We start from the raw sequence: 845,721 nt of genomic DNA, 5'->3' as shown, positions 1-845,721 counted from the left end.
CCATAATCTGCTTTTGCTTTAAGCTCGGGCTAGTAAACACAGCTGAGGGTGTAGATTTGAACCTGAGCTTGGCTGCAGTCTCAAGTGGCATTAATCCCACCTCCCACCTTGCTGAGAAGGCAGGCTAGCCAGACCTGTGTGTGCTTATGTCATTAGTACTGTCTCACTGTTCTTTCTACCTCGCCTGTGCTTTTCATTACAGTCCCTTGCTACTTTTTTTTTTTTTTTTTTTTTTTTTTTTTTCTGCAGTGTAAGCGACCTTGTCTGACTCAAATTTTAACCTGCTTAGTTTCACCTGTGTTTCCACAATGCATTTACAGAGATATCATCCAAGAAAGCGTACTTTCCTATTTATTTCCTTTGTAGACTATATTCCTTAGTGTTAAAGGTTCCTGCTCCAAATTGCTTTGTCTTCATGTGCAATACAAAACAATTCTGTAATGTCACAAGCAGCAGCTTTATGGTAAGTTGAGAGAGAAGGTTCCTGAGAAAATGGCTACTGAAAAGCCCCAGTTTAGTTCACAGTAGGAGGAGTGTGCTATGCTAAAGCAAGGGCTCATCAGCATCATCATAAACCCTGGTGGATGTTTCAGATGTCAACTGGATGCTAAAATAGAGATGCTCTCCGGATTTGGCTAGCTGCAACAATTATGTTCTCTGTCTTTTTTGAAAAATGATAGTAGTAATATAAAAATAATCTTCATTTAATGGTTAAATAATTCATCTTACTGTTCAGCTGGGTAAAAGTAGAGGAATTAACATGAATAATTAGCAGCCAAGTAAAAAATCTATTACATTGTTTTGTTCTTTTTTTTTTATTAAAAAAAGACAGTTTTAAATTTCTTTTAAAACACAGTAAAACTTATATTTTGCACTAAAGTATATTTGTTGCTTTGTTTTAGTCTGTCAGCAGCTAGTCCTCTATCTTCTAATACTTGCAGAATTTTCAGGTTATGTTCTTGTTTATCAAAACCCAGAAATTCTTTCAAGGGGACTATAAATGTTTCAGTGTGTGGATTTTTTTATTTTTTATTTTTTTATTTTTTTTGGTAGTGGTCTGTAGCAGATGTTGTTGACATCATTGGCTTCAGCAAATAAGTTAGATTATCATTTCCCTTGACTTCAGTGTTCACTTGCAAGCAGCTTTCATAAAAATATCTGAAAATCATTAGTTTTCTTCTTATAGTCACTTGTTTCAGGAGGATGCAGAAGATGAGTGGCTTGATAAAATGGTGTTGACCAATACAGCGGTTAACAACATTATCTTTAAATAGTTCTTTTCCATTTTTTAATTTATTTTTTTATATATATATATTTTTTAGTATCTGTTTGTAGAAGTTATTAAAGTAAAGCTACATATCCTGCAGGTGAGTTCTGGAAAAAGATCACTCTTATTCCGATGGCCATGATTTCAGCACTTGTAGCTGACATAAACTGTGTGTGTGTGATGGTTAGGGCTGCATCTGGACAAAAATAATTATAACTAGGCGTGTGGTTCACATCAGTGCTATAGGTTTGGATCCAGAATTACTTAGGTAGGCAGGAGACACTGTATCCAACTCCATGAAGGCAGAGTAAAGGGTAGTGAGCTGTAGGTCAGGCAAGTTGCTGTGCGGAGTTCCATTTTGCATGTTGATGTTGCTGCTGCCGCCGTTCTCCATCTGGCAGTGAGAAGGGAAACACTGGGAAGACGATGGGGATGATGAAATGAGAACTAGGGGATCCACGGCTAGACTGTCATCTTTCAGCTCCTCCCAAAGATTTCCTGTGACAAAACAAAAAGGATCGGTTCAACTTTCTTTACGCATGCCTTTTTGAAACATGGTTTCACGTGAGAAATCAGCAATTATGCAGTTGTCTGTGCTGTATGTGTGTGTACTTTTAATCACTTGTGATTGAGAAAGGGGAAAGATGGTTTAGTGAGTTATTATTTGTCTCCATTATAAATTTAAATCTTGGAGAAAGCAGTGTTAATTTAAGAAAATTATTTCTGTTGATAATTGGCAAGGTTCTGTTGCAAATATATCCTTACTGAAGTATAACTTCTAGTTGAAAAAAGCACCAAGAAAGGGGAAGTCACCTCTGTAATCCTTGTAAACTACTGAAGATAAATCTGCAAATAATACTGCTGGGCTTCTCATATGCTTATAGCACAGCTTTCTCTGGGTTGCAGACTAAGTTACTGGACATGCAAGTGACCTGAGGAATCAAAAGATCTGAAATATTCATTTTTTTTCCCCTGAATTATACAAAAATATTTTCTGACTTTCCATTGAACATGCCTGTCTCAGTGACAGCACCAAAGAAAGTGCTGCAGGAGGGCTGCATTTCCCATGTCCTTCTCTGAAGGTTTTTTTGGGGGGTGCTGGCAGGGATACTGCTGCTCCAAGGTTATGCCTGTCTTCTGCAGGCTATCAAGTGGGATAAAACTTTTTTGCTTGAAAAAGCTTGATTTTGTGCGTGTGTGTAATGATTTTCCTCCCAGTGAGCAAGTTCTAGAACCTTTGATTTGAGTTTGGTAATTTGGTAAAGAAAGAAAGAAAGGGGAAAAAAAAAAAAAAAAGCTTATATAAAGGTAAATAACTTAAGGAAAAGGCAAGTACAGAGGGAAGATGGAATCATATCATGTTAGTGAAGCATGAGGAATACTCACACTACAAACAAGCGTGTTAAACTGAATAAAATGGGCAGAGATTAAGAGAAATGAATGGAACGTAAGACCTGGCTGCCTGAAAGAGGAAGTGGCAAAGGATTCAAAAAAATTGCATTGTTAATCCTGGTAAAGCAATCTGGGCATGGCAGGATTGCGGAATATTTGTGACTGTACAGTGGCAAGGTAATTGCATTTGCTGAGTGCTGTGGATTATTAAAGTTGCATCTTTTGCCCTGTCTTTTAGGCTGCTTTGTGTAACACTGTTTGTCTGTGCAGGAAGGCAAACCTTGCGTGCTTTTTGATGCTGCAAGAGCTGCTCATTTGGAGGCCATAATTTTTATTTTGTTTGTTTATATGTATATGTGTAAACTTGGCATTTTTGATTATTTTTCTTGCATGGAAAACTATGTACAAAATCCTATCTATTCAAGACAATTCAGTTATTTAATACTGGGAATTTTGGTGTCAGCATTGCACGATTAAGTATTTAAGAACACCTCAGAAAACATAATTATTCAGTGCATAGATCATGTGGGTGCCTGGGAAGCCTGTGAGGGAGTATAGCACTCTTTTTAGCAAGATATGGGAAGGCTTTGAATCAATATTGACGAAGAAGATTCTAAATGTATTGCAATATAGAATATCTTTGACAAGAGTAATAAGAGTTGTTTTTTTGTAAACCCTGGATGTAAATCTGTAGCTGTCTTGGGAAACTTTTTGAAGACGTAACACAAAATCCCATATTGCACAGAATAACGTAACCTAGTGAGGTGGTGCTTGTGGTGTGCACAAGGAGTTCAAAAAGCCAAGCAAATCTTATTTTTGCTAGTGTTTGCGTTAACGTGGGATGCATTTAAAAAAGGAAGGGGGAAGATGGAATTGTACGGGGCGGGCTGTGACGTGCAAAGGCCGAGCCTAGGCCGTGGGAGTACCTTGGATGCCCACCTTGGAGGTCGAAGTCGGTGAGGGACGGGTTGAGAGCATCGATGTCGGTGCTGAGGTCCCCTTCTTGCAGGAGCGGGTCATGCACCGTCCTGGCCGCGCTCTGCTCCGCCAGCACCTTCATGCCACATGCTGGGGGTGTCTGTGCTGGCAGCGGGGAGTCCTGGCTGATGCCAGGCTGGCTTCTGGCTTCGTTGGGAGCCTCTCCAGAAGGAAACAGCGGCTGGTGCTCGGGCGTCTGCTGCATGAGCGTGCTCGACATGGGAGGGAAGCCCGGTGGTGAGGTGTAGCAGGCGGTTTGCTGCCCTCCCAGCAGGCTGGGTACTGGGTTTTTGACGTGCAGGGCTCCAGGCGTGTGGATGGGATGGAGAGGTGGTGGTACACCGGAGGAAAGAGAGGGCTCGCCTAAGGAGTGGGGTTGGACTGCCATCTGCCGGGAAAGGGATGCGCTCCCAACAGCGGTTGGGCTGCAGGACATGATAGAAGACCTCAGCTTTTCGCTCTTGTCGCCTATCAGCGTGTCAAGCTCTTCTGCAAAACAAGGGCGGGGGGGGAAAATCCACAACTTAATTTCTAGCACAGCCTTCATCTTCACGGTTCACAGCTGGAATTTCAGTATTCCGCGGGACATGGATGAGTGGAATGGCAAACAAAAGTGCAAGCCTTGCAATGAGAACGCCAAAAGCCTGAAATGCTTTTCTAAATTGTCAGTGCTATGTGCGTATTTAGTAGATTGTATTTCCCTGTTTAAATATTGCATATTTATCAATTAGTTTCAATTTTTATTCTGTAGTAATTATTGCAGCGTTTTTTGACATCTCACTAAACTTCAGGATGAAGAGAGAATTTTTTTCTCATTGTAGTGATAAAGTTGTGCTTTTGGGGCCTATTTAGAAGTACTCCTGCAAAACCAGGTCTTATTTAATTCTGCTTTTTAAAATTTATGTTATGGAAAAACTCTTAAATATGTTCCTAAATTATGCATAAATTCCGTTATACAGCTTGGTGCATATTGCAGGGAAAAGTTCTGGGGACCCCTGTTGGAGAACTAACACGCTAATACATTACTGACCTGGCTTTGCCATACTCTTCCTTACAGCAACTGGGTCTTTCCTCTTCCATTTCTGAAGCTCCTCCTGCATCTTATCAATTTTGGCTGGATTCAGAGCCCACAAACAGCCTTTCCGAGAAGAATTGCCTGTCTTGTTTTCAACTTTCTCAAAGCATTTGTTCAAAGATAAGTTGTGGCGCACAGAATTCTTCCAGCCATCTGGAGCTGTCTGGAAAAACAAATCCAATCTAAGAATGGAATTTCAAGGAAAAAAAAAAAATCCCAAATATATTCCTCCATTTTGACGGTTGAGACTATAAGAAATGCTGATTAGATTTTACTTTCCACAATACGAAGTTTGTTTGTTAGAAGGAAGCCACAAGAAATGTTAGAGTCACGTTGTGCAGGAAGGGAGGAATCTGGTAAAAGAGTAATCGATCTAAGCAAGAAGGTTGGCCTTTTCAGAGGGGCTGCTGGAATTTTAAGAGTGAATTTGCAAATCACAGGAATTAAGAGTTTAAGGAACTATATTCTAGAACTGTGAAGTAACAGGAAATCTGTCTTCTAAATCTGTTTTGGAACAGGTGGAAAAATTTCAAACACATAATTGAGGGATTACATGCTACTTGAACTCAAATTAAGTGTCCAGGCAGACTTTGAAAGAATTTTAGCCTGCTGCTGTAGGTGTAACGTTGTATGCTAGCCAATTATATCACCAAATGGTATAATTGCAAGCCCTACAGTTGAGATACAGGTTTCTACATCTGATCACTGTATCTTTTTGCTTTACATTTATTTTTAACTCAGTAGTTAAAGCTGGAAGGCTCTTTAAACTGTACTGTACATATAAGCCTCATTCAAATTATTTCTCCATTCTTATTTAGGTGTTTGCTAATTAATGAGGTGTAAACAAAATTCCCTCCTTACTCTGAGGGCAGTTTTGCCTTCAATTGCAAGAATGGAAAAAAGAAGACAACTTAGGGCCAAAAAGTCTTCCTCCTTTTTTCTCAGTTTTATATGGAGATAGACTTTACATATACGATAGATTTTAGAAATAGTTTTGTCTCATAATTATCTGTTGATGTACTTTTAAATGTGTGGTTTTTTTTTTTTTTCCTCTGTTTTCAATAAGATAACATTTTAAAACGATTTCTCTTGATCTAACTTTAAAGTTTGAGACTCTTGGTCATTAAGTAAATTGGCTTACATTTTTTTTTTTCCATTTGTTTTTGATTTTTACTTTTTTTCTTATTGCTTGTAAAAGAACTGAAAATAATATTGCTGAAGGGAATATGAGGGAAACACTCAGAAAAAGGTCATGCTTGGATTCTGGTGGAAAATGCCTGTTAAAATTGATCTTGAAGAAATGGCACTATAATATTTTATTGCATATAAGTTTTTATGGAGCTTTGTTTGTTTGATTTAACTCCTTTCTGTTTACTTAGTCATTCAGCCAAAAGATACTGCCCATGGTGTTTAGGCTTTGTAAATTAGTGTGCTGATTCGTATCTAAAGATTCCTACAGCAAATTCCTGATGTGTCACTTCCTTGCTTTTCTTTTGGTAGGCGCTGTACAATGCTGTTGGTTGCACATGTGAGCAGGACTGCCTTAGCTCATTGCTGCTGCTGCATAAAGAAAAAGGGAGCAGGAAAAATGACTTGCCACATAATGGTAGGAATCATCAATCTGAGAAGCCCAGCTCCATTGTAACAGCTGCAACTGCTGGTTCAGCTAGACTTCTTTCCCTGTCATTGTAAGATCAGGATTTTATTTTATTTTATTTTAAATTTGTTTTCCTGTGTTGGTCAAATGACATTTGCAGAGGTGAGAGAAGAAATCTCTAGTGAGAATGACTTTAGAGCTCATTAGATTACAAAGAATGATCTTCAGTACAGGTGTATGTGAGGCTTTTTTTTTCTTTTTCTGTTTTTTATAACCAATTTTGGATACTTCTTTTCAAAAAAGAAAAGCAAAACCAGTTTACCTTACCTGTGTGTCATATGAATTAAAAGAAGTTTAAAAACTCTCAAAGGCATGTGAAGTTGCCTAAGTGATACTCACTATTGGTCCTTATTCATGGATGCAAAATACGTCATAATTTTTTATATGTATTTATAAAAGTAAAACGTGGTCTTTCCTAGCTTGTTGTGAAGGTCAGTCTCATGGAATAAAGAGTTAATAGCCCAACTGAGGAATCTGAGGGTCAAGTATAATGCTTTCTTCGTTAAAAGTATTGATCGGTTGTGAAAGTTGAAAACATGATGTTAACTAAAGCAGAAAGTATTTTCCTTTCATAACAGCACAGTTCCTTTTGGCCCACCTGATGTCAGCATTTCACTATTTTGTTAGCCAGTCCCATAGGCGAGACAACTTGCATTTCTATTTTTAAAAACAAACCAACAAAAATACCAAAACCAACACTTCTGCCACAGGGTAACACCAAAGATGCTCATCAGTGTTTCTCCCTTGCAGGTCATATTCAAGCTATTTTCTGCCAGTTCCAAATATAAATAAAACTTTCTAGGTAAAATGTGCACTTAGGTACTGAATGAACTAACCTGAAGGAATATTCATGTTTCTTGATGTGTGTGAGGCTACGGATCCCTCTGTATCTAGACGGGATAATTAGTGTTTCTGCTGAGCCCCAGAGAAGACGGGAGTGGCGTGTGTTTCTCAGAGCTTTTCAGAATGTGTGGGGGTGTAAATTGTGAGGTAGTTTTAGAAATGTAAAAGCAAAAAGTACACGGATTTATTCTGGAGACTAGTGCCAAGAGTTGAACAGGTTCTTGCATTAAATGTGGTATTGCTGAGCAGAGAAAAATAGCTGTTTACCTAGCCGGGCCCTGAAGGAACGCTCCAGCAGCGTGCTCCTGTTACTGCTCCGCCACCAGTTTTTTTTTTTTTTTTTTTTTTTTTTAAGTTAACGTTTGATTCTCTCTTAATGAACTGAGCTCTGGCTTCTGAAGTTGCTCTCGTACAGTTGGGATCCCTTCCTATAGCTTGTTTTTGCCGTTGTTGCATTCCGAGTAGTAGGGAAGAAGGAATTTGACAGTGCAAGAGAATACTTGCTGCTGTACGTCTGTCCGACCACAGACCTCCCTAACCTCTTGGACCACTGGCAATAACTCCAATTAACAAGATTAAAGCTTTTGTGTTAGACTCACTAATCACTACAAAGAAAAAAAAGGATGACAAGCAAAAAAATATTATTGTGCAGACCCATTGATCCTGACCGCCTCTTGAAGTTTAAAGAGTTCAGTGATCTTGCAAAACCCTTTCTCTTTAAATCTAGGTCTCAAGAGAAGGGAGAGGTACATCAAAGAGTAATTCAACTTCAGCTGTGTAGATTTTTTTTTTTTTTAAGGACGTAGGAGTTGGATTGTTCTGTTTCAACTAGAAATGAGATTGTTGCATCATAGAAACTAAATTTGCTGCGGCAGCGAATACAAGTTAATTTGACTAGGCTTGTATCATCTAATGTCTCCCAGCAAGATTCGATGTACACTTGTACTCTGTTTCTCTCCTACTTAAATTGCTTCCCCTCCCCCATTGAATCCTGCTATTTGGTGAGTTATAGTATAAGCAACAAAATGTCCCTTGCTGATTTTTACATTACTTCATCTTTCTGAAATTTCCCCAAAAAAGGGAGGATAGAGAATGTTAGCTTTTGCCATATACTGGTAATTCCATGGGCTGTTGTAAAGACCAGAAGTAGATTGGGCTTAGTCCTTATAAACATATTTTCTGTGCTTATTTTAAGGATGTTTGAGATGAAACTATTCAATCATTTGTCTGTATTTGTAAGTAAAATGCAAAAATAATACTGTTGCAAAATACTGGATGTTCCAGTAATAACCCCTGCACCATTCTTTTCCTACAGTGCCTGTGAAGGCACTAACCTCATTCTCATTGACTTTTAAATGATTTAAGAAAAATACATGAGGATCTGCAAAAGAACGCTTCCAGTGGAACAGGGAGGTTTTGATAATTAAGAAGAGCAAGGTTTAGATTAGCCATAAAACAGTTATTTAAAGCTGTAGGAAAAGTAAGGAACAAGTGAGCATATGTATACACACAGACAGGTGAACATGTACCTCTATATGTGATATTTGGAAGTATCCCCATATAAACAATATACAATGCTTGCACACAATGTGTAGTTGAGGAAAGGATGCACGTCTCCTGAATATTTCTACCGTTTCACAATGCCCTTAACTTCAGGACCAGGAAGATGACACCCGGCAGAGTTACAGTATTGGGTATACTCTGTGCACATTGGCAGCAGCAGCATTTGCTTTGCAAGCTGGTTTATTTTATTAATCAGATATATTGTAAGACAAAGGAGAATTAATTGCAGTTTGGTCTGATGAATAAATGTGGCTATGCTGTTATGCCTCCAAAACTTATTTTTAGTATTACCACCTATGTGCCTGAAACTTATTTATGTTCTTTCTAGAAAAAAAGTAATCAGATAAGAATGTGTTACTTTGCTTTAGATTGTATAATTTGTGCTGTATGCTAAGAAAAATAGTTCTGCAAAATACCAGTTTCATGATGTGGTGGCCCAGGACCTTTTTCACAATTCTCAATTTATTTTCCTCTGTGGTATTAGTATTTCCTGCAACTAGTGGTAAATGCGTGGAAAACGGAATTAATATTTTAGGGCTGAAATAAAAATCTTTCTCTTGCCATGCGCCATTCTACCCATCTTCCCTTCCCCACTTACACAAAATTAAGTATTGATGATAATGTGTGTTTAGCCTAAAAATCATTTGTGTTCCTGTGACTTAAAAAATAAAATAAAATTGAGTGCTTCAGATTTATTCCATGGATTGTAACTAGTGGAGTTGTCGTGGGATGTTTCTTGAATTAGGATGGTAGGGCTCTCTTTTTCTGTTCCCTTTTCTTGCTTGTTATAAATAATAGGGTAGCTAGTGATTCCTTCAGGAGGAAAGCTGGGGTTCTGGGAGTACAGAAGGGTAATGAAACCTAACAGTTCATCCATCATGATAATGTGTTTTCTTGTTCTCTGATTACCGACATGTTTGCTTTTATTTGTTTTGAAGGCATTCTTTATCCTCAGTTAGGATCCAAAACCATTGCAAAATTGTATCAGATTATTCTTCGTACTCTTTTCTTGATACAATGTTAGAATTGCCTTTCTGTAGTTGTATTAAATCCATCTGAATTGCTGCATGTTTATTTGAAATAGGAAACCAGACAGACTCACGTTGGTTAATTTTTAGTTTTGCGTTTTGCTCACAATTGTAGGTCACTTGGTCTGGACTCTTAGGAGGTGTTTCTGGAGAATCGGCAAGAATAAAGCTCTGTGTTGAGCAGCAGCTGACAATTCAATTATAGCTCTTTTAGAAATGTAACTGTAATCCTTCTGCTCTGGGATCGTGCGCTGACTCATCTCTTTCCACTCACCTTCCATGTGCAAGAAGCCATTTTCTCTTAGAGCACGGATTTAAATTTCAATAGCACCTGGTGCAAACCATACACCCATACCTTCACCAGCATCACAGTGTAATTATGAGCTTAGTACCATTTATCGCACATTATAGTTTTCTTTGTACGGTGTGTACAAGTGATGAAGTTGCCTAAGATGGATATCCCAGTTCCAGAACAGAGCAAGATAACCTTGAACCTCTGCTTCCACGTGAGTCCGGAGGTGCTATTAATGGCAGAGGAAGCCACAAGACCAGTTCTGCCTGTATTTGAGATCTGAGAGGAAGGGATGGATGTTGTTTTTGAAATTATTTATCCTTTTTATGAGTTGTTAGTGAGGAATGGCCACTTGTTATCTACGTAAGCTCAAAGCTGGGATGGTTCTCAGTATCCTTTTGTGTTAGATATTACCACATACTACATATATTCTGCCTAGGCATAGAATAAAATGCTGGGTAGGTTATGATCATAGAGGTGTATAGTAGTTTTGATATTAATCTAGCAAGAAATAGTTTTTTCCTATCTTTTATCCCCACCATTATCCCTCTGATACCAGGGAAGCTTACAGACAGTGAGAGTGAGTGAGAGATTTTTCTTCCCCCCCCCCCCCGTAAATGCAGAACTCACCTTAAAGTAAGGAAAGTGTTCTGTCATGAAATTGTAAATCTCACTGACTGGCAAACTCCCTGTCTTGCTGTTCTTGAGTGCCATGAAGATCAGGATGCTTTAGGGAGAGAAAGAAAAGTATTTAAACCTGTTCTGCTTGCCTGTTCAGAAGCAGAAAGAAAGGCAATGTTTTTCAGTGCTTGTAATTACTGTGGCTTTCACTGTCACAGCATGAATAGGGATGATGCTTAAAGTTTCCACTTAGCTGTTTACAAGCAATCTCCTTACATTGCATAACTTTTAGAGTTAATTGTCGAGGTAGAAGGTCCAACCTGAGTTTCAAATAAAGTATTAGGAAGTGGAATCAAGACAACAACCTTTAAATCCTGGCAGTGTGCATTTTTTTTTTTTTTTTTTTTTTTTATGGTTGTGCTTGAATGCTTAAATTGATACAGGGCACACAGAGAGTATCAGACTGACAATGACAGACGGTATAATTAACATTTGTCTAATCTGCTTCACTAGTCTGCCATTTGGGGGCTAAACCTACGTGGTAACTAGCGTATCTGATATGTTTTCCAGGCATTTCCTTACCCTAGAAAATAGGGAAAAAATAGGTGTCTTTTCCAGGACCTGTATTAAAGCAAAGCATGATTAGTTTTGCGCTGATGAAATTTGCAACACCTAAGATTTTGTATTAGAGAAAAGTCTAGCTTTTCTGTGGGTGATCAAGACTGTTCACATGCTTTACAGCATTTCATTTCCCTCTGCTTTGGCCCCAGAGTCTGGAACATCTTGTGATTCATGCAAACAGGACAGAGCACACTGGGAACAAGACAAATAGGAGTAAGCATGTTGTTGCAAATTATGCTGGAAATATGCCACGGGTAAACAGTATATTTCCTGTAACACTAGGACTTGAAAAAATATTTTATTACCTGTAGGAGTAGATGGGTTTGGGAAATAGAGGCTGCTGGGATTCTTGACTGCTTTGAGGAGCAATTCTTTGGTATGGGTAGTGTGAAGAAGTAATGTAGGTCACGGGATAGCTGCCTCCAGAGGGATACTGATGATACAAGAAAAGAGATGTCGCTTGGCTTAGCAACAAGTTCTCAATATATTTCTTTATTAATAACAACATTCAACTGTAATTCTGAGGATCTTGTCCTCCACCTACGTTTAATAGCTGTTTTGCAATGGCAGACCTAAAGTCTTTCTAGCATGATATTGAAAAACATTAAAGTTATTAGTTAATGCTTAAGAAGTGGAAGAAACGGTGTGTATGAAAAGAAACTGCCTGGGATGTTGGCTGCTACCAGACCCTGTTCAAGTGTGTTCTGTGTTGAAGTGTGTAGAAAAAGTACTTGCTTTTATTATTGCCTGTTATGCTTCTGAGTTCTTGTGAAGAATGGGAGTCATTGCACCCTACCTATTGTTTCCAAATAATGCATAATTTTTTTAGATCCCCCATCAGCTATCCCTATTCTAGGTGAAGTATCTTAACCTGCTCAGCCTCCCCCAAAACATTGCACTATGTGGACAAATAAATTAATGCTGTAATTTTATTTATACAAATAAAAAGGACAGAACAATCTACTTTGAACAATGTGTATCATAGAAAAATAAACCTAAGTAAAGCAACTGAAAGTGTAAGAAGCAGCAGAAAAGTTTTGCCTGAGCCTTGTTTGTTTCTGTGCTGTTTTCTTAGCTGGAGAGGGATAATCAAGGCCAAAATCCAGTGTATGAAATCTGCTCCCAGGAGAAAAGCCTCCCAAAGCATCCATTCTGTTTGCTACTATCAGGCAAGACAGTAAAAAAAAACCAACAAAAACAAACACCAAACAACAACAAAAGCTTTTGTTCACGAAGGGCATCAGAATATGTATTAAAATAAATGTATTATGGAATAAGTTAGTAATGTCATTCCCTGGGTCAGGAGAGTGGCTTATGAGACATTTCTTCCTTCCCTGCCTCCGGGAGCCCAGACGGGTTTTCGTGTTGCCTGACTTGTGCTGAGGCTGTGAGGCTGCTCTGTGTAGGATCCCTTCATAATCAACAACAAGAAACAGGCTTCTCCAAGAGGCCTTAAGTCCTGTTAACCACCACCTCAAGCACTTTATTTTTCTCTGCTTTCTATGTCAGAAACCTAAAGAGAATGAACAGGGCACCTAAAAGGAGATAGCGTTTATGCTACCCTCACCCCATCCCTAGGGACGAGCAGCAGAATGCAAAGCTGTCTCTTCTAGAGATCTCTAAGCATGTCCAGCTCTCAAGACATACTAAAGCAATGGCTGGCCTATATACAATTGCTATGATAGAAATATGTGCAATTCAAAAAATAGGTAGAATGGGGCAGATATTCCATATAGATAGTCCTGATTGCATCAGAGTTTCTGCAGGTTTGCTCTCAGTTTTCCATCGCCGCAGCTGGTCACGTATTTTTATTTTCCCAATTACAGTTTAAACTTGCTGGCAAGCAACTTTCAAGAACAAAGAAGCACTGCCCCGCTAAGGGCAGATACCATCAGTTGGCTCTCGCTGAGGGAAAGGCTCCCACTGAACTCGGAGTGAGAGGAATTTCTGCCTCTTACAGATGAATCTTTCCAGATGCCAGGGCTAGGGCACGGCCAAAATTAGGAATCATGTCACACGCTATTAAAAATCTGCTTGCGTGCCTTCGCTAGTACTCAAAGGTTGCTGAGCCATGCTCTGGTGTTTTGCTGCTCACCTCTAGAAGTCCTGTGTCATGATTTTTTTTATGGTTCCTCTGAAAGACTGTAATGTAGCTTTCCAGAGTTGTCAGGAATATTTTCTTGGTAATTAGTTTCTACGTATCCTTAGTTTCTTACAGCCTTTCCTATCTTCAGACCAACAGCTTCTGTTGCTCTTGGTCTTCATCCCCTTAAAAAGCTTGTGAGGTTACCACGTGCTTACAAAATGTTCATAGTTTTTCTTTATTCTGGATTCTGAATAATTTATTTCAGTTTCTCAGTAATTTTATTTTTTATTTTATTTTATTGATTTTTTTTTTTGCCTGCTTGCTTTTATCTTTTTAAATATTCAACTGCCTGAAATGGAATGTGGAAAAACTTACCGAATGCGTTAATTTGTTTGCTACAGTGAAGAGGGTGAAAGAAATGAGACATTCAGAATTAATCATGTCCTGCCACGTTAAGCTAAATACCGGGCAGAAGTGCAGGCTCCAGAGCAGCTACAACCTAATTACCACGTGCAGCTCGGTGCTGCCTGCTTTGTTGCGTTGTGTGCAGATTTTTCACTGGAGTAAAAAACCGGACAATTCATGCAATAATTCTGATTTTATTAGTTTCAGTGGCTCTTTGAAAGGAAAGGCCACTAAGATGGGGCTGGTTGTGATGTTGTCACCAAAACAAGATCTGGGCGTTTTAAGGATTATTTCTGTTTTATGGGATTCATTACTCCTTTTTGAGGGAACAGAGGCTGGGGAATGGTCTGGTATGACAGGCTTGAGCTGGTTTTACAGTCGCACAACTGGCATGAAAGGTGTCAGTGTTTTATGGTGGGTGGGTAGGTGACTTCAGTGACTGTCTGCTATTTCTTTCAGGTCAATAAGAAGTAATTTTTCATCTGAGTCACCATTCGTGTTGTGTCCAGCAAAGGGAAGGTGAGGCCATTTTATCATTTGGACAAAATTAATGAAGGAATCCACCTCTCTCATCCCTCTAATGAAAAGTGAGGCACAGTTTGAACATCCTTCACTTCAGGCTAGGGGGCCCGTTCTCCTGAGCTTCACTCCCTCCTGATTTAAATCACCCTGTTCCATTCTCATTTGAAATGTAAAGTATTAATAGTGGAGCTGCTTCATGCAAAATATATTATTCCATTTCTTCTCACTCTTACATCACTGTTCATTTCCTACGATCTGATTACGGCACATGGACGGCAATTCTGCCTGTTAGGACTTTTGGCAGCTATACCCCTCATTTTTCCTCTCTGAGTGGTACAATATGGTGCTGTGCTTTTACTATAGTAACACAAGGAAGCACAAATACTGGAAAGCCTAACAGAAACCTGCTGCTTGTGAGAGATCTGTCCCAGTGCCAACCTGCAGGTGGATGGAGGACTTTCCTCTGGTGTAGTGCTTGTTGTGTCTTGCTCCCAGAGGATGTTTCAGCTGTATCATTTCAAGCTTTTTGGATGTGCTTAACCCCCATGGGCAGTAAGAGTGTCAAAATGGCAGTGACAGGGGGAGGGTGCTCATTTCAGAATGAGTAAAGGAATTAAAAATATTCAAATGAATTAACAAGGTAACTGGAGCTAAAATGTACACAAAAATGACATTTATACTGCCTGTGAGATGTACGGTGCTGTGGCACATTCATAATGTCTGTGCTGCAGTCCCAGCGGGGAGCTGGTTTATAATTGCAGCAGAGCTTTTGTGGCAAGTTAATCCTTCATCTGGGACCCATTTCCTCTAAAACGGTAATAGTCAAATCAATCAATTTGTAAATTAGGATGGTAGCGTAACATCATCTTTCTTTTTATTCTGGTTTGATTTTTGTTATTACCTTTTATGACTTCTATGAAGTCCTAGGCTAACCAGAAAAAGAAAAAAAAAAAAAGTAAATTAATTATGGTGGTGCTGATAAGAATTTAAAAGATAGATACCTTTGCCAAATATTGCGGGGGGGGGGGGGGGGGGGGGGGGAGGAGGTAAATTCTGGCTAATGGAAAGCCAGAGTAAGGGAAAAAGGCAGAAGTGAGGTTATTCTCTAGCCTCCCCACATTTATTCAAGCTTCTGTATGCTTCCAGAGCTTTGCAAGGTTACCCAAGAAGAGCAGTGAATATAAAAAGCCCTTTATATGGAAACTATTTGAACTTCAGCACTATCTGGATGCCCTGTGCACATTGGTCTGCCCTTGTGCAAAGTGTTGTACAAGCACATAGCTGAAGAGAACCTCTCTGCCCTGGAGTTGTTAATCTGATTTAAATGCAAGGTCCAGTTAGTGGAGAGAGGCTGTCCAAGGCTGAGGGAGCAGGAAGAAATAGTTCTAGGATTTGAGAGGGCTTGCTGAGCTGCCTTGTCATGCCATCCTCCTGATGGCTTGGACTCCGATGTTCAGAAGGGCCTTAAGTCCCCCAAGGTCTTTGTCCAGTGACTGATACAGTTACTCAGTCTTACTCTATTTCTCTCTTAGAGTTTATGTCTTACAACAATGAGACACCTCCCTTTAAATTTCAGTAGACAGGTAGGGGATTTCCAAGCGTGAGACACAGAGCTTCAAAAACATGGAATACCATTACTGGTGTATGGAGTAATTGCATTCTTCCTTAGCAATGTTTTACAAAACTCTAAAAAATATAATTCTGAGGAAGTTATCTGTGATGGGTAATTTACTTTTATCAATGGTCATAAATTCCTACATTTGGCCATTCTTGTTCTTTACAGTCATTCAGCATCTGTATGCAGTTATTACTTAAATTTTCTCATAAAGAAAATCATGTCAAAAACAACCTTACAGATATATATATTTCTTCATTGGGAACTAAATCCTCGGGATGAATGGTATGATTAGTATTTCAGTGACTCAGGCTGGCAGCACCATATGAATTAACAATCCCAATGAAATATCCCACAGTAATCTTTTTGTTTTGTTTTGTTCTGTTTTCTTTCTATGGTTTTACATCACTGCTCTGCTAGTCATATTTTTTATGCTTCTCGAACAAGTTGGATGAGATGGAACAATTGATTCCACAATATCAGTCATCAGTCAGTGGGATCTGAGGAGTCCTAACTCAAGTGTGATCTTTTATATTCAAAAGTTTTATATATATGTTTGGTGTATATATATGTGAGTTCTGGTAGTTATTTCCACCTTTCTTTCTGAAAAATAGCCATTACCTTAATTTCACCTTAACTATTTTTTTTTTTTTCTAAATAGGGTGTTTCAAACATGTTTTTATCTTCCCAAACATCTTTCTTAAATAAACTTTTGTACATTATAGAGTTACAAAGTTTTGCACACTACTTGAGCACGAAAGAGGAAAATATCAATGCATGGAACATCATCTACGTTTATATATAAAGAAACAGATTTTAAGACATGTAAGAGTCATGAAAATTATTTTTTGTAATATATACGCTCCCTGTATGTCAAATTTTTCAAGCTTAGTAGACCATACTCACAAGCTTCTGTAAATATGTACTAACATCACATTTAAGGTTAAGAGATGCACGTATGATTTTACAAAGATTCTACATGCATGCTGCTATGAAAATCTGAACTGACACATATTCAAATGACTTCCAAACACATTTAGAAAAGCATTGTGTCAGTTACTCCTGTGTATCTGTAGTATTAATGATATAGTTACATTACGGAAGAACAACCTTCATATCGTGCATTCTCATGCATCATCAGCATTGCACTCAATTATGCTTCAGCTGAATAATCTTTCACTGGGGATGATGTAACAGTCAAAAGATTGCAAAAGAGATTTGTGTGCCGTCAAGCAAAAAGAGAGTGAGCATCATTGCCTTAAAAGTGTTTTTCTATGTTGGGTCTAAATTATAAGTACGCAGTTACATATTTAATATTTTATTCTGAAGTTAGAACACAGTAAATGCCCTGGGATCCTGAAATGCCAGTAGTTATGTGGCATTAAGTGGTTATACCAATGAATTAGCTGCTTTCAAAGCCAATTTTATTCAGCAAAATGGTGAAAATATAAATAAGCAGTACTAAGTTCCATTTTTACAATTTTTTTTTTTTTTTTCTGACTGATCATTTTAAAATGCACTTAGGTATGGTTCTCTTGAGATCTCATTGTTGTAAACAAAATGTCTGTATATGAACACAAACTAACCTACAAATACAAATTTAGTAGGTATTGTCTTATCTATCTTTTTGAATTATTACTATAAGTACTATACTATAAAAGTGCAAGGAAAAAAAAAGCTGTATTTCTACATATTGTACTCACCTGATGGAAAGGATGTGAGGGGCAATACATCTGCTGCACTTGAGGCTGATAGCAATACAAACCCGGCTGCCCTTCCAGTGGGGATGTCCTAAGCTTGATGTCTGAATCCTGCTAGAAAATATTCAGGGAAGGCCTTATTAGAAAAAAAAAAATCACCACAATTTAAAATAAAATAATCCCATCAATTTATATGTTACGCTTCTTACTTCTTTGGATTTGATTTGTTCACAACAAGTGTTGCACAGATTCTGCTTTATACTCTAGTGCAGTACAAGAAGAAACATTCTTGCATTTATATAATTACTGATTTTATAAAGGAAATCCCAGTCCAAATTCCATACAGAAAAACAATTCAGAAAATGTCAGTTGCAGATTTATTTTTTCTCCCACATACACAAAATGCATGCTCCACTTTTAATTCCTGAGAGTGCACGTGTCTCTCCCCTTCTTTTCCATACTCCTTGATTTTATCTTGCAGGCTGTCAGTAACTCAAGCTAACACAGGAGTTTTGTGATTAGGAAGAGGGTAAGTGGTGTAGTGTTTATTACGTAGTGCCCTTCTCCATGGGTCAAGGGAGTGGCTTCAGTTTGCCTCCCAAACTTAACAAATGTGGCTAGGAATTCTCTTCTGAGAGCTGGGGACATGGGCATTTTATTTCAAGGAACAAATAGCACTAAACCTTCTGTTTCAAAGCAGGGCTTTAATGATTATCTTTTATGGCACAGATTAGTGTAGGGGTGCATACTGGGTTTGATCTGATATCCTGGCATCAAGCAAATGCCACATCCAGTAGTAACAATTGTCCATGCTATTTTGGTGACCATAAGACGATTATTTTATCCAGAAATATCAACTTGCCAGCAGTTTATAAGCTATTTAAGAGCTTTGAAATTGCATGATAACTGAACTAGTGGAGACATTAAGAAGTAGCTAGCCTTTTCCTGAGTAGTCAGGGGTGCTTCGTGTAGGGCCACCTGTGGTGCTAGCTTTATGTTCTCTGCATCTTGCAGCTCAGGAATTTGGGAAGAAAATGGTGTGTATATATATATATATATTTCATAAACTGATTACAGGTTTTGCATTAGACTCATCTGATCTAGAGGATACATTATTCATCCAGGAAATAAGAGATTTAGATCAACTTCCTCCTCAGCTTGAATAGTTTCATTCTGCAGGTATGTAATCTGAAAACATCCCTCTGTCCCCTGGTAAACTGTCTTAATCCATTTAATATATATTTTTTTAACCCCTCTTTCTTTCAGTAATGCTTGAATTCTTTGTCTCACAACCATTTTAGAGCCATTGGTAAGGGCACTCTCTTGGCAGATGTAGTCATTGTTTTTTATCTGCACTATATTATAAAGATATGCTTTACACTTTGCATTCCAGCAAAGATAGCTTGTGGAGAAACTAGAGTGTGATTTCCCTTGCTCTTCAGGGATCTCTGTGCTTCCCTGGACTGCCTCTATCCAGTATCTGAACTACCCCTTATACCTTTACACTCTACATACCACAAACAGACCTTGTATTTAATTTTAAGTAGGATTAATGTCTTAGAACTTCTCTTCTGTTTATGCCAAGAAAAGTGCAGGTCAGCTAAGTTGCTGTAACAAGTCTATATGCATTCTTAGATGCATGTTTCCTTGTGCTTGAAATATATAGTTTTGTGAACTTTTGTTCCTTGTGAATGCTAATTGATTGACAGTGATATAAGCCTGTTGTCAGGGAGGATTTGAATTTTTAACATTCATGTCTACTGGAAAATCCTTTCCCTTGTGCATTTTTCTGAAGACTTTTTTCAGTAGGGAAAGCAAGTAAAGCAGAGAGATTAAACAATTAAATGTAGATGTCTATCCTGAACTCCAGCTTGTGACTTCAAAAGAGACCAAATGTCTGCGTACTTACATTGAGATAAGAAAACAATTCCAAAAGCATAATTTTGGCATTGAAAACAGGAGAACAAATGTAGAAAAGATACTGACCATGACTTGTGAACTGTGATCTTGACCTGGAGTGCTGTACTGGAGACTGTTGCACCATGGTTGTTCGGAGGAGATGTTAGGAATGTGAGTTGGAAATGACTCTGACTCGTCAGGGCCCGTAGATCCTGGTAGACCCTCAAAACAGTCAATGCTTCTCGCGTTTTTGAAAGGTGGACCTTCTGGTGGGAGGGCTTGATGTGCTTCCTGGAAGACATCTTCACTGATCTGCCTCTTGTAAGGGTGAAAGGGGTTTCTGCTGTTTTTGAGAAACCTGTCATAATTTCCTACAGTACTTTCCTCATAACTGTACCGCCTGAATTTTTCAGCGCTGAAGGAGACTTTAAATTTGTTCTTGCCACAGTGGATTCCTTGGTTTGTAGGGTATCTCCCATGAATTTGGTCCTGGACTGGAGAAGCAGGGCTGGGGCTGTGAGAAGACTCTGAACTTTTCCTTTCTGTCCTGCTGTCCGACTCATATGCTTGGCAGTTATAACTGGGATTATCCTGCAAAGAATTATTGGCATTTATTTAGGATTAGGATGAACAAGTATTTTTCCAGTACATTAAAAATCATATTATTGGTGATAAATACAGAAAAGCCCTGAAAGGTCTAAAAGGTTTTCTGGTCACCTGATATCCAAAACTGTTGAAAGGCAAATTAATGAAAGAATTGAGAATTCTAATTTGTGCAACTATCTGGGAAAAACAGGATGTCTTAGGCAACTTTTGACTAGTTGATCTGACAGTTTCAGAGAAAAGATGATGTATGATCAAGTGATGAAAGATTAAATGACAGGAATATGATAAGTGCAAATCTTGTCCTATACAAGTTTAGTCAAATAGGCTTGATCTCATTCTCTGATGGTGTTACAAGCTGCCAGATATGCTGCTGGTTACATCACTTCCTTTCATTAACATAGCCACACTCATTCTCTGAGACATGCAGGCTCTAGGCAGACATTTTAACCTTCTTCCTGTCTCATCTCCTCCCTTCCCTTTTGCACTTTAGCAAAAAGAAAATAATAGCTACTGAAGGGCTCTTTAATCTAGAGGAGAAAGGCTTAACGAGGACTAGTGTCTGGATCCTGAAGCTGAGCACATTCAGCTTGGAAATTATGCATATTTTTCCTGACATCAAGGATGAGTAACAACTCGGATGCCTTTTGAGAACACATGCTTAAGTCAAGAGCAGGTTATTTTGTTCAGAGGGAAAATGAAGGGGAAAATGTAATAATATCCTGTGATATACCTGAAGTTGGATTATCAGATAGTCCCTTTTTCTCTTTCCCTCTCTAAATCCAACTTGCTCTTAGAATGTTTTGGGAGAAGAGGTAAAGGAATATATGCCTTCATGGAAGAACCCGATTTGAAGAAGTCCCCAAGGGAAATTAGCATAAAACCCAATGTTGTCAGCAGAGTGGAACATGGCAGAGCTTTTTCATTCATCTGCACATGGGTCTGTGGGTCAGAGATACTAATTTAGGAACTTTGTTCTATCAGGGATTCCTGCAGAAAGCAAATCTGACCTCTGGCTTCTTATATCAACATGAACTTGCTCAGTTTGTAACTTCTTAACTGTTAGTTCCTTGCTCTTCTCTATAATTCCAGTACATGTGTTGATATTTTATGTTAAATGAGAATTAAAAAAAGCATGCCTATGTTTAGTAGTTATGTACAGCTATATGAAAAGCAGTGCTGTCAATTCTCCACCTGAATCTTTCATTATAGAAATGTAACATTGGTTATTTTACTGTTTGATGAAAAATAAGAGACTGGGTGGTTTACATAGATTTGTCAGAGTAAGGCAGCAAAAGCACAACATTCTTAGTTGTACTTCTGTTATAAAAGGTTAACGTGGTGAATATAAAGGCAACAGGAGAGAGATCACTGGATTCCAAAAGAGTCAGAAGGAATTCTGTACTGCAATGTATTTTCCACTGGCAGGGAATGGACAAAATGTCTTGATGTATTTTTTTAATTATTGTTATATTTTTTACATTTTAAGTAGAAATAGGATGAAAGTTACTTTAAGTGTAGCATTTTTACTGGATCAATATCTAGCTAGATTGCTTGTTTTGTTTTTAAAGTAATAATATATTTTTTAAAATGTAATAAGAATTGAGTAAAACTTTTCTTTTTGTTATATCTGTTTACTTTTAGTTCCTAGGGATCAAATGGGAAATAGTCCATGGAGCTTAAAATCAACTTAGAACGCTAAATAAGATTTCTATTCTTCAGAAATAAAACTTTCAGTGCTTACTTTGCTGCCAGTTAAGTATGATGGAATTTAGCATAGCAGCTACTAAATATTCTGAGATTGTGTCTCTGAGGAAAGAGAACTGAACTGGGCCATCTTACTCACAGTTTGCTGAACTGGGGATATTGAATCCCCCTGTGTCTTCATGAAGTCTTCTTGTTGGTCCCTTTCCAGAGTGTCCGAAGCAGAAAATTTAATATTAGATTGATCTTGAAGTAGTGAAACCATTACCAAGTCCACTTCAGATAGAAATCCTGTTATAATGAAATCAAATTACAATAAATATTGTCCTAAATGTAAAATGTAAAAGAAATCATCTTGTTACCCAACTAAACAGCAGTAGATATCCAGCTAGACAATAACGTAACCTGCAGCATTCCTAATACATTTAATTTTTTTCTCTAGCTCTCAGAGAAATGTTGTTTAGGTGTAGTTACAATGAAGATGCGATAGTCTTGTATGGATTATTATTAATTAAAAATATTATTTTAATAGTTTTATAAATATTTTTTAAAATATTATTTTTAAATATATTTTTTCAATCAGTTCATAAATTAATGAAAATTTATTGGTTTGGGGTTATGCAAATTTAGCAATATTGCTTTATTGAGATACTGTTACATTAATGAACTCTCAATGCTTTCAGTGGGACTATGTGAAACAAAGGGGTTTGTTGTTATCGTTACCTAGACTGATGTGTACTATTGGCTTATATTTTTGCTTCTGCTTTTTTATTACTACCAATCTGTTCAGCACTTTCCTTCTGTTTTGCATAATTTAATGTATCTGAGATATGCAAATAACTTCAACACTCCATACCTATTTTTGTTAGTTATGTCTCCTCTCAAGTTCCCAATCTTTGGATATTTTAGACATATCTGATGGTACTTTTCAGAGTAAGATAAATACATTTAGGCTTCTAGAGTTTTATTTTCCAACATTTTTTTCGTAGTGTTTGTTCACTGTAAGTTTACATTAAAACTGCAAAGGAAAAACTCGCACTGTTTTTTCATGTCATGCACATAATCATGCATGAGTTAATTTACAAAGTCTTTGCCACATGTTTAAATGGCTGTTAGGTAAATAACTAAGGGGTTTATTAGGTTTGGTTAACAAAGATACATCACTTAAAAATGTGGAAAATCTATTTTGCCTTTATAGTTCAAAGAGAAATCTTTATTTACGATGAGTAAGACTACACAGCCCAAGGGGAGAAAGCACAATGGGGCTTGGAAATCAACTATGAGACCTTGAGTATATCAGGAAAAAATGATGTTAGTGAAAGTTCATCAACGTCTTGGGCACAGGCTCATCTCCCAGTAGCTTAACTGGAGGCTGATGAGACGTGCTTATAACTGATGCTCATCTTGAAAGGAGCAGGTGAGAAAACTGACAACTTGGGTATATTTATGTGTGTATATTTGTAAATGTTCCACGCTTCTGCTCTCCTAGTGCAGCTTTCCCACTTATCTGCAGGTTATATAAAGCTGTATCTGACCTCTCTTTTATATTGCAATTCTTCAACCCAACTGCCTAATTTGTGGTCTTAAGCATTAGAATTTCATTAAAAGCTTTTGTACAGTTACAGTTCATGCCTAATGGCTTTTGCACTGCAAGAAACATTTGACAAACGATCACAAAAAGAAAAAAAAAAAGAGAGGAAAAAAAAGGAGGCACTTGGTTTCAAGAAAATTTGATTAATGAAAATAAGAAAATGGGAAAGTAAAAAGCTTTGATTGCAGAGTATAATAATGTCTGAAGCTTTTCTGTTCCCATTACATTTACCACTAGGATCTGTGACAGAACCAGATAAAAAGCATTAGCTAAAGGTTTAATTCAGGTCAGAAACAAAGTGAATATCTCATGGTTATTTGGAGAGTTAATACAATATGGACCAGGAAAACCAAATGATTATTGTCATTCCCTTCCAAAATTTTTGCCAGGCACAGTTTATGAGTTTTATTTTGCTCTCTCAGGGAAGCTGGTAGGAAAGGAGGAGTCTTATTGTCATGTAAATATTACAATAAATCTCCTCTGTATAGAGAAAGTGTTTTACTGAATAATAAATGAAAAGCAGCCTTGTACTAATACAGTGTCAAGCTGATAACCTGCGTTTAATGGTGATTATTTAATGCTTTTGTTGAGAATCCATTTCAGAGAGATATTTAACATGGGAGGAAAAAAAAAAAGTCTATAATTCCAGTACTGCTTTCAGTTTTCACAGTAAGATTATCACCAATCATAGACAGTCCATTAATAACTGCCTTTCCAAGTTACCCTTACTGTAGGAATGATGGAATGAACTGTGGCTATGTCTAGCTGCCAGGGAAAAAACCTCTGTGTACTTCTTTCTCATTTCTTCTTAGTCCAAACTTCTCACTCTGAAAGTCATTTGTGACTTCATATTCACGGATACGCATCTCAACAGGGTATGAGAACAGATAGGTTGAAACTGCCCAATTAATGTAGTGCAGAATTTAATTTTTTATTTTTTTAATTTTGGGGTTTGTTTTTAAATTATGCCTTAGAGAAGCTGACTTTGTATTGTAGAAATAATATATATATAAAATCCAAAACACTTTGCATTGTGAATACGGTTTTTAGAAAAGGGAATTCAGACCACTTACTGACAAATCTTTAAGAGAGAAGAAATTGAGGTCAGTGGGGGCTGTCGATAGGATTACAACAAATCATTAGTAATGAAGTCATGCAACTGTTACTGGGCAACTGAGAACTTCAGAAACTTGTGGGTTGCCTAGATGTAGGGCTTGTAAAACAAAACAATGATGCTTTGATTTGGAAAAGGGAATTTGATTATCCCAGATGTAGCTGGAACCATTTCTCCCCAAACCCATGTCATTTTTACTTTTGTAAATGTTGCGTGACAATCCTGGGCTCCTATGATAAGATAACTATCTTCAAAAAAAGAAAATAGTGAGAAACTGTAACCTCAGCTGAGCGTTTGGATAAGCAAGGTAGCAGCAGCTGATCTATTAGCTCTGCATGGCTGGAGTCTGGTGGCACTGATCCATAGTTTAAACAATCCTTTTTTGTGTGTCTTCTCTGGCCATTGGAGGGTATTTTGTCGGTGATACACTTCACCAGAGCTCGGCACTGGGCCGTCTAAGCAATCAGAGCTGCTCTAAACGCTGTATGTTACTGTAAATGCCCTCTCCACCCCTTGGGGCTGAGATCAATTTTCACGAGAGGAAGGTGAGTTTGGATGTTCCCCAATTCGTAATTCATACTGCGTGCACGCCTCAGGCAGCTTACTGATCCTCGCTTGACACTGGCTTTTGTGATCTACTCGTCCTCTCTGCCCCCTCCCCAAAGCAGTAAATCATCATTTTTCCTCTCCAAATCACACTGGTGCTTTCCAGTGCAGGAAAGAAGCAGCTATTGGGGATTTTTTTTTCTTTCTGACTTTTATGAGGAAAGAAACCATCAAGTTTTACTATTCCACTTTTCAGATTGTACTTAGAAATCTGTCCCCAATGATACCAAGTTCCCAATATTGCAGAAGCAACAACAGTTTTGCGTCTAAAACTTTCCAAGTATACAGGAATTTTTCTGTGTGTGATTATTTACACGGAAATTCTTCAGATGAAAAGGTTACTATTAATGAGAATCAGATTTTTTGTTCGTTCCTTAAAATGAATGCAAGCCCTTCTTTCTAAGCCTATTCCTGATCGTTATATTGACACTGAAGTTTGTGCTGGATCATGGTTGGTGACAGCTGTGATTACTTTGCTGATTTGTAACATCCTTGTCATTAAGGCTTGCTTTGCTTTCAGAAAACATTTTCTGGAGCAGGATTTCAGTCCACACAACACAGCACTATGCTGTGGTTTTGCTACATCAGTTGCTTACTCTCTTCTTGCTTCTGTTTCTAGTACATATTGGACCTTGATTATAGAATACTTGGATAGCTTTTGCAGTGCTTCTAAGTATTGTATATTCTCATTTTCTGACTTTAGATCTGTTTGGGAGTTGCTTTAATTTAACTATGCTATTTTTGCTTAATTCTCTCACAGTTAGTTAGTGGTTACTGCCCACTCAGACTGCCTGCTGTCTCTTGAAATAACTTTGGCATATTTAGTTGGAGTATTTGGAAAATAAGCTTGACTCATCGGGGCCAGAGCAGCCATAATCTCAAGTATGGGTGAAGAAAGTTTGCAACCATGAGACCTTTCTGCATTATATTACATGGGGTGTATTTGCTGCCCTCCGGGAGGGAGGAAGGTTTGGCTGTAGCTGCATTACAGCTTGCCTGATGGTACATCTCTCCACGTCAGTGAATTCCTATAGAATAGTTATTCTGGGAGTATTGTAAATAATGTGAATGCTACAATATTGGATGAGTTTACTAGCGGGGAGTTATTTACAGAACTCCATAGGTTCTACTCAATTAGATCTGGTTGTGGAATAATATCTTATGAGATTGGGTTTGATTTTCATTATGTGAACTGATAGCTGACTAGAATAATGATCAACTCAGTTTCATAAATCTCAGCAGAGCAAGTTGTCTAGTGGGGTACTTCAGAGTTTAGGATTAACTCTAATGTCAATTATTATTTCCATTAGAGATTTGAGAGAAAGTAAATCAACTGATGACATCCACGTGTAGTAGTAAATTAGGATCGTGGGGGAACAGTTAATATAGATGTTACTGAAGGGAACTGAGTGCTAGAAACAAAGATGATGTAATGACAAATGGGAAAAAAAAAAGAAAGCAAAACAAAACACAAATGAGATGCATGGAAGTAGCAATTCTCTTGGAAGTTTCAGGGATAGGCAGTGTAGTGGTCTGCAGTGTAATCCACTAGAAACATTAAGGGCTGCCTGTGGACAACGCTGAGCATGAAATGATCACTGTGTAAAGCACAGAGACACAGGGCAATTGCCACCATGTTCAGATTTGCTCTCACCCAAGAGCAATTAGGAGCTCTAAAACATCCAGGTGCTTTCTGGTAGGTGGAGAGAAAAGTGGAGTGTTTGCAGCAGGTGTTTAATCTGCTAGGAAAATACACTTATAAAACTCTTTAAAAAATAAAAATAATAAAAACGCATTTGTCCTATATCTATTGCATAGAAACAAACAATTTAAGAGGCAGATCCAGGACATTCCTTTGCATGGCTAAACATAGTCAAATACTTAGCCAGTGTCACTGTCACTGTGGTTCTTAGCCCAGGTTCCCATCTTTACATCAGAATTTTAGCTTTTCTTTTTAGTTTATATTTTATCCTCCATCTGTTACTTATGACACCCGCTGTGAGGAAAGAGGAGCTTGCTCATTCCTGCAAAGGACTTTGTGAGTTACTAGATTTTCATTATATTTTTCCTCCTCACCATTGTCTCTTTTCCAGACAAAAGCTTACTTAGTCATTTCTCATTCTGTAGCCATGCCAGACCTTTTATAATACCTGCAGCCCTTCCCTGAACAACTTGTAGTTCTGCTAACTCCTTGCTGAGATGGGGAGGCCCAAAGCTGTGTGTAGTATTCACACCAAGGTGTTTACACAACAGATTTTCTCCAGGTGCACAGCAACAGACAAAAATAAATTAAAAAAAAGTAGACCACAGGGTTTCTTCTCAGCTGCATTACATATCCTATTCATTTGGGGTACATATTTTCTCTCTTATGCTAAACTATTCATTTGTGCAGAAATAGTAAGTGTGGCAGAAATTCATGTAGTATGACTGAGATGAGAATACTGTCACAAATTCCACTTTTTTTTTCTAGGCTGGCTAGATCCATCATTCAGGAAACCCTTGCTGTACCAAAAGTCCTTCACAAGTGTTGAACCAATTTAATTATCTCTTGCTGCATCCCTCCTAGCCAGAAAAGGGGAAGTTTTTTAGGGATTGAAACCAATATTTCATAGTTAGCCATTGTTATTACTACTTCAATAACTTTTATCTAAAACTTTTATACTTCATCAGTTATAACTGTCAATTATAAACAAAAATGTGTTTTCTTGTCTTTTTATGGTTTAACTTTGAATCTCATTGATGCAGGTTTAAAAACAGTTATTCCATGTGGGGCTTTATAAGCAAAATTAGGCTTCAGAGAAAGGAATGAGAAAACATGGTTTTACAGGTTATTTTGTAAGAGTTTGCCACTTTAGTCAACAGAACCTGTGCATTTTCTGAACCAGACATAAGCCAGTTAAGGGATTTTGCACGCTTATACAGTTGCCCGTGTAATATTGTTTGAAAAATACTTTTTATAAAGAACTCGTGAGATTTATTTTTTTCATTTTTCTTTAAAAAAAAAAAATAAAGGAAGTAATCTTGTCAGCAGAAAGGGAACTTATCATGGAACAGAAATCAAACATGGGAAAATTTTAGCAAAGAAGGTGAATGGCTTTGTCATTTGGACTTGGTTTTCCCCACACCTTTTTGCTCTTCACAGAAACACCAATGCATCTTTCCAACTACACCAGTTAACATAATGAAAAAAGATCTTAGCTCTCCCTACCAGCTTTGCAACTCTTATGGTATTTTCAGAACCCTATCCTTTGCATACTCTGTCCTATTTTCTGGATGAATGATTGTGCTGTTTCCTGAATGAGAAGTATGAAATTTCATTGCTTTACACTAGACATCTAAGCATGAAGTCAGACTCGATTCCAAGAGCTGAAGTAGTTAATATGATACAGAAACTGTGATTCCTTCATGAATAACCGACTTGGTTGGCAGGTAGAACTAGCACAAGAGATAACGGCAAAGCGTGTTCATGGGCTGATCATAGCAAGTATGTAACTGAATTCAGGGCGAAGATTTACTCTCCAGCAGATCTGGGGAGTGGCAGCGTACAGATGCATGGGCAGCAGAGCCATCGGTTCAATGATTTATAAAAATCTATAGGAAGAGGCAAAGGTAAAGCAGTTATAGACATAAAATTGAACTGCAGAGAAACAGATAATTTCTTGTGGTTCAAAAATTCATGAGCTGCACTTTGCTGAAAGCTAGGAGAATATACTGGGGAATCATGGCTCTCCTTTTCTGCAGTTGTCCCTCAGTTTCTCTATCTCTGCTTCACTCTTACCTTTTCTGTAGCCCTGTTTCACATCATCTCATTTCCCTTCAGAGTCCCTCTCTCCTATCATTTTGTAGTTTGTCTCTTCCTAAGTATTTATCCATCCTCTTTCCTTCCTGCTCCCTGCAATGAAAGTCCATGTCACTTTCTTCCATCACATTATTAGTTCTTTTGATAAATTCTATATCCATTTCCCTTCTGCTATGGCTAGTCTAGCTCCTGGCAGTTTCTAAAGTAGTCTATGAACTATTCACAATATTTTCTATTAAAATTGTCTTGTCTAGAGTTCACATTTAAATTTTAATTGAAACGCAAATGTCAGTTGGCTTTAAAGACAAATGCTGGGAGATTAGATTGGTTAAAGTTTCAAAAAATGTGAGAACCACGTAGAGGCATATTAAGTAACGTGGTTCAGGAACTGTCAGGTACTCCGTACACAACATATAAAAAGTTATGGCCCTTGCTTCTTATGTGCTAGTGTAATAATAATGATTAATAGTAAAATGTTCCCTCGAACAAACTATTGATAGCTTTAGGGCTGTATGGAATGTGATGTACCCTATTAATCCTGTCTGGAAATACGTGTATTACACAGGGAAAACGTGGGGGACACATGGCACAGATCCTTCAGTAGTCTCACAATTTATTTTACGTTCCTTTTCTCTCGGTGAGTCATGCTCATCTCCCTGTGACTTGAGAGTTCATCTTGGGATCTCATGCCATCTTTCTGTCTTTATGAGAAGGTGTGTATGATGATCCACCCTAATGGTTTCTGTTGCTGGCTGTGGCAGCATGTTTTATGACGGGTGTGGTGCATTCCCATTTTCTCTGTTGTGCATGCACAGTATTCACCTTGCAGCCCCACCCGTGGCCACTCCCACCCTCCCACTGGGAATCGCCCACAGTAAGCTCTGTAATTACCTTTATTTGATCTGAGGAATGGATTTGGGAATCTTATTTGCACAGTCGTAAGCCGAGGATGTTAAAAAAAAAAAAAAAAAGGCACAACAAAAAAAAACAGAAAGAAAAAAAACAGCTTTGAATGACTGATTCACTGAGCAGCGATGTGTTAAGTAGGGGAACAGCAGAGCCAGATAACCAAGCTCAGGGGCTGTTTAATTGAAGTGTTTGGGGAGTTTTTGCTCTGAAAATGTCTGTTTCCCTATAGAAGGAGGGATTTCACCTGTTACCCTCTGGTTTGAGCTCTTAATGTCAGCAGGCAGAGCTGCTCTAAGTCTGTAAGTGACAGTTTTCATTGTAACAGGTTCTGTTAGTTTTACACTGAATTAAACCGAATCAGTGCAAACCATGGTTAGTACCTGTTTCACATGTTTAGCCTGGGTTATGCAGTCTAATATACACTGGCCTCTAAAACTCTCAGAGAAGAGAAATTGCATGCAGCCAGCAGAAATGCAGCGCTAGTTCAAGCATTTAGTTTCTGGGGAAACCTTTGGAAAGAAAACACACACATACACACACACAAAAAACCAAGACTCAGGCTCCTGCTTTGTCTTCTTAAGATCAAAGGTCTTTCAGCATCCACCTAGCAACTAGTAACTAATTCAGCTAGCTCATAGAAGCACAGCTGATTTGGAGTGATGTATTCTGCTGACACCTATTCCTAGGCATGCATGAAAAATGCTGCGTATAAAGTAGTGAAGATGGAGGGAGAGGTAATGGAGAATAGGAATTATTTCTCTGGAGGGAACCCACCCTCCAGTCCTAGCCATAGCTTTCTGTCTACAAAACTTGGTTTTATTTATTCAGCAGTCAATATTGAGTAGCATGTTCAAGTATTTCAAATGGATATACTGGATCTTTTTCTGGAAAGGAATCATTATAAAGAGATACACCAGTAGATTTGTATTTCCATTTTTGCCAGTAGAGGAAAATGTTAGAAACAATGTAAAAAAAATCCTCTCGTTATGCGAATTAGTACAGCAACAACAACAACAACAACAAAAAGAGTGGAAAAAAGCATCTTCCACAAACTGAACTAATAAATATGATTTAAAATTTTTAAATTGATCCCATTGGTAGAGATGAGGAATATATATTAAGTCTCTTACATAATCCTTCTAAAGGGTAGAAATAGTGGGCACATGAATAAATGCCATTTGATACATATGGTAACAACCAGTGTGACTTCTGTTAAAGGAAATCGTGCCAAACAAACTTACTTTTAAAAACTCAGCAAAAGCGTGGTTTAGGGAACTTCAGCTGATGATAAGGTTACCAAAAAAAGCTTTTGGCTAGATACTTCATCACAAGGTTTTAAGGGAACTAAATAGCCACTGATATCCTGGATATCTACCTGCAGAAGAGGTCTTTGCATGGATTAATTAATCGGTTAAAAGACAGAAAACAAAAGGTAAAGGTGAGTGTTCAGCTTTCACAAGGAAAGAGGTGTGATCTTTAGAGGTCTGCTGAGACTGTTGTTTAATGAATTCACAGACAACCTGCAAAAAGAGATGAGCAGCACTATGATAAATTTGCTGATGGTACTGTTATTCTGAATAGTTAAGGTGGAGATTAAGTGGGAGGAACAGCAAAAAGACCTTATGAGATTCAATGATGGGATATCCAGCTTTATAGGAAAACCTGAAGAGAAGCACAAAAACATCGTTTGCTAAAAAATCATCCTTTTTTAAGGAGAAAAAAAAAAAAGCGCATTTAGTTGACCATTAAAACTCAAGAAAAAGTAGGTATAGATAGGTCTTTGAAAACATCAGCTCAATGCTAATAGGAGTCAAATGCTAACCATTGTTAGGGGAAGAGGGGAGAGTTGTACAGCACAGGTTGAGGAAAGGGCTGCAAATCTGATCAAAAGTCTGGACCTGCATCCATGTGAGGAATGTGTAAGTGGGCTTAGGCCTGGAGAAAATATGATTGGTGGTGATGATGGTGAAAAAATGAAAGAGATGCATTAAATCATAGGTAGTAGCATGGAGACGGTGAATAGGGATTGAAGGCAGTCTTCTAAATAAACAGCTGTACACCATCCAATGAGCCAACGTGGAAGGAGATTCAGAACTAGCAAAATGAGCTGGTTCCTCATGCAGAGTGTAGCTGAGCTGTGCAAGCCCCTACTACAGGTCACTGTAGATATATATTATAATAATAATTGCATATATTCAAGGGATGGTTGACAAGGGACAAGCTCACAGAAAGGAAACTCTTTGTGGCTTATTAAATATACAGACACTAGCTCCAGTTGCAAACTATGTTTGCTCTGTTTCCATGATTTTCTCCAGGCACTGAGTCACATTCATTGCTGGAAACAGACCTAGATAGGGCTTTGCTTTCACCCAGGACAGATGTTTTTCAGTATCAAGTGCACAGCATTGCACACTATTTTAAGCTCATAAAACCAAGCATGTCATACATTTCAATGCCATGAACTCTCTGCAGTGTAAAAGGTGATGTATTTCAGGGAAATGCAGCTACCTGCCAGCAGATGTAAACAATCTAGTTCAATATCTTCTGCAAAGTTAGCAAAAAGGGAGAGAGAATTTAGACTGAAGAAATAAAAAGGCAGACACCTGACTATCCCCGCTCCTTCTTTCCCTGTCCCTCAGCTTATGAAGTCATTCACACCCTAACATCAAGTTGAGAACCGAATTTTGTAATTTAAAGCATCCCCTTTGCAATACCAGAAGAAGCAAAAGACAGTCAGCCAGACAGAAGAATAAATGAGGGACAGTTTGGAGATTAAAGAACCTTATGGGGAAATATGGCCTGAAATTGTTTTGCAAAATGAGTAACATACAAATATGCTAATCCTCCAAGAGGGAATAACTGCTGAGAACAACATGAAATGCAAGTGACTTGAAATTAAGAAGGCTAAAAGAGGGGAGGAGGGAGAAGGAAAAGCAAATCTAATATGGTGAACGAAACAAGAAATTGTGCATGAAAGTGTTAAACTTCCTAGAAATGATTATGACAATTCTTTGTAAGCCTTGGAAATATAGTTTCTTCTTTTAATGTAAGTACAAAAGAAGTTCATTTAAAAAAAATAAAAATCTGAAAACAAGGAAAATTATAAAACAATACGTACAACTAAAATCACCCTTATTTGCAGCTATGCTAACAGCATAAGTGTCCCTAAAACTGTAAATATTGCCATATCCGACAGACTAAATTGCACCAAAGTTCATTCACCCACTTAACCTTCTCTCTGCCTCACTGTAAAGTAACTGGTGTTTGTTCTTCCACTTCACCCTCCCCACGTTCCAAGGACTCATTCCTCTGCTACACCCACCAGTTTTCCCAGTCCCTAATTTATTCCTAGAGTCTATTTCTGTTTCATAAGCACTGCTTCTTTACTGTTAAAAGCAAAAGTATCGAGAACAGCTGTTTGATTTTAAGTTGATTTTCTCCATTTATGCTTTTTAACTCTTTTAGTGAAGTTCTTTAAGCTTTGTATGTCCTCTAAAAGAAGAGCAAAACAGCTAAGTTTCTTTCCTCGGTTCTCTATATTCTTGCTTGTTTAAAAACACATTGTTCAAGCCAGCAAAATTTGAATGCTTGATATGAAATTTTGATAAAATAATGTAATTTGTCCACCCAGGATAAACTTTTCAATGGGGGGCCATCTGACTTGTGAAAGGTGATGTACTTTTATACTGATTTACTAATATATATTTGGCCATGATCTGATTGTGCACAGCAAAAAACACTCTGAAAATACAGATTTGTGGCATGCATACCCTTATTCAGGAGCTTAGGTTTATCTCTTCAGGGTTTATATTTCAAAAGTATTCTGTCAATAGCTTATCTAAGAAATGGAGGCTATGACAGTAGCCTCTAACATGCTGAAATATTTCAACTTTTAAAGGAATATCTAAAGCGATAGAGGATGTCCTTCAGGAACTATTTTGCATACATATATGTCATGTTTACTTCTGACTATTTGTTACAAATTCCTAATTCTGTTTGTGTCTGTCTTTCAGGGTATGCAAGTATCCTTTATTGATAACTGATGCTATACATATATTTTTAGTTCTCTTTGCCCAAAACTTTGGCTGAAATCTCTTACAGCACAGCATTTTCTTTAATAAATAAATAAAATTTAGATGAAACAAGACATGGAAACTAGAACGCTTGACGTTCGCAGCTTTTGTAGGAGAAATTCAGTTATGTCACACAATGGATAGCCCGTTCTTCCCTACATTTCACTTATAGGAACACCCCAGTAACTTTAAAAAAAAATAATAAAAAAAAATAGAAATTTCCTTACCACTAGACATAGTGTAATAGCACGCTTGGAATACAGGAAAGAAGTTGAACAGAAAGAGCAAACATCCAAAAACTTGGTGTGCAGAAACTGTGTTTAGCAGTAAACAGTCTGGGTGAACAGTCACTGTTTCTCTGAGGAAGCATCATTTAAGCAAATGTGTTGAATTACGTACACCTACTTGATGCTATTATAAAGTTAGGAATGGAGATGACAATTAGAAACAAGAAAAATGCTAAAATTAAACAGAAATCATAAAAATCCTACGTTTTCCCCCTGTATTTCTATAGCATGTGACGCATATATCATCACACAGCTTAGAAAGCACAGAGACTCTGAGGCACTTGTGCTCTGTAACAGATTTTCTCTGTCCTCTCCTTAGTGTGAAAAATTAATGCCATTATTGAAGAGGAATCCTGTGTTTTTGGGAGCAGCTAGATATCAAGAGGTTGGAACTATACTCATTTCTTCTCTTAAAATATTAAATTTCAATGGTACATAAAAGATAATGAGCTGATCTAAGGGGATAACCACATTAAAGGAAGATGTAAAGCTAAACATACTACAAAAAACATTGTTTTCTTATACATAAAAAATAATGCAAATTAAACTTTTTATAGGTGTTTGTTTCCAACGCTTAAAGCACAGTTGATAAAGAATATTCATTAGGTATGGTTTCATACTATTGCTAACTCTTTTCTCAGAATGGTAACTTCAGGAGGAAGAAAGATTTGAGATACTAAAATGTATTTATATTTTATATTAAAAAAGAAACAACCACAAATCTCTGTCGACATTGGTAACAGAGACTGCTCAAAATTTTCCTTCCTTTTAAATACCTCTGTGTGTTATACAATTCTTTACTCATTGTGATGTTTTAACTTTTTCAGGTGAACTAAGCAAATATAAAATGAATTGATAATATGGTATTTTGGGGGACTATAAACAGTCATGCAAGCACAGAACATAGAGGTACAGACTGAATGGAAGGAAAAATGTCAAGAAGGGAAAATAGGGTCCTGAGCAAAGAACATGCTGCTTGGAGACTGTATAGATATTTATTCCTGAAATAATGTCTTACAATTAAATAGGATTTTTTTTTTTTTTTTTTTTTTTTTTTTTTTTTTTTTTTTGGCATTCCCATATTTAAACCCTTTGAAGTAATATTTCTTCCAACTGAGACCAGAGCTTTGTATTATGATAGCTATCGGTTACGAATGGTGGATCAAGCTTTAGAGACAAGGAAAAGATTTGCGTTTGAGATTAGTTTTATCTGAGGCTGTGTGATATGAAGCCTGCACGAGCAGCTTTTGTCAACCATAGTCATTTGTTGCTGGTGAAGGGGCCAGGCAGCACTGAAAGCAACCTCATGCTTGGCTTTCTTTGTCACCTTGCCCCGTGGTGGCCGCAGCTTCCCACGGCAGATCCCATGCTATGGTCAAAGACCATTTTTCTCCTATGAGGTGTTTCGTTTTCACAGCTGTTGTTTCCGATCTGTAGCAAGATCTGATTAGCAGGGATATTATTGGAAAGCTTCATGGAGGCACAGGGAAGCTGAGGTTGGAAAAGATCTCAGTTCATCCAGCTCTATTCCCCCTGCTCCAAGCAGGGTCAGCTGGGTTGAAGTGGAGAGAAGAATATCAGCAGGAAAACAGATTAAAAAAATAAAAAGCACGTGCCTAATTTCTTCCGACAGTGAAATCTAGGGCCTGTGTCTGTTACAAAAAAACATTTGCTTGAACCTTAAATATTACTAATGAATGCATCATCGAATCTGACTTGCTAAACTAGGGCAAAAGAATTCCTCATATGGGTTCACTTTATTTGCTTTTCTGTAAATGATTCCTTTCTTTCTCTCCTCTCAAGTTAAATATTGCCACTTATCACTTCTCTTATTGCAGTTTTTATGGATCTTACATCTTGTGAGAAACTCAGTCCTGCTGAAATAGTGATTATACAGGAATCACAAATATATTTTTTTAATCAAGAATGTCTGATTTTGCATTTGTAGTAAAGAAATAAAGGTGAAAACTTTGATTTTTATAACATCTAAACCAGAAGCTAGTATAATAGATCCATCATACACTTTTTAAGAATTACATGATGATTACAAGACTTGATTATCCACATTGTTAAATTCAAGAAGTTCATCCCTGGTACATCCTATCTTCAGATTCAGTGTGTGCTTATTTCCAGTTTGCACATTTTCATTCTCTCTTAAATGTTTCTTTGCCATTCTTTCTCAAATCTTTTAGCTTAATAGCATCCTTGCATGTGGGAAAATTGTCTATTCACCCATACTCAAACTTTTTCTTTTTTTTTTTTTTAAATGACTTTTTCTGTGGAGACTTAAAATGGTAAGGAGTACCATTATTTTAAGCCAAATATTGTGGTCCTCTTTGCAGTTCTTTTGAGTCACTACATATGCATAAGTAAACCTAGCTTGTTTTCCCTGTCGAAAACAGTCCCCTGTTGTATTTTTACAGGGTCAGGGAGGAAAAGAGAACAGGTATGGCTGAATTAAGCTGTCCCCTACTTGTTTTTTGGCTCTTGTCTGCTGAAAACTACTGCTAGGTAATGCTCGTCAAACTAGGCCGCAGAGTGATCTCGCTGTGTGAGGCTGGACAGAAATCCAGGAAGCCATCACCAGGTTTCTAGTGAGTCTTTCACTGAATGAATTTTTTTGTGATACAAAGAATTTTTCCACCTGATTATAGACTGAACTGGTATCTACCTATGGACAGTAAATTCCCATACTCTTAAATAAGTATCATTATTGCTCAGAAGACTATGTGTAGGCTACCCTGAACAGAGTACTTTGTGTTAATAGCTAATCTTGAAAATATTACTCCTAATATGTAACTTTTCCATGTTTTAAAAAGGTTCTTATAAAAGTGTTTGACAATGGTATTTCTTGTGCCTTAAGAAAGCAAAACTCAGATATCACGAAGTTGACCCCAAAACCCATACGGTAGCTCAGGTGTTCTCCAGACACTCTGCATTTCAAAGAAAAAAACAAACAGCCCCAAACCATTCCTGAGTGGAAAAGTAGGGCACACATTAATTAGTGACCTTAAAGCACAATGGAAAACTAACGGGGCAATGCCAAGTCAGAGTATGAGAAATTTGGGAATATTAATGGTGTTTGCCTCTGATCTCATGCACTGAGGAATACATCTGTTCTCACCTCCCAGGGGACAAGGCTGAGGCTTTTTGACGTCTTCAAGTTTAGTGGACCTAATTAACTTCCTTCTTGTGAATTTAGAGAATTGGCTGATGTAATGACAGAGCTGCAAGTCTTTGAGAATTCACTGAGTACGAGTGCCATGTCAGAAGAGTGAAAGGAGGCAAATACAGCACCTGTCTTGAAACTAGAAAGTATGAGAGGATTACAGCTAGCCGATTTAACTTCAATTCCCAGAAAAAGTGTAAAATAAAGTAAAAAAAAATCAAACTAAGGAAACAAAGACAAAAGGAAAAACCATAAAAACAATTGTCGTACTAGTGTAGTTTGCCTCTATACTGGCCTTGTTGCAGGAAGAAGCAGGGATATACACATAATACAGCTTGACATTACTGAGGCTTTTACACTGTCTCCCAAGATATTTTTATAAGTGAACAAAGAAATGTTATTTTAGAGAAAACTCTAGTAATGAGGAGGTAAAGCTGGGTGGAAAACAGTATGAAGAGTAGTTACTAACTAAGTATTATGAGTGGATTTGTAAAAGAGTCGGATGCTACTTGGTGTTTTCACTGATGACTTGTGTGATTGACTGGAGAGGAACACTAATCAAACCTGGAGACAGCATGAAGAGAGAAGGCTTTGCATATGTATTTACAGGAGAGGATTATTACTCAGAAGGAGACATGAAAAATGATCTGAAGCAAGTAAAATGCAGTTCAATAATAACTAAGTTCAACGTCTAGGCAGGAATAATAAACCTCACAGAAAGTGAATGAGAACAGGTGACTAGGTAGCAGTTCTGCATAGGAAGATCTCAAGGTTTTAATGGGTTACAAACGGAACCTAAATCAGCCATAACATGCTTTAATGTAAAAGGCAGACATGCTTGCAGGTATGAGGTGCTTACAGAAGTGCTTGCTGTGAGACTTAGGATGCTAGCTCCTCTTGGTGTTGGTAAAGCATCAGCTGAAGGTTGGTGTCCAATTTTGTCACCACATTTCAAAAGAACGGACTCCAATCTGGAGTCCGTAGGTGAGAGTGAGAGCGGTCAGAACCTAGAAGATGTGTCCTATGAGGAAAGATTCACAGGATTAAGCTTGTTTAGTCCGGGAGGGAATTCATACTGAAGGACATTCCAGCTCTTTTCCCCCTCTGGTTTGCTATTCTTTTCTGCACTTGGGAGGACAGTGCCTAGCTGTTTAATTATTCCAGCTGGGAAAATAGTAAATTATTTCCTTCTATGAATTACTTACATTCCTGGGAGAACAGGTTCCTGTCTAATATTTCTGGCATCCTACCATTTGCCCACAGAGGGGAATGTTGCAGGGACCTGTCCTGGCAGGTCTGTTGAACCAGCAGTTAAGAGTTTGCAGGGCAGGGATACCTACCCATTCCAGGAGTAAAGTACGGGCTAGGTGTGGAAGTTGTAAGCTGACACTAGATGAGCTCCTTTGAGAGGCTCTAACAAACTGGTGAGGCAGCAGTACAGAGGGAAACAAATTGGGTTAAAATGACAGCATGTTTAGCTTCATTACATGACTCTGATGGAACCTCACCCTATATGCTTCATTCATTTCTGAGCACTTCACCAACAGAAAGATAATAATGCTCTGGATTGCAGTAGCCCTGTCTCATCCAAACATCTTAAAATGATTTTACATATATTAACTAAGCCTCAAAAGACACTGTTGAGATTTGTAAAGGCTCTACAGGGATCACTTTACTAACCGCATGTTTAGCAGCTCCCTTCGATACTTACACAACATTTAACAGGGCACAAAGAATGCAGGTTTTATTTGAAAACGTTGTGAAATTTAGGTAAACTACGTATAACACTCTTAGGCATTATTACCTCATTGGTATAATGCAAAAGATTATGTCGTTCTGTGGACAACCTGAAGGTCTTGCATTGCAAATAAAACAAATATTCTATACTATTTGGTTAGACAAACAAAAAAATTCTATACTGTTTGCTTAGAGTACGTGGTTCTTGTAAGCATTGAATTGAAAGAAGAATAGTGTCAAATAGGCAAAGAATAATGACATATAGGGCCTTGGGAAGAGGCTGCTTGCAAGACAAGCTTGGCATACTGCATTGTAGTGAGGGGTCTGAGCTTTCTGGGAATTGTGAAAAAAACACTGCTAGTGTCTCATGTATGACCAGGGGACTGAGATGCACAAGAGGGGTGCAAAAAATGGGCTCTGCTGTACAGGATGCAGCTGGTTAAAAGAGAAAAAAAAATCTTTGGGCTTTAGTCTGTAGGGTGAAGAGCCAGTTAGTGATGCAGAAGAGCAGCAGGCTATGACTATGAGGGCATGACTTGAACTTTTATTTAAAACATAGCAAAAGATTTAATTTTTCCCCTAATCTTATTCAAAGTGGCAAGGTGTCTTTGATAAATAGAACTTGCCACAACAACTTAGGTTTTAGTCCTTAACGTGAGCAGCATCCTGTTGTCAGCGCCATGTTAGGGCATTGATTCAGCAGTGACTCAGAAGAAAGCAGCACCTCACAGCTCTGCTTCCTAGGGCAGGCAGAATGATGCCATTCTGTGGTGGTTTCTTTGTGTGCTCCTACTCACGGTATTCCAGCCTCTTTCAGCCTTGCATGGAGTTTGGGAATTGTCAACTTGCTTTCAAATTTTAACTGAATGGAGAATAACCTCAGAAAGATGTGGCAGTGGCCATACTCACAGATGTAGTAGAGGAGGATTTTATTTGTACCTCTCACTTAATCTGCATTATCACCATAATTAATCTCTTTGTATTTCAAGCTAATGATTTTCTAGGTGCAGGAGAGCAGAGAGGTGTGTTTGACCCAAATCATAAAGCTCAGCCTTTCTGAGTAACAATAGAGGACTTGGTCACACACAGTAAATACTATCTGCTTGGAAGTTACCTCCGTTGGCTTTACTCTGATTTATAGGCACCGATCTACCAAATACTGTTTCACTTTTGCTACATCCAAACCAACATTTTTCCTTACTTTCTAATGGGCACAATCAGAAAGAGCCAGCTTCCAAAGTTTCTGCATGAGTGAGGAGTGAGCTGCTGGAGTATTTTGCATCTGTAATTGGTTTATAAACAGGACAGAGAAGTACATGTAAAAATTATACACACTCTGCAGTGCTTTGACTCCCTGCCTTCCAAAGGCTAAATACATGTTTTGATATATATATATATTTTTGAATCTTTATGCCTTTTAAATTTTATTGCATAGATAACTGCAGAATGTCTGACTTCAAATCTAGCTGTGGTCACTGTGGGCTCTACTCAAAGGCTCTTTTTCTTTCTAGGGTGAATCAATTAGCAATATGTTTTGCAGGACTTGAAAATTTGTTTTAGATTTTTTTTTTTTTGAGGCTGCATCACTGTCTCCCTGTGCTTGTTCATTTAACAGCCTAAGAAACTAGGTTATGGGAGCGATTTCGTGATTGAAAGAAGTTCTACATAACACCGCTACTTGTGTTAAATTTCTGCACTTTGCAGCCAAAAAGTTCAGACTGTTGCTGTTGTGGTTAATGTTTAGATTCCAGGGATCCTAAACAAATCTCTTTTTCTTTTTGCTTTTACAAAATAGATATTCTAAGATGACATAGCACGTTCTCATTTTTTCTTATTAAAAAACAACAACAACAACCCCTACACACTTTTTTTCCTCCCAACTATCCCCTTCAAAAACTTCATTTGCACAGCAAGCTGTTCTGAAAAAGACAAAAGCCTGTTTGTTTCAGAAAGATGTCACTTCATTTAGATTTCCCTCTCCTTTGCTTTCCTCCTTCACACCAGTGCTTTGTAATAATGGCAAATGTCTTAAGGTGTCCCTGGCAGGCTCCTGTGTTACACCTACCGTGGTGGTGTAGAGATATTTCTATTTACTCCCCAGAGTAGTCAACTGGCTGCCTTCTTGGTAACTAACACGTGGCTACAGTTTTATTATTAGGAACATAGCAAACTTATATGAGTATCTGTGCTCATGTACAAGCTAGTACTTTCTCACACTATGCTTTAACGTTTGGGGTAGAGCCTGGATGCTCAGATTACCAAGATGTAGTCCCTTTTGTAATTTACATTAATACTACTTCTACCCATGTTCATCTCCCCTCACCTGGCTGTAGGTAAACAATGTGCTTGGCTGCATATGTGACATAGGGCATCACTTGGCTGACAGCAAAGTACACAATCCTTTACTCCTTAAGAAATATGTACGCCAGATATTTAAATACTTTTTGTTCTTCTATGCTCGTAATTATTTGTAAACAAAATATATACATTTTCAGCCTAAAACTCATCCAGTTCAACCTAGCTCATATCAATATTCAAGTTAGAAACACGTGATTTAGATAAATCAAACTGAAGACTTTATAGAATAAAGTCTAATTCCCTCAGATTTAATCTGTAAATTTGCAGGAGGACCAAGGGTCAAGGTGAATGATGGCTAGTTGTTATTTATAGGTTTGATAATTATTGTGTTTATAATACGAACAGTTCCTTTCTTGCTGGAAATCTAACAGTCTGAAACTAAAAAGTGAAAATAAAGCAACGTATTTCCTATGCACATAAAGAAATAAGAAACAAGTTTCCATTTGTTGTACTTAAGTTCAGTCATCTTTGCAGTTAACACATCCCACCTTCTGTCTGGCTGTCACTTCAGTCACCTCACAATATAAGAGTAAGCTCAAAAAAAGTTTTCACCTGCTACCACAAAACACACAAGGCAAAAATGGCATATTTAAAACACAGGCCATAGTAAAAGAAAGCTGAATTTCAAAATGTATGTTTTTCCAAGTTTTTGATTCACCATTGGAAAAACTTGAAATAAATCTGTTGTGAATTTATGAGGCATGAGACCTCAGAATTTTTAGAAATGCTTTTCTTGTCTTTCTGTTAGGTAGTTTCTTTTTTCTTTTTTTCTTTTTTATTTTTTTTTCCAGGTAATGGTAAACACTGCCAGCTTTCTTTGTAACTATGAAACAGACAGTGGCTTAGCTTAAGCTGGTATACACCCCATACAAGACGATCTATTTTTTTTTTCCTTTGGGAAATCACCTACAGTCTTCACTTCTCCCAGTAAAAGACCAATGGATCTGTGAACTTACCTGGTGTTTTCCTGACTGCTTCTCTTGGTACTCCTCACTCGCAGCTGATGAATACCTATGGGAGTTGCTGAGGAACGGGATGTAGGTGCTGACCTTCCCCTTCCCTCAGCCTGAAGTTCTTCAAAGTCAGCCTCGGGGACTTCACATTAAATAGATGAGCCAAGGCAAAAGAGTTCTGCTCCCCCTTCCGTTTGGCTTTCACGGCTGAATTCTAAAAAGCTATATGAAGTTGTCAGAGGTTTCCTCTTACCTTTTTACTGAAGCAAAACGGCGTGCTGCTGCTCCAGGACAGGATTAGGTCATTCAAACAGCCCTGCAGAGAGAGTGGAGGCTCAGCGGTACAGAGTCTCCAAAGGCTGGAAAGATCTGATCTTACATCAGGTGAGAGAAGGCAGCTGGCTAGGCAAGCCAATAATTATGATATCAGCTCTTGTTCGCCTCAGGCAATCCTGCATTTAATAAGAATACAAATATGACTAAGCTGCAGTTTTTTTTTTCCTTGTTCTCTTGGTAATTCTTCAGAGGAGTTGGGCAGGTATTGAGCTCTAACTGTCTGGAAAGAGAATGCTCCCTCTCAACCTCTCTGTTTTAATTTTGATTTAAAATACCCATCTGTTACTGTGTTTTGCAAACCTATTATCCATCTGCGGTTATTAAAAACACTCTTTTCCTGGCATGGATTTTGCCATACTATCAGAAAGTATTCAGCTACCAGAAATAGGAACCTTTCTTACATTTGTTCAGCCTGAACCCTCATTGTGGAACAGAATTGTGACTCCACCATAGAATGTCAAAACATGTTGTGCCCCTTAAATGTAAGGTGAACGCTACGAGACAAATACATTCAAGGTAATATTCTTTCCCCAAAACTGCGTGCTTTAGCACAATCATAAAAATAGAACTAAGTTGGAGGTTTGTATGCATTTGTGTGAGCATGTACTTACATATATTTATGTGGAGAGGTTTGTTTTTTGTGTGCAGGTATGTAGAGCGGAATAAGAGCCTAAATGTGCAATTGCAGGAATATGTATTTCTGCTGCCCTTACCTGGCTTGTGCATGCTCTGCAGTCCCCTGCACAAACCTGATCACACCTACTGTAATAATACTTACCTACCTCATAGGGTGTTGTGAGGATTAATTAATGTTTGTAAAGTGCTTTGAAGATGAAAAGCCTTGAATGAGTGCTAAATATAATTATCGTCATTCCACAAAACAGAAGAAACATCTTTGCGGCCCCCAGGTTATTGTATAGGTACACCCATGTTTATCTCCCACGATTATGGTAAGATACTGAATAAGGCCTTGAAACTTTGATAAAAACATACTTTCTGCTCTGGAGGACAATTAAGTTCATGCTGCTCATGAAGTGTTTTTGTGATTCCTGCTGCTGAATACGTTACACAAATTTGTGACAGAAAAGATCTACCATGGTATTCACACATTATAATAATAGGACCCGTGGAAGAAAAGACATATTTTTACCCATGATAAATGTATTTCCTATCAAGAATTTGTCAATTTGACTTTATTAGATCTACCAGGAACTTCTGCTATTAGAAACCAAGACTTTGTCAATTTATCTGTGGGATCTTGTGGAGATAGTGAGGATGAATTGTTGGTGGATATGCTCTTTCCTGTCTGGGAGATCTCAGAGATAGTGCCGGATAATTACTTGTCCCTTCCAAGGGCTTTCCCATTTGATGTCCCTCAGGGTTACGTGTCTACAGCTGGCAGGAAAGGTCCTGAGATGATCGGGGCTTTGTTTGACATCTTTACTTAGTTATTCCCGAATTCTGCACTACCTTTAATTTACAATTCCCAACTCCGATGGCTGAGATAGACAAATCCGAAATGGTTTTGTATTAGTAGCTTAGTTACTAACTGCAGTGGCTCAGAACCAAAGTAGGCTAATGGCCTGATTATTAACCCAGTTTCTGCAGTGAGTTTTTCAGCCTGCCTTGAGATCCAGGCAGCTGCAGCCACATAGTTACTGGTACCTAAGTTAGCTGGTTTTACACCGGCTTGTTGGGTGAGTTTACTCGAGCTGGCGTCACAGGTCGATTACAGTGCAGAGATAAGATCCTGAATGAAAGTGAACCACTGACTGGCAAGCATTATCTCTTCTTTTCTCGGATAGCTATCAGAGGAAATACCTAGAGGAAAGGGGGGCATCTGTGCTTGCTGAGGACTTTTCCTGTTCCTTACCAGTGTGTGCACAGCCTTTTATCAACGTGCTCTTTGGGCGACATAAAGAGCCCAGCACACCTTGCCGTACTGCTTAGTGGTGTTTCTCCTTTTGACTGGGAAAATAGCTGTGTAGAATTTAAAGCCAGTAATACTTTTCCTCACACCGGTCTTATAGTGAACCTGAGGAGCTCTGTTAAACTGAAACATTTGGTCTTGCAGAGGTGAGGCCATATGCCACCAACAAAGCACAGAAGACATCAAGAGGGTTACATCAGAACAAGCTCAGGTTTGTCAGATCCAGACTGGACCATTGTAATGAGTCAAATTGAGATCTGTCCTTGGTCTGAGCTTTTGTTCAAAGACCAAAGTGTTAATTTGGTGTACTGGCAGCTAGTCTAAGCTGTTAACATTTTTTCCTGTATCTGATCTTTCACTTTGGGAAAAAAATAAAATTGCAGCCATCAAAGTTGCGAAGTAAATATTCAAAATGCAAGTGAGTGGAACCAATTCAGTGACGTCTGACTGAGACTGTAGTTAGAAGTAATGATGTTGGTGGGTGGAAATGGCTCCTGTTTACCTTCAGGAGGGCTCAGCTGCTCACTGAAGATTGCTGAAGTGTCAGTGCTGTTTGGTACTTGTGCACAGGCAGCGCTGTGTAGCGAAAGGAAACGACAGCTTGCATAACTGAGCCAGCATGATGTCTTTGTTAGATGTCCAGAATAAGTGGCTCAAGAGTGTGCTTCTCTGTTTCTTTCCCTGGCTTAGGGAGCAAACATCCTATAGTCTGCTTCCCATAATGCTGCGTTTTGGCCACATTTTGGTATCTTGTGTATATGAGGTCATCTCGTAATAGAATGTGGAAAAATATGATTACCTTCTTATTTTCCAAGTGTGATCCTTGTTTCCCTGCACTAGCTTATGCTTTTCAAGGCAGAGCACTGGAAATGGGTAAGCTGAGTTCAGAGGTGTGCACAACACTTCACGTCCAATTCAGAACGTCTGATCAATTTTAAACATAACATGTTCTTGGTTTCTCTCACATGTAAAACCACCGTTGACCTCATTATAAACCCCTCCTGCTATGTAAAATTGGCAAGAATAGTCTTGTTGATCTGGAAATTTGTCAGAGAGGAGTTCTCCCTATGAACTTACTTCATTTTGTGCCCAACCAGAGCATAAATTCATTCCTTTGATAAAATATTCTTATTTCATTTAGTAGTGGGATAATTGCTTATTTTTAATGCATTGTTTATATTTTATTATGCAGTGATGGCTGCAGCATTTGTTATCATAAATAGCTTTGTAGGCTTACAATTTTTGTATCCTTGCATTTGGATGATAAGGTTACAAAATGACTTAAGACGTAATCTAACCAGCTATTCTGCCACCATTAAATAGGAAAAGTGGCCTAGCATCTCTCCCTTGGGATCACCCGAGGGAAGACACACCTGGGTGTAACTTAACCGTCTGCTGTGCTGCCTTTAAATAGTAGTCAGGGCTTGCTTTTTATCTTCTGAGATATCCCTAGGGAATACACACCTTGGTTTAACCTACATATACTTCAGTCCTTTTTTGTCCCTAAGAAATAATTTCAAATGCATTTATCTGGAGTTTAAAGTCTCTAGAAAAACACATTGGTAAACAGAACGTCAATTTTAGCATTCAGTATATTTAAGAGTATGTCATTCTCTTTCCCTTCTGAGCCTCTTCTTTTGACAAAATGTATCTGTCATTTGCCCTGTCATTGCTATGGCTTAGAGGAGTTGTGCATGGCAGTATTCATTTGGAAGACTGAAGGATAAATTTCACTGAGGAGGTAGATCTGAATTGTAGCCTCCAAATCTGGCTCTCCCATAGGATGCTCTTTTGTTGGCATTTGGAGAACTTTCTGTTTGTTAATTGTTTAAACTTAAAATATAAAGAACCACTATTAAATATGAAATGTCATTTCCTGATCAGTGATTTAGTGTTGCCTATAAAGCATAGCATCTGTAGCAATGTTACAGCCACTATAAGCTATTATTGTTTTGTTATTTTAGAAATGAGGATGAGCTGGAGACGTGGTGTTAGACTTGACTCTGTGCCTTTCTGCTCTAGGTGAAATTCAAGTAGGTGATCTACACACGTGGTAAAGTCATTGTGTCATTTAGCAATATGTTTTGTTTTGCTTTTTTGACTAGACTGCTAGCAATATGCAACTGTCAATACAGGATTGAGATAATTAGCTTAGGACAGATATATTGGGCTAAAGTAGCTATAATTGCTGATTCTCCTCACGTTTTGCCTTGTGCTTAGCTATTTGCCCCTTATAAGTGTTCTGTATCACATGCCATGTTCAGGATATTGGCTGTATAGTTCCAGCTCCTTTTTCCTGAACTCTGAGAGGAATGTTTGTTCCTCCTTGGAACTGATCCCTGTAAATGTGTAAAGTTTGAACCCTCAGAATCAGGTTGAAATGTCCCGTAACATACAATAAACTTTATTCTCTTCTCATAGCACATAATTTGTGAAGAGTTGGCAGCACTCTGTCAGTTTTCTCTTTTTTTTTTTTTGTTGACATTGCAAGTTAGGAAATGTCTTTTGTGATATTCTTCCCTTTTTTGTTACAAGGTTAACAGAAAGAGAGAAAGTTCTCCTAGCCTGAAGCTGCTGGATAAGTGGTAGGCTGGCGGGCTGTCTTTGTTTGTTTGGTCTTACGGCTTCGTTTTTGGCTGCCAGGCTTTTCCTAACATCACGGAGCTGAGCTTAGCAGGGGTGCCATTGGGAGAGTTGTGGTGACAATAATGAGGAGAAAGTCTTCCCTACATCAGTTTTTGGAGCACAGTAATTTAATTAATACACACTCGGTCAAAGTCAACAACGTAGAAGAGTGTCGGAGACAAGTAATTGAATCCTGACAGTGTTTTGTAAATCCTCCTGACAATGGCACTGGAAACTTTGGTGCTGGTATTGGAAGGCAAAGAACAGTTGGTTGATCCTCTGTCTAGTCACCTCCAACTCCTCTAAGCAGAACTTTCTAAAGGTCAGACCACATGAAATTCAAAGGAGAATGCTCTTGTTGTCTGGTTTTAAGGCCCTGAGGGACTGTGGGAGTTTCAAGAACATGTGGAGCTACAGGTGAGGCCTTTGAACTGCATGAGTCTTCCAAACCCAATCCTGTCACATTCATGATTTTGAATATGCTGTGCAGGTTTGGCCACTTAGAGCTAAGGCATAAGCAATGAAATGATCGCTCATACATCACTCCGTATTATCGCTTCTAAGGCTTGCTGCCTGCTCTTTTTATTTTCCATTTATTTCAAGCTGCAAGATGATTTCTCAGGGTGTTGAATAACCCACACCTATCCCGAACAGAGTGCATCTTTTAGTTCTCAGGCTATTTTCGTGTCTGCTCCTCCTTGCTGACATGCCATCAGGAACGTGCAGCATCCTTTCTGGAGCTCTGACAGAGGTTACAAACAGCATTTGCTTGTGAATGACACGCGATGCTGCTCTGCGGTACAGATGCAGCGTGTTAGCAATTTACTGTGCTTACATATCCTGCAACCCAAGATGAAACACGTTGTATTCTTGTGCCGTTCTTTTTCAACAGCTGAAGAGAATCTGTTTTGAATTGTTTAGGGATCTCTCATGTAGCCCTCGGGAACAGCAGAGAGCTCTCAGAACACGCTGTGCTTCTCAGCTTGCAGAGAAACCTGTCCAAAAACTAACTAACTTGCTAACAATTGGAATATTGCTTTTGTGTTGGCCTTGCCCAACACATTGTCTATAGAAGCCTAGGAATACTGCAGCTGGAGATAAAACAGGGCACCTTCTCTGTACCACAACCTTTAACCAAGCGCTAACCAGTTGGTGACATGATTGGTTCTAAACAGGATGATTAATATTTAGCTACCTAGAAGACAGCTAACAGTGTTTTCCTCCTGCCAGAGGCTTAGGCTAGCACATGATTATCTTCTTATAACTGGCTTGGCAGAAGTGTCTTCTGTTTTCTTTGTTTGTTTGTTTCTCCCTCTCTCTCTCTCTCTCTCTTTTTTTTTTTTTTTTTTTTTTTTTTTTTTTTTTTTTTTTAAGCCCCTTAACCATGCCTAATAACCAGTACAACTGGTCTGTCTCCTTCCTTTCTTGGAGTGTGCTTGGTTGTTCCTAACTGCAGCACTCCACAAGCGGCCAGTGCCAACCCATGCACGCCCTTCCAGCATTTCTCCACTTCCATGCACTTTGGGGGAACATCTATCCCAGGTTTCCCAGAATACTCTGGTGTTATTAATAAGAGAAGTATGAATGCATAAACAGTGTTAATAGAGTCGTATTGCAGGAAAAGTGTTTTAGGAATACAACGCAAATTCAGTTCTTGAAACAGGAGTTTCCTACGAGCTCGTTGAGAGCATAGGTTTACCTGTAGGATTTGTAGGCAGAGCTAAGAGGTGCTTCATGTCACTTCTCCAAGGTTTTATCTCAGAATTCAACCAGCTATTATTATTATCAATTTAGAAACAGAAAGAAAAAGCAGGAAGAGTTTTCTCGAAACATTCTTAAGGCCCAGCATGTTGGGTTTTCCTGACCAGTTATATTGAAACTCCGCCTGAGATGAATTCTTTGACACATTCTAGGGCTTTGCTTGGATTTGGGAAAATATGCAGCACGTTCAGCAGGAAGGTACTTGGCTCTTAGTCAGGCTGCTGAGCTGACTTTGCTAGCTCCTGCATGCAAGACTTTAGAGCCATGGGGTCAGTAATAAGAACCGTGTGAGAGAGGTTTCCACCACCCCATCCAAAACCTTTTCACGTCTTGCTTGGGCAATCCTTCCTTCATCTTTATCTTCACACACAATAATGGAAAACATAAAACTTGGTGCTTCCGCAAACAGTAGCTGAAATCATCCCAGAGGTATTATCTTAGAAACTAGAAAATGATTCAATGAAAGAAGGAATGAATCATATAAATACTCAAAGTGTTGTACCTCAGCAATGTCCCTCCCTTCTTAGTACAAAGCAAAGAACAAAAGCAGGCTGCTGCCTGGCATGGGCCCCTCCTAGATGACTTACTGGGACTGTGAAATCATCAGAAGCCTCAGAAAGAAGTGCTTATGCAGCGTTTATGACTTGCTTTTCTTCTCTTCACTTCTCTGTAAGCATGGAACCAGTAGCAGTCTTCCTTTGAATGCCTGCATGTATTCCAGAAGGTGGATGAGGAAGAACGTGGACTGAAGCAAATGTTTATGTCTGCAGATTTCTGGATGGCTTCTACATTCTAGAAATTAAAAATGGGTTTTTAGAGATAAAACATACTGTGTGGAAGTGGAGACAAAAACACTATAAGGTCATGAAAATATGAAACCACATTCTCATTGCTGGGGATGATTTTAAACGCTCATTTAGAAAACAAGCAATGTGGAATTGCGTGTTCTGTTCAAATGGAAAGTAATAATAATGGGAGGTAAAAAAAAACACGAACAAGCCATTAATTCCTGTCTGACAGATGAACCAAGATTGCTTTAGTACTTAGAGGAACTTGAGTAAGAAAATAATATTGATCTCAGATTGTTAGATTTTAAATTAGATGTGTGAGACACAAGAGTTAGAGTAACCCGGTATAAAAGCTATTCAGTGCAAATTATTTTTTTGGAAGATCATTGTACAAAAGATGAAAAGAATTAAGAAGCATAACAAGCAAGTGAAGTTTTCATTCTAAATTCAGTAAAAAAAAATGTTTCATCTTCTTAAGCAAGTATTATGAGCTCCAAATGTTCCAGCCTGTAAGGTTTCATAGGAAGTAATTGGATTGGTTCACCCTCACTTTGGAAGTCCTTAGTTTTAATGTTAGTTCAGTAAAATGGGAATCCACTTCAGGTACTGGAGATTGGTTGAATGTCTCTTTGCTGGCGGCTTTTGTTTGTTTCTTAATATTTTTTTTCTCTCTCTCTCTCTTTTTTTTTTTTTTTTCCTTTTCTTTTTGCATAGTGTGCTTTTCATTCAGGCTCTTGTGACATCAGTGGCAAATGTCTGTGAGGAATTGCCTCAGGCCAGTGTGACTTTCAAAGGATAAGACAATTTGTTACCTTGCCAATGAACAGTTTATTACATTTCTAATTATTGTTATTAGTCTGGCAGGTGGTGCCATGCATGATATTTTTACAACTGCCAAAGTTGCAGATACTTCTTTCATGACAAAAAATAACCTGAGCAAGATTCAAAGGAAACCAGGCATTCTGCTACAGTACGTTTGTTTATTATGTGCACTGTGCATGCAGCACCCAGACATTTATGAATTTTAAGCTAAAATGTATTGGCTCTTGAAAGATTTTATTGCGAGACTGATTGTAATTAGAGTGTGTTAGCAACCTAAGGCAGATATGGAGGTGTCTCTCCCTCCCTCTCAAGCTCTTTTCTCTAATCTTTATTACTCTACTTGTTGTGTAAATTAAAGACTCATCATATTTATAAACTCTAACTCAGAGTTCATGTTAATCACCATCTAAGAATACTAAATATTCCTTTCCCAATGTAGGTCTAAGCTCCTAAACGTAGAGACTTTGCTTTTTGTAGTTTGTGGTGTTGCGTGCAGTCAGATTCAAGAAATAAAAATAACAGAAATGTGTGCATTTTAATATGGGCTAATGCAATAACATGCTTTCCCTTTTCAGCAGCCCACAGCACATCACTATCTGCACAGAGCAGATAATAGTGTGTCCTCTCTTTTGCTTTGTCATGTCAAGTGTGGCAAAATGTACTTCCTTAAACAGTTTCACCTTGTTTATCCTGCTCCAAATACTGAATAATTTCATGTCATGCTAATATCAAGAAGAAGAAATTAATTCAAAAGGAATAGTGCTAGGACATAAATTTGTTATTTTCATGGCAAGCAGTGTGTTTAGTCTCATGTAATCAGTATTGCAATAGCAGCCACTTTGTTCTTATTCATGTGGCTTCTATCTTAACCCAACATAAAGCATGTTTTTCTGTCATTCTCATGATACAAAGAAATAAATGGAAAGTTTTTCTTATTTAAAAAATATTATTTTTATATATAACCCTCTTCGCTTCCTCCCTGTTTGTTCAGGAACATAAAAAAATAGATTCAGGAGAACCAAATGCTTAGATTGTTACAGTTAATCCGACTGGATTTTATAGTACTTTATCTGAGGATCTATGTTTTAGTTCAAGAAACTAAGGAGAGAGGACAGTCTTCTTGTCCATCTCTGTCTCTGACCTTGATGTTTCACGATACGGCTGCATTGTGACAAGACAGCAAGTTTCCTTAGTGCCACGTCTATGTCCTGTAAAAATGGAACGCAAACTGGCAGCCACAGGAAATTAAGTATTGCCTCCTGTAAGGAAAATGAATGGATACAGTCATTTAGTACAAGATTTAGTGTTTTTGTCTTTCTGTGACTTGAAGGAACTGCAGCTGTGCTAGAATGGTTTCAGGATTTGGCTGACTTATGTATGCACCCGCCAGGGCTCCAGGTAAGAACTGATCTTGCTGGAGCAGGGAGCATGGGCATGTTTTGGAGTCATTCCCTGCAGGGGCTGTTCAGCAGGTACAGTAGGCCAAAAGTGGCACAGATTCAAAATAGTGGCTAGAAAGATATTGCATACTTGACTGCACCTGGTGCAGAGGAAACTAAAGATGTCAGTCCCCTCCCCTTTCCCCATCAATTGTCTCATATTTCTGAGATACAGGTGTGTGGTTACAGCATAAACACACCAAAGGTTTTTCTTCTAGGCTAATAAGCTACATGCTTTTTTTCTTATAGTATTCTTGCCAAAATATAGAAACATATAATATGAACTCTTGCACTTCCACACGCCCCATGTACACTGAGGAGAAAGACTTTTGTTTCTAGAGCCAGGATGGCACATGGAACCTACTCCTCTGGCACCTGTACTTTGCATTTTTTTTTTTTCTTCAGAATATATTTCAGAAACTAATTTTGTTTTTTTCTTGTCCATATAACATGTTTTCTATCAACTCCCAGAACCTCTCAAATTAGGGTATAACGTATAAGTATGAAAGGAGAGCTTGTCTTTTTCTGGGCCATTCATTGATCTTTCTATTTTGACTAGCTATGGTCATTGTTTTTCACCACTAATTAGAGAAAAAAGTGTTCTGTCTCCCTTCCTAAACTTACAAGTTACTTTGAGCAGTCCAGTCTCTAAAAGTCATCCAAACAAATTCTGGTGCTGTTCCTATTTTCTCTGTAGCTTGGATGATAAAGCTGTAACACTAGAGGAATTACAAAGGGTTTTTTGGATTGAATAGGTGGCATCTTCTGAGGCTGGGCTATTTCTTCAGTGCCAGTTGTAACTCTGGATACCACAACACCACTTGCTTAGGTCTAAGGAGAAAAGAAAAAGCACAGGTGTGAGGAAGCTTGCATTGTACAGCTATGTTATCTACAATGCAGACAAATGATTTATGATTGCATGTTTCATGTAGCAGGAATGATATTGCCAGAGGTAAGAATAAGGAGGAAAACTCGAACTTGCTTCAGGTGACAGACGTCTTACAAATAAAGAGGATCCTTTTGAATTTTCTGGCAAGTCCCATCAGGATAGTCCTACAGCAAAAAGGGAAATGTGACTTTCCCTTTACGGTCGCTTAAAACTGCTCCAAAGCAACCACTACTCACTGCCTGAGATGTCCTTGATAGGCAACCAGGAGAACTGGTGCCCGAACAGCTAACTGTACCAGGCTGTATGCCCCTTCTGCTTTCAGCCTGCCCTCCTGACATTGTGCAATCCCACATTAATATGGACATTGGTTTTGCAGGCAACTCTGACCACTTCTCCTTTTGATTGATTGAAAGAAATGAGAAGCTCTGTAATCAGCGGAATTAATAAAATGTGGTGTCCTAGGGCTTCCTGCTCCTTTCCAGAGACTGGTAGCATCATATGAGTGATTTTTGGGGTAGCTTTTACAGGTGGCAGCTGGTAGCAGGTACTGGGGCAATTTAAAAACGCTCTGCTTCTTGTAGACTGGATCAAGGGAAATGAGGCAATTCCTGTAATGCTGCTAAGTTGGCAAGAGAACTTTAATACTACTCTGCAGCTGGCTGAGTAGTATCAAGTTGATCATAATTAATGTTAACATTCAAAGTACAGTCCCATCTAAAAGTAGCCATTACTAATGTTCTATTAAGATAGATACTGTACATAGCATATGGTGTCTGAGCCTTGAAGCAGTTGCATCTGGCCTCATCTAAATCCTGCATAACAATATACGTGGGTTGAGCCCTTGAATTAACTGTTCTGTTCCTTCTTTATTTTCAAGATGCTTTCTTTTTCCATTTGATAATTTGAATTTAATTTTTTAATTTAACTGGATTAATTAATACACTTCTACTTTTGCAGCTATGTTGTGATGCACTGCCTTTGAAAAGTGTTCCTCTTGCTCTATCACTTTCCCTCTAGCTATTTAAGGATGGTTTCTGATGAAGATCAACACAAGACTGAGTGCTTGGCCTGGATTTTGGACCTTTGAGCATGCCCCAGCAGGCTGTTTGCAGCCACTAGATGGCACATTGCAAAAGACTCTATATCCTGAATAGCAGCTTGATGTTTTGGGTCTGTTAGTATGATTAAAGGATAAATAATATTAAATGTGCCTTTAATAGGAGAAAATGCACAGCATTTACAACAGTGATTAAGTTCTATTAAACAGTTGTTATTTTGGACACAGCATGATTAGTACATTCAAACCACTTCATTTCCAGGCTTTAGCACCTTGGTCATTACTAACTTAAATCATAAAGTTCAGTGAATCACGTTGTAAATAGTTTTATTGGTTCCATGATGGGAAAAAAAAAAAAAAAAAGAGGTTTGTGAAATTCCTTGATGACTTAAATTTACATATTTCCTAAGCCACCCTACCAATGTTTTCTGTTCTTTACTTGGTTATTCATCACTAAAGAAATTTTAAACTCTATTTCTGTTTTGCAAATGCTGAGAACAACATGCCAACTGAGAGCAAAGGGTTGTATTCCTAGAAGAAGTATGCTAAATGGAGAGAGATGGAATTTTGCACTCATCTGCACACTGCTGCCAACATGCCAGAGCTATCTGAGGGAGGAATTACCTCCAGGGATGAGAGTGGAACTGCTCTTACAGCTCCTGGGGAAAGGTCCGTGTTTACATATATGCTGATGTCTATTGGATAATACACAGGACCTTCATTTTTCAGTCTGCAGTGGTATTGGACAGCAATCTTCTCCTCTTTCTTTGTTGTTTTTGATTCTCAGTTCCATCTTTGTGGTAGGTCTCCATTCACTCCATCCAAGTCACTGAGAATTTTAGTGTAAGTTTTAATATAATTTTAGAATATATCACTTAGGCCTGTCTTGTATTCTCCAGACAGTTCTGTTTTCATTAAGCTGTATTCTAGTCCTATTGGCTTGTATTTTGTTTTCTGAAAATAGATTTTTTAATCTTTTCAAGATTTTTTTTTTTTTTTTTTGTCACCGTAGTATCATCAGGCTTCCTTCAAAGCATTTTTAATCAAGAAAAAAAAAAAAAAAGATCTAGATATATTTCAAGATTTCAATGCTATAGAACAAGGGTTTCTTTAAATTCATTTTAATAGCTTTTAAGAGACTGGGAACAAATATTTGGTCTCTACAAGCCAACACCAGGATAAAAGGCATGCTGGCTTAATCCTGTTTTGGCTTTAAAATTGTCATCTGTTCTTTTAAGTTTGTTTATGATTTCAGAGCTTGATTAAGTGACTTCTGCATCACTTACATGCCACTTTACAAATTTGTTGAGATGTTTATGGTCTGAAGTGCCTTTCTCAGAAGTAAGCTATTTTCTTTGTTGCATTAGCCTGCCTAAAATTCTTCTAATTTTCTGTTGTGGTCAAGTGTTGTAGAAATGCATATGTTTACCAGGATAAGTCCTTCATATTCTCTTCTATGTACATGTGTGTGTGTGTGTGTCTGGGCAAGGCAAGGCAAGACAGCACCATAACTCCAGGGAAAATGGAGGAGGTGACTGCGAGTCACCCACTTACTCACTGGCATATGCTGTGGGAAACCTATATTTTGTGGTTTTGTAGTGCACTTGCTTTTTAGACAAGGCAGGCAAGGAGGCAGAAGTCCCCTTCTCATTAACAAATTTATCACTTACAACTCTTATGTAAAACAAACTTAGTGTCAGCTCCAAAACGAAGAGCTGCATTGGAAATCACACCTAACTACAGCAGGTGCTGAGCTGGCAGTTTCACAGAAGATTGTGAAATTTGATCACACAATGGGAAATAGAGCCACTCCTTGAGGGCAATATCTGGAAACATAATGGGGAACCACCCTTCAAAGGTGATCTGTGTAATAATGGGGCTTAGAAACACTTTCTACCTGCTTTGCTTAGAAAATTATGAACATTTTTAATAGTGCTACTGGTTTTTGCACAAGCACACTATATTTAGCTGTACCTCAACTAGTCCTGTGCTCAGACACACCCAAGGCAATAAAATGCCCAGTGTGCACTTGCTGCTGCCATCACTTCAAGGTGGAAACTATTAATGAAATTGTCCGTTCTCTTTATGTCCTGGTATTATTGTTAGTTTCTCCTCTCTGTCTACAGGTTACATCCTCTCACCTGGCTTCTTCTGAAAACTGGGCATTTGGAAACCCCTTGAGTATATTTGCTGCAGCCTTTTTCTGGTACGTCTCTAGCTCATACATGCTAATGAACATGCAACACCCAGCATTACTGCATTGACCCCATGACACTTGGTTCTACTTCATGTCTTTCTTCTTTCTTCTCGAGATTGCCATAAAGATTGCACCTGTGCTCCTGCATGTACTTATGCACACCACAGCCTCTGAATAATGTAGACTCATAGGAAAGACTTCAAAGAATCATAACACAGCCGTTTTAAACGGCTGGGAGGAGAGGCTGATGGGAAATGTTATAAGAATTCAGCATTTCCTGCTTAGCTAAGCAGTAATTTAGAAGGACATGTAAACTATGTGCAAGTATTTCAAAGAAAACAAAAAGCAAACAAAAGCTATGCACACTGCCCTGATGTTGCAGACAAAGAGCAAGGAAGGGAGAGGTTTGCAGCAAGCTGTCTGCTCGAGTTTGTCATTTTGTTAGGCACTCACACATCGTGATCAGGGTAATGAAAGTATTTGGGCAGATTTGGATATTATTTGATAGCCGTAAATGCTAAGGGGAAGAAGGTGAATGGATTAGCAGTGACCTGAGCAAGTCATTGTGTGAATGAGATCAATTACTCAGGAGTTCATTAGTGAAAGAAAATATATATCCTTCCTTCTCATGCTATGGATATTTTATTGGATTCCTATCATATATCAAAGCAAAACACGGATTCTGTCTTTCAGAGGCAATGATGGGTTAACACCAGACTCTCCTTTCTGAGATTTTTCCACAGCAACTGTGCTTGTCAGGCCAAGGAAACTATCAAATACAAAGGGAACCAGTGATCAGCAGGTATCAGAACTGTCTTGGCAGTTGGAAAGAAAATTCTGCAGGTCAGTGCATTCTAACATTTTACAGATGAAAAGTGCAATGCACATTGCCTAGTCTCCCAGTAACTAGCATAGTAAAAGAAAGAATAAAGATTCTGAAGAGCTTGTGTGCTATTGTAGAGTGAAAATCATTCGCATTCACTCTCAGTGAACCAGTATGATTCAAAAGGCATTTCAGAAATGCAAGAGACTTTGGAAAACTTTTTCAGGCTATAACAGTACAAGTCATTTAAAACAAAGTTAAGTGGCATTTATAGTCTAAATGATCGGTCAGAATCCAACCTCAACTTTTGGTATCGAGTGCTTGATATGGCAAATTGTCTTTGAAAATGTATATGCTAATAGACATCCAAAAAGTCCAGTATCTTGAACAGTTTGGTCATTAAGAGGCCTATGTGCTGCTGAAAATTGGTTCCTGCAGAATAAGGATTAAACATTTAACTATATTGGGGTTTGAAAAGGAATATCTTGGTATTGAGAGTCCAAGAAAATTAGACTCTTGTATTAATTATTACTTTAATGATAAGAGAAAATCAGTCATGCTAACTTAACTATGCCAAGATATTTAAAGAAGCTCACAGTTGACAGATGGAAGAGACAGAAGTGTATTTACAGTGACATATATAATAGAAAAAATCTCCATAACACAAGGGGTACATAAAATAAATCTTTAATTCAATCATATACACATTATAGGGCACAAGGCTTCAACTCTTCACAAGAGAATATTGCTATTCCTGCCATGACCTTGTAGATTTTAATCTTACATAAATAACAATGGGACGGATGTTCTAGGAAAAAAAGTATTTTACATTTATAACAGAATGGGCTGTAAATAAATACATTTCAAAGTGATAAAATAGGCTGACAGTATGTGATTTGTCCCTAATCATGCAACACATACCGTGCTGAGTGCCCACGGAGTACACAACAATCTTATGTACATGCTGAACACAGAGGCCTGTATGCTCATACAGAGGTGAGTATTCATATGTGCTGTGGTGATACACAGATACAGGCATGAAATCAGGTACACACAGTCTCCTTTCTTCCTTCTCCATACACACCTCTCTTCTTTCTCACTCACTGCAGATTTTGGACATTACATACAGAGCTTGAGAAATGATGTAGTTGGGGAAAATTTACCCCTGTGCAAACAGAAAATCTAAAGATACCTGGAACTGTTGAAAAGCCAGAGGTTACTGGCTTGTCTTACTGCTGGGGTAACAAAATTACCTGCTAGAACAGCCCTGTTAGGCAATTCTATTGCTGCTATCAACTGAATGATTTTGTTTGTAGGTAGCGTGTCCTTTTCCACAGAGTAGGCCCGTCTCTCAACAGCTGCCTCAGCAAAACTTGTGTCTTGCTCACACTGCAGTCCTACCAGATACAGTAGTGTTTCGCTTGTCTCTGTATTATTAGCATATGCGTGTCCCATTTTCCAAGCATATGCGTGTCCCATTTGCCCAGCATAAGCCTGTCTCATTTGCCCAGGAAGGGAAGGTGTGCAGTTTGAACAAGGATGAAGACCAGGTGTTGAGGGCTAGAGTTATTGTCAGGACTCCCAGGAGGTTGAGTATAAATCCAGCTTTGGCCTATAACGATAAAGGAGAGGGGTTATTTGTTGAATTTAATATTTTTTCCTTCCGTGCTGATTAGGATTGTTTGAATGGTTTGATTATTTTTTTCTGGCATGTAGGACTTTCTCATCTGACGTGGTATTGGTATCTAATGCTACCTTGAATCAGTTTTGAATTGGAAAAGTTATCAAGAGACTTGACATCCTTGTCTATATTGAGAATGGACGTCAGGGCAGCCTAGTGAAATGTGTTAGGCTTTGCCCTAGTCCCTGCAGAAGGATTGTACAGGTCTCTTTGTCATCCCTATGATCTACATTTGGGCTTTTGAAACAGTTATGTGTTGCCATTTCTGATTGACAGCAAGCTCCTGTTGGAACGTCTTCCAGAGACCTTGGTTGTTTTTTAAAAACTCAGTAGCATCTTCATAAGGCTCTAAATATAGATTAGCAAGAGTGACTCTAACAATTCATACATGTATGTTCTTTTTTCCATTTGTCTTCAGTAGAGTACAGTGAGTTTTCCAACACTCTTTCAAGAAGAACAAATAATAGGAAATGGAAAGATCAAAACTACTGATGAAAGTTATGAAAAGAATGTGCTTTTGCTCACCATATCTATAACCTTGAGATGTCCATAGGAGAAGACGATGGCATTAGGGGGAGTGGCCACTGGCAGCATGAACGCCAATGATGCGGAAAGTGTACAGGGCAGCATGACATAGAGTGGATGGAGGCAGATATTTTGAGCCTATGCAAGAAAGGAGAGCACGGATGATGGTTTATGATATACAAAAGTGCACAGAAATCTTTTGTCAGAATACTGATTGCATTTGTCCATGTCAGAAATCTTTTTCTTCCACATATGCTGTAGGAACTCATATTTTGGTTCTGTTTTAGGAACTTTTATTTGGTGTCTTTGTGCAGCAAAAACAAGAATTGTTTTTGTGGCCAGTGCTTTGTGTTTGTGATTGTGGAATCTTAATCCCTGCTGTGGTATAAATTAATAATAATGTTTGTGTTCAACTCTAAGACCAGGCAAGAGTATAAAGTGACTTCAAACTGATTAAGAAAGGAATTAAGTTATCAGTGGAAAATGGGTAGCCCGAACTCTGAAGATGAGTGTGTCATTTTAGGGATTAGCTGGAGTCTGTGGCCTATGCAAAAAGATTTTGGTGGAGCTTATTCCAGTTTCTCTATGGAACCACCTTTTCATGCTGCAAAACTATGTCTACCCCAAAACAGGAGTCTCCTGTGGAAATGCAAAAGTCTGAATTAGGTCATAGAGCCTGAGTAATGCTATCACCTTCAGAGACTTGTGGAAAGCTAGTGGTTGGAGTGAAATACAGTAATGGAATGTTGCAGGGAAACAAATGCTGCTGCTGCTGTCTCTATGCAGAACAAACACGGAAAAAAAAAAAAAAACAAGTACAGCTGGCAGTGACCTCATGAGGTTGTTTAGGCCAGAAGGCAAAGTCTAATATGCCAATGAATTTAATCCCTTTGCTTTTCCCCAGCAATGGTTTTAAGAAAGGTTGAATGAAGCACATAGTGTGTGAGTTTCTGTATGCATGCGCATGTATACATGTATGTATGTTGTAAGTCTTCTCTCCTGATTAGATGCATGACCAGTGCTTGGCTGTGTCAGCCAGTTATTTATTTATTTGTTATCATTGAGCATACATCTGCTCGGAGCAGGGATGAAAGCTGTTCTTATAAGAGCATTTTGAAACACTGGAACTTACCATTGTAGCCAGAATAGGGAGAAAGAGGGTAGTAGTGGCCACATTGCTGGTGCACTCAGTGAAAGTAGCAATAAGGAGACACAGCAGGAGAGCAATGGCTGGATGAGGAATTTCCTGCAGAGGGGTCAATTTTGTGCCTAACCATTCAGACAGACCAGATTCCTGTAAGAGAGGAAAGATGCCTGTCAGGATTGTAGGCTGCGGAAGAAATACTCACATTGCAGGCCAATTGCATTTCTCTTACCAATTCTACCCTCCCTTCTTATGGAAGTTCCCATGTAAACTGCTTTCTGTAGGAAAACATGTAGAGGCCTTGCTAAAAATAAATATGGTTTACCTTCTAAAGCATTTAAAAGAAGAAGATACTGTCTTTACAATGCATTAATGATAGCAAATAAGTATTTCTCTATTGAGGCTGTTGGTTGTACATAAACAATATTCTTCATGTCCTCCCTATTTAATATCTGGATGTTTGAAAAAATTTGGAGACCCGTCCTGGGCACCTTAGCTCCTCATGCCTGCCACATCTATTAAGTTTTGTTGAATAGTCTTTGATGTATTGGGGTATTTTCTTAATCATCCACTTTTCTCGAAAGACAGTTAACTGTGCTACTTTCCTGTACCACTCTGGTTGCACAGGTAACAAAACAGATCTGTTATTATCACAGGACTCCTCCCGAGGATGGTGAAGTCTCTTACTGCCACTAGCTGAGGAAATGCACATTGGTGCTACCAGCATGCCCTCTTGTGTTCCAGGAGAGCATATGTGAAAGGTAAGACAGAAAATACCCATTAAGACAAACACCAGGTAAGCAGAGGAATGTTACCTCGCTGCCTTTGGCTAAGGCAAAACCACCTCCCAGCAGCAATACAATGTTCCATGGCATTTTCTGGTGAACTGATGTCCAGTCCAAGAGAGCTGGGGGTGCTCGGACCTTTGGCTTGCTGCCTAAAATTCAGAAAGATTTTGTAAACCATATAATAATCTCCAAAGAAAGGAGTACTTGTCAGAGCAAGAGGTGAGTTTAATCTGAACATGAGGAAACTTTTCTGTCAGCAAGATAAACTAGACTCTGGAATTATCTCCTAAAGCTAATGATGGGAGTCTCATCAACAAAGATTTTAAAAATTGACTTGCAAAAATACTAATGAATAATCTGTAGTTGCTCCAAGAAGCATAGCAAAGTAGATGAAAGGTAAGAGTGGGTTAGAAGTATAGCAACATATCCACAGAACTGTGTGTGTTTCTGTTAAGTCACGTATTCTCTGCTAAAGCCTTCTGTTTCAGAAGCTTTTAGATATGTGCATACTGGTGTCTGGAACACTGCTGGGTTACGTTTTATACTTAATTAAATCATAAGAAATAGAGAACTTTTATGAAATTAAAACTATAAGAAATAGAGAAGTTTTATGGAATAAAAGCCTTGAGTAGGCTAAAGCATATAACAGTACCTATGGAGCAAGAGCAGTTTGAGATTTCCTTTGTGAATGTTAAATGTAAAACTTCTGGTCTACCTATTCTGAGAGTTGATTTTTGATGCCTTTAGTAAGCTTACCTGCTTGTTGTCTGTCTGTAGTGTTGGTAGCAAATTCAGAAGGGATGATGAACAACAAAATTGAAATGAAGATGGCAACTGTAGCATCAGTAACAAAGCTACAAAAGAAATTTCAGTGAAAATTTATTTTAATTTATTTATTTTAATTTATTTATTTTAATTTATTTTTGACTAATTTTCAGTGAGAAAATTAGTAGTGTTTTAGGTGCATGAGGAACTGAACAAATTGGATAATGCCACAAATGAAAATTTTACTTCTAAACTTGTGATGCTAGCATGAGATTAATTCACGGACTAGGCAGGGATAACCCCAGCAGGGAATCTGCATGAAATATCATTTAGGAAGTGAGAAATAAGGCTATGCTTCATAATTCTATTGTTGCCTGATTTATTTTTGTTTAAAGTGAGGAAGAAAAGTGGTGATACCTTGTGTCATTTTTGTTGAAGAGAACAGTTGCCCAACCTGGTATGAACCCAGGCTCTCTGGTAAACCAGAGCAGTACCAACAGTATGAAGAGGACTGAAACTGCTATCTCTGCAAACTTCATCGAGCCCAGTTTCTTGTGCTCTTCCTTGATAATCGTAAAGGCCTGTTGCTCCTTAGCCTTTGCAGAAGGACTTTTATCGCAACCAAAATTCTTCTGAAAACTATAAAAAGTGAATAGAAAATATTAAAGAAATTTTGTAGATAGCTTAAGAGTCAAGAATCCAAATTTTATAACTCAACCATATTGTATTACATATGTATTTATGCATGTATTTAGTATGTATTTATCTCTATATAAAGTATTGCAACATCAGCAGCCATAGCTGTAGATAGTAACTGCATTGTATCGTGTGCTGCCAAGATTCAAAAAGAACCTTTCTGCCCCTAAAAGCTCATGATGTAAATGCAAACGTGGTGCTATCTGGACACACAGGGAAATAACGACAATATTAATACAATTGATGTTATATGATCATCAGGATGTAAACAGTTGCCAAGCTTTTTGAAAATTACAGTAAAGGAGAATTTAAAAATAAGAATTTGAAGAATAAAATACTATTTCAGGTGTTAACAAAGCTCTTTCCAAATAAAATAAGAGGTTGAGGATAATACAAAAGTGAAAGTCTAAGTATAAAATAGGTAGGCAATGCAAACTGGTTGCAGGGGGTGATTAGCATTGGGAACTGACACAATATTAATCCTCTAGGTCTACAGCAGCTCTTGTCACAAAGGTAAATACCAGCTGTATGCAGAAATCAATTTCCTGGTTTGAAGCATAGCATTCTTTTAGGGCATGAAGCAATGCTGCAGAACAGGTTGTATGCAGTTATAGCTCCATTTTTCCATCTACAGTGTGTATTTAACAGGGATTTTATTTTATTTATTTATTTATTTATTTATTTATTTTGAGAAAAAGTTGCAGTATTTTAACAAACACTTAATAAGCTGTTGTGGTAGTCTCTGTTGGCTGTGACTGTTAAATTTCAAACACAGGCTCATCATTAAAAGAGTCACTGGTGGTACAATGTGTAATGAGTACTTAATAATAGACCTGTCAGCTAGGCTATAGTATGTAAAGTGTACTTACTCAAAGCCCAAGTACAGTATTTGCAGCCAAATCCAAGCCAAAATCAGCAACACGACGGCGGTGGGAAAAGCAAAAGAGAACCAAGAGGCAAAGTTGATGATGTTACCGTTGCCAGGAAAGATCCTGCAAAATGTAGAAGGCTGTCAGCATTCAAAACCCTGGAGTCTCTTCTGTATTTAATTAATGATTCAGATAAAAAGAAGGTGCTTTGAGGCTCCCTAAGGAAAGTAAGCTAACGACCTTGCAAAGTTACGAAATAGATATTTCCCTTCTCTGTATTGGCTAGAAGTCAGCTGTGGCAGAAAGATGCAGCTTAGTGGGTATGTAGTCCCAAATTGAACCAGACTTACTCATCAACTTGTCCTTTCAGTACCAGATTTGGTGTTGTCCCAGTCAGAGTTGCAATCCCTCCAATGCTGGCTGCGTAACAAATAGAGAGAGACAGTCCCTTGGAGAGTTTCTTGTGCTTCTTGTCTTGAAGATTTTCGTTTCTCTGTGTGTCTTCCTCGATCGTCAGAACATTGCTATCACCTAGGTCCCAAAACAGGAACAAAAGAGTTACAGGAGCTAGGTTGGATAGGACAACATCTCATGTCTGTTAAATTCAGCCCTTGAAAGCTGGGATGTAATGGACTCAAAGGTGAAGGAGTCACATATTAAGTGGTATATCAAAGCCATAAATTAGGAGGTATATCAAAAGCTTTGATATCGTATATCAAAGAGTTAACGATGCCAGCCTCTTAATATGAGCCTCAGATAATAAGGCTCATATAATCTGAGGCTCATATTAAGAGGCTGGCATTGTTAACTCTTTGACGTGCTGGTCATTTTTCACTGGTTGTCAGTGAAAATAACAGTTTTTCAGTGATGAAGTCTGAATACACTGCTGACACTTCTCAGTGAATGAGAACTTTGAACTGCACACAGCGGGGAGAGAAAAGAGTTCAAAGAGGTACAACAGAGCCACGAGAGATGGACTGAAGGTAACTTGTTCTGCACTGAGGTTTACGTGCAGAATCACTAGAGCTAACTCAAAGATGGGACGAGGGTGAGAGATTGTTGCATGATTATATATATATAATTAGAAAGATCATTTTAATTTCTAACCTTCAGGCATGAAATAGGCCAGAAGTTTACCCTCACGAATTCCCTATTATCTGGTAAATTACACAGTAGATTATAATTGAGCTAACATAAATATACAGGAAAATATCAAACCTAATGTAAAATCTTCAGCTAATGGAGAATTTATTTATTTTATTGATCAGTTGTTATTTCTTTATGTTTGTAATTTATTTCGAACTTCAATCAAGTCAGTATATCTTACTGTTTTTTCATCTGATTCATAGAAGAGCCTCACAAATGCTGTATGATACGGTCAGGATGCTTTAGGTACGTTCTTTTAGAATTTAATAGCAACTGTTATGCCATTGAGGAAGATGGAGGCCATCCTTCATCACCCTGAAGAGAAAAATGCCCATAACCCATTCACCTTTTTGGTCTGTTTCTGTGAAGTTATTTGGTTTAGTTGGCTCTTCTTGCAGTTCAAAGGCTTTATTGATGTTCTCAGGCTCCTGGCCAGCTCTTTTAAACTCCATTTCTGACTTATGCAACTGATCCAACACTGCCTGTGCTATCGGCACCATCATGGCAGTGGTGGCTGTGTTGCTGATCCACATGGACAGGAAGGCAGTCACAACCATGAAACCCATGAGAAGCCTGAAATGAAAAGGTTTGAAAAAGCCAATTCAAAACTCAGGGTTTCGGCGCCCTTTTCTGTTGCAAAGCACTGGTTACAAATGCTAGGTATGGAAAATACTCAGCAATTCACATCTAGCACCTCCTCTTAGCTTAGTCTGCTTTGCGAATGATACAGTGAAGATTAAACTTTTTTTTTTTTTTTTTCTCATTTATTTAATTATTTGTTTGCATTTTCACCAATTGTACTTTTGCATTTGTATAACTAGGAAAGCAGGAGCTGACATCAGTTTATCTGGCCAGTATCCTGCTTAGTTTGCATGCTTCAGAGGAAGATATCCCATCTCAATAACACGTATTAATCTATTATAATATATTTTGAAGAGGAATTGCAAACCAAGTTTGATCCCAAGTGGCAATCAGTTTAAATCCGAAGGAAAATGATCTCTCTTTTTTGGGGGTAGATTTATCCTACCTCTATCATTTAAGAGTCTCATCTTACTCATGTAAAATTCTAATCCTTGTTTCAGTATTACTCTGTTATTTGTCTCAAAATTATTCTTTAGATGAGATGTAGATTATATATCAGATGAAAAGGGCTTTATCTTGTCTGCATTTTTGTTCTATTGCTTTGTAATTTCCTTCCGTATTTCCTCTTCTTATGGTCTGGGACAAATTAAATAAGGCAATGTAGCCTCTGCATAGCTTAAAGCTCTAGTCTGGCAAACATTTGTTGTTTCCAAAACAAGCATCCTCGTATTTTCTCTCCTCTGTGCAATCGATATAACATTTATAGAGTACATGTTTTCTACATCTCAGCTATAGCTTCTCCTGCTTGTCCAGGGCTGTACTTCTGCCCAAGCCCAGTAGCACCCCTGACTTTTCAGAACTGCTATTTCTCCACCTAATGCCATTTGGAATTCAAAACAGAGGCACAGGGCTGTAACACTTCAAAGGATCCCCATTTGCAGGGTTTTCTCATGCACAATCCAACTCTCTTGGACCATAGAAAAGTGTTTTTAGGATATGATTTGAAGCTTCACATAGGAGGCTTCAGGCAGAACTCTGATAGGAACTAAAGCCACAAAGTCCTTTATCCCACCTCGTTTTCAGGACTGTTACTCACAGGGCTGGTTTGACACCAGTGATTAGCAAGACCCGCAGAGCAATGCGCTTGTGTAGGTGCCACTTCTCAATAGCAATGGCCATCAGCAGTCCCCCAATAAAAAGCATATTGGTGTCCTTCAAATACTCCCTGCAGACCTGCAACATGGAGCAAGGGAGAGGAAAAAAAGTGATAAGAAGCCAATGTTTAGAGGGAAGGTGTTTTCCGAGGGAGAACCTTGTCCTATAGACACTAAAGCGCTAATGATGGATTGTGTCTGGTCAATGAATTTGCTTTGATTTCAGATTAGCAGCTCCACCCAGAGTTCATGATAGGTACATGAAAGCTCTGTTCCGCGAAGGTGGCAGGTGATTGATTGCCCGTATAACGTTAGTGCAGTTTTCTTCCCTTTGCTCCCAACTCTGGAAATCACCCCAAAATAAGAGATGACCGACAAACACATAAACAAGCAAGACCCGCATCTCTTACTGTTGTTGAATCCATGATATTCATGAGTGGGAAGAGCAGGACGGGAAAGAGTGCTGTGACAGCCAACGGCAAGGCTTCTGTGCACCAAAACAGTGCCATCAGGATGATAACGTAACCACATCGGGCCTCCTGATAGAAGGAGAGTACACGCAATCAGAACAGACTGTACGTCTTGCTTAGCCTTTGAGAAAGCAACAGCCCATAATTATATTCATTGCCTGATAAAGGGATTTGGGAAAAGGTTATTTTCTGTCTTGCTCTCCCATCTGTCCCCCTACCTGTGCAGATCCTAATCAAATGACTAACTATTCAACAACCTTGTCAGAGCTGTTAGGAAAAGACTGGGTGGGGCCTTCAATGGGGAAAGACAAGAAACTTAGGAAAAGAAACAAATTGATGACTTTGAACCCTTTCTGATAAGGGATTGGCAGTCCCCGCACAGATTTCTTGATTTTACTGGTTCTAATATTTTCTTCTTATTTATTCCTGTCTTTGAGTTTGATCTGGTCAAGGTTTCTCTACGTTTTTTCTCTGTGTGTCTCAGGACATGTCCAGATGAAGCCCAGTTACCTTCAGCAGCCTGGATTCCTTGAACTGTAAATATTTTTATTTTTTATTGCCTTTTTAGCTTTACAGACTTTGAAATGCTCGCTGATGAACTGTTCACAGATCAGTTTCAGCTTCCATTGAATATGAGTTATTTCTCTGGAGAAAATACAATGCCCTGTTTCATGGTACTCTTTTTTTTTTTCCCCTCTGAGAAAACACTGATTTAGTTTTGCTTTGGATAACCACTCCAAATTTTATATAAAAATATTTAACCCAGTCTCAGACATTAGAAGGATTCAAAATAACATATCATAACAGCATATTACATGGCAGTTGAAAAAAAGCAAGGGAAACTAACACTGCAGGATACAGTGCTTTCCTAATTTTTGAATCAGCAAAATAGTGGGTGCCAGCACTGATCAGAGCATAAGATTTGGAAGAAAAAAGTGGTTGCATGGTCTTGGATCAAGGATACCCACTTAAAGTATGCTGGACAGAACAAATGGAAGTGTACTGATGCTTATTGAGAAAGCAGCGAAGAAAAACTGATGGAAAATGCAATGGGTAGACGACAGAGGATCAAACCAAGGAGCTGGCAGGGAGGATCAAACTGGTGGTGCTTTAGGATGTGCTCAGAACTTCTGAATGTGGCCTGGAAGCTAAAGAGCTGGTGAAGGAAAAGGATGAACAGGCGAGCTTCTGGAGGGAAGAAGATTAGGTGTTTAGGTAGCAAATTACCAGAGCAGCATGGTAGTAGGAACCTTCCCGTTTTGATGATCCTTTTTTTTTCTTTTTTTTCTCTCTCTCTCTTTTTTTTTTGTTAGTAAGGGACACCAATAGGAGCCTTGGAACATGTATCATGTTCACAGTGCTGTTTTCCAGTCTGCTGTGAACAGGCTCACAGTAAAAGCTGGGATAAGGCTATTCACAAAGCCAGTGGTCCGTCCTATAAGGAAAACTGCTTTCTCATTCCTCTGTCTTTAGATGAAATCCTTAGCATTGTCCCGTCATTTATAATAGTTTAGTGTCCAGTGCTGTGTCACTATAGGACAGGTTAACAGCTCAACAGAATATAAAAACATAAAATTCCATCAGATAAATGATCTATTTATGGCTCTGCATGCTGAAGTACCAGCTTTTCTGACATAGCAGTACCACAATGCACAGTTCTAACACCGGAAATCTTCTTGCAGTTTACAAGGGCAAAAGCGTGTCCAGAACATTTAAACCTTTGTGTTGTAGCTGCCTACACAGAAACCAGAGAGCCATTTTCAAATAGGAACTGAACCAAGACTGACAAGTCATTCCACTGACTGACAATACCGACGACTTACTGTAAGATAACAATGACTCTAGCAAATAAGTATGAAGTAGTGGCCTCGGGAAAAACAACTCTATTTCCGGCTTCTTTAGAAGATATATGAGCCACATCTCTCTTAACATCAGTAACACCTTTGCCTATGCAAAGTTAAGTGAGAAAAAAAAAAAAAAAAAAGGCATTTTGTTTTTGTTTTTCTTCTTAGTAAGCTTTTAAGTGAGAGTTTAAACTATTTTATTTGCATAGCAGGAGAATAGGAGGGCATGCCTGATCAGTTACCACATTTCACCTCGTGCTAGTGCCAATCTGTTATTCTGGCTTGCAGTCCTCTGGCCATAGCTCCAGAAAGTCTCTGAAAACACCAAGAATAAGAGCTGCGAGGAAGAAGGAGCTTTGGGACAAGCCACACAGAAAGACAGGTAAGAGTAGACGGAGTGAAGGATGAAGCTTGGGGAAGGAGACCAGAAACTGGGAATGAGGAGGGATCAGGAGACAGGCGGGCAGGCAGAGATCAGATGAAAGAGGTAGGACTTGACATCCAAAGATGTGACAGGAGAGGCGATTGGGACTAGCTGTTTAATGATACTGGGGCTGGAATAAGAGACCTGAAGAGCAGAGATTAGATCTGTCTGCACGAAGCGAGTGGGAGTGGAAGAAAAAAGCCAGAGTGAAGAATAATCTGGATGCTGGCACTCTGCCTGCTCTCGGTGTTGCATTTCAATGATCAATGGTTCAGAAATACCTGCCCTACTACTACAGGTTTTTACAGTTAACTTCTTCTGAAGGAATCTTGAGTGATGTGTCTTCCAAAACTTGACATTTTATATTTTAAATCATTGCATGGAAAGATTATTACAGAAATAATGCTTAAAGAAAAGTGAAGTAGATTTCATTATTTCATTATGTATCAGGTTGCCTTGTCCATTTGACTGAGGAAAATGTCTCTTCTATCTGGCAACAACATGGTTGAGAAAATGAGAGAGAGAAAAATAATTAAAAGAGGATGTGGACTGGATACTTTTAGAAAATCAGAAGGGGGATTAGGATTGAGCCTTAGGAGGTAAATTAGATTCATGGTTATGAGCTTCAGCATAGAAAGTGCTTTGAAAAGTCAGGTTGGAAGCAAAAGTTAAAAGGTCATGTCACTGTGCATGCTTCTAGAATATCCAGTCACAGATGCATCTGCTCATCCATCGAGATCCTATTGCTATTATATCCCCCATTGTCAGTAGTCTATGGGGTCTGCTCAGAGCAAGAAGCTCTTCATGCTATAAATGAAGGAAATGCCTCTGAGAAAGAATCTGCATGTTCTCTTCAGCTCTGTCACTTAAAAGGAACAGCTCTAAGGAGAGATTTGACTCTCAAATTCAATTTAAAAGGTTCTTACCTTGGTATCAATAGCCAGAGGCAGAGGCAGAAACACAAGGGGCACTAGTACTATGATCAGGTATTTCCAGCAGGCTAGGGTCATCTGCCAGAAGCCAGCCATGGTGCTGGAGCTGGCCCAGTGCTGAAAGGCCTGAGCTCTGCTCCTGGGGACTATATAAGCCCTGGGGAATATTAAACATTGACCTCTGGCAGCTGGGTGTTGTTTTTGGAACTGTAATCAGAGAAAGAAGGAAGAGAACAAAGAAGGGAGGGGAGAGCAAAAGAGTGTCAGATCGGGAACTTTCTTAAGACAGCCTTTCTGATAACCGGTAAATCCAGGAGAGAATTAACTCCTTGTGGCCCATGTCATTTAAAAAAAAAAGCAGAAATGTTAAAGAATATTAAAGTTTTGGTCTTCCATAATGTCATCTTGGAATAGATATCTTCCATAAAAAGATAAACCATTCCCTCTACAATAGGTTAAAAATGTTTTTAAAATATTGTAGAATATTGGAAAACACAGCATATGTAACCCTCAGATATGGAGATTAGAAACAGCTACACAAAATGCCATGTAAACTTCGCTGTATCCTCTGAGAAATTCTTTGGGCAGCAAAATCCATCAGAGCAGAGCTCCTGTCACCAGATGCCACATCAAGTCCCCTTACAGAAAGGGACTTGCAGCCCTTACCAGGTGTAAGCAGGGTTTGCTGTGGCTGTGCAGGCTGAGGACCAGCCTCATGACAGTTTTCTTCTATCCTGTTTAAAGAGTAACAGAGGAAACGTTAAGGTCTGGTCAGAACTCAGCTCCTGCCACATGACAGCCCAGCAAGTTACAAGAAATGCTTAGGGCCAAGAAGGAAACTAATGTCTTCTGGCATAGCCTGTTGTATCTGAACAGATTGTGAAAGGTTTGGCTACAATGCAAAAATTTGTAAATACCAGGCTATATTTTTTCCACCTTTCTTATCTCTTATCTGGCATTTTTTTAGGTGCAGCTTTAGTAGCTTGCAGGATAATTTTTTTTTAATTGTATTTTTTAAATGGGTTGCTGGGAAATTACCGGCAATTTTTACACCTGTTGCAAGAAACTTCCAGTACAAGCAGTGAATTATTTTATTCTGTAAATATACAGGAACTGAGTTGAAGTTTTTAATTCCAAAGGGAGCATTCTGTTAGGGACACTTCAATGTCTTTATTTGGTAGATCATGCGAGTGCATGCTTCAGATAATGATGATAATGCTTCCATTTTGTTGGTATTAATTGTCACAGCTCTGTTTATAGCTTAGTCAAGCAGAGAGAGGGGAGAAGCAAAGACATTAGGTCATCTGACGTCAGCCCCACAAAGAGCTTCTGCTATTCCTCTCTCTCATCCTTTTCTGCTGGGGTTAGTCTCTTTTTGTTAATGTGCTTATGACTGAAAAACAAGTGGAGTTTCAGTTGCCAGAGCTGCAAACTCACGGATTTCTTGGCAGCTTGATTCAGGCACATTGCTCACAAGAAACAGCATCAGGTTAAATAACTGGATCCTGAGCTTTAGCATTTCACCCTTGGTACAAAAAGGACGAGAAAAAGCTTTCAAATGAATTATATTGCCCACATTTTTGCATCCACTTAATGTTGAATTAGTATTTGAAAAGGCGCAGTGACAAAATCAGCCAGTGGCAAAATAATTTTTCTCTGCTTTCTGTGATGTCCTAAGGTTGCAATCAATGTCAGAAAGGAAACCTCTCATTTTCACATCTCTGTAGCGTGAAGGCTGGCCTCCAGCTGCAGTGCTGTCTCTAGGAGGGATACAGCTCTGTAAAAGGACCTCAGCTAACACATTGTGCCTTTTGTTTCTGCTGCCGGTTATGTCCTGTTACTTCCAAAGATGCTATACTGCGCTTAGTCTGTTACTGCAAAACAAAGGGTTTGGCTTCAGGGGAAGTTCTTGGAGCTTCCTCCGTAGCCGTTAACAGTGGTGTGGTGTGGAAGGAGTGATGCTAGTTTACATTAATTTGGAACCACTCCAGTTTGTGTAAACTGGTTCATCCAATACTCTGAATTGTTGTTTGGGGATTTAACAAACGACTTAGCCTCTGCTTACAGCTCTGCTCTGCGAGGCAGACCAAACCCCTGACAAACCTAACAGCGCTGCCAAAACCTCTTGTGTGTTACACTTTGTAAGGCATTTTGTCCTTTAGGAAAATAAGTATTTTTTTTAATGTGCTGCAAGCTAGTACGATCGATTATGCACTGCTAGCCGTGCATAGGAACAAAACCAGGCTTTACGTTTAAATGCCTTTATTTATCATTCGGTCACCTAACAGGGCTGGAGAGCTGCCTGCTGAGGGGGGACGCAGCCCCGAGCCCCGCAGCCCGTGCTGGGCCTCACCGAGCCCGGAGCCCCTCACGGGGCTGGCCCCGGGGCTGTGGGCGGCCGCGGGGCGGAGCCGGGACGGGGACCGGGACTGGGACCGGAGCGGGGGCCGGGAACGGGACAGGGGCCGGGAATGGGGCCGGGATCGGGGCCGGGAGCAGCACCGGGGCCGGACGGTGCCGCTGCTCCGCCCGCCGCCGCCATGGCCGCCCCGCCTCAGGCTCCCGTCATGGCCGCCCCGCAGCCGCCGCTGTCGCCGCCCGCACGGCGCTGCCGCCCCTCCGCCGAGCCGCTGCTGTTCCTCGCCACGCTGTCCCTCGGCCTGCAGGTCCCGCTGGCCACCCAGTACCTGTGGGACCGCCTGGGAGCCGAGCACGGCTACAGCGGCCCCAACGGCAGCAGCCCCGCGGGCTGCGGCAACGACAGCAGCAACCCCGACCCGCTGCGGCAGGTGGGAGCCCCGCCGAGGGCTTGAGGGTGCTGCCGGTGCTCCCCACCCGGCCCGCGCCCTCAGGGGTTGTGTTTGTGTTGCAGGAGGTGGAAGCGTTGGTTTCCCGCTGGAACCTCTACATCAACCTCGGCGGCTTCTTCGTGGGGCTCTTCTCCGTGACGCTCTTCGGGCCATGGAGCGACAGCGTGGGTCGGCGGCCGGCGCTCGTCCTGCCGGCGGTGGGCATGGCCGTGCAAGCGGCCATCTACCTCCTGGTCATGTACCTGCAGCTGCACGTCGCGTACTTTCTCCTCGGACGCGTCCTGAGCGGCCTCCTGGGCGACTACAACCTGATCCTGGCCAGCTGCTTCGCCTACGTGGCCGACACCAGCGACCGACGCGCGCGCACATTTCGCGTCGCCATCCTCGAGGCTTGCCTCGGCGTGGCGGGCATGCTGGCCAGCATCGGCGGCGGCCAGTGGCGCAAAGCACAGGGCTACATCAACCCCTTCTGGCTCGTGCTCGCCACCAGCCTCGCTGCCGCTCTCTATGCTGCTTTCTGTCTCCAGGAGTCGGTGAAGCAGCAGAAGCCGGCCAAGCTGCTGACGCTCAGCCACTACAAGGCTGTCTACAGGCTGTATACGGCCCCGGAGCACCGCAGCTCCAGGAGGAAGCTCGCCCTCTACTCCCTGGCTTTCTTTCTTCTTGTCACTGTCCATTTTGGAACCAAGGACCTCTTTGTTTTGTACGAACTTGGCGCGCCTCTCTGCTGGGCCTCTGATCTCATCGGGTACGGCTCAGCTGCCAGTTACCTGGCTTACCTGAGCAGCCTGGGAGGGCTGCGGCTGCTGCAGCTGTTCCTTGAAGACACCTGGGTGGCAGAGATAGGATTGATTTCCAATATTTCTGGACTGGTTGTGATTTCCCTTGCTACTACAACACCACTGATGTTTACAGGTGATGCCAGATTCTTAAACCCGTGTATCTTGGGGTCTTTTCTTAGAGATACCGGTAGATGCAGGAGCACAGTGTGCTTCTGGGAGTTCAAGCTGCTGTAGGAACTGCTGCCTCCATTTCAGCCAATGTACCAACAAAACAACGACTTGCTAACAACAAAGCTGGCCAAACACTGAAATTGAAACTGCAACCATTTAGTCCCTAGAATAACAGGTTTCCAGGTAGCTGTATTGCACTGCAGGCACAGATGGAAGTGCATTGTGAAATGCAGGAGGGTGAATGGAACTGGAAGGTAGCAGGGAGAAAACGCCCAGAGCTTCAGGTTTCTGGGACCGACTTTGGAGATTTTATTTCAAGTCAATACAACTTTATCAGAGCTTTCCCTAATATGCTGTATTTTTCTTACAGGTTATGGAATTCTGTTCCTTTCCATGGCAGCTACTCCAGTCATCAGAGCCAAACTCTCCAAGCTGGTTGGTGAGACAGAACAGGGTAAGGAGTTTAGCTAGTAGTCTTAAGCTAGGTCCTGAAACACTTGTCGTCATGGAACATTGAAACCAAACTGCTTTGGGAGGTTAGGACTTCCCTAGCTCCTTTGGACTCCTGTGCCCGTGCATTCACCCTGAGGCCCTGGTCATTCATCTGTTTGTTTCTAAGATGACTATGAGGAGCAAGAGTTAAAATGGATTGTATAACACGTGGAAACTAGCGATTTCCCTGGCCATGACTCTTCTCTGTAGATCAGTAACGGTGGGAAGAAATGCAGTGTTGTTAGAGGGTTGTATCATTGACCATGGTGAAAGATCGTGGATAACCTCTAGGAGGAGCGTATTTGCTTTTTTTTCCCCAGTAATTCATTTGAAGAGCTTACACTTGCTGTTACAGACTGCATAGGAATACTTCTTCAGGCAGAGAGGGGAGGAGGGATGTGAGATGGGACAGACCTGAAGGTGACTTTGCTGAATTCCCATTTCTTATACAAGAATGAAGGCGGCACACAGCTGATACCAGCTTTATGATGCTAAGCCTATAAAATACAGTCTTCTTCTGCACTTAATGTTTAACAAGTGATAAGATGTGCCTGGCAGTAAACAGATTTAGATAGCCATTTCTAAAAGGTTTATAATCCAGCTGATAGATAATGTCCCTGGTCAGCTCCTGTGATACCAGTTCTGGAGGTCAGTGAGTTGGTATTTCCTACAGAGAAGCTGAGTGCAACATGTTTGGCCTGCTGGGCCAGTACAGTATGCGCAGTCTCTGCTCCTAGCTCTTGCCTCATCGTGCTTGACAACACAAACACCAGAAGTGCAAACCCTTAGAAAGGTTCGCAGTTTACACTGAAAGAGTTGACATGGTAAAGATCTTTTCAGTTGGTGATCTTCAGGCAGGGCCCTCTCACCGTTAACCTCGTTTATCTTTTGCAGGTGCTCTCTTCGCGTCTGTTGCCTGTGTGGAAGGGCTGTGTTCACTTGTGGCCACAGGAGTGTTCAACTCTCTCTACCCTTTGAGTTTGCACTTCATGAGGGGATTCCCCTTTCTCTTTGGGGCTATAATTCTTCTTATTCCAGCGGCTATTGTTGGGTAATTAACTTCAAATTTCTAAACTTTGCTGTAGGACCTGTGAAGCGTAATATAAAAAATGCAATTTGGACATAGGATAGGGGCTCACATTTTTTAAGGTGTATTTTCAGTTATGCTTACAGGAGGCTGTTTAGTGCCCCAGTAAGCAGAGATGTGGGCCCATTTCTTCTGGCAGCTGAATCCTAGTGATGAACCTGCAGCCTGAGTGCTGTGGCTGCCTATGCCCAAACAGCTTAAAAGTATTACTCCACCCTCAGAATGGAATCCAAAGTCTCGAGTTGAATTTATAAGTCCCCTATGGAAGAGATGGACCTCTCTCCCAGGAGTCTCTCTTCCTGTTGTTACTCTACAAATTGAAGCAAAAGTTGTGCCACGGTAGAAAATGAATCCCCTGGTTTAGTCCTGGGAGAGAGAATGTGCTGGGAGTTGTGGCAGAAGTGCAGCAGCTCCTGGCAGGATCATTTTGTTCTGTTCCCTTGAAACTTTAAAACTGACTTCATTCAGCAAAGGCCCAGTGTGCTTTCAGAGGCTCTAACTGTTCTTTCTTTCTTTCTTTCTTTCTTTCTTAGGTGGATAGAAATCTGGGACTCAAACCCTGAGTACAGTCACTTCTCAGATACTTCCCTGTCCCCTGCAGATGGCTGAGCAGCAACTTAGCAACAAGGAATTGGCCAGCTTGGCAGCATCCATCTGAAGACTGCTCTTTGTTCTTGCCTTGAAGAACAGATTAGTGTGGGAATGACGCCTTGGTTGTCCTTATTGATTTTTAAATGCCAGATAGTTGGAAATCATGGCTCTGACTGCTAGGAGGAACTTGATTTGCAGATGTGAACTCCTCTTTGCTGTTGTGTTGACTCATCTGCCAGAGAAAACCCAAAGGACACAAAACCTGATCAAGAGTAAAAGCTGTTGGCCATTTACAAGGCCAGTTAGTGGTTTGGTTTGTTTTGTGTGGTGGGGGGATAGATAATGTGCTATGCTTTTAGTGGTGAGAGAGGACTGAATTCTGGTTTAATTGCCAAACTTTCTCCTCTGAGTATTTCAGTGAGTAGCAGACCAAAGCCTGCTGTGCGGGACTGAAGCAGAGGTAGCCCAGCAGTGCTGTGCTGGGGAGGAGGGTCTGTGCTCCAGTTGGTGTGTTGTGAATATTAGTCTCCTGAATATTGCAGGTCAGTGCTGTTGGGGTGAGCTGTTAAGGGGAAAGGGCTAGTGTGTGTGGAAATGAATTTGTTTTGTTTTGTTTTTGGACACAATTATGTGTCAGTAAGTCACTCCTGCTGCACTTCTCAGGATATGTTGATGCCAGCAAGCAAACCCCTGTGTTCACAGTATTGGTAATTGTTCTTTTCAAAGAATTAGCTGTATTGTTTTGATCCTATTTTCTTCAAACTGCCATAAACCAGCAGTTCTGTGTACACTGCATTGCACACAGTGTTCAGATGTATGCAATAATGTTCTTACTGTGAAATTGCATAGCAGACACGCTACTTCCAGAAGGAATAAAACCTCCATTCTCTTTCGTGGCTCCTAAAAGGATAGCTTTTTTTGTCAGCTGTTAATGAGATTTGCCCTTGCCTTGCTCCATGCTTCTCTCCATTATTTTCATACTTCTCCTTTTACTGAGGAATTTGTAGCAAAGAAGCCACAGCAGGAAGTTGTCTGCTGTGTGAAGAATGAGCATGTGAGGGAGCTGGGTCAGGAAGAATGCAGTTTTGGGACTTGCGAGCAACCATAACTTGCTTTTCCTGAACACCAGAGTAAAGCTTTCAGTAATGCACGGCATATAACCTGTCCTTAAATATGCAGTAAACATGAAATGTTTATTTACAACGTTGTTCCCTGTTCATTAGGAGTTTCTGGTAAGAGCAGAACTCGGGAATAAGGAAGCAGGAGGCTGAGGAGTAGGAGGACTCTGAGACCTGTTTTGTTATGCCACTTGGTCTGTGTAGCTGTGCTGGTGGACATAGGCAGGAGTTACTTGTCTGATTCATGGGCTAAGCCCAGAATTATCCTCCCCCGGGATCAGGGCATGCTGTGAGTGTTGCGTTAGATGTCTGTAGCTGAATTGGTTGTGAGGCAAGTTTCTTCTCCACTGACAGATTCCTCATACTCCAGTATTAACAGCCGCTAAATGTTGCGCAGTGAAGTGAAACTTGTGTACTCGCTCTACTTTGCTGTTTGTGTCAGGGTGCTTGCAAAGGCAAAATTCAATAGGAACTATTAAGCTCTGTTAGAAAAATCGAAGTTTTTCTAGGCTCTCCTCCAAGAACTACAAGCAAGTACATGATCCATGCATTGTGAGTGTGGGCAGCAGGTAGAGAGAGTCCCCGGGGTCGCAGTGAGCTACATCAGCCCATGCAAGATGAACCTGAAGTGTGAACCCCACAGAGAATGGTGCCTGGAAAATTCTGCTGTCAGCAAGCCCTGCCCTGCCAGCGGATGAGAGAGTGTGACAGCAAGAGAGCAAATGTGAGAAGGCTGCGGGGAGAGAAGCATATGACACAAACATAAACGAGGTTGGGATTTAGAGTATAAACCAAATTTATTAATAATGTCCAATAGAACAACTTTAAATACTTTCTGACATGGCATGGCAAAGGGATAAGGAAGGGTGAGAACAGAAGCGTTTATTTAAGGAGTTGGACTTGATGATCTTACTGGGTCCCTTCCAACTCGGATGTTCTATGATCTCCTTGGGGATGTCTGCTTTGACTGGAAGTGGACGGGCATGGGGTGTTTTGTCAAGAGCAGTGAGTTCAGCAGGGTGAAGATAATCGCCTAACAGGGAAACAGGATGAGTTACAGTCTGGGCAGCTGGGGCATGGGCTGTGATCTCATTGCAGGTAAGACACCGAAGCTGTAGAGGACAACTAAATCTTGTCTATTGAGTGGAGGGTGAGGAGGTTAAATGCTAGAGAGCTCCTGGGAAACAAGACACGAGAATCTTACTGTGTGTTATTTTTGAGAGAAAAATCCTTTGGACTGTTTGTGTGGGACTCCTTTAATGGCCACAGAGGCCTTGACCTTCAATAAATTACTCAGGATTTTTCCCTGAAGCAGCTCACAAGTTGCTTTTATCCTCTGGCAGATTCACCTTTGGGCTCATCTGCTGCCTTCCTCATATTTAATCTGAAGATTAGGTGATGCTATTTCTGATGAACGCTGGGCAGACCTAGCTATTAACCTTTCACTGGAGAGCAAAGACGCCATTATCTGTGAGCTGATAAGAGCTATCCATAAAGCTCTGATTAAGCACCAGAATTTAACTTACTTTTCTTCTTACGATATGCTCATAAATCCAAGCCAAAAGGAGTTGTGGTTATGTGCAGTTATGTGTCATGCCAGCTAAGGCAGGTAGCAAGGCTTCACGGAGAGCCAAGGTGAGTGCTTGTGGGCTGGAACATAGCTGTGCCTCCTCATTGCCTCCTGGAAAGGGTGGGTTAGCCTGAGCAGGGACAGGCTGAGGAATTTTCTACTGCATCAGCCTGATCCCCAGAGTGCTGGGCGGGCTGGTGCTCCCTGGGCTTGGCTTGCTCGAGTGTGTCCTGAGTGAGGAAGTCTTTTGCGTTAGTAAGTGTGCTCTGCACCAAAACAGAAGAACGCAGGTAGGAGTTGCAGTGTCTGGTCCTAATTGCAAAATGCCATGTTGTTGAAAGCCTGATCACCATCCAAGCAGGTGTGAGAAGCAGGACAAGGCCAGGAGGGCAGAATTCAGAGGCGTGTCAGGGTGCTCTCAGCCTGTGCTCACACCTAGCAGCCTCCACCTGCCCTTTGCGTCAACCGCGGCTCTTACCTGATATTTCAAGGTGAGTAGCTACAAAAAGATCTGGTGGGCGTTGGGAAGAGGCTGGTAAAAGGAAACAAGTGCTATTTGGTATTGAATCCAGCAGCGTGGGGACGTCCCTGAGCCAGAGGAGCTTAGCCAGGGCTGTCGGGGTAAGTGCCAGGCCACAAAGGGATGTGCCAGCCCCTGCTCGAAGGAACAGACCGTAGGAGATCTGCTGTGGAGCACCAACAACAGAATAAAATGCAGCCACTGGAAAACAACCCCACAAGTACAGTGCAGCAGTTAGCATTGTCCATATCTGCCTGGATATAAGTTTTGCAGAGTCGCAATCCAGCGTCCTGTGCCTTATGGATAAATAAATGCACCTGATAAAGTGGTAAAGCTGAGGCACCGGACGGAGGGAAAGGTGGTGGTTTAAAAGCACTTTTTTTTTTTGTAAAGACCCTTTGGAAACTTCCTGTGACCTAAAGCCAAACCTCTGCCACCAGAGCTAAGAGCACAAAGTGGTTTTGCAGCATTAGGAGGAGAAAGGCCTCGAGGAGGGAGCAAGCTCGGGTGATAAAGGGATATTGCTGGGGAAGAGAAAGCTTCTGCCGAGCAGTTTGGAAGGCCCGTGCGTGTTATCTTTCCCAAACACAGGGATTTTGTTAGGGCTTAGCTTTTATTTGCTCTTTCCCACCCACACCGATGTTCCTGCAGCACCCAGCAGAGGCCATGGTGTCCTCCTGCAGTGAGAACCCCTTGAAAACCCCACAACTTTTGCTCCTTGGAAGCTGCCTCCTCTTTGGCTTCATCTCTGGGGGGAGCTGCAGCCTTCTGCAGGGGGGCTGCACTGTCCTGGTCCCCCCTGCACCCCCTGCACTGCAGGAGGCTCAGCCTGCAGGTCCTGCTGCCCCAAGGGATGGCCTGAAAAACGGCTCATCCATCCCAGGGGCTGCCCTGGAGGCTCACCGGGCACCCTACGAGGGAGCGCTGGCCTTTCAGCCCCAAGGGCTTGCATTTGGAGGGTGGAGGGGGGGCTAACGCCCCATGGCTGCCTGAGCCACGGCCTGGTCTCAAGCCAAGAGGTGTCAGGTCCTGAGGGAGAGAGAGGGTAGGGACGGTACTAGGATGTGGGAAAATCTAGAGGGAGAAACTTGGCCCCACGTAAATAGGGGTCACCTGGATAAGTCTGCGGAGGGGCTGAGGCAGCCGTGCTGCTCCTAGGTCTGCCCAGGAGCAGGCAAACAGTCCAGGCCGTTCTCCGACCCCGCCGAGGAATCCCGGGAGGACCGGCCCTGGAGAAAGCGGATGATTTTGTCGATCGTGGCCTCCTGGTACTCATGGGACCATCTGTGTTTGAGAGGAAACCCAAAGTTAATTTTTTTTTTGTGCGAGATGCCACGAGCCAGCTCAGTGCATGTGAGCCAGGCGGCAGTCCCCCTTCCTGCACCCCAGCTCTCCGGGAGCACCCCTTTTCCCCTTGGGGAATGCAGAAACACCGGGTGCCACAGCAAAACCCCTTCCCCTTGGGGAATGCAGGGCAGGAGGGCTGCGGCCAGCTTGGGAAGCTCCTGCCTGGGGTACTGGGGGGCCAAGAACGGGCGTCCTCCCATCGGCAGTGGGGTGGCAGCTCCGCGATCCAGAGCAGAACTGTGGTGGGGACCTTTGCTCCCTCGTGCTCCGGAGTATCTGAAGTGACTCAGCTCCCCTTTGGCCTCTTCTACCTCCCTCATCTCCCCAGTTTCCTTGTGCTCTTTGCTACTGCTTATGCAAGCCGTCCTCTGCTCGTGTCGAGGAATCAGCCCCGCGGGGCCGGTTCCTCCTACTTACTTGATGCCATTAAATTTCAGGACGGCCCTCATGTCCTTGGGGAGGGTTTCTGGGTCAGGCCACTCAAAATGGTCTGTAACAGGTACAATGTTCTTGCCAGAGTTCAGAGCCGTCACAATCTCCTGCAGGAACACCAAGTGCTCGGGGTTAGGGCCTGCGCCAGCCCATCGCCACCGGGCCCCCCACCCGTTGGCATCTCCCACCTTGTGCACCCAGTCCTTGCACTTGGGGTCTGCCATGCACTTATCCAGCGCGTTGGGTGAGAGGACCAGCACGAAGTTACGGGCGCTCAGGACGCTCTGGATCAGCTTGTCCTCGAACTTCCCTGCCTCCAGCTTCTCCACGTCGATGAAGACGCTGAAGCCGTGCAGCTGCAGGTGGACCTTCAGCAGGCTGGGGGGCGAGAGGAGACGGCGCCCGGGCTTCGTGTGCAGTCCCACCACGTCAGCCAAGATGTTGTGAGACCGAGGAGCAGCAGAGGGCACGGTCCTTAAGGTGCCAGCTGCCAGCCCAGCCTGCTTACAGGTTGCTGGGCTCGTGGGGAAGATAAGGAGCAGGACACCAACACCCTGTTGCCACCTCCTGCGGCTCCACCGGCACAGTACAAGAGGGTGAGTCAGTGTCACAGGATGGCAGCGATGGGACTGGGAATTTGCAGGATCACCGTGTAGTTTTGGTGCTTTTAGTCCCCATCTGCACAGCAGATTTTGGCAGCCTCCCCCCACCCCTTCGTGCTCTTGTCCCAGCGCCGTGACGCTGCCCGCAGCACCCACCTGGCCAGCTGCGAGCCGGTGCTCCTCCGGTAGCTGATAAACACATCGGTGCCATCCGACGCAGTTTGCAGCGTTATAGGGGAGTGAAGCATTTCTAAAGCACAACAAACAGCAAGCAAAAATTACAAAACGCCCAAGCACTCATCCCAAACAACCCCCAGCGCTCGTCCCCGCGCAGCCGGCGGCGGCGGCACCCGCACCCCTGGCGGCGGAGAGGATGCGGACACGGTGGAAGCCGGTGGCGATGTGGCAGTCGTCCTGCAGCTGCTGCTCTGTCACGCGGTGCAGGAAGCTGCGGTTGATGCCGCAGGTCAGCAGGTTGTAGGTGTACTGCCGGAACCGGGGGTCGATGCCGCCCAGCCAGTCGGCCAGGTTGCTGCGGTCGCAGGTGGAGTAGTTGGCGAAGGTTTTCAGCTCCGTCAGCTCCCGGAAAAACCTGGCAGAGGGAAAAGTAGAAGCGTGGGGAAGGCCCCCTTTCCCTGCTGGACCAGGAAAGACAGAGAGATGTTTGGTAGCACGTCCTCAGCTGCATCAGAGGGGGTGTGCCAACGTGCCGTGGTGCAGAATGAACAAAATGGGGACAAATGTCTCCATGGCTCTGGTTGTGCTGGTCCTCAGGGCGCAGAGGCGTGAGGAGCTCAGCTAAGGGATGAGGAGATCTGTAAGTTCACCCTCTTCTGAGTAACCTGCAGCATCCTGCCTCCATTTCTATGCCATTGGTGGCCTCTTCCCCACCCCACACCTGCACGTTGCATCCCCTGGGTCACATCCTGCTCTGGAAAAGCCCTGGCAGCTGGGGTTTCCCCTTTGGGGAATCCCTCTTCTTGTCCTTGCAAGAAAAGGATGGTGCACACCTTCTCCCTGGCTCTGCCAGCATGCCCTGCTAGTGCTCCTACCTCTTGCGGGTGATGCTGGAGCCCATCCCCAGGTCCTCCTGCAGCTCCTCCTCCGTCAGCCTCAGGAGAATGTCCCCGTCCACTTGGTGGTCCTGCCGAGAGAGATCCAGGCTGGAGACCCAGACCTGTGGGGTCTGGCTGGCACCACGCTCAGGCCCGTGGGACTGCTGGAGGCCTGGCACCCACAAGAGCCCTGTCCCTGAATATTTGGGCTAAATTTTCTCTCTGGAACAGCAGCCCCTGCTCGGTGCATGCAGAGGGAGGTGGGAGAGGACAGCAGGGTCACCCAGCGCTGATGTGTGCATGGGAAACCTCTGGGGTGAGATTTTTGCACCTCTGCTGTGGGATGGGGCAGAAGGACCCCCGCAGGTGCCCCGCCCCATCATGCAGCCCTACCAGGAAGCTCTGGCAGTATTTGTTGAATCCGATCTGCTGCAGCCACGTCTGCACCTCGCAGGGCTTCCAGTTGGGCACCGTGGGCAGGATGCGCCGAGGAACCTCCTCCCCTATCATGCGCAGCACCTTTTTGGCCAGGGAGGAGGTGGTGCTGCTGGTGGAGTAGCACACCACCCGCTTCAGGCTCTGCGTGGCCCCGATCTCGCTGAAAATCTGGGGACACAGAGGGAAGGAGCATCACTTTGCTTCCCCGACCCCGTGCTGGGTGAGCTCGGGGGGGCACAAACCACATCGGGATGCAGCGGCGGCGCCTTTCCCTTTTGGCACCTCCTTCCCCGGGGCCGACCTCCCCTTTTACCTTGGTTTGCTTCTGCCTGGTTTTGATGGCAGCCTCGGCGCACAGGTAGAAGGCAGCGATGCACTGAGCCTCCAGCCTCGAGCTGTCCAGCAAAGGGACCAGGCGCTGCAGGTCCTCGGCCGTCCTGCCCTGGCTGCTGTCGCTGCTGCCCAGCATGCGGCAGGCGAAGCGCTCCGGGTCCAGCGAGGCGATGAAGGGCTCCACGAGCGCCAGCGTCCCCGAGCGCTCCACCTCCTTCTCGATCTCCTTGTTGGTGGCCAGCACCGTGATGGCCAGGCAGGCGTGCAGGCGGATCAGCTCGTCGTCCCGTGAGAACACCAGCGGGAAAAGCCACTCGGCCGTCCTCTTCTCGATCATCAGGCGCTGGTTGGCCTGCCCGCCGTGCATGGCGCAGTTGGCCAAGGCCATGGCGCAGTGGCGCAGCACCACGGGGTCCGTCCAGCGGCACCAGTAGAGGATGGCATCCAGGCCCCCGTCGGAGATGAGCTGGGAGCAGGTCTCCTCCGTGTGCTTGAACATGTGCTCCAGGATGCCGGAGACGCTCTGCGCCAGCGGGGGGATGTCTCGCTCCTTGGCTAAATTCAGGATCACCCCCAGACCGATCCGAGCGATGCGGTCCCTGCGGGAAGGAGAGGGGCAGGTGGGTGAGGGGCAGGTGGGACTGCACGGACCCCCCCAAGGCCTTGGTGGTGAGTGTCCCACGACAGCCAGGTGTCTCCCTGTGGGTCTAAGCTGCCAGATGTGCCACCAGGCTGAAGCACAAGATGTGACGGGCCTTGGAGGAGGTGATCACAGTGCCCATCTCTCCAGCTCCGGGTGAGACACGTGTAGGAACCAGCAGTGCAGGGTGGGCTAAGGCCAGGCAGATCTGTTCAGCCAGCTCTCCTGTGAGCTGCTTCGTGCTCTGGGCTGAAAACCCGTTTGCCCCCAGCCAGCGCTCCCCTCTGGCTGCTCTGTCACCTGCTGGGACACGGCCACGCACAGCCCTGTGCTGTCCTGCATGGGGACCAGAACAAGGTGCCTGGATGTGGCCGTGCCCACAAGGTGTGGGCTGAAGAAGGGGGAAACAACAGGCACTTGGCTGCCCTGTGTGAGAAACAACACTCTCCTGGCCTTAGACACGAATGATTTTAGTGGCTCTGCTCCATTCACAAGCACGGCTGCCCCTTGCTGTTCCCACAGAGCCCAAACCCTTGATGGCAGCGACGTTTTTTGCCCCCCAGCGATGCTGGGGCCGAGGGCACCGCAGCCTCCCCACGCTGGCAGGCAGGACGGGTGTTTCTGGGAAGCCCGCGTGGCTGGGGCTGACCTTGGGGCAGATTTGGCAGCAAACGCTGTGGAGAGCTCTGGAAAAAAAATATCCTGCACCCTGCGGCTGGCTCCCAGCTCAGCCAGGGGGTGGGTGGCAGCCACAGCCCCCCAGGTGAGCAGTGAGGGGCTGGGGGCTACAACCTGCTCCCGGGGCAGGGATGGCCTCACCTCTCCAGCAGTGCTGTCTCCTGCCAGGAAGATAAGTGCTGCGCTCAGCCCGTGCCAGCGGTTTCCTGGGATTAATTCCACCCTAATGGACTTGCCCGATTTAGCCGCTGCTCCTTTTTCCTGCCACGGCACTCACCGGGGGGCCAGGCTGCGAGTCCACGACCTGACAGCACCATGCCTTGTGCCTGAGGCTGGGGCAGGGCCATGAGCTCTGGCCAGGCTTCCTCAGCGTGCTCCAAATGTGCTGGTTTGGGGCAGGCCAGGCTCAGGCGCACTGCACCAAAACTGGCTGCCCGGCCCCAAAAACGGGGCCTCAGGAGCTGTCTGCTGATTTGGGGTTTGGGACAAAGGGATGAGCAGCGCCCACGGGGATGGAGAGAAACCCTGGGGCTGTTCAGGTGGTGGCTGTGCGCTCAGGTGTGCCGGGTGCCCTGTGTGCATGCTTATACATGCGTCGTGCACACGTGTGCACACACTCCCATCCGTGCCGATGCTCTGGCAGAGCCAGCTGCGTGCCCTCACCTGTCCCGGGGTGCAGCGAGTTCATCTCCAGCCTCTGATCTAGGAGCCACGGGCTGGGGGCTCCCAGGGCTACCAAACAGCCCCCTCCTTACGGCCTCCACTCCACCCCGTCAGCAGCAGGAAGTCTCTGGGCACCAGCTCCATCCTCTGTGGTTAAGGCTAAGGGGTTGTTGTGCCTCACAGATGCTCTGGGCCAGCCAACCTGTCCCAGCTCGCCCACAGAAGGCTTTTTGGGGACACCTGGGTGGCCCTGGGCTGGGGGTGGCTCGTGAGGACACCCCGCTCCTCACCAGCATCCCCCGTGCTGGGGCTGCTCCTGCTCCTCCAGCCGCGGGTCAGGGCATTGCCCAGGGACCCCGCGTACAAGTGGGGGGCTGCAGAGGGGTTTGGTGAGCTGGGAGTGCCCGGAGCAGGGAAATATGAGGGTCATGGGTGGAAGAAATCCCTGCTGCGTGAGGCAGGGAAGGCTTTTTGCAGACTCACCTGTTTTCCGCCACCAGGATCTGCTCCAGCAGCTTCCCCGCCTGGCACTTGGTCTCCAGCTCCGCCGTGTAGAGCAGGTTGAGCAGCAGGTCCAGGCCTCCCTCCAGGCGGATCACGTCGCACAGCGCTTTGGCCACGTCCCTGCCCAAGGTGGGCATCCCCCAGGCCTCCTCCACCAGCTGGAAAACCTCGCCGATGGCCTGCCTCAGCTCGGCGGGGCCGGCCGCCTGCTTGGCGCAGGCGATGGAGCGCTGCAGGGCGGGCAGGATGCGCTCCAGGGCGGCCCGTACGTCCGTGTTCACCCCGGGAGAAACCTCACGGCGTTCCCCGGAGCTGCCAGCAGCCCAGCACCCCGCCTGGCTCACGCACTCGGGCACCTCCAGCCTCTCCACGCCCGACATGGCGAAGAGGCGGCAGAGTTTGTAGACGGAGACGAGCAGGGTGAGCACCATCCGCAGCCCCTAGCGCAGCATCCTCAGCGCCCACCGGGCCCGCCAGGAACAGACAGCGGCTCCTGTTGTGGTTTTTTTTTTTTTTTTTGGGGGGGGGGACACCCCCTGAGCTGTGTGGGGTGGGGCTGGAGGGGGAGGATGGAGCTGGAAGCGATGGCACAGCCGCCTCGCCAGGGCCAGGCTCAGCATCCCAGCTCCCCAGCAGCTGATGTCACCCGCGCCAGGCGCCGCCTCTCCAAGGAGGGGCTCCTCCGCAGCAGCCCCCTCCTCGCTGCAGATGCTCTGCCGGACCCCCAGCCCTCCTCTCGCAGCCCCTGCTGTCCCCCCATCACCCCCAGGGACCCCCCTGTTGCCCTTGTGGCCGATCTCCCTGGGATTCTCCGCACGCAGAGCCGGGGAAGGGGGCGCAGGGCGATGGCACAGCGGTGGCCGTGGTCACGGCGTGGCCGTGGCCCTCTTGGCTCTGTGGCTTGGACGTATTTTGCATCATTGTGGTGGGCCGAGCAGCTCCCCTGGCCATGGCGGAAATTCAGAGCAGCTCTTCTGGGTGGGCTCGGGATTTGCATGATAAAAGACAAGAGCAGAGGCAGCCTGGGCCCCATTTATTTTCCTTTTTCCAGGCCGGACGTGCTCTGGGCAGAAATGCTCGGGATGCTGCTCGCCAGTGCTGGGAGGAGCAGCTTAAATCCTTGGCTCCAAAAGCAGGCTGCTGCCGGCTCAGACTGGGACTTAAATTCAAGTTGAGGTTTTAATGCCACGGAGCCGCTTTTAATCCTCCCTGAATCCGATACGCGGGGACAGACGCAGGAAGGGGACCTCAGCTCACGGCAGCAGACAGCAAACAAGGCGACCCGAGCAGCGCAGGACCGCGGCAGCCCCTCGGCACAGAACAGTAAGAGATTTCCTGATAAGCTCTTATCAGTCCCGGGGCAGCGATAGGGGTGGCGGTGCGGCACGACAGGAGGGTTGGCTGCCTCAGAGGGGGGCAAAAATCAAACCCTTCCCTTCGGCTCCCCCCCGACAAGCCCCGAGAGCTTTGTTGCGCTTCCTTTTGCTTTTGGGGAGGGATTTCAAGCAGCAGAGATCTGCCGGGAGGTTGGTGGGGGCCAGGAGGAGCCGGAGGGCAGATGGTGAGCTTGGGATGAGCTGATCAGCAGGAGCAGCTCCAAGCCCAGCCCTTCCCGTCCCAGCCACCCCAAAAGCCTCACAGGGCTCGCACCAGGGGTGACACAGCCGGGACCAAGGGGCAGGAGGTGTCAGAGGGGGGCTGCAGGAGAAGCCCTGCCCCATTAGCCCGCTGCTGGTGCCTCTCTAATGCTCTCCCTGTGGGTGGAAGCGCATTTCTCAACACCAAGCTGGACTCTTCCCAGCAAAGGTGGGAGCAGCCAGTGCCGGGAACTGCGCTCAGCAGAGGCAAAGCCCTTGGAGAAGAGGGCAGCAGCACCGCCAGCCTGCTCGGTGTCTTCTCTCCCCAAAACCCGTCACTTTTTGAAGCCCATCGTGGCGACGCTGCCACCCCGGGCTGGGCAGACCCCAGCGGAGCTCCTGCCCCGGCAGGAGACCTGCTGGAGGTGGCGTTGCCGTCGCCTCGTGCGCTTTTGCTCCTTGCCCCGATTAAATAACCATCCCGGAGTTATCAGGAGCTGTCGAAAGAGCTGAGTCGACATTAATTAGTAACTGAAAAGATTTGTCGGAAAGGGAATGATGGGAGCAAAATACACAGCCTTTTGTTTGCCTACCGCAGCGAAAGCGCACGGGGCTTCCCCTCTGCCACCCGGCCACTCACCCCCGGCCCCTGCTTTGTGGGCACAGCGGTGCCAGCGGCCCCATCCCGCCCCTGCCTCCCTTGGGGCTCCCCACTTCTCCTTCCAGCCTGTCTGCCATCGAGAAAATCCCCCAAATCCCCCCCCAAAAAATGGTGCTGCTCTGGGAGAGGGTAACCCGGCGCTTTTCCCTTTGCCCTCCAAGGGCTGCTCGAGCTCAGCTCGTGCTGTGGGGGTGAGCGGGCAGGGGCAGCGAGCGCCTCTGCCCCATCTCCCTGCGCGTTGACCTTGCCCTGTTTGCTTTCCCCGGCCGGGGCAGGCTGAGCAAACAGCGGATGCTGGGGCCCCGGCGACGGCCACGCTCCAGCCCGCTCAGTCGCAGGAGGGCTGCGCTCCCGGCTGCCCACCATGAGGTTGCTGCTGCCTGTCCTGGTGCTGGCCCTGCTGCTCGCCCCGGCCCGTGCTGCTGAAGGTGAGCCCCTTCAAGGGGGCGTGGGGACGGGGTGAGGGTGGGGGTGTCCTGGGTGAATCCCCTCCAGCACGGTCCTGCATGAAGCGGGCACCGTGGCTGCGTGGGGGGGAGTGGGGAGCGGTGTCGCCATAGCCCCCCAGGGGTGGGTGCCCGTGTTGGGTGCCCTCAATCTGGATGTGGCCACGGCTGCCTTCACCCCACGGTGCTCCTTCCGTGCCCGGTGTCCCTTGCAGAGTCCTGCGAGGGTCGCTGCGATGAGGGCTTCAACTCGCTGCAGAAGTGCCAGTGTGACACCCTCTGCATGTACTACCAGAGCTGCTGCAGCGACTACTCCACCGTCTGCAAAACCAAAGGTACTGGCCCCGCCGCCCCCCCCTGCTCCTGCCACTGGCCTCAGGGGTCTCGGGGTTCCCAACAGAGTCCCAGGCCACCAGCACCGGCTCCTCTCTGCACACCCCCGTGTCCACAGGGGGATGGCAGGGCTGGGATTTGGCACTGGGGTGCTGCCGTGCCGGGTTTTTTCGGCACCCAGCTTGGTGCCACGGGGCTGGGAGCACCCAAACCCGGCATGGGGACACTTGGGGCTCCCTGGGACTGACCCGTCCCCTCCTGCAGTGACCCGGGGAGATGTCTTCGCCTTGCCAGAGGATGACTACCTCGACTACGACCTCCCCATCGACACCGGCACGGAGCCACCCACCAGGCCGGCAGCGCCCACAGGAGCTCCCACGGAGCCCCCCACGCCCCTGCCCACGGTGTCGGAGGACGAGTGGGGCACCGAGGAGCCGCTGCTGGAGACAGAGAAGCCTGTGCAGGAGCTGCCCACCACCTCCGACGGGGTCACGGATGAGGGCTCCGGCGATGAAACCGAGGAGCTGTGCAGCAGGAAACCTTTCAACGCCTTCACCGACCTGAAGAACGGATCCCTTTACGCCTTCCGAGGTACCCCAAGGCCCTTTCCCCGGCACGTACTGCCAGGCTGGCATCCAACCTCTCACCTCCCTCCTCCCCTTTCTCTTCAGGGAAGTATTTCTACGAGCTGGACAAGAGCAGCGTGCGGCCCGGCTACCCCAAGCTCATCAGCGACGTCTGGGGCATCGAGGGCCCCATCGACGCGGCCTTCACCCGCATCAACTGCCAGGGCAAGACCTACCTCTTCAAGGTGGGTCCCCAAATCGCCGTGGCTGTCCCCAGAGCACCCGTGCCCGGGGACTCCACACCGCTTTGCTGACCCCCCCCCCGATCCCATCACGCCCCCAGGGCAGCCAGTACTGGCGCTTCGACGATGGGGTCCTGGACCCCGGGTACCCGCGCAACATCTCGGATGGCTTCGAAGGCATCCCCAACAACATCGATGCCGCCTTCGCCCTCCCGGCGCACAGCTTCCACGGCAACGAGCGAGTTTATTTCTTCAAGGGTAAGGCACAAAACCTCCCCCCCTGCTGCCCGTGGGGGCCGTGAGTGCCCCAGCAGGGCGCTCACGGCCCCGCGCCCATCCCGCAGGCAAGTACTACTGGTCCTATGACTTCGCCCACCAGCCCACGCAGGCCGAGTGCGAGAAGTCCTCGCCCTCCACCGTGTTCAACCACTACGCCTTCATGAACCGCGACAGCTGGGAGGACATCTTCCAGGTCCTCTTCGGCAGCAGGATGAGTACGTGCAGGGCCGGGACACAGCGCGGTGCCAGGCTGTGCGTGGGACCCCCCCTCTGCTCCGACCCCCTGTGCTCAGCCCGCATCCCAGCCCTGCCGAGCCCCTCACCAGTCACTCACACCGCAGTGTCACTGTTGGGGCTGTTTATTCCCACTGGGGCTAAGGATGCTGTAGGAAACCCCAACCCCAGGCAGGAGAAATGAGAGAAGGAGAAGAGGAGAGCACCAGCGGGGCTGTTCCCAGCCTTGGGGTTGGCAAGGGTCAGATCCAGGCTCTGCCTCCCCATGTCCCCATCACACACCCCATGCGGGTGGGGACCCTTCGGACCCCCTTTATGCCACGGGACAGGCGCTGGGGGCTGTCTGTGGGGCTGATGTTGGCTCCTGCATGTCTCTGCCCCCGTCCTAACTCACCCTCTGCCTCCCTGCCAGTCGGGGCGAGCGGCCCGCGGTACATCAGCAGAGACTGGCGGGGGGTCCCCGGGCAGCTGGACGCTGCCATGGCCGGCAGGATCTACGTGGCGTCGCAGCAGCCCCGCCGGAGGAAGTCCCGCCGCCAGCGCAAGAGGTACAAGAGCCAACGCTCGCTGAATTTGGGGTTCTGGAGCTGGCTGCAGAACGACTCCGACTCCATGGACGCCGAGAGCGACTGGCTGTCGGGATCCAAGTGCGAGACCCTGCAGAGCGTCTACTTCTTTGTCGGGGGTGAGGCTGGGGAGCTGCAGGGACCCCCGTGGGGCTGAGGGGGGGCTCCTCTGGCTCTGCGCCATCCCTGAGCTCTGGGATGCCATGGGGCTGGCGGTGAGGGCTGGTAGTGGCCCCAAAGCCGTGCTGACAGCCCCTTTTCCCCCTCTCCCAGACAACTACTACCGCGTCAACCTGCGCACCAAGCGCGTGGACCTGGTGCAGCCCCGCTACCCGCGCTCCATCGCCCAGTACTGGCTGGACTGCCCGCAGCCCGGGGAGGAGAGCACCTGAAGAGGGCCCAGCACCACGGCCCGGAGCTAGACCGCAATAAACCACGAGCGCCGTGCAGGCTGGAGGGTCGGTCTGTCTGTCTGTCTGGCTGTCGGGGTGAGATGGGCCACCCGTGGACTGTTGTGCCCCGGGGGGCTGTGGTTGTGCCCCTGGCTGCAGCCAGGCTGGGGCTGGTTGCAGGGTGCGGGGTCCCCTCTGCTGGTCCCGGCTCCAGTGAGGCTGTGGCTGCTCAGATCTGCTCCACCAGCCACCCCAGGGCCTCTTCCCACTGTGGTAGAGGGACAGCTCCGGCGGCTGGCAGCCGGGAGCCACCAGGGTCAGGTCTCCAGCCCCCCAGGATCAGGCCCACAGCCCCACGGGGCAGGTGCCAGACCCCGAGGCTCTGCCCGTCCCACCCTGCTCACCTCCGGGCTCCAGCAGACCTGGCCCTGGCCACGGCGGGGCCGAAGGCTCGACCTTTCTCTCGGGGCTGGGCCAACGCTCGGGGCCCGGTGGCTCCCGGTTGTCCCGTGGCACCGCGTGCCGCCGAGACAAGCTCCTGCTCCTTCCCCAGCTCCTGCCATGAGCAAAATCCCAACTTGCTGCCTCCCCACGTCCTCGGGGCTTTCCTGATGCCCCGGGGATGGCCCCATCCCCATCTCTCACCGCTTTCCCTGGTGTGGCCGGGAGCTGGGCAGAGCCACGTCCTCCTGGCCGGGCAGCGGGATGCCAACGGGGACCGGCTGTGGCACGGGGAGCCCCGGCAGCACCTGGGGGCCGAGCGGAGCTGTCAGGGTGCTGCTGTGCCCTGCCTGCCCCAGCAGAAGGGACACAAAACATACCTGGGGCACGAGGGTATCAGGCAGACCGGGGCAGCACTGGGGGCAACCGGAGGCTGGAGGCAGTTTCTGCAAGAGGGAGAGGGCAGTGGGTGTTGGTGCAGGCTCCCTGCAGCCCCCACGGGGTGCCCGGGGTCCCCGTGCTCACCGGCAGCTGGTGCCCGGAGGTGGGCATCGCGTGGGGCTGCTGGAGCTGCGTGGGGTGGCCAAGTGGGATGTGGGTGCTCCGGAGAGGGACCCGGCTGCTGCAGGAGCTGCGGGGGGCTCTGCAGGATGGGATGTCACCGCCAGGGTCTGGGGACTTGTGGGGCTGCCTGGGGAGCAGGGAGGGAGCAGGGCAGGGCACGGGCAGCCTGCAGAGAGCCTCCCAGCCCTGCCTGCAGAGCCTCCCTGGGGCAAACATCCACATCCCTCAGAGGCAGGCACTGAGTGCTGCACAACCGGGGGGATCTCCGGCTCCTGGAGCCCCTTTTTGTGGGTCCTGCACGTTCCAGCAGGACCCCCCCCGTACCTGAGCTGCTCGTTCTCCACCACAAAGTCCCGCAGGAGGCCGTAGAGGCTGGGCCAGGCTGGGGCTCCTTCCGCCAGGAGCTGCCCTTCGGGTGGGGAGCAGCGTGGCCCCCCGGGGCCGGACCTGCCCACCCAGCCCGGCTGTGCCCCCGGCCTCGGGGGGGTCCCCAGCACCTCCCCGCTCCTCGTGGGCACCGTGGGCAGGCAGAGCTGCTGGCGCAGGGAGAGGTTCTCCAGCTGCAGGGCCCGGATCTCTTCCTCCAAGCTTTGCAGCAGCTTCTCCCGGGGGACCTGGGAGCACCAAGGGGTGGCTCGGGGAGGGTCCCGGCAGCGGGGCCGAGCATCCTGCCCCTGCCCCGCAGCCCTACCCTGTTGGCCACGGGTCTGGTGGTGACCCTGCGAGCCCGGCTGGCGTAGTGCAGGGTGCTCAGCGTCTCCGAGAGGCAGCGCGAGGATGGGGAGATGCAGGCGACCTGCCAACAAGGAGGAGCAGCAGGTGAGCCTTCCCCTCCATGGGGCAAAGACCCCGCGGCTCCGTGCACCTCAAAACCCCCCTGCCCAGCCTCCTCCACGCACGTACCATCAGCGTGATGCCCCAGCCACCCAGCGAGCGGGCCAGCAGCCGGGTGAGCTTGCTGTCCCTGTAGGGGATGTGCGTCCGGTTCCCCTGGGGCTTGGCCAGCAGGGAGATGCAGTGTCCTGCAGGAGGACGAGCCACAAAATACACATCGGGGCCGTAACGGGGTCCGGCAGCTGCTGCAGGGGGTCCCCAGCTCTTACCCAGCGCCAGCAGGCTGCGGTTGATGTTGTTGGCCTCCACGCACAGCTCCCCGGTGGAGCCGGTGTCCTTCACCCGCTCGCTGCCGGCCAGGTCCACGAAGCACAGTGTGCCCTGCTTGTCGGGGCTGCTGCTGGGCTGGAGGGGGGAAAACACACCCTGCGGGGTCACACCCTGCTCCTGCATCCCTCCTGCTCCTTCCCCGTTGCCCACTGCGGTGCCCAGCCCCACCAAAACATCCTTGGGGAGAGGAGGACGCAGCCGGAGAGCCAAATTCCCCCCCAGCCCTCCCGCTTTGTGCCCGGAGCAGGATTTGTGCTCACGGCTCGGCTGCGGATGCGGATGGTCAGCAGAGCGTGGCTGCGGCTCGAGTGCTTGTTGAGGGCGTGCGCAGAGGTCCGGCGCCTCCGGGAACCTGCCGGGATGGAGAGCTGCAGGGGGGGCACGCCGCCCCCTGCCCGGCACCACCACCACCACCAGGTTCAGCACCTCCCGAACGTGCCCCCCCAGCACGGTCCCAGCCCCGGCACCTTGCAGGAGGAGGTCGACGATGGTCTCCAGGCTCTCAAAATCCACGCTCAGCTGGTTCTCGGCGTAGAAGCCGCGGGTTTTGCTCCAGCGCAGGGGCAGGGCGCACGGCGGCCCCGGGCTCAGCAGATCCCTGACCTGGGGAGGGGACAGACAGACGGACGGATGGATGGCGGAGAAGGGGAGGCAGCGGGGATGGGGCAAGGGGGTGGCGGCGGGGCCGGGTGAGCGCTTACCTGCTCGTTGTAGATCTCCAGGTAGGAGGCACTGAGCGCCAGGCCGGGGCCGTGGCTGCGGCTGTGCTCCAGGAGGCAGGCGAAGGATCTCTGCATCAGCCCCAGCACCGCCGGGGCCTCGCTCTGCGGAGACCGAGGGGGGTCACGGCACGTCCTCACCCCCCACCCCGGGCCGTGAGGAGCCCGTCCTGCTCTCGAGGCCGCTGCTGTACCTGCCCCAGAGGCCCCATCAGGGTGTAGGTCTTCCCCGAGCCCGTCTGTCCGAAGGCGAAGACGGTGCAGGAGAAGCTGGAGAAGGAGGGCGAGCCTCAGGCACGGCCCCGGGGCTGCGGTGTGGAGATGCCACCTCCCGGCCCCATCCCGGCAATGCAAACCTCCCGCTGAGGCCTGCACGGCTCCCGCCTGGTGGGGACGTGGGGCTGGGGGGCTCCGGGGGGGGCTCACCCGTCGATCGCCAGCTCCACCAGCTGCCTCATGCCGCTGCCCTCGAACACGGCCTCCTGCGAGGCGCCCGCGTCGAAGACGGCGCTGAACCCGAAGGTGGCGTCGTGCCTGGCCGCGCTCACCTGGGGACGGTGGCGGTGGGTTGGTTTTTTTTTTGGGGGGGGGTCCACGGCTCCTGGACCCCGTGGGGAGGTGGCACTTACGTGGACGGTGCCGTCGCCCAGGCTGTGCACCACCCGCCGGTCCCCTCGGCGCGTCTCGGTGCAGGTCAGCGGCCGGACCCTAACGTGGGGGCGTGGGGGGACACAGAGGTGGCACCATGTGGGGACCCCCGCTGCGCCCCTGGACCAGGTGAGGTTGGTGTTTTGTCTGGTCCCTGCCATGTCCCCAAACCCGCCGCGTCCCCCTTACCTCAGCACCACCCTCAGGCGCGTTTCTCTGCCCTCCACGGGTCCCTCCTGCTCCGCTCCGGGGCTCCTTGGGGGAAAAAAAAGGGGGTGCGGGGTGGTGGCTGACCCCACAGCGGGGCCCCCCCAAGGAGAGGGACCCCCAGCCATGCTCCTGCTTTCCTCCTTTTTCCCCCTGCACCCCAGCACCTGGCAGAGGACGGCGTGCAGCTTCCCCCACACCCCCACACGGGGCCACCCCATTCCCCCCACCCCAGCATTTTTAGGGTCCCAGCTCCCCTCGCAGCCACCCAGGCGGCCACGTTGGCTGCTCAGGCCCCGGTTGCCGTGACATGGGGTGACCTCGGTCCCCTCCGTCCCCCGTGGACTTACGCTCGCTGCTGGCCCCGTGGCAGCGTTCTGGGCCGTGCGCCCCGTCGGGGCTCCATTCGCCCCCCGCGCCCCTCGCCGGGGGCGGCGGCGGCGGCGCCCGCTTGGCCCCACTGGGAGCCACGGCGCAAACTGGTACCACGGCTCGGTTAAACATTCACCCGTGCCAGCCCCGCGGGAGAGCCGTGGTGACACGGGGGGGGGTTGGAATGAGGCTGGGGGCAGGCGGCGGGTGCTGCCCGGGGTCGTTTTATCCCGGGGAGGGGGCTCGGGGGGGCTGCGGTGTCAGTTGGGCTGGTGCTGGATCCCCCGAGCCCCCCTCCTTGGTTTGGGTTCCTCTGGGTGCCCCCTTTTTTGGGGGGGAGCCGTCGAGGGGGGGGGAAGTGCTGGGAGCTGGGGGGGTTCCTGGGGGCTGGAGGTGGTGGGGGCACCACCCCGAGGCCTGTAGGGTGCTGCCGTCGGGGGGCACCGAGCGGGGAAGCATCCCCGGGAGAGAACCGGGGAGGGGAGAGCTGGGGGGGGCCCGGTGAGCACCGCCCGCTCGGGGCGGTCCCGGTTTCCCCCCCCCTTCTCCCGGGAGGGGATAAAAAGCGGGGTTGGCGGCGGGGCTGGGGGGGAACCGGGCAGGATGAGCGCGACCCCGGGCACCTCCCGCGCCCCCCAGGCGCTGCTCCGCTTCCCCGACGGGGCGGGAGGACCGGGCAACGGGAGGGGGAAAGCAACAGCGGCGGCGGCGGCGGTGGGGGGAGAAAACCGGTCCCCGGGACCCCCGGGGGGGCCACGGAAGAGGCGGCGAACCACGTTCAGCCGGGGACAGCTGTGGGAGCTGGAGCGAGCCTTCGCCGCCGTGCCCTACCCGGACATCGCCACCCGGGAGCGCCTGGCCGAGCTCACGCAGCTGCCCGAGGCCAAGATCCAGGTGAGCGGGGTCAGGATCCCCCCATCCCCATCCCCGGGACCCCACTCCTCACCCTACAGGCCGTCCCCAAGCTCCCTCCGTCCCTCCCGGTGTCTCTTTGCCTCCCCCCAGGTCTGGTTCCAGAACCGCCGTGCCCGCAGGATGCGCAGCGCCAAACCGGAGCCGCCACCGTCACCGCCCGGGGAGCGGGACCTGCCCGCGGTGCCCCCCGATGGCACCGTCCCCGTTGTCCCCGCGCTGCCAGCACCCCACAGCCCCGCTCGGGGCCTCCCCACCTCGCTGGGCTCCATCTCCGACCTCATCTACAGCGCGGCCATCACCAACCTGGGCGAGCCGTAGCCATATCGGGGTTTTCGGCCCCAATTTGACGAGGGTGCGGAATCACCGCCGGGCCCCGCGCTCCCTGCGGTGCCATCCAATACCCTAAATGCCAGGGAGGCCGTGGCGGGGCCGGCTCCCTTTAATCCCGCCTAATCTTTGGGAGAAATACCTTAATCTGAGGCAGGATCCGCGGATGATTGCGGCGCGGCCGCCCCTAATCCACAGGCACGCTCGCAGGTGCTGGGGGATTTCCCCGTATCGGATATTGCAGCGTGCTGCCAGAGGGGCTTAGCTGCCATCGAGCACTAATCGCCATGTCCCACCCCGGCGTTCTGCCCGCCTGCCAGGTGTTTGCATCCCCCCGGGGTCCAGCTGTGCCCCCTCCTCGCCATGAGGACCCGGTGGGCTCCACGAGCAGGGTCTCTCGCCCCCAGAGGGGGCTCCGGGCAATTTTTGGCACCCTCAGGTGCAGGAGAGGCGATGTGGCTGCCCCCAATGTGATCCTTTTCACGTGTGAGGGCTCGGTATGAGCTCCACGGAGGGGCTGCCTGTTTGCTGAGTGTTTGGGGACAAGGCCAAGCTGGGTGCTGACCCCACTGGACCCTGATCTACGTGGAGGGGGAAAGCGCCCGTCACCAAACGTGGGCAGGGGCAGGTCACGAGTGAGTAACGAGTGAGTAACGCGCTCCTTAAAGTGTGCAGGGGACCAGGTGGGAGCAGGGAGGACAGGCAAAGTGAGGGCACCGCGTCCTGCAGGAGGGAGCACGATGTGGGGCGCAGGGGGAGAGGGGAGCTTCGTGGCTGCGATGGCTCTGAGGTGCCGACAGCGCCGCACGGTCACAAACACGAGGTTATTTATTTCCAGAACGAAAGCACAGCAGCTTCACAGAGCTGGAACCGCACCAGCTCACACTCCTCTCCGTGCTGGGGTGGTAAAAGTTCACAGCCGGTCCCTCTTCGCTTTGCGGCTGTGGGATTTTTTAATCCCCCATTCATCTCAGGAACGTTCAGGTCCACCAGCTGCCAACGCAGAGATAAGCCTGCCCCAAACCAACGCCTCCTGGGGCGGCCCAAAGCCTCCAGCACAGCACGAGCACCGCAGCTCGGGGGGTTGCACGTGGTCACAGCTTCCCCAGGTCCCCTTCGAGGGTCCGCACCATGACGTAGAGCTCCGCCAGGCCGACCACCGAGGCCACAATTACCGCCGAGAGGACGCGCTGAGGACACAAAACGAGAGCAGTGACCACGTGTGAGCGGTGAAGCTGCTGTTGGGTGCAGGGGAGCACCTGCTGCTCCTGCCTGAGGGGCTCACTCACCGCCGCGGTCTCCGCGAAGACGTACTGGCTGCCCAGGTAGGTGCAGGCGAACGCGGCCACCACGGTGACGATGTAGTTGAAGACGGTGATGACCACGGCTTTCACGGAGCGAACTGGGGAGGAGGGAAAAGAGGATTGCTGTTAGGTAAGGCTGGGGGCACGCTGCAAAACTGCTGAGTGAATCTGCCTGCGGCGGCCTCCGCTGGGCTGCAGGAAGGCTCGAGAACTCACCTTGCCTCCCAAAGTCAGCCAACGTCCCACCGCGGTTCATGTCCTAAAGGAAGGGATTAAAACAACTCGTGTTCTGTTGTGTTTTCATGTTAACTGCAGAATAAAAGCAATACCAAAACCTTGTCCTGTCCCCAAGGCCCAGTTGGAAGTTTGGGAAGCTCCCGTTGGGCCCTCCACAGAGATTTCTGGATTTATGCTTCTGGTCTGATTCGGTGACAATAAGGGGTAATTTTAAATCAAAGCATTTATCGGAGTTTGTGTTCTCCTACATGGAGTCTGCAGGTTTGTCTGAGAGACCCTAGAGGGTCTCACCTTGTCAGCTGTGTTCACGACTGGCTTGTCAAAACGGTCGCTGTCCACAAAGATCTCACTCAACTCAGTTTTTACCTGGGCATGAATGAGCTCACTTCAAAACTATAGCAAATACAGAACAGTTCGGAGAATGGCAGCGCAAATGCTCACAGTAAAAAATTGACCTAAGATGCTCGGTCTCCCAGATCAAAACCTGGCATCTTTCGGCACGGTGAGCTGCTCCAAGTCCCTGTCTTCTATTCCACTCTCCCCATAACCCCGCCCTGCCTCAGCACCACATCTACTGTCCCCAGGTATTCGCAGCGCGTGCTCCTCAGGTCCCTGCCCCTCTCCCCTCTGCATTGCATTCATTCTATAAAGAAAACTTATTTGGCTGTCGGATTGCTTTTGGCCATGCTTTTGAGGATGAATCACGATGGGGCAGTCAGCAATGCACAGACACAGATGGCAGCACCACGGGCTTAGAAAGCTAAGCAACTTCTGTTCTTCACACCAGTACCAGCCTGAAGATGAAGGTGGCTAACACTGGTGTGACAGGGCAGGGTGGTTTTTTGCCTGTAGGACATTTGGATTTTCCTTCTCCTGGCTGAACCGTCTGCGTCCGGGCCCCTCACCTGGCCGGTGACGTTGCGGGTCATCCTCCGGTACTCCTCGTTGGCCAGCTTGGCCTTGATCCTCTCCAGCCGCGCCACCAGCTCGGGGTTCTGGGGGCAGAGCACAGCTCCCGTCAGGGCTGCGGGGCTGGGGGGCTCCCGGCCCGACCCCAGCACCGACCCTCACCTACCCGCGGCTGCACCGGCACCTCGGGCACGGCGATCTCGCTGCCTTCCAGGAGCTGGTAAAGAAACAGCGGTGAGCCTGCGAGGGGGAAAACGTCGAGATTAACGGATTTTAACGGATTTTAACGGATTTTAACGGACATCAACAGCGGCGCGGCCCGGCCGAGCAGGCCCCGCACAGCCCACCTGCCTCCCGCAGCCCGCTGTGCAGCCTCCTCAGCAAGCTGAACGGCACCAGGCCACCCTCAGAGCCCACAGCGTCCCGCAGCTCCTCCCGCAGCTCGGCGGGGAGCCCGGCCAGCTCCTCTCCTTCCACCGCTCCCCTCAGGCGCGGCCCGGCCCTGACGGCGGCCGCCATCTTGCGGCGCCCTCCTCCCCTCACCTAGGCGACAAGGAAGGGCGGAACCATAGAGACGGGCGGGCTAGAGCGGCGCCTCGGCGGGCAGAGGAGGGACGGGAAGCGGGGAGGGGGCGCGCGGTGCACTGTGGGCCGGCGGCGGGATGTCGGGCGGCGCGGCTCGGCGGTACGTGGCGGCCGCGCTGGGCCGGTGCCGGGCCCGGGGGCTGCCGCTGTGGGAGCCGCTGAGGGAACGGCTCCCGGGACGCGGGGTGACGCCTTTAGGAACGGGGGGAGCCGCCGCTGCCGCTGCTGCGGCTGTCGTCTTGCCGCTGTTGCCGCCGCTGCCGCCGCGGAGGCATCTGTCGTCGCGGTGAGGCGCTGAGGGGGGAGGTGGGGAGGGGGGCTTTGGGGGTGCTGAGGGGAGTGGGGGGGGTTAAAGGGGTGAGGGGGTTTAGGGGGTGCTGAGGGGGCTGTGAGGGGGGGTTGGGGGGTGCTGAGGGGGGTTGGAGGGTTCTGAGGGGGTTTAGGGGGGTGTGAGGGGTTTAGGGGGTGCTGAGGGGGACTTAAGGGGTGCTGAGAGGGTGCTGAGGGGGTTGTGGGGGTGCTGAGGGGGGTGAGGGAGCGCTGAGGGGGCTGTGAGGGGGTTTGGGGTGTGCTGAGGGGGTTTAGGGGGGCGGTGAGGGGGCTGTGAGGGGCTTTGGGGGGTGCTGAGGGGGCTGTGAGGGGGGTTTGGGGGGTGCTGAGGGGGGTTGTAGGGTTCTGAGGGTGTTTAGGGGGTTCTGAGGGGGTGTTAAGGGTTGCTGAGGGGGTTGTGGGGGTGCTGAGGGGGCTGAGGGAGTGTTGAGGGGGCTGCGAGGGGGTTTAGGGGATGTTGAGGGGTCTGTGATGGGTTATGGGGGTGCTGAGCAGGCTGTGAGGAGGGTTTTTGGGTTGCTGGGGGGTTTAGGGGACGTTGAGGGGGCTGTGAGAGAGTTTAGGGGGTACTGAGGGGGGATTGGAGGGTTCTGAGGGGGTTTAGGGGGTGCTGAGGGAGCTGTGAGGGGCTTAGGGGTTTCTGAGGGGGATTTAAGGGGTGCTGAGGGGGTTTTGGGGGTGCTGAAGAGGGGTTTAAGGGGTGCTGAGAGGTCTGTGATGGGTTGACGGGGTGCTGAGGAGGCTGTGAGGAGGGTTTTTGGGGTGATGGGGGTTTAGGGGGTGCTGAGGGGGCTGTGAGGGGGTTTTCAGGGTGCTGAGGGGGTTTAGGAGGGCATTGAGGGGACTGTGAGGGGGTTTAGGGGGCATTGAGGGGGGTTGGGGAGCACTGAGAGGGATGAGGGGGTGCTGAGAGGGCTGTGAGGGCATTTGAGGGTTGCTGAGGTGGGTTTAGAAGGTGCTGAGGGGGCTGTGAGGGGGTTTTGGGGGTGCTGAGGGGGGGTGGGGATGCTGAGAAAGGTGGGAAAGGAGGGGTCTGCATGGGGGTGAGGTGGGAAAGGAGGGGTTTTGGGGGGTTTGGGTGGGGGCAAGGTGGGAGAGGGAGGCCTGGGGGGCTGAGGTGGGAAAGGTGGGGTGGAATCTGGCAGTGTCTGGGGGGGACGAGGTGGGAAAAGGGGAATCTAGGAGGGTCTGAGGGAGGCAAGTGAGGAAGGTGGGATCTGGGGTGTCTGGTGAGGTAGGAAGGGAGGGTTGGGGGGGTACTGGGGGTGGAAGGCTGGGGAGCAGGGCTCTGGCAGGGAAGCACGATGCCCTGTGGGAGGCTTGGGGCTGGGGCTCAGCTCTGTGTGCGCCCCGCATGGCGCAGTGCTGGGGACAAGCCGCCTCTTTGCTCCTAGGAACCGTCCCGAGGGCAAAGTGCTGGAGACAGTGGGGGTGTTCGAGGCACCGAAGCAGCATGGCAAATACGAGACGGGCCAGGTGAGCGCTCCTGGGGCGCGGCGCTGACCCCCTGGGCTCTTTCCACAGCCCTCGGGTGGCTGCGGGACCTGCAGGGTAGTGGTGGAAGGCCAGAGGTTTCACAGACCAGTGTGCCTCGTCCCTGCTGGGTCTGCAGTTTGTCAGTCATCTGACAATGGCGAGCTGATAAGAATCTGCAACCCGACAGAGCTGCTCGTGCAGAGAGATCTGCTCTGTGGGTTTTATTTAAGCATTTTCTCCCCTTAGCAGCAAAAGAACCAATTGCTGAATCTGAGACACGGCAGCTGAACTTGTCATTGGTGCGTGTACGACTCACAGATCTGTTTGTGTTCCTGGGCAGTCCCTTCTGTCCTGCTCGCCCTTCTGCACGTGGGATGTTCCAGTGCTTTGTTACTGGTGGAGCCGTTCAGTTTTATGGGACAGAGGGGACGTGGATTTGTTCTCTCATCCCAAACTGTTCATGTGCCCTCTCTGTTTTTGCTGTGCTGGTTATACCTGCATTCCCATCTAGCACATTCAGTCTTGTTCCAAGTGTTTCTCGTTAACTGAGGTAGCTTTTTCCTTAGATATTTTCAGAAAAGGGGCTTTTGGGCTCGTGCTTCCTGTTGTATCTAAGCTGACTGAAGCCAGCTGTGTATTCAAACGCAGTTATTTGTTCCTTTCAGCTCTTTCTTCACAGCGTGTTTGGCTATCGAGGAATAGTTCTGTTTCCCTGGCAAGCCAGGCTCTATGATCGAGATGTTGCTTCTCCTGTCACAGAAAAGTAAGGATTTTTTCACGTTTATATGCTATTGTGCTGCTACATTTGCACTTCTTAGCAAGTTTCCTGCTTCTTGAGGACAGCGGTGTGGTTCTGTTTTGTGTGAAGATGAACTGGAAGAGGGGTGCTCAAATAAGAGACCGTGCATTGGTTTTCTGTTAGAGACTGGATGGAAGTACGAAGGAAGAGTGTGTGTGTGTGAGACAAAGGGAAAAAATATCCTGTCGTCTTTTTAATAAAGCAAAATTTAGTTTTGCTTTGCTTAGTTTAACTTGCTCCTGTGTTAAAATTTCAGGCTGCTTCCTTTATAGGTTGCCAGTGAGTTGGATTTGTCAGCAGCCTTCCCCCCAACTTCCCCCCAACTTCCCCCCACTGTCCACTTTCAACCCCTCCCTAGGCCAAGTTCATCCTTCTGTTGCTTGAGTCACCATTCACTTCTCTGCTCTCTTCAATTTGTTTTCCCCTGACTGGTTTTGGAGGCATGCCAGTGAGTGTTTGGACTCGGAAGGGGGTGAGGAGTGAGCAGATAGGGAGTAAGAGGGCAGTAGGAATACCTGCCCCAGCCAGGAGGCTGGGCTGAGCAGAGAGAACAACTGAGTCTGAAAAGAGAGATGTGCTTGTGAGAAACACTGCTGGTTGTCATCTCGGCTCACCTAGCCTTGTATGAGTGGCTGATGCGAGTTTAATTTGGGTGGAATCGAGCAATTACAGCCTGTGAAATGCATTTTAAGAAGTCGTTGGCTATGAACGTGCTTGGTCCTGTTAACAAAGGCTTGCTGCTGTCTTGAAGTGAGCTCCCTCGCGTTCCGAGTCCCAGCTGAAGCAGGGGTTAGTGTGTTTGTGCTCGTGCTCAGTGCTCTGCTTTTCTCTTCAGGAGTGAGAACGCGGCAGGCCATGGTTCCAAAGAGGTCAAGGGCAAAACGCATACCTACTACCAGGTGCTAATAGATGCCCGGGATTGTCCACATATAGTAAGTAACGAATGTCACCTTGTTATTGAAACTCAGATACCTTCTCTGATGCGAAGGCTTTTCTGTCAGTGGCTGTAGCTCTAAGTGGTTGTGATGGCTACCTTGGGTCTTTGTCCTGGGATCGTTTGGAACCTGTAGGACAGATTTGTTTTTCAAGTCGTAATTTCCCTGAGAAAACTATTCTGGAATGTCATGTGACTGTTTTCTGGATAATGTTTACCCTTTCCAACCTCACTTCCTCCTCCTGTTGGCATTCCTTTTCTGGTGCGTGGAAGTAATTATAAACGTGGGTTGCAGCACTGAAAATGTTTTCCACTTGTTTGAGAGAAGAGTTAGTCCAGAGGAACTTAAAAGTGGGCATGTTCTGAGGTGAATTGGTTACATAAACCAAATGTTATGTGCTGTACAAAGAACGATAGTAAACTGAAGCACAAGTGCAAACTGACATGCAGCAGTCCGTTCTGAAAGACTTAAATGTCTCTTTTCTCAGTCTCAGAGATCACAGACAGAAGCAGTGACGTTCCTGGCAAATCATGATGACAGCAGAGCCCTCTATGCCATACCAGGTGGGTAAGGGGTGCCTCTAACCTCTGGAGATGCGGGTTGTTGTGAGGTGAGCTCAAAACAGTCTTGAAAGTTTACTCCTACCAGCGAAGTAGTGGAGCACTTAGGGCGTTCCTGTAGTGGCCCTGCTAGAAAAAACAGAATTACTAAAATGTGTGAGGCCATTTTGGGGAGATATCAGTTGGGCAGACTCTGGTCAGACAAAGGCATGACTACACTGAGCTAGGGAGACACAAATCCCATACACACACCCTGGTGCATACAAGCTGTTCTGCTTTATTTATTACCAGGACCACTACCTAGGTCTCTTGTCATGTGCATTTCCTGCCTAAAGTCCTTCTGGGAATCATCCCAGAATCCATCCTATGCAGAAATATCCCAGGAGAACGCTGCTGAGTTTATTACTGGCCCATTTCCTCCCTTCTTGCTTGCAATCATGGTATCAACATTGATTTCTGCTACCAAGTCTTTTCATTAACTTCTCACTAGTGGGATCTGTGTCTCTGCTGGGGACTTTGAGCTGCTCTTTGCTGGAAGCTCAACTGCTTTTGGGGTTTCTTTTCCAGGTTTAGACTACGTAAGCCATGAAGATATCCTTCCCTACAGCTCCACCGATCAAGTGCCCATCCAGCACGAGCTCTTTGAGAGGTTTCTCATGTACGACCAAACAAAAGGTAACTTCTGTCCTCTGAGGTAAATCCCCAGAGCCAGCCAGATGCTTGGGGTGTCTGTGACAATTATCCAGAGGCCATTATCTTGGATATAGTGTGAAAATTGTGGTCTGGTTTGGATTTTGTTACAGTAAAGCCTCCTTTAAGTAATCGTTTGTAACTCTGCAGGCAGTTGCTGAGGGGATGTGGCTGCAACACGTTTATGAACTCCAATCTTTCCCTCCTCACAGTTCCACCTTTTGTAGCAAGGGATACGCTGTGTGCGTGGCAGGAGAAGAACCACCCCTGGCTGGAGCTCTCCGATGTGCACCGAGAAACCACAGAGAACATCCGAGTCACGGTCATCCCTTTCTATATGGGCATGCGGGTAGGTGTGTGCTGCATCTGGCTGCGTTAGTGCTGTGAGCTGGTTCACTTGCATGTTTTTCTGAGGGCAATTCACTCGCTGAAGGTACCTTCTGCTCACTGGAGAAATCACTTTTTAATCCCAGTTGTAATTTTGTTGTCATTATGTCCAGCAGAGGTACCAGTATGGAAATATTTGTCATTAGTGTTTTGGAGACTCCTGCAGATTGGCTTTCTCTTGTTATTTGTAGGATGGGGAATACCCTGGGCTTCTCTGCAGAACACCGTTAGCAAGATATTTAGGAAAACTTGTAAACTGGCCCTTTAGTGCCTCAGTTGCAGCTGGGCATGTGCGTGAGGTGGCACCAAGGCCATCTGCCCAGATAACGAGCCCGTTATCCTGCCAGTGGTGAGGTTGGCGGGTGCTGACCCGCTTCCTGGCTCTGATGCAGGTTACAGGGTTTGGCTACAGACTGGATTTAGCTGGTAACCACGCACACTTCATAGCATCTTCACGTGGGCCTCCCAAAATAATAAGGCTCCAACAGACTTCTGAGCGGGAGGGCTGGGAATTACAGCAGCAGTTTGAGTTCTGAGCACAGCTGCTGTGACGGGCGAATGTTCTGGTGTGGAGCTGCAGCTTGTGTGGAGCCCAACTGATGTTTGTCCTAACCTCGTCGGGGAAAACAGGTGCCTGAAAGCAAGGAAACGGAGGAAACGGGTGGTTTTAGAGCTGTAGAAAGTGCGTAATTAAGATGGAGATCGACCCTCCCTAGTCACGAGATCCCTGCCAACCTCCCAGCTCGTGATTACATGTCTCGAGCAGAGCCAGTGCCAGGCGGTAACTGCTGGGCTGCTTCGGGGAGCAGCTGTCCCTGCGCTCATGTGAGTTGTCTGCGTCAGGCTGGCGTGGAGCGAGAGCCCCCGTGCTTGTGCTGTGCTGACAGCTGAAGAGGTTTTGGCGCTGAGCGTTGAAGGGCAGCTGCTAAAGTCTTTTGTTTCTCTTGACAGGAAGCCCAGAATTCCCATGTCTACTGGGTAAGTGCCTTTTGTTTTGCGAAGCAGCTAAAGGGAAGGAGTTTATTTGCTGTGGCATCACTGCCGTGTGATAAGCTCTGAGGGAGAGTAGCCCTTGCCTGGCAACTGTTTCCCAGTATCGGCTGTGGGTTATCAACTGTTTGCAGCTGATGCTCGTTGTTAATAACAATTTCTCTTCCATCCAGTGGCGCTACTGTATTCGCTTGGAGAACCTTGACAGCGAAGTGGTACAGCTCCGAGAACGGCACTGGAGGATATTTAGCTTGTCCGGCACCTTAGAAACAGTCCGAGGCCGCGGTGTTGTGGGAAGGGTAGGTATTGTGCAGCTTCTGGTGGGAAGTGAGCTCTTTGCTGGAGTCCTCTCTCTTGGATTGGTTTGCCAGGAGATTGCTTAGCGGGCAAAAGAAATGTGTGGAACAGAAAATAGGCAGTGGGGGGGGGGGGGGGAAAGTAAGGTTTTTATTTGGTATTAGTTTGTGTGAATTGAAATCTCACAGTGAGCGTTAAAGAATGCTCATAACTGACTGATAATGGGGAAACTGGAATAATCAGTAATTCTGGTGCTGCTCACTGGGCAGGTTGTTTGCCGTGTAGTTGGGAGCGATGCTTAGATGTTAAGAAGCAGAAAAGAGGAACTGGTGCCAAATGTCATAATGAAGGTTGTGATTCTCTTTTTCTTCTCGCTGTGTACATCTGTTGATGCCTGTCTGTGGAGGAATCCAAAGATCCGTTGCTGATGTAGAGTGGTCTCTTCTTGTCTCCTCAGGAGCCAGTTCTATCCAAAGAACAGCCAGCATTTCAGTACAGCAGTCACGTCTCCCTGCAGGCATCCAGTGGTCACATGTGGTAAGAAGCACTTATTACTGCAGTAGTGGTTTAGATGTAGGACCCCACAGCGCTCAGCTGGGATGCAGAGTGTGCAGTCTGGAGCTGTGGCTTCAAGGTGGGTGGAAACGGACTGGCCGGGACGCATTTGGTAATTAAAAGGGGTCTTTGTATGAGCAGCTTCTTGGGAGCACTAATCCCAGCTCATGGTAAGGAGAGCTCTTGAGTCTCTGCACCAAGAGAGGCTCCGGGTAAACTTCTCCTCCTCCTCTGGTCTGTGCTGGGCTGGACTGAAAAGACATGAAGCAATTCTTCATCACCTGCTGCTGCACTCGGTTTCTGCCCTTTTCAGTGCTTGCTGCAAGGGATGAGGCTTCACGCTGGTGTTTCCCTAGGCAGCAGAGGTGTGTGCACAAGGATTCCTGCTCTTTGGAGAGGACTGCCCTTTTGCTGGGCTTTGGTTTTTGTCCCTGAGTGAAGCTGTGCAGTTCTGTGTCCACAAAGAATTAGCGTGTGGGGTTACTCCAGCCAAGGTCTTCAGTTTAATTTGCACCCAAATCCCCTCCTGTCTAAGTGCAGGCAGGAAGGCGCTCAGCCCGAGGTGTGTTTTGCTGTGCTGTGGGGTTAAAGCAATTTCCTCTTGTTTTACATTTCAACTGGGTTAGCGCATTCAGTGTTGTCTCTGAAGAAGAAACGTGCAGCCACCTCTTGCCTGCTGTGTGACAGGTCTCTGTGGTCTCAGTAAATCTGTTTCAGATGTTAAGCTGCCTTTGAGTTGGGGAAAAATGTGAGAGCAGCTTTTTGTCTACCAGATACAGCCGTGTTTGACACGTTCCGCACTGTGAGTGGCCTGAATGTATGTCCTGGGGAACAGAAATAGACGTAGCGTTTGCATTTTTTGCCCCCTTTCTCTGCATACACCCTGAAGGGAAGGAGATAAAGGCTCTGAAGCTCAGAAGCTGCTCAGCTTGAAGTCGTTTTTTGTTGTGTGCTTTCTGTGACGTGAGACCCGTTACTCTCTGCAGCCCTTGTGCCCGTGCTCTGCGTCTCAGGGCAGTGGGACTGCTTCCAGGGACGTGGCAAATCCCTCGTGCGTTCAGGGACAGCCAGACTCGGTTCTTCAGTGCCCTTTTCTGAAATGCAAAGCAGGAGCTGTTGCAAATTGCATCCGTAATGAGATTTGGTGTTATCACAGACGACTAGTGGGGCTTCTGCCAGGGAACACGCATCCGAATTCACTTGTAATCGGTTTGTAAAAATAGCTCTGGTGGTTCTGCCTCCTGTGGGACGGGTGTGAGGTAAACACTGCTGCAGATGCTTGGAGTGCGCTCACCTCCTGGAGGATCCAATCGTGACATCTTTATTCAGGAAAAGTGGATTAGAGATGTGATGTAAACTGCCCGGGAGCCTTCCAATAAATGAGTCATCTTGGCAGAGATGTGCTCACTGCCGAGCCGACCTTGCAAACGCAGCCCCAGAGCCCCTCTGCAGGATACAGACGAGCTTGTTTCTTACCTCCTAGCTGCTGACGACCGGCTGCGTGTTCCCTGCCCTCAGCGTGATCTCTGCCCTTATTTTGCAGGGGCACTTTCCGATTTGAGAGGCCCGACGGCTCCCATTTCGATGTCCGAATCCCACCCTTTTCTCTGGAAAGCAACAAAGACGAGAAGACCCCCCCGTCCGGCCTTCACTGGTAGAGCAGCGGGAGCGCCGGGACCCACCGAGAACTGTGTGTGTTGTAGCCCTTTGCCTCCCCCTCGTGCCGCAGCCAGGAACACGGAGCTTTTAAACCTTTTAAACCATTTTCGTTTTAACCGTTGTCTAACGGGGGGAGGCTGTTTGTTTTCTCTTTTTTTTTTGGAACTTTAGTACTGGCTCTCTCAGGCTGCTTGTAACCATAAGCTGTGTTACCGTTAACCCTTCCCTTCGTGGCAGCCGCTGGGGTTGGAGCTGGGGACCGTCGAGCTGTGCTGCTGCAGAAGAAGATTTCCCCTCAGCGAGCCCGGAACCTCTCCACCGTGTTGTGAATTCTCTGCCATGTGAGGTTTCTCTAATAAACTGGCCCTTCCAGTTGCAACCAGTCTTCCTTTGTAATCCGAGGCCCGGGCTTTGCCTCCTGGCTCCCTCCTCGCCCAGCTGTAAAGAGGAATTGGCTCAGCCAGAAGGCAGCAGCGAGGATGTGTTTGGGAAGCTCGGCTTCCCTGGCGAGGCGCAGCCTTCCTGCAATGCAGCTGCTTTCTGGGATCGAGCCAGTGTGTGGCAGAGCAGCCCGTGAGCTGTGCTCCCCCTTGCTCAGCTTGCCTGGGCTCTGCGCTGGAGCGATGCAAAGCTCGTTTTGTGCTGGGGGAGAGGGCACAGAGGGGGAGAGGTGGGTTGTGAGCAGCCTGCCGGGTGCCTTCGTGTGCAGCTGCGGTAGTGCAGGGGAGCTAAGGGCGTGTGGGCAAGCAGCCTCCTGCCCCATGAAGGCTTGCTGAGCTCTAGGAATACAAAACGTGGCTCTGTTTTCTTGGGAGTTTGTGCTTTGCCAGGAGTTGATTGTTTCAACCTGGAGTAGCTGCCCGCAGTGAGGTAGCGCCTGGCTTCTGCTCTTGCTCACTCAGCTCAGCAGGGTGTGATTTTGGGTCCTGTGTGCCGCAGGCACCGCACAGGTCAGTGAAATGCCCGTAAGCTTACCGTGCGTGGATCTGTGGGGATTTTGCTTCTACGTGTGTAGGGCCACCGTGCAAATCAGCAGCTCCAAGGGTCGTGAGCCTCCATGGCTGCTGCTGCCTGTCTCAGGCGGGGGCTCTGCAGGGGGCAGAGGCTTTTTGGTGGCTTTGTGTTGGGAAGCCTAGGCAGAAAGAGTCTCAAACTGCTCCTTTCCCTAGCCTTGCTTAAATAGTGAGGGATAAATCACTCACAGGGCTGTTTTTCCTGGTTTTGAGTCCTGCCCTCTTCGCTTTTGGCTCTGGAGGCAGTGTGGGGCTGTCACAGCTGGTGGGCAAGGACGGGGAGAGCCTGGATCCTGTCCTGCAGCCAGCAGCCACCTGTATAAGGAGAATTAATTACTACTGCTTAAATAATGCTTGTTTTTCACCCGCCTTTTCCCTTCTGTGACTTTTTCCCTGTCAGGCAGGGCGTTGCTCTGCCTTACAGCCGCCCTGCCTCCCCCTGGGGGTGCCGACCTCATCCTCCTGGGCAATCGCACCGCTGCTGTCAAAGCTTAACCCTATTTTTCGGGAAACCCTGACGCTATTTCTCGGGAAACACTATTTGTCAGGAATCGATTGATTAGAACGGATTGTCAGGCATTTATTAATGAAAATCCCTTGTCAAGAATCGCTGTCAAAAAAAAAAAAAAAAAAAAGGGCGGCGGGGCACGGGGATCTGTACGGACACCACCAATAAACTGCTGAAGGAGCGGTTCGCTCTCCTGTTTCTTATTTATTTCCCCGCGGTACCGCCCCCCGCCTCCGCCGTCCCTCGGCGCCGCCATCTTGTGCCCTCCCCCTCCTCCTCCCCCTCCCCCTGACGTCACGGCCGCCGGCGGCGGAAGTGACGTTAGGCGGGGCGGCGGAAGTGGCGGGCGGTGAGGCGGCAGCATGGCGGGCGCGCACCGGGCCGGGCCGCTGAAACAGCAGAACAAGGCCCACAAGGGCGGCAAGCGGCGGGGGGCCGCGGGTGAGCCGGGACGGCCCCGGGAGGGTCCCGGGAGGGTCCCGAGTTGCCTCAGCCGCTTCCTGACCGGTTTTTGTTCTTCCTCCCCCTTCAGGCAGAGTCCCCGTGAAGGTGCAGAGCCGCCGGCAGCGCCGCGAGCTGGGCAGGGCGGACCGGAGGCACCAGGCCCTGCAGCTCCGCCGGCAGCGCAAGGAGGCGGTGAGGGGCTGGGGGGTGGGTTGGGGAGGGCTGGGGGAGGGTCAGAGCCATGGTTCTGTGGCTGGATGGGGTTTGGCAGCGGAAAGTTTCCCGAATCTTGCATGTTTGTGCAGGGTTAGGGGAGTTTTCTGGTGTAAAAGCTCACAGGTGATAGGGCTGCAGGGAGTGGCCTGGAGTTTGGTGTTTGGGCTGGAGAAGGGGAGGCTCAGGGGAGGCCTCATTGCTCTCTGCAACTGCCTGAAAGGAAGGGGTGGGGAGCTGGGGTCGGCCTCTGCTCACAGATAACTGGTGATAGGACCAGAGGGAATGGCCTCAAGTTGTGCCAGGGGAGGTTCAGGTTGGGAATGAGGAGACATTTCTGCTCAGAAAGAGCAGTCAGGCACTGGGACGGGTTGCCCAGGGAGGTGGTAGAGTCACCACAGCCCCTGGGGGTGTTCAAGGAATGGGTAGGTGTGGTGCTTGGGGACGTGGTTCAGTGGCTGACAGTGGTGGTAGGGGGGTGGTTGGACCAGATGATCTTGAAGGGCTTTGCCAACCTTAATAATTCCGTGGTTCTACTGCTGCTTGGGATCTATGGGGCTAGTGAGGCATTACAGGGCTGAGCAGGGCTTCCTGGCGCTGGGGTTCACACTCTTGGGGCTCTGCCCGCAGGTGCTGGCGGAGAAGCGGAGTTTGGGCAGCAGGGATGGGCCCCCGCACCTGGTGGTTGTGGTGCCGCTGCACGGCAGGGCTGCAGCACACGCCGCCCTCCGCCTGCTGCAGAGCCAGGACTCGGCCGTGCTCCGCGTGGACGAGGGGAAGGCTGGGGGCTTCGCCCTCCTCTGCCCCCAGCTCAAGCAGCGCTGGCGGTTTGTGACAGCGCAGACAGGTGAGGAAACGCTGCTGGTCTGGGAAGTTTTGGCTCCAAACTCGTGGCAGCCCCGCTAACGGAGGTGTTTTGTGCTCAGGGGATCTGCACGCTGCCTTAGACCTAGCCAAAGTCGCCGACTCCCTCCTGTTCATCTTGGATCCTGTGGAAGGCTGGGACAGCGCAGGGGAGTACTGCCTCTCCTGCCTCTTCGCACAGGGGCTCCCCAGCTATGGTAAGAAAGACACATCAGGGGCTTCTTGTGGGCTACAGATCCAAGGGGGTGCTCGATGGGGGCTTAGTGTTGTAATAAACAAAAACTCCTTATGGAAATAGGTGACCACAGGTCTTCAGCATCTCTGTTTCTGCGTATAGGTCAGGTAAATGCCACTGTTGTGCTGCCTCTGTGTGTTATCATCCTGGTAGGGCAGTGCTAGAGGTAAAAAGGTGTCCTTGGTGCCTGTAGGTGCCTGGTGGCTGTTCAGGCACGCAGAGCAAAAGGATTCAGATGCGTTCTTGCTAAGTTCAGTGCCTCAGTCCCTATCTCCATGGTCTCTTTTAAAATTTTATATCCGAAGACAAGTTTTATGTTCTATTTTTTCTTTTGAAGGGGTGAGGCTGCCTCTGTAGCTTGTAGTGTCCATCTCGTTTGGTTGTTTGGGTTGCAGATCACCAAGCATTAACACAGCCTTTGGGTAAAGGGGCGTAAAAACCTAACGGTGACCTCTGCCCTGTGCCGTAGCTCTTGCAGTGCCGGGGGGCACTGACTTGCCGCCGAAGAAGCGGATCGACGCCAAGAAGAAACTTTCCAAAGTCATCGAGAAGCGCTTTCCAGAGGCCAAGCTCTTCTCCCTGAACACGGAGCAGGAATCCTCGCTGCTGCTCAGGCACCTCGCCACGCAGAAGCAGCGGCACCTCGCTTTTCGGGACAGGCGGGCTCACCTCCTTGCCTACGCTGCCGAATTCCTGCCCAGCCCAGAGAGCGACCGGGTCGGGACCTTGAAGGTGTCCGGCTTTGTCCGGGGCCAGCCCCTGGACGTGAACGGCCTGGTGCACATTGTGGGGCACGGGGACTTCCAGATGAGCCAGGTGGACGCGCCCCCCGACCCCCTCTCTTTGAACCCCCGGGTGGTGAAGGGACGGAAAAAGACGCAGGACATGGATGTGCAGGTGCGTGGGAGCTCGGGGCTTTGCCGGGCCCCTTAAAACACAGAGTTTTGAAACTTTCCTCCCGAAAAAGACAATTTGGGGTGTGTGGTCGAGGGCGGGGGGAACATGGAGCTGTGTGAAGAGAGGAAAGGTGCAGTTCTGCGCACAGCATGTGATTACTGTTGGGTTACAACACAACCAAGGGAGTTCCTGCTGTTACTTGTCAGGGCAGGGATATTTTTTGGCAGGGAGGGTTGTGGGAGGAGTTAGGCCTTTGTTTCAGACCGAGGGCTGGCTTCAGTTGCACCTCTTCCCAGCTGGGGACTCTGCTTTTGCCCTTCAGGAGGACTGTGTGAACGGCACTGAAGAGATGGAGGAAGATGTAAAGCTCCTGATGAAGGCAGACGCGAGCAAGCAGGAGTCCTTGCAGTCAGAAGTGGTTCCTGACCCCATGGAAGGGGAACAGACGTGGCCAACTGAAGAAGAGCTGCAGGAAGCAGAGGGTGAGTAGCAGCAGGATTTCCCTGCTTTTCCTTTGTCTCTGTTTAAGGGGTTGTTAGAATCAGTGGGATGGCTGCGGAGGAGCCAGGGTTACATCGTCCCTGCCTTGTCGAGGCTCTGACAGATCCTGTGCAGGGAATTGGTGGCTCGGGAGGTGGTCGTGGCCGTTGTGATGTGAGGCAGGGGGGAAATTCTTCCTGTGCTGACTGCTGCTGGGAATCCCACAGCTTCTCAGCGGGCAGACAGGGTGGTGAAGGTCCCCAGGGGCACGTCCAAGTACCAGGCTGCCTGGATCGTGGAGGACAAGGAGGGCAGCGATGAAGATGGTGACGTGGATGATGACATCGATGACGATATGATGGAAGAAGCAGCTTCCCAGGTACTTCTATAAATTAATAGTGTCGCTGATCTGGGTGCTGTAGGATATCCTAGCACAGTCCTGTCCTTCCAGCTTTCTCCAGGAAAGGGCCCAGCACTGAGCTAGGACTTGTCTGGCTTTCCATCCTTTCCATCCTTCTTTCTATGAGACCTCTCACACGTATCCTGTTGCTTCTTTGGGCTGTTTGCTACCAAAATGAGGGACTGTGTTGTAGCCATGGCTCACGCTGCCCAAATACAGAGTTTTTGGGGCTGTGCAGACACCAACAACAGTTTGTGTGCTCACGGGCTCTGCGCTCTCCTGTATCAGGAGGGGGAGAGCAGCGCGGAGGAAGAGGAACACTCAGAGGAGGAGTGTGAGACCATGACCGTGTCCGAGTGCGTGCGGGACGACCAGTACGATGAGAAGGTGGAGGAAGATGAGCAAATGCTGGAGAAATTCAAGCAGGAGAGAATGGACGAGATGTTCCCGGACGAGGTGGACACGCCGCGTGATGTGCCCGCCAGAGTGCGGTGAGGATCTGTGAGCCGTGCAGGGAGAGGGGCTGGAAGGGGCCTGGCTGTGAGGGTGGGGCAGGAAGCCTGTGATGTCTCAGCCACGATGTCTGAACCTGGCTGAAGGAACTTGTGAAGATGAACCTTTAGGCTCTGAGGCTTCCAGCGGAGATGCTACTGGGGCAGTGTGCAGTTCCCCAAGGCAGAGAGAGCCGGGCCTGAGCTGGGAGAGGGAGCGTGGCAGAGCCCTAACGCGAGGGCAGGTTGTAGTGTGCATCTCAGCAGCTGCTTGGGTTGGTGAAGCCTCTTGGCTTCTCTTTTCGGCAAGCACTGAGTGCACGAGGAGCTCAGGGATTTCTTGTCTTCTGCAGCGATGTGACCGCCTTCTGCGTGGGTGGTTTCCTCACTCAGCTGCTGTGCTTACCTCTCCCTTCTCTAAGATCTTTTCTGTGAAAACTAACGTTTGCTTTGCTCTATTTGCCCTTTCTGAAAGTGACTCCCTGTGGATTTGTAAAGCGTTTTCTTTCCTGTTGTCTGTCCCTTAGGTTCCAGAAGTACAGAGGGCTCAAGAGCTTCAGGACTTCTCCGTGGGACCCCAAAGAAAACCTCCCACGGGACTACGCGAGGATTTTCCAGTTCCAGGACTTCTTCTGCACCAGGAAGCACCTCTTCCGGCAGATAGAGAAAGAGGAGGCCGAAGGAGCTTTGGTAACTTCCTTTCCTCTCACATTTCCATCTCTTCCCTGCCACGTTCCCTTGCCCCTAGTGGGAGAGGTTTGGCAGGGAGGTGGCCGCGTGGATGGTTCAGCCAGGCGGCTCTTAGCCTGATGCCACAAGTACAGCTGGTGCTGCTCTCCTGGCTTCCCTCCCTAGCCCTGTGGTTCTCCAGACCCCGTTTCTATTGAAAGAAATGCTCACAGCTCATCCTCTCTCGGCAGGTCGGCTGGTATGTCACACTTCACATCTCCAACGTCCCTGTCGGGGTGATGGAGAGCTTCAGAGAAGGGAAGCCGCTCGTCCTCTTCGCCCTGCTTCCTCACGAGCAAAAGGTGACCAAATACAGCTGATTCTGGGAACCCTTTGCCAAGGGAATTTGTCACTGCTGCAGTTTTTGTTGCCGTCTGCTCTGCCTTTGGTTGTTTGCCCACGCTGCTCCCAGCCTCTCACGCTGCTGCCTCTCCTGCAGATGTCTGTGCTGAATTTCCTGGTGCGGCGCCATCCGACCAGCAGCGAGCCGGTGAGAGCCAAGGAGGAGCTCATCTTCCACTGCGGCTTCAGGCGCTTCCGAGCATCCCCCCTCTTCTCCCAGCACACCTCAGGTTTGTGAGGGGCCGCTGTGGGGGGAGAGAGAGCGGCCGGGCTGGGGTTCCCAGGGCAGGAAGCCCGTGATGTCTTAGCCACGATGTCTGAACCTGGCTGAAGGAACTTCTGACGACTCACACCTAGGCGCTGAGGCTTCCAGGGGGGACTCTAAGTAGCGTGGGGGCTCGGGCAGCGTGGTTTTCTGGTCCTGGCAAGCTGGTGGCAGGCTGCGTGCAGCCAGCTGGGAGCTCAGAGCATCCCTTTCATTCCAATACTCTCCACCAGCAGAGAAGCACTGCACGTGGCCTGTTTTTTGCTGCCAGGGCAGAGCTTGATGGGGTTTCCCAGCGCTCTGAGGACTGCCGTTGGGCTCAGTTTGATCATTGTTGTTCTGTCCTAGCTGATAAGCACAAGCTGGAGCGTTTCCTGCGCCCGGATGCTGCCCTGGTGGTGACCGTGTATGCTCCCATCACTTTCCCTCCTGCCTCAGTGCTGCTTTTTAAACAGAGGAGTAACGGTGAGTTGGACACAAATGTTAGCAGGCTTTGTGTACCCTACTTCTGAATTGCAGGTATTCAGAAAGCACGGCTTGGAAAAGACTTGGCCTTTGTGCTGTTTGAGCAGATGAACATGGAAGGAGCTGAGTTATCACAGCCACTTTGTTCCTACTTTGGGGTTGCTCTGGGCCTGGAACGATTTGGGGAAGGGTTTGTGGTGTGAGGGAGGTGAGGGCCCGGCGTGGTAACGACTGCGCCCTGCAGGAATGCACGACCTCATCGCCACGGGGTCCCTGCTGGCCGTGGACCCCGACAGGATCATCATCAAGCGGCTGGTGCTCAGCGGCCACCCTTTCAAGATCTTCACCAAGACGGCGGTGGTGCGCTACATGTTCTTTAACAGAGGTACGGCGCGGCTCTGGGCTGCGGGAGCAGAACTCGGAGCGGCCGTGGTTGGGTAACAAAGCCCCTTCCTCACCTCCTTCCCTGCTTTGATCTCCAGAGGACGTGATGTGGTTTAAACCGGTGGAGCTGAGGACAAAATGGGGTCGTCGGGGACACATCAAGGAGCCGTTAGGTAGGTCGGGTTCTGCGTTTCCTCTCTCACGGTGGGCAGCAGAGAGCTAACGGCCTCCTCTCGCTGCCTAGGTACCCACGGGCACATGAAGTGCCACTTCGACGGCCAGCTGAAGTCGCAGGACACCGTGCTGCTCAACCTCTACAAGCGGGTGTTCCCCAAATGGACTTACGATCCCTACGTCCCGGAGCCCGTGCCCTGGGCAAGGAGCGAGAGCGCGCTGCCCCTGCAGGAGGTGGAAATGGAATGAGCCTGCAGGCAGCGCGGCCAACGCAGACGGTGCCTTAGCCTCTCCGACGTGTCCTCGGCCTGTGTGCGTGGGGACAGCGCTGATGTCCTGGCCCTGTTGGTGCCAGGGCAGCTGTCTCAACAGCTGGTGCTCAGGTAGCAGCTGCAGCTATTTATTTTAATGAACGCTGTTTTTAAAAATCTCTGAAGTCCCTGTGTCTCGGTGGGGGCTGGCTCTGGAGGCTGTGAACCCTCGGGGGCTCCTCCCTGTCCTTGCCCTGCCCCGGCAGTGGCTGAGGGGATTTTGCTTTGTCGTACGAGTTTGCTGGACGTTGTTGAGGACACAGGGAAAGAAAGGTGAAGTAGCAGCTGGGGCGTGGCGAAGTGCAGCTCCCTCGAGGCCTTTTCCTGAGCTGCAGGGCTGGGCTGGGGGAGAACAAGCAGTGCTTCGCTTCCCAGTCCCTAGGAGTGACCTTCGGCTTTGTAACGAAGCGATTTGGGGCTGCAGGGACCACCACCTGCTTATTTCTTCAGAGAAGCTGTCAGCCCTCTGGGGCTGTCCATCTGTTCTCAGGAGCATATAAATCCCTCTGCACAAACTCAGAGCGGGGCTCTCGCTGCTAGAGCCCCCACTCTGTTCCCATTTCCCTTCCTGGGGGAGCTCAGGTCCACGTTTCCCCCACACAGCACAAACCAAACGCTCTCCTGGAGACTGCCTGGAACTGCTCTGAGAGCGCAGCCAGGCCTCCCCCACCTCCTGTTGGCTCAGCAGCTTCGTCCTTTTTCCCCCCCCAGCTTCGTAGCTGGCTCCTGGGAGAGCAGCAGCTGGCCCCCAGCACCCAAAACGTGCTGCTCCAGGGCTGCAGAGGGCACCGGGCGTGCTTCTGCCTCTGCAGCACATCGGAGAGGGGGAGCAGAGCTTCCGCCAGCCCTTTCCAGCTGGAGGTTGGGGCTGTTTGCTCAGCTGCTGCTGGTGGCAGGGTTTGTACCGCCCTGGGACAGCGCAGGGGGGAGAAGGACGGGGCAGGGCAGGGCTGGAGGCAGCTCCCTGCTGGGAGAGGGGAGCCAGGGAGTGCTCGCCTCCATTTCTTCCTCCAAAATCACCAGGACATCATCAGTCAGATCCCTGGGATGGGCAGGATTTCTCCCTTTTTTTAAGGGATGGCTGAGCTGCTGCTGCTTGGGGCGCCTTCCCCTGCAGGCACCGCTTCCCTAAGGTGCTGTGGGTGGCAGCTGCTCCTCCTGCGCTCATCCCTGTGCCCCCAGCGGGACCCACCACTGCCTTTACCTACAGCAAAGGAGCCCTGAGTGCTTCTGTAGCACCTCAGCTCCTCGCTTTGGGCTCTCCCCCCGCTCCTCCAGCACCTTTTGGGGCAGCAGGGCCGTGCCAGCGGGGCTGCATCCCCCCCTCCTCCTTCCCTCCAGGAGCAGGGATCCACCCCCAGCTCTCCAACCTGGTTACCCACCTGCCTTACTTTACCACCAGGCTGCCCCTGCAGGCTGTTCGCAGCTTTGTGAAGGGGGAAATCAAATCCATGCTGCAGAAAGCCCCGAGCATTGGGGAGCCCCACTGTGTCTGTGGGAGATCCCATACGGCTTCAGGAGCGAGCCCCAGAACCCTGCAAGACCATAGGGCCACTAGAACCCCTAATAGGACCACCACAACCCCAAATAGGGCCACTAAAACCCCGAATATCACCACCAGAACCCCCAGTAGGGCCACCAGGACCTCCAACAGGGCCACCAGCCCCCCTAGTAGAGCCACAGGGGCTCCGTTCCGCGTTCTCTGCTACCCTTTTTGTCCCCTCCCGGCCGCCGTCCCTCCCTCCCCCCCCCCCCCCCTCCCGCCCCGTCTCCGCGGCGGGCCGGGCGCGAGGGAAGATGGCGGAGGGCCTGGAGCGGGTCCGCGTCTCGGCCGCCGAGCTGCGGGACATGGTGGCCGCCCAGACCCGCGCCGCCGCCGCCGGGAGGGCAGGTGAGGAGCCGGGGGAAGGCTTCAGGGAACGAGCTTCGGGGTTCGGGGAGAGGGATCCGAGATCGTCGCCTCCGAAAGGCGCCGGGGGTGGGCGGGGAGCGGGGCCGCGTCCTCGCTGCCGGTCGCTGTGGGGAGAGAACGCGGGGGGCGGGGGCGCGGCCCGGCGGCTGTTTGGGCCCCTGTCCCTCTGTCCGTCCCTCTGTCCATCCCTGTGTCCGTCTGTCCGGCTCCGTAGCTGCCCGGAGAGAGGCAGCCGGGGGTGAGCGGGGTGCCCGAAGGCAGGGAGGTGCCCCCGGAGGCAGCTGGGGGCTGGGGGCTGGGGGCTGTCAGCCCCAGGGCTGGAAGCTCTCTCCCGGTTCCTCGCATCGCAGCCGGCCGCTGGGTTGGGTTGGCTTCGCTCTCGGCACGCTGCTTCTTTGGGGTGAAGCTCGTTGTGGGGTTTGTTGTGGGGGTGTGGGGCTGGGCAGCTCCACCCAGCTTCGTTTTCTGGTTCCCTGTGAGCCCCCCCCTGAGAACTTCGGGTCTGGTCTCTGGGATCAGCCGCCAGCACCAGGCTCACTGCTTTTGCTTCATATTTACATATTTGTCGTTATTTTCTTCTGGCGTGGTGGGAGTAACTCTTATCTCGCCATCTCTTCCTAGAAAACATGAAGGAGGTGAAGGAGCCAAGGCACCGCAAAGACAACAGGCGCCCGGACCTGGAGATTTACAAGCCCGGCCTCTCCCGGCTGAGAGGCAAGCTCGTGTCACCAAAGCACGAGGCCGCCGGGAAGGAGAGGAGCGGGACCGAGGAGAGCAGGGAGGAGAGCGCTGCTGAGAAGGGCCCTGCAGCAGGAGGGGCTCCTCCGGTCGCAGAGGACTTCGGCAAAAGCAACAGCCCCAAGCAGAACGGCCCTTTGCAGGGGAACGAAGAGACGGAGGCTAAAAGTGGGTGGCAGAGCCAGGAGAGCTCGTGCAAACAGCTCGCTGCGGATGAGTGGTGCCCCAAAACCACGCGGAGAGCCAAGAAGCCAGACCAGCAGATCTACCAGCCCGGCAAGCGCCTGCATTCGGTCACCAAAGACCCAGCCCCGCGCTCGGCTGCCGAGGAGGTCGCCTGCAAGATGGAGCAGCTGAGGGTGGAGGGAGACGAAGAGGCCGAGAAAGGGACCGGAAAGGATGCCAGAAAAACCAAAGCAGGCAAAGAGGACAGAGAGGGAAGCCAGGCCAGGGAAGGAGGGAAAGCCTCGAGGGGAGAAAAAGGAAGGCGGACGGAGCGAGGCGACAGGCTGAGGAGAGCAAACGAGGAGGTGGCGCCGGGGAAGCCGGGCTCCACCAAGCGCTACTCCCGCTCCGACAAGCGGCGCAGCCGATATCGAGCCTGCAGCACCAGCTCGGCCGGCAGCAACAACAGCGTGGACGGGGCCCCGCTCCTGGACGGGGTGGAGAGGCGGCAGGAGCGTGCCAGGGAGAGGCCACGTCCTCGGAAGCAGCTCTCCGCGTCCTCCACAGACTCCTTGGACGAGGACAGGATCGACGAGGCAGGAGCGTACGTCCCCGGCAGGCTCGGGGACAAGAAGAAACGTTCGGAGCAGAGTCGGGCTTCTCGGAGCGAGAGCGAGTGGAGCAGCAATGGCCGGGAGGCGAAGGGCTCCTTCCGAGTCACGTTTGACAGCAGGACCATGAGCAGGGACATCAGCCTGGCAGAGGTGGATAAAAAAAAGCCCCTGAAGGCGTTTTGCAATGACTCAGAAGCTTCGGAGGCCAGGAGGCAGAGCAGAGAGCCCCAGGGGAGAGGCCGCGGGATCCTGTTCCTGCCTGCCAACACCGACCTCTCCGCCAGCACCTCGGGCTCCCCCGAACCCGGCCACCCCGGGCCCCGCCTGCTGCTCGCCGGCCCCAAAAGCTCGCGGAGCCGGGGCCGCGGCGGCACCGCTCGCAGGCTGTGGGACCCCAACAACCCCGAGCAAAAACCTGCCCTGAAGAGCCAGAGCGCTCAGCTCCACTTCCTAGACACGGACGACGAAGTGAGCCCCCCAACCTCCTCCTGGGGGGATGCCCGGCAGGCCCAACCCTCCTACTACAAGTTCCAAAACTCCGACAACCCCTACTACTACCCCCGGGCCGCCGGGCAAGGCGCTCAGTATCCCTACGCCGGGTACTCCCTGCAGTATCCCGTGGGGCCGAGCAACGGGGTGTACCCGGGAGCCTATTACCCGGGCTACCCGGGCCAGGGGGGGCAGTACGCCTGCGGCCCGCTGCCCCCGGCCCCTCTGAGTGCCGAGGTGGAGCAGCAGATGCGCAGCATGCAGCAGCAGGAGCTCAGCAAGCTCCTGCGCGAGGCCGGGAACCAGGAGCAGCAGCTCAGCAACCTGCTCTCCAGAGACCGCATCAGCCCCGAGGGGCTGGAGAAGATGGCCCAGCTGAGGTTAGTGGCAGGGGCGGTTCTGCTGCCGGCATGGGGGGCTCCCGGAGGGCCTGGGAGAAGGAGATTTTGGTGTCTGGGAGGCCGGGGCAGGAGCTCGCAGGCTTCTGAGGTGCTGGGGCTGTTCGTCACGTGCTGGTGGCGTTTGATAGCAGGAGGAAAGTGTGGGTGAAGATCTTGTTTGCCCAGGCTGGGAGCGAACCATGTGGCTCCTCGTGGTCATGGAACGTTGTGTGTGTGTTGTAGGGAAACAGGAGCAGGGCAAGCACCTCCTGCAGCTCTTGAGTTCTTCTGCTCTTGCTGGAGCTGCTCTCTCTTGGTTCCAGTGCTTTGGGTGCTTGCTGGTGTGCTTCTTTCTCACCTGCCCTCAGTTATCAGCTGATTTGCATCGTGGGCTTCACCTCAGCGACTGTTTGTGTTCTCAGAGCGCTGCCTGGATGCCTGTGTAGCAGTTGCAGCACCTCCCAAGCACGGGGCAGTTTGGTTCTTGGCACCGTTCAGCCCCGTGCCATGTGCCAGTCCAGGGGGTGGCCTACTGGGGTGCCAGGGAGGTGACAGCGGTGCCCTGGAGGGTAGCTCACACGGCCGTAGCGAGGTTCTAGCTGGCACCTTCCACGTTTGCTCGTGACCTCTGTGTCTCTGGGGCTCCTCAGGGCCTTATTTTCAGAGCCAGCTGGCAGCACACCCAGCAGGTGAGCTCATTTCAGAGCCTGTGGCAGTGCTGCTGTGGCCAGCGCTCCTGCCCTGCCCCGGGAGCAAGGTACAGGTGGCCTCATCCCCATCCTTTCAGTGCATCTCCCAGGACGTGCTGTCAGCCGGTCCGTGGAGCTGCCTTGGCTCTTGGCTTCAGGGGTTTCTTGGCCCTGGGGCTTATTTAGGACAAGAGGGAACGGCCTCAAGTTGTGCGAAGGGAGGTTTGGGTTGGGAATTGGGAAAAACTTCTCAGGAAGAGCAGTCAGACGCTGGGACGGGCTGCCCGGGGAGGTGGGGGAGTCACCGCCCTGGGGGTGTTGGAGGAAAGTTTGGATCCGTTTCACCGGGAGCTCCCCCAGGTATCGTGGAGCTGCTTCTAGCCTGTAACTGTTTCATTAAGTTCAGAGGAGGAATCCTCCTCCGGTGGCTGGGCTGGGCTGTGGGGGAATGAGCTTTCTGTTCCTCTGAGGCTTATTTCCTTCAGGTGTAACTTTCTGCTCTCATTTTTGAGGGATTAGGGTCTCTGTTTCACCGTGTATTTTGGTTGGATGGAAGGGAGGGACGCATCACTGCAGTGCCAAGACATCTCCTGCTGCCTGGTTCCGTGTGTGCTTATTCCTGGCCCCTAGGAGCTGGGCTGTGCTCAGAAGGAGCAAATCCTGCTGGTGTATCAGGAGGCTGCGTCCTGCTCTTCCCAGTGGCAGAGCTGTCGCAGGGTCTCCTAGCTCTTTGGCAGGCACAGAAGGGAGCCGGTCCTTTCAGATTTGCTCTGCTGGAGCCAGAAGGGTGATGGCAACAGCTCCTGTCTCTCTAGAACATGCAGAAGCATCGATTGCTGTATCTTGTGAGCGGGGTGAACTGCTGATGCCTCGTTCTTGCTGGGTGAAAAGCATCGGGTGGCTCAGCACGTGCCCTGCAGCTCAGCTGGGTGCACCCCTGCCCGTGTTTCCCCCTAGGGTGGAGATGCTGCAGCTGTACGAGCGCTGCATCCTGATGGACATCGAGTTCTCGGATGCGCAGAACGTGGACCAGCTGCTGTGGAAGAACGCCTTCTACCAGGTGATCGAGAAATTCCGCCAGCTTCTCAAGGACCCGCTGGGGGAAAACGCCCAGGAAATTCGGATCAAACTTCTCCAGCTTCTAGATGAGGTAAGGGAGAAAGAAGCCCAAACCCCACTGAAGCTTTGGGTGGGACTGGGCGGTGTTTGGGGTGGTGTTTGGGGTGGTGTAGGTGGACAACGAGCCTTCCTGGTCCTGCTTCTATCTCTGTGTGCCTTAAGCCATGCAGGGAGAATGCTCAGCTAGGTGGTGATTTAGTCCAGCAGCTGTGGGTCCAGGTGGATGTTTGTTGTAACTTAAACCAGGCTTGTTTTGGTGGTCCTAAAAACCTCTGAGATGGGAGATTGTTTGGCCTCATCGTTACTTTCTGAAGAGAAACAGCCCAGACCTCAGGGAGAGGAACCTTTCTTACCCATGGTAGGGCTGGTGTGGTGATTTTGCCTTGCCCGGGAGGTTTGTACCATCCAAGCACGCGTGTTTTTTTGCAGGGCGCTTTGTTTTTCGATGGCTTGCTCCAGAAGCTGCAGGTGTCGTACCAGTTCAAGCTGGAGGACTACATGGACGGGCTGGCCATCCGCAGTAAGCCCCTGCGGAAAATGGTAGGTTGGCTTCCCCCTGGGCACTTCTCACCCCGTCAGCTGCACGCAGCGCGCTGAGCTCAGGCTGCTGCCCGTGCCAAGAGGTAGGCAGCTGCACTGAATAGATGTCAGTGTGTTTGCAGGGAATCTCAGCTGCTGGAGAACTTGTTGAACCAACTCCAGGGCATTAACATTTCTTGGCATCCTTTGCAAAGAAGGAGCTCTTTTTTTTTTCCGTTTTCTTTTTTCTTTTTTAAAATCAGCTCTGAGACCGGGCCTAATAAAGGGAAGGAAGTGCCCAAAGGTGCCCTGGCTTGGCCTTAGCTCTTTAATATCTCTAATTCCCGTGTGTGGAACTCAGAATAAGGAACAAGGGGAGCGAACAGTTGCGCTGTCTCCCTGACACATGACAGTGATTGCCCTGAGCTGTGAGTGCAGGTGTGAGGGACAGCTGGAAGAGGATATTTTCGTCCAGCTCCATTCCCAGAGATGTGTTTGTGTTAGCCAGTTCGTCCTCCTCAAATTGGTCATGGGCTGAATGAGCCACAGATTCCGAAACCCACCTCCTCTGGGCGAGAGCTGGGACGTTGATGTAAGGGAGTAGCTGTCTGGGGATTGGCTTGCCCTTACAAATGCTGAACCAGTGCCCTGGAGCCTCCTCATTTTAATTCTCTGGCCCTTCCGTGAGCCCCTCAGGTTGTCAGTGACCTCCTCCTACAGTCCCTGTGTGTTCACTGGGGTTTAAGGTGAGCCAGGGGTGTGCAGCTCCCACATAATGTCCTGAATTCCTCCTTGCAGGTGAAGTACGCGCTGATCAGTGCCCAGAGGTGTATGATCTGTCAAGGGGACATCTGCCGGTACCGAGAACAAGCAAACGATACGGCCAACTACGGAAAGGCACGCAGGTATTGTGTTCCTCACCCCAGGGCTGAGGAGAGCTCTAACTCTATCTGGTTACAAGGGATGCATCTCGTTTCGTGCTTTAACTTGCCTCCAGCCTCTTTTCACGGCTCCTCGTTGTGCTGCAGCCCTGTGAAGGTGCGAGGTGTAGCCTAGACTGCTTCGTACCCCAGTCAGCACCCCGCAGATCTGTCTTCCTCCAGCTGTCTGGCATGGAAGTCGTTCTGTGCTGATCCTGCGACAGGCAGAGTTTGTGGTGCTGAGGCTGGCAGAGGGACTGCAGTGTTTTCTGCTAGCTTTTCAGCTAGGGGAGGTTCCCCTCTACGTGTCCATATGTTCCGACTGCATCAGGAGTTACTGGCGCTTGTTGCTTCCTGACACTCTTGCTTTGCCTGGCATACTGTCATTTTTTCAGATTTTTGTATTTATTTATATTTTTTTTGCTGGAACAAAGACTGATGGCGTGCGAATGAGCCTGTCACGGGGCACGGAGCCCTGAAACTTGTAGTGGTTTGCAGAACAGGGCAGGGAAAGCTGCCTGGTTTGAACCTGGTTTGAACTCCATGGCATCATGGAGTATGCTGGTATCTGAGGGGCTGGGAGGAACGTTGTGTGTTTGTGATGTGTCTGAAGAGAGTGACAGATCCGTGTGGCACGATATAAACTGGACAACACAATTGAGGGAAGATAGGAGGGAGGAACGGGCTGCCACTGAACTGACCTCTCGTCTTTCGGGATGATTGAATATCTTGAAAATATTGGGAATGAGCTAAGCAACCAGAAAGGTTTGGTTCCAGCTGCCAAAAAGGCTAAAACGGGGATGGAGAGAGAAACGTTTCCTGCATAGCCCATTCTCCGTGCCTGAGGCTGGACTGGGGACAGCGCTCGCTGCATCTGGCTAAATGCTTGTCTTCAGGCTGAGCCAAGAACATTTCTTTCTCCAGCTTTCTGCCTCGCCCTCTTGTCCTGTGCCCTGGTTCAGACTCTCCAGGCTGGGTACAGGCTTGCTGGCTGTGCATGCTCACGCAGGCAGAGGGCACTTGTGCAAAGGGCCTCTTCCCTGCAGGGCCTCCAGCGCTTCGGAGGGAATTCTGTGCCCTTAACAGCGAGGGAAGCAACCTAACTTTTTCTCTGGTTCTTCCCTTCCTCAGCTGGTACCTGAAGGCTCAGCAAATCGCTCCCAAGAACGGCCGCCCGTACAACCAGCTGGCGCTGCTGGCCATCTACACGGTGAGGTGCTGGGCGTGCGGGGATGCAGCAAGCACAGGAAGAGCCTCTGGGAGGGTTAGGGGTTTCCATCTGGCGGAGGAAGACGTTTAAGGCAGTGCAGATGTGTTGTTTTTTTTTTAAAGAAAGAAAGGCTGATGGCAGGGCGTGCTCTGTGGATCCCAGCTGTTGTGGCTTCAGGCAGCTTGGTTAGATCCGCAGTGCTGCTGCAGGCTGTCAGCATCCTGGGGACTGCTCTGTAGGCTGTGGAGTGCACACATTTTGAAAGGGGACTGCTTCTAAGGTTTTGCACGAGATTCTTGTGCTCAAGACCATGCTGTTGCGAGGCTTCTGCTTGCCACGTCTTCAGTGAGCCTGTGAGCAGCAGTCTGAGCAACATCAACACGACTTCCTGAGCTTTGAGTTTTGCTGGCTACTCCAGCCATGCAGCAAAGCTCATTGCAAGGAAGAATTGCAGCAGATAATGGGGGCATCAGAGCGGGGCATGGGGACGGGTAGGGGTCTGCCCATACAATGCTGAAAGGTGCTGGTTTAAAACACCAGTTCAAAACTGCAGGGCTTAGAAATGTGCTTCCCTCGTGGGAATGGCCTTTCTGGCTCTCAGCGTGGGGCTCGGAGCAGCAAAGTGTCCTGCCATGCTGTGACGGTCTGTAAGGCCAGCAGCACGTGGACAAAACCCTAAATAGCTGCGGGTTGGTGGCGTAAAGACTTGGAGGCTGCTTTCACAGTGCTCCCTGTGCTGGCGTGGGGGAGGAAAGATGCTGAGAGGTTGCATGAGTGTGCAGGGATTAGCCCAGGGGCAGGCTGAGGTGCGGAGGGCATCCTTCTACACCCTTGCCAGGAGCCTGGCACAGCCTTCAGTATTCCTGGGCCTCTGCTCCTGTAAAACCCACGTGGAGTCATTTCCATACTCATAGCAATGTTGCAGAGTTGTTTCCTGACCTGTCAGGAATTCACTGTTTGTACCGTTGCCCTTTGCTGTGATGTCTGCTGAGAGGTTTTTTGTGTGAGCCTCTGGGTTAACGGCTCCTGTGGCAGCCTCAGGGCTGCAGGCTGAGAGGGAAAGGGGCTTGAATGCGGAGGGAGAATTATCGGGGTGCTTGGCCTCAAACTTCCCAGGATGAGTGCTAGCTCTGAGCCCGGTTGTGCTTATTTTTTTTTTTGCAGAGGAGAAAGCTGGATGCTGTCTACTATTACATGCGCAGCCTGGCTGCCAGCAACCCCATCCTCACGGCCAAGGAGAGCCTCATGAGCCTGTTCGAAGAGACAAAACGCAAGGTGAGCAGGGGCTGAGCTGCGGGACGCGGCGGCTGCCTCAGCTGCCTCTCAGCTGGAGAGCTGAGGTCTGGAGAGAAGGGTGCTGGTGGCTTTGGGGCTCGGAGTCACCACCAGTTGACTTCTAAGGAATTCCATACTGGGATTCAAAAGAGAGAGAGAGAAAAAATGATGCTGCCTGTCTGCAGCCAGCTTTTGGGGTTGTGTAGTCAGCCGAATCTCTTATTTCTGGGTCACAGACTGTCAAAGAGCCCGGCTCAGCAAGGCCTGGAGGTTGCTGTGTTTTGCAGCATGGCCTCAGCGTGCAGCTGGATTATTGCCTCATCCCAGCGAGGCGGGCGGCAGAGGCTGCAGTCCCTTTGTGCCCCAAATCAAAAGTGCAGCGTGTCGGCTGCCAAGCGCTGCTAGGACTGGGCACGGCTTTTCTTGTCCCAGTGCAGTCAGATTCAAAAACCTCTCACCCGTGTCATCCTGTAGTGTCAGAAACCAACTTCTGATCCTGTCAGTGAGTTATTGCCATTTCGAAGCTGGTGCAAAAGCCACTTTCAACACATAAATGAGATGTATTTTCCCTGCCCCTCGATCCCTGGGTGAGCTGAGCCTGTCCTGTCCTCGCAGGCGGAGCAGATGGAGCAGAAGAAGCACCAGGTGCTGGAGCTGAGCCCCAGCCGCCGGGGGAAGGGCAAGAAGCCCACGTTGCGACAAGTCGGGGACGACGCCACGCGGCTGGAGATCTGGATCCATCCCTCCCACCCCCGCTCCTCCCAGGGCCACGAATCCGGCAGGGATTCTGAGCAGGACAACGGGCTTGGGAACCTCAGCCCCAGCGACGTGAGTACTGCAGGAGGCGGCTGTTGGCTTTGGTGTCATGTGTTTGGAATGCGGTGGAATGACACTGGATCTGTTTTGCTTTCCTGTTGCTAAATTTTCCAGTGTTCTGGCTTCCCCTATGGGAGCTGTGCCTGGGTCAGGCTGAGGAGCTGGTGACCTCGTGCCTCTCATGTTTAAGGCATGTTGTTACCATCCCTTTCTTGGCAGCACGTGCTGCTGGGGCTGATGTGGAATAGGAGAGGCACGAACAGAAGATGCAGCGAAATGCCTCTGCTCTGCAGGCTCCGACCTGGGCGAGGTTGCCGGTGGGAAATGAGGTCAGGTGCTGGAGGCCGGGGGTAGCGGTGACCCGGGGAGCTCCAGGGCTTGTTCTGGAAGCGAGTCGTGTGTCCCAGTGCAAGCTCCCAGTCACCTGGCGCTGGGACAAACGCGAAAACCATGCTTTTAATTTCCAGTGTAGGTGTTACGCTTGCAGGACTCGTTCTGCTGAGAAAAGTCTCCTGTAAGGATTAAAAAAAATGGGCTACTGGTGTCCCTGACCAGGCGGTTCGAGCTCCGTACCTTGCAGAAGGGGCCCGGGTGAGCTCTGTTTGTCAGGCCCAGGAATGCAGGCAAAGGCAGCGCTGGTTGGGAGCTCATCCTCTAGGAATCCTTGCATTGCTTTGGCACATGTGGCCTGCAGGAGGGCTTGCCAGGGAGCTCGGGGCTGCCTGTCCTAAAATGGCTGTTCAGGATGGGAGCCGAGCTGGGAAGACCTTCTGTGCACGCTGTGGGGCCCAGCGCTTCTCCAGCGCGCTGGCGCTTTTCTAACTGGTTTGTGACTTCAGCTGGGTGGAACTGGGGTGAAGTCTCCGAACTGGGAGATAAGCTCTGGCACACTGCTGCTGCATTTTTTCGCTGTTACTGCCCTCGGTTGTTTTCCCTCTCCTCTGGCTTCTCTTCTGGAGACCTTTGCTTCCTCAGCATCATCGGCAGGAACGTGCCAGGCTTTGGCGTCTCCATAAATCACTGGTGGACGTGCTCTGACATACGATGCTGTGAGTGTTTCTGAGGCACTGGGAGTTTCTCCTTCGCACTACTCCCATGTGGGGTGGTGTAACTGCTGGCGAGCTGGGGGCAGTGATGTTTGTGGTGTCTGCAGTGCGGCGACGTTTGCTGGAGCTTGACCTCGGTCTGCTCAGTGGGGGCTGCACTGCCTGAAGCTCAGGCCACTGGCAGTGCCTGTACAAACTCTGTCTGATTAGTCTTGGTCTCTCCAGCTGTTTGAAATGTTAGTGGCTGCCCCCACTAACACCGAGAGGCTGCACAGCCAGAACCCCAAAGGAGAGCTGAGGCCACAGATTTGGGCCCTGCTGGTTGTGGCAGCCGAGATTTTTCGATGTGGGCTGCAGTGCGCTGCTCTGCTCCTCTTCTGCTGGCACAAATGCTCAGGGAGCTGTGCCACGACCGTGTCACCAAACCGATCCGGATGAAACACAACCAGGTGAAGCAGAAACGTGCGGTCTGTGTCGCTCCCATCCGAAGCTGGGGGTCGGACAAAAGCAGCAGCTTTTTGGGAGGAAGCTCTGCGCTTCTGGAATCCTTGAAGCTGTGGCCTCCTCCCCTCATCCTCACCTCGGCGGTGCTTTCGGGGGCTGGAGAGGAGCTGAGCAGTCTGCCTGCTGCCACGGTGTGGCACTGTTTGGCCTCGGAAAGGCCCGGCCTGGGCCAGAGGCAGGCGGCAGCCCTCATCCTGGCAGCACCTCTGCCCCACATCGCATCAGGCCCGTTCCCCACGCGGGCTGGGGCGGAAGGGAACAGCTCTGCTCCCAGGGGAAGTGTGCCAGTGCTTACGTGTCATTTCAGAGAAATGAGTCTTAAACCGTGTCACTGCCTCCCGGTGCCTTCCTTGCCAGCGTGAGCCCTGGGGAAGGCTGGGGCTGGTTTTTCGTTCATGCTGACAGTTGTGCTCTGCAGGTAGCTCCTCGGCTAGCAGCCTTTGTGGCAGCTGCTTGCTATTTCTGGCCCAGATAAAGTAATTTTTTGGCTCAAAATGGGAAAATTTTGAGCTTTCAGAAGCAGGGACAACAACACAAGCGTAGACCCGAACAGCTCTGGCCAATACAAGCAGGGTGGGAGCAGGCTCCTTGTGCCCTTCCCTTCAAACCCAGCCCGAGCTGAAGGAGCCTGGCAGTTTTGCAGGTAACCTGAAATGGTTTGGGATGTTTTCCATCCTCGCTGGCTGCCTCCTTTGCTGTGCAGGCAGCTCAGTACCAGTGCTCCGTGGGGGCACTCTGGGCAGGGAGATGCTTGAACACTTCCCTCCCAGCACCTACTCATCCTGCTGCCCTGTCAGCGAGCAGAGTCTGCTCAGTACATGCCTTCAGGCTGCTTTTTTTTTTTTCCCTCCCCCTTCTGTGGCCCTATATAAAGACCCAAACCCCATAACTTTGTTTCAGGGACAGAAGCTAGCCGAGTGGGCTCAGCAAAGCGTGACGGCGAGGCTGCAGAGGGGCAGCCCGTGCTGCAGCCACCGCGGTGGCACAGGCAGCGTGCGGCGCTGGCAGCTCGCCTGGGCGCTGTGTGTTTAGGGGGAGGCTTGGCACAGCTGCTTCTCCCACTCTTTGCTCCGGCATCTTGTTCGAGGAAGATGCAGAACTGGAAGTGTGTGCCATCTGCCTGCACCAACGGCCGTGCAGCTTCGTTTGGCCCCTCTCTCATTAACTGGATTTGGTGCCGCTGGCACGGAGGGCACGGGGAGGGCTCAAAGCCAGCAGAAGAAGCGTTTGGGTTGAAGCCAGGCCTTTTTGTGCTTAGGCTTTTGTCCGTTAGGCCTGCAGCCTTTTGGAGTTTCGTTCTGTGAATCTTTCCTTCTGGCCGTTCTCTGTGGTCTCCTGTTTGTTGTTTGCTTCTAGGTGTGCAGCGACACGAGAATCCGGGCTGCCCCGGTGCCCTGCTTACCCCACAACATGAGCTTACTGCCTGTAGGATTCCTACGAGAAAACCAAAAGGGAGACTGAACCAATGCGTGGCCGTATTCCCTTTTTTTAATAACAAAACCAAAAGCTGGATAGAGCAAAGCGAGCTGGAGAGCCGGGTCCTGTTTCTTCGCTGCCATTGGTTTCGTTTGCCTTGGGTCTGTCTTGATCTCAGGTCTGATAGTGCCGGCTGCAGCTTGCTGCGCAGACTGTGAATTGGTAGAGTAAACAGGGCAAACGTGCCGCCAGTCTCCTGAGAAAGTGTTAATATTACACGGCGTTTGAGATTTTAATCACCCCTGTCAGGAAATGCTGAGTTAAGGTTCCCACAGTTGCAATTGCCCGCTGCCTGCACGCTGCAGCAGATACTTCCTTATGTGATCACGCAGCGTGCATGCACCACAGATTGCTCCATAGCTGCAGCTAGGATTAGGGAAGAGAGGTTTTCCCTTGGCACACCAGTAATTGAATAATAGTTCTCTCCAGATGTCTGAATGCTTCGGAATCATTAAAGAATTAAGCCCGCTCGACTCTTAGCGAGAGGTCAGCCTCGTAGAGCCAGCGCGGGTTTGGCCACCCCAAAAGGAGGGCCACCCAAAAAGCCCCTAGGAAGGCTGAGAAAGAGTGGAGATGTGCTGCAGTTGAGAAGTTCAGAGCGGGTTTTCACCTCCAGCTCTTTGCTTTCCTCTCAGCAGCAGGGAACACGGACATCGGGGTTCCTGCAGATGGGCGGCGAGTATCACCAGGAGCTCTAGCAAAAAAAGGGGAGACCAAAGTTCTCTCACCGGGCTGGACGCGGTATCCTGCTTCTGCATTTCCTCCTGGTTGCATGCCCTGCTGTTCCGTGGAAGCTCGCTGTACGCCTGGAGTCAGGCTGTGCTGGCAGCGGGTGCAAGTGCCAGGAGGCAGCAGCAACGCACCAGAGCTGTCAGCAGCGCCTGTCCCAGGGTGGGAAGCTCTAGAAATTGAGACGAGCATTAAGCATGCAGGGAGGTGGGCCTCTGCTCCTCTCTGGCATGCTGAAGGTGCTGTCGTCTCACAGCAGGGTGGTTGTGAGGTTTGTCCTGCTGCTTTTTGCCCCTCTAGGGCTGGATTCAGCCAGCTGGGAACTCGTCTGGCAGTGCCTGGTTGGGGTTGGCTTCACGATAGCTCTAACTGTGATTCCTTTTTATTTTTATTTCTGAGGTGAGGCGTGTGCAAGGATTCTCACCCATCTTTCTCAGTCCTTCTCTCAGTTTTATTTCTGTCATTGCTCGTCTCGTCCAAGCACCACGATGCTGCATCCGATCATGGTCCAAGGCAGGAGGAGGCATTTTGGGGAGCGTTTGTGCCTCCAGGAGCACTGGGGGGTCCTGGGGGCTCCCTGAGCCTCTGCCTTGATGGCGGGAGTGCGTCCTCGGTTGGGAAAAGGGTCAGTGTCCCGGTCAGCTCCTGCATGTTTCACATCCGTTTTTCCTTGGCTGTGTTTGTTGTTTCTGCTCTGTGTACTTGTTCCTCTTCGGCAGCAGCCGCTCGGCTGACTCTGGGCTGGCTCTTTCTCCCGGCTGGCTTCAGGCTCTGCAGTTTTTCCTCCGGGGTTCCTCATCTGGAGCGGAGCGCTTCTAGGGCAGCAGCAGGATCAGCCCTCCTCTTAGGCTTTTTGGGGTTTTGGCAGCGGCTTTTGGCCGTTTTACCCCATCAGCCCGGCCGCTGTCTGGGCCAGGCACACAAGGTGGTGGCAGGGACCTGGGTTTGGAGCTGGGGTTCCCTGCTGCCACTGCCTGCAGTCCCTAGGAGCTTCTGGCGTGCCCAGAGGCCACTGTGGTGTGATCTGAGCATCTGCGAGCCCAATACCCGCAGAAACACCCCAGTTTATTTATTTACCCTTCCCTGTCAGCTCGTTTCTCACCTCGCAGCTCTTCTTCGTGACACCCAAGTAGGAATCAGTGACGGGTGGCAGTGGAATTGGTGTTGTTCTGTACCAACAGCAGCTCTGGCACACTCACACGTGGCCAAGAGGCCTCTTGGGAAGCTCGCTGGTGGCAGCCTGTGTCCACCCCGCCGGGCGGCGCTTCTGGGGACAGTGAAGGATGCTGCCTGCTCCCTTCTCTTCCATCTAGGCTCTGAAGGATAATCCCTGCTGGCAGGAGTACAGGGCTCTGCTTGCGGCCTGTGGCGTCAGGTGGGCAGAGTGCTCACACAGGTCCATTTTAGGAGCCTGTGGTGGGGAAGACGAGCCCGAGCAGCCAGGGCTGTGCTCCTGCTTTAGCTGGGCAGCCCAAAATCCCGGCCGTGCGATGGAGCAGGCTCTGCACTCCCTGCCTGCTCCCTGCCTTCCCCTCGCTGCTGCTCCCACACAGGCTCACCCTTCAGGCTGCTGCTGCTGCCCTGGGAGCCCCCAGCCCCGCGCTAACTCTCGCCTGCTTTTATTTTACACCCAGCGTTGTGCTCCTGTGCAGACAGCAGAGGGGACGGAGGCCCCACGAGCCCGGCAGTCCCTGGAGATGCCCAGCGGCCGGGCTGGCCGCCGAAGCCACTGCTCACACCCATCCCACATCTGAGCCGAGCCCGAGCCGTGCTGTAGGTGTGTCCCCAAAGGGAGGGGACACGAAGCGAGGGAGTGTCCCCTTGGCCTCTCTCGGCGCAGGAGAGCAACACCAGGTCTTGCAGAGGGCCTTGAGGCAGGCTTCCATCAGCACCTTGTGCCTCCCCCGTGGCACAGAAAGGAGAGGGAGGCTCTCTGGGGCCAGAACACCAGGTGCTGGCGGCCAGCTGAAGGCTGCCCCTCCTCATTCCTCCCCTTTGCCCACCACCCACGTGCAGAAGCAGCGTGAGCTGTCGAGTCCTTAATTCGTGTGCCCAGAGCGCTGCTTGAGAGGGAGCAACGTGGAGTTCCCTCTGCCCTGCCCAGGCAGCCTCCTGCCCTCACCCCCGCAAGCTCGCAGGAAGCAGTTTGGTTTGGTTACTCATTCGTGGAGGTCAGGCCCGGGTCTGGGTATTTTTTTCCCTTTGTGTTTAGGAAACGGTTTACAAACTGCTTTGAGCACGGGGGAGCTGGTAGCGTGCGAAAGGCTTCTCAGCCCCTTCGCTGCTGGACTCGCGTTAATTCTCTGCCCTGCCTCCCCTTCTGTAATCTCTGTCTCGGTTGGCAGCATGAGTATTTCTGAGTGCTTTCCCCAGGCTGCAAACCCTCCGCCTCCTAATCTGACCTCGGTCACCAAACCACCCCGGGGCTTTATTTTTACTCCAGCCGTTTGGTTTCGCGCGGTGAGCTTGGTTTCTTTCCCCCAGCAGCGAGAAGCCTTCTCTGCGGAGGAAGTAAAAGAGTGCCAGGCTGCAGTTGAAGCTGGTTAAACACCAAAACCACACTCCTAGCCTCTCTGGGCTTGAGACGTGACATTCAGCCATGCAGCTCGCGCTGCCTTTTTTGCCTGCTGCCAGTTGTGCACCCTCCCTGCTCGCCCTGAACTTCTAAAAACTCTAAAAACTGCTCTTTTTTCCACTTCAAAACAGTGCTAAAGACCCTCAGCTGCAGGTCAGGCTCTAGCAATCTGCCCAGAAGAGCTGTAGCAGGCTGCTGGGGCTCGTGATGCCCCTTGGATGCTCAGCACCGCTCTGCTGAAGCCTCCCCGAGCTCGGCACAGCTCAGGGAGCCTGCTGTGTGCACGCGTGTCGTGTCGAACCCACACGTTGCTCTCCAGCCCAGCTTGACCTTTTTGTCACTACCCAGAAAGTGAAGCCTTAAGCCGTCGGTAAGAGTTTCCAGCAGTCGGTGTTGCCTTTTTCAGTTTTTTTTTTTAAATTTTTCTGAATTTTTATTTTTAGACCGTGCTGGCGGTTGTGTTTAACTGCGAAGGACGAGGCAGGGCCTGACGTTGCTCAAAGGGGAGAGACACCGACACCGCTCCCCTTGCGGTAACGAGCATCTGATGTGTGCTGAGGGATCAGAGGTGGGAGAGCTACAAGGACATCGAGGCCTCGTGCCTGTGCGAGGGGCTCTGCTACATCCCAGAGAGGCTGCGGACGAGGAGGGGGGCAAAGCTCCGACTTCCAACAAGCTTCTCGTGCTCCAAACCCGAGTACAATCATCCAGAAACCGCCTTCCCCTGTCACTCACTCTTTCCCTCATTTCCTCTCCTGCTGGTGCTGATCAGCCCGGGATTTGTGTGTAACCAAACCCCTCCTGCTGCTGCACAGGAGGCCTCGCTCGTGGCAGCGGGTTTGATGGGCCAGGCGCTGCGGAGCGCTGTCGGGAGGGGAGGGTTTGGAGCTTCAGATGAGAAGACGGCAGGAATTGGCAGTGCTGGTAAAGGAAGTAAAACGTCTAATAGCAGGATTGGGAAATTTCCCAGAGCAGGGTGAAGCCTGTCAGGCGGTGATTGCTGCTCTTGAGCTTTTTTTTTTTGCTGTTGTTCTTGTTGGTCTAACCTTGATCTCTGTCTGCAGTTGGCCCGCTCCGACTTTTTCTGCCGTCTGTTGAACGCTTTTTGGGATGGCACCTCGCGTTCCGCAGCCAAAAACCCTTTACTTCTGCCACGGGGAATATTTATTTCTTTCCACTGTTGAATGAGCCACTTCCAGCCAGGCCTCGTATCCACTCTGGAGGTGGGTATTAGGAAAGAAACTTCCTTCCGGAGGATCAGGGAGTGGGACCTGCTGGAATCTGTGTCATTTCCTCTGTCCTTGGCTCTGCTCTTCCTCCCCGGCAGCCCTCAGCGCTGCGTGGCGCACACAGGAGAGGTGAAGATGCCTTCGTGCCCCGGGTAAAACCACCCAGGTAGGAGCGAAGGCTCCAGAAGAGCTCCCCAGGCGGCGCCCTGCCCGTGCGTGGGCAGCCAGCAGCAGCCCTCGCTGCCCTCTGCCCCCCCGAGGGATGCAGGAGCGCGAGGAGCAGCCCGTGGCCGTGCTCTCAGCCTCCTGGAAGGCTCAGCCTCCGCTCAGCCTGCTGGCCAAACGTCTCCTCTGCCGGCCTAATCCCTTCCTCAGCCTTTTTGGGTTAGATCTCTCCCGTCCTCACCTTCCTGAATTTCTCCTGTGATCTCCCTCCTTCGTGCTTGACCCCACAGATGATCGGCTCTGGAGTAGCGCAGGAGGCTGACGACAACCCGAGCTCCGCTGGGGGAAGGTCTCGCGTGAGCAGAGCTCGTTGCACGTTCCTCGCTGTCACGTTTCCATCGCAGATGCTGGTTTCTCCTGGCAGACAGCGTGCGTTTCAGCCTGAGCTGCTTTCTGCCGGGGGGGTTTCAGCACGCAGCCTCCCCCCCTTACCTGCTGGACAAAGCAGGGCCCTGCCCGGGTCGTCTCTCAGTGCTTAACCAGCTGCAGCCTTCAAGAGCCGAGCTTGTCTCCTAAATGACCTGCAGCACCAGAGCCAATTTGTGAAACATTTAGTGTTGAAAGTGAACTTGATATCTCAGCTGAGGACCCTCTTTGGCGTGTTCGCATAGATTCATGGAGTTTATGGCCAGCAGGGACCATTAGATCATCTAGTCTGATCTCCTGTATATCACAGGTCCTTAAATTTCAGCCTGCTACTCCTGCGTGAAGCCAAAGAACTCGTGTTTGGCTAAAGCAAAACTTCCAGAAAGACATCCAGCCTTGAGAATCCACCCTCTTCCTGGGGAGTTTGTTCCAGTGGTAATTGCGCTGGTTCTGAAACATTTCTACCTTGTTTCCAGAGTGAACGTTTCTCGTTTGTTCGTCTGCTTTGCCTTTCTGCTGCTGTAAAGAGCCCTTCGGTGCTGCCGAGGTCCTTTGCGCATGCAACCAAATCGCCTCCTGGGTTTTCTGATACGCTAAGCGGATCGAGCTGTTTAGGTTTTTCACTGCCAGGCGTTATTTCTAGCCGTTGAAATCACTTTTACAACCGGCTTTTGGACCTTTTCCAGTTTTTCAGCACCTTTTTTTTGAAATCAGGGCACTAGAACCGGGTGCAGTATTTCGGCGTCGGTCTCTCAGCGCCGTGTGTAGATGGCAACGTGCCCCCTGGTGCCTCTCTGCTCCTCTGAGGGACACCCTGTCCCTCCTGCCATCGTACCAGGAGGTCCCTCGAGCAGTCCCTTGAGCCTTTTTTGGAGAAGCTGCCTCGGGCTCGGGCTCCTGGAGGCATATTTTCCGTGACCCCAGATGCGTAACGTGGCATTTAATGTTGGAAAGGCTCAGATTGTGAAAGGATTGTAATAACCGTGCGTGAATGCGCCGCGGCCATCCTTGCTTATCGTTCCTTTTGTGTCTCAGGCAGTCGGGTGGCCAAATTTACTTTCAGTTTGTCGATAAAAACACTGCCAGCGAGGCTCCACCAAGCTCTTCCCACCCGGTACAGTGGGGGTTCCCTGAAGACCGCTGCTTTTTAAGATGTTAACTCAATCAGGTTTTATTTAATTTTGCTACGTGGTGTTTAGTCTAATATTTTTTCAGGAATGCTGCATATTACTAATTTAAATGCTTTACAAGCAGCTTAGGTTACGAGTGTGGCTGAAGAGGAAATCACATGCGTGTAAATATTCCATTTGACCTGTTTTCCTTAAACTGAAAGTCCCGCTAATAGCTTCATTACTAAATCACGTTAAACGTCCGCATGGGCCGGGTATTTATTTCAGAGCCGGTGAAGTCACCCCTGCTTGATTTTACATTACTGAAGTGCGCGCTTGTCCTGCTCGTGTTTCTCATCTCACCTGCTTTTGATGAAGGGCTTCCTAAATGCCTCTCTTTGTCTTGCCGGGAGGCTGACTTGTGACTTTTACAGCCACGAGATGCGTCCTGGAGTTGCTGCAGTCCCAATGATTGGGAAGCTGCAGGAGTGCATCGAGTTTTCTTTACCTGTAAATGAATTTCTCAAGCCCCAAGGCCACGAGGCATCAGGATTCCCTCTTTTTTCCACATTGTAGTAAACTGGATGCTACGTTTGTGCAGTGTCTTGCCTTAAGTATTGGGATTCTCCCAGGAATTGCTTCTGTAGCTACAAAAATGGCTCTAGTTCAGGGCAGGGCATTGCAACTGCTGAACAGAAAGCTGCACTGGAACACGTGGCAAGGAGCAGCACCGGCGGCTCTGTATCCAGCTCTGTATCCATTCGTGGCTGCAGGTAGTGCACAAAGAGGAATTATTATGCTAATTAGCCCAGCTGGAATTTGCTCACAGCTCTGTAGCTACCTCGTAAATCCTGCAAAAGATGCCAGCCATCCCTGCTAGCCCCTGGCCGTGACAGCAGTTTGCACAACGCGCTCTCCACCAGCGCGCTGCTGTAACTGCACCTGCAGCAGTGAAACCCTCCTGGTGCCTTGCCAGTGAAGCCCTCTGAGAAGGTCTGAGAAGCTCCTCTCCGTGCTGGCTGCTGATTTAGTGAGGTAGTGCCACAGAAAACTCCACCAGAACCATGCCATGCAGTGTCAGGCTCCTTGTAGGGCCACCTCTAGGGGAGGTAACGGCCCCGCTGCTGCCCTTGGGCTGGGTCGGCGCGTGGCAACGAAGGAGAGGGGAATAATCCTCATGTGTAACGTGGTGCATCCAGCCCCTGAGCTGGGACAGACAATGTGGCATGGTTTGGGTGCCTGGATGTTATTTCACACAATTCCCAGCAAGGAAGCTGTGCCTGGAAAAGCCTGGCTGCCCGAGAAACCCTGAAAATATTTGGGACGAGTGTGGTACGTGTTTTGGAGCTGAACTGCGTGGCTCTGTGGTCTGTATCCCAACCCCTTGTCACTGAGGATACCCCGAGACTCGGGAGGACGCCCCGCTGTGCTCCAGTCCCTTCCACTCCAGTGGAGACAGCGCGTTTGTTACAGGCACTTCTGCATCTGGTCTCTTGATTAATGGACTTGTCTTTTGCAGCCTATTTTGACTCTGACACCGCTTTCTGCTCCGCAGATGCTTTGCTGATGTTGAAGAAAGTTTGCCTCGCTTGATAAAGACCAGATCCTGAAATTTACTTCCAAACCTGAAGTAACAATTTTTAACTTGAAACGGTTTTTTTCCCCAGGAGTCGCGGCTCCAGAATCCTTCCCTTATTTGGTGCCTCCTTCGCAGCTGGGACCCATGCTCAGGTGCCAAAGCTCGGCGCGCTCCCCGCGGGGAGCCAAGGGCGGCCACGCCGGGTCCAGGCACGGGAGCTCGGCTCCGCGGCGCTCCTTTTCCTGCGCACCCCGCTGGCATTTCCTGCGTTCCTGCGCTAGGGTGGGAGACGCGTTTTCAACCCTTTTTCGCCCCGAGTCCCTCGAGGTCGGCTCTCGCTTTTCTTCTCCCCTGGCTCCAGCCACGACAAACCTCTCCTCGAGCTGCCCGGCCGTCTCTGGGCTGCGTGCTGTCGGGACGTACTCCCCGTGGCCTCCCCGGGATTCGAGCTGCCTGTTGCTATCTGCGCCGCGAGCGGTTTGTTACTCGCTGTTGATTTCATCCATGGCAACAAATCCACTTTGGTTGGCGCTGCGCTGTGTGAATGCTCCCCGAGCAGCAGCGGGTTGCTTCCTCTGGTGAGGTTGCCTCTTCCCAGGTGGATTTAGTCTGTCTGCACATGCTGACTCATGACAGCCGAAACAGCTGTTTTCAGCTTCAGGCACTACTGTGTGCAGGGACCCCTTCTTCTTCTTGACAGCTGGTTTGTTTTTATAACTAATGCCTTCACTATATGCTCATAACTTCCATATCGGTGGTGCCCGCTCTTCAGCTGGAAGGGACAAAGCCCGTTGTCTGCCATCGTTTTCATGTTGTGTGAGCTTTGCCTGGGCTGGTGGGCTCTTCCCAAGAGACCAAAGGGGACCAGCCAGCTTTGTTTCCCCAGCCCAAGGAACGAAGCTGCCCACGGGGAGCTCTGGATTCCCCCGGCATCCCCACGGGGACCATTTTTAGGAAGCCGTGGGCCGTGCCTGGTGCTGCACGCTGGCTCTGATGAAGCCAGGAGGTCGGTGCAGCTCTCCCCTTCCAGTACCGGGGTCGGGAGCGTGGCGGCAGGGCTTTGGGGAAGCGTTTCTCTCCACCAAATGCAGAACGGGGGGCGCTGGGACTTCCTCCTCCCTGCCCCACGCCGCCGGGTGGAAGTCGCCATTTCCCTCTCGCCGTGAGAAGCGGCGCTTGGCTCCCCGAGGCCGAGGGGCAGGTGAGTCACTCCGGGACGAGTCATTCAGAGAAAAAGCCCAGTCAAAGCAGCCCGTGGCCCTCGCGTGAACTCGGAGATGAAAGGTCCAAAGTTAAGCGATGAGCTCATCAAAACCTTGAGGCTGTGAGAGAAAAAAAAAAGGGATGAAAGAAGCACGAAAGGTGCCTGCTCGCCATGCCACGGTGCCGGGGCGCACGGGGCTCGGCCTGGGCTTGCTGGGTTCGTGCTGAAGTTGGCAGGAGGCACGAAACCTGCTGCTTTCCCAGAGGCAGGTATCCTGCTTCCTCTTAAAAAAAGAAAAATAAGTGATGTGTGCACGGGTGTCCGTCCCAGCACCGGGTCCTGTGCTGCGTGACCGCCTAGTCCTTGGCACTGCGGGTGAAAAGGCCGAGCTTGGAGCTCCCTCTGAGAAGCTTTGGGTGCAGCCGGGTCCTGCCCAGCCCTTTTGGAGCCGGGTGTCTCTGCGGGAAGGCTGGGTGCCTGTCCCTCTGTGGGCGTCACTTTCCAGTGGAGGTGGGGAGTTTTGGTACTCCCCCGCTGCCAGGAAAGGATTGCAGGGTGAGTGCTCCCGAGGCCGTGGGCTGAACGTGGGCCTTGGAGGTGAACTGCTGCCCTTGTTTCTCATTTCCCCTACGTGCCACCTGCCCGGCAGCCTTACCGTGGGCTTTCCAGGGTCAGGCTGGGGCCCTGCATGTGCTGATGGAGGCAGCATCTCTTTTCCACATCCCCTCGCCGAGGAGCACGGAGCTGACAGCTCCTGCAGCCTGCAAGAGAGAAGGAGGAGAGCGCTGCTCAGGGCTGGGAGCTGCCTGCAGCTCTCAGGGTGCCTGACAGCAGCTGGAGCCACGGAGCTGGTCACAAACCAACTTTCCACCTCCACAAGGCGTTGCCCGAAGGGAAACGTTAAGGGTTTCGAGCTCCGGGCTGCCTCGGTGTCTTAAAGAGGGTGGTGGAGGAGCTCGGCTGGCAAAGCGAGCGAGGGCTTTGCGGTGCTGTCCCAGTATTCCCCGGCCTCTTCGGGTTTTCATCTGCAGAGTTAATAAAATGGTGGCAAATAAAGTCAGGTTCCAGCGGAAAGGGCTCTCGAGGGCAGCCGTAAAATAGCGAGCAAGCACGAAGCCCTGGCTGCGGGGGCCAGTTTAATTGGTCTGGCTTGTTTTATGAGACAGGTTTTATGTTGAAACTCGCACATGGCCCAGGAGCGGCTCTGCAGCAGGGCATCCTTCTCCTGCACGGGTCCTCGGGGAGCTCAGCCCGGGTTCATTACCCCGAGGCAGTCGCACCCCGTGGAGCTCCTCGTGGAGGCACCGGCGGGAGCTGCACACGAGGCAGGAGGAGCTCCGAGGCTGGGGCAGCCTGCGATGCCTTCTGGAGCCTCGGCAGCATCCTGGCACCAGGCTGGCACTGCCAAAGCCCTTCCTGCTGCTGTCCTGCTCCTCCCCGTGCTCCCAGGTCCCCCAATAAGTGGAAGCAGAGGGGCTCCTGGTGTCAGATCCTCGCACAAAAGGAATTGGAGCTGTGGTGTTGGGACCCGGGGCTCGGAGCCTGGCTTTTGTCACCACAGCGGTGCAGGGGGGGTGCTAGCTGGAAGCTTCTCGTGGTGGAGAAGGTAAGAGAGAGGCCAGGCCATCCCCAGGGATACGCAGCCACCTCCAGGGCCGGGCAAAGTGACTTTTTACCACCCCCAGGCTTCTTCAGAGCTGTTCAGATAAGGATGGGGAAAAGCCCAGAGAGCTGCTGAGCTAGCAGAGGTGGCTTCGAGTGGTGGCAAACGTTTGTTTCGGTTAGATTTTGGTGTTACTGGACCGAAGCGGGGCAGGAAGCTGGTATTACCCCACGTGCTTTGGAGTTTGCCCTGCATCCACTCAGCTCCACGTTGCCCTAGCAGCTCACAGGAGAAATAACCAGCCCATGGGGTTAAATGCAGGGGCACGGCAGCACCCCAAAACCCCTCGCTTCTGCAGGCTGCCCTGGCACGGCACAGCGAAGCGCTCCCAGCTTTGCTGCTGAGTTTCACGAACATTTCCCTCTCCACCTCGACCAGGGGCTGCCCTCAGCTCTGTGCCAACCTGAGCACCCCCAGAGCCACTTCTCAATTTCTGTTTCTTTTCCCCACCGGGTGGAAATGCCACGCTCTGGGCCACCTTTTGCAGAAGCCACCGGGTCCCGGTGTGTGCTCGGGGCTGCGCTGAGCCCAGCCCGGCTGCTGCGAGCCCCCAGGTCCCGGCAGAGGGTGCTGTGTCTCCACCGCCCTCTCCCCGCTCAGCATCCAGCTGTTTGGCACTTGCCCTCGCCTGCATGCATGATGTTTGTAAGAGTTTGGGCATGTCCATTTGGTTCCCATCTCCAGTGCCACCCCCAGTATCCAGGCCAGGTTCTTCTGTCACTGGGGACATTCTTAATTCACAGGAAATCGGAGAGAGTTTAATTGTTTTCTCCTCTCTCTCTCTCTCTTTTTTTTTTTTTTTTCCCATGCAGCTGAACAAAAGGTTCATCCTCAGTTTTCTCCATGCCCATGGGAAGCTGTTTACCAGGATTGGGTAAGTGTGCAGGATGTTTATTTTATTTTCCTACATTACAAGTCTTTTTGGAATTTAATATTGTTAGCAACTAAGCTGTGTTTGGAGCTGAGGGCACAGGGTGTGAATTCTTGCAGGCCTAGCCTCCTGGTTCCTATTCTCCTTACCCGCCCTCCGGTCCATGCTGGTTACTGGGGGGGTTTTTTCTTCCCCCACCTCAAGGCCTGATCCTGCTCGTGCACCAGGACCCTCTGGCAGAGGCTGAGCTCGGCCAGCTGAGCCTCACACGGGTGGGACCGGAGGCTGTTTTCTCCCTCTCCTGGCCCCAAACCGTGCTCCCTCCCCATTAATCTCGGGAGTTTCCCCCTCGTTTTCCACTGCCCCCACCCTCAGCCAGCGGGCAGGGGGCTCCGGGGGCTCCCTGGGGGCAGGAGGGTCCCCAGCACGTCGAGACCAGCTTCGCCCTTCGTCTCCTCGCTGCCATTTCGGGGGAAGCCTCGCAGCTGGGAGCTGTGGGAACGGCTTTACACGAAGTGCCCCTTGGCCACGTCTGTCATAAGCTGGGTTCAAATAACAGAGAGCTCTCCTGGAAGCAAAGCGAGCCTGATCCATTCCTGGGCTGCGGGCCCAGCCTTGGGGACAGCCCTCTGACCCGGACAGCAGAGCTCAGCCTCGTGGCCCACAGGCTTCCCCGGAGCTGTCCCTGCTCCTCAGGAGGACTTTCCCTCACCGTCAGGTGGCAGGGACCTGTCCTGGCCCCATCCCTCCTAGCCAAGGGGAAGCCGAGGCTGCAGGACGCCAGCACCAACCCCGAGGTGCAGCCTAAAGCCACGGCACTTGTTCCACGCGATGGGACAGCTAGTTGGAAGGGCACATGCTTGAATTTACACCCTCCATAAATCCACGAAGCAGGAGCAGCTCCCGACAGCCCTCTGGAGAGCCAAGTGTCCGAGGGAGAGGGGGAGAGCGACGCACTGCCTGCTGCTGCTCTGCCTCCCTCCCTCAATCACAGTTCCCTGCTCGGGGGCAGCAGGCTGGCCTGCAGCGAGGAGGCAGCTCTCGATGCCCTCCTCCTGCCCGCAGGAAATCAGGAGGAAAGCTGCCCGTGAATTTTTGGGAGCTGCAACGTGTCTGTGCTGCGGGGCAGAGCGTCCGGGGAGCTGCTGGTGCTCGGCTCCGCCGGGCCACGCTCGCGGCCGAGCTCCGGGCTGAACGCGTGCCAGCAGGGGGATTAATGGGGATGTTGCAGTGATTGCTTGCACATTTGGCTCCCGAGACTTTGGTGAAATTAAGATGCAGCTTTTGAGGCGGTTGCTTCCCAGGACGGTCATTTAGAAAACCCGAGGATGTTTAATGGCAGAATATCCCCTCAAGTACTTAGAAGGGAACTAGAAAGTAATACCCTGACACAGGAAGAGAAATTGTCCAGCCCTGCTAAATAGCTTCCGTGCTCGATATAGGTAAAAGGTGAGGACTAGCCGAGTCCTCTCTGGGCAGGATCTCTAGTCGGTTATCCGTAAAAAGCAGGGAAGAGCTGCTGATGTAGGGATGGGGCTGCTGTGCTCCTAAAACCACAGGTAAGCAGTTTATTAAAAGCTTCCGCTCTCTTCTTGACCTGCTGGTTCGGAGCTCAGCGGGGTTACCGCGTGCCGTTCCAGATGTGCGGCGGTATCAGAGCACAGCTGGCGGGGCTGAGGACTCGCTCCTTCTTGTTATTCCGTGGCAAAAACCTTCAGCTCCTCGCTGACAACCCGTCCTGCAAAGGGCTCCTCCAGCCCCAGCCTCCTGTCCGCCCTAGGAGGACGCTGCTGGCCGTGCCGGCTGGGGGCTGAGATTTTGCAAAATTAGGAAGTCTCCAGAAGCCATCGGTTTGCTCTGACGCCCTGGCTGAGCCCCAAGGCCAGGGAAGTTGCCTCTTCGAGGGGGAGCAGCGCTTCTGTGCTCCGTCCTGCGAGGCTGCAGAGCCCAAGGAGCCCGTTTGTTCCAGCGGGGACGGCACCGGGGGCCTTGAACCGCCCCAGCCAAGGTGCCAAGGGAGAGGGTACCCCTGCTGCCAGGGAGAGCCGGCTGCTGAAAGGCAGCCTGTGACAGCTGGTTCGTCAGAAAGCCATTTCTGTCTTTAAAAATAGAGCCTCTTACTGTCCTGAAAGTCTGTTGGGGAAGCCCAGCAGAATTGCCCATGTGGCTTACCAGAAGCGGCTCGCTGATCCAGCCTGTAGCGTGCTGATATCACCAGATCTGCATCTCTCGGGGGAAAGACAGAGGAAATTGCTATGGAGGCCCCTGAGGTTGCCTGCCCTGGCTCCAGGCGCCTTACCCCACGCAGGTTTGGGCTCCCTCCCTGCCTTTGTGGCCACCCAAATTCAGTGTCACCGATCCTGGAGCTGGCACTTGCTGCCAGAGCAGCCTTCGTTCCTGGCGGGGCTGGGGCAAGCTCACAAGACAGAAAAACCTTTTTTTTATTATTATTTATTTTTCCCCACTGATTTACAAAGCTTTTGGCAGCTTCTTGATGCCTTTGTGGGCTACCAGGTGAGGTCCCCGGGGAGGGCTGTTTGTGGGCAGCCACGTGGCCGTGATTTTCTGCGACCCGCCCGTGCTCATCTGTGCGCTTGGTTCCAGTTTTGACTCTGCTTCAGCTGGGCATCCAGCAGCTCTGCTACGTAACCTCAGCCCATTCCCTCGGCGACGCCAGAGGAGGAGCAGGATAAACGTGTCACGTTTCCACGGGTGTTTGTGAGCTGTGCTGAAAGCTCGCCCCATCCCCGGCCGCGGCACTGCCGTGGCCCGACGAGCGCTCGCCAGCGCTGCGGGGCCCAGCTGCCGGATGGGGCCGGGTGTTCAGCTGCAAATTGCTGCCCCCCCGGGGCAAAGCAGGGGCTCCAAAGCGGTGAGGATTAAGGAGTGGGAGCGTGGAGCTTGTGGCTCTCGTGGGGTCCCGTCCCGAGCAAGCGGCACCGGCGCAGGAGCTCGGGGACAGGCACTGGAGGGAGCGTGCTCTGGCCGGGGTTCAAGGCACTGGAGCTGCCACATCCGCAATGTGGCACCAGCGTGTGCAGCTCTCTGCAGCCTAGGTTTCTGTCCCGTGGGCCTCTCCTGGTCCAAGCGAGCCTCTTGGCACCCCTCCCGGCTTGGTAGAAGTCAGGAGAAAAAAATGGTTGGTCAGAAATGACTCAGAAAGGCCGCGTGTTCCTGCCAAAGGAATGCTGCCTGTCGGTTACAGAGCAATCCCTCGCTGCCCTCTCCGAGGAAGGCTTCGGCTGTCTCCCTCGCACCGCCTGCCCCTTCGCTGCGAGGCGAGGATTCCCCGCAGCTCTGGGATGGGAGGCAGCCCCCCGAGAGCTCAGGGTGATCCCCATTCCTTGGGGAAAGCGGCACGGAGGGAGCCGTGCCACCCGCCCCGGGGGCATAGCCTGCGCTCTCCAGCCTCTCTCTCTCTCTTCTCGCAGGATGGAGACGTTCCCTGCGGTGGCCGAAGAGGTCCTGAGGGAGTTCCAGGTCCTGCTGCAGCACAGCCCCCCTCCCATCGGCAGCACCCGCATGCTCCAGCTCGTGGCCATCAACATGTTTGCGGTGTACAACTCCCAGCCCAAAGGTACCGCGTGCTGCTCGGAGGGAGCCGGGGCTGGGGAGCAGCCGCTCTGCGTAGGGTCGAGCTGCTCCCGGAGGAGGGTTGTGGGGGGAATTCTGCATCTTTTGGGGAGCTGGAGTGGATGCCTGAGGGTGTCAGCGTGTGCAGGGACAGCAGAAGAGCCCTGGCCTGTACAGAAAGGCCTCGAGGTGCGTAACACGGTGCAGTGAGGAGGTGTTGCATCTCCCTGGAGCCTGGGTCAGCAGGCACAGACAGAGGGCTTGGTTTTTCGGCTCTGCCTTCCCCGCAGCGAGCCTGGGCCCTGCTCAGTGCCCACGCTGGCACCCAGAGGGCTGGAAGGATCTGGGAGGTTTGCCTCTGGCTGCATCCATGCATCCTCCAGCTGCTGGGCTGGAGGCTGCGCCCCACGGTAAGGATGGATGAAGCACATCCAGCGTCGCCCACCCACCCAGGGGGCTCTGTGTGGTCCCTGCTGTTGTTGGGTTTGTGCTGCGATGGCACCAAAGCAGAATCCCTTCCTCTGGGCTTGGAACTGTGCCTCCAGGGGCTGCGTTCGTCCCTGCACAGCAGCAGGTGCCTGGCTCAGCCCGCGCCACGCGTTTGGGAGCAGGGCCACGCTCCCCAGCTGGGAGGAGGCAGCGTTGGGCACGCTTAGGAGCTGGATCTTAAAGATGGAAGCCTCCAGCTGATGGCCTTCAGGCAAAGCCAGCTCGTGGGCGAGCCGGCGGAGCCCCACGGAGCTGCTGCTGGAAGGTTTCACCCTCGTGAGCCACTTGGCCACTCGTCAGACCGCTGCCTGGGGGCTGAGGTCAGCGCGTGGAGCGAGCTGGCAGCAGCAGGAGGGCTTGGGACGTGCAGATCCCCGTGCTGGGTGCCCGGCCTGCCTCGTTGGCACCTTCCTCAGGCGGGGGAAGCCCTGGGTGAGCCAGCAGCCTTCTTATGAGGAGTTGCCCTCCTTCCTGCCGGGTGCCAACCGGCGACGGCGTGTTTATGTTTGAGCTGCAAAGTGCTTTACGATTATGAGCAATGCCTCCGCGCAGCCCCCCGGTAGGTATATTAATAGCTGTGTCTGTGCTGCAGACAGGAGCGGGTGGTAAAGAGAGGAAGAAATCTGTCTGGGCTTCTCAGCAAGCCCCCGTGGCAGAGCTGGAAGCGATCCCAGCTCTCAGACCACTGGGCTCGGCTCTTCCATCCGCAGCCGAGCTGTGGATGTGAGTGAGTGAGTGACAGAAAGGGAGCACTTTTTATCTCATGTGAAAAATAAGTATTCTCGGAGTTTCCTGCCTCCCGGGTGAGCAGTTGCCAGCTGCTCCCAGCTTGCTGATCTCGAGAGAAAAAGCAAAACTCGTTCCCGCTGGGGACCTGCGGACCTTTCGCGCCGAGCAGGTGGTGGTGGTGATGAAATGCCTGCAGGTCCGATGGCACGGCGGCTGCCATCCGAGGCTTCGTGCCCTTAAAGGGTTTCCCCGAGGGCTCCTTGCTCCGGTGACCCTAAACCATCGCTGAGAATATTGTTGGCAAAGCAAATTCTGTTGTCAGCGCAAATGCTCCGGTGGTCTCCGAGCGCTCGTGCGCTGAGTGCTGGCAGAGCCCAGCTTGGGCTCGGTGCCGACGCCGTGATACTGAGAAGTGCTGGGAGCTGGGTGCGGAAGAGAGGGGGAAAAAAAAAAAAAAAAAAAAAAGAAAGCGAAGAGCCTGGAGTTGAAAAAGCGAGCAGGGAAGCTTGCTGAATTATTACCGAGTGCCCAGCACGGAGGGAGGGAGGGAGAAGGGTGTTGGCTCCTGCCCCGCTGTGTGGGTTGCTGCGGGCCGGGGAGCGAGCGGAGCGGGCAGCAGGGCACGGCTGTCGGGAAGGTGCGGGTTGGGGCTCCCGTTTCCCAGCACATGAGTCAGCTCGCGGGGCAGCAGCAGGAACGGGTGCGAGGGGGCCGAGCCCAGCGTGTGGGCGGCGAGGAGGGCACGGGGCAGCTCCCCCCTGCCCTTCCAGGGAGCCTGGGTGGGGAGGCGCTCGCGGCGCTCGCTGCAGTCGGGGCTTGGCCTCTCCGGAGCTGGATGGAGCTCTGCAGTTGGACCCGCAGCTCCCCTCCTACCGAAATCCTCCCGCGAATCTGGGATGGGAGCGTGGCTGTGGCCTTCCCAGAGCATGTTGCCTGCCTGACCTTCCGCTGCGAGCTCGCAGTAGCAGGAGGAGATCCTGGGGGTCTGGGGCCAGCGAGGGAGGTCTGTCTGAGAGCCTCTTCTTCCCCTGCTGTCTGGGGGGAGATATCTCGTGGGGCGTGCGCTCCCCTCCCTCTCCTCCCCTGTATTTCCAGGTCTCCGGAGCCGCAGCTGCTCCTGAGAAACTCGCGGGCTCGCCCCGGGTCTGGTTGCTGATGAGTTCCTGATGCTGGGATCCGGGGGTGCTGCTGGCAGCCGGGGGGTGGGGGGGTGGGCAAGGTGCTGGTGGCGTGGGGAATTCGGGCACAATTTAATGTACGGTTGGCACACGGTTCTGAGCACCGGTTTGGGAACTGGAAAACAGGAAGCATTAACAAGCAAACACTCAAAGTAAACACTTCTCTTCTTCCTTGGACTTCATGCCTCACACCTTCCCGGCCCTTTGCTTGGTATCAGCTTCCCCCGTTCTCCGTGCATTACGCTCGGTCTGTCCCGATTTTGCAGTGGAGCAGCAGGCAGCACAGGAGCTTGGAGACTTGTGGGCAGCAGCTTCTCTCTGCTCTTTGCTTTTTGCTCGTTTTCCTTTGCCCTGGCAGCGGTTCCCTCCATCACCCTGTCTGCAGTAACGTCCCCTCGTTGCTCGTGGCTACCCCTCTCCTAAATCTGCCTTTGCAAGATGTCCCGTTGCTTGACGGGCTGCCTTTTTGGGGTGCAGCGGGGTGTTTAAACCTTTTTCAGAGCCAGCTGCACCCAGCTGTGACCAGCACGTGGCGTTTCACAGCCTCCTCCCATGCAGGTGCCGGCTACGTGAGCGCCGGAGCCGCGTGCATCCCACCGGAGCAGAGCTGGTCACAGCCGCCTGCGATCAGCCAGGCAGCGCTGGGAAGCCCCCGGGAGATGGCTCGGGGCTGTTGTTCTCTCTGACAGAGGAAGCCGAAGAATTCCCACATGAAATGCATGAAATGTTCCCCCCGCGGTGCAGCACCGAGCAGCGCGTTCCTCCCGGTGAGCCCGACCTCCCCGTCGTCCGCGGGGACACGCGGCGAGGGCTGCCCGAGCTGGCTGCCTCGTGGCAGGAGATTGGAGGTGTGAAAAAGCTGCTTCAGGACCTCGAACCTGAGCGGCGAGGGTGCCCACCCGTGGGAAGGAGGCACAGAAACGTGGGTGCGCAGTCGCCGGAGCGCTCTGGTGCCGGAGGTTGGTGACCACCGAGGTTTTGGGGCTATCCTGGGCTCCAGCTGGGGCGGGCCCTTTCACGGGGTGGCCCTTTTAACAGTTTGGTAGCCATCTGCACAATCAAGTTGCAGAGGAGCTTTGGATCCCTTTATCCCGACCACAAACACTCCAAGAATTTTAATTTTTTTTTAATTCTGTAATTTGGGGAAATAAAACTCTGGTTTCTGAAAGGCCTAATTGAAGCCGTGCTTGCGGCAGGGGCATCTCGGTGAGGGGAGAGGGAGAAACCCCCTCCCAGCCCATCTGTGCCCAATTTACTCCGATCTGGCCTCTCTGAGGCTTTTTTTTTTTTTTTTCTTTTTCTTTTTTTTTTTTTTTTTTCTTTCTCTCTCTCTTTAATAATTTGTTTTATAATTCCTGGAATCAAACCCATCTCAGACACACTGTTTTATTTTACTGTATTATTGGATTATACTTCCTATAAATCACTGGATGTTATTCATAGGCCACCACCAGAATAACTTCCCCTCTCCCCCCCCCCTTTTTTTTTTTTTTATATATTTTTCCCCCCCCCGACGGGGCCGCATTCCTAACAAGCGCGCAGCAAAGTGGGGGCGCAGCGCGGGGCACCCTAGAGACGCTTCCCGGAAATCCCAGCAAATTTGCCTGGCCGCGGGTGTGAAGCATCAGGGCTGCAGCACCTGGATGCCTTCTGGCACTCGCGGGCCCCGGCGCGTTGCTCTGCGTGGAGTTTGTTAGGGAGGTCGGGCTTAGGTGGAAGAGGGGAAGGAAAGGGGGGGACGGGGGAAGCCATATGTGCATCCTCAGCACATGCCGGCGGTGAAGCCGAGTCCCCCGGGGCCGAGCAGAGTCGGGGCGCGGAGGCACGGCGAGGTTCTGGCTGAGGAGCGAGCAGGCAGCCGGCCCTGCTGCCCGGAGGGGGTTTTCGGCAGAGCCCGGAGCCTGTTTTGGGGCTGTTTTGGGGCTGTTTTGGGGCTAGGGCGGTGCTCCCGCTGCCGGAGCGCACGGGGAGGGTTTGTGGAGGTGGCCGGGGTCGGGCTGGGCTTTGCTCACAGCCCTGCTGGGGGAAAACAAGGTCGGCTTGGCTGTCTTAAACAAGGTTGGTGAGGGGAGCTGTAAGGGCTGATGAAGTGAGGGAGGGTTGCGTGCTGCTCCCTGGTGCGGCTTCGGCGCAGAGCCACCGGTGCCATCGCAGCAGCGTCGAGTAAAAGCTGCCTGGCTAACACGGAGCTGTCGATCCGTGTTCGAGCGTCCCCTAACTGCAGTTTTTGCAAGGGTTCGGTGCCGTGCACGGCCCGGCCTGGTAGAAAACCTGACGTTGATCTCGCCTAAATCTTTTTGGTAGACGTGAGAAGGATCCCCAGGTCGGCGGGCATCACCTGCAGCTTCTGGCAGGCACAGGATTCCCTTCCTTCTCCTGCCATGTACCTTCAGCACCCCAGCCTGGCTTTAGGGGATGCATCGACCCCAAAGGCCCCCAAAAATTCAGCCTGTGCTTCTCACACGCGGCTGCTCCACTCCTGTCCTGCCACCACGCACGGCCCCGCTCGGAGCGGAGCGCGTTTCGCTTTGCTGACCGCAGCTGCTCAGGCTTCCGAGCTAAAGCGTAAACCCTTAAAATATCCCCGGGGACGTTGCAGAAGCTGGTGGTGTCTGCCCTCGGCGGCAGAACCGGGCCTCGTCTCTGACCATCTTCATGGTTCTGGTTTGGTTTCCGATGGCTGGAGCCCGGCTTTGCTCAGAGCTCGCTGCAGCGTCAGAAAAAGGCTCGGCGGAAGCCCGTAGCGCTCTGCTGCTGCAGCCACATCTCAATGGCTTCTCTTGAGGCTCTAACCACATCGCACAGGTTGGAGCAGGCAGAAGGTGCTGGGAGTCGATCACAAGGGAGCCCGGCGCATCTGAGGGAGTTTAAAAATAAAGCAGTGCTGTGGACGGCTGCCTTGGTTTGGTGGAGTTTTAAAATTAGGCACAAAACAAAGCGTAACAAACCTCAGGCTGCAGATAGCAGAAGCAGCAACTTGATCTTCCCCTGTCTGGGGAGCAGAACTGACTCATTTTCTCATAGTTTGCCTCCTCGCGTGGCAAATGGGTGCTTCACCGGGGGGCAGCCGGCCCCGTGGAGCTGGCACCTCTGTCCCCACGGCACGGGGGGACTGCTGGGGGCTGAGCTGCTGGAGCCGGTGCCCGTTGGGAGCCCGAGGGCTCTCCACCTGCCTGGGGCCTCGGTTTTGGGGCAAAGGAGGTTGTGTAATTGGCTTTCTGAGGGCTCGTCGTGCAGCAAGCGCGGGCTGAAGCCTCTGTCCCGAGGTGTCGAGCGTGCACCTGGCAGCCCCGGCGTGCCATTTCCCTGCCAGACTGCCTGGCCCTGGCGTCAGCGAGGTGTTGTTAAGGCATAATGCCTCCCGAGGCCTTTCAGCCTGGAGGAACCGCTCGTTAAATTCATCCTTCCCCTCCCGTCGTGGCGCTGCTCTTCTCATTTCCCTCAGGTCCGAGCGTGAAGCAGGGGAGGAGGAAACCCAGAGGAGGAGTACCCAGGCCCGGTCTCCGTCGGCCTCCCCGTGCTCCCGTGGAGTCTCTGGAGAGAGCACAGGTACGGAGAGCTCCGTGCGCGTGCGCACAGGGCTTTCACGCTCCTTCAGCTGCCCACGGGTGTTCCTGGCCGTGCCTGGGCTTCTCCACGTGAGCAGGAGAGCAGCGCCGACGCGGTGCGGGTGTGCGTGACCGCGCAGCGCACGCTTCCTGCGCCGCGCCGGGCTGGCGCTCACACGGAGCCCCGCGAGGGTCACGCACGTGTCCGGAGGGTGGTAGCTGTCCCTCCAGGGCTGCTCCTCCGAGTGCTCGGAGAGCTGGAGGTTGGCACAGCTGCCGGGAACTGCAGGCGCCTTTCCTTCGGGGGAAGGAAGCTGTCTCAGCCTTTGAAACACATCAGAAAAGCCCAGGTAAAACGCTCTTGGCCCAGACGTGTCTTCAGAGCCTCGCTCTTGGGCTCTTGAGGCTGGTGGCAGCAATGTTTAGACCAAAGTCTTCCTTTGCTTATTCCCCTCTGTTTCCTGTTTAAAAGGCAAATTGTCACATATTTGGGGATTTATTTACCGTAATTGGAGTTATTTTCCTGGCTGCTGGCTTCTGCCCTCTGATGCAAGACTCCTCAGCGAGCCGTGTGTGCGGGGCCCACGTGATTTTTTTTTTTCCCCCCTGCCACCAGTGCCAGCAGGAGCTGCACCGCGCGGCGCGCGGCAGGGAATTTCCACTCGCAGTTCAGGTTTCTGAAACCTAGCCCCGTCGGCTTCGGAGGCAAGAGCTCGAGCGAGGCTTTTGTGGCAGGGAAGGGGAAGGTTTCCAGTGAAACCGAGCGCCTGCCGGTGTGTCAGACTCTCCAGTCCTGCCCTCCAGCCCCGAGCGTGGTGCGAATTCCCCGGGGAGCGGCGTCAGCTGAACGCCCCGGGGGCTTCTGCCCGCTCCTGGAGCGGTTCCACCAAACGCAGGGTGACACCGGGGTCTCAGGGTGACACCGGGAGATCTCGTTTCAGGGCAACAAAGGGAGAGAAACGCTTTGTAAGCACAAAGCCCGAGTCTCCTTCCCCGCCAAGCTTCTCCAGCCCCACGGCAAGTCGCAGCAGGGCCGGGGAGGCTCGGAGGGGCTCGCTGGCTGCGGTGCCACCGGGGCCTGGGCTCGCTCTGCCCGTGCCGAGACTCGGCCCCTGGGTTTTTTTCGGCAAGTGGGAAGAGGCAGCGCCGCCGTATGAAAGGAGAGGCAGGAAATGGAGTGCTGGCACGCAGTGTCCGGCCGTCCTCCTGCTGCGAGGCGAGAAGGGAGGTGCCTGACGCGGCTGTCCTGGGGCTCTGCCTCGCCTCTGCTTTGGTGTGTGCAGCGCGAGGGGTGCGAGGGAGCGGGAGCGGGGTCACCCCAGGTGCAGCGGCTCGGGGAGGCTTCAGATGTTCGTACCGTGACAGGAAATCCTCTCACTTTTAAAGAGATGTTTCTGCCTCTTTAATGTGCGCTGCGCCTTTGATTTCCTCGTGCTTCTAAGCAACGCCGAGTCAATTACGGTATTTCTATTTAATTCTCCGAGAGAACGCTGGATAATTAGCCTAATTATGGCGCTTTGTGAAGTTGTAAAACTCTTGATTGAGCTTGTGGGGCTGTTTTATTGCCTGCCAGGTGGAGGCAAGGAGGGCTGCCTGCCCCGTGCCCGTGCCCTGTGCGGGTTCAGCTGCAACCTGGCAGCTCGGTGAGGTTCATCACCTCCCAGCGGGGGCCGTGGGCTCCTCTCCTGCCTCTCCCACACGTGTGTCTGAGGCTAGAAGGTGGCCCCAGTGCAGGTTTGTGTATGGAGACCTTTGATTTTCCCTGATTAGTGCCTGCCCTTGACCCCGTGTGCCCGTGGAGCGGGCTCTTGGCAGCAGGGTGCTGGCTGTGCTTACACCCAGCCTTCGGGACTCGCCCTGGCTAACGGGATGCTCGCCCCGCCTCGCAGCCAGGACAGGAGGGAGCGGGGCCGTTTAACCCCAGGTGAGTGGCAGCACTGATTTGAGGCCCTTCAGGTAGCAAAGGGCCGTGTTTGGCACCGATGGGTGCAGCGTGTGGTGGCTGCTGGTAACGTGGCCATGGGGCAGGCAGCATGCCGAGGGCACTCGTAGCCATCCCTCCTGCCCTTGGCACACATCCTGTGGCTGGCACAGGCCTCCAGAGTGCACTAGGGTCCCTCATTCCATACCCCTGGTGGCGTAAAACCCCCGCCCCAACTCCTCGCCCTGCCTCCATGAACTCTTGGTGCTTCTCCGCCCGCTCCCCCGGCACAGCCCCGCAGAGGAGGCGCCGGCTGCCGAAGGCGCCTCGGGAACGGCACCAACCCTTCATAGCCAGACCCGGGGAAACCGAGGGGCTGCCGAAACCTCACTCTCGGTGCCGACACCGGGGGGGGCCCCCCCGGGCGCTCCCGGCTCGCCTCGGGGAGCAGCGGAGCAGCGCAGAGCCGCCACATGTGCCGGGGGCTTTCAAGGCAGGCGCGGCGGAAGCGGCCGCTCGCGGGCCCATCTGCAGCGGGGCTGCGCGCGGGGCTGGAGACGCGCTGCAGCTGGTGCGAGGCCCTGGCAGCGCGCGCGGAGCTGCTGTCTGCTGGGGTTTACTGCTGTCTACGTTGAAACATGGCTCGGGGAGGGGAAGAGGGGGGACGGAGGGGAGGGGTGGGGGGGGGTGAGGGGGGTCGGTGGCACGGTGCCAGTCCCCGTTAGCCTGGCCTTCTCGTTCCTCTCTCCTCCTCCTCCTCCTCCTCCCCGCTCCCTCCATGCTTTAAAGTCACATTTCCAGGCCAGACATAGAATTAATCTCTGGGCACTTCACATTGCTGGCAGCGCAAAGCAGGATGTGGGATCTTTTTTTTCTCTCTCTCTGCGTCTTGGCTGACTTTTTTACCTCTCGAAGAATTTGGAAGGGCCGTGAGATTCCCCCCGCCCCCCCTCGCCTCAGTGCCGTGCAGTTTTTCAGCACGCTGATCACCCTGCTGTGGCTTCACCCTAATAGATTTCATATGCTGACACAGTTGACATCAGTACCAAACTATTTTACATGTGATCTGGTGTATTTCCTGAGGAAATCTGCAAGATATTTATTAAGAACTAATAAAATAAACCTCTCCATGAGCTTTTAGGTAGTTTTCAATTTTTCATGTCTCTCTCGTTTCCTCTTATCAATGAGTTTCTATTTTCTCCCTCCTCTCTGACCATTGCAAAAGGAAACAAAAATAAATGTTTTAAAACCGTTCCTGAATGGACACTGGGAATAGTTCTGTAGTGATGTATTAGCAAAGTCGTATTTTTAGTGCCGTATTGTCAGGACTAAAAATATCCCGCTGCAGTGCATCCTTTTTATAGGTCTTTGTGTGTGTGTGTGTGTGCGCGCGCGTGTGCGCGGTGCCTGGTGTACGACTTTGCACCAGCGTGGAAAGCTCAGCCTTTGTACTACTGCAGCCTCGCCTCCCCCGGCGCAGCTGGACTCCATTAGGCCTCGAAAATTAAAGTAATCCCGCTTAAGAAAGAAAAAAATTAATCAATCTAGCAGAGCCGTGGCTCCCCGGCCCAGCCCGGATACCTGCGTGGCAGCCCTGCTTTGAGAGACTCCAGCAGCCCCGGGGCCGCGGGGGCTGCAGCGCGCTGCGCCCGGCGCTTCTCCCGCTGCGTCCCCCGGCGTTCCCCGGCCCCGCCGTCCGTGCCGCCGAGCTCTCGAGCCGGGAGGGAGGGCCGGGCTGCGGGTTGCAGTCACCTCCGGGGTTCCTGCTCGTTTTTCATTCTCAGGAAGTCCTCCGGGGCCGCGCTGGGCGAGCGGGAGCGCGCGCACGGAGGAGCTGGGAGCGGGCTGTTGGAGCCCGGACGCTTCACGTTTTGCGGAGGAATTTGTACATTTCTGCTGGTTTGGCCTACGCTGCTGTCTCTTTCAATTAACTGTAGCTGTAACAGAGAGCCGAAGGTGGGAGCCGAGCTGGGGTGGTGCCTTCCCTCCCTTCCTCCCTGCTCGGGGTCCCCCCGCTGCGGGGGCTGATCCCCCCCGGGCACGCAGCCCCGCGGGGAGGCGCAGCGCGGAGCCACGGCTCCCTGCCACACGCGACCCGTGCGGCCGTTTCCAAATAACAATTTCATCCCCTTTCCAAATAACAATTTCGACCCGCTTCCAAATAACAATGTCATCCCCTTTCCAAATACAGTTTCACCGCCCGTTCACGCCCACGGTACCGGCCCCGAGGCCAGCCTCGCGTCACAGGTAGCGGGGTGCCGTGCCTCAGGGAGGTGGGGGGGGACACCCCAACGGGCCCCGTGCGCGGGGCACTGGGAACCGGTGCAGCTCCAGCCAGGAGCTCTCCCCCTCTTCCAGCTCTCGTCTCCTCTGAGTCACTCGCTGCTCCTCTCGCGGGTGCCTCGCTTCGCCGTCTGCTGCCGTCTGGAGAGCCGCAGCGCTCCGGCTTCCTGTAGAGCAGTTCAGCGAAAGCAGTAATTAGGGCCCGTAAAAAATTTATTTTATTAGCGAGAAGTGTCGGTGGGTAATTGGCCATAATTTGAACCCAGCCAGATTGGAGATTCGTATAAAAAAAAATAAAAAAATAAAGCACAGCGATCTTTTTACCAGAAACACCGGGGCTGTTTGTTGCTCGTGAGCCCTTCCAGGGGTAGCTGGGACGGGACGGGACGCGGGACGGCGGCTGCGGGAGGGCGGCAGGCAGCGAGCGCCTGTGCCGTACCCGTCCTTGAGGGTGTTTGACACTGGCATGGGAAGAAAGGAAACCTTGTTTTCCAAGAACTCTGCTCTTTCTCAGCTTGATAAGCATTTAAAAGAAAAGCTGCACAATTGGAATTGGCAGAGCATCCTCATTCTTTTGTCTGTCTGTTTATTTTTTTCCCCTCATCCCTCGACATGTGCGCTACAGCCCACGGTTACTGCACCCCACAGCACCGCGGGCCTGGAGCTCTGCAGGCTCGCGCCCAGCTCTGCCCGCCCCAGCCTGGCTCTTTGAAGCCTGGCAGGGTCGTGGGGATCCGGCCCCCTCCCCGTGTCGGGGGGCACCGGGTGTTCCACCAAAGGTGCTTTTCCAGCCCCTTTCACTCCCCTTTTAAATTTTAAGGCAGCAAACCCAGGGCTGTGCCTCGACTTCAGGTGGAGGTTTGGGACCCGGGCTGGCTGCGCCGCACGGCCCCAATCCTTCGGGTATTTCTAGGGGTGGCTCTAGTGGTGTTCCTAGCGGGTCGGTGCGGAGAGGGGGCTGCCCGTCGGCGGCGTGTCTGGGACGATGCCTGCATCTCCTCGAGACCGGCGTGTGTCAGCGATTGGCGAGCGACCCGCTCCACTCAGTGCGGGCGGCCGAGCCGAGCCCCTGCGCACATGTCACGCCGGGGTAACGCCGGTGGAACCGGAGCCGGGAGTTACTTCAGGTTACTAGTCCTGGTTGTTGCTCGGGGTAAGGGCTCGGGGCGTTGCTTCAGGTTAGTAGTGCTTGTTTGCGCTTGGCAGCCCGGCCTGGAACCCGGTGTGACTGTTTCCCGAGGAATATTTTTGGTTTGAAAACTGAAGGTCAGCAGTTCGCGAGCGCCGCGCCTGCAGCCAACTCTGTGGTTCGCCTTGTGCCACTGGGCCAGCAGCACTTGAAGTCCCGATCAATTGATCTGCAACAATATGAAACCACGGACGGTGCCTGCCAGATAAAACTCCCCGTCTCGCCCCGTTTTCCCCACCCAAAGTGTCTTTCTGCCCGTATCCCCTTTCTCGCTGCCTGTCTCCCTCCCTCCCTCTCGGCTGTGTATTGGACTTTTTGTCTATCTTTTTCCATCTCTCTGTCTCTTTTCATAACAGTTTTTAATAATGTTTTAGTTAGTTCCAGCCTTTTCCCTCAATGGATCCCATTGGAAAATGCATTTGAAAGGAAACAGTTATACACTTCCCTTCCTTTGAAACTCTGCTGGCACCTTTTCCAGTGCAGTAAACCATACAACATGGATTTTCAAAGTTTCCAAACACAGACATGCTGGCGTTAAATTTATGAAAAAATATTTTATTCGGCTGTATAGTAACTACGAGTCTCCGAGCTGCTGGTCACAGTGAAATCGAAGCTCGCTTTGGAACTGCAACAGGTTTTCAAATCTCTGCAGGAAACGGGGCGGCGCTGGCCCGGCAACTCGGAGGGGTGCCGGGGTGCCCGGGGCAGAGCCCGGTGAGCTCGGGGCTGCTTCTCCCCGCAGACGGCGGCGTCGGAAGCGCCGCAGCAACGGTAGCTGCGGGGAGCTTCACGGTCATGCCAATCCCATCTCAAGTCACGGGAGAAAAGAGGAATTTGGCATCAAAGCGTTACGCCTTACGCTTGTTAGCGACCGTAGGAGGTTAAAGCTTTTTAGTTGCTCCGGGCTGAGCCCGGTGGCAGGGGGCTCAGTCATCCGTGTGCGCGCACGCTGCAGTCGGCGCGGTGGTTGGGGACCCGAGGCTCCGGCTGGGTGCGCGTTGTTGGAGCGCTGAGATCATATTTTCTAATATCGGGGCTCGGATGTTAGACTTCCTGGAACAGTTTCCCTGTGTGCTGTGGGTTTGTGCCTGTGGTTTCAGCCCTTCCAGTAGGGAATTGCTCACTCGACACCTGAGAACCTTCCTTTGCGTGGCACTGCTCTGGGCTGATTTTTTATTTTTTTTTTCTTCCAAATTTCCACAGGAGGAGCACGTGGCCCCCGTTCACCACCAGGGACCGGCCGTGGCCGCGTGCGTGCCCCATTGCCAGGGGGCTCCTCGGAGCAGGGCGAGCCTCAGAGCTCGCATCCTGCAGCACTTCACTCGCTCGAGGTGTGCCGTGATGCAGATAAGGGCTCCTGCGATAGAGGGGATGATAACGTGGCAAAAAGATCCCGTGCTCCGTTTTGCTTTTCTCCTTTCGCTTGTAAAATTCCTTTTCCTGCCCATGGGAGTTTTCCAGAGAAGTCACTGATGAAGTGTTATCGCTATCCTCAGTGCTTCGCGATGCGCAGGGAGAGCTGGACAGTTCGGGTCCAGATAATTGGATCGCAGAAGCTCCCTGGCTTCTGTCTCAAAGCATCTCCCTTCTGGATGCCTTTCGGCACGGTATCTCTAAAGCCTACAGAGAGCGGCTGAGCTATTAGGGAGCTAACGGGTTTTCTAGGTTTGGAACGCTCACCTCGAGGCAGAGGAGATGGAGGTACCCTAAATACACGGTCCTTCCTGGGCTGCATTCGTTCGTTTCCAAATCAGAGCTCTAATTAGCTGCAGTCGTGGCTGTGTTTGCCCCTTGCCTGCAGATGTGATCCCCAAGGTGTCACCGGGGCCAGGCAGCAAGCGAGGGACGTGCAGGTCCCGGCCACATCAGCACGGTGTGGTTCAAATGATCCTGGGTCCCCCTGGAGGAGCGGGACCGAGGCGAAGACAGAAGCTGCTCGAGCCCCCTTCGTCCCCAAAACACGGCTGTTTTCGGCAATCCCCAGCCTTACTGAGCACGTGCGTGTTTCAGCACGTGAGGAAGAGGTTTTTTGGGGACCATTTGTTTTGTGACAGCTGAAATTGGCACCTCGAAGGGGGAGAAAATGCTACGTCGTTAGGGCTACCTTATAGCGTGTCGGCGCCATGGGGTTGACTCGAAGTTGCACGGACAGCTCTGAATCTCGTATTCCTGACCTCTGGATGCTCGATTTTGTGTTCGTTTAACGTTTTTTTTATTGCTGTGTAATTTGTAAGCAATTCCCATCATCTTTAGAAAAACGAGCTCCAGCCGACCTCAGCTGGGATCCTCGGCAGGTGCCGAAATTTGGATCAACCACGACGGCGTCTGCCCCATCCGGGCGTTACGTCTGGGTGTTGGTTTGGGGCTGGTGTCCCGGAGAGCAGGCTACAGCCCCGCTGCTACGGCATCCCCTCGCTCCTGCTGCTCCAGCACCCTTCTTCTGCCTGTTGCTCCCTCTCCTTTGTCCTCCCTCGGTTGCTTTCCCCTCCCGTTGGCCGTCCCAGCGGATTAACCGGGCTGGCACGTGGGAGCTGTCTGCTAACACTCAGCTTTTCACCCCTTGGCAAAGTAAGGGCGGAGTGAGGTGGCAGAAGGCACGCCCAAAGCCCGCAGCCCTCCCCTGCCAAACTTCTGGTTCCTGCTCCGAAGTGTGAAGGTGCTGGGGATTTCACTGAAACGGCCGAAGCATTTTTAACTTGAGAAGAACAATATATTTTCCCTAACCTCATTCTGGCAAATGGCTGAACCTCTTCAGATGAAATTTTCCCCATAAATTTCGCTCGAGGAAAGCTTTTGGCATGGGGGATCGCCGCCTAAATGGTTAAAGTTTGGCGAAGCTGTTAGGAACTAAAAACAGGGTCTGACAATGGAAAGTGTTAGGTAAGCTTCACTGTAGGCACGGCCTCGGGGCTCTGCCCTTCTTGTAGGAGCGTGGCTGGGGGTGACAGGCCCAGGTTTTGCTTTACCTTTGGCGTTTGCTTTGCGAAGTGACAGCCTGGAGGCCGGGTCCCGCAGGAGGCTGTAAAAAGAAGCGCAGCGAGTGAAGGTGTTGAAACAGAAGCTCCTGCCCCAGCAAAGGCAGCTCGGGGCGAGCGCTCCTGTCTGCAGGCACTTTGCTCTCCTTCGCTTCTGCTCCAGGCACGAGGCTCGCCCCGCAGAAGGCAAGTTGCAGGCTGTCCGCTCGCCTCGGCTGCCAAAAAAAACCCCGTGCCCACCTCCGGCACCGGGGCAGGGAGGGCGGCGAGGCTGCCTCGTGTTCGCTGCGATTGTCCTGGTGAAAGCGCGCTCGGGGCTGGAGTAAATCTCTCGGGAAGCCCTGTTCACACCTCCTCCCCCGCTGTAAATAACATCTGACACAATTATGGCCGGGCGCACGCGGCTGCTGGGTGGGATGCTCTTAGCAGCTTGCTGTGCCTGCTGCGTGCGCCGAGCCGGGCTCCCGGGGCAGTGCGTGTGCTGGGCACCCCGCTCCCCTCACCGGCCATGAGTTCCCTTGTTTGGGAGAGGGTGAAGGACCCGAGGACCACGCAGACTGAGGACAGGGTGTTTTTTTAATGTATTTTTCATTTTGCATCATCCTGCCCCGCTGCAGCGCGCCTCTCTGTGTTTCCATCATCCTCTTTTTTTCTTCTTTTGGCGTACCCCTGCCTTGTGCCCCGCTCCACCCAGATGTGCCATGCCCTGCTCATCTTCGGGCTCTTTCCCCTTGGAAACCACTCCATCCCCACTCCACTCGTGCATCCTGCAGCAATATTCCCTCTGCAGCAAGAGCCAGCTGGTGCCGGGCTGGCCCAGAACTCTCTCTATATGTGCTGAGGAGCTGGCTTGCCAGCTCGGCGGGGCACAATTTCTCAGGAGCTAGCCAGGAGCCGTGTACATTTGGACGTGGCAGCCTTTGAGCTGCCAGACGGGTCAAATCCCTGCTGCTGGTTGCTGGCAGGCAGGAGCAGAGCTCCAGGGATTGCGCAGAGCCTCGGGGCGAGTGTTCCCAAAGTCCTGGTGTCAGCTCGCCCCTTTGGAGCAGCCCTACTGAAGGCGATGCTGGGAAATAATGGTTTTTCTGGTGATTCCCCAGGCTTTATCAGTCCAGTGAGTGGGTGTCTTCAGCCCCAGCTGGCTGCATGGGAATGGCACATCCTGGTGCGGAGACAGCTAACAAAAGCTGTCATGAACACGGATCCGCCACCAGCCCCGGTTAGCAGGGGTGTCTGTGCCACTCCATGTGATGCTGCGTGTCCAAAAGCGACTCCTGCAGCCTCACCGGGGCCGCAGGGGGCACACCAGGCTCCCGGCCCCGCCGCCAGGGTCAGGCCCCCCGAGCGCAGGGAGCTGCGAAGTGCGGCTCGGCGCAAGTGGAAACGGCTTCAGTCGGTGTTTTGACTGATGGGTCTTTTCAGGAAATTTCTGAGAATAACAGTTCTAAAAATGGCTGCTTCTTTCCACTGATATTTCCTGGAAAAGGCCGCAGTTAATTTTAAACCACTATCCTTTTCCCTTTTCAAGTGGAAATGGCTCTGTGCTTGTCCTCAAGGCTAATGTCACTCTCTCTGCCCTAACCTGAGCCGTGCAGTGGAGCAGGACCACGTGCTGCTGCCCGGGCTTACAGGACCACTTGGTCCTCCAGAGCTGCAGAAACGTGGTTTTTTTAGGGGCACACACGTGGCACGTGTGCCTGCTTTCCCCGTGGAAACAAATAACCACCTCCCCCTGAGTCATTTCAAACCAATGTTCTTTGTCAGCGACTCCTGAGCCGCCCTGCGCACGCGCGACAGCCGCCTCTAAAACCATTCCCTTGCTGAGCCCGCAGCCCTGCTCTTTGGGGGTCAGGAGCACGTCCCGAGGTGGTTCTCACACCCCAGGCTCCATCCCCGAGTGTGGCTCTGGGGCTTGGGGATAGTTGGGGATTTGGGGTGAGCCGGAGGGGGCCGGCAGCAGCCCGGGGCAGCCCCTTTGTGCCAGGGGCAGCACGGCTTCCTCTGCGGCTCTCGGGCAGGCTGGCTGCTTCGGGTTGGGAATATGTCATTAATTTTTATACCTTCCCCTGTAAACCATCGACCCTTTTTATGATGTCATGAGGGATTCCTTAATTTTGCAGCTGCTTCCTGGTTACGTCAGAGAAGAGCCTCCCGTCCTCGAGCCCAGCGCTGCAGCCCAGGCCGGCTGGAAACAAATGAAGTGTTGAATATCTAATGGCTTCCACAGGGAGAGCTGCTCCATCCTCCCCAGGCCCCCAGCATTCCTCACCTCGCAGGCCTCCCTCCCCTGGACGAGCTGGGGTTTCGGCACGGAGCAGAGGGAGCCGCGGGCTCCTGGGCGGCTCCGGCTGCTGGGGGAGCACCCCTGTGCCGTGCGGGTCTGGGTGCTGCAGCTGAGACCCCCCCCCCCAGGGTCTTTCTGCCTCTTTTTGGGGAGAAGTCGGTGCGGGGAGATGGATCTGGGGGCTTCCAGGTGGTGGCTGCAAGCCGAAGGTCGCTTCGGGAGGGTTTCAGCCCGCTGCGTGCGGGCGGTGGCATCCAGCTGGGCCGTGTCCCGACCGCCACCTCCAGATGCAGAGCTGGGGAGCACCTTCCCAGCAGAACCAGCCAGCGTTCCCAGGATCTCTGCGGGGCATTAGCCAGGGCTGGATGAGTGCATCTGGCTTCCCAGGCTCTTTGGGGGGGGCAGACGGGTGCGCGTGTGACTCGCCGTTCCCAGCAGAGAGCTGGGAGTGCCCGTGACTCACAGATCCTCATCGAGGGGGCGTCAGGGAAATGCCCTGCAGCCCTGAGCATCCCTCCCCGTGCTTCTGCTGCTTTCTGTCTTCCCCTTCCACCGCCGGCCTTGCCCGCTTCCTGCAGACGGCCCCGGCCCCGCCGGGCAGCCCCGGAGCCCTGCCAGCACCGCGTCTGGCGGAGGGTGACTCACGGGGAAAACTCTGCCGCGTGGCTGAGCGATAAGAGAGCAAACAAAACGGCCTTCAGGTGGTGTCAGCCCAACGCTGAGCGGCCTCTCGTCTTCCCCGCAGGGCAGCAGCAGGCTGGTGAATCAGCCGTCTGTGCCGCCGAGCCGCTGACACACCACGCAGCGGGCTTTGGGCACGGTTCGCCCGCGGCCCCGGGCTCCTCCACCTCTTGCATCCCCCCCCAGGCAGCCCGTTGTGTCGTCCTCAGCACTGTCTGGAGACCCGTTTGCTCCATTGCCTTCGTGTGGGGTCCTTTAGGGCCTCCCCGGGGCTCAGCTGGGGGCTCAGAGCGCGTCCCTGCTGCCGGCCCGGCGCTGCTCCAGGCTTCCCGGCCCCGAGCAGCAGCTCAGGTTGGGCAGGACGGAGAGGCCAGCGTGGAAAGCGTCTCGCTGCAATCCTCCTGACCCTTGGCTGGATCCGATGGCCTCAATCAAAGCGATCTCTTCTGGCTGTCGGGGCTCTCCTCCACCTCTACCTGCAGCGGAGCAGCCAGGAGCCTTCACCTCCAGCCCTCCTGCCCCGTCCCTGCGAGCACCCCTGCGGCCGGGGCCACGCGGTGCTCTGCCCTGCTCGTCCCTCGCAGGATTTCCTCCTGCACATGGCACTCGGGTGGCTGTGAGAAGCTTCCTCCTGCAGATCCCCTTCCTCGGCCAGGCTGCCCCTCGCATCGCCGCCTCTTTTCCCCTTCCCATTTCCTGCGGCTGGTTGCGTTGCCCGGACAGAGCTTTGGCATCGCTGTTTTGTCCACCCTAGTGGGAGAGGGGATGTGTTTATCACTTTTCCTGGAGATTATCTGTTTAAGCACTCTCTGACAGTTACAATAACAAGGGCAGCGCGTTGTGTTTCCCAGCAAAAGGACACTCGCTGCTGAAAGATGTATAGCACTAATTAGAAATACATAACATCCGGCCACATGGCAGCCTTCTCCCGGCCGCTCCATTTCCTGAGCTCAGCCGACTTTGACGACAGTTGGTTTATGTTTTCCATGAATATAATGTTCTCAGAGCAACGCAAAGTTCTCCCCGGTACAAAAAAATCCCCGCTCTCTCTGGCTCTCTCCCCCCTTTCTCCCCTCAGCCTTCCCCCCTCGACACAGGTAGATTTATGGCTGCAGAGAGCCCGGGTCGGATCCTGCCGCCGGCTGAACCGGAGCAAAACTCGCAGCCCGGAGCCAAGAGCCCAGGTAGGCGCTCGCAGAGGGCGCTGCCGCAAAGGAAGCTGCCTCCTGGTAGCAAAACACAGCTCTGGGTGCAGGCCGGTACCCAGCTGGAGACAAAAACAACATTTCCTCCGTGCAGAGGAACAGGAGGGCTCTTCTGCAGCGCAGGGGGGTTCTGGCGAGCTTCAGAAAAAAAGCAGCCCGTCCCTTTTCCCCGTCGTTTTTTTCTCCGTGCTCGCAGCCTGATGCTCAGCAGCTCCATTTTTTTTTTCTGGCCTGTCCCCTCTCCTTCCTCTCGATGGTTTTTCGGAGGTCCCCGTGTGCTGGACGGGAGCAGGGCGGCTGCTGTGCTGTGCGTAACGCAGGTCAGGTGTAAGGGTGGCTGGATGTAGGAGCAGGAGGACGATGGAGCACGCTCGGGGAGGTGAAATCGTAGAAGGTTTTAGCTGCCGAAATTAATTCCTATTGAATATGGAAAAAGTGCCGTGTTTCAGATGTTTCTAGCCCGGCCAAGCGTGGACAGATTTCTAGTAGGACAGGAAAACTCTCTGCTAAAAAGGTTATTCTGCAGCAAAATCGCAGAGCCCCTTTCCAGGATTTGCAGTTGCTCGATGAGCTCAAGGAAAAGGTTGTAAGTGGTGGTGTTTTTTTTTCTAACAAGGGTAAGCCACTATCTTGTTTCCTAGCCTCGCTCTCCCGAGTAGCCCAACTGTTTGGGCTAAAGATTTCCGGATGAATTCAGGCTGAGACAGGCACCCAGCACGGAAACTTCAGCTCCCAATGGTTGGAGTTGGAGCCAAGTGGAAAAAAAAGGGGCTTACGAGTGGCTGGTGGCAGGCGGGCTGCTGGAAACCCTGCCTGCACGGCTGGCAGAGCTCAGCTCCTGCTGCCCAGTCCCATCCCTGGTGGATTTGCAGCAGGCTGCAGGGTTCTCACTTATTTTTCTGGTGCAAGAAAACAGAGCTTTATAAATTCAGCCTGGGAAACGTGGGGTAACGCAGATACACCAGGCTGCTGCTCCGGGCTGCCAAGTGTTCGGTGATGGCTCTGCCCTAAAACACCTCCTGCTCCCTTCCTGCGCTTCAAGCTCCTGCTGGCACAGCTGATGTAGTGCTGCAGGTGATGGAGAATTGGGGCCAGCTCAGGAAAGCTCCCAGGAGGTGGGGTTTGGGAGCTCAGCTCCCTGCTGGGCCATGTTTTTTTTTTCTAATCTCGGTGTGAGCTGGTGGCAGGGGCTGTTTGATACCAAACGGGAGCGTTTGCCTGGTTGTAGGGGGGAAGGTGGAGGGGGAATTGGCCCCTGCTGACACTCCTGGTGCTGTGCTCGGTGATCTCCTGCACGGGGTCACTGCTGGGGCTGCTGGTGGCACGGCAGAGCCTCATTGCCACCACCCTGGGGCAACTGGGGAAGCAGATCTGGCAGTCACAGGCTGTGCCCTGCCCGGAGCACTCAGGATCTCTGTGCCTGCACTTGGCTCTCTGGCAGCTGATGTCCCCGGGCTGTGCTGGTGCTGTTTGCCTGCAGGGACAGGAGTCACCTCAGCGCCACTGAAGCCTCTGAGAACGTCTGGTTTCATCAGGTTTACATCCTAATGCATCGTGCTTTACGAGCAGCACAGCCCAGCTCAGAGTTAACGACACTTCGTGGGCTCCAAAGCAGCGAGCCATCGCTCCCACACCCCCTTCAGCAAAAAAAAAACAACTTTCACGAGCTCTCTGCCCTCTGCTCATCCCCTCACCCTGAGCAATTTCAGTTGCACGGGCAGCTGGGGGTGTTTTTGGTCTGCCCCCCTCCCAGTCCCCTTGTCACACGGTCGGGAGCCCTCGCTCCCAGCTCCCGGCTCAGCACGCGCTGCGGCTCCCTGCCTCCCGAGACGAGTGGTGAAAAGGCACAGAAAGTGACTCCTGATTTATGGGGCTCTCCTCTTTTGTCCTAGAATTAAGCTCTTCACAGCCTTTGCTGGCAGGGCTGGGAGCTGCAGCGCCGGGGCACTTTTGGTGGTGGGGAGCAGCACCGGCCGTGCTCTCACCTGGGCTCTTTCCCTGCCCTGCGAGGACTCGAGGAGGCTCCTGGGCTGCACGAGCCTCTGTGAAATGAGCCTCACAAGCCTGGCCAGGGGGTGAACTTCCAGGAGCAGTGGAATTGTTTGATTTAAGGACGGGATGACAAGGAGGCAGAGCTGGAGGGCACTTTGGGGGGGACGGCGAGTCACCCGGAGCATGGTGCCCGCAGCCCCTGAGGTGCTGCCTGCCCAAAGCACGGGGGTTCCTGCCGAAATGCCTGGGGCTTTCCCAGCAGCACAGCACCCACACCGTGCCCTGGGGACCCGGTGGCACTCAGGTGGCAGCGTGGTGGCCGTGGTGCTGCCCCGTTCCTGGAGAAGAAGCGGCGAGTCCGGCATCACCGCGACGGGAGGAGGGAGCGCGGGGAAGACGACTGCAATTTCTTGAGCTGGACCGCGGCCAGAGCGCTGCGACTAACACTCTTAATTGTGGGAAAGGCTTCATGAAAGAGATTTACTGTCCCAGAGTGGTCACATCTCCAGTTTTATGTTTCCTCCAAAAGCTGACGGCCCTGCAGCACGGCACTTCCTACCGGCGGCGCTCTGCGGCACCGGCTCAGCCCCGGCCCCGGGAGCAGAGCACCCTGCTTGGGCTGCCGGGGGCTCCCGGTGCCACCCTTGGTGGTCTCCCTGCCAGGTGCTGAGCTCGCTGCCTGCTCTGAGAGCCGGCCAAATGAAGTCTGCAGCCGATCCTGCCCTTTCTACCTGTGTTTTCTAGGTGCTTTTTAGTCTTTCCTTTTTTTTTTTTCTAGTGGTTTTTAACCCTCCCCACCCCATCGCTCTGAAATAATTTACACTTAAAACCCCGTTTTAAGTTTGTTCTCCAGGCCTCAGGCATTTTGCTAGCGCCAGCTGGAACGGGGTCGGTGCCATGCTTTAATCCTTCTGCCCCTCGTGCTTTAATCCTCCTGCCCTTCTCTCAAAGCCCTGAACCCTGCTGCCTGCACACCGCTGGTGCTCATCTGCCGGGGGCTTTCTCCCCATCCCAGCTCTGGGACTTTGCTTGTGTGGGCACCGGTTCCCAATCGATTCCTACATGATTGCGTTTGCTGTATGAAAATGAAAACCTCAAAAAGCTTCCTTGGCTTGTACCGGCCGTGCCTGCAGGGTGAGAGGTGGCAGCCCTGGTCGGCAGCGGGTGATGGAGCCAGCAGTGGGTGATGAAGCTGACAGTGGGTGACACATGAGCTGGCTGCAGGTGACACATAAACTGGCAGCGGGTGACACGAGAGCCAGCAAAGTGCTGCATCCTGCACCGAGCAAGCAGCAGGGGCTGGCAGGAGCCCCCCGGGTACCTCCCGTCCCCATAGACCACAGCTCCGCTCCTCCCCGCAGCAGCTCCCCCGCATCTCAGGAGAGGATGCAAAGCAGGAGCAGAGATTATTCGCAGGGCAGGGGCTGCCCGAGAGGCTCCAAATCTCCCTCCTGGCCCGGCGTGGGCAGCCTGGCACGCCGGCGGTGCTCCCGGCCTCGCTAAACGCGACCCACGCCCAGCTCCAGGCAGCTCCCTGGAGCCAGCGCCCCGCCGCTCGCAGCAGCCTCAGAAGTGGTTTCTGGCTGGGTGTAGATGTGCCGAGGGGATTTGCTCTCACTCCGAGAGCGGCTCTGTTTGGAGGAGCTGTGGTCGTGTGGCATCTACTTGAGTAACTGCGGCAATTAAGCGCTCTTGACAAGCTGTTGTGTGACTGCTGAACTGAGGGGAGGAGCCCCCTCCTCAGCTGCTGAGGTTACAGCTCCAGCAGGGAGGGAGATCAAACAGGCAGCTAATTACCCTTTTAACACTTACCCAAACCCCCTCCTCCAGGGGAAGGCCTGGGCTCCAAGCAGCAGCTTCCGTGCTGGTAGCACCTCGGGGCACGACGTGGGCAGCGCAACCCCAGCCTCTTCACCAGAGCTACCCCAAAAACCACATTTTTTCCCTTTATATGGAGCAGTCGGGACCAAGGAAGGTGCGAGCCGAGGATTTACTCATCCCGCACCACGCGGCTGCCCAGGTGAAGCGAGGAGGTGGTGTCTGAGCTCTCTCTCTGTCCCGCAGAGTGCCTCTCCGAGGACTGCCGCTCCGTCATCCAGGAGCAGGCCACGGCCCTGGGGCTCTCCATGTTCGCCCTGCTGGTGAGGCGCTGCACCGACCTGCTGCGGGACTGGGCGCAAGGTAAGGGGCTGCGGCAGGCCCTGAGGCGGCCTGGTGGGGTTGGGGCCCTCGTTCCCTGCTTTTTGTAGGCTCCTTCCACTCTGCTGGGGTGGAAACCAGAGGGTTTCTCCTCCAGCATCCCAAGCGCTGCCCTGCTTGGAGCTGGCTTACCTGGCAGGAGGGCACACCGTGTGTGCAGGCAGAAATGTTTGGGTGAAAGGGAGAGACACGGGGCTGTAGGGAAACACCCTAAAATTGGGATCTCAGGATCTCCGGGGATCCCACACCTCTGTGGCCAGCACACTGACACCCAGCTGCCTTCAATAAAAGAGATTGCAGGCGTCCCAGCTCCCCCCCTAGGCTGGTCCACAGCTCTGCCTTTTCCCTTGCTTTCCATTTGCTGTTCCCTTGCACCTTCAGGGCTGGGATTTCGGGATGTGTTGTCCCTTCCCTGTTCTTATCCGTGACGGAGAGACTGCCTGAGCCTGGCTCCTGGCTGCAGCACGCTGCCTCAGCTCTCCCATCTTGTGTTTGCAGTTCAGCCACAGGAGGTGGAGCAGGAGGATGAGGAGGATGACATCAAGGTCTCTGCCTTGCCCCAGGACCTGAAGGAGCTGCTCCCCAGCGTCAAGGTGTGGTCGGACTGGATGCTTGGCCACCCGGACACCTGGAACCCTCCTCCGACCTCTCTGGAGCTCCCCAAACAGTACGTGCATCCATCCCCTGCTCTGTCTTGTGGGGTCTGCATCCCCCCTGGGCTCCTTGTGGCCCCTTTTCCCCTCGCTCATGCTTGCTCCTGGCCGTGACACCAACACGAGCTCAGCTCCCCCCCAGGAGAGGCTCCCTGTGCAGGGATGCTTGGTGGGGACTTGTCACCCTCGGTGACACGGTGACTCCCTCGGTGAGGACAGACATCCAGCTCTGGATGCTGAGAGTGCTGGGGGGAAAAGCAGCAATGGGGGGGTTGTGGCAGGTGTTCCTTGCTTCTGGGTGCTAGGAGGTGACCAAGGCTTTTACCTAGTGCTTGGGCTGCGTGCTGTGGTCGGGATACATCCCCGCTGGGCACCCTGCTATCCCGTTTTGCACGGCACACACATTTTGCTGCCTTTTTCCTGGCTGAAACAGGCAAAGCTCGGTGAGGCTGGGCAGGCCTGGAGCAGCTTACCTGCCCCAGAGCTCCCAAACTCACCTCCCTCCTCCTTCAGGAACAGCTCGGCTCTACCCCCGCCACGCAAAAAAGAGTTAATTTCCTAAACTGGCCGATTCCAGCCCATTAGTCCATAATGCGGACTAGGCAATTTGCATATTTTTGGACAGAAAACCGAGCGCAGGGGCCAAGTATGGAGTATGCGAAGCTGTGTCTGAGCATGCTCCGTAGCTGCTTTCCCGCAGGATTTTCCATCTGCCTCCGGTACTCCGGATCCAGAGCCTGAAATCACGTCTTATTGTTAATCCAAAGGAGCCAGAACCCGGGGTGATGGGAAGGCGCATTAAGAGTAATCCAGCAAAGTGGCTTAACCATTAATGGGTCCCCGCTCCGTGCGTCAGGTCCAGTCCCTGCTCTCCGAGTTTATTGCCTCTACTCCAGTTCTTTTTCATTTGGCTGAGGAAATGGAAATCTCACACAGGAAGTTCTGGGCCTCATTTTGTGGAGATGGAGTCTGTTTTCTGTTTGTCGGCTGCTCGGTGTGGGACCGCTGCCTGCTCATGTGAACTGCTGCCCATCTTTGGGCAGGAACTCAAACCGGGATCCGTCACGTGCGCCTCTCGGCACCAATCCCCCCCTTTCCCCTCGCGCTGCCTGCGCAGGGAGCCGCCGAGCCCTTGGCGACGGGCAGCCTCGAGATGGAATTTCTGATCGGGCTCGCGCAGCCAGCGCTCGGCGCCTTCCAGGGCCCAGCTGCCTCCCCCTGCTGCGGGCTGCGGGCGAGGGCCGCGGCCCCCCGGGCTCCTGGAGCAGGTGCAGGCTCCTGCTCGCCCCTCGAGGCTGGAGAAGGCTTCGGGCACAGCCTGCCCCGCAGTGCGTCGACGTGGGGAGCGGTGGGCACGGCCCCGGGGGCTCTGCTCTGCAAGGTCCTGGCTTGCCCAGGGTCTTTGTCCCGTCCTCACAGGCTCAGCTGCTTCCACATCTTGCATTTAGGGTGGCTGAGCAGCCCTTCTGCTTCCTTGCTTTTAGGGCAGGGCAGCCTTCCAGGGGTTTTCTCTCAGTTCCTTGCCCCCTGGCCCTTTGGCTTAGCAGCAGCGTGCCGTGCCCGTGGCAAGGACAGCGGCTGCTCTTTCACCCCGGCCTTTTGTGCTGGCCCAGCATCACGTCCCCAGCTGTTGGGGGACCAGGACAGCAGGAGCTGAGCTTCCCTGGAGGCACAGGTAGTGGGGAACAGCAGGGAACCAGCTCGTGGGCATGGCCTGGGGCTTGCTGTGCTTTCCCTGGAGGTAGGAAAGGAGCCGGGGAGCACTCGGTTGGTGTTTCAGCTCTCTCTTGCCACACGCCAGCTGCCTGGCCTGGAGCTGCTCGGTAACCAGGTGGAGTCACCCAGCTGAAGGGTTTGGGTAGGAGCAGCTTCAGAAAGCTCAGAAGTCAAACGGGGCAGAGCAGCAGGCCTGCGGGAGGAAGCCAAGGCTCGTGGGCAGGGCGAGCATGCGAGGAGCAAGCACAGAAGCCAAGCTGCAGAGCTGCGAGGAAGGGGCCTGTGTTTTTGTACACGTGCTCCGTGCCTCCCGGGATGGGGCTGTGCCACCCAGGTCCCCGTTCCTGCACCAGGGCCGAGGGAGAAGCTGGTGGGAGGCACTGAGACCTCCCAGAGCTCTGCTGCCACAGCTTTCGGTGCCCCTCGGGGTGACGTGGGCGCAGAAAAGGGACGGTAAAAAAAAAAAAAAAAACAAAAGACACAGGCCACTTAAGCACAGAAGCATCCTGCGAGGATGCCACGAATGTGCTAAAGCTTCTGGAAAAAACAGGCCCCGTACCCACCTGGCAGCCCACCAGGAGCAAAAGGCCTGGCCCAGAGCTTGCATCAAAGTGCAGCTCGTCCGGGGCCAGCGGCGCTGCCAGAATGACGGCCTGGGCTCGGGGCCAGCGGGGCAGCTTGTCAAACCTCCGCCAGAGCCCGGGGCCCGAGCTGCTGGGGCTCAACGTCCCGAGGCCTCCAGCTCGTGCTGGGCTCACCACGTTCATGCTCGCCGGTTCTGGGGAAGCGGGAGAGCTGGGGGACTTTGAGAACGCCTAAACTCAGCCCAGCTGTGGCAGTTGGTTTATTGCTTTCAGCTGGTACTTGAACCCAGGTCCTGGTCTTGGAGTCTTTCCCAGGTTTAATCCCCGGAGCTTTCTCTGCAGCTGTATGACACTGCGCTGACCCCGAATGAGGATAGGAAAATAGAAACGGTGCCAAGCCAGAGTCTCTTTTTCATTTGGAGTCTGGCTGTCTGCCCATGACCAGGGTTACATAATGGGAAACATAGCTGGGGCTCTGGAGAGCCCGCGTTTCACCACGCTGCCCAGACCTTCGCATTCTGATGCTATATATCTTCCTAATTGTAGCTCGGATGCATTTATCACACTGCTGGATTTGAGTCCTTACAATAAAAAAAAAAAAAAAAAAAGCAGCGCACCAAATTCCTCCGCTCGCTGCTTTCCCCCTCGGACGGAGGCGGAGGGGAAGGTGCGAGGGGTGAGCGCGGTGCCGAGCCACGTGGGAGTGGGCTCTGCGGGGCTGGAAATGCTGCTCGGGGAGGCTTGGTCGTGGGGTTTTTTGTCTTGGCAGCGAGGTGGGAGTGAGCAGGCATCCCCTCCCGAGCTGGGAGAAGCTGCACCTCTCCCAAACTCCCTGCCCCGGCACGTGGATCCGGCTCTCGGCCCCACCCGGATAAGGGCTGGGGCTCAGGGGATGCCTTGGGAAATGGGTTTAGGCTGCGAGGCCACGGAGAGGTCTTGGGCTACTGAGTGCGTTGGGGAGGCAGAGCGCTTCCTTCCTCCTCTGCCTCTTCTGGAGAGGCTCAGCAGGTTTTCCGTGGTCCTTTTTCCTCTGGTTTTATTTTTATTTTTTCCTGTGGTCGTCTTTTCTCTGGGTTTTCTAAACCAGGAGCTAAACCCGAGCGTGGACACCTCTGCCTCGGAGCAGCAGAGCCCTGTGTTTTGGGGTTGTGTGTCTGGAGCAGGCTGCTTGCAGCTCTCCCAGCTCCTCTGGCTGCACGCAGCTGCCTTAAAACACGTTTACCTTTGAGCACTCTTCACAGCAAGCATCGTGCCAAAGTCCAAGCAGGAGCTGTTGATGCAGCAGTGCATCAATGTGCATCTTGCAGACCTGCTGGCCCCGTGCGTGCCGTGCAGGGATGGGAGGTGAAATAAAGGGGTCTGGAGGAGCAGGGAGCAGTGCGTTTCCTAAGGCACGGAGATGAGCAGCAACCGGGGTGAAAAGTGAGCCTCCAAGGAGGCTGCTGTCGTTCTGGTGAATCCCTCTCCTCTTGAGACGTGTGGCTGAGGAGCTGAGACAGGCAAAAGCTGGGCACCGAAGAGCAGGGCTTCTCCTTGCTCTGTTTTGTTGCTGTTGGAGCTAAACAAAACCCAAAAATCAATAGGGAAGCCAATGGCTCGACAGATAACCTGCCTCGGGTCCAACCCCGGAGAATCCGCGCTCCTTTGGTGCTGCAGCAAAGGGCCTCTCGGTCTGCGGAGCCTGTCTGCAAGCATTTAAAAATGGTTAATTTGAACCGAGTATGAAATGAAATCCAAAAGCTCTGAGCACATTCGAGGGCTTACCTTCCCGGAGAGATCTGCCAGATCTCTCTCATCGCATCGCTCTTTGTGCAGAAGTGTCACCGCGATGGCAGCTCCCGCTGGGGGAGATGGACGGGGCCGGAGGCGAGGGTGCCAAGACCTTGCTGGAGTTTGCGGGAGACGAAATGGAAAATCCCTTTCGCAGACGTGAGCCTTGTTAGTAATGCTGGCCACCAGAGTTTCCCTATCAAGACATCAAAGCGAGGATCCGGAGGTGTCTCGGTAGCGTAAACCTGGCCGAGAATGAAGGTGAAGGCGAGGGAAGTAGGAGCCAAAAGGCTCCTCGGAGAAGGGCTCTGCTTTAAAGCAGAGGCTGGCTGGGGGCAGACGGCGTGCCCTTGGGCGAGGAGAGCGACCCTGCAGCTCTGTGGGCAGCGTCCTGGGGGAGGGATGGGTTTGTGGGGCACCCGAGTGACCGAAGGGACCACGTGTAGGGCAGAGAGGGGCAAAATCATTGGCACCATGGGGCAGAGGGGCTCGGATGCTGTCCCCTCTCCACCCACAAAAGCTGTCCCCGCATCCACGCACGGGACACGGCCGGTGACCTCTTTAGGGACGAGCTCCCACCCCGAACCCCTTTTGTCCTTTCCAGCGGAGCTGCTTTTCCTCCGGCTTCCCCTGGGCTGAGCCAAGGGGGGTGGGAAAGAGGAAACCTGGGAGCGGGACACGGAGCCCGGTGCACGGCGCTGGGGCTGGCTCCTCGCAGAGCCCCGGGAGCGCGCCAGCCCAAGTCGTTTGCCATCTGCGCGGCAGCGCGGCTCTTGGCGGCTGGGGAACACAATGCAGGGCTTCTTTCGCTCCGCTCTTTTCCGGGTTTGTTCTGCAGCTGTGGAGTTTTTGAATGTTAGTGTTTAAACAAGCTGGTATTACACAGGAAATGGCCACCTCCACAGGCCCCCGCAGGCTTGTAACATGGGGTCATTGTACTTGATATTAATCACCAGGCGGCCCGCTCCCCCAGCGAAGACGGTGGCTGCGCAGCGCCAGCCCCGGCCACCGGCGATCCAGGCTCGCTCCGTGCCCCCCGTGGGCATCTCCCCCGTGCCCTCTGCTCCTCCCCGCCTTGCTGAGTGTCCCACGGCCCCAAATGTCCCCTGTAATCCCAAGTGGGAGCCGTCCCCACGCCGTATCAGCGCGGCCACCCCGCGTTCCCCCGTGCTCGGCCGCGCACTTGTGCGGCTCCCCTCGTCCTCGGGCTGCGTCCTGTCGGCCTGCAGCTGGGCTGCGCTCGCACTGACAGCTACATTAAACCTGGAATCCTGAGGCAATAAAAAAGAAATTAACTCTTATTTTTTTTTCCCCCCCGTCCTGGGGGGAGAAGCAAATGGAAATGCGTCCGCGGGGAAGCGAGCGAGCCCCCCGTTCGGAGGAAAGACCTCGCGCTCACCCCCTCCTCGCTTCCTCGGTTAAAAGCTCTGGGAGCCCCGGCCGTGTACCTGGGAGCTGCGTGCCTGGGCTCGGCGTCAGAAATTCGGCACCTCCCTCCGTGGAGGGAGGCCGAGGCCGTGGCACCGCGCAGACGGAGCCCTTCCAGGCGGCCTGGCCTGCGGGGGCTCGGCACGGTGACACAAGCCAGAAGCGCCTGGCTGCGGTGTGCTAGGAAGGGGCAGCAGGGAGAAGGCTCCTGGCCGGGCTGCCCGGGGCTGGGTGACCTGCAGCAGGAGCAGGAAACCCACAGGGAGCCCTAGCTGGGGCGGGTGGCAGCCAGGAGGTGCTCGTGGCGGTGCCGGGGGGCGCCCTGCAGAGGGGGAACCTCTCCAAAAGGGAAGGTTGAAAACTCTCGGACCCGCTCTCTGTGTTACCTCCAAGTCGTAGGAGAAAAGCAGAGCAGAAACGCCAATTTCTGCTGCGATGCTGGTTTTTTTTTGGAGGCTCTGGATGATGCTGCACGTGCCGGGGTGCTGCCCGGCCCCTGGGCGCTGCGGCCGAGCTGCTGGGGGCTGCCTGCAGCAGGAACTCGCTGCCTGAGGAGCCGGCGCACGCAGCCTGCGGTCTGACTGAAGGAAGCCCAGGGTGGAAACCTAACACGTGCAGAGCGAGTGACAGATGTGGCGAGGCACTGCGGGGAGCGGGGCATGAAGAGGATGAAGTGACAGGGACAGCTCTCACGCTCGGGGGTGCTGGGGCTGCCCGAGGGGGGCTGCGGGCTGGCAGCGTCAGCTCACGCGGCCGGTGCCGAGCCCCGTGGCAGGAGAGGGCTCCCTGAGTCTAATTTGTGCCGTGCCGTCACCCCACCACCACTGCTGGCCCCAAAACGTGCCTGGTTCTGGGTCCCTGCCCTGCCCTACATCCTGCTGCCACCCTCAGCCCTCCTCCCTCGCTGGTTCTCCTCCAGCCCTGCCTGCAGCCCCGTTCCTTGACCTCATTTCTTTCCTTTCTCCTCCACCCCGTGCACCTGGCTCTCTCAGCCACCTGGGAGCATCCCCGGCACCACGACGACGTGTCCCTTCCTCCCCTTCCCTCCCTCCCGGCGCTGCCCGGAGCCTCGGCAGCTCCTTCGGGGCCCCTTTGGCACGATGTGAGCGGGCTCAGGCAGCACGGCCCCGCTGCCAGCAGGGTGCTGAGGGCCGGCTGAGCCTCCCTGCCCCAGCGCATCTCCCCTGGGCAGAGCTCGCCTTGGAGGTGGCCCAGAGCAGCCCTATCGCATCCGGTGCTTGTCTCTGCAGCCCGGGCCGGAGGATAAACTATCAGGGCTGTGGGGCAGTGGATCATTCCTCTTATTATTTTCTTCTTTTGCAGATAGGGGTCGTGGAAAGTTCAGTTCCTTTTAACCCTCGCAGCTCTGTTTATTTTCCAGCTGGTAGCACAAACGCAGCGTTTCCCATTACATCACAAAGGGCCTCGGACAGATCCCTCCGAAAAAAAAAAAAGGAAAAAAAAAAAAAAGTGTTGCAACTGTTTATTTTTTTCCATATTTAAACATTTCTGACAGCCAGACCTGGCTGAGCCAAGCGATGGAGCTTTGTGAATGAACCCAGCTCCCGGTGTCTGTGCGCAGAGGGCTTTGAAGGACCTCTTCTCCTCTGCAGCGCGCGCTGGCCGGGGCTGGCTTCGGGACGTGGGCGACTCTGCGGTACATGTGTGCTGATTACGTGCCGGGCTTTGATTAATGGCCGCTCGTTCTGCCTGGCTCCCAGGACGCTCTTGAAAACAAGATGTTTCATTTCAGTGCGCTTTCCTGGTACATTGATTCCCGTAAATAACCGAGCGCAGACTCTGTCCACCTGGAGCAGTTCAAAGAGCAGGGGGCCTCTCTCCAGCCCGCGGCTGCCTCGGGCCGCCCTGGTCACTGCTGCACCCCCGGGTGCTGCTGGCTGCTGCGCCGTGGGGCGAAGGGGCAGCTCCTCGTGGACACCAGGAGCAGATCAGCCCCGGTTTCCTCTCTTCCCTGCTTTTTTTTCCCAGTTTACGGGCTAAAAAAAACCCTATGTAAGTGGTTTTAAAAGTAGGAGTGAGCGGTGTGGTACGAGGCAGTCCGGCTGGATGCGGTGCCCAGTGGTTGTTGTGTGATTCCTCTGTGCTCTGAGCCATCCTGGGATGTGCTCGTCGTCTGTGGCATGGGGTTGTGTGATGGAGATGTGCACGGGCATGGGGATATGCTATAGGAATGTGCCCAGACGTGGGGATGTGCCCAGGAACGGTGATGTGCCCTGGGGATGTGCACAGAGCACCCCAGGGCTGCCCATGGCCTCGTGCTGGTGCCCCACTCCCTGCACGTGGGTGCCAGCGAGGTGCTGGAGCTGCCTGTGCAGGTCACCCGCCAGTGCTGAAGCCGTGGCCAGAAGCAAAACACGAGCTAACCCCACGAGGCTGAGGTTCAGCTAAAAAAAAGTCTCTTTTTCAGCACGTGGCTGCAGCACACGATGGCAGCAGGTAGAGCCGGGCGAAGGAAAGGGTGCCTGGGCTGGGCTGCAGCCCCCCGGGCGCTGCCTTCACCCCTGCAGCAGCACAGGAAACGTGTCCTGTCTTCCCAGCCTGCTTGGAAATTGAGCAACGAGTGGCGTTTCTCCCATCTGGAACGAGCCGGGTTCCTGCTGGGGCTGCCAGGGGCTCTCCACGGCGGGCAGAGCCGGGCAGGGCGTTGGGTTGGGGCCGGATCCTGCCCGGAGCCGTTCCCCATCCGGGGAGCTGGAAGGCTCGGGGTCGGCTCTGGCTGGCTTGGGGTGAGGGTTAAAAGCCCTGGCGGGTTGGGTGCCAGTGCAGCTGTGTCCGGAGCCCTCCCCGTGGGGCACGTCGGCAGCGGCGCGGGGCGCGGGGTGGCGTGCGTTGCCTCATCTCACCTCTCTGGTATTCGCTGCAGCGTTGCAGGCAACTCCCAACGCATTCCAGCCCCGAATTGCTCACGTCTCTCCTCGTTCTCCCAGGGTCTCAGTAGATGTGTGGGCGACGCTGGCTGACTTCTGCAACGTACTGACCACGGTGAATCAGTCGGAGGTGCCCCTGTACAAGGACCCAGATGACGACCTTGCCCTGCTCAGCCTGGAAGAGGATCGGCTGCTCTCGGGCTTCGTTCCCCTGCTGGTCGCCCCCCAGGAGCCCTGCTACGTGGAGAGGACCTCGGACAAGGTCAGCAGTAGGCCAAACATCCCCCCTCGATTCCTCCAGACTTTTATTCTTGGGAAGTTTTCTGTGCAAACGGAACACGATTAAGTCATTGAGAAGGGTGTTAAGGGAAAATATCGACCTTTCAGCCGCTGACATCCAGCTCTGTGTCATGAAAACCCCTCTCGACTTCCTCTGGTGTGTGTGTGCTCGCTGGCATGTTGTATATACGATCATTTCCTCACTTGTTTAAATAGTGCAGCTTGTGTTGGCAGTGCTCTCGGTGCACTCCAAATGGTTTGCATCATGCTTAAAGCACCCTCCCCCTCCCCCCGGCCACAAAACTCTGCCTTAGGAAGGCAGCCAGGACTTTTTTCCTTCTCTAAAGAGGAGAGTGATAAATAGGTGACTAGAGAGAAGCAGACACCATGTGTTAACGTACAAAAGGCTTTTAGGAATATGAAGCATTCCCCACTGCCCCGCTCTCTATTTTCCTTTCTTTGCTCTAGGAGCCCATTCTAGCCTGAACTTTCCTTGGGCTGTTTGTTTTTAGAATAATGAAATCAGTTCCCTTGTTGATGTGGGGTTTGGGGTCTGCTCCCTGCCACCACCTGGCCAGAAGGGACCCGGGGGCTGCCTCGGGATGGGATAACGTGCCTGAACCTGAGGGGGGGATGGAGGAGGCACAATGGCATTTGTTTTGCACGCCCTCGGAGGCACGGCAGGATGAGAGCGGCTCTCCACGGTTTCCTGCTCGGAGGCAGAACCCGCGGCAGCACCAGCGGTGCCGAGCGGGGCAGGCGCAGCGCCAGGAGGAGACGTGGAGCTGCGGGGACTTTAGTCCAGGGTAAAAAAAAAAAAAAAGGATTTTCAAGGCTCTGCTCGGAGGGGTTAAATAGCAAGCGCGCCCCAAGGAAGCACGTTTGCCCCGCGTGTGCTGCTGGCCGTGGTGGGGTTCTGCTGGGGACAATCCCTGTCCCAGCTCCCTGTGCAGGGATTCCTTCTCCAGCAGCCCCAGACCCAGCACTGAGCCTGGTCTGGTGCCCCATAACACGGTCTGGTGCCCTGTAACGTGGGCTCGTGCCCCATAACATGGTCCTGGTGCCCTAAACATGCCGGAGGGAGCCGTTATTCCCTGCGGCCTGGCTCCTCTAACCACACACCGCTTTATTCGGAGTGCCATCTACCTGCCCTGCCAGGCACTTGCGCTCGCGTGTGGAAAAGAGGAGCAGCACCTTTGTCCCACAGCCACTCCTGGGCTGCAGAGCTGTTCTGTCCCCGTCCCAGCTCGCTGTGACCCTTGTGCTGAACGCAGGCACCGCACAGCAGCACCGCTGCGAGCAGCCACCCTGCGGGGTTATCGGGTGTGCTGCTGCCAGCTCAGCCCTGCCTTCCCTCCTCACACCCCAGAGAGAAGGAGCCAGGCTTGGATGTCCCATCCGTGCCCCTCTACACTCTTTTTTTTCCACCTCTCCAGCGGGTTGTGTTTGGTTTGAACGTAGCTGACCTTGGAGTGGTGATCCCAGCCGGCACGCCGGGCTGTCAGCTCCTGGTTGTGCACGTCCTGGAGCCCCTCGCTGCGTGCTGTGGTGTCCTGGCCTCTGCCTGAGCACCACGCACACCACACCAGGGGGGAGAGGAGGCCACCAGCACCACCAGGACGTGCTGAGCAGGAGCAGCAGGGCCTTTCTGCATCCAGCACTGCCTGTTTTTACTGAGGGTCCGGCTGCTGACCGGCAGCTGTGCGTACTCACCCTGCAAAGGGCATCAGAGGGGACGAAGGGGGGCCGGTGGGACAGAGCAGGGAACTCAGATGCCCGACTTCCGAGAAGGAACTGGAAGAGCTGGGGCGTTTTAGGCTAGAGGAAATTCGGGGAAAACGCAGCCAGCTTGCAGCTACAGAAAAAGCTGTCGTGGAGAGGAGGAGAACAAGCTGTCCTCCAGCTCCATGCTGAAAAACGCAGGAAGGAATGGGCAGAAATTGCAGCAAAATAGATTAAGAGTAGACTGGAGGAAAGGCTTCATACCTGAGGGTGGTTAAGCACTCGAAAGCGGGCTCCTCAGTGCTTCTGCAGAATCTCTTCAGTGTTAAGAGACTTCTAAAAGCAGGCTGGGCAGCTCTCTTAGGTACAGCTTGGGTGGAGCGAGCCGCTTTGGGAAAGGAGACAAAGTGACCTCTCCGCACCTCCCTGCCCCGTTCTGTGTGATTCAGTAATGCCGGGGAAAGGGCCCGGAGTGGCAGCAGCTGGGTGATTGCAGTCAGATGCCGGCCGTGCTCCACAAATCTTCTCTTTCTGCCCTGGTGACGAGGTGAGCTATTTGCCAGTGCAGAAATGTTGCGGAAGGCAGCGCAGGACGAATCGGGAAGGTATGGCTGGGGCGTGAAGCAGTACGCCTCTCACGGGTAACCATGAGCAGCACACACCAGGGCACTTTCCTACAAAGAAATCCCCAATTCTACTCATCCTGAGGATCCTGAAGTGCAGTCCCTGGTCCCCCCTTCTGCTCCCTGCCCTCCTTTTAGTGTGCAGAGCCCGACACATCTGACTCCCCAGCAGAGGCACCCGGGCTGCTGGCAGCAGAGGGACGCTGTGCCCATACGCTGTGCAGCAGGAGCTCTCTTTTCCATGCTGATTTTTCCCTGACGATTAGCAAGTTATTCTTCCGCACCCAGTTGCTTTCCTGCTCTCGGGCTTGGCCCAGTTTTCAACCCTCTGTTCATGGCAGGTCTTTGCTGGAGACACACGGACCATGCCCTGCTCTTTGTACGGCACCCTGGGAATTTCTTGTGAGCTGGGGGGAGGATTTTGGTACGTCGGAGTGGCTCTGGGAAGCTCGCTGTGATACTTTTCCTATTGCTTGTGTGGCTAGGAGGAACCCATCCACTTTTTACAGCAAGGCTGATGTCTCACCTTGCTTGCTGCTGCTCCAAATGGTCACCCCCTGCTTTCAAACTACAGTTTCTTCATGAATTTGGGAGAAATTCAGAGGAAGGGAATCTGTTTCAAGGCAAAGCTGGAGTGCGTTGGGCTTAAAATGGTGTTGGGTTATTGGCTCCACCAAGAGGATGGTTGTTTTGCGAGCTCTGAAGGACAAACACTGCGCTTCCCCCCTTCTTTTTGTTTTCCGTGACCCATTTAGCAGATGGAGTGCAGAATTCAGCCAGAGTTTCTCAGCGAGTTGCTGAGCGCTTGGCCTGGCTCTTATTTTGAGTGAAAATGTTCTGACTCCCTTCGTTGCCATGAAGCTGTGTGTCAGGATTCCTGCTGGAGCCAGCGTGATGCTCCGAGCTTCCCATCGTCTCCTGCGCTGTCATTGAAGCTGTAACCAACAAAAAGCTGGCTCCGGGGCGAGCAGAACTCGGGGATGTTTTCCTGGGCGTATGTTGGGCAGATAGCCACTGCAGCTTGTGTGATGGAACACCACCGACCCTACCAGTCAACGGCAAACTATGCAGCCTGGTGCCTGGGCTGTCAGACCGTCTGCAGCGCTCGCAGCCCAAGGAAAACGCTGCCAGGGATGGGAGCCCCGGGGTAAAAGCCCTCGGACCCCGGGGTGAGAGAGCAGGGAGGCTGCGGGGAGAGGGAAGGTGAGGGCTGGGGATGGCCCAGGCGCTGCGTGGTGCTGCTGAAGGGGGCCCTTAATGGAAAACACTCGGGTTGTGCTGAGGTTAAAGCCAATCCTGGTGGTGGTGCATCTGAGATGTGCGGGGGGGGGGGGCTGTTTTTCTGCCCTAATTGCTGCGTTTCTGGGAACTCGGGGCACGTCCTGCTTTCCTCGCCTGGTGTCTCAGGAGCATCCTGCCCCGTGGAGCTGGTGGCGAGGCTGGAGGAGGGCAGCAGAGCAGGGAGGTCCTTGTCCTTGTTGTCAGTGCTCCCTGTGTGCATCCCTGCAGGCTCCATCTGGGCTTGGCCCCCCGGGCACCCCTGCACCCTGCAGGGCACGCTCTGCCCCGTGTCCCGGCCAGGGGGACACGGAGGAGAAAGTGTTAATGTCCCTTCCCACAATAAACCTCTCTGCATGGGGGGTCCTGAAATCCGAGCCTCTCTCTCCTCCCCCAGCCCTGACACACGTTAATAAAAGGTTTTTAAACGCCAATAAAAAGGCAGCAGCCCCAGCTCACCAGGTCCGGGGCCCAGGGTCCTTGGGAAGGCACTTCACAAATGTGTTTTTTGCATTTTCAGGCTTTTGGCTGGTGAATAAGATTGAGGAGAAATACTCCTTCCCCTGATAACAATACAGTGAGACGCAGGATCAGCAGTGTGTGGATTAAAACCAGACGGTGCATGATTAATACATATGCTTATAGGGCTAGTCACTGTGGTTCCCTCCTCTGAAACAGAAAGGCCCTGGTGGTGTTTTTTTTTTTCTCCTTTTCCCTCCCCTCGTGTGCACGCTCGTGTGTGCAGACACTCACCACGCTGCTCGCCCGAGCCCTGCCTCGTCTCAGCAGGCGAACCAAAGCCCTGGGCTGGGAGGCTCAGCCCAGGGCTTTGCTTTTTGGAAAAGCAGCGGGCGGTATCGCGCTGTTATCAGCCCCGGGCACCGGGTCCTGGGCAGCTCCAGGGAACCTGCTCAGCTTTCCACGCTTGGCGTGGTTCTCGTTGCACGAGTTCTTGCCTCCTGCTCCTTGCACCACTCGCCTGGCCGTGCAGGTGGCCCCAAAGCCAAGCTTTCCTGCTCGGGAAACACAAAGCTCTTTCCTCTCTTCTCCTTCGCTCCGGTTCCCTCACCATTTGGTGAGCTACCAGCCTTGGAGTGAGCTGTTCAGGATCCTCTCCTGCTAGGCTTGGGCTAAAATTAGTCCTGTCTCGTTACTCACTGCCTGACTTAGAGTATTTCGGTCTTCTTAAGACCGTAAGATATCTCTTGGCAATGCGTAGTAACGTCTGAGGCTTCCTGGAAAGGGAGCCCCAGGTTTCAAAGCCCAGAGCGAGCGGCGATCGGAGCGGCTGGGCTCTGCCCTGCCTCTGCAAACCAGGAGGTTTGTCCCTGCCAACACCAGGATCCTCCTGGGATGCCAGGGATGCAATCCCTGTCCGAGGGGCTGCTCCGCGATGGTTTTTGGAGGGCTTTCTGCAAGGCGAGAGGAGAGGCAGCAAGACCAGGGCTCTGAGAGCACAGCCTCCTCCTAAGCAGAGAGAAAACCCCAGCGAGCAAATGTGGCTGTTTGCTCAGCATCCTTTCCATATTCCCGTTCCATAGCCTTCGAGCATCTCCCCTCCAGCTGGCAGGAGACCGCGCTCGGCCCATGAGAGCCACAGCTTCCAGCCTGGAGCTTGGTCCAGAGAGGAAAAGGGAAACCGTGAGCGGAGAGCGGAGCCCCGAGCAGGAGAATCCGAGGAGGAGTCAGCCTTGAAAAGCTCCTTCCACTCCTGCCTGCCTCTGCTCCCAGGCCAGCAGCCCCGAGGCAGCCCGGTCGGAGACATTTACACCGTGAGCAGTGTCTGAGCTCCAGCCCGGCCACAGCTTTCCCTTGCACGTGCTGCTTTTGGGTTGTAAAGGCTAAATTAGGCTAAATTAGGGGAGGTGGAGGAGAGGCTGGATTTGGTGCCACCTGCTTGAACTCCTCGCCCATCCCTGGCATTTCCTGGAGCTGCATCCTCGAGGACGCCGAGCAGCGTCCGTGTCACCGAGTCAGGGAGGCAGTGGAGGGCGTTTGGGTGCCTCTTGTGCTGGTGTTTTGTTATTTTTTAAACCTGTCTTTAGAGAAAAGTGCTGCCCCAGTGACTGCTGCTGCGTCTGCCGGAGCCGTGCAGGGCACCATGCGGTCACTTGGCTCTGGGGCTCGCCTGCTGATGGCTCTTTGAGCAGCAAGAGTTCGGAGCCTGTTTTTTAAAGCTTGCCTTTCCCCAGCTGAAGGTGAAGGGAACGCGCCGCAAACAAGCGCGAGGACACCGAATACAGCCCTGGAGAAATGTGCAATGTGGAATAATAGTCCAGGCTCTTAAAAAGGGTTTGGGGGGGGGGGTAAAAAAAAAAACAACACACACACACAACAAAAAACAAGGCTGCAATAAATCTAGCGAGTGGAATCTGAGGGAAATGATCCCATCTGGAAAACTCCAGCGCTGGTGCTGCTGAAGGCTTAGGGAGCGATGCAGATTGCAAAAAGCAAAGCCTGCAGTCTGAGGATGACAGGCCCCGTAATTGATGTCCATCGCCACTGGTACTCTGCCAGCTGATGCTGGCCCCGCTCCAGCGTGCTGTAATTTCGGGGCCAGGTGTGAAGCGGTTTTCTGTTCCGTCTTGTTCCCCAGCACCTACAGAAGCCTCACGCATCTCACTCGAGGGCTGCAGCCCTGTAGGAAACAGCTGTACAGGTAGAGGTGAAAGGAAATGTCGCAGCTGGGCTCGCGCTACTCCCCCGTGCCCTGCCTGGGGCTGCGGCTGGGGGGCCGCTCTCCCCCCTGCCGGCTTCGGGGAGGTGGCCGCTGTCACCGGCACACCTGCCTGTCTGTCAGCGAGCTGCTTTGAACAGCGGGGAGCTCCTGGGGAGAACGGGCAGCTCAGCGAGCCCGAATTCAAAGAGAAAGCCCCACGGTGGCGTGCGGCAGCCCTGGGAGCGGGGAAGGCAGCGCCGGAGAGCCCCGGGTGCCGGCTGGCAGAAGGAGAGCCCCCACCCCCTGAGCTCCCAGCTGCTGGCCGAGCATCTCTGCCTCTTCTCCCTCGGGCAAGCACGGGGAACTGGCCGAGGGAACAGGAGCAGATCTTGCAGAAAGCACCCAGCCTCGGTTTCGGGAGGCTGCAAGCCCGTCGAGCCGCCGCAGGAGCCGGTTTCAGGCGCTCTCGAGCGCGTGCACCGTTTCCTCCCTGAGGTTCTTTCGTTTTGGTTTCCACTCCTCAAACGGTGCCAGGGGTTGGGGAACCCTCTGCTGCTGCCCTCACCCCCTACGAGGACGTGTCCCCAGCCCCTGTGCTCCCGTTCTCCTTCACTAAGGCGAATGGGTGCAGCGGGCGACCTGCAGGCGTGTTTGGGGTCCCCTGAGCTGTTCTCGTGGTGCCCCTGAGCCGTGGTTACCCAGACTCAGTGCGTGGCTCCCTCCTGCAACCCGCAGCCTCTGCTCCTGGAGGCATCACGTTGGGTTTCGGCTGTGTTAAACGCGAGGTGACCGAGCAGCCCGAGCGTTCTGCGTCGGTGAATTGTGCTCCTCCAAGATGGGGAGAGCAGGAGCCGCTGGCTAATCTGCAGCTTTATCAGCAGAGGTTCTCTTTGTCCAGGTCACCGAGCCTATTGTTAAGCCCCGAGCGAGCTTCCCCGCGGGCCCCGCCAGGACTGCCCTCGTGTTTACGCTGACATTTTAAGACCTCTGTTGACCAGATTTTAATCCTGCTCTGTATCCTGTGCACTGCGGTCTCTGGGGCTTTTCTCTGCTTCTCCTCCCAGGCGTGCAGAGCGCTCAGGCTGAGGACAACTGCTGCCTGCCGGGCACCGGGCTGAGGAAACGGGGCTGAAAGCATTAAATGCTGGAGCTGAGCTTTAACAGGTCCCGTAGCGCACAGGGCAGGCGCGATGCCTCCGGGTACGTCTCATCCAGCCCCCTCTGCAGCCCCGGAGCCCTCCTGGTGTTTTGCCCCCCCTGAGCTGTAGTGTGAGAACTGCAGTCTCACCAGGAGGTGAGGAGCCACCTGCCCGAGGTGCTAAGACCCAGCTAGGCACGTTCTCGGAACGTGTCAGCGAGCGCGATGGTGGCTTTGTGGTCGGGACAGGGCGCAGAGGGAAGTGCGAGGTGCTGCCTTCCAGGCAGCCCCACGGGGCGAGCGGGAAGGAAAGAACCAGCAGCTGCTGGAAACAACCTTCCCTGCCCCTCTGACGTCTTTTCTCTCGCCGGAGGGAGCTGGCAATACCTCGGCACGTGGGGAAGCCACGGGGAGGGGTTGCCCAAGTGGCACACGGTGTTTCCATCCCGGCTTTTCCCCAGCCCTGCCTCTCCGGCGGGCTCCTCGTGCTCTTGAGCTCGGAGGGAGGCAAGGCGGTGCCGGGCGTGAGCCCTGCATGTGTACCAACGCGTGTGCTTCCTCTGCCAGGGCCGCACGGCTTGGCCCCGGTGTCAGCAAAAGGCTTTCTCAGAGCGTTTTCTGGAAGGGCCATGCGATGAGCAGTTCAAGGCGCGGGCTGACAGAATAAATCAGGCTCGTCCCGTGGCTGCTTTCGGCCGGCGTTGGATCTCTCCGTGCGGATCGGATGACATGTGTTGTTGAACATCCCTCGCTTTAGTCACCCGCCGGCCAGGTTTATGTAACGCGATGGAAAAACTTCTTTGTGTTCAGGCCCTTTTGTCCTGAGAGCTGCCTCCAGAAGTTCGCCGTGGGCTCTGGGGAAACGGGAAATGTCCTATTCAAGGAGCTGGCCGACCACGTGCTCCCGGAGCTGGCATCAGGAGGAGGTGGCCGAGTGACCTGGGAAGAGAGCGTGGGGACACCGGGGCTGCTCCGTGGCACCGCCTGCCCGCGAGGCCTCTGCGAGGTGTGTGCCATAAAAGAGGTGTTCACCGTGCCCGTAGTGCTCTCAGAGTGACATATTTGAGCTGAGACCTCTTGGAATTCGCTGATTAGTCTGTAAGTGGATGGAAAGGCCTCATTAAACCACCATTAGTGCTGGATCTCCTCCCAATGAGCCATCTCTTATTGCTACCCAGAGAAACCCTGAGGAAATGGAAAGGCTGCTCCGGCTGGCCAAGCCGTTCCCCGGGCATGAAGCGTGGCCTCGCCTCCGGCAATGTGTGCAGTGCTGCAAGGCTTCTGGTGGTGCTTCTGCTCATGCTGGAGGGCCCTGGGACTCGGGGTTGCCTCTTCGCCTCGTGCTTTGCCTGGTGGACCCCTCTGACATGGCACTGGGTCCCTAAACTCAGTCCTCAGCATGATTTTTCAGCTTCGGAGGGGGCGCCCTGTGTGGTGGCACCGCTCCTGCTTTGTCTTCTCCAAGAGGATCCCTGCAAACCTCCCCTCTGAAGCAGAGGACGGCCGCGGCATCATCCACCAGCGCGGCCACTGGGAGGACCGCAGGAAACCTGCAAAAACGGCCCAACGAATAACCCCGCATTGTTATCCTGAAGAAGAAAGATCCGCATCCTGGGAAACGCGCCAGAGCGGCCGGCGGGGTGGAATGCAGGGAGTGGTCAGCCCAAATAGCAGATGGGGATCTACTCTGTCTCTACGGGAGACGGAAGGTGACCTCTGTCATTGAGCCCGCAGCCTGCTCGCCACCGCTCCGCGCGCCGCCGCGCCTCGCCTTGTTTTTGCAGATGCCGAAGCCGTGGCGTGGAGCTGGGTGAGGATGAAGAGTGACCCCAAAGCCCCCCCGTGCCAGAGCCGCAGCCCCGTGGTGCCCTCGTGCTGCCCCGTCCCCGGCCAGAAGGAGAAGGCGGCGCCGTGCCCCCGTTCGTTGCTCGCTTTCCGTGCTGTCATTGAGGCCGAGGCGCTTCCCAGGCATTAATGAACGCATCCCCACAACGCGTCGTGCCATAAGGAAAAGCAATTTCCTCCTCGGAGATTGGCAACAGAGGTACACGAGGCCGGGGGACTGAGCCGGGTCCCACAGGAAGCCGTGGCTGCAGGATGAGAACAAGCCCCCCGTACCCAGAGCCTCGGGCCAGCGCCTCGGCCCCAGGCCACCCCTGTCCCTTAGGGTGCCGGGGGGGCACTGAGGAAAGGGTCACGGGGATATTGAATCCAGATAATTTAATCATTTTTCCCCACAGCGCATTTGCCTTGAATTTCTTGAAAATAAGGTGAACCCCATCATTCTTTGAAATTAAGAAGATTTGCCCTAATATTTTGCGTGCTAGCATTTCACATGCAGTGTTTTATCCGCCAAGTAACAAATATTTGGTAAGTTTATGTGTGAATAGAGACAATAACATGTATTTCTAGTTATTTGGTTGAAATTATCACGTGTGCCTAGTCTGCTCAGCTTCTGAGCTGGAGTTACGCTTTGTTTTAGTTAGTTTGGGTTTGGTTTTAGTTTTTAGTTGGTTTTGTTTTGTATTTATCTTAAACACAGATGATGCAATGCTCGTGATAGCACTCGCTGTCATTGAAGGAAGGAGATTTATGGCTATGGATCGAAGGAGAAGGACTTTGCCACTTCACCAAGGGTCTGGCCCATGGCTTTGGGTGCTGAAGTCCCTGCTGGAACTCGGGCTTCCTCTCGTAACTCCCCCAGATGCTTCCCAAACTCGTACCCACTGCTAATGCATCCTGGTAGCTCCCTTTAGTCCTGGCAACGCTTTTTAGCTCAGCACCCGTCCTCACGGACAAAAAATGGGGTCAGTATGTGGCTGCTTTGCTCAGGAGCTGCTCGTTTTCACACCGCAGCTGCAGGCTCTTGGCCACGAGCATCCTCACCGCCTTCCCCTTGTTGCCCTCGCGTGATGCTCGGGGTCAGCATCGTGCAGGGATGGACACGGCGCGTTTTGGGCAGCGTGGTGCACCTCGTAGTACCTGCTGAGTGTGAGATCGAGAGGGAAATCCGTGTAGGAAGGGGCTGAGTGGGTGGGTTTGGCTGTGTTGGAATGGGAACGAATCTGAAGATGCGTTGGGTTGTTGTGCCCTTGCAGGCGTGTGGACAGAGCGGTTGTTGAACGGGGAAGTGGGCAGCGAGGTGGAAATGCTGGAAGAAGAAGGTGCCAGGGGTCACGGCGTGCTGCTGGCTTCTGCCCGGGGAACTGCCCCCCTGGGCCAGCATTTCTGGAGGCTGCAGGAGGGATCTGGGTGGACTTTGGGATTCATTTATTCCATTTTTTGTGATGTCCTCAGCATTTTGTCCCCAGTAGGGGCAGGTAGTTCATCTGTCAGGGTGGCACCTCGAGGATACTTAAGGATTCAGAGCTTGGCTCGGTGGATGCGTGTGTCCCGTGGGGTTTGGAGCTTGCCTTCCTCCCGTGGCAGCACCTGAGCACCCCCAGTGCTCCGTCCGTGCAGGCGGCAGAGCCCTCACGGTGGCCACTCCGAGCTCCACAGCATCTCTGGTCATCCTTTCCGGATAAAAACCCGCCGCTTGGGGGAACGGCTTATTGCAATTTGTTGTTTTACGCGGTGTTTTGTCCGGAACGAAACATCTCGGGCTGGTGAAATGTGAGGAGAGGAGAGAATTTGCTGGAACCGCGGAGAGACTTAGCGCGCGTGTGCCGCGGGGATATCATCTCTGTCCTGCCACCGCACGAACCTCTCCTCGCAGGGGCTGAACCGATCCTAATTTACCTCAAACCCTGCCTGCTTTTAGGCAACCTCGATGCCGAAGAGGAAGCCTGGTGGGGTGTCAGCCCTCGGAGGTGCTCTGCCTGCTCCCGTCCACCCTCGGGCAGTGCTGCCCCTTCCCGCAACCCGCGGGTCTCGCGTCCCCTCGGGCAGGGGCGCCGCTCCGCAGCTCTCCCCAGCTTTCACCTCGCTTTCCCCCTTTTTAAGAGGAATGCTTGGCCTCTTGCACTCGGGCTCGGGGAGGAGCAGCTCGTTTCTGCAGCTGGCCTGCCGCCAGATGTCATCACTTCAGGCAGTGCCACGCTGCACATCTTCAGCAGTTTGAAATGGAGAGACAGAGGGAGACAGATAAGATCAGCAGCTTTAGGTGATGGCATTGTTTCAAATAAACCATGCATGACCCAAAGCTTCCACTTCAAATGGGGAATGAAATTGCTTCATCCTTTGACAGCTTGCTCCATGAAAGAAATTTATCTTCACTTAATTGCTTTAGATCCCAAGAGGCTGTGTACAGTAATTTCGAGGAGATAATTATATCAAATTAAAAAAATATGTGACTCTCCGACTGCTGAGCCTGAGCGCGGTGGCCGGAGAGCAGGAAGGAAAGAGGCACCGCGTCCGACTCGTGCTCGCAGGTTATCGCCTCCTCCCCTCCTCCTGGGCCCAGGCACGGTGCTGGGGGGGCACCGGAGAGCCCCTCGGGGCCGGGCAGCCCCTGCCCTGGTGCCGGGGGTCCCGGAGGGGGGGGGGTCCCACCTCGTCACCTTGTCACGGCAAACCTGGCTAGGCAGGGGCTTGGCAGCGCCTTCATCCCGCTAGCGGTGCGGCGGAGGAACCCGGCGGCTTGTTGATTTCCAAACATGTATATTTAGAAGCAGAGTGTAAACTTCCTGCCCGGGCTGGGGTTGGATTCTTGACTGTGTTTGACTTTCCAGCTTTCATTTCCTTTGCCCTCGTACTTAACATTGTGTATCTCCCGGAGTGTGCCCCGGCCTCATCTCTCCGTAACCCTCCCTCTCCTCGCGTTTCCCTCTCCTTATGGCATGCCGGCCCCAGGTTTGGCATCCCCTGAGCTCGTGCGGGTCCCCTCCATCCCTCGGGAGCTGCCCTCGCACCCCAGCCGGTGGCAGACCCGAGCTGGGGACTGTGACAGGGACAAAAGTGGCAGCTGCCACCTCTGGGAAGAAAACCATCTCCTCCATCGCTGCCTGGAGTCCTGAAGGGTTTTTCCTCTTGGTGACTCACAGCAAACAAGAGACTGGCCACTTCCAGGAGGGCTAAAGCTCTCCATCACCCGAACCTTCCCCTCTCCTCCTAACGCTGCGTGCCCTCCCCGACAGCTCCCACCCTCGGTGGCTTTGCAGCCCCTCTCCCCTGGGGACAAAAATCATTCTGTGCCCCCCGGGGCTGGGACCGTTCCTGTGTGCAGTGATCCTGCCTGGCCTTTGAAAAGCTCGACAAGAAACCTGGGCCAGCAGCGAGCTCCTCCCCAGCCCTGTGATGTGCGGGCTGGGTTTTGAAGTGCGGGGCTGCTTCAGCTGTTCCCAGGAAGTCTGCGGGGGAACCGCGTTTGTAGCGGGGAGGTGAAGTCCCCCCGTGTTTCTGGAGGGGATCTGCTCCCCGGGCTCTTTGATGTCATCTCGTTTTGTTTTTTTTTTTTGGACTTACATCAAGTAAGGCTGAAAAAAAAAAAAAAAAAGAAAAAGAAATGTTTTGGCTCAGCCTGAAACGTGTGCACCTGAGCGAGATGACCTGTGGCTGTCCCGCTGCCGAAGGAAGGATCCCACGGGGGGCTCCGGTCCCGAGAGCGGGATTCGGCCACCCACCCGCAGCCTGGCTCCCGCAGTTGACTTGAGCAGGGTGGCAGAAGGGTTTTTTCTTGAAAAATGCCTCCTGAAGGCGGTCCTGCGACACGGCACCGTCCCCACGTGCTGCTCAGGGTGCTGCTGTGGTGGTTTCTCGCGCCCCACGCTGCTGCGCACAGACGTGGCCCCTCTGAGGGCTGCGGGGCGAGCGCGTGCTCGGCTTCACACATGCCAAGGCGAACAGCAGCTCCCTCTCCTCGTGTCTCTAGGGCCTGAGAAATCCTAACTCCCTTAGGATTGTCCCCAGATGTCACTGCTTCGTGCCTTGTCCCCTTCCTCAGGCCTCGTGGTGCTGCCCCAGGGCTGGCGTTGAATTTAATCGCCTCCTGCCCGCTGCCGGCAGCCTGCAGCGGGTCACACGTCCCCATCTCGCTGCCCGCCCGCTCGGCGTTATCGTGTTTGGTGTGAGGTGTCCGGACACGGCGTGGGGCGTCGCAGTGGTTAGAGGTGTCTGCTGCAGCCTGGGGAGCCTCTGCCCCCCGTGTCCACCCGAGGTTTTGAGTTTTGAGGCCAGACTCTGAAGTTTTGAGCCCTTCGTCCCGAGCTCAGAGAGGGGAGGAGGGACGAGGCTTGGGGCGGTTTGGTTCCCTGAAACTTTGGGACCACGTTCCCCCAGCAGTGTGTATTTAATGCTCGTACAGCACCTACACCGTGCTGTGCCAGCCCAGCCGGGGAGCTGGAGGGGGTGCAGGGGCGAGGACGGGGAGAAGTGGGGCTCACACGGAGGCAAGGCACCAGCCCTGCGTGCGCTGCACCGCCGCAATCCGTGAGCTCGAGCCCAGGGCTCTCGGTGCCTTGGGTTCAGATGTGGCACCTTCTGCCCCTGTGGGGTTTTTCTGTGGTTTCCTGTAAGAGTTTTGTCAGCAGCAGCTGCTGTCCCTGTCCTTTTGCCCTTCTCTTTATTTTCTCGGCTTTGTTCACACGCTTCTCCGCTCGAACCCTTCTTGTAGCTGTTAGCGAGGAACACGCCGCCTAAAACCATTTGAAATCCGCTCTCTGCTCTTCGTAGTTTCAAAGCCCGGCTGCCCTGACAGCCAGAGCGAGGAGCCCTGGGGGCCAGGCTGCCAGGAGGTGGGCAACCTGGAGCAGAAATCGGTAGCCGAGGGCTCGGGGACCCGCGACCGAGAGCAGCTCCCACCTGGCTGGAAGCCGCGGCTCGCAGCGCGGTCGGCATTTTGCTGCGGAGGCCACGAGCGAACGAGTTAACGATGCTCCCAGATGGCTTCGGGAGCTCTCGCCTCCTGCCACCCCTTCCCGTTCCCCCAGGATCTCAGATGGTGGCGGGAGATGAAGTAAAATTCTCGGGTTTGTTGCAAAGTTCACCGCTCTCCCGAAATCGTGCTGGAACTTGCGCGCGCCGCGCTGGCAGCTTCAAGGGGATGCTACCTGGTAATTAATTAGTTGTCAAGAGACAGCCCAGAGGTTCCAAGGCTTTATATTCTCGCTAATAGAAATTGTTGCTCTGATTACATTTTCCCCCCTTGGCTGGAGGGCTGGGGAGCGCGGAGCTGTGGTCCGTGGGCAGCTGCAGCGGGCTGCCTGTCCTTCGCCGGGGCTGCGCTCAGCGTGCTCGCACACGCCGCGGCGAGCGGGAGCCTGGGGGGAGCCCGGGCTGAGCCCTGCCTTTGCCAGCCAATTCCGCTCACGTTTCTCATCCCTCGCCTCCCCTGCCTTCTCAGGGGAACCCTGCCACGCTTCCCCAGCCCCTCGGGGTCTTTTGGTGGCACCGTTGCCATCAGCCCTGCCACCAGAGCCCCTCCGCACCCGAGCAGAGGTGCTTCGGTTTCCTCTCAGGGCCCTTTTTTCTGGGCAAACTTAGAGAAATGTGCCGTGTCTGCAGTGATCCCGAGGGCTTCTTTCAGCCTCGCTTCTCTTGTCTTCTCTCCATTTTATCTGTGTGGAAACGAGCAGGTTTAGGTCTCTTCTCACAGGCAGAAGAGTTACCGTGGAGCTGCAGGAGAGGTGCTGGGTTCTTGGGTCCTGTGTCAGGGCTCCCGCACACCCAAACTGACCTGGCGCTGGGTTATCCAATGGTTTTTTTTGACTGTTTATATTTTCCTGCACTGTTTTCTGTTTTTTCCCACCTTTTGCCAAGATTATTTGCTACCAACTCCCCGTTCTCCCTCTCCCCTCCTCTGGCCGTGCCCCCCAGCAGCCTGGCACCGTGAGCAGCCCTCAACGTTTCGCATCACTGCGGCCAAACCCCGCCGTCCCTCCAGACCCTCCCTTATCACAGCACCACCACCCAGCTCTGGGACACGTCTCCCTGCTCCCTCTGCAGCAGGACACGATCCGTTTTGTCACATCTCCATCAGCATTGTGCCCAAAACCAAACCTTCGTGTGGCTGCAGGGAGTGCCTGTCCGGGAGCGAGCCTGGAGGTCTGGAGACCTGCAGGAGGTGCTGGTGGCTGCCAGCTGGAGGGACCAGGTAGGATGGCAGGGGCAGACCTCTCTTTTGATGCACTGCTCTGCTTCAGCACAATGAGCCCAGCACGGAGCTCATCTCCACGTGTCCAGCTTGCTGCCTGGGCCGGGCTGATGCACCAGGGCTGGGCGCAGCAAAGCGAGGCTGCTGGGCACGCAACGGGAGAAGCAGCACAGCTTTTCCCCTGCCAAATCCGTGCAGCAAAGAAGAACCCATGTGCAGGAGGGCTGTGGCTCTCTGTAGCCTCTCGGGGAGCAGCTCTGCCCCGGCTGATCCCAGGAAACATCCCCGTGGCTGCTGTAAATAGGGCGCAGCGAGCGGCGCTGCGCCGCCGGATGCTCTCACGCCGGCGCTGCCGTGCCTTCCCTTCCCTTCCCACCCCCGGGGAGCCGGCACCCACCTGACGAGGCCGCGTTCGCAGACATATGGTCCCTGCTCTTCGTGTTTAGTTAAGTGTGGGAGGACTCGGAGCTGAAACTCCCGGAGCTTTTAAGCTATTGTGTGCGCTGATACGGCCCCGTGGCGATCCTACAGGCATGGCCCCGTCCCGAACAAAGCGCTCAGGGTGCTGTTCTGTCATAGCCGGGGGTAAAGGCTTCTGGTTTGGGGAAGGAGCAGCCTGGAAAGGGCATAATGCAACGCAGCAGATGAAGACAAAGGCATTTTGAAGGCAGGAAGTGGTGAAAACGAGGGCACGAGGCGACGAGGCGGAGGGCAGATGTGCGGGCGAGAGCAGGGCTGTGGGAGCCTGGCAGCTCAAGGGGCTCAGCAAAAGTGACCGGGACGGCTGCAGGGACAATGCCCCGGGATGGCAGAGAAGCCACCGGTGGTGGCAGGGTGTGGATGAAGAGCAGGGCACCCCGTGCTTGGACAGGAGCTGGTTGCTGTGGGTGACAGGGCGAGGGTTCAGGCTGCTGGGGGGAAAATCCCCGAGATGTGACAGCCCCAGGAGGGCGAGCGGAGGAGACGGAGGCGACGCACGGGGCCGGGGTGGCACAGGGCTGGTGACAGCCCAACATTTTGTCAGCTTGAAGCTGGGGACGTGGTGCAGGAGAGCTCGGGAAGGGAGGAGGGAGGAGAGGCACGCTGCTGCCCCGCGGCTTGGTGTGAGCCACCGGGGCAGGTCGGGAGGCTGTTCCCAGCTGCGGAGCCCCAACCGCTTTCCGTGCTGCTGGCTCCCTCCTCGCTTGGCTTTTCCAGCATCTGATGTGACTCGCTGTTTGTTTGCTTGCGATGAGTTCAGTTGTTTTCTATTTTAGCTGGTGACCCCGAGAGCCCGGGCTGGGGCAGGCAGGCACCGTTTGAAAGCCGCCACTTGGCGGCAACAACTGTTCGAGTCGCGGAGCAGCACCCATCTAACCCCTCTTTTCACACACTCGGAGCTTCCCAAACATTAACCTTCGGATTAAAATTTTCCATGCTTGGTCTCTCCCCAGATGTGATGTCTGAGCTTTGGTTTGGGTTCATGTTTTTCGTGTTTGCTGGGTTTGTGTTATGGGAGAATGAAAGAAATACTTTTCCCATTTGAAAAAAAAATAATATATAGCCTCCAATATTTTATTATTTTTTTTTTATTATTATTTCGGGGATTCACCAAAAATGGATGGAGTTTGAGGCGGGGAGCTGCAGATAGTTACCTCGGCTGCCATGAGCTCACGTGGTGGGCACACGGGGAGGTGTCGCGGCCCCAGGTGCGCGGTGCCGCCCGCACAGTGCTGGCTCCGTGGGCAGATCCAGGAGAGCCCCGCTGTGAGCCAGGCTGAGTAACTGCAGATCTGAAGGAGGAGGGCGGCTGCTTTTTGGTTTTTAGCAAAAAAAAAAAAAAAAAAAAGTTGTTTTTCAGGCTCCACACACGGGATCACGGAGCACGGGGCTCGCTCGCTGCCGTCCCGCGCGGGGAGCCCGTGGCACGCGTCCTGCTGCTCCTGGGGCTGCCCCCGCAGCAGGAGCTCTGCCTCATTCCTCTGCTGCACCTCTCCTCGTCCCGAAACCGACCTCCCCGGTCCCGCTGCCGACACCTCCTCGTGAGCTTTAGGGCTACCTCGGACACGCTGGAGCGCTCGGCGTTTCCCTGCGCTATTTGTTTCTGGCCAAGCAGCACCCCTCGTCTCCTCTCCAAGTCTGTGCGCTGCTCATCGGGTGGGGACCTGCTCTGTTCACACCAGTGCTTGTAATGTCTGGCCTGCGGCTCTGCCAAAGGCCAAAATTGGCTCTCCGTGCACGGCTGGATCGCGAGGACAGTGTTAGATGGAGGGTGGAGTGAGCGAATACCCCTCTCTTCCTACTGTGCTTTCAGGAAATGTCTCTAGCGCAGCTGTAAGTGTGAATGAAGTCAAAAGAATGGATCGGTGCCCCCGCTCCAGCCCACCCCACTCGTCGGGGCCCATCCAGAGTCCCCACCCTATTGTTCTGGTTCAGCTCCTCCGTTTCAGGGCAGGGGCCCTGCTCTGCGCTCAGCATCCCAGTCCCGGGAGGAGGAGCTCTGGAGAAAACAAAGACGCAGCGAACGGTTCCCCTCTCGCAGCCGTGATCCCAGCCCCTCGCTCCCTTCCCTAGGTGTGTTTGCAGCCGGCTGGAAGCGAGCTCCTCGGAGCCTCGGCCACGAATCACGTGCCAAAAGAGCCGAGTGTTCACTATAAGAAGCAGAGCTGGGCTCGCTGCTCGTCCTTAGAGTCTGCGCAGGATCCACGGGGAGCTCGGCTCCACGCGGGGAGTTTCCTCCGGTGGGCTAAAGGAGCGCGGTGGGCTCGCTCGAGCAGCCCCTAGGCGAAGAGGACGTGGGTGCTGGGGCACCCAGCTCCTCCTGCCGTCACCGGGAGTCCCCTAAGTGGCAGCATTTCACCGTCAAGCAAAACACCGAGGCGGCTGTCCCTCCCCGAAGTGGCTGCTGGCAGCGGTGCGAGCCGCTCCCCGCCCTGCCCGGGCTGCTGGGAGCGCGCTGCCGGTGTGGTTCTTGTGGTGGGTGGAAGTGGCAGCACTGCCAGCACTGCCAGCACCGCTGGGGCTGCGGTGTCACAGCCAACCGAGCTGCGGTGGCACTGTGCTGGTGTCAGTGCGTCGCCTCCCCTCTCCCCACCCTCTCTTTTCAAGGGAATTCGGCTGCAGCCCGGCCAGACAGTCGGAGCAGCTCCTCCCTGCGGGCGGCAGCACACCGGCCTGCCCCGGCCCCGCTTGCTGCCCCTTCCCGTGGCTTTCCCCTGCTCGTTATTTCAACAAAAAGTTGCTTTTCTTGCAGTTGGCAAAGCCGCTTCTTGTTCGGGGGGAGCCGGAGGGCCCCGAGCTCCCCAGCGGTGCCTGGGGACGGCGACGTGAGCAGGTAGCGTCCCTCCTGGCTCATGGAGAGGAGCTTTCCCATCCCCATCCCGCTGCTCGGGGTCAGGTAGCCGGTTCCTCCAACGTGCCCCGGGCACACGATTGCCCTGTGGCTACTGGAGGAGGATGGCAGGACGTGGCACGGCTGGGGAGAGCCCCCCGAGCGTTGCTGCAGCTTCCCTGTGGGATACAAGCAGCCTTGCAGCAGCAGCGAGTACCACGGTGCAAGGCGCTCAAAAGTTCCCCTAGAATTAGCGAGGCAAGCGTCCAATTTGCGTCCTAGACGTGAAAAGTCTGAAGGAAATGAAACACACACAACGTGGTGGAGTAACACGGGGCCTGAGTCCAGTCGGCGCGCGCACGTTAACGCGGATTTGGGGCTGTTTCACCCCCAGCTCTGCCACGTGCCTGGCTCCGAGCTCGGGCATCCTCAGCCCTCTGCGCCCTCATCCAGCACGCAGAAGGCAGCGCTGAGTTCCCCTGGGGCAGGGTGCTTGGGAGGGCCCCTTCGTGGTGCTCCTTCGGCTGTGTTTGTCTGGCTGAGCCGCCTTTCCTCTATTCGGCACCGTCCAGCGGCGGAGACTTAACCACTCTGACCAGTTTCCCTAGAGCGGGATCCCAGTTCAGCAGGGCCGGACCGTGACCCTCTGAGAATTGCTCGCCTTTGGGGAAGTGAAAACCCCGGCGGGGAGGCGGCGAGCAGCAGCCAGGTGGGAGCTGGGCAGCTCGAGGGGGTTTTAGCGGTTCTCGTTAAAACAGCCTCCCGCAGACTCCGAAATCCCGAGTTTCCTAAAAGAAGAGGAGAAAATGCCAAAGGCTTTCATCCCGGTTCAAATATCAGCCGGGGCAAGGAGCTGTGGAAGTCGCAGTGGGATCTCGGGTGACGTTCTCTGAAAGGGAAAGGGAACGGAGAGCGCGCAGGAGACGGCTCAGCCTGTGTCCTCGTCCTCCTCACCTCTCCGTGCCTGTGCCGAGCAGCAGGGGCCTGGGAGGGCGAGTTGTGGGGTCTGCCCGAGGAGCCCCTCCGCTTCTGAAGCCTTTGGCACCTCCGCGAGATATTTAAATGACAGACAGACATACAGGGCTCTGCAAATACTCCTTTGGTGCCAACTCAACCACAAAGAAGATAGAGCATTTGCGGTCCAAGGAAGTTTAAATATTTGTGGTCAAACTTAAAATTCGACATAAAACTCTCATCTGCAGTGGAAGGCGTCCAGGAACTGCATGGAGAACCTATAAGCTGTGTAAAGTCACAGCAACGGCTTCCCGGCCAGCTCTGCCAGGACGAGGCAGAATCTTCCAGCCCTCACCTCGCCTCTCCTTCGCGCCGCCGAGGTCAGACGGCAGGTTCGTGCGGGGCTTTCGCACTGCCCGGGGTGGAAATCCAAAACTCTGGGGGTCACGGGCTAATGGGATGTTTTCCCCTCTGTCCATAGCCATGTTGTAGGGACGAGAGGTGGAAGGCACAGATGGGGAAGGTGGGCGATGGCAGGGTTTGTCTCTGTGTGTTTTTTTTTTGTTCTCGTTGCACAACAGCCCCTGCTCCTGCGCTCTGTGTCGTAACCCTTCCACCGCCCCACTTCCCACCTCCTCCTCTGCTACCCCCCGGCCGCGGGGGTCCTGTCCCGTGGGACAGGAATCACGGAGTTGTGGGTCTAATCACGGGGCAGTCATCTCCGTGGGGGAAGTCCTTGCGAAATTGCTCGTGGTACCGGCACCGCGCCTGCTCCGTCCCGCCTCGGTGCACGACGCCTCCGTCCACGTGGAGAACGAGGGTGGCTGCGGGCTCTGGGGGGGGCTGGGCTGCACCTCCCCGTGCCAAAACATCCCTGCTGCTGGGCAGGGACATCAGGGCATCCTCCAGGCTCGGGAGGTGCCTTCTGGAGCGGGGAGGTTTCAGCAGCTCCCCTCGCACAGCCGTGCACAATGTTTATTTCCACGTGCCCTGGAAAAGGGGTCTCGGAGAGCGCCGCTGAGTTTTGCGGTCTCGATGTTGGTCTGAGCATTCATCAGCCTCGTTTCCCAAATGCCAGGAGAGCTGGGTTTTAGTTGTGGTGAGGGGCAGCTCTCCTGGTCCCAGCGTGGCCCCAGGGGCAGAGGTACCAGGGGCAGAGGCGAGGGGACAGACTGCAGCCACAGAGGAAGGGCAGCGCGTGGCTGCGCGGAGCGGAGCAGTCCCCTTTCCCTTACTAAGCAATCCTCCCTTCCTCCACCGAAGAGCCTGCTAACCACTTTCTTATCTTTCTTAACTCTGCAAAACAATCTCTGGCAAGGCAGGCATCCTCCGAAATGGCAGAGGAAATAAATTCCCCCAGTCCCTGAAAAGGAAAAGATCGGAGGCTCTTGCAGCAGGGAGAGCAGCCCCTGCCCTCAGAGCGCCGATGTTGGTGCCACGTTGGCTCCAGCGAGGATACGGGTCTCGCCTTCCTCCTTCCCCAGCCTGGGACCATGGTTTGGGGGCAGATTTCCAGGGGCTTGGCCTCCCTGGTTAGTGTTTTCTGTAGGATCTGTGAGGGAGGAGCAGGGTGGGCTCCCTCGGTCTTGGCTTGGCATCGCTCTGCTTGAATTTTTCTCCTTTTCCCCTGGGAAGCCGGGGGATGTGCTGGGGGCTGGGGGTGCTGGCTGTAACAGGGAGCCCCTGGCTGTCACTTGCAGTTTCTCCTGGACTCGTCTGCCTCTCTCACAGGCCTGCTTGGAAGCTGAGCTTTTTCAGTCCCTCGCTCTCCTGCCTGGCAGCTGAAGCGCGCGGTCCTGTGCTCAGGGAGAGCAGAAATGCCCCAGGTGATCCCCAGCTGGGGGAAGTGGTTTTCCCAGCGCCCAGCGGTGCTGTGCAGGGGCAGCTTGGTTGCAGGAGAGCTTTCTGCCATGGAAATCCCTGCAGCCTCCTAGCAGAGGCAGCGTCCTGCCATGCAGGGAAGCTCCCAGCCCTCGCTGTGCTGCTGGAGCACAAGGAGAGCCCGGCCAGGAGCCACGCTCGCCAAGCGGACAAAGCCCTGTGTCACTGCAGAGACCTCCTGCACCCAAATCGTCTTCCCAGGGATGTTTCCTCCAGGCTGAAGTCGTGCTCCTCTCTCAGTTTGCCACCACCCAGTGGGAACGGGCCATCGGGGTAGCCCTCACCGTGCCCACCACCCAGCTGCAGGTTGTAGGACGCAGCCTGGAGCCATCCCCCGTGCCGCCAGCGCCGCCGCTCCCCGGAGAGGAGCTGGCGAGAGGAGCGGACAAAACGATTCCTCGGCGCGTTAACAGGTGAATAAAACATCAGGGCGAGGCTTTCCAAACGTCAGGCAAAGCCAAAAGCCGGGTTTGGAAGCCATCAGAAACTTTCCTCTGTGGAGCTGGGAAGCTCCTCACGCTTCAGAGCAGCAGCCGGTGCCGGCGGCCGTCCCAGCCAGCGCTCCGGTCACCCCGGGCACGGGAGCACGGGGCTGGACGATGGCTTTCCAGCCAGAGCAGCTGCTTTGGGGCTGACTTTTCCAGCAGGAACTGCTGCTGCTGAGGTCCTGCAGTAGCCTCAGGTGTGTTTTGGGGTGCACAGCTTTCCCCAACCCCCGTGGCAAGGTGGGAGCAAGGAGGGAAGGTTGGAGAGGAGCCAGGAGAGGTGCTGCAGGGCCGTGCCACGGCACGAAGGGTTTGAGGGGCGCAGAGTGGGACCTGTGGCAGTGCGGGTGTCCTGGTTGGAGTTTTATTTTTCTTCTGGCCTAGCTGAGTACAAATTCAATCTGTGTTCCTGCCCCGCAACCACCTGGTGCCAGTCAGGGGGCGAGAACTGGCCCCTGGCAGACGGGCAGCTCTGGGGATTGCTGCAGGCTTGGCACACCCGTGCAGGGCTCCCCTTCTCCTGGTTGTCGAGAGCAGGCTCCAAGCCCCAGATGTGCTTCCCCACGTCTTTGGTGGGTCTCCCTCAGCTCCTTCATCTCCTACAGCTGCCAAGTACCAGCACCTGGGTGCAGTTAGAGGACATGGTAGAAATCTGTGTGGGCTGCTCTGGCTATAACTGGTCTCTGGCACCAAAAACTGGATACCTCAGCCCAGACCCATCTTCTCCCCAGCTTTGCACCTTCCTATCATCCACACTTCTTCTCTGCAGCGCTGCCTGGCACGAGCAAGGCCAGTCTTAGCCCAGCAAATCCTCATGATGGGCACCTGGCTCCTTTTCCATGCGGCTTTCCAGGGCTGGAAAGATGGAAGCGCTCACCAGGCTGAGAGCACAGCTGCTCCCGGGACTCCCCTGAGACCACGCAGGGGCTGGAGCTGTGCTCTGCAAGGCAGGGCTGCTGGGAGAGAGGTTGTGGTCTGGGCTTTCTCTTCGAGGAGCCACAGCTTTGCACAAAAAGCACTTCTCCAGCAACGGTGATGGGAAGGAGCAACCAGCAAGGTACCTCCGAGCTTCCCCATCCTCCCCGGGCACTTTCCAAGTGCCTCTCTGCTGTGCTGGGGCGGGATGGCAGCGCCGTGGTTGCGCTCCAAGGTCGTGCACCGAGGTGTGCACGTGGGAGCTGCGTCCTCCGAGCCTGCTTGCGGGGTTAGGCGACGTCAGACGTGTCTCTGAGAGAAGCTGTGGCTGAAGGCAGCCCTCAGCTGCAGAAACCAGGGCTGTGAACCAGCTGTGAGCGCTTCTGCCCAGCCGTGGCAGATGCTTTGGTCCTACCCAGGTGGCCAAACCCGAGTCTGGGGATGGGCAGGGCGAGGGACTCCTCGGCCACATCCTGGCACTGGAGCAAGCCCAGAGATGTGGGACTGGGATAAGCCAGGGTTAAACCCAGCCCAGCTTTTGTATGAGACGGTGAGCTGTGAACCCAGGAGGGATGACAGCAAACCCAGAGCTTCCCTTTGAGCCCCTGCAGCTCGCTCTGCCCCCCCTTCACCTCCGAGCTGCCTCCCCAGGGACAGGAGAAGGAGGCTCAGGGGGGAGAAGGAGGCTCAGGGTGTGGGGAGGCATTTAGCCCCGGCCTCAGAGTGGTTTATCAGGGGCACCACAGGTGTTTCACCTGGCTCGTGCCAACACTGCGTGGTTTAGGTAGTTCGGGGCTCACTTGGTTTAAGCACAGAGCCGCTGCCTCGCTCCCACCAAGCTGCATTTGAGGCAATGTGGCAAAAAAGCAGCGTTATCCCCACGCTGGGTCGTGCTTGAGCTTGGCCCTGACTCCCAGCCCTGTCCCATTCCCAGCTCAGAATCCGGGATGGGATCTCTCTGTGCTGCGACTCAAGCTCCTCCTGTCCCTTTCCCTCCCGACTCCAGCTGCGGGGACGAGCTCCGAGCAAAAACCCTTCTCCAGCTCCGCTTCCTCCGCTGTGTCTGAGTCTAAATTTTCCCCCAGCAGAGCTGCCGGCCTGCCTCCTGCCTCGGAGCATGCGGGACGGGGGCAGCCCTCCGTGGCCCGAGTCAGGCCCTCCTGGAGGTGGCGGGTCCCCCGGCTGAGCGCGGCTCCCCGGGCCAGCTGGCTCGGCCGCCGCGGGCTCCTCGGAGCAGCCGAAGGAGGCTCTGCATTCCTGCCTCGCAGTTATTTGCTCTTTAGGACGCTGCATAAAATTAACAAGTTGTAAAAGCCGATTGAAGGTGGCGGTGGGTGTGACGGCGATTTCGCCCGGCTGCAGGGAGGTGCTGAGCCCCGGGGCCGCCCGCTGCGGGGTGCTGGGGGTGACGGGGCGGCCCCCGGCGTGCTTCTGCCCCTGAGTGAGAGTGGGGCTGGTTCGTGGCAGTGTCACCCTGCTGGCCCCGGGTGCTTTTGTCCCCTGGGCACGGTGCTGGGACCGAGTCCCTTCCGTCCCCTCGAATCCCAGCAGGACACGCGCTGCGTCTCCTCCACGCCACCCCGTGCGTCGGCACCGGCTCTGGCTTCATCTTGTTAAACAGCACCACGCAGCACTCGGGGCAGGCTTTCCCTTCAGCGTGCTTTATCTGGGGGGGGAAAAAAAATAGAGGGGCTCAGCCCCCGAGCTGGGGAGGGCCCCGTGCCCTCCTGGGGACACCGGTCCCGGCCTTACCAAGGACCGCGGGCGGCAGCGAGCGCGTCCCAAATGCGCTGGAACCGCAGAGCGGCGCTGAGAACACGGCAGCTGGTGCAGCTAATGTGCAGCCCAGTGGGTCTTCGCAGGCAGTTCGGGTGTGTTAATGTGTGTCCCGCTGTGTCCCAGGCAATGATTAGGATGTTAATGTACGACCCAGGACTTGGCAGGCGCAGCGCTAACGAGCCTCCTCCTCCTCCTCGGCGTGCCCTCGCAGCCACCAGCCCTCTGCGGGTGGCTGGCGCTGAGCTGGCGGTTAGCGGGTCTGATCTAGGGGCAGATTAAAAACCTCTCATCTCTGGGCCCGGCCCGATGAGATCAAGGCTTGCAAGCGGGGCTGCTGCAGCCCGAGCCACCCCGCGATGTCCCGCGCAGTCCCCGCGAGGCACCGCGGCAGGCGGGGGCTCCGCGATCGCTGCCCGGGTCGCTCGCGCCGCAAGGGAACTGAGCCCGGGTCACATCGGAGGGCACCAGACCACTTCAGCAATTCTCAGTTTCAGTTTTCCTTTGCGAGCGGCTGCGTGCGTGTCAGGCCTATTTTCATACCCGGCGGCGACTCGAAGCCAGGCTTTCGGTTCCTGCTGTCTCGCTGCACGCTCGCAGGGGGAAGGGCGCGCGGGGCGGCTCCGTTCCCCCTGCATCGCCCAACGCGTCGGCACCGTCTGATTTTTCATGCTCGAGCTTGCCTTTTGGGAGAGCAGCCACGGCTCCCGGAGCCCCGGCACCTCTGCTGCTCTCCGGGCTGGTAGCGAGGAGCAGCCCCGTGAGCCTCCGGCACCTCCGTGGCCGTCCCCGTGGCCCCGGGCACGCCGCTGCTGCTGCGGGCACTCGCGTTTCCACCCCGAAACGGGAAGTTTCTGCCTTGCGGCTTGCCGCGTGTCACGCGAGGCTCCAAGCTGCCACTCTCGACACCCGGGTGCCAGGCACGGGTCACTCGTTTCCCAGCACCTCGAGGCAGGGCAGCCCCGCGCCGCGGCCAGCCCGGCTCCCGGAGCGCCTCTGGCACGGCCACGGCAGGCAGGGCGCGGGCCCCGGGCTGCACGTGACGGGGATGTGCGGAGCTCGTTCCCTGTTTTTCATTCATGTGGGCTGGAAAAATGTGTTCATGAGACAAGTTACTGTGGCATTATGTCATGGGCCTTCGGTCGGGCTCTTTTCTCCGCAGCAGATGAGCTGAATTGAAGCGCCGGGGCTGCGCCGGCTTGGCAGGCGGTCGGGAGTTTCCCCGCTCCTTTCTTCTGCAGGGGAGGAAGAAACGAACCCACCTGCCCCCGGCCCCGCACCCAGCCGTGGGTGACGGGGGCTTTTCTGCAATCCTCTTGGTGGCTCCCCGTCCAGGAGGCTCTGACAGCCGAGATTTCCGTCTGTGCTGCGCAGAGGTGTCAGCACCCGGCCCTGCAGGCATAGGGGAAAACCTCCCGGGCCCTAAACCAGATGTGATTGCTTTTATTTCAGGCGAAATCCCTCGCGAAGGGTGTCAGGACGGGGTGCCCGTCTCCTCCCCACCTAGCCAGCCTCTCCTGCACCCCGTTCCCTGCTGCTGTCGGGCACAGCCTGCTCGCAGCCCCGCTGCTGCCACGTGCAGGTCCCCGTGGCGGTGCTCGTGGTGCCAGAGGGCTGCCCCGCTTCCAGGGCTCGTGGAGCAGCCCGGGCACAAGGGAACTGCACGGACCGGGGCTGGAAAATCCCAGGGCTGAGCTGCCTCGGGTGAGTCAGGCCGGGTGCTGTGCACAGACCCAGCAGCGTTAGCCTGGTGAGCTGGGGGTGAACCAGGCCAGGAGGTTTCCACCACTTCCCCCGGGTCGCTGCGGCCGGCAGCTCTCTCAGGGGGCTGTTTCCCATGACAGCCATTCCCCCTGCGCTCTCGTTCCCTTTCCTTCTGACTTTCCCCTTCGCAGAATCGTTCCTAAAGGAGAGCCAGCAGGATGGGAACGTTCCTTCTGGGCCTCTTGCCGGGCTTGCTCCAGGCTGGGCATCCCAAGCAGCAAAGGGCCCGTCCAGAAGGGCCGTCCAGCCCCATTCCCAGGGCTGCTGAGCCCGCACCACCTTCTCCTTTGCTCTTTGCCCCTCTCCACCCTGCAGGGCACCCTTTTTAGGAGCAGAGTCAGTGGTTACGGGTCCCTCGCTCTCTGCTTTGCCATCACCCTGCGCCTACACCTCTCAGGAGCAGCGCCTGCCTCCTGGGGGGGGAGAAAGGGGCATCTCCTTCCCCCCCCCCCCAAATCTCGGTGAGGTTTGGGGGCGCTCGGGGCCCGAGGGGGGCACCCTCAAGCGGCGCCGTCTCCGGCTGCCCTCACGTAAAGGTGCCTCGTGCGGGCGGTAGCCGGGGTGGGAGGTTGCAGGTCAGAGCAGGGTCAGGTTTTTGACACGCACGGCAGCGACACGGCGGTTAAAATTAGCCCGCAGAGAGGAAACTGGCAGCATTGTGGAAGAGCAGAAGTTTCCTCTCACGGCAGCCTGGTGCAGCGGGGCCGCGCCGTGCGCCGCTGCCAGCCCCCTGCTCGCTGCCACCCGGCCCCATCCGTGTCCCCATTCGTGTCCCCGTCCATTCCCGGTGCTGCCAGCACCCAGTGTGTGCATGGGGCAGCGACCCTCGTGCCGTGTCCTGGCTCTCCCAGCCCCGGAGGCAGCGGGGACCTTTTGGGGTGAGGTCTCAGAGCTGTGCTGCGGGTGGGCAGAGCGGAGCCGGAGCGGTTTTGGGGGCAGGAGGAACTCGGGCACGAACAGGGACTCGGTCTGCGGGGCGGGTGGTGCTTTTAGCCCCCCGTTTGCTGGCTTTCTCTGTGTCCTTGCTGCTTCTCCCCGGAGGGAAGCACCAGAGGGGAGAGCTGCAGGTGCGGAGCCCCGCGGCCATCGGGATCCCTCTGGGGGCGCAGGCAGAGGCCCTACAGGACGGGGGCCACGGAGGCACCAGGCTCCTGTGCTCTGGAAACTCCATTTGAGAGCCTCATAAAGCGATAATTACCTGGGCTATTGAGTTTCCTTCTGGCCAGATCCATCCCAGCCTCCCTGACAAGGGCTCCCCAGTTGGTCCACGGCACCGGCCCCGCGGGACGGGGTCGGGCTGGAGCCGGGGAGGGGGGGTCTGGTCTTGGTGACGTGCCCCCAGCCGCCTGCTCTTGCACCTGCATCCCTCCCAGACCCTTTATTTTCGGGGGGGGGAGAATCTGGTGACTGAGCTGACACCAAACAGCCCGGACCAGCCCTCAGCAGGACTTTCCCCGTCCCAATGGGGCCGAGCAGGGGCCGGTACCCCCCCGGCAGCCCCGCACACGGCTCCAGGTTGCACGCAGAGGGCAGGGCAGCACCCGACGGGCTCGGGGCGCGCTGACCTCGCGCTCACCAACCTCATTTTCCCCGGGGACGCTGAGCTGGAGGCCTGGGTAAATCCCTCCCATCCCTGTTGGGAAGGCAGAGGGGAACCCCGCAGGTCCCCGCGGTGCCGCCTGCGTGCCCCGAGCGTCTCCCTGCTCTCCCGCCTCCCCCTTTGCACTGACTTTTTGTTTTCCTTTGCCTCTCCCCAACCCCCTCGCCCTCACCCCGTAGGTTATTGCAGCCGACTGCAAGAGGGTCACAGTTCTGAAGTATTTCCTGGAAGCCCTTTGTGGACAAGAAGAGCCTTTGCTGGCATTCAAGGGTGGAAAATATGTGTCAGTGGCACCCGTCCCAGACGCCATGGGAAAGGAAATGGGAAGCCAAGAGGGAAAACAACTGGAAGATCAGGTACCGTGCGGGAAGAGCGCGCCTCGGTGAAGGAAGAATCACCCCTGTGGGGCCCAGCCCCTGCCTGCCCTGCAGCTCCCGCTATTTATAGCTGCCGTGGCTGCGTGTGCGTTTTATGGGGGGAGCCGGGGGGGGGTTGGAGAGCAAATAGTGCACGGCCCCGGTCTCCTGAGTGTGCTTTGCTCGTGCCCTTTCCTGCCAGCCCAGCCCACGTGCCTCTATCTCGCCCGGCGCTATGAGTTCCAGATGCTGCTTTTTTAATTCGGAGGGGGGGGGGGGACACACACACGGACACGGGAGGGGAGGTTTAAAACCCTGCGGCCCGGGGATTTTGGGGAGGGTGGTGGGCGAGGGGGTGTCAGGGTTGAGCCTCGGGATGGAGTTTCTAGCCGTGGAGCTGGTGGCGGCAGAGGCCCGAGCTCCAGCCTCCAGCACACGTACAGGAAGAGCTGACATTGGCGCCCCGTCCCTCCCCTGCCTCTCACATCCTGATGTGATTAAGGAATTCGCCTCTTGTTTTTCTGCCCTTGCTTGTTCCTGTAGGCCTCGCTTCGCTCCAGGCTCCGTGTGTGTGTGTTTTAAGGGCTCTGCCAGCCGCTCTGCAGGTTGACTCTTTTTGCTTTTCTGTTTCATCTCGCGCTTTGAAAAGCCGGGGGAACAGCGGAGAGGGGGCAGAGCCACCCGGCTCCCCGCGCCCCCGCCCTCCGCACGGGGCCGGGGGGGGGAAAATCGCCCCTGCCGGCGCTGGGTGGTCACAGAAACAGTCATGGGGGTTGGAAGGGACCTCGAGAGATCATCGGGACCAAGCCCCAGATCATGGGATCCAGCCCCCAGTCCCTATGGTCTGTGCCGTGTGTCCCCCCCCCGGGGCTGGCAGCCAGGGGAGCCCCCAGCAGGAGCGTGCTCAGCACCCTCCTCATCTCCCTGCGTCCCTGTGGATGGCTCCAGCTGAGCACAGGATGGATTTGAGCTGAGCACGGGATGGATTCGAGGTGTTTTTGTTGCCTAGGGCTCAAAGCAGCACCCCGGGTGGCAAGAGATTGCAGGGTGGGAGACCCAGACCCCTGTCCTTCTCCTGGAGGTTGTGGGGAGGGTTTGGGGCTGACACCACTGACCGTGTGAGCTTTTGGGATCTTCAGGTCCCACCCCAAGTCACGGCGGGACGGTGCTGCTCTCTGCAACGCTCTCGTTTTAGGGTCAGCCCCCCCGATTCCTGCTGTGTAACCACGGGGAGGAGGGGGGCTGCCTCTCGCCCGGCTGTGGGAAGCTCGGTGCGTGCTCCTTGCGTAACCCCAGAGCTTCCTCCTCGGGGCCGCGGTGCAAAGCAGCTCCCAGCTTGCCAGCACGGCCAGCCCTGAGCCTGGGCAAGCAGAGCCTGACCCCAAACACCGCAGGGGATCTGTTCCCGAGGCCCCGGCACGGCTTCATCCCTCTCACAGCATCCCCCATCCTCTGTGGTCCAGGCTGTCCCGGAGAGGGAAGTGAGCCCGGGGGCTCTGCCTTCCTCCTTCCCATGGCTCAGAAGTCACCAGTGGAGAGGAGCGCTTGGTTCTGCGGCCAGGTGGCCGCGTGGCTCCGGGTGAAATGATGGAGGATGCATCCGGACAGTTTTGGGGCTGTTAAAATTAAGGCTGAGCACTCCTGCCCCGTCCCTGGGGCGCTGCGGGTCCCGCTGCCCCGTGCCGTGGCCGGGCAGCAGTGCTCTCGGCATTTCGGGGGGATCATTTGGGGCAGGATCCGTCCCAGCCCCGTTGGTTTTGTGCAGGGCAGGGAAAATCGGCACTGCAGGGTTTGGGAAGGCTCACGGTGGATGCACAGGGGAAAAAAGGGGGCCTGGGGGGCCGAGGGGGCTGCCTGGGTGAGCGGCAGAGCTGGGCTCGTGGGCAGCACGTGTGTGCTGGTGGGCCCTGCGCTGGGGAACAGGCAGGGAGGTGCAGGCAGGGACTTTTTTAGGGGAACAGCAAAGCTGGGAAGGAGCTGGGTCGTGGCTGATCCCCAGCACAGCCCGTTCTGGGGTCTCCGGAGTAGCACGAGCAACTCTGGGAAGCTCTGGAGACCTCCTGGTGGGGACAGCAGCGTGCCCAGGGCAGGGCGGAGGCGCACCGAGGTCTCCAAGTGCCCGCGCAGGCAGGAGGCTGCAGCCCCTGCGACCCCCGGGGTCGGCACAGCCGAGGCTCCTGGCCAGAGGCAGCCCCACAAAAGCGGGCTGAGAAGGATGCAAATGTTAACGGAGGAAGTAATTAACCTAATTAACCGTGGCGACGACTGCCCCCGAGACGCAGTGGGTTCTCCGTCACCTCACGCGGGGGTTTCAAACCAGGACTGCCTCTTTCTGGACCAGCTGCTGCGGCTCCAGGGAGTTTCGGGGTGGGTGCAGGAATTTCTCTGGCCTGTGCTGAGATCACACCAGAGGATGGAGGGGGCTCGTTGCTCTCCCGTGCGCCGGGTTTCCTGGCGAGGTGACGGCCGTGCGTGCGTAGCGTTATTTTGGGGCAGCACTTTCGGGGCAGGGGCACGCAGCCCGGGGTGCAGATGGGCACAAAAATACCCTGGCTGGAGGGCCGTGCAGCCTGCCCGGAGAGGCAAGGAAATGCCACGCTCCCCGCTTTGCAGAACTGAAGCCTGTAAAGCATCAGTGACTCACCCGGGGCCGTGGGAAGAGTTTTCCAAGGCTCGCCACGGTTTGATTTCGGCCCAGAGCTTTACCCAGGGCTGCCCCCCGCCCTGTGGCATCCCTGCCCCGCTCCGCTCTCTCACCTTGTCACCCCCCCTGCATGTTCACAGTTTATTTATTCGGGTTTGCTTTGAAGTATTTAGCACCAGGCTCCCGGCAGCGAGTGGGGATGAGCCGCGCTGGGCAGGGATCTGCCTCCTGGGAAGGGGGGGGGGGGGAGCAGCAGGCCCTGCCACCAGCGTCCCTGACAATGACATCTCGCCTGTTTTTGTCTTTCTGCGTTTCCTGGAAGAAGGAAGATGATGTGAGGATTGAAGCATTCGAGGATGACTCAGAGGCTGAAGGCAGCGGAGGAGAGCTGGACATCAGGGAGCTCAGAGCCAAGAAGCAGGCGCTGGCCAGGAAAGTAGCTGAGCAGCAGCGGCGGCAGGACAAGATTCAGGTAGGCTGGGATGTGCGGCTGCAGCCCCTGCTCCGCCAGGCTGGCTGAGGAGCTGCTTTGCTGCTGCACGGGGGCCGATTTTGTCTCCTTGTGCCATTTCCCTGCCGTGCTCGGGGACGAGTTCCTTCCTGGGATGCCTCACGGCACCGTGAGCTTTCCGTAGGTGCCCCCTGCGTGAAACCCAGCAGCAGGCAGCTCTGCCTTCAGAGGGCAGGGCTGAATTTTGTTGCTGAGCCACATGGGGTGAGACCTGCCCTTCCACAGCCGCGTGCTGGGGTCTCCAGGAGCCCTCGAGGAGCTGGACACCGCTCCTCCACTGAGCTCTTCGTGCTCCTTGGGGCAGAGCTGGTGGCCGTGACGCAGCACGTGCCGGGCAGCGAGCTGTCCCCGAGCTGGGACAGAGCTTTGGTGGCATCGGGGCTGTGCTGGGAGGCAGCTGTCCCGTGAATCAGGGCACAGGGAGAGGGTGGGAGCTCACCAGCTCACGTGGGAGCCAGCAGCAGGACAAACAGCCCGCGGACGGCCAGAGCGAAGCGTTGCCATCGTTATGGGGACAAACAGACGGGACGCAGGTGATCCTGGCCCGGCCCTGACCTATTCCCAGCACGTTTCCCAGTGGGAACGGGCAATTTAAACTGGTCGCACTGGTCGCAGCTGCCTGGTGGTGCTTGCTGTAGCTTTAAGAGCGAGCTCACATGCATGGCTCTTGGCTCCTCGCTCGCTCGCAGCCCCTCTTCCTCCAGCCTCGCCGCCCAGATGAGGATTTCTCAGCAGAGGAAAAAATTCTCCCTGGCTCCCCTCCCCCTCACCTCCGCCCTCTCTAATGCCCAGGGCCCTTCACTTCCATAATTCTTCATTTTCCAGCCTTGAACGTAAGCCAGACACATCTGTCTGGCCATATGCGTGAACTCTGCAGTGTGTGCCGAGGTGGTTGTAAAACAGGGCTGCTGAAGGCCCTACTGGGAGAGCGCGCACATGTGTACCCTCCGGCTGCTGGCGCCGGGCCCAGAACCACTGCGCTTCACTTTTCCAAACCCACCCCAACCTTTTTTTTTTTTTTTTTTCAGATTTCTCCTTTTTTTTTTCTTTTTTTTTTCCCCTTCGAATTTCGAGAAACCCGCGTCGAGGCGCAGGGTCTCAAACCACACCAGGAGGGAGGGAGGGAGGGAGGGAGGGAGGGCGGCGAGGCCGTCCCGGTGTTGTTGGCAGGTACCCGGCTCCCCTTTTTGAAGGATAACGAGGAAGCAAAGCCGAGCTGGGCGAGGTGGGCTGTAAATTTAAAGCTGCCCCAAGCTTGGGAAGCGGGAGGTGTCGGTCAATTCCCCGCTTCCCCGGCACGGCCAAGGGGAGCCGCACGTGCTCGGGGTGTTTGGGGAGGGCACATCCCAACCCCGGCCACCAGCCCAGCTGTGGTGTGGCCCCCCGGGATGGTCGCTGCCCCTTCTGCGGGGAGCGTGGGGGCTGCCTGGTGTGTCGGGGGCTCGCTGCCTGGCCTGCTCCTCCCTTCCTCCCCAGCCGGCGCTCGCAGGCGGAGAGAGGTCAGAATGAGGGTGTGGGCAGCTTCGGGGGCTGCACAGCTGAGAGCTGAGGTGCACTTGGAGCCCGAGCGCTCAGGGCGGAGGAGAAATCCTCGGGGCTTCGCTCAAATCAGCCCGGCTGGCTGGGAACAGCTCGGGGCTGAACATGTGTGTGCCGGCCCCGCTAGCGACCCCGCAGCCAGCTCAGCACCTCACCCCCCACCCTCAGTTTCCCTGCCTCGACCTGCAGGTCCCCGACCTTCCCAAGGGGGTTTTGTGCGTCCTGGGACCTCCTGCCTTCTGGTTTCATCACGTTTCTCTCCAGTTCACCGCTCCTCTCCCGAGTTCACGCGGCGGCTGCTCTCCAAGCCCCCCGCCCGTGACCCCGGGGACGAGTGCAGCCCCACGTACTTGCTGGAGCCGAGCAGCTGCAGCTCCTGTTCTAGCAGGGCCGAGAGCTGCAGCTCTCCAGGCACGTCCCCGTGGCCGTGCCTGCACCCTGATGGTGCCTCCTGCAGTCCGTGATGGCACAGGCAGCGACCCAGGGCTCAGGGTAAAGCCCTCATCCCTTGGCCACACCACTTCTCGTGGCCTCCCCCGAGCCCTGCAGAGCTCTCAGCGAAATCCCTGCCTTCTCCTGGCAGTTTTCATGCTCTACCTTCCTTCCTCCACCCTGCTCCCCACCTCTTGGTGCCCAGCTGTGCTGCTGGTGCAGATCACTGGCTCCGTCCTTGTCCTGGGATCCCTGAGCTGCACCAGCTGGCAGCACAGCCCCGCTCCTCCGTGCTGCAGCTCCCAACCACAACCACCGCTGCGGTCACGTTTACACCAGCCTCGAGGGCGATTTGGGCTTCGTTGTGCTTCCCTCGCTGCCCTGGTTTGGGTGTGCACGGGACCATTGCTCAGCCTGGGCTGGAAGCACGGGTCCAGGCGGAGTAAATATTAAACGGGGGCGCCTTGCTGGCACAGCTGCAGGGAACACAAGAGAGCTCAGTTCCTCTGCACGAGCCAGGACCCCAAAACCATCACGCTGAGCAGGGCCAGGTAGGGCAGAGCAGGTTTAGGTCACAGTGTGACGCATCCTGGTGCCGAGGGACAACCCTTTGTGGGGTGGCTGCTGCTCCGTGGCTGCGCCACCACCACCCTGCCCTTACCCTCATCCACGCTGGCCACGAGCAGGTGACAGCAGCGAGCTGGAGGGCCGGCCACCTCCCCGGGTGCCACCCGAATATTTTGGGGCAGGCAGGTGGAGCGGGGAGGTGGCAGGGCCGTGCCCCCCGGCCGCCCCCAGCCGCTTGGCCCGGCGCTGGGTGCGCGCAGTCCGGAGCCCCCCGTCCTTTGTGCCGCCGCCGCGCGCTGGGAGCGGCCGAGTTTCCTGCGCGGTTGAAAACATCCCACCTGAAACATAACAGGCTCTTCCTCTGGATGCTGCTATTGTTTCGCTCAGCATTACAGAAGCGGCTCGGCCGGGCGGCCAATTATGACATGTCTTCCCAAAATAGCCGCGCTCCTGTCCCTTCTGAGCCCACGGAACGGCCGCCCCCTTAAGATGCAGCCGCTCCTTTGTGGCGGTAGTGTGAGTAAGTGGCTAAATTTAGCCGCATCCCATTCACGCTCTCGTCTGGGCGCAGGAACAATGCCGCGGGTGCACACGCGCTGACACGCACCTGCCTGGGAGCCGGGTGCCTGCCGGCTGCGGAAGGCACACACCCACCCACGGCGGCTCCGCCACGGCGGCGGCCCCGGCTTGCTACCAGGCACGGGGCACGTTTACTCCTGAGGAAGACGCTGCCGAGGAACCTTGGAAGGAGGAAACCCTCCAGCAGAGGCGAGGGAGGCATTGTTCTCAGCCCTGCAAAACGCGCCTCCCCGACCCAGCACACGGGGACGGAGCGGGCAGCGGCCCCGGGGTGCCCCGCGGCTGTAGGGTGGCTCTCCAAGGGTCAGGGTAAAAGGGGTGGCAGCAGGATGGTGACGGCCCATCCATTCTGGCAGGGTGGTGTCACCCCCAGTGACCCGTCCCGGAGGTGGCACGCAGCTCTGCGGGGTTCCAGCTCCTGGCTTTCCTCTGCTGGGCTGCAGGAACCCAGCGCTGCGCTCCTGGCAGACCTCTGTGCACTGTGGCATCAGCAGAAAACGCAGCCTGGTGGCTCGACCCCCGCACAGAGCTGTCCCCTTCCCAAAATGGGATCCCTCCGGCCAGGCAGCGGCTTCCGGGGAATCCCCCAGGTGATCCCAGCTGATGGATGAGCTGGGAATTTGGGACTGTGCGCGCAGGAGTGTCTGATCTCAGTGCTGCCACCAGCTGGGGCAGCTGGGGGAGCTGCCTCCGGCTCCTGCCGAGCTCCTGGGAGAAGCCCCTGACCAGGGAGCCGTGGCCGGGATGGGGGCTGCAGGTGGGTGCGGATTTAGGGGCTGCAGTGGCCAGGAGAAGGAAAACTGCCAAGCCCTGAGAAGAGCAGCGAGCTGCTGGCCCCAGGGGTCCCCTGTCGGGTGCCAGCCCCCCAGGATCCCTCTGCCACAGAGCCAGGGAGTGCAATTAGCCCCGATAAAACCCAAATCTGCCTGTCCTGAAGTGCTCGCACTGGGGTGGGGCTGCACCAGCTCAACCCCCGAGGGTCTCCCGGACCCCACCACCCACCAAGCCACCCGGGCCACCCTCCCCTTCTACCACGGGGGACGACGAGGCACAACGGGACCGGGGTCACGGATTGGCACCGTCGGCTCGCGGCGCAGAGCCCGGCCCGGCTGCGGGCATCCCGACCCCATCCCCACACCCCCTCATCCTCGCCGTGGGGCAGCGGCCGTGCCCGAGGGCCAGCGGAAGGGTTAACGCGGCGCTCGCTCCCCGTCCTGCACATGGGCTCCCTTTCATCTCTGGCTCGAGGCCAGCCGGAGCCTGTATGAATCACAGGCCACTCCTCTCCTCTCTCTCTCTTTTCCCCCCCCCTCTCCCTCCGAGCCCCTTGGCCAGAGGCTTCTGCAGCCTTTTACTCACACAAACAAAAATAAATCTCGCTGCCGGCCTCTGAACCCTGCAAAGGCGAGTTTCCCTCTGGCTCCCCGAGCGGCCCGGAGCTGTGCGAGGGGACTTGGCACGCTCCCCGCCGACCTCGCTCTTTCACTCCCGGCGCATCCTGTGTCCTTCTCTCACCGGGCGGCCCGGGGAGCGGAATGGGACGTGACGGCCGGCACAGGCATCGCTCGCAGCTGCCAGGAATCGGCCGGGTACGGCCCGCCGGAGCCGCCGGGGCAGATGCCACCCACCAGGGACCCGGCGCCACCGTCACCTGCGTGGCCCCGGCCGGCCGGGTAGGTGAGCTTCCCGCTCCGTGCCTATGGGGCCGCGCTCCCCCGGCCGCCTGCATGGGGCTGGGGGCCGTGTCGGGGTGCAGGCAGGGTCCCCCCCTTGGTTTTTTGGATCGTCGTTGCCCTTCGCAGGCTTTCTGCTGGGACACGTGGCTTTGCTCAGCCTTCCTGCTTGAACTCCATCCCCACCGAGTAGGGTTTGGTGCTGCCCGGGGCCGAACATCCCATCCCTGCGCTCCCAAATGTCAGGGAAAAACCCACCTGACGCCCTCCTTGCTGCAAGGATGCAGGGGCAGCCCCGTGCCCTGGCTGCTGTCACATTGTCCCCTCGCCAGATGTCCTCCCGTGGCACCCAGGGGTGCAAACACCTCCCTGCCTCGCCACCCAGCACGTGGCCGGGTGCAGTCACCCCATACAGGCACCCAGCTGCCCCCCGGTGCCCCCTGCTCGCTTTTCGCCTTCCTGGCCGATGGGAGCTGTGGCCGGGAGGGTTGCGAGGCACGTGGGGAAGGTTCTGGTTGCTGCCTCGCCTCGGGGGAGGTGGCAGCATCAAGACATCTTGATTTAAAGCCAGATGACAGCACTTGGAAATGGATTAAATCCCACTTCTTTCCACGGCCGCTGCTGGCCCCTGCAGCTCCTCGTTCCAGGGAGCCTCTGGGGCTTTGGCACAGCTACAGAGGGGTTCAGACCCCAAACCCCGTAACGCTGGGCACAACGGGGTCAGCACAAGGGGCTGGGGGAGGCCGGGCTTCCCCTCCTAGCCCCGGGGTTGCTCCGTGTGGGTGCAAGCCCGGTCTCGCAAGGGTTCTCCTGGCGGTTCTGTTCCCCAGCAGCGCTGCTGTGCTCCATGGGTGAGCGGTTCCTATTAGAGGCAACAAACATCAGCGAGTCCAGGGGAGCTATTTTTAAGCGGAGGAAGCACTAGAATAGCATCCTGAGTTTTTTAAGCCCGTGACTTACTAAAGAGCCCAAGTGCTTCGATAGCGTCGGGAGGAATACGTGAGCTTTTCGGTCCCCTCCTGGCAAACGGCCTCGTCCTAAGGTCCGGGTCCAGCCCTGGGGGGTTGCTGCTAAGACCCACCCGACCCTCCCCATGTCTGTGAGCACCTCTGGTCTCTGGAGGGCGTGTGGGGCTCCGTCAAGGACAGCTCTGTGGGTTTTCAGGGCTGGAGCCCACCTGGTTTCCCAGCTGGATGTTGCCAGGAAAGGCACCGCACGTGCGGGACCTGGTGGGACACAGCGAGATGCTCCCCGCAGCCCTTTCCTGCTCGGGGTCCTGGTGTTAGGATGCTGCTGGCACGACTTGTGCGTCCCAAATTAGTTTGTTGTCGCTGGCGATCGTGTCACCTTGAGCTGTTTCCACCTGGAGGACAAACACCCCCCTTCCCCCAGCCTCCTTTCCCATCGAGGCAGGGCTCCTGGCATCGCTGCAGATCATCCTGGCCGCTGCCAGTCCTACAAATGGCACTAATTTCTGCTCCAGCCAGCCTGCCCCAGTGCCTGCACAGGGCTGTTGTCCTACAAGGGTGCTTTTGGGGTGGCTTTCAGCATCCCACTCGTGTGCAGGAGTGCTGGAGGTGTGCGGGTGGCACGGGCACAGCCTCCTGCGGGAGGCGCGCGCGCCAGCCAGGCGTGCCTTCTGCTCTCGGTGGCCATGGCTTGCGGGGCTGACGTCCTTCTTACTCATCATCTGTCCCTCTCCTCCAGGCCGTGCTGAAAGACCAGAGTCAAATGAGGCAGATGGAGCTGGAGATCAGACCCGTCTTCCTGGTGCCGGACACCAACGGCTTCATCGACCACCTGGGCAGCTTGGTGACGCTGCTGGACTGCAGGAAATTCATCCTGGTGGTGCCCCTGATCGGTGAGCGTGGCCAGCACGAGGCGGGTGGGCTTCCTCATCCCCCGGGACGGGCTGTCCCCCCGTTCCAGCTCCCTCAGTGCTGCCCCACGTGCCCGCAGAGCCTGTGTGGTCCGCAGCCGGGCGGCTCGTGCCGCGCTCAGCCGAGCGGTCGCGGTCCTGCACCGGGTCTGGGCACGAGCCCTTTGCTTTTGCCTGCTTTTCTATTTGCTTGCTGGAGCTGTGTCTCGTCCCGGCAGCAGCCGGCACTCCTTCTCCCCGTGCCTCGCCGCTCCCCTGCCTGCCAGCTCGCTGCCCGCAGCCCTCCCCAGGCTCCGCTCCCCGTGGTGCACTGAGGGGGTGCCAGGGGCCGGGAGAGGCATGTGGGTGTTAAACGGGATTTGGAAGGAGTTTTGGAAGGAGCGAGGAGGAGGAATTGTTAAACAATCAAAGCAGATAGCTTATCCCAGCTGAGCTGGGGCTTAGGCAGCCCGAGCAAATGGCCGGCCTGTGTCCCAGCGTCTCAGAGCTGCTCAAGCCCAGCCCTTCTTTTTATCCTTATAAAGCTCGCAGTAAAACAGCAAGCTGGTTCCCGTTATTGGTAAACACTCACCCTGGCAGATAACGGCTGTGCTGCTGGGTGGTCTCCCAGGGTGGCGGGAGGATTTGGGGAGATGCCTTTGCTCTGATTGTTTGATCGCTCGCTGGGCTCGAGGTAGCGCTCCTCCGGCCAGGGCCTCGCCGCGGCCGCCTGCGCCCCGGTGCCAACCTGGCCTTTAGGGGACACCGGGGACAGAAGGAGAGCTTGGGGACAGAAGGAAAGGATGGGGGCAGAAGGAGAGCTTGGGGCAGGAGCGGGGCTGAGCCTCTCAGAGCCCGCGTGCAGCCCCCAGCCCAGCCCCAGCCCCAGGGGGCCGGGTGCCAGCGCTGCCCCGTGGGCACCTCCAGCAGGCCCTGCTGCTCCCCTGCCCTCCCGGCATTTATGGGGCCTCCTCCCCGACTCCTAGCCCTGCCGGCCCTACAGCCAGCACCAAACGGCCACCCTATCCACAGGGTCTGGCTCAGGAAGGACCCCTGGGGCTGGGGACAGGACCCCTGGGCAGGGGGCACGGGGCTGTCAAGGGGCTCCGTGGCTTGGCACAGTGGTGCCAGGGCGTTTTTTAGGGAAAAAAAGGGAAGGAAGGCAGCCACCCCGGCACAGCCCCCGGGGCTGCGGAGCGTGCTAACACCTGGGATTGCTGGCACCTTCCCCGGAGCCCTGGCCCTGCCTCCCCGATGCTCCCACGTGCTTCACGTGAGGCTTGTTCAGCTGAACCCCGGGCGGTGAGCAGGGGCTGCGGGAGGGCTGAAAGCCCCCGTTGCCCTCCCTGCCCCAGTTGCTGCCTCCCTGGACCTCCAAAACGAGGACTGGGCCAGCCCAGCCTGGCTTGGGTAAGCCGGGGACCCGCGGCCACTGGGGGCAGAGGCCGTGGTGCCACGTCCCACCGCTGGCCTCCAGACCCCAACCGTGCCCTTGCCCTCGGCACCGTCTCTTCCTGGGGATGCAGCAAGGGGTTAAGCGTGCAGCTCTGCGTTGGGTTTGTTTCTCTTGCTCTTTAACCTGCTCCGTGCTCCTTGAGGCTGACCCCGCCATGGAGAAGCCAGGCCTGGTGCAGAAGCACAAACAAGCCTCCCCTTTGAAGCCTGTTTAGCTTGGAAGCAGGAAGGCAGATTTCGGGAGGGAATACCAGCTTTTCCTGTTTGATGTTCCGTTCGTGCGCAGCTCCCCCCACCCCGAACCCAGCCGTGCATTGTGTGCAAATGGCAGCACCAGGTCGCTGCGAGCAGTAGCAAGAGGAGCCGGCCGAGAGCGAGGAGCCGAGCAGCTCCATGCAGCTTTAATTTGAATACCCAGACAGTGAGTGCCAGTCTCACCATGGAACACAGCGATCACGCAGGCTCCCCGGGCAGTGATTCACAGCACTGGGGAGAGGCCTCAGACCCCGAGCTCTCTCCCCGAACCCCCAAGGAATGCATAGTTCCCACTTGAACTCAGGACTTGGCTCCAAGCTCGGAAACAATCTTCAGAAATGAAGCCATGGCTCAAACACACACACACACACACACACACACACACAGAGTGCGCGCAGAGGCTCCCTCGCACACACGTGCACACCAGCTCTCTCGCGCCCCGGCCTCGCGCACACGCAGCCCCGTGCACGAACGCGTGCGAGGATGCTCGTGCACGCAGCTGGGCACGCCGTGGTGCGCACGGCCTCGTGCACAACCTCATCCTGCTCGCCCAGCGATGGGGCAGCACCTCCAGCAACCCCAGAGCTGGAGGGTGCCGTCCTCCCGGGGCTCTGCCGGTGTCCCCCCGGGGCTCTGTGCCGGGTTTGGGGGGCTGGGGAAGGGTTTTGGGTTCGGTGTTCCTGCTGCTTGGCAGCGGGACAGGAGGCTCCAGCTCTCGGCAGGCTCCGGTTGAGCCGAACGGGGTTGGGAAGCTGCCTGATCCCAGGCTCGTCTTCGGCAGCATGTGTGGGGACAGATGTGCGAGCCCTGTATCAGACCCAGATGGGGGAGGCGTTGAAGGGAGCGGGCTCCCCTGCGGGCGGCCCCAGGACGGCAGCTTCAGGTGTGAAAATAGGGCCAGGAGTCGTCAGGGAAGCGGGGACTGAGTGGGAGCCGCCTGCTCCCACGCGTGACCCCGCTCCCACGTGCTGCAGGGGGGGGGAAAGCAGCTTTTTGAGCCTGAAAAGGGGAGCAGGGAGGAGGCAGGGAGCCAGGCGGCGTGCCGCGGTGGCACCGTGCTCAGGGTCCCCTCTGGGGGCACGGGGAATTTCGTGACACCCCCGGATGGGCGGGGAGGTGCCGTCAGTCGCCGCGGTGGTGAGGGGCACGGAGGTCTCAGCACTCCCGGGGCCGAGCCAGGTGATGTGTGGAGGTGGAAGGCAGCGAAGCTTTTCCAGAGCCGCGGCCAAGCCCAGGCGCACGGGGACGCTGCGGCAGCTGAACCCAGATTTCCTGAGCCAGCTCCCAGTGCCCCGGCCCCGAGGCCTTGGCAAGTGGCGTGCTTCAGCAGCGGGTCACGAGAGCACCTTGTCCCTTAGTAACTGTACCTCCTCTTCCTGTTTGAAGTGATAAACGAGCTGGATGGCCTGGCCAAGGGCCCGGAGATGGAGCACCGGGCCGCAGGCTATGCCCGCCAAGTGCAGGAGAGAGCCAGGAAGTCCATCGAGTTCCTGGAGGAGAGGTTTGAGAGCCGGGACAACTGCCTGAGGGCTCTGACCAGCCGGGGCAACGAGCTCGAGTCCATCTCCTTCCGCAGCGAGGACACCACCGGGCAGCAGGTGAGGGGCATCGCGACCCCAAGGGGATGGGGACACCGAGGCCGTGCTGCCAGCGCACTCTGCAAGGCTCTGGAAGGATTTTATCCTCCTCGGGGGGGATCCAGGGGACTCCATCCCTGGGGTCAGCGTGCTCCGAGCAGCCAGAGGGCAGCCCGCTCCCTTTGCAGGCTGTGTTAGGGCTCGGAGCAGCCCTGCGACACCATCTCCAGGGCGGCGTGGAAAGGAGGGTGGTGGGGCTGCAGGGTTTTTTTCCTGCCCGGGGTAACGTTGCCCTTTTCTTCCAGGGAAACAACGATGACCTGATCCTGTCCTGCTGCCTCCACTACTGCAACGACAAGGCCAAGGACTTCATGCCCTCTAACAAAGGTAGAACACCCTCACAGCCCCTTTGTCCCTCTCTGCTGCAGCCCACAGACTGCTCGCTTCTCTTTGGTGGCCCCTGGGGCTGATCCTTCCCACATTTGGCCTCTTTCAGCACCAAGGTGCCACCTCCTGCCTCTGCTCAGCCCCAAGCTGTGCCCCTCCTGCTGCGTTTCCAAATGCCCACCTCTGGGTGCACCTTTTGGGACTCTCCTAGCCTGTGAGAGTCCCCCTCCCAACACCCCCAGAGCCCATTTCATGGTGCCAGCAGTGCCATTAGCAGGAATTATCCCCCAGAGCGTGCACCAAGCCCATTAAACCTCTCGTCAGGTGCCTTTTACTCTCTCCTCCATCTCCCAGAGCGAGAAGAGCAGGCGCAGCTCCAGCGCAGGGCCACCTCCTGCCACCCTGTGCTGCTCCATCGCTGTGCTCCCCGGGCTGTGAGGCTGCGAGGGGGACACCGAGGGGGACAGGAGGCTGAGGAGGCCGGCGAGGGCTCCTCCCTGCGAGCCCCGGTGCCTCCTGGCCCGAGCCGTTCTCCTCCTGGCGCCCACTTGGCATCGGCAGCGTGTGCTGGGACCAGACGGCCCCAGGGCTGCTGCCAGGGCGGTGGGGATGGGAATTAGATCAGCAGCTGCCCAAGAAATCAACCCGCATTTGTCAGTGCGAATTCTTAGCAGCTTAACTTGTCAGATTCACAGAGAAACCGTCACCAAATGTTTATGTGCAAATGATGCTGAATTTTGAAATCATGTGGATTATGGCGAATGGGGCCTGACAAGCTGACAGCCTCTGGTTTGTAACAAGGAGGCGCGTCACCAGCTCGCAGCAGAGGATGTTTATTGTTACACATTTCTTAAAGTGTCCGCACAAAACCTCCCCGATCCTGCTTTCAGCAGCCCTCGGCCCCAGCCCTGCCCTCCCGCACGGCCGCCCGAGCCCCCGGCTCCCCATGGCCGGGCCCGTGCGCCCCTTCCTCCCACCGCCTCGGCCCCGACGCCGTGAGCGCAGCCCGAACCTTCCCTTCCCCTCGGCCTGCCGCTCCCGGCACAGCCAATCTGGGCCCATGTTGGGCTCCCATAAACTCTGTTTTTTCCATTCCAGTCCTGGCTCGGAGGCACTGTGTTTCCTGTGCTCATAGGAACAGTACTCTGGTCACAGGACCCAGCTGCTTACACATACCCCATATGCTTCCCCTGCTTCGCACACACGTAAGCGGAGCTCCCACATCCCCAGCCCGGCGCGTTGCGTGCGGGGCAGCTCATCCATCTGGGGGCAAGATCCTTCCAGTTATTTCTCAGGCTTCAGCTCTTTCTGCCTGTCTGAGCCTCCGCCAGAAACGCCTCGGTGTCGGTGGCTCCTCGGAAAAGCGCCTCAAAAAAAACAAAAAAAAAAACAAAACAAAAAAAAAAAACAGGGTTCGGGTTGAGATCTCGTAATGAGATCGCCAGAGTAACAGCACCAGCTTCCTGCTGCAGCCAGGGTCGCAGCCCGTCTTCCTGGCCTGGGGCAGGCACACGGAGCGGGCTGGGGGCAGAGCTCAAAAATCAGCCCCGAGCCCCTGCAGGAGGGAGAAGAAGGCCTCGGAGGTGAAGGGCTGTCTGTGGGGAGCTGGGAGCACCGCCGGGGTGCCGGGCGGCTGCGCTTTTTGGGGTGCTCGTGCCCCGTTTTGGCACAGGGTGGGGGCAGCTTGGCATGGGATGGGCACGAGGGCTGGGAAAGATCGGGTCCGGGCTTCATGGGGTCCGGGCTTCACCCCGCTCTGTCTTTTTCCCCCCCTCTCCAGACGATCCCATCCGTTTGCTCCGCGAAGTGGTGCTGCTCACGGACGATCGCAACCTGCGAGTCAAAGCCCTGACCCGCAACGTGCCGGTGCGGGACATCCCCACCTTCCTCAAGTGGGCCCAGGAGGGCTGAGGGGGCCGATGGGGGGGGTCCGAAACCCCCTGAGTGAGTAACGCAGCGCTCTGCGCTGGGAGCCCGGCTCCGGAGGCAGCCCTCACCGTGCGCCACCGCCGCCTTCCAGCCCTCAACGAACAATAAAACGCCGCCTCTTCAACCCACCCCGGAATGGCCGTGCTGCGAAGGGTGTCCCCCCCCCAACTCCACGCCCCGGGGGGGGCAGGCAAGCAGGGAAGGTCACGGCCCTGGATGGTTCACGCGGAGGCTGGGACGCTGAGGGTGCTGCCCGCCGGCCTTTCGGGAGGCGCCGGAGCGGAGCCGGAGAGCCCTGCTGCCCTCCGAGGGAAGCTTGGGGTGCGCCCGTGCCGGATCGCCAGCCTTTTGCTTTGGTTTGCTTGGTTGCAGAGAGCTCTCGAGTCGTGTGGGTCGGTGTCGCCTCGGGTTTGGAGGGCAGCGACCTGGGGACACGACGGCGCAGACTTTTGGGGATGGCTCGGTGTCGCTCAGCCCCACCAGCGAGGCTCCCTGGGGTGCCCCGGGCCTGCCCGCGCCCTTCGGGGGTGCCACGAACTTCAAGGGCAGCTCCCCCCTCTGCCGGGTGCCCCGCTCTCGCCATCGTCCCTGCCCCAGCCTCCTTGTCCTGCACGTCCCCGGCAGCACCACGTCCCCAGTCCTACCACCCCACGGAGGGGGACGCTGCCCGCAGAGGTGCTCGTCCTCTCCCTGCTGCAGGGTTTTGCTTCTTGAGTTGCGTTTCAGCCGCCCCTGTAGGTTTGCTGCAGGTGTGCGCCCTGCCTGCTTTGCGGGGAGGGGGGCTTTGAACACCTCCGATCCCCCCCCCAAGCTGCTTTCTGTCCTGCTCCCCTCCCACCCCACCATTACCTGTCCCTCCCCCGAGCCCCGTGTCCCCACACCGCTCCCTGCAGACACATTTTTCAGCCCAAGACTCAGCATGAGCCCAGCGAAACCCTCCGAGTCTCTGAGGACCCCAGGGTGGGCTGCACGATGGGATCCCATGGCAGGTCCCATCCCAAGAGCCTGGGCAGCTCCTGGCCCCAAGGCCAGCTGTGGGGTCCCCTTTCAGGTCACCCCGAGCCTCGCAGGGACACGGGCACCTTGTCACAGGGCTCTGCACCTGCAGGTCCATCCCGCACCGGGTGGATCGGGGTGCTGCCGAGCCCCTCGGAGCCACGTTGTCCCCACCACCGTGGCACTGCAGACCCAGAAGCCACGAGGGAACGTTTTCCCATGAACTGGCACCCCCTGAGGCTCTGTCAAGCCCCGGTCCCATCAGCGGAGGGTGGGACTGACCCCCCAGGGCCACCACGGCCGTGGGAGGGAAGCGTCAAAGGTGGCAGAGGAAGCAGCAGGACCCAGCCCGACATTTTCCTTTCCTGCGTGGGTGGCTCGGACCTGGTGTGGAGCACGTTCGAGCAGGAAGCCCCGCTGTCACCCTGTGCTGGCTGCCTGGCCCCGTGGCGAGGACCAAAAGGGGGTCAGAGCCTCGGCAGCGCGTGGTCCTGTGGGGCAGCACCGCGGGCGAGCAGGATTTGTGCTCCTGTACCTGCACCATACGAGTGCCCCGGCCTCAACGCCGCTCACGGCAGGGCCTGGCAAAGGCTGGGCTCAGCTCAGGCACAGATCCTGAGCAGGACTTTGGGGTCCCCGAGCAGCGCAGGCGCTGGTGCCCGCAGGAGGGCACACGGAGTGGTGGTGGGAGCAGCGGACACGAGCACCACGGCCCCGATTGATGAACGTGGGCGACGGCTCTGCCGTGGGGCCAGCCCACACCTGCGCTCAGTGGACTTCACCTTCTCAAAGCTGTGTGTTTGAAAGGTTTTTTCCTAACAGTGTTTCACCCTGCGAGGCCAGTCCTAGGTACGAGCAGCTCGGAGGGACGCGCAGCCCCGCTGGACGCCCACCCCGTGCCCTGGGACGCTGCGCGGAGAGGTCAGGCTGCCACCCCGCTCCCTGTGGGGAGCCCGTTTCTCGGGGAGGCAGCCGCGTTTGGGTGATTTTGTCAAGTTGGTTTTAATCAGTTTTAGTATTAAACACTTGTCTGTGCAGCCTGGTGTTCTGTTCTCTCTCGGCGGGCGCGTTGCGGCAGAGATTTGGGGCGGGGGGGACACCAGGGAGGGGACGGCAGCGGGACCTGTCCCTGCTTGCAAGGATGTTGGTGGCTGTCCCGTGCTGTCCTGTCCTGTCCTGTCCTGCCCTGCGGCTCACCCCATGAACCGAGGGGGCTCTGGGGGCACCAGGCAGAGCCCCTCACCTCCCTCCCGCAGCCCCGCACCCCCCGGCTGTGGGGCAGCTCCGCGGGCACGTCGCGGGTCCCCAGCCCAGCCCCACGCGGCAGAGAAGGACGCGAGGCTTTGCGTGTTAATGTCACTTTATTGCTCGTTCCGTTTCGACTATAGAAAAAAGGGCGAGGAGCCCGTGTACAAATCGGACGTGATACAGACCCGGCCGGCGGCCCCGCGGGGCGCTTCCAGCTGTGCTTTGGGTGCAGCTGCTGCCGGTGCTTGGCCCCCCCTGAACGGGGCACGGGCGCCCCACGGCACCTCCAGCCGGGTGCTGGCGAGCCCCAGGGGGACCCGGGCAGCCCGGCAGGGACCCAACCAGGCTCCCCCTGCCCGTCCCCAGCTGGGAACGGGGACCTGGGGGGGGACCGAGGGGTGCGCCACGGGCAGGAGCAGCCAGCGCAGGCTAAGGCACAGTGGCTGCGAGGCTGGGGCCGGTCACTGCCCCGGGGCCTCGTGTGCAAAGGAGAGGAGGGGGCGCGGGGAGGGGAGAAGCTTCACATTAGCCCCAGGCAGAGGGGTCGTGGCCCGGGCCAGGAGTAAGGGGAGGGGGTCCGGACTCGGAGGGGGGCACCAAACAGAAGGCACGAGAGGGGTGCTGGGGCAGCGGGGGTGCCCCGCGGGGGCTCGGCCCCCTGTCAGTGCAGCCCAGCCCGGGGCAGCTCCGCGCCTCCCTCCCCGGGGCCACGCTCGGCTCTCCCCATGCAGCTCCCGGCCCCCCCCCGGCCCCTTCCCGTGGCCCCACGCCTCCCCTGCCCACGTCCGCGTAGCTGACAAACCCGAGCGCTTTGTCTTTGTCATAAACTCCTGGCCCGGGCTCCCCCCCAAACCCGACCCGACCCAGCTGCGCTGGGGACGGGGATCTTTGGCAAAAAGAGGTGAGCGGCCGCCGGGCTCGCCCCCCCGTCCCCCCCCCAGGACGGCGGCTCCCCGGCTGCCCCCGCGGGTCCCGCAGCCCCACGGGGCCCCGGGCATCCCTGATGGTGAGGCGCCTGCTGGGGCAGGGCGCAGGGGCTCAGTCTGTGACAGGCCCTGCCCCACCTCCCAAAAACGCGGGGTGGCCGCCGAGCCGCGGGGTCAGGGCCGGGAGGTCAGTGCTGCTCCGGATCCAAGAGCATCGCCCGGCCACGGCCACGGCCACAGCCACGGCCACGGCACGGACCCGGCCGCCTTCCCTCCCACCCCGCGAAACCCTTCGGGCCCCTCCGTCAGTCCGTCCATCCCCGAGCTCCCCGGGGGGAGGCCGGCGTGCACCTCCCCGCCTTGCTCGCCGCTCCCGGAGGCCGCCGGCAGCTCGGAGGCATCGCTGGATCAGCTACTCACGGGCCCGCGGCGGTCGAGGCGGCACAGTCCGGGTCCCGTCGCAGCAGAGCCGAGCTCCGGCGGGTCCCACCGCGGGGCCGGGGGGCTGCCGAGAGCGTCCCCGTCACCCCGGGGTGGGGGTAGAGACGGGGACGGCCCCGAGGTAAGGAGCGGGCTCATGTCCTCCAAAGCCTCGAGGCTCAGCCCGGCGTCACAGCTTGTGCTTCGCCTCCCGCCCCAGTCCCGGGAGCCGCCGTGGGGCCCGGCGGTGGCGGCGAGGGGGGCGGCCGAGCCACGAGGGCAGTCCCTGAATTATCGGCTGCTCCCAGGCGAGCTGGGGCGCCCGGCGCTCTTCGCAGGACACGCCATCCAGCCGGCCCGGGGCAGCTCTCATGGGACTTTCTGCTACGAGCGAGTTCTCCGGGGCCGGCGGCAGCGCCGGGGGCCGAGCACCCGCCACCTCCGCCCCCCAGCTCCATGCGGGGAGGCAGGGGCACGGGGAACCCCACGGGCCCCCCGGCCGGGCCGGTGCGGCCCCCGGCGGGCGCTAGGGGGGCGAGTAGCGCTCTATGGTCCGGGCGGCGTCGGCGTGGAGGTGCGGAGCCTGCGCCAGCACCTCGGCCGCCTTGTCCTGGCTCAGCCCCAGGTGCTCGGCCGTGAACTTGGCCAACGGGTAGAGGCTCTCCATGGCCTTGGGGTCGCTGAGGAAGTGCGAGGTGTGGGAGAGCAGCTCGGCCGCCTTCTCCTGCTTGAGCCCCAGCTGGTCGGCGGTGAGCCGGGCCATGGCGTAGACGCTGTCGGGGAAGTCCAGCTTGGCTTTGCCGTCGGGGCCGGCCGCGTGCATCTTCATGTGGCTGATGAGGTTGCGCTGCTGGGCGAACTTCCCGCCGCACACCTGGCACTCGTAGGGCTTCTCGCCCGAGTGGATGCGCATGTGCTCGGTCAGGCGGTACTGGCGCGTGAAGCGCATCCCACAGGCGTCGCAGGCGAAGGGCTTGAGGCCGAGGTGGCTGCGCATGTGGCGGGTCATGGTGCCGCGCTGCGTGAACTTCTTGCCGCAGATGGTGCAGGGGTACGGCCGCGTCAGCCAGTGCGTCTTCTCGTGCTGCCGCAGCGTGGCCGGGTCCTTGTAGGACTTGTCGCAGGACGAGCAGCGGTAGGGCCGCAGGATGTCGCCCAGCCCCGGGCCACCCTTGTCCAGGAAGGGCACGGCCTGCTCCGCCGCCGCCTTGTGATACAGCTCCTCTTCGTTGTGGGCCTCCACGTGGGCGTTGAGCTGCTCGGAGCTGGGGAAGCCCTTGCCGCAGGGGATGCAGACGTACAGGTTGTCGCCCAGGCTCTCCGGCTCGTAGCCCAGGTGGTTGCAGTAGCGGTCCAGCGCGTCGCCGGGCGAGGGCCCCTCGCTGCTGCCCGTGTCCTCGCTTGTGCTGTTATCGGGCTCCAGGTCGTTGCTCTCCACGCTGGGGTACCGGGGCTGCGGCGCCGCGGGCGGCGACTCGGCCTTTTCCTCCCGCTCCAGCTCCTTCTCCGCCTCCCCCTCGTCCAGGTAGGGGCCCAGGGGCTCGTGCTTCATCCAGCGGTACATCAGCTCGCGCCCATCACCGCGGGGCAGGGGGGGCTCGGCGCAGGGCGGCGTGCTGCGGAAGGGGTCGGCGGCGTGGGGGTGCCCCCCCGGCTCTCCGCCCGGCGGCGAGTCCTTGTAGGAGGCGGGGTGGCCGGCCAGGAGGCCGGCGCTGACCGGGGGGCTGTCGTGCCGCGGGGGCAGCGAGGGCTCGCGGGGCTCGCCGGGCAGCAGGCGGTCGGTGGGCAGGAGCTGGGCGGAGGGGCCGGTGGGGCTCTTCTTGGAGAGGTCGAGGCCGCAGGGCGGCGAGCAGTGGCGCTCGGGCGGGCACAGCCCGTGGGGGTGCAGGGGGGTGCCCTGCGAGGCCGAGGCGTAGAGCTCCCCGCACTGCGTGTTGAGCGGCGCCGCCGGCTCCACGGGCGGCAGGTCCACGGGCCGCGGCGTCCCCGAGTAGCAGGCCTGGATGACCGGCGTGGCGGCGCGCAGCCCCCGGCCCAGCTTGTAGGGCGCGTAGCCCCCGCGCAGGTGGCAGTACTTGCCGCTGCGCTTCAACTTCTTCTTGCAAAGCGCCACCAGGCCGGGGATCTGGAGGTAGCTGGCGGCGGCCAGCACGGCGCCCAGGCTCTGCTCGCCGCCCGGCTCGCACTCGGCCAGGCGGCCGGTGTAGATGAAGTCGAGGATGAGGCGGAAGATGCCGGGGCTCACCATCTCGTGGTCCAGGTTGAGCAGGTTGTCGTGCACCACCAGCGACTTGAGGTAGGCGCTGCTGGCCGCCAGGATGTTCTTGTGCGCGCGGAAGAGCGCGTTCTGCACCACGATGATCACGTCGCACAGGAAGCCCTTGGTGCGCTGCGTGTTCAGCTGCAGCAGCAGCTGCCGCGAGTGGCTCGGCACCTCCATGGCGTCCAGCATCGCGCTCCTCGCCCGCCGCCCTGCAACACACGGCCCCCGTCAGCTCTCCGCCGCCGGCCCCGCGCGCCCCCGCTCGGGCGCACGGCCCACGGTTTAGGGGTGTGGGGGGGAGCTCCTCCAGCACGTCGGGGGGCTCAGCCCACGCGTGGAGTGGAGGGGGGGCTCAGACAGCACCTCGGGGGTCCGGGGGGGCTCGGCCCCAGCCCCAGCCCCAGCCCCAACCCCGGCCCCTCTCTCGCCGCCGCGTCCCGGCCGCTCTGCGCGCCGCCTCGCCCGTTGCCACCGCTTATATCGGGGCTCGCTTCTCGCCGGCCGGGGGGGCGGGGAAGGGGGTTAAAACCCCCGGAGGCATTTTTGGAGAAAGTGACATCACCCGCGGCAGCTTCCAGCACCGCGCCGCGCCCCGGCCCCGCCGCCCCGGCAGCGCCCCGGCCCCCCGCTCCCACCTGCCGGCCCCACCGGAGGAGATGTACAGGGGGTACGGAGGGAAGTGGAGGGGGGGGGGGAGGAGGAAAAAAGCCCGACCCGGTGCCCCCCGAGCAGCGGGGCGAAGCGGAGCGGGGCCCGCCCGCCCCCCCGGGGCCGCCTCTCGCCGTTACCTGCGCCGCGCCGCTGCCCCGGCTCCCCGCGGCGCCTCCCCGGCTCTTATGCGCCCCGGTCCCGGGAGGCGGCCGGCCGTGCCCCCGGCGCCCCCCGCCCCCGTTTCCTTTCCCCCCCCCGCCCCCCGCGAGGTGAGCGGGGGGACGGCCGGGGAGAGAGGAGAGGGGGGCGCGGGGCGGGGGGGGGAGGTGAGGGGGATGCAGGGTGTGGGGGGGAGAGACCGGGACCTCCCCTCCCCTCCCCGCCTCCCCTCCGGTGCCGGTCCCCCCCTCCCCTCCCCTCTACCCCGCCGCGGTGGGTGCCGCCGAGCGGGGCCGGTTTTTTCCCTTTTTTCCCTTTTTTTTTTTTTTTTAATTTTTTTTTTTTTTTTACCTGGGCGTCCGGTGGCCTCCGCCAACCAGCCGAGGTCTCGGTGGACTCTCATGGCTCAGCCCCGGGGGGGGCGCCGCCGGGCGCTGCCCTCCGCCCGCCGCCGCCGCTCCATGCCCGGCGCTCCCGGCCGCCCGTGCGCCCCTCGGAGCGGGCGGCGGCGGCGGCGGCGGCTCCTCGGGGCTCCCGGCGCCGCCAGCTCGGAGGTGAAACCCGGGCTGCGAACTCCCCCTGACCCCGGCCTGAACTCCGCGCAGCGCCGCTGGCTGTTAAAGGGACGGCGGGAGGTTTCCTCCTCCCCTCCCCGGGCGGGGCACGCCAGAGCCGGGCCCCCCCCCCCCTCCTCCTCCTCCTCCTCCTCCTCCTTCTTCTCCTCCTCCTCCTCCTCCTTTCTCCGAGCCCTCTTTCCCCCCTCCGCCCCGGCGGGAGCGGGAGAAACGGCGGCGCCGCCTCCCTCCCGCTCCCACCGCCCCTTCGGGGCTCCCGCTCCTCGGGGGGCGCAAAGGGAAGGGATGGGGGGGACCCTCTTTACGCGGACCCACCGAGGTGAAACCCCCCGGGGGTGATCTCCCGACCCCCGTTCCCCCTTTCTGGGTCCTCTCCCGGGCTCCCCTTTTCCCTTCCCATCACCAGGTGAGCCCCGACGGCGCGGCCGCAGCGCCCCGACGGCACCTACCCCGCGGCTCCCCCGGCGCCGCCGCTGCCTCCCTGCCCGCGGCCCGGCTCCGTTCGTGGGGCGCCATCTAGCGGCCCCCGCCGCGCTCCGCCCCCGCCGTCGGGGCTCGGAAAGGGCCGGGGGGGGTCGGGGAGGACGGGGGGGGGACCGGGAGGGGAAGGAGGGGACGCAGGGGAGGGAAGGGCGGGGGGGGGACACCCGCGGCTCCTCCCCGTGCAGGTGCGCGGCCGCCCCGACGGGGCGTCCCGTGGTGGCGGCGGGGCTGGGTTTTGGGGAGGAGGATGGAGGGTGGTTGTGTGTTTTTTTTTTTAAGGGGGGGGTGCTCCCCCGCTGTCCCCCCCTCGCCACCTCCGGTGCTGCCTTGGAAGGAAGGGTGGCCCCCGGTGGGACACCTCGACGTGACCCCCCACCTCTTCGCCTTCTTCTTCCTTTCTCAGGGGCGCCCCGCAAGGAAAAGCCGTCGGGGGGGTGCCGAGTGAGCGGGGGGGGGCTCAGCCGGCCCTGGTTTGCCGCTGATGGAGGGGGGGGAGCACGAAGGGGGGGGGGGGCACAGCCCTGGCGCCCAGATGTGCGGCAGCAGCGGTGGCGGCTTGGGGTGGGCCGGGGGGGCTGCGGCGGGGCGGGGAGAGGAGGAGCGGGGGGAGGGAGGGGGCAACACCCTCACCTCGTGTCCCCCCCCCCGCCTCCTTCCGCACCGAAATATCTGCTTGCTGGGCCGGGGGGGGGGGGGCGCAGCCCGGCTGCCCCCGACCGCAGGCGCTGCCTCTCGCTTCGCTCTTTCGCTTCTCCTTTCTCACGGCCGCAGCCGCTTGCGCAAGCCCCGAGGCCGCGGCTTCCACGGCCGTGGCACCTCCAGGGGGGCTGCTGGCACCCCACCGCCACGGCTGGGTGCCCCCAGCATCGGCCACCCCCCTCCCCGATTTTGGGGGTCTCACCCCTGCGCTCTTGGGGAGCAGGAGCTGGCGCTGGGGTCCCGCAGTGGTGGCCTCGGCGCTGTCCCCAGCGCGAATTTGGTGCTCCCGGTGCGCTGCGGCCGGGGGGACGGGCGCTGCCACGCGTGTGGCTGCTCCCCAAAAACGCCCTCGGGGGTCAACATCACCGGCAGCTCGGCCACGGGCACCCCCGGAGCCGGGACGTCCCGCTCGGGCTGGGGCCACCACCCCGGGACCTGGGCACGGGGGCACGGCCGCTGCCCGGCCCGAGGGCACCCTGCAGCGGGCACGGCCCAGGGGAGGACCCGGCACCCCAAATCCCTCCCCGGTCCCCATCCTGGGCTCGCACCGCCAGGATGCTGGGAGCGGGACGAAGGCGAACAAACATCGGTGCAAAGCCGGGGTTTAATCTCAGCTCCCCGGGCACTAATTTCCCTCTTTTTTTTTTATTTTTTTTTTTTCTTTTCTTTTTTTTTTTTTTTTTTTCCTGTTCAATTAACGGCTGGAAGTGTTTCAGGTTCTGGCAGGGAGCTCTGGACGTCGCTGTGAGCGATGGCTCCCGCGGGCTCCGTCCGGGTAATTTACGGGGCTGAGCTGCATAAATCACGGCAGCCAGCGGCTCCCAGACAGCTCCCTCCCCGGGGCCGGCCGGGACCCAGGGCTGCCCCAGCTACCTGCTGAGTGATGCTGAGCCCCCGGGGCACAAACCCGGAGCAGGGAGCGCGGAACCTGCAACCTCCCCACCCTCTGCTCCTCTTCACCCAGCGCCCAGGGGCTGGGGCAGGTGGGGAGTGAGGTTGGGGGGTGGCACTGAAGGACCCCTCCCGTCCCATCCTGCCACCCCGAGGGGTCCCGGCAGCGGGGCTGGAGCTCAGCCCCGGTGGGCTCCGAGCAATCCCCTGCCCCCCCCCCTCCCGGCCGCATCCTTGCACGAGTGGCTGCGGGAGGAGGCAGCGCGGGCGCCCAGGAGCGCGCAGGAAAGGGGCATTTTCGCCTCAATGTGCTGAGCAGATTGGAAACAGCTCTGCTGAAGTCATTGGCTCTGTTGGGAGGTCTGCGCTGGAGCGTCTCCCGCCCCGTGCCCCCTCCCCACGATCAATCACGGCGCAGCAAATTAGCCCAGATGCTGGGAGATTCGGTTCAAATCCAGCTGTGGTTTGGATCGCGCTCGCATGCCTGGCTTCATGTGGGACCTGGGCTTTTGGACAGGATACAGCCCCCCGGTCTCCGCAGGGCCCTGTTTCCCAGCTCAGCCTCTCCCCGAAGCCCACACACATGTGTTCCATTAGGGCGCCTTGGCCAGCCGGGCCGCATCCGGCACCGCCAGGAGCCTGGAGCCCCCGCTGGCAGCTCGCACTTCATTTCGCCGGCGGTGCCGGGGGCACGGCAGCCCCCCCTGCGTGGCCCCCGCCTGGCCCTGGCCTTCGTAGGGGGGCTGAGAGAAACCCCCCCGGCATCGCCAGGCTGAGGCCGGGAAACTCGTGACGGTGCTGAGCGGCTCCCGGCTGGGGGAAGCTGTGGGTTTGGGGCTGCCTCGTGGCCGAGCTGAGCCTCGCCAGGTGCTCCCGATGTGCCCGGTGCACCCCAAAATAATAGGATCTTTATTTCTGGGGGCAGGAAGGGCAGAGCCACAGCACCCTAATTGTGGGGTGGGCAAGGGGTGCCTCTGTGGGGTGGGGTGATGCTCGTTGGGGCAATGGGACCCCTTTTTTTTCTGGGGCGATGCTGGGATAAACAAGGGGGCCCCATCCCTGCAAGGTGATGTCTCAGTGGGATCCCTTCCTTGTGGGGTGCTACGAAATGGGGCAATGGGATCCTGGCCCTGCAGGGTGACCCTCAGGAGCCCTTTGCTGTGGGGTGATGCTCAGCAAGGTGACGGGACCCCTTCCTTTTGGGGTGGTGCTCCATGGGACAGTAGGACACATTGTGGGGTGATTCTTAGTGGGGTAATGGGATCCCCTTCCCTTCGGGGTGATGCTCAGCAGGGCGATGGGACCCCTTCCATTTGGGGTGATGCTCCGAGGAGCAGTAGGATACATTGCGGGGTGATGGGACCCCTTTCTTTTGGGGTTATGCTCCATGGGGCAGCAGGACACATTGTGGGGCGATGCTTCGCAGGGCAATGGGACCCCTTCCCTTTAGGGTGATGCTCAGCGGGGTGAAGGGACCCTTTTCCTTTGGGGAGATGCTCTATGGGATACAGTAGGATACCTTGTGGGGGCGATGTTCAGCAAGGCGATGGGACCCCTTCCTTTTGGGGTGATGCTCCGTGGAGCAGGACACATTGTGGGGTGATTCTTGGCAGGGTGATGGGACCCCTTCCCATTTGGGGCGATGCTCCATGGGGCAGTCAGAACACCTTGTAGGGCGATGCTCAAGGCGGTGAGGACCCCTTCTCGTGCCAGCCCCCCTCCTTGTTACCACGAAGCCGCACTTTGGGGTCGTCCCCCCCTTACCAGCTCCCCACGCGCTGCGCACCGCGGGCCCCCCGTGCGCCCCTATCCATGGGGAGCGCCCCCGACGGGACCGCGGTGGTTATAGGGCGGGGAGGGAGGGGGGGGGGACAAAACCTACAAAGCCCACGAGATGGCAGCAACGGGCCACGCTCCGGGACGCCCCCCCCCGCCACCAACACCCCCCTCGGGGACATTTTTTGGGGGGGGGGGGGACGGACACACGACTTCATCCCCCACCCCGCTCCTTCCCACGGGCGCACGGAGTGCGCGTCGGGGGACCGTGGGTTGGAGCGGGGTTTGGGGGGGGTGCGGGGGAAAAATATCGGCCCCCCCCCGGTCCCGGAGGGGGTGGCGGTGCTCCGGGGGAGGCGCTGCGCAGCCGGTGCCGGTGGGCCGGCCCCGGTGCTGACTAATCCCGGGGCTGAGTCACGGCTGCGGCGGGGAGCGCTGCGGCAGCGGCGCCTCCAAACCGGAGAGCCCCGACGGGGCGGGCGCTGCTGCTCCCATCCCCGACGGGTTGGGGGGGGGGGGGATTAAAAAAATTAAAAGGGGGGGGTTCACACGCACTGTGGGGGTCCCTAATTTATAGGAGAGAGGGTTCCGGGGGGGGGGGGGTTGAGGAGGGTTTTTGGGGGATGTGAAGCCGCTGAATGGATTGCGGAGGAGGGGAGCGGGAGGGAGGGGGGCTGTTTGGGGGTGTAAGCGGGGGAGGTGGGGTTGTTTGTTTTTTTTTTATTTTGGGGGGGGGTCGTGGCAGCGTGCGGCCCTGCGCAGCGGCGGCTGCTGCTGTCAATGACAACGCCGCTGTTGCCGTGGCGACCGCTATGATGCTCCGCCAGAGCACAGTGAGGTCAGAAGGCTCCGGCAGGAATCGGGGGGGGGGGGGACACGACGGGATAAAGAAGAGGGGGGGGCCCCGTCCTGGGGAGCCACCGGGGAAAAGTCCTACACACCCCAAAACCGCCCCACCGTGTCCCCAGCCGGCTGTAGGCTCAGCCTGGGGGAAGTTTAGGATGTGTGGGGGGTGCGTGGGGGGGGTGGAATTGGGGATGTGAAGCCCCAGCCTGTCCAATCGTGGCCCCCCCAAAAAGAAAATAAAATGTTTTTGGGGTGTTCAGCCCCATTGGGAAGGTGCACCGTGCTCGCTGCGAGGCTGGAGAAGGGGGGGGTCAGGGTAACAGCGTGCTGCAGTGGGGCAGCTTTTGGGGGGGTAGGGAAATCTAAACGACCCCCCCCCCAAAAAAAAAAACAAACCACAAACACTTTGTGCTGCCCCAGCCTCCTGCAGGGCATGGGGCTGGCACCCATGGGTGCTCACAGCCCTCCCCACCCAGGCCCTGCGGGGGGGCTCACGGTGGGGGCAGCCAGGACATTGGGGTGGGTGCTGCCAGGGCTTTATTTTGGGTGGGTTTGGGCACCCCCCTCCAAGACCCTCCGGGGGGGGGGGTGGGGGGAGCCTTGTGCACCCCCTTTACCCCAAAGGGCAGCCAGCAGCAGGGCTGGGGGGGCACCATTGGAGGGGGAGGAGGATGGGAAATGGGGTCGGGGAGGGGGGGGGTGACACCCATTGGGGTGCTGGACCCCCCCGGAGGGGCGCACGGCCCCCCCCAGGCTGCAGGAGGAGGGATGCTGAGGCGAAGAACCAGGGATGGGGATGATGGATGGGGGGGGGGTCCCTATAGGACCCAATCCCCCTCCTTCTCCCCAAACCCACCTGCGGGCCGCTACCTTCCTCCTCCTCCTCCTCCTCCTCCTCCTCCTCGCCCCCCCCCCAGCCCCCTGGCCCCCCCCCCCCCCGGGCCGATATAAATAGTAGCGTCTTCCCGTTCCCTAAATTTCCTCGCTGACGTAGCGCTCACGTCATTGTGTAGGTTGCTGCTTTTCTATGAATGAGCCCGAGATCCCCGTTACTACGAGCCCGACCCTATAAAAGCCCCGCGCTCTGCGGACAGCGCAGCACCGCCACCGCCACCGGGCCGGGATGCTCCGGGACCAGGGGGGTGTTTTTTTTTGGGGAGGGGGGGGGTTGAGGTAAGGAAGAGGCAGGGATGGACCCCCCCAAACCCCCCCCGGCACCCTCCAGGTAAGCAGGGAAAGAACCCGGGGGGGTTTTGGGGGGGGGGAGCGCAGGGAAAAGGGGGGCGCAGGGAGCTGCACCTGCCCGTCGGGGGGTTGTGGGGTGGGGATGGGGGGGGTAAAAGGGATGAGGGGGGGGTGTGGGGGGGTGTCAGGGTCCTGGGGGGGGGGGTGTCCGGTGCTGGGGGGGGGCTCTGCGGCTGGAGGGGGGGGCGCGGGGCCGCCTGGCGCAGCCCCACGTGCGGCGGGGGCGGGGCGCGGGGGCGGGCGCTGTGCGCGGAGCCGCCCCGGGGGGGCGCACGGGGAGGGGAAGGGGAGGGGGGGGACCCGGCCTTTTCGTTCCCCCCCCCCTCCATTAAACCCCCGTCCAGCTTTGCAGTGTGTGTGTGTGTGTGTGTGTGTGTGTCCTCCCCCCCCCACCTCGTGCTGCGGGTGCCCCCCCCTTTTTTTTTTTTTCCCCCATCCCCTCCCCCCTCTCTCTCCGCAGCGCGCCCCGACGGGGCCCCCTCCAACCCCCTACTCCCCAAATCCCCCTTTTCCCACCCCTCCCCACGGCCTATATCCCCCGTTTAACCCCCCCCACGTCGGGTCGCTCGGCTTCCCCCCCCCACAAACAGCTCGGGCGCTTTCACCCCGGCCGTCGGAGGAGCCTGGAGACCCCCCCCCGCCCGCCCCGTCGAGGAAAGCCCGAGTCAGCGCATCGGCACCTTGGCTCTAGACTGCTTACTGCTGCGTACGGCCGGGCCAGTAACAGTCTACAGTCATGGCTACTGAAGCATGACCCACGGCACCGCCACCGCCACCGTCGGGGGGGGGGGGGGACACGGGGGTGGGGGGGACAAGGACACACCGGGGAGCCACGGAGAGCCCCCCCCGGGGGGGTTTCTTTAGGGTTGGGGGGCAGCCGGGAGCTGTCCCGAGTGCTGAGCCGTCGGGGCGGCCCTTGGAGCTCCGCGCCGCCGAGGGATGGGGTTGGTTAATTTATTGTTAATTATTATTATTATTCATTATTATTTTTTTTAAGGGGGGGGGGCACCGGCTGGGAGGGGGTGTCCCGGTGCCCGTTTGACCCCCGCTTTCTCTTTCCCCCCTCCGCAGACACCGAGCTTCCCCCCCCCAAATCCCCCCCAAACCCAGGCGGACGCCCCCCGCTGCAGCCCAGGTAGGGGTGGGCCCGACCCCACGGCGGGGCGGACACGCGTGGGGCCGCCGGGAGGGCGCTGGGAATTTGGGGCGGGGGTCTGCGGATGGGGGGGGGGGGTGGGAAGGATGCTACCGAGGACCCCCCCACACTTTTTTTTCCTCCCCACCCCGCGGCGTGGGCCGGGCGCGCTCGCTTGGTCGGCGTCTCCAAGGCACCGGTTGAATCCCCCTCCCTCCCCGACCCTATAACCCCCCCCACGACCCTATAACCGACCCCCCCCCGACCCCACAACGCCCCCCCGACGTCGCTCGGGCGACCGTGGCTTTAGATTGTTACTGTGCTGCTGGGGGGGTAACAGTCTACAGCCATGGTCGCCGGGCCCGGCGCACTCGCAGCGCGGCAGCAGCGGCCCCCCCCCCCAAAACCCTCCCCTCCCGACCCCATAACCCACCCCCCCCCGACCCCATAACTCCCCCCGGGGCTCGGGGGGTCCCGTGGGGGCTGTGTGGGGGGGGTCCCGTCGGGCACAGCCCGCCCCCCGCGGCAGTAGGAGCTCACATGCAGGGTGCAGCTCGCCGCACATCAACTCTTACTGTTCGGGGGGGCGGGCGCGGAGCGGCTCCTCCTGGGCACCGGGAACGGCGGAGACCCCCCCCAAAAAAAAAAAATCCCCCCCCAACCCCTTCCCCAAACCCCCCCAAGTCCCCTTTTCCCCCCTTTTTCCCCCCTCACCTGTCCGGCCGCCGCGGGGAGCTCGGGGATCCCCCCCCGCCATCCACCGTGCCCCCCGACGGCACCGGGAGATGGAGCCGGGGGGGGAAAGGGGATGGAGGGGGGGGGCACGGAGGTTTGGGGGGGTCCTGGAGGTTTTTTTGGGGTCCAAAAGGTGTGGGGGGGTTCCCCGGGAGCGGAGCACAGCCCGATGGGTCCGGGAATAAGGGTGGGGGGCGACCGGGGGGGGGATTGGGGACGCGCCCCCCCCCCATACAGGGGCTCTGCAGGTTGAGGTTCCCCAATGGCATCCCAGAAAAAAGAAACCCCAAAAGGGGAAGGTGGTGATGAGGGGGGGACCCTGCGCTGCCCCCCCGATTGGGGTTTGGGGGGTTTGCCCCCCCCCAGCCCGCAGCGGGGTGCCCCGTGTCCCCAAAACCCTCCCCTGGCCACTGTGGGATCCCCTCCGTGCTGGTACTTGGGGTGGGGGCACCGCCACGGCCACGGCCCCATACAATTCGGGGCCCAAAACCCAAAGCATGACCCCAGGTGAGGGGGCAGGGGGCAGGGACCACGGCCCCTGAGTCCCCTCGGTCCCTTTGGTCCCCGCTGCTGTCACCCCCCAGGCCGAGGTCCCCCCTCACCCCTCGGCCTCAGATTTTCTTCCAGAGCGCACCCCAAACACCGCAGAGCTCCGCCACCGCCTCGCAGCACGGCCCCGAGCTGTCCCTACATCGGGACGGCGCCGTGCACCCCACAGAAATCCCACCCTACAGCGGCCGGGGGCACGGCCCGCACGGGGTAAGGCCGACCCCAAGGAGCCCACGGCCGAGGATTTGGGATTTTGCTGCCTCCGCGCTGCAGGTGGGATCCTTGAGGGCCGGGATTTCTCCGCGGAGAGCGCGCGGCCCTAAAAAAAAAAAAAAAACAGCTTTAGGGTTGACGGCCGTGCCGTGACCTGCTCCCGGCTGGGTGTGGGGTCACACAGGGGGGGGGCGCTGACCCCAAAAAGGCAGCGTGGTGGCCGCTGTCCCCCCCCCCACCCCCTTGGCGGAGGGCTGGCTGTGATTCAGCCGCGTTTCTCCCGGCCCGGCGTGGGTTTCCATGGAAAACTTCCACCGAAAACAAGCGGGGAAGGAGCTGCAGCAGCAGTGACTCAGCCACAACTGGAAGCTTCTGCGGGTGAGGCGGGGAGGGACTGGGCTGGGGGGGATCTTCCCAACCCCCCCCGTGTCCCGTTTGGGTAATGGGGTCCTTGGGGGGAGCCGTGGGGAGCTCGCCCGGGGGGTGACGGCGCTGCGGTGGCACCGGGGGGACCCGAGAGATGCTCAAAGGGACATCAGGGGGGGAAATGTCCCCCTGCTGAGACCCCAGAGGCCCCTCGTGCCCCAAACGCGTTTTTTTGGGGAAAAAATCATCAGCTTGCCCTTTGTTTCCTTCCCTGCAGGGCCCAGGAACCGCAGCAGGACACTAAGGTGCGTGGAGGGGGCTGAGCTGCAAGGAGAAAAAGCGGCCCCCACCCCGCACGGAGCCGCTGCCCTCCCTCACCTCTCGCACACACCTCGGCTCTACCCGGGGTTATTTTTTTTCTCCGAGCTCCGGCAGAGGACACCTGAAACAACGACGTTTGTCAAGCCCTGGGAGCAGGGGGCCGGCGCTGCAGCCCCCCCCAAAAAAAGCCTCCCCCATCCCTCCGAGCCCACCTCAACGTCCCAGCGGGAGCTGCCCGAAAGCCACGGGCCCCTTTCCGCCCGCTCGCCGCGCACCCTCGGGTCCTTCCCCGGCCCCAAACGGCCCCAAATTGCAGCGCTGCCTCCTCGGGGGAGGCGCAGGGCGAGCGGCTGCGGGGCCGCAGTGCGGGCAGCAACCGCTGCAGCGCCTCCTCCTCCGCACCGTGCCGCCCCGGAGAGCTCTGCACTAATTAAAGCAGCTCCCGGCGGGGCTGGCCGGGCACATTAGGGCCGGGGGATGAAGGCCCCGCTGCTTCGATCGCTCAGGAAAGGGTTGGGAGGGCAGCAGGGAGAGAGCTGCCTCTCCCTGCAGCTGTTTGCCCGCTCCTTCAGTCCCTGCGGGGCAAAAGCTGCGAAATCCTGCCCTAAACAGGCCCTGAGGAGGTGGATGTGGGGTGAGGGGCACCCCAAAGCCTCGCACCACCTCTGCAGAGCTCTGTGAGGCAGCCACGGAGCCCCCCCTGTGCCCTTCAGGTCTCCTGCTGCTGTCTGTGGCACATGAAGTGGCAGCAAACCAGAGGGCAAACCCCACACGAGTTCAAGCTGCTCGCTTCTGCTTGGTTGGCTTTCACCCGCGGCGGTTCCCAGGGCTGTTTGCAGCTGGCTGAGCACTGGAACAGCTTCTGTCGCCTCATCCGCACCCCACAGCCAGCCCCGGGGAGCTCCAGGAGCCCACGGAGCCGAGCGGGACCCTCCTGCCCCAGCCAGCACCGCCGTGCCCCCGCCGTTCTGCAAAAAAAAAGGGAAAACAGCCCCAAAACAGCAACCCCGAGGGCAAACGAAGCCGTTTCATCAGCTGCCTCTCTTTACCGAGCAGGTTGTGGGGCACCACGGAGGAAAGGAGCCGGCAGCGAGGCCCTGCTGCGGGCACAACGCTGCTGAAACGCTGCTGGGCTGCGGGCTCAGGAGAGCCAAGCAGGACGCCTACAAACAGAGCAGTAACAGCAGATTTCTGTGTGAAAACAGCAAAGCCAGAAACGTAGCAATGGCGTTATTTTTTTTTTCCTCCTTCGAGGCATTCTGCATAGAAGACAGGACAGCGCTCAGCTCACACCGGCTGAACCAGCACTGAACTTTAATTCCGACGAGGGAAACGCTCACCAGCCCCTGCGCTGCCAGAGAGGAGCTTTATCTACACCCAGCCCACCTGAAAGCTGCTTTAATATCTTTTGCACGGGATGTTCAGCACACAAACGGTTGGAATATAAAGCCACGTGGGCCGCGTGCACTGCGGCCACTCAATTCCTTTGGCTGAGCTGAGGCTGGGTTTCGAAGCGGCCGTTCCCAACCCTGAGAGCCCCCGGTACACACCCAGGCCCCCTTGTGTCCTCAACCTCCGCGTCACCATAGCCAACAGAGTGACAAAAGGGGGGTAACGACGAGCTGACACCGTGCTCCTTTGCGATACGAGCACAGAGAGGTGGCGAGGACCCCTCTAACCCCTATGGAGCGTGGGGAAATACAGCGAGCTGCATACACCCGGCTGCAGCCCCGTTTATTCCCAGGCGCTGTGATCACACAGCTCCAGCCCCTGATGGCTCAGCCTCCCCCTGCCCCGCACGGAAGCGCCCCAAGAAGTCCAGGTAGGCTTTCTTCTGCGGCGCGCCCACGGGGACGAAGTGGCCGCCGGGGTGGGTGAGGACGACGGGCTCCACGAAGCTCCGCGCCAGCTCCATGCTGAGAGGGGCGGCGATGACGGCGTCGGCCTCCCCCACCACGTGCAGCGTGGGCAGGGTGATGGGCTCCCGGTAGAAGTGGCCGTGGGCCGGGGAGCGGCTGACGAAGCCGGCCACCAGCACGGCGAAAGCCACGGGGAAGCGGGGGTCGCCCCGGGCCCTCAAGGCGCACACCATAGCGGCCAGCGCCGCGCCTTGGCTGAAGCCCAGCAGCCCGTCGAAAGGCCCCAGCTCCGCCAGCGCCTCCTCCACGGCCCTCAGCGCCTCGTCCAGCCCCGCCGGCTCCTCAGCCGCCTCAGCCGCCTCAAAGGCGCCGGGCCTGGAGAACCACCAGCCTCGGGGGGGGTCGCCGCCATCACCGCTGTCTTCCTCGCCGCCGCCCGGCACCAGGTGAGGGGCGTCGAAGGCCACGAGCTCGGCGCGGCCCCTCAGGGCTTTGCGCAGGGCCCCGGTGCGCTGGTGGAAGCGGCGCCCGCTCTGGCGGTAGCCGTGGAGCGCCAGCAGCCGCAGCGGCCGCTCCTCCTCCAACATGGCGCCCGGCCGCCCGCCGGAAGAGGAGAGCCGAGCTTCCGGCCGCTCCGCGCTTCCCGCCGAAAAGCCGCCAGCTGATTGGCTGAGCCCCCGCTGCCTCCCTCCCACCGCCACCTTCCTCCCGCCCACGGGCGCCCCCTAGCGGGGGGAGGCCGCGGAGACAAAATGGCGGCGGGGGGGCGGGCATGGAGGGGGCGGCCCCGACGGCGGCTGCACGGAGACACCCCGGGGGGGGCGAGGGCCGCGCTCGGCTCCATCCCCGTCCATCACGGGGTTGGCCCCGGGGATGCTCCTCACGAGCCGGTGCAGCCCTGCTGGCGTTCAGTCCCTGCGGGGCTGTGCCCCCGCCACGTCCCCATAAGCATCAGTGGGGCCATTGGGGTCCTGCGTCCCCTCAGCGCCGTCCGTGGGGGTGAGGGGCGTGGGGGGCTTCACCTGGGGGAGAGAAATGAGATGAGGAGGGGATGGAGCCAGCGGGTGGCGCCTGCGGCACACGGTGTCCCCTCCATCCCATAAGGGGACATGGGGGGGACGCCACCGCCACCCGTGGGGGTCCCACCTGGGGTTTGCGGCCGGGGGGCTGCGGGGTGCCGTGGTTCGCCGTCCACGGCCCCAAGGACTGGCTGGCGTAGAAGTCCATGGGGTACGTCGGCTGCCACTCCACGTCCCCAAGCGCCACCGCCGCCTGCGAGGGGACACGGGGCTGAGCGTGGTGAGGGGGGGTGTTTGGGGGGTGTCTGATCCCCCCCAAAATGGGCTGGGGGTCGCTCACCTCATATGGAGTCAGCAGCGGCTTGCTGAAGGCTTCCCCCCAGTCGATGGAGAGCCGGGGACAGGCTATCTGCACCCACCTGCACGGCAAACGGTGGAAAAAACGTGACATTTGGGGGAAAATAACCCAAGAAAAAGCCCCAGCACCCCGTGAGGGGCGGGGACACGTCGGGAGCTGCCCCCCTCCATCCTCTTGCCCCACGGCCAGGAGATGCCGCAGGGTTTGGGGGCACCAAGGGGAGCCCTTGGGGACAGTGAACGAGGGCCAGGAGCTGAATTCAGCCCCGTGCCACGCTCCTGAGGCAGCTTTGGGGCTTCCAGATGGGAACAAAAAGGGCACGGCCGGGCTGGGGGCACCCCTTGAGACCGGCAGCACTCACGCGTCCACGCTGGGGAAGAGCTGCAGCTTGCTGGGGAAGATCTCGGACAGCAGCACCCGCACGAAGGGGCGGCCCAGGGCGCGCAGACGCGACTCCAGGTGCTGCAGGAGGGGGAAAAAAAAGGCACCGGGGGGGGAGATTTAAAGGGTCAGGAGGGCCTCGTCCGACCCCAAATCCACAGCATGTCAGGAAAGCACCAGGCAAGCCCCAAAGCTCTGCCCCGTGGGGCCCGGCTGTGTGTGACGGGGCCGCGGCTCCTTCTCGCTCTCCCCGGCGCGTGCCTCAGCCTAATGAAGTAATTAGCGCTCAATGACAACAATCTGTTCTCGTTAGTGGCCGCCGGCCCTGGGACGCCCGCCTGCTGCAAGGCTGGAGGCTGTGGGTGGATGCGATGCCCCCCGTACCCCCCCCACCCCATTACCCGTGCCCCCTGCCCATTGTGGGCACTTTGCCCTCCCCGACCCCCCTGCCCCAGCTTCAACATTTTGATTTTTTGCTCTCCTGGCCCGGCCAAGCGAAGCCGCTCAGGAGTTCATCCAATTAACAGCAAAGCAGGGAATTAATTGCCCAGCCGCTCCTCCAGGGGGGTCTCCGCGGCCGGCCGGCTCCCCCCGGCGAGGGGCACGGTTAACGAGCCCTCGGTCAACCTCCCTCGTCTGCCGCTAATTGCCCTGCTTCGGGGCGGATCGATGGCAGCGAGGGAGGTCGAGGTGGCCCTTCCCCTGCCCCGACCGTGCCCGTGTGTCCCCAGGGTGCTGGAGCAGCAAGGAGGGGACCCCGTGGGTACCTGCAGGATGCGGGGGGAGCCCTGGCGCCCCAGGGTGCCCAGGATGAGCCCCCAGCAGCGGGCGCGGGCGGCGGCGCGGATGGCGTCCTGCCGGGCGCTGCGCATGCGCTCGTGGCCGTAGTGCTCCTGCGAGAAGACCTTGCTGTAGGGATCGTACCTGCGGAGCACACCCGCGCTCAGCCCCGACTGGACGGGCTGATGTGCAGCCCGGCTGCCCCTCCTAATTAGCGCTAATTAGCTCCCGAAGCCACGCAGGGCCCGGATGGTTCATCGGGGCGCGGCGCTGGGGCACAACGGGGTTGGGACCACGCTCCCGTCGCAGCCCCCAGCGCCCGGTCCGGGCTCTGCTCCCCCTTTCCCCCAAAACCTGGCTCATCAATTATGAAGATATCTTTGATTTGTTGCTTTGTTTGACGAGGAGAATTTTAATCAAAATCCCACTCGGGGTTCGGCAGCTTCCCCAGCGCCATAAACCTGACGCGCGCCTCCCGTCAGTAACAAACGACCTACTAAGAAATTCAGATTCCACCAAATGGGCCCAGCCTTTCGCTCTTGATATTTCATCTGCTTTCAGCAGCCTCATCATCACGCTTTATGGCCTCTGCCTGCAGCAGCCGGGGAGTTTAATGGCTGCACCTCAAAGAGCTTTCACAGGTACTTGTCAAAATGTTTATATTCAGCCCGAGTAAATGGCTGGCGTTCATCTCACCCAGCGTGCCTCCCCTCTGCCCGTCACCTCCTCTGCCCCACGGGGACCTCTCCGGGGCGGGCGGTGGGGACAGCACCCACCCCTCGCCCACCCGTGGGTGCTGGGGGGATCAGGGGGTCCCCACGGGTGCCCCTACCTGTACGCAGCTATCCCCGGGTTGGCGATCATGACGGACTCCAGGTGGAAGCGGCCGTCACCCAAATACCTGCAGGAGAGGAGGGAGAGCTGCAGGAGGTGGGAGACGGCAGCACCGGGCCACCGATTCCCCAGCCCCGTGGGGTGTGGGGGTGCTGGGCGGGCAGGGACGGCCGCTTACGGGGCGAAAAGGGGCACCCACAGAGCGGCAGAAGCAGAGCCCGGGAGCTGCTCCGTCTCCCCGGCTGGTTACAGACATTGCTGCTTCCATTTCTAATCGGATTTCAAGTCAGCAATTACATTTCAAAGCCTTTCATTCAGCTGCCCTAATGGAGTGAGGGCTCGGAAAATGAATTCAGACGTAAAACTTGACTAGATTTCGCCCTTAATTGGAGAATGACATTTTGGAAGATCAAAGCTAATTTGTCTGCAAAAGTTAGCCCCAGAGACGGGCTGAAGAAGAAAATAATAAACGCGGGGAGGACGCAGGTACGCCGGCCACCGGCACCTGGGTGAGCAGCAGGCACCGCGGCGCGGCTCCACCACAGCAGGACGGACCCCGTGCGATGCCAGCCCCGTGTCCCAGCCCGCTCGTGGTGACCTTGGGGACAGCAGCAAGGCCCTGCCTGGCCCCCAGGTCCCCGCACGGGGCGAAGCCGGAGCCCTGCAGCCGCTGGGTGAGATGGGGCTCGCCCCCCGCAGCCGGGCTCCCCCCAAGGGTGGGGTCCTCGTATTTATTTATTCCGCGGCGCGCGGTATTCACAGTACATTAAGCATTTCCATTACCTAAAATAATTAGGTGATAGGAAGCGAAGTGCTCCCTCTAATTTGCTGTCCTTAAATAAAATTAATGTTGCCGTGATGTTGGGCCCCGGCCATTTGTCTTTTCCAATTATCCGCCCGCCCTTCCATCTATTATCTATTCTGATATACGACTCAATTATTTCGGCCGCGCTGCGAGCAGACGCCGCTCGGAGCAGCGCTGGGAGAGCCGGAGGGGCCAAGCCCAGCCCATGAGAACCACCCCCGGCCAAGCTCTCCCCAAAAATACCGAGCCTGAGGAATGCACCCCTGGCTTTGGGGAAGGTGTGGGGATGGGGATGGGATTGGGGACGGGGGTGCTGTGCGCGGTTCCTGGAGCTGTGCCCCGCTGCGAGTGCTGCGGGGTCCTTGGGGACCATCAGTGATGGGGACCCCGTCACTTGGGGACCCCGGGTACTCACACGATGGCATCCGTGTCCTGTGGCAGCCGGGGCGAGGTGCAGCCCAGGATCTCTCCAGGGGACAGCGGCTTGCACTGGGGCACGCACACCCGGTACTGCGGGCGCAGCTCCTGCGCGGCCGCCTGCGGAGACACGGGGTCAGCGAGCGGGGACCAGCCGGGTGACGGACCCCAAATTCACACCGAGTGTGCCCGAAGCTGGTGGTCCCCATGTTTCCGGGGACCCTCGGGGCACCCCAACCCCAACGTGCCAGCCCCAAGGGCTTGGGCACACGGCCGCGGCGGAGAGGAGCCGGTCAGCTCCGAGAGGGCATCGGCCCCGCGGAGCGGAGCTGCTCGGAGGGGCTCAGCCAACATATCAATTAGAAGCCGAGGGAAAAAGCTTAACGCTTCAACGGCCCCGTGTTTGGATAGACGTGGCTCAAGAGGCTCATTCATCTCCGGCTGCCCAGCCCAGCCGAGGAGCAGGCAGCCGGAGCTGCCGGAGCTTCCCCCGCCGCTGCCGGCACTGCATCAAAATGCCAAGCGCTCCGCCGCCTGCCCTGACATTTACAGAGCAGCTCCCGGGGGAGCCGGGGAGGGGGGTGCCGCCATGAAACATTGATCAGAGTTATTATAAAGTACTCGATCCGGGCTGCGGAGGCCGCTCGGAGCCGGCCGCGGCTCACCTGCACGGCCGACACGAACTGGATGGTGCTGACGAGGGCCAGGGAGGCGCCCGGGGGGAAGTTGAAGCGAAGGGTCTCGAGGAAATGGGACGTGTCGATCTTGATGTCCACGAAGACGTAGAGCATCTTCAGGCCCTGCGTGGCGTCGATGGGAACTGGGAAAAGATGGGAAAGATGGAAAAGATGGAAAAGATGGAAAAGGGGAGGGTGAGGAGGGGCTGGGTGGGCTCCCCAGCCCCCTGCGCCGCTGGCACCCTGAGCTGGGGGGGAGCACCCAGCTCGTTTCTCTCCGGATAACGGCAGCCCGGGGGGATCAATGAGCACAAATCTAATTACCCCCGGTGCTAAGAAGCCTGTGTCACCGCGATTAAGTGAATAATTAAAGTACACAGAGTCCGCATCGATCCGCAGCTCCGCGCTCACTTCCCATTTGGGTGCTCTTCACCTGATCACAATTAAGTGCAAATTACTCCCTCCTGCGGGGGCCCGGGGGGGACGGGGAAGGCGGCTCCGTGCCACCGGGATGTGGCCCCACGAAGACCCGCGGGGCTCCCTCGGGGATGGCTGCACCGAGAGCATCGTGGGCAGCCCGACAGGGGCCCCTCAGCGTGGTTAATTCACTGACAGCAGGCTGCAAATTGGACCCTTTAAATTCCCCGTTACAGTGGTGCTAAAGCACCCAGTGCTGATATTTATCACCGACGTGGCTTTCGGGCCACAGTTCTCAACCGGGCAGTCAGTATTTCACAGGGAGCCCGGAGCCATCCTTCAAACCCTTTAAACAGCCCCATAAAACCTCTCCCTTCCCCTGCCTGCTCTTGGAGGGCCGCGAGGTGCCGGCAGCGCGGCGGCGGAGCCCAGCCCGACGCTCGGCACGGCAATTCCGCCGATCCACCTTAAAACCCGGAGCGTCTTATTGTTATTTTTGGGCTGATTCCATCCTGGGTGGACTTCAAAGTTAGCAGCATCTGGGACAGCAGCGCAGTTTCCATGGCAACTGGATCCAGAGTACCGTCCGCCTGGGGAGCACGCAGCCTCCTCCTCCTCCCTTCCCCTTCCAGCCAGCGCTGCACCCGCGAAGCCGCCTTTGCTGGCCCCTTCCCCGGCCCCTTCCCTGCCCTTTTCCCAGCCCCGGCCCCATTTGTGGCTCCTGGTTGAGCCCGGGGCACTGGGCTGTGATTTGGGCACCGCTGCAGCCAAGCAGGACGGAGCCGGGCGCTGCGGCACAGCGGGAGGGAAGTGGCTGCGCACGCTGTGCCGCTCCCAAAATCCTGCCTGCGGGCACAGACCCAGCCTGCCCGGCCCCGGCCAACACAGACAGAGGAGCTGGAGGACAGAAATCCCTTTGGAGAGGGGTCAGAGCCCCAGGCTGACTCTCCAAGCCTGGCGTTGAGCATGGCTGGGCACCAGCTCGGTGTGGCCATGCGCTTTCACCCAGGCGCAATGCCACCGGTGGTGGCACAGCCTCGCTGTCCCCACTGCCTCGACCACGAGCGGGCACAGCCACCGCGCTCCCCGGGGCCAAACGTCACCTACTGAGGCAGCTGTGGCCGTAGTGCACCAAGAAGTCAGCGCCCAGGGCCCGCGCCGTGTAGTCGTCCACGCAGCAGGCGCCGTAGGTCACGTCCCCCATCACCACCGCCTCCGCCTCCGTGAACCTGCGGGGAGGCACAGCGGTGAGGGTGGCACCCCGAGGGCACCGACACGGCCCACGTCCTCCCCTCCCCGTGCCAGGGTCCCCGTCCCCAGCCCGGCTCGGTCCCCGCGGTGCCACGTGGCAGCACCCGGGGGTCCCCGCACTGCCGCGGAGCCCCTCGCCGTGCTCCGCCGAGGACGAGCGCTGGCTACTCTCCGAGATGTCAACATGATTAAACTGGAGAGCGGTAATCCGCCTCTTCAATTGGGTAAAGCTGTTTGCAATTCAGCGGATTATCCGCTCGTCAAATAAGACGCTGCCAGCTTCCTAATGCGGCAAGAGGGGAAGGAGCAGGGGGAGACCCGGCGCGGTGCAGTGTCACCGCTCCAGGGACCGGAGCCACCGGGATGGGCTTGGAGCCACCCCGGCACCCCGAGCCGTGCCAGCACCACGGATGAAGTGGCAGCAGGCTGGCAGAGCCACCATCACCCCATCCCGTGCCCGGCTGCATCCCCAGTGGGTGCCAGCTCGGAAAAGACGGGTGCCGGGTGCGCTCGGGGAGCAGCTGGTGCTTGGGTGGCACTTGGAGAGGGGTGGCAGGGAGCGAGCTGGCACTGTCACCCGTCACCCGTGCCTGGCATCGCCGCCCCAGCCACCCGCGTGCCGAGAGAGAAGGCCGGGGCTCTCGCGTGATTTAAAGGAGCCACCTCCGTGGGTAGTTTATGGCACCGTTTCGGGGGATTATTAGCTTGGCTGCGTGCCCGGGGAGCCGCCGCGGTGGTTTAATTATGAAAGCAGGTATCGCAGTGACAAAGCCCCGCGCCTGGAGGGGCCGCTTAAACCCGATGCTAATTCCTTATTTACACCGACGGCCGGGCTCTAGCTCGGTCCTGGGCACCCCCTGCTCCTGCTCGGTGGCTTCCTACGAGGGCGACCCCGGTGCCAACAGGGGCTCGGGGCCGGCAGAGGTGGGGGTCCCGGCGCAGCGTCACCCCCCTGTCGGTGCTGGCTGGGGGCCAGGGTCCCGCGCGCGCTCCTCCCCGAGCGCCAGGCAGGGAGCGTTACGTCGGCGGCAAGAATAGAAATGGTGGGCAGAGCTGGGCAGATGGCAGAAGGTGGGGAAATGGCGCAGCGTGCTGGATATTAACAGCTCCGGCCCCTCGTCAGCCCCCCGGGGAGGGGGACAGGGCAGCCAGAGCAACCCCGCCGAGGGGACGGAGCCGCTGTCACCCCTCAAATCCTGCAGGAATCGGGCACCACCAGCACTCCCTCCAGCACCCCGGGGGCTGGGGACAGCGGGAGGATGGACCCGAGCCCGTCAGCACCCGAAATCCCTCCCAAAACGGCTGGGAGGACGACGGCTGCGCTGCCCCTACGGCGGTGCCACGGGGCTGGGGGCTGCCGGCGAAGCATCGAGAAAGCTCTCCCCCACCCCACCCCACCCCACCCCACCCCATCCCATCCCCCCCCCCGAGCCCCCAGCCCCCTTCTCTAATGAGAGGTGATGAGACGTACGTGAATCAGACTCCACACATCTCAGCAAAAGTGGAAAATTATTCAGCTCCTTAAGATTCAGGACGGGGAGGTCTGACTCAGAGCGGCAGCCAGCGCCGCTTAATTTTTTATAGATTAAAATGTATGCAAATTGGCCCGAACCCCAGAGAAAGTCCCTGGGGGTGAAGAGCGAGAAAGTGAAATAGCAACAGCGGAGGGAGGGGAAGGGGGGGGGGCAGAGCCTGGCGGAGGCGCCCGGTGCCCCTGCCCGGTGCGCTGGGCTCGGCACGCAGCTCCTCGGGGAGGGGGCTGAGCCCCACGCGACGCAGGGAGCTGTCCTGCTCCAGGAGCTCGGATAGGGACGTGGGACGGACCCAGGACGCCGCAGGATGACGCTGGGGAGGTGGGAAGGGTGCAGGGAGCCCCGGGGTGCCGGGGGAGGGTGCACGGGGACAGCACGTGCCGGGGTGACCCGCGCCGGCTGGGCTGGAGCGGAGCGGCTGCGATCTCCGGAGACGAATCAAAGGCGAGCGCGGGGGCCTCCCCTTGATGTTTTAATCAGTTCGGTGTCGCCGGAGCCTTTCATCAAACTACAGAGGAAGGGAACGGCAATTAACAGCCACCTGCCTGCCACGGGGGCCGGCAAGCCGCTCGCCCACCGGCCCCGGACCCGGGCGGTTGTGGTGGAGTCCTCGTGGGTGCCTCGTGGGGTCCCTGGCGGGGTCCCGGTGGCGTGTCAGGACGCGGTGACAGGGGCTGTCCCCAGCCAGCAGCGAGCCGCTGGCTCCAGCTGGGAGCTCATGAATATTGAAGACTAGGGGAGGTTATTCATCTTTTCCGTCCCGCAAACCCCCGTTCATTCTGAAAAACAGCCCAGCCTTAGCATTTTTCTCCTCTCCCCTAATTCATTATCTCCTCCTTTAAACAGATGGCGCCCGAAATCCCATTTATAAAGTGCCACGCTCAGCACTGGCAGGATGCGTGCCCGAGGCTGGGTCCCGGCTCCTGGCAACGGGAGCACACCCGGCCCCCCGACCCTGCTCTCCCACAGCCAGCACAGGACAGAGGTGACAACAACCCAGGGACAAGCGTGGGGACCCCGTCCCCTCCACCACCAGCTTCGGCTTCATCCCGCCTCATTTTACCAGCAAAAACTTTCCTGCCTCCAGGGCCAGCAGCCCCCAGCATGGGGCAGGCGGTCCCCAGCATCCCCTGATGGTTCCCAGCCCCCCGGCAGATAAATGAGGGTGTTTGCTGCCGGAGGCAGCGCGGGGACCCTGGCACCTCGTGAGCGATGCCGCGCTGACCCGCAGCCCATCAATCTGGGAGGGGACCCGGCCACAGCACATCCATCTTGCCCAGCCACGCTCCAGCAGCCCTGGGTGGAAAAGAAACCGAGAGGACCAGGCTGGGAGCCCCCCGTCCTGGCATTTCGGGGCTGATAGAGACGCTGCAGCACCCATGGGTGCCCGTGTCCCGCAGGGGATGGGGATGTGGGCTCCCATCCCAGCCGTCCCGGGGCACGGAGCGCAGCCCCGGCCCTGAACGATGCGTTTAATTAGCAGAGAAGCCCATCACCGAGCCACATTACCGGGCTCCCAACTTCATTAGCGCGGGAAGGCTGCGCATAATTAAAATAATGAGTTTGCAATTTTACTGCAAACGGCTCTGGAAGAGCACCGCTGCAGCTGGGCAATTACCGCCCGCCCGCGCGCGGCCCCGCCGAGCGCCCAAAGTGGGTCAGGTCGGCGAGGTGTGCGTGTCCCCGGGGTCCCCAATGGCCAGGTCCCCCTCTTGGTCCCATCCCACATAGGGACGTGGCTGGTCCCTGCCCTACCAGGGAGCCTGCGTCCCGAGGAGCACCCCAGCTTCGTGTTTTGGTGGCCTGGAGGCTGGGAAAACCCCAAACAACCCAAAGCAAGGTCCCCGAGCAGGGTGGTGGCAAGGCCACCGTGGTTTCCTGCACCCCGTTGGTGCCTGTCCCCACTGTGGCAGCTTCCCCGTGGCCGTGCCATGGGGCCACCCCTCTGTGCCAGCTCCCTGGGGACTTGGGGACACGGGACAGGCACCACAGCGGGGTGACACCGGCACAGCCCGGCCCCGAGGAGGTGGCAGCCCCCTGCACAGCCCCTGCCCCATCCTCCCTACAGCCTGGGCCAGGCTTTAAACGTCTCCACTCAAGTGCGAACTTCATTCTCCCTAATGATGCCACTGTGCACTTAATGAGGGTGATTAAACCCCCCTGCGCACCGCGGCTCCTGCCGAAAGGACGAAGGGAGAGGAGAGGGCAACGAGACGGCGGCCGAGGCCGGATCCTGCGCCGCGCTGACACCCCCGGAGGCTCCTTTTGGGGCTTTCTGGCGATGCCACCAGCTTTGTCACCTTGCTCGGTGCCGCGTCACGGAGCCGCCTGGCCGGGGCACCCGGTGCCCCCGTGCTGGCACCCATCAGGAGGGGACAGCACGTGCAGCACCCAGGGGCTCCTCTGTCCTCGCTATCTCTGCCGCCGGCTGCAGCGGGGCCTTTCAAGCCGTGCCAGCGCTGCCGGCTGCTCCGGGCACCCCGACCAGGATAAGGCCCCAGGGTTTGGGACTGGGGGGGGGGCAGAACCGTGCCAAGAGCGCTCGCCCGGCCCCGCACCGCCCCTGATTAGCAGGAGCTGCTCGCCCTGCTGCCGGGCGGGGAGACAGAGGGATTAGCAGCTGCGGAACCTGACAGCCGACTTTATTAACAAGGAATCAAAAGCCCAGCTGAGAGCCCAGCTGATCCGCCTGCTCCAGCCCCGGCAGGGCGGGGGGGTGGTGGAAATAAGGGGTCTGCTCCAGCAGACCCCCCCCCCGCATCAATCCTAAGCCCTCGGCGCAGGGCGCACCGCTGCCACCTCCCCGGCACGATGGGCTGGGGGCTGCCCCCAACTCCCCAGCTGCTGCCCAGGCTCTCCCCACGCGCATCTCCCCCTCCTGCCGCCCCCCACGTGTGTGTGTCCCCCCCTTTGGCACGAGCTCCCCTCCGCCGAATTGCATCAGCTGCCAGAAACGGAGCCAATTTGGACGTCGCCGCCGGAGCGTCGTGATGCGGCTCCGGCAGCCCACGGGCGGCAGCGAGACCCCCGCCCCCCTGCCCCCCTCCCCCCCAATCCCACTCGGAGGTAACGCCAACCCTATTAACGCTAATTAACGGGCCCTCACGCCGCTCGATGCTGTCAGTGTCTATTTCAAAGGCTCCACGCCAAGCACCCGACGCCTTTCCGTGATGCTCTGGCTTCAGCCACGCGCACCGGTGCTGGGGTGTGCGGGGTGGGCACGGAGTGGGGACCCCAACCCCCAGCCCCCTGCCCTTATCCCCAGCATCCTCCTCAAAAGGGAGAGGACGGACCCATAGGGTGCCTGCCTGAGACACCCATGCTCCGGCAGAGCCAGGCTACACCCTTGCTCTCATCCCTCCCCGAATATTTGCGCATTGTGCCAAAAGCAGCTCCAGCAGCAGGGAGAAATATTTGGGGGAGCAGCATCCAGGCACGGCTCCGGCTGGGCAGCAGCGCTGTGGGACAGGCACCGCTGTCCCCACGCTGTGCTAGATGCCACCTGGGGCCAGCAGCACCCGGAGCCGGCTGTCCCCAGCCTCGCCGATTCCCATCACGTCGCTCCTGGGCGCGCGGGGCCACCGGGCGCAGCGGCCGTGATTCCACATTAATGCCCGTGATGAATAGCAACAGCAGGAGCAGGCAGGCTCTAACGAGGCCACCCGCCTCACCCCAGCAATTTAACCCCGTCCCAAGAGCGTGGGGACATGGGGACGGGGCTGGGCTTGCCCCCAACCCTGCACCCTCCGGCACGACGCTGTCACCCGCTGTCCCCAGCACGGGGACGGGGCGCTGGGACATCCCCGGGTGCCTCAGGGCAGAGGCAAGGGCAGGATCCGAGCACCCCGAGCAGGGAAGGCGGCGAGGAGGAGGAGGAGGAGGAGGCCGTTGGGGATGCTGCACCCCGGGAAGTGGGGCTTAAGGTTTCATTCAGATGAAAGAGCCCCTTAATCCGCTGCCTTTGAAGTCGGAGACATGAAAGCGGCTGGGTGCCAAAGCCGGAGAGGAGGCAGCGCCGCTTAAAGGGACAGGCCCACGCGGTGCCGCCCGCCCCCCCGCGTCCCTTCGGTCCCCCCCGCAGCCACCCCCCCGCATCCCACGTCCCTCCCGTCCCCCGCACCCGTCCCCTGCGCCCCACGCTCGTCCCCTGCGCCCCACGCTCGCCTCCTGCCCGCTCCCACCCTCCCACCGCTCCAGCCGTAACGTGGGGCTGTGGCAGCTCTCCATCCCCCCCCCGGGGACGCGGTGACAAAGCTGGGACACGTCCCGTGACAAAGCCAAAGCCGGGACACGTGGCCTGTGACAGCCACAGCGGGGTGATGGGTGGGACAAGGCAGGTGACAAGATTTTGGCTGATTTCTGCTCAGTTCCTGAACCCACAACGCCGAGCGCATCAGACCGCCTTTATTCTCACCTCCTGCTTCCACCCAGGGAAAAAAAAAAAAAAATCAGGAGGTCCCCTCCTGCGGGGACACGGCCTCCAGGCTGTCACCTCTGCACCAGCACCGCGGGGAGCTGAGATCCTGGGGGACAGGGACAGGTCTCTGCCACCCACAGCCAGGGGACATCGCCAAAAGGGCACCAAGGGCACCCTGCTGTGCTCGTGCCGGAGAGGTCACGGCCACCCCGAGGCTCCCCATGCAGACAGCAGGGATGTGTGAAGCCAGAAGGGACCGCGGGCGCTGGGAGGGTGGCGTGGCCGTGCCGTCCCTGTCCCCAAAGATTCGGGAGGCTGCGGCAGAGTTTGGAAGCCCCAGCGCCCTCCCCGGGGCGCGCAGCTGGCTCTTACCGCTCGATGATGTCTGCGATGGTGCAGGCGAACATCAGGAGCCCCTCGGGCATCTGCAGGGCCACTGGAAAAGAAACGCCAGCAGGGATCAGCCCCCGGCAGGATCTGACCCCTGTGGGCTCCCCCAAAACCCAGAGAAATTGGGCAAAAGGGCGGTGGCGTGGCACAGATCCCCGAGGCCCCATGCCCACCCTGAGCTCGCATCTCGTCCCTTTCTGAACCCGCTGACACCTCTGGTCCGCCTGGCTTCCCGGCGGTAACGAGCTCGAGGTTTTAATTATGTGCCGCGCGGGGAAAGGCGCTTTTCTTCTGTTTATTTTAAACCCTCTCCTCATCATGCAAACGTGCGGCCCCGCTGCAAGGAAGAGGGAATAATCATCCCCTATTCAGCCTCCCCGCATCCCTCACAACTCCGCAGCCCTTTCTCACGTCCCCCTTTTGGTCGGCTCTTTTCCAGCTAAAGGCTCTGAATCCGTTTCATCTCCCGTTGTACCGAAGCTCTTCGAAACCTTTGATCGTCCTGGCGGCCCTTCCCCACCCCTCCCCTCGCTGCCTCGCTCCCCGTTTTGAGAGGGTGGCCGGCGACGCAGGCGGCTTTGTGCGTAGCAGGCGTTTATTCATAGCCGGGCGATGTTTCCCGTTTTGTTCTCTCCTCGCGGCTCCGAACAATCCCTCTGCCTCGTGCAGAGCCGGCCAGGAACTCAGCCTCTCGCTTGGGTGCCCGGCCCTATTAATCCCCTTGGCGTTTCGCCTCCCGAGCCGGCTAATATCCCGGCGATATTTACCCAAACGGCCTCTGCAAATCCCTTGCCCATGGAGATCCCCAGGCTGCAGAGCCCAAACCCGGTGGCAAACGCGGAGCTATTTAAAGCCCTTCCCCAAATCGGGTTAATCTCACCCCAGTTCCAACCCGTGGGGCACTGGGAAAGCTCTGGGGGGGCTCTGCCAGTCTGAGGCTGGTGCCCCCAGTATCCCCAGCCCACCCAGGACCATTTAGGGCTGCCTCCACCCCGCTACCACCAGCTTTTGGAGGGCAGAGCCTTACGGAGCAGTGCTGGAGGTCCAAAATCAGTAGGGTCACAGGACGGTGATGCTGTTGGGGTGCCAAAACTGGGCATGACCCCACTACAGGGGCCCCCCCCGTTACTTCCTTGCACCCCAGGATGCTCCCAGCTCCTCCAACAGCTTCACCCTCACCGGCGAGGGAGCTGGGCGGCTTCCCACTGGCACGGCGAGGACAGGGACGGGGACAAGGGGGTGACACGGTGGCTCCCAGCCCCGTGCCGGGCAGGGCTGGCACCAACCCCGCGTTCCCCCAGCAACGCGGCCCCGGTTGGGCTCAGCACAGGCGGCTTTTGAAAATCCCAGCATGGCTGGCTGGCTGATGGGCTCCGCTCCCAGCTCCGCGGACTAAATCCCAACCGCATATTTACATTTAATTAGGAGGTGCCAACAAGCAGCAAAACGCGGCAGCAGGAGCCGCGGGAGCTGTGGCAACGAGGCCGGGAAGCCCTGCCCTATACCCAGAGCTGTGGGGACGGCCACCGTGCCACGAGGGACGTGGGGACACGGCGTCCCCCGTCACACCCAGCAGCTTTTTGGCAGCTGGCGAGGCTTCCAAGAGGACGTGGTGCTTGAAAAAAGCAAGGATGAAGGTGGCACGGGGTGAGGGAGGACCCCCCGCACCCCTTCGGGGGCCACCACGGAGCCTCCCCACCCACCGTGGGCCACGGCCACCCCCTGGGATTTGGGAGCGAGGACGAGGCCGGGGCTCAGCGCCGTGCCGGGGAGGCGTGGGGAGAGCATCGCAGAGCTGGCCGGCGGCCCAGCCACGTCTGTGGAGCTGACAGCTCTGCACAGCTCCACCTGTCCTGTCCGATGCGATTACAGCCCGGCCATACAGGTCAATTAACCCGGCACAGGGCACGGGCGGCTCCGCCAAGCACCAGCACGAGGGGCTGCCCCAGTACCGTGGGTCCCCAGGGGGGGTCCTGTCCTGTCCCGTCTTCTCCAATCTATCCCAGCCCATCCTGTTCTGTTCTGTTCCATCCCATCCCATCCATCCTGTCCCATCCCAACCTGGTCCCATCCATCCCAACCTAAGCCATCCCGTCCCATCCATCCCATCCCATCTCACCCCATCCATCCTGTCCTGCCCCAAACCATCCCATCCCATTCTGTCCCATCCCATCCATCCTGTCCCATCCTATCCATCCTGTCCTGTTCCATCCTATCCCATCCCATCTATCCTGTCCCATTCCATCCCATGCCATCCATCCCGTTCTGTCCTATCCCATCTATCCCATCCCATCCATCCTGTCCTGTCCCATCCCATCCATCCTGTTCTGTTCCAACCCATCCCATCCATCCCATCTCATCCATCCCGCCCTGTCCTGTTCCATCCTGCCCCATCCCATCCATCTTGTCCTGTTCCACCCCATCCCATCCTTCCTGTCCTGTCCTTTCCTATTACATCCCATCCCATTGCATCCATCCTGTCCTGTTCCAACCCATCCCATCCATCCCATCCCATCCCGTCCTGTTCCATCTCGACCCATCCCATCCCAACCCATCCTGTCCCAACCTCTCCATCCATCCCATCCCGTCCATCCCATCCCATCCCATCCCATCCCATCCATCCCATCCCATCCAATCCCATCCCATCCCATCCCGTCCCCGCTCACCCTTCTTGGCCCCCGCCTGCCGGATCCTCCAGACGGTTTTGGGGATCTCGAAGTTGTAGTTGGCGGGCAGGGCCCCCGCCGCCTCCCGCAGCTCGGGGTCACCCAGCAGCTCCTCGGGGACCTGCGTCGCCGCCCGCCGCGCCCGACCTGCGGGAAGGGAACGGGGGCTGGCACCGCATCCCGGGGGGGGGGCACCGGGACACCCCCGGGGCCGTGTCCGAGCTCCCGTTAGTGCCCAGCTTCCAGCCTAACTCACCAATTTAATTATTTTTTGGGGTGGGGGCACCTTTTACACCCCCAAATCTCCCCCGCGCCCGGTACCGACCACCCGACGGCAACCGAACCGAGCCCGTCCCGTCCCGGGGAACCCCCCTTTGCACCCTTTTTCCCCCCCCAACCCCCCCGGTACCGGCAGCAGCCGCCGCCCCCGCAGCTCGACGGAGTCAGAGCGCGGCGGGGGAGTGACAGCACGGGATTATTCACCGCAAACAGCCCCGGCGAGCGTCACCCGGCACCGGCACCGTGAGCCACCGACCCCTCCGCACGGCCCACGGCACAGCCGCGACGGCCCCCGGGGTGTGCGTGTAGGGGGGGGAGGGGGGTACCGGCACCCCAAAAATACCCCCAAAAACACCGGGAGCAGCCCCGATGTGCCGGTGCAGCGGGGAAGCGGCAGCACCGGGGGGGGTTCCCGGTTTTAGCAGAGGGGGAGCGACCCCAAACGGGTACCGTCGGGGCTCTGCGCCCCGTAACCGAGCCCGGTGGCGGCTGCCGGTACCGGGACGGCTGTGCCCGGTCCCCCACGGTCCCCCCCCGGTCCCCCCCGTCCCATCCAGCCCCGTTTGGTCCCGTTCAGCCCCGTTTGGCCCCGTTTGGCCCCGTTTGGTCCCGTTCGGCCCCGTCCCACCTGCGGCAGCCGCCGGCCGCGTGGCCGCGCACCGGAGGCGCCCCGGGGCCGCCATGGACGGGGGGGGCGGAGGAGGAGGAGGAGGAGGAAAGGGGGGGGAGGAAGGCGGCGGCAGGCAGCGGCAGCCGAGCCCCGAGCGGGCCAGGCCAGAGCAGCCGCCGGCCGCCGCATCGAGCCCGGCAGAGCGCACGGCCGGGCCCCGACGGGGCGGGACGGGACGGGAGAAAAAAACGGGAGACGGCGACCCCCCCCGTGCCGAGAACCGTCCCCCTTCCTCCTCCTCTTCCTCCTCTTCCTCCTCGTTCTTCTTATTCTCCGGGCTGGCCCCGTGGTTCCGCCGTTTTGCCGGGGTTTCTCGCCCCCCAGGCTACCGGGTGCCCGCTCCCGGGACCGTGGTGGGATCGCGGAGGGGGTGCCACGGGGACGGCCCTGGGGTCCCCCCCACCCCTGCGCTGCGAGATGTGGGATGAGAAGGGCCGGGGGTTCCCGGCGGTGGCAGGGGGCTCGGGGGGTGACAGCGACCCTCGAGGGGCAGCGGGGACAGCGGGGTCCCCGTGGGATAACGGGGGCTGCTATGGGGCCGGAGGGATGCCCCGAGGGGCAGCGGGGATCTCCAGGGGGCACGGCGGGGGCAGCGGGACCCCCGTGAGGTATCGGGACCCCGATGGGGTGGGGGGGACCGAGGGGTCGGGGGGGCCACGGGGGGCAAAGAGCAGGGGAAGGACCCGGTGGGGCGGCACGGACGGGGCGGAGGGGACAGCGGGGACCTGGGGGGGGGCGACAGTGATGACAGCGGAGCTCCCGATGGGGTGGCCGCGACCCCACGGGGATACCGGGCACTCTATTAGGGCGGGGGGGCGACGCTAAGGGGCTGCGGGCCCCGTTGGAGAGGGGGGGGTTAGGATGGGGCGGCGGGGGCCAGCGGGGCCCCGGCGGGTGCTTTGGGGCCAGCGGGGACGCGATGTGACACCCGGCGGGGAGCGCAGGGAGGCGGCGGGGACCCGATGGGGCGGAGGGCTCTGCCCTCGGGGGGGGGGGGGACACCGGGGGGGCGGCGCGGGGCCCGGGAGCAGCGGCACTTTCACGAACTGTCCACGGGAGGCGGGAGAGGCGGCGGCGGAGGAGGAGGAGGAGGAGAAGGAGGAAGGGGGGGCCCCGGCCGGGTTCGCCCAGCCCAGCCCAGCCCAGCCCAGCCCGGCCCAGCCCGGCCCAGCCCGCCCCGTCGCTGCCCCGCCCCGCCCTGCCCAGCCCTGCTCCGCCGCTGCAGGCACCGCGGCACCGGCACCGGGCTCCCCTTTATAGGCTCGGCCCGAGGGGGTGGGGGGCGGCGGCGGCCCCAGCCCCGAGGGGGCGGCTCCCCCCCTAAAAAACCGGCGGCGGGACGCGCGGCGGGCAGAGAGCGCGGCCGGGGGGGATTCCCGGTGGAGCGGCGGGGACCGGGACTCGGTGTTCCCGGTGCTCCCGGGTGTTCCCGGGGCCGCTGCGGTTGGGCTCGCCCCGCCATGCCCCCCCGGGGGCCGTTCTCCCGGGCCCCGGCTCCGCGCTCCCGGTGCAGCCGCCGCCGCCGCCGCTGCTGCCACCGCCGCCGCCGTTCGCCGCCGCCGCCGCCGCCGCTGCCGCCGTGCCCGCGGCTCTGAGCGCCGCCGCCGCCGCCGCCGTTACCGCCGCGCCGGGAGAACCGCGCCCCGCACCGGCACCAAGATGCTCCGCCAAGGTGAGCGCCGCACCGGGAGGGCACCGGGGGCACCGGGGCCGTTCCCGAAGTTTGCCTCCCCGACGAAGTTGGGGCCGCGCCGCCGGGCGCCCCCCCCCTCTTCTCTCTTTCCTCTACCCCCCCGTTATTCTACTCGCCGCTACCGGCACCCCCGGGTCCCCGGGGAGCGGCACCGGAGGGAGTGCGGGGAACCGGGGGGGCGCACGGAGCCGGCACCGGGAGCGCGGCGGGTCCCGAAGGCACCGGGGTACGGCGGGCACCGGGAGCGCGGGGGGGGCTCGGGGGCAACGGGGCTGTACCGAGGAAGGGGGGGGGGCGCACGGCAGAGACCGGAGCGCTGAGGAGGGGGCGTCCCGGGGGGGTCGGTGTCCGGTGTCAGCCCGGCTCCGTTCCTCGGGAGGGGGACGCCGGGCTCGGCGGGGACACCGGGGGGTTCGGTGGGGAAGTTGGGGCGCGTTCTTTTGTGCCCCCCCCCAAGGAGGAGATTCGTGACATCACGCCATTGCCATGGCAACCGCCTGGGACATCATAGGGGAGCTTTTTGACATCATAACCGGGGAGATGCCGACCCTCCGGGGGGGTCGGGGGGGGTCCCGGTTCTTCGGCACCGCCGCGCTTGGGCCAGCTCCGGGGAGGTTGGGGAGGGGAGGGGGCAGCGCAGCCGTACGGGGGACCCCCCCGGACCCCTGGTCACCATCCCACACCCCGGGGGGGCACAGCACCGGGCCCACCCTATGGCACTGCCATATATCCAGCGAGGCTCCGGTGCGGTGGCACGGGGTGCGAGCTCCCCGCAGCCCCCCCATACCCAAAGGCACCGACCCCAGGAGGGGTTCAGCCCCCCTTGCCCCCCCGGGGAGCCCTTTCCCCGTCGGGGTAATGTCACCTTGCGGCTGCGGGGCCTCACGCTCCAAGGCTCTCCTCTCCTGCTCCGGCTTTGTTCGGCTCCTAAACCCAACTGGGTGGGCGAGGAGAGCCCCCCAAACCCCCTGAGCCCCCCGAGCATCCCGCTCGGAGCACGGGGGGGGGAAGGCAAAGCAGCAGCCGTGGTTTTGGGGCCGGGGAGCAGGAGCCCGAGGTGGAGCCCAGCCCTGCGCAGGCTGGCGGCGGGGCTGCTGGAAGGTTTCATCCCACCAGGGGTAGCCTGTTAAGGTCAAGATCTACGGCTTTCATTTCTGGAGCTAGAAAAACAAAATGCAAATGAAGAGCCTCTGGGCTGATCCAAACCCTATTCTTAAAGTTTTTGTCTTGTTAAGCAAGGAAATAGAGTGCCAAATAGGCTTTGTTAAGTGGCAGTCTAATTAATAATTTAAAATCTTGTAGCTGTCTTTCATTAGAATTTATCTGTACATCAACCACAAAATCAGTCAAACACACTCATTTATAAGTTAATGCCAGTCCTGAATAATTCAACAGGCAGTTAGAGGAAGGCCTCCATCCCGCCCAGAGGCTCTCCCTTCCCTGCCCACCATGGCTGGTGGGCTCTCGGTGGGGGTCCCGGACCCCCCGTTCACGCCAAGGAAGGGGACACCATGGGGACAAGGGGACGGCAGCCGCTCGGGAGCGCGGGCACGTGTGGGATTTGGGCACGGGGTTGGGGCCAGACCCCCTTGATGGGGCTCGGAGGTGTCTGGTTTGTGGTGTTGGAGGAGGTGGCACTGCCCCTGCCACCCTCATCCTGCTCCCGGGGACCGGGGTTTGTTTTAGAGGCTGGGGACGTGGCACAGCTGGGGGCTGCGGGAGCCCTGTGCGGGTGACATCCTCAGGAGAAGCAGATCTGTGTGAGTGCACATGGGGTGCCATCCCTCTGCCCCCTCCTGCAATTTGGGGACGCTCGGGGACCCTCGGTGTGGCCCAGCAGGGTGCCCCGGTGTGCACCGAGCTGCCCGGGTGTGCTTTGCAGAGGGGCTGATGGAGCACAGCCAGGGCAGGGCTGTGATGCCCGGGGATATTTTGGGTTTCCTGTCCCACGTGAGCTCCATCCCGGAGGTGCTGGGCATGGCAGGGTGCAAAAAACACCGCCCGGCGTCACCGCCGGTGGGCTTTGGGATGAGTTTTGGCACCGGGACCTCGCGGGTGTCTGGGGGTGGGAGCGTGGGATGCAGCACCAGCATGAGCCGGGGTGGCAGCGGGGACGGAGCTGCGCCCCAGCACCCTGCCAGGGGTGGCAACGGGCAGGAGCACCCCGTGGGAGATGCAGGAGGAGATTTCCAGGTCAAGGATGACACCAAGGTCACGGACAGCCGCGTCTCAGCCCCAGGGCTGGGGCCCTTCGGTTCCCGTCCTGCTGGGCTGCTGCTGCTCCACGGCCAAAAAACCTCCCCTGGGTGGGTGCGAAGGGGTTGGGGGTGCACAGGGCAGGGCTGTGCGGTGCCTTTCTGCAGCAGCTCCCACCCCTGAGACCCTGGTGAGGAGCGGGGGGCAAGGGAGATGTTTTTTTATCCCCCCCCCCCAGGCACAGGGAGGCTTTGCCCAGGAGCAGCCGCCCTGCGGAGCCGGGCACGGCGCAGGCTGGGCTGCGGTTGCTGTGCCGAGGAGCTGAGAGCCCAGAAACCTTTCTGCTCATAAAAGTTTAATTTCATAAAGAGCTGGGAGGAAGCCACAAGCTCTCTGTGCCCGGCGGAGCGGGGGGCGGCCGGGGGAAGAGCTCAGGACGCGGCCCTGCCTGTCCCTGCGGTGAGGATGGGGGGGGCCAGGGGGGCTCGGGAGGGCGAAGCCGGGCACTGCTGCGATGCTCGTGGCTCCTCGAGACCTGCCTGGGTGGCAAAAGAGCCCTGGGTGCTCGGTGACCTGTGCTGATGGAGCCCCAAAAGGTCCCTGTGGCCCCATCTGCCGCGTCTCTGCGTCCCCGTGCTCGCTCCCGGGGTGCCCGAGGCCGTGGGTAACGCTCCAGGTGGCCTCAAAAGTGCTGCCCTAGAAACAGCAGCGAACCTGGCGAGGCGATGTAAAAATAGGCATTTCGGGGTGTGATTTCACACCCGCCTCTCCCCAAGGCACCTGGCGGGAGCTGGAGCTGGTGGCACGACCCCGCGGTGCGCTCGGGGCTGTGTCCCTGCGGTTTGTAGGGTGGGGACGGGAGCAGGACGTGGTCACCCCGGGGCCGGGCAGGGAACGGGGCTGCTGGTGACAGGTTCTGGCAGCACGAGGCAAAGCCCCATCTGGAGGTGAAAACCAGGCAGGGAAACGCAGGGACCCGGGCACGCGGTGGCTGGATGCGGCCGGGGCGTCCTCCAGGAGCAAACCCCAGGAATTAAACAGAGCCACTTGGCCGCCACCGCGCGTCCCCGTGCTCGGAGCACCCATGGGTGATGCCGCCGGCTCCTGCATCTCCTGTCTGCCCCGAGGAGGCTCGAGGAGCCGCTGCCAGGCAGCCCCAAACGCGGGCTTTGTTTGCGAAGCGCGATCCCGGGGCTTAGCGGCGCTCGGTACAAACTGTGGTTATTAACTGCAGATTATGTCTTTAAAAGTGCTTTGGCGGAGCAGCAGGCAGCAGCGGGCTGGCGAGGCGCCGGCAGCGGAGCGATTGTCACGATCGCTCCCCGTCCCGGCGCGGTGGCGAGGTGGGACACACGAGGTGCCACCCCAGCGCCTCCCCTGGCCCCCGCCCGAGGAGGCTGGCATCTAATTTGGGAGCGGAGGCAACGAGTCGGGGGGCGGCGGGGGAGAGCTGCGGGCAAGAGGGATGGGGGCACCGCTGGGACGCCGGAGCGTCCTCGTCCTCTCCAGCACCGCTGCTCCTCCTCCCCTGCTGCTTTGGGGGACGCAGCCCGAGGGAGGGGACAGAGGCGACGTCCCTCTGCCAGCAGCACCCCTGGTGCCGTCCCCGCTCCGGCTGCCGACGCCGGGTCCGATTTCCCAAATTCAGGCGGCGACTATCCCCCGTACCATCCCCGCTCAACGGCATCTCCATGGAAACCCGCAGCCCTGCGCCTGCCGCCCTGCAATCAGAGGGGACACTTTTAGGAATATTATTTTTTGCCGATGACAAATGATGGAGGCTCGGCGCTGACGGAGGAACGCCCGCGCCTGGCATCGCTCTGCCCTCCCGAGCAGCCGCCCTTTCCCTTCCGGAGCCGAGGGCTTTGGCACGTGCCACGCGCCGATCCGGCGCCTGCGGCGGCGCTGCCGGGGGCAGATGCAGGCCAGGCAGATACAGGGGGGGAATCTTCTTTGCTCAGATTAGGATTGCGGGGTTCTTAAGCCGAAAAAGCTCCATTTGGTGCAGAAAGCTCCTTTTCCTTTTTAATAGCACACGTGCCCGGCTGCTGCTTCCCTCCCCGCACCGGCAGAGCGTTTCGGAGCCAGCCTGGCTTTGGCGAGCGGTGTTTTGTGATGTGTCCCACTAGGGCTGTGGCCACTCTGGAGCCTCCAAGCACCGAAAGCTGCTTGTGTTCCTCCTCTGCTCGTGGCTGGAGGCATGGGATGGTGGCGGATTTTGGCCCTGGAAAGCCGAGGGCACAACGGGCTCGAGTTGCTCCCATCCCGGTGGTGCCACGGGGTGGGCGCAGAGCCGGAGGGCGTCGAGGATGCTCCGCATGCACCCAGCTCCCGGCACCGCTGCCGTGCACGGGGAGGCTGGCAGGGGACACCCATGGGTGGCCGGATCCCGGTCTCTGCCGCGGTTGTTTACCAGGGAGGAGAGGCAGGAGCGAGTTTGGCTGCTGAGCTGTCAGCACTCCGTACGGAGGCAGCCCTGCAAGCGGAGGGGAGGTGCCAGCGCGGCTCCGCCAGCCCCGTGCCGCACTTGGGAGCCGCTTTTATTTCCAGCTGCCTTTGCACCGGGGCTGCTCCCCACTGCTTCGCTCCCCCGAGCTGCTTCCCGGTGGCCGGCACTGCCCGAGGGGTGCGGAGCCCTTTTCCCATCCCCTTCCCGGTGCTTTTTTGGCTCTGCAGGGAGCCCGCCGTGGCCCAGATGAGCTCTCATCCGCGAGACCTTCGTGCAGCCAGCTGCAAATCCATGGCACGGCTGGAGGATGCACTGGCACGGGGACAAATCCCACTGTGAGCCCCGGTGCAAACCCAGAGGGAGGCAAACACCATCAGCATCCCCAAGCCTGGCCCAGCCGCTGCCACCAGCTCCTCTCCACCGGCTCCTGTCCCCAGAGCCGCCCTGCTTCCCAATCCCACAGCCAGCAGGGTGCTGGATACGGCCCCGAACAGCCCCTCTGCCTGGAGCTGGAGAGGGGCCGGGGCGCTTCCCCCTCGGCGGGGATGCGCCGGGGTGTTTTTGCTAACAAGCCCGGCGTATTATAATTTCAATGGAATTTAAAAAACAAAATAGTCCTCGCACAAATGACTCCGCAGTGCCTCTGCCAGGGCCTAAGATCTGCTGCTATCTATTTTTTAATAATTGAGGGTAATAAATATGTATTTCTTTCTCCTTTTTCTCCGTACTCCGCAGCTTGTCAGCTCCCTGCGTCTCTCCTCTGATCAGACCGCATCTTTGCCGAGCGGGGAGAGAGGAAAAAAAAAAAAAAAAAAAAAAAGAAAGAAAGAAAGAAAGGGGGAAAAAAAAAAAAAAAAAAGAAAGATCCTTTAAGCAAAAAGGATTAAAGCCTTGAAAGTAGGTCTGCCCGAGCCAGCTCCGCTTTCCCCTGCTCCCAGCTGCAGCATCCAGGGCGCGGGAGGGCTGGGGCGAGAGGAGCCTGGCTGCAGCCCCGCGGGGTGGCCGTGGGTGCAGAGCCCGGGTGGGGAGCGGTGCTGAGCCGGGCAACTTGGGCAAAGCCAGGTTCGAGCCAATTCTGCTTCGGCGGCACATCTTCCCCGGCGCTTTATTCCCTCGGGATTCCTTTTTTTTTTTTTTTTTTCCTCTCTTTATTTATTTATTTTTTTTTATCCAGGGGCTGTTTGCACGAGGCCGGGTGCGTTTTGCGCCTCCCGGGCGTGCGTGGGCTGGGGGGCTGCGGGGACCCCCCCGGTGCCATCCTGAAACTGCGGCCCCGAAGGCTGCTGCGGGCGCGGGGCGGAGGAGGCGAGCTGGTGTGAAGGAGGCGGCTATTTATAGCTTCCCCTCCGCTTTTGTTCCTTTTCCAGCAGAGCTCCTCTCGAAATAGAAACAGCGCCGGCTCCACGGCCGCTGGACCCAGCCTGGTCGCAGGGGGCCCGGACCAAGGGGGGCACCCCCATGGAGCCGAGCATCTCCCACCTTGAGATGGGGCTGGGGTGTGCTGGGGAGGGGGGAGCCGCCCCATTGCAGCCCCTCCTTGTGCTGGTGGTGGCCTCGAACCAAGCTGGGGGGTGTTTGGGGGTGCTTTGGGTGGGGATGGGGGGCAGCACCCGTGGGTGCGGCGTGCCCGCGGGGTCTGTCCCCGTCTGGCAGCCCGGCCGCTGCCTCTGCTCTTCCCCTCCCAGCATCCGAGCGCACCCCCCTTCCCCATCTCTGATCAATATAGCTGGGGAAAAAAACAAAACAAAACAAAGTAAATATTTAATACGATCCAGGGAGCCACGGAGAGCTCTCCCCCCCACCCCCCCCTCCTCGTCTGTCTCCTCCACCAGCCGCTCGCAGCAGCTCCCCGGCCGTAATGAGCCTGAGTGCAGCAGGGATCGATGGCGAAAGCAACCTCGGCGGAGGGGTCAGGCCTCCACGTCCTCCTCCCGCGCTGCATGGGAGCTGGGGCTCGCCCCCCCTGCGCCCCCCGCCCCAGCTCGCCCTCCTCTTGCCCTGCTTTTCCTCTCCTGTTTGTCCTCTCGGGCTCCCTAGAGCGAGGAAGGCACCGCTGCTCCAGCGGAGACGTCCCTCGCCCTCCTGCCTTGTGAGGTGTTGAGTGGTGCTGGGCGTTGGGCACGGGTTGGGGGCTTCTTTGGGGTGCAGGATGAGGCCGGGTTTGGTGCTGGAAGCTGGTGGCTGTGCCAGCTTTTAGGGAGCAGCTCCCTGGGGATGGGGGCACGGAGCTGGGGGGACTGTGGGTACTCCTAGAGCTGGCTCCGGCTTCGTAAATGGTGCCGAGGCGCTGTGCTGCTGGTGGGGTGAGTGGACCTGCTGCCTCCTCGTCATCATCCTCACCCTCACTGACACCTGCCCTGTGGGAAATTGCCCCCAAGCAGCAATGCTTTGCCCGTCCCATCCTGTCCCATCCCATCCTGTCCCGTCCCATCCTGTCCCATCCCATCCTGTCCCATCCCATCCTGTCCCAGGGACGTCCCACTCAGCCGCCCAACGCCACCCTTTGGGTTGCTCCAGGCTCCCCCCCGTGCTCCTCTCCATCCCCTGAGCCCTGAAACCTCAGAGGAGGGGAAGCAGCCCTCCAGGAGGGGCACAGAGCAGCCCCATTACCCTCACCCGGGTGCCCCAGTGTCCCGTGCCCCCTGACACCCCGAGGGACCCAGCAGTGTCCGATGTGCCTCGTCCCGCTGCGCTCTCTGCTCACGTACCCGCTGCCGCTCCAGTGCCAAAGCCAATTGAGGGACATTTGCTAACGGGCTCCTGCCAAGCTGCCGAGCTGCTGCTGGGGGCAGGCTCAGCGTGTGATTTACACCCAGGACCACGCTCCCTTTGCCCCTGGGCCACGCATCTGGAGCTGCAGGGTGAAGGAGCGGCGGTTCCCAGCCGTGCACCGCCCGTCCCTGGCAGGGCACCCCCAAATCTGTGCCACGGCGCGGCTCCATCCCTCGTCCCTCTGCTCCTCTCCTGCTCCCCGCCACGCTCACGGCTCTGCGCTCCCCCGCTGAATCCTTAAGTGGTTTCGAAGCCCGGCCGTGCGCGGCGGAGCGGGGACCTGTTCGGATTATTAACGCGCGGGGCGGGGGCTTGGGCTGCCTGGCACAGCCCACACCTGCTCCAGCTGGGGCTCCGGTCCCGCAGGGGCGCAAACGTGCCTCACTGGAGGCAAAGCCCATGCAAGGAGCATTTGTCTGCCCTCCCCTTCGCCGTGCAAATTGGTTTTTTGTTTGTTTTTTTTTTTCCCCTGGAAAAGCCAATCGTGCTCGGTGATGCAGCCGGGGTGCCGCGGCGGGGAGCCCACCTCGCCGGGCTCATCCTCCTGGATGAGGAGCGTCGTCCCCAGAGACGCCCGGCTGGGGGACGATGATTGGATTTCAAAGCGGCCAGAGGTGGAAAACAAGCTGGCAGGTGCTCCCCTGGGGACCTCGTCATCTCTCCGAGGTGATGCTCAGCGCCTCCTCCCCGCCGGGGCTCCCAGGGCAGGCGAAGGGGCGCAGAGGCACCAAGGGGGGGGACACAGGGGCTGGGGCCAGGCCGGTGGCATGGGCCCTGCGTCACAGCTGCGGGCTTGTGGCAAGGTGCCGAGGAAGTTTTGCAGCAGCATTAGAAAAATGTTGACATGTTTTTTGAAACAATTTCAGATCTGATATCTGCGCCAGATTGAGTTTGTAACCAGCTTTATTGTTTAAGCCTGCTGGGATTTCATCAAAGGCGTCTGCTGTTTACCCAGAACCATTTCATTGGAGAAAACAGCAAACAGACCTGCATTTCTATCTGATTTCACTTTTTCCTTTTCCTCCTGAATTTAAGTGCTTGTGAAAAGCATGGCTGATAAGGCAGAGCAATGTGGATAAATCCCGGGGACTGGCTCGGCAGAGGCTCCACCAGCTGCTCCGTGTTTATTACCAGACCGCAGGCAGTCGTGGCAGCGGCTCCCAACCTGGACGAGGCGGTGGCCATGCGGGGACCCTGCTGTCCCCAGCCAGTTTTGGGTCCTGGCTCCATGGGATGCGCTGGCTGAGGATCCCTGCTGGTGGCTTTGCTGCCGCTCTCAGATTTAAACAACTTTTCATTTAAGCTACAAAGAAGTGAACATCCAGCCCTGCGCAGGGAGCGGCAGGGACCCAGGCAGGAGATGCGCTCGGTGATACCACCACGAGCCAAAGCAAAGGCAGCCGTGGGAAGCAGATAAAGATGAAGGAGAAGCAAAACTAGAAAGGGGCCCAGTGTAAATCACATTCATCATCCCTCTGACTGGGTCCTGGGGCTGCTGGGGACGCCTGCCCCACTCTGTGCCATGCGCAGCCGTGCCAGGGGGCTCCAGGGATGCAATGGGGAGGAGCTGGGGCTCGAAACAGAGCCCAGAAAGAGGGGGCACCCTTCCCAGTGCTGGTATCTGAGTGTTCCTTGTGGCCGCCCATCACCAGCATCACTTTTCCCCAGGGTTTGGGCATCTTCCCCACTTGGGAATGGTTTGGGTAGGCTGTGACACCTTCCCCTGACCTTTGGGACCGGGATGAGATGGGTACGGGCTCGGTGCCAAGGACTGGCTCCCTTGGCACCATGCAGCAGCCGGGATTGATGTGATTTTGGGTGATGACGTGCTCCCTGCCAAGTCCCCTGGGTCCCATCAGCATCTCCCGGCCGTCCTGGGGCCGGCAGCTCCCTGCACCGACACACCGAGGGCTTGTCCATGACATCCATCACACCTGCACGGTGACAATGTAATTTTTATCTGAGGTTGTTTATTTCTCAGACAGAACTACTTGTAAATTCCGAGAAGAATATATATCCCCGCGTGTGACAGATCCAGCACATGGCGATTAATCTGCCCTCTTAAGACCGGAATGCAAAAGTGTCCCAATGTCACTCCTCCGTGGGGCTGGAGGCCGTGCGCCCACCCTCCCTTGGCACAGGGTCCCAAGAGCACGTTGAGTTCTCCTCTTCCTCCTCTTCCTCCCTTCACCCCGGATGCTACCTGTGGTCTCCCCTCGTCAGGGCAGGGCTGGCTCCAGCTCCTCTTTCCCGAGGTTTATGCAAATACATCTTGTTATTATTATTTTTTAATTCCTCGCCGCTGCTGCTCTGTGGCGCCCCAGATACCAAAAGTGCTGAGGCCAGGCGTTTGCACCAGGGCCTGCAGTGCCCGCGCCCCCGCCGGCTGCACGGGGAGGATGGAGACAGCGAGGGGACACCGGGGATGTCCTGGGGGGGGGACAGGGGACAGAAAGCAGCCAGCGGAGCCAGGGACAGCAGGTGGCAACGTCCCTTAATGCCACCAGCACCTCCGTGACATGCTGATGAGAAGGGGACCGGTGAGCACAGGTCTATCGGTGCTCCAGTGGCACGATCCCGTTGGCAGCATAGGGACGGGATGGGGAACGGGACATAAATCTTCTCCCCCAGCCCCACCGGCAACACCCCCCCGTGCCATAAAGCCACTTATTTACAGCCGCCTGCTCCGGAGCATCTGGGAAGCGAAGCGCGTCATTTTCCAGAGAGAGCAAAAAATGCTGCATATTTCAGTGTCTTTTGAATTTTTTAGGTTTCCCTGAACTGTGCTAATGGGTTGGCGGTGGAAAGGGGGGAGGCGGGGGGCCCAGCCCAGCTCCCGGCCTGCCTTGCTGCTCCGCCGCGCGCGGCCATGACTGCATTGCTGCTCTTAAAATATTCAGTGCTGTTGGCCACAATTTCACAGCGGGTCAAAGCGCGCCGAGTTAGCGGGAGGAGGGAAGGTGTGACAACGAGATTAACCCCGGCCCTGCAGCCCCGCCGCGCTCGGCAGGCTGAGCACGCCGCGCTGCGGCCGCCTCGTCCCGGGGGGCAGCGCAAGAGCCCTTGGGGAGGGGAGACGAGCACCCGAAATGCCTCGAGTCCTCCTGTGGACGCGGTGCCATCCAAAACGCTGCAAAGGAGCAGCGGGAGCATCCTTGCTCCGGGATGGTGCAAAGCTGGAGCTGGCAGTGCCCCAAGGCACTGGGCGCAGGGGTGAGGATGGCCCCCGGGCAGCCCAGAGGTGGGTGCTGCTGCACCCCGAGGTGCCACGCGCTGCACAAGCCGTGGTTAATGCTAACGCCGTGCGAAAGAGCAGCGGTGGGGATCCGGAGGGGATTGCGGGCGGGGATTTAATAATTCCGACATCAGCCATGAGCTTGTTCTGCAGTCACTGGCTTGTCTGCGAGGGCTTAAAGGCGCTCTTGGAGGCAGCTCGGTCTGTGCCACAGAGCAGGGCGAGGAGGGAGGGTGCCTGTGGGGTCCAGAGGGTGAACAGGAGCACACCACATCCGATTACCACGAGTGTAACACCCAAGGGGAGCAGATCCAGCGTCCCAGCCCAAACCAGATGGATGCAACTCCGTATTTAGCAGTGGAGACCTCCAGGAGCAGCCCCTCGCATGGGCAGTGCAGCCTGGAGCTGGGCAAACGCGGCACCAGCAGCTCTGCCAAGGCTTGGTCCCGTCTCCTGTCACCGTCCTTGTTCTGTGCTCGCGTGCCACACCTCAGATCGTTGAAGCTCTTCGTGTGCATGAGCGGGGTTCTGCTTGTGGGATGGTGCTGTAGGAGGTGGATGCTCACTTGGATCTCAAGGAGCAGCCGGGAGCACTCAGGGAGGTTACGGGGCGTCCTCCAAAATTGGGGAGAGCTCTAGGGACACAACTGACCCCCTGGGTTCAAGGGATTCCCCTCCTGCACCCGCAGGCGTTGGAGCTTGGGGCCGGCACCCCGGCACAGCAGGCTGCGAGCCCTAAATCTGCCTTATCCCCGCTAACGGCACGGCAGATGCTCTCATTATACATTTAAACATATAATCCTCCCCCGAATCCCGCTAAGCTCCTGGCCTCGCTGATACCTCGTGGCAGTGCGTTCCACAGGTTAATTACGCATTTTTAATTAACCACCCAGCGGAGAGTGACCTGGGAATAAGGGACCTGGAGGTGAGCGGTCCCCAGGCAGAACAGCACGGCACCTTTCTCCCCCAGAATACGAAATTCCCAGGTTGCCAGCCCCAGTTTGGGTGCGGATAATTCCCAAATGGAGCAGCCCGGCCCCAAATTGAGCCCTGCCAGGGTCTGGTGCTGCCCTGCAAATGCTCTCCATCATCTCCAAAAGGGGAGCGACCGCCTCGCTCCTACCTGGCTGAGCACGAGCCAAGGGGGAGGAGGAGTGAGGCAGAGAGGGAAAATCACACGTTGTTTTTAAAAGGCGTTTTTGAGTGAATGCTGAATGGGGTTTGGGAAAATTGCCTTAAAGGCCTGTTCTCTGCAGGGACGGAGCTTTTCATGGAGCACAAGTATTTTGAAACTTAATTGCGCATTTGCACGGGCTAGTGTTTTTATTTCTCTCAGGTCTCTGAGGTGGTCTTTGAAGATTGCTGTCTCTCTGTAATGGTTTTCTTTATCTCAAATAAATTCCACACACCTGCGAGGTGGAGCTGCTTGAAAGAAATGATGTCGAAATTGGCTCTCGATTTAATAAATCTGCAAATGAAGCTGGAATGCAGGGAGGCGATGCGACTGGCTGCGCGTCCCCGCCCTCCCCACCTTCCCTCTCCCTTCCTCCCTCGCCCCGTCGCATCAGCTCCTTTCAAGCTCCTGGGGGAGCCAGGAGGGAGCACAGGGATGCTCCGTGTGCTCGGGGATGCTCTGGCAGCTGCCTCCCTGTGACAATTCCTCCCCAGAACTGGGGCAGATCCCTCAGCCCCAGTCCATCCTTGCTGTCCACAGCACGTGCAGCCTTTAGGTGAGCTCTCCAAGCCCCAAAACGAGCAGCCAGCTCTGCTCTCCATCAGCTCTTGCCTCTGCCCTGGCACCACGAGCCTCATGCCAACCTCTCCTTCGGGTGCCTTCCTCCATGATGCCCCCCAAAACCCTGATAGCATTTTCTTTTCTGGCCTCGTGTTTTGGGTTTTGGGGATGCTTCGGGGCCAGAAGGCAGCGGGGCGGTGGGAGCTTCATCCTGCCGCGCTGAGCCACGCCGTGGCTCCCCGGCTGGCCGGGCTGGAGATGAGCTCGTGCTCTGCTTTGGGAACAGGGCAGAGCACCGGGGAAGCGCCTGCGGCACAGTTTGTCGGCTCCTCGCTGTGCCACTGCAGCACGGAGAAACAAATCCCTTTACGGTCCGGGCAGAGCGCGCTCCGGGCAGTCCCGGCTGTCAGCGGAGAGAAATGGACAGCCGCAGAAGTACACAGACAGGTTAATGGCAGCCGCAGATGCGCTATAGTGCACAATTGGATTTCGCCTCCTCGTTTCTCAAGGAATCAGCATCTCTTTCTTGCTCAGAAACCCGCAGCGGGACTCTCGCCGAGTCGGGCGGGTTCAAGGCTGGAACCGCAAGAAGGAGCCGAAGCCCCCGGGCGCCTGCGGGTCTGCGAGGAGCCCCGGCCCCTCGGAGCAGCGGCAGCGGGGTGAGGGATGGAGAAGGGGAAAGCTGCGAGCCCTGGCCAGGCAGCTCCTTGCAAGGCTGCTCCCTAAAGCCCCTGATCGGGCAGCAAAGGCCTCCAGGCGTGAGGCTGCTTGAAGAGACCACACTGCAAAGCCCAGCTCTGGGTGAGAGCTCGGTGATTTCCCTGCATCGCAGCGTTTCTTCGCGCTGATATTCGGCACCACCAAATTTACTCCCGTGGAGGCAGAAACCAGCACAGCCACACCGCCCTGAGCTGCTGCCGCTGGATCTGATGCTGGGCTCAGGACCTAACCCAGCCCACGGGGCTGGAGCTGGAGCCTCACACTCGCTCCTGTCCCCACCAGCATCCCCAGCAGCTCCTGGGCCACCCTCGCTTCCCCAGCCCAAACCTCGCGGCGGCGCACGCTTAATTGTTGACCTTGTAAATGCTTTCACGCACAGCAAGCGCCTTCCCGTTTCTCTTCTCTCTTCTTTCTCAATTGATTGTGTCCCTCCACACTTATCTCCCTGAGTGTCTGTCAAAGTTTTTATGCTGCGTGCATCACCATGGTACCTGAACACCTTGGCAGAGCAGAAAAGTGCGTCCCCATTATGCAAACCCTCCCCAAGTTTTAGTCACGCTCGCTGGTTCACAGTGTCAGTTGGGAAGCGGCACTCCATCTCCTTCCTCCTTGCTTCTTGGACTTACGTAAAACCACCTTGGGCTCTTCTTAAACTGTAGCTTCCTGGCCCGTTTTCTCTTTGTGCTGGGAAAACTGGGCTGGGAGACAATGGGGCGCCTGCTCCCTCTCCTGCTCCAGCAGCAAAGCACAAGGGCCAGAAGCATCTTCCCTTCCCTTCCCTTCCCTTCCCTTCCCTTCCCTTCCCTTCCCTTCCCTTCCCTTCCCTTCCCTTCCCTTCCCTTCCCTTCCCTTCCCTTCCCTTCCCTTCCCTTCCCTTCCCTTCCCTTCCCTTCCCTTCCCTTCCCTTCCCTTCCCTTCCCTTCCCTTCCCTTCCCTTCCCTTCCCTTCCCTTCCCTTCCCTTCCCTTCCCTTCCCTTCCCTTCCCTTCCCTTTCCCCATTTCCCTTTCCCTTCCCCTTTCCCTCTTCCCCATCCCATCCCATCCCACCCCATCCCACCCATCCCTACAGGTTCCCTCTGCCCCCACACCCCACTCCCTGCACCACCACAGCCGCACCAGCCCCAGACCCCACACCAACACCAACTTCATCCCATCCCAACACCCTAACGGGGCCACGCGGCCGTCTGGCGGTGCTTTAGGAAACCCAGTCCCCGTGAAGTTGTCTCCATTCGGGAGCCGACAGGGCAGGCTGCCGAGGGCTCGGTATTGATAGCGACAGCTCTTCTCGCCGCCTGCGACATCGGCTGTGCCCCGTGATTGAATTACGGGGCTGTAATCCGCCTCTCTGCCGGTTGCGGTCCGTGCTGCGCGAGGCTCAGATGGTGAACTTGAGCACCATAATTTAATAAGGAGCAGGCAGGCAGCGCGCTCGGATAGCCGTCGGGATCGCTCGCCTTCTCCCCACCTCGCGATGTGCTGATTTGTGCCCGGGCGATGCCCGGATCCTGCCTGGTTGTTCTGCTCCCTCCAAAGGGTCTGCAGGAGCACTGTTTTTTGTTTTTTTTTTTTTTTTTTTTTTTCCTAGAGCAGGAATTCAGCGTTTTCAGCTCTTGGAGACACCTCGGAGCAGCGTCAGGGCCATAGGGGCGATGATGGGTTTGGTGCTTGATGCAGCTGGTGCTACCCATCGGTGCTCTGCGCCTTCGTTTCGGTCGGGATGCATCGATGGGGAGCGGGGGAACCCCATCCTGGGGGCACATGAGACTGGAGTTTGCCCTCCAGCAATGAGTTAAAAGTCACAATCTGCAAAGGGCTCACGACGAGAAGGTTCAGTAGGAGGAGAAAGGCGCTAAATGAAACCCAAAAGGTTTCCCCAATAAAAGGCAGCAGGCTGAGATCGCTTTCCTGGGAGCTGGGGGATGAGGACGGTGGGCACGCAAGGCATGCAGTGAAGGAGGGATGGAAGGAAGGAGGAGAGGTGCAGGGCGGCTGGCAGAGGCATCTCGGGGGGCAGCAATCTGCACAGCACCTGGGGGAGAAGAGGCTGCTCTGTGCCCTCACCGGGGGAGCAACAGCATGTGAAAATTTTGCAGCAATTTCTTTGTAACAGCCCCGGGATGAGGCGAACGGGAGCTCAGCACTTACTGGAGGAGAAAATATCGCAGGGGAATCGAAGCAGGAGCAGGGGAGTGGGCAGACCAGGAGGGTGCTCAGCCAAGCACCGGGCTGGGAGCATCGCAGGGCCAAATCCTGCAGCCCCTGGTGCTGCTTGCGGGGGGATGCTACACTCTCCGTGCTCACACAGGGAGGGTTTTTGGGGAGCAGCGCAAGGTGGAGATGCAGACCGAAGGCTCTGAGCAATGCTGCACCTGGAAAACTTGAATTTCATAGAATTGCTCGGAAATACGGCAAATATTTCAGCAGGAGGTGGGGGCAGCGTGGCGGGGCCGGGCAGGGGGACCCATCGGTCCCTGCTCCCCCCGCCTGCCTTCAGAGCAGGGGTGTTTAAACGCCTTTTATGTTGTGCCTCGACTGATGAAAGGCCCGAAAATGGGACTAACAAAGACGAGTTGTACTTCAGAACAAAAGAGCATGAAAGCAGCAGATGCTGTCACAGGAATAAATTGTATCAACAGCGATCAGATGGGGAAGTGAGGAGTCAGAATGGAGGTGCTCCCTCTTTCCCGTTTCCAGCGAAAATGTCTGGGTCCGTGAATTTAGCCGGAATCAGGTAGGATGAAAGGCTGTGCCTGACAAGGCATTTCAAAGCTTCCGGGAGCCTCTGGAGAAGATGTGGCCACTTGGACGGGGAATTGGAGCCCCTCAGTTTTAATGAGCATCTCAGTCGCCTTCCTTTATCCTCGTGCCAAGATCTTCCCTTTCTTTCCTTATTTTTTTTTTCTTTCCTTTTTTTTTTATTTTTATTTTTTAAGAGCACAAAAACCATTTCTGCTGCTTGCAATTTGTTTTAACGTCGCAAAATGTGTGTTTAAGCAACACGACAGGAGGAAGCTGAGGGTAAAAGGCTCGCTAAAGCCCGGCGTGCCGCTTGCTGCCGCAAATTCCTCCCCGTGGCGCTGGGGAAGGCTCAGCACCGCCAGCCCTCAGCCAGGCTTGACGGTGGCACCGGCGTGGCTGCAGCCCTCCAGCCCTCCCCGACAGCCCTGGGAGCGCAGCGAGGCTCCTTTGGGGGCAGGGCTGTGTATTTTGGGAAAGCTGTGGCTGAGCGTCAGCGAGCAGCGCTGATTTCCCAAAGGCTGACCTCCCCCAGACCAGTCCCAGGAGGATGCTGGCAAACTGGGAGGGGGAGGAAGGGACGTTTGCTCATCTCGTGGGGAACAGGATTGCTTCTGGAGGCTGTTGGCAGCGTGCAGAGCAAACCCTTTCATTGCACGAAGCAGCACATGAGGCCACCCCGCATCCTCGCCGCTGCTGCTCCTGCTGACTCAGCACCTCCAAAAACCGGGCATCTCTGCGCCCACAGCATCCCCACCCAGCCCCAGCTGCTTCCCTGGCACAGACAGGGTGCACGCTCTCGCCGCCCGGCCGTGCCCCCTTGTCTCCAGACGGGGATATTTCTCCCCAGCGGTCCTCCTAATGCGAGCTTTAGGCTGTCTGCCTCAGCCTGCCCGTCTCCAGCAGGCACAGCTGCTCCTGGAGAGGCTCCGGTATCACTGGCACCACGGTGCACGCGTGCCAGCGCACATGTTCACCCCTCCCCACCGCTTCCTTCTTGGGCTGCAGCTATGGTTTTTTTTTCATTACATCCCCGATACATCCACCTGCTCTTTGGGGAAAAGGATTGCAGAGGCTCCGAATCCCGACTGGCACACGATGCCCTATTGCTAGCGCGGACGCGTGCCGCCGCGGAAGGCTTTGTGCCGATCCCAGGTCTCCGTACCTCTCACAGTAACCGTTATTACCTAGCAAAGAAGGGATCGTAGTGGGATTTATAATGGCTTACCGAGGAACAGGCTCTGATTAGCTTGAAGGGAAGGGGCTGAAGTCACGTGCGGAGTGTGTGGGGCCCCCAAGCCACAGCAGCAGCCGCTGCCCGGCCAGCAGGGTCCTGCTGTGCATCCACCGGGAGCCCCGCCAGGCTCAGGGGACACTGAGCCATCAGCTTTGCTTTTCCATTTGGTCCTAAGGATGTACAAAATCACCAGAGCCAGTGCTCCCCGGTGCACATTTAGGGAACTTTGGTTTCAAAGCCTCCAAATGGCCCCATTTGGTTCCCTGCCCCAGCCCCAAAGCACGCACCACCTCTCAGCAGCCTTCAGCGGCTGCGGTTTCTCTCCCAGCTCCTACGAGGACCGACAGTCACCCCAGTCCCTCCTCCCCGCTGTGGCAGGATCGCATGCGGGCTCTAATTAATAGAAATTAGAGCGCCGAGACCTTGCAGCCCCTACCCCGTAATTGCTCGGCCTCGCTGCGTTCGAGGAGCAGAGATCGGCAGCGATCTCGCCAGCCGCCGGCGATGGCAACGCATCCCGTTAACAAGTTCTTTTTATGAAGCTTTTAACGCAGCACCGGCGGGCGCTCACGTGGCGCTGGGGGTGCTCAGCACCTCCAACGAGCCCGCTCCCGGGGGTGACGTGTGCTGGGGGAACGGCGAGGCCGGGATCCGGCCCCGATGTTGGGTAGTGGCGCAGCGGGGCTATTCACACCGCTGTGCTTTTATCGCTCTGCTTTTCGCGAGCTTTCTGTGTGCTGGGAAAAAGTTGAGTGCGAAGCAGGAGGGGGCTCAGCCTGCACGGCCACGCACGTCCCCTGGGGATGGCTTCGGTGTCACGCACCTCGCCCCCTGACCGGGAGGGACCAAAGGCCCGGGAATGGAGCTGTTGTGCCCCTTTAGGGGTTGGGAGAGAGAGACCTGAGGCTGGCCAGCTCCGAATGACGCAATGGCTTTATTTTTGTGGGAAGAAAATGTGACAGAGCTGGCCGCTTTGATGCCCGCCTGCCAGTCTCCTTCCCCCCTGCTGCAGGCAGGATTATGTGCTGCTGAATGGGGAAGAAGGCGCATCGCGGGCTCCAATTTGCCCTCTTCTCCACAAAACGCAAGGACACGCAGTAAATGTGCAATGCAGAAAAGGCTGAAAAGGGATGAAAGGCAGCGGCCGCGACGCGGTGCGTAATTGGCTCGCCGAGCTCGGTGGCACAGGACGCGGCGGAGGTCGGGACCTCGGCAGGATCACGCGTTTGTAGGGACGATGCTCGCCCTATTAGCTATGCCAGCATAAAAACCCCGCAGAAGGGCTGCTCGCCTCTTCGTGCCTCCATTTGGCGACGTCCAGGTGAGGCTCTGCCCTGCGGAAAATCCAGCACATCCCCAAGGCCCCGCTGCCTGGGGGTGGGGAGCATGCAGCGGGCAGCAGAGAGAGGGCCTGGAAGCGGGGCAGCTGTCACTTTGCTCCTAGATCTCATGTTTGCTCTCTTCTGGCTGCGTTTCCAGTCCTAAAGAAAGCCTTCACGGGTCCTAGCCAGCTGCTGGCAAGGGGAAGGAGCGGGTGAATCTGCTTTCTCTCCGCATTAGTTTGTTCGGCGTTTGATACTGAGCTGGCTCGTGCTAATCTTGGGTGGCTTTTGTCATTTCATCTGCAATTGTTTCACTGTAAAGCACCTCAGAGATCTTGGTAGCCGCAGTTTTACAAAGGATACCGTCCTTATTATGCCTGTGAATGAACTATTTTGCATTTCTGTGAATGGGAAAGAAAACTTGTCACCTCAGGACAAAAAGGGAGTGGAAGCATCTGATGATCCCCTGAGAGCCTCAGACAATCCACTAAGCTTAAGTCATCCTCCTCTATTTCTCTCTCCTCCGGGGCAATTGGAATTATTAGTCCCTTCTCAAGGACCTCAAGAGCTCCCTGGCCTCTGCCAATTCCCGTCCCAGCTCTTGGCTGCTGGCGCTGCCGCCGGGGCCCGATCCTACAGGGTGTCGGGGTGGCAGCTCCAGGGCCAAAGATCCTGCAGGCACAGTTCCTGCAGGATCCCCGTGGCATCCTCCGTGCTGTCCAGGCCTGGAGGAGCAGAGGTGTCATGGTTTTTAGTGACATCTCCCATCACAGCAGGACCCAACAGCTCCATCACCCATCCACAAACCCAAGGATGCCGCTTCCCTCCCGTGCATCAGCTCCAAGAATATCCAAGCAGGACCTTTATGCCCAATGGGACAAGGCACAGGAGCACAAAAAGATCTCCAGCAGTAGGATTTCGATCACCCTCCCACAAATGTGGTGGTTTTCCCTCTGTGCCAAGGCACCGGAGGCACCGGAGCCTCAAACCAAATCCACTCCCTGTGCTCGGGGGGCATTGCCACAGCGGGAGGAGCACAGCAAAGTGGGGTTAAGTCGGGCGGATTACATGGGGGAAACACGCTCTACATTCCCTCTGCTTCTGCACAGATCCGTCCTGAAGTGAGCATTTAAATTAAACAAGTTTTTATATCCGAGCTTCCAATCCCACAGCCGCTCCCACCGCTGGCTTCTGCTCTTCCCCCTTGCCTTCAGCCCGAGCAGAGCGGGGAGGAGATGCAGCCGCCAAGAGGAGTGCTAATTAAACAGGGACTTCCATATTAGGGTACAAATCCTCTGGACCTGCACAAACCCTGCCAATTTCTGTATTTATTTATTATTTTTTCACTACAATTGTAATTTCCAGCGGTGCCTCCAGCACTGGGAGAGAGTTCAGGGGCTGCTCTCGGAGAGGATTAGCGTGCTGGAAGCATTATTGCTTTCCTTCGCTGTGAATTCAGGAGCGATTCCCTGATGGCTGCACTCTATATAGAAGTGAATCGGTGCTAATTTGTTTTTGAGGATCACACATCCACCAACACGTGAAAGACAATCCTGCCTCTCGATGTATATTTCGAGTTGGTGCTACAGCAAACAACAGAAAATAAGAAAGCAAACGAAGCCAGACCTCCCTCGCCCGGAAAGCCGGAGCTGGAAAAGAGCGGACATTTGTTTTTTTTTTTTTTGAGCTCCTGCAGCCCCTGCCGGGAGCCTTGGTTTGGCTCCACTGCCCATGGTGGATGGCAGAGGGAGCAGAGCAGCGCGAGCTGGAGCATCCCTGGCTGGCACAGCCCTTCTGCAGGCACGGAAAGCCTAAGGGACGCCGCGTCGGACAGGATGTCAAAGAGACTGAGCATAAAAGGCTCCCTTCTCAGCAACCAGCTTCTTTTTTTTTTTCCCCTTTTAAATCATCCTCGGGTTTAACTGCGAGAGAGGAATAAATGAACTAATTGAATCTGCAGCAGCCCAGGGGCCGCACACCTGGCGGGCGAGCAGCCGCCCCGCCACCCTCGTCCCTCTCTTTGTCTGCGTGATTCAGAGGGACGCGGTCCGCAGGGAGGGATCAGCCCCGGCTGAAATGGAAGACAAAGCTATTGTTTCAAACAGAGTTATTGATTTTTACATTATTACACTATGAAATTTATGGTCTGGTTTCAAACTGCAATAGGAGTTAATGACCATGATCCAGAAACTTCCAGGTGACCTTGGCCTCGACTTTGGTGGAGGAAGGGGAATAGCTCCAGACACCGGGTCAGCAAATGTACAGCGAGCCTGCGACATCCTAAGGGACTTGATTTTGGGGTGCCTCTGCTGCCAGCTCTGCCCTGAGCTTCGGCTCACAGCATGCTCCAGCCTGGCTGACAGCAGTGATGGAGGTGGCGATAGCTGGACCTCCTCAGCTCCAGACAACGCTTCTGCTCTTAGGCAACATCCTTCTCCTCCTGAACCCCCTGGCCAGAAGCACCGTGATGGTCTCATTGCTCCTGAGCACGCTTCTCCATCCTCCACCACCCACCCAATGCAGCCAGGCTGATGAAGGCTTTGCTGTGCTCAGCCACTGCTGGAGAAATGCGAACCACAGGGCTGCGAGGTGGCCAAAAAGCACCAGGGATGGGAGGGAACACAGCACAGGGCAAGAGGAACCCCATCAGTGGGGGTCGGGGTGGCTAACAGAGGTTTACACCCACTAGCACAAGAACTGCTGGTGTTACAGAGGGTGTGTAAGGGCTGCAGCATCCCCAGACTAAAGCCTTTCCTTGCTTTTCCCCTTAAAAGACACCTCCCTGTGCATCTTCTGGCAGCAGCCCCTTCCCGAAGCTTTCCCTAGCAATATTCCTTCCAAATTTCCCTGCATGCGTCTTCCCCCGGGAACAGCCTCTCCACTCCCCAGCACAAGGACGCAGTTTCCAGCTGCTGCGGGAGGGTTTCTTCTCGCCGTGCCTCCTCGCTGGAATATCCCTGACGCCGCACCCCCAGCTGAAGTCGTGTGAAGCCGGTAGCCTCCAAGCTCATCTTCTGCCTCGGAGGTCATAATTGCCATTAAATCACAGCTTGCCTAACCAAATTATGCAAAACCGAAATTATCTCCAATGATTTTTATGTTGCTGAAATGTTCCAGAACTGCCGGGGTGATGACTGGGGGATTGGGAGCAGCTGTCACTCCATCAGAAACCATAACTCCAAACAGCTGGGATCTGTCAGTTATTTATGACACCGTTTGGAAAAAAAAATAAATAAATAAAATGATGAAGGTGGATGGGTGGTTGCCTCTCGACAGGCAGCTCTCTTGCCGTGACCGGCGGCTGGTGCTGCAGGGAGCGGAGGCGCCGAGGATGCCCCAGCGGCGTGGGGCGCGAGGCGGGCACCGAGACGGCTTTGCACAGAGGCTGAAAGCAAACTGCTGCTCACTGGGGAATTTGGCCTTTGTGACAGTCAGGGAAGGCTTGTTTATTTTAGCCTCTGTTTATTTTAGCAACGGGAGCGGGGGGAGAGAGGGGAAAAAAAAAAAAAATAGGCAGCTCCTAACCACGGGTCTGACACTGCTTTGTCAAACCGTCCCAGATCTGAAGTTGCGCTCTTGGCTTGCACCCAGTGGCTGTCTCTGCTCAGGCCTCGCCTTTCATCGTCCTTCAGCTGGAATATGAAATTGTGACCATTCGAGGCTCCTTTTCCTCCTTAAAACAACAGTTTCTCTCTGTCGTGGTGTGAACATCCCATTCCGAGTTCGTTCCCGAGTTTCAAAGTGTATTTTCCCGTGGGGTCGCAGCTGTGTCTGTGTGCCCCAGTTCACTCGGGGCTGATTTAGAAAGGCTCCTTTGATAGGTACGGGGTGTGAATGGGGCAGGAAGATCTCTCCCTGTGGCTGGTTGACAGCTCCGGGCGGTGTTGCACCAGGTGCGAATTTGGCCTCAGATGAGTGTGAGTGATGAGCAAGCTCCTGCCTTTTTGATAACACAGACTGCGAGCAGAAGCCAGATGCTTTGTCCCCACTTGTAGCTTGCTCTGGTTAAGTATTATTATTTATATTATGTAGCAGCTATACATAGTGTTTTATGGCAGTAAAGATCCATAAATCAGCAGCCAGAAGACGAGGGCTTTGCTCTAAAGAGCTTATAAATCTAACAGCCTGAGCAGAACCGGTAATGGACACAGCGAGCAGTTGGACAAGTCGCGTGTAGACAGGAGCTAAGATAGGGCTCCCCAAGCAGATGGCGTTTTAGGAGAGATTTGAGAGAGAAGCAACCTGCTCCATCCCAGAGACCAGATCCTGCTGGAGAACCAGGCGGGCCGTGACCCACATAGCTTGCCGGGTGGAGAGGCGAGAACGTGGTGCTGAGAAAAGCAGCGAACAAAGCCAGCGGGCGAGGGCTGCGCCTCGGGGGCTCCGTGTGCACCAGTGACCCCGCTGGGGCCAGAGCATCCCTTCTTCTCCTAGGTCCTAGCTGAGGACTCCTAATGAAAACACACAGCGTTGCATCTCTAAATAAACCGCTACAGCCCTGCGAGACACAGCAAAGCATTAAAACACTTACAATGCAAGAAAACACCCGGCACAGGTACAGCCCTGCGGTGCGGTGGGGACAGGCTGTACGCGGCGCCGAGCCGCAGCCAGCATCCCCGTGGTGCTGAGGGATGTGCTGCAGCCACTGGAAGCTGCCCCTGTGATCCCGGGTACCAACCCAGCCTTTCTCCTCTCCTCTCTCCTCCTGCGCTGGCACCGGTGTGGGGAGGAAGGTGGGCAGGGCTGGGCGGCACGGGGATGTTTGCTGCGTCTGGACGAGCGCGCTGTCTCCGGGCGTCTGCATTCTTCTGGCCGTTTCAGCTCCTGCACAAATTGAGGCTTCACGCTAAATGCATTACGCTGTATAACAATTAATCCCGCGCTGCATATAGAAAGTCCTTACTCATCAATAATGCATTCGGGAGGAGTGATTTTCACTCTCAGTAATAAGGCTAAGACAATGGAAACAAGCAGGTAATGGAGAACATTTATAATGATGTTAATCTAATAATGAGCATAATGCTGTTAAAAGTAAGACTGCAAACTGGACACATCCAAAGATAAATTATTTCAAGCATTCATTAACTAATGCCTAATTAATGCCCAATTAGAGAGATGCTGCATGGGAAATGGTTTGGACAGCTCGATGAATTCATTCCCATCACTAAAGCCTCAGCCAGGAGCAGGAGGATGCAGAAGGACACCGCGAGCCGGGTGACACAGCGCGTGGCAGTGGGAGAGCGCCAGGAGATAAACACACCCGTGCTGGTTTTATCCGTGTCAGCAGTGCCTTGCTTCTATTCACTGGGCTGGCAGGTTTCTGCAGGATTTTTCCGTGCCGCTTTTGAAGCTCGCCCTCCCCGGTGAGCGCCGCCGCGCCTGCCGGTGCCCCTCCACCTGCCTCGCAACCTTTACAAGATGCAGTCAGGAGGTTTGCGCCAGCAATAGCGAGCGTGGTGAGCCAGCTGGGATCGGACTCTGGGGGAGCAAAGCACAAAAAGGACAGGGGCATTGTCCCCATGGGGATGCTCCCACCGATGGTGGCTACAGAGACCGAGGTGCCCCCCGCCACTTCGGCCATTGACCTCCTGAGGCCAGCTCGGCTGTTTGGTTCAAGGGGTCTCGTCCCCACATCTAAACTTTGACCAAAACCCAGCCATCTCGGAGCAGCTTCTCATGGCAGGAGACAATTGTCAGTTTTTATGGGCTGGGAGAGACTCATCCTTGAAGAGACCACGTGCCCTGAGCGCATCCACCAAGGAGGTTTCCTCTTTCCTTTCTTTGCCCACCTAATTACGACTTTTTCTGAGCATCCTTCCTTTTCCTGTTTCCACATAATCTTTATCCCCAGGACGCAGTGTGTAGGCAGAATGAAACCCCTGCCTTTTCCCTTTTCTCCCCACCATCATACTCTTGGGAAGAGGAGAGCCAGCAGCACACCAGAAACGACCACCCCACTGCCACCGCCGACAGCAGGAGTCGGCTCCTTTTCCAGAGGAACTTCAGCCATTAACTCAGGATCACCGGATAACGAAAGAGATGGGCTCAGCGTCCTCTGACCTTCTCCTCCGGAGCCATCGGGCACTGAGAAGCTCCACACTCCCTTTTCAGCGGTGTTTTACACCCTGGCCACTTTGGTCCATCACCAGGCATCGCTACCAGCCGCCTGTCATTACCGCCTAGACGTGAAATTTGGGATGCTACGCGATCCCTGCCCGGCTCCTCCTCCCGCCGGTAATCCTGTTAGCCTGGCAACTATCGTGTCACGGAACAGCGCATAAAACCGGCGTTTGGAAGCAATATGTAATCTTCCAACCTGCTGCTCATAGCTGGGAGATGGTTTATTGATTCAGACCCTTGTGATTTGGTATTTGCAATAACAGACTCTGCATGTGGGAGATCGTCACCGTGCCTGTGCCTGGCAGGATTTTACTAATAAACATAAGAGCTACACCAGTCTTTGTAGTTCGGTGTCACCGAGGTGAAGCGGGGAATATAAAGCTGTCCCACCTCAGCAAAGCACCTCCGTGGGTAAAAAGAAGAAAAAAAAAAAAAAAAGACAGCAGAAAGTGTTTCTGCACCTATCTGTGACTGTAGCTTTATCCTGATGATTGTTATCTGGGGATCGGGTAATCAGAACATCCCCGGGGGGCTGCTGTTCCCGAGGCTGTGTGCCAGGAGCTGCGGTGAGGGCTCCTGCTCGGCGGGGAGCGTGGGGCAGCTGCAGCCGGCACCCCGTGAGGAGCTGGCCCGAGCCACCAGCACGGCCCCTTTCTCATCGTGAACGCATGCCAGCGAAGCCAAAACGCCACGGCGGTGACTTGGAGAATGTTCCTTTCCCTACACAGCCGTAGGAGTTGTCGCGAATTAAGCGCTCCTGGCTCCAGCCCTGTGTTGGCAGCGGCGCAGGGATGAGCCATCCCTCCCGCAGCCGGCACTTCGTTGCTGCAGGGCAGAGCCTGCAGGAAGCCCCCGTCCCCATCCCAGCACAGGCTTGGTCCAACACTTTGGCTGGCGATGCCGTCTTCTTAGAAAAAAAATAATACAGCGGTATGGTCAGAGGCGACTGTCTCTCCCCGGTAATTTATGAGAGTCTGAATAACCCAGTTTTATCTAAAAACGTGACGGATTTGCATTGAAAGAATGGACCCAGATGGACAGGTCACCTGCTGTTAGCTACCCAGTAACAGATCTCCGTACCAGGCAAAAGGCAACGCCAACGAGAGAGTTATATTTCAAACAACATTAATAAAAAACCAGTGAGGCTTTTTGCCTCCCACTCGTACTCAGCTGTAGGCGCTTGAAAAGAGGGACTGTGAAAGCCCAAGGGGTCCAGCACCACAGCCGATCTGGTGGTAACGACATGGAGTAATTAGAGGTGAACTCCACTTCCACTCTTGTTTTTCAGATTATTACAAGCAAATCGCAGTGCAGGGACTCTGGGGTAGGATGGCACTGGCAGCTGTACGCCGCTCTCATTTTACTCCTTTCTCCCGTGAAGTCCAGAGGCAGAATTCATTAGACATGAGCAAATTTTGTGTGTAAGAGGAAAAGCAGATCTAGGAGGAAATCTGAATGAGAAATGACAGGCTGGTGCAATGAGTCTGAAAAGCCACTCCGCGCAGAAGGAATAGCCTGAAAGCAGGCATGGTGCGAGGAGTGGGAGCGTGCCGGGAACTGGGCGGCGATGCCGGCGCTCCGAGCAGAGCCGAGGGAGGGGATGATTACTGCCTTGCTTGCTTCTTGTGCTCCGCAGCGAGCACGCCCTGGTCACGGGCACATCCTGCATGTAGCAATAGGAGATGCAATCTGCTTTGCCACAGGACACCTGTTTAAAAATATGCCTGAGAACCCGCTTCTAAACTGAGCGCTCAGCTCAGCCGTTCCCACCGGCTGCCAACAGCACATCTGAGAATTGCTCCTTGCTTGGGGCACGTGCCGGTGCCGAACAGGCCATGAGGGGCACGGCTGTGGCTATGGGAGGGCATGGAGAGCAGCCCCTCTCCTGCAGGAGGGCTGGGGTGTGCCATGCAGGTGCACGGCACGGATGTATTTTGGGGTGAATCACTGGGGATTTCAACAGCTGTGTGCCAGAAGCATGGGCTATTTGAGAAAGGGATTAGAGGAGCCCCCCTGGCTGCCCCACCTGCCTGCAGCCACGGGCTGTGCTGCGTGCATCGCCAGCGACGATTCCCCTGAGAAAGCGTCATCTGCCCGGCTCGGCCGGCAACGCGTGACTCAGGCAGGCGGCGCGAGGAGGGAGGAAGCTTTCCATAGATCCCACCCAAAAAAGCACCGCGTGCGGTGAGCCCACTCGTTGCGGTCGCAGCTGTTTCCACAGCTCAGTCGCGAGCGGCGTGAATCGGGCGCGGGTTTCGGCAGGAGGGATGCCCCCCCTGACGCCGCTCTCCCCTCTCTCCGAACAGGGGCCCTCGCGGAGCTGCTGCTGGTGCTGCTGGGGCTGAAGGTCCACGGGGCCGCGGGCTGCCCCACCGACTGCGTCTGCTACCCCTCGCCCATGACCGTCAGCTGCCAGGCCCACAACTTCGTCACCATCCCCGAGGGCATCCCCGAGGACAGCGAGAGGATCTTCCTGCAGAACAACCAGATCACCCTGCTGCTGCGGGGCCACTTCAGCCCCTCCATGGTCACCCTCTGGATCTACTCCAACAACATCACCTTCATTGACCCCAACACCTTCGAGGGGTTCGTCAACCTGGAGGAACTGGACCTGGGGGATAACCGCTACCTAAGGGCTTTGGCGGCGGACACTTTCCAAGGGCTGGTGAAACTCCATGCCTTGTATCTGTACAAGTGCGGGCTGAGCTCTCTCCCCAGTGGGATATTCGGCGGCCTCCACAACCTGCAATACCTTTACTTGCAAGACAACCACATCGAGTTCCTTCAGGACGATATTTTTGTTGACTTGGTTAACCTCAGCCATCTTTTTCTCCATGGAAACAAGCTCTGGAGCCTCCATCAGAACACATTCAGGGGACTAATAAACCTGGATAGGCTGCTCATCCATCAGAATCAGCTGCAGTGGGTTCACAGGCGGGCTTTCCATGACCTCCGGCGACTGACCACCCTGTTCCTCTTCAACAACAGCCTCTCGGAGCTGCAGGGGGACTGCCTGGCCCACCTGGGAGCCCTGGAGTTCCTCAGGCTGAACGGGAACCCCTGGAGCTGCGACTGCAAGGCCCGCTCGCTCTGGGAGTGGCTGCACCGCTTCAAGGGCTCCAGCTCCAGCGTCATCTGCGAGTCCCCCGAGCGGATGCATGGCAAGGACCTAAAGGTGCTGAGGGCCGAAGACTTTAGGAACTGTTCGGGCTCGGAGTCGCTCCACCAGATCAAAACACACACTTTCTCGGCAGCAGACAGAGGAGCCTCCAAAGCCCACCACCCCCACCACTCCTCCAAGGAGAAGGGCAGCGAGCGAGGGGCCGAGAAGGGTTTGCACAGCAGCCAGCCCGCACCCCGGCCGGGCTCGCGCCGCCCCGGCAAGAACTGCACCAGCCACAAAGGCCGCAACCGAACCCTTAAGCCGGTGTCGCTGGGGCCGCGGAAAAGCGAGCACGAGGTCCACGACTACGTGCCCGACTATCAGCACAAATTCAGCTTCGGCGTGATGCCCACGGGCCCCCCGAGACGCAAGGGTAAGTGCACCCGGCGGACGCCCATCCGCGCCCCCAGCGGGGTGCAGCAGGCGGCCGGCAGCGCGGCCCTCGAGGCCTCGCGCCTGGTTTTTGTGCTGCTGCTAGCGGCCGTCATGCGCTGAGCCCGGCTGCGGCGGAGCGGATCTGCACTGCCACCCACCTACAACGGACCAGAGTTTCTTTTCTTCTTCTTTTTTTGGACGTGGAGAATCGGGGCCCCGCCGAGGGAAGGCCGGCGGCCTGCGGGCACGGGCGGCAGCGGGCGCGGGCGGCAGGAGTGGGTTGAAAGGCGTTGTCGCGCGGTGGCACCATCAGCCGAGCCCTGCACCGGGAGAAAAATAATAAAAAAAAAAGCCAACCTTACACAACCGGATAACGGGGACAGCGGCCAGCCTGCCGGCAACGTCAGCCGGACAACTGGAAACTTGTGAAATCCTGTTAATTTGAGAGTGCGCCGAGTGACCCCGCCAATTACCGCAAGGAACATAATTGCTGTAAAAAACGATCACCAATTAAGCCTACACTGTTTCTCTGAAAGTGAGTGCAAGGACACTTATTCTCATGTAATAAGGACATTGGTTCTCCCACGTTTTAGCCCTTTTGGCTCCAAACCCACAGGCCAAAGTTGGCTGGAAATCTCTTAGAAGACAATCTCAAAACCCTGAATATCTCAGGCATTACAGCAGAACAGGGCTTGCCTGCTGGGCTTGGAGTAGCCAACTACCAAAGGAAAGACTGGTTAGAGGTGGAATAAATAAAAAAAAAATAAAATAAAAAAACCACACACACAAAGAAAACAAACTTAAAGAAATGAAGTACCTGCAAGGAGGTGCGTTTTTTTGTAACCGTGTTCACACATCTGAAAAGCAAACCCAACAAATGCACAGGCCCCCTTCCCCTCAATTATCCATATGTATGTCTTATAATGTTTATAAACTATATGGAAACTATATCTTCAGAACTAAGGATTGTATTGTTGAATTTATAGCAGAACAGTATATCCTTTTCTCAAGACCACAAACGGCAGCAGTGCCTACAGATGCTGAAAGCCATCCGGCAGCCTCAGTGCGCGCGGGGGACCAATGTTCTTAGCAATTTAGAGCACTAAACTCTGGGAGGGGTCTGGGGGGGTAGTATGCAATGCAACAAAGTCCATATACAGAGAGCCAAAGCTCACCCTTAATGTCCTAATTTGTAAGAAGGGGGAGAGGGAGGTGGATTAGCGGCGCCTGGTCCCGATGCACGCAGCCACGGAGCTCTGCCTCGGGAAAGCGCTGCGAGCCCCAGGGCGGTGAGGGGCTGGGGGCTTCCAGAGGTGTCGGTCGTGTGAGGACCTTTATAGCTGGCCTAAGGTTTTCACTCGGGCAGCAGGTTTGTGGGCTGCAGGTGGCCCTGAAAGCATCAGGAGCAGGGATTTTTTTTCTTAAAAGGAATGGGTCAGGCCATGGGGAGAGCCAAGAGAAGTGGGAAAGCGCAAGGAGCGCGGGACCTGCGAGAAGCACGGTGCCCAGCGTTTCTGGTCCGCAGTGGGAAAGAGGAAGGCCCAAGAAAGCCATGGGAAGGGGTCGTGGCCAGCTGAAGGATGGGAAGAAGGGCTGCGCATTCCTCTTGTCCTGAGTTAAGCCCCGCAGCCGATGCCAGGTCGGGATGTTCTCGGTGTTCGGAACGCGCTCGGTGTTCGGGATGCGGTCGGTAGTCGGGATGCACTTGGTGTTCGGGATGTGCTTGGTGTTTGGGAGGTGCTTGGTGGTCAGAATGTGCTCGGTGGTCGGGATGTGCTCGGTGGTCGGGATTTGCTCAGTGGTCAGGATGCTCTCGCTGGCCTGCTTTGTGGCCACGGCAGAGCTGCCGGCGGCACCCAGCGCAGCCCGCAGGTGCTGCCTGAATTCTGCAGTCAGTGTTAATTCCCTGTCGGCGTGGATATGCAAGACAAAACAGACACTGAGGTTAACGAAACAAGGGAAATAAAAGTGATCTTGGACAAGAAAAGGCTGCTTTTCATTTTGTTACGATATCCCAGCTGGGGAGGGGGGCACTTTTCCAGCATGCAGCTCCCAGTGGCTCTGGGAACAAGTCCCATTCTATGGTGTGGGTGCCACACGGTTAAGCCCACATCTCATTCCCTGTGCCCCTAAAATGGTCCTGAGTGGGGAGGGGACATTTCCACAGCACCAGCTCTCCTGGAGGGATCTGGAAATGCAGAGGGAAGCTCCCAAGCAGAAGAGGAATTTTCCCTGCCATGCTTCATTAGGAGCAGCTCAGTGCTTGGGGAGGAGCGGTGTCGCTGCCCCTCTCCTCGCACAGCACCCCACAAGTGGGGCCGGGCTGGGTGGGATGCTCCGGGTGGGAATACAGCTCCTGGGGAACAGCAGGAGGGACTCGGGGAGGAGGAAGGGAGGTTACTTCATCAAGCCCTCTCTGTTCCAACTCCTATCCAAACTTCTCCGTCTACAGGGCTCTAAACCTCCACTAAAGGGATGTCCAATGCAGCCAGAACAAATAATCCGTGATCCGAAATAGCTCCCTCACGTCCTACTCTCTATAACCAATAGCAACTGAATGAGTCTGGCACTGTCCCTTAGAAGTGGAGAATGTTGTTATGTTGGTTATTTCGTTTCATACTCTGGAAATCAAAGCTCTCTGAGGGAGAATGAAGAGGAGAAGCACTTTATTAATTTTTTTTTAAGTCTCTGTATAACTCCTGTAATATAGGAGTGAAATGTCAGCACAGGAGATGCTAATGTTTTATAAATGATTTGGGTGCAGCAGGCACGATGGATAGTCTTTGAGATGAATTATATTAGAACAGACTACGCCTGGCTCAAAACCATAATTGTATTTTTAGTATCTTTTCCTTTAACATGTAGGAAAAATAAAGGCAACTCCACGGTGTATTACAAGCCTTGTCAATCAAGCACTCTAACTCCTAGCAATAAAGGCTACTGTTTAAAAACCAGAAGGGAGACGTGATACACTGCTAAATAGGAGGTGTCACTTGACACAGACTACAGGTTTCTGATGTTCCTCCTGCCTTCCCTTTGCCACCACCCTCCCTGCGCCCATTCTTCCTCGACAACTGCAGCTCTTTGAGGATAAACTAAATTTTTATGGCATGCTCTGACACTTTGCCTCAACAGCTACCTTCCCATACACGTGGTGTGGCTCCACCACGGCCCCGCTCGGCTCCCGTGCGTGCCTCACGATCCTTTCATACAGCATGTCTTCATGCATTTTGAATGTTGCTCTGAGGCTGGAAGAAATCCCCTTTTCTCCCAAGCAGCACTCCTGCAACCCCAAAGCGTGCATCCCTTTGGACAAGGGGATAACCACGGAGCCAGAGCCAGGCTGAGGCTCTTGCAAGAGGCAGATGCGCTTCTCCTTGGGCACAAACCCAAATCCTCGCTGCTTGCAGCTCTCCCCGTGCTGCCCTGGACATAGCCCTTCATAGTGAGGGGGAAAAAAGGGACTCCCTTGGCAAGCAAACCTTTGGCCAGGCCACGATTCCCCTCCCTGGGTCCAGGCAGACAGGCTGAGCTGTGTTCAGGCACTGCTTCCCTTTCTGTTCGCTGTGCTGAGGACAAGACGAGGCCCTTGCAGCGTGCCCGCCTCCCCTTTTCTATTTGGTTGTGTCGGTGAGCTTTAACGCTCTAACTTTGGGCTGTTCATGCAAATCCTTTCCATAAAAAAAAAAATAAAAAAAAAATAAATGAAAGAGAACCCAGAAGAGACCCCACACTGTGCCTCTGGAAACTCGCTCACGGCTGCAGAATCCCGTTTCCTGAGTCAGAGCCAATTTTCTATCCATTGTACCACTTTTCCACAGTTTCATCCTGTAATTGCTAATACAGAGCTTTTCCTACATGCTTTGAAAACACAAAGCACATGACACTGCGTCTCTTGTCCTCCCAGGCAGGATGAAAACCAAGCACCTCTTGGAAGCTGAGAATAAATGTTTGGTGCCCCAGGCTAAGCTGACATCACACCTCTGCAGCTTCTGGTACCTTCTCCACCGCTGCCCAGACAACACCTTACCGTGTGCCCCCGCGTCACCATTCCCAATTTGCTTCCTTTGCCCCAGAAAGTTGCTCTGAGACCCCCTCCCCCTTTCAAAGGGGCAGTGCAGAACAAAAACATCACGTTTCTTTTAAGCCAACGTAACATTTTTTTGTGGTCCATCAGGTGCAGCCTCCCCTCAGCTCTCCCTTTGCTGATGCTTTCCTTCATGCTTTGCCTGTCTCAGTTTCAAGCCCAGCCCCACAAACAGTTCCCAAGATCATGTTTTCCATTGCACGACCAGGAATATTTCCCTTTTTCATAGCTTGCTGTCTCCTTGAGGTCTCGTAGCCTGACACAATTCCTCTCTGCCTGCTCTCATCTCCCCCCGGAGCCGTGCCCGAGCTCCCATCTGCTTTTCTCCCTGGTGAAACACGAGACTGCCGACACCAGGCTATGGATGGGAGCAGTGATCAGAGATGTGCTTGTGTTGCTTGTCGTGTTGGGAGTATAGGATGGGAGAGAAGAGCAACAAACATGAAAAAAAAAGACACAGATGACTGTGGTTTTGGGGAGGTGCCACGCTAGCATCACTGGAGAGCCCAACCAGCTCCATAGCCATGTAAAAGATGTGCCACAAGCAGCACCCCTCTGTGTCCCCATCCGTCTCTCTGTCTGTCTGTCTGTCAATATTCCCCATCCTCCCCTCTCCTGGAGGAACAGCCTCCAAAGGCAGAAGGACTTTTCATCCCCAGGGCCACCTCGGTACCTGGCCTCTGCTCAAAAGCAGCCAGTTGGCACCAGGGGCCAGAGGACCAAAGCCAGCTCTGCACCACCAGCCCCTGGGCACCCAGCTCAGCACCAGTAAAAAAAAAAAAAAATCCATTTTTTTTCCCCCACTCTGTGAACGGGGGTGAAATTCTGCCTATGCCCAGCCTCTCTGCAAACGCGCCTTTGTTTCTCCGCAGGCTCCTTGGCTTGTTCCCTGCCTCATCTGCACAGCCCGAGTCCTTTCCAGAGCTGCCCTCCATCCTCTTCCTCCTTTGTGAAAACAGAATCAAAATAACTGTTTAACAAATCAGCCATTACCTTCTCCCATGTCACCAATTCCCCGCTATCATGTCGTAATTGACCAATTTTCTCTTTTACCTTCTCTCTGCTCTGGATACGTCTCGGGAAGCTCTGATTGTGTGTTAAAATATCCTCTCTAATTCACTGCTCAATATCTCTTTCTGCTCTTCTAATTGCCCTTTTAACTTGCTTCTAATTTTTTATAAATCTCCTAATCCTCTTCCCGCGCAGGTTGTTTACATGCACCATAGAATGTATATGTATTAGCAGATGTTCCTGGGTAAATAATGCACAAAAGAATATTACTGCTTCACACAAGCTGCAATTACTGCCTTCCTTCTGAATAAGCCCTGGTTAACCCTCCTATTTAGGGCACACGCCCCTGATGTCGCACTGCACATCTCCAGGCTATTTCACTCCTGCTGCAGAACATTAACACCACCAGCTCTACCAGGGCGCTCTCTGTATCTTCTGGGGGAAAAAAATATATATATATAAAAAAATAAAATAAAAGGATAAAGGGATCTGTGCAGCTATGCTCCAACAAATCTTTTTCGGGAACGCAGCTAGAAGAAAGGAAACAAAACAGCTACTCAACTTGAGCAGAGCGGCACAACCCCGAGTAATAAACAAATTTGATAGTCTCGGTGCTTTTGATTTATGAACAGCTTACTGCGCACTCAGGAAGCTGGCTGTCAGAGCCCTCGTACCGCAGACAGGCAGAGGGTCAGGCACGCATTGTTTGCCATCCGCTTGGTGAAAGACTTCCTAAAATTACTCAGAATGTCCTTTCTCTTTTCCATCTCTTCTCTCCGCTTGTTTGCGGTCTCCTGCTCGCAAAGCCCTATCCAGCACCGCAGTACCTGCCAAAGGCTTTGACTTCTGTGTTTTCCATTTGAAGAACGAAGCGAAATCGTGGGTTTAAAGTGATGAATCTCATTTGGATGGGGAAACTCGGCCCCGGGAGGAGGCGGAAGGCAGCGTGGTGCTGGAGGATGCCCGCACCCAGCATCTGCCTGGCTGCAGCCACTCGCCCTGTCCTGCCCAGGAGGCAAAAAATTAGCAGAGGGAGAAAAAGAAAAACAGGATGGAAATGAGTAGAAGCTCCCTTCCTGCCTTCTGTGGCTGCTCTGCCACGCGGGGTCAAAAGAAAAACACTCTTCTAGTAAAATATGAAGCTGTTCATATGACAGACTGCAGGTTTCCGAGGCCGTTACCGAAGAACAAAACTCTCTCAGCTGTTTGCTGTCTCACCCGGAAAGATTTCCATTTTCAGGTCTGCACGCTTCATTTTCCAGAGGAGCGGATCCCACACCCAGCCGGGACTGCCATCCCCAGAGACGGATTTGTTTGTGCAAATCTGCAAACCCTTGTGGTGCCTGAGGCACAGGGCTGGGCACTGCACCTCCCGGTACCGCACACGCCTCTGCTCCGCGCCTGCCAGCGTGACTTCGTGGTGTTTTTTCTCCCACAGACTCAGACCTGGCTTCTCAACACTGCGTGCAGATTGCTCTCCCTGGAAAAAGTTTTCCCAGTTGCTCCCTCTGCCCACCCTACAGCTGAGCTATCCAGGAGTCGTAGTTTTTGGCTTCTCACTGTTCTTCTCTGAGGAAGCGCTTCCAGATCGACTGTCTCATAACTGCCCTTTCTGTGTCTGTGTTGTTTTTAACTCATGCATTAACCCCGTTCTAAAAAAAAATATCTCATAGTAATAAAAAAGGAAAAGCAGAGTGACACTTCCAGTGCGTGGGCTGCCCAAGGATCCCGAGGACCAAGCAACCAAAAACCCCAACCCCATCACCACGCAGCCCAGGCTGCCACCGCTCCCGCATCCTCGCGGCAGCGGGCAGACTTCTCGGCTCCTTCCTGCATCTACTTAGCACGTCGAAAGTGAAGGAGACAGGAGAACACAGGCACGCAGAGCCCCTGCTAAACCTGAACTAAATATACCGCGGGAGGCTAACAGCCTGACCCGACGAGCTGGCGCGGTGGCACCCGGACCGCCAGGTTCATCGCACGGCTGCAACGGGGTTTTTGCAGAGCAAAATTGGGAAATGCCCCTTTGCAGGCACCATGAGCACCACCAGCATGCTCAGGGCTGCAGCAACACCCGAGATTTTTGGTGTTTTTGTGTTTATTTTCCTGATAGTAAGCAGCCCTGCTTTAAAGCATCTCCTCCTCTGCGGGTCCGTCCTCCTCTGTGCATCTAACCAAGGTGGAAAAGTGACACAGGAGGCAACAGCGCAGGAGAAGCAGGCAGGAGAGCACTCGTGCAGGCTGGGGTGGGGCTGTGCAGCCACATAAAGGGGAAAAAAAAAAAAAAGAAAAAAAGAAAAGGCGGTCATACGTGACTCAAGAATGAAGGAAAGGCAGTTGAGAAATTATTAGATGCAATTATGCGAGCACAGCACGTGAAAAGTAATCCCAGCTGCTGGGAGCTGGGGGGGGAAGAGGAATCATGATGTGATTCAAGGGGGCCCAAGAGAACACGTGCATGAGCAGCGGTGACCTGGTTTGCAGACGGAGCCACTCCTGTTTCTGCCTGGGTGCCAAAGTGGAGCCTCGCTCAGCCCGGCAGCACCCGGCTCCCCGGTGGCCCCTCCGGCTGGTGCAGGCGTCCCTGGGGTCCCCTGGGAACTGCATCTGTTTGCACAATGCAAGCACAAGCAAAAAGCCAGTTTTTAATGCAAAGTGTCCTCCTGCCAGCTTCCCAGTGAGTGTTTTCTAGCCCGGCACACTGCCCTGTTCCTGGGTGTCAATATTGGGAATGTGCACTAATCAGTTTATTTCTGTTTGCTTTCTTCCTTATTTTTCACGTCTGTGGAATTAAGAGCTAATCCACTGTCTGTGCCGATTCCCATAATTTCAAGCCGTGCACTAAACACGGGAATTCTTAAACAGATTTTTGTTTCCCCAGCTGCGCAACTTTCCCCGAATTCCTCCGTGTGCGGGAAACCAAAGGCGGCTTCAAACACTGGAGCAAGAAAACAAAACGCAGCTCCTACATCAAGCCAGCTCCCAGCTCCTCAGGCTTCCAGCACATCTCAACACAGAACTGGAGCAAAAGGGCAGATTATTTAAAGCCGTCACATGTAGGCCAATTTTCGCTGCAGTTCCTTTTGGCTCTGATTTTGCAGGCCCCAGTGGAGTGGTGAAGTCATGAATAAATGCAAGTAAACTGAGCTTATCCACTCTCATTTGAGCAGCAGAGTTTACTCGCCTCATGCTGCTTCGGCTGGAACACCAGAAGGGGAGTTTATAAGGAAGAAGGGGGCGCGGGGGATAATCCAGCGCTGCCCTTGCCTGGCGATTCAGCGAGTCCAGCACGGAGTAAACACAGGGCCAGGATCCTGCAGACCCACCACGTTTCTTGCTCTGGGTATTGAGCTCCCTCCACGATGCAGGAGGTTCCCTGCACCCCCGGCTCGCAGCGAGCTCAGCTGCTTGGGGTCCGTGGCAGGTCTCTCCTAAAACCCTGCATGCAGAAAGATTCACATAAGAAGACAAAAAGATTCATGCGTGAAGGAAGACGTGGTTTCGTAGAGGATATTCCGCAGCCGAAGGCAGCGTTTTGTGGAGGAGGGTTAGATTTTGACTGCGAGCTCCGTTGCAGCCTTCCACGTCAAAAATAAATAGAGCAAATAGTTTTACAGTGTGTGAGGCCTCGCAACACTTCACCTGGCAGTCGGTGCCGTCCCCATCAAAACGGCAGCTCAGGCCCCAAACCTGAGTGGCGCTGACATGAGGACGGTCCCCAGGGATGCTCGCGACCACGCTCGCCCATCCGCGGGGCTCCCGCAGCCTGCGGGCTCCTCCGAGCTCTGCCTGAGCCTGCAGAGACCCAGGCGGACAGGATCTGAGGTCTGCAGAGATAATGTGATAATCATAATGGATTTAAGAAAGGAAAAAAAAAAAAAGAGGAAAAACACCCTGCAATTTTATCTCCCTGCTAGCATCCCTTCCGCTCAGCTTCGACCGTAGCCGAGTGACTGCCGCACTTGTCTCCTTGTGGTCAAAGCAGCGGCGAGAGCCAGTTTCTTCAAAGTTAGGAAAAAATAATAATAATAATGGAGTCCCCGCATTCCTGCTGTGTTTATAAAGAGATGTTTTCTTCCCGAGCTACACAGCATGGCGGGCTTAATCTCAAATTTCTTTTTAATCATAGCGGGAGTCCCAATTAACGTGTCGGGTAATCATTCGAGTAGAACTGGAGCTTCACGTCCGCGGCGAGGCGTGGAGACGCACGGGATCGGACCTTCAGGGGATGGGCAGGGGCTGAGAGCATGCTGTGGGCCCTCCCAAAACACTGCCCTGCTGCGTGGGGCAGCATTCCCCTCGATATATGGGGGCAGACAGGGCTCCGAGCCCCCCGAGCACCGGGGTTGCAGCAACTAACGCAGCGTGGCCTCCAGCCAGCGCCGCGCCGAATTGCTTCTCCGTGCACTTTCCCAGAGGAAAAACACCGCAGCCGCTCCCGCTGCGGGATGCGGGCGCGTAATCCAGCGCCTGTGCCGGCAGGCGGGGAACCTGGTGCTGACCTACTTTCCTCTGCTGCGGGAAGAGCTGGTCTGCAGGCAGGATGCAGCGCGCAGGCATCGTGCCATCGGGATCTGGCGTCGCCTCGCTCCTGCGCCACCCCTGGCACCTCTGTCCCCACCAATTCCAGCCTGATTGCTCTTGGTTTATACTGGTCCCAGCAGCAGGGCACGCTGACATGCTCCTTTCAACCAGCGATGAAAATCTCTGCCTGCCATGCAGTGGGTTTTGGCCCCGTGTCACCAGGTAGGGGGTTGCCTGCGTGGCCGCTAGCTCACCCCGAGGATGTGCAGGCACCAGACCCTGTTGGCCTCCAACACGCAAAGCCTCCCGCTCCCTTCCTATTTCCCATTCACAAGGAAGTTGGGGCTGAGCTAGTCACTGCGCTGACCTGGAAAGCGAGGCTCTTTAAAATTCAACCGCGTACACCCGCGGTGGATTTAATCAGCGAGCGTTACAGAAAGCGCAGGCACGCCGGCTCCGACACCGGCAGGCTCCTTCCTCCGTACAGCGGGGCCGGCGCGCGGCCAGCCCTCCTCCGGCGCTCCCTGAGGTCCCAGCAGCGTCTTCTGCAAGGATGCTGAGCTGCAGCCCCGAGGTTTGGGAGTTAAAGGCTCGCCGCAGTCACTGGGGCTTGTGTAAATTGGTCTTTGGAGGGAACGAGCTCCGGCGCCGTATGCACAAACACCGCCCGGCAACCTACTAAAGAGCTCCACCAGCTTCTCTCTTCTTTGTGCTCCCAGCAACCTGGGTAAAACACACCAGCTTGATTCAGCAGATCTGGGGATAAAAAGCTGCGGTGTTTAACCCGCAGCCTGCGGACCTTGCGGGCAGTTTTTCTGCACCACGCTTCCCTCCTGCAACGGTTTAAGAAGGGACCGTTTTAATTGATTAGCTAGCCCATTATGGACAGGCAGAATAACAGTGCTGCAATTGAACTTAGGTCCTTGAAATGCAGAAAGACATCAGCCTGCAGTGCATTTGCAAGCCTTAGAGGCTAATTTCTGCCCTTTTTGCTGTTCCACACTCCCGGCCTGGGATTTACCTAAGCACACAGGATGCGTCTGTACACGAGTCGGGGCAGGCGGGGGTAACCGCCTCACATTGACATTCAGTCAACAGATCCTAATGATAAAACAATTTCCAGCCCGCACTTTGATTAAAATCAAAGCCACGGAAAAATCATGCTAAGGTTCATCTAATGAATTTTTTCCTTCCAAGACTTCAGCAGAAGCCTTGCCAGGGACTAAATCCGAGGGGGTAAGCTGAATTTGATAGTCTGGTAGTCTTTTTCACCCCAATTCCTAGAGCAGGCTTAGCAGTATAAATAAATCTGGCATGGCCACCAAGAAAATAATCCCTTCTATTTAGCAGCAACGGTCTACTGGGGAGGATAAGAGGCACTTGAAGACAAAAACAACAATCTCCAACTGTATATATATGAAATTAAAGGATGTAGGTAATTAATTGTTTAATAAGATAATAAAATCTGCACTAAGCTAGGGCCGTATGAGTCAGAGATACAAGAGATAGAAAATATGTTCATCACTCAGTCCACCTCTTTACCAACACATGTTTTCTAGCATTTGTCCAGTGTAGGTTTTGTTTTGTTTTTAAGTCAGTGAATCAACTTTTTTGATATTCAGCCCAACGCTAAACAGGAGCTATTGGCATTTTGCTCAGGATGAATAAATAACGAGTAACGTTGCCGTCTCGTGAGATCTTCCAGGAAAAAAAAACAGGGAGAGGTTTCCCCAGGACACGGCTGGCTCAAGCACACTTCGTTAAAGGACATACCTACCTTCGCACACGCCTTATGGCAACTGCTGGAGACAACTGCTCGTCCCTCGCCGCTCCCTCGCTGCTCTTTTGTTGGCCGCTCCCTTCTCCCCAAATACCAGGCGACTTGTTTTGAGCGAGCCCGATGCTCTCACCGCCCTTACCTCACTCTTAGCAACCTTCTATTTAAAGTCACAATCTGTTGCAGCAAACCAGCCCGCTAGTCTATAAACAAGCTGTTATGACCCCGCTGCAGGAAGAGGAGGAAATGGCCTATGCTTTAAAGTCAGCTGCCTTCAGTAATTAGAAGCGAGGAGACAAACATGAAAGCAATGACGTTTAAATGTTCTCTTATTTAAAGGGTATGCTGGTGCTCCAGTCCCTCCTTACTGCCCAGGTATGCAGGCCCAGTGCAATTAGCCAAGCAACTCGTGTCACTTGCCATGGGAAGGGGTCACAGTTTTTTTTTTTTTCCATTACTGGAAGAAGTAGATGCTGGGGATGTTGTTTCTTTTTTTTTTTTTTCCCAACCAGCCTTTGTTTCCTTAGCACGCAACATCAGCTGCTTCTGCCATCAGACACCCTGGAAGGTTTTATTAGTCCTAATGCTCCACAGAAGAATTAAGAGGTAACGGCACATATGTTCTGCTCTGCTCGAGAGTGTGGAAGGGAGGATTCGCTGTTCTGCAGCAGCACAGCTGAGCGTGCACGTCCTGGGTACCGCAGCCGCCTGCTGATGAACTGAGGGCATCGGGCTCTCCCTCCGCAAAGGAGCTCTACTACTGGCCTGAGAGGGGAAGGGGGTCCCTCGAGAAACATGAGCATTTCTCCTGGAGCCATCAGCACACGGGGTAGAGGAGACAGTCTCCTTGCGAACGGCAAAGCCGGGCTCTGCTTTGCTCCAGCTCCCAGATGGGAAGTGAAGGAAAAGGCAAAATCAGCACTAACATCGCACCTGGGAGGCTTGCAGCGCTGCGGAGCTTAAAACTGAACAGGGCACACGTATCCCATGAGGCTGGCGTGACATTATGCTCACAAACAACCCGCAAGTGCTTTCGGGGTAGAAGCCCTGAAGCCCTTTTGCTGGGGGACTCATCCACACGGGCACAGAGGGCAGGGAGCCTGCGTCCTCCAGGCGCTGCAGAAAGGCAGCGCCGAGGAGCGCAGGCATCCAGCTGTGCCCAAAGAGATTAAAGATGAGAATTAGCAAAGTTACAGCTTATGCACATACCAATAAGAGCAGGCATTTACCACCACTTGGATAATTAAAAAGATTCTTCACTGGTGACCGGGCTGGCAGGGACTCATCCCGCTGCCACCCACGGATGCAAGCAGCGCGCCGACGGCAGCGGGGGCACCCCAAAACCCCAACCCACCGAGCTGCAGGGGTGGGGGGGGAGAGGCTGCACAGAGCCCCCTGCTCCTGCCAGGAAGCTCTGACACCACCCCAGCTGGGCTGGGGCTGAGGTTGGGTTTGTTTGGGAGGATTTTTAGCGAGATCGTGTAATAGCGACCGCATTGAAATGCTGAGACTTTGGGAGCAATTATCCCAAAAAGCGGCGTGTCAGGCAGTGCAGCGCCAGCAGCCAATTAGGCTGCGTGTTACGAGGCAGAATATAGGCATTAACACACGAGCCGGCAAGCGCGGGATGCGTTCTGCATTTAGTGTATTTACAACACATGACCTAATAGTAAAAGCAATAATTAGCTACTATTAATACCGGCGGAAGAAAATAGAGGGAGAGAGGAGCTGCGCGGCTAACCCCGGGTTTTTTATACGGAGGTGCCTAACAGGAGCGAGCAGCAGAGGTGGCACAGCGCTGTCCCGAGATCTGGGCACGGGGATGGGTGGCATGAGGGTGGATTTGGGCACGTGGCCGTGGCACAGGAGCTGCTGCGGGTGGTTTCAGTCCCACCTGCATCAACCGCTTCCCTTGGAGAACCTCTCCCGGATTCCCCAAGCTAGACCAAGCCAGACACAGCCCGCAGTGGGCAAGACAGAAGGACGACATCCCACCCCGTTAGCCAAAATATTTCCAGCAATCGGGCAAGGCAACAGCCACTGCAACGCAAAGCAACGCCTTCCTCTGCCAGAGGAAGAATCAAGACCGGCTCCAACCTTTGTCAGAATGACGAGGGTGCTTTCATAATGCAGCCCTTTGTTCTGCTGGAGGAATTCAACCGCTATAAATTCATTCCCCTGGTAAATGCAGCAGTTATCAGGCATTTTACCACGGGATTCCTGGTCTCCTAGTGAAGTTAAATGCAGTGCCATTACAGCAGCACTTTAACGTGTAAATATTACATTCCCGGTTCTTCAGGAGATGTTCATTTAGTGAAATAAAATCCTGCTAGTAAAACACCTGATCAAACCCTTCAGCTGAACTGGCCCAGTAATTGCTGTAGGACTGGAAGGAGTCCAATGACTGGTTGCAATTTATGGCCACTTTAGAAAAAAAAAAAATCTACCTTGAAGCATCCGCTAAGGACTGAGTTGTAGATGAGATCATGGAGTACATTTACATTGCAGCCTTCTGCAACGTTAAGTGGCCACTAATTCGTGCTGAATTCCTTTGTAATTCTGATGGAATCGCATGTGACAATCACATAAATAGCAAGAAAATTCCTCAGGAGTAATGTTACTACAACAAGGAGTAAAAGGCAAAAGAATGATTCATCTTTCGTGGTGAGACATGCCCTTTTCTATCATCTCTACTCACCCAAAATAATTTGCCCAGCCCAAATTTCACAGCCAGGGCTGACAGACACCGAGCTGGAAGGGGGTCACTCCTGAGCCAGGACCAAAACGCGGCTGCAGTTTGAGGGAAATACGGTTAAAATAGGAAGCTGTGAGGAAGCATAAAGACAATTAAGCAACAAGATAAGCTGCCTGAGGGAGGCTACAGGAAAACCTTGATGAAGATTATGCTGCAGGCAGGGGGCTGCATTAAATGACCATCATCTCTGCCGTTATTAAAAATCCAAGGGTCACAGACGGAACTGGTCAGAGGGAACAGATGCAAAATGCCACTGGTTTAACCCTCGTAATTCAGCATAAAGAACCGGGATCGGAAAAGGGAGAGGGGGGAGGAATGCAGGAGCAAGCAGACAATCAGAAATGCTGTCAGAAGATGGATCCAAATGGACGCCTTAATTTTGTAAAATGACAGAGCAGAGCTCTGAATAACTTCAGAGTGACCAGGTGGTGGGACCTACAAGGATTTTAAGAGGTGTGATGTCTTTTTGCCACTGCAGCAAGGGAGCAGAGGTCGACGTGGGCTCCTGCATGCCCTGGCTCAAGGAATCACATGTGCTGGACAGAGAGAGGTGCTCATCGCCCCAAAGCCAGGCAGGATCTGTTCCCCCGGGGCTTTATCAGCCATGACCCACGTGGGCAGTGCCAAAAATCAGGCCACCAGCTCAGATCCCCAGTCAAACCTGGAGACAGCGGGTCCCCTCCTCTCTCCGCTTTGCCTGCAGGATACGGGACCAGGAGATGTCACCATGCTCCACGGACCCCAGGAGCTTGGGGACTGCGAAAAAGAAGCCCTATTTTGGCTGCCTCAATTAACTAAACAGATTAAAACTTTGTTATTTGCCTGGCACCAGTAGAAACAGGGTCCATATGCTGAACTAGAACAAGAACTTGTTTGAGGAGCTGCTGCCTCGACTGCAAGATGCCAAAAGCCAGATGGGGGACTCAGAACAGAGCAGGAATGGCTCAACGGGCAGGGCAGCTACAGCACGGCTTGTTCCTGGGAGACAGCAGCACTCACAAAAGCTGGGGGAAAGGGTTAAAAGCAGAACCGAGCACCTTTCTCATCATGCACTCCTTGCCTTCCGATGAATTAACATCGGAATCAGAAATCAGACGACATTCCAGGCTGCCTGAAAATTGTTTTTACACTTCCAGTATGCCTGTGGCCAGAAGTAGACAATATACATTCAGTGTGAGGTGATTATTGAATGAATTAAAGCAGCAGGTACTTCAGGAGGAGCCAACTTCTCCTCCTCCCAGGCAGATGCCCCAGGAGCGGTGCCGGCTGCGGGCCAAGCAGCAGCAGCAGCACCGGGGCCACAGCGGCCGGCTGACCCCAACCCTCTCCGGGGGCAGAAACATCCTTCACCCTCCTTTTGGGCTACATGGTTCAGGCTGGTGCCAGGCAGCAGGACACACGACGTGAAGCTGCTTTTCCTAGCTTGCCATCGGGTGCAATAATTGTGGGTACAGAGCAGTAGCAGCATCTCTCCTTAAGGCTGTTAATAAAGTTCACCTTCACCGGCTAAGCCCATTCCTCTTTCCCAAAGACTGGAAGAGATTTTATAGCAGATTCATCACCTCCACCCTTTAATTCTATTTTTGGAGTCTATTGAACTTTTGCATATGTTGAAATGAAAAGAGTCTATATTAACACAGCCACTTTTTTGTTACTGTAATGAGAGCCTTGAAACCACCACAAAGAGAAACATGCCTTTTAGCAGCTGAAACAAATTATTACAGCAACTGAGTCTTAAAAGGAATTTCAAGTAAAAATATAGTATTGCATGAAGTTGTTATGGCAACTGATGTTGTAGAGTAACTGCACTTGGGCAAGTTTTCCTCCTTCATCCTGCTCAGCAAAGTCTGGGAAAAACTTTATGATAAAATTATGCCTTAATTAGTCAAATAAGTCATAAATATTGCTTATCCCAAAATCCTTAACATTCCAGCCTCATGCTGTCTGTGTGCAGTTAGTCTACTAATGAGAAAATATATCTACTAAAGCCCCACTTACCATTAAAATTCTTATCCAATATTTTTTTTCTAATACAATTTATCAATTTAAACACATTGTACAATGCAATATTCTGCAGCATTCCATTAAAATGATAAATAGCTATAGAAAAAAACAAGGGATTAAACATACTGTAATGTAATATAACAGTATTTAAACGTAAATAAAAACAAACATGGAAGGGGAAGCATACCGTGTTTGAGAGTGAAAAGAGCACAAGTTCGGCTACGGCTCTCTGGACTGGAGTATTAATAGGACAGAGGAAGCAGGGCAATGAGAAATGACAGTCAACTTCAGAGGATATAAAATTTCCATTAGGCTTTGTTATAAGATTACATCAAAGCAGTTCATATGTTTTAATCTGGGGAAAGAGAAAGCAGCTACTTGGGGTCTGCGCCTGGGGGCTGCCTCTGTGTACTGAACCAGACACTGTGCATAATGAACAATTTTTATTCAATCAGAATTTCAGCACAGATAGCTCCCACTCAATGGGCTCCAGCACAAATGGGGCTGGGAAGGGATGCTATTCTTAAAGCTCCACCTGCTGGCTCCGGAAGAAGTGCCAATGGCTCTCAGAAAGTCCATTTTTTGGGGAGGGACAGCGGGGTCGAAATGCTTGCACTGATTTACCGTGCCCAAAACCCAAGCCCAATTTCTGGAGTTCTTGCCTTTCTGAGTTAAAAACAAAAGGAACATCTAAGCCCATGGCTTGTTTCTTCCCTTTCTCTCTTTCTTCTTCTTCTTTATTTATTTTTGAGTTAATAATTTAGCCGATATTTTAGCTTGCTTAGGCAGATCTGGAACGGCAACAGTGCTCAAAGAGCAAAGGTGTGCGAGCTGCCAAAATCTGCCTGTTTGAACCCACCTGATTACAGAGAGACCCCAGGGAGTTATCTTGTGCTCAGAGTGCAGCCAAAAGGGCACCGCAGCCAGGGAAATCATTCCATTTAGCGTGTGCCTCCTGCACAATAATTACTTATTTAAATTTTACTCTGCCGCTTGATCCATTACGGAATGCACTATAAACAAAGGTGATTTTATGCAGACAATAGCTGAGCCAGTCATTTTTAAAGACAGGCGTGGAATGACTTATCTCCCAGGATGAGCAGCACTTACGAGCTAGCCGAAAACGAGGTTTACAGCCTAAACCCTATTTCCAGAGGTTATTCCAGTGGCTGCACCGCTGGATCACCTCCAGCCCTCGCAGCAGCACCGTGCGCCCTGCCCTGCACACCGGGGCCACTGAGAGCTCTGTGTCCAGACATGTAGCTGCACGAAACCCTCTGCTAAATCCTGTTTAAGTCTTGAAAATATGCACCTGGTAATTCTGAGTTAATTACCCCAGGCACGTTTGAAATGCTTCTGCCACTGCCGCTGGGGTCTGGCTATCGATTGGGCTGCGCTCTGCCTCCTGGAGAAACTGCTTCGGTGAACTGAGCTTCCTGCCCGAATCAGGTAGGCTTTGCTCCTGACTGGCACCAAATCCCGTCTTCCTATTTCCAGAAGAAAAATAGCTCCTTTTTAATCTAGGCTTTCCAAGGCACTGTCATGCCTGTGACGTCCTGAATGCAGAATTACCGCTTTCCCCGGCTTTTGCTCATTTGTCTGGAAACCTCAGGACTGCTGCATCTCCCCACCAGTACATTTTTTTGCTCAATCCAGAAATATTCTTTTTATCAATTCATCTGACAGCACTCCAACAAGAAGGGTGTCTTGGAAGATGATGCTAATCCAGAGAGACCATTCTTCAGTCTGAGCATTCATGAAGTCTAATGAACTATTGGCAGAAAGTCACTTCTGTAGTGCAATTAAAACTTGTGTGTAGTGCTGCTCTGAGACACGCAATATTGCAACTGAAAGTGAGCCGTGCCAAGCCGGGGAGGTGGATTAGCTGAAGGAACACAAGTCGGTGAGAGGAGCCGCTTCCTCCCCACCAAGCCTAGTGCATTAAGTGAAGCTGGGATAATGGATACGTATCGCAAGGTGTTTGCCACCAGCCTGGCTAAAAAGTGCACGGCACGGAGCTCCTGGAGCGGGGATTTTTGGGCACAGCTGCACAGCTGGCACACGGTGACTTCTGTGGGATGAAGCTGGGATGAAATCCCCTGCAAGCACCCACCACCATAGTGAAGTAGGTCTGGATGAGGAGTCTAGAGCTGAATTTGAGCAGCAGCCCTCCACGAAGACACCATGAGCAGGAGGAGCACCACGGCCCTTGGCTCGGTCACCAAACCTCCTCCAGCTGCCCCCAGACCCGGCAGCAGGGCACGGGCTGTGGCTCAGGGCCTGGCCCCGTCCCTAACACCACTGACACCTCATTAGTTGGAGGAAGCGACAGTAGCAGGCATCATTAAAACGCTGTGATCTTTTAGCAGTTAGCCAGGGGAGAAGTCAGAAATGGAGCATTAGAGTTTCAAAAGAGAAATTTACAGCCATCGCTTCATAATTCTGCAATTGTTTCCAACCACGGTAATTAAAAGGCAGAGTACTAATCAAAACACAGGTTACTTTTTTTTTTTTTTTTTCTTAGTAATGAGCATGCTCTCCACACAGCCTGGTACAGGACCAAAGCATAATGAGAGCAAGTCAAGCAAAGCTTCATACAAGGTGAAGGCAGCTCCTGGAGCTTTGTCACCAGCGCAAGCACCGGGACACGCAGGGGACACGCTTGGGGACTGCTCTGAAAGGCTGTGCCCGCTGCCAGGTGATATATTAATGCCACTCCTGCCTCCAAACCCCACCAGCCCATAGCGCTTCTTGGGAAAAATCGGAAAATGAAGACACATTTTTATTTTTGGGGGTCTTATTAATCTCTTTACAGAAGCGGCACACTCGGAGGCAGCGCGGAAAATAGGTTAAGGCTCACAATAAGCTGAATGAGTTAAATCGGAGCCGGGCGAGTCTGCTGACAGGCAGTCAGCGCGACTCTTAAGCTTACAGGCCAAGGTAAGAAGAGTTTGAAGGAAAGTGCACTATCAAGTCAGATAAAATGAACGCGCTGGTTCTGACTGGTCTATAAAGAAGGGTCAAGCACTGGCGGGCTGGTGGGACCCGCTGCCGCCGCGAAATGATGGGCTGAAGCAAAGAAGGACTGACACTACTTCTCCAAATTATAAATTCTACTTCCCAATCTATCTGAATGGATTAACCTCAAAACATGAGATCCGGAATTTAAAGATTCAGAATTCAGAAGCTATTATGAGTCAAGAGCAGGAATTAGCATTTGAGTTATAAATATGCTCTAACAAACTGACAGGAGTCAGCTTGCTGTTCCTTCCCTTTTTGAAGATGGTGGCATCAGGCTGGCAATATTTAGCGATACAAGCCCAGGAGTGATTTTCACATCCCAGCTGGATGCCAACAGCATTCCTGGCTGGAGGAACACCGCTCCTGGTCTTCCACCACGCAGGCAGCCGCTACACAAGGGATGCACTGGGCCTCAGCACCGAGATGGGTTTTAACCAAGGAACAAGCCTGCTACAAACCCGTCCCATATACTGAGTGTCCACCACAAGCCCTCACAGACCCAAAATACGGGCAGGAGAGATTCAGACACCCCAGCAGGCCCTGAATAAACAGAAGCCCCAGAATATCAGCTGAAGTCTCGAGGCAGCGAGAAATGAAGGCACTAAATAACAGCACCAGCTCCTCGGATTTTCTGCCAAACATTAGCCAATTTAAAAGGCAGCAAGAGGCCCTTTACGCGGGGAGAATTTCTTTGAGCGCCGACTTAAAAGCTGAAGTTTGGCAGGAAACTGTCTGAGAAGGCTGGGGGGGGGGGAGGTAAAAGCCAATTTTACCTGGTAATCCGCGACACTATTTGTGTCCTGCCCAGACCACACTTCATGCATTAGGAGTGCGCTGCAGCTCCTCCGCTCGCTGCGGCGCTCGGCTAACGGGGAAGCTAATGGCTTCTATTAGAGGCATGTGCAGAGGGCAGCCGTGGCATGCACATCTGTCTGCAGAATAGATGGGAGCTTTGTAAACTGCCTAAACACCTTAGTTCCCGAGCAAACGGGGCTGGCAGCGGGGCTCTCCAGGCTCCCTCCTGGTGCGACAGGCTGCTGATTGACAAGGCTCGGCGCTAAGAGCCAGCACGTGCTCCCACTGCAAATAGCAGCGCCTGCAAGAAGCAGCCCGAGCAGACTATTTCGCAGGCTTCAGCTCCGTTACTCTAATGAGGATTTCCACACCGGAGGAAAAAAAAAAAAAAAAAAGAAAGAAAGAAAGAAAGAAAAAAGACAAAAGTCGTCTACGCATTCCCAGCGTAAGGGGGAAAGAAAAAACGCGGAGAAATAAACAGCTGGCGAAGTGAAATACGAGGTTAGAGCCCTCTCTGATTCAAGAGAAGATTATTAAACCGGCTATAAAGACGGTGTTGGCATCTCTTGAAATGAGTTTGTTACATTCAGAAGAGGCAGTTACACATGACAAACCATTTTCTGTTTAATTAGAGGGTTCTGCGTGGAACACTTCCAGGCGGAGGAGGGGAGCAGATTGCCACCCAGCATCTCAATTACGGGACAGCGCCTCGGCGATTCCACATGCAAATGTTTTTTAACTGACCGCAGAGGGGAAAAAAAAAGGGCTTTGTTTGTTCAGCAGGGTTAAGGAGCAGGAGCTCCGAGGCTCTAACCTTTAGCAGAAAGGGAAGCGGGGCTTTCTTGCAGCACATTTTACTGCTCGGGGTTTATTTCTGCCAGGAGAAGGGCTTCTGCTTGCCGGCTGGCTGGGAGAAGACTTCTGTGGGGGAAGCCACCGAAGAGCCACCAGGCTGTCCCAGCCCTGGTTAAAAGCTTTCCACTCCTCCAAGGTGGTAAAATAATACGTGGCTCATGAAGGACCTCGGTATGCACACCAAAGCTCTGAAAGTAAGCAAGCATGGGAAGGAAATTCTAGCTAATACAAGTTAAATATAGGTTATGTTAGCTGCATTTTACAAGCACTAAGAATGTTATTGGAGAAAGCTGTCATTTTTAATGACAGCACAAGCTCCAATTACCAGATAGCTGATACGCTTGGGATTTGGAAGTTTTTTTTAAATCACTTGAAATCTAAAAAAACCTTCATTATCAGCTTCTGAGTTCGATGTAAATAACTTCACCTGGCGCTAAGAAGTTTAACATTTCACAGGGCACACGAACAACTTCAAGCCATTTATGAACGTAGCTCCAGCTTCCTGGCAATTTATACAGGGTTTATGGCAACTTAAACAGCTCAGGAGGCAGGAGATGTGCCGAGGCTCCAGGAGGAGGGCGGCCACGAGGATGAGGATGCAGCGGGATGGGGCAGGAGCATGGAGCAGCCGTGTGGGTCAGAGAGATGGGACCTTGCTGCTGCAGCCCTGAAGGGCCACCCAGGACAAAACCAGGCATCACCTGCAGCCTAAACCAGGATACTCACTTCCCAAGCAGGCCCTTCTCACAAAGGGATGCTTTAAAAACACACGGGTGGCACAAAACCCTCTGTGCTCGCATCCTCCCAGCTCTATCAAGATGGCCCTTGGGTTTCCCACGTGTTCTTTGCTCCCCTCCATTAGCAAGTCAGGAGCTCCTCCTGCAATTTTACTTGCAAAAATAAAGGGAAATAAAGGGGAAAAGTCTGGTTTCCCAGCTGTGAGAAAGAGCACCGCGCACATTAACGCCACGGCTTAGTGCCGAAACCTAATACAATAGGCAGAAAAGCTAAACGCTGAACACTTTAGTTCCCCACAGATAAATGAAAGCCTTACAGTCAGCAAGAAGAACAGCAGCCTTCTAGCTTGTGGCAAGCAGAAAGTGGGATTGAATCATTACTTGAAGAAGAACGTGTTTCAATTTCTATAAATAAAAACCTGCAAGGCACATTGCCAAAGAAGCGCAAGTCAATATAGCTTTTCTATATGCGCTGTCAAACTTTACTTTTAGACAGTATATTAATTACATAGTCAATAATTGTGGGTTTCATTAGTGTATTAAATACCTCAATCAATAATATTTATCCTTCTCAGAGACAGTCTTCACCAAAAAAAAAGGGAGGAGTATTTTTTGATCCTGCAGTTCAAAAAGTCAGTGCAGCATACCAGCAAGGCTCTAATGGAAAACATAAAACACCGGGAACGGACAAAAATCGGATTATTACTCTTATTTTTCAGCCTTTTGTACGATAAGCCATGAGGGAATTCCAAGAGCGAAAGTGATGGCCAAAAAAATTAGATTTCTTTCTCTTAATTGCCCAGCAGTGATGTCAGAGTGGACATGACAAATGTTCGCGTCCGTCCTTTCCAGATCAGACAAGAACTGCACGGCAGCCAAGGTCTGCTCAGCCAACTTGCTGAGGGCAAGCTCTGAGCAAAGAACGTCCCAGCAGGACATCCCCAGCCCGTCGTGTATTGAAGTACAGTTTTCTTGGTGCCCTCTTCCAAGGCAGGACCATCCCAGGCCAACAGCATCCTTCTGAAATGGACCGGAGCAGCGGGGACCTTCCCCGGGGTCACCCAAGATGAGCACCGTGGCACCAAGCATCAGGCAATAGGAAGAGTTCAGGAGGATTTTTTTTTTTAAGCTGTATTAAAATACTACCCATAGGTCCCTTCAAAGGGCAAGGAGGTTGGACCAAATGTGGAAAAAAAAGCACCTTTGGAAGTATCGGCTTTATTTTAAATAACTCGCAAGAACAGTAATATACAAGGATGGGAAAAGGGAAGTACTACGAGCAGCCTGGGAAGACTCCCATAGGCACGCTTTTGGCATGGCAGAGAGGCTGAATTTAACAACAAATCAATGCACTATAAACAGGGAAAAAAAAAATCTAAAAACAAACAACACCCCATCCCCAAACACAGACACCTAACTATTCAAATAAAATAAACAGAAAAATGCACAACAGTCCTCACGGAAGATCCATCTGGTGATTCAAACCACCTTTTTTTTTTTTTTAGACGTGTATGAATGAAACGTAAAAATGTAAACACGAGAAACAGACTCAAAAACCGAGACAAGGTCTCTGGGCCTCTTTGCATCCTCACAGATAATATATTAAAGAGAATTTCCACTCCCTGTAATAAGGTTAGAGATATTTACTGCACAACTTCAATAGTTATAATGCGCAGTATGCTATGGATCACTCCCTCCCCAAAGAGGCTTTTGGGGCAGAAGCCTCCTCCATTGAACATTTCCATGGCCATCAGGCGCAAGAGAGAGAAAATCCCTGTTTCTCCCTCCCACCTTAACCAGCAGGCTTCTCAAGAGGTGTCTGCCTCCAGCGGGCGAGAGGGACTACGGCGAGGGAGGTGGGCACGGTGCTTTCTCTTCCCAAGGGCCAGCCAAAACCAACCAAGAAAGGGCAAAGGGAGAGATGACGAAAGAGGACGTGGAGGGAAAGGACGTCCTTCCTCCCCCCCTCAAGATGTTCTGCTGTATCTTTGGGCAGCAAAAGCAAATATCACGGAGTATTAAGAATCAAAACATCAGACTCATCAACTTCCACTCTCACACCCGTTGCACTAAAAGGACAATCCTACCGTGCTGGAACACGAAGCCCACACATACACTCATCCAAGCTGCCAGGCGTAGCGTACACAGCGTAAAGCAACGACCTACCAGAAGCACGCAGTGTGTTTGCTGCAGATCAGTGCAAGAAGACCGTTTGTTTTTCACAACAGCTCCTCGAATAGATTACTGCTCAAGGCTTTATTTTGGGGAAACAAACAAAAAAAAAAAAAAACACAAAAAAACAACACATAAAACCAATGCGTCTTAAAAATAAGATCTGACTCAAGTGCAATCTCCCCTCCAGAGACTCATAAGGGTCACCAAGAATTAATTTTAAATTGATGTGCAGTGAAAACAGTTAAATCATAACCAGGAATCAACACAAGCAGCCCAACGCCCAGACACAGCACAAAGGATGCTCCAAATCTTCCCTCAACACCCAGACCTCGGTGTTCTCATCCAACTGCCCTTGCACCTGCTTGAAACCTGCAGCCGCCCAGCTTCGTCTTTGCTTTGTATGTTTAGTTTAAAGCATTAGGAGCCACGGGACTCTTGGCTGCACAGTTAGGAGGTATTCCAGCATCCTTTCACTCAAGCAAATACAAGTTCAGTGCAGCCCTCCCGTGCAGCTGAGGGCACTCAGCAATAACCCGGACACGAACAGGGGAGATTTACGATGCAGGGAAGGAAGAGCCAGACTCATTTGCCAATAATCCTAATTAGCATCGCGAGCCCACTGTCTTCTCCTTAATTGGCACCAGCGAAAGAGCCTGGAGCTCTCTGAGTCCCCTTTTCCACTGCCCCCCGTTAGCAGCTGCGATGACACCAGGGTTTGGGTAACAGCAGCCGCTCCGCAATGAGCTGGGAGGCGAGGACAAGGACCAGGACCTGGCTGCACCTTTCCTGCCCTCCCTCCCAGCCCAGAGGCTGCTGCAGAACCTCGCTCCCTTTGGGCTGACCAACTTCTCCTTAACCAGTTCCCTTCCACAGCTCCAGCCCGCGATCAGGGGAAGGAAGAGAGGTAGCCAAGATCCACATATATGTTTTATATAAGCCATATCCCCCTCCCGGGAATCATTTTGCTAAATTAGCTCTTCCAGGCCCCTCCTAAAAAAGCTCTTCGTTCTCCTACTCAGTGTATAGTCCTCCTCTGTATTCGCCCCAGCTGAGATTCTTTTTTGCCTCTATATGCAGACCAGAACCGTACATTGCATTCGAGATGAGATCTCACACCAGAGGCTTATATAATCCTATCGTACTTGTATAGCTACACTAGAAATACCTTGCCTTACATAGCTTGATGTTTTTATCATATACTAGCTGATTAAAGCATGATTAAAACCCTCCAACTCTTCAGTCACTAATGAGCACCCACTTTATAGCAGGTTTTTCTTTTTTTTTTTTTATTAGTCCTCAAATAAATGACTTTTCACACCAACTGTTGAAGTTGATTTTCTGTTCCAGTTCTCAAGGTCACTCGGCTCTTCCCGACACCTCAATACTCCCGAGTATTGATACCTGCCATCTCTGGTGCTCTGGCTGACGGCACAGTAAAGCCGGTGCTAGGGCTGTGCAGCCAGTCCCTCGGGGAGAACGAGCTGCCCCAGGTGTGTGACATCGTCTCACGAAGCTGCACTGCCAGCAAATCCGTGCTAACCCAGCTGCCCGTAAAACCTGCCGGTGTACACAGGCCTGAGACTTCAAAATAGCCTCCAGGAGCATTTTGCTCAGTCTCCTCAGCTGGGAAAGGGGGGACAGAAAGGGAGGAGCAGAACTAGAAGACTGGTTAGCAGAGTGGAAAGATAGATTATCACCGCTAACCTACCATTTGTCAGTCCGGATCCACGCTGAAGACTGTAATTTTCTAGTCAATGCTTTATAAGCAAGGTCAGAGGGAACAAATACTTCAATAAAAAATTCAAGGCATCAGCAGAAGAACCCAGTCATGATCCTCAGGATCCAAAAAAGAAGGGGCTGTTTGTGCAATTAATGGGCCTAGGATAATGTCCTTCATGTCCATCAATGGAAGTGGCATTTACAGCTCCTAAACATAAAGACTTAAAGATGACAAACAGGAAACGAGGGCACCACATGAATACGTGAAGAAACAGCGCTCTACGGCGCAAAATAAATAAATAAAATTTCAGGTTTGCTACCAGCTACCCACTGCAGTATTGCCTGGATGCTTGGAGCTGTGCAGCAAATGCCAAGCTGTGAGCTGCAGCCAGGGAACACATAATTAATGTGATTAGGAGCACACAGAGCTAGCATGCTCTGCTGACTGAAAAGCCCAGTAGCATAATTACTGTTTTCTGTACTAGCTCTATGTCTGAACAAATCTCAAAGCCTGGTTAGTTTTAGACTGCTGTGTAAACGTCAATAAAAATCCCAGAAGTGCCAGCTCATCAGCATTCTCAGGCACAGAAATGGTGAAAATATCACTGCATTTCCATGCTGTTAACATCAGGCAAAGAAGTCTCTCCATTCTTCACTCTAACCTTAGAGTTTGTAATAAGGTAACATCTCCCCCAAGTGAATGCTTATTATGAAAGCTAATTAATTGCTTTCCAGTAACGAGAAGTCTTTGGTGTTCAAAGAAAGCAAAATTCACTACACAGGAATTAAACAGTGTTTATTCAAACAAAGCTCCCCCCCCTTGAAAGACCTGTTTCTGATTAACATCATTACAAATACAACTAAAGAAAGTGAACATACAGACATACAAAATATATACGGGCAGGAAAAGTGCGCTAAATCAGTCAAAAACCTATAGTATTAATTGAAGTGAAAACTAAAGCAATGCTTTGTAGTTGCCTAGATTTCCCTGGGGGATGGAGAGTCAATGCTTATCTGCCTTCCTCAGAAGAGACAATTTTGATTAATATCAGACCCATCTGACTCAGTCTATTAAACCCTGAAGGAAGGATATTCTTCAGATATAAGAGATATGTCTTTGATTAATAATTCTACCATATTGCCATTCCAAGCATTAACAACTGCATGGCACCTGTGGAAAAAGAAAGCCTTTGAATTCTACAGAAAAGAACTAACTTGTGCTAATAGACCTGTTCGCCTTCGTCCACGTCTGAAAGCTGCATGATGCTCTTCCTCCTACCCTCTGCTGAACAAGTCCAAGTGCCACGGTTGTCACTACTTCCTTGCAAAGACGACACAGTGGTTATATAATTCAGCTTTACGTACAGAGAGAAAGCAAAGTTACTTCAGACATTCTGAGTGCTTTGTCTAAAGATACTGACAATCTGTCTAGAGAATCCTCTTTAGCACTGTCACAGTTTAATAGACCACAACAGTCTCCAGCATCATGGCCGTTTCAGTGCACTCTTAGTCACCAGGGGCTTATCTTCAGAGAAATGAATTAAATCACTTAGCCCACTACGCTGGACTACCATGCATGGTATAACTAATGCCAAATTGTCATACATGGGGTAAGGAAAAAGTCAGTGTAACATCCTCTCTTTGAGTTCTTCCTGCAAGTTTTAGCTTTGATGAATTAGCAGCAGCCTTCTCATCCTAGCTGAGCATTTCTCCTGATGTTTGCGATCAACCTCTTGCTGTATTCTCTGTAGTTTACGGGTTTGACATCCATTGCTGTAGCCTTAATACGGGATTCGTCCTGTGAAAGAGAAAAATGGCATGCAAAGAGTGCTCAGCAAAAGAATGCTCAGTCCTAACCTCCTCCTGCCCTCACTGTTCTTGGTACCAGGGTTAGCTAGGTGAGCAAACCTGACTCCCAGAGCAGCTACACTCTGGCTACAAGCCAGATTTGAAGAACCTGAGAGGGAGCAGCTTTAAAGGCAGTCCCCTCCTCCAGTGACCAAGGCTGACAGTACTTGCTGTGAGCAAATACCTTAGGAAACTTCTCTGCACAAACAGAAGAGGAGGAAGCCATCTCTTATGGAGGCAAGTCAAACTGCAAAAGCCATATGCTACATTATTTGCATTTTGGAGGATACTTACATTGTAAGTCTCCAGTTTTACTCTGATCCTGAACTCATACGTGTTGAAGTTGGCATTTTGGAAGACTTCTTCAAATGCCTGCTCATTCTGCAAGAAGGACAAAAGACACATCAGCTGCAGTCACCCAAGCTTCTGGTAGTACCAGGAATTTTCAGAACAGTTCATCTCTTGCTGATATTGGCAAAATATTGGAACTAACTGGATCATGCACGCAGACCTGAATTTTCCATCAAATTTTAGATGCCAAAACAATAGCTTAAAGTTTTTTGAGAGAAAATTTAGTTCAGAGTGAAAAATCTTTTTAGCAACCTAAACAAAACAATGTATAGCTGCAGTGCGCCTGCATCCAGAAATACAGAACGAAAACATTATAAATCTGCATAAGATTCTCTCACGCAGCTTAACTGGCTATTTCTGATGTTCTGCAACAATCAGACACTGACAGAGTTAACTACTTCCCTATTAATTGTCTTATTAAGCATTCAGCTCCTCTGCTTATACATCAAGGTTGTATGTATCCTTCACATCCTGACAGACCTATTTAAGAGGATGCTCCATAAAAAGTGGATGCATGTTTTGAAAGTGCTTTTATAACCACTAGAAGACCATGTCACATTTACAGCATAAGCTACTTCTAATTACCATATGAATACTAAACATAATCATCATTTATTACAGACAATTTGTCAAAACAGTAGAAAAGAATTAGACAAGTTGTGAAGACCATGGAAAAAAAGTTTATTTTTGTAAAAACGCATTATAAAATCTTCGCTGACATTCCACCAAAATCCTGCTGCCCCGTGATGATACAGACATGCAATTACCATCACAGCTCTCTACCAAACGCACTTGACTTGATCAGTCAGTCCAGAAGGTGACAGAGCATTTGGTCCAGAGCTGAACCCACCTCAGTTTCACTCACATTTCAAGTATGAAAACTGCTGGTTTTAAAGCGTGCGGCCCTCTTTTACGCTACAGGGTGATTCTTCTAAGATTTAGGAAGGTACAACAAATGAAGGAGAACATGTAGCCAGCTGCAGACTGCAACATTTCAGCATATGCTTCCTGAATATTGAAAACCCTTTCTTGTGACCATCATATGGATTAGAGGATGAGAAAGCTCGCTTTATGAAGTGTTTGGCTCCTGTTTCCACCTCTGCCACAAACTACACGGACCATTAGTGAGCGGAAAATGCTGTTAGCACACCAGTCACTGCTGCTCTGCATTACCTCCTTTCATAACAAGTACGGCAGAGAAGGAGATGAAAGACCTTGCATGCACATCTATGCTTAGCACGGCATGGCTGTACGTGGACTCAATACACCCTGTAAGCAGTTGACTTCCACCAACTTCACAGGGCACTGGATGAGGTCTTCAGAGAAAAAACACTAAGATAAGCTTACTGAAAATGCATCGAGTACCGTTTTTAAAGCTCATAAAAGTGTCAAATCAAAACCAATTTCTCCTGGAACACAAAGCATTCCTGCTCAAGGGCTCATTCCATATAATACTCCATTTTCTATCCGTGGCCATTTCCATTAGACAGCTCTTCAAAAGACATTACATGTTTGTATTGTTACATAGGATCTGCTGTCTCTCCTTCCCCACTCTCTTCAGCATTAGAAGTGACTAAGAAATTTTGTTTGAACTCTAGCAGAGATTAAGCATGACTGAACTAAGAAAATATTGACAAGTTAAGAATGTCTGAAAATGGAAATTCAGAAGTGTAGGCACATCTAATTAGAATGCCATAGCAATACATCTTCCTACAGAGCAGAGGTGTCCAGCCTTCAGGATACCACAAAAGTTTCAGCATCTAACAACCACAAGCTTTGTGCCACTTACCTTACAGAATAAAAGTGCAGGAAATTTCCAAACACCATTCCTGTATGTAAATTACAGGAAAACTAGCCCCACTTCGTAGAAATGGATGAGGTCTACAACAGTGTCTCGGGACAATCAGGATTACAGCCTCAAGAATCCCTTCTGGCTCATTTCCTCCCACAACCAACCAATAGGTTAACCAACATCTGGAATATCTATGGAGCCCTAATATCAATCATACTATAGCCTTAGCCTGGAAGCACAGCAGTGTTCATATACAATTCAAGAACTTAATCTGTTTTCTACATCATTACGAAATAAAACCACACAGATTTTATATAGTAGACAACTAAAAGCAAGAAGAGATTATTTTGGTAGGAAGAAAGGAAAATGCAGCAGAGAAGCACAGAGACAGAGGGAAGAAAATACTGTCTGTTAGTGTTTAATGGCTTACAGCCACCTTAAAAACTGTTCTAATCTGCCAAAGAAAGATTACTTAAGCATCTCTGCAAATGACCTATTTTAAAAGTCATAGTTTTTGTATTGCCCACAAAGTTTCTGGTAATACTTGGTGAAAAAAAAAGAGCCTTCAGAAGAGGGCAAACACACATTAGTTCAAAAAGCTTCCTGCCTACTTAAAAAGATACATACAAAGCGTTCTGGAACTTTTTGGTTTTGTAAACAATTTTTTGGAACACATGAGAAATAATGCTGTTAGTATTCATGGCTAAAACAGTTTTTCACATATCCTTCCAATCTAGGTACAATGATAAAACAGCCTGTCCTTTCAACTGTAGTCAATGTGTTAAAGCTGTCAATAGCACTACAACCTTGAGGGCTGACAAGCAGCCAGCTGTCTCTCAAGGTCCAGGTGATAAGGACAGGCTGATCTTCAGCTTAAAAGTCAGAAGAGCTCAGAGGTAGACGGACTGATTGTGGGAGCAAACTATGGGGAAAACCAGGCAAATCTCTGTTCTCCAGGCAGATGGCCCATGGAAAATAATTCTGAGAAGAGTAAAGTCCCTGCCAAGAACTTCAGACTACGGAGAAGCAATGATTTGTGAACTTGCAAAAGATTCTGAAGCCTAACATCTGGAGGAAATCTCTGGCCACCAGACCCCTGAGTTGGCCCATCAGCTCAGAGAATGGGCAAGATCGTGTTCTTGTCAGATGATGCAGATTATCCCTTTCTTCCAGTGGGCCTTTTCAATTTGTCTTAATAATGCTATTAATTTCTGCTGAAACTACGTGAACATAATCCAATGCCCTTGCCATGTCTCAACTTAGGAGTTCTGTACGTCTGCACATAGAGACCACACTCTCTGCTGGATCAGCACTCGTATTCTGCGGGCACGTTGCATCTTTCTCCAAGTTTCCTTCTAATTCAATGTCACAAGAATACTTCCTTACCGGTACGATAAGAAAAAGCAGGAAATTTGAGGGCTGCCTAACAACGGGATGTATAAAATACAGATCAACTTCTAGACATTTACTAAAGACTTAATAAGCTAGCCGACTGACCTTTTCCTTCAGTTCTCCCAGGAAAGCAGCACTTTGCCCAAGAATGAATTCTGCTGTGTCTTGGAAGCAAGTCACCCACTGATACTCTAGACAGTCTGCAATGGTCACCTAAATCAACAAAAACAAACAAATTAAGCAGACAAAAAACAATATCCCCCAGTTGCCTAATATTTAAGTACAACAGTCTGAGAGAGATTTATTTCACAGTTAAAAAGCCTCACGCACCATCGGTACTTTCCATAACCAGGGCTGAAGACAATGACATATTATTTTGCTTTTTAAAAGAGCTCCATAGAACGTCACAGTCATTTAAAGTAAGTTAATATCGATAGCACTTTGTTTACTATTATGATCTTGTTGGTCTTTTCCCGTGACACAATGATGTATGTTCAGTTCCTTTCCTCTGCCACTGATGGGCTGTGAACAAGAACAGGTAGCCCAGAATGGTAGCATCCAAGGGTGACACCAGCAAGACTGCAGCCTGCATTTACTTAGTACAGACACGAGAACTGGAGCATAAATACATGTACCGTGCTATGAGACAACTACCAAAACGTTCAAGGACAAGACAGAGCAGTAAACAGATCAAGTACTAGCCTTGTATATGAGGCTGCTTTAACAATTAGGAATGTGAAAATAGGAGAAACTCTTCCGAAGGCCACAATTTTAACCTCTGTATTCCCTTTATATTCCCTGAGAGGGGCTCTGCTATGTTAAGTAGTGCGTGTATTCCTAGAAGTTATCTGCTAGAAATTATTCAGAAGCAGTGTATGTTTTAGTGAGATTGCAGGGATAGTTCCCCTTTCTCTGCGTGCCCACCTGGCACAGCATTTCTAAGCAGCAGCTACAACTCTAATTTATAATGTAAAACAGAAAAAGGTTCAACGCTTATGGGATAAGCGGGCATCACAATAATCCTCAGACAGCTCTCTGAAGCAGGCTCCATTAAAGCATGAGACAGAACAATACCTACAAAAAAATGTACTAAATATAGGTAGCAGCTGTAAAAGTGCAATTACTGCTCTCCAGAAATGCCATTTTACTTCAGTTTATCTTCACTACTGAAGAGGCGTAGGCCATCTGTACTCTGCACTGCATAGTACACTTGGAAACCAGCATCAACTCAGCTAGCATCAACTTTTTGGCAAAGAGAAAAGCTTTTAATTGGAGCACTAGGAAAACAAACTGCTAATCAGCTCAATGAAACATTCCTCACCTAGGTACAGCATACAAGCCGTTTAAATATCCTCTCATCCACAGGCACTTTATAGACAAACAGCACTTCTAAGACCCCGTTCTCGTAAAACATTTCAACTTGGACTGTCCGGGGAAAGCAGTCAGCGAGAAGCACCGGGCTCCTCTAGTCCACGTACTTACCAGAAGCATCATGCGGTACTTGAAATTGGGGAATTCACGATCACACTTTTCACAACGATACAGTCCATTCTGTTGGTCTATCACTTTCTTATTGCAATCCTGAGAGGGACAGGCCTGGTACATACAGTTCTCTTTGCGCAGATGTACTACTGTGCCCACACAGCTAAAATAATCCGCCTAGGAGAGTGAGTGTGCAACATTAGCCTCAAAACACTCAAATGTTTTCCAATTCTGAATTAACTACAAAGCAAGGCACCCATACTTGGATATTTAAGATTAGAAAGCTTAACAGCTATGGATTATTGGGAAACTGTAAATCAACCCCTCTGTTGCAATCATTTCCAGGCTTCCATTATGTTAAACAAAGTCTCTACAGCAAGATTATTTTGTGTTTCCATTGCGGGAAACTCTGATTGCCAGGTTTTCTTTAGATAAAGCATATTTGCTTTTCCATTGTGTCCGTTCAAATCTCTACTTTTTCACAGGATTAAGATTCTGCACCTTCCTATGCTTCTTTTGGGAGTCAGTACAAAAACCAGAAAGCCTACTGTGTAGTATTACAGATAAGCGTTTGATTAAACTATAGCCCACAGAACAAAAATACCCACTCGCCACGGTAAAATAATCATCCTAATGGTTTAAGACCACAGTCAAGTCTTTCAACAGATCAACAGAGGTTGATTAAGAAGCATGTGCAAGAAATGTCACAGAAAACCGCTGAATTACAGGTAAAGTTTTGTCCTTAGATAAAAGTTCTTCTGTATCCTGAATGGCTTAGCACTTAAGTTTGAAACACAAAAATGTTTTTAAACAAGTCAAGGAGCAGTTTAAACCTAGAGAGGCTACTGAACTGGAATGCCAGAGCCGTGGGTCTTATTCCTAGCTTTTCTATTGAACTAGCATGCACCCTTGAAAACCACTTCCTCTTAATGCACCTGTTCCTCCTATAATACCTCGTGCTATTTATATACATTTGCAAAGATGCAAACATCTTTGGGGTAGACTATTTTTTACTATTTACGCAAGGCTCAGAATTCTCTTGCAAACAAAGGATCATGTTGCAACATCAGCAATGAACCTGGATTCAGCTCTTAAAAAACAGCTACAGAGTAAGCACGTATTGCTCAACAATGTGACACTTCCAAAAAGCTTTTTGTTATCCCCCTCTCCAACACACAAGGCTTGCATTCAGCTGCCATGCTCTACCTTATCTCCTTGTCCCAAGTTCTCAGCTTTGACTTCATACAAAGTTTTCCAGTTGGTGTTCACCCCAGGTGCTGAGCCTCTTACATCAGAGATCGAGGAGCATTCCAGAAGCTGCCCCTCGGAGTCAAACCTGGAACCACAAAGATGCACTTCTATTTTTGGATAGCAGACCATGCAGACTTATCAAAAGCTTACGTTTAGTTTCATGTACTTAATACGTGCGGGATTTTTTTTTTCTTTTTTAAAAATCAATGATTGCAAAGGAAACAATTACAGTAATTTGTGTATATTGCAAACAAAAATAGCATTTCAGAATAAGTTAATACTCTGACTTAATTAGCACAGTATTTTATAAACCCACAAAAGGAGGACAGCTTTGTTCTATATAACTGCAATTTGTTTGCCAGCTAGTGGTCAAACCACGCACTGCACGCTTCTTAAAGGCAGGCAGATAACAAGATTTAAGGGCATCAAGATATTTCCATAATTAAAATTAAATTACACGGTACCATTATCTTTGCAGCAGCTTCAAAAGAAAAAGAAAATAGCATTGAACAAATTATGCCTCCTGTGTTAAAGTAAGAAAGCACTCCTTTTCAGAAAAGGATTGTACTATCATCCCATTCAGGCGTTTTCTATGATTTAAGAAACACACCAAAAGGACTCAGAAACTGAGCATAATTAAAATATGACAGCAATAGCTAAGACCCACAATCAATTTCATCTTCAACAACCCTCTGAAGTACTGAAGCACTGCACAATCTGACAAATGGCGAATGCCAACACAAATATTTTATCCGTGTTTGAAGGATTTAGCCAGAACGTGAACTCAGGATTCACAAAACCTGATGCTGCAGGGACTTCACCCCATTAGCACATACACCACGTCTCACTGTGCTAGGAGCTGCAGCAGACAATTTAGCAACTACCTACTCTACAAGCAGTAATGAAGCACTAAGAAATCATTTTGTTTTCCTGACAACAGCAAAACTATCTGAAACTATTTTGCTATCTGAAAAATATCTGATAAGGAAGAGACACTGTAAGAAGTCAACAGTTCCTCCAGTACATACTAACAGAGTACACATAAAGTGGAAAAAGCCTACTATAAATAAATAAATAAATACTGTTCTCTCAGCTAGTTACTCAAAGTAGAGTTGGTCAAAAGTCTGATTTCACGCTGCCTCGCAAGGCTTTGGGTCAGCGTGCACTACTCCTACGGAACCCATACCGTCTGCTCCCCTTCCTCAGTACTTTACAGACTGCTCAAATTCAGACAAACAATAAAATGAATACTTCACAGCAGGCTGAAATGAATCAACACAAACACAGTCATACCATCCTCGAAGCTTAAAAGCCTCTGGGGTATCAGGGTTGACAACAACTGTACTCGACGACAGGACAGAGAGGCTTCTACCACCAAAATCAGAGACTCGGGCTCCTTTGATGGCTACCACAGGTTGTCTAGAACCATCAAATGTGTCAGCCTGTATGTGCAGAAAAAAAAAAAGCATTAAAGCATTAGTAAGTACACTACTGTAGAGATACTGAACTTCTGGTCATAATTCATGGATCATGACAAAAGACAAAATCTAAATCAAACTATCTTACCATATTTGGGAGGTATGGTTTTCAAAAATACCACTAGAAATTTATGAAAACGCAGCTAACAATCCTAATACTCCATTTCTCGGGGAACTGGAGAAACTCTATATTGATGCTGGAGCTATACACCACTGGTTTGGAGAAAATGGATTGCTCTCCTCCTTTGGGAGCTTTACACAAGGATTTTAGAAACAGAGATGGGTTATGGGAATGGAAGTTTCTCCAAACAGAGGTTATTTGGTCAGATCACACTCTTTGGGACATCAAACAACTCACTCGGCTTGATGGAGCCAATCATGTCTCTTCTACTACAGCTTAAAAAGTAGAAGCATAGGTATGCTGACCAAACACTTTTTCTCAACTTTCCATTTTCTGTTTATAATCTCATAAAGCTGCTTTAATGCTGTCCAGTTGCCATCAGTTTGTTATCCGAGTGAAGTCTGACACTAACAAAGAACCTCTTGGCACTAGAGAGGCTTTGAAAGGTATAGATTTTCAGGACCCCACACCACTTAATGAGCAAGGAGAGGATCATGTGCTTAAAGACCACAAATGAGCTAGAGTTAACAGAAGCATTCACTGTATCCATGGGATACAAAATAACACACAACAGCTTGGCAGTTAGGGCAATGACTGTTATTAGGCAGATACGGATTCTAACCCTAAGTGTACCAGCTGCAGGCTGTAAGTCACTTCCCCTCAATGCTTGTTGTTATCTCTACAAGTGAAAAGATTTAACTTTGTAAAATGCAGATCTCGCTGATCTCTTGAGAGTTACACAAGAAATTCATCACTGGTAACCTCTCCTGTAACAAGCTGGTTCAACTTCAAAACTCTGTGATACTGAACGTCAGTTTACTTCATTTCCACCAGCAGAGGGTTAATGTTTAGCCACCTACTTGATCATTTAGCAACAAAGCATCGCCGCCAAGCTGGCAGGATCACTCCCGTTTTATAGACCAGAATCTAAATCCCTAAGAATCTACACTATCCTTTTGACAAATTACTTTGTTTTCCAGTGGTAAAGGAGCATTTTACTACAACCACACAATCTTCCAGTTCCAAAACTCTGACATTTTAAACTCTTAGTCTGGGATACAGCCTTTCAACCCCCTAGTTAAGCAGGGATTTATGCAAGGTAACAAGTATCCCACCCTAAGAATAAAATTCACCTCAAACGAGACAGCCGTAGCCATCAGGCTTTCCGATAATCAAACTACAACTCGTATTCTTTTCTAAACCAGAAGTCTGTTATCTACAGTCTTCGGGCTTGAGACATAATGTCTGCAGTTGTTCAGAACACATTAGTCAGATCATGTCAGCAGTTTGTCAGAAAAAGGTTAAGAACATCACACCTGAATGAAACCAGACAGTCTTTCACCTTCTTTCTGCCCCGATCCTCAAACACCCAGGACTCTGTCTCAGTGCTATGCCCATCTCAGACGACAACAGCGTGCATTTCCTCACCCTACACAAAGGAACGTTTGCTTAAGAACAGGTAAGAGAGCACATACCTCATTTCCCCATAGCGTAGCTGTCACCAGTTTCCCTGATGTATCCATCAGATGCACATTCCTCTTTGATACTTCCCTATTGCTAGCTTTCACTGTAATTTTAGTGACATCTTCATAGCTCTTACAGATTCCAATTACATCTGAAAAAGAGTTACAATTTAGTTAGAGATGCTCACGGGTCACAATTGGGAAATACAAGACCACAAGAGAAGAATTCATTCCTAGTGGCAGATTTTTACCTTGTAATATCCTTGCTCCCTATTCAAATCAAATCTGATACGGAAACTAAGTGTATTATGGCAGGAACGCTCTACTACAAAATTCTTCAGTGCTTTAATTTTGTTGACAAATTCATTAAGATATTCATAAATTCAAGCCTCGCCACATTAGAGATCTCTTTCCATCACATTCTGCCAAAGGACTTCAGCTCCTGATCCCTGCTGGTTAAGAAGTCTCTCAAGCGAGGGGTTTCAAAATGACAGCCACAAGCAAGCAACCAGCTAGTGCCCTCGCTGCAGCCCCCTAGGCCTTAAGCTGCAACTTGGATAAGTTTTGGGGGTTGGACCAGATGACCTCTAGAGGTCCCTTCCAATGCAAAACATCCAGTGAGTCCTGGGAAGTCGCATGTTTGGGCAATAAGAGGTAATGCCATGCCCTTTGAACTCCCTGACATTATCCCTTATTGAACATGAGAGATCTACCTTTAAAATTCCTAGCTGAATGCCTCTGAATCACATGCATCTTGTGCTTGTGAAACCTGAGAACCCTCGCCCCCACCCAAGCCTCTGATTTTTCCGGAGTACTCTGCCCAACAAATTACAGAAAAACAAACCTCCAATACTTCACAAAGCAAGCCAAAACAGTCATGCAACTTGGACTTGGATGCAATGAATTATGCCAAAATCACTACAAAGATAATTAGATAGCGAAAGCAAGCAAGACCATGGAAGGTATGAAACGCACACGTGCTGAGCAAGGACATTTTTCCTTCAACCCTTTTCTGTGGAAAACAACAATCATACTACAATAAACAAGTATCGTTTACTGCTTTTAGTTTGAAGCACAAGTTTGCATAGAAATCACTACACATTGTTAGCAGAATAGGATAAAGACTGCTTAACAGTATAATTACCCAAGGCATTTTTAATGGCAACCACCACTGGCTAATTTCACTCAAGAGATCAAAACAGTCAAAGCATTGTATTGCTCACTGCCTCCCCCAGTATTCGCGACAAAAATAAAATTTCAAAGCCTTATAGTTCGCCATTTCGCTACTTAGACTGACCGACAATTGAGTCTTTGGGTGTGTTCTCCAACTCCGAGATGGATACAAACTCAAACCGAACAGATGGAAGATGCTGGGCATCATCACAGAGCACAACTGAAGTCTCATTAGTGAATGTAATCTCGTAGTCATTCTTAACAGCTGTATATTGCTTGTTAGCAGTCTTCAAATTGCCTTTGGTAAAATAATATACCTAGAGGAGAAAGCAATGAAACAGAGGATGTTATTGGAAGTCAGACAGAGAAAATGGATTGCGTTCACCTTTAAAAATCCTTGCTACGCTGAAGCTCCTCTTTTCTAGCTCATGTCAGTCCATGAAAGCACAGTACTACTGTACCTTGTTCAGTTCAATGAGAGGAAAGAACTTGTCTGCTTGATCATTGAACGCAGTTGCTCTAATCTCACCCTGGAGAAAAACAGGAGAGTTGGTAAGAACTGAAATTCAGCATGAAAATTAATAAGTAAATAAAAAATAAAGCCTTCACATTGTTAAGTGGCATCAGTTCTACAGGCACAGTGTGGGTTGCCAGGCTAGCTCCAGGCATTTGAGAAAAAAACACCATTCTCCTCGGATTTGTAGTTCTAGCTAGAACAGCATATTCTACACCTGACCATCACATCTCATATTCAAGTCTCATTAGCATCTCTAGAGTTCCAGAACAAAATGCAAAAAGAACTGCCATCATATGCACACCTTTGAACAGGTACTCCTAAAACTGGCATTAATTGTCATTACAGGAGAGAAAAAGTTCAAATAAATCACCTAGCTCTACAAGTTAGCACACAGGTCTACCGTGGTATTTCCTACTCATGCATGATGGCAAGTCCTTAAATTACAATTAACAGCAATTATAAACTCAATAGATAAATTTAAAAACAAAACAAAAAAGAGTACTAACAGTATGCAGAGAAAACAAATGGCTGGTGACAACACGTTGCATTATTAACCTCACATTTTACACTAAATATAATCTTGCAGAATCTTGTTTTCATGACAGAAGTCTGTAATTTGATAAGAGGTTTGATAAACTGCGAGTTTAGTTAGATTAACCAGATACCATTCCCCAAACAAACCACAGATGAAATTTCCTAGTATTACAATAATTTATACTCTGATTTCCTTGCGAAAATGAAAGCTTATAACTTGGAGGCAATGCTCCTCTCACTCCTTGTTCTGTAACATGTAACTAAGTAAGGACGAGATATCATTCTCAATCTAAAGGAAAACATGATAAACGTAAGTATTAGGTTGTCAGTTTCCCTAAACAACCGTATTTTGAGGCTGCAGAGATTGAGTCACACAGTATAGAATAGACTTTGATGAAAAATAATCAGTAATGTCATAAATTCAAGACTTCATTCTGGATAAGAACTGGATCACTGATGCTCAAGTTAATGAATATAGGAATATGAACTTCGGTCGTCATAAAAAACATTTTCTGTAATACACTTTATTTCCTCTATTCTGTCTTTATAAAGAGTTCATCAGCATCTGGCATACATTATCTTTTTCTCAACACATAACACTTACACTTTCATCAACAAGCTCTATAGAAAAGAGCTTTCCTTCCCCGCGGGAGTTGCTCCATGTGCGGATCTGGCCTTTTTGGGTAACACGAGCGCAAATGGTCCACCTGAAATTGTGCAATAAAAAAGTTCTACATCCTCTTTTATGTTTTTTTTCTTTTTTTTCTTTCTTTCATTTTTAGAAGAGACTGGATTTACCAACCTTTGGAACTGGGATGTCACTATTTAAAAGACAGAATTTTTCCACTGCACCTCAGCAACTCTACCTGCCTTTCTGCTGCTTTTCTATTTTAATGGCCTCGACCATTAAAGGCAGAAAGTCGTATAGAAAGCAACAACAAAGCCAAGCATAAAACATCTAGTACAATACAGCAGTGAACAATCCTTCTGCATAGAAGCAGGCCTCAAATCTTTTACTTTTTCAGGGTACACTTCTCGTAGAGCAGTTTGCCTGTTCTGAATAGCCATGTTAGAACTCAAGAGCCCAATTATAGGATTTGCATTTAACTTAGGTAATCAAATCAGTTTGCATAACTTTAAAATGTCATTCACAAAATAATTACATCCTCATGCTTTTCAACAGAACAGTAGCTGAAGTGAATAGCTTACTGAGCTGTTTTGTCATTAACTTATCAAAAAGAAGGTCACTTTAGGAAAAAAGAAAAGTCAATTGATTTTTGACTAAAATATTAAAAACCTATCAAGCTCAGCAGGGCAGCTTCACCAAGACAATGGAAAGGCAAATCTCACATTGTCAGTGTTGATGAAATAATAAAAAAAAACTGTACAGTTGTTTCCGTAGTGTGTTGTTTTTTGTTTTGTTCCCCCACCCTTCCTGCACCCCTCCCCAGGTTAACTGATAAAGTCAAAACTTAATGAAGAACGATTTAACAGAGATTCAGACATCTCTGTAAGGATGATAAAGCAAAAAGAAGTTGTTCCTTCATGCCTGTGACATTGATTAATACCTGGCAGACCATTAAAACTCACTTAGATTGGTATGGATTCAAGCTGGCAATCGGCACTACTTTAGCCTGAGATCCCCCTGGTGTCTTCATTGCGCTGGGAGCACTCGCTTTACTGAACTGGTTTGAGGGAGCATGGTACTTTGGAGCGGGAGGACCTTTCAGAAAAAAAAACGAATTAAAAAAAAAGAAACAAACAGCAAAGCATGCAGAATTTCAGCCACACAGACAAAAGGGAGGTTAACACCAACTCATCCAAGAACTCTGTGGTGTCCTTATAGCACTGACAGTTTATTGAATCACTTCTTCTCCTGGTCACAAGTATTTTTTAGGCTACAAACCGCCACAGAAAAGACACACTCAGACTTTTAGAGTGCTTACACTGGAAATGGAGAAGTGCCCTGAGCCAGTTAAACACAGTCTAAGTGGGAAACAACCAGTTAGCAGTACATTTTCTACAATGCAGCACATGAAGGTTTGGATCTACACCACTCGGGGGAACAACTAAGATATTGTACCCCTACAACCAGTCTCCTGATATGCGGCAATACTGCTAATTCTAAACAGAATCTTGTTGATGTATCAATGTAGAGCTTTCATCACCAGCTTGAAACACAGAAAGGAAAAACTTGTTTTCTGCTGGAGTAAGCAAATGTTAAAATTTAATATTAAAAAAAAATAATAATATTTAAACACCTGCATAAAGAATACAGACAAGTTAAGCAGTACCAAGAGCTAGGACTTTGACAACTTCGTTTCAAAAATAAGTCTACAGGCTGACATTTATATCAACTGCCTTTTTCAGCAACTTGCTATTTAAAATCTTGATCAAAACATTGTATTTATAGATGTACTATCAAATTAATTTCAGTCCTGCACCACCTAAACTGTTTGGCCTCAATAGCTCAGCACAGATAAAAACAGCTTTTACTCAGCTCCACACTGTAGCCTAGTTGGGCGTCCAGAGAGCACCACTTCAAGAACACAAAATTGCCTCAGACTAGATGTTTGGTTTACACTGCTTTGTCAAAGTTGCTTCCCCTCTTTTTTCCTCCTTTTCTTTGTTACATCCTCTCTCCTTTCTTGGACAAGAGCAGAAACAGGGACAGATTTTCTTAATTCAAATATACAGTAGGCTCTTGAGATAATTCACCTTTCCAAGCTACAGGTTAGTCTAATTAATTTCTTGTAGAACATTACTACAGAAAGGGTTTTTTTAAAGTTTAAGCTGTGGTTTTGTAGTGCACGAGCAGAAACCAGAATTCTTGCCCAACATTATTCTTACCTGCTACTGACACATTGCCATTTTGTTGCTGTGGTTTGTTGGCTGCTGCATTTGCTGCTGGAGCTGAGGAACGCTGCTGCCCCTGCCCTGGTAATCAAATGGAAAGAGGTCATTTAGTACAGCAGGGAGCACAGTAATTAAAACTACCCTTAAGCCTTTCTAAGAAGTAATAAGTTTTGTATGAAAACAAAATTTTAAACACAGAACACATGCTAAAATTCAGGTGCTATAAGGCACAGCAGTAGCAAACTATCTGTTGAACGGTATTTACATGGAGGAATTTCAGTCAGATCTCTTTCCTCAAGCAACTGCTTTCTACTTGAGAAGAATTCAGGGTTGACAGATATTTAAAAGGACAGCACTGAAGTAATCTTGACAACTTCTCAGTTTTTATAGGCTTCTATTGCTCTGACAGGTAGTTTCTGCTACTACCTAACAGCCAAGATAAAAAACAGTAGAATTCCTTCTTAAAATGTGGAGAGGACCCAGAAAACACTGGATGAAGTCAAACCTGCAGTTAAAGCAAGACAAAGAAAACAGCTGCTACGTTTTATTTCCAAAAATGAAGAAATTTAACATAGGGGTGAGGAAGTCATCATTTCCACATTCACCAGTCCCTTCTTGGGATACAACATGCCACAGTAAGCACATACTGTACATGTTTGTAGATTCCAGGGCTTTTACTTGCATTACACCAATGATAAATTACAAGAAAGAGCAGAGTGACATATATAGAAAAACTGTACATTAGAAGACTAAACCCAAAAATTTGGCTTACTTTACAGAAATAATTACTTTCCTACAATATTTTGCTTCCAGATTAGTAAATACACAACATTTTTGTCTCTTTGCACCCAACTAACCCCTCCTCAAGCCACCAGTCTGCAGGAAGTCCTAGGCCTGAGCAGGCAAAGCCCCCCCTGATGTGGGTGTGTGAACAGCAAGATAGACAGGGAAAGTGGAAAAGAAGGTTATCACAAGGAACAGAAGTAGAGAATCCCAGAGCAGAATGGCAAGAAAGGATAGCACAGAAGCACAGTAAAGGAGCGCATTCAACACAAGGAGACCCTGATGTTGCATAGTGTTGCATAGCCTGACTTTGCATAGCCTACAGAGGTAACCTTCTAGGTATCTTTAATCCAAAAAAAGATTTAAGAAAATACCCAAAACAAGGTCTTTGCACATAACCAGTCCGTTCCTTGCTTGTCGCAGTAGCCACAGTAGTGAAACGGTGACAGGAGTCACCCTAGCAACTGAGTGACGTCAAACAGCAACGTGCACTTACTGCAGAATCCGCTAGATGGAGAAACCAAATTTCACCCTCGTTCAGCTGCCTCACTTACTCAGAGGACCCAGTCAGTGCTACACCCCAAATTCATTTTGTATGAGAGGGGAGGAAGGAAAAAAAACACAAACAAACCACTTAAGAGAAAATACGTCTGAGTAGGGAAAGAATTTGCAAGAACAGGAACGTGTATATGAAACAATAAGAGACTTCCTTTTACTTCTGCTTCAAATAATCCTAGGAAAAAAACATTTTAATACAAAAGATAAAATAAGCTTAAAAACCACACTATTAGTATACCTGTATATTATGAAACACAAAATCATGCTTTACTGGTTGCCTACCCAAAGCCTGGCATTTCTCAGCACATTAAGAATATAACAACAGATCTGTGCACGTGTTCAAACGTACAATCAGAGAAAATCTCTCAAATTTTCTTGCTTTTGGAGTCGAGGGACTCCTAAACTATGACTTGTAGTGGCTGGTGCCCTACAGATCACTGAGGTTGCTCAGAAAAAATCAATTCCTCTGCTTGTTTTTTGCTGTTAATTTTTATTAGCAGAAGCTGAAAGAAAAAAAAAAAGGAAAAAAACAACACCCCCACGTAAAATACCTGATCATATTTCTGCTATGTATATCAGGTTAGTCAAACCAGAGCTAAGCTTAGCCCAGTCTAATGTAAGAGCAGTACAGCAGTAGTCTTATGGCTCCAACCAGTGTCACCAAGAGGTCTTGCTATAGGGCCATAATTACCGAAGACCTGTTCCAGGACCGAGCAGCAGCACAGGGGAGGAAGAGGAGGAAAACACACTTTGAAAAAACGCACACCAAAAGGCAATGGTGGGAAGAGCAGGAAGGAAGAAGAGTTCAAGCAAACGTATAAGTATACAAGCATTTCAATGCTGAAAGATTAATGACAGAAATTAAACATAAGTAGCAAGTAATTGTTACAGTAAGAATGAAGTCCAACATCAGAGTAATTTCAATGAGATTAATGACAGTAATAACATTACCATATAGCTTTCTACAAAGAACTAAACTGCTCAATCTTAATTTTCTATAATACTATTATGAAACGCCGCCTGAAAAGTTTTTATGGTGTGTATTACAGAGATTGCATCTCCAGCTTCCTTGTTAGGGAGATTAACCACCTACTGCTCAAGCGTAAAGTGGCAAAAGGCATCTTCTCACTCTCTGGGTCCTACTGTGGTACGAAAGAACAGCATTTAATCCTAGGTCGAGCAATTTGAGATCTGCATTTAAAGAAAGATGAAAAGTAGGACTAAAAACTTTTTTTTTTTTGATGGAAAAAAAACAAAGTGCTCTTATATACTCATTCTGCATTAGCTGAGCATTCATCACAAGTATCAGCCCTCGATACATACACAAAAGCTTACAGACCCTGCAACTTCAGATATACCTCTGTCATTTTACAAAGGCTTTCATGACAAATGAGGCAGCCTTGCAGAGCATAAAGGATAGGTTAAGCATACCTAATCTAAACTACCGCTGTCTTCCATAACTGAAGCCTTATTTAATGTCAAAAAAAAAAAAAGAAAAAAAAAAAAGGCATGAATTTTGCAGAATAATGTGTTAAAATAAAATATGCATTGCATCAATTTTGGCATCTCTTAACCATCTAGTGCAAGCTCATGCTTTCTGTGATCACAGACCCATAACACTTCCATCTCCAAAAGCTTTTGGATTTGAATACTTCATTGCTTAGTCCTTTAAGTCCAAATGAACACAACTTTGATCAAAATCATTTTAATTTTACCAAAAGTTATACTCTTAAGGGTATATTTGCAACTCAGTTCTCTAAGACGGAAGACTTCCAGTTGTTTCTAAGCAACAGTAGGACAAGAGAAGAACACCATACAGTTCCCACGAAACATGCTCTTGTATTATCACACAAGCAAGGGAAATGGGAGAAAGAGACAAAACAGTCTGCTCAATAGGTGTTCTGAAAATCCTGGTCTCTACAGCAACTGTGGGATTAAATCATAAAATCTGAGATGTCAACACATTTTTTAAACAGTAATCAGCGAAGTAACTATCAAAGGAACAAAGGATTCTTTAGGCTCATTTAACAAACGCACCTCTAATTCCCCAGGAAAAAGAACAGCTGATGAAGAGAGACATCTTTGCAACAAAAGCTAATTTCAACTTCAGTTAGTTAAGTAGATCTTTAACCAGAATGGCAGCGTACTTACCACCATTTGTCCAAAATATCTTACAGAGAGTTGCTGCCACTAGTTCTTAGCGATAAATTAATTCAATTCCACCAGGAAAAAGACAAATGAAAAAAATCCACTGAAAAAAACTATTTGCTATTAAATGTCAGCCATTATCTGTATGTACGTCAATGTTGGAGATGTTCAAATATTTTCTTTGAGTGTTTATTATCCTCCCCCTTTTTAAGAAAGAGGGCTACAAGAACTGAACATACTTTTGAACATCTCAGGGGGAAAAAATTATACTAATCTGAAAAATGTTTGCCTGACAACTGTAAAGTCAGCACATGAAAATGAAGAATGCAGTTACTTAAGCAAGGGAAAGCAAAAGATTCACGGGAGGTCAGCTTAATGGCCACCCAAAGCATCATCATTTTTCAGATGGCAGTGTAGGACCAGATGCTTAGGGAAGTCTGTATGCTGGCCGTGTTTTCCTAACGGTATCTCATCTATCTACTTCGAGCAATATAAGTTTTAGTGCTTCCTGAGCCTAACATTCACACAGAGGATGTATTGTTATGTTTAACAGCCTTTAATGGATTTTTTTTTTTTTTAAACCTAATTGCTTTTTGAACCTGTGCCAATTTTTGGCACCTAATTCATGTAGCAGCATGTTCCATAATTTAACTATGCACTGTTTGGGGGTGTAGCACAGCCTTTGTTTTAAAACCACTACCTGGTAATATGAGAACTAAAGAGCATCAAGTGAATGCAGAAGAGAAAAAAGAAATTTGTCATTCTTTATTCATCCGCTCCGTGCCATCTTAGTTTTATAGATCATTATTACATCTTCCTCCTGACATTTTCTTCCCAGACAGAAGAAAAACTAACTTACTTGGTTACTCATCACAAAGAGATATTGAACAGCTCTCACATACTTACTGAAACTCTATATAAAGACCACTAACATACAATAAAGACCTGTCAATGCTATCACAGGGTATGGATACTTCTCAATGCCATTTAGAGACTGAAGCTAGAGACAAGGTGCAGAGTTTGTGAAAATATGGACAAACCCGACTTGTTACACAAACAGAAAGGATTTTTGAGATACAGACATTACTGCTGGAGGCATAAGAAAGCTGAACATGCTTGACTGGTTCTTTTTAAGGGCAAAGAAAGACAGCTGAAAGACTATCATAACAGATAGTGTGTTTGGATGAGGTATTTGTTCACAGAGGATACTCACCTTCATTGTACGGCACTGGATTGCCAATATTACCACCAACCATATCAGCAGTTTTTAGAACATCTAAGTCCATCAAGATAACCACTCTCCTACAAACACAAAACAGACAATTACAAAAGACTTTCGCTCCCTCTGCAAGTTTATCAGACTGAGTATCCTTCCTGTGCAGATACCAGAAGCAACCATTAGGGGCTGCTTCTTTGTACAAGGGAGGTGGAAAACAAAAGCTCTCCACTGTCAGCTTAACCCTCTCGTGATGCACAAGTAGGCTTGAAAAAGTATTGTGTTTCATCAAGGACAGCTGATGGCAGGCTGCATGGGCACACTAAAATGGCTAAAAACAGCATTTCAAGAGTATCGAAACCATGACAGATTTTACAAGAGAATCCATTCCCTGCCTCAAAAGAAGTTATGTTCCCTCCAGAAAATTGTGGAATAAAAACAGATGCAGAACCTCCAATCATGTTCTCCCAGACTTACACAGCTGTTAGACGATCATTTCACTCAAACTTCTTCTCATTTTACTGTGCCTAACTCGCTTCTCTTAAAGTCTCATAACAGACCAAAGATTTTACAACACCAAAGTGACATGAAATCTTCACTGTTTCTTTACCACATCAGGTAGTTTGTAGTGAATTGAAAAGAAACCACCACAATTTGGAGTATTCTAATTGGAAGTCTTCAATTACTAAGTCACTTTGCTAGGCACACATACACCTGCTGCAGTCACATCCTTGAAATGCCTGTGCTGTGTATTTTCCCTCCTGCACCCTAAAGATTTATTATTTTCAGATAATCCTAATCAAAAGGATTTGGTCTTTGCTTAGTCACCCAGGACAGAGCACCTGCTAGCACACCTGTCTTTTTGTAGAACCCTACTTGAAGAAATGTACGTACCTTCCATCTTTCAAGCTGTTGACAATGAATCTGTTAACCTGGCAAATACACTGGGCTGATAAGCGTTCCTCTTCCACGAGAGAGTTCAGCTGCGTTGCCAACATGAAGGCTGAAAAAATAGGAGAAATATGATGAAACAATTTACTCATGCCAGCCTTAAGTGGATCTACCAAAACTGTACGCTTTTCCAGCCAGTCTACTAGCATTACATTAGACCTACAATTTGCTTGGTTAACTAGCACACAGAAAACAGTGTAACAGCTAACGAGTCACCAACACTGAACATACACTTAATTGTATTTATTCCCAAACTTCAGAGTGCAATGACAGAATCATTTAGCTTAGAAAAGACCTTTAAGATGATAATATATCAAAGAAATCACAAAAAAAAACACCAAGATAATTACTTTGAAAATCTGCGTTACAAAAACATATAGATCTCTGCACTTCGGTTATATCCTAGAGCAAGTTAATTGCTTAAACCTCACAAAAGAAGTTCCAGAGAAGGAATTTTTCTGAGTGTTAAAATGCAGCTGCACACTTCAGAGCCTGCAGTCCACGTTTACACCACATTCTCATCCAATACTTCTTTCATCACTATGCAACGTGACGTTAAACCTGAAACTTCAGCATCATCAGTACTGCCCCACTTATAAAAATCTCACAGCAGCTTTTCATACTTACAGGACAGCGTGTTAACCCCATCGCTCATCAGCACTCGGTAACGAGGAGGCCCATTTCCTGTAGCAATAGCCCGTGTATTCTATGGAGAAAACAGCAGGTCATTACTTCCTGCTCATTTCCTCAGAAGCCTGTCAAAAGCATGAATCGAAACCTTCTAGATATCAAGAGGAAATGCTTTGCTGTCAGAGTGCTGAGGCACCGCAACAGGCTGCCCAGGGAAGATGTGGATGTCTCATCCCTGGAGGTGTCCAAGGCCAGGCTGGATGGGGCTTTGACAACCCGATCTAGGGGGTGGTGTCCTGCCCACAGCACGGGGTTGGAGTTAGGTGGTCTTTAAGGTCCTTTCCAACCCAAATCATTCTGTAATTAATAGCCGAAGCGAACTTGCATATCTTGAAAGCAGCTACCAACTGCACAGCTCAAGTCACACAAAATCTATTACTCTAAATGACATCGAGGGCACGTCAGCCACACTGGGCTCCACAACAAAGCTGACCGCCAACCCGCCAGCAGCAAGAGGCAGCCAGGAGTACTCACGATGACTTGCAGCACGGGCTGTTTGATGTTCTCCCCCTGCATGATGGCCTGGAGAGGAGAAAAAGAACCTCAGCGAGCTGCCACCGCCACGCGTGGTTGGAGGAGACCCCGAGCGGGGGCAGGCTGGAACCAGAAGGCCCCCCGGAGGCTCTGAGGGCCGGGACCACCTCAGAGCACGGCCCCGCTCCGCTCCCCTCAGGGCCGGGGCCTGCACCGGGTCCCCGCCACCCTCACAGGGCCGCGCCCCCAGCCCCGAGCCCTCATCCCCAGGCCTCACGCAACCTTCGCACCCCCCCCCCCAACCCGAACCGGGCCCAGAGGGTCCCAAAAGCGTTCCCCCGCCCGGTCCCGGTGCTCGGGGCCGCCTGGGGGCCGCTCACCGCGATGGCGCCCTCGCTGAGGCGCACGCTCATGGTGCCGCCGCTCCCGCCGCGCTCCGCCACCGCCGAATCCTCCCGCCGCTCCGAGCCGCTCTCCCGCTTCCGGCGCGTCATGACGTCGCCAATCCCGGCTTTCCCTATTGGCTGCCCGGCTCTGTACGGCGGAAGCGCTCCTGTGGTTCTCCACTGGGCGCCGCCATTAAGCGGCTGTGCCGGTGTCGGTGCCTCCCCATGGCATTGCCGGTGGAGGAATGGCGGCGCTGCGCCGCGCGGTACCGGGCCGCGCTGGGACCGGCGCTGAGGGGACGGCTGGAGGCGGCGCCGCTGGGCGAGGCGCTGCGGTTGGGCTGCGGCCTCCTCAGGTGAGCCCCGGGGCTGGAGGGACCGGGACAGGGCTGTGCCGTGCCGTACGGTGCTGAGCCCTCCCCGCGTTGTCCCGGCAGGCCGGGAGCGGAGGAGGCGGTGGCCCTGCAGCGGCTGTGCCGCAGGGCGAGCACCGGCAAGGAGCCGGCGGCCGCTCGCTGGTACCGGCAGGAGGGGAACCGGCGGTTCGGCCGCGGCTGCTACGGGGATGCTGCGCTGCTCTACTCGCAGGTACGGGGCTCGGGGGGTTCCCCCCCGGTGTTTGGGGTCCCCCCCCGGTATTTGGGGTCCCCTCACGTTCCGTCCCCCCCCAGTATTTGGGGTCCTGTCACGTCCCCATTGTCCTCCCCTCCGTATCTGGGGTCCCCTCACACCCCTCTCTGCCCCCCGGTATTTGGGGTCCCCTCGTGTCCCCGCTGTTCCCCCTCTGGTATTTGGGATCCCCTCACACCCCCCTCCACCCTCTGATACTTGGGGTCCCCTCACATTCTGTACACCCCCTGGTATCTGGGGTCCCCTCATGTCCCTGCTGTCCCCACCGCCCCTGGTGTTTGGGGTCCCCTCACATCCCATCCTTGCCCCCCCTGGTATTTGGGGTCCCCTCACATCCGTGCTCTGTCCCTCCCCACTATCTGGGGTCCTCTCATGTCCCCCCTGTGTCCCCCTCCCCTGTATTTGGGGTCCCCTCATGTTGTGTCCCCCCGGTATTTGGGGTCCCCTCACCCCGCTGTGTAGGGAATCTCCCCCTGGTGTTTGAAGGGTCCTCCCCCATCTTTGGGGGTTCGCCATGAGGTGGGATCCGGGTGAGGAGGGTCCTGCTGAGGGTGCCCCCTGTGAGGCACACCTCGTGGTGCCCCCCCGTGAGGCAGCACCCTCCGTTCTCCTCCCCAGGCCGCATCCCATGAGCTCCCCGGCAGCCCCGAGGTGTCCCTGTGCTTCGCCAACCGCTCTGCAGCCCTCTTCCACCTCGGCCACTTTGAGGTAAGAGGTTTTGGGGCGCCCCTGAGGGGTTCCTGAGCGTCCTGGAGCAGGTCTGTGTGTGCAGGGGGAAGCAGGGCAAAGAAGAGCCCAAGCAGCATCTGAGGCGTTGCCCTGCAATGCCTGCACGGGGGGCCTCAGGTGGCTGCTTCTGTAAAGGCCACGGTAACGACTGGTTGTTAAACAAGAGGCTGTGGATCAGGTGAGCTGCTGAAGCTGTACTCAAAGCTTCCATCATTACTTTCGTGCTTTCCTTCTTATGCTCTTAGGAGTCTTTATCTGGCCGCAGATTGGCTATGAACGGGAAATTTGCCGATTAAAAACTTGGTCTTATTAAAAAGCGATGAATCTTCCTTGGAGTAAAAGCACACGTGGTTTTCAAGTACGTTTAAAAGGCCTTATCTTGGTTTCTAGGTTTGCTTGGAAGATATTGCTAGGGCTCAGAGTCACGGCTATCCGGACAGACTGCTGCCCAAGGTCTTGCTGCGGAAAGTGGAATGCCTGCTGTGCTTGGGGAGGGTGCAGGATGCAGCAGACGCCCTCGCTGCAGTGGAGAATAAAATTGCTGTGGATGGGATTATGACTGGTCCTGAACACCAGACGCTGCTGAAAAAGTTAAATCAATTGAAGCTTAAAGTACATGAGAGAGAGAGCTGTCCAGAGCCTGCACGAGAAGCATGTGGTGATGCTCAAAGAGAGTCAGAGATCTGGGAAGAGAATGACAGTATTTCGGGTGCGTCCTCATCTTTGAGTTTGAAGTTCAATGCAGAGAAAGGACGTCACTTGGTGGCCTCACAGGACATCCTGCAGGGACAGAGCCTGTTGAAAGAGGAGGCCTTTGTAAGCGTGCTCTGTCCAGAAGAAGGGGAGAGCCGCCTGCTGCAGGACAGCAGTGAAATGGTGTGGGATGCTCAAGTCACTAATGCAGATCTTTATTGCCACCGCTGTCTGAAGCAGCTTTTAGCCTCTGTGCCTTGCCGGGGGTGCAGTTACGCGAAGTACTGCAGCCAAAACTGTGCAGATACGGCATGGGAGCAATACCACCGGACAGAGTGCTCCTTGGGAGGGCTGCTCCTCACGTTAGGGGTCTTCTGCCATGTTGCTTTAAGGACTGTTCTACTGGCAGGATTTTCAGAGGTTAGCAGGCTGGTGGAGCAGTCCCACGATGATGAAGATCTTCCTAACACCAAGGCAAGATGTAAACATCCCAGTGAGGCACCAGCTACAAGAACTGGAACCAGAGCTATCCCTGGTTGTAATGATAATGGCCAGTACCAGAGTTCTTACCGAGCTGTGTTCAACCTCTTGCCACATGCTGAGAAGCATAGCCCTGAACACAAGTTCCTCTGCATGCTGAGTGTAGTGGCTATATGCAGAAAACTGCAAGAAGCCGGTCTGGAGGCTGCTATTCTGAATCAAGAATCATCTGAAAAGGGTTCCGGACCTAAGGCATGTGAAAAAACATCTGATGAGCTGTCTCCAGAGCTGCAGATTATGGCAGAAGCAATGCTGAGGCATGTGTTGCAGCTGCAATGCAATGCACAAGCAATCACTGTAATGCAGGAGTTGGGTAAGAAAAACTTTTAAGCTCTTCCTTGTTATCCTTGTTCATCTGGTTCGTGTGAAGCAAAGAGTTGTAGAAAGCTCCTGTTGCAGATGGGAACGACTTGCTTAAAATTAACGTCCTGTCCCATGCCAGCCTGTTCTCTGGTGCATACATAGATGACATTTTGCTATTTTTTATTGTAACAATATACCAGAAATCTTTCTATTAAAGGAATCATTCTAGGGAAATAGTCTTTCTAGGGAAAAAGTTTCTACTGACCAATTTGTGATGGGTCACAGAGAATTCGTTCTTAACATACTTGTTTTCCCTCTTTCTTTAGGGTCTGGAGATGGTGCTATTGTAAATAGGAAACCTGTGCGCCTGGCAACAGCCTTCTTCCCTGTCCTCAGCCTTCTGAACCATTCGTGCAGCCCCAATATCAGTGTGTCATTTAGTGGGACAGCTGCCACTGTCAGGGCCTCACAGCCAATCTCAAGCGGCCAGGAGATTTTCCATTGCTATGGTAAGCGTTAACTCTGTCTCAAGACACAGACATCCTTTCACCTCTACGTGGCGTGCTGACTGATAGCTAATAATATCATCGTTCCCAGTATAATGTTGCCAGAGTCTTTGTTTATGTGTGAGCCGTTATCAAAGATATTAAACCAAGTGTTTATCTCCTGAGCTTGCTATCTCGCTTTCACAGTCTCCAGTTTTGTACTCCCCAAAAGGTGTTCGTTTAGTCTCCGTTTTAACAAAGATAGATTTTAAGCTAATGTACTTGTTCAGTGCTTTCTACCTTTACTATTATCTTTTTGCAGGGCCTCACCGATGTAGAATGAAGGTTGCTGAGAGACAACAGCTTCTCAGTCAGTATTTCTTTGAGTGCCGCTGTCAGGCGTGCCTTGAGGAGTTAGAGTCTGACAACAAGAGCGTGGTGTCCGTGAGAAACTCATTCTGCTGTCCTAGCTGCCAGGCTTCAATGCAGGTAGTTCCTCCATAATTACGATTGTTTAACATGATCAGGATGTGTAATGTTTGGGTCTCTGGGAAAGGCAGGATTTAAAGACCGTGTCCATGACCTCTGCTTTGAAACTAAAAGTCCCTGCAGAGTCAAGGCAATATCTCACTGTTCTGAGCAGCTTCCTTGCAAAGTTCTTGCCTGTCAATCTTCCAGCATTATAGGGAAAATACTGCCCTTAACAGGGAGTTAAAATCCCTTAGAACTTGTAGAAGGAACCTCATAATATCAGGGGGGAAATAATACTGGGTGGAGGCAGATATTTAGGAGAGAAAAAAGTTAACAGTAGTTTACAACTAAGTCACTTAGATCTTCAGCTACATTTAGCACCTCTGTAGTGTAACACAGAGATACAGATGTGGAAAGTAAGCTTTGAGTTGAACGTGAGCAGGAATGATCACAGGGATGATTTCCACAGGGAGAAGACGTGCTTTGTTGTTCAAATGAAGCTTGTGCGCGCTCAGTCAGCAGAGAGAGCCTGTCACGGCATTTACGAGACCTTCAGCGACAAATCAAGCAAGCATTAGAACTGCTAAGAGACAGCAAGGCTGGTAAGGCTCAGCTTTCTGCTTTAAGGTCAGCAGCTCACGAGTACACATCAGGAGGCATGGTTCTGGCCATGAGATGGCACTGTTGCTTACGTAGTTGAGGTCCTCTGGCACGAAGCCTGGTGTACCTGGGGACTTGAGCGTTAGGGTTTTTTATACTCCTGATCTGGGTGTTAATCTAAGTCACACGTTGTTCCATAGTGACTAAAAGAACTCGGGATAACTTTGGAGTTTGCATTCTCAGGCCTCACTTTCCTGGAGCGAGTCTGGCCAGCCCTGCATTGGAGTAAGCAGGGTTGCAGAGGAAGTAGATGTTGAATCTGAACCAAATCCAGCTCTAGTTGTGTAAGATGCTGAGATGAGAGTGGACTGGTTTCATTTCATGGACCATGGTAATCCGGAGACTGGCCAGCAAGATGAACTTTATATCCTGTTTTATAGATGAAGCTATCAAAATGCTCCTAAAGTGTCAGATGGATGCTAGAAACTTCTTGTCACCGGAGCATTTGCTGATGGGAGAGATGGAGGATCATCTGGCACAGGTCTATGCTACCCTTGGTATGGCATTGTCTTCTCACGCAAGATTGTCCTTAGTTTTCTGAACTTTGAATTTAACAAGACAAGCATTTTCCCTCACTAGTCTTTTTACTTTTCCCCTACTGCATTTCTCTAGTTTTGGAAGTAGAGCTCTCAGAAAGACTGCTTTAGCCGAAACTGTGTTCCCATCTGTCAGTGAACAGTGTGATCTCACTTTCTTCTGTTTTCCTTGTCCTGGTTCAGAGGACAGCAACCTCTCAAGATTGCTGTGTACATAGTTCATCATGCTTTGCATAATTCTGTCAAACTCTGGATGACTGTGACTCTAAACAGTATTTATTCATGGTGATTTTTTTTTTTTCTGTCAGGAAAGTGGCAGGAAGCAGCCAGACACCTGGAGAGGAGCATTCAGATTGTGGAAACGCATCACGGGCCATCAAGTGTAGAAATGGGTCATGAACTCTTCAAACTGGCACAAATTCTCTTCAATGGGTAAAGTTGCTTTCATTCTCCCTCCCTTCCCTGCACAACTCCTCTGTGTCTGACACATGGCAGGCAGTCCTTGGCACCTTGCAGGACCCTAGGCATGGGTACAAGAGTTGTACACTACTCAAGTGCAAGTTCGTTAATCCTAATAGGGTTTGCTTGTCCTTTTTGCCTCTCTTTGGACCCATTTCTTTGCTTTGTGCCTGCTTATTCTTTTCTATGCCCTGGCTCCATTTCTCCCCATCCTATTGTTTTATTCCAATAAGTAGTCACCCTTGATGTTTACACGGTAGTAAAATGTTGCTGACATCTTTCTAAACAAGGAAATAAAATCTTGCTCTGTTTTGGCCCTCTTCTGACAAGCAAGTCCCCAGACTACTGCATGTCTTTTAACAATGCCTCCCTTTAACTGTCTGAATTTTAGCGGGAGCTGCAGTGAGGAAGCAGTGCATACATATACTCAGAGATAATGTTTTAGTTTTTTTCCATCCCCTTTCATTTATCTTTTTTTAACCCATCCTCCCTCTGCAGCTGAAGTGCATGCTATTTGCCTGGTGTTGAAAGGCAGTGGAGGGTAGAATCTATACCCGTGAACAGGCTTAGGTTTTTTGGGCGAAGGGTTGAAGGTTGTGCAAGTCAAGGGAGCTGAGTTAAGTTGCTTTATATGCTCTCTTCTTACTCACTTCCTTTTTCAGATTTGCAGTTTCGGAAGCTCTGAGCACAATTCAAAGAGCAGAGAAGATTTTGACAGTGCACTGTGGTCCTCAGAGCACTCAGATCCGGGAACTACAAGAGATGAAGACCTGTCTTTTAGAGCTTCCCAGAAGCATTCTTCAGAGGACTTAATTTCCCTATCAAAGGAAGCTGCAATGTGATCTTTCATCAAAGCTAAGTTTTGTGTGGTAAGGCAGTCATGTAGTACAAGCTGGAAAATTGTGCGTAACAACAACTTGAGTGAAATCTGAAATGCTCTTTAGTGAGACTGTTGTAAATAAAATAACCGGTTCTAACCTGAGGGGTCTGCGTGTGCTATGGTGGAAATAGATGCTGTTGTAGAGTTTCTGCATGTGGGTTGGAAGCAAATGCTTGAGATGCTTATAAGTGTGTTTCTAGAGATGTGAGTCTCCCACATGTGGTACTCTGCTGGTCATGAACGCGCAGTCATCCAGACCACGTTGCCTTTTACTTCTAATACAATTGACATGCTTTCTTGTCAGCGTGACAAGTAAATGAAAATGGGATAGGGGAAAATCCAGTACATACTATACTGATGTTTGCATATAAGACAGTACTGCACTGGGGCTCAGTCTAGGGAAAATGGGAATGTGAAAACATATGATGTAGACAGGAGAGTCCTTCAAGGAAGAGTACTGGGGTTGTGGAGATTAATAGCAAAAGCTCTTTTATTGCAGCATAAAGGCATAAAATTTGCAAGTTGTGTCTTTGTGCAGCAGAGCAGGGAGCGAGTATCCCTCCCAATACCACCCTTTCCATTTGAGCCCTACCATTGCAAATTACTGTGAATGGATCTAAACACTCCTGGGGTCCAGGATCTTTCCAATGAAGAGGAGGGTTCCAGTGGTATCATCCCGCAGCACAAGAAGGAAAGGTCTGTCCACGTGATATTCTATGGGGAAGGTCAGACGAGCAGCATTCACCCCAGGATTTGGTGTGGATTTTTCCCCATCTTCGCTAAGCTCCAGAATTGCCTTGTGTTGCACATGAGACAGCTTAATGGGTTTGGCAGAGATCTTGGTAAAATCAGGTGATGTGAAAAGTGATTGGAGCCCTGGAGGAAAAGAAAGAAAATTCCATTAATTAAAGGCATAGATGTCAGGTGGAGGAGGGGTGCTGCTACTGCTGTGATCCAGGAGGGCATCACATAGCTGTTCAGGCAGAGTTTAATGGGGGCAACAGGGAGAAGAAGTTTAGATCTGCTTGTACTGTGCTCCTCTGCATCTCAGGAACAGTGTATGAGCTTGATGGAAAGATATGATTAAAAAGTTGAGGAGTCCTGGACCGAGGTGGTTTAGCTGATGGCGAAATCTGTGCAGACTGAGAGCAGGGCCAAGCTAACAACCCACCAGCATCATATTTTCTGTGAGCAGGAAGCAACTTGCCTCCTGCTTTCAGACCTGGCAGTCTATAGAGGGAGTGTGATGTACGTACTTGTCTCCTTCAGAGTGCTGTCAAGTGCCTCTTCGTAGTTCAGCTTTAGTTTGGGCAAGCTTAGCACCGCGTGGACTGTCTTCAGCTCCTTGTCTACGTCGTGGACAAACTCTGAAGTGAGGCTTTCCTCAATCAGAGTCATATTCTGGGTCACCTTCGTAGGCAGGAAGAACATGGCGCTGACTCCTTCTGTCAGTGGCAGCTGGGCAATCTGGAAGGCCAGTTACAAATAAGAAAATACAAATAAAACCTTTCTCCATACCCACAGGAGAAAGTTTTGCCCTCCCTGTACCAGTCCCAGACCTGAACCCTTGACTGCCTGGTCAGCCTTTCCAGTTAACATTTTGTCTCCTTATCTGGTTGCTTTTATTGTACATGATGCTCCCTGACCTTCCTTGTGCCCAGGCTTTCATCAACCCTCTGCTTCCCCCTTTCAGCTAGTAGATGGCAGGAGTTCTTTTTCACTTGTTGAGTTCTGTAGTGAACTACAGTACTGCTTTGGGGGATTCCCAGCTGGGACACCTTCTTTGAGCTCTTTCTACAGTGAGAGATTTGTTGAAAGAAGTAGAGATTGAAAAGCTCTGTGTTCTGCCCCTCTCACCCAACTTTAAGTAGAGCAATACAGGCTAGTAGGATCTGCACATTATTTAAGCTCGGGACTGCTTGTGTCACGACCAATGTAAAAGAAAAATATTCCAAAGATAAGCATGCTGCCTTTCAAAACAGGGATTGCAGAACTAGCCTGATGGGTGGAGCGAGGCTGTCTTCTGGAATAGGTTAACAGGTAAGTGTAGCTGAGCCTGTTCCTCAGTAGGTTTAGGTCTTGTGCAATATTTGCTGTCTGACCTTGCAGTTGAGCTCTGAGTCAAAACCATATCGCAGTATGGCCTTGGGGTCTGACATCATGGACACCTTCACAGTTCTGTCCTCATCCAGATGGAAGTCCTTCAGAGTGGTCCTCTTGGTGTCAAACTTGGTTGCCCAAGTCCCTATTTTTTCCAAAGATAAAAGGGAAGATTTTCTGGAATAATAGCATATGAAACTGGGCTTGTGTCTGTGGCTGAGTAATCTTGTGCTTTATATATGCAGTATTTTTGCTTTAAAAGTTGAGACATAAAGGAGTGGTAGTAGAGATGGAAATAGACTGATAGGACCTATTGATTTACTGCCACTTTTAGGCCCCTCCTTTTCATCTCAGAATTGGCTAAATGAGAAATTAAAAAAAAAAAATAAAATAAATCAAGCCAGCTCATGGGTGGAGTAACTGTTGGGAAGCTGATGTCCACTTATGCAATTACAAAACTATTTTAAAGGGTAACAATTGTGTCTGTGCACATAAAGCACTTCTCTTCCCACCTTTGTTTTGCTCCTTGTCTCTAAGCGATAATTCTCCAGGACACTGGATTCTGTAGGTGCTGGCTTGGAGCATGCTCTAGAACAGCTTTCCAGCATCTCCCTCCATGCCCTCTACAGTGGTACTAAGGCTCAGTGCAGTTTTTAACCTCTGCCTTCTCTAAATGTTAATATTTTGTCTCTGCTATTGAGTTTTACTACCTTACACTTTCTCCTCTGCTCCGTTATTGCAAACAGGTCAAGATTCAGCTTCCCAGAAGCAATAATTCCTCCCTTGAGGACTACTTCTGTTTAGGTAGCATGCTTTTTTTTTTTTCTGGTTTATTAAACACGTGCTCAAACGCTCTCTTATATTCATCCCTGGCAGTCTGTTTGTGCTATTGGCAGTGAGATCATTCCCTCACATCTCTTCTAACATGTACTTAATAGTCCTTCTCTGTAACAGACTATGCAGCGTTCTTACCCTTGAAGTAAGCAGCCCCAGCAAGGAGAATGCTGACATCTGTGGGCATGTCCTTCATAAACCGCAGGATCCTCCCCTTTGTCTGCTGCCGTACCCAGTTGTTGATTTCTTGAAGGTCTAATTGGGCATTGCCACTTAATGCCCTCAGACGCATTTTGTAGGACTTCTCGAGTTGGCTGTGAAAAGCAGACTTCACCCTCAGTCCTGGGGAACAAAAAGATCGATATTGCAGTTAGCTCCCTTATCAAAACAATTTCAAGGCTGCAAACTGCAATCCAAAGCCCAGCAGCAGTTCTCTCATAAAACAGATCTGTGGCTGCGTGTATCCTGAAACCTGCTTTGAAAAAGAATGAGCGGAGGAAACTGATCCAATCCCGTAGCCAACCATGCTAGGGTATGGAATAACTCTCTCTGAGAAGTAAAGATGAGAGATAACAAAAGAAGGCTTGGACACAGCTATTCCTACATCAATCAGTCTGTCTTTTTTTTTTTCTCCAGCTTTTTCTATATGAGCGTAGCTTACTCAGCCTATTGGATTCTGGGGACTAGCATGTTCCAAAGGATAGCTCTTAGCTTTCTCAGCAGATGTTCGCTGCATGCTGAAAGCAGATATCTCAAATATTTCTGCAATGAATTAAACAAAGAAAACTGGCTGAATGCTGTCACAAATAGGAAAATGTGATTTGTGGTTCTTGGTAGTTAGCAGCATCTGCCAGGAAACCTAGAGTGAAGGCAAAATCCTCACAGCAAGTTTCTTCTAGGTCTTGTGCATGCTAGTTGCTCTCTCACCACTACCTTTTGGTGCATGTCTGGTCTTTTCATTTACTTATACATACACAAACATTCCAGGCTTTATCTGGAGCAGGAATGTGTTCCACACTGTTGTGGCTTCTCAGTATGTGAGAGCCAAGGCTGTTATGGTGGTGCTATCTGTTCAGTGTTTTCTACCTGCTGCTAGTTTATATAGGTAAATTTTGATAGAGGCAAAGAAGGACTTGTACTTTTCTCCAAGATGATACGGGAGGCACTTTTCAGGCTCTTCTCTGGTCCAGTCACACTGGCCAGGAGGTCCTTGTAGGTGCTGTGGACCTCAGCTTTGTTAAGTAGATCGTAGAAGAGAGCACGAGAAATCACATCTTCTGTTCGTTCTCCAGCCCCTGCCAACAACAAGGACAACAGCATGAAGGAAGGCCCGGCAAGTCAAACAGCACGTGAAAAAAGGGGGCAGGAACTCACCGAGTGAGAGACCAGAGAGTGCCGTAGCCAGGCTGAACGGAGACAGTAGCACATTGGCAGTGGCTGTCCGGCTAGATTGCTGACGGTACAGGTCATAGCCAAAGTTGGAGACTGCAGCTGCCAGCTTGTTTACAGGGCTTTTATAGAATGGATCTTCCTCCTCGACCTCGCCAGCATTAGCTCCATCAGTGGTGGCAGAGTTCTAGCAAGCACAGGGAGCACTTTGTTTAGACTTGCACTTTACAAGGGCAGGTGTAATCGTAAGCATTTCAAAGGCAGGCAGTCTGCAGACACTCTCCTGTGATCTGCAGAAGCATCGGCTTAATCTTCCTGATAGCGTGTAGGAATAGTGATTTCACTTTAACGTGTCCCAATAAAACTGAAGGCAGTGCTCAGGTTGGAATCCCCTGGATCTGCCTCGCATCAGGAGATGACTGCAACTGCTTTGGTTTTATCTACGTAAAGCAGGAGTTAGTCTCATTATGTTGCTAAATAAAAGCCTAGTAACTTAGGAGGGTAGCATTTAATCCTTTTGTAAGACTTTCTAAAATTAAATTACCTGCTCCAAGTATGGCTCTCACTCTCTGCTGTTGTCTTCTACTTACCTGCCCAGTAGCCGAGTTCTGGGATCTGCTTGGGACAGTTAAAAGACCCAGGAAAAGGAGAACCACTGGAATCTGCATGCCTGAACCTACAGAGTAAGAACATGATGGTTTGAGCAACTGAGAAAAATACATCTCTGCTGCTGCTGGTTGCTGTACCTGGTTGTGACAGGCACTGCAGTGACATGCTGCTGCTTGTTCTTCTTGATTGTGAAGCACACACCTGATTTTAGCTGGGTTTTCTTCTTCTCTAGCTCGATCTAAGTATTCAGCCAGCCTGGCTCCAGTGACTTCAAAATTGGGCAAACACACATGCCTGGGTGTGTCTGAACACAAAAGCAGATGTGTGTGGCCCAAACCACACTGGTGCTGGCAGCTACTGAGTGCCATGGTCAAGGAAGGCACTAAATCATATCTTCTGAGTTTTAGACTAAAAATTCAATACATCAGCGTTTATAAAAGGTAGCAAATTCACATTGTTGAATGGGGCAGAAGAGAATTGTCTGTCTGCTGCTCTGGTAAACAAGTTTTCTGCCTCAGGCACTAATTTACCATGTTTCTTGTGTCTGCATGTACTTGGAAGGCTATACTGAATCCTTTGCTTCTTATTTGCAGTTTGATAACAGACCAATAGAAGATCTTTCTTAGAAGACAGAGAGGAAAAGGGCTGGGAGTAAACACCTAATGCTGGGCTAGATCTAGAGACGGAGCTTGGCTTATTCCATATTTTTAATAGAGGTGGGAGAAAAGTACCAAACTTTCCAAAGCCGATAAGCTTCCTTCTGTGGAACCCGAGTTTAATCACTCCAGCTTTGGCATATGTGGCCCTTCCAGACAGATCTGTCTGGTCCAGATCTGTCTGGTCCAAAGGGCAGTGTGTAACCCAGGCTTTCACTGCGGGTAAACCAGAGCTACTGCAGAAGTGTCATGCCCCTGAGTACAGACGCCACTGTGGCTGGTCTGAGGCAATGTTTATATAGATTCCCAGAAATTAAAGGAAGAGGGTTGTATTTAACTAACCCCTGTGATCCAAGCATCCAGCGAAGTAAGAGAAATAACATGTGTTTCGGATTAAGTGCAGCTCTAAAGGAAACATGCCTGCTGGTAGAAATACAACTTAAAGCCACGTGGCTACGATAGCCAGAGTTCAGGACCCAGTCTGCTCTGGCAGAGGTTTTCCTTCAGTGAAAGACAGCTCACCGTTTCCCTTTCCTCCCCAAGCCCTTTTCTTCTAGAGGTACTTCTGTCTTGGAGAGAATGGTGTCACGGTGGAGGTTTGAAGTCCTCATGTATGTTTAGGCAGCATAACATACAAGTGGTACCTCTTTTCCCTGTGCACTCGCATCCTGTGACCTCCTGCTATCCCAGTTGCTGAGTAGATGAGATATTCTGGGGCAGGAAATGCTCATCAAGAGGACTTACTGCACTGCAACAAACCACGTTTGGTGGTATGACAGTGGATATGATGCTGGGATGGCTTGTAGCACTGCAGAGCTTTAAAATGAATAGGCACCATGCTGAAAAAGATGACAAGCCCTGCGTGCATCTAAGCAAAGCTAGGACATGGCTAGGGCTTTATGAGGACGCCTGCACCAAGCAAGCAGTGTTCACGCATGCTGAGCAGAAGAGGTTTGGCCCAGTCTACTTTGGAGATGGTTTTCCATGGAGCGTAACCTTTTCTCTGAAAAAAAAAGAGGTTCAGCACAATCCCTGCTTCCAACTATACTGAGCTCCTGGGAGTATAGGAGCGGAGATTGGTTTTGCAGATTTATATTGTTTTTGCCAGTACTGTCACCAGCTTCATATTTCTCGAACTTTGCCAAAAAGCAATTTCCATTTTAGAAAGACAAAGCCTTTTGCATTTGAATTGGCCTGAACATCTGGATTCTATTTGCGTGGCCTTTAGTCCGCAGCCAAAAATGCAGAGAGGGAAGAACTTGGTTGGAGAAAAGGTGTTGGATGTTTTCAGGCATGCTATTAAAATCTGTAGCTGCCTTTTAAAAAGAAGAGAAGGAGCAACAGCATGCAGCGTGTGATGTTACAGTCGGGAAGATGCAGGAAGAAACTTGAGAAATGAGCAGAGGAGGAACTCTGTGCCTTGGAGCTGTCTGTTTGTGAAGGCCTGCAGGTGCAAAGTGAAACGTTTTGCTTTCCATCTATAGTGGTACAAGTCTCAGATCGTTTATGAATGCTTCTGATTTTAGGGCTCCTACGAAACAGCACCCACGAGCTCAGACCTCTCTGTGATTGCTCCGTCCCACAGCACCACTTCTGAGGCATCCTGCGACCACCAGCCCTCGAGGAGTTGCCTATCGCCAAAATTGCTACCATTGCAAAGAAAAAGCCTCTTCCCAGCTGCAACACAGGTACCAGAAGGGCAGAAAAGGGGAAAAAATTCCCCTGTCACCAAGCACACATCAACCCCGGTGGCAAAGAGGTGCCCTGCGATGCTGCTGGCTGCCAACCCTCGCTGCCATCGCTCACCTACCTGGCGGGCGTCGCTGCGCCTTTTCACACCTGCAGCAGCACCGTTTATTTTCCATTCCCCAGCTCCCCAAGAGCTCCCCAGCATCACCCCTGCACCCTTCACACCCCTGGCACTCCCTGGCCGCTGGCAGCCGACACTGGGCAGCGCCAGCAGCCCGAGCTGCCCCTTACCTCAGGCTCCTCTCGGCCGCCGCTGCAGCAGCTTCCCAGCGGGTGCGAGCCGGGGCCAGTGTGAGCTCAACGCAGCCACATCTGCTTTTTGCTGCCTCCCCAGCCCAGCCTTCGGCTGGCTTCAGGTTACAGCTTCCCAGGGCGCTCTTAAAGTGCTCTGCTCCCATTTTCTCTTGCTGTGATCCTCTGGCTGGGCTGTGCGCGCTTGTGAACCCTCGCCTCCAAAGCAAATGTGCGTTCCGTGATAAGGGCAGTCCAGCGGTTAAAACAGGACCCAGCCAAACGTTCAGCCTTGTTCTTCCCTGCCGCGTTTGAGCAAGCCTTTTATCCCCTCAGTTCTGCCCCATGTCACATGAGAGACTTTCTCCCATCTCGGAGGTACCGTTACTGCAGCGGTGTTTGAAGATTTAATGGAGAGGCTGCTAAAGTGGAAGCAGGATCCAGTTTAAAGCAGTTAAGGGGAAGATATTCAGAAGTGGTTCTATCCATTGATAGTTACTAGTTAACAAGCTACTAACATAAGCGGCTGGAAGGTTTTTTTTTTGCCAAAAAAAGGAAAAAAAGAATGAAGAGAATGTTGTTGGACCTTATAGAACAATAAGTGGTCTGGAGAAGGGAAGGGGCAGAGGGTAATTGTTATTTTTCATAGTAGAAGAGTCATGGGGAACACTCATCAGTATCCACGTATCTGCCTATTTAAAACACCAGTGCGTTTTCCAGAAGTATTAAGTTGTAAAACTTACAGTAACTAGATATTGCAGAAGATGGAAGACATGGATTAAAAAAAAATAATAATAGTGGAAGACAGGTCCACTGAATGCTGACGGCGGTCAGATGTAATATCGAACTGAGCAGCTGAGAGATGCAATGAGAGAGCAGTTGTTTTTCTCTGTCCCTACTTACACGTTCTTAGTGGTTTTCTGATTTTTTTTTCCCCCAGTCATTTGTTACTGGGAGAGACAGAATACTGGGCTGAACTGACACGTAGCTGGCCCGAGCCACTCCAGCTGTTTGTCTACTTGGAAATGCTGGAAGTAAACTGTGGCCAATAATATCAGTGCCCACAGTTTAGGTTTTTGCTGAGACATCTTTTGGGGCTGCCAGCCTTGCTGCAAAAAGGTAATGAGGAATTACTCATGCCTGCTTGCACTGGACTTATACAATCCCTCAGATAATAGGAAAGGACAGTTTTGGAGAAGCATTGGCAGCTGTTTCTGCTTGCAGAAAAAGCAAATCAGGGAGCATTGCTTTGTGATTAGTCGGTGCTTCAAAGGTAACCCTATAACACGAAGAGCAACAGCTCTGCTCTCAGCTGTTTCTCAGCTTGTTCTGTGAGAAGTCATCTGCAGGAAGATGTTTGTACTTAATAGTCTTCCACCATCCCCTCAAAAATGAGGGTGTTAGCTGGGGAGACCTGATGGTTTTTGTTTCATTTGGTAACTTTTTTCGTACAAATATGATATTAAAATGCCCTTTATGGAAGGACTCCTAGAGAAGTTTTTTATATCTTATCTGTATTGTGAAATGAAAGCTCATCTGTTTAAATAAAGGCTTGGGTTTAAACCGTTTAAATTGGAGCGGCAGTTGTACAGAATGTTATTATAGGCTAAATCAAGCTTTATTCCTGCAGGTAGAGCATATCCCTGAAATGGTGTATAATACTCATCCGAATAGATGCAAGGGATTAAATCAGTTCTGTGAAATCAATGGAAATATTTTCCTGTTGATTTGTTTGGAGTTCAAGACAGTATGTTCTCCAAGCAGTGCTGTGGAAGTAAGTTCTGATGACGTTCACATGAATTTGCTTTAGTAAGGGGAAAAAAAAATACATCTCGTATTAAAGTTATTCAGACTTATTTGATATTCTCAGCCAGCGGTGCGGATGAGTTATAGAGCAGACGCCCAGTGCTAGTCGTGTCTCTTCAGAACAGAGCTCAGTCAAAATGAAAGCTTAGCAAAGCGAAGTGGAAGTTCCTGAGCGGAGACATTAATATTACTTTGCATTTTACAAGCTGCCTCTTTTGCAGAGTCAGTGGAGTGAAAAGAATCTTAAGGTAGGTGTAACTGTTCATTTGTTCGGCAAAGCACAGCCATGGAGTGCTGCTGTACTGACAAATAAGGTGAAATTAAGAGTTTGACAAGAATACTTTGGAGGAGGAGGGATGGCAGAAAGAAGGAAAATAGGGAATAAGAACTAATGCTGTTCAGGAATCTGAGAATAGGGGGAAAAAACTTTATAGAAGAGGGGGAAGTGGAGGGCAGAGGCGTGAAAAGGAAGACTTGTGCTTCAAATTTTGCACAGGTTGCAGTGCAACAGAGTGGAATTTAGGGAGGTTAGTGCTGAGGTTGTGTTATCCAAAGCAAGACTTACCTGAGGCATGGGATGGTATTTCTGAACGTTAGGAATGAATCCGTATAAGTAAGTGAGCTAAAATGTTCCTGTGGGCTAGAGCTATGCCCATATAGTAGGGATGGATTCTTGTGGGTTTACTTGTTAGAATTATACGGCCCCATAATTACACCCTCTTTTTGAAGGGTGCGTGTCACTGCATTGGTTACAGGGGTAGGCATTATCTTTAGCCATTTTTCCCCTTTTAGACGACTAGAAATGTGTAATTGCAGGTTTGAGCCAGTACTTTTTATTCCCCAAAGTCTCCCGCGTCCCTGAAATTCATGGTTAGTGAGTCAGTCCTTCTCTTATTCCAGCAGATGGTGCAGACTATTCAGGGACGGAGGCTCCCAGAAGCATTCTGCGCCTTCCTTTGAGGGAAGGCAGACTTCCCGAGTTAGGAAAACAGTGCCAGAAGGATGGCCCTCATGCTCTGTAACTGCTATTTCACAAAAACAGAGCACCATACTTTCTACCCAGAAGCTGAGGGAGTTCAGAAGCGGAATCTGCTACGGCCAGCCGTGGTTTTATACAGAAATAGCTGCAGCATGGCAGGCAACGGTGAGTTAGTCTGACCTTTTTACGTAGCAGGGGATGGATTGCTGGGGTGGAGGGTTCCCAAGGATCCCTAATGATAGCAGTGCACATCTGGAGTAAGCTACATCTGAAAAAGGAGCTAGGGAGTTGTGCCCATCTCAGACACTAGTGAAGCTGTGACAAGACATTGCCTTTTGCAACAACGGGGTGAAAGCACTGACATTCAGCTACAGGCATCACAGTCTGCCCCTTCTTTCCCTGGAAACCTTTGCAGACATTCATAGGATTGTGCTGTGGAGCCACAAGTATTCCAGCAGACCACCAATTCCCAGACAGATGCCGAATCGACATCTTCGAATCTCTTGGCAGCTGTCATCAGGGGTCAGGTTTTGCTCCAGGGAAAGGTTAAGGCCTGCCATATCTCTGCTTATCAGTGCACTGCTCTTCACAGGCAAAATACCCTCCTGATCCCAGCGCTGCTCAGCTCATGCTCTGTTCAAGGAATTCTGCTCTTTTCACAAAGGCAGCGCTGAACAAGTGAGTCAAACGCTTTTTGCAAACTAACTCTGCAAGTGAGGTGCCCAAAGCTTATTGGACTCCCCATTAGCATCTGTGACAAGGTATAGCAAGCAGCTGGTCCTTTGCAAATCCCCTCCTATCTTTGTGTCTTTAATGCCCGAAGTTTTTTTTTTTTTTCTCCTAATCTTTGTAGTTATTCAAGTTGGTTGCCTACTTCCATTCTCAGTTTGGTCTTTCAATGTAACACCTTAAGCAAACATCTTCTGCTTTACTCTTTATTATTCTGCCAACATAAAAATTACTAAAAAAAAAATGCTTTATAAAATAAGCCATGAAAAATCTAGCATTATTCAAGAACCTAGAATTTCTCAGGAGAAGGACTGGAGGTAAGGATCCAAAGGGGTTTCCCTCGCTGTAGACCCCAACAGCCAAGGAGCGGGGAAAAGGCAATGTCTGAAAGGGCTCTGCCTCATCCCAGGGCAGACAACTGGGTGCTACTCCAGTTGATTTAGAGGTCATTTTCTAGGTGGGCACAGATAGTTTTTAGAGGAACACTTTGAGGAATGCATGTTCACAGGAACTGCGGAAGGAAGAGCCATATTAATATCCCTGGCTGCTGTCCAAGCTGCCAGATGCTAATGATAATTCCGGGCTATGGGGGACTCTAATAAGAGCTTAATAAGGACTCTAATAAGAGTCTGGGGACAAGGAAGCCTCCCTTCCAGGCCTGAGAGGCAGAGCAAGCTTTTCAGGGTCAACAGAGGGGAACCTCAGCCAGAAAAAGCTTCTCAGGGCTGGAATGGGATATCCCAGGGCCGGTCTCTAGGGATCTGTAAAGGAAAACAAGCAAGGAATTGCCTTCTGTGGCCTCGAAGGGAGGTCTCCAGTGACAGGAGGCCCCTCTTAGCAGGTCCAGAGGGCCAGGTGGCAGTCCCAGGTTGCTTAGGCTCTGCTCCTCTCTTATTTGGGCATGGGGTACTCCTTGTCATCTTTTGCAGCAGGTGAGCGCCGTGGCTCTTTTAGCTGGGGAGCAGCGTTGGGGTTAGGGTTCTGGACACTGCCTATAAAAAGTGGGATGCCCATTTCTTCTTCAAAGATGATGAAGAGAAAGGGCCGGTCCAGGTTGAAGGCTGAGAGCGAGCGTGATATCACAACGCTGGTAGCAGCAGATCCTTCCACCCCGTCTTCTTTGAGCTCCAGGCTGGACTGATGTTGGATACTGGATACAAAAAGAGACTCATCTGAGATCTTCTGGAGGTTTGGGTTTGTGAACAGCTCCTGGAGGCCTACGGAGAAATGAAACTTAAATTAGCCTTTCCCATTTGGTGCCACCAACTGCAATTTTCCTCAAAAATTGAATTCTAAAAGAAGTTCCCTGATTCCTTGTTACGCACGTTGTCCAGCATTGAGGACTGGAGGACTGGAAGGCAACCACAATAAAAGCTGCAGTCCAACCAGGTTCTCCAGTCCCTTGCAGTACGAAGAGCTGAGGGTGCCAAAACCAGAGCATTTTTTACATGCTTGTCCACCTCTTTTAGAGCAGTGGTGTCAGAACTTAAGGCCTTCCTTAAAAAGCAACAGCAAGTCTGAAGTCTCTTTCCTGTTAGGCTGGAAACAGTTTTACAGAGGAGATTTTTTTTAAGCAATTTACAAAAAAGTAAACTTAATTTATTCTCCTCTAGAGATTCAGTGGATAGTGTTTAATTTCAATAAGCTCTCAATTCCAGGTTTTGTGATCTGCATTCTCTCGTCAATTTATAAGTCCTGCACCATTTTAAATGACAAAGAAAGTTGCACACAGCGGGAAGCCGGTCTTGGCTACAAATAGGGGAATAGGAAGAGCTCATAAAGGTTTTGAGGAAGTGAGAAAGCTGCCTTTCCTATAGCATCATCTCATTAGAGCAAAACAGTTGGTGCTAAGCAAGCAGAGAGTAAGGAAGAGGAGAGGAATAAGAAACGAAGGGATTTGGATGTTATCTGGAGCAAAGCTGTGAGGCACAGCTTTCGAAACAAGGCTGGTAGTTTTTAGTGCTAGTGAACAGATGCCATACAGATTGATCAGATTCGCTTATTCTGCCCAAATCCTGTTAGAGCCTTACCCATTTGACTGAGAACGTTGTTGAGTTCCAGCTGGTAATCCAATTTCATTTTGGGTATCTTCACCGTGGTGGGCACCTCTTCGGGGAAAAGCCTGCATAGCTGTATGTAAGGGAAGCTCTCCAGCACGTGAGTGGCGTTCCAGCTGTACTGGTTCGGTACAATGACCACAAAACTCACGTTACCCTTAAAGGGAAACTTGGCCACCTGGAAAGAAAACCAACCAGAAGAATTTATAGAAGGAAAGTCGAGAAAAACACATTTTTAGTGTATTCTTTTTCTGATTTGTCTACACAGCCAGTATAGCTGTAGGACAAAAACAACCTGTTGGGAAGGTGCCTGAGTTCTTTTGGGGAGAAAGCTTGTTGGAATAACGGCATCGGATTTTAGTATTTAGCCACTGACTGGTAAAGATTAAACATGGCAGGGTGGAAGCTTACATGTATAAACATTGTACCCAGACTTGCAGTAGCTGGTTCCTGAAGGATTCCAACAGTGCAGTGTTTAAGGGAACTGCTTTCCACATTTTCTCATTCGTTTTAACTTAGAGCTTTAAAGTTATATTAATTTATATTCATTTTCACTTACTAGGAATAGCTGTGTTTTTTTCCAAGAGACTGAGAGCAAAAGTTCAACATTCTTGCTTGAAGCAAGGACAAAGGATGCTTATTAAAACTGTGTGTGCTATTCTTGTTAAAAAGCATTTGTATTTTGAAGAGAACATTTGCAGTCAGTGAAATAAAATAGTACGAAGAAATTCCAATCAAAACCTTCAGTACTTTTAGGGAGCCCTACCTGAACGTCGTGGGACTCCAGTGAAAACCAGCTCAGGGAGTACCTCTGGGCTTTCATCATCTCAACTGAGACCACAAAATCATCATCGAGGTGGAATACATCTGGTGAAGTGAAGGCAGCATCAAACTTATTCCTCCAAAACCCTATCAAAATAAAAGTTGGGAATTCAGTGAAGTTACTTTTGGGTAGGAAAACACAAACTGCCTTGCTGACGCTCCTATCACGAGTTCTCAGACAAGGCAGATAGAGACCAGGCCAGTAGAAATGCAGTGAAATCGGTACAAAGGCTGGAGGAACCCTGACAACAGGAAGCCCTTATCTTCCAGAGAGGGACTAAGGGATAACAAAAGGACCTGGGATTAATCCTCATGCCTCAGCGTGGGAGATTACCGAAGGCTATGAAGATAAAGCCATGTATGCTTGTGAAATGCTTTGAAAAAATGAAAAGCGTTGTGTACAGTGAAACGGGTGCTCCAAAACCAAGCTAAAAATATTTGCAGATTTACCCTGGAAGCATTTGGTCTTTGATGCACAGCTCTCGGGGAGTTAAAAGAGGAAGCCGTGCCTGACCACTGCGCTGTAGTCAGAAATAAAGCCACAGAAGCTGCCTGCAAGCTGTATGGTTGGTGTGCAGCGGGCTGCGTGTGACCTGCTTTGGTTAAGATGAGCAGTGATGTGCTGCTGTCTGGGATCCTGAACCAGGATGCAAAAATACCACAGGTTCCACCTGCTGTATCCTGCCTCTACAGTCAAGCAACGTTTTTAGCACATGTGAAAGAGTTGGGAATCATTACTGTAAAGAAATCAAAGCAAGAGGAACAGCAGATGCACAAGAAAAGAACAAGCAGATTGACTAGCAGGAAGCAATAAAAAGAGATGCCATTCAACTACAGCGTTGGCAGAAAACTAGATTTCTAACTAGATTTCTAACTATTCCTCGAGATGATCAGGCTTGAAAAGTAAGACCTGTGGAGCTCACCATGGAAATGGATTGCATTGAGCAAGAGCATCACCGTGTTTCCAGGGAGCTGCTGCAGGAAGGTGGGTATTTGCCCGTTAGTTGCCTCCTTTACCCACTGGTTTATGGCCTCGAGGTCATCCTCACTGCTCCCAGAAAGGCTGACAGGCTTTGCCCCATAGAATTTCTCTGAATCCTCCAGGAACTTCTCTTTCACCTCCAATCCTAGCAGAGAGGAAGAATTCCATAGGAAGTCACCATGCCTTGAAAAAACGTGCTCGGTAGGCATGACGCTCCCCAGGGGAAGCACTTAGGGAGACAGAAACACGTCCCCAGTACAGCAGCACGCTTCCATCTCTCTCTCTGTCACCCTGGGAGTTTTATCCCACCTCCCTAGGGAGCACCTGAGCCAGCTCTCACCTTTCTGCAGGTACACCCGCGACGCAAGGCTGAGCGTGGCTTCTGCCAGCCTTCGGCGAAGGGCGCTCAGCAGGTGTTGGAGACAGGGCACGGATTCCAGGTGCATCACCTCCAGCAGGTGCTTCTCGGTCTGGTTTGCTGCTCCTAAAGCAAAGGCAAATTCCTATTAGTTCATGCCCATGTAGTGGAAAAGAGGGATATTACTCTCGCTGCCTCCTTTTAGAAAAATAGGGTGCCTTACAAAAGATGCTGGAGAAATGGGAGAGGAGGAACCTCAACACAGGCCACAGAGAGCAGCTTTAATTGTAATAGACCCTAATTAAAGCTGCAGGAGTGGGTTTAAGTGGAAAGTGCAGCGTTTTGCATGCTGGCTCCTGGTGCCTTCAGGAGGGGGTGCATGGAAAGGAGAAGACTGGTTTTGTAGCACGGAATTTACCCAGTGCCAGGTGGGACAAGGCGAGGGCGATGCTGAGGGGAGACAGGATCACGTTGCTTCTGTCGTTCTCCTGCTGGACCTCTCTCAGGAGATCGATGCTGAATTTCATCAGCCCGCTTGCTAGCCTCTGGCTCTTCTTCCAGGTTATGTCACAGCTTTGGTTGTCTTCATCCTCTCCATCCTCTTCAGAAGAGAGGACTTCCCCAGCCGGTTCCTCTCCGTGACAGTTCCCAGCCCCAGCTCTGGCCGTATCTTCAGGGCTCTCATCATTCTTGATTCCTTCTGGGGTGATGGGGGAAGGTGGCGTGGGTCCGTAGGTCTCCTCCCAGGTGTCTGACAGCTTCGCATCCGGCAGGGCTGGGCCAGCTCCCGGCAGAGCAGACGCTACCTCTCCATCTCCTTTCAGGTCCTGGGGAGAAACGAGAAGGGTAGAGCAGTGGGAGAGCAGGAGTACTGCCTCCCTGGTGGGTTTGGGCTGAGAAAAACTCTGATTTCTCTGCTCTCGTGGTGGCCTTGCTCCGATTTATGGTTTAACCTTGAGGTTCACGGCACCTCCGTAAGATTGGAAGCCAGAATGTTTTTATGCCAGGAAAATGGCCTTGAGTCGGGGGCTTGCAGCGGTTCCCCCTCTGCCTGGTACATGACCTGCTGCAGGGCCAGGAGCCGCCACCTGCTCAGCACCTGCCCCGTGCCTTCGCTGTTCGTGGATCCATCCTCCTCAACCTTGATTTCACCTCCTCCCCTCACATATTTTGGGACTGCGGATCTGCCTCGTGCATCGGTCAGCACCCTCTGCTGCTGTCACAGCCTTGATCCGTTCTGGCTCAGATCCTCCTCCAGGCATCTGCCTCCTCTTGACTCGTCTGTTTTATTCCATTGCTTTTCTTTCCAAAATCCTCATTTTCCACTTGTCTAAGCTTTAGCCTGTAGCACTGCTGCTATTGTCCTTATATTTGCAGGGCCTTAAACATGTGCTTTTGCCTCAGATCTCCCTGTTCTCACCAGCATTTGGATGACATTCCTCTGCTGCTCAGCCACGAGCCTCTCTCCTTCTCACCCTCACATCTAGTTGTTTTCTTCACCCTCCCTTGGCAGTCAGAAGAGAAACAATTCACCTGCCAGTCCTTGCACAATCAGCTACTGACATTTACTCCCTGCTGCCCAGCTACCTGGGCTGGAGCATCCAACACAACGGCAGCAGCAGCAGGTGAGACAGGGAGGGAAATCAGCACGAAATGGACTTCTTGCACTGCCTGGACTCACCCTGGAAAACTGCTGCAAGCACACAGTGTAAGAGCAAGCCCCTGGGATGGGACCAGTGGCTGCTTACCTTCAGGTTCACAATCTTGTCTAAGGACAGGCGCTGTTGCTCACTGGCCTGAGCCAAAGGGAGCTGGAAAGGAAAACAGCAAAGTCAGGTCCCAGACAAATTTCCTCTGAATTTCCAGTCGGTCTTCTCCGCCCCTACTCCTAACACATTCCCGTGGGGTCAGGTCAGAAGCCAGCAGCAGTGTGGCTGTGGTAGTCCTGAGGTGCTCGTGTGGCTGTAGCAGGGGCTTTAGGATGCAGAAATGGGGACAGTGGCAGCCACAGAGGTGATGTGGACATGAGCAGGAGCTGGGAGAGGCTGCAAATGCTGCTGGGTTTGTTTAGAGAGGGACTGGGTAAGAAGGGTATGAAATAATGTATTCTTTAGTCGGTTTTGCAATCTCAGATCTGAAAGGGATCCAGATTTAAAACAGAGGGGGAAAAAAAGTTATAAAACAATGTCCTATTAACCCCTGAATGTCATGGTCACTAAATACAACTGAAGCCAAGTTTCTAAAGATTTTCTACAGAAATTCCCTTGAGTAATGGGAACATCCACCAACATTTTAGATAGGGAAAGGTAGATCAGAAACCTTCCTGCACTGGGGCACAAGCTAACGCCGTAGCAGGGGAGCAATGTCCTCCACAGCTCACACAGAAACATCAGGCAGTATTTGCCCCAGAGGCTGGAGCCCAACCTCGCTGCCTTTGCCCTTTTGGCTGGCCAGGAGAGGCCCCAAAACCACGGGAGGGGAGCGACTTACCCGTAGCTGAGTGTGCAGAGCAGATAGGCAGAGCAGCAGCAGCCCCCAGAGCAACACCATATTTCTGGAACAGAAGGACCAGCTGAGAGAGGAGTTATTTCCAGCTGCCTGGCAGCAGCAAGCCGAGCTTATTCAGGTCTACAGGGAGAAAATTATCAACCTGGCCAAACAGGTTGGCGCAGGAGCTTGCAGAAAGCAGTAGGGAGATGAACAATGCTGCAAAGAAACAACACAGGACTCCTGGCTCCAACGCCAAGGCAGAGAAATCAGAGAGGAACAGGGGACCGGTGGCGGAGCAGGGCTGTAACCACAGCCAGGCTCTTGCACGACACTTTCCTGCTTGGAAACTGCATTTCTGACCCCAACACCCTCGTTCATCTGGATTGCAAATGGTGTTTCCCTAATCAGCCCTACACACATTGTGCCTCTGGAAGAAGACAAGAAGCCTCTGCTCCTTCCCTGTGCACAGCACCGAGGTGTGGGCACGGCGTCCTTTTGTCAGCTGTGCCCCAGCTCTTCGGATAAGGGATACCCACCTGCCTCTGTGGGGCCACGGGCACTCAGCAAGTGCTGCCTGGGAGGGAATTTGCAGGTAGGAAGCACGATAGCAGCGCAATTTATCAGCAATTTGTCCGGGAATAGAGAGTCCTCCCCTTCCCAGCACTTGCCTTCCCCCTTTGCCGGCAAACCCGGCCTCTCCCACCCCTGAGCTTCAGTTCCAGTACAGGACAGGGGGAGCTGTCCTTTAACTCCCTGCCAGTTTACACCCTCTCCCAGGAAAGCACTATTGCTCCTTGGAAATGCCCCCGTTTCTCATCAAATCCTCCTCTGCCTGCCCCTTACCTGTTGTTGGTGTCCACGTTGGAGCTGGCACCTGCTTTGGCCCAGCCGATGGCTCTGCGTGGGGCACAGCCTCTTGCCCAGCCCTCCGACCCACCGAGAGCGACCTTCAGCACCACCCCCCTGTTTGGGAATTTGGCAAGCAAATATTGACTTACAGCATCCGGTTAAACATTTGTTTGGGGCAGAAGAGTGAGTCTGGGGTGTATCTGGAGATGGGGAGACGCTTTGTGCTGCTGCACCTTCAAAACAGCGTTAACCTTGAGTTTACCAGCTCTGAAACTTTATTTCTGCAGGTGGGAGAAGTCAGCTGTCTGGGCAGTGGCTCTGCTTTCCATGCACTCCCTGTGCTGGGAATGCACCCTTTTATTCATAACTCCAGTGACAACGTAGGGCTTGGTATTTACTGCCACGGGGCTCTCTCTGGTTTGGGAATTCTCTTTGCGGGAAGCCTCAGCTGTTTCCTCCCCGCAGCCCGGCTGCAGCGAGCACCAGGCACAGATTTTAACAGCGAGCAGGTGCCCAGGGCCCCGTGGCCATGGACCATGCAGGCTGGGCATCTGAGAGCAGCTGCTGCCTCCCCGGGGCACAGCAGGAACCAGAGCCCTGGCAGCAGCTGGCCCCGCAGCACAGGCACTGCTCAGGGATGGAGGAAAAGTCCCGGGGACAGGCAGAACTCCAGCAGTGCTGTCCCGTTTTGTGCTGCATGCAGAAATAAGTGATGCTTCCCAGCATGGGATACAGCCACGTCCTCAGCCTGACTGTTCCTAAGGATTGCAGCAGTTGCAGTCATCCTTCCCCCGTGCCAGCTCACGGTTTCCAAACTCACCCCAGGCAGTGGGAACGGAGCTGGAGCCATGCTCTGCAACCCAAAACTCCCTCGGGACGTAGCACTGCAACACAGGGAGCTTCTTCCTCTCGGAAAGCAGATCCAAGCCCTGTGCAGCAGTCCAACCTTAGGGCCAGGGCATCTTCGCAGCATCCAGGTCCAGGACCACGAGTGGTGCCTGAGTGCAGAGCTGCAGCCAACACACCGAGCCACCCGGGCCCCCCAGCGCACCCAGCCCGGCACCGAGCACTCCCCCAGACACTTCTGCACGTCTCTTTCAAAGAGTTTATTAGAAGTAAATATTTACATCTATTGCAAATGGTTAATAGGCAACGCGGGACTGAGAGCTCCCCTTGGGTCAGGATAGCCAGGACCAAGCGCTCAGCTCCCCAACCCTCCTGGAAGCGGAGGGCAGCCTGCCCAGCTCCCTGGCTCGGAGGGACTGGCAGCTGGGGGAAGCCCTTTCCCCTTCCAGGACAACTCACAGCAGGCTCCTCCTCTGCCCAAGAGCTTCCCATTCCCCCAATACTGGCTCTGACTTAGGCTGAAGGATGGATGGGAAAAGCGCTGGAAGAGAAGTGAGGCAACTGCTCCTGCTGCCGGGTCAAAGAGCGTTCTCCTCACCTTTGGGTTACAGAGGAGTGGGAGCAAACAGTGCTGCCCCAAAGGGGAGGCCAGAAGGGGACCGTGCTGGGTTGTGAGAAGGGGCAGAACTGAGCACCCTTCTGCTGCTCTGTCTTCTCCAGGAGTCACCAGCACAAAGGAGAGGAGAGAGGATGAGAAAGGGAATTGCTTGAGAACCTCTGCCAACGCACAGCACGCAGCACTCCTCACCCCGCTGGTAATTACGGGATGCAGTGCTGCCGGGGCAGGAACCAGCAACAATCCGTCCCCACCTTTCTACTCCAGAATCAAAATCCCTGCTGGAAGCACCTCGTTCTGGCCTCTACCCAGGGTCACATCCCAAACAATCCCTCTGCAGCAGCTCATTCCCAAATGAACCCGTGGAGCAGACACGAGGCTCCTGCCTCGGCTGACCTGCCTTCCTACCTGGCACTGAGACCAGTAAGGCAACAGGAGTGCTCCAGTTAACCTCTCCTCCTCCCAAACAGGCTCCCACTTGGGCAGCAGAACCTCAAGTTAACAGAATGCATCCTCTGGGCCTCAAACCCACAGACCAGAGGAGGAGGATAAGCCTGGCACCAGGCAGCAGTGCCCACCTACCCTATCCCAGTAAGACCGTTCAGTTGGTCGGGGTGGAGTGCGCAGGGTACGTGCAGATGGCAGTAGCTAAACTTCTATTCGTGTCAGCTAAACTGTTGTATTCGTGTCGAGGGCTACCTCTTACCCCCTAATGGAAGGAAGGAGGACACCCGTGGTCCACATTTCTCTGGAGGGCAACTCACAGTCCCCTGGGGATCAGGCACACGTGGTACAGAAAGCTCCAGGCCTCTCTGCAGGGGTGACAGTGACCTACAACACCCAGTACTTCTCCCAGCAGCAGTGGAGGTTTCTCAGTTATGGCTTTTTTCTTTTTTTTTTCTTTTTTTTTTTTTTTTTAAAGATAGAGAAAGAGGTTAGAGATGCTTTACCAAGTGCTCACCGACAAGTACACCTCCCCCCTGCACCGTCCGTTCAGGAACACCTAACCCTGCCTCTTCTGAGAGCGGCGCTGCCGGCTTTCAGCTCTACAAACCGGAGCTGTGGGACGGCCACAAGCTCCTGGGCTGGGGCTGCTATGCCAGGAGGCGTATCACGCCGTTGTCCGAGCCCAGCAGGAGGTGGCATTTTGTGGGCAGCACCGCCAGGCTGGTCAGAGTACCCCGGAAATTCTCCGAGCTCAGCTTGGTCGTGCTGATGGGCAGGGCTGAGGACTCCAGCATGGAGTAGACACCGATCTTGTTGGCCACGGTGCCCGTGACCACTTCGTTGCCGTAGAGGTCGAACGCGTGGATGGGTTCGGATGCGGATTTGTAGTGGTGCAAAGGTTTCTGCTCCAGTTCCTTCCAGACGGTCAGGGAATGATCCGAAGAGGAGCTGATCAGCACATTGCCCTCTGCAGCCTGGTGGAGATGAAGCACCAGTGAACCAACACTGTTGCGGTAAAGATTCCCAAACCCACCCTGGAAATGCTGGAAAAGCTACCAGCAGGTAGCTGCCAACAGTCCAACGGTCTCAGTGCAATCCCCTAGGAGAGCCCCAGACATTTCCAAGCAGCTGAGAGTACTGAGCAGTATTCACAAGGTGTCCAGGTGGACACCACAAGCTACAGGACTCTCAGGTAGCTGCTGAACTCCTCCAGCACCACTCAGAGTGTCCAAGAGATGGGCTGCCTCTCTTCTTAACAAGCTGCTGATACTCAACTCATTCATCATCTCTTTCTACTGCAGTGGGTAAAAAGATTTTCATGTGGTCTCCCCTCTCTGCGAAACCACCCGCCAAGTTATTTTCCTTCTCATGGACAAGGAATTGGGGAGCTCTCAGTAGGAAACACTGCTAAGCCTGGAGAGCTTATTAGCAGAGCTAGTGAGAGGGTAAACAACCCACCCTAGTGAACTTTGCTTAACCTGCGTTTGGGTCGAGGACACTGGAGCCCCATTGCTGCTCCCTGGGGATGGGTAAATATGGACAAGAGTTACTCATTAGAGCGACACTCTCCAAGAGGGGCTGACAGCCCTGAGGAGAAGCAACATATTCGCCTCTTCACAGGACTTGTGGCTACTCCCTGCCCCGTCACAGATCTTGGGAGGGCTGATCTCTGTTCAGCACAGGTTGAACTGAGAGCATCTGCCTGTGGCACAAACCACGGGGCAGGAGAGCCTGAGCAGCCCCTTAAGGACACAGCAAGGGCTGGAGGAAAGCCCGAAGGATGGAGCAGGTGAGCTGTGCCAAGCAGCACGTCAGGATGCTCCACACACCCTCCACAAACCAGCAAGGCCCACGGAGCAGCCCCCCGCTGCCCCCAGCTGAACCTCTCACCTTGATCTGCAGGATGTCTCCCTCGTGGGCAGGCCACCCCCGCATGATGAGTCCCGTCCTGGTGTCCAGCAGCACGATGAAACCAGAGGAGAAGCCAGCCATGACGCTGCGCCCGCTAGGGCTGACAGCCAAGCAGCGGATGAGCCCGGCGCTCACCCCACTGGCCAGGCGAAACTCATGCTGCAAGAGAGAGAGACCAGTTACCAAGGGGCTAAAGGTCCAGGGGATTTAGGAATTTAGGGGACAGGAAACCTTGCGGCTTCTGTGGAGTCATCTCAGCTGGCTTTGGACCAGCCAGGATCGCGTTACTAAGCATATGGAAGCCACGGGGAAGCCTGAAGGAGGCTGGCTTGCAAAGCAACAGGCTCCCTACCTGCAGGCCTGGCTTCCTGTGGTCAATGAAACGCAGCACGGAGTCTGCGCTGGCCACGGAGATGCTGTGGTAGGGAGGTGGCATGGTGGTGACAGCTGTGATGGGGACCTTGTTGTCTAACTCGTCAAAGGTCCGGAGAAGTTTGCCTGTGAAAACACGACAGGTCACTTACAGCAGTAAACGTACGGAGAAGCTGCACAGCAGATATCCAGTCTCTGTTTTTTAGCAAAATCCATCAAAATTTTTATGTAATATTCAGTATATAACACGCAATAATCAATCTTCCTGTCTTTAAGGACTGGACCAGTTCACCCCCAGCCCCTACCTGTGAACTGGTCCCAGATGTGCACGGTGCCGTCGCAGCTCACCACGTGCTGCGATGCCTCCAGCTGGCTCACGTAGAAGACAGACTTCTTGTGCTCGGAGTAGGTGAACCGCGGCGGCACCTCGCTGGTGCCGTCCCCGTAGTTGTACAGGGGCCAGAGGCGGACGGTTTTGTCCTTGCTGCCGCTGAGGAAGAAGTCCTCGCTGCCCAGCGGCGCCACGCACTTGATGGCCCCCGAATGCCCTGAGAAACTCTGCAGCTTGATCTGGTGGAAGTGGAAGCGGGGGTCGTGCTGGCTCACCCCGATCTCGTACTGCCAGTAGGCCAGCCAGTTGCCGCACAGCATGTGGGTGCTGCGAGGCAGCTCGTGCTTCAGAGCGTTTTCCTCGCTGGACGAGCTCGGCATAAAGCCGTCGGCGCCAGCACCGAGGCGAAGCAAGCCCAGACCTTCCCTCTGCGTGTCCACAGGAACCTGGATGCGGTTCCCCACCAGCACGCTGCCGAAAGTCCCCGAGTGGCTGTCCTCCTGCTGGCTGGGGGGCGGCTCGGGCCCTCGCGTGTCCTGGTCCGAGCCCGCCGCGCTCGGCGCTTGCTCGAGGCTAACCGCCTGCAGGCTCTTTGGGTTCACGTTTTCCAGGTAGAGGCTGGCCAGCTTCTCAACCAGCAAGCAGTTGGGCACAACCGTGCGGATGACATCGCCTGAAAAGAGACAGCACGGCTCCCAGGGAAGGGATTTCCTCGCCTTCATCCCCTACCATCAGTGACAGAACGGGGGGGGCAGCACCGGGCCGCGAACACAACGCCCCCCCAGGCAGCCAACACGCCGTTCCCAGCCAAAGCAGCCTCAAGTCCCAGTGGGTTCCCGACACCACAAGCAGACCAAGCCACCACGCAGAAGCTGTGAGTTTCCCCCAGCAGCCCTCTGCCCTCTGATTTCTCTTGAATTGAGGTCGCACACGCATGCACAGAGCGAGGAGCTCTCGCAAAGCCCAGGAGGAGGGAGCCAAGCCGTACCTAGCAAGCAAGAGAAGGGGATGTAGGTGATGTAGGCCATCTCAGGGTTAAACACCTTCTGTAACTCCATCAGCACCGCCGGGTCCAGGGCCAGCAGCTTCCCATCCGAGAGGGGCACCTCCATCACTGGCACCTCGCAGCTGCTCAGCGACTCCGCCGTCAATCCCTGGACAGGAGAAAACAGTGAAATTCCCCAAATCAGATGATTTCACCACGTAATGACACACACACACAGCCTGGGCTGGGCGCTGCTGACACCGGTGCTGGTGTAGGCAGCTGTGCCCACGTTACGGTGGCTGCACACGGGGCTGAAGGCAGGAGCACCTCGCACATCACTGACCTGGTCCTGCAGCTCCTGCAGCAGCGAGAAGGCCCCGAAGAAGTTCCTCACCGTGTCGCTCAGATGCTGCTGCACCATCTCCTGCCCGATCCGCAGGCAGATCAAGGCAATGAGGCTGATTGTCTTAACGCACAGGACGATGCGGGCCTGGGCACCGCTGGGGAAACTGAAGAGGACATCCATTTTACCAGCTTGTCCTACACATACCCCTTTTCCCCTCCTCTGCTTCCCACCTCCTGTCTTATCATGTTTTCAGGCATTATCAGGCCTCCAGCAACACAAGCTCTACGCACTCAGTTTGGACCAGCACAAGGATGTGCACACCTGGGAAGGCACAGCCCCACAATCCCCAAAACTCATCAAACCATCACAGCACCACTTCCACACCCCAGATTTTGCGTTGTGCAAGCTGTGGATGAAGACACCGCTTACTGCAGCGCTTACCCGACGGCCAGTGAAGTGAGGAAGCCCAGCACTGGCAGCAGCACCTCCTGGCTGATTTTGGGGAGGATGTCCATGAGCGTGGTGTCCGACAGGCACACCACGATCTTCTGCGCCAGCGTCACCGCGGCCAGCAGCCCTGCTTCCTTCCTGCTGTTCAGCCGCCCGCCGCCGGACCCACCGCCGGGTGCGACCTGCAAAAGGAGTCCCTCCAGTGCCGGGGCCAGCAGGACACATCGAGGGTGATCCCAGGATTGCCTGAGCTCAGCCTCAAAGCCCAGCACCAGCCACAGCCTGCAGGAGAGGAACCTGAGCAGCGACGCAGGTCTGGAGCTCGAGGGGTGAGCCTGAACCAAAGGACAGGTGGAAGGAGAAAGAAGGAGCCTGGAGAGGAGCAGACAGCCCTAAATTGCACACGTCTTCTGGAGGGCATCTCCCTGCAGAACGCTCCTGGAGGCTGAGGAACTCAAGAGGGGAGACAGACAACCGTGAACTGGCCCAGAGCATCACCAGCCTGGGCACTGCATCCTTCGGCAGCGCAGGAGGAGGGGGAACTTATGTCGAGCGTCTTGCAGCAAGACCCAGCGCCTTCATCTCATGCCACGTCACGCCTGGATGCGCAGGCTGCTGAGGAACTGTCCTTGCATGAAAAGATCCAAGGCACAAAGCCTGGGCAAACCTGCCAGCTTCGAGAAACCCAGCTGCTAACAGCTCCTCGAGGCAGAGGAGCGCATCCTTTTATGCTGAGGTCGTGCCCGTGGTGGTTACAGCAACGCCAAGCAGCTCGCGGTGCCAGCAGCAAGACTAAAAGGTTTGTCTGGATTCTCTTTCCTAACTCCTAGACAAACCAAACGCCCAGGAGAAGAGAGTCAACAACAAAACCCGCAAACAATTCCCGGTTTCCACTACACTTCTTGTACACCTGCCATCTTCCAGCTCATCGCAGAGGCTCTTCCCCTCGCAAAATAGCTGCCAAATCCTCCGGGAAGGACTGACTTTATCCTAGTTGTGACCCCTCTGCTTTCAGTGCTGTTATATCGGGTTGCCAAACGCTATTCACAGGAGCGTTCATCTCCCCATCACCCCCGAGCAATAACTTGAGCACAGCAGAGCAGCACAGCTGGAGCCGCGAGCGCAGTTGGGTGGAGAGTGATTTTGCTGAAAAACACAGGATTTTTTTCCTCCTTCCCCCCCCCCCCCTTAAAAATCTCCCCTTCCACGCTGGAAAAACTGACAGCGCTTTTTTTTTTGTTTTGTTTTCTTTAACTGAGCAGCTGTGGCCTCCTTCCCTGCGAGTTGAAAGGATCCGAAAGCCATTGAGGTTTTCCATTCGAACAACAAGCAGTAGCCCGAGCGTTTCTAACCGCTAAAAAGGAGCGATGCGAAAAAATAAGCCTGCTTAAACCATTCAAAAAAAAAAAAAAAGATGACAAATGGTTTGTTTTTCAACCAGCTGCATCACACACACACACTTTCTTCTTGCTATGCAGCTAAGAATTTCAAAATGAAAAGTTTCGAAGTCTTGCCAGTGCTTTTTTATATGGATGAAAAAAACTCCTTTGACACCTCCCCTGCCTATCCCCTGTAAAATCACTCGCCCCAGCGATCCCACCACAGTCTGCCTGCCCGTTGTCACAGCTCCATCTCAGCATGCTCGCCCCGTAAAGCAGAAGAGAATATTTTTCTCTGCAAGAGGTCTGACGGGGAAAGCCCACTGCCGAAATGGGGAAGGAAGGGCTGCGGCAGCCTGCAGCTCGGTGCAGATCCGCCGGGGCCTGGGCTCGCTGGGCAGCAAATCCCATGTGCACAGCCGTGCCCTGGGCTGGAAGCAGCCTGGAGCTCGTGGCAGGGGGTCAAGGCATTGCTCCTGGCTGCACCAGCACAGCCCCTTCCCAGCCAAGGCTCCTGCACGCTCTGACATTGAGATCTGCTCAGCCCTCGCTGCCCCAGGGGGAGTTCAGCTGAGCACAGCTCTCACGAAGGAGGCTGGAGCGCATTTTCTGTGCATCCTCTCCCCTCCTCGGCCACCTGGACAAAGCTCCCACCCCGACACAGACCAGAAGAGGAGGAGAAGGCGATACTAACCAGGTAGCTGATGTAGGGCAGGTACTGGTAGGTGAGGACAGGCTCTCCGTACAGGTACGCCACGTGCACCAGGCAGGCCAGCACCGGCTTGGACACCTGATCTCCCAGCACCGGCCGCTTCTGGTAGATATTTCCCGTGCTCAGGGGACCGTTCTCATCGCTGCTCGGTACAAACTGCTGCCTGGTGGGGCCTGCCCGGAGACAACACCACGAGCTGAAGCAGCAGGCTAAGCCCCAGCCGCGAGGCACCCCGCAGAGCCCACCCCGGGGACCCCGGGCTGTGAGGAGCAGACCTTACCCACGTAGCAGGACGTGAGCAGACGGAGCAGGTTCCTGGCGATGAAGCGGGAGGTGACGGTGGGGCCCAGCTTGGCCGAGAGCCACCTCACCATCTTACAGGCCGTGTCTGCGAAACAACAAACAGTCGCAAGGCCACAGCCCGGCCAGGCACAGATTAGTTATCACCCGGCGCTTCCCAAGCCCTGCCCGCCCCGCAGGTGGCTCCCCGGGTCTCTGGTTTGTTGGCAAACTGCAGAAAGCCGTGCTTTCACCCCAAAACGCCTCCTGCTGCAGCCCCAAAGCCGTGCCAGGTCCACACGCTTCAGTGGGATCGGACCTTTTAGGGTGGCTCCGAGATGGGACAAGAGACACCCCCAAACCTGGATCCACCTCTCCATGGCGGGTCTGGCTCCCCCCTTCTCCCCCTCGCTGCTTTTCTGTTTTTTTTTTGCCACACCCAGCAGAGAGCCCAAACCCCAGTGGGGCCTTACCCAGGAGTATGCTCTGCTCTTTGTCATCCGAGTGGTCCGGCAGCTCCTCTCCCTCCCCATCCTCCGGCTCGCTGCTGTCATCAGCCAGGGTGACATCCACGGAGGCGCCAGCGTCCCCAGCGGCGCCGGCATCCACGGCCACCGCCAGCTCCGCCTCGACCGCTGCGTCCTCGTGCTCCTCGTCCTCGTGCTCCTCCTCCTCCTCCTCCGACTCCTCGCTCTGCTTCAGGTCCTGGCTGCTGTCCACGGACTTGAGGCTGCTCTTGTCCTTCTGCGAGTCCCCGTCGGCGGCTCTGTCCTCGCCCAGCGACACCTCGCTGGCGCTGCTCTTGTCGCTCAGCCTCCCCAGGCTCAGCAGCTCCTGCTCCTGCGGCTGCAGGGACTCCCCGACGTAGAGACCGCTCTGGAAATCCTCGCCCTCGGGCAGGTAGGCCTGGTCGTGGAAGCTGACGCCGGAGGTGTAGTCGAGGAGGTCGAGGGCGGCGGAGCCGTGCTCCACGTCCATTTTGATCTCCTCCCCGAACACGCACGACACCGGGCTGCCCCCTCCGCTCTCGTCGTCCTCGGCCGCGCCGAGGAGGGATTTGCTCTCCTCCCGCGAGCTCTCGATGCCGACGAGGATCTGCAGGATGTGGGGCAGCAGGTTGAGGAGGAAGGACTGCAAGCCCAGGCGCACGATCAGCTGGGCCACGAAGCAGTCCGTGTAGAGGTAGAACCTGCCGTGGCGGTAGCAGGGGGTCTCGTACGCGCCGATCAGTGGCTTGAGCAGGTATTTATTGGCGTTCTTTGGGCCGAGGGATTTGGCGATAGGCTCAAAGAGATACCACGCCGCGTAGACAGCGGTGTTCTCCTCGGACATCAGGGACAATACAAAGGGCAGGAGGATCTCCAAGCCTTCGGGAGTGATTTCGGAAAGGATCCCCTCCAGCTGCTGCCACAGCTGGAAAACGAGCTCCCGGCCCTCACCTTCATCCTCCACCTTCTTCGCCTGGTAGGTGAAGATGAACTTGTGCAGGGCTGGGAAGTAGGTGGGGAAGGGGACGATGGAGCTGAAGGGACTGAGGAGCTGCGTGGGACACGGCGGGGGCAGGCCCTGGGAGATGGGTTTGTACTCAAAGAGCTGCACCGTGCCCTTGCCCAGCCTGGGCTTGAGAAGCTTCTCCACGGGCACGCTGAGCTGCAGCAGGACGTGCAGCACGTGCTGGAGCGGGGCCGGGATCTCCTTGGGGTGGTAGCGGCACAGGTTGCGCACCATCAGGAACCGCTCCAGCAGGGACGCGTCGGGCTTCGAGGGGCGAATCCTCGGCGCAAAGATGATCTCGGCCACCAGAATGCCCAGCGCCTGCATGTCCCGCTGGAAGAGGTCCGAGAGACCCAGCAGCGGCTCCTCCCAGGGCTGCTCCATCAGCTGCATCTCGCTGCTCAAGCCTTTCACTAAGAAATTGTCCAATTTCTCCAGCTCTTCCAAGGCCTGGAGAGGATTGAAGCCTTCGGGCAGGGAGATCTTCACCTCCTCCCTGTCGGCCTGATCCACAGCACCCGCCTTGCTCCGGCGGAGGGGCCGGACCCCCGAGGCTTTGCCTTCAGCAGCATAAGCAGGGAGGGCGGCGGGCTGTGCTGCAGGCACGGCGGGGCAGGGCTGATCGGGAGCCCTGCCTGGTGCAGAAATCGAATCCAGAGCCTCCGTGCCTTGCTCTAAATCATCCTCACCGCCGACGGATTTCTCGCCGGCCCAGGTGGTTTCGCTGGGAGTAGCCTCCAGGACCAGCCCGTTCACTGCGTCGGTCACCGGGCCCTGGATGTCCTCCAAAACCACGGCCTCCCTGATGTTCTGGAGCAGGGGCCGAGCGATGGCCGGAGCTTCGGCGGGCGTGTAGGCAGGTCCCACCATGCGCCTGGGGTGCGGCTGATCGAAGAGCTGCACCACCCCGTAGGTGGTCAGGTGCGTGTGGTTGTCTACCAGGTGGAGGCAGACGTTCTTCTCCTTGACGGCGTCCTTCCCCAGCAGCTTGTACCCGAAAGTGAGGTCGATCCAGTGGTGGAGGTCCTGAGACACCTCCCGGCTCTCCAGCAGCATGCGGTGGACTTCGATGAACTCCTCGTAGGAGCTGCACCACGACGGCACGTCCAGGTCGGGCATGTCCGGGTGGATGGATCGGAAGATGGAGGGGTCGGTATAAAACTCCGGGATGCACTCGTCCGGGGTCCAGCTCTGCATGCGCTCCATGCTGGCCGGGTACTCGTTGGGCTCCCACTGGGACCTGACGTGGCAGCACAGCACCGACTTGGGCGTCCTCCGAGCCGTGTACACGTAGTAGGTGATATCCGAGAGGACGTCGGAGATGTGGTGGGGGACGTGGAGCTGCTCCCCGCTTGACCCGCCAGCCACGAACGCCTGCTTGGTCATCTCGTAGGTGAAGTCCAGCTGCTTGTCCCCCTTGTTGAGACGGAATTTGGATTTCCTCAGGTCCCTGAACTTGCCGTTTTTGGTGGTGAAGTCCACCACCCAGGGGAGAACCGGGTGGTAGTTGGGGTCTCCCATTCTCCTCCCAGCCAAGCTGTTTAAACGCATCAAGTAGTCGAAGTTGCTCACCCGCCCGTGAACCCACTGCAACACCAGGTCCCGGAGCTCCTTCTGGCAGGTGGAGCACCTCACCGCCTCCTCTCGTGCCCCGGTGCCGTTTTGCTCGCTCAGCCTCTCCAACCCAGCCTCCACGTTGGCTTCCTCCTTCCCGGGCCCCTCGTACTCCCTGAAATTCACCCGGAGCCGGCTGCAGAGCTTCTCATCCACCGCCACGTCGTGCAGGGAGAAGGCACCGCAAGCCAGCCCCGCCTGGTGACAGGCCCTCATGGCCTGCAGCACGTGGAAGAGGAGGAAGAGGATTTTGGCGTGGCTGTTGGTCAGCTTGGCCGGGCTGAAGGTCACGATGTCGTGCAGGCAGTACTGCACGTAGGGGTAGACGACGTACAGCATCTCGGCCGACTCCAGCAGCGCCTCGGCCTGCAGGACGTTGGGGCAGGAGGGGCTGCCCCTCGCCGCGCTCTCCTTAGCGGGGGAAGCTCCGGGCACGTTTTTCCCCACCGGGAGGACGGGGCAGCCGTACGCCTTCTGCAGGGCCGCCCGGAGAGCGTCGAGGGCCAGCACGGCGGGCGGCGCGTGAGCGTGCCGGTAGGGCCGCACGTAGCGGCCGTGAGCCCGGCCCCAGAGGTTGCGGTAATTCTGCGAGGCCACGCGGTGCATGAAGCCGTGCAGCGTCTCGGGGCCGCCGTTTCGGGGCTCGACAACCACGGGAGGGACGCGGAGGGGCTGTGCCAAGCGCTCCTTCCTCAACCCGTGGATCTCCACCCGCGTCCAGCCCGCCGGCAGCTTCTGCACGGAGCGCTGTAGGAACGTCCTCACCTCCACCTCGCTCAGCCCCTCGGGTCGCGGGCACAGGCCGGGCAGCACGCGGCGCTCCTTCAGGCTGCCCAGCCATTTTTGGGGGACCAGCGCCGTGACGTGCGTCCCCTCGGCGGCGGCCGCCAGCTGCCGGCGGTCAATGTTGAGGTCCCTCTCCACGCTCCGCAGGAAGGCCTCCATGGCGGCTCCTGCTGCGAGAGGGAAGGCAGCCCCAAAAGGGCTCGGGGTGAGCACGGGGAGCGCGTGGCATCGTCCCCACGGAGCACAAAATCGTCCCGGTGAGCCCCCAGAGCCCCCGCGGTTCCCTCTTGTTCTCCAAGGTGCTTGGAGGGGCTCGGCCTAAGAGGAGGGGTTGAGGAGGGATGGAGGGGGCTGAGAGGGGATGAAGGGGACAAAGAAGGGATGGAAGGGGACAGATGGAAGGGACCAAGAGGGGTGGAAGGGACTGAGGGGATGGAGAGGGACCAAGAAGGGATGGAGGGGACACAGTGGATGGAAGGAGACAGGGAAGGGATGGAGGGGAACCAAGAGGGGATGGAAGGGACTGAGAGGGGATGGAGGGGACACAGTGGATGGAAGGAGACAGGGAAGGGATGGAGGGGAACCAAGAGGGGACGGAAGGGACTGAGAAGGGATGGAAGGGGACAGATGGAAGGGACCAAGAGGGGATGGAAGGGACTGAGAGGGGATGGAGGGGACACAGGGGATGGAAGGAGCTAGAGAGGGGACAGAGGGGGACCAAGAAGGGATGGAAAGGGACTGGGGGGGAATGGAGAGAACTGAGAGGGGGTGAAGGGGGACTGAGAAGGGATGGAGGAGAACCAAGAGGGGATGGAAGGGACTGAGAGGGGGTGAGGGGGGACCGAGAGGGGATGCAGAGGGCCAAGAAGGGATGGAAGGGGACCGGGGGGGATGAAAGGGGACAGAGAGAGGATAGAAAGGGCTGTGAAGGGATGGAGGGAAACCAAATGGGGATGGAGGGAACCCAGAAAGGATGGAGGGGGCCAAGAAGGGCCCGAGAGGGGCCGGAGGGGGCTGTAGGGGGGGCACAAGGGGCCCTCAGCAGCCGCAGTGCCGGTATCAGAGAGCACGGGGGGGGGCCCACAGCACCGAGCACCCCCGGGGCCCTTTGGGCTGGGGGCGAGCAGGGAGAGACAGCACCGGGGGGGGGCAAACCCCGAACCCCAAAGAACCCCAAAAAACCCCAAAGGACCCCAAACCCTGGGGGGGGGCTCCGCCATCCTGGGGGGGGCGAGACGAGACCGGGGGGGGATGCACGGGGGGAAAGGGGCCACGGGGCCGGTGCGGGGGGTACGGGGATGGGGTGTGGGGGGGTTATAGGGCCTGGGGGGGGTATAGGGCCCGGGGGGGGGGGGTTATAGGGCCGGGGGGGGCCCCGCTGCCGCCGTTCCCGGCGTTACCTGGCGGCAGCAGCGGGCTCAGCGGCGGCGGGCGGCCCCGGCCATGTTGGTCAGGTGACGGCGGTCACATGCGGCCGGGATAATGGAGGGGGGGGGGGGTAAAAAACGGGGCACAACGGGACCCCCCCCCGCCCCGGGACATCAACCGGGAGCCCCCCCCGGGGCTGCTGCAGCTCCCGCAGCGGGGGCAGGACCAGGAGGAGGAGGAGGAGGAGGAGGAGGAGGGGGAGGAAGGCTCCGTGCCCCCCCCCCCACCCCCCCAGGCTGGGGCCGGGCTCCCCCCAGCGGCCGCCACCGGGGGGGGGGGCGGGGAGAGGGGGGGGGACACCGGGAGGGGGGGGGGCTATAAGGGGGGGGTGTTGCGCAAGAGCCCGTCCATATATGGGCAGGCGGGCGGCGTGACGCGATTGGCTGAGGTCACCGTGACGTCAGCAGCGCCCCCGGGCTGTCAGCTGGAGCCGGGCGCGCCGCCGAGGCAGCCGGCCTTAAAGGGGGCCCCGCGCGCCAAGGGGAGGCCCCCGCGTGGGGCCCACCGAGGTGAGTGATAAAAGAGGAGGGGGGGGCGAGGGGTGAGGCCGCTCCCCGGGGTCCCCGCGGGTGTTCAGCGGCCGCCTGAGGGGGCTCCGTGCGCTGGGTGCCGGGGAACGGTGTGAGGCGAGGGGGGTGCGGCCCCCATGGGAGCAGCCGGGCGCTGCCTGGCCCCGCCGCCCCCCGAGCCCCGCAGGGCCCCGCCGCCTCCTCCCGCCCCGCGGGGGCCGCCCCCGGCTCCGGGAGCAGCCCCGCAGCCGGTGCCGGTTCCCCTCCTCCCTCCAGCCCCGCGCGGCCCCTTTAAGGCGGCGGGAGGCTCCCGCCGGGCAGCGCCGCGTGGGAGTCACGTGGGCGGGACGTGCAGGCAGCTCATTGGCCCGCCGCCCCCCCGCGCGCGGCAATCAGCTGTTACTGGGGCGAAGGGCAGGGGGCGGCCTTAAAGGGGCCGCGCCGCTCCCCCCCGCACCCGGCTCGGCGCCTGGCAGCGGCCGCGGCTGGGGCTGGGGGAAGGCTCCGAGGTATCCAGCGGGGTCGCGGCGGGCGCTAGGGCCCGGCCCGCTCGGGTGGCCCCACAGTGAGGGGTGGGGGTGCGGCCCCTTTAAAGAAGTTGTCCAGTCATCGCGCCGTGCTGCCAAGCCGCGGGGTCAGGCGGGTTCGCGCCGCCCCGCCCCCGCCGCGCTCCCATTGGCTGGCGGCCCCCGGCGCTCACTTGTGATTGGCTGCCGACTTGAGGCAACTTCTGGGAAGCGGCCGGCGCCAGCCCTTAAAGGCGCCGCCCCGGCACGCAGGGAGGGGGCGGCCGGGGCAAGGCAGCGCCGCGCCCCGCGGGGACCGAGCGGCGCCGGGCCCTTTAAGCCGCCCCCCCCGGCTCCCCTCTCCCCTCCCCCGCCGCCTCTTCGCCCTCTGGAAAATGCCAACTCACAGCACGCGGGGCATGCTGGGAACACCGCGCCGCACTACAACTCCCAGCATGCCCTGCGGCGGGCAGGCGGGGAGGAGGAGGGCGTGGCCTGTTTCCTAGGCAACTGCCGGGCCGGCCGGCACCGACCCCGCGAGCCGGGTGGGCGGGGCGAGGAGCCGGCTGTGCGCAGCGATTGGCCGAGCGGCGGGCAGAGCCGGCTGCCTATTGGGCGGGGGCGGAGAGGGGGGCGTGGCCGGGGCGGTGAGGGGGCGTGGCCGGTGGGTGGCTGCGTCATGGCTCCGCGGGCCCGGCCCAGGCGGCGGCGGCGGCGGCGGAGCCGGGAGGGGAGGGGGGGGGGGGGGGTTGGGAGGTGTCGGGGCTGAACCCAACCGGAGCGGGGGCACCGGGAGCGGGGGCGCCGGGAGCGGCTCGCACTCAGGTGGGTCCCGCCCGGGGCTGGGTTTTGAGGGAGCCCCGGTGCTCCCGGTGCCGTACCGGGAAGGTCACCTTCCCTATGGGGGGGGTGAAGGGGAACCGGGAGGGCACCGGGGGGGGAACCGGGGGGGCACCGGGAGGGCCCAGCTCGGTCCCGAGCCGCCCCGCAGCCCCCTCACGGTGGGGTTTAACGGGCGGGGTGCGGGTGTCGGTGCTGGTGTCGGTACCGGGGAGCTGTGCCCGGTACCGGGAAGGGGCGGGCGGGGCCGCTCTGGGCTGTGCCCGGCCCCCCCGGGGGTGACCTTCAGCACGGGGCCGGGCGGGGCAGACTTTGCCCTGGGGGGCACGGAGCGGGAGCATCCCGGGGAACGGAGGGGGATGGGGAGGAGAGGGGGGGGGGGCACCGGTTACCGGCAGAGGGAGGAGGAGGGGGGGGAGAACCGGGAGGGGACCCCCACGGCGGGCACAGCACCGGGGGGGGGGCCCCGAGCACCCCCGGGGCTCCCCACGGCTCCTGGGGGGGTTGGGGTGGGCTGGGGGAGCCCGGTCTCGGTGCCTCTTCCCCGGTAACCCCGGTCCCGGCCTCCTTTCCTCCCTCCCTCTCCTTTTTTTCCCTCTTTTTTTCCTCTTTTTTTCCCCTTTTTATCCTCCCCCCCCCCTCCGCCCCGTTTTCCCCTTCCCGGTGCTGATTCACGGCCCCGGCGGGGGTGGAGCAGGGCCGGGACCGGCGCTGGAATCCGGAGCAGATGGACCCGGCACGCCAGGAATGTGCGGCATCTCCCCGCCGGGCCCCGCCGCCCCCCCCCCCCCGGCCCCTCCGCCACCACCCCAAAACCCGGTGAGCACCCCCCGACCCCACTGGGACCCCCCCCCGGGGCACCCCCACCCGTGGGGTTCAGCCTCGAGCCCCAAATCCCTTATTTTTGGGGTTAAAGATGGGGGGAAAAGGGGGGCGGCGGGAGGATGCTGAGGGGCAGCGGGGTGCGTTCCCCGGGGTGGTCCCGACCCCGAATTAACGCCGTTTTCCCCCAAATCTCAGCCGGCTGCTTGGGAGGGCCGGCGGAATCCCCAAAATTGGGGCTGGGGAGGCGCTGAGAGATTTTAGGAGGGCAGAAAACGGGATTTTTTCCCCCAAATTAGAAAAGGGAGGGGGAAAGGGAGAAAAGGGGGGGCTCGGGGCTTATGGGGGGGGTTGTTGAAGGGCTCCTGCGCTCCCCAAATTCCCCTCGGCGGCGGCGGCGGCTGACGAAGTGTCTTCCTTGGCAGGCGGCGGCGGCTGGCCCCCGGCCAGGTGGGACCCTGCCAGCGCGCGGATGCCTGAGGTGAGAGGCCGGGGAACGCCGTAACCTGTACCTGCTGCCCCCGTTGTCCCCGTTGTCCCCGTTGTCCCCGTCCCCATTATCGTCCCCGTGTCCCCCCCCCGTGGTGGCCTCGCAGCCCCGGTGCGGTGGGAGCGGGTTTCTGTGTGGCTCGGTTCCCAGCGGGAATTGGCCTCGGGTTCCTGCGTGGTGTGGGGCTGGCTGCGGGTGCCCCAGGTCCTGCTGCGGGAAAGGGGAGGGGTAGGGGGAGATCCGAGCTGCCTCCGGGTCCCCTCCGTGTCCTCTGGGGTTTGGGGAGGCTCGGGGATGTGCCCCCAAGAGTGAAGGTGATGGATCAGGGCCCTGGGGTGGGGGAAAGGAGGGCTGGGGGGTGTTTGGAGCTGCCTCTGTGTCCCCTCTGTGTCCCATGGGGTTGGGGGAGGCCCTGGGATGTCCCCTCCCCAATCGAAGGTGGTGAATCAGGGCTCTGGGGTGGGGGAAAGGAGGGCTGGGGGGAGTTTGGAGCTGCCTCCGTGTCCCCTGGGGCTGGGGGAGACCTGGGAATGTCTCCCTCTTGAGCAAAGGTGGTGGGCTGGGGCTTTGGGATTGGGGAGAGCAGGGATGGAGGGAGCTTGGAGCTGCTTCCATGTCCCTTCCGTGTCCCCAGGGGCTTGGGGAGACCCTGGGATGTCCCCATTCCTGAGTGAAGGTGATGGATCAGGGCCCTGGGGCGGGGGAGAGGAGGGATGGAGGGAGCTCAGAGCTGCTTCCATGTCCCCTCCTTGTCCCCTGGGGCGTGGGGAGACGCCGGGATGTGGGTGAAGGTGGGGAGCGGCTGGGCTGGGCGGGATCCCTGCGCCGTCGATCCCATTTCTGATGCCTTTCTTCCCTCCCCAGCTGCCGCCCTGCTGCCCTGCTCCTGGCTGCCCAGCACCAGTTCTTCAGTGGCAAGCTTTATGTCCTCTTCTAGTAGCTAAAGCTGCCAGTTGAAGAACTGTTGAATGCAGCCCCTCTCTTCTCGTCACCGAGGTGCACCCGAGGGACCCGAGGGATCAGCGGCGTCCTGCGGGCTCACCCCTCTGAGAGCCGAGGATGAGGAAGGGCGGGGATGAAGAGCGCAGCTGGCAGCATCCAGGCAGAGCCGTGGCTGGAGCAGCTGTAATAACGGGGCTGTAAAACGGGGAGCGGGGTGTCCCCACCTGCTGGGGGGGTGGCGTTGAGCTGGGACAGCAGGAGAAGGCTCGCAAAGAGGCATTAAACTTTCAGTTTTCCTCCACAGCTCGTTTGTAGGATCTTTGTTACCTGCGGGGTGCCCGGGTGGGCTCGGAACCTGCCCGGTGGCGGCTGCGGACCGCGAGCTGTCCCCGTGGGGTGGCAGGGATGGGACGGGGTGGTGGCATCGGAGCTGTCCCACACGGGGTTGACCTGCGGTGCCGTGCCACGGCAGCGGGATTACCCTCGCAAAAAACCCGGCAGCGGGCCGGAGCTGGCTCACGCTGCCCTTTTCATGGCTGGGTGTGCCGGGGGCAGGGCCCTGCGGAGCCGCTGACTCAGGGCCGAGTCACGCACGGCCCCAGATGGCTGCTCGGGAACGGCCACCCCGGGCTGGGTGCCCGCCTGCTGCCAGCCCTGTAGGGCAGCACCGGGGCCTCAGGGATTTAGGGTGCGGGCTGGGCGCTGCTGAGCTGTGCCCTCCCGGCTGGAGCTGTGTGTGTGTGGGGTTGTGGCAGCTCTGGAGAGGTCTGGGTGAAACCTTTTTGGTTCAGCTGTGGTCCAGGCTCTGCTTTTCTGTGGGGCAGAGGTGGAAAAAAGCCCCTGAAAGGGACCTGGAAGCTGCTCTGTGATGATGGAGACTCTCCTTCGGCCTCACGCAGCTCCCTGCTCACCTTTTCCCCAGTGGATCTCGCCCCGTGCCCTGGTGCTGGGTGAAATGTCCACGGGCGAGCCCAAGGAGGGCTCCTGGGAGCCTGCTGGAGGCGGCCTCTCCCGCAGGGTGCTGGGCACCTGCACAAGGGGAAATGGCCTTGTGCTGAAATACGGCTGCACAATTTCAACAGGCTGGGTGCCCACAGCAGGGCCGCTACCGAATTTTGGCACCCAAGTGGGAAAAAATCTGTCGTCGCAGCGTCCTTCGTGCTGATTAAAAGCTGCTGTGCTCGGTGTGTGCGTGGTGGTGGCTACGAGAAGCCGAGTTTCTTTGGGGTCAGCGTCACCAGGAGAGAACAGGGTGGCTGAGCACCCTTGGGTGGGGATGGAAGCACACCTCTGGCTTGAGGCAAGCCGGGCTCTTCCACCCCAGCTGCTTCGAGCTCATCCGAAAGAGCTGGCACCTGCTCATCACGCCCCGGAGTGCACTGAGAGGGGCTAAAAGGGATGGTGAGAGTATTCAGGGCAGCCCGAGGGCAAGGAGGAGAAGCTCCTGGGCTGTGCCCCCCTCCCGTGCATTGCAGCAGGGTGTCTCAGCTCACGGGGAGTGCTTGGCTTTGCTGCTTCCTCCCATCACCATGAAGGACTGATGTGCTCTACCCAAATCCAGCCCTTTCCCTGGGAAGCTGTGGCTGTTTTGGGGTAGAGAATTGCCCCCAAGCAGCACCAAGCCCCCTGAGGTCAGGAAGGTGAAACCGCAGTATTTCAGGTCAGCTTTCCTAAATCAGGAGGTGTCGGAGTGCAAATTTGTGCGTTTAACGCAATTTAACGCAAAAATGGCGTTACAGCATCTCACCTGCTGAGCGAGTGGGCTCGGCCCTGCTATGGTTAATATTAAAAACGGAGGGATTTCAGGCTGACAAAGTGTCCCTGCGGGAACTTGCTAGATTCTCAGGGCTTACCCTTCCTCCTGCGAGGCGCCATGTGACCGGTGAGTAAGTGCAGTGCTTCCTGTAGAAAGCCCAGGCTTGCTCGCTGCTGCCTTGCAAAATCTACCAACTCTTTCCTCCGGCACCGAGGCCGTGCGTTTCCTGCAGCATCTGCCCACCTCTTCCAGCCCTGTCTGCGAGCAGGGGGATGCCACGCGGGGCTGGGGCTTCTCTGCCCGGGGCTGGAGGGGGTGGGAAGCGCTGGCTGCGGCAGCTAATGCAATATTCAAGGCCTCTGTAGCAATGCCAGCAGGTGCTGCTCGCTCAGAGGTCGGCTCGCAGCCCTCTGTCCTTAGGGGTAGGTATCTGGCGTGAGCTCCCGCGGGCTGACTCTCTGCTTCCCAGCTGTGGGAGAGCAGCTTGCCTCAGTCAGAGCTCCCCTCGCTGGGAAAATGTGCTTTCGCAAAGCAGAAGGTCAGCATGACCGGTGTGCTCGATGAAAGCTCCCTGCCAGCAGCGAGCTGGAGGAGCAGGAAGGGCTGCTGGAGCTGCTGGAGCTGGGAACGTGCGGTCCCTGCTGCTTGCTCAGATCCCAGGACGTGGGCAGCCTCCTCTCGTCCAGCCCAGCAGATCCCCAGCTAGAAGAGAGGGGAAAGTGCAGCTCCCTCTTGCCCCAGCACACAAAGAGCAGCCAAGGGCTGTCTGCAAACGCAAAATGCAGGCACTGGATCCATACTAAATCCAATTCTACTTTATTTCTCTTGTGCTAGGATGGGAGAAGGTTGAGCTGTAACCCTTGGGTGATGCCGTGCCCCTTGCTACGAAGCTCAGGTTTCTGTCAGCAGGGGTATTTGGTTGATATCACAGGCCCTATAAAAGAGAGGTGCATTGGGGATGGGCAGTAAATCCCCTCAGCTCTGTGTCTCGAGGGGCTCTGTGCTGGCACAGAGAAGGCAGCACAGAGCCAGGTTGCTCGGGGTGCCACTTACTCTGCTTCTTCTTTAGAGATTCGTTTCCCCGAGTACAAAACTTCTGCAATCAGAGACACCATGGGGTCACAGTTCAGGCTGGCAGCTGCAGTCACGAAACCATCCCTGAAAGAGAAAGCAGAAGGACGTGGATCTCAGCACAAATACCTCAGCGGGGCAGCAGCCCCCTGCCACCCCCAGGCCAGATGTGTTTTGGGAGGCTCAGGGTAGGGTGGCCGATGCCTCAGGGTGCCCAAGGCCTTGCAGCTGATCTCCTGGGTGCTGCTGGGGCTGGGCACCGAGTCTGGGGGCAGGGGGAGAGGAGACGTGTCCCAGGCTCCCTGCCCAGCTGGTGTCTCCATCCCAGTGCTGGCTTTTCCCATTTTGGTTATGGGGTAGCGTGGCTTGTGTCAGATCTTCTGTGGAAGGTGCTGGAGGCTCAGCCTCTTCTCCGTGCCTGCCCTGCTTGTTTTGCTCTGAAATTGTCTCCCTGCTAGTTTTCAGGGAAAAAATGCACAGCCCTGGGAGGGTGATGTGCAGCTGTGTCCCCACTGCGGGAGGCTCTGCAGGCCGTGAGGGAGAGGACAGTGCCCTGTTTCCAGAGCGCCACCATGTCGGGGCACAGGCTGGCTGTGGATTCACTCACCTGATGTAAAAAATCAGGAACTTATGCTGCTCCAAGCTGCCCTTCACGACGGTGTCTGTGAATCCCTTCCCGCAGCCTGCAGGGGATCGCAGCAGCTGCTCAGGGAGCCCTGGGTCAGCCGCTGCCACCCACCCCACCACCAATGCAGGTGGGAGCACAGGAGCAGGCATGGGGGTTCTGGTCAGGCAGAATTGACCCAGAGTCATCACCCCAAGACCCTGCTTGACTTGGACGGGGAAAATCTTCCTCCTTTGTGACCTCCAAGCCACTGGAGATCGGCAAAACCCAAGAGCTGTGTGTAACCTGCTGGCACAGAGCTCAGACAGGATTCCTAACCCCACTACTCCAAAGCTTGAGCTGCTTCAGGTAAATTACAGCTGCTCCTTGCTGCAACCTGGATAAGGGCTTCATGTTTACAAGCCCTGGGCCCACCTGGTGGATGAGCAGCTCCGCTAGGAAGCTGTTCAGCTCCTCACATCCCTCTGCCCCGTCCTACCTGCATAGTGGATGCTTTTCCCAAGCATTGTGGTCCAGAAGAAGGGGACAGTGTGCAGCTCCTTCTGCTTCTTCAGCATGTTAAGGGCAGCAATGGAACCTGTGGTGGATCAGCAGGGTAAACATTTTTGTTTCTTTTAGGTGATTTGAGAAGTTGTTGAATCTTAAGCTTGCTCATCTCAACACCTTGTTCTGCTCTGGCTTCTCAGGGCCTCAATCATTCCTGCTAAGAGCTGATGTGCAGCTGCACTGTGTCTGCGTCTGGACTCACCAAAGAGTGGGCCAGAAAGCACCTGAAGAGGTATTTCTCTCCTCCTTCACCCCAGGAATGTCTTTGTGTCAGCTGTTTCTGAAGAAACAGCTCTCTGCTTAGTGTACCTGCAGTGCTGCCTAGCTAAGGTGGTTTTCTGTGTGGGCCACAAACCCTTCCTGCCCAGGCTGAGCCTGGGTAGCTGGCAGGCAGTGCCCCTTACATCTTGTTATCCTGTTGTCCCTTCTGCCTCATTTCTTCTCAGGAAGAGCAGTCAGGCACTGGGACGGGTTGCCTAGGGAGGTGGTGGAGTCACCGTCCCTGGGGGTATTCAAGGAAAGGCTGGACGCGGTGCTTGGGGACATGGTTCAGTAGTGACAGCGGTGGTAAGGGGATGGTTGGAGCAGATGATCTTGAAGATCTTTTCCAACCTTGTTGTTTCTGTGATTCTATTCCCTCGGTACCCATTTGTGAGGGGAGCTGGAAAGCACAGTGCCGCACTGTCTCACCGTGGGCCTCGGCCACCTGTTGGTGGTGGATGCTGGAACGCTCCCCGTCGAGCAGCGCTACAGGAAAGGAGACCACATCCCCCGCAGCAAACACATTGGGGATGTTGGTTTGCATGCACTAATGAGACAAAAAAAAGCAATTAATGCAATGATGAGAGAGAAGGGATTCAGCATGGACCACGGCTACTCAGCTGGCACTTACCAGATCCACCAGGATGGCACCGCTGCTGTCTCTGGCAATGGAGGTGCCCTTCAGAAACTCAGAGCTGGGCAACGCCCCTGCAGGGAAAGGAGCAAGGACAAATGCAGCAAAGGTCTGCAAAAGCAAGGAGGAAACTTGGCCATGGCCCTACAGCAAGCACGTGCCTTTGGTGCCTGCTCAGACCAGAGCAGCTCACGGCAGTGACCAGCGGTTGGGCTGGTGCTGACCTAACCCAGCAACAATAAAACCAGGCCCCAGAACAAAGCACGCTCCGATAACACAGCAGTGACCTACAGAGCTCAACAAGCATGCCAAAGTCACACCGAGACCATAAGTAGCTCCTTTCCTCATGCCGAGTGATTACTTGTGGGCTGCTGACTTTCTTAGGGTGATTTGGGGCCAAAAGGAAGGTCTGGATGATGGCAGAATGGGAAAGAGGGGAGCAGTATTCTGGGAAGGGTTAAATTAGGATTTGCTGGCTGTTCTCCCTATTTCCAAACCTGTCTCCCTCTCCCAGCTGGGGTTGCTTACCTATTCCCAGCACCACCACATCTGCAGGTATTTTTTTTCCGCTGGCAATAATGGCCTCTGTGACCTAGGAAAGGAGCAAAAATCACTAACAAAAAGTTAAAAACTGTCCTAATTCCCACAGACTCCCTGCTGCCTCGTTCTGTGCTTTTTTCTTCCACAGGCTCAGATCACCTTGTCCAGCAAATGTGTGTTGCCAGGAATGTAAGAGAAAATCAAGTTGTTGCCCCTAAGGTAGGAAGGCATACCGGTACCTTTTGAGCCTAGAGTTATGCTTAATGAAAAGAAACACAAGGGTCTAGACACGGGATGAGAAAGCACTAGGATACACCTCAGTTGAGGGGGGAGGCTAAAATGAGCAGTTCAGGGATCCCAGCAGCATGGCTGACCTTTCCATCCTTCCCTTTCAGCTCACAGAGTTCTGTTTTCGTGTAAAACTTCACCCCGTTATTTTGCAGCATCTGAAAAGGAAAAGGAAGCTAGTTTGAGTATTCACTAGGAAATTCCAGGCTGGTAAAAGCAGCAGCCATCCAGCCAAAACCCAGGCAGGCAGCTTAGCTGCTGCTCCAGGCAGCAGAGAGGTTTCATTTGCTTCCCCAGCTGGCACAAGGCGTACTGGAAGCCTGGCTTTGCTCTGCTCTCCCAGCCAGGACTGGTGCATGAGGTGGGCCTGGCATGAGATGGGGCTTGGGGATGGAATCGAGCTGGGAAATGTGAGGTGTGTGCACACAGCTCCCTTGGTGAGCTGTCAGAAGGGCGGCTAGGCACGCAGGGCTGTGACTCAGAGCAAAGGCTGGATTTCCCAGCTAGTCGTGGATAACAAGGCTGTTTAGATAGCGCATGTTCTCCATCCTAGAAATCAGCACCACGTTCTCCTAACCTTCATGCAAACGCCTCCGACCTGAGGACCCAGCGTTTTCTGGAAAGGGAACTCATCTTTTTCCACCACTGAGACAGCAGCAGCCTTGTCTGAGAGGAAGGCGGCTGCCTCCATTCCTGCAAGTGAAGGGCATGTCCAAGGTAAGTCTGCTGCAAGCAGGAACCTGCACTCTCCTCCTTGGAAATCTTTTCCTCTTCCAGACGAAGAGAACAAATCTGATGTATTGCCAATGTTTAACTGCTCTTCTCTGCATTTCTGGGCTGATGTATTTAACACCCCGCCCTCCCCACCTCCTGTATTCTTTGTTCTCTTGCTCTGTGGACCCAGATGTTAGGAAATACAAAGCACAGCTCCTGGTTCTGTACCAAACAGCTCCTTTTCTGTGCCTTACCCCCTCACTTTCCCAATGCTTGAGGGAAGTCCTGCTCCTTGGAAGGACAGTGACTATTTCACAGGGCACATCTCCCTCTGTATACGTTTCCTGGACCTGGATAGCTCAGTTTCTGGCTATCAGAGGTAAGAGTTGGTGTGTTGTGTAACTCACACACCCCCAGCTATAGCCTCTGGTGACAAGACAGGCAGTGAATGGCTATCCCTTCCCTGAGGGCCCCAGGCAATCTGCACACACAGCAGCAGTGGGTTTTAAGGCCCCCTTTTCCATGACCTGATTGTCACTCAGCCTTTTACCTATGAACGAAGCTCCTACGACCACCACATTCCTCCCAGCTGCCAGCTCTAAGATCTTGCTAGAGTCTTCTGGGGTTTGGAGATGACATACGTTCTGCAGGTCTGCACCTGGGACTTTGAGGGAGCTGGAGCTGAGAGAGAGAAAATCCAGGTATGTCTAATGATTATAAATGAAGCTGGAAGGGTAAGGAGGGAGCACAAAAACTCATGCAATCTCTTGGCCATCTGATCCCATCTTGTCCTATATCATCTCATAACCACTCCCTTCCACATTTCTGTAGAAGAGTTCCAAGCTCCCTGTGTTGACCCATCTTGTTCTGGCACAAATTTTGCATGTGGCAAATGCTTCATATACTCACTGGCTGCCTGTTGCAATGAGCAGCTGATTGTACTTCTGAGATGACCCATCCTTGAAGTGGACCTTCTGCTTCTGGAAATCCACCGACACTGCCTGCAGAACAAAGGAGGCAAAGATCAGGAAGGCTCCTTTGGCCCTATGGTGTCCTGCCACATCTGTCCCTTCTGCCTGCCTGTCCTATTTCTAGACACCCAGGTAATGAGGAACGCTGGGGAGTTTTTCATTTCCCACAGGTGCTAGGCTTTAGGAGCACCTTATCTTCTGTGGCAGCATTGCAGCATGCTCACAGTCCCTAGCGCTGGCCTTGGAGCACTGTCGCAGAAGATAACGTGTACCTAAGCAGAGCCCCACATTCTGGAAATGTAGCACTATGCCTGGAAGTGTGGGCTTCCCCTCCCCGTGGCAGGAACAGAGCCACCCACTGAGGACTGATCTCAGCTGCTCTTGCACCTCTTTCTCTGTCCAGAGCTCTATGTCACGAGCACTGAGGAATTCAGGTTTCCTCAGGTAGAGGTCCTCAGCTTTCATGGTCATTTCCTGGAAACAAAACAGAAATATGACACAAAGCACTTCTTAGAGCCAGCAGTACTCTTGCAGCGTTTGCTAGGAATGAAGTTTGCATAAGAGGCAAATTCTGCACTAGTAAATCACAGCTGCTAGTATTGCCCCATCCCCATCATTTTCCTGTACCCCCTCAAAAAAATATCCACTCAACCTCTAGTGGGAAGAACTCAGCCAAAGGGGATAAAACCACTAGCCTGTGGTAGGCTTTGATCAAAGAGTTTCTGAGAGGAAAAAGTGAAACATTAGCTGGAAATTATAGCCCTTTTCCTTGCCTCAGAGCACTCCTGCTGCCCTGCCAAAAGGGATCATTTTATCGCTCAGTCTGGTGATGAGTGTGGACTATGCCCCTAATTCACATGTTGTACCCGGGCATGGTCCTGCTCTTCTCACAGACAAACCTTGATCAGTTTGGACTTGTCATATGGAGCATGTTTCTCTTTGGTGGCCATGATGATCCTGCCAGTAAAGCCCTCTTGGCGAAGTGTCTCTGCGCAGACCAGGGCAGCCACACCTACAAGAGATGCTCATCTCAGCCCTATTACACATCACTATGGAGCAAGAGGAGAAGAAGACAACTCCCCCCCAGAGACAAGACTGGCAGCTCACAGTATACGTGAGGACGGCATGGTACAGACCACTTCACTTACCTCCCCCAAGGAGCAGCACTGTGTTCGGGTTGAGAAGACACCGTTTGCTTGTGTTCTTCACCCTCACGCTGCTTTCAAGATCCTAGAATGAAGTGAGAAATAATGAAATTGTACCTAGCTCAAGGTGCTGATTGTGCTTAGTGGCAGCAGGTATGGTCAGTACCTTCTTTTTTGCTGTAACAAACACCTTTCCTTGTTCCACTGTTACCTGAAGGGATAAAAGAAGAGTATTTAAGCACTGCACTCATGGGGTGGTGATAGGATCTTTCCTGTGAGGTTCTAATTAAGTGGGTTTGCTGCACCATGCTTTCTGGCCCCATGGTGACTTAAAAGCTTGGGCAGGGGTCTGTCCTAGGGCTGATGTTAAAGGGGATCCTGCTAAGAGCGGGCTGTCTGGGACCTGAATGAGAAAGGGTCTAGGAGGCAAAGTTGGGGACCTGTAGGACAAATCTGGATAATGGAGTCCAGCTCTAAGGAGGGAGGATCAGTGTCCACAGGTGTTTATGGACCTGCCCCATTGGGCTGAATGTTGGAGGGCAACCCTCTCTGACACACCAAGAGTGACCCATAGGGATCTTGAATGTCAAGTGAGCACCCATTGATGCTGCAGAGCTCATGAGCTTTTCTCTTCCTCCCAGGGGCACTCAGGAAGAAGTGTAAATCCTTTTTTCCTTTCAAAAAAAAAAAAGAGCAGTGCTGGCTGTGGAGGATACCAAGATGTGTGGCATCATTTTGGATTGGAAAGAGCTTGAGGACAGAGAGTTACATGATCCCAGGAAATCATCCTATGTGTAGCTCTGTGTGATGGGAACCACGGTCAGTGTCAAGAACTCATGGGTGGCACAGAGGACATAGACCAAGCTGGGAGGACGACACATCACCTTAAAGCAGGGAAGACAGTCCAGAGAAGGGTATTCCTCAATATCTCCTGTTTTGATGTTAAAGCAGGCTCCATGCCAGGGGCAGCGCAGCCTGTGCCCCCTCAAGACCCCTGCAACAGAAAAGCCCCCACAACAATAAGGTGACAGCCAGCCTCCCCAGCATGGCTTCTCCCCACCACCCAGCTCACGCTTTACCTTTGCTGAGTGGGGCACCGTAGTGTGGGCACCTACTGCCCAGGGCGCTGAACTCCTTCTTGTTCCTCACCAGCAGCACTGGGTGGCCAGCCACCATCACCTCACAGAGCCTGCGAGAGAGGCAGAGAGGTGGACGCTGTGGTGGTGAGCCAAGGCTCAGCCCCTCATGGCCATCTTGGTGCTCCCTCAGCCACCAACATGGCTGCCTCCAGCATGGCAGCCATTGTGGGGACAATGCCAGCCCTGCATGGCTCATGGCGGCAGGCTGGGCCTCAGCCTCCCCACAGGGTACTCACTCTCCATCCCCAATGTCGGCTTCATTGCAGACCTCGGCGGTGATGGTGTCATCGCCGTCCTTGCCGGTGGCCATGGGTGGGTGGCTGAAGGGGTTGGTGTCAGTCCTTGCTGTGTCCCCTGAAGGCAACGACATTTAGGCACATTTGTGCCATCACGGCAAAATCCCACAACAAAAAGTAGGGCCACAGCTATTTCAGGGGTCCCTCACTCATGGTGCAACAGAAAAAAAAAAAAAAAAAAAAAAAAAGAAAAAGAGCCACGACTGGCAGAAAATGCACATGTCCCCGTTTTTTTATTTCATCTCCAAACCCAAAGCCCATTCCTTTGATATTTTTTTCACTGACTTAACCCAATTCTCATTTTCAGGTGACAGCCCTGCATCCCATTAAACTGAGCTCAAGCACAGGGCAAGCAAGCTGGCAAGCCTGTTTCACAATAGTTGTGTCATAAACAAATAAAATTATTTAAAATTATTTACAGTAGATGAGTCAGGGCAAGACACTGCTGATGCAGCCTGTGGATGCTCTGGCCTGGGGTCTGCAGAGTTGCCACAGTACCTCTGAAACCTCTCCAGTGCTAGTGCTGAGATAGTATTTGCACTAACCGGAGAAAAAATAAAAATAAAAAGGCAACAATCCCTGTCCAAAGCGTCTCCTAGGCTAAAAAGGAGCTGAAAAACTTGGTTTTTAGTGCTGCCTCTGCTTTAGCTTAGAAGAAAGTCCACTGGGTATTTAGAGATTTTCCTCTCCGTTTTGGAAGGAAAAAAAAAAGGAAAAAAATTGAGACGGAGGGGAAATGTGGGGCACATTTTAAAGAGCATGTGTGCAATATATGGCAGTGATTTCACTGCCGACACCAAGACATTGGGAAATTCCCACATTACCACCCCGACCCCAAGGAAAGGCTTCAACGGATACTCACAGGGTGCTGCTGCAGGGACTCAACGTTTGCCCCTGTCGAAAGCTGCCACCACCGTCTGTGAGTCCCTTCCCCGTCTGTAAGTCTCTCCCCAAACCCCGCTCCCCCAGCCCACGCTGGGCGATGCTCTCCCAGCCTTGCACAACATTCCCAGTTGGAGGGTGGCAGTAGGGACACAGCTTATCTGATTTCTGCAACTGCTCCGTGCATCATTAACGTTGTTTGTTTTCTTTTCTTTTTTTTTTTTTTTTTTTTTTTTTTTAATTCAGATTTAGAAACCGCTTGCAAAAGAATTAAGGACACTTATGAATTATGGGGTAGGTGTGGTTTGGAGGCTAGGTGCGTCATGTGAGATGCATTTCGGAAACAGAAACTGAGTCAATGCAGAGATACCTCTGCTCTTTCTTGATGGGAAGTGCTTTAGCCCAGCACATATTTTTGCCACACTTTGGATACTACTACTTATACATTTCTACAACATTTAAAATTAATTAATCTGTGTTTGTTTGTTTTAAGGCAGATCCTCTCTATCTCCCTTTGATTTTAAGGGAACACAAAGTGTTCAGCATCTCTGCAAATGCCCCATGTTCCTGCTCTGCACCTGCATGAGTACATTTCAGTCTGCAGACGTCCAGGCACCCAGTCCCACCGCTGCCATGTCCGTGTGGATTGCACAGGGTGGCATGCTGCTGACTGTGCTATTTTTGCAGGAGGGTGGGAGTTGCAAAAAATGGGAGTGACGCCTACACTGTTTGTGTCTACTCCAGTTCTTATCTCTATTTCACAGTCAAGATGTTTCAAAACCTTTAAATACGTCTCAAAATTTAGCGGGGGGACAAATCCCTAGCAGCATGTTGCCATCATTCCTCTTGCAGAAGCGGAGCAGCTTTCTGCCGTGCAGCATGCTCTGAAATCCAGCATCAGAGGGGGATGAAAACTCTTTCCCAAACCCCGTCGTGGGCATGGCAGAAAGAAGAGGACACGGACATGGATGCTCAGTAAGTGTACGCTCACTGCCTGCAGAGTGGCTCATTTTGTTGGACCCACAGAGCTGTAAGCAAGCTGTAAGCACTCATTTCAGCCCTGGGACACTTTGATGCCAGGAGTGCTCTTAGCCCACGGGTGGTGTACGCCCACAGTGGGCGCAGGTGCAGAGTATTTTCTTACAGTGCTAACAAGCAGCTTTGGGTTTTGCCTTGCTGGCCAGGCGCCTGAGAGTGAAGCAATTTGGCTACTGCACGTCCCTGTTTAAACTCTCTGTAATTATTCCCTAGGAGCGCATTCCCACGTGGAGAAGCAGCAGCCCTCGTGGAGGCATTCTCTGACTCAGCAGAAATTGCTGGAAAGCGTTTGCTCGGGGATGAAAGCTGCAGTGCACCAGCAAAGTGGAAGGTCCGAAGGCAAGCAGTGGTGTGAGGCTTCGCTGGGAGCCAGGTGGGAACCCCTGCTGTGCTTTGGGTGGCTTTGGCACTGCAGGGCTGAGTCCAATCCAGCTGTTGGATGCAGCCCAGCATCGCGGGAAGGACTTTTGCAAAACAAAATCCCCACTTCTGATGAGGGTAAAGGTGATGGCAAAGGGATCCCACCCTGTTCTCAAAGTCAGGAAGGGCACTGAGTGTAAGGGGGAGGTTTGGGTTTGCTGCAGGGTGCTGCATGCTGCTCTGACAGCTCACACCTAGAAACATGCAATAAGCCCTCGAGGGATTCAGGGAATGGGATGCTAGCAGAGGCAGGTTTTCAGCAAGATGCTCTGTAAGCATCTTTTGGTCCTTTGCTAAGTAACGCAGAGCTGGATGCTCAGCATGGTGAAGACCTTTGCTTGTAAAATGCAGCAGGATTGGAGGTAGAAATGAAGGGAGAGAGAGAAATGATGCAGTGCCCTGAAACGTGAGCTGAGCTCAGGTGGTCATCAGCAGTCCTTGGACAATCCTGGCAAGCTGTCCTCACTTTTTATTAGATATCCTCACTTTTATTATGTCTATCCAGTGTTGCCAGCACTCTGCAATATTCAAACCCAGGTGAAAATGTAATGGTGGGGGGAGGTGGTGTGCTTTCAAGCCCCTACCACCCTCAGCCAGTGCAGCATGTTCTGTCCTGCTGTAGTGCAGCTGTGGCTGTACAGATATGTCCTTGCCCACAGCTTGCTCAGGTTGTTCCCTCCCTGCCTTAGCAGGGCTGTAGATTTTAGCAGTGCATTGCACAGAGCCCAGCGCCGCTGAAGAATGCTCAGGCGCAGGAAGAGGAAGCGAAGTGAAGAAAGCAGCAGAGCTAAGATGATTAATGGGACACCGCTCTCAGAACAGCTTGGTTTGTGATATTAATAATGAGAGAATTCAGGAGGGAACCTACCCCATGCCCAGCTGCAGAGCCAGCAGCAGCAGGAGCTGTGAAGCTCCAGCACTTCTATTTGTAATGCAGGAGCAATCATGTGGGCTCAGCAACAAGCAGTGCTGCACAGAGGGGTGTAGGGCTCTGGGATGTACTTCCACCTTTCAAGGCTCATTCTGAACCTGTCTGAATTGCAAAAAGCACGGGGTCATAAATACCTCATAACGTAGCCAGCAAGCACATCAATATCTGTCAGCAATGACTTAAGCTTGAGCACGGTAAACCAGATAGAAAAAACATGTTTATCCCACAGGGGAAGGAGACATGGAAAATGAAATATTTAGAGGGAATCAATTTGCTTATAGAGTATATATGTGCTGTTTATAGAGTATATATGTGCTGTTTCATATATTCTTCCTGAGCGTTCATGTCTGGCCAGGGTGAGGAATGGGATATAGGCTGGGCAGCAGGCGCCTGGCCCCACATCTCACCGTTCACCATCAGGAAAGAAGGAAGCTGAGCTTCCAGGAGATGCCAAAGTTGTTGAAGGGACAGTGTCAGAAAGGATCGGTGACAGCGGGACGCACTCGGGGCTGCTCAGAGCTTGGGGAGAGCAGGGAGAGTTTTCCCTCTTGGGCTTGAGCAGGGTGAGCGCGGATGGGTGGTGGTGCAAAGCCAGGCGAGCTCCTCACCATCCAAGACCAAGTCCTGAGTGTGGTGGTTAACCAGGAAGGTGTTCCTAGCTGGAAGGGGCAGATGCTGGAGTCTGCATTGATTTCAGTGCTCTCCACAGCTACCTCTGCAGCTCTTGGGCGTGCTCTGCCACGTGCAGCACATTTCTCACAGTAGGTCCTTTCATAAGCACAGAGTTCACAGACTTTCTGAATTAAAAGCCGGATATATAGAGTAGAGCTGCTCTGTATCGTCTGACTTCCTATGGCCTAGCAGGGCCCTGACGTGCTTTAGAGGGGGGTGAAGAAGACAACTGATTAAAATTTGGAAGTCAAGCTGCTTGATTTGCTTTGAGATCTCGGACTCCCCAAGCTCTGTGAGGTGTGAGCATGGCATTAGATGAGCAGATGGGCTTTCCACCTCCCTGGTTGGAGAAGGGTGAGTGAAGGGAGCGACACTTCCCAAAAGCAGGAGCAGGACTTTACCCAGAAGGACTTTCCATGTCACAAGCTCCCACATCTGCTGGCTGCAGCGAGCCCCGGGTGGTGTTTGGGAGCAGAACGGTGCTGGGTAAGGAGCACCCACACCCCCATCCAGGAGCAGCATCTGGGAGAGGACACCGTTTATCTGGCAGAGTTCATGCTGGCCATTATCAGCAAACTGCTGGGGCTCTTTTGGGGAAAATGGTTTTATCTGTCCCAGATGTGCCGCAGGGAAACGCCGAATTGTGAGAGGGAGAAAAAAAAGTTATCCAGGCTATTAAAAACACTGCTGCACCCTCGCTTTACACCTCGGCTGTTGTGCAGCCCCTGCTAGGGAATGAGCTGTGTCCCCACAGCGTTATGGGATGGCACCTTATGGGATGATGGAGTTATGGGCTGGGCACATCCTTGCTGACACCCGGAGGGAGCCCCTGCCCCGCTGGGAGCAGCCCCTGGGCTGCATCCCTGCACCCAACGCCGCCTTTTGGGAGCTGCTGGAAAACGCCTCAAAAATGGGGTGAAAAAAGCAATATCTCCAAATAAGGTGTGGCTGCAGAGGCCCTTTCCGAGCGGGTCGCCCTGCCTGGCTCTTCAGCGAGCGTGCAGGGACCTCTTGTGGCAGCGGTGCCGGAGCGCTCCCCTCCTGCCCTGGGACGAGCCTGGCCCTGGAACCTGGACACGGAGAGGATTTGGGGCTGGGGCTTGTGTCAGGGGACCTGTTTGTCACCCCTCCATCCCTAAAACCCCCTAAAACCGTCCCTCCATCCCTAAAACCGTCCCCTGGTTAGTGCCATCGCTGCACGGGGCGGAAGGAAAGCAGGAAAAGCCAAAAAGAGGGCTTGTAGGAGAGCATGCCCGATGGCAAGTCCTGGCATAGTTGCGTAAAATCTGGGCCAAAAGTAACCGAAAGATAGAAAGTGTGCGGCCGCTGGTGGTGCTCCAGCAGCGGGATTTCAGCCGCCGAACCAGAGGCTCAATTAATCACGGCTTAAATTCCTCCTGCGTGCAAGTGGCCGGTAAAAGCTCTCCAGTGCCCAGAAGCATTTTAACTATTCCTGCCGCCACGGAAAGGGACAGTCAAGATTTCTGCGGCTAAGACACCGCAGATGAGTTTCATCAGGAGCCGGCTCCCTGCCATTTTACAGCACAATTAGGCACCAAACAATTTTCCTGCCCGGTGCCCTGGGCAGCCCAGCACGTCTCCGGCTCTGGCTGGGCACAGGCTGAGCACCCTTCCCTCTGCATCTCTTCCACCAAGCAGGATCGTCTCCATTTGGCCCTCTCGGTAACTGATTAGCCCGTGTGATCCCTCCAGCCCTAATACACGGGGTTATTTATAATCCCCCCAGCAGTCGGGGCTGTGGATTACTTCAGGCGACGTCTCCTCAGCACTTAATGGCTATGAAATTGCATTGCTTTTCCTGGCTTTTAGGCAAATTTCTGCAGCATGAGCAGCTGCTTTGCTATCAGTGGGGACTATCTCACCCCTCTCTTTCGGCTCTGATTTAATCTCTCCCCTCTGCAATGTCTCTCCCATCAGCGTATCACTTGTTGCTGTTTCAGCGTGCATTACCCCGGAGAGGGCAGTGACTGAGAGCTCAGGCTCCGCATGTTCCCGTTCAAGCGAGGAGAGCGAAGACGATTTCATCCCAAATTAATGCCTCAAAGAGGAGGCAGCCTCTGACATTAATCGGTGTGTACGCGGTGACTCATCCCGTCTGCAGGAGCGACGCGAGGTCTGGGCAGCATCCGCGCTTCTGATGGAGACATCAAAGAGCAACACGGGAGCGATCAAGTGACGGGCAGGCAGGAGAAGCAGCGCCGCGGTAGGATGGAACTGAAGAAATTGGGGGGACACCACCCTGAGTTCCCCCAAACCCCCAGAGCTGGGGTATCCGGACACCGGGGAGCTGCCCTCAGGAGCAGACACAGGACAGGGGGGTGGAGGATGAGAGCGTGGTGGGTGCAGAATGGATTTGGACCTTGTTAATCACTTAACCTGCAGCCAGATTTGTTGGCGTGTGCTTGCAGGGATCCTGTGGATATGTACCCAGGGTGAGGGCTGTGTCCCCAGTACATCCCAATGATGTGCAATGATGTGCTGCCTCACTGACAGCAGGCACTGGGGATGTTTTGGGGCGAAACACCCCGACTGCAGCACCGTAGAGGAGGGGTGTTCATCCATCCAGTGCCACTGAGCTGGAGAAGAGCCCTCGGGAGGGGGGACAAGGAAGGTGTCCCCACGGTGTCGGGACGCCCCACAGCATCGGGACACCCTGCCCCTCATTTCACAGCAATGCCTGCAGCCGTTTCTGACTCAAGGCTGCCACAGGCAGCTGACACACACCCCAGGGGCCTCCTTTCCCATTCCTCCCTCTTCCTGAATCAGGCGCTGCGAGGAAGGACAGCCCCTCCGTGTCCGTCTGCGTGGAAGTGGAAAACCCACAGCAGCACGGGATGGGGGCTCCCGCAACCCCCCAGCACCCTTGGGACCGCTGCTGGCTGCATCTCCCCCCTTTTTTCCCTTCCCACCCAAGCAATGGCGATGCCCAGGGCTGGCCCCAAAACAACGGGGCCACGGGGCGAGGCGGTTCCCGGTGCTGCCGGGGCGGTGCCGGTGCCCGGGGCGGCGCTGGTTGGGGCGAGGCGGAGCGGTGGTGGAGCTCCCGTGGGTGCCCCATGGGGTGCTGAGGGTTGCCCATGGCTGTCGGTGCGGGGTTGCTGCTGATGGCCGGTTCTTTCGCCGCTTTCCGCTTGTTGAACCGGGGTTTGGAGCGTTTGGTGCCGCCGCCTCCTTCGGCTCGGCGCAACCGCTGGAAGTGGCGAAACATCTGGACCTCGTTGGCACACAGCGTGCTCAGCAGCAGCGGGGCGCTGCTGGGGTGAGCGGCTCTGTGGGGGCACCCAGAGGGGTTGGGGGGACACGGGACAACCGGGCTGTCCGGGGATCCCGATGGGAACTTGGGGCTGAAGTGCAGGGAGGGAAGCGCTGAGGGGGTTTGGGTATGTGGAAGGGGGGGATTGGGGTGTTAGGGGATGCTGGGGGGGTTGGGGAGGGGGTGGATGGGATGCTAGGGGGGTTGGAGGGAGTGGAGCATGTGGGGTGCTGAGGGATGGAGGGGTACAAGGGGATTTTGGGGTAGCAGGGGACAGGGAGGCTCTGGGGAGGGGGGCAGCGGGAGGACAGCATGGCTATGGGGGTGACAAGGGGGACAGGAGGGTGCCGGGGGGGTGAGCAGCACCAGGTGGGCACCCGGGACGCTGGAAGGGAAGCAGGGGGGCAGAGGCACTGCCCAGCACTCGCAGCCCCTCTCCCCGCAGGTTCTACCTCTACCCCGAGCTGCACGAGGACCTGGTGGGCACGCAGCCGCCCGGGGCGCGCAGCTTGGTGGCCGTGTCCGTAGGTGAGGCTGTGGGGGGAGCGGGCTGCCCCCTGCTTTGTCCCCGGGGGTCCCCAGGGGCCCGTCGGTGCCTGACGGTGCCACGTCCTGAGCAGCGATGTCTCAGGCACCCCAGACAATCGTCTTATTCTTGGCAAGGACAGTGGCTCCTTTCTGTCCCACGGCACCCGCAGCCGGGAGGTACTGAGCACCAGGCTGCCCGCCACCGTCCTCGTTGGACAGCCAGGGCTTGGAGAATCCTAAAAGTGCCCAAATATGGGGTCAGTGCAGATCCCCCTAAAGCCTGGTGCTAAACTATCTAGCACGGAGGCCAGAAGTTTTGAGTCCTGTGGCTGCGTGAAGCCTGTCCCCCTCCTTGTCACCTTGCTGATCTGTCACTAGCTATGTGGTCAGTGCTGACAGGCTGCCCGGCATTGCCACAGCTCAGCAAGGAGATTTAACTACCCAAAACACCACCGTGGGGTTGCTTTGGTGGCAGCAAATCCTGTAGCTGCTAGGGGCTGCGGGGATGTGGGGTGGGATCCGATCCTGGGGTGGAAACAGGGGTCGAGTGCTGCCCTCGTGGCCAGTCAGGTACTGAGCCTGCTGGGGAGTCCCCACATATTGCCCCCCCCTTTCCTTGCTTACGGCCTCTCTGTCCCCAGGGTATTTCCTGGAAGACTTCGTGGACATGCTGTGCAATCAGAAATTTCACCAGTCCTGGGAGCTGCTCTTCCATCACTCCGTGGTGAGTCCGCCGGCTGCTCCCCGGGGCGCAGCGCTGGGTGGCAGCGGGTCTGAGGAGTGCCCCGCTCATCACGAGGGAGGTGGCGAGGTGGGGACAGACCCCGATGCTTGTGGGACCTGAGTGGTCCGAGCCACAGCCTTACCTTTAATGTTCTGGGGGGGCTGATCCATGCCCCTGGCACAGACAGGCGTGACCCAGGTGTCCCCGTTGGCACCAGCGAGCACCTCAGCTCCTGCCAGCTCTCAGCCAGCTGAGCAGCCACAGGAAGGGCTGCACACCCCAAATATCTCCTCCTTCCACCTCCTGCTCCTGGCTGCTCCCCGGGGTGCTTTCATTCAGGTCAAAGCTGTGGCCATGGGGCTTGGGTGGCTGCGGGCAGCCGTGATGCCCTCATATAAGTGCTCTCTGCCCCCCCCTGCTCCTCTCTGCACCTAGAATGGGTTTCTCCTTACTTGCCTCTGCTGTCTGGGTGCCTGAGCACTGCACACGCTGCAGGGCAGGGGGATGGCACTGTGCAGCTGAGCAGCCGAGCCTATTTTCCAGCAGGCTCCAGGGGAGGCAGGGGGCTCTGCAGGGCATGGGGGACAGGAGGGGTGGCGGTGGGACCGTGCTGGGGAAGGCGATTTTCAGCCCTGCAGCTCTGCTGGCCACCGTTCACGAGTCAAAAGGTCATCTGCACAATAGAGCTAATTCAGGCCAAGACAGTGATTTAGCAAGCAGATAATCTTATTAGAGAGCCAATACAAATAACAGCATTAAGGGTATAAACTGCAGGAAGGTCTGAGCATGGTAGGACACGGGCAGGCAGGGAGGGTGCGGGGCAGGATTGTACCCACTTAGCCCCCACAGCCCTGTCCTCCGGGGCATCCCAGAGCTCCCTGAGAGGTGGCCACAGGGCTCTCATGTACCAAAGCTACTTAATTCCTGCAGTGTGCCTGTCTTGGGGAGAATCCCTGAGCCAGCAGCAGCCGTAGCCCTGGGCTAGGCATCTCCCTCCCTGCCAGTGTTGTTCGCTGTGTGCAGAACCACCTTGCTAGGCCACCACCAGCTGCGCTCCCCACGCCACAAAAGCAGGGTTAGGTCTGCCTGTTCAGCTTCCTCTTTATCCCAGGGTTTATACAATTGTTTCCTTCTTCTTTTTCTGGGGAAAAAAAGCAAAACAAAACAAACACACACTCAGGTTTCACGCGGTGATGGAGAGACCTTATCTCGTGCCTGCAGCACTGCAGAGATGAGTGAAGCGATGACCAGCGGTTTGGCTCTGGCGTGACAACTGTTTCCAGCTCTGCTTCACGCCGTGCCCAAGCATGAAGGGCTCTGGCTTGCAGCAGCTGAGAGCAACCAGCACCTGGGTTCAGCCTCTCTCCTTTCTCCTCCCAGGTGATTGTCTGCTTCGGTATCGCGGTGCTGCTCCATCAGTACATGGGCTTTGCCTTCGTGGCCTTGCTGGTGGAGATAAACTCCATCTTCCTCCACCTGCGGCAGATCCTGCTCATGGCCGACCTGGTGCACACCACCTGCTACCGCCTCACCAGCATCGTCAACCTGGGCACCTACGTGGTGTTTCGCATCACCACGCTGGCCTGGATGACGCGCTGGCTGCTCCTCAACCGGCAGCAAGTGCCCCTGGCAGCCTACACTGTGGGCATGGTGGGCATGGCAATCATGATGCCCATGAACATCATCCTCTTCTACCGCCTGCTGCGTAGTGACTTCTTCAAGTCCAGCCGGGACGTGCGGCGGGAGAAGGAGAAATAGCTCCATTCCCCGCAGGCCCCGGGGGATGAGCAGCTGTGAGCCCGTGAATGAGGACAGCAGAGAGCTGTGGAGTGTGAGCATGGATATTTCAGTGTCTTGCTTGGAGGGGCTGCACGGACAGAGCTTCTGGGCTTGTGGCTGCGGATGCTGGGCAGAGAAGGTGCTCACGGACCAGGCACTGGGGCACTTCGGATGATGTGGTTGGATGACCCGAGCTGCAGAGAGAAGCCCCAAGGGCTCTCACAGCTCCACAAAACACTGCTGAAATGAGAAGGGAGCAGGGAGCACCATTTCCCTGCTGCTCTTCTGGACATACAAACACCACCATGTGTTTATAACCCTTTTGGAGCTGCACCTGCAGCATCCCAACACCCTGGGGGACACTGTACTCAGTCCTCTGCTGTCTCTGGCACTTCCCATGGGAGCACCAAGGCTTCACCCTCGAGGCCAGGGCCAGTAAAAGCCAAATCCTGCATTCACGAGTCCTCCCCATGGAGATTGTCCCAGGTGGGTAATGGAGGGAGAGGCTTAGGCTGTCCGTGTCAGATGCTGCCTGCTGCAGGTTCTGGGGTGGGAGAAGTGGAGCAGCAGAACTGTGCTCGGGGACAGGCTGCTCACTTCTCCTGACAACTGGAACTTTTCCAGTGTTGTTTTGTTCCCAGACCTTTTAATTCCCCATGTGTGTGGGAGAGCACGAGCTGTGTGCCAGGATGCTATGTGACGGTCACTTCCCACATAATGGGGCTTTTTCAGATGGGCCAGATTTGGCATCTATTAGGAATGAAAAGTCCTGCTGCAGAGCACAGTGTAATGGTCTTTAACCAGCAGCACGAGCTCTTATTAACACAAGTTTTTTAATAAACGGCTGCAAATGAAACAGCTCAAGGCGAAGAGGCTTAGCAGGGAAAAAGGGGCTCTGCATTCCAGCCTGCTCCAGGGGTGTCATTGCTCAGCACTGGCTTCCTATCCTGTATCTCCTTGCTCCAGAGTAAAAATATATACCATACACTGGCCCAGACTACCTCTCCAGGGATTTTTGTTCCCTCTCCTTTCTATGGAGGAAGATTAAGGTTTCTCCTGTTCCCTGAGGCGAGGGAGGGTGCACTTTCTGCAGGCTGGCACCTGGGAAGGGTTGCAGGCATTCGCAACCCACAGGGTGAGGAAAGTGCCTGCTGAGAAATAGGGCAGGCTGCAGGGCAGTCGCACGCAGGGTATGGATCTCATGGCTTTGCTGCTCTCGTTCCTGGTACTGGTTGCAGCAAAGCAAGAAGGAGCCTTGCAATTTGCTCTGCATGTACCTCAGGCTTTCCTGGAACAAGGAATTAGAAGTTTTAACACATACACATACACTTTTCCTTTTCCCTCACTTATTCTCCCACACTGAACTCTTCCCAACAGCCCAGCACCACGTAGAAGAGCGGGATTACCCCAGTCAGGGTTATGTGTATTTGTTTTCAGAAATGCACTGGATCTGTTGTGCTGTATGCGTGGCAAATAACCTTTTACCTCAAAATCTTGAGGTAGAATGTTATTTCTAAATCTGGTTTGAGGGACGGGCTGAAGCAAGGGGCCACACACTGCTAGGAGCAGGCAGCACTAGTTTTGAGGAGGAAAATATGGGCACAGAAACACACACAGAAAAAGACAAACAATGCGTGTGGGTAGGGGGAGGCCAGAGAACAATGCTTGGCCAAAGCTGCTTATGCTGTTAGTGGCACTTGCAGGTGCTGCAACCACCTCCTTGGTGGTGTGTCACTGCGGTGGTGGTTACATGGCTGTGATCCTCCTGGAGCTGCCCGCCAGTGCCTTCCCTTTGGTTTTACCCACTCACACGGTTTTGCAGGAGCTGCTCCCACAGCCCCTGTGGGAGTCTCAGAGCAGCAACGTGCGCTCTGCACTGCCCACACCGGGGCCATGTGTCCAGAGAAGGGCTACGGAGCTGGTGAAGGTTCTGGAACACAAATCCTGTGAGGAATGGCTGAGGGAACTGGGGGTGTTTAGTTTGGAGAAGAGGAGGCTCAGGGGAGAGCTTATTGCTCTCCTCTGAAGGGAAGGTGTGGGGAGTTGGGGTCGGCCTCTTTTTGCAGATAACTGGTGATAGGACCGGAGGGAATGGCCTCAAGTTGTGCCAGGGGAGGTTCAGGTTGGGAATGAGGAGACATTTCTGCTCAGGAAGAGCAGTCAGGCACTGGGACAGGTTGCCCAGGGAGGTGGTGGAGCCACCACAGCCCCTGGGGGTGTTTAGGGGCTGTGTAGGTGTGGTGCTTGGGGACCTGTTTTATCCCTGGGGGCGGTTAGGGGCAGGTTGGTGGTGCTTGGGGACACGCTGCAGTGGTGGCAGTGCTGGCAGGGGGTGGTTGGGCCGGATGACCCCGCAGGGCTCCTCCAGCAGTCAGGATTTTGGGGGTTTTATGGCCGTGTTGGCACCGTCCCTGCTGCCACGCGCCCCCCGCTTTGGGGGTGCCTCACGGCCCCAAGCCCAGGGCCAGAGGCTGCAGGCCGCATCGCGCCCGTGATTGTCCAATCAGAGCCCGCTCCGAGCTGTCACCGCTCTCCTCTCCACCAATCAAAACCAGCAGGAGGCGGGACCCTCCCCCCCACGGGAAGCGCACCGCGAGCACCGTTCTTTTCCCTTTCCCTCTCTTTGCCCCGCCTCCCCACCCTTCCCCGCGCTCTGACGGGCTGGGAGCGCTGTCCGTCAGGCTTTGCGAGCGTCGATTGGACAGACCGCAAGGCCGCGCGCCCCGCCCACATCCGGGCCTCGGAGGCGCGGCGGTGGTGGGGGCAGCGCCGCCATTGCGGGGGGGGAGCGCGGGGCAGCGGTGAGGGGGGACCGGGAACCGGGGGGGGACCGGAGGGGACCGGGAGGGCCCGGAGAGGGCCCGTGAAGGGTCCGGGACCCCGCCGTGAGCCCGTGGTGCGTCTCCCCGCAGGTCCGTCGCCATGGCCGCCGTGTTCCCGTACCGCGGGGCCTGCGCCCCGGTGCCCAGCCCGCTGGCGCCGCTGCCCGACTACATGTCTGAGGAGAAGCTGCAGGAGAAAGGTGGGTGAGGGCCGGCCGCGGCCTGCCGAGTGGGCCCGGCCCGGCCTGACGCCGTGTTTTGGTTTCTGTGTCTCCGCAGCCCGCAAATGGCAGCAGCTGCAGGCCAAGCGCTACGCCGAGAAGAGGAAATTCGGCTTCGTGGACGCGCAGAAGGAGGACATGCCCCCCGAGCACGTCCGCAAAATCATCCGCGACCACGGCGACATGACCAACAGGAAGTTCCGCCACGACAAGCGCGTCTACCTGGGGTACGGGACAGCCCCGCTCCCGGGGGATGCGCCGGGAGCTGCTGCCGTGCTGAGGGTGCTCGCTGAAGGGAGAGCCCTCGCTCCTTCCCTCAGTGTCAGCTGGGCACAGAAAGCAGCGTGGCAGGCCAGGCAGTTGTACTAGGATGGCAGTGAGGAAGAGGATCAGCAAAGGATTTTGTTGCTTTAAGTTTTTGAGAAAAAACACCGTGCTGAATCCTGAGAGGGTCTTGGGAGGGAGCATCAAGTAGTCAATATGGTTTTGGATGATTAATATACAAAATATTAATATACAAAAATATTTTTGATGGGATGTTTTTAACATGTAATGATCTCTGTGAAACCAACCGGTAGAAAACTTTCTGGTAATGAGATCAGTGAAGCGCAAGGATAGAAGGGGAAGTTTGCGGTGTTGTCACTGGAGGCCTTTAGGAGCAGGTTAGCTGAGCAGTTTTCAGGGCTGGCAGATGTACACGTGAGAGGGCTTCCAGCAGACAAACGCCTGTTTTCTTGAGATCTCTTCTAACTGTGATACTCGTTGATTTCTGATTGCAGTGCTCTGAAGTACATGCCTCATGCTGTTCTGAAGCTCCTGGAGAACATGCCCATGCCGTGGGAGCAAATCAGAGACGTTCCAGTCCTGTACCATATCACCGGAGCCATCTCTTTTGTGAATGAGATTCCCTGGGTCATAGAGCCGGTGTACATCGCGCAGTGGGGGTAAGTGCTGCCTTCCTTAACCCCGGTGGGATCTTATGAGCAAAGTCCCACGCTGATACCACAATAAAAACGGTGCCTGATGGCCTCTGGTTTCTGCCAGGTCGATGTGGATTATGATGAGGCGAGAGAAGAGGGATAGGCGTCACTTCAAGAGGATGAGGTTCCCCCCGTTTGATGACGAAGAGCCACCTCTGGATTATGCCGATAACATCCTGGATGTGGAGCCCCTGGAAGCAATTCAGCTTGAGCTGGATCCAGAGGAAGATGCCCCTGTGCTAGACTGGTTCTACGACCACCAGCCGCTGAAAGACAACAGGAAGTACGTAGCACAACCCAGTGAGGGGTTGGGAGTGGGAAACAAACATTATTCACTACATAAATTACCTGTATGTAGTGGTATAAAACCTTTGCTTATGCAACACTGGGCTATGTGTGATGTTGGCGTGGGGAGAAAAATGTCCCTCAAGGATAGGAGGGGGAATCTGACCACTGTAAAGCCATCCCTCAGTCTTCAGCATCTAGGGAGGGCAAACAAAGTCTGTCTGTCTCTTCATGGGTAATTGCTAAAACTCTGATGTGTCTTGCTGTGCCTGAGATGGAAACCTGAATTGTCTAGTTGGGATTTGAGTCGGTGGTTACTAAGAGTGCACTTAGGAGAGGCTCCTGTATATGACTTCAGATGTTGGTACCTCAGTTTGAGGCAAGGAACTGGACAGTTGTAATCCATAAAAGTTCTTAGCAATCCTGCAGCGTCTCTTTTCTGTCTAGCAGGGGGCAGGAGTTGGCTGTCTGTAATATTTTCTGCAAATGGCAGTCAGGGAAAGGTGTTGGGTTATTTGTGGTCCTTTAGTACGGGACCAGTTGTCTTCTGGCTGTACAGTGAACATCCAGTTCTGTTTCCCTGCAGGTATGTCAATGGTTCCACGTACCAGCGGTGGCAGTTCACCCTGCCCATGATGTCCACGCTGTACCGGCTGGCAAATCAGCTGCTCACCGACCTGGTGGATGACAACTACTTCTATTTGTTTGACCTGAAAGCGTTCTTCACCTCCAAGGCACTGAACATGGCTATTCCTGGAGGGCCCAAGTTCGAGCCTCTCGTTAGAGATATCAATCTTCAGTAAGTGTTCGATTTTGGAGGAAAGATAAGTAATTACCTGGGAAAGGGTCATGAGGGCTAATCTGTTATCATGTGCCTTGCCTTGGGTGAGATAATTCTGGGTCTTTGCTCAGGTTTATCATTGTCTGTGATGTGCTTGTTGCTTTAGACACTGAGTGATTCATAGGATGAAGAGAAGGCTAAAGGAAGGGCACACATACTGCATCTTTGGTCAAAAATATTTGTGTTTCTGTCTTCTCGAGTGCTGGTATGACAATTTCTTTTCTTCTCATTTGAGGGATGAAGACTGGAATGAATTTAATGACATCAACAAAATTATCATCAGGCAGCCCATCAGGACGGAGTATAAAATTGCTTTCCCGTACCTGTACAATAACCTGCCCCACCACGTCCACCTGACCTGGTAAGTGCAGCAGTCTCGAGAGCAGGGAGAGGAGAAGGAAGCCATCGGGATGCTCTAATAATTTGTTCTGTGTTGCAGGTATCATACTCCCAACGTTGTTTTCATTAAAACCGAAGATCCCGATCTCCCAGCTTTTTACTTCGACCCCCTGATCAACCCCATTTCACACAGACATTCCGTTAAGGTGAGTCAGTGTTCAGGAGAGCCTCTGATAAACTACATGTGTGGAGGTGTTTGGGCTTTAGCATCTTTTTATAACCTTGTTTCTGATAATGGCGCAGATGCATACGTATTTCAGGAGAAAACATAAGCCTTTCTTTCACAAAAACAAAAATGTAGTTACTGTTCTCTTTTTTGTAGTTGCACAAAGATGTTTCCTTTCATCTCGAGGATAAAGTTCAATGCCTAAATAACAGTGTTGTTTTAGTATTGTCTTATAGGCTATTTATCTTTTTCATGGAGCTGACATTTCCCTAATTTACCTCTGTAACACCTAGCTCAGGGTCCAGTAGCCAGCCTTTAGGGCCATGAAGATGATCAGGGGGTTAGAGCACCTCTCCTGTGAAGGAAGGCTGAGAGAGCTGGGGCTGTTCAGCCTAAAGAAAAGAAGGCTGCAGGGTGACCTCGTTGTGGCTTTTCAGTACTTAAAGGGGGGCTTAAAAAAAGATGGAGAGCGACTTTTTGCTCAATCAGATATTGACAGGACAAGGGCAGATGGTTTTAAATTAAAAGAGGGGAGATTAGAGGTTAGGAGGTTTCACTCAGAGGGTGGTGAGGTACTGGAACACGTTGCCCAGAGGAGTTGTGGATGCCCCATCCACAACGTGTTGCATGTTTTCTGTATTTCAGAGTCAGGAGCCACTGCCTGATGATGATGAAGAGTTTGAGTTACCAGAGTTTGTGGAACCTTTCCTGAAGGACACTCCGCTCTACACAGACAACACAGCCAATGGCATTGCCCTGCTCTGGGCCCCACGGCCCTTCAACTTGAGGTCTGGGAGGACTCGGAGAGCTCTTGACATCCCACTGGTCAAAAACTGGTGAGTTCTTCCCAGGGGAAAAGGGTGTTCTAGTGTTTGTGACATTATTATTACAGTACAATACAAATAAAATAAAGAGATCGTGTGGTGGGTGAGTGGCTGGCTTCTGGAGATTTCAGGAGGCTTTCTGGAGACTTACCATTTTATAAGGAATGTGAGTTACCTGGAAATTTGAAATCTATTTTATCCCTAGGTATCGTGAGCACTGCCCAGCAGGCCAGCCAGTGAAAGTGCGAGTCTCCTATCAGAAGCTTCTGAAATACTACGTTCTGAACGCGCTCAAACACAGACCCCCCAAGGCCCAGAAGAAGAGGTAAGCGAGGGCCTGTTCAGGAGGAGCTGCTGTAGGGGATGCAGCTGATGTTAGTCTCTTCTCTCCCCAGGTACCTGTTCCGCTCTTTCAAGGCTACAAAGTTTTTCCAGTCAACGAAGCTGGACTGGGTGGAAGTAGGCCTGCAGGTGTGTCGCCAGGGCTACAACATGCTGAACCTGCTGATCCACAGAAAGAACCTGAACTACCTTCACTTAGATTACAACTTCAACCTGAAGCCAGTGAAGACCCTCACCACCAAGGTATCGGCCCATGTACTGTTCTACTCAAGAGTAAAGTATACCTGAAGGTTTTTAAGTAGCTGGTGTGGTAATAGTGAACACAGTGACTCAGTTGGTCAGTTGTTGTACAGACTGACCAAATTGGAGCTGTTTGACTGTTAGCTGGAGTTAAGAAGCACTTGAACAGTGCTCTCAGACATGGTCTGATTTTTTAGGTGGTCCTGTGTGAAGCCAGGAGTTGGATTCAGTGATCCTCATTGGTCCCTTCCAACTCTGGATATTCTAAGATTCTGTGGTTCTATGAAATCCTCAATCTTTGCCTTTTCTCTTCCAGGAAAGGAAGAAATCCCGTTTCGGTAACGCTTTCCATCTGTGCCGAGAGGTCCTGCGCCTGACTAAATTGGTGGTGGACAGCCACGTCCAGTACAGACTGGGAAACGTGGATGCGTTTCAGGTAGCCTTGATTCTTTATTTTCCTTGTTTCCTTTCAAAGGTGGAGAGGGGAAATTGAGAGAAGGAATGGAATATCTGGATGGGCTTATATGGGATGCACAAGATGACTGTTGCAGTGTTACAAAAAAGAGGGAAGCAAAGAAAGCATTTGGTATTGAGTGAAATGCTGCTGTTATTCTAGTTCATAAGAGTTGATGATTGCATGAGTGACTGGTGGGAGCTTTGCACAGCCCAATACACTCTCCTCACAGCTGCAAAATAAGCCTGGCTTCTTGAGGCAATGTGTGCAGTGTTGATTGTTATCTCTGACTGTGCTCCTTGTGTTTCAGTTGGCAGACGGCTTGCAGTACATCTTTGCCCATGTTGGTCAGCTGACAGGAATGTACAGATACAAGTACAAACTGATGAGGCAGATTCGCATGTGCAAGGACCTGAAACATCTCATCTACTACAGGTTTAACACAGTAAGTTCCACTTCTCCGATGAGGTGGTAACCCCAAGTAAACTGACTGAGAGGGGATGGATTCTGGAGTGTCCGTAAATGACCTCCTGTTACCGTGCCTCTCTTCTTCCAGGGGCCTGTGGGCAAAGGTCCTGGCTGTGGCTTCTGGGCTCCAGGCTGGAGAGTGTGGCTGTTCTTCATGAGGGGCATCACGCCACTGCTGGAACGCTGGCTGGGGAATCTGCTAGCCAGGCAGTTTGAAGGTCAGCATGCTGTGTAAATCTCGGACATGGGAGGATTGTCTGCTAAAGATTAATGCTGTTTACTTGCTAGCTTAAACTCAAGGTTTCTGTTTCAAGTGGTGATTTGAGTCCATGTTCCTTGTCAGCCCCAGCAGCTATTGTCCTGTTTAGAGCTCTTACAAGACCAATGCCCCCACAGTAGATTATAAATGGAAGTGGGATTCTCTGATCCGTAGTGCTCTGGGGTCTGTAGCACCCTGATCAATTATTCCAAACTCATCAGTAATGTTGTAGCAGTTAAACTTCTTCAGATACCCTGCACCTCTTTGCAGGACACTCCTTTAATACAAAGAAGAGGGGCACTGCCCTCTTCTAATGTCTGAACTGCTGAAGTACCTTGTTTTCTGCAGGCCGTCACTCAAAGGGTGTAGCAAAGACTGTCACAAAGCAGCGCGTGGAGTCTCACTTTGACCTGGAGCTGAGGGCAGCCGTTATGCATGACATTCTGGACATGATGCCAGAAGGGATCAAACAGAACAAAGCCAGAACCATCCTGCAGCATCTGAGCGAGGCTTGGCGGTGCTGGAAGGCCAACATCCCCTGGAAGGTAAGTCCCTCACTTGACCTTTCTTTTCAGTTCAATTATAACACCTCTTACGGTGAACTGCTCTCATTAAGGTTCCCACTCTTGTTTCCCTCATAATACTGTCCCTCCCCAGGTTCCCGGGCTGCCCACTCCTATTGAGAACATGATCCTGAGATACGTGAAGGCAAAAGCTGACTGGTGGACAAATACAGCTCACTACAATAGAGAGCGTATCCGTCGCGGTGCCACTGTGGACAAGACTGTCTGTAAGAAGAATCTGGGCCGGCTGACCAGACTCTACTTAAAAGCTGAGCAGGAACGACAGCATAATTACTTGAAGGTACTTATGTCCTGCCTGAGGTTGCCTAAATTTGTGCTGTTTTTATAAGCAGGCTTTCACTGACTAATCATGTTGTGGTTGTGCAGGATGGGCCTTACATCACAGCAGAAGAGGCTGTTGCTGTGTACACAACCACAGTGCACTGGCTGGAAAGCAGGAGGTTCTCACCCATTCCATTCCCACCTCTGTCCTACAAGCATGACACCAAGTTGCTCATATTAGCTCTGGAGAGGCTGAAGGAAGCTTACAGGTAAGCGTCAGGAAGTGACTGAGTTCTGCCAAGGGTCAGACATCTGCACTGGGAAGGGCTTCTGAAAGTTTTGTTGTCCGTTATTCCTGAAATTGAGTACACCGTAAAACTGACCCTGATGGCCAGGTAAAGGCTGTAGGTTGTGGTGCTGCCAAGGCTGCCGGGGGGTTCTTCATGGACTCTGCCACTTGGGGAAAAACAATGCCATGTTTCTGGGGGCTGTTGGGCAACTGGGGAATGTGGATTGTGAAGAATTACAGATCTTGTCTTGACTCACTTGGTTGACGCTGTCTTTGATTTAATGCAGCAGCCATTAGTTTTGTTCATGCTTGGGTGTGTGAGCTGTTCTTTCTCACTTTCAGTGTGAAATCTCGCCTGAATCAGTCGCAGAGAGAGGAGTTGGGCTTGATTGAACAGGCTTATGATAATCCTCATGAAGCTCTGTCCAGAATCAAGCGACACCTTTTAACTCAGAGAGCCTTCAAGGAGGTGAGCATCCTGGTCAAAGCCAGAGAACACTAAAAACTTATGCTGTGTGCTACCAAGACTATTAAGAGACTTGACAGATGTTTTCTGTAAATGCAGGCTTCAGCTTTACCTTCTCTTTTTTAGGTGGGTATTGAGTTCATGGATCTCTACAGCCACTTGGTTCCTGTTTATGACGTTGAGCCCTTGGAGAAAATCACAGATGCTTATCTGGATCAGTACTTGTGGTACGAGGCTGATAAGCGAAGACTCTTCCCTCCTTGGATCAAACCTGCTGACACCGAACCTCCTCCACTGTTAGTGTACAAGTGGTGCCAAGGTTAGTGAGGGTTTGTATTCCCTGATAAAAATGAGTTCTGTTAATGTGAGCTTGCTGCTTAAGAATCCCCTTGCTGAGTTTTCATATTTGCAACTTTCAGACAATAGTACAGTTAGTTATTAGGCTCAAAAGCTGTATTTTGTAGGTTAACCATAGCATTTGTGGTTGACTGTGTATTTCTGTTTCAATTTCTGGATGGACTGGAGGGAACGGAGGCTGAAAATCAGGTGTTACAGGAAGCACGCTGACTTTCCATGCCCAGAATGGTGCTTCTACACTCTGAGAATTGCCTTGTCAGCTAACATGACACACTTGTTTGTCTCCTCAGGCATTAATAACCTGCAGGATGTTTGGGAAACAAGTGAAGGTGAATGCAACGTCATGCTGGAATCTCGATTTGAGAAGATGTATGAAAAGATTGACCTGACGTTGCTCAACAGGCTGTTGCGTCTCATTGTTGATCACAACATCGCTGACTACATGACAGCCAAAAACAACGTGGTCATCAACTACAAGGTGATGATTACTGTCAGAAAAGGGGGGAGGTGTGGACTGTAAAATTCAGAAATCTGAGACCCATGGGTAGGAGGGGGGACACAAGGCTTGGCAAAGAAATAAGTGATTAGGGAGTAAGGAAACTGTACTGGGTCCTGGTGAAAAGCAGCTGCTCACACAAAGGTTTTTGGTGTATTGTGCCAGTCAGGTTCTCACCCTTTTCCTTCTGTTACTCAGGACATGAATCACACCAACTCGTATGGGATTATTCGTGGGCTGCAGTTTGCTTCCTTCATTGTCCAGTATTACGGGCTTGTGATGGACCTGCTGGTGCTGGGCCTGCACCGTGCCAGCGAAATGGCTGGGCCTCCCCAGATGCCAAATGACTTCCTCAGCTTCCAAGACATTGCCACTGAGGTGGCCCATCCCATCCGCCTTTTCTGCAGATACATCGACCGCATTCACATCTTCTTCAGGTGAGAGCTCCACAGGGCCCTGCTTTCCTCTGCTTAACTTTTGTTCTGGCATCTTGCAGTGGATGTTTTGAAAGGGGGAGTTAGTATGCTTCTACTCCAGTTTTTTTCCCCCCTCTGCTAAGAAGTATCAGGAATGCTTGAATTAACAGATTTTCCAGAACAATTGGGTGTCCAAATGCCTCCTCTTGCTTTCCCAGTTCACCATATTAAGAGGAGAGCTTTGCTGAATCAGTAGAAAAGCAACATCAAAAGTCAAATTGATTTTCCACAGCTAAATAAGCCTCTTGGGGCTTCCTAGCAAGTGGATGTAGCGTTTTATGTGTGTTCATGGAAAGATAACCCAGTCAAGGGTTGGTCTGTGCTAACGAAACTGAAGTCCCTTTCAGTGGGAAGATGGAGGAATTGGATAGTTAGCTTCAGACGTGCAACAGCAATCAACTTATCCCTAAGCAGGTCCTAATCATTGTGGTCATATAACTCCAGCTTCTCTTCTGCGTGTTTCCAGGTTTACAGCAGATGAGGCAAGAGACTTGATTCAGCGCTACCTGACAGAGCATCCAGATCCCAACAACGAGAACATCGTCGGCTACAACAACAAGAAGTGCTGGCCCCGGGATGCTCGGATGCGCCTCATGAAACATGATGTCAACCTGTAAGTGCTGCAAGCTGGAAAAAACAAGGAGCAGGGTGGTGGGAAAATTAGTTGTGATAAATAAGTGTTGAAGCCTGGCAGACAGGTGCTCAGGAAAAAAAAAAAAAAGATGAAATGAGGAGGTTTGTGCCATAATTCTGACAGTGGATGATGGATGTGAGAGACTGTGGTGCTAAGAAAGCCCTGAAAGCTTGCCCAGTTTGTATTTCACCGTGGTAACAGACAGCCTGGCCTCACTGGGTATGCTTTGTTTTTCAGGGGTCGTGCTGTTTTCTGGGATATCAAGAACCGCCTGCCTCGATCAGTCACCACAGTACAATGGGAGAACAGCTTCGTCTCCGTTTACAGCAAGGACAACCCCAATTTGTTGTTTAACATGTGTGGTTTTGAGTGCCGTATTTTGCCCAAATGTCGCACCAGCTACGAGGAGTTCACCCACAAGGACGGTGTCTGGAACCTGCAGAATGAGGTAGGGTGAGAGTTAGGCTGGGAGAGGAGACCCTGCTGGGACTCCTGGCATCAGAGCTTGGCTTACACCTGCTGGGGGGGGGTCTGCATTTACGAGCTGTGTTCCTGGGACCAGTGGCAGGTAGAGCTAAGAGAAACTCAGTGAGGGGTGGGGAATCCTTGGTCGGGGGTGAGGAGGGGATCCAAAACTGTAGAGGTGCTGTTCAGCCTGTTGCCTTTCATGTTTGATGAATCCCTGATGGCAAGAGCTCACCTTATTGCTTACCTTGTCTTGGATGGAGGGCTCCCAGGAAGGAACTGATAGCCCTGTGCTCTTGCAGGTCACCAAGGAGCGCACAGCCCAGTGCTTCCTGCGTGTGGATGACGAGTCCATGCAGAGGTTTCACAACAGAGTGAGGCAGATCCTCATGGCCTCTGGCTCTACAACCTTCACTAAGGTAAGGTGGGAGAAAGGTGTGTGAGAGAGCTTTCTGCAGATGCTTGGGGAACAGGCTGAGAACCAAGCCCTTGTTTTCCTTCCTAGATTGTCAACAAGTGGAACACAGCTCTCATTGGCCTGATGACATATTTCCGGGAAGCTGTTGTGAATACTCAGGAGCTGCTTGATTTGCTGGTGAAGTGTGAGAACAAAATCCAGACTCGAATCAAAATTGGGCTGAATTCCAAGATGCCTAGCCGTTTCCCACCGGTGGTGTTTTACACCCCTAAAGAGCTGGGAGGGCTGGGCATGCTCTCCATGGGCCACGTTCTCATCCCACAGTCTGACCTGAGGTGAGTTGTGCTTCCCTATCCTAAACGCCCACAAGGTTTGCGTGTTCTGATAAATAATTCTTTGCCATAAAAATATCTGAGAATGCTAAAGCGTGACTTGGTAAAGAGAGAGGTTGTCTTCACAGTAGGTCATGGCAACGTGACTCGCGATGTCCCATTGCTCCCACCTCACTCTTCTGCCTCTTCGCTGCAGGTGGTCCAAGCAGACAGACGTCGGCATTACTCACTTCCGCTCAGGAATGAGTCATGAGGAGGACCAGCTCATCCCAAATTTGTATCGTTACATCCAGCCATGGGAGAGTGAATTCATCGACTCTCAGAGAGTATGGGCAGAATATGCCCTCAAACGACAGGAGGCTATAGCCCAGAACAGGTACATGTTTCCATGAACACGTTTCCATGTGCAATCACATCTCAGCTGGGCGGGGGCAGGCAGTGGTGTGAGGTCTGCTGCTGTCTCAGGGTTCTGCAGACCTTGTTGGGTCTGTGATACACATTACAGGCTGCCTGCAGAGCTGCAGTCTTACCTCTGGAGGAGGCATGGGCTCTGCAAACAGATAGCACACCCATGGCACAGTTTAAGATAAATGATATGCCAGATGGTGCCAGGAAAAGCTGACATCAGACCCATTTGCGCAGCTAGTTCTGCTCACTTACAAGGGCAAGCTTTTCCTTTTGGCTGTTTGATATCAGCCTGTTCACAGTAAAAGCTGTGGAAGCTTTGAGCCTCTTGAGTGCTTGGCATTTTAGAACCTCCTGCCAGAGCCCTGAGATCTGTATCATTTCTGTGATCTCGTCAACTGAAATATTCATTAATGCGTTGTCATAAAATGGAGATGTAACAAAGTGTGGGGGCTGTCTTTTCTTCAGGCGTCTGACACTGGAAGATCTGGAGGACTCATGGGACAGGGGGATTCCTCGTATAAACACACTTTTCCAGAAGGACCGGCACACCCTAGCGTATGATAAAGGATGGAGAGTCAGGACTGACTTCAAACAGTATCAGGTATTGACAGGGACTTTCTCTGGCTGATTGTGAAGTTCAGACGTCATCTTAGATTTTGCCCAGCCTGCATTGCCCAGTAGCACTGACAGAACTCACGTTGCAGATGAGCTGTGTCTTCCAGGACAGAGTATGTGAGGTTTTTCACTTGTTAGCTGGCATCATCATCTTGGTTCCTAAAATTAACGCAGCACAGTTAAGAGATCTGAACGCAGAGCTGCTCACTTGTGGGCTGTTTTTCGCAGGTCCTGAAACAGAACCCGTTCTGGTGGACACATCAGCGTCACGACGGGAAGCTCTGGAACCTGAACAACTACCGCACGGATATGATCCAGGCCCTTGGTGGAGTGGAGGGCATCCTGGAGCACACTCTCTTCAAGGGCACTTACTTCCCCACGTGGGAGGGTCTGTTCTGGTAAGAGAAACATTCATCTGGCGTTGTCATGCAAACTGGAGCTTAGTGATGCACCCGGGAGGAGTTCATGGCTCAAGCTGTACTGATCCTGCTTTGAGTGTGTTCTGTTTTCCAGAAGTGCATTGTATAGCTCAGTTGTGAAGGGTACCCGGAATTGTGCTCTGACTGAATTTTCACATGTGAATTCATGGAAATTTATTTCCCTGAAGCAGTTTTTCTCACTCCTGGTGTGCTTGTTCCATGCCTCTATTATATGTGGTGCGTGGCAGTCAGCTGTGATGACGCGATTGATTGTCATTTCTAGGGAGAAGGCCAGTGGCTTTGAGGAGTCCATGAAGTGGAAGAAGCTGACAAACGCCCAGAGATCTGGTTTGAATCAGATTCCAAACAGAAGGTTCACTCTGTGGTGGTCTCCTACCATTAACAGAGCCAACGTAAGTATCTGGAGCTTGCCTGTAGAAACTTCTGCAGAGTTGAGAGCAGTTAACAAATCCTTCAGAACTCCTCTTGCAGATGAACTGTAGATGTAAGCCTCCTCAACAGGAGCAGTTCTGTTTTCTAAACTTGGCCAGTTGTGCTGTTGCCTGTTCTCACAGCTGTTTTTCCTTTTCAGGTGTACGTTGGGTTTCAGGTGCAGCTGGATTTGACAGGTATCTTTATGCATGGCAAGATCCCCACGCTGAAGATTTCTCTCATTCAGATTTTCCGAGCTCACTTGTGGCAAAAGATCCATGAGAGCATTGTAATGGATTTGTGTCAGGTGAGCAGTATGTGAACTAGGTTTGTTTCTGTGCATTGCAGACGTTCCTTGTGTACCAACAGCCTCCTGCTCACAGCAGTAGCAAGGCTGCTACTCCTGCAGTTCAATAGGGAAGGGAAGGAAACTAGATTTTCCTGGGCATCTGCCAGGTCTTTGCTGAGGATAGACTCTTTTAGCTAGACTGTTTGAACACAACTCACCTTTGACTGCCTTCTCCCCAGGTGTTTGATCAAGAGCTGGATGCTCTGGAGATTGAGACAGTGCAGAAAGAGACAATCCATCCCAGGAAGTCGTACAAGATGAATTCCTCATGTGCAGATATCCTTCTCTTTGCTTCCTATAAGTGGAATGTGTCACGTCCATCGTTGCTTGCAGATTCCAAGTAAGTGCTTCCCTTTCTCTGTCCTTGATCTAGCTGCAGAGAAGGAGCTGCTGAGGCTGTCATCCTGAGCTGGAGGCTCTCTCTCTTGGGCACCTTTGGTTTTCTTTGGGGACCCAGGAGAACACGATAACACCTGGCAAAGAGCAGGGCTAGTTTGGGTAGAAGGTTGGTACACCTCTAGCACCGCCTTCTGGAAGACATGAAGAGCATCTCTGCTGCTCTTCCCTCTTCCATTTGCCCTTTACCATGAGCCCAACCTCAGGAGCTCTGAGTAGTTCTTCAGGAAACTCCGGGGAACTGTGCCATCCTGGGCCCACAGTGTGGAGTAAACTGGACACTTACCTGCACCTGTGCTGTGTTCACTTAATTAAACCCTCAGCAGACATTCCCTGGGATAGATGCTGCTCATTGTGCAGTAGATGAGTAGCCACGTAGCATTATTAACAGCTTCTGCATTCAGATGCTGTGTGAAGAGAGCAGTGGAAACTTTCTTTTCAGGAACGTATGCAGACAGCAGCCGGCTTCAGTAATCAGATTTGATAGCAGTTACTCTCTGCCAAAGAGATAAGTAGCAATTGCCTGAGAGTTTTGTGCTAGATAAGTTATTCTGGCTTGCTTTCTCCTTAGAGATGTGATGGACAGCACCACCACTCAGAAGTACTGGATTGATATCCAGCTGCGCTGGGGAGATTACGATTCCCATGATATTGAGCGCTATGCAAGAGCCAAGTTCCTGGACTACACTACAGACAACATGAGTATCTATCCATCTCCCACCGGTGTGCTCATTGCCATCGATCTGGCCTATAACTTGCACAGGTAAGATCTGCACCGTCTGTATTTTAACTGTAATTGGTAGTTCCTGGATGTCTTACTGCATCTCTGAATTGGGCTGCAGTCCAGGCAAGGGTGTGAGGGAGGAAGGCAGAAGCTGGAGGTAGGCACTGAATGGGATGAGGCATCTAGGCAGCTCTGTCACTGATGTCTGCTGTAACAATGGTTCTGTCCTCCCAGTTCACTAATCAGTTGTTTTCTTAGGGGTTCTCTGCCAGACTGCTCCTGGAGGTCAGGGACAGGCCTTGTTTAAAAGCTGTCTGCGAAAGGGGGCAACTGTTCTTCACTGGGGGGAACTAGGGCTATGTCGTTTAAAGCAGACTTCTCCAGTGGGCCAATTAGAGAAGATGAAACCTTTCTGAGATCACAACATGTGTGTGCTCTAGTTTCTCACTGAGGGGAAGCATAGGGAAAAGCTATAGGTGAACAGCTCCAAGAACATCACAGAAGTTAGTTATCAGCCCACAGAAAGGAGCCTGGCTGCTGCATGGCAGGACTTGTGCATAGCTGTTGTTGCTTCATCTTAGAGCCGATAGCAACAACTGTTTCTGTCTGTTTTCTTCTTCAGTGCATATGGGAACTGGTTCCCTGGGAGCAAACCTCTGATCCAGCAGGCTATGGCCAAAATTATGAAGGCAAATCCTGCGCTGTATGTGTTGAGAGAACGAATCCGCAAGGGGTTGCAGCTGTATTCATCTGAGCCCACAGAACCATACCTTTCCTCTCAGAACTATGGAGAGCTCTTCTCCAACCAGATCATCTGGTTTGTGGATGACACCAATGTGTACAGAGTGACCATTCACAAGGTGAGGCCAGGGGCGCACCTTCAGGGGGAAGGAATAAGGACTGTAAATGTCCTTTGCTGGGGATGATTGTGGAGGCATGCATGGTGGAAAACTAGGAATCAGCTTGGGCCTACTTTTTTTCTGCAATGTGCACAGAGCAGCTCTTTCCAGTTTCAGTTTCCAGTACAATTTCCAGTACGGTTCTTGCTCAAAGCATGTGGCAAGTCAGTTGTTGTGCAAGTGTGTGGATAAGCTGCATTCGTCTCACTCAACTTTCACTTGTTTCCTCAGACTTTTGAAGGGAATTTGACCACAAAACCTATCAACGGAGCCATTTTCATCTTCAATCCCAGGACCGGACAGCTCTTCCTGAAGATCATCCATACATCTGTGTGGGCAGGACAGAAGCGTCTGGGACAGGTGGGGCCTGCCTGCTTTTTGTGCTTTGGGCAGTGAGGCAGGGCTGGGCTCTGGTTTCTTGGAATATACAGTTGAGTAGAAGGCATCGTGAGGGTGTTTAGCTTCCTGCCTCCCAACAGGTTTGGAGCTCCAATTGTTAGTGTGTAACCTGTGCTCTGGCAAACGTTTTCATGGGATAAAGAAGTAAGAATGCAGGCATTGATGTTGCAAGGTTTTTGAGGCTCTGGGGTGTACAGAGCTTATGTCGACAAGCAGGACTTGAGAAACAGCGCTGTGCTGACTGTTGCAGCAAATCACGTTGCTCTTGGACGAACATCCAGTGCAGCGAAAAGACACTGAGGTGATGAAGCCAGGGAGGTGGTGTAATCAGCTGTTTTTTCTCAGCCAGTCAGGAGTAACTGAGCTCCAGGAATGGGAACTGCCCTCTGTGACCAGTGAGAGGGAAATGCTCGGCCTTGTCACTGATCTGAAACAAGCCATACATTTCTGATGTATTTTTAGGATTTGGTTTGAGCCTCTCTCATTCTCAGAAGTATGGAGACTTTGCTGTGAGCAGGGAGATATTCTTCTAACCCTGCTGTCTTTTTATAGCTGGCCAAGTGGAAGACTGCAGAAGAAGTGGCTGCCTTGATTCGATCGCTTCCCGTGGAGGAGCAGCCTAAACAGATCATAGTGACTCGAAAGGGCATGTTGGACCCACTTGAGGTAACAATGTGCATACGGTTGTTTAGGGACGTTGTAAAATCATTGTGAGGTTGCAGAACTGTTCTGTGTTCCCGTGAAAGTCTTAATCTGGCCCAATGTTCTGCAACAGTTGTGAGTTAATTCCTCTTCTCAATAAACTCCAGGTGCACTTGCTGGATTTCCCCAATATTGTGATCAAAGGCTCAGAGTTGCAGCTGCCTTTCCAGGCCTGTCTGAAAGTGGAGAAGTTTGGTGATCTCATCCTGAAAGCTACTGAACCCCAGATGGTTCTCTTCAATCTCTATGATGACTGGCTGAAAACAATCTCTTCCTACACGGTGAGGACATGCATAGTCTGTACTTTGCTTTGCCACCGATACACAAACCAAAAGCCAAGGTTTCAGAAGTCCTTCCCTATTATTTACTCAAGAGCGCTTGCTCTTGGTCTGCGAGGATTTTTCTTCAGATTGATTCCACTGGCGCTTCTCATGTATTGTTGGTGTGCCCAAAGAGAGGAGTGGTGTGAAAGGGAGAAGAAAAAAAACACACGGATTTTCTAACTAGCTGCATCTTTTTTTCTTCTCTAAGGCATTCTCCCGCTTGATTCTGATTCTCCGGGCACTACATGTGAATAATGATCGAGCCAAAGTGATTCTGAAACCAGACAAGACAACCATAACAGAGCCTCACCACATCTGGCCAACCCTGACAGACGAGGAATGGATCAAGGTGGAGGTGCAGCTGAAAGATCTGATCCTTGCTGACTATGGCAAGAAGAACAAGTAAGCCACTGTCCTGCTGCAGTAATCCTGTCAGCCTTTCCTTCCTGCTCTAAATACTGTGTGGCCCGAGCACTCCTTGTGCAGATAGAAGACTTTGAAAGGCTTTTGGCAATGAACGGTCAGAGTTGTAGGGAAATTGGTTATATTAATCGCTTTCTGGAAAGGCAGATAAAAATACTTGATCTGTGATTTCTGATCTGTGCATTGTGTGATTTGGTCCTTCCTCTTGTCTAAAATGTTTTGGTTTCGTTTTTCGTAGTGCCCTGACTGTGTTCCAAGCTTGTGCCCTCGTGAGAAGGGTCCGGTGTGTATTTTTGAAGTGCCTGACTTGAGTGAATTTTGTCTTTCAGTGTGAATGTTGCATCCCTGACACAATCAGAGATCCGAGACATTATCCTGGGCATGGAGATCTCTGCGCCCTCTCAGCAGAGACAGCAGATTGCAGAAATTGAGAAGCAAACCAAAGAGCAGTCACAGCTGACAGCCACACAGACCCGCACCGTTAACAAACATGGGGACGAAATCATCACCTCCACAACCAGCAACTACGAAACCCAGACTTTCTCCTCCAAGACTGAGTGGCGAGTCAGGTAGGGAGGCAGGCAGCAGTGGAAAAGGTCAGAGTGCTCAGGAAAGACCTGTGCACCCTGTAATAGTTGTCTCCTCTTCACAGAGCAATTTCAGCTGCCAACCTCCACCTGAGAACGAACCACATCTACGTTTCATCAGACGATATAAAGGAAACAGGCTACACGTACATTCTTCCCAAGAACGTGTTGAAGAAATTCATCTGCATCTCAGATCTGCGGGCCCAGGTGAGTGTGCAACAAGTCTGTTGTGGTGCTTCTCCGTGCTGCTGGGTTGTACACCAATCCTGGGCAGTCAGCTCCTGCTGCTGTCTCTAGGCTGGAGGTAGACACCGTTGATATTGGCTGAGAAAAGTTCTAGCCAGGTGCTGATGGCTTCCTTTGGCCAGACTTGGGAGGAAACTCAGCACAGAACAAAACTGATCTTCTGTTCTAGTGAGGACCTCCTGAACAAGAGATACCTGCCATAGGACCTAAGAACAGGCCCACTGACCCTTACGTGGTTATAGGAAGTTCTCTTCTGGGCTCATAAAGTGTTTTTTTGTGTTCCTAGATTGCCGGTTATCTGTATGGAGTGAGCCCTCCTGACAACCCTCAAGTGAAAGAGATTCGGTGCATCGTGATGGTGCCCCAGTGGGGAACACACCAGACCGTGCATCTCCCGGGGCAGCTGCCACAGCACGAGTACCTCAAGGTGAGCTGAGCTGCTCCCAGGGAGGGTGGAAGAAGATCACCCTCTTTAACAGAGACCTAAGGCGATGGAAGAATCTTGCTGCCACGCTCAGCCCCGATGCACTCACCTCAGTTACCTCTGCAGGGTGCCCTTGTTCTGTTGTGGATGCAGAGCTTCAGTGTCTCAGCTTGAAGTCTGCCCGATCTGGGATCAGGTGGAAGGGAGAAGCCTGTAGTCCCCGTGTACCTTGTACCGTGCTTGAAGCTGTCTTGTGTTTAAACAGCTTTTGGTTCTCTCTTGGCTTTCAGTTTCTTTTTGTAAAGTAACCGATTTTCACTTTCTTTTTATCAGGAAATGGAACCTCTGGGGTGGATTCACACCCAGCCCAATGAATCCCCGCAGCTGTCACCACAGGATGTCACCACCCATGCCAAGGTCATGGCTGACAACCCCTCCTGGGACGGGGAGAAGACCATCATCATCACCTGCAGGTGGGAGGCAGCAGGGCTTCTGTGTCCCCCCTGCCAGGGCGGAGAGAAGCCAGGCTGCTGAGGGCGCAGCTCTTGGGAACATGTTGAAGTCTCAAACTAAAAATTTGGCAGAAAGGGGAGCATTTGCTCATTTCTTATTTCCCTCTGTCCTCGATTAATCTGACTTGCATCATCTCTCTGCTCTCCTTTCAGTTTTACCCCGGGCTCCTGCACCCTGACAGCCTACAAACTGACCCCGAGCGGCTACGAGTGGGGCAGGCAGAACACGGACAAAGGGAACAACCCCAAGGGCTACCTGCCATCCCACTACGAGAGGGTGCAGATGCTGCTCTCGGATCGCTTCCTCGGCTTCTTCATGGTTCCAGCGCAAGGATCCTGGAACTACAACTTCATGGGTGAGCCCCGGGAAGGGGACAGGAAGGGAGGCAACGCAAACAGCTTGGGGAGGAGAAGGAAATGGCTCCTTCGGCGAAGCATTCCTCACGTGTTGTGAAGCTTGACCTTCCTCTGAGCAGCTGGCAGGGATAGTAGCATTGTGGTCTGACCTTTCCTTGGTACCAGTGCAGGGATGTCAGTTCTTAATGATTTGAGGCAGCAAGAGGGCAAACTCTGATGCAGGAGAGAAATCAGACATGAGACCATTTTGTGTTTCCGGATTGTAGCGTCTGGTGTATTGCCACTGAATAATTAATATCTGTCAGGCAGAAGAGATGATGATGGGAGAGGGAAGCTGTGCCCGGTAGGGGTGGGTAGCAGGGAGCCCTGGTTGGAGGACATGAGCTTGGTGAACCATAGCCACAGAAGGGGTCAGGAAATGAAGAGGCTGGCAGACAAAATGCTTGACTTAATCTAGAGGAAAGCACTGCAGGGGCATTGTAAGCCTCTGGGGGAGGGAGCCATGCAACACAAAGTGTGGAGACTTGCGGGTTTAAAACTTCTTCCACGCTCTGCTTAAGAATCCTCTTGGGAGGGCAGAGGGCTTCGTTAAGCTCCTGATTGATAGGGAGAGCTTTCAGATGGGGACAGGAGGGAGCTGAAGGTAGAAGCTCTGACTCAGCTGCGACTCTCTCTTCCAGGTGTTCGCCACGACCCCAACATGAAGTACGAGCTGCAGCTCGCCAACCCCAAGGAATTTTACCACGAAGTCCATCGCCCCTCTCACTTCCTCAACTTCGCCCTGCTGCAGGAGGGGGAGGTTTACTCCGCCGACCGGGAGGACCTCTACGCCTAGCCCTGCTCCCCCCGGCACCCTTAGTACTGTTGATATTCAACAGCCTCCCCCTGCTTTTCCCACCCTCACACCCCCCTCGTCCCCCGTTCACCCCGCACGCATTGTCTCGGTGGTTGTACCGTCTGTAGAGTGGCTTTAATAAACTTTTTTTTTTTTTTTTAACCAAGGTGAACGCCTCGCTAGGGCAGCCCCGGACGGGGCGGGACGGGGCGGAGCGAGCGCAGGGCCCCGCGTCCGGTGCTGCTGGCGGTGGTGACGGGTGACGGTGGTGGCCGATGGCGGAGCCTCCGCGGGGCGCCGAGCCCCTGTGGCGGACGCCTCCGGGCCGCTTGGCCCCGCCGCACGTCTACCGCATGGCCAGCGCCTTGGGCGCCGAGCTGCGCCGCCTCTCGGGCCGCTTCGGGCCCGACGCCGTGGCCGGGTTGGTGCCGCCAGTTGTGCGGCTGCTGGAGTTGCTGGAGGCGCTGGTGGCCCCGGTGACACCGGCGGGTTCCGAGGGTGAGGGGCGGCAGGACGCGGAGGTGAGCGTTGATGGGATCCCCCGGGGGGAAAGCGGTGGCCTGTCCCCCCTGTCCCCTTCCTGGTGGCACCCGGCCAGGGGCCCTTTGGCCCTCTGGGGAGGTGCTGACCCCTCTGCTATGTCCCCGAGGGCAGGTGGCTGCCTGGCCTGGCCCTTCTTCCTCCGTGGGTCCCCTCTGTGGTGGCCGTTGTCCTTGCAGGAATCCCCTGAGGGACGCTGCAGTCCCCTCGGGGTCGGCTCACACCCACCCGGCTGTGTCCTGTCCCCCAGCCCCTTGGGGTGGCTCAGCCTGAGCTGTCCCCAGCCCCTTGGGGTGGCCCTGACCCCGCTGTCCCTGTCCCCCAGGACCTGGAGCAGAGGCTGTGGGAGGCCGAGCGCCGGGAGCGCGCCCTGCGCGGCCGCCTGGCCCACCTGGAGGAGCAGAACCAGCAGCTCCTAGGGCAGCTCGCCGAGAGCCAGTCCCAGGAAGGTGGGTGTCCCTGCGGGCTCGGGGTGGCCCTGCCACCACCGGCTGTCCCTGTGGGTGCCCCTGTCCTACAAGAGAGTGTGAGTGGTGGCTGGTGTGAGCCACAGGACCCCTCAATCCCCTGATTTTATGCATGGGTGAAGGGTTTGGGACAGAAAATATTCCTTGCGTGGGCTGGGAGGAGCTCGTGCCAGGGAGGTGGAGGCGCCCGCAGGCTCTGGGATCCCAGGGGGTGCCAGGAGGGTGGTGGGGACGGACGCAGGGTGCCGGCACGAGGCTGTCCCTGGGTCCTGGGAGCTGCTCACGGCCGTTCCCCCGCATCTGGGCGCAGACAGCACGGCGCGGAAGGAACGAGAGGTGATGCTGCGGCTGAAGGAGGTGGTGGACAAGCAGCGGGACGAGATCCGTGCCCAAGCCCACGAGATCGTCTGCAAGAGCCGAGACACGGAGGCGGTGAGCGCGGGGGAGCTGGAGGACGTGAAGGGCCTCGGGACCTGCTTCCCTGTCCCCTCCCCGGGGCCGGTGTCACAAGCCTGCCGGGGCAGATGCCTTTCCCACGCCGTGCAGGCGCTGGTGGCCCTGGTGGCGGCCGAGCGGTGTTGTTGTGGCTCACTTGGGGCTGCCGTGGGCTTTCCAGCTCCAGGAGCAGCTGCAGCGCTTCATGTCCATGAACGAGGACCTGCGGCACAAGGTGGCCGTGGTGCAGGCGCAGCTCAAGAGCGCGCTGGAGAAGAAGTCGGACCTGGAGGCCGTCGTGGTGCAAACCCAGAGGGAGATGAACAGGAGGAGCAGGGCTGCCGCCGAGGCGCCGCAACCGAAGCCCAGCACGGTGAGCTGGCACCCGCGGGGGACTCGGAGTGGCCGAGGAGGGGTTGTCATTTGTCACGCCTGGCAGTGGGAGGTGAGAGCAGGGCTTTAGGGTCTGCGTCCCCCTGCTCACCCTCTCCGTCCCCCAGGAAGGAGCGCCGCTGCCTGATGAGGAGCCCCAGCCCCGGGATGCAAGCAGGAGCCCCGCTCACTGCTGCTTCTCCAAGGAAGAGCTGCAGCAGATCCTGCAGGAGCGGAACGAGCTCAAGACCAACCTGTTCCTGGTGCAGGAGGAGCTGGCCTATTACCAGCGGTGAGCCCTTCCCTGGTGGCACAGGGAATCGAGCCGGGTGCCTCCTGTCCCCGTAGCACCCCTTGGCTGCTCCGGGCAGGATTTCTTCGGTTAACTACCGACTTCTCTTCTCCAGGGAGCTGCTGAACGAAGACAGAGTTCCCAGCTTCTTCCTGAATGCAATGAAGTCGACAATCAAAAGACAGAAAAGAAAAATCCGAGCCAAAATGCTGGGGACGGCGGAGGAGTCGGCGAGCAGGTGAGTCCGGCTGGTCCGAGGACGGGGAGGTCTCCGGAGCGGGGTGGATGCCGGCCGGCTCGGTGCCTCCCTGCGCTGTGACACCTTGCGAGGGAACTCCCCAGGGCTCCCTGCTTCGCCCCTGCCTGCTTCCAGAGATCAAAGGTTTATTGTCTGTGCTTGATGTCTTGCTCTCGTTCAGCCCTGGGAGTGCTGCAGGGGCTGGGCTGTTCGCCGCTCGCATGTCCCTGTCACCCGTCACATGCCTGCTCCCTGGCCGAGTGCCACTCGTCCCTGCGTGGACGGTGGCGGTGCTGGGACCTCCGGGCTGGTCCCTGCGCTGCGTGGTTGGAGGCCACCCAGCAGAGAGCCCTTGAAGATGACGGTAGAGATGTTCCCTGGAGGCTCTGCCAGATGTTTGTGGGCAGTGCTGGCTCCAACAGACTCCTCGCCATGGGGAGGGGAAGGACCCTCCGAGCGCTGCTCCTGCTCGAGGCAGGGGGCTAAGCCTGAGCTGAAGCTGCTCTGTGGCATCGGGGGGACGCATGGGGACGTATCTCACTGGCTTTCGGGGCTTCAATAAAGGTCTGAAGGGGGCTGAGCTCTTCTGCGCCATTGAAACCTGTTGCTGCTGCTTGGGCTGGGGGCTCCTGGCGGGGGGGACCCAGGCGCAGGGGGGTTTGTACAACCTGGAGCAGCCTGAGAGCGCTCCGGGGCTGCAGCTGAGGCTCCCAGCGTGGCCCCTTCCCAGCTCTGGCAGCCTCCTCGGGCAGGAGGAGGTGGTTGGTGCTGCTCGGAGCTCCGGGGGACTGGGTAGGGCAGGGATGGGATGCTCACGGTGCTCCTGGCTGGGACCTTGCCGAGCCAGGCGGCTCAGGGTAGGGATGGGTCCTCCCCACCTACCCGAAACCTTTTTACGTGCAACCTGCAGTGCCTTCGGAGAGGCAGAACGGGATTTTCAGGAGCGCGGGGGTTCCCCCAGCTCCGCACAGCTCGTTTTTCCTCCTGCTAAAAATGCTGCTCGCTTGTGCGGCTCCCCCAGGTGCACGCTTTGCTCACACCCAGACAGCCCCGGACAGCCACCACCATGCGAGCTCCTGCCCTGTAGCACTCTCCTGGGGCTCACCCGTTGTCCTGCAGGTCCTGCCTGGTCCCCATCGTGTCCCCAAGGTCCAGTTGGCACAGACTCTGGGTGTGCTGAGGGCTCTGCAGGGCTGGGGACATCCCCCCAGCACCCAGCCGAGGCAGCAGCAGTGGCTGCAGGTCCCTTGAGCGCCGTGCCAGGTTTTGTTGCCTACAAACTCGTGCGTGGGCTGCGGCTCTGCTGCCCTGGCAATGTGGGACCAGCATCTGCTGACCAAGCGCCGAGGGTTTGGAGCTGATATCTGAGAGCTTTGGGGGCTGAGGGCACGGTGCTGGGGCTGCGCTCGCCACGAAACGTGGCTGGCTGTGGGGTGTGAGCATTGCTGTGGCTGTGGGTGCCAAGGGCTTGGAGAGCAAACACGGGATGGAGCGGGTTGGGAGCAAGAGGAAAAGATGGGTGTGGGTCCTTCCCACCAGGCAGCGATGGAGACCTGAAATAAGAGGCAGAAAATGCCAGGAGGGCTCTCGCTGAGCTGCTCCTGGGGCACAGCCAGGGCAGAGGAAGGGGTGGCTGCCCGTTACGCATGGTGCTGGGGCACAGAGGGGTGCCTCGGGGGCTCTGGTGTTGTCCGCATGTGACTCAGCCAGGTTTTTGTCCTTTTCTTTGTGCTGCAGCGAGGAAGACGAGGGCTCCTGGCTCCCGGCTCGCAGCGCAGACTGTGTGGATGGCCAGCCTCCCGAATCCAAAATCAGGAGCTTGTAAGTTCACTCCCGTCTCAGGTGCTGGTGGGGACGGGTGGCTCTGCTGGCAGGGAGCATTTTTTGGGCTCAGCTGTGGACCCAACACCAGCCGAGCTCGGTGCCTGCCCTGGGGTGCTGCCAGAGAGCGGGGCTGCTCGATTCTGAGGGATTTCTCTTTTCCTGTGTAGACACAAACCCTGCTGCCTTTTGGAGGCTGCCACACGCTCAGGGTGCTCGCAGCCGGGCATGCAGAAGGCCGGCTGGGATCCGGCTGCTTCCCTGGGAAGCTCTTCTCCCCCACACCCCTTATCTGCTCTCTCTCTGCAGCTTCGGACTGTGGTATCAGGGCAGCAGCAACGACCCCCCCGCACCCAGCTGCTCCGGAGCCTGGGAAGTCATTGAGTCACCCGAAACGCAGCCGGAGACGGTGGGAGAGGACGGGCGGGCGGGCAGCCCCCACAGCGCATCGCCGCCCCTCTGACCCCGCTGGAGCCGGCACCCCCAGGAGCTGCGTGGGCACAGAGCAGTGGGGTGGGGGCAGCCGGGGGGGCTCAGCACCCATGGGTGCTGCTCCCTGCTTCTCCCTGCTTCTCCCTGCTTGCAGCTCCACGGGTGTCTGCACCTGGTCCGTGGGCACCACCCAGGGGCCCATCACCACCATTTTCCTTCCCCCCTACACCTTTCCAACCCTGCCTCCCCTTATCCCTGCAATGTGAAGAAGGAGGAAGAGCACCCGGGCTGCCTGGGTGCTGTCCTATGGGTGCCCACACCGGGCTGAGCACCCTGCCCTGCTGAGGGCTGGGTGTCCGGGCGCTCAGGAGCCGTGGGGCTGCGGCGCAGCGAGCGCCCCTCGTGCACCTTTCCGAGGTGGGGTGAATCCGTTTTGTACCGGGACTTGTTCCTGCTGCTGGCAACTGGAAAATTTGGGCGATCCCTGTGCTCGTGGGGGGCACGGGGGCCCTACAGGCAAGGTACTTCCTCAACCTAGAACTGGAAACAGAAATAAACGGGGCACCCGTTCCTCTGACGAGGCACCCGCCACAACCTTTGCTCTGTCTTTGCTTTTGGGATTTTGGGAGCTGTTCCCCGGTGAATCTGCGGCTTTTTGTGTGCTGGTGCAAAGGGCTGCAGCCTGCTGCACGGTGCCAGAGCCCCTGCAGGGGGCTGGCTTGGGGATAGTGGCAGCAAGGCGTGCTCCAGCCCACCCCAAATGTCCAGCGGGTGACCTGCAATGGGAATTGGGGCTGCTCAGGCACAGAGGAGTTAAATCCTGCGTGTTGGGGGGAGCACCACACTTCCAGCCTGGATTCCACCCCCCTGGCTGGCCAGGCTTGGGTAGGAAAAAGGTGTTTCCTGTGCATCTGCTGACACAAAGCTCCTGGGGAGGCGGGCGGTGGGACAGTGGCCAGCGGTGGCCGCGGGCACTGGCCCCCGGCTGGTTCAAAGGGCAGCGTGGGGCCCGCTGTGTGCCCAGGGGGGACGTGGGGGCCCCAGGGGGGGACAGCAGGAGGAGAGGGGGCAGATGGATGCCTCAGGTGGGGTGGGGGACATGGCCTGAAGCAGCTTTGGGAGGCGATGGAGCAGGTGAAGGGGAGATGCTGGGTGGGTGCCCTTCCCCGCAGGGGGTGCTGAGTCCCCGTCCGCCCGTTTTTTTGGCAGTGAAAGCCAAAAATAGCCCCCCCCGGGGGCATTCCCGGCTCCTTCCTTCCCTGCGCACCCCTTGACGTGGGATCGGGGCACCTCCTCCCGCATTTCCTCAGGAAGAAACCCAAGGCTGGCGGGAGGAAGAGGCCGAGCCGCGGGAGAGGGACGGGACAGGACGGACAGAAGGATGGATGGACGGACACAGCCCCGGCACGATGGCGAGTGCCCGGCCACGGCTGTGCCTGTGCCTGTGGCTGTGGCTGTGGGTGCAGGGCTCTGCCCAGGAGCTCGACCCCGACGGCAGGAACGTCTGCAAGGCGGACAGGTGGGTGCCACCACCGCCCCGGGACCCTTGGGTGGCAGCAGGGTGGGATCCTCGATCCGGCCTTCCATGGACGGGGAGCTGCAGCCCGGTGCTGCGTGGGCACGGGGAATAGGATGGTGCTGGGGGGCTCCAGGCCCTCAAATCCCTTCTCCATGGGGTTATTTCTCACGTACCAAGAGAGTATGGGGGCAACGGTGGGGTTTTGGGAGCATTGGAAATATTTCTAACGCTCACCGGGCCAGAAACATCATGGCAGCAAATCCTAAATAGCACTGGGAGCTGATATCCCTGCCCGTTTGCTGCTATTTTGTCTTGTCCATTGGTCTCTCCATCAACACCGTGCTTTGTTGCCTTTTTTGGGGGTCACCAACACCTCTGAGCCTCTCCCAAAGCATCGGGGCCCTGGTTTTGGGCTCCGTAGCTGTGGTGTTGGCAGCACCGGGCGTGCCTGTCCCGGCACCAGCCCCGCGGCCCACACTGGCTGCAGCGTCTTAAATTTCCTTCTATTTTCCCAACTTCCTTCCGGAGCAAAGCCCCCGGGGCCTTGTGGCTTCCCTGTGTGCGAGACCGAGCCCTGGGGGGGGGGAACACCCCACTTTACCTTCATGTTAGCCAAAGAGCCCTGAAGCTGAACACAGACGTACCCAGCCCCGGTCCCCATCTGATGTCCCCCCCCGTCCCCATCTGATGTCCCCTCTCTGTCCCACAGCCCCCCCGCGGGCCTGGCATGCTGCCCCGGCTGGAAGCAGGAAGGGCGGGAGTGCACGGCTGGTAAGCCTTGGATGGATGACACCCAAAATCCTCGTCCCCACGCTCGGCTGGGAGTTTCCTCCACACCATCGGCCCTGCAGCCCTGTGGGGAGCCCCCGGCTGCCCACCGAGCGGGGTGCTGAGGGTGGAGAGGGGGGTGCCAGCCCCACTGGGGGTGCGGGAGGTGGTGGGGACCACGCGTGGTGCCACCCTGGTGGGGTTGGCACACCCTGATGTGCCCCGACAGCGCTGTGCGAAGGCGAGGACGCCTGCGGGCCGGACGAGGTGTGCGTGAGACCGGGGCTTTGCCGCTGCAAACCCGGCTTCTTCGGCGCAGACTGCAGCTCCCGTGAGTGCTCCCCACCTCCACCAGCCTTCCCCAGGAATCACTGTGATTCCTCACCCTTCCTTCTGCCTCCCCTATCTCCTTCCCCCCGCAGGCTGCCCGGCGCAGTACTGGGGCCCCGACTGCAAGCAGCGGTGCCCGTGCCACCCCGGCGGGACGTGCGAGGCGGCGAGCGGGCGCTGCACCTGCCACCCCGATCGCTGGGGCGAGCTGTGCCAATTCCCTTGCCAGTGCGGGCCCCACGGCCGCTGCGAGCCCCTGACCGGTGCCTGCCGCTGCGAGCCGGGCTGGTGGTCTCCCAGCTGCAAGAAGCAGTGCCAGTGCAGCGCCGCCAGCTCGCACTGCGACCCCCTGACCGGCCACTGCCGCTGCCTGCCGGGCTGGTGGGGCAGGAGGTGCAGCTTCAAGTGCTCCTGCAACCTCTCGCCCTGCACTCAGGAGACGGGCAAGTGCGAGTGCAAGGCCGGGTTTTGGGGGCCGGCGTGCCAGCGGCGCTGCGACTGCTTGCACGGCTCCTGCAACCCCCTCAGTGGGCACTGCAGCTGCGTCCCCGGGTACCAGGGCAGGAGCTGCCGGGAGCCCTGCCCGGCGGGGAAATACGGGTCGCAGTGTGTGCACAGGTGAGCTGGGGGCACTACGGGGGGGGAAATCAACGGGGTACATCCATCCCTTTGGCTGGATGGGGAGATGTGTTGGGGAGGGGGAGGTTTGGGCAGCCCTGTTTGGATGCAGCATTTTTTTGGGGGGACGGGGAGGATGCCGAAGCCTCGCCACCCCTGTGTCCGTGCAGCTGCGGGAACTGCAAGCGCAGCCAGCCCTGCTCGCCCGTGGATGGCTTCTGCCTGGCGTGCCAGCCCGGCTGGAACGGGACCCTGTGCAAGGAGCGCTGCGCCCCCGGCTTCCACGGCGAGGGCTGCCTCCAGCCGTGCCCCCACTGCCGGAATGGGGACGCCTGCGATGCGGAGACCGGGTCGTGCCTGCACTGCGAGCCCGGCTGGATGGGACCCAGGTACCCCCCCCGCTGCCTCCCGGGGTGCAGGATGTGGCTGCGGGTCCTGGTGGGGGTCCCGGCACCCTGACACCTCCTCGCTTTGTCTCGGCAGCTGCAACAGCTCCTGCCCCGCAGGCACCTTCGGGGACGGATGCCAGCTCCTCTGCCCCGAGTGCGTTTGGGGGAGCTGCGACCCCGTGTCGGGTGCCTGCCTCTGCCAGGCCGGCTACTGGGGACCCAGGTAACGTGGGGAGTGGGGCAAGGCTGGGACCCCCCATCCCCGGGGGCATTTCCCCTCCTTTCTTTTCTCTTCCAGCTGCAACGACACCTGCCCGGAGGGGTATTTTGGTGTGAACTGTTCCTCCCCATGCCAGTGCTCCCGAGGGCCCTGCCACCCCGTGCGGGGTGACTGCGCGCTGAGTAAGAGCAGCCTCACTTTTCCTCCTCCACCCAAACGAGGGGGGTCCGCAGCATCCTCCCAAAGGGATGAGGATGTCGTGGTGCAGCCGTGGACACCCCGATCCCGTTTTCCCCGTGCAGGTCTGGACCCCGGGGCTCTGGCCGCCGCCATCCTCGTCCCTCTCCTCCTGCTGCTCCTCTGCATTGTCTGCTGCTGCTGCAGCGCCGGCCCCGCAGATGCTAGAGACAGGTGGGTGTGAGGGGCCTCTTATTGCCAAATCCCATCCTTTTGGTGCCTTCATGCCCCTGTTCCTGCGCAGGGCGGCCGTGCCGGATGACGACGTGGTGGCCAGGATGAAGCACCACGTGCAGGGGGTGCTGGCGAACCTCAGCGCTATGCTGCCCTGCTTCTCCCTGGGCGGCTACAAACTTCCCAAAGTCACGGGTGAGGAAAGCGGGGCTGCCGATGGCCCTTTTGTGGGGGAATCCCACAGGGTGGGTGATGCTCTGCACCCCCGGACCTCAGCTTGTTGTTTTCTCCCCCCCAGTTTCCCACCACGACGCAGAAATCCCCTTCAACCCCAGCTTCATCGAGTCGCCCTCGGCCGCCTGGGTTTCGGATAGCTCCTTCTCCTCCTTCGACACCGACAACGAGGGACCCGAGTACTCCGTCCCTCCCAGAGAAGGTGACCCACGAAGCTGCACCTCCCCTCCCCGCAGCCTTTCCGTGCTGCCCCAACCCCGTCCCACCCTTTTAGAGTCCTTGGGCTCCCTGAGGATGCTGGGCGCAGCCTGCCATTTATTTTTATTCCCTTACTTCCCTTTCCCCAAGGCTGTGCTTGGTCTCGTGCACTGGGACGTGCCCGGCGTGGGCACAGCCCTATTACAGCCGCGTCCCTGGGCTCACCCCCGAGCCTTGACGCTCGCCCCCTTTCCCCTCAGGTGTCCCGCTGCTGGGGGGGGCCGAGCTGCAGGACGGGGCCTCCCCCCCGGGTGAGGCGCTCCCGGACCCGGCCGCCTTCAGCTCCGAGGACGTCTCGCAGCCCTTCGCCATCCCCCGCACCTCCAGCATCGCCAAGGCCAAGCGGCCTTCTGTCTCCTTCGCCGAGGGGACGAAATTTGGGGCGGTGGAGACCCCCAGCCCCGGGCGGAAGCCCAAGACCCCGTGGGGGGCGGCCAAGTTGTCCCCCACATCAGGGGAAGCAGGGGATGAGTCCCCCGCCGAGCAGCCGGCCAGCGATGGCTACGAGAGCCCTGATCCCCTCACCAAGGGGGACGAAAGCCACCGGCCATCGCCCCGGGCCACCCCGGGGGGCCGCCGGCGGGTGGTCTCCGGCACCAGGCACGTGGCCCAGAGGGTGGAAGCCCTGGAAGCGGCCGCCAAAAGCGGCAGCTGGGACGCGAAGGGGAAGGAGCCCAACGTCACCACCATCTACATGATGGTGGGGACGGCCGGGCAGGACCCCAAAACCGAGGGAGGTGGCGAGGGACCGGTCCAGGCCGTGCTGAAGCGGCTGGGGAGCCTGCAGAAAGGCAAGTGGGCTGCCAAGGAGGAGCCCAAGGTGCGGAGGAGCGTCGAGGCCATCCAAAAACCTCCCCGCCGGGCCCTGGCGCAGCGCAGGGACTCGGCGAATGGCTGCAAGCAGAGGGAGAGCGTCCCGGGGGCTGCAGGTGAGCAGCGCCCCGGCAAACAGCAGCACCTCTCCGGGAAGAGACAGTCCTTCCCGCTGGCATCGGCCTCGCTGAAAGGCGCCGGGGTTCAGGATGGGGTTGGCGATGCCACGGAGAGGGGCAAAAGCCTGGAGGTGACCCTAAGGCTGGAAACGAAGGGCCAGGCTGCCCCTGAGGAAGAGCCTAAATACGAGACCGTGAGCAGCAGTGAGGATATGCCGGCTGCCTCCGCGGCCACCTGAGCCCCCGGCTCCGTCCCCCTCCGTGGCTGGGGGCAGCGGGGACCTGCAGGACCCCGCTGGGTCAGTCCCAGCCTGGGGGAGCCGAGGTCTCCCCTGAGCAGGGGGCTGGACACACGGAGCCTTCCCGTTATTCCCATTCCCTTCCCACTACGCCGGACCCCGCCGGTGAGACGGACGATGCTGAGAGCTGCAGCCCCAGTGGTTTGCAGTGCTTTGGGGCTGTTTTCTGCCCCCTGCATCCCACGGGCCCCATTTTGTGGTCACTGGGGGGAGCGGGATGCCCCTTGGTGGCTCTCTGTAAAGGTGCTTCTCGCTGGAGGGGATTATTTTACGGAGCTCTGCTGGGCGAGACGATGGGCTGCCACGGGCGGCTTCCGCGAAAATTAATTTTAGCTGCTTATCTTGAAGGATATCTGGGTCTGCGGGTGGTTATCTGTGCAGCTCTGGCTGCGTGGGTTTCTGTGTTAGAGGCATGGCACGTGAAACGGGATGGGGCACGGCACCAGCTGGGTGCACGGCCCCAAAGCACCACAAGATGCCACAGTCATCCACGCTGCGCCCATCCATGAGCAAAGCGGGGCCGTGAACATCACCCTGTGCACCAGGAGCTGCGCCGGCCCCAATAAGGACAGAAAATGGGTGAAAAATGGCATTTTTGTGGGAGCCCTGTGACTGTCGGCAGGCACGCCGGGTGCTCGAGGAGCCGGAGGATTCGCAGCATGAGCTGGGTTTAGGTGTATCTAGGTGGTAGCAGTTCTCTGTGTATTTTTCTGTTATTTCGAGGGGTGTGAAAGCCTCTGACTGGAAATTAAATGTTACCAAAGGAGCTTGGTTTCCCAGCTGTTCTCCAGATTGAAGATACAGCCAGAAATACTCTCTGAAGTAGGAGAGCTGTTGCTACCTTTAGTTTTTTATTTATTTATTTATTTATTTATTTATTTATTTATTTTCCATTTTCTGGTTCTGTTGAGGTAATTCTGTGCTCTCAGGAACCAATCTCAGCCCAGGGGGGTGATGGAGAGAGCAGGGCCGAGGGGACACGGGATGGGCTGGGGACACACACGTCGCAGGTTGAGTCTCTGCAGGTGAGCCCTGCTCTGGCGCTGCCCATTTGGGGTTCGGGACGTTTTGCTTTTTCTCCTTTTGCTTTTCACGGGGACGTCTCCCCTGATGTGAGCCACACACTCTCCATGCTCTCACATGGAGATTTCCAGCTCGCAGCCCTCCTCCGCTGTGGTGTCTCTCACCCATACCACCAAAACCTGTGGAAGGTGAACGACATCCATCCTGGTGGCCCAGGGAGGAGCAGACACCTCGCCGGGCTGTGTCCTGCTTTTCCAACTCGTCCCCAGATGGGGACCCCAAGGACCACCACCGGAGCCCACCACAGACCCCCGGTGAGGCCGGGCAGGAGCTTTCGCCTCCCTTCCAGCCTCCCCTTGTCCCTGGCCGGTTTGTGTAAATGCCTCTCCGTGCGAGCGCTGTGCTTCGCCCTCACTTCAGCTTTTATGTGTTTCTCTCCACGATGTTTACTCATTCCCCAGGCGTCTTTACAGAGGGCAGTAGCTCTCCTGAGAGCTTCTTTTTGCCCCCTAGCGTAGACAAACACAGCCCTGCAGCGCTCTCGGCATCCCCGAGGCTCTGGAGGTCTCCACAGGCCTCGTGCCCTCCCGGCCTTCCCTTACGGCCGCCACAGGCACCGCATCGGCCCCAGCTGTTTTATTTTCCTTGGGCTTTTTTTATGGCTGTTTGCTTTGGCCGAACCCCCTGCTCCTGCCCCGCTGCTGCAAAGTTCCTCCCGAGGCCGAAGGCTTTCCTCTCCCACCCATTGCGGCGGTGTGTGTCCGTCTGTCCGGACCCCAGCACCTTCACCCTCAGTCCCCATCAGTTGGGACCCTCATTTGAGAACCCCCCCTGAGCCCTTTCCTTGCCCCAAACACCGCTGTGGGCTCGCTCGGCCACCAAAATGGCCCCATGGTGGCCAAACCCCTGGGTGGCTGCGGTGCAGGAGCGAGCCAAGGGGAGATGGCTCCGTGTTGGGACTCGGCGTTAGGTGAATCTGAAAATTCACCTAATGGGGCATGAGGCAGGGTTGGGCTTGACGCCACGCTCCCCGTCCTTGTCCCGCTCCTATCCCTGCCACCTGGCCCCACGGGCACCGGGGGCTGCAGGGCTCCGAGCCCCCTGTGCTTGGGAGGGGAGTGTGCGGCGGGGCCGCATCCTGCACCCACCTCGGTTCGTTAATAGTCATGTTAATATTGACTTTAATGGGTTTAAAATGATAATATTGTGATATTAATGGTAATATTGACTTTAATGTGTTTTTTTTTTTATGCTTAATGTTAATGTTAATATTGTGATATTAATCTTAATATTGTGATATTAATGTTAATATTGATTTTAATGTTTTTTCTGTGTTTAATATTAACGTTAATATTACAATATTAAAGTTTATTTTAATGTTAATCTGAACGCTAATTTTCACGATAACAGCATTTTTAGGCTTAATTATAATCACAACATTAATTTTTAATCTTAGCGTCATTTTTTTAATTTTTAACCTCATTAACTTTATTTTTAAATCTTAACCTTAATTTTTAATTCTAGCCTTACTTTAATTTTTAATTCTAACCTTGTTTTAATTTTATCCTTTTATTTTTTAATTTTTAATTTTTAATTTTCAATTTTTAATTTTAATTAGTGATTTTAATGATTAAATTAAATTAAATTTTTATTTTCTTTTTCAATTTTAATTTCATTTATTCATTTTATGTCTTAACTTTGCTTTTATTTTTATGCCTATTTTTCAATATTTAATCTTCACTTTTTTTAAATTTTAATTTTATTATTATTTTTTAAATTTTTATTTTTTCCTTTTATTTTTTTAATTTTATTTTATTTTTCCCCCTTTCCTTTCCCGGAAAGCTTCGCGGGTTCCTTCTCTCTGCCTCCCCCGGGCATGACTCCGGGGCGCTCCGTGCGCGTCGCGCTCCCCGCGCTGCGCTCCCCGGGACCGGGACCAGGACCAGGAGGACCGGGCCCCGCCGGGGGGACACCGGGGACACCGGGGGGGGGGGACACCGGGCCCGGCACGTGCCCCGGCGTCCCGGCCATTGGTGGTGGCGGCGGCCAATGGGCGGCGGCGGCTGTTTGCTGCGGAGGGCGGATAAAAACACCGGGGGGAGCGCGGCGGCGCCGAGCGGCGGCGGAGCGGGGCCGGGGTGAGCGGCAGCGGGTCCGGGGATGGGGGGGGGATGCTCGGGGTGGTGGCGATTTTAATTTTTTTTTAAATCATTTTTTATTATTTTTAAAAATTTTATATTTCATTTTATTTTATTTTTAATTTTTCATATTCATTTTTTCCCCATATTTTCTTTTTTTTTTTTCTCATATTTTTCTGCTTTCATCTTGCCCCGTTTCCCCCATTTTTCTGCCTTCGCGTTTTTTTTTTTTTTTGGCCTTTTTCACCCTTTCGTTTTCGGCCGGCTGCGGGCTGGGTCGCCCTAAGGGATTTGGGGAGAGCGGGCGTACCACGGGTAGGGCTGCACCGGGGGTGTCGGCTCTTATGGGGTGCATTGGGGAGGGGGGGTCGCACAGTGGGGTGCCCCCCTTGGGGTGGTGCTGGGGGCACGGAGAGGTGCAGCCGGGGTGGGGGGGGGGAGTGTGGGGAGAGCGGGGTGGGGTGAGCATCAGTTTGTGGGTAGCAGGGTGAGAAGGTTTTTTTTTTTTCTGGGGGGTGGGAAAAGGGGTGTATGGGGTGGGATTGGTGCTGGGAGGGGTGCCGGAGGGAGAGGGGGCTCCTTGCTGGGGGGGAGCAGGGGGTGTGGGAGCAATCCGTGGGCACGGAGAAGGGTGTAAGGGGGCGCATGGTTTTTTTGGGGGGATCGGGGTGCATGGGGGGCTTTGTAGGGACATAGCGGGGTGAGCGGGGGGCTTGGTGGGGGCAGAGCGGGGTGCCTGGGGGCGGTGAGCAAGGGGGGGGCTGCAGCACGGAGAGGAGCAGGGCTGGGGGCGGTGGGCGCGCGGGTGCACGGGATGAGGAAGAGGAGGCGTGGAGGAAGCACGTCCGGGCTGCGCTGGGGGCAGCGGGCCTGCGCGCTGCATGGGTGGGTGGGTGGGTGGGGGGCCGTGGGGGGGCTGCAGGCAGGCTTCGGGATCAGGGGGCTCGCTCTCTGCAGCAGCCTGGGTGGCTGCAGGGTGGCCCTGGCCTCCTGGCACCGCTGTAGGGGGTTGGAAAGCAGGGGGGTGGTGGCACCTTGGCCCTGTGGCAAGCCCCCGAAGACCCTCTCGGGCAGCCCGCTTGTTTTCCCGTAGTGCTTGATCATAGCATGCTTTAGGGTGTGTGGGGGGAAAACCCAGCTCGTCTAAAATGGCCACTTGCTGTATGACCCAGGGGCAGCCCCACACCTCGGGGCTCCCCCAGCTAAACCGGGTCTGCTCCTATATTTGCTGCCGCTCGCTCTCGTTGGCTGCGGGGAGCGGGACAGGTGGAGCTGGGGACGTTAATCCGGCCGCAGCATCCGCGGGGCGGCACGTGCACGGCACGGGCTGTCCACCACCAGCCATCTGCGGGGCTGGCATGGGGCAGGATGCGTCCCGCCTTGCTCGCAGACGTGTGCTTAGCAAAGAGGGGCTCCTTGCTGAGCCCGCCTGCGGTATGAGTGTGTATAGGACCATCGCTCGTGACCACTTTCCAGGGCAGATCCGTGCCTCCCGTGGGGCAGAGCAGAGCTGCTGGGACACTACAGCTGCTATAGGGCTGCCTCCCTGCTCCCAGCCTCTGCCCCAAGCAGCAGGAGGTCAGGGTGCTGAGGCAGCTCTCAGCTCTGCACGTGCTTCCCTGCTGCCCTGCAAATGGGCTGCAAAGGGGGGAGCGGGCTCTGGGCAGGGGACATTTGCTGTGTTTTCATACCTGTTGCTCGGGAGGTGGAACGGAGCCCTTGAACGCTCCTCTGGTGCACAGCGCCGGCGCTGGAGGGGCTGCACCAAGGGCACTCGTGCTCCCCCTTCCCTCCAGGGCACCTGGCAAGCCGCTGCCTGCAAAAATAAGCTTTACACCTGAGTGCCTTTCATTCACCGGGCAGCCTTTATTACCTTCCTGCGGAGTGCCCTCTTTTTAAACTTTTTTTTTTTTTTTTTTTTTGCACTCTCCTTGAGCAGCCTGTGCCGTGTCCGTGACCTCTCCTGTCATTGTTCTGATCCCTGCAGGCTGAGACTGTGGCCGAGGGCACCCTTCCGACGCAGCAATGGCACCCACGCTCGCCACCGCTCACCGCCGGCGCTGGTGGATGGCGTTCACGGCCATCATCGAGAACCTCTTCTTCTCCGCCGTCCTGCTGGGCTGGGGGTCCCTGCTCATCATGCTGAAGGCGGAAGGGTTTTACTCCTACCTCTGCCACGAGTCGGGTAAGGATGCTCTTGAGGAGGTGATGGACTCGAGACGGGTGAAAAAGCGGCTGCTGGGGTTTGGGGGCGCGGTTCCCTGCCTCGGGGTGGTGTGGGCTGGATGCGCCTCCCTTTCTAAAAAGGAAGGCATCCTTCGTGGTGGTTCGACGTGCCTGTGGTTGCTGCTGCTTTGCAGGGTGAACAGAAAAGGAGCCTCAAAGATTAGGTCCAGTTTTCCTGGACAGCCTCTTCCTCTCGGCCTGGGGTCCTGCCTCTGCTCGGAGGCCTGGCCGAGCGCTGCGGGGGAAGGCTGGTGTGGCCCCAAGGGTGCTGGGGGACGGGGGATGGCTCGTGGGGAGGGATCCTGCCTGCTGCTGGGTGGGAAGGCTGGGATGAGACCAACAGGGGCCAGTAGAGCAAAGGGAGGCAGGAGCTGGGTGTCTGGGCTCTGGACAGAGCACAAGGGAGCAGAGGAGACGGGAAGGTTGCACTGAGCTGGTGGGCATGGGGTGGAGGAGGGAGCAGCGAAGGGAAGGAGCTGGAAACAAGTGCATGGACCCAGAGCCGTGCACCAGAGCCATACCTCGGTAGGTAACAGCTGAGAATAGTGGGGGAAATCTATGATGTGGGGAAATGACCTCCAAGCAGTGAACAGCTGTGATGATACTTTGGCTTTCCCCTCGCTTGTTGTGTTTCTGTTTCATCAGCCCCTTGTTACGGCCTCTTTGTGTGCCTGTGGGTGGCTGCCTCAGTCTCGTAGCTGCACCTGGCGGGTTTGGGTTCTTGTCAGCTGTAGCGTGGCTGCTGCTTCTCCTTCCTGCCCTCTGGTCGCAGCATGGTTCTTCCAAGCGTGTCCGTGTTGCTCACAACTCCAGCGGCCCTCCAGGTGACGCGAGGGAGCGTCCCCAGCAGCTGGACACCATTTAGGAGACTTCAGGCCTAAAGAGGCTGCTGTGCTGTCACCAAGCCACGGTGACTTTGCCTCAGGCCAGTGCGAGAGGTCTGGTTAAACCCAGGTGGAGCTTTCTGAGATAAAACACGCCAGAGCTGATAAGCAAACGCTGACTGTGGCTGAGAGCAGCCACTTTGCTATCGGTGCCCTGAGCTGTGCCCTGCTGACAGGAGCTGTGCTTCACTTTGGGGCCTGTCCTGCTGCTTTTTGCTTCCATTGCATTTGATTTGTCTGCCTTTGCCCCAGATTGCTGAGATTTGCTGTGGCTTCTCACCCTGGTTTGCCTGCTGTGGTCTGGCTGCATCTGGGAGTGTCTCAGACCGCAGGGAAGAGGCGATGGAATCGAATCGCTGCCTCGGGGGCGATGCCTTCCTCCCAACCTGTGCCCCCAGGCACGGTGATTTAAACCCTGAAAACACGCTTAAGGAGTCAAACATTCTCATTGTCCTCAAATACTGGCTCAAAAAATGGCTTGTGATGAGCCTTGAGGAGCAGTTCTGCCAGTTTCCATCCTTGCTTGCTCATTTTCCTTTCTCTGTTGTTGTCCTCTCTGTAACAACCTCGGGGACAAGGTAGGGAAGAGCCAAAGCTCCAGGCCTGGGGACAGCAGATGTCTTTGTGGTGGCAGGAGCCCTGACCAACCCCGTAGGGCTTGGCACCGAGCTGCCTTTGACCCTTGCTGGGGTTAGGGTGGCCCAGCAGTTGCCTTTCTCAGCACAACCCATTGAATCATGCGGCTCTTGGCTGGAAGATGGGTGGAAACAAAGAAATTGTAACTAGTAGCCTTTGGGCACTTGTTGTTCCTAATGCCGCTGTGTGCATGTAAGTATTGCAAAAAAAAAAAAAAAAAAAAAAAAAGACTTTTCCTAATGAGCCAAAGGTTCTTGGCAGGGCTTTTCGTTTGTCAGCAAAAGCTCTGCACTTTGTGATGCTTTCCAACTAAAGAGAAAACTAGACCTTGTCCCTTCCGCAGGCTCTTCTCTGAAGGTAGCTACAGCTGCCCAGAACGTGGCTCCAATTCACGATGGGCTCGTGGTCTTCCTCAAATCCCCCCCTTTTTTCCCTTTCTGCCTTTGGCTTCTGGCGCTGGGCTTTGCCCGTCCACCCTACAACCACGTAGGGTCAGCTCGGTTGCACAAGAGCGGAGGTGGACACCTGGAAAAACCCCCATCGAAGCAGCAAATATTTTTAAAGCTGTTGTGCAAGAGGGTTTGAGTGGAGGGCTCTGCTTGTTCCGGGTGGCAGACTTGACCACAGCGCGAGGTATGCTTGAAATTTGCTGACAAGGAATCCGGTGGTGGCACTTTGTTCCCATTTGAATTTTACTACACTACCACTTGGCCTTTAACCAACTGAAGCAGCATCTTTCATTCGGCTCGAATGCTGATTCCGCGGTCTTTATCAGGATTTGGGCCTTATCAGCCGCCGGGGAACTTGATCTGGTCAGGGCCTCGTGCTGCCGCGATGGTACTTGGATTGGGAAGCTCAAGGCTTAGGCATTTCTGAAGCACGTTTAAAGGAAAAAAAAAACATTGAACTTGGTAGTCTGCTCACAAAGAGCAAAGATAAGGAGCCAGAGGGACAGAGGACCTTCCTGTAAGACGGGGCTGTGGAAAACCGAGGAGGTGATAAGCTAATTCACCCACCTCAGCGTAACACACCTGGATGGGGGCGAGGGAAGGCGCAGCAGCCTCGCGGCCCTGGAGTGTTTGATCCAAACCCCGGGGGCTGCGGTGGGGCCTCGTAGCCCCAAGGGCCCCTCGGGCCTGGTGAGACGTGCAGAGGGCTCGTGGCGAGGCTGCACACGCGACCCTGTAAACAGGAAAAAGTGTGAGCGTGGTAAAAGCTCGAGTTCAGCAGGAAGCTCGCCGCGCTGCCCTGCAGCTGTCAGCGGCGCCGGCTGGGGAGAGAACCGCTGCGGACCCAAACCGCAGCTGGGGAGCAACTGGGGGCTTAAATAATGCGGGGCCGGGGCTGCTCCGGGGCTCATCGGGGTCAGGGAGGTGCGAGCAGAGGGACAGGCGCGGAGGGAAGCCCGAGCCCGTTGAGTTCGCAGCGGTGTAAAGCAAGAACATCTCCTCCCAGTTCCCAGAAGTATGACACCATCCCAAAAAGAGAAAACATGTTCTTATGTGGGCAGGCTGCGGATCAGTTGTTTGCACATGCATTTTGCTGTGATTTCTTAATTTTGTTTTCTTTTTTTTTTTTTTTTGCCAGCACTCCCAGACTTTGTCCCTGTTTTTTTATTATTATTATTATTCCTTTTTCTTTTTTCTTCTTTTTTTGAAAATAAAATAGAAGAGGAAGGTGAAGCCACTCAGACAGTGTCCTAGAGTTATCGCTGGGGCTGTCTCTCCTGCTCGGCTCAGGCTGATCCAAGGAACAAGATGAAAGGAAACCTGTGCTGGTGCGAGATGGCAGCCGCTCCTGAAAAAGCCAGGCTCATTCCTCAGGTGACCTGCTGTGTGCCTGGGATTCGGAGGGGTCAGCAAAGAGTAGTTAATGATTGACCCTCTCGTGAAACCTACAGCACTTCATGTGGGAGAAAGGATGGCTTTAAACGTCCCCGGAACAGCCTGAACAAATCCCAGCGATGAGCTTGACATAAATGATTACCGAGGCTGCCTTCCTCTCACCTAAGCTCTGCCATTCTTTAAATAGTAACTCAAAACTACTAATTGGGCAGCAGAAATCCTGCTGCTGGCAGGGGAAGCGCTGTAAAAACAAGCAGTGTGCTCTTGTAATTGCTGATAAAGACTCGCAGCTCCTTCTGGCTGGTCGGTGAGACCGCGGGGAGCGTGCACGGACCCAACCTGGGCTGCTCACGTGCCGTGGTGGCACACGTGCACAACGTCCAAGGTGGACTTGGCAGGAGGATTTGGGGAGGGCACAGCCCTCGGCACAGGGACTGCCCTTCCCCAAAGCGCCACTGTGGATGTTGCCGGGCACGTAGGAGCTTTTCCCTGGCAGTGTGGCGTGCAGTGATCTGGAACAGGATCTGAGCCGTGATTGAAGGAAACGGCTGTTTGCCGTAGCCAGGCGTGTTGGGTAGGTGAGCAGCGAGGCAGGTTCTCTGCCCATTAATCTCCTCCTGTCCTTGTCACACGTTGCCACTCACTCCCCTTGCAGGTGACCTGCAGGCTCCCCGGCCAGGCACCTGCAGCCCCTCCAAAATTTTCTATTTTTGGCACCTCCCAGAGATTCCCCGGACGAGGAGGTGCCAAGGGCCGCTCGAATCCTTTCCATTACGCCTCGCTGGATCTTCCCTTGTTGCTCAGGGGCTGCTGCTATTTTCACAAACAATTTGTATTTCCACATAGCGCTGCTGCCTGGCCCCTCCTCGGAGCTGGCGGCCAGCAGCTGTAAACAAGGCGCTTGGTACAGGCACAGCCTGCAGTCGCTGCCCTGGTCCCAGCCCTCCTGGCAGCAGCAGGGCTGCAGAGGTGGCCAAGCCCCCTTCGCCGTTCCCCCCGGTGCTGTCGGAGGGCCTGCAGTCAGCAGGAGCACCCTGGGGTCACGCCGCGACCATACACACCCATATATTAACGTCAATTAATCTATTTCGGCTCCCAGTGCTGAATATTTCTGGTCTGAGATCCTCTTGTGGCTGTAAGGTCACTGCACTGCCCACGTCCCTTCGTCCACAGCTGAGCTGTGTCCGCACAGTGCTGACACAGGGAAATCACTGCTGTTTTGTCACTCTTCCCCCCCTCCCCAGCACGCCACCCCTCTTGTTTTTCTGACTTCAGCCTCGCACCACATCTGTTTCCTGTGAGCTTATCTCGGTGGAGAGCCCCAGAGCCTTGGTGCTTGGGGCGAAGCCCCGCACCTCCGCCTGCCGCGTGGAGATGCCGTGGGACGTTGGTGTGTGGGGTCCTGAGCCACAGCACGGGGAGATGGTGAAGGAAAGAGTGAAAGTGAAGAGATATAGATGTGGTGTGAAGCCACAGAGGCTCCCAGGTCTGTCCAGGACTGATTTGTAAGGATGTGACTCAAGTGCATCCTCCCCGCAGAAGGGATGCTGCTGCACGGGGCCTTTTGGGGACATATCTGTCACTTTGGCTACCCTTGGCTATCAGGGCAGGAGAAGGGCTGGATTAATTATCCACCAGGAGCAAACAGCAAAGGGAATGAGCAAACAGTCATTGCTTGCCACAGGCGGTTTGAGACCATCTTAGAGCTGTTTTTGGGGGCAACGTGAATGGAAACGCCTCACATCCTCCCCAGAGGGCTGGGAGGGGGCAGAGGAAGGATTGCAGGAGCTCGTAAGCCTCTGATAGCAGCGCCTGAATTCCTGCTCATACCTGGCGTCTGGAAGGTGGCCCGTGGTTTGTTTGCGATTGACACAGAGCCGGGAGGGTTGTTTTGGCAAGCAGGAGAGAAAAATGCCAGCTGGGAGAAGCAGGGTGAAACCAGTCACCGCCAGGGCTTGGGGGGAATGGGGTGGAAGGGAAGGAGACGTGGGATGGGGACATGGGGTGGCACGAGCAGCAGGGGAGAGCCTGACCATGAGCCACACCAAGGAGTGAGTGTCCTCGCTTGAATATTAGGAATATTAGGGGTTCCTGCTAATTAACCCCAGCACTGAGGATCTCAGGTCTCACTTCACACAGATGGTTACATAGGTGACTCCTCCCTCTAATCTTCCTTTAATATTGAATTTTGTCAGATCAATTATTAAATATGGAGGAGAGTGCTTTATGTCACTGGCTCGCTGCAGCAGTTTAAAAAAAAAAAAAAAAAAAAAAAGAAAGGCAAGTGCTTTGTCATACCAGCAAAGGTTACCGAAACGTCAGATAAGCGCCGGGTGAAGGAGGGGTGGAGCGCACCAAGGCTCTGGGTTAACAAAGTCTAAAGGCACCCACGTTGTTGGAGGAGACTTAAACCTTCTTGGGATGGGCTTGTGACAGGAGGGAAGGTGGCAAGAGCCGGTGAAATTGCTGCTGCAGAGAAAAGGGAACTTCTTTCTTTTTTCTTTTCTTTCTTTTTTTTTTTTTTTTTTTTCTCCCAGTCCTGTTTCTGTGTCTGTTACACAACGCCAGCTCTGCTCGGCGTGGGAGTCTGCCTGCGCAGTTCCTCAAGTCAAGAGCAGAAAGTCAGAGGTGTAACTGAGCCGTGTGGCCTAAAACCACTTGGAAAAAACACACACACACACAAAAATAATTACGGGGTCGAAGCTAAAGATGCCCCAACCCATTAATGACCGGCGGGGGCAGGTGAGCTGCCCGCCCCCCTGGGAGCAGGACAGCGCGGTGGCCGCTGCCTCCCCATCCCTCACAGGCCGAGGGCAGGAGGCTCGTCCTCCGAGCTCCGTGCCAGGCCTCGTCAGCCCGCCATCTGGACCCAAAATAGCCGCTTTGGCTGTGGTTATCACTTCCAGTTTAGTTCGGAAAAAATCCTTGATGGCACGCCAGTCCCGGATTAGGAGTACTTTAGGTTTTATCTCGGTCCCTTCCAGTCCTGCTGGGGCAGTGCCCTGTAACTTGTGTAGTTCTGTAAATTAATGGGGCTCTGTCCTCGGGTTGCTCTGCCCCGTCCTGAGGTTGTTGCCCTCCTGCTCCTTCTTCATGGGAGACTTGTTCCCAGGCGCCTGCGCACCCTTTGCTCCGAGCTGACCTCGTCAGCTGTCCCCTGTCCTTCTGCTCTGTTTCTCTCCCTTCTCCATTTCTGACTGATTGCAATCAAAATAATCGAGATAATTTCGGAGGCTCCTCTCTTCCCTGCCTGCCTCCAAGCCCTGTCCCAACACGCTGCAATGATGCTCCTTTATCGTCCCGTGCAGGAAACTCCACGGGCAGCCCTGAGGACGAGAACAGCACGGAGGCAGAGCACAAGTGGCCAACGTGCAACGCCCAGGACGAGATGCTGAACCTGGCCTTCACCATCGGCTCCTTCTTGCTCAGCGCCATCACGCTGCCCCTGGGCATCGTCATGGACAAGTATGGCCCTCGCAAGCTGCGGCTGCTGGGCAGGTCGGTGTCCCGGGCACCAGGGTGGGCTGAGGGGTGAATTCACACTTTATCAGAGGCTGAGGGGTGCAGTGCCTGTTGGCGTGTCCCTGAAACATCAGGAACCTTATGGGGGATTGGTCTGGGAGCTGCTGGCTGTGTATGGGGTGCCTGAGCAGCTCTGGGATGGTTTTGGCCAGCACTGGGCAGCACGATGAGTTGTTCCACAAGGGAAGGGCTTTGGGACTCCGTGTCCAAGCTTCTGCTCTCCAGCGTTGCTCCCTGCTTCCCGGCCAGATGGAGCCTGGAGGAAGAGCGGAGTCACTTGTGAGTCACAGCAGCTAGCTTTTCCCCTTCAGCTATGTCCTGAGAGGCGCAAAACCAAGATGTTACATCAGAGCTCGCAAGCTGGGGAGTTAACTCTGAGATAAACCCGTCCTGCCTGCCTTTTCTGGGTCCCCTCTGTGCCATGTGGTGTCTGCGCTGCTTTCTGTCCCCGATAACAATGTCACTCACAGCTCCTGCCGTGGCACGGGAGGATGTGGCTTGCTGGGCGCAGTGGGCCCCAGCGCTGCTGAGTTTTATAGCACTGAACTGTACCAAAACCAAACTGGCCTGTAGGCAGGGTGGGAAAAAGAAGGGCAAGCCTGACTCAGACCCTACCTGCGAGGAGCTGTGACCGCAGCTGGGTCACAGAACCGAGGCTGCTGCTGTCCTGGGTCACCTCGAGGGGATGACTGGGCAAGCTCCGTGCTGGAAAAGCAGCGGGGCATCTGGGTTCAGCAAGAGCTGTGCCAGAGCAGTGGGAGGGAATGTTGCTGCTTCAGCCCTTGTGCAAGGCTTCTCGGTAATCTGCGGGTATTTCCCTGGATTTTTGTTTCCAAATCGCCAGCTTCCTTACATAAATTATACAGCGCTGGCTTAACGAGGTGCTGAGGAGGGAGAGGGATGTGTAATTTATTGCACGTAAGGCCAGCCGGAGGACGCTCATGGTTTTGGTTCCCTTTCAGCGCCTGCTTTGCTGTGTCCTGCGTGCTGATCGCATACGGTGCCAGTAACCCCGACTGTAAGTAGGCATTTGGTGCTGAGTTTGGAGGGTTTTGGGGTTGCGGCCCAATTTTTGGGGTGCAGATGAACGTGCACGGAGCTGTGTGCTCCACGTGCAGCCCTGGGGTCTCGCTGGGGACACAAACCAAGGGTCTGCTGGCCTGGGAGGCTGTAAGTGCTTGGCAAGGGCCAGACGCCTGAGATAGCCAGGTCTCCCCCAGCTTTGCACTTGGCCAAGTGCTGTAAGGAGCAATTTCAAGCAAGTTCCTGGCTTTTCCAGGGTTGGGAAATGGGTAATAGCACACCACGTGTAATCTGCTTTCTCACTGGGGATGGCTGGAGCGTGCTCCTCAATACCAGATAGTGCGATGACACTTTGAACCCAATTCTTTCAAGTACAACTTGCTTCTGGGACCCATTCAGAGAAGCTACATCAGCAAGCCTGCTCCCTAGAGAAAAGCCCCTCTCTCGCTGTGTGGCCAGGGAGATGGGTGCTGGTGGGATGAGCTGGGCTGGAAGGAGTGTGGCACATCCCAAGGGTACTGGTCCTCTGAGGTTTGCACGTTGGGACCAAAGTCCTGATGGCACATTGGTCTCCTTTCCCTCCCCACCCCACTAAAGGCTCTTGAGCTTTTTTTATTCTGTTGCAGCTCTGTCTGTGCTGATATTCATTGCGCTGGCTCTGAACGGCTTTGGTGGGATGTGCATGACCTTCACATCGCTCACGGTAAGCAAAGAGTTACCATCTGACTCTTATTTTATTCCTTACTGTGGCTGTGAGCTGGGCTAGCAGGAAGGAACAAAGTGGATCTCTTGCCTGCGGCTCGGGTAGCACATGGCTCTGTTTGGAACAAAGGGTCAGTCACATTTTTACCTGAAAGGCTGGGTGTTAGCTGGTTAGTCTAAGGCTTTTTTTTCTCCGTTCCTTTATTACCTGCCTCTTGCATCTCAGATGGAGGTGAAAAAAAATAAGATTTTTTTTGGCTCAGGCTCAGATTGCTGTGTGCCTGTACACGCAGCGCCCAGTTTAGCTTTGACAAACAGAAGGGAGCATCAGGAGGGTGCAGAGCCCTCGCAGCAGGGCAGGACCAGCTTTTTGTGAGTGCTTTTTGCACCTCTTCCCTCCTGTTTTCCAGCACAAAAGTGTTGGCTCTTGGAAGGGTGAGAGTCCCTTCCAGGTTTCCTTAGAAAAGCCGAGCTGCTGAATGCCCCCGGCTCTGTCTGCGCAGCTGCGTGGGTCGCTTCAGTCCGTGGGTTGTGTTACAAGCACTGGTCAACAACCGTCAGCTGGGTCCCTGCGTTTTGGGGTTCGTGTTGCCTGGAGAGAGCAGCGGTATCGCTCTCCAAGTAGCTGCTTGATTTTCCACCTCATTACCCTTGTCAGTGTGGCTGAACCAGGGTCGGGTGGAAAGGCTCCTAGAAAAGAGCCTGGGAAGCACTGATTGAAAACTTCCTGATTTGGACCGCGTTACCTTGGGCTTGCTGTTAAAAGTTAAACTCGTAGTTAAGGTTACCTCTAATTTAACGTGGATTAGGCCCTGGCTGAACTCCTGAGACCTACATTTGGCAGAGACTGGGTTTAGAGATCACCGCGTGCGCTGCGATGTTGTTACTGCTGTTGCTTTCGTATTCAAAGCTTTCAAAAGTGTGTGCAGATGTCGGTCTCACGGCTCTATGTAATGTTCTTCACTGGAAGCCTTGGCCATGCTCCCAGAGAACTGTGGGGCAAATGTCATCCTGCCACGCTTCAAAAACAAGCAAGGAAGAGAGGAGCACATTGGTACCGCAGGGAGAGAGGAGAGGATTCCCATCCTGCAGCTGCCAGCTTTGGTTATTGTCTCTCCGGGTGGTTATTAAGGGGTCACAGATTATTTTTGAGCCACTGGTGATGATAGGAGGAAGGGCGAGGGTAGGGCTGAGACTGGATGTGCTGTACCGTGGCGTTTAGCAGCAGAAGAAATAAGCAAAGCCACTTATTAGCGCCCTCGTTAGCGAGCCAGTTTCACAGCACAGAGGAAGTACGGCTGCAGGAAAAAGGTCAAATCTTCCAAGAAGTGATCCAAGCCTCGGGGAGGGCTGGAGCGAGTGGCAGAGCTGTGAGTTCACGCGGGGAGACCGCAGGTACAGCCGGCTCCTCCAGGCAGCGGTGTGCGTTATGGGGAGCTGGGATGGCCTCGGGTCCAAATCCCCAAACCCAGGCACAAGTAGAGCTGCACGTGCCTCCGTGCAGAGGCATTTCAGCACCTGAGGTGTGTAAAAGTGATTAAAAACAGTCCAAAGTGTGAGGGAAGCACCTCACCTGCACCGCGACGTTGCTGTGGCCGGTGACTTATGAGCGCGTGTGTTTTGCTCACTGCCATGTCCCTGCTTGCGAGCCACGGTTCGTGCCTCGAGTCACCTTCCTTGGTGGCACGAGGATCTCTTGCAGGTCCCTTCCAGCCATGGCCCCCTGGGGATGAAGAGGGAGGGACGTGGGGAGGGCAGGTCATTGCGCAGGGGTGGTGAGCGGGAATTGGCACCTAGTGCCAAGTGGGCTCGTTCTGGCTGCCACTGGCTGCCGAGCATGCACGAGTCGAAGCAAAGTGACTTCCTCATCCAGCCAGCGACCTGGAACGCCCTAGGAAATGGGTCAAACCCACTGGTGCGTGAGCAGGTCCCGTGCCATCCCCGGGTGGCTGCTCGGTGGCAGGGTGGCCACCCCAGGTCCCCATGCGCCATGGTCAGGCGCTTTTTGGATGCTGGGGACACCCACAAGCTTGGGCACGGTGGGGTCTGATGGTCTTCTGCAAGAGTTTAGGGAAGGGGACAAACGAGACTGCAGCCCCACAAAGCTTGCCCCTTGGATTTGAAGGGTTTTTCAGCAACAAGTCCCTGGGGTTTGCCAGCAGTGTGTGGCACCCTGCAGGGCCGGGCCGCCTGCGCTGGGTGCTGCGGCTCGGGGAGGAGGGGGAGCAAGCAAGAGAGCGGCGGTGTTCCTGCTTCTGGGAACAAGGTCAGGCTGTGCCTGCTGTTAAAATGCAGAGGGGGAGATTTCTGCCTCGTGACTCGGTCTTAGCCAATATAAGGGGAGATTGGAAATGGAAACAGATCCGTATTGGTGGCTCTGACAGCAACACAGGAATCTGGCGCTGGTTCTGCTCCGGAGCTATTTCATGCAAAGAAATAAACATGTGTGATAAATTACCACAAAGAGCCTTTTATAGATTGTTTTCTGTCCTGTTTTCCTTTCAAAGAACTACAGCTGCTTTGCTCTTATTTTCTGCTGCAAACAGCGCCCTTTGGTCGGGGCGGGGGGGATCTCTGCATAGGGAACCTTCTCTGCTCGGAAATATTAGCAGTATTTAGGGCTCTGGGGTCTTTTGTTGGAGAATGGGAACAGGAATTTCCATATGCCTCGGACAAAGCGGGCAGTTTGTGGCTTTCCTGGAGAACAGATTTTTATTGTCTGTAATATTTCCAAATATACCTCCTGATAGGCAAACCAAAGTTTTCCAGTTCTCGGTCCCTTGACTTTTTTCCACTGTTCTTTCAAGAAGGAGGGACACTGGGCTTGGTAATGCCACTGTGGTGGTTTTTGCGGTGTCCTTTGCATAGGGACTGGCTCCAGGGAAAAGCTGAAAAATTGTAAAACTAATTGAAGGTTTTAAATCGCTATAGGGTAGATGAGGAGAAAATCATCTGCAAGAGGAAACGAGGAAGTGATTTTATCAGCTTAGGATTGCAAACCTGTAATAAAGGACTCCAGGAAAAAAATAGCTATGGTATGGCAAAATTCAGTTAGTATCTTTCAGACAGGGCATAAAGTTAATTATACATTGAGCATTATTGACCTTTAAACTGAAGACATAAGAGTTTCTTCATGGTAGATCTTCCGGAATTGAGACACCCGTACCAGAATAGGCAGAAATTAATGGAGGAGTCTGTTCGGGCCTGTAGGAGTAAGGTCAGATTGAGGATCAGATCTTTTTGGTGGCAGGAAAGCAAAGAGCCTACTTGCTCTGTGGTTTGGTTTGGTTTTGTGTTTTGATGTTTTTTTAATTATTATTTTCTTGTCCCTAGGGTTCATATTTTTTCCAGTGCTCACTGCTGTAAAGACAGCTGGAAAAATGGCTTAGTAAATATTGTATGTTAGTTTGGTAGGTGGTCTGCAGAGACCTGCACAGACATTGCCAGCGCTGGCACTGGCAGTCTGAGGGTTTTTATCTGGGTCTGGGCTATTTTTTCTTTGCCTCCCCTCTGTCCCCTCAGGTAGTCTCGGATTTCCTTTCCCCCCCAGAGCTCAGTGTTAGCAGTTGCAGTTGATAAGATCTTATCCAACCCAATGAATCTCCTCTATCCAATTTTCTTTAAGCCAGCCACTTGCTTGGTGCCAAATAGGATTTTAGGAAGCCTCAAGCCTTTCTAGGACTTGTGTCCCCACCGAGGCAAAGCAGACTCGGGTTTCCCAGACATGGCTGCTTGATTTCGGGTTTGCTCTAGGTCTCCGGTAGCCCCCGGAGCAGGAGGATCCACCTGGGAGCTGCTTGTCTGCTTATGAAAAAGGCCTTTTGTGATCTCTGGGGCTCCGGGGAAAAGCAGCCGGAGCCAAGAAGCAGCTGTGTTTGTGAGCTGCCCAGCAGCAGCAGCTGTTTGTTGTAATTTCTGGAGATTGTTTTAGGTCTGGGGCATTCGAGATGAAACAAATGCCCTGCCTGCTGACGGCGACCAGCCCCTGCAACCTGCAGCTATTTCGCTCTGCAGATGCAGTTTTCTGGGCTGTGTATTTTAGGCCAGCGCTCCCAGGGAGGGATTTTTGAGCCTGGTAACAGACCTTTGGATCCTTTGCCGTTTCCTGTCTGCAGCTCCTGAAAGCAGCCTGTTGGCAGCGCTCCCGGATGCGGGGATCTGGGGCTGGGTGTGGGGATCCTCGCCGCAGAGGAGCACGGTGTTTTCTGCCTCCTCCGTGCCTGCTCGGGGCTCAGCATCGGGCTCGGCGCATCGCTGCTGCTGTTCCTGGGCTGGGGTTATCCAAGGACCTGGAGGCTGCGCTGCATAGAAAGCTCTGCAGTGAGACAGGGAGAGATGATAAACAGCCAGATGGATCCCGGAGCATTCCTGCGCAGGAATACTTGTGCTGTAAACAGGCTGGTCCCACCGTGACACGAGCCAGATTCACTTGCCTTATATGCTGCTCCTGGGAAAGATGGATTTGTTTTCCAGCAGTGAAACGGGAATGCGATGAGAGCATGTGCTTGCTCAGGCTCCAATATTCTCTGAATCATTTTGTTCAGCTGTCTCTGAAAACAGATAAAACGCTGGTTAGGCTTTCGGTCCTAGAAGGCACCCACAGTGCCTGGCTTAGAGGCCCCCCGAGGCTGATGTGGTGATGATGCCCAAGTGAATTTGGGGGGAGTCGGTGACCGGAGAAGGGAGGCGGGAGGGCAATCTGGCTGCCTGAAGCAGAATCTCTGCCCACTGAGCAGCTTCAGGAGGTCACAGCTCAGCTCTCTGCACCCTACAACTTCATGGCTTCTCCCTGTGATTTTCAGCTAGCAGGCTGGTGTAGAAAAATGGGAAGTTCCTCCTTTCCCATGAGCGGGAAGGTCTCGGGGCTTTTTCTGCCTGCTCAGCTTTGCTTTCGGGTCCCGAGTGGAAACAAGGGTTGGAGAGGCAGTCTGGGGAGAGCTGCTGAGCTGGCTGAACTGCTGTGTGAGGTGCTCCTTGCTGCCCTGCTGAGAGCTTTGCTTTCCCAACAGCTCCTTGCAGAACCAGCCCCATCTGCTCTCGGCGGTGCCGTCGCACCCGATAGGAGCCGGGTCTCCCTTGCAGAGAGCCTGCCTGCACAGGGGGACCTAGCAAAGCAGTTCGTCTTTGTCCCTGTTCCTTCCTGTTATAACGGGAGCTTTCTGATCTACTGCACGGATCTGGGTGCTGACCCAAGGTGTGTAAGCAGTTCGAGGTGTCACGGGGTGTGTTGGGGATCGTTCAGCTCTCGCAGCCCATGTCTAGCAGCTCTTGCCTGGTGACTGGCAGAGAACTCAAGCGTGTATTTTTGGAAAGGAAAAGAGGTGGTGGCTGTAGCCTCAAGGAAAGGAACTCAAAGAAAGCACAAGGGCTGGAACAAACAATCCTGTGCTAAAGGTGACCAATGCAAAGCACGCTGTCAGTCTGGAAGGAAGCAGTATCGTTAAGCGCATAAATCTTGGATTGTGGACGTTCCCTGACACTGGAGACACCACTGCAACCTGCAGGGCACTATCCTGAAGAGATGAGCTGTTCTTGAAGAAAACTGGTTTCTTCGGGCTCTGGTAGCCAGAAGTCTTGATCCTAAATGCCAGTAGCTTCTCAAGAGAGCCTCCTTCCTTCTTTTTGCCTTGTTTTCCCTTCCCAACAGCAACCTGTTTCAACCGATTTTTCTCCCCCCCAGCTGCCCAACATGTTTGGTGACCTTCGTTCCACGTTCATTGCTCTGATGATTGGCTCCTATGCTTCCTCTGCTGTGACCTTTCCAGGAATCAAGGTGAGGCTGTGGGACCGTGACTCATTCCTGGTGCTGTTGTGCTGGGGTTTTGCACCATTTAGCAATAATGTGGAAAGAAAGGGACTAATTATTAAAGCACTTTTTTAGAGATGCTTTTACGAGATTCAGTTCCTGTTTAAAGACTTCCCAAGTGCCTGTCTCAAGAACTCAACGAATACTGTAAAGAGGATGGTCTGTTTGCTAACATGCTGTAAGATCTTAAGGGTGTTCAGTAAGGAAAAATGAATAGCTGATGATTACTTTTTAATTAAAGTCTGTTTTATTTTATATAAAAAATATCTCCAGGTATTATTTATATGTATTTTTAATACATGTGTGTACTTCATCTGTTTGATTGTCACCAATGGTTGGCTTTGAGCACTTCAGAGCTAGCAAACTGCATTGAGGGGAGAGAAGAGATGGTCACTTGGGCTGCCTTTGTGGTCCCTAGCGGTTCTGAACCAGTGACGGCTCGCTGCAGAGCTAGAGTAAGAGACAGAGTAAAAGAAGGCTCTTCTCAAGGGTGCAGGGAAGCTCCTGTTGGCTTTCCAAAGAGGAGGTCCTCAGTGAAAACCTTTGGGAGCCATTTGTGATACAGCTGCATGCCATTGCAGCTGGAGGTCCTGTTATCGCTGTAGTTGTTGCTAAAGATGTGCACGTACAGCTGTCTCCAAGCCTGCGTGTCACAGAACTGTCCTTTCTTACTGTTTGTGTTAAACCCATTTTAAATATAGTGTGTTCTTTTCCACAACTTCCTTTCAGATGATATTCTAAGAATATCGAAGATCTTTCTGCTCTTACAGTGAAAACCATATTTCCTTGTGCTTTGTAGGTTATCTATGACTTTGGGGTCTCCTTCATCCTCATTCTGCTCGTGTGGGCAAGCTGTGCAGGGCTGGTTTTCCTCAACTGTTTTTTCAACTGGCCACTGGAGCCTTTCCCTGGACCAGAAGACATGGACTATACGTAAGCATCATCTAGATTAGCCCCGGGGGCTAATCCCATTCTTAATTCTCTAGAAAGTGGTGGCACAGCAAATATAGAGGAGTGGGCAGGGAATTCCTTTGCGTGTTGTTTATTGCTGCCACTTCTTCCGAGGCTGAGGATTTATGTCTGCCATTAGATTTTTATCTCGAGTGGTGAATATCTGTGGAAAGTTGAACCTTCAAAGCATAGGAGTCATGAAGAAAACAATCTGCCAGAAGCAATAAGCATTTCTATACTGACCTACACCAAACTGGCCCAGGGCCTATATCTCTGCATCCAGACCCATTTGTAGGTTTGTAGATGAAACTAGTGCCATGAATCCACACGTAGGCTGATTCCTGCAACTCTGCTGCTTCTGATTCCCTACCCTGTGTTGCAGCTCTCATTCTCGTTACTTCCCAACAGGGTGAAAATAAAGTTCAGCTGGCTGGGATTTGACCACAAAATCACCGGGAAGCAGTTCTACAAGCAAGTCACAACCGTGGGGCGCCGCCTCAGCGTGGGGAGCTCCATGAAGGGCCCCAAGGAGCTGACAGCCTTGCAAGAGAACAACAAGCTCTGTTTGTCCACGGTGGACCTCGAAGTGAAGTGCCAACCCGACAGCTCAGGTGTGGTTCCCTTGGTGCCCCGGGGATGCTTGCACTGGCAGAAGGCCGACGGCCTCTCTGCTCTGCTCCAGACCTGTTTTTATCAGATAGTGTGATACGTAATCCATACGCTGCCAGGGCCATGTGCCAGCCACTGTTATCTAAATACAAGTTTAGTTATATAAGAGATCCTGTTAGTGTATGCCTGCCTAAACACATGATATGCCATTGCCAGTGGTGGGGACAACATCACGGGTACGGGTCTGGCTGCAGAAGGACAGCGCGGTTGGTCACCGCCACCTCTTAGACCGACTGCTGCCATCACCAAGCCTTCCTTCCCCAGGGGTGTGGGAAAAGTAAATGGCTTGAAGTTTCATTTTCACTCTAATCCACAGAATTAGGTGAGGTTTCCTCACTCCAGTTAGTGTTAGCCAAACTCCCAGCAGCTATCGCCACTCATTAAGGATGTTTGTAAGGCACTAGACAGTTGCTACCAGTAAATCTGGAGCTGCCACAGGCACACTGTGTTGCAATGACCAGCCAGAAAACCTGCTAACCACAGCCTCTTCTGAAAACATGCCCATCTAGAAGGGTATATTACCTTCCTCAGCGACCCTCTTATTCCTTCTGCAGCTGCTCCCTCCTTCATGAAGAGTGTCTTCAGTCCCATCTTGCTGCTCAGCCTCATCACCATGTGTGTCACTCAGCTGCGGCTCATCTTCTACATGGGGGCCATGAATACCATCCTTGAATTTATGTCTGGAGATGAAGATCAAGGTAAGGGAACCTAGAGGCTTTTATCTGCTTCCTTGGAACGGGAAGCTGACCCAGACTCGGTCCTTGCAAGAGGCCTGATTACTCAGCAAATACACCATGTACGGCACTTACTGGTGTCAGAGTGCGGCCAGCAGCTGCTGGTAGGGTCTAGTGGAGGGCTGGAACTGGCCCAGGATGGAGGGACCGGCACTTGAATGTCAAGCTAATTTTAGCCCGGTGTCTTTTTAAATACTATTCGTTGCTATTCCTCCAGATAACTTGTTGAAAGTAGCCTCTCAGGATGGACTGTGATAACTTTATTTTTTTTTTTGTCACTGGGAAACCTATTTCATCAGGTATTTGCTTTGCTTATCCTAAGCAAGCACAAAGTGCAGAGCAGCTGACTCTCATGACTAATGGTTGGACTAGGTGTCTCGTCCCAAACAGGGGTGGGAGAAGTGAAGTCATTGCTGTTTTGTGCAGCTTGGTGTGAGCTGGGGAGGCTCAGGGGTGCTCGCTGCGCTGGACTCGGCTGTATTTATAGCTCTGATTCAGTACATGGAGCAAACAGGAAAGAGTACATTAGTTTACTGTTGTTGAAAATACCCGGGATTGCAAAACAAGACTTGGCCCTTTTTTTTTTGTTTCTGTCCTCTGTAGTAAGATCCAGTTTGAACTTGTTAAATCTGGATTGCATGAAGCTGATAAATCAAGAGGCACTCCTCTGAAAACAGGAGTGAGCTCTGGGGGAGGGAAGGAAACTCCAAGTGCCCTGGCATTCCCTGAATTGCTTTGTTTCTTGAGCCTCTGACAGCCTGCAGCATTCAGCTCTTTATCTCCTGGCTCAAGAGCCAATTTAGACATTAAACAGTAAACAGGACAAACTTCACGCTGCCTACCTTTCCCAACGCAGCTCACTTTTCTGCTTACCTTGTAACTCTTTTGCTCTGATTTTTTCCCTTTTTTTTTTTTTTTAATCCTGGCTTGCTCTAGTTATTCCCCCCCTTTACCCCAGTATTTTAGGATTAATATTAACTATTTATGCTGCCAATTCTGTTTAGATCAAGTTCTGTACTTGAAAAAAAGGATTGTGCCTCTTGGGTGACTTGTTTTTCTGTGCCACCTTTGAGATTTCTTCCCATTTTTCCCCTCCTCCCCCCGAAAGCAGCCTGGGCTCGCAGTGCAATCGGCTGTCTTGGTGTTTCCATGGCATCAGCAAAACAGTGGTATTGTCTGCTTGCAGCAGCGTCAGGCTGCGAGAGCAGTTCCAAGACACGTGCAGATCCCTAGAAATGTAATCTGTGTGCATCAGGAGAGGATGGGATGCTTCTTCCTCCGATTTCTCGCTCCCCTCGCTGTTGTTTACTTGCATGTGATTTATTTAGAGAGCTCCCCCCACCTGCAGCTGCTCTCTGGAGCACTCAGCAAGGGAAGCAGAGGGTTGAGTCACTCCTGCAAGTGTTGTTATGGTCAAAGAGAACTTAAATATACCTGGAAACAGAACAGGAGAGAAGGACGTGGGGGAAATCAGTGAGTGTGAAGTCTTGAAGCTGCAGTGAGGCACCGTGTCCTTAGAAGTCCTGCTTCCCGTGCATATTAGGATGGTGACTTAGACCTGCTGTGAAGCCTAGAGGTGGAAAAAGCAGTCAGCCTGTGGCTGCCTGTCTTCTGCAGCCCCCCAAAAGATGGAGGGGGGAAGCTAGGGCCTTCAGCAGCCTTCTAAATGACTGCTTAATTTTGTTGTAGGAAGGCAGGAGAGTAGAGCTGCTGTGTTTGGGACTTGAAATTTCACTGCATCTTTCAAAAATTGCCACCTTCCTTCCAAACCTGGTAATATTCGGAGACCTTTTGTAGAGCCAGGGTGGGTGGAAGACTCAGCTGTGATGAGGTCCTTGCTCAGGATAGTTTGAGGCGATGACATGTACAACAGTGGATGCAAAGGATTGTGCCTGTGTACAAACCCCTTCTGTTTGCTCTACTTCTGCCGTACCTGCTGGTATTTGCTAGACATTGTTCTCTTTCATCCTGAGGAAAGAACAGTTTTTAAGATGATTGATAAATTGAGAAAACTCGGTTCCTGTAGCAAACACAATCCTTCCTTCTCTTCTCTCACTGTCCCTATAAACTTTCATTCCCTGCCTGAATTTGGCTTCTGCTCTCGGTGTTTAGAGCCCAAGATTAAGTGCTCAGAATAGCATGGAGAGACAAAGCTTGACAGCGTGACTCGCTTCTTACCCTCTATTAAAAAATAACCAGACAAGAGCAAATCAGCTTCAGGAGTGTTTGTAGAGGGTGATGCCACCTGTCTCTTTTGGCTCCGGCAGTTGTTATCATGAGATGGGATGTGAGGCCACATCAGGGCTTGCTTGTCTGGAGGTAAGGGGGGCAGGAATGTGAGTTCAGAGGTTGGAGCTGGAAGTTCCTCTTGCAAGGACCTGGCCAGCAGCTGGAGCCAGGAAGGGGTAACCTGGTGCCAGGCCTGGGCACCACGAGGCAGCCCTGATGGGGTTTGCTACAACTGTATAGGAGTGAAAAGCTTGTCGGGAACTTCTCTCAATTACTACCATGATTTTGGTATTTTGATATGGTTGTAATGCTTTGGAGAGCTCTAGAAATGTGTCGTGAGGGACAAACTCAAATTCAGTTTGGCTGTGTTTTGCTTACAGTGCTGTAAATTGTGAGGACTCTGTGCTGAGATGGGCAGTTTCAGAATCACATCCTTATTTCAGAGCTGTGGTACGCTGTGACTCACCAGCCCTTCTGCGCGATGCCTTCAAATCCCTCACGTGGGCTGCAGAGAGGAAGTGGAAAAAGCATTGTGGGGTGGGGGAACTATAAAGAACAGCAGGGGAGGGTCTCTTCTAAGTCTGCTGGCATCAGCTTTCCCCTAGAGAGCTGTGTAGACACTTGTCCCATGTTTAACACGTCGGGAATTTTCATCAGTTTCAAGTTTTAATGATTGCTCTCAGGTGCTGTATTTCTTGCTGTATTTCCCTCCATGTACACATTTCCAAACTCATCTATTCTGCACAAAATGGGTTAGACTTCACCTTCCCAGCCTGGCTTGTCCTTGCTGGAGCATCTGAGCAGGAGAAGATGCAGCTGGAGCTCACAGCAAGGAGAGGAGATGACTAAGGCATCTCCTGTTACTGCTAGGGTACTACTTGGACTGACACTTTTTTAAAAACCTATTTTTTTTTTCCTGCAGTGAGCCTCTACACTTCCATTTTTGGGGTGCTACAACTGCTGTGCTTGCTGACAGCACCTGTGATCGGGTACATCATGGACTGGCGGCTGAAAGAATGTGATGATGGCTCAGAAGAGAACGAGGAGAGCAACGCTGAGCAGTGCGTAGTGTGCGCCACTCGGGACATGTAGCCACAAAGCAGGCTCCCTGTGTTTTGTGATAGAAGACCAAAAAGAATATTGGTCCATCAGTATAGAAAACAGAGCCTGAAGGAAGACTTGATCACTTGATAATTGCAAAGAGGAAAGCATCTTCCATGTCCACTAAGATCAGTCAAGAGGAGCAAATTTAAGTTGTAGCAAGGAGGCTCAGACTTTCCTTCTAGTGTAACGGTAAAAGTAACAGCAACAGCACTTATTGCCCAAATGTTCCTCAGTTTCCACTGATGGAGATCCCACCATCTCCCTAGCCAGACCCCTAGCCAAATGGTTTAGAGTTGATGTGAGACGTGAAGAATCTTGCTGTGAGTTTCAGTAGCTGCTGGAAGTGCTTTTTGTAACACGGGTTTTGCTATTGTTCCAGAGGTGAAAAGAAGAAGAAAAAACGCGATCGTCAGATCCAGAAAATCACCAATGCCACCAATGCCTTTGCATTCACAAATGTCCTGCTGGTTGGATTCGGAATCACCTGTCTCATTCCTAATCTACCATTGCAGGTGAATAGATCAAACGGATGGGTGTGCTGAAGGGGCTGGCAAAGTGCTAGACAGGACGGTGCTGGGAGCTCCTGCAAACCAGCAGAACCAGCTGATGGCAGGAGGGCTTGCTGGCACCACTGGGAGACCTCTGTGCTGCTTTGGGAACCCCAACCTTAATGCTGAAACAAAGAATGCCAGCAGTTTACACACCTTGAGATAACCTAAAGAAGCAACTACAGTTAAAACGTCAGTTGACCTGCAGTTTATACCCACTTGGAGTTTGTGCAGCTGAGCTCTGTAACCACAAATACTTTCCTACTGAGATCCTCTTAGCAGTGCCCATGCATTTAACCTGGGCTTGCTTTAAGCTGCTGACTGTCAGGAAATTTGCTGTAAGAAGCGTGACGCCGATGTATACAGCAGGTTATTTCTGCATCAGAAGCTATGCCCAGTGGTACTCGTGGGATTATAAACCTGTTAAAATATTTATTTTGTGGCACCACCTGTTTTTGGCAGGGGAGTTCAGTGATTTTATGCCATACTCAAACATGCCTTGATGACGTAGGCAAGCAGACGTCATCTGCTCATACTTGCATATTGTCTGCAATAACTTGTGGAAAATTAACTAAATTGGCCATGGGCTCAATAAAAAAACAGTATCATGACCCTGGCTCCCGTTTGCTGGGAACACGTCCTTGCAGCAGTGCCATCTACATTTTTTTTTTTCCTTGTGCCAACCTTCAGGCTTAGGTTCTGTGCTGCTCAGTCCCCCCTTTGTACTAGAAAGGAGAATACCTTTAAGGAATGGTTGTGGGTTAGCATCTGGCACACCTTGGCACCTCGCACCTGATGTTTTCTGCTTCTCTTTCCAGATTCTTTCCTTCATTTTGCACACAATCGTGAGAGGATTTATCCACTCAGCGGTGGGAGGCCTCTACGCAGCTGTGTAAGTCTCTGCTCACCTATAGCATGTGGCTGGCCAGATAAACTGGTTTGGGGTGACAAGCTGCCCAGGTGAGAGGGAGATCAGGAAGTGAAGTCTTTGCGGTCAGAGGGGAATAATGATGCAACTTGTTTCCCCAGCCACTGCTGGGCATGCCAGTAGCTGGACTGAAGTCCTAGTTGATGCTTTCCCTGCTCAGAAACAGCTTACCCCTTTGGCATAGCTACTGTGAGGAGTCAGGCACAGCTGTATACGGGCTGCGGGTGAGACTAGGCTATTGACACTGAGGTTATATTGTAAGAATTCAAGGCTTTTTTTGTCTTATAATGAGTAGCTATGTGCATGGGTCCAGGTAAAACATTAACATAATTGAGTACATTGCTGCTGGTCTGCTCTGAAATTACACTGGTAAAGCATTGCTCAAGATGCCATTAGTGAAGCCTACTCCCGTTCCCAGGATGGATCACGCATCTTGTTTCCAATTATCAAAGTTATCGATAGCTGAATCTAAATGCTCTCTTCCTTAGTAAGCAATGTTTTTCGTTTTGAAAACAGCTCTGCCCCTCTGTCCTGACTGGCTGGACAGAGGGATGGAAAGAAGCTGTTTTCTTTCAGAGAATCACAGGATTGTTGAGGTGGGAAGTGACCTCTTGAGACCATCTAGTCCTGCCCTCATGCTCAGGCGGGGTCAGCTAGAGCAGGTTGTCTAGCACTGCATCCACTTGGGGGTTGAATATCTCCATAGATGGGGCTCCCCAGGCTCCTTCTGTGAAAGGTTTTGGTCCCAGTGTCTGGGGAATCCAGACTAGGAAACCCATCTGAGGCTCTGCTTCAAAAATACATAACTTCTCAGCTCCATAGCAGCTAGAAGCAAAATATATTTGTCCTGGGCAAAGTAAATGCCTGTTGGTGTACATATCAGCTTGTATGTAAACTAACCCTCTTTGACCATTGCAACTCTCTCCAACTTCTTGGAGCGAGGTATTTTTGGTTTGAATGTGACTTCTTCGAGTGTTGGAAGGTTTTAATCCATTTTTCTTTCTAAGCTTAGTTTAACGTGACCTTTTTTAAACCCTGCTCAGTTGTGAAAAGAGACAGATGTTAGACTGTTCCTGAGATTTATTTTTCCATTAGTAGTATCTGATATTCAGCACTTTCCAGTCAACAGTATTGTTTAATTTGACATGGGATCAGACTTGTCCTCTAAAAAGGAAAACACACGCTAACCTGTTGTGCAGGTTTCACTCACTTCTAAAGGGAGCAAATTATTATGGCCAGATGAAAATGATTGCATAGCTGCAAATGCTGTCATCTGGATAAAGAGGCCATGCTTTTAACTAGTAAATGTCAACACTCTTCTCCCTTTGCAACAGGAGTAGTAGCTGGATAAGCACTTCCATCTGTCTTACGGTACAACTGCAAAACAAAATAAGTGCTGGATCTGGTATTTCTTAAGTCTGAGAATTCAGGATGAGAATGGTCTGGAGAGGAAGCCTCTGGCCCCATCACCAGATGGATTCTGGTCTAGAGAGCACTGTGCTCACCACCAAGTAAAACTAAAAACCCTAGGATAAGTGAGAGTTGTGCGTAAGTCCAGGAGAGAGTTGTTCTTCGTATTGTGCCTCTCTCGGGACTGTGCTCTGTTGTGTTAGTCTGCTGGGAATGTAACTTGATCGGGGTGATGTGAACAGTCAAGGTGACGTATAATAATGCTGTTGCTTTTTTTGTTGACAGATACCCCTCTACTCAGTTTGGCAGCTTGACAGGGTTGCAGTCGTTGATCAGTGCCCTTTTCGCCCTTCTGCAGCAGCCTCTGTTTATGGCATTGACAGGACCTTTGGAAGGAGACCCTCTCTGGGCAAGTTCTTCTCAAATTTAATATGCAGGCTCGGTGGCGAAAATGTTTTGGGCTCATTTCTTTGAAAATAAAAGCACTCCTGTGCATGGACCAAGGCTATAAACAGCAGGAATTTTGCATGTCTCTTAGTCTGCTGTTACCTTGGTGCCATCCAGGAGACCCTTTTGCGTGCAAGTAATGAGGCTCTGGGAGGGAACGTCATTAACCATTAGGATGTTCCCCTTCCTGGGAGGAAGGGAGAAGGCTGTTCGGGTGCTTCTTGTGAGCAGTTTGCATGGGGAGCCGAAATTTGTAAGGTAAAACTGAGTGAATCTGCAGGCCCTCAAATGTAATAGAAATTTTCTGTGCTCTTGAGACCTATAAGCTCTGAAGTTCAGTAAATTTTGCTCTGCTGATGCTAATGCCAGGGAAGCCAAGTGGCTGTTGTGGGTAGGGCTAATGTGTAGTGTTTTGCTGAGGGTGTCTGCACAGCTCATTGAACCTATAACATGGGTGGGCCTGGAGAATATTGGTCTCTAGGCTGCATGTGCATATATCCGCACTCCAGCAACCCATGGCTCTCAAGTCAGTGATGTTGGTGTAAAAGAACCCCACCTTAAACAGCCACACCTCTTCTGTTGAAAAAAGAGACTTCTGCAGCCATGATCTAGAGCAACAGACTCTTAGAGCATTTAATTTATACACGCGGTGCTCTGGGTATTTTATAAATAAAAATACAAAGGAGGTTGTTGCCAATGCACTGAGCAGGGCGTTTCCTGGTTTGCCTGTAGCTGAGTGACGTGGGCTGGGTTCTGACACGTGGGCATGTGTGGCTCGGTCACTGTCGTCTTAGCCTGCCTAATTCTGTTCTGTCTGTCTTCCTGCAGGTAAATGTTGGCTTGCTTGGTGTGAGCTTACTGGGTTTCTGCCTTCCAATCTACCTGGTCTGCTACAGACGCAGGCTAGAGAGAGAAAAGAAGCAGAAGAATGAAGATGCCAAACTCTTCCTCAAAATCAACGGCACACCCAACGAGGAAGCCTTTGTTTAAACTGATGCTTCAAATTCAACCTCCCCTGTACAGGTTCCTACCACATCCGTGGGTTATACCTGTGGTGTAAGCCAGGCTTTTTCTCTCCTGGCTCTGCCAGTCCTTGCTCATCACTGGAGTGAGAGCCAGACATCATAACTGAGCTTTCCTCAGATAAATGGCAGGAGGAGACTTCCCACTCCTTACTCCAGAACACAAGACACTTTTTTCCTTTTTATAAAGGCCACGCAGATATTGTGTCTTAAGTTATCCCCTGATCACACTCTCCAGCTGCTGAGGCTCTTCATAGGAAACTGGGGAGAGAAGGAAGAGGGATGGGGGAAGAGGGAAGAAAAACCTTAATTTGAATTGTAAACATAACACACTGAAGTCTGTTTCCCCCCCCTCTTCCCTCAACCTTGTCTGACTGTCTCAGATGCAAGCTGCACTCTCCTCCCTTCCTGAGGTTTCATAAGGGTCTTTCTGCTTGATATGTAGCTGGACCCAATGGTTTTACTGCCTATCCAGACATATCCCAGACTGTTTTTGAGGCAGGGAAGGGAAATTATACCTGCGTGTATGAGCACAGCTTCAGTGTTTTGCTAAATGTTGGCTGCTAGCACTGACAGCTCCCAACCCTTTTATTACTGCAATGGAACAGACTGTGAGCAATGGATCTGCCTTCCACACTGAAATGGAGACCCTACTGGACTGCTTGGTCCTACACCAAGTCTCTGAAGGCCTGGAATTCCTCCTCTTCCCAGCCTGAAAGCCACCTGTATGTGTTGTAAACTGCCTGCAGTCCTGGAACCATTGAGATAGGAATTGGATCTTGTTTACCGATGAAGTGCTTTGAGACTTGTTGCCTTTCGCCTCTTCCTCCCTCCAATGTGACCCCAGGAGGGGAGCAGCAGCGTGTATTTACTAAAGTGGAAAAACGTCTTGGAGCTGGGTTCTGGGGCTCCAAATACCTTGGTGTTCACATGTCATAATCTGACTTCTTGTTGAAAAGAGTCAAGAGTACAGAACACTCATTGTGTCTGGTAACTGGATCCTGTGGATATATGGCAGGGTGATGTGGGAAAGTAATTCTTCCTCTAGCCATAGCTTATCTGCATTGTTATGATAATAGCCCCCAAGCTGCTGAACACCAGGTTACTCTGACTGACCAAAAAGCTGCTGGTTTGGCTGTATAAAGAGCCTTCTACAATGTCGATGCTCTGTCTGGACAGAGTATGTGGTGATTGATTGTACGGTGAAGCTGACTTATAGAGCAATACATGTGGGTAAAGGTGCCCCAGGGCCTGTTTGCCATGGAGGGAATACAAAGGGAATTCTTAACCTGCTTATTTTTATAGTGGTTTTCCTAGTTCTTGCCTAAATTAGATTTTTCTCCCCTTAACCTCGCTGATGTCAGTAGCTCAGCCTCTGCAGCTAGCATTAGCCACCGCACCGTGGGGATCTGTTTGGAGCAGGGCTGTGTGGCGTTGACAATGAGCACCACCATGGGGTGCGTGGCAATGCGCGCACCAGGCTGAGCTAGTGGCTGCGGAGAGGTTGGCAAGGAGGAATAAAACAATTACGAAGATGTAGTGGTGGTGTCTTCTGAACTGCCAGCTCTTGTATTACTGCAAAGGCTGGCAGAGGGTAAGTCATTCAACTCCTTTATGTCTGGTTGGAGAAGGACAAGGCTCAATCCCTGCTCTGTTAGCTCTAAGCCGGGGATTAGAAGCATCAGTGCGCTTGGACCGCCCTGTGAGAAATTACCTGGGAACTGGGTGTTAACTCGGTTACTGACGGTTTAAAGCATGCAGATGCTCAGCCCAACCTCGTCTTCACCTTCATAAATTTCAAGCTTGGTGATTTACAGAGCTTCGGAGGACGGCTGGGAGCCCCGCCGGTGCCCTTGGCAGCGGAGGATGACGAGGCAGCTGTGAGACAGCAGCGCCATCTTGAGTCGCTGCCCTCAGCCGCCCTGCGGGCAGCTCGGTTGCTGCTCCACTCCATGGTACCTTCTAGTCTTCAGTCACTTGTTTTAAAATGACTTGCCACTTGAGTGTTTTACACGTTTGTGGATTTTTTTTTTTTTAATCTGTTGCCTTTATTAAATGTGTTTGTTCCAAGACAGCCTTATTGCCTGCTGTCAACACTATGCTGTTCTGAAACTGCTTTTTTTTTTTTTTTTTTTGTCGGCCTCCAGCTTTGGTGATGATTTACTGACCTTCCCAGCTTTTTACCTTTTGTGATGAGTGATAATTAAGGAAGCAGCATTTTGATTTGATTTCCTGTTCACCTGGAACTGTCTCAAATACATGCCCAGAGACCCACCAGCAGTAGTACAGCTTTCCTAGATTTCCAGAGAGCTTTTTGCAGGTTTCTGCATTTCACATTATTATACTTGCTCCTTCTAAATATTTTGAGATGATTTCTACTCTTGCTCCAAGATACTTGTCACATGAGAATGATGGCTTATGCATTTCTTTATTTTTTTTTAGTAAGATCTCAGACAGGTGAGTGTCTGAGCCCCAGTCCTCAGCCTTGCAGTATCTTAAAATAGACATCTCTTGGAGGACGTCAGTGTGCTAACTCAGCATCACTTCCACTTCAGTTTCAAAATATTGAACATGATATCTTCCACGCTTCTGTCATTTGAATTCCTGACATAAATGTCTCTGCAAAATGGTGGAATACAAGTGGCGTATTTTCATGAAGAAACAGTGGGGATGCTGCTGCCTTTGAAGCGTATGCAGCTAAATTAAACAGAGAGCGCCCTTTTATTCCTACCATCTACCTCCCTACTGCAGTTCTCAGTTCCTGCCCTTTTTAGGGGTTTCCTCTAATCCAGTTTCATCTGATAAAATATGGGGTAGATGTAATTGTTATCTCTGTGGCTGATGTGCCATGATGTGTAGAAGCTGCCGGTCAGCTGTGAGGAACAGGGCTCATGCCTTTGAGTCACAGTTCCAGGCTCTGTTCTTAGACTGAGAGTAAAGTGTGCCTTTGGCTTGCAGTTATGAGGACTGGTGGGTACACAATGATGTTTTAGTTGTTTAGGGTTAAAGGGACAAATGGGAATACTTTCTCATGCAGCCCAAAGTCAAACCGTGAAATGTATTGCTGTAGAATGTGGTAGGGAACAAAAGCATTTATTATTTTTATTTTTTTAAAACAAGGGGCTGGTTAAACAATGGTCTGATGCATCCAATAACTCAGGGAGATTTTAAGTTGCTGTAAAAAAGAAAGTTACGCCAAGGAAAGATTACTTTCCTGCACACTCAGTCTCTTCAAGAATATGCTAATGGTCAAAGATTGAGAAAATACATGCTGGGTTAGGTGGAATGCTGATCTGATCTCATGGGGTGTGATTTACTCTGATAGTTGTGAGCTAAATTCATTTTAAAAGCAGTCTCAAACTTATCTACAAATCTGTATCTGCATGCTAGATGTGCACATCCTCTACTAATTGTGGCATAACTGCTTAAATGCTGCACCTTCTGCAGGGGTCAGCTTTAAGAAGATAAAGTATTCTGGCTTCAGCCTTTTCTAGATGTTGCCTTGGATGCTGCAGAAACAAACTGTTGAGATGGTCCTGTTAAGCATGATTGTTCAGGGACAGTTTGCCTTGTTTGTTGATGCTTATGGAAATGTAATAATTACATACATTTGGAATGGAAAATAGCATTGCTGCTTTCTAGCCAAGTGATGCAGGACTAAGAAAATTCCCAGTGCACTCTTCTGTGTGCATGAGCCATCCTGTGGAAAAAATAAGTGGGCTACCAAATACTAGAGAGCCACATAAATTAGATCAATAACAAATTTACCTTTATAACTCAAATGTAGGTCAATGTGTTGAAGTAGTTTCATTATTCCTAAATGCTTGAATTGGTAGGGCTTTTCCATGCCCCTTTCCCTATCACTCATATTAGAAGGGCGAGGAGGTAGTCATGGAAAAAGCCTCACCTCCTCAATATGAGCATCCCTACCTGAATGTAATGAAGCAGAAACCTAAGCTGTAGGTGCCTGCCATTTGTAGAAACTGTCCATCAGGGATGTTGCTGTGTAAAGGTGATGCATTTAATATTTTTATTATTATTATTATCTTATTTTATTATATTTTATTAGAAAAACTGAATGGGGAAGGAAGGGTGATTGCCTTTTCCTTTCACTAATTAGTCAGTACCTAAGTCCCATCAATAATCTACAAAGTACATCAAGAAGCAGTGCATGTTGCCATTAAGAGTAGAAGAGAATGTCTGTGGTGTTTTTTCTAATCAGGACTTGTAACTGTATTCAGTTGCTGACAGAGTATCTGGATCCTTAAGATGTAACTGGACACATGTGTACAAAAATAAGAAAAGAACAAGTCTTGCTGGGAGTCCAACATAACTGCAACACAGCTACAAGTGAAATGTTTAACTTCCACAACAAAGCCTGAGCTCTTCATGCTCTGTCTACAAAGGAAAATTGTAGGATAACGAGATTTTTAACTAAGACAGTAAATCACTAAAATGTTTTAAAGTAAGAAATTTCCCTCTTGACAGTCTGATGGGCTTGGGAAATATGCCACAAAATATAAAGCAGATACTGCAAGGGAAAAAGAAAAACTTCAAGTTTTGTTAAATTTCTGCTTTGAGCATTTTTTTTCCCTGCATCTGCAGAGCTTTTGCTATTTCCCTACGTCCCAGTTTAGAAGTGCAAAGTTACTCATAATAGAAAATAATATTACACTAAGGTTACTGATGGGAAGGGCCTGAAAAAAAAACAAACCCAACATCAACAATTAAAAAAAAAAAAAAAAAAGACGCTCCTGATGACATGTCACCATTATAATCTCTGGAAATAGCTGAAACAATGATGTATTATGTAGATGCATTCCGACACATTAATTATAAACCCTACAGCTTGTTTTTCTACCTGTGCGGCTCTGCCTGTCTCTGCGCAATCTGTTTTTATCAGGTGTGCTGTGCTCCATGCTGTTGTCCTCTTCCTGTCCTCTCCCTGACCCTCTGCAACTTGCTTTTTATTCTTGGAATAATCTCCCCCTTCCTGTTTTTTTTAGATGACCCCCCTTTCAACCTGACAGCCTCCACTTCTTCCTGTCCCCAAGATTTTTGTTTTGTGGTGTGTTTGTCAAAGCTGAAATGTAAGCACCCTGTGGCAGGCCAGCATCATCTTTTATGTGTCTGTAAGGTGATGTGCATTCTTGCAGTGCTATCTAAAAATAAATGTGGTATTAAGTTAATCATTAGTTTTCCTTTTGAGGCTGAACATAATAAAAGTATTGCTTGCTTCCTAACAAGACCATGTAAGCCTGAGCGCTTTACGCAGTGCTGTCTGCCAAATTGCTTGGCTGCACTTCGAATGCTTCCTTGTCCTTTTCTTCTCTAGGTAGGAGCTCACAGCCAGAGTTCAATTAATCTTCATCTGAGGAAAAAATCTTAATGCATTAGTATTTATTATTATTTTTAATCAAGATAGCAGGCTGAGAAAGAGGTCAAGCTTTATCAAACAGGGTGACCTGGTATCCAGTAGTGAAGATAAATGTGTGTAGCCATAGGTGGGAGTGTTATAGCAGAGGTGGGCTGTGTGTGAGTGAAAAACCCGCACATTTCAGTTACCACACTCGAGCCTGGTGATGCTGGACGTATGGTGCTTGATTTTCCAGTCAAATAAAGGTGATCCTGGCTCTGTGCGATTGCAGTGATGAAGTAGTACAGCTGCTGCTCTTTAGCTATTTTCCTGCCTTAAACAGAGGTCACGCACAGAGAGACCAAAACAGAACCCACGCTTTTATTTTTTTTTTTATTATCATTTTAAGGCATCTTTAGCTATTTCACGTCATCTTCCACGCCAAGCGCACCTCACATCACCGAGGACTCGCCATAAACCTTAAAAAAAAAAAAAAAAAAAAACACTCCTTGCATCATCCCTTAAATCTCCACATGAACATCACGTCATTCACCAACCCCTCATTACACAAAAAGAGCAGTTTGTAGAGGCCGAACCTCAATAATTAAAAAAAAAAAAAGGGGGGGGGGGGGCGGGAAGCGCTGAGGCGGGAAACCTCCCCCCCCCCCCCCTTACCCCCCCCCACCAAGCCCGCAACGGCCTCCCGCGAGGCGTGCGCGCGCGCCGCCCGCGCGCCGCCGTGACGCAGCCGTTGCCCCGGCAACGCCCCGCCCCCTGCTCCCGCCGCCCCGCTCCCCCCCCTCCCCTCCCGGTTCTCTCCCCCCCCCCCCCTTTCTCCCTCCCTCCTCTTTTCCTTTCCCCTCCCCTCCCCTCCCCGTCCCGGTGCGGCGCGGAGCGGCCGGGAGGCGCCCGGTACCGTGAGCGGGAGGCGCCGCCATGGTGCTCATCAAGGAATAGTGAGTGCGGGCAGCTCCTTCTTTCTCTCTCCCCCCCCCCCCCCCCCCCCACCTTTTCCTTTGCTTCTGGCCTCTGAAGAGCGGCGGGGTTCGGTTGTGGGGTGGGGGGGGGGGAGGGAGAAAAATAATAATAATTAAAAAAATAAAAATAAAAGGCCCGGTGCCGGTGTGGGAGGGAAGGACGGGCGCGGGGGGCGCTGTGTGAAGGTCACGGAGGCGGCCGTGAGGTGAAGGAGCCCCCCCCCCCCCCCCCCCCCCCAGCCTCGCCGGGAACCGGAGGCCACAAGCGGGGCCCGGCCTCCCGGTGCTGCTCCCCCGGGCCCGGCGGCGCCTCACGGTGTGTGGTGGGGGGGCGGTTTGGGGCCTACTGTCCCCCCCCCCACACCCCTTCTCTTTTTGGCCTTCCCTTCAGCACCGGCTGGGGCCGGGTGTCCCCCACCCGGGGGTGCCCTCCTGGGCCGGGAGAGGGGCTGCCAGGGCAGGGGGTTGGGGTTTTCCTCACAGGGACCCGATGTCGGGGATCCTGCCCTCATCTAAATGACAAGCTGGGTGTTTTATCGCCCTCGTCCTTTCCTTTAGCCGTGTGGTTTCTAGCTAGGAACTCAACGAGGACTTCAGCGTGGCGGAGAGCTCCGAAATAACGTCTGGGTGCGCAGCCCTCACCTTGGAGTTGGGCGCCGTTGCTGCGGTTGTTCTGGTGGAAGGCAGGCTGCAGGCAGGCCGGCGGATCCGTCCCGGCTGCGTGGAACTATTAGTCACAGCGCTGTGCCCAAGCCTTTTGTTCGGCGCCTTTCTGCCTGCTAACGTGGTGTGCTCTTTTGGACCGGTGCACTTTGGTTAGGTGGCTTGGAGCTGGGCGCACCGCTGCACGGCTCTGCCGGCAGCTCTCAAGGCTCGGATGTTCAGTTTACATTTGGTTTTCCTAAGTGCATCCTGGCCTTTTAAACTTCTTCTGACTGATAGAAAACACTTTTTTTTCCCCCCCGCTTCTTTTATGGAGGGATTGCTCTGATCCCAGTGACAAAGTGGGTTTTCAGGTCTTTTCTCAGACACATTTACCTACATGACAGTGTCCTCCTTGTAGCAGTTGCTTTGTCAGATCGTGGATGCGCTTTGGATCTAAGTATTAAAACTCTGAGGAAGGTTGTGCTGATCCTTGTAGTTGTCTTTAAGCTTGAATAACTTCCCCCCCCAATCTTTAAACCCGTGCTATTTTTATCCAACAATAGGGGTGTAGAATTTAAGAGCTGGTCACTGTAACACAGAGGCACTGTTACCTTCTGTAGTGCTAAACTGGACAGCAAACAGAAGCACGGGCTGAGCGCTTAGTTTCAGATGCATGAAAAGCTAATTAATTTGTCCTTCTATAACATCTATTTCATTGAGATTCCCCTATTAATTTAGTTGGTTAATGTACTTTGCTTCTTACAGCACCTGTCTGGTTTATTTCTATTCAAATTCATGTATGTTTCCTGCTTCTACTTTCCAGTGTGTTGCCCTGTACTGCAGTGAATCTCACTTGCCAGTGAGCTATGCTACCTACAGAGCATCACGTAAAGATGGGAATGTCGGTACTTTAAATTGTCAGACTTCTGAGTTTAAAGTCTATTTTGATAAGGATCACTTCCAAAAATCATTTTTCTTGTTATTATCATTTACCTCACCAAATCAGTATACCTACTGGTCTTACATGCTGCTCCTTCCTAAAAGAAAATGCGGAGTAGACATTAAGACTGAAGGTTAAAAGAGCAGAATTACTGAATTTCTGTCTTTTTACAGGCTTCCATGTCTTTTTTTCAGAAGGGTTGGCAAACCTTTTGAGTCTTGTTAGCTATATTGTCCTGTTCCTTTTCTCTCCTCTGTGTTTCTGTTAAGATGTCCTCACATGGCTCTAAGGACAGTCAAGGTTGCCACTGCCCATTAAAAACTTGTGCATTGACTTTGGATTTCTTGGGATTCCCAACTGGCTCCAACAGTTGCACATTTGGAATTGTGTCGCTGTTGGTTTCGGTATTAATCATCCTCGACGTTGTATGTAAAAGTCGCCCATCTTGCATGCTGTTGGGGAACTCTTGTGTTCTAGGAAGCAGTTATTTAAAGCATATGGAAACAACTTCTTTTGGTGTGACCTGGATAGTCAAAAGCATTCTGTTGCCTGTGTTTAGTTCTGGTTGCCCCAGCACTGCAGTCAGGTACCTCGCTGCCTGCCTGCCGCTGTAGGTGGCAGAAATACCGGCGAGCTGTGTGCCATCTGAGCAGATTGTTCTTCCACCGCTGTGACCCCTCGTCACATCCACCCTACTAAATCAAATGGGTATTATTATGTGCTCCGTAGGTATTTTAGGAGATATTACAGATATAGAGCAATATAACAAAAAGCCTGTGTCACATCTTTTATTCTCAGACAGTCTGCATCATCTGTCTTTTTCTGTGCAGCTTCTTTCACTGGTGGTTATGCAGTGATAGCTGTAAAGTTTTCCTTTGATGTCCTATCAATCTTTCAGACTTATCTTTCATTTCTACCTATCCGTACTCTGGATAAGCTGCATGGTTGGGTTTTGTGCGTGGGTGAGAGGGTTGTTGCGTTTTGTTTTTGGTTTTCTTTGTCTCTTTGGTTGGTTTCAGCTGCAAAGTTTCTAAATGCTGGTTAAGATCTTGCATGCTCTCCCTATTTTGATTTAAACTGCATCGGAAGACCTTGAGGAGAATCTGAGTATAGAGAGTCGCTTCCCTTTCCTGTGAAGTGACGATAATGACACTGACCTTCTCTGCAGCTGTACTTCCCTTTGCTGTCATTCGAGGCATATTTTAATCTAGGAGGAATCTTAAATGTTCTTTACCATTTTCAGGCCTTTGATGTGGCAGGCAACCACATTATATAATTTCATGTCTTTCGGTCAAGTTCTGTCCCAAAGTTAGGTGTCTTTGTTCCTCTTGCTGCTCCTGGAAGGCTTTTCCTCTGGATGCTCTTGAGTAGTTTTCCCTCCTCCTTCTTTATTGCTTGATGGCCTATAAATGTTAGTCATCCCCCGCATTCTTTGTTTGCTAGGCTAAACAAACTGTAAACTATTTAACTTCTGTGTTTGTTTCTCTGTTCGTGCACATCAAGTTATAAGGTAATATTCAGATCTAGTGACTTCCAGTTTCTTAAATAGAATTTCATTAGCTTACATTAATCTTTTTATGCTAGGTTTTCTAAAGACCATTTTTGCACTCTATTCCAAAGCCAACGTTTGTTCCCTGTTACTTGGTTTTTCATCTTTACTTATTTATCATCCTGTCCCTCTTTTTGTTCTACTGTAGTTTTATCCAGTTAACTAAACTAATATCGTATTTGATGAGGTGGTCTGCATGTGGAGAACCATTCTCCACTTTTTTTCTCCTCCCTGATGTACAGAATACCATACTGAATTGGACTAAAGGTCTTCTTCCATCTTGCTTTCTAGCAGATATTTTTAGGAAACAATATATAAATAGGGAGTAGAATGATTGTTCTTCAGTGTATCCTTCCAGTAAGTGGTATATGAACTTCCATGAATTGATCAAAACCCATTTTCAAATTGCCTCTTGTGTTTGGCAAGGAATCCCATAACTTAAATACGCATGATGTAACCAAGTACCCTTGATTGGTTTAAAATCTGCTACCTAATGATTGTTATTGCATCCTGGGTTGTTCTGTTGTAAGACAACAGTCATTGTTGCTGCCCCATTCATTCTTCAGCACCATTCATACTCTATAACACCCTGCCATACCTTCCCCCTTCCGCTGTCCTTTCTTCCACCGTGAAAAACCGAGTTAACTACATCTCAGGTAATCTTTTTTGCCCTCCTTTTGTTCAGTGTCCTCATTGAGGTGAGGCGACTGGAACTATTTGTGTGCCGCATTCAAGGTGCTGATGCACAAGAGATCGCAGTGGCGTAGCCGTCATTTATTTTTTTGTGTAAATATTGTGTTCCAATTTTTGCTGTTTTATTTATTTCTGAACTGGCACTGAACTGATGTTTTCAGATGTTTTTCTGTAACAGCACCAAGGTTTATGTTGGTGATAGCTAGTCTGGGGCTTGTTACCCTGTGTGTTTGGAGAAAATGAGTGCTTATAATGCATTATTCGGCTTCTGTTGATGCTGAACTTCATCTGCAGTTCTCAGTAGCTTTTTCTGCAGTTCTTTGCAGCCAGCATAAAGCATTGCTGTCATAAATAATATTGCATAATCTGTAAACTTTTGTCTCTCTTACAGTTTGTTCTTGTGGTATCTGGCTGGTAACATTCCTCTAGTGTAGGAGAAAGCTTCAGTTTTCACTAGTAGTGCTTTTCTGAAGATCAGTTCAGCCATAATAAGGACTTTCTTCTTATCCCATTATAACCGCATTTGTTTGAGACTCATTATGAAAGAAATAGGATTTCTTCTACCCACAGAAACTCTGTCCATTTCATATCTGTGTATTGCTCTGGTTTCCTGTTTCAACATCACCCTTACTGAAAGCAGAAGTTGAACACAAATCTAGTTTTGGAGAAACACATAATATTTCAAAGTGCCTTAACATGCACGCATCTTTCTCAGCTTTAAATTCAGGTTTATTCTTGTCTTTTCAAAAAAATCTCTGGTCTAGAGAGCAAAAACTGCCAAAGTCACAGTCAGTTGGTTCGGCGAGGCATTCAGGAAACCACAAATGACTCATGTATGGAAATGGCAACACCTTCTTTTGCAGTCAGCGCTGAGGAAGCCTTCCATATACTTCTCTCTTTAGTGCTGCTTCCTATGGGATGGGATGTATAAACAAGTCTTGCAGTGACTTGTAACTATGACAAATCGGCACCAAGTTGTTGAAGCACATAGCAACGCTCCGTACCAACTTGACGGGAAATAAGATGTGACTATTGAAAGGATGTAGTGAGAAGGAACATGCAACTATTTTGATTCTGTGTGGGTTTGTAGGGTGGCAAGATATTACCACTAGTTTTGGTACAGGATTGCAATTACGCTATATCATGTACAGATTCTCCTTCAGGCTATTACATAAGGAGTCTTGGAAGTAAAGAGTAAGTGCTAGGAACGCTAGGGCTAGAGGGATGCTGGAGAGATGGGGGAGAGGAGAGCTGAGCAGTCCTCGCTGGGAGGAGTGTGCCATCTCGGTGTTGCAGCTGCGTTTGTTAACTTTCCATTTCTGTGTTCTCTTTCAGCCGCGTTATCCTGCCCGTGTCTGTGGAGGAGGTAAGTCCTTTTCTTGTTGCTTCCTTTCTTTAGGACTGTAAATAAACTTGTGATCAAAGCAATTTGAACAAAAACTGGAAAATGCAAGAGACAGATATAGCTGTCTCCGGGACCTGTGTGTGTTCTTACTCTTTCACAGTCGCTTTGGCTAAACAATTTCATTCCTTTAAGCCTGAGGGTACTGATACTCTCTCCTATAAAGTACTTTCAGATCTGTTGATAACAAGTGTTGACTTGTCAGACTGTTCTAAAGTGTAGTTTCCTTTTGATTAATACCATTGTTCTTTTTTTATTCTTTCTTTTTTTAACATGAAGAGGAAGTTTTAATACAAATTTAAATTGCCCTGTGTTTTCCTAGAACTCCTTTCTTGCTCTTTGTCCGCGAGTGTAAAGCAATTTCTTGTTTTGTGAGGGTGGTATAGCAAAGGAAAGATTGTATATCTACGTCTTAACGCTTTTTAAGACTATCTTATCTAGATCTTGCAGAAAGAAAGCTTTCTTGTTCTGTAGGTAAAGCTCTAATCAAAAGGAGAAATGTAGTTTATAAAGGAGGTGGTGATTTGTGTCACCAAACTGGCCACAGAGTAGCTGTGCAGTGTGAGCTGATTCCTGTTCTTGTCTCTGGGAGTTGCAGCTTACCTTTCCTTCCTCCCTTTTTTGTCACTGCTTCCCTTTGTGCACTGAGCACCACTCCTGTAGAGTCTATGTAAATGTATTTTTCCTTTTTTTTTTTTTTTTTTTTTTTAAATTTTCATACTGGCAATGTACATGAGAAATTGAAATGGTAAAGGAAGAGCTGCAATAACAGAACTCAGTTCTGTTTCCCCTGATTATAGCAGCTACTGTGGCACAGAGAGTGTGCAAGATGGATCATGGCAGTGCTCTTTTAAGCATATTCCTTTGATAATGCCGGACTCTGTTCAGAGAACACGCTTTGGAACTTGGTGTCGAGTATTTCTGCAGCCAGGAAGCTGGCTAGTAGAAAGGAAAACAATATCTAAGCTGAGTTCCTCGTTCCTGTGGACCAGTCTGCTGTAACACACATCACACACCGATGGCAATCTAATCTTCTCACCAAAGAGTGGTTTCATGTCTACGTGCTGTCTTGGTGCAGGAATGCGGCTGTTAATACCTGATGTCTGTTCCTTACTCCTTAGCTGTAGCTTATACGCTTTCTGCATGAATCTGTTTCAAGCAATTTTAGCAGAATTTTGACTACAGTGTTACGAGTAGGTGTATTTGGATCTTTTAGGATGCCTGAACACTACTTGTGTGAGGAAGTTCTTGACAAAGAAGGGACTAACATGATAAACGTTAGCGTGTCAGCAAGGGATGCAAACTTGCAAATGACAGAGGAAGTGTTTGAGAAAGCAGCAGGTAAATGGTAAGGTGCTCCAGAGCTCAGGAAATGGAAGACTTTAGCCTAAACAGCAGCAGCCCTAGCTTACAGGGGTATGCCTCTAAGTATTGAGCTGTGTAAATAGAAAGCCAACGCATCAGTCTACAGATTGTTTCTTTGAGGGGGTTAGATTGGATGGAACCCAGCACAGGATTTTTCCGAGTTCTGTGATACCAGGATTAAACTTCATCCAGTTAAAGCGAGTCCTCTGCTATGCTCTTTTCCCTCCCTGACTGGCTGTTCAGTGCCAGGCATGTTTTCAGCCTTGCGTGTAGGCAGCCTGGGTGGAAATTTGAGGTTTCAGGCAGTACATAAACCTGTCAATCTCTGGAAACCTCCTTGTCTGAGGATACCCTGGGGTTGTCTGTTTAAGACAATGTATTCCTTTCCTCTGGATCCAAGGAGTTCCGGAGAGTTGAGTAACCTAGTGAGAAGGCTGTAAAGTGAAGTGCAAATAAACACCATTAGAAGAGAAGGAATACAAATGTTAGAGAGATCACCTTAAAGTGCTTGGATGTGGAAGGACCTCAAACTTGACCAAACCCGATTTCTCCCCAGACTTGTATATTTGTTCCCATGTTCCCTGCATGATGCGCTTTATCAAGGACAGGATGTTCTTATGTGACTTGCAGGCTAGGTTTCAGGAAACAGTTCCCTAAGCAGAAAGAGTTCTTATATCCACTTGTCTTTGCTTATACACTTACGTGATATTGTAGCTTTAAAGGCATGCTTAAGAAGAAAGGTCATCCTTCTACTCAGTAGGAAAATAACTACTTCTTTGGGTTTGTGTATCATTTTATCCTCCTGCTTCTGCAGAGATGCTGATGCATCTGTGCATCACTTGGTCACTGCACTGTTGTCTGTACAAAACAGCTGCTACGACTTCATTGCTTTCAAGGATTTCTTTGCTCACGAAACTCTAACAGGGCTCTGGAGACTTGACGTAGCTCTTCGCTGTGTAGTTGCTCATTAAGCATCTCTGACTAGGAAGAGGACTTCTGGTTTCACCGTAATATCTTAGGAATTTTCAGTTGAAACACTGAAAAGTTCTGTCCTGAAAGACTGAAAAGTTCAGTCCTTCAGCATGCAAATTGTTTCTGAAGGTATGGTGCCAGTGCATAAGAGACTGAAAACAGTTGCCTCTTTGAGACATTTTAAGAGGGCTGAGGCAGTCTTCTGTGTTGTCCTGAGATGTGCCAGGGGTTCTCTGCTCGGTCCCCTCACCCCTGACAAGTGCAGCTTAACAACGAGTAAGGAATTCAAGAGAAAAACAGTGATCTGGAAGGTAGTGGGGAGACGTTACTTAGTAAATTTGGAGCTCAACACCAAACAGTTAGCCAAGTAACTGCTAAGATGGGAACAAACAGTGGAGGAAAGGCCCTGGTGATGACTAAAACTTGAAGGCTGGGATGTAGGAGTTAGACCACAGCAAACTGTCTCCTGCTGGGAAACTCTGCCAAAATCTGGTCCTGCTTAAGTGCAGGCTGTGAGCTGCACCCCTCTGTTGTTTTATACATTCTTACACTACGGGGAGCAAAAAAGTTAAATACCTTGTTGTCTCTTAGGTCTAAACTTTACTCCTGTGCTCTCTGACCAACATCACGTTGCACAGTGCCAACTTTGAGAGCGTGGTCTTGAGCTGCTGTGTGGGTGTCTCGCCAGCTGCCACTTTGAAATGCTGGTATGGATTAGAGCTGTGTGTACACATTCTGTGCTGCCTCTTTGTTCCTCTCACATGGGAAGGAGCTTGCCAAACACAAAAGGCTCTTATTTATTAATTGCGATCAAAGCCGCTTTCAGGAAAGTAACTGTTCTTGAAGGTGGCTACGTTGGGATCAGGCCTTCTGAAGGAAATTAGGTGTAATGAAGGTATGCTGTCCTGTTGTATAAGAGGGGTGACTCCCCCAGGAGATAAGGTTTTTGGGAGCTCTCACAGCTTCAAGGATAGGCCTGTCTGACACTCTGGACTTCAAGGAGCCATAATCCATTTCCCTGTGAACTTTCACAGGCAGATGCTATGGGATTTGTTCATTGGGACAGTTTCATCCGGACCTTTTCCTCTTTTATCAATGTGATTAACGGATCAGAAATAACAGCAAAGATTAAATGTTGAAGATGCCAAACCAAAGGGCTTATCCTCTTAGTGTCTGAACTTTGACCCACATGTTTAAAAGGGAGAAGGAATGAATGAGAGACTGTTAGTAAGAGGAATTAGTTTGTACCCCTGGAGACCTGTCCTGAGACCTGCTGCAAAGCAGTCAAGGCCAGTCTGCCCCTCTAGCGCTGTCCTTGCCAAACTCTTACTTATGTTCTGTTCTGTACGAGCGTACGTGGGGCTTTCACTCTACTAAATCAACTCGCTTCTAAGGTTTCACAACTCTCATGTTTTGCTCTTCTGGCGGAAGGCGAGTGTTCTGTTTTGTTTGGGGCATCTGTGGGGAGTCATAAGGAAAGCAATGTGGCGTTTGAAATGTCAGAAGGCAGAGAGTTGCACCGCAGTCCAAAATCCAGACTGAAACCCAATCTGCTGGTGACAGCGTAGGAACTGTCCAGCCAAGAGAGGGGTGCTTCTTTCACCTGGGCCAGGACCTTCTGGACACATCCAGCAGAGCTTTGCTCTTAGCTAGGAGGAGGTGCTCTGTGGATTGCTTTTGCTATAGATAGCTTTTATTAGGTGGATGGGTGGCTTCCCTCTCTCCCAGCTGACCACCTGCTGGACTTGCTGTGCCTCTGTGGTGAACTTGAGGCTGTACAGAGCACTTGGTTAAGTCTCTCTGGTGTGCTTTTCGCCCTGCCCCAGATTAATTGAAGCCAGGACAGCTGGCCTTGTACTTTTGGCATATCACCTACTCTAATCAGTGCTAGAAATGCAGGCTTTGTTACCTTCAGATGGTGCGCAACACTGCAGAACTTGGGTTCTGTTTTTGTTTTGGGTGCTCTGACAACAAAATACAACCACTGTAGAAGTCTTCCTTCAATGCCGAAGACGTGCCAGCTTAGTGAAATATTTCTGGGTTGTCAGCTCTGAACAGTTTTCCAGCTCTCAGCACTTTTCCAGCCCGGGTTTCCATGTAAGGAGTGTTAAGTGCTATTCCTGATTCTGGTGTGCAGCCCTGTGCTGGAGAGCAGGAGGAAGGCCTAAAGCAGCATTCCGTTCCTTTGTAGCTGTTTTCAGGTTTGGTTTTTTTTTTTTTTTTTTTTAGTCACTGCACTTCTGATGTCTAACTCTTTTTGGATTACCCTTTCAAACAGCCTCTCTGTAGTGTCTTTGGCTACAGTTGTTTTGGTCACTTTCTAGACACTGTTGTACTTGGTTATGTTTTGAACACTTCCTTTTGACCTTTTGCTTTAACTTTATTCTCAGACCTTGTCTGCTCACCTAACTTTTCTTCAAAGAGGTCTGCATGATTTTTTTTTTCATTTCATTGTGTTTCTTTTGACCACTGCGTCCTCTTTTTTTAGCTAGAAGCATTAATGTATTGGTCTTTGCATCTTCTACAGATGAGAGAATGTTTTCCTTATTTTCCTCTTTCCTTTCCTGTGAAACATTGGGATGCTTCTTATGAAAGAGATTGTCTAGCATAAAGTAGTTTGAGTGATTCCTGAGAATTAATACTGCCAAGAGAGTATCTTTAAGAGACTTAAAAATGATCTTAAAGGTAAGAATTTGACTGTATGTTGAAACCCTGTGCTCTCCCTGTTAGTGGTGGCTCATGGCTAACAGGAAGTATGACAAAAACAACCAACCAACCAAACAAACAAAACTTAAAGATAGTAGGAAAAATGATAGGGGGTGCAGTGGCAGCAAGGACCAGGTGGTCATCTATGACACTAGTTGATTCAGTTACTTCATTAGATAACCAAACCCGTTGTGAGAACTTTATGTGAAGTAAAACATCCTTTTGGGTTGGAATAAAGACTGTTGAGAAGGGAGATAAGGCGTGATTGTGGACACCCTCACAGAACAGATTTTGAACTAGATTCAGAAGGGAAATGGATGCTCAGTGAAGAGAAATGACTTGATGTGATTATAATATCAATTTTGGCAAGAGAGGTTTAAGGGTGATAGTATAGGTCATAAAGGCCAAGAAAAGTAATTTCTCTATATTCAGCTTTAGAGTCAGCAGCATTTCATTGGAAAGCTTGCTGGTGCAAATAACCCCTTAACTTCAAGCTTCCTAACTTAGTTATTTTGAATTGCACTTGGGAGATCCTCAACTCTGCTGGGCTTCTAAGCTGGGAACATCTCAGAGATTATGTTTTAGAGCAGTTAAATTAGGTGGTACAAGTGCCCATTATCTTCGGTCTCTCTTCTTCATTTCTCTACCTTCCCTTGTACTCTGCATTTTGTCAAAACACTTGGAAAAAAGAAGTGGAATTCTTTGGGATTCTTCTGGATAAATTAACGTGTTTACTAATTTAGGCCTGGCAGTGTGTTACCCTCCATTTGACGTGAACAATCGGTACACCTGTGTGCCAAGAGTGGAAACAAAGCATGGATTTTACTACTGTATGCCTTGAGGGCTACTGGATTTTCTTTAAATGTTTTCCTTCCTTGCGCTCTTTTCATCCATTTTAATTTTTCTTGAATTTGTGGTGGTTTTGAGCTTGAGATTTAAGGGGTAAAGGTAACTGTTATTGGCAGCACTTTTCTCCTAACTACCACTCTAGCTTTTTATACCAAAATGAAATTAAATGAGCTACTTATCTGCACACACAAGTGGATGTCCTTTTGCCTGTTGGCTTCTTCTGATTATTATAAATTGTGCTAAATTATAGCTATCACAATAATGTGTCTTTAACTTCTTTAGTATCAAGTGGGACAGCTGTACTCTGTGGCAGAAGCCAGTAAAAATGAAACTGGTGGAGGTGAAGGAGTGGAAGTCCTGGTGAACGAACCCTACGAAAGAGATGGAGAGCGTGGGCAGTACACACACAAGATCTACCACTTACAGAGGTATGTGAGACATCTTATTCTCAGAAGCAGGCAGGGTTAAAAGGTGAGGGGAACTGGAGGAAGACAGAATGGGATTGCAGCTACTCTGTAAACCACAAGTTATGTAAGGGCTGAAGGAGATGGAGGTAAGATGGAGCATAAGAGCAGCAGGCACGTGATACAGCTGGAAGGGAGCATCACTGAACACCCACCTGCTCCTGTAGGTGTGGCTCTTGTCCCAAGAAAGTCTGGCTCTGTGTTTTTCAAAGCAAATATAATTCCGTTACCTGGTATTTGACTGAAGATCAAAAGGCTTCCTACACTTCAACCTGTGTTCAGCCTCTGTATTTTTTTCTGTTTTTTCACTCTCTTTTGTTATGTAAAGAAGGTTGATTAGACTGTCCAATTCATCAGTCTCTGGAAGTCCATAGTACTGTGGTGAGGAGAACCCCACCAGTTCCACCACTGTGCAGGTTTCTAGGGTCTTTATTTCAGGTGATGTTCTGCCTGTCTTGGCGTCTATGCCAGAACTCTTCTTACACGTAATTCTCATCAATACTTTTCTTCCTATTTCCAAATTCTGCAGCAAAGTGCCAACGTTTGTGAGGATGCTGGCACCTGAAGGAGCTCTGAATATACATGAGAAAGCATGGAATGCTTATCCCTACTGCAGAACTGGTGAGCGTGTGGGTAAAGGGCTGTGGACTGCTGGCTTTTTGGTCTCTCTTTGTGGTTTGGTGGGTTGGATGGGAGAAGGAAAGAGGAAAGCAGTAGAGGAATTGTTTCAGCTTTTAGTTTTCTATTCTCTAAGCTCTTCCTGTGGTCAGGAAAAGCAAAATATAGGGCTGCCAAGTTGAAAGAAATATCCTTTCCTGATGTGCTGCTAATGAATGGCAGTGTGTATCCTGTCAGTTCAGTATTGGAAAAGAACAGACCAAGAAAGAGATGTCAGTTCTCCTGAAGGAACAACTGTGCAACACTAGTGAAATGGATGGATGAGGAATGCCTTTTTATGTACTCCAGCGCAGCATAGGCTGGTGGAAAAACAAATGGAAGGTGCAAAGGGGGAAGAGGGGAGACCTTGGTTGTCTTTTTTTAGTGCAGTTGGATGTGAGCAAGTGTTATGTGGTTCATACTTGCTCAGTTGTGGGATCTAAGTTTAGTGAAGGTTGAATTGCCAATGCTACAGTTGCTTTTGGGATGGAGGCTTGACACAGACACCCAAATATCATACAAGTGTGAAGTGAATCCGTTTGTAAACTGGGGAGGCCCTGGTAGCTGTGCAAAGTGGTGAAATAGTGTCAAACCCATTTGGAGTGTTTAATGTCTTATTTACTCACTGAAGCTATCAGCCACAATCTTTCACAACTACTGTTTTTCGGGTCTGTGTTGCTGTACGTAGGCCCTGCAACTTTGATTTTGCCTCCACACTTGTGTCATATTTTTATCTGTCTTTTTTTTGTATCTTTGAAGGACACATTTTCTGCTATTTGGCAGAGGTACAATTGCTATGGGAACTGTAAACTTAAAAATTCCAACTGTTCTTGAAACTCAGTATAGAAAGATGTATTTTTCAGCCACATAAGAGAATTTTAAATGAAGTGTTTTAAAAGAAAGAAAAAGCTTTGCAGTGGGGGAGGATAACATTACTTCAGTATGTGAAATTACCTACAGCAATGTAGTGGAATGGATGTTGCAAATACAAAGTTCAGTTACTGCCATCAACTGCAGAGTAAGTTTTTAATGTCACATAATTCCATATGTTGAAGCAAAGTTATTTACAAGCCAGCTGTCTCACTTTTATGCAGTTTTCTTACTGCATATTACTGAACTTAACTAGTAAGTGTCTAATTTATTTCCATACTAAGTACACTGAACTGGTTTAAACTCAAACAGGTCTTTTATTAATTCTTTAAATTGCGGAAACAGATCTAATTTGGCTTCAGTAGTTTTTGTTAGACATAACTTCTGGCTATATCCTCTTCCTCTTCATCTCCACCAATTTCTGAAATAAAGGTATGGAGTTAGTGTGTTTTCTCACTCCTAGCTGCTTATTCTTCAATTATATGCTGCTAAAATCATTCTTACGTGGAAAAAATGTCATACCAAAATGAAATACACGACTTCCCAGCCCAGTGGACAAAAACTTCAGGTTTTGGTATGCCAGAAATGATGGCATAACAAATGAATAAATAAATTAAAAAACACTTAACTATAATAAACACCCATGTAATACGAGAGAGAGAGTGCATTGTTGTGGGGGTTGGAGCAGAAGGCAGTTTTTATGCGGAGGCTGAAAAATCTGTTTAGAGAATCTGCCAGCTTGACATGAATCAAGAAGAGCTCAGAAATGTTGCCGAAACCTTCACTTGCTAGTACTGGGCAGGAGGGAAGAACCCGTGTGTGTGCTGTAGGCTGCCTTTGGCATTATCATTTTACTTTGAGATGTGTTCAGGTGTTTAGGTCGTAGACTTGGATGGCCTTGTGTGAATCTTTGCGCAACACAAAATGCCACGCTGGCTCACAGCAGTTGGCATGGCTTTCAGTCTGCTCACTAGACTTTGAAACTTAAGAGACGGGGATGCATTAAGAGCTAAACCTGGTTTGGCTGTGTAGGAATTAGTGGTCCTTCTGCCTGTACCCTCCTGTACTGAGGTAGTATTAGTGTGCTGCTCTCTGGAGCACTGCTTACTTGCATGTTTGCCATTACGTAGAGCCTTTAGAGTTTTAATAAAACCATAGTTTCCATTAATTGTGCATTCTAGTATTTATTTTTATGTTTATTTTCTAATATACAAGATGGTCATCCTTACATTTTGCTATACAGGCTCTGAAAAGCTCAATTATTACTTTACTATGCATATTATATAACATTACTAAACCAGTGCTGTAGATTGAGGAAGCTTCGATGTCTGTCTTATAAATCCCTGCAGTTCTGCACACTGTTTGTGCTGTAGTGAGTAGTTTTCATGTACTTTATATGGAAGCCTTGCTTTGCTCCTTTGTGAGAGTGAACTGTAAAATGAGATTGTTGTTGTAGACATTTATAACTTCTACAGTAAAAATGAAGTGAGGACTGCCTGATAGTTATAACCGTGGGATGGTGCCAAGGAGAACAGTCTTCATGGTTCTTTCCTGCAGTCCGACTTAGATATTAATGTCACTTAAATGCTTTTCAGAAAAGCAATTTGGTATGTGTTCCACTCTTCTGGGTGTCAGCATGAGGTGCCTGTGGCCAAATGTCAAGAAATTGAAAAGTTATTACTGCAGCTGAAATGTGTAGGAGTTGCTGTTATGGCACCTCAAGTTCAGGCCCTAATTTGTAGCAAGCTGAGGATCTAAGTTTTAATGGATACCTCTAAAGAGATTAGTTTGTTTGCTCTACAAATGAGAAATCTTCCCTATAGATGAGAAACTAGGAAGGTGAATGAACCTGTTCTAAAGCAGCTGCTAATTATGGTGCATAGTCATGGAAAAGCAGCTTGTCACGGGAAGGTGGGAAGGCTCTGGCTTATAATTACTGCTGCTTAATTCAGTATTTCATGTGGACTAGCAGGAACTAAACTCTTTCTTGCAGAAAGGAATGAAGTGTTCTTTGAGATGAAATTCAGCCTTTTTAAAAATCAGCCTCAGCTCTGCTTGCTTATTCTCTCCCCCTGCCCCAATACGTCAATCTAAATAATTAGCCCTCTGTAAAATGCAGTTTTCAAAGTGCTGGGTTTTTAGAGCAGCCCAAGGCCCAGCCATAGGCAATTAAGAGAGTTAGATGTGTATGATAAGTGATAATGGATGGTACTGTCTGCAGGATGTTGGGTTGGAAAATCACAAGTTGTAATGGTATCTTTAGAAACAAAATTACTTTTTAGTAAAGCCCTCATGTTAGACTTCAGAACACACCAGAAAAGTTCAACTCTAGCTTCCAGACATCATTATTTGTAGAGTAGCATTGCTAATGTACTCGGATGGCTTGGGTAGAACAGATGCTGACTGTTAAAGGATCTTCAATTTCTTTTCTGTGTTGAATAATTGAGCCTTACTATCCAGGGAGTTTAGTTACCATGAGCAGTAGAGATGCGGAGGGTCTGGTTACTGCATGCAGGAGTGATGAGGTCTGCACTGGCCTGAAATCCAGCATGCGTTCGCCTCAGAACTGTGGAGACGTTTCTTATCTGCAAGCTGAGAAAGGATTGGTAAAATGCTGTCGGCTGAATAAACTTATTCCATCTTCTCATCCAGCTGGCTGGAGTCCAGAGAGCAGAAGTGGCAGTACATAATTAATTGCTGCTCCTCTGGGTTTCTTCAAGTCTGAGAATTTCCAGAGGAGAAGGGGGCGAAGTTAGCTAATTTTTATGGGCTTCTGGTTTTGTTTTTTTCTTCAGTAGTATCAGCAGCTCCCTGGGAAGCTGAAGCTGTCCCTGTTTCACTGATAGTGGGAGGGGGGTGATGGATGCTGTACGTTTTTTTTCACTAAAGTATTGTATCTCTTCCTTTTCATGTATTGATTTCTTGGACCAGTTATTACAGTAAGTATTATTTTTTCCTGATGATCCATAGAAGCATGTATAATGTCTGAAATGAAGCATTCTGGGTTTAAGAAGCTCTTTAGCTTGTGCTAAGGGCACTTTAGCTTTTGTTGTGGTAAGATCATGTAGATAAAACCCCCTTAACATCTGTGGCATATCCACAAACACTTTATTTATAACCATGGACAGGGATCTTTCTTTACTGCAGTAATGCTCAGCTTTACACATGGGAATGTCCCATTGCCCAAATAAACTGTTTGAAAGAAAGCTAGCTCGTAACATTACGTCCCTCTGAGTAATGTGTCTTCTGAATTTGATATTTCCTTTTTTACATGCTGAGTGTTTCACTGGCCTGTATTTTTGTTTCTGCTCCCTTGAGGGAGGATAGGGTTACTTTTGGAAGTCGTTTTCTACTCGCAGTAATTATGAGAAATGGAAAGTTTTTTTGCTTGCTTGGCAGAACTGTGCTTCGTGTCCCTTCCCTTCCCAGTGTCAAAAAGCTCTCAACACATCAGTTTAATATTGTTGTTCGTTTGAAGAGCACTCAGTGCTAGAACAATATCCTCTTTGAAAAGGCAATTTCTGCCTAGTTAACATGTTACCCCTTCTAAACTATTTAGAGTGGCAGACGTTCTCCTTTAAAGAAAATGCTACAAATATATAGGGGGAAAACTCCAAACGTTTCACTAAAACAACGGAACTTACGTTTTTTTTCACTGAACAGCTTGTGATTTATTTGATCTTATGTATTTGTTGATCAAACAACTTTTCTAAAAACAAGATGTGTTTACAGCTAAATATGGCATTCCCGAAGTCAAACCCCAGTCAAGTTTTAACACTCTGAGTTGTCTTTCCCATGCTTATGTACCTAATAATCAGGCAAGTTAAATATCCGAAGAATAACAATAAGCTTTATTTTTATGACAGAATGAATATATGAAGGATGACTTCCTGATCAAAATCGAAACCTGGCATAAATCAGATCTTGGAACACAAGAAAATGTAAGTACTTGTGTCATGTATTTTATTCATCTCTTTAATGTCACAATGCTGCTTTCCTTGCTAGCTTAGAGAGTTGCTGTGCAGAACTGTCTGTTTGCAGTGTTCCTGGATTTGAAGTGCTTCTTGTATGAGTAAGGCAGGGACTCCCAGCCATTGGCTTCTCTTAAATGTTGAATAAAATTGTCCCCAACCACTTGTTCTGTGTGAACACCTTTGCTTCTTTAAAAGATCTTACATTGTGTCTACATCATGGTGTGTTCTCTGGGTGTGAGCAGTGGGTCTGTGTATCTCTGTCTGGTTTTTACTGTCTTAGAACGGGAGTGTTCTCTATTTGAATCAATTACATTGGGCTTGTACTTTCACTGCAGGTTCATAAACTGGAGCCAGATGTATGGAAGAACGTAGAAGCTATTTATATAGACATTGCTGACCGGACTCAAGTACTTCCCAAGGTAGGGTAGGTGGGTAAGAGCTCCCTAGTTTGGGAGGCCTTGTGCTAAGAGAGGGATGATGTACGAACTTTGTTTGCAGAGATGGTTGCAGGTAACAGGACAAGTAAGAGGAAGGAAGGAGGAGGAAAGGCATTCCTTAAAAGTGTTTAAGCAAGCTAGAGGAAGAGCACTTTTGAACTGCAAATACAAATTGCTCTGAATTAAGTGCTGTCAGAGAGCAAGCAGAATTCACCTGGAGCAGAAGTCTTCCAAAGAAGATTCTACTTGTTTATCACTTCTGGCATTGAACTGATGATGATCTGAGTTTGTTCCCATTTTCATTGAAATGGGGGTAGAGGTAGAGTACACCCCCTGGTCTTAATCCAGTGTAGATGAAGGGGATGCTGAAAATTGTTTGCTATGTGATAGGAGGCATAACTAATGCCTCCTTCTTTTTGGTGATAGTTTTGAGTTTGATTGTGCTTGTCATCTAGTGTGCTATATATGAGCATCATACTTATATGGTGCTGTGAAAAATACTAGATACCACAGCTCCAGAGAGCATGGCTATTTTCTGCAGCAGCTATCAAAGAACAAATGGTCACAGGAAACCTATAAGGAGAGTTTACCGATCTTCTGATAGTGTTACCCCAAAGGAGTCCTTACAAAGGTCATACTGGTTTGTTACAACTTCTTCACATATATCTAGGACACAGCAGAGGGGGGGGAGAAATGTTTCCTTGAAGAGTGCCTGACCTAATGTTGAAGTTTGAAAACAGTAGCTCTTGAGAAAGCAGTTAGAGGTTAGTCTTTGCCGACCAGAAAAATACATCTTGTGTGACAGTAAGCAGCTGCATAAGAGTAGGATAATATGTATTTAATCTTGTGTGCCTATCCAATAGGATTACAAGGCAGAAGAAGATCCAGCAAAATTTAAATCTGTCAAGACTGGACGTGGACCTCTGGGTCCCAACTGGAAGGTATGTTTTGACTTCAGGATCCATATCAGTTTGTGTGACTGAAGTACAGATACTGGGGCTTGGGGCCACAGATATGTTTGTAACACATCTAGATTGACTTGGATGCAGAAAAGCAGAACTCAGCTGATGATCTGTTCTCAAGTTAAAGGAAATGGAAGAGTGTGGTACGCAGAGATAGAATGAGTTCTAAGAAATTGCCAGAGCTGTCTGGTGTTCGGTCCAAGAGCTCACCCAAGAGAATTCAAGGATGAAAATGCTGAGTTATGAGCAGCAGTGTTTAACCTTTCACTTAAATCCTTGGAATCTGAAAACTCTAGATGGGAAAATATGATACCAGTCTTTAAGAGGGACTTTGGATTGGATCTGGGAAGCTGCAAGTGTGCAAGTCTCATCTCTAGTAGGCAAACATAGTAGTAGCTGTGGCAGATATGTTCTGCTTGGGAAGAGTGTATATGGCTTCTGTAACAAAAAGTCTGCTTTACCAACCTTAAGGAGTTTTTTAAAGGCTCAATGATTTTATGGATTACCCAGCTGATACAATCTGCGAGGATTTCCAAAAGGTTTTAGATAAGGACATTATCAAAAGACTTTTAAAGGAAACTAAGTAACTGCATCATAATGGTGAAGATCCTGAAAGACACGCATTTAATGGAGAAAAAATGGTGATCAGAGGAAGGATGTAGTGGTCCATTCTCAAAATGGAGGGAGGTCCACCTGTGGAGGTAACCAGGGTTTACTTTCATCATGCTCTTAGATACCCTGGAAAAGAGGTGAGCAAAGATGTGACAAAACTTATTAATAAAAGATAGTCAAGGTGTAATTATGCAAGACGATTGTGAGGAATTGTAGAAAGATGGTTATGACTGAAGGAGCTGCTTTCCTGGAAACATTTGACCCAAGTCCTGAGTGAGTATCTTTGTATCTTTGCAGAAGGAGCTGGGGAAACAGACAGAATGTCCATACATGTGTGCTTACAAACTGGTAACAGTCAAGTTCAAGTGGTGGGGTCTGCAAAATAAGGTTGAGAACTTTATACAGAAGGTAAGTGAGCTGTTTGTGGGAGGGAGATGTGGAAATGAGGTGTGTTTTTGCTTTTACACCTCAACTCATTCTTAGTGTATCCTGCATGGAGATTCTAATTTGAAACCCAGTCATGTTACCTCAGGTGATATTGCGAAGGGTTACGCCCGGTATACTGCATGCAGTCACTTAAAGCTGGATTCAATTTGCTGCTAATCCAAGAATAGGACTGGTTTGTGATTAGGTGAATTGGTTATTCAGCTGTTGCAGGTTTTTACTGTAATGTATGCAGGTAAAACTGTTCAGTTTTACTTTGGTTAATACGTCGGCTTGAGAATTGCAGTTGTTTGGTAGTTAATTTGTGAGTGATGAAATGTTGCATATATACTAGGAATATTGTGCTTAGTGGCAAGACAGATGTTTTTGTGGGGAGAGTTACAGCTTCAGTTATCTGATCTTAATCAGCTGAGGATCTTTCTGGCGAGTCCTAGAGCTCTAGACATCTTTTGCTTTTCTCAGTCTGCTGCTTGAAGAACCTGTGTTTTGCTTTTTTTTTTTTTTTTTTTTAAAAAAAAAAAAGGCAGATGGCTGGAAAATTAAAATATGAATAATTGGTATCCTGAAAAGAGCTTTTTCTGTGGCAGAGTTTGTAACCCATAAACTGCAGCAGAATGCTAGACATGGGTGTTAGAATGTGCAGTTTTCTAAGCAGCGTCATGCTCAGAAAATGTCTGTGACTTCAGTTCATAGCGATTCCTCAGCAGTTAATATTGATAAATTATAGCACTGCTTCTGCAAAAGCCAGACTGCTGATATAATCTAAAGAGAACTCTAAGAGGGAATGACCATGCTGTTGCAAGATTTCTAATATCTGTAACAAAAGCCCTGAACAAAGCAGTGTCTTGAATCCCTTTCTCTCCACGAGTGTCTCTTCAGCTGCACATTGGCTTCAAAGTAGTTAAGCTGTCTTTGATGAGACCAAGTTATCAGATGTGAGACCATAATTGGTAAAACTGAAATGTCCTTCCCTAATGAGAACTTTCCAAGAGCCATTATATACTTGTGTCTAATAACGATCTTGTCTAGTTTATCTCCTGTAAAAGGGGAATAAATTGCTCCTAACTTGGAGGATTTTGTGCACGTTACTTACCTCTGCTGAAAGGTTTTCAGCTGTGGAAAACAAATTTTGGATTACTTTTCCATAGGTTGCTGTGAAGGGGAAAGGCAAAGTGGGTGCATGGCAACCCTAACCTCTTTTTTTTTTTTTTTTTTTTTTTTGCAAGTCAAGGATTACTTAAAAATATTTTATTCTGTTTCCTTTTTTTGTGCTCCTTTAGGCCAACTATCTTCTAAGTAAACCAAACCTAGAGTGCTTTATTCAATCAGAACAATACCCTCAAATCAAAGGAAATGACTAAAGCATTCACTAATTCTTTCAATGCACTGTTCCGTCTGCTGCCTAGGCTTGGAAAAATAGTGTTTCTCTCAGGATTCAAGGCTTTAGGTATTCTGTTAAAATAAAAAAAATAAAAAATATCTAGCTCCAGTCTTCAGTTATCGTGGCTATATAGCAAGGTAGGTTAGGGAGCTGGTTCTTCAGTGTACATATCTCTGGAAGTTGTTATGATTTGGTTAGATACTTACTAATTATGCTGTGAATAAACTTGCTTGTGTGTTTTATTCCTACTCCTTTTGCAGCAAGAAAAGCGTCTCTTTACGAACTTCCATCGGCAGCTCTTTTGCTGGCTTGATAAGTGGGTTGATCTGACTATGGAGGACATTCGTAGGATGGAGGAGGAGACGAAGAAACAGCTGGATGAGGTCAGTGGAAAAGCAGGGCAGGTGTGGGTTGTGTGAGAAACTGTTTCTATCCAGTACAGCAGAGAGGAAAAGACTGCTGCATTGTCATAGCATAGTGTGTATTGTCCTCCTGCTATTTAGGTCATGCTGCTTGGGCTTTGAATGATTGGCTATGACTCAATTGTGCTGGCATCTCCTTCTAATCATTATGGACTTTTTCTTGTATTCGTTATTGAGCCAATAAACATAGTGACCCACAGGTAATGAGGGTGTGAGTGTCAGTGATTCATTTATCACTTTAATACCTTCTTTTAGGTTTTACCTAAATCCAAATGGTGCAATCTTTAATGAGTACAATGTTCCATGATTTGTGTCCTGCACTGCCCCCTTCCCTTCTTTCAAGCCTCAAGGTATTTTGTTATAGTTTCATGTACATTCTGCCCTCTGGATAGCGATTCCAGATCCCTTGCAGATGTTCAGCTTAAGGGAAAATAGTGCCTAGGTGTGCATATTCACAAAAACTGTTTTGTGATGCTAAGATATAAACAGTCTTACATAAAGTAGGGTAGCTTAACATGTTCCACATCGGTAAATTTTGAGATGACATCATGTGAGAATGAATATTTGAATAGTGTTTCCTCTTTCAGATGAGAGAAAAGGATCCAGTGAAAGGAATGTCAGCTGCAGATGACTAACATGACTTCTTCCTTGTGCACTGTAGGTATCAAGAGTGTTTTACAAAACTCTATATTGCTCTATTTAGGGAAAAAAAATGCATAAGAAAGCTTATGGTGGTCAGATGTGTGGGACTGATTGTTTTGATAATAAACCTGTTTCCTTGACAGGTTGACAAGTGAATTTACTCTTTTTTTTTTTTTTTTCAGAATTATTCTAAATGAATGTTTGAGTGATGAACATATGAAATGTGTTACAACATTTTGTAGATTTACTGATGTTATTTTTACTGTAATGCATGTGTACTTTCCATGACCTGCAGAGAAACTTTTGTCAATCCAGGAAGAATAAGTTGGGCCTGCAAATACTTGGAATACATTCAGAAATTGCAAATACATTTGGAATGTATTTCTGGCATTGTTTGCTAATGGTATTTACTAATGGGCCAAGGCCTGGAGCAACACTTGCATGTTGCAAGGGAAGAAGAAGCAATGACCATTTTTAATTTTTTGACTTATTTTTCAAGTATTTCATTGCGGATGATAACACAGAAGCAGTGCTTAGAGTGTTGAATCTTAATCTGTTGAGGAACAGAAGTATTAGGGAGGAAAGGGAAGAAGACAGGATTTGCCCCTTTATGTAGAGAAGAGAAGCCCGAGTTACCGGCTGCATTTCTAGAACAGTAAAATGCCATCCTAGTTTTCCTTGGAAAGGACAGGGTGGGGAAGAACCACAGTCTTTACCAGAGTGGGACTGTTAGCCTCTGCTTGTGCTCTGTTACCTGCTGATTATTTGGTGGTAAGTGGGGAGCACAAGGAGATGTATGTATGCCATCCTTCTAAAATCCGCTAGGTATATTTTAATCTTTTAGTGCAACTTTAACCTTTTTTGTTTCTTCTTCTTTCCCGTTTATTCTAGTTCTTAGAGAAGGGATTTGGTGATCTACTCAACTGTACTTTAGCCTCTAGACTTGTTAGATTACTCAAGTTGAAATGTTTGCCAGCTTCAGGCTGTATTGGAAATTCTGCTTTGAATTGGTGCTGAAATATGGTGCAGTGGTTTATTGCCATTGTCTGAACCGGTGACAGTGTCTCACATTTGCTTTATGAAGGTTCAGTTTGACACTTCTTGTGGGACGCTTCACTTCCACAGTGGTTCTAAAATGTTTTCCTGTTGTCTCTTTACTTCAGTTTGCAAGACAGTCATCAGGAAGGCCTGGGGAATCCACACTCTTGACTGACGGACCATCTCTGGATCAAGCCTTTCTATATCCAATCGGCAGGCGATTTTAAATCTCCCATAGCTAATTCTAGATGCCCTTTAATATTGTGAGCAAATAGACCGTCTGGTACTAAGCACTCCAATGTTAGCACGTATATGAAGGAGGTAGCTCCTTGGAAACGTGTGACTTAGAGATCGCTGTATTTACGACTCCTCCCTCCTTTTTTTCATTGTGTTCAGACCAATTTCCATGTGGCCCTGTTTGATTTCCAAGTGACATTTTTAGCTAAAATAGTCTTGTGATGTGGTGACTTAGATTATTATTTTTTTTATTATTATTATTTTCCAACTGGGATAAACTGCCACCTTTGTTCCTGCTCAGCCCTTCACCATTCTTTGAATGTCTATTTGAAGAGGGAAACTGTCAGCATTTTAGAGTGCAAAATTGTTCCATAAAACTATACGCTCTGACCCTTGCTCCCAGGGTAACAAATTTAATGGCATGTAATCTGAATACATAATCAGGAGTAGCCAGATAGAGTTCTTGGTCTGCGATGAATATATCGTGATATGTGGCTTCTGCACGGCATTACTTTGTTCTGTCTTAGCACACAAGAATTAAAGACTGATCAGAAGCTGCACGCGGCATCCCCATGCTAGGGCCTTCAGCACGTAACTGTTGAATTTCAATTTAGTGGTACATGGTCTCTTTGGCCCATGTAGCTATGTCGTCCTTCAGCTGTGTGTGTCAGTCTTACAAAATCATTCTGAAAAGTTGCTTGACATATGTTGCAACTTCCTGGTTCTTTATTTACTAAGATTTCTCGTAACATACAAAACCGAAATTCTTTTGACTAATAATACTTGCCCTGGACAAATTGGAATAGCAAAAAGCTGGTGTACAAGTAAAGTCTTGGTATCTGATCACATTCAGGTGCCTGGGTCGGTGGTTCTGCTCAGCAATAATACTCTTCCCATTGCAAGACAGACTAAAATATCTCCCTTCATGCTGTAGAAAAGCAACTCATTAGAGACCTGTGTTTTTTCTGGGTTATCTGTTGGTTATTATAAATTGCAAAGGATACCGTTAAAAGTTATGAAGAGCTCTGAGTATTCAGTGAACTCAAGTACTTACTGTAACTATCCGTATGTTGATATCAGCTTTAGACAATCAAGTAACCAGAACAGAATCAAAGAAATGCTGCTTTATTAAATACATATGAGAAAACATGAATTTCTTTGCTTATGTGTAAGGCCCAATATTTGATTTTATTTATTTATTTTCCCAGTAGTAATCACTTCCACTTCTGTGTTTGGTGGCACTAACATGAAATACTGAATGCCAAACAGAGACAGGGGCGAATTGCTGCTTTTGAGGAGTCTTTTTGGCATTCTGTAGTACATCCGACTCCTTCAGCCCTTCACATTCCTGCAAGCAGGAAATCCTGAAATGCCCCTGTGCCGTGCTGAACAAGTATGTGCTGGGGTCTCAACTGTTTTCAGTGTGAGACAAGACAACACGTGTTCTGGAGGGAGAGGATGGCTTTTGGTTTCTGGGGAGGGGGCAGTTTATCCCTTTATTTTTAGTTTGTTATTTTGCCTTACTCATGTCTAAGTGCAATAAGCTCTGAATTGTACCAGTAACTCTGGCAGGCTCTTCTCAGTGACCTCAGATGGTTTTGCGGGGTGGGGAGGGATGAGGGATTTTTAGCAATCTCACCAAACAGAAGTAAAACAAATGTAATGTAAAATAGGTGAAGATACTAAATTTTAATCTGCAAGGATATTTGGGACCAGGATGTTTTATGGCATCTTCTGTAGCTGTTCAAGAAGTATTCTAGGAGTAGAGGCCCCACCTAATAGTTCCTTCAGTTTAAAGCATTTTTGACTAAGAATTTATGCACTGACTTTTGTTCGTGTTTGTTGATTACGTGTTGAGGGATTCTTACACTTGAGGACAACCTGAGAATACACAGCACACTTGTTCTTTAAATTTGTGTTACCCAAGAGGCTTTCTATCTGATGACACTAATCGCTGTGGAAGCAGATTGTAACATTCCACCCTGCAATCCTTTTTTGATCCTCTGATTTCAGAGAAAGAGCTTTTATACAAAGCTTTCCTGATTAGTGGAAAAACTGGCAAAAAAATAAAAAAATAAAATAAAAAAAGCAGGAACTCCATTCTGAATACTCCCACACCCAACCCTCCTTGTCCTTCTTTCCTTCTACTGTAACCCGAAGTGAAAGCATCCCTCAGCCTCGGGATAGACAAACCCTATGAGGACTTTCCCGTCTCGACGTTTGGTTCCTGCTAGTGAGTGTAGCGAAGATCACGCAGCATTACCCTTGTTGTATCTTTCAGTGGCTTTGGCAAGAACCCCAGGCCCTGCTGCATCCCCCAGGGCTTATCACAGAGCTCGTTGTCTGTCCCAAGGCACCCTTGGGCCCTGACCCTCTCCCCGACCCACAGCTCGTGGTTCAGGTGCTTGGGGACAGGACCCTCTCGCCCCCCACGCTGCACCCCTCTGGGTTCATCCCCGCTGGGCCTCCCCGCCACGTTCTGATCGGTTCATCGTGCTCTTTTTTTTTTTTTCTTTTCTTTTTCTTCCTTTGGCGACACACTCCGTAGAATGGGTTAGATTCTCTCGTCGTTTCTTTCAATGTGAGTTTGTGCCTTTTTTTTTTTTTTTTTTTTTGTCTCCTAATTCTTCCAATACAGGCATATTGGAAACGGAAATCTAATAAAATACTAGACAGAGCTTCACGCCCCGGCCTCTTTTCTTGGGGACAGGGTGGATGAGGGGGGGTCCTGCTGGGTGGTGGTGCCCCTCAGGACTGCAGCGGGACCTCGGACCTCGCCCCCTCGGTCCTCCCGGGCGCCTGGCGGCGTCGCCGCCGCCCGTTCCCCGTGCTCCCGCCCCGTCACGGGGCCCGAGGGGCGCGGCAACGGCCGCCCGGCGGCTGAGGGGAGGGAGAAGAAGGGAGGGAGAAAGCCGAAGGGAGGCCGAGGGCGAGGCCGGGGGCTCCCCGGTGCCCCCTCTGCTGCGCGTCCCTGACTGGAGCCGTGGCGGCGGGGATGGAGCCCGCGCGGCCGGCGCTGAGGGGACTGAGGTGAGGTGAGGGGGGGAGGCGGGACCGAGCGCGGCTTCTCGGGCTGGGAGAAAACAGGGGAGGCTTTGCGGAATTACCTCAGAATTAGCGAAACCTGCGGTCCTGCTCATTAACGGGGGCGTTAGGCTGCTTGGCGAGGTTACGTGGTCACATGAAATGGGGGAGAAAAGCTGATTCTCCGGGCTGAAAGCTGTGGTGCCGGGGGCGCCTCAGGGGGGATTGTTTGGGACCTGGGGATTTTGGGGAGACCTACTTAGCGTTTAATGAGGGCAGAAACCCGCTGTGCTTGCTGGTAAAGTGTCAGGTGCCTTAAATTCTCAACTTGTGAGGAGGGAAGAGCTCAAATACATCTCTAGCTTCTGCTCTTAACGTTGTTTTTTATGTTGCGTCTTCTTTGAAGATAAGTTGTGGCAGCACAACCGGTGACGGCACGCATTTGGTTGAATAAATATTCTACGCAAAAGGGATTTGAATAACTGTATAACAGGAAAAATAATTAAAAACAAAAAAAAGCCAAAAAAAGCCTAACAGAAAGATTTATTCACAGATCTTAAAGCCACAATACCACAGTATTATAAATAGAAAGAATCCTCTGCTGTTTGATTATTGCAGGGGTCAGTGACACCAAATGCCCTCAATAACTTGCTCGTTTTGAAGGATGTGTTTGCAGAAGGCGTGCTTGGCACTAAAGTCCATCAGTATTGAAAGTCTCCGTGATAGTTTGGGCAGTACTGTAACATTCCTCTGGCAAAGGATTTTTTTTGTAGTATCAAGTGAAAATTGGGATCGCCGCAGCCTTCCCCCATCACTATGGGCAGTGCCTGTGGGGTCTTGTGAGGTAGCAGGGGGCATCTGTAGGGCTTTGGGGTTGTGTAATGCTAAAGGTTGTTTGCAGGTGCGTTTGTGTTCCTCACTATTAAGTCTTTGTTGCAGACGTAGTTGTGACCTGCAGTGAAACTGGATTTTCATTCAAGTTTGTGCAAGTATTTTTTCCTTTGGTGTAAATTCTAGTACTGCGGTCTTTCCTCATGTTCTCATTAGGAAACTGGGCAATATAAGGAACTTGATTTCTGTCAGTAACAACTGATGACTCCAATGTTAATTCAGTTTTGTTTTCTCAGATAATTGTCTGAAGAAATTAACTGGGGGAGTTCCCAGGTGGTGTATCTCTTTGATGGCAGAGTGAGATCTGCAGTATGCAGACTTTTGTGGATCACTGAATTTGTGTGGGATGCAAGGTCACTTTCCATCTCTTCCACGTATATCGTGTGTCACCTTGATTAGGCAGTTGATTAGGGCATAAAAATATTGCCATAAGGGGCATAGTGGCATAAGTTTCATTATTTAGTCATCCAGCAGTGTTTGTAGGGTTCAATAAGATGAATGGAAAATTAACAGCTTAGGTTTTTTAAGCCTTACCTGTAACAAGATTGATGGTAAAGCAAATCCCTTTTTAGAAGCTCTGATATTGAAATCACCATCTTAAATATATTTTTATAAAATAGACAAGTCCTATGGTATATGAATGTTTCTGATGCTGCTTGACAGCAGGTTTGCTTTCTTTTGGTCAAAACTGTGTACTTGTACGCTTAGAAGCTGGAGATTATATTTTTGCTAACCTGTGGATAGAGGCACATGATTGATTCAAACCAACAATAACTTCTTTTAAATCGTGAGCTTACAGAATTAGCCACACTAAATCTATTAGGAAGAAACAATTCAGTGTGTGAGGTAGGATGTGGTTGCAGCTTTTGTAACAAGCTATTGAGCGTGGTGGTAATGCTACGGGTTGTTTTTTTTTCAGCATTGCTGCATCTACTTTTGGCCTTTTGCATTAGAAGCAATGCTGAATTTCACATGAGTGAAAACTTGATCTGGAAGACCGTTAGCCATCTGTTCCTTTTGTGCTCAAGATTTTAATGGGCTAGTCCTTCAGAGCGTAGTTATTCGTTTCTTTTGAGCAAATGGCATCCTTTGGTAGTGAAGACGCACTTGAAGATTCAGCAGCCCTCTCCCTGCATGATTTAGAAAGCCTGCACAACATCCGCAGCCGGTCTGCGAGTTTCAGCAGCACAGGGTCCAGCAGCCGCTTGCAGCTCCGTCAACGGGTGGCCCAACTTATGGCTTGCGTAGAGGATATCAGCTCAGATGATGAGATTCACGAAGAAGTGTCTCGCACTCTAGATGAAGCTTTCCTTATCTGGGGGAAAAAGCTGAAAGAGAAGTGGCAAGAATTCAGGTTTTGCTCCCTCTAGTTGATTGGCTTTGTGTTTTGTTTTTGGTTGTTGTTTTTTTTTTTTTGGTTTGGTTTTAATGCTAGCCAATAAATAGATTTGAGATTGATGAGAAGTGGCAGAAAATCTTCATTTTCTGTAGACAGAAATTCCGTGGGGAAAGTAGATTCATATAGGGCTACCTATTAATCTTTAAATTTTAGCAGTGGTTTTGTATGATTTTGTTTGCTTGTTTGTTTGTAGGCTGCACTTAGTTACCTGGAATGTGGGCACAGCTTCTCCACCTCCTGATGTCACTAGTTTACTTCAGCTCAACTCACTGGGCCCAACTATGGATATGTATGTTATAGGGTAAGTATATGTTCAAGAACTTGCTTTTTAAGTCTCTTGCAAAACTGCTAAGTTTCAGCAGCTTGCTGTTGGTTTCGGGAAGACTGTACAGTGTGAGTTGCCACCCAGGAGGTGGTTTAATATCAAGCCTAGCAGAAGGTGAAGACTAGAATTAGTGACTTAGAACAGAGATGATTTATAGCAAGAGAATCTTCTCTCCTTTCTGTTGTTTCATGACAAAATAGAGAATAACTTTTTCTAAACACACAAATTAAAAAGTATTTCAGCTGCTGTTGACATTGCATAGAGCATAAGCATATTCCTTTTGATATGAAAGTTATCCAAAATTCAGTGTGTTTTAAAGAAATAATTGCAAAGTCATTATGCGCAATCCAACATGTTTTCCAAACTCACTTGAAATTTTTAAAACCTGAAAGTCATGTTATTTGTTATAATAAATCTTAGCATTGCTTTAAACTGACTTCAGGTTTTTATAAGCTCCTTTAACTTTGTTTTTCTCACTGTGATAGACCTGTGGATGCTTACAATTAAGACATTGAACAGCAGTGAGAAACTTTAGACTTAATGCTGGGAGAGGTCTTTTGTGATCTGTGTTCTGATAAGGTCATATGAATTCTGTCAAAACCAGGTGGTACAGGGAGAGTAATCTTGATGTGTTCAGTCTACAGGAGGTGAACTCAAGAATCACAAATTTTTTGTCTGACTTGGCATTTGATGATCCATGGAGCATTTTTTTCATGACTGTGTTGTCTCCATTGGGATATATCAAGGTAATTGTTTATCTCTCATAAGCATTACGGCAGTGAAGGAAAACATCTCTAGATCCATTTATGCATATTTTTTTCTCAAACTCATTCCTCTCCATAAAAGATAAGTTGGTGTTTTTTGCACATGTCAGTCATTTCCGTATTTGCATGAATGTTAGAAATAATTCTCTGATACACTTGTGTTTTTCTACTTTATTGATAAAGACATTTAAAAATGTTCTCTATTATTGATAATCTGCTGAATTTTAGCAGTAAAAATTCAACTTTAAATTTATTTATTTCTCGTTTTGGAACTGTTGGGAAGCTTTGATGGAAGCCCAGCTGATAAACAGCAAGAAGTTGTTCAGATGTACTGGCAATGACCAGTTTAATTGCTGCAGAAGCATATGATGAGTTAAATAATCACTCCTGTCATAATGAGAATACATTCTCAAGGAACAGAGTCATGAAGTTTACTTAAAATTAAATGTGATGTAAACGTAACACTCAACAGCATATTTCCTGTGGCCACAATATCTCTATCTCTCTCTTATTTGTAGAGAATTTTTTTGCTCTGTGCAGTATTGGGGAAGTGTATTGTGATGCTTCTAAGGTAGTCTGCTTAAGTACCTGCTTTCACTATAACTGTCCCAAGCAATGGCAGTGATTTTCGTTAAGATTGGTAAGGTTTCTTCCTTTTTTTTTTCCCCCCAACTTATTTGCAGGTGAAAATAGATTGCGTATATGTAAAATGGGATTTTAGCAGGGTATACAGATCATTCTGAAGACTTTATTTCAATTGAAGACCTAGAACATTGTATGGTAGCTTAAACGGCAGGATTTTTTGCTAATACATGGGGCATAAGGTCAGCTAAAGTACTGGCTGCTTTAGTAATGTGAATAGTAATGTAGGAGGGTATCCTGAATTTCCCTAATAAGTAGATATTAAAAGCCTTTTGAATATTTTACTGGTTTTCTAAATTGGGCATTGTTTCAAGGTGATTTTGCTGAATTTATTATATTATCTGCATGTCAATCAGACTCAGTAGTTATGCAATTCTTTTAACTGTAATTAAACAAAACAAAGGACCTATTGGGAATTAATAAAAAGGAAAGAAAACATAGTTAATTCTAGAATAAGTCACTGCTGATGACGATTCAAAATCAGTCTGCAAGCTGATGTTCAGGACGTGTGTGCAGTTAAATAGAATTTCTAGTGGCATGCATGGTTGATTTTGAATTCTAATTTATAAATGCAGCACTTTGGACACACTGAGGAATGCATGCTGCCACCTAATGGTTTTCAGCGGGACTGGATTAGCTCTCATAATGAGAGGAGAACGAGGTCATTGACATGTCTTTCATGTTACTGGCAGGCCAGGTCAAAATCAAAACAGGCAGGAGAGCTCACCCTAGGACTCATCTGGGAAGCTGGCTGATTTAGAGAGGAGCAGTTACCTGTTGTGTGCTGAACTGTGACGAGGCTGAGTGTAGGGGACTATTAGTCACCCTTGGGCGTCCTGTCCCCTCAGTAACAGGGTCTGTTTCCACAGTGTGAGGTTAGTTGGGATTGGTCAGTTCTTTCACAATAAACATCCCCTCTATAAAAGGTTTTTACTTAATTTGGCACTGCCTATTGGTGCGAATTATGCTAGTTCCAGCAGAGGAGAGATCTGTTGTGTTTTGACGCTCAACACCTGTAAAGGGAAGAGGTGTCATAGTGGTCTGTGGATCTGGAGAAATGTCTGGAGACCAGCCCAGAGCAGATTGAAATGTAGCAAATAACCTTGAGCTTGGGAAAACAGAAAGAGTTGAGCCCCAGGACCAGGTCTCTCTTTACTGAATAAGGTCTATAAAGGGACAGAAAAATACTGTATCTCATCAACAAAACTTTGGATACAAAATTTTGTTATTTGATTGGATACAAATATTTGTTATCTAGTAACTGTGATTCATCATTTTGTTACTCTGTTTAGTATTTTATTGGGTTCAAGGACAAGGAAAATGGTAATGTGTATTCTCAAATCACTTAACTGTGTAGATGTGGAGGCAAAGAGTGAAGGAATTCTGTAGTAAAATTTGGGCTCAGTTGGTATATTTCTGCAGTTCTATAGTCAGTGTTAATAATCGTTTTTATTCTTACATAGTCTGTCTCTAAGTTCACCCAACTCAAAATTGACCAATTTCAATGTGCATTTTAAATTGGATCATTATCATTAAAACAAACGCTAAGTTTGGTGTCTTTTGACAGGGACAACATAAAGTTAAAATTCATAAATTTTGATGATCGTCTTCATTACACTGTCTTCACAAAAAAAGAAAGCCCAAACCAAACATACCTTAAATGTATATTGAAGCTGAAATAGCGTCTTATGTCCTATGTGAGCATCTTTGCTTTGAAGTGTTCAGTACACCATTTTTTAAAGGAATAACAGGCTACTGAGATACTCCTATTTACAGCTTGCTGTTTTTGCAGATGCCTAGGAGCAACTGCCATGCCTGCTAGGTATTGTAATGGGATTTAGAGTGATCAGTTATGTGCTGAAGGATGTTTCAGTTTGAAAAATATGCTTCTGTCGGAGAACTTGTAGGTGTGCAATATTATAAAATGGGTGAAAAATGAAGGATTTGGTTCTTCATGAACAGGCTGCTCAGAGAGAAGTGAGGCTAGTGAGGCAGAATAAAGGTCTGCAGAAATGTTTTGACAAACACATTTTGAGGTTAACTTCATGTTTGCAGTATAATACACTAATGTTAATTAAGAGATAATGTTAATTTAGAGATTCATCAAAAATTTGTTTATGAATAAGTCTACTGTAGGAACATATGCTTCACAGCACTGAAATGTGTCTGCATGTACGATGTCCCAGTACTGATGCCAGGCTTGGCAAAGGGATTGCATGATTTCTGCTCTGGCATTCCTTACCTAACAGCTCCTATGAAGTACATCCAAAGAGTTCCAAATTGCTCTCTGGAAACAATCATTTTGTATCTTTTCCAGCTCTCCTCCGTTCGCATGCAGGGACTGCTACTTCTGATCTTTGTGAAGCACGTCCACCTTCCTTTCATCCGGGACGTTCATACCCACTACACACGCACAGGCCTGTATGGATACTGGGTAAAGAAACAACCGAGACTTGATTGCCTAAATTGGTTACTTGTGCTTATGATGCTGTGTGCCTCTAAATGGTTTTGTGGTGGGAGAGAGGGTATATGGGTTACTTAAAAATGAATAAGCAGTGAGACTCAGTTGTTTGAACCTGGTATGCAAATGTGTAGCAGAGACCATAATATTTTAACAGTGTATTAGCTGATATACAACAACTTAGATTTTAATTAACACAATTTATTCCCATATAAATATCTAAAAAAAAAAAAATCTTGCTGTTATTAACCATTGTGTTTGCAGTTGTTGACTGTGGATTTAGAGAACATTAATTTTCTGTGTTCCAGGGGAATAAAGGAGGAGTCACCATTCGCATGTCCCTCTATGGTCACACAGTTTGCTTCATAAACTGCCATTTGCCAGCACACATGGAGAACACAGAGCAACGACTGGATGACTTTGAAAAAATCCTGGAAATGCAGTTTGAAGGAGAGAATATTCCAAGTACCTTGGACCATGAGTGAGTTGTTCTGACTCTATTCTGTCTGTATTGTTTTTATCTGTTAAATAGTAGACTCATGTACCAAGGAGTTTGGGTTTGGGAGTTTTGATGCATCATTGTTATTTTAAATGCCTTTTCAGAATTAATCCTGAATATTGGGAGGCCAGGTTGAAAAAGCTGACCTGAAGTCTATTTTGCCAGACTGTTCTCTTCCAATCCTGAAGAGAAGAAGCTGCATATGCCAGAGGCTAGAGAACTTTAGAAGCTTGTTTATACCAAAAATAGTCTGGATCACTATTAAATGACTGTTTTCCTCCCATTTTTGGAGGAGATTTGTGATGTTATGTTTTGGTATGTTTTTATTCCTGTAAAAATTTTAGTATCTAGCTGAGGGCTTCTCAGCCTTTAAATTCTTGATTGATTTCTGTAGTTATATGAATTATACTTACTTCAGGTGTCTCACCATTTCTTTCAACAATTTTTAATTAAATTATTTATGTATTTCATTGTTCTCATGTGAGGATTCCCCACGTAATGCTGGAATCTAAGGATTATAATAGAACTATTTAAAAATGAGTTGAGACAAAATGTTTTAGATGTTGGTGGGTTTTTTTGTTTATACCCATAAAACTACCAGGCCAGATAAAGTGATATTTCATACCTATTCTAGATTTAATTGTTAATGACTTCATTAAAATTATGTAAATATATATGACGCAACTTTCAAATCATTAGTTTTCCTATCCTAGTATAAGTGTTTGATATTTCTATTTAATGTTTCATTTTCTTGATAGTGCCTGTTGAATTCTTCCCTCGTAAGTTAATCAGTTCCTACAAATCTTCTGCCTTTGTGTGTTTTTTGTTTGATTTGTTTTGTTTTGTTTTTAGCATTCTCTTCTGGTTTGGAGATTTGAACTTCCGGATAGCAGATTATGGCATACATTTTGTCCGAGAATCAATAAATAACAAGCGTTACAATTTGCTGTGGGAGAAAGACCAGGTATGTTGTATTAATTTGTTATGTTTTTAAAATTACTTCTATTATTATTTTTAAATGAATACAAACACACCGTAGTAATTAGCATTAGTTCTTGAGTTTCTCATTTCTATTAAAGACACAAATTCAGAGTAGTCTTGAGGTGGAACAGATCTATCTGTTTGCTCTTTCATTTCTCGGTCATAAACCTCATTTAATTACAATCTTTTTCTGCCTTTGTTTAATTTCTTACTCATTTACAGTGTTTGTGTTTGACTGAAGCTTTCTTTGAACTTCATGTCTTGTGAATTGTTCCTCACATTAATTTCTCCTTCTTTTCTGCTCCCAAGAATTGTTTTTAAGAGACTCTTATTCTGGCATTTGATCAGAACTGCTACAAAACTTTTAAAGAGATCATGTCAGGAGTTCTAGCAGTAACAAAGAGACACTTCTGAATTTACTTTTTCAAATATCTTATACTGACTGAGATGTTGAATTCTTCTTGGAAAATGCTTTCTCAGTTCCTTTCCCAATTAACTTCTAAGCTCCAATTTTTAAATGTAACTAAAAGTTGCTTTTTATTTCCGCAGTTAAATATGGCAAAAAAGAAGGAAGCATTTCTTCAGGAATTCATAGAGGGTCCTCTGCAGTTTAAACCCACCTACAAGTTTGACCTTTATTCAGATGTATATGATACAAGGTAAAAGCACAGTAAGATTTGTTCAGACATGGAGTATTACAACATGGTACTTGAGTGATATATAACTTTGCTAAACAAACGTAAATTTCCTGAATGCGCTAGTTAACTGAAGCTGTTGAGCTATTCTGATAGGCTCATTCAGTGGACAAATCTGAACATTTCTAAAGAAGCCTGAGCCTACTGATTGCACGAGAGGAGCAGGAGTGAAAAGAGTGAAAAAAGTGAAAAAGAAAGCCCAGCTTTCTTTTTGGAAAGACTAGATTAACAGGATAAACTAGTACTTGTTTAAAATGTGTGTTATTTTTTTGTTTTTTGTCTTTAATACTAAAATCATCCTTTGATTATCAGAAATAAGCAAAAAGGAAAAGAGTAATCATCTGCATTTTTTTGTTTGCCGTCTCTACATAAGCATTTTATTTGATACTGCTTGCATTTGAAAATAAATGCAAATGTGTCTTTATAAATAATTTTAAGTTGTAAAATGGAGTAGCTTAAGTTTCCAAAGGTTTTCTCTGACACTGAAGTTTGCTTTTAAGTATAAATCTTACGTTTCAAGAGAAGGACAAGTTCCTGTCCAAACAGGGGTTTTGTACTGATCTTTTTCTTTATTTCCAGAGAGCAGAAGTCCCTGTTTTGGTTTAAGTAAGAAGATAACCTTCTGGATTTCATAGATTTGTAAATATTTCAGAATCAAAACAATGCTCCTTCTGAGCTTTTGATTTGATTTTTGTGAAATATTTGAAAATCAGATGACAGCTGATTTTCTTCAGGATTTTCTGAACCTGTCTGAAAGCTGTAGTGTTATCTACTCTGCTGTTGCACTTAGTCTTTGAAGTTTGTTTGGATCCAAAGACGTTTTGCTCTCTAATTGAGTGTAAAGCGAGATAATGGGACTTGCAATAAATCCATTTAACAAAAAAATGCATAAAAATCCAAAACTAGAAATTCTAAGGATGATTCACAGCCTAATAGTCTGTGTTGGCTTACTTACAGAACAGAATGTATGCTTATGCATACTGTGTGCTTTCTGCTGTTGCTGCCAGAGGTATTCTGGTTGGATGGGGGCATGATCATTAGATCTCAAGACACTTGGGTCTTTTGAGCATCACTGAAAAGTGTGCTTCACATTTAATCTTTGATGCTTTTTCTATGTGGATTTTGAGTTTTTCTTTCCCACCTAGTATGCCATTTTCTCTAAACTAGTGAGTGTATTAACTTTAAGCTGTTCTTTTGGTATTTTCTTGCACAGCAGAGCAGACATATGGCAGCTCATAAAGATTTCTGTCGGTTTATGTAATTACTGGAGTGAGCGGGATATAGCCCCTTAGTCATTTAAAATCTTTCCACCTTATTAAAGGTGAGTCAGACTTGTATATGGGAAGGGGTGAAACACAAATATGTTGAATATTGAACTAAATGGCATTTCCAGTTTGTGATTTTGATATTAAACTGACAGTTTTCCTTACACATCCTGCTCATTAACTTCTATAATTCAATCTAGTCCATTCTAATTCCTCTTCCATAGGGTATGATCTTTTCTCCATTTCAATTTGAAGTGATACATCCATACAGAGAGTTGCTGTTAAGGCTTCCTCCCACTACAGAGAGAACCACCGAAGGCTCATGTCTTCTGTTGTTATTGATATGGTATAAAAGGAAACTCTGAATTACGATTGCAGCTTGATATACAGTACAGTCGCAGGCACAATTTTATTGATTATGGGATTTTTATAGTCTCTTGTTACGGGACAGCAATGGCTTGCAGACTTGGAATACAGACTAGTGCAGGTTAGAGGAAAACATTGCTGTGTCACGTGCGATTAATATAAGTTACCTAAGTTTGTCCAATTTCAGTTTTTAAAGTAAACTTGTTCTCAAAAATTTTCAATAGTTTCAAATACCATTCAGACTCTTCCCACGTCTTTAAGTTTATGCCCCTTTCCTCAGACTGACCAGACATTTGAAGCTTAGGGCAGTTGTTGAATCATCTCAACATTCTTGCATGTTCTTATGGAGTGTATTAGGAGAAAGTATCATTTCCTCTACGAAGCTGACTAACCCATTGGAATGCCCTTCTCCCATTCATTTTACTCCTCTTTCAGAAACCTATGAAACTTATCTCCAGTACATGGAGTTGCATTCAAATTGAAGAATCCTTGGTTGTAAAGCATGTTGAACAGAGCTGTAAAATGAAGGTTGGATACGATTGCCTTCTTATATTAATACATATCTGACAGTCTTTCAACTATGAGTAGATTTTGCACACTATTTTTAGCTTTTCGCACTGTTTTTTTCTTCTCATTTCACTTTTATACTTTATTTCTGTAGCGAGAAGAAAAGGAAGCCAGCATGGACTGATAGAATTCTTTGGAGAGTGAAAAATCTCTGCCAGCATGCATCAAAAGAACGCGAATTCTCTGAAGAAGAACAGACAATTTCTGTTACGTTGAATAACTATATCAGTCACATGAGCTATGGAATCAGTGATCACAAACCTGTTACAGGAACTTTTGGGCTTGAGGTGATGTCCCACTTTTGTTGTTTTAAAAATAAAATTGTTTTTCTACGCAGTTTAAAAAAAGAAAAACCGTTTTTCTACGCATTCTAAGTCTTAATCTCTGTGTTTTGTTCTGATTAAAGTGAAGGCAGCAAATTGCTTTCAGGTTATTTTCATTTGTTTAAGAGTACCACAGCAGGTGTGGCAGAGAATAGAAAAGAACAACTGAAAGAAAAACAGACTTGACTGACTTTAAATTTTGTTCTCTTTCTAGCTGAAGCCTCTTCTAACAGATCCTTTGATCACACTGAATCCTGAGGGTGAGTGGAGCGCAGAGCATGACGTTCTGATCCGCTATTCTGCAGTGCCTGAATTCTCAAGCAGTGCTTGGGACTGGATTGGACTCTTTAAGGTAACATTCCTGCATTGTGGCTCTTTAATGAAGATGGTGGATATGACAGGAAGAGATAGTTGATAGTCTTCTGGCATAGGACACTGTGATTCTTGCTAGTGGAAAGCTTTCCAAAATAGTCTTGTATCCTTGATTGCTGGTAGGTTCTGTATGTGAGAGTTTAGTTGCCTCTCAAGATGACTGTGAACTTTTACACAGTCTTTTAATTTTCTGCTAAAATAATGTGGTGATGTGCGTGAGTAAAATGGTTGTCAGGAGCTGTGAAATGGAGTTGCCTTCCCTTAATGCTTATGGTTCAAAAGATTTACTCGAGAGAGAGAACAAATGAAAGGAAGTCAGTGAAAGTGTGTGACAACAGGCCATTCCCATCCTCTCAGAAATTAAAGATATCTGCCAGCCCCCAACTGTGTTCATCCTAAAAACAAAATGTTTTATCTAGTGCAGTGAATAACCGTGCCTCTCACATCTTTGAGTTTTCCATGTGACACATTTTTTGTTTCCTTCAGAAAGCTGATGGTTCACATCTTTCTTTGTAGGTGGCTTTCAAGCATGTGAATGACTATGTTACTTATGCTTGGGTAGAAGATGATGAAATTTCTTCTAACAAGGACAGCAAACAAGTAAGCCAATTTTTTTCTTTCTAGTGTAGTTTCTTACAGAACATTATTCAAGGATCTCTTTGTTCCATATCTTCTTCTTCTGGGTTTTGTTTCCTCTGATTTCCCAGTCAAACCTATCTGGGAATGATATTACTGTTTAATATACTTCTAAGTTGTTTTAATTTTCAGATAGTCCAGCATATGTTCTCAGGTATGATCATGTTGCTTAAAGTAACTGATGAAAAATATTGTTCCTGTAGCCACCTTTGATTTTATTTTGGTCTATTTCTGCCACAGAAATATGTAACTGGCCATTTTTTTATCCGATTGTCGAAGTTTCTCAATGTGTCTTAAATATTTATTTTATGATTTTTTCATTACATTTTCAGTACTGTAGGTACTTTGATTTGACTAACACAATTAGTTCCAGATGTCAAATACAGCTACTGATCAGTGCTTCTTAGACTTTTATTCATTTTGGCTGCTAAGTGTTTTGGCCTCATCTTATAAACTTCTCTGTTAAATAGCTTTCAAGTTGTGACAACTTAAAGCAATTTAAAAAATAATTTAAAAGTATTTTGCATACAAATGATCTGTATTTTGCTGAACAAATAGGAATTTAAATTTAATTTTGGGGGCAAAGTGGAAGGATGGATGAAACTTTCTGGACAATAATGGAAAGCGGTTGTTTCTTGTTAGAGGTTAAGTTAACATCAAGTTTATAAACAAGACCACAAATTGTCTTGTACTCGAGAGTCAGTATTCTGTCTCTCAAAATTTCTCTGACACTTTCTGACTCATCTCTGACTCTTTCCCATTACTAAGCTTAAAAATCTAAGCATTGTTAACATCGTTTTAGCAGGGTACTGTGGGAAGCAGTTCAGGAACCTTGAGTCTTTAGGACAGTACAAAACGGAGGTGGTGTGGCTGTTTCATGTAACACCTGGTTATTGCCACCAGGAGGCAGTTCATCTCCCTCCTTGCTGCTTGTGTGGCCTTGCCTCTTCCCTTCTAACAACTCTTTCCTCTCACATCTTGCTGAACCAAGGCAGCTTGCTAACATGGTGAAGGATATTCACTTTTTTCTTCCTGGCTTTTCAGATGTTTTCCTGAATTATTTCTGTGCTCATCCTTTTTAGTTTATGTTTAAAAATTTGCTTATAAGCAGCAAGTACTGAATTTTATGGTTTCCTGAAAGGCAGAGACTACTTCTTGAAAGTTGTTTTCTCTGTGGAAATTACCCTTTGCCCCTGTTCTTATTTTTGCTGACAGGTTTACATGAGTGCTGCAGAAATTCCTGATGCAGGAGGAGAATTTTTGCTTTGTTACTACAGCAATAATTTGCAGGCAATAGTTGGTATCAGCCAGCCTTTTCAGGTAATACATTTGGAAACTTTGATTAACTTTGGCTGGGATTTTTATATGCATCTGAACGTAGGTGTGTGCAACTGGGTTAATTCCATGGGAGATGGCAGCAGCAATAATTGCAAAAAGTGTATGTGCTGGCTAACAGCCAGTAAAAGAATTTGCTGATGTTCTAAAAGATTCTAAGTAGCTATTTTTGCAGCACGTTGTTCTAATGAAATAAGGCAGCTCTCTCTCATCTTTAATTTTTTTGGAACTTCGTGCTCTGCCAGTTACGTCCCTGCTTTCCATAAAAATGAGAACTCCAAATGCTGCCAAGTTTCTGACAGATTGTGAGTGAACTTTTTCTGATCTCTTCTGTGGCAGGTTTGCATGGAAGTGCTTCCTGTATCACTTAAATTAGGGAAAGACAGGGCAGTTGGAATTCAAGTTATTTGTTTAACAGGCTTTGTTTAATTTCCGGAAGGTTAACTTAACCTGTACAGAGCAGACGAAGTGACCAATTGTCGCTTCTCTTTGCCAAAATCATTTTGTTTGTGCATCATTTCCCTTGCTGCCATGCTAACGTGTTGTGGGATGGCTGAAATGGAAGTTCTATGTTGTTGTTGGATGAAGGGGGTTTTAGAAGGCTGTGACACTCTGTTACTGTAAGAGATACAGTAATGAAATTGCTGAGCTGGCTGGTAAACCTCAGTGATAGTGTTCATCTGTTTCTTATCTATTGGTAAAAATTTTCTATTACATAGTCCAGTATTTCAGCTGTCTCGGAGCTTAAAATCTGTTACAAACTCTGCAGCATAGTTATCACTTCTGTGTGAATATAACACACCATATAAATATAATAAACTAAGTCACTTATAGGATACCTTTCTTTTTCCATGATGCTTAATGTTTTTATCTTATTAATGTTTTAATAGATTTCTAAAGCTTCATAATTTCTGCATATAAGCATTTTTTTTAGTTTTTATCAAATATGCAGCATATCTTTATATGATGGTATATCGATAGCATTTAGAAACAGTGTGTTGCCCTATTTAATTTTTCAACTATTGTTTTTCTTCTAGATTCAGCCAAATAGGACATTAATAGAAAAGGATCTGGCACAGGACGAGAACAGTTGGACGCAAACACCTGACAATCTGCAATCGCATATTGAGTTCTGAAGTCAGAAGGGGCATTCAGTGGTCCTGATTCAGGCGTCAGATGATTCTTTATGTCATAGTGATTATAAACTTTTACTCTTAGAAGATGGAGTAAGGCAGTGCAAGTAAGACAGGTAGGGCTGTTTGGAAACTGTGTAGAAGATAATTTATTGTGGAAGCATTTTTACTGTTACAGTGAGAGTAACTTACGTTAGATAGGAATTGTAAAAATAGCACCTAATGAATGCTGTGTGATTTAAGATGATACAGGCTTTTAATCCAGTGACTTAACCTAAGTTGCATTCTGTAATAGATTTTTAGGACTGTTTTGTTTCTTTTTTTTTTTTCCAGAGGATATTTTTATTTACAATACAGTATTCACTAAGCTGTAACCACTTAATCACTGATTTCTAGTTTTTTAGTTTAAATGAAGTTATTTAAAAATTATTTATTAGATATAGCTATCTAGCTTATTTTAAAAAGAAAAATTATTTGACTTTTAAATGTAAGCTAAGTACCTTATGGGAAACACATGTGGTAATAAGTCACAGAAAAACTTAATCTTTGGAGCGTGTAAATTTTCCTTCTGTAGTATGTCCCTTTTCTTCATGCCTTGCTGATACCTGTTGGTAAGATTTTTCATTTCTAATTTTTCAAGCCTGAGATACTTTTATTGAAACACACTTTTCCTGTTTTGTTTTGGGGGTAGATTCTTCTTTTACAAAACACTTCATCAATTTGCCTATGCCTTTTCTCCCTTTTTTTTTTTTTTTTAAGTAAAAATACTTTTATGTTGTTCCCTGGCTTGGAGTTAAGCAGAATCTCAAAATTTCTGAAAGCAGTAGCTTCATTTGAGAAATGCTTTAGCACAGTTATGCTTTAGGCAGTTAATAGCTCATAAAGCACTTGTTGCCAGAGAGCTAGTGAACATGCTAACCCTGCCTCTTCTCTGCTGTATCATATTTATAAAGCTAAAGACATAGTTCATCCCTGATACTATTAGGCTACATTGTTGTTAGACATACTACACGAATTGACATGAAGTGACATGAATTATAAATGGAAAACATAGTGGAACAAGGTTTTTTCTATAGCATTATCTGTGCTATAGAAAGAGTTTTTTTACCAAAAATTGTGGAACTCTTTCACTTCTAGCAATCAGACTGCAAAATTTCTTTTCCTGGTGGTGCTTAGACTTGAATGTATCCTGTGCACTTGAGGGTGGAGATAGAATAAGAAAGATCAAGTACTTTTAAAAACCTGAAAGGTATTTAGCTTTAGAAATGGTTTTGTTTGTCGATGAGGAAAGGGAGGTCTTTGGAAAGGATTTAGAAGAGACACCACCATTCCACAGAATCTCAGATTTCAGTGACAGAAAGCACTTGTTAGTCTCCATGTTCTAGACACAGCTTTGAGTTACCTACTGTGTATGGTAAGTAAAGTTAGTTGCTAATCACCGTCTTGTTGGTTATGGATGGAAAAGATAAAATTTGGCTCAAGTGGAAGAGTGAAGCAAAGGCTGCTGCTGCTGGTATGTTTATTGTGTGTCAAAACCGAGTGGTTCCTATTTTATTCTTATAGTCTTAGTTATTTCTGTTAGGATTCTTTTGCAATAGAAAGTGTATATCTTGATGGGAAATTTCTTTCTCAGTTGCTTCCTTATGTCATGCACTGTATAAAATCTTCTGGGATCCCAGAGTCTTTGTATATTGTGGAAACTATAATGGGTGAACTGGTTAGATTGTTGCAGTTTGGGGTTCAAGAGCACCTAGCCTCTGTAAATTTCAGTTAGTTGTATCTCAACTAATGCTTGGTGTTGGAAAATGTTTCCAGTTTTAAGTAGGGAGGTCAGGTTCAGAAAGATCCTGTGTTCATTGCATGGATTAAAACCGCCTTGAGGTTTACAGTGACATTCCTATTATACTTTGGAACAATATTAGAAACCGTTTTCACATTTGCAGCAGTCTTGCAAGGATTTGTGTTGCACTAAATCTTTCAGATATGTGACTTTTCATGGCAGTTACAGCATCAGACAAATCCGCCTGAAGTGCAAATAACTTGCAGGTTTTAAGTCGTTACTGTTTCTGTTTTTTTCTTGTGTAACTGTAATACCATGCTCTATGCAAGGAGATTCCCATGGAGAGCTCAAAGAACTGTGGTCTTTGAATTCCAGACCATAGCTGGTGATTTATTGTGGACCAAGATCCAGTTTCTTCTAATCAGGGTGCATCTGCCATTCACGAGCAGCTCAGAGGGGGAGCCACACAGCCGCTTTACATGGGCGAGAAACCCAAGCTCCTTAATGTTGTATGAGAACTGATAACTCTCTCAATCACTGGAGACAGAAGCTGCATTTTGTAAACTAATCCTTTGCGCCACGGGACTTCACTGAAAATGCCCACAGCAGCTGCGATTGAATCTGATCGTGTGTTAGGAAGATGCTGTACAGAACTGTATACTTCTTTAAGATTATGCACACAGTAGCAGTTTTGTTTACTACTGTTACCTATGGTAGCTTTTCAAACTATTCCATGATCTGTAATGATGCATTTTCTAATGAAATTTATCTTTTTTTTTAAAAAAAAAAAAAAAGCACCTTTGATTGGATGTTATGATCACTGGAAATGTTTTTATACTCATGTGTTTTCTTTTCATGTATGACTAAAATAAATCCTGGCAGTGAAGTGTTCTACATGGCCTCGATTAATTTGAGAACAAAGACATTGGTTTGAGTGGGGAGAATCGATTCCATGCATGGTAACCTTTCTCCGAGAAACTCTGGTGATGTTTAATACTCACATACAGTAGCATTTTAGAATGGAAATGTCACTAATAACATATGTGGTAGGGCTTTGGACTGAAACAGAAAGCCAAAGGCAAATACAGCTTTTCTTTTGGATAAAACAGATTGATCTAAAAAGACTTTTTTTCCCCTTATAAATGAGACTAGTATTAAATGAACTTAAGTGATGCTGTAAGCATCTGTTTTGAGTTTTTCTCCCCTCTCCCTAGAAAAGGTATCTTAATACAAAATTAATCTGAAATAGTTGCATGTTTAAATTGTTGGAAAAAAAAAAAAAAAAGGTCCTCTTGCTGTTTTTTCCACCCCTAGGCCAAAATTTCAGTAATATTGAATTGCAGAGCACATGTTAGTAACAAAGGGGAACTAGCTTATTTGGTTGGCAACTTTGTTTGTTTGTTTTGTTAGAGACTTAGCACTTGCTGGGTTCAAAATCTTTATTTCAGGAGAACCTGTTTTCCTTCAATTTGATCTGTACTTTGTGTCTGTGTTAGTGCAGCTCTGTTTATGCCAATGGAGTTATGCTCCCTTACACAGGGACAGGTTTATATGGCATGGTTCTCTACGTTGTTGTTGTTTGTTTTTCCCTGAGAAAATGTATACAGGTGTGTTTTGGAAATTCTTCCCTAAATGAAGTATTGTACCGGAGAGTCAGGATTTTGTGTTTATATTAATGTTATCCACAATACTTCTCATAAATGATTCATCATCAGTTTTCAGTATTTCCTCTTGTTCACAACATTGGGAACTTCTCTGATCAACTTGGGCCCTGGTTTGTTTAGTAAGACAAATTGTCTCTGACTTAGGCTTTTTCGGTTCTTATTATTAATTTTGGAAATTACTTTTATGCTGTCAACAATACTTTCAAATGTAAAATAGCATAGGCCTTTTAGTGGGAGGCAGTGAAATATAGGTGACACTTAGTCTTGTCCCATACAGACGTCTGTATTATTTGTGATCAAAGTACTATATTTTCTGGTGAGAGTATTTTGAATCTAACTTGCATGTTTGTTTCCACAATTCCTCTATTACACAGTTGCTTCAAAATTGACTTAACTGGTTTCTAGCTGGACAGAAGAAAAAAGTCTGATGGGGTGGAGTTGGATGGACGATAGCTGACAACAACACAGTTAAAGAGAGGAATTGGAGTGCTATTTTAGCCAAGGGAAACAATGAAAAAAAGGGGGTCAGAAACAGTTGCTACTTCTGAGGCATCCTTAGATCTATTGGAGTTCTCACTTCTCATTCCTTTAAACTGGGTTTGATCTTTTTCCTTTTAAAAGGCTCAAACCACTTAAAATGCTTTCTTAACATTTAAGAACAGGTTCTACTGAATACACTTTTTCACAGGTTATGTAATTTATTTTTTTCCTTGTGAAAAGTCTGTTACATTATACTTCATATTTTAACTTTCTGTATTTTTAGTGTACGTTTACTAACAAATCTCTTCCTTCTAAAGACAACTTCACAATTCCCTGCTGTTAGAGTTTATTTTAAAATATGAAATATGTCTACCAAGGAGTGTTCGTCAGTATAGCCTTATTTAACTTCCTTATACCTCTGATTCCTAACTAACCTCAGGATATGCAGTATATCATTGCACATAGATAGTACAGCTCTGTGTAAACAGGAAATATTTCGAAGATGTCTTGCGTGTTTGTTAGACCCTAAAAATACCTTCTGATAACGACTATTGTTTCTACTACCACTACTTCCTTCTCTGCTCTTGGACACTAAGTGACACGCAGATGAACTTGTCTTAATATACTGCAGTGGAAAGGCCAGTTGGACAGAGCTTGAATTAGGTTTTCCTTGAGAGAGGAAACGATACCTTTTCTGAGAGCTCTGCATTACGAGCAAGAATATTTCTGATGGCCTTTGCTATCCTTAGACATAGGGATTTGCTATTTGAAGGTGATTGAAACGAAGCATTTTTTTTAACAACATGATATAGAGATCATAGAAAGTGCCCATCAATGCAGGAGTACCAATATTATTAAAATTAGGCAGGTAATATCCTAGTTTTCTTATACCTGTCTTTTCTTTATACTGATATTAAAAGAGAACGGGCAAAAAGATTTCTGTGTAAAGACAGAAGTGTTTTGAGGCCAGTCTTCTATAGCTTTCCCTAATCTCTGTATTCTTTAACCCTTCTTTTAGGGGGCAAACTCAAATATCAGGGAGTTGTATAGCATACAGCGTGCAGTAAGCTGTTTTTGTGGCTGCTTTGACAGCTGAGGCAATGGTACTTGCCACCTGATTAATCTGTGCAGTATACACTGTCTTCAGTTACTCTGGAAACTGAGCTACTGAAGGGAACTATACTGAGCTTGTCTGTTCAATAGCTTCAACTTAAGAAAAATAATGTGTGTGTGTACATCCCACCTCTCGTATTACAGTGCAACTGTCTTCTTCCCCTCACAAGGTCCCTGCTATCAAAAAAGTAACAACATCTCATATGTGCAGTCTAGAAAGTAGCAAGAGAACCCATGCGGGAGCATTTGAAGCACAGGTCGGAAGAATCACAGGAGGAAAACACTGAAGTCAGAAGCAGCATGAGATCTGGGAACATAAACTGGTGAGAGGAAATGCAGGGGTGTAGGAAGAGTTCAGAGAATAGTAATCTGGTAGCATCACAAAAAAAGAAGAAAAAAATAATACTTTAACTTGTCAACCATACTTTGACTGAAACTGAAAGATGTCAAAAACAGACATCAGCCATAGAGGGAAAGGTTTCAGCATTGTTTATCAATACATGCCCTACTGCAACTGGTTTTAAAGCGTATTGCCTGGCCTTGGCAAAGATCACCCCATGTTCCTCTCCGTCCTTTTCTATTTTGTTTATGCATTATAATTATAGGGTAAATACACACACACACGCACTTTAAAGCTTAGTCTACCCTTTTTCTCTTGTTCTCATTTACTTGTAGCCCACTTTTTAAAAACAAACAAACAAAAAAACCACAACACAATTCTGGCATCTGTGTCACAAATCATTCCAGTTAAACGGCCTTCACATTCTGGACTATTAATCTTCGTAACGTCTCCATATATGAAGGGTAGATAAGACGGACACGGTATTGCTCCATGTTACTGAGAATAGGTCTGGTTTTTGTTTCAGGAAGTGACAGTGGTGGTTTTTTCTTTAATCTGATAAAATCTCTTTTTCAATGTAGCCTTATATTGGAAAGTAAGTGGTCAAGGAAACCAGGATATGCCCAGTCCAACGATTTATATAATGGCTAAGGCCAATGTAAGAATGATTTCAGATACAAAATGCAGAACAGTGCCAGGCCATTTCTTTTCAGCTACAGAACAGACTGGTGTTCTGTGCCCACTCTTGAATGGCCAAATGCTTGTTAATCTTAACATCTACGTACGTTTGTTGTTTTTTTGGTCTGGTTTGGTTTTTGACAAGCAGTATCATCTTGAATTGTTCTGTGTAGAGCTGAAAACTCAGCCTTGCGTATTCAGATAAGATTGACGGAGTTGTCCCATAATAGCAAGTCTTGAAATACCCGGTGTTTAGACTGATCTTTTTTCTCCGTGGTCATTGTCAGGGTATCTGCATCTGTTAGGGGAGTGTGTGGGGATTATTGGTCTAGATGCTGCCTTAATGGATTACATGACTTCAGTAAAATGCTGTAATTACACTTAAACCAGAGTTTATGTTTACCATTTTATTTTTCTAATATTTGTAGTAGGATTTTTTGTGCAGTAACATGTACAAGTTAATTTCCTTTGCCATGATTAGTTAGCTATTCAACAATTCAATAAATAATGATTTAGATCTAGAGGAATTTGAAGAACTTCCTGTAGGCACCACAGGAGCAATCAATATTGCTCTGTCACTTTAAACTGAGCACCTTAGAGTTGAAGAAGGAGAACCTTTTCTAAATAAAATCTCTCGGTATGTTTGTAAGGTCTTTCATATTACAGTTTCGTGCTAATACCTGTGAAATAGCACACGCAATGGCTTGACTTCCAAGTCCACTGGGACCAAAATGGAACATCAACAAAGTCTGCAGCAATAAACATGAACATAAATTTTGGTTTCTTGGAACTGTCTTCACACATTGTAAGTAGTGGAAGCTAGTCTTGAACTTAATTGTTGTTTCAGCTCACACCTACACTTGATATAAATACAGAGGTTCATCTCTTCCTCTCAACACAGGGCTCTGAATCAAAGATTGCAGTTAGTTGAGGTTTTCTTCCAGAGAGATTCACTAACTTACCTTGGAAAGATGGAACTGCAAATTGAACTTATTCCTACAGGAGAAATCATCCGTGTGGTTAGTCGAAATGGAGAACACAAGACTGTAAGCCTGATTTTCTGTTGTTCTCTTTTCTCTTCTTGTATTGTTAGTTGCATGCTAAACAATTTAGGAACTGTTGTGCTGAAATGAGAAATGCTAGTGCAAAGAAAAAAAAGGTTTCCACAAGACTGGTCGCTGAAGTGACTGTAGCTGTTTTGTGAACAGTTTTCTCATTGTAATAAAAATTGGTAGCAATGAATGTTATTATCAAGTGGCTGGGAGTTTAGGAAATTATTAAAGTGTATTTCCTGTAGAAATCCTTCAGTGCACCAAAGCTGATGTAACCTGGAGTTGTTGTAATGGCTCAGCTGTGTTCACTCTGTCAGGATTCTGGAAGCACTTTCAAACAACAAAGGAGGGGAAACAATTTTCAGAAGTGTTTGATTCTCTTGGATATTGATTGTCCATTTTGTCACTAGATTCATGCTCTGAATGTTGTGGGGAGGTTCATGCATCAAAAACCTCGTGCTGGCAGAAAGTATCAAAGGACTGTTAATACTGCCTTGAAGTATTCCTTGAAGGAATACTGTCTATTCCGTTAGCTTGTGACTCTTACTGACTTAGGTTCAAGGTTTGTGTGAAAGCAAATGGAAAATCTGTGAGCTTCTCTCTAGTTTGACGTGGTAGATGCAAATATTTAGGCAAGGCACGCTACTTTTGTAGAATAATTTTGATTTTCAGTACTTGCAATGAATGGCCGTTCTGTGTGTTTTGCTTTTAGAATATTTTAACTGGATTTTTATATTTTAATTAAGAATCTAGAGACAAAACTGTGTAAAAACTTTTTTTAATCTTTCTGTGTTTAAATGCTGCAAGTGGTCTTTTTTCTGTTGTCAAAGCTTCGTTGTATGGACTTGGAAAGACAGTTGATTATGGTGAATACTGCTCGTTACGCTTTTTTTCAGGTGAATTAGTAACCACTCTTACCTAAATGCAACCATGTATTTATATTTCTTTGTCATAGGTACTTAGAACGTGTTTAATCTATCTTCAGTTCTGGTAGCAGATTGCTCAGGGCAGAGCCATCACGTACCGCAGCACACATCTGTGCACGTTGCTCCTGTTTCCGAGTATTGTCTTTCTAGTAAGTAATCTGAAACATGATGTGAAAATTGGCTAAGACACTTTGTGTGGATAACACAATTATTGGGCAGTCATTGTACTTCAGAAAAACCTGAGAGCTCTGCCTTGTTGGAAGATGAGATAGTGGCAATTCTGGTATTCTTTGGTTTCCAGTAAATGGTCTGGGACTGTCGGTGAGTGGCATGTAGTGAAAGCAGAGGACACTGGCTGGCCTGAATCCTCTTTCCCGGAGGGAACCATTCCTTTAAACCTTATCCTGAATAGCATGCCCCAGGATCCTGGGGGAGACATCAGAGAGAGAAAAGCTGTTAGTTCAGCTTTCTAAAGAGCTTTAAATCTTCATTAGCAGTCCATAAAATCGTAATTTGCTACTTTGAGGACAGCACTCTCTATTCAAGTGCTGTTGGTGCTGCAGAAATGGCCAGAGAAAAGTAGTTTACGATGTATTGTGCTTTAACACAAGCCTAAGTTTGTAGCTGAACACACTTTGAAGGGTTGCAGAATGGTTCAGCTCAGTGTGCTTGTCTGTTAGAATCCAATCATGCAGACTTTGTGGATCCTGGACAGAACACCTCCAAAATTAACACGCCTGTGGTGAACCGAGATGCTCGTTGCTCTACCTGAACTTGGTGGCAGAGCTCCCGCTGGCTTTGGGGGATCCGCTCGGGAGCTGAACTCTCTCTTTGGCCTTCTCCCAACGCAACCCTTGGGCTGTTTCCCACACCAGCAGGGAGGGGATGGTGAAGTTGTCAGCGGCGCCCCGCGTTTATCTCTCGGAGGGCCGGAGGAGACAGGTGCGCCCGGCGTGCGAGCTGCAGCGATACACAACCTTATCAGCAGGATGCCGCTGTCCTGAACAATGTAATCAGCCCGAGCTGGTTCCTGCCTCCCCCTCCGTGCTCTCCGGGACCGAACCGGTTGCCAGCGAGGTCAGGGGCTCCCCCAAAAACCCCGCTAAACCGCGGGGGGGGGGATCCCCCGGAGCTGACGGCAGGTGAGGGCGGAGGCAGGGCCGCTGCTGCCCGCCTGCACTCCGCATGCCCGCCGCTCGGACATGCTCACTAGCGGCTCACCAGCGGCTCACTAGCGGCTCCCTCCCGCCGCCACTCGGCGCCCCGACACCGGCGGAGCCGCCGCAGGGCCCCGAGCCGCGCGTCCCGGGGTGCGGAGCGCAGGTGAGCGGCCGCAGCGGCGGCCACGGGGGGTAAGGGAAGGGAAAGGGGAAGGAGGAAAAAAAATAAATAAATAAAGGGACCGAGCGGCTCGCCCAAGGGGGAAAGGTGGCTGCCGAGCGGTGCCCCGGCTCGGCCACATGGCCGAGGGTTGCCCCGGGCACGCTGCGGGCTTTGGGGTGCTCGGGGAGGCTCTCCCCGGGGAGCAGAGGGCGCTCAGCGGCCCTCTTGTTCCCCCCCCCCCACCCCATGCTGAAGTCGGCGACGTTCCCGGAAACTCTGCGATTTCCCCGACAGAAATAAATGACCCTTTCGCGGCAGCAGGCATCCTGGAGGCTGCATGGTGTGTCTCCGGCAATCCCCGCCCTCTCTTTCCGTAACGTTACCAAATACACTGTATTTTCTCCCAAAAGCAGCGAGCTGCCGAGCTCCTGCCCGGGACGGGGTGCTGGCTCCCGTGGGACCAGGCAGCAGGAGCTGGAGCAAGAAAGGGTGCGGCTGGGTGCGGGGGCAAGAGCAAGGCAGCTCCTGAGCTGAAACGTGGCCATGTCACGGCCGGTGTGTCAGAGGGGTTGTGCCTTGTTCTAAGGAATGGGGTTTGTGCTGAGCTAACTTGTTTCCAGCCTTCTCATGCTGTTCTGTGCTCGCTGGCGGGGTGTTCCGCCGTGGTTAGTGCTGATGTTCATGCTGGAATAAGTCTTCCTCGTTTGTCCGTGGTTGCACAGGTGCCTAAAAGCACCTGAGGAGGAAAGCTCGGTGGTTTTAGTCCTCTCTTGTAGTTGGGGATGTTCTCAAGCACCGTAACTTCAGCTCAGATCACAGCTGTGTTCCCTCTCAGACTGAAGTGGCCCCATCTGTTGTGTTACTTTCTGTGCCTGTCTTCCCCATTTCTAACATACCTGGAGTTAATTGCTGCAAGTCACGGTTATTTAGGGAAGGAACTGGACTCTGCTGAACAGATGGCTTATTCTAGAAACTTGAACTTTCCATGTAACCTGGTTTGATCTGCATCCTCGTGCTTGGGGGGGATTATGGAAGGAAAATGATTCTGAGTTACAATCCAGGGAGTGTTTTGGTATTTACTCTTTCTATGACTGCTGCTGGAGGTGGACGGCTTCTCCAGATCTTGTTGTAGATGACAGCCACCTAGTTCTAGCAGGCGACAAATAAGAAAATTTGCTTGGTTGGTGGGACAAGCCCCGAAAGCAGATCCACATGTTGGAGTAAGTTAGCATAAAAGCATTTTTCTTTCATCTTATTTCCAAGCAATAGGCAATTACCAGCTGTCAGCACCCTTTAGAAACTCTTTTAGAAACTGTCAAAAGCTTACAGAACTGATGAGTTCTTAATTTTTACAACAGGCCCTGGAATGGCAACCACTGTCATGACACTTTGAATGTTGAGTTTTGATACTTGGTATAATCATGTCTTTTAGGAAGGGCCTGTGTAAATATAAATCTTCTAGTCTGCCTGACAGTGTCCAGTGGAATGCTAGCCTACATGCACACTATTCCTCATTTATCACAACGTGCAGGATAGATCTTTCCTTTGGGGAAAAAAAAAGTGAATCATAGTATACTAAGGGAGTGAGAGATCCCGTGTGACTCAGGACTCTGGAGCACAGTTTCTGCTCTATGTTGTCTTGCATAACTAACAGTGACGAAACTTATGTGACTGTAGACTTCCCTGATACCTGATGCATCTTCAGATTTTACAACATGTGTAAGAGAAATGATACAGATCCTGATGAAATCATTCAGGTCAGGTAGAAGACTTTTTTTTTTTTTAATTTGTTCGAAGCCCATTGGAGGAAGAACAGTAAAAAGCGGGGGTTGAGAAAGCTTAATAACAGATCAAATATGGAGATTCTTTCTAAGAATAAGTTCAAACTCCCTGGAGGCCTTTATGCAAAGGCAAAATAGCCTTAGTCTTGCTCCAGCAGTATTCAAGCATCAGGAGCTGCCTATCATTTGTAGCGTCATGTTACTTACAGAACCTGGCCTTGCTCTGGTGCAAACTGTGCTTTCTAGGAACTGCACAAATTCCGCCTGCACTGTCAGAATGGACAATCCGCACCAAACGCAGGAGGAACAAGCTGCAGCAGCTGGACACAGTCACAGAGCAATGTGCAAATTACAGCTCCCCTGCGTTTCAGTCCACTGCCCCTTCCCTCAGTCGTGTGCTCTCACCTGACCATTTTTGAATAGCTCCAGCCTGCAAAATGCTGAGGATCGATGGGCTTGAGCGCTCTGCCTCACAGTTTGAGAGAATGATGGGTGAGTACTGTCCACAGGGCGCTTTCAAGTAACTAATGTCTTCTGGAGGATATACTTATATTTGGAAAAAGACAGCGTGTTACTGGTGCTGCAGAAAAGGAGGCGGAGATCATTTAAAAGTACAGCAGATCTTCCGAAGGTTGGTGCGTCCTGCTGCCCTTTGCAAGTGCAAGTTACTAAACCAGTTCTTTCACACAGGCTAAAGAACCATATAGAGAGGTGTGTGTGTCTGTTGCTAAAAGGGTGCTGTGGGGAAAAGCCTTTGCATCATGCTTTGGCTTACCCGTGTTGACGGCAGGCAGTTGCAGTGAACTTTTCAGAACTGATCCAAGTTAAAACCAAATAGAGGAAGCAAACGGGTAAATTTCTCTGGAAGAGTTTCCTCCTTGTGTGAGTGCATGAATGCCTCCACCTGCACAAAGAGTACAACCACGCAGGAAGAGATGGCTGGGGTCAGGCGTGGAGAACTCCTTAGGCAGCAGCGGTGCTTGGTACTGGCACAAAGTAATTGCACTTATAGTGTGTATTTGTCTTCTGTCAAGGGTTTTTCTGTGTTCCGGCTCTCATCTCTTTATAACCAAGTCATGACTGATGTGGTTGGCCTTGACTAGGATTACCATCCCTGACTTCGATTAAAAACCATACATCTAACCCTCTATCATTTCTAGTGGATGAGGTTTGCATGGGTTGTCTCCCTGCGAGATTGAATGTAGTTATTTTTTTGCCCGGAGGGAGCCATGCTTACTGTGCCTCTGTCTGGATTGAATGATCTCTCTGGAAAATTTCCTGCTACGCAGTTTGCATCCTGCTCTGCATACTTTACATTTGTTGATGCATTAGTGGGGTAGGTGGCCAGCTCTTCCCAGAAAGCATTAATACAGCTGTAAGCAAGCAGCGTAAGGCAGAGTGAAATGCTAACCAAGTTTGTGACAAGATTCTGAGTGGACAGACCTCAAGTAATTTGTTGCCACTGAGACATGTTCTGTTGAAGGGCGGTGGGGGGAGGAAAGTTCCAGTATCCTTTAAAGTCTTACCCTGCATTATTTAAATATGCTTAAATACAGCAGGGAACAGCAGGGCCAGTACCTTTTCTGTTTAATGTAAATCTTCAATATAGTCTGTCCTATATTAAATTCCTATACTGGACGATGACAAATGTTAATTAGAACTCCTGTGTCATTCATGCACAGCTTTCCCTGGCAGCTTTTTTCTTAGGAAAGAACTTGGTCCCATGTGAATGACCAGCTAGCCGTTCACCAGGCCACTTGCAGCCCTGTAGCTGGCACCTTGACTTTGGTCCAGCTCGGCCACCACCCTTCCTGTAACTCAGTTCAGCAGCTGGTAATAAATGGACACAGATTTTTAGCATGTTACTGGAAAGCATTATTACCAAATAGGCTGTGTAAATGTTGGTGGCAGGAAAAAAAAAAAAAAGAGGATATTTTGTCAGCGTGTTCTCATTTTTCTCAGGTAATGGATAATCTTTGAGTAACAAAAGAAAAAAACAACACACTCCTGCCACCCCCAAGCAGATTTTTTTTTCTCCGTAAAAGAGCTTTCTAAAATCACTGTCATGCAAAAAGATGTACGCAGAGCGAACACAGTTACAATGGCATTCAGCCTGCTTTCTTATAGTCACTTCGAAAGGCTGGACCTTTACCTTCTGCTTTCAGTACATTTTTTTGAAGTGATTTTCTGGCAAAAGTTTACCATGGATGTTTGACTTTATTTCCTTGTAGCATGCTTGTATCTGACCAGAGATTTCACCTCTACAAAAGGTCACGTAGAGATGGGGCCCTGATCTTTGAGGTAGCATGTACTGATACCTGGAGAACAGCCTTTGGAGGGGGAGAATTTAAGGCTTCAGGGAAACCTTTGTGTCTTAGAAGCTGAGGTTGCCTTTCATTAGATAGAGTGATCTGTGGTGCCTTATGCCAGCTGACAATCGTCAAGTGTCTTTGGCCATTTTGCTAATGAAGGGGAGGATTATTGAAGGAGCTATAATTCAGCTGGAGACCTGCATTTGTTAGAGGATTTTGGTGAGCTCACGATTGCATGTTTTTCCTTAGTTACCATATGCTCAGTATTATATAGTCTTGACCTTTGTTTTCATCACCACCTGTGCCTGGTCTAGCTGGGATATTCCTGTCCAAGAGAGAATCACCTTTACTTCAGAGTTATAATGAAGAACTGAGAACAGAAAAGCAGGTAAATTCAGCTCTCGCTGTGATTATTGTTCAGGACTCAAAGGTCCAGATAAGTCAATGTCCAGTTGGATAATAAGGAGATAGTGATCTGTTTAGCTTTTTAGAAAATTAAATTCCACTGAAACAGTATAACTGGAACGACAGAAGTAGGAGGAAAGCTATTTTCCATTCTGAAATATGTCTTTGTATATTGCAATGAGTTGAGTTTTTTAAACTTGCTAACAGTAACTAATAACTTTTACATTATACAGTCCACACTGAGTCATTGTTTACTCAGGGAAATGACTTTCAACAGCCAGACTTGTTTGCTAACTTTAATAACTGAAATATGCAGTTCCACACGTTACAAGGCAGCACACTATAATCAACATTTTTAAAAAACAAAAACGGATATGTATTTGCAACACTACACGATGTTGCATTATGTGTGGTATTTCTGCAGTTCAGGTTTTTATCTGCAGCAAATGCTAATGTGTCCAATGGTGCTGCTCTAGGAAGAGAAAAGACTGCGGCACAAAATTCCTGTAAATTCTTTTGAGAGAAGTTTTATTGAGTATTGCAAATTAGAGACCAGAAAGCCTTGTTCTCTGTCCACACATCTCATTGTTTTAAATAACAGGTTGTTTGCTACTCCTGGGGTTTTGGAGGCTGTTCACAATGCATCTGGGAGGGAATTTTCACTTCTGCATCTTGGGAGGGAAGGTTTTTGCACCAGGAGGCCAGGAATTCTCTCTAACAGAACCTGAACTTAGATAGCAGAGTAGATATTCTTCTGCCTTAATTTATACAAGCACTGATATTCAGTTGTGAGCAATTCTTCGCCTTTCCTTGCCTGCTTACCTGCTATTTGGTGTTAGCACGCGATTTTCTCATGGATTTCACAGGTAGTTTTCTTACACACCCATTGCACCTATTAATATTAAAATAACCAGGGCTTGTATGCCCGATTGTTTTTCAGCGTGCCGAACAAACGGCGCCAAGAGCATACAATGCAATATAAAAGGGTTTGTCCGCGGGTTTGTTCAGGCGGGAATGAAGTGGGGGCAGCTAAGCGTGCCTGACTTGCGCATGAAGGGACAGTGTGGGAAGAGTGCTTGGAGTGTTAAAATGTAACTTTCACATGGAGATATTTCAGGTCGTCTTCTGAATTTATACATTTCAGAATTTGGTGGTCAGTTCTCTTTCTTTTTCCTTCAGAGCTACTGGGTGCCACATGATTGAAATATATTGCAGCTTGGAAGAGGAGATATAGACCATTATGATGACTAGTAGGCACCAATATGATGACTTGAAGCATAGGAAGATGTAAACAAAGAGCTGCTTTTATAATCTATTGCACATTTCCGGAGGAAAAAAAAAAGTACTTATCACATTTTTTAAGTGAACCAAACTGTGTTTTGAATATTGTAGTCACAATATATATGTTTAATTTCTCCTAATGTCACAAGCTTTTTTTGGCCACAGCTTTGTTTGAAAATATAAAGGAAAACTTAAGGGCTGATGTGAAAATGAGAGCAGATATTTTATATGTGACTCCCAGAATCCCCATTTCATTTGTGCATGGATTTGTTGAACCTGGGGGAAGGGATCAAAACCCAGTTGTACAGAGAGGTACAGAGTATGGTTTTGTGTGCCTGATCCTAGCACTGTGGGGGAATGTGGATTGTTTCTAACTTTAATCCTGCTGATGTTCTGCCCGGAAAGCTGGTGGATAGTAACTGGGAACCGCAGCTACAGAGCTGTTAGCAAAGCTAGAACATGTGTGTTTGTTTAAACAAGCACGGTGGGGTTTTGCATCACCTGTTATCAAAGCATTGCTCTGATTTTGCCATGTCAAAATTTCTCATGTGTTGCTTTTGTACCCCAGTTAACACAATTAACTGTGTGGTACTCTGAGCCCTAGTGGGATTTGGGGTTACTGACAGAGTTGGTGTGTTCCTTGGGCAAAAACTCATGCTATTATGACTGTAGGATGTCTGGATGGAGGCTAACTTGTTTCTGGTCAGTTAGTGTAGGTGGAGAGGTCAAAGTGTGTCTGCACGTATCCAGGTGAGGCATGTTTATTGATAGGGATCTTATATATACATAAACCTGTGGAGATTTGACTATTTTCTGCTGGCAGAAGCCTGTAACATAGATCAGACCAATCTTACTTTGCTCTCCTTACGTCTCTGCGACCTCCTGAAGAAGTGGATCCACAGAGCATTCAATAGAGCTGGATGTAGTAACTTTGGGACAAATACCCGTATCCCAGCTGTTTTATTATTTCAGGTGGCACTTTGTTTCAGCACTTACAATTTTTGTTTCCAGCAGGAAGTGTTTCTGTAAATTATTTGAAATCTTGGGCATTACAGAAGTAACAATGAGCACCAGCTCTGTTTGTCAGATGTTGACTGCGTTAAAATATTATCCTTTAGGATCACCAAGATGACTCCTCAATTTACAGGAGAAAAACAATGCTCTCGAGACTGCTTATGCAGGGAGTGGAGAAAGCTAGGAGTAATTTGGGATAATGGAAGGGATAATTTATGCACTTTTATGAGCTATTTCTAAAACAGGTGTGTTATGGAGTCCCTGGAACACTTAAGGAAAACATGTGACTGCATGATAATGCAGGCACACTATCTTTTCTATTTGCATGATATAATTGAAGAATGCATGGGTTAATGGCTATAGGCCATTTGTGTGTTTTGGTAAAGCTTTCAGACATTATTTGTCTCTAGCATAAACTAATCTGTTTTGAGATAGTTGTGTCCTGATACAAGGAAGTACAAAGGAAGGGAGAATATAGCAAAGGAGAAAAAAAGAGTCAAAGATGAGTTGTTCTTCCCAGAGACTGCTGCAGACAGTGATCACCTCAAAAGCTTTCAGCTGTGCCAGCGGGCTCTATCAGAAGAGAGGATACATGGTGCTGAGAGCCTGAGTGAGTGCTGGGGCCGAGGGCTTCTCTGCTCTTCTGGCAGCTTGGCCATGTGGACACCATGTGAAGAGGAAATGTTGCAAGAGATGCAAAGCTCTGCCTGTTAAAAAAAAAAAAAAAAAAAAAAAAAAAAACACCTGTAGAGAGAAAGGGGATGTTTGAGCTCTCTTTAAACTGAAACCTGATCAGCTGCCAAGTGTCTGTTTCTGCTCTGATGGTTCTGTGTCTCAGTGGGGACATAGGGCAGCTCCTTCCAACCTTAAGCCTTGAAGATTTTTACCTGGCAACTGCTGTTATCCAAAATGCTTTCCTTAGCTCATCTCGCACTGGGAGGAAAATTCCTCAAAGTGGCTCAGTGTAGGATGGGAATGTGAACTATGTCCAGGCTGACGTCGACAGAACTCAAAAGCTGTGCTCGTGTAACTGTTTACTTTTTTCTAGAGGCTTCAGTTAATTTGGCTGTTTGTCACAGAATGCATTTTTGCGTGAAGTGCTGATTTCAGAAGTAGCCTCCGTGAAGGGATCACATTGCCACCCAAGTGGAAATGGGGAGTGGAAGAACATCAGTACTGCTGCAGGTTGAATTCATGTGCCTGGAAAGAAATATATTCCAAGCAGTGTGCAAACAGGCTATTGCTTTCAGAAAAAAAAAAAAATATTGTGACAAATCTCATTTTTAGTTTTGGATAGGCTGGAAAAGAAACTTGTAGTTTAATGGTCTAAAAGCAGCTGTCAGCCTGGTACCTGGCCTTCTGTTCTGAGCAGTGAATTTCTCTGGTAACCTCTCTAGCACCGTGCTGAACTCTTGGAGGTGCTCTTTCAGCTGCACTTTCATTGGCCCCAAACCAAATGGTCTTAATTACAAACCACTTATCTAAACTGAGGGTTAGTCAACACAAATGTGACACAGGGCTTGCAAGAGTATAAAAATCGGTCTGTGTTTGGTGTGGGCTGGATTCAGATTGACCGGTTGATAGGGCATGGGAAGGTTCATTTGGGTCAGTAATGGACAGTGGTGGGTGGGGGAAGTGAGCTTCTTCCCTCCTGTATGGTTACAGAGTCCAGCATCATCCCTCCTTTCTCAGGAATCTGCCCAAAAGTGTCAGTTGTTCCCCATCTTCTTGAATAGCAGCCCCATTTGTTGGCCAGGCATATTTCTGCTGGCAAATCTGATGTGGCGTGTATACCCACGCGTGTCGGGTTAGGTAATTTATATTGTTGATTTCCCAATTGCAGAGCACCACAGCTGTCAGCTCTGTAGCCTCTAGTGTCATTCCTGGGCTTGTTTGGAGGCTGCTAGTGATGATAATACATGTGCATCACTTCTCAAGGTTGTAAACATTTGAAGGCATGTGTACATATAAAGGGTAGGGGGCTAAGCAAGCAGACAGTCTTAGAGCTTCATCTACATCACTCTTGATAAAATACTCTTTCTTTACTTGGATGGTGTGAGGATGTATTCCCCCAGTAGCTAAAGATAAACTTATGCTCACAGGAAGTTTAATTTTTCTTCTTTTTTTTTTTTTTCCTGTAGTTCTCTACTCCTTGCCTTGTACCTGCACTAGCATCCATTTGACTCTCGGTGAAGCTGCTGAAACAAAGTTTGGAGAACAACAGCAACAAAATGTTTTAGGTCCCTGAACTCTCACCACAGAGAGGAACAAATGTCAGTCCCAGTACAGAGGAGGGTGGGGGCCAGGACAGGCACAGCTCGGGGCAAGGGATGAACTACAGCACACTGATGTGTAGTAGGTCAACGTGCAGCAGCCTAAGCCTGTGGCACGTCAGAGGACACGTTCCATGTTCTTATGTTCGTGTAGAAGTGTCTGTCATGTATCATTGTGGCAGAGATGGCTTGTTCAGCCATTCTCTTTTTATGCTTCTGGTTCTGGATCCCTGAAGTCAGTAGCAGAGAGGAAAAGTTATTTACTAGAATCTTCTGCAGTCATACCCAGGGGCTTTTGTGCCCTGGTGTGTGGGCTGACTGGCAATAAAACCTTCTAGTCTGGGGAGATGGAGCTGGGCCATCTGCTCAGAACATAAATGGCAATTAGCAGTCTTTTAAACATTGCCTTTATTAATATTTACAAACACAATACCCTGTCTCCACTCCACTTCTTGCACCGAGGATTTGCAAGCTGTGACAGTCGTTACAGCCCCTAAGCAGTACAGTAACCATCTGCCCGCAGAGGGCCTGTGTTGCTGTTACCCATTAACATGGTATCAGGTCGGAGACAGAGGCGCGCTGATAAATCCTGTGCAGGCTGCCAGGGCAGTAACACGTGGACACCGAGCCAAGAGGAACTGGTGTCTGTGTGCAGCTCAGGCAAGAGGCAGAACGCAGTGGCTGAGATTCAAAGCCGGGGTCCAGCTGGGCACAGATAACACGTGTTTTGTCCTCCCTGCAGCCACGATGCTGCTTCCCAAAGCACTGCAGTTTGTGGAAGTAACACTCGCTAGCTGGCACTCCGTGCTGTGGGAGCCTAGCATGGAGGAAGGTCACCCTGCTCAGCTGGGGATGTGGGGAACGCCTGCTTCTGCATTGCTCTTCCACAGGTCTCAGCCTTCAAACGCCTTTTGGGCCCTGGGGGACTCTTTGGCAAGATAAACTTGTGGGACAGTAGCACAAGGTTACCGTGCTGCGGTATCTGAGAGTGACGTTGCAATCGATGCAGACAGAAAGGGTAAGGGAGAAGGAATGCGTTTCACTGCCAAAACCTTTCGTGCAAGAAGTCGGATCTGGACATGTGCCCTTGCTGGGCATACGTGCAGGTTCCTGCAATTTGTAGCTGCTATTGCTGTCACCACCAGTAGTGGCACCCAAGTAAACAAAATTTGGGAATGCCATCCCACGACTGAAACTTTAAGAGGTTATTTCTAGATGGAATTGAAGCTCCATGTGATTTAGTGGACTGTAGCCTTATTGTGAGAGTAGACATGGTTTTAAATGGAATTCTTTATATAGTATTGTTGCTAGCACAGTAGTGGGCAGTTGGATTAAACTATTTTGGAGCTTTGTTCCTTTTCGATACCATACTAGCACTCTTGTTAAACAGGCTTCAAAACAAGCTAAAAAAGCCTGGCAATTGCTAGTTGCAAGCCATATTCTTTGACTGATTTTTTTCTCTATTGGTTCTTCTTTTTCTTCTTCCAGAAAGGAGATATTTTGGCAGAAGACAGTTAAATAAACAGCTTTAAAATGTGCATACTTAACATAGGAATTATCACCCAACAGGCAAGCTGGAGCTGCAGAGGCAGTGTTGGTTAGCACTTGGATCTATGCATTTTGGAATAGTGGGGCTAAGCTTTTCAGGGAGGGGTAGTACCTGCACATAATTACTTCTGAGACCTGTCAGCTGTTCCAGTAATTCTCCAGAATGTGGAATTTTTAGGATCACCAGACAAATGTGTGCTGCCTATCACAGACCCTGGGAATCTCAAGAATGTGAAGGATTTTCTCTCAAATTCCAGCTCTGTGTGCCCCTTCCACTTTTCCTCTAGGGACTAGTGGAAGCAGGAAAGGAGGTCACACTTGAAATACCAAGTCCGAGAGGGGAAATTTGTGAATATATAGCAGATAACGCCCGTCGCTTGCTGTATTATGCCACATTTCCCCTCCCCCCCCCATTGTGGAAAGTATGATTAAAGTCAGCCCCTCCGCCCTGACTGAACCATACATACATGCACAAATGCCAGATTCTCTTCATTCCAGGCTGCTGACTTCAAGAAGGACTTGCTCCGACAAGCTGGAAATGAAGGCTGGCAGCTTTGTCTGCAACTCAAAGGCTTTATCTCTCTTAGACACTCTTCCTAACATTTCCCACAAACACTGTTCTGCTGGTAGAAGCTGATGTATACGCAGGACGCCATCAGGCATTTATGAATAAAGCCCTACGTTGTGTAACTCCTTAGAACAGGCAAAGAAAATTTAATAGAGCAATTGGCATCGGGCCCACGAGAGAGCTTGTTCTCCCTGTGCTTCAGCCTCATTAGTTGGGGAGCGGTAGGGAGAGTCAGCTCGGCTCTTTGGTTCTCTGTCCCCCTACCAAGAGGTGCCGTTCTTTCCTTCGTGAAACTTGCACAGTCCAGCCTTCATCTCTCACCTGTAATATTTCCATCAACAGGTGATGATTGCCTTCAGCTTCCCAGTTGTCTCTCTTTCCTCACTACCTGGGTATCCCTTCACTTCCACATTTCACCACGGCAAGCACAAGTTCTCTGACTTCTAGGATCGTCTTGCTCCATCAGCAACTTCTGTTTCTCTGTTCTTGCCTTCTAGCATTATTGCTTCACTGCTGCTTCTGCTCCTTGAAGGATGCCAGCTGTGTCCACCTGTTGGAGGTTTCTTTGCATGCACTTTTAAGCTGTCTGCTTATGCTGCATATGCAGTTTTCTGCTTAGAGTATTTATGCTCCCTGGCCTGTCTCAATCACTTGATGAACTTAGCCTTCAATAAATTCTTTCATGTAGTGAGACCTCTTTCAGAGTTGTAATAGTGGTTCTAGAGTGCTTCTGTGCTACTAAATGCAAGAAGGACAAGCTCTTCTTTGGATGATGAGTTGGTTTCAAAATGAGCATTAAAGCAAATATATTTGTACCTATTTATAACATTTAACACATGAAATTGAGGTAACTTTAAGCCTGATGCTGTAAGGCATGCACCCTGGCATAAAAAAGTGTCACAAATCAAATTTGAGTAACAATGATGGTTGTGACATGATTTCTGCTAAAAGGGTATCTCTGATGTCATCATCTTATTCCTTCAGAAGCAGTGTTATTGGAGGTTGCAGAGTGTGTGCATGTATATATTTTCTAAAAACCATAAGAAAGACCTACCAGTGTCTAATGTCTGCCCAGTGCTTCACACATTTCACAATTTGCTGTTGTAGACAAAACTTTTCTGCCTGATTTCTCAGGGAGGGCTGTTTTTGCAGGGGCTGTGGCCTTGACTTATGGCCATATAACTAAGCTTGTTGAACAGAAAAGGGATCCCGCTGATCACAGCTCCAAATCTTCTCTCCCGACCATGGGACTGTGTTTTCAGGACATTGTGTGGAAAGATTGGTGAAACAAAAGCTCTCGTTTCCCCTTATCTGGCTCAATATGTACAAAGAGCTCAGCAGCAGTGACACAAGAGAATTATTATCAGTGTCATAGTGAACATTTTGAACGACAAGCTGGCGTGAAGAAGCACCCGCAGCATTTAACCCATGTGTTTTATTCATCCTGGGGCAAGTGTAATTTAAAGTGACACCTCTATAATTGATGAAGTATCTTTTTACTCTTTGTTTAATTACCAGCTTCAGTGTCTAGAAAGCAGCGGATCAATAATTTACAGTGATGAACTTCCCCGCGTCCTTCTGTTTTACTAGTCTAGCCATTCAAACAATAGCTCTGGAAACAAAACCTCACGTTTTGATGCTTTTCTTTCTCTTCAGTTGATTTGAAAGAGCTTAACTCCTTATTTTTCTATCATAGGTGTACTCCAGCACAACTGAAGCTGATGGCAGAGCTCCCACTGGTATCAGGGAAGCAGGGCTAATGCAGGGCATGCCACGAGCACCATATCAGCTCTCATCTTTTTGCAGTCTCCTCTCGTTATAGTAGAGTGGCTGAGGCTGGGCTCGTGTTGCTACAGCAGCAAATGATGCTGCCTTGGCACTGTCTGAGGGCTGTTAAAACTAGAATTTAGACACAGGAGTGAAACTGCTGCCTGCATTTTGCATGGACTTCTTACGTTATGGGCTTTGATAACATGTATTGATTTTCTATGGTAGATACCTTTTCTTGAGACTCTTGGACTATCCTTTCAGGGTAGAGATGAGAATCCTTCATGGCCCTGGATCCCTCACCTTCCCCAGGGAGATCTAGATAACTTGTGCCTTCCGAATCAAAGGAACAAAATTGTTCCCTTCCCACTGGGATAAGGCTTCTGACGGTTCCTGTCATTGTCCTGGCTGCCACGGACAGCGGCGTTTGGTCAGATACTATCAGAACAAAATTATCGAGCTTCCTTGAGATCTCCAAACCTGTGCACTTCTGGCACGACGTGGCCGTATGTGGAAGGGACTCCCATCTACACACTGGGGGCCTGAGGGCAGAAAGATAACTTCCACTTTTTGGCCTTTTCTAAGGATGTGCTTACTGTCTGCATCAGCACAGCTCGGTGGTTCTCCTTTTCTGCCTCTGACTCTTGGGGTGCTGGTCCTCATCTGATGGAGAACAGGATGGTGCTGTGGGACAGTTTCTGTTGCTAGTAATATCTCAACTGTCACAACTGGTAGTTAATACCCAAGTCACAGGAGCTATGAGAATTTCTGCAAGAGCTCTTGTTTGAGTTGGAGATAACCAAAAGAAATTTTCTTTGATATGGTAGCTGTACAGGGTAACGACCTCTGCCTGCCTGTGGCTGCCAACTTTGTCTGCATCAGCAGGATTGCCACTGGTTTTCAGCCGCCCAATGCAGGACCATAGGTAAATCAGAGAGAAAGAAAGAAGGGGGGAAAATGAATGTTTCCATTCACTGCATAGGCCTGTGTTTATCCAGATGTGGAACTTGCATTCCTGAGAACCGCAAAGGAACAGCCCCCCCCCCAGTTATTCTTTATTGTGTATTTTGGTTTTGATTAAATCTATGTCCTTGATAAAGCAGAAACGTTTAGAAATGTTTTGAGCGTGATAGGGGAGCCCTCCTGTGTGGGCAGAATTGAAACCATATCATTGAGATGAAATATTCCCCATCCTTCTAAGTTGCAAGCCAATGATTTTCTTCTTTAACACCCATGTGAATTACTTAGTTTGTTCAAAAAAATCTTGATTTGTCAGCGCTTTGATTCAATAGGAGTATAAACTTGTAAAATGCTGGGAAACAATATTCTGGATCATCTGATAGGTGCACACTAATGCCAGTGGATGTGGGATGTGCTTCCAAAACGATGTCTGTGTTTTCCAGGCATCCTGGGATACTTTTGCCAAGATGATGGCAACACATCATTCCCTATTTGGTCCTAAGTGAAGATATACCTGATTTAGGATAAAAGTTTTTGCAATTCTCAAAAACATTAAAGACCATTGGAAGCCTTGGGGTGCTGTCAGACTGGCCAGAAGGAGATTACCTCAGACAATACCCTTCATCTGGTGGCTTTTCCCCTTCTTTTCAGAAGCAACAGAAGAGACGGGGTAAAGGGAAGCAGTTCAGACATAAGCCAGCTGCAATATCATCTGCCCACGTGCTCCCGCTAGCTGCCAGGCCTCAAATCTGACACCCTGCCAGATAGCCAGTCTGCACTGTGTGTCTACTTTTCTTTCGTCTGCTTTTGGAAACTGCTTAGGCCGTTTCTTTTAGCATAATCTGGAATTTCTACAGATCAGTGGAGATTCTTATTTTGGGTTCCTAATCTAGTTTTACTCCAGACTGTTGTTAAAACTTTCCTTAAACTTTTCGTAGGGGACTTATGCCATCACAGCAAATGCCAAATGCTTTTTGTTCCCTTACAAAGAAGGGTATGAAAGAAGTTTTGTACCATATGTGTTCCTAATAGTCTTATTGGAACTTTAAAGCTTTCGCTATCCCAAAATAACCACCTATCTTAGGCCAGCAAAGTCAGTTTGGGACAGAGGGGAAAAAAGTGGTGGAAGTACAAATTGTGCCTGTAAACTCTGCGCTTATAAATCATCAAATTAAAAACTACTCCACTTGTTTGAATGTCTGCAGGATTGAATGTGTCCTTTTTCTGGGCTCATGGAACTTGGCTCCGCTTGGTAGTTCGTAGTTTGCTCACAGCATTGCTAGGTTTTCATCTAAAGAGTCACACCCAGAAGGAAAATAAGAATGTTGTTTCTCTCAGGTTTCACCTGCTTCTGGTGTCGGAATGAAATGTAGCAGAATACTTGCAAATTGATGTGGTTTGGTTTTGTTTTTTTTTTAAGGAAACTATAGATGTTGCATGGAACAAACCTATGACAGATGCTATTGTACCAATCTGAAAGCGCTTACATCAACATTTCCCTAAACTTGAGGTACAAATTATGCTAATGTATAAATTCTGTCGCTACTATAAATTTTGCATACTAGGCATTTTGTTATTACACTAGCAGGAGTGAGGAGTAAGAGAAGTTGCTGGGACATCGTTCATCTACAAGTTATTTTAGTAAAAAATAAAAATCAGGCAGTATATTTCACATAATTCCCTCTCCCATGCTTTTCAGGAAAGTTTTGGCTATTTGTCCTTCATTTTTGTGATACTGGAATCTTAATATAATCGAGATTTACCTGTGCTCCAGTTTCTGCGTAGCAGAGAAGTTACGGTTTTGACGCCAGACTAGGAATTCAACAATAGCTTTATTCAGACCTTACCAAAAGGAAAAGCTTCAAATATCTTGTTTCTCCTGGAGTAGACTTTTTGAAACTGAACAAACAAGTTACTGACTGTATCCTGTGACTTTGTACCAAAAATAAGTAGATAAAACAACAGTGTTAGGGTCCAAACTTAAAGATGAGACTTTGTACGGAGTTAGATGCATAGAAAGCTAGTTCCCAAAATGTTTTTTTTTCCAAAATTAATTAACTTTTGGATCCCAAAAAAGAGGCATAAGGTTATTTAATCTGAAACTTACAGTTTTGTAGTTCATTTTCTCTAAAAGTCATAAGCACTGGTTCTGATAAAAACCTGCCTGTTGCCAACTCTTGGTTTCCCCCTTGCCATGCAGGCAAGAATGTGAAGTATTTAACAGGACGCAAAACTAAAGGTCAATTTAAAAGTCTTCAGAAATCAAGATGCCCCTAAATATAAGTCAAATATGAAACATCCTCTTGGGACAGAATTGCCATACGCCCTGGAAAGCTTAATACACCCTTGAGTGCACACCCTTTTCTGGCCAGGTAGCATGGGGACAAGGACAAGGTGTGAGCAACTGGCAAAGAATGTACCCGAGAGCCTGGTTACACTGCAGCAGTCCTCTGGAACAGCGTGGAGAACTAAATCTCAGCTTGTTCTCACCAGGACTGCAAAGCTGCCGATGTTGCAATGTGGCATAGTGCTCCTGCTTTTTGTTTTTTTTTTTTTAGTGCTCAGCCTAACTTTGCTGCAGCAAACTGTCCCTTTCAGCTCAAGGAGGTCGTACCAGCTAATACATTGAAAATCTTGGCAGGGATTTGGCTCCACGTTCCCCTAGAAGCTGCATAAATCTGCAGGGGCTGCATTTGTAGACAGGAGAGAGGTAGGAGGTAGCAGGCCTACAGGTACAAAATTATTTATCCATTTTGTCACAAACATCTCTTCCTGACAGAACAGAAGTCTGGGGGATAAGGCAGTCTGGGCACATGCATTGTGCTCATTTCCATGGCAGCTCAGGGGCTGTGTCACACTGTGGATGCTCAGGATGCTTCTCTGCGCTGGGAGCTGAGAGCTTCTGGCAGTACCCAAAGACAAAACACGTGGAGAGAGACCCCTCACTGGGGAGCACAGGGAAATATTCGTGTTATATTGCTTTATCCAATTAAGGTCTTTCTGAGCTTTGTTGTAGGAACCCCTTTTCATTTATATAAGAAGGAGGAAAAACTTTTTAACTGGGCTTGCAAATTTTGTATCTGTTCAAGTGACAGAAGCGTGCATTGGTGCTACAATTACAGCTCTAGGCAGGAGTCCGATAGTTTTGCTGAGATACATGCACGTGGCTTGTAGTTATGTACAACAGTTTGTTGCTGAAACTGTTGGCCTGCAAGATATTAATGGATACAGTTATATGGGAACACTTTGAAAATTAAATTAAATGGCTCCTTCCACAGGTGCCCAAAACCTTTACAGTTTAACACAAAATGACCAAGAGAGCTGACAAGTTGATAAAATGGGGCAGCAAACTTGTGCTCTGTGGATCTACTCTCCAGGAAGGGCAGGTAGGGGAGCTGTCCTCTTCTGCATTACTGCTGGCCACGAGTGTTAGGACAGGCCCTCTCTTTTCCTGCCCCTTGTGTATCAGAGATGTGCTCGGCCCTGCTTTGCAGGTGTTACTTTACAGATTTCAAAGTCTTTTCTGTCTATCCTTTTCCTCACATGAAGAAAAGCAGGGGTGTGATATAAAGAGGGTGTAGCAGCTCTAATTCGTACATTTAGTTTTCTGTTTCAGGCTGTGGGAGAGGCCCCTTTCTGCTCAGGAGAGAGGAGTCACAGGTTAAATACTGCCCATCTCTGCGGAGGGGAGCCTTAGGTTACTGCTCGCTGCCTTCCTGGAGAATACTGACGTGTGAAGAGCCCTGCTCTGCCAGCTGTGTCCCTGCTCAGTACGCTTGTATGTTCTTCTTTTCCAGACTGCAAACAGTTTAGTGCTGATCTGGCCTTATATAGTAATTTCCTATTATTAGAAACATTTCCTTGGGACCTTGTTCAGGGAGTAGCAGAGGGAAATCCTGTTTCCTTCTTCTAACATGCAGGCAAAGCAGCACTGTTCACTCTTCTCTTATCTAGTGTCGGTAGAAAAAGAAATTTTTGTTATGCTTTCCAATCTTAATCCCTTTCTAACACTAAGCCTCTTTTCAGAAATGCAGAAAAAGAAATTTGAAGGAATAGGAACTGTCAGTCACCAGTGTGAGCTGTAAAGCGTTGTCTGCAGCCTGTAAGTTTTGCTTGTTCTTTCTCAGCCATTTTTTCTGTCTCTAAAAATGAGTCTTCGTAATGCCTTGGAAAACTGCTTTTTCTTTTTTTATTTTTTTTCCATGTTGGCTTGTGTCAAAAATAATAGGATGTTTTACCTGGATCTACCAGGGCATCTGTACAAAGCTAATGTCTGTGGTTAAAAAGAGGAACAATTTTATGCTAAGGAGGGGGTTGTCTTTGTTGAGTGTGCAAAAAGGAGGTATTTTTAAAGCAGAGATTGGTCAGTAAAGCACAGAGATATGTAAAGGCTTTGAACACTTAATTTTTCCTGTGAAAACATTTTTTCCCCTTAAAAGGAAGATGTAGGTCCTGCCACTGGGAGTGACTGTTTAGAAAGTCAGTTGTGAGGAATGCACATCAGCTGAACTGAGTCAGGCTGTTTGTATTAACAGCTCCGTCAAAAGGCTCTTCTTGTTCTTGCCACGGACTCTGCAGGGGAGCTGCTTAAAATTATTGTATCAAAGTAAGGGCAAAGCAATCAAACTGAATTAACTGTTGTTTTTAAACTCTCTGCTATTGAAGTTAGTTCAACAATCACTGCTGGATTCAGAATGGGTAAGTTGTGTTTGTAAAATCAGCTGAAGCGCCGACTGCCTTGCAGTCCTGTAGAGCACCCAACAAAGCCGTGCACAGGGCAGGGTGCGAGCGTGACACGGTGAGAGTGTCCACATGCATGAGACCAACTGGCATCATATTAAGGGCATCTGGTAATTATGCAGTAGGACTTTGTTCTGATGGTCACTGTCAAAGCCAGTCATCCATTTCTGTTTTGTTGGTTCAGCAGAGAACAACAACAAGGAAAAATTATCGTAATTTGTTGCATTAACCCAGTTTCTGTTTCCACTCACGTCATAGACCCTGAATTATTGTGTGTGTGCAGGAGCCATACCTAAATATGAGTGCTGCTGCATATGGGCTTTTAATCTGCCATTTTTCAAACGTCTTATCATCAGAGTTATCAAAACATATAGCACTTACACTGAAAGTGTAGGAGTCCAAGGACAGCATCTTCATTTTCTCTAATATTCCAGCTTTTTGTAGTATTCTTGTTTATTTGTAAAAGGCTGAGCTTGGGAAGAAGAGAAGTTCAGTGTTCTCACTGTTGAAGCTTCCTTGAAACAAACAAAACCAGTATTGACAGTTTTAGGCATTACAAAGCATAAATTAGAATCCAAAATAATAATTTAAATATTCTTTGTCTTCTGGGTTTTGAACCCTTTTGGCCACACCTATTATATTTTTAAGCTTTTGTCTACAGCAGTGCAAACACATTCACACAGACCTCAAGGATTCAGAGAAGTGGTGATGTCATCAAGTTCGTGGTAAAATTAAGGAACTCTGCAATCTTGAGACACCTCTTCAGTGAGTACAACAGGCTGCTGATTTAACCTGCGTGGGTCTGCAGTTTCATAACTGACCAGGAATGCTGTGTCTCCAGGGTCCAATGTCCTACGTCCACGTTTCTCTTGCTAACTGCTTGTTTTGGGGACATCTGGTCACTCTGCAAGGGGAAAGGAGAGGTGGATCAGTACAAACAAAAAGGGGTAGAAACCAGGCGATTGTTAGCAGAGCTAACAGTATGGGGAAGAGATTCTGCCTTGTTATCAAGCCTGTTACAATATTTAATGTTGCTTCTTTGGCAGGGCGTTGATTTATTCAGATGTTGTGCGGTCAGACGTTTGTCCTCTGCTGGAACACAGCTTTTTTCCTAAGCAATGGGCCAGATGTCCCTCAGCACCTCCAGTTTCTGCGATAGGGTGTCTTAAAAATGCGAGGCGTTTTAATCAGTTTTCAATCAGTATAATGTGGACAGCAGGACACATCTGATAGGTTAGAGAAATTTCTATTTTTTGCAGAATACTTTCCTCTGACCTGCAAGAGGGAGTCTCTCAAATTCCTGGCCTGTTTAGGGTGGTTTGTTTCCCATGGTGTCCTTGCCAAGTACTTTCTAATTATGGAATGTGTGTTTTTCTGCAGTTCTTTTGCAAGGCAGAAATAATGAATATTATTTAAAATACGTATTTATGCATTTATAGATGAACTTGATCCTTTGTTTTTGGACTAATGTAGATGTGATCCACGTTGTCTTCTGAATAGCATAAACCAAATCCCGAATCTCTTACCTCTGGATTTATGTTGTGTGGTAGAATCTGCTCAGTGCAGGCACAGGCTGTGGTTTGCTTGGTGCCAGCTTCATGGGGCCAAACTCTTTTTCAGGAGAGCACTGCTTGCGGGTGTAATAGCAAGTCACACAGCGCTCTGGGAGCCTGTTGGAGCAGGGCTGACAGGAAAGGCTTCCATCCCCTTGCTTTGAATGTGAAATTGTATGCAGGGAATCAGCCGCTTATCAGCATCGAGCAGAGCAATCCCAGTGCTCTGATCCAGGGTTTCTATGAGTCATTTCTAACTGGTGAGGCCTGGAAAACTTGATTCATCCCTCTGTGCCTGTAGCTGCCTGTAGCAGGGACACAGAGCTAGCTAGCCATCCTCAGCAGAAATCAGACAAGGGCTGGGCTCTCTGTTACTGGAAAGGAAGAGCCTGGTTTTATCACCTTAATAGCATCAAGATCTTATACATCAAAATTATGGTGGTTATCTCTGCTTTCCAAATATTTGTTTCCTCCTAATTTAGGCTAACCTACAGGCAGGAGCATTTTACCCAACAACAGTTGGGTAGTAGATTGGCTAGAGAAAAAAAAAAAACTTTTGAGTAAAGGTCTTCTCAATAAATATATAAATAGTGCAGGTTCCACTGCACTAAAAACAAAACAAAACAAAACAAAAAAGCCAAGGGAAGCGTGTAAAAATGTATTTCTGAATATATTTGTTTATTCTCCTCTTAGGTGGCATTTTCAGGCTTAAGATGTGTTCTGAGAAGGATCGCTAGGAAACAGAGACAGTGGGGAAGGTGAAGTTGATAGTGTGAAGATAACTCCGTGCTGATACATAACTTAAAACTGAAACATGAATTTTACTGACCTCTGTGTTGTTTGGCCGCAACTAGACTGATTAGAGGAATGATAGTGGAGAGCTGACATTCTCCTCCTGAAGATTTAGAGCTGCCGGGCTACATTTCTAATTATAGGTGGAAAACTCCTGGCTCAGGGCTTGCTGTTGTGATTTGGTAACGGCTGATGTGGCTCGGTTTGGGAAGTAAAGCTTAGATTACCTTTGATCTTAACCTGTGCACCTGCACTGAGCAGGGTTTTGGATTATTGTTTATTTCTTTCAATGAAATGAAAGCTCTAAATAAATGCTCCAAATCAGGCCAGTGCTAAACCGACCTTTGAAATGTGTCCTCAGGCTGCTTCTGTTAACAATTCACATAAATCCTCAGTTTGTTGCTGATCAGAAGTGAATAAAAATAACGGCAATTAGAGTTGTGCAGGGATTGAGAGGTACTACGAGTTATTTTTCAGACTGGAACCTAATTAGGGCAGAGGAGCTGGTGGCACCACAGCTCTTCAGAAGGTGTTATACCAGCTTCATCACAAGTCCTTGCAACTGCTGATACCTTCCTCATCTGACGAATGACATCTACCACAGCGCGGGCTCTCTGAGATCAGTGCTGGGGCCTTGGGTCAGAGCTAATTAGAGAGCAGTGCTGCACTGAACCACTGACATCGGCTTCGTTTCTTGGGTTTTAAATAGCTTCCTGTTGAGTAGTGGCCACGCATGGCCCTGTTTTACTTTACTTGATTTACTTCAAAACTTTTTAGCTTTTTGCTTTCCGTATTTTCATTTTAAAGCTTGGCTTTACCCTTTCTATAATAGAATTTGAGAAGTTAAAAACTGAAACCCTACAAGGAGAGCTGGCTCCAGAAGGTGCCAGTCGTGAAATAGCAGCAGTCAGGCTTGGGTGTGATTTCATGGCTCTGCTTGTTCAGTGCTTAGAGAACCTGACTTTTGGTGCTGTGGAGTTTGGTGACTGCTCTGTGGATGTCTGTGAATGCATTCCAGCAGCCGAAATGCTTGTAATGTTGGTTCTGGGCAGGTAAGTGAAGCAGGGCTTATTCAGTAGTGCCTCGTGCTGCCTGCATTCCTGCGGCCACATCCGATCTGAGACCAACACACCTAGGGACCAGAGAGTCTTTAGAGAAAGGAAATCCGTTCCTTTCGTCTTTCTTCTTTTATTCTGTCACCATGACATAGCCCAATCCAAGCTCAAGCCCTAATTTTCATAGGAACTGGATCAAAATCAATGGGAATATAATCTTTCTTGCAGCACATTGTATTCTGAAAAGAGGAGACCGCAACCTCTCTCTTGCACCAGCTCAAATCCTCCTGAGATGTAGGTATCACACTGAAGTCACTGTCACACTGAACACCAGCTGTCATCACTGGTTCACTGCTGGACGGATGTGAACAGAGGTGGCAAACCGAACAACGCACGTCCCTCATATGACTAATTTGGAGGATATTATTTCTTTTCTTTTAAGTGGGGAAGGCTTCTATCATGGTTGTGTTTTTTATTACATGTCATATTTTATTTTTTAACTTACCAAAACGCATACTTTCCAAATTTTGTTACAGAAAGGGTAAATCCAAGCTTTAGGATGAATCTGTGCAGATGTTTTCTCTGTGCAGATGCATGCATTTAGCACAAATGACCTTTGAAAATTCAGCTGATGAGTTTATAACGTTACGCTAAGTTGGAGACCTCTGAACTGCAGGTGCAAGGTAGGCGTTTTGCCTTGTCTGTGGGCAGTGCCTTATACACTCTGGATAAGCACGTGTTGAATTTGTAGCTCCTGGCTAATTGTCGAGTCCCATATTACAGAATATTTGAAGAGAGGGGGACTCTTAAGGGTGGTATACAGGAGGAATACGCCTTGTGCAGGTTGTGGTTATCTGTGTTGTGAGCCTTGCAGACAAAAACCCGTCCTCTTCTTCAAGCTGCCAGGAGTCAGATCAAATGGATGACTAATTTTTTCGGATGCTTGGAAATGGCAGGTCACGTGGCTGAGGGCAGAAGTCGCCTCCTGCAGGGGTCTGTCTGCCTGATCTCCAGCGCAGCTGGCAGGCAGCAGCTCTGTGTGCTCGCATGTGAACTGCTTGTGACCTGCAATACCTGACAGGTGCTGTGCTCGGCTGGGCCCTGCGCCAGGGTAGCGTGCTATCTCTAACAGCTCTCTGGCTCTAACTGACTGTACCTGAAATGCCTTTCAGGATAGACACAAAGCTTAAGCCATCGAGGAGCGAAATAACAGAATAATTGGATAGTTTAGGTTGGAAGGGACCTGCGGGTCTCTGGTGTAAACCCGCTTCAAAGCAGGGCCAGTTTAGATCAGGTTGCTGAGGCTTTGTCTGGTTGAGTCTTGAGTATTTCCAAGGATGGAGTTTCACAACTTCTTGGGGCCCCTATTCCAGTATTTTGACGGCTCTTATTGTGAAAAGTAATATAATTATTTCATAATATCTCACTGGAATTTCCCTACTTCCAAGCTTGTGTCTATTGCCTCTTGTCCTTTCACTTTCCACCTAAAGCACATGCAAATGCTGCCTGCACGTTTTTATCAAACTGCCCTCAGCTCTGGATGCTGGGGGGTTTCACAGCCTTGGGGTGGCTGTGGCCAGTAATATTTTACATCAGACCAAATCCCAGTGACCTCTGAGACAAGTAAACGTGCAACTTGTGGTTGTAAGGCCCGTAAGGAAGGGTCTTACGGGGTAGAGCTGGTTATTTTGTGCTAAGGGCCTCGAAGACCTCCGTGCAGAGGGGCTGTTTTGAAGGTGGGTGTCTCAAAATATTTCTCAGGAGTAAAATATTGCTGAGCAAATACACGAAGTCCTTGCAAGGACAGACAAACTGTCTTACCCCAGGCCTTGTTGCGGTCCTTTGATTTGCAGAGAGAATGATTACAAGTGTGATTATAAGCCCGGGAGATTTTGCTGTGGTTGGGGTGAGTTTGGAGAGGATTAGGGGAGCCCTCTTGCTGCTGCTGCTGCTGTTCCAGGCACAGATTTCCCGTAGCATGCATATGGCTTCCTGTCCTGTTTGCTGTGGTTTTGTGTTGGGCTCTGCACCAGTTTTTCCATCGTCTGTGATTACTTTCCGTTTTTCCCGTCGTTGGGCAGTGGGGACTGTGCCTGCAGGCTGCAGCTGACTTCTTTCCTCTTGGACTGCCTCTCATGGTCTGTGCCCGTGTGCGTGCCTCCTCTCTGGGAGGGGAGGAGAGTTCCCCTCCCTTTCCTTGTAAAACGCCCTCTCCAGGATGCTCCAGTAGGAGCTGGTGGGAGGGAGGGAGTTCTGACTGCACCGAAATGTCATAAAAAAAAAAAAAAAAAAAAAAAAAAAGGAAAAAAAAATAAGGCAACTGACAGAAGGGAGAACTTGTCCTCAGATTCCTGCTTTATGCCGCAGCATAAACCAAGTCTCTGAAAGTGCTGTGAGAGCTGGAAGGAGGCAGAAATGAAGTTCAGAGGCGCGGTAAGCTTTACTGAACTCTTTTGATGTTTTTGCAGTTTTGAGATGCGTACCTAGGCAGAAGAAGGGAAATAAAGGTTCCAGGGCTTCAGCAGGAAAGTGAAACGTTTGAGCCGGCTTTGTGAAAGACGCTTCAGTCAGAAAGTTACGCGAAAGTGGTTGAAATAGGGGAAAAAACAACAGGAGACAGATGTTTGGAGGTGGAAGCCAAGGTGGGAGTTCAGAAAGTGGGAAGAGAGGGGGCTAGCGGCGCGCTGCTCCAGGGGAGAAGAAAGGGTGGAGCTTCCCCTTGGGTGAAAGGGGCATGAACAGATCCTAAGGGTGGTGGGCACGGGTTGTGTCCTACCTAGGGACACCCGGCTCCTTTCTCTGTGCTCCCACCCCAGAGAACGGCAGGAAATACCTGCTTAAAGACTCATTGCCACTCAGTTCCTCCAGGGTGTATTTACTTCAGCAAAACTTTGTCCATGTTTTAGCAGCAACCAGGAAGCCCGGCTCTGTGTACTGCATTGCAGAACTACCCAGAGCTTAGAAAAACGACTGTGTGGCAAAAGCTTGAGAGGATTAGGATTGCTGCTTGGAAAAAGATGAATAAGAGGGGAGAAAAAACAACGTACACAGTACTGCGACAGTGAGGGCAGACCGTGAGCTTCTGTTCTCTGTGGTGTGACACAGGAAGAGGGACGTTCATCTAGGTGAAAGCTGTCAGATAGATGTACAGATTATTTTCATGCAACGCGTAGCTGTGCCACGGAATTCACTGACAGGGGAAGATGTCGAGGTCAAGAATGAGGGAACGTTATAAAAAAAGACCGTATGCGGCGTTTTGGCTGGGTAAGAATGTCCAAAGCTTTACTTGGTAAAGTTACTAAATTTAGGAAGAGAAAGTTTGAAAACAACCCGTCTCGAGGTTTAAACAACTCTCTAACTCTGGAACCAGGGTATCCCATCCCTGCTTAATCTAGAAACCCTTGCATCTTTTCCCAAATAGTTTAGTGTTGACCGCTGCCTGAGAAGCAGTCGTGGAGATGAAGGGAAACAATGCTCGTGGAGGACCTGCCAAGTGACCCCCAACAGCAGGGTATTTGGATTTCTCCTGGCATGGAGGAGCCAGCGTAACCCGTGTCCAGCAGTTGAAACAGAAAAAGGCTTTATAGGGGCGATCTCTGAGTGCTTTCATCCGAGTCTGATAGCAGCGATGTTGTCTAGGGTGGTGGTTGATATTCTCCGAGAGAACATGTGGGTGTGGAAGTGCCCTTCTCGTGCACCGGGAATGCACTGGAGTGCGCCTTCTGTTTGGGAAGTTTTACTATCTTTGAAAGCCTTAATGGTCTGAAATGGCTGTGTGGGGTGTGTGGAATCCAGCGCAGAAGGTGGGAACTGGGAACGTCTAGTGCGGGGAAGGGCAGAGCGCAGCAAGAATAACAGTGTGAGTCACGCCGTGTTTGTAGCGAGATGAAAGGATGTGTGCACTTAGAGGGGACTGCAGCGGTTAGAAAAGAACAGGGAGGGGGGCCACAGGGGCAGCACCCCATCGCTGCAAGCTGGGAGGCAAGGGAAGCCAGTCCATGCCATATGTAGGCCAGTGTTTGAGCTCCTGCTTCCCTCTCACCTGCTCCGTCTGAGCTAAGGCAAGGCAAAAGTGAGCTGAAAGTATTGTGGCAAGGCAGAGATCCGAATTTTGGTTCTTGAGGTTTGTCATCTGTTTGTCTTCTGCAGCTACTGTAGGATGCACAGGCCTGAGCTCGCAGGTGGTGCTGCTAGGTGTGCTGGGATCAGTGACATCTCTGAGCTACCAGCAGCTTGTGCCACCTGGTCAGGAGCAAAAATGTCAGCTCCCTAAATGCAGAAATTCAGTGTATTCACTTCTCTAGCCTTAGTGATTTTTCTGGTTTGCCTCATTCATATTTCTTGCTATTTTATATTGAGCTTGTTTATTGAAACATCAGCATCCCTTCTGAAGGGTAAACAGTTCTCCTTTCCTTCAGATCAGTTCTTAAAATTACCTTTGTCTTTTCACTAACAATTGATTCTTTTTCCTAACTCCCCCCAAAAAGAGTATCATCCAGAAAATATAATTATATAAAATATAATTAAAATATAATATAAATATAAACACACAACAAACAATATTACCTGCTTCCCATGCAAATCTCCATGGCTTCCTTTGCTTTATGGTCCACCATTATTTGCATTTCTAATTTACATTTGAGCTCCTTAGATAGATTCTTACTATTCTAAATATTGCAAGTGTCAAATGTCATTGATTAATGTATTAAGAGTAATAATTAACTGCAGCAACATCCACACCCTGTGTTATTATTTTTCAAAGATTAAATTTTTGCTCTCACAGTTTTAACTCCCCATGACCTACATGCATTTAATAGATACTTAAAATATACACACAGTGTGGTTACATAGCTCGCATTTCCCATTCTGCTTTCATTTCAGGGTGGGAGATTAAATGGCTCTGTAGCTTGGGAAGTGGGGGAGACAGAACCTATGGCTTCTAGGCAGTTTGCTAACAGAGACATAACAACAAATCTCTGCGAGAGCAAAATAGGCTTGCCTCCCCTATGTTTCTGATTATTTTATGTTTTCATGTATTCCAGCTTGTCTCTACTTAAAATACGGAAGACTTCAAAATAAACACAGGAATTAGTCAAGGAAGTAGCACTTGTCTCTCCTTAGTATCATTTTGGAATAGTGTATTCTATAGTTAAATCCGTTCAGTATGTGTTTTAGGGTCAGGAGGGAAGTATCAGAGAGGGAGAACCATGTTCCAGCATGGGCAAAGTGCTCCCCGAATCCAGACATTCCTTTGTTGGCAATGGAGTGCTCTGAAAGATGCCAGAATCAAAAAAATCGTTTTGCTATAAATGGTCCTTGAGTGGCAGCAGCTGACATGGTAACTTCTTTGCGAGGTTGTTCCCTGTTCCTCTACTAGTCCATGTCCTCACAGTTTTTATCTGTTCTTGATCTCATTCAGTCTGAGCATCCTGATGTGTCTCAAGTTGCCTGCTCCAAACAGCTTACCACTTTGTGGGAAATATGGCAATTGTCATTGGGATTGTATAAAAGAAAAAACAATTTATTTTTTTTCATTAAACAAGCCCAATACATGAGATGTGCGCCATATAAATTCTTGCCTGAGCTCAGGTAGCTTCAGAAAGGGCAGGTAAATCCACGCGTTTGAAGAGGATTTCTACATGAGCCACGGGGCTGTCTGTTAGGAAACCCTCTTTTCACCCCAGCTGCTGTGTGTGCAAAATATATGGCTGATTTTCAAGGTGGCAAAAGGTGAGAGAACACCAAGTGGCTGCACTTCGATATGTTGGGGTTTCACTGGCAGGCAGCAAGTGCTTGACTAAGATCCCTTAATTCAGACCCACCTTAGCAGCTTTCATTACTGCCTTCTCAATGTAAAAGGAAAGAACTATCCCACTCTGCACCTCAGGAATTGAGGCCCTGGATAAAATAGTTGATTTTCGTCTGCTCTGCTGTCTAGCCCGTGCCCTGTCCAAACAGGCTGTAGAGTAGAGTAGAAATTGGAGAATTTTATTTTCCTTCCTGCAGCTTTGGCATGACACTGAAGAATGTTACACAACCCAGGAGACAAACGTGCTTTAACTGCCACCTCTCCACAAGAAGTTCATTATTGGTTTGAACTTCTTATTGTCCTCCAGAATCTAATCTGAATTTCCCTTCCCACTCGCATTTGGTTCTTGCCAGTTCTTCCGTTCCCGGCTTTGTAACTATTTCTGGAGCCTGCAGATCAATCATCTTTCTCTTGATACTGAGATAAAGATGCCTGACTCTTTCCATGTGGCACCAGCTTCCTGCAGTCAGCGTCCTGCAACTCTCCTGCTCCGCTGAATGGATGCGAGCTCGTTTGTGACAATGCATCGTCAGAGGAAAATATTACAAACATACTTTATAGATTTAGAAGCAGAAATCTCATTTTTGTTGTGGGACTTTTCTTTCTAAATCAGGTGATGATAAAGCTTCCCTGCTCCGTGTAAGACTTTGAGAGCTCCAGGTGTTTTCGCACGCGTCGCTCAGGGATGCTCCAGGAAGAAGTCAGCAGCACTTGTATGGCTGGAATTGCTGTGTCAATACTGAGCACTCAGTTACCCCTCTGGGAATCAAGGCTAGGAAATTTGGGTATAAAAGGCTCCTTCCTACACGCATGTTGGGATATTGCGTATTGCACAGCTGTAGACCAGCTCATGGACAAAGCAGTGGTGGGAGTTACTTGCTCAGTTCATGTTGGCCCTGGGCTCCTGTGCTGGTGGCAGAGTTGCCCTCTCTCTTCTTCCTTCGCAAAAGAAAAATTCCCCAGAAGTGCTCAGACTGACTGAGTGACTCAAGTGCTTTGGAACTTGCTGTGCAGAGTTCAGAAAGCCATGGGTTTTGTTTTCGAGGTGTATTGGATCTCCAAGTCCTGAGCAGAGGAAAGTCTTTATCATGCTTTTGGCACTTTGCACGGTTTAAAAGTAAAATATTTGTTTACACCTTCGCAGTACTGTGTCGGATTTACAAACTCAGTAACTTTTATACTCCTAGGAGCTGTTCATAAGGGTATTTTCTGGTCTTGTTGATTCTGCTGCATGAATACAAAGAAAGGCTGGAACATCAGCCAACATAAACCTGGCTCTGCAGGCTGCATTGAGCAGCACCAGTTTCCACCAGCTGAAAGTCTCTCCTAAAATGTAATCACACGGAAGAAAAAGGCATGTGGAAGTAGCACTGCTTTGGTAATTGCACTGGCTCGGGCCCACCATTCAGGAGTGACGGCTTTTCCTTTCCTGGCAGCGAGCCACTGTTGTGCTGACAGCTCTGGAGAAGAGATTAAAAGCAAGGAGTGGGTTAAAATAGTGTGGGAATGAGTTCCTTGGAGTTCTACCTGGGGATGGGCTCAAGAAATGCGGTGGCCACGGTCAGCTTGTATTCTCCGGAGCAGGAGTGACCATTAGGACAGCGATTTTAGGGAGGAAGGATGAGTTTGAAAGAGAAGACAGTGACACTCCTAAGCCCACAGGCACCAAGATCAGGTGGAGATTGCTCAGATTTTTGCAATTCCCTGCTTGCAGCCCATGCTGGGTGTGAGAGGCCCGAGGTAAGGCATTACCATGGTATATCCTACAAAGGCAGGGATCCTTAGCCTCGTCCCTCTTTTGAGACCTGTAGGCAGGGTGAGGATACTCGTGTTTGAGGTGACCTAGCTACATGCTACTGTCAGGCATCTGTGCTCCCTTTCCTTCTTGCCCCGGGTCTGACACTCACCTGATCCTGTGGTAAGGTGATTCGACTCACTGAGTTGACAGAAAACTGCCTTGGTCTTTTCATCTGCTCATTGTTTGCTGGTTTAGTGGTTTATTGTTGTGTTTTCATCGCTTCTGCTCAGAGGCAGGTAATTGCTTGCGTTAACACATGCCATGGAGGCAAAATCCACAGGAGGGGATGCTCTCCTTTTGGTGGAAACTTACCTCTCAGGTGGTAGTTTCACAAAGAGCTGGCAATGGCCTAAACTGGCCCTGCTGCTGAAATGCTTGCTCCTGCCCATCTCGCTTGGTTCCAGTGCTGTGCCACCATACCTGTCGGCGGTGTAAGTGATTATATGTGGGAAAACAACCTAGATGAAAATAATTTATGTAAAAATTGAGTTAATGTTATTCCAGGTCAGATTTCCAGTATTCCAGGTCAGATTTCTAGTCTAGCATATTGTAAAAGTGCTAGAGCCAGCTGCACAGAGGGCAGGTGGGGCAGCCCCTTTTGCCTGTGTTCTCACTGTGACAGCAGCTCGGCTCTCTGTGCTCTCTTAGGAAAAGTGATTTTCGCAAGGAAAGCCCCAATTGGACCCTCACAGCCCATATTCTCCTAATTACCTGGAATACTTTCTCCCTACCACAGGGCTTTCAGAATTGTCCAAGCCAACCTTTTGCATAGCACAGGCCAGAGGATGTTGTAAATGAGCAGTACGTCAGCCAGAGGTGTTTTGGCAGAGATAAATCTATCTATTAAAAGCAAGTTCTGCTGCAGAGGTGCTAAGGGAGTGAGTCCTGTTGCTGCTTTAAGTTAATTAGCTTCACTGTAACATCCTTTTAACCCCTAGCCAGGATTTTCTAGCATTAATTTACAGCCACCTGATTATTTTTTTTTTACAGCCACACAGATTTTTAAAATAACTGTCATTTAAGTTATTTTTACTTAGTGCCTCACTGTCATACTCATCAGTCAGTAGGAACATACGGTCATCATTTCCAATATAGTGTCATCTTTATCCACTCTCTTCCTTCTGCGTGACTTTTCTATTTCCATTTTAAAAAAGGATTGATTTTTACCCCCGTCAACATGGCATTTGTTGAAGTTAATGGTAGTGAAATGGTTAACGTAGACATTTTAAGTTGGTGGTAGGCTTGGACCTAAGCAATAAAGCAAACGATCAGATGGTGGCACAGAGGAGCACGTTGCTCAGCAGTTGTTTGTGACTGACGTATTGTATTTGCATTGAACTTAGCCTTGGGAGGGTATAACACTGACTAAATTCTGGAGAATCTGACTGTATCATGGGGAGAACAGAACCTGGTCATGTTTAATTATTGCTGAAAATTTGCATATATGTTTTTTTTAATTGACCAAAATTCTGGGGTATTTATTTTCTTCTCACTGGGAGAGGTTGAACTCCAATGAGAGGAAGAAAGCACGGAGCAAACTGACAGCTACTTAGGCTTAAATGCCTGTCCCGGAGGAGGCGGCCGAAGTACAGAGTTCTGTGTTGGAAGTGGGATGGATTTGCTTCTTCCTTAGGCTGGATGCCTACAGCTGGGATCGGTTTGTCCCGAGCTCGAGGGAGTGGCTGATGAAAGAGCTGCTGAAACTGCTAAGTGACGTTTTCTGTGAAAGTCTTCAGGATTATATAAACTTGGATTAACTGTGCGAGGGTGGAAGTTTCTCCTCAGTCATTTTTTGAGGCAGCTGTTTTAAAACTGTATTCATAAGCTCAGCCACTTGCAAACTACGGATTTTCTTCTGTTCCTGCTTTCGTTCCCATTACCTTGTCTGAAAGCTGCTCCAGAATTACACAGCTATGATATAAGCCTTCTAATTCCTAGGCTGAGTTTATCTGTGTGTAGTTTATCCCTGTTTGTTTGCCAGTGTTGTCCTCTATCTCACCACCTTTCTTCTCCAGGGCTTACACCTTTCCTTTTTGTCTTGGCAAAGAGGGTAGAAAAAAGCCAACAAAACGCTTTGTCGAAGGCATGGAGGAATTGGCTTGGAAGGTTTGGACATTTAAAAAGGATTACTTATGACAGTACCTGCAGAAATCTCCCAGACTTGACTTTTGAAAGCTTACAAATCAGGCCTTCCAGACTATGAGACCAACTTAAAACAAAATAAAAAGGAAAATTTAAATGGTGTTTCCCTGTGATACAGTTTGAGCCATTAGGGTGGATCTGGATTTGAGATTTCCTAGTAGCAAATTGGAGGAGCTAACTTTTCTTTCTGAAAGCTGCTAGTTTCATGCAATGACTTATGCCCAGGCGTTGGGCTTTCAGGAAAGAAGCCAATTATAACTTGCATAATTTGGCAAAACTTCTTTTGCAAATGACTGGTAAGTCTGAGCAACTGCAAGCTGAGGGAATTTGCACCTATTTCAGCCCAAATTTGTACTTCATCGGGACTTCTCTTTATTACTACTTAATAAACCTTAAGCTAAGATTTCTTCTGACCAAGGTTTTCATTTTTTTTCCCTGCACGCCATCAGTCCCTGTGCTCTGACCACTATTATATCTTGAGAAGGAGCAGAAAGGAACTACCTGGCAACGTGAGTCAGCAAAACTCATCTACATCATTGTGCAGGGTTTTTGGGCTGGAGGACAGTGTTTCAGCAGCGGTCCTGCATGCCTGGTGTGTAAAGCCCCTGCAGGAGAGGGTGACTGGGTGTTGCTGTCAGTGCATGAGCCCATTTAGGGACAAGCTCCAATGGCATTTGTGTCAGTGATGGGAATATCCCAACAAGAGATGCTCTGAAATGCAGTAGTGCTTTAGTGAAATGATTTAAGAGAAGGGTGTCTGCTGTGAGGAGTTTGCAAAGTAAGAAGGATTTAATACCATAAGGAAACACAGCCAGATGTGAGGCAAATTGTTTAATATGTTGTATCTCGTCTCTGATTTCTGTATTGTCTCTCGTCGTCACCTCATACATCGTCTATCTGTCGGGTCTAATTGCGTTTACTAGAAATTTTCCCTGCAAGTAGTGACTGAGTCACTCGTGCATGTTTCCTTCTCCTGTTTTAGTATGTGAGGTTGAATGAAGTAAGAAGTCAGCAGACCTATGTTTTCCAAAGATGGCTGTGTCTGAACCACATCATGCTGAAGATGTAACCTTTAAAAGAGTGTCAGGAGTAGAAGTTGCTTGATATGTGGGATAGATTTTAGTGTCAGTCTAAATTTGTAGCAGTGGCATGGGATGCCGAAGTGCCCCTTTCTGTTACTACTGAATTTTCCCAGAATTTCCCATTGGGTATCTTGCTAAAGCTTTTAAATTGGTCAGTAATGTGAAGCCGTTTGCTCATGAGATGAATCATCATTAGTCATAAAAGATTCCTTATGACTTCCCGTTATGAGAGAGAAAAGGAACAGGAGAGAGGAGAGCACTTTTCAGTCTCACTCCTGTTGAAGGATGCCTGGGAAAGGAAATCCTACTTTTATTCTCTTCATGTGAAATGCTTGTTTGATTAATTGATTTATTTAAAGTGGTTGGAAATTTACCAATAACTTTTCCCTAATGCCGGCTTGTCTTCCATCAAAATAATTATAAACTAACTGATAAAGTTAGTATACATGATCTAACATTTTCAACAGTAGGGTTATTCTAATGTCCTCTCCTATTTATAGGTTGTCCATGAGTAATTGTGGTTAATCATTCTTATGGACTCAGTGCTGCACAGAAAAACACACGTCCCAACCTTCCTCTGCTTTTGGTTGCAGGGAGCAGGGAGTAACGGTGTTCGTTTGACCATGGAGAGCGCTCTGACAGCCCGCGACCGCGTGGGGGTGCAGGATTTTGTCCTGCTGGAGAACTTCACCAGCGAAGCAGCGTTCATTGAAAATCTGCGTAAGCGCTTCAAGGAGAATCTGATCTATGTGAGTAACAGAGGGGCAGAAACAAAAGTCTTCACGAGTGACCTGAATTTGGGTATTTGATACAACAGATGTAGGGATTCGGAGACAATGGTATCAGTTTGAGTAGACCATAGTTGATTATCTCAGAACAAGACTGGGATAGTGTAATGTTAATTCATGTAAGAGCCTCTTTTGCAGTGATCCAGTTGAGGTCTACTGGCATTTACTGGTCCTTCCAGCACTGAAAAGCCAACTCACACCACATTTTTCCATTTCATGAACTCACTCTGTGGTGGGCTTTCAGCAACCCCAGGCTTGAACCTAATCCCAGGTGGTATATGAGAAATAATCCGGTATTCTTGCTTGTTAGAAGCACAAAAACCATGCATAGGTGCTGTTTTTCCAGCAAGGATGAGGGGTCTAGCATAACTCCTGCAGTGTCATTCTTCATGAGGAGGTCACTTCTTCAGCACCCTTGGGCCTTAGCCCATCCCATGCTGCAGGCAGCGCTTGTCAACCACAGGAGCTTTCTGAGCAATTCTGGTCTCTCAGAGAAAATCCACTGCTAGTCCTTATGTAACCTCTTCATTTTGTGCTTTCTTTTTCAGACATACATTGGCTCGGTTTTGGTGTCTGTTAATCCATACAAGGAACTGGAAATCTACAGTAAACAGAACATGGAGCGATACCGCGGTGTCAGCTTCTATGAAGTTTCTCCTCACCTGTGAGTGGCCTGTGGGTAAACAGCGTAGTTTGTGCCATTCCCACACTGGCGTGTGCAGTAATGACGTGTGAAAGCAAGAAAATAGGACTTGTCCCAGATATATCCCTATGATTTTTAGGACATTAAAGGATCTTTTAGAGGGTGTGGTGTATGGCTCTTTCTATTCCTGTTTCTCTCTCCAAAGAGGATGAGTTGCCTTTGCAAGAGCAGTATTTGGAAAGGGAGGTGGTTCCTTCCTGGCTGGAGGAACAGAGCTGCTTACCCAGCCCTGGCAGGACAGGAGTTCATTGTTCCAAGGTTACTTGGGGTCTGCATGTCCGGATCGTGAGTTTCCCCTCCTGCTACATCGCTCATTCAGCATAATGCTAACTAGGGGAAAGAGTATGTATATATGTGCGGTGGTTTCTTTCCTACCTCTCCTGTTACTGCCTGACCAATATTTATCTGGTATTTCCCCTGTTGCTAAGATACCATGAGCCTTGTTGGAACAAGGAATGTATTTATTTACATGGTCTGGCGTGGTGAGCATTCCCAATTTCCCATTCGAAAAAAAAAAAAAAAAAAAGTTTGAGGTTTGAAAGTTATTTTTGAAAGCATTTGAATTTTTTTTGTCAGACTGAAAGAGAAAGATGACTGGGAGCTGAGGACATTTGGCTCAAAAATGCTTTCTTTCAGCGCCAAGGGCCAAATTCTGAGCACTTCTTGGAGGCTTTTTTTTTGTGTGTGTGTTTTCTTTTTTTTTTTTTTTTTTTTTTTTTAAGAGGTCTTGGAAGAGCAGATGATATTATTTTTGAGCAAACTATTTGGATTGTTTCTTATTATTGGCACATAACCCAAAAGAGTAAGCAAAACAGAATGCGCTATGAGCACAGAGGGGGACAGAAACGCCATTACTTGGGAAAGTTTGAATATTTAAAGTTGTATTTGTTAGGATAAAAATGCGATTTTTGTAGTGTTTCAGGCTTCTTTGGTGGATCTACGTGGGAGATGGTTAGACCTGAAAACCCCAGAATTCAAATCTGCTGAGTTCTCCCCTTGATCTACGTGTGTCAGCACATTCTGTTCATGTGCGGATGCCCTAAATAAGAGAGACCTTCCCCCAAAAAAGTTATCAGCAGTTGCTCAAATCAGCATCAGGCAATTCCTGGTGAAGCAACGGAGGTGGTGCAGAGGTGGCAGCTCATGCCTCGGGCTTCATCACTTTGGCTTGTGATCTAGGTGCTCTTACTGGCTTCTTTGTCATGGGATGATAACTTTGTGACTCTCAGGAAAATTGTTGGGACTGTGGCTACCTTTTTATGTGTGTGCACTAAGTGCACGACTGAGCACGATGGCAATGTTGATGTGTGACGTGGAGGGCTAGGCTGCTCTGCTTTAATTTCTGTGAGCACTACACAAAGTGATTTAAATCACAAAGCAGCTGATTATTTCTTAAGCTGTCTTCTTCCTTGCTGTAACTAGTCCCAGGAGAAATTGTAAAATGTGCAGCTCGTAAGTAAAAACCCTTGAGAGCTGGGATACCAAACACCAGTGCTGCTCCAACTGGAAAAAGAGTATTCTTTGTTAACTGTCATTACCATGCCATTAAAAAACATTATATCATTCGATTATTTATGCATTTTAAAATCTTCTGCAGAGCTCTGGAGTTATCTGTGCTGTAGTACTCAGTGCTTCTCTTTTTGGAGTATTTCAGGTGTATTTTCTTTTTACTATTTCTCTTACTCTAGGCTGATTCTAGAAAGTATTGCTACTTCAGTGTCAAAAGTGTTGAAGCTTGGCCTGAGCACAGGGTTTGCTGGGAAGCGCATCACATGTAGTCATTCAAAGGGGAAAATGTAGCCCTGTGGTCTTGAAACACAGCATACTTCCCAGGCTGCTGTGTCACATCCTGTCCTATTTATAGCCTGCTGCGGGGTTCAGAGATGGTGGCTGCAAATGGGACAGTGAACATTTTTAAGTAAAGGGGATTTTGCAAGTGGTATGCATGACTGTTAGCGTTCTGCTTCAACAAGTACCATAAACTCCCCCAGTAAAGACAGGCAATCCAGAGGCAGTTCATAAAATTTAAATTGAATTTATATTTATTCAACCATTTCACTTTCAAAATACTCCAGAGACAGAGTTTGGATGGGAAGAGAAGGACTTGATGAATTTAGTGGGGTAAGTGTGCAGTTGTGTTGCTAGGTAGCTCAGCGGTGTTGCCTTAGCACCAAGTATTAATAGACTTGAGGAGGCCATGGCTGTTATTTTGGTGTGATCATTTTTAATTAATTTTACAGCACAAGATTTAAAAAAAAAAAAAAAAAAAGAAGAAGCAAAACCCAATAATTATTAAAAGGTTGTCAAGTGTATGAATTGTATGAAGACAGGGTATGTGCTTGATAACCATGTGTAGTACAGCTGAGGATTTTATTACCAAGGTCTTACATGAGTGTATTTTGAAGGGCTAATGCTCCTCTTTCCTCTTATCCCCTCCCATTGCATCTGGTCCTTCTTCTCTCTCCTTCCACAAGCACTTGCTACCAATGTTTGTCAAACTTATCCTCCTGCACTCTGGTGTTGTGAAGAGTGTAATTTTTGGTAAAAGAACCTGTCTGGTCAACTGTGTGGAGGAAAACAGCAGAGAGAAAAAGAAATGAAGGAAGAAGCAGGAGTTGAGGGACAGCAGCAGGAAACCCTGGTTGTACACAGGCAGGAGGAGGCGTTTGGTGTTTTGGGTAGTGCTTGGCCTTAGCTGGATGGTTGCTTAATGTAGCCTGCTGGATGTTTTAGCAGTCTGTTCTGGCGTAATCCAGTTCTTTTTATAATCTGAGAGAAGCTACAAGAGGTTGGTTGGGCTATTCAGGAGCCACGTAATAGGAGCCACCCAGATAGCAAAGTGCAATTGTGACCTTCTGTGTCATCACTTAAAAGATAATCTAGAATAAAGATCAGTGGAAAACAAGAAATTTCCTGAATGCAAAGTTTTTTTTATCCTGGGTACCCATGTCAAGAAATCATGTTTATTTAGAAAATTAAGTTTATCTGTACCAAGTAGTCTTTTTTTTTTTTTTTTTTTTTTTTTTTTCAGTAAACATTCTCACCTGAGTAGGTGAAATGGTCAGGGAGAGCAAACGGCTCAACTCTTTTCCCTTTCATAGCTTTCCATATTCACTGTCAAATGATTTAAATAACATGAAGACCTTTTCCAAAAGAACAGTTTTTAAGGGAATTTAGCTTTTAGATTTATGTTATCACCCTGCAGAAACTTGGCCCTGCGGTTAAGATGTGCACAGAGATGTCTGAAAGCGTTCACAGCAATATGCTCTTACCCAACCCATGGACGTGCATTTCTTTTTGAGGTGTCTCCGTTAGGAGTTTGCGTTACAGGATGGTCTTAGCTGAGGAGTCTCAGCCCTTCATTTGTGGAAACAAACTAATGTCTGGTTGTCGTTGTTCCGTAGCTACGCTATTGCAGACAATTCGTACCGCTCTCTGCGCATGGAGAGGAAGGATCAGTGCATTCTGATATCGGGGGAGAGCGGGGCTGGCAAAACGGAGGCCACCAAGAAGATCCTGCAGTACTACGCGGTGACCTGCCCAGCCAGTCAGCAGGTTGAGACGGTGAAGGATCGCCTGTTACAATCCAACCCTGTCCTGGAGGTAATTCTAGAGTCTGCAGCACTGAAGCTTGACATTGAGTCATAGCAGCAGTACTCACATTTTCCGGCTGAGGGGGTGGAGGCAGCTGGACCCTACTGGGCATGATTAAGCTGTCTGTACAGCGTGGATAGTGTATCCTGGGAACACAGGTTCACACCGTGTGGGCGGATCGTTTGTACTGCACACAGGGGAATCCCAGCGTGCTTCCAAGCCAAAGAAATGGTCATTGGCTGCCAAACTCACTTGGCCCTTTCCTGTCCACCAGGAGCAATTCAGAAGTGGCCAGACTGCAGGGGAGAGAGAGGGATTTGAAGCGGGAAGAGTCCTGGTGTGCTGCATAAGTTTGCAAAGCCAGAACTTGACACATCTCCCGTGGTCAGCTCTGCCCTCTGATAAATGCATTTGTGGGTGCATTTTCTAGTGCTGTGGTGTCCTCTAGTGTCCAGTCCTGAGCTGCCTTTGTAATTCCCTTTAATATTTCTGTTCTACTCAACCCTGTGCAGTGTGCAGGGAAAGGTGTGCTCCCCATGAGTGGGAAAACCCTGACAGGCCTAGGCCTGTTAGGTTAGTGCCCGCTGTGAGCAGCAAGCAAATGAATTACTGCAAGCAAATAGCTGTGATGAAAGAGGAAGCTTTGAAAAGATTGTCAGGCATGACGTATGCTGTCGGCAGTGAATTGGCCTTAAAATAAATTTGCTGGGGGTGTGGAATTGTTTTTAGGGGCATGTTTCATCTGCAATACTTGCACTGGGCATAAAGATCAGCATTAGTATTTTGGGTGGTAATCTGTTTCCTTCTTGCTTTCCCTTGCAAAAAGGACAAACCTAAACTTTAATGGCCATAAATAGATAACTGGCATCTTCACCAAAGTGTATATAAATAATGTTATTTGATACTGATTTATTTTTCTGTAATCATTTCTCATTTTAGGCCTTTGGAAATGCAAAAACCCTTCGGAATGATAACTCCAGCCGATTTGGGAAATACATGGATGTGCAGTTTGATTACAGGGTAACTTCAGATCTGTTTTATACTCCAGAACGGGTCCCACTCATAACAGATCTCTGTTGCCTATACTTTCCTGCACTGATGTGTGCATAGAATGCGTATTTCCTTGTTGACCATGTGAGCAGTCTGGGAGTGAAGTTTGGTTCCAGAGGTTTTTATGGAACACACTTTCCTTTCTTTCTCCCCTCATCCCTCTATATAGTGAGAGTGAGAATAAGTCCTCTTGTTTCTGAGGTACATGTGCACTGTGAAATGGATACTCCCAAACTAACTTCACATTAGTCAGCTGTGGACTGAAAATAATCTCTGTCCTGAGTAACTTTGCATAGTGTTTGTTTCAATTCTGATTCAAACTACCCCACACTAGGAATATGAACGTAATGCAAGAACCGAGTAGCTAGATGTATCGTAGTCCTTTAAACTTCTCAATATGTAATTCCTCCACACACAGGATTTTGTTATTTTTTTGTGTTGAATCCCTTCTGAGAAGGAAGAATATACAAGTTAGGATATAATTCAATACATGCTGTAGCCGTGTTCTATATAATTGTGTATTATTTTCACTTGATAGCTCATTTTATGTATGCTTCAAACCTCAAATTGATGTGCATTTGCCAAAATATATCTTGTGATACAAAGTAACAAAAGATTTTCTGCCTTTTTGTAGTCAATCATTTTGTGATTGTGTGTCTTTGAACAGACTGCCAAAGAAGCAGAAATATTTTCCTCTCTGTTGATGAACTGTTTCAATATATCTGGTTTGATTTAGGGCGCTCCTGTTGGGGGCCACATCTTGAACTACCTCCTGGAGAAATCTCGAGTTGTGCACCAAAATCATGGCGAGAGGAATTTCCACATTTTCTACCAGCTGCTAGAAGGAGGGGAAGAAGACTTACTGCGAAGGCTAGGCCTTGAAAAGAACCCACAACAGTATCACTATTTAGTAAAGGTGTGTATTAACTAATAATTCTTAGGATATTGTTATATTTTAGGACAAATGTATCCTCAGTTGACTTTATATCTTCATTTCCTCGCTTCAAAAGAAACACTGAGATAGCTCCTATGAAAAGAAACATATGGCAGAAGTGCATTGTGCATAATATACCTTTGATAACGATATACTTATTTTTATCAAACTGTATTTTTAGGGTCACTGTGCAAGGGTCAGTTCCATAAATGATAAAAATGATTGGAAGACTGTGCGAAGAGCCTTGTCCATTATAAGCTTCAATGACACCGAGGTGGAGGTAAGACTTGTTTGACCGCACAGCTGATTTTCCCTCTCTTGAGAATTTTTCTGCTCTGATTTATTTCGAACCAAAGGCAGCCTTTAGAGTGCATGTGTTCCCTGCAAAAATTGTGAAACAAAATACAAAATGAGTGTTTGCAGTGTATTAACTAACACAGAAATCTCACTGCTGTTTCATTCTGTATCCATGCCTGATTTCTGCCTGTTGCTTCCATCATAGGACTTGCTGAGCATCGTGGCTAGTGTTCTGCATCTGGGGAATGTGCAGTTTGCTGCAGATGAGCAAGGAAATGCTCAGGTCACTACAGAGAATCAGATTAAATATCTGGCTAGGGTGAGTATCACCAGTTAGAGATATATTACATTAAAGATGAATTAGTATGGCTTCCTTATTTTGAACATGGTAGCATTATATTGTTATCATTTAGAATATGATTTAGAAGTTGTTAAAAATGTGCTTTTATTTGATGTAATTGCAATGCAAATATTAACATTTAAACATTTAAATATTTTATATTTTTATACATTTACTTTACATTTTTGTACATATACATTACATTTTTATATTTTTATATATTTTTACTTTTTTAACATTTTTTAATTGACAACTTCTCTATTTACCACTTGATCCACCACTGACGTGAGGTTTTTGCCTTCAGGCAGTGGGATAGGAATAGACCTACTCTGGAGACGAGTTTTGAAGAAGTCTATTCATGGCTTTGCTCAGTCAGTTCTTTGTGCCAGAGCAGTCAAACCAAACTATTATGTTATATGGCAAAAAGGAGTTGGTGTGCAGAAGGAAATGGAATGACTGACATTGCAAAAAGGCTTGCAGTGTGAATGGGAAACACAGGGTTGTTTCACTGGACTGTAATTTTGTGGACTAGCCTTTCTGATCTCTTAAGACAAGTACTGATGAATTGAATGTACTGCTTCATAAATAAATTTAACGTTCTACTGCTTTGCAGCTTCTAGCGGTTGAGGGCTCTGTTCTGCGAGATGCACTGATCCACAAGAAGATCATAGCAAAAGGGGAAGAGGTAAGAACATGAATTGGGATCTGGGAGGCATATGGAAATTAAACTAGTGCAATACCATCAGCTCTTTATTAACAGTAAGCCAGGGAAACTTAATCTGTCAATGGAATGGCTGTTGAATGACGTTTTTTTCTCCTTTTGTATGCAGCTAATCAGTCCCCTGAACCTGGAGCAGGCAGCCTATGCAAGGGATGCACTTGCTAAAGCAATATATGGACGCACTTTCTCTTGGCTGGTGAACAAGGTTAACAAGTCTCTTGCTTACAAGGTAAACAAATCTGTTGTTTGTTGATAGACAACCAAGTGTGAAAGGCAGTTTCAAATCTTTAAGCTGCAACACAAAGTTATTGCATGCTTTACAGTGATTTCCAAGTTAATTTGTTTTCCACTAAGAAGAGAGTAAGGAGAATATGCTGTAACTAAATGCAAAAGATCCAGTCATGGATTGTAGCTGTGACTGGCTGTGTGACTACGTACAAACACTTACTTTTTGCTCTATTACAGGAAGGAGAGTTTCCGGGCTGGAGAAGTACAACAGTTCTAGGATTGCTCGATATTTATGGATTTGAGGTTTTCCAGCACAACAGGTTTGTTTTCATTAGTGTCTTTGGATTTTGAGTAAGCTGTGCATGACTCCATTGTAGTGTTTTCTCTCCATTGTGAAATAAGACATTAATCCATCTCTGGTAATTTTAGTAAGAGAGAAGGAGATGAATTTTCAGCTTTAGGAAATCAGCTTGAATAACTAGTATTGACAGATCTTCTAACACTTTGGGCATTCAGATAATATTTAGCATTTACAGCTATTTATGTTCCTGGTATTTTAGAGACTGATGTCTTTTGGGGGCATATTCATGTGCTAGCTTGAGCCATGCCTTTCATAGAATCATAGAATGGTTTGGTGTTGGAAGGGACCTTAAAGATCATCTAATTCCAATGCCCCTGCAAGGGCGACACCTTCCACTAGTCCAGATTGGATGGGGCTTTGAACAATCTGGCATTGAGCACTTCCAGGGATGGGGCATCTACCATTTCTCTGGGCAACCTGTTCCAGTGCCTCACCACCCTCTGAATAAAGAATTTCTTCCTTTGTCCAGCTCTCTGGCGTAGTTGTGGCTGTTGTTTTGGCATCTTTATGTGGTGGTGTGAATGGGAAAACACAGCTGTAGAGCAGTGTATAGGATTATGTCAGAGTCTGGAACCTAACTCTGGCAGATAGCAATGAACCAAGACTCTGAACGTGTAGTTTTTCTGCTTCTCAGCGTTCCACTCCTCATGTCTGTTTTTCCCTCCTCTTTCATGAGATTCACTAAATAATGAATTCAATAAATATAGATTCACTAAATAATTCTCTTACATTTCTCTTGATTACACATAGCTACTGTCCTTTGATTATAGCTTATTTTACTTGTCATACAGTATTAATTATTTTTCTGATTTTTGCTTCCAGCTTTGAGCAATTTTGTATTAATTATTGTAATGAAAAATTGCAACAGCTCTTCATAGAGCTCACATTAAAGTCAGAACAAGAGGAATACGAGTCAGAAGGCATAGCGGTAAGAGCCAACATCATCACTCCTACTGTCTTCTTAGCACCTCCAGCAGGCCAAGGACAGATGATTAGAAAAGGAGCTTTAATAATAGTCTCCAAAGTACATGATTTAAAGAGATTTTCTTTTAAGTTTCTTTTCAAACTACCTTAGTAACAGTGTATAATACAGCTAGAAGCAACTAATGCCATTCCAATCTTTTAGTTTGATAAAACAAAAGATGCTTTTAAAAGGGACTGTTAAGAAAACAAATGTGATGAGTGAAAAAGCTTTACATTTCAAATAACACTGGTTATTTAAATAAGGTGCTGTCTAAAATGTTCTGAAATTTTCACATTTTTTCCTGTCAAGAACAGTTGTCACCCAAATGTGATGTCTTGTCTTTGCAGTGGGAACCAGTTCAATATTTCAATAACAAAATCATTTGTGATTTGGTGGAAGAGAAGTTCAAAGGCATCATTTCTATTTTGGTAAGTTGACATGACCTTTTAAAATGAAACACTGGGGCAGTGGAGTGGAAATCAAGGGGAAGAACGCAGAAAAAGGGACTAAATATACATTAGGACTGGGCAGGTGGGAAGAGCAATGATACACTGAACAGTGACACTGCTACAAGTCATATTGTATCAGACCCATCTGTCCAAAGCAAAGAAACTTCCAGTCCAGGCAGTCTGGGAGGAGGAGCTTGTGCTTAATTTGTTCAATTCTTCATTTGTTGAGTTAATGAAATGAAGGTGTGAGGTGGGCTACCTATTAAAAAGCCAAAGGGTGAAGCTGGGACAGTGTTTCAGTGAGACATAATTAGAGTTGGCCTGTATGAGTACAAGCACAGAAAGAAATCAATACTAGGATGTGTGTGTTTTCAGGACGAAGAGTGTCTGAGACCTGGGGATGCCACAGATACAACGTTCTTGGAGAAACTGGAGGAAACTGTGAAGAACCACCCCCATTTTCTCACGTGAGTGTTCATATTGCTGAGGGCATCTTTACTGGTAGGATCCAAGTGTGATAGAGCCTACAGGTTTAATTATTGCTGGGCAACTTTATAATGCATTGTGTTTATGGCAGTAGCATCCTAGATAAACGGGGCCCCACATAAAAGATTATGGTGGTTTAATTTGCAAAGAGATTAGACTGTGAGTTAAGATAATATTGAATAAGCAAGTAAAACAGAATTGAAGAAAAAAGGAAAGATGTGTTAGACTGGCAGGAAAAGACCACGTCCAATTTATGCACTGAATCTTCTTCTGTACTTACACGTTGTCCAAGCCTGAGCGAGACATGTAACAGTCCTCAGATTTCTGTTGCTGGCTTGCCTCTTCACCAGTCTCTTGCTGGCATCCAGCTGCTACTATCCAAGGAATTGGGCAGGATTGCAGTTTCTTGGCTCTTCTGATGTCTGGCCCAGTACTGCGGGTGTGACAAACTGTTTTGGTGTACCAGACCAGATTATTGCTCAGCATTAATGGTTTTCTGGAGGGTGACAACTGATGCCTGAAGTCTAGCCTACAAATAACTAGGACATGCAGCAGAATTTTGCTGGTAACATTAGTGTTCAGAGGTGTGTTTGTGTTAGAATGATTTTAGCAGTGCTGGTGCTTTTGGAATGAAGGCATTACTAATTCACCTTCATTCACATCTTCCCAGACACTTCTTTGACTTTGGTAACCTATTCTGTTGCTGCCACTCCAGTTTCATGGATGTGAATTCCATGTTTTAGCCTGCCTCGGTTTTGGAGCTGCAAATTTCTTTTTATTCTTATCCGAATGTTCTGCTTTGCTCAGATCGGGGTCTGAATGGCATCCCACAAGTATGCCAGCCTGCTGCCAACATCTTCACTGCCCTCTTGCCTGCTACCTCTACTCTGATTTCATGTACACACAGAGCCACTCTGCAACCTTGCCAGGAAGCTGAAAGTTCATCTATCAGAAATAAACATAAATAGATTTTATGACATTTTTATGATTTGCTGGTTGATAACTCACCTTTTTTTTTTACTTTTGGTCTTGAAGATCAACAAATGTAATTTATTTTTTTCGTCCTGTGCTCATGTAGTCCCACTCTAGGATCATATACCGTAGTGGTTTTTGAGGTGATTTCCCACATGAAACAAACGTTTGTTCCTCATGAAGTTTCTTCACTTTTTCTCCAGGCACAAGCTTGCTGACCAAAAAACTCGCAAGTCTTTAGGGCGGGAAGAGTTTCGGCTTTTGCACTATGCTGGAGAGGTCACCTACAGTGTTGCAGGTAAGTGTGTGCATCATCTCAGTTCTCTCTCACTCCTTTTTCCTCCTTTCATCCTCTGCCCTCTGAATTAAAACAGCTTTACTAGGTAGCAAAGACAAATCTAGTTATACAGTAGTTCTATGTATCATCTGATTAACTAGATTAATTTCCCATCTCAAATTCCTGCCTTGTTGTGAAATTTCTGTGGAACAGTGGTGGCAGCCTGAGTGGTTTCTTTTTCTTCCAGGTTTTCTAGATAAAAACAATGACCTTCTCTTTCGGAACCTGAAGGAGGTGAGTATGGATGCAGGGTACTTCCAATACACATCAGCAGAACAAGGAGGCGGGTTTAAAATGGGGTGGCATCTGAGGAAAAAGGTTCTTTTAATGTTAACATGAAGAATGCATGTCTGTAGGGCTGCATTATGAAAAGGCAAATTGAAGTGTTCAAAGTTTGTTTTATTAAAACAAAACAACCCAAAAACATTTTGTCACATTGCTCTAAAAGTTCTCTGAAGTTCATTCTGTACTTTAGCTCTGAAAATGTCTCTCCGCAGACCATGTGCAACTCTGAGAATCCTATCATAAATCAGTGTTTTGACAGGACGGAGCTGACAGACAAAAAGAGACCCGAAACGGTAAGGATACAAGAGCTGGGTGGAAGTGTGGCTATTTCCTCTTTTTTAAAGATACGTCCTGTCTAACATGGTAACCTAAATACAAGCCTCTTACCTTTAAAGCTGGGGGACTGTGAGGTTTGTTCTGCAGTCACAAGTACCGGCTGTAAGTCATCACGTCATACATGATTTTCTTTCTTTTCTCGTAGGCAGCAACTCAGTTTAAAAACAGCCTCTCTAAACTCATGGAAATTCTGATGTCCAAAGAACCATCCTACATCCGATGCATGAAACCTAACGATGCTAAACAGGCTGGTATGGCCATGGTTAACTCTTCACCTGTGTGCTTTTCTACAACAGCTATACCAACCACTAGATTCCAGGCAGTGAAGCACAGAAAGGAGCTCAAATGAATAAGTCTTGCAACGGTTTTCATTTTGGGTCTGTGCTAGAGCTTCTTGTAGGGGGTGGTGGTAGTACCAGCCAGGAATCAGAAGGGAGGCACTGGTCTTGGTAAAGTGACAGAATGAGGTCGTATTTGAAGTCAAGAATAGTGAACCTACATAACTTCCTTTTAATGATTTTATTCTCCCTCATTTCCTCCTCCTGTCTGCTTAGAATATCCTAAAGGATGAATTCTATTCTGGAACTAAATGTAAATGTATACTACAAGAGGGAAAGACAAGAGTCACAAAATAAGTTGTGTGTGACTTGAACCATGAGGATGGGGTAGAGGTTAAAGATAACTGTAAGATAAAATAATTCTGAACTGAACTGAGTATTTCCCTTTTCTGCATGAATGGACATTAATGAAGTTTCTCTGTTTTCATACTCTCTCAAGATCGATTTGATGAAGTGCTAATCCGACATCAAGTGAAATACCTGGGGTTGATGGAGAACCTCAGAGTGCGGAGAGCTGGCTTTGCATATCGAAGGAAATACGAAGTTTTTCTGCAGAGGTAGGATTACCCTGGCCTTATCTCTCCCTGCTGCTCCCTCCCCCTGGTCTTGGTCCTACAGGTGTTGAGGCCAGGGAAGTGTTCCAAAAAACAAAGAGCAGCCCTTATACCTGAAAGAGTTATTTCTTTAAGGGAGAGAGAAGAATGACCTCTCTCCCTTTCTGTTACTTCTCTCCCTAAGATTTCTTCTGCTGTCAATCCACAGGTACAAATCACTTTGTCCAGAAACGTGGCCTACGTGGGATGGACGGCCCCACGATGGCGTGGCTGTGCTGGTGAAACATCTTGGCTACAAACAGGAAGAATACAAAATGGGACGGTCAGTTCTCGTGTTTTCTCAATTTGAGGTTATGAATCATTGGACATTAATGTCATTGCTTTTAAATAAAGCTTCTCTGTTTAATGGGTGGGCAAAAGATTAGAGATCCCAAAGGGAATGCTAAGGGCAGGAAGCAAACTTCTCCTGCACGTTAAACATTATTCTGAATTTCTATTTCTAGAACAAAGATTTTTATCCGCTTTCCCAAGACTTTGTTTGCAACGGAAGATGCTCTGGAAGTGAGGAAGCAGAGCCTGGGTGAGTCACACACGCTGCAGTAGCTTCATGGACAGTTAGCTGTCTGGTCTGTGATATTTTTTTATTGTAGTTATTCATTATTTTTTGTTTGAACAGTTTAACCTTTTTGTATCAAAATACACTTGGTTGTGATTTCAAATTGCTGTTTCTCTTATCATTTCAGCAACAAAAATGCAGGCCACGTGGAGAGGTTTCTACCGTCGAAAAAAATTCCTGCACATGAAACACTCAGGTATGAGGGAGAAAGTGCTATGTCATTTCATGGTTTGAAGTGGCCGTTGCTGTATTGAGAAGTTAAAGTTGACTTGATTTTGGTGTGTGAGAAGGAAAAATCCCTGAAACCTTGCTAGAAGTAAATGGTAGATGTTGGCATACCCCTTCCTTCCGTGTTAGTCTTTGAGACTCTTTGAGTACGAGAATAGGCTTAACTCATGTTCACGCAGCAGCCCCCATACAGCAGTTCCCATCTGCCAGTGCTTTTTACTGCCATTTATCCATTGTGTTATATTGTTAAGAATTTCAATTATTTTCTTTCCCATGTGTCACTGTGACGGCTGTTGGGTTTTTGTTTTATTTCAGAGTACATACATAAGCACTGTTTGTTGCCAGTTTTGTGTGAAGTCAATATCGGTATGAAGGAGCTCACTTAGTGTAAAATGTTTGTATTTTTAGCAATAGCAATCCAGTCCTGGTGGCGGGGAACCTTGGGACGCCGAAAAGCTGCCAAAAAGAAGTGGGCAGTAGAGACTATCAGAAGGTGTGTGAACAGTAGCCTCAGCCCATTGAATGGGTACTTACTTGCTAACAATGAGGTGATGCAAATGACGTTACCTGTTGCTACAGTGTCAGAGATTTTTATTAATAAATTACAACTATTATTAAATAAAGCTCAGGAAATGAGAATTCTGTTATCTCAAAGCAACCATAGGAAGTTATTTTGTGACAAATATTTGAGTAAGCACGTCTGAAAATGGGCAAGGCTGTCTGTTTGGCTAATCTGACTGCAGATGCAACAGACATTAAAAAACTTGCTTTGCCTATTTTTTTTATTATTATATAAACTTCCATTTTGGCACTCAGCTCTTCTTGGTTATCCACTCCATTTTATTGAGTTCCTTTTTCTTATAAATTGCAGTTCCCTTTTCCTCTCAAGTTTGATGTCTATTCTGGGGACTGACCCAAATCTCACAATTCTCCATTGATTTTATGTTAATTCACCTTTTACCCTGGCTATATCTGAAAGTTCACTGGGGACCCAGATGTGGTTGGATTGGAAGAGACCTCTAAATATCTTCAGTTTTGACAAATCTCCTATTTTTTTTCCTCTTCCTCAGATTCATTAAGGGTTTTATTTACCGGAATCACCCTCGCTGCCCAGAGAATGAGTATTTCCTTGATTACATCCGCTTTTCCTTCCTGATGAACCTCAAGCGTAATTTACCAAAGAACGTTTTAGACAAATCATGGCCAACTCCTCCTCCATCGCTCTGTGAGGTAGGCTCAACTGCACCAGGGTCAGATGAATGATACGCGAGTCGGAGGAGACAAATGGCAGTATGGAAGACCACGGGCCACCAAAGGCCTGGGGGGAGCCGCCTGCTATGAGAGCAAGAAAGAACCAGGTTCTCGCTCAGGTTTCACATTGCATTAGCATCTCTACAAGTAGAATTAGTCAAAATACCATCACATGTGTGTAATTAGCATAGTTGTAAAATTTTGAGAGTTATAGTGCAGAACGCTTGAGAATTTGGAGGTGTTGCAACACTATTTTCCAGTGTTCTTCCCATCCATTTCTGAAATTTTCTTTTTCCTCTGACCAAATTAAGTTCCCTCTGGACAGCTAAGGTAGCTGGAATAACCCATTGATTATTCTAAAACATACTGAGTTTCTTCCATTAATTCTAAACCATAATCTAAAGAATAATTATGTTATTAAATTGCCATTTAATTCTAAACCAGATGGAGAATGTTGTGGGACAAACTGTCTTAGAAAGGTGGAAAATAGACTTTTTATTAACTAATTTGAAAAGTGATTGTCAGTAACAAAACAGTATCTTAATTCAGCCATGGATTTTCTGCAGTTGTTTGTCTTTTTTTCACTGTTTGAGTTGCTTTGTCAGTTTGAGCTATTTTTACTTACTGTGTGAAACCTCCTTCAGGCATCCCAGCTCCTGCGACAGCTATGCATGCAGAACATGGTCTGGACCTACTGCAAGAGAATCAGCCCAGAGTGGAAGCAACAGGTACCCAACAACTTTGTGTTCATTCAGACTATTCCGATGTTGTATTGTTCCATACAGTTGCATTGTTGTTCTAGATAAAAAGATTAAAAATTATACTGACATTTGATTCATCTTAGTCTTAGGGTAGCTGTATTTTCTTATTTTATATTAAAAAAAAAATCAATGAAGAGAACTAATAGGAAACATGTACATTGAACAGTTTCATCTAAACTGTTTTGAGAGATGATGGTAATAGTTGCCTTTAAACGTTTTTTTTTAATTGGATTGTATATCATACTGCTTATGAAGGCCTGTAAACTCTTAAGGGCATGTAATGAAATGCTGTGGATTAGTTAGTGGCTGAGCCTGTGATTAAGGACACAGGATTAATACCAGCCATTACTGAGCTGGAGGTGGAAACACCTCCACTTTCTTCTCCCAAGCAAACAAGGCTTATGAGTATCCTTTATCCACATTTTTACCTGTAAATCATCTCCTGTCTGTTTGCTCTATACAAAAACAAAAGGGATTTCCTGTTTCCTCGTTCCCTGGTTTTGTTCTCATTCTGAAGGAACAGAAGTTAGAGCTAAGAGTACTGGTCATATTTACCCCCTGGAAGACTGCCACTGTAAAAAGGACCAAAGGTTTATGGTGACTCATCTTCTAAACAAGAACTCCCAGGACTGAATGGCACCTAGCTGAGTTGTACTATTTGTCAGAGGATAAGGTAGAGAGTACTGAATAGATGGGGGAGCTGTAATAAATGTGTTACACTGTGCTAATAACATTGTAACTTCTTTTGTCAGTATTTCAGTAAAGATGGTGATTAGCTGACAAGGCTTCAGCAAAACTATCTGAACCATAGGGGAGAAAAAAAAACAACATCCTACAGGGCGAAGCAGGAAAACAAATTGTTTAGCTTAACTAGGCTAAGAGGATCTCTGAAGTAGAAGAATTCTGAGACCTTTTAACAAAGGCATGATGTAGACATCACATCTGGTCTCTGGCTTTTGACAAATTCAAATTAGAGGTATATATTTTTGAGAATTACAAATAATAACAAAAAAAGTGAAATTTCTATCCTAAAGCAAGGATAGCCATTAAAAAGATAGGGGGCATATGGAAGACTTTATGTAATTTTCTGACTAACATGATTCAGCTCAAAAGTAGATGACTTTAAAAAAAAAAAAAAGAAAACCACAGAGGCTCTTTGAAGTCAAACATTTTTTATTTGAAGCAAGATTTTCTACTTAACAGAATACATCTTTTGTCCTTGCAGCTGGAACAAAAAGTAATTGCCAGTGAGATTTTTAAGGGTAAAAAAGACAATTACCCTCAGAGTGTTCCTAGACTCTTCATCAACACTCGACTTGGTGAGTAGGTGTTACAAAGTTGAACAGGAAGAAGAAAGAGGGGGATTCATCTCCTCTTTTCTTATTCCATCTCTTTGGTTTTAATTTAGGTAATGAAGAGATAAACACTAAAGTCCTTCAGGCTTTAGAAAATGAACCAATTAAGGTAAGACCTGTGTCCTAATACTTTTTTCAAGTTTTCATAATTATGCAGCAGAATTAAAGTCTTCATCAGAAGATCAGATTGATTAAGAAAATATAGCAAGAATTTTACCTTAACATTAAGCTGATAACACCTTGGAAGATAGTCTACATGAGGACATGGTGGCTCAGAAATGCAATTGGGAGGTTTGGGCAAGTTTGTCAGCTAGAATTAAAGGGGTTGCAGCTTGCATTGCTGGTGTTCATGATGCTTTGAGATGCTTGAAGGGGAGAGGAAAGGAGCGATGAAGTCTACGCAGACTGAAGCTAAATCATAGATTTCTCAAGCACAGTCAGACAGCCATAGTCATCAAGTTATTGTTCAGAACTCCTCTAGGTCAACAAGGAAGTCTGTGGCAGAACTGAGAATAGGACTCAAAAGGATTGTCTTCACTCCCAGTTTACAAAGCACTGGTTAGTACCTCCTGCAAGCTCTCTAGGCTAGATGGAAGGTAGCTGCCAATTACACAAGTTGCATTTTTAGCACTGATAACGCTTCTTTCAGTATGCAGTTCCTGTGATCAAGTATGACCGGAAAGGATACAAAGCAAGATCACGGCAACTGCTTCTTACCCAAAACGCAGTCATCATTGTTGAAGACTCCAAAATCAAACAACGGATTGACTACGCCAATCTGACAGGTGAGATTGCCAACAGAAATGGGGTTTAGCTCACTTGATTTTAGTCAGCATGACAAATAACTTCAGTTAAAACACAATAATAAAAAAATAACCAGTTGGTCTTTGTCCTGGACAAGAATAGAATTATCTTGTACTGACAAGTATTTTAAATCTGCAATATGTTGGACTTTTTTTTTCCTAAAATTAAATTCCTTAAAATGTCACAAAAATTACTCAATTCATCTCCCCAGAAACCTCTCAAGTCATTTCCCAATTGCACATCTCCACTGCAGGGAAGTTGCACCATTATTACACAGCAACTGCTTGGGACACTGGCTTTTAGCCCTCTAAATATTTGACATTGACGTGGTCCTTTTAGAGGGGGAACTTGGTCAGAGAGAAAGAAAATTGCAGAGTCTGGTACATGACTTGGCTTTGGCTTATCTAAAGCCTCTCACTTCATAGCCTCAGCTCCAGCTCCCAGCATTGCTACAGTTCCTCCTTGCAGCCAATTTTCGTGCTAATTATTTCAGTGTTATCCTAACGCAATTACCTACTGTGTTTGTAACTGTCACCATTTAAAATAGTTTCCATAGGCAACACTAATTTGGGGTTCTGGGACTCCCGTAAGACATGATTACTGCAGTGCTGTACGTTCCTCACTGCTAGGGCTGGGCTGCCTCAAATGGCATCATTAATCAGATCTATTACATGAAATAGATGTTAAACAAAATCCAGAGAACAGGCATTCCTACTCCTCATGGACAGAGGCACCTGAAAGTTTCTTTTTCATGTTAAGAAGCCCAGCTATAAGCTGATTGTCTGTCACCTTGCAACCTCTCTGCTGACACCTTAGTGCGCTGCTGCTTCTGTGCAGCTTCTCAGCTGTCAGGTTTCTCACTGTGGGACCAACAGTTGCTGCGTTCCTGGGAGAGGTTCTGCAACGTGTGCAGGAATCCTGGTGTTGTTGTGTTGGTGTCAAACGGCTGTTCTCTATTGCAGGCATCTCCGTCAGCAGCCTGAGCGATAACTTGTTTGTGCTGCACGTGCACTGTGAGGATAACAAACAGAAGGTAATGGGGCCCTCCAGCCATCTCTAGAACAAGTTCTAAAGGCACAAAGAGCAGAAGATCCAGGGTGGCGGTGGGTGGGGGAGTGAAGCACACTGGTGATGTGCACCATTGAGCAGCCCCCATACGTAACTCACTTTATGCCAGCTTTAAGATGGATTTTGCTCATATTTGCATGTGCTCAGAGATGGGGTTCACCAGTGACTGATGCACTGACAGGATCAGTGCTGTCCCTTTACTATTACCTTGTAAATAAAGTAACTGCTGGGGGTGTTATCACAGATCACCGCCAAGCCTGGTACGCCTTGAGAGGTGTTTTCCACACTAACCCATGGAGATAGCTCTGTCCCTGTTAATTACAACATAATTATTTTGGTATACGATCACTGAAAAGCCACAATCACAAACTGTTGCTGGTTTTCTCTCCTAGGGAGATGTTGTACTTCAGAGTGACCACGTGATCGAGACACTCACAAAAACAGCCATGCGGGCAGACAAGGTCAATAACGTCAACATCAACCAGGGCAGGTGAGTGAAGCCAAGCCCCTCTCAGGAGCTGCTTTGGTTTTCTTGTGTTGGTTCTGGAGAGCTCTGCTTCAGCATTATAGGGCTACAGAAACACGTCAGAAATGCATCATAAAAACATATTTAATTATTCTTAACTAAGAAGGCAAAGAAGAGTTAATCTTAACTAACAGCAGTCTGCTTGTTCACTCCCTGAAGCAGCAGACTTAGGGTAGAGCTACACCCACACTCATCAAGTTTGTTATCTGTTTCTCTTTGCAGCATAAAATTCACAGTTGGACAAGGCAAAGAAGGCATCATTGATTTTATATCAGGATCAGAACTGCTCATAGCCAAAGCTAAGAACGGCCATCTAACCGTGGTGAGTACCACGATCAGTAAGATCAGTAAGAAGCAGTAGCTCACTTACAGCACATCCAAACCCAGGTTTTGCTACCAAGTGTACTTGCAGCAGACAGACATGTACCATCACCCCTTCCCTTGCTGAATGCACTGCCCTGGGTCTGTGAGCCTTTTCCCCAGTTGGAGTTCTGCACTGCACTTCTCTTGCAGTTATGAGACTGCCAGGCTTGCTCAAACTCAAGCAATTATCCTGTCAATCACTTGGGTTCTTTTACAGGATTCTTTCACGATATACTGTTGCAAATCAAGTTTTAGATTTAAGAACACAGGAAAAATGCAGTTGTTCTTCCCTTCCTAAGTTGTCTGTAGTCTTCCTGCCAGTCATCTACATACGCAGCTGATTTATTGTGAGGTGAAGGGCTGATTGGTAACAAACCCAGAACCTATTCAGACTGCACTCAGTCCCCTGCCAGCAGGGTTAGGAAGGCCAGCTCCCCATCTCACTGCAGCCTGACACATCTCAGAACTGGATTCACCATTTCTACCTTGCTCTTCACCCAAACAGTCCAATCCTGTAAAACCCACAAGCTTATAGCACTGCCAGGAACTTCCCCTACTCCATGGGTTACCTGGCAGCTGTGCACAGGAAGGGAGATTAAATTCACATGCTGCAGTGAGGACCACACTTCTCTCTCCATCTATCTGCTATCAGTAATGACAAACCAAATGACTTCTTATATTAAGAAGAAACATCCCAAAGTGTTTTTCCCCTCCCCAGCCTTTTCAAACCATCCCTAAGAACATCTTTCTCTTAGGGAGAAGGTTTTAGTATATTTCAGTATACCCGCAGGAAGAGAGGTACAAGACTGCTGTGGACTCTGCTCACTGACAAGTAGCCAGTACCTGCTTCTGTTTCCTGCTGAGGCCAGACACTTTCAGTGCCTCAGCACAGAGAGCTTTTTACCTACCCACAGCATAACAAACAGCTTAACTCTACAGGCCAGGCTTCAGCATGTTTCAAGGATATTTTGGCACTAGAACCATTTCTGCATCTTTGTTTTCAGTATGGTTCCTAGCTTGTCCATCTTCTCCTGCAGGTTGCTCCTCGTTTGAACTCTCGATGATGAAATGTGCCACCACTACAGGACCCTTTCCTCCATCAGTCTGACCACACCCCGTATAATTGGCTGGACTCAGTTCCCAGCAAAATGCCCCCTCCTTCCTCGCTTCGCTCATTTTGTTTGTTACCAAAGACCTGCACTTTCAGAAAACCCACAAAACGCATCTTGCTTTCTTGTCTTAATACTGAAGTTCCAAAAGAAAGGCCTTCTCTTCCTTACCTTAGTGGCAAACACACGGGTCCAACGTGATGTCTGTGAAACCGTGGCTCATGAAACATGTTCAGCTGGGCTCTGAGAGAGGCAGTTCTGACTCTAATAGAGTTTAAGCCCTGATGGAAATGACCAAAATTTGTGCTTGGCATCATCAAAAAAGCACAATCAGAAAACAAAACGCTGCTGCTTTGTCAGCCAAATTAAATGCCAAACTTTATATTCAAAATGTTTTATGAAGAATTTTACTCTGAGATGTTTTGATGCTTTGTGTTACAATATTAAAGCCATATTGTGTAAATGAGTAAAAAAACCCTGTAAATACTTTATAGCTGAATATGAGAAATGCACTACAAGAAATGGTGTTGATATGGAAACTTTTATGTTTTAGATTTGGAATTTTTGTTGTTTTTAAGTTTATGATCAGAAGGTATTCATTAACCCATCATGTTAACTTCACTGATTTGGATACAGCATTTTTTTTTTTTAATTATTTTTGAAGTTACAGCTCCCATTTCTTGCTGTATAGTGATATTTTTATACAGTAGCAACTTTTTCATATCCACACAGCCAACCAAAATCTAGGTGATACCAACTGCAGAGGTCACTGCTTATCCATGTCCCCCTAGGCTGGAACTGAAATCTGGAGCCCTCAGCCTGCCCGTTCCCCACACAGCTCATCAGGCTCACAGCAGCACCTTCACAAAAACTGCTTTTCCTCTCATACATCTTCAGGGATAACTGGAAGTTTGAGTTCTCACAGTAAAGCTTCAGTGTTTATGTAACACTTTGCACTACTGCCTTAAAGAAGAGGGCTAGTTCAGCACCACTGGCGTTACTGCCCAACTGGCTGAGGGCTCCTTCACATGGAAGCATCTTAACAATTTCCTAAGCAAGCTGTCATATCACTAATTCTGACTCCAACCCAGAAGGGACATGTGAACGCTATCAGGTCTCAGGCTGCATCACAGAAGTCAGTATCCAGCACTTTCCTTTAACAAAAGGCCCCCACTGGCTGCACAGTGGGCAGCTGTGTCAATACCTGCTGACTGCAGACCACAGCTCCAGCTTCCAAGTTCCAGACCTCCAACCATGCATTTTGCACTCCACCTGCCTTAGCAATCCTCCACATCCCACCTCTAGCCTGATGCAGTAGCAACAGCAGTTACACTAAGCCCTGAATAAAACGTAACCAAACATGTTGCCACTGACATACAATCAGCTCGATCTCCTAACTTTTAGGTTTCCTGACATTATACAGTTACCGAACACTGCCCCAGGCCTGGAATGCTGTATACACTGTAGTACATATACACCATACTATTGTATATGCTATATAGTGTATATACTATACAATGCTGTATACGCTATTATATAACCTCTTCAAAACTGCTAAATAAATTTTTATGATGAAAACACTTTGTCTTTACTATAAAAGCTGTTTCACCACATTTAACTTTGGGATCACCCCACCCCATTCATCACACTGCCTCTTTGACAATGCAGCCCCTGCAGCACACTCTTGGAAGCTGCACAGTGTTGCTGTGCTTGCACTCACAGCAGCTGCAGACAGGTGGAACCCTGCTGGGCCTTGTCAGCAAACATGGAACCAGCCCCGGTGATTCTCTTCAGTTCAGGGGCCTGATCTGGCTACACAGATGGTATTCCTAGAAAGGAATTCTAGGACATCAGCTAAGTGGAGCAGACTTTAAGTCAAAATGTTTTCCTTCTCCGCATCCACTTAACCAGACTGGAAAAGGAGTCCTGTAGGGGGCAAGGGAGATGGGCACATGACTCCTTGTGCATTCAGGCAGCAAAAATTGAGTAAGTGGTGTGAAGAGCTGCTGACTCCTGCTGCAAAGCAGGCTGTCTTCTAAGAAGCTGGTCTCACCTGTAAGACTGGGATCTTACTTTATCTCATGTAAGAAAAGCAGGGCAGCTACTCTTCTCTCTCTCCCTCTCTCTCTTCCCCCTCCAAGTGTTCCTATTACAAGCAACAGAGGAAAATTATTCTTGCTGAAGTAATATAAAAAGAAAGTCATAGTAATATTTGGCATTTTTAATTTAGGTTTGTTTTATTTAAGTTTAATGTTAATTCCATGCTGTGTTTCAGTAAGAACAATACAGATTCTGTATCTGTGGCTCCAGTCAGATATCCAGTAGTACAAATTAGCTTCAAGTTACACATACTGAACAAAAGAGGTTGAGCGAGCGAAGGGAGAAGGGGAAGGGGGAGGGAGAAAGAAAAAAATATTGAACACGCATGCAGGCTTATCAATGCCACCTTCAATGCTAACCTGCTTTGAGGAAAAGTAAAGAATAGGCAAGAATGAGCAGCCACGGATTGTTGAACTGTTACCAGCACCATGTTTTTCAGCAACATTTCAGCAGTTTGGAATTTTTTTTTTATTACAAGTAAACCCACTACAATATATGTCCCAATGCAACCTGTAACTTCAAGCTAAACATCCAATTAAGTTTAAACATTGGTATAAAATTCAGTTTAAACAGTTATAAAAAAGAAAAATGCCACCACATGCATGCTACCTTGTGATAACGAATCTCTCCCCTACAAGTCTAACAGCCTTCAGGTGTCAACATCCACTTCTAATGGCAGTATCACCACATCTGGCAGGAGACAATACAGTAATGCTGAAAGAGCCTTTACGCAGTCCTGTTAGTGTCTTAAAGAACCTAAAAGCTGGCACCAGTAAAATCCACAGAAATTCACTCTTGCCTTTAAGAACTTTTAAACTGTGTAAAAAAAATAAAAATAAAGAAACCCAACAGGGCAGGAACCTAAATTCTGAGACCCAATGTAAAAGTCAGATTTGGTGGTTCTCAGAGTGACACTGAGGGTTTTTGTGGGGAAGGGGAAGGGTGGTCAGAGATGGGTTCTCTTGTTGGCCTTTGTGTCTCACTGGTTTTCATCTTCCACATCCTGCAGCGCTTCTTTATTCTGTTCTTCACCTATAAAAGTGTTTAAAAGTAGGGAAGAAGTTAGCGTCTGAAAACGAGACTGCAGAATGGCTCAACAAGCATTTAAGATTAATAGGTTCATGCAATTACACACACTCACACGCTTGCATAAATGACACACACGCTCGTAACAGCCAGTTCTGGAGTGAAGCGTTTCCATGGAAATTAAGCCTTGTAATCAACTCATCACATTTCATACGGAACAACTGTAGCACAGGCTATTAAAACATGGACTGTTGTAAGGACAAACAATAAACCATCGTTTGAGGAAGTCTGCATATGTCATCAGCCCTGTTGATCAAGAAATGAACAGCCAAGACAAATCGTCCAAATGGCTGTAGATCAACGTCCTTAAATCACAGCATACCTTCCCAGTAACCTCATGGCTACTCCACAGATCACTAAGGCCATCTACCCACTAATGACAGAAATGAGACTAAAGAGGTCTAAGAAATTAAACATTTTTTCCTGAGTCCGCCTAGTCTCAACAACCACAACTGACTGCAGCCAACATTACAGAGTTTCACTGATGGCATCTATTAAGTTAGCACGAGAAGCATGAATAAACTTCCCTACTTCCAAGTCCAACACAACAATAAAACCTAGGCTTGTGGTTATTCAAAGAGTGACTTATGGGATACACGCCTCTAGAGAAACAGCCTGTTTGGACCTATTCAACCAGGCTACACCATGCAATGAAATGAGGTCTGTCCACGTAACAACTTGTAGGTGTTCAGTTTTACTTCATAATTGCCCCTGGGCGAGGTGCATGCAATGCAATGCCTCCTGCACAGGCCTTTGCCCATTTCTACTACAACAGGGAGAACTTCAACATACTTCAGCTGGTGCCATAACACATGCAGGATTAAGCTAATTGACAAGAAACTGAAAAAAAAAAAGTTTTCTTCACAGTTATCTTTAGCCATGTGACATGGTACTGTCTTAAGGGCAATAAACAAGAACTGTCCATTCAAAAAAGTTCATTTGCAATAAAATCCAATCAAATGAAACCAATGACTTCAGCACATAATCGGAATGCCTGCTCAGAGCATGTCCAGATTCAGAATTACCACCAGGTACAATGCAAGGTAGAGTTTTGACGAGGTGGCCTAGGAACAAGATACATGAACATTCAAAAACAAAATTTCCATTTAGAATTATGAAACATGTAATTTAAAAGAAGAACTCAGAGGCCCTAACCGAGGAAGATTATTAGATCTGAGCATGCTCTAGCCAATGCACTTAAGCAAATATTCCTGTAACAGGCGACAGTGAGAGTACTTTTCATGCCCAAATAATCTTAATATCCATCCAGGTACGCGCTCAATTCCCAAACATGTAAGTTACTTTGGATCTCGGTTATGCATATGGGACCTGGGTAACAGGTCACAAATTGGCAGAACATCGCTTAGCCCTGGAATGGAGTCAAAAATACAAGCAATTTTATCAGCAGCAAAGTAGTGACAGAGGCAAGCATGATTAGTGATCAGAAGAAAACTGACGTTGAAAAGTTCATTGAGCCATGACGAGGACTTACAAAGTAGAGTTTTTAGGAAATGAACAGTTGGACTTTCCTTTAGGAATCTATACAGCAGGAAAGAAGGGGAAAATAGGAATCATATGAAGACGACATTACAAGCGTGAAGTAAACTAAACAGCTCGTCTATGACATGGTTAAAAGATACAGTACATGGGATGGAAAAGTGTACCAACTGAGTAACACTACCCAATTTCAGAGACACTCACCACAATCTACACAACTGAAATAAAGCATTAGGCAAGAGCTTAATGAAAAAGGAACTATCCTCTTTAAAAGTCTTCCCCATCCCCTCAGGAAACTGGTAACAATGACCATCCTTGTGAATGCCACAATTAACTTTTACTTATCTTCAAAGGCTCTAACCCAGTTTGAAAATAGAGTTCTGGAAGCAACACTTTCCAACACACACAATGAATGTATCTATCATGACGTTACAAAGAAAAGAAAATTCAGCTTTGCACCCCTGGCTGTACACACTACACAGATACTGTGTTCTTTGGGAACCTGAAGACTGAAGAACTGCAAGTAGTTCAAGCAGTTCTGCAGTATTTTCAGTTTGTAGTCCTCATCCTGCTGGCATGCACCATAAACAGTAACTAAGATATTCTGAACTACTTCAGGAAGGACAAAAGTAGTCACTCTAGACTTGAGCTAATGAGGAAATAAGAAATTTGAATCTGGATTGCTCAATAAATAAGTTTAAAAAGCCTCTGTAACTGACCTTGTTAACATCTGTGAAATGAGATGAGATGTTAGTCAGGTCATGTGTAAATAAAGGTAGCTTTAGGTAGTTCTAATGCTACTAGAAAGGTAGTTCTAATGCTACTACCTTGCATTAGCAATCCAGCCTCATTACCTCACTGAAATAGCCACCTTGCTGTTTGTTCCCAAAGAACACTGCGATATTTAGCTCCATTAAAAAAAAAAAGTCATGTTTTAATTATATGCACTGGGGATACATTTTTTCCCCTAGCCACTGCATGGAAGGCATTTAATACCTGAAATGCTTAGAGACACTGCTCTACAGATCCACCTGGGTAATATATACATGTGATTCTGTACCATTAGGTAATCTTGCACCTTTACGACAACACAGGGTCCCTTGCAAAAGGCTGCACTAAGATGTAGGCTACCCCACAAACCAAGACCCAGCACGTGTACAATTTTCTTCCCCCCCAATTCTGTCTAAAGCCCAAAGAAATAGGGGTAAAACTTGAATTGCAGTACTAATACTCATGGTACATGTCTGCAGCCAATCCAAGAGCTTGAAGTGAGCAATGCTTAAAAGAAACCATCATCCCTTAGTGACTACGTGGCAGCAGGTGGTAAGAAGTTAATGAGATTCCACCATTGCTTTCAGACACTATGCCAATAGAGTACTCCAAAGTAAAGCTACCTAGCTACTGCCACACAACTTTTTTTTTTACTCTAAGTTGCTACTTAAGACTTATCTTAAGTCAAGTTAGAATATTGTTTTAGACCTCTGTTTTAGACCTCTAACAAACAGGACAGATTTTCTTCTAAATATGAAGTACAGAAATCTAGCTTTTTCTACTGGTCTATCCAGAACCTAATTTTTGCAGAAGCAACTACAAGTTTAATCTTTCTAGATAAAGAACATTTCATCACTAATAAGCAAAACAAGGCATAAATTCCAAAAACATAAGTTTAAAATTTTCACGTAGAAAGTTAAGCGTAAGAGGAAATAAAGTCCATTCAAAACATCAGAAACACTTTTTATGTGAGTAACTAACGGATGTTAGTAAGGAGAAGCAATCAGTGCCCCACCCTCATATACTGCCAGAGAATGTATTTGTTCTTTGCTCTGGCAATAACCTATTTCCAGAGTCACAACCTAACCTAGCACCAGTTACCAGTTGGGAGTATTTAAAGAAAGAGAGCTTTCCAAACATCACGCAGCAAATTTAGACTTTTCTAAGCATTCATTCTTTTGTCCTGTAACAAAGAGTTACAAAATCCCTCCTCATCTTCATACTCAATTCTTCATAAAAGATACAGGGACTGCTAAAAGGTGAAGGGATTGGCATGATGGCAGTGAATAATCTCGTACTGAAAAGCCAATAGAAACATTAAGTGACCTGAAAAGGGAACTAGATTCTTTGCAATACTTCCTCCTGCACTGGAACCTGGTATCTGGCTGAAATGACAACTGTAAGATGAACATGACAAGCCACAAGAGACAGATAGTTAAGTGAAGTCACTGCTTTAAAATAATCACTGATGTTTAGAATGATACTAGTTGCATCTCCTTCCTTCAAGTATGAAGCTGAAAAACTTCTCAGTAGAACTTGCTGTCACCCCAATTTATCCCATGTTAAGGAAGGACAGAAGTTCAGAAAGGTCAATTCTTAAGGATGACAGCAGCAAAACACCAAACCCATCTAAATCTACACATCTCTGCTTTGTTTTCTGAGCAGAGCTCATGGGACAGCAGCACCTTCGAGTGGCATTTACTTACCATCACCCTGCATGTCTGAAGTCCATAGTGTCAGATTATCACGTAACAACTGCATGATAAGTGTAGAGTCCTTATAGCTTTCTTCACTCAGCGTATCCAGTTCTGCAATAGCATCATCAAAAGCTGCTTTCGCCAACCTATAAGCACAAAGTCAGACTTAATACATATTGGGAAAGAATTCTGAAGCCTACACATTAAGCCTGTGTCTCTGAACATCTATCTTCATGTAGACACCACAGCCTCTTTAAGTATTATTTAAGGGTGTTCAGATGTTTAGATAAACACCTCCATTCTTCAAAAAAAAAATCAACTACTTTATGTGCCTAAGAAGCATCCATTTACTCAAGATTTTGGGGTTTATTAAATATTTCTACATCTTACAGTAGAACTGATCAACATCTGCTAAAAACTTTAAGAAGTTACATAACCTGCAGTGACAGGAATAGAAGGAAGTATTTGCTTCACTCCTCACTTTTATGCTCATACAAGCTAAATTATGAAAGACTTGTAGAATTACAAAAGCTTATCTATACCACTAATTCCTCTGTCCATGACACCTCTTATCATGTGTAACAGCCAGCACCAAGAGAGGCAAGTTAAATTACCTCACACTTTCTACACAGTAAGGGTAAGCATAGAGTTAACAAGGCAAGTTGTCAAGCTGCCACTGGTTCATTGGTCCAAGGTTATTGCTGCTTCTCATACATAAACCTACTCCCAGGTAAACAAATGCATCTGGATTCAAAAGGATGCAAAAGTTCAAAGCCTTTCCAATGATGTAACCTCAAACAGAGCAGGAGAAAAGCCAGCACTTTTTTTTTTTTGTTGTGTTAAAGTCCTTCTCAAACTAGCAACCACTTTTGGCTTGTTTGGTGTTCACGTAAGTTTCCCCCATCTCCCCAGTCACTACCTACCTGCAGGCACGATCAGGAGAATTAAGAATTTCATAGTAGAATACAGAGAAGTTGAGGGCAAGTCCTAAGCGGATAGGATGTGTTGGCGGGAGTTCTGTCATTGCAATATCACTAGCAGCCTTGTAAGCCACCAAGCTATTCTCTGCAGCCTCCTTCCTGTCATTTCCTGTGGCAAACTCAGCCAGATACCTATGGTAGTCCCCCTTCCTGAAAACAGGAATAGAACAAACAGTAAGTTATTAGTCCTTATTTCCACACCAGCCACTAAACTGCTTAGTTCTACAAATGATTTTATACATTCACACACAGGGCTACTACTCCTGAATTACTGCCCAGACAACAGGGCCTTATGACCTGAGCACATTTAAAACCATCAAGCAGAAGGTTTGATTTTTCCTTTGTTGCGTTAGTACAGGATATTATAGTATTGGTTGTTCTAGGCTGGAAAAAAAAAAAAACACGAACACCATGCATCATTACTTTACTCCTGTTATCTAGTCCAGATGCAACAAGAAGTTCACCTCCCAAGGCAACACTCACATTTTGTAATAGAAAACCTTGGACTCGCCAGTGTTAGCTGCTGGAATGAGGTGTTTGTCCAGTACATCCAGAATGTCACAACAGATTAACTTCAGTTCAGTCTCAACCTTAAAAAAAAAAAAAAGCACAAAGAAGCAGCAAGGTTAGCACAGAAGATTGAAGGCCTGTTTCAAAAATATTTGATATCAAACAGGTGGCATCATAAATACCCAAGGAGGGGGAAGACAAAAAACAGGACAAAGATTCAGCTGTCCACAGGTACATTAAGCGAAACAGTACTGGGTAATTAGCTGGCAGACAGGAGATGCAAGGACTGATGTATGATGAAATGCGTAACCGAATAACGGGATTATAAATTCCCTGGGAAACATCTTGCTAGACAGTTGCATTATGTCTGTCTCAGCATGTAACTGCTTACTGCATGACTTGCATAACTCCTAATGCCTCGTGTTTTTGATCCTGGAAGGCCCTGAAAGTGGCAATGGTGAAGGGAACAATTTGAAGGTAGTTAAGACAGGTCAGCTGAACTCCATTTCACCCCCAGTTACATTACACATTCAGAACAGGTTTCCACTGGCTACTTGGGAAGCCAAGTACTAGCAGAAAAGCCTTAAGACAAAAATCACGTTATATTAGAACACAACAGATGTGTCACAGACAAAAAAAAAAAAGGTCAGATACAAGAGGAAAAACTCCAGAAAAAAATAAAAACTTCAGAAGCAGACAATAAAAAAGCAGAGCATAGCAGTTCATAACAAAGAAAACAGCAGAAACCATCAACACTAACGGTGAGGTCAGTGGTCAAAGAAAACCAATGTATTAAGTCTTATTTAAAGTCAGTTACTGGATTTTAATAGCCAAAACTGAAAAAATGGTCACGTCACTTTTTCTTCCTGCTTTGGAATAAAAAAGCAAGGTCTACAAGATTAGGTTCTACCATAGGAAGTTTTATACCTGAAAACAAAGAAACTAAGCACCTTTGAAAAAAGCTGAAAGCTCTTTTTTGACATCTACATTGCCAAAACCAGACTTGATCCAAGCATCCCACATCATCCACAGCAGGAGGGGTTGGGGTTGGGTAAGTGCAGGTAGCAACCTGTTGCTGCTCTCCTGATTTGGCATTAACTTTCAAATACGGCTGAAGACAACTCTGGCTCAAGCTACTGTTACAGCCTACAAAGTTGAGGTTCTCAAGGCAAGGCATTGACATCAGCTACAGCAAGCAGTACCAGTAGCTGCATGTCTCAGATCACAAGAGCAGCCCCAGTCAGCCTGCTATCCCTTCCTATCCCCCCCACTCATGCAGTTTTCTTTCATATAGCATTTTTCTTTTCATGCAGTATCTTATCACCATATAGCTTCGAAACTATTGTGGTTTGTAACCACGACATCTGGCCTCAAAACTGTTAAAACTAGATCTAAAATAAATTAAACTGGCATATATCAATTTGTAAAAATTACTTAACAGATCTGGAGAAGTTCCTTTAGGTAGATTAATATACAGCAAATTTCATATGCAAACAATGACAGAATGCCCTAGAGCATTCAAAGGAAGAGTTAGATGCTATACTTAGTTATGTGACAAATGCTTAGGAAAGTTGCTGAATTATGGTCACTTGAGAAGAATCTACTTCATATATTCTTGGGCTACAAAAGCTATAAAACCTTTGCCAGCAGTCAGTTCCTGCAAACTTCTTTCCTCTTGATCCTCTTTCTCAATGACTTCTTTTGCAGAGAGATCTTCAGCACAACTGCAAAGAATTAAATCAGTTTCTAATCTTCTTTTGTTAAACCAGACATGTACAAACTTCCATTTCATCTCAGACAGACCTTTTTCAGCTGTGCTTACAGGACCAGTCACACAAGTTACCAGAAAGCAACTACTGACCAGGGCAATTTGTATGTCCTGACCATGCTTAACTTAAAAGATTTAATATAAATTGAGCTAATTAAAAAAATACACAACTGCCCCCCACCACCACCATCTTAATAGCTCTTTAAAAAAAAAAAAAAAAAAAGATTTAAAGGGATCTTCTCTTGACAGAGAGTAACTGAGCTCTGCACAGCAAGACAGCCCAAGAGCTCACACGTGCCTTTTGGGAGCACACTGAACAGGAAGTTTTAGGGCCTATTACCATTTTAGCTCAAAATAGGACACATGGAACTGCAGGCTCTGACTAGCAAGGAGAGATGGCTCATCCTGATGAGTGCAGTGGCCCCCCACAATCCACCCTGCCCCTGTATTTTAGTGGTTGTGCTGGCTTAAGCAGATTCCAGACTGTGTTCTTAGCTCTACAGGTAGAGAAGCTTCTAAACCACCTGATGACCTAAATAGGAAAACTTATTAGAACCAACCAGGAAAATCGTGGCCTGTACTAGTTTTTTGACCTGTTTTACAGTTCAGCCCACAGAATAGCTGCACCTCACAGCTGGGATGCAACAGGAAAGCAGAACAGCAGGCAGCAGTTGCTAAAGCCTGTGAGCTACCTTCCTCCCCACTCCCCTGAGAAATAAAAGGACCACCCACATGTCAACTTCCAGCCTCATCTTCCTGCGAAGAGCGGGAAGGAGAAAGCCCTGCAGCTGCCCCAAAATACAACCCAGGCTGTAAGTCAGAGCACTATGAAGCACACTGTCAGTACACCACAAGTACAGACCGTAAGAGGGAGGTGAATGCTTGTCCTATGCTATTAGGGAAGGGATTTGGTCTTACTGCAAGGATCTGAACTGCATGATGTGCAGACACATTGCTTCATCCTCTCAAGGACAGAGAAAGCAAGCCTCCATGTTCTCATCCACAGAGATGCGGTCAGAGTAGAAAGCCAGAGGCTCCATGTTTGTGCATCCACACGGCCACAGGACCCAACCAGCAGGAATCACATCAGCAGCAGTCTTTCCCATAACTGTGTACTGGTTCTGCTACATTTATCTTAAGCAGACAAAGTAAAGAATAGAGAGGCTGCTATCGTCCCTCAGTGTTGCCTGATGTATGCCTCAGACAAAACCAGCCAGGTCCTGCTCTGACACCACTATCAGCCCTTGAGTTCTGCCCCAAGTCATACTGGATAGTAATTTCCAGTGTTTGGAGTTTGCTTGAATCTAGGGACTAACAGGCCAAGATAACTCGTGTGTTGTCTCCCATGTCTCCCCCCCCCCCTTTTTTTTTTCCCCCCCTCCAGAGTCTTTCAAGCCTGGGAAGGATCTCCCACTAACACTGTTCTTAAGGCTGAAAAATACAGTAAGGGATATTTGTTGGCATGGGGGTCAAGCAAAATAACCATGACTGAGTCTGCACCAGACCTTACCCATTCACCCAGAAGCACTGAGTATGACAGCAGGGCACCTCTGCTGCAGCTTTCATCTCAGCAGCAGCAAGCATCATCCACTAACTTAAAGCGAGTCTTTCAGCAACTACAAGCAGGACACAGTCTCCAGCTCCAGCTGTAACACATAAGCCTCTTGGAAAGCCCAGACTAGAGCTGAGCAGACACATCTTGTCTTTTTCCAGTATGGAAATACACTGCTGTGTACTCCACAGCATTCTTCCACCTAAAGCCTGCAGGCACTCTGAACAACAGCGATGGCTATTCCCTGTAAGGATTTAAAGGATGACAACACTGCTGGCACAGCCCTGCATTCCATGTGGCTGTATATTTCTCTCTCAATATATCCTCTTTCGAGGACTATACACACACATTTCTTGCTCACCATTCTGTTCTGCACAGTACTTGCTCTCTTTACAAGGAGAGATGCAGAACCATGCCTTTTTTTTAAACAATCCTTTCAAAAACAATGGAAAGCCTTTCCATTATTAAAGCATCTCTGGCAGGAGATAGCAACTGCCCACAAAATATGAAGCAGAAACCTGAAGCATATTGTCTAAGACAAATTTAAGCAATCGTTAGATAGGTATTCACTGTCTTAATTTATATGCTCCGTAAGAAAGATTTTAGACACCCATCAAGAAATGGTATTTAGGACTGTATGTAACTGGCAGAGCCTCATCCCAGCAGCACGCCAGCATAAAAATAGAAACTTACAACTTGAACAATTCCATGGAGCAAGAGAAATGCTATGAGTCAAGAGAAAGTAGTCCAGAGCCATTCCTGAAAAAAGGAACTTCGTTTCCATTGGTAGTGTACAAATCAGTGCCAGGAGGTTAAAAGACAGACTCCACAGTTTCTCTGGAAGTGAAGATCTGAACCATGGAGGCACTTGTCCTCGAATGATGAATGTGAAGTCTCTGCAGAAATGTGTGGGATTTAAATAGTATGGGAGAATGCCTGCTCCACATTAAACCAGGAGGCGGGGCGGGAGGGAAACAGTTCACTGTTCTAATAGCTGATGGTTTCATTAGCCCTTCCTGATGAAAGTCAAAGCTTGTTCCAAGTTCTCCATTTTAGGTAAAGCTGCACAGACTGACTAGACTCACCATGAAGTTATCTGCATCAGTTTTTCCCCTCTCTTAAGAGAAAAAAATAGCAAGGCCCTAGAGGTTATTACACATGCAAACTTCACAGTTGAGACGACAGTAACATCTTAACATCCCCCATCCCTGGGAACACAGGAGTGTTTTATCTTAAGGGTAACAAACTCAGGATGCAGCCCTTCTTAACTAAATGGCATTACGCCATACCGTCAACTACATCTTACCATTTGCCGATATTCCCGAATCATTTTTAATTTATCTTCTCCACCTTTGTTTTCTTCTTTCTGTTCAATGCTGCTGATTATTCTCCAGGAAGCTCTTCTGGCTCCAATCACGTTTTTATATGCAACAGAAAGCAGGTTTCTCTCTTCCACTGTCAACTCCACATCCATTCCAGCCACTTTCTTCATTGATTCAACCATTTCTAGGAAGAAAAGGTCAGGCAATTATTCTCACAGCTAAAGCATCTTTCAAACCACTCAACAGAAGTTGCACGTTAATGATAACTTATCAAAACAGGCTCCCTCCTCCTTTCATGCAGTTACTCCTCACTTTTATACTAGAGTGGTCCAAACAAATCCATGAGCACACGCACAAAGGAATTACCTGGTACTCTTTTAAATGCATTTGACAAGAGTACCCAAAACATTCTTTAAAGACAGCTTAAGAGAGACAAAACAGATTTAGCAGTAAGCACTCATTTTTTACAGTGGATAATGGTTATCGGTACAATCCTACAGGAACATGTGTTCTTCACAGTGCTCCTGAAAAGACACTGAATTGTGAGAAAAGCATGAGTAAATGTAAGCTGGCTTTCTGCACAATAGGGATAAAATGAAGAATTACAGAATGCTCCACTGATTTGTCAGCTGGAATACACTACATTACAGTAATTAACCAAAAAAATAAGATCCAGATTTGAATAGATTAGGGAAGCAAGTCAAAGTTCCAAGAGGAAACCACCAAAAGAAAAATTAGCTGCTTGGAAAAGTGACAAAGGAGACATCCTGAGGATAACCAGAGCAACCATATCTACCCGTGCCAAGCAGCTATTTCCACTGAAAAAGTAACACAAAAATCATATTTATAGCCTATACTGTTAAAAAAAAAGACTTCTAAAGCTGAGGTGAAAAAAGTTATTACTAAATATAGCTTTCCTATATTCAAGTGGAAGCAAAAGCCTGAACTACTTAAGGAAGGCTTTAATCCTTTCACTACCTAATCACATTATGATTGTCTATGACATTAGAAAAATAAAGCTGAATTGTTACATATATACTGGGCTCTCGGTTTATGACATCCAGGAACTGTAAGTTTTGTCCCACCAGAAAGTGCATCAGTTCATTCATTATTTGCCTCCCAGCTGCTAGAGCAGATGAGAATCCCAAGTACAAGGAACATTAATGAGACTAGGACCCAACCAGCCCAGCTGCTCAACAGGACAATGGTTTCCCAGCTACCTGGCAGGTTGAGGAGCTCCAGAGTCACAAATTTACCTTCTGCCAAGACCATGGTGACGTGACTAGGCTACACCTCCCATACTATGAACCTTCACCTTTCTGTGCCCTATTTAATTTGCACTTTCACCATCCCTCCCCCATCATTTTACTTTATGTTGTATTGAGGCAGCAGAAGCCACAGGAAGCAAGTAACACCTAACTGTCATTTTTCCCCCTCAGGTGTTAAAATTCAGTCTTAGCAGGCATGAGCTCTTTCAGTAACGGGAACTATCGGCTCATTTTTTCCTTGGCAGGAACAATGTTATCAGTCTCAAGCAGGTCTCCACATGTGCAGGACAATTTTACAGTGGCTCTATTCTCTTCAGAAGAAAACATCCCTACTTCACCCAGCGTATTTTGCTAGTCCAGCTCACAAAGTAACAAAAAAATGCCCAGAGGCTTTGATAGTATTTACAAACACCCTGCTGTTTCAAAATGGTCAACTGTTTTTGCTGAAGACTTCAAAAGCCATCCTAAAACACTATGTACCTATATTTAATATTAAACTTAAGCATGTGATCTTGTAACTTAAACTAGCTAAGTTAAAGGCATATGATACAGTTACAATATTCAACTTAAATAATACAAGCACTATGACTTACTTCCTAAAGGATGATGCTTCTGTCTGTTCAAAGACTGTTGATTTGACTTTTTAAAAAAAAATATAAGTCATTTCATATTTAAGTTCCTTAAACAACAGGTACATCAGAGATAATTTGCCTACCACAGCACTCATTCTTGTGAGGAAAGATGAACAGGCATTAAGACTTGCACTCTCTCCTACTTGGATCTCTTTGCCAAGCTCCAGCAAGAGCTGTATGGCTTGACTTTAAGCTTAATGTTTAACTGTCCTCAGATATGAGAAGTAATTGAGAAATTAACCTGTAGCTGTGAATGCACAGCCCTCTCTTCAACCATCGGCTAGTTCATGTGTTCAAGAGAGATCCCATAGGAAAACACAAACTGGAGAATAAGGAGGTAGTGATGTCGTACTGTTCACCTACGATGCTCATTCCCAGACACCCACCATCAGCCTGAAGACCTCTGGGGTCTGACATAGTACGAACACCATACGTTAGTCAGACAGACAGAGCAATATTGAGATGATACAACTCTAAGTGACAGTGTGGTATCAGTAAAACTACTCCAGAAACACGGAGGTGAGAAACATGTAAGGTAAGTTTCCAGGATCAGAAAACCATAACAAGTAGAGAGGTAAAAAAAAAAAAAAAGGCAAGATTCTACACAGAGATGAAAAGGTGGGAGACAGTGACAGAGAAAGTCTGAAATTACCTTTCAGTTAAGGATTACTGCAGTAGTGACAACTCACTGCATGCACAATCCAGAAATGCTTACACTGCATTATACAAAGAGTAGTTTTATGCTACTAATTCATAAAAAGACTGATTGTAGTTAAAGTGGTTAAATTCCAGTCTTTGAGTTGACCGTGTCTGTCACCATGTTAGGGTGCTGTCAGATCATGCCACCACCAGAGCAGGAAGTCCCCAAAGCATAAATTGAGAAAGGATAGGAGAGTATTTGGGAGAATGACATGCTCGCCCTAGATTCATATCCTTCCTCAGACATTTGCTGTTAGGTGTTTTAAGAAGCATTCATGAGTAGATATTTGGCCTGACCAGGTAAAACAGACTGTATATTCTTAGGGAAAAAGCATTCAGCTGAGACTCAGAACAACTGCCCACAGTATAATGGCCTATTCAGAAGCAGCACGGGCATTACCAGTTATTTGTTCCTATGTCCAACACTACAGTTAAAATGGGTGGCTCCTCTCACATGGGAGGAACACATGCATAGGGACAGAGGCATAGCTTGTAAAGCACAAAAGGTTTGGACAGTGGTCACCACTACTGTTACCTACAAAGACTTTGAACAGGATGGTACGTGGCTAATTTGTTGATGTTTCTAAATATCAAAGATTCTAGAGAGATTATGGTCCTAGAGATACACAATCTGACACGCCCAGAAACTACAATCGAACTCTAAGTCTCTGAACTGTAAGTCTCTGAACTATGATACTTTTTCCACCTTAAAAGGATTGAATACACAGGAAAAGGAATAGCCAGTTAAAGTTCTAACTACCAAAGGCATCCACTTTAACAAAAAAATACAGTAGGTCAATGGAATTGGTCTAAAAAAGCAGTTCTTTGAAAGCGTGATGGGGGTAAAATAACAATAGAAACCCAAGACTATAATCCTATGGAAGGAGATGAAGCTTATACAAAAAAAAAAAAAATCCTTTTTTTGAATGCTACTGGACCTATACCAAATGACAAAGCCACAAAATTAAACTAAAAAAGTAATGTGGGGGTAAGTTTAGAAGTGTCGAGAAACGTGATTAATAACTACCTATTAGGCACCAATCCATAGAATTTGCCCAAAGGGCACAGGTGAGGAGGAAACTTACAGATCAAAAATAATGAACACTTCATCCCAGATAAAGATGAGAAACAGAAAGCATTTGCTGCTTCTCAAACTCGAGAAATCCAAGCAACACAGGAGTCCCTGGGTAAGGAAATACGGGAGTAGTGCTGATGTACTGCAAATTTTGTGGGAATGTTACAAGCCTTCCCAATACAGGCTGCAAAGTTAAGAGACAGCAGATCGTGCCAAAGGACTGTACATCAACCTGACAGTTTAATCAGTTTATACTACTCAGACTGAAAATGCAAGTCTAAGTAATAAGAATTGCAACAGGAACTGCTTGGCACAGAAAAGCTAAGGAATAAACACCACTGGGGCAAAGCTACAGTACTCAGAATGTCTAGTTATGGCACAATATGTTGCCTAAGTCTCCCAATAAGCACAATGCTACAGTGTTCGATGGATTTTTTTTTATGAAGCAACCAGTCAAATAGCCTATGACTTGCCCCCCCTAATTTTCAACACTACACAGGATCTGTTTCAACCACACTGAAAAGCAGCCCTTGCCACAGCACACATTGATTCAACGTTACCAAAGGAAAACAAGAGCTAGAAAGTTCGCTTGTGGTATGCTTGGTTTCTGAAAGAGGAACCAGATAGAGAGAGAAAGCTTGTTAAAATAAGAACAGGAAAAGAACTTGTTCAGTAGAGGTAGAATGAAGATGACTTGATGGTCACCACACTGGAGGCTCAAATCAAAAAGAACCTTGGGAAAACCCAGAAGGTAGCCTTATTAAATACCACCACGCTGAGAGTAGCAGCAGAGCACTTCAGAAAACTGAAGTCGTGTTTTAAGTTTAATCTTTTCTTGTCTAGAGGGAATAAAGCAGGCCAAGATCTTCAAGCTCTTAAGCTGCTGCTCAATATCTACTTCAGCACGTCAGGAGCAAAAAGCTGCAAATGCTCCGGGGTGATCTAGGGATGTTAAGGACATGGCAGAAAAAAAAAAAAGTCTTCCCACATCTGTGTTCACCGTAACCAGTACTCAGACTGAGTACAAGTACTGGTCACAGAATCATGAAAACGTCAGTATCAAGGATCCAAAATGAAATACCTTATCCTAAACTCTTGTGCATATCCTCTCAAGACTTTATCAGCACAAACAATCAGAAGGATTTTAAAAGGTGTTCCAGCAGACAGTCAAGGGGAACTACTGGTCCATTAATCTAACCCTAACCAGGATCCAAGAGGATTAAAAAAAAATAATAAAATATGAGTGGGTATATGCATAAAAGCTATACTGAAGAGTAAAGCTCTTTGCAAATGCATGTGATGCCTCAATTCTACTGTGATGCTTTTGAGTGAGTCAAGCATATAGACAAGGAACACACGATTGATACAGAAAGGCATTTGGCAAGGTCCCTCTCCAAGGTTCTTTAAGGAACTCAACTGCCATGGGATAAGAGGAGTCCTCCTATGAATTAAGGCTTGGCTGAAAGACAGGAACAGGGCATCAACACAGGCTCAGTGTTCAAAGGGGGAGAAGATCACTGGTGGCATCACACAGTGATCTGTGCTGGGAAGTATGCTCACATTCGTAAGTGATCCAAAAAAAGGAAGCAAACAGCAAGTACTAACTTAGCAGTAAGAGCAAATTGCTAGCAGCAATGAAGACAAAGACTAAAGAGAGATGGAAAAATAACGGCAAGTGCGTTTTCTTCATCAAGTGCTGTGTAACCACAAAGACTGACACCCGGAGATTACATTCTCCCTAGAAGTACAGCCTTCAGCTGCTATCACTGGACACCACTCTATTCACTGCAGTGATTAGGTCTAAATGAGAGCCAAGAAATAGTAGAGCTAATCTTTCTATCCATTAAGAACTCTTGTTCTGAAGACAAAGCTATTACATTCCCAACATGAGGTTCTTCTGTTCTCTTCAGAAACCCTGCATTTTGCAACTAATATTTAAGAGATGACTAAACTAGTTGAGGAGCTCGTGGGGACAGGGAGGTGCCTTTCCCTTCTATCCCTATCAATGTTCTCGTGCCAGCTCAGCGCTTCTATGACCTCTCAACTATCTGATTCAGGTCACCATCTCAGAAAGCTACTCAGGGGAAAAGAAGAAAGACATTTGCTTCTATTTTAGAGACCTGCACTGGCTCTAAAGAGCGGACATCCCCCTTTCAACAGGGAGTTGTCAGATTAGCTCACCCCACTTCACAACACTACTGCTTTAGTTTCTAAAAGAATAAACACAGCGTTTCCCTTTACACACTACAGAGCTTTCGTGATTTTTCTTCAGATGTCTTCATATGCTTGAAGCACCCTGACTAGCTGCACCCTTTTAACTGCCGGTAATAAAAATTGGTAATCTTATCTTAAGTTCCCTACCTAGAACATGCTACACCTATGTCAATGTGCAAGTTTTATATAAACGAGCATAAAAGAACCTAACAACCATATCCCCACATGTCAAGACAACCAAGCAGGCAGAAGGGAGAAAATACCAAAGAAAATCCACCCCACGCAGTGCTTTAAACTATAGTTTTGTAGAGAAAGCATACAGGGAACAGCAGTACAGCCTGATGAGGTTTATAACTGCTGGTGCAGCCAAGACAATTCCAACGTTTGACTGCATGACTCTGCAATATACAGTTCTACAGAGCATACCAGTACTTCTATGCACTTGGAGAACCAGATGGATTAAGGCCAAATTATCCAAGCAACAGTGGTATTTTCCACACAGTAAATCCTACAGACCAACAGAAGTTATTTCTTGCAACAAGTCATCGCTATATCTGCAAGCTGTGAAGTTACATCCTCCTAAATGAAAGGGGTTACTAATAAAAAAATAGTTTGATTTTCCTATAGCTACTTCCAAATGATTGAGTCTCATCACGTATTTGTTTGATTGAGACCTGCTAATAAATAGTACCCTAATGCAAGTACCTGAATAAATTAAAGGACACCAACTCAGTTGCTGGACTCCTTGCAGAGCACCAAACCAACCAAGCTTAGAAGTTTGAATCCTCTGGTTGCTCTGGGAACTCAAGGAGATTCTAGAAGGAAATTACAAGAGCCCTTTCACACAACTGTTGGGGGCAGCAGGGGAACGACACCCCTTAAATGCATTTACATTATTTACTTGAAAGAGGACATCTGCAAACTGTAATTAATAAATTATTATTTGTGATACAGATTAGTGACTGATTCTTAATTAAGCTCTAACTTCAAGTTCTGTTACTGTAAGACAGCTTCTAGAACATGTTCAAGTTCTGGATTCAGTCAATTGCTGCACCCCTTATTGTCTTCAGAGTAAAGACACATTACCCTGACAGTTTATAGAAACACAGGAGTCACCTGTTAACTTGCTGTACGGGGAATCTGGAGAGATTTCAAGTATTTTCTTCCCAACTGTAACCTGACCTATATCTGCTTTCAGAAAGGAAGAAACCCTGCTCATCTCACCTGCTATACCTTATGTAAATTTCAAGTTATATACCTCAAGCTCTGTAACACAAAACTGATAGCAAACTATCCACTTGGAGTCTACCTTGTGTCATAGCATGTAGGTTTCTCATCTGATTAAAGGAAAGATACTACCTAGCTTCCACAATGAAGAATTACGTTTTGACATTCAGAAGTCTACAAAAACGCAGATGCATACATTCTCTTGATATAAATAGAAACATTAGTAAGGTAAAATTGTGTTTGTGAACTCATCTATTCCAATTGTTTTCCCCAAAAGACAGTTATATATTATGCTATTAGTAATAGTCTTTGAAGGAACAGCAGATAAGTGAGATTTTTCACAGAGAGATTTGTCACAAAGCTTCCTATAATGTAACTAAGCTTCCTGGCATTTTGTTATTTGTCATGACATGCCTAAGCAGATCTGTAAAGATAGTCAGACACCCAAATCTCTTAATATCTCCAGAGATCAGGGCTTAAGTGTTATTTACACTGCAGAAGTACCTAGAAAGTTGTCCCCTTAATCCAGGCCAACATACTAAGGACCATATAGAAACAGGACTGGGTTTTCAGCAATTTACAGGCACAAGCTGCCAAGACTTGATACAGTTCTTTAAATGGGTCATGTAACTTAAAAATAAAAAAAAATAAGAAAATAATAAAAAAAACTAGTTAGGTGCCTACAATCAGCACTGCTTTAACTGTCACAAACCATGCCTATTCTGATCATACAGAAGAAAAAACATACCACACACCACTCTCATGAGAAAGATGGGGCAGAACTTAATGTTATCTTAACATTAAACAAAAAAACAATTTCACATTCATGTTGATGTTATAAAACAGATTTTCTATTCCAGCATATTTATAGTAGACAGTACTTACCATCACATCTTTTGTATGTGCAAACTAGGAACTGTGACCTTATGATCATATATTCTTAATTTTGCTCTTTAAAATAACTTACACTTTCAGCATACTGCCAAACGTGAAAAGAACTGATTGAGAAGCAATCTCAGCAGAAATGCAGTATTTCATATAAACAAGAACAAAATACGCTAAAAACTCTTTATTGTTCCAGCTGAACCAGGATACGGAATTAGATGCAGGAACAGCACCTACAACACCATTTTTTCCAGGCCAGAGATGTAAGAAGTAAAAATGCTTGCAGAACAGCTAGCAGAATTGGAGGGAACACCTTAAATTTGTTTACCCAACTTGATTCCAAAAAATTTTGGAAGTCTAAAAACCACAGTATTGATTTTAACACAACTCCAGGTGCTCCCTCCTTAGCAACGGCCTCATTATGGTTCAGAAGCAATACAGCATGAGAAGTCTTCTAGATTCTGATCTAGCCAGCTTGTTCTGCAAACATACATGATTGGGTTGGAATAGAAAGCCCACTGATAGAAAGAAAAGCTGCACAAAGGCAAACTATCAACCTTTTTTTTTTCTTGACAGGAAGCCGAATGGTTTTGCATTTCAGATCTCTACAATGGTGTAGGGTCTGATTACTTTCCAAAGAACTGATTTACCACCGATCCAGGAAAGTACCAGAAAGACAGGCGGTTATGCCTCAAAAGCTCCTGAAGATGAATGAATCCTCCAGGATGTTGGCCAAGCATCTTACTTTGGGTTTCCACTCAAACCAAAGCCAACACTCGTAGTTGCACTGACTCATTAATACCAGGTGGAGAGCCCTTTCCTCCCTACACACAAAAAGCCCAACTCCAGGAAAATGGTGGGATTATGGGGGGAGGGGGCATCTTTTTTAGGAATGGCAGGAGGGAGAAAAATGTGTCTTCCCATCGCATGCTTTTTGGGGTTGGCAGCAAAATACTGAAAAAACACACACCCCAGTTTTTACCAATAGATGCTGCATACCTACTGTGAAATATTGAATCACATGCCCATCCCTCCCAGCCAGTTAAGTCACACCCCAAGGACTGTTCAGGGGGACATTTTTTTCCTTACTATGAGGAAGCCATTTGATGCCTTTCATTTACTGGAATTCTTACTTCCAACCCCTTTGCCCTGTAAGAACAATTACAAAAGACAGTCTTATTTTGACCTTTTTTTGTTGTTGTAGATTTTATTTTCCTCACCAAAACACGTATTTCTCAGATGCTCTGAAACACTATCAAAAGTTTTCTAAGCAGCAGCTCTGAGAACAAAACCTAGTTCTCACCAAATTACCTTCCTGTGCTATGAAAATTGTGATTAAAGTATTTGGAACATCTCCCTACTTCTAAATGAAACATGGCTGTATTCATTTAGATTTTTTTTTTTTTCTTTAAAGTGTAGACAGGTATTTATTTCACTTCAAACGCATAAACACAAGTCTTAAGGCAGAAGTAACAGTCCCAGAAAATTAACACCATTGAGAAAATTAAAGGCCCTGCCTATTATAGGCAATAGAAACACGTTTAAATAGACAGTCGCAAGGCGGACATTTCTGGGGCAGCAGACACCATTCCAGGGTTGCGAGCTCCCTCCCACCACCACTTTTCCCCAGATCGGTACTGATCAAGGGCAGAGCACAAACTTTATCGGGGAAAGAGGGAAAAAAAAAAAAAAAAAAACATAATACTGGAAAAAAGAAAATGAAATGTAATAGCATCTTGCGCATAATGAAAGTGTACGCGTTTCCTTTAGGCAATGAAGGATCACGTAGTACTAGATGGCTCCAGGGGGAGAGCTCGGTCTCTCTCTCTGGCTTTGCCAGGGGCAGCGGGATCTCCACCGGAAAGCAAAAGAAGAGAAAGAAAAGCGGCAGCCCCGCTCCCTTGGGACCGAGCCGGCCTCTCCCCACCATCTCCCCCCCGAGGGGCCGAGCGAGCCGGGCACCCACCTCCCGGAGAGGGCGTTGTCTGCGGCGAGCCGCCCTCAGCCCCGCAGCCCGGCTGAAGAGAAGCGAGGCCCGGAGCCGCGAGCACCGCCCCAAGGCACCCGAGCAGCAGCGGCGGGGTCTCTTTGTGTGTCCCCCCCCTCTCCATGAGGCGGGGGCGGCTCCCCCTTCCCCCCGGGACTCGCCCTTCGCGGCCGCCATTTTATTCCCGGTTCCGCCGCCGCCTCCCCCCCCCCCCTTTTCTCCGAAGCGGCCCCGCCCAGGCCCGAGCCTCCCGCTCCTTCAGGCCCCTCAGCCCCCGGCTCCCTCAGCCCCCTCAGGGGGGTGCCAGGCGCCATTTTGTCCGTGCCCCCCCTCCGCCCCTGCCCCCCCCTCCCCCGCCCAGCCGCCATTTTGTGGCCGCTCCCTCCCTCCCTTCTCCCCCTCGGCCTCGCAGGGCTTTTTTTTTTGTATTCCTCCGCCGGCGCTCACCATCGTAGCGCTCAGCCTGCTCGGCCAACTTGGCCTGATAGACGAGATCCTCCCGATCGTCCATAGCCTGCAGGCGGAGTGGCGTCGGGGAGTGTCCGGGGCGGATGGAAGCCGATGGGGCCGGGGGGCTCAGCAGCTACCAGCTCGCTGCTCTCCGGGAAATATGGCGGCGGCCCCTCCCCCCGCTGCATCCGGGCACTTCCGCAAGGGCGCGCATGCGCCCTCCGCCTCCCCATGGCAACGGCGGCACCTTGGCAACAGGCGGGAGGCGGGCGGAGGGGTTGAAGACCCGAGGATCGCGGGTTCGAGGCCGGGGTCGGCCGCTCCCGAGCGGCGGCCTCGGGAAGGCGGTCGAGAGGGCGCCGTTGTGCAAGGGAAAGCGGAGGGGAGCGGGGTGGGGCCGCTGGGGGCACTGCGGGCAGCCGAGGCCGCGGCTGGAGTCGGGGTTGTGCCGCCCGGGAGGGAGGGCCGGGAGCCGAGCCCGCGCTGCAGGCTGAGGGTGAGGGAGGCGGCGGCGTTTCCCTCAGGGCGCCCGTGGCTTCCCCCTCAGGCAGCGCCGTCCTCAGGCCCGACAACGCCTCTAGAATTAACGTCTCCCTTTTTGTAGAAAGCGCTGGGTATTGCTTTTGACTTTTAGCAATGTGTCTAGAAATGAGTGAAATAGAGAATGTCTGACCTAGCCGGTTTCTGCAGCCTCTCCAGGGGGTGTTCTCAAGCGAAGTATCACCCCCGAGGTATTTATCTGGGGCAAGGCACGATAATCTCACGGTTTAAAGAGGTTAGAAGAATGCTGAATGTTTCAGAAGTTCCTCACGGTGTCTTGCAGAAATATTTGGAGCATAGGCTTAAATAATTGAGATAGCGCCTCAATTTCCCGAATCAAAATGGTTTGAAGAAACTAAAAGGGCTAGCATAAATGTAATCTTCAAAGATTTGCTCAGGATGGATGTGGACAAACTCTCAGATCTTTTTCCAGCATCTCCTAGGCTCAGCCTTACCAAGGTGTGGGAGCACACAAAGGCCTTTACAGCTTCTGAAGGCAGCAGACTGAGCAATCCCTGGCACCTCTGGGATGTTGTTGAGTATCTTCATATTTACTGTTTTATATTGTGCCTGCTTAAATGGGTTCCTTGTGCGACTGTACGCACACTTAAAGCATCATTTTAAAAAGTGGTTCATTGTTTCCTGATTCATTTTGACACATTATTTCAGGTAGCGAGCATGAGTTCCAGGATGCGTAAAATTAACATTTTGTGGTTTTCTCACAGATACATCTAAAAATATAGGAATTATTTTTATGTCACTGTGTGCCTAACTAAATAATTGATGATCTATTTCCACTGGACATTTTAGACCCCAACTCTTACTCAGATCTCAGGATAATCTAACCAGAATTCCATACCAGAAAAAACAAAGACATTAGCACGTCTGAGCTAGAGTGAAAATTAGGTGTCAAGTCCAGAAAAAAATGATATTTTCAAGAGGAAATATGATCAGAAAATGCAGGTTTTATTGAAATTGGGTACCATTATATACCTTTATCTGTGAATTGTTCATACATACACAGTACAGTTACCAAGGATTTTGGTAGGCATCCAAAAAATCCCAGAAGTAATATAGGAAATCACTGTATATTTGTTTAACACTGCAAGACTTGCAAATCACCTCTGTGTTTCATAAATCTTAACCAATCTTTATTAGATTTGCCTCGATTTAAGAACTTTTCCTTGATCCTCATGTTCAGCAGGCACTCACAGTTGTAGAGAGCTCAAGGCTATAAACAAACCAGGCTACTACATGTATAAGCATACTTACTGGCCAGAAGTGAGGTGCATGCTTCCTACCTTTGTTAAACTGCAGCATATTGTCTAAATAGCTCAAATATTTTTGTATGCAGTTACGGGTGGCATTACAAATGTTTGGTAATTGGTCGGGTATTTGGTGAAGCGTGAGGAGTATACAGCCTAATTCAGGGAAATACTCAAAGCAGAATTTCCTGATGCAATCCTTGCCTTGTCCTTTGCACTCTCAGCATTTGCATAAATTGATTAAACCACTCCTGCAACAGCAAATCACCACTGCAAGGATGAGCAATAGCTCTCTGCATTAGTCCTGCATGATTTGTAAATACCAGTATCAGGAGAATGTGCCCGTCAGGGAATTGTGGAGAGGTGTACAGGACCTCTTCAGGATAGCTGTAGTGAGCTTTTAAATTATCTTGGGTAATCTAATTTAGAGGTAATCTTGCTTGTGGCTCCACTGCAGACAAGTTAGATGAGCCAGGAGTAAAACTGAGCATAATAATTCTGGCTGTGATTTTTTTTCTCCCCATCTGAGGCAGTCTTCATAGTGTGGAGGCATGACAAGAAAACAGTACAGCTAAATGCAAAGTTACTCATTTAACACATCCCACTTGAGGACTCCACTAGACAGCATTGGCCAAAAAAGTTATCTGTCAGAGCCAGGCAATGGAGTATCAATCAACTCAAATATGAGGAGCTACAATTGTAATGTAGTGACCAAGAAAACAAATGCTTTCCTCGAACTTTCTGGCAAGAGAAAATACTCCTTTCTCCCCTTCACCTCAAGAAAATCATCTGTTTACAGAAAGTCACCCTGTTTCAAAAAAGGCCACAATATTTTACTGGTTGATTACTTATTTTAGTTACCTTGGATCATCTTTCTTCTACAGGTGACCTTCTACAGGACTTTAATTGTTTTCAGATAAGCACGGTCAATAAAATAATAAAATATGGAAATACCAGACGTTCTATTTTTATATTCCTATATGCAAATATTCCAACAACAGTTGATTGAGAATGACACCAAGCCAAAGTTTTGGCTATACTTTTATTTACTTCACGTACTATGAACATATACATTACATGCTACAAAAAAAAAAAAATAAAAAAAGACTTTAACTGTCAAGAAAGTGGATAGTGTTATAATACAATGGCACATGTTCATATTTTTCTTCAAACTGGTTTGGTTAGAATCCTTCCCCAAAACCATTAACAAAAACAAAGTGTTTTAATCTTAAGATGATTAGAAATATTTGCATTATTAACAAATACAATTCAAACAGATTAACAAGATTTAACCATGTCAAATATTAGTAAAAAGGCTGGGGTTTACCAAAATGAAATATATATTAAAAAACCATAGCAGCCAGTTGTACTTTTAGTGTGATATAATGTGTAAATGCACCAGAAGAACACAGTGTAATTGAGCATTCTGCTTTCACGGTGTATTTCTAGAAATGATTATTCTAGTTCTAACACCTGCCTATGCACAATAGACCAAAACCACAGCCAAATAGAGACAAAAGATTGTGACCAACATTCTTAGCAATGATTTTTTTTTGCACGCATTGGTAAGAAGGGAGAGAACAAATAGAAGGATAAACAAAGGCCACAAGAGGATTTAATCTACATGTTCATGAACATGTGTTCTACCCTATTTTCCTTTAAAAGAGCTCGATAAGTTGAAATGTCTATTTTGCACAAATGCAAACATTAATTTCTATCACCTATGAAACAAAATCACATTTCAGCTTAGAACTGAACAGGGGAAAACAGTTGTGTTAATGTGTCTGTTGACTAAGAAAAACTGCTTGACAAGAACTTCAGATTCTAGTGCAACAGCAGCTATTAAGACTCCTCTAGTTTCTTTTTTTTTTGCTCTTTCAAAGTGTACAAATATTTGCAATTTATACAGTCTTCACAAAAACACAGCTACAAACTCTGCAGTGTATTTGCTAGTTGACAATTCAATTTAAGCCATATTAAAAAGGCAATATTTGCATAATAAAATTCCTTTCAGAAAAAAACGAAGTTCTTTTGGTATGTTAAAATAATTGCTGATTGGAAAGGTAAAAATGCATGGGCTTTCGTTAATTGCAATTGGAAAAAAAATACTTCAGAACAAACTGTGTTACTCTTAACAGAGTTCACTATGCTTCTTTTGCAAAACCTGAAGAAAAATATAAGCATATATGGGCAACTGATAAGCTCAGTATATAAATCCGTATTAAAATGCAGCTACTGAAAAATCAGTTGCAGTAAATACTAAGGTCAGAGGAAAATACAGACTAGCCTTAAATAAACCAATTTGTTACTGAACCTAGTGTTAGTTTCTGATTTTTTTTTCCCCTCAAACTAGTTTTACTACACAGCCAGAAGTGATCTCACAATCAGAGACTGGCACATCGCCCTAACCAGAATAGGGATCCAAGCTAGAATAGTACTGCAATTCCTTTCTTACTGTTATTTTTAGGTCACTGTCATAAAATGTCAGTTTTCTAATGATCTTTAGTAGTGCTGATGAGATTTGTGATGGAACAAACTATGATTAATGTACATCGGCGTTAGTCTACAGAATTATCAGGTGCCCATTACCTGAAAATTAGACTTGCTGATGAATTAGTTCTGAAGTAAAGCAACTAGTACTTAAATATAACAGAAATATTACCATTTCCAGCATGTTACACAGTTCTGAGGTAAAGTGTTACCAGTATTCTGTTTTATGGGTGGGTGACTTGCAGCAATAGCCTTTGCAGTGGGAACTAGCCCTCGCAGCATTTACAACCAATGAGACATTCTAGTGACACGCTTCGTATCAACCAAAATAACATTTGCAGTTTGATACTGTTTTAGAAAAACTGTTCTGTAGAGATTATCACTGTAGTCAGAGTTGCAAAATTTGTTTGCTTAAGTTTGGTCACTAGAGTGCTATATTTGGAAAACAATCCAGGGTACAGACAAGGGGTAGTTACTTCAGTGTTTAATTTTAGTTTACAAAACTTACTGAATCCATTCTGATTTATGTTAAAGAAAACCAGATAATTAGAAGAACAGGTTTAAAACAAACAAACAAAAAAACAACAAGCAGCGCATAATACCACCTATTCAATGCACTGATTTTCATTAAGAGTTATGAAGCCATATTTACTCTATTACACCTTTTGAGAATCAATCCAGAAGCACACAAGTATTTTCCGTTAGTTTATTAAAAATAAAATCCTCATGAATTCACTATCAAATAGTTTACAGATGGGAATTAAACCAGAAGAGTCCCCAGAGTAACTTTAAATTAGAAGTAGTATTTGGTTTGTCAGTTTACCACTTTTGACACTGATTTGTACTGTAATGTATAGGGGTATGGAATAATTCTAGAAAACTGGCCCTATGCAATCTATTTTTTTCTGAAAGCAGTGTAAATATTTTAGTATATTTAGTGAATCAAACACTGCTTTAAAGCTATGCATTAAAGTGCTATGCATGTATTTTTCAGCACTGGTGTGGATGTTTACACTTCAATAAGCCTTGTATTTGTGGATAGAGAGATTGGTGTGTTAATAGGAATTTTAAATTAAAATCAGCTGCTACGTTTGAAGCATCAACAGTACTGAAGAAATCAATCTAGTGTCCACCAACGTCTAGAATTCTGAGGTTGATTTGATCTGTCATTCACCGTTAAAATGGTACGTATTTGTAAATCATAAGGCTGTCTCCAATGTGCTCTACAGAAGTCTGTACTGTGCATGGTTACCTCGCCATGCAAAATACTGTATAGCCTTTCTAGGACAGAAAATTCAGGATGGAAGAAAAATGGAGAAAGCTCCAGGATAAATTTGTGGAAAAAAAACCAACAAGCTATCTACACACTGAGCTGTCTAAGGTTGATGTTCATCGCCTGAGGAAGAAGCAACATAAACAAAAGGACTGGAGAGAGCTATAAACGCTATCATAACATCTACGTTACTGCTTTCCCCAGCTGCTGCTGCTGGCAAGGTCCAGTCTGCTGTGCACATGGACATAAGCAGGCATTACAACCTATAATCATGTACTAGTTCTGCCACTTGACACACGAGTTATCTACTGTCGTACCCTGAATTACATGACCTTTGATTAAGGAATGGTGGTGTTCAGTCCCAGGGGTTTGCAGGTTATCAGAACGCTTATACAAGCGATACCGCTTTCAACATCTGTCGGAACATAGTCTTGATGGCATCTGCAATAAAAACAAGTTGAGATTGTTCCCATCTGCAAGCGCAACTGTTGAGCCACACTCAGCTGAAGTCCTCATCGGGATTCTGTTGATCCAGCAGGCGGACATGCGTGAATGGAAAGTGACCACGTTTGCCATTACATTCTCCTTCCCACTGACCACTCACGTTAATCTTTGTGACCTTTACCAGCTCACCGACCTGCAGGATGAGAAATAAGCAAGCGTTACAATTCATAAAACCACAGGGGATGAGCAGCTGCTACCCCTCCCATTAGGCGTTACATCACCCAAGTGTACCAGATACACTTTTATAACAAAAATAGCTTTAGTCGTAACTATTTTTGATACACCAGCCTACCACCCCATGTTATTCACTCCTGAAGAAAGCATGAAGAGGAAGCAGCAAACCTAGGCCAGGTGAGAACTACCTTCTAGCCTGCAATCCAGCACCATTCTTCCACAGCACTTTTGGGCCTTGACATCAGCTGCTATCATAATAAATGGATCTGGCTGATTTGACAAAGGCTTGCACTCTGCTTGTACTACATCAACCTTATCAGAAGAGGGATTGCAGGTGTACAAAGTGAACACTAATCTGCAAGCTGAACTGCTCCTTCATTTTGAAATCCTGCAACTCTGAAAACATGCCTACCCATTTCTACCCCTCTGTCTAGGATTTTCTCAATGATCTTAAGTCCAAGTAACAATGTTTTTCAGAAATCTTCCCAGGTCACAGACAGAAAATGCTTTTGGAAAGATAAACTCTATTTTCTTTTACAAATGCTGTAAACAAACTCTCAAGGCACAGCCACAAGCCTTACTGCATTTCATCCAGAAATTCACTGAATATACAGTTAGTTTGCATACATGCTCATCACTGTGTTTCCAATTCATCCAAAATTGGATCTCATTAGTCTCACTTTCCAGGCGGTGAATGAAGAATAAGGAAAACAATTTAAGATGCTACCAACCTCCATTAACTTTACAGGTTTTATTCACTTGAAATCTTTTGCCAAAATAGCTTTTAACAGTTCATAAATTCAAAACACTACATGGACATTTAATTAAGCTTCCCATAACACTAATGATTACTTATCTGGTAATGAGAGGCATGCTGGGGATTCTTGCTGTAGGTTTTTGTTTGTTTGTTTGTTTGTTTTTATTTATTTTTTGTAGTAATTAGTATAGATATTTTAATGAACCATATTTTGAAGAAAATCCTCTTATGTATTTGCTTCCGGCAAAAAGGAAGCTTTACTTGACTTCTGTATGCTAGTTTTGGCTCTTTAGGAATTTAATCATGCAGTATGTATCATTTTGCTACTGCTAATAATCACTGGGGGGGTTGTACCAGTAAAAATACTCCATTGACCAACACATCAGCTATAATTTAGTAAGGACAAGATTAAACACAACAACACTAGGAATAGCAACTCTTATTTCCTAACCAGAGCCATTATGAGAACACTATCCGAGATATTTTAAATTGCTTCAGATCTGGATACAGTCCATCTATGAGCCTTCAACAGCAAAGTGTATAACCTCCAACCCAGTAGGAAAGAAAAAAAACTTGTCCTATGGTCTCGCTGAACAGTCCAAGATACCCTGGCAGCATCAGCAATTAAAGAAAAGAATACATCCTACTGTATTATTTTCCAAGCTAGAAGTTTACCTTTTTCTTAATATATCTCAGACAACACTACTTACAACAAAGTAACATTTAAATATTTAAAGTGCGCATTCATTGGTTTCATTTTCTGTAAGACTCCCTTCCTACCTGTTTTTCGTTCTCCCCATCCTTACTGAAGTTCAAGCATTTTTATTGTGGGAGCCATTTTCAAATGTTTTTGACAGACCTAAGATCAAGATTTTCTACCTGTAGGTTCACATGCAACATTACTTACACACTGCTTACTTACTGTAATGTACTAAAAGTAATATTATATGCCAATTATACTTTACAGAATTACATGAAAACTTCAAGTAGTGTGGTACTGGCAATTCTGCCCACACAAAGTCACAAAACACGCAGAAGTTGCACTTCATTCATCATCTGTAAGATATTTTTCTAAGACTGACCATGTCTCTGCTCTCACTGAATACCTCACACACTACTTTATCTTCACATAGTTCATCTTAGATACCTTATCACAAACTCACCTACAAAAAGTGGGTTCAGCAGAGCAATGAGAATGAGTTAGAACATAGGATGCTGTTCTAATACTCCCAGAATCACCCTGGTGCTGCTTGGTTTTAAGGGACATTTAAGGATAATTGCAGCAGTAGGACACTCATTTATGAATTCTCATTACTGTAAGAAGCTACACTTGAAACTTGCATTTTAATAACTGTTAAAAGAGCAGAGACTTCTGAGTTCATATATTCCTTTTTACCAATACAGTAACTCCATTTAGCAACCTCTCTCTCTCTGATACAACCTTTCATTCACATTTTATATATGGCTATCTTTATAACTACCGAAACAGGACTGACTTTAAGTAAGCATGAGTCATTTCACAAATGCTAGTTTCATAAAACAGCTCCATTAACTCCTTAATGACTTACAGACCTTTCTAGATCCGCTTGGAAATTCTGTATATTAATTCATAGTTCAAATACTCTCCTGAAGACAATACAGAGATCTTTCAAAGCTACCTGTTATTTCACCTGGTGTAATTTCACAAATTTTAGCCGAGAAGTGGCTATTCCCTCTGAATTCTCCTCTTTTAACGCTGACTTATTACTGTATTATTAGTCTATTGCACATCACCCCACCAAGCACAAAGCCCCGAGGAAAGCACTATACCCTGCTAAAAGGCCACGTTTGTCTCTGTCTCCATGAGACTTTTTAGAACTAAATATATTCCATATGCTGCTTCAAAACAAAAATGAAGCTTTATGTGAAGACTTTTGGATGCCGTGGTTTTATTCCAAGTACTCCTCTTTGGAAAGGTCAGAATGGTAGAGTTCTGCTACTGTTAGGGGGGAAGGGGGGACAGTGCTCTCAGAGTCGTTTACCAGAGATCTTCCCTTTTTCTACCCTCTTTTAACTAATATAGACTTGACAACTCCTTGAGTAGGTCCTGTAACAAGCAAAATAAATGTAATATTCTGCTAAATCTTTTTTCCATAACATTTATTAAAACATAATTTGCTCTGATCCTCTTTCTTCAAGCTCTTCAAAACCATGTCAGTTTTGATCTAATGGTACAGATAATTTTGTTTGCAGTTTGGGCCAAAAATGTTTGATCTTAAAAATCTATTTGCTTAGGACAAACAGTGGGATCAAACCCCACCCACAAATGTTACACAATTTAAGGCTATGAGTTCTCATTTGGAAGAAAAAAATCTAGATTTATAATTATTAAGAGGTCTGGGCAAACATGGACTGAAAAGATTTACATAATGCTTTCTACTAAGTTGTCAAAGAAAGAGATCTCTAAAAAAAACAAAGAAGAAACACCATGAAGTGAAAGGGGAAAGGGAATGTAAAAATAAAAATTAAATAAAAAAAAAAAAGAACAAAACAGAAAGAAGACAAGAAACAATACTTTGTTAGACAGGATGAAGAACAAATTGGGAAAAATGAAGCGCACATTTTTCCTGTATGGACGTTTAAAGCAGTTCAGTGACATTGTTATTTGAATAATTAAGGGTGCAAAGAAGCTAGGAAGGCCAGTTAGAAGCAGTGATAAATGCCTCAAGTTTCCCAATATTAAACACAGAATAAAGAACCACCATTATTACTGCATTTTTTAAACGTGGAGCTGTAGCAGGACAGGTATACATCATCCTAACCAGGAGGTTCAACCTGGCAACGAGCAAATATTTCAATAATGTTACAAGGCCTGAGAAGACCGTTGTTATAACAGAAGGGTAGAAAGGCGCTATAAATCTTAGAACATCACACAGATGGGCAGAGCCCACAAACTTCTCAATTCCCCCCTCCCAAAGACTTCTGCTATCTAGCGTATTAGCTGGAGCTAGCAGAGCACAGCAGTGCAAATTAGTTCAGGACAGAGACGTTCTCCAGGAAAGACCTTCCGAAGCGCAGCATACTTGACAGCCACGTGATTTTCAGTGAAGAGGATCAGACCAACAGAAAATCAGCTGTGGCACTCACAAGCTGTTCTTTATAAGGAATCTTGCTTTCCCTCAAAGTTCTTTGCAACAGCCTAGACTACTAGGATTTTCTCACTCTCCCTGTTTTACTCTGTGCTACCAAATTGTGATTTGCGCAGTGTGGTGGGGTACTGTTTTGAATGAAATTAAACGTGAAGTTAAGCTTAAGGAAATACTGGTAGCACAGCGGGGTCAGTTAAAGCTTAAGAACAAAATCTAGAAAGAAAACCAAAATTTTTTATTTTTTTTTAACCACAACATAATCTCCAATGTCTCCAAGAACATTCAGGTATATTTTGAGCCAGAGGTGGCTGGGTAAAGGTGGTCAGAGAAAGAGGCAAGGAGACAACATTTTAGGCATCATAAAAGTTGGAAGGTTAAAATCTTTGCATTATTTCCCCAAAATCTGATGAGTTGGCATCAATTTCTATACATATTTCTCAGCCCCAAGACTTCCATTCTGTATCCTGTCTCTCTCAATTCAGAAGTGTAATAAAACACATCCTAACTCAATATATTTTACCTACATGTGGAAAAAACTTCACACCTCCCAAGTTATCTATCGGTTCTGTAGAATTTGCCAATTCTGTACAGAAGATGTGTATATATGATTGCCACACTGATGAAGTACTGAAGTGCATTTTGTGCTAAGCAAGATTAAACAAAGTATTTAGGAGTGGAAAGGAGATGCTCTGACTCAGCACAGAAACTGTTTTTTCCCAAGTACTTAAAATGTTATATAAACAGGAAGTCAATTAGGTATCAGGAAATTCCAAAGCCTTTAGCTCAAAGAAAGCCTAGATTAAAGGATCCAATTTACATATCATCCTAAGGCAAAGGTCTGCCACTTAGAATACCTTGGTCTCAATTTCCTCAAATGTAACTTCAGGGATAACTATTTGATGTGTAGAGATAGAGCACTGTTCTCCTTTTTAAGAGGAAAAAAAACAGAAGGGGCACGTACAAGTATTTGATCATATCAAGAAGTGAATCAACCCTAGGCAAACTCACTGCTTTATTACAAATCGTACTCCATCAATCACTGCTTTACAGGACACTTCCCTATTGAGCTGTAATATATGTTCCTGCTTCAAAAGCTAAAAAATGAAGCAATCTGCTTGAGTTCAGGATATAAAAACGAAACCCTGTGTGTGATCATCGTTGTCTCAGTCTGCATAATTTTCAAGTGACTCTCAATGCTTCCACTGATTGCTTTTCAAATAGCGACAGAATGAAAGAACAACTCAGCACACCTTTTGAAGACCAAGCAAGCAACATTGAACACAGATTCCAACACACAACTTTATGAACAGCTCCCTCACCCTCCTCCCCAAAATAAAGACTTCAGAAGTGAAAACATGGATGGGGAAACACTTATGACAGAAATGTTTGACAAAAGACACAATTTTGGTTCAGGAACCTAAACATGATGCAATTGTCAAACTCTAGTCAATAAGTGACTCGAGTCACTTATTTCCAAAAAAAAAGTTTATCCATAACTTATGATGTAAAAACAGCATTACAATGCTTTTTCCCTTTCTTATTCCTACAGATCTACAATGCGCTTGAAAGGGAAATCCCTTGAACAGATCTCTTCTTGCTAAGTTTTGCCCATTATGTACCTCCAAAGCCAAGGCTGTCTTGTCGTAGGCATTAGGGACTCGCTTCTGGATAACCCGGGCATAAATAGGGCCATTCTGAAGGTTAGGGAGCGGAGTGTTGATGCTGGGCTGGGCATAGGGCCCTGGCTCCGGCCCACCCAGTGGTTGTGGGTGGGAACTATCCTGGTTACCTCCAATCAGAGTAGATACTGAAGCAGAGGAAGGTCTATACTTCTCGACGTAAGGAACAGGTATCATTCCCCTCTTCCCGTCGCAGTCTTCTGCATTCCACCACTGCTCTTCAGGTTTATCCCGGATTTTCAGTATGTCTCCTTTCTTAAATGGAAGATCTTCTTCATCATTTCCATTAAAGTCAAAGAGAGCTCGCACATACTCAGCTTCCTCCTGTCTGAGGATAACGCCGCTATTCTGCCTGGGTCGGGGGGGGATTGGTTCTATCAAGGTTGTAGTGTCCAAATAGTGTATTTTGTAGAATTCCAGTAAAAGTGGCAAAGAATCAAACTCCTGGTCACCTATTCGAAATCTGGTGGGATTCAACCCTGAAAGAGGAAAGCAAAACATCAACAAAGAGAGCATTACAACTGTAAATTAAGCACCTGAGAAGACTAATATATTTACAAACAAAAAATTTGATGTTGCATTAGGCCAATTTTCTACCAACACACATTACATTCAGCTCTTTCATGCACTTCTGATTAAAGGCAGCACTATATTGTTTGTGTGGATGGAGTTTTAGTTTAAAAGATTTTGTCAATAACAGAAAAATCAGGTAACAAATTGTTGGGCACTGCCAAACTTCCTGAATTACAATAGGAGTATCTTGTATCCACCAGTGTTATGTGGACCCAACAGATAAATTTCAAGTTTGTTTGTTTGTTTCAAAAGTTATTTAAAAAGGACAATATTGCAATAAGTCATTTACCTGTTGTAACATATCTTGGGTTAAAGGGTTGGACACTACAGGAAACTACTTCGCTCAGCAACACAAAAATGCTTGTTTTCATAATGGGCATAATTCATTCTTTTAATTTCAATTCTTGTAGTTTCCTTGCCATATTTGTCAGATGGAGTCCAAGCTATAAATTTGAACCTCAAATACATTAAAATGTAAAATATACATATGATGTTCATATTCAAGACATTAGAAATACCATTTCCATTTTCCATTTGTGTGCTCCACTTTATTTTTTTTTTAATTTTTATGTTCTTCAAGCTCAGCTGGTGAAAAACACATGCGTGATGTTCTATTTCCACCATGCACTATCCACTGTATTATCAGTTATGGGAAGAACTGGGGAAGGCTGGGGGATGGTAGCGGAGAGGAAAAGATTTATGCTTTAATGAGTAACTCTTTTAGCAAGAAAGAGATGCTTACTTTGCAAGTCTGTTTCTCTGCAGGGAATATCTAATAGTTCTGAGACTTAGCTCTCGAGTACAAAGCTAGCAGAATTTTTTAGGCTGTCACTGATCCAAAACCCCCCTTTCAAAGTAGCACTGTCAGCACGGAAAGCTAACATTACAAGAAGGTCTTTCAAGAAAGCAAAAAGGGGTTCTAATAGAAAAAAGGGATGATTCAATAAGATCAACACAGACAATCACCCAATAAATAAGTTCTGAAGTTCCTGAAGGAACACAAATGTCACTGAAGCTTTTTACAGAAAATTCAAAGAAGCAGAACAAACTCATTGCAAAACGCACATCTGCACTCATTAACAGGCCTGAAAGACTTTCAGAAGGTATCAGCACAACTGCAGCGAACCAAAAAACAAAAGCAATACCATCAAATATTACCAAAAACAACCTACAAAACAAACTGGCTTCACCAAAAGATAAGGGAACTAATGTAAACATCAGTATGAAGCATGAACCTGACGTGGAAAGTGAGAGTAAGATTCTACCTCATTCTCTCAAAGCTTAAGGCTGAAAAGAAGCAAACCCCCCTCAACTTTTGTTGATGAGATGTAACTTACAGCACTAGACTTAGCAAGAACTCTACAACTTAATCTCAGAGGCGGCTCATAGCTCAGTAGTCTTACAGGAGATTACTTCTGGCTGGACAAGCACCATCCCTACACCACTTTAAAACAGCTTCAGTTCACTGCAGAAGCATAAGACACCATCTGGGAATGCTGCACTTCCACTGCCACTGGAGGTGGAAAACCATGCTTTGCAACAAGTGTTACAGACATCAAATTTCAGACTAACCTGGTGACAGAAACACAAGCATGCATTTGCTGTTATTTCACATGTGAACCTTTAAGGATCAGGCTTACATAGATGCTTATGCCAAAATAAAAAGCCACAGAAACTTTACGAGGACCAGGACAGCAAAGACCTTTGAAGTCACATGGAGAAGCCAATCTCCAATGTCCAAAAGGGCCTGGAAAAAGTATTTAGTAGGTAAGTTCACTGACACGGAACTAACTTTACATGACTAAGGAATATGAAACACTGATTTACCTTTGCAAAGTCTGCTGCAAACTGACTCAATCAGAAGACTGAGATCTGTCTCCAGCAAAATAAGTGTACGCAGAAAAATCTGTGTACAAATCATTGGAATTGACCAGTTCAAAAGTAACATTCACCAGCTGTGTCAGCACCAAAATCATTAGCAGAATGAACAAAGTTTTGGGGGTTTTAAAAAGGAAAAAAAAAATCACTCTTGCCCTCTTGAAATCATGCATGACAGCCTGAACCAGCTGCTAAATGTACCTGAATAAAACCAAAGTTGGACTCCTAAGAGGAAAGTCCACTGAAGCCTTATGTATGAGGGAGTGACTGAAATCAGTGTACTGTATCCTGGAAAAGAGCTTTCCAAAACATATTTTGCACAATTGAGGAGTGAGAGAACACAGCTCCTTCAACTACATTCTAAGATCAGAAAGATAACGATAATCCTTGAAAGGACAAAGAGATAAGCAGCAAAAAGGAGCCACATTATTTCCCTAAGAGAACACTCCCAAAACACCACACGTAGTTCTGATATTTTGGTTTTAAAAACAGAAGGCATCCACAGAAAATATCAGAGGTCTGAAAAACAAGGCCATTGCAACAAGAAATCCATGAGCTCACTTCAAATTGCCAAAGAATAAAGACAGCAACCTGATCATGGCTTGGACATTTTTAATTTCTTCTAAATTCAGCATAAAAGGACTAAGTAGTTGAAAGTCGCAGTTAGAGAAGCACAGGTTGGAAATAAAATACAACTACGCCTTACCAAGCAAGCGATAAATTCCTCATCAGTTTAAGACTTTTTATGTATACTCTTGTTCAGCGACAAGTTAACGAGCTGAACAATGTTCAGTTACGTAGCAGGGAAATAATTCTGTGTACCACGAGCTTCAAGGTCCTGTCATTCCCTGGAATAACGAAATTTAAAGACTAACAGATTTTAGGCTCAGAGGAATTCTTCAGCTTCTCATTTGGACTGCAACATGCCCCATACCTGTATGCCAATCTAATAATTAAGGTGAGATCTACCACAAGGAAGTGGAAGTTACAGCAACAAGGCATTTATATATTTTATTTTTTTAAGTAGAGCTGTTTTTTTTCACAATCTTGGAATACTTTTCTTGGAGGCACAAGTTCTAGCAGCACGTTGTCCACGTCTTCTGGGGGCTCTCAGGAAGAGGAGAATGCATGTAAAGGTAAGCCTAGCTACTAGAGGAACTTTAGTCACTTCCTACCAAAGCTGGACAAGTACTAGAAATTCTCTTCCCTTCTCCCCAGCTCTGCACGACTGAAGGGAAGATGCTGCTCAGTTTGCACCTCCAGCAGCAGAACTGCTCAGCTCCCTAAGATCACCAAGATAGTTCTCAGAAGAGCTAGCGAACCCTCTGCTCTCAGGAGGGTGTAGAAAGTGTGAAAACCCAAAGTAGTTCATAATTAAAGTTTCAGATCCGGACCCTGACAGTTCTCTATGATGCATGTGCCTTCTTGACCAAACACTTTTATATTGGGGTTGGCCTTGTGCCCACATCGGAAAGATCATTTATATATTTTCTAAATAAAATACCTAATACTCTACTTCTCGAGAGTGTGGGCAGGTGGCATAGCCACAGAGCAGCTTCTCACTTCATCAGATGTGAGAGGTTTTACATTTCTCTCTACACTCCAATTGTGTTTGTGCCACTAGGCAATTCTCCGTTGATCCTTAAGCTCTGGTAAACTTTCTTTGGAAGACCTCACAGGAATAAAAGTTTTTTCATTTTCATTTCTAGACCTCCTCCATAAGCCCCTAACCCATCATCTTCAAAAGTATGCTTTGGGCGAGAAAGGCTGTTCTTAGCATTCGGGGTGCTCAGACACAAGGCTCAAAGTAAGACATCACAGCGATGTAAGCCAGCTACACCCGAGCACACACAAACTCTGCTATGAAGGCATCACATTCTAGCCCGTGTGTTTCCCCCACCCTCATACAGACACCTTTTTTCCTTAGTCTTAAGCACCTCTCTCCTCATGCCTCAGTAAAACAAACAAGTACCCATGTATGCTCTAGAATAACAGTAAAACCTCATTCAGCAACTGCTGAGAAGAGCTCTAAGCATCTCAGAAGAAAATTCTCACAGAAGCTCCTTATTGCCATTTCTGCGGACAATCAGAGGATGAGAGAAAAGTAAATGCCTACGCTTTCCAAGCTTCTAGTAGTTTGTATTTTAGGACCTCAATACCAAAAAAACAAACAGGTGTCCAAGTTAAACCACGTTGCTCACCCGTATCTAAAGCCATCTCATCATATAAAGAGCAGAGTATGGGTATCATTATATGATTATAGTCTGAATTTTTAAAAATCATAATGGAGGTGATTTAGAATCACAAGAAGCATGGTCTTAAGATGCATACACTGTAGAAGGTAGTGTTTTCGATAAGCACATCATACTTTCCTACTTCAGAGTACAAATTTATAACTCTAAGGTTTACGGTTTTAAGGTTTCTGTCTTCATCACATTGCACTTTCAGTAGGAAGCAAGTCTGTCTTTAGATATTTTAGGCATCTTCTTTTAGATTGTATCATACATTTTTACCCTGGACTTGTATGTCAAATTATAAACACATGATGTGTTTAAATGTTTTCTCTATTGTCCATGGCCATGCTAATGCCTGCACAAAGTACTTTGTCTAGTTTGGGACTTCTGTAGCCTGTGATGCTTGATTACAAACGATACCCTAATTCCAATGCAATTACTAATCTTCATCTCTACTGGAAACAGAGCGTTTTTATTCCTGTACCTCAATGATTTACCCCATTTCTTTTAATGGACTACTTTTCAGTAAGATGTAGTTATTTTGGGAAGTTCTGTTGAATTCTTTCTTCCTTATTCTGAAACATTTCCTGGAAGAAGTTAGGAACTACAGCACATCAGGCAAAAGGCAAATTTACCCCAAAGTTAGATTTAGAAAAAAAAAAAAAAAAAAAAAAAAACTTCAGAAATTGAAGAAATCATCCAATTTTTGTGACAGTATGGCTTTTTATATTAGGGAAGCCCAAGCTCCTCAGTGCATTCATCCTGTATAGAAGCTAGGTTCCCAGTATCATCTGCACGCAGCAGCGTTCCAGCAGTCATGAATCACACAGGCTTACTGAAGCTAACAAGAAAATCACCTTAAAAAGGTAGACAGTACAGATAATTAACATAGTGAAGTTGTTCTTCCTGATGTTTCAACTTGACCACAATAAATAAGAAGCATGATGATTTGCAAACATTTACCTCATTTTACTGCATTACTTTCCCTATTCAAACATGAAATCATCTTTCACCTTCTACCAATGATTCTATCTCCCTTCCCCTGGTGAACATTCCCCTCCCCACTTTTTCTGAAAGAAAACTTACACTTTCCATGTAATTTAATACATACGCACCCGCCTTCTTTCTTTCATTTAAGTGTGAAAAGAAAACAGCATCAGCACAAAGGCATCTATTTAAAACCACTAACATTTCAGCATAGGATTATCTGTGGTGCAGGGGTGAAGCACCACCTATTCTCATAACATCCAGGGGAAAAAAAAACACACCCTACCAAAAATAATTAAACTTTTTAACATAGATTAAGCCTACCGTGCCAGCAGCCTACGCAGCTACAATAGCAGCTAGTCTGCTAAAGCAGATAAATATTTAAAACAGAAGATAACTACCTAAGGGGCGTTAAGTGATTTATAAAAAGAACACCAAAACCTCAAAATGTTTTAACGCTCACTGTGTAATCCAGCCCACAGAATGCCACAAAACATTACTGAGTTTAAGAGCATAGCACAATGAAAAAGTTAGAGCGGCTATTTACCAAGGTGGCATCACAGTAACACAGACATTCAATAACGTGGAAAACATTGTCTTTCCAGAGAAAACAACTGCCAAGCAAAGTAACTGGCACACACACTTCAGGGTTGTTCTCCCCTAGGGATTCCACTACTAACAATCCTGGCAGCTTAATCTGCTCTATACAACATCAGTCATGCATTTCCAGCATCAAGCCTTCACAAACCTATGAAAATAAACCTTTGTCTTGACCAACGTGAAACAACGAGGAATCTAACAAGTCTTGTGGCAAACCATTTAGCTACCCACTTCATTTCCAGCTGAATCCACCACCTTTAAATGCTATCTCGTGGAGCTTTTTATGACTCGAGTACACTCTGCAGCTGTGGTATGTTCCTGGATAAACACAATGACTTCAGGCTTTCCCCAGTTTGCTAATTTTACATGTTGCCCCAAGAAATAGAGATCACTGCATAATGGTGCAAATCTACTGGCAACAGGTTTGGCTTTTTATTCAGATTACCCCCTTCCTTGTCAACTAGGGTCTGTGCAGAGACTGTGAAATCCTTTATGTAGCAAATACCATCAAATCCTCCCAACATAGAAAGTGACCGTACCTACACACAACCTTCAAAACTTTGCAGTGGTTTCTTTCTGAGCTGCTAGGAATATGCCCACATCATCTTACGAGCATTAACATGCACGCCTGAGTGGTTCTACTACCAATTTCAGTAATGACCCGAGCAAAGATATTGCTATTGCTGCCTTTTAACTAAATCTTCTCACTTGCACATCTAAGGATTATGCACTGCTGGGGGCCCTTGTTAACTTAGTTATGCTTGTACTTTCAGAAATGCTGCTTCCCGTGATAACAGTTTTCCTTTTAACAGTCAGTATTTTCTACTCCACAAGCATTAATTTGGATGCATTATTGATTATTGATGATGTTGAGTCAATGAGAAATAACATCACATCTTCCCTTTCAACACACGGCGTGCATGGGAGCACCCAAAACTTCACATCTAATTTAAAATAATAATTGCTTTTACATTCCTGAGGAGCTCCTAACACTTAAATTACCCCCCCTAACGCTCTGGTTTGTGACCTGAAGTCTAGCCTTATGGCCTGTCCTCTACACAAAACTATTTCGGCAGAACCCAGCCTTTCAGATGACATTTCCACACTTCCATCTCCGAGCTGAGGTGACATGTCCCGTGCAGTAACTAAACTTTATGAAAAGTCCATGTGGAGCACCACAACTCCGGGGTCGGCAGAACCAACGCTCACCCCAGCGCACGTTTAACCCCACAAACCGACTCCCTCAGCGGCTGCTGCCCACAAACTCCTGCCTCAACACCCCCAGCACCACCACACGACCCAATTCCCCACAGAAAACCCCAGAAGCGGCCCGGTTGGAGGCACCGAGCTGGGCCCGGCCTCCCTTCCCCAGGGGGAGCTGAGGGGGGCACGGCCGGCCCCGTGAGGGGATCACTCACCCGGGGCCCCGGGGCCCTCGCCGCCGGCTCGCCGGCCTCCCGCCGGCCCCAGGCTGTTGACGATGTAGTGCGAGACTCGGGAGCTCTCGGACACCGACAGCACGAAGTCCCCCGGGATGGTGCCGGAGTCGCGCACCAGGAAGGTGCCGTGGCGCTGCCCCTGAAGCAACGACACCGCCTCGGCCCGGCTCAGCCGCCCCCAATACCAACTCGCCCGGTCCTCGGCGTCGAACTGCCCGGCCATGGGGGCCGCCCTCGCTGCTGTTGCTGTTGCTGCTGCCGCCGCCCCCCCCCCCCCCCAAGGCCCGGCCCGGCCCGGCCCGGCCCCGCCGTGCCCCCCGCTCCGCGCCCAGCCCCGCCACCCAAAATGGCGGTCCCGGCCCTGACCTCACCTACCGGACGTGACGGCGCGAGGGGGGACGCGGGGAAGGAGGCGCGTCATCTGCGCGCGCGGCCGGGGGGGGGGAGAGAGGGAGAGAGGGAGTGAGGGGGGGCGGGCGAGGGGCGCTGAGGAGAATGGGGGGGTTGGGGGGGGCTGAGAGGGGCTTAAAGGGGCTCGAGGGAGGCTGAAGAGGGGCTGAAACGGGCTTGAGAGGCGCTGAGGGAGGCTGAAGAGGGGCTGAGGGGAGCTGAGAGGCTCTGAGGAGAACAAGGGGCTTAAGCTGAGGGGGGCTGACAGGGACTGGGGAGGGCTGATGAGGGTTGAAGGGAGTGGGTGCTGAGGGGGCTTGAGAGGGGCTGAGGAGCACTTGAGGGGGCTTGAGAGGCGCTGGGGGGGGCTTGAGGGGGGCTCAGGGGGGCTTGAGGGGGACTTGAGAGGGGCTGAGGAGAACAGGGGGCTTAAGCTGAGGGCGGCTGACAGGGACTGAGGAGGGTTGAAGGGAGTGGGTGCTTGGGAAGCTAAAGAGAGTTTGGGGGGGGGCTGAGGGGAGCTGGAAGTGTTGAGCATTGAGGGGAGTGAGGGCTGAGGGGAGCAGAGGGCTGTGGACTTGTCTCTGCAGCTGGTGCATCCCATTAGGAGGCGGGAGGAAGGCAGGGTAACCCCCTGAGCGTCCCAATCCCCTCCTGGCTTCCCAGTTTCTGCAGCTGGCTGAGATCACTTGTGTGAAGCCAGGCTTGTGAACCCATGGCAGGTGTTAAGGATACAGTTCGCTGTCTTCTTCCCTTCAGAGCTGCACCAGCAGTTCCTGCCCTCGTCTTCCCTGCCAGCTGTACATTCCTACCCCACAGTTGTGCCAGCACAGCTGTTTTCATGGGGCCGAGTCAGGCCAATGAGCTGTTCTTGGTTAAAAATAGCTCTGCAGAAGAAAAAGCTTATTTTTACCCAGAAGAGTTCACTGACCGTGTTACCACAGGGGCCTGCAAACAGGGAATTGCTTAACATCCACTGGTGCCACAGAGGAATGTGGATGTGTGCACGTGGACAACTAAGAATGATGTCTATAAGGATGGGGCAATATTTAACCATTTTAAGTTCTCCAGGCTCTCCCAAGTTCCAGAGTAATGCCTTTAGAGTCTGGATAAATGAGTATTGAATTCTGTTCCAGCTCTCCTCAATTCTGAGAGCTTTTTTCCAGAATGGAATGTGTTTTTTCATCTGTGTGGCCTCCATGTGGCAGCACTTGCATAAACATCATGTTAGAGCACAGCTGTCCTTAACCATGAGGGTGCTGTGTTCCTGCCTGGCTGACAGCATCTTTGCTTTGTTGTAGGATGCTTTGAAGCCCTGTAACAGGACTTTGGTGCTCTGTCAGTTAACTAGGCTTGTATCAACCTCCACAATATCCCAACAACAAAATATTCCGTCTTACAGGTGGGAGGCTGCAGTTCACCAAATATATAAGAAAACACCAGGTGCTTGACTTCTGCTTATCTGGTGGTTCAACAAATGAACATCCTGCCTCTGCTGATCCCGTTCTCTCTCCAGATGGACCGTAGGTAGGAGCCAGTCATAATCTATTTAGAACCTAGTCCTAGTTTCCCTGGTGACATGTGGTGTTTGTTAGCCAGTTGCAGAAATAGCACGCTTCCATGCTCAGTTTTTTTCTCAGGTTTGAGAAGCTGCAGATTCTCGTTGAGGGCCCAGGCTGCTAGGAGAGTTAAATCACAGCAGCAAGAAAGCACATCCATTCTGGTTAGTGGTTCAATCAGACTTTGAACAAAACAGAACTTTCTTACAATGGTAAAATTCACTGTTTTTCTGACTTCTGCTAGACACCTGTTGGCTGCGGGCCTGCAGACTTTTATTTTCCTGTCTTTCCAGTCCCCACCTTTGTACCCCATCTCCCCTTGTTTTCAGCTGAACCACAAAACTGCAGGAGTTGGTGGAGTGTTTCATCAGACCTTGTGCTGCAAGGAGTTCAGAATCTTATTGCAAGAGTTCCCTCTGGTGGTCAGTGATGGGGAAATGCATATTTCCCTGCTGAAAGAAACTCCTTTTCCTACTTTTACGTTGAAATAATTTCTTGTTCAATCACTCTCTGTCCTTCATTATTTTTTACAGCCTTTCCTTACTTAGGGCTTCTCCAGATAATAACCTCTCCAAACTCCTTTTTCTTCCCGTAATTAACACTTAGATTCCACTCCATTAACACACCCTTCCACTCGTCAGTAGTTTACTACCATTGACCCACCCATCCCTGCTGCACAGAGGCTACAATAAAGGTGGAGCCCTTCTGCACCAACGTGCATTTCTACACGGGCCTTTTCACAAGCAGAGGATTGCAGCCTGAGCTCAGTGGCCACACAGATCTTGGCTCCGGACTCAGAAGAATAAAAGTAGATCAGTGTAATTCTGAAGAATTCATGGTTAATAACAAGATTCTGAAAGAAGCTGTAAAATATCAAGAGAATATTCCATTCACCTACCTGGCAGTAAAAGCCCCAGGCCTGGCTTTCCTCTCCTGATTTGACTGTTCCTACCAGTCAGCCTGGAGATGATTTTTTCTTAAGAAGCAATAAAACTTTGGCAACTGATCTAAAGCTACCGTTTATCAGTAGAAAGTTTCTTGCTGAGTTCAATGAGCAAGTCTTGAAATCACGCCAAGCAGAGGGGGTTGTAGTACAGCTGTGTAGCAATGGTCTGTCCTGGGCAATATTCAGGGATGTTAAAACAAGGAAATGTCTGGGATAATTAAAGCCTTCGTCTGCACTCTAATAGCAGCAGTGCAGGGCAACCTGTTGTTACAGAATCTTGCCTCGCCTATTACTTTGAAGGGTCAGTTTTGTAAATCTGGTTTAGATCACACATTGGTATGGTGTTCTATTTACAAAATGAAAACTGAAAAGAGAAGGTGCATCTTCTACTTTATTTTCTCTATCACCTCAAGAACTAGCATTTCTGCCACAGAAATGTTTCCTCTACCAGTTATTTTAGAATCTGCTGCTCACAGTGTGTTTCAATGTCCTGTTTACTTCTCATCTTCACAGTATATGTACGTGGCCTCTTCTGGTTCACATCTGGCTTAGAAGCGTCACCTGTGCTGGTGGTTCCTGCCAGATGCTGGCTATGTGATGTCAGCAGCCAAGATAGCTCTGGCAAATGCAACTCAAATTAGCTATTTTGAAAAGATCTTTCTGCAGAGACTGTTAAAAATAAATAAGCTTGGATCAGTAGCAAGAAGATATATTAGTCCCAGTGGATTATGTATAATGGAAGGAGCCTTTTTATTACCAGAAGCAACTTTTGTTCATGCCATACTCAAGACTTGCTGTTGAATTTTACTGGGAAGTACCATCAATTCAGAGAGAAAGTGACACAAACCAGGGAGTGCTGGAGGGGGTTGGTTTGAGAACCTGCAGAACTGAGGAACGGAGCAGTCGGAAACTGAGCAGGGTCGCGCAGCCAGGGAAACATTAGGAATTTGTAATGAAGTTGGCTGGATGGGACTGCCACGTGGGGTGATATTTGCCAGGTGACTGTGAGCTGAGGAAGCGCAGCTGTGGAGCTATGAGTTGTGGCGTTACGCCATGGCTGGGGAAATGCTGCTGCAGTTGGAGCCAGGCGTTGCGACGGGTTGGGCAGGGACGTGTTCGAGTCACCCTGGGGGTGTTCAAGGAAGGGTTGGACGTGGTGCTTAGGAGAACGGTTTAGTGGTGACATTGGTGGTAGGGTGACGGACCAGCTGATTTTGGAAGTCAAACCATTGATAATCATTAAGATCCAACCCTAACGAGTCTGTGATTCTATTCTTATTCCAAGGCAGGAACAAACCCTCAGCTCCATCACTGTTCTGGCCCCTCACGTTCAAGGGGCACAGAGCTGAACTGCAGGTAGCGATGAGGATGATTAGTGGAACACAGAACATATTCTGTGAGAATAATCAATAAAATCGTGTGGTTTATTTAGCACAGTGCAAAGAAGGCCACGGGAGACCGGGCGTCTCTTCTGAAACATCCCCGTGAGGTAATGAGAACACATCCAAGGGAACAACCCAGCCAAGCACAGCACGATGGGACCTCCTATAGGACAGAGAGGAGAAAAAAACCGACTTTTTTCAGAAGCAGCAGCTCGTTTTTAAAAAAGAAAAATGTAGGAAGCAGCGCCCGCTGTAGCACGCTCTGGACCGCGCTGTGCTCGCAGCGAGGGGCAGGAGGACGAGGAGAAAATGGCGGCTGGGTCCTCCCGCTCCCCTTAGCCCTGGAGGCGCCGCTCTCTCCCCTCATCTCTATGGCCCCCGGCGCCGCGGTTGGCTGCGGGTGGCGCTCTATCCCCGGGTCGGCGTCTCGGTGGTGGCTGGCGGTGCCGCTCTATGCCGCGGCGGGCCCCGTCTCGGTGGCCGGGCGGAGGGCGGGCCTGGCGGAGCCATGGCGGCCGTGCGGGGCCTGCGGATCTCGGTGAAGGCTGAGGCGGCGGAGTCCCGCGGCCCCGAGCCCGAACCGATGGAAGTAGAAGAAGGCGAGCTGGACGCCATCCCCGTGAGGCGCTCGCTCCGGGAGCTCCTCCCGGTGAGGGACGGGCAGGGGGCGCGAAGGAGGGACCGGCTCCTGAGGGGGGGCAGGGTACGTAGGGGAGGGGGCCTGGGGTGGGATGGGGGGGGGAGGGGAAAAAAGGGGGCGATGTGGGGTGTGTGTGGGGGGTTTTGGGGGTGTAGTGGGGAGAGGGAGCGGGCAGGGCGTGCTCGGGAGTAAGGGGGGTCGGGAGGGGGGATTTTGGGGGTTGTGGTGGTGTGTGGGGGGTGGCAGGGTGTCCCAGGGCCATGGGGGTTACTGGATGAGGACTGGGGGGGCCGTGAGGGAGTGGGGTGAAGGTGCTGGGGGTGTGGGCTGTATTGAGGAGGTTTTGAGGATTTTTTTTTTTTCTGTTCCTGGCTAAGTTCTGCCATGGTCGTGTTTAATACGTAAAAGTGGGTCAGAGTTGATCTAAACTCCTAAGTAGGCTTTTGCTCTGAAAACGCGTGTGGAAAATGTTTTAGAAACTAATCTCTAATTAGCTGATTACCAACGTGCCTGAGCTTTTACCAAATACGTGGCCTAAGAGGCAGCACCCTGCTGCTGTACCTCCTTGTGCTCCTTAAATCAACCCTAGACAGTGGTGTTTCTTTTTCCATTTTTAAAATAACATGCTTATTTTGCTGCTGTCACCCTTGGCAACCTCAGAGAAAGTTTGACTGCGTTACTAAGAAAAGTGTTTAGATTCTGTGTGCACCTTGGTATTTCTAAACTGAGGCTGGCCTACTTTCTAGAAAAAGTCTTTTGGCCAAAATAATTCTGTTGTAGGACAAGGATAAACAAAATGTTTATCCTTAGAAATAGCAAGGCAAGACACATTCTTCAAGCCACAAACCTTCACTGGGCAGTGGTTCTGAGGGTGCCAGAATGAAGAAGTCCTATTGTTCCACATGCAAACAATGGAGGGTCACTGGTCCAGGACCTTTGTTGTTTAATGTGGTCTTGTGATTTCAGCAGTCCTCACGGATGGAAATGAGTTTTGTGAGGTGTTGTTTTTTCGTGCCTCGTTCTCAGTGTTTACTCTTTTATTTCTAGGCATGTATCAAAATGGTAATGTTTCCTGCTGCTTGTTTTGAAATAATGGTAAAAAATAGACAAACCACTTGTTTAATTGTGGTGGTGGTTTGTCATTCTGACTTCTCTTGAAACTGAAAATTGCAATTTGGAACTTCAGGGGTCAGGTATCTTTACATCACTGTTAAATCTGTGTTTTATAAGGAAATTTTACCTGAAATGAAAATTGTAGTTAGGAAAGGTGTTTGATGACTTCCACTGTATTGCTGAGACAACGTCAAAACCGTAGCAGACACAGATACAGGAACCAGCTACTGCAGAAGGGCAGAGTTCTCATAGTAAAGGAAGTTGGGTTTCTTTGATGTGCTTAACATTCACTGATGTCAGTGAAGTTAAATGCTTGTTTACTTGTCTGTCTAGGGATGTAGCTTGGAGTAAGGATCAAGAAGAGGATGGGTTTCTCTTAGAAATAAAATAGCCAGATATTTGTAGCATAGCAATTAAGTTGCTTTTAGTGTTCATTGAGATTTCATTGCTGTTTTGTTTTGTTTCAGGACACTAGTAGGAGGTATGAAAACAAAGCTGGAAGTTTCATTACTGGAATAGATGTAACATCCAAGGTAATTGTTGTCCTGTGTTTCTTCAAAGTGTTTTAGTTACTCCACAGTAAAGGAGGAAAGACTTTGTTTCTTTCCTGAGAGGTGCAGAAGCTTACCCTCATGTTCAGGTTGCTGGCGTTTTTCAATAAGTAGAGAATTGTCCTTGTGTTAGTTATGGTTGGCATCCAGACAAGTATCTCTTGTAAACTGTAAGAATTAATTTTGCAGATAATAAAATAATATTGCAAATATTATTTTTGCAAATAAAAAAATAATATTGCAAAGCAAGTGCAATATGAACACTTTGAAACAAGTGAGCTTTTCTTTCTCTTATGTGACTGATAGTATTTCAGTATTCTTAAAAAATTAATTTTAGAGGTGGTGTTAGTGCTTGTTTAAAGAGAGATGTATTTTTGAGCAGAGCCGCTGTACATTTGTTAGGAAGAAAAAATATAATCTTACTGTTTCATCATGAAAGCTGAGCATCAGTCCAGGATAGCTTGTTTTCCATGCATCTTGATCCCCGTTATGGTGCTGTATCTCTGTTAAAAGTATGATGTGGCACAGGTATGTTTCAATGAGTTATTTTTGGTTTGTGAAACATACAGATCTCTTCAGAATAAATAGCATTATTAGTAGAGATTGTTGCTGTCTGCATTTTAAATACCTTGTCCTACAGTGTAACCTGTTGGGAATGCTGCTCTGATTCCTGTTTTGACTGCATTGTTTTGCATTTTACAGGAAGCAATTGAGAAAAAGGAACAAAGAGCAAAACGCTTTCATTTCCGAGCTGAGGTGAATCTTGCCCAAAGGAATGTAGCGCTGGATCGGGACATGATGAAGAAAGGTATGAGTTTATCCAGCAGTCAAGAAGGAAAGATCTCTTTGTTTACTTTCTCGCAGGTCCTTGTCCTTATTTATACTATAATATTTCCTGCATTTCCAGAGGTTTTCCCAGATCATTACCAAGAGAAATCACTTTTTTACCATAGTAATATAATATATAGAGACATAGGAATGACTATTTTAATGCCATTGTTTTTTAAACTACTTCCTAACAGTTATTGTTTCACTCCTTCCTTTAACACTAGAAAAGAAAACATTTCTATGTACCTTATTTACTGTTTGGCAATGGCACCTAGTGTTACTTGTCTGAGATTTGTTTTTCAGACCAGTGCTGCTTTAAGAATCATTAAATCCTTGGAAAAGACCTTGGGCACTGTATGTGTACGAGCAAAAGACTCCGTGTCCTGTGCATAGTGAGACCAGATTCTGTGCTGCACACACAGTGAAGACAGACTGATTGCACGTGTGCTGTTAGACAGCAAGCTGGATGTGTTGGAATATAAGCAGATCAGCTGGGAGATGTGCACAAAACAGATTGGCATTTTTGGCATCCGGTTGGTTCTCAAGGCTTTTTTCCAGCTGGCTGCTAAACCGTGGCCTGCAACAGCTCTCCATCAGATGCATACAAAGCCCTTCCACTTGTACTATATCCTGGTCACAGGCCTAATTAGTATTCTGTCTCTTCAGTACTTCATGGAAGTACTTTGGTAGCATTAAAAAAAAAAGAAAAAAAAAAAAGGTTGTAAAGCAGTTTGATATTACTCACTACCTTCAGCTGTCAGTGCTTGTAATGTTACAACCTTTCTCCCTTTTTAATTCTCAATTCAACTTTTGCATTGAGGAATAATAATTCAAATTCTAGTGTTTTAGAATGGTATACATCATGCTTTGCTTTTATTAGTTTCCCTTTAGCTTATTTAAAATATCCGTTTTATAAGCCTATATTTTACGAATGTTAAAGCTTGCTCTATAGAAATGAGATTCGGTTTTGTATCTCTTCATCTTTATAGCAATTCCTAAAGTGAGACTGGACACAATTTACATTTGTGGGGTGGATGAAATGAGTACACAGGACATCTTTGCCTATTTCAAAGAATATCCTCCTGCTCATATAGAGTGGTTAGATGATACATCATGTAAGTAAATGGAATCTTTTGTCTGTTATTCTTTTATATTAATCATAACTGTACCTCGGATGTCTTTTTGGCTGTTGAAGTCACTGATCTTTGTCCGTTTCTGTTTCCCTTCCATTGGCCTTAGACAAAAGAAATTTAGAAGGCAAGAATTAATAGCATATGGTGAAAATCAAGCCCACTGTCTGGATGAGTGTTTAGAAGAAAAAAATCTCATATAAAAATGACACAACATTTCCATTACTCATATTGCTGATGTATGAGGAGACCAAAAGAAGTGCATTGGTAGCTGGAAGTGTGGCTAGCGTACGTAGGAAGTGTACCAGACTGGCAGGGCAGGAGAGTCACCGGTGAGGGATGTGAATTGAGTTCATTTTGAGTGAAAGTGGTACTCTTCAAAATATGATGGTCCGATAAATAGAATTAGAAGCAGTGAGTGAAGTTAAGGTACACAGAGACGGAACAAACCATGTAGCTCTTACATGGAATCAAGGAAACATCTGATGTGGAAGGTTTTGTTGACAAACTGAAATTATCAGGAAGGGACAGGATAAAATAGCGTGCCAGTCCTGAAGTGGGAAAAATGGTCAAAAATGTTGCTTACATTTTGACATGAATAACAGGTCAGCTTGTAAGCGGCACAGAGGCTGATGTTCTGTGAGAAGATTACTGAACTGTATGCAGTTAGGGAAGTCAGTATGGTTTAGGGCTGGGAAGGAGCAGGCTTGTTGCCATATGTGTTTAGGTCATTCTCAGGGAGAAATTAGTGGGTGGAAGAAGGTGGCAGCTGCATGTGATTTACATATATTGGAAAAGGAATGTGAATTCACATTGCAAGGGCTGTTTTAGGGAGTATACGTGCAGTGAGACTACCAGAAAGATGTAAGTTATTGGCAACCATTCTTTCTTTAGTGATACTGAAGACCATATAAGAGCTATTTGCTACAGTTGAGCACTGAATTGTGGAACAGGAAGGCTTTAAGAATATCTTGTGGCTAGAAATCCTGTAAATTAAATAATAGGACAAAGAAGTAGGAGTTGTTTTATTTATAGGTGTGGCTGAAACATGAAAGTTAATAGTGCAGTTCCCTAGAATGATCATGAAGGAATTGTGTATGAGTGTAAGACAAAAGTTACAGTATATTACAAGATATTAACTTTAAAGACCGTGTGTGTTATAGCTTGATACACTGCCACAAGCTGACAGGACATTTGAAATGCAATGAGCCCTGGGTAGACAATTGCAGTGAAGATCTGTCAGATGAACCTGTGATAATGCATGAACTAGCCAAGTGCACAGCTTAACTTGTGTACCTGAGGCTGCATTTATAAGATTGTCTGTGATCCTTTTTCTTAAATGTTACGTGGGTAAATTGTGTGAAACCAGAGTGAACTTGCAGTACAAAAATACAAGCTTCAGAACTGGAGTGATATTTTACCCACTTATAATTAAAACACATCAGTTTTAGTGATCGATTTTCGTACCGTATTGGAGTTAGCATGCTGCTTAGTATAGTATTAGTATATATATTAGTATAACATACCTTAGTAAAATATTAGTATTACCTAATAGTATTAGATTAGTATAATACCGCATTGTTTTGCTTAGCTGCAATATGTGCTGATATGAAAACTATACTTGATGAAAATCTAAAGAAAAAGCAGTGACTTTTCAGCAGAGAGTTGTCATAGCATGACAAAAATTTAATGTTCCCAATTGAATTACATCTCAACATGTCTCGGTCCAAAAGCATTCTGTGTTTCAAACTGGTGAACATAAAATGGTAAATGCTTTGAAAATTTGGAGATGTCAAGAGCAGGTAGGCACGCAAATGAAAAATTATTAGCCAGTTATTGAAGTTAGTATCTGGGTGTTCACCTTGTAAATCCTGGCTGTTCAAGTAATTTCAGAGAGAAGCTCTTATTTGGGGAAACTGTAAATAGTTTTCTTGATATTTGCATACACTTATTGCTGCCATTTCCTGACTTGTTTAATGGTAAAGCAGTAAATGACATTTGTTGTTGTATTTGCACTGAATGCAGCCTGGCAGACAGCTTTTGCTCACAACCTGTTACTAAGCATTTTTCATGCTTTCAATTTCAACACCTACAAAATACTGTTAATTGGCCTAATAAGTTGCAAGTTTTACTTTAGTAGTGTCTCCTGATATGTAAGACATACATGAGACGTACTGAATCACATTGTTAACCTATGCACACTGTAACCTCTTTGAAGTGCTTGAGCAATCTCTCCTATTTTCCTGTTTTTTGGGAAAGATTAACAGAATTCTGCAGTCGGTTCGAAGGTGCTGTTAATGAAAAAGAAAAAAAAAGTGGGGTCAAGTATTAGTTCTTGTGTTGTTTTTGTTGGTTTTGCTTTAATCACATTTGTCTGCTAGCACATCCATGAAATGCACTGGCCCTTATTCAATATCCTAATGTGCTGCGCTAAGGAAGCAATGTCTGATTTATGTGGTTGTGCATTCCAGTGGCTTTGGTTTTGATCAGTTGTTGTGCTTTTTGTAATGATGTGAAAGCTGTATGTCCCCCAGGTTGCCAAGTGTGCTAAAGAATATGAATCCCCCTGCAGGAGATATCTGATTGCTTTTTTGTCATGTCATTATATAAGACTGTTTCTGAACTGTTAGTAATTTCCTTCCAGTAAGGCAGTGTATGTGACTGCTTGTTGACACAAACTGCATTTTGTTTTTGTATATGTTTCTGTATGTGTGTCATAGGTAATGTGGTCTGGCTTGATGAAGTAACAGCAACACGGGCTCTAATAAATATGAGTTCCTTGCCTGATCAGGAGAAAACAAAAAGCAGAGAAAACAATGAAGAGAAGACAGCTGAAAAAAACAAGAAAGGTAGATGAGATATGCATATATAGACATCATCTAGTTAAATCAATGAAACTTTAAACTTGTGCTTGGGTACTGCGTAATCTAAATTACTGAAGGAGCTTCTATCGTGTAGTTTCAGGTAAATGTATTCTGCCACTTTAAAAAAGGCTTTCATCTTGGAAACCTTTTGAAGAAGCTGCTTCTTAAAAGGTGGGTTGGAGCTAGACCAAAAGCAGTAATTCAGTCGATACTGAACATGTTAGAGACAGGGTCATATTCAGATGTGATATTTATAGTGGTACATGTTGCACAGAAATACGTCTGTGTGATGTGCGTGCAAAGGCAGTAGAAGGATGGGGATTGTCAGTTTGGGGGAAAAAAACAGGTCTAAAAAAATATCCTGTTTTTGAAACACCACAGTTCATTCCTTTGCTTGATACAGCACCATCTTTTATGTGTACCATTCACACCGATGTGCCAATGTATCACTTCACCACTGTGTATATCATCTCTAAATTTGACCGTTGTACTTTCAAGAAAGAAGCGCACTGAAAGGTCAGTTACAAAAGAGCAAAGCAGCCAACATACAACTAAGTGTTGCAATAAATCTGGAATCTGAATGCCTTGGTTGCAAATTCATTTTAGAGGTGTAAATAGAAAATCAGGCTTTTGCTACATTAGGACTGTTCTGCTGTTAGGACAATGTGATAAATTGCAGTGGTTCAAAGTACTGTATGGAAGAGAACAAAACAAAGGGGGATGTTTTATTTATTAAGTCTTCCACAGATTTTGCTTAAACATGCTATATTAACAGAATGCAAGTGTTTTTGTATTTGCAGTGCTACCAAAAGCCTTTTTATAAAGTTTGGATTTTAGGGCTTTGTTAAACTTGTGGATAATTCTAACTCATTCCATTTTCTTCTTGTTGCTTTTCTCTACAATGCAGTGGCTCCTCAACCATCCATGTGACTTTAAAATGTTGATAATGCTTCAAGTAAGACTTGTTACAAAGTTTTTGGAGATTAGCCAATATCTTATTTAAATGCAACATAAATACATGCAGATTAATCTTGTTGACTACCAAGTACATAGTACACCATCATTACAGCGTATCTCAAAATAAAAATTGTGTCATCTAAATTCCTCCTACGTAAACTTATTTACCTGCTCATCTGGAAAAGCGGGATATTGGATAAAGTGCAAACTGTTCAATTACATCTTAAGGTGTGAGCTGCATACAGATATACTGGAGTAATCTGGCTTAGTTACATTCCTTTTTTTTTTTTTTTTTTTATATAAGAATTTGAGGGCTGTTTAGGGTAGCAGGAGGCTAGTCTTACAGTGAGAAGTTGATCATTTAAAAAAAAAAAAAAAAAGCATTTGCATGCTATCCTCAGTAGATGACAATTCATTTTTAAATTTGGCTAGTTTGTCTACCTAAATTCTCTTTGGAGTCAGTTTGGTTAATTGTGCTTAATTTTTTCTTTGGACGTGGGTACAGTTGTCAAGATGTTTTTAACATAACTTAACTTTAACGTAACTTTTAACTTTAACATAACTTAAGCTCTCTATTACAAGTTATTGAGCCTATTGTCAGATGAGGTTAAGATAAGCAACTCTGCAATATAAAGGAGTTTTTTTTTTTTTTTTTTAGTCTTGAGTCTTTTAAGTGCTCTGAGATCTTTGCAGAAGAAATTAAATTGTTAGGTGTTGATGATTGTCCATATTCACTTTTTTTTTTTTGAGGACTGAAAAAAGTAACATTTTTTCTCACTGTGAGCTAATACATATAATTTTTTTTTTAAAGTGCTGAAAATCTATGCAAACATCTCAGTATAAGTAGTTCTGGAAGTGTGCACTTTCCTGTCAGCTATTCCATGTCAAAATTAAGTCACTAAGTTGTTTTTTTTTTTCCAGATTTCAGTAAATTTAAGCTTTAGAGTAGCAACCTTATTCACATTGTTAGTATTGGATGCTTGTAGGTACTTGCAGCATTTTAAAATGAGGCTGAAGGAAATGGGATTTGATAGCCCTTTTGCAGTCTTGCTCTTGCTGATCTCTATCATACTTTGAAATGCAGTACAATTTCATTTGCTTTCAAATAAGTAAATTTATAATCCATGTGTGCTGCTTCAGGCAGTTATCTGTACAGGGGCTGTCTAGTTAATGTTATGTTATTCATACGTGCTTCAAATTTCTGTAGACGTTCACTGTTCTGATTATTCTCTAGGCTTCACAGAAGAATGGATAACACCTTCAGTTTGATTTCAGAGAATGTAGGTAATAATAATCAAATGCAACTGGAGCACTAAAATGGAGATGTGTTTTTTTCCCCAATTATTTTCCTCTTTAGGAAAACAGGAAGAAAGTTCTGATGATGAGGCAGAAGAAGGAGAGGTAGAGGATGAGCATCCAAGTGATGTTGAGGTCAGTATAGAAAGGGTAAATAATATTATGGAAGTTTGTCTCTAACTTGTGTAAAGTCTTCATAACGTTACAATTTTAACAATTTATACTTACAACTCTCAATTTAATTATCAAAGTTAATTAGATGGGGAAAGGACAGGAAGCTTGTGTATGCTGTTGGTGAGATGAGCATTGTATTAGAGTGGTTTTTGTAAGTAGATTTCGAAGACTGGTAGGGCAGCCAGCATTTAACAGCTAGACTGGCTTCTCTATTTTGCTGTGAGAAGGCAATGAAAGAAAAATGATGGAGAGCAATAGGCTTTCAGTATAGAAGGCAGTGCATAAAGAGAAAGAAAGGATTTAGGCTGCCCATAGATATGTGTGGGAATCAGCAAACACATTGATGGTGAGTAAGGAATTTAATCTTCGCTGGTTGAATATATATAATAGGTGTCATTAGTATTTTCTTTAGGAATGGCTCAGTGAACATTCATACAGATGATGGAAGTCTGAATTTTGGTTTATATAAAGCAGATATAAATGGAAAAAAAATGCCTGTAAGTCATTGTTTGAGGGCAAGAGAACCTGATGGTGAAACCTTTTACAAAAGAGACAAACAAGTTATTTTTCACTGTTCAAGTTGTGTTATTTATTTTCTACAGTTGAATCAGTAATGTAGTTTCATTTGAAAGGTTATTGAGTATTAATCTGAGATAAGGTTATGAAGAAAGAGATGAAAATATTTTAAATCTTTTGGGCAAGTTATTTTAAAAATTCACAGTAGTGTGTAAAAAAAAAAAAAAAAAAAAAAGTTGCTCTGAACAGAATTTTAAAAGTAACTTACTTAATAATCAGTTGATTGCTTCTCTGTAAGCAATCCATTTTCATTCAACAGTAATTTTATTTTTGAGTCCAAAATACCTTTTTTGCCCCCAAAGTTGGATGCCCTGTCCCAGGTAGAAGAGGATTCTCTCCTGCGTAATGATCTTCGCCCTGCCAATAAACTGGCTAAAGGAAACAAGCTATTCATGAGATTTGCTACTAAAGGTAAATAATCAGCTTAACAAGCATAATGAATTAATTGCTTATTGCAGTTTTGTTGACTAATTAATGACTCAAATACCTGATTTTTATTTGCAAAATTGTTAGTTTTATGCGTATTAGCGTAATACCTAATATTTATTAGGTATTAATGTTTTAGAATTGAATATGCATGTAATGTGTGAATTAAATCTAGTTCAAGTTGTATGAAGATTATTATACATAAAATTTTATCTTGTGCTCAGGGCATTCTTCCTGATACAGTAGAATAGGTTTTATGATGACCTTCTCCACAGAGGTAAATTTCACATTTTATAAATATGAAAATCATTTGAGATGTTTATGAGGTATTAGTGGAAATTGTTGCTAAACACAGTTGAGATATTAAATTATATTTATGAATTAAATGAAAATGCATGTAATTTCTGGGTCATGTAGAAAATGACATATTCATAAAGGAAAGAGAGGTCAGCAATAAGGTAAGTAGAGCCTCCAGCAGTTACAGTGGGATGTAATGCTCTGTTAATTGATACATAGAAACTGAGAGTCCTTGTGAAATTAAGTTTCTGGACACACGTAAAACTGTGTGGCGCTAGGAAAAACTTCAGATGAGGTATCAGCAAAATGTTATCCTTCATGAAGGAAATTGAAGTAATACTGATCTGTAAGACATATTCAGTCTTTCACTCTCTTTGTCTGACTGGATGGTTACTTATTTTTATGCTAGTGTAGTAAGGTATATTCTAAGAGGGAAGTATCCCAATAATTTTTCTCTTTCAGATGACAAAAAAGAGCTGGGAGCTGCAAGGCGAAGCCAATATTACATGAAATACGGCAATCCCAATTATGGAGGCATGAAGGGGATTCTTAGTAATTCTTGGTGAGTACAGGATAGAGGAATTGGAACACTTCAAGTGCTCAGACAAGATGGTCCAAAACCGTTCTAACTCGTAGATTTTTTTTTCCCTTTTAGTTTCTGTAAATATTTCTTAAGTATGAATAATTTTTTTGCTAAGTGATAATGAATTTGCAAGAGAAACATTTTGTTGCGAAAGTAAGTAATGTTTATATTCAGAACGTTAATGCAGAACAGATCTCTTAAGTAAATGTATTCATCTGTTATCAGAGTGAGTGATAATTGCACATACTTAATCCAGGACTGAATACAGCTCATTCACCATGCTTTTTCTGTGACAGGAACGTAATTATTTTTATGGTGTTTCAGGAAACGAAGATACCATTCACGACGAATCCACCGGGATGTCATAAAGAAGAGGACGCTTATTGGGGATGATGTTGGCTTAACTCCTCCTTATAAACATCGTCATTCAGGTAATTGATGCCAGTACATAAAAACCTTTAAGAGCTTAACTGGGGAAATGGAGAGCTGGAAAGGACCTTAAATATTGTCTTGTTCTGTACCATTCAGTGCATGAAACTGAGGTGTACTCTGAAAAAATACATCTATAACTAAATAACAATTTAAGGGTTTGCAAAGAATGCCGAAGCAGAAACTTTTTTTCTCCTGTGGTGATTTTCTTTCACTTAGATTATTCTATACTATAGAATATAGTAAAATATTTTGCAAAATACTATCTCTGTAGACCTGTAGAACTGTAAAGGCATAATTTTATTGAGTTGTTTATTTACAGGGTTTTTTTTCTGCCTTGATTTTATCTATGATAAATTTCAGCTTACAAGAATCAATATGTTTTGCTACAGGCTTAGTAAATGTTCCTGAGGAGCCTATTGAGGAGGAAGAGGAGGAAGAAGAAGATCAGGATATGGATGAAGATGACAGAGTTGTTGTAGAATACCGTGATGAACTGCAACCTTTCAAACAGTCTCGAGAACGCAGTGCAGCAAGACGATCAAGTGCAAGTGCATCTGATTCTGATGAAATGGACTATGATCTTGAATTGAAAATGATATCAACCCCCTCTCCCAAAAAGAGCATGAAAATGACAATGTATGCAGATGAGGTGGAATCGCAACTGAAAAATATTAGGTAAAAGTTTCCTATTCTTTAAAAGTGTCATTTGAAATTTAGTCAGTGCAGTCAAAGCTTAAAGACAAACTGCTGAAGCCACTATTTTAAATCTTAATGTTTTTTTTGTAGTAGATATTTTAAAGATGAAATGCAAAATACAGAAACGCTTGTATCAGTCTTTTCTTTACAGTTAACATATTGAAACTACAACTTCCTTTGTAGATTTCTGTAACTTAGCATTATGATAATATAAAGCTCAAAGTAGAATCAATGGACGTTTAGGCAAGTAAGCACAATTAACCTCTTGCATTTCATAGCTGGGCCAACCATCCTCATATGTATAATGACAAAAAGTAATTTATATTCATTATGGGTATATTGTCCAAAACTACATACATTGTGGGTAATTGAAATAATTTTAAAATTCATCCCTCTGGTGGTATATTACTATGGTTCATTATAATGAACCATTGTCTTCTAACAATTCTGAGAAATGTTCATTTACTCTGAATTTCAACCCAGAAGCACAGCCTTAGAGATACAAGCTAGATATCTACATATCTGCCTTGTAATGGATTCAGAGGCATTTGTGTGATTATTGTTACATTTCCTTCTGATCCTGACTGAAAATCATACTCCTAAAAGTTTTTATTATTCTTACCCGTTTCTCAGTAGAGAAATCCCGATAGTACTGTTTTCTATAATCTTACTTACAAGACTTGAGAGCTATGTTAGATATCATTTTGTTTAAGGGACTTTAAATTATTTTTTAATTTTTTTTTTTTAGGAATTCTATGCGAGCAGATAGCATAGCAACCAGTAATGTCAAAAACCGGATTGGCAGTAAAGGATCATCGGAGAAAGTTGTAGATGTAAGACTACTGTTAGAAGAAAAACGTCAGCATAATAATGGGCCACGCCAGCAAAACAGCATTGTAAAATCAGGTAATTTGAAACTCTGATGCTGTGCAGAATTCTGACTGGTTTATTAAAATTGATATATAGTCTTTTCACATTTGTCCTCTACTGTGACTTAAAAACGTGAGGGAGTTGTGTTCAGCAGCAGTTTCTGCATTTATACAGTTAATTTTTCCTCACTAAGGTACAGAGTTAGGGATTGCTTTGGGGGAAAATGAAGTATATTTAAGTGAGTGACATTTATTTTTATTTAATTTGTTTGCCTGTGTCTATTTTCCTCCACTTTGTCCTTTTTGATTTGCTTAATTGTTGAGGCAGAGATTCTGTATGACTCTATGGGAAACAGCATGAGGGGAGTCATGCACAAATTCAAACTTGAGACACCAGCTACTTACATGAAATATGTATAATGTGAATATGAAGGTATTTTTCAGTTGGCAGTCTTTTTATTTATTTTAAAATTTGTGCTTCATTTACTCTTTTTTTTTTTTTTTTTGACTCCAGCATGTGTGATTTCAGCTATTTCTGACATACATACTGTCCAGAGGATTATCTGACTGATGGGTGAAAGATACTCTTGTATCAATGTATATAGGAGTTACATTAATGTATATTGTGTTTCGTGTACATTTTGGGCCTCTGACAAGTTGGCATGTAAATCTGTAATTCCTCTTTCCTTCATATTTTTGTTTGAACGTTTTTTAAGACTAGGCACATCAGGCTAAATCAGACAAACTTCAGGATATGAGATTCTTATCATGGATTGTCAGTATATTTAATATTCTTATATTTTTATTTTTATTCTGCAAAATATTAAGCACTATTAGAATTCTAAAGCAAAATACCTGTAATCTGAAAAGAATTATTGAAGGCCTAACAGTTATCTTATAGTCATACCTCATGCTGGATACATACATGCTGAGCTGCTGAAGTAAATTCAGCAAGCCATGGAATTACTGCTACGTTTTTGGTCCATGGATAGAATATAACCTGAAAACATTAAATATCAAATGTATTACCAAGAAAAAAAATAGTGAAATCTGGGTAAATTTTATTGCAGGCATTGCTAAGACTGAAATCTGTGTATGAAAGACTTAATGAAAAGACTATAGAAAAGATTAAAAACAACAACAAACAGGACATCTGTCTAGTTTTGAGTATTACAAAGTGTGCAATGAACACAAAATTAGCTGGCAGAACTTAGGTAAATGCAACATGATTTTTGTCATTTTAATCCCTGAAAATATCCCTAGATGTGCGGCAAAGACTGGGAAAAAGACCCCATTCTCCAGAAGTTAAGCCTCCAAGCAGTACTTCTGCTCCTCGTCGAGAACCGATATCTGATGTACACAGCCGGTTAGGAATCCCCAAACAGGATGTAAAAGGCCTCTACTCTGATACCAGAGAGAAGAAATCAGGTTAGTTGTATGAGGAAAAGGTAAAGTGCAAGTATTTGCAGTATTATATTCAATTTTAAAGAATAAGGGAAATTTCAGCTGAAAATTGAGAAGGGTATTTAGATGAATGAAATTAAAGACTTAATTAGTACATGCTTGTTCTGAGCTTTGAAATCTAAATGTTTGCAGGCAGTTTAAACTGAGTAAGACAGCAATATTTTTCTGGAGATACGGTTAAGAGTAGAGAAGTACTTTACAACTGTGGTCCAAACAGGGCAGTAAAACAAGTGCAATGAAAGCAGTGGTACTTCAGGCTTGTGTGTAGGGTCCTCTGCAAATGGGAAACTGAGTGAGCGAGACTGTACTGAAGCTCATATTTTAATTTCAACCACTGCTTCAAGGCACAGCAAGTTCCATACCAGACATTGTGGGAGGAGTACAAGGAATTTAGAGAGATGCAGTAAATTGCTGTCATTTTTAAAGTGCTTGTTTTTTCATCTAATTAGGTAATTTATGGACCCGATTAGGGTCTGCTCCGAAGACGCAAGAAAAGACTTCAGATAAACCTGAAAACTCTGTGGCATCTCCAGAGGAGGAGGATTCAGAGCTCCAAAGGGTTTGGGGTGCTCTCATTAAGGAAAAAGAACAGTCTCGACAAAAAAAGAGTCGATTGGATAATTTACCGTCTCTACAAATTGAAATCAGCCGGGAAAGCAGTTCTGGATCAGATACTGAATCATGATTTTACACTTTGATCCTCAAGATTGTGACTGTGCACCGTGGCAAGATTTCCTTTGTCCAAAAGCTGAACACTGGCAAAGACTCTGCAGTGAAGGTTCCAGAAATGTCTCTGTTCCTTTTATACAAAAATAGATGCATATGCCACTTGAAACCTAAAGCAATCATGTTTGTCTGGAGTCTGTGGTTGGCCCTGTGTTACGTAGGGCATTGTCATATATGTTTATTACAGCAAACCTGTAGTTAATTCTAGCCAAACACTTTTCCCTGAGCTCAGAATTTAAAAGAAGAGGCAGAAATACTCTGTATTTTTAAGAAGACCTTTTTGTTCTTAATGTTTTTAACATGGAATCTTTTAACGAGATATTTTACTCAATTCATCCAAAGAACAGGGCATTTCATAGCCAACACCATTGCCTTGCCCTTCTGGCTCTTACCAGCACCTTTCCTCTTAAAGTAATAACAATAATGCTTCCTGGGTAGGCAGCCAGCGAGGATAAAGCATAAAGGGAACGTCATGTTCCCTTCCTTCAAAATACTGAATGTAAATCAAAATTAAATGTTGCAGTACGGTGAAGTTTTGTGTAGAATCCATACGGCATCACTGCTCTCAAAGAATTCTACTCGTTTGTTTTGGTCATACTGTGTTCTGCTCTAGTAGGGATTGCAGTGTTCAAGACTGCAAAGATGGGTGTTGGAGAGAATCATGCAAATTCCCAAGGGTGCTTTGGTTTTGGTTACATACTGAGAAATGACATTTCTCTCATTTCAGCTGTGTTGTTTTGAAGAAATCTAACAGTTTTAAAACTTACATTTTTATATTTGTGAGAATTTTCCTGTTGGCCATGGTGAAAGCTATAGTGATGTTCTCCTACGTGCTGTCTAACTATACATATATATATAACTGAAAGAAAAGGAAAACTATAGGATCACTGTCCCATGTCAATATTTTTGAATGTTCTTACTATATAGTACATGTGAATGTGCACATGGTTGACTTGTTACATTCAGCTTTTTTATCTGCATACCCTCTCTAGATAGGTGAAACGTTTGATCAGAGTGCAGCTGCATTTTTTCTTCTTCTGTTGCCTATGGCAGATATTTTGATTGCCAATTCTGAATAAGAAATGATGAGAGCACGTTGGATTCAGCTGAGCGGAACAGGTGGCAAAAACAGTGCTACATTATGACAGTCTGAAAGTGTTTGCATTCTCTTTGTGACTGTTCAGCCTGGAGAAGAGGGTGCTGGGGAGGGATCTTATCAATGTATATAAACACCTGAAGGGAGGATGCAAAGAAGATGGAGCCAGGGTCTTCTCAGGCATGCGCAGTGCTAGGATAAAGGGCAGTGAGCACAAACTGGAACACAAGCGGTTTCCTCTGGACATCAGGAAGCACGTCTGTGCTGTTTGGGTGACAGAGCACTGGAGGTTGCCAGAGAGATCGTGTCCTCCTTGAAGATCTTCAAAAGCTGATGGGATGTGGTGTGCTCTGGGTGGCCCTGCTGGAGTGAGAGCTTGGACCAGATGACCTCCAGAGGCCCCTTCCAGAATCAGAGATTGTGTGATTCTGTCCATATATCGTAGGTTCTATCAGTCCAAAATGTCTGTGAATATTTCTTCCCCTTTCTGCTTTTTAGCAAACAACTTTTTCTCTCCCTGTGCTCCCCACTTTTTCTTTTTTTAAATGAGTTGGAGTAGGCTTGAAATTTCACGAAAGCAAGGGATCTGCAGTTAACTTTTCTTATTGGCTTTTTTATGGGTAAGAAAGCAGCATGTAAAATGAGAGACTTGAAGTATTATCTAGTGATTGACTGGGCTTCATGTCTTTTGTTTCCTTGTTTTGTGTCACCCTTGATTTTATATTTAATTATTGAATATATAAATATGGTTCATAAAAGTACTATGGAGAGTAAATGACTGCAATGTCTGATCACTGTAATAATTCATTTTAATGTGTGCTTTCATTAATATCCCTTCCAGAGCTTTAAAATAGAATCCTACCTTACCCATTTCTCAAGATGCTGTTAAAATTCATTTAACCAGTCTCTTTTTGCCAGTAAACCTTTGTGTTGTGTTACTGCTTTGAATCTGTTATGACCTTTCCTTTTTCTGAAAGGAGAAGGAAGACACCGATCATGCATCTGGTCTATGAAGATAGTCTCCTGTGTTGCTGTGAATCCTTGCATGTTTTTAAGCTCAGTAACTGGCTGTGGTCTGCTGTTAATGTTGCTGATAACCATTGTGTTTCGATGTAAAAATTCATAACTGGAGCCTGGTGAAGGATGGACTAACTGGTTTGAAAGGCAGAAGGGGAATGAGTAGAAAGTCTCTTCAGCTGATATGAAAGATTCAAACTAATGGACACGTGAAGGCAAGGAAAGTGGTGTAGGCAGTGGCTTGCACTCTTGGAAGAGGAGCCATTAATACTGGTTCTGTCTTCCATGCAGCCATGAGTATGCCTTAGAAATGCCTCTATGTTAGTAGGGTCTGTTGTGTTTATGGTTTGGGGAGAGGGTTGTGTGTGTTAATGAGACCACAGGAATTTAGCTGCAAGAAAAATAGTTTACTGTTGAAGCAACCTACAGAGAGGATTTTTTTTTTTCTTTTGGTAACTGAGTGTTTGCCTTGTTTTGGTTTTTGATTATGTACAGAGAAGCCTTGAAAAGGTGTTTGCTGGTGTCAGGAATGCTACCTTTGGTCTTCCTTAGTTACCTGAACATGAATTTCTGTGTTTTGATAATTAAAATTGAGCACTGAATCTTTGTGAATGTTTTTTTCCTTAACACAGTTAACAAATCTGTTTGTCCTAGAGAGAGATTGCATAGAGAATTGTGTTGTAAGTCCACTTTCTCCTCTTTGTGGTCAGGGAACCACAAGGATTCCACCTTCGAGTGATTTGTTGTAGAAATAAATGTGCTGATGCTGAGAAGTGCAAGCTATATATTTTACTAGAATCTACTACTTTTAAAAAACTGCAAAAAAATGAGAAGTTGGGCTTTTTTTGCAAGCAAATCCACACCACGGAATAAAAATATAAGTGTTTCTGAATTTTACATGGCTAGTTACAGGACCACACTAATGCTTCTCATAGAAAGCTTTTCCTGATACCAAAAACGTGAATTTTGGTGCAGGGTTCACACGAACATATTACACAAAGGGGCTGGTGGTTGCGGGGATTAAGATCATCGTCTTCCTCTGCGTTGTGGGTAATGAGCTTGGCGTTATACGGGCATTTATACAGCTAAGGATCGTCTCTCATTATTTGGACATTCGAGTTACTACATTTTATTTGCTTAACGGGATGTTGTGGTTGGAGTCCTTAAGGTTGTGGCAGCATGACAGGATATGGCAGTTAGAGACCTTCCAATTGCACAAGGTTACAAAGGTTAAAACAGCTTGACAAGACACCCTATGGGTTTGATTAACAAATTTATCACACAATATTTATTACAACCCTGACAACCCCTCCTTTACTGGAATGTAAGTAACAAAGGGACGGTAGTGCAGCTTTTCTGAACAAAAGCACTGCATCCCCGTCTCCCTGTGTGCAAGAAGAGTTTTTTTTGTTGTTTTCTTTTGTTTTTTGCCACCCCCTTCCATGAGGGCCGTTCCCCTCAGAGCCCACTGCAGAAAATGGCCGCCTCCGCCCCGCCCCGCCCCGCCCGCCCGCCCCCCGGCGGCAACAGTGGCCCAGCCCGCTCCCCCCCGCCTCAGAGTGGTGCGCCCCGACCCTTTATAAGCAGCGGCCGCGATTCTTCCGGCCCTTTCGCCCAGCGCGGCCGGCGGCGTTGTGGTGCGCTCCGTGAGGGGCCGTTGGGTGCCGCCATTTTGCACCCCCCTCTCCGGCTGTGGTGGTAGCGGCCGTGCCTCGTGGTCCCTAGGGCTGGGCCGGACCATGGGAGGCAGCGGCGGGGGGGAGAAGGGGCCTCGCTCCTCTCGTCCCCATAGGCCGCGCATGGAGGCGGGCACCGGGCGGACACCGACACCGGGCCCCGCCGGGACGGCCTCGGGGCCTGCTCCGCGGTACGTGACGGGGCTGGGGGGGTGAGAGGCTTCGGAGGGGGCGGCGGAGGCCTGCTGTGGGTTTTTACCCTTTTTAGCAAACGGCTTATCCCTTTTCCTTTTTCGTTTGTACTTTGGTGTACCAAATCCTTGACGTGCAGCGAGCGTTACAACTTTCTAGTTGATGTTCTGTGGATTTTTGACGTGAAAAATTTCCCTTTGTGGCAAATATGCTCTGGCAACCAGCTCAAGGGAAGTTTCTTGAGTAAAAACTGTTGAAGGGGGTTCGTGGCTAGTGAAAGCTATTTGAGAAACATTTGGGAGGTTTTTAATTGTTTTTAGTTACTACAATAACTGTACTTGTAGTAATTCCAGAGAATTATATTAAATTGTACCCTAACAATGCTTGTTTTGTTTTTATTTCCCCAGCAGGAAGATGTCTTGAAGCAAAGGGTAAGTTAAAGTTTATTTTCTTCTAAACTGCACCAAGTTGTTCAGAAAGTTCTAGACTTTTCCTTATATTACTAACAATGTAAAGTAGTTAAATACAGGACTGTTAAATGAAAGTAATGTATAATACTTACAGCTTAAAGTTAGCTAAGGAAATAAAGCTGCTCAAAACTATTTTATGTCCCATTGAGCTAACAGTTAACCCTTTTTATCAACAAAAGGAAAAATGTACAAGCAGTTAATCACTTCAAGTAGTGGCATGCAAAAGTTGTTGGCTGTTGATGATGATACCCTTGAATAGGAAGTGCCGTCAGATGCGAGAACTGACGATAACCTTCTTATTTGTCTGAAATACAGCTACATGTGCGTGCAGTTTGATTTGTCTGGAAATTCATCTGCTAGCACTAATCAGGAAACGTTTATTTGCTCTGCAGATGCCTGATATTTCCAGATAAGCATGATGTGATTAGGACTGGGAGCAGGTAGCTCGGTGGAGCTGGCCCTATTGTGAAGGTAAGTGATTAATTCCACTGGACTCTGTAGAGCTTTATATCCTCTAAAATCCAAGTTGAGAATAAATGGGTTTTATAGGTTGCCAAAAACATGAGAAACAAATTTTGTAGGTTCATCCTTCATAGCTTGAATCAATCTACTTTCCCTCCTCTGCTCCTCAAAATAAGCCCTATGATACCTATTTCCAGCAATAAATATTGTATAAGTATATAATAATATGTATATATATAATATGTAATAAGTATATAATATGTAATAAGTATAGTTTCCGGGTCTCTGCTGCCACATATACTAATGTCTATCAATTGATGTTATAGCCCTTCACAAGTCCTGGGAAAGGAAGTGCGACTGCAAGAGCAGGAGATTGTTTGGGGTAAGTTTAATCTGTATGCTCGTAATTCCTTGTGATGCTTTTTGGCTACAGTCTCAGAGAAGTTACATAATTAAAAACATTGTCATTGGCCCTATTTCTATATGTTCTTATCTCTAAAAGTACAATTAATGAATTCTAGGACCAAAAAAAAAATGCTTTATTGAGCTTAAAATACTGAGGGTAAATGTATATGAGCAGCTGTCTTCTGCACTGCAGTTATGCTGACAGTGCTAGAATAGACAAAGGCTATTACTTCTGTTAGAAATGTAACAATTTATTTGTGGATATCATATGATGAAATAAACCAAAATTTGCTGGAATTACCGGCAGATTGAGTGGTGGTGAGCAAAGGTTTTTCTGATGATATCTCTTATATTAAGAAATGGGTTAATAATTAGTGTTGAATGGTTAACTTATCCATGCTGTTTTATTACAGGTGTTCACGCTGAAAGTAAGTTTGTCTGAGGAAGAAGGAATCCAAGGAAACTTGCATGTGAGCTTGGGGACTAGTCTGTGTAAACGCTACATATTTTGTTGTCCATAGATCTTAAGACGATTCTACTGTTATGATTACACACATTAAAATTCTCATAAAACCATCTTGGGTCTATTTTTGTTACTTGGCTGCGTACAGAAACGACTTTCCATTACACGACATGTTTTTGATAAACGAACTGCACACTTGTGTGATTAGCTATAATATGATAAAGTAGCAGATGTATACACTGCAGTGCAATTACTGCAAATAATGTAAACAGCTTTTAGTTGCGTAAGCGTTCTATTTGGTGTTCGGTAATTTACTTGCTTTAAACAGTTTAAACAAATGATACTAATACTGCTACTGTAATTACTGTGGAGATTAGGCCTTAATACCTCTACAGCAAGAAAAGCAAATGGTCCAATCAGGGCAAACACAACTGTTTCTGTAGCTTGTTCCAAACGTAATACTTATGCCTTACTTTGGCCTCTTTTTTTAAAGCCTAATGTGGACGCAACAGAGTCTGTTTGTGTAGTACCAGCATTCTATCTGTGGTCCAAATGTGAGAAGTAATTTCCAGATGCAGAGGAATGGAAAGATCCTCTGCAAATTGTTGGCTATCTGGGTGTAACTGGTAAGAGCAAAAGAGGCTGCTTTTGTGATAAGTGCCCACTCTAAGACAGATGTGCAATGAAGGTAGGTTAATGGAAGGTGCCAAGTTTAGGGAGGAATCTGCATCTAAAGTCGAGATGCTGGGATGAGGAACACTGCACCTGAGGCTGAAACTTCCACTGAGGTTTGTTATGGAAGTAAAACTGGCGGGCTCGAACACTGCAGTGCTCTTGTTATATTTGTACAGGAGGTATGGAATCTGTCTCACCATATATAAAATGATTGAGCATGTGCACTGACAGCCTATCAGTGCATATGTTGCTGATCATTTTGCCCACTTGGTGTCACCAAGTGAAAATTTTTAGTGCAGATTTGAAAGTGTGCATTCTGAGAAAGGTCAAGATCACTAATTAATTGTGACCACACATTCATGCTGTGCCAACAACAATCTAAATGTTAACTGTATAGCTCCGAGTAAAATACATCTTGCTTCTGAAAGCAATGAAACTTTTGTTCCATGTTAAGTTTTGTCAGAGGGTGTATGGCCAGGAAGTAGCCTTTAAAGACAGCTGACAAAATATCTTAAGGTCAAAAATCCTGGCTCATGTGATGAGTAGTATTTTTACTGTAGTAATTTAGGTGAACAGTTCTTGATTATCATAAAACAAAAAGCAGAGGATGGATGTACCCAGGGATTTTGTAGTCCATAAAACCACTGTCAAAGAGGGTTTGCTTCCTCTCAGGATGGCAAGACAAGGGAGAAAGCAGTGACAGTGGAGTGTCGGTATTTTTCCACTCCTGAGGGACCGGTGAGACTTCAGGGACCTCCCCAGCTGTGACTGCGTTCCTTGTGTAGCTTAGGTAAAGAAAGAAAGTGCTGTGGCTTGTTGCAGCTGATGTGGCATCACAGGTCGGTGTCAAGGTGAGCTGTGGTGTCTGATGGCTGTGCAAAAGGCATGTAAGGTCTTGTTAAGCCACAGGTTTGGGGTTTGAAAGGACCATGACACTGTATTCACTGGCTGAACTGGAACATACTTCACACACTTGGCATGTCCCAGCCTCCTGCTTTCCTGAGGTTCATAGGAAGGGTGTGTTTGGTAGAGGCCAATCTCTTGGGACGCTGTAGTTACTGGAACACCATTTTTACCAGTGGGGAGCGAGGTTTATCTTTGCCTTAGCTGAATTTTGCATTTCTGCTTGTTATTCCTTAACCAGACACTAACTGATCGAGCAAGAAGTTAGGAATGACCTCAAAACTTCTGCACAATTCACTTGTGCTCTTTGAAATAGCCAGTCAAGTATGAAAGTTGAAAGAAATTAACTTTTAATAGTCATAAATTAACATAGCTCTGTTACACAAGGCTCTAGAATGCTATCCAATTCATATCAGTAGAACCAGAACATAAATCTTTGCTTAGGGGATTAACTGTATGAAATAGTATTTCAGAGACTTCTGCCAGCATAAAGCCAGAGTTAAATGTTTTAATCATGCCAGAAGAGGTTAAGTATTTTTTAGAGAAACATCTAAAAGTCATAGAGTGGCTGATAGTATAATACCGTGCAGGTAAATTAATCTGGATTCCTCCTAAGGGCATTATTGTGATACAGAGTTTAATGTAAACATTCAACCTGGGTAATGGAGTATGCAAAAGTTGTTTGGATCTAATTAGTTTCTTCTTACCTGAATGCGTACTTGAATAATATGAAGAACAGTTTGCTCTAATGTTTGTTTAAATTAAAATTTTAAATAGTTGCATTCTGTTCCCTGTTTTAAGAAACAAAATTATTTTCACATAATTTTAAAAATTTGTGTATGAGAACTTGTTGACAGGTGATGCTTTTTCTTTTAGCTGACATGATATGTACTGGAATTAATGTTCTTAAAGGTTTCAGAAAGAGCTCAAGCAACCTGACTTCGTTTTAAATGCGTTTCTGTATGCCATTAGTGATAATGGAGGTTACTGTGGCCACACGCCCCCTGTTAACAGAAACTTCTCAGCGTTTTTTTTGCTCAGCAGTTCAATGTGCTGTTTAATTTGCTCAAGATAGGTTTTGCTGCAACCTATTTTTGTAATTGCTCTTGCTTGTATGTATCAGAATGATCTCATTAAAATGGGAAAGAGTTGATTGGGGAATACTTCAGTAAACAGGATACAGCTTATCTAGGTTTATTGAGGTTACAAGTTGGTGGTATCTATTATGATTAATTATTCAAGAGTTTCCTTTTGGTATTTGTTTATTGTTTTCATCAAAAACAAAGTTCCTCAGCAGGGATCCTCATAACAAGCTGTTTTTTGCTAAGACGAATGAATACAAAAGTGTTGTTCCTATTAGAATATGGTGCCTTTTGACCAAAACAGGTGTCCTGAACGTAATGTATTACTATGAACTTAAATGGAAACATTAAATAATCTTAGTATTTATCCTAACAGTGCATGGAGGGGAGGGGAAATAAGATCATTCTGGTTTTACTACGTTTAAAAGACATCAACTTTCCAGTGTTATGAAATAAGTGACAAAAATAAATCCTGATTTTAAAACACAATTATTTTGGATTTTCTGAAGATTTAAGAGAGCAGTTGGCAGGAGTCCCTGGCACTTAAGCAGCTGACAACCACAGATAATTCTAAAATAGATGATAGTATTAAAGCAGCAAGAAAATAAATCTTACGCCGTGAAGCAAAGAATGGCTGAGTGCCAGTTCTTAGCAATAATCGAGATGCCGATGTCATGTAGTAATTCATTTGTGTGAAAACATAATGATTACATATGGTGCCATTATCCACAAACTACATGCTGTAACTGCTGACCTGATGGAGAGGAGCTGCTCTGGGTAATAGGCTTCTTGTTCCCATTCACATCTTCCCTGCTGTACTCAGATGGTGCTGAGGACGCCAACAGTAGAGATCACTTTGTGATGTGAATTCTCACATAATCATAAGCAGCCTCAAATCCTCAGGTTCCTTTGTATGTAGGACACTAAATAAGATGAGGTGGTGCTGACCTGTAATCTATTCGGGGAATTTGTCAGCTGACTGTACTAAAAGGCACAAACAGGCAGCTCGCAAGTCCATTGGAGGCAGAATATAAAATTAATAAAAATAGGCTGAGGAATTACAGTGCTGAAGGTGGGAGAATGAATCAAAAGAAGTATTAAACGTGCACGGTGCAAAGGGTTTGAGTATGCCAGTTGAAGGTGCATTGGTTTCATCCCTTGTTCCTTCCAATGCTGCATAAAAAAAGCTGTGGGATGGGAAAGCAAGCATGGTGTGGGTAATGCCATCGGGGGCTGAGAAAATGTGGGGAGGTGGCTGCCTTTCCAGCACGCTTGTAGTTTGCAAGCTTCATGTTTCACGTAAATGCTGATTATCGTTATTTCCTGATTAGTTATTGTAAAGCAATCATATCTACATAAGCATTAAAATGAGCGCTCCAGCGAAACCATGAATTACTGTAATTAATAGATCCCAGCTATTAACTAAAGCCAATCTAAAAACGTGCTCTTTCTTGGCTTGGTAGCTGCTATTCCAGTTGAGTCAATTCTGGCTGGCTGTATCAACTTAATTAGAAGGGAGGAAGGGATGTACTGCATATTTCAGAATGAAGAATTGTAAAACTTCACTCCTTATTTCTTGCAGGTAGATGGAAGAGCAGTTAATTTTTCAACTCTTCTCTCCCTCGTCCTTTCAAATTAGTGGAGGAGAAAGCAAGGCGCCGTCAGAGGAACTGCAGTTTTCTGGCGGGGAATGACTAAGATGATATTAGTGTCATGCAAGGAAAATTTAGAGGTTTGTTTTCTTCCAACTGCTGCATTAGCAAATGCTTTGTTACAGTTTTTCAGATGCTGGAGTCAGACTCTGAGCTACTCCAAATACCCATGGGACGTTTGACCTTCCTAACCTGGGCCTTGAGCTCAGCAACGTTTGTAACACCTGATTGGCTTTGTGCAGCCAAAGCTTTATCACATTTTGTGTGTTTCTGTAAAGAAGGACAAGGTCAACACGTTATTTAGTTGTCTGGTAGAACAAAAGCATCTTATTTTGTCAGTTGGTGTAATTTAGTGTCTCAGTTTTATGCTTAACATCAATTTTAGTCCAAACACAATGAACTCGTCCTAACCCTCCTTGAGATTTTAAGAAGGGAACAGGTGGAATTTCGTTTAGTGCATGCAAAAAAATAATATATTTAGAAAAATGTAAGCATTTGTGCACCTGGGCTCTAATTCAGGAAGAGAGAGAGCATCTGCCCTGTTTTACCACATGATGTTTGAGACCACAAGATGGTGCAGCCATCACCTTCAGAACATTTACTGTAGAGGAAGATTTTGAGACCTTGGAAGGTGCTTGTTTGGGGAAACATGGTGTTTCCGCAATTTCCTTCTAATAAGATTTGCAACTTTCATTACCACACAGAGAATCCCCCCTGTACGGTGAAGATGTCACTTTAATTGGCTGTTAATAATATTTCTTAGACTAGAACCAGCAAAGGCTGAGCCTCTGTTTTCTTTGATGGGAGTGACACAGCTCATGATTAAACAGTGTGATGAGCCGATGGAGTGACAGTTTTTTTCTCTAGCAAAAATAAAAAGAAAGCATGACGAACGGCCTCCCCTTCATTATCTTTCTCTCAAGTGCATTCAGCTTCAGGACCTGCTGCATTTCATGCAGCAAAGCCCAGGTGCATCTCTCGGGGTGAGTGTTGAGCTTCAGCTCAGCTGAAGTCAATAAACACCTTCTGCAGAACAGCACCTGCATGTGGAGCTGGAAACCCTGAGCAAAATACAAATGAGTAAATCGTTAATATTAAGGAGATGGAATTTGAAATCCCTGCTGTTTTAATCAATTTGAAATGCCAAAAGTTTTACCTCCAGTAATTAGGAGATAAAGAGCTCTCCTGTACATGCTTTTCTTATTAGACACTTGTTCGTTTTCACAATTTGGTAGTTAGATTTTTCATAATTAGGGTTTGTATTTGTAATGGTTTGTGATAAAAGGATTGCATAGCACAGCTGCAACTTGAACTTGCTAAATGAATGGAATAACGATCCATGTTTCCAATACTGTCTATGGCTTTTTGTTGTTTGTTTTTTTCTTGATCATCTTATTTTCTAGATTTTATTTTTTTTTAATTACCTCCTTTCTTGCACTTTTCCAGGTCCCTTAGGAGGATAATTTATTCAGGTTTGGTTGTCTTTCTTTTTCTTGTATTCTGTACATTTGACATCTGCATTTGATGATTTGTGTTAGCTTGGTGGTGTTTTTGAAGGATGGAATAGGTTTGATGCTAGCACATTGAGACAAACTTCCCAGCCAAGAGGCAAAGTCTAAGCTTACCACCCGGATAGTGAATTTTCCTGAAGAGCTTAAACTTTATTAATAAATATCTGGATCATGATTCCAGTGGTATAGAACACTTCCTATAATAATTAGGTTATCAGAGTGCTTATCTGCTAGCAAACGCAATGCTAGTGCTCAAGCAATCTGCTGTCCAGCAGCCATTTAACACAGCCCGCAGTGACAGCAGATGAAACATTTGAAATGCTTTACATCTCTTGTGCCTCCATCAGATAACCCTGAAATGGTCTGCCAGTGTTCCTGGGAAGCTGTATTATATCCACAGCAAGGGTAAAGAAAGCGGAGATCAGACTTATGGGGTGAGTGAGAAAAGGGAGGGGCAACTTAGTGGGTTGTTGGATAAATGCTTTTACTTAAGTAATGTCAAACCAGCTATTTATTACCTTCAACTGTAGCAGTAAATAAATAAAATCTTTTGCTGAGTGCTCCTTGGGATGTGAAATGCAGAGGGTGCCTGCTGTGAAAATGATGAGAATTGTTTCAAAGCAGGGTACGAACCTGGAGCTTGGAAATGCCACGGTGATTTCAGAAAATAATGGAAAGCCACTGTACCAAGTTACACTTTAAATTTGATTTAATACATATCCCATCACCTCGCTAAGCCAGCCTGTGTGCTTCTGCAGGAGCATCTGCACAGGGGGGAGGAAGAGGCTCCCTCTTGCAGGAGGCAACAGAGCCTTTGTGTCAGTGCCAAGCTGTTTGGTAATGCAAAATGGGAGACCACATCAAGGAGAGAGAATTTCAAAGCTACTGCTTTTATGCTTCAAAAAGGGTTTGGGAGATGACAGCAGCAGTGACTGTGTCACTTGGCAGCGTGTCAGCAGCTCAGAGGCTAAAGATGAGGAGAAAGCAGGGTTTTGAGGCAGACAACAGGACTGAGGGAAGAGCATTGACACCGCAGCTGGGTGAAGAACCGATGCAAGGCCTGGAGCTGGTTACACGAATAAAGGGTCAGCCCTGGTCTGATGCATGCCCCTGCTCTGGGTGCCTGTTGGCCACGTTCAGCCCGTTTCTGAGGTTGGTTTCTCTAGTAGGAAAGCTCATTAGCCTGTGCCTTTGGAGGGAGTTTCTGCAAGGAAGGTGGAGAAGGCAGTTCTGCCTCCAGGGATACTCCTCTCACCCAGAAAGCAGCAGGTCAGAGCACTGGGTTCGCAGATGGGATGTTGCAGGAGACGTGTGAAGTGTCTGGAGATGGTGGATGTCAGAGGGAACATAAAAGCAAGATTAAAAAAAGAAAGTAGAAAGTGGCAGTGAAGTAACGCTGCACTTGGGGAAACATCTTTCCTCTGGAGACAACAACCGGGAGCACAGATACAGGGTGTGAGGATTTGGGGTCGATTAAGAGAGGGTATTTGTGCAGAACTGTAAATACAAAATAAGATTTGTGCTCTCTGACACATGCCGTGGAGATATTTCCACCAAAGCCCTTAGGTTCGTGTTTTGCAGGTCTTATTTCCTGATCTGATGGATTAAAGCCGCACCTAATCAGTCTGGCAATTTCCCTAATCCCCCCTACAGCCTCTGACGATCTGATCACATGCTAAAAAGCGAAGTCTGCAGGTAACTGCAAGAAGGGGTGGCACGATCCGAGCTGAACAACATTAAAGCTTGGAAAACCCTCCCTAAAAAAAAACCCTGAGGTTGTTCACAGACTGGCACAGGGCTGGGCTGGGCATTTGCTGACCCTTGGTGATTGCACAGCTGCTGCTCGTTGGTGCTCCAGGTGCAGCACCACCTGCAGCTCTCCTCGTTTTGAGCCTCCCCCTCATTTTAAACATCCGTCTCCCAGTTAGTGCTCCCCAAAACACTCAGCTCAGGCACAAGGCAAGTTTTTTTTGTCTCCCTTTCTTTCCTTAACAGAATCCAGTACTCTATAAATAAAGAACACTACGTTTATTATCTGATTTCTCCTGCAGGGTGGAAGCTGCAGGGATGTGGCAGTGAAGTGGGCAGTGCTGGGTGGTTTGGGGATGCAGGTGAGGACAGAAAGCTGCACTTCTAGGCGGTGATGAGGAAAGAAGCCCCTGAAGCAGCAGACTTGCAAGCAGCAGGTCACACTTGCCAGAGGAAGAAGAGTTGGTGACTAAGAGGAATTACAGCAGGTAGGAAAAATGGTGATACCTGGATAAATTGGTGTCTAATCCCACCCTGCAGGTTTTCCTAGAGGTTAAGGAGGGAGGAGGAGGAGGAAATGGTGCTGGGCAGATGCTGATCCTGGTGCAGGGAGGGATTTCGGGAGGAGCTGCTGGCACCAGAGCCTGCCTGAGCTCTGCACAGAGCCGCAGCTCGAGGAGCTCGATGTGAGGTGCAGCCCTGCTTTTGGAAGGGGTTTTGGTGGGCTTAGGAGGGAGAGGGGAAAGAAACTGGTGAGTTGGAAGTACACGGATTAAAATAAGGACAAGGTAACAGAGACTTGAATGCAAATACCCAAGTTGCACAGCAAGGACAATGTTTTGTTGCACCTATGAGGCATTGATTCAGAAATGCCCTTCAGATGGGTTGGGACCTTATTTCTTATCGGGTATTGTTGATTACTTGATCCTGGCATACAGTTACCACCAGAAAATGCCTTTTTAATCCCTTTGAACGTGAACTGTGTTGAAGTTGTGTGGTGCTAACTTTTAAATCAGGCTGGTGTGGCAGGCAGAGCGCCGATACCCCTGTGTTAGCTGCTGAGGTGTGCATGCCAAGAACATCACCCATCTGGCTGCTAAGAGCTGTCTGCAAGATGCACTTTGTATGAAAATGACCCCTTAAAATAAAGCTGCTATTCCACTGGGTGTATGTACAGCCTGGTGTAGGGAAAATAACTCCTGCCTTCTACTGCCTCCTAATTAGTCCTGCGGCTTAAAGAAGCAGTATCTGCTCAGGTTAATGAGCTAGAACAAGGACAGCTCCAGCAGCGAGATGTGCAGAGGGCTGAGATGGGAAGCAGGTTTTTCTCCCAGGCTGCCTGCAGCAGCTGCTTGGTGCCGCTCTGGGGACTTGGTTCCTGTTGCATGTTGCAGGCAGCGACCCGTGCCACCACCCGTCGCGTCTGAAAAATAGAAAGTGTTGGAGTAGCGAGTGGTGGAAAGGTTTAACAGAGCTTGCTGTGACTCTCTGAGCTTGCAGCATTTCCGTGTAGCACAGGGTTTCTCTCTAATTTACCAATTGCTTGATTTTCTTCTCTTAACTTGTCCCAAACGCCGTGGTGGCTCTGAGACCTTCTGCCCTCCTGTGGCTGCTCTGAGAGCTCCCAGGGCTCTGTGCTGACCGTGTTGTTTCTGATCTGATTTTTCATTTCCCCCTTTCCCCATCCTCCTTTTTTTTTTTCTCACCTGTTGACTGTGTGCCCTCCCAGTTTATAACGTTTCATTAGCATTGGAAGTGGTGTTGCTCTCCCTGGGTGTTGAGCAGGACAAACCATCCATCTCCAGGCGATGGCCTTGGTGATCTGAGCATTGCTGTGCTCTAACCTATCCTACTGCTTCTATTCCTAGCTGAACAATGGACAGATTTTTACAGTCATTTTTGCACGTTGTTGGGGGAGATGCCTATCACCTGGTTGGCTTAAGCCTTTCCTCCTCAGCTGCTTGGAAAGGGGCTTTGTTCTTCTGAAAATCTCACCCTTTTAATGTGCCTGCTAATCTTTTCCTTTCCTTTCCTTCTCTTGCAAAGACCCTGAAGGTAGCTGTAGCTGGCAGGTTTGCGTGGCAAATGGAGGCAGGCAAAGGGCATGGATATGAAACAGGCTAAGTTTTGTGTTTTTTTGCCTGCAGCTCTGCGAAAAGCTGTTTCCATGTGGTGGAAGGGAGCTCTGAGCTTGCAGGCAAGTGCAGCTTCCCCCAGAGCTGCTGGAAAATGACTTAGCCTTTGCATTCATAATTGAACAGGCAGGTGTGTACAGAGGAGATGAAAGCAAGCAACAAATGAATGGTGAAGTTCGATTGGAAAGGCATGTGTGGAGGTAGCTCTGAAGGAGATGCCTCTCTCCTATTTTGTGTGTGTGGGGACGCAGCCACCTCTGAGGCTTTCTGCCTGCACTGCTATGTGCAGGATTCAACAGGAGTTTGTTTGGTAGGAGCTGGGTTAGCGTGTACCAGAGCACAGTGTGGGCAAAGATCAACTCTTTGCTGCCAGCCTACATTTCATTTGTATCTGAAGCTGAAGTTGCAGGTCTTGCCTGGAGGTAGTAGCAGGACAAGAGGCAGTTGCAGAAGAGGAAAAGGGAGGCTCATTCCCATGGCAATACACCCGGATTTTGTTATAGCCAATGTCCCTTCCCTTTTCTTGTAGTATTGTATATAACCAGCATGAGTTCCTGTGTATTTATTCCAGGTATTCATACCTGGAGGACAGATGTGCCTGTAGTATGATACTCTGAGGTCTAATTCTAGCTGTGATTTCCACTAACAACTCACTGAGGGATGCAGTGTGCAAGAGGGCTCCTAAAGAGCCGTGCTGACAGCTGGTTCCTCAGCCAAATCCACCAGATGCAGCTTAGCAACCCCTTCCTGAGGGCTGAAACAGGCTGCATGGGTTTGCTTTCTCCTCAGAACTACTAAAATGCAAAGAAGAATAAACGGTGGCAGACAAGCCACAAAATCAATAAGCTATTAGGAGGCAGAAAACCCTGGAAATGGATTTAGAAATCTGCACGAATAATTAAGGGTGGTATTGAACAACTCATGTCTTTTTTGACTATATTAAACCAGGTTTTCAATTTTATGTAAAGCCATAAGCTCACCCAAAGGTAAAACAGCTGTCTTCTCTGCATACTTACAGGAGAGAAGATAGAAAACGTAAGCCCCATTGAGCCTGGAAACAAAGCACCTCCAATTCCCCGTTGAACAGTAACTGAGTCGTGGGCTTAAGCAGTTTTCATGCAAGCTGTCGGCACTGTGATCCCAAACACGGGTCCAGCTTGGGATCCCAGGCCCCTCCAGTCCTTACAGTTAGCAGTGTTCGTGCACTTTGTCCTGGTGAATTCTGCACTAATGATTTGTTAACTGTAATGCCCCAGCCATGTGGATTAAATATTTTCTTTCCCCACCAGCTCAGTGATTGTGGCTGCCCGAAGAAATACGCTAAGAAACTTAGTGGCAGCATTCCCAACAAGCACCCAGCTCAATACAAATTCCGTATTTTGGATGTTCGGCTTATTTTTTGGTTATTCTTTCATGATGTTTAGGAAAACTGGTCTTTGAAGGCATCATATAAAAAGAAGTCACTTAGGAGTCACTTCTGGTGGTCGTTAGCTTTGAGTGCGTGGTGAAAGATGCTGAGCTTGCCCATGGGTTTTGTCCTCTAGTCAGAGTAATGTTTGGGTCATGGATTAAATTTACTCCCATGTTCTTAGCCCTTTGCCTTTATACAGCTCTAAACCATCTGCAAATACTATTAACTGGTTTTCCACTTTTAACTGTTCAAAAAACAAATATTGAGTCACAGGAGGGATTTCTGTCCTGTAGTCAATGGTCTGGAAGGAGCAGACAGATGAGAAGGGGTATCTTGGGGTAAGAGATCCTGAAATCCTCCTTCCTACTATGCATGTTCAAAGTACAGCTCTAAGCTTTGTGCTCAGTGGTTAATGCAATATATGGTTTAAAAAAGAAAAAGCCTACAGACCTTTCACAAATTAGGTAAAATTTTACCCTGAAATAAAATTTTTACCTTACGCAGGTTCTGCCTCTTTTTCTTTTCAGTTCTAGTCAACAAACCTCCAGATGATACTAGATGTGATTTTCACTCTATTTTAATTAAAAAACAAAGCAAACAAAACTAGTTTATTAAGGAGTATCTAATTGAAGATCTACTCTGCTTCTTCTCAAGGCAAGCCGAGACAAAATCCAAACAAAAGCCAGGGAAAGCAAAACCCGTGCGTTGCCTTTCCTTCCCTCCGACCTGCAGCAGAGCTGCTCAGGAGCCTGGCACGTGGCTGTGCCACTCTGGGACTTGGCAAGCTCCAGCCCAAGCTGATTTCCACGCGATTTGAGGCTTTCTTTGGAACTGCTGCAGCATTGCTGGAGGCTGCTTCGCTCCGTGCTCCAGCCTTATTAGGTATGCCAGCAGCGTGCACGGCGTGGAAAATAAGATAAAGAAAGAGGGCACCGGGGGGTGTGGGTGGGCAGACCTCCAGGTTCAGGGCCCAGCAGCCAGGCTGGGCCCATTATCCGGGACGTGGTTCCTACCCTCCTAGGGGAAATCGTGAGAACAGAGGCTGGAGGAAGTTAGGGAGCAGGCACGAGTTGTAGGAGCTCAGTAATGAATGTTAATTTGTCCAAAATCAGTTTAAGCGTGGTTGCTTGTCGCTTCCAGAAAAGCCGTGTCCCAGCGGATGCCATTTTGGCACCTATTAAACCCCCCCCAAGGAACCTTTGTGGGTTATTGCCTGTCTCGGAGCCGCCTTGCTGCCACTTCACCATGGGCTGATGTAGGAGACGATGAGGAACCCGCCAGGTGCTCCCCTCTGGGGCTTGTTGGCAGCCTGAATTTTGGCTTGAGTCGCCGTGGGGCATCTCCCCAGGGGCAGGCACTGTGCTGCAGAAGGAGGCCTTGGATGAGTAACAGAAGCAGTTCATATTTATTGCAAAGCAGAAGCGTTAAATAACTTCCAGCAGAGACAGCTTTACTGGTGCTCGGTAGACATGAAATAAGGAGAAATTCAGCCGTGTGTCTGTCTGATTGCTGGTGGTTCCTGTAAGGGATCGAATGCCTTTCCCTAGGATGTCAGAAGGTGGTTTCAAAGCCTTGGTGCAGGGAAGAAAAGCAACCCCAGCCCTGATGTTTTTCATATGTATTTACATTTGTACTGCCAAAGGCTGGTTTTATACCTAGGCATGGTACTTCATGGGCATGAAAGAGCTGTGGCTGCAAGCGAAGGCTGCTCGCCTACCCCAGACCCAATTGGGTCCCTTCCATATGAGTTACAATGTGCTGGGGCAGGGCTTGTTTCTAAGCATCTGTTGCAGGAGAGCCCTGATCCTGTCTGAGACCTTTAGCGTTGTCATAAGCATCAAAACAACACGCAATGTCAGGGCTTTTGTAGACTGTGGTCAGAGCAAAAGAGAAATTTATCAACAGGGAGGGATGTTTGTTCCCTGAAATGTGGGAGGTGATCGATGGGCTGGGAAGGGGAGGGTGGCCTGGCCCATCCATCCCCGCTTGCAGGAGCCTGGTCCTCAGCACCGCTCAGTATTTGCCATCTGGCACCTTTTTTTGTGTTTGTTTTTCCTCTTCTGGGCCCTGACGTGTTTCAGCGTCAGCCTTTTTGCTCCGGCAACGAAAGCGATTCCAGCAAGAACCGTGCACATCTGAGCTGCAAGGTCGTTTTGGTTCAGAGCTCCCTGAACAGCAAGGACTAAAGCCCCTCTGGTTTCTGGCTGTGCTTGCTCGGTGTTTCGCATGTAAACCAGGTAGCCCTTAAGGGATAATGGTTGCTTTTCCAGTTGCCACTACAAATATTTTTGCCTATCAGCTGAGCTCCAGCAGCCTGCGCGCTATCTCTCGCCTGGCATTAAACACACCAGCATGAGCTGCCAATAAATAATGCAACAGATTCCCCTAGCCAGGACTTTTTCTTCTACTAATAAGGAGAAAAAGATGAGGCAGCAGGTAGCGTGGTTCAGCGGCTGACAGCTTTAGCCTAACCTCCCCCTGGGTTGTTACACAGACGGTTTTCTCATCACACGCGCTGTGGGTGGGATTTGCCTGGGTCTCGCTCATCTCCCTTCTTGTGTCCTGCACTGAAATCCCCCTCAGAGGCATCTTCTCCCTGGGAAAACTGCATCCTGCAAATCCCCCTTTGCTCCTACCCATTTTTTCTTGGTTTATCCGGGTGCACTCTTGCAAGAGTGGCTTTTCCTCACAATACCCATGGGATTTGTGTAGGTTTTGTTACGGCCTGGCTACAGCCACCAAAATCACCCCCCAGCTGCTGAGTTAAGCCACGGGTGGAAATGTTCTGGCTCTGTGCATGGCCTGGCTGAGGGCTTTGGAAGGAGAAGCCCTAAAGCCTGCTTCCCCAGTATGTTTTTATGGACTTTTTATGTTAAGGTGGGCATTTCCCACTCACCTGGATGACAAATGACCTCAGTCAGCTTTAATAATCTACAGCAGTGATTTTCAGTACTCAAATCCTCATTGTAGGGCCAGTTAAGAGCTTCTGACCAGGACAAGCAGCCCCTCGTAGCATGGGAAACGTTGACTGTGTATGGGGTGAGCTCCACCCTTGTTCTGCTGCTGGTGGCTGGGCAGGGAAGCACTCTTGTGCTGTGGTCTTAAAAAAGAAAAAATCACTCTTTGCTGAGCCCACAGGACCAGCATCATGCTGAAGTGTAATAAATGGCTAATTAACCTCACCCCCACTGCAAGGAAGAGACGGAGTCACTAAAGCCCTGTTGGTTTTATGACAACACCATCTCTTAGAGCCGTGTTATTTTTCTTTTCCTATGACGGTCAGTAATGTGGTGCAGGCTTCAGCGTGCACGAATATTTCAATAATAAGCCTTTTCCTGTTATTTTCCTGTCTCAGAGGAGATAAATCTCGCTGGACACAGTGATACTGGTGCAGCCTGTCCATGCTGGGAGAGCAGGGCTTGTTCTCATGGTGTAAGGACGGGGATGTGGGGGCTCTCCAGAGGCTTGTCCTTTGCACAGCAGCCCTGGAGAAAAATGCAAACCAGCTCCCGATGCGTTTTGCAGCATGTAGAATCTCAGGTAGGGGGGAAATATGGCTGGAGCAATGAGCTTGATGCTTTGTCAGTGAGGGAATTCGGTGTACAAAGGATAAATAAAAGATGCAGCTCTCTAAATGCAAAGTAGCTCTGGTTTTTGGATTTGCACAGCCAGGCTGGGGGGGCCAGGTGGATGCTGAGGCCCCGGGCAGCTGGTTCCTGTGCAAATACTTAAAGAAAATAAAAGCTGTGCAGCAGGGAGCTTGTGATTTAAATAATTTAAACAGGTGGGAGGGGACCTGGGCTGTGCACAGGAGGGAGGGAAGCTGTGTCATGAGCACTTGGGTACCAGGAGAGCTCTTATTTATTTCTTACCCGTAAAATAAGGATGGCCGTCCATCTCCATCACATCCCTTGCCACCTGAATCTACCGAATCGAGTCCTTGAATGGGGCTGTTTATTTCTCTAGCCAGCTAGAGTGACTCTTTGCTGAGACCTGGAGAAACAGAGCCTCTGTGCTGAGCCCCTGCGGCCATGGGTGCGCTGGGGCACCAGGGAGCTGGGCAGCCGGCTGCGCAGAGATCTCAGTGCCACCTCTTTATTAAACATTGTCGGTTATTTTGATTACAGATAGCTCCTTTATTTCAAACAGAACAGTTTATTCACTGCAAAGATTCTTCATGCCTGTTGGAAAGAGTTAGCGTTAAAAAAAAAAAAAAAAAGGTTTGGATACATGCAAATCATACTCAACTTTGCCAAATGTCGTAAAAGGAGTAGCAGAGTTTCTTCTAAGTTACCTACTTGCATATGGAGGAGAAACAACAACCGACAGCGTGAACCCCCCCTGGATAAGGTGTGCAGCTTCCTGTGCAGTGATGTTAAATGAAGAGAACCCAAGGAATGATCAAAATGGCTGTTTACACCCAGAAAAATCAAAGCCAGAGGGTCACTGCTCCAAGGCAGAAAATAACGCTGCAAGGCTGGTCAGGGGGAGGGCTGTGGATGGATACAGAGGGGTTCCCTCTCAGCAAGGGGAGTCCTGCTTGGTCCTTTGGATGTAAGGGAGGGGAAGGATTTCCCACTTTCCTGCCCTCCCCCAGGTTTAGGATCAAATGAAAATCTGGTTCAGAAGCCGAAGTGCATTCCCATGCTGATGCTCTGCTGTGATCTGTTTTCCATCCAAAAATAAAATAAAAACAATGTCTCTTAAAAATAAAAAAAAAAAACAACAAAACAAAGCATTTTACAAACAAAGCACTTCTGGTCCGGGTGGGGGTGAACACAGCCAGGTGACCCCAAAAACCTTTCTGAGGCTTTGAGGCTTCGGCTGGCACCCAGTCCTGAATGGCAGTGATAGAGGGGAGAAAACCCCAGGGGCTGGATTTCTTTTTTTCTTTTATAAACCTTTGGGATTGTGGCCTCTTCTGGCAGTGACAACAACGAGCCTGAGCTGAGCCCCAGCTCCGGACTTCACCGCTCACTCCCCAGGACAGACTGAGTGCCCTGCTGCCAGCTCCAGGTACCGCATGGGAAGCTCTGGAGTCACCACAGCAGCACAGCCAGTGGAAAAGGGGATTTTACAGCCGAATAAACCCCAGGCAGGCAGCAGGGCCAGCCCAGCTCTGGTAAGGCTGGAGAGGGCAGCATCCAGGCACGGGATCTAGCTCCACGCCAGCACCAGGAAGGCAAAGCCCTCCTGTGGGGCTGGTAGCAGGGACACCCCCACTTGGTGTGTGATCAGATTTTGGGCTCGTCTCACCAGGCACGCCATTCAGCAGCTCCTGAAGTCAGGGTGGGAGAGGTCTGAAGTCCTGCTGTGGCCTCTATCTGCTAAGGGCTGTCCGTGAGGCCAGCCAGGATCCTGTAAGACCTGGTCACCTTCCTTCTCCGCTTCTGTGCTCTTCTACGGGCCTTGCCCTTACACCACCTTGACGATGCGTTTTTTAAGGAGTTAAAAAGCAACAGCACTAACGTTTGAAAAAATCCCCGGCCAGCTTTCCCACAACGTCAATATTCACCACCATCCCGTCCGTGCGGTCGTCGAGGAGAACGACGTCGACGTTCGTGGCGGGGGAGGCAGGCGGCGCTCTGCGCTCCCAGAGCATCCCCGCCGCCTGCGCCCACCCTCTGCCAGGACCCCGCTTGTGGAGGTCTCGGGTTTGCCACCCCTGCCCAACGCGCCCACCGCGGTGCCAAGCATCACGTCTGCGGTGTGGCGGCGCCTTGCTCCGAGCCGGGCAGCGCCCCGGCCTCCACCGTCCTGTCTGTTTGCTGTGAGCCCGTGCTGTCGGTCGTGCCCACTCCGGTTTTCTCGCCCTCATCGACTCGCAGGTCCTCCTGGCTCTCGGCCCGGCCATCCTGGCTCTCCAAATCGCTCACCTGCCCCTCGCCGAACTCCAGGATGGTCGGCAGGTTGCCTTGCTTGGGGCAGCGTCTCTTGAGGCTGACCAAGAAAGGTTGGGGCAAGGAGAAGATGTCCACGTTGTTGCCGAGGTCGATCCAGGTGACGCTGGGGAACTTTTTGGGGTCCTTGAGGGTTTCGGTGAGGTCCCGCAGGATGGCTTTGGTCAGCCGGTTGCCGTTGAGGGAGAGGGTGGTGAGGTGGGGCAGCACGCAGAGCGCCGGCAGCAGCTGCAGCAGCATCTCGTCCGTCAGCTCGGTGAAGCACAGCTCCACCGTGTCGATGTGCTCCGAGCTGTGCTGCAGGTAGGACGCGATGCGCTCCAGGTCCTTCAGCGTCAGCGGGATGCCCGACAAGTCCACCGTGTTGTCCTGCGGCTTGCCCATCAGCACGGCCTTCAGGCTGCAGGGGGGGAAAGGAGAGAGGTGTAAATGTGGGGGACACATCTGCCTGGGGCCTCTCGCGGGCTGTGAATTATTTAGCTGAGATGCTCAGCTGGGGGTAACCACCCATTCTCGGAGGCCAGGGGTGTCTGTGCACCTAGGGGGGTTTCAAGGCTGGTTATAGGTAGAACAAGGAAACAAGGAAACAAGGAAACAAGGAAAGCACATTCAAAAACCATAATTCAGAAAAAGTGTGTATTTCTTTCCCATGTCCACTGCAAAACCTATGGAAAAAGCTGACTGTCCTGCTGCTTTTGAAGGTGCAAGAAGCCAAAAACTGTAAGGAAACCCTTGCTTAGATGGACAGGAACTGCAGCTTGTGCCAGGGCTGGTGTAACACATCTCACAGCGGTGATTATGCAGCTTGCTCAGCAGGGGGATGGGGTTTTATCCTCTTGGCTGTACAGGTGGGAAACTGAGGCCCCAAAACAGGAAGAGTTTAGCCCAAGACGGCAAACATGGGCTTGCCACCTCCAGGGCTGGGCAATGAGCTCCAGCACTGTCATCATGTTAGAGCTGTGGTGTCTCCCCAGCCTCGCTGCCGGGGAGCCGAGCGCTGCTGCCAAATCCTCAGATAAATGAGTGAATTCCCATGATGGCCCTACAGAGACTCATTAGCCTGCGCTCGACTGGAGCTTCACAGGTCAATTTATCTTCCAAAGTGAATCAAAGAACACATCTACAATCAGGACCTGTCGGCAGAGGATGGCTGCTGAGGGCTTTTGGCTGATGAATTATTCCGAGTGAATTAGGAGGTGGGGAGAGCCCTGTGCATGCTAATTGCTCTGTCAGCTGGATGAGCTCCCCTTTCTCATCCACTGCCGTGGCACAAGCACGAACTTCTCACTAAAACCTGCAGTTCTTTTGCCTTTTGTTATACCCTGAGTTGGGCAATGGTTCTGCCTGGCACCTGTTGGTTTTTCCTGCTGAAGGTGCAAACCAGCCCTGACACTGCTTTTGCCGAGCAAGATCACCAGCTCTGAGTGTCTGCTTTGGGGCCAGCACCTTGTTGGACATCTGTACTGCATGGCACGGGAAGGTGTTTTATGGTCATCCCACCATGTGCGACCCCAGCCATGGGCTGTGTGCAGGCAGCCGGTACCTGTGGAGCCTTGTCCCCAACGCATCCCACGAGTAACCCAGCTCAGGAATGGTAAATCGTGTCGATTTTCATTTCTGTTGAGGGAACACCTCATAGGAAAAGAACCAAATTCCTTTTTTATTCATGGGGCCCTGATCTCTTTATGGGCTCCCATAGCCCAGTGCAAGCCTCATGCTGTAACGCAAAGGCACCTGCCTGCTGTGCTGCAAGTGAAATGACTGAATTTCACCCAAACTAGGCTGTGAAATGTTAAGGCCTCCTTAAGGAAATCAAATTTTCCCTCTCTTCATGCTCCAGAAACTGCTCAGCTGTTCTGTAGGTGTGAGAGGAGCGACCAAGCGGGACACTGGAGGCACCCAGGGACCACCACGTGTCTTCCTGAGAAAACAGGGGCGGCTCTAACCCGAATGGCAGCTGCACGAATTAATTCCCCAGCCCGAAAACGTGGGGTTGTGCAGCAGTCAGCCAATTCTTCCAATTCTTAATTGACTTCTTAATAAGCTGATCCCAAGTACCCGGGAGACCGAGGGTAATTTCGATCCCTGTTCCTGCCTGCAGCCCTGGCAGAGGAAAAACCCTTTTGGATACGCGACAGGGAGCGTGAGGCAGGGCGAGCATCCTGGAGCAGCGCAGTGTCTGCGGGAGGTTTTGGACAGCCAGGGAGCAACCATCTCCACCAGCACTCTGCCTGTCACCAGCTCCTGCAATCTAGCCATAAGAAAAGGCCAGGCTCAATGCCGAAATAATGTCATTGCCACCAGGAAGGGTGTCCCCAAAATCCTTTCTGCTCCTGAAGCCAGAGTTAAGGCCGTGGGAGCAAGCAGACCTGGTCCAGTCTGAAACATTTACAAAGTCATAAAAGGAATGTAGAAAAATTATATATTTGTTTTGCCATGTAGTAATCAGGCTTGGAAGGTGTTGAACATATGCCAGAGCTTTTCAAATGATGTGTTTGAATTATTTCATTGCGTGGGCAATCTCCCAGAATATTTGCCTCCTCCTCTGGGAGGTGTTTTCTGCTATCTCCATCTCCTCAGGCTCCTCTGCTCTGTGCCACCACATCGTCAGGAACCATCAGGCCCTGTCCTGCAGCATCTCAATGCTTCACCACGAGCTCAGGACCCTCGACGGGAAGCCCTGGGAGGCTGGGAGAATGGCAGAAGTCTGGGCTGCCGTGAAGAACCACCGCCTGCACCAACCTGTCACATAGTCCTGCCCACAGGGCTGAGCACAAGATGTCTTGTTCAGCGGCAGTGGGGAAGGAGCAATCCATAGCAGAGCCTCGAGAACAGAGGCTGGGAGAAAAGGAACGTATCCTGCACGGAGAGCTAGGACACCGAGGTGATGGATGAGCTCAGAAGGGGCAAGAGCAAACAAGAAAAGCCAAAACAGCTGGAGGCAAAGGGAATGCTATTTTCTTCTGCATGCGGCACCAGGAGCAAGGAAACCAGAGCGCTGACATATGCTGAGGTTTTGTGTGTTATATTTAATATGGGGGCTTGCTTCTCCTGCTCAGATAAAATCCAAGAGTGTCCTCAGGCTCCATGGAACCGGCTTTAGCTGACACCAACTGAAGCCCCACACAGAGCTCTGCTCCTGCTGGATCCTACAGTGTGAGATTTTGGGGTTAAAGCCCAGCAACCTTCCATGGGCTAGGGCAAAACAGCAGCGAGCATAAGCCCAGATGGTTGCAAAGCTCTGCATTGCTTCGGGCAGCTGAGAGAGAGCCGAGGAGCAGAACCCAACCAGGCTGATGGATGAGCCTCCCTGTGTGCTGAGTGGGCTGTGCTTTCCCATAAACAGCAGCCCCAGCCCGCAATCACGCTCAGCAGGCTCTGAACCATCACTTGAGGCTTACTCACAGGCAGGCAAAACTGATTGGAAAGCTTTTTTTTTCTTTTTCCTTTAACAAATCTTGGATCATTATGCGTGAGCCTGTGGCTTATTGTAGGCATCCACTGGGGACAGGGCACAGTGGGGATTGGGGCTGGGGAAAGTCTAACGAGAGCTGCTCTTACTGGTTGTCATTATCTGCACATTTCAGCTGCCGGTTTGCCCTGGCAAAGATTATTCACGCAGGCTGCTGAGCAAAAGGCTGGCCAGACAGTTTCTATAATTTTAATCCTTTTTTTTTTTCTTTTTAATTATTATTAATTTTGGTGCAAGATCACAATTAGAGGAACCCAGCTGGGCTCCTCTCAGCTGTAAAACGTGGTGAAAAGAGGCTGTATCTGCTACATCCTGACACGTTGCTTTAAAATGAAGTGTTTTGGAGAGGGTGGATGTCGGGAATTCCCCCCTGACTGCCAAGGGGGCTGGAGAAAGGGTCAGGGCATGGCCAGCGGGCACAGAGCTGCTGCAGCATCTGGGCTCTGGTTTCCTCGCAGCAGAAGCTTTAGGCAAATAGCTTACCCAGCCTAAATACCTCCAGAGAGAAGTTGTGTCAGCGATTGATCCAAATCCCCTTCACCTGAGCTGAGCCTAGGCTGCTCTGCCATAAGGACATGTTCAAAATGAAAATTGCCAGGCTGAGCCTAAGCGTCTTTCATCCAAAGAGTTGGGGCCTCGCTTTAGAAGTGTTAGGTCAGCCTTAAAGCTTATTGAACACAAGAAAATAGCCCAGGATTTGTAGGAGTAAACAGCTCTGGAAGCTCTGGTAGCTATAAGAGCAGTGCCTTACCTACAGGGAGGATCAGAGCTCGAGCACAATGCGCAGGAGAGCGAGAGGGCTTTTTAAAAACAGCTACAAACCCCTGATGTTTTCCCTTGTTTAATGTAAAACCTCTAATGGAGTTCTCTTCCCTCAGAGCAGGATGGATCACGCAGTGCAGGAGCTGTTACTAAATGATCTGGTGCCAAGCTCCAGCGAGCACATCAGTAGCATCCTGGGGCTCAGCAATACGGCCCCGCTAAACCCTCCCGTGCCCTGGGGGCTCGTGGCACTGCTGGTGACAGTTCGTGGGGTGCTGGGTTAGCCGAACCCTCAGACACACACCTCTGCAGGCAATTAGTGGGAGCTGTAATGATCCCTTCACCAGGGCCCCTTCCACCTGTATGTAGGCAGAAAGACATTTAATTTGACACGGTTATCTCTGCATATTGTTTTTTTTTTGGCAACAATGGGAATGAAACTGATGGAATAATACATTTAATATAAAAAGAAATATATATATGTACTTATATGTTGGCAGACACTTCTTTCCACCTAAGCTGACGAAGCCTAAACCACTCTTGTGATGCAGTCAGGGAGCCCAAAGCTTGTTACCACCGTGATCTCACTTCAAAAAAGGGCATAATATCCCTGTGAATAAGTGATAACCATTTAAAAGCATGGCTAAAATCAGCATTCAGGGGCTGATCCTTGCTTTATCCCCTGTGTGGAGTGACGCTGCCTGCCTGCCTTCATGTGACTTTGTGTGGGCCTTCTTCCCTGGCTTTAATTTAGCAAACCCAAGAAGATAACAAAGGGGGAGTGGGGATAACTTCAGGGCAGCTCTCTTTTGTTTTGTGCTGCATTCAGTCTTGCTTCACATTTTATTTTTTCTTTGCTTTTTTTTTTTTTTTTCCCCTTTGGTTTATCCATACAATTCCTGCTAACAAGTAATACAGAATTTCTCCTTAAGGATCTGTCCGTTTCCCTTGAGAGGGATTTGGCTGATAGCTACCCAAACGGATCGATTACCTTGCACAAATCGCCTTTCAACCCCAAAGATCTGCAGCCTATAGTAACTGTAAAGGAAATCTCCCCCGTCAGCGGGACAGCCCTGTCCCTGTGCTGGGGGATTGCTCGCTGCTTTGCAGCTGCCTACGCTCAGTCTATCCCTCGGGAAACAAGCAAACCAACTCCAAACATGATTTAATAAAAATAGCTCCGTGGATCCTGTGAACTGTCTCACAGCAATGAGGAGGATATTATGGTAACAAGCAGCTGTAAAAACTTTTAGCCCTGCCATAAAGTTTGCCACAGAATGACCCCAAATCTCTATAGGAAGATTTTACCATTACACAAATCCCAGTGAGTTGTGGTGGAGGAGCACTTACACCCACTTGGTTACATCCTCATGCTTTATGAGGCTATTCCATAGGGGAAGACACAGCTTTCTTCCCAGCTGGAAACAGTATAAAGGGTTTTGACTGCTGTAATGATAGTTTTTGGCGTAAATCCATGCACTAATCCCTGATAACGCTTTGGCAGGACGTGTTGCTGGGATGTGAAGCTGCCCCATACAAGCCAGCCTGCTGATTGCTGCCCTTTCCTGCAGAACCGAGAGCTGTTTTGCATGCAGCACCGGATCAGCTCACGAAATGTTCCCATGACCGAGAATGTTGATGTTTAGATCAAAGAGAATTAGAAGAAAGGGCTTTCCTCCTGGTTTAAATTCAGGCCATTTCCCTACAGCGCTCTATAACTAGGGACACGAGATGCTGACGTGCCCTGTAATAAAATGCAACTGGACAATTCAGCCACTTCCTTGGAGGAAAGGAATCAAGAAATAAGATGAGGCATCCCCAGAGAGTGAAGAAATGTGTGTGATGTCACTGGTGAGAAAACTGTTCACAGAAATGCCAGCAAAAAATACTGAAAGCAAAATGACATCGACTTTGAAAACATGCTTCATATTTTGGGCCTTTACCTTTTCCACTTTTTTCCTCATAATTCTTTAAAGGTCACATTGTTAAAGCACCAAGGCTGCAACACAGAAATATCTCGCTGCATAAATATCACTGCCCAAGTGGGGAATCTACGGATTTTTGTTGTTTTAGGCTTTACAGAATAGGTGTCAAGATTTCTGAGAATACAGAAAAATTGTTGGCATGGGAGGCAGCACTGTACACCCTGCACTCATTTCTTGGGTAAAATAAATCTTTGATAAAAGACCTGTCCCGAAGTTGTGATGTTTGGCCAAAGACGAGTTTTGAACTCATCATAATGAGTAAAACAGAGAAGATGAGGACAGACCGCTGCGTCCTAGGCTCTTCGTGCATGAGCTGTGGGACACCCCCTGACCCAGGAGCCGGAGCTCCCAGCGGATGAAAGGAGCAGCAGCCCTCCCAGCTCGGGATGCAGCCCAGATCAAGGGCTTTGTGGGAGGTCTGAAGTTGACACAGCGCTGCTGTGGCTGATAACATCAACAGTCACGTTAGGATGGTGAAAAAAAAAAAAATTGGCTGGGTTTGCATCCAAAAGTCAAAGCCACTCGGTTCCCACCACGTCTCACGCTCACCGTCCACCACCAACATCCTCCGGCAGCTTCAGCACATATGTGTGTGGCTGGGATTAGTCAACGGCTGCTTTAGCTCCTTGCTTACTGCCACAGAAAGGGTTAGGGGATTACTAACAGTGCAGTTTAAAGTCTGGTTTTCACAGCCAGAAAGATTTCACTTCTCTCCTTACAGCGATTCGGAGCAAAGATGACTTTTTAAAATATAAAAATATGTAACTTTAAAACTCCTTCAGAGCTTACCAATAAACACATAAGAAATTCCTAAGTCTTCGCTGGTAAGAAGGAAAGAGCCAGTGGGGATTAGTTATTTTGATTTCTTCTCGCTCCAAGAATGTTCACGGTTCTGCTAAGGTTTGCAGTTTTCACATCATAACGTGTCGACATCCCCACTGGTAACGTCCTGCCCCTGCTGCCAGAATCACAACCTCAGGCGAGCACCGTGTGATGTGGGGGGAGGCAAGGCAGACCCCCCAGGCCTGCGGCTCTTCATCTGTGGGCTTTGCTCCTAATTTTGTCCCTGATGTGTGACATCAAAACCAATTTTTCCATTTATAAAATAATTCTGGCTGCTGGGAATGACGTCACGCAACAGCCTTAAAGCCTATTGCAGGGGGAACGCCTGTTGCCGTTGCTGAAGACCAAATGCAGGGCTATTTCTCTGCTCCAGCTCAGCATTTTTTAAGCCTCTAGTTAAGAGCACAGCTGGAAGGTTTGCTACAATTTTCTCTCAAATTTCCTCATGCACGCCCAGCTTTGCGTGCGTGTGTGATGCCTGCAGCTCACCTCCTCTGCGTGCCCAAGAGCAGGGGCTGCTCCAGGAATAGCTCTGTGTTTACTCGCCTTTCCTTTCCAAATCCCGCTGAATTTTCTTTGGCTCCTCACCAAGCTACACAGGCCTGTTCCTCTCGTATTCCAGGCTCAAAGCTTGCTAAGTGCATGGGGTGTTGGATGGGGAAAGCAATTTCTGTGCACCCAAGAGCATCCCCTGCACCAGGACCCTGCTAGAAGAGCCGGCAAGGGTCTTGGTTTCAGCCATGGTGTCTTAGTGGAAGGACTGCTGGATTAGGAAGATCTTGATCACTAACTCCTTCCCATTATGGTTAGATTAAGTTACATTTCATTTCTGAAGGTGAACATGGCTCCGTGCCTGTGTACTGTCTCCATAGATGTGTTCAATTCTAAAAGCTCATGATGCAAACAACAAGAAAACACCATTTTTATCCACAAATGAGCACCTACCCTTTCCATCAGCCTCAGCTCCTGCATCTCCACCCACTTGATGAAGAGCTATCCATCCACTAGAGAGCAGTGTCACCCAGCCCTTGGTGCCTACAAGCCAGCAACTCCCCCCAGACGAGCGGGAGGGACACAGCCCACCCGATGTCCTCCCAGCTGGTGGGGACAAGGGACATTGCCTGTCACCCCTGGTGACCCTGACATCAGATGGCCTCCTCATGGCACAGCCTGTGGCTCTTCAGCTGGGTATTTATTTCACAGGGGCTGAGATTTGGATTTGGAAGACCCAGCTCTGGCTCAAAACACACCTAGGCATCCTAATGTCCAAAGTAATGTGTGCGTGGAGGAAGGAACCTGATGTTTTGGGTGCGGAGTCTCTTTGGGGAGAAAGAGCTTTCAGAGGAAGAGAGCAGAATTAGCAGCGAACAGTCTTTGTTTGGGGCTGGGTAATGGAACCAACATCTCCCCAGCTGCCTCTAATTCCACACTAGAGCATGTTTCTGAGGAAGGGAAATAACAGAGACTTTTTTTGCATTAAACATTTTGGCAATTTGATATTTGGTCCCTTTCTAAGGCTGACAGGTCTCAATCATGTGCTAGGATAGAGCAAGAGGAAAATGATCAGGGTAATGAAGGTCAGGCAGCTCTGTGAACAGGCAGGGGCTGGCTGCTGCACTGCCTTTCATGGACACATGGGCTGCTGGAAGTACGAAGACTGCGTTGATTTTGGAAGCTGAGAATAAAAATATCGGCAGGCAGAAGGGAACAGACACACTGAACAATTTACTCGGATTTAAAAGGGGAAAAAACTCACAATGTTTCAGGTTTTCAGTCCAAGCCACATAAATGTGACCCACCAGCATCAGCCAAGCAGAAATCACAGCTCCATTACCCGGGAACCCAAGGAAAACCCAACCAAGACAAACTCCTGGGGCACACGCCTGGGCTGCTGGAGAAGCAGCTGCATTTGGGGGAATATTTGGTGACCTACAGCCACTGCTGGGGTTTTATGGCCCCTAGAGCAGGTGGCAAGGATAAGCCAAGCAAAAAGTGCAGAATGGACCAAAAGACCACCCGCTCCTTCCCATGGCCAAGCTGCCATTAGAAAACCTCTTTTCCCTGCCGCTCAGAGCAGCCTACAATTGTGAGATCACTGCTGTGCCACTGTCACCTTATCGCCGTGGTATTTAGTAAAAGAACCCAATTAAACCTTTAAAAGCAATGAGATTCTCAGAAAATGAAGTGCTGTTAGCCCAAGAAGCAACTTGATAAATATCTCCAGCAGGGATAATTAAGCAGAAGAATGGCTTTCATTTGCATGTCGCACAGCCAGCTCCTCGTCATGGTCCAGAGCCGAGGAGGCAGGATGAAGTGTTTTGGAAAGCGCCGGCCTTACTCTTTGCGAGAGCCACCATTTATGTGTTACACGAAGAGGGATTTTTCCCAACTTGTTTTTAATTTCCTGCTAAACAAAATTCTAAAAATAAGCCTTTGGCATCCATCAAAATGCTTTGCTATAATTATAGCCCTATTTAACTTCTCGTAGAAGAATGTAAATATTGCGCTGTTGGAGTACTCCATTTTTCTTCCCTCCTTACCCCCAAAATGAAAAGTATTTATAACCTCCTTCCTATGATACATTTTGCACTCAACGAACCTGCATTTTCCTATAGAGAAACCGTGCTGGAATATTTCCAACAAACTCTACTCCAGCGTAATAAGAAACTGCAGCTGACGCCCCATTAATAACATGCATTTGCAGGAAAGGCAATTTACACTACTGCCAACAGAAAAACAATCAAGAATTTAAAAGAAAACAACATGTTGGGATTGCTGCTTCTGTAAATGACCTCCAGGAATAGAATTTGACCAGAATAAGAATTTGTTCAAGTTTACGTTAGAACAAACAATAAGAATATTTTCTTTAAATTCTAGCACAGAAAAAAAAAATAATGAAAAAGCTCTTGGAAAGGGACTTTTATGATTAGGTATATTAAAAATATCCAAGTCCCTATTGGATTTACATGAGCAGCTCTCCACTACAGAGAAGGGAGGCTGATGTGACTGGAAAAAAAGACCTTTGAATCAGGTTTTAATTCTCAGTGTCCAAAAGAAAGAGGCCACAAGAAGAGCAACCACCAGTAAATCGTTCATAAAAACACATAATTTGCTGCCAATATATTTAAAACAGTTCCAAAACGGTGAGTTGAAAGGAAAAGGAGGAGAAAGGAAAAGACCAAGGAGGGTGGGAGAAAGGCAGGGGCTGGGCTGGGAGGCTGGAGGTGGATGGAGGCCTTGTCCGCATGTGGGTGGAAGGGGCTGGCATTAATTATCGTCGTCCTTTCCTGCCTGGGAAAGGAACAACCACGGTCATACTGGGTGGCCTGAGGGGCATCGGCTCCATGCTGTGGGTCTCTGGGTTACAGCAGTGCCTGCGCCCACTTCTGCCTCTTGTAGGCCTCACCCCTGCCCCTTGGGGGGGGTCGAACACCACAAAAAGCTCAGGAAAAGCTTGCAGAGAACTGCATGTATGAAACCATAAAGGGTTTCCCTGAGGTTCACCCGTTGCAGAGCCTGGTTGTGCTTCCTGTTCCTTGACATGGGTTACATTCCGTCAGTGCGAGGGGAAGGAAAATGGGATCGTTGTCTGGGGTTGGGGAGGGAGAAAAGCTTCAACTCTGCTCCTCCAGACCAGTTTCTCATCAGAAACCAGCCTGAGGAATCAAAAAAGAAAAAAAAAAAAAGCCCTCTCCCAACTGCTCTTCCTGCAATTAGGGAGTGATCAGCTGCCAAAGTGTGTGCCTGGGGCTTCGCTTTCCCTAAACTGTTTATTTTATCGGAGCACAGATCACATTTGGAAGAGTTTAGGCAGGCAGGGGTCCCCCGTTGCCTCTGCTCCGCGCTGATGAGAGCCAGAGCGCCAGAGGCGGCCGCCAGCCCGGCTCCCCGGGGCCCTGCTTCTTTCTGGGGCTGCCTTGGGCTGACGGCTTCCTCGGGACCAGGTCAGGGAGCCAAGGGCACCCTGACACCTCCGGTAGTAGGGCTGATGGCTTCCCCAGGGCCAGACCAGGGAGCTGAGGGCACCCCTTTTAGGAGGATCTACACAGCAAGAAGGGCTCCACCACCAGAGTGACCAGCTGCCAAGCAGAGAGGCAGATGGAGAAAGCCACAGCGAGTACCCTTCACCTAATATTTGCTCTCATATTTCCCTTTAACAGGCCCTTTCCATAAGCCCAGGGTGGGCAGAGAGCAGCCACTGCCATTTCTGGGGATACAACACCAAATGAAAGGAAGCAGGCATCGCCGAGCGTATTTCGCCGCCCAAAGCAAACACCCTCCTCCAGCAGCGCTTCACTGGTGTTGGCAGATTATTGCCCCGCTCCCGGAGGGGATTTCAGCCTTCATCTCCCCGAAAAAGATGAAAAGGGAGCGAATATCAGAGGAGACGTGGGCTGCCAAGACTTCCTTTTCAGCCAGGCAGAACGGAGGTAACCTGATACACCGCTCCGTCCTGCACGCCAGCAGCGCTCGCCCAGCTCCCGCAGTCTCTCCCGTGTTGCACATTGTGCTGGACAAGCAGGAAAACCACAAAAACCTTCCCTGAATTTTCCCTAGCTGGCTGTTTAACCCACTTGCTTTTCTGACACGAGACAGGCCCTGTTATCGGCCGTATCAAATGCTGCGCTGCAGGGAGCTTTAGGAGAAAACAATGACTAAAACCACAAGCAAATCGCCCTCTCCCATTCAGCTTTCTCAATGCAAGCATTTTGCACTTTTTTCTGTTTTCTGTACCCATCAGTGATGACATTTCATGGTGCTGTGCTCTGAGCTGTTGAAGAATGAGTGACGCCGGAGAGATCAGCGTATATCTTTCCAAGATGACTTGCCCATATTGTGTGGAAGCATCAATATATTTTTTGCAAGTTGCAGCCCCATTGCCTTGAGGATGGTGAGCCACCTTTTAGCCACCAGTGGCTAAAAGCTGACCCAAAAGCTGATTAAAGCAGGGTGGGCAGGAGGGGACTAGTTCCAGTTGCACACTTTTCTCTTAGCTGAGATGCTACTGGGGAAAAATCCTCATCTTCTGGCAGAAAGGTGAGACGTGATCGTCATGAGAGACTGAGCACATGAGGTCAGCTTCCTCCACCCCCCAAAAAAAACAACAGTATAAGTGCTAACCCTGGGCAAGGGGAGGGTGAAACACCCGGAGAAGCATAGCGCTACCCTGGGCTCCTTGCTAGACAAACAAGACATCAGTTTGGGGCCTGAATGTCCCATTTTTTCAGGGGTGTGTCAAGCTGCCACGTGTTGGCAAGAGTCTCAAAAGCCAAACCTGATTACTTAGCACCTTGTCGGGATCTGAGCTCTGCAGTTTGGTCTCCCTGCTAACAGAGGTGCTGCCCAGCCCCTCATTGGGATGCAGAAGCTCCATCTGCACTGGGCTGAGTGCTGCCATGATGCTCGACCATCCCAGCTGGGCCCGTGCCAGAGGGCACCTTTATTCTGTTTTCCTCCACCTTTTGGCCCGTTGGGCCAAGGGAATATGCCACGTCTAATTACGAAGCCTTCGACTTGAAAGGGACGAGTCCCATCTGTGGCTGGGTCACCACAGGGCGAGTTGGGACCTCAGGGCCAGGCTCCCAGGGGACGGCACCGCTTCCAGCGCTCTCATCAACCCCAGCATTTGCATCCCAGTTTTAAAGCGTTATTTTCATGCAAAGAGAGCAGCGACAAAACCGAAAAGCTGATCAGAAGCGGGAGCCCCGAGGTTCGGCTCTGTGTGATGCATGAGCTCACTGAGCACTTCATTTACCGCTGCTAACGACACACAACGTGAAAGGGCTGAGAAAAACAACCCCATGCACTATCAAAGCTTCACCATAAAGCTCGATTCTCCTAATTGGGAAACGTAGCTGGGGGCTCCCAGGAGCCAGCCACACCGGGCAGCTTCTTGCAAGGTGGCCGGCTGAAAAAAAGGAATAAGGCAGCGGGGTTTGGACGAGACAAGTGGGCACGGGGTGCCTGGAGGACTTCCAAGGCAGGGAGGAAGCGTGTGTGGGGGATTAATTATCTCGCCAGCCGATTCCTACTTTAATAACAATTTCTACTAGATGCTTTCCTGAGTTTTGAGGATAGATTTAAGCAATCACCGCAATGTGCCGAAAGCAAATCTAATTTCCACTCCCCCAGACGCAGAGGAAGCGGAGGACTAATTATTAAAAAAAAACCAACAAAGTCACACCTTTAACAGTCAAAGGCCTTTCCTAATCAGGCACAGGATGAAAAATTACGTTCAGGGAGCAAGGTGCCACCAAGGGCGTGCAGGGATGTCAGTGGGGCTGCTGGTCCTGCTCCCACCATACCCACTGCTTGCCCTCTTTATTCTTCCTAAGGGGAAAAAGGGAAGGGCCAGAGCATGGCTCCAGCTCCCTTCAAGCCAATTATCACCTAGGAATGTTCCCTTGGAGAAAACTGAATTATTTCTTAGTGTGTTGGGGGGAAGGAGGAGGAGGATAGAGGCTGGGAGCCAAGGTTTTAAGGCACAGGTCGTGTTGGTGGCTACCTGAAGCTTTTAGGCTGCGGCAGGTTGAGCAGTGTGAGCCAGCTCAGGAGAGCACGCAAGCAGGGAGGAAAGCCCTGGTGCTGTAAATCACCTCATTCCACTCTTGCTGCCAGGGAAGACTTTTTTCTCCTTTAGGCTATTTTCTAGTACTTCTGGCTGTCCGCTCATTTGTTAAAGCAGGGAACCGCTAAGGCGATTCGAGCATTTGTCAAAACCGGTATTCATCAGCAGGAAAAAAAAAAAAAAAAGGGAATAAATGGTACTCCACTGTTTGGGTTAATTGTTTAAAATTCTGGAGCATCCCAGTAGGCTTGCGGAGGGCAACACATGGGGTAAGGGCTCATTTTACAGTGATTGAATGGAAAATCTTAAGCCCCTTCCAACACTACATCTTGCCCTGCAGCATGTACCCGGATGGCATTTCAATATGCATGCATAATTTACAGTTTAGCTCCAACAAGCTTAAAAATTTGGTCTTTGCTAATGCCGGCACTCTTTGGCTGAGCAAGGTGAGCAGGGGCTGGCAGCATCTGCAGGGAGCAGCCGACTCATCACTGAGATTACGCAGCCATCGGGGACAAACTGCACCAGCAGAAAAACAGCCAAAAAGCCAGTGGGAGCAGCCCAGCGAGCCAGGGCGAGCTGCTGCAGGGCTGTGTGGGCGAAGTGAAGGCAAGGCAGAAATTTGAATCAATGGAAATCCCTGTTTGCCATGCATTTCATTTGAATCCAGTGAGTGGATGCAGGAACAAGCACCGTGTGTTTGCATGTCCCGTGCTCCGTAAGCAAGAGCTCCCAAATGCTGCATGGGGAAGATGGCAAGGGCATCGAGCCCAACTGCAGGGCACAACTCTGACAGTCCTGTGCAATGCTGGGCAGCTGGTGTGGGACACACGAAGCCAGGTCCTGGCCAAAATCAACGCTGGCTGCTGCTTTCTTGCAAAGTGTCCCTTCCAGGAGTTATTTCAGGCAGGAGAAACTCCTCTGAAGGGGCACTTGTTGTCCATAAGCAAAGGGGTGCTGGCTGTAGGAGTGATCTCTTTGTGGCCGAGGCAAATTCCCTATTTCCAAGGCAAATCACACCAATTTGAATTGGTCCCAAATGCTCTCAGGTTGGATGGAGGCTCAACAGACCTCACGCAGCACAAAACCACGCTGCAGCTGGTGTCTCCGGCTGTCGCCATCCGAGTACTGCATAACAATGCTTGCTCACGTTTTGTTTTCCTCACATTTTGCTGGAAGCATGCAAATTCATGCCCAGGCTCAGCCCCTGACAATCTGTTGGCATACCTGGGTCCCAGGGTCTTAAAAGATCCCCAGGGCAGCCACGGCGCTTTCTGACAGAGCGAGGACACCGTGCTCCCTTCCCACAGCTATGAGACTTCTGCAAGCAGACACACTCTCCTCACCAGCTGCCAGAAAGGCATTTTTGGACCTGCAGGGTCGGGATTTGGCCTGTTCAGTCACCAGTTCATCTGCCCTAAACCTCATCAGTCCAAATGTCTTGATGCTGCAAAACACCAACACGCTCACGCTATGAATGCCCACAGCGCAGGAGCTGGGATGAAGCTTTCTTTGGACACCTCCATCTGATGCCACGGCACCGGTTTGGCACCCAGAGGGACACAACATCCCTCACCCATGCACGGGTGCTGAGCCAGGGCTCGTGCCTTGTCCCAGCAAACCGCTCTGGCGCAGTAAGCAAGGCAGCACCGCGCTCTCCGGAGCCACGCCAGCCCACGAGCAACCTGCTGGCCTCCAGCAAACAGCTTGATGGATCATCTGGTCTCAGCCAGATGATATAAACTCACCGAGCAGCTGGGAAATTAAACTGGTGCTTTCATCTCCATCACACAAAACGGGCCCCAGGGTGAGCAGCGCTGGCTGGGAAGAGTGTGGGCAGTGCCCAGGAGCAGCCCCCACCTTCTACATGCTGCTGCAGTGCTCTGCTCCCCTGCAAAAAGAACTCGTTTCCACCCCAAACTCGCCTATCTAGTGGCCAGATAATTTCCAGAGGAAACAAAGAATGAAATGGGTGATTCACCACCTGCTTATTCTCCTCCCCAGGTGGTTTTTGGGGTGTGCAGGGTCAGAGTGTGCTGGGAAATGTTGGTGCTTCCAGGAAGGGGGGGGAGCAGGCTGCCAGGAGGACTCCAATTTCCCCCACAAAAGCAAGCACGGTGTGTTTCACTGCCACAAGCAGCACACTGCAGAATGATTTCTTAATCACAGACCTCACCAATATTTGCTCCCCTGGATTCAGGCCCTTTATTTGCTCACCCTCCAGAACCGTTCGCATCTCGCCAACGGTCGTTCCAGTGCCTCTGGCTCTAAATGAACCCGCTGCTGCTTCACTACAAACACCACAACACCTTCCTTTCAAGCCTCTCTGCCTCCCCTGGGAAAGGCAGACTGATGTGCACCGACATCCCAAGGGACCCTGGCATGGGGACACCTCTGTCTTGGTCACCATCTCCGCTGGAAAACATTTTTCCCTGGGAACATTTCAGCCCACACTGATACCGTGACAGCAGCAAGCATCAGTGCAAAAGAAAAGATATTTCTGGTCACATCAAGGTCTACCGAGTGCAGATCCTGTGTCTGGATGTTAATTAATGCTTAAGTAAAGGATATAGGGCTTTAATCAGTTATTCCTCTCTGGAAAATCCTCCCAGCTTGCAGCGCTTTAGGGACTTCTTGAGCCAGAGGTGGCACCTAAACCATGCTGCTTAATGCTGAAAGACATCTCCTGAGTAATTAGACTGAAGTCCAAAGAGCCCCAGGCTGGCAGAGGCAGGAGATGCCCAGTGACCATGAAGAACACAAGGTGAGGAGGATAAAGTTGATGAAAAGTGCATGCCTGTGAAATCACCTGCATCCAAATATTCCTCCCAATTCCGTCTTGACTTCTGGCACCTCACTTTTTTCCTTTTTATTTTATTTTCTCCCACGGTGTATGCTCTGAATCGCAGTCAGCCTGCTCATGGGCTGCACTGGGTGCTGTAGGGGGACACAAGCAGGCTCAGAGCACAGGTCCCAGCTCTGCTGCAAGGCAGCCCCATCCCCCGTGGTCCTCCTTAGCATCACCACAGAGTTTCAAAGCACAGAAAATATGTTTTTATGTACATTAGCTGAGTGCTGCACATACCAGACCAAGCTGAAGGTGAATATCCCCCACAGGTTATGAGATCTGCCTGCTCATGGAAGCTCCTACTTCGTCTGCAGCTGCTAGGAAGACACTGCCATTATGCTCACTGGGGCTGCAGACGGGCAGAAAGGTCACAGAGGTGGGAAGGCTTAAAAAAAACAACCTGTAAATGCCAGCTGGCTTTCCTCCTCCCTCTGTACTCATGGTTGAGCTGCCTGGCTCCTCCACTGCTCCCTCCTGAAGGAGCCGAGCTTAGCACCATTCCTCATCCTGCCACTGCTCTCATTAGCGGGGCAGAGAGCGACACCAGAGTTCATTAATAAGGCCCAGCAAGTGCTTTGCCTGTCCAAGACCAATGCCAAAAAAGAAAAGCCAAGCAAAGCACGACGATGCCTTAACCAGGATGCTGCATGCACTGCGAGCACACTGGTGCTCAGCACCACTGACCGCACCGAGTGTGGCCAGGGGCTGCAGAACACAAGGCAGCCAAGGGAGAGGTTTTTGTGCCTTGCTCATCCTCCCCTTGTTTTCCACTCTCCCTCCCCCAAACCTTCGCTCTCTTCTGTGTCACGCCAGGTCTTCCCATCAGGTGAAGTCACCCCGCTGTCACCGGATTACTCTGTCCTGTGGTTAACCCCACTGCTCCCCGTCAGCAGGGCTCATGCAGGGATCCCTCCTGTGCCACCAGCAGCTGGCACGATGACAAAGGACACCAGGGCACCAGCCACGACGTGAGACCCTTCTGGGGGTCACTTTGTGTTTCCCAAAGAAGGCTGGTCTGCCTCAGCCAGGGGGGTTTGAATGCTGAACCGCCGCGATACGCAGAGATTAAATTCTCATTTCCAACCCTCCTGGGACAAGCGATGGCAAAAGTACGGTATGATAAGTTGGAGATGGACTCTCCTGTGCTTTTAGGGCAATTAGCAGGGAAAAAAATGCAGTAAATAACTGCAGTATTTCTAATGCTACAGGATACACATGGGGACAAGCTGCACTCCACCCCAGCAGAGCTGTTATTAGCATCTGCCACGCACAGGCAGCACTTAGCGTCTGCCCTGGGAAAGGGATTGCTTTCTGCCTGCATCCGCTGCTGTTCTGCCTGCCACCACCACCAGCGTGGGGATGGGCAGGGATGGCCAGGAGCTGTGCGAGGAGGGCAGCGAGGACGGCAGCCTCCTGGGGGCCTGCTCATGGAAAAGGGTGGCACACTTTTCCAAGCACGGAGCCTCAGGCCATGAAGGGAAGAGCAGAGATGCTTGGAAATCGCCTGCTTTCCGCTGCAAAGGTGGAGTGACTTGCAATACAGCCAGCCCTCAGGGCACCAGGCAGTGTCCCAGCCTGGTTTTGGCAGCATTTGCTCCGTAAGCTGGACAGCACCGAGCTGGGGCAGCCCCAGAACCGAGGGGGAAAGGCAGTCCCCTCGACACGACAGCCACCCACAGATCCCAAAGGTCTCCAGCTCGCAAAATCCCCGCTCTTCTGCAGCAGCCTGCTGTGAACACACACACAGGGATGGGATTTTAATGAAGAGGAGACCACACAGTTCCTCCCACCAGCGGCGGATTCGCACTGGAGGCTCAGAAGGGGGCATTGTTGCGGGAGCCACAACTGCTGCTATCGCTCGCCCACAAACTCCCAACAGCAGCAGAGGATTTTCATCCACAAACATTCGTTCTCTCTCTGTTTTCAAAAGGAAGGGCACATTATTCATGCGACAGGCTTCCCCCTGTAAAAACTCCTTTTTTTTTTTTTTTAAATTTGTGTTTCACAAAGGCTTTGCAGAGAAATGCAAGCAGACACTACAAGCAACTATGAACAATCAGCAGCCAGCATTCCTCCAGAACAGAAATGTTTTGTGCCCCTGATGAAATGAGGAGTGGGATGTTAAAAGATCACTCCTACCAACAATTAAAAGCTGCTTAACCTCCATAAGTTCATCACAAAATCTAAACACACGTCTCTGCTGCTCTAACAAAGAACTCCTGCTGTGCCAGAGCAGGTAGATCTTAGCCCAAATGGGATTTTCAAGCAGATTTCTAACACATCCAAAGGTTTTACAAGAGCAAGGAGGAGCTCAGGCTGACTCCTGGGTGTAGAGGAGGACCCCGGAGCGCCCGTTTCAGACTAACATTGCCTCTCACATGAACTCCTTCCTTGCTGCAAACACTCACCCTTTGAGCACTGTCTGGAAAAAAAGAGGGAAAATGCAGACCTTCATTCTACAAAGGCTCAGCTTCTGATAAAATATTTCTGATGGTAAAATATTTGGGATGCTTTTCCCAGCCGTTTCCATGAGAAGAGTCACCTGGCCCCGAACCGGTGCTGAACTCTCCCAAGGAAGAAAATGACAGTGGTAGGAAAAGCTAGGAATTTACTAACCCTAAAGAAAAATTCCCAAGCAGTTTTGAGACCGAAGCTCAACGGGAAGCATTCCTCTTTGGCGAGAGGCCTTTTACTGGCGTGTTCCCACATCCCCTTTAATACCCTGGGAAACAAAGCAAACGGGGCATGGCTGGAGGGGGCACCTGGCTGGAGGAGAGCCAGGAGGGGAGCCCTCAGTGCTACAAACAGGAGCTGGGAGCTCTGCCTCCTCGGGGGCAAAATACCTCCAAATTATTGCAATACTGGCGCTGAAAAAGAAGGGAGCAAAGCACATTTCCAGCTGCCTCCAGAAGGCAAAATGAGGCTTGGAGAGGGGCTCTAAGCCAGCTCCAGGAGGCTGACCGTCCACCCTGAGCTACCAGACATCCTCCCCAGGCTGTTGCTGTATCCTTGAGTGCTGCAAAACCACGTCCCCCAGGGCCAGGGGGGTTCCTACCCAGGTGCTGCTGCCACCATGGATGTGGAGTGAGAGGAAACCACCATTTTCAGCCCTGCTCAGGCTGGGAAAAACAAAGGAAACAAATGCTACATTCTGTCTTATCGTGCATCGCCCCATAATTTGCATGTAACATGAAAAAATGTTTATTATTCAAGGCCTTTTATGCCCCAGCTGAGGCAGGGCACAGGCAGCAATGCCAGCAGTGACAAATACCTGCCTGCTGCATCGCCCCACACACACCAACACTCACAGAGGGACAGAAGACGCCAGCCAGTGTCAGAGCCTTTTATGATTAAACAGATCCTCCATCTCAGAGATTTACAACCCATCCCAGGCAACTTTCCTAGCTCGTCCCAAGAGAAAAATGATGGATATTGAGTCATAACAGAGTCAGAACCAGAGAAAACACCTCTGCCCAAGCGGCAAAACCACGAGGAAAATACACGAGGTGGGTGCGTTGGCACTGGGATGGGCACTGAGGTTCTGCACCAGCAGGGCATCAAGGGGGGCCTGGATCAGTCCCTTAGGCGTGTTAAGGAAGCAAAACATAAAAAGAGGGTTAAACTTGAAGAGAATGAAGAAAATAGGTAACATACTAGAGCGCTAAATCTATATTTAAGGTCCTGAGGATGTGACTTTTATAAATGCAGAGATCCCAGTGGGTCACAGTGTGCTTGTGTCGTGTTCCTCAACCGCTGCAGCTCCCTTTCCCCTCACTGACCTTCTCCTTCCTACCGCAGTTATCTCAAGCACCCCACAGCTGTTGTGGTAGCACCACAAATTAGTAGAAACAAGGCTATTCCTCGAGTGAACCGAGAGCGATGCCATTTTTTCCACGGAATGACATTTCAGAGCAAGGCATAATGAAGCCGGAGCGTGTTCAAGCACTGACTGCGCTGCTTGTTGGGCGGAGATGAAAGGAGTCTCTGTTTAAACTGGAATTTAGCCCAACGAGATAGAGTGGTGAGACAATAAAGGGGCTTTTGGACTGAATTGGAGAGACATTGGCAGAAACCACACACGGGAGGTGGCTGCGGCTTCGGGATGGGGGAAATCGGAGAACATCACAGCAGCAGAGACACAAGAGATTACAAGAAAATTGACTGATGTGGCATCCCATCACAGCAAAACACCCAGCTAGAGGTTGAGAAGTACTGAGCAACCATGCCTGCTTCTTGCATGTGCAGGATGGTGTCAATGAGGAGGTAACAACATCTCTGTGTTACTCAGATATGAGGGTCTCTACGAACAACAGGCTCAAGGGATAACGAGCCAGATCTCCAGGAGACATGGTCCTAATCCTGCTTGCTCCCCTAGTCCTTTAGTCCCTGACGTCTGTTTCCCTCCCCTCTTTTTTTGTAATCTTTTGTCAGACTGAGTTTTTTCATGGGATTAGTCTCTTCCTATGGCTACAGATAACATCTGCTACACCAGGAACCAACACTCTCTCGGGACCATCAGCAAACACCTGGATACAAATCCTAGCCCTGCCAGATTGCAGCTTCTTTTGCACTTCTCACTTCCTTAAAAATACAAAACACCACAATTACATACGTACGGCATTGTATTACCAAAAACAAGGAGCCCTTTCCATTCCCAACAGCCTCATTCAGAGGTTTTTGGTACCATGGACCAGGACGTTAGTGGCCAGGATGCTTTGCTGAAGACCTGGGTGAGAAGGGCACTGGGACATTTATTCCCCTTTTTTTAATCAAACAGTTCTCATGTGCAAACATGCAAGCCCTGGCATGCACGGTGACATGTGCCTACACTGTGACAGGTGCCTGTATGTTAATTACCAGCTAATTAGGATATCTTGGAGCATTTTGTCTCCAGCACCCAGCATGGGGCTGTTGGAGCATGGCTGGCTCCTCTTTCCCAGCCTGGTCCCCATCCCTGGGCACCACCACAATGTTCTCCTGCAGAATAAGGCTGTAATGGGGAAAGAAAAGCGGTAATGGAGCAGAACACCTCTGGGTGAACACAATGAAACCTGGTAACATGGCCACTTGTAGGGGAAAAGGAGCAGGGATAGGACAGGGGCCATTGGGGTGGCTCGAAAAGCCGACTCACCAGGACTGCGGCTTCCTCTTCATGATGCCTTGGCGTCTCCACTGCGAGTGGGGGCTGAGGTGGTAGGTGAGCTGCCGGCAGAGCTTCTCCATGGCCCCGAGGGAGTCCCCCTCCTGCAGAGACAAGGGAGGGATGCCAGGTAAGGTGGCTGCAGTGTGACTGTCCTGCCCCCAAGATGCTCCAACCCCGGAGCCTCTAGAAGCTGGCAAGTCGCAAGGCACTATGCTAAAAATTGGACAGGAAAGAGGAAAAAAAAACCTACTGATTGCTAGGGTGCTGCAAGGATGGAGGCATTTTGCCAAGGGTCAGCACACACACAGACATTGCTCAAGGGTGGGATTCCTCCTCTGCAAATCCACCTCCAAATGCAAGCAAGGCCGGAGAGCAGCAGCCCACTGCCCTGGTGGAAACCACAACCCAAACTCCCAAGTGTTATCCATCACATATGTGAGCACCGTTTGTATTTATGGGGTCTATCCCCAGCATGACCCAGCAGGAAGGTTTGTCCCGTGAGCACCCACGATGCCACAGTCACTGCAGTTCATTCAGCAGCAGCGCCGTTATCGTTTGACACCACCTAACGGCTTTCGGCACACAAATTGTACAGAGATTGATTAAATAAACCAAACGACCCATCCGTTACTGTCAGAACCGTTTCACACAAGGACAGACGCTAAGAGGTTTGGTGAGCCTGGAGATCTCAGGAAGTGCACTCATCAGAAACGCTCAAAGTGGGTATTTGATAGGAAAAAAAAGCATCAAGGAAAGCAGCAATTTTGGTGGAGTTGCCTTAATTCCAGTTAAAATTTCCATGCAAAAGGATAGCAAAATGAGAAATCATTGGTTTTGAAAACTTTAGTTCTTAAACTTCCTGAATCTGGTCCTATAATTTTTAGTTCCTAAAAATAAACCAAAATACAAATGCCAGCACCTGAACAGCTAAATCGTGTCTCCTTTCAAGCTCTCTACATACCAACGCATGATGCGACTCTTAATGATGCAAAATGTCTGGCTTGCTCTCTGAGAGATGACAAGCAGAGATTAAGCAAAGGAATAATTATACAACAAGCCAAGATGTGACAATTTGTGCATTCTGCCTGGTTTTATGAAATTGCTGCATCATGAAACATCTCAGAAAAGAAACAGAAGCTGGAAAGGAAGCCCCCAAATTAGCAGTCAGTCCGGGCTCGGCTCACCGCTGCTCTTTATTCAGGCTGATTGCCCAAGATTTTGCCCTGTTGCTGAACAAACTGGACGGGGATGCTGATGAAGATGCTGTGTCTCATCTACCAGGATGCCCTGTTACTGCTGCCCTCCCATCCTCTCCCTCCAGCCTCAGCAATGAGCTGCGTATTTCGCGCAGCGTAATTTATGCAATGTATTCTCCCACCTCACCTCGCAGTCAGCAGAGCAGGACGGGCTTTATAAAGACATTATAAATATTAAATTAACCAAGGAGCAATCTGGTTTTTGACAAATCACCTCTGGGTGGGCAGGGAAACAAATGCATCAGGTTTTCTCAAGGAAAGAAAAAAAAAAAGCAGGGCAGAAGGGGCACATCAGCAGATGGCTGGAGCAGAAATAGCAGCATAGGGCTTTAACCCCTTCATTTCAGCACCTCATTTATCACCATGACTTTAAATAAGGGTTTTAATCCCACGAATTTTGGTGCGGCTTCAGCCTATGCTCCCCCCCAGCAAGCTGAAATCTCTCCTGAAGGCCCTGCAGCAACAAATAGCTACAGCTCAAGACTCAGAGATGGGGGAACTCAACAGGCTCAGCACGTCAAATTAGCAGAGAAAAAGAAACAACAGAGAATAATTTATTTCGTGTTTTCCACTAGAAGGGCTGAAAACACATTACAGTCATTTTTTAATCAAGGACTCCAAACATTGGGGGCAGACAGCGGCACGTGCTGCTCCCTCTCGATGCTCTCCCTTCTGCCAGCACAACCAGCAGCCCCAGCACGAGAGGAAAACGCCGTGGATTTCCACACCTACCCCGTGTTTCAGCTCCTGCCATTTATCTTTGGGTCCGTGAGCCGTTTGCTGCCTTTCAGTTAAAGGGAAACAAACACATTTTGCATAGAACAGAGGGGAGAGAAGCCAGAGGGAAACTCTTTAGAGAGGCTACAAATCAGGCACAGCTGGTGGGGACGCTGTGTGCCAGGCAGGGCTCCTCAGCGATGCTCTCCCCGTGCCAGTGCTGTTTGTGCTCCATCCTCTTGGAGGGCTCCTTGCACACCAGCATCACCACCTCCAGGTCCCAATTTCAGCAGAGTTGTCTGCACAGCCACAGCACGTGCCCTGCTCCCTGCTGCAGTGCAGACCCCATCAACAAGACTCCCACCTTGAGCAAAAGGGGCTGTGGTGCCCCAGCTTTGAGATAATGGTGTCCAGATCCATGCTGCTCAGGCTCAGCTGGACTTTCCCCCTGCTGCACCGCATGGGATGATGCTTGTTCTGAAGGGAACAGCACGCCAAAATGTGTAGAGAAAAAAAAATAAAAATAAAAAAACCTGGAGGAAGCGGGCACTGTGCTGCGACTCAGCGCTGCAAATTGCCTCTGCCGTAATCCTGGAAATGACAATTAAAATTATCTCCTGTATTAGCCTGACAACTAAATTGTTGGGGAAGTGAAACGACTCCACAGAGGAATATGGCCAAAAAAAAAAAAGAAATAAGCAGAGGAAGTAAAAGCCCCAGAAGCTTGTGCTGATGCACACATGGCAGGAGGCTTCCTGGGAGCCCTCCAGGCTCTGGTAAGAGATTTTGCCCCAAGCAGCTGCTGAGCCTCTCGAGTGCTGTGTCCAGGTCCCTGCTGGAGGCTCAGATTTCAGCTTCCCATCACGGACACCTTCTGAGAAATTAAGCACAAAGAAATCCCCTCATGGGCACCCAGCAAACCACCAGCACCCCTGCAGGACCTTGAGGGGCTCCAAGAAAAGATGTTAGAGCAGGACGAGGCATCTTCTGAGCCCCATCTCCCTGCTTCAGCAGCCTTGGCCAGCTCATCCTTCACTAGCAAGCTCTACTCACAAGTCCTGTGGGTACAGGGCTCTTTGTGTTTTGGGGTTTTAAAACGCTATTTAGACAGCACCACTTCTGGGCACAGCAACTCACGCCCCTCTGGTCGTGGCACCACGCAGGGGTACAACAGGAGGGGCTTCTCCACACCATCCTGCAGCAGGCTGGAGATAAATGCTCCAGTTTAGCTCTGGGATGGATGCTCAGCACATCTCAGGGGCTGCTCACTTGGTTGGACCTGCCCGAAGCCTCCAGGACCCCAGACCACCAGCAGCACTCGTGGGGCAGCGCTATTTTGGGGCTGGAAAAGGCTGCAGGAAGCCTCTTTTTGAGGAAGTCCCTAAACCTCCAGCACCTCCAAGACCCAAGCAGCAGCAATTCCCCCAAGAACTCAGTGGGTAAGGTCACAGACCAACCCTACAACAGTTTTCCCAAGCCAGTAGCACCACGATACAGCAAAATGGGCTCCCCAAAAGCACCCCCAAGCCTGACCCACGTCCAAAAGCCACCCTGGGCTTCCCAAAACCTGCTTGCAGAAGCAGCAACGCAGCTGAAACGGTGCCAAAGGCAGAGCTGGACACCCGTGCTATGGTTTAAACAAAGGCTTTTCCCTGGTTTATTGGACAAGTCTATCAGGAAATAATTGAAGCTTGCGCACGCTCCCGTGGGACCAAGCCCAAAAGCTTGTTTGGAAACCGATGCAGCAGAAAAACCAGCGCGGCTCGCTCGCCTGGAGGAAGTTTTAACCTCACTTCCCTCAAAATGAAAGGCAGTGGCCAAACGGGCTTCCTGCCCCCCCGCAGCCATCGGCTCAACCTAGGGCTGGCTTTTTTGGGGGCAGAGGGCACAAGCGGCAAGGAGGATTTATCTCAACTTGCAAAAACTGAAAGCTGCAGCGCTGGGTTTTGGCAAACACTCCGTAAAACAATTTTCCTCGTAAACAATGAAAAGTGCCATTTTTTACTGAGCACGTTGTCTACAAACAGAATCAGACTGTGGGGTTGATTGCTGCCTGAAATGACACAGAGGGATGAACCTCCAGCAAAACCTGGCAGCAATGCCAATGCCGTGGTGCTTCGTGTCCGCAGAGAACCCAGCCCCTTCTAGCATTGGGCATTTGTGGAAAATGGGAATGTGAATTTGTTGCTCTGGTTTCCAGCCTCTGGGAGGAAAACCCCAGGGCATCTGTGGGTCGGGGAGGTGCAGCCCAGAACGCAGAGCTCCTCAGCTTTCCCAGCTGCTGCTGCTGGAAGAGGCCTGGGGGCTTTCCGCACACACAGGACAGTGCACAGAGCATGCAGGGAGCCGCATGGCACCCATTCCCCTACTCATTTATCTCAGGAAGCTGGGAGGCATTTAGGAGAAGCCGTGCCTCACACCTTTATGCAGCGCCCCAGCTCCCAGCAAGGCTCATGGAGCTCACGAGCAAACCCAGGCAGTGCAAGCATCGCTGCCGTCGGCAGCAGCCACAGTTTTGGGGCAATGTCTTGGTTCCTTCTCCTCCACCTGGAGTGTCCTGGCTGAGCTGGCAGAGACCCAGCACAGTTCCCGGCCGTGGAGGACACGATGCTGAGCATGGGATGGAGGAGGGATGAGGGGAGAGCTGAGAGCAGAGGCTTTCCCTGCACAGGGCCCCTCTCCCTGCTGTTCCTCCTCCATTCTCGCCTGCCTCCAGCCCCTGGAGGAGGAGGAGAAGGCTGCTTGCTGCCGGGAGGAGCCGGAGATTCATGAGATTGCAATCCCTTAACCGATTTCAGCTGGGAGAAAGATTCGTGGCACACACCCCAGCTGCGAGCCGCCGCCAGCCCCGCGCCCACAACTGGAAAACGAGGAGGGGGCAGGAGCCAAGCTGGCTCCTGCGGGGGTCCCGCTTTGTCCCCATGCAGGGCTCACCCATGGCATGGGCAAGGAACAGCCCTGAGCTGTTCTATCTATCAGATAGAACAGAGCCCATCTATCTATCCATCCATCCATCCATCTATCCATCCATCCATCCATCCATCCCCGCACGCAGCCCCACAAACCCACAGCCCACGCTGCTCCCCCCTACCCATGCCACAAAAGCCAAGCTCCACGTTCCCAAACCTCACCTCTGGGCTGCTCCAAAAGCAGCAGCACACCGGGAGGCAAAAAACACCGTAAGGCCTTGCAATAAAGACGTTATTGCAAACTCATTTGTTCTCGCTAAGCACTGAATCGCCCGCGGCACAGCAGAGCCCAGGGGGCTGCGCTGGGGCCGGACACGGTGTTAAATGGGTCAGCGTTAATGACTGCAGAGCCCTGATAAAGAACTCGGGCTGCAGCACAGCTCTGACCCAAATTAGAACAATTAGCCATCGGCCCAAGCCGGAGGAAGCGACAGGTTTTTGCTTGCATTGTTACCCAGCCCCGCATTTCTGTCACTCGCAATCAGTCTCTGGGCAAAACCGGTGCTGTGCAGCAAATCCTACTGTGTGACAAGCCCCAGATTGGCCCTTCAAAACCAGGAGTGAATTAAAAACAAGTTCTCTCTCCTGTTTGTTTGTTTTTTACCTTTTCCAACTTGCATCCTCTCTTTGAGGCTGCTGCAGGATTTCTGGTCGCAAATGCACAAAGCCACCAGCCAGGGAGGCTGCACTTGTCCTGGGGGATCTGTTCCCTGCAAGTACGATGTTTGCTTTCCATACAGTTCGGTGGATGTTGACCCTTAAAACACGACCTATTTCATACCCATAAAACAAGGAGAAGCTGATGGATTTCCTTCCAAGCCCCGCTTGCTTTATTTGCCTTAGGTGATTAGCTAGGATTTGCCTTCCTACAAATAGTTTGGGTTATTAGGGGGGGAAAAAAAAACAGTTGAGAGAAAAAACTATGCTCGCAATGGTAAACAGAGCTATTTCTCGGTAGCATGAAAACATAAAACAGTGAGAGATTCTCTAGGAAGCCCTAAGACAGATCATCTTAGATGGGTTTTGGCACGCATCAGAGCAGTTATTACAAATTAGCATGCAGCCAAGGAGAGCGAGCCCCCAGTAAACCACACTGACGAAGGGATAAACTGGGGTTGGAAGGGAATGGCAACAACATAAACCCACTCCCCCTTTGTTTACCTGCAAACACGAAATGCAAAATCCTCAGCAAAGAAATATTTGCAGAAGGGAAGAGAAAGGTTTAAGCACTCGGGTCCCTCCTTACCACGTTAAATGGCTCAGTAGCATTTGGAGGGGTGAAGCCAAAAGCATGATGCATTTGGTGGTGACTTTTTTTTTTTTTTTTAAATCTGGAAGACTGTGACTTTGTACATCTTTGTACGTGCAATTATGTGCATGGAGCAAAGCATCCTGGCTGCTGGCGGGCTGGGTAGCGGGGCAGCCTCGGAGCGGGGACGTCCCCTCGGTGCCCAGGTGGCACCCGAATGGGGCACTCAGTTTGGCTGAGCAGGGACAGAGATTGTGGAGAGCAGCCTGACCTCCTGCAGCAGGATCCTGGCATTCAAAGTGGCCTTGAGCTGGCTCCTGGGCTTGTCACCAGCCAGTTTTGGGTGACCTGTGCCCTTTTCTGTGACACCTCTGTAATGACTGCAGCCCCGCAGCGGGCTTTCCCCGCACCCTGCTCCCCGGCCCCAGGCTTTAATAAAGCCAGCACTGCCGAATTTACGATGCCTTCCCTTTTGATGTAGTCACGAGGAGCTGAGGTCATCTAATGGGTTTCTGGTTTTCTTTTTTTTTTTTTTTTTCCCCTCCCCTTTCAAAGCACGGGGCTAACTCGCAGCCTATTGTTGCGTGCAGACATCTGCCCGGCAGCCACCCCGGCGAGCAGCGCCAGATTTGCCTTTTGAAGCCCTGATGGAGTTTTCTCCAGCAAATCGACCTCCTCCTGTGGGACCAGGAAGGCTCCAACCCCCCTGTGTAATAAGAACGAGGGTGTTCCCATCAGGGCTCCCTGTTTCTGGGCTGATCCCCTGGATCCAACCCCAATTCCCAAGGCCAAGAAAGGATCAGCTAGAATAGAACGAAGGTCTCTTCTCTGAGAAGAGGCGTTTACCTTCTTACAGGAAAAACGCATTTTTTTGGCATGGGAAATTCAGATTTGGGATTGCTGACCCTTCTCTCAGCATGGCTCCAGTGGCGAGCTGACCGCAGAGTCTGTCCCAAGCTCTGCTTACGTCCCCTTCCAGCCATCCACAGAGCAGCAGGAGGCTTGAAATTCAACAAAAATAAACCAGCTCCCAACTTCCCACTCCACAAGGGTGCTTGGTGGTGGAGTCAGCTCCGGGGGGTGCAGGATTTGGGCCACAGCCAGTGAGACCCTGGCAGAGCTGTCAAAGCACCATGCACCACACCACTCCATACAAGCACCACGAGGCTGCCTGCAAAAACATCCATTCAAAACTTTTTAAACCTTTCAGTCTGTCCAGAAGCTCTTTATGGACTCCTAAAAGCTGTTTTAATGCAAAAAGGGGAGAGGTGAGAGCTGCTGCTGGCAGCGCTCAGGCCATGCTGGCCATCCTGATGCAGGACTGAGCACTCACCTAGGACAATCAATTACAGGGTGATGAAGACCCCAGTAATGAAACCCTGCCTTGACCTAGCCTAAATTAGGAGCTGGTGATGCTGCTGCAGTAGCAGAGCACCGAGAGCGGAAATTTGTAGAAATGAAGAGAAATGGAAACCAATTTTGCAACCCAGATACCACCATAAGAAGTCCTCAACACCTGCCTGGACGAAAGGCCAAAGTGCAACGCGTCGAATTCGGTGTTGACACACCGAAATGAAAAGCAATGTACAATGGGGCTTATCAAAAGAGCCACGAGTACAAGATGAATGGGATCGCAGTGACTCAGGAAGTTATTCAGGAAGATTCGGGAGTAATATTACACTTGGACTTCGGAGAAGCAATTAAAAAAGGCAATAAAATTCGAGGTGATAGATGGCCCTGAGGGGAGCATGTGAGATAAAGGGAAATTGCAGAAAGGAATATAAAAATCTGGTGCGAGATATACTGGAGGGCACCCAGCTTGGCTCCGGCAGCAGAGGATAAATGAGCAGCAGTCAAAATGATGAGGGGAATGGGGGGGGATCAGCAGGGGTCTACACCCTGTGCTGCAATGCCCAGCCCCATCGTGCTCCCAACAGGGTTTTCTCACCCCACAGACAGCAGCAGAGCCACGAGGATGGTGCTGAGCACGGAGCTGTGTATCATGGGATCCATCCTGACGGCAGAAATCACTGCAGTGGTGGGCAGGACCCTTCTAATCACCGACCCCCCTGGTTCCTTCCACCAGCTGCAGGTACGCTGCAGGGAGATGGGTGCAGGACATGGTGCAGTGCCTCCGTGTCACCTCGCACCACAACACCTCAGCCACTGCGTCTTGACAGCCCCAACCTGCCTCCGGTGTGCAAGCCACAGCAGCAGGCACTTTTCGGGGGAAATTGCCTTGGGAACCGCAGGTCGGAGCCCGGCGCCTGCTTTTGCTGCTATCTAAAGGGGAACGCTCGCCGTTCGCTGGACTCCGGGGTGAAGCCAGCAGTAAAACATTTGGTTATTTATGTTGCAGATGTAGGACATCACGCAGGATTTTCCCAGCCCAACAAGTCTCCCGCGGAGCCTGCCTCTCAGCTGCACCGCGCCGGGTCCCACGGGAAGCAGAGCTCAGCACACTCGCTATTTCTGTCGGAGGCGAGCAGGAGCGTCTCCAGGACAGCGCCTGGAGTATTTATGTGGTTCTCTGTGGGTTCTCAGACCCTTGCCACAACCCTTGGGAGCCTCGTGATGTGCACAGGAGCCTGGGAAGGGGAGACAAAGTCCCCCTTGCATCAGTGCCGGTCACTCCCTGCTGCAGGCAGGCACAGAAACGTGCACCTCAGGGCAAGGACATGGCCCTCAGAGCCTCACCTTCAGCTCATTCACCTTGTGGGCACGAGATAACCTGGGATTTTTTTATATTTTTTTTAATGATAAGATCACTGTCATAAAGCAGCAAACAAGGTCAGCTCTGGCAAAGCGCTCCCAGCAACAGCAGCGGGATGCGACGAGGCCAGGGGGAGCGGGATGGTCTCTGCCAGTGCTCCAAGAGGATGCAAAAATACAAACACAGGCACGGGGGCTGTACTGGGGTGTTCCTGGAGAGCCAGGTGGAGAGAAGAAAAGGGAGAGAGGCAGAGGAATCCAGAGGTTTAACAGATCCTAATGACTGCAAAACTCTTTGAAGGTGGAAAGGGTGGGAGAAAGGCACAGTGTCGGATCATCGCTCGCTGAACTCTGGCCAGAAATCACAGTCCCTGCCATCTGAGAGCCACCACCAAACATCCCGCTGGCAGCCTTCCTATCTGCAAGACCTTGGCTCTTTGCATTTCACAGATCCTTTTTGCCCAGCAGAGACAGAGCAACTGTGTCACCTCTGTGAGGAACCCCACGGAAACAGGACACGGCGCACCCCTCAGCTCCCCTTGCTCCATCAGCCCTCTGTCCTTATGGGGTCCTAGCCCACCCCAAACCTACAATCCAGCAAAGAAGCTGAAATTTGGGGTGCAAGCCAAGCAATAGATTTTTCTTCAGGTTTCAGTGCAGTTCACAGGACGGGGCAAAGGCAGGATTTGAAGGTGACCACACCACTGCATGACCCCAGACAGCCACCACGCAGTGCCCTAAGCTCCCTGCACTCCTCAGCAAGGCTCGCTCCTGAGACTCTGGGAATGCCCCCATCTCTCCCCATTCCCCAAACACTGGTTTGGGGAAAAGAGCCCCTGCTTTTGCCCCTGAGATGGAATCATGCCATTTTTTAGAGCATCTTTCACCCATTTGTATGAAAACTGAGCAGGGCTTTTCTGCCTGGCACACGGGATCTGAGTCGGATGTGCCCGCGACCTGCGGCTGGGCAGATTCCTCAACGTGCCATCAATTTCTGGCATCATCAGCAAATCCTCCTTATTAAACCATTCATTTCTGCACACCCGCATTGCCAGCAGACCGCTTGCTTGCCTGGTGTTCACCCTCCTATGAATTAGGCTGGGAGCAGATATTAAAGCATCCATCCACGTGCCCGAATCACTGGGACAAAACCAGCGAGCAGGGAGCTCCCCGCTCCAGCCGTGGTGTACAAATCCCACCACGCGCTCCACGTACATAAACACTGCTCCCACGAGGAGGCAGGGAATCAATACGCTTCCTTCCTACGGGGTAAATTATCTTCTGATTAAAAGCTCAATGAGCTGAACTCAAATGTCAATTACCGTCAGAAAACATCAATAAAACATGTTGTTACTGTTTAATGAGGTACCTGTTTCTTCATTCGTCGCTTCCCTCGGGGACACTCGCTTGGTTTTAGCAGGTTTTAGCTGAGAGGCTGCCCATGCATGGGCAAAGCTCCTCTGCCAGGAACAAAACAGAGGTGACATCGAGCCTGGAAAGTGGTACAAGGCCACACACCCCCACAGGACTCAATTATTTCAAATTATTACCCAGCATATGGTATTGTTCACAAAACAGTCTGTGAGCTTGCCAGCTCTAGCAAAACAAGCTCAGCAAATGGTTTCTTCAGTTCATCCTTCATCACGTTTTCTCCTGGCTATATTCCTCATCTTGGGATTCTCTGGGAGTGTGGGGCTGGATCAGACAAGGTCTGCTTGACCCAAACCGTTTTTGTGGTGTGGATTGCATGAGGATGGCTCTTCGATGTGCTTCCCAGGTGACTTTTTTTTGGAGGGAGCGATGCATCAAGGAAGAGGCTGGAGACTGAGCTCAAACAAGGGTTTGCTGAGCCCAGAAAGATATCAGAGCCTTCTCCAAGAGATTTCACCAACATTAGAAGGAGCGTGACCAAGAGCAGAGCATCTCATGGCTTTTCTTCTTGCCCACCCTGAAGGCGAGGCCACCACGAAGGTGAGAAGAGCTGCTCTGCCCAACCATGCAGCATCGATGGGAGAGTCAGAGGTGGACACCCAGCAGAGGCAGCTTGGGTCTGTATCATCTCCTACTGAGGTTTTCTCTAGAGAAGTTGGGAAGAAAACCAAGGAGTTGGGGAAGAAATCACTGCCCTGGTGTTGAGAACTGGTGGATCCCTCCAAAATGCAGCCACAGACCTTTTCCTTCTCTTTTTGGCATTAATATCCTCACGCTGATCTGTCCCCTTCTACCTCCTCTTCTGCTTTGGATTCAACTCTGAGGTTTAATTCAGGAGCTTGGCAACAGCTGCCTTCTGAGAAAAGGAGGGACATTTGCAAAGAGCGCACCATGAAACATCTTCTCCTGCTCTGTTTTTTTTTTTTTTTTTTTTTTTTTAATGATCTGCTCCAGTCCCAACCTGGGTGACGAAGGCCCCTGCGCAGCACCTGACATTTTGGAGGCTCTGCAAAATCTGCCTCTGAGACGACAAAATCTGTCCTGCGGCATTTAGGAGGGTTTGCAGATGCTTGCACAGCCTTCAGGAAAGGTCGCCCTGTTATTATGGGAACCGAGCTAGGGGCTTGTCGGCAGTTCTGCCAGCCAGCATTGAGATTTTGGGTTTAAACAACCCAAAGAAGATAAAAAGATAACAATTTGACAAAAGTCACCCTCACCGAGCTGGATGGGCCCCAGAGGTTGAGAAGGGGAAACAATATGGAGTTTTTTTGTTTGTCTGCTTGTAAAAACCTCAGTCAGCAGTTGTTTGTTCTCATACAGCCCCCTTCTTCCAGAATGGTGCAGCTTCAGAGACTTCGAGATTAGAGGTTCTCCATGGATTGCTCCCCACGTGGTATCATTGAGGGAATTGGGATGTGAAAGGCTCCTCTGTCTGTGCACGCTGCTGTGCCTTCGCCTGGTCCCCATACAATTGGATTGCATTCCCTGGATTACGTTATAATCCAGGGAATTCTTCACATCACTGGTAACAGCAAATACCGGGGGCTTCCCCCAGCTCTTCTGCACCCAACAGGCTGAAAAATCACGTGCTGGATTTCCTTCAGAGCCACAAGAGGTACAAAAGTCTGTAATGGGGTATCTGATTTTCATGAGGCAAGGCCAGACATCTAAGACAAGCTAGCCAAAAAGGGTGGTACCTCATCGACCACCTCTGAGAGGGGAGTCTATCTCGTATAAGGTGATAAACTTCAGACAGGATTCATCTACTTGGCATTTTATATATTTATTTTAAAAGGACAGGCACAGCCTCCCCGGGTCCCTGCACCACGAAGTGTGGCACTATAAATAAAGGGTGCAGAGAGCTGAGTGCCAGAACCTGACTCACAGCCCCAGCAGTGACACCAAACCCGCTTCCCGGCCACATGCAGCTTTCGGACAGGGGCGGGTAGCATCCCCTCTCCTTCTGCATTCCCACTGCAGTTAAAAAAAAAAAAAAAACACATCAATTTTCCCCAGCAAATATGCTGGTAGTGGTGCCATCACAGCCCATCTAGCCCTTACTGTGATTCACTTTCAGTCTTAATATTAAAGAAACTGCAAAGAGAAGGCTTTGGCGCAATTTTCCCCGTGTTTCCAAGGCACTCCGTTCAGCTTTAGCTCATGCTCCAGGGCTTCCGAGAACATCTCTCTTTTTGTAAAGAGCAGAGGGCACGACACTTCCAGATGGGGAAGAACCAGAGCTGTCGTTAGTGGAGCCTGAGCTTCGCAGCCTTTTTCGTACTGCAGGATATTTTAATGTATTGCAGATGTCTAAATACCCATAACGAGTTATCTTCACACTTGGAACAAGACTGGCAAAAAAAAAATGAGCCATTAATACAGAGCACAGTTGAATTAGCTGAATCCTCATCACCCCCTTTGCTTTTATATTTGGGGTTTTAGAGGTTTTTGCCTGAGTGTCCCCCAACGTGTCATCGCTTCGTACCTGTCATTTCAGCTTGTCCTGCTGCAAAAATAAGTGTGATGTCAGAAACCTGGAATGATAATTTGAATTCAAGAGCAAATTCTAACACACATGGTTAAGGAGCTGGATTATGAGCTTGGTTTCAGGATAAAGGCACTGAGCTAGTGGTCACGGTATCCTGGTTATATTCACCCTGTATAAGCTGAGCTTATTAATACAGTCTCAGCCACGTGTCACAGCACACAGGGCTGTAAATAAGAGGAAAAATGCTCATGTTACTTTCTGTACAGCTCCATCAGAAATTACATGTTTTAAAAATGCAGGGCATAAAAACCTAACATCATCTGTAAGTCAAATCCTTATCCCCCAGGGCTGAAGAAGGGTTAGAAAGAGACCTTTTCAACCAGGTCATGCTAACTACTTCATATATTTTTTTCTTGCTTTCATGGGTGACAAGCCATATAATCAAACCCACGCTGCAAACCTGATCAGTTTAGAGCTCAAGCAGGAAATCTGAGCCAGGACCAGAGTTAAGCATGGGTTCTCAAATGGCACAAAGTGAGTAACAAAATAGGTCTTTGCTCTATCCACGCCTACATGGGCAAACCCAGTCCTGCGTCCCAGCCCAGCACATCACCTCTGCATTTTCAGTAAGGAGACAGAGGACCACGTTACCTGTTGGACAGTTTTTATGCCAAGCTGTTTGCCCATATCCAGTACCCTACAAGCAAATGGGATTTCATCTTCCACCTGTCTTCTCAGTGGGTTGCAGAAGAGCAGACAGGCCAAGCTGGGCTTGGGGATGGGGTTTTGCTCAGCTGCTCCACCAGCCCTGCCCTGGCCACCACTGGCAGAAATCTGCTGTGGGAAGGGGATGAGCAAAACCAACATCTCACTTTGCATTGACTGTGGACGAGCTTACACCTCCCTGGCTGCTCCCCAAAACCTGTAGGAGCTGGAGCAATCAAGCGCCCCAAGCCTGCAAGGGGAAAATGCCTTTGCCCAAAGCTTCACTTTCTGCTCTCCCCCCAGCCCCGCTCGGTGCTTATCCCACGTCCGACAAGTCCTCAAGCTGGGGGAAAGCCTGACTCACTCGCTATCACGGTCATCAGTCATCCATACATGTGGCTGCAGTCTGTGGAAAAAGAAACCGCTTTAATTTTCCAATAGTTTATAGCCAGATATTCCTGCTGGCAAAAAGAGCTGATTTTTTTTTTTTTTTTTTGCAGGGGGCCCTTTGCTCCTTTTGCATTTGTGTCTTCAGCTCCTTTGCCTGGAACACCCCTCACTGCAAATTTAAATTGCTGTGGGGAAGATGTGGGGCATGAGGCAGCTCGTTCCCATACCACGTGGCTTTGTTCGCCTCTACATTTTGTCCCTTTTCCCCATTCAGAGGGCAACCCTGGACAGACAGACATCACACCAGGACGCCCAAAGCACCACAACCACCTCCTTAACCCAGTGGGGACACACGCTGTGGTGTTTGGCAGTGCCAGGGCTCCCTGCCATGGTGCCGGGGAGAAACAGAGACTGCAAGATAAAAGAGAGCCCCAGGGTCACGGCTGTGGGGAAGGAAACACTTGTTCAAATGTCTTTGATCGTATGCAAGCGTCGGTAGAATGGCATTATCCATCTGTACAGAGGGGCTGAGTAACCCCAAGCACTTGCAGGTGACCTGGAGAAGGACGATGCTGGGGCTCCTCTCACAAAAGCCACCCAACCTCGAGCACCTCGGGGAGGCTGGGACCTCACGGGGCACACGGCCCAGCCTCTGCACCAAACATTCAGGTGTCCCTACGAGGGCTCACCCGATTCCTGAGCTCATGCTCATTCAAAGCACTCCAGCCCCATCCGTCACAAACTGGGTTTTGTGCCTTGCTGCTGGTTTGAATTTGCTCGCTGGAATGAGTATCCCCGGAGCTGTGCTGAGCAGCAGCCACGTCGGACAGCTCAGGCCAGCTTTTCCTGGCCCTACAGAGCACTACGTGTTTACCCAGCGCTTGGAAAAACCATTCAGCTTTTATTTTAGCTCGGGGGAGAAGCCAAGGGGTCACCTTTAAGCTAAGGTGGTATAAATAGAAGCTGAGTGGAAAGAGCAACGTACAGAGAGCCAGGGAAGAGCTCTGTCCAGGAGGAAAGCGAGACCCCATCGCTCCCAACTATTTAATAGCCACCAGGGTCCACATCAGCCCTGCTTTTTCCACCTCCTTCTAGATGTGGGCAAGTTCACAGCTACCTCATCCTATATATTCACGTGGATTCGTGCCCCAGGATGCAACAGCAAACCTTTGGCAGGTTGAGCAAAAGCCAAACCTTTGGCAGCGCCCCTGGCCCAGAGCTTTCCCCTGCTCTCATGCTGTGCTGCCAAGTCTCTGCCAAAGAAACTGGGGAAGAGCAAAAGCTCTGGGGGAAAGGGACTGGAGGCTGGAAAATAACCCAGGTGACTCAGGCATGCAGCTTGACGGGGGACAAAAAGCAGCTCGGTGTCTCAGGAAACCACAGCCAAGCACCAGGATGAAATTATTTTTCACCCAGCATCTTGAGCTGCCAAACGAAAGACGATTTAAAGCCCAGCCGGTGGCACCCAAACCCTGAGCAAGGCCCAGCAGGAGCTGCAGCACCATCCTGCTGCTGGACTCACCGCCTGCCACCTGCACAATCCCTGCTCTCCTCTCCAAGGCAATGCCCACAGGGGATGCTCCGGGGCTTAGCAGCTGCCTGCAAGACCCCAGGGCTCCGTGCTGAGCTGCACAGAAACACGGGGTGACGTTTTCTTTGCTGTGTGAACACAGCTGTCACCGCTCGCACACTGGCCACCTGTCAGCATTTACTGCAGCAGCCTCGCTGGGGATGGCTGGCACCAAGAAGCCACCAGAGCCACTGCCTGGAGGGGTGCAGACCCCGAGGGATGATGAGGACCACGTGCATTCAGCGAGCAGCATCTCACGGGGACAAAGAGACCCCGTGCTGCACGGGCTCCTTGCAGTTCAGCAGCAGAGAGAACAGAAAAGCTCTCACTGAGTTTGCTGCCTCTAGGAGGAAAAAAACATCCAACAGACCCCCCCTCTGCAACCAAGTCCAAGGATACGGAGTGCAACAAGCAGACTCTTGGCAGAAATTCAGAGGCCTGATAAGCTCGCTGGGACCTGCAGGAGTATCAAGGCCCCTGCAGGAGCATCAAGGAAAATATCAGGGCTGCACAGCATGGTCCCCAAGAGGGGCTGGGTCTTGCTCTGATGTCCCCCCAAGCCATGGTGCTGCTGCCCCCCAGGAGGGGCACAGGAAGGGCTGCACCCTACATGTCACAGGAGATGACCCCATCTATATCAGGTGTGAAACCCTCCTGATGTTGTGTTCCTGGTGCTCCTCAAACAGAGCTCCATCACATCTGTATGTGACCAGAGCCAAGTGCAGGGTATGGGGGTGGAAGGGCTTCCTCTGGAGCACAGGGAGTTTTTTAGTAGCTTATGGGTCCCAGATGGCAAGTTCAGGGAAGCCACAGTGCTCCCACACCCCCAAGGAAGCTATTAGGATAGAGCCATCCCACCAGGAAGCCCTGTAAGCCCTCCTTTGTGCTCACCAGAAAACAACGCTCAGCCTCTTCCTACAACTCCATTGTTTTAAATTCAGCTTGAGTCCCTGACAAGCAACGTGCAGGGGAGAAGAAAAACACAACTGTGACAGAGACAGAGGAGCCTTCAGCTCCCCGCACCGTGCTCTGACCTGTGTCCAGACCAGATAAGAAAAACACTGACAGAAATGCCTCTTTAGGAGCAAACACTTTAAGGGGAGTTGAGTGAGCATCACTCATCACAGCTCTTGCTCAGCCTGCACAGCATTTGGCAGAAGCAAGCAATTTCTTCTGCAAGGTGTGTGTTTTAGCTGTTTGCGCCCAATTCATCTTTGATGCACAACATGTCTCTGTGACTGCAGCGCCAGGACACAGCACACAGAGCTGTGCCATCCTCCCAGGCTCACAGGAGAGCGACTGCAGCACAGGGGGACAGGGAGATTAAAACATCCCCCAGATCTGATGCCACCTACGTCTGCTGCAATCACTGCTTGGTAGCTGTTGGTCTTCCCCCGTTCCCTCTCCCCCTTATCCAGTGTGTTTGGAGCTATCAGACATCTCGCACCACTCTGAGCCTACGCTGCTCTGAATCAGACACCAACAATAGTGCTGATTTAAAAGGAAAGCCTGGGGAGAGAACAAACCCTAATTATCCAAACAGCCAGTGGCCACGATGCAAAGTCACATTAGCTGTGGAAGAGAAGAGAGCCAGCCTGGGATTTCCAAAAGCCTGTATGCTGCTGTTGATGCCAGGGAGCAAATGAGGCCAAGAGTTTTGAAATCCCCCATCTGCATGAGGCTATGCTTACAGTGAAACCTGCTCACAGCAGAGCCCAACCAGCAGCCCACAGAGGCTGCATTTTTTTTTGGCAACCTGGCCTTGCAGGCACAGCCAAGGACTCCCTTGTCATTTGGGGTCACAATAAATATTGCACAAGGGCAAGGAAGGGTCTGCTGTCCTTGCAAGGCAGAAAGTGTTCTAACACGGCAAGTTTGTTAACGTAGAAACAAAAAGCCAAAGAAAGCAGAAATAACGTGCAAAACTAAGTGCTACGACCCAAAGTACTCACATTAGGTTAATGTCACCAAGATAGCTGAAAAGCCCGCTATCATGCAGTCTAACCATGATCCCTGAGCATGTCTCCTCTCTCCAAAAACACACTAGCATCGCAGTAAATAGGAAGCCTTTTGCCTTGGGTGAAGCCCTACGCTCCCAGTGGAGCTGTTTTCCAAAGCAGCACGGTTACGGGATGTGATGATGCCGTGGTACCTACCGGCTTGGGGCAGTGGATGTACCTAGCGAGGCTGATGATCAAATCGTGAGTGATAGGATCCACCAGGTTTCGAAAGCTGGCGTATCGGTAGAGGACATCATCCAGAGAGGTCGACTCCATTCCTAAATCCTGCAGGAGACAGGGTAAAGGAGCAGTGTTAGATGTGCTACTAAAGCCAGTGGCTAGCACAAATCTTTTAAATTAGCCTGCAGTGGTGGTCCCCACGAAGAAGTCAAGAAGAAAGTGATCCCTACCACCACCCAACACAAGGAAGGGACACATGAACACGTCACCCTGGGGAAAGCAGCACTCCTTGTGCTTTATCTGCTCTGCAAAAAGGCATTAGGGCTGCAGATCCAACACCTCGATGCCCATCACAAGCCAAAAACCCAGTGAGCTGACACCAGGTGTGCAACAAGGTAAAATCATAGATGACTCCAGCAAACACAGACACTTGGCTGGTGTGAAACTGGAACCAGAGAACAGCCATAGCATAGCCGTGCTCTGCATCTGCTGTGCATAAGGAGGAAGGAATGAGCCTCAAATTGCAGAAGGATAAAGCCAGGGGCTGTGGGGATGGCGAAGTGCTGGAGCAGACTGGCTGGGGAAGGGGTGGAGGCTCTGCCGCTGGAGACTGGATAAGGAAGTGTCAGGAACAGTTTCGATCGAGCTGATCCTGCCCTGGGGATGGGTCAGACCTCCTGAGGACCCCTCCAAGACTATTTTCTCTGATTCTCAATCCTGAGACATCATAATCTGAGGAATTTTGGCAGAGAGCTCATCATTCTGTGAAATACATTAGCGCACAGGGACGAGGAGAGGAAGGGTTATATGTAGTGTACTCCGTTTACTTCAAATATTTCAGCTCCACTGTAGTTTTATTTCACAGCAGCAACTGATCAGGGGACAGGATGGCCCTCAGATGAATGTAGGTTGCAATGAGGTCTGACAGCCACCCCACAGCATAACCCCATGCCAGGGCCAGTGCAGCAAGCAGACATGACTCAAGACCCAGCTGACACCACAGCTCCAGCAGAGCTGGGCTTGATTTCTAGCCCGGCCTTCCCGAGTAAGCCTTTTCCCTTTAGCTTTTTATTTTTGACAGCAATGGGCTGTTTCATGTCACTCCTCACAAGCCTGTTTTTTCTTGTGAAGAGTGAAGCCCAGAGGCAGCCCCTTCTATTTGGCCCAGACAGGATTTAGTGAAACGACGGCCTGTAGGTCCTATTCACCTCTCCTGTGGGCAACACATCCACCTCCCCACAGCAAGGACAACACCATGGCTACCCCAAAGCATTTACTTTCCAGATGATGTCTACGAGGTTCAGCAGGCAGGGACACACCACTGCTGAGAGCGGCCTGCCACCCAGCCGCGTGTTTTGGCGCGACAGAGGCCCTGCGCTGCCAAAACCTTGTGGCAGTGATTAACGGGCAGCCAACGCTGAATTGGTGGAGATGTGACTTGACGAGGAAGAACTGACCATCAACATCACATCAATGTGAACCTTTCTGTGGGAAATCCCAAGCCCTGGCTCTCCAAGCCCTCACTGGCAACAGGAGATGATTTGTAAGCTGGTGGGCTGGCCTAGTTCTGAGCTTTTCCTTAGCCAAAACACAGCAGAAATGAGGAATCATTTCAACTCTTCACCAAAAGTCAGGCAAGTGATGAAGTTTTCTGATGCATATCTCCACCAACACTGAGGAAAATGTTTTTTGATCCCTGAGAAGAGCCATGCTGGAGATTTGTCCACAACCCCATTAAATGCCAAGTCCCCCTTTCACATAGCTGGTGGCACCTGGCATGGAGAACACTGTGATGTTTGATCACACACACACATCTCTGGGGGTGGAAATGCCTGCAATTTGTAGCCAGCTGGCTTGGGGCAGGTAGAGACCTCCACATGGCCCTGGTGCTGTCTCCCTACATACCCCATACATAGGAAACCATAAGCCCACAGAGACAGCCCCATTGCCAACTTGCCCTCCCCAAATTTCCTTCCTGCCACCCCCAGAACTAAGCAGCTTGCCAAGACCCTTAAGCTCAGTGCTCATAATCCACCTCTCCACATGCATCTGGTGAATTCTGGAGGAAAGGAAGCGGGGATCCCACATCAGAGCCAGGGAAGAGGCATCCACCCTCGTGGCTTCCACACTGCAGCATTGGCACACGTGAGAGCCCCGACAGGCTGAGCCGGAGCAGCAGGTCTGGGAGCGACCGCAGCCGAATTTTGTACAAACCAGAGCAAAGAGATCTGCTGGTGTTTTGGGTGCTTAGTGTCTCGAAAGGAATGCTAACAGGTTGATGTTAAAATCTTTAACCCCGTGCAAGGTTAAATGTCAGCTACAACAAACTACCCAGGGTGGTTCAGCCCAGCGATGGCTGCACTCCCAGGGATTAGTGGTAGTGCCAGCAAAGCAAACCGGGTCCAATCCTACCAAGAATTTGAGGCTGGAAAGGGCTGAGCTGCAAAAACAACAGGGAAGTTTCAGGCAAAGAAGAAATGAGCAATGCCAGAAACATGCCTGGAGGAGAAAGCACACGGTGCTCTGGTCCTCTTGGGGAAAACCAAGTGGCTGCAAAGAAAATCCACAGGATAGGAACCCCAGGGCCAGGTGCTGTTGTGCCAAGCTGGGAAAGTGAAACGTGAAGTTATTTATAAGGTGCTGGTAGCAGGAAGGTGCTATTTGACCCTGTGGGAGTTGCAGTCTGGCTAAGGCACTCAGTAAAAATTGGAAAGTGCCAGACACACATCACAAGGCTGGGGTAATTTTATTCACGATCATCCTGCAAAAATCTGTCCTTCCTGGCTCTCTTCTTATTTACAGTCTCTACAAATAACTTGTTATTTACTGAGCATTTTGCACTTCTGCAGAACTTGTCATGTGAGGACATTAGAGCATCTCACAAGCGCAAATTGCATTTATCACCCACAACCACAAGCACTTGCACTTAGAGATGATGTATTTAAAAGGAAAGGATCCCACCAAGGCATTATCTCCCTTAAAGAGCTAAGCAAAACAGCTCCATGAGATGCTGTAAGTCCCACACGCATGAGGAAGAAGCCCATCTCCAATCTGTGTCATGGATAAGGCAATGCAGAGTCCAGGCCTTGCTCTATAAATGCAACTTTTAAAGTACAAGTGCAGAAGGGTTGGGTACAGCTGCTTCTGTAGGAAGCCCAAAATCAATATGGCAGTAAGAAAACATCTTTACTTGGTTTAAAAGGAAAAAAAAAAAAAAAAAGAGAGAGAGAGAAAAAAAAGAAAAAAATGAAAAGAAAAAAAAAAAAAAAAGGGAAAAAAAAGATACTCACAGACCTAAATAACCTTGTTACTGCTAGGAGTATCCCTCTGGCACCAAGTGCAAGGCTTTGCCAATGGCTGCAGACACACTGTTTGGTACAGAAGAACCCCAAGCAAGCCAAGGCAGTTGAAAACCCACATGCATGGGGCTGTTCACCCTCCCCAGGAGCACCCAAAAAAGCCCCAAAACAACAAATCCAAGTGGCCACAAGAATCAAGCAACCAAGGCTCCAATTGCAAACACACCTTGTTTGAAAAATAAAGCATCCCTATCTATTTACAGTCTATCCCACAGCTTCTACCAAATTGACACTTAAAATAATGAATTCATCTGAGGGTCGAGAGCTGGGACTGAGATGTCTGCATGCACAGAGCTCCCCAGGAGCAGCACTGCAATAGCCGTGTGAGCCCAGCAGTGCTGCTCAAGCAGGTTTGGTTTTAATTAGGCTGGAGAAACTATCTCCATCCTTCAAGACTTTTTCCTCTTGTATTTCGGCACTGTGTGGATCCATGAGTGATTGCACACAACTGGGTGGGTTCAGGAGCTCGGGCTCCTTTTTAAGAGGAAAAAAAAGGGAGAAAAAGCAATCCTGCGGATAACACAGTGCAGGGAGACCCCCAAAGCCAGCTCCCACTCTTCCAAGGAGAGAACACCCTCTCCCAACAGCAGGGTGGCTGTTACCTGCCCAGTCTGGTAGAGCTGAACATGAGGATTAATCTGACATGAGGTCAGAGCTGGATTTGGCCCACGGTCATATAGCATCACTGGCAAACAACACGCAGTACCAAAGGGGCCGAATATGGGGCTAGGCAGGAGTAATTCCACACACGCAGCTCTCAACACACCGGGATCTTTCAGGATCAAGCCAGGCTTAGTATCTTGCCACCTCCCTTCGAGCATCTCAGAAGTCTGACAGTTTTCAGCTAAAATTCAAATATAGAACCAACAAATCCGAGAACGTCTCTCTCCTGGGAGAGCTCACATTTTTCACAGGAAGCTTCCCCTCCTCCCTCCCCGTAAGCATTCTTCGTGCACAGATGTCTTTCTCAGCTGCTCCCTAAATCTCTCTGCCACACCAGCATCGTCTCTTCCCACCACATGTAATATTTTAAAGCCACTCAAGGCTGAAACTTGTTCGAGGCCAAGCGATGAGCTCATCTGCAATTTAATAACTTCGCACCAGCTCAGGCTGTCAGCAGCAAATCGCAGATCGCGAGCTCTGGAGGAAACGCCCAGCATCTGGCTCCAATCTCTATGGGTTTTTACAGCACATTTCCTTTCCCCGGAGGATCCTTACCTGGACAGCAAGCACAAAATAGGAAAATAGGTGTATGGGTTAAAAACAATGGTATTTATGAGCTGGTAAGACCACGGCTGTCTCAGTGCTGGCTGGAGGGGTGTTTGTCTAGTCTGCACCCAAAGCCCTGTATGGGGCTGTGATGGTTTGGGGAAGGTTTGCATCAGCAGAAGGGAAATGTCCCTGCATCCCTGAGCTGCCCCAAGCCCCTGGCATCCTCAGGGGTGCCAGCAAGAGAGGACCAGAGATCTCAGTGTCTCCGAGATGCACATCCTGCATGATGCTGCTGCACTGATGCCCAGATCAGGCAGGATTTGGGATCAATGAGACAAGCAAGCAGAGAAAGCTGGGATAATGGAAAGGGCTGAAAGCATGGTCCCACTCTGCTCTTCTTGCTGCTCATCCTCCCTGCCCTCAGCCATGCCCTTCCTGCAAGGTATCTGATTTGTTTCTAGGTTTGGGAGGCCAGGAGAAGGCCAAACCCTCGCCAGTCCCTGGGGACGGCTTACCAGCTGGGGGCAAGGATGGAGGGATCACAGCCCCCTGCCACCAACCACCTGCATTCAGCCTCTGCAGGAGGGGTCTCCTGCTGCAATGCAAACATAGTAGATTTCCAAAAAGATAAAAAAGAAGGTTGTGAAGGAAGTAGAGATTTAACTCAGAAGTCCAGCAGGAAGAAGCAATGCCTCTCTCCACGGCAGCCAGCAAAGGAAACTTCCTGGGCACAGCCAGAAAGGCACAAGAGTTATTTCCCAGTTATTTTGGGAAAACACCAGCCGGGCATGGGTGCAGCCACAGACCTCAGGGTCTGGACTCCTTTGTGCAAGAAACAACAGGAAACAACTCAGCTCCCCAAACCCCTGCCCAAACTCGGGGCTCACCACTGACTTCCCCAGGCAAAAACTACATGAGCAATGCCATTTTCCCAGTGCAAAAGGAATAAAAAAAAAGGCAAGCAAGGCATCGGGAATCATATCCCTAGCTTATCATTCCCTATTGCTGGGCACAAGGATTTTTTAGTCCCTCTCTGCTGCCTGTCAGGAACTGCAGCACAACACCAAGAGCCCAGCAATCGGCTCCCCGCGCTGCATTTCCATGAAAGCTGGCACCATGCGATGCTCCCCAAGCCACCAGGAGCCATAAGCAGTGGAAGTCGGGCACATTTTCTCTTATTAAACTATTTGTCACTGCGCGCTGAATCACAATTAGAGGAAAATTCAGCAAGTCTGTGTGAGAAGCCAGGCGATAGAGCAGGGCGCTCTGTCGCTGCTTTTATGAACACGGAGGGAAGGCAGTCACTGGTTGCCCAAATGAGGTTACTGTGCAAAACATCGCCCAGAGCTCCTTGGGTCTCAGCTGCTCATAAATATCCCCCGAGCTGCTATTTTGCCCAGCACCTCTTCCAAAACTGGTTCTTATCCACAACCAAGAACCAGAGCAGCATAACGGATCGCCAGGCGGAGAGGCTGGTATTGTAAACAAGCATCAGGCACGGAGGAAGAGAGGGATTAGTCCTGAGTGCAATCCATCACCTGCAGAAACTCCTCTGGGAGAGGTGACTTCATGAGGAGGGTATCTGCAGTGAGTGAGGCCGGACTGGAGACAGGCACGGGAGATGTGATGTGCTCCGCAGCGCAGGGTGTGCACAGGCCATGGGACTGCTCCACGAGGGAGGATGGATGGAGCTGCTCGGTCCCATAAAACACACTACTCCTTGCCTTTAATCCTTAGGATGTTTGGCTCGATCGTCAGAGTCTGGTTGAGGTTTGTAAGCCAGAGAAAAAGCGTGTGTTTATGGATCCGCCAGCTGCAATCTTCCAGGCCTGGCCACAGCCCCTGGAATCAGCCCCCACCTGTTTTGCACGGGATTGGCCCTCCTGAATTTGCTTAATTGCTAATTAGTTTGGTGCTGCCTTACTTTCTGCTGAAACAAGGCTGGACATTGCTGGAGGGCAGATGATTGTCTGGATGCCCAGCACCCCATGTCTCCCACGAACACCCCTGTAACCAGCCCAGAGACAAGGGTGGCAGTCCCCAGCCCAGGCAAACCAGCAACTGCTGCTGTGAATTCCTGTTTGTAATCCCCAGGACTGGTGCAAAACTGGAGTTTTGCATGGGATATTTTCTGTTTAGGAGAGTAAATACTGGTCAGGAACTGCTGATCGCACACTCAAGCCTCAAGTGAGGGTACATTTAGAGAAGAGTCAATGTTTAAGGGAAGAAGTAAACGTTTGCCTGGCAGATTGACTCAAATAATAAATGGTGGCAGCCCAAACCCCCTCCAGGAGGCTGGAATTTTGGAAACAGAGAGAGATGGATTAATGGGCAAAGATACGATGCTGCCATCTCAATAATAAACAACTAGGAATAAGAGATTGGAAGAAGAATGTGCCTCGTTTATTTTAATCTGTGAGGCAAATGTAATTACCCCAATTGGAGTTAGGCCAGGCCGCAGCTCGCAGACATTTTCAGAAAGGTGCCTGTGGATATTTAATGGGAGCAGATAGCCCCCCACCTTCATTTACAGAGCCGGTGGGATCCCAGTACAGACAGGATTTAGAAACACTGCCTGGGGAAGGGAACTTCAGTCTCTGAACAATTTAGACAATCTAGGTCCACCAATGCCTTTAACACACACGTTTGTCTTAAGCTCACAAAATAGTATTCACACATCCCTCCTAAAGCAGGAGGAGCTGCCCACAGCCCGGTTTCCCATTCAAGCTACTGCTGGTTCATCACTTTGGGACCACTGCTCCTGCTGGGACCACAGCCCACGCAGATCCCACACCAGGAGGCTTCGGGTCCCTTCTCTCATGCCCCATTACCTCTGCTCTGGCTGTTGGAGCTCCCCTTAACAACTCCTGGCTCCTCCTGTTTGCAGCTGACCATCCAGCAGCACCAGCTAAGTTTTTAAGCTTTCTTAGGTCTCTGCTATTTTCTTGGCAGCTCAAACACCTCTTGGACTTGGAAGGGGACAGGAGATGCCTTACAGGCACTCAAGTCTTATATTTGAGCATGCAGTTCTTACGTTCTTGTGCACCTCTTTGTTTACAGGAGCAACAAAAAGGCAGCACTGGGATCCTTGCAGAAAAGAGGACAGGATTTGCAAGCAGAAGGGAGGGATCACTCATCTCCCTAATTTCCACAGCCTGTTACAGACCTCCTGGCATGTGGGCACACAGCAAGCGAGCGATTCCCGATATGAGGGCAGCACTCAGCGCCATAGCGCTGGGAATTACAGCAGTGTCTCACCGCACACGCTACAATCCTTGGGAGTTCCTGAAGCCACACGGAGCCTACCAGTGCTTTGTGCAATCTGCATTTATCTCTCACCTGCTCTTATCGAATTTAATTAACAGCAATGAGCCAAGCACACTCACTGTACACAGCCCCACTTGCGCACCCAGCATGGGCAGCCTCTGCCAAGGGATGTGCCAAGAGGAAAACCCACGAATCCTGCCTCAGGTGGCCCGACCTTAATAACAAAGCCAGCAGGCAACCAGGCCTGGCTGCTGTCTGTCTGTCCTGCCACCTCTCTGTCCTCCAATAACTCCAGAAGGCAGCCAGTTTCATCCAGCTATGGGAAAGGGTCAAAGCTGATTAAGGTCCCATAAGTTTGGGGGAATCAGCAACAGGGGAAGGAGGAGATCCCAGCTAGGGGAGGACCAGGACCTGGTTGCAGCAGACGGACAGACAGCAGGACAGATGGTCCACAGCTGCCATCGGGGTTGCTGAGCTGGGACCTCAGGCAAGATGCTGGCAGAAGCTGGGTTTCCCCAGAGCCAAGGTTTGCTTGGTGTGACAGCCACACTGCACTGAACCCGCAGCATCGATGTTGTTATCGTACCACTGGGAGCCTCCCGTACCCCCCCAGAAGAAATCAATCCCTTCCTGCACGTACAATAAGAGCCTGCAATCCAATAACAGCTACCTAAAACCCGGCTTCACTTCCAAGCCCTGGACTGATTATTATTGCATTAGCTACGGAGGGACGTATTGTTATCGCTCAATAAATGCGAGCTCTACTTCAAAGGGACTGGATTTCAGCAGTGGAAGAGTACACAAATGCTTTGACAATTGCTTTGGGATCCTTCGAAGCAGGTAGATGCCAGAACAAAACCTGAAATCTTATTGATACAGACTTTGTAGTAACAATGAGCGACGACGACTCCTCAGCACAGCTGGCTCTCAGAGGAGGTTATTCGAGGGAAGTAATTGAAGGCATCGCTCAGAGAGAGAAATATTCAATTAACTCCTTAAACCGGCTGCCATGGACCAATGTGGGCATTAGCAAAAAGATCATTTAAAGGAACAAACTGCAGCTGACTCCAAGAAAAGCATCTCAAGACACTTTTTGCCCTGTTTATGTGCCAGCAGGAGCCTGGGCAGGAGGAGAGCAGGGGCAGAGGAGGCAAAGTTCCCTGGAACGAACATGAGATCGGTGGATTTTAGCCCAGAGCCAGTGATGGGGAGGCAGGGTGGGACCTGGCACTGCAATAAAATCTCTTTCAGCTAATGGCCACCTGTTCCACACCACGTCCAGAGCCTCTTTCTGCTCTTGGTACCTTCTCATCACATACAAGAGGCTTCTAGCAAAGGAGCAAAACACGCAAACCCCACAGCACCCAGCTCGTTTTCTTACTCAAGACAGAGCAACAGGAATGGAATAAAACCAGAGGTTTCCACAGCTTCCACCCGCTCGCCAAGGAGGCCAGCGGAGCACAAGTAATTAATATGGACACCATGAATTTCAGTCCTTTCATTTGCAAATCCAGCATCGCAGCTCGTCTCAAGCATGGACAAAGTCCATTAATAAAGCAGATTCTTGTAATGGGATTCAAAGCGATGGCAAATCAATACATAACACGCTCGTACGCTAGACTAATTTATGCTTTGCATAATAATCAGGGCAACTGTACTTCTGGGTATGTATGTGGAGACACGCTCAAGCCCAGCCCAGGCCACGTAAGGAGCTCAGCAGGATGCAGACAGGTTGAAATTCCCAGAAACAAACCCCGATAAGCGGCCCCAATAAACTCCAAAGCGGCCACAGCACAGGGAGGATAAGGAGGAAGGATTTTACATAGCACACAGGGCTGGCACTCCTAACGTCACCACACACACAAAATATCCATCTTGTGCCTTCTCGTCTTCGCTGGAACAACAGAAAGAGGCTTCCCAGATCGCTGGGTTTTGGTAGGGATCCAGTGCTTTGTTTTCACTCTGCCCACAGCCAAGGGAAAATTAACAGCGTATTAAAAGCTCAGCCCTCAGAAACTCTGATTGCACTGCCAGCCTGTCCATGGCTTTCCCCCGAAGCTGACCTCCCCTTCTGCAGCCCCCAGGCCACGTTCTCCCATCGCTGAGCTAAGGCACCCACCGGCCTGTTCCCAAAAGCCAGGCGAGGAGGGGAGGGAGCTGCTGGCTGCAGCCCCCATCCCACTCCAGGACAGCTCCCCGGTAGTCCCATCTCATGAAGTTTATGGCTCGTTTCCCCCCAGACACTGGCAGAAGATGGACCAGAAGTGGTTTCATTAAGCACCTATCACATACACCTTTGCACAAAGAAACCCGCTGTACCAAACTATGGGGTCATAGCGGCCAGCCCCAGCCTGCGAAAAAGCAGGGTTATCACCCACTTCTCCTTCAAACTCCTCATCAAACCTGTGAAATGCTTTTTTTTTTTTTTCAGGATCCGTGCCTGGAAGTGTGTCACGGCAAGCTGGCACCAGAGCTAAGGATGTCTCCAGCCAGGCACGGCCGTGCTTGCTTCCAGCTGGAGGATGCCCAGCCCTGATGCCCGCCCACGGTGAGGGTTCCCCCGGCACCGCTCTCCTGTGCCTGGCCCTGGCCCGAGGTGCAATTGTAAAACTGAGTCGTAAGATAGCAAAAAGCTACGTGACTGTGATTTGCCTGACGTAGGTCTGAGAGGAAATCAGTGAAAGTGCTCGGAAACGGCAGCAGAAGCCCCACCAAAGGGGTCTGGCTTTGGGGATGTACCCCCAGCCCCATTCTTTATCAGCAGCAGGAGTCAGGACTCTCCACATTAGACCTCCCTTGCAATCCCTCCTCAAGCATGTCCCACTTGCCTGCAGCTCACTGGCCACCTGTGTGGACCAGAAGAAGCAGAGCAAGCTGAACCCACGGCCCCTGGCTCACCCCGCTGCTGCCCCTGCCTGGTCAGCTCCCCGTCTGCACAAACCTTCAGCTGGGAGACCACGGCTCTGCTCTCCTCCTCTGCGATATCTTATCTCGTGCTTGGCAAGCCAGAAAATCACTTAAATACCTGGTTAATTCTCAGCACACACTCTAGTCCTGCTGAAGCCAAAAGGGTTTGGAAAACCTCGATCCTCTGCTCCTGCAGGGCTCAGGGGTGGGCTCCGTGGGAACACAGTGCAGGAACCCACCCTTGGCCAGAAAGAGACCCCACACGTGGCCAACAATGAGAATTTGTTCCCAGGTCTCATTTACACAGCAACCAAGCAGCCTCTGCTCTGCTCCATGCTTTTTGCCCTATTTGCAGGCTCCGGGTCCTTTCCCCGGGGGAAGAGGCTCTGCCTGCACCCCAAACCCGAGCAGCACCCACGCTGGGTGGCTCCTGCCCCCTTGGGAAAGCACCAAGAGGCGTCAGAGTCCCCCTCGATTAAAAATGAGACTATTTCTGCTTTGTTTGACAGTCAGGGCCATTAAGCTGCTCTTGTTGATGTTTCCTTTCCTGGTGGATACGCCGGGAGCACGCGTGCCAAACGAACTCGGGATGACCTGGAGAGCAAACCTTTGCCCGAGGAGGTTTTTGCTCAGCACGTGGCAGCGCGCTGCCCGGCGGGTTTCATCGTGCTGCCCCTGCGAGCACAACCACACCTAAAAACCACACCTAAAACCTGCTTCGGGGGGGCACAGCTTCATCAGAAACCTGCAGCTCCCACTGCTAAGCCCTGCCGGAGCTGATGTGGCATCGGGCTGTGGCTCACGGCACTCCACTGAGCCACACAGGATGAAGGTCTCCATGCCCCACACGCCTCCTCCTCCTCCCGACCTTCATCCTCCCAGCCACTGGGCTCCACACACACACATCCCATGGGGAATGTAGAGCCTCCTGCCTCCACACCCTGGGCTATTTCCCTGCCTCCTTATAACATTACACCTCCCCAGGAAGCGTCCCCGGCCAGAAGCAGAGGCCTGAAATGCCGGTGGTAACAGAGCACCCTGCTAATCCTCGTCCCCCTCCCCGGGTGGCTGAGCCTTCCTGGGCAGCTAAACCAGGCCCCACGAAGCGCTGAGGCCAAGGAACACTTCCACAGGTGCTAGAACAAAGCCCTTGGCTCTCAGCTCTCACCGCAGCCCTGGCGTTACCAGCCGGGAACATTTCTTTTCCGACTTCAGAACAGCCAACACCAGTATTTTGGACTGGCAGCCTTTCCTGGAGTTAGCAGCATAGGAAGAAGAACCCGAGAAGCTTTTGGGATGCAGGACCAACTTCTTAGCAGAGCTTTCCAGATACAACAGCGGGGCTCAATAAGCGCTGAAACCTGATGCAAGACGACGAGCTGAGCAGGAGCGGAGCCAGGATGAGCTCACTGCACAGCCCCACGGCCGGCCGAGCCTTCCCCCCCTGCTCTGGTCCCACTGAGACACCCGTGACCCTGGGCTGAAACTCCTCGATTGGCCACGAAGCAGATGAATAAACGGCCGGTGATCTCAGCACCAAGTCAGCACCGAGACGTGACCGCTGCAGGTCCTGGGCTGGCTTCCAGCAGCCAGAGCAGCCGGCCCGCGGCCCCTCGGGCACCTCCAGCCTCAACCCCAGGGCATGGGGGGGAACCACAGCGTCCCCAAAAAGCTGGGGGCATTGAGCACGGGGTGATGCAGACCGGCTCTTCGGACCCTTTTCCCCCCAAAAGTGTCAGGGAAGCACGCTGGAAGGAAAGATTCCTTTTTGCAAGATGCTAAATGGGGAAAAACCCGACTTGTTTTTCTGGGCAGGAGCACAGGTTGAGCCAAAACCACCACCGAGGAGTGAGGAGGGTTCAAAACCCTACCTCTGAGAGTCAGCAGGCTGATGAGGAGCCCCATCTTGTGCTACCACGTTCCTTCTTTCCCTTTATCTTCCCCTGCTCAAGAAGAGGTGAGCAGCAGCTGCCCCTGCCCTAAGGACCTGCCTGCCCCAGGGGACAGCAGCCACCAGGCTGATACCTGCTGGGAAAAAAGAAAGGTTGTTGGGAAAAAAAGGAAAAGTGGTCATAAAGGAGCACATGGAGAGGGTCCTTCCCAGGATGAAGCCTCCCCGACACCCTACAAAGCGTCCTCTTGAAATACCAACCACAAAACCAGAGCTGCATTGCCAAGCAGCAGGAGAGCCACCTCCCAGCCAAAGGTCGGGCTCCAAGCAGGTCCCAGCAATGGCATCTCCAGCAAGAGCGAGGAAATCCCCGTCTCACCCCTTTGGCACTCAGGCACATGGCACAGCAGCAGTTTACTCGCTGCAGGAACGCAGGCAGAAAGCAAGGGGATAAAAGTCCACACAGCGCAACCCTTGTCCAGAGGCTGGAGGTGAGGTTTTGGCTGCTACACCCGTGTAACGTGAAAGGTATTTTAACCCTCATGTCTAATTACACCGAAACTGTTGCAGCGTCTTTTAGGGTGCTGTAAATATAAATTAGAAGGACGGCTCTTCTAGACAAGCCTGATGGGGATGGAGAAATCTTTTACAGAGCCACAAGCCGCATTTTGGCCATTTCCTTGCACATATAGTTTATATTTTACACACATATATACACAAACGTAAGACTGCAGCCTATAGGAGGCTTTTTACACTATTACTACTGCTTGCGCACAAGGTATGAGAGTCAGAAATAACAAAGAGCAACAACAACCCCCCCAGGACATGAAAACGAAGAGAAATTATTCCTTGCTTTCAAGTCAACCGGCAATACGGCCAATTTTAGGATTTCTGGTGCTTTAGCCAGGAGGTTGTTGAGGCTGCTGCAGCCAGTAGGAACCAAAGGTGAAAAGCTGCCTGGCTGCTTCCCATTTAATTAACAGCCCCAAGCTGCAAATGAGCCCCATGCCACCCCCAGAGGAGAGCTTGGTGAGCCTCTGGTCCCTCAGGACATGGCACGTGGTGGCCAGCAGCACGATGCCCTTGTCTGTGTGCAATCCAGGACCACAAAGTGACCTGGAGCTGCATGCACTGTGCTTTACTCCTGCCTCTGGGGTTATTTCAGGTTTTAATTTTTTTTTTTTTTTCATTTTTTTGCATATTTTTTTCTGGCACCACCTCTGCAGGGAGGGCTCACAAGCAAACCCGACTCCTGCTAGAAAACGCATTTGATTTACATGGTGCGGCAACGTTGAAAGGGAATATTAAAAAAAAATGGCTTGCAGGAGTTTAGCTTATTTATTTCCTTTGTGTTGGTGGAGAATAGCAGCTGCTGGGCAAGAGCTGACAGCACGGCAGAGATCCCTCGCCACGTTTCGGGGAGTTAATCCCATCAGAGAGCTCCTGTGTGTCAGCCTGAGCAGAGGCGGGCACGGCTCGCCGCAGCCAGACCTTGCGTGGGCGCAGCTGGGCTGCCCCAAACTCCCTCTGCAGCTACAGGGTGGGAAGGAAAACAGAGGAAAGAGCAACCTGCCCCGAGCCCATGGCAGGGCAGGGAGAGCCCCGAGACTGCTTCTTTTCTGTGCATCAGCCTAAAAAAGATGGGGAGTGGGGCTGTACACCGGGACGCCAGCTCACGTTGCAATCACGCAGTCACCACCTGCACCGTGCTGGGTGCTGTGCCGACACAGCCCCAGATCACTTGTGATGCACCCAGGGTGTTTGCGGAGATCCTAAAACCCCAAGCAATCTTAGGAGCTGCTGCTGCCCTCCGTCCTGATGCCCAAGGCAGCCTGGCAGCTCTCATTTCATAGCCCAGCGGAGCTACCATGGGGCTTTCATCCATGCCCACCAAGCGTTGGGTCTGGGGGCTTCTCCAAGCCTGTTGCACCACAGCCACACCACAAACACCACCACAAAGACCTGGAAGGAGCCTTTTGGATCGCCCGTCCTGGGGATGCTCTGCTGCAGGTGCTGAAGAGCACTTGGGAATTGGGTTAAAAGCAACGTTTATAGGGCAAGGAGAGGATGAAAAGCACAGCCCTGCACTCTGCAGTCAAGAGGAGAGAAGGCGCCGGCACAACACCTGCAGGAAGCAGGGCCGTGCTGAATGCTCTTAATTCCTCTCCAAAGCTCTCCTGCACGGCCAGGCTGTACAAATTGCAGCCCTCTGCCCGATTCACCGGGCAGGCAGTCCGTAATTCTCATTACACAGCTTGCTAATGGCACACACAGTAATTTTGTCTGCTCGAGTAGAGGCTGTGAGGCAGCCCCAGGAAGGGAATTGCCGTAGGCGAGGGTTTCCTCTCAAAACACCCCGAGAAAAATGGGAGGCTGATTGGGGAGGTAATGGAGGAGGCCATCAGCTGGAGCAGATTAACCCCACTTTTCACAGGGTGCTTCAAAAGCACCTTATTCCCCCCATTTTCCCCCTCAAAGACCCACTCAAAGACCCCTGCAATTTGCACCACTCAGAACTGGGAGCCGTATCCCCATCTTACAGGAACATATGATTGAGTGAAAACGGGCATGTTTGGAGGGGTTAAGGGAAGAAATTCAGTTTTTCCCGGTGTTTTATCCCATGCTTGTGTGTTTTTATTTACACCACGCAATTTTTAACCATCAGGCAGAGTGGAGTCTCAGGGACTGGGTTGCAGGCACCGGGTACTTGGCTCAGGGGGAAGAAGCCTGGAAGGAAAACCCTTTCTTGATGGGTTTCTAACTTCCCTCCCTTGGGCACCAGGCGATTTGGATGCTTCTCAGGGGCTGCTGGGGGTGAGGAGGGGCATCTGTGGCAGGGTGGGACCCCTCAGGTTGCTCACTTTCTTCTAAAAACCCCAATGGTAAACACATTTGGCTCCACAAAGAGGTCAGCAAACACTCAACCTCGCTAAGGGAGAAAAAAAAAAAAGGATTGGGTTGCACCAGAATTCAACCCAATGACATTAAAATCCACTTAATACAGCCAGTTAAAATGGCTTTATGCATTACACGCGTTTACTTTAAAGCATACATTTCAAACAAGCCACTCAACTTAATGACAACCTATGGCCACGCTTTCACGTTAACCAGCGTGTGTCAGCCCAAGCAGCAGGGCGTGCTTGCTGCCGAAATTTTAAGGGAAGTCACTGATGAAACAGCAGCCAGAAAAACCAAAGCACTTTGGGCTTTTGGGGAGCATGACAAGGGCAAAGAAAACATCTTTGTTTCGTTGCCCGTTTCAGAGAAATTAATGTTTTTAACTTCCAATCTGCAAGGAAAGCTGCAACCCGAGAGCCAAGATCGCTAATTAAGGTGGCCAGAAGAGTAATTCATTGTGTAAAATTAATACTCTGGTTAATGGATCAGCTGGTTTTAAACATAAAATGTGTTTTGAGAAGTTTGAGTGCCCTAAATATCCAGCATACTTTGAGGTTTTTGTCTGATCAAATCCCATTCAAATACTAATTTCCTGCATTTTGAACTCTAGCTTTCATCTTTGTGTAACTTGAGTTACAAATCTAAATAATAATAATAAAAAATAAATAAAACTGAAAGCAATCAATCCTGTAAACCCAAAATTCCCCACTTGCCACCAGAGTAAAGCCACACACAAGGAACCCCGCAGCCGCACAGCTCCTGCTCGGGGCAGGAAGTATCACATTGCACCCAGCTGAATCCGCCTTTTACAACCCAACAGGAAAACATCCTCTTGCTTAAAGGATAACCAAAAAAAAAAAAATCCTACCCATAAAACCAGGCTGCTTAAATCCAGATCCCCTCCTTGCTGATTTTGGCTGCGGTCACTGCCATGGGTAAGTTGTTCGTGCTCGCATCCCAAACTGCTTCTCCATGTCTGCAAGCTGCCATCACCCAGGAAGCCCACAGCAACCACAGGCAGGGAGATTTCCCCCAAATCCCCCCTTTTTTCTGCTCACAGAGCAGGGAAAGCTGTGTTTCGGGGTCAGCAGGTACCAGTTCTGTGCCCTGGGCTGGGAGAGGCACAGAGGCAGGTTGATGCCACCCTGTTGGGAGATGGGATCCCCACCTACATCCTGCTCCCAGCCATCCAGCATCCCTTCTGGTCCCAACCACGGCACTTTCCCATTGCCCCCACTGCTCACCGTCACTCTGGCACAGCAGCTGAGGCAGGTATTTGCGAGCACGCTGATGTCCCTGCAGGCGTTTTTGGCCAAAAGCTGCACCAGAGAAGCGAGAGGGCTGGTGTGTGCTCAGAGGGGACTCCCCAAGACGTCTGTTTGGGGGCTGCAGATGCCAGAACTCTGCTTCTTCCGCACGTCCCCACAGCCTTGCTCAGCTGGCGCCGTGATACATCAGCATCGCATCATAATTCCTCCCCTGGAAACATGCCTGGATAACAGTGGGAAGCAGGAACCCTACAAGCACCCACTTTCTTCCCGGGCTGTAGCTAGACCAGGGGACTTTTCCTTCCTGGGTTAACATTTTCATGGCAATTTGGTTTCCATCCAGCAGTACCAGCAGGGAAGCTGGTGCTCAAAAGGAGTGAGCAGGATCCTCTGCATGCCCCAAACCCAGCAGGAGGCACGTTAGTGGAAGGTGGACAACTCTCTGCTACTTCTCTGCATGCTGATCTCGATAAGCAAGTATTGAGACTCAGAGAAATACAAGGAAATATGGAAATAAATGGTGGAACACCACAATGAAACAAACTTTGTTAGCTCTACGTGCCACCGTGGGTCAATGGGGAGCTGATGGCATGTGGGTCACCATCCCCAAATCCAATGGGGGCTCAGCTGAGCCCCACACATGCAGCCCTGTACCCTTGGGCTCTCCTTTTTTAAATCAGAAAGCTTTTGCTTTCCCAGCTAGCTCTCACTTTCTATGGCTAAAGGTAAAGCAAGGAGCTAAGAAACCCAACATCTGCCTCCCATCCTCCGGAGAAGCGCACGTGTCCAGCCCCTGCACCCGAGGGTCCTGCAGTGCGCAGCCTGGCTGCTGGGGGCTTCTTTAGTTAATTAACATTCATTTCAACCCAATTCCTGCGAGAGGTTTAGGGACAGGGCCTTAGCAAAACCTCTTGTGCAACACGTGAATGTAATCCCTCGCCGCGTGAGCACAGACACAAACATTGCAAAACCTCCCGAGGAGGGCAGGCAGTGGGAAGTGGCAGGTCCGGAGCGGAGCGGTGCCAGGAACCCAGCTGCTATTTCCTAGAAACCAGCCTCAGAAGGAAAGGGGACATGAAAGAGAAAAAAAAAGCAGCAGCAGGCAGCCCGATCAGAGCCTGGGCGAAGAAGAGCTCGGGGAAAACCTACAAAAAGGATGCACGGGCTGCTTGAACCAGAGCAGCACTCAGGAACATCCCGTAAAGAAACGCCTGCACCAAAATCAGCCCTGAGCCCTGATGTGTAATGGAAAGAGAGCCAGACCTCATGGAAAATATAACATAACGGGGCCATAGGGCATTAAATACCCACTGAGACACACAAAGGCATGGGGCACCTCCCTCCAGCCCTGATGCTTGTCCGAGGCTTGCCTCAAAAGCTCACAGCAAGGCGGGACCAGAATCTGGGAGATGCAGGGCTTGAAACATGAACAGTCCTGCACGGATCTGAGGAACCCAAAGAGCATCAAGGTTGCCAAGAAGCGAGGTCACAGCCCCTAGGTAATTGGAGCTAACTCTTCAGTTTGGATGGAAAGGACAATTTGCTTTTGCTTTCCGAGGAAAGATTGAGTTTGCCATCCTGAGGTCTTTTCTCCAAAAACGAGGGGAGAAAGAGGTCGAGCTGTACAAAAGAGAGAAAGGGAATTAAATCATATTGGGCTTTTGGCTAGGGCCTGCAGAAGAAATTAAAGGCTAAAAAATCCCTTATCTCTTTGTACCAGAACGAAACCGGTATTAATGCACAAGCACCTCCCTTACCTAAGAAGAGGCCATGGTCACCAACCCCACGACACAGGGGATGATGCCACCAACACCAAGCTGCCAAGAGGGGAGGACAGGCTGGATTTCAGGTGCCCTGCAGACTGGAGCCCCGAGCTGCTGGTGTTCCCAACAGACAGGAAAGCAGAAGCAGCCCAGGTGAAAATCAAAAAAATAAAAAAAATAAAAAAAAAAGATGCAATCCAGGCAAAGTGGTGGCCAGGGGCTGCCAGCCTGCAGCACCTCCCAGCCGTGGGGCTCCTGGCTCTGCCGAGGGCACAAGCAGCCCACACAGCCCAGCCTGGTGGGTCTGGGGTGATATTGGGGTCGGGGGAATGCTGAACCAGGGTCTGTGGTGGCTGGTCATGCAGGGAACTTGGCCAGGATGTGCCCTTTGGTGCCAGCAGGTATAGGAACATGGGGCTCAGCCCTGTTCAGGCTCTCCTAGTGCTGCAAACGGAGCCTGCCTGGGCGTGTTGCAGGGATTGCATTAATGCAGTGCCGATTTCTGTGCTTCCTGATCCCAGGGGAGACAGGGAAGTTCGGAGAGGAAACCACGCCAGCGGCACAGCGAGCATCGCTGCTGCAGGCACAGGGAGAGAGGGAGCTGGGGCTGCCCCCACGCTGCGGGGTGGGAGCTGCCTCTGCCCTCCCCCTGCATCTCAGCATCCCCGGGGACTCAGGACAAGCAGCAGGAGCCCCCTTCCCCGGGTTTAATTAAAGCCGGGCTGCTCAGATGCCGAGCAGACAGCAGGGCGCATCCACCCACGGATCCCACGGGGGAAGGGAAAAAGAACAGAAGGAACCAGGATGGGAAACAAGGGAGCAGAGAGAGGACAGTGCAAGAGAGCAGCTCTCAGCAGAGCACAGCAAGGAGGCCAGAGCCGCCCGTTTGGGGTGGAAAACACCAAACCCCAGTGCTAGCAGGCACATTCATTTGCTGTCAACACTACCTAGCAGCCTAAGGGTTAAAAATATTTGCACGAAGCACCGGCGGTGGTTTCGTCAGCAACTCAGGCTGGAGGAAACCGACTGCTGAGCCCCAAGCGGCAGCGCTGAGCTCGGGGCCCTGCGAAGCCGCGTTGCCCAATTTCCACCTCGCCGCGCCGCAGCCGTCGGCGGGGGTGTCCCCAGCCTGGCACTGAAAATTGCTTTGTGTCTGCCCGCTGTTCAGGGACACCACGCTCCTGGAGCGGTGTTACCAAGGTCTGACAGCATCCCAGGGGCTGTGGGACAGTCCCCATGGCTGGCACGAGGGGACAAGGGCAGGCACGGTGTGGTCTGGCTGTGTTGAGGTCAGCCAAACCCACAGAGCTTCCCAGGGTCTGCTCGAGGCATCGATACACACACCGAATACACGGCCAGGCAGGGATATTTCAGCAGGTTTGGCATCTGTGGGGTGAAGCACGGGCTTCAAGGCTGGTGCAAAACCGTGTCTGGCATCCTTGGGGGACCTGGGTTGAATCTTAGACGACGAGACACCAAAACCCATCCCCTTCTCCCTGCCAGAGACACGATGATCCCCAGCAGCTCAGCTGACAACTTATCCGCCTTGACATGGAAAAGCCATACAACAGCATCTGTCTCCCCTAAGGGTCATTTGGGGGAAATGAGCAACCCTCGGAGCACTCCTGACCCACCATGACCGATCCCGATGCGCTTCTCTGCCAACCTCCCCATGCAAGCCAAGAGCAGAGCCCAGAAACACTGGCAAAAAACAGACGGGGAGGGACTCATTAAGCAGAAAAATGCTACTTAGAACCAGCAACAATAAACACGCTGCTTACAACGAGCTTCCCAAGCCGCCCGGACCTTCCCAAGGCAGCCTTGGGGTCTCTCACAGCCCCCTCACCCCACATCGCTGCCATCTCCTGGGAGCTCCGGGGACCTGGACACAGCTCATGGGTTGTGTGTTCATGGCAAGGGGTGGCCGCCTGCACCCTTCGGGCTCTGCAAGGCTCAGCAGGCATCAGACCACGTCGAGCCCCATCCAAGCTGAAGTTACCGCAGTGCCTTCACCCCTTTTAGGGGTTCTGAGCCCCGTCCCCAGCCCCGTCACATCCCCAAACCGCCCAGGCATCAGCCGAAAAGCCACCTTCCAAAGTCACGAAGCTTTGCCGCGACTCAGACCTTGCAATTTGGCTCCCGGCCACCTTCGGCATCCCGAGGGTTTTACCAGAACGTTTTGCCCTGTTTTCCCCTTTTATTTAACTCCTGGGACCGCTGGCCACGCCGTGCCCCGGGCAGGCGACGGCCGAGCCCGCGGCGAGCAGCAGCAGCCCCTGCCCTGGCGGGGAGGGCACGGCGAGCCCCGGCCGATGGCAAATTCCTCGAGCGAGACGTAATGTGCTGGGAAGCGCCTCGCCATCCCGCTTGGGAAAACGATCCGTTTGGCAGCGGAGAGGAGGAAAACATGCTTTGTTTTACAAATTCTCTCCCCAGCAGGAGAGACACTCCCAGAATTTAATACACTGACAGTGCTTGGCTGCTTTACCAGCTGAAACTCAAGAGGGCTTCAAGAAAAAAAAAAGGAAAAAGAAAAAGGAAGAAAAAGAAAAAATGGGATGGTCTATATAATATTAAAGCCTGCAACGGGTGGCAATGGGCACAGCAACCCACTGGCACGGAGAAGATGCAATTCTCTCACCCTAGAGAGCCTTAGGGTTGGGGTACAGGGTCTGAGAGCGGGGTCCCAGGTGTCTCCAAGAGTCAACAGCATTAATTCAGCTCTCACCATCCTGTAGGACAAGGCCCTATTATTTCGGTGAAAGGCAAGCGGCACCATCCATGGGACTGGGATACTTCTCTACTATCATGACCCCAAACACCGGCCTCACCAAGATGGGAAGCGTTTGAGCCTATTTCCTATCTCCTTAGATGTGTTTAACTGCCAAACGCATCCTATGTGCGGCACAGGCAAGGGTGGCTTATAGGGAATCACCCCTCTTCAACAGAGGGCAGCACTTTTTGGGGAGGGCGGTTTGGGAAGGCTCTCAGCTCCCTGCTGAGGAGCAGCCTTGAAGCGAACGAGTCCAGCCGGCTGCTATTTGCATTTTTAACCTTTTTAAACAAAAAGCAGCCTGCTTCCTATCTTTGCGCTTTTATAGTTGTTTGCAACCTCTGAAGCATTTCTGGAAATGCTCCTTAATCCTTGCAGGAGCCCGTAAAGGAAACAGCAGCGCTCCCGCTACGGGGCTGTGGAGAGAAGGGGGAAATTGGCCAAATTTGGTGAAATGCAACAGGCCAGCAAACTGCAGAAAGCAGCGGGTGCCAGAGGCTGGTGGAGCACACGCAGGACCTGTCCGTGCTCCGGTGCCATGACCATTTGCTGCCCTGCCCCTTTGCTGATCATCAAACCCAATTTTTGGGGTGCGGGGGCCGGCAGGCAGGAGGGGTCCCCTCGAGCCTCCTCTCGCAGCCAGCGGATGGGGATTGGGCAGGGAGTTAGGTCAAGGAAAGCCAAAAATCTGCTCAGCCTCGTGTCTGCCAGCACGCTCATCCCACTTAAACCAGGGATGGAGCACCTCCAAAACGCAGGGATGCTGTCACCTGCCCCCTCGTTAGCGTGCTGGGCCCGCTCCAAAGCTTGATGAAGTCAGTGGAAAGACTCCCGGTGACCTAAATGGCTGGGATTTTCAAAGAAAACACTCAAAACGCAACCGAGAGCTGGTTTTGCTGGAAAACCCCCGTCTTGCAGCCTTATCACCATCATCATCGTGCATTAAGTTTGCAGTTACACAGCCCAAGCAGCAAAGCCCCCTGCAATGGATACAGCACCACTGCTAACGAGAAGAGGTCTCTGCCCCCCTTTTTTTCCCCCAAAACCCCACGTTCAGGAGCTCCCAAAGCCTCCACCACCGCCCAGCCCCAGCTCCCTCCCCCGGGAGCGATGCCAGCATCCCCGCAGCCAGCAGCACGCCGACAGCCGACCCGTCACAACCCACGGCCGTCAGGATCTGCTCGGTGGGGCATCCCACATGCACCACCCGGAGGCAAAGGAATAATACCGCCTCATTAAAAATGTGCTTCAAGTCTATTATAGTATCTAGGACAAAGTGTTCCCTATTTTGACACTTTAAGATATGTTTTATCAGAGCGAGCTCTTCAGCAACGCTCGCTCACGACGACTTATCTGATGGTAACAGGTCCCTCGCTTCCCCCAGGAATTTTAAATCAATTTCTAGCCAAAGTGGAGACCTTTTTTATCCCTTGGCAGATGATGGGATGCCCCCACGAAGGGATTTGTCATTATGGCAGTGCCCATGACACATGCCCGCACCTTCCCCAGCCATCCCCCAGACACAGGAGGGACGAGGACGGTCCGGAGCATCACCAAGAAAAACCAGGACCTGAAGCCAGGGAGAACTTGGGAACAACTCCCAGTATTTCACAGGCACCTGGCTTATTTTGTCTGCGTGTGCAGGGCTGATAGAAACACCCTCTAAAATTAGCACCCGTCCCTCTGCCAGCTCCAATGGGCTCCTGTCTCAGGGCGAAGCTCAGCGGGGCTGCGGTGGCACAGCTTTGGGGCACGGAGCTGCTGCCTGGCTCACGGCCACCTCGGAGCCTGCCCCAGGGCGAGGGCATGTCCAGCCCAGAGGGCACCTTATCTCAAGGCTCAGGGCCCATTTCTAACACAACAGCATATGAAACTGTTCAGATTTCTCAGCTGGGCTGCTCCAAAGACAGCAACAAGTCGCGTACGCTGCGGGCAGAAGGATGCCGGCTGCTGGGGTAACGGGAACGTGTCCGGGGTGGGGCAGGGAACAGGGTCAGGGCCACGTGAAAACATTAACAAGACCAGAAAATGAGGGGGAAATGCAAAAAGCAAAGCCCAAACGCAAAGACAACAAGGAGAAACCTACAGGGCCCTGGAGCAGCTGGGTTTTTACGTGGACAGGCTGACACAGAGCAGAGCTACGGGGCCAGGAGCTGCTCCCAGTGCCCCGCAAGCTTTCCCCCAGCTGGTTGAACTGGTTGTGCCGAACACCGGGACGCCGTGCAGGCTCCTGGTGTGAAAACCCGAGCTTGGTGAAGCCCTGCTTTCTGTTTGCATGGAAAACTTGCGGCTCCTCAAAGCCCGGCGTACCCCAGAGCCTTGAAGACGCCCAGCGCTCCGGTCTCGTTATCACCTTCTATCAGCAGAAAAAGGTTAAATGCGAATTTCCTGGGTGCACAGCAGCGCTCCGCGGCTGCCCGGCTGTTTGCTCAAACCACCTTCCCGTAGCGTTGCCTCTCAGCTAATGCCCGGCTCAAACAAATTTTCAAGGGGAAAGGTCTCGAGCTCGGCACAATGAATTCCCCCCCTCTCCGACCGCATTTCCACAAGGCGAGCAGAACTCCACCGAGAGCCGTGCGTCAAAAAGAGCGAGCTACAAAGCAAAGCTGCCAGCTGCTGGTGCTGCTCAGCCTGGAAGGAAAGAGCCGATTCTCAAAAGCCGCCGGCTCGATTTGCCTCGGAGCTTTGCAGATCCGCCTCAACCACCCAACTTTTCAAAGTTGAGTGGGAACCTCCTCGAGTGGGCTGCACACACCGCAGAACCCCGAGCTATCGGCACGAGCCACCAAGGGAAGAAGAAAATGCAACCGGCGGGGTTTCCTCGCTGCAGACCACGCAAAGCACCTCCCCGGGGTTATTTCCCCGTGCCCAGCACCACGACCACCCCGCGGCTCCTCAGCCACGTCCCCAAAAGCACGCCACAAAAGTCAGACCCGTGAAGAAGGAGCACGCCCCTCTTTGCTCTCAGGACAGAGCACCGGATTTCGGGACCGGGACGCGTTTCGGTCCCGGGTTGGCTTTTCCCCACCGCAACCAAGCAGCCCCCCGGGGAGAAAGCTGCTCGTCCTCACCTGCCGCAGGTGTCTCAGCAGCTCGGTGGCCTCCTCCTGCTTCCCCTGCTTCACCAGCACCAGCATGTCCTGGATCATGCAGATCCGCCGGTGGTAGGGGGGCAGGCTGCCGGCGCCCTTGCCAAACTTCTCGCCGGACTTCACCACGAGGGAGGCGAGGAAGTCCCCCCGGTCCCTGGGGGATGTTTTCTTGCGCTGGTGGGTCGGGGGGCTCTCCCCGGCGCTGCCCGGCTGGCAGCCCTTGGTCTGCTTGGTGCCCATGGCGAGCGTCCCCGGCCCCCGCGGCCCTTCGGCTGCATGCGAGGGTGGGGGGACAGCAGGGGGTGGGGGGCACGCAGGGGGGTGCACGAGGGGATTGGGGGTGCACGGGGGGAGGCACAAAGGGGTGCAGAAGGGGATTTGGGGTGCACGGGGGGAGGAACAAGGGGATTAGGGGTGCACGGGGAGGCACAAGGGGATGCACAGGGGGATTAGGGGTACACAAGGGGGGGCACAAAGGGGTGCACAAGAGGATTTGGGGTGCACGGGGGAGGCACAAGGGGATTAGGGTTGCACGGGGGGATGCAGATGAGGGTGGGGGGATGCACAAGGGGGTTTAGGGGTGCACAGAGGGATGCGGAAAGGGGTAGGGGGGACACACGAGGGGTTTAGGGGGACGCACAAGGGGGATGCGCGAGGAGTTTGGAAGGCGCACGAGGGGACGGGAGGATGCCCAAAGGGCTCGGGGGGGGCGCACCAAGGGTTCGGGGGTGCCGGCCGGGGCTCGGAGCCCCCCGCAGCTCAGCAGGGCGACCGGTGGCCGGCGGCGGGGCGGCTCCGCTCCGGCAAAAGGAGGCGAGGACGGGCGAGCCCGGCTCGGAGGAGCCGTGGCACGGCCCCGCCGCCCCGCTCCATGGCTGCGGGGGGGGGGCTCGGCGGGGCTCCAGCCCCCAGCACCGGGCCGATGAGAGCGGCGGGGGCTCCTCGCAGCTCGCCCCCCCCAGCCTCTTCTTCCTCCTCCTCCTCCTCCTCCTGGAGCCGAGGGGGCTCTCCAAGGGCTGGGATCGTGGAGGAAAGGAGAGCCGGGGATGGCCACGACTTCTTGGGGAGGGGGGGCAACTGTTGCGCGGAGCTGCTTGCGGGGGGCCCCGCCTGGAGGAGGCTCGGCACGGCTCGGCTCGGCTCGGAGGTGGGGGGCATGCAGTGGGGAGAGCCGGGGGAGGGCCGGGGGCGGGCACCGTGCACCGAGGCAGGGCTTGCGGAGGAAGCTGGAGCCGGACGGGGCTCTTCCTTCCTCCTCCTCCTCCTCCTCCTCCTCCTTCTTCTGCTCCTCCGCCTCCTCTCGCCCTGCAGCGCCGGGGTTTGCACTGGGGGGATTGGGGATAAAGGGGGGGGGGGGGATACGGGGAGGGTCACCGGGGCGCATCCCGGCGGTGGTTCCCCGCAGGGGGCTTCTTCCTCCCAGGGGCCGCTCCCTCGCCTTCAGCCCAGCCCCACCTGAGGCTGCCCCGCCCGAAATCCCCCTTTGTGCAGCCCCCCCCGACCCCGGCCAGGACCCTCCAGAAGCCCCCAAGCAGCCCCCAGCTGGGATCTGGCTGCTCCTCCTCTCCCGGCCACCCCACTGGCAGGGCTTGGGGCATGGGTTTGAAGCTTTGGGGGAAGGAGGGTGAGGAGCAGCCAGCGCTCCCCTGCTGCAGCAGACGGGTGTCTCGAGAAATAAACTGGGAAAAAAATCAGTTTTTGACTGCCACGGCCCCAGCAGCAGCCTCAGAGCTGCTCCTGGCGGGCTGCCTTCCAGCACAGATGTGCAGCGAGCTGTGGGCATCCATCCCACCCCGCTGCTCGGCCGAGCAGGGATCCCCTCCTGCACCAGGTGCGTGCCATGGGGGCATCCTGCAGCCTGCAGAAATAACCCCCGAGCAGCTTTTGCATCGTTTCTGCCTCCTCTGCAACCTGTGCAGTCGCCCCTGCACGAGCACGTGGGTATTTTCGTACTCTGAGGAATAAGAGGCAGCTCTCCTGCATATCCAAATGGCTGCAGGCCTGCACGGTGATTTCTAAAACTCCAAAGTCCAGCCACTTGAACACATTTTTGAACCACAAGAAGGGTGCAGAGCCCCATCCATGGTCTTCGGTAGGCTTTGGCTCTGGTTTGCAGATGCTTCGTGGCACCCAAAGCCAAACTGAACCCCAGTGCCTCCCCCGGAGCTATACCTTGTGCTGCTTCCATGAGCTAAGAACTGCGTTTCTCTACTCCAGCCTCCGCAGGTTAAGCCACAGGAGAAAACACAGAGCCACTTGGTTCGTAGAAAACACCAGGTTTGGTTAACCAGAGATTTAGGGGAGTCCATGGGGCACATATCAGGGAACTCAAAAACATCATTCCAGACCTGGAGCCCGATGCTGTGCGGCAGAGCCATGGGGAGGGGAGCGCTCACCTCGCCCAGTCGTTCGGCACACAGCACTTTTCCCACTGGAATCAGCTGAGCATCCGCAGTGTTTCCAGCCCTAAAATCCTCCTCCTGTCCCAGAGCTTCATCCCAGAGCCTGTTCTTATTCATCGCTTTGCGATGCAGGTGCTCGGCCTGCTGGTAAAGGGGTTTGGGCATGATGCAGCTGCACCAGGAATTGCTTCCCTGTGGTCACTGCAAACACAAGCAATCACAAGAGCCCTGCATTGATCTCATCTCTGAACCAGCTTGGCGCAGGGATTACAACCAGTTTACCTCTAGCTCTTATTCTTTTAGCGAGCAAACCCTCTCCATGGCACCACCTCCCAGAAAAGCCCCCCAGAACCCCCAGCATCAACTCGTGGGGGGCTTTTACCCCCTCCCTGAGATGCCCACGGAGTTGGCCACATGCTCCCAAGGGGGCTGAAGCCCCAAACCCCCCTCCCCTCGCTTCTTTCGGAGGAGAGGGCAGCCAGCACAGCCGCATCCTGGCAGGAGAGGTGGTTTTGCACAGCAACCGCAGTCCCGAGTAAATAAATAAAACCCAACCTTTGCACTTCTGACACTCCTGTCAGCAGGGCGGATAGATTATCTGCTGCTCCTGATCATGCTTATTTATAGCGCAGGACAAAGCCAGCAAAAAGGCAAAAAAATAAAAAGCGCAGCTCCTCTTACACCAACATGGAGCGAGCTCAGGACACGCTTCTGCACCCCCAGGAGGGATCCGACCTCATTCTACCCCTCGTGGCAATGCTCCTCTTGCACACACTCACAGTTGTCTGTGCACAAACCAAGCACACCCAGGGCTCATGTGCTGGGAACAGGTCAAGCCCGCAGCTCTCCGCGGGCCGCAGCTTGCTCCGGTGCTCTCTGACCGATGAAATATTCTGCAAAAGTCATTACCGGACCTGCAGCCAATCCACATTTTTTCCTTCGTGCAGATGTGTGCAAACTGCAAATTAATAGATGTTTGTCTACGGGAATTCGCTGTGGTTTTTTTTTTTCCTGACTCTCTTCACACCCCTCACGGTACATCAGATGAAGGGCGTTACCAAAGTCTGCTGCTTTACAAGGAAATAACTTCACATTACGAGGCCCTGGGAGAAAGCTTTCTCCTCTCCCACCGAAACCAGATTTAATAACACTCTCACTTTTACACCAAAACGAAACTAAAACCTCATGAAGCCTCATGCAGAAGCCAGGACACACCCACACCACGAGAGCCAGCAACCTGGCGCTGGATCCACCATCAGCCACCCGAAACCAGGGGCACCCAGCCTAAGCTGCCCGTGCCCACCACCAAACCGTGCACACATAAACGAGTGTACCTTTGGGCTCAAATCAGCCACGGGTAAAACCTCCCACTGCCAGGAAGGGCTGGCTGCTGTTTCTGGAAGACGACGACCCGGTGACACCTCTCTCTTGGCAAGCCACTCGCGCTGGCCTTTGCAACTCACTTTGTAAGATGCTGCAATCTCTGTATGCTCCCAGGCTGAGATGGGGGGATTAATTTTGCACAAAGCCTAAAGCAGAAAATCCCTTTTTGATCTCAGATCTCAACCAGGAGTTTCATCCTAAATGGGAAAATCCACTCTGCACAAGCATGGTCCAATATGCGGTAACGAAAAGGGGGATGTTTCTCAAAATGCTTGGAGAGACCCCACAACTCCATGGCGTACAAGAGCTCCCAGCATTACTTCTGCACTCAGAGCCCAGCCCAGCCCGGGACTCTTCCCCAGAGCAGCTTTTTGGGGTCCCCAACAGCTCTGGGCATTCAAACCTGGGCTTGTTGGGGCCCAAACTCCGCTGCTGGCACTCATCAGAGGTAAACTTGCTGTGGAGGGCAGCGCACGACTCATCGGTTTGTCTCGATGGGGAGGGAACGATTAGGATTAATTTTAAATGTCAGCATCAGACGCAGGTTAGTGCTGCTTGCTGTGTGGACAGGACTAAGCTGGCCACTTGAAACATCGCTGTCAAGATGGCATTTAAAGGGATCCCAGAGTTAAAGAGATTTCGGCTCTCAGCACCAAGCCCAGGCAGAGGAGAGCAGCCAGCCTCCACCCAGCCTCTCTGGGGACAAGAGCCAAACAGAATAAAAATCTGATTTTGGAAGAGCACACAGCTGCCCGCTCCCCAGGTTTTATTCGGTTTGGGTTTGGTGAGGCCGGCAGCGAGGCGGTGCAGCAGGGCCAGGTGAAGTGCAGCAGGATGTAATTGCAGGCGAACCCAACCCCGGGATAAACGAGGCAATGTAATTATGAAAAACATTACATGTACTCGGAGAGCGGTTTAAGAAGAAATGAGAAATCACACAGACACAATGCGTTTCCTCCGGGCAGCGGATGAAGCTCTCCCTGTTTGCCTTGAATTCGTTCTCCATCATCGGCTTCAACTAGAAAAGGCAAACAAAAAAGATTTAAAAAAATATATAAATCCATTTTTTCACTGCCCAGAGCAAAGGAAACGCAGCCTGAGCAGCCAGAGAAATGCTGGTGTGATACAGAGGGAAGTGCCTTCCTCCTCCTTCTCCTCGCTGCCTGAAAACCTCCAGACCGTGGTGCTCAGGGCTAGCTGCAGAGCGGGCAGGGGGCCGACAGGGCAGGATTAACTTCCAGGTAACTCAGCCGCTTAAAATTCAGTCCCAAAGAGCCAGCAGAGAGCAGTCACTGCTGGGTGCCTCTCCTGTGTGCGTGCTACCGTACCGACCATCTCCAGTGATAAGTGTAGGACTTCGCCCAGCGGTTCCTGAGCTGAGCAAAAGCCTTGCACAGAATCTCAGAAGCCCCTTGCACCCCCTTAGAAGCCCCCTGCATCTTAATTTTTATTAAAGGGCTCAAAGTGGGGCGTCCCTTTATCAGGGACAAAGGCACTGCCTCTCCTCTGGGCCAGGCAAACCACTACGGTTACATCTGCCTCCAAGAAAAAAATAAATATATATTATCATCATTATTAGCCACTGGCAAATGTTAAATAACTTTGTCCAACTGGAAGAGGGGACAAATCCAGAAGCATTTCCCCAGCACAGAGGGGTGGAGGTGGGTGCCTGTGCTACCCCCGCAGGTGCTGGGGGGATGGATCCCAGCACCCAAAGCGCTCGCCCTGCACCAGACCCCACCGCAGCCGTCCCCACACGTTCAAAATCTGCCAAAAGAGACTTCTCTCATCCTGCCTTTCTCCAGCTCCAGGTGCTTGCCCTCTGCAGTGCCACCTCTCCCCGCTCCCACATTTCCCAGGCGAAAGACGTCCAAACCCAAACCCTTAACCCCGAGAGAAGATAAAAATACTTAAGCTGCCGGAAGCAATACATCTCCCCTTCACGTGACGGCCACAGCTTTTTTCCACTCCACGATCTGGATGCCGTGTTTATAAAAGCAGAGGACTGTTTACACACAGCCCCAAAGTTGTTTAGCAAGAGGCAGGAGCTGCCAGGAGGGCTTGCTGAATGTTTTTCTGGAGTCATCTCGCAACCCACCCTCTCCTTTCCCTCCAGCTCTTAGCAAAAAAAGCAGGATTTGAAAGGCTCGGAGAGTTTTCTGCACTTTGGTCCATAGGGAAAATTATTGCCTTGTTTCACCAGTGGAAAAAAAATAAAATAATTATAAAAAAAGTTGATGAGTATTTGATGGAGAATTATCCTTTTCTGCTGGTGAGATTTGCTGCAGGGGAAGAGCCAAGGCAATGGGAGCAGGGTCAGCACTCCTGGGCTGCGTTCTGGGGTTTTTCCACAAAGGTTGCTTCATGCCTGAGGCTCGTCACCATCCTGCATCTGCTGCACGGCCCATGATGGGACACGAGTCTTTAACCCCATCCCGGCTGAGGACAACTCGTACCCAAAGCTCATCCCCACCCCAAGCGCCACCAAGCTGAGCTCCCCTCAGGACCGGCCCCACACTCACGGGATGTTTTGGCAAGGCTGAGCCTGATTCCTTCCAACCATTTCCCAGCACCCAGCCATCAGACAGAGATGAGCTTTTGGAGCAGCCAGCCCCATCTGTCCCACTGGGGCCAGCAGCCCGGCTCTCACCGCGCCTCACTGTGGGATGAGGGAACGGCCAGCACCCTGGGAGCTCGCGTTATCGAGCCCGTTGGGGATGTGTTTCGGGATAATATACTCTATTTCTTTTCTCCCCACTTTCTGATGGGGACTGACGCCTGCTTGGAGGAGCTGGTGATGAGCAACGCTGCTAGCACCACGCTGGGGTGGTTCTGGGGACAACCCGGGGCCGTGAGGACACCAACTGGGATCCAACTCATTTTGCACCACAAACTACGTTTCCAGCCAGACCCAGTTTGAATCGGTGGCTCCTGAAGGCACAAGGCTTCATGGACCACAAGCCATGCGTGCTCCAACCTCCTTCACCACGGCCTCGTGGCACACATCAGAGCCCCGAGCTCCACCATGGCCTCATGGCTGGTACTCTGGGACACAACGCTCAGCACCGGGACCAAGTTGCTGCTGTCTGGCAGCCTCAGCCCCGTTAAATCTCAGAGACAGGGTGAGCAACGCCACCCAGATTACCTTCAAAAATGTGCACAACAAAGTGCCCATCAAGCTCAGGCTGCCTCCTGTTTAGACGGGAACCAACATCGGACCAACATCACCTGCACTCACTCGGCCTGGTGGGGAGAGTGCAGGAGGAGCTGAGCTCGGTGGCTGGTTCTCAGAAACCAACTGGTGCAAATCCCATTTGTGCAAAGCTGCTTAAACGCTCTCCCTCACACAGGGAGAGGCTCCTCGCCCCGCACCGAGCGGGGTTGGGCACGGCTGGGGACATGGCTCAGGGATGAGCAAGGTGACAGCTGGAGCTCGTGCTCAGCCCGAAGGTCACAATTCGTCAATGCTGGGAATTTGCAGCTCTCCGGGATTCAAACAATAATCATTTGCGAAATCTAGGCTCAGTTACCTGCAAGTCAACACTGCCCGAAAGGAAAAGGAGTGCAGATGGGAAGGGAGGGCAACAAATAAATCCCCACGATTTCATCTCCCGCTTGGTTTGTGTTCATCCATCGACTGGCCGTGTCCTCGGTAAGCTGCGCTGTCAGCAGGGGCTTTATCTGGGATGAAGGAACTATTTTCAGGGCATTTGAGAGAACAGAAAAATTAGGCTTAAACTCCCAGTTATGAGAAGCAAACTCCATGCTGCACAGCGCAGCCTTAGGTTAATTGCAAATTAACGTTTTACCCTCTCCATTTTAACTTTGTAAAAGCTGGAAAAATACATACTCTATTTAAAGAGCTGCATGGCATGGGTTTTCAGGCAGGGATAAGGCCCCTGGTTCGGACTGCACTGAGGTCTGAACTTCCCCAAAGCTCAAAGCGAAGCCATGATCCAGTCAATGCCTTCTCTGCTTGCACACCAGAGGAGAGATCCTCCGCCTGAGCAGGACCGAGTGAAGTCTTTTGTCCTTTCAGTTAAACATCTCCGGAGCGTGGGGTAAAACTGACCCGGCTCCAAAATTTCCTGGCCAGAGAGAGAGGCTGAAACCACTCGTTTCTTTCCAGCATAGAGTAAAAAGTTGATATTTCAAAAATAATAAATATAAATCAAAGTTTTAACTTGCTTGTGGAAGGAAAAAAAAAAAAAAGGAAAAAAAAAAAAACTTTCTGATTTTGGAAACACTGATTTTCTTACTGGCTCTGTAACGAAGCGACTCACAGCAAGGCAGCCAGCATGGATACGGCACCGTGTTCCTCTCTCTGTCTCCTCGGGCCTCCCTCCCCCGGGAATAAAACCAGCTCACATCAGGCAAGGCATCAGCAGCAAAATCTAATTTCGTTTCATTGAAATAATCAAATGTTTTGGGATCATTTCAGCCAAACACAGGCAGGCGAGTCAGGGTGACCCGATCCAGCGCGATGCATCCACGCTGCGCTCCCCGCAGTGTTTAAAGGGGAATTTGCAGAGTGCTCCTGAGAGCATGGCTGTGCTGTGTCCCTCCCACTGCAGCTGAGCGCCCGAGGGCCCTGCAAGACCAAGCTGAGGTCTGATTTTAGTTGTTTGCTCCAAAGCCAAACTGTTTCTCTCCCACCCAAAGTCCAGCGCCTGGCGGACACCAGCTCACGCAGCAGTGGGCACGGCTCCAATTTGAACCTTGCCACCAAACCTGCTCTGATCAGCGCTTCCCTTCTCCCTCCCTTGCCTACCAAAGGGTCAGAAGCTGGGTGGAATTGGAGATTTTCCCATTTCCAACCTGGTGGGGCAAAGCCAAGGTTCTCCATGCCTGACTCCTGGCTCAGCGCAAGGCCAGTGACTGCCCGCTCCACCAGGATGCTGGTGAAGCCTTGCATAAAATATTTGTTTGCCAGGAAAGGGGGGAGTGCAGAAGCAGCTTAAAACATTCCTGGAGACATCTAAATAATGCAGCCCAGATGGAAAATGTGCTCGTTAAAGGAAGATGTCACCCGGTGCTAAATACAAACCAACGGTGTGCGAATTCAGGAGGGCAGGAGCAGCAGGGAAGCAGCTCACAGCCTTTGTGCCACAAGGGATGCACGGTCCTGGGAAATCCCCCAAGGAGCAGAATCTGCTCCTCCGATTCTTCTTTTTAATTTAATTTCATATTTTAAGTAAGCAGCACAAACAGGATGATTTTTCTCATCATGACATGAGGAGGTAGGACAAGAAAATAACTTCTGAAGCAGGCAAATAAGAGAAAAGAAACCACTTTTTTTTTTTTTAAGGAAAAGAAATGCCAGATCAGATAACATTGGCACAAATGGAAAGCTCTTGACCCTTTGCATACATGAACATCAAAATTTGAGGGCTGAGATTTTCAAGACCAAGCTGGAGACTCATCTTGCATCCATTTCCTAGGAGATTTGGGTTCCTCAGTCTCTGGAATTTGTTTCCCAACCCTTTTAGAAAGAAAAGACGAGCTGTGCAGACAAGCTGCAAGTCAAAAGTTAGGGCTAATATCTGGGAAAAAAATAGGAACAGCGTTGAGAAGCATGGATCTAATTCCCCTTTAGCCTAGTGCTCCTTTTGTGACATTACTCAGCATCCAAGCGATACCACTTGCAAGAGGAATGCATTTGTGAGAGAAACACGGAATGAGAAGAACAACATTTTAAAATGCTGTCGCTTGACTTAACCTCAGGGCAATTAAAAGCCATATCCACCGTCACTCAGCAAAGTTAACAGAAAATCTATCAGAGAAATCAACCAGCAGAGGATCGGACCTTCACCACACCACCCTGAGACCCAACACGAGGCCATCCTCCAAGCCCACACCCGGCACAAGAGCCCCCTGCCAACGTGCCATGGTGCCTGGAGTGGTGTTATGAGGGCTCTGCATCGTCAGGACAAGGACAACAGCAACCACTGCACAGCTCATCAACAACTTCCCAAGGGATCCCAAGAATGCACTTCTCCAAAGCAAGAGCCCCCAAAAGATTCAAAGGGATAGATGAGAACAAAGCCCACACAAGTGCCAAATTGTAGCACCCCAGACCAAACTCAAAGCCTCTTCCCTGCTTACATCTTGGCCCTGATCTAGAGAAAAGCCCTGGCTTGTTGAGCACAGAGCTTACTTCTCTCAATAAGAAGCTGAGGTTGCTAAATCTGGGAGAGCTGGGTGAAAATTGCTATTTGGAGGAGCGGGTGAGACATTGCATGGCTGGGATCTTGCACTAAATGTTCCTGGTCTTGCCCTTTCTATAAGTGGGAGCAAATCAACAGGAGACCTAGGAGAGCCTACAGCAACCAGAGAAGAGATGGAGCTCTTCTGCCAATGCATGTTCAATTTTTCTGATATTTTCAGACATTTGAAGCCCAGGTTTGCGAGCATATCCAGGCTCCCGAGTGCTAGAGCAAGCCTACCCCTAAGAAAATCCCTGCAGGAAAGCTACGGGATTCTCTGAATCATGCTGAAGGTTATTTACAGGGAAAGAGTCTGGATTTCCATACACCACCTTGACCACATTGCAGAAGAGGCACATTTAGCCTCAGAAGGTCAACCCACATATACCCAACAGGCAACAGCCACACCAGGCTTCCCTGAGCCACCTCGTGGGATGGCCCTGGCCATAAATAGTAGGAAAAAGCCCTGAAACCATTGTAGAGCTCCACTGCCAGGTACCTTGGTCCTCGCTCTTGCTCTCAAGACATCCAGTGACACAACCAGGGGCATTTCTGATGGCAAGGACAGGAGCAAAGCTGGCTGTCTGGGGTCTGCAGATAAGCAGATGGATGGGTCCTGGGGGCAGGAGGGAAAGCTTCAATCCTGAGAGTCTTAAAATGTTCAAGAAGAAAGAAATCAAATCAAAGCTAAATGCCGCAGCTCTCCCTCTCGCTACAAACTTCAGTGTTGAACTAATCCAGGAGTGCTTTGAATTCCAGCTGTGCCTGCAGAGAAGGCGCGGAGTCACCGTATTTGAGATTCAAGCCACAGCGCAGGGAGTACCACCAGCTTTCCCCCAGATCACAGCGGGCACTCCGAGCCCTGCCCTTCTTCCTGGCCAGCCAAGGGAGGTTTACAAACCTCGCCACCCCCAAGAAGCCCTTCCAACCACTCATTTAATCAACACCGATACACGGAGATGCACAACTGCCATGGAATAACCACAGCAGCCGCGCACTGACGCCCCTGCCTGCTGGTTTCATCGATCCTGCCCCTATCAGGGGCTCTCCCATTTCCTCAGCCATAGGGCAGGGAGGTTTTGCAGTGAGGACCTGAAGCATGAGGTGCCAATTCTTTTTTCCTTTTAATTTATAAACCCCAACTGCAGATACAGCTGTGTTTCTTATTCGAGACTGCTTTCTCTTGGTGCCCCCCTAGCAAGGCATTTCCTGACCAGAAGCAGCAGTCTTAAATTCTTCATGAACAGAGTTTAGTCTCACCGCAATTTTTAGTGTGTGTCATGAATTTTAATAGAAATACATACAAACCCCAGTCCCTCAGCACCAAGGTGTTCAGGCGGGCGAGATTTGTGCAAGGTGAGAGGTACAACTGTTTGTTGCTTTTGCTTTTTGTTTTTAAACTCAGCTGCAGTGAATCATTGTGGTGGGCAAGGATCGCTGAGCTACTTCTATCCACCGAGCTGACCACAGCTTAGGAATCCCCTTGGTCAGGGCCCTACAGCACAGGAGGGCAGCCTGCCTTGGGTGCCCAGCAGCATTTGTCAAAGCTTTGATTGAGAAAAAAAGCCCCAAAAATGACAAAGAACAAAAAAAAAAAAAAAAAGGGGAGAAGAAAGGTAAACCAGTGTACGTGCCCTCTCCACCAGCAGCCCTCACTGTTAGCTTATGCTCCTGCCTAAGAGAGGCAAAAAGCCCCAAACACACACACACCGAGCCAACCCAGAGACAGAGAGATCTTAAATGCTCTTTCTGGCACTACAGGGGGGTTCTCTTCCACTGTGGCTTTGTTAGTAAATAAATCAATTCCTTTTTCTTCATGTCACTCTCTAAAATGGCCCCATTCAGACGCCCGTGCTGGTGCGGCAGAGCCCTGCCTTCCCACACACAGCAGGGCAGTGATTCACCCGCTGGTTTCAGCACCTCTGGAAGTACGAGAAATTAAATTAAATTTCTTTAACACATCCTTGGCATCTCCTCCCAGAAGGTTAAAGCAAACAAACAAACGGAAACAAACACTTTCGGTTGCCAGAATGAAAAGCGATCCATGCTCAGCACGCTCCTACTGGAGAACCTTGGGTGGTGTGATGGACAGAGTCATTTTAATGGAGATCTTCCCATTTCCAGGAATGAGCTTGTTCACAGGCATGTCGAAGGTTGCATTCGCATTGGCAGCTTCCTGCAACAGCAAAAGCCCCAGATGCTTGTGGTTGGAAGCGACCTATTTTGGATAAACAGAACAATGAACAAAGCACCCTCTCCCCGGCAGACGGAGCAGCACGGAGGAATGTTTTGCAAAATCTTTTGGCAACAAGGTACCCTCTGGTTTTGCAATCAGCGAAACCATGGGCAAAGCCATGCGTCACATGAAATCCAGCTGGGAAAAGCAGGCAGCAGCTCTGCCAGCACCACCAAGAGCCCCGAGGAGACAGAGCCCACCGGCGAGACCTCTCCAGCAGGATGCCGAGGTCCTCCCGGGCTGTCCCAGCACAGACGCAGAAGCTCCCAGAGATATCACACTTGCAGCAACACGGAGAATTCACAAGCTGCTCTCAGGAAATATGGCCAGAAATAGCAGACGTTGTGCTGTCTGCAAACATCACAAGCCTTGGCCATCCTGGATTCACACCACGGGATTCGCACTGGGAGCGCCCGTAGCAGTTCCTGCTCTGTTTAGCAGCCTCTTGCTCACACCACAGCAGAGCTGGCTCTAGGCTAGAAGGTCCTACAAACGCAAGACCATGCCTGTACACAATGAGAGATGCTCTTTGCTCTCCTTTGAGAGATTTTGAGGCCTCAGAGAGAGCTTTTCACTGTCTTGCCTTAAGCGTGGCAGCAGAGAAAAATCTAGAAGCAGGAGTGTGCCCAGGTCTCACCAGCACACAGGAGAAGTGGTGGCTCCAAAACCACTGAGGTTTCTGATCTGCAGGCACCTCCTGCTCAGTGGGTTATGAAGCTGAAACACAGAAAGACTCAATGCTACCAGAAACATTGGTTTCAGCAAATTTCTGTTGTCTGTGATCTTCGCCACCAACTCCGTACGGAGCAGCTCAGGCCAAGAAGCAAACCTCCTGCTAGATCTGTTCCCATCCCCATCAGCACCCAAAGCCTAATGCTCCCCACACCTCGATAAAGACCCTTCAGCTCTAATCCAGAGCAGTTAAGAGATTCCTGTAAGCAGCCAGATCAGCACAGCACCAGATGGGCTGAAGGGACTTATGTCTTGCAGGAGTTTAGCGGACAACCCAGCCACAGATGGCAGGACATGGGGGAGAAGCCCCCTCTGTGCAGCATGCTCCACCTCCCAGGAGCCTCACCACGACCTCCCCAGCCCACATCAGGAAAGCCTGGATTTGGTTATTGAGCCACAAATGAGTTTTAGCTCAAATGTAGCTCTATCTGCTGCTGTGATGCTTCAAATGACTCAAGGGGAAATCTTGATGCTGCAGCGGCTGGCGCATTGACTCGAGGTTGTATTATTCAATGCCTGCTCATATTCAGTTTGCAGCAGATCTGCTCAGATTCCAGTTTTTCAGTGAAGGGGAAGGAAGTGCTTCTCGAAGTATTTTGACTTTGTCAGGGCAACCGTTCCAGGGGACCATTGTCTGCAACAACACATTTGGCTACCCTGGTGTGGAGTCACAGCAAGCCTGAGCTGCTCTGGGCTCCAGCCCCGGACGCTGGGGGACTCCTTCCTCCAGTCACTCAGCTCAGACACAGCAGCTTTCAGGCTGCTCCAACCCACACCAGGGTCCCTGCTGGCCTCCAGCTGTGCCCAGGCTTGGAGATGATAATTGTGCCTCATGTGCCAGGGTTTGGCTCCACAGTCACTTGTTTGCTTTGTGCATGCACAATCGTGCCTGGGCAACCACTGGGTGGATGGAGCTTTTCTGCTGAAAAACTGCTTTGAATGGGTCTAGTCTATGTCGCTCCTGCACACAAGAAATCAGCAAGACATCAACCCCACGGTGCTCCGACCATGAGGGAGCAGCCAGCACCTCACCTCGTGAAAGTGCCTGCTCGCAGCGGGCACTGCTGGGACATCTCCGATGATGGAGGCTTCCTGTGTTCCTACAAAACATTTTATTCATGCACAATGGAACATCATAAATAATTCCAAGCCCGCTGTGCTCCTGGAGCACAGCACGGTGTGCCAGGGGTTTGCCTCACTTGCTTTGCTCTCCTGCTAACAGCCAGCAGGAGCTGCGTGTGCATTCAGGCAAGATCCAAAGCAGGGAGTGAAAGATTTCCCTGATCCACCACAGCCGAGAAACACAGGGACTGTGGCCTTATTTTTAACAGGAGATGGGGAAAAGTTCAAATATTCAAACAAACAAGCAGCTAGGTTTCTAAATGCTGTTGCCTTCAGGGCAAAGTTAGGTACAGGAGCCAGGTCCTAGTCACGAGACATTGTGTTGGTGCTAGCAGGGGTTTGAGCCATCTTCCTGGAAACACTGCCTCCCTCCACCTGATAGCAATTCCAAATTATGATGGACCCCATACTCATTAAGTAGCACCAACTGCAGACCCAGAGCACTGACATTTACAACCATCACAACAGAGAAAGGCAAATGCCTCCTCTATACCCCCTGTAACCAACAACAGGGACAAACTTGTCAAATTGCTTTGACCTTTGCTCAGCTGCTTCCCAAGCTGGGCTGCAGTGGGGAAGATCCCCAAGCCCAGTTTATTCTTCACAATTTCCCTGCTGTTACCTTTTCTTTAAATGGGAGCAAGACCCAGGAAAACCAGCCCATTTCCCAGATTTTCCCTGAGTGATTACAGACACACGGGGACCTGCAGGAACAGAACCAAGCAAGGTAAAGCATCCCCAGCCCTACCACGCAGCCCTGGGAACGCCGCAGTGCCTCTGTTGCATAAGAGGTTTGTTTCTAATTAAGAAAGGGCATCTGTGGCCTCAGATGCTGCGCAAGGGAAACCACGCACCTACTGCTAAGGAAGCGCTAAGGCCAGTCGGTTGCTTATTGGAAGCATAGGTGGAGGTAAGGAGAGGAAGCACATTGCCAAGTGGGTGTCACAGCACAAGAACCTGAGCACTGAGCAAATCCAAAGGAGCACATCAGCTGAGAAACTGCTTGGGAATGTCAGGGAAAGGGCTGTCGTTCAGTATTCAGTCTCTTCCTAAATGAAAACCCCTCGTTTTAGGGGACAACATCTGACAAACAATCACCAGAGGAAGGATGGCAGCACCCTACATTCGCACTGCAATTCCTAATGCCTGTTCAGGAGATTCAGCCCCAATACCCGACAGACGCAGAGCCCAGCACCCCTGTGGGGTGAGGAAGGCTCCCTGTGAATCTACAGCACGCAGACACCCCGGGAGGGACGGGGACACCCAGACAAGACCCGTGGCAGAGCCACGAGCATCGCTCACTGCCCAGAGCGCAGTTACACGGCCCCGGGCACTCCTAAAACACTCTGCCATCCTCTCCCCCTCTCCCCACAGGGCTGGGGGCAGAAGCAGCGCCGTGTGTCCCTCCCTGCAGCCCGGCCCCGCTGGAAGCAGGTCCAGGCCCAAGCCCCGGCCCCGGGAGGCTCCAGGCCGGGCTCCTGCCGCCCTCTGGCGGCATCGGGCGGGCAGGGCCGGGCCGGGCCTCGCCGCTTCCCGCCCCGTTTTCCCTCAGGTCCTTGTGTGCTTCAAATGAGTTTCTTGCAGAAGCGTCAGGCCTCTTTTCCTGATCTGAATTCACTCATTTCTAGTCCTCCCCCCGTACTAGCGCTGACTCTCTCGCTAGGGATTTCCTCGGGAAGTTTCCTTCCCAGCCTGTTTGCTTCAGGCTCAAAGAGCAGCAAGTTCAGCCAGCCACGGTTGCTTTAAGCTCTGTAACAACCTCCTAGCCCACCAGCCACCACCTCCTAAAGCCCCTTTGGGTTCACTTTGGAGTCCAGTTTTGCCACCCAACACAAAAGCACCACAGCCCCCGTAGCCCCCTGCTTGCAGGGACTTACCTGGGCCACAGCAGCGCCAGCAGGAGGAGGCAGCTCCAGTCCCACTTGTTCACTTCTAAATGTTTCTTCATATCACCCCAAGCCCCCACATGCACTGCCAGAATTACCTCTCCCCCCGGAGAAGCCTGAGTGCCCAGCAGTGACCACCCCAGCTCAATCACCACGTCCCCAGCCACCAGCTGAGGAGCAATCAGAGGCGCTCAGCAGCTCCTGTGGCACCTCGTTACTAACAAAATGGCAAATCCACACACCTGAGCCACAGGCAGCAATTTGGACTCAGCTGCTCAGCAAGTGCTGCTGCCAAAGGAAAGGGAGAGTCCAGCAGAAACAAGTAAACTCTAAGGTGAAAATCTTCCCTTGGGTGCTGAGCTGTGGTGAGTGCTGCAGGGAGGGTGAGCTCCACATGGTCACATCCCCACCTACAGGTCACAAAATGACTTCCCTTACTAGTAGTGCCTGCTAGAATATGGTAATTTTGTTTATATGGGGCTCTGGGGTGAAATGGGAACAAGGACATGATGGGTTTTCCCACATTTTGCAGTCACTCACTTACCTGAGCTACTGCTTGCACAGTAGGAGCAGACAAAGTTAGTCTTTTATACAAAGACTGTAGGTGGTCATTGTCACCCTCCTCTCTGTAAATCCCCCTCTTGTTATAAGTTCAATGTCATTAAGCAGAAGAGATCTTTTCCAATGGTATATGCTAATCAGTGTAATGTACTGGGAAGTTTCCTATTCACAAACTTTAATAACGAGGTCTATGAAACGGATCATGCATGGATTGACTTGTGTGTTTAGCTACAGATGAAATCTCAAGTAGTTACTTATTTCATCAAGGCACAAGAATATTGGTGCAAGAAGCAAACAATAGAGATGACAGAAGGAAGTCTATCCTTAGGTGCCCAATTTTTATTTTAACATCCTGTACAGAAATGTCTCTGAAAGATAGATAGCAAATATTGGTTCTGCTGGGAAGCCTTGCAGGTTAGGTAATAATCTCCCTAAGTTTGTATCAGCAAAGGTCATAGCACTTTGTACAGCTGTAAAGCCTGTAGAAATACAGGAGAAAATGAGATCTGCAAACATAAAGCAAGCTGCCCAAGTCACCCAGCAAGGCAGAGCAAGAAATCCAGATCTCTTGAGAGCTGGTGCAGTGCACTGATGGACAGGAACACTGCTTGCATCAGCGCTGAACAAAGATCCAAATCCAGCAAGTTTGCACCTCGGTTCTCAGCAATTCTGCTATTTATTTAGCTGAGTTGTTTTCAGCGTGGGGTTAACAGACACCTCAAGGTCAGTCCCCAAGCTACATCTGAAAAGTTGGCAAAGGCTAACAGAAAGACTACCCAAGTTAACAGACACCACAAAGAAACCTTTGTACATACAAGTTCTCAGGCATCTTCCAAGGAGGATGTTTGTGCAGCTCAGAAATCAAGTTTGAAAGTCACTGAATTAACTGGTTAAAGGCAGACAGGTCCACAGAGTTTAACACGTGTAGTTTTCTACTTTTTGCTACAGATTTATTTTTCATCCTGCCAGGTAAATCATCGCTAGCAATATTTTGATTAACACTGGATGGAAAAGAAATTGCAATCTAAATTTCAGCATATTTAATCATATGCACTTCTGGGGACATTTCTTTGAAACTCTTTTAAAAAGAAGGCTAAGGAAATTTGCTTGCAGAAAGAAGGCACTGCTGCAAGAAGACAGATGCTGTTCCTCCTTTTCAGCAATACTTCCACATAATACCAAAATATTTGGCACAAAGCGCCCGATTAAAGAAATGCCATTGCTGACAGCAGATGGTACTTCTCATCCCAATCTGTAGCTGCCTGCTAACACTAGATGTAATCTGATTGCAAACATGGTGTGTGCATTTTTTCCAGATGAGCAAGCTTTACATAATTTTTCATTGCCGTTGTTTGTTTGTTAACAAACACCATTGTTAGGAGCAAACAGCCTGATTACAGTGCTATCAAACAAATCCCTTCTGCTCACCCCACCCTTCCAACCTTCCGGCTCTGGAAATGTCCTGTTATACATCAGCAAAGCAGCCTGGTTTTCTCCCACTGCACTACTACCTGCCTAAAACTTACTTTTAGGCTGCTCATGCTACAAAGAGCCAGGAGAGGGCCTTGAAAGAACAGTGGTACCAAATTACAGCAAGACTTTCCCTATGCAAGAGGCTGGTCAGCTGTTCCAGACAGCAGGTTCCTTGCCTTTACTTCAGAAAAAAAAAACGCATTACATTACCTGTTCATTTACTAAGTACATTTTCCAAATGGAAATTCACTATAGGTCCTCCTTTAAGTCTACCCATGTATAATTCTATGCAGTAATAGCTCTAAAACCAGGATTTTCTTCAAGGAAGTTGCACTTCTCCAGAGCCCACTGAACATATGTGCGTATTTGCCAAATAGTGGCTGCTGGAGTTATAAAAGAGAGTTTGTTTAACAGGAAACAAGTGAATACATGTCCTAGCGCCTCTCTCTTCCTCTCTGCTGGCTGACGGACTGAATTCAGCAGAAGCCAAGAGGATTGCTTTGCTAAGTGCAACAGTGACAGACTAACTCCAAATTGAGACCATGCTAACACAGGGCTTTAATGCTAATTCAGGGCAGACGTTTCAGAGCTAGCCAGACTTCCTAGAGCCAAACCAAGGGGATTTGTCAAAGCTATTCTCTTAAATTCACTTTTTTTCTATTAATTCTCAGAGTTTCTCTGCCCAGAAAAAAAGAATCTTAAACAACTTCACAGATTTGCTTTTAAACAATGCTCCCATTTGTCACTAGATTTGAATAGGCACCATCTGCATACATCCAGAGTATGTTAGAGCACTGTGTGAATGCTTTGAACTCCATTCTCCAGCAAAGCAAGACAGGCTGGCCTTCTTGTGCTTGTCAAATACTCAGTGCCTAGCTTTTAACAAGCTTCCAAGAGCAACACCAAGTATGTTTTTCCTACTCCCTCAAGCACTGAAAACATGCAGGTGCAACTTGTTCCAGCTGCACAATAACTGGAGCTAGAATTTAATGAGTTACATTATCTTGATTTCAAAAGCCATCCATATATGTCCTTCAATGATCTCAAGCCACCTGCAAGCATTTTGAAATGCTCAGGATCTGGTCTCAGTTCAGCTGAGTGAGTTACAGAGCACCTGTAGCAAGGAGGCAGGGGGTGGGCATGATAACAATCAAGGCATACTGAGTACTTCTCTTAGCATTGCTCCATTTTCAGGTTCCATGACAATCACAAGTGCTTATTTCAACCTTTTGCTTCCTCTCATAGGTCCTTACTGCAGCAAGAAGTCCACCTTTTTGGGGGTTTTCCTGCTAAATCTAATAATACTGTCAACACAGAAGGCAGATGATATTTGGCAAAAATTCTTGGGATTCTGAAAGGGGAAATACATGTGAATGGAATAAAAACTGATTTGACTATTAACAACACATTGGTCTCAGAAAAATAGCTAAGGCTGTTCTCTGTTCTCTTCTGTCACACTCCTAGCGCCCCATCTGTATGCGTTCAGCACAGAAATCTGCACTGCATCAATAAAACAAGCTTTATGTACCTGTGACTAATAAGAGACAAAAAGATAATGAGGTCCCAAGAAAAACAGCAACAGCAGAGATGTGTCTAAGTCAAATTCTGCATTTGTCATGATGGGAACCAGCTGCATTCCCTACCCCCCATAACACATAAAAAGGTGCTTACTGCACCATACAAAGGATTTGAAATTCCAATCCATTATAGACTTTCACTACTGATTTCTTCTGAGGGTGCATATAATGCAATGATTTATGAAACCTCCATAGCATCTGGTTAGCAGAAATAAAGACAACAAAATAAACTTCATCAGTTTTATTCTGCAAAGCAATATGCACATCTTACAAACACAAAATTAATCTAGGAGAGAAATGTCATTTCCAAATCAGCTATTAACCATCATGCAACAAGACAAGTGAAATGTAAGAACAAAACAAAACAAAAGAAGCCATCTTAACCCTACAATCACCTGCAGAGGGTTGAAAACCAAGGCTCAGATTTTCTATGTAATGCCAAAGAAAAATGCAAAAGAAAATGGCAGCTTTCTAAGAACAAGAAAACACGTACAAATAGAATCAAAACTGATTCAAGTCATAGTTAAAAAGAAAAAGAAAACAAAAAAGGAAAGATCAATATGATCTGAACTTTAATATTAAGTTTTTACTCTTCTGTTTGGCTGCATTTAACTTTTGTACATTGCGCCTAGGAACAATCCAATATTCCTCAGTATTACAGCATTTCAACCTGATGGACACACTTAGCTCTCTGCTGCAATACATGGGTGCAAAGGGATAAGCTAAGGCCAAAAATACATTTCTCTAACATTTTCCCTTTTGCTTTTGTTGGTCACAATCTTAGCATTTCTCTGTATTTCAATGCAGTGGGTGACAAATTGCAAGGCAGGCTCCTCTAATTACCAAATAGCAAAACTGATTAAAAAAAAAAAAAAATCTGTTTTCCCCACCAGATCAATTCGTAAATAGGACATTTGGAGGTGGATCTTTAGGTTGCTGAAACAGAAAGGATATGGGTTTGCTTTTTTAAAGGAGTCGCATTGTGGTTTTTATTAGGTATTTCCAGAATTTGCAACACCACCCCAATCGGTTTCCTCTTCCTGCCTTTGGTCCCGAGATCAAGCCACCCTCGTAGGCAACTCTCAAAGTCAGTATCAATGCAGAAGGCTGGGTATGCATGAATTAATTAGGAACAGCTCAGACAATTTTCAGGAGAAGCTGTCTACCTGTGTTACTTCACCAACTCACATCAGTGAAGCAGTATTAGCCCATAGCAGCATCAGGAGAAAAAACGGAAGCTTCATTTTATCCCTAGACTCCAAACTAGGCCATCTCTCAAGCTTTACCTTAACATCCCTGGAGAAAAATGCAAGTTAGTTAACACCATTTAAGTAACCAAAACTCTGGAATGGAAATATGTTCTGAAGAAAAGCGTGGTTATTTGCTTCAAATGCTCTGAAGAGTTGTGAACTTGCTGAATACTGAAGTCCTATAGATACAGACCCACGAATCAGTAGGGTAGCAATCCCAATAGTGTCTATGTGTAATAAACTAAGAATCTTATGCCAGCATAATTGAGACTGTAAGACCTTACTTGGGTTTTCTTGTTTTGTGTACTTTAGAGCAATATTTACCAAAGAAAGAGAGAGAAAAGCATATGTGTGGGCTGCAGACCTACCTGCAAAAGGTGTGCCCAGGTGGAGGACCTCCTGCAGCAGGTGGCTGAGCTGCAGGAGGAGGTGAGAAGGCCGTGTGACATCAGGGAGGCCGAGATGGAGTTAGATAGCTGGTTCCAAGCGCAGCCTGCAGTGGACCCGCAGCCAAACAGCCAAAGATTCTCCCGGGAGAGGGGCCAATAATGCAGAAGGGTGGAAGCTTGCAGCGGCAAGGACCAGCAGGAGGAAAAGGCTTCCCCTGAAGGCTGAGGTGCCCTTGCAGAACCACTTTACTGCTCCACAGACTGAAGGGGAGAGACCCATCACATGAGGAGAGACGCTGGAGCTGAGCAAGGCAGACAGATCTGTTCCCCATGTAACAACCAGCGTGACTAAGAAAAGGCGATGGGAGATAGTAGGTGACTCTCCAAGGTACAGAGGCACCCATCTGCCAACCTGACGCTCTGTAGAGGTGTGCTGCTTACTGGGGGCTCGTATCAGAGATGTCACCAAGAAACTAGCACGCCTCATATAGCCCCCTGACTATTATCTGCTGCTGTTGTTTCATAGGGACACAAGCAATTTAGCCAGGAGCAGCCTGATGGCTCCCATGGCTGGATTGTTGGGATGGAAAGATAGAGGCTCTTTAGGAGGGATAGGCAGGGGGAAACGAGGAGGAAGAATCACCCTCTGTGTTGGTGACCAGCTGGAGTGTGTGGAGCTCTGCGTGGGGATGGATGAGGAGCCACAGAGAGTTGTTGTTGTGAGGGTCTGCTACAGGCCACCCCATTGGGAAAACCAAGTGGATGAGGCCCCTCTATAGATGGACAGGAGCAGCCTCACATCCACAAGCTCTGATCCTCACAGGGGAACTTTAACCACCCCATTATCTGTTGGAGGGACAGCACAGCACGGCACAAGCCATCTAGGATGTTACACAAATGTTTTGATGAAAACTTCCTTCCCCAAGAGATATAGGAGCCAAGGATCAAGGCGATTCAAGGATCGCCTCCTCCAAGCTCAGGAGGAAGTCGGGCAGGAAGCCTTCATGGATGAACAAGTTACTTCTGGACAAACTCAAGCAGACTAGAGGGAGTGGAAGCAAGGACAGGTAGCCTGGAAGGAATATAGAGAAATTGTCCAGGCAGCTGGGGATCAAGTCAGGAAAGCCAAAGCCCTGATAGAATTACATCTGGCCAGGGACATCAAGGGCAAGAAAAGCTTCTATAGGTACATCAGCACTAAAAGGTTTCTCTAAGGAAATGAGAGACCTGATTACCTGGGATACAGAGAAGGCTGAGGAACTCGATGACTTGTTTTTGCCTGCCTTCACTAGCAAGAGATCATTGGCACACCACCCAAATTGCAGGGACTGGGAGAACGAGGAACCACCCTCTGTAGGAGAGGACCAGGCCTGAGACCAGCTAAGGAACCTGAAGGTGCACAGGCCCATGGGAGCTGATGAGACGCAACTATGGGCCTTGAGGGAACTGGCAGATGAAGTTGCTAAGCCACTGTCCATCATATTTGAGAAGCTGTGGCAGTCCAGTGACGTTCCCACTGACTGGAAGAGAGAAACATAACCTTCATTTTTAAACAGGGAAAAAAGAAGACCCAGGGAAATACAGGCCAGTCAGCCTCACCTCTTGTGCCCAGCAAGAGCATGGAGCAGATCCTCCTCGAAACCCTCCTAAGGCACGTGGAAAACAGAGGTGATTGGTGAAGCCAACGTGGCTTCACTAAGGGCAGATTGTGCCTGACAAATCTGGAGGCCTTCTACAAGAGGGTTAGAGCGTTGGTGGATAGGGGAAGAGCAACTGACATCATCTACCTGGACTTGTGCAAAGCATTTGACACTGTCCCGCAGGATACTGTCTCTAAATTGGAGATGTGGATTTGATGGATGGACAGCTCGGTGGGTAAGGAATTGGCTGGATGGTTGCACTCAAAGAGCTGTGGTCAATGGCTCAACATCCACGTGGAGACCCCTGACAAGCAGTGTTCCTCAGACACTGGTTCTGGGACTGGTGCTGTTTAACATCTCTGTTGTGGACAGGGGGATCAAATGCACCCCCAGCAAGTTCATCAGTGACACCAAGCCATGTGGTGTGGTCAACACGCTGGAGGGAAGGAATGCCATCCAGAGGGACCTGGCTGGACAGGCCTGAGAGATGGGCCTGTGCAAACGCCATAAAGTTCAACAAGGCCAAACACAAGGTCCTGCATCTGGGATGGGACAATCCCAAGCACAAACACAGGCTGGGTGGAGAACAGATTAAGAGCAGTCCTGAGGAGAAGGACCTGGGGGTGTTGGTGGATGAGAAGCTCAACATGATCTGGTGTGGTGGTCTTTCAGCTCAGAAAGTCAACTGTATTCCAGGCTACATCAAAAGCAGCGTGGCCAGCAGGGCAAGGGAGGTGATTGTCCCCCCTCTACCCCACCTGCAGTACTGCATTCAGCTCTGGGGGCCCCAACATAAGGACTTGGAGCTGTTGGGACAACTCCAGAGGACGGCCACAAAGATCAAAGGGCTGGAGCACTTCTGTGAAGACAGGTTGAGACAGCTGGGGTTGTTCAGCCTGGAGAAGAGAAGGGAGACCTTCTAGTGGCCTTCCAGTACTTAAAAGGGGCCTGCAAGAAAGTTGGAGAGGGTCTATTTATAAGGTCTTGTAGTGATAGGACAAGAAGTAATGGCTTTAAACTGAAAGAAGGTAGATTTAGATTAGATATAAGGAAGAACCTCTTCACTAGGAGGGTGGTGAGGCACTGGAACAGGTTGCCCAGAGAAGTTGTGGGTGCCCAACGGGGCTTTGAGCAACCTGGTCTAGTGGGAGGTGTCCCTGCCCATGGCAGGAGGGTTGGAACTAGATGATCCTTAAGGTTCCTTCCAACCCACCCCGTTCTATGGTTCTACAAAGACAAGATGAAAGGTCAATTAAGGCAATCAGTGAGATTTTAAAAGCAGTGGTGGAAGTGTCTGCAGGAAAATCCAGACTCCTGAAAATTAAGGAGGTTACCAAATAACAAGCTGGAAAGAAACAGCAAAAGCCAGCATGAGAAAGGGAAAAATGCACATCACAAAAACTCCTCTGATTTAAGAATGGACACAGAGAACAGTATGAATTTTACTGTGTGGTCTCTCTGACCTTAATCGCAACAGTACTAGTTCACTCCTCATCATCTTCCCCCGAGTGCACAGCATTAAATTGAAATTGGACTAAGCTAATAAAGTGTCATTTTCAGCTGCCCTTCAGAGATGGATAGAGTCCCAAAGTGAGAGTTGGTAAGACTATGGGATTTCTTTTTCTTTCATTATTTGCACTTGCCCAAGGCTGTGCAGAGCCCCAACAGACAGTTAATACAATGCATCTTTTAACCAAGTTTCACTTTCTAGAAAAAAATGTTTACAGAAAGCTGCTCTGCAGCGGAGATGCATATTCTGGGTCTGAGGACTGCAGATGGGAGGCTAAGTAGAAAGCTTTCCAGGTAGTCTCTATGCTGACTGATTCTCTGGCATTCAGCAGGCCAAATGGAAAAAAAAATAATCAAACTTAGCAGTTTTCAATAAGAAAGATTTTAAAATGGGACTTCACTTCTTAAGTTTTTACTATGAATAAAAGCACAAGTTTGTCCTAAATACAGCACTATTAAAATGTGTATATGTATTTCTTTTTTTCAAAAAAAATATCTAAAAATGTTCATATCTTTTCTTGCAAGCAAGGAGCAAATGGAAGAAGGTATCAGGCCACACAAATACACATTTAATTCATGTAGTAGATTGGTGGCTCTGGAAATGCAGTATTATATCAAAGGTGCATACTGTTTCAAACACACTGTACATATCATTGGGCAAAAAACAAAGATTCATTGTTTTGTTTGAGACATTTGCAAAGGCATCTTAACCTGCCCAGATGCAGCTAGACAAAAATATCTTGCTCTGACTATATGTAGCCATATCACTAAACATATCTACACAAACATTCGGCTATGTCCACAGGTAAAGACTGAAAGTTTCTGGCCGCACTACAATGCGGAACAAGTGCATCATCTGACCTATTCTGAATATACTTTTATAAATATGTACAAATCAATTACAGGCACTTGAAATGTCTTTGGTTGGAATAAACCAACATTGCAAGATAATGTATTCACAGAGTGTTAAGACCCATTCTGGGTTCAGCAGGCAATGATTACGGTTCTCAGTCATTCTCAGTAAAAGAAGAGGATGGATTATGCTTCTGACAAAACAACCTAAACAAAAGAAAAAGAAAACATTTAATTAAAGCCGAATTCCTAATCCCATAACAGTGATATTACTTATCTCCATGCAGCTGGCATATCTGTCCTTGCCTTTTTCGAAGAACCTTGGAAGTCTAACTTGGAAAGGAAATCAAAGCAAGTCTGAAGGTATTTTGTTCTTAGCATAATCAATTTAAAAACAATACAAAACAGAACAGCTTATGTTACAAAAAATCATTAAGATCAAAGGGTGCCAACATTCATTTCCTACTTCACAATAAATATATTCATATTTAATCCTTCAAGCAAAGTCCGTGTCTCCAATGCATACTGAATAATGACTGTTTCAATACCTTTGTGATTGTTTTTTGTAATTCTAATGGCTGCTAATCAGAATTATGTATCATGTTTTATTCAAAATTTTCAGTCTGTTGCGATGAAAGGTAAATAAAACCATTCGGTGCTATCTAATCAATGCTTCATACAAAATAGTGAGAATAACAACAGAAGTGTGGCAGAAGAGCTGCATTATAGCACTTCCTGAACTGCAATAATCCACTTCTGGAGGAGAGAAATCTAACTGAGGACCTACACAGCACATATATATATTTTGTAGAACCCTTCTTTACTGTACACGATAAAACACCCACATCTCTTTGAAAAAGAATTAAGCCTACATTTCAAGAGATAAGAACTAGTCTGTACTATGTAAAAAAAAAAGGCTTGCTATGTTTTCTTAACAGAGTCAATATTTTGTTATTACTCAAACTCACCTTTTCAGAGCAGAATTCTGTATTGCTTTGCCTCAGTTTGCTTGGTCTGCCTTTAATAACTGCATAGCAGAACATTGTAATCACCATCACAAAAAGAAAGTAACTGGTATGCATGAGATGCAGGTTTATTAGAGAGCGATCATCCTGCACAGAAAATTAAAACCATTTACTGACAATGCACCAATAGTTGACACTTAATATTAGAGCAATAATTACCAGTTCAGCACAGAAATTACTTCATGAATCAACTTTCTCCCCTATTAAAAGATGGCATAGTAATGAAAGGGATTCTTAATTGTGGCACAAAAAGAGCCAAAATGCTCCTCATGTTAAAACTCTGTGCGAGAGATTTCCCATATACAAGAACTACCTTTTGTCAAATGATTTCAGAATATAAAGCTTGGTTATTAAAAACTGTGAGGGCCATAGAGATTACATGAACACCATCGTGCCCACCAGTGATGAAGCATATTCAACTCTGTTTCAGCCCCTGCGCTGAATATAATAAAAAAGCACTAAATCTGACTATTTCGGGACCCATATTCAGTTAAACCACATTCATTCAACATAACGTGTAAAAACACCGGGGCACTTACATCTGGAACTATAACAGTTAGTTTAGGATTTAAAGCGTGGTACACTTTTCCAATTGCTCCTTTGTAACACCAGAAAGGGTTATAATCTTGTGCATATTTTGTATTAGAGTCCCTTGCTGTGGTAAAGATCTTGTACCAAAGTGTGGCATTGCTGTACGTTTCAGGAACGCAATGTGGTGGCTGACTGCAGAAAAACAGAAATAATTAGCACCTTAATTGCCATTCTCCACATTCAGTAAGGTTAACTTTCAGAACCGAGTCAGGCCCAGTCTCCTCAACAGCAGTATAAAACACAGTTTCACAAAACAGCAAAAAAAAAAAAAAAAGTCTTCACCAAAACACTATATAAAAAACATATGATTTCTATATGAACATTAAAATTTAACTGAATTTTGTTGCAGTAAGTCAACACCCCACGGCTTAATTAGAAAAATACTGGTTTTCATATGGCTTCATACAGTCCTGGGAACCTGTCTGATGGTTCTCCAGAGTATACTGAATAGTGTCAGGGAGTCTGGAGGAGACAAAGGGAAACTATTTTGATGAAAGGTCTGCACCTGCTGGGTTTGGTAGCAAAGCAACGTTCAGCTTATGCTCATCTCTTGGCAGGGAAGAGGATAAGATCCTCAGAGTCAAGTCTTTGCTCTCATACAAGGCAGTGAAACTAAATTACAGGGTATCTTTCTTAAATATTCACTGATCCCATAGTTCCTGAGGAAGTTTAAATCACAGGCTGCATGCTGAAAGGCAGGCATGCCTAGAGACAAAACATTCACAGAAAAATCTAGCCTTGCTAAAAGACAGCAGAAGTCTCAAGACAGACAGGGTTTTACGGCAGGGGAAGGAAAGCAGGTACACGATATCCAGTCAACAACAACATTCATCAGATGTGACAACCTCAGAGAAGCAGCTGAGAAATTAATCACCCAACAACCAGTCTACAAAAGAGTCTAAAATGCACTTACACTGTGACAGGAAACACGTTGCTGGCTGCTGTCACAGTCATGCAGGTTGTGAATACGACCTGCTCGCAGTGACCATGAAGAACGCAGTCATCTGAATTCCAGGCAGTCGGCAGGGTGAACGTAATGTTTATCTCCTCGTGGGATTCTCTGCCTTTGAGAAAGAGAGGAGGAAAGAAGAAAAGCTGTTTTCCAATCACAAAAGTAGCCAAGCAACAATCACTAGGATAAGGAAAGCGTGCAATTGATTAAGAAGGCAACATTACCCTGGATCTGTACCTTTGAAGTCACCCAGCATCTTTATTATCAACAGAGAAAGCAGAAAAAGTTTAAAAAACAACAACAAAAAGCACCAGAAAATTTTGAAAATAACAACTGCTGGTCTTTCTAATCTCTCCTGCCCCCAAAAGAAGTGGGATTGATCATCAGGTTCCTTTCAGAAACAAATACCTCCCTATTTATAAATGAATTCATGCATGTTCTGAGAATTTTATTAGAAAGTACAATCACACTTCTTTAGCCTTTCTCCTGCCAAAGACGTTGTTGAACATCTGCTTTTTCTGAAGCTCACATTTCAAATTGGAGATATTTGTGCAGATGAAAAGGTGCTAGCAGATACTGAACTGCAGATTAAGTAGTCTACACTAAATCCACATGGACATATTCGTACTGAAAATAAATCCAGGCTACTTGAAACAGAACCTGCATTTGATAGCACGCAAAGCAGTAACAAAATAATAATATAAAATACAAGAACACAGATTTACAGCTATGGCAAATGTCTCCTTACAGATCTCTGAGGTTCAAGACACCTTCAGACATGATTATAAAATCCAACCCTGGCTAAAAGCTATAATTCCACAAGCTTCTATTATTAACAATCTAATCTCATGTCAAAACTGTCAGGGCAGCCAAATAAGAGGTCTTCATTCCACAGAAATTTAAATCATTTTATTTGTTGCTGTTTTCAGTATTAAAATTTATGTATGCATTTTAACTAAACTTTGTATTTTTTAGGCAATACACTACTTGATCTCTAAAGTATATACGTTAATGCCTTCAAAATGTGAGCAAGTGAAGGGCTCTGTACAGGACTCCACTCACAATAAATCTGCTCTAAGCAAAAGATTCATCTCACCAATAATAAAGTTTTCATTTGAATCTGTAGCTGTCATTCAAATTTATAAAAGTCAAGTCCCGCATACCTGAGAGTCCGATTTGGTGTCCAAAAATTGTGGAACTTAGATGTGTGACGTTGCGGGAATATCCGCCAAATGGTCTGAGTGGGTCCAGTGTCAAAGTGATTGTAACAGAGATGTTTATAGGACCAGAGTCCTCAAGAGTCTGTGGAGACTGTGTAGAAGATCTCGCCTGGCCACTGGTCACGGTACTTTCTGGAGTTGTGGTATCATTGATGAGATGCTTTAGGGTTTCATTCTCAGATATACAGAAGTCCAAATCGTTAAACCTCAGGAGGAAAGTATTCCAGTCCTTCAAACAAACACAACGATTTAGAGCAGATTAGCACGTTAACTTCTGTTGCCACTTGCCTACAGCAGCACAGACCTTGCTATGTACTATCCTGCCTGCAGTTTCAAGCCATTTAACGTAAATTACATGGCTCACGAAGCAAGCACAAACACCACCATGGCTATCTCAACAATGGGACAAGTTGTTTACAAAAGTCTGAAGTGTTCAATCCCAGCCACTGCCTGACCGCTGCTGGGCACAGCAGAAGAATACCCTTCTTGAAACTCCAGAAATATCCTGGCTTGGTCCACCCTCACTGCGCTCAGGGTACGAGCAGTTTCCACCAAGGTTTTCCTCCTTACAGCACGGTAACGCTAGGTAAGAACAGAAGTTTCACAAACAAGCTAGCTGACATCATGGAATAATAATAAAAACTAACAAAAAAAAAAAAAAAGGCTCCTAGCCACGGCAGGGAAAATCCAAGTCAGATGATTTGGCCTCACCCTTAAACTAAAATAAGACTATTCACACATTCACACCAACAGTCACTTTTCCTGTAAAATCAGTGGCAAGTCTGCTGAAAACAATCTCCCATAAGACTCTTGCACCGCCATAAAAAGGTTTTCAAGAGGGAAAAAGGAACTCATTAGCTTTGTGCATGTATTTCAAATCAGTATTCCCACTGTTCAACCTGGGAACTTCTTGTACCGTACCTCTGTCATCTCTGGTGACTTGATCTCCTTGATTTTAAAGAAATAGCCCAGTGTCAGAAAAGCTATTGCCATAGCGCTTACGCTGATCATAAAGACCACAAGCGGAGGTCGGCTGCTGACGTAAACCTTCAGGTTCTCCAACAGGTTTATGTTGAACATTATTCTGATTGTTCACCTGCAAAGAAAGAACATTAGAGCAGAGTGACTGGGCCGTGTGCTGCGGGGTGGGGGCGGTCGATCACAAAAGAGAGAAGTTTGACAATAAAAAAAATGAAATCATATGCGAAAATGAGATTCAATTATACAGCCCTGTGCTGGTCGTTGAACACAGGCTCGGTACGCCTCAAATAAAGCACAAATCAAAACACGCTCGACTTCACCTCCTCAGCTCCAAAGATCACCAACAGACTAAGCAGCGCAGACAACCTCTAGCACAGCCCAATATCGTTGATGAGCAATAATACCAGCCCTTCTCCTTCCCCACTTTCCTAGGCAGAATAGGCTCTGTGACTAATTCCAGCAATATTTGGACGCCTCGAATTGCAGTGCAAATGGAGCTGCAATGCAGCCTACAAAGCGAACTCTACATCTCTGCATATACGATCAAAACCGAGGCTGAAGTCTGAAAACATCACTCTCCCCATCCTTAGCCCCAAATGGGATCCAAGAAGCAGCCTAGGGGCATTTTGGACTTCTGCACTAAGAATCCTGTTGTCAGAAACACCCAATAACAGCACGAGTGGGGAGGAGAAAGCAGCTCCTTTCTTTCTCCAATTTGTGCAGCAGCTAGAGAACTTTTACTGCAGTCTGTAAACAAAAGAGAGGACTCAACATATGCTGAGGAAACATACTGAATCAGTGCTTTTTATCCAAAAAGAGTAGTATTTAGTCTGATTCTTCTGATTGATTTTCCATTTTAATGGCAGGAAGTCTTAAGCTAAGTTCACTGTATCAGCTTCCCCATCTCCTAGTCAAAAGCAAACATTCAAGTGTTAAAGTGCAGCCTTGCAGCACCTCGTTCAGCAGCTCTGCAAGGAGAAAACACAAAGAAAACTTTTTACCTTTGTCTTACCTACAGTCCCGTTGACAAGGCTTTTAACCCCATCTGTAACAGGACAGAAACAGGTCCTAGCTACATGCTGCTCAGCCTCAAAACTCAAAGGAAATGGCAAGCTCCAGGACCAGTATCTACAGGATGTGGCACTGCAGTGGTTAATGTTTGAGCACTCATACTGATCTGATAACCCTTAATTAAGTCAGGGACTCTGCTCCCTGCAGGTCTGTGCGATTCTCATGGACTCTTATTAGAAGCACATGCCATTTACCTCCCAGCTGCAGCGCGGCCCAAGCCCCGGTAAGCCCACGGGTACAGGAGGAGCACAAGCCGTGATCTGATCTACTGATCCAGAAGGGAAGGGGAGAAAGGAACAGGACAAGCTTTCAAGTTGTTGTTTTTTCAGATCCCGCAATGTACATCGATCACAACTTTTGCATACTCATTATTTTACTGGCAGAAATGCTTCAGTTATTCTTGACAGAAGCAATACCAACTAAAGCTGCAAAACTGCTCCAGAGAAGAGAAATTTGGGTCCAGAGAAGAGACCTGAAGCCCTGGGGCAGCAGCAAGACATGGAGCTGTGTGTGCCAGCTCTCCTGGACTCTCCCCACACACCTACTTGCTGTCCTTGATGAGACGGGGCTCGCTCCAGAGCACAAGATCATGTCTTGCGTTTACTTTTTTGTTCTATCAACCGATTCCCATCCACTCTGCAAAGACCAGAAAAGCCAGGAGCTTGTTATCAGCAAAAGCTGATAAAACTGCAAACACCCCCTGCCAAAAGTACGCAGCGAGTCCGAGCGTGAGAAGCACAGTGCCAAGACAGCAGAGAGAAGGAGAAGAGGGGAAAGAGAAGGAGAGAGGTGGTGAGACGAACATGCACCTTACCAGAACTTCTGTCTGCCCAAGAGCAGCCGTAGTACGGCCAAACAAGCCTGCGACGGTGTCAGGAGAGGGCAGGAGAGAGAGGGGAAAGGAGCACCGGTGCCAGTCAGGACCATGCTGGTTTGTTCTGTGCGCCCTGCCTCCTGTCTGGTCACTGGCAGCAAATTTTTTAAACGAGCCCTCGTTAAAAACCCCGAACGCTCCAGCTAAAAACATCAGAGACACATGTTGAGATGGAAATAGATCAAAAGATAACCCAAAAGCAGAGCCGTACGCAGCGTTCCCTTCTGGATTTCCTTGTGAAAATAACAACACAGATGCAGGCTTTATTAGAGCATTTAATCAAAGCTGAACGTCACCCAGAGCATATACAGGTCTGCGAGCCCTTTTTAAAGGGGCTTCCAACAGTTCCATTAGCGCTCTTGTTTACCACAGGGCCTAAAACCAGCCATAAAGCTCGATGTGCTGAGAAGCACGCGTATGAAAAATATTTGGGCTAATATTTTTACGTAAGAGATCACCAGCTTTAAAGTGCCGGGTGCTTAATATGCTCCCATAAGTCACCAGCTTTGAAAGCAATTAGAAAATGCTATAAGCTGCAATTTCCAAAGCGTAACATGCCTTTTGAGCGTTCGTGAGAGAAAAGGGAATGACTGTGGATTTAATACCGGAGCTGACATGAAAACAGCAATTGGACATGGCTAGCGCAAACCAGAAGGAAGAGGAGTATTTCCAAGCTGCTGCCTGGAGAGCTGCCGATTTTATAGGGAACAAAGTGCTCAAACAGCATTAATTATCAAAGAACTCATGAAACGGCTCAGGGCACGTAAAACGTATATTCCTGTGACATTTTAGGGGGCTGGTTAATGGTCCACACCCTCACACTCCTCCCTTCTGCTAAGGCCTGTCAGGAATATACCACGATCGCTGTTTCTCTACCAGCTCTCCTCGTAACTCACAGCTTCCTCTGTGTAAATGAATAACCTACAGGGTACCATTGGAACTTTTATTTCTCTTTCACACAGTTAAGAAAAGAAACGGAATGCTATTACCTCCTGGCAGGTCAGGGAAACAAGATCGGGTTTCTCTTTTTAGCTAAATCAGTAATCTAGAAAAGAGGCCCTAATAGCTGCTGTCTGCCTCGCTCCACGCTGCCCAAGCCTTTTAATGCTTGCGCTATAAAAATATCCACGACCAACCTAACAAGTGGCTGGAGTACAAGAGGAGGAAGGAGAAATGCCAGCTTGGAACAGTGGCTCCAGCTCCAACGTAGCTGCCCGGTGCTGAGGTGTACGCGTCGGGACGACACGGGCAGTTCTGGCTGACAGTGCTCATCAGGAACACGGGACAAGAGCTGCAGAGGTGGCGTGCTTTTAGATCCCTGCAAAACCTGGGATGGTCTGGTACGGAATTAAAAAGATGAAGATGGTGAAGGATGGGAATAGCAGTTAGTGTGTCAGAGTCCCAGGCAAACACAGGCTTGTTTAACCATATAAAAATAAGGAGAAAGTCGTCTGTTCTGCAATCTGGGGGAGTTTTCCACCACGATGGCTCAGGAATGAATACAGCAGCCTCAGGAAAGCAACACTATCAGCTGTTCCTGCCTCGTGTGTGACAGGGGATGAAGAAAAGGTAACTTCTGAAACGGAGCTGTGAGGTTTTCGAGAATAAATTACAAATCAGGAAAATCTTGAAGTCTATTGCAAAGAGCAAAAGGTCGATGAAATGAGTCACAGCAGAAGTATTAAATTCTCTTCTCAGGGCTTAATATCAAAGGAGCTGAATTCATAACAACATCAACAAAAAACATGGTGTACTAACGCAGGTATTAAAAATAAAATTGCAGTTGCCAAAAGGAAAAACTAAACATGATTTTCCAAGAGATTAAAGTAAACATACAACGTAATTTTTATGTCTCTTGCCAAAATGTTGCTATCTTTCCACCAGAAACCTTAAAATCGAGTGATTTCTGTAAAAATATTTCCCCTTCTTTTTACACATACAAGATAGTCGCAGTCCACAGAAGAAAAATATTTGGGGGGCTGAATATTTAAAGCAACAACAACAAAAAACAACACTGAAATGCCTGAAGGAAGAAAAGGGTGGCTGGAACAGAAGGGGTGCAGGCTGGAGCTGACCCATCCCTACGGCACTGCACTGAGACCTCGCATCTTTCCCAAGCTGCATCTTCCTGCACTTCTGAGCATTTTGTCTTCCTTGCGTGCAGTTCCGTGTATTTTTATTAGCAATTATGTTTTCAAAGACACCTCACGCTACCAGTAGCACAATGGGGGTTAGGAAATGGGTCACATCAGGGTTAACCTAAATGAAAATAACATTGCATGCCAGGAAAACGCTCCAACACAAACCAATCGAACTGTGATTTTCCTAGCAAATCACCCATAAGTAACACGCAAACAAAGCCATGGTGTTGATCTCAAACTAAAGCGCCTCTCATTTAAAAGCAGGAAACTGTAGCGGGTACTAAAGATATCCTTAATTAAATATGGCTTTCTTCTCAAGGAACAGAATGTGATCTCTACCACCTAAACTGCCAAAAATAGTAAATACACACATGTAAGTACACTGAAAAATGGTAAAGCAAAATAGATCACAGATGTGTTACCTGTGAAGCTGCCTATTAAAGTTCAGAGTATTCAAAGTGCTCTGTATAAGCCTTAAAAAGACCACTTACTGAGAATGTTTTTATCTCTAATCTGGTATCGCCAAGCTATCAAACAGAACTAGCAAAAGGAACCTCAGCTGATCTGACAGGTGGAAATCAGGCCTCTGCTGGCTTGCATGGCAACACAGTTATCATCTCCCACTTCCTGAACAGGTAAAAATCTCACACATTTTAAAAAGGAAAAAAGAAATCAGTAAAACTTACAATTAAGAAGTGTCTAACCTCGCCAGGAGGCTGCCCCTTTGTGCCCTGAAATGAACTACCCACCGCTACTACACACATTATCAGCAACTTTCACAGGCAGCTTCTTCCAGGAGCTGGGGACAGCTAATCGATGGATTTCCATCTCTGTTGGAATTTCACAATACACTATTTTTAACATAAAATATGCAGTTGGGAGAAAGAAAGCTTTCCCATTAACTCCATAGGAAAAGTTACTTTTCCATACTGATATCTATGGGAAAAAAAAAAAGGAGGTGTCAGCAAATGCAGCTGCTTTAATTCATCTTTCGGGAACCATAACGAGATGCTGCAGGATGCAATCGCACAGCCCCAAATCTCTGCCAGCAGCAGAGGGCACGCAGGGCTAACTCCTGAGGGATGCCAAAATCTCTACCTTGGGCTTGAGAGGAATCCTCCAGGGCAGAGCACTTTTACCAGCCATCTGATCCTCTTCCCCTTCGCCTGTCCTCCAGCGTTACAAAACTAAACGAAGAGACTCATAGTAACTGCCATCAGTCGTCTCAAAGTAGAAAAGCAGCGAGCAAGGCTTGTGGAGGAAGAAAAAAAGTTGACAAAAACATCCCCTAGGATCCTTCAACCCCTGCAGCCAAAATATCACCACAAGGCGCCCAGGCAGAGGTGCGGAGGCCCCCCTGCCTTCAGGGCTGTGCGAGGAGAAGGAGATGTTGAATCAGCTCAGGCCAGTCCGTGGCTCATTCTCTGACCTATTTCATTCTACAAATATGTTTACTGATTAAAAGCAAACAAACGCTTGCCTAGAGTCTGGAAACAGAAAGCACCGAGCACTGTTTCTCGTGAGAAGAAAACAGCCCGGTCCTCTGCCCACACGAAGAGCACAGATGGAAGGCTCTGGACAACACCGAATGAGCCAGAGAGCATCACCTGCTGCAAAGGAGGTTATTTCCTCATATTATCCAGTAACAGAGCCATTTGGGAAGCTGATTATTAACAAAAGTGTGAGAGCCCAGGGACTTACTTGCACAAAGTGTTTTTTTTCCACCTCTCGAAACACTTTTCAAAGCATAATTAAACATTTCAACATCCCCGGGAGCTACAAAAACAGCAAACATTTCAGCTCTCCTACCCATAAAACAAAGGCAAGGAAGGGAAGCAATCTGGTCACGCTTCCAGGAAAGCTGAAGGTTGAAATTAATACTGAATTTCACACCCCCAAGCCCCCGTATGTAACTCTTCTCAAAGTCAGAAAGCAGAATCAAAGGTAGACGAGTTAAAAAATAACAAGGAAAATTTTTAGATTGACTTTTACTCAGCCAAATGTCCGTGTATGCGACATTTCCACGTACTGAGCAGCCCTGCCCAACAAACTTGTGTGTTGGAGTTCAAAACGCCTGCGGTGGATTTACCCCAAGCATGCGGCGTGTCGCGTAATGCTCCTGGGAAGGCAAAGGTAATTTTGTAGATCTTAATTTACAATTTCAAGAAATAAATGCCAAAAGAAACATTGCATAAACGCAAACAAGTTCAAAATACTTTTTAAATGCTAAGAGTTAGAAAAGAAGAAGAACCAGAAGAGTAGAGAAGCCAAGAGCCAAGAAATACCAACGATGTGAAGAAAGCTTTTTCTTTCACCAGTTCAATGAACCCTGAATTCTGACCATTGTTAAAAGCAAAAAAAAAAAAAAAAAAAAAAGATTTAAAATACACCCAGCTGCAAAACAAAAGCAAACCTAACCTGTGCTTGAAAACAGACATTTTGTTGCCAAACTGTAAAAAGGCAGCCCTGCTTGCCAAGTGAGGCTGTGTGATGGGAAAAATATGTTTTCATGTGCAAGAGTTCTGGCTTGGGCATCTTTAAAACCTTCCAGCTTTTAGAAGCCAAAGCCATGACTTACAACATGACATATTCTGCATCACACAGGCTGCAGGATAACGCATATTATATAGTATATTATATGCATAAAATATTATACCGCGTCAAAGTCCTTGAGTCTAAAAAAAAAATACAAAAATAAAAAGCTGTTCCAGTTACTGCTCTTCAGCGTGAGAACTTGGGAGAGGAAGGCAAAATGAAAACGATTCCTTTTTCTAGGGGCTGTCCCCTAGAAGCGGATCCTGTACATTTCCACCAGAAAGCAAATTTAGCCCACCACAGCCACGCGGGCGCAGTTCGCCGCAAGGCTTTGCTCAGGAAGTAATGAAAAGTCTCAGTAACAGCTTAATAATCAGACGCTGGTTTAGCAGCCAGTTTAAGGAGGTTAATCGTTGACTTCATTAAGGCTACACATTAAGGAAGGCGGTACGGGATTCTGCAGGGTAAGTACAGAAAAACGCCAGGAAAAGGCGCTTCAGACGGTCTGTAATGAGAACTGTTGTTTGTAATGAGAACTGTAATGAGACAGAGACCCAGACAGATACACAGCTTGAATCACAAGCAGAAAATGAGTGACAAGGGGAGGAAATGGCAGCTTTAGTGGGAATGGCAAAACAGAGCTCTGCGTGTAGAAGGTAACACTGCCAGGGCAAGAGGAGTAGAAAAAGAGCCAGTGGCCGCTAGTGAAGGAAAGAACACAAACAGCAGCAGAAACACCTGAAAAACCAGGCACCGGCTGAAAAAGCAGAGACCCAGCAGTAACGTTACCACGCCGGTGTACTTCACACCCCTGGTCCAAAGAAATACAACTTCAATTTGCTTAACCCAAACTCGTGGAGGAACAGTCTCCATTTTCCAGATAGGTAATTACCAAACCTCGACATGCCAGGGCATATGCGAGTTCTCCTATAAAACAAAACCTGGCAGTTCTGACTTCTGGGAGCCTGCTTTATTGACAGGTCTGCTGGGAACAGTCTGCTCGAAAATAACAGTCCCAACACCTCCATGCCTTTGGCAAGGGGAAATTTGGGGAAAGCAACGAAATTGTGACACCAAGGGTTTTCGGTAATACTTTCTTATGGGCTCATTTGATAAAGCAGCATTATTTCTACTTTTAAAAAGCACATTTTTAAATAAAAAATAAAGATGATGCTCACAGAAACGCCGCCAGCAAGTGCTTAAGGAGGAAGCTGCACTCCCATGGTACGAAACCCGTCCGGGGGCGATGGAGTCAGCAGCGTCCTGTCTGCTGCCAGGCGCATCCGGCTCACACAAAGGACACCGAGGTCTGGTTGTCACTGCCCTCGGATGCAAGCACTGCTCCGCGCCTTTCTCCTGGCAGAGCACAGAGCCTGTTCTGTGTCATCAGGCGGCGTTTCAAGTCCTTGTCTTTCAAGTGGAAAAGAAGAATCACATTCCTCGGGCCTCGAGCCACTCCTCAGCTCACGGGAAGGAACAAAGCCACCGAGGCCTTAATCCTCTTTGCTGGGACTCAACCTAGGGTCAAAGAGCGTCAGGGCTCTCGGGCACAATTCGGTATTATCTCTGCTCAGTCTGCCAACAGAAGTTGTCCCCCTGTTATGCGGACACCTGCTGACCAGACATTGGATTGCAGCCACCAGCCTCACGGAGCCCAGGGAAGAGGCACAGCTCCCCAGGTGAGCCCAGAGCGGCTCCGCACACCCCACCTGGAAGCAGGAGGCCGGGTGACCGCTGCCTTGACCTTACCTGCTTCTCCAGAGGCATTAATGATTGACCAGAAAAGACGGGCCTGAGGAGGCATTCCCATTTCCCGACCCACCACACACCATAAAACTCCTCTGAAGCCCAGTGAGGCTGTGGAAAGGAACTCTTAATAATTCATAGCCAGAGCCGAGCTTTGTCGACCAGGATCAACTGTGTAATAACGTGGGCAGAGCTAACTATGCAATTACATTTCCCCAGAGAAGACAAGCCCTTAAAAAACAAACAAATGGGAATTAAAATAAACAAAAAAGCCCGTGCAGCCATCAGTCCTGTCCCTCGTCAGGCCCCAATGGCTCCCGGGGTGCCCGTGTCTACGGCTAAGATTTACGGCTTAAATTTAACTTGAGGTACCCAGCAGCCATCTCCTTGCCATGGTGCAGCAGGAATTTTATCCTTAAAGAAAAACAACGCCTTTAGGGAAACCAAGAAGAGAACCAAACAGGGATGTGTAGCGGAGAGGAAAAGGCAACGAAGGAAGCCGTTTTGCAACAGAAATACCGGCCGTGCTACCGGAATTACCCCTTCTTACTATTTTTTCCTGGCACGACAGCAAGCACACAAAGCTGGCGCTAAGATCTAATTAAAAATAAACCCTTGGGGTAAGCAATAGGGCAGAATTAGCGATAAAGCACAGGGGGCACGGCACCACAGGACGCCCCCCAGCCCCCGACCCAGGCCGGGGGCAGCCCCCCAACCTCAGCCCCCCCTCCCCGCGGGCTCAGGGTCCCCGGAGGGGCGCAAACAGCCCAGAAAGACCCCGAGGAGGCTTCAGAGGGGACCCCCACGACCCCCCAGGCCCCGTCCCTGCCTTACCGGCGCCCGGAGGGGTCGGGGTGAGGAAGAAGCGGCCCCCGGGCCGGGCGGGCGGAGGCCCGGAGCTCAGCGGCGGCGGCGGGGCGGGCTCTGCACCATCCTCCTGCCCTGACGGGGGGCTACGGGCCGGGGGAGGCCGCTGCCCGGACACCCGCCTCCTCCTCCTCCTCCTCCTCCTCTTCTTCTTCCTCCTGCTCCTCCTCCTCCTCCTCCTGCCACAGCTTCCGGGGACGCCGCCGTCACCTCTCACCCCCGCCGACGGTGGCGCGGGGGGGACAAGCTTGTGGCGGCGCCGCCACCGCGAGGCCCGGCCCCTTCAGGCCTCCCTCAGCAAGGGGGAGCCCGGCCCGCAGCCCCCCCGAGGGTCGGGGGTCTCCTCCCCGGTCCCCCTCACCTCAGGCCGGCCGGCTTGAGGGTGCTGATGTCTCCCCGCCGCCCCCCAAGGAAGGCGCTGTGCCCCCCGCTGTTTACGCCCCGCTGTCTGCCTCAGGGTGGTGCGGAGGCCCCCCAGGGAGAATTTTGTCCCGTACGGTCAAACGAAAGAGTTGGAAAAGGGAAATTTTATGAGGTCACCGCCGCCACCGGCTCCTGTTTGCCTCAGGTCCCTTAAGGGCGGTGGTGGCGCTTCCTCGCTGCTCGTCGTCCCCCCACCTTGTTCCAAGAAAAAGAATTACACAACCAGTTTAAGGCATCCGCTACCTGCAAGTGTTCAAAACAAAATCCTGAAGCAGTTGACTTGACACAACAAACCAGAACAGTAACATTTCTAACACAAGAGGAGGGGAAGCCTTGCACCCACAGCGGGGTGGTGGGGACACAGGGCCAGGAACTGGGATTGCTCTGTCAGAAGTGAAGGCTGTGGGGACCGTACCCATCTGTACATAAATTCATACAAAAATACCTCCCAGTAAAGAAGAATGAGCCAGGCCTGGCAGTTTATGATAAAGCCATGGGCTGTAAGCTCCTGATAGGAGGTAACAGCAATTCCAGCCCTCCACTGCTACCAAGCTGTTTTATCCACTCATTCCCCTGTAACCCCAGTATTCAGAGCAAGAACGTCTGGGCAGCTTACAGTCAGGGTCTCCACGTTGCAAGCCTACCCAGTTCTGTCTAGCATGAGCAGGACAAGGTAGAAGGAAAATTTGCAGAAGTACTTGCAATAGCTGTGGTACAACTACAGCATTTTTCCTAAGGATGTCCCAGAACTCTCTTAGTTAAGGACCTTTTCTTTCTCCTTGACTGAGGCTTTTGGAAAGCAGGAGGTCGTAGTGTCAGTGCATATTTGGCAAGCCTCTCAGACAGTTGAGGAGAAAAAAGTCTCATACAACATACACCAGTTTTGTACAGGTCTAACAAAAGGATGGTGGCTGGAGATAAGACAAAAGGCCACGACAAAGTGTCAAACCTGTTTGTCCCCTGTTGCAGCCCCTGTAGCATAAGCCTCCAAGGTGCAGTTCTTTGTTAAATGGAATGTTGCTAGTTCTCCCCCCCAGATTTTAAACTTTTTTTTTTTTTTTTTCCCTAATTAAATATCTATACATATCAGCTTCTGTCTTTGTTTCTCTACCTGAATCATAAGATGCCCAGCCACAAGAAAAAAATATATATACCAGAAGATTGGTGAACATTGATAACTGGGTAGAAGAATCAGTTTAATTTCATAACTCTGTTAAGTGAAACAGTACAGTTTAATTAACCAGAACTTGCTCCAAAATAGGTTCTTTACTACAGCAAAATAAATAGGTAGCTCACATGCAAAGTAGTTTACAAGAAATTCTGATTCCTGGTAATAAGACACACAGTCTTCCTTTTCAGTAATACAGAACTAGCAGTGGGCTGTTAGGAAAAAAATAATAAAATCTGATACTGTGACTTACCAAAGCACAACAGCTGTTACTCCAATTCACTTTAAGACAGTATTTCAATTAAACTCTCCTGTTCACTAGTAACTTGTTTATAGCTATTTCATAACTTAGATATTTTTTTTAATCTTAGTGTCTAACCAATCTTAACCTCATCTGTGGGACCAGAGCATCTCATACTACAGTGAGGCCCAGTATCAAGCACCAACCCCACCTGGTACAGCGCTCTAGACAATTCATAATCTATAACTGATGTGGCTCCTTCCAGCTCAGCATCTTCACCTTCTCAGCATACTCAGCACAGTGGCTTGCCCATTCTGAATTTTAAACACTGGAGAGAGATTCTGCAGTTATTACTCTGACAACTGAACTACCTTACTTTTAGGCAAAACTATTTATTGTTTTACCTACAGACGGGTTCATTCACCTAATAAAATATTGACAATGCCTTACAGCAGTCTAGTTACTCAACACCAGAACACAAGTTCCTGGGAGAGGTGCTCCCAGAGTTGTTGCTGCTGCCCAGGCTACACAATGGCTGAGAGCAAAGTGCTCTACTCCTGCTTGCTGACTCTTAGATGGAATATGGAAATCCATCTTACCTGCCTTACAGGGATTTGGAGGATTTGTTTGCCAAAACACTCCTACTTCAGTGGCTTGATAACAAGATGGCATATGAATTGGAGATACTTTAGTTACAAATGCACCAGGCAAGTCATTCTTAAGTACTTAATCACTACAATGATCTTTCTGCAAAGAAAAAGACATTGTTACCTAGACTTGCACTTGAATGACTAAGAATTCTCCCTCCCTAGACACAGAGATACCAGAATCAGTCACAATTATGTTTATATTAATCATTAACAGCATAACAAAACCCAGTGACAAGATTTTGGGGAACTCATTAACAAAGGCATGATGTACACACGTTTATTTAAACATGGCAATTTATACAATAGCTAATTAGCTAATCCCCACCCCCCAACCTGTGTACCTGGATATCAGAATTAGCACCTAGTATTTATAAAACAAAGAAAGACTTTGCAGTATTATTTACTGCAAGCACTGGTCAAATCCTACGTAATTCGGGCAAGTGTCACATGTGTAAATTAAATAATCCAATTTCTTGTGATCATCTGACTAGCTCATTGCCTCACCATATCAGAGGAATTTGGGATAACCGGTTATCTTTGAAACACTAGGAATGCATAGTTTGTACATAGCTGACAAAAAGGAACAAAACACAGTTTTGGTCTGAAATTATTGCAGTGCAAATTTAAAGTATCTGTTTTTAAAGCAGTGGAACATAAAAGAGGTAGGTACTTCCCTCCTTGATGGTAACAACTTAACATTGCAGTTCAAGCTAAATAGCTCTGTGCTAGATATCTCAGGTACACTAACAAGTCAAGGCAGACTGGATTAACTGAGATATTTAAAATGATATAAAACGTTTCACTGGCATAAAAAAAGTTCTATTGCAAGAGGTTACTTTTTGCAGAGTGAGCTCTTAACCCGAAATACACTGATCCAGACTTTTAGCGACATAAAGCTGTGTTTATCTCAACGTTTAATTCTTTAGCAAGATAATTTCTCTTGCTAAAGAGGGTCACTAAAGATCTGAACAGTGATGTTTCATGAAAATAAAGTGCACTTTTCTGCTCAGAGCAACAGCTCATACTTCTGCTAAAAAGCAGTCTCCAATTATATGAACTTATTTATTGACCAGGATTGTTAAAAAATCAATCAAGACCTAGCCCAGTGATGGAAATTACTAGGCAATGCCAGAAAAGCAAGCCCCTTTTGGCACAATTCTTTCTTTACCTCCTTCCCTCCCCCTTTAGTTCCACATGATGCAGTTTTTATTCAACATATTCCCTCCTATTTCTGAAGCCTGGCTCAACATTCTCTTCAAAAGTGGTAGCAGCACTGATGCACACCACTGAAGGCTATCAGGTATACTGACAAAACAGAGAATGTTTACATGAAGAAAAGTCAAGTTTTAGATGGCAATAACTGTGAACTCAAATCATTACAAGAATATCCTCTCTGATTCATCAGCTACACCATCTAGTTTATTGAAACACTAGCAGTGTTCTTGCCTTTATACTGCAATGTGATTTAACCAAAAGGTGCTAATGTGAACACTTCCATATTTCATTTTCACTAATACACGAGATGTCATGCACAACCCAGACATTAGATTTTAAATCTATTTACAATTTTACATATTTTACAATATATATTTCATCTTTACAGCTACAGAATAAATCCAAGCTAACATTGGTATCTTTCAAGTTTCTGCTGGAACTCGAAATCTGTAAGTTAAACTAATTATTAAAAATGTTTAAGTGCATGCCTAGAAGGAAGCTTTCTGGAAATATGTCAATGGACGAGTGTTGCTTAAAAATTACACTGTTTGTGTAGAAAATTTAAATTCATTTCAAAAACTCACAAAAGCCTAATAGAAATCTAATTGACTAAAATAAATACAATTTATTACACCTAACCAAAAAAATGTACCTTTAAAAATGTACTGATTTAAGCTCATCTGATTTTTAGCCTTGAATTTACTTCCCTTTCCAAGAAGGGGATAGTACTAGGTGAGAATAATGACACTCTTCAAAGTTAACACTTTTAATTATCCTGCATAAACCTGAGGCTGCAGTGGTGGGGGCAGCTTGTCATTTTCCACGTTTTCAGAGTCAATAGCTGCTAAGGCTTGATTTTTTGGCTTAATTTCTAATGGATATTTCTCAACAATATCTTGGACTTCCTTTGCAACTCCATCAGTCCAATCTATCAGGTCTTTCTCAAGCTTCTTGGCTTCACTGACAATTCTTTCCTGTCTCTCATTCAACTGAGACAGGAGATCTAAGTTTTTATACATTTGCTTAACACCCAGGCACACATCAGGTGACCAGCTGTCAGATTCTTGCTTCTTCGGGGATGTCTGACCAGTCATAAAACGATCAAAATCCTCTTGGCTTAGATTTAAAGACTGAGCATCCAGTTTTTCAATGAAGGCCACAGCGCAGCACTATGAACAAAACAAAGTCAGCATCATCACAAGCTACAGACTGGAACTTGTATGTTATTTATTTATTTATTTATTACTGTGTAATAATTTATTTATTTATTACTGGTGTAACTGCTGTTACACCAGTAAAACTGTTAGACCAAAACCCAATTATTTTGTGTCTAAACAGATCATTCATAAAGAGCTTTTCAGGAAGCTAGCTATATCAGACAGTTCACATGCATCTCTCTCCTCCCAAAATTTGAATAACTCAAAAACACAGAATGATACCGGAAGATACAGTTTCAGCTGAACTATTCTGACTTGGTGGATAACATTTAATCATGTGATCGGCTGAGATATGGTATGCTCTCTTCATTTCATGAAAGAAGCAATGTTGAGATGCCCATCTTACCTCATGGATGCTCTCCTCCTACTGACAAGAATTTTTAACATCCCAAGCATCTCATTCAAGTATATGTTTTCCTCAAGACTTGCTTTAAGATGTAATGCAGAGAAGCCAAGTTCATAATTATAATATAAACAAACACTTTTAAAAGTCTCTTTTCCTCCACTCATTCGTGACAATTCTGCAGTCCTTTCAAGAGGGAAACTCTCATGGGCTTATACAGGGAATTCTGCATCTGTAACAACTGCACTGCCCAAGCCCAGGATTTTAGGAATAAAAAGTATCATCTCCTCACAGAATAAAAGTATGCCTAAATCTCTGCATCAGACAGTGCAATAAAGGGTTCCATCTTGTGAGGAGCAAAACACTCTCTGGTTTGGAAAGCAGAGAAAAAAAGAAAGAAGAGATACATAGCAAAAGAGCTTGCTGTACCCTAAATAACCTTTAGCACTATTTGAAGAGTTGTTTTAATTTTCTTTCTACAATGTTATACCATGTTTGCATTTACTGGAAATTCTGGTATCTAAGTGAAAGATACTGTTGGTGTGTAAAGTGTCAACACTGTTCCTGCACTTACCAGATTGGTAAAATAGTAGCCATCTTCTCCTGTCATTAACCTGCTTGGATTACAGAATCGTGTTATATACTGGATGTTGGACTGTAGACGGGGTGGGTTTCCCTTCAAAACAATATATATAAGTGTTGGAAGAAAGTCATCAGCAGAAGCTGGTTCATTTTTTGTGATCTTTATAGCATTAAAGATGTGCTTGCTGCACTTGGTGATGCATGCTAATTTATCACGAGGCACACGCTTTGAATCCATCTCAATAATATCTGTAAGATAGAAAAGTTCTCAAATCATTAAAGCCACAGAAACAGCCACCTGAACAAGACAAGGTGGACACAATACTAAAAATGCATTATTTTCTATCTTGTGGTGCTTGATGTTCCATTAAAGTACCTGCTTATTCAGCCTTTTCCTGGTTCGGTCCAAGCATCTCAAATAAGTTAGGTAAGACTAAGCACTTCACTGATAGTAGTTATTCCTGCTTCACAGATGACAAACTAGCTCAATACGACAAAGACTACTGCAAATGTAAAAGTCTGAACAGCAGATAATAATTTCTCCAAATAGGAGATCTGAAATTTAAAACTGTAAATGTAAACTTCATCAATCACAAACCTGTAATTGCTTTTACAACCATATCAGACACTTCTGGAATTTCTTCATTGACAGGAACACACAGCATTTGTGGAGTTACCCAGTGCAAAGCCCTATGACAAGAAAAAACATTAAACCATTCCATGCCAGTAACATTCAGATGTTGGAAGCAAGCTTTTTCTTGAATTCAATGCACAATGAGCGCTTTGTGTGAGGCACTAGAACATTTATAAGCCAGTTTATTCCACTGAAGTAATTTACTATTTCCAGAAAAAACGTATTTTCCTTTTTTTGCTTTAACTTAACAAAAGCACACCAATTTATTTTGCTAGTGAAGTAGACCTTTCGTTATTAATCTTATTCATTCCTTCTATTTATTAAAATAAAATGCTTTTAAAACTTTTTGTTTAGAAAGCCTGCCAATTTTTTGTGCACAGCAACAGACTTTTAACATGCTTGACTCAGAGCCCTTTCACAGGACTGTGGATTACTCAGCTGTTTTTCTTTGAAAGGCTTACCTGATTCTCTTCTGGACGGCGAGATCCTTCTTCTCATCATCAGTTGTTTCAGGACAAAATACGTATTTATACTGTCGAGTCATAATGTATTTTTCAATCTGATCCATTGCTTTCTCAACTTTTTCAGGGGGCACTGAAAGGTACAAATTCCCCACACCCAACACAGTAAACATAGTCTTCATAGACTGCTTAGAAGATTTAATACAGTTTGGTTCTAATGTCACCAAAACAGCAGCATTGACTCAAGGCAACTCTCATAAACATTCTTGAGTTGCTAAGGAGCTGATATACTTGGAGTATTTTCACTCTTTACAGCAGAAGCAAAAATATAATGGTAAGAACACTGTAATGATGTACCAAGGTAGGTACATGCACTGGCTCCCAATGAAGCACGTTCATTTAGCATGCAAATTAGGTTCACCTGTTTGTAGCTTACAAGAATATTTCTTGAAAAACAGTCTGAGAATAAATCCAATGAGGTCCTCAAAGTCCTCTGTGCCTGTTTATCTCTCTAAAAAAATCCTTAAGTGTGTTTAAGATGTGCCACTTACATACCAGACACAGAAAGGCAGTCTGCAACAGAAGCACTCCCCTCTCATTGGCTTTTTGAGTATTAGCAGTGTGATAACACTATAATAATACTGCTAATTGGCTTGAGGCTACACATTCAACCTCAGTTTTAAACGAATAACATTGAATTTAAAACAGGAAATGAAAACATCTGAACCATCTTAATTTCTTTAAAGTTTAAAGAAAACCTGCAAAAACAAATAATTTAGATTGTAAAACTTTGCAGAAATGGTGCTGCTGGGAATAGTGCAGCGATACTACCGGACTAGAATCTGTTAACACCATCTCTGAGAGGTGGGTAGGAATGCTTTACTTTTACTTGAAAATGCAAGAAGCTTTATCCTCAAAACATTACTTTTTTTCTAGCACTAGGATAAGAGGAAGAAGAACACGATACTTTTCCAGCGTGTCTGTAATTTCTCTGCTACATTTTGATAGAAGTCCTGGGCACATTCAGATTGCTCCTCAATACTTAAGTCCTGCAACAGAAAATTGATTTAAGCGTGCATGTGTGGAAGAAATGGCAAAAATGCCTTTGATGGCAAGTGTCCAGCTGCAATAACAGTCTAAGAATGCAAATATATCCTCCTTAGAGATGTTTATGTTGGCTACATTATATTCAAAAATATGAAAAACCAAGACTAGCTCCTTAACATATGAAAGATTTATGGTTCTTCGCTGAACAGCTGTGTATTAGCAATGGAACCAGACAGATGCACCGTCATTTTCCCCAGCCACATCTCTGAGTAACAGTGAGAAGACAATGTAGACTGTTTAAGTAGAATGCCTGTTCCCAATTTTGTCTCTTTTTAATTATGATATTCAGTATACCAAAAAAAAACACAACAGGAATGTAAATTACAAATCTGAAAGAGTATCTATGAAGTAAACACATCTAATAATACAGTTACTATGAACATATTCACATCATTCGTGAAATAACATTGTCTTTTGGGCATTAACTAATTGAGCTAACGAAGAACAGAATGTATGTTTGAAAGATTAAAGTTAACTATACTTAAGTCACTTTACACCACTGAATGGCAGCATAAAACCATCACTTAAAAAAAAAAAAAAAAAAGATGAGAGAACTTAGTTTCTGTTCTCTAAGGCCAAAACCAAGACAGCTCAAACATGTAGTCTCAGCTCTGACAGCAGCAGTGCTGCATTTTACACCTGGTTTATAAGTAGTAGCAAATTTTAAGTTTTGAGAAAGACTACTTTGACTAGCACAAACTGTCAAGGAACCAGTTAACTAAGAACAACTTTAATGTTTGTAGCTAATAATTATTTTCACACCCTACGCTCAGAATAGATCAGTTTTAAAAGAAAAGAAACAAAAATCCAAGATGTTTTCAAAGTGGAATGCACGTAAGGTTCCATCAGAACTCCCTTTCAATTTCCAGTCCAAGTTGAGGATATCATTTGAACAGCTGCATATTAAACAGGAAGGGGGATAAAAAGTTGTACTGCCTTACTTAAACCATAGGTGGCACTAAAGATACATTAATCTTTCAAGAGCAATTAAGCTTTTATGTTGAGAAATTGAATATATCCCATGTTCCCTATAAAAAAAGTAGTCAAGTCACCCTCTTTCCCCAGAGGGCATCAACCTGCACATCTCCCTTTCTATCTTTGTACCGTTTTATCTATCTAAATCTTTTTATCTATCTAAGATATTAAGCTATCTAAAAACTGAATATGTAATATAGAACTACTTCCCAAAATCATGTTTATCAAAAAGATTGCTTGTTCAATAGGCATTTTATCTTTCAGAACTAATTTCTCTGAGATGCAAAAGAAAGTTCTCTCAAGATACCTGAGATACTGAAGTTTGAGTTTTGCAGCATATACCATAGCAAACCTACAAACAGTAATGCATTCATCTTCAATTTGACTAAGCACACCAGCTGAAAACTCCTGTATGCATTGCTTAAAAAACTGCTGGAAGAAGTGCAGCACTTTTTCCATCTCTCATCAATTTCCCCAGTTTAAGTAAAAGACATGCAAATCACTTACCCTTTTATGATTCATTGTGTCCAAAAATAATTTACATTGCTTATAGATATCTTGTCCTGATTTATGATATGTCTTGAGAAATTCTATGAATTCCTTGTATACTCGATCTGTCTCGATGCTAGCCTGCCTGTTTATAGAAGGGCTGGGAGACTTGGATTCTTGGATCTCTGCTGGGAAAGTTTGGACACATCAGATTAGCCTTTTCACACTGGTGTATGAATTCAAGAAACATTTACGACTTCAAATTTTTCCCCCTTATCTTGCAGATGAAAAAGCAGTCTATTTCTTAGCAATGAAATATTGGATATTATTAAATGGAACAATTAAATACTTAGTTTCCTAGAGAAGTGAAACACTTAGAGCCACATACCCCATTTATAGTACCGGTCTTTGTATATTAGCAAATTACTGTAACGTTTGTTTGCCTTCAGACTTCTCACATTTCCATTCCTAGGTAAAATCCTTCCATATGAGATCAAGGTTTGCCGATGGGACTCCACAGCAGCTTAAGCTAATGGTGTGGTCCCATTTCCATCGTCCCTCACTTCTACATTCCTGTTCCTGCACTGCCACCAACACAAGCATTTATTCAACTGGCTCATGACCTAGTTCAGGGAATAGCAACTCTAGGTTCCTAGTCAGAAACAAGTCTTTCTTATGGGGTTTTCAGCTGGATTAGCTCCCCAGACTGGCTTACTGAAAAGGTCACAGGAGCACCAGCAGCAGCACAAAACAAGGAAAAGGAGCATAAGGTTGGTGAGAACACAGCAGCCCCTCTGGCTAGGCAGTTGGTGCCACAGGGTCACACCTGCAGCGTAAATGAGAACTCGGCCATTTGTGTTTCAGCAAAAGCAGAAGCATTGCATCTGCTCAAGAAAGAACCCACTTGGCCCTTGAGAAGGGAGGAGGTATACAGAGTGCACCCAGCACTGGTTGCAAGTTTATACAGCTGCAACCACAGGGCTATCCATCCCACAAGCACATCTGATTTTCCAAGATATACGCTGGAAGTTAACTGTACTGATCCAATACCTTCCCTATCAAAGTTTAGTTCACCCACCTTTCAATTTGCCAGCCAACACTGTTCAAAATGAAGGATTGAATAGAGATGATGTACATGAATATGATGAAAAGCAAGCAGCAAAGAAACAGAAAACATGAAAATATTCAAAATCAAAAGGGTACAAACATATCTTGCAACCTGAAAATACTAACATGCACAAGAGCTCCTTGTTTCAAGGAGCACACAGGCAGAACTCTCACATAAGCAAAAAAGAGTTAGTATATTTAAGTTGATGTGTTTAATTTGGACTCAAAGTAGCTTTTTTTTTTTCAATTTTTTTTGTTATTTGTTTTTAAAGAGACACAGCACTATAGTGAATTCAGAGCTGTACGATCCAGTGACTAACACAAACAGATCATTTGACCAAAGCACAAGGCTTGTTAATGCCTCTAGGCTTCAGCATAACCTTCTCTGGATAACGATTTGGTTCCATTAGACCATTTCTGCTATTTAAGTTATACGAATGTACAGCTACAACTGTAGCAACAAAGATAAAAAGTGCAAATCGACCTCCATTCCAGTTATACTAGAACACTTTCAGAAGGAATTTCCTTCAGTCTTCTTTACACCTAAGATTCAAAGCACAAGTACAGCATTCAAGCTGAAGGGGCAAGAATTACTGTTGACTTTTGTCACATTTAATACTAAGTAATCAGTAAGTAGAGAGCATAATTTCAAAATCATAAAACGAAGAAAGCAGGATAACATTCAAAAGGGTAGAATTATCATTTTTTTCCCCTACAATTAGTGTTTTTATTTCAAAGAACTACTGAAGATTTATTTAAATTTCAACATTGATCTCACTATATCATAAAGAACTGCGTTCTGCTATTTCAGCTCAATGAGTATGGATATGAACTTTTTAGTTGCAGATTTAAAAGAGGTTTTAGATACTAGAGATACAGACAATTGATGCAAATTTGCTGCTAATGTAGGTATTAAAAAACTGAATGTTAGAATGACCTGAGTCACACCAAGAACATCAGGTAGTCACTCAAACACAGCAACTTCACTGATTTGTGTTGAAATCCTTTTTAAGGAAACTGAATCTGTACAATATGCACTGAGCATTAAAGTCTGCAGGAACAAATGTAGCTTCAGCAACAAAACGGTTTCAGCTTTTTCACGTGCTCTAAAAGAATCAAGTCTTAACTACAAAGAAGCTGATTGCAGGAAAGAAATTCCATTTGAACAAGAGAACCTACTAGATGCTAAAATTAAAAGTACAGGAAGAATTAAGAAAGGATCATCTCTTATAAAGAATAAGCAGTATCCATATTAAAATCTTTCTCAAGGCATTCTACTGAGATGCTAGTTGTCACAGCAGAACATTAGCACTCCAGTGAGTCACTATGGTTGTGCCATGGTCGAGGATCTGAGTCCAAGCAAAGAATACAAAGTAAGCCCTATCGTTAGCTCTGCTACACACGTGCATTCATACTCTTCGTATAATTTGCAAAATAAAGACATGATACATCTGCAAATTTCTTTAGTAAGTAGACCATGTCTGAACTGCAAACAGCATAGGATAAGATCCTAAAGCTGTTTGCATCAGCGGTTTTGGAGTCTTTTGGGTTTAAATAAAACCAGCGTGCCTGTCTTCTCTTGATATGAAATTGTCTTCTTAATATAACAAACATCCGGAGATGTTTTGAAGATGTAAAAGTTCTTGAAGCGTGAACTCTTAAATTGAAGTCATTTCAACTTATAATCAGTTTTATAATTGCAACCTGGAATTATTTTTTGATAAACATATGAAGCAGCACAAGACCCAGCTACTTCTTACAAACTGTGGTAGTTTTTTTTTTCGTTTTTTTTTTCTTTTCTTTTTTTTTTTTTTTTTTGGAAACTGCATAATCGTTCAGGTGTCAAGCTAAGGTAGAACAGAAAGAAGCTTCAACTTTATTCCTGTACTGTCCCTACCAAAAAGCTCACAATTGGTTTAGAGATTCAATTTCCCTTCAGAATTCTAGACTTGCTTTTTTATTTCTTTTGGTCACCATTACACTCAACAGCACAGGTTATAACTGGCACAACCCTAGTTTGTATTTTGCAAAGCCCAACTAAAGAGTAAGCTTACTAAAACCAAGCAGACAGCTTGCTCAAGCTGTGCTGCATTACCTTCAGTAGGGGAAGCCAGTTCCCAGGAGGGAGTAAAAATTTCCTTCAAATCCCTGAGAATGTTATCAGCATTTCGCTCCCTCCCAAGATGTCCTTGCTTAACGATTTTCTCTTGAGCTGCTGAAATAAATGCAAAAGCAAGCAAGACACCAAGAGCAGGAGCATGTCAGGAGAGATGACGAATGGGATAAAAAAAGAAAATATGGGAAGTGTGAAGAATGAACGTAAAAAATGGTTTTCATACATAGCCGAATGTCTCATTTAGCCATCTGTTGCTTATACACCAAGACAAATTCTAAGATGAAATAGAGACTTATTTAAAAATTCTTATTAAAGAAATGCATCACCTGTAAGGCTAAAATACATTAATGTTGATTTTTCTTCTGGAATTCCTCCTCCAGTCTAGTGGTTTACAATTTTCACCCATGTGAGTTATTGCCATGCAAAGGCATCAGTCATTAATCATTCTTACTTGTACACCTGATCCAGAACAAACATTCAGCCAAATACAGACTTGATATTCACAACCCACATACATGTAAATACTACAAGGTTCCTTTCACATTTATTTTCATTTAAAGGCACCATGTTTATACATTCAAATTTTCCTGTTAAAGCTGCTGAAGCGATAAATTATGGCAGCATCACCTGATACCTTGTATGTCTAAATGCAACAGAAATGCCGATTCCAGTTTTTTGAAAATGACTGACAGTCAGTACCTTGTCTCCCATTTTGTTCAGGACGAGTTCAAGTTCACATTCTAAACCACAAAATCACACAATGGTCAACTCATGATTCTAGCACGAATGTGTGTCATACAGGCAAGATACTTTCACTCAGCAGTGCCACTCAGCAACACCTAAAAGCTCACATTTTTGTGTGTTTTCAGTAAGACTTTGTATACAGAAGTAGCTCTCAAGAAGCATCATTGCCCCAACTTTTTCAAGTCAAGTCACAGAGCGTTACCCTGCCTTGCAGGACAATATATCTGTCAAAAATACTTGTTAACTTAATGTGTTGTATAGAACCATTAAAAACAAAGTGGAAAAGTTACCCTTCTTAGCTCCTGCTCTGGAGGAAGCAGTGAAGAACTTCTTCACAGTAGTGACCTTCCGTGTTTTCTCATTGGTTTTCTTCTCCTCAAATTTTGAAAAGGTAAGGGACTGCGCCCCTTGGGTACTCTGACTACTGGCATACGCTTCTTCCTCCTCACGCTGAAGCCTGAGATTAGAAAGCAAAAAGTTCTCATTTAACTGATTAATGCGAGCACAGATAAATTAATATCCTGTGCAATAAATTACTCACTCCTCTGACATTTCAATTCTCCTCTATGCCCACCTGCATTTCAAGCTTCCTCTCACACATCCCTTCACTACATTAAATCCACTCTTCCCGTGTTGTAATGGGGAAAGAGAGGAAAGACTTAAGATAGCCAGGGAAGATTAAACAGTCTCCTCCCTTTTGACATTACCAAAGTATAACAACAATCACTTTCCCAATGTGTCACAGCCCTGAATCCCACAGAGGTAGTCTTTCCCCTCAGCTCTATGGGAGCATTTCCTATAGCCAACTTCCTGCCCACGTCCTCCTCTTGGGGGTTTCACTGCACATCACCAGAACTACTTTCTATTTTGAGATGTCTTCATCAACTGACATACAGTTCCCTTCAACCCCAAATATGCCTTGGCTATCTCAAGACAACCCCTCTGTTCTTATCAGCCGTTACCATATCTCTCCATTCACAGAGAGTCGCTCATCTTCCTTTATCATCTTACTGAAGATAAAAAACCACGGCACACAACTGAGCAAGTGACATACCCCGTCACAATCTTAAAATTATTCTGGGGAACAGATTATTTCTGTCATAACTTGTTTTCAAAGTCATGGAAATACATATGCTTGCTTGAATGAATGAGGCAGACCACTTCCCTGCAACACTAACAGTGCTTTGCAAAGACCAAGCCCCTTTTAACATACAAGAGATTGAAGAACTTGTATGTCTCTCCTATGGTTACTGTTCTCCTTACGCAGGAGAATTAAAATGGGTTAAATTACACTGCTCTTCAAGCTGTTAAAGAATTTCTGAAACGTTCTGAAATTTCTGAATTTCTGAAGCTGTTAAAGAATTTCTGAAATGCCCATTTTTACTGCACATAGTTACATACTGACAGCATAACTATCTGCTCCAGTAATAATAAAATTCTTAAGCCAAATTTATGACAGGAAAAAAAGTGACACATCCCCTATGCTGTACTCAACAGTTTACCTGCAAACTTCTGATTAGTCTACAAGTTTCGTGCACTTCATTCTACCTATCTTTGCAGTTAGTCTGTTCCAGTGACAGTTAAAAGAATTAAAAAAAAAAAAAAAAAGCCACACTACTTCAAGGCTTAAGGTAAAAGGTTCTGGTATAATTAGATGCCAGAAAACCCAGGCTTCCAAATCATAAGATTGAACTCAAACCCAGAGAGCTTCCACTGACGTAACCTTCTACAGGCAGGCTGATAAGAAAACTGCACTTCATGGTGTTTTTTTTCTAAATTACCTTGGTTAATTTATCACTAGGTAACTCAAGTTCACCAAAGCGTTCTAAACTCAGCTTTCTCAGGCATTTGTACTTTTTCCTAGAGTTCCAGCATATACCACTAATACATTAGGGTAAGCATATACAAAGAATCTGTGTCCACGTGAACAAACATCTTGACCAGCTCAAGCCAACTGGCTCTTAGAGAGAGTTAACACGCAGCCTCATCTCAGCAATTCATGCAGCCTTGAAGCACTTCACTTTGAGTGGATATCACGTAGCTTACACCTGGAAGTGGCACAAAGGACAGTTGTGGTGCGAGAAGATGCTTTCCACTTTTCTCAGGTAGTGGATGTTGGTTTTACTTTCTACCCAAATCCAACAAAACGCAGTTGTGGCTGCTCTAACTTTCTCAGCCAAGCATAGATTTCTCTCAACTCCCAATTTCAGAGTCAGATATTTATCACACTAGAAAAACTAAACCATTTTGCAGAAAACACATGCTTAGAAAAATTGCTTCAGTTATTAAAGCTAAAGCTTGGATGCCTTTGGGTTTAACCCTGAAGTCTGTTGAATGACCACAGCTGAGACTAAAATTAGTTTTTTAAGCAGTAGCTGAAACATAAAACCACCATGCTGGCTGTATTCAAGACACAATAACTGCCATCTCCAGAGGCAGAGGGATTTTAATCAAAATTGTCACTTTGACCCTTCCAACTGCTAGTCAGAATTACAGATTTCAGTATGCAAATAGGTCAAAGTATTTGTTGAGAGGTTGGGGGGGTGTTTACATTTGTTACTTCAGGCTTTCTTTTGAAACGTCTTAAATTAGAATGTCATAAAAATTAATTTCTGCATCAAAAAGACGACTTTAATTCTTGCTGGAAAGGTCAAATTTGAGCACTGATGATGAAACTGAGCCAAGTAGGACTAGAAAACATGAGACAGGAATAGTATTTAGTAGAGTCAGCCTACTGTGAAAGACGAAGGCATAAAGAGGGCTCTTTACCGCTCTGCCAGCTCCCAATCCTCTTGAATCTGTTTCTGCCTGGCCTTATGGTATTCCTCTCTCCAGCACTTGGAGCAAAAGCCCTGCCAAGCAGGATTGCCATAGTAACCACATCCCTTCTTGCACAGGAGCTCCGACTGATCAACGTGAATTCCTCTGCGTTCAGATTTCAGGTTCATTTTCCTCCTGTTTAAAGAGAAAAGGGTTAAAAGCCAGAAACCTGCTAGCTAACAGCCCGCCGTTTGAAGGCTCCTCTCTTAGAAAGCAGTCACCTGCTTTAATTATTGAGCAGTCAGTCCCATGGTGACACGGGAAATTCCAGAGGAGGAAGGGCAGTTACATAAGCACGCAGCCGCAGCATTAGCATACGTTTGCATGGCTGTGACCTGCAAACAGGGCTCAGCAGCTGGCCGGGAGAACAGCCCAGCACTGCCATCCGTCCGGTGATGGCACGCGTCTCTGAGCTCACCCACACGCTGTTCTGACAGCCACGCAGGGACAAAGCAGCAGAGGAAAGAAGAAACACAGAGCTGCCATCCCCAAAGAGGACTCGGTAAGGCAAAGCGTAAATAGCTTTGCACCCAGGCTGTTTGCACGAAGGGCAAAACCGGTGAGAGCTCAGCGAAGGCATCTTTGGCTCCATGGGATGTGTCTTCAGAGCACAGGGAAGGATCCCAGCAGGGTATGTTAACATGGATGAGGTGCATCTCCATTTCACACAGTGCTCAGGTTACCGCAGGGTTAAGCTACGCGTCTGCACCCAGCCCTACAGAATTCCCATAGTGACCACAACAAAAACACTGTTTTTACACCACCCAGCCCTCCCCTTTCTTTTTTTTTACTCGACAGAAGCCAGCCCACGTGCCAGCTTGTTCCCAAGGGCATTCCAGCTCCTTGGTGCCAGTTGTAAACGCTGGATTCATTTCATGATAACAGCAGTGCAGGATCACCTGCGAGTTTCAGGTGTGCACATGAAGACACCGGCACCGGGATCACACTACTGACATACACAGACACTAGAACAAACACCACGGGGTGCAGGAGGGCAGGTCTGGCCCCATACTCAGCCCCTTTTCACCCCTGGATCCTCTAAAGTGCTCTTTGCATAAGTTGAGGAAGGCATCTTGGCAGTTCAGGTTCTTGCTCCTGGATTCACTAGCGAAGGCGTCCCTGGGACCTGCTCCCCTCCTGCTGTCACCGAGGGAAGGTGAGCTCAGGTTCCTTCAGGTGCCACGTGTGAAAAGCAAGATGAAAAGTCATCTCCTTAAAATAAAGAACATTGGTAGCTGTCAGAGCAATCTCGTTTCTCCCCAAGCGAACCCTGAAGTCCATATGCTTGAAGAACGCAGTCCTCTGCTTTTTGGCATTTCTGCCCAGCAAAGGTCACTCACACCTGGGAGCTCGGCTGCTCGACAGCCTTGGAAAGGGCCCCCAGTCCTTCCTGGGGCCATTCAGCAGAGGACAGCAGTGAGATGCACAACTGCCACTGCCAAAGACAGTTTTCCACTCTACGACAGCAATTTTATTCCATGCTGAATCCTATATGATCAATTAATTGAAGAGGCTGATAGCGTTAAACATTCTCCGTTGATCTAAACAAGCTATTTTAAGTAACGGGAAACGTATGATTTTCTCCGAAGGAGGAACAAATTAAATATTCCATCTCATCTACATAAGTATTAAGGCTCCCTCCTCTAACATCTTTATCTTTGAAAAAAGTAATGTGTTTCTAAAAATAAGCTTAAAAATAGTTTTGTTGTAGACTTAGGTTAGAAAAACACTACAATTTAAGTTTTAGCGCTTTATTTCCCTCACTGCCTTCCAAAAAATCCTTGTTTCTGTGCTATTTTCATTTTCTGATTCCTCAAATGAGGTGTTCACGTTGATGACGACATACAGAACTGCGGACTGACGGTCCATCAGGCACCAGAAATTAGCAATCAAATTTTTGTCAGTGGCACAACCTGAAGCTAAATGGAGTAACGGGATGGGAATTGCACATCATCAGTATCTGGCAGCGCAGCCCTTTCTCAGAGCACCACACACAGCCTCTGTAAAAAATTTTGAAAAGAACAGGGAAGTGAAGGATTGCAATTTCCACAATTGTTCCTGACCTGCGGGTTAGTGGGACAGCTTCCCAGAACAGAAGCTGCAGCAGCATTTTGATTAAAGCCTTCTCTTGCCTGAGATAAAAACTGCACAGTTTTCCATACTCACAGCAAAGCTGACGAGCCTGGATGTCTCAGTTATAAATGCCAGAGAGCTATGAAGACATGGCAGATAAAACCCTTTTCATAACACAAAGTTCAGAGAGATTTTACACTGATCCCTATCACGCAAGGAAACGCTCTCTCAGATCCTATCACCCACTAAAAGGGTCAAAGTCACGACAGTTTTGCAACTGGATTCTGTCACCCGGTACCATAACCGAGATATTTGCTATACTTAACGAAAAGCACTGTGCTTTGGGCACTTGGATTTCTGGAAAAGGAAAGGACTGGAACAAAATCTTCTTGCCTAAACCCACATCGACACCCAGCTTTTTGACAGCTCGGCAGCATACCCCGGCTTCTATGCCACTTGGGCACTTTCCTGTCCCTCCACTGACACACACACACGTCAGCTTTCAATATCCACAGGGCTTCAACCACATCCTGGTGTCACGACCACCTCTGGCATCCTGCTGACCCCACCAGAATGAAAAATTTGGTTCTGCTCAGTGGCACAGCTCAGCAGCTTGCACAGGAGGGAGCGAAGCAGGTCTCTTGGTAACGAGATTTGTTTTTTTTTTGTATTCTTTCTGGAGAGGTTTGCAAGGAGCCACGAAGCCAAGCCACCAGAAAACGAGCTGTTCTTTTTCTTCCCCTCAAGTATTTCCAGTTGCAGTTACATCAGGCTGGGAGGCAGGACAAAGGAGGTCACGCTGAATCGATGTGCAGAAGTCACATGCTGCACTCAGAGCCACGACTTTTTCCTTTAAAGACAGAAAGGGTTCACAGCCGCGTTTCACATGGCAGCATTTACATTTTAATAAACTGAACCCCAGGAGTTAATCTAAACAATCCACCCCAGGTCAGCTTTCTTGCAAACGAAAGATCTGTCATTCCTAAAAGTGTTTGTTGGGTTTTTTTTTAGAGCATTTGGGGTCCTCAGAAGTTTCTTCTCCTCCTTCTGTTCCCATCTCTCCTTCCTTCTCCAACTAAAGGTGCATTGTTCTGTATCCAAAGCCCAGCTCCTCGATGGATTTGCATGGCCAGACCTTTTATTTGCATTCACACCCTGAATGTATCAACTACCCAAAGCTCAGCTCATAACCCAAAAAAAAGAACAAATGTGGGGTTCTCCTCGAGTCAGGCTCTATTAATAATGCTAATAATCAAGAAGGATCCAAGTACCAGAAGATGATAGCTGAAGTTACACAATCTGGAGAGATGCCCTGCTCCAAGCATCCTTGTTGCAGCTCCTGCAGCCCAAATAAAACTTCTCAACAGCTGCAAGAAGCACTGCTCCTCCCTCCCAGGAGCAAACGCCTGTATAAATGGCTTATTTGTACTCACAAGCTGCTTTGCTCAAAAAATGCAAATTGTTCAGCTGTGAATGTAGTCAGGGAAAGCAGAAGTGACAGCTTCTTACAGATTTCCTCATAAATACCACGTCAGAGAATTTTCTGTGCTGGTACTAGACCCCTCAAAGATTCACATCCATGTTAATTAGCATCACCTCTCTGATGCTAAAACAAAAGTCTGTAAAATCCTTTTCCCCATGTTCCTTATTTGCAAGTAAAAGCTTCTGCCCTTCCGTTTTCCTCTGACACTGGAAATGGAGAAAGGCCCAGCTGCTCGCCATGCCCACAGTCTTTGAACTGCCCCCAGCAGGACCACGTGTGCCCGAGGGGGTCGCTGGACACGTGCCCAACACCCGGACCCTCGTGCACCACTGGTGGATGAAGCACAAGACACCAGTCACGCTGGGTGGATTGAAGACTTGCACATCAAAGGTCTGAAAGGGAGATCTGAAAGGTCAGAAGGATCTCCCTGCGCAGCCTTCTCATCAGCATCCTTGCATACTTTTGTTAGAGTGCCCAGTCCATAAGAAGATGGTACGGTTTAATTCAGACATAGCTTTTTACTTCCTTTAATGCAATTCGTTCTAAAATTTATACATCTTCCCATCAATACAGTTTTATATTATTATTCCTAAACTCATTTAATTTTTTCCTTTTATTCAGTAGGACTTTGAGCACTCACATACTTTGAGCAAGTGTTTTGAGAGGCGTGCGATACCAGCTCGGAGGTTTCCCAGCACTTCCTCACACCCCCAGGTGCCTCCTGCCAAGTTTGGCATCCAAGAGAATATCCAGAGAACCGCAGCTTTCTTCAGAAAATGGAAACACATCATTCACGGGGGATAAGCCAGCTGTTTGCCCAGCAGTTCCTCCATGACTTTGTCATAGCTGCAAGTGAAAAACGTCTGGGGAAACAATACAGGGATTCGGTTACTGCAGGCACAGAAGCAGACGTGTGAGCCAAAACCAGAAAAACCAACTCTTCTGCAACATGCTGCTGGCCCACAGCCACATCACTTTCCGAAGTCACACAGCTCGGTCTATCTATGAAGATTTACTTAGGCAGACACAGGACAAGCATGACACAGGGAACGTATTTTGGTACAAGTACCATAGGAGAAAAAGAACCAAAGCATTGAGGTTGTTTGGAAGGGGGCTTTGTGTTGTTACAAAATCTTTTCTGTTGACCTGAACCAAGACAGTTTTCATTGAGTGTGGGTGCTCAATAAAACACGTTCCAACCTCCAAGGATTTTCAGTTTCAGGCCTCAGGAGCCCAAGTCTCTCATGGCAAGCACTACAGAGACATCTAAACCTACAAAGGGATTTTATCAAAGCGTTTCGTCTTTAGGCAACATCTGCAACCTGCAATCTACAACCTACACAGGCTGGGAAATACCCACAAGCACCCGAACGCACCCTACGACAGCCAGCAAAGTGCAGCACCACGCTTACAGCTCACCTTCCACCTCTCGAGGATCCAGTCCTGAGCACGCCAGGCTGGATGCCCGGCCACTGGCGTCTGGTTTGCTGCTGCGTAAAACCACCGATGCAGAAGGAACCAGGCTGCACCGGCACTGAATTATGCAGCCAGGTGTTATTCCACCTCATTTCTCTGATGATCTGCCATCGCACCCCCCCGGGACTACGGGCACAACCTTCCCCATCAGCTGCTTCCCAACTCATAGGATAAGAAGAGAGCTCAGAAGTTTGCAGGCACTTGATAATCACACGATGCCTTGATTCTAGGCCAGTTACATCAAACAATCCTACCATTTAGATTCCCAAAAGTACGCTCTCTGTCAATTATAAGGCCATAAATCCTCAGGCCATCTTGCCGGTATGCCATAGAGGGCACAGAAGTAGCAGCAAGCAACACTCCACGACGCTGCACCTTTCATGTCAGGCTCACGGCTCTCAGCAACAGCGAGAGGCTATAACCCAGTATTCTACACAGAGCAGCTTGCAAAATAGCTGGAAAAATTCATAGCACAAGTCTTCAAGCAGGCATCAAACTGACAGCAAAGAGCGAGCGCATTCCTAGCCTCGCTGTAAAACAAAGAAGGGGCACCTCTCATCCAAACAGGAGCTGTCACCAAGAACTGATTTAATGCACACATGAAAGACTGCACTTATGTAACACGTTCTTTTCAGCAATGAACCTAAGATAATTTTCAGAACACTTTGGGGTTTGCAGAGGCTGCAGGCATAGCTTTGGCTTTAGGAAAAGCACTGTTTGTGCAATAAGGCTTGGAAGCAGCATGGCTTTATCTTTAGGTCTGCCACCACTGCCTTGTTTTTCTTGTTCCTTTCTAATGTGCACCTACCTTAATTCCCAGAGCCTCAGGAGGCAAGCAGATACCTTTATTGTCCATGCAGACCGCATCACTGCCAGAAGAACAAGTTATTGAATTATTCATACACTATTTATTAGTCCTGGATTGCTTAGGTCACCTCTGATGGAAGAGCTGGTTGAAAAGGCTCACTTATCATGCGGGGGTCTCAACCTACAGGTGCCTTTATTAAGATGCAATTGCAAGACAACATATAATTACTATGGGCTGTGAAACACAGCTTCTAAATAACTCTGCGTGCAAACCCTGCAAATAAAAGCAGTGGCTTTGTACAAGTGCTCTGTAAGCAAGTTTCAGTTTTGGTACCAAAGTTCATTAAAATACATCTGTAACCAGGAGAAGACCTCACACAACAGACTCAGGCAGTCTGGCACAAGGTATGAGACTGCCTTGGGCTTGCATAGTTCAGCCTGCTGCTCTTTTGAGCAGAACATGAGCATTTTAAAGTAATAAAAAATAAAGAACGCTGTCTCCTGACATCTGAATTCCTCCTTGTTTTTTCCCATCACTTTACTCTGTTTCTTGAAATGGAGTCTTCTCAAAAAAAACCTTGGCACAACTCATAGCAGCGATCTACACCCGTCTGTCCCCTGGACTGAAGCAAATGCTATTTGGCTCTCCGAGTTTAAGCCTTCAGAGAACTTAATGAACAACTCGTAGTAATTCTTCTCATTAAAAAAACATCCAAGTGCTCCAAAGAGCATTCTCTGCATGGCTGGTACAGCATCACCCGCTGAAACTACCCATTTATGGCCAACCCAGGCATGGGATTTTAGAGCAGGAGAAGCAGCAAAGCTGGGGCAGTCTCCAAATGCATAATTCAGGTGGCTGAACAGCACCGTACTTCCCATCTGATCAAGAGAGGAGCAAGTCCCTCCTGAAGCTGGATGGAAGCTCAGTCCCTGAAAATAAGCTTACAAAGGAAACCTAGGAAGGGCATCGAAACAGAGGGGTGGGACTGGGTTAAGGTCTCTAACAACTGGACATCCGGGCTGTGGAAAAATAACACATCGATTTTAGAAGCTACTGCAGCATCCCAAATGAAAGTGATCATAAACAGATAAATTGCCTTATCTTAAAAGCCAAAGAAAGCATCTTTTCTAGCTAAATGGTACAAAACACTACCAGCACTGGTAACTGAAGAAGCAGATGATTCTTTTAAGTGAAATATCTGAAAGCAAACACCCTGAAACACCAACTTGCAAATTACCCAGAGAGCCATCCTACTCTCTTCCATCAGCCAAGTATTTAATGCAAAGAACACCCATCGACCCAAATGCCACAACGTCCTTCAGAGCCAGGTAAGTGTTGAAATAGTCGTGACTCACACGCAACCTTAAACATTCAAGTGTGTAATTAACAGAAAGCTAATTAAACATGAGCTGGTTTCCTCCAAAGGAAAGGGTGGGGCGAGGATGATCTAAGAGTCACTGACAGAAAATACAAAAGCCATTGGACAAGCTAAGAATTAGGAAAGAAACAGAGGAGCTCTCTTTGGAGAAGAGATTGCATGAGTCTTCACAAATTTAGCATGCATCTTTCTTGCAACTAAGAAACTTCAGCTATAACATTTGCTTCCTAGTATACACAGCACAGGTTGTTGACTAATGTTCTAGAGAAAAGAAATAGTTGTTAACTGTATTTACGGACAAAGAGCTCAACCTGGAAATGACCACAGTCTTGTACTGTAATTTGGCAGGGGAAATTGCAACCACTGCTTCAAATGTCAGGAGCCTAATGGTCAGGAGGCTCCAACAACCCACACTGCTCACAATCTGAAAGTCAGTTCACTAACTAAAGACTGGACAAAGAGTATTCCCCCCTCCAACGTCAATACAGACCTCAGGCTACAATTTTATTTGTCCACATCAGATTCTTAATAACTGCTCTGCCAGGAGTAGCGTGGACTGATGAATTAACAGCCTACATCTCCCCACCTACACATGGCTCACACCTGCATTTCTAAACGAAGTCACAAGAAACATCCAAAAATCACCTTGTACAGCCTGACTTGGAATTCAAATTAGAAGAGGATTACCTAGAACTTCTAAAACCTCCTCAGGGGTAGCAGCTAGCAGCTCCTACAGGCTTTGCTCATTCTGCCAACATCAACCACACTCACCTGGGTGCAGATTAAAAAGCAAGCTCACTGCACCCTCAACAAAATACTTCAAGGCATCTCAGGTGCCTGTTGTTTGTGGTGTAAAGTGATCTCAGGAATTAGCGTAATTAGCCTTATATTCCTATTCTTCCATTGTGCGTTGTTTGAGGGTTTTTTTGGGTCAGCAAAACACCCGTTTGAGCTATGATTCTCTTCCTAATCCTCTCCCTGAAAAAAAAACACAATGTAATCATGTCCAGAAGGAGCCCCAGGTAGCTCCAGAAGACCAGGAGGTGCTCAGCACACTGCCCCGAGCACCAACATCAGGCGCTGCCAGCCCAAAGCACCACTTCATGAACAGTTTCACAACTACAAGAGCCAAGCAGACCGGTACAGCGGGGCCTCGTCAGTAACAGCTGCAAAGCACAACTGCCGTAACGCACCCTGCTCCCAAAACTTCCCCCAAAAACATCCCATACCCCACTCAGCCCAAAGGAACGGGCTGGTTTTGCCTCCAACAACCCTCCCAGCTGACTCAGTGCCCGTCACAGCGCTGACAGCACCCAACAAGGGCAGCCCAAGCAAAATTAATACACCGGCGTCGAACCACACCCCCGTGAGCACTTTGGTTACTTCAGGCTCGTCACTCATCTTCCAGTATTTCGTCTCCCAGTGTTTCACCTCCCAGTATTTCGATTTCCAGTGTTTCATCTCCCAGTGTTTCACACCCTTTTGGGTGATACGGACGCGTTGCTTCAAGGCGATGACTTGGTCGCTACCCGGGGTGCTCGGACGACGACGGACACCCACAAAAGCACCCGAAACGCGCTGCTTGGCATCCGACGTGCCCTGCAAACTCCGCTTGGCTTGAGTTGAACGGATTTGGTTTTAAAAGAAGCTGTCCAACTTACAAGCAAAGAGCCAAAACCCCCTCGATCCACCAGGGAAAGGGGGAACAGGCGGCGGGGGCCGAGCTGCAAAAGTTACCGGCGACGCCTCCCCACCCCAACCACCACAGCGCACGCACGGAAAAGAAAAACGAGATGACTGAACCGTACCCACGGAAAGAAAAATTGGGAAAAAAAAATAAAAAAGAGAGAGATTCTAAGAGCGGCTGAGCCTTAGGAGCCGCACGGGGAGGGAAGCAGGGCCCTGCGCCCCTCAGCCCGGTGGCATCGCCCTGACCAGCACCGGGGGGGCTCCCCAGGGCCGGTCCCGGTCCCCTCAGGGCCCGGGCTGGGTCTCACCGGTTGCCGGGGCCCTCCCCGGGTCCCGCCGCGTTGCTCCGCTCCCCTCGGCCCGAAGCGGCCCCGGCCGGGCCCGGCACCTCCTTCCCCGCAGCGGCCGCCCACGGAAGAGCGGGGACGTCGCTTCCTGGGCCGGGCCCCGCTGAGGAGGCTCCGGGGCTCGGCCCCGGTGAGGGGCAGGAGGGGCAGGGAGAGGGGATTTGGGGACGAAAAGGGGTGAGGATGGAGAAGCAAGGTCGTAGGAGGAAAGGGGGAGGGAAAGGTGGGGTGTTTGAGGCTCCTGAGCAGCAGCCGCCTCAGCCCAAGGGTTGGAATCGCACTTATCGGAGAATATCGCCCTATATCATAGAGTATCGCCCTATATCGTAGAGTATCGTCCTATATCGTAGAATCACGTTAAGGGTGGAAGAGAAATCCAAGATCAGCTGCTCCAACCGTCCCCCTGGCCACCAGTGTCACCCGCTAAGCCATGGCCCTAAGCACCACAGGGCCGGGAGACACAGTCCAGGGAAAGGCTGATGTTTTGTTAGCTGCGTGGTGAGCACGAAGGCAAGGACAGGACATCAGGCAGCACCTCAGGGACCCTTCACAGCACCTGTGTCCCACGCGAGCTGGAGCTAGGAAGAGAGCTGCATCCTTGCGGGGCTCCAACGTCCTCCTCAAATTCTCCTCTTGCACTCCTTCCTCTGCGCCGCGCAGCGCCATCCCTTCTCCTCTCAGCCACAGCAAACCAGCGCCCGACAGCCGCCTTGCTTTTGAATCAAAACTGATTTTTTTCCAGCTCAGACTGCTCCCACGAATGCCATGGGGTGTGCACTTATGCTGACTGCAGCAGAAAGAGAAAGAGCTGCTGCTATTTAAAACTTATTCCTCTTTCCCTTCTCGTTTACTCAGTGCTGTCACTTGGCGTGTTTTTTCCCCATTCAGCAGAGAAATCCAGTTGCGAAAGCAGGTCTCACCTCGGAAGGACAAACAGGCAGCAAGAAAAAGGGCAGCTCAGTTACTTCAGAAACGGAGGGAGAACACTTCTGAACGCAGCCAGCCAAACAAGTCCAGGAACTCAACTTTCTTTCAGAGCATGGCACAAGTAGGGATGGCTACTTGGACCTTCTCTGCGGTGTCTCGCACGCATGGGTGGGTATGGGGAAGGAAGTAGAACTCAAATTATCTCATACCAGTCAGACTCCCCGGGCAGCCAGCAGACTGCATAAGTGCCATCTGTTAAGGAAGTGCTGATGAACAAGTTACTGGCTGGTGCCATTAAGAAAAGCTTGGGAGGGAGGCTGCTGTCTTAATTATCACTTGCAGTCATGCAAGGCAAACTCAAATCACAGAATGCAAGGAGAGGGAGTGCAGTAGCTGCAGACCAGGTTAGCCAGATTCCAACCATTTTCAGTATAATTCACTTTTATTGCACAACACAAACATTTGTCTTCTTTATCTAGTCTGGTTTTTATTTAAAATATATTACCTGAACTGAAAAGCCAAGTGTAGTAAAAAATAAAATACTACAGTACCCACAATATTAAACTTCACACCGCAACTTATTTAAAAATAAAAGACATTTGGAGGTAATTCCAAACTCTAATCGTTGGCATCTAGGCTGGATTTTCAAAGGCATAAAAGGTTACAAAGCTTAGAGACATACAATTCAGCAAAACAAAATCAATTTATAAAACAGTGAAAGTAGAGGTAAACTTTTACTCATTTTACTTACACAAACTTAGTATGAACTGCTGTTCTGGAAAGCAATTTTCAGTAAAAGGAGTACATAAAGATCAGAATAACAGAACGATTACCCCCCAAAAAATAGCTTATTTGCAGAAAGATTAAGAGACTAGAGGGTTTTTGGTTTTTAAATTAAATTATGATTCTATAGCCTAAATTCAGAACTGTCCTGCTTCCTCTCTGCCATATGTCAACAACCTGAAAACATTTACAATTGTTTACCTACAAATAACCAGAGGTCAGTGTAACCCCAAGGTTCAGCAATACCAATCATTATGTCAAGCTAGCGAGGGCTACACAAGGTAAGGAGCAAAGTAGTTATAAAAATTAAGAAAGTGAAAGAAGCAACATCATGTCCGAGATTTATGATGAACGACGAGACCGTCTTTCTACATTCTTTGCTCCTAAGTATTCTCTTATCTCTAGGCAGATGTGTCCCAGACTTGATCAATACTTTGCCACCCACGCACAAAAGAAAGATACGGTGCATAAGGTGTGGCTCAAAGGTCCTCAGACCTCTAAACAACAATGCTGAAATTCCAATAGCGTGACCCAGCAGCCACCTCACTGGTCACTGCTGTCGCTCCCAGTTCAAACCCCACAGCCACTGATTTTTGCCCCAAACTTAACTTGAGATATCTCAATACAACGAACTTACACATAAAGACTGGAAGAACACAGTCAAGGCTGGCCAAATTTCTGGAGGGACTGGAGCCTCTGACTGACCTCACATAAATGGTGATGAATGCTCCTCTGTTTCACACAGCACACGAGCTAAAATAAAGTGAAATATATACACATATATATATATTCTGCACAATGCAAACGATTGGCTCTGAGACTTTCCCTGTTGGCATTTCCATCATTCTCTCCATCATGTCACTTGTTCCAGGTCATCTATGAACAAGAATGAGCAGTGATAATAAAGTTGGGCCGGAAGACTGCCAGGGTTCACACAAGTTAAATGAAGTTAGAAAATGTTTGTCAGTAATACGATTTTCACTGATTCTTTAGCAACTATCAGTCACGATATTGTAATACTAAAAAAAATCCTGAAGGTTAGGACAGACTGGGTATTCACCTAGAAAAAAAATCCCAGGCTGCAGCAGAGAGAAGTAGCAGATTTTCTGCACACGGAATTGTACATCTTAACGGTTACAGAAAGGGGAAGGGGCCAAGGGGGAATCCAGTCAGAGTCCTTATCTCATTGTGAATCTTCAAGCTAGACACCTCATCTCCTCATGCCTCTTAGAGTTCATCCCAAAAATGGAGATGTGGGAAAGTGCAGAGCAGGACCCGACTGACTTACTCCTACAGAGCTGGTGAGGTTTGTCCCTGGGGAAATAACACTGCAGAACTGATTCCTTCCCGCTTTCATTTGCGCGACAAGCAGCACACGTGCTCAATGCACATGATCCGCTTGAAACAAGCTGCTGATCACTGCCCCAGGCCTGAATACAATCTCACTCGGCTTCAGATTCCAGGAGGAAAACACAGATACGCTGAGCACCATCAATAAAAGAACTGGCCAAGTATCTCTGCCTTACACAATGCATACATTGGAACGATATGGCTCAAAACAGATTACCGCTTAACAAAGCTATCAGTTAGAACAATTTAAAATATCAAAACCCTTCAAAGTTTGCTGGAATGTTAACAACCACCTCAGTAAAGGTCAGATTTTGTGCTTATGCAAATCTCAAAATCTTATGCATTTCTCACATGACAAAGTCTTTGACATTTGCCTTCAAGGACTCAGGCCAGCAAGGTCCAACCCTGTGACGACTTGGCTGTGCTGCTGAAGCCAGACACACCAGAGCAGAGCAGAAGAATGGAGGCTGCAATTGCATCAACAGGTACTTATTCCTAAAGGACTCATGCTGAGAATCAGGGAGGATCCTTGATTCTCCTCTAACCGTGATAGCCTTTACTTTTTCATATATTGAACACCTCTGGGATGAGGGATTTCACAAAATGAGCGCAGGGGACATTGAAGGCATGAGCAGGCTCACCAGATACCTGATTGAACTTAATCCTTAATTCCCATTCAGGAAAGAGTGTTACAGAACTGAACAAACCCAACAAAATCCCCAAAATACGCACATTAACAAATACATGTGTTTGTATACACTACATCATGGTGTCTCCCAGGCAGACTTCTACAATTTAAAAACCCATAGTAAGGCTTTGTAGAAGTCTTACTACTTTTGCAGTTCAGATAATGGAAACTTGAAAAGCCCCAAAACAAACCAAAAAACAAACAAACAAACAAAAAACTCATAAATGCAGAAACTGATCCTTGCTTACAGGATTGAGTTAAAAATCAGCTTTAAAAATATCCAGCAGTTTCAGAAGAAAACTTGTATCAGGAAACAAGAGAGAACCTGTAAATAGCTCCAAAGCTTCCCAGACAAAGTTCCTAGCACTTTCATTTCCCTCCAAGGAGGACAGAAGTTCAGCAACAAGTCTTTCGGCTGACTACACAGAGCAAGTAGAAACAACATAATTTTTCAACTCTTGAAATCAACAGCTGTTAAGTGGATGATTATGTAAACACTGACCACAGAACACCACACAAACATCTTTTCATGAGTGTTTTACAATGACAAGTAGGCATCCTTCCCATTTTACAAATGTAAAATTAGTGCAGGAGTATCTACTCCACTGTGAAATTGGCTAGGATGCTTAACGTAAGCGCCGATAGTAAGATCTCTCTTTCCTCCCTGTTAAAAAAAACGCTAAGCAATGCGTGTATGAGTTTGTGTTTATACACACAGCAACTTCAAAAATATCTAACAGTTCTACTTTTTAAATAAGTACCCCTAAAACAGCCCTGCCATTATCACCTGCAGTCATAAAAAGGAGGGAAACCACTGCAATGCAGATATTTAGTCTGTGCTTTGAAAAATATCTGAGACTCCTTATGTAGGAGGGGAAAAAAAAGTTGATTCCTAACACCAGTGATCCTGTACATCATTTTGGAACCAAAAGTAGCATGTATCCTGTCTCGGGATACAGAACACAGAAGGAAGAACATCTAAGGAAGAATAACTTTCCTTCACACTGAACCAGCTAAATGAACTGACATGCATTGTTCTTTTAATATCTGCAAAAGTGATGTTCATTGCAACGTTATTTCAATGACATGAAACCTGCGCAGCCAATTTGTCCAAGGACATGGTGTCAGCTTGCAACCACAAGGTATTTGGAGAGTTGTGTGCATGTAAAAGTTGCAATATAGGTATTAAAGTGACACAAACATTTAAGTAAGGAGAAAAAAACAAAACCAACATTTAAGCACAGGGAAATAGGTATGTTCTAGCAAGCCTCTGGCCTAGCCAGACACAAATAAATTCTTGAAGTAAATAAATAAATAAATAAGCAGCATTACATAGGCATTTAGTTTAATTAGACAATTATATAGCATTCATGATATACAAAACCAATCATCTTAACATAGATCAGCTACTCACATTTTTTGTTGCAAACGCAGAATTTCAAAAATTACGTTATATGCCAAGAAAAGATAAGTCAATAACATTATATAAACCAGTTATTAGATTATACTCCCCTGACATCTGCCTGCACAACTCTTCTGTTTCTGTCAAAAAACGAATACATATTAGGCAATATAATCTAAACCATTGTAAACAAAGACTGCTTAGAACAAGTGTAGTCACTCACAATATTGTTAATTTGTACAAATCACAACACGCAGAATGTATGTGCTAAGTGAAAGCATGTTGGCTCAAATCCATGCTTTCTTTTGATATTGCACAATGTTTTCTGTCTTCTGGAGGACATGAAGGATGAAAGTTTCAACTAAGATGCACCTGATACAGACCAAGATTTTTATCGTTTTGGTTAGGTAGTCTTCCTTTCTTCCACACTTCTTTCAACGATTAGCAGGAAAAAAACATATCAGTGTGTGCATATTAAAAATAGTAAACGATTTAAACAGGGATTTTATTATTGTAACTTCTCTATGATAGCAGAACAACTCCGCCCTCCAAAAAATCCTACTGTTAAGTCAGACTGTGTTCCATTTCTACAAGTAGTGCTGAAATTCAAACCAGAATTACGTCCCCATGTAAATAGTTATATGGGAAGTAGCAAAAAATAACAGTAAAATCCCAGTAAAACTGGGATTCTCATTAGGGTCTCTGAATAAACTGATGCTGGAAACTCTGAGGTATATAAACAGCCAAAACTTCGTAAGCCTCAGCTGTAAGGTTTTATGTCATTTTATTGGAAATTGTGGTTTGCAATTTAAGACTCCCTGAAATAAAAACAAAACAAAAACAAGCAGAAGCCAGCAGAGTAGCAAAGAAATCATGCAAGCTTCCTCTCAGTTTAGGGAGATTTTATTAGTTAGTTTGACGTGTGATTTTAGGTTGTCAAATACAAGTACAGTGACCTGTGACTTGTAACAGAAAGGCCAATATTTAAGAAAACAGTTTAATCCAACTTAAAATAAGATACAAATACACAGACGTGACATTTGCCTTCCTCCCCTTCCTGCCTCCACCCCACTCCCTTTCCAAATTTAAGCTCTGGACCTGAAGCTCAGCACTTGACAACAACCCTAAGTAAACAATTGAAATGAGATCGTTAGAGCTGTGTGTCCTTACCTCAGAGAGAGGATTTAATAAAAATCCCTAAATTAAAAACATAAAAGTGTGAAGGTTAATTGATGCAAACAATTAGCCTCTTCAAAAATGTTTTTACAAGACAATTTTATGATAAAGTTTTAATAATTATTCTAAAAATTATCTCAGGTAACTGAGAATTTTGATTATTATAATTAACATGTTTCTTAAAAGCATTTTGGTCAGAAGTTTAATTAAACAAAACTGTTGGATTAACTAATCCAACGGAATGTATTAGGCAAACATTAACTTTCCCTATCTCCTCAAGCTTGTTTTGAGGTCACATCAAGTGGGATCTTTTTGAAAAATACTTGAGTTTTCTGCACCTTCAGATCTTTAGATCTGTATTTCAGTTTTGGACATGAAGTAATTGAACTTCAGGAGATGGCTATTCATAGACAGAACTGCAACAACTACCTTTTAAAAAGAATACGATTCTGCAATGGTTGCCTCCTCCAGTATGGAAAGAAATTTACTTCCCAGCTATTTCTCCATACATCAACCAGTACATTTGAATATGAAGGCTGAAAAAACCAAAAACATCCTGATATTACACCAAGAAGGGTCAACGAGAATGTTGAAAATGAGACTTAATTGTCCAAAGGTGAGGCAAAGGTTAGTACTTGTCATTTGACTAACTCTAGAACAAAGTTTAATATCACAGAATGTAAAAAGAGTCAGTAATAAAATAATATACATTAAATATTCCTCCTACTTCTGCTAATAGGAACATACATATGTGAGTTTTCTCATTTACCAAAAGCCTTTGCAAATGACCTGATTCTATAGAGCTTCTTTTTGTAGATACTGTAAACATTTAGAATTTCTAAGGCTAAAAACAGGCACAAGTCTTCCATGAACAGTAATTATTCCTAAAAGCATTAAGGAATATATTCCAAATCTGCTGTTCCTTTTTATAACAATGGAAACAATTGAAATATAGTATTATAATTCACAATGCAGATTCATAATTAAGAAAAAAAAAAAAAGGAAGGAATATAGCTTAATCTTCACAAGTAATAATACATAGGGAATACTCTTTTTTTAAGTTGTCTATTACATCAAAATTACATTTCCAGAATCTCTGTGCTGGATGTTACTCAATTTTATAAAGTGGCAAGTTTAAGTAGTGACTAAAACATTTCTAAGTGGGTAAAATTCAACCACGTTATATCAGCATTAGTAGCACCCCAGGCTTTACAATAACACAGGTGAGATCTGTTATATCCGTTTTGCAGACTAAGATACTAAAGCCACCTGGTAGGTGGCACATTTTTTTCAGATGTTAGACACTCCTCTCCATAATTTCCATGAGGTGACTTTGTTTTGTGCCTCATTAAGGTACCTGAGCCAACAGTCTTGTTTCAGGCTGGTTTTTAAACATTTCAGAGGTTTCTCAACCTCTGCAACAGGTTCCTCTTTGCTGAACAGCTAAGCATTAGCCAACATTTCAGCAGATTGATTCCAATATACGTTAGCAGCAATGCATTTCCAGAGACACGTTGCAAAAATATTAAAAGCAATCGTCATCCAGAAGTCCCTTCATCCCCTGCACTGCTCTGGGCAAAATAACTCACCACCAAGTGATCTTGAACTCATAGATAGGACGCTTGCAGTAATAGTGATTTATCAGGTGTTTATCACACACCCCAATACACTGATGATCCACAGTTATCCCTCTGTCAGACAGGTCTGTCACGATACAGTGCAGAAGGTCATAAACATCAGCTACAGCCTCCCAAGGTCCAAAAGATACATCTACTTCGCAGTGATGTTCAAACAGCTTCGTCTCGCTTTCACTTCTTTCAAAACGTAAAGAATTGAAATGGGGGCATTCATAAGGAGTGATGGGCATCTCCTCTTTGAAGACACAGACTTTCAGTTTCGCAAACCTTGCTTTTCTTTGCATAGCTCTAAGCTTTGCTATTTCAATTATCCGTTCCAAATGATCTAAAAAACAATAAAAAATTGTAAACAACAGTGAAGCACACAGTAAAAGAAAAGCAATGCATTTTTTCCCTGTGAAACATATTACTGCAGTGTCTCACGTGTTTTTCTTAGTAGAGTATTAGCAAGTGTAAGCTGCATGCAGCTAGATACATTCTGTATTAATTAAATCAATGTCAGTTATCACGTGAACTCTGTGTCCTTACTATATGCCCAGAATTATTCAATTGCAGGGCCTAGCAGAACAGATGCAGAGGCACAGAAGCCTTCTCGTTCAATAGTAAGCCTTGCATGTTATGACCTAGATCCTGCTCCCTTTTAAGACAGCATAAAAATCCACATCCTCAGATGCAGAAGGAACAAATCTGACGTGGAAACTTCAAGGATCTAAATAGCATGAAAGGTACATAAGAAACTCTAAAAATACAATGGAATTGGTTTGAAGGCTGAAAGCAGGCCTGAGAACACCACATATACTACTTAAATCATGCTCGAAGAAAACAGTCAATACTACTTTGTTTATTTACCTTTGTAATATGGCATTAAGCCCAGGAAAGCTTGTCTAACTTTTTCTCCTTTAAGAGGCTGGACATCCTCCAGATAGTCTAGCAATGGTCCTATGGAATAATACTGAGCTTCCTTGTAAACTGACCTCACTCGCTCTCTTGGTGGCAGGTCACCGGATCGCAGAAAGTTAAGTATGTCTCTAAAACAGAGGAAAAAAATACTATTAATTAAGAAGTTTCTGCCAAAACTGTTGTGCGTGGGAAAGGAAATGTATTCATTGTTTACTGAGATAGAAATCCTTTATCTTCAGTAACTGAGTTATATTTCCAGCACACATTTTTAAAAGCATTTGCCATTTTCAAGCCTCCAATTCAAGTATTTTACCTTTTGACTATTAATGTTAAAGCTCATTCAAAAAAAAAAAAAAAAAAAAAACACCAAACGAACACCACATTTTAACAAAAAGTTCAAGGTGGAGTAATAGAAGAGGATGCAGTATTTCACAGGAAAGAGATTGTAGTCACTGTATTTCAAAATTAGGTCCGTGACATAATAATCTTTCTGATTTTCAAATGCATGGACATTTTATCCCACCCAGAACTAAACTTCTAGCTGAATGGATGCTGCATTTGCAAAGGTGGTGTTCGTTTCACAGTATCAGGGCCGTATACATTTGTTTAATCAAAAATAATAATCAGTTAAAAGAGAGAACATTTCCTTTTGGTTCTGCAACACTTAAGCTGCAAGATTTTTAACAGGGAAATAATTTTATAAGCATTAACCAACTATTATTGACCATATCAAGTAAAACAAGCATTGCTGTAATCTTCATTACAATGTCAACAAACACAGCAAGCACTTAACACAGCTTTCTGTTCCTGGTATATTTTGAATTCAGATCAATAACATCGGAAATGAACTGATTTTCCAGCACTGTCGCAGGAACTTTTACATAGCTAAATGTAAAGAAATAATTATTTTCTAATAACTGCAGTGGCTTAATCTATTTTTGCCTCAAATTAAGGTACAATCCAAACGTGCTTTGAAAATAATTCAATCCTTCTCTGATGAAGAGATTAAGGAAATGTCTACAAAGGAGAAACAAGAAATAGACGTTAAATTGCAAAATGTGCCTTGGGTGAAGATCTTAACCTATGAACATCGCTAACGAAGATAAACATCATTTCCTGCAATCTCACGGGCAATCTTACAAGTAGAGTATTAGTAAGATCAGGGTTAATTTAGCTAAAGCTACACAAATGCTACAAAGTTTCAAAACAAATCCTGAAAGTGAAGGAATATGGCATAGCAAGGAAAAAATAATTTAAAAAGATCTTTAAGCCATGTTCATTTTTTTTTTTTCCTCAGTCACATTTTAATATAATGTATTTTTGAAGAGCTCCAAAGGTAAGTTATTCACTTACCAAAAAGCACATATACTTTGACGACTCTTTCTTCTTGGGAAGTTGAAACCCATCAGAGGCACAGACACTGTGTTAGCTGTCCATTTATACTTTCAGAAATGCATTAGTTAAAGCCAAACAATACTTCCCCTTGCATATTCTCGTTCAGGGGAAATCCAGCACTTACGGATGTGGCTAACTGTATTCAAAATGAGCAGTATAATATACCTAGAGGCAACAGTCTGATAAGCAAAACATGAATTTGACTAAATTCAGATACATGGTAAGAATTAGAAACAACTCAAAATATGATTTAAAGGCACAGCACACACAGAAAAAGATCTTAATATAATGGGAATTTTATAGGAAGTGAAATACTCCTCTAATCGTTGCAATTTTAACAGAGTAGACTAGTTTAAACCAGTCAGGCATCTAAATTGGACAATTTCTGGACAACGTGTCTTCTTAACACAGGACTGCACAGCTTGACTTGGATTAATATCCACAAATACCCTATCAAACACAGAAAACATCATTCTTTTAATAGCGTAAGTAACCTAGATGCATCTCCTCCATTCCCTCTTCATCATAAACAATGTAATATTAATTGAAAAGTACTGTTGTACAAAAGAGCTTCACATGGAAGCAATGTAAAATAAATTCTTTTTTAAAACATAAGAATGTTTTGATACATTGAAAGTAGATACTCCAGAGGAGACAGTGCACAAATTCAAAATATTACTTGTTTTCTCTTTCTCCATTGGAAAACTTAAGCCCTTGGGAATTAAATGCATTGTTTCAGTTGTGATATGCTGCAATTCATTTTCTCTTTGAGGTGTTTAGAAGTCAGGGATGCATGCCATTCGCATTTTCCTAAAGCCTACTTCGCAAATATGATTTAGCTAGAAGAAATAAACATAAAACTTATTTCTCTTTAAAAGTTATTTTTTTTAAGCAACCCCTTGAGAAGCAAAGTGCTGAGGCCACCACCACACATACCCAAAGTAAGTTCCATCTCTGTCTATGAAGTATCTGCCTTCGGCGTCGGTTGGAATATAGTGTCTTCCGCTGAACATAGCCGCCAGCATTGTATCCTCGTAACGTCTCAGCGTTGACAGTCGCGTTGTAAAATGTGTGCCTCCTACATTTAGTGGGACAACTTCTGGAAACTGAAAAAGCAATCACATCATCAGAAACGAGCCCGGAGCGCGCTGCAGACACGCGTAGGCCATACAGTTGAGAACTTCCACAGGGCACAGCACAGTCTTTGCTGCCATGACACAATTTGGTCTGACAAGTGCCTCCTTCCTGGCCTGCTGCCACAAAGCAGCGAGGTTCAAGGGTTAACACCTTGAATACTTTGGATGGCTGCTGGATGTAATCAGTGAATGGTGTCATTGAGGATGGAAGCCTGAAACATGAATAGCCACTACAATTTTAATACCAGATATTCATTAGGAGTGTGGATGCTTCCTTTTGGCTCTTTTGGGGAAAAAAAAAAAAAAAAAACAAGTACAAAACAACCTCCCCTCCCTCTTCCATAAAAACAAAAGGCAGGGGGCAGAAAACTCCAAGGCCAGCCATGGGACTTGCCCTCAGCTGCTGTGGCCCCGGTTCCTTTGGGCTGAGCACTCGGTGAATCTGCCTTTACCTTGGGCTTACAGCAGGCCCCAAGAACTTCACAGCACACCCCAAGATGCTCCGGCACCGGAATAAAGACCTATCTGCATCTGTCAAGTTCAAACACGGATGGAAATTGGGCGTACCGCTGCCAAGGTGCCAGATCAAGCCGCCAGGGGCTTCAAGGATTGAGGAATTAACGGGAACGGCACCGGGCAGGCAGGGACACGAGGAAATCCCGGAGAATTTGGGCTGTGGGTGCCGCAGCCCCGGGCCCACCGGGGGGCTGGGAGCCCCGGCGCCCTTACCTGCTGCGGCAGCAGCGGCAGCGCTTCTCCCGCCTGGGTTGCGGTGGGGGTGGCCGGCTCCTGGAACTCATCCTCCGCCTCCGAGCTCGACATGGCCTCATCCGGGTCTCGGCTGGCTCTGCCCTGCCCTGTGACAACCACCATCCCGCTGGCTGCGGCTCGGCGGGAGCGGACGGGACGTGCACCGGGCTGAACGGGAGCCGGGAGGCTCAGGGAGGGCCGAGGGGAAGGGCCCGAGGAGCGGCGGCCGCACGGAGCATCCCGGGGGGCGGCACGGCCCGGGGGAGGGGGCGGCTGCGGGCCCTGAGGCGACGCGAGCCGGGCCCCGAGCGCTGCGCCCGCCGCCCGCCGCCCCGCCAGCCCCACACGGCCCCGCGACCGGCCCCCATTGGCTCCGCCGCCTTCGGGCCGCGCGATGCGATTGGTTGAGGGGGAAGAGGGAGGCCCGCCCACCGGCTGTGATTGGGTAAAGGAGGCGGGGGCAGCGGGGGCGCGCCTCCCTGCGGCGGCGCGCCCCCGGACGGCGGGGCCGGGCCCTCCCCGGGGCACCCCCCCCCCCTCAGCCCGTTCCCTCCTTCACCTCACTGCAAAAGTGGACATAAAACGTTAACAGCTGGGTGAATGGCAGAGGAAAGGGTCCTGGGCGCTGCTGGGTGCCGCATTCAGCTTTGGGTCCCTCACTACAAGGGCATCGAGGCCCTGGAGCGCGTCCAGAGAAGGGCTACGAGGCTGGGGAAGGTTCTGGGACACAAGTCCTGTGAGGAGCGGCTGAGGGCACTGGGGGTGTTTGGGCTGGAGAAGAGGAGGCTCAGGGCAGACCTCATTGCTCTCTGCAACTGCCTGAAAGGAAGGCGTGGGGAGCTGGGGGTCGGCCTCTGCTCACAGGTAACCAGTGATAGGGCCGGAGGGAATGGCCTCAGGTTGTGCCAGGGGAGGTTCAGGTTGGAAACAAGGAGACATTTCTGTCAGAGCAGTCAGGCACTGGGACGGGTTGCCCAGGGAGGTGGTGGAGTCACCGTCCCTGGGGGTGTTCAAGGGAAGGTTGGACAGGGTGCTTGGGGATAGGGTTTAGTGGGTGACATTGGTGGTAGGGGGATGGTCAGACCAGCTGACCTTAAAGGTCTTTTCCAACGTTAATGATTGTATTATTCTGTGATTCTATGAAATACTGTGCCTGCTTCCATCTGCTAATGCAGTCACTGCCTCTCACTGGAAAAGCTGCAGGTCCCCAATGGTCCCAGACAGAGAAGGGCTGTGCCTGCCCACAGCAGAAGCTCTTTGAAGCTAACCCCACTCTGCAGGAATGTTTGGAGCCTTCTTGCACTGCAGTTTGGAGGTGAATGCCACATCCTGTTCAACACCCTAATCAACACAGGGAAGCAGGTTCAGTGCTTTTCAATTGTTTGGTTAGAGGCATTGTCTCAGCTCAAGGTAGGTGTTTAGTTTTTCTCTGCAGCTCAAAAATTGCGTTTCTCAACACCCTTACCACACTAACAGTTTTAATGCTTGCCCTGAAACACTATTTATTCTGACGTCATCAGTTATCAAAACAAGTCAACCACGCCTTGCAAAGATAAAAAGGAATACACAACATAAATAAAAGATTATTTATATACAGACTACTTTAAGGAAGTAAACAAGTTATCATTAAAAAGCAGCTTATAGAAGCTTAATTTCTAAGGTGCACAGTCAAAACTGAGTGTGACCCTAATGTGAACGTATTATTTATCATGCTGTTACCTGAAACCAGTGCTTCAACTGCTGTATTTTCCCTACTCTTAAGAATATTCAAAAGAACTCAAAGCTGGCAAAAATGTGATCTTCAGTTGTCCACATTTTTTTCAAGAATCTCCCCTAGTTTTCACGTAAATGGAGCATAGTCTGCATAAACAAAATGAGACTCCATTAAGTATATGAGAATCACAGACCACAGAATGAGTTTTGGGGTTTCTACATTGGGCACTGTACCAGAACGGTCCTCCTTCCCAGCACAAGTAGAGGTCTGAGAGAAAGAAATGCTTCCCCTTTCATAATCCTCCTTCAGCGAGACACCAGGTTTTGGAAATAAAACATTGAAAGAGGATAGGTTAATGAGGTCATCAACAATAACCTTTCCCATTGGAGCTTTCACACAAAACAATCTCCTTAATAGTGAGGTTCAGAATATAAGATCTCAGCCCACAATTAGTGCAGGATTTTATGAATAAGACTTGTGACAATAATATGAAGATTGATCATTGACAAGTTTAACCTGTTTTTAATGGTCATCAAAGGATCACTGAAGTTCCTCTCAGGGTTTGCCTCGCTTCTTACTCATCCACAGACACAGGCTAGTGAATGCTCACTGGACCAGTCAGTCTAAAAGAGAAACAAACTACTCCCTGGCCAGTTTTCTGACATAAAATCTTCATCATTTTGTGAAGAATATGCATTCATCTGAATATCCTTTCCTTTCTACTTAGGGCATATGTGATAAGTAACCAGTCACAAAAATATTTCTCTATTACATCTCATTAAAGTTTTCTTTTGTTTATTTAAACCAAATAAATGGGTCAATTTAATTTTCAAATACATCTAGGGCCAGACCAACAGATAATTAATAAGAAAGCATCACCAACAAACAAAAAGATTTCTAAATCAAATATTTAATTGAACCTATGTCAGCACCACCCAACTGCCAGAAATACCTCCTTCCAGTTTACAAGCTGCTTGTCCTTCAAATGGCACAGATCACTTCCTTAAGCTTTGTTTATTGACTACTCAGACACTGCTTCAAAAACACACGCCAGAGAAAGCTCACTCAATGAACTGGACCTGCAAGTTCCGCTTCATTCCCTAGGGAATAACAGCAACCCTGCGCTGGGTTCTACTTCATGCTGAGACTGAAAAAAGCTTTTAAAGCACTGCTGTTCCCTCAGCTTTTCCATATTGGTTTAAGCAGCTTTCTCCTAAACACCTTCTGAGGTTACACTGCTGTTGGCAACATTATGCGTGTATAAAGAAGTGACATAATTCCACGCTCAAAGTCTGTCCCGGTGTAGTGATCTCTGAATCCGTCACAAGAGATCTGGTAACCTACATGAGCTGCTATTCAAAGCCAGCTCACGGGAACACTGGGGAGACACCAACCTGGCTGCCAGGGAACCTCCCTCATCTCCAGGAGAACCTGGGTCCCTGTGAGGATAGAGAATGAGACAGGACCTCTGCTCTCTACGATTTTTTTAAGAGACTCTTTTAAGAGACTCAGATGATCAAAGCCTTGAGTGAGCAAAGCAGGAAGAGACAGGACATCCAGTTACAGCAATCCTAATAAATCTGCGTAACAACAGCAAAGAAACATTCTGAAACAGGGCAGGAATCCCTGGGCTGCAGTAAACTGTGTTGTAAATCTGATTGTAAAACTCTGCGCCAGCTTAGCACATCTAGTCATGCCCAAACGACAACAAAAATTATGCTGAAGGCACGCTGTAAATTCGGTACCTGGCCATGCAGAGCAGCCTAAAAGCAAGGATGTGGTATGGGAGGATATGATAGGAAACCTCACCAACAGCAACCTTCTGAAGGGGGAAAACAGGGCAGCGGAGAGGCCTAACAGAGGTCCCAGCACTACCCGCAGGTGAAGGCCACACAGCCTGTGTTTGTCCACAGCAACTGCTGCGTTTTTGTGCAGAATCGTGAGGCAACAGCAAGCTTTTAGGGTCTTTTTACAGGACTGATGTAAGGTGGCTCCATCCGCTGTTACGGGCAAGGCAGAGCTGTCCCAAGAGAGTTTGGAAATGAAGCCAGGCACATTGATAAGCCTGGTGCTCAGCCAATTAAGTATTAATTAAGCAGCTAGCTGCCAGCTCTGGGCTCAGCACCACGCCATGTCCTGCAAAGCACCAAGGGGCTCACCCTTGCTGCAGCTCCCTCCCCTCAGCTCCCCTCTCCCCCGCTCTTTTCCAGCGCTCCGCCGCCCCCCACACCGAATATTTCCCTCAGGAGTATTAAAAATAGAGGTGTTAAATCCCTGCAGGATGCTGGGATCCGCGGCTGTTCCGCCTGAAGGCGTTGAGGAGAACACGAAGACGAGGCGCCCGCACGGCCCGGCCTCAGCCCCGGCTCCCCGGTTCCCCCTGGCGGCTCCGTGGCGGGGCTGCGGGGAGGTCCCTGCCGCCGCCACCGGGAGAAGAAGGGGCCCAAACCTCAGCGGGGACCCCGAGGAGAAGGGACCCGAGCCCTCGACACCATCGGGGGGCAGCGAGGCCCCGTCGCCGCCTCACGGAGCGCCCGGGCCGGGCCTGGGGCTGCAGCGCTCCCGCCCACCTCAGGCGGCTGCACAGAGAGGCCATTGCTCCGTGTGGGCACCAGGGGATGCTCCCGCTTCGTTTTTGGGGCCCTGATCGAGCAAAACTGCTGTTTTCACATTTGGTGATCAGTTGGGTAACTCTAAAGAGGATTCAGTTCCTGAAGGCACCTAAAAAAGCCTTCGTCTGCTGCTGATTTACACTTCGGCGATCTCAAGGGAACAAAGGAAACAGAAGGAAAACGACTGTTTCAAATCATGAGGCAGAAATCATGTAAATTTAGAAGCATTTTGGAAAAAAAAGGCTGCTTGTGAAACCAGTGGATAACCCCGAGGCCATCTTTGGGCCATACATGGGGTTAGAAAACAAGACCAAAGCAAACAGAAAACAAAACAAAACACAGACTTACTTGAGTAAGCATCTTCCCAAGCAGCTGACAGATCCTCAGAGCTTTAGGACACAAATTCCACCGCACTGCTTTAGGAATAGGCAGGGGCATTTTCCAGAAGTGATTTCCTCACCATTGCCGCCTGCCTGAAAGCTACCTACTTCTCCCTGTAGCAAACACATTTCGTGTTACTGTTTCTGTACCTCACAGTAGGATACCTACCCCAATTCCTTTTTGTATCATTGCCCAGCTGCTAAAAGCAAACAAAATCCATTCAGCGGCAAATCTTAAAGAGATCAACAGCCAGGGTATTAAATTATAACTTTCAAGTAATCCAATATCTTCAATTATTTCAATCTTAACTCAGAGGCAAAAACATTAATAAAAAAAATCACATTTAAAGCATTTATTTTGAAAAATAAAATACAAAAGATCATTGAATTGTAATTGTACATGTAATTTATCAACTTTTTTAAATAAAAAGATATTTAACAATTTCCACGTCAATAAGACAAATAACTGTTCCACCAAAAATCCTTAGGACAAGCACAGACCACTTCTGAAAGTTTCATACATTTAAAACCAAACTGCTAAAGGGAAAAGAAAAAAAAAAAAAAAAGGCCTTTGAAGAAGACTGAGGTTTGGAATTAAGAAGACAGAATATCAATTTCAAAGACAGGCATTGTGTTGCAGTTTTTAAAACCTTAAAAATAGTTGTGTAAGTGTAATACAATTCTACAATAACATCTGTGATTTTTTTTTTAAACAGGTTTACATGCGCTCACAACAACAAAATCTTGACCAAAAAGAAAAGAGCATGAAAGAAATGGGGGAGAAAATTCTGAAAAAAGCGGGCCATGAGCTGTACATCTCACTGATCGCAGTGGGACAGTCCTTATAACATCACTTCCATTGAAAAGGCAGCAGTCTTTTTCTAAAGAGAAAGGAAAATAGTTATATTTGAGCATTTAATGTAGTATTGCTTTTATCCTTTATAACATCTTCTATTTACAAAAATACTGCATAATTACGAGCAACCACTGCCACCTCAGTGTGTGAAAAGTTACTGTCAAGACTATCAATTTCAGAATGAATGTCTGCACTCAATCTTTGAAAAACACTTCTATCCATTATTTCTAATTGGTATGATGCTTTTGGCTATATTTAGGGCTACAGAGAAAGCCATATGCATGACCACACATTGATACCTATATTGGCTGTATTTATGTGGCATCATGATTTTGGCTATAGAAAAACGCACCCAGATTAAATATTTTTTGATAATACATGGTTGACAAGTAAAAATTGTGGATTAATGCAGTAAAAATCCTGCAACAATCATTAGATAACTACTCGAGAATTTACTGGGTTCCCTGAACAATCTTGCCGTTGTTATTTCAACAGCTAAAATATTGACTATGAGATACACAAAAAGCAAACGATACAAGTCAGTCTATGTTTAGCTTTTTCCTCTATCTAAAAGGGCAAATGATTAAAAAAGAGACCATGAAAATTCATCCTTATAGTATTTTGTTAAAATGGCAACCTGAATCTGTTGTGCAAGTATGTTATAGTACTTGTGCAGTACCAAAATGAACAAGAAACCTTGCTGAAGAATATCTGAATGAATAGTGGTTCAGTTTTATGTATTCCTTTCAACGTCAGGCTCAAATGTAGTGCTGACAATTCAGTAGCATAGCAAACACTGCAAACTGTAATGAGCCATGTAGAACTGCACAGTGACTCTTAAACCACAAAAACTACGGTTTGTAGCTCTTACTGAGCACTTACCTCCATGCGATTTTTTTTTTTTTTTTCCAGATTCTGAACCAAGATCAGATCTTCATATTTTTCTTACCCAGACTCCTGCATGGGGTTACGTTAGTTTAAAAAGATCACCTTAACTAATGCGTTATGCGTGTGTTTTTATTACCTTCTGTGCAAGAAAGATCCATTTTGTCTTCTATTCCATAGGCTCAGTCTGTTAAGTAAATAATTAAAATAAAATTAGCAATTTTACATTAGGGGAAAAGGTAGCAGCAGCAGCACCCATGCACCATTTAGCTGCTTGGGTTATGCTAATTTTATCTTTAGTATACTTAACTAAAGAATACTTCATCAGAATAATTTTTACCTCCAGCTCCAGTGTTTATAGTTTAAGAAACATTCTCTATTTCACAAAGCTTTGTTTTGCTTTTTGGAATAAATCTGCTGAGAATTAGGTAAACATTGTAGTCATACTAAGCTAATTGTATAAATTCAGCTCTGTAATTTAGGGGAGTACAATTTAGTAACCTCCCCTATCATACGGGTTTCAAGATGCCACCGGCTAGAAATACTGGACCACGTTCTTTTGACATATCACAAGGTAACTGGAAAATACAAAACATAATTTAACTAATGGACACTGTTGGCAGATCGAGGATAATTTATTTGGCTAGCACACCATCATTACACAATGTGCTAAGTTTTTACGATAGCTCATCTCCCTGCATTTTCCAGAAATCTTTATCAGCAGTGTTTAATCTCCTTTTGTTCTGACACACCCTATGCTTGCAGCCATATATGCATATATTTGTCTGTTACATTATAGATAATCTTGAAATAAACACAGTAATTGCATTTGAAAGCATTATGAAATAACTGCAGCACACTTCCTCGATACAATTAGCTAACAATAACTTTTAAGCAGCACACATTTAAATAGTTTTCTTGCCGTTAAGCTGCATAGACATTTTGGCCAGCAGTGAACAATGCTGTGAGCAACAGCACATTTAGCTGCGTGGTGCCAGATTCTTAATGGTTTCTATTAGCTGAGCACAACTTGCAAAGCACGAGCACTAACTGTCCGAAGGGGTGAGAGCACGCAAACATCCAGTAAGAGCGCGAAGCCCACATTAGAGATCACACAAAAGGTTTATCAGAAAGATTTGGTGTCCACAGCAAAAAGTTATATTCTGAAAACATGAAACAGACACTACAGCTATTCAACTTTACTGATCCATGTTCATTTTATCTTGCCACGAGACTTCCTTTCTACTGTCTTCTTGGGCTGGAACAAAAGAAACCAGTTTTCCTTTTTAATAAGCTAATTTTCATTTGAATTGATGGAATAAGTCAAAAAGCCTCGTTTGTGAGTGGTAGGTTCTACTGTGTATTTTTGAATCTCTACATCGAACAAAAAGTCATGCTCAATGAGCCTTTTGCTAATATTTGGGAACCAAAGTCAAGAAAACTTGCACCCACCAGTTTTTTGTTTGTTTTAAGTACAGACACTGCAAACTATTTAACTTTTGATAGGTTACTTACATTTATGTTCTAAGTAAACTTCTGTACTGTTTGTATGATTAAAGACAAGAATTATGTAGAAACAAAGTAACACAAGCACTGTAAATAACTTGTCTGCTTTTAGTCATTGTACAGGATTTTTAGAAACTAGGAGAAAAGCATGGAATCTTTTCCTCTTTTACTTAAAATACTTGCACGTTTGGCTACAGTCATGCTGTAAGTTACCATTTCAGTGTATTGCTCTGCCCAATAATTCTTTTATTTTTAGACAACTCTGCTAAAGTACTCCCCCCCAGAAAGGCTGCATAAAGATCACACGTGGTCAAAATAAGAGATGCTCCTCTCCTGCCCAAAACAGAGCTGCTGAACAGAACAAAATCTAACTAAAGAATGATGGTGGCCTGCAGCCCTTGGAAAAGGAGAAAAAGGCCTTGCAGGAGGCTGAAAGAAGCTCTATGATCAGGACTTTAAAAAACAAAACAAAAAAAACCCACAACTTAAAATACCAGCAACAACAAAAGTCAAGGGTAAGCCAAAAGGCTTGCCCACCCACAGCTCCTACTGAGGTTAATGGGAAGTAAGGGTACCTCTTGTTCTCATAAGTTGCAAAGATAAAATAAAGTTCTGGAGGCAAAGAGCCCCTAAAATGTTTTCTCTCCCAATCCACAAAACTATACTCCCATATATGCAGGACAAATTGGAGGAAAATAAAAAAAACAAATATTTTTCTACTTAGCTTTACTTGAACACACCCTGAGACAGTAACAGTGATGAGCCACTTCCTGTTTTTTCTATCAAAGCACGATGTAAAAAGCACTTTAAACATTTAGTATCAATTATACAGCCTGCAACATTGATTTTTTTTGATTGTTTTGCCAGGTATTGTAGCATTTCTTTTAAAGCGTCTCATTGTTTCTCTGCTATATACTCTACTTGCTTTAAACCTTTCAGTGCAAGACAACAAAAGGTAAAGCTTCTCTACAAATAACGAGCTTTGCAATTTGGTCTGCATGACAAAATACAGAGCCAAACTTTCCTCCAGTTTCACAGTAGTCCTCAGACAGCTCGGGTTATGGGTACCATCCTACTAACACTAGAGTTACACACTCAAAAAAGCCTTGGCACAGTTGAGTGCGAGAGCAGGAGTGCGGGAGATTTCATCTTATGGACAAGCTATTCTCTCAAAATCAATCAGAAAATCAAATTATGAAGAAGTGGCTTACAAAGGTTGCTTTCATACTAACTTGCTGCTATACCCACAAAAAGGAAACTAACTGAATACTGTACCTGTGGCACTTCTTTGAGAAAGTCAGGAAGCTGGAATTCACCTTTATAGACCTGGAAAAATAAAATATGATTTAGTATTCAAAGCTAGCACTCACTATTGTTTGAAATATTGTTTAAGCAAAAATAAACTAGAGTATTCTAGGTTATTAGTATGCAGTAATGCTAAATCAGATCTGCCAGGGAGTCCCCTAAACCGAGTACAACCCATTTGTAAAAGCAAGCTTCACTCACGAGGTCTGGCAGTCTGAAGTTCTACAGCTTTACGCTCAGTCCCAGGCTTGCTCTTTACTCAACACAGATGGCAACATTTGAGAAAGGTATTTAATATTCCAACTGTGTTTGCATTCAAATGATACAACTCTAACTGGTATTACATTTCAAGCTTGCTCAAATCAATCATTCATTAAGTCCTACATAATTCATTCACTATACTTTTAGAAAAAAATTTTCTACAGAATGATTAAATACGCTGAGGCTGAGTTGTTATAATACATACTTTTGGGGAAGTTTACAAGTAAACAAATCCATTGCATCATATTTCAGCACCTTCAATAAAATAAATTCTGCTTGCACTTTATTACAGTTTACAATTCAGAGACTCCATTTAAAGTCTTCCGAAAGAACTGCTTGTCACGATCCCATGGACTGTCAGAACGATTACCCAACAACCAACTTTCAGTTCCCAAACATTTCACAGTTCAGACACTTGACAAATGTCACAAAATGCAAGATTTTTTTGATGCTTTCAAGTATTCATCATGTACAAACTTTCATTTATGCAAACGGAAGGATCACACGCGAACAACTGATCCCACCTTACTGTGCTGTCAAAAGAAAGTCCTGTTAGCCTTGAGAAGAGTTTGTGGACACAATGAAAATACAGCCGAAGTCTAGAAAAGCTAAGGTTTAAATTCTATTAAAATGGTCAACACTCAAGGAGAGTCAGCATCTCCTTCTACCCTGTTTAATAGAAATCCATCCCTTTATTTGCATATCTAGCTGCTATAATTCTCTGCTAACAGGAAAGATTATCCACTTGCTTCAAAATTGCAAGACACATAAATAACACTCTAAAACACAGAAACACAGGTGTTTTTTGTTTTTTAAATAGAAGTTTTCCTAAGTGTTTCATGTCAGACCTTGAGTCACTTAGCGGACAAGATCAGACACTTAGCTTCTTTCCCCATAGGATGTAACCACACACCTAAAACCTCTGCCTCTCCAAGAGAACGCAAAGTTGGGTGAAGCTTAACTTCTCCTTTATTACTTTCATGCCCTTCAGTCATTAATACATATTTCTGTATATGAAAAGAAAATAAAAGGGAAGAAGAAAAAAACAGCGGTATACTTTTCAATACTAAATGACATATAAATTAATAGGTTTGTATATGAGTACAGAAGAGTCCCCCTGTGATACTCCATATTCCTACAGATGTGAACAGAAAAACACACCCAGCAATCTCTCATTTTGGCAAAAGAGGTACAAAGCCCTTAATAGCAGGGCTGCTACAAGGTCAAAGCCAACAGCTCTTGTGATTATGAATTTCTCCAGCTGTAGCCTCATTACCAGCCTGACTTCATGACAGTTTGTTATTACCACCATTTCTGATCTTTCAGAGCACAATGTTATTATTGAAACAACACCGTTTGGAGAAAGAGCAAGCAATAAATATTCTCAAATGTACCACGAGCCACACCAAACAAGTGTTTCCACTATCTGACCAATTAGGAAATAAATTGGCAATGCATCATCATCATCTCTCTAGAGGATACTTCTTAAAAGCTGTTTGCTTTTACGATTAAACTGGAATACATTCCAAAGGGGGGAAATACTCTGTGTTATTGATTTTTTTTTCCCCTGACAAAAATAAATAAAATAGGAAGGGTTTTACCATCCTTTCTACTGAACCCAAGAGACCGAACACCCTAGTGTCATGGGTTCTTATGGGGCTATAATCGCATAGAATCAAAACCTACAAACCTTCCAAAACCCTACAAAGCCCTAAAATGGAAATGGAGCTATTTGGAAGCGCCACCCCAAGCTGCGATGCCTGGTTTGCAAAATGCGTCAAAGGAAATGATTCTGGAACTTGAGGGACCCTTGTTAAAAATATCCATTTTCTCTGCTTCAGCACAAAGAGCATGAGGCCATACTCACCTTGCCAACGTGCTGCAGGCCCAGGACTGCAGCAGAGCCTGCTCAGCACCTCCTGCCTCTGGGACACCTCTCCCCAAAAACAGACCTGCAGCACTGAACTGCAGGACTCGTGTGGAGTGGACTAAAAAGCTGGCAGTTCTCGTTACTCTTTCTCTAGGCTAAACACAGCCAAACAAGCCTTTGCTAAGGCCCAGTATTAGAATAGGAATCTTTATACACACACACACTGCAGAACTCAGGTCCTTCTGATACCCCTGGTTTAGACAAAATAGCAAGGCTGACTCAAAACAACAGGGAAAGCTTTTGGTTAGATTCAGATGGGGGTACTGCCATCCCCATGGTAACTTAATGAAGGCCACGCCGGTCAAAAATTCCAGCATGTGGCTTCTTGGAGCCTAGCTATATAATAAATATTTCTAAATGAAGGAAAGGATCTCATATTTTCAGCTTTTAACTAAACCATTAAAATGCAGGCTTGCATTCTGAAGAGCAGAAGTGGAAGTTGCAAATCAATCTCATCACCACATTAAAAATAATACAGAACAACCTAGGCAAGGCTCCCAGGCAAAAGCAGCATCTTTTATTAGACGAGGGTGGATGCTGGAAGCCAGAGAGGCTTCTCGTCACGTCTTCCCGTAAACCACTGCAGTCATCACCTGAACACTTTTATAAACAATAACACCGATGACAATGCTGCATTGTGACACCATGCTGGGCACTCTGTAGGCTTGCTTTCCCTTCCTTCTCCTGCAATTCCAATATATATGTATATAATATAAAAATAAGTATGTGTCTCTGCTCTAAAAACCTTACCAGTGTAAGGCCCTTTGTAGCAAGAGCATTTACTCCTCATAAACATCAACAGGGGCTCGTCAAGGGTATTCATCCAACAGCAACATTAAGAAAAATAATGATACTTGAGTCATAACCTGGAAAGATAAGAACACGTTTCGGGGCATTTGATATTATATGCACATCAAATACCCCAATTTACACATTGTAATTTATAGAAGCAGAATACAACCAATGCCAAGCCTATAAAACTGCACCCCGATTGTGTTTAAGACACAACCGTGCCTAATTCTCACTCAGAACTGCCATTATCAGCATTCTGGTTTTGTCAAGGTTGAGACTGCCTATAAACTGGTTTAAAGTAGTTCCAAAAATGGTGAGTGGTCCCTTATGAATGAAAAGCCAGCGATCATCCGCAATCCAGAAATTCATAAAACAATGACTCCATCTGCAGCCAAAGGCATTAAAAGGTTTCAGATTCAAAATTCTTTTCAGACCAATTTCTAACCCTAAAACATATTATTTGGAGACTGGCAGCACAGAGTGGCTGAAGCAGGATATCGGAATGATTTCCAGTCTAAGCAAGAATTCAGTAAAATTGAGCAGAAATGGTGTTTACCATTTCTAAAAGAATTATTTTGCAAGCACAAATGGATTTCCAAAGGGGGCAGAGAATAATCTGAAGTCCGTGTCAGTTTGTTGTTCACTGTTGGCATTATTCAAGCTGTTCTACATACAAAATAATTGAAAAACATTCTCATAGCTAAGCCAAATGCATTTTATTCTCAAAAAGAGATCAGGAAAAAAAAAAAAAGTCACATCCAGTTGTCTGACAAAACCCTTGTAAATACACAAGGAAAGTTTAAGAATGGAAGAATAACTCTGAGAAGCTCAAATCAAAAATATACTTTAGAGACAATCAAAGCACTCATTTTCTCCCGCTTTTAAGTCTAGTTTAGAAAGAAACACATTTTATTTGGTCATTTCCATAGGTAATGGTCTTTCTTGTCTAGAAATTAGCTTGGAAGTAAATGTACTTGGGCTTCCTGGATTTTCAAAACATCAAAGTTCCCGAGTACAAAGCAATCAATGTTTAATTATCCAAAAATAAATAAATAAAATAAAACCAGTACAAAGCTCCCTTCTAGAAACCATCCCTTATTGCACATTACATGGAGGTATCCTCACTTTCCTTAGTTTCTAGGCAGCTTACAAGGCTTACACAATTCTTTATTTCTTTGTTGGAACTGCCAGCAAAGAAGACTGTCCAAGATGTAAATATTTATCCAGTAAAATAACACAGAAAGCAAGATTTTAAGCCACTGAGTATCTGCCAAGAGGCAGTTTGCAACCCTACCTAATTGTCTATCTTGTTAATAACTATATATCTTACTAGTTATATATATGCACAGATGGTAATGAATAAAAATTAAGTTCATGACTCCTGAGACAAACAACGCAGTTAGGAATCTCCAGGCTGGAAAAAATACCAGTATTGAACACATTTAAAGGATGCTGATCAAGTCTGTGCTGCTGGCAGACATAAGACAGATGAAATAAAATAAAAAAAATTGTTTATTTGTCTAAGTATCAGATATTGCCTCAAAAGCCTTTTTATTTCCCCCCCCCCAAGGCTACTCGAGCAGCTGGCATCACACTGTACCTCTACATTTACCCATCTTTGACAGCACAAGTAATTACTCTCATGCAGTAGCATAGACTCACTTCACGCCCTTTAATCATAGATTGTTTCTTTCTATCTTTAAAGCCCCAGATACAGAGTCCTGAAATCAAGATCGTCACGGACGTCTCGACATTTACCAGCAGGAGACATTTCCTCACAATTTAATATGGGTATGAAACAGGAGTCAATAGAAGTCTGCTTTTTCCTCTGAATGTTACTGCAGAAAAAAAGCATCAACAGAACATAAAACAGAGAGAGATAACAGCTTTCAGATGTGATTAGAGAAACCCACACATATTTGAAGAGTCATGATGAAAACCATAGCTTTTTCTATAGTTTTGTATGTTTCCGTCTCTCGATCTCTCCAGGGCAAGGATCATAACTTCATGAAGAAGTTAAAAGAAATGACTGGAATACGTATTCCTAGCATACAAACTCATTTAACGGGGAGCGTGTGCCAAAGAAAATCTGATGTAATACGTTACAGATGTGAAAGGAAAGCACTTAGCCAACCATAACATAACAATAAGCCAGTTTCTACTGGGCATAAGTCAGGATCTTGCAGTTGTGAATTGTTCTCTGGCTTTTGGTGTGTTCTGTTAAACTGCTGACATACGCTTTTACACAAACTCATGATATGGATAAGGACGTATCAGATACTCTTCCAGTGTGAAGTGGATCTACTTTGGTATTGCATCATACAGTAAGTTGACTACCAGTGCAGACAATTTAAATTATTTGCATTTTCTGCTTCATTTGAATGTGAAAACTCATTTGAGTTACAAGATGTTATTTTCCTTTATGCTCAGGACGTAGAATGTTAAATTCCAAGAAAAATATCAGCTTTGTACCTATAAGGAATGGACCCTTGCAGTCATTATAATAAAATGAACAGACCAGCAATGTACATACTTAAAAGAACCACATAAGACAGCAAAATCCTGCAGTCACTGAGTAACTGAAAATTATTGAAGATTGCCTCTTGATGTGAAGTCACGTGCAGAGATCTGATGAACAGTGCAGCGCTATTCAGACCTCGATCTCTGCTCTGCGTTCCTTCTTACAAGGAGACAAGAAAAAGTGTCAGAAAGGATAATATTGTCAAGCCTAACATAAAACAGATAAACAGAAAGTAATGGCTCTGTTATTGAGAACAGCAGAAAAATCTGTTATATTTGTATTAGATTTGTACTCCACCAGTGTAGATTCTATCAGAAATGTCTTAATCCATAGCACCCCGCTGCACTTGGAGACAAACATAAGAAAAGAGATGGAGCTAGCTTCAGGCTCTTTTACTTCCTAAAACAAAACCAGAACTAACAAGACAAACAAAGTATAAACACCCGGTTTGGTGCTCTGCTACAGGAGCACGGAAAAGCAGCCTAACCATTGTGGTGTCCTAGAAGAGTAACATTTAAGTGAAAAAATAAAAATAAAAAATTCAGCAGAGACAGTTATTTTCCCTGCGTTATCTACATGCACAGATTTTATTCTTCAAGCATTGTCCTTTAGATGGTGAAAATCATCATTTCCAGACTGAAGGAAAAAAAATATTGAAATCTGTATATATGCAAGTCACCAGCAGGGGGACAGAAGACAAAAAAGAAAAATACAAACAGGATTTAGCTGCATAAAAGACTTAAGGGAAATTAGCTTTTTGCACCCTGCTAGCCATTCCCTTCCATTTTCTCCAGTGCCAGCCTTCTCACATTTTAGACATCCTTACACTGTTGCTTCTTATTTTAGCGACTAAGAGCAGCAGCTTTGAAATTCCCAACTAGTATTTTCACCGTGGAGCATTAATCTAATTTGCAGTCTTTCCAAGAAGTGATTGATTTTGCGCAGCGTAGTTGCTACAGCTGGTGCAGTGGAGTATAAATGCAGTAATGCAAGTAGAATTTGCACAGCTTTACAGAATAAAGACATCTTGCAGCTCAAGTTTTGAATCTTTTAAAAATTATCTTCCACAATTGGACCATACACAAGCTCCTGGCCATAAAACCCTGAACTGAAAGCATTCAAGAGGCTTTCTAGCTGTGAATTTATTTTGCATCTTGCCCAATTTTTGTTTTTTATTCCAATTATCTTTATGTTTTTGTATGCAAGGTATGTAAATGCTCCCAATCACACGAAACAAGAACTCCCTGTAACAATGCGAGAACTGAGTGCTGTTTTTTTTTGCCGTATCCGATAGCAATGAACTAGATCACACCGTGCTGTTCCATCTTTAGGTGGAGCCAGAATCAACCCTGCCAGTAATTCCAGGGTGCTGGGCTTCCACCCTGTTGTCACAACGTACACAAACAAGCATTACATACCCCTCCAGCACAGAACAACTCCTTCCCCATCTCCACAAACAAACCCCAAAACACCGGTCCTGCCCCCAAACCACCACCTTCTGTTTGCCAGACCAGGGCAGCTTCTCCCATCCCAAGCTCTAGTTCATGCCATCCCAAACTGGCTCGGAAACAATGGCACGAGTAAAGAGAAGCAAATGTCAGAGCACTCAGCGTTAATTCAAGTTCGTCACACTAAGGGGTTACCACGCTAACACAATACAGCTCAGTTTCAGAAGTCTAAACTTCTTCTAAATCTGTTTTCAATGAATAAAATGTGAGTTCTGTACTCGGTTTAAAGTTCTCGGCGACCACAAACTACAAATATAATAGAAGAGCTTCCAAACAAAGTGAAGCAATAAACAGTTGCATGCAAGATTTAGATATATTCTTATTATGTACTGAAGAACTGGAAATATTTTATTTGGACAGCTTCATCTCCAACAACACATACAGTACAAAACTCGGAAAAACCAACCCAGGTGAAGAAATCTGAAAAGAGACAGCCAGAACAAAAGCAAAAAGCAATTTACAAGTTCACCAGCTGAGAGAGAATGCAATAACACACTCGACTTGCCAAGCTGCTATTTCCCAAAGGCTGAGAAACCTAGATCGAGAAATACAATTCTTTTTGATAAATACCTTCTTCTCCAAGCTACAGTAGCAAGAAATAAATTAGCGCATGTTCAAGAAAGAGAAGTGGGACTCCACAGGGTGGCATGTGCTGTCTGTGATGGAGCAAGCACATCACAGGTCCCTTCCTGCTCTTCCCAGCCACCTTAAACACAGCATGTTTTGAAATATCTGCCCCCCAACCCCAAATAAAATCAAATAAAAGCTGTGGGGGAAACTAAACAAAGAACATTTTTCAGAACTGAGTCAGCTCCCACTGATGACCAAGCAGAATATTAGTTATTTCAAAACCTCCTCGGTTTAAGGCCAGCATTTTGGCAGTTTCCTATGCAAGATGGCCAGGAAGCCTGACACCTTGGAGGGGCTGCTGAGCCTGCTGCCCCAAAAAGGAGGCAACCGAACAAGGAAAGAGGTCTGGGAGCTGGGAAGCCTCACAACTTGACACCCTAGGGACTCAGGACACCAGTGCAATCAGTGATGGAGACAGGACCAGTGGCCAAATCTTATATCCATGGTTGTTTTGTTAAAGAACAACTGGCTAGGGAAAACGTGTGCTGGGTACTACAAGAACTAACCACGTACTTCAAATACTATCTTGAGACCAGGGCTGTAAGTAAAAGATACTAAAACTAAATGACAGTCAAAATATTAACATCATTCCATATGTTTGCAATATTTGGATCGGCTTTTATAGCAATAGCCTCCAGTTTTTCAACACCATTTTTAAACATTAGTAAACAAATTATGCTTCAAAGCAGACTTGTGAAAATACACTGCAGGCTTTTAAATTAGGCTTCAATTTTTTTAAGGTGAGTTTGTGGCTTTGTCCGTTGCCTTGATTTCCATCTTTCATTTTGAAACGAAAGAGATTTCAGGAAGCCACCCAACAGTAAACAACTGAAATTTGTTAAACTTAACTCAGACTGAGTTTGTCCTGCACAGGAAGAAGAGAAAATCAACGTTAAGTTATTGAAATACAATATAAATTTGGATCCCAGTCACTATTTTCAGTATGTATTGGTAGATATGTGAGGATTTTGTTTTCAAGGCTCACTGAAGAGGTATTGAACACCTTTTTATGTTTGTTTTGCAATCGGGCTGAATTGAGTGCAGAAGTTAGCTTGCCTTTGAGCCTTTTAAAACAATTAGTACCATAAGACCTACAAAACATTAGCCATAAGCTGTTCCAGAATAGGGGGGTAACCTCTTCTATTCTGAGCTAACAGCTATTACAATCGTCAGCCTACCATCCTCTAATACAGTGATCAAACTGCTTAATGGAAGTTTCTCAGAGAGGACTCCTAAAAAGAGACAATACAAAATGTTTAAAGTCTACACAAAATGCATTTGTTTTTTTAGTATCCAGCCCATTAGCAAAGTACATTGACCAATTTTTAATATCAGAAGGCTAGCGACAGTTCCTTCACATTGTTTAGTTCAGTTTTTCCAGTGATGACTTTGCTACAGCAGCAAGAGTCACCTTCTTCTAATACAGTATACATTCTTAAATGAACAGAACTGAAAAGTTAATTAATTCTTATTTCAAACAATGGTAATAAGCTTTTCAATGGATACCTCCAGGGATAAACAGTTATATAGCCTAACTATTCAAATTCCAACATTAAGCTCAGACTAAAACCCTCATGTTTAGGTTAATCAGCGCCAGACCTTCTTGCATCTTTTGTTTGTTCTACAAAGGACAGCAAAGAATTGGAAAAACTGACATTTTGGTCATCTTGGGCTATTTTCCACGGGTCACTTTTCAAATTCTACCAAGTGTTTGGGAACAATTTTGTGAAAGAGCTTCTGCCAACCCTCATGCATAAAAAGCTGAGCTCATGAATCAAGTTTGATGACCGGGCGAGAAAGCAAGCTTTTTTCCAAAACTATCCAGATGATTCTCAAGAGGTTCAGCTACACACAGAACACAGCACAAGCCTGGGGTTGGGAGGAAGGAAGAGGAACCAAATGGAACACAAAGAGCAGGAGACAGACTTTCAGTGCCCATGGTCCTACAAAAGCCTTCCCTCTCCCCCACTCAGCAAGGAAAACAAATCACTTAAGTACAAAAAGGTATTAGAAATGGACTTCAAAAAGAATCTTCTGCTCTATAGCTCACATCCACTCGGTAAATAAATTAAACGCACATAAATATCTTACCCTCCTTGTGTTTTCCACAACTTTTTGATCTGGCTTCCCATAATTTGGTGGATTGGCATAGGGATCGTAGCCCAGTTTGGCCAGCATGGGCGCAATCACCGGCATATCTTGCAGAACATCAGCAGGTATCTTCCCAACCCACTTTGACAGCGCTTCCACGTTGACTGGCTTGATTACTTGGTCAGTAGATCTTTCAACTCTGTGGAGGGAGAAAGAAAGGTTATATTTTGTATCCCCAACCAATATCTGATCCTTTCCTACCAGGAAGACTTTTAGCTTGCTTTTTTTTTTTTTTCCCCTCTTCTTTCCCTCTCAAAATTTCATGTTCCTACAGAGTGGGGGGAAGTGCAGTTTTACTATGTACAGCTGAAAGAAGAATAATTTGTACATGCTTTCTGCTCTAGGCTTTCAGAGAGAGCGTGCTGAAGCAAGTTCTTTACATAAAGAGAGCAATGAAAGTCAAATATCTGCTAAGTGAAAAGTATGCACACACCTACATATAAAGCTGTTTTCCCACTGACATACTCCCACATTAGCTGTTTCGTTGGCTTAATTACTCTTGAAAGTTGTATTCTAAATGATAATCCCTGTGACTAAACTCATTTTTTTTGAATAGGACAAGTAACATTTCCAGAGACGCTTTTGAATATTACACCACCTTAATGTAAATCTCAAATGAAAGACTTTTTTTTTTTTTTTTTAAAGAGGTGACAAAGATACCGACTGCAGTCATATTTTTCATGACCATCCCTATAACTGATGGAGAGTTTGTTCATTACACAGCTCTTAAAGAAAGGCAAGTGAGTAATCTTAAGTGTCATATGTACCTTATTTAGAAAATAACTAATTCATTGCTCATTTAATCAACTGTCCTCAAGTCTTTCATTCTTGTACCCTAGTCTGGTTGTGGGATTTTTGTTTATTTGTTTTTAAAGAAATCTGGCATCAATTTGCTTTCCCATGTTCCTTGCTTCTTTTAGATTAGAAAACTTAAAACCTCCTTACTGTGTTTATTTCTGAAACAGGCCGGCAGCCCTCAGAGCAGGCTGAGTAATCTAAGGCTCTCCAAACTTTCTTTGGAACTCAGAAAGAAAAATGCAGATGCATTTGGGATATCAGGGCTTGTCTTTCTTCTACGGCAGTCTAACGTCAGATCTGTAGATACAAGATGCCTAAAGGAATATTTTCATATGCTTGATAAGTAATGCTGTAAGGTACAGCACTGTGTCAGTAGCCCCTGCTGGCTGGCTAAACCTGCGTGCAGTCTGATGCTGAGCATCCAGCTGTCACAGCCACTTGCAGTCATCATCCTTCCTGGGCATCGTTTACATCATGAAGAATTTAATCACAAAAAACTCTACCACCCAGAAAGCAAAACTGGTATACTTGAAAGCAGAATAACTCTACAAAGAATAACGCCAGTACCTCATCTGCATGAAACAAAGCATGAGAACACCGAGATTCAAATGTGATGCTCGAGCAGCTCATTCTTCAGAATTACACAGCAGGCAGAGTACGAGAAAACACATCCTGAGAAAGACATTCCTTAAATATTCCCAGCACTTTCTGAGACAAGAAGCCTGAAGCTGAAGTCACGCAGCTCTCAGAAGTGGCAAGTGTGATCAGTTATTTCATTAACCTGATGAGTTCACAAAGAGGCTGAAGAGCCCTTGCACAGGGGGCAAGCATTAATCCAACAGCACGGGGCATCCAGCCCAGATGCTTAGTGCGCTGTGCGATGAAAGCCAGATTACAAACACATACGCACGTCCGCCAGTCATCAGCTCAATTTCATCTTAACACCAGCCTTTACCTTCTTACTCAGTTTTACTTGTCATCAGAGCTCAAATTCTCCAGGATACAGAAGGGAAGTGAGTCACACAGTGCTGGAAGGTCAGGGGCTGGAGTGCTTCAAACACAACCAGAACGAACAACAAACCTGACAGGGAAATGATCACTGAGGGGGAAACCATCCTGGCAAGCGGGGCCTTCGCAGATTGCTGCAAAAAGGTGTTGAACAGAAGCTGATGAGTAAGCACCCAACAAAAAAAAAACTGTAGGACAACCACAGGAATTTAAGCCTTACCCTCCTCAACCATTTTCAGTAGCTCAGAAAGAAAGGCAAGAACCCAGAATGGGATTCGGGGGTCAGGATACCTTGTTCTGAAGTAAAAGCACACTTCGATGTTTATGCTTTGCCCTGCTGTCATTTCAGTCTTTGGTAAGAAAAAGCCCAGCACAGAACACTTCCTGGTGGCAAGAGACAGGCTCAGCTGCTCCTAGGCGCTCATTCAAAATATGCTGCAGCACGTTTGTCTACATCTTTTACTGTCCTGTTACTTACAATGGGAAGAAAAGTAAAACACAACTACTGGAAAAGATCCTTCAGACCAGAAGAATATCTGAGGAATATGGAGGGAAAGAAAACAAACAGAAAAAGAAGAAACAAAGCAAAACAAGTAAACGTACCAAGTCTCGACAAATTTGATTATGTGTGCACATGGCAAATGCGGCCTGGCAGCACTGCCAGGTTCTACTGCAGAACTGCAGGGACCGTCTGAGCTCTGAAAGCAGCTGGTAGCACGGAGCACAGGGCTAACCCCACATCCTTCTACATCTGTACTAGAATGAAACGAAAGCAAGGTATATATTAAAAGCAGCGTATTCTAAAGCAATTTTGCCTAGACAGCTATTTTCGTAGTAAGCCTAATAGAAATTGCTATAAAAGGGTTGACATTTCTCTGCACCAGTGGTCACCGCAGCTGTTTTCAGTTAGGAGGCAAATGCCGGAGCTACATTAACAATACCAGTTACAGCCTGCAGCCCGGCCATGCATTCCTGGAACAGCCACGCTGGCAATTACTTCAAACAACAGGTTTTGCACTACTACAAGGTCTGCGGTGTACATCTTTAAAACCCCTGCAGTGTTTCTCAAGCTGGGTAAGAAACAAAATGAGGAGGAGGAGGGGGAGAAATAGCAAGTAAAATTAAACAACGGTGAGGCTAGGGCTGGATCAGCAGCAAAAAAAAGTCAGGGATTACTAAGCAAACGCAGGAGAAGAAATGACGACAGCCAATGGTTTCCTCAAATGAAGCAGCCAGGGGAAGACATGAAGTCAGAAGCTTAAATACAAACTGCCCAGTTCCTAATGGTGCTAATAAAAGACTTCTGCATAAGCGCTTTTGAGTCTGGAATAAGAGCAAATGGAGTCAGCTCGCTTCCTGAAGGGCTCTGCAAGTCACTTGGTGGCTAGCTTAGCTCTGGAAGAGAAATAACACACGCATACATTTTAGACACAGCTGTAAAAAAAAAAAAAAAAAAAAAAAAAGCACCTTGCACTGACCTACAGCTTCATTCCATCTCATACAGATTGCATCTAAAACAGTCTTGATTTCAAATGAGTTAAAAATACATTCTTAAATATTCACTTTCTGTTACTGGATATAACATCACTGTAAAGATCTTTAAGGGATACCATGGTCACTTTCTTGAAGTGGCTTTACGTATTTCTAGACAACAAATTTCCAGTTTCTTTTCAAAAACCCTCCAGCTGTTATAACAGCTCTGGGCATGTGATGCTGGGCCTCACTTGAGCAGGTGTCACGGCTCTGAAGCGGATACCAAAGGGATCCGAGAAGTCTGAAAGGTCTGAAAAAGTCTTAGAGCTAAGTGGAAGATGACCGAGGCAGGCTTCTCTGCTCATTCTCTCAAGTCCTTACACATACCTCTGCCTTTGCAGGTTATAATAGCAGCTCATTCTTCACCCAACTTTTGAGGCTTTCTACCCTACCCAATACCTTGCAGCCAGCAGGGGAGCTGGCTTCACATAGGTGTTCTTACTCTCTCTGCCAGGCTACAGAGGCTAGGTCTGCGTGTTGGTATCTTTTAAGGGAAGCTCACATTCAGAGATGATTTGGTGCTTGTAATGTGCTCTTCCTGCCAGGGAAAGCTGCAGTATAATTTGAGCGATCTGATTTTAATACACCATTACGGAACAGCCTGAAGCGTTTGCTACCAGGCATGTGGTGAAGTACAGCTCTGTGAGAAGACAGAGCTGTTATGTAGCAGACATCGCTTTTTTGGGTTTCCTCGCGTTATCTGCAGCTCAGTCCCTTGGAAGGTCAGGTGGGAGAAAGCTAGTAGCCGAAATACAGAGCTCTGCTGCTCCAGCCTCAGTTGTTTCTGCTAAAAGAAGGCAATATTCACACTATGAAGCACAGAGGATTCCCCGGGAAGCCTAAAGAGAAATCCTAAGCCATAAGAGAACAAGGCTGGATGGAACCTGAGCCTGGAACTCAATGGCCCACCGCACCCAGGGCCATAAAGAACTCAGCTGCAGCTGAGAACAGGCCAAGCACAACTGCATCCTCCTCCTGTCAAGTCCAATGAGAGGCATTCAGCTGTCAAAACCTGGTAAGTTGTGGCAGTCTTTGAAATTCAGGGTAAACTACGTAGCCAGGACCCTTCCAAGGAGCACAAGTTCCTTGGGACCCCTGCTCTGGGCAGGGACCCCAGCACACAGCAGCCCTGGCCTGGGGCACCCGGGTGGTGCACGAGAGGTGAGGGACTGAAGGGGATCAAACTGGGGGCCTTGAGCTCCCAGTACGTACACGAAACAGACATCCAAGGTCCAGAATTTCATATTTGCTGGTTTTTTTCCCTACAGGCCTCAAAAGACTCAGTCACTGAAGACATTATCAAATTATAAATGTCTCTTGCAACCGAAAAACAAATCTCGCCCTGCATTTCAAGGGTATTTGATTAGACAGAAACAATACAGACATAACATTAATAAACCATTTCTCCCTATTGCCAAAGCCTTCTGCAATAATAAATTACTTTCACATATCATCTTGCAAGAGATAATAAAAACATCAAGAATTCCATGAACAGGCTGAATTGAGGGTCACAAAAATAAGATTATTTTCATATGGGTTTGTCTTGAAATTCCTTGAGTCTCTTTTCTTGAATTTGAAAGTCTGATTCAAGAATATTCACAAAGCCACATTTTACTTTCAACATTATATTTTCATAACTTTTACAGACATGAACAAAAGCTTTCTCAACTCCTCACATCCCATTCCACCAGATTTAGCACAAAATACTACTTGAAACTGTGTGAATTCGATAGGGCTACTGAGTTTTATAGTTTAGAGGTCCATTAATTTTTACAAATACAAATCTGGAAGCTGTAAGGCAGTAATAATTTACTGGAAATGGCATTCTGCATAGTTATTTTACAGGACACTTAGCAGAACTTGGCAACCACCTTTTTATGGCAGCAAGAGTAAGTTTACTCCCCCCTCAGCTGCCACGGGGAAGCAGTAACATAAAGCAGATAACTGAAGAGAATTTCAGGCACAGACACAGACTGCAGAGACATCCAAGAGTACACTGCTCCAGGGTTACACTATCAGAAGGCTTCAATCTGCTAACAAGAATACTGCAAAAAACAAGTTGAGATGTCTTCTTGATAGCTGTAACAAATTTTATGATGTGCTTGCAACCATATTCCCCTCTATTATATTAAGAATTCTACACAATAGCCATTTCCTTAGGCATTAAACAAAATCTACCAATTTTTATTTCTCAAAACCTTTAAAAGATGGAAAAATAATCACTCTGTATTCAACAGTTTGACACGTCTCCACGCAGCTCACACTTCTGGCTGTGCAAGCTACCTCTGTTACTCTAAAGCACTTGGTCGGTGTTAAATACTCAAAATGCAGAAGCCAAGGAATTTAACTGAGGATGTCTTGCTGCTAGGATATGCCTTTTATTTTTATTTTTTATTTTTGAAATTAAAGTGACATGCAATCTGGCAGATAGATCTGTCATAACAAAAAAAAAAAAAAAAAAAAAAAAGATTCAAGCATTCACACCTTTTCCCCATTGTAACGCCCAACCAACTCCCATACTTCAAAAACTTGGCTGTAAAACTGGAAGAGAAACCAGAAGAGCTGGTAGTTTAATGGGAGAATAAATAAAGGATTTTTGTTCGTTTGTTTTTTTCTCCTTTCACAATACTTGAGCTTTGTAATCAGAGATAGATTTCGGTCTCTGAAAGTGGTTAGGTCAGATGCACAGATGGCGTGACAGAATACCAAGAGATTTGCCTACAACAAGGTTAATTTTATTCAGAGTGTATGTCCTTTTAGGAGCACATGCCAACAGAAAAGCACGCCAATTCTGCTTTCTATTTTGTTGGAACAATTTCTCAAGTTTCCTGGAAGAGTACGTTCTTGGCAAATACGACTCGAGGGCCATTCTTGCATTGACAACAATAATTAAGTTCCTGAAATCTGATGGGTGATCTTGCTAGGATGAATAATGCCAGTCTAGACAAGAACAGCTCAGGTTTATTTAGGGCACAAGAAAAAGCAAAGCTATATTGGAAGAAAGGCTGATATTAGCTGTCCATATTTAAGTTACACTGATCTTAAACTGCCAGTTCACATGCTCTATATGCATGTTATCAGGACAACTGTTCAGTGGGTGCTACAAGTGATTCAAATCATTAGTTAACAATTATTATTTTGCATATAATCTGCATTGCAAATCAGCTTTCCAAGACACCACTAGCTACATAACACCGAAACCAAGTTATGACCAGACTTCTATATGCCAAAGGTACTCTTTTACCTTTTAAAAAGGTACGAGATAAAAAGAGGAACGCGCATACTCACTTGGAAAGAGAAACACCGCCTGCTTTTCCGATCATTTCTTCGTGGTGCAGCACTGCTTGGTTCCATGGGATGCGAAGAAACTTTAAGAGAGTTCTCATCCATCTTTCAGGATGCAATACAAGCTGTTCATAATGTACCAGCATACACCTCTCAAAACCAACCTCCATACACTGGTTATACATAGTTTCTATAGCACGATTCCACTTGGTCAAACAGTCCCTGTAGCTGTTCAGGTCAAAGCCAGCTATTGTGACTTTTCTGGATATCATGGAATGTACAGATGCACGACCGTCCCGTACCATGAGAAGAAATTTGGCATTGGGGAAAATTCTAGCAAGATAAGTTAAGGATTTTAAAGCAAAAGGGTCTTTGTTACACAAATACGGTGCAGGCTCTCCATGTTTCACAATGATTTCCAGTAGAAATGCTTGCATGGCCGAGTCCAGAACCTCATCTGTGACTCCAGCTTCATCCAGCCGGATCTTCTCTTTGCTTGACCTAGCCCACATCTGCTTAACTGCCAGTATTCGTGGGATGACCCTTGTCTCTTCTCCGCACCGAATATCCGGGTGAGCATCAAGCATGGCACGCATTAAAGTAGTGCCACTTCGAGGTACTCCTCCAATAAATATTAAAGGCATGTCTTTGTTGTAAGCAAAGGTTTTATTCGCATTTACATTGGAACCAGTTCTTACTGTGCTTCTCACGCTTTCCATCCTCGCAGGCTGGCTGCGTTCCTCTATTCGATGGTGACACTCCATCGCGTGCTGGCCCAAATAAAACACTGTCACTGAACTGATCACCAGACATGCCAGTAGCAAGTTCTGTTTGAGTTTTCCAACCATTTTGATAATGTCTGTCACGTCAAAATAACAAGACCTTCTAGTTCGGATTATTTTCTAGTTCACGTGCCATGGAGATCCTAATCCAAAATAAGTTAATGTCTGGTGAGAGAAAAAAAAAAAAAAGAGTTTTGTTAAGAACTGCATGATGAATCAGCAACAGAAACATCTGACAGCATTCAATGCAATTATCATCTCCTGGTGTTGCATTAAGACCACAAAAGGCTATGTCTAAACAAAAATACCCCACAAGAAAAAGTACTCTTGTTTACCCATAGCAGCAACACAAAACATAATAAGATTGGCGATTATAGTTGCTATTTTCATAGTTCTCTGATGCATTGTAACAGTATATTTAAAGGAATTCCACCACTGGATAACTACCATTAAATTTTGCAGTAAAGGAAAGCCATTATTTATATGGAACTCTACAAACTGAAAAAACAACTCTTAAGAAAACATCTTGCTTTGCTAAGCGAGGATTTTACAGGGAAAACAAAGACAAAAGACAAGACCTGCCCCCTTTCACATTTGCCCATAAATACATTATATTCAGCATTGCCTGACATGCTCCATTTCCTTCAGAGGACAGGAGGTGATGGAAGACATTTCACAGTTATGAAACAACCCTGAGATTCTCCATTTTTTGATCATGGGCTTTATGCAATGAAGAAAAATAGCCTGCAACAAGTAAATTTCAACTTTAATTTCAAGAGAAGCTTTGATGAAAGAAACGTTATCACCATTAAAAACTATAAACAGAATCCAAGATTAAAAGTAAAATCAGCCGTGATTTAAATAACAAAAGAGTCAACCCATGCTGACTTAAAAGTTTTAATCCATCCCAGTATTGAGATGATGCAAAGCAGATACAGAAAACTAAGGATTTCATCCTACCTTGTTTTCTTCACCTATTTTTTTCTTAAAGATATTTTTCTCAAAAAAAAAAAAAAAAACAGACCAAATTATTCATCATTCCATTGATTAAAAAACATGAAAACAAGCCAACCTCTCCCCCCACATCTTACGCAGCATTTTGATCTCCAGAGAAACATTTGCTGAAATGCTAAAAACTGAATAAATTGGGAAGAAAGAAGAACCAATCCTGTTTGCCATCAGCGTACAAGCAAAAAGAATTAAAGCTTTGCATGTAATAAAGCATTCCCAGAATAAGTATATGCTGCTTTCTACCTTCAGATAAGGTTTGTGCTCCTTTTAAGCAGGGCTGGTAAGCTCGTTATTTCTTTTAGCTTCTACTTCATCTGGGTAAGTCCGCGCTTCTGCTGGTATGACAGCACCAGTCTTCCCGCACCAAACAAAACGTAACGCTCTGAAGTTTAGAATTTGAGTATTTTGTGATTTCACAAAGAGCTTTATGGCGAGCACCCAGGTGACAAATCAAAAGTCAAGTGGCAATACCAGTAAGGCAACTTGGCTTCCTAAGCCACCCTGGCAGCCCGTCTTCATGGAGCTTATGGTTAAAGTCATTTCGTATTTATAGTACGGAGCAGAAATACATACTGTAAAAAAAGCATTTAACCTATTTGTCACGGTATAATCTCCCTTCCGTCTCTATATCACAAGTAAATTACTCAGTTTGTTTTAAACCCTCACAACTCTTACAAAAAAACGGGAAAAAAAATGGCAAAACAAGGATGACCACGTGTCTACTTCACGAGGTATCAATAATATGGCTTTAATTCCACGCCCTACTCTACAATTTAAGCAGCTACGATTACCTGGTGACAGGAGGACATTTCAGTGCTGTGAAACAAAATGAACTTGCCACAACAAAAGCCACCACTGTTCTCCTGTAAGCTACTTTCAAATAGCTATTGCACTATTTTCTACAATGACAGAACCCAAAACAAATCAGATGGGTAATATAATGTAAGGGTTTGCACAGCTACCACATTTATTACTAAATATTTTAGATAACTTTTTTTTTAATTTTAACTCTAAAAGATTTCCAAGCTGTAATAAGGAGGTAGTCTGAAACCCCAAGACACGTAAAATGAAAACGAGGGTTTTCACTGATGATAGTTTTCATTTAGGACTCCTTAAAACTGCATTATTTACACATAATTTTTATTTTTACAGATGAAATGAGAACCAAAGACTTAATTAGATCACTTGCCAACGTGTACATGAGATCAAATAAAAGGTTTAGGTAGAAACAAAAGATGTGAGAGCTGTCCGCTGTCCAATGTAGGCACTGGTAAGAAGGACTTATGAAGACGCCATGAGTTGCAGCCAACACCAGTGGATTATGTTCAGCCCTGGCTTACCTAAAACTGCCACCTCAGCTGCCCAGGTGCCTTGCTGTGTTCACGCCAACCTGTACCCTGTACCTTTATTTTTCCATCCATAACAGTTACTGTATAGACTGTTCTTTTACACGTACTCTGTTGTTTTCTGAGAGGAAGTAGTCCGAAAACTGACTCTTCCTCTCCAAATTCCAATGAAATTCATACTCTAATTGATACTTTAAGCATGGGCTTGCTTTTCAGGGCTGAAATAACTCACTGAATGGTATGAATCACAGATGCTTTTAATTGCCAGGCACTCCGAGGACTGAGGTACCGCCAACATTTTAAAGGACTGGCTTCCTCAACACTTTTCCATCTCTGTCAGCAACACATGACACACCCCTGAGCACACGCTGATGCCGACCCTGTTCCGAAACACGACTGACTGAAGTGTTTCCTCCATAAGAAGCTCAGTCTGTGACAGGATTCACAAGCCGATACCCCCAGGGCCGTCCCCTGCTTGGCCGCTGCCTTCCCCACCACATGGCTGCAAGCGCTGTGAGGGGCCCGGCCCTGAGGCGCTGACAAAGCTGATTCCAACCTGCGGCTGTCGCAATAGTGTGCTCGAAGTTCAGCTTATTGGTCTTTGCTACCCAAAGTAAACTGGAATTTGGGGCTCAACTGGTTTTGTTATAGTTGAAGTTGCCCAGGAGGGCTGGCAGGCGCCTGTGGCAGCAGTGCTCCGCCACAGCAAGCCCCATTCCGCCTGCCAGCCACTGGCCTTGGCTTTTAGTGCCTGGATATCCGCAGAAAGAATCCCCCAAAACTAAGCGAACACCCTCCAAACGGCATTCAAAAAAATAAAAGTGTATATATAAGCTCACACAAAATATATGTATATACACACAATTCAGTCAATAGCTGCACAGCACTGAAAAGCAGAAAGCCTCTCTCCTGAGCAGATGCAGCATGCACACCTAACTTTTAATTAAGGAAGGAAAACTGTGCTGCTTAAAACTAGCAACCACCACACAGAATCTCTCTGAATGCTCTTAGAAACAGTAATGATTTAGTTAAAAGTCTTCTGCAGAAAGAGCTAGCACAACAGGAACAGATTTTGCTGCAGAGCATACAAGATGTGCAAATATTTACACTTTATACAATCCCCAACATTATTCAGTTTGAGTAAATGCCATAAGACTCATTTCCAAAAAAAAAAAAAAAAAAAAAAAAAGACCCCAAAAAAACAAAACACCAAACCAAAGATTTTCTTTGACTTACAAACTAATAAAAACCTATCCCTTGAAGCCCCTAATCTTCCCCAAATGCAGAAGTTAGGTAGCTGATCACTAAGGAAAGCCTCTCAGTGCATGAACTGTTTTACTTGGGTCATTTATGGCAGAATATCACTGTGAAAGCCAGAAGGGAGGTGAAGCAGCAGCAGTGTCAGAGCAAAGCCTGCTGAACGCAGGCTGGAACACCCCATCCACGGGTCAGGCAAGGCGGAGAGATGGCTCACTCCCAGCACCGAATGCACTAAGTGCTGCAGACTCAGTTGGTTTCCTAAATTACCATTAAGCATTGACCACTCGCATACAAAAGCAACAGATCCATATACCTTTTTTTTTTTTTTTTTTTTTACCAGAAAAAAACAAACAAACACACAAACACACCAATCGACCACAAACCTTTTCATTTGGTGCAGCAATTTTTGCTAAGTCCCACGCTGCCAAAGGCTGACAGGGCAGAAGCAGCCAGGCTGAAGCTGCCCTGTGACCCACCTTGCTGTTTTCTGCCTGGGAGCAGTACCTGGAGCACGCAGCCGCCACCAAACGTAGCAAGGCCAGGGCCTCGTACATCGGGAATCCAACAGGAGCTGACAGAAAGGCACCTCTCAGCAAACCGATCTGTTCTACAAGCTAGCAAGCTCCCTTCTGGGCCCCTGGTTACACATAAGGCTCTTCAAGATAAGTATGACATATGGAAGTTACTGCCCTTCGAGCAGCTCACAAATCAACAAACTCCACCTCCTCCCTCCTCTACATGAGCGAGCACTCTGGATCGCATCAGTATCAACCTGAAGAATTATTACAAGTCATTAATGTTCTGCTGTTAACAGCAACTAAACCGACGGCGTCTGAAAATCACAGCAGGGCGATCAGCAGTCCCCAGCTAGCATTTAAGCAGAGCCTTGAAGAATGGTGGGGTTTTCACCTGCTGGGACCTGAGGAGAGCAAGCTGCCACTCCAGCTAAAAGCACAGGCAATTCTTAATAAAAAATAGGAAAATGACAGAAAAAACAACACCGCAGTCAGAAGTTAAAGATCACTACAATGACAGACAAGGCCTTTAGCAGCCAGTTTCAAAAGACAGACTAAACCAAATGCCCAGCAAATGTAAGTGCAAGAAATAGCACAGAGTTGGATCTACAGGTTTCATTACAAGAAAGTGCAACTAAGCACTGAGTTAGAAGTGCCTGTAACTGAATTTTATTTCCAGAAAAGTCAGACCGATGAGTCAGCCCCAAGAAGATGTGAACAAAGCAAAATGACTGCTTTGTCTCCCCGCTCTGCACACACCAGCTCCCTCCTCCCCCCTGCCCCTATCTGCAGTAGCTCAAGACCTACTTTCCTAAAGTTCATCCAAGAAACACTGAAGATTTTAGCTTAGTAAAGAGGCAATTCATTCATTTGTATTTTATGCTAAAACAGTTTGGGGTTTGTCATTGCTTGAAAAAGTTGTGTTGGGGAAGAAAAGATCATCCATCACCATGCAGCATGAAGCAGCCCTCCCAAGCTGTAGCAGGCACACTTTCCCTTGGGAGACTGCAAAGAGTGATGACCATCACCTACCTCCTTCCAGTGGATTTTTCCAAGGCTAAATAAACAGGACAGCAACACTTGCATCACCCATCTCGAAGAAAAGCCACACACATAAAGCATTTTTCAGTGATTAGTTTGTCCCTGCCTTTTACTTCTCAAGGTTCTGGCTCGCATCCTGACCACCAGATCTCTTTCTACAACAGCAAGTACAGGAGCACTGCCCGATTTCTGTGCAACGTGCCACCTCCTCCTGCATCCACCTAAATGCGCATCACATTTGACCACAACACTTCTTGAGAAGAAAGATAGTTCTCAGCTCTGTGTCAACAGGCTACCAGGCTCTAGTCGTCCTTTTCGAAGCCTTGCACCCCCTGTCCTGCGTTGGACAGTGGTGAGTGGAAGAATCAAGAGTTATGGTACCAAGAAGATACCATACCATATCATGTCAAGAAAATACATATGGTATCAAGAAGATACTCCAGCAACACCACCTTTCAGATGAACAACCGCAGTCTGACTGCCGGATTCAGCCCTTACAGCCAGTGCTTGTGGTACAAATCTGCTAAGGGAAACTGGAGAGAACAATCATTTGGCAGCGGCACAGCTAAAGAAGGTAATTAACTGGAGGAAATGAGTGAAGGAGCAAGAGGAGAAAAAGAAGAAACCGACATGGTGAACATTGGCAAGTCCAAGCAGCATTTTCATTTCTGCTTGCACAGTCAGAAGCAGAAGAGAGCGACAATGGATAACAGCAGTTTAGGAGTTTTTGCTACTCAGTTTAGCTGCCTTGCATCTGCTTAACCTCCAAGCCAACAAGGTAAGCAGACAGTGAGCGAGATGCAACAGGCGCTGCTCTTTCGACGCAGTTATCTGGATCAGCCTTAGCACTTCATTGCATAGAGGGAGCTCCAACAGCTCCTGGCTGCCAAGCTCTCCAAAGGCCACTTTGCTCAAAAAAGCAGAAACATACCAATAAAAGCTTCCCCGAAGGCAGCAAGAAAGAAAGCTGACTGGCTCTTCAGCTGCTGGACTTTAGCTGCTTTTCTTCCAAGCCCTGTTCACACTGTACACACAAGACACAGCTGCAAAAAGCTTCTAGATGTTGTTATACAGAGGTGCCACCTCCCGGTGCCATGTACTCTGTAGTAAGGATACACTACCAAAGTCACCTAATACACGTCTCACAAAAAAAATAATAGACAAATGGGTTCCTGTGTGATGCAGATGTCCCAGAGCCAAAGGACCAGCGGTGTTGAAATCGAAAAAAGGTCAAAAGCCCTTACCATTATTTTAAAAGATTGAGGTACAGACATTGTAAGAGGTTCCTCCCTTCAGCAAAATCAAACCATGCACAAAAACTTGTTGATCTTGATTCAACTGGTTCCAATTCCAGCAGAGAAATGCCTGAAGAGTCGATAACCAGCCTTCCACCACTGAATCCAAGGAAAAGAAAGTTTTCTTAGTAATTATCCTCCCATCTGCACTGTGTTTCAAGTCACCAGTTGTGAATATATTTTCCTCTCAGGCACTGCACTGTAAAAGCACATACTAGGACGGTGGCAGAGCCTGACAGTTCTCAGGAATCCTCTTCAAAACAGCGCATTTTTAGAAGACGCAATATATTCCTTACAGAAAGTTCCACATTAAGCTCATCAAATAGTTTAAGTAAGAAGCTGCTGCATAGAACAACAGGTCTTTGCATATTTCTAAGTCAAAGTTAAAGAGAGGTCTTACACGAATTCCATAAAAGCTTTCCCTCAATGCACTGGTTTGTTTCTGGTCGTTTGCATTTGTTCACCACAAAGAAGATTGCATAGGAAAGCTGACAGCTACACGATAATGGTATAGCACAACACCGAGGAACACAGCTGAAATATTCACGGGATACCACTAAAAGAAGCTATCCAAACCGGCCTCGACTCATTTAAGAGACTGTTCCAAAAATCATTTAGGTATTCTGGAAGCATTTTGATGTCTCCCAAGCACAGCCATCTCAAGGACTCCCCCAGGGCTGGGCATCGCACCTTGCTACCCGGCATGTAACAGCATCGGAGCGATGCCGAGGTCAGAGGACAGCACTGGCAGGCAAACCCCCAGCACAACATTTGGCCAAGCAAGAAATAAAAGGAAGGGCCAGGAAGCTGAGTACCAAGCCCATCTTCACCCTTTTCAGTCATCCCGGCTCCCAAGCCCTGCAGCCGATTTCTCGGGGTTTCTCCCCATTATTTATGCAGGAATAAAGGCTGCTAAAGCACAACCAGCAGTTTTTATCCCTCCCCAAAAAAAAACAAGCAGCACTTCACCTGGGGGAAAGCACCCGGGACAGGACGCAGGCAGTGGGGCTGGGCGCAGGCTGGCTTGGTGCAGAGCAGCTCCAGGGGCAGGATGATGGAAATGGACTGGGATTACTCCAGGGACACGCAGACACGCAAACAACCATCGGTGCCGTTCGCTGACATTTTTCTCACACTCCCCTAAACCCGCATTTTTTGCTTGTTTTTAACCTGAAAAGCTGTAAAGGCCAAATCAGCCCCCGCTGATCTCCAAGTTTTTGCACCGAGAGCCCCTACCCCAAATCGCGGGGTCCCCGCACAACCTCTGGAGCTGTCACGGTGCGGGGGGGCTGCCCCAAAACCCTGAGCCTCCCTCATCACCCCCACATACACACATTTATATATCTAATAAATATATATTATAAATATATATAGAAAGAGAGAAATTCAGACGTGTTTGTGCACCCCCAGACCCACCCACACCTCCAGCCCCTTCCCCCAAGCAGCCCCGCGCACCTCCCAGGCGCACCGAACCCTTCCTTTAAAATAAAACCAGTTCCCATTTCCCACCTTTTTAACCCCAAAAAGCGGTCAAACCCCCCACCCCCTCCCTCCCCCCTCCCCGAACCCAGAGGCTGCGCCGGGACCCTCCCCAACACCGGGTGCACCCAAAGCGGGCAGGAACCGCACGGAGCCACCCAAAAGCGACCCCGGACCCCCCCCGGTGTCCCCCTTGTCCCCCCCCCGGTGTCCCCCGGTCCCCTCCCGCTGCCCCCCCAGCGCTGTGCAGCGCCCCCCGCCTCACCCCTGCTGCTGCCGCCGCCGCTGGCAGGGCCGGGCCGGGGCCGGGGCCGCACCATGGCTGCACGGGGCCGGCACCGGGAACGGGAACGGGAACGGGGCTGAGGAGCGGGAGCGGGGCCGGGACCGGCACCGGCTGCGCCCCCCCCCCCCCCAACCCCTCCCGGTCGCCACCGCCCCCTCCCCGCGGCTGCCATGGAAATGCCAAGCGCGCTCTGATTGGCCGCGGGCCGCCATGTGTCGCGCGGCGCTATTGGGCCGCCGCCGGGGATTGACAGCCAAGGGGCGGGGTTAAGAGGGGGAGGATGGCCACGCCCACTTCGCGGCTTTTTCCCGCGCGGCCGGAGGTGGCGGGAAACGGCGGGGGGGGCGCGACACGTGGAGGGTCCAGGGGGGAGCCTGAATTGGGCTTGTTTTTAACTCGCCGGCACCAAAATTGCATTTTTTCTTTCCGTGCAGGGGCTCTGGCCCAGCTGCCTTCGCCCCATGCAGACAAACAGCCCGTGGGATTGCAGCGATAGGAGGGATCCCATGGGGCAGCACCGAAATGGAGGTTGCTTGCCATGTTGGGGGGGCAAATAAATCAGGTGAAGGGAGTTAATGGGGTGGCAGCCCCAAAATGCAGGCTGGGAGCAGCAGCAGTGCTTGGGGGGCTTGGCTAATGGGAACAAGCACGGGCAGGGTGCTGCTGGCCTTGAGGACACCACAGCAGGACCTCAGTGCAACGAGGCTGGGAACCACCATGTGGCAGAACGTCATCTTTTCACCACAAAAACCCTAAAATTGGGTCAGACTCATTGCTCCATCTCCCCTGACGATGTCACAGGGCACACCATGAAGCTAGGAGACCCAAGCTCCAGTGCCCGGTGAGCATCAGGATCCTGAGTGATCCCACCAGGGAAAGCCAGGTGCTGCCAGCCCCTCACCTCCCTCCTCACACAGCAAGAGCCCATCGTAAAGCCTTTACGAGCCCACCAGGCTGTGGTTTCCACCCACATGGCACTGGATAGGGATGGGGACTTATCCTGCCTCCTGCTCCCCACAGTGACAAGGACACATCGATGCTCAGCAGGGGCTGCCACCACCTTCCAGGGGCACCCGATATCCCCAGGGCCTTCTGATGTGCTTGGGAGCTGCCGGATCCATGGAAAAACAATAAATTCCCCCCCAGGTGCTAAAATCCACCTCCAATTTCTCATCTCAGGCAATAAACGTCGCCTGCTGCCGACGGCAGCAGGACTTGAAGCGCTGATTTACGGACGAACCGCTCCTATTTCCAGTAAGATTGCCTCGAGCCATTAAGCAGCACTTCCCAGGTCGCTTTATCGATTTGCCTTTTACAGCTCCAGCCGTGACTCACGCACATCATCCCCTTTCATGGCTCCCAACCCGCGGCGATCAAACGGGGCCCTGGGGAGAAAACATGGCTCTCTGGGGGAAAATCACAGCCACTGGGGGAACCAAAGCTGCTGGATGGGGCTGGTGCTGCCTTTAATCAGCGCCGGTGCAGGAGCTGTGCTCAGCCAACCTGCCAGGTATCTGCAGGCAGAGCCCAGCTCCCAGCCAGGGATAATCCACAGTGTCCCCCTTCTGCCCCTTAGTGCTGAGCACCAGAGGTAGCAGAGCCCCCCTGGCACCTTCCCACCTGCACTCCCCAGCACGGCTGCCCCAAAATCTGCCGCAACCGGGGGCAAAATTGAGCTCAGTTTTCCCTCCCTAGCTGCCAGCGCAGTGCGTTTATGTAGATCTAAGTCCACTCCAAAAAAAAAATAGCCCTGAATTCAATTTAAGCAAGCTGATCAGAAGCCAAAGTCTCGCTGTCCACCTTGGGGGTGGTGTTTCACCTGAATTCCACCTTCCCAGCCGTAAGAATGCCAAGAATTTCCCTCTCGCTCTGCACAGCTCCTGCCTTCCCCCAGAGCCATGCCCACTGGCTTCAGCACAGCCTGGCCGGCACGGGGGAATTTGGAATATTGCTGCTCCTCTTCCTCCAGTGCCTCGGCAGCGAGCACAGGGCTGGGCTTGGGGCTGGCTGTGCAGGGAGAGAGGAGGGATTTTCCCCTACAAGCAGCATCCCAGCCGGGTTGGGGCTGGGGATACAGCAGCCAAGCACAGACTTTTCTCCTTCCCCCTGCCTGGACTATTGGGACTGTTCCTGGTCCGACCCGAAGCAGCTCTGTGCCTGATGGTTCCCGGCCCTGTCTGGGTCTGACCCAGTGCCTGTCGCCTCCTGAACGTGACGGCGGAGAATCGATCATCCCCCGCGCCTGCAGAAACGCGTCGGTGCCAGGAATATCCCCGCCTCGCCTCCCTCAGCCGTATTCATTTCACAGGGAGATTTTTTCCCCAGCTGTGCGAGCTCTGGAGGTGCAGCATCCTCGGGGTTTTCCAGCGGGTAGGCAGCTCCGTCCGTCCAAGGAATACAGCAGGAGCTGTTTTTCCACTCAAGGCAGGAGCGAGCGCTCCCCTCTCACATTTACAGGCACCTTCGCGTGTTCCTGGCTGGCGGACAGCTGCCGATGTGGCACGACGGACGTGCGCGGGCTGAGCGCTCCCCTCCTGCACAGGAACATCCGAGCACAAGCCAGGGCCTGACTCCTTCCCCTCCGCTGGATTTTCTCTTAAAAAATAAATTTAAAAAGCCCATGTTGGGACCAGCTAGGCAGAAACTCATTGCCTGGGGCAGGCAGAGCCCTGCTGATGGGCACGAGCGATGCTCTCGCTGCCCAGGGATGCTCAGGGAGCTCTGTGTGGGCACCTGCTCCTCATGGCATCCACTCAAAAAATCGCACCAGGAATTCGGGATCCCTCCTGCGAAGGGGCAGGAGCCATTTCTGGGGGGAACAGGGAATGCCCCAGAAGTTTAAATGGCTGGAAATGCCTGGCGGGTTGCAGGACTGAGCCCTGGGTCTGGAAAGCAGAGCCCGTGCCATGCGTGGCAACCACACAATGAGCTAAATATCTGCCAGCTCATTTGTAATGCCAGGAGTACAAGAAGTGATCTCAGCTGTGTCTGGAGAACAGGGCAAGAAGGTGAAGGAGAGGCTCCTGACCTCCAGCATCTTAAAAAATAATAAAAATTATTTTAACTTAAGGAAGAAGACACAAAATCCCCCTGCCACGGAACCAGCGGTGTGCTCGTGTCACATTAAAGGTTTCCAGCCCCCGAGCTCTGGCTGCAAGGGGGCAGTGACGCATCCTGCAAGCGTGGTGGTTTTGAAAGCAAACCTGTCCCATGGCGAGAATGTGTTGGCACCCTGAAAAAATACAGAAATCAAAAAAAAAAAAAAAAAACACAAAATGCTGCTTTGGGGTCCAGCTGTATGTGCTGGGTCCCATCCTAGCAGTGATTTCTTCCCCATTCGCAGGGGCCAAAGCGTAGAGCCCCTCGGGGTTGCCAGAAAGCCCTAGGTTCGGACCCATTTTGCATTTTCCCCTCGGTGTCTCCAGGTCCCAATCCGGGCATGCTGGGGAAGAAGCAGAGCCCTCGGGCCAAGGTTGGGGAGAGCAAACAGCAAACAGGGCCCCTCCTGCTGTTTGGTTTCCATCAATCATTTATTCTTCCCTTTTAAAAGGAGAAGGCGGCACGCCGTGCTCTGAGCTGCCTGAAAGGCTCCTGGCAGGGCACAGTGAGCAGAGGCAACATCCTCAGGAGGGGATGCACCTGAGACCTGTCCTCCCCCAGAAATAATCCCACGGGAAGCTGGGCACGGTGACGGTGGGCACACCACGAAATCCAGACCTCGTCTCTCCCCATGCCTGGCTCCAACCCCCAGATCGCATCCCCCCGCAGCTAGAAAACCCACGTTAGGTTAAAAAAGCAGCACAGAGGACAAAATGCACCGAAAGATGCATCTGCAGCTCTCGGGGAAGAACCTGGGGCACAAACAGAAACAAAACCTTTATTTTGGGAAAAAACCCTGCCTCTGAGCCTCTTGGGCTCAGCCTGTGCCACCTCCGTGCCTCCTGCTCAGGGGGGCAGGTGGAAAAGGAGACCTCACAGCTGGGTCACGCCATCCAAAGGAGACCCACAGAAACCTGCTCGATTCTCAGTCTTCTCTAATACTGACTTCTGCGTGTTCTTCAGCATGACATTCTGTAGAAATATTTCTTGTTTTCCTAGTTCTTGTTTTCCTAGCAAAAACAAGTCCTCCTCTGACCCAAACAGAGCAGAAAGGGCAGAAATCCCCTGCCAAGGCGCTGCTGCAAAATGAAATCCCAAACCTTCTGCACCCGTGCAGCCAGCAAGGAGCCTCTGCCCATAGCTCAGGGCTTTCCTTTTGGGTTATTTTGGGCACAAATCCCCACTCTGCTCCACCTGTTCTGCTTGTGGCACTACGGGCAGCCTCTGGCTCAGCTGGCAGGGAAGGAAGCATTTGTTGGTTTCAAATTTTCTTTTTTTTTAATTTTTTTTCCCCCTAATGTGCTGCAGCTGGGCACGAGGTGGTGCAGATCCTGGGCTGGGGCAGTGGGGAGGGACAGGAGCAGGGGTGTGGGTATGTGTAGAGTACATATAGAAATGTGTATACGTGCATGTGTACGGGTCTAAGTGCTTGTATGCATGTATAAAGTAGGTATTATATGGATAGATTTAAGCATATATTTGAAAATATTATATATACGTTTATATCAATATATGTGTATATAATATAGAGGATATTTTTAGGCATTTCTGTGCATTTCATATATATGCACTTAGGCATATAAAAATGCATTTTAATTTGAACACATAGAATGCAAAGAACATATACATGCATAAATGCATTAATATAAATAAAATGTAACTGTGCATATATATCAAAATATAAATAAATAAATGTAAATGTGACCTGCCAAGTGAAGTCCCCTCAGAGCCAGCAGACCCGGGGGCAGGCTCAGCCCATGCTGCCCACGGCAAGACTCTCCCCAGCCCCGCTCTCATTCCCACTTGCCCACCTCCAGGAGCATTTTCTGCCCGGGTCCGTGCTGCTGTGCACCCACCCAGCCACTCTCCCCACTCCTCCGTGGGGTCAGGAGACAAACAGACGGGGAAATAAACTCATGCAGGGGGTGCAGCATGAGATCGCCAAGGCCACCAGCAGCAGGGATGCAGCCTCTCTGCTGCCAGAGCTGCCTCACAGTCCGAATTTCCCAAATCTTCCCACAGGCGCCTTTATCAGCACAGCACCGACGCGGGGTGGCCGGACACAAGCAGGGCAGCCCTGACTTCTCCTCCAGCAGCTACGAAAACGTGGCTGCGAGTGACCCCGATGAGTGCAGGAGGCAGCCTGCCAGTGTCTGTGTTTGATTTCTTACCTAAGCTCCAGCCAGCTTAGCGCAACGTCAGCTTGGAGCCATAAACCACGAGACGAGCGGCGTAAATGGCTGTGGCCAAGAGACCCGACCAGGAAAGGGGCTGTGCTCTGTGCTTTCTGGATCAGGGAGCAGCTCTCCGTCACGGTGAGGGTTACCTCGGAAAATCCTCGTGCTGATTTTCTCGCTTGCAAGCACAGCGAAGGGCCACGGAAAGCTGCCTCCACGTAGCGTGCCTGGAGGTGCCGGGAGCTGCTCCCCACCAGGGTCTGGCAGCAAGGGCAGCTGCACACATCGCCACCAGGGCGAGTGATGACCACAAACAAGGGCGCTCAGCACCTCCTGGAGAGCCACAGGGCAGGGGACAGGGCTGGCAGGCGCACGGCATCCCCACCCTGCTCACGGGCCGAGCGAAGCCCACGAACCCCCATTCCCATTCATCTCCCCCTCTACATCCCCTCGCGACGCTGCAGCAAAACCCCAGCACCACCAGCAGCCGGGTGCTACCCCTCACCCCGACTCGCCCATCCCAACTCACCACGCTGCCGAATTTCACCTTTTTCGACTTAAACGGGTGATTTGGGCTCCCATCAGCAGCAGCTCCGGGCAGCCCCCGTCCCCCACGCTGCCGCCGTTCAATGAATTCCTGCTCAGAGCTGCAGCCCGGCCGTGGGCAGCTCGGGCAGGGGACAGGGCTGAAGGCGTGCAGAGTCCTCGCGCCGGTCCTCGGGTGCTACGCTCCCACCAGCTTTTTCTTCTCCACCCGCTTTTATAGGAGCCGGGTAGCTCCTGCTGGCTCCAGGCACCCTTATTATAGCGACTGCTCTGACCCATTTAACCAGCGTTAAATAATTTCTCAGTTCATTGTCCTGCAGAGATTAGTTACATGGAAGCATGTTTTAATGATTAACTATTGGGCTCTGCTGAGGCCCCAGCAAAAAAAAAATGCAGTTTACAGGGTCCCCGCCCCCTCCTGCCCCCAGCACCCCGTCCTATTGCCCCCCACTCCCAACATTTCTCCTTTTCCTTCAAGCCCCAGCCCCCAGCGGGGTGCATCCAGCCCAGCTGGGCTCGGAGGGAAGGCTCCGGCTCCCGGCACTGCAGGCAGAGGCTGGGAAAAGCCCTAAAAGCAGAGCCTGAGCAGGAAGAAGCAACGTGAGCTGGGCGGTTTGGGGCTGGATTTGCCTTTTGAGCCACTTTTGGCTCTTCCAAAAGGGGGGCATCGATCCCGCGCAAGGGAGGTTTGTCCAAACTGCGTTTCACCAGACCAACACTTGGCACTAGGGCTGAAGGGGACAGACGGGGATTTTGCCCACTTCCCAGCTCTGTCCCTGCCTTTCCAGAGCAGCGAGCTCGCTCCTTTACCTCCCCAGAGCTCTTCTTCACCAGTTCTCTGAAGCAGGAGGGGAAACGGAGGCACGGGGAGACCAAGGACAACCTGCACGCTACGCTGCTGCTTTCACACAGCATTTGGCCACCCCAGGAGCGGGGCAGGGACCCCTCCACCAGCCTTTAGGAGCATCTTGGGGCCGTTTCCAGCCCTAGATCTTCAGATCCGACCCACCTTCCCCGCCTGCTGAAACCTCCCCGGGTTCACAGCGCGTGGGCAGGGGCCCGGCCGCTTTCCGCCGAGCCCCACGCGGAGCCAGGACGTGGGACAGGCAAGAGCCGGGTGTTTGAGTTGGCCCAAAGCAGGAGCCTCCAGCCCCAGCCTCCGGTCCCTCTTCTGCCCCAGGCTCCCCCGGGGAAGCCCATTCGCTCTGCAGCATCAGCAGTTTGTGGGGAAAAAAGGAGCAGACCTGATGGGAGGAAGCGGTTGAAATCCCCTCAGGTTTCCGCGCTTCCTTCTCCCTCCTTCACCTCCGCCTGCTCCGTGCCGGGAGCGCTTCAATCGCTGCGTGTCCGCTGAGGTTTCTAAGGAAATCAGCGAACAATACAAAAGGGGAAAAAATAACCTTTTTTGACTGGAATGAAAGAAAAAACAACAACCACCACCGTGTGTTAAAACGCCACGCAGCAGCTTGAGGCTTCCTGCTGCAGCTGGTGGGGCCAGGAGGGGCCGGGGGTGCCAGCACCGTGAGCCCCACGGTGGCACCGGTCACCGTCCCCGTGGGATGAAGCAGTGGGACAGGGTCCAGGGCTGGGGCACCGTGGTGAATTTCCCCTCAACCCCAAAGTTTTCTGGCCACCCGTGATGCTGCAGGGCTCACCGGGTACCCGTCGGGTAACAGCACAGCAGGAACCCGAAGCGGAGCGGGGAGCCCGGCCGGTCCCTGCCAGGGGAGATGCTCGAGCCACAGCTGGATTAATTTAACAGCTCTGATCGATTCTCAGATCTGTTTTCTTGACAGCATCTGGTCCAGAACAGAAGGGATTTGAGCCCCGGCCTGGCACCCCCAGCTGAACCCATCGCAGGGGGGCTGCTGCTTCCCAAACCTGACCCCCTCAGCACGGAAACCTGCGGCTGGGCACAGCAAAGCCTTGCCTGTACTTGGATGGGAGCACTGCGGGACAAAACCCAGCGAGGAAACAGTGAACCAGCTGCAGCTTAAGGAGTAGCACCCAATTTGTATTTTAATCCTGTCTCCAAAGAGGAAAATGCCAAGGAGCTGGAGGGGGAAATGCCATCAGCTCTGGCTGGGGACCCGCATGCCACCCTGTCCCCAGAGACTGGCAGCGGGGAGGTTTTGGGGTGGAGGCTCCATGAGCCCTGCAGCCAGTAGCTGGTTTGGGGTTGTTTTTTGTTGTTGTTGTTTTTTTTAAAACGAACAATGAAATTCTGCCTGGCCCCACAGAGGAGAAGGGCTGGGGTGATCGCTGCCAGCTTTTCTTTAGCAGCTCTGCAGGGTCCGGAGCAGGAGGGGGATTGGGCTAATGGCACGCAGCGGGCTGGGCGGTGAAGCTGTCCGTGCGAGGACACACAACCACGGGTTTTACTCCCCATCAGCACGGCAAGCACATGGAAGCTGCTAGGATTGGGGCTGGGAGACAAAAAAACATCCACAGCACCCTGGGCTCTGAGCAAAGCCAGGAGCGGGGAGCAGAAAAGGGGCATGGCCCCCTCGCTGCTGCAGCCAGCGATGCAGGAGGGGCTGGGGGAGAATTAAATTGCTTTGCAGCCCACGCTGCCATCGGGATGCTCGCTCTTCCCCTGCTCGTGTGTCCCCATGCCCTCCCTGCCCGGCTTTGCTGTTTGCATCAAGTCCTTCCCCAGGAAATTCTGCCTCTCCCTTCTCTTTTCTGATGCTCTCTCACCCTCTTTGGCTGGTTCTCAGGCCGGCTTTATTTTAATTATTTTTCAACTTCAGCAGCATCTCAGCTACCTTTGACGGATGTTTTAATAAACACGAGTTAATAAAATAAAGCTCATTAATGCGCAAGGAAATTAATTTAAGCAACACGCACTGGGAGACTCTTGTTCGTGGCATGCAAAGGTTCTTGGGGTTTAACAAACGTTCCCTAAGTGCTCTCTGCATTTAAGCTGCACTTTAGCCAAAGCTCCAATTTTTCAGCGTAAGCATTTCTCCGCGCTCAGTACAAACTTTGCAGCAGGATTGCTTTCTGTGGGAACAGAAAATATTTTCTCCATCAGCATCGGCAGCGGTTCCAACCTAAACACCGCTGCCATCGCCTCCCTCTAGGATGCTGGACGTGTCCCAGGCTACGCCTCAATTTCAGCCGCTTCGAGTGGGGGCTGAAACAATGTTCCTCCCGCTGGGAAGGTCACAAAACATGGCTCGTGTTTTAAAGGGTGCTGTTGGCCTCTTCAGCGAATTCCCTGTGAGTGTGTGCGGGGGACTGGATGCATCCAAGCTGCTGATGAAATATTTTAAAGAGTTTTAACATCCCAAAGACAAACAGTTCCCTGCGTGCCTTCACCCCAAATCCCCTTCCCCATCTCAGCATCCCAAGAACAAGGGGCCTCAGGGCAGGAGCACGGTGCACAGACCAGGGCACTGCTCTCACCGGGGAGGCTGGGGATAGGATACTGATTTTGGGACTCACCTTTCATTCCTCTCTCAGCATTTTGGGTCCTCCATCCATGCTGCTCGGGGCAGGTCCAACGCATGAGGGCCAGGAAGGATGAGTGGGAGCGAGCGCCGGGAGGATCTACACGCCGACAGCCGTGGTTCCCATTCCCCTTCCTCTCCCTGGAGTCCTGAAAAAAAGACTGGACAACCAGACCCACAGTAGCTCTGGCTGATCCCTGACCCTACACCCCAAGTTCCCCTTCCCAAATGTCCCCAACATCACCTCTTGGGGACCCAAACTGGCTCCTGCCCTCCCCATGTTTGGGTTGATTCGCGCTGGATGCTCCAGCATCTGTACCGAGGTCGGGAGAGCAACGCCCGTGCACGCCAGCTCAGGATCTGACCCACGACTGCCTTTTAAACACGAGAGGAACCCGTGTAACTCAGCTTTCCTGCTGCCTTTCATGTCAGGGCAAAGCGCGACCGTCCCCTGCTGAGGATGGCGGCCACCAGCCCTGCCACGCTGGCGCTTGGCTTCACGGCTCAGCCCCGTCCTCAGGCTTGATCTCGTGCCCAAACCAAGAGCACAGATGTTCTCATTAGGAAATCATTTCATCGCACAGTTCAACTCCCCGTTATCGCTGTTACGAGGGATTTGCAGCCTGTGCAGGACATGCCTTTATGGTAGGGTAATTCCCAGGGACACGAGGCCGTGAAGTCTGGCACTCTTCTCCCTGCAAAATTCCTAACTCGACTCTGTAAGATCGGCAGATCTGCAAGTACACGGTCACGCTGGGATGATGGAGGGAAGGGGACAGCCTCCGCTTTGAGCAGGGAGACCGCATAATTGTTGTAAAAGGCTCGCTTACCTGTCAGGATGCACAAAAACCCCACAGGACCTTGGGCACTGCCTGTCCTGCCGTGCTGGCTCCCTCCTCCGCATCTTCCACCCCAATGCAGCCAAGGAAATAAACCTCTAGCCCCAAGGATGAAGGACTGACCTCCTGGATCAGCAGGGGTTGAGTTGTATCCCCTGCCCCATCACCACGTTGCCCTGACAGCGACAGTTTGCTGCTCAGATGTAAACCTAGGGCTTTTGGTTTCGTGGGTCAGAGCACGAAGAGGCGGCTGCTGCTGCCCAACAGGTGGTGAACTTGTGAGCATCGCCTGTCCGAGCTGGACAGGAGTCAGCAGAGACATTTCCATGAACCCTTTTCATTTACCAGGAACATTTCACAACCATGAATGTTCTTAGCAGTGAGGCAGAGCTGAGGAGGAGAGACGCTATCTGTTATTTAGACCAACTGGTACAACTGAAAAAAAACAGACAAGTTTTCAGGCACAGAAGGTCTTCTCCATGCTCCTTCTGCAATACATCCTTTGAAACAATCTGCCATCTCCCTTGCTCTGTGAGCTGCTACTGAGCTCTGCAGAATGGCTTGGAAACCACTGGTTATGCTCAGTGCATGGAAAGCAAAGCATGAAAAGCCCCGAGAGCCCCATTTCAGCCAATTCGAGGTGCGCACACAATTCCCTGATTCCCTCCATCCCTGCCAAATCCCTGCTAGGATGGAGGTGAGCAGTCACTTACCAGCACATCTGCTCAAACGCTGTAACAGCACTACCCCCTGAGGATCCACTAGTCCTTCAGACAAACCTCGCGTGCCATCCATCATCCTGCTTCAGAGGAGAGAAGCTGCAGCTCAGAACGGCCTCCCAGCGCTCCTTGAGCTTCAGCTGTTAAGATCTACCACTTGGCTCTTGGGGAAGAAAAAAGAAATCCTGGAAAACCCTAAAAGGTTGTAAAAGTGGGTCTGAGGCAGGCTGGCGTGCTGCAGGGCTTCAGAAGTCACTCAAACAACTGCAGGTTTTGGCTGAGGCTGATGCTTTAATAAAAGCGTGTGTCCAAACGCAGGGGGGCAGGTTTCATGCCTGCAAAGTGAAGCGTTTTTGGGGATGCAAGATGTGCTGCTTGTAGTGCTGCCACGACAAAGAGCTGCTACCCCAGGGTGGCAGAGGCATGAAAAAGTTCAGTCATAGAAAACGCAATACAGAAAATAAATGTTTCAAAGCCAAAATGCAGAATAATCCCAAATTGGGTTGGTTTAATTCACCTGTGGCTTAACTCAGAGGGGCAGAGCATGGCCAATGTGAACGGTTTCTATTTGGGGCCAGATTTAAGGCAGAAGAGCGGCACCACGGATGAATCTGGCCCAAGGAGTAGCATTAAGCAAGAAGAGAAAACGCGATGAGCATCACACGAACAGCACCTTACACCCGCAGCCTGCAGCGCGCCCTCTGTACCAGAGGAGCTCAAGCAACAAATAAAATAGATGGCACAACACAAAGCCCTGCTGAGATCCCCGTGAGGCTTTCCCCTTCTTTATCTTTTGGTCAACATCCCAGAATAAAATCCTTGCATGGGGTCAGAGCACTCACCTGCCACACTGCACAGGGCATGGCGCAGACAGAAAGAGGGGCAAGGGAGAAGGAAGCCCCCAGTCTGGCTGCATCTTAACCCCTACGAGAGCAGCTTTTGTCCCTGCACTGAGGGAGCAAACACCCGAGCATGCAGCGGGAGGCAGGGGAGGCGGAATCACAGAAA

The 845,721-nt window shown here is 49.5% G+C and overlaps 38 protein-coding genes and 8 long non-coding RNA genes across 91 annotated transcripts; 21 read left to right on the top strand and 25 right to left on the bottom strand.

Annotated features, from left to right (window-relative positions):
* Window positions 1-1,055: 1,055 nt before the first annotated feature.
* On the bottom strand, window positions 1,056-22,136 carry FOXN1 (forkhead box N1; the record flags this gene model as incomplete). Its single annotated transcript, XM_084493200.1, has 8 exons — window positions 1,056-1,765; window positions 3,599-4,126; window positions 4,668-4,875; window positions 10,726-10,822; window positions 11,643-11,770; window positions 17,669-17,779; window positions 19,652-20,155; window positions 22,014-22,136. The coding sequence occupies 8 exons, from the start codon at window positions 22,134-22,136 to the stop codon at window positions 1,497-1,499; spliced, it is 1,968 nt and encodes a 655-aa protein (XP_084349326.1). The 3' UTR covers window positions 1,056-1,496.
* Window positions 18,289-61,293, top strand: LOC311421395. Its single transcript, XR_014684852.1, has 3 exons — window positions 18,289-18,844; window positions 56,241-56,320; window positions 61,141-61,293. It is a non-coding gene; the product is annotated as an uncharacterized lncRNA (long non-coding RNA).
* Window positions 42,898-52,987, bottom strand: LOC311421396. The gene is made up of 3 exons (XR_014684853.1): window positions 51,871-52,987; window positions 49,707-49,911; window positions 42,898-42,919 (listed from the first exon to the last, which is right to left on the bottom strand). It is a non-coding gene; the product is annotated as an uncharacterized lncRNA (long non-coding RNA).
* SLC13A2 (solute carrier family 13 member 2) lies at window positions 57,649-70,350 on the bottom strand. Its single transcript, XM_084493201.1, has 12 exons — window positions 70,149-70,350; window positions 66,895-67,023; window positions 66,427-66,563; window positions 65,095-65,321; window positions 63,953-64,133; window positions 63,603-63,725; window positions 62,455-62,676; window positions 62,029-62,126; window positions 61,300-61,421; window positions 60,473-60,634; window positions 59,341-59,478; window positions 57,649-58,746 (listed from the first exon to the last, which is right to left on the bottom strand). The coding sequence occupies exons 1-12, from the start codon at window positions 70,248-70,250 to the stop codon at window positions 58,570-58,572; spliced, it is 1,818 nt and encodes a 605-aa protein (XP_084349327.1). The 5' UTR covers window positions 70,251-70,350; the 3' UTR covers window positions 57,649-58,569.
* Window positions 70,351-72,582: 2,232 nt separating this feature from the next.
* Window positions 72,583-76,993, top strand: SLC46A1 (solute carrier family 46 member 1). Its single transcript, XM_084493204.1, is given in 6 exon segments — window positions 72,583-72,943; window positions 73,027-73,879; window positions 74,288-74,371; window positions 75,304-75,460; window positions 76,030-76,078; window positions 76,080-76,993. Coding segments are annotated over 6 exon segments (1,536 nt in total). The 5' UTR covers window positions 72,583-72,625; the 3' UTR covers window positions 76,155-76,993.
* On the bottom strand, window positions 76,678-87,045 carry SARM1 (sterile alpha and TIR motif containing 1). Its single transcript, XM_084493198.1, has 9 exons — window positions 85,967-87,045; window positions 83,483-84,101; window positions 83,125-83,337; window positions 82,729-82,820; window positions 82,033-82,268; window positions 81,833-81,926; window positions 81,263-81,452; window positions 81,060-81,181; window positions 76,678-80,579 (listed from the first exon to the last, which is right to left on the bottom strand). Exons 1-9 carry the CDS (start codon window positions 86,416-86,418, stop codon window positions 80,450-80,452), a joined length of 2,148 nt encoding a protein of 715 aa, XP_084349324.1. The 5' UTR covers window positions 86,419-87,045; the 3' UTR covers window positions 76,678-80,449.
* A 7-nt stretch (window positions 87,046-87,052) lies between these two features.
* On the top strand, window positions 87,053-91,352 carry VTN (vitronectin). The gene is made up of 9 exons (XM_084493202.1): window positions 87,053-87,310; window positions 88,501-88,653; window positions 88,887-89,006; window positions 89,269-89,595; window positions 89,676-89,815; window positions 89,914-90,070; window positions 90,157-90,306; window positions 90,738-91,010; window positions 91,165-91,352. The coding sequence occupies exons 2-9, from the start codon at window positions 88,590-88,592 to the stop codon at window positions 91,281-91,283; spliced, it is 1,350 nt and encodes a 449-aa protein (XP_084349328.1). The 5' UTR covers window positions 87,053-87,310; window positions 88,501-88,589; the 3' UTR covers window positions 91,284-91,352.
* Window positions 91,353-91,383: 31 nt separating this feature from the next.
* Window positions 91,384-95,493, bottom strand: KIF12 (kinesin family member 12). Its single transcript, XM_084493199.1, has 17 exons — window positions 95,377-95,493; window positions 95,009-95,074; window positions 94,801-94,879; window positions 94,598-94,719; window positions 94,366-94,441; window positions 94,154-94,276; window positions 93,920-94,055; window positions 93,713-93,804; window positions 93,392-93,527; window positions 93,192-93,310; window positions 92,980-93,084; window positions 92,613-92,902; window positions 92,250-92,415; window positions 92,105-92,170; window positions 91,929-92,032; window positions 91,688-91,839; window positions 91,384-91,577 (listed from the first exon to the last, which is right to left on the bottom strand). The coding sequence occupies exons 1-17, from the start codon at window positions 95,430-95,432 to the stop codon at window positions 91,513-91,515; spliced, it is 1,953 nt and encodes a 650-aa protein (XP_084349325.1). The 5' UTR covers window positions 95,433-95,493; the 3' UTR covers window positions 91,384-91,512.
* Window positions 95,494-95,955: 462 nt separating this feature from the next.
* SEBOX (SEBOX homeobox) lies at window positions 95,956-97,826 on the top strand. The gene is made up of 2 exons (XM_084493207.1): window positions 95,956-96,292; window positions 96,404-97,826. Exons 1-2 carry the CDS (start codon window positions 96,002-96,004, stop codon window positions 96,629-96,631), a joined length of 519 nt encoding a protein of 172 aa, XP_084349333.1. The 5' UTR covers window positions 95,956-96,001; the 3' UTR covers window positions 96,632-97,826.
* On the bottom strand, window positions 97,449-99,649 carry VMA12 (vacuolar ATPase assembly factor VMA12). Of its 2 annotated transcripts, XM_084493206.1 has the most exons (6): window positions 99,438-99,647; window positions 99,257-99,330; window positions 99,087-99,176; window positions 98,161-98,203; window positions 97,930-98,042; window positions 97,449-97,830 (listed from the first exon to the last, which is right to left on the bottom strand). In XM_084493206.1, the coding sequence occupies exons 1-6, from the start codon at window positions 99,607-99,609 to the stop codon at window positions 97,735-97,737; spliced, it is 588 nt and encodes a 195-aa protein (XP_084349332.1). In that variant the 5' UTR covers window positions 99,610-99,647; the 3' UTR covers window positions 97,449-97,734. The 2 variants fall into 2 exon arrangements, with proteins under 2 accessions (XP_084349332.1, XP_084349331.1); XM_084493205.1 differs by having other exon boundaries at window positions 97,449-98,042; window positions 99,438-99,649.
* An 84-nt stretch (window positions 99,650-99,733) lies between these two features.
* POLDIP2 (DNA polymerase delta interacting protein 2) lies at window positions 99,734-108,732 on the top strand. Its single transcript, XM_084493203.1, has 11 exons — window positions 99,734-99,961; window positions 101,400-101,481; window positions 102,147-102,244; window positions 103,116-103,212; window positions 103,703-103,778; window positions 104,343-104,450; window positions 104,678-104,814; window positions 105,804-105,830; window positions 106,016-106,141; window positions 106,597-106,676; window positions 108,238-108,732. Exons 1-11 carry the CDS (start codon window positions 99,753-99,755, stop codon window positions 108,350-108,352), a joined length of 1,155 nt encoding a protein of 384 aa, XP_084349329.1. The 5' UTR covers window positions 99,734-99,752; the 3' UTR covers window positions 108,353-108,732.
* Window positions 108,733-110,182: 1,450 nt separating this feature from the next.
* TSR1 (TSR1 ribosome maturation factor) lies at window positions 110,183-116,685 on the top strand. Its single transcript, XM_084493197.1, has 15 exons — window positions 110,183-110,315; window positions 110,407-110,510; window positions 111,162-111,378; window positions 111,458-111,592; window positions 112,100-112,527; window positions 112,850-113,009; window positions 113,235-113,386; window positions 113,696-113,898; window positions 114,426-114,588; window positions 114,819-114,929; window positions 115,067-115,199; window positions 115,583-115,699; window positions 115,944-116,084; window positions 116,182-116,256; window positions 116,328-116,685. The coding sequence occupies exons 1-15, from the start codon at window positions 110,237-110,239 to the stop codon at window positions 116,504-116,506; spliced, it is 2,397 nt and encodes a 798-aa protein (XP_084349323.1). The 5' UTR covers window positions 110,183-110,236; the 3' UTR covers window positions 116,507-116,685.
* Window positions 116,686-118,332: 1,647 nt separating this feature from the next.
* On the top strand, window positions 118,333-223,486 carry SMG6 (SMG6 nonsense mediated mRNA decay factor). 2 transcript variants are annotated; one of them, XM_084493196.1, is made up of 19 exons: window positions 118,333-118,459; window positions 119,102-120,866; window positions 122,513-122,705; window positions 123,104-123,214; window positions 123,992-124,098; window positions 125,245-125,323; window positions 126,488-126,598; window positions 127,214-127,426; window positions 141,932-141,993; window positions 145,422-145,567; window positions 168,102-168,218; window positions 168,735-168,903; window positions 177,336-177,537; window positions 205,871-206,047; window positions 209,017-209,163; window positions 215,700-215,853; window positions 218,947-219,158; window positions 219,443-219,524; window positions 221,305-223,486. In XM_084493196.1, exons 1-19 carry the CDS (start codon window positions 118,366-118,368, stop codon window positions 221,433-221,435), a joined length of 4,272 nt encoding a protein of 1,423 aa, XP_084349322.1. In that variant the 5' UTR covers window positions 118,333-118,365; the 3' UTR covers window positions 221,436-223,486. The 2 variants fall into 2 exon arrangements, with proteins under 2 accessions (XP_084349322.1, XP_084349321.1); XM_084493195.1 differs by having other exon boundaries at window positions 209,014-209,163.
* Window positions 155,584-156,171, bottom strand: LOC311421549. The gene is made up of 2 exons (XR_014684902.1): window positions 156,036-156,171; window positions 155,584-155,878 (listed from the first exon to the last, which is right to left on the bottom strand). It is a non-coding gene; the product is annotated as an uncharacterized lncRNA (long non-coding RNA).
* Window positions 223,487-225,433: 1,947 nt separating the features above from the next.
* Window positions 225,434-228,710, bottom strand: HIC1 (HIC ZBTB transcriptional repressor 1). Its single transcript, XM_084493194.1, has 2 exons — window positions 228,468-228,710; window positions 225,434-227,515 (listed from the first exon to the last, which is right to left on the bottom strand). Exons 1-2 carry the CDS (start codon window positions 228,517-228,519, stop codon window positions 225,570-225,572), a joined length of 1,998 nt encoding a protein of 665 aa, XP_084349320.1. The 5' UTR covers window positions 228,520-228,710; the 3' UTR covers window positions 225,434-225,569.
* Window positions 228,711-239,234: 10,524 nt separating this feature from the next.
* OVCA2 (OVCA2 serine hydrolase domain containing) lies at window positions 239,235-240,408 on the bottom strand. The gene has a single exon (XM_084493193.1). The coding sequence runs from the start codon at window positions 240,394-240,396 to the stop codon at window positions 239,704-239,706; it is 693 nt and encodes a 230-aa protein (XP_084349319.1). The 5' UTR covers window positions 240,397-240,408; the 3' UTR covers window positions 239,235-239,703.
* A 287-nt stretch (window positions 240,409-240,695) lies between these two features.
* Window positions 240,696-257,017, bottom strand: DPH1 (diphthamide biosynthesis 1). Its single transcript, XM_084493192.1, has 12 exons — window positions 256,661-257,017; window positions 255,754-255,900; window positions 253,070-253,133; window positions 246,605-246,726; window positions 245,069-245,223; window positions 244,402-244,523; window positions 243,180-243,248; window positions 242,335-242,491; window positions 241,548-241,648; window positions 241,169-241,247; window positions 240,956-241,081; window positions 240,696-240,831 (listed from the first exon to the last, which is right to left on the bottom strand). The coding sequence occupies exons 1-12, from the start codon at window positions 256,713-256,715 to the stop codon at window positions 240,718-240,720; spliced, it is 1,311 nt and encodes a 436-aa protein (XP_084349318.1). The 5' UTR covers window positions 256,716-257,017; the 3' UTR covers window positions 240,696-240,717.
* A 902-nt stretch (window positions 257,018-257,919) lies between these two features.
* RTN4RL1 (reticulon 4 receptor like 1) lies at window positions 257,920-288,442 on the top strand. Of its 2 annotated transcripts, XM_084493190.1 has the most exons (3): window positions 257,920-258,374; window positions 281,909-284,175; window positions 285,224-288,442. In XM_084493190.1, the coding sequence occupies exon 3, from the start codon at window positions 285,316-285,318 to the stop codon at window positions 286,573-286,575; it is 1,260 nt and encodes a 419-aa protein (XP_084349316.1). In that variant the 5' UTR covers window positions 257,920-258,374; window positions 281,909-284,175; window positions 285,224-285,315; the 3' UTR covers window positions 286,576-288,442. The 2 variants fall into 2 exon arrangements, with proteins under 2 accessions (XP_084349316.1, XP_084349315.1); XM_084493189.1 differs by lacking the exon at window positions 281,909-284,175 and having other exon boundaries at window positions 257,921-258,374.
* A 24,248-nt stretch (window positions 288,443-312,690) lies between these two features.
* RPA1 (replication protein A1) lies at window positions 312,691-335,502 on the bottom strand. Its single transcript, XM_084493188.1, has 17 exons — window positions 335,374-335,502; window positions 334,994-335,041; window positions 334,457-334,535; window positions 333,773-333,881; window positions 332,876-332,964; window positions 328,168-328,254; window positions 326,908-327,040; window positions 325,922-326,024; window positions 324,728-324,796; window positions 324,391-324,583; window positions 323,106-323,245; window positions 321,325-321,473; window positions 319,987-320,116; window positions 318,781-318,957; window positions 317,404-317,511; window positions 314,058-314,144; window positions 312,691-313,713 (listed from the first exon to the last, which is right to left on the bottom strand). Exons 1-17 carry the CDS (start codon window positions 335,485-335,487, stop codon window positions 313,606-313,608), a joined length of 1,923 nt encoding a protein of 640 aa, XP_084349314.1. The 5' UTR covers window positions 335,488-335,502; the 3' UTR covers window positions 312,691-313,605.
* Window positions 335,503-335,542: 40 nt separating this feature from the next.
* Window positions 335,543-341,867, top strand: SMYD4 (SET and MYND domain containing 4). Its single transcript, XM_084493182.1, has 10 exons — window positions 335,543-335,735; window positions 335,817-335,967; window positions 336,628-336,717; window positions 337,129-338,284; window positions 338,601-338,783; window positions 339,082-339,248; window positions 339,700-339,832; window positions 340,271-340,387; window positions 340,735-340,858; window positions 341,548-341,867. The coding sequence occupies exons 1-10, from the start codon at window positions 335,605-335,607 to the stop codon at window positions 341,696-341,698; spliced, it is 2,403 nt and encodes an 800-aa protein (XP_084349308.1). The 5' UTR covers window positions 335,543-335,604; the 3' UTR covers window positions 341,699-341,867.
* Window positions 341,868-342,228: 361 nt separating this feature from the next.
* SERPINF1 (serpin family F member 1) lies at window positions 342,229-350,893 on the bottom strand. The gene is made up of 8 exons (XM_084493191.1): window positions 349,334-350,893; window positions 346,679-346,764; window positions 346,074-346,275; window positions 345,839-345,994; window positions 344,838-345,041; window positions 343,868-344,010; window positions 343,022-343,232; window positions 342,229-342,641 (listed from the first exon to the last, which is right to left on the bottom strand). Exons 2-8 carry the CDS (start codon window positions 346,754-346,756, stop codon window positions 342,382-342,384), a joined length of 1,254 nt encoding a protein of 417 aa, XP_084349317.1. The 5' UTR covers window positions 346,757-346,764; window positions 349,334-350,893; the 3' UTR covers window positions 342,229-342,381.
* A 2,146-nt stretch (window positions 350,894-353,039) lies between these two features.
* On the bottom strand, window positions 353,040-361,743 carry SERPINF2 (serpin family F member 2; the record flags this gene model as incomplete). 5 transcript variants are annotated; one of them, XM_084493184.1, is made up of 10 exons in its annotated part: window positions 353,040-354,064; window positions 354,878-355,082; window positions 355,671-355,813; window positions 356,650-356,853; window positions 357,049-357,192; window positions 357,485-357,893; window positions 358,815-358,877; window positions 359,557-359,620; window positions 360,400-360,519; window positions 361,226-361,743. In XM_084493184.1, the coding sequence occupies 10 exons, from the start codon at window positions 361,741-361,743 to the stop codon at window positions 353,739-353,741; spliced, it is 2,196 nt and encodes a 731-aa protein (XP_084349310.1). In that variant the 3' UTR covers window positions 353,040-353,738. The 5 variants fall into 5 exon arrangements, with proteins under 5 accessions (XP_084349310.1, XP_084349309.1, XP_084349311.1 ...); XM_084493183.1 differs by lacking the exon at window positions 361,226-361,743 and having other exon boundaries at window positions 359,557-359,638; window positions 360,400-360,450; XM_084493185.1 differs by lacking the exon at window positions 361,226-361,743 and having other exon boundaries at window positions 359,557-359,694; window positions 360,400-360,416.
* Window positions 361,497-374,611, bottom strand: WDR81 (WD repeat domain 81). 2 transcript variants are annotated; one of them, XM_084493180.1, is made up of 11 exons: window positions 374,374-374,611; window positions 369,553-373,143; window positions 369,081-369,188; window positions 368,783-368,973; window positions 366,701-366,891; window positions 366,257-366,422; window positions 365,917-366,082; window positions 364,903-365,601; window positions 364,578-364,723; window positions 364,205-364,384; window positions 361,497-363,288 (listed from the first exon to the last, which is right to left on the bottom strand). In XM_084493180.1, the coding sequence occupies exons 2-11, from the start codon at window positions 373,130-373,132 to the stop codon at window positions 362,962-362,964; spliced, it is 5,754 nt and encodes a 1,917-aa protein (XP_084349306.1). In that variant the 5' UTR covers window positions 373,133-373,143; window positions 374,374-374,611; the 3' UTR covers window positions 361,497-362,961. The 2 variants fall into 2 exon arrangements, with proteins under 2 accessions (XP_084349306.1, XP_084349307.1); XM_084493181.1 differs by having other exon boundaries at window positions 369,553-373,140.
* LOC311421502 (uncharacterized protein) lies at window positions 374,225-378,813 on the top strand (the record flags this gene model as incomplete). Its single annotated transcript, XM_084493445.1, has 5 exons — window positions 374,225-374,263; window positions 374,742-374,910; window positions 376,954-377,075; window positions 377,504-377,559; window positions 378,433-378,813. 5 exons carry the CDS (start codon window positions 374,225-374,227, stop codon window positions 378,503-378,505), a joined length of 459 nt encoding a protein of 152 aa, XP_084349571.1. The 3' UTR covers window positions 378,506-378,813.
* A 2,246-nt stretch (window positions 378,814-381,059) lies between these two features.
* Window positions 381,060-388,598, bottom strand: LOC311421548 (apoptosis-inducing factor 3-like). The gene is made up of 18 exons (XM_084493538.1): window positions 388,437-388,598; window positions 388,141-388,250; window positions 387,946-388,055; window positions 387,228-387,272; window positions 387,065-387,146; window positions 386,816-386,928; window positions 386,304-386,390; window positions 385,855-385,946; window positions 385,496-385,626; window positions 384,809-384,924; window positions 384,318-384,389; window positions 383,932-383,995; window positions 383,401-383,477; window positions 383,199-383,316; window positions 382,441-382,539; window positions 381,945-382,020; window positions 381,320-381,424; window positions 381,060-381,200 (listed from the first exon to the last, which is right to left on the bottom strand). The coding sequence occupies exons 1-18, from the start codon at window positions 388,568-388,570 to the stop codon at window positions 381,158-381,160; spliced, it is 1,674 nt and encodes a 557-aa protein (XP_084349664.1). The 5' UTR covers window positions 388,571-388,598; the 3' UTR covers window positions 381,060-381,157.
* A 1,474-nt stretch (window positions 388,599-390,072) lies between these two features.
* On the top strand, window positions 390,073-399,741 carry TLCD2 (TLC domain containing 2). Of its 3 annotated transcripts, none has more exons than XM_084493176.1 (6): window positions 390,073-390,353; window positions 390,630-390,789; window positions 394,378-395,719; window positions 396,159-396,241; window positions 396,883-396,965; window positions 398,346-399,741. In XM_084493176.1, the coding sequence occupies exons 3-6, from the start codon at window positions 395,538-395,540 to the stop codon at window positions 398,721-398,723; spliced, it is 726 nt and encodes a 241-aa protein (XP_084349302.1). In that variant the 5' UTR covers window positions 390,073-390,353; window positions 390,630-390,789; window positions 394,378-395,537; the 3' UTR covers window positions 398,724-399,741. The 3 variants fall into 3 exon arrangements, with proteins under 3 accessions (XP_084349302.1, XP_084349303.1, XP_084349304.1); XM_084493177.1 differs by having other exon boundaries at window positions 390,146-390,353; window positions 394,378-394,796; XM_084493178.1 differs by having other exon boundaries at window positions 390,170-390,353; window positions 394,401-394,796.
* A 1,779-nt stretch (window positions 399,742-401,520) lies between these two features.
* On the top strand, window positions 401,521-421,033 carry PRPF8 (pre-mRNA processing factor 8). Its single transcript, XM_084493153.1, has 43 exons — window positions 401,521-401,545; window positions 401,657-401,766; window positions 401,846-402,014; window positions 402,567-402,731; window positions 402,832-403,050; window positions 403,639-403,851; window positions 404,129-404,254; window positions 404,333-404,438; window positions 405,104-405,294; window positions 405,488-405,607; window positions 405,678-405,867; window positions 406,181-406,300; window positions 406,629-406,763; window positions 406,875-407,004; window positions 407,394-407,590; window positions 407,703-407,909; window positions 407,996-408,159; window positions 408,522-408,648; window positions 408,772-408,964; window positions 409,293-409,480; window positions 409,697-409,935; window positions 410,441-410,587; window positions 410,846-411,056; window positions 411,376-411,492; window positions 411,579-411,826; window positions 412,020-412,199; window positions 412,697-412,832; window positions 413,075-413,244; window positions 413,549-413,678; window positions 413,858-414,004; window positions 414,226-414,386; window positions 415,014-415,205; window positions 415,789-416,026; window positions 416,297-416,425; window positions 417,017-417,130; window positions 417,274-417,447; window positions 417,698-417,891; window positions 418,242-418,481; window positions 418,565-418,706; window positions 419,032-419,172; window positions 419,503-419,642; window positions 419,835-420,037; window positions 420,719-421,033. Exons 2-43 carry the CDS (start codon window positions 401,667-401,669, stop codon window positions 420,871-420,873), a joined length of 7,008 nt encoding a protein of 2,335 aa, XP_084349279.1. The 5' UTR covers window positions 401,521-401,545; window positions 401,657-401,666; the 3' UTR covers window positions 420,874-421,033.
* Window positions 421,034-421,148: 115 nt separating this feature from the next.
* RILP (Rab interacting lysosomal protein) lies at window positions 421,149-426,066 on the top strand (the record flags this gene model as incomplete). Its single annotated transcript, XM_084493166.1, has 8 exons — window positions 421,149-421,394; window positions 421,739-421,862; window positions 422,191-422,312; window positions 422,497-422,688; window positions 422,816-422,979; window positions 423,095-423,217; window positions 424,955-425,038; window positions 425,348-426,066. The coding sequence occupies 8 exons, from the start codon at window positions 421,149-421,151 to the stop codon at window positions 425,499-425,501; spliced, it is 1,209 nt and encodes a 402-aa protein (XP_084349292.1). The 3' UTR covers window positions 425,502-426,066.
* Window positions 426,067-426,879: 813 nt separating this feature from the next.
* On the top strand, window positions 426,880-432,214 carry SCARF1 (scavenger receptor class F member 1; the record flags this gene model as incomplete). The annotated part of the gene is made up of 11 exons (XM_084493465.1): window positions 426,880-426,989; window positions 427,699-427,760; window positions 427,987-428,088; window positions 428,180-428,705; window positions 428,876-429,094; window positions 429,189-429,317; window positions 429,393-429,496; window positions 429,617-429,725; window positions 429,796-429,920; window positions 430,024-430,161; window positions 430,418-432,214. 11 exons carry the CDS (start codon window positions 426,880-426,882, stop codon window positions 431,386-431,388), a joined length of 2,595 nt encoding a protein of 864 aa, XP_084349591.1. The 3' UTR covers window positions 431,389-432,214.
* A 2,353-nt stretch (window positions 432,215-434,567) lies between these two features.
* SLC43A2 (solute carrier family 43 member 2) lies at window positions 434,568-466,945 on the top strand. Its single transcript, XM_084493162.1, has 14 exons — window positions 434,568-434,609; window positions 436,597-436,794; window positions 443,508-443,697; window positions 444,684-444,739; window positions 445,371-445,447; window positions 451,127-451,219; window positions 452,052-452,185; window positions 452,612-452,814; window positions 453,427-453,570; window positions 456,758-456,896; window positions 457,319-457,451; window positions 458,306-458,379; window positions 460,111-460,234; window positions 461,101-466,945. Exons 2-14 carry the CDS (start codon window positions 436,635-436,637, stop codon window positions 461,260-461,262), a joined length of 1,689 nt encoding a protein of 562 aa, XP_084349288.1. The 5' UTR covers window positions 434,568-434,609; window positions 436,597-436,634; the 3' UTR covers window positions 461,263-466,945.
* Window positions 448,485-451,116, bottom strand: LOC311421371. Its single transcript, XR_014684823.1, has 3 exons — window positions 449,880-451,116; window positions 449,531-449,761; window positions 448,485-448,650 (listed from the first exon to the last, which is right to left on the bottom strand). It is a non-coding gene; the product is annotated as an uncharacterized lncRNA (long non-coding RNA).
* On the bottom strand, window positions 465,670-472,748 carry LOC311421372. The gene is made up of 2 exons (XR_014684824.1): window positions 468,270-472,748; window positions 465,670-467,129 (listed from the first exon to the last, which is right to left on the bottom strand). It is a non-coding gene; the product is annotated as an uncharacterized lncRNA (long non-coding RNA).
* Window positions 467,470-492,041, top strand: PITPNA (phosphatidylinositol transfer protein alpha). The gene is made up of 11 exons (XM_084493173.1): window positions 467,470-467,606; window positions 472,790-472,820; window positions 479,031-479,176; window positions 479,742-479,841; window positions 484,606-484,680; window positions 485,049-485,132; window positions 486,014-486,091; window positions 487,022-487,132; window positions 488,810-488,932; window positions 489,559-489,628; window positions 490,777-492,041. Exons 1-10 carry the CDS (start codon window positions 467,587-467,589, stop codon window positions 489,604-489,606), a joined length of 816 nt encoding a protein of 271 aa, XP_084349299.1. The 5' UTR covers window positions 467,470-467,586; the 3' UTR covers window positions 489,607-489,628; window positions 490,777-492,041.
* A 1,728-nt stretch (window positions 492,042-493,769) lies between these two features.
* Window positions 493,770-511,240, top strand: INPP5K (inositol polyphosphate-5-phosphatase K). Of its 4 annotated transcripts, XR_014684821.1 has the most exons (14): window positions 493,999-494,210; window positions 495,040-495,156; window positions 496,396-496,503; window positions 497,165-497,273; window positions 500,251-500,367; window positions 500,703-500,875; window positions 501,746-501,857; window positions 502,424-502,533; window positions 504,862-505,054; window positions 505,305-505,442; window positions 505,979-506,062; window positions 507,314-507,418; window positions 508,471-508,682; window positions 510,722-511,240. XR_014684821.1 is itself a non-coding variant. In XM_084493163.1 (13 exons), the coding sequence occupies exons 1-13, from the start codon at window positions 493,884-493,886 to the stop codon at window positions 508,567-508,569; spliced, it is 1,410 nt and encodes a 469-aa protein (XP_084349289.1). In that variant the 5' UTR covers window positions 493,770-493,883; the 3' UTR covers window positions 508,570-511,240. The 4 variants fall into 4 exon arrangements, 3 of the variants coding, with proteins under 3 accessions (XP_084349289.1, XP_084349290.1, XP_084349291.1); XM_084493163.1 differs by lacking the exons at window positions 493,999-494,210; window positions 495,040-495,156 and adding exons at window positions 493,770-493,918; window positions 503,149-503,175 and having other exon boundaries at window positions 508,471-511,240; XM_084493164.1 differs by lacking the exons at window positions 493,999-494,210; window positions 495,040-495,156 and adding an exon at window positions 493,770-493,918 and having other exon boundaries at window positions 508,471-511,240.
* A 6,527-nt stretch (window positions 511,241-517,767) lies between these two features.
* Window positions 517,768-575,351, top strand: MYO1C (myosin IC). 4 transcript variants are annotated; one of them, XM_084493156.1, is made up of 33 exons: window positions 517,817-517,922; window positions 535,858-535,933; window positions 551,396-551,551; window positions 552,139-552,254; window positions 555,698-555,896; window positions 556,827-556,907; window positions 557,674-557,853; window positions 558,053-558,151; window positions 558,374-558,487; window positions 559,122-559,193; window positions 559,339-559,458; window positions 559,695-559,777; window positions 560,641-560,746; window positions 561,130-561,210; window positions 561,607-561,698; window positions 562,893-562,987; window positions 563,214-563,260; window positions 563,524-563,604; window positions 563,793-563,898; window positions 564,425-564,542; window positions 564,748-564,861; window positions 565,043-565,119; window positions 565,283-565,351; window positions 565,792-565,876; window positions 566,454-566,613; window positions 567,279-567,362; window positions 568,621-568,714; window positions 568,804-568,859; window positions 569,400-569,535; window positions 570,517-570,587; window positions 571,015-571,112; window positions 571,371-571,470; window positions 572,549-575,351. In XM_084493156.1, exons 3-33 carry the CDS (start codon window positions 551,426-551,428, stop codon window positions 572,573-572,575), a joined length of 3,087 nt encoding a protein of 1,028 aa, XP_084349282.1. In that variant the 5' UTR covers window positions 517,817-517,922; window positions 535,858-535,933; window positions 551,396-551,425; the 3' UTR covers window positions 572,576-575,351. The 4 variants fall into 4 exon arrangements, with proteins under 4 accessions (XP_084349280.1, XP_084349282.1, XP_084349283.1 ...); XM_084493154.1 differs by lacking the exon at window positions 535,858-535,933 and having other exon boundaries at window positions 517,768-517,922; XM_084493157.1 differs by lacking the exons at window positions 517,817-517,922; window positions 535,858-535,933 and adding an exon at window positions 522,232-522,403.
* YWHAE (tyrosine 3-monooxygenase/tryptophan 5-monooxygenase activation protein epsilon) lies at window positions 574,832-596,538 on the bottom strand. Of its 2 annotated transcripts, XM_084493175.1 has the most exons (7): window positions 596,338-596,537; window positions 585,888-586,087; window positions 581,235-581,341; window positions 580,695-580,901; window positions 579,781-579,917; window positions 577,299-577,345; window positions 574,832-575,752 (listed from the first exon to the last, which is right to left on the bottom strand). In XM_084493175.1, exons 1-6 carry the CDS (start codon window positions 596,399-596,401, stop codon window positions 577,338-577,340), a joined length of 723 nt encoding a protein of 240 aa, XP_084349301.1. In that variant the 5' UTR covers window positions 596,402-596,537; the 3' UTR covers window positions 574,832-575,752; window positions 577,299-577,337. The 2 variants fall into 2 exon arrangements, with proteins under 2 accessions (XP_084349301.1, XP_084349300.1); XM_084493174.1 differs by lacking the exon at window positions 577,299-577,345 and having other exon boundaries at window positions 596,338-596,538.
* Window positions 596,539-599,932: 3,394 nt separating this feature from the next.
* CRK (CRK proto-oncogene, adaptor protein) lies at window positions 599,933-616,151 on the bottom strand. 3 transcript variants are annotated; one of them, XM_084493171.1, is made up of 3 exons: window positions 615,841-616,147; window positions 608,261-608,629; window positions 599,933-602,545 (listed from the first exon to the last, which is right to left on the bottom strand). In XM_084493171.1, exons 1-3 carry the CDS (start codon window positions 616,082-616,084, stop codon window positions 602,538-602,540), a joined length of 621 nt encoding a protein of 206 aa, XP_084349297.1. In that variant the 5' UTR covers window positions 616,085-616,147; the 3' UTR covers window positions 599,933-602,537. The 3 variants fall into 3 exon arrangements, with proteins under 3 accessions (XP_084349297.1, XP_084349296.1, XP_084349298.1); XM_084493170.1 differs by having other exon boundaries at window positions 608,091-608,629; window positions 615,841-616,140; XM_084493172.1 differs by lacking the exon at window positions 599,933-602,545 and adding an exon at window positions 603,503-605,318 and having other exon boundaries at window positions 608,091-608,629; window positions 615,841-616,151.
* Window positions 616,152-616,647: 496 nt separating this feature from the next.
* Window positions 616,648-638,480, top strand: NCBP3 (nuclear cap binding subunit 3). Of its 4 annotated transcripts, none has more exons than XM_084493161.1 (14): window positions 616,648-616,969; window positions 617,654-617,778; window positions 622,359-622,424; window positions 623,145-623,250; window positions 624,260-624,385; window positions 627,121-627,249; window positions 629,579-629,652; window positions 630,570-630,678; window positions 631,453-631,552; window positions 631,898-632,004; window positions 632,395-632,680; window positions 633,450-633,607; window positions 634,834-634,998; window positions 635,484-638,480. In XM_084493161.1, the coding sequence occupies exons 4-14, from the start codon at window positions 623,238-623,240 to the stop codon at window positions 635,717-635,719; spliced, it is 1,503 nt and encodes a 500-aa protein (XP_084349287.1). In that variant the 5' UTR covers window positions 616,648-616,969; window positions 617,654-617,778; window positions 622,359-622,424; window positions 623,145-623,237; the 3' UTR covers window positions 635,720-638,480. The 4 variants fall into 4 exon arrangements, with proteins under 4 accessions (XP_084349287.1, XP_084349284.1, XP_084349286.1 ...); XM_084493158.1 differs by adding an exon at window positions 620,189-620,841 and having other exon boundaries at window positions 616,805-617,778; XM_084493160.1 differs by having other exon boundaries at window positions 616,808-617,778.
* Window positions 622,456-645,746, bottom strand: LOC311421373. The gene is made up of 3 exons (XR_014684825.1): window positions 644,956-645,746; window positions 622,866-622,945; window positions 622,456-622,610 (listed from the first exon to the last, which is right to left on the bottom strand). It is a non-coding gene; the product is annotated as an uncharacterized lncRNA (long non-coding RNA).
* Window positions 639,435-656,935, top strand: LOC311421370. Its single transcript, XR_014684822.1, has 9 exons — window positions 639,435-639,740; window positions 640,149-640,172; window positions 640,604-640,682; window positions 641,000-641,055; window positions 641,492-642,167; window positions 645,784-645,933; window positions 647,300-649,323; window positions 649,416-653,541; window positions 653,800-656,935. It is a non-coding gene; the product is annotated as an uncharacterized lncRNA (long non-coding RNA).
* Window positions 656,772-738,460, bottom strand: LRRC75A (leucine rich repeat containing 75A). 2 transcript variants are annotated; one of them, XM_084493168.1, is made up of 6 exons: window positions 738,236-738,460; window positions 727,006-727,080; window positions 726,014-726,208; window positions 697,824-697,952; window positions 680,169-680,281; window positions 656,772-658,959 (listed from the first exon to the last, which is right to left on the bottom strand). In XM_084493168.1, exons 2-6 carry the CDS (start codon window positions 727,069-727,071, stop codon window positions 658,356-658,358), a joined length of 1,107 nt encoding a protein of 368 aa, XP_084349294.1. In that variant the 5' UTR covers window positions 727,072-727,080; window positions 738,236-738,460; the 3' UTR covers window positions 656,772-658,355. The 2 variants fall into 2 exon arrangements, with proteins under 2 accessions (XP_084349294.1, XP_084349293.1); XM_084493167.1 differs by lacking the exons at window positions 726,014-726,208; window positions 727,006-727,080; window positions 738,236-738,460 and adding an exon at window positions 722,257-723,431.
* Window positions 738,461-747,039: 8,579 nt separating this feature from the next.
* On the bottom strand, window positions 747,040-761,646 carry TMEM248 (transmembrane protein 248). Of its 2 annotated transcripts, none has more exons than XM_084493151.1 (7): window positions 761,466-761,646; window positions 752,205-752,379; window positions 751,227-751,512; window positions 750,025-750,175; window positions 749,060-749,243; window positions 748,464-748,607; window positions 747,040-747,702 (listed from the first exon to the last, which is right to left on the bottom strand). In XM_084493151.1, exons 2-7 carry the CDS (start codon window positions 752,361-752,363, stop codon window positions 747,682-747,684), a joined length of 945 nt encoding a protein of 314 aa, XP_084349277.1. In that variant the 5' UTR covers window positions 752,364-752,379; window positions 761,466-761,646; the 3' UTR covers window positions 747,040-747,681. The 2 variants fall into 2 exon arrangements, with proteins under 2 accessions (XP_084349277.1, XP_084349278.1); XM_084493152.1 differs by lacking the exon at window positions 761,466-761,646 and adding an exon at window positions 760,064-760,297.
* A 1,450-nt stretch (window positions 761,647-763,096) lies between these two features.
* RABGEF1 (RAB guanine nucleotide exchange factor 1) lies at window positions 763,097-788,216 on the bottom strand. 12 transcript variants are annotated; one of them, XM_084493135.1, is made up of 11 exons: window positions 787,601-788,114; window positions 777,740-777,925; window positions 775,261-775,427; window positions 774,206-774,325; window positions 772,082-772,102; window positions 771,022-771,188; window positions 769,400-769,481; window positions 768,433-768,565; window positions 767,936-768,027; window positions 767,330-767,586; window positions 763,097-766,364 (listed from the first exon to the last, which is right to left on the bottom strand). In XM_084493135.1, exons 1-11 carry the CDS (start codon window positions 787,708-787,710, stop codon window positions 765,966-765,968), a joined length of 1,734 nt encoding a protein of 577 aa, XP_084349261.1. In that variant the 5' UTR covers window positions 787,711-788,114; the 3' UTR covers window positions 763,097-765,965. The 12 variants fall into 12 exon arrangements, with proteins under 12 accessions (XP_084349261.1, XP_084349265.1, XP_084349263.1 ...); XM_084493139.1 differs by having other exon boundaries at window positions 774,206-774,322; XM_084493137.1 differs by lacking the exon at window positions 787,601-788,114 and adding an exon at window positions 787,006-787,155.
* On the top strand, window positions 788,024-792,329 carry LOC311421356. The gene is made up of 2 exons (XR_014684820.1): window positions 788,024-788,139; window positions 790,486-792,329. It is a non-coding gene; the product is annotated as an uncharacterized lncRNA (long non-coding RNA).
* On the bottom strand, window positions 792,121-799,476 carry KCTD7 (potassium channel tetramerization domain containing 7). Its single transcript, XM_084493150.1, has 4 exons — window positions 799,168-799,476; window positions 798,239-798,408; window positions 795,857-796,035; window positions 792,121-795,332 (listed from the first exon to the last, which is right to left on the bottom strand). The coding sequence occupies exons 1-4, from the start codon at window positions 799,309-799,311 to the stop codon at window positions 794,956-794,958; spliced, it is 870 nt and encodes a 289-aa protein (XP_084349276.1). The 5' UTR covers window positions 799,312-799,476; the 3' UTR covers window positions 792,121-794,955.
* Window positions 799,477-804,232: 4,756 nt separating this feature from the next.
* On the bottom strand, window positions 804,233-839,946 carry TPST1 (tyrosylprotein sulfotransferase 1). 11 transcript variants are annotated; one of them, XM_084493109.1, is made up of 8 exons: window positions 833,858-833,998; window positions 833,083-833,291; window positions 824,867-825,810; window positions 818,180-818,378; window positions 808,417-808,467; window positions 806,818-806,893; window positions 805,775-805,822; window positions 804,233-804,775 (listed from the first exon to the last, which is right to left on the bottom strand). In XM_084493109.1, exons 3-6 carry the CDS (start codon window positions 825,709-825,711, stop codon window positions 806,849-806,851), a joined length of 1,140 nt encoding a protein of 379 aa, XP_084349235.1. In that variant the 5' UTR covers window positions 825,712-825,810; window positions 833,083-833,291; window positions 833,858-833,998; the 3' UTR covers window positions 804,233-804,775; window positions 805,775-805,822; window positions 806,818-806,848. The 11 variants fall into 11 exon arrangements, with proteins under 11 accessions (XP_084349235.1, XP_084349242.1, XP_084349241.1 ...); XM_084493116.1 differs by having other exon boundaries at window positions 805,775-805,816; window positions 806,820-806,893; XM_084493115.1 differs by having other exon boundaries at window positions 806,839-806,893.
* Between the last annotated feature and the right edge of the window lie 5,775 nt (window positions 839,947-845,721).

The sequence above is a fragment of the Aythya ferina genome, assembly GCF_964211825.1.
Source record: "Aythya ferina genome assembly, chromosome: 19".
Classification (NCBI taxonomy): Eukaryota; Metazoa; Chordata; class Aves; order Anseriformes; family Anatidae; genus Aythya; species Aythya ferina.
The sequence above is the reverse complement of the archived record's forward strand: the minus strand, read 5'-3'. Positions and strand labels throughout refer to the sequence as shown.

Excerpts from the sequence above, each read along its gene's own strand:
- SLC13A2 (XM_084493201.1), bottom strand. The coding sequence starts at position 70,250 with ATGGCTGGCTTCTGGCAGATGACCCTAGCCTGCTGGAAATACCTGATC. Across the intron at positions 67,024-70,148 it reads CTCTGGCTATTGATACCAAG|GAGGCCCGATGTGGTTACGT; the intron begins GTAAGAACCTTT and ends TCCTTCTATCAG. Across the intron at positions 58,747-59,340 it reads ATCTCAAGGTTATAGATATG|GCCAAAGCTGGATTTATACT; the intron begins GTGAGCAAAAGC and ends TTATCGTTATAG.
- CRK (XM_084493172.1), bottom strand. The coding sequence starts at position 616,084 with ATGGCCGGGCAGTTCGACGCCGAGGACCGGGCGAGTTGGTATTGGGGG. Across the intron at positions 608,630-615,840 it reads CGAGGGCCCCGGGGCCCCGG|GGTTGAATCCCACCAGATTT; the intron begins GTGAGTGATCCC and ends TTCCTCTTTCAG. Across the intron at positions 605,319-608,090 it reads AGACAGCCTTGGCTTTGGAG|CAGAACTCTACCATTCTGAC; the intron begins GTACATAATGGG and ends CCCTAACAGTAG.
- MYO1C (XM_084493154.1), top strand. The coding sequence starts at position 517,785 with ATGCCCGCCGCTCGGACATGCTCACTAGCGGCTCACCAGCGGCTCACT. Across the intron at positions 556,908-557,673 it reads ATGTGCAGTTTGATTACAGG|GGCGCTCCTGTTGGGGGCCA; the intron begins GTAACTTCAGAT and ends GGTTTGATTTAG. Across the intron at positions 564,862-565,042 it reads GAAGAATACAAAATGGGACG|AACAAAGATTTTTATCCGCT; the intron begins GTCAGTTCTCGT and ends TTCTATTTCTAG.
- TLCD2 (XM_084493176.1), top strand. The coding sequence starts at position 395,538 with ATGGCTGTCGGTGCGGGGTTGCTGCTGATGGCCGGTTCTTTCGCCGCT. Across the intron at positions 395,720-396,158 it reads AGCAGCGGGGCGCTGCTGGG|GTTCTACCTCTACCCCGAGC; the intron begins GTGAGCGGCTCT and ends CTCTCCCCGCAG. Across the intron at positions 396,242-396,882 it reads CTTGGTGGCCGTGTCCGTAG|GGTATTTCCTGGAAGACTTC; the intron begins GTGAGGCTGTGG and ends CTCTGTCCCCAG.
- PRPF8 (XM_084493153.1), top strand. The coding sequence starts at position 401,667 with ATGGCCGCCGTGTTCCCGTACCGCGGGGCCTGCGCCCCGGTGCCCAGC. Across the intron at positions 404,439-405,103 it reads CACACAGACATTCCGTTAAG|AGTCAGGAGCCACTGCCTGA; the intron begins GTGAGTCAGTGT and ends TCTGTATTTCAG. Across the intron at positions 407,005-407,393 it reads GCTAGCCAGGCAGTTTGAAG|GCCGTCACTCAAAGGGTGTA; the intron begins GTCAGCATGCTG and ends TGTTTTCTGCAG.
- PITPNA (XM_084493173.1), top strand. The coding sequence starts at position 467,587 with ATGGTGCTCATCAAGGAATA. Across the intron at positions 485,133-486,013 it reads GGACTCAAGTACTTCCCAAG|GATTACAAGGCAGAAGAAGA; the intron begins GTAGGGTAGGTG and ends CCTATCCAATAG. Across the intron at positions 487,133-488,809 it reads TTGAGAACTTTATACAGAAG|CAAGAAAAGCGTCTCTTTAC; the intron begins GTAAGTGAGCTG and ends CTCCTTTTGCAG.
- KIF12 (XM_084493199.1), bottom strand. The coding sequence starts at position 95,432 with ATGGAGCCCCGACGGGGCGCACGGCCCAGAACGCTGCCACGGGGCCAG. Across the intron at positions 93,528-93,712 it reads TCCGCATCCGCAGCCGAGCC|CCCAGCAGCAGCCCCGACAA; the intron begins GTGAGCACAAAT and ends TCCCCCCTCCAG. Across the intron at positions 92,171-92,249 it reads CCTCCGGGCACCAGCTGCCG|AAACTGCCTCCAGCCTCCGG; the intron begins GTGAGCACGGGG and ends TCCCTCTTGCAG.
- TPST1 (XM_084493113.1), bottom strand. The coding sequence starts at position 825,711 with ATGGTTGGAAAACTCAAACAGAACTTGCTACTGGCATGTCTGGTGATC. Across the intron at positions 818,379-824,866 it reads GGCGGTGTTTCTCTTTCCAA|AGTTGAAAGATCTACTGACC; the intron begins GTGAGTATGCGC and ends CTCCCTCCACAG. Across the intron at positions 806,894-808,416 it reads TTCTCAAAGAAGTGCCACAG|CCCAAGAAGACAGTAGAAAG; the intron begins GTACAGTATTCA and ends CTTTTGTTCCAG.
- LOC311421548 (XM_084493538.1), bottom strand. The coding sequence starts at position 388,570 with ATGTCGTTGCCTTCAGGGGACACAGCAAGGACTGACACCAACCCCTTC. Across the intron at positions 388,056-388,140 it reads CGGTGCCCCACTCAGCAAAG|GGGTCTTGAGGGGGCACAGG; the intron begins GTAAAGCGTGAG and ends TTTCTGTTGCAG. Across the intron at positions 385,627-385,854 it reads CTCATTGCAACAGGCAGCCA|CTCCAGCTCCCTCAAAGTCC; the intron begins GTGAGTATATGA and ends TCTCTCTCTCAG.
- OVCA2 (XM_084493193.1), bottom strand. The coding sequence starts at position 240,396 with ATGTTGGAGGAGGAGCGGCCGCTGCGGCTGCTGGCGCTCCACGGCTAC.
- HIC1 (XM_084493194.1), bottom strand. The coding sequence starts at position 228,519 with ATGAGAGTCCACCGAGACCTCGGCTGGTTGGCGGAGGCCACCGGACGC. Across the intron at positions 227,516-228,467 it reads GGAGGCCACCGGACGCCCAG|GGCGGCGGGCGAGGAGCGCG; the intron begins GTAAAAAAAAAA and ends CGTGTGTTGCAG.
- DPH1 (XM_084493192.1), bottom strand. The coding sequence starts at position 256,715 with ATGGCGGCCCCGGGGCGCCTCCGGTGCGCGGCCACGCGGCCGGCGGCT. Across the intron at positions 245,224-246,604 it reads CTACGGCCACAGCTGCCTCA|TTCCCATCGACGCCACGCAG; the intron begins GTAGGTGACGTT and ends ATCTTTTCCCAG. Across the intron at positions 240,832-240,955 it reads CCCCCGGCCGCAAACCCCAG|GTGAAGCCCCCCACGCCCCT; the intron begins GTGGGACCCCCA and ends TCTCTCCCCCAG.
- TMEM248 (XM_084493151.1), bottom strand. The coding sequence starts at position 752,363 with ATGTTCAACATAAACCTGTTGGAGAACCTGAAGGTTTACGTCAGCAGC. Across the intron at positions 751,513-752,204 it reads AGTCACCAGAGATGACAGAG|GACTGGAATACTTTCCTCCT; the intron begins GTACGGTACAAG and ends GTTTGTTTGAAG. Across the intron at positions 749,244-750,024 it reads AACGTGTTTCCTGTCACAGT|TCAGCCACCACATTGCGTTC; the intron begins GTAAGTGCATTT and ends GTTTTTCTGCAG.
- SEBOX (XM_084493207.1), top strand. The coding sequence starts at position 96,002 with ATGAGCGCGACCCCGGGCACCTCCCGCGCCCCCCAGGCGCTGCTCCGC. Across the intron at positions 96,293-96,403 it reads TGCCCGAGGCCAAGATCCAG|GTCTGGTTCCAGAACCGCCG; the intron begins GTGAGCGGGGTC and ends GCCTCCCCCCAG.
- SARM1 (XM_084493198.1), bottom strand. The coding sequence starts at position 86,418 with ATGGTGCTCACCCTGCTCGTCTCCGTCTACAAACTCTGCCGCCTCTTC. Across the intron at positions 84,102-85,966 it reads ATCCTGGTGGCGGAAAACAG|GGACCGCATCGCTCGGATCG; the intron begins GTGAGTCTGCAA and ends TCCTTCCCGCAG. Across the intron at positions 83,338-83,482 it reads CCAGGCAGAAGCAAACCAAG|ATTTTCAGCGAGATCGGGGC; the intron begins GTAAAAGGGGAG and ends CTGTGTCCCCAG.
- POLDIP2 (XM_084493203.1), top strand. The coding sequence starts at position 99,753 with ATGTCGGGCGGCGCGGCTCGGCGGTACGTGGCGGCCGCGCTGGGCCGG. Across the intron at positions 99,962-101,399 it reads CGGAGGCATCTGTCGTCGCG|GAACCGTCCCGAGGGCAAAG; the intron begins GTGAGGCGCTGA and ends CTTTGCTCCTAG. Across the intron at positions 104,815-105,803 it reads CTTTCTATATGGGCATGCGG|GAAGCCCAGAATTCCCATGT; the intron begins GTAGGTGTGTGC and ends TTCTCTTGACAG.
- VMA12 (XM_084493205.1), bottom strand. The coding sequence starts at position 99,609 with ATGGCGGCCGCCGTCAGGGCCGGGCCGCGCCTGAGGGGAGCGGTGGAA. Across the intron at positions 99,331-99,437 it reads CAGCGGGCTGCGGGAGGCAG|GCTCACCGCTGTTTCTTTAC; the intron begins GTGGGCTGTGCG and ends TCCCCCTCGCAG. Across the intron at positions 99,177-99,256 it reads AGGTGCCGGTGCAGCCGCGG|AACCCCGAGCTGGTGGCGCG; the intron begins GTAGGTGAGGGT and ends CTCTGCCCCCAG.
- KCTD7 (XM_084493150.1), bottom strand. The coding sequence starts at position 799,311 with ATGGTGGTTGTCACAGGGCAGGGCAGAGCCAGCCGAGACCCGGATGAG. Across the intron at positions 798,409-799,167 it reads TGCCGCTGCTGCCGCAGCAG|TTTCCAGAAGTTGTCCCACT; the intron begins GTAAGGGCGCCG and ends TTGCTTTTTCAG. Across the intron at positions 796,036-798,238 it reads AGAGATGGAACTTACTTTGG|AGACATACTTAACTTTCTGC; the intron begins GTATGTGTGGTG and ends CCTCTGTTTTAG.
- VTN (XM_084493202.1), top strand. The coding sequence starts at position 88,590 with ATGAGGTTGCTGCTGCCTGTCCTGGTGCTGGCCCTGCTGCTCGCCCCG. Across the intron at positions 88,654-88,886 it reads CCCGGCCCGTGCTGCTGAAG|AGTCCTGCGAGGGTCGCTGC; the intron begins GTGAGCCCCTTC and ends TGTCCCTTGCAG. Across the intron at positions 90,307-90,737 it reads CCTCTTCGGCAGCAGGATGA|TCGGGGCGAGCGGCCCGCGG; the intron begins GTACGTGCAGGG and ends CCTCCCTGCCAG.
- RABGEF1 (XM_084493135.1), bottom strand. The coding sequence starts at position 787,710 with ATGGCGCTGCGCGGCGCAGAGGAAGGAGTGCAAGAGGAGAATTTGAGG. Across the intron at positions 771,189-772,081 it reads GTTGGCTGGCAAATTGAAAG|AGATCCAAGAATCCAAGTCT; the intron begins GTGGGTGAACTA and ends CTTTCCCAGCAG. Across the intron at positions 768,028-768,432 it reads GCCGTCCAGAAGAGAATCAG|GGCTTTGCACTGGGTAACTC; the intron begins GTAAGCCTTTCA and ends TTCTTGTCATAG.
- WDR81 (XM_084493180.1), bottom strand. The coding sequence starts at position 373,132 with ATGGAGGCCTTCCTGCGGAGCGTGGAGAGGGACCTCAACATTGACCGC. Across the intron at positions 365,602-365,916 it reads CCCCTTCTCTTGCTTGCTAG|GCGATGTCATCCGCACGGTT; the intron begins GTACGGCTTGGC and ends GTCTCTTTTCAG. Across the intron at positions 364,724-364,902 it reads CATCTGGGACCAGTTCACAG|GCAAACTTCTCCGGACCTTT; the intron begins GTAGGGGCTGGG and ends GTGTTTTCACAG.
- LRRC75A (XM_084493168.1), bottom strand. The coding sequence starts at position 727,071 with ATGATGGAGAACGAATTCAAGGCAAACAGGGAGAGCTTCATCCGCTGC. Across the intron at positions 680,282-697,823 it reads ACATCCACTGCCCCAAGCCG|GAGGGGGACTCCCTCGGGGC; the intron begins GTAGGTACCACG and ends TTGTCTCTGCAG. Across the intron at positions 658,960-680,168 it reads AAGAGGAAGCCGCAGTCCTG|CCTGAAGGCCGTGCTGATGG; the intron begins GTGAGTCGGCTT and ends CCCCCCCTGCAG.
- YWHAE (XM_084493174.1), bottom strand. The coding sequence starts at position 596,401 with ATGGACGATCGGGAGGATCTCGTCTATCAGGCCAAGTTGGCCGAGCAG. Across the intron at positions 581,342-585,887 it reads TTCGGGAATATCGGCAAATG|GTTGAGACTGAACTGAAGTT; the intron begins GTAAGATGTAGT and ends TTTTTTTTTAAG. Across the intron at positions 575,753-579,780 it reads TTCAGACATGCAGGGTGATG|GTGAAGAACAGAATAAAGAA; the intron begins GTAAGTAAATGC and ends ACACTTTTATAG.
- RPA1 (XM_084493188.1), bottom strand. The coding sequence starts at position 335,487 with ATGACGCGCCGGAAGCGGGAGAGCGGCTCGGAGCGGCGGGAGGATTCG. Across the intron at positions 334,536-334,993 it reads AGCCCGTGCTGCAAGTCATC|AATACACGGGCTATTGCTAC; the intron begins GTGAGTACTCCT and ends TTTTCTCCATAG. Across the intron at positions 328,255-332,875 it reads TCCAGTGCCGTACAATGAAG|GGCAGGGGCAGCAGCGTTCC; the intron begins GTGAGTATCCTC and ends TTTGATTACCAG.
- SMG6 (XM_084493195.1), top strand. The coding sequence starts at position 118,366 with ATGGCGGAGGGCCTGGAGCGGGTCCGCGTCTCGGCCGCCGAGCTGCGG. Across the intron at positions 123,215-123,991 it reads GTAAGCCCCTGCGGAAAATG|GTGAAGTACGCGCTGATCAG; the intron begins GTAGGTTGGCTT and ends TCCTCCTTGCAG. Across the intron at positions 177,538-205,870 it reads TGGAGAGGACCTCGGACAAG|GTTATTGCAGCCGACTGCAA; the intron begins GTCAGCAGTAGG and ends CTCACCCCGTAG.
- TSR1 (XM_084493197.1), top strand. The coding sequence starts at position 110,237 with ATGGCGGGCGCGCACCGGGCCGGGCCGCTGAAACAGCAGAACAAGGCC. Across the intron at positions 115,200-115,582 it reads CTTCTCCCAGCACACCTCAG|CTGATAAGCACAAGCTGGAG; the intron begins GTTTGTGAGGGG and ends GTTCTGTCCTAG. Across the intron at positions 115,700-115,943 it reads TTTTAAACAGAGGAGTAACG|GAATGCACGACCTCATCGCC; the intron begins GTGAGTTGGACA and ends TGCGCCCTGCAG.
- INPP5K (XM_084493163.1), top strand. The coding sequence starts at position 493,884 with ATGGAGCCCGCGCGGCCGGCGCTGAGGGGACTGAG. Across the intron at positions 500,368-500,702 it reads CAGGCCTGTATGGATACTGG|GGGAATAAAGGAGGAGTCAC; the intron begins GTAAAGAAACAA and ends TCTGTGTTCCAG. Across the intron at positions 503,176-504,861 it reads AAGTCCCTGTTTTGGTTTAA|CGAGAAGAAAAGGAAGCCAG; the intron begins GTAAGAAGATAA and ends TTATTTCTGTAG.
- SMYD4 (XM_084493182.1), top strand. The coding sequence starts at position 335,605 with ATGGCATTGCCGGTGGAGGAATGGCGGCGCTGCGCCGCGCGGTACCGG. Across the intron at positions 335,968-336,627 it reads CTGCGCTGCTCTACTCGCAG|GCCGCATCCCATGAGCTCCC; the intron begins GTACGGGGCTCG and ends TCTCCTCCCCAG. Across the intron at positions 340,388-340,734 it reads ACAGGTCTATGCTACCCTTG|GAAAGTGGCAGGAAGCAGCC; the intron begins GTATGGCATTGT and ends TTTTTCTGTCAG.
- NCBP3 (XM_084493158.1), top strand. The coding sequence starts at position 620,647 with ATGGCGGCCGTGCGGGGCCTGCGGATCTCGGTGAAGGCTGAGGCGGCG. Across the intron at positions 620,842-622,358 it reads GGCTCCTGAGGGGGGGCAGG|GACACTAGTAGGAGGTATGA; the intron begins GTACGTAGGGGA and ends GTTTTGTTTCAG. Across the intron at positions 630,679-631,452 it reads CATGAGATTTGCTACTAAAG|ATGACAAAAAAGAGCTGGGA; the intron begins GTAAATAATCAG and ends TTTCTCTTTCAG.
- SERPINF1 (XM_084493191.1), bottom strand. The coding sequence starts at position 346,756 with ATGCAGATTCCAGTGGTTCTCCTTTTCCTGGGTCTTTTAACTGTCCCA. Across the intron at positions 345,995-346,073 it reads ACTCTCTGGTCTCTCACTCG|GGGCTGGAGAACGAACAGAA; the intron begins GTGAGTTCCTGC and ends TGTTGTTGGCAG. Across the intron at positions 344,011-344,837 it reads TGGGGCTGCTTACTTCAAGG|GGACTTGGGCAACCAAGTTT; the intron begins GTAAGAACGCTG and ends TGGAAAAAATAG.
- SLC43A2 (XM_084493162.1), top strand. The coding sequence starts at position 436,635 with ATGGCACCCACGCTCGCCACCGCTCACCGCCGGCGCTGGTGGATGGCG. Across the intron at positions 451,220-452,051 it reads TGACCTTTCCAGGAATCAAG|GTTATCTATGACTTTGGGGT; the intron begins GTGAGGCTGTGG and ends TGTGCTTTGTAG. Across the intron at positions 457,452-458,305 it reads TTCCTAATCTACCATTGCAG|ATTCTTTCCTTCATTTTGCA; the intron begins GTGAATAGATCA and ends TTCTCTTTCCAG.